Source organism: Schistocerca cancellata, chromosome 12 (genome assembly GCF_023864275.1).
Source record: "Schistocerca cancellata isolate TAMUIC-IGC-003103 chromosome 12, iqSchCanc2.1, whole genome shotgun sequence".
NCBI lineage: Eukaryota > Metazoa > Arthropoda > Insecta > Orthoptera > Acrididae > Schistocerca > Schistocerca cancellata.
The window spans coordinates 107,655,219-108,808,651 of record NC_064637.1 but is presented as its reverse complement, the minus strand read 5'-3'; the positions used below and the strand labels follow the sequence as shown (position 1 = coordinate 108,808,651).

At 44.3% G+C, this 1,153,433-nt stretch overlaps 2 protein-coding genes and 1 pseudogene across 2 annotated transcripts; 2 read left to right on the top strand and 1 right to left on the bottom strand.

Moving 5' to 3' along the window:
• Nucleotides 1-282,217: 282,217 nt before the first annotated feature.
• LOC126109495 (nuclear speckle splicing regulatory protein 1-like) lies at nt 282,218-282,946 on the top strand. The gene has a single exon (XM_049914520.1). The coding sequence runs from the start codon at nt 282,218-282,220 to the stop codon at nt 282,944-282,946; it is 729 nt and encodes a 242-aa protein (XP_049770477.1).
• Nucleotides 282,947-312,834: 29,888 nt separating this feature from the next.
• Nucleotides 312,835-994,076, bottom strand: LOC126109762 (acetylcholine receptor subunit alpha-like). Its single transcript, XM_049914813.1, has 10 exons — nt 993,946-994,076; nt 707,937-707,981; nt 627,267-627,376; nt 572,490-572,670; nt 407,043-407,158; nt 401,544-401,712; nt 376,426-376,562; nt 361,908-362,054; nt 329,264-329,552; nt 312,835-318,827 (listed from the first exon to the last, which is right to left on the bottom strand). The coding sequence occupies exons 2-10, from the start codon at nt 707,961-707,963 to the stop codon at nt 318,636-318,638; spliced, it is 1,368 nt and encodes a 455-aa protein (XP_049770770.1). The 5' UTR covers nt 707,964-707,981; nt 993,946-994,076; the 3' UTR covers nt 312,835-318,635.
• Nucleotides 994,077-1,126,816: 132,740 nt separating this feature from the next.
• LOC126109961 (5S ribosomal RNA) lies at nt 1,126,817-1,126,934 on the top strand (annotated as a pseudogene).
• Nucleotides 1,126,935-1,153,433: the final 26,499 nt, after the last annotated feature.

Here is a 1,153,433-nt window from a genome sequence, read left to right as displayed (position 1 = left end):
TATCCTTAGGACCCTTCTGAACACGCCGGACGAAGTGAACACCCCGCCGTCCGAGATTGTCCCGAAGTTCCTCATCAGTTTGAAGGATGAGGTCTCTGTGAAAAATCACACCTTGTACCATATTTAGAGACTGGTGAGGGGTAATGGACACGGGAATTGTGCCAAGGTGGGTACAGGCACGAAGGGCCGCAGATTGGGCAGCCGAAGCAGTTTTTATCAGCAACGAACCCGACCGCATCTTGCTCAGGGAGTCCACTTCGCCGAACTTGTCTTCAATGTGTTCCACAAAGAATAAAGGTTTGACACTGGTGAAAGTATCTCCATCAGTCCTAGTGCAAACTAAATAACGGGGGAAAGGTTTTGCCCCTAGACGACGGGCCTGACCCTCCTCCCAGGGGGTAGCCACGGAAGGGAAGGCCGAAGGAGCAAGAGAAGCAGCACTTGAGGAATCAGTACCACGCAGAGAGACGGCCGCAGAAGAGCGGCCAGAGGTTTGGACCCGTATGCGTTTCATCTGCATAGCGTCCGCCCTGATACCACCCACTCCGATCAGGGGCTCTCCTCACGGGCGCCACCCAGCCACAGCAAGGGCCGTCTGGCACGGCGGCCATTGCCGGGAGTTCCGATGCTCCAGGATGACGAGCAACCACTCCAAGGCATGCATGAGGAGGTCACAGCTCAGGTATCAGAAGTGTGATCCCTGTGTGTTCAGGGGGCTCAACCAAAAGGGTACATAGCGACCCCACCACACGGGCTGGCTACCGTGCTGGCTATGCACCCTAGCATCAGACAACGACGTAAAAGAAAAGGTGGAATGTACTAGAAGGGCACACGTCGGAGACACTAGGTAAGGTGCTCTTCCCCAAATGGCTCACACTACGGAAGAGAAATTTTGGAATGGAGGTCAAACCCCAGAGGGGGACCAAGGAATGCCAAAAGGAGGAGATAATTACGCAACAAAGCCGGAGTGTAAAACCAACAGAACCAGGAGGATAGCGAGGGCCAACATAAGCAAGGACACCAATAGAGGGAGAGGAGAGGGCGAGGGGAAAGGGGTATGGAGGGGAAAGGAGGGGAAGGGAAAGGAAATGCAGCCCGGGAGAGAAAGAAGGCTGCAATGGCTCGGGGCCCCGTGCTCGCCACACACGTATCCACAAAAGAGTTGTGGACCCCCTGGGGGGCCAAGCAGTTGGGAACGCTTTTACTGCCCGGAGCTTGTTTCCTTGGAGGGATGACCAAGCATCCCACCACAACGACACAAGCCTCTTACAAACATCCCCACGAATGTCAGATGACGGGACACAATGGGAGGCTGGCCGAGGCAGGAGGACTGCAGCTTTGGCCGCAGCATCCGCAGCCTCATTCCCAGGCACTCCTACATGTCCGGGAACCCACAGAAAGCTGACAGAACCACCATTATCAGCGAAAGAATGGAGGGACTGCTGTATCCGTTGAACCAAGGGATGGACCGGATAGGGAGCTCCAAGGCTCTGAAGAGCACTGAGTGAGTCAGAGCAGAGTACATATGATGAATGGCGGTGGCGGCGGGCACACTGAACGGCCTGATGGAGAGCAAAAAGCTCGGCCGTAAAGCTGGAACATTGGTCGAGGAGCCTGTATTTAAAGGTGGCGGCCCCGACGACAAAGGCACAGCTGACACCATCGTCAGTTTTGGAGCCATCGGTGTAAATAAAGGTGTGACCGGCAAGTCTAGCACGAAGTTCGACAAACCGTGAGCAATATACTGCAGCCAGAGTACCCTCCTTTGGGAGTGAGCTGAGGTCGAGATAAATCTGAACCGGAGCCTGGAGCCAAGATGGTGTCGGGCTCTCACACTCTCTGAAGGTGGTAGGGAGGGCAAAATCCAATTGTCGAAGGAGGCGACGGAAGCGGACTCCGGGGGCAGCAGGGCAGACACATACAACCTGTACTGACGGTCGAGAGAATCGGCGAAGAAGGACTGGTAAGAGGGGTGGTCGGGCATAGACAACAGTCGGCAGGCATACCGACACAGCAGTACGTCGCGCCGGTAGGTCAATGGTAATTCGGCAGCTTCAGTACAAAGACTCTCGACAGGACTAGTGTAGAAGGCTCCGGTTGCAAGACGTAACCTCCGATGGTGGATGGAGTTGAGACGGCGTAAGAGGGATGGCCGAGCATCGTGAGGCAGAGTAAGGTGTGAAGAGACAGGGAGCAGGCCGACTTTCCAGGTGAGAGGAATCACGGTCAGGGGCGCGATATAAGGAAAAAGTGTCAAAATACAGGCTCGCATAAACTTCATTTGTCAAGGTCATGAGTGAGTTCAATTATTTTGTAATGCCACTAAAAACATGGCCATGATACTAGGGACTGACTGAATGAATGCACATCACACTGTAATTGACATGGCTGGAGGTGTTATGACTTGTTGCCAGGAGCAACCCTGTCAGTCTAATTTTTGAGGTATGTGTTTTGTGCAAGGAGTCTGAGGTGAGGTGTCTGAAATCTCACCTTAGAACTGTGCCGCGACCTGGGCAGGTCGTTTTTGTCAATCTTATTAGTGACCTGGACTTACAGTCTAGTGAGCATCAGAGGAACGCTGTTTTCACAAGCATTGTGAACAGATATATTGCTGGTGCGGGACCCACGGAAACTATTGAGTGGAACTGCGTTATTTTCTGACACCACCCCTGAGTATTTTCAGACTCACCAGGGGTGATCAGTGGATTTCTGTACTGCTTTACGGTGCGCGACCATCTACCGTTTTTGTTAAACCCTACGCTATTCCACTGTTGTACAACAGTAGTGTGGAAGCTGAAACAAGTAGGAAGCTGAAACAGGGTGCAATAGAGCAAGCAGGGAGTTCCTATAACTCACCGTTACTCGTACGAAAGTGGGACAAATCCTTGCGTTTGGTCCTGGACTCATGGCAAATACGATTATTATGTCCGAGACAGATAGGCCAGAAGGACTGGAGGAACTTTTGCAATTTTGCCAGTTTACCTCTGGTCAGCTACTGGCAAATAATGCTCAATTCGCCATGCAGGCAATACTCTGCATTCCTCTGCTATGGAAGTTGCTACCATTTTCAACGCCTCCATTTTGGGTTGCTTCTTCAGCCACTTTCGTAACAGGCCTGAATAGCATACTACCTGACGACTTGAAGGCATGCACAACTGTGTACGTGGACGTTCTTCTTGCAGAGAAGTCATGGAGGAACACAACTGGGTTCTAAATCGATTGCTTGAGGTATTCGAGAAAGCAGGGGTAACTGAATCTGGACGAATCACAATTCGGGAGCGAAAGTATAAAGTTTCTGGGTCATATTGTGTACGCAGATGGGGTTCATCCAGACTGACAAAACTGCAGCGATTGCGGAGTGTGTGACTACTTCAAATCGCGAGATTAGGGGTTATTTGGGACTCTGCAACTTCTAGGAAAATTTCACCGTTTTGTGAACACCTCGTTTGTGTGCACTGACAGGTAAGAACACAATCTGGATGTGGGATGAATAAGCACAGAGCTATTTTGACTGGCTAAAAAGTGCACTGGTTAATATTCCATTGCTCACGCACCCGGATCTGAATCAGGAGTTTTGTCTGATGACAGCTCACTAAGTGGGCTGGGAACGGTATTGTTCCAGACGGATGGTGGAAAGGACCCGTCTACCTGGGGAACTATTTCGTTCACCAGCCGTGTGCTCTGAGTTCTTTTTTGTTTGTGGTTTTAGGGCGCAAAACTTCTATGGTCATTAGCGCCCAGCCCGTGACTTAAGACAGTAAAAAACCGAAATTGAAAACCAGCAGCAATGGGAACAAAGTCATAAAATTGGAGAAACAAAGTAGAAGGAACGCTTAAAAATCCACTACAGAAAGGGGGTGGTTGTCCCCAAAAAAAGCTTCAAATGACTGACGTCATTTCACTGTCACTAATAAACTGGAGAACGCGGTCGGCTGAGCGCGTGTCATCTGCTAAAATCGACGATAGATCAGGCGATAGCTGTAGACGGGAGCGTAACGGATTAAAATAGGGGCATTCAATTAAAAGGTGTCTTACCGTCCACAGCTGAGAGCAGTGGAGACAGAGTGGGGGAGGATCACCGCTTAAAAGATGTCGATGGCTAAAAAGACAGTGCCCTATCCGGAGTCTAGCTAAAACTACCTCCTCCCGACGACGCGTTCGGGAGGAAGAGGTCCAAGCGCAAGGAAGGGCTTTCACTTCCCGCAACTTATTACGGGGTGACCCAGTGTTGACCAATGCGCATGCCATAAATGAGCAACTTTGCGACATGCACCGCTCCGTAGATCGGTGAAGGGAAGCAACTGAATAGCTGGCCGAAGAAGAGAGACTGCAGCCTTGGCCGCTATATCGGCCGCCTTATTCCCACAGATACCAGCGTGTCCCGGGAGCCAGAGGAACGCCACCGAGACGCCCCCCAGGTGGAGCAAGCGCAGACAGTCCTGAATCCAGTGGACCAGAGGGTGCACAGGGTAAAGAGCTTGGAGACTGAGGAGAGAGCTGAGAGAATCGGAGCAGATAACGTACTGTATCCGCTGATGGCGGCGGATGTAGTGGACAGCCTGGAGAACAGCGTAAAGCTCCGCAGTATAAACCGAACACTGGTCGGGAAGCCGAAAGCGATTTGGGGTGTCGCCAACAATATAGGCACTCCCTAGTGTGCTCTGAGTGAACGGAACTACCCTGTCACAGAGCTTTAAACCCTGGCCATGGTCTGGGCGTTCAAGAAGTTGCGCTACTATTTGTTCGGCCGCAAGACTAGGGTGTACAGCGACCATAGAGCATTACAATTATTAATGAGTGCCAAGATTAATCATCTTAGGCTAGGGCGGTGGACGGTATTTGTCCAGGAATACCATTTCACGATGGAATATATTCCTGCGCGCAAGAACATCATTGCTGATGCTCTGCCTCTGATGGCTATCAGGCTCACCCATGATGAGGATGCTCCAGTAGAAGAAAATTTTAGTGTGTATACCTACAAAACATGGCATTTGAGAATTATGTCACTGCAACACTAGGTAATATCGGGGCAGAGCAAGGCAAGGACTAAGTTTTACGTCACATCAAAGAGAAATTGCACAATAAAACTTGCGCAGCCATGAGGCAGTATTGTATGGAATGGCGTCCTATTTAAAAGGCGAATCCTGGATGACGCCAGGTGGCTGTTAGCGATTCCCGAGGAACTTTTGAATAAGCTCGTGTGGTACGTGCATCTGAGCTAGGGTCACTTTGGTGCGCGGAAACGCTTGGAGAAGCGGAGGGAAACCTATTTTAATAATATGCTTTGGCGTATCCGTAAAGTAATTAGATATGCGAGTCCGACAATATGCCCCACAGGACACACAAGAATAGTGTACACTGCACATACAGGACATACCCAAAACAGGCCAAAAATAGGAAAACTAAACACTAAGCAGGAGGAAATGTGTACAGACAACACCCACATTAAACCGGCTTTCAAGTATGAGGCCAAATATTAGTGAAAGCAGCAGCATACAGATCGTTCCATCAGAACCACCTGATGATGGCTGGAAGGTTATTTGCCGAAATATCGTGGGACTTCAAACGATCGCATCCGGCTGGACACCCGAGAGCCCTGGGAACAAAACCGACTGTTTCAGTGACTGGCAATTGAATCTCAATGTAGACAAGTGTAATGTGCTGCGAATACATAGAAAGATACATCCCTTATCATTTAGCTACAAAATAGCAGGTCAGCAACTGGAAGCAGTTAATTCCATAAATTATCTGGGAGTACGCATTAGGAGTGATTTAAAATGGAATGATCATATAAAGTTGATCGTGGGTGAAGCAGATGCCAGACAGATTCATTGGAAGAATCCTAAGGAAATGCAATCCGAAAACAAAGGAAGTAGGTTACAGTACGCTTGTTCGCCCACTGCTTGAATACTGCTCAGCAGTGTGGGATCCGTACCAGATACGGTTGATAGAAGAGATAGAGAAGATCCAACGGAGAGCAGCGCGCTTCGTTACAGGATCATTTAGTAATCGCGAAAGCGTTACGGAGATGATAGATAAACTCCAGTGGAATACTCTACAGGAGAGACGCTCAGTAACTCGGTACAGGATTTTGTTAAAGTTTCGAGAACATACCTTCACCGAAGAGTCCAGCAGTATATTGATCCCTCCTACGTGTATCTCGCGAAGAGACCATGAGGATAAAATCAGAGAGATTAGAGCCCACACAGAAGCATACAGACAATCCTCCTTTCGACGAACAATACGAGACTGGAATAGAAGGGTGAACCGATAGAGGTACTCAGGGTACCCTCCGCCACACACCGTCAGGTGGCTTGCGTAGTATGGATGTAGATGCAGATGTACACTGCCACCCCAACTCGCGCATCAAATCAGTGCTACTCTCACCCTTACTGCGCGGTAACACGAAACGAGCTGCCCTTCTTTGCACTCTTTCGATGTCCTCCGTCAATCCTACCTGGTAAGGTTCCCATGCCACACAGCAATATTCCAGCACAGGACGGACGATTGTAATGGAAGCTGTCTCTTTAGTGGGCTTGTCGCATCTTCAGTGTTCCGCCAACAAAGCGTAGAAATTCGTGAAATTGAGAGCTGTCCTCACCTACAAAGTTTTCCTTCCCAGGAATCTGTATGTATGGACGCTGTCATTTGGTTCTATATCAGATACAGATTTTGTGGGAACCTCAACCTAAGAGATTTTAGTTTGCAACAACATGTAAGCTATTCTGTCACTATTATAATGCCAATTACATTAACATTACAGCCTTATCAATATGCTTCGCCCTCTTTACTTTTCTCCATTTACAAAATCGAGTAAGTTACTAAACTAATTCACAATTATCTGAATCTCTCACTCTCTCGCAAAGGCAACTACATGTTCACAGCTGAACATGTTTCTTTGGACTAACAGCGTATTTTATTGGTCAGGGGACTAAGCAGTGTGTCCAGGACATGTGTCCAAGAAATGTACTGGAGAAATGTACTGGAGAAATGTACTGGAGAAATGTACTGGAGAAATGTACTGGAGAAATGTACTGGAGAAATGTACTGGAGAAATGTACTGGAGAAATGTACTGGAGAAATGTACTGGAGAAATGTACTGGAGAAATGTACTGGAGAAATGTACTGGAGAAATGTACTGGAGAAATGTACTGGAGAAATGTACTGGAGAAATGTACTGGAGAAATGTACTGGAGAAATGTACTGGAGAAATGTACTGGAGAAATGTACTGGAGAAATGTACTGGAGAAATGTACTGGAGAAATGTACTGGAGAAATGTACTGGAGAAATGTACTGGAGAAATGTACTGGAGAAATGTACTGGAGAAATGTACTGGAGAAATGTACTGGAGAAATGTACTGGAGAAATGTACTGGAGAAATGTACTGGAGAAATGTACTGGAGAAATGTACTGGAGAAATGTACTGGAGAAATGTACTGGAGAAATGTACTGGAGAAATGTACTGGAGAAATGTACTGGAGAAATGTACTGGAGAAATGTACTGGAGAAATGTACTGGAGAAATGTACTGGAGAAATGTACTGGAGAAATGTACTGGAGAAATGTACTGGAGAAATGTACTGGAGAAATGTACTGGAGAAATGTACTGGAGAAATGTACTGGAGAAATGTACTGGAGAAATGTACTGGAGAAATGTACTGGAGAAATGTACTGGAGAAATGTACTGGAGAAATGTACTGGAGAAATGTACTGGAGAAATGTACTGAAGAAATGTACTGAAGAAATGTACTGAAGAAATGTACTGGAGAAATGTACTGAAGAAATGTACTGAAGAAATGTACTGAAGAAATGTACTGAAGAAATGTACTGAAGAAATGTACTGAAGAAATGTACTGAAGAAATGTACTGAAGAAATGTACTGAAGAAATGTACTGAAGAAATGTACTGAAGAAATGTACTGAAGAAATGTACTGAAGAAATGTACTGAAGAAATGTACTGAAGAAATGTACTGAAGAAATGTACTGAAGAAATGTACTGAAGAAATGTACTGAAGAAATGTACTGAAGAAATGTACTGAAGAAATGTACTGAAGAAATGTACTGAAGAAATGTACTGAAGAAATGTACTGAAGAAATGTACTGAAGAAATGTACTGAAGAAATGTACTGAAGAAATGTACTGAAGAAATGTACTGAAGAAATGTACTGAAGAAATGTACTGAAGAAATGTACTGAAGAAATGTACTGAAGAAATGTACTGAAGAAATGTACTGAAGAAATGTACTGAAGAAATGTACTGAAGAAATGTACTGAAGAAATGTACTGAAGAAATGTACTGAAGAAATGTACTGAAGAAATGTACTGAAGAAATGTACTGAAGAAATGTACTGAAGAAATGTACTGAAGAAATGTACTGAAGAAATGTACTGAAGAAATGTACTGAAGAAATGTACTGAAGAAATGTACTGAAGAAATGTACTGAAGAAATGTACTGAAGAAATGTACTGAAGAAATGTACTGAAGAAATGTACTGAAGAAATGTACTGAAGAAATGTACTGAAGAAATGTACTGAAGAAAGTATTTGAAACTGAGTAAAGCTTTTTATTACCAAATGTGATCAAAGTTTAAATTCACTGCCATAGTAAAGTGCAATGTTTCGAACATGTACTTGAACCTTTAAATCTTTGAATACAGGGGTCAGCACAGGAACCTTTACTTCAAGAGCCGTTTTTTTCTTTGTATATAGCTGATAATTACAAGGAGATTTAAATATCACCTATGAACTAGTTACGGGCTGGACTCAATTTTGGAGTTCAGTTATACAGTCAGTCTGTTCCAAGGAAGCAATGACTAAGGAGCTGCAGGAATTGTCTAATTAGACATTTTCATGGTTTGTTTTATCTACAGCTGTCTACAGCTATTCAGGAGTTTGTAATTTTGAACTTTTGAAGGTGAAATTTTTTCGTAAATCGTAAAATTGCAACACACGTAAGGGAAATTATTAATCCTACAGGTCTTTCAAGGAGCATTAGAAAATGTGAATAATGTAAAGTTTGTACACTGAAGAGCAAGTCATCTAACTTTCATATAATTTAGTTAACGTCGAGTGAGCAGTTCTGATACGATCCTCGCAATGAACCGTTCCGCCGGTGTTTTTTTTTTTTTTTTTTTTTTTTTTTTTTTGTGGTTTTAGGGCGCAAAACTTCTATGGTCATTAGCGCCCAGCCCGTGACTTAAGACAGTAAAAAACCGAAATTTAAAACCAGCAGCAATGGGAACAAAGTCAGAAAATTGGAGAAACTAAAAATAGAAGACTGCTTAAAAATCCACTACAGAAAGGGGGTGATTGTCCCCAAAAAAAGCTTCAAATGACTGACGTCATTGCACTGTCACTAATAAACTGTAGAACGCGGTCGGCGGAGCGCGTGTCATCTGCTAAAATCGACGATAGATCAGGCGATAGCTGTAGACGGGAGCGTAACGGATTAAAATAGGGGCATTCAATTAAAAGGTGTCTTACCGTCCACAGCTGAGAGCAGTGGGGACAGAGTGGGGGAGGATCGCCGCTTAAAAGATGTCGATGGCTAAAACGACAATGCCCTATCCGGAGTCTAGCTAAAATTACCTCCTCCCGACGACGCGTTCGGGAGGAAGAGGTCCAAGCGCAAGGAAGGGCTTTCACTTCCCGCAATTTATTACAGGGAAGTGCCGACCAATGGGCATGCCATAATTGAGCAACATGGCGACATAAATCGTTCCGAAGATCGGTGAAGGGAAGCGACTGAATAGCTGGCCGAGGAAGAGAGACTGCGGCCTTGGCCGCTATATCGGCCGCCTCATTCCCACAGATACCAGCGTGTCCCGGGAGCCAGAGGAACGCCACCGAGACGCCCCTCAGGTGAAGCAAGCGCAGACAGTCCTGAATCCGGTGGACCAGAGGGTGCACAGGGTAAAGAGCTTGGAGACTGAGGAGAGAGCTGAGAGAATCTGAGCAGATAACGTACTGTATCCGCTGATGGCGGCGGATGTAGTGGACAGCCTGGAGAACAGCGTAAAGCTCCGCAGTATAAACCGAACACTGGTCGGGAAGCCGAAAGCGATTTGGGGTGTCGCCAACAATATAGGCACTCCCTACACCTAACGATGTTTTCGAGCCGTCGGTGTAAATAAATGTGGCGTCCGTCATTTCTGCACATAGAGCAGCAAATGCCCGACGATAAACAAGTGTAGGGGTACCATCCTTGGGAAATTGACAAAGGTCACGGAGCAGGCAGATCCGGGGACGGAGCCAAGGCGGAGCTGTACCCCAAGTTGTCAAGAAGGTTTTAGGAAAGCGGAAGGAAAGAGAATGGAGCAGTTGACGGAAGCGGACTCCCGGGGGTAGTAGGGAGGAGGGGCGGCCTGCATACCCTACATCAAAGGAGGCGTCGAAAAAAAGGTCGTGGGCTGGATTAGCAGGCATGGAAGACAGACGGCTAGCATAACGACTCAGGAGGACTGCTCGCCGATTGGACAGCGGAGGTTCAGCAGTCTCAGCATAAAGGCTTTCCACAGGGCTAGTGTAGAAAGCTCCAGACACTAAACGTAATCCACGGTGGTGGATAGAGTCGAGACGCCGAAGAATAGACGGCCGAGCAGAGGAGTAGACTATGCTTCCATAATCCAATTTCGAGCGCACTAAGGCGCGATAGAGGCGGAGAAGGACCACTCGGTCCGCTCCCCAGGAGGTACCATTCAGGACACGGAGGGTGTTAAGTGATCGCAGACAGCGAGCCGAAAGATAGGAAACGTGGGAGGACCAGCATAGTTTTCTGTCAAACATAAGACCCAAGAATTTAGCGACGTCTGAAAACGGAAGGTTGACAGGACCTAGATGTAAGGAGGGCGGAAGAAACTCCTTACGTCGCCAAAAATTGACACAAACGGTCTTACTGGGTGAAAAACGGAAGCCAGTTTCGATGCTCCACGAGTGGAGGCGATCGAGACATCCTTGAAGACGTCGTTCAAGAAGGCTGGTCCGTTGAGAGCTGTAGTAGATCGCAAAATCGTCCACAAAGAGGGAGCCCGAGACATCAGGAGGGAGACAATCCATAATTGGATTTATGGCGATGGCAAACAGTACAACACTCAGCACGGATCCCTGGGGTACCCCGTTTTCTTGGGAGAAAGTACGGGAGAGAGTAGTGTTCACCCGCACCCGAAAAGTGCGCTCTGCCATAAATTCGCGAAGAAAAAGGGGCAGCCGGCCTCGAAAGCCCCAAGAGAACAGTGTGCGGAGGATGCCTGTCCTCCAACAGGTATCGTATGCTCTCTCCAGATCAAAAAATATTGCTACCGTTTGGCGTTGCCGGAGAAAATTGTTCATGATGTAAGTGGAGAGAGCGACAAGATGGTCAACTGCAGAACGATGCTTCCGAAATCCGCATTGGGCTGGTGTTAAAAGGCTGCGGGATTCCAGCCACCAAGCTAAACGGTAATTCACCATACGCTCCAAAACCTTACAGACACTACTCGTGAGAGAAATGGGGCGATAGCTAGAGGGGAGATGTTTGTCCTTTCCAGGTTTCGGAACGGGAACGACAATAGCTTCCCGCCACCGTCTGGGAAAGGTGCTGCCGGTCCAAATTCGATTATAAAGGCGAAGGAGGTAACGCAGACTATGGGTGGATAAATGCAGCAACATTTGGACATGGATACCATCCGGTCCTGGGGCGGAGGAGCGAGAAGATGAGAGGGCATGTTGGAGTTCCCGCATGGAGAAAACAGTGTTGTAGCTTTCGTGATTTTGGGAGGAGAAAGCAAGAGGTCGCACTTCCGCTGCACGTTTCTTTGGGAGAAACGCTGGCGGGTAATTTGAAGAGCTCGAAATCTCAGCAAAGTGCTGACCCAACGAGTTAGAAATTGCGACGGGGTCCACTAAGGTATCATGCGCGACAGTGAGCCCAGAAACCGGGGAGAAACTAGGCGCGCCTGAGAACCGTCGAAGCCGACTCCAAACTTCCGAGGAGGGAGTGAAGGTGTTAAATGAGCTAATAAAAAATTTCCAGCTTGCCTTCTTGCTATCGCGGATGACGCGACGGCATCGCGCACGGAGCTGCTTATAGCGGATACAGTTGGCCAAAGTAGGATGGTGACGGAAAATGCGAAGAGCACGTCGCCGCTCACGTATTGCGTCACGGCATGCCTCGTTCCACCACGGAACTGGGGGGCGCCGGGGCAATTCGGAGGTGCGTGGTATTGAACGTTCCGCAGCTGTAAGGATAACGTCGGTAATGTGTGTGACCTCATCGTCGACGCTGGGAAAGCGACGGTCATCGAATGTCGCGAGAGACGAAAAAAGTGTCCAATCGGCTTGGGCAAACTTCCAGCGTCGCGGGCGCATATATGGCAGTTGAGGCTGCAGTCTGAGGACACATGGAAAGTGGTCACTCGAGTGTGTATCATCAAGGGCGAACCATTCGAAGCGCCGAGCTAGCGGAACAGTACCGACCGCAAGGTCCAAATGAGATAAGGTTGTCGTGGAGGCAGACAAAAATGTGGGGACCCCAGTGTTGAGGCAAACTAGATCCGCTTGGTGGAAGACTTCTAGCAATACGGAGCCACGTGGACAAGGGTGTGGAGATCCCCAAAGCGGGTGGTGGGCATTGAAGTCCCCAACCAGCAAATAGGGGGGTGGAAGCTGACCAAGAAGATGAAGGAGATCAGCTCGTGCCATTGGTGTGGACGATGGAATGTATACAGTACAAAGAGAGAACGTGTATCCGGAAAGTGAAAGACGGACGGCGACAGCTTGGAAGGAAGTGTTTAAGGGGATTGGGTGATAATGGAGAGTATCACGGAGAAGAATCATGAGTCCTCCATGGGCTGGAGAGCCTTCAACAGAGGGGAGATCATATCGGACAGACTGAAAATGAGGGAGAACAAAGCGGTCATGGGGACGCAGCTTTGTTTCCTGAAGACAGAAGATGACCGGCGAGTAGGAGCGTAAGAGGACCGACAATTCATCCCGATTGGCTCGAATGCCGCGGATATTCCAGTGGATAATGGACATGGGGTGAAAAGAGAATGGAGGAATGTGACCAAAGTTGCTGTCAACTCAAAGACTGCTCGGAGCTAGCAACCGACAGCATGGAATGGCATTCAGCCGAAGGCAGAAGATCCTGATCCATAAGTTGGTCAGGAGCAGTCCCTGCCACCAGCAATCGGCCGGTTGACCGGCCACCAGCAGTGCGCCTCGGCGACACAGAAGATGGCCGAGGGCGATTTCCGCCAGGTGGTGCTGTAGAGGGGGCACGCCTTGGCGGAGAAGGAGAGGAACTGGGTTTCTTTGTAGCCTTCTTGGAAGAATGTTGTTTAGATGAAGGAAGAACCGATGGTTGTGAAGCTGCGGTCCGTAAAAACTCTTCACGAGTATGCTCTTTTTTCGAAGACTTGGCGTCCGACTTTTGGGCTCGAGATGTAGCAGAACCCGACGAAGGGTGAGCCATAGAGTGGGCAGGCGAAAGTGGTGAGGTTGAACGAGCGATCTTTGCGCTGGCCGATCTGACGACCGTGGTACTAAAGGTGAGGTCGCAAGTCTGCGTGGCCGCCTCCTTTGTTGGCCGAGGAGAAGCAAGGACAGTGCTGTATTTTCCTGTCTGAGGCACGGTGGGCTTGCGACTGGCGAATAATTTTCGAGCAGCAAAGGTCGACACCTTTTCCTTCACCCTTATTTCCTGGATGAGCTTCTCATCCTTAAAAACGGGGCAATCTCGAGAGGAAGCAGCGTGGTCACCCATACAGTTGATGCAGCGAGGGGATGGAGGTGGACAAGCACCCTCATGGGCATCCGTGCCACACGTAACACATTTGGCTGGATTGGAACAGGACTGGCTGGTGTGATTGAACCGCTGACATCGATAGCAACGCGTAGGGTTTGGGACGTAAGGGCGAACGGAAATTATCTCATAGCCTGCTTTGATTTTCGATGGGAGTTTAACTGTGTCAAATGTCAAGAAGACAGTACGGGTTGGAATGATGTTCGTGTCAACCCGTTTCATTACTCTATGAACCGCCGTTACGCCCTGGTCAGACAGATAGTGCTGAATTTCTTCGTCAGACAATCCATCGAGGGAGCGTGTATAAACGACTCCACGCGAGGAATTCAAGGTACGGTGCGGTTCCACCCGGACAGGGAAGGTGTGGAGCAGAGAAGTACGCAGCAATTTTTGTGACTGGAGGGCACTGTGTGTTTCTAACAACAGGGTGCCATTCCGTAATCTGGAACAAGACTTTACAGGACCTGCTATTGCGTCGACTCCTTTCTGAATAATGGAAGGGTTGACCGTGGAGAAGTCGTGACCTTCATCAGACCGAGAAACAACAAGGAACTGTGGCAACGATGGAAGAATCGTCTGTGGCTGAGACTCAGTATGCTTACGTTTGTGACTAGACTTAGTGGAAGGTGAGGAAACCATTGCGGAAGAATCCCCCATGATTACCGGCGTCTCCGATGGCGCGCTCCTCCCTTGTGGGGGCTCTCTCTGAGGGCACTCCCGCCTTAGGTGATTGTTCACACCTCAGGTCACACCTCCCGACAAACGGACGGAGGGACCAATCGGCATTTTCGGAAGGTATCAGCTCGGGTAATCACCCCTCCCTGGGCCTGGCCGTTACCAGGGGGTACGTACGTGTCCTACCTGTCTACCCGGGGCGGGGAATTACGCGTTACCCCGTCACCGGCTACGCACGAAGGGCGTGGGTCGGCCTTCAGACACGCACAGGGAGGAAGAAAAAGAAAGGGAAGGGAAGGAAGAGAAGTCTCAAACGCCGCAGCGGAGAAAAGAGAAAGAGAAGAGGTAAGGAAAAGAGAAGGACAAAGGAAGGAAAAAGACAGAGAAGGACAAAGGAAGGAAGAAGACATAAAAGCAAGGAAGGCAAGAAATGCAGTACATTTACGAGCGTCCGTCTCCGGACGTAGGCACAAACCATACTCCCAGATGGGGAGAAAGAGAAGGAAAGAGCCAGAGGTGAGGGGAGGAGGGGCGAAGATAGGGATGGGGAAGGATGCGGAATGGGAAGGTATGCAGCCCGGAAAGGAAGGAAGGCCACATTAGCTCGGGGTCCCGTGCTCGCTACGCACGTATCCACAAAAGAGTTGTGGACCCCCTGGGGGGGTTCCGCCGGTGTGTTTCCTAGGGCAGCTACCGCAACTGCCGACAGCTCCAGGTCTGAATTAATCTTAACTACTTCAGCTGTTTAAACGATTACGCAGGGGATCGTGACAAAGCCTACGTCGAATAAAATAGTCACCCCTTGATACCGCAGTGAGCTCTGTAATTAAATGCTTTCATACTAACCGTTTTTCATTGATCATTGTAACCTAACTAATGCTAATGCAACTAGGAATAAACAGAGGGTTCCAAAAATGTATCGACTGTTTAAAAGCCCGTAACTGGCAAACTAACTGACCGAGTTGTCTCGTCTTTGGTAGTGTAATAGTTTGTAGTTCCGGCAATCGCCACACAAGCGTTGTATTGCGTTGTTTTGTCAGATGAGTCACCAGATAGTGTTTTGTTATTGGCTGCTCCTAGTTACGCGAGTAAACATGGCTGACGCAAGTCTTACATTCGATGAAAGGAAGTCAGTTTTGTAGTGGTATTTTAAGTACGAAAACATTAATGAGGTTCAACGGCAATGGTGAAATGAGTATCAAACAGCCATCTACACATTTAACGATTCGTCGCATTCGAGACATTTGAAGCCGAAGGCTGTGCTGAAGATGTACACAACAATGTGGACGACCTGTAATCGTAACAAGTCCAGCTAACTCCCGTCGTGTGTTACAACAACTCACTCGCTCACCACAGAAGTCTGTGAGACAGTGTGCCCATGAAACTGGAGTGAGTCGCTCAAGTGTTCGGCTAATTTTGAAGATAGCAGAGTGGAAGTGCTACAGCCCACGATTGCTACACGCAATGAACGAGGACGACACAGATCGTAGAATGGAGTACTACGAGTGGTTTACTAACTTGGTGCGCAACGATTAAGAGTTTGCAGAGATGATTGTGTTGTCTGATGAGGCACAGTTCTAACTCAATGGTACAGTAAATCGCCACAATTGCATCTACTGGGCTGCCGAAAATCCGAACGTCCATGTAGACGAAGCCGTGAATTTGCCAGGAGTAGATGTGTGGTGTGGGTTGTCTTACTGGGGCTCGATTGGGCCATCATTCTTTGGCAGCACAGTTACCGGTGAGGTGTACCGTCAGAAGCTTCAGACATCCATTTTACCTGCCACCCGAGACTTGTACGGAGGCGGAAGAGTTTACTTTGAACAAGGTGGTGCCCCAGCCCACTACCAAAATCATGTTAGGGCGTATCTCGACGAAAATCTACCAGGAAGATGGATAGGCCGTAGAGGTGCTGTGGAGTATCCACGTTCCCCAGACCTAACTCCTCTGGACTTTTACCTGTGGGTAACACTGAAGGACGTTTATCGCCAAAAGCCACGCACATTGGATGAACTTCGATAATCCATCGTACATTCATGGGCAAATATCCAACTGAACACGTTGCCGTCAGTAGTTCGTGTTGCAATTCGGCGGCATCGTTTGTGTGTGGATGTTGACGGTGATTATTTCCAACACCTACAGCGATATCTTTAAGTTGGACTTTAAGCTGCACTTTCACCAAAAATGAGAACTCACTCAATTGGTTTAAAAGTCCATAACTTAAAAACAGTAGATACATTTTTTTGGATCCCTCTATTACCAAATAAGTTTTTGAATAATAGAGATTTTTTAACTAGTTTGCACAAGCTTTTTGCACACATCTCTGTAACACCTGTTAGCCCTTCTACGCATTTCGTAATCCTTAGGTGAATTTATAAATAAACCGACTTCGGCCAACTTTCTAGTATTTCATTCTGCTATCAATTTCAGTACGATACATCCAGATGGCAGGCGTACGTAGCACTATCTTTAGATCATGTGATTCATGACATCGTAGTTATGGGCAGTAATTTGACATACTCCCATCATTCGACTATCTGAAAATGAGATCGGAACGATAGTGGAATGGGCTAATTGGCAACTGTAGCGGACAAGAATGAACATAAACTGGCGATTTCCTTTGCCTCTTTTTTTTGTTATGGTTTTAGGGCGCAAAACTGCTAAGGTCATTAGCGCCCGGTCTATGACTTAGGAAACAGTCAAAAAACGAAAATGGAAACTAGCAGCAATGGGAACGAAAGTCCTTTGCCTCTGAAGGAATATCCGGAGACAACAACTGAAGCTCTTATTTTAAAATAGCATGCATAATTCATCGTTCGATGCATTGTGTAATTTGTCTTCAACTTTCAGTTATAGCCTTGACGGGCGGATGGTTTAAATATTTGTTTAAAACTGTAGACTGTATTACGTTTTGGTTATGTACAACTCATGCTGGGTGCAACCGAAACTTTCATGTACTTCCGATCCAGACAAGTTTCACATATGCAACGGAAGCACACGCCACTGCAGGTAACCTTCCTTTAGCAGTTGGTAAGTGTGGTGCGCGAAGTACAGTACTACCTGTCGGAAATATCGCCGAACCTTTTTCCTATTTCACCTTCAGATGCCATCGCTGTTTCATTCAAACTCGAACAGTCTAAGTAAATGTGTCATCTCACCCGCAATAGCATGTATACAGTCCACTTCCTGTGCTACCATATGGCAGAGACGACAAACCCGATGGATCGCAAGCAACAACGAGGTCTATTCCTGCTGCTTTTGCTATAGAACCGAGACCATAATATTGCAAGCGTTTCGCATTATCTACATGCGAAGTCCAGAAATACTCCTATAGTTTATTTAACAAGCAAAATGATTAGGCTTGACTACTTTTTGTAAAGTAAACTGCTTTTTCCTGCTGCAGGGAAAGGCAGTTTTATTTACAAAACAAGTATTTATGCGCTTGCTGCGAAGAATGGCCACACAAACTTGTGATTAGGCTTGATTTTGATCAGTTTTATCACAGACGAATGGCTAAACAACATCATACCAATTACCGATCAGAAAATTTCATGTGTCAATGCTTGTGGGAGACAAAGATTCTAGCAGTTTGGTCAAGCAAGAGTCAAAGATCACGAAGCACAGCGAAAAATATACCAATCAAAGCAGAGCCAGAAAGAAATCAGAGGCGCATAATCATAAAAACGAATGGTAATTTATCAACGCCTCCGTGTCAAGTTGGACATTTTTTTTCGAGACGGTGATAATGTATTTGAGTAGGATTTCTCAGCCAAAGTGTTTACATAAACGTTTTATAGATACGGTTCTATGTCCTCTCGGATATGTCACCTGATGGAACCAACGTTTCGGCCATGATTACAATGGCCTCCTTACAGCGTCCCCAGTGAAATAAGAAGAGACTTAAACAGTATTTATGAAGAGACATTTAAAATTTGAATAATAAGTGGACACTGACCGCTCAGGCGAACATACATTTTTCTCCGTATTATAATTTCTTTGTGTAAGTTTCGAGGGCAAAGAAATTAACAAAAGAGCGTATCTTGCCCTCCCTTTAGATCATTGTTATATTTTTTAGTCTTCTTTGTTGCGTGTAGACGGACATCTTGCGAGTGCTGGCAAATTTAAGCATATTTCTACTAATTAAGCAAATAATGTATTGATTTAATATTATTGTTCACTTTTAATTTGTAAGAGGCGATCCGGATTTCATGTCCGCCTTCCTTGAGTTAACCTGCATGCGAGTATGAAACTTCCTGGCAGATTAAAACTGTGTGCCCGACCGAGACTCGAACTCGGGCACACAGTTTTAATCTGCCAGGAAGTTTCATATCAGCGCACACTCCGCTGCTGAGTGAAAATCTCATTCTGCATGCGAGTAATTTACAGTGCAACAATCGCAGCGGCCGACGCAGCCAACGACGCCATTACGTGGCGATATTAACTTATAAAATTAGCGGAAGCGAAAAGCTCGCCAGCTATTAACATAATATACCTTTTTCTCCACAGCCACCCGACGCTGCAGAAAATACGTAGGTTTAAATTTCTTCTTTTCAGTACCACAGCCGAGAGCCAGGACTCCCGACTACAATGCAATGGTTAACGGAGGTAAGAAAAAATACTCTCGTGGGTGTGTGGGCCGCAATTGTAATTAATAACTAAAGATTTTTTGCTTTAAATTGAACTGACTAGCCGAGGAAATTAACATGAAAAGTTTACTCCATCGTTCAACTTACATGCCAAGGTTTTAAGATTCAGCGAGTCTAACGTTCATTAACGTAAGAAATAATTTCCACTCAAGTTTAATATTGTTAAAAAAAAAAAGAACTTCACAAAAGCATTTAATTGTAAATCAAATTTGAGTGAAATATTTTGATTAAGGGCCACCACATAAGTCGGCAACAATCAACATTACCAACCAATTTCTGTAGTAAATAAATTACGACGGCCGACGGACGCGAGATCCTCCACGGGTGTATTTTTGCTGTCGAGGCATCCAGTTCCTGACAAACTGCGCTCAGCTCGCAAGTGATACTCGCTGTATGCCACCTACGCTTACGTGATTGCGAAGAACGTAGGTCACAACACCAAATCGATCCGCACAATGAAACTGAATAGAAGAACGCAACATAGGCCGACATCGACAAACTACAGGCACCAGCGCGCTTTACTTATTTACGGAAGGTCACTTTTTTTTTGTGGTTTTAGGGCGCAAAACTGCTAAGGTCATTAGCGCCCAGCCCGTGACTTAAGACAGTAAAAAACCGAATTTTAAAACCAGCAGCAAGGGGAACAAAGTCAGAAAATTGGAGAAACTAAAAATAGAAGAATGCTTAAAAATCCACTACAGAAAGGGGATGATTGTTCCCAAAAAAAGCTTCAAATGACTGACGTCATTTCACTGTCACTAATAAACTGTAGAACGCGGTCGGCGGAGCGCGTGTCATCTGCTAAAATCGACGATAGATCAGGCGATAGCTGTAGACGGGAGCGTAACGGATTAAAATAGGGGCATTCAATTAAAAGGTGTCTTACCGTCCACAGCTGAGAGCAGTGGGGACTGAGTGGGGGAGGATCGCCGCTTAAAAGATGTCTATGGCTAAAACGACAGTGCCCTATCCGGAGTCTAGCTAAAATTACCTCCCCCCGACGACGCGTTCGGGAGGAAGAGGTCCAAGCGCAAGGAAGGGCTTTCACTTCCCGCAATTTATTACGGGGAAGTGTTGACCAATGCGCATGCCATAAATGAGCAACTTGGCGACATAAACCGCTCCGTAGATCGGTGAAGGGAAGCGACTGAATAGCTGGCCGAGGAAGAGAGACTGCGGCCTTGGCCGCTATATCGGCCGCCTCATTCCCACAGATACCAGCGTGTCCCGGGAGCCAGAGGAACGCCACCGAGACGCCCCTCAGGTGAAGCAAGCGCAGACAGTCCTGAATCCGGTGGACCAGAGGGTGCACAGGGTAAAGAGCTTGGAGACTGAGGAGAGAGCTGAGAGAATCTGAGCAGATAACGTACTGTATCCGCTGATGGCGGCGGATGTAGTGGACAGCCTGGAGAACAGCGTAAAGCTCCGCAGTATAAACCGAACACTGGTCGGGAAGCCGAAAGCGATTTGGGGTGTCGCCAACAATATAGGCACTCCCTACACCTAACGATGTTTTCGAGCCGTCGGTGTAAATAAATGTGGCGTCCGTCATTTCTGCACATAGAGCAGCAAATGCCCGACGATAAACAAGTGTAGGGGTACCATCTTTGGGAAATTGACAAAGGTCACGGAGCAGGCAGATCCGGGGACGGAGCCAAGGCGGTGCTGTACCCCAAGTTGTCAGGAAGGTTTTAGGAAAGCGGAAGGAAAGAGAATGGAGCAGTTGACGGAAGCGGACTCCCGGGGGTAGTAGGGAGGAGGGGCGGCCTGCATACCCTACATCAAAGGAGGCGTCGAAAAAAAGGTCGTGGGCTGGATTAGCAGGCATGGAAGACAGACGGCTAGCATAACGACTCAGGAGGACTGCTCCCCGATTGGACAGCGGAGGTTCAGCAGTCTCAGCATAAAGGCTTTCCACAGGGCTAGTGTAAAAAGCTCCAGACACTAAACGTAATCCACGGTGGTGGATAGAGTCGAGACGCCGAAGAATAGACGGCCGAGCAGAGGAGTAGACTATGCTTCCATAATCCAATTTCGAGCGCACTAAGGCGCGATAGAGGCGGAGAAGGACCACTCGGTCCGCTCCCCAGGAGGTACCATTCAGGACACGGAGGGTGTTAAGCGATCGCAGACAGCGAGCCGAAAGATAGGAAACGTGGGAGGACCAGCATAGTTTTCTGTCAAACATAAGACCCAAGAATTTAGCGACGTCTGAAAACGGAAGGTTGACAGGACCGAGATGTAAGGAGGGCGGAAGAAACTCCGTACGTCGCCAAAAATTGACACAAACGGTCTTACTGGGTGAAAAACGGAAGCCAGTTTCGATGCTCCACGAGTGGAGGCGATAGAGACATCCTTGAAGACGTCGTTCAAGAAGGCTGGTCCGTTGAGAGCTGTAGTAGATCGCAAAATCGTCCACAAAGAGGGAGCCCGAGACATCAGGAGGGAGACAATCCATAATTGGATTTATGGCGATGGCAAACAGTACAACACTCAGCACGGATCCCTGGGGTACCCCGTTTTCTTGGGAGAAAGTACGGGAGAGAGTAGTGTTCACCCGCACCCGAAAAGCGCGCTCTGCCATAAATTCGCGAAGAAAAAGGGGCAGCCGGCCTCGAAAGCCCCAAGAGAACAGTGTGCGGAGGATGCCTGTCCTCCAACAGGTATCGTATGCTCTCTCCAGATCAAAAAATATTGCTACCGTTTGGCGTTGCCGGAGAAAATTGTTCATGATATAAGTGGAGAGAGCGACAAGATGGTCAACTGCAGAACGATGCTTCCGAAATCCGCATTGGGCTGGTGTTAAAAGACTGCGGGATTCCAGCCACCAAGCTAAACGGTAATTCACCATACGCTCCAAAACCTTACAGACACTACTCGTGAGAGAAATGGGGCGATAGCTAGAGGGGAGATGTTTGTCCTTTCCAGGTTTCGGAACGGGAACGACAATAGCTTCCCGCCACCGTCTGGGAAAGGTGCTGTCGGTCCAAATTCGATTATAAAGGCGAAGGAGGTAACGCAGACTATGGGTGGATAAATGCAGCAACATTTGGACATGGATACCATCCGGTCCTGGGGCGGAGGAGCGAGAAGATGAGAGGGCATGTTGGAGTTCCCGCATGGAGAAAACAGTATTGTAGCTTTCGTGATTTTGGGAGGAGAAAGCAAGAGGTCGCACTTCTGCTGCACGTTTCTTCGGGAGAAACGCTGGCGGGTAATTTGAAGAGCTCGAAATCTCAGCAAAGTGCTGACCCAACGAGTTAGAAATTGCGACGGGGTCCACTAAGGTATCATGCGCGACAGTGAGCCCAGAAACCGGGGAGAAACTAGGCGCGCCTGAGAACCGTCGAAGCCGACTCCAAACTTCCGAGGAGGGAGTGAAGGTGTTAAATGAGCTAATAAAGAATTTCCAGCTGGCCTTCTTGCTATCGCGGATGACGCGACGGCATCGCGCACGGAGCTGCTTATAGCGGATACAGTTGGCCAAAGTAGGATGGTGACGGAAAATGCGAAGAGCACGTCGCCGCTCACGTATTGCGTCACGGCATGCCTCGTTCCACCAAGGAACTGGGGGGCGCCGGGGCAATTCGGAGGTGCGTGGTATTGAACGTTCCGCAGCTGTAAGGATAACGTCGGTAATGTGTGTGACCTCATCGTCGACGCTGGGAAAGCGACGGTCATCGAATGTCGCGAGAGACGAAAAAAGTGTCCAATCGGCTTGGGCAAACTTCCAGCGTCGCGGGCGCATATATGGCAGTTGAGGCTGCAGTCTGAGGACACATGGAAAGTGGTCACTCGAATGTGTATCATCAAGGGCGAACCATTCGAAGCGCCGAGCTAGCGGAACAGTACCGACCGCAAGGTCCAAATGAGATAAGGTTGTCGTGGAGGCAGACAGAAATGTGGGGACCCCAGTGTTGAGGCAAACTAGATCCGCTTGGTGGAAGACGTCTAGCAATACGGAGCCACGTGGACAAGGGTGTGGAGATCCCCAAAGCGGGTGGTGGGCATTGAAGTCCCCAACCAGCAAATAGGGGGGTGGAAGCTGACCAAGAAGATGAAGGAGATCAGCTCGTGCCATTGGTGTGGACGATGGAATGTATACAGTACAAAGAGAGAACGTGTATCCGGAAAGTGAAAGACGGACGGCGACAGCTTGGAAGGAAGTGTTTAAGTGGATTGGGTGATAATGGAATCACGGAGAAGAATCACGAGTCCTCCATGGGCTGGAGAGCCTTCAACAGAGGGGAGATCATATCGGACAGACTGAAAATGAGGGAGAACAAAGCGGTCATGGGGACGCAGCTTTGTTTCCTGAAGACAGAAGATGACCGGCGAGTAGGAGCGTAAGAGGACCGACAATTCATCCCGATTGGCTCGAATGCCGCGGATATTCCAGTGGATAATGGACATTGGGTGAACAGAAAATGGAGGAATGTGACTAAAGTTGCTGTCAACTCAAAGACTGCTCGGAGCTAGCAACCGACAGCATGGAATGGCATTCAGCCGAAGGCAGAAGATCCTGATCCATAAGTTGGTCAGGAGCAGTCCCTGCCACCAGCGATCGGCCGGTTGACCGGCCACCAGCAGTGCGCCTCGGCGACACAGAAGATGGCCGAGGGCGATTTCCGCCAGGTGGTGCTGTAGAGGGGGCACGCCTTGGCGGAGAAGGAGAGGAACTGGGTTTCTTTGTAGCCTTCTTAGAAGAATGTTGTTTAGATGGAGGAACCGATGGTTGTGAAGCTGCGGTACGTAAAAACTCTTCACGAGTATGCTCTTTTTTCGAAGACTTGGCGTCAGACTTTTGGGCTCGAGATGTAGCAGAACCCGACGAAGGGTGAGCCATAGAGTGGGCAGGCGAAAGTGGTGAGGTTGAACGAGCGATCTTTGCGCTGGCCGATCTAACGACCGTGGTACTAAAGGTGAGGTCGCAAGTCTGCGTGGCCGCCTCCTTTGTTGGCCGAGGAGAAGCAAGGACAGTGCTGTATTTTCCTGACTGAGGCACGGTGGGCTTGCGACTGGCGAATAATTTTCGAGCAGCAAAGGTCGACACCTTTTCCTTCACCCTTATTTCCTGGATGAGCTTCTCATCCTTAAAAACGGGGCAATCTCGAGAGGAAGCAGCGTGGTCACCCATACAGTTGATGCAGCGAGGGGATGGAGGTGGACAAGCACCCTCATGGGCATCCGTGCCACACGTAACACATTTGGCTGGATTGGAACAGGACTGGCTGGTGTGATTGAACCGCTGACATCGATAGCAACGCGTAGGGTTTGGGACATCAGGGCGAACGGAAATTATCTCATAGCGTGCTTTGATTTTCGATGGGAGTTGAACTGTGTCAAATGTCAAGAAGACAGTGCGGGTTGGAATGATGTTCGTGTCAACCCGTTTCATTACTCTATGAACTGCCGTTACGCCCTGGTCAGACAGATAGTGCTGAATTTCTTCGTCAGACAATCCATCGAGGGAGCGTGTATAAACGACTCCACGCGAGGAATTCAAGGTACGGTGCGGTTCCACCCGGACAGGGAAGGTGTGGAGCAGAGAAGTACGCAGCAATTTTTGTGCCTGGAGGGCACTGTGTGTTTCTAACAACAGGGTGCCATTCCGTAATCTGGAACAAGACTTTACAGGACCTGCTATTGCGTCGACTCCTTTCTGAATAATGAAAGGGTTGACCGTGGAGAAGTCGTGACCTTCATCAGACCGAGAAACAACAAGGAACTGTGGCAACGATGGAAGAATCGTCTGTGGCTGAGACTCAGTATGCTTACGTTTGTGACTAGACTTAGTGGAAGGTGAGGAAACCATTGCGGAAGAATCCCCCATGATTACCGGCGTCTCCGATGGCGCGCTCCTCCCTTGTGGGGGCCCTCTCTGAGGGCACTCCCGCCTTAGGTGATTGTTCACACCTCAGGTCACACCTCCCGACAAACGGACGGAGGGACCAATCGGCATTTTCGGAAGGTATCAGCTCGGGTAATCACCCCTCCCTGGGCCTGGCCGTTACCAGGGGGTACGTACGTGTCCTACCTGTCTACCCGGGGCGGGGAATTACGCGTTACCCCGTCACCGGCTACGCACGAAGGGCGTGGGTCGGCCTTCAGACACGCACAGGGAGGAAGAAAGAGAAAGGGAAAGGAAGGAAGAGAGGTCTCAAACGCCGCAGCGGAGAAAAGGGTAAAGAGAAGAGGTAAGGAAAAGAGAAGGACAAAGGAAGGAAGAAGACATAAAAGCAAGGAAGGCGAAGAATGCAGTACATTTACGAGCGTCCGTCTCCGGACGTAGGCACAAACCATACTCCCAGATGGGGAGAAAGGGAAGGAAAGAGCCAGAGGTGAGGGGAGGAGGGGCGAAGATAGGGATGGGGAAGGATGCGGAAAGGGAAGGTATGCAGCCCGGAAAGGAAGGAAGGCCACATTAGCTCGGGGTCCCGTGCTCGCTACGCACGTATCCACAAAAGAGTTGTGGACCCCCTGGGGGGACTGCAGGGACTTATCCCTTGCACTCTTCCCGTGAGAACTCTTACGGGAATCGTTACCTTAGTGTGCACGAGTAATGAATGGATGGCCAAAATATGTATTAGGAACATTACGTATATAGAGTTTGGACAGTTGGGAATGTGGGTCTCACGGGAGGCGTGCAAGGGATAAGTCTCTGCAGTCGCGCTATTCATCTGTGTCCTCGGTTGCTCAGATGCGTAGGTCGTCTGCCATATAAGCAGGAGATCCCGGGTTCGAGTCCCGCTCAGGGCACATTTTCAGCTATCCCCATCGAGGTGTATCAACACCTGTCGGCAGCTGAGAGTTTCAATTAATCATCATTTATTCTAGTGAAGCTGCAAGGTCATCAATGGTATCTTAAAATTACTCATGAAACCTGCAACGTGGTTTTTAGTAGCCTGAGGTAATACATCATGGCGAAACAAAATAAAATATTCACTTCAAAGTTATTTTATATACGTAGCATAAAGTATGACCTGTAGGTAAGGAAATCATTTCAAATTCCAGGGCGACTGCACACTGCGGGGCGCACATCTAAAATTCAACAGATAATGGTACATACGTTTAACTGTTGAAACTGTAGATAACATCCCGATCTTTGCTCAGAGGGCAGAGGCTTTGATATATAATGGGATTTTTCAACACTTGCACCAGCAAAGCTAATGTCCCTATTGAATTTATATCAATTAGATGTCGGTATTTCGAGTTTTAGATCATTTCTGGTAAGTATCGGAAATAACTGAGAAACAAATACAAATGGTCGACGTATTTATTCTACCTATACGCCGCAAGTTATTATGGAGTTATTGAAAGTGGAAGTGTCATTTCTCGCATCTCTATTGCCGTACTCTTAGTACGATGTGTTCCACTCACTTTCTAGTCTTCAAATTTCTCCAGAATCTGTCGAAGTTACGAAGCTTCGCGCCCTGTGAAGTACACTACTGGCCATTAAAATTGCTACACCACGGAGATGACGTGCTACAGACGCGAAATTTAACCGACAGGGAAAAGATGCTGTGATATGCAAATGATTAGGTTATCAGAGCATTCACACAAGGTTGGCGCCGGTGGCGACACCTACAACGTGCTGACATGAGGAAAGTTTCCAACCGATTTCTCATACACAAACAGCAGTTGACCGGCGTTGCCTGGTGAAACGTTTTAATGCCTCGTGTAAGGAGGAGAAATGCGTACCATCACGTTTCCGACTTTGATAAAGGTCGGATTGTAGCCTATCGCGATTTGCGGTTTATCGTATCCCGACATTGCTGCTCGCGTTCGTCGAGATCCATTGACTGTTAGCAGAATATGGAATCGGTGGGTTCAGGAGGGTAATACGGAACGCCGTGCTGGATCCCAATGGCCTCGTATCACCAGTAGTCGAGATGACAGGCATCTTATCCGCATGGATGTAACGGATCGTGCAGCCACGTCTCGATCCCTTAGTCAACACATGGGGACGTTTCCAAGACAACGACCAGTTCGACGACGTTTGCAGCAGAATGGACTATCAGCTCATAGACCGTGGCTGCGGTTACCCTTGACGCTACACACAGACAGGAGCGCCTGCCATGTTGTACTCATCGACGAACCTGGGTGCACGAATGGCAAAAGGTCAATTTTTTCGGATGAATCCAGGTTCTGTTTACAGCATCATGATGCTCGCATCCGTGTTTGGCGACACCGCGGTAAACGCACATTGGAAACGTGTATTCGTCATCGCCATACTGCCGTATCACCCGGCGTGATGGTATGGGGTGCCATTGGTTACACGTCTCTGTCACCTCTTGTTCGCATTGACGGCACTTTGAACAGTGGACGCTGCATTTCAGATGTGTTATGACCCGTGGCTCTACCCTTCATTCGATCCCTGCGAAATCCTACATTTCAGCAGGATAATGCACGACCGCATGTTGCAGGTCCTGTACGGGCCTTTCTGGATACAGAAAATGTTCGACTGCTGCCCTGGCCAGCACATTCTCCAGACCTCTCACCAACTGAAAACGTCTGGTCAATGGTGGCCGAGCACCTGGCTCGTCACAATACGCCAGTCACTACTTTTGATAAACTGTGGTATCGTGTTGAAGCTGCATGGGCAGCTGTACCTGGACACGCCATCCAAGCTCTGTTTGACTCAATGCCCAGGCGTATGAACGCCGTTATTACGGCCAGAGGTGGTTGTTCTGGGTACTGATTTCTCAGGATCTAAGCACCCAAATTGCGTGAAAATGCAATCAGATGTCAGTTCTAGTATAATATCTTTGTCCAATGAATACCCGTTTATCATCTGCATTTCTTCTTGGTGTAGCAATTTTAATGGCCAATAGCGTCTATTACAACGGTATTTTATTGGGAGTGCCATGATAAAAAGGCCAACTTTCGTCGGGCGGTAGGCAAGACCGCTACAATGGCGCAATTTGTTAGGTGGAGTTGAGGTCGGCTGTCTGGTGCTCCTACACGCCCGACATCTCTCCAAGGCATATTCGTCGGTTGATCGATCAAAACGCCAAACACGTCCAATTTGTCCGTCCGTCGGATGGTGCGTGTGTAGTGCCGTTACGATTGAATACAGTATAGCAGACACCCACTACCTCCACAACAGGAAATCTTTTACAAGCTTCCATTCCTACAATTAGCGACCAAAAATACCTTTTTTAAATTGTGAGGTGATGTCACACTCAGAAAAGTCGTCATTACAAAGCGTGAGCGACTTAAAAATGCAGCCGGATACCTGTAAGGCTACTACAGCTGCGGCCGAAACGGTGTCTAGTTTACAATTCTGACGCGACACCATACCCACGAAACTGATGCAGTGACTAAGTTTCACACATTTTACACATTGTGAATTCTCCATGACGTAGAAAAATATTCCTGGTTTATATACAGTTTCATTTGTTCCCTGTTGGTTTCAGTGTACCACAGGTTTTAGTTTAACTCACAAGGGAACCTCCCCATCGCACCCCCCTCAGATTTAGTTATAAGTTCGCACAGTGGATAGACCTTGAAAAACTGAACACAGATCAATCGAGAAAACAGGAAGAAGTTGTGTGGAACTATGAAAAAATAAGCAAAATATACAAACTGAGTAGTCCATGTGCAACATATGGAACATCAAGGAAAGTGTGTGTTCAGGAGCGCCGTGGTCCCGTGGTTAGCGTGAGCGGCTGCGGAACGAGAGGTCCTTGGTTCAAGTCTTCCCTCTAGTGAAAATTTTACTTTATTTTCGCAAAGTTATGATCTGTCCGTTCGTTCATTGACGTCTCTGTTCACTGTAATAAGTTTAGTATGTTTTGGGACCGCACCGCAAAACCGTGCGATTAGTAGACTAAAGGACGTGCTTCTCCAATGGGAACCGAAAACATTTGATCCCTAGGTCATAGGTCAAACGATTCCTCCACAGGAAAATACATCTGATATATTCTATACGACACTGGTGACGGCATGTGCGTCACATGACAGGAATATGTTGTGTACACACCTAACTTTTACACTTGGCGAATGGGTAAAAGGATTCTTCTACCTTGCCCGATTTAGGTTTTCTTGTGGATGTGATGATCACTCCCATTACTCGCATCGGACGGACGGACAAATAATAATTGTCTGAAAATAAAAAATTAAACTTTTCACTCGAGAGAAGACTTGAACCAAGTACATCTAGTTCCGCAGCTGCTCACGCTTACCATGGGACCACGGCGCTCGGGAGCTCACACTATCCTTGATGTTGCCCATCTTCCGCATGGACTACTCAGTTTGTATATTTTGCTTATTTTTCCATAGTTCCACACAACTTCTTACTGTTTTCTCGATTGATCTGTGTTCAGTTTTTCAAGGCCTATCTACTGTGCCAACTTTTAACTAAATCTGAGGGGGGTGCGATGGGGAGGTTCCCTTGTCAGCATTGCTAAAGCGTGCTAAGATAGAAAGGGCATGTAGAACGACCCATTCCAATGAAGTAATTGTTTATTGGACATATCAGATCGCTAAGATGTAGAGCTCTGAAGATAATGTTCGTAATGTTTTCTTTGTTCACGCTGTACGTAACTATGGGGTGTACAGTCCAAAAACTATCCGTCTAGCTGCATATCTTTTATAAAGAGTCTAACATTAAAAGAAACGTATACAAAATCTAAAGAGCCACTCATGTAAGAAGTACCTCGGTAAGTCTTTTTTTGGATAGCAAGATTAATGAAATAGAAAATGTATTACAAGCGCTACTTCATGAAGTATTCGTCCACCATCTGAACATGCCGAAAATCTGCGCGCAATGATTAAACTATAACGCTGACCCACGCATTTAACTAGAGTCAACAGTGGGCGGCCCCACTACCGCCTGTTGTGGTTTTGAACGGCGCCGATACAGTGCAATTAGCGCCACGGGCCGTAAAGGTGGTGAGACGGCGCTGATTCAAAGGAAACTTATTCTGCGCTTACATAATGAGTGCAAATCATCTTACGAGACTGCTAAAGTAGTGTCTAGACCTACTTCGACGGCTCACATCGATTTTGCGTAACAAAATCGTTAAGAAATGCCTTCACAAATGAAGTAAATATTCCAGAATTCGGAACGAGAACAGCTGTCAACATGAGTAACGTAGAAGTAAATATCCTCTGAGTAATGAAGCCACTTAAATCACTTAATAAAAGCAAGTCTTCTGGTCCAGACTATACCAATTAGGTTCCTTTCGGAGCATACCGACGCATTACCTCCATACTTAATCACAGAACCGTTCGCTCGACAGAAGATCCGTACCCGAAGACTGGAAAGTTGCACAGATCACACCAATATTCAAGAAAGGTAGGAGTAATCCACTAAATTTCAGGCCCATATCGTCGATATGCAGCAGGATTTTAGAACCTATATTGTGTTCGAACATTGTTAATTACCTCGAAGAAAACTGCCCATTGACACACAGCCAACATGGGTTTAGAAAACATCGTTCCTGTGAAACAACTAGCTCTTCATTCACACGAAGTGTTGAGTGCTATTGACAAGGGATTTCAGATGGATTCCGCATTTCTGGATTTCCGGAAGGCTTCTGACACTGTACCACACAAGCGGCTCGTAGTGACATTGCGTGCTTATGGAATATCGTCTCAGTTACGTGACTGGATTTGTGATTTCCTGTCCGAAGGGTCACAGTTCATAGTAAGTGACGGAAAGTCATCGAGTAAAACAGAAGTGATTTCTGGCGTTCGCCAAGGTAGTGTTACTGGCTCTTTGCTGTTCCTTATCTATATTAACGATTTTAGAGACAATCTGAGCAGCTGTCTTCGGTTGTTTGCAGAAGACTCTGTCGTTTATCGACTAATAAAGTCATCAGAAGATCAAAACCAACAGCAAAACGGTTTAGAAGAAATATCGAAATGGAGTGAAAATTGGCAGTTGAACCTAAATAACGAAAAGTGTGAGGTCATCCACGTGAGTGCTAAAAGGAACTCTATACCCTTCGGTTACCCGATAAATCAGCCTAATCTAAAAGCCGTAAATTCAACTAAATACATAGGTATTACAATTACGAACAACTTAAATTGGAAGTAACACACAGAAAATGTTGTGGGGAAGGCTAACCAAAGACTGCGTTTTATTGGCAGGACACTTAGAAAATGTAACAGACCTACTAAGGAGACTGCCTACACTTCACTTGTCCGTCCTCTTTTAGAATACTGCTGCGAGGTGTGGGATCCTTATCAGATAGGACTGAGTACATCGAAGAAGTTCAAAAAAAAAAAAAAGGCAGCACGTTTTGTATTATTGCGAAATAGGGAAGAGCGTGTCAAAATGATACAGGATTTGGGGTGGACAAAGGCTTTTTCGTTGCGGCCGAATCTTCTCACGAAATTCGAGTCAACAAGTTTCTCCTCCGAATGCGATAGTTTGTTGACACCTACCTACATAGGGAGGAACGATCACCAAAATAAAATAAGGGAAATCAGAGCACGTACAGAAAGATGTGTGTTCATTCTTTCCGCGCGCTGTACGAGATTGGAAGAATAGGGAATTGGGAAGGTGGTTCGATGAACCCTCTGCCAGTCAAATACGATTTGCAGAGAACCCATGTAGACGTAGATGGAGCCAACCACGTACCAGACGCCCTCACACTGATGCTGACGTGAGGTTTCGGATGGTAATGAATTATAAACCTAAGATTACCGCTCGTAAGTTGGCGGGGAGTTAGAGTGTAGGGGAAAGAAGGTATGTGCCATCACAACCAGAAATACCTTCAAAATTTATGGATATCACGGCCGGGTAGCGAGCAAGAAATTTTGGGTCAGTGAACAGAATCTAAAGAAACGTCTTCATTTTGTGATGAAACAGATTCAAAATGGAAGACTTCTGGAATAGTAATATTTTCTGACGAGAGTAAATACAATGTGTTCCGGTCGGATGGCAAGCGAATGGTGTGGCGTAAGAAGAATGCGGAGATGTTGCCACGCAATCTTGTGCCAACACAATGGTGGCTCCCAGATGGTGTGGGGCTGTATGAGGGCTATAGGTGTCGGAAAATTACATTTCGTAGAAGGTACAATGGATCACCATATGTGTATCAACATTTTAAAGCACAATCTGAATCCTAGCGCTGAAAAATTAGGTCTGCGAGGAAATTACATTTTTTCAACAAGGTAACGACCCAAAGCATACGGCTCTAAATACTAGGCTCCGGCTCCTGTGCAGTACCCCGAAACAACACCCCTGAGAAGAGACCAGACAATCCTACTGAACACCTTTGGAAAGTACTGGAAGATAGCATCAGGAGAAGACATTTCTAACAAGAGGAACCTAAACTAAGTACTTCAAGACGAGTGGGACAAAATTCCAGCCCCTCTCGCGGCAAACTTTATCAAGTCGATGCCCAGACTACAAGCAGTAAAAGTGCAAAGGGAAACCCCCACTAAATGTTAGTTTTTGTAATTAATATATTTTCAGATCGTAAATTAAAAAATGTGAGGGAAAATACTTTTTGAAGTAGCTCTTTAAATTCTCAATTTTGTCAAATTTGTCATCGCTAAGGATGTATTTAATTCCTTGTCCATCAAAAATGACTTATCAAGGTTCGTTATATATGACTGGATGTTCATATTTTATGTTCCTTTCACGTGACAGTGTAAGTAGGCTTTTAGGTTCTTACTGGTAACGCCACGTAGCGCTCTGTATGCAAAATCACTGGCTATGCTGTGGGCAGTCTGTGGGTAGTTTGCATTGTTGTCTGCCATTGTACTGTTGGGCAGCTGGATGTGAACAGCGCGTAGCGTTGCGCAGTTGGAGGTGAGCCGCCAGCAGTGGTGGATGTGGGGAGAGAGATGGCGGAGTTTTGAAATTTGTACGACTGGATGTCATGAACTGCTATATATATTATGACTATTAAGGTAAATACATTGTTTGTTCTCTATTAAAATCTTTCATTTGCTAACTATATAAGTAGTTAGTGCCTTCCGTAGTTTGAATCTTTTATTTAGCTGGCAGTAGTGGCGCTAGCTGTATTGCAGTAGTTCGAGTAATGAAGATTTTTGTGAGGTAAGTGATTTGTGAAAGGTATAGGTTAATGTTAGTCAGGGCCATTCTTTTGTAGGGATTTTTGAAAGTCAGATTGCGTTGCGCTAAAAATATTGTGTGTTAGTTTAAGCACAGTCACGTGTATAATTTTTCTAAGGGGACGTTTCAACAGTTTTTAAAGGAATTAAAACTAGACATACTTTTTGGACTCCCTGTAAGTGAAATTCCTGTCATCCACCAAAGCCTTTCCACTCTAATGTTTTAGTTATACGTTCACTTTTACATGTGGCTTTTAGTGCCTCGAAACCGGTAGTGATCTAATAGTTAAGGACTAAATACAGTTGAAACTTAATACCCAAGATACATGGACGTGTTTTTCTTTCGGCCCAACTCTTGCCACTTCTTCCACAGAATGTTCTCCCCACAAAAACTGCTTATTTTAGTTACTTCCATGCATTATTGATGTATGGCATAGTTTTCTGGAGTAATCAGGCACCATCCAAAAAATATTCATTGCCCAAAAGAGAGTTATTAGGATAATGAACCGAGTCCAGCCTGGACATTCTTGTACGAGCCTTTTCAGAAAATTAGGGATACTGAGAACTGCATGCCAATATATCTATTCCCTGTTATGTTTCATTGGTAAAAATGGACAATCGTACAAAACCAATGATTCGTACCATACCCACAATACCAGGAGGAAGATTGACCTCTATTATGAATCAAAAAACCTTATTGTACAAAAAGGAGTCCATTAGATGAGCTGCAAGGTGTACAATGCTCTCCCATCATTACTGAAATTACTTATCCACGAGCTTCCCAAATTTAAACAACAGCTCAAACAGTATTTATTAGATAATTCCTTCTATTCCGTGGAAGGATATTTCAGTAGAGGTAACTGTAATTGATTTTTTCATTTACTAATTTGATATATTGTGCATTACGATACTCAATCATTTAACATTGCTGCGTCTTTCATTTAGCTATTAAGATCTACCATATTTTTAATGTAATTTTTTATATATATTTAATGTGTATTTTGTGTTATACCAAATATCCTCTTGCAAGAGGTACTTTCATGTATTCCTTTTGCATTATTTGTAATAATTATGACACGTCCTACATCCATGCGAATGCCTCCCACTATTGGATTTATGGGATACAAATAAATAGTTTACCGAGTAATTCTTCTCTGGCACGAGTAAAATTTTCTGGCCGTTTCCTTTGAAATACAGATTTCTGTTGACTACGACATTTATCGTCAGATTTACGTTTAGTAAAATACTGTCAAACTTCATTGGTTCAGTTTTCTTCGTAGCAATACAAAATGTGAGTGGCATTTCCCTTGAAGCACGCAGTGACATACTTAGGTGACTGCACCTCCGCATCTTTTGCGCATATTACAACAAACGGCGAATATGACGTTCCTGGTAAATACGCAGCGGTGAAAATGAATCTTTCACCATTCTGACAAAATACGATATCAATAGCTGTAGCTGACAGGAAATTGTAAAGGTACCTGAAAGCAATTACGAAAGTATTACGGTCACGAAATATAAGTTGATCAACAAAACTGTCTTTACATGTAAAATTACGGCATTTAGAACCGAACAATATTTCGGTCAGCCAGCTCGGTGTGAAGTAAGCACTCGCATCGAAAATAAATTCATGGGGACAGTAAGAGTACCGTGCTCATGGGAATACTTGCGAAGACACTTTCGTTTTGATGCATCAGAAATTAGTTACCGTCAAAGTATATTAAAGTCTTTAATGTTGTGGAGACATTACCACTGTTGAAACTAGAATCAGCGAGATATATTTATTAAAACTAACTCAGAACATAACGCAACTGTACGTAAGGACAAACTGGCATTTTCTGAGTATCTGTTTCATGAAATACCCAAGTAATTCTAGTCAGAAGCTGCAATTACAAACATTTCCCCAAAACAATGTAAAAATCTGACTCCGCTCTTTTCAAGCCACTTCCATGCCATACTCCCCGTATTTCACATGAATGAAAATCTCGTTTACCAGTTGCGTAAATTTTACATGGAGAGCACTAATATAATTTGCCGTGGTTTATGGGCGATTTTTGTGCACAATACGCGTAAGCTTTTCCAGAATCTGATGTATTTTTTTCTGAATTTAGCTTGCAGTTTCAGTTATGATGCAAAATGCGTTAAGTATCGCGAAGTGCGTTGACATATGGCACTACGTAAACAGACTACACCAGAAGGCAAAGTTGTTACCACATTACCGTCAGATTCACATTTGTGGGCGTCAACCAAATCACGTTTTAACCTAAATTAGACCTCGAGCTAAGCTGCAGATCAGCTTGTCGCTAGGACGAATGTCACGCTCTAGCTGGCATTTGCACTTCATACTGTACGTTCGCAGAAGTTGATGAGATACAGCTGTTAGGAAAAGCACCAACGTCACCTATAGCGGACAACGCAGCAGTCTGCCGTGAGCGTTTAACCATGACGTAACAGGTCCTGCCTCCGTATCTTGGAGCTGGCTTCATTCACTATTCTGCACTTCTCCGCAAGCGGAATTGTATCTGGTATTAGAATCATTACAGTTCGTCCATTTCCAATTTAGAAAACGAGCTAGGCACTTACGCAGTTTAGGGAGTACATGCCCTAATGACGAGGAAAGTACCTATTTTTGAAGTGTTAATCACACGCTTTATTTTGTCGATCCTTTTACAAACGCAACCACAAATCACGTGGAATTAGTAAGGCAAAAAGCTAAAGAAAATAAAACGTGTTTCGGAACTCACCGTGCTATGCTGAATAACTACCTGGCGGAATTTCTCTGGCGTCAACGTTTTGAGGAAAATCCATTCCACAATTTCATTGAGCATGTTCGAAAAATCTATGCTAATGATAGAAATTAACTTAGGGTAGGTTTTATCTAACCTGTGATTCGAGCTTTAATGCATATCTGTGCAAAATAAATACGATTTTTTGAGAAAATTGTTATTAATTCCATCTTTTTTGCAAAAAAACGTTTTTGAAATTCCGTGCATACATATGCAATACATTTTTAATAAAAAATTTGAGACAGTTAACCGATTCTTTTTGCATCCATACGAAAATAAGTACTTTTTGGTGACGAGCGCATCATATGACTAACAATTTTTGAAATAAAATTTTTTGGTATTCCGTACATATATGTTTATATCTTCAGAAATACGCGTTTCCTTCAAAAATTGGTACTTTTCTCGTGGTCAGCGCATGTACCCCTAAACTGCGTAAGTGCCACGAGCTATCCGACAAAGAAAATCTGAACATAAAATATTTTGTGAAGTCTTCTGCACTAGAAATGTAACGAAGGAAGTTTAGGCCCCGTATCTTACGCAACCACAGCTCAGCCTGCCTCTCCCCCCCCTCCCTCCCTCCAACACACACACACACACACACACACACACACACACACACACACGCAGACTTAACTCGTGAACTAGCTCTTCCTAGAGTTTCAAACAGTCTCAAAGTATGTTTCATTAGTTAACTGAATTACACAATGCCTATCACACGTGACATACAACGCAGCTGCCAACCGTGGTTCATCTTTTAAGCGAATCAACGTATGAAAAATTCTACCACGTTTGACTACACAATGCAACCAGTGTAGGGTTCCGTCAGCAGGTACTGCGGAAACAATACTCAAATGCATACTTCCCGAATTAACACTTCTCAGAAAAATTATTTAACCATGCAACCAACAGTATGTCGACAACTTACGTTGTACCTTTATTCTGAATACGTAAGTAAACACTCTCTTCGTAAGTAAAGTTATGCAAGGTTCACCACAGAAAGCAGCATTAGACAGTACGAATTTGTTTAGTCCTAATCTGGCCAAGAGTTAAGGTAATAATTACATAATCAGAAACATGGATTAACCTTATATACGCTTGGTGATGTTTAGAGGACAAATAGATGTACAAATTAATTTGCAATGTGAATGTAAAATGACTCGTTCCACATCATGACGATTTATCGTGCAAAATGATCAATGGAACATGAAAGTAACACTTAACCCTGTAACATCTACTACAGTAGATTTTTTCCAACAAAACCGCGCTTTGTAGGACATTAGCAAAACATGTTTGTACTTACCAAGATATGCAGCGTCAAACAGCATAAACAGTGATGAGATACTGACCCAGAACTCCCCGCAGAATACGAACACACGTGTCACAAACGGCGGCGGCGGCGGCGGCTGCTGCTGCTGTTGCTAAGATTCCCACGCGAAACGAATGCTACGCGCCCGAACTGCGGCAGTAAACCCGACTAGAGTTAATGGGGATACCACAGTGTGGAGCGATGCGTCACGTAATGACGCTAGCGCCCTCTGCACCCGGCATCGACGCAGACCATCTCTCGATATCTCAAATGCTTGCAATCTACAAATCGGAAGCCAACTATGCCGGCAGACGTCACAATAATGATTGGGGACGTCGAATGTTTAATACCAAGAGCGTCTGATTCTCGAAATTTCCAGCGCATTAATTTATGGTTGAGGTGTTCAGCGTGTATTAATTCGTTGGGGCGCGTGAAATAGCTTCGGTTAACCCACAAAGGAAATTTAATGAACGTGATATTCTGCTAGAGCAAGGAACAACGCAAAGTAGCGTCATCCTACGATCCTTGAAAAGAAGCATTGGCATATCTTTTCTTGTCTTCATATACGCTTTCTTCTTCTATGGCGTGTTCTACATCGTAGAAATCTCCTCGCCATGGATCTAAGGAATACGATATAGCAGATATAAAATGCTTTTTATTCCAGTCTTTGATCACAATATCAATTCTTTTGATGATGTCCGGTTTCAGTCCGTAACTACCACCCTCAGATGTGCTCCACACCATGTCCTAATGTGATTAGGCCGTAATGGCATCGTCAAAACATATAAATGTACTCAGCACATCATCGTTACATAGATCTAAAATAAGCTGTAGAATAAGCCACATCGTCCACACAGTCATTTCCGCAACTGGTGATATCAAATGTAATAAAATTTGTAGTTGTTGTAAGAATTCATTCACTTAACGTAAATAAATGCCGTGTGACTAGGGCCTCCCGTCGGGTAGACCGTTCGCCGGGTTTTGACGCCACTTCGGTGAATTGCGCGTCGACGGGGATGAAATTATGATGATGAGGACAACACAACAGCCAGTCCCTGAGCGAAGAAAATCTCCGACCCAGCCGGGAATCGAACCAGGGCCCTTAGGATTGACATTCCATCAAAATGGTTGAAATGGCTCTGATCACTACGGGACTTAACTTCTGAGGTCATCAGTCCCCTAGAACTTAGAACTAATTAAACCTAACTAACCTAAGGACATCACACACATCATTGCCCGAGGCAGGATTCGAACGTGCGACCGTAGCGGTCGCGCGGCTCCAGACTGTAGTGCCTAGAACCGCTCGGCCACTCCGGCCGGCGACATTCCATCGCGCTGACTCCTCAGCTAACGGGGTCGGACCACATAACGTATAACACTATAAATGAAATACAATAAAAAATTCAACAAAAGGAAGATATAAATAAAAACGATCCTCTGAACTAACAAACAGTTGTTGCATGCTAATGACCAGACTCCTTATCGAGTCCAGGCTTCATGGTGCAGCTATGAAAAAGTTGTCTGGTTTACCCAGGTAGGCTCTCAGATCACACTCCTCGGGAATGTGTTGGATGGTCAGGTTCGCTGATCCGTTATCACATCTTGGGCATACCTTACTTGTTCAGGTTGGTCTTTGCCCTGTTCGGTTACGATTTGTATTCTTCTATTCATGCCACGGGATTTCGAAGCTCTTCGTTATCTGTATAGCATTGAAAAGATGCACTTCATACAGAGTATTCGTAACCCGGGTTTTTGCTATCAATGACGAAGTTGCTATCACCTTCCTGTTGGGTCAGACCTATTGGTGGATTTCTGTAACTAAGCTAGGAATATCATCATGGATGGAACATTATTATTTTGGAATATTCTTTCATGTCGACTGCCTTCTTAACAGAGGAGGGGCTATGTGGCCAAGTGCTGGAAATCATTATAGTGGTTTTGATACACACAGAGATGCTTAACATGTGTATACTCTGCTGTCCATTTATTTACCTAAGGGCTATTCAACTACAGAGGACGCAATATACAGCCGTAAACGGAAGCGGTTGTCACAACAGACAGTCCCCTAAACATTTTGTAGTTAATTGTCAGCCAGTGTCTACACTACTGGCCATTAAAATTGCTACACCAAGAAGAAATGCAGATGATAAACGGGTATTCGTTGGACAAATATATTATAATAGAACTGACATGAGATTACATTTTCACGCAATTTGGGTGCATAGATCCTGAGAAATCAGTACCCAGAACAATCACCTCTGGCCGTAATAAGGGCCTTGATACGCCTGGGCATTGAGTCAAACAGAGCTTGCATGGCGTGTACAGGTACAGCTGCCCATGCAGCTTAAATACGATACCACAGTTCATCAAGAGTAGTGACTGGCGTACTGTGACGAGACAGTTGCTCGGCCACCATTGACCAGACATTTTCAATTAGTGAGAGATCTGGAGAATGTGTTGGCCAGGGCAGCAGTCGAACATTTTCTGTATCCAGAAAGGCCCGTACAGGTCCTGCAACATGCGATCGTGCATTGTCCTGCTGAAATGTAGGGTTTCGCAGGGATTGAATAAAGGGTAGAGCCACGGGTCGTAACACATTTGAAATGTAACGTCCACTGTTCAAAGTGCCGTCAATGCGAACAAGAGGTGACCGAGACGTTTGACCAGTGACAACCCATACCATCACGCCGGGTGATACGTCAGTATGGCGATGACGAATAAACGCTTCCAATGTGCGTTCACCGCGATTCGCCAAACACGGACGCGACCATCATGATGCTGTAACACAATCTGGACTCATCCGAAAAAATGACATTTTGCCATTCGTGCACCCAGGTTCGTCGTCGAGTACACCATCGCAGGCGCTCTTGTCTGTGATGCAGCGTCAAGGGTAACCGCAGCCACGGTCTCCGAGCTGGTAGCCCACGCTGCTGCAAACGTCGTCGAACTGCTCGTGCAGATGGTCGTTGTCTTCCAAACGTCCCCATCTGTTGACTCAGGGATCGAGACGTGGCTGCACGATCCGTTACAGCCATGCGGATAAGGTGCCTGTCATCTCGACTGCTAGTGATACGAGGCCGTTGGGATCCAGCACGGCATTCCGTATTATCCTCCTGAACCCACCGATTCCATATTCTGCTAACAGTCATTGGATCTCGACCGACGCGAGCAGCAATGTCGCGATACGATAAACCGCAATCGCGGTAGGCTACAATCCGACCTTTATCAAAGTTGGAAACGTGATGGTACACATTTCTCCTTCTTACACGAGGCATCACAACAACGTTTCATCAGGCAACGCCGGACAACTGCTGTTTGTGTATGAGAAATCGGTTTGAAACTTTCCTCATGTCAGCACGTTGCAGGTGTCGCCACCGGCGCCAACCTTGTGTGAATGCTCTGAAAAGCTACTCATTTGCATATCACAGCATCTTCTTCCCGTCGGTTAAATTTCGCGTCTGTAGCACGTCAGCTTCGTGGTGTAGCAATTTTAATGGCCAGGAGTGTAATACTCGATAACTGGGATTGTTTTGTCGGTTATTAAGATAATAGTTTCGTCCTTCAACTTTTCGTAAAGTTCCCTTGTTTTTTCAATTCAGCATAACCACTGCACATAAATCTATCGTAAAAATGACTTCAAAGAAGTATTACAAGTGCTCGACTACCACAAAAAAGAAGTGGATTCTTGAAGCTGCGGAATAGCGAGCAGAACAAAAATAGGATGTAACGTTTTGGGATTACCTCATACTCGCTGTAGTCACTCCTCAAGCAGGAAGATCAGATTGGGGAAGACATCTCATGAGGAGCGAGGAATAAATTCACTCTCAAATAACTACCCTATGAGATGCCTCCCCGCCTTTTGAAGGGTGTCATGGGCTTCTGCGGCCGTGAACTTTGCGACCCGTGACGTCAACGTGGTGTTTCTGACCACATACATTTCAGACGTCGGTTCTCCGACCTTCAGATGAAGCCGTAACAATGGGGAGGCTCTGCCTGTCGTTTTGTAATAAGAACGTCCCTCCACATTTTATCTAGTCTTAAGACTGTCTATGCGTATAGTGCATAGGCGTGTTTTAAAAAATACATACTTCTTTAATTTTTCCATTCTACAACATCACTGCAGGAAATTTAAACTTCCTGCCTTGTTTTACAAACTTTTCGTAGGTGTGTCGGAAATTGTAAACGTTTAAAATTCACCGAGTCGTTATGTGATCTTAAAATATCTTTTAACCCTTTGTGACGGTACGTCACGTCAATGGACATTTGGAGAAAGGGAAAGGAAGTTTTTGTTATGAGACGTGTGAATTATAAATTATTTCAAGACTATGTACGTGTGCGCGATGTATAACAAATAATAAATAACGTAAGTTTGTAACCTCCCCACAAAATAAAATAAATATTATTGGGTTAATGATTCTAATTTTTGTGTAACCTCAAAACAGAATTCTTTCTCATTTGTAACCTCCCTACAAAATTCTTTTCACATTAACCTCCACACAAAATTCTTTCTGATTTAATCTATGCTCAAAATTCATTCACATTTAGCGTAACCTCACAACAGAAAAATTCCTAAACCTCTCAATTAAATTGTCGCACACTTATGATTTTTCAATAATTCACTATGAATTTAACCTGGTAAATTTTGGACGACAGCAGTGCTGCGTTTGAAAGATCATTCTGAATAAAAAAAGGAAAAATTCTTACCTCAATGAAGTCGCCGGACATATCTGCTCTTACAATATTTTTTTTCGGCACAGCGCTGTGCAATGCTGGCCGACCTATCTGTCATTTATGAAAGAAAGCAACTGATTTTTCTATTGCAATAATCGGGACGATCATGGATGGGAGAAATTAGTAAATTCTTTAAATTGAAATGAATGGTTGTTAAAAGTTACTTTTTATGAGGAAGATTATTATTACGGGAGTTTTAAAACATTTACATGCGACTTGAGATAACATTACTACATATGCGCGAGGCTGCTTTTTACCTTGTACAATAATACTCAGACTCCGGCATCGCTGCACCGCGACCGGGCCAGCCAACACGATACACCAGACCAGACCAGAGCAGACTCCAGACTAGCAACAACTTACTGCTACAGCTACACAGTTCCTACTGCAGTCAACACTGCTCTCTGGTCAGAGACTTTGCATAGCGCAGGCAGTGCATGAGCAATACATCGAAATTACATCTGCTCGGACCTCTTACAAGTTATTGTTATCAAACCACAAATATCGATGTAATGAACAAAACACAGTTTTTTTTGGTATAATCTCTGTGTAACATAGGCCATGAAGATCAGAGACAATGCTTTGATTGGACTAGTTCGACCATAGATACTAGTAGACTGGCCTTGCTGTGCAGAAGCTATGGGGCTAGTGTGGCTCCAACATAAACCACGTGACTGTTGGCAAAACGTGGCGGGATTTCAAATCAACGGTCTGCCATCCTATGTTTGTATCGGATTTTCCCCACATTTCTCAATTGACTGCCAAACGCTTCCAACTAAAACTACTTTTTTATTTGTGAAAAATTATGCCAGAACTACATTTGACCTGGATTTGTTCAAAGTACCATTTATAAAATCTAGCAAATACATCGAACGCCACTCTGGTGGGCAGCGGGACGAAATTACTATAAACTATCAATTATAGTAAAAAGTCGTTAAAATTCTTTTAAACAGTAAGAGTGGGCTCGTGTCAAAACTTTAAACATTGTATTCGCCACGTTTCGAGCTTTAGTCACTTATAAATGAAAATGGGCTATGGGAATTATGTCAACTATAGGTGTCAAAATTGTTTACTTTAGGAGCAGGTCCATTTTATAGTATCAATTTTAGGTGCACTTCAAAGGTTCAGTTCCCACTATTTTTACAAAAGTTTAAACTATCAGTTTAAAAAAAATGATATTTTAGATGAAAGGTGAGACTTTGCAGTTTCAACAATAATTTTGGAGCCTAGGTTTAAAAATGACAGACACTGTAAATACAAATTATAGATATACATTGTAAATAATAACTAACCTATCAAAACACTTCTCCGCGAAGTGCTTCGAGAAAGGCGCGTATGTGCAAACGGCTTAAAGTTTTTCCGTTTCAGGGCCTGTATCCAAAGCTGCCTTCGGTTTTCATCCTTACGGAACTTATGAGTAGCAACGAGAAACGATTACACTTACTTCTGTAACCGAATTATCACAGATACTTTCCAACATGTAATATCAGTCTGACTTTACAGGCATCACTTTTAACACTTTAATTTACGTGATACGCTATTTCAAGTGTAAAAAACATATAAAAGTCACTTCAGCAGATTTCAATAAACGCATCTGCACCATCTTAGACACACTTACACGTGAAATGTAGTGCCATTTCCCCGACAAAACGCTGAGTACAGCCATAAGCGCAACACGAAACAACCATGTTTTGCCAACATTCACGTGACTTCAGCCCAGAGATGTTGGAGCCACGAAAATGACGTCAGGGCCAGTCTATTATATTTATGGTCGAAGTTGGACTAGCTCTCCTGTTTTGTTTCGTCTAGCGGTACGCCGCCATTGTAGTGCTGTCTGATAATTAACGTAAGTTTTATCTGTATTTTGAAAAATATAATAGAAATTGTTATTAGAAAGTGTGTATTATTGACTTAGTTGTCACCTCTCATGATCGCAACCGTTAATCATAATTAACAAAGTTTTTACAGAACTTTGCAGTACAGGGAGCTAGCTCATCTCCCCTAGCAGGATTTAGTCGGCGATTACGCTGACTGTATTATTTAATTAAAATATCATCTCATAATATTAAATGTAAATGCGAGAGACTTCTCAGTTTTGATCTTTCATTAATTTCAAAGTTAAAAAGAGTCAAAATAGATTTCGTTTATTAATATCTAGAATACTGAGTTCAGTATGTTTCATTTTGGTCGCCTAACGGCAGACGAGATTCTCTCCAGTTTTGCCTTGCAAATCATGAACAAGATATATTGAAAAGCATTACATTCCTCAATATCTCAGTTAATCTTTATGTAATTTGGTACATAAATAACCAGTAGCCCCTGAGACCCATATTAATAATTACAGTTTGCGTAAGAATACGCATATTTTCTTTTCTAAATAGCAGCGCTCACGCAAACTATTTATTAGAAGGCGATGAGTCGCGCGCTGTGTTTAAAAAATACTATATCGTACGTACTTCGGGGCAGCCGATGTCCGTACGAGTGTTATCGCGGTATAAGTTAATTAAAAGTCTCATGCTAGCCCACAATATTTAAAGCCACCCCAAACCAAAAATCATAAAATAGATATTATAAAAATAAAAATATACCCTTATACCGTGATACCTTTCTCAAAAATACAAACTCAAATAGGGGTAATGCAGGAGTCGGTTTAATAATGAATAAAAAAGTAGGAGTGCGGGTAAGCTACTGCAAACAGCATAGTGAACGCATTATTGTGGCCAAGATAGACACAAAGCCCACGCCTACTACAAGTTTAAATGCCAACTAGCTCTGCAGATGACTAAGAAATTGAAGAAATGTATGATGAAATAAAAGAAATTATTCAGGTAGTGAAGGGAGACGAAAATTTAATAGTCATTCGGTAGTAGGAAAAGGGAGAGAAGGAAACGTAGTAGATGAATGTGGATTGGGGCTAAGAAATGAAAGAGGAAGCCGCCTGATAGAATTTTGCACAGAGCACAACTTAATCATAGCTAACACTTGGTTCAAGAATCATAAAAGAAGGTTGTATACATGGAAGAAGCCTGGAGATACTGACAGGTTTCAGATAGATTATATAATGGTAAGACAGAGGTTTAGGAACCAGGTTTTAAATTGTAAGACATTTCCAGGGGCAGATGTGGACTTTGACACAATCTATTGGTTATGAACTGTAGATTAAACCGGAAGAAACTGCAAAAAGGTGGGAATTTAAGGAGCTGGGACCTGGATAAATTGACTAAACCAGAGGTTGTACAGAGTTTCAGGGAGAGCATAAGGGAACAATTGACAGGAATGGGGGAAAGAAATACGTAAAAAGAAGAATGGGTAGCTTTGAGAGATGAAGTAGTGAAGGCAGCAGAGGATCTAGTAGGTAAAAAGACGAAGGCTAGTAGAAATCCTTGGGTAACAGAAGAAATATTGAATTTGACTGATGAAAGGAGAAAATATAAAATGCAGTAAATGAAACAGGCAAAAGGAATACAGACGTCTCAAAAATGAGATCGACAGGAAATGCAAAATGGCTAAGCAGGGATGGCTAGAGGACAAATGTAAGAATGTAGAGGCTTATCTCACTAGAGGTAAGATAGATACTGCCTACAGGAAAATTAGAGAGACCTTTGGAGAAAAGAGAACCTCTTGTATGGATATCAAGAGCTCAGATGGAAACCCAGTTCTAAGCGAAGAAGGGAAAGCAGAAAGGTGGAAGGAGTACATAGAGGCTCTATACAAGGGCAATGAACTTGAGGACAATATTATGGAAATGGAAGAGGATGTAGATGAAGATGAAATAGGAGATACGACACTGCGTGAAGAGTTTGACAGAACACTGAAAGACCTGAGTCGAAACAAGGCCCCGAGAGTAGACAACATTCCATTAGAACTACTGACAGCCTTGGGAGAGCCAGTCCTGACAAAACTCTACCATTTGGTGAGCAAGATGTATGACACAGGTGAAATACCCCCAGACTTCAAGAAGAATATAATAATTCCAATCCCAAAGAAAGCAGGTGCTGACAGATGTGAAAATTACCGAACAATCATTTTAATAAGTCACGGATGCAAAATACTGCCGCGAATTCTTTACTGACGAATGGAAAAACTGATAGAAGCCGACCTCGGGGAAGATCAGTTTGGATTCCATAGAAATATTGGAACACGTGAGGCAATACTGACCCTGCAACTTATCTTAGAAGCTAGATTAAGGAAAGGCAAACCTACATTTCTAGCATTTGTAGATTTAGAGAAAGCTTTCGACAATGTTGACTGGAATACTCTCTTTCGAATTCTGAAGGTGGCAGGGGTAAAATACAGGGAGCGAAAGGCTATTTACAATTTGTACAGAAAGCAGATGGCAGTTATAAGAGTCGAGGGGCATGAAAGGGAAGCAGTGGTTGGGAAGGGAGTGAGACAGGGTTGTAGCCTATCCCCGATGTTATTCAATCTGTGTATTGAGCAAGCAGTGAAGGAAACAAAAGAAAAATTGGGAGTAGGTATTGAAATCCGTGGAGAAGAAATAAAAAATTTGACGTTCGCCGATGACATTGTAATTCTGTCAGAGACAGCAAAGGACTTGGAAGAGCAGTTGAACGGAATGTACAGCGTCATGAAAGGAGGGTATAAGATGAACATCAACAAAAGCAAAACGAGGATAATGGAATGTAGTCGAATTAAGTCGGGTGATGCTGAGGGAATTAGATTAGGAAATGAGACACTTAAAGTAGTAAATGAGGTTTGCTATTTGGGGTGCAAAATAACTGATGATGGTCGAAGTAGAGAGGATATAAAATGTAGACTGGCAATGGCAAGGAAAGCGTTTCTGAAGAAGAGAAATTTGTTACCATCGAGTATAGATTTAAGTGTCAGGAAGTCGTTTCAGAAAGTATTTTTATGGAGTGTAGCCATGTATGGAAGTGAAACATGGACGATAAATAGTTTGGACAAGAAGAGAAAGAAGCTTTCGAAATGTGGTATTACAGAAGAATGCTGAAGATTAGATGGGTAGATCACATAACTAATGAGGAGGTATTGAATAGGATTGGGGACAAGAGAAGTTTGTGGCACTACTTGACTAGAAGAAGGGATCGGTTGATAGGACATGTTCTGAGGCATCAAGGGATCACCAATTTAGTATTGGAGGGCAACGTGGAGGGTAAAAATCGTAGAGGGAGACCAAGAGATGAATACACTAAACAGATTCAGAAGGATGTAGGTTGCAGTAGGTACTGGGAGATGAAGAAGCTTGCACAGGATAGAGTAGCATGGAGAGTTGCATCAAACCTGTCTCCGGACTGAAGACGACAACAACAACAACCTTTCTCAAGATATATGTATCTTTTTCCTCTTTCATTGAAAAGGCTGACCAACTTTTTTTTTTTAGGTTCGAGTATTAATTTTACTGCTTCCTCCTTTAGCTTATTGATCAGTAACTGTTGGTTCAGATACTATTGCCTTATTGACGAGTATAGTTTGGTATGCCAAATTTCTGCAGCATTCGTGGTCCTGTGCATCGAAATGATAACAGTATACAGCCGACTGAAATTGCTTCCACATAAATTCTCTTAACCCAGATAACTTCGCTTGTGTTGTCCTAGGTATCGATGTACTACCAAATCTGCTGAAGCCGAGTTGAGTTCGGTCGGCAGCCTATCGTCGTCACTCCCACATTTCAATTGGTATACCAGGATTTTCTATACATTGATTGACCATATACTCTGCGAAGGCCACAGGGCCTTTCGTACACTATTACCAACCACGTTTCGTCAAGAGTGTTTGTTGCAAGATGTGCTCTGCAGCACACACGCGGCATAAGGCTGCGTTCACACTGCCGGCCGGGCCGAGCCGAGCCTGGCCGGGCCGCCGCCCGCTTCGATATCACACACATGGTTTTGAATTGCGGTGTTCACACTGGCGGCCGGGCCGCGCCGACACGGCGTGAGCCTCCCGGAGCCGAGCCGACGACATTCCGAGTGTTTAATATTGCCGGCGCGAGCCGACCGCAGGCGCGAGCCTGTGGAGCAGCACTACAGCTTCTGCAGTACACGCATCACACGTCTCCCTTCTGCTTTCTTCACAAGTGTGACTGCACACGTCTTTTATTTTAAGATGTTACCTCACATTTCACAATCAGTGAGGAAAAATTAAGTTTATTATGATGGTACATGCGAAATTACTTTTATTTCATTTATTTAATCTACCGTATTTACATGCATTTACAACAATAGCTTGCCAGCGATCGCGGCATTGCCGCCACTGAATAGTTCGCATTTACTTGTAAACGGAGGTAGATATGAGTGTCACTGAGGGACGGAAATGTGTCCCTACCAGATGACAATGCATTGTAAAGTCATGTTGTGGCACGTTACTATAAGCTGTTGTCTGTGACATCTTTTTGCGATGTTCTTACTTTAATGGATGCAGAATAATATATACATGACATTAACTTGTGTCCATCAATTTGGTATCAGAATTTCGGCTAGTATGACAGTAATGATGCAGTTTCCAGATTATGAAACGAAGTAGCCAAGGAGTGTGTTTCAGATAGTACGCACAAATATAAATTATTTTCCTTTATAATTTTATTTGTTTTATTTACAGTGAAATGAGATACAAAAAAATACAGTAAATAGCAAAGTACTTTCAATTCCAAAATTTATTTGAGAGGTTTTTTAATTATTTTAAGTTGCATTTTTAACGAAATATTCAACAAGTGTTCCTGACAGTTTTCGAACGTAATGTGGAATTTCTGTTGAATGTGGCACCAGCTGTCTGCATATCAGCATTGTTACAAAACTTTTCAGCTTCAACATTGCATCCTTCTCTGTCAATGACAATATTATGAAGTAGACAAATGCACTTGACTATGTGATCAGCTACGTCAACGGATGTTTCAATTTCCTTCCTCAGTAGTCTCCATTTATTGGTCATTATACCAAATGCACATTCAACAACTTTTCTTGCTCTGGAATGCATATCATTGTATAGAATCTTCTCGTTGTCCAAATTTCTCCGAGGAAAAGGTCTCATCAAATTCTCTAATAAGGGGTAAGCTTCATCTCCCAAAATGACGTACGGTAGTTCCTGACACATTCCTTCAAGTCTTGTTGGTGGCGGTAATAACAGCTCCCCATTTGTAAGTTTCTTATATAACATACTTTCTTTAAACACACCTACATCAGACTGTTTACCGTAGGCACCAACATCCACAGCTATAAATTTGTAATTTGCATCAGCAACTGCTTGGAGTACAATCGAATAATACTGTTTGTAATTGTAAAACATGCTGCCAGAAAGTTTAGGACATTGGACACGTATGTGCTTCCCGTCTATACATCCAACACAGTTTGGAAATCCCCATCTCGTATGCATTTCACTTGCAATTTCTTTAAATCGAGAAACAGTTGGCGTTGGTAAATGAATGGGAGCAAGTGACTCCCATATGGCCATACAAACGTCTTTCACCAACACTGATACGGTGGACACTCCTAATCGGAATGACGATGCTAGTGCATGAAAGGAGATGCCAGTGGACAGATACCTGAGAAAAAAAATTCGTAAAATGTGTTACTCAAGTGTGGTGTTGGGCGAAGTTTTTACAGTTTTGTTTGCACAGTAGATATTTACTTAGTCCATGTCATTTCATAGTTATACAACAATAAATAATTAAAGAGACATTTTCTTGCATCCTTCTATATTATTTCAATTAAAATAATGAAATCGAAATGCAGACCTGAGAGACAGTTACAGAGAATAACTTGTATAACTTGGCAAAATAAGGTCATGTGATCCAGGGAATAGTATATTAAAATGCAATTCCACTCGGGCTTTGTTCTGTCATATGATTTTCCTAAGTTCCAAGAGCTATGCACAGTTCCTTACCAGTGGAAATAGAACCACTGAGTCAAAGGGCATATCAGTCTGTCTATCTTACAAGGTAATGAAAAGAATTCTGTGAGGTCATCAGTGGCTCCACATGATGAACCATCGCCACTGCCAAGCGCTGCATCATGAAGAAAAACGAAGAAAAAGTTGGAAAATTCTGAAGGAGTGTATCTGCGATTCTTCGTTGAAGGCACAGCAAGACATTACCCAAAATGACGAAGCTAATTACTTACTGATGATTCTCTGGAGTCCCATAAACTCTCTTCCCCTCAGAGGTAAGCGTTTGTGAAATTTAAAATACAAAAGCATGACTACAATTAATTGGAGGTAGTGAATGCTGCACAAAGTTCTACTGCAAACCAAAAAGTGTGTACTAACGAATCTTACCTTATAGTTATACACAATTTTTCTTCTGCTGTTATACTTCTGCGAAAATTTGTGTTCTGTTTCGAAATTTTGTCTTGAATGTTCTGCAGCACATACTGAAATGTATTATGATTCATTCTGTAATATGAATAAAATTTTTCAGGATAGTTTTTAAGTTCTTCATGTAAAGAAAAAAACTCTCCTAAATGTCTGTCGCTATTTATGGGATGAATCCATAACCTCCTAGTTCTTCTGTACTTCAAAACTCGACGAGTTACTGCAGAGTCAAAACAATACCAATAAAAGAGTGAAGACATTGTTCTACACGACAGCACAGACTAGCCAAAGGCGAGCAACTGTTGACAGCAGCTGCGTTTTCTAGTGACTTGCTTGTCAACTGTCGAAGGGTGGGGATTTTTTTAATTTATTTATTTGGCTTTCGGCAACTAGCAGCCATTTAGCCAAAGAGTAGGGATTACCTTGACGGTGCAGCGCAGCCCGCCAAGGAAGGGAAAAAATAATGAAGAACAATGAAACGCACATCTGTGTCGATCTACAGTAGTTTCATTAACTCTCCATATTTTTTTTCTGTCAAAGTAGACAACGAGACTACGGAATTGCGCTTCAGTTTCTGCAGTAAACGTATCACAAATCTCCAGTTTGTTTTTGTGATTAGTTTTACACCACTGATCACTAGTAATTAGTTTTTTTCTGTCCTGCATTATATGACTACATTAACCCAAGCTGTAACCGCTCGAACTCCGTGGCTTGCAGACGCGGCACTGACGCCACTGAATATCTCGCATTACTTGTGACCAGAGACAGATATCAGTGTCATTATCATTTCAAAAACTTTTTGGTACTTTTAGCTACATTTCATTCGCAACAATGTATGGTCTAAAACGGATCTAACAGTAAGCTACCCGCTACATAACTTTTTCACTACAAGATTTGTAAATCAAGTGCACAACGTTGACAAATAGCATCATTTCACAATGACTGTTAAGAAATATGAAAAGATAAATGATTCAATACGAAGCTAAGAAGTTACACTAGCACGTGTACAAAAATCAGATTTTTTAGCCGCATAATTTCTTCAAAATCGGCTGGGAAGCGTTACGAAACTAAGAAATCACGCGAAACGAAAAGTAGACTTTTTCTTTTTTCACGACGTAAGTCACGCTTTTAAGGAAAAAATGAGTTCATAAAACGATGTGGCGCAGTCTTATATACCTCTAAGAATTTTTAGAACATGAAAATCGGAGAAGTGGATTTTCCCCCATTCCGCCGACCCGGCTCGGCGCGGCGCGCAGTGTGAATGCCCTACACGGCGGCCTGAGCTGGCTAGGCACGAGCCGAGCCAGTACGCGTCAGCCCGGCCCGGCCCGGCCGGCAGTGTGAACGCAGCCTAACAGTCGGACTTCTTCTCCAGCCCTGAATTTGTCCATTAGCCCCAGTTCTTCTATATCTTCCACAGACACTGGTTGAAACGAAAATTGCAAAGGGAAATAGATGTTTCGGAGTACACTGTTCCCATAGCTTTAATTGCAGCCAATTCCAAGTTCAACAATGCAGTCTTACAGGGAGACGGCACGACCGTGGCGTCGGGGATTTGTCCGCAATTTTGTGTGGTGAAAGAGGATCCCTAACACCTCACGTGGTTAGAACATTAGGACGCACTACTTGGAAAATCCTGAGAAAAATCGATCCAAAGTTTCTTAGGTGCCGTATGATGCCGTACGAGTATAAAATGTTACTCCATAACCGAGCCGCCGTTTGGCCTACATGCTTAGTGATCGAACCCTTATGTCAGAGGTCTCGGGTTCGATTCCTCCTCCAGCACATTTTTTTTCTTCTGTTGCTTGCAAAATTGTAGCGCATTGTTACAGGAGAATCGTGAAATTAATTCCCGGGAAGATTGTATAAAACTTCATTCTATAATTCACCATCAATTATCGTCACCAATATTCCGAGACGTGATTCAATTCCTGGTTTGCCTCAAAATTATCAGAAACTCAAAACATTTTCGTAAATGTTAATGGGGCATGTTTCAGTACAGATTTATTGCAAACGCCCTGTGATTGTAAAAAATCCTCTTTCATATGTTGCGCAAGATGTCGCAAAAACTATTGCTTTGTTTGTTTTTACGATAATTACCACTACGGTTCTTGTTTATAATTATTATATGTATAAAAATTGAATGTTTCCCAATCGGCTTTGTTATTCTGATTAAAAATCCAGTGTTTCTCCTCATATACTGTATAATGAAAAATGGAAAACCCGCCGCCATGAATTGTGTTGTTGGACAAATAGAAAATAATTTTTATTCAATAATGCAACTAATTTGTTAAAGATAATGTAGGTTTGGGAAACTGTCTGAATCGTTGGTGGAATAACAAAAGAAAATGAGACAGAAGAAAAAAAAGTGCCAGAGGAGGAATCGAACCCAAGACCTCTGGCGTAATCGTCCGAGCCCGAAACATCTATGCCAGATGGCGCCTCTGCAATAGACTAACAATTTACAATCATACGGCACCTAAGAAACTTTGGATAGCTTTTTCCCGGGATTTTCCAGGTAGTGCGTCCTAATATTTTAACCACATGAGGTGTTAGGGGTCCTCCTTCACCACACAAAATTTCGGACAAATCCCCGATCCCACAGTCGTGCCGTCTCCTTGTTAGATGACAACCCAGGCATCATATTTTTCAGTCCAGAAAAAAATATTTGCGTTTATTTTGACTTACCTCTGGCAAAAAAGGTCGTTTTCTGCACTATCGTTGTCAGTGTGCAATGATGAATGATTGTTTCCAACATCTCCGAAATGTCAGTCCATAAGAACAGTTTCGTTTTCACATAGCATTTTCTCCTCTTCTTCGTATCTGATCACCAGTATTCTTTTGTCAGGAGCAGATTTATTATCAGTTTTCAAAAGGACTTCAGTCACTTTCAAAATCTTTTCGCTCAGCTGAATACCTAAACTAATGCCATGGTCCTGGGTCATCCCAGCAGCTTCCCTTCCAGCTTTACATGCCGCAGTCTTTGAGTTCTCATAATTTGGCATACTTGCGGCGTAATCTAAACCTTTATCCAGAAAAAATTGAAATTCCTCTTGAAAACCTTGGAAAAAAAGCACTGTCTTCTCCCCACAGACTCTCTTCCGGCAGTTATTCTTTCGTTTCTTAATCTTCACATCTGCTTCGTTAGGTTCTGCTCCGTCAGGTTGAGTGAGAATCTTGGTGTTGACCTGTGATTGTGCCATTTACAATTTTTAAATGGCCGCTGCTCCTTCTCCAGTCTCAGTTAATGCACAATAAATTTGTAGACACATCGCATTTTGCATGTTTCTGGTACTGATGACCATAATTAAGAAGACACTACCTTTTTCCCCTTCCCCTCCCTTCCTTTCCACTTTCCCCTCCCACTTTGCTTTCTCCCTTTCCCCTCAACCCCTTTGCTCTGTCCCTTCCCCATGTCCCTTCCCACCTATTCCCCCCTGCCTCGGCCCCACCTGCTGCTCCCACCCAACCTCCCCTGCCACTCACTGCCCCCCCGCCACTTCAACTCCCACCGGTGCCCCCAGCCCCCGCTGCTGCCCCACCACCGCTGCCCCTCCCCACCACTGCAAACCCTGCCACAGCGGCCCCACTGCTGCCTCCCAAATGCTGCTCCCCCACCGCATCATCTCCCCACCACTGCCATCCCCACTGCTACCCACCCTGCCACTGCCCCCCTGCCACTGCCCACACCGCCATTGTCCCCCTTTTGGACCCCCCAACACATCATCTCCCCACCACTGCCCCCCACCACTGCTCCCCACCATTGCCCCCCACCATTGCTCCCTGCATCTGCCCCTCCTGCCACTGCCCACCCCACTGCTGCCCCCTGTTGCTGCCCCCTGCACTGTCCGTCTAGCAGTGTCCCCCCACCATGGCCCTCTGCCGCATCTGTCTCCCCTGCTGCTGCCCCCCCCCACTGCTGCCCCCCTGCTGGTGCCCCCCACTGCTGCTCCCCTGCCACTGTCCCCCAGTGCTGTCTCCCCACTGCTGTCCTCCCCACCATGGCCCCCCTGCCCTGCCACCCACCACCACTGCCCCCTTGCTGCTGCTCCCCCTGCCTCTGACCCCCTACCCCTTTACCCTCACCCCTTCCTCTCCCCCTATGTCCTCCCTCTTTCCCCTCTCTCCCCTTCTCCCCCCACCCCCTTCCCATATCCCCTCCCTTTCCACTCCCACTTTCCACTTTCCACTTCCCCCTTTCCAGTCCCCCTTAACCCTCCTTCGTTCCCCGCCCCATTCTCCCATCCCCCTTTTTCACTCAGCCTCCACCCTATTCCCCTCCACCCTATCCCCTCACCCTCTCCTGTCCCCCCTTTCCCTTCCCCCTTTCTGCCTATTTCCACTCACCTGTTACCCTTCCACCTTATACCCTCACCCCATTACCCTTCTCCCTTTTTCCCCTCACACCAATTCCCCTTGCCCCACTCTCCTCCCACCCATTCCCCTCCCCTTTTTGCCCCGCACACCTTTGAGCCCCCCCCCCCCCCCGCCTCTGAACCCCTCTAATGTAACCCTGCGACTTCGCTCCCTCCTTGTAATCACATTGTGATCACTACCTATGGTCGACATTAATCTGCAATAACCACTCACAGACGGCAGGTGGCAGCACTTGCATTGGTGGGTATAAAAATCGTTTTAGGGAGATGCAGACAAGAGTGCAGTCGTTTTCGTAATGCTTAAACTAAACCATTTATAGATCAGCTTTTGGGACAGGGGTGGAATCATTTTCGAAACAGCGAAGATCGTAAACTGTTCCTGTTTTGCTGTGTTTAAAGTACACTGTGCATGACGCTAACCAAAATCGATGCCAAGGCAGTTGTGGTTCACCACAGGTCACAGGTGACAGAAGCGGTTGAAGGTTGTGGGGGTGCGTGCATTTCAATTACGTGCAACTGTTGATCAACTGACCACCTACGTGAACGAAGGGGTTACCAGCAGTGTACCCTCAAAGAGCATTCAGTGAACATTGCTGTATATGGGTCTCCACAGCAGACACGTGGTCCATGCACCTATGCTGACTACTGTTCATCAGCGACAATGGCTGGAATTTGCATGCCAGTACTGCAACTGGACGTGTGCTGAATAGTGACTGGTGGTCTTTTCAAGTGACAGAGAACCATTGGCGTGTATGGTGTGAAACACCTGACAGCAAACATGCTGCATCCGCTGAATGGTGACAGGTGGCCTTTTCAAGTAACAGAGAATCATTGGCGTGTATGGTGTGAAACACCTGACAGCAAACATGCTGCAACTATAGTTAGCAGGGTTAAGGCAGGAAGAAGGATCGTTATGGTCTCAGGAACTTTTTCGTGACACTCCTGACGTGATCTCGTCGTTCTCGAAGGCACAGTGAACCAATAGAAATATCCTTTGGAACCATGTCCACCCCTACATGCAGTTGGTTTTCCCTCAGCATCTACCAGCAGGACAAGTGAATCAGTCACACAGCTCATACTGTATGTGTATGGTGTGAAGAGCACCAGAGCGAGTGTACTGTACTCCACTGACCAACAAACTCCCACTCTTTGGCGGGTTTGTGCTTGGCTACCATGGGGCCCCCACCTTTGCAGCATTTTTTCCCGTGCTGCATGTGTCTCCTTTTGCTATTCTTTTTCCCCTCCTTTGGGGAACATATCTGCGGTATTACTGGGAATGTTCTGCATTCTGTCACTGATGTGCAAACAGTCTCACCTTTGTTTTTCGCTCCCTTTTCCTTTCTTCGTTTCCCTTCTCCTCTCGCTCTTCTACTTCAGCATTTGAGGATCCTCTTTTTACTTCTTCCTCTCTTTGCACTCCTGAAGGCCGACCCACGCGTCTGACGCGTAACAGGTGACTGGGTAACGAGTAATTCCCAGCCACGGGTCGACCGGTAGGGTTCGCAAGCTCCCCCTGGTACAGGCAAGGCCCAGGGAGGGGTGATTGCCGAGCTGTAGCCCTCCCAAATTGCCGATTGGTCCCTCCATCAGGTGTTCGAGAGGTGTGGCCTGAGGTGTGAACGATCACCTAAGGCAGGTGCACCCCTTTGTAAAGGGGGCACCCAGTTGGAAGGAGCACAATATTGGAGACCCAGGCAATCATGGGGTCTTCCTGACAATGAATCAATCATCTTCCCACTCAGTGTACAAAATGTAAACGCAACGAGGCTAATAATTCAAAGACCCTTCTCGCTGCACGACTGTTCCTCATGGTCTCACATACTGAAAATGGTCAGTCCTTCGCTACAATAAATCCATTCATTATTCAGAAAGGTGTAGATGCAATTGCTGGCCCTGTGAAATCCTGCTCTCGGTTACAGAATGGCACTTTGCTTTTGGAGACCACTTCTGATTCTCAAGCACAACAACTGCTTGCTGCCTCACTTCTCCATGGTTACCCTGTTCGTGTTGAGGCTGAAATACAATGTTACCTCTCTGATCAGGGTGTTATTGCCGTTCTTCGTGTAATGAAATATGTCGATTCCTCCTTAGGGCCCACCCGCACTCACTTTCTCATCTTTGATAGAGTGATGCTTCTGTCCAAGCTCAAATCAGCCTATGAAATTATTACCATCTGGCCATACATTCAGAACCCGATGTGCTGCTACCAGAGCATCGTTTTAACCACACTAGACTGTCTTGTCGACACCCAGCCAAATGTGTCATCTGTGGCAGGAAAGTGCATGAGGGCGATTGTCCATCTCCTTCGCCCTGCTGTGTGAACAGCAATGGCAGCCATGCCGCCACCTCTTGGTAGTGTCCAGTATATCTTGATGAGTGGGCTGTTCAAGAGATTCGGGTAAAGGAAAAGGGGGCTTATCCAGTAGCTCTCAAGTTAATGGCTAGTTACAAACCCTTCGTTCTCCTGTCTTATACCTATAGCTCTGTTCTTGTTACCCCTCTCTCCATGGAGGACATGGCCACGCAGACATGCGACCTCCAGTTCATCTCTAAGGTTGTGGTGAAATCGCCCAGTGTCAAGGTAGCATCGCCATCCCCTGAGCCGAGGTGCCACCCCTATGTCTCTTCCTCATCATGACTCTCCTCCAATGGAATGTTCGTGGCCTTCAGTTTACAGTTGCATTTGGCGTCGCAGCGTCCCCTTGTATTCTGGTTTCAAGAGATGAAGTTGCGCCCTCACACCCGCTTTGAGCCTTCACACCTCTTACCAATTCGTTTTGACCTTCCCCCTGAAGTCGGCATTCCCTCTCATGGGCGTCTCATGATGCTCATACGGGATGAAATTCACAGTCAACCCATCTCCCCGACTACCAATCTTCAAGTTGTTGCAGTTCGCCTTTTCCTTCCCCAACTGACTTTTTCCCTCTGTACCATATACGGCCATCTGTCATTCGCTGTCACCAGGGCAGACTTCCTTCAGCTTACTGGGCAGCTACCTCCCTCATTTCTGCTACTCAGTGACTTTGATGGACATCATCCCCTTTGGGTTTCTTCCAGGACCGGTCAGAGAGGTGCCCTTTTGGCTGGCCTCCTTAACCAACTTAACCTCTTCTGCCTTAATACTGGAGCATCCACTTTCCTTTCCGACTCCTCGCACTCCTATTCCCATTTGGACCTGTCCTTCTGCACTGCCCATCGTCTTGAGTGGTCCGTTCCTTCTGACGCCTACTCGAGCGACCATTTCCCGCGTGCTATCCGTTTGCTGACTCCTAGTTCTTTTAATAGTTCCACACCTTGCTCTGTCATGTGGGCCAACCTCTGGTGGCTCTCTGGAACCAAGAACCATTCCCCAATATTCGGCCGGACAGTCACTGACTATGTCATTGTGGACCCTGTTGGTATCTCCAACACCTTGGGCCGCCATTTTGCGGAAGTTTCGAGCGCTTCCCACTATCATCCTGCCTTCCTCCATTGGAAAAGAATGGAGGAGGCTCGGGCGATACCCTTCTCCAAATCGTGAGTGCTGCGGTGCTGTCTTCAGTATGAGGGAGCTAGATCATGCTCTATTCATCCTGATGCTCCATCCCAGGGCTGGACGCGATCCACATTCAGATGTTGCTACACATTTCCCTTGAGGGCAAGCACTTTCTGCTTAACACATACAACCGTACCTGGGCAGAAGGCACATTTCCTGGATGCTGGCATGAAGCCACCGTCATCACCATACCTAAGCCCGGAACACCTTCCTTCTAGCTACCGCCCCATCTCTCTTACCAGCTGCGTTTGCAAGTTGATGGAAAATATGATTCATGCCCAGCTGGTGTGGTGGCTCGAGTCTAGCCATTTACTAACGAATGCACTGTGTGAATTTCGAGGATGGCGTTCTGGAGTTGACCATCTCGTTACTTTGTCCACCCACATCATTAATTGTTTTCTGCGGAAATCCCACACTGTGACCGTATATTTGGATTTGGAGAAGGCCTACGACACCTGCTGGAGAACTGGTACCCTCCATACTCTTTACATGTGGGGCTTCAGTGGGTGCCTGCCCTGTTTCTTTGGGCATTTTTACAAGACTGTGTTTTCAAAGTGTGTGTGTGTGTGTGTTCTGCCTTGTCAGACACCTTTATCCAGGAAAATGGTGTGCCTCAGGTTTTCGTCCTGAGTGTCGTCCTCTTTGCTATTGCCATTAACTCTATAATGGCCTGTCTCCCCCTGGGCATCTCTGGCTCTCTTTTTCTTGACGATTTTCCCATCTATTGCAGTTTTCCACGGACCTGTCTCACTGAGCGGCGTCTTCAGCGCTGTCTTGATCGTCTTTACTCCTGGAGCATCGACAATGGCTTTCGCTTTTCCCCTGACAAAACTGTCTGTATGGATTTCTGGCAGTGCAAATGGTTTCTCCCACCATCTCCACATTTTGGGCCTGTTGCCCTTCCGTTCGTTGAAACTATGAAATTTCTGGGGCTCATGCTCTCTAGAAAACACTCTTGGTCCTCCCATCTGTCTTATCTGGCAGTCCACTGTACACAGCCCCTCAGTCTCCTACATGTCCCCAATGGTACTTCCTGGGGTGCCGATCGAACCACCCTCCTCCGCTTGTACCTGGAACGTTTTTACTTAACACCTGCTTTGTTTAACCTTTAAATCTAAAGGGAGTGGAAGGGCTGACCCAATAAAGCGAACACTTCAATTCTAATGTGTTTATTAACTACCAAAGACAATCTCACATAAAAATTGAGAGACGGCACTCAGCAAGATTTTTTACGAAACACTCATCACATAACAAAACAACTCTAGTCAAGACACGTTATTAAAAACCCTTTCAATTCCAATACTTTAACATTACATGTAAATTAATAGTAGACACACAGCCTCAGTTTTAACACGAATACTTAGAACATATTTATTGAAACGTAACTTGGGCAATCTTGCAAATTACTAGACAAGAGAACCTTGCAGAGCGAACCACGAAATATTCAAATGCCCATTGGCTTGTAAGATGGGCTTTTAGGGCATAGAATGTTACAACTTTGTACAATCGTAAATGTGTAGCAACAGAAGTAAGGCCCAAGCTTGTAAGGCCGAAGTTTAAGCACGAACGGTGGAGCCGACTGAGGGAAGTAATACTAAACTACGAACCAAGACGTGGCTCCGTTTGCAGCCCCACATCGAGAAGGCCACCGAAATGTGAACCCAGCAAACGCTACTGAAGAGGAACACTCGAGCTCAGGCGAAGTCCACCGCCCGTAAGCCAAACTTGTAATCTAAAGGGAAGCTCTGCGCTTCGGTTGGCCGCTGCCTCAGCTCACTGAGACAACAGACCATACACGACAACAGGAGGCCAAACATTTTTTCTTAACTTTAACATTCAAGATTGACCAATAAATCAACACTATAAAATCAAGGCTAAACAACAACTAATTTCACTCGCAAGTCCTTTCTTTAAGTGAAACAGTACCTGATAAACAAACGCTAAGAGTGGGAAATGAATTGGTTCACGAGAACCGACGCTCACTAGAGCTTAATGACACACATATTGGCCACCTTATGTGGGTCTGCAGAGCTCAACACGGTCACCTTCAGAATTAAAAACCGCCCGTAAGCCAAACTTGTAATCTAAAGGGAAGCTCTGCGCTTCGGTTGGCCGCTGCCTCAGCTCACTGAGACAACAGACCATACACGACAACAGGAGGCCAAACATTTTTTCTTAACTTTAACATTCAAGATTGACCAATAAATCAACACTATAAAATCAAGGCTAAACAACAACTAATTTCACTCGCAAGTCCTTTCTTTAAGTGAAACAGTACCTGATAAACAAACGCTAAGAGTGGGAAATGAATTGGTTCACGAGAACCGACGCTCACTAGAGCTTAATGACACACATATTGGCCACCTTAAGTGGGTCTGCAGAGCTCAACACGGTCACCTTCAGAATTAAAAACTCAGATTGCCCGCAGACGACATATTGAGATTGATTAACCGATAGCGTAAGCAAATTAAACGCTTGCTAATAATAGCTAATGAACTAACATTCTGCAAATACATCAATTTTATGCGGAAGCGGAGCAAACGCTTAGTAAGAGGCATCAAATGAAGTCGAACACACGTAACATCACGCCTCCGACAACGCCTTACTGTACCAAGAGCGATCACAATGACAGTTAACTAAGCGCTCTTAGTAATTAGAGTTCTTAACTGGGTGTCTTGACGCTGGGGCGATTTCGCGAAGATGTCTGACCATCACTTAACAGCGTATCCTTCCAAGAAAGCGGGCACATCCACAGCTCACGAGGTTGCCGGAGAATGCACGGCTCCAGCACTCCAGCCGACTCCAGTATAACCACGTGATAACCGCCACCCGGCCTCAGGCACGCCGTCTTCGCTTCTGCCCACCAGCCAATCGCCGACTCGCGCACCGCTGCCTTCCGTTCTCAAAGCATTGTTCCCCTTATTCGCGGTCGGCGCTCGCTTATATCCCGAGCAAAAAGTAACTTGTAAAAAGTAACTAGACTCACTGATGGCGCTGCAGTCGCGGGATAATTTGAACCTTCGGCTGGACGCCATTATAGTGGTTGTAGTCTGATGTGTTGTGTAGTACTGTTGTTTACGAAGACCCTGATTCAACGTTGTATATTTGTTGGGACGTACATACAGTATTTGTTACTCGTAATTCTACTGTCTGCACGTTCCAATCAAAAGAAGTACAATGTGAAGAGTCGTGCAGCGATTAATTGTACAAATAAATTAGAGAAAGGAACGAATATTACATTTCACAGTTAAGTGAATATTTTAAGTTGTTTTGTATGTCAGTGCACTTACTTAATAAATGTTTTTGTAACACGGTATTAGCATAATGTCTGTGCATCCATTTGCAGGTTTCCTTTCTCAAAACCACAGCTGTTACAAATATGGTTACACGCTGTCAGTAGGCAACATTTCCGACCGACAGAATACCATTTTATATGTTCTGATCATTTTGAAGAAAGTTGGCTGATCGGTAGTGTTTTCATGGTCTAGATTAGGTTGAAACTTGATAATTTGGTCGTGAGTTGCCAAAGCACTATGCCATGTATAACGCACTTTTCGTCATAAAATCTAAAGCAAGGTAGAGTCAGAAAATATGTATTAATATAGTGGGCAAATCTTCGAGTATTTTGATGCGTTTTGCGTACATCTATCGTAAATGAACTACGAAAACTGCTAGGGGTCCAGTACATAACTTTTACCTACGGCAGATTCCATGTAGTACGGAAGATAAATTCATAGACGGTGACTATTTGCTGTTTGTTCATAAATTAAAGAGTATATTGTAGTAACGTACACTACTGGCCATTAAAATTGCTACACCATGAAGATGACGTGCTACAGACGCGAAATTTAACCGACAGGAAGAAGATGCTGTAATATGCAAATGATTAGCTTTTCAGAGCATTCACAAAAGGTTGGCGCCGGTGGCGACACCTACAACGTGCTGACATGAAGAAAGTTTCCAACCAATTTCTCATATATAAACAGCAGTTGACCGGCGTTGCCTGGTGAAACGTTGTGATGCCTCGTGTAAGGAGGAGAAATACGTACCATCATGTTCCCGACTTTGATAAAGGTCGGACTGTAGCCTATCGCTACAGCGGTTTATCGTATCGCAACATTGCTGCTCGCGTTGGTCGATATCCTATGACTGTTAGCAGAATAAGGAATCGATGGGTTCAGGAGGGTAATACAGAACGCCGTGCTTCAACCCAACGGCCTCGTATCACTAGCAGTCGAGATGACTGGCATCTTATCCGCATGACTGTAACGGATCGTGCAGCAACGTCACGTTCCCTGAGTCAACAGATGAGAACGTTTGCAAGACAACAACCATCTGCACGAACAGTTCGACGACGTTTGCAGCAGCATGGACTATCAGCTCGGAGATCATGGCTGCTGTAACCCTTGACGCTGCATCACAGACACGAGCGCCTGCGATGGTGCACTCAACGGCGATGCTGGGTGCACGAATGGTAAAACGTCATTTTTTCGGATGAATCCAGGTATTGTTTACAGCATCACGATGGTCGCATCCGTGTTTGGCGAGATCGCGGTGAACGCACATTGGAAGCGTGTATTCGTCATCGCCATACTGGCGTATCACCCGGCGTGATGGTATTGGGTGCCATTGGTTACATGTCTCGGTCACCTCTTGTTCGCATTGACGGTTCTTTGAACAGTGGACGTTACATTTCAGATGTGTTACGACCCGTGGCTCTACCCTTCATTCGATTCCTGCAAAACCACACATTTCAGCAGGATAATGCACGACCGCATGTTGCAGGTCCTGTACGGGCTTTTCTGGATACAGAAAATGTTCGACTGCTGCCGTGGCCAGCACATTCTCCAGATCTCTCACCAATTGAAAACGTCTGGTCAATGGTGGCCGAGCAACTGACTCGTCACAATACGCCAGTCACTACTCTTGATGAACGGTGGCACCCTGTTGAAGATGCATGGGTAGCTGTACTTGTTTACGCCGTCCAAGCTCTGTTTGACTCAATGCCCAGGCGTATCAAGGCCGTTATTATGGCCAGAGGTGGTTGTTCTGGGTACTGATTTCTCAGGATCTATGCACCCAAATTGCGTGTAAATGTAATCACATGTCAGTTCTAGTATAATATATTTGTCCAATGAATACCCTTTTATCATCTGCATTTCTTCTTGGTGTAGCAATTTTAATGGCCAGTAGTGTATTTAAATGAGGCATTATGTTTGTGACCTAACTCAAGGGAAGGCATTTTATTACCAAAAGCGATGTATAAACATTCGAACTCCGCGCGTCAGTTTACCACTCTAATGGCCGCCGCCCAGCTATTCAATTTGTCCGCTCTTCACAGTCGACCACTCGTGCGGTTGTGGGGGCCTGATCCCGAGCCGGCCCAAGCCCCGAGACAAACCTCTGTACTAGGAAATCGATCGTACTCATGTCAGAGATACAACTGGCGCCGGTCCCGCCACGGCTCAGTACCGGTCCAAAAATGGTTTAAATGGCTCTGAGCACTATGGGACTTAACATCTGAGGTCATCAGTCCCCTAGAACTTAGGACTACTTAAACCTAACTGACCTAAGGACATCACACGCATCCATGCGTGAGGCAGGATTCGAACCTACGACTGTATCAGTCGCGCTGTTCCAGGCTGAAGCGCCTAGAACCGCTCGGCCACATCAGCCGGCTTCAGTAACAGTCCCTTGTCCATTCGAAACTTGACTATGCTTGCATTGTTTATGCGTCTCGACGCCCATCCCTCTCAACACTATCCACCATCGTACATCCATTTGGCCACAGGTGCTTTTTACATCAGCCTGGTTGAGACTCTGTATGCTGAGGCTGCTGATGTACCACTGTCCTACCATCGTGACTTCCTCCGCAGCAGGTATGCATGCCGTTTGTCTGCCATGCGTGGCCAACCATCATATGCTACCGTCTTTGATGATTCCTTTGATCGTCAGTACGGGGCTCTTTCCTCTTCTCTGTTACCTTCTGGAGTCTGCTTTCGGCACTTGCTACACGAGCCTAACTTCACGCTACCTGCACCATTCCTGGTCGGTGTGAACCATTCACCACCTCGGAATCGTGAAGCGGCCCATGTTAACCTTGGCCTTCATTCACTTCCTACTACTACTCCAGCCTTGGTCTATCGCCTCCAATTTCACGACCTTTGCATAACTTTGTATACATTGACGGCTCTCGGACTGACCGTGGGGTCAGGTGTGCCTTCATCATTTGCACCCGTGTCTTTCGATATCAACTTCCGGCACACTCCTCAGTATTTACAGCCGAGCTTTTCGCCTTGCATCAGGCCACGGAGTACATCCAGCGACACAGCCTTTCCATTTGTGTCCTCTGCTCAGACTCTCTCAGTGCCCTTCACAGTCTATGTGCGCTGTACACTGCCCATCCATTAGTGCAGCGGGTCCAGGAAAACTGTCAACTGCTCATTCTTGGTGGAGTCAGTGTGATTTTTCTTTGGGTTCCTGGTCATGTCGGTCTGCCTGGAAATGAGGCTGCTGATGCTGCTGCCAAGCCTCAGCCTGCGAGTACCCATATTCCCTATGATCTGTGTTGCTGTTTGTCAAGAGGTGGTGTCGTTTTGGCATCGCCAATGGTGCTCCCTTCACGGTAATAAGCTCCAGCTTATTAAAACTCTCCCAGCGGGTTGGACGACTTCCTCTCGGCCCTCCCGCCATGAGGAGGATATTTTAACTCGGCTGCGTATTGGGCACTGCCTTTTTAGCCATCGCCATTTGCTAAATGGCGCTACCGCACCATTTTGTACACATTGCGCCCAAATTTTAACTGTCCGCCACTTCCTACTGGAATGCCCTTTTTTTTAACCATTTACGTTCGTGCTTGGGTTTGCCGTCTGATATACGAGGCATGTAAGTACCGTTTTGCCACACGGCGGCCGCAGCAATGCGGTCGGCGTTCTGCGCATGCGCACTGCATACCTACATCTGTTGTCTACGCACTGACGCCATTATAGTCTGATTGTTCCTTGTTTACGTTGTGTACTGAGTGTTTAAGATGCCTCCGATAATCGTGAGTCCTACCGACTGCGAAGTATGGGCTATTATAAGATTTCTTAGTGCTAAATGCCTAAAAGCGATCGATATTTATCGTGACTGCAGTTTACGGAGAAAACATTATGAGTGATGGAATGGTAAGAAAGTGGGTGAGAGCATTTAAAGATGGCCGCACAAATGTGCATGATGAACAACGGAGTGGGCGTCCTTCGTTAATGAAAATTTCGTGCAGGAAATGGAGAGTAAGGTAAGAGAAAACAGACGCTTTACGATTTGCTCGTTTCCTAATGTTTCTCGTAGTGTTTAGTATGGCATTGTGATCGAGCACTTGAATTACCGAAAATTGTGCGCACGGTGGGTACCGAAAATGTTGACGGATGTGCCCAAAACCAAACGTTTAGACAGTGCATTGACTTTCCTTGAATGGTACCACAACGACGGTGATGATTTCTTAAGCCAAACTGTTATGGGCGATGAAACATAGGTGGCCTACATCACACCAGAAACAAAGCAACAGTCCATGGAATGGCGGGATTCAGATTCACCCAGAAAAGTAAAGTTTAAGCAAACAATTTATGCCCGGAAAATCATGTGCACTGTTTTTTGGGACAGAAAAGGAGTATTTCTTGTGGAATTTGTGCCTCGTAATGAGACAATCAATGCAGCAGCTTACTGTGCGACATTGCACAATCTGCGCCGTTCAATTCAGAACAAAAGACATGGCAAGTTTAGTAAGGGCATCGTTTTGCTGCAAGACAATGCCCTTCTGCATGTGGCGAATCAGAGCAAAGATTTCATCACATCTTTTCGATGGGAAACTCTAGATCATCCTCTGTACAGCCCCGATCTTGTGCCCAGTGACTACCATCTGTTCCTGCACTTGAAGAAACACCTGGGCGGCCAGCGTCTTCAAGACGATGACGAAGTCAAAACAGTGGTGATGCAGTGGTTAACAAGTCAGGCGGCAGACTTGTATGAGGAGGATATTCGAAAACTGGTACAACGTTGTGACAAGTGTCTGAATATTGACGGAAATTATGTAGAAAAGTAGATTAAGGTACAGGCTTTCATATAAAAATAAAATTATTGAGGTATCTTACCACGTCTTTTTTTAATTTCAAAATGGTACTTCCTTAAAAAAACACGCCTCATACTTTTAAAGTGTATTTTTACATGCCCATTCGATTGAGTGGTCCCAGATTAGTCTAGTGCGATATTTGTTTTATCAATATGTATTATCAGGACCAGCAAAACAAGAAGAATGGCCAGTACTCTTGCAGCGACTTAGCAGCGCTGCTGCATGGCGATAGAAGTTAGGGCCAGCTAGAGTGATGCTCTCCCTGGTGTTCTGTTGGCCCTGATAATACATACCGATAAAACAAATATCGTACTAGACTAATCTGGTACCACTCAATCGAAAGGGCACGTATAATTCTATCGGAACTTTGCGTTTGATGAAAGACGTGATTTGTTGGGCTGAGTCCAATACATATTGCAAAAACGAATTTGCAAATATCTGCCGAATCACCAGACAAAATACGTCTAATGACTCATGGGAGGAACACCCTGTATGTGGGAAAAACAATTTCCCCTCACGATTTAAATGCCCTGCTATCGTAGTTAAAGCAACTGCAAGAAAGGAAACCGTACATTTTCACAGCAGAGCACAGCATTTTCTTTGTCGCAGTCGGTTTCAATAGAATATTTGTACACTTTTAAACTTCCTGGCAGATTAAAAGTGTGCCGAACCGAAACTCGAACTCGGGACCTTTGCCTTTTGCAGGCAAGTGCTCTACCAACTGAGCTACCCAAGCACGACTGACACCCCGTTCTCACAGCTTTACTTCAGCCAGTATCTCGACTCCTACCTAGCCAGGAAGTTTCATATCAGCGCACACGCCGCTGCAGAGTGAAAATCTCATTCTGGAAACATCCCCCAGGCTGTGGCTAAGCCATGTCTCCGCAATATCCTTTCTTCCAGGTGTGCTAATTCTGCAAGGTTCGCAGGAGAGCTTCTGTGAAGTTTGGGAAGTAGGAGACAAGGTACTGGTGGAAGTAAAGCTGTGGGGATGGGGGGGGGGGAGGCGGGGGGGTGTGAGTCATGCTTGGGTAGCTAAGATGGATACCGGCATGGTAGCTCAGCATGTTCGGTCAGAGGGCTGCTTGCCCTCTGTAATAAAAAAACTGTGTAAAAGAATCAACGATCAACTTGAACTGATGACTTGAGACGTCCGCCCAGACCAAACGCAATGAACAATACCGAAGAAAATGGAAAAAAGAAAAGAAAAAAATGGTAGAGCACTTGCACGCGAAAGGCAATGGTCCCGACTTCGAGTCTCGGTCTGTCACACAGTTTTAATCTGCCAGGAAGGTTCATATCAGCGCACACTCCGCTGCAGAGTGAAAATCTCATTTTGTACACTGTTGTTTAAAACAATATTTAGCGTATATCTGTCCAAACGTTTAGTTGAGTATCGTTTAAAAATCTTAAGTAAATCTATGAATAACTTTTCAAGATTTTTGCCAACAGAGTTGCCTTTCTTTATTTTTGTATGGATTAATCTGTACCTTGGTCAGTTTTCGGTATTTGTTAAGTGCAATACGAATAGCTGTTTCAAATGTGAATAGATAAGAGGAGAATATTAAAAATATATTTCGCTTCACAAAAGCAATTAAATTAAATACACTGTTTTGGCTTTTGACGGGAACGGGGGAGGGCGGTCGGGGTATGGTGAAACGTATTGTTGTGTGTGTTCGGCATTCACTGTCGGATAATAAAACACTCCAGATAAAAAACACTTCACAAATCTTTTTCGTAACACTATCGAATTCATTTTGCCGTGAACTAGGGTAATAGGGTGTAATAAAAGTGAAAATAAAGGATAAATGCAAAAACAAAATATGGGATGTAAGTGTGACTACTCATACAGCATAACAAATGGCGAGTAATCGCATTGTATTTCTATTCTTAACAAGAATCTTGCAACACCCTTACGAGCTCTTCCGACTGTTTGTGATCACCAACTACAAAGGGTAGTAGTAAAGTTTTGCAATACGACGCAATAATAAGTCGCAGGAGGCTGATTGTTGCTGTGTTGTGAGAATACTTCATATTTGCATTGTAGCCGCTGAGAAGAGTCTGTGGGCGCAGTCATTCACTATGAGATTGGGTAGCTTTGCAATACAACTTCGAGTGGGGGTTCAACATAGACCAGGGCTTTGAAGAAATGACTTTTGCATTCGGTGATGTGTGTCCACATCGTACAACTGCATTCGGGTGGTACAGAGAATTACAAAGAGAAAATTTCACTCTTCAAGACACTGAGAGGATGAAAAGGCCATGATCATCAGATACGGAGGAAAAGCAGATAGAGGATACCTTACGGCTAAATGTACCAGCAATTCTTTCGATTCTTCTTGATCATTTGCAAGTAAAGAAACTTTGTTTTCTGTGGGTGCCACATAGACTGACAGAAGAGCAGATGACGCGACATGTGACTTGGTGCCGGGAGATGATGAAGTTCTCTAAGGGGCAATTTCAGCATGTGAATAACATCATGGCAGGTGAATGGACTTGGCTGTATTATTATGACATGCCGACTAAGACTCTAAACGAAGTACGGTGAAAGGTGGCTACACTGAGCCACAGCGCCAAAGATCGCGCCAGAGAGTATTGTTCCGCCGCCTCCACTGGCAGTGCTTATTGAGACATAGCGGCAGGCAGTTCTTACCGAGAAGTTGTGGTGGACACTGCTTGTCGTGAAGTCAGAGTGAGATGTGGTAGTGGAGAGTGTTGTTCCATGTTTTATGCAGTGGTTTGATGGGAGAGATAGCAGATGTTGTTCTAAGGGAGATATTGTAATGGTCAGAGTGCATTTCGTCAATATATATGGAGGTAGTTTCTTTTATTCTTTTATTCTTTCAGTGACCTGAATAATGTGTCATTACAGGTTCAGTCAACAAAGCATCTGGCGCGTGTTCTTGTATTAGAGTGTAATTTTGATTTTCTTGCGCAATCATAGTATTTCTAATTTTCTTTTATCACGTCAGTATAATTGGTATTTAAAAATTCTTGTCTTGTTGAGGAAGAACCGTGCCAGATGTGCGTTGAGTCATACTACCACATACAGAACAGCTACACTTGTGCTATGTTGGCTTTGTAGATTTTATAGTTGCTGGGGACTTAATTAATTAATTGTGTTAACAGAAAATTTTCATTTCATTCTTTGTTGTCATTCTAAGCAGTCAGATTGCGTACTAAAACTAGTCAGGGCCAGCCGATTACGAGACTTGCGTAATCGGACATACAGCAATACAAAAAAATATTTGCATTATTTTTTATTTAACAAAGCCCCCATGCACGTGGCGACCGCTGCTTCGGATCGTCCCTTGGAATTCTTCTGATTGTAAAAATAGTAGACAGTAGTATTGTTGTAGTAATTTGTAGTTTAGTAATTGTAGTCTATATTGCATGTGTAGATTTGGTAATTGTCATTCTTCTTATGGTAATTCATAATTTAATTTTGTTGTCTTGTATACGCGTTTGACGATTTAGTGCAATTATTTCAATTGTTCGTCAATCGTGTTTGAAGGAAACATTTCGTGTGAATGGTATTGTTGGAGAGAAGGAGTCATTGTGTGTAATTTTCGTACAGTGACGAGCTTTGTATGTTTTGTAAATGATTACGCGATCTATGAAAAAGGCAAAAATGATGGATAGTGAGAATGACGAAATTGTTAACATGGCGAACTCGCCAACAGAGGAAAACAGTATCATGAATAAGGAAGTGGAAAACAATTTAAGAAGTCGGGAAAATAGTCCGGAACCATTTCAAAATTTTTCTCAATCAGAAAATACACAGAGTACGAGATTAACGATAGAAGATTCTGAAATAGTATAGAACACAGATAGCTTTATGGCTATGCAGAAGGAAGTTAGTTCTGCGGGAAATGTTAGGGGCGAAAACAATTTCGAACCGGCTGATATGGAGCAGTTGATGGGTGCTATATTAAATTTGGGAGCACGAATGGAAACACAGTTTAGATCTGAATTAAAAACACAGATGGGAACAATGGAATCACAGTTGGGATCTAAATTTAAAACCGAGATGGGAACTTTGAGATCTGAATTAAAAACTGATATGGGAACAATGGAAACACGGCTAGACTCACTGGGATCACAAATAGGAACAATTAAAACTGAGATGGGAACAATGGAAACACGGTTAGATTCACGAATAGGGACATGTTTCAAAAATATGAAAGATGAATTAAAGAAAGAAATCAGAGAAGAAGTACAACCGATTTTGAATGCTCACAATAACAGATTCCCTCGGGAGAGCCTGTAACTCCTAGAGGGCGCGTCCCCAGGTGGCGGATCGGGGAACGCCTCCCAGATATGGGTGGTAGGAGGGAAATCAAATACCTCCCGCGGACCAACAGGCCGGACAGAGCAAGTTCGTTAGCTGAAGTGAAAGCAACTGCTCTAGGGGTAGGCATCCCCAAAATCAAGACCCTGGTCCTCCAGGTTGGGGGTTGTGCTTAGGGCCAGCGACCCTATCACAGGATCCTGTAGGAGAAAATGGATTGCTACGAATCAGAATGACAAGAATGCTGGGCCACCAAACTTGATGACGAACTTGCAAAATTTAAAGGTTATGAATATGGGAACATGGAATGTATTAAGTCTCTATAGATCAGGATCACTGATAAATGTCATACAGGAACTTGAAAGGTATAAAATGGATTTAGTTGCAGTACAAGAAATCAGATGGACGGGTAATGGAAGTATAAACAAAAATAAGTATACAATAATGTATGGGGGAAATGATACACAAATACATGCACTAGGGACAGGATTTATAATAAACAACAAATTGTTACCTTTTATTAGGAAATTTGAGGCAGTGAATGAAAGGATATCTCACATTACGATTCAATGCAAATATAAGACTTTAAATGTTATAAATTGCCATGCTCCAACAGAGGATAAAGAGGACAATATTAAAGAAGAATTTTACAACAAATTGGAACAGGTATATGATACATTCTCGAAAAATTCAATTAAAATAATTCTAGGAGATTTCAATGCCAAGTTAGGACATGAAAATCATTATAAACCTACAATTGGACCTCATAGTCTACATCAGCAGAGTAATGAAAACGGAACAAAACTTATTAGCTTTGCCACTTCCAAAAACATGTTGATCAAAAGTACATATTTTGCACATAAAGATATACATAAACAAACATGGGCTTCAAGAGATGGCATCACAAAAAATCAAATTGATCATGTATTAATCGAAAAACAACATCATAAATGCATACATGATATCAGAAGTCAAAGGGGAGCAGACTGCGATTCGGATCACTTTCTTGTAAAAGCCAAGTTCAAGATCTCACTCTCAAGACATAAATGGTCTAAATTAAATGGTGTTCCTAGGTTTAATACAATGAAACTGAAAAACCCAAACATTCTCAACCAGTACATTAGAGAATTAGAAACACACAAACCTGAAGTGGAAAGTAAAATTAACAATGATGATACTAATCAAGCCTGGAACGCTCTGAAAGAAAATATCACACGAGCAACTACCTCAGTTTTGGGACATTTTACTACAACTAAGAACCCCTGGTTTGATGCCGAGTGCTCGAACGCTATCGAAGATAGAAAATTAGCAAGGGAAAAATTCCTACAAAAACCAATAACACAAAACAAACTTATTTTTGAAGAGAAACAGAAACTTGCCAGGAAACTCATTAGGAAAAAGAAAAGGGATTTTATGAATTACAAATTAAAAAGAGCTGAGAATGACCGTACCACAGACTCCAGAGGATTTTTCAAGAGCATAAATATGTTTAAAAGTGGGAATATAAAAAATTATGGACAGTTCATAACAGACCCAGATGGCTCCTTGCTAACAGAAAGAAGTGACATTGCTAACAGATGGAAGGAATATTTTAATGAGTTACTAAATGCTCCAACTATAAGCGTCTCTCAGGAAGATGACAATGAATATCTTACTGCTGACCCATCGGACGAAGAGCCCAGCTTAGCAGAAATTAAAGAAAGCATCAAGAAGCTGAAGAGACATAAAGCTCCTGGAAGTGATGGTATAGACACAGATATATGGAAGCTCAGTAAATTTCCTTTTGTAAACTGCTTACACAAAATCATCACCAACATCTGGAAGCAGGAACAGGTCCCACATGATTGGAAAGAAGTAGTTGTGTGCCCTATATACAAGAAGGGGGACCCAACAAATTGTTCAAACTACAGAGGAATTGCGTTACTAAACACAACATATAAAATTCTGACAAATATACTGTTAGCAAGGATAAGCCCTTACGTTGAAGACTCCCTAGATGATGCCCAATGTGGATTTAGACCTAACAGATCGACTATTGACAATATATATGTCCTAAGGATGTTGGGTGAAAAGAAATATGAATTCAATCAAAATGTACATATGCTTTTCATTGATTTTAAAAAAGCTTTTGACAGTATCAACAGGGAATATTTATGGAAGTGCATGAGGCAGATTGGCATCCCTAACAAATTGATAAATTTAATAAAAGCCTGCACTTTAAACTCAAAATACAAAATAAAAGTAGCTGGCAAACTTTCTGAAGACTTTGAGGTTAAAACTGGAGTCAAACAAGGGGATTCACTCTCACCAGTTCTCTTTAACATAGTAATCAATAGAATAATCCAAAAAGTAAAGCTACTACAAATTGGAGCACAACTGGAAAGCAAAATTAACATTGTAGCATACGCTGATGACATTGCATTATTATCTGACAGTGAGAATGATTTGAAGCTTCTTACAGCACAATTAATTAAAGCCACAAATGGCACAGGCCTCCAGCTGAATACAGACAAAACAATGTACTTTATCTTATCCCGCTATCCATCAAATAATAATGTACTGCAAATTAATAACACAGCTTTCACAAAGACAAATGAATTTAATTACCTTGGTACAATAGTAACCTCTGACAACTCCATAAAAATTGAAATAGAATCACGAATTCAGAAGGCTAACAAATGCTACTATAGTCTCTTGACAGTTTTCAAAAGCAAGTTAATATCTAGGAACACCAAACTACAAGTATACAAATCATTGATTATACCAGTACTCACCTATGGATCTGAAACCTGGACTCTCACAAAAAAAGAGGAAAACAGATTAAGAGTATTTGAACGAAAAATTTTGAGAAAAATATTTGGACCCATAAGAGATAGGATCAGTGATGAATGGAGATTGCTAAATAACAATGAAATTTACAAATTATATAAAGACTCCGATATAGTGGCCAAAATTAAAGCCAAAAGACTGAAATGGATAGGGCATGTCATCAGAGCACCACCAAACAGGACCATCAAGAAAGTGACTGAAGAGATTCCAACCGGAAGACGACCTCTTGGACGCCCACGCATGAGATACTTGGACAATATTCAAGACGATCTCAGAAAACTAGGACATGACAGACAGTGGCAAATTACTTGTAAAGACAGAGCAAAGTGGTTCAACATTGTCCATTCTGCAGCAAAAAGCCTTCATGGATTGTAATGCTTAATAATAATAATAATAACAATAACAGATTAGTTGCAGTAGAGATTAGACAAAGGGAACAGGATAGAGAACAGGAAGAAAGAGATCGCGTGATAGTACAAAATTTTTCAGAGTTAAATTTACAACGTGCACACGATAAGGAGGAAATATTTGAGAGAATCGAGAAATCCGTACCAAACGACAGATTAAATAACCTAACACAACAGTATGAACAGTTAACTACTAAATGTGTTAATACTGAAACCCGAGTCGCGACACTTACGGAAGACGTACATAAACAGAAAGAACAAATAGGTGATTTATCGGAAAGAGTTGAGGAGATTTCAGATAAATTGACAAGTCTTAGTTTAAATGGGGACAAAGATTCAGATGATACAGCACCATTGCCATTTGCAGAAACCGAAGAGTACCAGAACATAAATAAGCATGTTGAAAATCAGGGAAAATTTAATGAACGCGTTAAAAGGGAAGTGGAGGCATTACGAAAGCAAGTCAAACAAATTGAAGGCGAAATCGCAGGAAAAGACAGCAGAAGAAATTTAGAATCACAGATAGCAGAAGGGTTTGAGGAAAATAATTTGTTTCATTTACGAGAAGCAACAAGAGAGCGCCAGGCGCGCGAACTTGACAATAATCGACATTCGGACTGGGACAGACGCGGTAGGTCTTTGTCGCCACGAGGCGGAAACTTTGACTATAAACACTTTTTGACTGTTCGAAAATTTAAGATCTTCCGCAATTCTAAGAATGACATACATCCATGTGCATGGTTAGATCAATTTATGTACGCACTTCCACCAAATTGGCCACTAAGTCACAAACTGGAATTTATGTGTGGATATTTAGAAAACGAACCGGCGACGCGCATGCGTGCACTCATTAGAGATTGTAATAATCTGAATGATTTTTATCATGCATTTCTATCGGCATATTGGTCCGAAAACACGCAAGACAGAGTCAAACACAGTCTTATTATGCAGCGTAATTTCAAACAGTCTGAGTTCCGCACGCCAGCGGAATATTTTGAAGACATGATTCGAAAGAATCAGTTCCTTTCCAACCCTTACAGCCCGACTGAATTAATTCGCATTTGTTTAACTAAGCTGCCACAATCCATAAGACAAATTGCTTTAGCCGGAAGATGTAAAGACGACATTGAGACTTTTAAGACTTTGTTGCAAGAACTTGAGTATGACAACGACGACGGGACTTCTTGTAACTTTTTCAGTAACAGTAATTACAACAGATTTTCAGAGAAAAGGGATAGTGATCGGAACGGGCGTTATATGGGTAATTTTGACAATGACAGACGTAACAGACAGGACAATAGATATCAGCCTTATGACAATAACAGACGTTCTAACAGAAATTACACAGACAATTATAATAACGGTAATTCCTACCGGAATGATCAATCATACGGAAACAGTAATCGGTATCATCAAGACAGAAATTATTCATACAGTAATAGAAATTCTTACTACAGAAATAACCAGGGTAGTAGATACAACAATAATTTCAGAAGTGACAGTCGAAATTACACAAGAAGTAGTTATGCAGACAGACAGGAAAACAGAAATTTTAATAACAGACACAACCAAGAATTTGTATCTAACAGACAGGAGGGACCTAATTGGCATCCTCCACGTGACAGAACTTCAGAGAGACAAAGTGCAAATCGTAGAAATGGATCCGCGGAATGACGCGAATACTCAAAGACGTGACGCAAACAATCGACAATGACTTGCAGCTTCGGCTTCTGGCAGCAATGTAGACGGTTCAGAAAGTAATGACACCACGACTTTACACTACGTACGCCTGGAAGACATGAGAGACATTTTGTTAGACGAAAAGGAAAATAATGTAGACGCATTTTTACATCCTGTTATTGAAGTATGTGTGGATAAGAATAAGTTCACTGCAGTTTTAGATTCTGGGAGCCCATTGAATGTCATTAGTGAATCAGTTTTTCGTATATGTGAAAGGACCATTGCCTGTCCTGTGTTACCTATTTCTAAAACTACAATTCGAGGAGCGATTTCTGGAAAAGGTGTAGAAGTTAAACAACAGACCAACCTAAATTTCAATTTTCAAGGATACGAATTTTCTGCTAATTTTATTATTGTTCCATTACTCAGTACACAAATTATATCAGGTATGGAGTTTCTTAACGCACATAAGGCAATTTTGAACTTTAAAGAAGGAAGTGTGAATTTGACTGTTGCCGGAATGCCGATATGTTTGAAATTTTTCGAGTGTTTAACAAGATCTGAACCAGATACAAAATGTTTAAGGTTTCTTACTTCTGATGTTTTCGTTGAGCATTATGACGACAATGTGTTTATTCATGACAATGACAATAGATACAGAGACGCGATGGATGATATAATTAATAGCGAAGAACTAATTAATGAAAAGGTTAAGAAAGCTGAAGTGCCAGATGACGTTGCAAGAGAAGAGCTGCACCAAATTTTGACTCCACATGCTACAGTATTTAGTCATCACACGGGAACTATACAAGGCTTACAATATTTATTTAAAGTAAAAGAACACACACCATTTCGGGGGAAAACGTACGCTATTCCTTTGGCTTACAGAGACAAGGTTAAGAATGAACTTCAGTACATGTTAGATCAGGGCATTATTGAGCCTGCAGTCAGTCCTTATACTAGCCCATTACACGTTGTTCTTAAAAAGGATGGGTCAATTCGTTTGGTTCTGGATTCCAGACAGATAAATAATATCATCATTCCTGAAACTGACCGTCCACAAAATTTAGATGAACTTCTTCAACATTTTCATGGAATTAAAGTTTTATCCACGATTGATATGCGCGCAAGTTTTTGGCAAATAGAACTCCAACCTGATTGTAGAAAATATACTGCCTTTTTAGCCTTTGGTAACTGTTACCAGTTTTGGAAATTACCGTTTGGACTTACTGTATCTTCAGCAGCATTCATTCGTAGCTTAAATGAAATTTTACCTGTTTATCTTCGTGACAATATTACTTCATATGTTGACGACATTCTTATTGCTAAAAATTCTTGGAGTGAGCACAACAAAATTTTGGATTCATTATTACGTATTTTTGCAAGAGTTGGCATTACGGTGAACTTAGAAAAATCTGAATTTGGTCGTTCTCAGGTGAAATTTCTCGGTCACATTATTTTTACAGAAGGTATTCTTCCTGATCCAGAAAAATTAGACGCTATTCGTAATTATGCTGTTCCTACTACAAAACGTGATGTTCGTAGTTTTCTTGGTGTCTGTAATTTTCTTAGACGCTTTGTTAAATTGGACGATTTGGCCACACCTCGTTTATGTGAACGATCTGGAAAGAAATCTAATTGGTGTTGGGATGAGGAAGCTCAATCAGAATTTGAACAACTTCGAGATGCTTTAGTTGCTGCCCCACTTCTTTCACACCCGGATTTATCTAAAGATTTTTGTTTGGCGACGGATTCATCATACAAAGGCCTAGGTGCACATTTATTTCAAGAGATAGAAGAAAACGGCGTTGTAGTCCAGAAAACTATTGCATTTGGAAGTCGTGTTCTCTGTAAATCAGAAAAGAATTATTCGATTACGGAACTTGAAGCTTTGGCGGTTGTTTGGGCTTTTACAAAATTTCGGACATTCTTGTTTGGCAGACATACTAAGGTTTACACCGATCATCGAGCTCTGGAATTTCTTATGTCAACAAAATTAACTCACGGCAGATTGTCACGAAGGGCGTTGTACCTACAGGAGTTCGATTTTAGTATTGTTTACATACAGGGTTCTTCAAATATTGTTGCCGATGCTTTATCACGTGCACCTATGGGTTTGAAACAAAGTGCTGAAGAGGACTGCAAGGAAAACAATTATTGTTTGATGTATATTCAAGGTGTTGCATTTGAGAACTTTATTTCGTCTTCGCTCCAGGACATTGCTAAGGAGCAAAATAAGGATCCAATCTGGAAGGACATTAAGGAGAAGTGGAGGAGAAAGGAAAGCGTAGCGATTAGACAGCATTATTTAGTTCGCAATGACATTCTTTTTAAACGAAAATCGGTCGACAAATCTGTTTGGTTAGTTTGTATTCCTGATGAGTGGGTTAATAAGCTGATTTGGTATACGCATTTCAGTTATGCACACTTTGGTCCCAGAAAATGCTTTCATAAATTACGAGAAAATTGCTACTTCAATAATATGGAAAAACGTATTCGATTTGTTCTTGCCAAATGCAAATTATGTCAAAAGGCTAAGCCGCCAACAGTTTCTCACAGAGCACCGTTGTTTCTTATCATTCCAGCGAAATTAAAGGACATGGCTGCAGCTGATTTGTTCGGTCCAGTGGTTCGTTCTACTAATGGTTTTGCGTACATTTTCGTAGCAGTGGAGTTGACATCAAAATATGTGTGTTTTACACCTTTACGCAAAGCAACAGCTCGTTCAGTATCTAACGCTTTCATCAAACATTTTCTTAAACAAGTGGGTCGTGTTGATAAGGTTATATCAGATAATAGATCACAGTTTCATTCTAAAATTTGGCTTCGTACTCTACGGCGTCGTAAGATTAAACCAATTTTCATTTCACTTTTTCACCCTCAATCTAACGCTTCAGAGAGATGGATGAAGGAAATCAATAAATTGTGTCGTCTTTATTGTCATCAGAATCACAGAACTTGAGATCAGTATCTTCATATTTTTCAAAACATTCTGAATGAACTTCCTAATGACTCAACTTCTTTACCACCTATACTGATATTAAAAAATAAAGCACCGACAAATCGCATTTCTGAAATCGTTCCTTTTCCGCCTTCACGGAAACTGTGGCATTCTGAAGTTGTGAATTTGGCTCTACAAAATATTGCATCTGCGGCTGCTAGAAGAGAGAAATCAGCTAAGTGTCCTGGTCGTTTAAAAATCTTGTCAGTTGGTCAGAAGGTGTTAATTAAGTCTCATCGTTTGTCTCACAAAGGAAAAGGCTTGTGTCGCAAATTTTTTCTGCTTTATAACGGTCCATATAGAATTCGCAAAATTATTCATGATAACACTGTTGAAGTAGAAACTCTTAAATCACGACGCTCTAAGGGAATACATCATATATCAAACGTTAAAATTTTTTTGGAATGACATATTTTTGAGAGACTAACAGCTACTTGTAAACACGCAGAGAGTACAAGGATACCGCGCTGTGTTTTGGCGGCGCGGCGGCACATACTCAAAGCAACAGTCAAGTCTGCGCGCCGCACAAGGCAGTCGTTGACCGCAAACAATCACTTCCTACGTCACGCGCCTACAGCTGATCGAGCGCTCAGTGGGAATGCACTGACAGCCGTAAACAAATACACAGTCTTTCTCCGAATAAAATTAGTATAAAGCTATAATGACTTGATGAATTATGTATTAACATTCAGTATTTTTCAGGATACGGTTCTATAAGATATTTAAGAACTTCAGGTAAAATCTGTGCGTGTCCGACGTTAAGACGACTTGCTATCGAGAAATTTTCAGGAAGAATGTAATTTCCAAGAAGAAACTAATAAACTAAAAAAAGGTAACTATTAATTGAGTTCATTTTTCAGGTAACATATTTCCACTTAGGTACATACTTTAGACGTAACTTGCTGCTCGCGATTACGTGATTCATACTTTGTACTAATTTCATGTTCTATGAATTTACTTGTGAAGCGACGTGCTTGCGTACGTTAACTGATTTTGACAATGATTGTTAATGAACTGGGTTGTAACTTGTGTATATTATGCATCGCTTGACTGCACTGATTTTTCACTGATGTCATATTTTTTAATTATGTGCCTGCTGTGCTTATTTATTTAAATTATAATTGTCACCTGATTAATTGTGCTGATGTGGTTAGGTATGTAAGTTGTACTTTGTGATTTATCTGCTTGCGCCTTCATGTTTATTTATTAAGATTACATATGAACATTTATTTGCTTACGATGATACGATGCTAATTATCTGTTTGCTGCTATGCGTATGGATTGTATACTTATACATCTCTGTTTGTTGTCATAACTACTCTTTAATTTGGTATATAGAAATGCTGATATACTGTGTACAAACATATAGTTTAGGTCACACTATTGTATTAATTATAGATTGTTTATTTGGCAGAATCTCGTTGTAAGAATTGTGCTGCATCCACTTGTTGACATTCTGTTCACTACTGGTATATTTACTCGCTATTGCTTGCTTTGCTTACGCTCAGTGCCTTATATTTTTAAGATAAGAAAATGAACTGCTATAATTCGACGAACGACATTAGTACAAGAAACTTCATAGAAGTCACATGAGCTGGAGGTTTTATGAAAGCTGTATAAATTTGTGCTAATAGAAAGGAAGCTAACGACATGACATACCAACACAGTTATTACACTGCATTTTTCGTGAGCAATTGAAATAGGAAATGACACTTGACACAAGAAATACTCCACATGTTTGCTTCTATTTGCCATAATTCTTGAAGTGGTGTACACACTGTGAAATATTAGGATCATTCACACTCCGTAATCGTACTTAATTACTGAGAGTTATTCGAACTAAGTCTGTTAGAGGTCATGTATGCATTCTTTGTTTATAATTCATAATGAGTAGAAGAATTTGGTCAGATGGACTACACAGAGGTTGCGTGTTGACAGTGTGTCTTCGGATTGTATGGGATGAGGAGGTTTGCATTAGGATTTTATCTGTACTTGTTCGAGGAAACTGACTAGAGGAAAGAGTTGTTATGGAAGTGAAATGAAACTGGCAATAAGGTTTATATGTATCGACGTATTGAAGAGGTATTATGGAGGTATTGAGATTATATGAAGTTGATTGGTGTTTTAGTGTATAAGAGGTAAAATAAGTGAGGTGCATAATTTTTTTTTTTTTTGTTGGTCTAAATGGAACAAGGAGGATGAAGATAGCAGACTAGAACACTAAAATGGAAGGAAGATTGTCTACACACACTTTGTTAAATCACTAAGCAGTATGTACTTTTTTTTTGGAGAGAGGAAGTTGCATATCTTGGCACACTGACAGTTGTTCAGCAACCGTACATTTTGATCTGGCTTGGCAAACATTGGTCTTGACATGATGACTATGACGTTGACAACTATTATTGACTGTTATACATTGCTGCCACTACTACTTGATACACAAGTTGAACATAAAATTTTGACAAAATTGAATTTACACAGTTAACACTATTCAATTACACAGTAGTACTTAATGTGGATGAAAGATGAGTGAGTGTGTTTTGTGTGTTTTCCTTTCCTAATCCTACCCACCTATCTCCTAAATATTATTTTATTTGTTTGTAGTGGCTTGCACTGACACCCATAAATATTATAGGTTTACTGATACTTGAGTATTTGTAATAGTAATATGATAATTATCTGATATCATTTGTGTGTTTATTAGAATTTGTATGTTTAGTGTAAGAGCATTATAAAAGCATTTGTATGGGTATTCAAACTATTGTTCATGCTTGAACTGTCTGAGTAGTGATGGTGAATATTATGAACTGTTACCTGCACTTTTCAACATGATGTGTGACACTTAGAAATGTTTAATTTCTGCTGAGGAACAGTGTGATCAGTGATAGTTGTTTAATTTCTGCTGATGAACTGTGTGATCAGTGATAGTAAATATTATGGACTGTTACTTGTACTTTTTCTACATGATTGGTGCCACTAGGACATGTTTAATTTCTGCTGAGGAACAGTGTGATCAGTGATAGTTGTTTAATTTCTGCTGATGAACTGTGTGATCAGTGATAGTAAATATTATGGACTGTTACTTGTACTTTTTCTACATGATTGGTGCCACTAGGACATGTTTAATTTCTGCTGATGAACTGTGTGATCAGTGATAGTGAATATTATGGACTGTTACTTGTACTTTTTCTACATGATTGGTGCCAATAGGACATGTTTACTTTCTGCTAATAAACGCTGGTGAACAGTGTGATCAGTGATAGTGAATATTATGGACTGTTACTTGTACTTTTTCTACATGATTGGTGCCACTAGGACATGTTTAATTTCTGCTGATGAACAGTGTAATCACTGATAGTAAATATTATGGACTGTTACTTGTACTTTTTCTACATGATTGGTGCCACTAGGACATGTTTAATTTCTGCTGATGAACAGTGTGATCAGTGATAGTGAATATTATGGACTGTTACTTGTACTTTTTCTACATGATTGGTGCCAATAGGACATGTTTAATTTCTGCTTATAAACTGTGATGAACAGTGTGATCAGTGATAGTGAATATGATGGACTGCTCTCTGCACCTGCTCATCATTGCTGGGTGCAACTGATGGAACTGCTTTTATTGAAATGATGTCACTTGTTGCTCTCTGCACCTACTCAACAATACTGGGTGCACAGATGGAGCTACTTCTATGGAAATGATGTCATTTGTCGGTGTCTGCACCTACTCAACATTGCTGGGTGCAACTGATGGAACTGATTCTACTGAGATGATGTCACCTGTTGCTGTCTGCACCTGCTCAACATTGCTGGGTGCCATTGATGGACTGCTTCTACTGAAATGATGTCACCTGATGCTGTCTGCACCTACTCCACAATGCTGGGTGCCACTGATGGACTGCTTCTACTGAAATGATGTCACCTGATGGTGTCTGCACCTACTCAACATTGCTGGGTGCCACTGATGGACTGCTTCTACTGAAATGATGTAACCTGATGGTGTCTGCACCTACTAAACATTGCTGGGTGCCACTGATGGACTGCTTCTACTGAAATGATGTCACCTGATGCTGTCTGCACCTGTTCCACAATGCTGTGTGCCACTGATGGACTGCTTCTACTGAAATGATGTCACCTGATGGTGTCTGCACCTACTCGACATTGCTGGGTGCCACTGATGGACTGCTTCTACTGAAATGATGTCACCTGATGGTGTCTGCACCTACTCGACATTGCTGGGTGCCACTGATGGACTGCTTCTACTGAGATGATGTCACTTGTTGCTGTAGCACCTATTCAACATTGCTGGGTGCTACTGCTGGAACTGTCAACTAATTGTTTCTTAAACTATGCAAAAGATTTATGTGAATATTTGTATAAACTGATTTTTTGTGTATTACTGTTTGTGAAAAGTTATGAGACTCTTACCTGTACATATTCGTCATTGCTGACGCTATTGATTGAACTGTTTAACCACATGATATTTGTGTAAACTATTATGTAAAGTCACATGTATGAAAGAATTTGTATTGCTTAGTGTATTTTATATATTAGGCTATTGAAAGGTCAGTGCAAAGCCAAAATTTTATCTAGTTATATGATATTTACGTATTAATATTATCTTTTATTTTTTTCTGTATTTTTTTGACGAATTTGGTGGTATTTTCACCACCAATGCTGGCAAAAATACCATCAAATTCTAGCCCGTGGAGGAAGGGCATATGAAAGGTGGCTACACTGAGCCACAGCGCCAAAGATCGCGCCAGAGAGTATTGTTCCGCCGCCTCCACTGGCAGTGCTTATTGAGACGTAGCGGCAGGCAGTTCTTACCGAGAAGTTGTGGCGGACACTGCTTGTCGTGAAGTCAGAGTGAGATGTGGTAGTGGAGAGTGTTGTTCCATGTTTTATGCAGTGGTTTGATGGGAGAGATAGCAGATGTTGTTCTAAGGGAGATATTGTAATGGTCAGAGTGCATTTCGTCAATATATATGGAGGTATTTTCTTTTATTCTTTCAGTGACCTGAGTAATGTGTCATTACAGGTTCAGTCAACAAAGCATCTGGCGTGTGTTCTTGTATTAGAGTGTAATTCTGATTTTCTTGCGCAATCATAGTATTTCTAATTTTCTTTTATCACGTCAGTATAATTGGTATTTAAAAATTCTTGTCTTGTTGAAGAAGAACCGTGCCAGATGTGCGTTGAGTCATACTACCACATACAGAACAGCTACACTTGTGCTATGTTGGCTTTGTAGATTTTATAGTTGCTGGGGACTTAATTAATTAATTGTGTTAACAGAAAATTTTCATTTCATTCTTTGTTGTCATTCTAAGCAGTCAGATTGCGTACTAAAACTAGTCAGGGCCAGCCGATTACGAGACTTGCGTAATCGGACTTACAGCTACTAAAAATATTTGCATTCTATTAATTTAATTAAGCCCCCATGCAACGGGTCTTTGAAAATGACGAGACACAAGCAGCTGCCAGAAAAGAAACTGAACAGCAAAGAAGAAAATGATAGCTGTTTTTTTTCCAAATGGAGTGGAATTATGGAGTGTACTGTTTTGGACACATAGAAGACATTCACAACTAAGTGGTACACTGAGCAGTGCCTGTCCAAAGTTATCTAATCTTTGAAGAACCTGCGACGGAAGTCAAGAATGAACCCTTGGTTCCTCCAGCACGACAACGGTCTAGCTCACTGCTCCAAAGCATGCACCGAATATTTGCGGGGTACAGGACTGAAACTTTTTGAGCACCCTCCTTTAAGTCCAGACCTTGCTCTTTGTGACTTTGCTCCCGCGTGTGAAAATGAATCTGAGAGGAGTGCAGTTTTCAGGTGATGAGGACCTCTTGAGAGAAACTTGGAAGAACTGGTTTAGGGACTGGTTTCAGAGGATGGAGAGGTGTATTCAATGTGGCAGAAATTACAGGGTGTCCCACTCAAACCTTCCTGATTTCAAGGACCCAGGAGAGAAAATACACAGTAGATACGACAGTCAAAAATGCACCACATTGCAGAGCATCTCAAAGAATTTATATTCCTACGTCAAAAGTGTCACGTATCGTCGCCAGAGTGCAGCATGATCGCATTAAGTGAAAATGGCGACTCCGCAGCAGCGCACCCAAGCAGTAGTGTGGTGGATTGCAGAAACAAAATCGCCGATTACTGAGCAAAGAAATTATCGTGTGTATGAATGTGATACACATGATGTGAAAACAATTAAGGAATGGTATAGGACGTTTCTGGCAGCAGGAAGTGTTCTGAAACATTCTGGTAGTGCACATTGTTGTGGATTGGCAAGACAGCCAACCCGGTTTTGAGAGGAAGCCGAAAGGCACGCGTTTTAGCTCACGCAGGCTGGCGTGGGGTCTGGAACAGGTCAAGGAAATTAGACTAGCAAAAAAGGACGTAGCTGTGGAATACTTAACTTTAATCCATAAATGGTGAACATCGCTCTTGACGGTACATGTTTTACAGCATCAATAGTAACTGGTAATGGCGCCTTGCTAGGTCGTAGCAAATGACGTAGCTGAAGGCTATGCTAACTATCGTCTCGGCAAATGAGAGCGTATTTTGTCAGTGAACCGTCGCTAGCAAAGACGGCTGTACAACTGGGGCGAGCGCTAGGAAGTCTCTCTAGACCTGCCGTCTGGCGGCGCTCGGCCTGCAATCACTGATAGTGGCGACACGCAGGTCCGACGTTACTAACGGACCGCGGCCGATTTAAAGGCTACCACCTAGCAAGTGTGGTGTCTGGCGGTGACACCACACACATAACATAGTTTCAGAAAAGACAGTGGAGGACATCAGACAAGCATTTCTCAGAAGCCCACGTAATTCAATTCGTTAACTATCTATGCAACTTGATGTACCTCGATCAACATTGCGTCGTGTAGTTCACCGGTGTCTGCGTATGTGTGGTTACACGGTGCAAATACTACAACATCTGACGCCGAACGACAAACCGCGCCGACAATTTGCTGTGGATATGCTGCAGCGTATTAATATGGATGCCAGCTTCCTGGAATGATGTTTATTCTCAGATGAGGCAACCTTTCATCTATCAGGAACGGTTAATAGGCATAATATTCGGATTTGGGGTTCGCAAAATCTGTACATTGTCACTGAACATGTTCGTGATAGCCCTAAACTAAACTATTTTTTAGACAACATAGTTGTATGGACATTAACAGCGATTAATTTACTTATAATCAATTATTCAATGCGATTGTGACTGTCATTAACCCAGCATCAGTTTTCAACAAGATGGCGTTCCACCGCATTGGTCAGAGGCTGTTTGCAAATTCCTGGACAGGAAATTTCCCAGTCGTTGGTTCGGACGCTGAGGACTCTGGCGTTAGGAACTTGCTTATTAATAATAGTGATGCTGCAACTGTTGGTTGGTAATGTTTACCGGCAAAATGCAACCTAACGCTAGATTGCGTTCTTACAGCTATCCTGTATGGCCGTTTTTTAGTACGACTTTAAAAGAGAGAGAGATTATTAATTGATCAGTGATGCGTCGGTTCTCGATTGTGTTCAGGAGACGTACGGATTATTTACGCAAATAATTGACCTTTTGACCTGGATTGCCTTCACGCAATCAGAATCTTCGATGAAAATACCTAAGGGACCTATTTGAATATAAAAATCGAAATGAAAGCAAATTAGTGGAATTTCGTAAGAGAAAGATTAACAGATCGGAAGCTGAACACATTAGTGGTCTCCCAAATACAAGCGAGACACCACGATAAAGAGCGAACCTATAACAAAGCTCATATATATTGGCAGAAGTAAAGCTGTGAGTACCGGACCTGAGCCGTGCTTCGGTAGCTCAGATGGTAGAGCACTTGCCCACGAAAGGCAAAGGTCCCGAGTTTGAGTCTCGGTCGGGCACAGTTTTAATCTGCCAGGAAGTTTCATATCACTGCACACTCAGCTGCAGAGTGAAAATTTCATTCTCATATATACAATTTGAACATCATTTTTGGTTAGTGAAAGAAAAGAATAAGAAGAAAATTACTGCATCGTAAGATATTAATATATTTTGAACAAACTGGCTTTAAACTACTAGACATTTACAAATACACAATAAATGCATGACTTACATCTGATATTTCTTCTGTGGATGGCGCAGTCGAATAATCGCTGCTTTGTCAGCCCGTTCCTTCTTAAAGTAAAATGTCCTTGCATGTGCGTTAGTACATTGTATCCACACACGAGCTACCGAAATGTTTGTTCGTCGTTTTACATAGTTTTTTACACAAAATAAAAATACAACTTGTAGCAATGCTATGTAGTACGTCTTAACACGTCGGCGACCAAAAGTACAAGGGATAATGAAGTCACTAGAATATTTCTTAACAAAAGATAGATTGTTCTTTCTTCTGTTTCGCAGCGTCTTGCTATCAAGCGCTGCGACAATGATTTTAAATATCTGCGCCCAGCGGGTCATAGTGTTTATTTGTAGTATTTAAACGCTGTACGCTCGTCTTGGTATAGGCGCACATTAAAAAAAAAAATAAAATAAAATAAAAATTATTTCATCTCTTTACTCTCGCGCTGTGACGCTTAGCATCTTTACGACAGCTCGTTGGCTGCCCTTTTCTTTAATGACAAATATCTCACATGCAAAGCAGCTGAAATCCAATAATATTACAGGACCCATTGCCTGGCCACCACGTTCACCCGACATTACGCCGCTTGATTTCTTCATGTGGAGATTCGTGAAGGACTGCGTGTATGCGGCCGAAGTGGACGATATTCCTACGTTGCGACATCGTATCACTAATGCGATTGCAGCAATGACAGAGGAAATGTTACAAAGAACTTGGCAAGAAACTGTATATAGACTACATATTCTTCGTGCTACAAATGGTTCACATGTAGAGGTGTACTGATGATAAATAAATAAATTCTTTGAGATGCTCTACAATGTGGTCCATTTTTCATTGTCGTATCGACTGTGGTTTGTTTTCCTGGGTCTTTGAAGTCAGGGAAGTTTGAGTAGGACACCCTGTACGTCGAAAAAATGAAATAAATAACTCTGCACTGCGAAACGTTTGTAGTACCGTTTGTATATTTAGGAATTGAAAAGCATTTCCAGGTTTGCATAAAAAGGTAAAAAGTTGCTAGCAAATATCTCGAATAGTTCTTGGCCGATGTACTTCAAATGTTTATGCAAGATTCTAATAAAGTTTCGTTCGAACAAAGGCTATATATTTTTTAAACAATAATGAGCACTTAAAGACGACCGCAAAAAAGAAAATCCTATGCTGTGAAATTGTGCAGTGTTTTTGTCTTTCTCATAGTCGCTTTTAACAGCATCAATGGGTAAATCGCTTGGGATAAAAAAAAGTGGAATGTAATTATGCAGTTTCTCGTGTTCTGCTAATAAAAAGCGAGTGGCATCCCATACAAACAAACTGACTGGAAATTTAATTATTTCTAAAATAACAGTTCCTCGCTGAAAGTTTCTTACAGCCTCAAGATAACGTATTTACGACGTACGTACTGTTTCCTGCGCAGGGGCAACAACTGTAGAAGACTAAAGGTTGGTAAACATTTATTAGAACTTAATGCGTTCTACTCAGGGCGGTGGAAGAAAACAGGCACCTCGCGTGTACTGCAATCTTAGTACAACTGAGATCAGTGACACTTCATCTGTGGTAACACAGAGGAGATATGAAGAAGAAAAATATTTTCGAGGGAAGGGGTTTGTCATACGCACGTATATATCACCCTCTCTCACGCTATCTTTTTTAACTTGCCGTAAAGCACTGATATACAACACAAACTGGAGTACACATATTACCAAACGGTAGCCCCATCCCCAGTTGTACGCGAAGACATCAATGGATATGCCAAAAATGTCGAGTACACTCTAGCCTGTCATGTCGACATACCATGCGACCATATTCAAGTTGGCTTACTTAGCTGTTTCGTATTATAACTTTCTGTATGGCGTTTCAAGGAGACAGCGTGTTGAAGATGTATAGACATGGCACCCCTAATCATTCAATTTCAGTTAATAACGCATCAACAAGACGTTCAATGCTTGAAGAAGCCATGGCGCAACGGTTAACGTACTGGGTTGCAGAGTTTGGGAATGCAGTTTCGCATCCTGTAGTGTCAGATGCGCTGTGTTTTTTTTTCTTTTCCATTTTAGCGTTGTTGACACATTCTGGGAGTTTCTTGTGAATTTAATAGAGGTATGTTCTGCTACGTTCGATGTCATTTAACATTTCCGTTTAATTACAGAACAAAGGGTGATATAAAAAATCGGCTGTTTATTTCCGAATATGTAGCGATTTCCGAGTGCGTGGTTTATGCAGGAACCTAAGAGAACGACAGCTTTAAATTGCTTCCAGGGAAATGGTGCGCAATAACTTCCATTTCCTTCCTTTTCAGAAATATTTCGCTCATGTGACTTCTTGCGAAGCAGTGGCACGTCCGGTGGTTATACAGAGTGGTCGGAAATTCCCGCTACAGACTTCTAAGACTTGTAGAGGGGAGTGAGTACATCGTATTTTGAATAGGAACCCATGCCCAGAAACGTCATCTAACGAGAATACAAAGCGTCAAAGTTATAGGCGCGGGCGTCTGTAAATGTACGTATACACGGGGTGATTCCGTGATGATGTTACACACTTTCTAGGACGATGGAGAACAATAAATGTATTAATTTGAAGTAAGGATCCCTGTACCCGAAACGAACGAGTCGAAAGCTATAAACTAAAACCGTTCTGATACCTCCCTCTGACAGATGAATACATGTACCGGTTGTTGTGTTGCCAAGAGTGTAGGGTTGGTAACTTTAAGTGGTGGTAGTGTGGACAAAAACGAGAAAAATCTCCAATAAACGTGGGCTCTAAATTGCATACTTGAGGAGCTATGACCACTCTTCATCTTCGCTAATGTGAAACACATCTCCTCTACTGAGCAAGTGTTCATAGCTGTTAAGGTACGCACTTTAAGAGCCCACGTTTATTGGATATTTTCTCGTACTTGTCCACACTACCACCACTTAAATTCCCGCTACAGACTTCTAAGACTTGTAGAGGGGAGTGAGTACATCGTATTTTGAATAGGAACCCATGTCCAGAAACGTCATCTAACGAGACTACAACCCTACACTCTTGGCAACACAACAATCGGTACATGGATTCAACTGTCAGAGAGAGGTATCAGAATGGTTTTCGTTTATAACTTTCGACTCGTTCATTTCCGGTACAGGGATCCTTACTTCAATTTAATACATTTATCGTTCTCCATCATCCAAGAAAGTCTTTAACATCATCACGGAATCACCCCGCGTATACGTACATTTACAGACGCCCGTGCCTATAACTTTGACACTCTGTAATGTCGTTAGATGACGTTTCCGGACATGGGTTGCTATCCAAAATACGGTGTACTCACTCTCCTCTACAAGTCCCAAACGTCTGTAACGGGAATTTCCGACCACCCGGTATATTTCTGCCACTAACAACATAGGTGAACTATTACACCCATGCGAGTGATGCCCGCCCGCATCGAACAAATAAATAAATAACTCATCTCGACAGCAGTTACTGCGGTTGTCAATATTGCGTGTCAGTGCGTTAAGGGGGGGGGGGGGGGGGGGAAGGACGTCAAACGGGCCGAATTCGAGAATGAGAGGCACCACAGGACATTTTAATTTGCACTGTCTATACTTTTACAAATAAATTCATAAAACTTTGTCAGCATGACCAGGAAGGATTCAGGATTCACACTCATAGCAGTGGAAGTTCAAAAACACAAAAAATATTTTTCAAATGTGAAATTTCACGATTTTTTCACTTACTGTTGGCTGCATTTGTTGCTATAGGTACACTTTTCTACATAAGTAAGAGAGATTCTTCGATGAATTTTGCTCAGCTTACAAACCTTAATTACAGGTGTATGAAACTCTAGAATTTATTTAATCTATGGAAAAATGAATGGGCTGTTACGTTTTAAACTTCGTATTTAGAGAAAACTCGAATTTTATATTTTTACCACAGTTTTTAACAGATTTGGGAAATTCTAGAGTTTCGTAGACCTGTAAGTATAGTTTGTATGCTGCGCAAAATTCATCGAAGAATCTCTTTTACTTATGAAGAAAAGTCTACCTACAGCAACAAATGCAGCCAATACCAAGTGAAAAAATGAAGAAATTTCACATGTAAAAAAAAAATTTGTTTTGTTATGTTTTTGAACTTCCTCTGCTAATAGTGTGAATCCTGAATCCTTCCTGGTCATGCTAACAAAGTTTTATGAATTTATTTGTAAAAGTATAGACAGAGCAAATTAAAATGTCCTGTGGTGTGCCTCTCCTGCTCCAAGTCGGCCCGTTTCACGTCCTACCCCCCCCCCCCCCCCCCCCACACACCCTTAGAAGAAAGGAACAATGACAAATTTTTGCGACTGTTTGCATTCCACTGAAAAGGCGTGATACGTCCATATTAATTAATTAAAAATCACTTTAATCTTTAAAACGCGCCTGTGTCGCGCGCTCCACGTCATCGCCCTGCTGCTGCTAGTGCCAGGGTGGCAGACGGCACGAGGAGGTAACCAGTCGCCGCTAGCGCAAGTGCCGACGACCGCGCCACCTCCTCGCGTCGGCTGTCTCCCTGATCATGGCAGCAACAGGAACATGTGGCCAACCGCCGCCAGTCCCAGCAGCACTGCGCTCGCACGGCCACCGCGCCACCTCCTCGCATCGGCTGTCACCCTGGTCACGACAGCAGCAGGAGGATGTGGCCAACCACACGGGAAGTCCCCGTAACGCTGCGCTCGCACGGCTACCGCGCCACCTCCTTGCACCGGCTGTCACCCTGGCCCTGGCCCTGGCACCAACAGGCAGAGGCTACGGCGGCAGCGCCAATCGCCCCCCCCCCCCCCCCAGGTTGCCAGATTTTTTTCTAAGCCAAAGGCGGATTTTTTTGTCGAATATGACACTGATCAAACTTGGGATTTCCCACTCATTTCTGTACCTGAAATTCATATTGAGGTGGTTAGCCCACAACAGTGGCTTTGTGCAGACCACAGTAGAACCCCTCTAATCTGTTTGTTACCTTTGGGACTGGGACGTCGGAACGAAAAAAAGGTCGAATTACCCGAAAAATCTAATATTTATTGCAAAAAATATAAAAAGACATTTAGTACAAAAAATTAAATGATTTAAGTACTAAAAGACGCCTACAGTAATAAAAAAAGATGTTTTTTACACAGTGTTAAACAATATATTAAATAAAAAACCTCTACAGACACTATAATATGTATTGGTTTTAAAAGGAAAAACGACAAACAAATTACAGCACTGTACTTAATAACGTATAAACGATATATACTGTAAACTAAAAAATGTTTAAAGCACTGTATATAAAAAAGAAATTTTTTACAAAGAAATAAATTACTGTATGTATAAACTATGAAATGATTATACTGTATGCAATGTTCTTACAATAAAAACGAAAACAAATCACTTGGAAAAAAGTCACTGATACATTTTTGTTTAGCACATGTTATTCTAGATTTGGTTGCAGTCTCCCTCCATTTTTTTTTATCGACAAAATGTCAATTGGGGTTGAAGGTGGATTCTGCTCGATGTATTGAAGGGCGATGTCAAAAGCGTTTCTTGCATCGTTGTGTGAAATCCGGGAGGGGGGTTCGTCTTCGCCGTCTGATTCCTCATTCACAGTTTTCTGGCTAACAGCGGCATCAATCTGGTCGTCATTGAGCTCTTCAAAAGTGTCACAGTCTCTGTCACATTCGTTGTTCCACTCTTCAACTTCACTGGCAGGGTCGTTCGGCTCTAAGAGTTTGTAGATCTTCAACAATTTCAAGTGCGTCGCTGTTTTGCTCATCTTCAGTATGCTCATTTTCAGTCGTAACTTGTGGACAATGCTTACGCCACGATTTCCGCAGTGTGTCAGGTTTCAGTTCATCCCATGCTGCAGCGATTGTGTAGATAGCATCTTTGATGTCCAGGAATTTCAGTGCCTCAAATAAGTTATGACCTCCTTCAGATTTTTCCAAGATTGATCTGATATACTTTCTGCGATATCGCCTTTTTAATCATTCGATAACGTCCTGATTCATTTGTTGGAAGAATGAGGTCACATTAGGAGGCAGAAAGAGAGCTCATATGTCCGCTTTCACCAAATCTTCCTCAGACGGATGTGATGGTGCGTTATCCAATAGCAGTAGAGCACGAACAGGCAGATTTTTTTGCTTCAAGTCGTTTTCGACCGCTTGCACAAACTCGTCGAAAAACCAGGATTTAAAAAGGTTGTAGTCCATCCAAGCAGATTTTTGATTGCGGTAATAAACCGGCAAGTAAGATAAGTTTATATTTTTGAGTGTCCTTGGCTTCTTAGATTTGCCTATGACGAACAAGGGGAGCTTGTGGGTACCGTCTGCGTTTGCTATCTTTTGTAGGTTTCGTTCCTACCACGGATTCATCTGGAGCCGCGAGCGTTTTTGTTGGCTACATTTTAAAGTTCAGCCCTGTCTCGTCGATGTTATACACTTGCCAGGGTAACAGTTCATTTTCTTCTACAATTTCTTGAAACTTAACAGAAAATTCCTTTCGCTGGCTCTATTATTATTTGCTTTGTTTTATTAGTACTCGCGTAACAACTAATATATGAAATAAAATATGTTACTACGAAAAGAGCCCCGAAATACCCTTTAGTGATGCTGTGCTGTGACTTTCTACGGATCATTAATTTTCAACAAAACAAAATATATTATGTTCTTATTCTTCTGGATCTGGCTTTGTATTGAAGGAACATTTTTTCGTTACTGTAACTCACTATAAAGTTCAACATATCTTCCTTACTTTATAGTTATTGAAAAGGTTAATGAAAAATTACTTTGTTATCAATACTGATGTTACAGTACGCAATGATTGTTCAACATCAAAATTTTGCAGTGAATTTTTGTTAACAGTAAAACACCAATAAGTACCACGACTAACACGAGAACATGAGACTATTATCGGAGAAAAAAGGTGTTTTTACTATAGGTTTGCCAGACCAGAACTACGCACTGCAAGATTTCTTTTATGTTATGAAGGTAAATTATGTTTTTACACTTGTTAGTAATATATTATCAGCAGCCCGCGTCAACCTATAAAACACATCATAAAATCTGCTGCTCTGCTCTGCTATTCCGAAAGCTGAAAGAAATAATTTTACTTCACTATAACCTGCCCGCTTCTTTGCGGTATGATAGATTTCATTTAACGCAATTTGAATGCGCCGCGGCAGCGGCTCGTTCGTTCGTAGCGCAGCTCTGCACCACGAATAATATTTAAATAACTGAAAATTTCTTAAAGGAATGGGATAAAATACCAGGCAAGCTTATTACAAATCATAATACAAGTTTTCACTAAGTAACTCTATTCAAAACATTTAAACAAATCAATTAATTACACACCTTTCCAAGGCTATGTCTAATGGCGTCCCTCTCACAATCTTGACAAAAGAATGCTACGCTAGCGTACAATATAATCTCACAGGCTATCCTACTCACGTAAATCCAAGAAGACGACAGAGAAATTAATGTTCGTTTTTTACTATTTATACTAGTCACCTATTCTCATCTTTGTTTGATATCTATTAAGTATCGTCTGTGGCGGTTTCAGTACTCGCCGACACAGATATTATCTAAATAAAAAAAAAATCGGTACATAATTCCATACAAGAACAAAACATGACACACAATGTTTTCTCTTTATTACATAATATGTCTTTTACTAACAGACGTTACACTCCTTAGCAGCTGCGGCATCGGCAGATAGTTTTTCACCGGAAATAGAAACAAATCGGACATTCGGCTTCCAGTTTTTTTGTGCAAAACTATCGCTTTTTCTTTGAGAATTGGCCCGGGTATTGGAGTTCCTTTCATTCTTCCTTGACAAAACCACATATCCACACTGCGTAATCAAGCAGTTCAAGTTTAGGTTTTTTTAATGTTTTGCGATTCTTCAGTGTTTCACCATCAATCGTAACTGTATAGGATTCAATGTCTTTCCCATTCTTCCTCCAATCCTTAATTGTCGCAACACCTACATTCAGTTCCTTTGCAATTCTTTGGAGCGAATCTCATTCGTCCAGTCGTTGTAGCAATGCTAATTTTTCATTTAGTGAAAGAGTTGCGTGTTTACGTTTGGATCCAGACATGTTGAAAAACTGACAACTGTACACACAATGAATCTATAGTAATAAGTACTGTAGAGAACAGGGAATAAAGCAAACAACGACGTTCTTTAATCCCAACAAAGGTTAAAACTGTGCAATAACGTACAGTATAACAGTATGCACAGCATAGACACCGCAACAATGGCCCGACAGGCGTCCAGTCAGTGACAAGTCGGCACAGGCTTGCAAGCCTGAGCGTGGTCGGACTAACCGGAGTGACGGACCATCCAAGGTCGGATTAGAGGGGTTCTACTGTATTTTAATAAAAGCCTTTATTATTATTATTTATTATTATTTATTTTATGGCCTTCATTGGACCACTGTAGTCAAAAATACAAAGTTCTAAACAAGTTGTTACAAATGGATACAATTTGGTTCGACAATAACTTAATATATTTAGGTAATATAATTATTAGAGGCTATTCTTGTATGAAAGGTGTTTTGCTCTTCTGTCTGCCCAATATTTCTTCATTCTTTCAGATATTTTCTTTCTTTCTTAATCTGAGACAACTCTTCCTGTACTCCTTTTATTGATTTTCATTTGTAGTCTGGTTTGCGGGTCTTGCAGTATTCTGGTTTTCTCTGTCTTGTTTTTTAGGTCATCTACTGTAATTTGAAGTTCTTTTATATCTTCCTTAATTTCTGTGATCCATTTAATGTCGCTCTTGCTATTCCACAATTTTTGTATTATTTTTTTACTAATTCTGTTTTCTGGAGTTCTCATCAGATGTCCAAAGAATGAGATGCGTTTCTTCCTGATTGTGCTCATGACTGGCTCTATTTTCTTATATACTGTTTCATTTGATGCTATTCTCCAATATCCATTTATTTTATACTGTTTATTTATACATGACCTAATTATTCTTCTTTCTATAAAAGCCTTTATTTACTATTCTTTTTAGTAAATATTCATAACGGGGCGTTTACAAAATGATAATCTGTGAAAATGAATTTAATCTGAAAAGCAATCGCAGTTCTTTTACAAAATATGGCGGCTTTCGCAAATATTAAGAAAACGAAACTGGAGCAAAATGGCGCTCAACAATGACTTCGTTAAAATTACAAATCGTTACCGTTTATGAAAAACGGTCATATTTATATTTATTCATAAAATCATTGTACTGATGGGAAGGGTAACATTAAATCAGTAAGACGACACATATTTAAAGATCGATTATTATTTCAAAAATATTTACTACTTATACAAAGGATGACACCCACGACAATCAACTTCAGAGTCAGCGTCAGACAGAGCTCAATATTGATAATGTTACTGGGTTCATAGACCAAAAACAAAGGTCACATGTCGTTATTCAGTTCATGAACTTTGCTTTTTTATTATCTGTTTGGATTTATTACACTGATTACTGTCCTATGATAAATTACAAAATATATGTTATGTACGAGGAAAAGGACACTAGAGGGCATACAATACAGTGAGCGTTGTAGATGTTCATCTTCACCTACGTGAATCCACGAGTAAACCTTACACCATTCATCATTAAAATTGGTTTTCAGTTTCACTTTTAGTATCTTTTTCGCAGACGGCGCTTCCAGTACTGTAGAAACCCTTCTCCGTCAGTAACATCCAACGGTTTCGATCGATGCCTGGTTCGCTGCGGAGTTCCATGTAACTTAGCTGACTGCATTCACAGTGCGGGGTGAGCAAACCACACAGTTGCATCTGCAAACAGAAGTAACAGATGAAAATCTTTTAAATGACGTTCACAATCGAAAATTAAATCGTTATATGTACTGATATTTTTAATGAAGATCGTGAGGAATGAGCAGAGCGAAGGAATATGTGGAAAACACTAACAAGCAGAAGGGAGAGGATAATAGAACATCTGTTAAGACATCAGAGAATGACTTCCATGTTACTAGAGGGAGCTATAGAGGGCAAAAACTGTAGAGGAAGGTAGAGATTGGAATACATCGCCGGCCCTGGTGACTGAGCGGTTCTAGGCGCTTCAGTCTGGAACCGCGCGACCGCTACGTCGCAGAATCGAATCCTGCCTCGGACATGGACGTGTATGATGTCTTTGATGTCCTTAGGTTAGTTAGGTTTAAGCAGTTCTACGTTCTAGGGGACTGATGACAGGTGTCAAGTGCCATAGTGCTCAGAGCCATTTGAGCGATTTTTGGAATACATCCAGCAAGTAATTGAGGACATAGGTTGCAAGTGCTACTCGGAGATGAAGTGATTGGCACAGGACACAGGAGAGGAATTCGGGGCGGGCTGCATCAAACTAGTCAGAAGACTGATGGCTAAAAAAAAAAAAGAGTGAGATACAACACACAGTAACAATGCGTCGTAGGGTCGTATGAATAAAAAAAAAAGCATTCTCCGGAAAAGATTCTCAGACCAAAAGAGCATTGTCTGAGAAAGTTCTCAGTTTCGTATGAGTAAAAATTTCGAAGCATATTGTCTGACGAGGCAAGTTTCAATCTCACCACCTCGTTTCCTTGAGAAGGTTCTCGGTGTATGTCGTCTGAACGCACGCGTTATGTTACATTTCGTTCAACTACCTAAGACAGGCAAGCTATGGTATTCAGTGCATGTACATGGAGCTGGCATCAGTGTGTTCTGGGAAAGTTGCACTACGTTTCGATTTTACTTTAATGTGCGACAACGAATTATTAAGATATTGCGGACAGTTTAAGAAAATGCATTTTCTTGTGATGTTACCGAATTTTGCACATGCTGGGAATAGTTTTGTTATTTAAGTTAGGTAAACATGTTATGCGAACGAAATCTTAAAATTACATGATATTTTCATCTACTTCAAACCGGAACTCTGTAAGAGTTTTCTACCACGAGAAAATATTGGTTAAATAAGACGCACATTGACCTGCTCGCGTGTGAAGTACGTAAGACGTCGCCTGCGCTAGTGGTTCCGAGAAATAGATCGCTAGGTTTGTAATAAATCAGTTACTCATTTTTCTGGTCCGACTACGTATTCCTAACAGAACAAAATATAAGATTTATGCTGTGAGAAGACGTGTTGATGAACATAAGGAAATGGCAGTAACACAGATGTTTGGTGCGTACCTAAACCTTCCCGTAAATCAGTCTTAAAAGTTGGATCTGCTAGCAACAAAAGTGTTTTATGTTTCACTTCGCTTGAAGGGTCACCGTTCCCTCTTCTTTCATGATTTTCTGGAAGGAAGTCCGCCTCCCAAGCGTAAATTCTGCCAGTTTTAACAAAAAGTCGGAAAACAGCCGAAGCTGAATACGCTAAGCTCAAAGTATACTACAGAGGTCACTTCAAAAAACCGAGGATGTTCTTCGCTTGTGAGAAGCTCTTCTAATTTTATTCATATGAAGTCGGAGAATGTTCGCTGTTTTAAGCGATTTCGTTCACCCTTCCACTTACGCTGAGAACATTTTCGGGCGAAGTACATTCTCTGACTCGCGTTATTCATACGAACCTGAGAATGTTTTCGAAATTTTCAGTATACAGTATATTCTCCGTTTTATTCATACATTGTCTCACAAAATACTGTCAGCTATGTATGTAACGTTGGCTGCATCCAAAAACAAATGACCCTCTACCGAATCCTATCGACTTCTACCGATTTTCTGTCGTAAACTGGCATTGGTCCATATTTATTTATTTAGTTTTGGTCCTGTGACATCTTGTACAGATATAGGACAGGTCAATAAATGATACATAAAGTTTAAAAATAACACACACACACACACACACCCACACACACACACACACACACACACACACACATGCAGTGCTGTGGCTTACAAATATCTACATTAATACAACTTTACATTTACAACTAGTACACTTTAATAAACAAATAATTGCCATTAATTATTTATTAATTTAACATTTTAAAATTCTGTTTCATTCTGAGAGGTTGTAATTTACAGAGTAGAAACTGTGGCCCTTCAGAAATGGCTTCAGCTTTTTTTGAACAAGCTATCTTGCTTTATCAACTTGATGTTGTTAGGTATGTGGTTATACAATTGTGTGCCTCTATGAAGGACACTTTTCTGGTAGGATGATGTCCTGTCATATGAGACATGAATGTTATTGCCATTTCTTGTTGTGTAATTGTGCGCAGAGCTGTTCAGCTGATAAGCATTGGACGTTCTTAAATATTCTCTTCCAAAAACTACTCTTTCTAATATATATAGGCATGGAAGGTTCAGTACCTTTAGAATAGGAAAAAGAGAGCGACGTGAACCTTGCCTCTTATGTTGCAGATGATTTTGATAGCTCGTTTCTGGGATTTGAAAATACGACAGTGGCACGTAAAGTGCCCTCCGCCACAAACCGTTGGGTGGCTTGCGGAGTATAAATTTAAATTGACTACATGGTGCATTCCCCCCAAAATATTATTCCATATCCGATTGCTGACTGGAAATGTGCATGATACGCCTGTATTACTATTTCTCTATTACAGCTTGTGCTTAGTATGTTTAGCACGTAACAGATTGATGATAGCTTGGTTGTAAGAGCTTTAATGTGTGTATTCCACTTGAGATCACTCTGCAGATATATTCCTAGGAACTTGACATCGTCAACTAATTTTACAATTTTGTTTTTTATTTTCAATCGTGTTCATTTTGTTGTTTATAGTGGGATGTATGAAAATTCATGGCCACCGTTTTCCCAGTGTTAATTATAAGTTTATTTTTTTCAGACCAGTGTGTTAGCTCCAGCAATGATGCATCTGTAGTTAATTGAAGCTCTTTTTGGTCTGACCCTGTAATCGAAATACTGGTATCATCTGCAAATAAAGTTTTCTGTTTAGCATGGACAGTGTCATCCAGGTCATCAATATACAAAAGAAAGAGGATAGGACCTAATGTTTATCCTTGTGGCACACCATATTTGACGGTAGTTTTTTCTGCTGTGTATGTTGTTCTTCTTGAAATGCTTTCAGTTATTGTGTCTTGTTTGAGAACAACTTTTTGTTGCTGGCTAGTAAGATATGATCTAATCCATCCATTTGGAATACCTCTAATTCCCTTTCTTTCCAACTTACATAGTAGGACACAATGATCTAAAATGTCAAATACTTTGGATAGATCCAAGAATATTCCAGCAGCCATTTCCTTTTCATCTACAGGTTCTAGAATGGACTGCAAATATTCATAGACTGCTGTGGTTGTGGATCTAGATTGCTTGAAGCCATAACTGTAGTGACGTGTCCCTAAATTTCGGCTCCTTTTTGCAAAATGTATTGATGGGTTTCCGATCTTTCTGTAGAACGTAGGGACTTTCTGTCCAAGAAAGAAGAATTACAAAGTAAGGAACAAAAAAAGCTGCGAAACTGTATACATTTTGGATATGGCATATATCTGTCACCACTGTGCACGGTCTATAAGGGACTACCTCAAGGACGAAACGAGTTGCAGAAGGGAACCATTTTTGGTCAGTAACTGGAAAGGGTACGTGACAGGGGAAATACTGACGTCTTTGTTGCTTAGCGTGCCGATGAGGTTCCAAAGGAACAAATTTCACACGGAAGTGACATAGATTCGGGAATGTGCATTACGAGACAATAGTTTTCAAACGCGTTACTTATTTGTAGCAAAGAAATTGAATTAAACTAAAGTAGTTTGCAGTATAACGCAATGGTTAGAAGAAAAATTGGCACTGTTGAGGACACACTGACGCAAACACCACTCGTGTATAGAAGACAATCAACTCACAGCGCTACGAATGGGGCCGACATGCGGCGACTGAAACCAGGGGCGAATCAGGAAAATTTTAGAGTGTCTATTGTAATTTCTGCACCATTGTTACTTTCACAGTTATATTCTTAACTTCCGCGCCGGCGATTGTGTTTCTGTCTTTGTTGCGTGTTCACATCATGGAGGTAAGAATAGAGGGAGACGCCGTGACGTCACAGCTGTGAAGCTATGTGAAGCCGTGGGTAGCCATCTCAATCCGACCAAAACATTGCTGCTGTAAGCTTGTGTGCATAGGCTTGTCGCTCGTTTTTGGAAGGATTTTGCGCTATTATGGTGACTTGTGTGGTGTTCGGATGTACGAGTCGTTCTGATTGTGATGCGAAATCGAAGGGAATAACACTTCATGTGTAAGTTGTCTCGTTAAGTGTGATTTTACAACTTCATTGTGAATGAACGTGTGCTACATCGGTACTTGTACTACAGCGTGTTTTTCTCCTGTATGATTTTAGATTTCCTAAAAATGAAAGTCGGAAAGCTCTGCGGGAGAATGCCGCGAGGAGGAAGAATTGGCGTGCGTCTAAATGGAACACTATATGTTCTCAGCATTTCCGAGAAGAGGACATAGACCGAACTTCCCTTTCAACAGCAAGGCTCCGAGAAAATGCTGTACCATCAGTTTTCCCTACACACCCAAAACATTTGCAAAAGGTATGTTAATTCAAAGAATTAAATTCTTAGTTTTCAAGTTCACGTTTCAGTATAATACGTACGTATCGTCGATAATCGAAGTGTTGAGTAACTCACTTTGTCTTCATCATGTACCAAATTAAAAGCTAACACTACATTAACTGGCGTAAAGTATAGGCCTAAACAGGACACTGTGTAGATTTGCCATTCTATGTACCGTATTTCAGTAAATATTGGTGGTAATGAACAGTGTTTCCCAGTAGTGTAACGTAACTGAAAATGTCCCAGTACGTATTACGAACAAGATGTATTTATGGGGCTTTGGAGGGAGGGTATAGCTAACTTAGTTTTCACTTTCTATTATTTAGTTTGTGATACACGTTTATTACTGAATTAACAAAATTGTATCGTTTACATTGAAGGCTAGCTATTCGTAATATTACATTAAAAACTATTTTTAATCAGAAGAAATGCGGAATTTCGCGTTTACGAGATTTTATTTCAAACAAAAACTTTGAAACAGCCAATCTTATGACGTTACATGCGTATATGGTGCAATTAGCGTCTGTAATACACGCAGCGCTAAAGCACACTGGAAATATTTTGGTCAGAGCGTCATGGCAGCGAGCCACGCCCCCATGGCTTCAAAACGTAGTACGGCTGGGATACGTAGCGCCATCTCCCCTTATTCTTACCTCCATGGTTCACATACTGAAAATAAAGGATAAACAGCTCACGTTGATCATGCATGAGTAACTCTAGTATCAGTATTTTTTTATTATTATGGCTTCAGCACCGAAAATGAAAAGAGAGTTACAAAACAGTGATAGTCAAACCTGCAAACTGAAATTAAGGTTAAGTGTGGCAAGAGGAAGAACTGTGTAAAAGGTGGTTCACTTCAAATCCCAAGGACAGTTATCTGCGTGGCGTGTGATATTAGATCGTGTGCTGGAAGAAGTGAACTTTTGAAACAAGCAAATCGCGATTCGCACAAAAGTCTAGTGAAAAGATGTAATAAACAACCAATGCTTTGTCGATAAAATTCTTCTGGCTTTGGAGCCGATTTGTCAACTATAAAATTCCGACGTTTCGGAGACTATAGCCTTCCTCAGGGTGTATTGCTGACTGCTGAATGAATACAACCTGAGGAAGGCGTCTTCCAATAGTCGCCGAGACGTCGGTTTTTTTATAGTTGATAATGCGGCCCCAAACCCAGACCAAATTTTATCGACTCCGACAATAGTCGCGGAAGCCTAGGTTTACAACCAGTGCATTCATTATTAGTGCATCGACCTACTACACTACTGGCCATTAAAATTGCTACACCACGAAGATGACGTGCTACAAACGCGAAATTTAACCGACAGGAAGAAGATGCTGCGATATGAAAATGATTAGCTTTTCAGAACATTCACACAAGGTTGGCGCCGGTGGTGACACCTACAACGTGCTGACATGAGGAAAGTTTCCAACCGATTTCTCATACATAAACAGCAGTTCATCAGCGTTGCCTGGTGAAACGTTGTTGTGATGCCTCGTGTAAGGAGGAGAAATGCATACCATCACGTCTCCAACTTTGATAAAGATCGAATTGCAGCCTATCGCGATTGCGGTTTATCATATCGCGACATTGCTGCTCGCGTTAGTCGAGATCCAATGACTGTAAGCAGAACAGCGAATAGGTGGGTTCAGGAGGGTAATACGGAACGCCGTGCTGGATCCCAATGGCCTCGTATCACTAGCCGTCGAGATGACAGGTATCTGATCCGCATGCCTGAAACGGATTGTGCAGCAACGTCTCGATCCCTGAGTCAACAGATGGGGACGTTTGCAAACAACAACGATCTGCACGAAAAGTTCGACGACGTTTGCAGACGCATGGACTATCAGCTCGGAGACCATGGCTGCGATTACCCTTGACGCTGCATCACAGACGGGAGCACCTGCAATGGTGTACTGGACGACGAACCTGGGTGAACGAATGGCAAAACGTCATTTTTTTTGGGTGAATCCAGGTTCTGTTTACAGCATCATGATGGTCGCATCCGTGTTTGGCGACATCGCGGTGAACACACATTGGAAGCGTGTATTCGTCATCGCCATACTGGTGTATCAACCGGCGTGATGGTATTGAGTGCCATTGGTTACACGTCTCGGTCATCTCCTATTCGCACTGACGCCTCTATGAGCAGTGGACGTTACATTTCAGATGTGTTACTACCCGTGGCCCTACCCTTCTTTCGATTCCTGCGAAACCCTACATTTCAGCGGGATAATGCATGACCGTATGTTGCAGGTCCTGTATGGGGTTTTCTGGATACATGAAATGTTCGACTGCTGCCATGGCCAACACATTCGCCAGATGTCTCACCAATTGAAAACGTCTGGTCAATGGTGGCCGTGCAACTGGCTCGTCACAATATGCCAGTCACTACTCTGGATGAACTGTGATATCGTGTTGAAGCTGCATGGGCAGCAGTACCTGTACACTCCATCCAAGCTCTGTTTGACTCAATGCCCAGGTATATGAAGGCCGTTATTGCGGCCAGAGGTGGTTGTTCTGGGTACTGATTTCTCAGGATCTATGCAACCAAATTGCGTGAAAATGTAATTACATCTCATTTCTAGCATAATATATTTGTCCAATGACTACCCGTTTGTCATCTGCATTTCTTCTTGGTGTAGCAATTTTAATGGCGTGTAGTGTACAAGCGCTGCAAGTCTTAAGTTCGAAGAGGACACCAAAACTGCTGACATAAAACTGTCGACAGCATTTTCTGAGCACTGACTATCCTTGTCAACAATGGATCATTTAGGTGAGGCCATGACAGACATTTTCGTCGATTCTAAAATTGCCTAAAACACTAACAGCAGCAAGCTCCCAATTACCATTGTGAATATTTTGTTGGAAAACAGTGCTCATTCAGTGTACGAAATTGTTAGTAAAAGGGAAATGCAACTACCCAATACGTGATTAGCATTTTTTTTTTATCATCACTCGAGGACATCTTTCATCCGTAGAGACTTTCGATGTGAACGTAGGGACTTTTCACATGCCATGTATGGACGTGGTCGAAAATGAGTTGGCAACATTGATTTGGTCGTCGTCGGTTCAGGTCTAGGGAGATGATCGACCAACTTAAAGATGAGACTCGAAACGGCCTTTGAGTGCAAGTTTTTTTAGGACTAATTGCTGCATTTTTAAGGTCAGTTATTTTTACAAGAGTGCCACTTAACTCGTGTTATGAACAGACTATATTGTGAGAAATACACTGAAGCGCCAAAGAAACTGATGTAGGCATGCGTATTCAAATACCGAGATATGTAAACAGCCAGATATGGCGCTGCGGTCGGCAATACTCATATAAGACAACAAGTGTCTGGCACAGTTGTTAGAACGGTTACCGCTGCTACAATGGCAGGTTATCAAGATTTAAGTGAGTTTGATTGTGATGTTACAATCGGCGCACGAGTGATGGGGCACTACATATCTGAGGTAGCGATGAACTGGGGATTTTCTCGTACAACCATTTCGCGAATGTACCGTCAATATCAGGAATCTGGTAAAACATCAAATCTCCAACATTGCTGTGGCTGGAAAAAGATCCTGCGGAAGAGAACCGTTCAACGTGACAGAAGTGCAACCCTTCCGGAAATTGCCTGCAGATGTCGGTGCTGGGCCATCAGCAAGTATCAGTGTGTGAACAATTCAATGAAACATCGACATGGGCTTTCGGAGCCGAAGGCCCACTCGTGTACCCTTGATGAATGCATGACACAAAACTTTATGCCTCAGCTGGGCCCGGCAACACCAGCATTGGACCTTTGAAGACTGGAAACATGTTGCCTGGTTGGACGAATCTCATTTCAAATTGTATCAAGCAGATGGACGTGTATAGGTATGGGGACAACCACATGAATCCATGGGCTCTGCTTGTCAGTAGGGGACTGTTGAAGCTGGTGGAGGCTCTGTAATGGTGTGGGGTGTGGACAGCTTCAGTCATATGGGACCCCTGATACGCCTAGATACGGCTGACAGGTGACACGTACGTAAGTATCGTGTCCGTTCACCTGCATCCATTCATGTCCATTGTGGATTCCGACGGACTTGGGCAATTCCAGCAGAACAATGCGATAACCCACACGTCCAGAACTGCTAATACTTCCGCTGACCACCAAACTCCCCAACATGAACAATGTGGAGTATATCTGTGATGCCTTGCAACGTGCTGTGGAGAAGAGATCTGCACTCCCTCATACTCTTATGGATTTGTGGACAGCCCAGCAGGATTCATGTTGTCAGTTCCCTGCAGCGCCGCTTCAGCCATTAGTCGAGTCCATCCCACGTCGTGCTGTGGCACTTCTGTGTGCTTGCGGGGACCCTACACGATATTAGGCAGGTGTACCAGTTTCTTTGGCTCTTCAGCGTATAATCCGTTCCAACGTTATTGGGATTTAATCAGGAGCGGGGTTTCCAACAGAAAAATCGCGACAATCGTGATACATAGTAACCCTGATCGTTCCCCACGGAAAAGGGTGAAAAAGTGTGTAAGTGACATCACTGTGGAAAAATTCATGTAACTGACTTAACCGACAAGTACTGTGTTTCATTCGACTGAAAAAATCGACTGAACGAAAAATTATCGACTGGCCAGTCGTTTGTTGAAAACGATCAGTTATCCCATCACTATACAGGGAGAATCACCTAAAACTTGCACTGCAAGTATTGCGGAAATGGAAAGTGGTATTGACATGGAATGGATTGGTTGTCAGGGACTCGTATTGTTACGCAGTCAACAGATTGTAATATACATACTTAGAAAGTGTATTTTTTGTGCAAAGATACAGTTATTGAAAGGAACAATGCCTATTGACACAAACAACCTAAAAATATGGTAAATTAGAATGTCAGTGGTGTCTGTTGCAGGATTCTGTGAGTCGCTTATAAGGTATAGTACAGGATGATTCAAAAAGAATACCACAACTTTAAAAAGGTGTATTTAATGAAAGAAACATAATATAACCTTCTGTTATACATCATTACAAAGAGTATTTAAAAAGGTTTTTTTTCGCTCAAAAACAAGTTCAGAGATGTTCAATATGGCCCCCTCCAGACACTCGAGCAATATCAACCCGATACTCCAACTCGTTCCACACTCTCTGTAGCATATCAGGCGTAACAGTTTGGATAGCTGCTGTTATTTCTCGTTTCAAATCATCAATGGTGGTCGGGAGAGGTGGCCGAAACACCATATCCTTAACATACCCCCATAAGAAAAAATCGCAGGGGGTAAGATCAGGGCTTCTTGGAGGCCAGTGATGAAGTGCTCTGTCACGGGCTGCCTTGCGGCCGATCCATCGCCTCGGGTAGTTGACGTTCAGGTAGTTACGGACAGATAAGTGCCAATGTGGTGGCGCTCCATCCTGCATACAGTTAACTGTGGAATTTGCAGCTCTCTGCGAGTCGATTTTCCTGGGCTGCGAACAAATGCTTGCTGGATGCGTGCTACATTTTCATCACTCGTTCTCGGCCGTCCAGAACTTTTCCCTTTGCACAAACACCCATACTCTGTAAACTGTTTATACCAACGTTTAATACACCACCTATCAGGAGGTTTAACACCATACTTCGTTCGAAATGCACGCTGACCAACTGTCGTCGATTCACTTCTGCCGTACTCAATAACACAAAAAGCTTTCTGTTGAGCGGTCGCCATCTTAGCATCAAGTGACGCTGACGCCTAGTCAACAGCGCCTCAAGCGAACAAATGTACAACTAAATGAAACTTTATAGCTCCCTTAATTCGCCGACAGATAGTGCTTAGCTCTGCCTTTTGTCGTTGCAGAGTTTTAAATTCCTAAAGTTGTGGTATTCTTTTTGAATCACCCTGTATTATGAAAAGTTTCATACCTACACTTGTTTGTGCCATTTACTCTACGCAGTTGCCAGGTACGATGTTATATTTTCTTTCAGTGTGCTTGTGTGTTCTTTGGGTGCAATGCGACTTGTTAGTCAGTTAGTGTGCGATAGTCCAAGCAGTAGGTCGTGGGTACACGATGGGACCTACCAATGCAGAAAAAGCCGACAGGCTCATGGTCGATGGAGAGTATACAAAGAATGCAGTTCGCTCTTGTACAGTGTATACGGCAAGATATCCCACTAGAAAACCATCTCGGCAGTTATTTATCAACCTCGTCAGCCAGTTACGTGGAGATGGTAGTGTAACACGTGGACAACGTAACAGAAGGGAACAAGTGACAACAGAAGAAGGGGAAATTAATGTTCTTGCTGCTGTCGCGATCGATCCGCACGTTAGATCCCGCGCAATGACACGAGGAGAGCATATGGGCTATCAGACCAGTTGTGTGATTGGATTGAAGAGTTCTTAGATAACAGAACACAGCATGTCGTTCTCAATGGAGAGAAGTCTTCCTTAGAGTGATTTCAGGTGTGCCGCAGGGGAGTGTCGTAGGACCTTTGCTATTCACAATATATATAAATGACCTTGTGGATAACATCGGAAGTTCACTCAGGCTTTTTGCAGATGATGCTGAAGTATATCGAGAGGTTGTAACAATGGAAAATTTCACTGAAATGCAGGAGGATAAGCAACGAATTGACGCATGGTGCAGGGAATGGCAATTGAATCTCAGTGTAAGCAAGTGTAATGTGCTGCGAATACATAAAAAGAAAGATCTTTTATCATTTAGCTACAATATAGGTGAGCAACTGGAAGCAGTTAATTCCACAAATTATCTGGGACTAGGCATTAGGAGTGATTTACAATGGAATGGCCATATAAAATTAACCGTCGGTAAAGCAGATGCCAGACTGAGATTCACTGGAAGAATCCTAAGGAAATGCAGTCGGAAAACAAAGGAAGTAGGTTACAGTACACTTGTTCGCCCACTGCTTGAGTACTGCTCATCGGTGTGGGATCCGTACCAGATAGGGTCGACAGAAGAGATAGAGAAGATCCAACGGAGAGCAGCGCGCTTCGTTACAGGATCATTTAGTAATCACAAAAGCGTTACGGTGATGATAGATAAACTCCAGTGGAAGACTCTGCAAGAGAGACGCTCAGTAGTTCGGTACGGGCTTTTCTTGAAATTTCGAGAACATACCTTCACCGAGGAGTCAAGCAGTATATTTCTCCCTCCTACGTATATCTCGCGAAGAGACGATGAGGATAAAATCAGAGAGATTAGAGCCCACACAGAGGCATACCGACAATCTTTCTTTCTACGAACAATACAAGACTAGAATAGAAGGGAGAACTGATACAGGTACTCAAGATACCCTCCGCCACACACCGTCAGGTGGCTTGCGGAGTATGGATGTAGATTTAGAAGAGGTGGCATGAGCCAGGCAAATGTCCTATGCATTCTCCACTGACATAGATTCCATCAGTATCACTTCTCTCTCCATCAAGAGCTGCTTGGAAATGATGGTGAGAATCGTGTTAACTTATGTACAAAGCCATTAAACAGGATATTCCAGAAGTATCATGTATTTTGTTCAGTGATGAAGCCACATTCACCACTAACGGCCAGGTAAACCGCCGAAACATGCACTACTAGTCTGTTAACAATCCCCGTCAGCTTCGTCAGGTGGAATGTCAGTGTCCATGGAGAGTAAACGTGTGTTGAGGGATAGTGAACCATGAGTTCATTGGTCCATTTCTTATAGACGGAACACTGAATGCGGAGGAGTAACGCAGCCTCCTAACAAACCATCTTCCACGGATGCTAGAAAGTAGAAGACTGGGAGGAACCTGTGGTACAACATGACGGCTCTCCAGCCTGTAGTGCACAAATTACTGCAGCATGTCTTCACGAGTTTTGTCCCAATCATTGGACTGGACGCAGGGGACCTTTACGTGGGGTGGCCCGTTCCCCAGATTTGACGCCTGAGGCTGTTTTCTGTGAGAAAGCTATAGGACGCTGTTTACAAGGACATACCAACTACATCCGATGATATGCAACAACTTATTACTGCAGCTTGCTAGCGCATGTGCAGCAGCCGTCACATCCAAGACTGGAGTGTGTATCGCCACTGCCGGTTGGCATTTTGAACACAACAGAATCCACATAACAACGAGGGCGTTTGAAAAGTCCGTGAAGAGTCCGAGAGATGGAACCACCGGCGCGTATCGACATCACGTTTAGTTAGTAGCATCTTTGGAAAGAACGCACACCAAGTTTCAGCCGTACTGGTCTTATTCTTTGTGTTTGGCATTCGTGTGAATCAAGGAAGTCGAGTGATGGTAAAAAAATGGACGAAAAAGTATTTCGTATGATGATTAAACATTACTTTATGAAAGGCAAAACGCCTCAGGAGACTAAAGAGAAGCTTGGTAAACATTACGGTGACTCTACACCTTCGATTAGAACAGTTTATAAGTGGTTTCAAAATTTTCGGAGTGGCCATAAGGGCACAAGTGGTGCTGAACGTTCTGGACGCCCTGTGCAGGTTATGACTCCAGAAATCATTGATAAAATCCATGATATGGTGACGGATGACAGAAGAGTTAAGGTGCGCGAGATTGCTTGTGCTGTGGGCATCTCGAATGAATGGGTACAGAATATTTTGCATGAACATTTGGACATGAGAAAGCTATCCCAAGATGGGTTCCGCGATTGCTCACGCTTGACCAAAAACGGAATCGTGTGAAGTGTTGCAAGGATGGTTTGCAACTGTCCAGGAAGAATCTGCAGGACTTTAAGCATTGTCTTGTCACTGTGGATGAAACATGGATACATTACTATACTCCTGAGACCAAAGAACAATCTAAACGATGGATTACCAAGGGAGAATCTGCACCAAAAAAGGCGAAGACAATTCCTTCGGTCGGAAAGGTTGTGGCGACTCTCTTTTGGGATTCGCAAGGGATAATTCCGATCGACTATCTGGAAATAGGATAAAACTGTTACAGGTGCATAATATTCATCGTTATTGGACCGTTTAAAAACCGAGCTGCAAGAAAAACGTCCACAATTGGATCGCAAAAAAGTCTTTTTCCATCACGACAATGCACCAGCACACACCTCAGCAGCTGTGGGCGCAAAATTAATGGAAATAGGATTCCAACTCGTTTCACATCCCCCGTATTCTCCAGACTTGGCTCCATCGGACTACTATTTGCTCCCGAGTTTGAAGAAATGGCTGGGGGGGACAAAGATTTTATTCAAAGGAGGTGATTGCCGCAACTAATAGCTATTTTGCAGCCTTGGATAATTCCTATTATTCGGAAGGCATCAACAAGTTACAACAGCGTTGGACGAAGTGTATAAGTCTAAAAGGAGACTGTGTCGAAAAATAAAAAAGGATTACCCCAAACACGTAAATAGTTTTTGTTTTTGCATGGACTTTTCAAACGCTCCTCTTAGTGTATGCACTTGAGTAGTTCTTCAGTGTGTACTGTCACAGATGGCGTACAAGTGTCGGTATGGGAACTGTTCAAAATACGATATTTCCTAAACGACTCGCACTAGAATCATGAAACAAACAACACAAACATTTCAATTTACTCCCCGTTTATTCTGTTGATGTCAGTTGGCATTGTTCGATTTAAAAAAGCGTATGTTTGTACAAAAATACACTTTCTAAGTATTACTTCAATTTGTTGATTGGTAACAATAGGTTCTTTGGAAACCGCAAATCAATAGCACTTTCGACTTCTACAATATTTTCGGTGCAAGTTTTAGTTGGTTTATCCAGTATACAGGGTATGAAGAGACCAACTGATGAATCTGCAAGGATAGAGTCTTCATTGACGTTATTTTGCAAAGTTTTTATCTGTGAGTGGTTGGTATTACAAAGTTTCGGGCGATTGCATGGTATTCAGACCATAAGCCACAAACACAGCTTTCCTAATGAAAAGGTTTTCTGTTAACACCGACTGAGAGGAAGACAACAAAATGGCGCATTGTTGTGAAGACAAAGTTGTTTAAAATTGTATACCTGGAGAAACAATATACAAGGCATCTCAGCAGAAGGAATGTTCAATATTCAGGAATAAGACTCGAACGAACATTCAAAGCAAAAACGTCTGTAGTCTGCTCCACGAACGATGGCGGTCTGCGAAAGTCGAGACAATGACGGGGATTGTATTGTTGCCGGTTCCTAGCGACAGTTGTGGTACGCGCATACACGTACTATGTGAAACTTCCTGGCAGATTAAAACTGTGTGCCGGACCGAGACTCGAACTCGGGACCTTTGCCTTTCGCGGGCAAGTGCTCTACCATCTGAGCTACCCAAGCACGACTGACGCCCCGTCCTCACACCTTTACTTCTGCCAGTACCTCGTCTCCTACCTTCCAAACTTAAGAGAAGCTCTCCTGCGAACCAGTTTCATATCAGCACACACTCCTCTGCAGAGCGAAAATCTCATTCTGTAAACAACCCCTAGGCTGTGGCTAAGCCATGTCTCCACGATATCTTTTCTTTCAGGAGTGCTACTTCTGCAAGGTTCGCAGGAGAGCTTCTGTTAAGTTTGGAAGGTAGGAGACGAGGTACTGGCAGAAGTAAACTGAGGACGGGGCGTGAGTCGTGCTTGGGTAGCTCAGATGGTTGAGCACTTGCCCGCGAAAAGCAAAGGTCCCGAGTTCGAGTCTCGGTCTGGCATACAGTTTTAATCTGCCATGAAGTTTCATATCAGCGCACACTCCGCTGCAGAGTGAAAATCTCACACTACGTACTATGTACTTTGTAAAAGCGCGCATCCCGCAAATTATGTCTCTCGATTGCTTCTGTAGAATTTGTCGCTTACCCCCACCATCAGCCGTGACAACTCGCTACGATCACGTTAAACGGTCGCCCAGCATACAACATTCACAGCAGAGCGTTCGGTACACTTCTACATTTTTGAACGCTCGTCGGTAGTCGCAGAATACGTGACGTAGGTAAGCAGAACAAGCCTAAACTCGATAGTCAATGTTCGTGCTTCCAACTATAGTAAACGTGGACTCTAAAATGCATGCTATGGGCATTTGTTCAACTTCGCTGCTGTGGAACACATCTCTTCTACTGAACAAATGCTCATAGCACATAAGATATGCGTCTTAAGAGGCCATGTTTGCTATATTACGAGGGTAATCCCAAAAGTGAGGTCTCCTATTTTTTTTATAAGTACAGAACTCTGTTTTTGTGCCAGTTAGTCACGCAGTTATGAAGAGTGCTTCACGCGCTGTGTGTAAACATGCGCACGCTGCGCTGAGGCGCTCAGTCTTGTAGAGATGGGCAAACTGAAACACTTAACTGTTTCGAAACAAATGCAACAATAAAATGTAATGTTTCGATACGCTGTTTCGAAACAGTGAAACAGTTTGTGTTTTGTAATCTAATTAATAAACCTACATATTTTATAATCTTGAATGTCTTCTTTATAGCCGGCCGAAGTGGCCGTGCGGTTAAAGGCGCTGCAGTCTGGAACCGCACGACCGCTACGGTCGCAGGTTCGAATCCTGCCTCGGGCATGGATGTTTGTGATGTCCTTAGGTTAGTTAGGTTTAACTAGTTCTAAGTTCTAGGGGACTAATGACCTCAGCAGTTGAGTCCCATAGTGCTCAGAGCCATTTGAACCATCTTCTTTATAAGTATGTCCATATAAACACAAATGAGGTGCGAGAGCGCTTATCATTTCGCAGAAAGTATGAAACTGTCACTAGGTCGTCTTGGCAGTTTCGTATTTCCTGCAGCAAATGCGCCACTTTCGTGTGGTGTGACTTTCTCACTTTTCACTTGGCTGAGGACAGCCATAGTTGAAGACAGAAGAACCACCACGCACGGAACTGGAGGTAGGAGCAAACTGCAGAAACAACGGATATGCTACTGGGATTCCCACATTCCGTTAGTATGGGTAATATACCCATCCTGATAATTTCCATGCACACAAAGGGAATCATTATGGACAATAGGCACAGTGACTATAGACTCACAAATAACGCCAAATAATTCGAATAAAGAACAAAATATAACAGAAAAAAATTTTGTCTTTCAAGGTGTTTCGAACCGTTACTATAAAGTCACCATGCTTCCCAGTCCTTCCCGTTCACCATTACACTATCAGTGATATGTCAAACAGATTGCTTACCTAGATCAAATTTATGTATATGTGTAATAACTGTCATTCTACACCTTTTTTTATTCAAAATGTTGTAGGCTTACTTGCGTTTTTTAATACGATTACTGTACACGAAAAGAGAAGCGTATGTTATAAAAATAAGTGTAATTTAATCGAATGATTTTCACATATTTATTATTTTGAATAGTATGCGTTGTTTCATTGTTTGGTTAGTGTTTATAAAGCAGATGTTACGCCATTTCGTAATAGGAAATCAGCTAGAAACGAAGCTGTATTTTCGGATATCTTAAGCTTCATTCTATTTCTTGTCAAAAAGATTTCGACACTCTTGAAAGTGTTTCATGAAGTGTTGTGTTTGCGTCCGGCCATCCTGATTTAGGTTTTCCGTGATTTCCCTAAATCACTCCAGGCAAATGCCGGGATGGTTCCTCTGAAAGGGCACGGCCGACTTCCTTCCCCATCCTTCCCTAATCCGATGAGACCGATGACCACGCTGTCTGGTCTCCTTCCCCAAAACAACCAACCAACCAAGTGTTGTGTTTCAGTATCTATGTCGAGCCCGAACCTCGTACGACAAAGAGCGGAATGAAACATCACTGTTTCGATACAACTAGTCCGTTCCAAACGCAGGTGCACTGAAACAGTCTTATTTTGAAACAACGGTACAGTTTCTGTGTCTGGCTCGAGATCGAATCTGGTGCGGTTATCCGAGACGGGGGCAGAATGAAACACCACTGTTTCGAAACAGTGAACCACAGCCGTTCCGAAACACTGAAACAGTTCCACGTACCGATACACTGTATCGAAACATAGAAACAGTGGCCAAGTCTACAGTCTTGGCTTGGCAGCCGTTGAGTATGGAGCTCGCGTTGGATGTTACCGCCAGGTGCGAATTGCGCGCAGTTATTCGGCTTTTGGACGCAAAGGGCAGTGCGCCGATTGAAATCCATCGCCAATTGACGGAAGTGTATGGCGAGTCGTGCATGGATGTCAAAAATGTTCGTAAGTGGTGTAGAGAGTTTGCAGCTGGTCCGACCGAAATCAACGACGAACAGCATGGCGGCGAGCTGGTATGCCATGGGCATACAAAAACTGCCACAGCGTCTACAAAAATGCATCGACAGAAATGGTGATCATGTCGAAAAATATCTAATGTTGAAGCTGTAAACTGATGTAAACCATTGTAGAAATAAACAGGTCCATGTACTTATAAAAAAAATTAGGAGACCCTACCTCTGGGGTTACCCTCCTACCATTTTCTTGTTTTGGTTGTATCTCCTCGCAAAATATCATCAGCAAACACCTTCCTGGAGAACAGATTTGTTTCACAGCATCGAAGACTAATAATTGGTCATAGCCCTCAAGGCATGCCTTTTACAGCCCTTAGTTACTACACTTTTTTCCTTCGAATAATCGCTCCTGTCAAATCCCTGAATATCGACTATTCCTCCTGGGACGCCCTGTATATGACAGAAACAATTTGTCGGACGGCTGAAACGCCCTGCTATCGCAGTTAAAACGGTCTGCGAGAAAGAAAACGAAGCCACACATTTTTATAGCACAGCACGCGATTTTCTTAGTCGCAATCCGTTTTAACAAAGAACCTGTATCCACATCTACATCTGTACTCTGAAAAACACCCCGAGATACATCGCAGAGGATACATCCGATTCTACCAGCTATTAGGGTTCCTTCCTGTTCCATTCACATGATCAGCGAGGAAAGAATGATTGTTTGAATGCCTCTGTGTACGCGGTAATTAATTTTATCTTCACGATCCCTATGTGAGCGATACGTAGGGGGGTTGCAGTATATTCCTAGACTCATCATTTAAAGCCAGTTCGTAAAACTTCGTCAGTAGACTAGTTCGGGAGAGTTTCTGTCTATCTTCATGAGTCTTCCAGTTCAGTCCCTTCAGTATCTCTGTGACACTCTCCCACGGATTAAACAAACCTCTGACCATTCGTACTGTCCTTCTCTGTATATGTTCAATATCCCCTGATAGTCCTATCTGGTATGAGTTCCACACACTTGTGCAACATTCTAGATTCGGTAACACGAGTAACTTGTCAGCAATCTCTTTTGTAGACTGAACGTAGTTCCCTAGTATTCTACCAATAAACCGAAGGCTACCACCAGCATTACCCGCAACTGAACCTATGTGGTCATTGCATTTCATATTCCTACAAAGTGTTACACTCAGTTATTCGTGTCAGTTGGCCGATTCCAACAGTGACTCATTGCTATTATACACTACTGTCCATTAAAATTGCTACACCAAGAAGAAATGCAGATGATAAACGGGTATTCATTGGACAAATATATTATACTAGAACTGACATGTGACTACATTTTCACGCGATTTGGGTGCATAGATCCTGAGAAATCAGTACCCAGAACAACCACCTCTGGCCGTAATAACGGCCTTGATACGCCTGGGCATTGAGTCAAAGAGAGCTTGGATGGCGTGTACAGGTACAGCTGCCCATGCAGCTTCAACACGATACCACAGTTCATCAAGAGTAGTGACTGGCGTATTGTGACGAGCTAGTTGCTCGGCCACCATTGACCAGACGTCTTCAGTTGGTGGTAGATCTGGAGAATGTGCTGGTCAGGGCAGTAGTCGAACATTTTCTTTATCCAGAAAGGCGCGTACAGGACCTGCAACATGTGGTCGTGCATTATGTTGCTGAAATTTAGGGTTTCGCAGGGATCGAATGAAGGGTAAAGCCACGGGTCGTAACGCATCTGACATGTAACTTCCACTGTTCAAAGTGCCGTCAATGTGAACAAGAGGTGACCGAGACATGTAACCAATGGCACCCCATACCATCACGCAGGGTGATGCGCCAGTATGGTGACGATAAATACACGCTTCCAATGTGCGTTCACCACGATGTTGTCAAACACGGATGTGACCATCGTGATGCTGTAAACAGAACCTGGATTCATCTGAAAAAATGACGCTTTACCATTCGTGCACCCAGATTCGTCGTTGAGTACACCATCGCAGGCGCTCCTATCTGTGATGCAGGGTCAAGGGTAACCACACCCGTGGTCTCCGAGCTCATAGTCCATGCTGCTGCAAACATCATCGAACTGTTCATGCAGATGGTTGTTGTCTTGCAAATGTCCCCATCTGTTGACTCACGGATTGAGACATGGCAGCACAATCCATTATCTTCTGCATGCACATCAGTTTTTTTATTTTAAATCTTACAATTAGCAAAACTTTTAGAGTCACAAATCTTCAGGCCTATATGTATGGGTTTATATATATGCAGTTGTTGAATAAACACTTTATTTGTTTTTCAAGTGCACTGCTCCAGAAGAATAAAGACAACAAATTGTGAAATTATGAGTAATAATCTAACACTCTTTTCTTCAGCTGACCATAATGAGAGATGCTTCTAAAGGCAAAACTAACCAAACTCAACTTCTTGATTAGTTTATACTGAGGTGATAAAAGTCATGGATAACTCCAAATATTGTGTCAGACCACCTTGTGGCCAGTCTAGTGCAACAGCTTGATGTGAAATGGACTCAACAAGTTGGAAGTTCCTTGCAGAAATACTGAGCCGTGGTACCTCTATAGCCATCCACAATTGCAAAAATGCTGCCATTGTAGGGTTTGGTGCATAAACTGACCTCTGAACTATGTTCCATAAACGGTTGACGGGATTCACATGGGTGGCTAGATCATTCACTTGAACTCTCCATAATGTTCTTCTAACCAATCACAAGCAATTGTAGCCTGCTGACTTGGCACATTGTCATTGATAGAAAGCCCATCAGTGTTTTGGAAACACTGCATATGGTCTCAAAGTAACCAATCATAACCGTTTCCAGTCAATGATCAGTTCAGTTGGACCATAGGAGCCAGTCCATTCCATATAAAACAGTCCACACCATTGTGGAGCCACCATCAGCTTGCACAGTGCCCTGTTGACAACTTGAGCCCATGCATCCGTGGGGTCTGCACCACATCTGAATCCTACTATCAGCTCTTGCCAACTGAAATCAAAACTCAGCTGACCAACCGATATAGTCATGAGCCCATGAGATGCGCTGCACACAATGTCATGCTGTTAGCAAAGACACACCAACTTTCACCACTCTGTCCTAGCAGGTATGTTTTTTGCATGTCCACATTGATTTCTGTGGTTATTTCATCCAGTGTTGCTTGTCTGTTAGCACTGACAACTGTGTACAAACTCTGCTGCTCTCAGTCATTAAGTGAAGGATGTCGGCCACTGTATTGTCTGTGGTGAGAGGTAATACCTGAAATTTGATATTCTGGGCACACTTTTGACACTATCCATCTTGGAATACTGAATTCCCTAAATTGAATGTTCCAACTCAAACTACAATTCCATGCTCAAAGTTTTTTAATTCCTCTTGTGCGACCATAACCACATCTGAAAATTTTTATGTGTATCACCTGAGTACAGATGACAGGTCTGCTAATGCACTGCCATTTTATGCCTTGTGTACACAATCCCACCAACAACTGTATATGTGCATACCACTGTTTCATGACTTTTGCCATCTCAATGTATTTGCGTGTTGACTCCATTGTAACTTATTATCCTGATGGACCCAGAAAGTTTTTCATAATGTACGTCACTGTTTTGTATGACCATTAATGACTACTTCTGACGTCAGCAGTTTATTTTTGCTTGTTTGCAACCACATAATTTGAGTCTTCATGAGATTCGGACAAACTATCAGTTGTGAATTGGCTACAGGCTTGTTCAGCTATCATCTGCTAAGAATGAGTTTGAATCATTATTGTTGTGGGTTGGCAGGAGAGCCAACACCGGGTACTAGAGGAAGCCGAAAGGCACGCGTTTTAGCTCACGCAGGCTGGCGTGAGGTCTGGAACAGGACAAGGAATTTAGACTTTAGAAAAACGGATGTAGCTGGTGGAATACTTAACTTTAATCCCTAACTGGTGAATGTTGCTCTTGAGGTACATTATTACAGTATCAATAGTAACTGGTAATGGCGCCTTGCTAGGTTGTAGCAAATGACGTAGCTGAAGGCTATGCTAACTATCGTCTCGGCCAATGAGAGCGTATTTTGTCAGTGAACCATCGCTAGCAAAGTTGGTTGTAGAACTGGGCTGAGTGCTAGGACGTCTCTCTAGACCTGCCGTGTGGCGGCGCTCGGTCTGCAATCACTGATAGTGGCGACATGCGGGTCCGACGTATACTAACGGACTGCGGCCGATTTAAAGGCTACCACCTAGCAAGTGTGGTGTCTGGCGGTGACACCACAATTATCACAAGCAAACATTATTTTTTGAAATGCCCTTTGAAGTACCATAAAATGGGGTGACTTTGAACATTTTAAATTCATTTTTGTAAATTAAACAGAAACTTCTCAAGATATTGACATGTAACGTTTTGGGAAGTTGCAAGAGGTGTTGCTGAATATGATAAAGCATATTATACATTTTTATCCTCAATGTTTAGTCTATTTTTTTTAAATTTTTCACTGTTCAGTTTCACCCCATGGGTCGGGGTCACTTTGAACATGGAAACAATTGAATATTCTATGGGAGTCATGTCAATTACTAAGTGACACCCCTATCATATGAAACAGCATGATATTTTGTATATAAATATAGTTTTGAAAGTAACTTATATAGAAAAAATTTGAGTGTTTTTTATATTTTTTTTAATCACCTGAAACTGTTTGTATGATTATGAGTTAATTTTGCTAATAATGGAAATGGGTGCTGAGCTAGTTATGAAATAAGAAAATTATTTAGAAACATATCTTTTCAAACCAGTCTGTATGACTCTAATAAAAGTAATGAAAAAAAGTTATTGCATTTTAAAGAAATACATCTGTTAACACTCTACAGGAAAGGAAGTCGCCATGAAAGAGTGTCCACTCTAGCAAATGTCATAGACATAAAATTTAAACTCAAAATGAAGCCTTCCCCTTCTATCTGCCTTTGAATCAGGTAAAATCCTACAAATGTCATCTTTCTCAAAACCTGACACATTGGTAACATTAGGTCACATGAAAAAACATCATCTGATTCCACCTTGGAATGCCATTTCCTCAGAAGTGTAATTTCATCATCAGTGATAAAATGTCAAACACATATTTTACATTTTTCTTTGAAGGAAACTTCACTAAAACATGTTTTCCATGGTGCTGATGTTTCAAAGAATACGGAAGGTGCTGTTCAAAGTCGCCCTTTGAAAGCAAGCCTTCACATTTTATTTTTTTACGTCACCAAAGACTAAATTTTAACATTTTATGCTTTCTGTAAATGTTCATTCAAGTGTTAACCTTGCCCATAAAAACTCGTTTCATATTCTAAATTCAAAAATGGATCTAATTATAGGCTAATGTCTTTGCAGTTGCGAAGGAACTTACATTTCCAGAAAATTATTTTATTTTCTGGCATTGGTATGTCATATCGACTGTCATATCATCAGAAAATATCAGTTATTGGCCATATTTAACAACCTTGACCTTAGTACCATATTTACATACTAGAGTGGAGCATGTACTTCGAGAAGACTGCAATTCAAAGTCACCCCACTTATATGGTAATCTAAAGATCATAAGAGTAGGATCCCACATGTTATGTTCTTCTGTTCTGAGGTTTGTTTCATCCCTGTAACAAGTCTGTGTGATTCTCTGCTTCCAGTGAGGAAGATATGAACCCATGCAAGGAGGAAGTGCATCATTAGAACCATAAATTTTAGTTTGCAGGATACAATTTTGTTATCCACAAACTCAAAGGCTTTGGCAAGGTCCCATAGCATACCATTGGGATAATTTGATATTTATCTATGACAGAACTTCATTTCTGAAGACTTTTACTGCTTCTTCTGTGGACAGTCTTTTACTACATGCTATCTGAGAGGCAGTTGACAAGTTTTGCTCTGTTAAATGAGTGAATATTCTCCCATAGGTTACTTTCCCAAACAATTTTGAAAAGACCAGAAGGAACTGAATGGCTCTGTAATTATAAGTGGTTTGCTCCTCTCCAGTTTTATAGATGGGTATTACTACAGAATATTGAGATCTGCTTCTGAGTCGCTGATTGATTACAAAGATAGCCTATCAAGGCCACCCACAAATTTTAACATTTTATGAGAAACACAATTGTTTCCAGAATGAGATTTTCACTCTGCAGTGGAGTGTGCACTGATATGAAACTTCCTGGCAGATTAAAACTGTGTGCCGGACCAAGACTCGAACTCGGGACCAACTGGCGGAGGTAAAGCTGTGAGGACAGGGCGTGAGTCATTGTGGTAGCCCAGATGGTAGAGCACTTGCCCGTGAAAGGCAAAGGTCCCGAGTTAGAATGTCAGTCCGGCACACAGTTTTAAGCTGCCAGGAAGTTTCAACACAATTGTTTTTGTGGTCGTAAGTCCAAAGACTGGTCTGATGCAGCTCTCCATACTGCTAAGCCTCAGTGCCCAAATATGTCACTGACCATGTGTATAGAGTTGTGTGTGTTTTTCTAAATCCGATGGCCTGCATTGCATAGCTTAGTCTACTTTGAAATATGCCTGTATGCTGCTCAGCATCTTCTCTATGTGCAGAGTAGCAGCCCATTATAAACCATATTGTAGTTACACAACTTGGCAACATGCTTATGGAAGAAACAGAGTTTGCAGTGACGGGAGAACTGGCTTTGTAAGAAGAGAAAGAGTTCATGTGAAGCGCAGGCAGTAAGTGCACATAACAGCAAAACTCGTTTCACGTGATGAAGACAGCTCAGGCAGTCATAAACGTACTGTATAGAAAATGGAAACAACTCAGAAGATCACCTTCAAGCACATATTATCTTGAAATTTGTTTATAGCAGCAACCTGTAATAATTTTTTGAAATTGTATTGTATTTTTGTACCAAACTTTGAATTTGTTTTGTCTCAACATTTTTAAATATTTTTGGGAGAGACTGGATAGTAGTTTTATGTATGTTGTTTTGAGCCTCTTTTTTTTGGGTGGTGGTTTTATTATAGCATACTTTAGAGAATCTGGAAGAACACTTCTTCAAAGGACTGATCAGCTATTGTGGGTAGTGGCTGCACAATTATTTTAGAGATTTTTTTTTACACCTTTGTTGACATTCCATCCCATCCTGCTGACGTTTTACTTTTTAATAATAGTATTGGATTTTCTGTGTCTTTTGGTGTAGTCTTGCTGAATTACTCACCTTCAGATTGCTCCGTGCCAAAGAAATTAATTATTTCAGCTGTGTAATTTTCAGTATTAATGTTTGTTTTGTTTTACATTAAATGTAAAATTTATAGATTTTATAAAAAATAACTAAAAAATTCTGAGATTGGAGCAGGATTTATAACTGTTTGTCTCATTTTATGAGACCAGTGCTCTACCACAGAGCTAAGAACCCGGCAGCTTTCCATTTGTGGGATTGTCATGTGATCAAGCTGAATCTTACAAGCTACAATCAGATACTGAATTAGGACAGAGATGTCCACATCATCATTTTTCAGCTCTCTTGATCATTTCATTCCCATCATCCATGTCAAGTGTGAGCAGAAATATCATGGCCTTTAGTTAGAACCCCTGTTTCAGATGTGATCACTAACCATACTGCCTCTGTGATTTGTTTCCACCATGTAAAGCAAACATTTTTGAATCATTTTTACTGTCTTTACAACGCTCTTAAAATATTGTAATTTTTTTTATGTATGTACTGAAGTCAGGACTTTTGTTGTAATTTAGTTCCCTGTGAATCTGTCTTTTTCCAGCACCAGGAGCTTTTATTCCTGTGGTAATCTACTCTATTTTCTACTTTTTTATGGTCTACAGCGAGAGGGAAAGTTTTATTAAAATGTGCAAAAAGTTTCCCAAGAATGGGTTCTCATGGTATCTGTGGGTTTCCTTGCTTTTCTGATGTGCACACTCTCTCATGTGGAATGGAGTGGGGAGGGGGCATATAATAATTTATTGTTGTCCATAGATCATATTTTACAGTGATATCTGACACATCATTTTGCACACTGTATACAGAATAAACAATATTCTTTATACAAATTAATCAGCTGACACAGAAAAACAACATGTTCTACATAATAGTAATAAAGATAAAATAGCAAATTTCTGGCTAAAGAAGTTCACCTCAACACATTCACATCTAACTAAATTATTTAACAATATAATAGAGGGAAACATTCCACGTGGGAAAAATATATTTAAAAAGAAAGATGATGAGACTTACCAAACAAAAGCGCTGGCAGGTCGATAGACACACAAACAAACACAAACCTACACACAAAATTCTAGCTTTCGCAACCAACGGTTGCCTCGTCAGGAAAGAGGGAAGGAGAAGGAAAGACAAAAGGATATGGGTTTTAAGGGAGAGGGTAAGGAGTCATTCCAATCCCGGGAGCGGAAAGACTTACCTTAGGGGGGGAAAAAAGGACAGGTATACACTTGCACACACACACACACACATCCATCCACACATACACAGACACAAGCAGACATTTGTAATTGTAATCTTTCTTTTTAAATATAAATTATTTAACAGTTACATTGCAGACCCATACACATTCCCTGATACACTTACACATGGAATAACTTATCTGAAACCTAAAGATCAAGCAGACACAGCAAACACAGCTAAATATTGCCCCATAACATGCCTACCAACAATATACAAAATATTAACTTCAGTCATTACACAGAAATTAATGACACATACAACACAGAACAAGATTATAAATGAAGAACAAAAAGGCTGTTGCAAAGGAGCACGAGGATGTAAAGAGCAACTGATAATAGATGCAGAGGTGACATATCAAGCTAAAACTAAACAAAGGTCACTACACTAAACATACATTGATTACCATAAAGCTTTTGATAGTGTACCCCACTCATGGTTACTACAAATATTGGAAATATACAAAGCAGATCCTAAATTGATACAGTTCCTAAATATAGTAATGAAAAACTGGAAAACCACACTTAATATCCAAACAAATTCTAATAATATCACATCACAGCCAATACAGATTAAGTGTGGAATATACCAAGGAGACTCATTAAGTCCTTTCTAGTTCTGCCTTGCTCTGAACCCACTATCCAACATGCTAAGAGCACAGGAAGACAGTATTACCATCAAATTGAATGAAAACTTTACGAACAAAAAGTCAGAAGTTGAAAATATTTTTAATAATCATTTTCTAAATGTTGTGGATATAGTAGGATCCAGGTGTTCATTAGAAGATGCTAGGCTGTTAATGGAAGAGGCCATACCTATCCAATTTGATACAATTGAAATCTCACCCACTTTTCCCTCTGAAATTAGGAAAATAATAAACTTGCTTAAAAGCAAAAACTCACATGGAATTGACGGCATTTCCAGCAAAATACTAAAAGCTTGTTCTCAACAGATAAGTAAGATTCTCAGCCACCTGTATAATAGCTCTCTGGAACAGGGCATTTTCCCTGATAGACTAAAATATGCTATTGTTATACCTTTGCATAAAAAGGGGGATAGATCTGATGTCAACAATTACCGTCCAATCTCCCTTCTAACAGCTTTATCCAAACTTTTTGAGAAAGTAATGTATTCAAGAGTAGCTTCACATATCTGTAACAATGAAGTACTAACAAAATGTCAGTTTGGTTTCCAGAAAGGTTTTTCAACAGAAAATGCCATATATGCTTTCACCAATCAAATTTTGAATGATCTGAATAACCGAACACCACCCATTGGGATTTTTTGTGATCTCTCAAAGGCTTTTGATTGTGTAAATCATGAAATTCTGCTAGACAAGCTCAAGTATTGTGGCATGAGTGGGACAGTGCACAAATGGTTTAATTCGTACCTAACTGGAAGAGTGCAGAAAGTTGAAATAAGTAGTTCTCATAATATGCAGAGATCAGCACATTCCTCAAACTGGGGAACTATCAAGAATGGGGTTCCACAAGGGTCAGTCTTGGGTCCTTTGTTGTTCTTAATATATATTAATGACTTGCCATTCTATATTCATGAAGAGGCAAAGTTAGTTCTCTTTGCTGATGATACAAGTATAGTAATCACACCTGACAAACAAGACTTAACTGATGAAATTGTCAATACTGTCTTTCAGAAAATTACTAAGTGGTTCCTTGTAAACGGACTCTCACTGAATTTTGATAAGACACAGTACATACAGTTCCGTACAGTCAATGGTATGGCGCCATTAATAAATATAGACCTTAATCAGAAGCATATAGCTAAGGTAGAATATTCCAAATTTTTAGGTGTGTCCATTGATGAGAGATTAAATTGGAAGAAACACATTGATGATCTGCTGAAACGTTTGAGTTCAGCTACTTATGCAATAAGGGTCATTGCAAATTTTGGTGATAAACATCTTAGTAAATTAGCTTACTACGCCAATTTTCACTCGTTGCTTTCATATGGCATCATATTTTGGGGTAATTCATCACTGAGGAATAAAGTATTTATTGCACAAAAGCGTGTAATCAGAATCATAGCTGGAGTCCGCCGAAGATCATCCTGTAGACATTTATTTAAGGATCTAGGGATATTCACAGTAGCTTCTCAGTATATATACCCTCTTATGAAATTTGTTATTAACAACCAAACCCAATTCAAAAGTAATAGCAGTGTGCATAACTACAATACTAGGAGAAAGGATGATCTTCACTATTCAAGATTAAATCTAACTTTGGCACAGAAAGGGGTGAATTATACTGGCACTAAAGTATTTGGTCACTTACCAAATAGTATCAAAAGTCTGACAGATAACCAACAAGTATTTAAGAAGAAATTAAAAGAATTTCTGAATGACAACTCCTTCTACTCCATAGAGGAATTTTTAGATATAAAATAAAAAAAAAAGTATTAATAAAAAAATTAAAAAAACACAAAAATGAAAAAGTTGTTATATTAACTTAAGTATGTTGTTAAATTATTAATTATGTCATGTATTGGAAAATTTGACTCGTTCCACATCATTACGAAATATCGTATTCATGATCCATGGAACTAGTATTAATCTAATCTAATCTAATCTAATCTAATCTAATCTAAATAATACAAATTATGGATACAATATTACTGGAACATACCCACACAAACTCACACATTTGCTATACATGGATGATCTAAAACTACTGGCAGCAACAAATCAACAACTCAACCAATTACTAAAGATAACAGAAGTATTCAGCAATGATAAAAATATGGCTTTTGGAACAGACAAATGTAAGAAAAATAGCATAGTCAAGGGAAAACACACTAAACAAGAAGATTACATATTGGATAACCACAGCGACTGCATAGAAGTGATGGAAAAAACAGATGCCTATAAATATCTAGGATACAGACAAAAAATAGGAATAGCTAATACAAATATTAAAGAAGAACTAAAAGAAAATGTAGACAAAGACTAACAAAAATACTGAAAGCAGAAACAAGACAAAAGCTATAAATACTTATGCTATACCAATATTGACCTACTCATTTGGAGTAGTGAAATAGAGTAACACAGACCTAGAAGCACTCAATACACTTACACGATCACAATGCCACAAATATAGAATACATCACATACATTCAGCAACTGAAAGATTCACATTAAGCAGACATAAAAAACCTACATTATGGACAGGTAGACAATTTAAGGAAATTCTTTATAGAACGAGCAGAAACTAGCAAAATACACAAACCAATCACTCATATAAATACATCGGCTACAACACTGCAATTTCATAACCAATTCTACAACCCTTTAGATCACATAACATCAACAGATACGAAGAAAGTAAATTGGAAAAAGAAAACACTACATGGCAAGCACCCGTATCATCTAACACAGCCACACATCGATTAAGACGCATCCAACACTTGGCTAAGAAAAGGCAATATATACAGTGAGACGGAAGGATTCATGATTGCAGTACAGGATCAAACAATAAACACCAGATATTACAGCAAGCATATTATTAAAGATCCCAATACCACAACAGATAAATGCAGACTTTGCAAACAACAAATAGAAACAGTAGATCACATCACAAGCAGATGTACAATACTAGCAAATACAGAATACCCCAGAAGACATGACAATGTAGCAAAAATAATACACCAACAGCTTGCCTTACAACATAAACTTATAAAACAACACGTTCCCACATACAAGTATGCACCACAAAACGTACTGGAGAATGATGAATACAAATTATACTGGAACAGAACCATTATAACAGATAAAACAACACCACATAACAAACCTGTCATCATACTCACCAATAAAAAGAAGAAATTAACACAACTAATCAAAATATCCATACCCAATACAACAAATATACAAAATAAAACAGGAGAAAAAATTGAAAAATACATCCAACTAGCTGAGGAAGTCAAGGACATGTGGCATCAGGATAAAGTTGACATTATACCAATTATACTATCAACAACAGGAGTCATACCACACAATATCCACCAGTACATCAATGCAATACAGCTACATCCAAACTTATATATACAACTACAGAAATCCGTAATTATTGATACATGTTCAATCACCCGAAAGTTCCTTAATGCAATATAACATATACCGTACAGTTAAAAGGAAGTCACGCTTGATCAAGGTCCGAATTTTTAACCAGACCTAAGGTCTGAGAAAGCAAAGAAGATAATAATAATAATAATAATAATAATTAGTAGTAGTAGTAACAATAACAACACAGAACTACTAGTAACCAGATGTTGTAGATATAACAAAGAGAAAGAGAAAAAACAAAATTTTTAGCAATATATGAGGGTTGATTCACACAACAATCTTGCAGACACAAGAAAAGGACATGAAGGTGCCATAATGCAGAAAAATACTAAACATTTATACAAGCTGAAAAACTATTTTAAAAATCATGTTTGCACAAAACCATAGGATCAGGAACACAATTTTTCGCGTAATCTCTATATTTTCTTCTGTATTTTCAGTACAACATCTGGTCCTTTTTTCCCTCCTCAGGAACTTCATTATTACAAGAAGCAGTAGTGTTCTACATTAATTTTAAATTTACATTTGTTGAAGTAATTTACCTGCAAGTATTGGTTCAACTTTACCAACATCCTGAGATGAGGTGTTCCTTCAGTTTTGTTCTGGAGGTGCTCAGTTCCTTCATGCTAGGTAGCAATCCATTAAAAAATAAGCTTCCAGTATTGCTAGGGTCCTTATTGCCATTTTCAGCCTTCTGGAGCAGATACGGTAATTTTCTCTAGTTCTTGTGTTGTGGTCATGAAAATCTGTTGAAAGGTCTGTACAAAGTGTTATTGAAATAAGTGTTGTCTCACATATATACAGACTTCATACAGTTCAAATTTTAAATTGTTTTGTTTCTGCAGGATTCCTGTGATGCTAATTTCTCAATGTGTCTGATGGTTTTCTTTTTAAGTTTTAAAATTATCTAAATGTGTATGTCTGCTGCTTCTCTCTGTACAGGTATGCAGTAAAATATGTATGGGATGAATAAGTCCCTAGTATATTTTAGCAAGATTTCTGTGTCTTCTTCATAGGACATTTTCTCCATTAAGTATATATTTGCATTTTTTTGCAGAGATCTTATCAATGTGATTTTTGTATATCAAAAATTTGTCTACCTCTATTCCCAGAATACACTATTACAGTTCCCTTCTTCTAGGTCTGCATCCCCGAAGCTTAAAAAAAAGAGCCTCTGAGATGTCAGTTGTCTTTGTTTGAAATTGAAATTTTATACATGTTGTTTTCCCCTGTTGATCAATAGATTACGAGGAAAAAAAAGGGGTCTGTCCCGGTCAGAGTTAGGGATGTAAAAGAAAAGACCCAGGTTTTTCAACCTACCTGGCAGCTTCAAAATAATTTAAATCAAAACATCTTAACATATACGTGCTATTTGATGAGGGTGAGTCGAATGAAAACCTTAATTATTTTTTTAAATATTATTTATTGTGCAGAAGTGGTACAAAGCTGTATCACTTTTCAACATAATCTCCTCCACGCTCAATTCATGACCTCCAGTGCTCAATGTGTCCTCCAGCACTTACAAAGTGCATAAATTTCTTTAGAAAAAAATTATTTTGGTAGTCCGCGCAACTACTCATTCACCGCATGGCATACCTCTTCATCAGAATGGAACTTCTTTCTTCCCATTGCGTCTTTGAGTGGTCCAAACATATGGAAATCACTTTGGGCAAGGTCTGGTGAGTATGGTGGATGAGGAAGTGGTTGGCGGAAGTGAACCCACGTTTCGTCCACAGTAATGATTCTTGCAAGGAAGCCATCACCTTCTCATTCCAAGCACCGAAGTTGTTCTTCACAATCATCAACATGTCGTTCCCTCATTCAGGAGTCAGCTGCCGTGGCACCCATCTTGCAGACACTTTGTGAAACTTGAGCAAATCATGCTCAATGTGGTTTGCTGACCCATGACTAATCTGTAAACAGGCTGCAATGTCATTCAGTGTCACTCAGCAGCTTTCCTACACTGTGGCTTCAACTGCTGCAATGTTCTGTGGAGCCACAACTCGTTGTGTCTGACCTGGATGAGGAGCATCTTCCACTGAAGACACACCATTTGCGAACTTTCTACTCCATTTGTAGACTTGCTGCTGTGACAAACATGCATCACCGTACTGAACCTTCATTCATCAATGAACTTCAATAGGTTTCACACCTTCACTACACAAAAACCAAACAACAGAGCGCTGTTCTTCCCTGGTGCAAGTCGCAAGTGGAGCGGCCATTTTTATACTGATATTTTGCGTGACGGTATGTGTGCATCTGCACTATGCTACTACCTTCAGGCCATTCTGCATGCTGTTTGTAGCACGCTTACCAACTTACAGGACAACAGTGCGAAATTTTGATTTATTATTACAAACTTAAGGTTTTCATTTGACTCACCCTCATACTTGAGTATTCGTACCCATGTCATGTAATATAATGCATCATATCAAGTAAAATAACATGATATATGAAGTCATGTCATATGACATGACACATGGCATCATGTCATTCAATATGAAGTTTGTCATGTTGTGCAATATGACAACATTTAGGATGCATGCATACCTTCTCTGTGATACTTCCTATCAACGGTGATGAGTTTAGTGGACTATGATATATTGATGTACACAGCGTGATATATGGAATTTTGGGTCAGTCCAGGGAGTGTACACAGATAGCCGCAGTGGTGAAGGTGACCGCTTGCTATAAGAGAGAAATCCAGGTTTGAATCCTGCACTGACACAAATTTTCATCTGTCACTATTTGGTAATAAATCTGCACCTAATACAGCTGAGTGTGGGGAAGGGAGTGTTGAGAAGGCAGAAAATTTTGTCATGCTGCCAACTATAGTAATCTACACTGCATACTCTGGCTTTTTATGAATGTGTGCCATGTTCAAACAGCAGTTTGTCTGAATACATTTGTAATCAGGATCGAACTGACTTGAGAACTGGACAAATACTCAACAATATCATGCATTTCTGCAGCAGAGGCTAAAAGTCTATACTGGTGCTGGTGGCGTACGTATGTGTTTCGTGCAGCAATGTTAATGATGTGCACCATGAGGTATGACAGGAACAGTAGGGACTGTGTCAGCTGCTGATACTCTACAGCCTACGGGGGAGTGATGGGCCGATAATATGTTGGGAAACACGAGACATTGTATCATTCTTATGTCAATATACAGCTGCGTTCTCAGGTATCAACCTAACCACAATCTCACAAATAGCAATATGTTCAGAAGAAACAGCCAAATATTTGTGACAGTGAAATTATATCTTTGACAGCTGTCCTGTTAGGATGATGAGTATGATGATTAAAAATAGTGATACCACAGATGACAGGCTAAGTAAATGGAATAGGCAGGGAAGATCAAAATTAATGCAAACAGTTTCTTTTCTTTTATTTATCCTTATGTTATCAGAATGTAGACAATAAATAAATGGCATAAGTTTAGAATATGTATAATGTTAACTTTTTAGTTAACTATTTATTTATTTATTTATAAATAAATAAATAGTTAACATTACACATATCAGCAAAAGTTTGTAAATTTTATAGTCAGAATATGTTAAAAATTAAGTCTGTCTCATGGAGCCACTGAAAAAGAAGCGGGTCATCTTATATTCAGAGACATCTTATACTTGGGTAAATATGGTAACTGAACTGAAAATCATTTAGTTTCTTTAAATGCTGAGTAAGTGTAGTTGGTTTTGGAAAAGTTTAAAATAGTGACAGTAAAACATAGAAGAAGATATCCTGCTGACTAAACATCAATGTAATTGATATGTTGACCATCTGAAGACTAACATGATAGCCTGAAAGTGTTTATAGCATTGAAATAGACCAATTTAAAAGTATTTGTAACTGGTTGTGTTATTCACCAATAACGCTCACTCCACAATTGTAGAGGTTTCCCTCCCCACTGGAATCTTAAAAAAACAATGTTCAAATGAATGATATTTTGAGGTGTTCATTGATACATTAGTGTCACTTACATAACATCATATTACTTCTTAGTAGTTTGATACAAAAATTGATTGGTAACTTACTTAAAAGTCAGGGAGGTGTTAATGAATACTTATCCATTACCTTTCTTACCTGGCAGTTCACACCCAAGTACCCCAGAGTACTAGTCGGATATAAAAACAAGAGTAGTTGGTAACTTACAGTACAATTCAGACAGTTGTTAATGAATACTTACCCCTTTACCTTCCTCACCTGGCAGTTCATGCCACAGTGCGCCACAGCTTTTATCAGGTGCAATCCCAAACAGGGGGGGCAGTCTTTGCAGCCTCCCCCCCTCCCCATGACATCAGGTTACAGCTGGAAGTGTTTGAGGGAACTCCAATGACACAACAATACCTCTCATGTGACAGTATAGTGATCCCATTTTTTCAATAAGACAGAGCTCGTCCACACACGGTGTGTCTTTATGAGCTGTTGGCAGGATGACGAGGTATTCTCACAGTTAGCAAGATCTCCATTTCTGCCCTGATAGAACGTGTGGGACCAACTTGTACATCAACTCCTTTGCTGTGCCAGTATCTGGGATATGAAGGCTGACTTGCCTCAGGTGAAGATACAATAGCTTATACACCTTCTCCAACCAAATTTGTGCACGCATCCATGCAGGAGGTGGTTCAACTTTATACAGGTAAGTGGGCTCATAATGGCAAATTCTTCACAAATTTGACTTGATTTTGTAATCACTGCAATGACATCACATACACTCTCAGCCTGTGAACTTCCATTTCATTTCCCCCTCCACTTCTGGATGTTTCACTTTGTCAGACAGTGTATATGTAATCCCCCCCTCCCTCCATAAACTGAACCCTAGATTATCTACATTTGACCCTTACAGTGAACACTAGCAGCAATATGACCTGCAATTTCACACTCTGCCCCATTGCTCTGAATATACAGTCATAGCCCCACCATGTGTGCAGGTTTTCCTCCTTTCTTTCCTCTCTCTCTCTCTCTTTCTCTGTCTCTCTCTCTCTCTCTCTTTACATATGCAGTAATGCAGTATTATGTCTAGGTTTCCTCTTCGTGTCATCTAGAACACAACCTTGCATGTTTTGCAGGAACCTCAATTAAGCTGTTTGTATACTAGTTATTTCCTTTAGAGGAAATCCATACATTATTGTAAGAATTGCCACTGTCTTGTGAAGTTTTAGCAGTGCATTCTTTCCAATTGTATTCCAGTTTTTCAGTATACTGTGTCACATATACAGGGGATAGGTAACGTAATGTGGACAATGTCAGTAATAGGATGGTTGTCTTTGACAGTCAACAATGCAGGTAAGGCACATGTCGCACTAGATTGTGTATGTTCAGTATGGACTAGACATCAGTGCAGGTTGTTTACGAGTAGTGCACACTCTGTATATGTATTCAGAGGCCGAGTCGACATGCAGTGAAAGGTTTACAGAGTTCCAAAGAGGGCAGATTGTGGTGGCTTGCTTAGCCGGAGCATCAGTAGCCAAGACAGCCAACATATTGAATGTTTCAAGAGCAACTGTTTCAACAGTCATGACAGCCTACACAAAACAGAAAAAGACATCATCGTGAAAATGTAATAGTGGGTGAAAATCAAAAGTACATGACAGAGATCTTTATATGCTAATACAAATTGTGTCAAAACGATGCAAAACTGTGGCTGCTATAATGACTGCAGAGTTCAATAGCTATCTATGTTTTCTGCCAAGAACTCCATGAAGCAAATATTCATGGACAAGCTGTTATACCGAAACCATTAGTGGTGGCAACCAATGCAAAGAAGCGTAAAACAAGGTGTCAGAAGCATAAATCATGGATAGCTGATCAGTTGAACCATGTCATACGGTCGAGTCAACATTTTTGTTATTTCCAACATAAACGCCAAAAGAAGCCTACAATCCTGATTGCTTGATTCCAACAGACATGGAGGTGGAAGTGTGATGTTGTGGACAGTCATATCATGGTATTCTGCTGGTCACATCATTACTTTCAAAGGCTGTATTACAGGAACTGGTTATGTGAACATTTTAGGTCATCAGGTGCACCCCATGATGCAATGATAGGTCAATAATGCACCCATTAACACAGCCAGGACAGTACAATCGTGGTATGAGGAGCATGATGCCGAACTGCAGTGTCTTCACTGGCCAGGACAGTCCCCGGACTTTAACATCATTGAACCATTGTGGGCGGTATTGAGTTAGAAGAGGTTCTGGTTGAAGAGTGGCATAACATTCCACTGGAGACTATACAATCATTATACACCAATATTCCAAGAAGAATCGCAGCTGTATTACTGGAAAATGGTGGTCCAACCCTTTATTAATAAACCATTCCCAAGTAAGTACAGGGGTTCACATTATTTTGCCTATTCCCTGTACATGGAAATTTATATATCTTATGTTGCTGCTTTCATTCCAGATTATGTCAAATGTAAGATAAATGAGCAGTGACACTTAGCGAAGGGTAATCAACTGGTTTTAACAAATGATTCGTTAGTCAATAATTTTCTTGCTGAAGCAATTTTTTCAGTCGAACGAAACAACCATACGAAACTAGGCTATGTGACCATGTTGACTATATGTATGTTCATTTTCTACCCATGTCTGAGTGGTTTCACAGTGGCTGTTACATCTGTTATATGAATGTTTTCACTGCGTATCTCTGTAGTACTTTCATTAGCTGAACTAAAGCAGTGGTATAAAATTGGGGTTTACAAAACCACTGAGGGTAGCACTAGCCCTGGAGGGGCGGGGGAGAGGGGGGGGCACACTAAACTTTTTTTGTATCGTTTAAAACTATACATACAGGGTGATTCAAAAATGCAAACACTCTTTACAGCTCATAACTACAATACCTTTGCTTTCTTTTTCAGGTATGATAGCCTGGAAAAGGGCTGAAAGCAGGCTGAACCTTGAGCAACAAAAGTTCATTCTGATGTGCTACTGAAGGACTGAGAGTATATGTGAAATGCAAAGACAGTTCAGAATGAAGCTTCAGTGAGATAAATGGGTTCTGACCATAATTTATTGGTCATGTGGTGACCAAATAATCAATTGTAACAAATTAATTCAACTGGGAAGTGTGTCATCTTTTTTATGCTTTTGATCTTTGATGTTCTACTGGGTTTTAGCACCTTTTTCTGTTGACGTTCAGAATTTGTGCTCTTGCAGTTGACTGTAACTGAAGGTGTGTAATACTATCCAGAGTTTTGTATGGAGCTAGCCACTGCACTAAGGCACTCATATAGTTACAAACTGCAGACTGAAATTGTAAAAAGGATGGAAATTAAGGATATGGGACCTGTATAAATTGTAGGAAGAAGGTATTGTTGAGAGTTTCAATGGGAGTACTGGGCAATAATTGAATGAAATAAGGATAAGAACATGATAGGAGGTGGACGGGTCACCTTGAGAGATGAACGACTGAAGGCAGCAGAGGATCAAACAGGTAAAAAGACACAGCTCAGTAGAAATCCTTGAATAACACAGTAAATATTGAAATTAATGTATGAAAAGAGAAAATATAAAAAAGTCATGGTTGACGAAAACAAAATGGAATACAATTATCTCAAAAACGAGACTGATAGAAATTTTTAGAGGGCAAAGACGAGGCTGTAGAAACATGCATAACTAGGGACAAGATCCCACCTACAAGAAAATTAGAGACCTTTGGAGAAAAGAGAAGCAGCTGTATTTGTATCAAAATCTCAGATGGGAAGCCAGATCTAAGTAAAGAAGCATGAAAATGAACTTGAAGGCAGTATGATAGAAAGATTGGAGGAAGTAGATGAAGATGATATGAAAGACATGATACTGTGAGAATAATTTGACAGAGCACAGAAAGACCTAAGCTGAAACTGGGCCCCTCGGAAAGACTACATTTCCTCAGACTGATTGAGATGCTTTGGAAAGCTTACCATGACAAATTTATTCCATTTGGTGAGCAAGATAATAAGGCAGGTCAAATACTCTTGTATTTCAGGAAGAATGTAGTAATTCCAGTTGCAAAAAAGGCAGATGCTGACATATTTGAATTTTACTGAACTATCACTTTATTAAAGTCATGGGTGCAAATTACTGACACAACAGAGTAGAAAAACTGTTAGAAGCCACCCTCAGGGATGAACCATTTGGATTCCACAGAAATGTAGGAACATGTGAGGCAATAGTGATCCGATGACTTACGTTAAGACAATAAAATGAAGAAAGACAAATTAATGTTAATAGCATTTGTAGTTTTAGAGGAAGAGTCTTGTCAGTGTTGACTGGAATACACTCTTTGACAGAAACAGGGATAATCTATAGGGATCAAAACATTATTAGCAACTCGTACTGAAACAAAACTACAGCTGTAAGAATCAAAGGACATGAAAGAGAAGCAATAATTGATGTTGAATCTGTATATTGAGCAAGCAGTAAAGAAACCAAACAGAAATTTTGAAAGGGAATTAAAATTCAGAGAGATGAAATAAAAACTTTGCCATTTGCCAGTGACATTATAATTTTTCTGAGATTGCAAAGAACTTGGAAGGACAACTGAATGGAAGATGAGTATTAACAAAAGTAAGACAAAGGAAACGGAATGTATCTGTATTAAATTAAACCAGGCGATACTGAGGGAGACCATAATCAAGTAGAAGGGTTGGAACTTAAATAATGGCAACTATTTATTCACAGCTGATACAAAAGAGTTACATGTTTGCTTTTTTCTGAGGGGGGGGGGGGGAGGGGCGTTAGGGCACAAAACATCTAAGGTCATAAGCGCCCAGTATAGAATCATAGAATGCTGGGACCATGAGGGTAAGAAAACTGTTTCAAGGTAAAACAAAAAAACTGAACCGTCAAGACATTATGGAAGAGTATCTAAAAGATGTCGACAAGACACTGGAGTCACCAGGTAGAAATCAAATCTCTTTTGTCATATTACTGCTTTTTAAAATACTTAAAACACGAGCCACAGCTCGCACATCATTTGCTAAAATGTCCGGCAAAGCGGGCCGCAACCTAACCCAGAGACGTAAGTGGCTAAAATAAGGGCAGAGGATCATGAAATCTCTGACTGTTAATGCCTGGCTGCAGAAAGGACAGCTGGATGCAGGGTTGCCACTCAACAAGTCATGGTGACTAAAGTGGCAGTGCCATATTTGCAACTGAGCTAACATTACTTCCTCACGGCGAGATGGCCAGGAGGAAGTCGACCAGGCTGTTGGGAGACATTTGACTTCTCTGAGTTTTTTTCCGTGAAGGGAGCATCAATGTTCATGCCAAAGTGACATGATACATCGATAGAGAAAATTATGAATATCTTGTGAGGGAACAGAGTAAGAGGCGGACCGAACGAGATGGACTGTGGCCTTGCTGCAGCATCAGCAGCGTCATTCCCAGGCACACCAACATGGCCAGAAACCCACATGAACTTCACTTGGGCTCCCCCATCTGGGAACAAATGGAGGCAGTCCTGGATCCGCCGAATGATGGGTTGGACTGGATCTGGGTCATCCATACTCCGAAGGGCACTGAGGGAGTCAGAGCCTCATGATACATTTTGCCATGCCGACTACACCATTCCCTGGTCCAAACAGGAGGCAGTGACTAAACAGATAAGAAAGATGCTCAAATTGGAGATAATCAAACCATCTTTATCCCCATATAGTAGTCCGATAGTTGCAGTAGCAAAAGCGGATGGTAGCATGTGTGTTGTACTTGATGCACGGGATATCAATAAAAGAATATTTCAGAACCTAACGAGGACATGTGTAGTTTGTCAGAAAGTGAGTCTGTCCACTGTAAGCAAACTTCATCCTATTGTACCCAACAAACTGTTACGAGTGGTTTCAGTGGATATCCAAGGACCACTACCCATTGGGAGAGGAGGTGTAAAATATATCTTTGCAGTGTATGATTCTTTTTTCAAATTCTTAAAGTTATACCCAGTTGTAACACTACACTCGGGCGCACGATACTCTTGAAAGCCTGTACTATGGTAAGTTGATGGGCTTCACCTTATAAGAAAGGATTTTGGTATATATGTTGACCGCGTGTACCTGAATGGAGGCAAAATCAGACTTTCACCCACTCAGAAACTACAATGATACGCCAAGCAAATCTGAAGTGCAATTACACGTTAGGACGGACAAGAAACAACACAGCAGATGCTACCAATTGTTGATAATATGGTCGCCAGCCTAATTAGGCATTAACTGAGTTTCTTCCCTGTACAAGTGGATGTACGTTCAAGCATAACCACACATAGTAACACTGCATTATATGGTAAATTTTAGAACCCGAAAATCTACTGAACTAATAATTTCACTTTCTGTACTAATGTGGACATGCCATAAATACACAACAATACACTATAATGTTTACTACAGACTTCGTATAGTCTATTGATCTGATTAAAATCGGGGATAGGTTACCCTAGAAATAGCACTTTCGAAACACCCATACAATGTCAATTTTAAAAAGGTAAAACACTGATAAATTTTGGTTTTATCTTGACTTTAACTTTGCTAGGTCAAATCAGCTCAGTACACTTCAGAATTCAAATGAATAGAAAAGAAAGGAAGGAAGGGGGGGGAGGACCCTGGAACTGTTATGATCACTGTATTGAAAATTTTGATTATTGGAAGCATTAAGCATTCAAGATTTCCAATATCTGAGTTACCACTCCTTTTTGTCTTATTTCCTGCTCATTTAACTACCATTAATTTTGTCTCAAATTAATTAAACTTCATTACTAAACCAATTTCAACATTATCTTCCAACTTTGTCAGACCTATGTTATTTACCTCTGTATTCATTAACAACAATGTTCATTAAACATCATTCTAACATAGATAGGTCTGCAGGTAATTATTATTAACATAAACTTTAAATCTTCATCTCGGGACACTCGGATTGCACAACATGTGGAAAGGACCCCGTCTAGGTTAGTTGTGAGGATAATTAAATGATAGGACAGTTCTGGTAAAATTTAAGTTGTTATTGAACAGTATGTAACGAAAGTAACACTGGTCCACACGAATACAGTACTAAAAGTTTCAACCTGTTCGTGTCGATGTGGCGGTCGGCAGGCAGCGAGATGGCGAGGCACACAGCACACATACGATCACAGCAATGGCTCTTGAAATATTGGCACTTTACTTCTTCATAGCATCGCAATACTTTTCCATTTGGTGCCTATGGATTATTTCCATGCTGTATAGGCGTCTGAATCTTTGTGTGATTGACCCATCAAAAAAAATTTTATACCACCAACTTCTTTTCATTCACATTATATCTAGGTCTATACTTTTTAACATATCAAGAACATTTACCTATCGTTTGCTTAAGTGCCTTTGGCACAGTCCAACCTCCTATCACAACATTATTTAAGTAGCAAATTGCTCATCATTGTTAAATTTCTCAGACAAATAAAACCAAAATTTGGAACACAAACACTTATCTACAAAAGCAAATGCAAATATCTATATACACTATAAAACAATTTGTTGCTGCTTGCATTGAATGGCAGTCCATTTCCTTATTTACTAATAAACACACAATAATATTTAGAAAATTACTACACATATTTACTGCCTATTATTCAGATTTGGGCAGTCCTTTTCACATCATATTATCACATCTCTTGTACCACACTTACAATTCTCCTTTGACTATGTATCAGCCCTCTTTGGTGTTTGGCAGTCCTTTATATTATGACTCATATACTGCCCATTTTCATTTTTGACAGTCCTATCTTTTATCTGGCTTACAGCATTTATCCTTTCTTTTCAGCCCTTTTCTCCATACCTCTTTACATTTATAGTACATTTAGTAATCTGAAACTCACATAAGTACATTAGCACACTGATATTGGTCTACATATATTTACAAAGATTTGTTACATTTGGCATAAATTAGTTTCAGCATAATATACAGCACATTTACTGCAAATTGTTTTCTGATTGTACTTAGATCACTCACTTCTAGGAACATACAGTTTCAGGTCCACAACATTTCTTACACCTAAAGGTCTTTTGGATTTTGGGTAGATCAGGTAGTAAGCATTATCGTGTGGAATGTTCTGTATCACATACGGTCCATTATAAATATATTTAAATTTGGAAATTTCATGGTTCAGTTCACTAGATTTTTTGTGGGTTTTTAAAAGAACATAATCCCCAATTTTAAATTTTGAAACTTTCAGATTTTTTTCATGTCTTTTAGATCTAGATTCAGCTTTTTGCTTTGCCCTTTTTCTGACTAATTCTTTCTTTTGACTCAACCCCAAGCTTGTACAAGGTGGAAACTCTAGTTTTTCCTCAATTAAATTTTTACTTCTGTTGCCTAACAAAATTTCTTCCGGTGGGAACCCAGTAGTTTCATGATGTACTGTGTTAATGACATTCTCAAAGTCCGATGTAAATTTGCCCCAGACTCTAAATCATGCCCCTTCCTGTTTCCTGTTTTTTTTTTTTTTTTTTTTTTTTTTTTTTTTTTTTTTTTTTTTTTTTTTTTTTTTTTTTTACAACGCACCTTGGTCGACTGTGACATCATCCCAAGATACGTTTCTGACCTATCAACCATTTATATCTGGCGGCTTTTTCGGTTCTGGAGTTCAATGTCTTTACTTACTTGACCTCGTTGCAAAATAAACACTGAGTCGTCCGGTGGTTCTTTCTTTCTTTGTTAAGTCTCAACATCTGGATTTTGTTTTGAAACTTCATCATCAATATATACAATATCGGAATTAACTGTATTTCCATTATTTCCACTATTACCGAAATATTCGTCATCTGAACTATCGTCAGAATCCGACCATTCTGGATCGCTTTCAGGTTCTAACATAAAAGCTTTTCTAAGACAGGCACTAAGTTCTTCCTCTACATTTTCGTCAGGTTTTGATTTTAACTCAATACCTTCTTTTGACAAAATGTCCTCATTATCAGCTTTACTCACATCTACTGTTACTTCATATTTAGTGTAATCCTCGTGGACTTCAATTACTTTCAGGTAATTACCTGCCTCTTCCTCACGGTGCCTTTCGGTAGCAGCTTGTACTGTTGGCGGATTATCAACAGAAGTTACTTCCTCGTCAATGCTTAGGATTTCATCCTCCAATTCCTTCCTATCTTTAACCTTCGTCCTATCGGCAGCACGCGTACTCAGCGTGGCGCTGTTTACTCTCTCCTCTTCAACTTTGGGCCACGTCACCTTATCGACGTCCCTATTATCTCCTTTTTCACTAATTAACTTCCTTGCCTCATACTCCTCCTTAAAATCCTCCCACTCACATTGCTTGAGGCCCTTCTACAGATCGTCGATCTGCACACACCAATCAGTTACTTCTGCTATTTCATTTTCGCCATTTACTTTATTGCTAATACTGCTAACTGCACCTCTCTGTGTATCCACTGTTTCAGTTACTATTTCCTTCGCCACGGAATTACCACTCGTAATGTATTCACCAGTTCTTACGGCAATGTTCGTACCTAATGCTGCCGCATTGCTAGCGGCTTCTCTCTGAACATCTGTTCTGCTAGGCTGGGCCGTTGCCCTCTGATGCTCCACTTGCCCGTTAACATGTATTGCTCTGCGCGATGAAGATGACTCATCCGCGCTTGCACCTGACGCTTGTTTCGCAACAACACCTTGCGTCGTTACACACCTGTCTCTAATCTGTCTCATAACTTTACTGTCAGTCTGGTAACATTTCTTAAATCGGGGCCGGTAAGTACTGTCCGCTTCCGGTTGGCCCGCAATGTTCGCGGAAATCAGTTCCCGCATTGTTATTATTTTGTGCGGTATACCCTCTACCGCGACCTATATAACTTCCTCTTCCTCTTCCTCTGCCTCTTCCCCTCTGTATCATATTGACGCGAAACCCATTGCCGTCATTTTTTTCATCATTATTGCGATTATTCCTGTTACCAAGATTTTGATAATTGGCACGACTTTTGTGCCAGTGGTCTTCGTCTTCGACCCTTTTGAGAAATGCTTGGAAGCTGCGATGATTGCTTCCCACGTATCTCTTTGAATCTTCTGGAAGCTTTTTATATAGCTCCCATATGATTTCAGAATTGGACCTTCTTCCTCTTAAATGCGTCAACTTCTGGTACCAATACTCGCAGAAATCTTTTAAAGAATTCCTGCCCCTGTTATCATGAAGTTTGGCCATGATAAACTCGCGCCACAAATGATCCTGGTTTTGTTCGGACCAATATTCTTCCGTAAACTTCTGCTTAAATTCTTCGAACGTCATTCGTTCAGTATTCAAATTAATTCCCCAGCGCTTAGCATCACCTGCTAAGGCGCTAATTACTACGTTTATCTTTTCCTGATCAGACAAGTGTTCAGGAAATATTCTCTCGCAATTTTTGATGAAATCTAACGGATGCCATTCGTTGTGTTTCTTGGTGGGATCGAAGCGTTCCTCACCTTCCAATAGCTTCGTAAGTGGTGTGCCATTACAGACAACACCAGGCATATCTTTGATTTTACTCTCAAGATCGAAAATTTTGCCTTGAATTTTCGAAGTATTTTGTTCACACTTTTGTACACATTCGGTCACTTTTTCGCCTAAATCTCTTTCAGTGTCCGAAACTGCCTTTTTCAACTGTGATATTCCGTGTTGACATTCGTTTACCATCTCAGTTTTAAGACCGAAAACTTTTATGTCTACTTTTGTTTCAACCAGAGGCTCTACTTTCTTTTGGATGCTGAGAATTTCAACATCAAACCTACTGTTAATGTTGTCAATTTCCCCCTGCATATTATCCATATTTTTGTTAATTGTGTCAATTTCAAACTTCATAGTATTTACCACAGAGCTTAAACTACCCACTTTTTGTTCTACCTGTTCTATTTGTTTACTAATTTTAATTCCTTGTTCTTCAACCTGTGCTTTAAGCTGACCAACTTGTGTTTTAAGCTGCTCGTCAACGTGTGTTTTAAGCTGACTAACCTGATTACCGACTTGTTTTTGAAGCTGATCATTCTGCTCTGCAATTTGTTTGGTTAATTGTTCAAATAAATTGTTCATGCTTAAAATTTTCACATTGTTTTGTTCTACGGAATCGGTGTGTTCCGATCCTACTTCAAAATTTTCTTTCTACTCTTTCTTTATCAGTGGTGAATCAAACATGTCAGTGGATTCATTCATGTACCCACTATCAACTACAAAGTCATCCCCTACTTCTTGTTTTATCCCTTGCTGTGTTTGAGGCAATCTCGACATTTCAATCTGTTCGTTAACATGTTCGTGATATTGTATATACGCCAATTGCCTTCCGCTAACGCCATCTGTTATCTGGCCGCGTAAACTCCTGCTATTGCCATGCGCCTCTTCCATTACGCTTGGCACATCTACTCTGTCTACTTTCCTGTCCATACTGAATGCAAATTACACCACACTACCGTACTTGACGTTCACTACTATTTATTTTACTGAATATTATTATTACAATTCGTGCCACTGAACATCCACTGTTCGGTATTCACGTTAATTTGTGACCGACAACAACTGGATGTCCTGTCATGGTCGCCACTTGTAACACTACGCTTGGGTGCACGATACTCTTTAAAGCCTGTACTATGGTAAGTTGACGGGCTTCACCTTATAAGAAAGGATTTTGGTATATATGTTGACCGCGTGTACCTGAATGGAGGCAAAATCAGACTTTACCCACTCAGAAACTACAATGATACGCCAAGCAAATCTGAAGTGCAACTACACATTAGGATGGACAAGAAACAACACAGCAGATGCTACCAATTGTTAATAATATGGTCGCCAGCCTAATTAGGCACTAACTGAGTTTCTTCCCTGTACAAGTGGATGTACGTTCATGCATAACCACATGTAGTAACACTGCATTATATGGTAAATTTTAGAACAAGAAAATCTACTGAACTAATAGTTTCACTTTCTGTACTAATGTGGACAAGCCATAAATACACAACAATGCACTATAATGTTTACTACAAACTTTGTACTGTCTATTGGTCTGATTAAAATCGGGCATAGGTTACCCTAGAAATAGCACTTTCGAAACACATATACAAAGTCAATTTCGAAAAAGGTAAAACACTGATAAATTTTGGTTTTATATTGACTTTAACTATGCTGGTCAAATCAGTTCAATACACTTCAGAATTCGAATCAATAGAAAAGAAAAATGGGGGGTGGGGGGACCCTGAAACTGTTATGGTCACTGTATTGAAATTTTAATTATTGAAATCATTAAGTACTCAAGATTTCCAATATATGAGTTACTACTCTTTTGGTCTTATTTCCTGTTCATTTAACTACCATTATTTTTGTCTCAAATTAATTAAACTTCATTACTAAACCAATTTCAACATTATCTTCCAACTTTGTCAGACCTATATTATTTACCTATATATTCATTAACAACAAAGTTCTTTAAACATCATTCTAACATAGATAGGTCTGCAGGTAATTATTATTAACATAAACTTTAAATCTTCATCTCGGGACACTCGGATTGCACAACATGTGGAAAGGATCCTGTCTAGGTTAGTTGTGAGGATAATTAAATGATAGGACAGTTCTGGTAAAATTTAAGTTGTTATTGAACAGTATGTAACGAAAGTAACACTGGTCCACACGAATACAGTACTAAAAGTTTCAACCTGTTCGTATCGATGAGGTGGTTGGCAGGTGGCGAGATGGCGAGGCACGGAGCACACATACAATCACAGCAATGGTTCTTGAAGTATCGGCACTTTGCTTCTTCTTGGCGTCACAATACTTTTCCGTTTAGTGCCTATGGAATATTGCCATGCTGTATAGGCGTCGGAAACGGCACATCCGAGGCTTAACGAAATCACGTTTTCCAGGAGAGCCTCCTCGATCCAGTACGTGTTTCTCAGACCAACGCCCAACTCCGACTACTACTGCTGAGCCCGTTAAGCCGTGCAGCGCCCTTGTGTATTTTCCCGCGCTCACCTGCCATCCACCTTTTACCGCTCCCCTACAGACAGGGTATTCACCAAAGATTTTGCATTCTACATATTCTAATACATTGCCTACGTATGGACCAGACGCACAATTACAACTTTAACATCTTACAATAGTTTCAACATTGGTTACCCGTCACTTCTATTATAACATTGCTTCAAATTTAACATAAATATTAATATTTACATCTAAAATTGTTTACAGTTTTTTTAACATAAAGGCATGAAACAAAAAATAAATGAAATCAGAACATCGATTATACTAATTTATCGAAATTCAGAAGAAAACATTTATTATATGTACAATAGTATAGCGTTGTTGTTGTTACACAGTGAAACCTTCAACTGATACACCCCTCATTCAAAAGTTATGAACTGACTACTTTATAAAAATTGGTAAACCACCTATCATTGTATCAGACAATGCTACATACTTTACTGGTATGAAATGGAAAACTTTTCTGCCAGAACATGGTGTTAAACACTTTTTTGTATCTCGCTTTTATCCAGAAAGTAGTCTGGTTGAATGTACATTTAAGGAACTGAACCAGTTCATGCGAACCTATATCCCTAATCGCCATACCAATTGGGTAGAGTACGTTTCGGCTTTTGAGGAGCTGCATAATAAGTTACCACACTCCCCCACTGGGTACACTCCAACAGAAGTCATCTTCAGTAAAAATGAGACTGATGGCTGGCTATCACCATTGCCAACTTTACCTCTGCAAGCTACACAACTGAGACTTTCTGTAACCTAATGAGGTGCGCAGAAAAGAGGAAAGAGAAACATGACAATAAAATTAAAAAAAGTAACGTTATATCTACCTCATGACATGGTGTTACTGAAGACCCAACCCGAGTCTTTTATGTTAGCTAAGAGAAATAAGAAATGGCAACCAGTATATGCCGGACCTTATAAAATAATAGACGTACCTCATGGGTGTAGTTATTTGTTGGGCAACGTCCAATCAGAGGAAGTAAAAGGACTACATCCGTATAAAGATCTGAAAAGATTTTCTCAATAGAGCAGTGTTCAAATTTGTAAGTAGTAGATTAAGTTTGTAGTATATTTTTCATATGTATATGTCATATATTTCAATGCAGTATGTAAAAAAAGTTATGCACAAAGCGTTGTGTCATACATTTCTGTAGAGGTTAAAAATACCATTACCATGAAAATAATTTCAATTTTGAAGGAATAGTAAATATAGGTTAAAGAATGTTTTAAAATCGTATTCAAGAATATGAACAGTATACAAAAGCTGAATGAATTTCTATTAGTGTGTATAAAACATTTTAATTGTAATAGTAATGAGGCTTGTAGAAGCAAATATTGTATATTGTGTTCTCAGTATTTATGTGTGTTCCAAACTTGAGACACATTGATCCTAATTTGCTATACAACATGGGTGTAAGGTGTTTTAACACCAAAGGTACCTCATGTTTGTGGGCAAAGAATAACTAATAATTAGTTAACGCGAGTAATTCTAGGCCCTGCTAAGGAGTAATTTTATCTGTGAATGCAGAGATAATTTCACGAGTTTATCAAGTAATTTCAATTCATAAGCAGCTGACAGCCTAGGAACTTGCACGTTAGGCCTAGGTTGCAAAATGAATAAATAGTAATTTAGGCAAAGTTTTTGTAAAGTCAAGCCTGGCTCTGGAAGGCAAGTAGGCAATCTATAAGCAGACATGACATGGGACTTACCTCAGATCAGATGCAAATTCAATGGTATTGTCAAGAATCTGATGGAAAGTATGAATATGTAAATGAAAGTGAATTGTGCATTTGGTGAAAGAAACTGGTAGAACAGTATGAACTAAAAACCAGTTTGAACTAAGCTAAGTGTGTTAGTGCTTGTAAGCTAGCTGAGACCATTACTTTTGAACACTGTAAAACTGTGAAAGTGAAAATTTGATAACGGACAGTGAAGTGCAGATATTGAATGTTCAATAGTTGTGAACACACAAAACGACAATATTGTGCACAAGAAACTGTGAGTGTTATTATAAATGTGTAAATTTTTAATGCAAAACATGTCCGCAACCCATGTTTTTGAGACAGACTGTGTTTTCATTAAGTCTAACAATATGAGTTTGGTATGCTATGTGTGGACTGTTATAAACACAGCAAACTCAGGTGCAACAAATATCTGTGCAAAGAAGCGTACTCATATTTGGATGCCCAAAAGTACCTGTGAGTGCAATGGAGAAATTAAAGTGACCTTAACAGAACCATAGTTATGTGTAACCAAAACTGTGCCACATATAAACTGCATTTTAAGAGGAAGAGCCATATCATGTTTATCTGCTAAATAGTGTTGACTTGATACTCCAAAACTGGTGAAAACTTCACGTCACCTGCCGAACTAATAAACTTTCCTATCCCACTAGCCATAGCAGCTGCAGCAGGAAAGGAATATTACGTTGTGCCTGTATGTTGTTTCATGTACAATGCTGGAGATGTATTGCTGAGCAGAATCTTGTCAAGGAGGGGGGGGGGGGGGGGGTTCCTCATCCCACCCCAGCTGCTGACAAATGCGCATTGCCAGCTGTTCAGTGGATCAGCTGATTCCAATGTCCAATGCCTGCGGGTACCACGCCTATGCCATGTGGGTGTCGACCTCTCCATAGCCAAGTGGACACAGACCGCACCTACCAACACCATTGGGAGCTGAACGTCGTGGCGTTGAACAACAACCATCACCACCACAACAAATGAAAACCAAATAGATAATAACCTACCGATCGATAGCAAACAAACTGTTATAAAAAAAACAAACTGTCATTTGCACAAAATATTGTTACGGTTTACCAACTGTCATTCTAACATACAACTCTCTTGCATGTTTTAACAAGCAATCACTAATTAACACACACATTTCACTGCTTTACAGAGGTCATACCACAAGTATGAGGATGCGTCAAATGAAAACCTTAAATATTTTTTTTTAAATATTATTTATTGTGCAGAAGTGGTACAAAGCTGTATCACTTTTCAACCTAATCTTCCCCACACTCAACACAAGTCCTCCAACACTTACAAAGTGCATAAATTCCTTTAGAAAAAAATTCTTTTGGTAGTCTGTGCAACTGCTCATGCACCGCGTGGCGTACATCTTCATCAGGACAGAACTTCTTTCCTCCCATTGCGTCTTTGAGTGGTCCAAACATATGGAAATCACTTGGGGCAAGTTCTGGTGAGTATGGTGGATGAGGAAGACACTCAAAATGCAGGTCTGTGATTGTTGCAACTTTTGTACAGGCAATGTGGGGCCTTGCATTGTCATGTTGCAAAAGGACACCTGCTGACAGCAATCCACGTTGCTTTGATTTGATTGCAGGCTGCAAATGATTTTTTAGGAGATCTGTGTATGATGCACTGGTGACAGTGGTCTCTCTAGGCATGTAATGTTCCAAAATGATGCCTTTTTTGTCCCAGAAGAGTCAGCATAACCTTCCCTGCTGATGGTTCTGTTTGAAACTTCTTTGGTTTTGGTGATGAGGAATGGTACCATTCCTTGCTTGCTCTCTTCATTTCCAGTTGGTGGAAGAGAACCCAGGTTTCATCCCCAGTAATGATTCTTGCAAGGAAGCCATCACCTTCTCGTTCAAAGCACCGAAGAAGTTCTTCACGAGCATCAACACATCGTTCTCTCATTTCAGGAGTCAGCTGCCATGGCACCCATTTTGCAGACACTTTGTGAAATTGGAGCACATCATGGACAATGTGGTGTGCTGACCCATGACTAATCTGCAAACATGCTGCAATGTCATTCAGTGTCAATCGGCGGTTTTCCTTCGCTATGGCTTCAACTGCTGCAATGTTCTGCGGAGTCACAACTTGTCGTGCCTGACCTGGGCGAGGAGCATCTTCCACTGAAGTCACACCATTTGCAAACTTGCTACTCCATTCATAGACTTGCTGCTGTGACAAAAATGCATCAGCATACTGAACCTTCATTCGTTGATGAATTTCAATAGGTTTCACATCTTCACTACACAAAAACCGAATAACAAAACACTGTTCTTCTCTGGTGCAAGTCACAAGTGGGGCGGCCATCTTTACTTACAGGATAACGGCGTGAAATTTCGATTTGTTATTATAAATTTAAGGTTTTCATTTGACTCACCCTCATAATTAATTGAGGAAAGTCAAAGTGGGTTAGTCTATCACTCTGCCTAGGTTTTCACCTGGGGTTTCCCTCATGCCTTGCTGAGTGGAGAGCGAACAGCTAATATCCCTGGACTTAATAAATTTTCGACTAACCCATAATTGATTGCCTCCAAGCACCAAACAAGCTGCAACAGTCAAAAGCAAGCAGCCAAAGCTACAGTATGACCTCTGTATAGCAATACAGCCTACACAGTGTTTGAAATTCCATGTTATAAAATGTAAGTTCAATGACATACTATTTCCATTTGTACATGACTTCATTTGTATTGTTTTGTTGACCAACAACATAACTTAATGAAATTTTTGAGAATGATGATGACGTATGTGGAAAAGAAAGTGATCAGTCTATGTGATGAAGTGTTTAAATATATTTTTGTGTCATGAACATTTCGGCGGGCATTATGCCATCCCCAGTGAAGATATTGAAAAAACTTGAACACAAATATTAAAAATATTTAATATGGACAAGAGATTTTATCTCAGTGCAAAATATTACACCAAGTGTGATACTGGCTGCACAGGCGCCATCATTTTTCTCATTTGTATTATTATTGTGTAAAATGTTAATGTCAATATTTGAGTGCAAAGATTACTAATTATGCACAATATAATCTGTGTAAGTTTAATGTGAGCACAATATAATCTGTGTAAGTTTAATGTGAAGAAGAACAGCAGTTAGTTCTACTTTTTTTTTCTCTCTTTGCTGATGTGGTAGAGGTTGGTATGTTTGTTAATTGCTGACAAACGTAAACTCATTTGTGAGATTAATTCAACAATATAATAGTTTAAAGTTATTGTTCCCCTTTATTTTTGAAAGTGAGCCCTGTGTCATGTTTATTGCCCTTTAAAACCAGTATTCTGAGTAATTTTCAGTTCAACAGTTGCAGCCTCCACTGCAGCAACAGACACCAAGATGCCATTATGTGGCATTTTTAATTCACGAATTTAGCAGAAGCGAAGAGATCGCCCACTCTAAACATAAATATTTTTTCCACTGCTGCCTGATGCAGCAGAAGAAAACATAGTTTTTAAGATTTTCATTTTCAGTTACTCACCGAGATCTAGAGCCACAACTCAGACTTCAATTATTTGTTAACAGTGGTAAGAACAATTCTCTCACATGTGTGGGCAGTTGCAAATTATAACAAAGAACTCATGCTTGTTAAAAATATTACCCTAGGCAAATACAAAAATATTATTTCAGTTTTCAATTTAAATGCAATGTGATTCTAGACTGGTTCATACTAAAGTAACTTTAACATGAACAAAAAGTTTGCTCCTCTTAATCTTTATTAGGTTGGGTTGTTTTGGGGAAGGAGACCAGACAGCGAGGTCATCGGTCTCATCGGATTAGGGAAGGAAGTCGGCCGTGCCCTTTCAAAGGAACCATCCCGGCATTTGCTTGGAGCGATTTAGGGAAATCACGGAAAACCGAAATCAGGATGGCCGGACGCAGGATTGAACCGTCATCCTCCTGAATGTGAGTCCAGTGTCCAACCACTGCGCCACCTCGCTCGGTAAATCTTTATTAATCAGCCAGTTATTAAAAGCATTAACTCAAAAGTATAAATAAAATCTCAAAAATAATTTCAATTCAGTTCAAATTCAAATCCAAATCACAATCATTGAAAAGTCTCACACCCACACATTTTAAGGCATTGGAAACATATGACAGTTTATGGAAGCTGTTTTAAGTTCTAAATGATAGAAAAACTTGACATATTCCAGATCCCTCATGTATTACTAAAAGACATGCACTATTGAAAAGGCAGTTTTATGTTTCTTTTTTCCCTACAACAATGGTGGAGCTCCACAAGTAAAAAATATAAAAGAAGCAACTCTGATACATGTGAATTTGCTTTCCCTCATGAACCATGCCAACAAATTTGCATTGTGCTGCTGAATTCAGACAAGTTCATTCGAAATGGAGAAAAATTAAGAACAAATGACAAATTGGTCAACAATTATAATCAGGGGTTCTGGAGTTCCACACAAGCAATATGGACATACAATCTCGTGAATCACATGAATCTATTGTACACTAAATCGTCAAGTGTAAAGGTAAAACCAGCAGATGTACATGAAGGTGTACTTCAAGTAATTAATCAAATTTATTGCAATGAAGTGCCATCACAAGAAAGCTTTTCAAACCATATACACAGATTTTAAAACATTGCCAAGTTTCCACATCAAAATGTGTTTATCAGCCCTATGATTTGCCAGTTTTTAAGTTCAGGGAATTGCATGTTCCTGAATACAAGGAGGGGCAATCAATGATGCCAAATGGTGAGATTTGAGGATAAACAAACAATCAAACTTTGCTCAAACATACATGAGCCTATTAGAATTTGCCACAAATATCTGAGCCATTTTATGCAGAAAAGTGGGAAATACTGAAGAAAGCATTGTTGCTGAAGAATAAGAGCAACCAGTGAGAGAGATTCATCAAGCTGGCAAATAATACTAAAATGGTACTTACAAATGTGCCGGATGTCATATGAATCCATTATTTCAACTGCTAATGGATTTGAAAAATTATTTCTATAGGCTGTTTGTACAATGGGTACCACTTTACTTGGAGGATGAATTTTGTGACGAACGTAACAAATACAACGCCCTGTTTAAGATGTGGCAAGATATCTGCTAATCTGTGTAGTAAGCATAGAATTAAAATTCGCCCCACCAGCCACTTGTAATAATTTGTGCTATCACTGTCATACCTGGCACTAGGCAGAGCTTACTTTTGTAAATAATGCTTCAGAGGAAATCAGCTGTGTTTTTTTTTTTTTTTTTTGGGTTGGGTTTAAGGGCGCTCAACTGCTGAGGTCATTAGCGCCCAGTCACTGTTGTTTGAGCACATGGAATCTGGTAAAACTCAAGGGGATGGAGGGGACACCAGAAGGACCCGACAAAGATGCAGACAAAATAAGTAAAAAGATTAAATGTCCTTGGACAAGCCAGTTAAAGTTATAAAACGCAGAATACGAGCAGCTGCTCGAGCGTCATCAGCTAAAACATCCGGTAAAGTAGATGGCAGGGACAGGACAACACGAAATTGACTAAAACGGGGACACGACAATAAAACATGGTGCACTGTTAATGCCTGACCACAAGGGCACTGCGGGGCTGGGTCACCGGAGAGCAGGTAGCGGTGGCTAAACCGGCAATGCCCAATCCGCAACCTGGTCAGAAGGACCTCCTCGCGCCGAGATGGTCGGGAGGATGTTGTCCAAGCAGTTGGTAGCGGTTTTACTGCCCGGAGCTTGTTTCCTTGGAGGGATGACCAAGCATCCCACCACAACGACACAAGCCTCTTACAGACATCCCCACGAACGTCGGATGACGGGACACAATGGGAGGCTGGCCGAGGCAGGAGGACTGCAGCCTTGGCTGCAGCATCCGCAGCCTCATTCCCAGGCACTCCCACATGTCCGGGAACCCACAGAAAGCTGACAGAACCACCGTTATCAGCCAAAGAATGGAGGGACTGCTGTATCCGTTGTATCAAGGGATGGACCGGATAGGGAGCGCCAAGGCTCTGAAGAGCACTGAGTGAGTCAGAGCAGAGTACATATGATGAATGGTGGTGGCGGCGGGCATACTGAACGGCCTGATGGAGAGCAAAAAGCTCGGCCGTAAAGCTGGAACATTGGTCGAGAAGCCTGTATTTAAATGTGGTGGCCCCGACGACAAAGGCACAGCCGACACCATCGTCAGTTTTGGAGCCATCGGTGTAAATAAAGGTGTGACCGGCAAGTCGAGCACGAAGTTCGGCAAACCGTGAGCAATACATTGCAGCCGGAGTACCATCCTTCGGGAGTGAGCTGAGGTCGAGATAAATATGAACCGGAGCCTGGAGCCAAGGTGGTGTCGGGCTCTCACCCTCTCTGAAGGTGGTAGGGAGGGCAAAATCCAATTGTCGAAGCAGGCGACGGAAGCGGACTCCGGGGGGCAGCAGGGCAGACACATACAACCCATACAGACGGTCGAGAGAATCGGCAAAGAAGGTCTTGTAAGAGGGGTGGTCGGGCATAGACGACAGCCGGCAGGCATACCGACACAGCAGTACGTCGCGCCGGTAGGTCAACGGTAACTCGGCAGCTTCAGCATAAAGACTCTCGACAGGACTAGTGTAGAAGGCTCCGGTCGCAAGACGTAACCCCTGATGGTGGACGGAGTTGAGCCGGCGTAAGAGGGACGGCCGAGCGGACGAGTAGACGAAGCTCCCATAATCCAGCTTCGATCGGACTATGGACCGATACAAGCAAAGCAGGACAGTGCGATCCGCTCCCCAAGATGAACCGCTAAGAACTCTGAGGACATTAAGGGAACGTGTACAACGGGCCGCCAAATAAGAGACGTGTGGAGACCAACACAGTTTCCTGTCCAACGTGAGCCCTAGAAACTTAGTTGTGTCCACGAATGGGAGAACAACGGGACCGAGATGTAAGGATGGCGGAAGGAACGCTTCATATCGCCAAAAGTTGATACAAACCGTCTTTTCTTCAGAGAACCGGAAGCCATTTGCCACGCTCCATGAGTAGAGGCTGTCTAGACAACGCTGAAGGCAGCGCTCCAGGAGGCATGTTCTCTGGGCACTGTAGTAGATCGCGAAGTCATCGACAAAGAGAGAGCCTGAGACATTAGGTGGAATGCAATCCATAATGGGATTGATCGCGATGGCAAAAAGGGCTACGCTCAAGACGGAGCCCTGAGGCACTCCGTTCTCCTGGAGGAAGACGTCGGACAATACGGAGCCCACACGTACCCTAAACTTCCGATCCGTTAAAAAGGAATCAATAAAAAGGGGCAGGCGACCGCGTAGGCCCCACCTGTGCATAGTGCGGAGGATACCTCCTCTCCAACAGGTGTCATAAGCCTTCTCCAAGTCGAAGAACACGGCTACCGTTTGGCGCCTTCGCAAAAAGTTGTTCATGATGAATGTCGACAAGGTCACGAGGTGGTCAACAGCGGAGCGGCGGCGACGAAAGCCGCATTGGACATTAGTAAGTAGCTGTCGAGATTCAAGAATCCAGACTAACCGAGCATTAACCATGCGCTCCATCACCTTACAGACACAGCTTGTAAGAGAAATGGGGCGGTAACTAGAAGGAAGGTGTCTATCCTTCCCGGGTTTGGGTATAGGAACAACAACGGCGTCACGCCAACGCATGGGGACTTGACCTTCGGTCCAGACGCGATTGTAGGTACGGAGAAGGAAGCTTTTGCCCGCCGGAGAAAGGTGTGCCAGCATCTGAACGTGAATGGCATCCGGCCCCGGAGCAGAGGACCGGGACAGTGCAAGCGCACGTTCGAGTTCCCGCATAGTAAAGGGGGCATTATAGGTTTCCAGATTCAGCGAGTGGAAGGAAGGTCGCCGAGCCTCTTCTGCCTCTTTCCTGGGAAGGAAGGCAGGATGGTAATGGGCGGAGCTTGAAACCACCTCGAAAAAGCGGCCAAAGGCGTTGGCGACAGCCACCGGATCAACAAGGACCGCATTACCTGAGGTCAGGCCAGGTACCGAGGAGTGGGCCTTAATACCCGACAGCCGGCGCAGGCTACCCCAAACGACCGAAGATGGAGTAAAACTGTTAAAGGAGCCGGTGAAAGAGGCCCAACAAGCTTTTTTGCTGTCTTTGATGACTCTACGGCACTGCGCTCGGAGTCGTTTGTATTCAATACAATTCGCCAACGTAGGATGGTGGCGAAAGGTGCGTAAAGCACGTCGTCGAGCACGGATAGCGTCCCTACAAGCCTCGTTCCACCAGGGGACGGAAACGCGACGTGAAGAAGTAGTACGAGGAATGGAACGTTCGGCAGCATGGATGATAACAGCCGTGAGGTATTCGACCTGACTGTCACAACTGGGAAAATCGTGGTCCGGAAAGGTCGCCAGGGATGAGTAAAGTCCCCAGTCAGCTTTCAGTATGTTCCAGCTCGAAGGACGTGGGGATGGGGTGTGGTGCAGGAGACGAACGACACAGGGGAAGTGGTCGCTCGAATAGGTGTCAGAAAGGACATACCACTCGAACCGACGGGCAAGAGTGGTACAACATATCGAGAGGTCCAAGTGGGAGAAGGTATGAGTGGAGTCCGAGAGGAAAGTCGGGGTGCCGGTATTGAGGCAGACAAGATTGAGATGGTTGAAGACATCTGCCAAGAGTGAGCCTCTTGGACAGGATGCAGGAGAGCCCCAAAGGGGACGATGGGCATTGAAGTCGCCAAACAATAAAAACGGCGGGGGAAGCTGAACGATCAGGTGCATCATGTCAGCCCGACTAACGGCAGACGACGGTGGAGTGTAGATGGTACAAACTGAAAAAGTAAAAGCAGAAAGAGTAATGCGGACAGCTATTGCTTGGAGTGGGGTGGTCAATGGGATGGCATGGTAATAGACGTCGTCCCGAATGAGCAACATGACCCCACCATGAGCTGGGACACCGTCCACAGGGGTAAGGTCATACCGCTCCGAGGTATAGTGGGTAAAGGCAATACGGTCAGTCGGGCGCAACTTGGTTTCCTGGAGTCCAAGGACGAGCGGACAGTGCAGGCGGAGGAGCAGTTGTAATTCCTCCCGATGAGATCGAATACCTCTTATGTTCCAATGAAACAACGCCATCGCTAGTCAAAAAGTTGGGGGAACGAGATGGGGGAAGAGCTCATCACCTCGACGGCCGCGGAGGGCCAGGTTGCGAGGGAACAACGCTACAACCGACGGGAGGCGGATCCGGTTCCATCGACTGGTCGCCAGCTGCGGCCGCTGTCCCTGGTTGTGTAGGAGGGGCAGCATCATTCGCCGACGAAAGGCCATCTGAGCGCCTGGCAGCAGAGCGTCCCGGCGAAACTGAGGACGGCCGGGAGCGGCGACTCACGGATGGAGCGTCAGTCGAAACGCGCCGGGGTGGAAAGGGGGAGAGAGACTTCTTCTTGGAGGCCGAGGAGGCACAGGGATGGTGGGCTGGACCCGAAGAAGGTCCTCACGCGCGGGGTCCGTTTTGGAACGCCGGACCTCGGAAGCCAGGGTCCGGAACGTGTCCCCGATGGACGCCTGAGAAGAGGATCGCTTCTCAGGTGGCGTGTGGGGAGAAGGAGGAGGAAGGATGGCCCCTGGGGCAGAGGGGGTGGGGGCCACGGGGGAGGAGGATTTGGAAGGGAGGGATTTGGGAGGCGGAGGGGGGACAGGAGAGGGGTGAGGATACCGCGGAAGGAGTGGACACAACTGAGGCAAATGAAGTGGTCAATGGCACGGGATGGAGGCGGTCGTACTTCTTCCTGGCCTCAGAATAAGACAGCCGATCCAAAGTTTTGATTTCTTGTATCTTCTTCTCCTTCTGATATGCGGGGCAGTCTGAGGATCTAGGCGAGTGGACGCCAGGACAATTAACGCACCGAGGTGGTGGGGTGCATGTATGTTCCTCACGAAGGGGACGGCCACGATCGCCACAGAGGGGCTCAGCCTCACACCGTGACGACATGTGCCCAAAGCGCAAACACCTAAAACAGCGCATAGGAGGTGGAACGTAGGGTCGCACGTCACACCGGTAGCACATTACCTTTACCTTCTCCGGGAGAACGTCCCCTCGAAGGCGAGGATAAAGGCCCCAATGTCGATGCGACGGTCTTTGGGGCCGCGCTGGACTCGCCGGACAAAATGCACGCCTCGGCGCTCCAGGTTGGCCCTGAGCTCCTCATCAGATTGTAGCAGGAGGTCACGATGAAAAATAACCCCCTGCATCCTATTGAGTGCCAGATGCGGGACAATGGAGACTGGGATGTCCCCTAGGCGGTCGCACGCCTGGAGCGCCGCCGACTGTGTGGCGGACGTGGTCTTGATAAGTACGGACCCTGAACGCATCTTGCTGAGAGCCTCGATTTCCCCGAAGATGTCCTCAATGTGCTGAACAAAGAACATGGGCTTGGAGGTGGCGAATGTCCCCCCATCGGTTTGAGAACAGACCAAATAGCGGGGGAAGTACTTCGCTCCAAGCCGGCGGGCCTGTCCCTCCTCCCATGGAGTGGCCAAGGGGGAAGGGGCAGGAGAACCAGAACCAGAAACGGTACTTTTTCTTTTGAAAGACTCGGCCGCAGAGCGACCCGATACGTGGTGACGTTTCATCTGCGAAACGTCCGCCCCGATACCACCCACTCCGACCAGGGGCTCTCCCCACGGGCGCCACCCAGCCGCAGCAAGGGCCACCTGGCAGGATGACCATTGCCGGAAGTCCTGATGCCCCAAGGAGACGGGCATCTACTCCTTGGCCGACGTGGGGAGGGTGCAGCTCAGGTATCGGCAGTACGATCCCTGTGTTGTCAGGGGGCTACAACCTAGAGGGTACATGACGACCCCACCACAACGGGCTGGCTACCGTGCTGGATTTCTGGTGCCATGGAAAGTCCATCATGATCGCTGGTGCAGATGGAGACGCACTATGGGCGTAACTTGGACAACACAAAAGGCGTTTAGGCCCAATTTGAGTAATAGTGGGTATGGTTACAACGCCGGTGCAATGCTGAGTGCCAAGGTCTGAGTGCACTTAGGACCAGTGGTACACCACGTAAGGTGTCCTTCCCCAAAAGGCTCGTACTTCTGTAGAAATTTAGAAAAATGGAGGTCAAACTCCAAGGGGGACCATCACATGGAAGGCCGAAACAGTTGAAACTCCTTTTAGTCGCCTCGTACGACAGGCAGGAATACCTCGGGCCTATTCTTACCCCGGACCCGCAGGGGGAGAAATCAGCTGTGTGAGAGACTTATTCAGATGAATGGTAAAGCTGAAATCAGTACCTGTTTTTCAGGCTGACATTAAAGCTACCATGAATGTCACAAAACTTTATATTTTAAAATGGCACTGAACATATTAACATTTAGCATTTCTTCATTCAAAAAAGTGATAGAAGGAAACTTGATTGTTTAGTATGTATCAAAATTAGATCAATTAGCATAAAACATGAGGAAATCACTGACAGAACTGCTGTTTTTAAGTGATAAAGTTGGTCCCTCTTCAATGAGCCACATTAAATGTCTTTAATTACAGCTATTCCTTGTTCTCATAAAAACTCTTCCAAGTAACATTTCCTGTAAGTAATAGAAGTAGTATATTTGTTTCATGTAATTCTCACAATTAAATACTTCAGTAGACATATATGTAATTTTTGTTGAAATATAAAAGTTTAGGGAACTTCAAAATCTCCACCACGGAAAAGAGGCTTGTTTTTATGAGGGACTGGTGACTAGGTGTTTCCACATGACAGTGATGCAGAAATGTTAAGCAAAGTACAAGTGTGGGAAGAGAAGAAAGTTGTCGCTGCCCGCTTATGATGACAATGTGCCGGTGGTCGAGCTGTTGGGATGTATCAAGTTGGTGTCCAGGGCTGATGTTAAAAGATAGAACAGGAAATTAGATCAAATGAAGAGAATGTATTTCAATCTATGGGACACACAGGTTGCATGTAGGGTAGGAAGCTATCAGGCGAAGGCCAGTCTAGATCAAACAAACCAAAGTGAGCAATTGGAAGGGAGGCAGATCATGCTATGTTGGTGGCTGGCCGTTGGGCATAGAGCCAGAGACTCTTCCTCCAAAGAAACATGTCTGTCCTATTCAAGGTCTGGTTCACAGGAGAAGCAACTGTGTTGTGCTCTGCAAAACCCTCCAGCATCCACATAAGTGACCTGTCTCCCACACAAGTTATTTGCCAAGATGATGGTGTGAATTCACTAGCAGTTTCAGCAGAAAGCTGGAGGTGTCTCTTGTCAGCAGCTTTAATAGGACAGAACAGCATCAGTTCTGTTAAGGCAGGCAGCTTGTGTCAAGTAGGCAAGCTGAAGTTACTCTGGGAGATAACTTGTAAAGACTGGACTGTGGCCTTTTAAAGAAAATTTTTTAAACCAATTCCCTAAAAAACTCCTTGACTGGCTACCACCTTTTACAGCAAATTGCAATTTTTTTTTTCATCACAGTTTTGTGTGAGGAATAGAATACTTTCTCTCCTGTTTCAGCAGGAATCCTAAAATTCTGTTTGTGTTCAGTATCTTTTATTGGGTTTCACAAAACAGGAAAACATAACACCACATGACTACAATATCAATGAATTACAATTGGAAACAGTTAACTCATACAAATACTTGATTGTAAGAGTTTATAGGGACTTGAAACAGAATGGGGAACCTCATATGCTCAGCTGGAAGTAGAGCATGAGGCAAACACTTTGGTTCACTGTTCACTGGTAGCATCCTGAAGAAGTCAAATCTGTGGGGAAGGAGGTGTGCTTCCAGCACAAAGGCAATAACCACAGAGTGAGTTGGGATCCTCCCTCACCATCTTGCTAGATCCTGCATGTGACTGTAGCTCAGGCTTGGCAGTTAACTATTGCACAATACCATGACACTAGAATTATTGAGAACATATGTAGAAAAATGTAAACTTTAACATCCAGAAATGCCACAATTAATGAAATGTTCTGGGCTATTACCTGTGGTCAATTTCATTCCCATCTGTGGAGGATATTTTCAAGTAGGATTGTAGCTTCTTTGAGTGTGTTTCACATCCTGTAATAAGTCAGTGTTTTAATTTATGATCCAATGGACCTACAGTGTAGAAGATATTTCTTAGGGACATGTAATGTCCTGTGACAAAAGCCACAATCCAGGATGTGAAAATACAATTATAGTCCCATATATAGAAAAGTTCATAGCCTTTACTCCCACATTAAATACCCATGTGGGAGTGGTTACTAGATGAAAAATAAAATCCATCCAAAACCTATTGTAGTTGGGGAACTATATGAGAAGAAAGTAGATATTTTTGTAGACACAAGCTGTGTGATTTCACAAGAGCTATTACGAATGATGAGAAATAAAAATCAGTGTTCTACACTGTCTTTTACAAGTGTATATATCTTAGGGATTGCTGGATGTAAAGACGAGTTAATTAAATAGTAAGCAGTAGTAATAAGTATAGGAAATTGTCAATTTATGCAAAATTTGCTAATAGTACCAAATCCTAATTTAAAAATATTGTTTGGTGTATATTGGTTACTGAAACATAAAGTAACTTTAGATTTTGATGCAGAATTATTGTTCTGGGAAACTGATGGGTGCCTGACACTAGTGCCCTTTAAGATGCATTCAGCGATGGGTAAATGCGACACATTGGTCACAATATACATTTAAATGCAAATGCAAGGTTGATGAGCCAGGAAGAACCTAAAAGTAGTATGCAGATTGAAAACAACCAAATATATAGTAAAGTTTATGACTATTTTGCTGGTGAATAAGCAGAGAAAAAAGAGGTCTGCAATATCCTATGGTAATACAGATCAGCATTTTCCAATGGACTATGAGTAATAGGTGATTACATTTGTCAATTTAAAATAAAAGATGAGAGTCCTTTCTTTTGTAAACCCTATCCTGTACCTTGATGTTTACAACCTGCGGTACAAGAAGAAATAAATAAGATGATAGAAAATCAAGTTAATGAACACTGCGTGTCTACAACAATCTGTTGTTAGTTGACAATAAAAGACACAGGTGGAGTGCACCTGGTTTTTGACACATGTATTCTAAAGAAGATAGAGGCCTATGTATATCAATGTATTGCATTATAAGATTTGAATAGCCAAATATTTCAGTTCAGTGGATCTGGTAGGTGGATACAGGCAAGTAAAATTACGTGAAAATTCAAAAAATTATACAGCTTTCTTGTTTGATGGAAACTCCTGCAAATTTCAAGTGCAACCTTCTGGCTGAAGCATTTGGATTAGAGTATTTATCAAAGCATTAGATGAAGTTTTAGGTAGAGGATCATTACAGAAAGTAATTATTTGTGTAGCTGACATTAGTATTTAAAACAGCGGAAGAGCATTGCACCTCATTAACAAAAATTCTACAGAAGTTTTATGAGAAAGGTACTACTATCGAGTTCTGGCAGGAAGGAACTTTCGTTCTTAGGATTCCTTGCAGGAATACATGGCACTAAACCAGATAGCAAAGAATAAGAGCTGCATATGGCTGTCCAGAACCTCAGAATATAACACAATTACTCTCATTCCTCTGATTAGCTGGATTTTATCATTGATATGAGGAGGATCAGGTAATGAATGATCCTCGATTGCAATTATTATTAAAACAAAGCTCTAAATGGACATGGGATGAAGGGGCAACAGAAGTTTTTAAGAATATTAAGTAAACACTAATGAAAGTGTCTGCCTAAACTGAATCAGCCTTTGATGTATGAGTCATTAAGTTAGCAACAGATGCTTCGCGATCTGGTGCTGGGATAGAATTATTGCAAGGACAATGGAATCCAGAAAATGGTGAATTTAAGTGTATCACTATCACAGATAGAAGCCTTAATGAGTAAAAATTAAATTATACAGCTACAGAGAAGGAGCTCCTAGCTACTGTTTGCAGTATACAAAAATTCCAGATGTTAATTTGGAAATCAAAATTGATTATCTATACCGACCATGAAGCATTATCATTACTGATGGGAAGCAGACTACTGCATAATGTATAACACTTCCGTCTGCTGCTGCTATACCATAACCTTAAAGTAGGAGGCAGGTCATGAAATAAAACTATATAGTTAAAGCAATTGTGGTATAAAGCAACAGAGCAATGTTACCCTCTGAGAGGAATTTTGTTATGTTGACCATGTTGTACCTAACAGAGGTGGCTTATCGGAAGTGAAAGTCAGAATTGTGTAAATATTTAAACAGTAACAAACAATATTTTACCTATCTACACTATTCAAAGAATAAGGAAAATGGTCGCCAGCTTAATTAGGCAAGAGAATGATTGACATTCTTGTTCAAGAAAATAAGTATGAGCAACTTTAACAGACAAACACAATCTATATTTTGCCATTGCGAGTGCAATGAACTCTGACACCTGCATATGTTAACGTTAAGTCTGGAGTTGACAGAGTAGAACAAATTATTTGCATAAATATAACATAACAATACACACTATTACTTTCAGGGTTTATTCAAACTGAATGGTCTTTATAATATTACTAATAATATTCACTGTAGACTCATAAATTGGACATAGGTTCACTATTACTTTTCACACATTCTCCTAGCTGACATAAAATTGTAAATGTAGTTCACTGCAAAATTATGAACTGATCACAGGTTAAGTCCCTCTCAACAAAATCCTATTCTATTTAGAATGAAAGTTAAATGGAATTCACTAACAGGTTACTTTTCACTGTCTTTTGAATAAAGAAATTATTGTTTTCATAAATAGTGGTCTTTCTATTAATTGTTATTTATCTTGAGCATAAAGGATAAACTGTGGATCTTATTACACTATTAATATGCACTTTCAATACACAAAAGAAACCAGTGCTTAGCAAGCATGCGTATATAACTTTCCACAATTTCAGTTTTCCACTTTTACTACAGTGAGACACAAAATTAACATATTTGTAAAATACTGACTCACCTTTTGCGGTTTACAACAGACAGCAATGTGATTATTTACTAAGCAAAACTTTATAAGCCTCAGTCTTAAGAACTTTTAATTTTGAAGTTGGCAACAACATATTAATAAGCAGTTTTAATAGGAAAATTATTTTCAGCAAGCATCATTTACTTTAGTTTACTCTCTTGCCACTTTAATTTCCTTTTTACTATGTTAAAGAGGCATTAATTAGTTAAAACACTAGGCTTTAATGTTCTTTCAATAAGGACACTCGGTAATCACTTTAGTTCAAATGGAGAGGAACCTGAGAGGTGTTATGATAAGGAAAAAAATCGAGGTAGGTACATAAATTCAGTTATAAATTACCTTATATTTGAGCACACTAACATGTCCAATAAGATGATCCTTCACTGTACATTACTACAGTGTTCCATTACAGTGATTGTGCAATGTGATGGTAATTGCATGTTGGTAGGTGGATTTGCAGGTAGAATTGCTGGAATCTGTCATTTCTTGGTGGCAATGATAGACATCAACTCCAGAATAGTTCCATTTCTTTATCCATCCATCCATCCAAGGCATTAGAAAGTGGCACAGAAAGCCTATCTTGGCACCAGCACAATATGCAGCTTTTACATGAGCAGTTGACAGTTTGGTAGCTCGTCCCCGACTGACTCTTTGTTCCACCTTTTCTACCTAGGCCAACCACAATTTGTGCATGCTACACAGTTCTGTTCCCAAGGGGAACCACAACACCTTCTACATACAAAATAACTAAGAACCCCAAGCGAAGGTCAGCAGTTTACATAACAGCAAACAAACATTTTAAATAAAACAGAACATTTGAATATATTGGTAGTTCTACACAAAATTATTTAAATAAAATTATTTAATTTTAAAGATAACCAAACAGATTATATGAGGAAGACAAAACATATAATTTGCTCGTAGATTACACTTCTTACACTCTAAAAGACATCAAAGTTTTTACAAAGAAAGGAGTATACAATTTTGTGTTATCAATTCAATCAACACATTTACAGAAGCTCAAAGATGTAACACTAAATAAAACAAAAAGGCAAAAAAATCAGTAGAGTATTAGAGCTATGGTGTTACAAATGCTCTAATGAGGTGGGAATTGTTTTTACCAAAATTCCAAATGGAAATAAAATTACATAAAGTGTTCCGGGGTATTGACAAGCACTGGCACAAGACAAAGATCACAAGATCAAAGAAGGCAGTGAGGCAACGTCAGCCAATAGCCCACCGACAAGGACCACACCACAACAGGAACATCCTCTAGCCAAAGAGAAAATAAGCGCTGCTCCTGCCAGCCTCGGTCACACAATACCAGGACAGTATTTGTACAAGTCTAGGGGAGCATTATGATAGCAGTGATGTGTCATCCATATCAATTGCTTACATGGACCTTGTAAACACCAAAGGACTTTGATTGTTTGCATGTCGCGCATTGCTTGCGAAACCATTGTCAATTTAAAGTTAAGTATTGTCTATCTTCTTATTTGTAATAAAAAACTATTAATGTGATTTTGCTTTAATTGTTGTATAGCATTCCAAGAACACAGCATCCTTTAGGAACCCTTTATGAGCCACGTGGGCAGGATCCCACATAAATGGTTCTCAGAATCAAGTTCCTGATTGTTGTCAAGATTACCCTTAGATATGAATTAAATGAAAATAGTGAGGGACCTGATGTCATTTTTTGGTTAATTTTTTAATTTTAAGTCATACCAATAATAATATAAGGGTCATAGCCTTAAGAATAAAGCAAGGAACATAGGTGGCGGAATAACTGGGCATCAAATTCATCAATGTACACATCCACAAATGGTACCAGGTGAGCAGGAATTATAGATGGTTATTGATGAAATTTTTTTTCTGGATATTAAACAACACTGCATATGGTTGGAAATTATGCATACCTCGGAGTGAGGAAGAAAATCTAACATGGTGTATCTGTAAGGGGTATAGACATTTCAGTATCCACAAGTGCATTAAGCACATGAGCAAATTTTGTTACTTAAAGAACTGAACTATGAAAATAGTAAATTTACCTGCGAATACTGATAATAGACATCTACATATAAGTTCTATCCTATAATACCAAAAGGATTACATGATTTTAAGTGCTGCTGGTTTTTTTGGACAGTTACCTGCAGGTCATCTTGATAATATTAGTGTGTTGGTTGTAGCACATCAAACTTTACCCTAATAAACAAGCCAACACAGACACAGTAACAAAATGCTTAAGAGACTATTTTAAAGATGTGGGTAAACTTTAAGGCTCTTTACTGCGAATGGGCCACAACTTACTACTAATAACTTCAAGCCATTTTTAGCATTGAAAAGTGTAGAACATGTAACAATCTCAAAATATCGTTTGCAATCAAACCCTTGTGAATGTGTAATGAAGGAAATTTAATGCCTATGTAGAATTGATTGTTCTAACAGACTACATGGGTTAAATTGATTCCCGAGTTCCAGACTATACTGAATGAATGTCCACAGGTCTATCCCCAGCAGAAATTATGAACAGGGTTTTTATTTGTGAACCACTGTTAAAGCTGTTTAACTGGCTGTCTTCAGAACCTACGGAAGAACAACTACAGAATATCATGAAAGGAAACTTATGGAAAAAAGTGGAAAATTTCCATCAAACCTCATGGTGGCTTCTTCTACCACTCCTCTGCGTTACACATTAACAGAATTTGTGACATGACCTGCCATGTTTGTGTGTCACCTATAACTGAGCTGTAGCAGGCAGTAGGTGTGGCAACATTGTAGTGGCAAGTGACATACATTAACTATAAAGTAATTTTAATCGGACTATAGAATAGAAATCCGTAACTAATACTAAATCATTAATCAACAATGCAGGTACCAATTGCTTTTTGATTGCATGTTAACAACAAATGCTGAGTATGCTCAACTGAACATGAGAAATTACTAGATAAGTGGGTCTTGCTTTAGAGAAGTTAAGAACATAATATATTATCATTAAAATGTCAGCTCCAAACGAATTTTCTTAGCAGGATTGCAGTGTGACTGCTTCAATAATACAGTGCCCAGCCAGAACATTGTGACCATTGACCTACTATTAATGTAAAACCAAGTGGATGATAGCATCATCTGGAGAGCAACGACTGCTAATCAGACATACTCACCATGCATGTAGTATCAGTGAGCATGCTGATCATGTGTTGAGTGGGTAAGGCATGCAATCTGAGTTTGGCCGTGGGCAGACTGTGATGGTGTGGAAGCTCAGCACGTGCATTTCGGAAATAGCATGACTTGTCGGGTCTTTGAGGAATGCTGTGGTGAGTGTCTTCAACACTTGGTGAAGCTATATCCAGATGTCATGGGGCTGGGTGGGCACTCCTCATGACGGAAGTCTGACATCATAGGCTGGGCAGGCTGGTAAAACAGGACAGGCAGTGAACTTTGGTAGAACTAAAATCAGAATTTAATGCTGGGCAGAGTGCAAGTGTGTCTGAACATGCAGTACACTGATCACTTTTAATGATGGGACTGTGTGGCTGATGATTTGCATATGCCAATGTTAACACCATTACATCGGCAACTACTACTGAAATGGCACATGACCATCAGCAATGAACACTGGCCAAAATCACAATTATGAATAAATACATCCAGTATCAGTCAGAAAAGAAAATAATGTTTCCAAAATATAGCAGGACTGTGGACATGAAGTAAACAGAAAATAAACTGTGACATGTTAACCAAAACACAGTGCAACATAAAGAACTGCCACTGCTTCCTAATTAGAATCTTCACCTATTTGTATTTGACCAAAGACTCAGCTCACTTTATATTAAAAACAAAAATTCTCTATCACCTACAGAATTTTGACCCTCAGGGCTTTGGATATCCTGTATCTACACCATAAGGGTTCTTCTGTGAAAGCAAATATCCCAAACACTTACAGAATTGACTTATTGCCCATCTCTGTGATTTCCTATCTGCTTAAGTTCCATGTACTACTCCAATCTGAATGTTCAAACTACTTGTATCATCTAAATCAACACATACTGATAACTATACACTACTCCGTAGAGAGAGAATGCAAGCCAAGTTCACATATAAATACAAAGTGTATCTTTAACGTGCACCTAGAGACACTGTCCGACGGATCTGTCCTATTGCACGGTAACACCTGCTCCCACACTGCCAATCTGATGAAGGTTATGCTTCAGTGATTTGTTGGGAGACACTGCAACATCCTTAATTTAATTAAAATTTCCAAATAAGCAGCAACCAGTCGCAAAATCATGTTTTCTTTATTTACTTTTGCAAATCAATTTCAATTGATTAACAGCCATCATTGGTGCTTTCAACAAATATGTGCCCTGTGTAGTAACACTGTAACACATGCCTGGGACTGGGCAGAGGATGCTGCTTTTATCAAGACTGACCCAGAGCACATTTTGGGAAAGCCCTCCACCTCCCCAAACTTGTCCTCTAAATGCTTCACAAAAAACTGGGCTTCATGGACATGAAAGATTCCCCATCAACTCACATACATATGAGGTACCAAGGTGAATAAGCTACACTGCCATCCTTAGCCTGGTGCTCCTACCATTGTGTGGCCAGGGTGGGGAACAATTTGGGGTCGTATTTCTTTGCATTGAAGTTAGACCTCGACTGCTTAGAGACTGCTGGTGGTGGACCACCAGCAAGAGATGACGTACTATACTTCATGGCGTGTCATCCACACTGATGTCACCCACTCTGACCAGGGCCCCTCCCCATGGGCACCGTCCAACCACAGCGAAGGCCACCAGGCAGGATGGCCATTGCCTGCAGTTCCGAGGCCCCAGGGTGACGGGCACCTAATCTTTGGTATACGTGGGGATTTAATGGTGCAGGCATCAGCAGAGTGATCCCTGTGTAGTCAGGAGGCTACAACCAGCAGGGTACATGGTGGCCCCACCACAATGGACTAGCTACCGTGCTGGATATCAGGTGCAAACAAGAAAAGAAGTGCATTACATCATCAGCGCAGGAAACAATATTGCACAGTGGATGGAGGAAAACGCACCCAGGAGGTTGACCTCACCCAACAGCTGAAGAATGAGCAGAAGTGCAGATCCACATTGACGAAGGATGCGAGAGGTCTCAGTGTATGTTGGACACGATACACCATGTAAGGTGACCTTCCCCAATTGGCTTGCTCTTTGGGAAAATTTTGAAAAATCAAGGGCAAACCCTACGGGGGACTATCATATAAAGGCCAAAATGTGTGACTCCTTTTAGTCACCTCTTACGACAGGCAGGAATACCTCAGGCCCATTCTAAACCCCAGACCCACAGGGGGTTGTTGTCAGAGAATGAGAGGTGGTAAGTGAGGGCTTATTCTCACCAATTACTTTTCAGGTAATTGAATACAGCTAAGCTTCACGCATCCCACTGCAAATTGAAAGATTGACATCTTTTCTGCAAATTCATTAAAGCCTCATCACATTTCAGGCTCAGAGTAGGCAGGTCACTGACGAGAATGTAGTCAAGACTTTAATACCACAATTGATCTTTAGTACAGTACCTGCTCTGTTCCATATGTGGTTGTAGCAGGTAAACATCTCTGAGCCACCAGCACGAGAAGTGTTGTCTGTGCCAGCAACGAGGTTTCTGCAGCCATTCACAGGCGCAACTCCAGGAATGTTGACTGCTGGCTGCTCATCTGATGGCAGAATCTATGGCACTACTGGAACTTCCTGCAGTACATTAGGCCATACAGTGTATGCATATGTCACTTGTGACTTAACTACCAATGTATAAACTATGTATCCATGCCACAAAAGGTAAAATTTGCTGCAAGTGTCAGGGGGTAAATCAGATATTTCAATTCCATCTGATCAATGATGTCTTCACGAGCCTCAAAATACAACACAAATATGAATCACGATCACCGATTCCCATGATGCAAAAATATGAACATCAATTATGGAATTCTACAAAATCTTAACATGAGTGTCATTCGAAAAATAAAGAATGTTTTTTTGTTTTGACATGAGACTGCATGCACCCCTGCAACTTCCCCTCCTCTGCCCCTCCCCCCCATCACCTACCGATCACTGACCTTGGTACTCAGTTTGGTGGCAGCTATGATTCAATACAGCTGCTTACTACTTACCTGTGCAACTTTAAAATTTGTGCACAGCATTATGTGTTTTCCAATCATACAACAAATCCAACCCATCAAAATTTATAGACAGACAATTGAGGTTTACAGTGACATGATGAATGAAGTGTTAGTTCAGAAGTGGTGTTATTGTGTTTAATGTCAGACAGAAAAATGTTCACGATAAAGAACACTCAGGCTGACCCTCAGTGGTGACATACTAAATCAAAATAAGGATTAAAACAAAAATCCAAGAAGACAGGAATTTCACAATTAGTGGCCTACCGTCAGACACTTCAATGACTCTGCCACAGCATAAAAAGCAAGCAGCACAGAATGCTAACTGGTGAAGTCGTCATCCTTCACAATAAAGCACGTCTGTGTGTTGAGTGAGTGATGCAGAACTTGCATCAGTGGTTTAAGTGGGCAGCAATGTTTCAACATCTGCCATTTAGTCTGGACTTATCCCCAAGTGATTCTGACTTGTTTCCCAAATTCAGACATTTTTTTTGAGAGGACAGTGCTATGGAAGTGATTAACTTAAAAAGTCATTAATCAGTGGCTCAACAACTTGGTGGCAACTGAGTATGCAGAAAGCAAAGGAAAGCTGGTAAAGTGGTATGATAAGTGCCTAAAGTTGAATGGCTATGTAGAAAAATAGCTTGGGTATAAAATTTTATGTAAAATACAGTTTCATTTAATGATACCAAACAAAGTCTCCATAGAGAAAATAAAAGATTATTTAGTTTTTGAATGACCCTTATAATAAATATTGCACCTTATGTGTCGTAAGGATATGATCAGAATAAGCCAATCAATCTTCCCATGTTTCATTTTTGAATGGAACAGGAGGAAACCCTAATAACTGGTACAATGGGATGTATCCTCTGCCATGTATGTGGTAGATGTAGATGCAGGTGGAGTTGCAGATGTAGATGTAGCTACAGAACAATGGGAAACTGAGGGTTTTGTGCAAGGAAGAACTATAATAAAAAGTAACAAACAAATGATCATGAAAATACTCAGATATAGCCTAAAAAACTAAACAACACAAAAACCACAATAAAATTTCTGTCAGCAGAAACTACACTTTACCAATATAGCTCAATAGTAAATGTCAGTACCAATACAGAAGCCAAAAAAAGACAGAAATTCACAAAATGCAATATCAAAAATACAGCTTCACTTATAGGGCTCAACAGAAAATCTTGACTCAAAATACATGAACCAAAACTGTGGATCCCATAATATTACACTTGGTATCTTAGGTAACTATTAATTTATTACATGAAGGACACAATAATGCAAGAAACAGCATTCACAAAAGAATTAAATATCCTACAAACACTATGTCTCCCAATTAGCAAATCTAAGAAATATTATTTACAAAACAAAAATGACTTTAATAAAATGGAAAATCTAATGTAAGAGATGCAAATTAAGCAAGGAAAGAGCGACCAGAAGTCATAAGCACAGAAAAACATAAACAATGGTAACAACAACAAAACCATCCAACATATTACGACATTTGATACTCAGATTAAAATTACTCTGTGAAAGACATCTCAGCGAGTCAAGTGGATGGAGCCAGCCACCATCCAAGCACAGTTCTTTTGTGAAGGCCACCTGCTCACTATGTTGCCTGTTTTGTAGGCCTGCACAGCATCTTGATAATTGCAGCTGGCTGCATGCTGGCAATGATGTCCCTTACCATTGCAACCTGCCAGTTGCGAGTAATTGTAATCACAGTATAGCAATTGCACCACCAACAACAACAATAGTAATGTGAAATTTAAAATTTTCCTAGTGAATTAAAGATTCAAAAAGATTTTGGAATTGCAGCCAGTCGTTGTTAGTGGAGTGAAGTTTATGACAACTGGCTGCAATCCTGAAATCTCTTCAAATAATAATAATAATATATCTAAAAACAAAGATGATGTGACTTACCAAAAGAAAGTGCTGGCAGGTCGATAGACACACAAACAAACACAAACATACACACAAAATTCAAGCTTTCGCAACCAACAGTTGCTTCGTCAGGAAAGAGGGAAGGATGTGGGTTTTAACGGAGAGGGTAAGGAGTCATTCCAATCCCGAGAGCAGAAAGACTCACCTTAGGGGGAAAAAAGGACGGGTATACACTCGCACACACACACACACACACACACACACACACACACACACACACACACACACACACACACACACACACACATATACAGACACAGACACACAAATCTATGAATCCACGGTATGGGTGATAAGTTGAGAGAATGTCCCAAAACACATGTGCTACAAAACGCCACTGTTTTCTGCACGTGCCCTGACATTAATATGGGAGATGATCACCACACACACGTACACAGGCCGCACAACGGGTTGGCACACTCTGGATCTGTTGGTCGAGCAGTTTCTGGGGTATAGCCTCCAATTCTTGCACCAGTGCCTGTCAGAGCTCCTGAAGTGTCCTAGAGGTTTTAAGACGTGCAGCGATACGTCGACCGAGTGCATCCCAGACGTGTTTGATGGGGTTTAGATCTGGAGAACAGGCAGGCCACTGCATTCGCCTGATATCTTGTGTTTCAAGGTACTCCTCCACAATGGCAGCTCAGTGGGGCCGTGCGTTATCATCCATCAGGAGGAAGGTGGGACCCACTGCACCCCTGAAAATGCGAACATACTGGTTCAAAACGACGTCCTGATACACCTGACCTATTTCAGTTCCTCTGTCAAAGACATGCAGGGGTGTATGTGCACCAATCATAATCCCACCCCCTACCATCAAACTGCGACCTCCATACAGGTCCCTTTCAAGGACGTGGGGTTGGTATATGGTTCCTGGTTCACGCCAGATGAAAACCTGGGGAGAATCACTGTTCAGACTATACCTGGATTCGTCCATGAACATAACCTGGAACCACTGTTCCAACGACCATGTACTGTGTCCTTGACACCAGATTTTATGGGCTCACTACACTGCTCCTTGCGGGTCTCCGGGTGAATAAACCATGTCTTTTCAGTCATCTGTAGACTGTGTGTCTGGACACAATTGTTCCTGTGGCTGTGATAAGGTTCCGAGCAAGGCTACCTGCAGTCCTCCGTGGCCGTCTGCGGGCACTGATGGTGAGACATCGGTCTTCTTGTGGTGTTGTACACTGTGGACGTCCTGTACTGTAGCACCTGGACACGTTTCCTGTCTGCTGGAATCATTGCCATAATCTGGGGATCACACTTTTGTGGCACATGGAGGGCCCGTGCTACGACATGCTGTGATTGACCTGCCTCCAGTCGCCCTAGTATTCTACCCCTCATAACGTCATCAATATGTATTCTTTGAGTAATTTTCAACACACAGTCACCATTAGCACGTCTGAACACTTACTCGCTGCATCATACTCTGATATGCACCAACACACGTCTGCGTATGTGGACTGCTGCCAGGGCCACCGTGCGACGAACGCAGGTCAAATGCACCGCATGGTCAAACCCCGAGGTGATTTAAACCCGGAAACCGCCCACCACAGCACTGTTTAACATGTATCAGCATTATCCTTAATTTATGAGCAGGAGTGTAGTTAGCAGTGATGGAGGTTAGAAACAGTGTTAGCGCGAGCGGATAGTCTGAACGTGTGTCCGCCATGGAGATTTAATATTGGTTGGACATGGATTGTAAAATGTGGGTAATGGAATTATTGACGATTATGTAATTTTTTGAACTGGTTGTCACATGATTAACGGAAAATTGCTAAATACATTGTTTGCTTTGCAACAAAATCTTTCCTTTGCTAACCACGTGCCTATTAGTAGTTAGAGCCTGCAGTAGTTGGAATCTTTTTATTTAGCTGGCTGTATGCTTTCTGTATTTGCTGTAGTTGGTGTCATGAAGATTTTCTGTAAGGTAAGTGACTTATGAAATGTATGGGTTGTTGTTAGGATTTATTCTAATTCAGGGCCATTATTTTGTGTTAATTAATAGTCAGATTGCATTGTCCTTGTATGTTGTGGGTCATAAATGAATAGAACAAGTCTGAGCTGTATTTTTCTGGGAAAATTCTGTAGGTCAGTGTTGAAATGATAAGGATAAGCAAAGTGACAGTATTTCAGTTTCACTTAGCAGTTTAAGAAGTCTCACATGCGTTCAATCTCACGTAGCAGTTTCAGAATTAAAAAAAAGTAGTTTCATCTGTAAATTGTTTCCGAGTGCGGCATGTCATCCCCAGGAGAAAGTAAAGCATCTGGCTTTGTTTCTGTTAATCTCAATGAAATCGTGTGGCATTTGTCCCCATTCTTGAGTGATTTCATTCCTAAAAGTAACAAAAAAGAGTGTTGAAAAGATCGCACCTCTGTCGGGGTCCAGGATGTATTTCGCCTGACTCTGGTATTTTGTGCTCTCTCTCGACATGGATAAATTTGTTTGTCGACATCTACTAGAATCAGTGTTCACGTTATCTAAAACTGTTATGAAGTCGACAAAGGCAATATGTGTCTCTTGATACCGTGGAGACTTGCGTCATACCAGTCTTCAAGCTGACGACTACAACAACTACCATCTGCTCTAAATAAAACTAAGAAAAAATATTTCATGAAGTTGTGTGGCAACGAAACCTCGCTGCAACACGAAGGAAAATAACAGTAGCAGAGGTCATTTGTAAAGGAATCGTATAAAATACACATGGATAATTGAAATTTTTTGTCTGTGTTACTACTGTTGCTTCGGTATGTTTCCGACAACCGATGCGTGTTTCATGTAAATGAACGTTTGTGGGATGAAGAATTGAAATGCTAATTCGTTATCCGTGCGGCAAAAAAAATGTGAAATGTGGGAGAGTAAAAGAGACGTATATATAGAGACGGCTTTTCATGCGAGGAATAATTACGAGCGACAACGCATTGATTTAAAAATGGAAATAACACGACAACGAAGCTGACCGGATTATTTACATTAGATGTAACGCGCAAGCAAAAGCTTGAGTACCAGATAGGTACAAGGCTGGTGCTAACAGGAGATTTACATGTTGGGAAATCTATCACATGATAAACTTGAGCCTGTGATTTAATTTTATTGAATTTGAAACATCGCCTTCGAAAAATTAATGAATTACTGTGCCATTAAATCTCTTACGTTATTTGATTTTCAAACAGCTAAGCAGTACTGAACGTACTCAGACATTTCTCTCTTTACTTATTCTGATCAACACTAAATTGACACACAATATTTTTAGCGCAACGCAATCTGACTTTCAATCATCCCTACAAAAGAATGGCCCTGACTAACATTAACCTATACCTTTCACGAATCACTTACCCCACAAAAATCTTCGTTACTCGAACTACTGCAATACAGCGAGCGCCACTACTGCCAGCTAAATAAAAGATTCTAACTACTGAAGGCACTAACTACTGATATGCATAGTTAGCAAATGAAATATTTTGATAGAGAAAAAACAATGTATTTACCTTAATAGTGTTCAAAAGTCATCATGTATACATCAGTTCATGATATCCAGTATTACAAATTTACTCTTTCTGGCGGACACACGTCCAGATCATCCGCACTCAAAACTCCCGCCATCTCTCTCTCCCCACATCCACCACTGCTGGCGGCTCACCTCCAACTGCGCAACGCTATATGCTGTTCACATCCAAGTGCCCAACACTACAATAGCGAATATTACAACAATGCCAACCAGCCACAGACTTCACACAGCACAGTCAGTTATTTTCATATAGAGCGCTACGTGGCGTTACCAACAAAAAAACCTAAACAGCCTACTTACAAATTCTCTGCACTTTTAGTGAATCAGAGTTCGATTGCGAGGACACGATCAATAGCAAATCGATTGCTTCAAAACGGAAGCACATTATTCATCACAACCATTTTTTTTTTTTTTTGGTAAATGTCGATTTTGGAGTAACAGTTGACCACTGTAGTGCACGAAGTTGCCTCAAACTAAACGTCTCTTTCCAAATATAGCTTTTTTCATACGTTTATCAACTTTATTCGTAGGATTCAAGTTTTCGTATTTGATTTATGTTTAAAAAATTATCAACAGCATTACTGACATTTATTGCAAATTAGCCATTGACGGATCCACAACCATGCTCTAGAACCTCCTCATGACTGAAATCGAAGTCATCGCATATCTTTCTTCAGGTCGCCAAAGATATGAAAACCAAACGGTTGGTGGTATGGAGGATGCTGCAATGTTTCCCAACTATATCGCTGAAGTGTAGCCTTCGTCCGACTGGCAGTGTGGAATGATTCCATCTGACAGCATTGCTGGACGTTTTGTTTTTATGGCAAGTCACGAAGTGATTGTGGTTCAATGCTCCAGGAACTTGACGAGCAGAGAGTCTCTGCAGTCGAAAAAGGTCATCATGACGTCGGACCTTGTGTGAACAGCTTCGGATTTCTTTGGCGAGGGAGATGTGGGATGTTTCCACTGTTGGCTTTGCCGTTTGATCTCAGGTGGGTGGAATGCTGTTGGACTGAATCACCCAGTTGCACGATAATGCACGCTCCAGCACTGCTAATTGGATGAAGGCTATGCCTCAGCGAATTGATTGGGAAACATTGCAAAGACTGGAAAGTTGCGCAGGTCACACCAATATTCAAGAAAGGTAGTAGGGGTAAGCCACTAAATTACCGTCCCATATCGATAACGTCGATATGCAGCAGGATTTTGGAACATATATTGTGTTCGAACGTAATCAATTACCTCAAACGGTCTATTGACACACAGTCAACATGTGTTTAGAAGACATCGTTCTTGTGAAACACAACTAGCTCTTTAATCACATTAAGTGCTGAGTGCTATTGACAAGGGATTTCAGCTCGATGACGTATTTCTGGATTTCCGGTAGGCTTTTGCCACTGTACCACACAAGCGGCCAGTAGTGAAATTGCGTGCTTATAGAATATCGTCTCAGTTATGAGACTGGATCTGTGATTTCCTGTCGGAGAGGTCACAGTTCGTTGTAATTGACGGAAAGTCATTGAGTAAAACAGAAGTGATTTCTGGCGTTCCCCAAGGTAGTTCTACAGGCCCTTTGCTGTTCCTTATCTATATAAACGATTTGGGAGACAATCTGAGCAGCCGTGTTCCGTTGTTTGCAGATGACGCTGTCTTTTACCGACTAATAAAGTCATCAGAAGATCAAAATAAACTGCAAAACGATTTAGAAGAAATAGCGAAATGGTGTGAAAATTGGCAGTTGGTTGGTTGGTTGTTTTGGGGAAGGAGACCAGACAGCGTGGTCATCGGTCTCATCGGATTAGGGAAGGATGGGGAAGGAAGTCGGCCGTGCTCTTTTAGAGGAACCATCCCAGCAAAAATTGGCAGTTGACCTTAAATAACGAAAAGTGTGAGGTCATCCACATGAGTGCTAAAAAGAACGCGTTAAACTTCGGTTACACAACAAGTCAGTATAATCTAAAAGCCGTAAATTCAACTAAATACCTAGGAATTACAATTAAGAACAATGTAAACTGGAAGGAACACACAGAAAATGTTGTGGGGAGGGCTAACAAAAGACTGTGTTTTATTGGCAGGACACTTAGAGAATGTAACAGACCTACTAAGGAGACTGCCTACACTACGCTTGTCCGTCCTCTTTTAGAATACTGTTGCGTGGTGTGGGATCCTTACGGGGTAGGACTGAGTACATCGAAAAAATTCAGAGACAGGCAGAACGTTTTGTATCATCGCGAAATATGGGAGAGAGTGTCACAGAAATGATACAGGATTTGGGATGGACATCATTAAAAGAGAGGCGTTTTCCGTTGCGACGGAATCTTCTCACGAAATTCCAATCACCAACTTTCTCCTCAGAATGCGAAAATATTTTGTTTACTCCGACTTACATAGGGATGAACGATCACAAAGATAAAATAAGGGAAATCAGAGCTCGTACGGAAAGATATAGTTGTTCATTCTTCCCGCTCGCTATACGAGATTGGAATAATAGAGAATTGTGAAGATGGTACGATGAACCCTCTGCCAGGCACTTAAATGTGATTTGTAGAGTATCCATGCAGATGTGGATGTAGAAGTAGAACGTGCAGATCTTCCAGTGTGTGATTTTCACATCTTTGGTGATCCGAAGAAAGACAGGCGTGAATGTTGGTTTCAACCAGGAGAGAAGGTAAGGTTGTGGAGCTATCAGTGGGTGACTGAATTCCGCAAAACATGAATTGATCGTCTCGTCTCCCAATAGGATAATTGGTTCCACGTGTGTGGTGATTACTTTTGAATGGGACCATTCCATGGCGCTGTTGTGGCTGCTGTTCATTTCTCATTTGACTACTCTTCATAAACAACTAAACTACCCACTCTGCAGTAAAGAAAACGTATAACGTTCAGTTCACCCTAAGTGAAGCGAGTGCTGTGTTCGCCTCACATGTTCTGAGCCAAACAATCACAAAGGCCAATAGACACCTGTTGCCATCTTTGATACAACATGTGACATCAAAATGATGTCACAGTTACCTCATGTGCTGTGAACTGTGGCCTGTGTGAAATATGGGCGCCCGTAAAGGAACTTGTGACGTCACACTAATTGCCTTGCCTGAGGTACATCGCGAACACAGTACTACTTTTGGAGCCAAGAGGGAAATTAGTATTTGAATTAAAAGCTACCCACTAAAGTCCTTAACTTTTTCATTTGTTATCGCGAGCTTGTCTGTATTTAAACTAGCGGCTACAAAATATTAAATTGTTGTGAAACAGTAAGTCGTTCCCCTGAAGAAATAGCCACCAGAGCTCGTATGACCTGTTGTGTCACGTGCTATGACACACGCCACTTAGCCTGTATATCTCGTTCGCCCCATTGTTAACCTGGCGTTAGACTGTCGCCACACGGAACGAGAGAGTGAATGCTGAAGTGCACGCAGACGGGATTTCCAGCTACAGGACACACTGCAATGTCGGCACACGGCACGAGCTGGTTAACGTAATTTTGCGCTCTCAGCGCTCTCCAGTGGCAGTCGTCTGCTTTATTTGCCTCCCAAACCACACAGTTCGTTCACGAAAATGAACGCTTAAAGAATTCCTATGCTGGCTCTGTTAAAACGCACATTTCCTGTCTTGACCATATACTAATCGTGTTGTGCTGTCTCACATAAATAAAAGTTCAATATAAGTGAACGTGTAATAGGACAAAAATGAAAGGAAAATATACACTACGTACGAGCATCAGCTTATAAGAGTTCAGCAGATCAAACAAACTCTTTCGCTCTGCCTTGCCATCCGCATCCGCCTTCCTTCCCCCACACGGTTCCTGTATGACCTCATCCCCTTCCCCCACCTCCTTTTCCTCCAACATCTCCACAGGCTTGATCCCCATCCCCCTGATTTCCACCTTCCTCTCTGCCCCCCAACCATTGCCGCACCTCTATCGCTGTATCTCTCCATCTCCACACCCTCCATCTCATTCATCAGGGCAATTTCCAGCACCTCCCCCTCCCAGATGTTGAACTTCACTGTGGACATTAGTATTCGAATTAAAAGATACCCAATAAAGTCCTTAACTTTTTCTTTTGTTATTGCAAGCTTGTCTGTATTTAAACAAGTAGCTACAAAGTATTAAATTGTTGTGAAACAGTAAGTTGTTCCCCAGGTTATCCTGGCCTTCCAGAATGAAGTTTGCCTGCGAAAGGCAAAGGTCCCGAGTTCGAGTCTCGGTCCGGTACACAGTTTTAATCTGCCAGGAAGTTTCTTATCCTGGCCTTGTCCCCCGCCCCCCTGCCCAGGGCCCCCCCTTTTCCTCTCCCCTCCTTCTCCCAGAGCGGAGTTTCCTCCTTCCTCCCTATACCCCATCCTCGCCTCTTTCCCTCCTACGTACCCTCCCCGGCCCTCTTCGGCGCGCCCCATGACCGTCTCCCCCCTTCTCTTCCCCTCCCTCCCTTTTTTCCTTCTCCCTCATATGCTTGCACCTGGCAGATCCTCTGTTTTCCTCGTCGTCATCAGTGTGCTACGTCAGTGTTGTGTTTGGTGCTGTTCTCCTGTGTGTCGAGAGGTGTGATTTTAATCGTGTGCTGGACTTGTACATAGTGTTCCTGTCAGTAATTGTTATGTACTACGCCGCCAGCTGATACTTTTATGCTTCGGTCATACTTCGCCTTGTTTTCCTTTAATTGTCACAGTGTGTCGTTTTTTGTGTGCGCCACTTTTTTCGGTTTTTATCTCCATGTTACAGTCGCCCCTTTTGTCTATTGCCTTCCACAATGTTCCCCCTTTTTTATATCTATGTACACCACGTTATCTCCTTTATTTTATTTTTAAACGTCTTCTATTGTTTGTTCTATGTCTTTCGGCTGAAGAGCAATGCATATGCTGCTGCCAGCCCGCCCCGATGGCGAATTGAAATACAATAAAGAAAAAAAAAAAAAAAAAAACAAAAATATACTCATTCCTGACAGAGAGCACACACTTATATTTACGTAACATCAAATATTACAGATATTATTTCTATTAATTTTATAGAAAACTCCTACAATACATCGGAAAACGCAAAGGTGGAAAAAAAGGCTTTACAACAACATGCAAACCTTCGACCCATTGATGCCCAGTTCTGCAACGTCTCAACCAACTACGCTGTGCTGAAACTGAGCTTCTAGCAATCTCATGTTGTATACAGTCTTCTAAAGGTTTTAATCGCCAACATGTTATAACCATTTATTCATAAAAAATCCTAATAAGAAAGACGCGTTTTCATAAATCTTCAATGGGTCGTTGCCTTAAAACGGCCTACTCTCATAACACGCGTAGTAACGCGAAAGTAACTAAATACAAAAATTCTTTAACCACCAGTATGACGTTTTCCATCATTTTATTACAACAGATCGTACCGACAGGGGCCAATCCGTTATCGGTTGTATCTTTTTTTCTACACCATTTTGACCCCAGTGTTAAAACTGCTCACAATAACCAGTTCCCGAAATATCTGATTTTCGATTTTTAAAGTCCTATTGTTCACTGTAATAAACGCAGAAATGGAACAAAAATTGAAAAATTTTAATTCACCTCCAAGGCAAATAGAATCAAAATATTAAATTAAGTGGGCGAAAAAAGCTTAGTCATCCACCATTTGCTGCTTTTCTCGAAAAGTGGTAAGTCGTTGAATAACACAAAAAATCACCGATATTCTGCTGTCGATTCTAACGTTTTGAAACTGCTAAAAAATCACATTGTAATCGGGGATCGCACCACTATTTGGGCACTGCTAAAGACTGAAAGCGCCGGCCGCGGTGGTCTAGCGGTTCTAGGCGCGCAGTTCGGAACCACGCGACTCCTACGGTCGCAGGTTCGAATCCTGCCTCGGGCATGGATGTGTGTGATGTCCTTAGGTTAGTTAGGTTTAAGTAGTTCTAAGTTCTAGGGGACTGATGACCTCAGATGTTAAGTCCCATAGTGCTCAGAACCATTTGAACCATTTTTTTGAAAGACTGAAAGCTTTCTGTTTTTCGAGTCATTTTGTCCGTTTTCATGTGCAGATAAGGGCATATTATGTAGGCACAGGAAGCAGATCAGTTACTATCTATTTTACAGTATACTAAAACTGCTCGAAATAAGCTGTTTCTGAAATAACCGGTGTACAGTTTTTGTTATGTTCGTAATTTATCACTGTTACCACAGTTTCCTTCCTCATTTGTATTTCATAGAAATGACAGCGCCCCCCCCCCCCCCCCGCCCTAAACCGTTGACATTGCCGTTGGTGGGGACGCTTGCGTGCCTCAGCGATACAGATAGCCTACCGCAGGTGCAACCACAACGGAGGAGTATCTGTTGAGAGGCCAGACAAACGCGTGGTTCCTAAAGAGGGGCAGCAGCCTTTTCAGTAGTTGCAGGGGCAACAGTCTGGATGATTGACTGACCTAGCCTTGTAACACTAACCAAAACGGCCTCTCTGTGCTGGTATTGCGAACGGCTGAAAGCAAGGGGAAACTACAACTGTAATTTTTCCAGAGGGCATGCAGCTTTACTGTATGGTTAAATGATGATGGCATCCTCTTGGGTAAAATATTCCGGAGGTAAAATAGTCCCCATTCGAAACTCCGGACGAGTACTACTTAGGAGGACGTCGTTATCAGGAGAAACAAAACTGGCGTTCTACGGATCGGAGCGTGGAATGTCAGATCCCTTAATCAGGCAGGTAGATTAGAAAAATTAAAAAGAGAAATGCATAAATTAAAGTTAGAAGTAGTGGGAATTAGTGAAGTTTGGTGGCAGAAGTAACGAGACTTTTGGTCAGGTGAATGCAGGGTTATAAATACAAAATCATATAGGAGTAATGCAGGAGTAGGTTTAATAATGAATAGGAAAATAGCAATGCTGGTAAGCTACTACAAACAGCATAGTGAACGCATTATTGTGGCCAAGATAGATACGAAGCCCACGCCTACCACACTAGTACAAGTTTATATGCCAGCTAGCTCTGCAGATGACGAAGAGATTGAAGAAATGTATGATGAGATAAAAGAAATTATTCAGATAGTGCAGGCAGACGAAAATTTAATAGTCATGGGTGACTGGAATTCGAGTGTAGGAAAAGGGAGAGAAGGAAACGTAGTAGGTGAATATGGATTGGGGCTAAGAAATGAAAGAGGAAGCCGCCTGGTAGAATTTTGCACAGAGCACAACTTAATCATAGCTAACACTTGGTTTAAGAATCATGATAGAAGGTTGTATACATGGAAGAACCCTGGAGATACTAAAAGGTATCAGATTATATAATGGTAAGACAGAGATTTAGGAACCAGGTTTTAAATTGTAAGACATTTCCAGGGGCAGATGTGGACTCTGACCACAATCTATGGGTTATGACCTGTAGATTAAAACTGAAGAAACTGCAAAAAGGTGGGAATTTAAGGAGATGGGACCTGGATAAACTGAAAGAACCAGAGGTTGTACAGAGTTTAAGGGAGAGCATTAGGGAACAACTGACAGGAATGGGGGAAAGAAATACAGTAGAAGAAGAATGGGTAGCTTTGAGGGATGAAGTAGTGAAGGCAGCAGAGGATCAAGTAGGTAAAAAGACGAGGGCTAGTAGAAATCCTTGGGTAACAGAAGAAATATTGAATTTAATTGATGAAAGGAGAAAATATAAAAATACAGTAAATGAAGCAGGAAAAAAGGAATACAAACGTCTCAAAAATCGACAGGAAGTGCAAACTGGCTAAGCAGGGATGGCTAGAGGAAAATGTAAGGCTGTAGAGGCTTATCTCACTAGGGGTAAGATAGATACTGCCTACAGGAAAATTAAAGAGACCTTTGGAGATAAGAGAACCACTTGTATGAATATCAAGAGCTCAGATGGAAACCCAGTTCTAAGCAAAGAAGGGAAAGCAGAGAGGTTGAAGGAGTATATAGAGGGTCTACACAAGGGCGATGTACTTGAGGACAATATTATGGAAATGGAAGAGGATGTAGATGAAGATGAAATGGGAGATACGATACTGCGTGAAGAGTTTGACAGAGCACTGAAAGACCTGAATCGAAACAAGGCCCCCGGAGTAGACAACATTCCATTGGAACTACTGACGGCCTTGGGAGAGCCAGTCCTGACAAAACTCTACCATCTGATGAGCAAGACGTATGAAACAGGCGAAATACCCGCAGACTTCAAGAAGAATATAATAATTCCAATCCCAAAGAAAGCAGGTGTTGACAGATGTGAAAATTACCGAACAATCAGTTTAATAAGCCACAGCTGCAAAATACTAACACGAATTCTTTACAGACGAATGGAAAAACTAGTAGAAGCCGACCTCGGGGAAGATCAGTTTGGATTCCGTAGAAATACTGGAACACGTTAGGCAATACTGACCTTACGACTTATCTTAGAAGAAAGATTAAGGAAAGGCAAACCTACGTTTCTAGCATTTGTAGACTTAGAGAAAGTTTTTGACAATGTTGACTGGAATACTCTCTTTCAAATTCTAAAGGTGGCAGGGGTAAAATACAGGGAGCGAAAGACTATTTACAATATGTACAGAAACCAGATGGCAGTTATAAGAGTCGAGGGACATGAAAGGGAAGCAGTGGTTGGGAAGGGAGTAAGACAGGGTTGTAGCCTCTCCCCGATGTTATTCAATCTGTATATTGAGCAAGCAGTAAAGGAACCAAAAGAAAAAAATCGGAGTAGGTATTAAAATCCATGGATAAGAAATAAAAACTTTGAGGTTCGCCGATGACATTGTAATTCTGTCAGAGACAGCAAAGGACTTGGAAGAGCAGTGGAATGGAATGGATGGTGTCTTGAAGGGAGGATATAAAATGAACATCAACAAAAGCAAAACGAGGATAACTGAATGTAGTCGAATTAAGTCGGGTGATGTTGAGGGTATTAGATTAGGAAATGAGACACTTAAAGTAGTAAAGAAGTTTTGCTATTTGGGGAGCAAAATAACTGATGATGGTCGAAGTAGAGAGGATATAAAATGTAGACTGGCGATGGCAAGGAAAGCGTTTCTGAAGAAGAGAAATTTGTTAACATCGAGTATAGATTTATGTGTCAGGAAATCATTTCTGAAAGTATTTGTATGGAGTGTAGCCTTGTATGGAAGTGAAACATGGACGGTAAATAGTTTGGACAAGAAGAGAATAGAAGCTTTCGAAATGTGGTGCTACAGAAGAATGCTGAAGATTAGATGGGTAGATCACATACCTAATGAGGAGGTATTGAATAGGATTGGGGAGAAGAGAAGTTTGTGCCACAACTTGACCAGTAGAAGGGATCGGTTGGTAGGACATGTTCTGAGGTATCAAGGGATCACCAATTTAGTATTGGAGGGCAGCGTGGAGGGTAAAAATCGTAGAGGGAGACCAAGAGATGAATACACTAAGCAGATTCAGAAGGATGTAGTTTGCAGTAGGTACTGGGAGATGAAGAAGCTTGCACAGGATAGAGTAGCATGGAGAGCTGCATAAAACCAGTCTCAGGACTGAAGACCACAACAACAACATTCGTGTAGTACGTAAAGAAAAATGAATGTTGGACCACTTTTTTTCGCTTTGTGATAGATGGCGCTGTAATAGTGACAAACGTAGAAGTACGTTGTATCACGTAACATTCCGCCAGTGCGGACGGTATGTGTTTCGTGATACATTACCCGTGTTAAAATGGACCGTTTACCAATTGCGGAAAAGGTCGATATCGTGTTAATGTATGGCTATTGTGATCAAAATGCCCAACGGGCGTGTGCTACGTATGCTGCTCGGTATCCTGGACGACATCATCCAAGTGTCCGGATCGTTCGCCGGATAGTTACTTTATTTAAAGAAACAGGTAGTGTTCTGCCACATGTGAACCGTCAACCACGACTTGAAACAAATGATGATACCCAAGTAGATGTTTTAGCTGCTGTCGCGGCTAATCTGCAAATCAATAGCAGACAAATTGCATGAGAATCGGGATCTCAGAAACGTCGGTGTTGAGAAAGAATACTGACGGACGACGAGCGGCTATGCGTTGAAACGCCCCGCCGAATTCTTCAACGCTGTGCAGATGAAAAAGACAACCCTTTCGGATTCCGTAGACCCGGGTGACGTGACCTGGGCTTTCCACTTCACACCTAAGATCAAACAACAATCATGTGAGTGCTGACATTCCGATTCACCCAAACCGCGTAAATTCAGAAGAACACAGTCTGACGGTAAAGTCATAGCAACTGTGTTCTCATATCGCAAGGGGGTATTATTGGTCGACTTCATGGTTCCTGGGACAACTATAAATGCTGACAGGCATTTCTAGTCTCCAGAAAAGTCATTATACTCGAACATAATAAGCGTTCCAAAATCCTACAACTGATCGACGTTAGAGTTATAGGTCTATAGTTCTGCACATCTGTTCGACGTCCCTTCTTGAAAACGGGGATGACCTGTGCCCTTTTCCAATCCTTTGGAACGCTACGCTCTTCTAGAGACCTACGGTGCACCGCTGCTAGAAGGGGGCGAGTCCCTTCGCGTACTCTGTGTAAAATCGAACTGGTATCGCATGAGGTTCAGCTGCCTTTCCTCTTTTGAGCGATTTTAATTGTTTTTCTATCCCTCTATCGTCTATTTAGATATCTACCATTTTGTCATCTGTGCGACAATGTTTTTCCACTTTTCAGTGCTTTACGTGCTCAATCTTATTCTAAACTTTGTGTTTGTCTTTTACAAGTATGCTCCGCGACAGTCATTAAGGTTAATTGACGTCTGTATGTACAACTTCAAATAAATTCAGTAAATCAGAGTTTGTAATGTTGCTTTTCAAGGTCGCTAAGAATCATCTCGAGTATATAACACAGCGTTTCTGCTTTCATCTTATATATTTGTATAACTTGTCTAGCAATTCCAATACTCGCCACGTTCTTTTAAACACAGATATAGCTCACTTGGAGAAAGCTTTTGACAATGTTGACTGGAATACTCTCTTTCAAATTCTGAAGGTGGCAGCGGTAAGATACAGGGAGCGAAAGGCTATTTACAATTTGTACAGAAACCAGATGGCAGTTATAAAAGTCGAGGGGTATGAAAGAGAAGCAGTGGTTGGGAAGGCAGTGAGACAGGGTTGTAGTCCTCCCCGATGTTATTCAATCTGTACATTGAGCAAGCAGAAGGAAACAAAAGAAAAATTCCGAGTAGGTATTAAAATCCGTGGAGAAGAAATAAAACCTTTGAGGTTCGCCGATGACATGGTAATTCTGTCAGAGACAGCAAAGGACTTGGAAGAGCAGTGGAATGGAATGGACAGTGTCTTGAAAGGAGGATATAAGATGCACATCAACAAAAGCAAAACGAGGATAATGGAATGTAGTCGAATTAAGTCGGGTGATGCTGAGGGAATTAGATTAGGAAATGAGACACTTAAAGTAGTAAAGGAGTTTTGCTATTTGTGGAGCAAAATAACTGATGATGGTCGAAGTAGAGAGGATATAAAATGTAGACTGGCAATGCCAAGGAAAGCGTTTGAAGAAGAGGAATTAGTTAACATCGAGTATAGATTTATGTGTCAGGAAGTCGTTTCTGAAAGTATCTGCATGGAGTATGGCCATGTACGGAAGCGAAACATGGACGATAAATAGTTTGGACAAGAAGAGAATAGAAGCTTTCGAAATGTGGTGCTACAGAAGAATACTGAAGATTAGATGGGTAGATCACATAACTAATGAGGAAGTATTGAATAGAATTGGGGAGAAGAGAAGTTTGTGGCACAACTTGACTAGAAGAAGGGATCGGTTGGTAGGACATGTTCTGAGGCATCAAGGGATCACCAATTTAGTATTGGAGGGCAGCGTGGAGGGTAAAAATCGTAGAGGGAGACCAAGAGATGAATACACTAAACAGATTCAGAAGGGTGTAGGTTGCAGTAGCTACTGGGAGATGAAGAAGCTTGCACACGATAGAGTAGCATGGAGAGCTGCATCAAACCAGTCTCTGAAGACCGCAACAACAACATATCTCACTGACATGTGTTGGCCATCTTTTCAGTAGCAAAAACCGCATTGTGGCACTCGTGTCCTAGCGCAGCGCCAGTGTGGTACCAACGCCACCCTTGTGGGTTAAAACCATGCCTATTTCGTACATACAATAGATTCTAGCCTAAGCTAACCACCTTCACGCCCGCCAAAAGCTGACGAGGGAGATCGGACGCATTGTGACCAAGTTTTCGGCCGATGTCATCTGGCGACCTCTGGCGACGGCGTCTGACGACCGTTTTCTGCGCCAATGTGAGCGCTGCCTCAAGCTGTCGGCACACGGGATGAGGCAGCTGATGTCCACATGCACGCAGGCGGGATTCCCACGTCACCACACACAGCGCTGTCGGCATACGACACAAGCTGGTTGAGGTGATTTTGCGCTCTCCGTCAGTGGCTCTCGGATTTATTTGGTTCGCAAACCGTATTGTTTGTTCACAAAAATGTATGCGCGTAGAATCCTACCTTAGCTGTACTGAAACGAAGATTTCCTTTCCTGGCCCTATGCTAGCCATGTTCTTCGTTCTGTGGTATACATAAAAATTGTGAACGTGTAATACACTACTGGCCATTAAAATTGCTACATCAGGAAGAAATGCAGATGATACACGGGTATTCATTGGACAAATATATTATACTAGAACTGACATGTGATTACATTTTCACGCAATTCGGGTACATAGATCTTGAGAAATCAGTATCCAGAACAACCACCTCTGGCCGTAATAACGGCCTCGATAGGCCTGGGCATTGACTCAAACAGAGCTTGGATGGCGTGTACAGGTACAGCTGCCCATGCAGCTTCAACACGATACCACAGTTCATCAAGAGTAGGGACTGGCGTATTGTGACGAACCAGTTACTCGGCCACCTCTGACCAGACGTTTTCAATTGGTGAGAGATCTGCAGAATGTGCTGGCCAGGGCAGCAGTCGAACATTTTCTGTATCCAGAAAGGCCCGTACAGGACCTGCAACATAGGGTCGAGTATCATCCTGCTGAAATGTAGGGTTTCGCAGGGATCGAATTTAGGGTAGAGCCACGGGTCGTAACACATCTGAAATGTAACGTCCACTGTTCAAAGTGCCGTCAGTGCGAACAAGAGGTGACCGAGACGTGTAACCAATGGCACCGCATACCATCACGCCGGGTGATACGCCAGTATGGCGATGACGAATACACGCTTCAAAATGGTTCAAATGGCTCTGAACACTATGGGACTTAACTTCTGAGGTCATTAGTCCGCTAGAACTTAGAACTACTTAAACCTAACTAAGCTAAGGACATCACACACATCCATGCCCGAGGAAGGATTTGAAACTGCGACCGTAGCGGTCGCGCGTTTCAAGACTGTAGCGCCTGCAACCACTCGGCCGCCCCGGCCGGCTACACGCTTCCAACGTGCGTTCGCCGCGATGTCTCCAAACACGGATGCGACCATCATGATGCTGTAAACACAACCTGGATTCATCCGAAAAAATGACGTTTTGCCATTCGTGCACCCAGGTTCGTCGTTGAGTACACCATCGCAGGCGCTCCTGTCTGTGATGCAGCGTCAAGGGTAAGCGCAGCCACGGTCTCCGAGCTGCTGCAAACGTCGTCGAACTGTTTGCGCAGATGGTTGTCGTCTTGCAAACGTCGCCATCTATTGACTCAGGGATCGAGACGTGGCTGCAAGATCCGTTATAGCCGTGCGAATAAGATACCTATCATCTCGACTGCTAGTGATACGAGGCCGTTGGGATCCAGCACGGCGTTCCGTATTACCCTTCTGAACCCACCGATTCCATATTTTGCTAACAGTCATTGGATCTCGACCAACGGAAGCAGCAATGTCGCGATACGATAAACCGCAATCGCGAGGGTTATAATCCGGCCTTTGTCTAAGTCGGAAACGTGATGGTACGCATTTCTCCCCCTTACACGAGGCACCACAACAACGTTTCACCAGGCAACGCCGGTCAACTGCTGTTTGTGTATGAGAAATCGGTTGGAAACTTTCCTCATGGCGGCACGTTGTAGGTGTCGCCACCGGCGCCAACCTTTTGTGAATGCTCTGAAAAGGTAATCATTTGAATATCACAGCATCTTCTTCCTGTCGGTTAAATTTCGCGTCTGTAGCACGTCATCTTCGCGGTGTAGCATTTTAATGGCCAGTAGTGTAAGACAAAAATGGAGGATACATATCCACTAAGGAAAGACATCAGCTTATGAAAGTTCACCAAATTAAAAACCCTCACTTCTGATGGAGAGCACATTCATATTTACACAACATCAAATGTTAGATAAATTATTTCTGTTAATTTCGTCTTAAACTCCCACAACCTTTTCGAAAACACGAAGGTGAAAAAAAAAGTCTGGAGTAAGTGGGATACGAACCCGTGTCCAGCTCTTGCTTTATTCTACTAATACAGTGCCATAACCAATTACGGTTTTTTTTTTCACATAAGTTCGTTGTATTTGTTCGAGGTGGATGTCCCACGATGCTTGTTCAAGTTCATCGTTGATCCATTAAGTCAGTTTTTTTTTTTATTACAGAGGGCAGCTAACCCTCTGACCAAACATGCTGAGCTACCGTGCCGGCTAGGCTGAACTAACTTCCACATACGTCGCTACCTCTTGTTATATTTTATTCTCCAAAATAGTACTGATTATTAGTTACGTATTGAAACTTAATAAGAATGACATGTTTTCATGAATCCTAAATGGATCGCTGCTTTGAAACGGCTTATCCTCACTACATCGAAATATAACATGGGTTTAGAAAACATCGTTCCTGTGATACAAAACTAGCTCTTTATTCACATGAAGTGCTGACTGCTATTGACAAGGGATTTCAGATCGATTCCGAATTTCTGGAGTTCCGGAAGGCTTTTCACATGTACCACACAAGCGGCTAGTAGTGAAATTGCGTGCTTATGGAATATCGTCTCAGTTGTGTGACTGGATTTGTGATTTCCTGTCAGAGAGGTCACAGTTCGTAGCAATTGACGAAAAGTGATCGAGTAAAACAGAAGTGATTTCAGGCGTTCCCCAAGATAGTGTTATAGGCTCTTTGCTGTTCCTTATCTACATAAACGATTTGGGAGACAATATGAGCAGCCGTCTTTGGTTGTTTGCAGATGACGCTGTCGTTTATCGTCTAATAAAGTCATCAGAAGTTCAAAACAAACTGCAAAACGATTTAGAAAAAAATATCTTAATGGTGCGAGAAGTGGTAGTTGACCCTAAATAACGAAAAGTGTGAGGTCATCCACTTGAGAGCTAAAAGGAACTCAAACTTCGGTTACAAGATGACTCAGTCTAATCTAAAAGCCGTAAATTCAACTAAATGCCTAGGTATTACAATTACGAACAATTTAAATTGGAAGGAACACATAGAAAATGTTGTGGGGAAGGCTAACCAAAGACTGCGTTTTATTGGCAGGACACTTAGAAAATGTAACAGACCTACTAAGGAGACTGCCTACACTACGCTTGTCCGTCCTCTTTTAGAATACTGCTGCGCTGGCGTGGGATCCTTACCAGATAGGACTGACGGAGTACATCGAAGAAGTTCAAAGAAAGGCAGCACGTTTTGTATTATCGCGAAATATGGGAGAGAGTGTCACAGAAAAGATACAGATTTGGGCTGGAAATCGTTAAAAGAAAGGCGTTTTTCGTTTCGAAGGAATCTTCTCACGGAATTCCAATCACCTACTTTCTCCTCGAAAGCTAAAATATTTTGTTGACACCGACCTACTTAGGGAGGAACGATCACCACGATGAAATAAGGGAAATCAGAGCTCCTACGGAAAGATATAGGTGTTCATTCTTTCCGCGCACTGTACGAGATTGGAATAATAGAGAATTGTGAAGGTGGTTCGATGAACCCTCTGCCAGGCAGTTAAATGTGATTTGCAGAGTAACCATGTAGATGTAGATCGAATAAATAACTAAATATTAAAATGCTTTAACCAGGAATGTGACTTTTCCAGTCGTTTTCTGACCAATAACGATTCAGAATTTGATAGAGCACTGAAAGACCTAAGTCGCAATAAGAATCCGGGAGTAGACATTCCATTAGAACTACGGATAGCATCAGGTGAGCCAGTCTTGACAAAACTCTACCATCTGGTGAGCAAGATGTATGAGACAGGCGAAATACCCTCAGACTTCAAGAAGAATATAATAATTCCAATCCCAAAGAAAGTAGGTGCTGACAAGTGTGAAAATTACAGAACTATCAGTTTAATAAGTCACGGTTGCAAAATACTAACACAAATTCTTTACACACGAATCGAAAAAGTGGTGTAAGCCGACCTCGGGGAAGATCAGTTTGGATTTCGTAGAAATGTTGCAATACGCGAGGCAATATTAACCGTACGACTTATCTTAGAAGATACGTCAAGGAAAGGACTTAGAGTAAGGTTTCGACAACGTTGACTGCAATATTCTCTTTCAAATTCTGAAGGTGGCAGGGGTAAAATACAGGGAGCGAAAGGCTATTTACAATTTGTACAGAAACCAGATGGCAGTTATAAGAGTCAGGGGCACGAAAGGGAAGCAGTGGTTGGGAAGGGAGTGAGACAGGGTTGTAGCCTATTCCCGATGTTATTCAATCTGTATATTGAGCAAGCAGTAAAGGACATAAAAGAAAAATTTGGAGTTGAAATTAAAATTCGTGGAGAACAAATAAAAACTTGGAGGTTTGCCGACTACTTTGTGATTCTGTCAGAGACCAGCAAAAGACCTGGAAGAGCAGTTGAACGAAATGGACGGTGTCTTGAAAGGAGGATTTAAGATGAACATCAACAAAAGCAAAACGAGGATAATGGAACATAGTCTAATCAAATCAGGTGATGCGGAGGGAATTAGATTAGGAATTGCGATATTTAAAGCAGTAGATGAGTTTTGCTATCTCGGGAGTAAAATATAAGGGTTGAATGAAAAGTAATGCCTCCAATTCCCTTAATTGGGTTTTGGTGGTAATATTTTAATGAATCAAGTGCAGAAATAATTTTTAGAATGCGACATTTAATTACCAATATTCACTTTTCCACATAATCATCAGCTAAGTGGATACATTTCTGCTAACGATGAACAAGTTTTCTGAAGCCGTCACTGTATGGAGGATGCCGTACGGTGCTGAGATTCAGTTTCAAATTCTGCTATGATGGCACGTGAAGTGTGTGGTTTGCCAAGCAAAGTAATAATGTGACCCACACGTTCTTGTGAAATGCCGGGTGTGCTCGCAGTTTCTCTCTGATCAATCAACATTTTCAACTCGGTGGTTGCTGACGCAGGACGTCCAACTCTGTTTGTCAAGCAGGTCAGATGTTCCCGCCTTAACATCATTAAACTTACTCGCCCAACGACGCACAGTACTTTCATTAACACAATCACCATAAACTGCAAACTGCTTTCATTCTCTGATGTATCTCCTTTGCGGTGATACCTTCTGCTGTCAAGAATTCAATGACTGCACGTTGCTTAAATCGCATTGACCAACTGTCTTCGCAGCGTTTCATACTTTACATTGTAACAACACAACCGTTCAATGCTAAGACTTACCGCCAACTGGAGCTGTAGAGAAGAGGCTACAGAACTAGCTAGAACCTGCCACATACTAATGCTGCCAACTGTTGAAGAGTTAGGAAAGTGGAGGCATAACTTTTCAGTCAACCCTCGTAAAGTGATGGTCGAAGTAGAGAAGATATAAAATGTAGACTAGCAATGGCACGGAAAGCGTTTCTGAAGAAGAGAAATTTAACATCGAGTATAGATTTAAGTGTCAGCAAGTCCTTTCTGGAAGTATTTGCATGGAGTGTAGCCACATATGGAAGTGAAACATGGATGAAAAACAAGAAAACAGAAGCGTTCGAAACGTGGTGCTACAGAAGAATGCTGAAGATTAGATGGGTAGATCACGTAACTAAAGAAGAGGTATTGAATAGAATTGGGGAGAAGAGAAATTTGTGGCACAAGTTGACTAAAAGAAGGGATCGGTTGGTAGGACACGTTTTGAGACATCAAGCGATGGTCAATATAGTACTGGAGGGAAGCGTGAAGGGTAAAAATCGTAGAGGAAGACCCAGAGATGAATGCGCTACGCAGATTCAGGAGGATGTAGGTTGCAGTAGTTTCTCGAAGAGCCTTGCATAGGATAGAGTAGCATGGAGAGCTGCAGCAAACCAGTCTTTGGACGGAATATCACAACAACAAAAACGATTCACCTCCAGACATTCAACGTACTGGTGCTTAGAAATATAAAACCCATCGAACATGGGCTTCTGTTGAACACGACAAGTACAATATGGCGTCTTGATTTTTGTTTGTGACGTCCGGAGCGTTTTTGCTTCCTATTTGGTTGTGCGAGGGTCACTCCAAAAGAAATGCACACTATTTTTTTTAATCCATCTTTTATATTCTACATTTTTGAACGTTTTACAATGTGTAGATACATCCTTTAGGAACAATATTTTCATTTCTCCACATAATTTCCATCCATATCAACTGCCTTACGCCATCTTGGAACCAGCGGCTGTATAACCGCACGGTGCAGTGTGCTCCCTGCCGCCGTTGGATAAGCAGCTGCAGCAGCAAGTCATATACTCCTAGCTCACTCATTTGTTACATAGTTTAATTCTTAATTTCTTTGCGTGTTTTTGGTACTTGCATTGTTTAATTCATAAATTTCGGGCGTATTATAGTATTTGAGAGTTGTAGCATCGCGTTTTAGTACTCGAATAGTGTTAAATCGCGTAGTCTCCTTCCGCCGCCGAGCAGTGTGTCAGCAGTGCACAAGTGGCAGCATTACTGCATTTACTAGGCAATCTTGTATTTTAATAACCGTTTCAATTTTGTGTCGTTTTGTTTGCGCTCTCTGCAGATTAGTTCAGACGTTCTTTGCACAACAGTTCTTAGCATGGATAGGGACTGCAACTGCTGTGTTCGGATGCAGGCTGAGTTGGCATCCCTTCGCTCCCAGCTTCAGGCAGTGTTGGCTTCGGTCACACAGCTTGAGGCTGTTGCCAATGGGCATCACTGTGGGGGTCCGGATGGGGGTTTGTCGGGGACGGCCAGCTCGTCCCACGCATCCCCCGATCGGACTACGACTGTGGTTGCCCGGGATACTGCCCGCATTGAGGCAGATCCCTCACCTGTGGGAGATCGTCTCAAGGTGTGGCAGGGGCGAAAGACATTCCGGAGGGCTGAACGGAAGGCCTCTCCAGTTTGTCTGACGAACTGGTTTCAGGCTCTGTCTCAGGCTGATACTGATCTTCGGCCTGACATGGCTGCTTGTCCTGTTCCAGAGGTTGCCCCTCAGTCTGCAAGATCCGGGCAGTTGCAGAGGGTGGGCTTACTGGTAGTTGGGAGCTCCAACGTCAGGCGTGTAATGGGGCCCCTTAGTGATATGGCAGCGAGGGAGGGGAAGAAAACCAAAGTGCACTCCGTGTGCATACCGGGGGGAGTCATTCCAGATGTGGAAAGGGTCCTTCCGGATGCCATGAAGGGTACAGGGTGCACCCATCTGCAGGTGGTCGCTCATGTCGGCACCAATGATGTGTGTCGCTATGGATCGGAGGAAATCCTCTCTGGCTTCCGGCGGCTATCTGATTTGGTGAAGACTGCCAGTCTCGCTAGCGGGATGAAAGCAGAGCTCACCATCTGCAGCATCGTCGACAGGACTGACTGCGGACCTTTGGTACAGAGCCGAGTGGAGGGTCTGAATCAGAGGCTGAGACGGTTCTGCGACCGTGTGGGCTGCAGATTCCTCGACTTGCGCCATAGGGTGGTGGGGTTTCGGGTTCCGCTGGATAGATCAGGAGTCCACTACACGCAACAAGCGGCTACACGGGTAGCAGGGGTTGTGTGGCGTGGGCTGGGCGGTTTTTTAGGTTAGATGGCCTCGGGAAAGTGCAGAAAGGGCAACAGCCTCAACGGGTGCGGGGCAAAGTCAGGACATGCGGGGACCAAGCAGCAATCGGTATTGTAATTGTAAACTGTCGAAGCTGCGTTGGTAAAGTACCGGAACTTCAAGCGCTGATAGAAAGCACCGAAGCTGAAATCGTTATAGGTACAGAAAGCTGGCTGAAGCCAGAGATAAATTCTGCCGAAATGTTTACAAAGGCACAGACGGTGTTTAGAAAGGATAGACTGCATGCAACCGGTGGTGGAGTGTTCGTCGCTGTTAGTAGTAGTTTATCCTGTAGTGAAGTAGAAGTGGATAGTTCCTGTGAATTATTATGGGTGGAGGTTACACTCAACAACCGAGCTAGGTTAATAATTGGCTCCTTTTACCGACCCCCCGACTCAGCAGCATTAGTGGCAGAACAACTGAGAAAATTTGGAATACATTTCACATAAATTTTCTCAGCATGTTATGGTCTTAGGTGGAGATTTCAATTTACCAGATATAGACTGGGACACTCAGATGTTTAGGACGGGTGGTAGGGACAGAGCATCGAGTGACATTATACTGAGTGCACTATCCGAAAATTACCTCGAGCAATTAAACAGAGAACCGACTCGTGGAGATAACATCTTGGACCTACTGATAACAAACAGACCCGAACTTTTCGACTCTGTAAGTGCAGAACAGGGAATCAGTGATCATAAGGCCGTTGCAGCATCCCTGAATATGGAAGTTAACAGAAATATAAAAAAAAGGGAGGAAGGTTTATCTGTTTAGCAAGAGTAATAGAAGGCAGATTTCAGACTACCTAACAGATCGAAACGAAAATTTCTGTTCCGACACTGACAATGTTGAGTGTTTATGGAAAAAGTTCAAGGCAATATAAAATGCGTTTTAGTCAGGTACGTGCCGAGTAAAACTGTGAGGGACGGGAAAAACCCACCGTGGTACAACAACAAAGTTAGGAAACTACTGCGAAAGCAAAGAGAGCTTCACTCCAAGTTTAAACGCAGCCAAAACCTCTCAGACAAACAGAAGCTAAACGATGTCAAAGTTAGCGTAAGGAGGGCTATGCGTGAGGCGTTCAGTGAATTCGAAAGTAAAATACTAGGTACCGACTTGACAGAAAATCCTAGGAAGTTCTGGTCTTACGTTAAATCAGTAAGTGGCTCGAAACATCATGTCCAGACACTCCCGGAAGATGATGGCATTGAAACAGAGGATGACAAGCGTAAAGCTGAAATACTAAACACCTTTTTCCAAAGCTGTTTCACAGAGGAAGACCGCACTGCAGTTCCTTCTCTAAATCCTCGCACCAACGAAAAAATGGCTGACATCGAAATAAGTGTTCAAGGAATAGAAAAGCAACTGGAATCACTCAACAGAGGAAAGTCCACTGGACCTGACGGGATACCAATTCGATTCTACACAGAGTACGCGAAAGAACTTGCCCCCCTTCTAACAGCCGTGTACCGCAAGTCTCTAGAGGAACGGAAGGTTCCAAATGATTGGAAAAGAGCACAGGTAGTCCCAGTCTTCAAGAAGGGTCGTCGAGCAGATGCGCAAAACTATAGACCTATATCTCTGACGTCGATCTGTTGTAGAATTTTAGAACATGTGTTTTGCTCGAGTGTCATGTCGTTTTTGGAAACTCAGAATCTACTATGTAGGAATCAACATGGATTCCGGAAACAGCGATCGTGTGAAACCCAACTCGCTTTATTTGTTCATGAGACCCAGAAAATATTAGATACAGGCTCCCAGGTAGATGCTATTTTTCTTGACTTCCGGAAGGCGTTCGATACAGTTCCGCACTGTCGCCTGATAAACGAAGTAAGAGCCTACGGAATATCAGACCAGCTGTGTGGCTGGATTGAAGAGTTTTTAGCAAACAGAACACAGCATGTTGTTATCAACGGAGAGACGTCTACAGACATTAAAGTAACCTCTGGCGTGCCACAGGGGAGTGTTATGGGACCATTGCTTTTCACAATATATATAAATGACCTAGTAGATAATGTCGGAAGTTCCATGCGGCTTTTCGCGGATGATGCTGTAGTATACAGAGAAGTTGCAGCATTAGAAAATTGTAGCGAAATGCAGGAAGATCTGCAGCGGATAGGCACTTGGTGCAGGGAGTGGCAACTGACCCTTAACATAGACAAATGTAATGTATTGCGAATACATAGAAAGAAGGATCCTTTACTGTATGATTATATGATAGCGGAACAAACACTGGTAGCAGTTACTTCTGTAAAATATCTGGGAGTATGCGTGCGGAACGATTTGAAGTGGAATGATCATATAAAATTAATTGTTGGTAAGGCGGGTACCAGGTTGAGATTCATTGGGAGAGTCCTTAGAAAATGTAGTCCATCAACAAAGGAGGTGGCTTACAAAACACTCGTTCGACCTATACTTGAGTATTGCTCATCAGGGGGGGTCCGTACCAGATCGGGTTGACGGAGGAGATAGAGAAGATCCAAAGAAGAGCGGCGCGTTTCGTCACAGGGTTATTTGGTAACCGTGATAGCGTTACGGAGATGTTTAGCAAACTCAAGTGGCAGACTCTGCAAGAGAGGCGCTCTGCATCGCGGTGTAACTTGCTCGCCAGGTTTCGAGAGGGTGCGTTTCTGGATGAGGTATCGAATATATTGCTTCCCCCTACTTATACCTCCCGAGGAGATCACGAATGTAAAATTAGAGAGATTAGAGCGCGCACGGAGGCTTTCAGACAGTCGTTCTTCCCGCGAACCATACGCGACTGGAACAGGAAAGGGAGGTAATTACAGTGGCACGTAAAGTGCCCTCCGCCACACACCGTTGGGTGGCTTGCGGAGTATAAATGTAGATGTAGATGTAAAATTCTGTACCAACTTGTTGGAGCCACTGTTTGGCAGTGTGCACAAGGGAGTCATCATCTTCAAACCTTGTTCCACGAAGAGAGTCTTTCAGTTTCCCAAAGAGATGATAGTCACATGGAGGCAGGTCAGGACTGTAAAGCTGGTGTTTCAGTGTTGTCCATCCGAATTTTGTGATCGCTTCGACGGCTTTTTGACTGACATGTGGCCGTGCATTGTCGTGCAACAGCAAATCATCCTGCTTTTGCCAATGTGGTCGAACACGACTCAGTCGAGCTGCAAGTTTCTTCAGAGTCGTCACATATGCATCAGAATTTATGGTGGTTCCACTTGGCATGATGTTCACAAGCAAGAGTCCTTCGGAATCGAAAAACACCGTAGCCATAAGTTTTCCAGCAGAAGGTGTGGTTTTGAATTTTTCTTTTCTCGAGTGAACTTGCATGATACCACTCCATTGATTGCCTCTTCGTCTCTGGTGGAAAATGATGGAGCCATGTTTCATCATCTGTCACAATTCTTTCAAGAAATTCATCTCCACCATTCTCGTACTGTTCCAAAAGTTCGCTGCATACCGTTTTTATTGTTTCTTTGTGAGCTTCTGTCAACATCCTGGGAACCCACCTGGCACAAACATTTTGTAACGCCAACACTTTCAGTATTCTGCAAACACTTCCTTCCCCTATCCCAACGTAGCATGACAATTCGTTCACTGCGATGCGTCTGTCAGAAGTCACCAATTCGTTAACTCTCTGCTCACTGTCTGGAGTGTGTGCAGTACGAGGCCTGCCGCTGCGAGGACAATCCTCAATATTGCCGTGCCCGCTTTCATCACGTAACCTGCTTGCCCACCGACTAACTGTACTGCGATCGACAGCAGCTTCTCCCTACACCTTTTTCAGCCTTTTGTGGATGTTTCCCACTGTCTCGTTTTCACAGCACAGGAATTCTATGACAGCACATTGCTTCTGACGAACGTCAAGTGTAGCAGCCATCTTGAAGACTTGCTGTGACGGCGCCACTCGCGGGAACAGATTGATCTAAGTTTGAAAACAAGCGGGAAGGATGTATCTATACACTGTAAAACCTTCACACATGCAGAATGAAAACTGTATTTTTACAAAAATAGTGTGAATTTCTGTTGGAATGACCCTCGTACTTTATGTGGCACTTTGCCGAAATATCGCAGAATTGGTTTCAGCTGCCAGAGTCTGCGATCATGTGTGTGTAAGTGTGAGCGTGTGTGTCTGTCGTCTATTTGTGACGAAGGCCGAAAGTTTATTTTGTGTCTGTCTATTTATTGTGCCTATCTACGACCCAGCATCTCCGCTATGTGGTGAGTAGCTACTGTCATAGTCATAATATTGTTACATTCCATCCTGAATTTTCGATTCTTTGATTTTGCAGAGCTTATCCTGTGTTTCACGTGACGAAATGGCTGCTCAACGAGAAATAGCAGGAAGTGACGTTACAAATCTCGAGCGCCTCGTCATCTTTAGCTAAAACGTCCCGTGTGCTGACCATGGAGGTAAAAATAAGAGGAGTTGTCACAAACTTGAAGCCGACCCAAGTGAAGATCCGCCATGTTAGCTACCCAAAAACATTCGCTTCTGGTATTTTGATTCCGTGTAGTCGTGAAGTGTTCTAAAATAAAATGCCGGCTTGCGTCGCTTATGGGTGTACAAATCGTTCTGAGTGTAGTCTAAAGCTTAAACAAATCACATTTCATTCGTAAGTGGACTTATTTAAGCGCTATTTTCTTGTATATACTTGAAATTTTGATGTACTTTTAAGTTTTACAGTATGGTTTTATTTCTGTGATTTGACTTTAGATCCAACGCGAAGAGCTCTCTGGAGGTGAGCAATACACTTGGTTTTCATTGTTTGGTTATTCCCAAGTAACTGAAAAGTCCTGGCAATAAATATCCTGGAAATGGAGACTAATGTTTTAAAATGCAATAATTTAATATAAAAGTAATGTAACTACATGTAGTTAATTAAATCTTCAGTAAAATGTGTGGAACACCTGTTACAGTGGTTAAATTATAAGTACTTTTTAGGGTTACTTATTTGTTAAAGCAAAGTTCCCTATCTATGACCAGGCTATTTACATCATTACATTAATCACTGTGTTGTAATGTTACCCTGTAAACTGCTGTTATTTGCCACACTGAATGTCACTTGGTGGGTACAATTTAAAAACAAAGCAGATGTGTAAACTACTATGGGCCTGACAATCTTAAATTCAGTTCTTTTCCTTCGTAATTTAACGAGTCTTTCACTTTGTTGACATGACAGCCGGCTTGTTTATATCATCCATGCATACATCTATGGGACACCAAAGCAAATAAGGTAAGTTTCTTACAAACTTGAACATTTAAAATTTGCGTTTCACTTGAAAAGGAAACGAATACAAATCGGTGCCTCTAAACTATCAATCATTGCGTTTTGAGTTGTGGCTTTATCAATTATAGACACAAACACAATGAAAGTGGAAATGGATTATGAAAGCACGCTTTTCATAACACATACTTCTCTTCTCGGTTATTCGAAGTGTATAAACAGAAGATAATTATAGTACTGAGGGCAGATGCGTAATTTTTTCGTACTGTATAGAATACGCGTTTAAGACCAGAAAAACGTTTGGAGTTGCGTTCCTTATGCTGTGTTGTTCACTACACCAGCGTAACATTTACTATATAAAACAAACATCGCGTGCAACGACAGAAATATTTTGTGTTCAGACATAATGACCTTTCTAGACTCTGAGGAGCTCATCTGCAGAAACCAGCACTGTTTTAGGAAACAGCGGACATGCGAGAGACAGCTTGTGCATGATTTACAACAGGCTGTAGATACCGGCGCCCAGGTTGATGCCATATTTCCCGACTTTCGAAAGGCGTTCGACACAGTTCCGCTCTGTCGCTTGCTACAAAAAGTGCGCGCTTACGGTCTCGCCGATGACATGTGCGGTTGGATAGAAAGTTTTCTAACAGACAGACAGCTGTATGTCGTCCTGAACGGGGTGACTTCAACAGAAACAAGAGTAACTTCAGGTGTGCCCCAGGGCAGTGTAATAGGTCCTCTACTTTTTACGATTTACATAAACGATCTGGTTGATGGTATTGACAGCGGCCTTAGACTGTTTGCCGATGATGCTGTAGTCTACAGGAAAGTAGTATCACACGAAAGTTGTGAACAAAACAATGAGTATTTACAGAAAATAAATGCGTGGTGTAATGACTGGCAGTTATCTCTCAATATTAGTAACCTACTGCGTATAACAAGGCGAAAATCCCCATTAATGTATGAGTACAAAATAAATGCCCAGTCTTCGGAAGCGGTAACATCAGTCAAGTATCCGGGTGCGACTATTCTAAATGGTCTCTAATGGAATGATCAGGTTACACAAGTAACGGGCAAGGAGAACTCTACATTGCGGTTTATTGGTAGAATCCTGAAGTGATGTAGTCATTCAATAAAGGAAATAGCTTACAATACATTAGTTCATCCAGTCTTAAGAGTATTGCTCGCCTGTGTGGGACCCTTACCAGTTGGGTCTGATTCAAGACATGGAGAAGGTCCAAAGAAGAGCGGCAAGATTCGTGACTGGTAAATTTAGCCATCGCGAGAGCGTTACAAGTCTCATAGAAAGTTTGAAGTGGGACACATTTGCAGATAGACTGCGCGCGGAACAGAAGAGGCTGCTCACCAAATTCCGAAATCCAATCTTCACCGAGGATGTACATCTTCAAATCACATTAATAATGGAATGGAAACACACAGCTACAGAACGTACCAGCGTGACTTCAAACACTTTGTTACAGGAAATGTTCAAAATGTCCTCCGTTAGCGAGGATGCATGCATCCACCCTCTGTCGCATGGAATCCCTGATGCGCTGATGCAGCCCTGGAGAGTAGCGTATTGTATCTCAGCCGTCCACAATACGAGCACGAAGAGTCTGTACATTTGGTACCGGGGTTGCGTAGACAAGAGCTTTCAAATGCCCCCACAAATTATTAATGGTACGAGCCAATTACCAAATCCACCAATTATAATAGGTATTACTATAAAGAAAATTATTACAAATGCGTGTGCTGTAATAATAACATTATAGATTTGGTCATCTCCAATTAGAGATCCTGGTTGGCCGAGTTCAGCACGAATAAGTATTCTTATAGATGTTCCTACTAATCCTTGAGGTCAGGAGAGCGTGGAGGCCATGGAATTGGTCCGCCTCTACCAATCCATCGATCACCGAATCTGTTGTTGAGAAGCGTACGAACGCTTCGACTGAAATGTTCAGGAGTTCCATCGTGCATGAACATATGTTGTGTCGTACTTGTAAAGGCACATGTTCTAGCAGCACAGGTTGAGTATCCCGTATGAAATCATGATAACGTGCTCCATTGAGCGTAGGTGGAAGAACATGGGGCCCAATCAAGACATCACCAACAATTCCTGCCCATACATTCACAGAAAATCTGTATTGATGATGTGATTGCACAATTGCGTGCGGATTCTCGTCAGCCCACACATGTTGATTGTGAAAATTTACAATTTGATCACGTCGGAATGAAGCCTCATCCGCAAAGAGAACATTTGCATTGAAATGAGGATTGACACATAGTTGGATGAACCATTCGCAGAAGTGTACCCGTGGAGGCCAATCAGCTGCTGATAGTGCCTGCACACGCTGTACATGGTACGGAAACAACTGGTTCTCCCGTAGCACTCTCCATACAGTGACGTGGTCAACGTTACCTTGTACAGCAGCAACTTCTCTGACGCTGACATTACGGTTATCGTCAACTGCACGAAGGATTGCCTCGTCCATTGCAGGTGTCCTCGTCGTTCTAGGTCTTCCCCAGTCGCGAGTCATAGGCTGGAATGTTCCGTGCTCCCTAAGACGCCGATCAATTGCTTCGAAAGTCTTCCTGTCGGGAAACCTTCGTTCTGGAAATCTGTCTCGATACAAACTTACCGCGCCACGGCTATTGCCCCGTGCTAATCCATACATGAAATGGGCATCTGCCAACTCCGCATTTGTAAACATTGCACTGACTGCAAAACCACGTTCGTGATGAACACTAACCTGTTGATGCTACGTACTGATGTGCTTGATGCTAGTACTGTAGAGCAATGAGTCGCATGTCAACACAAGCACCGAAGTCAACATTACCTTCCTTCAATTGGGCCAACTGGCGGTGAATCGAGGAAGTACAGTACATACGAAACTAAAATGAGCTCTAACATGGAAAGTAAGCGTTTCCGGACACATGCCCACATAACATCTTTTCTTTATTTGTGTGTGAGGAATGTTACCTGAAAGTTTGGCCATACCTTTTTGTAACACCCTGTGTATTATTACCACGAACTTTCAAATCGAGTAATAAACATCATTCAAAGATAAGGGAAATAAGAGCTCGTACTGAGGCGTTCAGACAGTCGTTTTTCCCTCTCGCGATCTGCGAGAGGGGGGGGGGGGGAAATATGACTTTGGCGCGAATTGTGCCCTCCGTCACACACCGCTTGGTGGCTAGCGGAGTATACATGTAGATGTAGAAATAACTAACAAGAAGCAATTGTAAACACTCGTCTGCTAGTATTACGTGGGTCCAAGATGGCGGCAAGCCCTCCCCACTGGCTTCAAAACAACGTACAGCGTAAGTCTGTAGCGCCATCTCCCCTTACTCGACCTCCATGGCGCAGAAGGCATTACCCGCAGCCGTCACCGCGAACAGCTGAGCGCCTAACAAGACAGGTGACGGTGCGATGCGACGCCCGCGCCCCTGGCGGCCGCCGGCGAAAGCGCATCGGCGCGCGCTCCGCTGTGTAGCTAGCCAGCGCTGGTGCGCTGCGAACAGCTGCTGCCGCTGCTGCTGCTGCTGCGACAGGACGCGGCCTCGCTCCCCGCTGCTCGACTATCGATCCAGCGCGACGCCGCAGCATCCGCCGGTCCCTGACCCACATACAGAGGCGAGGCACGCGGCGTTACTCTCCCCTCACTGCCCGTTCCACTGGGCTCGCAAACTTCTCGTAAGTGAAGAACTCGACGCACTTTATAGAACGCATAAAGGGAGAAACAATTTTACCTACGGACATCATGGTCAGCTTTGACGTGAAATCACTATTTACGAACGTGCCAGTAGATGAAACTATCCGCATCCTTCAAGAGCATGTCCCGCCAGACATATGCGACCTGGATGCGTTGTGCCTGACTTCAACGTACTTCAAATGGTAAGGAAAACACTACGAGCTGACAGACGGCGTAGCAATGGGGTCTCCCCTGTCTGCGCTGGCAGCCGACATATTCATGGAAGCCTTTGAAGCAACGGCCCTCGGTTCAGCTCCTTTACGCCCACGTTGCTGGTTTAGATACGTGGACGACACGTTCGCTATATGGCCTCATGGTGAAATGGAGCTACAGAAGTTCCACGAATATTTGAACAATATACACGGTGTAACCTCCCCGCAATATAGTTAAAAAGTCAATGATTATAAAAAGGTGCCAATATGTTAACTTCCCTACAAAAATAAAGAATGATGATTGAACATAAACCCACAATAATTTTAATTAAATAATGAAGCATGAACTGGATCTAACATCTCAACAACAATAATTAAACCTGGCAAGTTTTATAGGTACAGCAGCGCTGACCTACGGCCCTGTGAAATAATTAAACCTGATAAATTCTTACTTCAGTAAAACTCCATCTGCTCTTATTTTGGCACAGCTTTGTGCAATGCTGGCGTACATTTAATTCTGATTCTTGGAGGGAATGCATAGGAAATATTCTTTGAATTGAAATGGATGCTTTTTCTTCAAAAGGGTGGAAAAATTGTTTAAATTGAAATAATTACTTTTCTTTAAAAGATTTACTTTATAGAAAATTATTATTGGGGCAATTCTTGAACAAATTAATTACAATTAACGTATGTTATGAGCTGAGCGCAATGCTGCTTCATTACCTTCGATAACAATATACCTCGTCCAGAACCGTGACCAGAGACCCATGTCGACGCCCGCCGACTCCTCACACACAACTGCTGTTCCTGCCGGCTCGCTACACGCAACTAGGACTGACTGAGTGCAACTAACAACTGCTGTCGTCTCCCACGCTCTACTACACTCGAACTAACTGAACTGTCGCGCGGTCAAGCGCAGACTAGCAACGATAAATAACTCTCTGGTCAGAGATTCTCTCATGCCTCGCCATCGCTGGTACTGAATACATATGAAACGTACGCGTTTCAACGGGAAGATACAGTTCACGCTGGAAGTAGAAAAGAATGGTGCTATCCCATTTCTAGACGCCGATGTGTACAGGATAACGGAGGGCACACTGGGGCACAGAGTATATCGTAAGCCTACACATACAGACAGGTATCTGCAAAAAAAAAAGGTTCAAATGGCTCTGAGCACTATGAGACTTAACTTCTGAGGTCATCAGTCCCCTAGAACTTAGAACTACTTAAACCTAACTAACCTAAGGACATCACACACATCCATGCCCGAGCCAGGATTCGAACCTGCGACCGTATCGGTCACGCGGTTCCAGACTGAAGCGCCTAGAACCGCAAGGCCACTAGCGACCGGCAGGTATCTGCACTGCCAATCCTACCACCACCCAGCGCAGAAGAACTCTGTCATACGTTCTTTGGCAATCCGTTCGCAGCACCTAAGTGATGCTCAAAACATCACACCCGAGCTTAAAAGGTTACGCACAACGTTTCTAGCCAATGGCTACAGCCATAAGTCGATAAACACAGCCTTGTCGACGAACACAAGCAAGAAAGATAAGCAAGAAGTAGACAAACTGCAGCCAACAGTGCGCTTACCTTATAGGAAAAACGTCACTGACCGAATAGGCAAACACCTTCGCCGCGTTGGGTTGCAGCCTGTCTTCTATAGTGGTCGTAGGATCCAGGACGCGCTAGGCTTCACTAAGGACAAGGTGGATGCATTACACACTGCAGGCGTTTACAAGATGGAATGCGAATGTGGAGAGGCGACACTGGTAGGCCAATAGCAACGCGCATTCGGGAACACGAGCGTTATATTCGTCTAGGACAACACAACAAATCCGCAGTGGCAGAACACCAGCAATACTGCGGAACAGAAATAAAATTCAGCGAAGCCCGTGTGTAGGCCAAGCAGCCGGTTATGACGAAACGCAAAATCAGAGAGGCCATCGAAATACTTAAACACCCCTAACAACATGAACAGGGAGGATGGACTCAGGCTTGCCCCATCTTGGCTGCCAGCAGTCAGAGCCCAACAGACCGCACAGTCAACACGAGGCGCGAGCACTACCGGCGAGTAACTGCCGCCGCGCGGCCGACGTCCAGCAGTTGGTAAACAGCAGCAAACTTCTGATTCGACGGCGACCACCAATCATGGTACATAAGATAAGAGCCAATAGACAACAGAAGTAACATTCTCCCTCCACCGCAATAACCTATTAAAATAAAGTTCCCTCTCCTTCTTCCGTAAGTGACCAATGAAACTAACTACCTTTTTAAATTTATGACGTAATGGCATGCGCAGTGAACAGTATCAACAAAACATAAAGGACACTGCATAGCTAGAGGGCAACGGCCTTGCCGCAGTGACTACACCGGTTCCCGTGAGATCACCGAAGTTAAGCACTGTCGGGCGTGGCCGGCGCTTGGATGGGTGACCGTCCAGCCGCCATGCCCTGTTGCCATTTTTCGGGGTGCACTCAGCCTCGTGATGCCAATTGAGGGGCTACTCGACCGAATAGTAGCGGCTCCGGTCAAAGAACACTATCATAACGACCGGGAGAGCGGTGTGCTGACCACACGCCCCTCCTATCCGCATCCTCACTGAGGACGACACGGCGGTCGGGTAGTCCCGATGGGCCACTTGTGGCCTGAAGACGGAGTGCTGTGCATAGCTAGAACGCATCATTAGACCCAAAAGAAGGCCGCTGCAGTCGTGGCCGAAACGTTGGCTTTTCTATGGCAGCAGTAGTTTTTACATTATGACGCGGTACCAAACCCAGAGAACTTTTATGTCGACTGACAGGCCGCGGAAGCCGACGCAATTATATCCTCGGCATACTTACCGTGGAGATTAAGAAAGAAGGGAAAGCAGAAAGGTGGAAGGAGTATATAGAGGGTCTATACTAGGGCGATGTACTTGAGGACAATATTATGGAAATGGAAGAGGATGTAGATGAAGATGAAATGGGAGATATGATACTGCGTGAAGAGTTCGACAGAGCACAGAAAGATCTAAGTCGAAATAGGGCCCCGGGAGTAGGCAACATTCCATTAGAACGGCCTTGAGAGAGCCAGTCCTGACAAAACTCTACCATCTGGTGAGCAAGATGTATGACACAGGCGAAATACCCTCAGACTTCAAGAAGAATATAATAATTCCAATCCCAAAGAAAGCAGGTGTTGAAAGATGTGAAAATTACCGAACTATCAGTTTAATAAGTCACAGCTGCAAAATACTAACACGAATTCTTTACAGACGAATGGAAAAACTAGTAGAAGCCGACCTCGGGGATGATCAGTTTGGATTCCGTAGAAACACTGGAACACGTGAGGCAATACTGACCCTACGAATTATCTTAGAAGCTAAATTAAGAAAAGGCAAACCTATGTTTCTAGATTTTGACAATGTTGAGTGTGTAACAGAACCTATTAAAGGCTTTACTTTACCGAAGTATGCGATACCCTCCAAATTCAACCAGTTTAACGAGTATTTATGATTATAGTAAAGTTATTGTGTATGTTACCAATGATTGCATAACATGTCTCCATAAACAGTCAATCCATTAAATTATACTGAATAATTGATCCACACAGAAGTTAATATCACTTGATCGTTGATACAGCAAATGTCATCATGTAAAAACACTAAGTTTATCTTAAATAATTAATATGAAGTACGAAAAATAGTGACCAACTGACGTATTTTGGATCTCCTTAAATAAAAATCACCCAGTGAAACCTGTTTGTTCACTAGGACTGTTTTCACTCAGTATTGATGTAAACACTCCTATTTCAGACGAAAACCAATGTAATTCTCAATAATTCATGTTATTTACTTATTTATGCAAATTAGAGAAGTCAATTGACAAGCTTCTAAAAAACGGCCTTTTTGTAACAAAAAATTATTCTGTCAAGTCAACAAATCCGTCTGTCATTTTATTAACATGTTAAATTATGTCACTCGATGTAAATTAATAACTTTTCTGCACAAATTACAATAACAGATTTACACGTGACTTATAAACTATATTTCTTTTAAGTAGTTCTTTGACAAGGTTATAAATACAAGCAGCAAGAAGGGTTGAGAGCGCAGTCGGAATGTCACTTTGGTAAAGTGTGTTTGTGTGTTATTGTTTGAGGTAGATAAACAATGCAAAGAATATGTAAAAGAAGTATTACTTTGTGTTGTGTCATTGTCTTTGGTGGACAGTGGAATGAAGGTGGCCACCAGAGTAATAAATAATTGAAGTTTAAATATTTGTTGGTTTCGCTCGTTATTTATCATCAAAAGCACATCAAAAACACAGGACCTAATCTTTTCAACCCTAGACAACCAGATTTAGAGCCAGCATCAGCATCGAGACACAGCAGCGATCCAGCAAGCAGCAGCGATTACTACAATGCATTTTAATGGCGCCAACCTAACATCAAGTGCTAACAAGCCCCTAAATGGGAGTGAAATAGTGCGATTATAGCAATTAGCAATATCTACGACTAGGCGACCATTACAAAAGTGGGGGCTCGTCCGGGATCTGTAAGTGCATCGATGATAATAGTGCAGCGATAAATTTCGTAAGTGCTTAGCACTCCAAAAAAGTTTATTTGTGCAGTGTGGCAACAGTGAAAATATGTCAAAGTGAAAAAACGTGTGTACTGTGTATGTGCGACTACGAAAAATTATCATCACTCTGCTCAGAAGATTAACATCTGGATTATGTCTATGGAATTCATCATTGAAGACTTCAGCTTCGATAAAAGTGAAGAAAGCCAACAAGGAACACTGACCACGACATCATAGCATAGCTACAGAAAAAAAGCAAGGTATTTTGTTGTTTTTGTCATTTAGAAAATTAATAGTTAACATGTCTCTACCTGAGAGTGATGAGATCGTAGGAAATGTAAAAATTGAACCAGGGGATGGTGAACAACTAAACTTAACAGAGTAGTTATCAGAGTTTGCAACTCAAATAAGCTCGCAACTTAAACAATCGAGTGAACAAGTAAATTTGAAACTTAAAGAAAACACAGATAGACTGGATAAGTTAAGTTTGAATTTTGAGCTATTAAGTACTCATCTCAATGAGAAGTGTGCCGAAATTAAAACTACCCTCAGCAAGGACACTAGAGAACAGGTGATACACTTCAGAAAAGAATTTCAAGTTAAAGTTGAAAGTTTAAATGAAAACATACAAGCTAACAAAGACAGCATTGCTGTCATCAACAACAAAGTAGATACTGAAGTAGAAAGATTGGATCAGAGAATAGACAAAACATCAGAAAACCTTAAACAAGAATACAACCTGTATACCACTAATGTAGATACAAAAGTAGAAAATATACACACTAAATATACACAATTGGAGGATGCATTGACGTCCAAACAAATATTTTACAATCAAAATGCAATGTATGGACACATCCAAGTGAAATGCTTTCCTGGTGAAAATCTGCACCCTATTGACTTTATTCACCAATGTAAGGATATGTTTGTTGTAGGAATGTCAGATAACATAAAAATTAAGTTAGTAAAAAGGTTTCTAGAAGGGGAAGCCCTATCCTGGGCAAACGAGAATAATGATTCTTGGAATACTTTTGAAGAGTTTGAAGCTAAATTTATTTGTAAATTTTGGTCACAATCCATACAAGCCAGATTAAAGTCAGAATTTCTAAATGGACCAGTGTATAGAGGGAAAGTAGGGTGAATGCAAAACTTTTGCAGAGATCAATTGAAAAAACTTGCTCACTTGAACAACTCTTTTGATATTATGACACAAATTGATGTTTTAAAAAGAAGGTTACCAGAGAGACTGCAGTGGGAATTGGTCCATGGACCAGACGATTCAATGGAAGAGTTCCTGAAATTTATAGATAGATCAGATAGGGCCTTTGAAAGAGAAAATAACCAAAGTTTTGGTTCTGGCAAAAAACCAGTATGGGGGGTGGAAGAGGAATGTAAACAGAGATTATTATGGGAGGAGAGACTTTGAAAATTCTGGTAATAATGAGGAGATATGAAAATGATTTCAGAAACAATACACAGGGGGGAGGATGGAGGAGAGATAACACAAATGATAGAAATAGGTATTGGGGAAGAGAACAAGATAGAAGGGGGTTTGTTGAAACTAGTGAACAAAACGGCAACTACAAACGGATAGACAGAGGGAACCAGCCGGGAAACGGTGGACAGCTCCACTAGATGTCCGTAGTTTTGGGGCTAGACAATATTATGACAGGACAACACATAACCGAAACTGGAAAAGGAGAGGATACAATGTTAAGAGTAAGTACCATAAAAATACTGATGTTGTTAGAATGAATAAATTAGAATTTAATAAAAGGTTTTGGGATACTATGAGTAAAAGTGATACAGTTAATAAAAACAGCGTTCAAGCACAGGTAGTTACTGAAAGTGCAGAAGTTGAAGGTATTGCAGAGTTCCATAGTTGGGCTGAAAAAGATACTGGTGTTAATAACAAGTCAGACACACCACAAACAGAATCTATTTTGGGGTGTTTATTTGATAAGAAGGAGAATGATGAAGTGTTTAATGGAGCCAAACTGCCGAGATTCAGATACATAGGGGGGAAACTGAAGATGGGGTTGTTGTGCAGGAGGAGGAAGAAGTAATAGAGGGACATTTAAATAATGATCCTAAGGTAAGTGATGTTATTGATGAGAGTTTGGAGGAAGAAATAAAAGCATTTGTAGAATTGAAGAGTGATGATGAGGTGAAGGTAAGTGATATGACAAATATGGGTAATAATGGGGTTAATTTAAGCGAAATGCAGGCTAGGGAATGTGTATCTGATGACAAGCTATTGCCTATTGGGAACTGTGAAACACTAATCTATGAGGATGGTAATAATAATAATAATAATAATAATAAACCCCGTGGAGGCCCGGGAAAAGAATAGGCCTCCGGTATGTTCTGCCAGTCGTAAAAGGCGACGAAAAGAACAAACCACTAATAGGGCTAACCCCCCTTTTAGTGTGATTACTTGGTTCAGGACAGAACTAAAGAAGCCTCGGACAAGTGCCGTCATGGTCGGGGACGACGCTTGAACCCTATGCCCGCCCACAATGGTAACGACACTGCTAGCCAACTGGAAAATGATTAAAATCCAAATAGAGGTGTTTTGCAGGATATGCTTCCTGCAACCACCCTAGAAGGAAAACAAAGACAGAGGATGAGATGGTCAGATGAAGTTAATCGACACCTCATGTTCTGTTACTACCAAGCAACAAACCTAGGAACCAACACTACTGGATACAGATCACAAGTATACACAACATTTATTACCAGATACCCAGAATTAAAATGTTTAACAGAACAACGTCTAGCTGATCAGATCAATGTAATAATAAAAAATAACAGGATACCCCAGTCAGAATTAGAAAACATCAAACAACAAGTACAACAAATTCTGGAACAAAATTATGTGTAATTAGAAGAAGAAGAAAATACAGTAATGGACTCAAACATCCCAGAGAAAACAAACAAAGAACAAAACGCGTCAATTAAACAATCAGAGGAAAACGAAATCTTAAGACAGCCACCAGAACAAGCACAAATAGAACACAAAGTGACACACATGTTAGATATAGAAGAAAAATTTCAGTTGAAATATATAGAATACAAAGACACAAATACAGACATTAGACCATTCTTGTATAGACCACCAAATAACCCACAAGTTGAAACAACAATAACAACTATCAACACAATCATACACAACAAAATAAATGAAAACACAACTATGGAAGAGTTACAACTACTGGTTTATGTAGGAGCACTCACTACGCTAAATATACACACTAGGCAGAGATCAGAACCAACCAACACACAGAAGAAACCCACAAAACCAGCATGGCAACACAGGCTACAGATCAGAATAGAAAAACTGAGAAGAGCATCGAACAGCTAACACAATTAACAAGAAATGAAATATCAGACAAAAAACGAAAAAGGTTAGGTAAAATCTCTCAACAAGGAGCAATAGAGCAATCAGATGAAAAGAAGCAGAAATTACAAGCATTGGCCAAACGACTTAGAAGATACAAAAAAAGTGAAAATAGAAGGAAACAAAACCAAACATTCAACACAAACCAAAAGAGATTTTACCAAACAATAGATAACACACACATTAAAATAGACAATCCACCAAACATAACAGAGATGGAACACTTCTGGAGCAACATATGGTCAAACCCGGTACAACATAACAGGCATGCACGGTGGATACAAGCAGAAACAGACTCATACAAGATGATACCACAAATGCCTGAAGTGATAATTTTGCAACATGAAGTAACCCGAGCAATTAATTCTACGCACAATAGGAAAGCCCCTGGAAATGATAAAATAGCAAATTTCCGGCTAAAGAAGTTCACCTCAACACATTCACATCTAACTAAATTATTTAACAGTTACATTGCAGACCCATACACATTCCCTGATACACTTACACATGAAATAACCTATCTGAAACCTAAAGATCAAACAGACACAGCAAACCCAGCTAAATATCACCTCATAACATGCCTACCAACAATCTACAAAATATTAACTTCAGTCATCACACAGAAATTAATGACACATACAACACAGAACAAAATTATAAAAGAAGAACAAAAAGGGTGCTGCAAAGGAGCACGAGGATGTAAAGAGCAACTGATAATAGATACAGAGGTGACGTATCAAGCTAAAACTAAACAAAGGTCGCTACACTACGCATACATTGATTACCAAAAAGCTTTTGATAGTGTACCCCACTCATGGTTACTACAGATATTGGAAATATACAAAGTAGATCCTAAATTGATACAGTTCCTAAACATAGTAATGAAAACTGGAAAACCACACTTAATATCCAAAAAAATTCGGATAATATCACATCACAGCCAATACAGATTAAGTGTGGAATATACCAAGGAGACTCATTAAATCCTTTCTGGTTCTGTCTTGCTCTGAACCCACTATCCAACATGCTAAATAATACAAATTATGGATATAATATTACTGGAACATACCCACACAAAATCACACATTTGCTATACATGGATGATCTAAAACTACTGGCAGCAATAAATCAACAACTCAACCAATTACTGAAGATAACAGAAGTATTCAGCAATGATATAAATATGGCTTTTGGAACAGACAAATGTAAGAAAAATAGCATAGTCAAGGGAAAACACACTAAACAAGAAGATTACATATTGGATAACCACAGTGACTGCATAGAAGCGATGTAAGAAACAGATGCCTATAAATATCTAGGATACAGACAAAAAATAGGAATAGATAATACAAATATTAAAGAAGAACTAAAAGAAAAATATAGACAAAGACTAACAAAAATACTGAAAACAGAACTGACAGCAAGAAACAAGACAAAAGCTATAAATACCTATGCTATACCGATATTGACCTACTCATTTGGAGTAGTGAAATGGAGTAACACAGACCTAGAAGCACTCAATACACTTATTCGGTCACAATGCCACAAATATAGAATACATCACATACATTCAGCAACAGAAAGATTCACATTAAGCAGAAAGGAAGGAGGAAGGGGATTCATTGACATAAAAAACCTACGTTATGGACAGGTAGACAATTTAAGAAAATTCTTTCTAGAACGAGCAGAAACTAGCAAAATGCACAAAGCAATCACTCATATAAATACATCGGCTACACCACTGCAATTTCATAACCACTTCTACAACCCTTTAGATCACATAACATCAACAGATACGAAGAAAGTAAATTGGAAAAAGAAAACACTACATGGCAAGCACCCATATCATCTAACACAGCCACACATCGATCAAGACGCATCCAACACATGGCTAAGAAAAGGCAATATATACAGTGAGATGGAAGGATTCATGATTGCAATACAGGATCAAACAATAAACACCAGATATTACAGCAAGCATATTATTAAAGATCCCAATACCACAACAGATAAATGCAGACTTTGCAAACAACAAATAGAAACAGTAGATCACATCACCAGCGGATGTACAATACTAGCAAATACAGAATACCCCAGAAGACATGACAATGTAGCAAAAATAATACATCAACAACATGCCATAAAACATAAACTAATAAAACAACACGTTCCCACATACAAGTATGCACCACACAATGTACTGGAGAATGATGCATACAAATTATACTGGAACAGAACCATTATAACAGATAAAACAACACCACATAACAAACCTGACATCATACTCAGCAATAGAAAGAAGAAATTAAGCAACTAATCGAAATATCCATACCCAACACAACAAATATACAGAAGAAAACAGGAGAAAAAATTGAAAAATACGTCCAACTGGCAGAGGAAGTCAAGGATATGTGGCATCAGGATAAAGTTGACGTTATACCGATTATACTATCAACTACAGGAGTCATACCACGCAATATCCACCAGTACATCAACGCAATAAAGCTACATCCAAACATATATATACAACTACAGAAATCCGTAATTATTGATACATGTTCAATAACCCGGATGTTCCTAAATGCAATGTAACATATACTGTACAGTTAAAAGGAAGTCACGCTCGATCAAGGTCCGCGTCACTTTTATTTTTGACCAGACATAACGTCTGAGAAAAGAAAGAATAATAATATTCAAGAAAACATAAAGGGATGGAATGTAAATGTGTGTTTTCAAGAAAAAGGGGAAAAGTTTTTAGAAGTTTTGTGGAACAACTATGGGAAAAGTATAAACAAAGATATCTTTTGGAAAGAATTAGCAAAGGTAAGTGCAACCTTGTATCCTATATGGTGGATAAGAATCCGTAGTGGACTTCATAAAAAAATGGGGTGAACACAGTATTTTGTTCAGTGGCAACACATTGTTAAGAGGAAAAATGAAAACAAAGGTTTATATTTAAATGTCAATGCTTTGCAAACAGAGAGGGATGTGTTTAAGTGTAGGAAAGAGACATTAGACTTAGGAACTAAAGAAATTGAAAATGATCTATTGATTGAAAATACTCAAATAGACAAAGATGTTGAGCTAGGTTGTCCATATGTTAAATTAATCATTGACAAGTGGGAAGGTAGAGTGTTAGTAGACACAGGAAGTCCTGTTTCTGCCGTCACTTCTAGACTTAGAGATAAGCTCAGAAATTCTCAACATTTTCCTGAGATGCCAGTTGTTGGATTAAAAGGGAAAGGAAAAGCTACACAGTTAAAACCAGGGGACCTTGTACTCGTCAAGGCACAAGAAAAATCAAAATTACTGTCAGCCGAACTTAAGAAGTTTTTTGATATTTACATTGGTCCATTTGAAATAAAAGAGCCCACATCCTAATGCGTATAGACTTATCTTTCCCAGATCAAGTAGGTTATTTGGATTAAGAAACATAACTGAATTGAAACCATATAAACATGATCAAGCACATTTCCCTGTTTGAATGCAATAACTTACCCATTTTCCGTAAAGCATTTTACCAGCAAAGATTTTTACTGGGTGTGTCAAATAGCAACTACCACTCATCCTATAGACCCTGGATGGTGTACTCAACGACGAACCTGGGTGCACGGTTGGCAAAACGACATTTTTTCGGATGAATCCAGGTTCCGTTTACAGCATCATGATGGTCTCATCTGTGTTTGGCGACATCGCGACGAACGCACGTTGGAAGCGTGTATTCGTCCTCGCCATACTGCTGTATCACCCGAAGTGATGGTATGGGGTGCCATTGGTTACACGTCTCGGTCACCTCTTGTTCGCATTGACAGCAATTTGAACAGTGGGCGTTACATTTCAGATGTATTACGACCCGTGGCTCTACCCTTCATTCGATCCCTGCAAAACCCTACATTTCACATTTCAGCAGGATAATGCATGACCGCGTGTTGCAGGTCCTGTACGGGCCTTTCTGGATGCAGAAAATGTTCGACTGCTACCCTGGCCAGCACAGATCTCTCACCAATTGAAAACGTCTGGTCAATGGTGGCAGAGCAACTGGCTCGTAACAATACGCCAGTCACTTCTCTTGATGAACTGTGGTATCGTGTTGAAGCTGCATGGGCAGCTGTACCTATACACGCCATCCAAGCTCTGTCTGACTCAATGCCCAGCCGTATCAAGGCCGTTATTACGGCCAGAGGTGGTTGTTCTGGATACTGATTTCTCAGGATCTATGCTCCCAAATTGCGTGATAATGTAATCACATGTCAGTTCTAGTATAATATATTTGTCCAATGAATACCCGTTTATCATCTGCATTTCTTCTTGGTGTAGCAATTTTAATGGCCAGTAGTTTACGATGCGTTCTTGCTTCATGCAGGTTGGTTGCTAAATGGGGCCTGCCGCTGTGCAAAGTAGCTCAGGATACCTTACGAGACTGCATGTACAAGGGATTTCGCAAATCACGACAGACACATATTTTCAGGAAAGCTCTATGCTTTTCTTCATTTACTTCAATAGTCACAAAAATGTTAGATCCAATAATTAAATTTAATTAAAAATAGTAAGTAGTTGGTTGGTTGGTTGGTTTGGGGAAGGAGACCAGACAGCGTGGTCATCGGTCTCATCGGATTGGGGAAGGATTGGGAAGGAAGTCGGCCGTGCCCTTTCAGAGGAACCATCCCGGCATTTGCCTGGAGTGGTTTAGGGAAATCACGGAAAATCTAAATCAGGATGGCCGGACGCGGGATTGAACAGTCGTCCCCCCGAATGCGAGTCCAGTGTCTAACCACTGCGCCACCCCGCTCGGTAGTAAGTAGTCAATTAACAATTATTCACGAACACTTTAAGGAAATACACGTGGTTTTTTAATTATATTGCCTGTCAAGTGTCATCTAAATTAAATACTATGACCAGTGATGAAAAACATACAGATTGAAACCGAAGTTTGAGCAGGTGACGAACCGTCGCCTCATACATGTTCGTCTTAAGTAGCTCGAACGCTAACCATTTTTTCCCCATTTTGTTCGTTATTGTTCGTTGTATTTGTTCGAGGCGGACGTTCCATGACGCTCGTTCAAGTTCATCGTTGATCCATTGTTTTTTTGTTATAGAGGGCAGCTAACCCTCTGACGAGATATTAAGACGTAACAGTACATGTAAAAGATGCCGTTCTCTTCCGTACATACACAAAAATCCAAGACCAATAACAAAATCAGCGTTGTCTTCACAGTTTCTTCTCCGGAACAGACAGAGCTGTCAATATGGCGCTAAGAAACAAATAGTTCCCACTGACCTTGCTGAATGTCCCGTAGTACAAGTGGTACTAATTTGATAGTAGTGCTACAGATTAGGAGGAACCGTTGCGATGTAAGTAACTCTCTCCTACAAGCGATGAAAGTAAAAACTAAAGAAGATCGAGGCTGTGCGGCTTTTCTGCGGACGATGCACACTATATGCTCCCAGGTACTGATATTTTAATAAACTGACATTAGAGGAACAAGCAGAAGGAAATAAATTTTTGCAATTTTATCAATTCTCTCTCACATGGGGAAGCCACTACGTTGAGATCATAGATTTATTTTAATTTTTGTACACCTGAAATTGGGCTACTAGTATACATAAAAGAAATATCGTCGAATCTGGTGGAAATGTTGAAAGTTCAAGCAGAAGTTGAAGACTTAGGCAAGGAGGCTGTGAGAGGACGAGTAGCCCAAGCAAAGGATAAGAAACCTAGAACTAGAGCTTCAATTGTGAAAAGGCAGTGTTGTGGAGACACCACTGTGGGGAACGGGGGTATTTGCGAGGAAGGTCGAATGGATAAAATGATCAGATGCATGAATGGCAAAGTATGGATGCAAGGAATATCTGCAAGGGTGGAAGAAGGAACGAGAAAATGCATTGTCATTCCTGCAAATAGTTATCTAAGAACTAAGGTATGAAGCATTTTCCTAAATTTAGAGTAGTACATGTTATTAAGCTCAGGGACATAGTTTATAAGGGCGGTATAAGTTATGCACTCACTGATAGGAAACCAGATCCCTTGTACCACTAGGAAACGCGTAGAAAATTAAGTATGGTGTGTCTACTTTGCTCAGAATTTCCATTTTTAAGGGGACCACACCGTTGTTCAGGTAAAAGACAAAAAATCGATTTTCGGTTTTCATCATATTTCGGTAGATTGTTGTTGTTGTGGCCTTCAGTCCTGAGACTGGTTTGATGCAGCTCTCCATGCTACTCTAACCTGTGCAAGTTTCTTCATCTCCCAGTACCTACTGCAACCTGCATCCTTCTGAATCTGCTTGGTGTATTCATCTCTTGGTCTCCCTCTACGATTTTTACCCTCCACGCTGCCCTCCAATACTAAATTGGTGGTCCCTTGATGCCTCAGCACATGTCCTACCAACCGATCCCTTCTTCTAGTCAAGTAGTGCCACAAACTCCTCTTCTCCCCAATTCTATTCAATACCTCCTCATTAGTTATGTGATCTACCCATCTAATCTTCAGCATTCTTCTGTAGCACCACATTTCGAAAGCTTCTATTCTCTTCTTGTCCAAACTATTTATCGTCCATGTTTCACTTCCATACATAACTGAAAATTACCGAACTATCAGTTTAATAAGTCACGGCTGCAAAATACTAACGCGAATTCCTTACAGACGTATGGAAAAACTAGTAGAAGCCGACCTTGGGGAAGATCAGTTTGGATTCTGTAGAAATATTGGAACACGTGAGGCAATACTGATCCTACGACTTCTCTTAGAAGCTAGATTAAGGAAAGGCAAACGTACGTTTCTAGCATTTGTAGACTTAGAGAAAGCTTTTGACAACGTGGACTGGAATACTCTCTCAAATTCTGAAGGTGGCAGGGGCAGGGACCAAAAGGCTACTTACAATTTGTATAGAAACCAAATGGCAGTTATAAGAGTTGAGGGGCATGAAAGGGAAGCAGTGGTAGGGAAGGGAGTGAGACAGGGTTGTAGCCTCTCCCCGATGTTATTCAATCTGTATATTGAGCAAGCAGTGAAGAAAACAAAAGAAAAATTCGGAGTAGGTATTAAAATCCATGGAGAAGAAATAAAAACTTTGAGGTTCGCCGCTGACATTGTAATTCTGCCAGAGACAGAAAAGGACTTGGAAGAGCATTTGAACGGCATGGATAGTGTCTTGAAAGGAGGATATAAGACGAACATCAACAAAAGCAAAACGTGGATAATGCAATGTAGTCGAATAAAGTCGGGTGATGCTGAGGGTATTAGATTAGGAAATGAGACACTTAAAGTAGTAAATGAGTTTTGCTATTTGGGGAGCAAAATAACTGATGATGTTCGAAGTAGAGAGGATATAAAATGTAGACTGGCAATGGGAAGAAAAGCGTTTCTGAAGAAGAGAAATTTGGTAACATCGAGTATAGATTTGAGTGTCAGGAAGTCGTTTCTGAAAGTAGTTTTATTTAAGTACTCTAAAAAAGGTTTTGCTGGAAAAAATTTCTTTCGACCATGTAAAGAGAATTTTTCTACCACGTGTGTTTATGTGCCAAGCCCACTTTTCTGGCCGGCCGGAGTGGCCGAGTGGTTAAAGGCGCTACAGTCTGGAACCGCACGACCGCTACGGTCGCAGGTTCGAATCCTGCCTCGGGCATGGATGTGTGTGATGTCCTTAGGTTAGTTAGGTTTAAGTAGTTCTAAGTTCTGGGGGACTTATGACCACAGCAGTTGAGTCCCATAGTGCTCAGAGCCATTTGAACGAACAGCCACTTTTCTGCATATGTTTTAGATCCTTACATCCCCTACATTGCACGTTAGGGATTTTTTTTCTTTACTCCCGAGTGTGTTGGCTACCCTTGGAATGCAACGGTCGGTATTATTTTGTTTCTGCTGTTTGTAAAATTGTTTGTGAAACTGTTGACCAGACAGGATCGGTTAACTAAAACTGAAATATAAAACTTGCAGGTATACTATGGGTAGGCAATTAGGAGAAATAAAGAAAATCAGGAGGCAATGAAGAGAGATGTTTAGGCCATATTCTTCCAGAAGTCCTCTACTGATGATAACCCATGTCATGGATTGTGTCCATCAGTAGAAAATTCGTGGTGAAAATACAATAGGGCTCAGGCAACTGGAGAATCTTGTTTTCACCAGCATTCTCTTCCCGCTTCTGTTATTACAGCAATTAAACCTATTTTCAGAGACTTGGCTCATCCTGACCTTCAAAGGAAATGTCTGCATGGGCAGACAGAAGCAAAATGAATGCTTCATCAGCATAATTTGGAACCGCCTTCCTAAAACTGTATTTGTAGGCATGCATACAATGAAACTAGGAGTTCATGATGCTGTTATTACATACAATTGTATTAATATTGGAAAATGTTTGGTGCTGAAAAAACTGTAAATTAATCCTGGTGAAAATATGATCACGGGGCTGTAACATTGCGATAAAATGATGATAGCCGATGCAGACAGGTTTGCATCTAATATGGCCAAGCAAGCAAGAGAAACATCCAGGAAGGTGAAAAAGAAGCTGGAAGACCTGCTAGAGGCATCATATGCAGCAGGGCAGTTGTAATTAATTGTAAGAAACAAGTTCAGAGGTTTTTTCTTTAAAGTCAATTTCCCGCAAACTATAATTTTCAGAACATATGCCCCATTATATCAGAAACTATCATAGATAAATGAATGATATTTTCAGGGACTCTGCATAACAAACAGCCACCTCTGGTACTACATTTATTAATATTCCCCCATCAGGAAGCTCATAAAAAAATATTTTCTGCAGAAAAAACTTAATATTTTTTGTTAATAAATTTAAAAAGTATTTCTTAAAAACCATAAAATGGAGAAAGCAGATTTTAGCAGAGTTGACTATTAGCATCACGTAACATACAGTAAAAATATTAAGGTCCTGCATCAAATAGTTTTTTTTTAGAAATGGGTCAAAAACTTGCCTAAATTAACATGGGTTAGATAGGCGGGGTGTGGATCCCTTAAATTAGATACCATGAAGAACATGCTGCAGTTGAGGGTAGAAATATTTAAATAATTTTAGAACTTACTGTGTAGGCTACAATAAACACATTCTGAGAAGTGCTACACTTTAGGCAGCAATCACCCACGCTGTGCGTGGAGTATTGATTTTCTTGCAAGCCCTTCGCCATACGAGGTGTGGTCAAAGAGCAACGGGAATTCTTTAATTTCGCGAACTTTAGACATTAATTTTCAACCCGCCAGGGTAGGCGAGAGCGCTAACGTGTTGCTTCCTCCACTCGGGGAGACTTACCGGATCGAATCCGCCAGGTGGATTAACGACATGGGCCGGTGTGGTGGCCAACCTGGATGTGGTTTTTAGGCGGTTTTCCACGTCCCGCTAGGTGAATACTGGGCTGGTCCCCACGTTCTGTCTCAGTTACACGGCTCGCAGACATTTGAACACATTCGCACTCTTCTATGGATTACCGTAGATGCAGACAGTTGGGGTACAGTAATTCCTTCCCAGAGGGTGTGGAATGGCGACATGAAGGGCATCTGGCCACCCCTTAAAAATTAACATGCCACATCCGATTAACCAGCAGACCCCGCAAGTCGGGATAAATGTCTGGCAAAAGAGAGAGAGAGAGAGATTAATTTTCAAATGTTTTATCTTGTTGGTACACATGATGTAAGTTTGCATTTTCAGCCATTTTGGATATTTGGTTTATTGTTGCCAGTCGAAAAGGTTATACGTCTTTTCGAGTGCTCGGCGAATTTTTAGTTTGGAAAAATATGAATCAAGAATTTCCATTAAATTTTGCTTGTAAAAAAAAAAAAAAAAAAAGAAATGAACTGCAACATCGCATTCGAAATATGGACTGTGGCTTCTGATGAATCTGTTAAGAGTACCACAGGAGTTTACGAGTGGTACAAACTTTTCAAAGAGGGTCCAGAAGATATTGAAGACGACAGCCGCACTGGGTGTCCTAGCACACCAATTACTGAAGACAACGTGGAAGAGGTAAAGAAATCGCTGAATCACCATCAGGCACGTTGATGATGTTATCGGTATAAAAATGGTATTAAATGGCTCTGAGCACTATGGGACTCAACTGCTGTGGTCATAAGTCCCCTAGAACTTAGAACTACTTAAACCTAACTAACCTAAGGACATCACACACATCCATGCCCGAGGCAGGATTCGAACCTGCGACCGTAGCGGTCGTGCGGTTCCAGACTGTAGCGCCTTTAACCGCTCGGCCACTCCGGCCGGCGATGTTGTCGGTATATCCTTTGGCGAATGCCAGGCAATTTTTATCGGATGTTTTGGGCATGAAACGTGTAGCAGCAAAGTTTGTCAGGAAATTGTTGAATCTCGACCAAAAACGACGTCGCGTAGACATCGCTCGTGAATTGGTGAATGAAGTCGACAACGATCCAGAACGAAAGAATGTTATAACAGGTGACGAAACATAGGTATACGGGTATGACGTCGATAACAAGGTCCAGCCTCCCAACGGAAACTGCCTGAAGAGCCAAGATCGAAAAGAATTTTGGAGTCCGATCACATGTGAAGGTTCTTCTCACGGTTTTCTTCGATTATAGTGGGATAGTACGAGGTGCATTCAAGTTCTAAGGCCTCCGATTTTTTTCTCCGGACCGGGAAGAGAGAGAAACATGTACATTGTTTTGAAATGAGGCCGCGTTCATTGTCAATACGTCCCAGAGACGGCAGCACCGTATGGCAGATGGAATTTTACCGCCAGCGGCGAGAATGAGAACTGTTTTAAATACTTAAAATGGCGACGTTTTCCTTACTTGAATAGCGTGCAATCATTCGTTTTGTGAATTTGCTTGGTGTGAAACCAATTGAAATTCATCGACAGTTGAAGGAGACATGTGGTGATGGAGTTACGAAAGTGTCGAAAGTGCGTTCGTGGGTGCGACAGTTTAATGAAGGCAGAACATCGTATGGCAACAAACCGAATCAACCACGGGCTCGCACAAGCCGGTCTGACGACATGTTCGAGAGAATTGTTTTGGGAGATCGCCGAATGACTGTTGAACAGATCGCCTCCAGAGTTGGCATTTCTGTGGGTTCTGTGCACACAATCCTGCATGACGACCTGAAAATGCGAAAAGTGTCATCCAGGTGGGTGCCACGAATGCTGACGGACGACCACACGGCTGCCCGTGTGGCATGTTGCCGAGCAATGTTGACGCGCAACAACAGCAGGAATGGGACTTTCTTTTCGTCGGTTGTGACAATGGATGAGATGTGGATGCCATTTTTCAATCCAGAAACAAAGCGCCAGTCAGCTCAATGGAAGCACACAGATTCACCGCCACCAAAAAAATTTCGGGTAACCGCCAGTGCTGAACAAATGATGGTGCCCATGTTCTGGGACAGCGAGGGCGTAATCCTTACCCATTGCGTTCCAAAGGGCACTACGGTAACAGGTGCATCCTACGAAAATGTTTTGAAGAACAAATTCCTTCCTGCACTGCAACAAAAACGTCCAGGAAGCGCTGTGCGTGTGCTGTTTCACCAAGACGACGCACCCGCACATCGAGCTAACGTTACGCAACAGTTTCTTCGTGATAACAACTTTGAAGTGATTCCTCATGCTCCCTAGTCACCTGGCTCCTAGTGACTTTTGGCTTTTTCCAACAATGAAAGACACTTTCCGTGGCCGCACATTCACCAGCCGTGCTGCTATTGCCTCAGCGATTTTCCAGTGGTCAAAACAGACTCCTAAAGAAGCCTTCGCCGTTGCCATGGAATCATGGCGTCAGCGTTGTGAAAAATGTGTACGTCTGCAGGGCGATTACGTCGAGAAGTAACGCCAGTTTCACCGATTTCGGGTGAGTAGTTAATTAGAAAAAAAATCGGAGGCCTTAGAACTTGAATGCACCTCGTACATCACGAGTTCCTGTCGTACGGTCCATGTGGAATACTGCACGGAAGTCATGCGCCGTTTTCGTGAAGAATGGTAGCATATCCACTCGTGGAAATTGCATCACGATAACGCTCCCGCTCATAACTCAATGCTTGGTCGTGCCTTTTTGGCAAGAAACAAAACTGTTACGTTGCCTCAGCCGTAGAAATTGCTGGACGCTGCAACTTCTTTGTCTTCCCGAGAAGTAGGAGTACCACGAAAAAACGTCGTTTTGTCACCATTGACGAAATAAAAACAGAATCGCTGAAGGAGCTGAACAACATAACGAAGGGTAAGTTCCAGAATTTCTTCCAAGACTGGATAAAGCTCTGGCGCAAGTGTGCTACTGAAATGCACTGCTAAACCCACAGGACAGGACAGGACAGGACAGGTAGTTTGGATTGTGGAAAGGGGCCAAAATAAGCGGCTGTCAGTTACACTCGAACATACAACGTTATTTATTTGACCAAACATTACAAGAACCAAGAAAATTTTTAAAAAAACACAGCATTAATTTTTGGAACTTGATTACCAGCTGAATGCGCCATACAATCTCATACCTTAAGGGCAAGACCACTTTAATTTAAAATCGGCTGAAAGCCAATAACTTAAAGCTCAAACCAAAATCAGAAATTTAAAAGGGAGAAGGTCTTATCTTAAATCAGCTCTTTCAATTACGCTGAAGGCCCAAACAATCTCTCACCTTAAGAGCTAAACAACTTTAATTTAAAAACCGGCTGAACGCCCATCACTTAACACTCAAACCAAAATAAATTTTTAAAAGGACAAAGGCCTTAGCTTAAAACAGTTCAGGCTGAAGGCCCAAACAATCTTATGCCTTAAGGGCAAAATAACCTTCATTTAAAAATCGGATAGAAGCCATACAATTGCAAAAAAGAAAAGGCAGTACGCCCAATGGCTCTCAGAAGTTTCCGAGGGTCAGCCTGGAATTGAAACACTAACGCTCTATTATGTGAACCAGGCAGTCGGCCCAACCATTCTCGATCCGACGAAAACCTAACCGACAGAGTCAACGGACCCACCGACGAGATAACTTCTGCTCCACCCGACCAGCGTACAACAGGGAGTTCAATAGAACATCGTGGAAGGTATTGGTGCCAACAACCAATTATACATTGAGCTGTCAAACTACACACCGTGCTGGACAGCGACAACACTAGGAGGAAAATACACTGCCTGAATTTACGTCAACGGCCAGGGCAGTAACCGGAACGTTAACGGCCACAAGGCAGAAAATACCGCCGGTGCACTTCAATTTAAAATAACGATGTGCAGCTAAACTTCACCGGAGGGTGGTTAAAATTTGTCAATTTGAAAACACATGTTGTTGTTTGCAGGAATGTCCCAACGGCCGACAACGAAATCCAAACGTCACAATGTGAACAGTCGTGACTTGCTGGTAGATTGAGTCAAAACTCAACTGTCGTGTCCAGGATCGGTGAGCCACGGACCTCGTAGCAATGGGAACAGCACGACACTCCGAACGCGCGTGGACGCCGCCAGCGACTTCGGCCAAATTACGCGCCGCGGAGACTTCCTCGCTGCTCCACGCCAACCGACCAACTGGTCGTACACAGCACAGCCGGTGTTGTGGGTTGGCAGGAGAGCCAACACCGGGTTACTAGAGGAAGCCGAAAGGCACGCGTTTTAGCTCACGCAGGCTGGCGTGAGGTCTGGAACAGGACAAGGAAATTAGACTTTAGAAAAAAACGGACGTAGCTGGTGGAATACTAAACTTTAATCCATAAATGGTGAACGTCGCTCGACTGTACATGATTCACAATATCAATAATAACTGAACATGGCGCCTTGTTAGGTCGTAGCAGACGACGTAGCTCAAGGCTATGCTAACTATCGTCTCGGCAAATGAGAGAGTATTTTGTCAGTGAACCATCGCTAGCAAAGTCGGTTGTACAACTGGGGCGAGTGCTAGGAAGTCTCTCTAGACCTGCCATGTGGCGGCGCTCGGTCTGCAATCACTGACAGTGGCGACACGCGGGTCCGACGTATACTAACGGACCGCGGCCGATTTAAAGGCTACCACCTAGCAAGTGTGGTGTCTGGCGGTGACGCCACAGCCGGAAACTATAAGCGTGAGGCCAAAGATGGTCCAAGGTGCGAATATCGATACACACCGCTGCTGCCACTTGCGGAGAGAGAGGATAACAGCATAATCGCGATAACTGCTGGAGACTAAACACAGAAAGGCAACCATGTTTTAATCCAAGGCTTAACATGAGCCAGCCACGGCTAAACCTCCCCCCCCCCCGGTCAAACTTAAGACAGGGAGGGGGTGTGTCAACCCTTGAGCTACCTGAACAAGTTAGCTAAGGTGAAACCGATACTGCTTGCCAGAACTGTTGTCCTTGACTAACGGGTTTACCGGACCTAAAATACGCACGATAGTGCAAGGCCTCAGACAACGAGGAGTAAATTTACTAAGATTCGCGCCACGCACCTATCTCCCAGGAAGTTGCGGACATAAACTTGATTCCCTGGCCTGTCGATAATGATTATAACGCTCAGCTTGTTTATTATGTATACAAGGTGCATTCAAGTTGTAAGGCCTCCGATTTTTTTTCTAATTAACTACTCACCCGAAATCGATGAAACTGGCGTTACTTCTCGACGTAATCGCCCTGCAGACGTACACATTTTTCACAACGCTGACGCCATGATTCCATGGCAGCGGCGAAGGCTTCTTTAGGGGTCTGTTTTGACCACTGGAAAATCGCTGAGGCAATAGCAGCACGGCTGGTGAATGTGCGGCCACGGAGAGTGTCTTTCATTGTTGGAAAAAGCCAAAAGTCACTAGGAGCCAGGTCAGGTGAGTAGGGAGCATGAGGAATCACTTCAAAGTTGTTATCACGAAGAAACTGTTGCATAACGTTAGCTCGATGTGCGGGTGCGTTGTCTTGGTGAAACAGCACACACGCAGCCCTTCCCGGACGTTTTTGTTGCAGTGCAGGAAGGAATTTGTTCTTCAAACCATTTTCGTAGGATGCACTTGTTACCGTAGTGCCCTTTGGAACGCAATGGGTAAGGATTACGCCCTCGCTGTCCCAGAACATGGACACCATCATTTTTTCAGCACTGGCGGTTACCCGAAATTTTTTTGGTGGTCGTCCGTCAGCATTCGTGGCACCCACCTGGAAGACACTTTTCGCATTTTCAGGTCGTCATGCAGGATTGTGTGCACAGAACCCACAGAAATGCCAACTCTGGAGGCGATCTGTTCAACAGTCATTCGGCGATCCCCCAAAACAATTCTCTCCACTTTCTCGATCGTGTCGTCAGACCGGCTTGTGCGAGCCCGAGCTTGTTTCGGTTTGTTGTCACACGATGTTCTGCTTCTGCCTTCATTAAACTGTCACACCCACGAATGCACTTTCGACACATCCATAACTCCATCACCACATGTCTCCTTCAATTGTCGATGAATTTCAATTGGTTTCACACCACGCAAATTCAGAAAACGAATGATTGCACGTTGTTCAAGTAAGGAAAACGTCGCCATTTTAAGTATTTAAAACAGTTCTCATTCTCGCCGCTGGCGGTAAAATTCCATCTGCCGTACGGTGCTGCCATCTCTGGGACGTATTGACAATGAACGCAGCCTCATTTTAAAACAATGTGCATGTTTCTATCTCTTTCCAGTCTGGAGAAAAATAATTGGAGGCCTTAGAGCTTGAATGCACCTCGTATTACACCTGACCCAGTTCCAGTTTTCCTTGATAAGACGAGGAGTAATATCGGCCGGAATAAGATCTTGAATTCCCCACAAGTTCGAAAGAGGGGAATTAACCGGATAGGAAAGGATCAAGGAGGTGGGCGTAGCTCACAAGGCTATGAGAGTGGCGGTATTAAAGGCATTAAAGGCAAAAGTAAGCCCGGGAAGATTTGAGTCCCATTTACAAGGGGTTTTCTGATGATAAATAATCAAAGCGGACTTAAGATTTTGGTTAACTCTCTCCCCAAAGGACCCCTGGGTATAATATGGGGTGGTCGTAATATGCTTGACAGCGTTCTGAAAACAGAAGGCCTTGAAAGGAGTCGAGAAAAAGCAGGAACATTATCGCTGACAAGCTGCTTTGGTGGGCCAAAAACACTAAAGACATTAATTAAATGATAAATAGTGGTGGCAGCGGTAATGTTACGTCTCGGGAGGAGCCAAGTAAATCTGGAGAACGCATCGATAGCCGGCCGGAGTGGCCGAGCGGCTAAAGGCGCTACAGTCTGGAACCGCACGGCCGCTACGGCCGCTTGGATCGAATCCTGCCTCGGGCATGGATGTGTGTGATGTCCTTAGGTTAGTTAGGTTTAAGTAGTTCAAAGTTCTAGGGGACTTATGACCACAGCAGTTGAGTCGCATAGTGCTCAGAACCATTTGAACCATTTGAACGCATCGATAATAACTAGTACATATCGATGACCCTTCTTAGTAAAGGTAAAGGTCATAAATAATCAATATAGAGCTTGCTCATAGGACAGCACTCGCGTTCAGAAAACAAACCCTGTTGAAGAGCATTCTTGGGTTTGGCTACATTACGCAAGGGGCATTGGGATATCATCGCTGTCACATCCCGGTCCAAGGAGGGCCAAGTTAAATGCTGCTTGATTTTTTGGAGAGTCTTATAAGTACCTGGTAGATTAAGTCATAACTCAACTTTCATGTCCAGGATCGGTGAGCCACGAACCTCGTGGCAATGGGGAACAGCACCAGACACTCCGACCACGCGTGGACGTCGCCAGCGGCCTCGGCCAAACTACGCGCCGCGGTGATTTCCTCGCTGCTGCACGCCAACCGACCAACTCCCACACACAGCACAGACAGAAACTATAAGCGTCGGGCCAAAGATATTTCAAGTTGCGAATATCGATACACATCGCTGCTGCCACTAGCGGAGAGAGAGGATAACAGCATAATCGCGATAACCGCGGGAGACTAAACACAGAATAACAATCAAGGTTTAATCCAAAGCATTACATGAGGTAGCCATGGCTCACAAGGGAACCTCCCCATCGCACCCCTCTCAGATTTAGTCATAAGTTGGCACAGTGGATCGGCCTTGAAAAACTGAACACAGATCACTCGAGAAAACAGGAAGTAGTTGTGTGGAACTATGAAAAAAATAAGCAAAATATACAAACTGAGTAGTCCATGCACAACATAGCAAAATCAAGGGTAGTGTGAGCTCAGGAGCGCCGTGGTTCCGTGGTTAGCGTAAGCAGCTGCGGAACGACAGGTCCTTGGTTCAAGCTTTCCCTCGAGTGAAAAGTTCAATTTTTTAATTTTCAGGCAATTATTATTTGTCCGTCCGTCCGATGCAAGTGATTATCACATTCACAAGAAAACCTAAATCGAGCAAGGTAGAAGAATCTTTTTACCCATTCGCCAAGTGTACAAGTTAGGTGAGTCGACAACATTTTCCTGTCATGTGACGCAAATGCCGTCACCAGTGTCGTATAGAATATATCAGACGTGTTTTTCTGTGGAGGAATCGGTTGGCCTATGACTTTGCGATCGAATGTTTTCGGTTCCCATTGGAGAGGCACGTACTTTCGTCTACTAATCGCACGGTTCTGCGTTGCGGTCGCAAAACATAGACACTAAACTTATTACAGTGAACAGAGACGTCAATGAACGAACGGACAGATCATAACTTTGCGAAAATAAAAAAAGTAAACTTATCACTCGAGGGAAGACTTGAACTAAGGATCTCTTTTTCCGCAGCTGCTCACGCTAACCGCGGGACCACGGCGCTCGTGAGCTCACACTATCCTTGATGTTGTCTATCTTACGCATGGACTATTCAGTTTGTATTTTTTCCTTATTTTTTTTCATAGTTCCACACTTCTTCCTGTTTTCTCGATTGATATGTGTATAGTTTTTCAAGGCCTATCTACTGTGCCAACTTCTAACTAAATCTGAGGCGGGTGTGATGGGGAGGTTCCCTTGTCAGTTAGATCTGAGGAGAAATACTATGAAGAGATGAAGTTGGCTTTGATGGATGAATAAAAGTTCCTTAAGAAAAACAAAAATTCCCGTAACTTTTCGATCACACCTCATTTACGCTTTGGATGGAAGACGTTATACCCCTTCCATTTCGGTAATCACCACTACTATATTGTTCTTATCCTTTATCACAGTTTCCACTTTTGTGGAAACCCAATGCAGTGAGATAAACTGTATAAATACTCTTTCTCGTTAAACGTCAGCGGCGAAACAGTACACACAACGTCCGTCATCTTGGCAAATCTGCCGTCTATCAAAATTTCTCCAAACATGTCAAACATGCACTGTGTTTGACAAACGCGTCAAACAACGCCGTGCAGTGTTCAATGTACATAGCAAATTTCCCTCAAACTCGTCATTCACGCACCGTGTTTGACAAACGCGTCAAACAACGCCGTACAGTGTCCAATGTACATAGCAAATTTCTGTCAAACACGTCAAACACGCATTGTGTTTGACAAACGCGTCAAACAGCGCCGTACAGTGTTCAACGTACGTAACAAATTTCCCTCCAACACGTCAAACACGCACTGTGTTTGACAAACGCGTCAAACAGCGCCGTACAGTGTCCAATGTACGTAGCAAATTTCTCTCAAACACGTCAAACACGCACTGTGTTTGACAAACGCGTCTAACATCGCCGTACAGTGTTCAATGTACGTAGCAAATTTCTGTCAAACACGTCAAACACGCACTGTGTTTGACAAACGCGTCAAACAGTGCCGTACAGTGTCCAATGTACGTAGCAAATTTCTCTCAAACACGTCAAACACGCACTGTGTTTGACAAACGCGTCTAACATCGCCGTACAGTGTTCAATGTACGTAGCAAATTTCTGTCAAACACGTCAAACACGCACTGTGTTTGACAAACGCGTCAAACAGCGCCGTACAGTGTTCAATGTACGTAGCAAATTTCTCTCATACACGTCAAACACGCACTGTGTTTGACAAACGCGTCTAACATCGCCGTACAGTGTTCCATGTACGTAGAAAATTTCTGTCAAACACGTCAAACACGCACTGTGTTTGACAAACGCGTCAAACAGCGCCGTACAGTGTCAAATGTACGTAGCAAGTTTGTCGCCTTCGCAGACGGCAGAAATCCTGTTCCCCCACCCGTCACCTCTCGACGCTCGCCTCGCTCATCAACTGTTCCGCGCATGCTGATGGTGTCAGCAGACGTTTCCGCCAGCACTTCCCCCGCTACACATCCGCCGGCCACAGGCGGAATGGATAGGCAACTGGGTCAGCGCCCTGGGAGATTCTCACCGCCCCCCCTCCCCCTCCCACCAGCGTCCTTCGCTCCTCACCCCCACCCCCTCCCGCCGCTCTCCCACCCCCACCCCGTTCAGAGTCGCACGTCTCCAGGGATCGATCCCAGAGCCTCACACCGCCGCCCACAGACGATGTCTGCGCCCATCGAAAGTAATCCGCTGCCCGCTCGCCACCCAGCTACACGGCTCTCGTCTCTCCTATCCACCAGGCCGCAGAAGAACCACCACAGTGATCAATTATTTGTCGAAAAAAAAATGACAGCCCTTTAAGAGATTCTTCTTTGTACACTTAATATTTTCATTGACGCAGTGACTAAGATAGTCTTTTTGCAAAAAATTCCATGTGCAGACAGACTCTACAGGCAACCGTCTGATCCATGACATACGATACCTCTGAGCCGTAGTAAAGTTAGCTTTGAAAAGCTACGAGACAAGGAACTGGCAGAAGTAAAGTTGTGAGGACGGGGCGTGAGTCGTGCTTGGGTATCTCAGTTGGTAGAGCACTTGCCCGCGGAAGGCAAAGGTCCCGAGTTCGGGTCTCGGTCCGGCACACAGTTTTAATCTGCCAGGAAGTTTCGTTTGCTTGCCTGTACTTGCCTTTTACTGGAGTGAAATTTTTTATAATAATTTAATAATTTAAAAGTCCTTTCCTATCGCACATTGTGACTTATTAGTTAAACGATTGTTGGTTTTTTAAAAAAAATTTGAATGAAGAGTGTTACTGCAAATTGTGTGTAATTTCACCAGTTATTCCTTGGCATCTACTTCCACTTTACATTTTGTGTATTAAATGTGATTAATAACCTTTGGTGAACCAGTAGTAATTTTACGGTTCAACCTGTACCACTTACAACGCGCCAAAAGTATGGGATTCCTATGTCAAATATAATTTGTGATGTCAGTTTAACAAAAACTTCAGTACAATCGTCTTGGTTTACAAGTCGCGTCACTTCAAACAAAACACGTTAGCTTTCGATAGCTGTCTTTGCCTTTGTCATCAAGAGTTAAAATCACCGATTCCCGCCGCTGGGGCTGTGTTGTTCTTATATACTTGTAAATGCTACGGCAGTGTCTGGAACCTTCCAGAGAGGACTGGGATGATGCATGCGTAAATAACACACTCAGCCTTTCGATAGCTGTCTCCGTCATCATCATTGAAACGCCTGCTAAATCACGCAGGGCTAACAGGTAATTAGGATTGTGGAAAGGGCGAAGGGAGTTGTGGTCGGATTCATTTCACAATTGTAATTTTATATCATTTAGTTCACGAATACACTTTTGAAAGAATTAAATTTGCTTCGCGGCTGTAGGCCTCCAAACAGATGCTTTAGAGTAAGTTCAATTTTGAAAAGACATGGCACACAGTTAAATTTACAAATAAGATAAATCGTATACATATATGAGATGAGCATGTGGATCGGCTGAAGGCCTCCGTATTAAATCTTCAAAATTCCATATAAACAGGGTGATCAAAAAGTCAGTATAAATTTGAATACTGAATAAATCACGGAATAATGTAGATAGAGAGGTACAAATTTACATACATGCTTGGAATGACATGGGGTTTTATTAGAACCAAAAAAATACAAAAGTTCAAAAAATGTCCGACAGATGGCGCTTCATCTGATCAGAATAGCAATAATTAGCATAACAAAGTAAGACAAAGCAAAGATGATGTTCTTTACAGGAAATGCTCAATATGTCCACCATCATTCCTCAACAATAGCTGTAGTCGAGCAATAATGTTGTGAACAGCACTGTAAAGCATGTCCGGAGTTATGGTGAGGCATTGGCGTCGGATGTGTCTTTCAGCATCCCTAGAGATGTCGGTCGATCACGATACACTTGCGACTTCAGGTAACCCCAAAGCCAATAATCGCACGGACTGAAGTCTGGCGACCTAGGAGGCCAAGCATGACGAAAGTGGCAGCTGAGCACACGATCATCACCAAACGATGCGCGCAAGAGGTCTTTCACGCTTCTAGCAATATGAGGTGGAGAGCCATCCTGAAAAATGGTTCTAATAAAACCCCATGCCATTCCAAGCGTGTGTGTCAATTTTTACCTCTCTATCTACATTATTCCATGGTTATTAAGTTTTCAAATTTATATTGATCACCCGGTACTATGATGATTTCTGAAGGCATAAGGCCGATAGCCCACAAGGTGCACAGAAACAGATAAACGCAATAAGATGGCTGAAGGCCGCAAAGTTAAATTCTGAAAATTAAGGAAATATACGAGGTGCATTCAAGTTCTAAGGCCTCCGATTTTTTTTCTAATTAACTACTCACCCGAAATCGATGAAACTGGCGTTACTTCTCGACGTAATCGCCCTGCAGACGCACACATTTTTCACAACGCTGACGCCATGATTCCATGGCAGCGGCGAAGGCTTCTTTAGGAGTCTGTTTTGACCACTGGAAAATCGCTGAGGCAGTAGCAGCACGGCTGGTGAATGTGTGGCCACGGAGAGTTTTTTTTTTTTTTTTTTTGGTTGGGTTTAAGGGCGCTCAACTGCTGAGGTCATTAGCGCCCAGTCACTGTTGTTAGAGTACATGGAATCTCGTAAAACTCAAGGGGATGGAGGGGACACCAGAAGGACCTGACAAAGATGCAGATAAAATAAGTAAAAAGATTAAATGTCTTTGGACAAGCCAGTTAAAGTTATAAAACGCAGAATACGAGCAGCTGCTCGAGCGTCATCAGCTAAAACATCCGGTAAAGTAGATGGCAGGGACAGGACAACACGAAATTGACTAAAACGGGGACACGACAATAAAACATGGCGCACTGTTAATGCCTGGCCACAAGGGCACTGCGGGGCTGGGTCACCGGAGAGCAGGTAGCGGTGGCTAAACCGGCAATGCTCAATCTGCAACCTGGTCAGAAGGACCTCCTCACGCCGAGATGGTCGGGAGGATGTTGTCCAAGCAGTTGGGAGTGGTTTTACTGCCTGGAGCTTGTTTCCTTGGAGGGATGACCAAGCATCCCACCACAACGACACGAGCCTCTTACATACAACCCCACGAACGTCAGATGACGGGACACAATGGGAGGCTGGCCGAGGCAGGAGGACTGCAGCCTTGGCTGCAGCATCCGCAGCCACATTCCCAGGCACTCCTACATGTCCGGGAACCCACAGAAAGCTGACAGAACCACCATTATCAGCGAAAGAATGGAGGGACTGCTGTATCTGTTGAATCAAGGGATGGACCGGATAGGGAGCTCCAAGGCTCTGAAGAGCACTGAGTGAGTCAGAGCAGAGTACATATGATGAATGGCGGTGGCGGCGGGCATACTGAACGGCCTGATGGAGAGCAAAAAGCTCGGCCGTAAAGCTGGAACATTGGTCGAGAAGCCGGTATTTAAAGATGGCGGCCCCGACAACAAAGGCACAGCCGACACCATCGTCAGTTTTGGAGCCATCGGGGTAAATAAAGGCGTGACCGGCAAGTCGAGCACGAAGTTCGACAAACCGTGAGCAATACACTGCAGCCGGAGTACCCTCCTTCGAGAGTGAGCTGAGGTCGAGATAAATATGAACCGGAGCCTGGAGCCAAGGTGGTATCGAGCTCTCACCCTCTCTGAAGGTGGTAGGGAGGGCAAAATCCAATTGTCGAAGCAGGCGACGGAAGCGGACTCCGTGGGGGCAGCAGGGCAGACACATACAACCCGTACTGACGGTCGAGAGAATCGGCGAAGAAAGACTTGTAAGAGGGGTGGTCGGGCAGAGACGACAGCCGGCAGGCATACTGACACAGCAGTACGTCGCGCCGGTAGGTCAACGGTAACTCGGCAGCTTCAGCATAAAGACTCTCGACAGGACTAGTGTAGAAGGCTCCGGTCGCAAGACGTATCCCCCGATGGTGGATGGAGTTGAGCCGGCGTAAGAGGGACGGCCGAGCGGACGAGTAGACGAAGCTCCCATAATCCAGCTTCGATCGGACTATGGACCGATACAAGCGAAGCAGGACAGTGCGATCCGCTCTCCAAGATGAACCGCTAAGAACTCTGAGGACATTAAGGGAACGTGTACAACGGGCCGCCAAATAAGAGACATGTGGAGACCAACACAGTTTCCTGTCCAACGTGAGCCCTAGAAACTTAGTTGTGTCCACGAATGGGAGAACAACGGGACCGAGATGTAAGGATGGCGGAAGGAACGCTTTATATCGCCAAAAGTTGATACAAACCGTCTTTTCTTCAGAGAACCGGAAGCCATTTGCCACGCTGCATGAGTAGAGGCTGTCTAGACAACGCTGAAGGCAGCGCTCCAGGAGGCATGTTCTCTGGGCACTGCAGTAGATCGCGAATTCATCGACAAAGAGAGAGCCTGAGACATTAGGTGGAATGCAATCCATAATTGGATTGATCGTGATGGCAAAAAGGGCTACGCTCAAGACGGAGCCCTGAGGCACTCCGTTCTCCTGGAGGAAGACGTCGGACAATACGGAACCCACACGTATCCTAAACTTTTGATCCGTTAAAAAGGAATCAATGAAAAGGGGCAGGCGACCGCGTAGGCCCCACCTGTGCATAGTGCGGAGGATACCTCCTCTCCAATAGGTATCATAAGCCTTCTCCGAGTCGAAGAACACGGCTACCGTTTGGCGCCTTCGCGAAAAGTTGTTCATGATGAATGTCGACAAGGTCACAAGGTGGTCAACAGCGGAGCGGCGGCGACGAAAGCCGCATTGGACATTAGTAATAGCCGTCGAGATTCAAGAATCCAGACTAACCGGTCATTAACCATGCGCTCCATCACCTTACAGACACAGCTTGTAAGAGAAATGGGGCGGTAACTAGAAGGAAGGTGTCTATCCTTCCCGGGTTTGGGTATAGGAACAACAACGGCGTCACGCCAACGCATGGGGACTTGACCTTCGGTCCAGACGCAATTGTAGGTACGGAGAAGGAAGCTTTTGCCCGCCGGAGAAAGGTGTGCCAGCATCTGAACGTGAATGGCATCTGGCCCCGGAGCAGAGGACCGGGACAGTGCAAGCGCACGTTCGAGTTCCCGCATAGTAAAGGGGGCATTATAAGTTTCCAGATTCAGCGAGTGGAAGGAAGGTCGCCGAGCCTCTTCTGCCTCTTTCCTGGGAAGGAAGGCAGGATGGTAATGGGCGGAGCTTGAAACCTCCGCGAAAAAGCGGCCAAAGGCGTTGGAGACAGCCACAGGATCAACAAGGACCGCATTACCTGAGGTCAGGCCAGGTACCGAGGAGTGGGTCTCAATGCCCGACAGCCGGCGCAGGCTACCCCAAACAACGGAAGAGGGAGTAAAACTGTTAAAGGAGCTGGTGAAAGAGGCCCAACAAGCTTTTTTGCTGTCTTTGATGACTCTACGGCATTGCACTCGGAGTCGTTTGTATTCAATACAATTCGCCAACGTAGGATGGCGGCGAAAGGTGCGTAAAGCACGTCGTCGAGCACGGATAGCGTCCCTACAAGCCTCGTTCCACCAGGGGACGGAAACGCGACGTGAAGAAGAAGTAGTAGTACGAGGAATGGAACATTCGGCAGCATTGATGATAACAGTCGTGAGGTATTCGACCTGACTGTCACAACTGGGAAAATCGTGGTCTGGAAAGGTCGCCAGGGATGAGTAAAGTCCCCAGTCAGCTTTCAGTATGTTCCAGCTCGAAGGACGTGGGGATGGGGTGTGGTGCAGGAGACGAACGACACAGGGGAAGTGGTCGCTCGAATAGGTGTCAGAAAGGACATACCACTCGAACCGACGGGCAAGAGTGGTAGAACAGATCGAGTGGTCCAAGTGGGAGTAGGTATGAGTAGAGTCCGAGAGGAAAGTCGGGGCGCCGGTATTGAGGCAGACAAGATTGAGATGGTTGAAGACATCTGCCAAGAGTGAGCCTCTTTGACAGGATGCAGGAGAGCCCCAAAGGGGATGATGGGCATTGAAGTCGCCAAACAATAAAAACGGCGGGGGAAGCTGAACGATCAGGTGCATCATGTCAGCCCGACTAACAGCAGACGACGGTGGAGTGTAGATGGTACAAACTGAAAAAGTAAAAGCAGAAAGAGTAATGCGGACAGCTATTGCTTGGAGTGGGGTGGTCAATGGGATGGGATGGTAATAGACATCGTCCCGAACGAGCAACATGACCCCACCATGAGCTGGGATACCGTCCACAGGGGTGAGGTCATACCGCTCCGAGGTATAGTGGGTAAAGGCAATACGGTCAGACGGGCGCAACTTGGTTTCCTGGAGTCCAAGGACGAACGGACAGTGCAGGCGGAGGAGCAGTTGTAATTCCTCCCGATGAGATCGAATACCTCTTATGTTCCAATGAAACAACGCCATCGCTAGTCAAAAAGTTGGGGGAACGAGACGGGGGAAGAGCTGGTCACCTCGACGGCCGCGGAGGGCCAGGTTGCGAGGGAACAACGCTACAACCGACGGGAGGCGGATCCGGTTCCATCGACTCGTCGCCAGCTGCAGCCGCTGTCCCTGGTTGTGTAGGAGGGGCAGCATCATTTGCCGACGAAAGGCGAGCTGAGCGCCTGGCAGCAGAGCGTCCCGGCGAAACTGAGGACGGCCGGGAGCAGCGACTCACGGATGGAGCGTCAGCCGAAACGCGCCGGGTTGGAGAGGGGGATAGAGACTTCTTCTTGGAGGCCTTCTTGGAAGGCCGAGGAGGCACAGGGATGGTGGGCTGGACGCGAAGAAGGTCCTCACGCGCGGGGTCCGTTTTGGAACGCCGGACCTCGGAAGCTGGGGTCCGGAACGTTTCCCCTATGGACGCCTGAGAAGAGGACCGCTTCTCAGGTGGCGTGGGGGGAGAAGGAGGAGGAAGGGTGGCCCCTGGGGCAGAGGGGGTGGGGGCCACGGGGGAGGAGGATTTGGAAGGGAGGGATTTGGGAGGCGGAAGTAGAGCCCCCTGATGGGCGGAGGAGGCGGAGGGGGGACAGGATAGGGGTGAGGATACTGTGGAAGGAGTGGACACAACTGAGGCAAACGAAGCGGTCAACGGCATGGGATGGAGGCGGTCATACTTCTTCCTGGCCTCAGAATAAGAGAGACGATCCAAAGTTTTGAGTTCTTGTATCTTCTTCTCCTTCTGATATGCGGGGCAGTCTGAGGATCTAGGCGAGTGGACGCCAGGACAATTAACTAACCGAGGTGGTGGGGTGCATGTATGTTCCTCACGAAGAGGACGTCCACAATCGCCACAAAGGGGCTCAGCCTCACACCATGACGACATGTGCCCAAAGTGCAAACACCTAAAACAGCGCATAGGAGGTGGGACGTAGGGTCACACGTCACACCGGTACCACATCACCTTTACCTTATTCGGGAGAACGTCCCCCTCGAAGGCGAGGATAAAGGCCCCGGTGTCGATTCGACGGTCTTTGGGGCCGCGCTGGACTCGCCGAACGAAATGCACGCCTCGGCGCTCCAGGTTGGCCCTGAGCTCCTCATCAGATTGTAGCAGGAGGTCACGATGAAAAATAACCCCTTGCGTCCTATTTAGTGCCAGATGTGGGACAATGGAGACTGGGATGTCCACTAGGCGGTCGCACGCCTGGAGCGCCGCCGACTGTGTGGCGGAGGTGGTCTTGATAAGAACGGACCCTGAACGCATCTTGCTGAGAGCCTCGATTTCCCCAAAGATGTCCTCAATGTGCTGAACAAAGAACATGGGCTTGGAGGTGGCGAATGTCCCCTCATCGGTTCGAGAACAGACCAAATAGTGGGGGAAGTACTTCGCCCCAAGCCGGCGGGCCTGTCCCTCCTCCCTTGGAGTGGCCAAGGGGGAAAGGGCAGGAGAACCAGAACTAGAAACGGTACCTTTTCTTTTGAAAGACTCGGCCGCAGAGCGACCTGATACGTGGTGACGTTTCATCTGCGAAACGTCTGCCCCGATACCACCCACTCCGACCAGGGGCTCTCCCCACGGGCGCCACCCAGCCGCAGCAAGGGCCACCTGGCAGGATGACCATTGCCGGGAGTCCTGATGCCCCAAGGAGACGGGCATCTACTCCTTGGCCGACGTGGGGAGGGTACAGCTCAGGTATCGGCAGTCCGATCCCTGTGTTGTCAGGGGGCTACAACCTAGAGGGTACATGAAGACCCCACCACAACGGGCTGGCTACCGTGCTGGATTTCTGGTGCCATGGGAAGTCCATCATGATCGCTGGTGCAGATTGAGATGCACTATGGGCGTAACTTGGACAACCCATCAGGCGTTTAGGCCCAATTTGAGGAATACTGGGTATGGTTACAACGCCGGTGCAATGCTGAGTGCCAAGGTCTTAGTGCACTTAGGACCAGTGGTACACCACGTAAGGTGTCCTTCCCCAAAAGGCTCGTACTTCTGTAGAATTTTGAAAAATGGAGGTCAAACCCCAAGGGGGACCATCACATGGAAGGCCGAAACGGTTGAAACTCCTTTGAGTCGCCTCGTACGACAGGCAGGAATACCTTGGGCCTATTCTTACCCCGGACCCGCAGGGGGAGCCACGGAGAGTGTCTTTCATTGTTGGAAAAAGCCAAAAGTCACTAGGAGCCAGGTCAGGTGAGTAAGGAGCATGAGGAATCACTTCAAAGTTATTATCACAAAGAAACTGTTGCGTAACGTTAGATCGATGTGCGGGTGCGTTGTCTTGGGGAAACAGCACACGCGCAGCCCTTCCCGGACGTTTTTGTTGCAGTGCAGGAAGGAATTTGTTCTTCAAAACATTTTCGTAGGATGCACCTGTTACCGTAGTGCCCTTTGGAACGCAATGGGTGAGGATTACGCCCTCGCAGTCCCAGAACATGGCCACCATCATATTTTCATCACTGGCGGTTACCCGAAATTTTTTTGGTGGCGGTGAAAGTGTGTGCTTCCATTGAGCTGACTGGCGGTTTGTTTCTGGATTGAAAAATGGCATCCACGTCTCATCCATTGTCACAACCGACGAAAAGAAAGTCCCATTCATGCTATCGTTGCGCGTCAACATCGCTGGGCAACATGCCACATGGGCAACCGTGTGGTCATCCGTCAGTATTCGTGGCATCCACCAGGATGACACTTTTCGCATTTTCAGGTCGTCATGCAGGATTATGTGCACAGAACCCACAGAAATGCCAACTCTGGAGGCGATCTGTTCAACAGTCATTCGGCGATCCCCCAAAACAATTCTCTCCACTTTCTTGATCATGTCGTCAGACCAGCTTGTGTGAGCCCGAGGTTGTTTCGGTTTGTTGTCACACGATGTTCTGCCTTCATTAAACTCTCGCACCCACGAACGCACTTTCGACACATCCATAACTCCATCACCACATGTCTCCTTCAACTGTCGATGAATTTCAATTGATTTCACACCACGCAAATTCAGAAAACGAATGATTGCACGCTGTTCAAGTAAGGAAAACGTCGCCATTTTAAGTATTTAAAACAGTCCTCATTCTCGCAGCTGGCGGTAAAATTCCATCTGCCGTATGGTGCTGCCGTCTCTGGGACGTACTGACAATGAACGTGGCCTCATTTTAAAACAATGTACATGTTTCTATCTCTTTCCAGTCCGGAGTAAATAAATCGGAGGCCTTAGAACTTGAATGCACCTCGTATATTGCAACAATTGGTAAAACAATACATTAAGTATAAATATTTCCTTTTGCAACACCAACGGCGGCAGGCCCACAGTAACTTGTAAAATCTTTCAGAGGAAATTACAATTACCTTTCAGGAGCAGAATGCGCTAATGTTTGGACTTGAAGGGAACTCTGAGAACATGTTTTCACGGCTGAAGGCCCACAACTAACCTTGGCAAATTGAAAATATAAAATACAGTAAATTACAACATTAAGACTGCCAAAAGGATAATTAGGAGACCGGCACTCAGGAGTTTCCAGTGGATCGGTTTGCTCACGTTCACATTGGCGAGACAGGTGGTGAGTCCAACGACACTTAAATCATGTGGACCCAACCAAGGGACAGTCACGCAACGACCGACCAACCACTTGCTTGCTACGACGGAGTACACGAGAATTCAAGCCATCCCAAAAAAAATTACAAGTATCACTATCCCCAAACAAATGCGTATGTGAACTGAGCGATCAAACCTACACACCATGTTGGGCAGCAGCAATAGGTGGGGAAAAGACACGGCCTGAAAGCTACGTTAGCGGCCAGGGCAGGTAACCAGAACACTAACGGCCACAAGGCAGAAAATTCTGCTGGTGCACTTGACTACGGGTAAATTAATTTGACCAATTCCACCTGACGGCGGCTATCTCAAACACTTCACCCGTTGTTGCTCACAGGAAAACCTTCACAACAGCAACGCCGGAACCAACAACGTAATGCTCGAAACCACTCAACCCTTCACGTCCTGGGTAGGCGAGCGACGATGCTCCTACCGACCGGAGAGCTCCAGACAGACTCAGACACTGCGCAGATACCGTCAATGGGCCCAATAAACTACGTCGCACAGAGATATCCTCGGACCAACTGACCGACCAACGACCCACCAAAAGTCAGGCCCGGCTTACGTGATGCGTGGCGGCAACGGTTGGGCGGGCGATGTCCACGCAGGACTCACTCGACACCCCCGGGATAACAAGGCCGCCCAGCAGTGTTAGTGACATCACACTAAGCGGCCCATAGCCGACGCAGCCAACGCCCCCGGGCGTCAGTGTGCTCCCTGCCGCCGTTGGATAAGCAGCTGCAGCAGCAAGTCGTATACTCCTAGCTCACTCATTTGTTACATAGTTTAATTCTTAATTTCTTTGCGTGTTTTTGGTACTTGCATTGTTTAATTCATAAATTTTGGGCGTATTATAGTATTTGATAGTTGCAGCATCGCGTTTTAGTACCTGAATAGTGTAAAATCGCGTAGTCTCCTTCCGCCGCCGAGCAGTGTGTCAGCAGTGCTCAAGTGGCAGCATTACTGCATTTACTAGGCAATCTTGTATTTTAATAACCGTTTAAATTTTGTGTCGATTTGTTTGCGCTCTGTAGATTAGTTCAGACGTTCTTTGCACAACAGTTTTTAGCATGGATAGGGACTGCAACTGCTGTGTTCGGATGCAGGCTGAGTTGGCATCCCTTCGCTCCCAGCTTCAGGCAGTGTTGGCTTCGGTCACACAGCTTGAGGCTGTTGCCAATGGTCATCACTGTGGGGGTCCGGATGGGGGTTTGTCGGGGACAGCCAGCTCGTCCCACGCATCCCCCGATCGGACTACGACTGTGGTTGCCCGGGATACTGCCCGCATTGAGGCTGATCCCTCACCTGTGGTAGAGTGGGAGGTCGTCTCAAGGTGTGGCAGGGGGCGAAAGACATTCCGGAGGGCTGAGCGGAAGGCCTCTCCAGTTTGTCTGACGAACCGTTTTCAGGCTCTGTCTCAGGCTGATACTGATCTTCGGCCTGACATGGCTGCTTGTCCTGTTCCAGAGGTTGCCCCTCAGTCTGCAAGATCCGGGCGGTCGCAGAGGGTGGGCTTACTGGTAGTTGGGAGCTCCAACGTCAGGCGCGTAATGGGGCCCCTTAGGGATATGGCAGCAAGGGAGGGGAAGAAAACCAAAGTGCACTCCGTGTGCATACCGGGGGGAGTCATTCCAGATGTGGAAAGGGTCCTTCCGGATGCCATGAAGGGTACAGGGTGCACCCATCTGCAGGTGGTCGCTCATGTCGGCACCAATGATGTGTGTCGCTATGGATCGGAGGAAATCCTCTCTGGCTTCCAGCGGCTATCTGATTTGGTGAAGACTGCCGGTCTCGCTAGCGGGATGAAAGCAGAGCTCACCATCTGCAGCATCGTCGACAGGACTGACTGCGGACCTTTGGTACAGAGCCGAGTGGAGGGTCTGAATCAGAGGCTGAGACGGTTCTGCGACCGTGTGGGCTGCAGATTCCTCGACTGGCGCCATAGGGTGGTGGGGTTTCGGGTTCCGCTGGATAGGTCAGGAGTCCACTACACGCAACAAGCGGCTACACGGGTAGCAGGGGTTGTGTGGCGTGGGCTGGGCGGTTTTTTAGGTTAGATGGCCTCGGGCAAGTACAGAAAGGGCAACAGCCTCAACGGGTACGGGGCAAAGTCAGGACATGCGGGGACCAAGCAGCAATCGGTATTGTAATTGTAAACTGTCGAAGCTGCGTTGGTAAAGTACCGGAACTTCAAGCGCTGATAGAAAGCACCGAAGCTGAAATCGTTATAGGTACAGAAAGCTGGCTGAAGCCAGAGATAAATTCTGCCGAAATTTTTACAAACGTACAGACGGTGTTTAAAAGGATAGATTGCATGCAACCGGTGGTGGAGTGTTCGTTGCTGTTAGTAGTAGTTTATCCTGTAGTGAAGTAGAAGTGGATAGTTCCTGTGAATTATTATGGGTGGAGGTTACACTCAACAACCGAGCTAGGTTAATAATTGGCTCCTTTTACCGACCCCCCGACTCAGCAGCATTAGTGGCAGAACAGCTGAGAGAAAATTTGGAATACATTTCACATAAATTTTCTCAGCATATTATAGTCTTAGGTGGAGATTTCAATTTACCAGATATAGACTGGGACACTCAGATGTTTAGGACGGGTGGTAGGGACAGAGCATCGAGTGACATTATACTGAGTGCACTATCCGAAAATTACCTCGAGCAATTAAACAGAGAACCGACTCGTGGAGATAACATCTTGGACCTACTGATAACAAACAGACCCGAACTTTTCGACTCTGTAAGCGCAGGACAGGGAATCAGTGATCATAAGGCCGTTGCAGCATCCCTGAATATGGAAGTTAATAGGAATATAAAAAAAGGGAGGAAGGTTTATCTGTTTAGCAAGAGTAATAGAAGGCAGATTTCAGGCTACCTAACAGATCAAAACGAAAATTTCTGTTCCGACACTGACAATGTTGAGTGTTTATGGAAAAAGTTCAAGGCAATCGTAAAATGCGTTTTAGACAGGTACGTGCCGAGTAAAACTGTGAGGGACGGGAAAAACCCACCGTGGTACAACAACAAAGTTAGGAAATTACTGCGAAAGCAAAGAGAGCTTCACTCTAAATTTAAACGCAGCCAAAACCTCTCAGACAAACAGAAGCTAAACGATGTCAAAGTTAGCGTAAGGAGGGCTATGCGTGAAGCGTTCAGTGAATTCGAAAGTAAAATTCTATGTACCGGGTTGACAGAAAATCCTAGGAAGTTCTGGTCTTACGTTAAATCAGTAAGTGGCTCGAAACATCATGTCCAGACACTCCGGGATGATGATGCCATTGAAACAGAGGATGACAAGCGTAAAGCTGAAATACTAAACACCTTTTTCCAAAGCTTTTTCACAGAGGAAGACCGCACTGCGGTTCCTTCTCTAAATCCTCGCACAATCGAAAAAATGGCTGACATCGAAATAAGTGTCCAAGGAATAGAAAAGCAACTGAAATCACTCAACAGAGGAAAGTCCACTGGACCTGACGGGATACCAATTCGATTCTACACAGAGTATGCGAAAGAACTTGCCCCCCTTCTAACAGCCGTGTACCGCAAGTCTCTAGAGGAACGGAAGGTTCCAAATGATTGGAAAAGAGCACAGGTAGTCCCAGTCTTCAAGAAGGGTCGTCGAGCAGATGCGCAAAACTATAGACCTATATCTCTGACGTCGATCTGTTGTAGAATTTTAGAACATGTTTTTTGCTCGAGTATCATGTCGTTTTTGGAAACTCAGAATCTACTATGTAGGAATCAACATGGATTCCGGAAACAGCGATCGTGTGAGACCCAACTCGCTCTATTTGTTCATGAGACCCAGAAAATATTAGATACAGGCTCCCAGGTAGATGCTATTTTTCTTGACTTCCGGAAGGCGTTCGATACAGTTCCGCACTGTCGCCTGATAAACAAAGTAAGAGCCTACGGAATATCAGACCAGCTGTGTGGCTGGATTGAAGAGTTTTTAGCAAACAGAACACAGCATGTTGTTCTCAACGGAGAGACGTCTACAGACGTTAAAGTAACCTCTGGCGTGCCACAGGGGAGTGTTATGGGACCATTGCTTTTCACAATATATATAAATGACCTAGTAGATAGTGTCGGAAGTTCCATGCGGCTTTTCGCGGATGATGCTGTAGTATACAGAGAAGTTGCAGCATTAGAAAATTGTAGCGAAATGCAGGAAGATCTGCAGCGGATAGGCACTTGGTGCAGGGAGTGGCAACTGACCCTTAACATAGACAAATGTAATGTATTGAGAATACATAGAAAGAAGGATCCTTTATTGTATGATTATATGATAGCGGAACAAACACTGGTAGCAGTTACTTCTGTAAAATATCTGGGAGTATGCGTGCGGAACGATTTGAAGTGGAATGATCATATAAAATTAATTGTTGGTAAGGCGGGTACCAGGTTGAGATTCATTGGGAGAGTCCTTAGAAAATGTAGTCCATCAACAAAGGAGGTGGCTTACAAAACACTCGTTCGACCTATACTTGAGTATTGCTCATCAGTGTGGGATCCGTACCAGATCAGGTTGACGGAAGAGATAGAGAAGATCCAAAGAAGAGCGGCGCGTTTCGTCACAGGGTTATTTGGTAACCGTGATAGCGTTACGGAGATGTTTAACAAACTCCAGTGGCAGACTCTGCAAGAGAGGCGCTCTGCATCGCGGTGTAGCTTGCTCGCCAGGTTTCGAGAGGGTGCGTTTCTGGATGAGGTATCGAATATATTGCTTCCCCCTACTTATACCTCCCGAGGAGATCACGAATGTAAAATTAGACAGATTAGAGCGCGCACAGAGGCTTTCAGACAGTCGTTCTTCCCGCGAACCATACGCGACTGGAACAGGAAAGGGAGGTAATGACAGTGGCACGTAAAGTGCCCTCCGCCACACACCCTTGGGTGGCTTGCGGAGTATAAATGTAGATGTAGATGTAGATGTAGATGTAAATAACAAGGCCGCCCAGCAGTGTTAGTGACATCACACTAAGCGGCCCATAGCCGACGCAGCAGTCCACAGACACCTCCGTACAGACGCGCCAGATGCTAACGATCCTCTGTGTGTCATACAGAAAGGAGCGAACTATAATTCGAACCAAAGACCAAATTACACTCCTGGAAATTGAAATAAGAACACCGTGAATTCATTGTCCCAGGAAGGGGAAACTTTATTGACACATTCCTGAGGTCAGATACATCACATGATCACACTGACAGAACCACAGGCACATAGACACAGGCAACAGAGCATGCACAATGTCGGCACTAGTACAGTGTATATCCACCTTTCGCAGCAATGCAGGCTGCTATTCTCCCATGGAGACGATCGTAGAGATGCTGGATGTAGTCCTGTGGAACGGCTTGCCATGCCATTTCCACCTGGCGCCTCAGTTGGACCAGCGTTCGTGCTGGACGTGCAGACCGCGTGAGACGACGCTTCATCCAGTCCCAAACATGCTCAATGGGGGACAGATCCGGAGATCTTGCTGGCCAGGGTAGTTGACTTACACCTTCTAGAGCACGTTGGGTGGCACGGGATACATGCGGACGTGCATTGTCCTGTTGGAACAGCAAGTTCCCTTGCCGGTCTAGGAATGGTAGAACGATGGGTTCGATGACGGTTTGGATGTACCGTGCACTATTCAGTGTCCCCTCGACGATCACCAGTGGTGTACGGCCAGTGTAGGAGATCGCTCCCCACACCATGATGCCGGGTGTTGGCCCTGTGTGCCTCGGTCGTATGCAGTCCTGATTGTGGCGCTCACCTGCATGGCGCCAAACACGCATACGACCAAGGCAGAAGCGACTCTCATCGCTGAAGACGACACGTCTCCATTCGTCCCTCCATTCACGCCTGTCGCGACACCACTGGAGGCGGGCTGCACGATGTTGGGGCGTGAGCGGAAGACGGCCTAACGGTCTGCGGGACCGTAGCCCAGCTTCATGGAGACGGTTACGAATGGTCCTCGCCGATACCCCAGGAGCAACAGTGTCCCTAATTTGCTGGGAAGTGGCGGTGCGGTCCCCTACGGCACTGCGTAGGATCCTACGGTCTTGGCGTGCATCCGTGCGTCGCTGCGGTCCGGTCCCAGGTCGACGGGCACGTGCACCTTCCGCCGACCACTGGCGACGACATCGATGTACTGTGGAGACCTCACGCCCCGTGTTGAGCAATTCGGCGGTACGTCCACCCGGCCTCCCGCATGCCCACTATACGCCCTCGCTCAAAGTCCGTCAACTGCACATACGGTTCACGTCCACGCTGTCACGGCATGCTACCAGTGTTAAAAGACTGCGATGGAGCTCCGTATGCCACGGCAAACTGGCTGACACTGACGGCGGCGGTGCACAAATGCTGCGCAGCTAGCGCCATTCGACGGCCAACACCGCGGTTCCTGGTGTGTCCGCTGTGCCGTGCGTGTGATCATTGCTTGTACAGCCCTCTCGCAGTTTTTTTTTTTTGTGGTTTTAGGGCGCACAACTTCAATGGTCATTAGCACCCTGACAACGTTAACAATGCACCGCGAGGCACAAGTTTAAAGCAACAACTAAAAGGGAAAACACGATAAAATACAGACTGACAGGCATAGGATTAAAAAACAGCATCATCAAATGTCCTTAGAGAGGTTGGTCAAATTGATAAAACGGAGAACACGAGCAACTGCTCGTGGGTCTTCCGCTAAAATGGCATCGAAAGTACTTGGCAGGTTAAGATCTAGACGCAGTGTGTTAAAATCTGGACAGGACATTAAAATGTGTCGAACCGTCAGCAAGTGCCCACATGGGTAGAACGGCGCCGGCGCAGCCGTCAGCAGATGGCGATGGCTGAACCGGCAGTGTCCAATTCTTAACTGGGCCAAAACTACCTCCTCCCGCCGAGAAGGGCGTGAGGAGGACGTCCAAGCCACGGGAAGAGGTTTTATGGCCCGAAGCTTGTTGTCTGTAAGTGCAGCCCAATCGGCATGCCACAGCGATAAAATGCGCTGACAAATGACCCTGCTAAAATCGGACGAAGGGACACAAAAAGAAGCTGTCCGAGGCTGGAGGACCGCAGCCTTGGCCGCGGCATCTGCAGCTTCGTTCCCAGGGATACCGACATGGCCAGGAACCCACATAAAGCTAACCGGAGAACCGACGTCCACCAGCTGCTGAAGAGAGCGTTGGATCCGGTGTACAATAGGGTGAACCGGGTACGGATCACTGAGGCTCTGGATGGCGCTCAGGGAGTCGGAGCAGATGACATAAGCAGAATGTCGGTGGCGGCAGATGTAAAGAAAAGCCTGGTAGAGGGCAAAGAGCTCAGCTGTGAAGACCGAACAATGGCCATGGAGCCGGTATTTGAAACTTTGTGCCCCGACAATAAAGGAACACCCGACCCCGTCATTGGTCTTAGAGCCATCTGTATAAATGAAAGTCATGTTGACGAACTTCGAACGAAGTTCCAAAAAACTGGAGTGGTAGACCGAACCGGGGGTAACCTCTCTTGGGAGCGAGCTGAGGTCAAGGTGAACGCGGACCTGAGCCTGGAGCCATGGTGGCATGTGGCTCTCGCCCACTCGAAAGGTTGCAGGGAGTGAAAAATTAAGGTGTTGAAGGAGGCGACGAAAGCGAACTCCAGGGGGTAGCAGGGCAGAGACATACAACCCGTATTGACTGTCGACAGAGTCGTCAAAAAAGGAACGATAAGACGGATGGTCGGGCATTGACAGTAGCCGACAGGCATACCGACAAAGCAGTATATCGCGCCGGTAGGTGAGTGGCAATTCGCCAGCGTCAGCATGAAGACTCTCTACGGGACTAGTATGAAATGCTCCGATCGCAAGTCGTAAACCCCGATGTTGTATGGAGTTGAGGCGGCGTAAGATGGATGGCCGTGCAGAGGAGTATACGAAGCTCCCATAATCCAGCTTGGAGCGGACGATCGACCGATATAGACGAAGTAGGACGGTTCGATCCGCTCCCCACGACATACCACTGAGAACACGGAGGACATTTAAAGAACGGGTACAACGGGCGGCCAAATATGACACATGTGGAGACCAGCTAAGTTTCCTGTCAAATGTAAGGCCTAAAAATTTGGTTGTCTCCACAATTGGGAGAGCAACGGGACCGAGTCGTAAGGACGGTGGGAGAAACTCTTTGTAGCGCCAGAAGTTAATACAGACCGTCTTTTCGGCAGAAAAACGGAAGCCATTGGCGACACTCCAGGAGGAAAGACGGTCAAGAGAACGCTGAAGACAGCGCTCCAGGACACGTGTACACTGCGCGCTGCAATAGATGGTAAAATCGTCCACGAAAAGGGAGCCTGACACATCAGCTGGGAGGCAATCCATTATTGGATTGATCGCGATGGCGAAGAGAGCGACGCTCAAAACTGAGCCCTGTGGCACCCCATTCTCCTGGCGAAAGGAGTCGGACAGGACAGAACCCACACGTACCCTGAACTGTCGATCCATTAAAAAGGAACGAATAAAAAGAGGGAGGCGACCGCGAAGGCCCCATGTATGCATGGTGCGGAGAATGCCCGCCCTCCAACAGGTGTCGTAAGCCTTCTCCAAATCAAAGAACACAGCCGCGGTCGGGCGCTTCCGCAAGAAGTTATTCATAATGAAGGTCGACAAGGTAACCAGATGGTCAACAGCAGAGCGGCGCCTACGAAATCCACATTCTACATTGGTAAGTAGGCGTCGAGACTCGAGCAGCCAAACCAATCGAGAGTTAACCATTCGCTCCATCACTTTACAGACACAGCTGGTAAGCGAGATAGGGCGATAACTGGAAGGCAAGTGCTTGTCCTTCCCCGGCTTAGGAATCGGGACAACAATAGACTCGCGCCAGCATGCGGGAACATGGCCCTCAATCCAGATGCGATTGTATGTACGAAGAAGAAAACCTTTACCCGCAGGAGAAAGGTTCTTCAGCATCTGAATATGAATGGAATCAGGCCCTGGAGCGGAGGACCGTGATCGGCCAAGTGCGTTTTCGAGTTCCCACATGGTGAATGGGGCATTATAACTTTCACAATTCGAGGAGCGGAAGTTAGGTGGCCTAGCCTCCTCTGCCTGTTTGCGGGGGAGGAAGGCAGGGTGGTAATGAGCGGAGCTCGAAACCTCTGCGAAAAAGCGGCCGAAGGCATTGGAGACAGCCTCAGGGGCCACAAGGACGTCATTCGCGACCTTCAAGCCAGAAACTGGTGAGTGGACCTTAGTGCCAGATAGCCGGCGCAGGCTACCCCAGACAACAGAAGAAGGAGTAAAACTGTTGATGGTGCTTGTGAAAGCAGCCCAGCTGGCTTTCTTGCTTTCTTTAATAATACGACTACACTGAGCACGTAATCGTTTATAATTGATACAATTCGCCACTGTAGGGTGGCGTTTAAAGGTGCGTAAAGCACGTCGACGAGCACGTAAAGCGTCTCTACATGCTGCGGACCACCAGGGGACCGGTACGCGACGTGGAGAAGAAGTAGGGTGAGGGATGGAATATTCAGCAGCAGCGAGAATGACTTCCGTGAGGTGTGCGACCTGAAGATCGCAGCTTGTGAAGGTTTGATCCTGAAAGGTCGCCCTGGAAGAGAAGAGCCCCCAGTCTGCCTTGGAGATGGTCCAACTAGAGGAGCACGGAGAGGGGGTATGCTGCAGGAGATGGATAACACACGGGAAGTGGTCGCTCGAATATGTATCAGAAAGTGCATACCACTCAAACCGGCGTGCAAGTTGGGGAGTACATATAGGGAGGTCTAAATGGGAATAGGTGTGAGATATGTCCGAAAGAAAAGTAGGGGCGCCAGTATTGAGGCAGACAAGATTGAGCTGGTTGAAAAGGTCTGCTAACAAGGAGCCCCTCGGGCAGGATGCTGGAGAGCCCCAAAGGGGATGGTGGGCATTGAAGTCTCCAGTTAACAAAAATGGTGCAGGTAGCTGAGAAATAATTTGCATCATGTCTGCCCTGGTAGCGGCAGATGACGATGGAGTGTAAACGGTACAGAAGGAAAACGTAAAAGTGGGGAGAGTAATGCGGATGGCAACTGCCTGCAGGCCGGTGTGCAACGTGATGGGATCGTAGTAAATATCATCCCGGACCAGCAACATAACCCCTCCATGAGCTGGGATACCTACCATAGGGGGTAGGTCAAAACGCACAGAGGTGTAGTGTGCCAAGGCAATTAGATCGCATGGGCGTAGCTTCGTTTCCTGGAGGGCTACGACGAGCGGACGGTGCAAGCGGAGCAGCAACTTCAAGTCCTCTCGGTTGGAGCGAATGCTGCGAATATTCCAGTGAATAAGTGCCATCGTAAGAAAAGGAAGATGAAAGAAGGGGTCACCTCGAAGGCCGCTGAGGGCCTGGCTTCCAGCGAGCACTGCCGCCGCTATCAGTAGGCGGACAGTCATCGTCCATTGGGTCGATAGGTTCATCGGCCATCTCAGGAGGATGGCCGGGAGGGGGAGCCTCCTCCGCCGGTGAACGGCCAGATGTACGGCTACCAGCGGTGCGGCCAGGCGAAACGGATGACGGCCTGGGGCGGCAACCGCTGGGTGGCGCAGGAGAAGAAATGCGCCGTGGCGGAGAAGGAGAACTGTGCTTCCTATGAGCCTTTTTGGAAGGACGTTTGGTGGAAGTACCGGTCGAAGGCTGGGAGGTCGAGGTACGTAGGAAGTCTGCACGGGATGGTTCCTTCTTGAAGGCCCGTGCATCTGACTTCGGGGTCTTCGTCTTAGCAGAAGCTGATGAAGGGGCTGGTGTCTGTGGGGTGATGGGAGGAAGAGGAGACGTCGACCGCGCGATCTTAGCACTAGCCGAACGGACGACCGTGGTGCTGAAGGTCAGATCGCATGTCTGGGTTGCTACCTCCCTGGTAGTCCGAGGAGAGGCGAGGACAGTACTGTATTTCCTCGCTGGGTGCAGCGCGGGCTTCCTACTAGCCAATAGCTTGCGAGCAGCCGAGGTGGACACTTTCTCTTTGACCCGAATTTCTTGGATACAGCGTTCTTCCTTATAGACAGGACAGTCGCGGGAGGATGCGGCATGGTCACCCTGACAGTTCACACAACGAGGAGACGGAGGTGGACAGTCACCCTCATGGGCATCCCTGCCACAAGTGACACATTTAGCCGCATTGGAACAAGACTGTCGAGTGTGATTGAAACGCTGACACTGGTAGCAACGCGTAGGTGTCGGGACATAGGGGCGAACAGAAATAACCTCGTAGCCCGCCTTGATGCGCGATGGCAGCTTAACACTATCGAAGGTCAAGAAAAGTGTCCAGGTCGGTACAAGGTCATTGTTGACCTTTTTCATGACCCTATGGACAGCCGTCACGCCCTGCTCAGCGAGGAAAGATTGAATCTCCTCGTCAGTCAATCCGTCGAGGGAGCTAGTATAGACTACACCACGAGACGAATTCAAAGTTCGGTGGGCCTCCACCCGGACAGGGAACGTGTACAGGAGTGTGGCCCAAAGCAGTTTTTGTGCCTGAAAGGCACTCTCAGTTTCTAGTAATAAGGTACCATTACGCAACCTGGTACAAGATTTGACAGATCCGGCTATGGCATCTACGCCCTTCTGGATAACGAAAGGGTTGACAGAGGAAAAATCCTTTCCGTCCTCAGATCGAGAAACGACGAGGAACTGTGGGGCAGGCGGTAGTACTTTTGTCACTGGTGGCTGGTCATGTTTCCGTTTTTGGGCAGAAGTCGAAAGCGATGGAGTAGAATCCATTGCGGAGGAATCCCCCATGATTGCCAGCGTCTCCGATGGCGCGCTCCTTCCTTGTGGGGACCCTCTCAGAGGGCACTCCCGCCTTAGGTGAATGTTTACACCTCAGGTCACACCTCCCGAGAAACAGACGGAGGGACCAATCGGTATGGTCAGAAGGTATCAGCTCAGGCAATCACCCGTCCCCGGGCCTGGCCTTTACCAGGGGGTACGCGCGTGCCTTACATGTCTACCCAGGGCGGGGACTTACGCGTTACCCCGTCACCGGCTACGCGTGCGAACGCGTGGGTCGGCCTTCAGACACGCACAGGGAGGAAGGAAGAAGAGGAAAAAGAAGAGAGAGAGGGAGAAAGAGGACAGACTGTCTCAAACGCCGAGGCGGAGACCAGAGAAGGCAAGGAGAAGAAGGCAATGAGAAAGCAAGGAGAAGAAGGCAATGAGAAGGCAAGGAGAAGAAGGCAATGAGAAGGCAAGGAGAAGAAGGCAATGAGAAGGCAAGGAGAAAAAGGCAATGAGAAGGCAAGGAGAAGTCAAGGGAAAGAGTAAGGAAGACAGTGAGGTGGAGAAGAGCAAAGAAAGGAACCAAAAAAAGGAAGGAAGAAACGAGAAGTGAAAAACCAGAAAGACCACAATTATAGGTCGTGGAACCGTCCGTCTCCGGACTCAGGCGCTAACTACCCCCGCGAGGGGGATGGACTGCTTTTAGTCGCCTCTTACGACAGGCAGGAATACCTCGGGCCTATTCTAATCCCCGGACCCGCAGGGGGGCCTCTCGCAGTGTCCGGAGCAAGTATGGTGGGTCTGACACACCGGTGTCAATGTGTTCTTTTTTCCATTTCCAGGAGTGTATATAATTTGGTCTTTGGTTGGAATTATAGTTCGCTCCTTTCTCTATGACGGACAGAAGATTGTTAGCATGAGGCGCGTCTGTACGGAGGTGTCTGTGGACTGCTGCGTCGGCTATGGGCCGCTTAGTGTGACGTCACTAACACTGCTGGGCGGCCTTGTTATCCCGGGAGTGTCGGCTCACTGCTGCTGCAAGCCGGCGACTGGCTGGCCCGGGCTGCGCTCCAGAGCGTTGCAGCTGACTGCCAGGGCCCAATCCACCACCCTAACTGCCCCGTGAACTCTCCTCCTCACACGTTCCGACTCACTCCACGACAGATTTTAACATTTTTTAAATGTTCGGATAATAAGTTGCCGTCTCTTTATCTAAGAATAGATGATGAATACAGCTAGCCGCTATCTCTGTGTAATGTCTTGTCTGTATAGACGTGTATCTGTTGCCTTTAAGATCCCTTCACCTTCACACATAAATCTATACAGTAAAGTAAGGTTCAAATGGTTCATATGGCTCTGAGCACTATGGGACTTAACATCTGTGGTCATCAGTCCCCTAGAACTTAGAACTACTTGAACCTAACTAACCTAAGGACATCACACACATCCATGTCCGAGGCAGGATTCGAACCTGCGACCGTAGCAGTCGCGCGGTTCCGGACTGAGCGCCTAGAACCGCGAGACCACCGCGGCCGGCAGTAAAGTAAGGCCTCTTGGCTGATCCGTGATAAGACAGGCGAAAAATTAGACTAATGGAGGATTATTAGTATTATCTCTATTTTCATTCGCTCTCTCTCTCTCTCTCTCTCTCTCTCTCTCTCTCTCTCTCTCTCTCTCCTTTATGTATGTATAGTTTTTAATGTAAGGTTTCATTACGTGATATAGTGATAAAAAGAACCAGCCAAATAGAATCTTTGGTGGAGTCTTTCGTCTCGGTAATCAGCGGCTGGCTTGCTGTAAGAGATCTTTACATTTATTATTACTGTTAAACACTGCAGTCAGTCGGGAGAATCAATCGTTTGGACAATTTGTTCCTTTTACGAAAGATTGCGAATTCCAGATGTGTACGAAGCCTTTTTGGACGATTTAACACAGTGATTGCAGGCTCTCTTCGGCACAGCTGAAACTTCCCCACTAAATACAGGGCCAACTTGATCAAATGATTCAGAAAAACTCATTCGTTCGTTCACATCAGAACAAGAAAGTCACAAACCTTATTTATGGAGGAAATTGTGTATTAAATCCATCTCCATTACATATGAGATCTCCGGCGATTCCACGCCTTAATTATTTTCCTTTTACAGTCTCTTTCTCCTCAAACAAACCGCTAGCCGCACTAATGTTAATTGGCTCGCTTTAGCGAGAAGAAAAGCAGAATATGTATCTCTCAGAAACACGTCAATCCCTCAACAGATACTCCAGAATCTGTCCTAGTTACCACTCTAACAACCATGGAGAATGCATATATGCATCTCTGTTATTTCAAAGAATAAACGCACTAGAAAATACTTTGGCGTCGTCGAGCTGTCGCCGCATATATTACGAGGAAATCGGATCAGATAACTTTTCCAAAGTGAATGAATGTGGATGGTTTGATTGAAAATGATTAATTGGTGCGAGGTAGAGGGTATTTTCTGTGGGGACATTACAAGATGACAACCGGGAAGTCATAGCAGCCGAGCAAAGATCCTATCAGAGGGGATATATCGATACGCGCTACTAGCGCCGATGACGGTCAGGCAAAACGGCAACTCAGTAACGCCAGTAATTTAAATCAACGTGGTGAGATGGAAATACGTTAAAACAGGGTATAAAGTACCAAATGGTGGGACGGCGAGCCACGCGTGGCTCAATCATCAGGAGATAAAATCACTCACTGCCTTGGGCGACAGTGTTCTGCTTATTAAGATGCAGTGGCAATGTCTGGAACCTGTCAAAGAGGGCTGGGATGTTGCACGTGCATAAGTCAAGTTGGGCAGTTTCTAGCAGCTTCGTTTCACAGTGGGACTGGATACTGCAGGTGTTACGAGTGACAGCAGCCGTCTCTGACAGGGAACAAGTAACTATTTCAAACGAGCTAAATAATTCTTAACTTCACATTTAAATACATGTACACTGACGACAACACACGACAAGAGCTGGCCGGAGTGGCCGAGCGGTTCTAAGCGCTACAGTCTGGAACCGCGCGACCGTTACGTTCGCACGTTCGAATCCTGCCTCGAGCATGGATGTGTGTGATGTCCTTAGGTTAGTTAGGTTTAAGTAATTCTAAGTCTAGGGGACTGATGACCTCAGCATTTAAGTCCCATAGTGCTAAGAGCCATTTGAACCACACGACAAGATTACGACTGTAAGTAGGGTGTTTAGGTTTTTATGTTGGTAACGCCACGTACCGCTCTGTATGAAAATCGCTAACTGCGCTGTGTGCAGTCTGTGGCAGGCTGGACTCATTGTTGGAATATTCACTCGTGTAGTGTTGGGCAGTTGGATGTGAACAGCGCGTAGCGTTGCGCAGTTGGAGGTGAGGCGCCAGCAGTGGTGGATGTGGGGAGAGAAATGGCAGAGTTTTGAGAGGCTACTGTAAGCGGACGATCTGGACGTGCGTCCGCCAGAAAAAGGAAATTTGTAAAGATGGATGTCATGTTCAAAAAATGTGTGTGAAATCTTATGGGACTTAACTGCCAAGGTCATCAGTCGCTAAGCTTACACACTACTTCACCTAAATTATCCTAATGACAAACATACACACCCATGCCCGAGGGAGGACTCGAACCTCCGCCGGGACCAGCGCCTCAGACCGCTCGGCAAATCCCGCGCGGCATGGATGTCATGAATTGATTATATACAGGGTGAGTCGCGCAAGATGTAACACCCCCTTTATTCCGGGGCCGATTGCACGTATCGGTTGCGATTTTCGGCGAATCATAGCGGACTATGGGGCACCATACGTTGGTACATGCACAATTATCACAACGTTCATATTGACCGAGATAATGAGGCATGTTTTTTAAATGGGACGCTATACTTTTTTTATCATCATTCGAACGCTCTGGAAAAGCCGCATATAGTGATGTAACGCATGTTGCTGTTGTGATTCAAACTTCGCTTAAAAGACGCTGGCAAACGCCGGCCGGGATGGCCGAGCGGTTCTAGGTGCTACAGTCTGGAACCGCGCGACCGTTACGTTCGCACGTTCGAATCCTGCCTCGGGCATGGATGTGTGTGATGTCCTTAGGTTAGTTAGGTTTAAGTAGTGCTAAGTTCTAGGGGACTGATGACCTCAGATGTCAAGTCCCATAGTGCTCAGAGCCATTTGAACCATTTTTTTGACGCTGGGAAATATTGTACGATTGAAGATCGAGGCCGTCGGAAGCGGCTGCAGACTGTAAACGCTCCTCGCTCGACCGGCAGGCCGAGTTGCCGTGCTCTATGCAGCATGTACGGCCTACGCTACGTAGCTATATCCTCATCCACCCTCTTTTAAGCAAAGTTTGAATCACAATAGCACCATTCGTCACATCACTATATGCGTCTTTTCCAGAGCGTTTGAATGATGGTAAGAAATGTAGAGCGTCCCATTTAAAAAACATGTACTTGCCTCATTATCTACGTCAGTATAAACGTTGTGATTATTGTGCATGTACCAACGTATGTGCCCCATAGTCCGCTATGATTCGCTGAAAACCGCATGCGAATACGTGCAATCGCCCCCGGAATAAAGGGGGTGTTACATCTTACGCGACTCACCCTGTATATATATATATATATATATATATATATAATGACTTTTGAACACTATTAAGGTAAATACATTGTTCGTTCTCTATCAAAAATCTTTCATTTGCTAACTATGCATATCAGTAGTTAGTGCCTTCAGTAGTTAGAATCTTTTATTTAGCTGGCAGTGTGAACGACACAGCTTTTGGAACATACTAGAAGTGCATCTCTTAATACATAGAAACGAATACGCGCTGGATTACCAGTCAGTAGTTGGCAGCCAGTATGTGCGTCAGTCTTTGTTTCAGTGAAAGTTGCGGCTGCACTATGACGGTCCTCGTCTGGTCCTAACTGGAACTACTCGATAGCTCGGCAAGAACTCAGTTTAGCGGGGGCGTGGCTCTTGTGCGGCCAATGGTTGGGCTCTGGTCGCTGTCACTATCACTATCACCGCCTCTGTCTAACAACAGCAGAACCTCTAGCGCCGTCCTTTGCACAGGGAACGATTGTTCCCTTTGGGGCATCGACTGGCTACGATACCACAACAATAAACTGCCCTTGGCCAGTATTGCTTATATCAGTGGAGCCATACAAGACACATCCCCCCCCCCCCCCACAGAGGGTGGAGGGGCAGACTACAGGATAGTTTTAGAAGGGCGTTAAACCACAGAAAAGTAACAACAGCAGCGCTCCACGTGATGTGGCAGCGAACTTTTTGTACGAGAAATATGGAGCGATAATCCATATTAAAGCTTCTCGAAATGCTAGCACTAGACAATAATATTTTTCATTTAAACTTCATGAGTGGGCCTTGTCTGGTGGTAAAATTAAAGTGTATTTTTTTGCGAAACCCGAAATTGCAGTTTCAACCGTGTAGTTATTATCACGTGGAAATTATTGCCCTGATTACGACCATCTTATGCGTATTGAACCCTTTGAATTGTGTTGTAAATATGTTGCTCGTATTCTGCTTAATTTTTGCTCTCATCCGTAGTATTGGATGCGGTAATTCGTTTCATATTTGTTTCTGTTTCGTATGAAATAGGATCTGGATCCTTCTTATGGTATTCTGTGGACTGCTGCCTTAGCGCCTGCTACACCTGCCACCCGCGGAACAGATCTGTAAGGCGGGCCCCGGACCTAGGAGGGGCTAACTTTTCTGGTCCCCCGGTCTACGCAAACTCTGGACGGCGGACACTAGGCGGAATTGAGCCAGCAGAGGTCGCAGTATTTACATTTCTACTTTCTTCTGCACACGACATGACGGGAGCCGGCACCAAGGCAGGAGAAGTGTTTACATCGAGTGAGCCGCTCCTGGTAGCAGCCGAGGCGCCGTCCACGGTCCGCCGATCGCCGACACGTCGACCCCTGGAAGTCTTCATATCACCGGTTATCCTAGACGGTTACGTGGTCTCCGACGCTGCTCATCCAAGCTTACTAAAGTACCAGTTTTGTTGGTTAATTTTAACGGCGAGGTCGAACTTTCGTCTTGCGCAGTGATATTGTGTTTGAACTGTGCGGTCTTTCAAATAAGTACGCACCCTCCGCGTTGCAATATTAAAAGTTTTAGCTGGTTTCGTTGTTTAGGGGCTGGAATACGTAGTTGCCGCATTACAGGCCAAATACTGCTGAGTCCCAAGAATAAACATATGAATCGAATGGTCGAAGGTTTCTATCACTCGGTAATTGCGATTCCGTATTTCTATATTTCCGGAAAGCTTTTGACACCGTTCCTCACAAGCGACTTCTAATCAAGCTGCGGGCCTATGGGGTATCGTCTCAGTTGTGCGACTAGATTCGTGATTTCCTGTCAGGAAGGTCGCAGTTCGTAGTAATAAACGGCAAATCATCGAGGAAAACTGAAGTGATATCAGGTGTTCCCCAGGGAAGCGTCCTGGGACCTCTGCTGTTCCTGATCTATATAAATGACCTGGGTGACAATCTAAGCAGTTCTCTTAGGTTGTTCGCACATGATGCTGTAATTTAACGTCTAGTAAGGTCATCCGAAGACCAGTATCAGTTGCAGTTAGAAAAGATTGCTGTATGGTGTGGCAGGTGGCAGTTGACGCTAAATAACGAAAAGTGTGAGGTGATCCACACGAGTTCCAAAAGAAATCCGTTGGAATTCGATTACTCGATAAATAGTACAATTCTCAAGGCTGTCAATTCAACTAAGTACCTGGGTGTAAAAATTACGAACAACTTCAGTTGGAAGGACCACATGGATAATATTGTGGGGAAGGCGAGCCAAAGGTTGCGTTTCATTGGCAGGACACTTAGAAGATGCCACAAGTCTACTAAAGAAACGGCTTACACTACACTCGTTCGTCCTCTGTTAGAATATTGCTGCGCAGTGTGGGATCCTTACCAGGTGGGATTGACCGAGGACATCGAAAGGGTGCAAAAAAGGGCACCTCGTTTTGTATTATCGCGTAATAGGGGAGAGAGTGTGGCAGATATGATACGCGAGTTGGGATGGAAGTCATTAAAGCAAAGGCGTTTTTCGTCGCGGCGAGATCTACACTCCTGGAAATGGAAAAAAGAACACATTGACACCGGTGTCAGACCCACCATACTTGCTCCGGACACTGCGAGAGGGCTGTACAAGCAATGATCACACGCACGGCACAGCGGACACACCAGGAACCGCGGTGTTGGCCGTCGAATGGCGCTAGCTGCGCAACATTTGTGCACCGCCGCCGTCAGTGTCAGCCAGTTTGCCGTGGCATACGGAGCTCCATCGCAGTCTTTAACACTGGTAGCATGCCACGACAGCGTGGACGTGAACCGTATGTGCAGTTGACGGACTCTGAGCGAGGGCGTTTAGTGGGCATGCGGGAGGCCGGGTGGACGTACCGCCGAATTGCTCAACACGTGGGACGTGAGGTCTCCACAGTACATCGATGTTGTCGCCAGTGGTCGGCGGAAGGTGCACGTGCCCGTCGACCTGGGACCGGACCGCAGCGACGCACGGATGCACGCCAAGACCGTAGGATCCTACGCAGTGCCGTAGGGGACCGCACCGCCACTTCCCAGCAAATTAGGGACACTGTTGCTCCTGGGGTATCGGCGAGGACCATTCGCAACCGTCTCCATGAAGCTGGGCTACGGTCCCGCACACCGTTAGGCCGTCTTCCGCTCACGCCCCAACATCGTGCAGCCCGCCTCCAGTGGTGTCGCGACAGGCGTGAATGGAGGGACGAATGGAGACGTGTCGTCTTCAGCGATGAGAGTCGCTTCTGCCTTGGTGCCAATGATGGTCGTATGCGTGTTTGGCGCCGTGCAGGTGAGCGCCACAATCAGGACTGCATACGACCGAGGCACACAGGGCCAACACCCGGCATCATGGTGTGGGGAGCGATCTCCTACACTGACCGTACACCACTGGTGATCGTCGAGGGGACACTGAATAGTGCACGGTACATCCAAACCGTCATCGAACCCATCGTTCTACCATTCCTAGACCGGCAAGGGAACTTGCTGTTCCAACAGGACAATGCACGTCCGCATGTATCCCGTGCCACCCAACGTGCTCTAGAAGGTGTAAGTCAACTACCCTGGCCAGCAAGATCTCCGGATCTGTCCCCCATTGAGCATGTTTGGGACTGGATGAAGCGTCGTCTCACGCGGTCTGCACGTCCAGCACGAACGCTGGTCCAACTGAGGCGCCAGGTGGAAATGGCATGGCAAGCCTTTCCACAGGACTACATCCAGCATCTCTACGATCGTCTCCATGGGAGAATAGCAGCCTGCATTGCTGCGAAAGGTGGATATACACTGTACTAGTGCCGACATTGTGCATGCTCTGTTGCCTGTGTGTATGTGCCTGTGGTTCTGTCAGTGTGATCATGTGATGTATCTGACCCCAGGAATGTGTCAATAAAGTTTCCCCTTTCTGGGACAATGAATTCACGGTGTTCTTATTTCAATTTCCAGGAGTGTATTTACGAAATTTCAGTCACCAACTTTCTCTTCCGAATGCGGAACTATTTCGTTGAGCCGAACCTACATAGGTAGGAATGATGATCAAAATAAAATAAGAGAAATCAGAGCTCGAACTGAAAGGTTTAGGTGTTCGTTTTTCCCACGCGCTGTTCGGGAGTGGTAGGGAGATAGTATGATTGTGGTTCGATGAACCCTCTGCCAAGCACTTAAGTGTGAATTGCAGATTAATCATGTAGATGCAGATGCGAATTATGAAAGTAAGATATAAATTTATAAATGAAATATTGCAATTAAATAAAATCTGCGGGTACTATCTTAACGACTTTAAATGATGAGTACGATAGAAGAAGTACTTTTGAGAATGCGGTATATTTCTACAAAACTCTTATTGGCGTCGATGGTTCAGCAATTAAATAAAATATATGTCGAATAACAGGGAAACAATAGATTCCTACTTCACGTAATTAGTTATGAACAACAACATACCTCGCGAAATATTCACTTCTGAACGCATACTACGACTTCATTGCAGGAGCCACGGAAATCACACAAGAGCACAGGTCGGCACTCCAAAGTATCTCTCGCGACCACGCGCAAACCGCTCCACACTCTGCAAGTCTCTTTCCCGCGACTGTGCGTCCGTCGCTCCCAGCGCTTCCCGTGTCCAGTACCGTTCTTGGCCCTCGCGCCGCACTCTTCCAAACTACCAACCTCCATACGTCTCTCTTAGTAACGACCGCTGTTTTGGCTAGAGCGCTCCCTCCATGTCTCCATGCGAACCTACACTAACAAACATAACGAAACACATACGAAATACTGGATTTACGTATAAATAACTTGAAATTAAATACTATTTTTACGGATGGACCATAAACAAGCTTTAACACACATTATTAGATACATAAACAAATTAAATAATGAAACTTCCTGGCAGATTAAAACTGTGTGCCGGACCCAGACTCGAACTCGGGACCTTTGCCTTTCGTGGGCAAGTGCTCTACTAACTGAGCTACCCAAGCACTACTCACGCCCCGTCCTCACAGCTTTACTTCCGCCAGTACCTTGTCTCCTACCTTCCAAACTTTACAGAAGCTCTCCTGCGAACCTTGCAGGACTACTGAAAGAAAGGATATTGCGGAGACATGGCTTAGCCACAGTCTGGGGGACGTTTCCAGAATGAGATTTTCACTCTGCAGCGGAGTGTGCGCTGATATGAAACTTCCTGGCAGATTAAAACTGTGTGCCGGACCGAGAATCGAACTCGGGACCCTAGCCTTTCGCGGGCAAGTGCTCTACCAACTTTTTTTTTTGTTGTACTGCAGCATGAATAGTGTTTACAATGTCCATATGTTGACAAATAGTGCCTAATTAGAAAATTAATTAATCAAGGAAATGAATAAAACTGAAAATGCCTAAATGAAAGAGATGAAGACATTGCGGATAGTACATGCTCCTGTAGCAATGAAATGAAATTCGTGTCGGGGGCGACACCTGCTCACGACCCGACGTTCGATAGAGCAAGAGAGCCATCTATCGACTCGTCCTCCAGACGTTGGTGTAAGACTGGGTCGTCTTCTCGAAATTAACTAAGGGTCCGTAAGTGTGATCGATGTCTATCTCGGCTTCTTCGTCTATCTCATCTGGCCGGCGGGTCGGTAAATGTAAGTTGCAAGTAATTAGCGAAGTCTTGCCCATATTTTTTTTGCTGTTGCAGCTTCGTGTGTCCATCCAGGAGAAAATGCCAAAAATCAATTTTGTCCTTTTCCGATTCGTTATACACATAGCCCACCACCATTCCCCGTACCTATGTCACTGCATTGGTTTTTTGGACCGGAAAATAAGATTCTTGGGGAAAAAAAAGTGTGTCTGATGAAATTGTGTAACAGCGTAACAGGAACGCCAATATCTGTTGTGCCAAGTGCCACACCGGAGCCGTCCCACTACATGCTAAACGATGTTCATCAGTGTCCACTGTTGCGCAGCCTAAACATAGTGGAATGTCTGCCAAATGAATCGCGTGCCGCCGTCGATTCGTTGCGAACTTCCTATTTACCACCACATTCCATGTTGAGCGTACCGACGTTGGGAGGTAAACGTTCCGTATAACGCGCCATATCTGTCGCCAGTTCTTGTCTGGGTACTTCTTTTCCAGGGTATTCCTGGTACACCGGCGCAGTAAGAGTTGGTATACATCTCGAGTCGTCGGTAGTCGTGTTGTTGGGAAGGTATCTCTGAAATAGCTAAGCTCAAAAAAAAAGAAAAAAAAAGACTTGAAATGTGACAGCTTCGGTGAAATATGGCCCACATTAACCGGGGGCAGCATTGAAGTGGGTGCTAATACATCTGCCAACGCACCCGAGATATAGCGAAATTGACCGCGCCACTGTCGGAAAATGGTACTGACGAATAACACCCGGGCCTTTTCATATACGTTCACTAGACCAAGGCCACCCTCTCCAGGTGGTAGCGTAAGCGTTTTGTATTGGACCAACTGAGCTACCCAAGCACGACTCACGCCCCGTCCTCACAGCTTTACTTCCAGCAAGGTTCGCAGGAGAGCTTCTGTAAAGTTCGGAAGGTAGGAGACGAGGTACTGGCGGAAGTAAAGCTGTGAGGACGGGGCGCGAGTCGTGCTTGGGTAGCTCAGTTGATAGAGCACTTGCCCGCGAAAGGCAAAGGTACCGAGTTCGAGTCTCGGTCCGGCACACAGTTTTAATCTGCCAGGAAGTTTCATATCAGCGCACACTCCGCTGCAGAGTGAAAATCTCATTCTGGAAATTAAATAATATATCAAAGGAATAGAACCAGAGGTAGGCCAATAGCCTAATGTCTCTGTGCTTTCTAAAACACAGTAAATATTTAACAAATTTCTTCATGAATAGCATATATTGGATATAAACAAAGACGTAGATGAAGCAATATATTTATAAGCATGCTGCTGCCGTTTTTTTCGTGTAACAGTAGAGTACTTATGGCCAGACACGATCGATAGTAATCGGCCAATTTGACCTCCAATAACTCTCTTACTATTTAAGTTACGTGCCTTTAATTCATACCAATGTAGGTTTACACTAACAGCTTTCTATAGACACGCGGATCTATGAAATCTGATGGATCGTTCAGATTTAGTAAATTCGCTGCTGGGTGTTACTTGTATAATTTACAGTCAGATACTAAACTTTACACTAATAAAGATATTGAAAATCTGATTACACCATCAGAATCGTCGTGCAATTAATAGTAACGTACATGTTTCTTTTTGAGGTCTCCATGATTCATCTGGCTACTATTAATTTCTATACGAACTGTCTGCCATTAAGGTTTCACAAAGTCGGCCATCTTTGGCACTGCCGGCATAGACATGTCCTTCAGCGACACAAAGCACCGTCCTCGTCACAGCGGAATTCCCGGCCACGTGGCTGGACCACGCGCTGGGGCTACCCCTCCCGTCCGGCTAATGTTCGCCACCACGTATTTGCTGCCGGGCCCCGGCTGACCAAGCCCTTGCGGCTTAGAATAGTTTCAGGGCGCCACAATCCGCCCGTTACCTCACAACCGGAACAATTTTCTGAATGAAATTCTTTATTGTGGGCCTCATAAGTGGCAGTAGAATGGTTACTTAATGTGTTTGAAAAATATTTTTAATTTTTAGTGCGACTTTAGTTCGACATCCAGCAAGTGGTGTGTCACTACCTCTCAAAACAGCAATTGTTAACCATGCATTGCCACTAACTACTTCTGTTGTAGTACAAGAAAATTGAATCTTGCAACCAACAAAAGTAATGGGTCCTTGTAGCAACTCCTGTTGACCAGTCTCATTTGGTGTTATTGAAAGTGCATCCACTGTCTTGTAAACTGGCATTCTGCTCCTCCTTGCATATCTTCTCCGGCGGTACGGCATGGCTGTGTGCTCCGTGCGGCTGCCTCGAGTCGAATGAGCATGCTGCTGCCTCAGAACAGGATGCGAACTTCCTGCCCCCACTCGCGCGCACAGCGCCAGCGCGCCTTATCGCTTCCGGTTGCGTAATCATCAACTTGATTTTAAAGCAACACGGGCCTAGTAATACTAGGGCCCGTGTTGCGCTCTCTCTCGCACACTCGCGTGGCTGCCTCGCTCAGCGGCTAAGTCCGCTTCAAGGTCATGCGCCTGTAAGGCGACACACACAGCCATGCCGTACCGCCGGAGAAGATATGCAAGGAGGAGCAGAATGCCAGTTTACAAGACAGTGGATACATTTTCAATAACACCAAATGAGACTGGTCAACAGGAGTTGCTACAAGGACCCATTACTTTTGTTGGTTGCAAGATTCAATTTTCTTGTACTACAACAGAAGTAGTTAGTGGCAATGCATGGTTAACAATTGCTGTTTTGAGAGGTAGTGACACACCACTTGCTGGATTGGAAGCCTACAATGAGAGGGACATTATTTCTTATCTTATGGCTTAGAACGTTGTTTTTCTCTCCATAGTCAGTGGACATAGCACTGTCAATTTGTTACTGCTTTCGAGTCATGTCTGAACTGCTCGATTTAAGTGCACTGTAAGTATATTGCTCTTATTCTTCACTATTTTTGTGAACATCCGTTTTCGTACTCTCGCATTTAATGCAGGTCATCGAAATTTTCATTAACTTCTGCTAAAATGTACTGTCTGTAGTTTCAGTTAATAACGTGCAGAAACATTTGAGTAACTGCTGCCGAATTTTTACCATCTGTAACTAGGAATGCTCAAGTCACGAAGACCACAGTGACAGGGCCTACCCATCTACATCCATACTCTGCAAGACCCTGTGAAATGCATGGCACTCGGTGGAAACAAGCAACACCATTCAAACCAGATGGTTCAAATGACTAAGCACTATGGGACTTAACGCTTGAGGTCATCAGTCCCCTACACTTAGAGCTACATAAAACTAACTAACCTAAGGACATCACACACATCCATGCCTGAGGCAGGATTCGAACCTGCGACCGTAGCAGTCGTGTGATTCCAAACTGAAGCGCCTAGAACCGCTCGGCCACAGCGGCTGGCTTCAAAGCAGAATTACACGCTCATTCAGTTACAAGATGTAATAAATTTGGATACGAATTCAGTAAAAACTGCTAACAATTGGTTTTTCATGGAACGCTACTAAGTACGTGAAACGAAATCAACCAAAAATAACGCAGAATAGGAGAAATATACTAAAAATGCATTTACATCAAACAGTTTACGCTCAGAATCATAATCAACAACAGATACGCTTAAGTCCGCAAGGAAAGCAGCTTCCGCTGTATATGAAACAACACAATGTTACGGATGTGAGGAGAACGCAATAAGAATAGGAATAACATATAACGTAATTTACAGAGTGCTAGCTGTACAAACGGGAAGTCGTGAAACCAAGTTCTGTTAACTATGAAATGAAAACAAACAGGGGAGACTGCTATATCGTACGTAATCAGATGCATGAGACAACTCGTTCCGAGTCAACAAGAGAAAGCTTTATTACGACACAACATGATATTAGACAAACAAAAAACTATTTCTTAGAACATTTAATACCGAACTTACAGAGAAATCGATCAGGCGTTCGTCTAGAAAACAACGTAGTTAGTTAAAATGGATAAGTTGAAGATTAATCCATCAAAGTTCCCACTGGAAGGAAGGAGAGTGTTCTCAGCAGCCACTGGCCTAACGTACTTCTATGAGGCGACGTTTCAGAAGTCAGAAGTCCCGCTGCGGTGGGTGAAACCGAGCTCCAATTGACAGGCTAGAATTAGCGGGTTCGTGAGCGGATGAACTGGCCGATGGCGGATCTGCGCTGGTTGCATAGCCGTCGTGCGGAGGTATACCTCTGGATCTACTTCCGCGCACGTGACTCGGTGGAGGGAATTAGATCACCAGGGTAGACTCTGCTTATGCTTGCGATATGACATACGTTGGCGGCTGAAGACCTGTGTGGTATGGATGCACGCAATGTTCTTCCGACCGCAGTGTTGCCGGTCCATCAGGCATACTGCTGGTACCAGTGTATGACAGACAAAATATCAACCAATAAGAAAGTGAAATCATGGACTGATAAACTTGCAGCGCTCCAAGTGACGTGTCTGTGAACCAAGTGGCGTGTAACCAGAAGGCTCTATATGAGCTTCACGCTCATGGGACAGCGTACTCACCCAGGCGAAGCGAGCCCGCCAGCGAATTCTAGCAGCCGGCTGCAAAGGTCGCTAGCAGCGCAAGTATGTTTCAAATCGCGCATCACATGGTACGAATAATCCATTGCGTAGTATATAAATCGCGCTTTGCAGAGTCTGTGCAGGGATTGCATCCTTCCCCCATCCTCCACACCTACAAATCCCTCATCCATCCTATCCTCTGTAATGCCAGCTTTGCCTGGATCTCCACCCCCACCCGCTTTTACAAGGCCCTCCAAATCCTTGAACACCATGTGCTCCCCCTTGCCTCCCGCATCCGCCTTCCTTCCCCCACATCTGTACTACCTCATCCCCTTCCCCCACATCCTCCTTTTCCTCTAACATCTGCACATCCTTTACACTGTCTGCAGGCTTGATACCCCCCACCCCCTGGTTTCCTCCTTCCTCTCCACCCCCCACCCACTGCCACGCCTCTACCGCTGTATCCCTTCCTCTGTCCACCTCCACACCCTCCTTCATCAGGGCAATTTACAGCACCTCCCCCTCCCAGATGTTGAAATTCGCCATGACATATACCCTTCCTTCCAAGTGGGGAACCTTGCCTTCCTCCCACCCCTCCACAGGGTCCCTCTTATCCTCTCCCCTCCTTCTCCCCAAGCGGGTTTTCCTCCTCCCCCCTGAGTACCTGCACCCCCTCCTCAACTGTGTCCCTCCCACGTCCTTCCCTCCCCAGCCCTCTTCGACGGGCCCTCACCCCCTTCCACCCTCCCTTCTCTCTCATGTCCATGCCTCTGGCAGATCCTGTGTTTTGCTCATCGTCATTAGTGTGCTACACCAGTGTTTGGTGCTGTTCTCCTGTGTGTCGTGAGCTGTGATTTTAACTGTGTGCTTGACTTGAACATAGTGTTACTGTCAGTAATCGTCATGTGCTATGTCGTCCCTCAACACTTTTATGCTGCAGCAATACTGCGCCTTGTGTTCTTTTAATTGTCCCAGTGTGTGGTTACAGTACACTTGTTCGCCCACTGCTTGAATACTGCTCACCTGTGTGGGATCCGTACCAGGTAGGGTTGAAAGAAGAGATAGAGAAGATCCAACGGAGAGCAGCGCGCATCGTTACAGGATCATTTAGTAATCGCGAAAGCGTTACGCAGAAGATAGGTTGACTCCAGTGGATGACTCTGCAGGAGAGACGCTCAGTAGCTCGGTACGGGCTTTTGTCAAAGTTTCGAGAACATACCTTCACCGAAGAGTCAAGCAGTATATTGCTCCTTCCTACGTATATCTCGCGAAGACGCCATGAGGATAAAATCAGAGAGATTAGAGCCCACACAGAGGCATACCGACAATCTTTCTTTCCACGAACAATACGAGACTGGAATAGGAGGGAGAACCGATAGAGGTACTCAAGATACCCACCGCCACACAACGTCAGGTGCCTTGCGGAGTATGGATGTAGATGTAGATGTAGACTATTGGTAGGGAAGGAAACGTACGTGTTCAAGAGAGAAAATAAGATGTCACGACTTATCGTTGTTTTTTGATTGTTTGGTTGTCTGTTCTGCACATAATTAGAACCTGACATCATTCAGTGTTAGTCCACTGTATATTTTATATTCTTACAGAATATACGTAAATTGTATTTTATAAGTAACAAAAATTAGTTGGTCACGTAAGTTCTGCACTTTTATGTAACCAAAGTAATTACTTTTGATGCAAGTACAGTTTACAAAAACAAACCTACAAAATTATGTATAATTATTGTTATTCATCGTGATCAGAGGGAAGAGCTTGCTTTTATTAATGACAAATGCGAAAGTTGTTTATGAATAACTGAAACATGTTTTGTATCAGTTCAACAAAGTATTGAAGCGATACTTGATATACTTTCGTTCTGCGATTTTTCTTTATTTTAACTTTTTGTTGAGGGAATTGCGTTTTCTGACGCTATATGATAAATCTGTATTGTTTTCTTCATTTTTACTACAGCATACCTCCGTTTAACGTTACAAACTTTCGAATAAGACCCGCATTAAAAATTGACAGTTTCAGTTTTGGTATAAATCTTTTTGTTCTTAAGTAACAGGCAGGAAGGTAACTATGTAGGATGAAAATATTCCATACGTTACCCGCCTCTTTATATATTCTCAGTCAGATTCTAGGCAGTTTACTGCTTCCGGTTGATACGTGAATCTAGTAAGACACTGATTGCGTTTTCAAAGAAAAGCAATCGCTATGAGGTAATGTCTCGTAGGCGTGTACACTACTGGCCATTAAAATTGCTACACCACGAAGATGACGTGCTACAGACGCGAAGTTTAACCGACAGGAAGAAGATGCTGAGATATATAAATGATTAGCTTTTCAGAGCACTCACACAAGGTTGGCGCCGATGGTGACACCTACAACGTGCTGACATGAGGAAAGTTTCCAACCGATTTCTCATGTACAAACAGCAATCGACCAGCGTTGCCTAATGAAACGTTGTTGTGATGCCTCGTGTAAGGAGGAGAAATGCGTACCATCACGTTTCCGACTTTGATAAAGGTCGGATTGTAGCCTATCGCGATTGCGGTTTGTCGTATCGTGACATTGTTGCTCGCGTTGGTCGAGATCCAACGACTGTTAGCAGAATATGGAGTCGGTGGGTTCAGGAGGGTAATACGGAATGCCGTGCTGGATCCCAACGGCCTCGTATCACTAGCAATCGAGATGACAGGCATCTTATCCGCATGGCTGTAACGGATCCTGCAGCCACGTCTCGATCCCTGAGTCAAGAAGATGGGGACGTTTGCAAGCCAGCAACCAACAACACGAACAGTTCGACGACGTTTGCAGCAGCATGGACCATCGTCTCGGAGACCATGGCTGCGGTTACCCTTGACGCTGCATCACAAACAGGAGCTCCTGCGATTGTGTACTCGACTACGAACCTGGGTACACGAATGGCAAAACGTCATTTTTCCGGATGAATCCAGGTTCTGTTTACAGCATCATGATGGTCGCACCCGGCATGATAGTATGGAGTGCAATTGGTTACACGTCTCTGTCACCTCTTGTTCGCACTGACGGCACTTTGAACAATGGACGTCACATTTCAGATGTGTTACGACCTGTGGCTCTACCCTTTATTCGAACCTTGCGAAACCCTACATTTCAGCAGGATAATGCACGACCGCATGTTGCAGGTACTGTACGGGCCTTTCTGGATACAGAATATGTTCGGCTTCTGGCCTGACCAGCACATTCTCCAGCTCTCTCAGCAATTGAAAACGTCTAGTCAACGGTGGCCGAGCAACTGGCTCGTCACAATACGCCAGTCACTACTCTTGATGAACTGTGGTATCGTGTTGAAGCTGCACGGGCAGTTGTACCTGTAGACGCCATCCAAGCTCTGTTTGACTCAATGCCCAGGCGTATCAAGGCCGTTATTACGGCCAGAGGTGGTTGTTCTGGGTACTGATTTCTCAGGATCTATGCACCCAAATTGCGTGAAAATGTAATCATATGTCAGTTCTAGTATAATGTATTTGTCCAATGAATACCCGTTTATCATCTGCATTTCTTCTTGGTGTAGGAATTTTAATGGCCAGTAGTGTGGAACATGGAATTTACATGTAACACAGATATGATCTTAACTGATCAAAGCTAGTAGGAGACCTGCCGTAGTCTACGCTTACTTATGACAGTCTTCTGTAGCGTACAGTTGTTCTACAGCTCTACACCAGAAAAATTACCCTTCCGTCTCTCATCTGCTTATAGACTTTCCTTACCACGTCACGTGCCCACAACGTCACCAAGTGACACTCAGCCTTGATGTGGACAGTTGTCTTCAAGTCATCAGTATATGCAGTATGCAACTGATTGATGTGGCGCTGAGGTCAGCACATTGGACTCGCGTTTGGAAGACCAATCGTCAAATTCCCGTCCGGTCATTCAGATTTATGTTTTCCGTGATTTCCTTAAATCCTATAGGCAAATGTCGGGATAGTCACTGGAAACTGACGGTCCGCTTTTAGAAGTTGCGCTTAAAACCCATTGTATTAGGCGTGATTGGAAAGTCTTAAGAATGGATCCGCTACTGCTTACTGTACCCGTGGTCTAGGGGTAGCGTCTTTGATTCATAATCAAAACGTCTTCGGTCCCGGGTTCGATCCCCGCCACTGCCTAAATTTTGATAGATAATCAGCATTGGCGGCCGAAGACTTCCGGCATATGAAGTCAGCCTCATTCTGCCAACGGCCTTGTCAAAGAGGGCGGAGGAGGGGATAGAGGTTCAGGGCACTCTCTCGTCCTAGGGGTGGGAAATTGCCCCTAATCAGCAATGATCAACGACATGAGGATGCAGAAGGCAATGGAAACCACTGCATTAAAGACACGTAACGTGTATCCACAAGACATGTGGCCTGTATTTAAAGAAGTGTCATGATGATCTCTCCATTGGCAAAATGTTCCGGAATAGTCCCCCATTCGGATCTCCGGGAGGGGACTGCCAAGGGGGAGGTTACCATGAGAAAAAGATTCAATAATCAACGAAAGGATAACGTTATTCGAGTCGGGGCGTGGAATGTCAGAAGCTTGAACGTGGTAGGGAAACTAGAAAATCTGAAAAGGGAAATGCAAAGGCTCAATCTAGATATAGTAGGGGTCAGTGAAGTGAAGTGGAAGGAAGACAAGGATTTCTGGTCAGATGAGTATCGGGTAATATCAACAGCAGCAGAAAATGGTATAACGTGTAGGATTCGTTATGAATAGGAAGGTAGAGCAGAGGGTGTGTTACTGTGAACAGTTCACTGACCGGGTTGTTCTAATCAGAATCGACAGCAGACCAACACCGACAACGATAGTTCAGGTATACATGCCGACGTCGCAAGCTGAAGATGAACAGATAGAGAAAGTGTATGAGGATATTGAAAGGGTAATGCAGTATGTAAAGGGGGACGAAAATCTAATAGTCATGGGCGACTGGAATGCAGTTGTAGGGGAAGGAGTAGAAGAAAAGGTTACAGGAGAATATGGGCTTGGGACAAGGAATGAAAGAGGAGAAAGACTAATTGAGTTCTGTAACAAGTTTCAGCTAGTAATAGCGAATACCCTGTTCAAGAATCACAAGAGGAGGAGGTATACTTGGAAACGGATGGGAGATAAGGGGAAGATTTCAATTAGATTACATCATGGTCAGACAGAGATTCCGAAATCAGATACTGGATTGTAAGGCGTACCCAGGAGCAGATATAGACTCAGATCACAATATAGTAGTGATGAAGAGTAGGCTGAAGTTCAAGACATTAGTCAGGAAGAATCAATACGCAAAGAAGTGGGATACGGAAGTACTAAGGAATGACGAGATACGTTTGAAGTTCTCTAACGCTATAGATACAGCAATAAGGAGTAGCGCAGTAGGCAGTACAGTTGAAGAGGAATGGACATCTCTAAAAAGGGCCATCACAAAAGTTGGGAAGGAAAACATAGGTACAAAGAAGGTAGCTGCGAAGAAACCATGGGTAACAGAAGAAATACTTCAGTTGATTGATGAAAGGAGGAAGTACAAACATGTTCCGGGAAAATCAGGAATACAGAAATACAAGTCGCTGAGGAATGAAATAAACAGGAAGCGCAGGGAAGCTAAGACGAAATGGCTGCAGGAAAAATGTGAAGACATCGAAAAAGATACGATTATCGGAAGGACAGACTCAGCATACAGGAAAGTCAAAACAACCTTTGGTGACATTAAAAGCAACGGTGGTAACATGAAGAGTGCAACGGGAATTCCACTGTTAAATGCAGAGGAGAGAGCAGATAGGTGGAAAGAATACATTGAAAGCCTCTATGAGGGTGAAGATTTGTCTGATGTGATAGAAGAAGAAACAGGAGTCGATTTAGAAGAGATAGGGGATCCAGTATTAGAATCGGAATTTAAAAGAGCTTTGGAGGACTTACGGTCAAATAAGGCAGAAGGGATAGATAACATTCCATCAGAATTTCTAAAATCATTGGGGGAAGTGGCAACAAAACGACTATTCACGTTGGTGTATAGAATATATGAGTCTGGCGATATACCATCTGACTTTCGGAAAAGCATCATCCACACAATTCCGAAGACGGCAAGAGCTGACAAGTGCGAGAATTATCGCACAATCAGCTTAACAGCTCATGCATCGAAGCTGCTTACAAGAATAATATACAGAAGAATGGAAAAGAAAATTGAGAATGCGCTAGGTGACGATCAGTTTGGCTTTAGGAAAAGTAAAGGGACGAGAGAGGCAATTCTGACGTTACGGCTAATAATGGAAGGAAGGCTAAAGAAATATCAAGACACTTTCATAGGATTTGTCGACCTGGAAAAAGCGTTCGACAATATAAAATGGTGCAAGCTGTTCGAGATTCTGAAAAAAGTAGGGGTAAGCTATAGGGAGAGACGGGTAATATACAATATGTAAAACAACCAAGAGGGAATAATAAGAGTGGACGATCAAGAACGAAGTGCTCGTATTAAGAAGGTTGTAAGACAAGGCTGTAGCCTTTCGCCCCTACTCTTCAATCTGTACATCGAGGAAGCAATGATGGAAATAAAAGAGAGGTTCAGGAGTGGAATTAAAATACAAGGTGAAAGGATATCAATGATACGATTTGCTGATGACATTGCTATCCTGAGTGAAAGTGAAGAAGAATTAAATGATCTGCTGAACGGAATGAACAGTCCAATGAGTACACAGTATGGTTTGAGAGTAAATCGGAGAAAGACGAAGGTAATGAGAAGTAGTAGAAATGAGAACAGCGAGAAACTTAACATCAGGATTGATGGTCACGAAGTCAATGAAGTTAAGGAATTCTGCTACCTAGGCAGTAAAATAACCAATGACGGACGGAGCAAGGAGGACATCAAAAGCAGACTCGCTATGGCAAAAAAGGCATTTCTGGCCAAGAGAAGTCTACTAATATCAAATACCGGCCTTAATTTGAGGAAGAAATTTCTGAGGATGTACGTCTGGAGTACAGCATTGTATGGTAGTGAAACATGGACTGTGGGAAAACCGGAACAGAAGAGAATCGAAGCATTTGAGATGTGGTGCTATAGACGAATGTTGAAAATTAGGTGGACTGATAAGGTAAGGAATGAGGAGGTTCTACGCAGAATCGGAGAGGAAAGGAATATGTGGAAAACACTGATAAGGAGAAGGGACAGGATGATAGGTCATCTGCTAAGACATGAGGGAATGACTTCCATGGTACTAGAGGGAGCTATAGAGGGCAAAAACTGTAGAGGAAGACAGAGATTGGAATACGTCAAGCAAATAATTGAGGACGTAGGTTGCAAGTGCGACTCTGAGATGAAGAGGTTAGCACAGGAAAGGAATTCGTGGCGGGCCGCATCAAACCAGTCAGTAGACTGATGACCAAAAAAAAACTGCTTACTGGTTTGGCGGGCAGGCACACGGAGCGTGGGGATTGAGTCCTTGCCTTGTCCTTGATCGCCCTCTGACAGGAAACTGCGTTTCCTTTATTCAGTTCGCTGTGGCAGCCGGTTGAGTGCTGGTCTGTTAGGGCTTGTTGCCGGATTCTGTCTGCGTGAAAATGGACATAAAGATGGAGCAACGAGTTTGTGTGAAATTTTGTTTTAAAACCTGGAAATCAGCTTCTGAGAATTACGAACTATTAAAAACAGCTGAAAAAAACCAACCTGGTTTCAGAAAAAAAAGAATTGCATTATTCATTGAACGCGCTTCATGTTCTAAACGAAATTATTCATTCTCATTCTAGCAGCACACTTATGCCTCAATTTTGTATATATTCAAAAATCACCAAGCTTTGCAAGGAAAATTCACAAGCCAGATGATCCACAACCAGATAGTCAAAAGCTTGCTGTGTCTTATTCGTAACATGACAAATGCATTTCCCACACTGATATTGCTATAGGTTCTTAATTGTACTCCTTTTGTCCATCCCTGCAGCCGAGCGGTCAGTGCGTCTGGCTACCATTTGGGCGAAATGGGTGTGATTCCCAGTACTGCCCAGTCTGGAACGGCGCGAACTCTAAGGTCGCAGGTTCGAATCCTGCCTCAGGCATGGATGTGTGTGATGTCCTTAGATTAGTGAGGTTTAAGTGTTTCTAGGGGACTGATGACCTCAGAAGTTAAGTCCCATAGTGCTCAGAGCCATTTGAACCATTTTGAACCTGGTACTACCATGAATTTTTCCTCTGGACTCAGTTTCATGAGGCCAATTGAGGAGCTATTCGACATATTGGTAGTGGTCCTGACAACGACTAGGAGAGTGGTATGCTGACCACATGCCCTCCATACCACATCTGATGAAATTATTGACAGGTTGGTAGCCGTCCATTGGTCAAGAAACCCGACAATGACTGGGAGAGCAGTATGCTGACCACATGCCCTCCATACCACATCCGATGAAACTACTGACAGAGGATGACACATGTTGGGCCCAGATTGGCCCGTCTGGGGTCAGAACATGGAATTTATTTTCAAGATCTCGTTTACAGTTGAGGAGAAGTTGCCAAGGAGAAACAACATTAATCAACTTTCAAGACAGGAATCACTGCAATACTGCTCATAGCGGCAGCATCTTTAGAGTACGACGTAATCGTATTCAGGAAGGCAACGGTTCATGTCCACATCTGGGCATCCAGATTTAGGATTTCCATGATTTCCCTGAATCGTTCCAGGCAAATGCCGCAATACCTTCGAAAGGGTCATTCATTCCCCTTGCTTGAAAAATTCCAAGCTTGTAGTCTGTCTCTAATGACGTTACCTCCACTCCTCCTCCCTTCTTCATTTAGAATGTGATAGAACGTGGAGGGACAGGTAATATTTTTGCATGTTTAATGCACTAAACTCTTGTACCTGCCAATATATTGAAACAAAGCTACTTTTTAATGGAATGGAAGCTCTAGGAAAGACAGACTGATGTAACTCTTCTTAATGCTGATTTTGAACACATATGAGAAACAGGCTAAAATTGACAGCAGAGGAGGTCAGAACAGGATGTTGTGGTGTAAACATAGCTAAGTAGGGCTCTTATGCTAATCACAATATTCTCCCAGATAAATAGATTTTATGGGATTGATGATATAAACAACCAATGGATAACATCAAAGCTAGCCAAAGGAATGGAGAAAGGTGTACTTAATAATTCAACAAATGCAGCTTGGGGACAATATTCCGATGGGGAAGAAATCGAGTATGGGGTTCCCCAAGGCTCAATATTAGGTCCACTATTGTTCCTCATATATATAAATCATTTTCCATCTATTGTACAACAAACAGAATTCATTATTTTTGCGGATGACACTAGTATTGTAATCAACCCAGGCACACATCAGCAACTAAAGAAATAACAAAGAATATTCTCAAAAGTGTAATTGAATGGTCCCAACATTCCACAAACATTTCTGGGAAACCGGAGTAAGTATGTGTTGGACGTGGATTTTTATTAGCCAGTGTATCATGAAACTTGTCAGCTCATTTTAAAATCTATACTTAACGACGCCCAGCAAATATTTTATCGAGCATGTTGCATTAAGAGGCATGACTGCATAATACGACTTTACACTACTGCATTAGCAGATCGCCACTGTTGCCACCCTCAGGCACAGTAATAATTTTGTAAATGCATGGATGAATCAGTGTTTGCTGAAGTTTTCAAATAATAAATGCTTAAGACTAACATTGCATGAAGAAGCCTATTTTGTCCTGACTCTTTCACCTTGATAGAATTCTGCAGCTACTCCGAGAACGTTCAGAGCGTTCTGTTTTTTTATGAAAGTGAAGGTACGTACTTAAATGGTTAATTACAATAATTGTGTGAATTGTTAAATTTGTGGAGCAACAGGATTTGGCTTTGCAAAAAGTCATTTGAGTGAAATACTCCATATAGTAGTTAAAATTTCTTTAGTTCAATCCGTAGTGAAATCAAATTCAACTACAATTTCATTCTGGAGGAAAATTACGAGGATTATTAAATTATAAAATTTGCTAGAGGACAGTCGTTACAAAAAAAAAGGTCTAGGTCATAACAGACTGAATGTCGACAACAGCCATACTGTTACAATAGGTTTGTAAATAATTAATTTGTATCTTTCTCTTTATATTTGTTGTTACTGCTTATCAGTGAAAGGTATAATCAGAAAGGGCGTTATAATATAGAACAGCCTCACGCTATCCCCCTGCCCCCTCACATGTTATAGTCAGTTAACCAGTAAACCAAAGTGAAAATTCGTTCAAAACTTTATTACTGAACTAGTTGTGCTGTTAGAATCATCACTTGTATTATCCTAACTATGACAGATTCTGGGTGCTGATGTACGACTCTTGTTTTGCGGCAGTTCGAAGGTTACATAGAATCAACGAAAATCATTTGTGTTCAGGTTAGTTGAAGTAAAGGGTTCGTAACTATATCAGAAGTAATGTTGTTCTGTCTTAGGGTCACTTCATGTCCACAATATCAGTACTTTTCCTCTGTTCAATGGTGCATTGTAACTAGCATTATTCTTTACATATTAAATTAAGCAGTGTACGTTATTTTGAAAAGGTTTATTGGCACTGAACTGAGATGTTCTTGATTAGCTATTGTGTTAATACACGCTAGAGTGTACTGCTATTTTCGTACCCATTTACCAAACGGATTTCTAATGAAATACCGTTTAATACAGCAGTTAGTTTGCTTGCATTTACTTGAAATTAGTTTTGTCAAATTAGACTGGCGATTGAATACTGATAGGTCATAGGGATCTCGTATTATTCTAGCCAGCATCAGACCATGGGAAGGCAAGGAGTATGACCTATTTGCAGGGAGCCATTGTTCTGAATGGATACTGAAGGAAAGGTGTTAGAAATCGCAACACTTCAACATACATAACTCCAACAAGAAATAGGAAACATAACATATACTGCAATAAAAATGTATATGATCCTTCTCTAGTTAATACCATGTCACAGCAGATAAAAAATAAACTGAACAAACAACATAAAACTACACTCACAACTGACAGTGCCCCAGCAGTCAAATATGTAAAAATGCCATATCTTGGAATAGTATCTGACAAATTAGCAAGACTATTCAAAAACATAAAAGTAAAAATCAGCTTCAGCACCAACAACAACCACAGTAGGAAGCTTATTCACAATATAAAACCACCAGATACAAGTCTTGATGCATCTGGCATTTACAAAATTACCTGCAGCCAATGTAATAAATATTATATCAGCCAAACAGGTAGAAATTTCAGAACCCGATTCAAAGAACATTTAGACTGCTACAGTCTTGATAAATGTAATAAATCAGCAGTAGCAACTCACATTAAAGACACAGGCCACCCTATGAAAATCGAAGACAATCTCGAAATTTTACACAAAAATGGGAAAAAGTAAAAGAATGGATATCATTGAAGAAATGGAAATTCTCATACATAACACAATGCATGGAGATAACATTCTTAATGAAATAACCGAATTCAAAAACTCAAAATTCTTCAATAGTCTTAAGCCAGCTCTAACACAATAGATTCAAGATATGTCAATGTAAATAATTGACTACAAATCAGTTAGTACTAATAATATAGATACAAAACCTCGATAATCTATGCGGACTCAAATGCTAAAGTCCTCGATCTTGTCTTGTGTGAATAACATCCAAGCAATTTGTGCAGTGAATTACTTTGGCAATCAGCGACAAAATATAATGTGCAACAGTGTAATGTCAATCAACAGCTCCGCCATTACACCAGTGACGCAAGTGAAGCAGCAAGGTGATGAAATTGTAAGTGATCAAATGTCATATTAAAGCCTTTCAAACTATTTTCGTAACACATAACTGATGTAAAGCTATCTGCATCCTAAACAGGCTGTGATATACATAGTCAACCACAAGGAAGAAAACCAGCAGAAGACATCACTGATTTCGGTTTCTAGCCATATACTGCACCCCCTCCTTCCCCCCCAAATGCCACACCAGCAGCTACAGTAAAAAACAGTGGACAAAGAGTTCTAGATTAATCTAGTTTAAGACTGTTTATTTTTAAGTAACATTTCTCTATATGTATGTATATATGTATAAACGCCTGACGATGAACAGAACATGTTCGAAACGCGGTGCATTATGTTAGATTAAGCACAAAATAAAAAGTGACTGGTAGCAGTAACTTGAAATAAATAACAAATAAAAGATTTACAAAGTGGCAAAAAGAGAAATATTCTGAAATTATCACAGAACAACGTATTCTTAATTGGGAGCAGTCTCCACCGACATACACAAATTCATAGAGCAAGGTACAGAGAGAGAGGAGTGACATTTAATTACACAAGTTTAACTCGATAACAGTTTGGAGAGAGGATACTGAACGACGAGATCTAGGTTTCGGCAACAGAAAGGGATTGGCAGATTTCGGTGAACCTTACCACACGGCTGGCGCTGCGGTTCTCCCTTAGTAACGCGAAGTACTCACTATCGCCAAACGACCGAAAGCACCGTACCGTGAAACTTTACCACAATATAGCGGACATCCTGTCGACAAGAGGCGTTTGTGGGCGAGACGGCAGCTGGTGGACGTTCAAGGAAGACACTCTAGAATGGGCCAGGGCGCTGGTGCTTAAGCGTTTTGTTAGCTGGTCGTCACCTCACCCTACTGTGTCTACGGGAGAAGGAAGTATTTCCAGCGGACAAACGGCTAGCTGTCACCTGCTGGGCCATAGAACTCGCAGCTTCCTTTTTGCCCCAGAGGTTTCCTAACCTGGCGCAGTCTCGGCTGTTTGGGGGGGGGGGGGGGACTTTTCTAATTCCGTGTGCGTCTCAAGACCAAAACAGACTCGGTTTAAACTTCAGTATTTGTAACGGCCGCCACCATGTTGAGCAAACTACGGAATCCTCTCAAAAAGACGGCAGCCGATAGGTGTTTACAGATTTAGGTTCTTCAGTATGTATGGAATTATTATTACAGCTTTTCTTTCGTTACTGTAGTGTTTCAATTCGAGTTTGAATCTTTAGATTCTTCGAAATAAAATTGATACACAAAATTGGGGATAAGGCAGCTGTGTGTTCCTCATCAAAAGGACCCGAATCTGTCACCTGATTTCAAATTCAGTTGTGTCGTGCCAACTCATCCTTTGTTTCTAGCTCTACATGACAGCTCACGAGCTCGCCACTGCTCATGGCGTACTTAGGACGGTCCGGAATTAACGTGTTATACATTCTGATGAATCCCGATTCCTTCTTCATCATGCCGATGACAGGACGCGAATCGGTCTTTTTCCAGGGGAACAGTCCTTGAGAGGGAAGGAGACAAGCCGACGGCGGCTCCATTATGCTCTGGAGAATATGGATGTCCATCCGTGGATCCAGTGGATCTCGTTCAAGGCACCATGATGGTCAACGAGTGTCGTACAATGGTTGCAGGCCATGCGCACCTCTACATGACGATAATGTTTCCCGACAGCAGTGGCATTTTTCAACAAGACAATGCGCCATGTCTGAAGGCCAAGAGTATGATGGAGTGGTTAGAGGAACCAAGTGCCAAGTTCCAGTTGATGTGCTGGACCCCTGACTCCCCCGATCTGGACCAGAGCGAAGACATCTGGGATGTGATTGAACGTTGCCTCATAACTCAACGCCCCCTCCCCACAATTTACGGGAATTAGGTGACTCGTGTGTACATGTGGTGCCAGCTCCCTCCAGATGACCTACCAAGGCCTCATTGCTTCCATGGCATGACGCGCCCCCGCTTTTATCTGCGCCAAAGGGGGACATACCGTCTATTGGGTAGATGGTCATAATGTTGCGGTTGATTAGTTTAAATATCAAGCTTTGCTTTCTCGAGAGGCCTCTCATCACGACAGATTCCATGAAGTCTACATAATGAGTCCAGACTGTTTCTGCCATCTCGAGCAACTACACTCATACTCATAAATTAAGGATAATGCTGATACATAGTGAAACAACGCTCTGGTTGGCGGTTTGCGGGTTTAAATCACCTCGGGGTATGACCATGCGGTGCATTTGACCTGCAGTCGTCGCTCGGTGGCGGTGGCAGCAGTCCACATGTGCAGAGGTGTGTTGGTGTATGTCGGAGTACGGTGCAGCGAGTAAGTGTGCAGAGGTTTTCAGACGTGCTAATGGTGACTAAGTTGAAAATGGGTCAAAAAACACATATTGATGACGTTATGAGGGGTAGAATACTAGGGCGACTGGATGCTGGTCAAACACAGCAGGTCATAGCACGGGCGTGTTGTGTGCCAGAAAGTGTGATCTAGAGATTATGGCAACGATTCCAGCACACAGAAAACGTGTCCAGGCGCTACAGTATGGGACGTCCACAGTGTACAACACCACAAGAAGACCGATATCTCACCATCAGTGCCCGCAGACGGCCACGGAGTACTGCAAGTAGCCTTGCTCGGGACCTTACCGCAGCCACTGGAACAGTTGACGCCAGACATACAGTCCACAGACGACTGAACAGACACGGTATATGTGACCTGCAATGTGCTTTCCACTGACCCCTGATCACAGGAGAGTTGGTAAAGCCAGGTGTCAAGAACACAGTACATGGTCATTGGAACAGTGGTCCCAGCTTATGTTCACAGACGAGTCCAGGTGTGGTCTGAATAGCGATTCTCGCCGGGTTTTCATCTGGCGTGAGCCAGGTACCAGATACCAACCCATTAATGTCCTTGAAAGAGACTGTATGTATGTCGTGGTTTGATGGTGTGGGGTGAGATTATGATTGGTGCATGTACATTCCTGCATGTCTTTGACAGAGGAACTGTAGCAGGTCAGGTGTATCGGGACGTCATTTTGCACCAGTATGTCCGTCTTTTCAGGGGTGCAGTGGGTCCCACCTTCCTCCTGATGGATGATAGCGCACGGCCTCACCGAAATGCCATCGCGGAGGAGTACCTTGAAACACAAGATATCAGGGGAATGGAGTGGTCTGCCTGTTCTCCAGACCCAAACCCCATCGAGCACTTATGGGATGCTCTCGGCCGACGTATCGCTGCTCGTCTTCATACCCCTACGACACTTCAGGAGCTCAGATAGGCACTGGTGCAAGAATGGGAGGCTATACCCCAGATGTCGGAGTACATGCGCAGGAACCAGTGGCGTTTTGCAGCCCATGTGTTTCGGGACGATTTTCTCAACGTCACCAATACCGTGGACTTACAGATCTGTGTCGTGTGTGTTCCCTATGTGCCTATGCTATTAGCGCCAGTTTTGTGTAGTGCCACGTTCTGCGGCACCACATTCTGCTATTATCCTTAATTTATGAGCTTGAGTGTAGTATCAGCTACTACGACAAAGCAGTGCTCAAATTTTCGATTTGCTGCTCCTCCTGCTGAAGACTTACTTATGACAGTAAAGTAAGCTGCTAAAGTGTGTGATTGGCGTTAAAAATGCCACCGCGAAAAAATTATTTTTGGTAAGACCACCTAATACGGCAGTTTGATCAATGTGGTACGTATACAAATAATGGTTACAAATGAATAAACTTCGGTTAGTATCGTTTGATTTTGCAAAGTAGTATATAATTGAGCTTCACAAGTATTCAGAAGCAACGTTGCTGGATTTGAAGCGAGATCGTGGTGTAGCAGCGGATGGTGAACTCTGTGTAACGGGTGGACAATGTACTTGATGAAATGGAAGAGACCATAATGCTAAAAATCTCGACGTTCCCTTCTTAGTTTCGTCCGGCTGCTCATTCGGAAGAAACAGAAGTTTAGTTTTCAGGTCACTTTTACGTCTCTTACAAAATTCCTGGAATCAGAAAGCGTAAATAGAGAAAATATCCAGTCAGCTTCATCAGCTAATGACTTTTGGAATATTTTCATTGGAGTAAGTTTTTCAGTTCCAGCTTGAGCTTATATCGGAAGCATATAAGTAACAAAACGCGAGGCAGCTCTGCACGCCACACAGCACGTGTGCGGCGCGTAGCTGGCAACCTCGTCCCGGTAAGCCTCCCATAAACCTCTCATTTTCTCGAGAATGGATAGAAGTATCGCTTTACTTCCATCGTTTACGACAATTTCGATATGTTAGGTGCATTTCAAATGTAGCAAGGTATGTGCTAAAATCCATCAAACGTAAAATGGCCGGCGATCACATTCTTCACTGTAAATTCTAAAAATGTATTTAGTGTTTTACTTATTTGGGAAGTACTAGCATACCAGTGGGCAATAACGAAAAGAAAACCAGTGCCTTATCAAGCTGTGATGTCATACTGTAAGATGGGGAAAAATCAACTTTCGTAACCAAATGTTTTTCTCAAAATCTAACGAAAAATTGTCGTTTTTAATTTTTTACGTGAAAACTAAAAGCTTTACTGAATAAGTAACAATAGGAACAGCTGTAGATTTGTTTCAGGGATGTGAAACAAATTCGTTTGACAGACACGACAAGACATGAAATATCCTTACCATTTATCACAGGATACAAGTTGCGTGGAGCAGACAGCATTCCGCGTTATGCTGATCGCTGCAAAAGAGATATGCATAGGTTACATGTATGTATGGTGTCCGAAACAACAGGTACCATGCGGAATCTGCAACTGTGATACATGTTATATAAACTGAAGATGGAATGGGGAGAACTGAAAGGAAAGGAAAGAAAAGAAAAGGCAAAAAAGGAAAGGAAAGGGACAAGGAAAGGAAAGGGACAAGGAAAGGAAAGGGACAAGGAAAGGAAAGGGACAAGGAAAGGAAAGGGACAAGGAAAGGAAAGGGACAAGGAAAGGAAAGGGACAAGGAAAGGAAAGGGACAAGGAAAGGAAAGGGACAAGGAAAGGAAAGGGACAAGGAAAGGAAAGGGACAAGGAAAGGAAAGGGACAAGGAAAGGAAAGGGACAAGGAAAGGAAAGGGACAAGGAAAGGAAAGGGACAAGGAAAGGAAAAAGGAAATGAATAAGGGAAAAAGGAAAAAAAAGGAAATGAAAGGAAAGGAAATGAAAGGAAAGGAAAAACAGGAAACCAAAGGAAAAACAGGAAACCAAAGGACCAAAAGGAAACCAAAGGACCAAAAGGAAACCAAAGGACCAAAAGGAAACCAAAGGACCAAAAGGAAACCAAAGGACCAAAAGGAAACCAAAGGACCAAAAGGAAACCAAAGGACCAAAAGGAAACCAAAGGACCAAAAGGAAACCAAAGGACCAAAAGGAAACCAAAGGACCAAAAGGAAACCAAAGGACCAAAAGGAAACCAAAGGACCAAAAGGAAACCAAAGGACCAACAGGAAACCAAAGGACCAACAGGAAACCAAAGGACCAACAGGAAACCAAAGGACCAACAGGAAACCAAAGGACCAACAGGAAACCAAAGGACCAACAGGAAACCAAAGGACCAACAGGAAACCAAAGGACCAACAGGAAACCAAAGGACCAACAGGAAACCAAAGGACCAACAGGAAACCAAAGGACCAACAGGAAACCAAAGGACCAACAGGAAACCAAAGGACCAAAAGGAAACCAAAGGACCAAAAGGAAACCAAAGGACCAAAAGGAAACCAAAGGACAAAAAAGAAACCAAAGGACAAAAAAGAAACCAAAGGACAAAAAAGAAACCAAAGGACAAAAAAGAAACCAAAGGACAAAAAAGAAACCAAAGGACAAAAAAGAAACCAAAGGACAAAAAGAAACGAAAGGGAAAAGAAAGAAAGGTAGGAAAAAGGGAAAAAAGGAGAAAGGAAAAAGGGAGAAAAGGATAAAAGGGAAAAGGGAGAAAAGGATAAAAGGGAAAAAAGGACAAACGAAAAAGGGAAAAAGGATAAACGAAAAAGGGAAAAAAGGATAAAGGAAAAAGGAAAGGAAAAAGGAAAGGAAAAAGGAAAGGAAAAAGGAAAGGAAAAAGGAAAGGAAAAAGGAAAGGAAAAAGGAAAGGAAAAAGGAAAGGAAAAGAAAACGGAAAGGAAAGGAAAGGAAATTAATGATATCAGCTGCATTGGGAATTTATGTGTAATCACTGGTGACGATTGAAAATGTATGCCGGGCAGGGATTCGAACCTGGGATCTCCTGCTTGGCAGGCAGTTGCGTTGAGCACTGCGGCACCTACGCCACCTGGATACAGTGTTCATCGCAAATGCTATGACATCTTGGCACACTCTCCGGCTGCCCCACACTCCCACCTACCGCCACCTATCAACAGTCGCCGTCCATGTCCTCCATGCTCACTAACTTTAGATTCTCACTGGAGGTCCAACATAAATGAGCATCTGCACTGAGTGTTGTAGATTTATAACCAATCGAGGGGAATTAATTATATAAATGTGTGGCGTCTGTTCCTTCGGACATGTCAAACACAAGGTTAACGCAACTGCCGGATAAGCAGGAGATTCCTGATTCAAGTCACTGTCTAGCACACGTTTTACCTCGTCGCCACTGATTCCACATAAACTCCTGATGCAGCGAACATCAGCAGTTCCTTTCCTTTTTCCACTCTCCACCTTCAGTTCACATAATATGTACTGGTGTTGTATTGCTGTCATCTCAGTGTGAACCAGTCAACTCGCTTCCACTGTGCTTCTCTATGCTGCATCAATGCAGGTACTGAAAGCGCCATCGCTTAATTTATCACATATCGTATCCCCTAAGCATGAACCGGATCTTTTAATTGCAGTGTGCTCTCTTTACATGTTGTAGATAACCTTTCGCTCCCAACATTTCATCAGTGCTATAATGCGCACAAAATTCTGTGGCCGCTAGACGCGCAGTCGGCTGGTTTAAGTGTTGGAAGAGCAGCGATGGTGGGGGGCCGCTCAGGGCGCTGGAGGGGAAATGCTGAGCTCCAGAGGGAAAGTGTGGTTCTAAACTAAAGCCAACACTCACATTTTTAGTAAATATTAAAAGGGGCCCCACCAAACCAACTCTTGTGCCATGACCATTCAAAAGGTCTGTTGTCACCTCTGCTTTCGTTAGAATCTTAAAAGAATTCCGCCGAAAATGCAGCGGTTTATTTTCGCCTGGCTTCTTAACCATTTGTAACTTTCAGAGAAGCGTCATGAGTGACGAATTTCAAGTAAAACAACAATTTCTTTGTTGCCACGTCAAAATCTGCTTGTTCTGCCAAGATACAGTGGAGTTTACACTGTATCATCTCAGTAATATCTTGTGCGAACACAATTGTGAGAGAATTCTGAAACAGTGGTTTATTAAGTGAGTATCTGAGGAAACGTAAGGTCAGTAGCTTGTGAAAAAAGCACAACCTCGGTACAGAATAAATGTGTAACGTCTTCACTTATGTTTTTCCAAGACCCATAGCGTTTCTCGTTTCACTAACTGTCGATGGCCTTTAAAAATTACGTTCTTTCTTCATTTACATCTACATCCGTATTCCGCAATCCACCTGACTGTGTGTGGCGGAGGGTACCTTGAGTACCTCTATCGGTTCTCCCTTCTATTCCAGTCTCGTATTGTTCGTGGAAAGAAAGATTTCGGTATGCCTCTGTGTGGGCTCTAAACTCTCTGATTTTATCCTCATGGTCTCTTCGCGAGATATACGTAGGAGGGAGCAATATACTGCTTGACTCCTCGGTGAAGGTAAGTTCTAGAAACTTCAATAAAAGTCCGTACCGAGCTATTGAGCGTCTCTCCTGCAGAGTCTTCAACTGGAGTTTATGATCTCCGTAACGCTTTCGCGATTACTAAATGATCCTGTAACAAAGCGCGCTGCTCTCCGTTGGATCTTTTCTATCTGTTCTGTCAACCCTATCTGGTACGGATCCCACACCGGTGAGCAACATTCAAGCAGTTGGTGAACAAGTTTACTGTAACCTACTTCCTCTGTTTTCGGACTGCATTTCCTCAGGATTCTTCCAATGAATCTCAGTCTGGCATCTGCTTTACCGACGATTAATTTTATATGGTCATTCCATTTTAGATCACTCCTAATGCCTACTCCCAGATAATTTATGGAATTAACTGCTTCCAGTTGCTGACATATATTGCAGCTAAATGATAAAGGAGCTTTCTTTCTATGTACTCGCAACACATTACACTTGTCTACAATGAGATTCAATTGCCATTCCCATCACCATGCGTCAATTCGTTGCAGATCCTCCTGCATTTCAGTACAATTTTCCATTGTTACAACCTCTCGATATACTACAGCATCATCCGCAAAAAGCCTCAGTGAACTTCCGATGTTATCCACAAGGTCAAATATATATACTGTCAATAGAAACGGTCGTACGACACTCCCCTGCGGCACACCTGAAATCACTTACTTCGGAAGACTTCTCTCATTTGAGAATGACATGCTGCGTTCTATTATCTAGGAACTCTTCAACCAATCCCACAATTGGTCTGATAGTCCATACGCTTTTACTTTGTTCATTAAGAGACTGTGGGGAACTGTATGAAATGCCTTGCGGAAGTCAAGAAACACGGCATCTACCTGTGAACCCGTGTCTATGGCCCTCTGAGTCTCGTGGACAAATAGCGCGAGCTGGGTTTCACACGATCGTCTTTTTCGAAACCCATGCTGATTCCTACAGAGTAGATTTCTAGTCTCCAGAAAAGTCATTACACTCGAACATAATACGTGTTCCAAAGTTCTACTTTCGTCGAAAAGGTCTGTAGTTAGTGGAAAAATACGGTGGACAATGAAGTTTTATGTAGTAACGATATGGTAAAATCGACTCCTCTTTGCGTGCTGTCATTTGCCACAATGTCATTTCGATATCTGAAACCGCTTATGAAGTATGAGGAATGTTTTGGATCTTCCACTCTGGCTTCATCGCTGGCGCGGCGTGATCGCAAGTAAGTGTGCTAGATCATATCAAATGCAATCTGCGACCTAAATTTCATATGCAGCAACATACTAACAAGGGAACCTCCCCATCGCACCCCCCCTCAGATTTAGTTATAAGTTGGCACAGTGGATAGGCCTTGAAACACTGATCAATCGAGAAAAAAGGAAGAAGTTGTGTGGAACTATGAAAAAAATAAGCAAAATATACAAACTGAGTAGTCCATGTGCAGGATATGCAACATCAAGGATAATGTGATCCCCGGAGCGCCGTGGTCCCGTGGTTAGCGTGAGGAGCTGCGGAACGAGAGGTCCTTGGTTCAAGTCTGCCCTCGAGTGAAAAGTTTAATTTTTTATTTTCAGACAATTATGAAAGTTCAGGCACTTACACATGATGAACTTCGCTCTCCAAAATTCCAGGACATGTTCAGATTTGCTTGGACATATGCAGGATTTGACGGTCTACACACGGAAAAATTTGAAAACGTTAAAAACATGTTTTGACAGAGCACAGGGAAAACTGTGTGGCTGTGAAACTATTGCATTTATCTGTTGCAGTTTATGTGGCAAACTCTTATGTTTTCATCACTTTTTTGGGAGTGATTATCACATCCACAAGAAAACATAAATCGGGCAAGGTAGAAGAATCTTATTACCCATTCGCCAAGTGTACAAGTTAGGTGGGTCGACAACATATTCCCGTCATGTGACGCACATGCCGTCACCAGCGTCGTATAGAATATATCAGACGTGTTTTCCTGTGGAGGAATCGGTTGACCTATGACCTTGCGATCAAATGTTTTCGGTTCCCATTGGAGAGGCACGTCCTTTCGTCTACTAATCGCACGGTTTTGCGGTGCGGTCGCAAAACACAGACGCTAAACTTATTTCAGTGAACAGAGACGTCAATGAACGCACGGACAGATCATAACTTTGCGAAAATAAAAAATTAAACTTTTCACTCGAGGGCAGACTTGAACCAAGGACCTCTCGTTCCGCAGCTGCTCACGCTAACCACGGGACCACGGCGCTCCTGAGCTCGTATTATCCATGATGATGCATATGTTACGCATGGACTACTCAGTTTGTATATTTTGCTTATTTTTTCATAGTTGCACACAACATCTTCCTTTTTTCTCGATTGATCTGAGTTCGGTGTTTCAAGGCCTATCCACTGTGCCAACTTATAACTAAATCTGAGGGGGGTGCGATGGGGAGGTTCCCTTGTAAGTAACATGCACCGAATCCAAAATCATACCGACCTCTATTTCCGAATTTCGGACAGTGTCTTACTTTCACGTGAATATAACAATAATTACGACCATTAACGAAATCATGGGAACATTATCATGAACCTGACATATAAAGGTATAAGTAAAGCAAAAATGAAATATTTTACCGAATAGTTTCTGTAAAATTGATTCTGAAAGATTGGAGGGTGTGCGCCCAGATTCTGTCATAGCTTACTGGCTGAAAAGTGGGAAACAATTATCGGCCTCCCCTTCCGAAAAACTAATGGAATCGCTCAGCACTTTGGACGAAAACTTGTCACTGCCAATTGGCCACCGTATCTTGCGCGACTGTACTTTCCGAACTTCAAGGAATGACCTCAATATTAATTAGTGTTTTACCACAATAGTTATCATTTCAAGAGCTTTACACTGGACTCGCATTCGGGATGACGACGATTCGATCCCGCTTCTGGCCATCCAGATTTAGGTTTTCCTTGATTTCCCTAAACCGCTCCAGGTAAATGTCGGGATGGCTCCTTTGAAAGGGCACGGCTGACGTCCTTCCCCATCCTTCCCCAATTCGATGAGACCAATGACCACGCTGTCTGGTCTCCTCCCCCAAACAATCCAAACCCCAACCCAAACCGCTCTCAACGTCGATATGCAGCAGGATTTTGGAACATATATTGGGTTCGAACATTAAGAATCACCTCGAGGAAAACTGCCTATTGACACACAGTCAACATGGGTTTAGAAAACATTGTTCCTGTTAAACACAACTAAGCTGTTTATTCACACGAAATGTTTTGTGCTATTGACAAGAGATTTCAGATCGATTCCGTGTTTCTGGATTTCCGGAAGGCTTTTGACACTGTACCACTCAAGTGGCTCGTAACGAAATTGCGTGCTTATGGAATATCGTCTCAGCTATGTGACTGGATTTGTGATTTCCTGTCAGAGAGGTCACAGTTCGCAGTAATTGACGGAAAGTCACGAGTAAAACAGAAGTGATTTCTGGCGTTCTCCGAGGTAGTGTTATAGGTCTTCTGCTGTTCCTTATCTATATAAACAATTTGGGAGACAATCTGAGCAGTCGTCTTCGGTTGTTTGCAGATGACGCTGTCGTTTATCGACTAATAAAGTCATCAGAAGATCAAAACAAACTGCAAAACGATTTAGAAGAACTATCGGAATGGTTCGAGAAGTGGCAGTTGACCCTAAATAACGAAAAGTGTGAGGTCATCCACATGAGTGCTAAAAGGAACTCGTTAAAATTCGATTAGGCGAAAAATCAGTCTAATCTAAAAGCCGTAAATTCAACTATATATCTAGGCATTACAATTACGAACAACTTAAATTGGAATGAAAACATAGAAAATGTTGTGGGGAAGGCTAAACAATGACTGTGTTTTATTGGCAGGACACTTAGAAAAGGTAACAGAGCTATTAAGGAGACTGCCTACACTTCGCTTGTCCGTCCTCTCTTAGAATACTGCTGCGCGGTATGGGATCCTTACCAGATAGGACTGACGGAGTACATCGAAAAAGTTCAAAGAAAGGCAGCACGTTTTGTATTATCGCGAAATATGGCAGAGAGAGTCACAGAAATGATACAGAATTTGGGCTGGAAATCATTAAAAGAAAGGCGGTTTTCGTTGCGACGGAATCTTCTCACGAAATTCCAATCACCGACTTTCTTCAGATTGCGAAAACATTTAGTCGACACCGACCTACATAGGGAGGAACGATCACCACTATCAAATAAGGGAAATCAGAGCTCGTACAGAAAGATATAGGTATTCATTCTTTCCGCGCGCTATACGAGATTGGAATAATGGAGAATTGTGAAGGTGGTTCGATGAACTCTCTGCCAGGCACTTAAATGTGATTTGCAGAGTATTCATGTAGATCAGGGCTTCACAACATACATGCTCGCGGAGCAAGCTGTGAGCAGCAAAGCGCGAGCACCGAGCAGCGCGAGCACGCTACCCCCACTACCGGACCAGAGCGGAGAGTGGGGAGAGTCACGTGGGGCACACAACAGCTGCCGCCAGTCAATGTAAATCCGCGGCCACCTGCAGGGATATCACTCACGAATTATTACTGCGACAAATGAAACAAATAAAGGAGACTGTACACGTGCCACATAATTTTATTAGCTTAGTGTATGCGTCTACCATCTGTATAGTCTGTCTGTAAACTGAAGAGCGAGCGAGCGAGTCCCCACTCTGCCAACCCAGCTACGTCACAAGGCGCTTCTACAAGCTGTTTCACAACGTAGTACCGACCCTGCCGCGGCGCGCGATTTAAATCTGTGGCGACGCCGTACACAGATACGTCTCGGCTGCGTTTATTTTCAGACAAATGCATTAAGGCCATAAGGAATACAAAAGACGATAGCTTCTTTCGAAATACAACAATAGAGTAAATAATATTAACATAAGAACTGAAGTCAGGATTCTACTACAAACATAGAACCGAATGCCTGTTCATGTGAATATGGTACATGTTCCTCCACTGCTATTCGTAAAACGAACCGCACATGATTCAATAAATCTGTAGAATTTATGGCTTGTTCTTACTTTGTGTTTCTACTGAAAGGTAGAAGTTTTCATTGAAGGACTGTGTTGAAACTTAACAATTCTTGCAACATGAAGAGTGTTAAAAAAGTAAGCAGAAATTTATAATTTTATGTGTTAGTCCGATTTGCACTACTTTTTTGTCACTGTCTTCGTGAACATGTCTCTAAAGTATGTGTACAATGTTATGCATATTGGCTATTTACTCTGTTGTCAGTTGTCAAAAAGATTACATGTGTTTTGGTAGCATCAACGATTATTTGTTTTGTATAAAAATAGATCAGATAATCTGTATCAAATTTTGTTGTAAGAATGGAATAAAATGTATGAAATTTTTAGAAATATTGAATATTGCTTTTGGTGAACTTGTTATGAGTAAACCAAGGGCATACAAGTGGTATAAACATTTCAAAGTGGGTCTTAAAGGGCAGCAGTTTTAACAAGTATGGATGAGATTAAAAATATGCAGTTAGAAGACCTATAAACTATCCCGAAGAAACAGTTCCTAAAGTGTTTCAGGAATTTGAAAAAGCACTGGCATAAGTGTGTAGTATCTAATGTGGAATATTTTGAAGAGTGTAACATTGCTGAAGACTAACAAATAAAGTTCTTACCAAAAAATAAAAGTTAATATGTAAGCGCACCTCGTATGTCAAGCTTTCTGCTTGGAAATCCAGAATCGGGGTATGTGTTTCGAAGTGTTTACGATAGCTATTGTGCACATGTCTTAAGCAGTATGTCTTAGAATTGGGTGAATAGTGACCGAGACAGAGATTTAGTGTTCCATCAGCATCAAAGGTTTTACGTGATTTTGAAACTGTCTATAAGGATGGGTTTCCTCACGAAATTATTAATTTCCTTCGTGGCGATTCCAGTAAACCATGCGGCTTATTTCCGCGTTTCTTCTTTATGCGTCCTATTGGGCGAGGCTGACGTTTGCCTAAATTACAGCCGTTTGGTTGGGAGTAGTAATATTAGCCAACAGTTCTTTTTGCGTCGCCTCTTTAACATACGCTGTACTAACATTAGAGACGATCGAACGCTTGTTACTCCGCAAATATCTTCTTCGTATTCTGCACATCTTCTTACAATGCTAGACGATTATCCATCACTTCCGGATATCGAAGTATATCAGTAAGTATACAAAGTTAACTGACACTGGCAACTAAAATCCCACGAACAGAAACGACGTATATCACTGCACGCCGATCTGCACCGCTACACAGGTAACGGGCAACAGATTTTGGGTGCCCCTGTAGTCCGGTGGCAGCGTTCTTCCGGGAAAGGCCACTTCCCCCACCAAAAGCGCTGCTCGCTCTTCAGTTTACAGACAGACTATAGACACTGAAACTAAAGAATTCCACGACAATCCTATATTTTCAACACTTTCTTCAACACCTCCGGTTGTAGTGTTCTTCATGGCTACTACATCGAGGAGCTCCTCCCTCACCTGAAGATCTCTATTAACACCTCCAATAAATATGGCAAGCTGCGCTGTTCCAGTGATATCAACACTTTCGTCCAGAGCTAGAGAATACGCCATAAAATCTTTACAGATATTTGCAAGCTGGCTCTGGACGTCGTCTGTCATGTCCTGGATGCGACGCATAATGGTCATGTTAGATAATGGCACAATCCGAAACTGTTCAACTTGAGATGGACACAAATGTTCCGCTGCAACTACCAAACATTCTTTTATTAAATCGCCATCAGTTAAAGGGGCGCAGGGATTTTGCTAAAAGCAAAGCAATTTTGTAAACCACTCTGAGAGCTGCCTCAGTTGATTTTTCTTCGTCGTCCAGATCTTCGGATAGCTTCCTTTTAAGTTTAATAACTTCCTGTGCACGATCTGGTCCATCACATTTTCCACTTCCGTAGTCTTTCGCGTGGTACGACATATAATGTCGCTGCAAATTAAATTTCCTGAAAGAATTCAGCGTTTTGTGACATACTAAACATTTTGCAACACCATCTTTTTCTCTAAACAGATACAATTCCTCCCAATGGGGGTTGAACTGCGAAAGCATGATTGGGGTTACACAACGGCAACTTGACATGATTCTTAACCAGCGAAGTGACTGTTAAGAGCTGATCGTAGTACTTTAAACGTTACACAGTCGGCGCGAATTCAATAGGCACGCTGCGGCCCTATTGAAACGTGGGAGCGCATTTCCCCTCCCTCCCCTCCCTCCCTACTCCGCGACCTTACAGCTGCTAGCGAAAGTGCCTGAGCAGACGCGAGTACTCGCGCTCAAAACCGGCCAGTTGTTAAGCCCTGATGTAGATGTAGAAGAACTTTAAAACTATGTTAAAAACATTTCATTCCTTTAAAAAAACACACTTTCTTCAATATTTCGGCTTATATGAGCGGTAGATGGATTAAATATGTTACAAAATTATCTGCCGCCACCGAAAACCTCGTTTCTGTTCCACGAAATGAAAGGGATGTAAGTCTTACGTGGTCTTTCCTGTGTAGCCCACGAGTTGTGTGTGTCTTGTTCGGCAGGAGATATGAAGACGTAAGCACAGCCTGTACCGGAGTGAATATGCAAATAAACTCGACATATGGTGCGAAAAAGAGAAGCGCTCAGAGTCCGAAATTAAAGTCCCTCAAAGTAGAGGGGAAGCAGCGTATGAATATTTTGAGAGAACCGCACTCCATCAAAGCGGGAACATCAGGAGCTGTGTGCTGTAGTGGGCACTCTTTGACCGTCAATGGCATCCGACGGCCGAAGTAATTAACACTCGTTTTGCCTTACAGGCAGCCGCTAAAGAGGCACTAGTGCGGGAGCGTAAGATGGTCAGTGTCCGCGACGTTATTCTGTCTGTATATTGAACAAATAGCAAAGGCAACCAAGGACAAATTTAGAAAGGGAGTTAAAGTTATGAGAGAAGAAATTAAAAAAAAGAGAGAGCAGAGAGAGAGAGAGAGAGAGAGAGAGAGAGAGAGAAATAGAAGTTTGTAGCTGTCTCAATTGTATCACAGATGGTCTCTGAGGTTCAGCTAAACGGAATGGATGGTGATTTGGAAACATGTGCCATCGGAGTATTTCGCAACGGGATATTTGAATCTGTATATTGAGAAAGCAGTAAAGAATAAAATTATAAACAGCTGACCAGTTGCAATGGATAAAGAAATCTTTACCTAGGTTTCAACAAATTTAAATTTGTCTTCTTCAGAAGGTGGCAATTTGACATTAGTGTGGACTGATGTATCATCGTCGTTTTTACAAATATCTGCATAGATCCATTTGTCCAAATTAAAATATAGCCCTGAAAATAGGGTTTGTCCTGTAAATGTAAATTAGTACATGGATGTTGCAGAGCTCACAAGCTCACAAGCTCGGTCCATACTAATGTAAAATTGCCACCTTCTGAAGAAGACAAATTTAAATTTGTTGAAACCTAGGTAAAGATTTCTTTATCCATTGCAACTGATCGGCTGTTTATAATTTTATTACGTAAAACCGTTGCTGTTGTGCAGCTATGTTTAAAATACTGAAAGCAGTAAAGGAAACAAAAGAAAAATTATATTATCCGCAAGACTCTTCGATGGTGATTGTGCACTGGCACAGTCGCAACGGATGGCTGCTAGCAATCTCTACAAGGACTACAGTGGGTCTGCACCTCTGGTGGCGCACCAATACCGTAATATCTACCAGGACTATGGTGGGTCTGCTCTGTGATGACCGACTATCAATATTCTTCAAAACTTCGACTGACTCTGCTGTGGGTTTACCTGTCTGCATGTCAAGAGTCAGCACTGTCTTTCTGTTGGAAGGACAGCACTACTTCTTCAAGACTGCGTGGAAATCCACTACTTCCGTGTGCATTTTCTTTTACTGCTCAGACTGTGAGCATAAAATTGTAATTAATACTGTGATGAATGATCAGGACTGTCTTTATGCACTGTGAGAAAATTTTAGCTTTTGACCAACATTGTATCGATAAGTGCGTGCATTTGATATGTTTGTTAGCGTTAATAGAAATTTTTTTTAACAAATATGAATTGACCACTGCCCAAAACAATTTGTAAAATTTTTGTGGGGAGCATGGGGCTATGTAAATCGGCTGTTTAGTTTTCATGTTGGTAACGCAATGTAGCGCTCTGTACGAAGATCACTGACTGTGCTGTGTGCAGTCTGTGGCTGGTTTGCATTGTTGGAATTTGCTATTGTAGTGTTGGGCAGTTGGCTGTTAACACCGCGTAGCGTTGCGCAGTTGGAGGTGAGCCGCCAGCAGTGGTGGATGTGGGGAGAGAGATGGCGGAGTTGTGAGAGCGGTTGATCTGGACGTGTGTCCATTAGAGAGAGTAAATTTGTAAGACTGGATGCCATGAACAGATATATATATATATATATAATATATATATATATATATATATATAATTTTACAGGGTGTTACAAAAAGGTACGGCCAAACTTTCAGGAAACATTCCTCACACACAAATAAAGAAAATATGTTATGTGGACATGTGTCCGGAAACGCTTAATTTCCATGTTAGAGCTCATTTTAGTTTCTTCCACCTACGCTCAATGGAGCACGTTATCATGATTTCATACGGGATACTCTACTGCTGGTAGAACATGTGCCTTTACAAGTACGACACAACATGTGGTTCATGCACGATGGAGCTCCTGCACATTTCAGTCGAAGTGTTCGTACGCTTCCGCTTCTCAACAACAGATTCGGTGACCGATGGATTGGTAGAGGCGGACCAATTCCATGGCCTCCACGCTCTCCTGACCTCAACCCTCTTGACTTTCATTTATGGGGGCATTTGAAAGCTCTTGCCTACGCAACCCCGGTACCAAATGTAGAGACTCTTCGTGCTCGTATTGTGGACGGCTGTGATACAATACGCCATTCTCCAGAGCTGCATCAGCGCATCAGGGATTGCATGCGACGGAGGGTGGATGCATGTATCCTCGCTAACGGAGGACATTTTGAACATTTCCTGTAACAAAGTGTTTGAAGTCACGCTGGTACGTTCTGTTGCTGTCTGTTTCCATTCCATGATTAATGTGATTTGAAGAGAAGTAATAAAATGAGCTTTAACATGGAAAGTAAACGTTTCCGGACACATGTCCACATAACATATTTTCTTTCTTTGTGTGTGAGGAATGTTTCCTGAAAGTTTGGCCGTAGCTTTTTAAACACCCTGTATATATATATTATGACTTTTGAACACTATTAAGGTAAATACATTGTTTGTTCTCTATCGAAATCTTTGATTTGCTAACTATGCCTATCAGTAGTTAGTGCCTTCAGTAGTTAGAATCTTTTATTTAGCTGGCAGTAGTGGCGCTGTTCGAGTAACGAAGATTTTTGTGAGGTAAGTGATTCGTGAAAGATATAGGTTATTGTTAATCAAGGCCATTCTTTTGTAGTGATTTTTGAGAGTCAGATTGCGTTACGCTAAAAATATTGTGTGTCAGTTTAGTGTTGATCAGAATAAGTAAAGAGAGAAATGTCTGAGTACGTTCAGTTTTGTTCAGCTGTTTGAAAATCAAATAACGTAGAGGTTTACCAATACAGTCATTCATTAATTTTTCTAAGGGGACGTTTCAGTATTAAACTCCATGGAGAAGAAATAAAAACTTTGACGTTCGCCGATGACATTGTAATCCTGTCAGAGACATCAGAGGACTTGGAAGAGCAGTTGAACGGAATCGACAGTGTCTAGAAAGGAGGATATAAGATGAACATCAACAAAAGCAAAACGAGGATAATGGGATGTAGTCGAATTAAGTCGGGTGATGCTGAGGGAGTTGGATTAGGTAATGAGGCACTTAAAGTAGTAAATGAGTTTTGCTATTTGGGGAGCAAAATAACTGATGATGGTCGAAGTAAAGTGGATATAAAATTGGCTACGGTAAGGAAAGCGTTTCTGAAGAAGAAAAATTTGTTAACATCGAGTATAGATCGAAGTGTCTGGATGTCGTTTCTGAAAGTATTTGTATGCAGTGTAGCCATGTATGGAAGTGAAACACAGACAATAAATAGTTTAGACAAGAAGAGAATAGAAGCTTTCGAAATGTGATGTTACAGAAGAATGCTGAAGATTAGATAGGTAGATCACATAAGTAATGAGGAGGTATTGAATAGAATTAGAAAGATGCGAAATTTGTGGCACAACTTGACTACAAGAAGGGATCGGTTGGTAGGACATGTTCTGAGGCATCAAGGGATCACCAATTTCGTACCGGAGGGCAGCGTGGAGGGTAAAAATCGTAGAGGGAGATGAATACACTAAGCAGATTCAGAAGGATGTAGGTTGCAGAAAGTACTGGAAGATGAAGAAGCTTGCACAGGATAGAGTAGCATGGAGAGCTGCATCAAACCAGTCTCAGGACTGAAGACCACAACAACAACGTCTGAATAAATAGTCATACTGTGGGGCAACGAGCAACAAGTTAGGACTTGTGCTGCAAAAATATGGATTGAGATCAGTGCTCCGGACCGCCACCAAGACACGAGATATGCTGCGCTCTGCCAAAGACGACATGGATCTTCGCGTACGGCCGGCCGGAGTGGCAGAGCGGTTCTAGACGCTACAGTCTGGAACCGCGCGACAGCTACGGTCGCAGGTTCGAATCCCGCCTCGGGCATGGATGTCCTTAGGTTAGTTAGGTTTAAGTAGTTCTAAGTTCTAGGGGACTGATCACCTCAGAAGTCCCATAGTGCTCAGAGCCATTTGAACCATTCGAATCTTCGGGTACCCGGCGTGCATGGTGTCCCTTGCATTTGTATAGGCCAGACAATTCGCACAGTTGCAGAGCGTTGTTTTGGAGCAAAAGAGACATATTAAACAAAGGGAGCTCGACAAATCGGCCACAGCTGAGCACTGCCTGGCAAACGGACACAAAATACAGTCTGAAAACACGGAGAGTCTTGGCTCATGCGTCAACATACTGGGACTCTTTCAAAAGAGGTGGCTGAGAGTAGAGTGAACAGTTTTACCAGAGACCAGAGATATACACCGAGTAGGGCGTGGGGGCGGCATTTGGATGGCGAAAGGAAGCAACGACAGATCCTTGACGTTTGTAGGGAGACTGGAGCGGCAGTTTCAAACATGGCACTAGACCCTGGCACCACCTGACGTCACTCGGTCACTCGGCGGGCCGGAGTTGCTGCGCCGCCGAACTCACCTTACGCGCAAGCGTCGTTTCGGCCCTGTCTGGTTAGTGCTAGCGGTCGTAATCGTGGGTATATGAGCGGAAAATTATGCCGCATCCGGCAAATGTTAATGTCGTTGATAACCTCCTAGTCCTCAGTTAGTCAGCAAGACACTCAAACTTACGTCATAAGTCGATGTGTACCCCTCAGTGCTCTGTGTTGTCTCCTATCCTTTTTAACATTTGTCTTAATGATATGCCAGTGCTCCCAACTTGCACCTGGCGCGATACGCCGATGATACGGCGCTCTGTACGACCCGCCGCAATACGGACCAGCACCTTGCCCGTCTCCAGAGGCAGGTGGACGTGACGGTAAACCGGTGTCTTTCAAACAAGATTGCCCTCAATGCCGCCAAAATTTCGCTATACGGCGTCCCATCCCCCGCCACAACATCGCTAATGCAGCCGTCAGCTTCCCATGGTCCCCTGATACCAAATATCTAGGAGTCCGGACGGATGGAGAAAACTATATACACTACTGGCCATTAAAATTGCTACACCACGAAGATGACGTGCTACAGACGCGAAATTTAACCGACAGGAAGAAGACGCAGTGATATGCAAATGATCAGCTTTTCAGAGCATTCACACGAGGTTAGCGCCGGTGGCGACACCTACAACGTGGTGACATGAGCAAAGTTTCCAACCGATTTCTCATACACCAACAGCAGTTCACCGGAATTGCGTGGTGAAACGTTGTTGTGATGCCTCGTGTAAGGAGGAGAAATGCGTACCATCACGTTTCCGACTTTGATAAAGATCGGATTGTAGCCTATCGCGATTGCGGTTTATCGTATCGCGACATTGCTGCTCGCGTTGGTCGAGATCCAATGACTGTTAGCAGAATATGGAATCGGTGGGTTCAGGAGGGTAATACGGAACGCCGTGCTGGATCCCAACGGCCTCGTATCACTAGCAGTGGAGATGACAAGCAGCTTATACACATGGCTGTAACGGATCGTGCAGCCACGTCTAGATCCCTGAGTCAGCAGATGGGGATGTACGCAAGACAACAACCATCTGCACGAACAGTTCGACGACGTTTGCAGCAGCATGGACTATCAGCTCGGAGATCACGGCTGCGGTTACCCTTGACGTTGCATCACAGACGGGAAAGCCTGCGATGGTGTACTCAACGACTAACCTGGCTTCACGAATGGCAAAACGTAATTGTTTCGGATGAATCGAGGTTCTGTTTACAGCACCATGATGGTCGCATCCGTGTTCGGCGACATCGCAGTGAGCGCACATTGGAAGCGTGTATTCGTCATCGCCATACTGGCGTATCACCCGGCATGATGCTATGGGGTGCCATTAGTTACACTTCTCGGTCACCTGTTGTTCGCATTGACGGCACTATCAACAGTGGACGTTACATTTAAGATGTGTTACGACCCGTGGCTCTACCCTTCATTTGATCCCTCCGAAACCGTACATGTCAGCGCCCGCATCTCGTGGTCGTGCGGTAGCGTTCTCGCTTCCCACGCCCGGGTTCCCGGGTTCGATTCCCGGCGGGGTCAGGGATTTTCTCTGCCTCGTGATGGCTGGGTGTTGTGTGCTGTCCTTAGGTTAGTTAGGTTTAAGTAGTTCTAAGTTCTAGGGGACTTATGACCGCAGCAGTTGAGTCCCATAGTGCTCAGAGCCATCTGAGCCATCATCCGTACATGTCAGCAGGATAATGCACGACCGGTTGTTGCAGGTCCTGTACGGGCCTTTCTGGATACAGCACATTCTCCAGATCTCTCACCAATTGAAAACGTCTTGTCAATGGTGGCCGAGCAATTGGTGCAAACGGCTCTGAGCACTATGGGACTCAACTGCTGAGGTCATTAGTCGCCTAGAACTTAGAACTAGTTAAACCTAACTAACCTAAGGACATCACAAACATCCATGCCCGAGGCAGGATTCGAACCTGCGACCGCAGCGGTCTTGCGGTTCCAGATTGCAGCGCCTTTAACCGCACGGCCACTTCGGCCGGCCCGAGCAACTGGGTCGTCACAATACGCCAGTCACTACTCTAGATGAACTGTGGTATCGTGTTGAAGCTGCATGGGCAGCTGTACCTGTACACGCCATCCAAGCCCTGTTTACTCAATGCCCAGGCGTATCAAGGCCGTTATTACGGCCAGAAGTAGTTGTTCTGGGTACTGATTTCTCAGGATCTATGCACCCAAATTGCGTGAAAATGTAATCACATGTCAGTTCTAATATTATATAGTTGTCCAATGAATACCTCCTTATCATCTGCATTTCTTCTTGGTTTAGCAATGTTAATAGCCAGTAGTGTACTTATATGGATATAAGACAGACACCATATCCATATAAGTATACAGGGTGGTCCACTGATTGTGACCGGGTCAAGTATCTCACGAAGTATGCGTCAAATGAAAAAACTACAAACAACGAAACTCGTCTAGCTTGAAGGGGGCAACCAGATGGCGCTATGGTTAGCCCTCTAGAGTGCGTTGCCATAGGCAAACGGATATCAACTGCGTTTTTTTTATCTGGAACCCCCATTTATTACATATTCGAGTAGTACGTAAAGAAATATGAATGTTTTAGTTGGACTATGTTGGGTTGGCAGAAGAGCCAACACCGTGTTACTATTGGAGGCCGAAATGCACGCGTTTTAGCACACACAGGCTGGCGTGAGGTGGGAAGAACTATACTGACGTGAGGTCTGGAACATGACAAAGAACTAGAATTCAGAAAGCGGACGTAATTAGTTTGCTACTTAACTTTAATCCATTAATGATGAACGTCGCTCTTGACGGTACATGATTCACAATATTATCTGTTAGTAACTGAATATGGTGCCTTGCTAGGTCGTAGCAAATGACGTAGCTGAAGGCTATGCTAAATTGTCGTCTCTGCAAATGAGAGCGTGTGTAGACAGTGAACCATCGCTAGCAATGTCGGCTGTGCAACTGGGGCGAGAGCTAGGGAGTCTCTCTACACTAGACCTGCCATGTGGCGGCACGCGGTCTGCAATCACTGATAGTGGCGACACGCGGGTCCGACGTATACTAGCGGACTGCAGCCGATTTAAAGGCTACCACATAGCAAGTGTGGTGGCTGGCAGTGACACCACAGTCAACTTTTCTCGCTTTGTGATAGATGGCGCTGTAATAGTTGCAAACGTATAAGTACGTGGTATCACGTAACATTCCACCAGTGCGGACTGTATTTGCTTCGTGATACATTACCTGTGTTAAAATAGACCGTTTACCAACTGCGGAAAACGTCGGTATCGTGTTGATGTATGGCTATTGTGATCAAAATGCCCAACGGGCGTGTGCTATGTATGCTGCTCGGTATCCTGGACGACATCATACAAGTGTCCGGACCGTTCGCCGGCTAGTTACGTTATTTAAGGAAACCGGAAGTGTTCAGCCACATCTGAAACGTCATCCACGACCTGCAACAAATGATGATGCCCAAGTAAGTCTTTTAGCTGTTGTCGCGGCTAATCCGCACATCAGTAGCAGACAAATTGCACGAGAATTGGGAATCTCAAAGACGTCGGTGTTGAGAATACTACATCAACATCGACTGCACCCGTACCATATTTCTATGCCCGAGGAATTGCATGGCGACGACTTTGAACGTAGTGTACAGTTCTGCCACTGGGCACATGAGAAAATACGGGAAGATGACAGATTTTTTGCACGCGTTCTATTTAGCGACGAAGCGTCATTCACCAACAGCGGGAACGTAAACCGGCATAATATTCTCAATTGGGCAACGGAAAATCACGATGGCTGCGAGAAGTGCAACATCAGCGACCCTGGTGGGTTAATCTGTGGTGCGGCATTATGGGAGGAAGGATAATTGGCCCCCACTTTATCGATGGCAATATAACTGGCGATTTCCTACGTAATGTTCTACCGATGTTACTTGATGTTTCACTGCATGACAAAATGGCGATGTACTTCTAACATGATGCATGTCCGGCACATAGCTTGCGTGCGGTTGAACCGGTACTGAATAGCATATTTCATGACAGGTGAATTGGTCGTCGAAGCACCATACCGTGGCCCGCACGTTCACCTGATCTGACGTCCACAGATTTCTTTCTGTGGGGAAAGTTGAAGGTTATTTCTATCGTGATCCACCGACAGCGCCTGACAACATGCGTCAGCGCATTTTGTCAAAGCGAACAAAACGGAAGGCGAACTACTCGTTATTGAGAGGAATGTCGTTACACGTATTGCTAAATGCATTGAGGTTGACGGATATCATTTTGAGCATTTATTTCATTAATGTGGTATGTACAGGTAATCACGCAGTAACAGCATGCGTTCTCAGAAATGGTAAGTTCACAAAGGTACATGTATCACATTGGAACAACCGAAATAAAGTGTTCAAACGTACCTACGTTCTGTATTTTAATTTAAAAAACCTACCTGTTACCAACTGTTTGTCTAACATAGTGAGCCATCTTTTTGTGACTATTACAGCGCCATCTATCCATAAGCGAAAAAAGTGGTCCAACTGAAACATTCATATTTCTTTACGTACTACACGAATATGTAATAAAAAATTGGGGTTCCTATTTTTAAAAAAAACGAAGTTGATATCGGTTTTACCTATGGCAGCGCAATCTAGCAGGCCAACCATAGCGCCATCTGGTTTCCCCCTTCAAGCTAGACGAGTTTCGTTCTTTGTAGTTTTTTTGTTTGATGCTTATTTCGTGAGATATTTGGCCCGGTCACTATCAATGGACCGCCCTGTATAGTTCTGGCAACGCCGGCCATGACCTTCTTCTGTGCGGTTGTACACATTCTCCGAACTCTTACGGGAATTGGTAAGAGTAATGAGTGTGTTGGGGTGGGATACTACGAATGTAGAGTGTGGACATACAAGATGAGAATGTGGGTCTCGCGGGAGGCGTGCGCCAGATAGTCCCTGCAGTCGCGCTATCCTCTGTGCCGTGGCTCAGATGGATAGAGCGTCTGCCATGTAAGCAGGAGACCGCGGGTTCGAGTCCCGATCGGGGCACACATTTTCAGCATGTCCCCAATGATTTATATCAACGCCCGTTAGCAGCTGAAGGTATTAATATAATTCTAATTTCGGATAAAAGACTGCTCTTCGATCGACATGCAGAGTACTTCAGCCAAGAAGCTGATAAAACCGTTGTACCCAATGTTCAATAGCTGGGAACTGAACCTGGAAACCAAGCTCAGACTTCCCTCATCTATGGCTCCACTACGTGGGCTACGATTAGTGCTTCCTGGATGCAGACCCTCCAGCGTATGCAGGATAAGATGCTCTGGTGGAGCCTGCATGTCCTTCCCCTCACGAGAGTAGTTACCTTCCACGAGGAAACAAACATGGTAACTCTGAAAACGTCCATTCGAGAGAAGGCAAGGCGTCTCTATGACAAAGTGGATGCCCTGCATGATACGGTGTCCTGGCACCACGACCCCCGGCACAGGCACGGCGCCGCGCGGGATTAGCCGAGCGGTCTTAGGCGCTGCAGTCATGCACTGTGCGGCTGGTCCCGGCGGAGGTTGGAGTCCTCCCTCGGGCATGGGTGTGTGTGTTTGTCCTCAGGATAGGTTAAGTAGTGAGTAAGCTTAGGGACTGATGACCTTAGCAATTGAGTCCCATAAATTTCACACACATTTCAACATTTTCGCACTAGCACCGCCGTCCTGTTCCTTTCACCATCGTCGAGGAATCAGATTTAGAACATGGCTAACGATAACCCTGTTACGGCCACTAATGAAGTGCCAGTTTTGATATGACCACTCGATATGTGTCTAACACCAATATCAGCACCATGTAGTTGTGTTACCTATTGCCTGCCACCTTGAACTTGCACTGTCGGAGGGTGGTATGCGACTTCAAGCCCACCGCCACACCTTCAACACTCCAATGATGTTATTGGAATGACATCATTGTAGGATAGAACAATTTTACCCTGAACACCAAAACAGTAAGACAGACCGAGATACACCGCTGTACTCCTCCCCCCCCCCCCCCCCGACACTACCCCTCACCAACCTACACTTTCATCCAACAGTGGCCGTGCGGTTAAAGGCGCTGCAGTCTGGAACCGCAAGACCGCTACGGTCGCAGGTTCGAATCCTGCCTCGGGCATGGATGTTTGTGGTGTCCTTAGGTTAGTTAGGTTTAACTAGTTCTAAGTTCTAGGGGACTAATGACCTCAGCAGTTGAGTCCCATAGTGCTCAGAGCCATTTGAACCATTTTTTTCATCCAACAAATTGCGCCGTGTGTAGTGATGCCGTGCCAATAGCCCGACAAAAATTCGTCTTTTACCATTTAAGTGCGGGCGAAGCGTCAACAGAATTTCTGAAGACGTTTGTGTGACATCTCGAGCGAGGAGTATAGCAACAGAGATCCAACAAATGAAGCACCTGTAACATTTTCTGTAACGGATCCATAATGGTTTATGTGGCAAATAGAGTAAAAGATGTAAATCTCTTGAATGAAAGTCTGTCGACCTTGTGTATTTTGGTTTTCGGTTGGTTAGTTTGCGGTAGGCGACCAGCCCAGTGACGTCATCGGTCCCATCAGATTAGGTAGGGAAGCATGAGGAAGGAAGTTGGCTGTGCCCTTTCACACGAACCATCCCGGCATATGGTTCAAATGGCTCTGAGCACTATGGGACTTAACAGCTGAGGTCATCAGTCCCCTAGAACTTAGAACTACTTAAACCTAACTAACCTAAGGACATCACACACACCCATGCCCGAGGCAGGATTCGAACCTGCGACCGTAGCAGTCCCGATTTATGCTATTGATATTGCTTAAGTTCCTTATATATTCTGTAGTTACATTGATAATTGTCTCTTCTTTTAATTGGTTTGTGTATCACTCTCCATGTTTCATACCTCCTGATGTAGCCTTGTCTACTACTAATTTTATTTTATTTTATTAGTTTTGTTTATTAATAGAAACTGCTATGTAGGCATGCTATTCCTATTTTGTGTTAAAGGTTTTCCTGTCTACTCCATTGTTATTTATGTACCGTTCAATTTTTACTTTTTCATTGCATTATCAGCACACTGTCAAAGGCGTTACTTAATGTAGGTTTCTGCTTCAGTCTAGACGTGTTACTTCTCTTCCAATGTTGTTTGCAAACATTGTAACTTCTTTGGTGATAATACTCAGTAGATGTCTGAAGATGGCCGAAAACAATTAAAGCAATATTGTAGAACAAAGCAAAGTGATGTTTTCCATTTATGATTACGATTTCAGAAAAAAACTGGTGATGTATTCAAGTGAAGGTGCTTGACAAATTGAGCAAGTAAATAATGCGTTGGTCGACATCTGGCACTTGTGTAATCAGTTATTCGCCTTGTAACCGGTTGATGGAGTTGTTGTATGTCCTCGTGAGGGATACCGCTCAAAATTCTGTCCAACTGGTGCTTTGCGTCGTCAAAATCCCGAACGGGTTGGAAAGCCATGTACTTAACGCTCCAAACGTTCCCTATTGGTGTGAGAACCCGCGACCTTCCTGGACAAGGTAGGGTCTGCTAAGGACAAGCAATAGAAACTTTCGCTATGTGCGAGATGACATTGTCTTGCCGAAATGTAAGGCCAGGATGACTTGCTATGAAGGGTAGCTAAACGGGGCGGTGTGTTGAGCAGCGCCTATTTACATGGGTGGGGCTCCGACAGCCGATCAGTTCCAGTCATTACACCAGGAGCGAGGTACACGGCTCTTGATGTCTGTAGTTCAACCATGCCTAAACGGTCAATGCCGCGGTTCGATCGCGTCCACATTGTTACTTTGTGACACGAAGGACTCTCAACAAAGGAAGTGTCCAGGCGTCTCGGAGTGAACCAGAGTGATGTTTTTTGGACATGGAGGAATACAGAGAGACAGGAACTGTCGATGACATGCCTCAGTCATGCCGCCCAAGGGCTACTACTGCAGTGGATGACCGCTACCTACGGATTATGGCTCGGAGGAACCCTGACAGCAACGCCACCATGTTGAATATTGTATTTTGTGCAGCCACAGGACCTCGTGTTACGACTTAAACTGTGCCCAATATGCTCCATGATGGGCAACTTCACTCCTGATGTCCATGGCGAGGTCCATCTTCGCAACCACGACACCATGCAGTGCAGTACAGATGGGCTCAACAGCATGCCAAGTGGACCACTCAGAATTGGTATCAAGTTCTCTTCACTGTCGAATATGCCTTCAACCAAACAATCGTCAGAGACGTATTTGAGGGCAACCCGGTCAGACCGAACACCTTACACACACTGTTCAGCGAGTACAGAAAAGTGGAGGTTCCCTGCTGCTTTGGGGTGGCATTACTTGGGGCCGACGCACGCCGCTGGTGGCCATGGAAGGTGCCGTAGTGGCTGTACGATACGTGGATGCCATACTCTGGCTGATAGTAATGGTGTTGCGGATGGCAGCCACAGGAGCCCTGCTACGAAAAGAAATGGAACCTGTGGCACCCCAAACCATCACAACTGGTTGTCAGAACATATGGCGGGCGACACTCAACTTGGTGTCCCACTCTTGTATGGGCAGTCTCAAGACAAGTATTGATCGGCGGGGTGCAAATCAAAGCGGGACTCATCACTGAAGACAATTCTGCTCCAATCAATGAGACTCCAGGCCGAATGTGCGTGAAAGGGGTTGCGTGAACTCAAACCCCTTTCTGTGACACGCCTATTAATGGTCCCTGTGGTCGCTGAAGCACCAGCTGCACGTCGGGTTGCTAATAAAGACAAACCGGAGGCTTCGAGTGCCTCTCGGACGATTGCTCGATTCTCATATTCTGTCACCTTTCTAGGTCTGTCGTTTCCATCTCGACGCTGTCTTCGGGCACGTTTCACCCACTTCTGCCAGCATCGTCGAATGCTGCGATCGCTCCTACTCGAATGTCGAGCGATTCGTCGATTATTCCAACCGGCTTCTTCGAGCCCAACTACACGTCCTCTCTCGAATGCTCACATCTGCGTATATTGTTCATGCGGCAGTTGGCATGGCAAAGCTGCTGTCGAACTGAGTACACCGAATGAAATTCGCGAAGACTTTATGCCCAGGTATGGGCGCGTCCACTATTTACAGTCCTTACCAGCAGCGCGATGAAATTGCGCTGCAGTGTCACACATTCATCTATCGCCTGCCAACGTTTGCACGCTTGCATTCAAATCTTGCAGTTTACAACTGTTATTCATGTACCAGTACTTTACATTTGCAATTGTTGATGTCATGCTTACAAAAACCAGTAATCCCGCGATGTTTATCACTTCAATATGTTACTTAGACAAATGTGTCCAGAAATTTGATTACTATACTTTACTTCTTTTTGTTGTTTTTTTTCTGCCAGTATACACAGGGTGGTCCACTGATAGTGACCGGGCCAAATATCTCACGAAATAAGCGTCAAACGAAAAAACTACAAAGAACGAAACTCGTCTAGCTTGAAGGGGGATACCAGATGGCGCTATGGTAGGCCCGCTAGATGGCGCTGCCATATCTCAAACGGATATGAACTGCGTTTTTTAAAAATAGGACCCCCCATTTTTATATTAATATTCGTGTAGTACGTAAAGAAATATGAATGTTTTAGTTGGACCACTTTTTTCGCTTTGTGATAGATGGCGCTGTAATAGTCACAAACGTATGGCTCACAATTTTAGACTAACAGTTGGTAACAGGTAGGTTTTTTTAAAATTAAAATACAGAACGTAAGTACGTTTGAACATTTTATTTCGGTTGCTCCAATGTCATACATGTACCTTTGTGAACATATCATTTCTGAGAACGCATGCTGTTACAGCGTGATTACCTGTAAATACCACATTAATGCAATAAATGCTCAAAATGATGTCCGTCAACCTCAATGCATTTGGCAATGCGTCTAACGACATTCCTCTCAACAACGAGTAGTTTGCCTTCCGTAATGTTCGCACATGCATTGACAATGCGCTGACGCATGTTTTCAGGGGTTGTCGGTGGATCACGATAGCAAATATCCTTCAACTTTCCCCACAGAAAGAAATCCGGGGACGTCAGGTCCGGTGAACGTGCGGGACATGGTGTGGTGCTTCGACGACCAATTCACCTGTCATGAAATATACTATTCAATACCGCTTCAACCGCACGGACATCCATCATGTTGGAAGTACATCGCCATTCTGTCATGCAGTGAAACATCGTCAAGTAACATCGGTAGAACATTACGTAGGAAATCGCCAGTTAGATTGCCATCGATAAAGTGGGGGCCAATTATCCTTCCTCCCATAATGCCGCACCATACATTTACCCGCCAAGGTCGCTGTTGTTCCGCTTGTATCAGCCATCGTGGATTTTCCGTTGCCCAATAGTGCATATTATGCCGGTTTACGTTACCGCTGTTGGTGAATGACGCTTCGTCGCTAAATAGAACGCGTGCAAGAAATCTGTCATCGTCCCGTAATTTCTCTTGTGCCCAGTGGCAGAACTGTACACGACGGTCAAAGTCGCCACCATGCAATTCCTGGTGCATAGAAATATGGTACGGGTGTAGTCGATGTTGATGTAGTATTCTCAACACCGACGTTTTTGAGGTTCCCGATTCTCGCGCAGTTTGTGTGCTGCTGATGTGCGGATTAGCCGCGACAGCAGCTAAAACACCTACTTGGGCATCATCATTTGTTGCAGGTCGTGGCTGACGTTTCACATGTGGCTGAACACTTCCGGTTTCCTTAAATAACGTAACTATCCGGCGAACGGTCCGGACACTTGGATGATGACGTCCAGGATACCGAGCAGCGTACATAGCACACGGCTGTTGGGCACTTTGATCACACTAGCCATACATCAACACGATATCGACCTTTTCTGCAATCGGTAAACGGTCCATTTTAACACGAGTAATGTATCACGAAGCAAATTCCGTTCGCACTGGCGGAATGTTGTGTGATACCACGTACTTATACGTTTGTGACTATTGCAGCGCCATCTATCACAAAGCGAAAAAAAGTGGTCCAACATTCATTTTTCTTTAGGTACTACACGAATGTTGTTGTTGTGGTCTTCAGTCCTGAGACTGGTTTTATGCAGCTCTCCATGCTACTCTATCCTGTGCAAGCTTCTTCATCTCCCAGTACCTATTGCAACCTACATCCTTCTGAATCTGCTTAGTGTATTCATCTCTTGGTCTCCCTCTACGATTTTTACCCTCCACGCTGCCCTCCAATACTAAATTGGTGATCCCTTGATGCCTCAGAACATGTCCTACCAACCGATCCCTTCTTCTGGTCAAGTTGTGCCACAAACTTCTCTTCTCCCCAATCCTATTCAATACCTCCTCATTAGTTACGTGATCTACCCATCTAATCTTCAGCATTCTTCTGTAGCACCACATTCATATTTCTTTACGTACTACACGAATATGTAATACAAAATGGGGGTTCCTATTTACAAAAACGCAGTTGATATCCGTTTGACCTATGGCAGTGCCATCTAGCTGGCCACCCATAGCACCATTTGGTTTCCTCCTTCAAGTTAGACGAGTTTAGTTGTTTGCAGTTTTTTCGTTTGATGCTTATTTCGTGAGATATTTGGCCTGGTCACTATCAATGGACCACACTGTGTAGGTATGTGTGTGTGTGTGTGTGTGTGTGTGTGTGTGTGTGTGTGTGTGTATGATGTATATTGCTAATCGGCTAACATGAGGCGTGCTCCTACGAACTGAAATTTATTGTAGAACTCAATCTTTCTAGTACCAAGCCCATACTCTCCCATAATCCTTTCTTACAGTCCTTCTCATTCAACCGCACTACAGTCCCCCTTGACTGTTAGATTGTTCTCATTTTACACTCTGAATTACCCTTTCAGTATCGTCATAGAATTTCTCTATCTCTTCATGTTCGGCTTATGACGCCGGCATCTATACTTGAACTAATGCTGTTAGTGTTGCTTTGCTGTGGATTCTGATGAGACCAATGATATCACTGTACTGTTCACAGTAACTCTCTCTCTGCTTTACCTTCATATTCATAACCAGTCCTACTCCTGTTACACTATTTTTTTGTGCTGTTGATATTATCCTGTACTCATCTGACCAGAAATCCTTATCTTCTTTCCATTTCACTTCACTGACCCCTAATTTATCTAGGCTGAGCCTCAGCATTTCTAACTTTCCTATGCCAGTCAAACTTCTGACATGCCACGCACCGACTCATAGAACGTTACTCTTTCGTTGAGTATTCAATCTTTTTCTCATGGTCACCACCCACTTGGCAGTCTCCTCACAGAGATATGAATGGGTATAGTCCAGAGTCTTTTGCCAGTGGAGAGATCATCATGACACATTTTTCATTTGCAGGCCACTTGAGGATGGACATTACTTGTCTTTAATGAAGTGTTTTCCATTGTCTTCTGCATACACACCGTTGATCATCACTGATTCTTCAGCCTTTAGGGTCAGTTTACCACTCCAAGGGCAAAGAGTGCCCTAAACCTCTTTCCACTCCTCCGCTCTCTTTGACAAGGCTGTTTGGTGAATGAGGGTGACTACACCGGAAGTCTTTGCCCATCACTGCTGATGATTCTTATTCAAAATTTAAGCATTGGTGGGGTTCGAACCAAGGACTGAGGACGTTTTGGTTACTAATGAAAGGGTTGCTCCTAGACCATAGGTGCAGGCGAAATAATGAAATTCAATTTCCACAAAGCTGGAGACAAGAGTTGTATAACAATAATAATCGACCAGTGCACAAGAGCTTTCTTCATGCCAACAACAAACCATGGGAAGTTAATCTGCCCCATTGGACATGGATTACATGAGATAGGATATGGGCCAACCATGGGGGATTCAGTGACCTGTTATACAGTTGGGCCTTTCAAGGCAGGCACATTGTGGAAGACTGCCCCAAAATTCTTACTCTGGAAACTCCTCAGACTTCATGGATACTACAGCAGCTGTGACAAATTACACATATAAAAAAAAGTTTTGCATCATCTCTGTTCCGAGAGTTCCGGAACCTGTACAGAAAATTGGAATAGAGATCAACATAAACAACATTTCCGCCCATTTAATTGCTCATAAGAACCACATTGCATGTTGTACCACCATACAGCGAAACCCAGCTCCACGTCCCCCTGCATTGATGCATGCCTGTATTCGTCATGGCATACTATCCAAAAGTTCATCAAGGCACTGTTTGTCCAGATAGTCCCTCTCCTGAATGGCGATTCGGCGTAGATCCCTCAGAGTGGTTGGAGGGTCATGTCATTCATTAACAGACCTTTTCAAACTATACCAGGCATGTTCGATAGGGTTCAAACATGGAGAACATGCTGGCCACTCTAGTTGAGCGATATTGTTTGTCTTGACGGAAATCATCCACAAGATGTGCACGATGGGCGCGCGAACTGAATTGTCGTCCTTGGAGACAAGTGACTCGCCAGTATGCTGCCGATATGGTTGCCCTATCAGCCAGAATATGGCATTCACGTATCGTACAGCCATTACGGCATCTTCCATGGCCACCAGTGGTGTACATCGGCCCCACAGAATGCCACCCCACAGCAGCAGGGATCCTGCACTTTGCTGCGCTCGCTGGACAGTGTATCTAAGGCGTTCTGTCTGACTGAGTTGCCCTCAAACACGTCTCTGGCGATTGTCCTGGACACTTCCATTGTTGAGAGGCCTTCCTGTCACAAAGTAACAATGTGTACGCGATCGAATCGCGGTATTGACCGTCTAGGCGTGGTTGAACTACAGACAACACGAGCCATGTACCTCCTTCCTGGTGGAATGACTGGAACTGATCGGCTGTCAGCCCCCCCTCCATCTAAGAGGCGCTGCTCATGCATGGTTGTTTGCTTCTTTGGGCAGGTTTAGCGATATCTCTGAATAGTCAAAGGGACTATATCTGTGATATAATATCCACAGTCAAAGTCTATCTTCAGGAGTTCTTGGGAACTGGGGCAATGCAAAACTTTTGTTGTTGTGTGTATATAAATAATATGTGTGAAAATTTATAAATTACGTATGTATTCTATTTGTATTTCTAAAGTGATGTGTTAGTGTCATACAATTCGTAATAATGTGGCTCCCAACATGTGGTGCACTGTTGATATTAATAAACGTATACACTCCTGGAAATGGAAAAAAGAACACATAGACACCGGTGTGTCAGACCCACCATACTTGCTCCGGACACTGCGAGAGGGCTGTACAAGCAATGATCACACGCACGGCACAGCGGACACACCAGGAACCGCGGTGTTGGCCGTTCAATGGCGCTAGCTGCGCAGCATTTGTGCACCGCCGCCGTCAGTGTCAGCCAGTTTGCCGTGGCATACGGAGCTCCATCGCAGTCATTAACACTGGTAGCATGCCGCGACAGCGTGGACGTGAACCGTATGTGCAGTTGACGGACTTTGAGCGAGGGCGTATAGTGGGCATGCGGGAGGCCGGGTGGACGTACCGCCGAATTGCTCAACACGTGGGGCGTGAGGTTTCCACAGTACATCGATGTTGTCGCCAGAGGTCGGCGGAAGGTGCACGTGCCCGTCGACCTGGGACCGGACCGCAGCGACGCACGGATGCTCGCCAAGACCGTAGGATCCTACGCAGTGCCGTAGGGGACCGCACCGCCACTTCCCAGCAAATTAGGGACACTGTTGCTCCTGGGGTATCGGCGAGGACCATTCGCAACCGTCTCCATGAAGCTGGGCTACGGTCCCGCACACCGTTAGGCCGTCTTCCGCTCACGCCCCAACATCGTGCAGCCCGCCTCCAGTGGTGTCGCGACAGGCGTGAATGGAGGGACGAATGGAGACGTGTCGTCTTCAGCGATGAGAGTCGCTTCTGCCTTGGTGCCAATGATGGTCGTATGCGTGTTTGGCGCCGTGCAGGTGAGCACCACAATCAGGACTGCATACGACCGAGGCACACAGGGCCAACACCCGGCATCATGGTGTGGGGAGCGATCTCCTACACTGGCCGTACACCACTGGTGATCGTCGAGGGGACACTGAATAGTGCACGGTACATCCAAACCGTCATCGAACCCATCGTTCTACCATTCCTAGACCGGCAAGGGAACTTGCTGTTCCAACAGGACAATGCACGTCCGCATGTATCCCGTGCCACCCAACGTGCTCTAGAAGGTGTAAGTCAACTACCCTGGCCAGCAAGATCTCCGGATCTGTCCCCCATTGAGCATGTTTGGGGCTGGATGAAGCGTCGTCTCACGCGGTCTGCACGTCCAGCACGAACGCTGGTCCAACTGAGGCGCCAGGTGGAAATGGCATGGCAAGCCGTTCCACAGGACTACATCCAGCATCTCTACGATCGTCTCCATGGGAGAATAGCAGCCTGCATTGCTGCGAAAGGTGGGTATACACTGTACTAGTGCCGACATTGTGCATGCTCTGTTGCCTGTGTCTGTGTGCCTGTGGTTCTGTCAGTGTGATCATGTGATGTATCTGACCCCAGGAATGTGTCAATAAAGTTTCCCCTTCCTGGGACAATGAATTCACGGTGTTCTTATTTCAATTTCCAGGAGTGTATTTCAGAAATTGTGGTCTGTGCAAAGGAACATGACTTCATAATCTTCATGTGCCACCTTTTATTGTAGTGAATGCTGTCTGACCAATTAACATCTAGATGAAAGAAATATGGCACAATCCTGCTGTCATATTTAGAGTGAGGTGGAACATTTTTGCATTATTTCCTGGACTCTTCACACATCAGTTCGCACTAACCTATAATATATTACAGTAATATAAATGAGATTGTAGTTTCTACTCAATTTCGAAACTAAGATGACTAAAAACGATGAATTTAGTCGCAATTGTTTCACTGTAGATGTTTTATTTCCACTGTTTATTCATTTTATTTGTCCACAGTCAGTAGTATCAAAAGGCTCCACAAGCACATCTGAAAAATATTTCGTCACTTGACTAGCTGGTAACATTGGAAATTTCATGTAATGTGGACCATTGTCATATTTGAGAAATTAACAATAAAAGGTAGTAAGTATGAAGTATGAAAATAATTTCCTAGTAACACTTTGATCAAAAGAGGAAACAGAAAGAAATGAGTCATCATTAAAATTTTTTAAACATTGTTTGCATAACATAGTGACCTTCTCATATCTAGCAGATGTGAAAAGACACATAATCTGTTGTCAGATGATATCTACCTTATGGAACGCTATGGTAGAAATAATGCTGTATTAATTTTATATGTTGAAAGGTAAACATATTAGGATAAGAATAAGTTTCAACACTTCCCTCTGATGTATCTCCAGACTAAATCTTCATGCTTGAAAAAAAGCAACAGAATGAAAAATTTTACACAGTTTCTGTTACGGTATAAATTAGGTATTTAAATAATTTAGTTTATTTTACAGAAATGGTATGATTTAAACAAAATTTAAACATATTTAATCATAATTTTATTGTGAATTATTTACTTGCATGTTTATACTTCTACATTCTAATACAAGCCACACAGACACCAATAGAGTTAACCATAAATATTTTTCAACATTTTATTACTGAAATGTAATATTATAAAATCAAGCAACAATAACAATTACATCTATCACTTTGTCTGCTTCATAAAATCCTTAACAAATATTATTGTGAACTATTATTTGAACAAAATTCAGTTTTTTGTTCTATGAGTAAATACATCTTGCTTAAAATTATTTTGTTCCACTCTAAATGTTCTCTTATTTCAAAATAACGAATTTCTGTTTTATGAAGTGAATTTTATGTTGAGGTTGCACTTCAAAATAAATTTAATGAAAGACTATACCAATAAAAAAATTTAAAAATAATAAATTTTCTGTAATGTAATTTTGGAAAACACTAGCTTAATTAATGAAACACTATTTCATCAGTAACAAATTGTATTCATTACTATAAAATGTAGTTCAAATTACACTGAATGTGCTTATGGCAAACTAACAGCTGCACTCATGAAGCAAGATTTATTTATTCAGTAGACTTTAATGTCAGTAATTATGTTATTTTCTTTAGTATGCTACTAATTTTAACTAAATACTATCTCATAGACTATACAATCATGATTCCAAATGAAACAACATATTATATCATACAAAGTTTTCTTTAACTTGACATGTAAACAAGTTGGAATTCTATATTACTTGTATAAATATCTGTTTGCTCCCTAGACATTTGTATGTACAAATATATAAACAATATAATTTGTATCTGACTCTGTCTTCATACCAGTAACATATATAAAGTAGTAAACAAATCTTATTTTTGTGCTTGAACTGTGCTATTCTTAGAAGTATACGTTTAAAATATGCTTTCTTGGTTGGAATAAAATGGCAGATGTCTGTTACTCATGATTATGAGAAATACTGCATCTATTTCACACATAATAGATACTGAATTCCTGTGCTTCAGTGTCATTTCTTTGCTGATTTTGTGTATTTAACTCATTGAATAGAAACTCAACATGAGAAATAATTTTAAGTGGCCGTGCTTACAGCTAAAATTTACACAAAATCTACGAAAGATGTACTTATTCATAAACGAGGTAACATGTTCATTTTATCATGTAACATAAATAGTTCACACTAACATTCATGAGTCTTTATAAAACCATAGTTAGTTGACATCAAAAACGAAAGAATACAAATATTTGATTAACAAAATTCCATTCCCAAGTCATTCACCTTCCTAGTTTTGTTTATAACTTTATGACAGTTTTATCACAGTATGAATCTACTACAAATTCCGTATTACACATGTTCATTTTCTTTGTAATTTCATACTTAATGACTTTAATCAGTGTGATGTTGCATTTTCCAGTGTTCGATTTTAGGACTCTTTTATTTCAGAGCAAATGGAGGTCTGTTTTTTGTAAACAAAATTTGTTCATTGGACTATCATATCCAGTACAAAAGTAGTGGTCCTGAATTACTAACCACTCTGGACTTAGACTCAGTTCAAATAACAAAAACTTAATCGAAAATACGCTAGTTATTCCTGTATTTTATTGCATATTTTCAAAATAAAACTGTTTGTGTAGGGAAATGGCATATGGGGAAATGTTTAAAGTTTAACACCCATAAGATAAATGTCACACAGAAATTTACAGAATGTTTTGAGATGTAGAAAATTCTGACAGCAGTGAATTTTTTAAACTCATCACCATTGTTAGTTTTAGATGCCATTGTGTATTACTAAGCCAGTTGGAAAAAAGAAAGAAAATCTAAACAGTAAATGAATTTTTAACAGTTATAAGCATGAGTACATTACACATGCTTCACCATGTGTGTAAAACTATAAGGAAATTACCACTGTTACTTCTAAACATTTAAACGATTTGTCACATGCACAATGGGCATCTGCTGGTCTACCATTCACACTTAACTGAAGCTGAGCAAACTGAGAGGTCAGAACTTTGATGCTGGATCCAGGAATTTACTAGCTGCAAAGATCCATTCTCCATCAGAGGAAACGCTATCCAATTCTCAGTAGATATTAGGCCATTATTGAGAAATTTTCTTCTTTTCCTCTAAATCAATTGCCAAATACAAGCCTCAGAGGAACAACTACGCCAGAAGAAAGAAGTCAGTTTTGAAGACTGTGTTCACTCATCTGTTGCATGGATAGAGATCTCACAGTCCTACTTGCTAATATCCTTAGCTGTACCATGAAATGTGTGCAATTTCACCAATAGTGCCTTTAGTTAAGGTATTCCATAACAGACACTTTCCCCTGCAAGAAAATATCGTATTTTAGTTCAGCATCATTCAATTCATTCCAACACATGCACATTTTTCTATGCTCTGTTTTTTCCTTTGTTGCCTTTCAATTTTGCATGCCAAATTCGTTATTTTAGTGCTACTCATTGCTGACTAGGTCATGCAATGGCTCAACAAAATGTCCTGTTGCTTGTTCTTTTCCAGCACACTACATGCTCAGCTATAGTCATAGAAAGCACAGTGCAAAATATTAATAAGCTCAAGAATAAAAATAATGATACAGCCAATGACAATCTACATACCAATATTAATATTCTTTTAATGATTGGTATTATTAAGTACATAAAACCAATTTGGTAAATTCTTTTGGGAGTTAGAAAATTTTTTTAGAGCTAACCAAACTGATTAGTATTACATTTTATTTTGTTCACTTACTCATTGTTGTCTTTTAAAATCATTTTGTTGCTGAATTGAGTTTAGTAGCTACATCTGTTCATGCATATTAAAATTTTACATCACCAGTAACTGGGATAGTATTTTGGTAACAGATTTCCACAAATCAGCATTTCGTATTTTGCTTTGTTTTATGTATGATGCTTCAAAAGTCATGTCTTTAGTTGTATTTATTTAATAAGTTTTTATGTCATAATTTATTCACATATTTTGTATACATTCTATTTCTTTTACTTCAATCTGGTTTTACAGTGGAATCAGAAATTATTCATAAAGTAATCACATACAATTTTACGTGCATGAACTGACTACATTAACATAATATTTAATGTATGTTGTCTCTATGTTGTTATTTAATGAAAATTATTAGACAAATTTGTATGACGTCTAAACCAGAAGACAATGTTCATTTTAGTACATAATTATTGCTTGAATAGTTAAAATATTTGTATTTCTCTCTAATTATGCATTTTTATATTATTGCTTTAAGAGTAACACATAAATCATACTAAAATATAGGCTTAGTTGCCCAATGGAAGACACATGCTAAAAAATTGGAAGTAAATATCTGTATATGATAACAATAGAACAACTGTACAGCTAATATTACATAATTGACTAGAACACCAATGAATGTATAATTTCTGATGACTGACATTGTTGAATATTAGTGGTTTGTATGAATATAATGTTCTTATATTTCTCATGTCATTTCACCTGATCACATGTAACATACCCCGAACCAGTGTGAATTAATATTTTAATCCTACTTTAGAGTGTCAGGTAACAAGCAAGAAATGATAGAACGCATTACTTCAAACTCGTGTTCATTTCTTATGCAGATAGCTCTGTTACATACATGAAGAATGGTGTAAAAGCTTGCAGCTATGAAATATTTGGAAATAAAGGCACATTTTAAATATCTCTTGTAATGTTAACCAAACAGAGACATGGGTAAATTTAACAAGCTCTAGTAATTGCTATAAACTGAATATGATCTTGTTGAATTTGGCAACAAAATAAGAAATCTTATGGTAATGAGAATTCCTGTACCTCTTTTCCATGTAATATTCACCAATGATTGATTGCAAATACTTGTGATTATTTCTGAATGTAGTCTGCATAGATGTCTAATTAGTTTGAATTATACTATGTAAAAAGGAAATATTTGGTTTTAATATTTGTAACTTAATCGTGCATACATTCCTCCACTGTCACTGTTACTAAACAGCTCTATTACTACAAATCTAAATACCATGGCTAAGGATCATTATTACATAGATCACAGATACACTAAAACAGCACATCACTTTCAACAATGCTCACTACATAAAACTAAGACACACAATAATTTGCCTACTTATCAACCCAGATAGCCAATAAATTATCTGAAATAACCTTGTATATTTTTTTGTAACTTTGATTTTACCCTGAGTTACAAGCAATATTTTCTTATTATATGTGTCTTCATGTCAAGTAGCTGATGTAAGTTAAAGAAGCTGCAGAGCAGTATGGTATTTGGAATTTTATGTCTGATTAAAAAGTGCAACACAATGGGAATTGATCAAGGGCATGGGTACATACCCTTTTCGGGTGTGAAGGCTCTGACTGATACTGTACACAAAGAAGCTTGACAGATATGTGGAGTAAGTCAGAAAAAAATTGTCAAGTAAAGATCACATATATTTGGATACTGAATATAAAATATATGACAATATATGTAAAATATTGTGTAAGTGAGAGCAAAATTAACTAAAGATGGAATTTTCAGAAAAAATAAAAGGTAATATATTTAGCAGAGTATTTTTATCAGTTTCTTGCAATCTAGAAAAATTTTGTTCCAGAAATATATAGCATGAAATAGTTAAGTGTTGTCGACTGTATTGTTCATAATGGAATGAAAGCAAGGTATGAATTTTTAAAAAAGAGGTGAATGAGCGGAAATATTGGAAGAATATTGGACTGGTTGACAGTATTTAAGGTGGAGTATCGTGGTACAGTGCCAAAGAAAAACAGCGTCATTTTCTTGAAATATCTGAGTACTGACAGTATACATATTTTTGTGTCAGCAGCCATGACTTTCTGATGAGCCTGCCAGTTGTGAATTTGGAGGAAGGTATGACATTTAAAGCATAGTGACCCACATCCCAGAAACTTGTCTTCAGTTGGAGGTTCTAATAAATTGTTAAACTTATAGGAATGTGGAGGCTGCTTTCAGACCCCTAACAAAGCTGTAATCTTTGAATAAACCTAATAGCCGATAACAATGCCGATGAAGGACATGGGGGGCGTTAGTGATGCTACTAAAAACTCGTCTGCAGAATCAAGTAAACCGTTGGAGCTCTGTGCGTTGCACCTGCATGTCGGAAGCAGGGATCGGGTACAATGCACGAGCCCGGCTGGCACAGCGTTCCGTGGCCTTCGTGGACGGGAGTATCGCAGGGAGAGGTAGGAGGGAGGCGGCCACCTACTGAGGAGGGCAGCGTACCACGGTGGTCGTGGCGAACTCGCTGAACTTCTTGTCGATGGGCACTCTGTCGTCGTAGAGCGTGGGAGCCTGCAGGATGATGCCGGCCGTGCCCACCAGCACGGCCAGTGTGAAGATCCACAGGAACAGCCGGTCGAGCACCATCGCCACGTACTTCCAGTCCTCCTTCACCTGTAACCAGTGGTAAACCACGTTGAGCTTCCTATGCTGCTCAGCTGGAAGTGAACGACACGACCATTAATGTGGCAAGGATGAAAACACATGGAAACTATCACTCCTGTGCCACTGTCACGCACATCCAATCCTCCATCACCTGCAACCAACAGCAGACCACATTTAGCCGCCTAAGTGTGAGTTCATGGGCAAGAACAGCTGGAGGCAAAGAAAATGACCTCAATGTGAAAGGAATGAAGACTACTACTACTACAAGGTGCATTCAAGTTCTAAGGCCTCCGATTTTTTTACTAATTAACTTCTCACCCGAAATCGATGAAACTGGCGTTACTTCTCGACGTAATCGCCCTGCAGACGTACACATTTTTCACAACGCAGACGCCATCATTCCATGGCAGCGGCGAAGGCTTCTTTAGGAGTCTGTTTTGACCACTGGAAAATCGCTGAGGCAATAGCAGCATGGCTGGTGAATGTGCGGCCACGGAGAGTGTCTTTCATTGTTGGAAAAAGCCAAAAGTCACTAGGAGCCAGGTCAGGTGAGTAGGGAGCATGAGGAATCACTTCATAGTTGTTATCACGAAGAAACTGTTGCGTAACGTTAGCTCGATGTGTGGGTGCGTTGTCTTGGTGAAACAGCACATGCGCAGCCCTTCCCGGACGTTTTTGTTGCAGTGCAGGAAGGAATTTGTTATTCAAAACATTTTCGTAGGATGCATCTGTTACCGTAGTGCCCATTGGAACGCAATGGGTAAGGATTACGCCCTCGCTGTCCCAGAACATGGACACCATCATTTTTTCAGCACTGACGGTTACCCGAAATTTTTTTGGTGGCGGTGAATCTGTGTGCTTCCATTGAGCTGACTGGCGCTTTGTTTCTGGATTGAAAAATGACATCCATGTCTCATCCATTGTCACAACCGACGAAAAGAAAGTCGCATTCGTGCTGTCGTTGCGCGTCAACATTGCTCGGCAATATGCCACATGGGCAGCCGTGTGGTCGTCCGTCAGCATTTGTGGCACCCACCTGTATGACACTTTTCGCATTTTCAGGTCGTCATGCAGGATTGTGTGCACAGAACCCACAGAAATGCCAACTCTGGAGCCGATCTGTTCAACATTCATTCGGCGATCCCCCGAAACAATTCTCTCCACTTTCTCGATCATGTCGTCAGACCGGCTTGTGCGAGCCCGAGGTTGTTTCAGTTTGTTGTCACACGATGTTCTGTGTTCATTAAACTGTCGCACCCACGAACGCACTTTCGACACATCCACAACTCCATCAGCACATGTCTCCTTCAACTGTTGATGAATTTCAATTGGTTTCACACCACGCAAATTGAGAAAACAAATGCTTGCACGCTGTTCAAGTAAGGAAAACGTCGCCATTTTAAGTATTTAAAACAGTTCTCATTGTCGCCGCTGGCGGTAAGATTCCATCTGCCATACGGTGCTGCCATCCCTGGGACGTATTGACAATGAATGCGGCCTCATTTTAAAACAATGCGCATGTTTCTATCTCTTTCCAGTCCGGAGAAAAAAAGTCGGAGGCCTTAGAACTTGAATGCACCTTGTACTACTACTACTACTACTACTACTACTACATGATCAGGCCAGTGGACAGCACGCATCTACAAGTTTCCTCCTCCACTGTATTCTGTCCATTGTTGCTATCCGCCATTCGTCCACATCTATTGACACTTTGTTTAAATCTTCATGGAGTCCAACCCTCCAACGCTTCTTGGGTCTCCCTCGCGGTCTCTTTCCTGTAGGTGTGAAATCCAGGAGCTTTAGAGGCCATCTGTGATTCTCCATCCGGGCCACATGGCCGGCCCACTGCATTCGTTTGGCCTTGACAGTTTCTGCTCTGTTGGGCTGCTGGTATAGTTCCTCAAGCTCTGGGTTGTATCTGATCCTCCATTCCCCTGTATCTGCATCCAGTACCGGACCGAAGATCTTCCGAAGCACTTTTCTCTCAAAAACAAGGAGCTTATGGAAGTCCTGTTTCCGGATACTCCATGTCTCACAGCCATCAGGAACAATAGGCTGGATCAGGGTTTTGTACAGTCGAATCTTGAACTGTCTGGAGAGATATTTGCACTGAATCAGTTGTGTCATGCTGTGGTAAGATCGGTTTTCTGCTTGTATTCTGGCATTGATCTCTGATTCACATGACGAATTCTCAGTGAAAAGTGCCCCTAGTATTCTTGCACACTCTTGTAGGAATGTTCCCCAACCTGAAATGATTGTAGATGATCAGCAGTCTGACAATGACCATGCGTCGTAATGAGGTACTCTTCGTTTATGGTTCAAATGGCTCTGAGCACTATGGGACTTGACATCTGAGGTCATCAGTCACCTAGAACTTAAAACTAATTAAACCTAACTAACCTAAGGACATCACACAAGTCGATGCCCGAGGCAGGATTCGAACCTGCGACCATAGCGGTCACGCGGTTCCAGACTGAAGCGCTTCGTTTATGTTTAGCCCAAATTTGCTGGCAGCCTCCTTTAGTGCTTTGGTCATTTGCTCCAACTCCTCTTCCGACCTAGAGAGTAAACAGATGTCTGCATAGGCTAAGTATGTCAGTCTCTTTCCTTCAATTTCAAAACCTCCGTTCTCTTGGAATGTCTCGCGTACGATCTCCTCGAGTGCAAAGTTGAACAGGATAGGGGACAACCCATCTACTTGCCTGAGTCCTGTCACAATTTCAAACTCCTCAGTTACGCGATTTCCCATCTTTACCTTCCCACGTGTTTCGTTCAGACAGATCTTTATCAGATTGATGAGTTTCTCTGCTATGCCAAACTCCCTTAAACAGTTGAGCAGGCTCTTGCGATGTATGCAGTCATAGGCCTTCTTAAAATCAACGAATAAAATATGCAAATCTTTACCATATTCACACAGTTTCTCAGTGAGCTGCTGGAGACTGAAGATGTGATCTACTGTTGACCGTCCTGTCCGGAAACCTCCCTGGTACTCCCCAATCACCGATTCTGCCACTGGCTGAGTTCGATGTATGAGGCAATTTGACACGATCTTATACCAGACGTTAAGCAGGGCGACTCCTCGATAGTTGTCACATTTCAGTTTGTCGCCCTTCTTATGTATTGAACAAATCAGAGCTGTTTTCCATTCTCCTGGTAGTTCTTCTTTGGTCCATATTGCCTGTATCAGTCGGTGTATTTTTCTTCAAGTCTCTCTCCTCCTGCCAGGATCATTTCAGCCTGTATTCCATCTTCACCTGGACTCTTATTCTGTTTAAGGTGTCTGATTCTGGTTTTTATCTCATCCGGGGGTAGGTGGGGGATAGTCTGCATCGGTTGTAATTGGGTACTGGAAATCAAACTGCAGTTTGGGTTCATCAATTTTTAGCAGCTATCAAAAGTAATCTTTCCATCTCTCAGCTATGTCCCTATCGTTCGTCAAGATCTTATCACAGGACAAATTTCTGCTTGGCCTCGTGACCTTTGCAGAGGCACTTCACCCTCAGAAACATTTCCCATTTGTCCTCTGAAGTCTGTTTCTGCTTCAGTGATGATATTCCTTATGCTCTTCTCAGAATTGCTTGTGTAGTCTTTCGGACCTCCTCAAATTGTGCTTTGGCCTGCGCCAGATTTGTCCCCTTCAGCCACTTATTCCTGGCTTCCTTTCTCCTTTCCAGGGCATCTGCATATTCCTTTCCAAACCAGATCTTCTTGCCCACTGGGTTTCCTATGAGTGTTTCCTTTGCTGTATCCCTAACTGAGCTGTGGATTTTTCTCCACATTACACATGGAAATAATCGCCTCAGCCTTATTACCACATATTTCCATTCCGCCTCCACCTGCAACTACCAGTACAAGTCATTCAGCTGTCATCCACTTAGTTTGGAGATGAGCTACATAATCAACAATGTGGATGTGGATAAAGACACATGAAAACAGACATGAATACCATTGCCATGTTAGAGTAGAGAAAATCCTCATTTACCTACAATGATCAGTATGCTGTTTTCAACTGTGATCAGGAGGTCACGCCAGACACAACTTTTTGAAGGTCAGCAACATAACCAGCAACGTGGCAGTAGTGAAAACCCATGGGAACATACCTCTAGTAATGCGTTACCTACAACCACTATCACACCAGACTGAACTACTGTTTAGCGGTTTGCTGGATGAACAACTTAACTGCAGGGTGAGCTAAATGAACATCATCAACCTCACTGTGAAGATTTGCAGGAACATTCCGCTGAGCACTATCACCACATGCATACAGTCTCAAATCTGCAACCACCAGCAAGCAACATTTTGCACCCGATTCAGTAACCAGTCATGTGGGTGTTCAACTTAGCTGGAGTATGAGCTACACGACCACCACCCATGTGGTGTGGGTGAAGATTAATCAGAACAACGAGCACAGCATCACCATATATCTCAAAGCATGCTTCACATGCAGCTACGAACTGTGGGGAAATGGTCGAAAAATGCAGTTGAAGGATAAGCTACACACCACCTTGAACAGGTGAGGAATGAAAGAGACAATGACCATCAACACTGCTTTCTATTCACAGGTTTGTTATCGATTGTTAAGAATTTATTTACGTACTTAATGAGTCCCATGCTTATATGTTATATAGGTAAAGCAGAATGTATGTGTGTATGTCCAGTATCTTTTTCACAAACCCCTGGATCGATATCAGATAAATTTGGCACACAGACAGTAGGCCTCTTGAGTATAATTGCGGGTTTTATAACATTCTATTTTCAATAAGAGTGGAGATGGGGAAAAACGTTTTTTTTACCAGTCTCTGGCGTATAGGCTGCCCTGAATAACAGACAAATGTGTGGGAATCGTATTAGCCTTCCAAATCATACTACTTTTCTGGGCAGCCTACATGTCAGGGGCAAGAAATAGTTTATTGGGCTCTAACATGTAGGCTGCCTGCATACGAGTGTGTTATGGTAGAGTAGTATTGACCTTCTTTATCAGTCTGCTTTGCATGACAGCCTATATGTCAGGGGTAAATAAATGATTTTCAAGCCCCTGATGTGTGGCATTACATGTATGTTGTGGGATTAGTATCAGCTTGCTTCACTGGACTGCCTTGCATGGGCTACATGTGGTGATGGGCATGTCTACGGAGGGGAGAGGTGGGGATGGATAGATAAGGGGATGAACAGAGTGAGAGGGGAAGTGGACAAAGAGAAGACGGGGAGATGTGTGAGGCAGATGTAAGGTGTAGAGCGGTAGTGGGCAGGTGGAAAAGAAAGAGGACGAGGTGGAGATGGAAAGAGAGAAGGGGAGGAGGATATGGTCAGAGGGGGGGGGGGGGGGGCTAGACAGACATGGAAAAAGATTATTTTTCGATTTCTTCACATTTTTGATCCAGCCATTTCGCCTAGTTTCCCTGCATTTCCTATTTGTTTCATTCCTGAGTGATTAATATTTCAGTATTATTGAATTTCCCTGAACATTTTTGTACTTCCTTCTTTCATCGATCAACTTTAGTATTTCTTCTGTTACCCCTGGTTTGTTTGCATTTACCTTCTCTATAGCTCTATCTTTTTCCAACTTCTATGACTGCCCTCTTTAGAGATCACTGTGGCTTTAGGAAAAGTGAAGGCACTGGGGAAGCAGTTCTGACGTTGCAGTTGATAATGGAAGCAAGATCAAAGAAAAATCAAAACATGTTCATAGGATTTGTCGACCTGGTAAAAGCGTTCGACTGTTTAAAATGGTACAAGATGTTCTGAGAAAGGTAGAGGTAAGCTTTGGGAAAGACGAATAATATACAATATTTACAAGAGTTGAGAGGGAACAATAAGAGTGGAAGACCAAGATCGAAGTACTTGGATTAAAAATGGTGTAAAACATTGATGTAGTCTTTCACTCCTACTGTTCAGTTATACATCGAATAAGGAATGATAGAAATAAAAGAAAGATTCAAGAGTGGAATCAAAATTCAAAGTGAAAGGGTACCAATGATAAAATTCGCTGTTGATTTTGCTATCCTCAGTGGAAGTGAAGAAGAATTACAGGCTCTGCTGAATGGAATGAACAATCTAATGAGTACATAATATGGAGTGAGAGTAAATCGAAGGAAGACGAAAGTAATGAGAAGTAGAGGACATGTGAACAGCGAGAAACATGACATCGAATCTGACATTCACGAAGTAGATGAATTTTGCTACGTGGGTAGCAGAATAACCCATGATGGACGGAGCAAGGAGGACATAAAAAGGAAACTAGCTCTGGCGAAAAGGGTATTCCTGGCCAAGAGAAGTCTAGTAGTATCGAACATAGCCATATATTTCAGGAAGAACGTATGTTTGGAGAACAGCATTGTACGGTCGTGAAACATGGACTGTGGAAAAACCGGAACAGAAGAGAATCAAACAATTTGAGAAGTAGTGCTACAGAAGGATGCAGACTTGCAAGGTAACGGGTTGGGTTGTTTTGTGGGAAGAGACCAAACTGCGAGGTCATCGGTCTCGTCGGATCAGGGGAGGACGGGGAAGGAAGTCGGCCGAGCCCTTTCAGAGGAACCACCCCGGCATTTGCCTGGAGCGGTTTAGGGAAATCATGGAAGACTTAAATCAAGAGGGCCAGTAGCGGGATTGAACCGTCGTCCTCCCGAATGCGACTCCAGTGTGCTAACCACTGCGCCACCTCGATCGGTGCAAGGTAAGGAATGAGGAGGATCTCGCCAGAACCGGCGAAGAAAGGAACATTATGGAAAATATTGACAAGAAGAAGGGACAGGATGGTAGAACATGTGTTACAACATCAGGAAAAAATCTCCATGGTACTAGATGGAGCTGTGGAGGGCAAAAACTAGAGAGGAAGACTGAGACTGGAATATAGCCAGCAAATAACTGAAGACGTAGGTTGCGAGAGCTGCTGTGAGATGATGAAGCTAGTACGGGAGAAAATTTAGTGGCAGGCTCCGTCATATCAGCCAGAAGAGTGACATCAAAAAAAAGCTGTACATTGCTCATATACAATATTCAATGTTTTTAAAAAAGTGAGCAGGCTCCATGCAGTGTGTACCTTCCGTCTCAGAACGTACGTTACTACATGATTTGGATCTTTTATAGGCTATTTGTCTCCTGATTCCTTTTCCATCTTCTTCCACATCTCTTCCATCAATTTGCACACAAAATATTTCATTATTCCTTCATTACACACAAATACTGAACGTTGTTGGACATATCTTTTTTCCTGAACTCGAATGTTATGAAGTATCTCGAAAAGCAGAACCTGCTCGACGCCAACCAAAATGAATTCTGCATACAGTTGTCCAGTTTGAGCTTTGCTCACATGGCGTTCTGAATGCGTCGGCAGTCAGTTGGACGCAGTATTTCTTGACTCCCGAAAAGCATTTGATCGGCATCACATCCACGTCTACAGTCGGAAGTACAGTCATATCGGATATCAGAAGAAATTTGTGAGTAAACTGAGGACGTCTTCGTAGCGAGGATGCTGCGTGTTATCTCGGCTAGACAATCATTTACAGATGTAGAAATAACTTTAGCCGTGATCCAGGAAAGTGTGTCAGGCCGTAGCTGTTCCTGTTGTATATTAATAACCTAGCAGACACTATTAATGATAACTTCAGAAGATGATGCTCTAACCTATAAAGAAGTAAGGAGTGCTAGTTCTGCAAGGTTCGTAGGAGAGCTTCTGTTAAGCTTGGAAGGTAGGAGACGAGGTACTGGCAGAAGTAAAGCTGTGAGGACGGGGTCGTGCTTGGGTAGCTCAGTTGGTAGAGCACTTGCCCGCGAAGGCAAAGGTCCCGAGTTAGAGTCTCGGTCCGGCACACAGTTTTAATCTGCCAGGAAGTTTCATATCAGCGCACACTCCGCTGCAGAGTGAAAATCTCATTCTATAAAGAAGTAGTCTCTGAAAACAGCTGGAGTTTTGTTCACTTAGATGTTGATAAAATCACAGGACTTAATAACAAAATTGGTCTTGATATGTATTCTATCTGCTGGAAAGAATGATAACTTTCTGTAAGTATACAAGAATGTAAAATTATGCACCCCTCAAAGTCGCGAAAAAGAGTTTCTGTGACTACAATATCCATGATGTGGAAGTGAGATCATCCACCACATACAAATATCTGGGTGTAACAGGCTCAGACATAGGTAAAGCAAGTGGTAGACTTTGGCTTAGTGGTAGAATACTACGCAAATACTATCAATCTGCAAAGGAGATTGCTTTGCCGGCCGGAGTGGCCGAGCGGTTCTAGGCGCTACAGTCTGGAACCGCGCTGCTGTTACGGTCGAGGTTCGAATCCTGCCTTCGGCATGGATGTGTGTGCTGCCCTTTGGTTAGTTTGGTTTAAGTACTAAGTTCTAGGGGACTGATGACCTGAGAAGTTGAGTCCCATAGTGCTCAGAGTCATTTGAACCATTTTAAGCACTAGTATATTGCACAAATTTGGGGGACCGACATCAAATATAACTAGCAGGCGATATCCGCCAAGTATAAATGAGGCAAGTACAATTGGTCATAAGTTTGTTTGACCCACAGGAGAGCATCAGGGAAAGAATCCTGTTCCGGCAGCTGTTTGAAGAAGGACGCCAAATATCATGTGAAAGCCTACAAATAAGCTTTCAAGGACCAGTATTAACTGAAGAATCTATTAGTACTTGAACCTGCTATTTACTGGTCACATAGGACTGTAAAGACAAAATTAGATTAACTATAGCCAGAAAACCACTGAGGGTAATGTAGCATTGAATTTACTGAAAGGCTGCTGACAATCTACATCTACATCTTCTTTCCCTTATATTTGAATGATGATCATTACGCGATTTGAAAGTTGGTGGTAATAATATATGCTCTACATCATCGGTGAAGATTGGATTTCGGAATTTAGTGAGCAGCCCCTTCTGTTTAGAGCGTCGTCTATTTGCAAGTGTATCCCACATCAAACTTTCTATGAGATTTGTAACGCGATCGCGATGGTTAAATGTACCGGTCACGAATCTTGCCGCTCTTCTTTGGACCTTCTCAGTCTCTTGAATCAGACCCAACTGGTAAGGGTCCCATACAGACGAACAATACTCCAAGACTGGACGAACTAACGTATATTGTAAGCTATTTCCTTCGTCAAAGGACTGCATCGCTTCAGGATTCTACCAATAAACTGCAATCTAGCGGTCGCCTTACCCGTTACTTGTGTAATCTGATCATTCCATTTGAGATCATTTCTAATAGTCACACCCAGATACTTGACTGATGTCACCGCTTCCAAAGACTGATCATTTATTTTATACATTAATGGGTATTTTCGCCTTGTTATACGCAGTAGGTTACACTTGCTAATACTGAGAGATAACTGCCAGTCATTACACCACGCATTTATTTCCTGCAGATCCTCATTGATTTGTTCACAACTTTCATGTGATACCACTTTCCTGTAGACTACAGCATCATCGGCAAACAGTCTAAGGCCGCTGTCAATACCATCTACCAGATCGTTTAGGTAAATCGTAAAAAGCAGAGGACCTATTACGCTGCCCTGGGGCACACCTGAAGTTACTCTTGTTTCTATATTTTGACTAAAGTTCAGTCTTGATCACACCATTTATGTTTCAATGACATAGGTAACCGGTTTCGGTTATTTTTACACAACCATCATCAGACCCATGGCTCCCTTAGGATGGTATGCGGAGCTCTCCTCAGCTGCTACGAAGCCAACTGAGCAGCTGAGGAGAGCTCCACATACCATCCTAAGGGAGCCATGGGTCTCATGACGGTTGTGTAAAAATAACCGAAACCGGTTACCTATGTCATTGAAACATAAATGGTGTGGTCAAGACTGAACTTTAGTCAAAATATAATAATATACTGATCATTGTATTCCAAAAATGTTTACCAAAACTCTTGTTTCTGTTCAAGTCACCACGTTCAGGACGACATACTGATCCCTGTCTGTTAGAAAACTTTGTATCCTACCGAATATGTCATCAGACACACCGTAAGCGTGCACTTTTTGAAGCAAGCGACAGTGCGGAACTAAGTCGAACGCCTTTCGAAAGTCGAGAAATATGGCATCAACCTGGGAGCCGGTATCTAGAGCGTGTTGTATATCATGCACAAAGAGGGCCAGCTGTCTCTCGCATGACCGCTGTTTCTTGAAACCGTGCTGGTTTCTGCAGATGAGCTTCTCAGAGTCTGGAAAGGTCATTATGTCTGAACACAAAATATGTTCCATGATTCTACAACAAATCGATGTCAGTGAAATTGGTCGGTACTGATGTGGTCATAGAGTGTATATTTAGCAGAGTCTTCAAGTACGTGCATGTACTCGGTGATGAAGAGCATGCTGCAGATGACGGGTGAAGGTGATTTATTAACCTTACTGTAGGTCTGCCATAGATGAGAGACAGTAACTTTACTGGAGTGCTATTGTTAATGCGGTTATCAAAGGCTGGTGGCTCACCTTGGTGGAGTCCTCGAGCATGCGCGTGTGCTCAGCGATGAAGCGCACACAGAAGCAGGAGCGGTGCACCTCCGGGGGACAGCGAGAGTGGGGGAAGGCTGGGGGGCTCCTCAGCGCCCCTTGGGGGTGTGGGGGCGCCGCCAGCCCCAGGCCCAGTGGAGGCAGTGGCGGCAGCGGGGGCGGGCTCTTGCACGCCTCCTCTGCGTCGGACAGTCTCTCTGCCTCCAGTGCCGCTCCCAGGGGGCCGTGCACCTGGCAGCTGCCGCCCAGCAACCCGCCGTCCAGCAGGCTGTGCAACACACCAACACACTTACCACACTCCCCATATTCTCCGTTTCTACACCACACATCAACACATTCATTGCACTCCAAATCTCTTACAGTGCTACAGCACGCACCAACATAATCACCATACTCCACATCTCCTCCATTCCCACACAACCCCAGCAATATACCATATTCCACATCTTCTCCATTTCCACACAGCATAGCAACCCACTCACCACAATCCGAATCTACATATCCACTTCATACACCAACACACACACCACCCTCCACATCATCTTTGTCTTCACACTGCACACCAACAGGTTCGTCATACGTCACATATCCTACATCTCCATACCACACACCAAGACATCACACTCCAGGTCTCCTACATTCCCACGCAACACATTCATCACACTCCAAATCTCTTACAGTGCTACAGCACACACCAACATAATCACCATACTCCACATCTCCTCCATTCCCACACAACCCCAGCAATGTCCCATATTCCACATCTGCTCCATTTCCACACAGCATAGCAACTCACTCACCACAATCCGAATCTACATATCCACTTCACACACACACACACAACCCTCCACATCATCTTTGTCTTCACACTACACACCAACAGGTTCATCATATGTCACATATCCTACATCTCCATACCACACACCAAGACACCACACTCCAGGTCTCCTCCATTCCCACACAACACATCAACACATTCATCACACTCCAAATCTCTTACAGTGCTACAGCACACACCAACATAATCACCATACTCCACATCTCCTCCATTCCCACACAATCCCAGAAATACACCATATTCCACGTCTTCTCCATTTCCACACAGCATAGCAACTCACTCACCACAATCCGAATCTACATATCCACTTCACACACCAACACACACACCACCCTCCACATCATATTCATCTTTACACTACACACCAACAGGTTCATCACATGTCACATATCATAGATCTCCATACGACATACCAAGACACCACACTACAGGTCTCCTCCATTCCCATACAACACATCAACACATTCATCACACCCCAAATCTCTTACAGCGCTACAGCACACACCAACATAATCAACAAACTCCACATCTCCTCCATTCCCACACAACACAGCAACATACCACATTCCACATCTTTTCCATTTCCACACAGCATAGCAACACACTCACCACAATCCGAATCTACATATCCACTTCACACACCAACACACGCAGCACCCTCCACATCATATTCGTCTTTACACTACACACCAACAGGTTCGTCACATGTCACGTGCCATGGATCTCCATACCACACACCAAGACACCACACTCCAGGTCTCCTCCATTCCCACACAACACATCAACACATTCATCACACCCCAAATCTCTTACAGCGCTACAGCACACACCAACATAATCAACAAACTCCATATCTCCTTCATTCCCACACAACACATCAACATACCACATTCTACACATTCTCCATTTCCATACAGCATTGCAACACACTCACCACAATCCGAATCTACATATCCACTTCACACACCAACACACGCACCACCCTCCACATCATCTTCATCTTCACACTTCACACCAACAGCTTTGTCACATGTCACATATCATACATCTCTGTACCACACACCAAGACACCACACTCCAGGTCTCCTTCATTTCCACACATCGATACATTCACCACATTCTACATATTCTCAAATTCTACACCTCACACACAAACCCTGATCACACTCCACATTTCACCACACGCCAATACACTCAACAAACTCAGCAGCCCATCCACTTCTACACAACACGGCACCACCATGACCAGACTCCACACCTTCTCCACCCACACATCACTGACCACACAGAGTGGCTATAGTTATCAAGCTGTTTGAATTAAATATAATGTAATCATCATCATTCAATGTCTGGATAAACAGTAAGTAATGCCATGAGACGCATCATAGAAGCAAATGAAACAATATGTTTTCCACATTAAGCACAGAAAGTGAAGTAATCTTTTGTCCTTCTGCGTTTCTCCCCAACTGGTTCTACACTCCTGGAAATGGAAAAAAGAACACATTGACACCGGTGTGTCAGACCCACCATACTTGCTCCGGACACTGCGAGAGGGCTGTACAAGCAATGATCACACGCACGGCACAGCGGACACACCAGGAACCGCGGTGTTGGCCGTCGAATGGCGCTAGCTGCGCAGCATTTGTGCACCGCCGCCGTCAGTGTCAGCCAGTTTGCCGTGGCATACGGAGCTCCATCGCAGTCTTTAACACTGGTAGCATGCCGCGACAGCGTGGACGTGAACCGTATGTGCAGTTGACGGACTTTGAGCGAGGGCGTATAGTGGGCATGCGGGAGGCCGGTGGACGTACCGCCGAATTGCTCAACACGTGGGGCGTGAGGTCTCCACAGTACATCGATGTTGTCGCCAGTGGTCGGCGGAAGGTGCACGTGCCCGTCGACCTGGGACCGGACCGCAGCGACACACGGATGCACGCCAAGACCGTAGGATCCTACGCAGTGCCGTAGGGGACCGCACCGCCACTTCCCAGCAAATTAGGGACACTGTTGCTCCTGGGGTATCGGCGAGGACCATTCGCAACCGTCTCCATGAAGCTGGGCTACGGTCCCGCACACCGTTAGGTCGTCTTCCGCTCACGCCCCAACATCGTGCAGCCCGCCTCCAGTGGTGTCGCGACAGGCGTGAATGGAGGGACGAATGGAGACGTGTCGTCTTCAGCGATGAGAGGCGCTTCTGCCTTGGTGCCAATGATGGTCGTATGCGTGTTTGGCGCCGTGCAGGTGAGCGCCACAATCAGGACTGCATACGACCGAGGCACACAGGGCCAACACCCGGCATCATGGTGTGGGGAGCGATCTCCTACACTGGCCGTACACCACTGGTGATCGTCGAGGGGACACTGAATAGTGCACGGTACATCCAAACCGTCATCGAACCCATCGTTCTACCATTCCTAGACCGGCAAGGGAACTTGCTGTTCCAACAGGACAATGCACGTCCGCATGTATCCCGTGCCACCCAACGTGCTCTAGAAGGTGTAAGTCAACTACCCTGGCCAGCAAGATCTCCGGATCTGTCCCCCATTGAGCATGTTTGGGACTGGATGAAGCGTCGTCTCACGCGGTCTGCACGTCCAGCACGAACGCTGGTCCAACTGAGGCGTCAGGTGGAAATGGCATGGCAAGCCGTTCCACAGGACTACATCCAGCATCTCTACGATCGTCTCCACGGGAGAATAGCAGCCTGCATTGCTGCGAAAGGTGGCTATACACTGTACTAGTGCCGACATTGTGCATGCTCTGTTGCCTGTGTCTATGTGCCTGTGGTTCTGTCAGTGTGATCATGTGATGTATCTGACCCCAGGAATGTGTCAATAAAGCTTCCCCTTCCTGGGACAATGAATTCACGGTGTTCTTATTTCAATTTCCAGGAGTGTATTTGGAAACAGACCTCGTTAACATTACATAAAAACTCTTCACATAATCACATTGGCAAAACATGTAATTTATGTAACAAACGCCACTGGCCAATAATCTAAGTACCAGGGGCACTGTAACTCGTCCACTTGCTGAAGCGATAGTTTCACAGTAAACAAATGGAAACATAGGGACAATGCACGTAAGTGAATCAGTCAATGGTCTTCAGTTGAAGATGGAGTGGGTACAGTGTACATCAATGAAGAGAAGGTAGAAGTTCTTCTGATCTATTCTGATATATTTTTGTTTACTGTCAGTTTCAGTGAGGTGAACGAGTTGCATTTATGCGAGTAATTGAATTGTGTGCTAGTATAAGAGAGTGATATTCAGTTTTGTGTCACGTTTTTAGCTGCATCATGTCGACGAGAATGGTACACCGTGATACGTTTCTAAATAGGTCTTGGAGACGAAGTGGATAGCGAATAAAACATATAGGGTTTTCCTTGTTTTAAGGTGCTTCCGTTTATATTTTCGTAATGAATAAAGTTACAAGAAAAACAATCATGCAACTTAATGACCCACCGGTACCTAAACAACATGTGCTTGATACATTATCTTGCTTATGGGCTAAAAGTTGTTTGGCGTGGCCAAGATAAACGGAACAAACACCCTTATGTTACTGTCCGTTTTAGTTTCGACTGCTGTCACAGTAGATGATATCAGACACGTTTTCATTTGCTGAAAACTTGTCTTTTAAGTACATTGCAGATGACTGTTAACCAATTGGTAAGGTATTTTTCGGAAAGAGTTGACGTTCATTGACAACGCCAGATACGCTGTTGTTGTTGTGGTCTTCAGTCCAGAGACTGGTTTGATGCAGCTCTCCACGCTACTCTATCCTGTGCAAGCTTCTTCATCTCCCAGTACCTACTGCAACCTACATCCTTCTGAATCTGCTTAGTATATTCATCTCTCGGTCTCCCTCCACAATTTTTACCCTCCATGCTGCCCTCCAATACTAAATTCGTGATCCCTTGATGTTGATGGCAGGCCAGATCAATCAATCACCCAGACTGTTGTCCCTGCAACTACTGAAAAGGCTGCTGCCCCCCTTCAGGAACCACTCGTGTGTCTGGCCTCTCCACAGATACCCCTCCATTGTAGTTGCACCTACGGTACGGCTATCAGTATCGCTGAGGCACGCAAGCCTCCCCACCAACGGCAAGGTCCATGGTTCAAAGGGGGCGGGGGGATACGCTGATGGAAAAAAAAAATTGAAACAGCAAGGAGGAGTTGTGTAAGATAAACGAAAGTTGGTAGACGTGTTTCTACATTTGAAAGATGACGTATATTCAAATTTTTAATCAAGGACTGCCTTTACTGTACAAAGCATAGTGTTTAAATGTATTACATTACTGTATTGTATGTATCTCTGTCGTGCCTGTCACGTAAGAGTGGGACTAGTAGAGTCACTATGAGGATGAAAATCAGGTCTGGTTTAAGTAAACGCTGTAACGGTCGTGAGCGAAAGTTTCCTTTGGGACTAGAAGTTTTGAGTTGGTCAAGAATGTCTTTAAGGCGATAAAGATGGCATTATAAGTGCCTCATTGAGTTTGATCAAGCTCGTGTGATAGGGGTGCGAGGAGTTGGACATTCCTTCTGCGATAGTGCAGAAATACTTGGCAGGAATGTAGCCACTGCACATGATTCACCAACTGCGACATAATCGCGTATACAAACAGTGATCCAATATTGTAAAATGCTTTTTTATTCCAGTCTCTGATCACAAATGAATTCTTTACACGATGACCGGTTTCAGTCTGTAATGACCATCGTCAGATCTAAAATATACGGGGTGTTACAAAAAGGTACGGCCAAACTTTCAGGAAACATTCCTCACACACAAAGAAAGAAAATATGTTATGTGGACATGTGTCCGGAAACGCTTACTTTCCATGTTAGAGCTCATTTTATTACTTCTCTTTAAATCACATTAATCATGGAATGGAAACACACAGCAACAGAACGTACCAGCGTGACTTCAAACACTTTGTTACAGGAAATGTTCAAAATGTCCTCCGTTAGCGAGGATACATGCATCCACCCTCCATCGCACGGAATCCCTGATGCGCTGATGCAGCCCTAGAGAATGGCGTATTGTATCACAGCCGTCCACAATACGAGCACGAAGAGTCTCTACATTTGGTACCGGGGTTGCGTAGGCAAGAGCTTTCAAATGCCCCCATAAATGAAAGTCAAGAGGGTTGAGTTCAGGAGAGCGTGGAGGCCATGGAATTGGTCCGCCTCTACCAATCCATCGGTCACCGAATCTGTTGCTGAGAAGCGTACGAACACTTCGACTGAAATGTGCAGGAGCTCCATGGTGCATGAACCACATGTTGTGTGGTACTTGTAAAGGCACATGTTCTAGCAGGACAGGTAGGGTATCCCGTATGAAATCATGATAACGTGCTCCATTGAGCGTAGGCGGAAAAACATACTGACGAAACTAAAATGAGCTCTAACATGGAAATTAAGCGTTTCCGGACACATGTCCACATAACATCTTTTCTTTATTTGTGTGTGAGGAATGTTTCCTGAAAGTTTGGCCGTACCTTTTTGTAACACCCTGTATAAATATATACATCTAGTGAGCAGTGTGTCTTTTAACATAAAACAGCAATATGTATCATAATATACTGTCATACGACCAGGGAAATGTACAGATAAAATATGGTATAACGTACCTTTCTTACACCATGTCCTAAAGTGATACGGCCATAATGCCATCGTCAAAACATAATCTGATAAAAGCACATTAGATAAGTTGCATGTAGCAGAGTTATTAAAATTGACGTCTATCATAGAAATCAATTGTGATACATTAAAAGATGAATGCAGTTACACATGTAAAATTATTAAAAGGAAATATATGAAGAATATAGGTACGACTCTTTTTTGTGGTGAATTTACGGTCAACAATTACTATAGCGTAATACATTGCCTGTGGCAACCTATAAATTGCTTCTGAAAGATAAAATGTGTATATGACAGCTGAAAAAGAGACAGATCAATGAACAGCGCCCTCTGTTGCGTCGGATGTCATGTAGGCGCGCACCGATCGTGAGAACTTAACCAATACAGGGCTGTACATACATCGTCACATGTCTCCCACAGAAAACGTTTAAACAACATACAAGCATTCAATAATACGCATACAACTCTCGATATTGTCTACAGTGTGACCGGCCAAACTGGCCACTCTTTTAAAATTAGATTCAGGGAGCATTTGCATGCACATAATAAAACTGCATTAGGAATGCATTTAGCAGAAACCGACCACACTGTAGACAATATCGAGAGTTGTATGAGTATTTTACACAGGGCTGAGAAACTTTTAGGCTGGAGGTTTTAGTGTATTGCAGAGTGGCTGACTCCTCCCTTTTTTCCTTGCGGTCAGCCAGCCACTTCCATCTGCTACATTGTTTTAGCACTCACTACCTTTTTCTTCCCGTGTTGTTCATGTTTTACTGTTGACGCCCTGCTTCATCCCACGCTTCGGTGTGGGTGAGCACATGTTTTTCAATGATTGTTCCCCGTGTTTTCTGTTCCGTTATATGTAAATGTTCTGAGTTTTTTTCTTGACACCCGTCTCACTATGATACTGAACGGGCGCTGAAGACCTTGCTGTCGTGCGCCCACACAACCCTTCTACTACTACTACTACTGAGAAACGTCGTGCTCTCGATTTGTTGGAGGAGTTGGAAATTTACAAAGCCAAAAGGCATGAGCCCACTAGGGTACCCAACACCTACTTTGCTTTATTTGATAACATACTACGATAACCAAATTTTTTTTTCCTTTATTGATTTTCAATTCCCCCCGAAGGGGGCGGGCTGGCAGCAGCTTAGTATGCTGCTCTACAGCCTACAGACTTCAAAAAAACGGAAGAAGAAAAGAAACAAGAAAAACAGGCGATAAAACGGTGACGTCAAGTGTAAAATGGCGGAAAAATGCGGAAAGTTAAAACAGAAAGCAAAAGGGGTTGGCAACATTAATAAAAGACACAGGAATCAGACAAGTAACATGGTACACACACAATTAAAAAAAACACGGCGACAGTCTGGTTTCTGTTCGCAAGAGATAAAAGGCATACCCAGCGACAGTATGATGGCCGTTCGCAACATTTCCCAAAAATCACAACACGGAACACTCACTGTAAAACACTCACTGTAGAACACTCACTGTAGAACACTGCACGAAAGTGGCGGCACAAAGATGACACTTCCGAGCCAAAGGCAGATGGGGGGGGGGGGGGAGGCGACCTGGAGGAGGGAGAAGAACAAGGAGGGAGGAAGGAAAAAAAAAACGAAAAAGGCGGGGGGGAACCAAGGAGGGAGAGGACTAATAAAGGGGGAGAAGGGCAGACGCGAGAGGGAATGAGAGGAGGCAGAGGAGGGAAATGTAAAAGGACTCGGGGGAGAAGATAACCAAATAATGCCTCGCATATTTATACCTAGCCTACTAAGATCCTAGCGACCGACCCAACAGAGGGCGTTGAGCATTGATCTGTCTGCTTTTCAGCTGTCATGTACACATTTTATCTTTCATAGGCAATTTACAGGTTGCTACAGGCAATGTATTACGTATATTAATTGTTGTCCGTAAATTCACTACAAAAAAAGGGTCGGACCTATACTCTTCATATATTTCCTTTTAATAATTTTACATGTGTACATCTTTTAATGTATCACAATTGATTTCTATGATAGATGTCAATTTTAATAAGTCTGCTACATGCAACTTATCTAATGTGCTTTTATCAGATTATGTTTTTGCGTAAATGATGACTACAAGGCCACAGTAGCGACGTCTTGGGAGGGTGTAGGCAAACAGGTTTCTGGATGCTACTGTACTTCAGTAGCTAGTTGTCAATAATCACTATGTGGACGATGTGGCCTATTCTACACCATATTTTAGATCTATGTGACGATGCTATGCTGAATATATTTATGTGTTTTGACGATGCCATTATAGCCTTATCACTTTAGGACATGGTGTAAAAAAGGTACGTTATACCATATTTTATCTGTACATTTCCCTGGTTGTATGAGAGTATATTGTGATACATATTGTTGTTTTATGTTAAAAGACACACTGCTCACTAGACGTATATATTTATATATTTTAGATCTGAGGATGGTCATTATAGACTGGAACCGGTCATCGTCTAAAGAATTCATTTGTGATCAGAGACTGGAATAAAAAAGCTCTGTACATGATTGTGGCCAGCAATGGTCACGAGAAGGTATGGTTCAAATGGTTCTGAGCACTATGGGACGTAACATCTTAGGTCATCAGTCCCTTAGAACTTAGAACTACTTAAACCTAAGTAACCTAAGGACATCACACACATCTATGCCCGAGGCAGGATTCGAACCTGCGACCGTAGCGGTCGCACGTTTCCGGACTGAGCGCCTAGAACCGCGAGACCACCGCGGCCGGCGACGAGAAGGTATGGTAGCCAGAAGATTGGACCCCAAACGGCCACGGGGCACTACATAGAGGGAAGACTATCGAGTCCGGCATACATCTCTGGCGCATCGTACTGCATCTGCAACAGCAATATGAGCACCAGTTGGTACCACAGCGCCACAACGTACTGTTACGAATCTATTACTTCAAGCCAGACGCTCCGTAAGCGTGCATTCCACTGACCCCAAACCACTGCCATTTGCGACTTCAGTAGAGTCGAGCGAAAGTTGATTTGATGGGAGGGTGGAGATTTGTTATGTTTTCTGATGAAATCTGGATCTGTCTCGGTGTCCGTGATGACCGTGTACGGGTTAGGGTGAGGAAAACTGAGGGCGTGGAACCAACCTGTCTGCGTCCTAGACACACCGGACCTACACCTGGAGCTATGGTCTGGGGTGGAATTTCCCATGACAGCAGGAGCACTCTCATGGTTATCCCACGCACACTGACTGCAAATTTGTAAGTTCATCTGGTCGTGTGACTAGGGCCTCCCGTCGGGTAGACCGTTCGTAGGTGCATACCTTTCGATTTGACGCCACTTCGGCGAGTTGCACGTCGATGGGGATGAAATGAAGATGATTAGGACAACACCCACCCCTGAGCGGAGAAAGTCTCCGACCCAGCCGGGAATCGAACCCGGGGGCTTAGGGCTGACATTCTGTCGGGCTGACCACTCAGCTACTGGGGGCGGACAGTCAATCCGGTGATTCGATGTGTTGTGCTGTCATTCATGAACAGCGTTCGAGGAGGTGTTTCCAAACAGGGTAAAGCTCGCCCACACGCCGCTGTTGCAAAAAACATACGCTATTGGCCATTAAAATTGCTACACCAAGAAGAAATGCAGATGGTAAACGGGTATCCATTGGACAAATATATTATACTAGAACTGATATGTGATTACATTTTCACGTAATTTGGGTGACTGGAACCTGAGAAATCAGTACCCAGAACAACCACCTCTGGCAGTAATAACGGCCTTGATGCGCCTGGGCATTGCGTCAAACGGAGCTTGGATGGCGTGTACAGGTACAGCTGCCCATGCAGGTTCAACACGATACCACAGTTCATCAAGAGTAGTGACTGGCGTATTGTGACGAGCCATTTGCTCGACCACCATTCACCAGACATTTTCAATTGGTGAGAGATCTGGAGAATGTGCTGGGGAGGGCAGCAGTCGAACATTTTCTGTATCTAGAATCTGTATCCTGCTGAAATGTAGGGCGTTTGCAGGGATCGAATGAAGGGTAGAGCCACGGGTCGTAACACATCTGAAATGTAACGTCCACTGTTCAAAGTGCCGTCAATGCGAACAAGAGGTGACCTAGACGTGTAACCAATGGCACCCCTTACCATCACGCCGGGTGATACGCCAGTATGGCGAAGACGAGTACACGCTTCCAATGTGCGTTCACCGCGATGTCGCCAAACACGGATGCGACCATCATGATGCTGTAAACAGAACCTGGATTCATCCGAAAAAATGACGTTATGCCATACGTGCTCCCAGGTTCGTCGCTGAGTACACCATCGCAGGCGCTCCTGTGTGTGATGCAGCGTCAAGGGTAACCGCAGCCACGAACTCCGAGCTGATAGTCCGTGCTGCTGCAAACGTCGTCGAACTGTTCGTGCAGATGGTTGTTGTCTTGCAAACGTCCCCATCTGTTGACTCAGGGATCGAGACGTGGCTGCACGATCCGTTACAGCCATGCGGATAAGATGCCTGTCATCTCGACTGCTAGTGATACGAGGCCGTTGGGATCCAGCACGGCGTTATTTATTACCCTCCTGAACCCAACGATTCCATATTCTGCTAACAGTAATTGAATCTCGACCAACGCGAGCAGCAATGTCGTGATACGATAAACCGCAATCGCGATAGGCCACAATCCGAGACTTTATCAAAGTGGGAAACGTGATGGTACGCATTTCTCCTCCTTACACGGGGCATCACAACAACGTTTGACCAGGCAACGCCGATCAACTGCTGTTTGTGTATGAGACATAGGTTGGAAACTTTCCTCATGTCAGCACGTTGTAGGTGTCGTCACCGGCGCCAACCTTGTGTGAAAGCTCTGAAAAGCTAATCATCCGCATATCACAGCATCTTCTTCCTGTCGGTTAAGTTTCGCGTCTGTAGCAATCATCTTCGTGGTGTAGCAATTTTAATGGATAGTAGTGTAGTACGTTGTACAGAACTTCGACATGATGCGTTAGCCTGTTCGATCACCCGATTTGTTTCTAATCGACCACGTCTGGGACCTCATCGGACAACAACTCTGTAATCATCCACAAGCATAATTAACTATCTCTGTGAAACTCCCTGGCAGATTAAAACTGTGTGCACCGACCGAGACTCGAACTCGGGACCTTTGCCTTTCGCGGCAAGTGCTCTACCATCTGAGCTACCGAAGCAAGACTCACGCCCGGTACTCACAGCTTCACTTCTGCCAGTACCTCGTCTCCTACCTTCCAAACTTTACAGAAGTGGTTCGCAGGAGAGCTTCTGTAAAGTTTGGAAGGTAGGAGACGAGGTACTGGCAGAAGGGAAGCTGTGAGGGCTGGGCGTGAGTCGTGCTTCGGTAGCTCAGTTGGTAGAGCACTTGCCCGCGAAAGTCAAAGGTCCCGAGTTTGAGACTCGGTCGGTGCACACAGTTTTAATCTGCCAGGAAGTTTCATATCAGCGCACACTCCGCTGCAGAGTGAAAATCCCATTTTGGGAACTATCCCTGTACTGATTGACCAAGACCAAAGGCATCGAAAGCCGTTCCACCAACTGACATCTGTCACCTGTGCAACGCAATGTATACACGTTTGCATGCTTGCATTTAACATTCTGACCGTCACACCTCTTATTAATGTACCAGCGTTTCACATTTTCAGTAGCTTATCTCACGCTTAACCATCATATACAACCGTTCACTCGACGAAAGATCCGTACCCAAAGACTGGAAAGTTGCACAGGTCACACCAATATTCAAGAAATGTAGTAGGGGTAATCCACTAAATTGCAGCCCCATATAGTTAACGTCGATATGTAGCAGGATTTTAGAACATATATTGTGTTCGAACATTACGAATTACATCGAAGAAAGCGGTCTACTGAGACATAGTCAAGATGGGTTTAGAAAAAATCGTTTCTGTGAAACCCAACTAGCTCTTTACTCACATGAATTGTTGAGTGCTATCGACAAGGGATTTCAGATCAATTCCGTATTCCTGGATTTCCGGAAGGCTTTTGACACTGTACCATACAAGCGGCTCGTAGTGAAATTGCGTGCTTATGGAATATGTCTCAGTTATGTGACTGGATTTGTGATTTCCTGTCAGAGAGGTCACTATTCGTAGTAATTGACGAAAAGTCATAGAGTAAAACAGAAGTGATTTCTAGCGTTCCCCAAGGTGGTGTTATAGGTCCTTTGCTGTTCCTTATGTATATAAAGGATTTGGGAGACAAACGGAGCAGCCGTCTTCGGTTGTTTACACATGACGCTGTCGTTTATCGACTAATAAAGTCGTCAGAAGATTAAAAAAAACTGCAAAACGATTTAGATGAGATATCTGAATGGTTCGAAAAGTGGCAGTTGACCCTAAATAACGGAAAGTGTGAGGTCAACCACATCAGTGCTAAAAAGAACTCGTTAAACTTCGGTCACATTATAAATCAGTCTAATCTAAAGCCGTAAATTGAATTAAATACCTAGGTATTACAGTGAAATGAACACCCTTAGCTGCTTACAGGCGTTGACATAGGTCAACGGGGACACATGAATATGTGTGCACCGACCGGGACTCGAACCCGGGATCTCCTGCTTACATGGAAGACGCTCTATCCATCTGAGCCACCGAGAACACAGAGGATAGCGCGACTGCAGGGATTTGTCTCTGGCACGCCTCCCGCGAAACCCACATTGTCAACGTATTGTCCCGCACTACATTCGTAGTGTCCCCGCCTATTATACTCATTACTCGCGGCGCGTTGCCGATTCCCGTAAGAGTTCAGGCACTGTTTGTGCATTCGCACAGAAAAAGAAGATGGCCAAGTGTCCGGTGAGCCTTAACTATATACACTCCTGGAAATTGAAATAAGAACACCGTGAATTCATTGTCCCAGGAAGGGGAAACTTTATTGACACATTCCTGGGGTCAGATACATCACATGATGTTCAGCGTTCGTGCTGGACGTGCAGACCGCGTGAGACGACGCTTCATCCAGTCCCAAACATGCTCAATGGGGGACAGATCCGGAGATCTTGCTGGCCAGGGTAGTTGCCTTACACCTTCTAGAGCACGTTGGGTGGCACGGGATACATGCGGACGTGCATTGTCCTGTTGGAACAGCAAGTTCCCTTGCCGGTCTAGGAATGGTAGAACGATGGGTTCGATGACGGTTTGGATGTACCGTGCACTATTCAGTGTCCCCTCGACGATCACCAGTGGTGTACGGCCAGTGTAGGAGATCGCTACCCACACTATGATGCCGGGTGTTGGCCCTGTGTGCCTCGGTCGTATGCAGTCCTGATTGTGGCGCTCAGCTGCACGGCGCCAAACACGCATACGACCATCATTGGCACCAAGGCAGAAGCGACTCTCATCGCTGAAGACGACACGTCTCCATTCGTCCCTCCATTCACGCCTGTCGCGACACCACTGGAGGCGGGCTGCACGATGTTGGGGCGTGAGCGGAAGACGGCCTAACGGTGTGCGGGACCGTAGCCCAGCTTCATGGAGACGGTTGCGAATGGTCCTCGCCGATACCCCAGGAGCAACAGTGTCCCTAATTTGCTGGGAAGTGGCGGTGCGGTCCCCTACGGCACTGCGTAGAATCCTACGGTCTTGGCGTGCATCCGTGCGTCGCTGCGGTCCGGTCCCAGGTCGACGGGCACGTGCACCTTCCGCCGACCACTGGCGACAACATCGATGTACTGTGGAGACCTCACGCCCCACGTGTTGAGCAATTCGGCGGTACGTCCACCCGGCCTCCCGCATGCCCACTATACGCCCTCGCTCAAAGTCCGTCAACTGCACATACGGTTCACGTCCACGCTGTCGCGGCATGCTACCAGTGTTAAAGACTGCGATGGAGCTCCGTATGCCACGGCAAACTGGCTGACACTGACGGTGGCGGTGCACAAATGCTGCGCAGCTAGCGCCATTCGACGGCCAACACCGCGGTTCCTGGTGTGTCCGCTGTGCCGTGCGTGTGATCATTGCTTGTACAGCCCTCTCGCAGTGTCCGGAGCAAGTATGGTGGGTCTGACACACCGGTGTCAATGTGTTCTTTTTTCCATTTCCAGGAGTGTATATAATTAGATGGTATCTGTTCTGACCATACACGCAATCGCTTCAGCACTTATCTCTAATTACAATAATCTGCCAACTTGTAGCAACACCTCTTCCAAACCTCACAACTAAATACATTCCACATCTTATTCAAATTAAGCATTAATTATCTCCAAGCCCCATGAGAAACATTCCTCCCCCTACGTCAACAGAAAACTGCTTTGCCTTTCCATTCAAGACTTCTGTTCTCCATAACCTTTTCTCTAGCTTCTCTAGTTCCCTTTTCAGTACCTTGGCTTAGGGGGTTCTCCTTCCAGTTATTCCACTCCCTTCCTTTTCCAAAAGTCTTTCACACCCAAAATCACATCCCCTATGCCCCTTTCATCAAATTAGCACCTACTACTCACTTCACTTCGTCCTCAAATTAACAAATACCACTTCTCATTCCTCCCTACACCCTTTCACAAAAAACACGCATCACTATCATCACGAACCAATGGTCACATTAGTCTTTACGTATATGCACTGAACTAACAGAAGTCATGCGTCATCGATATACACAAATACACATGGTGGTAGTATCGCGCGCGTAAGGCATGTTCTCCAGACATGAACCCTATCGAACATGCCTGGGATAGAGTGAAAAGGACGACGTGACCCACCAACCACTATGAGGGATCTACGTCGAATCGCCGTCGGGTTGTGGGACAATCTGGACCAACAGTGCCTTGATGAACTTGTGAATAGTATGCCACGACTAATACAGGCCTAGGCGCTCAGTCCGGAGCCGCGCGACTGCTACGGTCGCAGGTTCGAATCCTGCCTCGGGCATGGATGTGTGTGATGTCCTTAGGTTAGTTAGGTTTAAGTAGTTCTAAGTTCTAGGGGACTGATGACCATAGATGTCAAGTCCCATAGTGCTCAGAGCCATTTGAACCATTTGAACTAATACAGGCATGCTCCAATACAAGAGGAAGTGCCGTTGGGTATTAGAGGTACCGATATGTACAGCAATTTGGACCACCACCTCTGAAGGCTTCACTGTATGGTGGTACAACATTCAATGAGGGTTTTCACGAGCAATAAAAAGGGCGGTAATGATGTTTATATTGACCTGTATTCGTATTTTCTGTACAGGTACCGGGAGTCTCGGATCCGAGATAATGCAAAACTTTTTTGATGTGTGTATGAACCGCGATGCAACGTATCATTGAGCCACTATCATTCGTATCGGTTTGAAGAATGTTCTGGATAATTCGAGCGAATTGTTTCTACTATGACTCACGTAGTTAGATCCTTGAGACAACAGGTTTCAAATGAACAAGAGAAAGTGTTATTACAACACAACTGCCTATTAGCTAAACAAAAAACTACTTCTTACAAAACTAAATTAATAAAATCGATGAGGTGGTCGCCTAGATAACAATAAAGTTAATTTGAAGGGACGCAAAGGCTACTCCAACGAAGTTTCCTACTGGACGGGAGCAGAGTGTACCAGACAGCAGCTGGCCAGAGATGCATCTCGGAGGTGACGTTGGAGAGGTGCGACGTCGCACTGCGATGGCTCCAACCAGGCTCTGATTGAAGAGTTAATATAAGTGGGGACAATAGTTGGCCGAGAGCGTCAGAGGAGAACTACTGACGAGTGGAGTTGCGCCGCTGTAAATAGCGGCTTCGCTGGGGGATATTCTTGGATATAATTCAGCACACGTGACTCGGCGAAGGGAAGTAGATCTGCAGCGAGGATGCACCCCCCCCCCCCCTTTTCCCCCGTTGTGCTAGCCCCGTTGTCTCTCTGTTGCAATATGTAGGCGACGCCTTAAAGTTATGCATGTCCGCGAAACTTTCCTGTAAGCAGGGTTGCCGGTCCGTCAGGCGTACTGCTGGTATATGACAACTTGGCTACGTAGATCGACCGACATGAACCCCATCGAACATTTAATGGGATGTAATCGAGAGGTCGCTTCGTGCACATAACCTTGCACTGGCAACACTTTCGAAATTATGGGTGGCTATACGGGTAACATGGCTCAATATTTCTGCAGTAGACTTCCAACGACTTGTTGAGTCCATGAAACTTCGAGTTGCTCCAATACGCAAGGACACGATATTCCTGCAGCTGGCACATCTAATCATTATATCTGATATTGATTGGAAGTGCCGCAATGTAGTTCAAATTTTTACATTAAATAAATGCAAACAAATGTAATACAATTGACAGCTAATGGCCCACCTCCTATCATAACGTCTATCTCCTTCTTATACTTGTCAGAGCTCCCTGCACACTTCCCCTTGTCACATAGTCCTTTATTGAAAATTCTGTCTTTATAAACAGTTACTAGCATTAATTTCAATCTTGATGTCTTTTACTATCTGTTCAGATTCATATGGCAGTGAACACAGCTACAAACGTTCTAAAGCAATCAGTATTTTTGTTGTTCTTATTGCCATACATTATCATCACTATTACTGCTAGCATCATTATTATTATTATTGATATTGTTTTTATTATTATTACTGACAATTTTTACAGTTGCACGTAGATTATTGTTAAGTGTATGTGTACGGTTTGGTATGCATTGTTCCAGCCTCCACGAAGGAGAGAGCATCAAGGCCCTGAACCTGATAGGCTAAACGCTAAATAAATAAACATACGAGGGTAATCTCCTATTTTTATATAAGTACATAGACCTGTTTATCTCTACAGTGGCTTACATCAGTTTACAGCTTGAACATTTAGCTGTTTTTCCACATAATCACAATTTCTGTCGATGCATTTTTGTAGACGCTGTGGCAGTTTTTGTATGCCCATGTCATACCAGCTCGCCGCCATGCTGTTCAGAAAGTTATGAACCTCTTCTTTCACCTCGTCGTCGGAGCTGAATCGCTAGGACTATAATTAACGCTGACAGGTACTGTTAGACTCTGAAAAAACTCAAACGGGCAATTCAGAACCGGAGAAGAGGAATGTTGAGCAAGGGCTTACACATTCTCCATAACAACGCTCGCCCGCATATCGCTCGGCAAGCCGTTGCTCTCCTGGAACAGTTTCAGTGGAACATAATCACCCACCCACCCTGTAGTCCTGACTTGGCGCCCAATGACTATCACCTGTTCCCTAGGTTAAAAGAACATTTGGCCGGAAAGCGACGAGGTGAAAGAAGAAGTTCGTAACTTTCTGAACAGCATGGCGGCGAGCTGGTATGACATGGGCATACAAAAACTGCCACAGCGTCGACAAAAATGCATCGACAGAAATGGCGATCATGTCGGAAAATAGCTAAATGTTCAAGCTGTAAACTGATGTAAGCCATTGTAGAAATAAACAGGTCTATGTACTTATATAAAACTAGGAGACCTTACTTTTGGGATTACCCTCGTATTAGTAAGATGAATAATGTAGCAAAAGAATTAATGCTAACAGATTTACAGAGCGAGCTTAAGAAAATGCTCTCTAAATGAATTGGCTTCACTAATTGTGGCCCGACTTACGGCAAATTACAGCGTCTGTACGTTGGCTAGTGAGACCGTTGAAAGATGATGTTTAGGAAGTTATCATCCAGGACAGTGAACGAACATCTCTGTTTTGGCCATCACTATTAGAAGTCTGCAGTTTAATTTTATCTTATGATGCACCTACCAGTAGCCTGGACCATTGCACACTTTCATTTGTTGGATAACTACCACTTTAAGTAAAAATTACGCGTTATTGGATGCTTGGATTACTTCTGTGTCCATCCTCTGCTCAGTTACTGTGCTTCAAAAAAGCGTTTGAAACTGTCAACAACTGATTTGTCTCTCTGATTTAATTCAATCTGTTATAGTCACACAAATCCCAATGAAAGGAAAAGGGATAGATCTGCTGAGTTACAGAGCCATATCACAAATATCTGCAGCGCCGTCCGATGTCGTTTCTGAACACGGATTCCTATCTTCCATTTATTCCCTGAGACACCCTCTACAACTTCTCAGAGTTTGTCACAATATTTCTGGGACTCCTGACGTACACCTTCCACATTATGTACCAATATTTACTCGAGCATTGGCAAGCACTTACATACCTCAAAGGATGCACAGCTAGTCTTCCATCTACTAGAGTAGCTTTGTCTTTAGCTGAGAACATAGAGTATAAATATCTACGGAGTAAGCATAGCCTACTGCGCATGTTCTCAACATCAAACCGGACTAGCCACGTGGAAGTGCGACGTCGTTGCCTGTCTGCAATTTGTGGCAACAGCATAACTTTAATTACACGTATTCACCTGTTTTTACATACGTTTCCACACGTTTTGGTATTAATAACAGCCATGGTGCAGTATTGTAGTTGCTATGGATGTGAAGAGAAGTACGAGAAAGCAGGGCCAGTTGCTTTTTACAGGTACGTACAACAAATCTCTAATAGTTGATATCGTATTGACGTGAGGCGTTTTTCATGTTTAAAAAATATCGAGGCACGATATTATAATGTCTTGTATTGCAGAGCAAGTTTCAGTGATTTTTTTTTTTTTGCCCATGTGTTTATGAGAGAAATGCTAGATAAATTTGCAAGTGCGTTTAAGCTGCTAGTCAGTGTTTACGTATTCGTGCTATGTCCATCTGCAGATAAAAGTTATATGAGGCAGTGTGATAAATTTCCTCCAGTTTATTCAGTTGAATAAGTGCAATAGAAAACCTAAAAAAATGTTGCTGTCTGTCAAATAAATAAAGCAAGTGGTGAAAAATGATTATTTATAGCAAGAATTTCATCGCTACAAATGCGTTTTCCCTCTCCTTCCTGTGATGCATCGGCGCACAACACAGTGTCATTGTGACGTAATTAATTAGAATGGAGATTCGACAACATGAGTAAGTGCAATAGAGAACCTAAAAAGGTATTCTTGGCTGTCACTTCTTTTCTCGCATCGGAAAAAACGTACGTAAAGTGGAACTGAGCTATGATGCTGTGGCAAAAAAGAACAATACTCTGCCGGCCGAGGTGGCCGTGCGGTTCTGGCGCTGCAGTCCCGAACCGCGGGACTGCTACGGTCGCAGGTTCGAATCCTGCCTCGGGCATGGGTATGTGTGATGTCCTTAGGTTAGTTAGGTTTAAGTAGTTCTAAGTTCTAGGGGACTTATGACCTACGATGTTGAGTCCCATAGTGCTCAGAGCCATTTGAACCATTTTTGAACAATACTCTTGCCCTTACAGCTTTAAAACTATTTCAGTTCCAGGTATAAAATTGTTGAGATGTCTATAACATGCATATACAAAGCTTCAGGATACTATCTGTCTGTTCTGGCGAAGTAATAACACTCAAAACACGCCAAACTCTATAAGAACTAACAACGCCGTCCCAATACCACGTGACTTGAGCAGCAGGAGATGTTGCCGACAGCTTTCTTGTTCTGCGCATCCGAATGCTCATTCCATAGATATTTATACTCTGTGGCTGGGAACCACAAAAGCATGTCTTGAGCAAGTCGCTCAGACAGATTAGCCAGCCAATCGTATCGCCTGACACGGAGGGTCAGTCAGCAAAACTCCACGGCTTGTGGAGAAAGACACGCCTCTTCGCTTCCCTGTTTGGTCGTGCCGGACTCAATAGCACGGACGCTTTGCCCTGTGATATTGAAGTGGGCACACTGAACTGGCGTCGTCCAGCACTATGGTGACATGGTTACTTACTTCAACAGTCTTCGCTTAGTTATACGATGAGCGGTTTTTCAGATTTATTCACGAGAGGTCCTTTGAAATCGCGATCTATGTGAGGATGCTAGTTCTTTGCCTGGTTTCACAATTTAGTTGTGTTGTTGCTGTTGTGGTCGTCAGTCCTGAGACTGGTTTGATGCAGCCCCCCCCCCCCCCATGCTACTCTATCCTGTGCAAGCTTCTTCATCCCCCAGTACCTACAGCAACCTACATCCTTCTGAACCTGCTTAGTGTATTCATCTCTTGGTCTCCCTCTACGATTTTTACCTCCCACGCTGCCCTCCAATAATAAATTGTTGATCCCTTGATGCCTCAGAACATGTCCTACCAACCGATCCCTTCTTCTAGTCAAGTTGTGCCACAAATTTCTCTTCTCCTCAATTCCATTCAATACCTCCTCATTAGTTATGTGATCTACCCATCTAATCTTCCGCATTCTTCTGTAGCACCACATTTCAAAAGCTTCTATTCTCTTCTTGTCCAAACTATTTATCGTGCATGCTTCACTTCCATACATGGCTACACTCCATACAAATACTTTCAGAAACGACTTCCTGACACTTAAATCTATACTCGATGTTAACAAATTTCTCTCCTTCAGAAACACTTTCGCCGGCCGCGGTGGCCGTGCAGTTCTAGGCGCTTCAGTCCGGAACCGCGAGACTGCTACGGTCGCAGGTTCGAATCCTACCTCGGGCATGGATGTGTGTGATGTGCTTAGGTTAGTTAGGTTTAAGTAGTTCTAAGTTCTAGGGGACTCATGACCTCAGATGTTAAGTCCCATAGTGCTCAGAGCCATTTGAAACACTTTCCTTGCCATTGCCAGACTAAATTTTATATCCTCTCTACTTCGACCATTATCAGTTATTTTGCTCCCCAAATAGCAAAACTCATTTACTACTTTAAGTGTCTCATTTCCTAATCTAATTTGCTCAGCATCACTCGACTTAATTCGACTACATTCCATTATCCTCGTTTTGCTTTTGTTGATGTTCATCTTACAGCCTCCTTTCAAGACACTGTCCATTCCGTTCAACTGCTCTTCCAAGTCCTTTGCTGTCTCTGACAAAATTACAATGTCATCGGCTAACCTCAAAGTTTTTATTTCTTCTCCATGGATTTTAATTTTTAATTTTTTTATTTAGTTGTAATTCATGGGAATCAATATCCATTTTCTGTTCAGTCATATGGGTCTGCAAGGTGTTTATCCCATTGTTTTTCCTCTCATTAAATAATTTTACTGGCGTTATAATAAATATAGTGTGTTTTTCTGCCTTTTGTAAATATTTGGTCATGTAAGGTCACGAGTTCATTGAGGGGCACTTGTCCGAAAGATATGACTATTTCTATTCTACTTCTATTCATTATCTCCACAGTATACAGGCTGGCGACCGCAGCGCCGCCGTACACCCGCGTGGTGGTGGGAGACGCTCACTCACCTGCCGGGGGAGAGGTCGTCCTTGGAGGTGGGCGTGCGCAGGCTGTCGCTGGAGGAGGCGCGCAGCCGCGCCAGCCCGCCCACGCCCACGCCGCCCCCAGCGCCGCCCCCGCCGCCCCCGCCGGGGTCGTCGCCGCAGGGCGCGCGCTCCTGGTAGGGGTAGAAGCAGGCGTGCGCCTGCCCCACCCCCTCCTTCCGCAGCGCCCCTATCGGCCGCACCAGGACCCGGCCGCACGCGAATCTGCAACACGACAAAGCGCCGGTCACCACACTGCTGTCACGTGACACACCACTGGCAGGCAGCAGCAGCACTACGTTGCTTGACACTTGCTGAGGAACACTCCTATGGTACACCTGAGAGCAACTACGGAACACCCGACCAGTGATACACTACTGGCCATTAAAATTGCTACACCAAGAAGAAATGTAGATGATAAACGGGTATTCATTGGACAAATATATTGTACTAGAACTGACATGTGATTACATTTTCACACAGTTTGGGTGCACAGATCCGGAGAAATCAGTAACCAGAACAACCTCCTCTGGCCGTAATAACGGCCTTGATACGCCTGGGCATTGAGTCAGAGTTTGAATGGCGTGTACAGGTACAGCTGCCCATGCAGCTTCAACACGATACCACAGTTCATCAAGAGTAGTGACTGGCGTATTGTGACGAGCCAGTTGCTCGGCCACCATTGACCAGATGTTATCAATTGGTGAGAGATCTGGAGAATGTGCTGGCCAGGGCAGCAGTCGAACATTTTCTGTATCCAGAAAGGCCCGTACAGAACCTGCAACATGCGGTCGTGCATTATCCTGCTGAAATGTAGGGATCGAATAAAGGGTAGTGGCACAGGTCGTAACACATCTGAAATGTAACGGCCACTGTTCAAAATACCGTCAATGCGAATAAGAGGTGACCGAGACGTGTAACCAATGGCACCCCATACCATCACGCCATGTGATACGCCAGTATGGTGATGACGAATACACGCTTCCAATGTGCGTTCACCGCGATGTCGCCAAACACGGATGCGACCATCATGTGCTGTAAACAGAACCTGGATTCATCCGAAAAAATGGCGTAGCCGAATGTTTACGTTTGCTCCAGATTAAAGATTTTTTCAGTTGTTATACTTAAACGGCGAGATAAATTTAGAAATCTGTATCACACAATGGACAAGTCCTCGATGAGTTTTCTGATGCACATTATGTACACTAATCGCCATCAAAATTGCTACATACGAGGATGACGTGCTACAGACGCGAAATTTAATCGACAGGAAGGAGATACTGTGATATGCAAATGAGTAACTTTTCAGAGCATTCACACAAGATTGGCGCCGGTGGCGACATCTACAACGTGCTGAAATGAGGAAAGTTTCCAACCGATTTCTCATAGACAAACAGCAGCTGACCGACATTGCCTGGTGAAACGTTGTTGTGATGCCTCGTGTAAGGAGGAGAAATGCAAACCATCACGTTTCCGACTTTGATAAAGGTCGGATTGTAGCCTATCGCGATTGCGGTTTATCGTATCGCGACATTGCTGCTCCCGTTGCTCGAGATCCAATGACTGTTAGCAGAATATGGAATAGGTGGGTTCAGGAGGGTAATACGGAACGCCGTGCTCGATCCCAAAGACCTCGTATCACTAGCAGTCGAGATGACAGGCATCTTATCCGCATGGCTGTAACGGATCGTGCAGCCACGTCTCGAACCCTGAGTAAACACATGGGGACGTATGCAAGACAACAACCATCTGCACGAACAGTTCGACGACGTTTGCAGCAACATGGACTATCAGCTCAGAGACTGTGGCTGCGGTTACACTTGACGCTGCATCACAGACAGGAGCGCCTGCAATGGTGTACTGGACGACGAACCTGGGTGCACGAATGGCAAAACGTCATTTTTTGCATGAGTCCAGGTTCTGTTTACAGCATCATGATGTTCGCATCCATATTTGGTGACATCGTGGTGAACGCACATTCGAAGCGTGTATTTGTCATCGCCATACTGGCGTATCACCCGGCGCGATGGTGTGGGGTGCCATTGGTTACACGTCTCGGCCACCTCTTGTTCGATTGACGGCACTTTGAACAGTGGACGTTACATTTCAGATGTGTTACGACCTGTGCCACTACCCTTTATTCGATCCCTACATTTCAGCAGGATAATGCACGACCGTATGTTGCAGGTCCTGTACGGGCCTTTCTGGATACAGAAAATGTTCGACTGCTGCCCTGGCCAGCACATTCTCCAGATCTCTCACCAATTGATAACGTCTGGTCAATGGTGGCCGAGCAACTGGCCCGTCACAATACGCCAGTCACTACTGTTGATGAACTGTGGTATCATGTTGAAGCTGCATGGGCAGCTGTACCTGTACACACCATACAAGTTCTGTTTGACTAAATGCCCAGGCGTATCAAGGTCGTTATTACGGCCAGAGGTTGTTGTTCTGGGTACTGATTTCTGAGGCTGTATGCACCTAAATTGCGTGAAAATGTAATCACATGGCAGTTCTAGTATAATATATTTGTCCAATTAATACCCGTTAATCACCTGCATTTCTTCTTGGTGGAGTAATTTGGCCAATAGTGTATACATTTCGTACATCAGTTACAAATAATGCAAGTGGCTCCATTATACAATATTTACCTTTCTTGTTGTAGTAGCGGTAGTAGTAATAGCGACTAGGTCACCTCTCCTTCCCCTGAATCTAGCAAGGTTTAGAAGACTGTCGGCACTGTAATCTTATGAGGTTCTTTCGAACGAGACTGGTCTTTATTACTAAATGTGTAGTGATGTTGCTATCGTGGTTCCTTAACAATAAACTGCCTGAAAAAATGCAACTCCCTCAACGTCAACATCATAATTTAGAAGATACTGCAGTGCATGGCTTTCGAAGGAATAGGCAGTGCTGCGATTACAGCTGTTATGAAATGCATGAAACGTATTTTCACTTGCGGATATGGACAGCCTTCATCTGCATAATGGAATGAGGACATTGATATTTTATGTAGATCATTTTACAGGCAAGAGATGTGACAATTAATCCACCATAGTAGGCGTATAGGATAACAAATTCAGCCCAAATGAAACACTCGTGTTGCGGTAAATCCTGTCCAAACAGACGCATTAATACGCAGTGCATAACCCTCTGGCGGCAACACACGCGTGTGTTCTCCCATGCAAACAATCACAAAAGTGTCATTCTTGAAGTTTTGCCGGCGTACTGAATAGTCTATGAGGTTTCGGAATCGCAGACGGATCATGTTGACTTCTTGCTTCAATGTTTCCGCTGGCAGCCGTCCAGCGACCTTCGGGTCAGTCTCCGTCACCGTAGACTAGCAGTCTACTGTGGTGGACACTCGCCTGAAGATGGCTGAACGGTTGTCACAGACTGGCACAGAAGCCCTACCACCTCGGCTGTATGGATTACCTAAGATCCATAACAACAACGTTCCACTAATATCGATTGTTAGCGCGCCTGGCTCACCGACGTATAAAATTGCAAAACACTTGGCCTCTCTGCTTCAGCTACAAGTGGGGAAGACCGAGACATACATAAAGGACTCAGGACATTTCATTGAGAAGCTGAAGAAAATAAAACTGGATTACCTAAGATCCATAACAACAACGTTCCACTAATATCGATTGTTAGCGCGCCTGGCTCACCGACGTATAAAATTGCAAAACACTTGGCCTCTCTGCTCCAGCTACAAGTGGGGAAGACTGAGACATTCATAAAGGGCTCAGGACATTTCATTGAGAAGCTGAAGAATCTAAAACTGGATTACCTAAGATCCATAACAACAAAGTTGCACTAATGTCGATTGTTAGCGCCCCTGGCTTACCAAAATATAAACTGGCAAAACACTTGGCCTCTCTGCTCCAGCTACAAGTGGGAAGACCGAGACATACATAAAGGGCTCAGGACATTTCATTGAGAAGCTGAAGAAACTAAAACCGTATTACCTAAGATCCATAACAACAACGTTCCACTAATGTCGATTGTTAGCGCCCCTGGCTCACCAACGTATAAACTGGCAATACACTTGGCCTCTCTGCTCCAGCTACAAGTGGGAAGACCGAGACATACATAAAGGGCTCAGGACATTTCATTGAGAAGCTGAAGAAACTAAAACTGTATTACCTAAGATCCATAACAACAACGTTCCACTAATATCGATTGTTAGCGCCCTTAGCTCTCCGACGTATAAACTGGCAAAACACTTGGCCTCTCTGCTCCAGCTACAAGTGGGGAAGACCGACACATACACAAAGGGCTCAGGACATTTCACTGAGAAGCTGAAGAAACTAAAACTTGCACCAAACGACATCCTGTTCAGGTTTGATGTTGTGTGTTTGTTTACGAAGGTGACGCTCTGGAGCACATCGGTCCATTTTCCCGCAATACATCACAAAGCTCTTCCATGCATGTCTCACCACGAGTCATTTCACGTGGAATGGCAGCTTCTACGAACAGCCGGAAGGTGTTGCCATAGGTAGTCCTTTTAGTCCACTGGTGGCCAACTTCTTCTTGGAACATTTCGCAGCACCGGCACTGGACTCTGCGACTTGTAAACCTAAGGTGTGGTACAGATACGTCGATGATACTTTCGTTGTGTGGAGCCACACATCTCGATGACTTCTTAACACACTGCAACAGCTACCACGCCAACATAGAACTTACCATGGAAGTGGGAGAGTGAGTCAAATGAAAACCTTAAATTTGAAATAACAATTCGAAATTTCGCGCCGTTATCCTGTAAGTTGGTAAGCGTGCTACAAACAGCCTGCAGAATGGCCTGTAGGTGGCAGCATAGTGCAGATGCACACACACCGTCGCAGTATCAGCATAAAGATGGCCGCCCCACTTGCGACTTGCACCAGGGAAGAACAGCGTTCTGTTATTCGCTTTTTGCGTAGTGAAGGATTGAAATATATTGGAAATCATCGACGAATGCAGGTTCAGTACGGTGATTCATGTTTGTCACAGCAGCAAGTCTACGAATGGAGTAGGAAGTTCGCAAATGGTGTGACTTCAGTGGAAGATGCTCCTCGTCCAGGTCAGGCACACGAGTTGTGGCTCTACAGAACATTGCAGCAGTTGAAGCCATAGTGAAGGAAAATCGCCGTTAGCATGTTTACAGATTAGTCATGGGTCAGCACACCACATTATGCATGATGTGCTCCAGTTTCACAAAGTGTCTGCAAGATGGGTGCCGCGGCAGCTGACTCCTGAAATGAGAGAACGGCGTGTTGATGCTTGTGATGAAGAACTCCTTCGGCGCTTTGAACGAGAAGGTGATGGCTTCCTTGCAAGAAACGTTACTGCGGACGAAACCTTGGTTCACTTCCACCAACCGGAAACGAAGAGAGCGAACAAGGAATGACGCCCTTCTTCATCACCAAAACCAAAGAAGTTTCGAACAGGATCATCAGCAGGGAAAGTTATGCTGACTCTCCTTTGTGACGAAAAAGGCGTCATTTTGGAGCATTACACGCCGAGAGGGACCACTGTCACCAGTGCAACATACACAGATATCCTAAAACAGCATCTGTGGCCTGCAATCAAATCAAAGCGACGTGGATTGCTGTCAGCAGGCGTCCTTTTGCAACATGACAATGCAAGGCCCCACACTGCCCGTACAACAGTTGCAACAATTACAGACCTGCATTCTGTGTGTCTTCCTCATCAAACATACTCACAAGACCTTGCCCCAAGTGATTTCCATATGTTTGGACCACCCAAAGACGAAATGGGAGGAAAGAAGTTCCGTTCTGATGAAGAGGTACGCCACGCGTTGCATGAGTGGTTGCGCGGTCTACTAAAAGAATTTTTTTTCTAAAGGAATTTATGTACTTTGCAAGCGCTGGAGGACTTGCATTGAGCGTGGGGGAGATTATGTTGAAAAGTGATACAGCTTTGTGTCACTTCTGCACAATAAATAATGTTTAAAAAATTTAAGGTTTTCATTTGACTCACCCTCGAGGAAAAGGACAAAAAAATCTACCATGTCTAGATGTGCTGGTCACAAGGGATGGCGAAAATCTGGGATATTTCGAAACCCGACACAGACGGACCGATACTTGCACAAAGTGTCAAACCAGCACACGAGCCAGAAAAGAGGCACGATCCATACGCTCGTAACGCGGGCAGGACGAAAATGTGATGTGAGCCGCAGCACTTCAGACGCGAAATGCAACACCTGGAAAGTGTTCTGACGAGCAATGGGTACTCCACAAATTATATTAGAAGTGTAACAGAGCCAAACACTCGGCGAAGTAAGAAACCAGAAAAAGAAATGTCGGGTACTGCCATATATTCCCAGAGAGTGTGTGGGGCGGCGGGTGGAATTATTTGGTTTATAAATGTAGAATATAAAGTAGAAAAGATGCATTTCCCGGCCGATTAACCATATGTGGGGCGGTGGGTGGAATTAATTGTTGTTAAATGTTCCTGTTATTTATGCAGTCTTTTGCCGTTCTCAACACTGGCTCTCTAACTACAATATTGGCAACCAGAAAGTGATTGACAAAACGTGAAGCCTGTAATTAGAATTCCTAGTGCCCACTTCATCCGAGAAATACATTTATAGCTACAGCTTATAGCTCTGAGGAATTAGGAGATTGTCTGGGATTCATAATTAAAAAAAAAAAAGATTCTCTCTAAAATGTTCACTATATTCTGAAAGTCACAGACAAAAAAGAATCCACACAATCCAACTACCAGAGCTGTTCAGAATCTAATGCGCTGATGCAATTATAATTGTTCAAACCAAATGTTTAAGTGAATGCTCGCCATAATTTGATGATAATGTTCATCAAACGCCACGCTAAATAATGGTAGAATGTCTGTCACGCGGCGGCACGTGGAAATACGACATACGCAAACTGAAGATAGATTATTAAAGTCATCCCAGAATTAACACTTCACACGAAAACGATTTCATGGTTACGCGTATCCCGAGTAACTTATTACGGCATCCGAGGCTGTTTATAGCAATGATACCGACGCGACGCGACTCCCAGCACAGGTGGTGTGCTATTCAGTGTCTGGAGAGAACTGGCGCCTTCTTCTCTCGTGCAGCGTTCTTATATATAAAGCCGCGGTGCGGACGGCTAAGGGAACGCCTGATCAAAATTGCTCTCCCGACTAGCCGCTGGGCTAGTAATGCACCACTTTAAGTTATCGAATAAATCATTGCTTCCTTTGCTGATGGCCGATGAAGCTCACAATTTAAATGTGCAATCAGCACACAGGTAAGTAATCATAATATAAGTTTGATGTGGCTAAGTCAAATATTTTGGGCGAGAGAATTAATTTAATTACACTACACGCAGTAGACGAGCTCTGAACTTGCCCTTTGGAGATACGCTATCGCTATAGTTTTACAGTTATTCAATTGAAACTCCTCACATCTTTATGATTATAGCGGGTCTCCTTTCTACTTAAATTTAAACATCCTAGCCTTATTAATTCGCCTACTTAATCTATCTTGCTTCCTTAATTTCTAAGACAAAAACCAGAAAATCATAAATTTCAACTAAAATTTTAATTTATGAGATCCAGAATACTGTTTCTACTAAATTATTATGAAAAAGAAATCCAAATATAAATTTTTAAGTTTCTAGCAATGATTTTTACAGAAAAACGTCCAAATTTCGAAAATGGTTAAAGTTACTGAACTGACATTCAACGCATATTGATTTAGTATTACTCCTGACATGCTAGAAACGATTCAGGTTATTTACTTGATTTTTAAGGTATTGCGCAACATTTATGACCTCAGAGCTAGTTACTGCGGACTAGGCTGGCACACAATGGAAAGACTGATGTGAATTTTATACGGCGTGAGTAGGCTGCTTCCCTACAAGTGTGACAGAATCGGCCGTATATTGCACAAACAAGGCGTAAAGACAATTTTCAAACCGACAAGGGAGATCAAAGACTGTCTTAGATCGGCAAAGGATAAAAGCGACCAACTTGCAATGTCGGGAATATACCGCATACCATGCACATTCGGAAAAGTTTACGTCGGAATGACTGGACGATCAATCAAAGCCAGGATCAAAGATCATGAGCGACATTGCAGGTTGGGGAAGGTGGAATAAATCGGCCGTGGCAGAGCACGCACTGAGTGAGACCGACCACGTAATAAAATTCGCCGACACGGAAGTTCTGGCTGTAGAAAAGCACTATCACACCCGCTTGTTTAGAGAAGCTGTAGAAATACACAAACACGGGAATAGCTACAACAAGGAAGAAGAAAGCCTTAAGGTAAACGGATCCTGGCTTCCCATACTGCAGCGAACGACCGTCGCAGGTAGCAAGAGGAGAACCGCACCGGAAATGACCGCGGAGAAGCCCTCGGACTTTGGCGGGCCAGGTACATATAGTCTGCGGCCGCGAGCTCGGCTCCAGTTCACCAACGGCAACGGGGGGTGAAGCTTTCACAATGCCAGCCACTCGTGCCGGCGAAACGTCAGTAAAATCATCAGATCAACGTCGGCCGAAGAACCCGCGACAGAAGCAAATAAGCTAAACTATAAAACTGTGTCTTGTATAAGGCGGAATTGGTCTCCAAAAAAACTTTTGTTTATTGTCTGGTGTTGAGTTAACAAAACGGAGAGGATGGGAGGGGGGGGGGGGGGAGGAAAAGGTTGACGACAGTATTGTAGGTCATAAGAACCCAGGAGGAAAATAGCTTGGACGGTATTAATATAGAACTGATTAAACTTGTGGTACAAGTTGAACACAAAGTTCTGTTATACTTTTAAAGTATACAGGGCAGTCCATTGACCGTAACCGGGCCAAATATCTCACGAAATAAGCGTCAAACGAAAAAACTACAAAGAACGAAACTTGTCTAGCTTGAAGGGGGAAACAAGATGGCGTTATGGTTGGCCCGCTAGATGTCGCTGCCATAGGTCAAACGGATATCAACTGCAATTTTTTTAAATAGGAACCCCCATTTTTTATTACATATTCGTGTAGTACCTAAAGAAATATGAATGTTTTTGTTGGGCCACTGATTTCCCCTTTGTGATAGATGGCGCTGTAATAGTCATAAGCATATGGCTCACAATTTTAGACGAACAGTTGGTAACGGGTATGTTTTTAAATTAAAATACAGAACGTAGGTACGTTTGACCATTTTATTTCGGTTGTTCCAATGTGATACATGTACCTTTGTGAACGTATCATTTCTGAGAACGAATGCTGTTACAGCGTGATTACCTGTAAATACCACATTAATGCAATAAATGCTCAAAATGATGTCCGTCAACCTCAATGCATTTGGCAATACGTGTAACGACATTCCTCTCAACAGCGAGTAGTTCGCCTTCCGTAATGTTCGCACATGTATTGAAAATGCGCTGACGCATGTTGTCAGGCGTTGTCGGTGGATGACGATGGCAAATATCCTTCAACTTTCCCCACAGAAAGAAATCCGGGGACGTCAGATGCGGTGAACGTGCGGGTCACGGTATGGTGCTTCGACGACCGATCCACCTGTCATCAAATATGCTACTCAATACCGCATCAACAGCACGCGATCTATGTGCCGGATATCCATCATGTTGGAAGTACACCGCCATTCTGTGATGCAGTGAAACATCTTGTAGTAACATCGGTAGAACATTACGTACGAATTCAGCATACACTGCACCATTTAGATTGCCATCGATAAAATGGGGCCAATTATCCTTCCTCCCATAATGCCGCACCATACATTAACCCGTCAAGGTCGCTGATGTTCCACTTGTCGCAGCCATCATGGATTTTCCTTTACCCAATAGTGCACATTATGGCGGTTTACGTTACCGCTGTTGGTGAATGACGCTTCGTCGCCAAACAGAACGCGTGCAAAAAATCTGTCATCGTCCCGTAATTTCTCTTGTGTCCAGTGGCAGAACTGTACACGACGTTCAAAGTCGTCACCTTGCAATTCCTGGTGCATACAAATATGGTTCGGGTGCAATCGATGTTGATGTAGCATTCTCAACACCGACGTTTTTGAGATTCCCGATTCTCGCGCAATTTGTCTGCTACTAATGGGCGGATTAGCCTCGACAGCAGCTAAAACACCTACTTGGGCATCATCATTTGTTGCAGGTCGTGGTTGACGTTTCAGATGTGGCTGAACACTTGCTGTTTCCTTAAATAACGTAACTATCTGGCGAACGGTCCGGACACTTGGATGATGTCGTCCAGGATACCGAGCAGCATACATAGCACACGCCCGTTGGCCATTTTGATCACAATAGCCATGCATCAACACGATATCGACCTTTTCCGCAATTGGTAAACGGTCCATTTTACAAAACAAATACTGTCCGCACTGGCGGAATGTTACGTGATACCACGTACTTATACGTTTGTGTCTATTACAGTGCCATCTACCCCAAAGCGAAAAAAGTGGTCCAACTAAAACATTCATATTTCTTTACGTACTACACGAATATGTAATAAGAAATGGGGGTTGCTATTTTAAAAACCGCAATTGATATCCGTTTGACCTATGGCAGCGCCATCTAGCGGGCCAACCATAGCGCCATCTGGTTTCTGTCTTAAAGCTAGACGAGTTTCATTCTTTGTAGTTTTTTCGTTTGATACTTATTTCGTGAGGTATTTGGCCCAGTCACTATCAATGGAGCACCCTGTATACTTGGAACTGAACATGATGCACAGCACTTGTCTTTCATGCAGTACCTCAGCAATGGAGGGACCAGTGGTCACCTGGTACCACTGTATACACTATCTACAGCGATCCACAGCGACCAATGGCCTCACTTAAGACAATAACCAATATTTCGTAAATTTACACTGGAAACACCGTGAAGGAAGCAGTGGGACAGGTGTTGGAGTGTGGGAACTGTCGCTCATGGGAGTATAGTGTAGAGCAATACATAGAGATGGCTGGAATGGCCAGCGGCGTTCACTCACCTGGTGGCCTCGAACTGGTACTGCGGCCGGCGCATCACCAGCAGGCGGGGCAGGATGTGGATGAAGACGCGCTTCACCCAGGGCGCCATCTTGTGCGTCTGCGGCGACCGGAAGTGCACGTTGAGCACCACCACCGTCACGCAGATGCTGCGGCACACACACAGGCACAGGAGGCCGCCATTACTCGCCCGCCCTGCAACGCAGCCCCACTTCGGGAGTAATGAGTTTGGGGAAACAGACCTTCCAGTGGCAGTAGACATGAAGTGACCTGATGTCGGTCACTGAACAAAATGCCCAGAATCTACACCATCTGACCAGAAGTATTAATGGACATTGGTATGGGGTGTGTCTATTCTTCACCCTTATGGTGGCTTGAATAGCCTGAATGTCTGCATGGATGGCAGCCCATTTCTCCTCAAGAGCCGAGAACAGATAATGTTGGACGCTGGGGCCTGATGTCCGTCACTGAATGAAATGCCCAGAATCTACACCATCTGACCAGAAGTATCAATGGATATTAATATGGGGTGTGTCCATTCTTCACCTTGATGGTGGCTTGAATTGTCTGAATGTCTGCATGGATGGCAGCCCATTTCTCCTCAAGAGCCGAATACAGATAATGCTGGACACTGGGGCCTGATGTCAGTCACTGAATGAAATGCCCAGAATCTACACCATCTGACCAGAAGTATCAATGGACAATAGTATGGGGTGTGTCTATTCTTCTCCCTTATGGTGGCTTGAATTGTCTGAATGTCCGGACAGATGGTAGCCCATTTCTCTTCAAGAGCCGAATACAGATAATGTTGGACGCTGGGGCCTGATGTCAGTCACTGAATGAAATGCCCAGAATCTACACCATCTGGCCAGATGTGTCAATGGACATTAATATGGGGTGTTTCCATTCTTCACCTTCATGGTGGCTTGAATTGTCTGAATGTCTGGACAGATGGCAGCCCATTTCTCTTCAAGAGCCGAATACAGATAATGTTGGACGCTGGGGCCTGATGTCAGTCACTGAATGAAATGCTCAGAATCTACATTATCTGACCAGATGTGTCAACGGATATTAATATGGGGTGTGACCATTCTTCACCTTTATGGTGGCTTGAATTTTGTGAATGTCTGGACGGATGGCAGCCCATTTCTCCTCAAGATTCAAAAACAGATAATGTTGGACGCTGGGGTCTGGAGCGAAGTCGAGATTCTAAACCATCGCAAAGGTCTTCCATTGAGACCAGATCGGCACTCTGGGCAGGTCAGACCATTTCAGGAATGTTATTGTCCACGAGCCTTTCTCCACAACTGCTGCTCTATGACAGTGTCCTGAGACAGTCATCATCTCCGAGATGTTCCCCTACAGCATGCAGTACATAATTCTGTAAAATGTGTTTATACTTTTCTACGAGGGGGAGATGGAAGATAAGGGGCTTGCAGAATATGGATTTAGATCTACATTATCTGACCAAAAGCATCTGGACACCTCGATGGTAATGCAATCTGATGTCACGAGAGGCAGACCCGAGGGTATTAAAGGAGGCAGGAAGGATTGCGATTTCAGTAGACACGCTGTAACATGGGAATAAGTCAGCAGTGCTTAGTGACGAATGATTAGATGTCATCTGAGAAGCAAATCCATCTGGCACATTCCTACCCTTCTAGAACCTCCTAAGTCGACAGTTCGTGATTTGATTGCGAAACGAAAAAGCGGAGGAACAGCCGCAGCTAAACTAAAACGACGGACAGGGATCGTCTAGCATCGTGGAGGGTGGTTGTAAAAAAATCGTATGAAATCGTGAGTTCGAAAGTTGTGGCAGCAGTGCATGTAGCACAGTGACTGTGAGTAGGGAGCCAAAATGCGTTGTGTACAATGCTCGAGGTCATAGGTCATACATTTCTGTACTCAGTGCTAAGTTACGATAAGGTGATGTAAAGAGCTACATCACTGGACAGTGGATTACTGGAAAGGAGTGGTTTGGAGTGATGAATCACGCTATAGCCAGTGAAAATCAGATGACAAGGTTTAGATAGGCCAGTGCCTGGAGAACATTACCTGCCATCATGTCTGGTGCCAACAGTGAAATATGAGGGAGGTGGCCGGCCGGAGTGGCCGAGCGGTTATAGGCGCTACAGTCTGGAACCGCGTGACCGCTCCGGTCGCAGGTTCGAATCCTGCTTCGGGCATGGATGTGTGTGATGTCCTTAGGTTAGTTAGGTTTAAGTAGTTCTAAGTTCCAGGGGACTGATAACCACAGCAGTGCTCAGAGCCATTTTAACATTTTTTTGAGGGAGGTGGGGCTCGGTATTGGCGGCCAATTTTCTTGGTTAGGATGTCTTCGTCTTACTGTGCTTAAGAAAAGCTTAATGTACGTGCGGGAGTAGGAAAATAAGTTTTCCGTGTCGACTGTGGAGAGTTGTGTGTGAAAGGGAAAAAAGAGAATGAGACATTAATACACTACTGGCCATTAAAATTGCTACAACACGAAGATGACGTGCTACAGACGCGAAATTTAACCGACAGGAAGAAGATGCTGTGATAGGCAAATGATTAGCTTTTCAGAGCATTCACACAAGGTTGTCGCCGGTGGCGACACCTACAACGTACTGACATGAGGAAAGTTTCCAACCGATTTCTCATACACAAACAGCAGTTTTCCGGCGTTGCCTGGTGAAACGTTGTTGTGTTGCCTGTGGGCAGAGTTGTGTGATGTGGGCGAAAGACGATACGGCAGGTGAACGGGCACGTGCGAGACACCGATACACCACTGGGTAGAGGTCGACCGCGATCAAGCAGATGGCGCCGTCGCAGTGCCTGCGCAAAGCGGAGGCCAGCCGCTCCCTCAGTCTTTTCCTGGAGCTATGGAGAGAAGGTGCGTTTTGGAGTCGGGGTCACAGGCGGAAGTGAGAGCCGCAATACGGTACGAATGGGCATGTGGAGTAACAGGTACAGAAATTCATAACCGCCTTGTTGAGGTGTATGGGTCAGGTGTGATGTCGAGGCAAATGGTGCGGAGATGGTGCCAGCAATTCAGTGACGGACGTCGGCAAGAGCAGGACATACCGAGCCCTGGACGGACTCGCACAGCCACTACAGACGCAAATGTTAGGAAGGTAGATGGCACGATTAAAGCGAACCGGCGTATCACCATCGATGGAGTAGCGGCAGAACTTGGAATCGGACATCAGCGAACGCACAAGATCATACACGACGTTCTTCGATACAGGAAGGTGTCAGCACGATCTGTGCCCCACCAGCTGACCCCGACACACATGGAACAACGCGTGGCGTTCAGCCTGGAACAATTCGTGCGTTACCACGAATTTGGCAATGACATTCTGTTTCGGACTGTGACGTGGGATGAAACATGGGTCCACTATTACACGCCCGAATCGAAGGTCGCCTCCATGGAGCGGAAACATCCGTCATCATCTGTCCGAAAGAAGTTCAAAAGCACTCCGTCTGCAGGTAAAGTGCTACTCACCGATTTCTGGGATGGTAAAGGAGTTTTGCTGCTGGACTTTCTGCAGGATGCAACCATCAATGCTGTGCGGTACTGTGCCACTCTGTCGAAATTGAAAGAGGTGATTCGGAAAAAGCGGCCTGGCACGGGTTATCCAGAAAGGTCCGTACAGGACCTGCAACATGCGGTCGTGCATTATCCTGCTGAATGTAGGGTTTCGCAGGGATCGAATCAAGGGTAGAGCCACGGGTCGTAACACATCTGAAATGTAACGTCCTCTGTTCAAAGTGCCGTCAATGCGAACAAGAGGTGACCGAGAAGTGTAACTAATGGCACCCCATAGCATCATACCGGGTGATACGCCAGTATGGCGATGACGGATACTCGCTTCCAATGTGCGTTCACCGCGATGTCGCCAAACACGGATGCGACCATCATGATGCTGTAAACAGAATCTGGATTCATCCGAAACAATTACGTTTTGCCATTCGTGAACCCAGGTTAGTCGTTATGTACACCATCGCAGGCTCTCCCGTCTGTGATGCAACATCAAGGGTAACCGCAGCCGTGGTCTCCGAGCTGATAGTCCATGCTGCTGCAAACGTCGTCGAACTGTTCGTGCAGATTGTTGCTGTCTTGCATACATCCCCCTCTGTTGACTCAGGGATCGAGATGTGGCTGCACGATCCGTTACAGCCATGCGGATAAGATGCCTGTCATCTCGACTGCTAGTGATACGAGGCCGTTGGGATCCAGCACGGCGTTCCGTATTACCCTCCTGAACCCACCGATTCCATATTCTGCTAACAGTCATCGGATCTCGACCAACGCGAGCAGCAATGTCGCGATACTATAAACCGCAATGGCGATGGGCTAGAATCCGACCTTTATCAAAGTCGTAAACGTGATAGTACGCATTTCTCCTCCTTACACGAGGCATCACAACAACGTTTCACCAGGCAACGCCGATCAACTGCTGTTTGTGTATGAGAAATCGGTTGGAAACTTTCCTCATGTCAGTACGTTGTAGGTGTCGCCATTGGCGCCAGCCTTGTGTGAATGCTCTGAAAAGCTAATCATTTGCCTATCACAGCATCTTCTTCCTGTCGGTTAAATTTCGCGTCAGTAGCACGTCATCTTCGTGTTGTAGCAATTTTAATGGCCAGTAGTGTATTAATGTCTCATTCTCTTTTTTCCCTTTCACACACAACTCTCCACAGTCGACACGGAAAACTTATTTTCCTACTCCCCCACGTACATTAAGCTATTCTTAAGCACCGTAAGACGAAGACATCCTAACCAAGAAAATTGGCCGCCAATACCGAACCCCACTTCCCGTATATTTCACTGTTGGCACCAGACATGATGGCAGGTAATGTTCTCCAGGCACTGGCCTATCTAAACCTTGTCATCTGATTTTCACTGGCTATAGCGTGATTCATCACTCCAAACCACTCCTTTCCAGTAATCCACTGTCCAGTGATGTAGCTCCTTACAGCACCGTATCGGAACTTAGCACTGAGTACAGAAATGTATGACCTATGACCTCGAGCATTGTACACAACGCATTTTGGCTCCCTACTCACAGTCACTGTGCTACATGCACTGCTGCCACAACTTTCGAACTCACGATTTCATACGATTTTTTTACAACCACCCTCCACGATGCTAGACGATCCCTGTCCGTCGTTTTAGTTTAGCTGCGGCTGTTCCTCCGCTTTTTCGTTTCGCAATCAAATCACGAACTGTCGACTTAGGAGGTTCTAGAAGGGTAGGAATGTGCCAGATGGATTTGCTTCTCAGATGACATCTAATGATTCGTCACTGAGCACTGCTGACTTATTCCCATGTTACAGCGTGTGTACTGACAACGGAATCCTACCTGCCTCCTTTAATACCCTCGGGTCTGCTTTACCATCGAGCTGTCCAGACGCTTTTGATCAGATAATGTAGATCTAAAGCCATATTCTACAAGCGCCTGTCATGTACTTGGAACTGTATGATGTCGACCGCCCTTCCTGGATGAATTACAAGAAAGCTGATTGAATGTTTGTGGTGGAATGAGTCTAGCGCTGTCTTTGTCGTATCTACAGGAGCAGTCTATAGGGGACGCTGGACTGTTCCTTGATTTCTCATTCAGTATTGCTATTTCAAACTTTCTAAGTAGGAATGATATTTTCACTCTGCAGCGGAGTGCGCGCTGATATGAAACTTCATGGCAGATTAAAACTGTGTGCCGGACCGAGACTCGAAATCGGGACCTTTGCCTTTCGCGGGCAAGTGCTCTACCAACTGAGCTACCCAAGCACGACTCACAACCCGTCCTCACAGCTTTACTTCTGCCAGTACCTCGTCTCCTACCTTCCAAACTTTACAGAAGCCTTCGCAGGAGATCAATCTGTATATTGAGCAAACAGTAAAGGAAACAAAAGAAAAATTCGGAGTAGGTATTAAAATCCATTGAGAAGAAATAAAAACTTCGAGGTTCGCCGATGACATTGTAATTCTGTCAAGGACAGCGATGGACCTGGAAGAGCAGATGAACGGAATGGACAGTGCTTGAAATAGGATATAACATGAACATCAACAAAAGCAAAACAAGGATAATGAAATGTAGTAGAATTAAATCGGGTGATGCTGTGGGAATTAGATTAGGAAATGAGACACTTAAAGTAGTAAATGAGTTTTGCTATTTGGGGAGCAAAATAACTGATGACGGACGAAGTAGAGAGGATATAAAATGTAGACTGGCAATGGCAAGGAAAACGTTTGTGAAGAACGGAAATTTGTTAACATCGAGTATAGATTTGAGCGTCAGGAAGTCGTTTCTGAAAGTATCTGTATGGAGTGTTGTCATGTATGGAAGCGAAACGTGGACGATAAATAGTTTAGAGAATAGAAGCTTTCGAAATGTAGTGCTACAGAAGAATGCTGAGGATTAGATGGGTAGATCACGTAACTAATGAGGAAGTATTGAATAGAACTGGAGAGAACAGATATTTGTGGCACAACTTGACTAGAAGAATGGGGCCGGTTGGTAGGACATGTTCTGAGGCATAAAGAGATCTCCAATTTAGTATTGGAGGGCAGCGTGGAGGAAAAACATCGTAGAGGGAGACCAAGAGATGAATACACTAAACAGATTCAGAAGGATGTAGGTTGTAGTAGGTACTGGGAGATGAAGAATCTTGCACAGGATGGAGTAGCATGGAGAGCTGCATCAAACCAGTCTCTGGACTGAAGACCAGAACAACAACATATTTATTGAACAAGCAGATTTTGGCTCATGTATGCAGTCGTCGAGGGACACCGAGGGCAAGATATTCACAGGTACTTTAACCATTTTTAACTACTCACTAACCGGTGGGACGTTACACTGTGCTTTCACTCGATATTGCTTTATTGTTTCTCGTTTAAAGATATCTCAGACGAAGCAAGTTTTAGTACACGCAGCGAAAGTTTTACAATGCATCATTGCGTATTTCCAGATCCACGAAATTTGTCGTAATTACAAAATATTCGGCATCATTGTAAAACATCACACTGCTGATTCCAAAACGTTTTCGGACTTTGTAGGCATTTCCAGGATATCCGAGGGCATTTGAAAACAGTTCTATAAATTGTAGAATATCCGAAAACGTACAATAAATATTCTTGAACATTCAAAATCGATTCTACACTTTAAGAAACATTACCGAACAAAATCAGAATATCTGTTTCGGATAATACAGTCTCACAGTTCAATTCTGTATTAGTTAAAGACTGCGCTGTGATTTCTGCTACTTTTCACTGCCATAGCTTCAAAACGTACCACAATCAGACTCGGGATATAAGATCCCGCACTGCGGACATAGACAGGTGTTGTTGAGCGTTTGTAGAGATAACCGAGTTCACAGGGTTGTAGGCCTTTACTTTTATTTATACACTCATGGAAATGGAAAAAAGAACACATTGACACCGGTGTGTCAGACCCACCATACTTGCTCCGGACACTGCGAGAGGGCTGTACAAGCAATGATCACACGCACGGCACAGCGGACACACCAGGAACCGCGGAGTTGGCCGTCGAATGGCGCTAGCTGCGCAGCATTTGTGCACCGCCGCCGTCAGTGTCAGCCAGTTTGCCGTGGCATACGGAGCTCCATCGCAGTCTTTAACACTGGTAGCATGCCGCGACAGCGTGGACGTGAACCGTATGTGCAGTTGACGGACTTTGAGCGAGGGCGTATAGTTGGCATGCGGGAGGCCGGGTGGACGTACCGCCGAATTGCTCAACACGTGGGGCGTGAGGTCTCCACAGTACATCGATGTTGTCGCCAGTGGTTGGCGGAAGGTGCACGTGCCCGTCGACCTGGGACCGGACCGCAGCGACGCACGGATGCACGCCAAGACCGTAGGATCCTACGCAGTGCCGTAGGGGACCGCACCGCCACAAATTAGGGACACTGTTGCTCCTGGGGTATCGGCGAGGACCATTCGCAACCGTCTCCATGAAGCTGGGCTACGGTCCCGCACACCGTTAGGCCGTCTTCCGCTCACGCCCCAACATCGTGCAGCCCGCCTCCAGTGGTGTCGCGACAGGCGTGAATGGAGGGACGAATGGAGACGTGTCGTCTTCAGCGATGAGAGTCGCTTCTGCCTTGGTGCCAATGATGGTCGTATGCGTGTTTGGCGCCGTGCAGGTGAGCGCCACAATCAGGACTGCATACGACCGAGGCACACAGGGCCAACACCCGGCATCATGGTGTGGGGAGCGATCTCCTACACTGGCTGTACACCACTGGTGATCGTCGAGGGGACACTGAATAGTGCACGGTACATCCAAACCGTCATCGAACCCATCGTTCTACTATTCCTAGACCGGCAAGGGAACTTGCTGTTCCAACAGGACAATGCACGTCCGCATGTATCCCGTGCCACCCAACGTGCTCTAGAAGGTGTAAGTCAACTACCCTGGCCAGCAAGATCTCCGGATCTGTCCCCCATTGAGCATGTTTGGGACTGGATGAAGCGTCGTCTCATGCGGTCTGCACGTCCAGCACGAACGCTGGTCCAACTGAGGCGCCAGGTGGAAATGGCATGGCAAGCCGTTCCACAGGACTACATCCAGCATCTCTACGATCGTCTCCATGGGAGAATAGCAGCCTGCATTGCTGCGAAAGGTGGATATACACTGTACTAGTGCCGACATTGTTCATGCTCTGTTGCCTGTGTCTATGTGCCTGTGGTTCTGTCAGTGTGATCATGTGATGTATCTGACCCCAGGAATGTGTCAATAAAGTTTCCCCTTCCTGGGACAATGAATTCACGGTGTTCTTATTTCAATTTCCAGGAGTGTATGTAGACCTTAATCACTCTGTCAGCGGGGAGGGGGCGGGGAGGGGAGAGTAACTGGCACCACCCCTATTGTTGCTTTTTGGCATAATATAATCTTACATTTTGTATAAATAATATAATGAAAATGACAAATGTGTAAAATATACGTAGAGCATCAAATATAAAATTTAAAAACATACATGTAAATAAAATAATTATGCGTATAAAAATACAAACTATAGCAAATATAAATATAAAAACTCCAAAAGCAAAAACATAAACAACGTAATGTAATGTAATATACTTTCCCCCACGAAAACAGTGAAGCACCCAGAAACCATGTGCAACTGCTTCAAGGACATGTCATTGGCGGATATGTGAGTGTTAAGAACTGCAATCCTCTGTGACTGATCGAATGGCCAGAAGAGATCATTAGATCTTTGTACGTCCAATCTTGTAATGGTTTCAAGGACTTCGGCTGTTCCATATGAAATGACAATTAGAACACCAGCAGCCGTCCTTTTGTATTTAATTTTTTAATATCTTCAACATTTTGCGGCCCTGTCTGCAACTGTATAAATATTAATTTTTAATTAACAACAGCCCCAGTTGCAATGTTTACCTAGATTTACCTTGGTTTCAGTTGGGATAACCCAACCTTCTTCAGAATAAAAGGACAAATCGTAGTTCCTTCTATTCTGAAGAAGGTTGGGTTATCCCAACTGAAACCTAGGTAAATCTAAGTAAACATTGCAAGTGAGGCTGTTGTTAATTTAAAATTAATATTTAATTTTTTTTACGGAGTCAGTTTGCGACGGTGGGATGATAGGGATAACGTCATGTAAACCAGAGATCTGCAGACTCTAGTTGTGTAATATTGGCTCCTGTTCTGACTGCACACCAGACTGGGTCCCTCTCAGTTTACGTTGGTCAAGGATTGGCAAGATTGTGTAATGGAACATCGAAATTTGATGCGTAAATAAATTAAACACGAAAGTGACGGCTGGAAGTGTTTGATTTTCATTTCAGAGTTCATTAGTGTTACCAGGACGGCTAGGATACATAAGCGGTATGAGCAGCGTTCTGTGATCACTATGTAGGATAAAGAAATGTGGCGTACTCGTACGAGGCAGCTTTATCAGCACATGACAATTTTAAGCGACCTTCCTTATAGTGGGTCTCCATTTCACCGAGTGATGGTATCGTGAAATATTTGCATCATGGGGCATTCGAATGTCGCAGTGGCCCGATGTTGGACTTAATGGATATGTGAGGGTATGCCTAATATTTTGGTCTGTCCAACAGAACGGAGGATCGCCATATTGTGCCCACAAGCTGACCCCTTCACATTTGCGCCTGCCCCCCGAGAACAAGTAATGGACTCCCTAATCTAGCCTGCATCGGTCCACACAACTGGTCGGAGACTAGCAGCATGTGGACTGGGGAATTCCCGTCCAGCGCGTAGGCTGGCGCTAACGCCACAACACGAATGGCAGCGTCTTGAGTGGTACTGGGACAGGGAAGCACAGCCACTGATTAATGGCGTTGCATCGTGTTCAGCGATGAATCGAAGCTCTGCACTACCCCGGATGTCAATCATTGCGGTGACCTTGGGAGAGATGCCATCCTACTAACAATACTTTGGAGAGGGGCAGCGATGTTACTCGTGGGATCACGGTGGAAAGTGACATCAGCTATGACTTCAGGTGATATCCAGTAGTATTAGAGGGAACTCTGACAGCACAAAAAATGGTTCAAATGGCTATGAGCACTATGGAACTTCTGAAGTCATCAATCCCCTAGAACTTAGAACTACTTAAACCCAACGACATCACAAACATCCATGCCCGAGGCAGGATTCGAACCTGAGACCGCAGCGGTCGCGCGGATCCAGACTGTAGCGCCTAGAACCGCTCGGCCACCAAGGCCGGCTCTGACAGCAGAATGGTACGTCACGGACATACTGTGTGTTACCTCTCATGCGACACTATTGTGGTGCCAGTTTTCAACATGACAACTCTCGCCAAAAATATCATATATCTCTATGAATTAACGGCGTGATGATCAGGTACTCTTATGGCCAGCATACGTCTTCAACATATATGCACAACAACACTGACGTGAACTCCGTCTTAGAGTCAGTACCATGAATATCAAGGAAGAGTTACAACAGTAGTGTGCCGATTTGCCTCAGGAGACTATACGATGGCTTTATGGCTGAAATACACTCATGTTCTGAAATTAAAAAAAAAAAAAAAACGGAGCTAGAGATAACACGTTCATGTTCACAGGACGAGTACATTAGTATGTTCTGAAGAAATTATTACCATTTCAACCACGCCGGCCCGCGGATTCGAGGTTAACATCGATATTGCGGGGCAACACGTCCCACCGGTAAAAAGTGTCTGCGGCTGTCGTTGTCGCCATAAATCGAACGTAACGGATCAGCGTGACTTAGCAGACATGCAGGATGCCTCGTAGACGTATGCGCGATCCGTAACGTTAAATCAGTTAGTTTGAAAGAGGTCTCATTATTGGCATGAGAGAATGTGATGCATCTACCTGGAGAACTGCTGGGACAAATTGTTTCGGCAGTGCAATGGGTGTGTGGAGAACCGTTCGTGGAAGGTCGTGGAACACGACGAGATGGATCAGGTCTCACCACCCAGACCACTCCTCGAGATCGACACCTCATCCGAACGGCTTTGCAGGACGATCTACGTCCCCCTCGGCTCTGGCCAAACAGTGGGACATGTCGTACTCTATCAGGGGATGACAGTATGTCGCCGTTTATTAAGGCATGGGTTACGTGCGCTTCGACCACTTCTCCGCCTACCTTTGACGAAAGTACACAAACGTGCTGGAGCGCAATGGTGTGTGGAACAATGACAGGGGGGACAGGTATGGCATCAGTTAATGTTTTCCGACGAATCACGTTCTGTTTGGTTGAAAATGATGGGCGCATTTCGGCTCGCCACATACAGTGCCAACTTTAGGCCATATGGTGTGACGTGTTATTGGATACAACCACAAATTCACAGCTCTTGCGTGTGCAGGGCACTGTAACCTGAGTGATCTACATGTGTGATATCCTGCGACCCATAGACGTACCCTTTCTGCGCAACATCCCAGCCGCCACTTTCCAGCATGACAATGCATGACCACTTGTTGTTGTGTGTTGGTGACACTAGATGGCAGCCTTTTGCACTGGCCAGCCAGATCACCAGACCAGTGCCAGTCACTACAGATGTACTTTGGAACCAGGTGAATGCACCATGGATGGCTATACCACAGGACGCCGTTCGCGCCTTATACGCGTCGTGCCATCACCCATGGCGCAGCTTATCAGGGTCCATGGCAGACGCTGTGTCTACTAGGCAACAGAACAAATGCTGAACCGAGGTGACTGAAATGCTAATTATTTCCGCAGAATGTAGTAATGTACATGTCCTGTGAATACGAACGTCATATGTCTAGTCATTCAAGGTTCTTTCTGAGCATGAGTTTGGTGTGTCATATCTCTCAACCTGTGAAGTTTTCTGGAACCACGCGACCGCTACGGTCGTAAGTTCGAATCCAGCCTCGGGCATGGATGTGTGTGATGTCCTTAGGTTACTTAGGTTTAAGTAGTTCTAAGTTCTAGGTGACTGATGACATCAGAAGTAAAGTCCCATAGTGCTCCGAGCCATTTTTTGTTGTCTTGAAGTTTAACTACGTTCTGTCCTTCTTTTCTGGGTGCCTCACTTTTTCCGTCAGGCAGTGTAAAAATAACATAAAGAAAATATTTATATTGAAGACGTTTCTATACGGAGTACAGCTGAGAAGTGTCGAGATGGAGGTGATGGGATCAAATGGCTCTGAACACTGTGGGAGTTAACATCTGAGGTCATCAGTCCCCTAGAACGTAGAACTACTTAAACCTGACTAACCTAAGGACATCATACACATCCATGCCCGAGGCAGGATTCGAACCTGTGACCGTAGCAGTTGCGCGGTTCCAGACTGAAGCGCCTAGAACCGATCGGCCACACCACCCAGCTGGAGGTGATGATTTTTCTTCTGGCTGATACGAAGTGGACATGGTTCTGCATGAAGGTCAGCTCAGGGAACTGTGGCAAAGGTGGGAAGAGAGGTTGGATAGATTTGGACCGATGCGGATGTGTCACTACATGGGGTGTGTCAGGATGCGGATGGGTGTTGACTGGAAAGAGCGTGAGGATCAGACACCAGATGGCAGAAAGAACAAGGCGGTGCATTGGTTGGACTGTGCCAAGTGAAACGTCTCAAGGGCTGTGCTTTGTGGCGCACCATCAACATGAAGAGAGAGCTGCTGTCAGCAACTCAGCTACGAGGGTCACTCCATAAGAAATACACACTATTTTTTTAAAATCCATCTTTTATTCTACATGTTTGGAAGTTTTACAGTGTGTAGATATGTCCTTTAGGAACAATATTTTCATTTCTCCACATAATTTCCATCCCTCTCAACTGCCTTACGCCATCTTGGAACCAGCGCCTGTATACCAAAACGGTAATATTCTGGACCAACCTGTTGGAGTCACTGTTTGGCAGCGTGCACAAGGGAATCGTCATCTTGAAACCTTGTTCCACGAAGAGAGTCTTTCAATTTCCCAGAGAGATGATACTCACATGGAGCCAGGTCAGGACTGTAAGGCGGGTGTTTCAGTGTTGTCCATCCGAGTTTTGTGATCGATTCCGTGGTTTTTTGACTGACATGTGGCCGTGCATTGTCGTGAAACAGTAAACCATCCTGCTTTTGCCGATGTGGTCGAACTCGACTCAGTCGAGCTTCGAGCTTGGAGTTTCGTCATTGTCTTCACATATGCATCAGAATTTATGGTGGTTCCACTTGGCATGATGTCCGCAAACAAGAGTCCTTCAGAATCGAAAAACACTGTAGCCATAACTTTTCCTGCAGAGGGTGTGGTTTTGAATTTTTTTTTCTTGGATGAATTTGCATGATGGCATTCCATTGTCTCTGGTGAAAAGTGATGGAGCCATGTTTCATAATCTGTCACAATTCTTCGAAGAAATTCATCTCCACCATTATCGTACTGTTCCAAAAGTTCGCTGCATACCGTTTTTCTTGTTTCTTTGTGAGCCACTGTCAATATCCTGGGAACCCACCTGGCACAAACCTTTTGTAACGCCAACACTTTCAGTATTCTGCAAACACTTGCTTCCCCTATCCCAACGTTGCGTGACAATTCGTTCACTGTGATGCGTTTGTCAGCAGTCACCAGTTCGTAAACTCTCTGCACATTGTCCGGAGTGTATGCAGTACGAGGCCTGCCTCTGCGAGGACATTCCTCAATACTGCCGTTCCCTCTTTTGTCACGTAACCTGCTTGCCCACCGACTAACTGTACCGCGATTGACAGCAGCATCTCCATATACCTTTTTCAACCTCATGTGGATGTTCCCACAGTCTCGTTTTCACAGCACAGGAATTCTATGACAGCACGATGCTTCTGACGAACGTCAAGTGTAGCAGCCATCTTGAAGATGTGCTGTGACGGCGCCACTCACGGGAAAAGTTTGAACTAAGTTTGAAAACAAGCGGGAAGGATGTATCTACACACTTTAAAACTTTCACACATGCAGAATGAAAACTGTATTTTTACAAAAATAATGTGCATTTCTTTTGGAGTGACCCTCGTACCTGGGATCGGTGCGCCCAAACAGTCGGGCAAAGAAAGCAAGCGCGCGCGGCGTACCCACCTGATGGAGACGAGGATCATGGCGAAGATGAGGTACTTGCCGAGTAGCGGCACCACCAGCGACGTGGGCGGGATGATCTCGACCACCAGCAGGAAGAACACGTGCAGGCTAATCAGGATCGAGATGGACAGCGTCACCTGCGGCGCATCATCACACTTGTCAACAACAACCCAGCGGGACGCGAGAAGGGACTGTTCGAAGCCAAAGGTATTTGGCTCCAAAACAGACACCATGTGCAGAATGAGGATTAATATTCAGATCACAAAACGTAATGTTTTCCAAACATGGCTTGTATACAAATACAATATTTGACACCGTAATCAGAAAACCGACAATAAAAAAACATTAACTTTTACGCTTAAGGTGTATTGCCTTTTGGAAAGACAGTGTTGTTGTTGTTGTGGTGGCCTTCAGTCCTGAGACTGGTTTGGTGCAGCTCTCCATGCTACTCTGTCCTGTGCAAGCTTCTTCATCTCCCAGTACTTACTGCAACCTACATCCTTCTGAATCTGCTTAGTGGATTTATCTCCCTCTACGATTTTGACCCTCCACGTTGCCCTCCAACGCTAAATTGGTGATCCCTTGATGCCTCAGAACGTGTCCTACCAACCGATCCCTTCCTCTAGTCAAGTTGTGCCACAAACTCCTCTGTTCCCCAATTCTATTCAGCACCTCCTCGTTAGTTATGTGATGTACCCATCTAATCTTCCGCATTCTTCTGTAGCACCTCATTTCGAAGGTTCTAGTCTCTTCTTGTCCAAACTATTTGTCGTCCATGTTTCACTTCCATACATGGCTACACTCCATACAAATACTTTCAGAATCGACTTCCTGACACTTAAATCTATACTCGATGTTAAGAAATTTCTCTATCGTTGCCATTGCCAGTCTACATTTTATATCGTCTCTACTTCGACCATCATCAGTTTTTTGCTCCCCAAATAGCAAAACTCCTTTACTACTTTAAGTGTCTCATTTCCTAATCTAATTCCCTCAGCATCACTCGACTTAATTCGACTACATTGCATTATCCTCGTCTTGCTTTTGTTGATGTTCATCTTATATCCTCCTTTCAAGACAGTGACCCTTTCATAAAAAGTATTTATGTGGAGGGTGAGCTCAAAGTTATTCCTGGCTAGCAAAAAATTGTGTTACAGAACTACGAGTGTAATCCCGTCTGTGCTTAGACAGTGCTCTCTTTCCAAAGAACAAGAATGCTTTTGTGATTAACGGTGTTTTCGCGAGTGTGCACACACGTGATGAGGGCTTTTAGCGGTGAGACCGTTTACTGTTTCTGAGATGTATGTTGACAGCAGGACGTCACCATCTCCAGGAAGGGAACACGTGGTACCCGTTAGGACCATCAGGAAGAATGCATTCGGTGTTACTCTGGGCTATTTTCGTAAACACATCTTGTTAGGTCAGGAATTTCCATGCAGGCAAGCTGAGAGATTGCGAAAGCTCCTACAAAAGCGACAGTCAACTATTTCTGCAGTTGTTTACGAATTCTGGGAAGGGACTGAGTGCCTAGATGAACACGTATTTCGACATTTCTCGGGTGCCAAGTGTTAAAGGGATGCCGCCGCCTCATCCTTGCGGGACCCGAACTGGCACCTGCACGTGGTTCGGCAGCTGACGGCCGCGTTGAAAGGTATGTGCTGAGATTCGATCAGGATAGAGCCAGTGAAAAATGTCGATAGTTCCCAACCGCAAGGTTGGACGAGTAGTACATCTTCGAGTAATAAGATCTTTGACAGCTAACAGAGCTAGGTGCACGCAGTAAAAGTTTGAGTAGTGGTGAGGAGATGCACAGAGACAGCAGACGTGTTTCGAGTCGGAGCTAGATGCCTGCAGGAGGCAGCCGGGTCGTGACAGCATCAAAGTAAGAATTGGCGCTACGCACATAATATGCTATATATTGAGCGAAACTCGGCACATACCTGGGGAAACTAGAAAGAATAATTAATAAAATAGGTTTTCTTTGGTTAAATAATGTGTAAAAGCTAGATGGAAATCTCATTGTTGATGCAATAAGCGTTTTGTGAAACTTTCTCGTAAATCCATGCTATAGAAGTTTTTTTTAGTTTTCACATGTGCCTTAAAAGTTTGAACAATAAATATTTTTTAGATAAAATTAGAGTTTCATCTCACACCTTATGTCGTTCTCCGCATCCTGTGCTTGCATTGAACCAAAAGGTACATTAAAGTAAAGTTCCCATGAGTAAACATAATAATTTCAGATATCAGAGTAAAATAATCTATATGCCACTGCACAGTTGGCAAATTATTCAAGACAGAATTTTTATTAAGTAACGAACAGGGCCAAAATGAGTAAAGGTATCTAGAATGACAATTTTATGCCATTGCACTACGGCTGAGTTGAATATATGTTTTATTATCGGCTAAACAGGAACGAGTGCACGAGTCAAGTCCACAGCCGCAGTCAGATGCAGGTTGGTGACTTTCATTTACTTTTACCACTAAACTTTCATGCAGTCAGATGTGTATTTTGAGTATTAATTTTCCAACAATATTTTCATGCAGTCAGATAAAGTTCAGTTCAGTTAAATACGCAGTCAGATGCAAGTTTTATTAAAGACTAAAGCAGTCACATGCAGTTCAGTCTAGTTCAAATAGAGAAGTTTTATTAACAACACTTTCAACTTTTACACTTCAGGTGTTTTGCCTTATGGAAGACAGTGATCCTTTCATAAAAAAATATTTATGTGCATGGTGAGCTCAAAGTTATTCCTTGCTAACAGAAAATTTTATCTAAAGAACTACGCTACGAGGATAATCCCAAAAGTGAGGTCTCCTCTTTTTTTATAACTACAGAACTCTGTTTGTGTGGCAGTTGGTCACACTGTTATGGAGAGTGCTTCACGCGCTGTGTGTAAACATGCGCACGCCGCGCTGAGGAGCTCAATCTTGGCTTGGCAGTCGTCGAGAATGGAGCTCCCGTTGGATGTTACCGCCAAGTGCGAACGGCGCACAGTTATTCGGTTTTTGAACGCAAAGGGCACTGCGCCGATTGATATCCGTCGCCAACTGACGGAAGGGTATGGTGAGTCGTGCATGGATGTCAAAAATGTTCGTAAGTGGTGTAGAGAGTTTGCAGCCGGTCGGTCCGAAATTCACGACGAACAAAGGAGCGGGAGACCGTCAATTTCTGAGGAGACAGTGTTGAAGGTTGAGCAAAGCATGCGTGAAGAGCGGCGGACCACCCTGGATGACCTCTGCACGTTGGTTCCTGAGGTTTCCCGAAGCACCGCTCACAGAATTGTAACGGAAACATTGAACTACCGGAAGGTGTGCGCAAGATGGGTGCCACGCATGCTGACTGAGGACCACATGCGGCAACGACTTGATGCTTCCCGCAAATTTCTTCACCGCGTTGCAGCCGAACAGGACAACTTCCTGGACTCAACTGTCACAGGTGACGAAACCTGGGCATACCACTTTACACCTGAGACCAAGCAACAATCACGCCAGTGGCGGCATCCTTCTTCGCCAAAGCCGCGGAAATTCAAACAGACACAGTCTGCCGGTAAAGTCATGACAACAGTTTTTTAGGATCGGAAAGGGGTATTGTTGGTCGACTTTATGCCCACTGGGACCACAATTAACGCTGACAGGTGCTGTGAGACTCTGAAAATACTCAAGCGGGCAATTCAGAACTGGAGAAGAGGAATGTAGAGCAAGGGCTTACAAATTTTCAGTAACAACGCTCGCCCACACATTGCTCGGCAATTCATTGCTCTCCTGCATCAGTTTCAGTGGAACATAATCACCCACCCACCCTATAGGCCTGACTTGGCGCCCAGTGACTATCACCTGTTCCCTAGGCTAAAAGAACATTTGGCCGGAAAACGATTCAGCTCCGCCGACGAGGTGAAAGAAGAGGTTCATAACTTTCTGAACAGCATGGCGGCGGGCTGGTATGACATGGGCATACAAAAACTGCCACAGCGTCTACAAAAATGCATCGACAGAAGTGGTGATTATATCGAAAAATAGCTAAATTTTCCAACTGTAAACTGATGTAAACGATTTTAGAAATGAATAGGTCTATGTACTTATAAAAAATAGGAGACCTTACTTTTGGGATTACCTTCGTACAACCATGTACGCGGCTTGTTGCGAATGGTGGCTTAACTCATGTACTTTCTATGTGGATACTTTGGAACTTTATGTTGCACCTCACTAAGAGTAACTTCAAGCAGGGGTCGTTGTTCCAACAGGTTGGTGCATGCACCATCATACAGGGGGTTACTTGTTTATAAATTCTTGAATGGAGCTTTTCTGGACACATGGATTGCTAAAGACGGCCAAACCTTCTCGTTCATCGGTCGTAAGCTGTCTTGACCTTGTTTGGCTGAGTTGCGTTAATAATGACGTGCTCCGTTCACCAGCATTATACAGCAACTCGCCAACTGAAGATCGAAGGTCCTGATATCATTTAATGCACAAACCACTGGCGGAACTGAATATGTACAGATTGACCTGCAGGGTTCAACTGATATATCAGGATAAAGCTACAAGCCTTCTTCTTATATATAGTTGCGATATGGCGATCTTTTAACGACTAACTGTACAGGTGATAGTAATTACAATTATATGAGGAAAAGTACCAGCACAGCTGTATCTTGAGAATGTCTTTATTCTATCACGCAACTAGTTTCGGTGGCACATTACCGCCATCCTCAGGTCCCGTTTACTAAAGAACAGTATCACAACGCCAATGCTTGAAAACTAAGCAACTATAAACCAACAATCAGCAGCAGCACGGCCGAGACAGACGCCGCATCACTGATTTTGTGACTTTTACGAGTTCTTAACCAGGAGCGAATTTTGTAATATCATCTGTGTGCTTTAATAGAATACTTTCTTGATTCTGCATGTTAATTTACTATCTAATACACACAGTTCTCGCATCTTCGTTTGCGTCGGAAAGCAAACCGATTTTGTGGCATATTACGAGTCCCTAATCAATGGCGAATTATCTCACCTGAATGCCTCGGTATCTCTGAATCTCTGTATATTAATTTAATTTATTAGACAGAGCACCTGCGTTTTCGTCTGTGTCTACAGTAAAGTTCCACAGCACTTGCTGACAGTCCTTTTATCTGAATAGTTTAGTTTACCACCCTCTTTAGTGTGGACAGGGGCTGTGATTATTGTGTGCAGATAGCGACACTTCGCTCTCAGCTCCAGGCTGTGATGACTTCAGTTACACAGGTTGAAGCTGCAGTGGATGGGCACCACTGTTGTGGGCCTGCCATTGGGATCCAACGGATGTCCAGTATGTCCCAGTACTCCAATAGAGTCTCACCAGTGGCCAGCCCAGTTACTGCTCACACTGAGATTGAACCCTCACCTGCAGTCGAGTGGGAGGTAGCCTTGGCGCGTAGCAGGTGGCGAAAGACTTCCCAGGAGGCCGCACGTGAGGCCTGCCCGGTTAGTCGGACAAACAGGTTCCAGGTGCTGTCTGTGGCTGTCGCTGAGCCAGATGCTGTCTACATCTACATCCGTACCGCGCAAGCCACCTGACGGTGTGTGGCGGAGGGTACCTTGAGTACCTCTATCGGTTCTCCCTTCGAATCCAGTCTCTTATTGCTCGTGGAATGAAAGATTGTCGGTATGCCCCTGTGTGGGTTCTGATCTCTCTGATTTTATCCTCATGGTCTCTTTGCGCGATAGACGTAGGAGGGAGCAATATACTGCTTGACTCCTCGGTGAAGTATGTTCTCGAAACTTCAACAAAAGCACGTACTGAGATACTCAGCGTCTCTCTTGCAGTGTTTTCCACTGGAGTTTATCTATCATCTCTGTAACGCTTTTTCGATTACTAAATGATCCTGTAACGAAGCGCGCTGCTCTCCGTTGGATCTTCTCTATCTCTTCTATCAACCCTATCTATCCCACTGCCATCTATATCGATATCTAGTATTTTGTCGTCTGTGGAACAATTTAGACAAGGAACTACAGTGCTGTCTTCCTCTGTGAAACAGCTTTAGAAAAAGGCATTTAGTATTTCGGCCTTTAATCTATCATCCTCTGTTTCAGTACCATTTTGGTCACAGAGTGTCTGGACATTTTGTTTTGATCCACGAACCGCTCTGACGTAAGACCAAAATTTCTTAGGATTTTCTGCCAAGTCAGCTTATAGAACTTTACTTTCGAATTCATTGAACGCCTGTCCTGTCCTGTTTAGAGGGAACATCTCAGCCTGTAATATCTGGACAATCGTAGAATGTGGGGTTATTGATAGTTGGGAGCTCAGGAAACATCTCAGCCTGTTAAGATATGGACAATCACAGAGGGTGGGATTATTGATAGTTAGGCGCATTATAGGGCTCCTTAGGGACATGGCTTTCAAGAAAGGAAAGAAAACTAGTGTGCACTCCGAGTGCATACCAGGTGGTTTAATTCCAGACGTGGAACCGTTACTTACGGATGCCATGAAGAGCACAGGGTGCAGCCAACTGCAGGTGGTTGCTCACGTCGGTACCAATGATGTGTCTCACTTTTCAGCGGCTATCAGAAATGGTGAAGGCTGCCAGTCTTGCTTGCGAGATGAAAGCAGAGCTGACCAATTGTAGCATAGTCGAAAGGACCGATTGCGGACCTCTGGTACAGAGCCGAATGGGATACTTTCCAGGCGGTTCTGCGACCGTTTAGGCTGCAGATTCCTCGACTTGCGCCAAAGGGTGGTTGGGTTTTGGGTTCTGCTGAATAGGTCAGGTGTCCACTATACGCAGGAAGCGGCTACACCGGTAGCAAGGGCTGTGTGGTGTGGACTGGGCGGTTTTTTAGGTTAGAGGGTCTCGGGAAAACACAAAAAGGGCTTTAGCCACATAGGGTGCAGGCCGAACACAGGAAGAACGTAGATACGGGGACCATCGGTGTAACAGTTGTAAACTGTCGTAGCTGTGTTGGGAAAGTACCAGAGCTACAAGCGCTAATAGAAAGCACTGATGCTCAAATCGTTATAGGCACTGAAAGCTGGCTAAAGCCGGATATAAGCTCAACCGAAACCTAACCTAACGGTGAGACTTTAATTTACCCTCGATATGTTGGCGAAAACACATGTTTAATTCCGAAGTTGTTTTAAACGCATTCTCTGAAATTATTTCGAGCAGTTAGTTCACGAGCCCACGCGAATAGTAAACGGTTGTGAAAACACACTTGACCTCTTAGCAACAAATAAACCTGAGTTAATAACGGGCATCAAAACAGATACAGCGATTAGTGAACACAGGGTTGTAATAGCGAGATGGAATATTGTAACCCCAAAATCCTCCACTTCTTGCAAATGAACAATATAAGTGCAGACCAGATGTGGTTTGAATTCAAAGAAACGGAATCGGCAGCAATTGAGAGATTTATACCAAATAAATTAACAAAAGACGGAGCCGATCGTCCTTGGTAAACAAAAGGGGTCCGAAAACTGTTGCAGAAACAACGAATAAAACATGCAAAATTTAAACGGAGGCAAAATCCTCAAGATTGGCGACCTTTAACAGAAGCTCGAAATTTGGCGCTGACTTTAATGGGAGATGGTTATAACAGTTTCCACAACGAAATTTTGTCTCGAAACCCGGCAGAAAATCCAAACAGATTCTGGTCGTATGTGAAGTATGCTGGCGGCAAAACACAATCGATGCCTTCTCTGCGTGATAACAATGGAGATACTATCGAAGATAGTGCTGCCAAAGTAGAGTTACTAAACACAGTCTTCCGAAATGGCTTCACAAAAGAAGACGAAGTAAATATTCCAGAATTCGAATCAAGAGCAACTGTCAACATGAGTAACGTAGAAGTAAACATTGTCGGAGTAGTGAAGCAACTTAAATCACTTAATAAAAGCAAGTCTTCTGGTCCAGATTGTATACCAATTAGGTTCCTTTCAGAGTATGCTAATGCAATAGCTCCATACGTAAGAATCATCGACAACCGTTTGCTCGATGAAAGATCCGTACCCAAAGACTGGAAAGTTGCACAGGTCACACCGATAACCAAGAAAGGTAGTAGGAGTAAATTACAGGCCCATATAATTGACGTCGATATGCAGAAGGATTTTGGAACCGATACTGTTCGAACATTATGAATTACTGCGAAGAAAACGGTGTACTGACAAACGGTCAACACGGATTTAGAAAACATCGTTCTTGTGAAACACATCTAGCTCTTTACTCGCATGAAGTGTTGAATGCTACTGACAGGGGATTTCAGATTGATTCCGTATTTCTGGATTTCCGGACTCTGTACCACACAAGTGGCTTGTAGTGAAATTGCGTGCTTATGGAATATCGTCTCAGTTATGTGACTGGATTCGTGAATTCCTGTCAGAGAGTTCACAGTCCGTAGTAATTGACAAAAAGTCATCGAGTAAAAGAGAAGTGATTTCTGCCGTTCGCCAAGGTAATGCTACAGGCCCTTTGCTGTTCGTTATCTATATAAACGATTTTGGAGACAATCTGAGCAGCCGTCTTAGGCTGTTTGCAGATGACGCTGTCATTTATCGACTAACAAAGTCATCAGAAGAGCAAAAAAATTGCAAAATCATTTGGAAAAGATATCTGTATGGTGCGAAAATTGGCAGTTGACCCTAAATAACGAAAAGTGTGAGGTCATCCACATGAGTGCTAAAAGGAATCCGTTAAACTTCGGTTACACGGTAAATATGCCAAATCTAAAGGCGGTAAATTCAACCAAATACCTAGTAATTACAGTTACGAACAACTTAAATTGGAAGGAACACATAGAAAATGTTGAGGGGTAGGCTAACCAAAGACTGCGTTTTATTGGCAGGACACTTAGAAAATGTAACAGATGTACCAAGGAGACTGACTGAACTACGCTTGTCCGTTATTGTTTAGAATACTTCTGCGCGATGTGGGATCCTTACCAGATAGGACAGACGGAGTACATCGAAAAAGTTCAAAGAAGGGCAGCACGTTTTGTATTATCGCGAAATAAGGGAGAGCGTGTCACTGAGATGATACAGGATTTGGGGTGGACAAAGGCTTTTTCGTTGCGGCGGAATCTTCTCACGAAATTCCAATCACCAACTTTCTCCTCTGAATGCGATAATATTTTTTGACACCGACCTACACAGGGAGAAATGATTATCGTGATAAAATAAGGGAAATCAGAGCTCATACGGAAAGATATAGGTGTTCGTTCTTTCCGTGCGCTATACCAGATTGAAATAATACAGAATTGTGAAGATGGTTCGATGAACTCTCTGCCAGGCACTTAAATGTGATTTGCATTGCATCCATGTAGATGTAGATGTGTACTTGAACTACCACGTTAGAGAACCATAATTTTGTGTGTTCCTTGTTGTATAGTTGTTTAGTTTTCGAATATTGGCGTTGAGTTATTGCTCCTTGGTAAGCAGGGCCTGAGGATGGCGGTAATGTGTCGTCGAAACTAGTTGTGTGATAAAATAAAGACATTCTCAAGATATAGCTGTAACGGTAATATTTCTCATATGTATCATCAGGTGAAGCCCCTTGTCCATGCAAGAAGAAGGACAGCTATAAGTTGCAATTCTGGTTGAACTGTTCTGGAGGCTATCTCGTTGCAGGTAGTTTTCGAATGATAAATTTTTCGTAGTAATCATTTTTGTAAGGACGTGCAGGAAATAATTTTCTGGCCATTCGACATAAAAGTTTTTTGAGTATCGTAGAGCGTCATAATGTAAAAAACTATGCTGGGTAAACCAACGTTTCGGCGACGCTGTAGCCGTGGCGAAAACGTTGGTTTGTCCAGTACCGTATTTTACAATATGACGCGGTACAATACTCAAACTTTTATATCGACTTAATTTGGCTGCTGAAGCCTATATAATATATATGGCCAATTTTATTACGGAGGTCCCTTGGAATACCTATGTCAGGACCAAAAGTTGGGATTCGCGTCACCAGTTTTCGAAACCCATGCTGCTCTCTCTTTCCGGGTGGGTCGTTATTTTCACTCTCCTTGTATAGTTACGATTCTGATTCTCCTCGAAAAGCACAATGTTGCATGACGACCTTCATACATCACCCACCCGATGAATCGAGCGAAAAGTGTCTTATTCAGGGTGGTCAATTGATAGTGACCGGGCCAAATGTCTCACGAAATAAGAGTCAAACGAAAAACCTACAAAGAACGAAACTTATCTGGCTTGAAGGGGGAAACCAGATGGCGCTATGGTTGGCCCGCTAGATGGCGCTGCCATAGGTCTAACGGATATCAATTGCGTTTTTTAAAATATGAACCCCGTTTTTTATTACATATTCGTTTAGTACGTAAAGAAACATGAAAGTCTCAGTTGGACCACTTTTTTCGCTTTGTGATAGATGGCGCTGTAGTAGTCACAAACATGTGGCTCACAATTTTAGACGAACAGCTGGTAATAGGTAGGTTTTTTAAAATTAAAATACAGAACGTAGGTACCTTTGAACATTTTATTTCGGTTGTTCCAATGTGATACATGTACCTTTGTGAACTTATCATTTCTGAGAACGCATGCTGTTACAGCGCGATCACCTGTAAATACGACATTAATGCAATAAATGCTCAAAAGGATGTCTGTCAACGTGTAACGACATTCCTCTCAACAGCGAGTAGGTCACCTTCCGTAATGTTGGCACATGCATTGACAACATGCGTCAGCGCATTGTCGATGGATCATGATAGCAAATATCCTTCAACTTTCCACACAGAAAGTAATACGGGGACGTCAGATGCGGTGAACGTGCGGGCCACGGTATGGTGCTTCGACGACCAATCCACCTGTCACGAAATATGCTGTTCGTTACCGCTTCAACCACCCTCGAGCTATGTGCCGGACATCCATCATGTTCGAAGTACATCGCCATTCTGTGATGCAGTAAAACATCTTGTAGTAACATCGGTAGAACATTACGTAGGAAATCAGCATACATTGCACCATTTGGATTGCCATCGATAAAATGGGGGCCAATTATACTTCCTCGCATAATGCCGCACCATACATTAACCGCCAAGGTCGCTGATGTTCCACTTCTCGCAACCATCGTGAATTTTCCGTTGCCCAATTGTGCATATTATGCCGGTTTACGTTACTGCTGTTGGTGAATGACATTTCGTCGCTAAATAGAACGAGTGCAAAAACTCTGTCATCGTCCCGTAATTTCTCTTGTGCCCAGTGGCAGAACTGTACACGACGTTCAAAGTCGTCGCCATGCAATTCCTGGTGCATAGAAATATGGTACGGGTGCAATCGATGTTGATGTAGCATTGCCAACACCGACGTTTTTGAGATTCACGATTGTCGCGCAATTTGTCTGCAACTGATGTGCGGATTAGCCGCGACAGCAGCTGAAACACCTACTTGGGCATCATCATTTGTTGCAGGTCGTGGTTGACGTTTCACATGTGGCTGAACACTTTCTGTTTCCTTAAATAACGTAACTATCCGGCGATCGGTCCGGATACTTGGATGATGTCGTCCAGGATACCGAGCAGCATACATAGCACTCGCCCGTTGGGCATTTTGATCACAATAGCCATACATCAACACGATATCGACCTTCTCCGCAATTGGTAAACGGTCCATTTTAACACGGGTAACGTATCACGAAGCAAATACCGTACTCACTGGAGGAATGTTACGTGATACCACGTATTTATACATTTGTGATTATTATAGAGCCATCTATCAGAAAGCGAAAAAAGCGGTCCAACTATAAGATTCATATTTCCTGACGTACTACACGAATATGTAATAAAAATGGGGGTTCCCATTTTAAAAAAAAACGCAGCTGATCCGTTTGACCTATGGCAGCGCCATCTAGCGGGCCAACCATAGCGCCATCTGGTTTCTCCCTTCAAGCTAGACGAGTTTCGTTCTTTGTAGTTTTTCCGTTTGATGCTTATTTCGTGAGATATTTGTCCCGGTCACAATCAATGGACCACCATGTACATGTGCGGTGAAGGTCTCCATAGAGAGATTCGGTACGTGCATGCAGGATCGAAGCACTCTTTGCCATGTGACATCATTCCTATATGATACTGGAGGGGAATGTGGTCAGCACACTGCTCCTCCTCCTCCCCCCCCCCCCCCGCCCCCCTCCACCGGCCACTGCCAGGTTTTCAGACCTCGGAGCAGCTACTTCTTCCTCGAGTAGCGCCTTAGTTGGCATGATGGCATGACACTATGTACACCCTGTCCCAGTCCTCCCACCGAGGAAAAGCTGCCACGGTACCGGGACTTGAACCCGGGTCCTCCTCCCATGACAGGCAGGCGCACCAACCACTCAGCTACGAAGACGGAGACGTTTAGTATCTGAGACAGTTTCGGCGCTATAAAGCAACTCTCCTCCCTCGATTAGCCGAATTTGTTTCACTACAGGGATTTAAATCAGTTACCCCGCAGTTACACTGCACTGTCTCATCCCGCTCTGGCGACCTCAAACACGTGCGCCTATCTGTATATTGAACAATATCCTTTCCGAAAAAAAAGCAAATCACATGACGCTCTAAGGAATGCATATAGTTCATTTATATTCATGGAACCTATCTCAAAGCAATTTGCAGCTAAAACTCACCCTTGCATGGGAACATAGGACAGCAAACAAAAAGTCTCCAGACCCACCCTATATAAACAGTACAATTTTGTGTTTTAGAAGTGCTGGCATCGGATAAGGTAGAAACGTTATTGGATTTTGTGTAAATTTTAAAGAAACGTTAAAGTCGCCGGTGGTGCTATATACACTACTGGCCATGAAAATTCCTACACCACGAAGATGACGCGGTACAGACGCGAAATTTAACCGACACGAAGAAGATGCTGTGATATGCAAATGATTTGTTTTTCAGAGCATTCACACAAGGTTGGCGACGGTGGCGACACGTACAACGTACTGACATGAGGAAAGTTCCCAACCGATTTCTCATACACAAACAGCAGTTGACCAGCGTTGCCTGGTGAAGCGTTGTTATTATGCCTCGTGCAAGGAGGAGAAATGCGTACCATCACGTTTCCGACTTTGATAAAGGTCGGATTGTAGCCTATCGCGATTACGGTTTATCGTATAGCGACATTGCTGCTCGCATTGGTCGAGATCCAATGACTGTTAGCAGAATATGGAATCGGTGGGTTCAGGAGAGTAATACGGAACGCCGTGCTGGATCCCAACGGCCTCGTATCACTAGCAGTCGAGATGACAGGCATCTTATCCGCATGGCTGTAACGGATCGTGCAGCCACGTCACGATCCCTGAGTCAACAGATGGGGACGTTTGCAAGACAACAACTATCTGCACGAATAGTTCGACGACGTTTGCAGCAGCACGGACTATCAGCTCGGAGACCGTGCTGCGGTTACCCTTGACGCTGCATCACAGACAGGAGCGCCTGCGATGGTGTACGGAACGACGAACCTGGGTGCACGAATGGCAAAACGTCATTTTTTCGGATGAATCCAGTTTATGATTACAGCATTATGATGGTCGCATCCGTGTTTGGCGACATCGCGGTGAACGCACTTTGGAAGCGTGTATTCGTCATCGTCATACTGGCGAATCACCCGGCGTGATGGTATGGGGTGCAATTGGTTACACGTCTCGGTCACCTCTTGTTCGCATTGACGGCGCTTTGAACAGTGGACGTTACATTTCAGATCTGTTACGACCCTTGGCTCTACCCTTCATTCGATCCATGCGAAACCCTACAATTCAGCAGGATAATGCACGACCGCATGTTGCAAGTCCTGTATGGACCTTTCTGTATACAGAAAATGTTCGACTGCTACCCTGGCCAGCACATTCTCCAGATCTCTCACCAATTGAAATTGTTTGGTCAATGCTGGCCGAGCAACTGGCCAGTCACTACTCTTGATGAACTGTGGTATCGTGTTGAAGCTGCATGGGCAGCTGTACCTGTACACGCCATCCAAGCTCTGTTTGACTCAATGCCCAGGCGTATCAAGGCATTTATTACGGCCAGAGGTGGTTGTTCGGGGTACTGATTTCTCAGGATGTGTGCATCCAAATTGCGTGAAAATGTAATCACATGTCAGTTCTAGTATAATACACTCCTGGAAATTGAAATAAGAACACCGTGAATTCATTGTCCCGGGAAGGGGAAACTTTATTGACACATTCCTGGGGTCAGATACATCACATGATCACACTGACAGAACCACAGGCACATAGACACAGGCAACAGAGCATGCACAATGTCGGCACTAGTACAGTGTATATCCACCTTTAGCACCAATGCAGGCTGCTATTCTCCCATGGAGACGATCGTAGAGATGCTGGATGTAGTCCTGTGGAACGGCTTGCCATGCCATTTCCACCTGGCGCCTCAGTTGGACCAGCGTTCGTGCTGGACGTGCAGACCGCGTGAGACGACGCTTCATCCAGTCCCAAACATGCTCAATGGGGGACAGATCCGGAGATCTTGCTGGCCAGGGTAGTTGACTTACACCTTCTAGAGCACGTTGGGTGGCACGGGATACATGCGGACGTGCATTGTCCTGTTGGAACAGCAAGTTCCCTTGCCGGTCTAGGAATGGTAGAACGATGGGTTCGATGACGGTTTGGATGTACCGTGCACTATTCAGTGTCCCCTCGACGATCACCAGTGGTGTACGGCCAGTGTAGGAGATCGCTCCCCACACCATGATGCCGGGTGTTGTCCCTGTGTGCCTCGGTCGTATTCAGTCCTGATTGTGGCGCTCACCTGCACGGCGCCAAACACGCATACGACCATCATTGGCACCAAGGCAGAAGCGACTCTCATCGCTGAAGACGACACGTTTCCATTCGTCCCTCCATTCACGCCTGTCGCGACACCACTGGAGGCGGGCTGCACGATGTTGGGGCGTGAGCGGAAGACGGCCTAACGGTGTGCGGGACCGTAGCCCAGCTTCATGGAGACGGTTGCGAATGGTCCTCGCCGATACCCCAGGAGCAACAGTGTCCCTAATTTGCTGGGAAGTGGCGGTGCGGTCCCCTACGGCACTGCGTAGGATCCTACGGTCTTGGCGTGCATCCGTGCGTCGCTGCGGTCCGGTCCCAGGTCGACGGGCACGTGCACCTTCCGCCGACCACTGGCGACAACATCGATGTACTGTGGAGACCTCACGCCCCACGTGTTGAGCAATTCGGCGGCACGTCCACCCGGCCTCCCGTATGCCCACTATACGCCCTCGCTCAAAGTCCGTCAACTGCACATACGGTTCACGTCCACGCTGTCGCGGCATGCTACCAGTGTTAAAGACTGCGATGGAGCTCCGTAAGCCACGGCAAACTGGCTGACACTGACGGCGGCGGTGCACAAATGCTGCGCAGCTAGCGCCATTCGACGACCATCACCGCGGTTCCTGGTGTGTCCGCTGTGCCGTGCGTGTGATCATTGCTTGTACAGCCCTCTCGCAGTGTCCGGAGCAAGTATGGTGGGTCTGACACACCGGTGTCAATGTGTTCTTTTTTCCATTTCCAGGAGTGTATGTTTGTCCAATGAATACCCGTTTATCATCTGCATTTCTTCTTGGTGTAGCAGTTTTAATGGCCAGTAGTGTACAAATACACTGCCTGACAGAGAAATAGTAAGCACCCAGAAAATCTGGTAGAATATCAGTGTAACTACACTTACACACCATCGCCAAACACGTGAATGATTTTAGTGGTAATTTCTTTATAACAGGTAGAACGGCAGGCAGGGAGCATTAATAATGTCCATATTTTGTGTTAGTGTGTGAGCGGCGTGAGATTTTCAGTGATTACTGAAGAATAGGGAAGTACCGCCTACTCATATGAGACAGCGTTATCAGCTCCTGCCAGACCTTGAAAGAGGCCTCATTGTGCCCTGCCATTTGGTAGGATGGCCGAATGGTGAAATATCTAAATTTGTGGCAGTGTATTTGAATATGACAGTGACCCGATGCTAGACTCTGTGGGAATGCAAGCGCAGACATTCTCGTCATCAATGTTCCGATCGAATGCACCTGTCCAGCACAGGGGACGATCAGTGTAGTGTGACCTACCACATCATAAAACCCTTCACACCCGTGCCTGCAATCCGAGAACAAGTAACGGACTCCCTGAAACTTTCTGTGTCATCCTGGAGGCTATCGGCACCCGGACTAGGGAATTAATGTTCCATATGTAGGCTGTCGTTAACACCACAACACAGACGCCTGCGTTTTGTGCGGTTCTGTGACCACGAAGCGTGGACTGCTGATGAAAGGAGTTGGATTGTGTCAGCGATGAATCTCAGTTGCGTTCTATGCTGGGTGACAATCGTCAGCAAGTATGGTGCCAACTGAGGCATAGGTCCCATCCTCCCACTGTTTTGCAGAGGGACAGCATTGTCACCCCTGATGTCGCGGTATGGCGAGCCATCAGATACGCCTCCAGGTCGCGGCTGCTGGAGGCTAAGGGAACTCTGAGGGCACAGCTGTGCATCAAAGGGATCCTACGTCCTCATATGCTACGGCACTCTGGAGCCATTTTTCAACAGGACAACGCTCGCCATCTAGTGGCTGATGGACCTATGAACTGTGTGCATGATGTTGAGGCATTCTTGTGGCCAGCAAGATCCCCAGGTCTGTCTCCGACCGAACATGTGTCAGCCCACTCCCTCTCAGTGCCTCAGCAGAGGACAAGACGGCTTTACGACACGCTTCCCAACCCGATGACTGCCTGCCGCCAGGTTAGAGGGACTGCAGCATCGCACTCTTAAGTGGGTTCATTCCGCCAGTTTCTCTGTAAATTTGAGTCGATTCTGTAATTCACATCGAATTACAGACCCATATCACTGAACCAAATTTGCAGTAGGATTTTGGAGCATATACTGTACTCGAACACTATGAACCACCTTGAAGAAAATGACTTATTGATACTTAACCAACACCGATTCAGAAAATATCGTTGTTGTGCAACACAGCTAGCTCTTTATTCCCATAAAGTAACGAGTGGTGTCGACAATGAATCTCAGATCGATTCCATAATCCTAGATTTCCAGAAGGCTTTTGATACCGTTCGTCACAAGCTACTATTAATCGAATTGCGTGGATATGCAGTATCAGTTGTGTGACTGGTTTCGTGATTTCTCTCAGAGAGGTCACAGTCCGTAGAGATAGACGGTAAATTATGGAGTAGAACAGAAGTGATATCTGGCGTTACGCAAGGTAGTGTCATAGGCCCTCTGCTCTTCCTGATTTACATAAATGATCTGATGAGCCCCCCTTAGATTGTTTGCAGGTGACGCTGTAATTTACAGTAAACGTGTCCGTCCTCTGCTGGAATATTGCTGCGCGGTATGGGATCCTTACCAGGTAGGATTGACGGAGGGCATCAAAAAGGTGCAAAGAGGGGCAGATCGTTTCGTGTTATCGCGCAACAGGGGTGAGAGTGTCACTGTTATGATACGTGAATTGGAGTGGCAGTCACTTAAACAAAGGCGGTTTTCTTTGCGGTGACATCTGTTTACGAAATTTCCCTTCCGAATGGAAAAATATTTTGTTGGCACCCACCTAAGTAGGGAGAAATCATCATCATAATAAAGTAAGAGAAATCAGAACTCGAACGGAAATATGTAGGTGTTCCTTTTTCCCACTCGCCATTCGAGAGTGTAATGGTAGGGAAGTAGTATGATTCTGGTTCGTTGAACCCACTGCCAGGCACCTAAGGGTGAACTTTAGAGTAACCATGTAGATATTGATGTAATTACTAAAATCACATCACATACCATCTCAAACCGTCACATTTTATATCGTTTCCTCTTTTCTTTCTGGGTGATACACTCTTTTTTTCAGGGAACTAAGCAACATATGCTATGCAAGTAAAGTCACACTCTAAAGCAAAAAAAAAAAAAAAAAAACAAAAAAAACGACGTATCTAGAAGGAATTATCCAAATGGGACGAAAATCGATGGATGTGATGTACTGTACTTCTACAAACAAACAAGTGATTAGAATTTCAGAAAAATACGATCATTCATTCAAGTGAAGGAGCTTAAACTCAGCAAGTCAGCGACTCGTCGTTCCTCCTTTGGCCATTATGCAAGCAGTTATTCGGTTTCGTATTGGTTAACAGAGTTCTTGGATGTCTTCCACAGGGATAAAGTGCCTAATTCTGTCCAACAGGTGCATCAGATGATCTTCCGAGCTGGTTGGAGGGCCCTGCCCGTAACGCTCCAAACGTTCTCAGTTGAGGAAAGACCTGTCAACCTAGTTGGCCAAGGAAGGGTTTACCAAACACGAAAATAAGCAGTAGAAACTCTCGCCATGTGCGGGTGGGCATTATCTTGCTGAAGATTAGATTACATTAAGTATTCATTGCATAGACCCACAAAAGAGGGGATCCTCCTGAGTGTGGAACATATCAGATAAACACATTACAAAAAAGTAATAAGAAAAACTTGAGTTTCATTTATTTTAATGATCCTCTGTCAATAATCAGTAAAATTATGTACATGAATTAAAATTAAACTTCTAATATTTACAGGTTTAATACTTAGATCTGCTTTCCATACATCCATCATTCACACAGAAGGTAGTTACTTGGCTGTTACAACCAAGTATTGTCAAAAATTAAAGTATAATAAATTTTCATTAAAATGGTCTACTGCACTTGTTCAGAAATTCATGGATGGAATAGATGGAGTTGGCCACCAGAAATTCTTTTAAATTATGTTTAAATTGTGCCTTGTCTGAAACTAAACTGTTAATGGTTGCTGGTAACTTACTGAAAATATGCATTGCTGAATACTGGACTCCTTTCTGGGCAAGAGTAAGCTTTATGTCTATTGCTCTGATCCCTAGTATTGATACTGTGTACTAAGCAATTAGTTGGAAAAAAGAGATGTATTATTTACAACAAACTTAATTAAGGAATAAATGTACTGAGAAGCTGTGGTTAGTATCGCCAATTCTTTGAATAGGTTTCGACATGATGTTCTTGGATTTACACTACACATTACTCTTATTATACGCTTCTGTACTCTAAAATATTTTTCTCAGTTTGTGGAGATACCCCAAAATATGATACCGTATGAAATAATGGAGTGAAAATTAGCAAAATATGCCAGTTATTTTATATTTATATGTCCTATGTCTGACATCATTCACATTGCAAACACAGACTTTTTTTAGGTGCTTTAGCAGTTCGTTAGTATGTCGGTCCAACTAAATTTATCATCAATCCCAAGAATTTTACATTCTCAACTTTTCCTATTTCCATGTCATCATATTTTGTACACACACTAGAAGGAAATCTCTTGGAAGTTCTGAACTGCATATAGTGGGCCTTTTCAAAGTTTAATGCCAGTGAACTGGCTATGAACCACTTATTAATGTCAGTAAAAATTTGATTAGCTGCCCTTTCTAAATTTATTTTTGATTTACTATTTATTGCAATGTTTGTATCACCTGCAAATAAGACAAACTTGGCGTCTGGTAATGTAACAGATGCCTGGTCATTAATATATACACAAGAAAAAGTAGTGGACCTAGTATGGAACCTTGAGGAACACCACATGTAATTTCTTCCCAGTCAGATGATGTCTGATTGCCTACTGCTGAAGTGCTACGTAACGACACCCTTTGCAACACTACCAGTGATGCCATAATATTTTAATTTACTTAAAACAATGCTGAGATTCACACAGTCAAAAGCCCAGGGTGTAGAATATCGTCGACATAGACATTTTCTGTAAGGTTGGTGAGCATGACAACCAAAGGAGTACTGCTATGAAGAGAAATGGCACCCCAGACCATTTTTTGTTGTTCTCCAGTGTTATTTGTAGGATTTACTCCGATGTCCTTCTGAAGTTTCTACCTTCAACCATGAGACTTATTCCGTGATAGCTTTGAAAGCTTAATGTTCTGACATATGAGAAGCAGAGCACGCACGCTCAAATCAGCGATATACTATAAATAAATGAATGACGAATCCTTAAAAAGAAAGCAAAGAATTGTTTTATCATAGTTCAATGTGGCAAAGTTTACTTTTTACGTAATGTCTTGAAAGGTAACATTGGAGTTACTCTAAAAAAAATATGGTGGCAATCATGAACCAATACGCAAAGACTTACTTACGAAAGCATTATGATTTAGTACAAGCGGACGTATCTCTAATCAGAGTGTGTAAATAACTGTTGTTTGTTTCCATAGTAACCAATACATCTTTGGCCTGAGACGACAACTGCTCTATAAAAATAATTCACTGAAGAACCTTTTATACATTTTGGAATGCGTAAGTGCTGTTATTAAGAAGTAGGATTAATTAACTAATAATTTTGTGCCAAGTACAATGTTGTTATTATCCGAATAACGAGTTAATTGGTGTCAATATTACGTCGTATGTACGTTAACCTCAGTTATGCGTTGTTTGTGGATTCATATGTCCTGAAAACGGGTTGTGCTTTCTTTTTCAGAAGTAAAGAATTTTTACAACTGTAGCGGATTTTATCATTGCCTCTAGCATGGCTCAGACAAATTGTTTTTAAACAAGCTCCTTTGTAGAATGACTGTATTACCCCAGTGCTACCAACGTAAGTTTTACCTACGATTGAGCCTATGTTATCAATCCATTTCATGTCTTTAAAGATTGTTACATCCAGTATGTACGAGTTGACGATCTTAGTCTCGACTCATTGATATTTTCTACATCTACATCTACATGGTTACTCTGCAATTCACACTGAAGTGTCTGGCAGAGGGTTCATCGAACCATTTTCATACTACCTCTCTATCATTACACTCTCGAATGGCGCGTGGGAAAAAGTAACACCTAAATCTTTCCTTTCGAGCTCTGATTTCCCTTATTTTATTGTGATGATCATTTCTCCCTACGTAGGTGGGTGTCAACAAAATATAGTCGCATTCGGCAGAGAAAGTTGGTGATTGAAATTTCGTAAATACCGTTAGATCTCGCCGCAAAGAAGACCGCCTTTGTTTCAGTGACTGCCACCCCAATTCACGCATCATAACAGTGACACTCTTACCCCTGCTGCGCGATAACATGAAACGATCTGCCCCTCTTTGCACCTTTTTGATGTCCTCCATCAATCCTACCTGGTAAGGATCCCACACCGCGCAGCAATATTGCAGAAGAGGACGGACAAGTGTAATGTAGGCTCTCTCTTTAGTGGGTTTGTCGCATCTTCTAAATGTCCTGCCAACAAAGCGCAGTCTTTGTTTCGCCTTCACAACAATATTATCTATAAGATCTTTCCAATTTAAGTTGCTCCTAATTGTAATTCCTAGTTATTTGGTCGAACTGACAGCCCTTAGATTTGTGCGATTTATCGTATACCCAAAATTTATCGGATTTCTTTTAGTACTCATGTGGATGACCTCGCACTTTTCTTTGTTTAGTGCCACTTATCGCACCATACAGAAATTCTCTCTAGATCATTTCGTAATTGGAATTGATCGTATGACGATTTTACTAGACGGTAAATAACAGCGTCATCTGCAAACAATCTAAGGGGGCTGCTCAGATTATCACCTAGATCATTTATGTAAATCAGGAACAGCAGAGGGTTTATGAGACTATCTTGCGGAACGCCAGATATCACTTCTGTTTTACTCGATGATTTACCGTCTATCACTACGAACTGTGACCTCTCTGAGAGGAAACCACGAATCCAGTTACACAACTGAGACGGTACTCCATATGAACGCAATTTGATTAATAGCCTTCTGGGAATTTAGGAATATGGAATCGATCTGAGATCCCTTGTCGACAGCACTCATTACTTCATAGGAATAAAGAGCTAGCTGTGTTGCAGGAGAACGATATTTTCTGAATTCGTGTTGGTTATGTATCAATAAGTCATTTTCTTCAAGGTGATTCATAACGTTCGAATACAGTATATGCTGCAAAATCCTACTGCAAATTGAGTCAGTGACATGGGTGTGTAATTCAGAGGGTTACTCCTATTTCCTTTCTTGAATGTTGGTGTGAGCTGTGCTACTTTCCAGTCTTTAGGAACAGACCTTTCGTCAGGTGAGCGGTTGTGTACAATTGCTAAGAAAGGCATTATTGTGTCTGCATAATCTGAAAGGAACCTGATAGGTATACCATCTGGACCGAAAGACTTGCTTTTCTTAAGTGATTTGAGTTGTTTCGCAACACCTAAGATATCTAATTTGTTCACTCATGTTAACAACTGTTTTGGTTTCGAATTTGGGATATTTACTTCGTCTTCTTTCGTGAAGGAGTTACGGAAAACTATATTTTAGTCATTTGTTTCTTCTTTGTTTCGTTTCTTAAAGTGCACAGTTTTAATTTCTCTTCATTTAAAGCAAATTGTTCACATTGGGACGATTTTGAAATTTTGCAACGATCTAATTGAATATCGATGCAACTTGTAGTTTGCAAGAATAGACTATCTGATAGGAGACGCAGAATTGCCGATATGCTTCATTAATACCGCTACAAGGGCCAGTCGGAACGCAATGCACTGTTTGCTTATTTTCATTTCTGTTTTACAATAAAAGGAAAAGCTTTATATACAGGACGACAGCTATTACATTCCAGATTAAATTTTCTATTTATCACTTTAACAACCATCTATGCCCGCACTTCTTTTCCTTGAAACAAGATCTGTGTGGTGAAAATAATGATCCTGCTTCTTCTGCCACTGGCGAACAGTCTTTCAAGGTCTCAACGTCTTTGAAGTATGTCCAGTATAAAGAAATTCCAATGTCTGCCAAATTCGAGCAATGAGCGATTTCGTTGGTAAGAAATGAAAAATTCGAACGCGTGTCTCCTTCTTGGTAGGCATATCAATTAACCATGTATGGCACCTCGGCACAGTGGTTAGACAGAGCTTCACGGACCACCCAAGAACACCTTCCACTTCACTGCAAATTCCTATTTGCCTCACACTATCGAAGTAGCTTCCCTTAGCCCTTTTCCCTTACTTTGGTCATCGCATCACATGAAATCCCGCACGAGGTCTGGCGAAGATTGCACGTTAACCTTCATGGAGCATATTAACCTAAACTACTGGCCATTAAAATTGCTACAGCACGAAGATGACGTGCTACAGACGCGAAATTTAACCGACGGGAAGAAGATGCTTTTCAGAGCATTCACACAAGGTTGGCGCCGGTGGCGACGCCTACAACGTGCTGACATGAGGGAAGTTTCCAACCGAATTCTCATACACAAACAGCAGTTGACCGGCGTTGCCTGGTGAAATGTTGTGATGCCTCGTGTAAGGAAGAGGAATGCGTACCATCACATTTCCAACTTTGATAAAGGTCGGCTTGTAGCCTATCACGATTACGGTTTATCGTATCGCGACATTGCTGCTCGCGTTGGTCGAGATCCAATGACTGTTAGCAGAATATGGAATCGGCGGTTTCAGGATGGTAATACGGAACACCGTGCTGGATCCCAACGGCCTCGTATCACTAGCAGTCGAGACGACAGGCATCTTATCCGCATGGCTGTAACGGATCGTGCAGCCACGTCTCGATCCCTGAGTCAACAGGTGGGGACGTTTGCAAGACATCAACCATCTGCACGGACAGTTCGACGACGTTTGCAGCAGCATGGACTATCAGCTCGGAGACCATGACTGCGGTTACCCTTGACGCTGCATCACAGACAGGAGGGCCTGCGATGGTGTACTCAACGACGAACCTGGCTGCACGAATGGCAAAACGTCACTTTTTCTGATGAATCGAGGTTCTGTTTACAGCATTATGATCGTCGCATCCGTGTTTGGCGACATCGCGGTGAACGCAGATTGGAATCGTGTATTCGTCATCGCCATACTGGCGTATCACCCGGCGTGATGGTATGAGGTGTCTCTGGTTACACGTCTCGGTCACCTCTTGTTCGCACTGACAGCACGCTGAATAGTGGACGTTACATTTCAGATGTGTTACGACCCGTGGCTCTACCCTTCGTTCGATCCCTGCGAAACCCTACATTTCAGCAGGACATTGCACGACCGCATATTGCAGGTCCTGTACGGGCCTTTCTCTATACAGACAATGTTCGACTGCTGCCCCAGCGTGATGGCATAGGGAGCAATTGGTTACACGTCTCGGTGACCTCTTCTTCGCATTGACGGCACTTTGAACAATGGACGTTACATTTCAGATATGTTACGACCCGTGGCTCTACCCTTCATTTGATCCCTGGGAAAGCCTACATTTCATCAGGATAATGCAGGTCCTGTACAGGCCTTTCTGGATACAGAAATGTTCGACTGCTGTCCTGGCCAGCACATTTCCCAGATCTCTCAGCAATTGAAAAGTCTGGTGAATGGTGGCCGATAAACTGTCTCGTGACAAACGCCTGTCACTACTCTTGACGAACTGTGGTATCGTGTTGAAGCTGCATGGGTAGCTGTACCTGTATACGCCATCCAAGTTTTGTTTGACTCAATGCCCATGCGTGTCAAGGCGGTTATTACGGCCAGAGGAGGTTGTTCCGGGTACTGAATTCTCAGGATCTATGCACCCAAATTGCGTGAAAATGTAATCACATGTCAGTTCTAGTAATATTTGTCCAATGGATATCCGTTTATTATCTGCATTTCTTCTTGGTGTAGCAATTTTATTGGCCATTAGTGTATATGAGGGGTGTCTATTCTCTCGGACATGTCCGAAAGAACAGACACAACTCTTATAGGTTAAGATGGATGTCCGCTGGTGCAATGGTGGATGATTCGATCTCCATACTGGATGTCGAGTGACGTCACAGCAGTCGCTGTCTGGGCATCTTGCTACGCTTTGCAACACGCAACTATGTTCGCCCTTCCTACTCTACGGCGACGAACCCATTTTGCTGCGGTGCTGACGTCCACCGTAACGTCTCGAAACACCTGCTTCAGCCTTTCAAGAAAACGACTGACCATTTCACCTTCTGAAGTAAGAAATTCAACTGCTGAACGCTGTTTTATACATACATCAGTGTCGGCTATTTTTTAAACATAAACAGTGCTGTCATCTGTTGATACAGGACGTTGTTAGAAGAGTGGGTTGTAGAAGAAAATTTCCGGAAGTGCGCCAAATTCATGAATCCTGAGTTACCGTGACGGAGAAAAAGGGTAGGAGAAATTGCTTTGCGCTTGCTGCTGCTGTTGCCTTTGTTTACACTTACCTTCTCCCCGCTGTCGGAGGGCAGGTAGAAGGTGAGCACGGTGAGGAAGGAGATGCCCATGCACGGGATGATGATGTTCACCGTGTAGAAGAGCGTCTTGCGGCGCATCGTGATGTTGAACGTGATGTCGAGGTAGGGCTCGTCGCAGCACGTGTAGAACTTCTCGTTCCTGTAAGCGAACAGTCGATGTCACGGTCAGCAGTGCACGGGACCCAGTAGTTGGCAGGTGCCCATTTCGTGACACTGAAACTACTGCTAATATTTGCAACAAATCTTAGTTGTGGGATGACCGAAAAAGAGTGCACAGAGTAAACGGGGCAAAATGTTGCGTGTACATCATAAAACGAAGATTGGAACGTTTCCAGGGGCAACAACGTACAAAATGGTTCAAATGGCTCTGAGCCCTATGGGGTTTAACTTGAGAGGTCATCAGTCCCCTAGAACTTAGAGCAACTTAAACCTAACTAACCTAAGGCCATCACACACATCCATGTCCGAGGCAGGAGTCGAACCTGCGACCGTAGCGGTCGCGCGGTTCCAGACTGTAGCGCCTACAACTGCTCGGCCACCCTGGCTGGCTACACTGCCATACAGACGCAAGGCGATAGAATATAAATGTCGCTTGCATTACATATTAATTTCATGTACCTACCTTATCTCTGTGCAAATGGGCCTTCCCTTCCCTCATCAGCCGCGCTTAGTGGCCCCACGGTCTAAACCGCCATGTCACGGATTGCGTGGCCCCTTCCACCGGACGTTCGAGTCCTCCCTTGGGCATCGGCGTGTGTGTTGTTCTTAGCATAAGTTAGTGTCTGTTTAAGGAGTGTGTAAGTATAGGGACCGATGACCTCAGCAGTTTGGTCCCTTAGGAATTCACACACACATCGTCACACATTAGACGCATGTGAAGTTACGAGAAGAAAATCAAATGGTTCAAATGCCTCTCAGTACTATGGGACTTAACATCTGATGTCATCAGTCCCCTAGAACTTAGAGCTACTTAAACCTAACTAACCTAAGGACATCACACACATCCATGCCCGAGGCAGGACTCGAACCAGCGACCGTAGCAGCAGCGCAATTCCGGACTGAAGCGCCTATAAACTCTCGGCCACCGCGGCAGGCACGAGAGACAGGCCGTGTGGCGTACGTCACAGCACGTGACTTTACGGGTCTTACGACTGCCAGAAGCCGTGTCTGGCTGCGAGCGAGTAACTATTTCAGACGAATTTAGTAGTTCTTGTGTAAGACGTCGTTGTCTCCTGACCTTCATAGCAGACAGCGTTCACTGGAGGGAAAGGAGGAACGACCCCGCGTTCGGCTTAAAAGCAAACTCCGCTACATTATGTGGGAGCGGCCAGCCTACGAATTCTTTACACATAGCACGCAGTTTCAGAGATTTTCACAGGGAGACAGCAAACGCCAAACGCCGATACTACAGTAATTACGTCCACATGCTAACACCTTTTTGTTGGTCTTTTTCACTGACGCACATGTACATTACCATGAGGGGTGAGGTACACGTACGCACGTGGTTTCCGTTTTCAATTACGGAGTGGAGTAGAATGTGTCCCACTGGAAACCCGTCGACGTATGTGGTATCAGCATGATGGTGCACCTGCACATTCCTTCAATTAACACTAGGCTGACCCATGACAGGATGTTCGACGGGCGTTTCATAAGACTTGGAGGACGCATAAATTGGCCAGCCCGTTCTCCTGATCTTACACCTCTGGACTTCTTTCTCTGGTGTACGTTAAAGGAGAATGTGTACCGTGATGTGCCTACAACCCCAGAGGATATGAAACAACCTATTGTGGCAGCCTGCAGCGACAGTACACCAGATGTAATGCGGCGTGTACGACATTAATTACGCCAGATATTGCAATTGTGTGCAGCAAATGACGGCCACTACATGGAACATCTATTGGCCAGACATGTCGGGACACACTCTATTCCACTCCGTAATTAAAAACGGAAACCACGTGTGTACGTGTACCTCACCCCTCATGGTAATGTACTTGTGCGTCAGTGAGAAAGACCAATAAAATGGTGTTAGCATGTGGACGTAGCGTGCTGTTCCAGTCTCTTCTGTACCTAAGGTCCATCACCGTTCCCTTTGGATCCCTACGTAATTCGGTGCTCTCCGATACACACGATCGAACAGCGGAGGAGTGGTACTCAAGCGTCAACTTTAGGTTACAATAATTAACATTTTACAATGCAACAAACGGCACTGATTACGTATTTGTTTATATGTTCAGATGTGCTAACAAAACTAACGTGGTTCCATTTAAAAAAGTAGGTTTGTGTTAAAAAACATACTTCCGTGAATTTTTTTATGGTTTGTATTAACCAATTACACTAGCCCCTCTCCTCATGTTCGGTCTGTGGAATCGATTCGTCAGTATTTGATGTGGTTTACGAAATATATCCAGCGGTAACGTTAGGTGACTCACCCTGTATATGTAGGGGCCCCAAATTACCCGCTGCGTCCTACGACACTGCCGTCACCTTTATCACAAATATCTGTTTTTCGTTTCAGGTATAACTGAAGTTACGCTTTCTCTCCGAACTGGCCACATTTTCGCGAACCGGAAAGCTGCCAATGGCGAATAATTCAAAGCAGGAGCATGAATGAGGACGGATACTCATAAAATTTTAATTATTATACTGAGAAGATAGCTATGCGAGATTGAATTTTTCTTATCTTGTAGCTAGGTGTCTCCAGCCCTCTTACACACTGAAATACTCCCGCCCCAGTACCTCACCATGCCGCTCAGGATGCAAAACAGAACGGGGCAGTCCAGTGGTAAAACGGACTACCACGCTGTGCAACGTTCTGTTCGTTTGAAGGACAGCAACGCTGCAGCGATCTGTGGTGAGCTGTTCGAAGTGTAGGGCAGTAATGCACTGTGAAATGAAACATTGTTGAGGTGCTGCAGTAGCGAAGGGCCAACTCGGGTTTGCGCCAAACCGGGTTAAACTGAGCTGAGACGAAAAATCTGAGATAACATTCAACGTTGTTCTCTCTCTCCCCCTCTCCCCCCCTCCCCCTCCTCTCTCTCTCGCTCAGCTTACGATTCAGTTCAGTTATCCAATTCGAGCTTCGCTGTTCCCCAATCGGTGATTGCTTGCACAGAGACGAGCGTGATGGATGCTACATAGGGAGCAGTTTTTGGCTTTTTGGCTTAAAATTCTGAAGATAGACTTGTGAAAATCGTGAAATATGCAATACAGATTTTGACAGCTATCGGCCGATCGTAAGGTAGCCAGACAGTTGTTCATGATTATGTCTGAATACTGCACTACAAGCAGCAGTATCCGGTCTTTCGGCTTGAAACTTGGAAAATTCAAATAATAAGCCGCGCGGGATTAGCCGAGCGGTCCAGGGCGATGCAGTCATGGGCTGTGCGGCTGGTCCCGGCGGAGGTTCGAGTCCTCCCTCGGGCATGGGTGTGTGTGTTTGTCCTTAGGATTATTTAGGTTAAGTAGTGTGTAAGCTTTGCGACTGATGACCTTAGCAGTTAAGTCCAATAAGATTTCACACACACACACACACACACACACACACACACACACTCAAATAATAAATTTAGGCGACCATTGGTCGATCGTAATCCAACCACCAGGTTAGCCGAGAGCGCTAATGCGCTGCTTCCTGGACGCGGGCAGGCGCGCCAGCCCCGGATCGAATCCGCCCGCCGGATTAACGACGAGGGTCCGTGACCCAGTCAGTCTGGATGTGGTATTTAGGCGGTTTTCCACATTACACTAGCTGAATACTGGGCTGGTCCCCATGTCCCACCTCAGTTACACGCCTCACAGACATCTGAAACACATTCGCACTATTTCATGATTTACACTAGACGCAGACAGTTGGGGTACACTGATTCCATCCTGGCGGGGGGGGAGGGGGGGGGGTACGGTGTGGCGGCAGGAAGAGCATCCGGCCTCACCTTCCAATCAACCTTGCCAAATTCGATTGTAACCACGCCGACCCTGCGAAAACTGCGGGACAAAGGCGTAAGCAAAAGAAAGATTGGTCATCGTAAGGCAGGCAAAGCACGACCACGAGCATGATTGCATACCTTGCCACAGGCCGCAAACATGGGTCTTTTCTTTTGAAATTTTCGAAATAGACTTGTCAACCATCCGAAGCTTGCTGCATAGATTTTTGACAGCTATCGGGCGATTGTGAGGTGGCAAAATTTCTGTTCACGAGTATGACTGCGCCTCACGGAAGAGGCCACAGTTTTAGATATTTCGCTTTGGAATTTTGAAAACGTCCGAAGTTTACAGTCCTGCCTTTACTGGGAGGAATAATGCTACAAAAATTATCTGAAGCCACCCGTCAATCACCACAAATGATGTCATCGACTCGCCGAATGTCGTGCGGAGTCACTGCAGTCACTGGTCTGCCACTCCACATTTCGTCAGCTGATGGTGTTTGTTCATCAGCTTCATTGCAGCTACAAACTCATCGCCTAACAGTGCTGATATCACTGCTGCAACTTACACATGTTTCAGTCTTTCAAGTACAACAACAGGCGTTTCACCTTCTGCGTTCAAGAATTCTACCACAGATCGCTGTTTTTTTTCCTTTTTTTCTTTTTTTTGTTTTTTTGAGGGCGCTCAACTACTAAGGTCATTAGCGCGCGGTCACAAACGTCGGTGCACTAATAGCATAGAAAAACGCAAGGGGGCAACGTACTTACAAAGACACAGAGAAACAAAATAAAAGAGTTAGATCTTTTTAGACAAGTCCGTCAGTGTAATAAAACGAAGGACACGAGCAGCTGCTCGAGCGTCATCAGCTAAAAGTTCCTGTAAGGTAGATGGAAGACACAGGACAATATGTGAGTGAATAAAACGGGGACGGGACAAAAGAATACGGCGCACCGTCAATGGATGACCACAGGGGCACTGCAGGGCGGGGTCACCGAACAACAGGTAGCGGTGGCTAAATCGGCAATACCCAATCCGCAACCTGGCCAAAATGACCTCCTCTCGCCGGGAAGGGCGCGAGGAGGTCGTCCGAGCCATCAGGATCGGTTTGATGGCCCGAAGCTTATGTTCATGGAGAGAGGACCAAGCCTCGTGCCACAATGATGAAATGCGCCGACAAAGAATCTCACTAACATCAGTTGATGGGACACAAAAGGAAGATGTCCGAGGCAGGAGGGCAGCAGCCTTGGCCGCAGCATCAGCAACTTCGTTCCCAGACTGTCTAGTACGAACACCGATGTCGGCCATTTGGAAGTGACAGTGGTACTGGCATTTGTTGATGCAGAAGGTTACTACTGCAGTGCTCTGGACAAGAAGCTTTGCCCAATAACGCCAAAATGAAATTTTTCATTTTTTCAATTAAGGAGAAAAAACTGGAGGCCTTGCTTTTTGACTGACCCTCGTACCACCCCTAAGTTGTGGTAAAAGATGGAATGTGCAACAGAGCAGAGTAAAGTGTGCGGAATGGCCGTAATGTAACAGGTTACTGACCTGACTGCAGGCACCTCCAGGATGTCCCACTCGACGGACATGTAGAACTCGGACAAGTCGACGCCCACTTCCACGACGTTGGAGCCCGCCTGCTCGTCCATGTGCCGCAGGTCCACCTGCGGAAGGGAAGGAGCCAGGCCGTCAGCGCGCTCGTCGCTACTCACACTGACGCAGACGCCGCGCGGGCAGGCGCAGCCGCCCGGGACCCTGGGATGCCGAGCTGGTGCACAGGGAACCCCTCGCTGGTTTCACTGGAATGCGTCTGTGGAAATCTCCAAGCCTCGTGGAGAGATGGAAGGCGGAAGCTCCAATGCTGTACTCTTGTTGGGATTGCGTTGTTTGGGGAAAAAGACCAAACAGCGAGGTCATCAGTCTCATCGGATTAGGGAAGGATGGGGAAGGAATATCTTCTGGTAAACCTTCCGGGATGTAAGGTCGTGGTCCATGAAACTCTTCAGCTCCTAACGTTTCGTCCAGAGCTGCGCTGGAGGAGAAACACCCCTCTGAAGATGTCCAGCGCAGCTCTGGACGAAACGTTAGGAGCTGAAGAGTTTCATGGACCACGACCTTACATCCCGGAAGGTTTACCAGAAGATATGTCATCCGGTTGTGAAAGCTTTCATACTATGACGAGGAAGGAAGTCGGCCGTGCCCTTTCAAAGGAACCATCCTGGAGCGATTTAGTGAAACCACGGAAAATCTAAAGCAGGATGGCCAGACGCATAATTGAACCATCGTCCTCCCAAATGCGAGTCCAGTGTGCTAACCACTGCGCCACGTCGCTCAGTTACTGTACTCTGATCGAGGCCTACTTCACACAGACCCAATAATGCCAACCTGCTGCTTCTGATGCGCTGTCGACTGCCTTGCAGCAACCTAATCGAAGACACATTGTTGACAAGTCGTTGGTAGCCCAGCCTTTTTCAGGTGTATGGGTAAATGAGCATGTTAAAATCCCTGAAACTACTATGATGTCCTCAAGTTTATTCTTGGCCAGTGTCTCACTGACAGACAAAAGAAATGAATCACCATGAAGAAACAGTCGAGTGACAATGTCAGTACACAAACTCATCATTGGCGGCAATGTAAATGATTAGCGCTACAGATCTCTGAAACAGGTAGAAGGGTCACTGAAGTGCATTCGTGTTGTTCCCCTTCAGTGTCTTTACTGGGCCTGGCAATATATACAAGGGGTGTGATCACTCTGAAGGACTTGGACATGCCGCATAATTGTATGAGACGATCAACACTTGATAGCATCTGAAATGGGCCTCATTGTGGATCTCAATTTTGCCTGCTGCTCAAATCGTGGAACATTCAGATCAGACTGCATGAGAACGTGAGGGCAGCCATACTTGCTGTCAAGGTTCTGGTCCACCACGTCTGAGCACCACAAGGAAGGGTCACCATATTGTGCAGTAAGCACATCGTAGCCCCTTCACATCCAAGAACAAGTAATGAACTCCATACGATGTTCTGTGTCATCCTGCAAAATAGTTCAGACACTACCTGCAGTCGATTACTGTCCTATGTCCAACCTGGGGTTAACAACACAAGACAGATGGCTGTGTTTGGAGTGAGTGTTCAGTGATGAATCGCGGTTTTGCAACACCTGAGACAACCATGTGTGACGAGCCTAGTCTTGTGGCGACCTTGGGAGAGGTCCTATTCTTCCAAAGTTTTAGAGAGAGGTAATGGTGTTACTCCTGGCGACGTGCGGGGAGCCATTGGGTATTAACTCACGTTACAGATGGTGGTATTTTAACAGGACAACGCTCGTCCACACATGGGACTTGTGTCTATGAAGTGTCTGCATGATATTGAGGTACTCTTGTGTCCCCATTAGAAGACGTGTGGTACTACCTCAGATGTCAACCCCACCCCATTGCCAGTACTGACCATGTAAAACACAGTTACAACAGTAGTGGGCCAGCTTGCCACAGGAGACGATGGCCTTACGACAGCCTACCCAACCAGTCAATGCATGCATCCAGGGGAGAGGGGGCTGCAACTCCATGCTGGTAAGTGGGTGCATACTGCCACATTTGCAAATTTGACCCGACTTTGAAAACACTGAAATAACATCATATAGCCATACAATAGGTGATGTTTCAGTTCGTTTTCTCCTCCACTTCTAGGTGCTACACATGTTTCGAAAGACAGTGTGCACCTTTGCACAGCCATTTTATTCCTTATGTTGTGGTCCCGTTTTGTGTTGATGTGGTAGTGTCTTCATTATACAGATAGACTCCTGAAAGTGGCTATATAAGTCTGAGCTAGTTGCATAGCCAAGAATAGTTCCAATCATTCCACAAGGAAGGAGGTACATGGCTCGTGTTGTCTGTAGTTCAAACATGCCTAGACGGTCAATACTGCGGTTCGATCGCGTCCGCATTGTTACTTTGTGTCATGAAGGACTCAGCAAGGGAAGTGTCCAGGCGTCTCGGAGTGAACCAAAGCTATGTTGTACAGACATGGACGAGATAAAAAGAGACAGGAATTGTCGATGACATGCCTCGCGCAGGCCGCCCAAGGGCTACTACTGCAGTGGATGACCGCTACCTATGGATTATGGCTCGGAGTGACCCTGACAGCAACGCCACCATGTGGAATAATGCTTTTTGTGCAGCCACTGGACGTCGTGTTACGACTCAAACTGTGCACAATAAGCTGCATGATGCGCAACTTCACTCCCAACGTCCATGGCGAGGTCCATCCTTGCAACCACGACACCATGCCGTGTCGTACAGATGGGTCCAACAACATGCCGAATGGGCCGCTCAGGATTGGCATCACGTTCTCTTCACTGATGAGTGTCGCATGTGCCTTCAAACGGACAATCGTCGGAGACGTGTTTGGAGGCAATGTTGTCAGGCTGTACGTTTTAGACACACTGTCCAGTGAGTGCAGCAAGTTGGAGGTTCTCTGCTGTTTTTGGGTTGCATTATGTGGGCTGACGTACGCCGCTGGTGGTTATGGAATGCGCCATAATGGCTGTACGATACGTGAATGCAATCATCCGACCGATAGTGCAATCATATCGGCAGCATATTGGCGAGGTATTCGTCTTCATGGACGAGAATTCGCGCGGCTATCATGCACATCTTGTGAATGACTTTCTTCAGGATAACAACATCACTCGACTAGAGTGCTCAGCATGTTCTCCAGACATGAATCCTATCGAACATGACTGGGATAGAATGAAAAGGGCTGTTGGTGGACGACGTGCCATATTTCATATTTACAGGTTAAAAATAAGAATGGACTCAGTACTGATCCCTGTGGGACTCCGTATGTTACATTCCCCTATTCCAAGGTCAATTAACGCCAGGAGACCCTCAGCTTTCTGTTCTGAAAGAGAGATGCCACCAATGTTGTAATATTTTAGTTTCCCATAAAGAATTTGAGTCCCACGATCAAAGAGTTTGACATGGTCACAAAACATACCAACAGGATAATTTCTCTTGCTTACTCTCCCATAACTTTGTTTTTAAGGTCTTATATTGATTTTTTTGAAGATAATGTTTTACAATAAAGGAATGAAGAGGCAGCTATCAAGTTTTGCTTAATTAAATCACTTAATTATGAAGGTTTATTAGAATTATACTGACAAATTTTCAAACAATGGTGAAGGTAATTTTATGAATATTTCACTGTTGACAACTCTTGGTCTCCGAGCGTCCATTCAAGGAGAAGTAGTGGTTGGAAGAGACAGAAAGGCACAATCAGGTGCTCCCTATCACTTTTCTAGTAGGTGACCATGTGACATGATTATCCATGTAACTTGTGATAATGAGAATGAATGTCTGGAATTTAATGATGTGAATTTGAAAAGTTATAAGGTAAGGTGAAGTTAGTGAAACAAGCCCATGAATGGGCTATTGGTGTTGCTATAGGTAGAGCTCAGTCTTTCGTCACCACTTCACTGGGAGAGGGAGGGTGGTGGGCCTTTTGCCCATGGGAAATGTCCCTACTACCTATGTGATAGTAGGCTGAATGCATGTGGGGCGAGCGGGGAGTGCCTGGAACGAGGAAAAATCTTTACACGCTACTGATCCCAGGACCAACAGCGCCCCAGTCTAATGCCCTGCCTGCTGGACCACCATGGTCACCGAATCTAAATATGTAGGTGTGTGCATCCCATCATGACACAGGAACTGCTAATACAGTTTCCTTCACTTATCGGTTAACACCAGCAGAACTTTACAATGAGATGAGACACACTTAGCGCCTCTTTTTGTGGGAATATTGGTGGGAAATTGTTGACACATTAGCATATGGTTGGTAAGTGTGTAACTTACTATCCGAGAATACATTCTTAGGGGGTTTCTGGAGCATGATTGAGGTGAAATGCGAGAATAACTGAACATGGACCATATTAGGATCGAATCCACAGTTTCCAGGGGTTTGATTAGTGACAGTCATGAAGAAATTTCACTCTAAGAGATATGTGGGGGTTGGGTTGGGCTGAACTAAATAACAACTGGGGGATGTGCTTGTTAAATGAATAACTCAAGTTAGCCGCAGGGGGAAGGAGTGTGGCCACATGTAGTGCAATCTACTTACGCAATCAAAATGGTAGAATGGTTTACAAATTACGACGAAACAACATGCATAGATCCTCAGAAATCAGTACCCAGAACAACCAACTCTGGCTTTAATAGCGGCCGTGATACGCCTGGGCATTGAGTCAAACAGAGCATGGATGGCGTGTACAGGTAAAGCTGCCCATGCAGCTTCAACACGATACCACAGTTCAGCAAGAGTAGTGACTGGCGTATTGTGACGAGCCAATTGCTCGGCCACCATTGACCAGATGTTTTCAATTGGTGAGAGGTCTGGAGAATGTGCTGGCCAGGGCAGCAGTCGAACATTTTCCGTATCCAGAAAGGTCCGTACAGAACCTGCAACATGCGGTTGTGCATTATCCTGCTGAAATGTAGGGACCGAATGAAGGGTAGAGCCACGGGTGGTAACACACATGAAATGTAACGTCCACTGTTCAAAGTGCTGTCAATGCGAACAAGAGGTGACCGAGACCTCTAACCAATGGCACCCCATACCATCATGCCGGGTGATACGCCAGTATGGCGATGACGAATACACGCTTCCAATGTGCGTTCATCGCGATGTCGCTAAACACGGATGCGACCATCATGTTGCTGTAAACAGAACCCGGATTTATCCGAAAAAATGACGTTTTGCCATTCGTGCATTCAGGTTTGTCGTTGAGTACACCTTGGTAGGAGCTCCGGTCAGTGATGCAGCGTCAAGCGTAACCGCAGCCACGGTCTCCGAGCTGATAGTCTATGATGCTGCAAACGTCGTCGAACTGTTCGTGTATATGGTTGTGGTCTTGCAAACGTCCCCATCTGTTGACTCAGGGATCGAGACGCGGCTGCACGACCCGTTAAAGCGATGCGGATAAGATGCCTGTCATCTCGAGTGCAAGTGATACGAGGCCGTTGGGATCCAGCACGGCGTTCCGTATTACCCTCCTGAACCCACCGATTCCATATTCTGCTAACAATCATTGGATCTCGACCAACGCGAGCAGCAATGTCGCGATACGATAAACCGGAATCGCGATAGGCTACAATCCGACCTTTATCAAAGTCGGAAACGTGATGGTACGCATTTCTCCTCCTTACACGAGGCATCACAACAACGTTTCACCAGGCAACACCGGTCAGCTGTTGTTTGTGTATGAGAAATCGGTTGGAAACTTTCCTCGTGTCAGGACGTTGTAGGTGTCGCCACCGGCGCTAACCTTGTGTGAATGCTCTGAAAAGCTAATCATTTGCATATGACAGCATCTTCTTCCTGTCGGTTAAATTTCGCGTCTGTAGCACATCATCTTCGTGGTGTAACAATTTTAATGGCAAGTAGTGTAATATCACTGAGCGTGCTGACAGTGTGTAGAATGGGGAAGGCGCGCGATCTGTATGAGTTTGACAGAGGGCATATTCTAATGGCACTGAGGCTCGGCTCGAGCATTTCGGAAACCGTACGATTTGTTGGGTGCTGTGGTGAGGATCTTCAACGTGGCGAAACAAAGGTGGAACCATTCCCAGACGTAGTTGAGTTTGACGGCCACCCTTCATTACAGATGTAGGACGGCGTAGGTTGGGCAGGCTTATAAACCTGGACAGGCCTCGAATTGTGGCGCAGTTAACATCAACCTTTAATGCTGGATAGAGTGCAAGTTTGTCTGAACACACAGTGCACCGAACACTCATAACGTTGGGTGTCCCCAGCCGACAATCCATGCATGCGCCAATGTTGACAGCACGACACAGGTAACTACTACGACTGACGTTCGTTGACGTCCGGAAAGCGTTTGACTCGGTGCCCCACTGCAGACTCCTAACTAAGGTACGAGCATACGGGATTGGTTCCCAGATATGTGAGTGGCTCGAAGACTTCTTAAGTAATAGAACCCAGTACGTTGTCCTCGATGGTGAGTGTTCATCGGAGGTGAGGGTATCGTCTGGAGTGCCCCAGGGAAGTGTGGTAGGTCCACTGTTGTTTTCTATCTACATAAATGATCTTTTGGATAGGGTGGATAGCAATGTGCGGCTGATTGCTGATGATGCTGTGGTGTACGGGAAGGTGTCGTCGTTGAGTGACTGTAGGAGGATGCAAGATGACTTAGACAGGATTTGTCATTGGTGTAAAGAATGGCAGCTAACTCTAAATATAGATATATGTAAATTAATGCAGATGAATAGGAAAAAGAATCCCGTAATGTTTGAATACTCCATTAGTAGTGTAGCGAATGACACAGTCACGTCGATTAAATATTTGGACGTGACATTGCAGAGCGATATGAAGTCAGACAAGCATGTAATGCGGAAGGCGAATATTCGTCTTCGGTTCATTGGTAGAATTTTGGGAAGATGTGGTTCATCTGTAAAGGAGACTGCTTATAAAACACTAATACGACCTATTCCTGAGTACTGCTCGAGCGTTTGGGATCCCTATCAGATCAGATTGAGGGAGAACATAGAAGAAATTCAGAGGCGGGCTGCTAGATTTGTTACTGGTAGGTTTGATCATCACCCGAGTGTTACGGAAATGCTTCAGGAACTCGGGCGAGAATCTCTGGAGGAAAGGAGGCGTTCTTTTCGTGAGTCGCTACTGAGGAAATTTAGAGAACCAGCATTTGAGGCTGACTGCAGTACAATTTTACTGCCGCCAGCTTATATTTAGCGGAAAGACCACAAAGATAAGATAAGAGAGATTAGGGCTCGTACAGAGGCAGTCATTTTACCCTCGTTCTGTTTGGGAGTGGAACAGGGAGAGAATATGCTAGTAGTGCTATGAGGTATCCTCCACCACGCACCGTATGGTGGATTGCGGAGTATGTATGTAGATGTAGATGAAATGAGAACGTGAGTTGCCGCACAGGACGTTGGTGCAGTGTCAGAGCATTGCAAGGTCTGTTGAATACCGATACCTTCTTCATCACGCCAATGAGAGGGTGCGAATCAATTGTCTTTCTTGGGAGCAGCTGCTTGGCATGTGCGCTGCTCTATTATGCTCCGGGGAACATTCATGTGGGCATCCATGGGCTCAGTGGAGCCCGGGCAAGGCACATGTCGGTCAAGAAGACTCGTACACTGGTTGCAGACCACGCATATTGCTTCATGACTATCGCCTTTCCCGACGGTAGTTGCATTTTTCTACAAGAGAATGCACCGTGTCACAAGGCCTGGAGTGTGATGGAGTGGTTCGAAGAACACAGTGGCGAGTTCCATTTGATGTGCTGGCCCCCCAGCTCGGCAGATCTGAACACGATCGAACACATCTGGAATGAGACTGAACGCAGCATTAGAGCTCATGGCCCCCTACCCATGATTTACGGGAATTGGGTGAGTCATGTGTGTAGGTGCGGTGCCAGTTCCCTCCAGAGACGTAACAGTGCTTTATCGCTTCCATGGCATGATTCGTTGCTCCTGTTATCCGTGCCAAAGATAGACATACCGGTTATTATGTGGATGGTCATAATATTCTGGCTGACCAGTGTATATTATTCTTGTCAGCATATTACATGCATGAGCTGTTAAGCTGATTGCACGATAATTGTCGCGACTTGTCGGCTCTTGCAATCTTCGGAATTGTGTGGATGATGGATGCCTGTAAAGTTTTAATCATCACTTCGGAAAAATAAAATTCGTTAATGATTTTTTGTTTCAAGTGCTCTAGAAGACGAGGACGAGGTACTGGAAGAAGTAAAGCCGTGAGGACGGGGCGTGACTCGTGATTGGGTAGCTCAGTTGGTACAGCACTTGCCTGCGAAAGGCAAAGATCTCCAGTTCGAGTCTCGGTCCGGCACACAGTCTTAATCTGCCAGGCAGTTTCATATCAGCGCACATTCCGCTACAGAGTGAAAATCTCATTCTGGAAACATCCCCCAGGCTGTGGCTAAACCATGTCTCCACAATATCCTTTCTTTCAGTAGTGCTAGTTCTGCACGGTTCGCAGGAGAGCTTCTGTAAAGTTTGGAAGGTAGGAGACGATGTACTGGCAGAAGTAAAGCTGTGAGGACGGGGCGTGAGTCGTGCTTGGGTAGCTCATTTGGTAGTGCTCTTGCCTGCGGAAGGCAAATGTCCCGAGTTCGAGTCTCGGTCCGGCATACAGTTTTAATCTGCCAGGAAGTTTCATATCAGCGCACACTCCGCTGCAGAGTGAAAATCTGATTCTTGAAAGAATTTTTAGTTTGTTTGGAGATACATGCCTGTAATCCGGGTACACATCGAATTCACACGCTACAGTACCTCAGTACGCCGCTAGAAGAGCCAGATCAAAGTGGTACAACACGTTATACCTTCTGGTATTCCGTCTCGTGGTATTTGGACGAGAACAACGCCGGCAATAATCCGTCCCGAGTGTACGCTGACGGTGCACTAGTACGAGGTGCATTCAAGTTCTAAGGACTCCGATTTTTTTTCTAATTAACGACTCACCCGAAATCGATGAAACTTGCGTTACTTCTCGACGTAATCGCCCTGCAGACGTACACTTCTTTCACAACGCTGACGCCATGATTCCATGGCAGCGGCGAAGGCTTCTCTAGGAGTCTGTTTTGACCACTGGAAAATCGCTGAGGCAATAGCAGCACGGCTGGTGAATGTGCAGCCACGGAGAGTGTCTTTCATTGTTGCAAAAAGCCAAACGTCACTAGGAGCCTGGTCAGGTGAGTAGGGAGCATGAGGAATCACTTCAAAGTTGTTATCACGAAGAAACTGTTGCGTAACGTTAGCTCGATGTGCGGGTGCGTTGTCTTGGTGAAACAGCACACGCGCAGCCCTTCCCGGACGTTTTTGTTGCAGTGCAGGAAGGAATTTGTTCTTCAAAACATTTTCGTAGGATGCACCTGTTACCGTAGTGCCCTTTGGAACGCAATGGGTAAGGATTACGCCCTCGCTGTCCCAGAACATGGACACCATCATTTTTTCAGCACTAGCGGTTACCCGAAATTTTTTTGGAAGCGCTGAATCTGTGTGCTTCCATTGAGCTGACTGGCGCTTTGTTTCTGGATTGAAAAATGGCATCCACGCCTCTTTCATTGTCACAACCGACGAAAAGAAAGTCCCATATGTGCTGTCGTTGCGCGTCAACATTGCTGGGCAACATGCCACACGGGCAGCCATGTGGTCGTCCGTCAGCATTCGTGGCACCCACCTGGATGACACTTTTCAGGTCGTCATGCAGGATTGTGTGCACAGAACTCACAGAAATGCCAACTCTGGAGACGATCTGTTCAACAGTCATTCAGCGATCCCACAAAACAATTCTCTCCACTTTCTCGATCATGTCGTCAGACCGGCTTGTGCGAGCCCGAGGTTGTTTCGGTTTGTTGTCACACGATGTTCTGCCTTCGTTAAACTGTCGCACCCACGAATGCACTTTCGACACATCCATAATTCCATCACCACATGTCTCCTTCAACTGTCGATGAATTTCAATTGGTTTCACACCATGCAAATTCAGAAAACGAATGATTGCACGCTGTTCAAGTAAGGAAAACGTCGCCATTTTAAGTATTTAAAACAGTTCTCATTCTCGCCGCTGGCGGTAAAATTCCATCTGCCGTACGGTGCTGCCATCTCTGGGACGTATTGACAATGAACGCGGACTCATTTTAAAACAATGCGCATGTTTCTATCTCTTTCCAGTCGGGAGATAAACAATTGGCGGCCTTAGAACTTGAATGCACCTCGTAAGTGACATAATGGTTAGGTTGCACAGAGGCTTCCAGTGTGGGCAGGCTGATTTACAAAGAACGACGTGGCAAACCTCGTCTCTTCCGAATGACCAGGAGTCTTAAGAGCAGTGGAGGTCCTTGTGCTCCATGCCTGGCGAATGACAATCGAGGCGATAGTGGAGAAAGTGGAGAAGTTGCACAATATTTTGAATGTGACCGCCTACTGTGTTCTGCAGCTACGGACATCTGTTTAGTTAGCCCGCCGGACTAAGGCTGCAATTGAAATAGTGTCGATATATCCACTTAATCAAGATGACCTCTTTAGTCGCCTCACAACAGACGAGTATTGAGCGGATCAGTACAACCCCGAGACAGAGGAGCGAAGCAAGCTGTTCAGTCATACGAATTCACCACTGCAGCCAACATCTGGCTATGTGATGGTGAGCAGTTTTTGAGACTGACGCGGTGTGGGGTGCGATGTTAAAAGTTTATAATCATAAGAGGAAAACGGTCACAGGAACATACTACCAAAATCTCTTGATGAAGTTGCGTGAAACTGTAGAGTTAAAGCTCCCAGGGATCTGTCTCGTAGTGTGTGTTTTTGATCCACGAAACAGCTCCAGCTCATTCTGCACTGGGTACAGTCACACAGGCTGCTTCTTTAGGCTGTGAAATTTTGACTCAACCCTTTATTTTTCTGACACTGCACCTAGTTCCAAAAGATTGGAAAAGGGCACAGGTCATCCCCGTTTTCAAGAAGGGGCGTCGAACAGATGTGCAGAATTATAGACCTATACTTCTAACATCGCTCTGTTGTAGAATTTTAGAACACGTATTATGTTAGAGTATAATGACTTTTCTGGAGACTATTAATCTACTCTGTAGGAATCAGAATGGGTTTCGAAAAAGACGATCGTGTGAAACCCAGCCCGCGCTATTCGTCCACGAGACTCACAGAGCCATATACACAGGTTCCCAGGTAGATGCCGTGTTTATTGACTTCCGCAAGGCGTTTGATACAGTTCCCCACAGTCGTTTAATGAACAAAGTAAGAGCATATGGACTATCAGACCAATTGTGTGATTGGATTGATGAGTTCCTAGGTAACAGAACGCAGCGTGTCATTCTCAATTTCGAAGTAAGAGTGATTTCATGTGTGCTGCAGGGGAATGTCGTAGGACCGTTGCTATTCACAATATACATAAATGACCTTGTGGATGACATCGGAAGTTCACTGAGGCTTTTTGCGGATGATGCTGTAGTATATAGAGAGGTTGTAACAATGGAAAATTGTACTGAAATGCAGGAGGATCTGCAACGAATTGACGCATGGTGCAGGGAATGGCAATTGAATTACAATGTAGACAAGTGTAATGTGCTGCGAATAAATAGAAAGAAAGATCCTTTATCACTTAGCTACAATATACCAGGTCAGCAACTGGAAGCAGTTAATTCCATAAATTATCTGGGAGTAGGTATTAGGAGTGATCTAAAATGGAATGACCATATAAAATTAATCGTCGGTAAAGCAGACGGCAGACTGAGATTAATTGGAAGAATCCTAAGGAAATGCAGTCCGAAAACAAAGGAAGTAGGTTACAGTACACTTGTTCGCCCGCTGCTTGAATACTGCTCAGCAGTGTTGGATCCGTACCAGATAGGGTTGATAGAAGAGAGAGATAAGATCCATCGGAGAGCAGCAGCCTTCGTTAGAGGATCATTTAGTAATCGTGAAAGCGCTACGGAGATGATAGATAAACTCCAGTGGAAGACTCTGCAGGAGAGACGCTCAGTAGCTCGGTATGGGCTTTTGTTGAAGTTTCGAGAACATACCTTCACCGAGGAGTCAAGCAATATATTGCTCCCTCCTACGTATATCTCGCGAAGACACCATGAGGATAAAATCAGAGAGATTGGAGCCCACACAGAGGCATACCGACAATCTTTCTTTCCACGAATAATGCGAGTCTGGAATAGGAGAACCGATAGAGGTAGTCAATGTACCCTCCGCCACAAGTCAGGTGGTTTGTGGAATATGGCTGTAGATGTAGTTCCTTCTTTCTCTTTTGTTTTCGCATTTTCGGGATGACTAAACTGTGATCTTTGAGGTGGGATGTGTTGTCAACAGACAAATTGCAGAAATTTACAATCAAGTTCTTCTCGAAATCATCCATCATTTGGAAAGACGTGGCGGCCTCAGGGGTGAAAATGAAGGGATTGATAAACGCCGTGACCAAATTTGAAAATCGCAGCTTGAGTTTTTCGACGTGAATAATTAATACAAGGGGCAGTCAAATGAAAACCGAACGCCCACCACAATGGGATCATGGAATACTTCCATTCAAAAGTAATAAACCTCTATCCCAGTGGGACAAGAGGCTATAAGTTCCTGATTCGTAGAACAGTTGATGTATCCACAGCCACACCCTCACATGCACTTCCACTTTGGGTCGCCAACAGTTTGAAAATTACAAGTTAAAAGACCCGGGCTCTATGGAGGATTCTGCAGTGTTTCCCAACGAAATTGCTGCCACGTAGTCTTCGTTCAACTGGCAACGTTGGGTTGGGCGTTATCGTGCAACAAAATCATTCTGTCCAAAAGCATTCCTACCAGTTTTAACTTCACGGCGCGCCACAGTTCCTGCAAAGTGTCTTCATGGCGCTGTGCATTGATTGTGGACACACACTCGAGGTACTCCATGAACAAAGAGCCCCTGCACCGGAGGAGGAGGTCGTCGTGACCTTACTGGAACTTGAGTGAACAGCTTTGGATTCCTTTGGCGATGGAGATTTGGGATGGTCCACTGCTGACTTTGCCATTTGTGCTCGGCTGTCAGAGGGAATAATCCTATTGCATGATAACGCCTGCACGCCCCCCCCCCCCCCCACTCCCAACCAGACAAATGCTACACTGGATAGATTTAGTTCACAATCACTGTAATATCCTCCATACAGCCTGGATCTCCAACCGTGTGACTTTCACACCGTTCCCCACCTGAAGAAAGACAAGCATGGGTGTCAGTTTCATCTGGATGAGGAAGTGCAGTTGTGGATCTGTCAATGACTGACAGAGTTCGACGAAACAGGAACTGATCGTCTTCTTTACCAGTGGATACATGTCTTAATGTGTTTAGTGATTAATTTTGATTGGAACCATTCAATGATCCAGTTGTGGCGAGTGTTTTGTTGTCATGTACTGTCCTTCGTACTATAGAACTACCCCCATCATATTGGCAGGGGAAGACGTCCTGTACGCTGCTGTCCATGGAACGAGCGTAAGTTGGAGTCCAAACGAGTTTGAATTTGAAGTATTTATCTTACGATTACAATGCGTTACTTCTGTAAAGACGTCGCTGTGCTCCAGCCGGTACGATGCAGGGTCCCGGACAGCTGAGCGCGTTTTGTAGATATATGGTACTTACCAGCAAGTGCATCCAGAACACGAGTCAGACAGTAGCTGCAGGGTGTTCCTCCTTGGGCACGATCAGTCCTCGCCATCTTACCATATACGTCTCAGACGACGAGTTGGCGTCACATTCACCACTCGAGCTAAATTAAGCCTTGAATACAATTTCTGTCGTTCACAGAACATGACATGGAATGCCACATAGACGTTCAATTTAACCATACACAGACACACACACACACACACACACACACAAACACACATGCCGATCCGCACACCCCTTGGAGTCTTCAGGGAAACAAATCATTTTGGTAAACCCGATCTTTATTGCACGTGTAGATTACTTTAATTTTTTTAAATGATCGGTTTCGGTTTAGCGTGCAACATCCTCGGATTCCTAGACAAAAGTAAAATAACCAATCAACAGGTACTCTAAGAAATTCAGTTTTGCTATTACACAACACCATTAAATATCAAATACAACAGAACATAGCTCATTGTACGGATTACATCAGTAACCTACCAAACTTACTGGTCGTAAATTTATTTTACATTCTACAAAATGGTTCAAATGGCTCTGAGCACTATGGGACTTAACTTCTGAGGTCATCAGTCCCCTAGAACTTAAATCTACTTAAACCTAACTAACCTAAGGACATCACACACATCCATGCCCGTGGCAGGATTCGAACCTGCGACCGTAGTGTTCGCGCAGTTACATTCTACATCAATGGCAAATAATAAGTGAGGTAATCCACATAGCCCACAACGTAACTGACAACAGGTCCATGTCGTACACTTGTCACATATAAATGAAAAACATATGCCCAACAGGAATTAGTAATAACTTTTCTTTGTTTGTTGAGAATACATTTTGGAACAGATGACTAAAATTTGTGGTTTGTTAGGGCTAAAAAAATTTAATGGTAGAGTTCGCCTCTACAGACAGAATTCTCAACGAACTAACAAAGATTATTATTAATTCAGTTTGGATACACATTTTTCATTCATATGTGACAAATATACGAGACGCCATTTGTTGGCAATTGCCTTGTTGGCTATACGAACAACAGGGAATTTACAAAACCAGTATTTTCTCTTGTGACATAGCAAGTAAATTTTTGCGATAAATTGGACGGGTTACTGTTGTAACCAATACTATCAGGTACGTTCTGGTACACTTGATGTTCGTTGGTAATAATGATGTCAAAATTCATAGAGTACATATTGAATAGTTATTTTATTTTTATCTATGGATTCGAGGACACTTGATACTGAACCGAAACGGAGCATTTTTAAAATTAAAGTAATCAAAAATGTCAATAAAAAATGTGTTTTACAACAAGTGACTGCGCATCATCTGCGAGGACATTATGCCAATTTTTGGAAAATCCTTTTCGCTCCAGCGCGATCTCTGCTGTTGGCTACCCACCTTCCACCAGCAACTCCGTCGATTTCTTCGAATCTCTTGGAATCCAGCAAAACAACTTCCTGCAGCTCTATAACCTCACTCCATTCCCCACACATATGCATAAAATTTCCATTGAAGTCGTAACTACTTCTTCCACTGTAGCCAGTTCCCAGTTCTGCATATTTATTTCTCTCTCTTACTCAATAGTTCCCACCGTCCATCACTCCATTTCTCGAGGACTAACCATTAGTTTTTGAACGGTCTTTACGTCAGACATTCATCTCTGACAGTCGTAAGTCAGATGCGGCAGTGTTGGTGTCGTCGCTCCACCTTTGTCTGTACAAGACAGTTACACATACCGCTTCTTTTGGCTACCAAATTTTGATTATTATGAACCGCATTGGCTGTAAAATACATTCGATTGAAAGTCACGACCAGTTTCGTGTCAACCGAAGACACTTCCTCAGAAATGCATAACATTAGTAAGGAAAATTTCTTTTACAAAGAATCCTCAACAACACCCTCAATAATAAAACGATACAGAAAAGTAGTATTATATAGCAGTACTTGAAGAATACTCACAGGGATTCGTTTTAATAAATCGAAGCGGAAAAGCAACTGCCTTAGAACCACTACTCATTATTCACGTCACGTGATGTTTACACGTCGATCACCTGAGGATACGTTTTCAGTTGACGCGAAACCGGTCATGACATAATGAGAAGAAATTTACAGACAGCGCTTCACATCTTTCGAAATTTGGAAATTTGGCTGCTGTTACCCTCAACGTAAAACAACATTTCTGATTTTGCCTCAGCGCCTGTATTCTTCTGATACGGCGCCCAGCGACTTCTTCCTCTTTCTTTAGATGAAGAAACTGTTTGGTGCTAAGCATTACCGAATGAAAACGACGTATTTTAGGGGGGACGTAATCTCAACAGCAAAAATGCTGACTTCTGCAGTCGAGGTGTTTGCCACGTCACTCGTCATTGAAAAAAAAAAAAAGGTCTCATTGAAGGGTGAATACGTACAGAGTAACTATTGCCACCACCAAATCTCAAGATCACAGATTGATCCTTTTCGAGGTGACTTTAGGTCTAGACCGTGTAAAATTTTCTTTCGAGTATATTGTCTGCATATTCGGTTTACTCTTATTCTAATTTTCAGATTCTGAGATTAAAAAAAAAGTGTTGGACGAAAGAGGCAAGAATTTCTCTGGTTTTTCAGGGAGACCCAATATCCTAACAGTCAGGCTGCCAACTCCGCAAGCCGCTACAGCACATTGCTTGGACACTTGGAATCTCTCAGAATATGAATAAACTAGACATCTCACAGAGAAGTTCAAGAAAATCATTGTGCCACTTAGCACTTCAGACTGCTCGCAGAACTGTGAAACAAAACTCCCCCTGAAACCTTCCAGAGTAAAGTTAATGCATCGACTGACCACCTCAGTCAGAGTTACTCGATATCAGTAACGTAAATGGCTGTTGCATGACGCACGCTGGAGAGGTTGATACATAAATACTCTTCTGTCTTCCGGTGAAGCATGGCGGCTGCATTTACTGGGACATTGAGTCGCATGTCGTGAAGAGCAGATGGGGAATTCACTGATGCACTACCCCCAAGGAGGGAGGGTTGACACTGCTGTGTAATGGGCAAACGCCAAAGTTGCAGTGCAGTGCAGTCCTATCAGCATCACAGGTTGCCAGGTACCTGCGGACTCAACAAGTACATCCATTGTGAAAATTGAAATTTTGTGATGGGCTGGAACTCCACTGTGGGTTTATAGTTTTATTATGGACAGTCGTCTCAACCATTACACTATCTGACTGCGCATCAAGCTCTGACACAAATGTTCATTGTAAATGATGTCTCCTGTTGTTATTTCTGAAAACTGCACCCATTGGTTCTTGCAAGGGGTAAGTAAGAATGCCAGTTCAGGAGGATGGAGTCTGTGGATGTCGCTGCATTACCCTGCTGTAGAGATATCCTGAAGGACTAATAGACTATAGTGACTACTACCGAAAGGTAATAGATCCATGTTCCAGGACAAATTTACGTTTGTCGCGACATATTCATTACCTTGGGGGTTCAAAACACTGCCTGACAAAAACATGAACCACCCAGAAGACGTGATCAGACAACAATGTAACTATATACATGTACATTCAAGCGGCGAGCATGTAAATCATTAGAGTTGAAGTTCTCTGTGACGGGTAGAATTGCCACCAAATGGGTTACAGCTGTTTGAGTTTTGCATTGTTAATAGGCGTAATAGGGTGTAGAATGGGAGTGAACAGGTCAGATGTTGAGTGAACGCTGTGTAGAGCATGGAGATTCCGTGTACTGGTGTGAGATGGAACTGAGGGTCTCCTTTTGGCAGGTTGGACTGTCGAGACATGTAGGGCATTTGGATGCGGTAGTGACCTGATGTTGGGAGTACATAGGAACGTGAGGGCAACCATACTCGTCATCAAGGTTCTGGTCATGCACATTTGACCACAGCAAGGTAGGATCGGCATACGGTGCAACGAGCACATTGTAGCACCTGCCTATATGCAACTGCCATACAGGAACACGTAATGGACTCCCTACAACATTGTCAACCCGCACCATTGGTTGAAGACCAACAGCACCTGCGCTAGGGAATTACCATCTCACACACAGGCTGCCATTAACACAAAACAAACAGTGCTGTGGGAGTGGTGGCATGACTGGGAACCACGGACAGCTGTTGAATGTCGTCGCACTGTTTCCGATGCTAAATCGTAGTTGTGTTCTATCCTGGATGACCATCGCTGGCGAGTATGGCGGCGATCTATAGAATGGTTCCATCCTTACATTGTATTAAAAACACGGACTTGTTGCTCCTCACGTCATGATGTGGGGAACCATCGGATATGACTTCATACCAGTGTGGGAAGCCATTGAGTATGACTTCCAAAAAATGGCCCTGAGCACTATGAGACTTAACTTGTAAGGTCATCAGTCCCCTAAAACTTAGAACTACTTAAACCGAACTAACCTACGGACATCACACATATCCATGCGCGAGGCAGGATTTGAACCTGCGACCGTAGCGGTTGCGCGGTTCCAGACTGTAGCACCTAGAACCGCTCGGCCTCTCCGGCTGGCTGAGTACGACTGCTAGTGACTGAGAGATCTCAGACGGTACATCACATGGATACTGCGTCCTCATGCGTTACCCCTACGTGAAAGTAAGACAATACCATTTTCCAAGCTGCATGATGTTAAGATGACCAGCAAGATCTGTTGGCAGTAGAGTATATGTGAGATCAGCTCGCGCATCTGCTCCGTGTGAATGCCGTTATCCAGGATGTCTCGGACCAGTTACACCAGTTGTGGTCCAGGTTGACTCAGGAAAAGATACAACGACTTTATGACATCCTTCTAAATAGAACCAGTGCATGCATCCAGGTCAGATGGGGTGCAACGCCGTACCAATAAGTAGCCTCCTTTGTAATCACTGAAATAACATCGCGTATCCTGTCAACTCGTGAAGTTTCATTTCATTTCCGCCCCCCCCCCCCCTTCTGGGTGCTTCAGTCTCCTGGTCAGGCAGTGGAATATCATGGCATTCCATTATTATTTATTTAATTTCTATTGGCTGCTTTCGTTTCACTTCAGTCAATCAATTTAATCGAAGAGGTGTTTCCGATAGCAGCTTCCTTTCAGATAAGAGACTGTGTGCCTGACCAAGGCTTGAACCCAGTACCTTTGCCTTTTCTAGATCATGCCCATACAGACAGAGCTATCCAGGGAGGCCTCCCTCTCCTCAACCCTACTTCCCCTGTACGTCGTTTCCCAGCATCCAAAACTTGCTGAATTAGTACTGATGGAAGAAAGAGTATGGTGGACAAACTGTTGGCAGAATTAATCTTTCACTATGTAATGAAGTCGTGCATATTACTGATGAGCGAAAACGTTAGAAATAGTGTGTTGATGCTCCTTTTGAACATAAGACAGCAAAGATTCTGCGTGGCATAGATTGGATAAGTCATCTGTATGTTATGAAAGAGACATACTTTTCTGACACCAGATGTCTACAGACTGGATAAGTCATGTCTATGTTATGAGAGAGACATACGTGTATGGCACTGGATGTCTACAGATTGGATAAGTCATGCATATGTTATGAGAGAGACATACGTGTATGGCACCAGATGTCTACAGACAAGTCACAGAATTCCCGTACATTCCGACCTGGTACTTTGTTGGTGGAAAGGTGGTGACCGATAACGTCAAAAATGCCCAACATTAGGCCAATCTGGTGGCCAAGACAAGAACGTGAGTTTACTTCTAGGCTTCTAGAAGCATGTGTAGCACGATCATTGCCCAATGACGCAGGTATCCTGAAGGAAGATATCACGCCACTGCATAAAACATGAAGCACGAACAGATGCAAGTGGTTCCCTGAATTTTGCTTTAGTGCCAAGCTGTCGTGGTGTCTTCGATTACTGCCACAAGTCCAATGGAAGCTATGGTGACCGTCAAACATAGCATAATGGTGCCTCCACCGGCCTGCGTGATGATGAAAGTTTCAAACAGCCATTTGCCTCGAAAACGGCATATTCAGACACGATCATCGATCTGGTGCAACAAGAGACATAATTCATCCATCCAGGCGACACGTTCCCATTGATGACTATGATCCCACTGGAATCGTAATTTACGATATCATTGGGTCAACACGGGATTGCTTAACAATCGTCTGCTGGGGAGACCCTTGTTCCGTGATGCGCGCTGAAGGACATGGACTGCAACACTTGAACCTGCACCAACGTTGAACTTTGTCATCAGATTTGCTACAAGTCGCCGCCTAATTACGAGGGTCACTCCAAAAGAAATGCACATTATTTTTGTAAAAATACAGTTTTCATTCTGCATGTGTGAAAGTTTTACAGTGTGTAGATACACCCTTCCCGCTTGTTTTCAAACTTAGTTCAACCTGTTCCCGTGAGTGGCGCCGTCACAGCAAGTCTTCAAGATGACTGCTACACTTGACGATCGTCAGAAGCAACGTGCTCTCATAGAATTCCTGTGCTGTGAAAACGAGACAGTGGGAAACATCCACAAGAGGTTGAAAAAGGTGTATGGAGATGTTGCTGTCGATCACAGTACAGTTAGTCGTTGGGCAAGCAGGTTACGTGATGAAAGCGGGCACGGCAATATTGAGGATTGTCCTCGCAGCGGCAGGCCTCGTACTGCACACACTCCAGACAATGTGCAGAGAGTTAACGAACTGGTGACTACTGACACGCGCATCACAATGAACGAATTGTCACGCTACGTTGGGATAGGGGAAGGAAGTGTTTGCAGAATACCGAAAGTTGTTGTTGTTGTGGTCTTCAGTCCTGAGACTGGTTTGATGCAGCTCTTCATGCTACTCTATCCTGTGCAAGCTTCTTCATCTCCCAGTACGTACTGCAACCTACATCCTTCTGAATCTGTCTAGTGTATTCATCTCTTGGTCTCCCTCTACGATTTTTACCCTCCACACTGCCCTCCAATGCTAAATTTGTGATCCCTTGATGCCTCAAAACATGTCCTACCAACCGATCCCTTCTTCTAGTCAAGTTGTGCCACAAACTTCTCTTCTCCCCAATCCTATTCAATACCTCCTCATTAGTTACGTGATCTACCCACCTTATCTTCAGCATTCTTCTGTAGCACCACATTTCGAAAGCTTCTATTCTCTTCTTGTCCAAACTAGTTATCGTCCATGTTTCACTTCCATACATGGCTACACTCCATACAAATACTTTCAGAAACGACTTCCTGACACTTAAATCTATACTCGATGTTAACAAATTCCTCTTCTTGAGAAACGCTTTCCTTGCCATTGCCAGTCTACATTTTATATCCTCTCTACGTCGACCATCATCGGTTATTTTACTCCCTAAATAGCAAAACTCCTTTACTACTTTAAGTGTGTCATTTCCTAATCTAATTCCCTCAGCATCACCCGACTTAATTTGACTACATTCCATTATCCTCGTTTTGCTTTTGTTGATGTTCATCTTATATCCTCCTTTCAAGACACTGTCCATTCCGTTCAACTGCTCTTCCAAGTCCTTTGCTGTCTCTGACAGAATTACAATGTCATCGGCGAACCTCAAAGTTTTTACTTCTTCTCCGTGAATTTTAATACCTACTCCGAATTTTTCTTTTGTTTCCTTTACTGCTTGCTCAATATACAGATTGAATAACATCGGGGAGAGGCTACAACCCTGTCTTACTCCTTTCCCAACCACTGTTTCCCTTTCATGCCCCTCGACTCTTATAATTGCCATCTGGTTTCTGTACAAACTGTAAATAGCCTTTCGCTCCCTGTATTTTACCCCTGCCACCTTCAGAATTTGAAAGAGAGTATTCCAGTTAACATTGTCAAAAGCTTTCTCTAAGTCTACAAATGCTAGAAACGTAGGTTTACCTTTTCTTAATCTTTCTTCTAAGATAAGTGTTGGCGTTAAAAAAGGTTTGCGCCAGGTGGGTTCCCAGGATGTTGACAGTGGCTCACAAAGAAACAAGAAAAACGGTATGCAGCAAACTTTTGGAACAGTACGAGAATGGTGGAGATGAATTTCTTGCAAGAATTGTGACAGGTGATGAAACATGGCTCCATCATTTTTCACCAGAGACGAAGAGGCAATCAATGGAGTGGCATCATGCAAATTTACCCAAGAAAAAAAATTCAAAACCACACCTTCTGCTGGAAAAGTTAAAACTACAGTGTTTTTCGCTTCTGAAGGACTCTTGCTTGTGGAAATCATGCCAGTGGAACCACCATAAATTCTAATGCATATATGACGACACTAAACAAACTTCATGCTCGACTAAGTCGTGTTTGACCACATCGGCAAAAGCAGGATGTCTTGCTTTGCATGACAATGCACGGCCACATGTCAGTCAAAAAACCATGGAAAAGATCACAAAACTCGGATTGACAACATTGAAACACCCGCCTTACAGTCCTGACCTGGCTCCATGTGACTATCATCTATTTGGGAAACTGAAAGACTCTCTTCATGGAACAAGGTTTGAAGATGATGACGACCTTTTGCACGCTGCCAAACAGTGGCTCCAACAGGTTGGTCCAGAATTTTACCGTGCGGGCATACAGGCGCTGGTTCCAAGATAGCGTAAGGCAGTTGAGAGGGATGGAAATTATGTGGAGAAATGAAAATATTGTTCCTAGAGGATGTATCTACACACTGTAAAACTTTCACACATGTAGAATAAAAGATGGATTTAAAAAAATAGTGTGCATTTCTTTTGGAGTGACCCTTGTAGTGTACAGACGGAACAAGCTTCTGGCCTGCAAATTGCGTGATGAGGACTCGACTGCCAACACCCTGTCGCCTAGTCTTGGTTTCACCGTGTTTGAATCACTTTATGTAGATCCTAAACACAGCAGTACACGAACAGCCGAATAGGTCCCCGTTTCCGAGATGCTGTATTCCAGGCGCCGTATCGTCACTGTTATAATTCCCTCTTCCTCTTTGCTGCACTCATATGTTTCCTGTATCTTGTCACGTGTCCGTAACGTAACCAGGCGGTGTTCAGTATTGTGGTGGGCAATGGCCATCGTGTGTACTCTGCAGTTGGGTTTCTGTTTCGTTCCATTTGTGGTACCCGACAACCGTCCAGAGACGCCCTGCTGTTTGTCATCTAGTGGTCTGGGGGATTTTTCATACCTGCCGATACTTTGTTCTGCAGTAGATAATGTTGCTTTCTCCACAGTGGCAAGGGATTTTCTAGACGTAAGATGTACTTTGACAGGTCCCTAAAAGCTTACTAACTTTTCGTCGCATCTGGAAAGGCATTAAGGTTTTACATTAATCAGCTTGCCTGGTGACAGGCTCAAAAAAAGGAAAGACTGCAAGTCCAACAGTTCGCAACTCATTGACGACACATGCAGTGAGAATCAAAGGAAAAATCGCCAACACTTAGCTGTTGCACACGGTGTGGTTTTATTTACAATCCCGAGTGGTCTAAAGCGCTTAGTCATGGACTGTGCGGAGGTTCGAGTCCTCCCTCGGGCATGGGTGTGTATGTTTGTCCTTAGGATAATTTAAGTAGTGTGTAAGCTTAGGGACTAATGACCTTAGCAGTTAAGTCCCCTCAGATTAAACTCACATTTTTTTTTAAATTTACACTACTGGCCATTAAAATTGCAACACCAAGTGGAAATGCAGATGATAAAAGGGTTTCCATTGGACAAATATATTATACTAGAACTGATATGTGATTACGTTTTCACGCAATTTGGGTGCATAGATCCTGAGAAATCAGTACCCAGAACAACCACCTCTGGCCGTAATAACGGCCTTGATACACCTGGGCATGACTCAAACAGAGCACAGATGGCGTGTACAGGTACAGCTGCCCATGCAGCTTCAACAAGATACCACAGTTCAGCAGGAGTAGTGACTGGCGTATCGGGACGAGCCAGTTGCTCGGCCACCATTGACCAGACGTTTTCAGTTGGTGAGACAGCTGGAGAATATGCTGGCCAGGGCAGCAGTCGAACATTTTCTGTATACAGAAAGACCCGTACAGGACCTGCAACATGCGGTCGTCCATTATCCTGCTGACATGCAGGATTTCGCAGGGATCGTATGAAGGGTAGAGCCAAGGGTCGTAACACATCTGAAATGTAACGTCAACTGTTCAAAGTGCTGTCAATGCGAGTAAGAGGTGACCGAAACGTGTAACCAATGGCACCCCATACCATCACGTCGGGTGATACGCCAGTATGGCGATGACGAATACAGGCTTCCAATGTGCGTTCACCGCAATGTCGCCAAACACGGATGCGACCATCAAGATGCTGTAAACAGAATCTGGATTCATCCGAAAGAATGACGTTTTGCCATTCGTGCACCCAGGGTCGTCGTCTACACCATCGCAGGCGCTCCTGTCTGTTATACAGCGTCAAGGGTAACCGCAGCAACGGTCTATGAGCTGATAGTCCATGCTGCTGCAAACGTCGTCGAACTGTTCGTGCAGATGGTTGTTGTCTTGGAAACGTCTCCATCTGTTGACTCAGTGATCGAGACGTGGCTGCACGATCCGTTACAGCCATGCGGATAAGATGCCTGTCACCTCGACTGCTGGTGATACGAGGCCGTTGGGATCCAGCACGGCGTTCCGTATTACCCTCTTGAACCCACCGACTCCACATTCTGCTAGCAGTCATTCGATCTCGACCAACGCGAGCAGCAATGTCGCAATACGATAAACCGCAGTCGAGATAGGGTACAATCCGACCTTTATCAAAGTCGTAAACGTGATGGTACGCATTTCTCCTCCTTACACGAGGCATCACAACAACGTTTCACCAGGCAACGCCGGTCAACTGCTGTTTGTGTATGAGAAATCGGTTGGAAACTTTCCTCACGTCAGGACGTTGTAAGTGTCGCCACCGGCGCCAACCTTGTGTGAATGCTCTCAAAAGCTAATCATTTGCATATCACAGCATCTTCTTCCTGCCGGTTAAATTTTGCGTCTGTAGCACGTCGTATTCGTGGTGTAGCAATTTTAATGGCCAGTAGTGTAAATAGCGACTCCTGTCTGAACAAGTGTGGTCCGCTGGCCATAGGAGGTACAAGTGTCGTAATGGCGGCGTCAGAGGTTTTCCCAGTTGTGTCGTTGTCATAACGAGCTACATACTGCACCATGTTTGCTGGAGACACTGTTAGTTAGAGATGTAGAATAGTTCATTACAAAATTTCGAACACGCTGATAAAACGTTTCACCAGCACGGACACGTACCCTTGCTAAAGCTACATCCACGTCTCTTAGAGGTGCATTCAAGTCGTAACAGCGATTTTTTTCTCTCACTGCTGGAAACACACAGAAACATTTGGTTCGTTTTAAAATACGTATGCAACCACTGTAATTGCGTGACACAGATCGCTGCACTGTACGACATTCACAATTCTAGCAGCAGCAACAGCAGCGAGAGGACTCTTTTCGGTACCTAAAATGGCAACTTTTTCATTACGAGAACAGTTTGTAATCATTCATTTTCTCCAACAGAGGGGTGTAACGCAGTTGAGTAAGACACGTAAGACACATGGACGTGTCTAAAGTCTGTTCGAGGCTGTGACAACTCAAATAAGGTAGAAACTCGTGTGAGAACCAGACAATTCAGCCTCGCCCAAGCCGGTCTGACGATATGATTGAGCGAGTGAGGAAATTTGTTTTGGGGGATAGCAAAATGAGTAAGGAACTCGCCGCTTGCAGAGGTGCCAGTTCTGTGGGATCTGTGCACACAACCCTGCAGGAAGATCTGAGAATGCGAAAAGTGTTCTCCAGTTGGGTGCCACGAATGTCGATCCGTGATGACAGCATGAAAGGGGATTTCTTTTCGTCGATTTTGGGAATGGATGAGACATGGATGCCACATTTTCAATCGTGAAACGAAGCGCCAGACAGTTCAGTACTAGCACACACGCTCACCGCCACCAAAAAAATGCTGACAAAATAATGGTTGTCATGTTTTGGGACAGCGATGGCATATTCTTTACTCATTGCGCTCCAAAGAGCACTACGGTGGCAGGTGCATCCTATTAAGATGTTTCGAAGGACAAGCCCCCATAAGCATTCCGTGAAAAAAAAAAACCGGAAAAGGATGCTCTTGTACTCTTCCAGAAAGACAACTGACCAACGCATAAGGCGAATATGACGCTGCAGTTTTTAGTGAAAACAAGTTTCAAGTGATTTGTCGTGCTCCCAGCTCACCTGAGCTGGCTGTTTACAATAATGAAATACATTCTTTGTAGACGCAGAATCGCTAGCTGTGCCACTATTGTATCAGATTTTACAATGGCCAAACCGAATTCCCTATGAAGCATTTTGACAAATATTACTTCGAGAAGTGACAGAAGTTTTCGTGTGTAAGAAAATATCTGAGGTATCATAAGGAAAAGGGATGTGACAGTCTCCAGCTATGGCAAACTATCATCACCACATCTGAATTAGGTTAATTAGAGATTCAGTGCGATGTAGGAGCTCCTAGTAACAACTGTGGTTGAATGTGAAGCCACGGATGTTAGGGGAAGCATCCACATCATACTACTGTGCGTCTTTGGTGACGAAGAGGCTGTCAATCACATCCTTTTTGGCTGCACAGACAGATACAACACTACAAACTACTTCCTACAGCGCTTGATCAGAATCAAACGCTGTTTACCGATGTGTGTCGCTGTACTGTTGTCTCCGAAAGACTTCAGAATGGAACTCGTTTTACAATATGCCTTTTTGTTGGAGGACCAGGTCTTCTACTCATATGACTGTTGTGTAACTTTATGTTGACGATGATGTGCAATATGTTGAATCCAGTGTGTTTGTAGCTCTTCAATGTGATAAACCTTATGTGTATGATGATGGCTGTATGAGTCCTGCTCAGAGTCCAAAATAAAAAAAACCCTTTCATGCTAGTAATGATGCAAAGTAATCAATTCTGACTCCAATTTCATTCTTTATTTTATGTGTGTTGCGAGGGTGGGTGAGCGACAGTAAATAGACAGTAATGACGCTCCGGAAGGGAGATATCGTCGACCATTTTTGCTGGTCGTAGCTGTAATTAGTTCCGAAGTTAGTGGGGTGAATTACATCAAGAGGGCGCTTTCCGTAGTGAGGGAGCACTTTGTGCTGTTTGAACTCTCTTTCGCGCATGAATACACCAGAAAAGCGGTTCTGGCCATTAGCAGAAGTCGGTGTATGGTAGCCTAACTCAAGTAAGCAACCCGTCCAAAACTGTGTAAGACTGCACAGTTAGGATGACTATGAAAAAGAGACCTCTCTATGCAATAGACCGTGGTATGCAAAAGATGATAGCAGCTTTCACATGACGTGTCACTGGTAAATAACACCGCTCGATGGAAGTTGGACCATACATGGAAATAAATGCTACTGTGTGGTAGAGAAGGTAACTGAAACGAATACGGAATGGGACGAACAGAAATTAACTACATCTACTTCTATAATCCATAAGCCATCATGTGGTGTGTGGCTGAGGTGTGCGTACTGTAAGACCTTCGGTACACACACCATCAGATTATTTGACTTGTCGCTGTAACTAAGTAGGCGAGTGTCAGCAATATGTCTCGTGGTCTTATCGTGGCGTGTTTATCTTCTGCCGTTGGGTCAGACGGTAGAAATGCCACTTGCATGCTTAGAGTAGCAGATTGACGGTGACCAACTTTAAACAGAACTTGATTAATTTTCACACACATTTATTAATATAGTAACAAACATAAACCTTACGTAACTTGATTCTGGATGCTATTTACAATTGACAATCTGAAGTCCGTTTGGTCTTGGTACGTTAATCTTATTCTCACATATCTCTGATACTTGACAAAGTGTCGATACATTTCTCTTCATGACTATGTACAGGAATATGGTAATCTTATTAAGCGCAGACTGAAACTTGACCATAGACTGGTACAGACTAATGCAGACTGGTACAGACAGGTGCAGATAAATGCAGACTAATGGAGACTGACTAATCGGAGGTCTGTACACTCGTTATAATACCTCGCGCATTCAGGTATCACTGCGCGAGTGTGATCCATGAAGAGAAAAGGTTCTACGTTAGCAGCAATCTCATTGACTGCGTTACATATTAATACGCGGATTGGCGGAAGCAGAATTTGGTCCGTCTCTAAGGCAGCGCCATCTCGCAGTGCCCAGATGGTCGAGCGCTGCGCCTGCGCTGTTGTGCTTAGCGGGGCGTTCTCTAGTGGGAAAGTTGTGTACGCGCTGACTATGTGGAACTATGTACACAACAGTGGCGGAGGGTATTTTGCGTACCACTGTCACTTCCCTCCTTTCCTGTTCCAGTCACGAATGGTTTGTGAGAAGAACGATCGCTGGTAAGCCTCCGTGTGGACTCATATCTCTCTAGTTTTATCTTGACGCTCTTTTTGTGAGATGTTCGTAGGAGGAGACAATATATTTGTTGACTCTTCCAGCAACATTTGCTCAAAATGGCTCTGAGCACTATGGGACTTAACATCTGCAGTCATCAGTGCCCTAGACTTAGAACTACTTAAACCTTACTAACATCACACACATCCATGCCCGGGGAGGGATTCGACCCTACAACTGTAGCAGCAGCGTGGTTCCGGACTGAAGTGCCTAGAACCGCTCGTCCGCAACCAACATTTGCTCTCAGAACTTTAACAGTAAACCATTGTGTGATGAAAAACACCTTTATTTTTGCGTCTGCCACTGGAGCTGTTTGAAGTTCTCCGTGCTGCCTTCGTGCTTACTAAATGAACCTGTGAGAAAGTGCTCTGCTCTTCTTCAGATTTTCTTGATTCCCTCCATCAGTCCTATGTGGTACCGCACACATACTGAGGAACCTCATGCGAGTATTCATCGAACGAGTGTTTCGTAAGCTACTCCCTTTGGCAATGGACTACATTTCCTGAGGTTCTTCCAATGACTCTCAGTATGGCAACTGCTTTACTCGCGATTAATATCATATGGTTGCTCCTGTTCAAAGAGCTCAGCATGCATACTCCTAGACCTTTTATAAAGGTAACTGCTTCACTACAACGAAATATCTATAATGTATGTTTATCCGCAATGTGGCCTTGCTGCAGTGGATACACCGGTTCCCGTCGGATCACCGAAGTTAAGCGCTGTCGGGCGTGGCCGGCTCTTGGATGGGTGACCATCCGGGCCGACATGCACTGTTGCCATTTTTCGGGGGGCACTCATCCTCGTGATGCCAATTGAGGAGCTACTCGACCGAACTGTAGCGGCTTCGGTCACAGAAAACCATCGTAACGACTGGGAGAGCGGTGGGCTGACCACATGCCCCTCCTATCCAGTTGAGGATGACACGGCGGTCGAATGGGCCACTTGTGGCCTGACGACGGAGTGAGAACAAATATGTGTATTCGCAATGTACTACATTTCTTTAAGTTGAGGATCAATTGCTACTCCGTGCACTACGTGTCGAACCTTCTGCATTTCTCTATAATTTTCTACCATTGTGACTTCTCCGTATACAACAGCATCATTTTCAAAAAGCCTCATGGGACTTCCGACACCTACATCGAAGTCAGGGCGATTCATGAGAGTGGGACATGGTTGTCAACAGTGTGTTCTGGCCACAAGCTTCTAAGGAGTTCTTCTAAGGAGTCATTCCATTCCTACGCTACTACGGTCCAGAGCTGTTGTGCAGTGGACATGCTGCAATATGCCTCCCAAACACATTCCTCACGTTCTCGATGGGATTTAAATCGGGGGAAAGTGCAGGCCAGGCCAGTCCAGTCCAGTAGCCGAACTCGCTCTCGTTCCAAGAGCAGCTCTGCTTGTGCAGTTCTATGCAGTGGCGCATTGTCAATCAGAGCCCAACCCACCCCTGAACACCATGCAATTGGGGGAAGGTTCAAAATGGTTCAAATGGCTCTGAGCACTATGGGACTCAACAGCTGAGGTCATAAGTCTCCTAGAACTTAGAACTACTTAAACCTAACTAACCTAAGGACACCACACACATCCATGCCCGAGGCAGGATTCGAACCTGCGACCGTAGCGGCCGCGCGGTTCCAGACTGTAGCGCCTAGAACCGCTCGGCCATCCCGGCCGGCAATTGGGGGAAGGATTATAGTGTCACAATATCGTTTACTGTTGAGTGTACCGTGGTCCAAGTGTTGAAGAGTAGTGCGTCCATGAAATATTATGCCTCCCCAGACTGTAGCACCTGGACCACCAAAGCCAGCACGTTCCAGAATGCCGGACGTGCATGGTGTGAGGTGGGAACACTTAACGCTCTCAGGAACATTATCTAACGTGATAATTTTTGTGGTTCAGGTGTTGCGGTGCGAAGAAGAGTAATGTTGCACGGGCGCGCTGGGCTTCAGATCTTTGACACAGTGCAATCACCAGTCAACATTATCGTGATGGTTCAAATGACTCTGAGCACTATGGGACTTAACATCTAAGGTCATCAGTCCCCTAGAACTTGAAACTACTTAAAACTAACTAACCTAAAGACATCACACACATCCATGTCCGAGGCAGGATTCGAACCTGCGACCGTAGCGGTCGCGCGGTTCCAGACTGACGTGCCTAGCACCGCTCGGCCACAGCGGCCGGCCGTTATCGTGACACTATACTACTTCCCCATACGCATCTTTTCGATGCTGCCTTCGGCTCTCTGTTCAGTTCTGTGGAAGACACTGTGTGAACGTACCAACACCTCAGGTAAAGGAGTTCTTGAAGCGAAAGCATATTTGGCGAATAGACTGACTTACCCGTTTCCCCAACTTAAATCCCATCGAGCACGTGTGGTTTGCATTGGGCAGACGTAACACATTACATCCACCTACACCAATGCCCTACCTCAACATCTTCTTCCTAACCAAATGGCCAGTATGTTACAAAGCTTTTCCAATGTCCAGTGGTCCATCATAAATCTCTGTGACTTCAGTATAATTACTGTCTCTGAATAAAAATGTAATTTCTGTTCCACTTACTACATCAATCTGGTCCCTTCTACCCTCACAAACCAACGAACTCATTGCAAATTTCTTTCAGTTACCTTGTCTAAATACCACAGCAGTTAGTTCTACGTATGGTGGAAGTTCCAGTGAGCTATGTTACTTGGCAGTGACACTGCTTGCGAAAGACGGTTTTCTCCTCAAGTTTTGAGCAGAAATGGCACTACGATGCTGTCACGTGAGACGCGACATGTAAGGACACAGGCTATCAATGATGCACCCTTAAGCCATCTGAGTTCCGTAAAACAGTCATCGCCTGGTCTAAGTCATAACTGATGGCTGTCCAACCCATGACAACAGGAATAACACCGTTGCACCTGTCCAGACCACTGAAGAATGAGATATCTTTCCAGATTTCCACCAAACTCATAACGATGGCCACCCAGGATTGTGAAGAAGTGCAATAGATTACTGAACGTAATGCAACACCTTTCACCAGCAGCCCATTCTACCAGGTACAATTCCAAATGCAGCTGTTTGTGTTATGATGTTAACACCAGCCTGTGCATTGGACGGTAATTCCCTGGTCCCGTTGCTAACAGTATTCAACCAATGGTGTGGGCTGACACTGAATATTGAAGGGTGCCTGGTACTTGTTATCAAATGGCAAGCATCGATACGAAGTGTTTACAGTGCTCGGTGTGCTTGGTGTGAAATATGGTGATCGTTGACTTTGGTTATCAGACATAATCGACAAGAACCTTGACGAGGAGTATCCCTGCCCCCACGTTCGCATCGAGCCACTATCATATCCAAATGACTCACAGATGTGGACATTACATGATTAGTTCAGTTGGCCAAAAGAAGAGCCAGAATAAGGCCCCTTTCAAGGTCTGTCAGGTGTTGATAATACTGCCTCAGACGAGTTCAACATAGCATCTAAGTGTCTGCCACAGTGATCAGTCAGCATCTGAGGCTCTTACGCCCTGTTCATACCTTACTAGATCTGGAAACGACATTAAACATGAACAACACAAATGCACTCTGGTGGTTCGGTGGATAATTGTAATGCTAATCATTTACATACCTGTGTACATGTACAAGGTTATACTGACATCCAAACATGTCTTCTGGGTTCTTCAATTTTTTTGCCAAGAAGAACAGGCGAAGCAATTCTGTAACCTTGGAAGCAGAAGAAGAAGACTACCATGACCAAAGAGCCCATTCCAGGCAAAAAGAAGTTTACTGATATCGAACGTAGTTTTGAATTTGGAAAATAATTTTCTGAGTTAGAGCTGTGTGGTTGTGATTCATAGATGATAGGAAAATCAGAAAAGAAGAGATGTGGTGATATGGAAGGATTGTAAAAATTAGGTGGACTGGTAAGAAATGAAGAGGAAATCCGCAGAATTAGCGAGAGCAGAAACATGTGGGAAAAACTGACAACAAGGATGGTCAAGTGATAGGACATGTATTAAGGCATCAGTGAATAACTGCTATGGTACTGGAGGGTGCCATATACGGCAAATCTGTAGGGGAAGTCAGAGACTGGGATAGATGCAACAAATAATTGAGGATGGTGGATGTTCATGCTACTGCAAGTTGAGTAGCAAATCGTGGCAGATCGCATGTAACCAGTCAGAAGAGTGATGAACCTAAACAATTAGTTGTCTTTGGAATCAGTTACGAAAGACTGCATGGTACAAGGGGGCAAACTTGAAACCCCCAGTTCGCGTCTCAGTTACATGACGACGTAAGCCATAAAGTAGTGCAATGTTGACTTAAGTTTGCAGTTGCTCGTATTTTTATGAAATTAATACCAAGCGTACTAACTTGTGCACCTTCGTAAAACGCCTTCATCTTGCAGAAGTGATTTCTGATTGTACAGATCCAAAGTCATCAATATTACTTTCCGCTCACATCTGGATTCTACACTAATGGGTGCAGTTAAGCGCCGACCAAGCACGATTTTGTAAACAGCTTATGTTGCTAGTTTACTTTACCTGCTCACTTGCAAGCTCCCTCCTTTGTAAATAGGAGCTCCTTTTAGAGCATCTGTCTGCTAACTGATTTGATGCTGACAGCCAGGCCTTTCTATCCTGTGCTGCTCTTTCATCTTAGAGTAGCAGTTACAGCCTACATCCTCAGTTATCTACTGAATCTTTTCCAAACTCTATCGAAAAATCTTCTTGTGTTGGCAGCTGATTCAATGCGTTGTTCTCCGGCAACGTTTCAGCAAGTTTCTTTCTTGCCATCTTCAGGCGAAGTGTATCCTTGATGTGTCAACATATATCCTATCATTATGTCCCTCTTTCTTCTGAGTGATTTCCGCATAATATTTTCCTCAAAAATTCTGTGCGGACCTCCTCATTACTTATCTGGTCAGTCCACCTAACTTTTAACATCCTTCTACAGAAATACAATTCAAGCACTACCATTCTCTTCTTCACTGGATCCCTTAAAGTCAATTATTCACTATACCATACAATGCTTTTCCCAAAATTTCCTGGGAAATTTATAATTTATTTCTTGAATTAAGGCCTATACTTGGTAGCAGTAGTCTTCTTTTGACCAGGAATGCCCTCTATGCCTTCACTAGTTTCCTTTTTATATCCTCCTGGTGTCACCTGTCATGCATAATTTTGCTTCCAAGGTAGCAAAGCGCCTTCAATTCGTGTACATGGTAGCTCCCAGTTGTTTTGTTAAGTTTATTTCTAATCTCATTTCTGCTGCTCATCATTACGTTCGTCTCCCTTTGGTTTGTTCTCAATCTGTTGGGCGTGTTCATTAGACTGTCCTTCAACTCTTACTCACTTTCGCCGAGGACAGCAATGTCATCACCGAATCTTATCACTGATATCACTTCACCCTGAATTTGAATCTCCCTGCTGAACATTTTCCGTCTTTGCTTCTTTGATGTATGGATTGAACAGTGGGGGCGAAATGCTGTATTGCTGTCTTACATCTTTTTCAATCCGAACACTTCATTCATTCTTATTTGTTATTATAGTCTTATTTTCACCTTTTGGATCTCATTCGTACTGCATGTTATACGAATTTCCCTATAGTTCACACGTATATTTCTCAGAATTTCGAAGATACTCCACAATTTTAATTTGCCTATGACATTTTCTAGGCGACAAATTCTCTGAAAGTTTCTTGACTTTTCTTAAGTCTTGTTTCCATTTTGAAGCGCTCAGTCAGAACTGACTCACAAATGCCTTTATCTTTCCTAAAGCGAAACTGATCGTCATATAACACATCATCGATTTACAAATATCCACAGAATAACTAAACAAAACAGGTCAGATTCAAATGTGTTTGCTATCATTTCCAATAACCTTCATGAGACTGTCACAGTGTGTGGGATACTTGGGAATGGACATATATGTAAACTGTGGCTAAGACAGAAGCTGTTCTTTGGTCGTTATAACACAGTACCGAGACAAGCACAGAAGTAATTTTGGGTACGCATCTGTAAACGAAACACTAAACATGGCATTATGGCCGGTGTTGTTTGCACGAGTGGGTGCAATATCTGAATGCACACTATTAGTCTTGATGAATGGAACTTTGTCGACAGGTGAACTAAAAAGTAACTGAATTCATAGTATCTGCTGATGAAGCTATTTTCAAGCTCAGTCCCATCAAGAACAGCCATTGCTCATGTTGGTGATGTGGCAGACAGCACTGTGAGACGTTATATTTTAAGTACAACTTCTCCACAGATACGATCGACTGCCTCCCACAAATGATAAAACCGTCATCATAACAGAACTGCAATGTGAAGTACTTTATTACTTTTTGTTAAGCCTTTACTTACCCTCTAAAGTTTAGTATTTAGCTCACTCCCAGTACACTTCACACAAGATGCAAATTTCTCCTGATGATTTCTGCATCAGATAGATGGCTGGTTTTCCATGTCATAGACATTATTACATATACTGCAGCTTCACCTGCATATGCATTTGATGCATATATTGTACACATCTCCTCCCACTCACTATGACTACCTGTTCCTCCCTCTGTGCACCTCATCCTCCCACCTCTATTTGTCTGTTCACCACACACCTCATCTTCTAACCTCTATCTGTCTGTCTACCTGATCTTCCAATATCTATCTGTCTGTTCACCCTATCTGTCGTCCTCTATCTGCTATCTGCTTCTCCCTACTCTCTCTGTTCCTTCTCCTCCTCCTCCTCCTCCTCCTCCTCTGTTTGTCCATGTCCTCCACTCCCTCTCTCTGTCATCACATCTTCCTTCCCCTCTCTCTGACCATATCATTGTCTCCCTTTCTCTTTCCTTCTCTACCTCCCCTTTTCCATGTGCCCACTACCCCTCCACACTTGCCTCATGCATCTCCCATTTCTCCCCACTTTATATCCATTACCTCCTCACTTTCAGTCTGTGGAGCCGTCCTCAATCCATCTCAGGCGACTCAGTGGCACATATAGCATCTGCAATACAGTTCAATAAAGCAAGCTGATACTCTCCTACAACACACCTGTCATCCCGGCAAACTTTCTTGCACCTGACAAGGAGGCTGCCCTGCAAAACAAGTTTAGTTGGCGGTTTGATTCTGTTCCTGCACAACATGGTTGTTACGCAAGATAGCCTATACAGCAGGGGTTGGAAAAACACGTTTTGCCTGCATCTCCACTCCTGTACAAGCCACTGTAAACACCACAGTGCTGTTAATCTCGAGGCCTGCTGTTTTTCTGAAATATTTGGTTAAAATCAGTTTGGGAGGTGATCTTGGACATACGAACACTGGTGTGGTGAGGAAAATACAGACAGCACTATGCGATGCTACGTTTTTAGTACAGCTTCTCCACACATACATGATATGATGTGATCAACACTCACAAAAAAAAGTCATCACACTGGAACTGCACTGTTCACCACAGATATACAGGGTTGTCCATTGATAGTCACCGGGCCAAATATCTCACGAAATAAGCACCAAACGAAAAAACTACAAAGAACGAACCTCGTCTAGCTTGAAGGGGGAAACCAGATGGCGCTATGGTTGGCCCGCTAGATGGCGCTGCGATAAGTCAAACGGATATCAAATGCGTTTTTTTATATATGAACCCCCCTTTTTTATTACATATTCGTGTAGTACGTAAAGAAATATGAATGTTTTAGTTGGACCACTTGTTTCGCTTTGTGATAGATGGCGCTGTAATAGTCACAAATATATGGCTCACAAATTTAGACGAACAGTTGGTAACAGGTAGGTTTTTTAAATTAAAATACAGAACATTTTATTACGGTTGTTCCAATGTGATACATGTACCTTTGTGAACTTATCATTTCTGAGAACGCTTGCTGTTACAGCGTGATTACCTGTAAATACGACATTAATGCAATAAATGCTCAAAATGATGTCCGTCAACCTCACTGCATTTGGCAATACGTGTAACGACATTCCTCTCAACAGCGAGTAGTTCGTCTTCCGTAATGTTCACACATGCATTGACAACGCGCTGACGCATGTTGTCAGGCGTTGTCGGTGGAGTATAATAGCAAATATCCTTCAACTTTCGCCACAGAAAGAAATCCGTGGACGTCAGATCTGGTGAACGTGCGGACCATGGTATGGTGCTTCGACGACGTATAAGAACGTGGTATTACGTAACATTCCGCCAGTGCGGACGGTATTTGCTTCGTGATACATTACCCGTGTTAAAATGGACCGTTTACCAATTGCGGAAAAGGTCGATATCGTCATGATGTATGGCTATTGTGATCAAAATGCCCAACGGGCGTGTGCTACGTATGCTGCTCGGTATCCTGGACCACATCATCCAAGTGTCCGCACGGTTCGCCGGATAGTTATATTATTTAAGGAAACAGGAAGTGTTCAGCCACATCTGAAACGTCAACCAAGACCTGCAACAAATGACGATGCCCAAGTAGGTGTTTTAGGTGCTGTCGCGGCTAATCCGCACATCAGTAGCAGACAAATTGCGCGAGAATCGGGAATCCCAAAAACGTCGGTGTTGAGAATGCTACATAAACATCGATTGCACTGGTACCATATTCCTATGCACCAAGAATTGCATGACGACGACTTTGAACGTCTTGTAGAGTTCTGCCATTGGGCACAAGAGAAATTACGTAAAGATGACAGATTTTTTGCACGCTTTCTATTTAGCGACGAAGCGTCATTCACCAACATCGGTAACGTAAACCGGCATAATATGCACTACTGAGCAACGGAAAATCCACGATGTCTGCGACAAATGGAACATCAGCGACTCTGGCGGGTTAATGTATGGTGCGGCATTGTGGGAGGAAGCATAATTGGCCCCATTTTACCGATGGCAATCTAAATGGTGCAATGTATGCTGATTTACTACGTGATGTTCTACCGATGTTAGTACAAAATGTTTCACTGCATGACAGAATGGCGATGTACTTCCAACATGATGGATGTCCGGCACGTAGCTCGCGTGCGATTGAAGCGGTATTGAATAGCATATTTCATGACAGGTGGATAGGTCGTCGAAGCACCATACCATGGCCCGCACGTTCAGCGGATCTGACGTCCCCGGATTTCTTTCTGTGGGGAAAGTTGAAGGATATTTGCTGTCGTGATCCACCGACAACGCCTGACTACATGCGTCAGCGCATTGTCAATGCATGTGCGAACATTGCGGAAGGCGAACTTCCCTCCTGTTGAGAGGAATGTCGTTACACGTATTGCCAAATGCAGTGAGGTTGACGGACATCATTTTGAGCATTTATTGCATTAATGTGGTATTTACAGGTAATCACGCTCTAACAGCATGCGTTCTCGAAAATGATAAGTTCACAAAGGTACATGTATCAAATTGGAACAACCGAAATAAAATGTTCAAAGATACCTACGTTCTGTATTTTAAGTTAAAAAACCTACCTGTTACCAACTGCTCGTCTAAATTTGTGAGCCATATGTTTGTTACTATTACAGCGCCATGTATCACAAAGCGAAAAAACTGGTCCAACTAAAACATTCATATTTCTTTACGTACTACCGATTTTAAATTGCGCAGTTGATATCCGTTTGACCTACGGCAGCGTCATCTAGCGGGCCAACCATATCGCCATCTGGTTTCCCCCTTCAGGCTAGACAAGTTTCGTTCTTTGTAGTTTTTTCGTTTGACGTTTATTTCGTGAGATATTTAGCCCGGTCACGATCAATGGACCACCCTGTATATCAGGGTGTAAAATACCTATGTATACATAATTTTAAAGTGCTCTGAGTAGATAAAAAAATAAACTTTTCCGATGTGACAAAACTGACACAGGTGCTGCGTTTCAAGACTAGAGGTCAATGGAGGTTTTGATGGTAATGATGTTCAGTTACAGTGTCCAAACTGCTGTGTGATGAATATTGTTTCAGAGATGTTGCTGAAAATCACTGACATTTTTGAGCTAATGATTGTCTAACATACACAAAACAGCCAGGTGTTTTATGAATAAGGCGGCAGCTTCAGTCGGCAAGCAGCTCTTCTGGAGTATCTGTTAGTGTCACATGCATCAAACACTTCATCTCCCTCTCCCCCCTCCGCCCACAAAAACCAATCCACAGGAGTGAGATTGGAAGAACTCGGTGGCCACACTTCTGACCCAACCCTCCAATGCAACCTTTAGGGAAAACATTGTCTAAATGTCCTGTTACATCAATGGGAATTTGTGGTGGGTCCCAACCATGCTGGAACCATATTCATTGCCTGACTATTAGCGAGACATTCTCCAAGATCTCCAGTAGTTCATTGCTATAAGGTAATTTCCTTCAAGAAGAGTGTTGAGCGGGAGGTATAGTCCAGTCTAGTGATTGTGAACTCTATCAGTCTACACATTATGATAAATGGTGCAACAAGCAAGTTTTCTTAGGATTTTCCACCTCCCAGACATGGTTATTGTGGCTGTGGAATATTCCTTCTCCTTGTCAAGACAGCCTTGTCAATGAACAAAGCACACAAAACACACTTTTGGAAATCAGGTATGTTTTTAATTTCGTGTAGATACCACTGGCTGTATGCTATGTGTTGGAAAAAGCCATCAGATGATAAGTCTTATACCTTTTGATACCTGAATGGTTGCATGCCCATGTGTTGGAGGACACTCCACACATTGGCGTTGGAGAATTATGGGCTGATGCTGGGTTTGTTCTCAATTTGTTGTGATGTATCTTTCTCAAACTGAACAGTTCACACACTCTGAGGTCTACCAGCTTCCCACTGGTGTGGTTTCACAGCTATGGCCACCAACTCTTTGAATACGACATGATTTGGTAACGCCTCTGTGGAAATCGTTCTGCACACAGATGCCTTGCTGCTCGACTAATCAGCCATCAAAAACCTGTGAACATTAGTAAAAACTGTCATGTAAAGACAACATAACACGAACAATAATAATGTAATTGTTTATCCTGGGACGTGAACAGTGCTAGCTGTGACGAAAACTTACCCTTCCTAGCAGTAAGATGTAACTGCGTTGCAAATCACATTCCAGTGTCAAAAGTGTTGCATACAAAGCTGTCGAAATAACTGTGAACTTCGCTTAAAGGAAGTTCAGACTCAAAGCCTTGAAGGACTCGTAGCAGGGAAATTGTGCACCTGAGACATTTGCGTCACATAACAAAAAGAGTTTCTTTTTTTATGACCTACAAAAACACATATTTGTACACCTAGCTTTTTATACCCTGTACAAACAGATGTATCATAATGAATATCAAAAAATGATATATACGAAAATATAGGATAACAGAAGAAAATACATTCAAGTAAACAAGTGTTGACAACAGAACCTTTTGTCAGGTAACTGCGTTTGTTTGTTTATGAACGCCACTGACTTCAGTATGAAATGTTGCCCTAGCAAGTGTATTTTAAATGGAATTTTTCGATTAAGACCTCGTATCTTCAGGCTCAGATTTCAACCATGACCTACCTTATCTTCGACATGTTACACTGTTATAATTTACTGTACATTTGTACTTGTTAGGTGTTCAACATGTTGTCTTCCCATTTAAATGCAATACTTACAAATTCTTTCAGGCAGTCCCATATCATATTCTATAGCTGGAGAATGCTCTACAATTCGCTGCTCTGGTTGATTAACCATATCAACACAAGTTTTTCTGCTTCACTTTTGATATGTACTCTGTCAGTGAAATACAGAGAACTGAGGTCAGGTGATCCTGGAGGCTGTGGTACAGGCCCTGCTTGACCTACCCATGGTTGACCAGACTCCCAAATTATATGTCATTTTACATCAGCAACAAAATTTGCGAGTGTCCCCAATCATGCATCTACCACATTCTACAACCATGAGTTAAGTGCAGAATTTATATGAAGTTAGATGGGCACTTGATACAACCAGATGTGGCACAGAAACAGCAGGCTTCACGGGTATCAGCACTGCATTCTGTAAACAATAAGAGCAGAGATACAGGCAAAAACGTGTTTTTTCATCCCCTGACATATAGACTGCCCTGCATGACTGGTGGATTGTGTGGAAATAGTACCAGCCTGCCTTATCGACCTGATCTCCATGGCAGCCTGTATTTCAGCAGCAAAAAGCTGTTTTGAAACCCCTGAAGTGTATGCTGCTCTGCAAAACAGGAGTATTGTATTGGTGTAGTATTGGCCAGCTTTATCGACCTGTTTTTCAGTAGCTACATGTACAGATGGGCATGGCTAGGTGAATGCTGAGATGGCGAAATGAGGGATGGACAGAGAAAGGGTTGGGTAAGGGATGGACAGAGACAGAGGAAGATGCACAGAGAAAGGTGGAGATGTACAAGAGTGGTAGGAGATGGTGATGCAGGAGGAAGGTGGAAAGTGTAAGCGGTTAGTTGTCATGTAGGAAAAGGAAAGGGCCAGGGTATGAACAGAGAGAGGGAAGGGGGAGGAAGTTATGGTGATTTCTGTTATGCGTGTCATGCACACAAAGCAGACAAAAATATGAAAACTGCACAAATGCAACGCTTCACCAAGCTTAACATGGTATAGTAAAACCATAGGTATTCAAACAGCTTCCAGTCATCTCAGAATGGATGAATACAGGCCCTCCATGGTTTTCAAGGGAATCTTAAATCATTATTCCTCCAAAATAATGGCTAGTTCAGGTTACACTGAAGGAGGTGGGTAGCAATTATGTACACTCCTCTCGACAGTAGATCAGGAAGGTTCAATGATGTTGAGATCTGGTGACTATGCTGGCCAGGGGAGGTGTTACAATACATCCCTGTGCCCACAAAACCAGTGAGCTTCGCGAACAGGGGTCCTGCCGTCTTGGAACACAGCATCACCATCGGGGAACAAACACTGTACTGCAGGAAGGACCTGACCAGCCAAAATTGTTACATAATCGTTGCCAGTAATGTGGCCTCGCAGGCTAAGCATGGCACCAAACTTCCACATGGGACGTAAACCTCACCAGAAGTTGGAAAAAAAGTGTGCAGCAAGTGTCATCCAATCAAATGACTTCCTCCCATTCCTCTGTAGTCCAGGCTTTATGCAGTGGGCACCAGGTTTTCCTGTTACGGACATTTGCATCACTGATGATTTGTTTAGGAATTTCAGTTTGCCCTGTAATTACCAACCTCTGAAGCTCCCTTCGTGTTGCTTTGGTGCTGATAGTTTTGTCGTGTGTGACATTCAGTTGTGCAATGACTTGTGCTTTCGTCGTCTTATTTTTCATCCAAACCCTCTACAATGACTATCCACTACGACCATACACATTAGTCCGCGTTGCGACTTAACCGATGGTGTTCACCCGATTTCCCAGTATGCGCTATAAATATTCCATAAGGTGTCTCTTGAAACACAAAAAACTGCAACTTCCTTCTTATGGAAGCACTCACCATACGAGTACCACCAATTTATCTATGTTCGAAGTCACTTGGCTCCCACATATTGGACTCGCAAATACACTACTGGCCATTAAAATTGTTACACCACGAAGATGACGTGCTACAGACGCGAAATTTGAACGACAGGAGGAAGATGCTGTGATATGCAAATGAAGCATTCACACAAGGATGGCGCCGGTGGCGACACCTACAACGTGCTGACATGAGGAAAGTTTTCAACCGATTTCTCATACACAAACAGCAGTTGACCGGCGTTGCCTGGTGAAACGTTCTTGTCTTGCCTCGTGTAAGGAGGAGAAATGCGTACCATCACGTTTCCGACTTTGATAAAGGTCGGATTGTAGCCTATCGCGATTGCGATTTATGGTATCGCGACATTGCTGCTCGCGTTGTTCGAAATCGAATGACTGTTAGCAGAATATGGAATCGGTGGATTCAGGAGGGTAATACGAAACGCCGTGCTGGATCCCAACGGCCCCGTATCACTAGCAGACGAGATGACAGGCATCCTATCCGCATGACCGTAACGGATCGTGCAGCCACATCTCGATCACTGAGTCAACAGATGGGGACGTTTGCAAGACAATAACCATCTGCACGAACATTTCGACGAAGTTTGAAGCAGCATGGACTATCAGCTCGGAGACCATGGCAGCGGTTACCCTTGATGCTGCATCACAGAAAGGAGCACCTGCGATCGTGTACTCAACGACGAACCACGGTGCACGAATGGCAAAACGTCATTTTTTCGGATGAATCCAGTTTCTGTTTACAGCATCATGATGGTCGCATCCGTGTTTGGCGACATCGCGGTGAACGCACATTGGGGCTTGTATTCGTCATCGCCATACTGACGTATCACCCGATGTGATGGTATGGGGTGCCATTGGTTACACGTCTCGGTCACCTCTTGTTCGCATTGACGGCACTTTTAACAGTGGACGTTACATTTCAGATGTGTTACGACCCATGGCTCTACCCTTCATTCGATACCTGCGAAACAATACATTTCAGCAGGATAATGCACGACCGCATGTTTCAGGTTCGGTACGGTCCTTTCAGGATACAGAAAATGTTCGACTGCTGCCCTGGTCAGCACATTCTCCATATCTCTTACCAACTGAAAACGTCTGGTCAGTGGTGGCCGAGCAACTGGCTCGTCACAATATGCCAGTCACTACTCTTAATGAACTGTGGTATCGTGTTGAAGCTGCATGGGCAGCTGTACCTGTACACGCCATCCAAGCTCTGTTTGAGTCAATGCCCAGGCGTATCAAGACCGTTATTACGGCCAGAGGTGGTTGTTCTGGGTATTGATTTCTCAGGATCTATGCACCCAAATTGCGTGGAAATGTAATCACATATCAGCTCTAGTACAATATATTTGTCCAGTGAATTCCCGTTTATCATCTGCATTTCTTCTTGGTGTAGCAATTTTAACGGCCAGTAGTGTACATAGCACAGTGCTGTGGCCATGAATTACTCTTACAACGTGTTTATGGCATTTCAAACGTGGTGTCTGTGATCAAATAAAGCAGCGCAACCTGCAGCCGTGGCTACAATCTCCATCTATATCCACACACGCAGTTCCTGTGGGGTCGCCACATTTTTGTCCATCTCCTGCAGACGGCAGGAACGATGCATCCACTGATAATTGGACGCCTGTTTACATAAACTTTTTTCCACATTACCACCTCCTGAAATACTTACCAGTCCTTACCCAGACACACTGTGTATTATGGCTTCGAAGTTTCTCCACAGCAGCATCGACGCACACATTTTTCTCCAGTGTTCAAGTCACATCATATTTGAATTAAAACTAGCTGTCAATGTTATCTATCGTCTTCTTCGTCAGGAGGCCGACTGGATGACTGTTGGGACCAATGTGTGTGTCTCTCATATGGTAGAGGTCCAGCCTAGCAATGATGGAGATTTTTCACCTTGACGAACAATGATTGGGGATTCCGTAGACCATAGTGTTTTCGTTAATTCATTAATCATCAAACTGCGGGCATCAATCATGCTTTAAATAGAATCATGCAATTTCTCCGTGAGAACAGCAGAACTGAATAGAAAATATCAATGATGAAACTTCCTGGTAGATTAAAAGTGTCTGCTGCACTGAGACATGAAATCAGGACCTTTGTCTTTCCTGAGTGAGTGCTCTACCAACTGAGCTATCCATCCACGGCTCACAGCTTTACTTCTGCCAGCATCTCATTTCCTACCATGAAAACTTCACAGAAATACTCCCACAGATTTTGCAGGACTAGCACTCCTGGAAGAAATGATATTGCGGAGAAATGGCTTAACCACAGCCTGGGAGATGTGTTCAGAATGAATTTTCATTCTGTTGTGGAATGTGTGCTGATAGAAAACTTCGTGGATGATTAAAACATGTCTAATCTGGCAAGAAGTTTTGTTTCAGCTCACACTCCACTGCAAAGTGAACATTCATTCAGGAATATCAGTGATATAGCTCTTTGTACAGTATTTACATAATAAGCACATGGGTCCAAATACACTAATCCAATAAGTACAATAAATACACTAATACAAAAAGTAAATAAAAAAGCGGAAAGTACGCACCATGAAGGAATTATCCGAATAAGGCCGAAATAGACGTGGCGTACTTTCAGAGACAAACAAATGGTTACAATTTCAGAAAAAATGGAAAATTTATTCAAAAGAAAGAGTTTCACAAATTCAGCAAATCAGTAATGCGTTGGTCCACTTCTGGCACTTAGCATTCCGTCATTAGGCCACATGTGGCCCACCGGGACCATCCGACCGCCATGTCATCCTCAGTGGAGGATGCGGATAGGATGGGTGTGTGGTCAGCACACCACTCTCCCGGTCGTTATGATGGTTTTCTTTGACTGGAACCATTACTATTCGGTCGAGTAGCTCCTCAATTGGCATCACGAGGCTGAGTGCACCCCGCACGGCATGGCGGCCAGAATGGTCGCTCCATCGAAGTGCCGGCCACGCCTGACAGCGATGAACTTCGGTGATCTGATGGGAAACGGTGTATCCACTGCAGCAAGGCCGTTACCTACGTCTGGCACTTAGATAACCAGTTATTCGTCTTGGCACTGATTAACAGAGTTGTTGGTTGGGATATCATGCCAAATTCTTCCCAAATGGCGCGTCAGACCATCAAAATTCCGCGATGGATGGAGGGCGCTGCCCATAATGCTTGAAACGTTGTCAACTGGCTAACACGAGGAGAAGCGTCAGAAACTCTCTCCATGTGCAGGCAGACATTTTCCTGCTGAAATGTAAGCCCAGGTTGGCCTGTCATGAAGGACAACAAAACGGGCTATAGAATATGGTCGACGAACCGCTGTGCTGTAAGGGTGCCATGGATGACAACCAAAGGGGTTCTGCTATGAAATGAAATGACAGCCCAGGCCAACACTCCTGGTTGTCAGGCTGTATGGCGGAGTTATTTCGGTATCCCCACTGCAGTCCAGACATGTCTATGCTGGTCATCTGGGCTCAGTTCGAAGCGGGACTCATCAGTGACGACAATTCTACTCCAGTCAATGCGATTCCATTCAGCTGATGACTGGTGAAGGGGACACATGGTTCGTCGACGATATTCAACCCCCCCATTTTCTTGCCCTTCATGACGATCCACCCTGGGCTGATATTTCAGCAATGTAATGCCCATCCACAAACTACGGGAGTTTCTGGCGCTCGTCTTCTTGCCTGGCCAACAAGGTCGCACGATTTCTGACCAATTGAGAAAGTTTTGAACATCATGGGCAGGACCCTCCAACCAGCTCGGGATTTTCATGCTCTAACGCACCAGTTGGTCATAATTTGACACGATATCCCTCAGGAAAACTTTCAATAACTCCAGCCATTAATGACAAGCCATGCAGCTACTTGCGTAACGGGCAGAGGTTAACCAACGCATTACTGACTTGCTGAATTTGAGAAGCTGTTTCTCTTGGATTCTTTCGTTCTTTTGTTACTGCCCTGTTCCAGCATTGTGCGCAGGGTCGGTAGGGTTAAGTACGGAATTGGTTAATTCTGTAATTGGTTAATTTTAAGGGATGGCCAGATGCCATTCCTGCCGCCGCCACATACCCCTCCAGGACGGAAATAGTGTACCCCAGCTGTCTGCGTCTAGTGTAAATCGTGAAACAGTGTGAATGTGTTGCAAATGTCTGCGAGTCGTGTAACTGGGGCGGGACGTGGGGACCAGCCCGCTATTCACCTGGTAGGATGTGGAAAACTGCCTAAAAACCACATCCAGGCTGGCCGGCACACCGGCCGTCGTCTTTAATCCGCCGGGCCGATTCGATTCGGGGCCGGCGCATCTACCTGAGTCCAGGAAGCAGTGCGTTAGTGCTGTTGGCTATCCTGGCAGGTAAGCTGTTTCTCTTGGATAAATCATCCAATTTTTCTGAAACTGTAATCATTTATTTATCTGTAAATCTACGGATTTCTGACCCTTTGAGGTAATTCCTCCGTGGTGTACTTTTTCCTTTGAGTGTGATTTAACTTGTCAAAAGTTACTTGAAGTGAAAAAGCTAGGCACATCGTCGTGTAGATTCGCTTCACCAACACCAGTCTTCTACTATATGATGGACACACATCCATCCTGGAAGGCAGGCAGTCTCTAGACGAAGAAGAAGGAGAATATCCTGGATAGTTCGCATATTAAACATGATGTGGCTTGGAGACAGAGATTATTTTACACACATTGTGCGCTGCTGATGGGATAAGGAGCCGATGGTGGGTCAGCTAGGCTGCCACTGTCGAGCACCAGTGAGGCAGCACTTCAGCCTACAACACTTTGCAAAATTGCATGAAAAACGAAGGGAAAAAAGCTGCAGTTTCTCACAAGCTGCCCAATCTAGTCGTCCCTGGAACGTGAATCAATGACTGAGGTAAGTTTTAAAAATTCGAAATGAGGGTGAAATGGTTACCCAGATCCGAGGCAGCACCTGAGCACCTGTAATCTGGAACAGTGGTACGTTCTTCGGCGCTGCAGTGTGTGGAGTACAGGGGACAAACCCGTCTCCAGTGAATTTTCCAGGGTGGTACCTGTAGCTATGTGGTCGCCGCGAGGTCTCTCTGGGCAACTATACAGCTGAACATGGCATCTCCACATACCAACACCACAACACGTCAACAGCGACCGCACGGTCTCGCGTCGTGCTCATTACACCTTCGCGAGAAGTAATGGTGGCAGAGTGCGGAGAACAAGTCAAAAATCACCAGGGGCGCAAGAAAGTTTGGGAATAGCCTCGTATCTTGGCACGAGAGGCGTTTTTTATATCTTCTGCCAAAAGCTGCTGTTAAACACAAATTTATTTTGCTGCAATTAATTTCGACTATGTTTGATCATCTAGCAAACTTTACAACTTAAGCTGGTACAATCCAGCAGTCCAGGTTTACATTGAGTTTAACTCAGTTATATAATCACTACTGTGGACGCAAGTACGCCAGGTCTATGGTATCACATCATCCAACACCCAAAGATATGTAAACTGAGGCTCAATGCGCAGATCACTTATGTCTTGGACAGATTATGAAGAACTACCAATGTACATAACATGGAGCATTGTAGTTCATAGGGTGAACACTAAACGTATATCGTTATTTATATTCCTACGAAATCTTAGTACAGCACAATATATCAGAACTCAAATTAGAGTGTCATAACACACGAGTAATTTATGCAGTTAAATAAAATAAACCATACTAATAGCTGGTCATAAAATCTTAAATGTCATGTTGTAAAACCTACTTGTGTTATTATGAGAACCTTCTTCATAAAAACCTGGGCACAACTATTTGTTTGCGGTAACGCGAACACTAAAGTACATGACGTAAGAAGCATGATATCTTCGTCTGTCAAATCTTATCGTACATGGCTAGCGTTAGTATTATCATAAGAACTTTCAGACAATTATTAACAGTGCAATGTATTATGATAATGCTAACATTAGACATGTATTGTAGCGGTGACCTTATTAAGATAAAATGCTTCTTACCTAATATGGTGTCATATTTACGACACAGTCTACTAATAGACAGTTGGATAAAGTAATGGTAGTGTCAAAGTTTCTTAAAGAACGTTTTCATAAGAAGATTGGTGCCTGGTAGGTTTTATAGCAGCATATTTTAAATTCCATGTCAAACTGCTTTTAAACGCATGTTTTATTTAAAATCATAAATATTACAAGAATACAGGTGGATAGAAGGTTTTACAACATGATATTTTAAATTATATCTCAACTTGTCTTTACAGTAATTTGTTTTTGAAATCATACATTGTATCATATATTGTAGCAGTCTAATCTCCCGTCTGAAATATTACACAGTGAAACCATACTGATATGAACAACTAAATATGTTTAGTATTGAGCATACAGTGCTAATGTGTTACACACTAGTAGTTCCACATAATCTGTGCAAGGCATAAATAGGAGGAACATCGAGCCCAAATTCACTTTTATTTTGTTGCTGCATGATATGGTGCCATACACCATGCCAACTTGCTTCTACTGTGATAATTCTATAACTGAGGCACATTGTAATCATGCACTCATTGTCGGCACTATTTTGATCTGTGAAGTCTCCCAGATGATCACGATAGCTCGAAACAGGTCAGAGGAGGACTGTGCTTCAATTAACAGCAGCTTTTGAAGGCATGTATGAAAACGTTCTTTCATACAACATATCAAAGCATATATTTAAGACGGTATGCTATCCTTATCGGAGACAGATGTAAAAGTAACTCCAGGCTTACGACAAGGGAGTCTTACAGGAGCATTGATGTTCACAAAATAGAGGGTTGCCCGTTTATCTTGACTTCTCCAAAAACGTTTTGCCCAGAAGAAAAATAAAAAAAAAATGTATCAGGCAGTTGTTGTTCAGCTACCAGGGAACATTAACTAGTTTGACTGCCATTCTTATCACTTTGTTTCATTGTCAATATACAGACTCCGGTAAGTTTTTTGAAACATCGCCCTATATTTTTTTTATTCTGTAATCCACTTCCCCTCCTCAAGACCTGTTCAAAAACGTTTCACAGTATAGCATCAAGGAAATCATGACGTTGTTAGTAACGTAACGCAGAACTGATTTTCACTTTCTCGTACACAGGGCAGGTAGCCGGCGTAAAGTAACTCGTCCAAATGCTGAAGCTGACAATAAACAAATGGAAACACAAGAGAAGACCACAACGGTCATTCAATTAACGTCATGATCGCGTGGGACAGAGTACGTTCACTGTACCTTTACGAAATTTCAACAAGTTCTTAGTAATAGGGATTGCTACATGAATCTGAGTCCGATTCATAAAATGGTCCTTCCTTCCGAATAGAATGGGAGGTCGAACATTAACATCCTGCATCAGCAAAAATATGCACGTATTTAAAAAGTGCAGCTATTGTCGTTCCCTCAAGATCCTATGGACAGTGCTGCTGGCGAGAGAAGAATAAAGAAAACAAGCAGTCTTGGGTGCAGAGGTGTATTTATTATTTACTTACCAACGACGCGTTTCGCCTGATTCAGGCACCTTCATGGTTTTAGGTACATGGGATGCAGAGCATAGAGGTCGTCTCATATGCGTAACACCATCTAATATTCAGCCAATCTGAAGATGCCTGAATCAGGCAAAAAGCGTCATTGGTAAGTAAATAATAAACACATCCCCGCAACCAAGACTGTCTGTCTGTTTCTTCATAGTATATTACTTATTGCTGTACCATACCTACCAAGTGACGGAAAACATTTTACAGATGAAGAAGTTCTGTGCCACTTACACAAAAACCGTCAGTAGTCTATTCCACTCAGAATGAGAAAAATTACTCTTTGGGACATCTACTGACAAATTCGAAGTACCAGCGACTGAATCTGATCATTGAAGGGAAAATAAAAACCAATCCTGAAGAAGCAAAAGAAAAAGAAAGTTGTTTCCTAAAACACACGGCAATGGAGAGGGTGCTTGCTACTGTCAAGCAATGGATAGGCATCAAAAAGGAAGAAGAAGAAGAAATTGAAACTTGAAGCTAAAGTATAAGAGAAATGAGCTAAAATTGAAAGGTAAGGCAAAGGAATTTGCTGTTTCATCTACATCTACGCACTGGAAGTCATCTTACGGTGTGTGGTGGAGGGTACATTGTGTACTCCTGCATTTTTTTCCCCTGCCTTTTCTTTTTCGGTCGCGAATAAGTCGCGGGAAGGAGGATTGCCGGTAAGCTTCTGCGTGGGCTTCAATCTCTTTGATTTTATTTTCACGGTCTTCTCGTAAGCTGTAGGTAGGAGGAAGCAATATATTGATTCACTGTTCTACAAATATACGCTCTCGCAGTGTTTATAGTAAATCACGTCGTGAAGCAGAACGTCTCTCTCGCAGCGTCTAGACACTGGACTTCGCTAAACACCTCCGTTACGCTTGCGTTCTTACTAAGTGGACCTGTAAAGAAACGAGCTGCTTTTCTTTGGATCTCTTCTATTTCCTCTATCTGTATCTGTTAAGGCTTCCAGATTGACGAGCAATACTCAAGTACTGCTCGGACGAGTGTTTTGGAAGCTACCTCCTCTGTGGATGGTCTGCGCTTTACGAAGATCTTCCAGTGGATTTCAGCGTGGAATCTAGCTTGCCTGTGATTAGCTCTGTGTGGTCGTTCCACTTTAACTCGCTCTGCATACATATCTTAAATATTTTGTGGATGTGACTGCTCCCAGTGATTGTTCTGGAATCGTGCAATCATACAATAATTAGTTTTTCTGCTTGTATATGCACAAAATGTTAATTTGCTTACGCTGAAGGCCAACTGCCAGTCCCTGCACCAAGCATCGGTCCTTTGCAGGTCTACCTGCACTTCGCTACAGTTTTTTGTTTACAACATCGTCTAAGAAAAGCCTCATCGAACTAGCGACGTTAACCACTAGGTCATTTACATAGATTCTGGGAAGCAGCAATCCTGTAACACTGTTTGGGGTATGTACAAAGTTAATTTAGCGTCTGAAGACTACACTATGTTAAAAATAAAAGGGCAAGTTCTTTTTGCTGGAAACTCTTCCGCCGAATGACGCAGTTTCTTCGATATTCAGTGCGCTCGTATTCTGATCATTATGCCGAAAATCGGAACCGTGTAAAACGCTTTCTGGAAGTCAAGCAACACAATATCAACTAGCAAAGAGCGCTTTGTGAGGCATCACACTGGTCTTCGTCGTTTTTATGCAGCGTATCTCAAGTATTAGGGCATACACACTCGTTAAACTATTTTTGCAATCCCCATCCGATGTGGTAAACCTTAATATACAGAGTGTCGCGGGTACAAACGCAGATATTTCCTTCAGTAACTAAGGATGGTGTACTGAATAACATAACATAGTATTTACGTTATTTTCGGGCTATTTTTTATACCTGTAACAAGTCATATGTTTTTAGGTTAGGTAGTACCTCCAAGGGTATGTGGTAGAAAGAAGTCATTAAAGTTCATTTTCCCCACAGCAGCAGGTCAGGTGTGGATGTGTGGATGCTAAACTGGTAGCCTGTACTGCCAGGTGTCATTCACTTTGTACCTCAGCTACGGCCATGCAGAAAATATCAGGTTGTAAAGTTTCTGACGTGTTTGCGGGAAGACAGTTCAACACAGAGAGTAAAGGACTAACACACTAACGTGTATACATATCAAGGTCCACATACAAAAGTATCCGCTTATACTCATTACACCTGTATATTCCCAGAGACAATTTTTTTTACTGCTAGTGGTTTTTCCCCTTTAGTTCGCTACTGGTGGCTACTCCCGCATATTTTATGGCTTTAGCTGTTTCTAGTGTTGACTCAAGTGTGATTCAGAGCCTCATTGCTGAAGTGTCACACTATAGATTCAAAGCTCTACAATTCTATCCTCGGCCACTGCTAGGGTTTTTATGTCACCTATCACTTCCTTTATCTATGGGAGTGTTGGTTAATCTGAAAAATGCTGAGCAGCACTACAATTCAGTGATCACACTAAAATATGAATCCGCATATAGATGGGTTAGTCATTTCGAAGACTCCAGTAGGACCATGCCTATTAAAACAATGTGTTTAAAGCAACTTTTGTCTGGACACCTTTACCTTTTTTAGCATAATCGAACACTAATTGGCTTCCCCGCATATTCATGCGCAGTTAGGAGTCGATTTGCTGCTCGGGAAGCAAAATAATTATCTCTGGCAGTGACATAGAGGGTATAAATGCAGACTGACAATACAAAGAAAAGCATTTGTGAACAAGAGAAATTTGCTGACGTCCGGTATAAATTAGTTACGCCATCTTTTCGGAAGGTATTTGTTTCAAGTGTAGCGTTGTATGGAAGTCAAACATGGATGATAGAAAGCTTACAGACGAGGAGAACAGAAGCTTTTGAACTGTGCTGCTAGAGAAGAATGCTGAGTATTAGATGAGTAGATTGAATAACTAGTGAGGAGGTACTGAACAGAACAGGGGGAAAAAGAAATCTATGGCACAATTTGACTAAAAGAAGGGCTCGGTTGATAAGACACATAACCAGTTTGGTTATGGAGAGAAGTGTTGGATGCAATTATTGTGAAGGGAGTCCATGGCTTGGTATCAGTAAGCAGGCTCGAACAGATTTAGGTTGCAGCAGTTGTTGGGAGATGAAGAAGCTTGCTCAGGATAGACTGGAATGAAGAGCTGCATCAAACCAGTCTTCAGACTGAAGTCAACAACGACAACAACGTTACATTTATTTACGATTGGGAATCAAATGTCAGTCGCTGCACCAATTAGACGATCCTCTTTTTTTTCAGATTCTTTCTTTAATGCACAAACTATTCTTTGAGTCATTGAACGCATATGTCAGTTATTCTCACAGTTATCCTTTTAACTTGGTCACCCACATGCACTATGTTAGATTTCACAAGTACAGTTCCGTATCAGTTTATTAAATGTTCATTTGCTTATCTCAGTGGGAATTCATTTATTGATGCTTTATGGTAATAAACCTGATTGATACAGTGACCATTTGTTTCTGGTGTAAATAAACGATTTCTCCTCTCATTAATACACTCCTGGAAATTGAAATAAGATCACCGTGAATTCATTGTCCCAGGAAGGGGAAACTTTATTGACACATTCCTGGGGTCAGATACATCACATGATCACACTGACAGAACCACAGGCACATAGACACAGGCAACAGAGCATGCACAATGTCGGCACTAGTACAGTGTATATCCACCTTTCGCAGCAATGCAGGCTGCTATTCTCCCATGGAGACGATCGTAGAGATGCTGGATGTAGTCCCGTGGAACGGCTTGCCATGTCATTTCCACCTGGCGCCTCAGTTGGACCAGCGTTCGTGCTGGACGTGCAGACCGCGTGAGACGACGCTTCATCCAGTCCCAAACATGCTCAATGGGGGACAGATCCGGAGATCTTGCTGGCCAGGGTAGTTGACTTACACCTTCTAGAGCACGTTGGGTGGCACGGGATACATGCGGACGTGCATTGTCCTGTTGGAACAGCAAGTTCCCTTGCCGGTCTAGGAATGGTAGAACGATGGGTTCGATGACGGTTTGGATGTACCGTGCACTATTCAGTGTCCCCTCGACGATCACCAGTGGTGTACGGCCAGTGTAGGAGATCGCTCCCCACACCATGATGCCGGGTGTTGGCCCTGTGTGCCTCGGTCGTATGCAGTCCTGATTGTGGCGCTCACCTGCACGGCGCCAAAGACGCATACGACAATCATTGGCACCAAGGCAGAAGCGACTCTCATCGCTGAAGACGACACGTCTCCATTCGTCCCTCCATTCACGCCTGTCGCGACACCACTGGAGGCGGGCTGCACGATGTTGGGGCGTGAGCGGAAGACGGCCTAACGGTGTGCGGGACCGTAGCCCAGCTTCATGGAGACGGTTGCGAATGGTCCTCGCCGATACCCCAGGAGCAACTGTGTCCCTAATTTGCTGGGAAGTGGCGGTGCGGTCCCCTACGGCACTGCGTAGGATCCTACGGTCTTGGCGTGCATCCGTGCGTCGCTGCGGTCCGGTCCCAGGTCGACGGGCACGTGCACCTTCCGCCGACCACTGGCGACAACATCGATGTAGTGTGGAGACCTCACGCCCCACGTGTTGAGCAATTCGGCGGTACGTCCACCCGGCCTCCCGCATGCCCACTATACGCCCTCGCTCAAAGTCCGTCAACTGCACATACGGTTCACGTCCACGCTGTCGCGGCATGCTACCAGTGTTAAAGACTGCGATGGAGCTCCGTATGCCACGGCAAACTGGCTGACACTGACGGCGGCGGTGCACAAATGCTGCGCAGCTAGCGCCATTCGACGGCCAACACCGCGGTTCCTGGTGTGTCCGCTGTGCCGTGCGTGTGATCATTGCTTGTACAGCCCTCTCGCAGTGTCCGGAGCAAGTATGGTGGGTCTGACACACCGGTGTCAATGTGTTCTTTTTTCCATTTCCAGGAGTGTATGTCCATGCGTGGTGTGGTATCCATCCATCAATTACCACTCAATAACACGTTTCCGTTTGTGCGAAAGTATCATTTTATTAAAATTTCTATTAACTTATGTGGAGTTTCCGTATGGGTCACCAGCGATCGGAATCATAGCATCCTAGGAGTTGCTAAACAGTTCAGCCAGTACCCCAAAATAATGTCAGTAATCCACTATATAAACATGCATTCACAGGTTAACATATGACAGTGAAAGAGTTATCCCATGATCTGATTAGCTTAGTATCTATCGACTTAATCGTTTCTGGATCGGGGCCTCTTATCTGTAGGATACCCCTTCTCCAGAATTCCTGATTGTGTGTATAATCTTCACAGAAATGCACTGGATAAATGTATTAATGCGGAAATAAAAGAAGTATCTTAAGCACAGGGGAGCACGTGAAACTGTGTGCAACCTGCTGAATTTCTCCCACAAAGCAAAAATCCCTAGCAGTGCTAGGAACGGAACCTAGGTACTCCATATGGTGGGCAGGCATCCTGATTACTCAGCTATGGACGACCTGAATTAAGGTATACAGATGTAAGGATTTTACCATGAAAGAGATTGTTATGAAGGATCTGTATACACATGGTCCCCCAATGGCCCTTACCCAAAGCTGAAACTACCCCTAATGCCATCTACAGTCTATATTAGAGCACTGGATACTGGTAGCCAATTCTTTCACGTCGAGACATGGTTTAAGCTAGACAAAGCTGTCTCATGTTTGGGGATGTGTCAGTTATGTGCAAATGTGCCTTTCCATAAGTGGTTGGTTGGTTGGTTGGTTTGTGGGGTCGAAGGGTCCAGACTACAAAGGCCATCGGTCCGTTTCGATAAGTGTGTAGCACATTGATCATCATAGATGTATAAAGCTGTTGGATGCCGACATTTTGTAGTTCCCCTGTCAATCTCAATGACGATCAAAACATGAGCGCCCGCATCTCGTGGTCGTGCGGTGGCGTTCTCGCTTCCCACGCCCGGGTTCCCGGGTTCGATTCCCGGCGGGATCAGGGATTTTCTCTGCCTCGTGATGGCTGGATGTTGTGTGCTGTCCTTAGGTTAGTTAGGTTTAAGTAGTTCTAAGTTCTAGGGGACTGATGGCCATGGATGTTAAGTCGCATAGTGCTCAGAGCCATTTGAACCATTTGAACCAAAACATGAGCATCTCTTTCTTTCAAAATGAACAATGACTGCAACAACGATCAATTCTCTTAGGGAATGCTGAGGAGCAAACACACTGAGCCTGCGCACGAAGTCCGTTGAACTAATGGGATTAAATGATCACCAGACCTGTCCCAAAAGCGTACTGAATGTTACGGACAGTATGTAAGAATCAAGTCCAATAACTGTGACTTGTTGTGACAGTAGCAGCTGTATGTTTATGATTACATTATGCCACCAAATTATCCAGAGGCTACAGCAGTGCATACGAGCTGTTAAGGATCTTTGAGGTGTTGCACGCTATTAGGAAAGAGTAAGGTAGCAGACTGACTAGTTCGGAGTTCTGATCTACTTAAACACGTACAGGGGTCGGCACAATTATATGAACACCTACATCAATATTGTGAAAACCCTTGTCATTTACCGAAAAGACCGAATTCCCTAACTGATCGACGCATAAAAGTCGTGAATAACACTCAATAGAATATCATGACCATGATATATGGTCGTCACCTATCATTCATTGTATTTAATCTGTACATTCAGGATGCAGGAAAGGGAGCTAAGGAGAAATTCGGGAAGGTAATTACAGTTTAACGAGTAGAAGTAAAAACTTTTTAAGGTTCGTCGATGGCATTGTGATTCTGTCAGTAATGACAAAGGAGATGGATGAAATCTGAACGGAATGGATCATCATCATCATCATCATTTAAGACATTATGCCTTTCAGCGTTCCGTCTGGAGCATAGCCCCCTTTATACAGTTCCTCCATGATCCCCTATTCAGTGCTAACATTGGTGCCTCTTCTGATGTTGAACCTATTACTTCAAAATCATTCTTAACCGGTTCATGGTGAGGGTTCCTGTAGTCACGTCCTAGTTCATGAACCACGGGCAACGTATGAGTGGCCAAGTAAGTGGTCCCGACAGTCGGGATACCAGTTACTTTGGAATAAGACTGGGCATCTCGGACATATTCTGAGTCGTGGTCACCTTTGTGCTCATACGGCAAAGACTACCAAATCCACCGGTTAGTCCCTCAGCCGTTAGGGGTAAAACCCAATGGGACTCGGGGCAAGTAAGGCTAGCAACCTGCTTCCCTGGTACTTTAAATATGATGCTGGCAACAATAAAAAACGGAATGGATAGTCCGTTAAAAAAAGAACGTTAAACTAACAGCAGAAGTGAAACGAGGGTTTCGGAATATAGTCGAGTTAAGTCAAGTGATGGTGGGGGAATTAGATGAGGAACTGAGGTTCTCCTAGTAGTAGACGAGGTTTGCAGACTCACTGACGACAGCAGAAGTGAAAGGTATATAAACACTAGACTGGCACTAGTCAATTACTAAAAAGTCTTTTGTAGAAGTACTTGACTGGAGTTTAATCGTGTCAAAAGTGAAGCGTGGAAGACAGACAGCGCAGAGGAAAAAGAATAGAATCCTTTTAGATGCGGTGTTACAGAAGAATGCTGTGTATTAGATAGCTAAATTGGGAAACTAATGAAGCGGTACAGAATCGAACTGGGAAAAAATATAGGGAAGTCTGGCTAAAAGAAGGTAGATGTTGACATCCTGAGCCTCTGAACTGTGGTTAATTTGGTAATGTGAGAAAGGGTGCGCACCAGATAGACTAGCATAGACTCTTCAGACTGTTACGAAATGAGGATATTTTCAATTTCTCGCAAACTGTTCCGATTCCTTTTGTAGTGGAGAAAATATTTCTCATGCAGTATTAATGTCCGCATATATTACAAGCGGAAGGCAAGTTATTAAATTAAACTTTTTGGCAGATTAAAACAGTGTGCACGTACCGAGACTCGAACTCGGGACCTTTGCCTTTTGCGGGCAAGTGCTCAGCCACCTCAGTTACCCAAGCACGACTCACGTCCCGTCCGCACAGCTTTAATTCCGTCAGTGAGGACGGGGCGTGAGTCGTGCTTGGGTAGCTCAGGTGGTAGAGCACTTGCCCGCGAAAGGCAAAGGTCCCGAGTTCGAGTCTCGGTCCGACACACAGTTTTAATCTGCCAGGTAGTTTCATATCAGCGCACACTGCGCTGTAGAGTGAAAATTTCATTCTAAGTTATTAAATCCTTGCACGCAACAAGTCATGGTCCTTCCCAGTCATTGTGTGAGGTATTGTCATCTTGGAAAATGTATTCTACATCTTCATCTACATCTGACCACTTACCGACACGCGAGCGTTACTGAGAATATCGAAGATGATCTTGCACTTAGCAAGGCCGGGGTGCAGCGAATCACCTGTCACAGTAGTAAGTCAAACATGACGCAGGCGATACATACTGTGGCACACTGCTGCCGAGATCATCAGCATCATATTCGTTCAGTGGAGTCCAACAGTCGCAGAACATAGTCTGCAGGAAATACATGGAATGGAGTATGACTACATCAGAGTTTAGGCTTCGTTTTCAGATCATTGGGAGTGCAGCATGAAAAAATCTATCGAGATACGAACAAGCGACGAACTAACGCACCGAGATGTGGGCTACATCGTATGGAAAGCTTGGCGATTTAATAAAGAAGGGGAGAACTATACTTTCAGATATTGAAGAAAAGACATTTTTAAATGTTTGATACGAAAGCTGGCTGACTAATTTGGGGCATTGCCTATTTTCACACGCCACGTATTACGAAGAACAAAACTTCTTATGAGTGGGTGTGTAGAATGTCGATAATAAAGATATCAGAGATAAAATGGTTCGTTTGGTAACTACTTACGTATTTGCATGCAGGATATGTTTGATGTGGATAGTTCAATTTATTTAATCAAAAATGGTTCAAATGGCTCTGAGCACTATGGGACTTAACATCTGAGGTCATCAGTCCCTTAGAACTCAGAACTACTTAAACCTAACTAACCTAAGTACATCACACACATCCATGCCCGAGGCAGGCTTCGAACCTGCGACCGTAGCGGTTGCACGCTTCCAGACTGAAGCGCCTAGAACCGCTCGGCCACACCGGCCGGCTTATTTCATCAGACTTAATGTACCTCATATCTGCATTAGAGGATATCATCTTACAGTATTACGTTAATATATGTCGATAACAAATATTTTCCTTACTTTTAGGTCCTTTATTATCCAGCATGAAGTGATCCACGTGACAACTATATTTTGCACTGATGAGTCAAATTGTTACGACCACCCGATTCGTAGTTTATTTTTCCGCCTCTGGAACGAAATATGTTATGCTTCTGCGTATCAAGGATCGGACAGTTTTCTGGTAGATTTGTACAGTTTGCTGGCATTAGATGTCTACGCAGAGTTCATGTAACACGCATAGATAACAGACCGTTCATCTGCATACTTGGTGACAGCGTCCGATAGCGATCAAGATGTTTTCCAAAAAGATTTATATCAGGCGAATTTTGCCGCCGAGACATCACTATAATGCTCCTCAAACCACTACAGCACGGTTCTGGATCCGAGATGCAGACAATTATGCTGGTCAAAGATAACATCACCGTCGGGGAAGACATCAAACCTGAAGGGATGTAGGCGGTTCGCAGCTGTCAGCGAGTCTTCGATTACTAACACAAGTCCAACTCAAGCGCAGGAGAGTGTCTCCCATCGCATAATACTGCTCTCACCAGCCTACGTCAGCGACGCGCTGCACGTTTCGAGCCGCCTTTCACCTCGATGGCGGCGTCCGTGGAGACAACCATCAACCTAGTACAGCTAAAATGTGGTTCATCCGAAGAACTGACGCGTTTCCGTTGATAGACCGTCGGACCTCGTTGGTCCCGTGTCCGCTGCAGTCGTAATTGACGATGTATCTAAAATGGCTCTGAGCACTATGGGACTCAACTGCTATGGTCATAAGTCCCCTAGAACTTAGAACTACTTAAACCTAACTAACCTAAGGACAGCACACAACACCCAGCCATCACGAGGCAGAGAAAATCCCTGACCCCGCCGGGAATCGAACCCGGGAACCCGGGCGTGTGAAGCGAGAACGCTATCGCACGAGCACGAGATGCGGGCTGACGATGTATCTGGGCCAACATGTGAATACGTAGGCTTGGTCTGCTCAGGAGCTCCATGTTCAACAGTCTACGATGATATATCTTCTGGTAAACCTTCCGGGATGTAAGGTCGTGGTCCATGAAACTCTTCAGCTCCTAACGTTTCGTCCAGAACTGCGCTGGACATCTTCAGAGGGGTATTTGTCCTCCGGTGAGTCTTGCCGACAGACGGGTCGGACATCTGAGAGCGACTTATATATCGTAGGAAGTGGGCGTGGCCAGAGTTACACGTGATATGCAGAGATAATCTTTGTCAGAGATAAACCTTAACTATCGATCGTGATCTCGTCACGGACAAAACCGTCTAGCAATTCTGTAGTGCTTCTGTCCAAATATCACTAAGTTTCATGGTCTCTTCTTTCCGATTAAAATAAAACTTAACTATCGATCGTGATCTCGTCACGGACAAAACTGTGTAGCAATTCTGTAGTGCTTCTGTCCAAATATCACTAAGTTTCATGGTCTCTTCTTTCCGATTAAAATTATCCCTATGTTTATATATTTCAATTGCTTCTCTAGAAAGCCGTGGGTAATAGTTCGTCGTCGTACATAAAATTTTTGTTTCGGAAAACTTCACTTGCTGATTTCCTGACTGAAAAGCGTGTTCTGCTACAGCCGATTTATCTGTTTTTCCTAATCGGTAAAGACTTCTGTGTTCTTTTAACCAAGTACTTACGCTTCTTTTTGTTGTTCCAATATAAACTTTACCACGTGTACGCGGAATTTTATATACGCCACTGGCTGATAGAGGAGCGCGTTTATCTTTTACAGACCGGAGAACATGACAAATTTTCTTCGTTGGTCCAAAAACACGTCTAATATCATGTTTACTTAAAATCTTTCCAATCTGATCCGTAACTTACTTTATAAAAGGGAGAGAGACTGTATTCTTCCATCGTTTTTCGGGCTTGTCCTTAGGCTTTTTGTTGTTTGGGTGCAGAATTCTGCTTACTTCTTTCTTTGAGTAGCCATTTTTCTCAAAAGCGTGCTTCAGATGTTTTAATTCGGCGTCTAGATACTCCGGCGTGCGAATCCGTCTGGCTCTATCAACGAGACCTCTCTTTTGTTGTGGATGGTGGTTAGAGTTTTTATGTAAGTATCTGTCTGTGTGCGTTATTTTTCTAAAAATCTGTTGTTTCAATCTTCCATCTGTCTGTCTCATAACTAAAACATCCAAAAACGGTATTTTGTTGTCATTTTCTCCCTCCATGGTAAACTGGATTCTTGGATTTATATTATTAAGGCAATCAAAAAATTCGTCTAAGGCTTCTCTACTATGTGGCCAGACTACAAATGTATCGTCTACATATCGATACCAGCGAGATGGTTTCTTATCTGCTTTTTCCAAGGCTGACTGTTCGAATTTCTCCATGTAGAAATTAGCTACTGCAGCACCCAATGGGTTACCCATTGCTACGCCATTAAGTTGCTCATAAAATTCATTATTCCACTGGAACTGACTGGAAGTAAGACAATGTCTGAAAACAGCAGTCAGATCTTCTGGAAAAATATCCGTTATAAAATGCATAACTTCGTTAACTGGAATCATAGTAAATAAAGATACTACATCAAAACTTACTGAAATATCTTTAGGAGTCAGAATTAAACCTTCAATTTTCTCTAGAGATGTCCGGTCGTGAAAGCCTTCATACTATGATCAGTCTACGATGAACTGTGTGCTATGAAACACTTGTGCGTGTACCCGCATTGTGGTCTTTCGGCAGAGGTGCCACATATCACCATCTGCCCTACTTTACAGAGAAGACAAGGCTCCGAACCCCACGTTCTGTGAAGAGTCGTGGATGTACAACGAATCAGCACCTAGTGTCCTACCTCTTTCCATAGATGCTGACGACAGTAGCGCGTGAACATTCGACCAGCTTTGCAGCTTTCGAGATACTCGTTCACAGGCTCTGCATAACAACAATCTGGGCTTTGCCAGAATCGCTTATCCCCATGGATTTCCCCATTTGTAGCCCATATTTTCACTAGGGTCATCCCCCGTCCTTGTCTGCTCCGCTTACATACGAGGGTTGGAACTTAAATAGCGTGAACTACACTCCTGGAAATGGAAAAAAGAACACATTGAAACCGGTGTGTCAGACCCACCATACTTGCTCCGGACACTGCGAGAGAGCTGTACAAGCAATGATCACACGCACGGCACAGCGGACACACCAGGAACCGCGGTGTTGGCCGTCGAATGGCGCTAGCTGCGCAGCATTTGTGCACCGCCGCCGTCAGTGTCAGCCAGTTTGCCGTGGTATACGGAGCTCCATCGCAGTCTTTAACACTGGTAGCATGCCGCGACAGCGTGGACGTGAACCGTATGTGCAGTTGACGGACATTGAGCGAGGGCGTATAGTGGGCATGCGGGAGGCCGGGTGGACGTACCGCCGAATTGCTCAACACGTGAGGCGTGAGGTCTCCACAGTACATCGATGTTGTCGCCAGTGGTCGGCGGAAGGTGCACGTGCCCGTCGAACTGGGACCGGACCGCAGCGACGCACGGATGCACGCCAAGACCGTAGGATCCTACGCAGTGCCGTAGGGGACCGCACCGCCACTTCCCAGCAAATTAGGGGCACTGTTGCTCCTGGGGTATCGGCGAGGACCATTCGCAACCGTCTCCATGAAGCTGGGCTACGGTCCCGCACACCGTTAGGCCGTCTTCCGCTCACGCCCCAACATCGTGCAGCCCGCCTCCAGTGGTGTCGCGACAGGCGTGAATGGAGGGACGAATGGAGACGTGTCGTCTTCAGCGATGAGAGTCGCTTCTGCCTTGGTGCCAATGATAGTCGTATGCGTGTTTGGCGCCGTGCAGGTGAGCGCCACGATCAGGACTGCATACGACCGAGGCACACAGGGCCAACACCCGGCATCATGGTGTGGGGAGCGATCTCCTACACTGGCCGTACACCACTGGTGATCGTCGAGGGGACACTGAATAGTGCACGGTACATCCAAACCGTCATCGAACCCATCGTTCTACCATTCCTAGACCGGCAAGGGAACTTGCTGTTCCAACAGGACAATGCACGTCCGCATGTATCCCGTGCCACCCAACGTGCTCTAGAAGGTGTAAGTCAACTACCCTGGCCAGCAAGATCTCCGGATCTGTCCCCCATTGAGCATGTTTGGGACTGGATGAAGCGTCGTCTCACGCGGTCTGCACGTCCAGCACGAACGCTGGTCCAACTGAGGCGCCAGGTGGAAATGGCATGGCAAGCCGTTCCACAGGACTACATCCAGCATCTCTACGATCGTCTCCATGGGAGAATAGCAGCCTGCATTGGTGCGAAAGGTGGATATACACTGTACTAGTGCCGACATTGTGCATGCTCTGTTGCCTGTGTCTATGTGCCTGTGGTTCTGTCAGTGTGATCATGTGATGTATCTGACCCCAGGAATGTGTCAATAAAGTTTCCCCTTCCTGGGACAATGAATTCACGGTGTTCTTATTTCAATTTCCAGGAGTGTATTTATTCACAACCGATACACAAAAGTTACATATTTGCACCTGTTACTGTCCTTCAAAGTAGTCACCAGCGTTGCGTAGAACCCGTTGCCAGCGATATGGAAGGCGTAGTATATTCGTAGCAGAGCCTGATCTGTTGATGGTGCGAATGGAGCTGTCTACCGCCTATCGAATCTCTGGAACAGTTCTGAAGCGAATGCCACGAGGTGGTTCCTTCACCTTCGGAATCAAATCAGACTCACAAGGACTTTAAGTCCGGGGAGTATGATGGATGTTACAATACTTCCCAGTCCCATCGACCGAACAGAGCAGCCACAGACTGCGCTGTATGCGCCCGCGCATTGTCGTGCAAAGTGATGGGTGGGTTGTGCATTGTCGTGCAAAGTGATGGGTGGGTTGTGCAGAAAGTATCGCCGCTTCTTTCGCAAAGCCGGTCGCAGGTGATGCTCCAAAAACGAAGAGTAATACTGTGCACTGACGGTCTGCCGAGGAGGTACGTAATGCGTTAGGATAACACCATCACAGTCGTACACGAGAATCACCACAACTTTCACCGTACTGGGGCTCTGACGCACTTTCGACTTTAGCGGCGACCCCTAACGACGCCATTCGTTGGAATGGGGTTTCAGTTTTGGCTCTTACGATACGGCCCATGTCTCATCCAGTGTTACGATACGGCGTAAGAAAGCCTCTCCTTCGCGCCCAAGTGCGTCTCAGCAGCGTGGTAACGCATCCGTTTCTACATTTCCGTCACGTCATGCGGAACCCATCGTGATGCAATTCTTCGCATGCCCAGGCTTTCCCTGGTTAGACACTGGACTCGCATTCGGGAGGACGACGGTTCAATCCCGCGTCCGGCCATCCTGATTTAGGTTTTCCGTGATTTCCCTAAATCGCTCCAGGCAAATGCCGGGATGGTTCCTCTGAAAGGGCACGGCCGACTTCCTTCCCCATCCTTCCCTAATCCGATGAGACCGATGACGTCGCTGTCTGGTCTCCTTCCCCGAAACAACCAACCAACCAGGCGTTCGTTCAGGATGCGAAGCACTGTCGTATGCGCTAATCCGGTTTGGTGTGCCAGCTCACGAATCGTATGGCGTCGATCACTGTCCATTAACGCGGCAACAGCATGCACTTCTTCTTCAGAGACGCTAGGACGACCTGCCCGATGCATGTCTGCCACAGTTTGCCGACCTTCGTTGAAGGCTTTTACCCAACGTGCGACCTGTACGGCAATGCCGATCTGCCACACGCCTCTTGAAGACCTTGATGACAAAAATGATTCAAATGGCTCTGAGCACTGTGGGACTTAACTGCTGTGGTCATCAGTCCCCAAGAACTTAGAACTACTTAAACCTAACTAACCCAAGGACATCACACACATCCATGCCCTTGGGAGCATTCGAACCGGTTCCAGAATGTAGCGCCTAGAACCGCTCGACCACTCCGGCCGGCCATTGATGACACTGTCGTGCTGTACGACCTCTAGCACATTCAATCTTAATCCAACTCTGTTGTTCCTGTTTCGGATACGTAATGACACCGTTACGTTAGACCGCTCGCTCACAAGTGACTGTGTTTCCCTCGACTGTGCCCACGCCTGTGACGTGGGATGGGCGAGTCCATTTGCTCGGAGGTAAGGTAGGTATGTCAACAATGTGTGCTATGAGCGACAATAGTAGATTCCATTGCATAGTGTCTCCACTGCAGTGTTGACAGTATTTAAGTTCCAACCTGTGTACTACTGTTACCGTGTCACGTGCCTGGAACGCCAGCAGGAGGCATCCAACGTTGCGGTGGGCAGTGGTCATAATATTTTGGCTTATCAGTATACATACAGTAAAGAGCTTGTTGCTACTGGCTTCCTTTGTGCATAATTAAGAAAAATATATATTATGAACATACCCTGCTTGGGAGTGGAACAGGGAGAGAAGTTGCTAGTTGCGGTAAGAGGTACCCTCCGCCACGCACCGTATGGTGGATTGCGGAGTATGTATGTAGATGATGATATAAATGTAACTGCCCACAGAAAACATATGCTGTGCTGTACGGGGAGTTGTCGTCGTTGAGTGACTGTAGGAGGATACAAGATGATTTTGACAGGATTTGTGATTGGTGTAAAGAATGGCAGATAATTCTAAATATAGATAAATGTAAATTAATGCAGATGAATAGGAAAAAGAATCCCGTAATGTCTGAATACTCCATTAGTAGTGTAGTGCTTGACACAGTCACGTCGATTAAATATTTGAGAGTAACATTGCAGAGCGATATGAAGTGGGACAAGCATGTAACGGCAGTTGTGGGGAAGGCGGATTGTCGTCTTCGGTTCATTGGTAGAAATTTGGGAAGATGTGGTTCATCTGTAAAGGAGACGGCTTATAAAAAACTAATACGCCCTATTCTTGAGTACTGCTCGAGCGTTTGGGATCCCTATCAGGTCGGATTGAGAGAGGACATAGCAGTAATTCAGAGGCGGGCTGCTAGATTTGTTACTGGTAGGTTTGATCATCACGCGAGTGTTACGGAAATGCTTCAGGAACTCGGGTGGGAGTCTCTGGAGGAAAGGAGGCTTCTTTTTCGTGAATCGCCACTGAGGAAATTTAGAGAACCAGGATTTGAGGCTGACTGCAGTACGAATTTACTGCCGCCAACTTATATTTAGCGGAAAGACCACAAAGATAAGATAAGAGAGATTAGGGCTCGTACAGAGGCATATAGGCAGTCATTTTTCCCTCGTTCTGCTTGGGAGTGGAACAGGGAGAGAAGTTTCTAGTTGTGGTAAGAGGTACCCTCCGCCACGCACTGTATGGTGGATTGCGGAGTATGTATGTAGATGATGATATAAATGTAACTGCCCAGCGAAAACATATCCTACATGCAAATACATAAGTCGTTACTATATGAACCATTCATACTAAACATATCATAGACGCAAATAATAGGAGTTCGCTTATGAAACATTTTATCGCTGGTATCTTCATTCTACACATCCACGCATATCAAATTTTGTTCCGTGTAATACATGACTTGCGAAAACGTGCACAGTCCGAAGCTAGTCAGCCAGTAAATAAACAGCAGGTTTGGTACTAAAAATTTTAAAATGGCTTTTCTTCAAGACAGGAAAATGTCTTGTATGGTTAAGGCCATGTAGTAATTCGATGAGCTAGTACAGAATAGGTGTGGAGAAGAGTAATCTGCTACAGATAGCAGGAAGTAGGCATGTCATTTATGAGTTTGGACAGAGTGGTAAAACTTGGATGGGGTCGAGACCACCACTGCATTTGTATAGGCCAAGATGAGGTAGCTGAAGGTCTAACATGTACTGATGGTATAAAAAAGAACTCCGCAGTCAGGCCCACCAGAGAACACGCAAAGCAGCCTGACTGCCGTGTCATCCCACACCTCGTGGGGGCATTCAGATGCGGGTTGGAGGACCGTGGGACCAGCGCGCCGCTCTCCCTGCTGTTGTGAGCTTCCTGGACCTTGGAGCCACTACTTCTTACTTAACTAGCCCCTAATTTCACTAGCTGAGTGCATCCCATCCCAGCCTAGCACCAAGATAGGATGTCTGGGAGTATCAGGAACTGAAGCTAGGTCGTCCGCATGGCTATCAGAACTGCTGACCACTCACGCGCGAAGACATTTGTGTATTGATGGCGATCGTGGGATGTTTGGCTGGTTACTGCATCGTCCATTCACATTCAACTGGCCACCTGTCAATAGCCTGAATAACCACCTTTTGCAGCGCAGACCACTGCGAAATGTGCCGGAACTGAAATGGCTCTGAGCACTATGGGACTCAACATCTGAAGACATCAGTCGCCTAGAACTTGGAACTACTTAAACCTAACTAACCTAAGGACATCACACACATCCATGCCCGAGGCAGGATCCAAACCTGCGACCGTAGCGGTCGTGCGGGCCCAGACTGAAGCGCCTAGAACCGCTCGGCCACACCGGTCGGCGGAAGTGAGATAATAATGTTCTGGAAGGTAGCGATGGGAATGTGGAGCCATGCCGACATCCGTGCTATGGCCAGCTGTGAATTTACGCAGCGGGCTGTGTGATATGCTGTGGTGTCCTTGAGGTAGACACCGCCATGCCAAGGAAAAACTAACAGTATGTAGGGGTCATGGGAAATGCACACTTCTGTTCATCCACTGTGCCTTCCAGAATGACGAAAGCACCCAGAGAGTGCCACGAAAACATTCCCCGGATGTAATGCTCCCTTCTCCAGCCTGGATCCTTCCACCGATTGTTGTGGGGTGTGTACTTGCAGACGTTTCATGCTCTGTCCATCAATGGCTATCATTTTTTTGTTATGGTTTTAGGGCGCAAAAATGCTACGGTCATTAGCGTCCGGTCTGTGACTTAGGAAAAGGTGAAAAGAAAACGAAACTGGAAACCAGCATCACTGGGAGAGAAACTCAAAAAAGTGGGGAAACCAAAAACAGAAGGAAAGCTTAAAAAACCACTATAGAAGGGGGGTTGTTTGTCCCCAAAAAGAGCATCAAATGACTGACGTCATCTCACTGGCACTAATGAACTCGAGAACGTGATCGGCTGAGCGCGTGTCATCTGCTAAAATGGAAGATATATCAGGCGTCAGCTGTAAACGAACGCGTAACGGAGTAAAATAGGGGCACTCAAGTAAAAGGTGTCTTACCGTCCACAGTTGAGAGCAGTGGGACAGAGTGGGGGAGGATCGCCGCTTAAAAGATGTCGATGGCTAAAAAGACAGTGCCCAACCCAGAGTCTAGTTACGATTATCTCCTCCCGACGACGAGATCGGGAGGAAGAGGTCCAAGCACAGGGAAGAGCTTTCACGTCCCGCAATTTATTATTGTCAAGTGTCGACCAATGTGCATGCCATAAAAGAGCAACACGACGACATAAAACACTCCGTAGATCGGCGAAGGGAATCATGCGAATAGGTGGCCGAAGAAGAGAGACTGCAGCCTTGGCCGCTATATCGGCCGCCTGATTTCCACAGATACCAACATCCAGAATGAGATTTTCACTCTGCAGCGGAGTGTGCGCTGATATGAAACTTCCTGGCAGATTAAAACTGTGTGCCGGACAGAGACTCGAACTCGGGACCTTTGCCTTTCGCGGGCAAGTGCTCTACCAACTGAGCTACCCAAGCACGACTCACGCCCCGTCCTCACAGCTTTACTTCTGCCAGTACCTCGTCTCCTACCTTCCAAACTTTACAGAAGCTCTCCTGCGAACCTTGCAGAACTAGCACTCCTGAAAGAAAGGACATTGCGGAGACATGGCTTAGCCACAGGCTGGGGGATGTTTCCAGAATGAGAGCTTCTGTAAAGTTTGGAACGTAGGAGACGAGGTACTGGCAGAAGTAAAGCTGTGAGGACGGGGCGTGAGTCGTGCTTGGGTAGCTCAGCTGGTAGAGCACTTGCCCGCGAAAGGCAAAGGTCCCGAGTTCGAGTCTCGGTCCGGCACGCAGTTTTAATCTGCCGGGAAGTTTCAGATACCAACATGTCCTGGGATCAGAGGAACGCCACTAAGACGCCCCCCAAGTGGAGCAAGTGGAGGCAGTCCTGCATCCGGTGGACCAGAGGGTGGACAGAGTAGAGAGCTGGGAGACTGAGGAGAGAGCTGAGAGAATCTGAACAGGTAACATACTGTACCCACTGATGGCGACGGATGTATTGGACAGCCTAGAGAACAGCGTGGAGCTCCGCAGTATAAACCGAACACTGGTCGGGGAGGCGAAATCGATTTGGGGTATCGCCAACGATGTTTTTGAGCCATCAGTGTAAATAAATGTGGCATCCTTCATTTGTGCGCATAGAGCAGCAAATGCCCGACGATAAACAAGAGAAGGGGTACCATCCTTGGGAAACTGACAAAGGTCACGGAGCAGGCAGGTCAGGGGCCGGAGCCGAGGCCGTGCTGTACCCCAAGTTGGTCAAGAAAGTTTTAGGAAAGCGGAAGGAAAGAGAATGGAGCAGTTGACGGAAGCGGACTCCCGGTGGTAATAGGGAGGAAGGGCGGCCTGCATACGGTAAATCCAACGAGGCGTCGAAAAAAATGTCACGGGCCGGATTAGCAGGCGTGGAAGACAGATGGCTAGCATAACGTCTCAGAAGGACAGCTCGCCGATTGGACAGCGGAGGTTCAGCAGTCTCAGCCTAAAGGCTTCCCACAGAGGGATCATAAAACGTGATTCATCTGAAAAGGCCACCTGTCGACACATTGGATGTTCAGTAGCGGTATCTGGCATGCGAAGTCCAGCCATCATCGCAGAGGAACAGCAGTCAGCATTGGTGTAAGAACCGGGCTCGCGCTGAGCAGGCCCACATAAGCAACGTCTGCTGAAAGATCACTGAAGAGGCACTGTAGCCCCCTTGGTTCATCTGCGTCCTCAGTTGCTCAGCAGTGGCACGTTTATTCACCCGTACATATCAGCTCAGCCGTCGTTCACATCTCTCATCTGTGGCCCATCGAGCATCACAGTCGTATCACGGCAGTTTTGGATAGCGCCATTTTGCCATTTTAACCATGGCGCCATTGAGGCAGCTTATGTAGAAACTTATCCGCTTCGGAAATGCTTCCACTCTTGACCTTATAGCCAATAACCGTGTCCTTCTGGAAGTCATTAAATCGCCCCATATCCTCATTACAACAGCGTTTTGTATACGCTCCGCTGCTAGCGCTGCCACCTGTCATCTGTAAGTCGTTATTACACGTTGACGTCGTACGTATGCCAGCCATCACGAGGCAGAGAAAATCCCTGACCCCGCCGGGAATCGAACCCGGGAACCCGGGCGTGGGAAGCGAGAACGCTACCGCACGACCACGAGCTGCGGGCTTTGTTTCATTTATCTTCTGTACTATAGAGGAGCAGTTCTTTCTGCATACAGCCTACGTTCCTTGGCAGTGATGCAAAAGTTATTTCATGTCATTAAGTTCTTCACACCAATGTAGATTTCTGTTACTCACTGTTAACCACACGCAGTCGTAGCCTATACAAAATCGAATGTAAAACCTTTGTGCTTCACTTTGCAACAGAATATCAGATTTGCATACTATACGCGTAGAAGCCTGTAGTCAGGATCACTTATCACACTGATTGTATGCGTGTCACTGCTCCACGTTGGAAATGTGGCACTGCCTGCTCAGTGGAATTCCTCTGAACTCACCAGTGCTAAGCCCCTGTTAACTGCTGTCCAAGGGCCAATCATAGTACATTCCTGTCATTAAGAAGGGTAGTAGGAGTAATCCATCGAACTACAGACCTATATCATTGACGTCGGTTTGCAGTAGGGTTTTGGAGCATATACTGTATTCAAACATTATGAATCACCTCGAAGGGAACGATCTGTTGATACGTAATCAGCATGGTTTCAGAAAACATCGTTCTTGTCCAACGCAGCTAGCTCTTTATTCGCACGAAGTAATGGCCGCTATCGACAGGGGATCTCAAGCTGATTCCGTATTTCTAGATTTCCGGAAAGCTTTTGACACCGTTCCTCACTAGCGACTTCTAATCAAGCTGCGGGCCTATGGGGTGTCGTCTCAGTTGTGCCACTGGATTCAGGATTTCCTGTCAGGAAGGTCGCAGTTCGTAGTAATAGACGGCAAATCATCGAGTAAAACTGAAGTGATATCAGGTGTTCCCCAGGGAAGCGTCCTGGGACCTCTGCTCTTCCTGATCTATATAAATGACCTGGGTGACAATCTGAGCAGTTTTCTTAGGTTGTTCGCAGATGATGCTGTAGTTTACCGTCTAGTAAGGTCATCCGAAGACCAGTACCAGTTGCAAAGCGGTTTAGAAAAGATTGCTGTATGGTGTGGCAGGTGGCAGTTGACGCTAAATAACTAAAAGTGTGAGGTGATCCACATGAGTCCCAAAAGAAATCCGTTGTAATTCGATTACTCGATAAATAGTACAGTTCTCAAGGCTGTCAATTCAGCTAAGTACCTGGGCGTTAAAATTACGAATAACTTCAGTTGGAAAGACTACATAGATAATATTGTGGGGAAGGCGAGCCAAAGGTTGCGTTTCATTGGCAGGACACTTATAAGATGCAACAAGTCCACTAAAGAGACAGCTTACACTACACTCGTTCATCCTCTGTTAGAATATTGCTGCGCGGTGTGGGATCCTTACCAGGTGGGATTGACGGAGGACATTGAAAGGGTGCAAAAAAGGGCAGCTCGTTTTGTATTATCACGTAATAGGGGAGAGAGTGTGGCAGATACGATACGCGAGTTGGGATGGAAGTCATTAAAGCAAAGACGTTTTTCGTCGCGGCGAGATCTATTTACGAAATTTCAGTCACCAACTTTCTCTTCCGAATGCGAAAATATATTGTTGAGCCCAACCTACATAGGTAGGAATGGTCATCAAAATAAGAGAAATCAGAGCTTAAACAGAAAGGTTTAGGTGTTCGTTTTTCCCGCGCGCTGTTCGGGAGTGGAATGGTAGAGAGATAGTATGATCGTGGTTCGATGAACCCTCTGCCAATCACTTAAATGTGAATTGCAGAGTAGTCATGTAGATGTAGATGTAGATAGACACGTTACTGTCTGATTACACCGAGTCCCGGCTGCCGCACAGAACATCTGCCATGCAATATTCTGAATGAACAAAGATGTCGCAGGTGTGCGAGTAACATCCTTACCATACATGGAGCTTTCTGTGGCTAGATTAGGCAACTAGACAAAACACTGACTATCTATTACAGTGTTTCGATGGTATGATGATATTTTTTTTCAAGCTACTGGAATTGTAACTGCAAGAAGAAAGGCACTAAAAAAACACAAAAAAGACAAAAAAACTCTACAGGTCCCTTATTGCTTCACAAAAAGAAGGTGACGGAGAAACTCTTTTATTTCTGTAACGGAGTCCTGCCCTAATAAAAATTTAGTTCGATCCAGCATCGGACGTGGTATTTGTATAGTAGGCGCGATACAATGACGTGTTGTATCAATACGAGGGTAATCCCAAAAGTAAGGTCATACTTTTTTATAAGTAGAAAGACCTGTTTATTTCCGCAATGGTTTACATTAGTTTACAGCTTGAACATTTAGCTGTTTTTCGACATAATCACCATTTCTGTCCATGCACTTTTGTAGATGCTGTGGCAGTTTTCGTATGCCCATGTCATACCAGCTCGCCGCCATGTTGTTCAGAAGGCTATGAACGTCTTCTTTCACCTCGTCGTCGGAGCTGAATCTCTGGGACGAGGTGAAAGAAGAGGTTCATAACTTTCTGAACAGCATGGCGGTGAGCTGGTATGACATGGGCATACAAAAACTGCCACAGCATCTACAAAAATGCATCGACAGAAATGTTGATTATATTGAAAAAAAGCTAAATGTTCAAGCTGTAAATTGATGTACACTAATGTAGAAATAAACAGGTCTATGTAACTGCAAAAAAATAAATAAATAAGAGGCCTTACTATTGGGATTACCCTCGTAGTTAGTTGAAGTACTGCTCAACCATGAACTGAATATCGTTTTTTCTTTCCATGGAGTTCCAGTGACAACTGCTGTTGGATGTCAGTCACTTTGATCACATGCAGAACTAACTTTGAGCTGCTTTTTTATATTTTGTGAATCATTTACTGATCCAGATTTAAGTTAACAAATACTGTAAGGTCTTAAAAGCGTGATATTCTTCTTCTGAAACATACGTTTCGGCAGAAGGAAGGAATATTATCGTGTATACAGTGTCTAGGACACGAGAAGATCCGTGACAGATGAACTGAGGCTGGCACGGCTCCTTCACATGCGTGCCACTTAACCCCAGTTTGTTTACATTTCGACGCACCGCTGTGGCCTTGAACCAATGCTGCGGCAACCATTTGCTCTCTAAGACTGAAATCTGGCAACAGCGCTGGTAGCTGCCACGGATCTTCTTTAGCCCCGCAGAGAATAGACTCTGTAGAGAACGCTTTTACCAGTCTTGCGCCCAGTGAATGTTGACAGTTCTTTTCCAATCTGCACTGCTAAAGGAGGCCAGACTATGTGAGACTGTACCTCGGCATGGTGAGAGAAACATCTAGGGTAAGCTTGGAGGGGCAGCAGGTCATCAGAGGGCAAGCGACTTTTTCAGCAGCACCAGGGAATCGGTTTCCACCAGATACCACACTGCGCTCATCTAAAGTAATCATGACAAACGACACGCTAGGAGTAAAATGTGGTGCACCAAAGTAATAAACAGCTTAGTTATTAAAAGAGATATTTCAACAAATAACTATAAAATGGATGTGAATGTATATACATATGGTTTTATAAGCTTCTCATCGAACAAGCTCTACAGAGGTCAGTCACTGTCTTTCCACAATGTGCTCTTTACAGTCGTTTGACAACAACAATGAGGGCTTGCTTCAATCAAATGCTTTGTTGACAGTGTGGGACTGCTGAAATTCAACACGAAAGTTACCTGACTTATTTTTATTGTGTGAATTTCTATTGTGAAACCCCTGAACATTAAACTTGAAAGTTATGCAAAGCATATTAGTTAATTTATAATCTGAATTCTAATGAAAATTACTGAAGATGGTGGGCTAGATCTGCATCCAGCCTCAATGCTTCTCAGGAAGCAGCTGGAATAAGTCTTTAAGTTTGTGTCACGAGAAGATGTAATACCTGGACTCCTGAGCTTCAAAGGATCTCCCACCTGCGAGCCAGAAATATCCTTCCACATCTGTGACAACGAGTGTGCCTTTAGAAACGTTCTCAGGTATTAACTTAGGTGGTGGAATATTTGGGCCAACTGACATGTTACCATCTCATTGATAGGTAAATTGTGTGTGTCAACAACCTGATTTCACACTTGTTCTGCATATTGCCACAGTGCCATCTTATATATCGCCTCTGTCCCATTGTTGAGCTCTGGTTGGTCACCTCCACTGCCAAGGTGGAGGGGGAAGTGTGCTGTCAGGATACGAGCTGCAGTCCCCAATCTCCATGCCACCACCATGGGGTTGGAAGCCCCCAGGTGTCGAGGAGGTGTGTGAACATGCTGTGGTCTCAACTCTTTGGTACCATGAACATAACCTGCTGCTATTGTCCTTTGATCATGATGAAGGTTGGCTCCTAAAACTTACTTAATTGGAAAGTGCTGGCATTATTTATCAACACATCATGTATCTGGATCTTTACTGATCCTTTCCAGCGTGCTTAAAGCACAATGACAGTCTGTGGTAAGATCCATTAACTCCACAGCAGATGAAGAGCCCATCAGGGCTCCTCGCCAGCTGGGTATCTTTGATTGTGTTTTCACTCATGGGGTTTGAAGTTCAATGTCTCGACATGAGTTTCGTAAACAAGCACGACAAATTATTAAAAAAACTTTAAAAATTATCCTTTTAATATTTCCAAACACTGATAAGTAGGTTTGTTATTTCTTATCATGAACAAATGCGTAGCATGACTGTGTTGTAATTATAAAGTTGCTGGTGTGAATCTTGCTACGTGCATTTTTTTTTAAATTCTATTTTTATTAACGAATGAAAATGTTGATTAACCAATATTATACCATATTTTTCAATACAGATAATTGTTTTGTTTTGAATTACTGCTTGTATGAAAATAAACTATTATACAAACATGCTAAAGGCCGTTTTTGCTACATGAAAAAAATTAAATACATTGGTTATAACTGTTCAATGCCTAGAAATCTCAAGAAATATTTACTTTTCTATTTGATGTTTTGCATTTTTCCCAGAAATATCAATTTACTCCAAAATCTCAAATTTGCACGCAAAAACAGTAATTAAAAATAAAAAAGTTATATTTTATGGAAGTTATCATACTGTATTTGTTAATTAACATTACTTCTTGCTTGAAATGATGCTATTAACAAGATTAGAACCAGTGACATTATAATTACAAATGTCACATTTTTTTGCACTGTCTTGTATTGCAGTAGGAAACTGACATTCGTGTACTGATCTCTAAATGCTACAACATTGAAAAAAGTCGAATATGTAATGTTCCATTGTAAGTCAGTTGGGATGCAGTGTATGTATCTCCTGACCTACTTTTTTTGAGCTTTGACTATGATGGAAAGAATCTGTATCTGCCTACATGAGGATATGATGAGCTGGTAAATAAGGACGACAGCTTCTAACTAATTTGGGAACCAGTCTCAAGCACCCTCAAAGCATTACAGGCGCCTGTTGGGACATCAGCCCATGGCCCGCCAACTGAAGAGCTGAGATCGCAACACACAGGTGCGCTTGCTTCACATAGGCGGCGTCCCGACCGCCACAGTCGCAGTACAGAAACTGAGGACTGTGACTCATGTCTCAGCAGCACAGTACCCTTCCTCATCCACCTCACCATTGGAGCTGTCCCCTGGGACCCGCAGACCAACCAGAGCCCGGCAGTGGGAGGGAGAAGTTATATAAAGACAGCGCTCAGTAGAAGAGAAGTCAGTCATCAGGAGCGCCTGGCGATAACAACAACTCAGTTTGCAGAAATATTACACCATTTGGACAACATTATCAGTCTCAATACCTGAGGATATTCTAAAGCCCCTAATATGCAGAAGTAGTGTGAAATCAATTTGTTGACACACACAATTTACCTATCAGTGGAAAAAAGCTAATGGTAGATTCCCCACTTAATGGCAAAGTGAATTGGGCTGCATTTAATTGGGCTGCATTTCTAGGCTCAGATCCAAAAAGACACCTGAGTGATACAGAGATCAATTGTGAGAGAAGCAAAGATGCATTTCATCTCTACAAATCGATAGTTAGTATGTATTGCAAAGAGTGATTGCGGATTGGATATATATTCCCATTTTTCAAACACAGTGTTGTGCTGTAAGATATCTTTAGACTTATCAATTTACCCATTATGGACTATGCTAATAGACAGGGCGATCATCGTTAGATGAGCTGATAGAGGAGTCGAAACACAACTTTTTCAGTAAGAACGCATCGTCTTGGAAGTGATACGGAGCCAATGGAAGCTTTAGAATGTTAGGAACAAAAAATACAATCAATGGACGTGCACCTTAAGTTCAGCAAAGATAATGTACTATTGTAGAGGCACGTCAAATGCCTTGAGTATCTGATGACAGTTATAAAGAAAACTTATAGCCAGGAAACTTCAAGCATCTGATGAGGTTTATGCTACATCTGGTGCACTGTTTGATTGCGCCAGAATTCTCTACAAATATGTTATGCCTTTATTCAATGTTGTGGTCGTCATTTTGATCACCTTCTGTCATTCACAGTATTGTTGAGAAAACGGTACAGTATCTTTGCTGAACTTGAAGCGCATTTGCATAGATTGCTCTTGTTGTTCCTGACATTCCAAAGCATTCACTGGCTGAGGATCATTTACGAGACCGTAACTTCCTCTTCCAAAGTTGCTGCACTTAGATTCGTCTATCAGCTCCAATCCGTGAGCTTTGTTTTGGAGGACCCTACAGAATTAAAAAAAAATATATATATTCATCGTCAATCACGAAGTTTTATTTCATTAACTGCTAGATTCAATGATTAATCATCATCAATTGGAAGACATATTTGCATAGCTGCTCTTTTTGTAAGCAGTATAAGAGGTGGCCTACAGGTTACTTGTGTTTAGAATTGTGAATAATTTAATGCAAACTAAATAACTTATACAGGAGGGACAAAATAAAAGTGGCCTTATAGAGGTTTCATGCAGATTTAGATAGGAAACCCATCTTACTTCATTTGCCCTGGGTGTGAATGATGTTGGGAACCCAACTTACTTCATCGGCCCTAGATACAGATGCTATAGGGAGCGCAACTTACTTCATCTGTCCCTGGTATGTATGATACAGGAAGCCCAACTCACTTCATTTGCCCTGGATACAGATGCTATAGAGAACCCAGTTTACTTCATCTGCCCTGTATATGGAGGATACAGAGAGCCCAACTTACGTACTTCATTTGCCCTGTATATGGAGGGTATAGAGAACCCAACTTACTTCATCTGCCCTGTATATGGAGGATACAGAGTGCCCAACTTACGTACTTCATTTGCCCTGTATATGGAGGGTATAGAGAACCCAACTTACTTCATCTGCCCTGTATATGGAGGGTATAGAGAACCCAACTTAAGTACTTCATCTGCCCTGTCTATGGAGGGCATAGATAACCCAATTTACTTCATCTGTCCTGCATATGGAGCATATAGGGAACCCAACTTACTTCACCTGCCCTGTATATGGACGATATAGAGAGCCCAACTTACTTCATCTGCCCTACATATGGAGCATATAGGAAACCCAACTTACTTAATGTGCACTATATGTGGGGATATAGAGAACCCAACATACTTCCTCTGCCCTGTGTATGGAGGATATAGATAACCCAACTTACTTCAACTGTCCTCAATTTGGACAATGTTAAATTAGGCTACCTGTCATAAGATGCATGAAATTTTTTCTGAGCCAATATGATTTTGACTGCATTATTGGTGTGACTTAGTTGATGGTTTATAGATATAAAAGATACTAAGAGTACAAGAAGAAGTGATAAAAATATTCCATTACCGGCATCATAATAAAACACAGTTCTCCTTGGACTGAAAGTACTTTTTGTATCTTAAAACTGTCTACTACATCACATCTAGAAGTTAAGTGACAAAGTCATCTAATTATTAACAATGCAAGACAGAACATAACCTTTCAGCCACTCATGTGCTGTTGATGTGCGGGGTCGATTCTTCTTACCACTAAGAGCATCTCTGTAAATATGCATTCCACACAACAATGATGGTTAATTTTCAAAACGCCTACTGGAGGCAATAGTACTTCATGCCTGATGCAGCAATATAGTACTTCTGTATTTTCATTAAAATGAGATTCTGCAGTGATAACTAAGGTTCCTGGCATCAGTTGGTATATACAGACTACTCTGTCTTGTTTGATGTAATGGATACTACATAAGTAAAGTCTTTTCCCCACAACAAATTTTATAGCCTTTGCAGTGATTGCATCCATGCCCTTTTACAGTATTTGATTTGGAAGTCTGGTGTCCCTCAAACCAGACCACATAACTTTTTTTTCTTTTTAATGTGGTACATTATGTCCTGTAGACACCGTACTGACATCACGGAACATTCTTGCCAGTTCACCACGTTAGTGCACTGAACTTTGCTCTGATATTTTTAAGATTCTCTCTGTTTCGTTGGAACCATTCCCAAAGTAACCAAGACACATTGTGGAAAGCCTTCCTCTCTTCATTTCATACAGAAATAAATAAACCTGAAATGAATGTCATCAATGTACAGTTGCTTTAATAGGTAATAACAATGGTTCAAGTTGACAGCTTAATATGGTACAGGAATAAGCGATTTATGATACTGGTGTAAGGCTGAGAATTCTGTAGACACGGCGATTGCTTGCAAAGGGGGGACAAAGTTTGAACGGATTATCGTACACACAAAACCTGTGTTACACACAGAATTGCTGAGACACGATGGAGACGCAGACGGTACAGAATGCTCAGCCAAAGCTAAGTCTATAAAGCTCTGGAGAAATTATACATGGTGAACACAAGTACTTATATAACGGTACAAGTTCGCAGCGCATTGCAAAATAAGACAACTGGATTTTATTGGAACAATGGTTTATGTGGAATCAAGAAGTATTTAATTACTTTGCTCAAAAATAGAGATGGTCTTTGGAGGGGATGTTTGTTGAACAATTTGTACACTGTTTTTTATTTGGATTCACTGCACATATTTCGAAATAGCATGGCTATGAGATTTAGTATTTTCGCTCTCAGAGCATTGTAGATGAAACCCAGTTGCCATATTTTGCAGATAGTGCATTAGAAAAGATTCGCCATTCCACATGTTATGTTATTGAACGAAAAGTGATCAAGTATACATTTCTACATTGAAAAATGCATTACAAAGTAAGAGAGACTCGAAGAGCACACAGGAAAGACACATACGAGCGTGCAGTCCAAAACACTCAGATATATGCAGTCGCAGGCAATAGACGGCAGGGATGCCATTAACAAGGGATGAGACGTGACGTCATGCACAGGCGAACAGACGGCGCATGCGAGAAGGTAACGGAGCAGCCGCTAGTGGTAAACTGAGCTACGCTACACTACACTACACTAAACTACACTAAGCTACAGTACTTACTCTTGCAAGCCACACAGCAGGAATTGCTTCCACGAAAATCGAACCGCTCTAAAATTTGCAGCTCAGGTTGGCAACAATAGAACCATAAACAATAGTTAGTTGCACTAGCTGATTAGAAGAACAGGCATAAAAAAAGAAAGGAAAGAGATAGAGAGAGATTTTTTTTCATACTGATTTAGAGAAAATTTTTTTAGTAACCTCTCGACGGTTTATATTTATATTTTTAATTCTGTTGACGTATTGTAGTGTTGTATGCACATCGCTTTAGAGATGCCAGATTTATCTCCGTTATAATTGGTTATTCATTTAAATCATTTACAAAATGTATTGGCTTAGAATGTGAGAGTCATCAACAGACGGATTAATCGGCGTCCAGGAAGGCTCCACACTTTGACTAACTTCAGGCTAGTACATCACTTTTTTTTTCCCTCTAAAAACAATTCCTGCCTTTTTCCACTAGTCTAGAAATCTAAGCACCTAACACAGTCGACAGTATCTCCTAGCTCGTCTAAAGTAGAAACTGAGCTAGCTGGTTGTACTCCCAGCGTTTGACAGCTGGAGTGGCGAATCTAGGCTAGTTCTGAGCGACGTCTCCTGAGCGCTCACAACCACGCGGAAAGCCGCTGGCACTGCACCCACGCACACGGTTCAACGTCCGAGAAACATAAACAACTACAACTATCAACTCTACAGACTGTCTCCCACTAAGAGGCGTTTGTATCAGTGGTGTGGTTTTAGTGTGAATGTTACTGCTCCCAGCATTAAAGGACTGAGGTCGAAGGTCCAAAATGACACGTGGGAAGGTATCGTGTGGTTTATCTTTCCATTTACTGTACGTTTAGTTTGTGTTGCTGTTTATGGGGAGAATAAACTGATCTACGCTCTCCACAGCTTTCGAACACCTAAGCCACACTTTCACAACGCCCCAACATCCCAACACTGCGGGCAGTCGACTACTATCACTGCACCTGGAACAAAAGCGGAGTCGAATCCTCATTATTTCCAATGGAAGCATCTTATTAATTCTACAACAAATTTTCTGAACAATGTCTTGCGACATATCCACCTTTAACCGCTCCTTGTTGCGAATTTCATCTCCGCAAATATTTGTGAAGATTCCCTCCTGCTTGCTACACCCACGCTTCAATAGTTAATTTCTTCTTAGGTCTGTTTATGTTATGAAGAAAACGGTTAATGGCATTATCTGTTCCGTTTTGAACGGACGATTTTCTTAGTGGAATTATAATCATCTTGATTCTATGAGTGCGCTCATATAAAACATCTCAGAGTTCACAGTGACAAGTTTCCAAAAAATTGCGGGGAATGGTCTATATGCGATTCCTGTAAAAAATTTTGCCCACGTCTATCGTCGTACGAATGTTTACACGCAGTATCGATTGTGGCCATTGCATTAAAAAAAACGCGTGCTTCATATCTGAACAAGCTACAACTGTTTTTGAGCATGTGCGTCACAAAGATTCCTTTTATTTTCTACGACCAGTTTGTTTTCGCTTCGCAGTAGAAAAAGTACCGTAAATCATTCGGAAAATTTTACATAATTTAGTGCGTCATCATGCAGAATATATATTAAAATATGCCTATTACGTATTTGTACCATGGTATTACCGCTAACTTTTTTAATTCGAACTAAAATTATATTTAATGACTTCCCGCACACGGGGTCCCGAGTTCGATTCCCGGCGCGGTCAGGGATTTTCCCTGCCTCGAGATGACTGGGCGGTGTTGTGTCGTCTTCGTCATCATCGTTCATTCCCATTACGATCGGAGGAAGGCAATGGCAAACCACCTCCGCTAGGACCTTGCCTAGTACAGCGGTGCGGGTCTCCCGCATCGTCCCCTACGCTCCTCGGAGTATAGGACCTTATCATCATCATCATCATCATCATATCATATGTAGTACATTTACGGGCACGGTCAGTTACTGTAACTTTTAAATTCGCCAACTTTCGGTAAAAAACAATGCAATGTATTTGTATTTTATGGACAACATTTGGAATGACATTATGATCCTCTCTAATGTCATGCTACTGTTCCATGTAATGACTAAAGTGTAACTGAAGGGTGCCATAAAGCTTGTCGACAATAAAGTTTATCACTTACGTTTGACTGGACACTACTCACGTCAGCTGAATGAATATTGCAACGATTGCTATAGACATATTTTAATGTATATTGTACTTGTTGACACATTTGAGTTACGTAAAATTCTCTGAACGATTGTAGTATTTTATCTGCTGCAGATATGATGATGGCTAGCGAAGAGCACCGAAATCGGCCATAATAAATAAAAGGAACCTTTGTGATCCATAAAGTGAAAAAACTGTTATGGATTACGACGACTGCAGATCTCAAAAACACTAAACAGGTCGTAAGGTTTCTCTATACAGTCAAACGTCCCACTTTTGCGTTTCTATCGCTTTTTTCCGAAACTTGTTTCTGTACCTGGGCCATTCATGTCATATTAGTAGCGTCGAAGCCATGTGCTTACGTTTCCTGTCTTTTCGCAGAGAAATTACTCAGAAAATTTGGACTGTCAACAAGAGTGAAAATAGTAGTTGAACGATCAGAGAACATAGTTGCAAAAACGTCGTCTTTAGATTGTAGACTGTTCGGTAGTTTTCGAAAGAGTAATCTTTCGTTTGATCATATCACTGAAATAATTATAGTATTTAAACATCTTTTCTCAATGCACAACAGCGTTCAAAATACAATGACTAAAGTATCGAAAGACTATAAGTGATTTTTCTTTCTTTCATACAACGTTCCCGCCTTGTGTTTCACCTATCCTTGAGGGATGCAAATTTCTGCTAGATAAATGGGCAGCAAAATATATATATTTACAAACAGTTTGCAGTGGAAATCAATTGTTTCTTTCCATATTTTTTTCTCAACCTCTAACGAGCTACACCTTTGCTTATGTTGGTGCATTACAACAATGATGCGCATGTGCTAAGAATGACGACGGCTTACTATTTTCTGAAAATATCACATTCATCGTAAAAAATTCTGAAAATAAGTTTGTAAATATTTTACAAATCTCGACGAGCCGAAATGCCTTGTGCGATCAGATTTGTCTCAATTTCTACAGCAAAATTACGAGTACTTACCATTCCAACTCCACGTTTCTGCGGTAATATACCGGCAACTGTAATTCATCTGCCAAAATTGTTTAGGTAGGAGGGAACCGTAGCACAAATATTTGGGCGATGAAAACTTGCTTTATTGAAATTGCTAAATGTCTTGTTAATAAAAAGAAATTACGTATTCCCTCGACTCTTCTCATAAGGGATATCTACGAGAAGTTTTGATGCAGCTCGGGGTAAAGTTACAACTATTGGAGTGTTCTGGTGGATACTTTCGAGTTTGAGTTTCCAGCAGAATTTTCACCTTTTATTCTGTAGAAGTGACTGCAGATCACCACGCCAATATTCGTAACAATTGCTTAAAGGTTCGGTTAGAATTTATACTTGGGAATTTACTGAATATTTTAGGTTGGTTAATACTGTGATGCACATTGAAGTTAGATGTAAGTTTTGCCGAATTACTTCGGAAGACAGTGTTTTTAAATAAACGGCCAGTTAAAATTGTTGTTTATTGATCTCTTTGACAGTTTCACTGTGAAAATGTTGGTAGCAATTAAACAGAGATAAAATTTTACAGTCATAGATAACCATAAATAATGAACACTTATTTAGTTCCTTGAAGAGGCCATTTGTTTTCCTCGCTGAGTGCTAGAATGATTGCAGAAGATAAGTGGTCAGATGACGATGAATTGATTCTGGGTTATTCGTTTCTTAGTACGGTGGATTATTCACAGGTATGAGTTGATATTGTTTTGTGTGGGAACATGGAAACTTCCGTGAAGACAAGTTTAGATAACACCGCAGTATGATTCACAATTGTTTCTACAATTTAGGTTATTATAATAATGATCATATAATTTTCGATGTGAAATGTGGATATTTAATTTTTGAGATAATTTTGGTTTTGATGTGTGTCGTGGGGTGTGGTGAGGTGGCAAAGAATTTTGACGTTAGAAAACTGCGAATTCCCGTCATTCGGTAAAGGTGCAATAATTTTATACGGATTTAGACGTAAATAAAAAGGGTAGGAATTTATTGTAATGACGGCACAGTTTAACTTTTAATGGTTAGTGTTGAAGGAGAGAGTATTTTTAATTGGAAAGGATTTACTGTTAGGATTGAGATATCGATTTGCTGTCAGCATTTAAGAGGAAGAGAAACTTTTGAGGATTGAAAGCTCACAGAACGCATCGGCGGGGAAATTTTGTTTTCCTGGCGCCGATGAGAAAGGAACATAAAGAACACAAAAAAAAGAACACTCATGGTAAAACAGTCGACAGTCAGGTGAGCTTATGGAGAAAGCTGTGGCCAACACCGACAGGCAGGGCGATCCAGGGAGTCGGGTGTGGGAGGGTGAGACACACAGAACAGCCGGAAATCTACGACATCGACAACCCAGGCGCTCGGCAAACCTCGTCAGCAAATTGTGGCGCCAACAAAAAAACACAACACACACGTTCACGAAAATTACTGGTCAGTAACGGCTACAGAAAAAAGCGCAATCTGCTCGAGACTTGTGAAGCTGTTTCGTGTGGTGCCGTGTGGGGGCGTATCATCTGGAGTCCAAACTGTGTGTTCTGTGTGGACCTCTCGTGTTAGCGCTACAATACAGTCCCCGTGTCTGTCCAGTTTTTCACAACAACTAGTTGACCGAATGGACTAAATCAAAAATCCTCGACAGAACCACTTTCCGTACTTGTTTCTATGTATGAACAAGGAATCTATATGTGTGCTGGTAGTGTTTTTGAACGCGCCTCTATATAATTATGTAATCACTTTGATGCAGGAATGGGTAATGTTGTCCTTTCGTTTCCAGATACTGACCACAAAACTTTAACAGGTAATTAATTTTGGTCAAGACGGAAATAAAACAAAAGAGACTTCTTTATAGAATACTCGTCGCTGTGGCCAGGTATGGAGGCGTCTCCTTTGCGTATAACAATGACTTCTCATGTTGTTATGTTTTGTGATCTGGTGTACAATATACACGGTCCTGTTCTTTTCCAACACACCTCTGCTCTATTTTAGGTCTGAAGATCGCTCTTACAGAACGAAATTAATTGCCTCATTAACGTTTCATGATCAATGGCTGATAATCAAAAGAAAAACACAATTTATGTCTTTCCATTCACACTCTGCTTCAGTTTGTTGTAAAGTATGTCCAGTGATCTGAAATATAAACACATTTACATATAGCGTGTTCTGCGCATTGGATAAAATTTTAAAAAACGCGTTTTTACTAGCTATAAACAGTTCTATAGCTTTCTAGCTTCATACTTTCTTATAACTTTACCAGGACTTCACTCCCACTCCACGTATGGTTAGGTCTGACAATATGTACACTTGTTTAAGCATTACACAAATTTATTCACTTTTATCGACTGTGTTATAGTGTTCTGCTTATGTCAAAAATTCGTCCCCCTGCCCTACTAAAGCTGCACCCCTGATATCGCCTAAAAATATCGCAGTTTAATCTTGGCCCTATCCCACTATGAAAGAGCGTGAGCGAGCGTACTCATGGTTTCAAATTAGCAGATCAAATTGCAACAATTTGAACCGCTGTCAGACCCACACACTTACAAGGGAAGCGAAGCACTCCAACTCAAACGCCTAGAATCGAATACAAATGCTTTTAAAATACGGAGCTGTGTCTTTTCTGCCAATCATAAAGGTCATTTATCTGGGAAACTTTGCACTCGCGAATAAGCGATATTTGAAAGTTAACAAGAGTGTGATCCAAAAGTCGTTGAAGGAAGAGTGTTGTGTAACAGAAAATTATGACCAACGGGTTCATAAGAATCATAAGTGAGACACTATTTGGCGAAAAGCTAAACATCAAACAAAGTAAACACTTGCAGTACTTCTACAGTCACGTTTCCCCAAGTAGAAATAGCTGTGTTGTATTTCTTTCCTTATTCGCCATCGACGTACAAAGGAAGTGATCAGGAAACAGCAGAAGATAATGGCACAGTATTTACAGTTTGCTAGGGCACTATATGAAAGTGCTATGTAATTTTGGGTGTTTCAGAACTACAGTAGTCCAATATTAAAAGCCACAGTTATCACATTGTCTAAATCTTGCCACGAGCTGATCGATTCCACTGTCTATATATACATCACTGCAGTGTAGCTTCATATTTACACGTCGACGACGAATACGGGAAGAACGCAAAACAGGTCAGAAACATGTATTTTAGAAAATACGATTCTGTGAGTCCTGCGTACGTTAACATATGTTGGTCAAAGGATTAAATGGCGTCGATCATATATGGGCTTTGAGATATATCAATAGTATCAATTTGTGCCCGACTGGGGCTCTAATCGCGTCTGTGTGCATCGACAGTGAATTTCATGTTAAAGTCCGAAACTGTTTTCTGAATGTTTGTACAGTGTGTATCTGATGTGGGATGTGGCCAGTATTTACAGGGTGTTTCAAAAATAACCGGTATATTTGAAACGGCAATAAAAACTAAACGAGCAGCGATAGAAAGACACTGTTTGTTGCAATATGCTTGGGACAACAGTACATTTTCAGGCGGACAAACTTTCGAAATTACAGTAGTTACAATTTTCAACAACAGATGGCGCTGCAAGTGATGTGAAAGATATAGAAGACAACGCAGTCTGTGGGTGCGCCATTCTGTACGTCGTCTTTCTGCTGTAAGCGTGTGCTGTTCACAACGTACAAGTGTGCTGTAGACAACATGGTTTATTCCTTAGAACAGAGGATTTTTCTGGTGTTGGAATTCCACCGCCTAGAACACAGTGTTGTTGCAACAAGACGAAGTTTTCAACGAAGGTTTAATGTAACCAAAGGACCGAAAAGCGATACAATAAAGGATCTGTTTGAAAAATTTCAACGGACTGGGAACGTGACGGATGAACGTGCTGGAAAGGTAGGGCGACCGCGTAAGGCAACCACAGAGGGCAACGCGCAGCTAGTGCAGCAGGTGATCCGACAGCGGCCTCGGGTTTCCGTTCGCCGTGTTGCAGCTGCGGCCCAAATGACGCCAACGTCCACGTATCGTCTCATGCGCCAGAGTTTACACCTCTATCCATACAAAATTCAAACGCGGCAACCCCTCAGCGCCGCTACCATTGCTGCACGAGAGACATTCGCTAACGATATAGTTCACAGGATTGATGACGGAGATATGCATGTGAGCAGCATTTGGTTTACTGACGAAGCTTATTTTTACCTGGACGGCTTCGTCAATAAACACAACTGGCGCATATGGGGAACCGAAAAGCCCCATGTTGCAGTCCCATCGTCCCTGCATCCTCAAAAAGTACTGGTCTGGGCCGCCATTTCTTCCAAAGGAATCATTGGCCCATTTTTCAGATCCTAAACGATTACTGCATCACGCTATCTGGACATTCTTCGTGAATTTGTGGTGGTAGAAACTGCCTTAGACGACACTGCGAACACCTCGTGGTTTATGCAAGATGGTGCCCGGCCACATCGCACGGCCGACGTCTTTAATTTCCTGAATGAATATTTCGATGATCGTGTGATTGCTTTGGGCTATCCGAAACATACAGGAGGCGGCGTGGATTGGCCTCCCTATTGGCCAGACATGAACCCGTGTGACTTCTTTCTGTGTGGACACTTGAAAGACCAGGTGTACCGCCGGAATCCAGAAACAATTGAACAGCTGAAGCAGTGCATCTCATCTGCATGTGAAGCTATTCCGCCAGACACGGTTGTCAAAGGTTTCGGGTAATTTCATTCAGAGACTACGCCATATTATTGCTACGCATGGTGGATATGTGGAAAATATCGTACTATAGAGTTTCCCAGACCGCAGCGCCATCTGTTGTAGAAAATTTTAACTACTGTAATTTCGAAAGCTTCTCTGCCTGAAAATGTACTGTTGTCCCAAGCATATTGCAACAAACGGTGTATTTCTATCGCTGCTCGTTTAGTTATTATTGCCGTTTCAAATATACCGGTCATTTTTGAAACACCCTGTACATAGTGGGCGTGTGGGAAGTCGGCCTAAAAACTACATCTTGTCTTAACGGCTCATCAGCATTCGTCACTAATCTGTGAGATGGATTCGATTCGAGGCTGTTTCACCTCCCTAAATACTGCTAAATCCTTAGCTACCCCTGTGTTTTACCTTTGTGCCAAATAACTCCTATTTATGACTCCGTGGGTTTGATGGTCGTAATTGTCTGTTAGATGGTATTGTTTCTTAAGCGGCTTGTGCTCTGTGGTGTTCACATTCGTTAACTTTCAAACATCGATTGTTCACAAATGGAGAGCTTCACAGGTAACTGACCCTGAAGGGGGTCAAGAACAGCAATATTTAGTTGTTTTAAAATATTTTTCTTTTAGTACTTCCATTGCTAGTTGGGATTCGGGCTCCACATGGAATCAGGATGCGTGACGGTAACAGGGAGCAGCAGTCGCCAGCCCATCCCACAACATGACGTCATCTGCGTCAGTGGCGAACCGGAGTTTCCGGAAACCGTCTCACTCCCCTTCCCACGCATGCTACACTTCGGCCGGTGTAAACACACACTTGCAGTGGCTATCCTGCCAGTCAACAGTTTCAGTCTTGAAGACGATGGCCATGCAGCTGTCGAAATCTTTCGAATGTTATTCGAAGTAGCGCTGCTTTTTATCGAGCAAGCGATCTTTCTTCAATATACATAAACATAATAGTAGTGAGCTCACAATTTAATTTCCCGAAATGTATGTACTATTAATATGTAACGAGTTTTGGCTATTTTTTACCTCTTACGCTCCACTACACGCTTTTCATCATGTGGTGTATAAAAATGAAAAATGACGAAATTAAGCTGGAGCTTGCTCGAACTGTTTACAGCCAAAGAAAATCTGGTTAAAACATGTCAATATGCCTATAAATCAGGTCACTGAAGCCATCTCACACAAATTGACGCAATGGTGACAGACGACAAATTGCACTTATTCAGATGCACATAGAGGTATTCCAAAATTAACGCCGACAAAACTCCGCATAGAGTAAACAGAGATCTATATGCTCTAAACAAAAATAGCCGTCCGAAAAACAGGGAGGGTCAGGAAAGACGACACATGGGCTCGGATAAGAGGGGTACAAGGTGGGTGGCCACATTATGGTCTAAGTACTAGTATCATAAGCCATGGATGGTGGAGATGTGGAAGTTCTTCTCTGGTTTCGAAAAAATGTTACTTCAGGCCCCTGACTTGTCCTCTCCTCATATAACACTGACGGTGCTGGGAATTTAAACCAAGGCCTCTGTGTGAAAGTCGCACAACTTAAACATCGGTTGGAAGATGGACAACCTAAATGTCAACAAATGGTTTATGCCTCAAATCGGTACAATCATATGACTACCACATATTTAATATCTGGAATGAATAGGGATTACTCAGAAAGTGTGTGGTCGGACAATGGTCTACTGCAACGCAGTAGGAGTTGTGGAGACAGCCAACAAACACACAACCCAATGATTTCAGTTTCTTATCTGTAGATGCACGTTCAAGTTATAACACTGATCTATGCGAGGACATGTGGGCTTGTTTTGTGTGCATGGAATGTAGCACAGGTAGAAAGTGGACAAGTGAAATTTTGTCACTGATTTAATTTTCAGACCAATGAAACTGCGGTGATGGAGTGAAATTAGTAATATGAGTGAGTGAAGGCGATGCAAGATGTGTGTCTGGGTGTTAGTCTGGATGAAGTCCGGTACTACTGGTAGACTGAACGAAAGCAATTTGACATCTGCACTTGTTTTTTGCTAATATTTTAGGAGTGCTCGTATTAAAAAGCATTAGGTACTGTTGTTGTCACATACTGTACAACAGAAGAGGAGAGCCACTCGAATACTCTGAGGATCTAAACTGTCTGATGAACTATAAATTTGAAGTGTAAGCTCATGAACAAGGACGAGAGTGTCTGAAGTGTTTAAGAAGACTATAGAATTGTGTTTGACTGCAAAAATACTCTGTCACATGGGATATATTTTCAACTATTACCGAGTTGTAGTTACTTCGAACTTGCAGCATTCACAGACACCATCACACGAGGTTTGTTCAAAATGCAATGGTAATTTTTCTTTTTTGGAAAGAAATTTGTTTATTTGTAAACATCAATCATATCCCCTTCAGACAGCTCCAGTTAGATTCTACATACTTATGTGAGCTCTTGCACTAATCCCCGAAACAGTTTTGAAACTGTCTTTGGGAAAGCTATTGACCCTCTCTGAGATGCGTTTTTAGCTTCATCAGTGCTTGCGAAACGATGGCCGTTTAATGTTTATCTTATCTTTGGGAAAAGAGAGAAGTCATGTGAGACCATGTCTGGCGACTATAAAGGCTGGGGTGTCATTACAGTGCTGCTTTCGGCAAAAATTCACATAACAGAAATGAAGTGTGAGCACGTGGATTTTCGCACTGCGAAAGCTAGGAATTGTTTCTTCACCAATCCGGGCCTCTTATTTTTTGAGATTCTTTCACGCAAACGATGGTGAACTCTTTAGCAACTCGCAGTGACTGTACAGTTAAAATCGAATGCACATTTCATGTCACTTGTTCAGCTTCTTTCGCTCTTGTCAACTCAGAGTACTTCCACTGCACCGACTGAGCTTTATTTTCGACATAATTCCCGTAAATCCATGTTCATCAATTCTTATGACGTGTTTCAGTCGCCCTGTATCGTTGCTGACTTCATCGAATTCACTGCTGTTTTTGTTCGAAATTCAAAAATTTGGAAACCAGTTTCATATCCGAAACACCCTAAAGATCATGAGCCAGTTATTATCAGCGGCTTCTATGTTTCTAATTTGGCATTAGGTCATAACCATTTGTTGCACTTTTCCCATCCGTGATTTCACATTTCAGATGTGTTTCGACCCGTGGCTCTACCCTTCATTCGATCCCTGCGAAACCCTACGTTCCAGCAGGATAATGCACGACCGCATGTTGCAGGTCCTATACGGGCGTTTCTGGATACAGAAAATGTCGAGCGCACTCACGACATTCAACCTCTTCAGGGTCTGCATCAAATCATTTAAACCACTGATAAACGCCTGTTTTACTCATAGCTGGCTCTCCAAAAGCGATATTTGATATTTCTGAAGCACTGATGCACTTCATGTCGTGTTTTTAGTTTTTTTCTTTTCTTTTCTTTTTTTTTTTTTGAGTTTTCAGCCTTGTGACTGGCATGATATGGCCCCCTACGAATTCTTCTCTTGTACCAACCTCATCATCTCAGAGTAGCACGTGCATTGCTGCATTGCACTCCCTCAGTTATACATGGTGGTCCATTGATCGTGAAAGGGCCAAATATCTCACGAAATAAGCGTCAAACGAAAAAACTACAAAGAACGAAACTTGTCTAGCTTGAAGGGGGAAACCAGATGGCGCTATGGTTGGCCCGCTAGATGGCGCTGCCATAGGTCAAACGGAAATCAGCTGCGTTATTTTTAAATTGGAACCCCTCTTTTTTATTACATATTTGTGTAGTACGTAAAGAAATACGAATGTTTTAGTTGGACCACTTTTTTCGCTTTGTGATAGATGGTGCTGTAATAGTCACAAACATATGGCTCACAATTTTAGACGAACAGTTGGTAACAGGTAGGTTTTTTAAATTAAAATACAGAACGTAGGTACGTTTGAACATTTTATTTCGGTTGTTCCAATGTGATACATGTACCTTTGTGAACGTATCATTTCTGAGAACGCGTGCTATTACAGCGTAATTACCTGTAAATACCACATTAATGCAATAAATGCTCAAAATGATGTTCGTCAACCTCAATGCATTTGGCAATAAGTGTAACGACATTCCTCTCAACAACGAGTTGTTCGCCTTCCGTAATGTTCGCACATGCATTGACAATGTGCTGACGCATGTTGTCCGGCGTTGACGGTGGATCACGATAGCAAATACCCTTCAACTTTCCCCACAGAAAAAAATCCGGGGACGTCAGATCCGGTGAACGTGCGGGCCATGGTATGGTGCTTCGACGACCGATCCACCTGTCATGAAATATGCTATTCAATACCGCTTCAACTGCACGCGAGCTATGTGCCGGACATCCGTCATGTTGGAAGTAAATCGCCATTCTGTCATGCAGTGAAACATCTTGTAGTGAAATCGGTACAACATCACGTAGGAAATGAGCATACATTGAACCATTTAGATTGCCATCGATAAAATGGGGCCAATTATCCTTCCTCCCATAATGCCGCACCATACATTAACCCGCCGAGATCACTGATGTTTCACTTGTTGCAGCCATCGTGGATTTTCCGTTGCCCAATAGTGCATATTATGACGGATTACGTTACCGCTGCTGATGAATGACGCTTCGTCGCTAAATAGAACACTTGCAAAAAAATCTGTCATCGTCCCGTAATTTCTCTTATGCTCAGTGACAGAACTATACACGACGTTCAAAGTCGTTGCCATGGAATTCCTGGTGCATAGAAATACGGTACGGGTGCAATCGATGTTGATGTAGCATTCTCATCACCGAGAATTGAGATTACCGATTCTCGCGCAATTAGTCTGGTACTGATTTGCGGATTAGCCGCAACAGCAGCTAAAACACCTACTTGAGCATCATCATTTGTTGCAGGTCGTTGTTGACGTTTCACATGTGGCTGAACACTTTCTGTTTCCGTAAATAACGTAACTATCCGGCGAACGGTCCAGACACTTGGATGATGTCGTCCAGGATACCGAGCAGCATACATAGCACACGCTCGTTGGGCATTTTGATCACAATAGCCATACATCAACAAGATGTCGACCTTTTCCGCAAGTGGTAAACGGTCGATTTTAGCACGGGTAATGTATCATGAAGCAAATACCGTCCGCACTGCGGAATGTTACGTGATATTACGTACTTATACGTCTGTGACCATTACAGCGCCATCTATCACAAAGCGAAAAAGTGGTCCAACCAAACATTCATATTTCTTTACGAACTACATGAATATGTAATAAAAATGGGGGTTCCTATTTTAAAAAACGCAGTTGATATCCGTTTGACCTATGGCAGCGCCATCTAGCGGGCCAACCATAGCGCCATCTGGTTTCCCCCTTGAAGCTAGACGAGATTCTTTCTTTGTAGTTTTTTCGTTTGATGCTTATTTCGTGGGATATTTGGCGCGGTCACTATCAATGGACCACCCTGTATATTGGATGTATTCGAGTCTCTGTCTTCTTCTACAGTTTTTACTCTCTACAGCTGCCTCTAATAGCAAGGAAGTTATTCCCTGATGTCTTAATAATTTTATACCACCCTGTTTCTTCTTGTAACTGCTTTTCTTCTGCTTTTCTTCCCCGATTCTGCAGAGAACCGCTTCATTTATTATCTCGTTAGTCCAACTAATTTTTAACGTCATTCAGTAGCAGCACATCTCAAACCCTTCGACTCCCTTCTTTGCCGGTTTTTCCACAGTCCATGCTTCATTACCATACTACGCTGCGCTCCAATGTACATTCTCAGAAATTGCTTCCTCAGATTAAGGCCGTTGTTCGACACTAACAGACTACTTCTGGCTGTTCTTAAAGCAAATTTTGTGTTTCACTTTTGCAAAAAATTAATGATCGCCGTTACTACCAAAACAGACGTAACTTTTTTGACAGATGACAAAAGGCTAACACAATAAAGATTTTTTTTTCAGACGTATTGACCAACGCAATAACGAAAACATCCTGCAAGTCGGATAAATATAACACATGAAATTACAACGTTCCCGCTACTATTTAAAAACACCTCTATAACGTGCCATCACTTCAGTATGCAGGCTATAACAAAAAGACACAGACACACTTCGAGGAATCGCAGAGGAGGTCTTGAGTGATACATTCCCGGAAGCGTTACCCAGCGATTCTACAGAAGGTATAGGCCTAGGCATGAGTCAACACCTGCCACTAGGCAGCTGACGTGGTTTTGCATCCTAGCTCAAAGTAAGCAGAGTTGTTGGGATATGTGTTGGTGTCACCAGAACGAGATTTGCACTCTGCGGCGGACTGTGCGCTGATATGAAATTTCCTGGCAGATTAAAGCTGTGCGCCCGACCGAGACTCGAACTCGGGACCTTTGCCTTTCGCGGGCAAGTGCTCTACCATCTGAGCTACCGAAGCACGACTCACGCCCGGTACTCACAGCTTCACTTCTGCCAGTACCTCGTCTCCTACCTTCCAAACTCCTGCAAGGTTCGCAGGAGAGCTTCTGTAAAGTTTGGAAGGTAGGAGACGAGGTATTGGCAGAAGCGAAGCTGTGAGTACCGGGCGTGAGTCGTGCTTCGATAGCTCAGATGGTAGAGCACTTGGCCGCGAAAGGCATAGGTCCCGAGTTCGAGTCTCGGTCGGACACACAGTTTTAATCTGCCAGGAAGTTTCATGTGTTGGTGTGTTCAGTGCCACAAACCGTTTTGAATACTGTCTGGTCCATTGCGAATAGTTCCAACTGGGCGCTGTCAGCGTGCACACACACAAGTACTGCTCAAGGGGTGAGTTACCAGCAGACATTAACATTTATAATTCCCGATGCCTTGTACACTACTGGCCATTAAAATTGCGACACCAAGAAGAAATGCAGATGATAATGAGGTATTCATTGGGCAAATATAGTATACTAGAACTGACATGTGATTACACTTTCACGCAATTTTGGTGCGTAGATTCTGAGAAATCAGTACCCAGAACAACCAACTCTGGCCGTAATAACGGCCTTGATACGCTTCGGCATTGAGTCAAACAGAGCTTGGATGGCGTGTACAGGTACCGCTGCCCATGCAGCTTCAACACGATACCACAGTTCATCAAGAGTAGTGACTGGCGTATTGTGACGAGCCAGTTGCTCGGCCACCATCGACCAGACGTTTTCAGAGATCTGGAGAATGTGCTGGACAGGGCAGCAGTCGAACATTTTCTGTATCCAGAAAAGCCCGTATAGGACCTGCAACATGCGGTCGTACATTATCCTGCTGGAACGTAGGGTTTCGCAGGGATCGAATGAAGGGTAGAGCCACGGGTCGAAACACATCTGAAATGTAACGTCCACTGCTCAAAGCGCCGTCAAAGCGAACAAGAGGTGACCGAGACGTGTAACCAACGGGCACCCCATACCATCACGCCAGGTGATACGCCAGTATGGCGATGACGAATACACGCTTCCAATGTGCGTTCACCACGATGTCGCCAAACACGGATGCGACCATCGTGATGCTGTAAACAGAACCTGGATTCATCCGAAAAAATGACGTTTTGCCATTCGTGCACCCACGTTCGTCGCTGAGTACACTATCGCAGGCGCTCCGTCTGTGATGCAGCGTCAACGATAACCGCAGCCATTGTCTCCGAGCTGATAGTCCATGCTGCTGCAAACGTCGTCGAACTGTTCGTGCAGATGGTGGTTGTCTTGCAATGTCCCCATCTGTTGACTCAGAGATCGAGACGTGGTTGCACGATCCGTTACAGCCATGCGGATAAGATGCCTGTTATCACGACTGCTACGAGGCCGATGGGATCCAGCACGGCGTTCCGTATTACCCTCCTGAACCCACAGATTCCATATTCTGCTAACAGTCATTGGATCTCGACCAATGGGAGCAGCAATGTCGCGACACGATAAACCGCAATCGCGATAGGTTACAATCTGAGCTTTATCAAAGTCGGAAACGTGATGGTACGCATTTCTCCTCCTTACACGAGGGTTCAGGCAACGCCGGTGAACCGCTGTTTGTGTAGGAGAAATCGGCTGGAAACTTTCCTCATGTCAGCACGATGTAGGTGTCGCCAACCTTGTGTGAATGCTCTGAGAAGCTAATCATTTGCATATCACAGCATCTTCTTCCTGTCGGTTAAATTTCGCGTCTGTAGCACGTCATATTCGTGGTGTAGCAGTTTTAATTGCCAGTAATGTAGTATCATTGGATTACATTTCTGAACAAACGTTCGCGGAGTTAATATGTTCGTCAAGGCAGCTTCTACAACTCCTCGGAGTTTGTCACCATCGTTTCGTTACAAGCTGTAGTTTCACAACCCCCAGTAAAAGGGTATCATGAAGGGGTGAACCTAAAGGACAAAGAATTCCTCCCCTAGGGGCTCCAAGGTCTGGGAAGAGTGGCGTGCTGACTCCATATCCGTCCTTACCGCATCTAGGTGACGGCTCATGGCAGAGGATGACGTGGCGGCTGGTCGACATTGCGTTGGACTCAGTGCCTGATCATGGAATTACCTCTCAGCATCGCCAACGTCTAGGAAGATCAGCGTCCTGACTCCGTGTCCCTCCACAACGCATTTAAATGACGCCACAAGCCACACGGCGGCATGCGGTCGGAATCATGCTAACCTCTTTGCCTGATTTTAGAGTTTCTCCCAGCGGCTCTAGGGCCTGGAAAGTGCTGTGTTATGACCCCATGTCCGTCGATAACGCATCCAAATATTGCAGACGTCGACACAGTGACTGTTCGGAGTCGTATTAGCCTTAGCGCCTGATCGCGGAGTTGCCTTTTCTTGTAGGACTTCTCACTGTAGTCTCAGAAGTAGCGGATCGCTGGTTGCTCCATAACTTCACTCCTGCGAGCAGTTCATCTCGATCGCTTGCATAGCTTGAACAACTCAGTTTGTTGTGCGCTCCTATCTCTGGAGATTAATTTTTTACAATTGGAATACCACCTACAGCGAAATTTTTTACGTAATGCTTACCACTCCATCTACATTGTCATCTACAAGACTACTCTGCAGTTCACACTTAAGTGTTTGACAGATGATTCATACGACGGTGAGTCAAATGAAAACCTTAAATATTTTTTTAAAAATATTATTTATTGTGCAGAAGTGTTACAAAGCTGCATCACTTTTCAACATAATCTCCCCCACGCTCAATGCAAGTCCTCCAGCGCTTACAAAGTGCATAAATTCCTTCAGAAAAAAATTCTTTTGGTAGTCTGCGCAACCACTCATGCTCCGCGTGGCGTACCTCTTCATCAGAACGGAACTTCTCTCCTCCCATTGCGTCTTTGAGTCGTCCAAACATATGGAAATCACTTGGGGGCAAGGTCTGGTGAGTATGGTGAATGAGGAAGACACGCAAAATGCAGGTCTGTGATTGTTGCAGCTGTTGTACAGGCAGTGTGGGGCCTTGCATTGTCATATCGCGAAAGGACACCTGCTGACAGCAATCCACGTCTATTTGATTTAATTGCAGGCCGCAGATGATTTTTTAGGAGATCTGTGGACGATGCTCTGGTTACAGTGGTCCCTATAGGCACGTAATGCTCCAAAATGATGCATTTTTCGTCCCAAAAGAGAGTCGGCATTACCTTCACTGTTGATTGTTCTGTTCAAAACTTCTTTGGTTTTGGTGATGAGGGATGGCGCCATTCCTTGCTCGCTCTCTTCGTTTCCAGTTGGTGGAAGTCAACCGATGTTTCGTCCCCAGTAACGATTCTTGCAAGGAAGCCATCACCTTCTCGTTCAAAGCGCCGAAGAAGTTCTTCACAAGCATCAACACGCCGTTCTCTCATTTCAGGAGTCAGCTACCGTGGCACCCATCTCGCAGACACTTTGTGAAACTGGAGCACATCATGCACAATGCGGTGTGCTGACACATGACTAATCTGTAAACATGCTACAATGTCATTCAGTGTCATTCGGCGGTTTTACATCAATATGGCTTCAACTGCTGCAATGTTCTGTGTAGTCGCAATTCATTGTGCCTGACCTGGACGAGGAGCATCTTCCACTGAAGTCACAGCATTTGCGAACTTCCTACTTCATTCGTAGACTTGCTGGTGTGACAAACATGAATCACCGTACTGAACCTTCATTCGTCGATGAACTTCAATAGGTTTCACATCTTCACTACGGAAAAACCGAATAGCTGAACGCTGTTCGTCCCTGGTGCAAGTTGCAAGTGGGGCAGCCATCTTTACACTGATCTGCACGCTGTTTGTAGCACGCTTACCAACTTACAGGAAAACGGCGCGCAATTTCGGTCTGTTATTACAAATTTAAGGTTTTCGTTTGACTCAGCCTCGTAGAACCATATTCTGACTATTTTTCCACCACTCCACTCCCTAATAGCATGTTGGAAAAATGAACACCTATACCATTTCGTAGAGTTCTGATTACTCTCGTGTTTCAATATGATGGCATTTCTCCCTATGTAGGTGGGAGGCAACACAATATTTTCACACTCGGAGGAGAATGTTCGTGATAGAAATTTCGTGGAAAGATGTCGCCGCAACGAAAATCGTCTTCATTTGAACGACTGGCAGAACGACCCCATATCATATCTGTGACACTCTCTCACCTGTTTCGCGATAATACGAACTGAGCTGCAATGCTTTGAAGTTCTTCGATGTCCTCCATCAATCCTATCTGCTAAGGAGCCCATATCGCGCAACAGTACTCAAGAAGAAGTCGGGAAAAGGTACTGTAGGCAGTTTCTTTGGTAGATATGTTGAACGTTCTAAGTGTTCTGACAATGAATCTCAGTCTTTGGTTCGCTTTCCCTACAACATTATCTACATGATAGTTCCAGTTTATGTTATTCGTAATTGCAATCGCTAAGTATTTAGTTGAACACACAACCTTTAGATTTGTGTGATTTATCGTATAACCGAAATTTAGCGGATTCCTTTTAGAACTCGTGTAGAGGATCTCACGTTTTTATTTTTTAGGTCAACTGCCACTTGCACGATAAAGATATCGTGTCTAAATCATTTTTCAAATTCTATTTCATTTTCTGATGGCTACCAGATGGTAAGCGACAGTATCATATGAGTAAAATGTAAGAGGGGTGCTCAGATTGTTTCCTAAATCATATATACGTAGTTTACGATTACCAAATGGCCTGTAATACCTCCCTAGGTGGAAACCCCAGATATGATTTTGTTTCTATCAATGCCTTTCCATCGATTACTACCAACTGTGCCTTTGCTAACAGGAAATTGGACGTCCCTTGTGTGGAACGGAGTAAAGCCTTCTGGAAATCTAGAAATAACGAGTCATTTTGGCATTTCAGGTCTATAGTATTCAATACTTCGGGCGAATGAAAAGCTGTTTGTGTTTCAAAAGAACGATATTTCTTGAATCCGTGCTGGTTAGGTTTCAGTAGATCGTATCCTTGGAGGTATTTCGTCGTGTATGAATACGATAAATGTTTGCAGAATCATACAGCAAGTCGCTGTCAGTGATACGGGTCTACAGTTTCTTGGATTACTTCTATTTCCTTTCTTCTATTCCCCACTGGCGTCACTGGACTCGCATTCGGGAGGACGACGGTTCAAACCCGCGTCCCGCCATCCTGATTTAGGTTTTCCGTGATTTTCCTAAATCGCTCCAGGCAAATGCTGGGATGGTTCCTCTGAAAGGGCATGGCCGACTTACTTCCCCATCCTTCCATAATCAGATGAGACCGATGACCTCGCTGTTTGGTCTCCTCCCCCAAACAACCCAACCCGCTACTGGAGTGACCCATCTAACTTTGCAGTCTTTGGGTACGGATACTTCCTCAGGTGAGCGGTGGTGTATGATTGTTACAAAAAGGAGCGCCCTGCTCATTTATGACACTGCACCACCTGATTATTTTATTATCTCAAAGTATAAGTTTAGAGACCTTTGGAGATAAGAGAACCACTTGTATGAACATCAAGAGCTCAGATGGAAACCCAGTTCTAAGCAAAGAAGGGAAAGCAGAAAGGTGGAAGGAGTATATAGAGGGTCTATACAAGGGCTATGCACTTGAGGACAATATTATGGAAATGGAAGAGGATGTAAATGAAGATGAAATGGGAGATACGATACTGCGTGATGAGTTTGACAGAGCGCTGAAAGACCTGAGTCGAAACAAGGCCGCCGGAGCAGACAACATTCCATTGGAACTACTGACGGTCTTGGGAGAGCCAGTCCTGACAAAACTCTACCATCTGGTGAGCAAGATGTATGAAACAGGCGAAATACCCTCAGACTTCAAGAAGAATATAATAATTCCAATCCCAAAGGAAGCAGGTGTTGACAGATGTGAAAATAACCGAACTATCAGTTTAATAAGCCACAGCTGCAAAATACTAACACGAATTCTTTACAGACGAATGGAAAAACTAGTAGAAGCCGACCTCGGGGAAGATCAGTTTGGATTCCGTAGAAATACTGGAACACGTGAGGCAATACTGACCTTACGACTAATCTTAGAAAAAAGACTAAGGAAAGGCAAACCTACGTTTCTAGCATTTGTAGTCTTAGAGAAAGCTTTTCACAATGTTGACTGGAATATGCTCCTTCAAATTCTAAAGGTTGCATGGGTAAAATACAGGGAGCGAAAGGCTATTTACAATTTGTACAAAACCAGATGGTAGTTATAAGAGTCGATGGGCATGAAAGGGAAGCAGTGGTTGGGAATGCAGTGAGACAGGGTTGTAGCCTCTCCCCGATGTTCAATCTGTATATTGAGCAAGCAGTAAAGGAAACAAAAGAAAAATTCGGAGTAGGTATCAAAATCCATGGAGAAGAAATAAAAAGGTTGAGGTTCGCCGATGACATTGTAATTCTGTCAGAGACAGCAAAGGACTTGGAAGAGCAGTTGAACGGAATGGATGGTGTCTTGAAGGGAGGATATAAGATGAACATCAACAAAAGCAAAACGAGGATAATGGAATGTAGTCGAATTAAGTCGGGTGATGTTGAGGGTATTAGATTAGGAAATGAGACACTTAAAGCAGTAAAGGAGTTTTGCTATTTGGGGTGCAAAATAACTGATGATGGTCGAAGTAGAGAGGATATAAAATGTAGACGCAATGGCAAGGAAGGCGTTTCTGAAGAAGAGAAATTTGTTAACATCGAGTATAGATTTAAGTGTCAGGAAGTCATTTCTGAAAGTATTTGTATGGAGTGTAGCCATGTATGGAAGTGAAACATGGACGGTAAATAGTTTGGACAAGAAGAGAATAGAAGCTTTCGAAATGTGGTGCTACAGAAGAATGCTGAAGATTAGATGGGTAGATCACATAACTAATGAGGAAGTATTGAATAGGATTGGGAAGAAGAGAAGTTTGTGGCACAACTTGATCAGAAGAAGGGATCGATTGGTGGGACATGTTCTGAGGCATCAAGGGATCACCAATTTAGAATTGGAGGGCAGCGTGGAGGGTAAAAATCGTAGGGGGAGACCAAGAGATGAATACACGAAGCAGATTCAGAAGGATGTAGGTTGCAGTAGGTACTGGGAGATGAAGAAGCTTGCACAGGATAGAGTAGCATGGAGAGCTGCATCAAACCAGTCTCAGGACTGAAGACCACAACGACAACAACGTAAGTTTAGGATCATAACGAAGACCAGGCAGAAGCAGTTCCTCAATTGGCGTCACGGGACTGAGTGCGCCCTGCTCCATTCTCTGGCAGGCCTGGAACTGAACCCGATTCCTCTGGATGGTAGTGATACGCGCTGAATGCTCAGATATGGGGAGCCCATCCACAATCACGCTCATAAATTAAGGATAACTGCAGAATGTGGTGCCACACAACGTGGCACTACACAAAACTGTCGCTAATAGCATAGGCACAAAGGGAACACACGCGACACAGATCTGTAAGTCCACGGTTTTGTGATAAGTTGAGGAAACCGTCCCGAAACACATGTGCTACAAAACGCCATCTTTTCTTGTTCATGTACCCCGACGTCATTGTGGGATATGATCACCATGCACACGTACACAGGCCGCACAACGGATTGGCATACTCTGGATCAGGTGGTCGAGCAGCTGCTGGGGTATAGCCTACCATTCTTGCACCAGTGCCTGTCAGAGCTCCTGAAGTGTCCTAGAGGTTTTAAGACGTGCAGCGATACGTCGACCGAGTGCATCCCAGACGTGTTCGATGGGGTTTAGATCTGGAGAACAGGCAGGCCACTGCATTCGCCTGTTATCTTGTGTTTCAAGGTACTCCTCCACGATGGCAGCGTGGGGCCGTGCGTTATCATCCATCAGGAGGAAGGTGGGACCCACTGCACCCTTGAAGAGATGGACATACTGGTGCGAAATGACGTCGCGATACACCTGACCTGTTACAGTTCCTCTTTCAAAGGCATGCAGGCGTGTACGGGCACCAATCATAATCCCAACCCACACCATCAACCCACTGCCTCCATACAGGTCCCTTTAATGGACATTAAGGGGTGGTATCTGGTTCCTGGTTCACGCCAGATAAAAACCCGGCGAGAATCACTGTTCAGACTACACCTGGACTCGTCTGTGAACATAACCTGGGACCACTGTTCCAATGATCATATACTGTGTTCTTGACACCAGGCTTTACGGGGGCTTGTCCGCCGCTCGTGGTCTCGCGGTAGCGTTCTCGCTTCCCGAGCACGGGGTCCTGGGTTCGATTCCCGGCGGGGTCAGGGATTTTCATCTGCCTCGAGATGACTGGGTGTTTGTGTTGTCCTCATCATTTCATCATCATCCAGGACAGTGGCGAAATTGGACTGAGCAAAGACTGGGTAATTGTACGGGCGCTGATAACCACGCAGTTGAGCGCCCCACAAACCAAACATCATCACTCCAGGCTTTACGGGCTCTCCTGTGACCTGGGGCCAGTGGAATGCACCTTGCAGGTCCCCGGGCGAATAAACCATGTCTGTTCAGTCGTCTGTAGACTGTGTATCTGGAGACAATTGTTCCAGTGGCTGCGGTAAGATCCCGAGCAAGACTACCTGCAGTACTCCGTGGCCGTCTGCGGGCACTGATGGTGAGATATCGGTCTTCTTGTGGTGTTGTACTCTGTGGACGTCCCGTACTGTAGCGCCTGGACGCGTTTTCTGTGTGCTGGAATCGTCGCTACAATCTCTAGACCACACTTTGTGGCACACGGAGGGCCCATCCTATGACCTGCTGTGTTAGACCAGCCTCCAGTCGCCCTAGTATTCTACCCCTCATAATGTCATCAATGTGTGTTCTTTGAGCCATTTTCAACACACAGACACCATTAGCTCATCTGAAAACGTATGCCCACTTACTCGCCACATCATACTGTGACACCTCTGCGTATGTGGACTGCTGCCAGCGCCACCGTGCGACGACAGCAGATCAAATGCATTGCATGGTCATACCCCGAGGTGGTACTTAAAACTCTAGTACATAGGGCGCGCACTATCTCTGACGCAGAGAGTCTACCCCAGGAATTGGAACATCTGAGAACTGTATTTCGAAAAAATGGGTACTCAGAGTGGCAGATTCAACGTGATCTCCGCCCAACCACTGCAGCACAACCTGTTGAGATGGATGAAGTCACGAGGGAGGAGGTAGGCACTGCATTTATTCCAAACACAGGCGCACTCTCGGGGAAAATCGCCCGCATTCTGAAGAAACACCGGGTCGGAACTGTGTTTTGTCCAAATAAAACTCGTGCACTGGTGGGGAGCGCCAAAGATGACCTCGGTTTGAGGAAGGCCGGCGTGTACCAGATTCCGTGTCAATGTGGCAAGTCGTATATTGGTCAGACGATGCGTACCGTCGAGGATCGATGCCGTGAACACCAGAGGCACACTCGACTGATGTATCCGAGCAAGTCGGCGGTCGCTGAACATTGTTTGTCGGAAAATCACGCCATGGAGTATGACTGCACGAGGATTCTGGTACAGACGTCGAGATACTGGGACAGCGTTGTTAGAGAGGCCATCGAAATTCGCACCAATGACGACCTCATAAACCGGGACTGTGGCTATAATCTTAGCAAGGCTTGGGAACCAGCGATCGGGTTAATCAAGAGTAAATCGAGCAGACGTATAGTTGTGACGACCACGGCGGACAGAGCCATCACACCGACGTCATCTCAGACGCCGTCGCAAGCTGTTCCACCGCGCGACCGTGGCGCTGGGCGCGGACGGCGGAGGGAGCGCGCCGCGGGCGGAGGGTATTTAAATCGGCCGCCGCCGCGACCGAACCCAGTTCCCTCTGAGCAGCCATAGCGTACGGATCTCCGTACCGGTACGTTCACAGGAGCTCAGTCCGTCAGTTCACCTGATGATGGCGACATGTTTGATCGCCGAAATATTGTGCCCGTTGGACACTATAGACCGGCAGCATACCCGTGGATATTTTGATTATCAAATACGCCGGGAGAAACTCAAGAATCACAACATACCCCGAGGTGGTTTAAACCCGCAAACCGCCCACAGAGCTTCGTTTCACCATGTATCAGCATTATCCTGGATTTATGAGCATCAGTGTAGTATTCTCTAACGGCTCCACATTGTTGAGCCTGAAGGTACGTTTGTGTTTGTTTCCTCCAGAAACCCCTCTACTGGGCAGCAACATTTGTATGGTTCCACTCACTGCAGCTGCTTCATAGGAAGGTCTGTAGGTACTGCCGTTTCGGTACTTGCGCTGTTGTACTCCTCAGGTGTGGTTCGTTGGAATCACCTGGTATCGAGAGGGGAAAGCGCTCTCAGATGGTCCGCTGACTAAAACACTGGCCTCATGTTTCAGAAGAGGAGGTGCTGAGCCTCGCCTCATCCATCGATATTTTGTTAATTCTAGATTTTTACAGTCTGGGGGAGGTCACTTTCTTCAAATAGAACTCTGGCTAAATTATCAAAGTCATTCTACATTTTCCGCTGCTTGCTGAACACGTATATGCATCCCAGGTGTGACAATAAAGTAATGAGATTGATTTTCTTTGCAAGATGTGGCAACCCTGCAGGCTTGCCTAAGCACAATATCTTTGACCTTGGTCTATAAGCTGCTTCTAGTCCAAGTGGCACATCAATGCAATGCTCGGTCGTGAGTTTTGCTGTAATAAGTTAACATGTGTTTGTGTCTCTCGGCACGGAAATGGAACCGCATGATATTACGCAACGGTATGCCATTTCTTTTTGCTTTAAATTGAGTGAAAAGGCGACGACAACTTACGGTAAGCTTCAGAAGGCTTTTGGAGAGAAGGTTATGTCAAGAGCTCAGTTTTTCGTTGGCATAAAATGTTTAGTGAAGGCAGAACAAATGTTGAAGATGAAGACCACAGTGGACGACCATCAACCTCACGGACGGATGTCAACTTGGTCAGGGTGCGTGAACTTATACGATCTGAACGAAGATTGTCAGTGAAAATGATTGCAGAAGGACTGAACATCAGTCGAGAAACGGTTTGTCTAATAATGACTGACGACCTTGGTATGAGGAATATTTGTGCAGAAATGGTCCCCAAAAGTCTCACACCACAACAGCGAGAAACACGGAAGAATGTGGCAGCCGATATGTTAGAGCAAACGGAAATCAATCCAGAATTGTTGAGCCGTGTTATCACTGGTGATGAAAGTTGTTTTTTTCAGTAAGAGCCAGAGACAAAACGCCAAAGTTTTCAATGGTCCTCTGAGGGATCACCCAGACCAAAAATAGCTCCTATGTCAAAGTCAGAAGTGAAATGCATGCTTGTGTGATTCTTTGAGTCCAAGGGAACTGTTCGTAAAGAGTGGGTGCCTTCCTGGACAAACAGTTAACCAATATTACTACAAATAAATTTTAGAAAGACTTCATAAAAGATTTCTTCGTGCCCGTGCCAACATTGCTGTTAATTGGATTCAGCATCACGATAATGCACCATCCCACACTGCTCTGTCAGTACAGCAATTGTTAACCTCAAAACAAATTTCAGTACTACCACAGCCACTTTATTCACCAGATATCGCACCGTGCGACTTTTTTCTATTTCCAAGAGTCAAAATGGCGGTCAAGGAACACCATTTTCAAACAACACAAGATGTCCAAAAAGCTATGACGAGGGTCTTGAAGGATATTACAGAAGATGAGTTCCAGTAATGTTAGCATCAATGGCAGAAGCGCTGGAGAAAGTGTGTGCAATAAGAAAGGAACTACATTGAAGGACACAACACTAAACCTGACTAAAACGGCAAGCAACATTTTTTTTCACACCAGTCTCATTACTTTACTGTTGCACCTCGTAGGGATGACATGCCACTACAAAAGTACGGTGATAGAGGGCCTTGATGGAATATACCGCATCGGCTTTCATTAAACTTCCTTGGGATACTGACAGGGTTATAAATAAAAAAGAAAAGACACCTACATCTACATCTAGATCTACATCCATACTCCGCAAGCCATCTGACGGTGTGTGGCGGAGGGTACCTTGAGTACCTCTATCGGTTCTCCCTTCTATTCCAGTCTCGTATTGTTCGTGGAAAGAAGGATTGTCGGTATGCCTCTGTGTGGGCTCTAATCTCTCTGATTTTATCCTCATGGCCTCTTCGCGAGATATACGTAGGAGGAAGCAATAAACTGCTTGACTCTTCGGTGAAGGTATGTTCTCGAAACTTTGACACAAATCCCGTACCAAGCTACTGAGCGTCTCTCCTGCAGAGTCTTCCACTGGAGTTTATCTATCATCCCCGTAACGCTTTCGCGATTGCTAAATGATCCTGTAACGAAGCGCGCTGCTCTCCGTTGGATCTTCTCTATATCTTCTATCAACCCTATCTGGTACGGATCCCACACTGCTGAGCAGTGTTCAAGCAGTGGGCGAACAAGCGTACTGTAACCTACTTCCTTTGTTTTCGGATTGCATTTCCTTCGGATTCTTCCAATGAATCTCAGTCTGGTATCTGCTTTACCGACGATCAACATTATATGATCATTGCATTTTAAATCACTCCTAATGCGTACTCCCAGATAATTTATGGTATTAACTGCTTCCAGTTGCTGACCTGCTATTTTGTAGCTAAATGATAAAGGATCTATCTTTCTGTGTATTCGCAGCACATTACACTTGTCTACACTGAGATTCAATTGCCATTCCCTGCACCATGCGTCAATTCGCTTCAGATCCTCCTGCATTTCAGTACAATTTTCCATTGTTACAACCTCGCGATACACCACAGCATCATCGGCAAAAAGCCTCAGTGAACTTCCGATGTCATCCACCAGGTCATTTATGTATATTGTGAATAGCAACGGTCCTACGACACTCCCCTGCGGCACACCTGAAATCACTCTTACTTCGGAAGACTTCACTCCATTGAGAATGACATGCTGCGTCCTGTTATCTAGGAACTCCTCAATCCAGTCACACAATTGGTCTGATAGTCCATATGCTCTTACTTTGTTCATTAAACGACTGTGGGGAACTGTATCAAACGCCTTGCGGAAGTCAAGAAACACGGCATCTACCTGGGAACCCGTGTCTATGGCCCTCTGAGTCTCGTGGACGAACAGCGCGAGCTGGGTCTCACATGGCCGTCTTTTTCGAAACCCATGCTGATTCCAACGGAGTAGATTTCTAGTCTCCAGGAAAGTCATTATACTCGAACACAATACGTGTTCCAAAATTCTACAACTGATCGACGTTAGACATATAGGTCTATAGTTCTGCACATCTGTTCGACGTCCGTTCTTGAAAACGGGGATGACCTCTGCCCTTTTCCAATCCTTTGGAACGCTACGCCCTTCTAGAGACCTACGGTACACCGCTGCAAGAAGGGGGGCAAGTTCCTTCGCGTACTCCGTGTAAAATTGAACTGGTATCCCATCAGGTCCTGAGGCCTTTCCTCTTTTAAGCGATTTTTATTGTTTCTCTATCCCTGTGTCGTCTATTTCGATATCTACCATTTTGTCATCTGTGCGACAATCTAGAGAAGGAACAACAGTGCATTCCTCCTCTGTTTAAAGTCTTGAAAGACAGTGAAGGCATTCCGCACGTGAAGAACAATTGTGAGAAGTTCCAGGGGACGTTCTTAGGCGTTAAACTGGAAAAACGATGAAGAAATAAACTGAGGTGACAAAAGTCATGGGTATCTCGTAATATCGTGTCGGGCAGCTCTATGTGGTATGGACTCAGCAAATCGTTGGTAGTTCCCAGCAGAAATATTGAGTCATGTTGCCGCTATAGCTGTGGTGTCACCGCCAGACACCACACTTGCTAGGTGGTAGCCTTTAAATCGGCCGCGGTCCGTTAGTATACGTCGGACCCGCGTGTCGCCACTGTCAGTGATTGCAGACCGAGCGCCGCCACACGGCAGGTCTAGAGAGACTTCCTAGCACTCGCCCCAGTTGTACAGCCGACTTTGCTAGCGATGGTTCACTGACAAATTACGCTCTCATTTGCCGAGACGATAGTTAGCATAGCCTTCAGCTACGTCATTTGCTACGACCTCGCAAGGCGCCATTATCATTTGCTATTTATCTTGTGATGCATGTACCGTCAGACCGATGTTCACCAATTATGGATTAAAGTTAAGTATTCCAACAGCTACGACCTTTATTGCTAAAGTCTAACTTCCTTAAATGTTCCAGACCTCACGCCAGCCTGCGTGAGCTTAACGCGTGCCTCTCGGATACCAATCATAGTGGCTTGGCTTTCTTGCCAAGTCACAACAATAGCCGTCCATGAATGCGAAAGTGTTGCCAGTGCACGCCTTTGTGCACCAACTGACCTCTCGATTATGTCCTGTAAACATTCGATGTGATTCAAATCGGGTAATCTTGGTGGCTACATTATTCGCTCGAGTTATCCAGAATAGCCGGCCGTGGTGGCCGAGCGGTTATAGCCGCTTCAGTCCGAAACCGCGCGACTGCCAAGGTCGCGGGTTCGAATCCTGCCTCGGGCATGGATCAGTGTGATGTCCTTAGCTTAGTTAGGTTTAAGTAGTTCTACGTTCTAGGGGACTGATGACCTCAGATGTTAAGTCCCATAGTGCTCAGAGCCATTATTCAGAATATTCTTCAAAGCAATCGTGAACAACTGTGGCTCAGTGACTTGACATCGTTGTTTGGGGGACGTGAAGTCCATGAACGGTTGCAAATGGTCTCCAAGTAGCCGAACGTAACCATTCCAAGTCAATGATCAGTTCAATTGCACCAGAGCACACAGTTCATGCCATGTAAACACAGCCACACAGAGCCGCCAGCCGGCCGTGGTGGCCGTGCGGTTCTAGGCACTTCAGTCCGAAAACGCGTGACTGCTACGGTCGCAGGTTCGAATCCTGCCTCGGGCATGGATGTGTGTGATGTCCTTAGGTTAGTTAGGTTTAAGTAGTTCTAAGTTGTAGGGGACTGATGACCTCAGATGTTAAGTCCCATAGTGCTCAGAGCCATTTGAGCCACTTTTTGAGCCGCTACCAGATGGCCAGTGCCTTGTTGACAACTTGGGGCCGCGCGGAGTGGCCGCGCGGTTTATGCGCCATGTTACGGATTGCGCGGCCCCTCCCGCTGGGATTCGAGTCCTCTCTCGTGTGTGTGTGTGTGTGTGTGTGTGTGTGTGTGTGGTGTTGTTGTTCTTAGCGTAAGTAAGTTTAAGTAGTGTGGAAGGTTATGGACCGATGACGTCAGCAGTTTGGTCCCTTAGGAACTGACACACATTTGAACATTTTGACAACCTGGGTCCATGGCTTCGTGGGGTGTACGCCATACTCGAACCCCACCATAAGCTCTTACCGACTGAACTCTGGACTCATCTGATGAGGCCACGGTTTTCCAGTCATCTAGGGTCCAGCCGGAACAGTCAGGATCCCAGGAGAGGCGTTACAGGGGATGTCAAGCTGTTAGAAACGGCACTCGAGTCGGTCGTCTGCTGCCATAGCCCTTAAACGCCAAATTTCGCCGCACTGTCCTAACGCAAACGTTCGTCGTACGTCCGTTAGTTCGAACAGTGTTGCTTGTCTGTCAGCACTGACAACGCTATTCAAACGCCGCTGCTCTCGGTTACGTGAAGGCCGTCGGCTATTGCGTTGTCCTTGCTGAGAGGTAATCCCTGAATTCTGAGCACACTCTTCGCACTGTAGACCTCTGAATATTGAATTCACTAACGATTTCCTAAGTGGAGCGGCCAATGCCTCTGTCTCCAACTACAGGGAGGCGCACGAAATGTGTTACCATTTTGTTTTTGAATATAAACTTTATATCCGCATGTGCGGATGACTTAGTTGTGATGGCAGATTCGATTGAAAGTTTGCAAAGTAATATTTCAGAGCTAGATCAGAAATGTAAAGACTATGGTATGAAGATTAGCATCTCCAAAACGAAAGTAATGTCATGGGAAAGAAATATAAACGGATTGAGTGCCAAATAGGAGGAACAAAGTTAGAACAGGTGGACGGTTTCAAGTACTTAGGATGCATATTCTCACAGGATGGCAACATAGTGAAAGAACTGGAAGCGAGGTGTAGCAAAGCTAATACAGTGAGCGCTCAGCTACGATCTACTCTCTTCTGCAAGAAGGAGGTCTGTACCGAGACTAAGTTATCTGTGCACCGTTCAATCTTTCGACCAACTTTGTTGTATGGGAGCGAAAGCTGGGTGGATTCAGGTTACCTTATCAACAAGGTTGAGGTTACGGATATGAAAGTAGCTAGGATGATTGCAGTTACTAGTAGATGGGAACAATGGCAGGAGGGTGTCCACAATGAGGAAATCAAAGAAAAACTGGGAATGAACTCTATAGATGTAGCAGTCAGGGCGAACAGGCTTAGATGGTGGGGTCATGTTACACGCATGGGAGAAGCAAGGTTACCCAAGAGACTCATGGATTCAGCAGTAGAGGGTAGGAGGAGTCGGGGCAGACCGAGGAGAAGGTACCTGGATTCGGTTAAGAATGATTTTGAAGTAATAGGTTTAACATCAGAAGAGGCACCAATGTTAGCACTGAATAGGGGATCATGGAGGAACTGTATAAGGGGGGGCTATGCTCCAGACTGAACGCTGAAAGGCATAATCAGTCTTAAATGATGATGATGATGATATAAACTTTATTGTCAATACAATCTCAAAGGAACATGTACTACAATGAAGAGACGTCCATGGAGATTTGTGCTAACTCAGTACACGCTCAATATGTCCACCATTTCGTTTCCTAACTTCCTTCAAACGAACACTGAAGTTAGCGATTACCCTACGGCACATGTCTTCCGTAATTTCACTGAAAGCTTGTAGAATAAGTCTTCTGAGCTCCATTAAATCACGTGGACGTTTCGAGAAAATTTTTTCCTTTAGGTACCCCCAAAGAAAAAAGTCACACGGATTGAGGTCTGGACTATTGGGAGGCCAATTTTGTCCATTATGGAAGCGACCTGGAAACCTGAGTGAAATGATCCGCATGTCGAAATGCTCGTGTAAAAACTCCAACACAGTGTTTGCAGTATGTGGCCTTGCTCCATCTTGCATGAACCACTGCGCGTTGAAGGGCAAGGCAGTAGCAAGAAGCTGTGGAATGAAGCTATTGCGAAGCATGCTCAAATAACGCTCGCTGTTCACAGTTTCTTCTAAGAAAAAGGGTTCAATAAGTCCGTGACTGGAAATTGCTGCCCACGCTGTAATCCTGGGAGCATAATGTTGTCATTCATGAAGCACTTGTGGGTTTTCAGTGGCCCAAAAGCGTACATTTTGTTTGTTAACCACACCGTCTAAAGGAAAATGCGCCTCGTCTGAAAACCAAACGTTGTTGAGAGTTTCTTCCCTATCCTCCGCCCACTGAGCAAACAGTAGTCTCTGCTGCTTGTGTTCTTCAGTGAGCTTCTGTGCACAGGTCATCTTGTATGGGTACATATGGAGGTCACTTTTAAGAATGCGTTGAACGGAGCGTCTGGATGTTCCCAGTTGCACTGCCGCCTTTCTACACGATTTCCCGGCACTTCTCTGTACCCTTCAATATTCTCCGGCGAACAAACAGGCTTAGGCCGAGGTCGATTCGCTTCCAATACTGTTCCTTCCTGTACAAATTTATCGTACAACCTGTGGATGGTCTTCTTGCAAGGGCCACATCATGTGTTAAACAGTTGTCGAAAACGCCTCTGAGTCACAACAAGGCTTTTCGTTTCATGAAAAAGTAACACAATTGCCGATCGTTGCTGTGTCGTCAGTCTTCCATTGTCAGCCATTGCTGCTTATTGGTCTCCTAGCGGCAGTATCGTGAATTACACGTCATTTCGTAACTCATTTGTTTTTCCAAGCTCTGCTGGTACTGCTGTAGTGATCCCAGCCGGATATCTAATGTGCGTCGTAAAGTGTGAAAGAAACAGTTGACAACCCATTTCGTGCGCCACCCTGCACTTTTCTGCAATCAGAGTCTGCTAATTCCCTAATCAGTTCCGAAACCTTTTCACATGAGTCACCTGAGCACAAATGACAGTTCTGGCAATGTACTGCCCTTTTTTGTGTACGCAGTTCTACCGCCATTTGTTTATGAGCATGTTGCTATCCCATGACTTATGTCAGTTCAGTGTATGTCTTAGCAGAACATTCTGAAGCTCTTTTGCTTGCTGATAGCATTGTACTGTGTTCCTCTAAAAGAAAAGTAACTCTGCCATCATGTGCAGATGACCGAGTAATTCCAACAAGCTGCCGTGTCATTCTCAGTCGTGTGGAGTCATTCGGATGTAGCTTGGAGGGAAATGGAGTCAGCACACCGTCTTCTCGGCCGTTGTCAGCTTTTCAGACGGTGGGAGCCGCTACTTCTCAATCAAGTTGTTCCTCAGGTGGCATCACGAGGCAGAGCGCATTCAGCTACAGTCCTTCCACCGGTAAAATATCTGTGGTAGCACCGGGAATCGAACCCAGCTCCTATGAATTGCAGTCGTGCCGAGCATTCCAGTTACGCTGGCGAAACCGTTTTCCTCTAGTTCAGACTTACTTAAAAATTAATAGTAGACCTTCACAGGGTAAGTTTCCAAGAAAGTTTGAAAATCAGTTAATAATAATGTATAATCAAGACATAAAAACGAAAATGGGAAGTTAACAAGCAAGTCATAGAAACAATTGTCGGGTTTTTGTACGTATTTGCAGCAGTGAAAGGAAATCGCCAGACAGAAGGGGGTTAGGATAAGCAGAGTAATGAAATGTCCTGGACTACTTTTCAGTAATAAACAGATTTTTCATAACTAAGTTTCCGAAAAGTAAAATGTGTGGCTGCTGTACATTATGAGTTTTCATCTAATACAGTGGAACAGGGGCTTTTAATGTGGGAACCATCCATATTCTGACAATGCTCAGCGATAGAACCCTATTAGGACTTACAGGACATGAAGCAAACAAGTGGATCAGGATAATCACTACAATGGATGAGGTACACTACTGGCCATTAACATTGCTACACCAAAAAGAAATGCAGATGATAAACGGGTTTTCATTGGACAAATGTATTATAGTAGAACTGACATGTGATTACATTTTCACGTAATTTGGGTGCATAGATCCTGAGAAATCAGTATCCAGAACAACCACATCTGGCCGTAATAACGGCCTTGATACGCCTGGGCATTGAGTCAAACAGAGCTTGGATGGTGTGTACAGGTACAGCTGCCCACGCAGCCTCAACACGATACCACAGTTCGTCGAGGGTAGTGACTGGCGTATTGTGACGAGCCAGTTGCTCGGCCACCATTGACCAGACGTTTTCAGTTGGTGAGAGATCTGGAGAATGTGCTGGTCAGAGCAGCAGTCGAACATTTTCTGTATCCAGAAAGGCCCGTACAGGACCTGCATAATGCGGTTGTGCATTATCCTGCTGAAATGTAGGGTTTTGCAGGGATCGAATGAAGGGTAGAGCCACGGGTCGTAACACATCTGAAATGTAACGTCCACCGTTCAAAGTGACGGATATGCGAACAAGAGGTGACCGAGACGTGTAACCAATGGCACCCCATACCATCACGCCGGGTGATAAGCCAGTATGGTGATAACGAATGCACGCTTCCAATGTGCGTTCACCGCGATGTCGCCAAACACGGATGCGACGATCATGATGCTGTAAACAGAACCTGGATTCATCCGAAAAAATGACGTTTTGCCATTCGTGCACCCAGGTTCGTCGTCGAGTACACCATCGCAGGCGCTCCTTTCTGTGATGCAGCGTCAAGGGTAACAACCGCAGCCGTGGTTTCCTAGCTGATAGTCCATGCTGCTACAAACGTCGTCGAACTGTTCGTGCAGATGATTGTTGTCTTGCAAACGTAACCATCTGTTGACTCAGGGATCGAGACGAGGCTGCACGATCCGTTACAATCATGCGAATAAGATGCCTGTCATCTCGACTGCTAGTGATATGAGGCCATTGGGATCCAGCACGGCGTTCCATATTACCCTCCTGAACCCACCGAATCCATATTCTACTAACAGTCATTGGATCTCGGCCAACGCGAGCAGCAATGTCGCGATATGATAAATCGCAATCGCGATAGGGTACAATCTGACCTTTATGAAAGTCGGAAACGTGATGGTACGCATTTCTCCTCGTTACACGAGGCATCACAACAACGTTTCACCAGGCAACGCCGGTCAACTGCAGTTTGTTTATGAAATTCGGTTGGAAACTTTACTCATGTCAGCACTTTGTAGGTGTCGCCACCGGCGTCAATCTCGCGTTAATGCTCTGAAAAGCTAATCATTTGCATATCACAGCATCTTCTTCCTGTCGGTTAAATTTCGCGTCTGTAGCACATCATCTTCGTGGTGTAGCAATTTTAAGGGCCAGTAGTGTGTTTATGACAGCAATGAAAATGAAATTAAAGTGGTACTTTCAACATTGCAGCCGAGTCAGCAATCCTGATAATCTAATATATAAGAAACTTGCAGCCTCGATTGTGGTAATGAAACCAACCTTTACCTAGGTTTCGGCCCAAATAATTGACCCTACTTCAGAAGATATACCTGAATCTCTAATTTGTCTAAGAGGCCATGGTCTAGAAATAAAACTAAAACAGCGTGAATAGGCATAGTTACGTTTTCAAAATGCTGTATGTAAGTTAAGTCTTGGTGTTGACTTAGTATTTATGTACCGCATTTTTAAAATGTGAGTACGCCTGCTGTTCTAGTTTTATTTCTAGAGCATGCCCTCTTAGACAAATTATAGATTCAGGTATATCTTCTGAAGAAGGCTCAATTATTTGGGCTGAAACCTAGGTAAAGATTGATTTCATTACCGCAATCGAGGCTGATAGTTTCTTATACACTCCTGGAAATTGAAATAAGAACACCGTGAATTCATTGTCCCAGGAAGGGGAAACTTTATTGACACATTCCTGGGGTCAGATACATCACATGATCACACTGACAGAACCACAGGCACATAGACGCAGGCAACAGAGCATGCACAATGTCGGCACTAGTACAGTGTATATCCACCTTTCGCAGCAATGCAGGCTGCTATTCTCCCATGGAGACGATCGTAGAGATGCTGGATGTAGTCCTGTGGAACGGCTTGCCATGCCATTTCCACCTGGCGCCTCAGTTGGACCAGCGTTCGTGCTGGACGTGCAGACCGCGTGAGACGACGCTTCATCCAGTCCCAAACATGCTCAATGGGGGACAGATCCGGAGATCTTGCTGGCCAGGGTAGTTGACTTACACCTTCTAGAGCACGTTGGGTGGCACGGGATACATGCGGACGTGCATTGTCCTGTTGGAACAGCACGTTCCCTTGCCGGTCTAGGAATGGTAGAACGATGGGTTCGATGACGGTTTGGATGTACCGTGCACTATTCAGTGTCCCCTCGACGATCACCAGTGGTGTACGGCCAGTGTAGGAGATCGCTCCCCACACCATGATGCCGGGTGTTGGCCCTGTGTGCCTCGGTCGTATGCAGTCCTGATTGTGGCGCTCACCTGCACGGCGCCAAACACGCATACGACCATCATTGGCACCAAGGCAGAAGCGACTCTCATCGCTGAAGACGACACGTCTCCATTCGTCCCTCCATTCACGCCTGTCGCGACACCACTGGAGGCGGGCTGCACGATGTTGGGGCGTGAGCGGAAGACGGCCTAACGGTGTGCGGGACCGTAGCCCAGCTTCATGGAGACGGTTGCGAATGGTCCTCGCCGATACCCCAGGAGCAACAGTGTCCCTAATTTGCTGGGAAGTGGCGGTGCGGTCCCCTACGGCACTGCGTAGGATCCTACGGTCTTGGCGTGCATCCGTGCGTCGCTGCGGTCCGGTCCCAGGTCGACGGGCACGTGCACCTTCCGCCGACCACTGGCGACAACATCGATGTACTGTGGAGACCTCACGTCCCACGTGTTGAGCAATTCGGCGGTACGTCCACTACCCGCATGCCCACTATACGCCCTCGCTCAAAGTCCGTCAACTGCACATACGGTTCACGTCCACGCTGTCGCGGCATGCTACCAGTGTTAAAGACTGCGATGGAGCTCCGTATGCCACGGCAAACTGGCTGACACTGACGGCGGCGGTGCACAAATGCTGCGCAGCTAGCGCCATTCGACGGCCAACACCGCGGTTCCTGGTGTGTCCGCTGTGCCGTGCGTGTGATCATTGCTTGTACAGCCCTCTCGCAGTGTCCGGAGCAAGTATGGTGGGTCTGACACACCGGTGTCAATGTGTTCTTTTTTCCATTTCCAGGAGTGTATATTAAACTGAATTGGATCTTACGTGTATATACTCAAATGGACGGCAAACAGATCATGAAAGTTCTTTGGTGTATTCCGAGAGATAAAGAAAGAAGAAAACGAAGAGCTAATGGAAGGTGGGTAGCTGACAGAGTGAGGTGGGTGTGTAGAACTGAGGATCACAACGCGTGAAGAAGTCTAGACTAGGCTATTATACAGCTTTGGGTGTCAAATGCTGTGCCTAATGATGATTTTATGTTGTGTGTAGGACTTTATCATATTCAGGAGGATGTTTCTATTAATTTGTCCACCCTCGCAAAAGTCTGTTTAGATCAGAGCTCTGAAACTGCCAGTTACTCGCTTCCTTCCAGATAGTACGCACGACCCCAAATATCCTTTAAACTAGTTCTCTTTACTCGGGCATGGCCTGGATAATTTTCTAGGATACGGTATCGGCAATGTTCCTATGGTTCTGCAGCAGGAATGAACACATATTGGATCCATTTCTCACTTATGGTCCCAGTACTCAGTTCCACCTCTGCTCCGTTCCAGAGGTCTTTGGTGGTCTCCCTTTTTGGGAACCAGCGCACAAGTCCTGTGTGTTACTTCTCAGTGGTATAAAGTGTTGTAATCTTTACCACTGATGGGGACTCAGTACGCTAGTTCGACCCTAGATTATTTTCCACAAGCTATTATAGGCTTAGCCACTGTTAACTTTTGGAAGAGAGGTCTGATGATGGACTCGTCCTCACTGAGATGATGGGATACCCAAAAACCTTGCTGTTCAACACCTCTTTGTAGCTGTTGTAATTCAATACGCGGTACTCAACACTTTCACTGAGACATCCCCAGAACTTGAAACAGGTTCTTTTTCGGCTCACACAGTGTCTCTTCGTGAAAGAATGTGTTATCATTGTTCAGTACGGAGATGTTAGGGACTGCCTGCTCCAGACTTGCAGCGGGTAGTGTTGGAGTTAAGTCAACTTCTGGAAGATTATTTTCCACAAGCTATTATAGGCTTAGCCACTGTTAACTTTTGGAAGAGAGGTCTGATGATGGACTCGTCCTCACTGAGATGATGGGATACCCAAAAACCTTGCTGTTCAACACCTCTTTGTAGCTGTTGTAATTCAATACGCGGTACTCAACACTTTCACTGAGACATCCCCAGAACTTGAAACAGGTTCTTTTTCGGCTCACACAGTGTCTCTTCGTGAAAGAATGTGTTATCATTGTTCAGTACGGAGATGTTAGGGACTGCCTGCTCCAGACTTGCAGCGGGTAGTGTTGGAGTTAAGTCAACTTCTGGAATGGGGAATGATGAAGAACATGTGCTTCATAATTAAACTGAGTGTGATGGCACATGTTAATCTAAGGACAGGGTGTTTCACGTACGACGACTGGGGAAGCCTACAGCTCACATGTCCCCCTGCACCTGCTGCAAGATGGTTGCACAACTTCCGCTCACGAGGAGAACACGACAAATGCCGTAATTTGATTTCCCAAAAACTTCGATCAGTGGGACTCAAAATAAGTGAACACTTGTCTCGGCCTATCTGTAGATACTGGACCGTTTCTGAGAAAACGGCCGTCGAGGTCTTTGACGTTCTTCAGACATCTTTTAGTGCATGCTAAGCTTGGCCCTCCGGTGGACAATGCCTAGTGTCATGTATTCTAGCTTTCGCGTCCTGTATTCGAAACATGACTACTGTTTTTAATTTTTTTCACTTAAGTGCCAATGTCTGTAGAAGGTCACTACTTGAATATTTTTTGTAAAGTTGGGGAATACGAGGTGCATTCAAGTTCTAAGGCCTCCGATTTTTTTCTAATTAACTACTCACCCGAAACCGATGAAACTGGCGTTACTTCTCAACGTAATCGCCCTGCAGACGTACACATTTTTCACAACGCTGACGTCATGATTCCATGGCAGCGGCGAAGGCTTCTTTAGAAATCTGTTTTGACCACTGGAAAATCGCTGAGGCAATAGCAGCACGGCTGGTGAATGTGCGGCCACGGAGAGTGTCTTTCATTGTTGGAAAAAGCCAAAAGTCACTAGGAGCCAGGTCAGGTGAGTAGGGAGCATGAGGAATCACTTCAAGGTTATCACGAAGAAACTGTTGCGTAACGTTAGCTCGATGTGCGGGTGCGTTGTCTTGGTGAAACAGCACACACGCAGCCCTTCCCGGACGTTTTTGTTGCAGTGCAGGAAGGAATTTGTTATTCAAAACATTTTCGTAGGATGCACCTGTTACCGTAGTGCTCTTTGGAACGCAATGGGTAAGGATTACGCCCTCGCTGTCCCAGAACATGTACACCATCATTTTTTCAGCACTGGCGATTACCCGAAAATTTTTGGTGGCGGTGAATCTGTGTGCTTCCATTGAGCTGACTGGCGCTTTGTTTCTGGATTGAAAAATGGCATCCACGTCTCATCCATTGTCACAACCGACGAAAAGAAAGTCCCATTCGTGCTGTCGTTGTGCGTCAACATTGCTCGGCAACATGCCACACAGGCAGCCGTGTGGCCGTCCGTCAGCATTCGTGGCACCCACCTGGATGACACTTTTCGCATTTTCAGGTCGTCATGCAGGATTGTGTGCACAGAACCCACAGAAATGCCAACTCTGGAGGCGATCTGTTCAACAGTCATTCGGCGATCCCCCAAAACAATTCTCTCCACTTCTCGATCATGTCGCCAGACTGGCTTGTGCGAGCCCGAGGTTTTTTCGGTTTGTTGTCACACAATGTTCTGCCTTAATTAAACTGTCGCACCCACAAACGCACTTTCGACACATCCATAACTCCATCACCACATGTCTTCTTCAACTGTCGATGAATTTGAATTGGTTTCACACCACGCAAATTCAGAAAACGAATGATTGCACGCTGTTCAAGTAAGGAAAACGTCGCCATTTTAAGTATTTAAAACAGTTCTCATTCTCGCCGCTGGCGGTAAAATTCCATCTGCCGTATGGTGCTGCCATCCCTGGGACGTATTGACAATGAACGCGGCCTCATTTTAAAACAATGCGCATGTTTCTATCTCTTTCCAGTCCGGAGAAAAAAAATCGGAGGCCTTAGAACTTGAATGTACCTCGTATATTGGCGTTACATTAATTGTAAAGTTACAACTGGATTTCACTGTACATGCCATACATTTATTATATAATATACATGTATGTCATTTTCAAGGTTTACAATGTTTCTGAATTCTGGAATTCCTATATCCTTTTCTCATATTGATCTCATTTCATGTATATTATTCTTATGGGTATTCTCTAGGAAGGCTTGGTAGATTTTCTTCGATTACTCCAATTGTAAAAACATTTGAAACATAGAAATTCCAAGTAGCGTGATCAACACGCAAAGGCAGGTTTGTCACGGCGACATCTCTTCATGTCAGTCTCTCTCAGGGAAGAAACGTCGTTAACATTGCTGAAGATTTCACTTGCTGGCAATAATTCCGCGGCAAACCATACGTAAAGGATAACCTTTCAGAAGACTGGCGCTTGCAGCTGATCATGAATCGAGGTACAACACAGAAATTTCATCGAAAACGGTTTGAAATTATTTTTCCATTCATTTACTGTTTTTTAAATTCATTAACCATACATTCAATTAGTAGACGAGTAAGGAAGACATTATTTCACTATATACTGGAGAGAATTCGTGCAGTAATCTGCTAAGGGCATTGGTAGATAAACGAAAAACAGAAATAAAAATCGGGTTTCGAACACAGGGCGCAGAAGTTTGCAGCCGTGAAGCTAGCCACTGTGCCGCCACTTAGGATGGGCTGTTTACGCGGTAAAAGGCACGTAAGGTACCTTGAGAATTTTCATTGTCGTTGTGTCAGTAGCAGTGGAACATCTAAGGCTAAGCCGAGATATGTGTTCGCGGATTTTGACCCTTCGTCCTTTGAATAAAGTTCCTGGAAAATCGGGTTATGACACTTGTCGTGTTCTCCTCGTGAATGTTTCACGAGTCTGGAGGTTCCCATGCCAGTATGGAAATTCCCATGCCAGTATGTCGCTGGGCCCAGTCCTCGGACAAACACAGTGTGTGTGATCCTATACTGTGCGATTGAGTGTACGAGTGTTTTGAGTTTTCTGGTATATACGAAGGATCAACGAGCGTTTCTTTTGTTGGCCTAAGCCAAAAAATAATCGTATGTGAAATGTCAGCATGCATTCATATGAAAATTTCCAGGTGTCCGGGTTCCCAGTGATTCGACGATACGTAGATTACTGAAGGAATTTCGAGTGGCTCGATTCATGCTTGGGGTACGAAGGTCTAGAGAACAAAACCTTTTAACTGAAGATAAATTACACGAGGCCTCGCAAAGTAGACTGAGAAAATTACTGCGTCTTTCAGCACTTCATAAAGATGTGGCAGTGGCACCCGCACAAAACGCTATGCATGAAAGGGAGTTTCATAGTTAAATGCCGTTTTTATCCGATAAAGGATGGTTTTAATTGATGTTCCTAAGACATATGGAGTCCCATCTTTATCTACGATAATGATATAGACTAAAGCAAAGACTTAAGATCTGTACCAACACCAGGCCTCCTCCTTACTAAGCAGATGTGCTACCCGCTGTACCACACTGGCGAGTTTACAAGGAGAACGGCAATGGGCTGAGGTGTAAACTGGAATTTTTATCAGTGACGGAGAAATATTGGGATAGTCCATAAAGCTGTAGGAATGTATGGCGCAACAGATAGCACATCTGCCTAGGAGTCAGAAGATCTGGGTTCGAATCCTGGCTCTGGTACAAATTTTAATTCATTGCTTCAGCCTGTGTCATTATCGTAAGCATGACTACGTTTGTCAGGCTATGTAAATTCGCAGAACAGTCGACGCTGGAGTTTCGAAACTCCTCAGCAGTTACATCAACACACCCTGCATGATGTGAAAACAGGAGTGTGGTGTGCAAATAGTGGGAGACGAATTATGGGGCCAATATTTTTCCATGAAACAATGACCCCCCACAGGTATGTAAACAGTACACTACATCTTTTTTTAAGAGAACTAACCTGTAACCGGAAGACCTAGGATTATTTCATGCAGGACAATGCAAGACCACATACCTTCAATACGTCTATGACAGTAATACGAAGTGTTTTTGGTGGTAGGATACTTCCATGGTCTCCTGGTTTTACAGATTTACATCCATGTGATTTTTATCTTTCGGGGATGTTAAAAGTTAAGGTATATTCAAAAAATTCGCGGAGATTCAACGAGTTAGTCATTTACCAAGTGTTCAGTGATGCGTTCTTAAGGTGCCAGACTGCTCTTGTCAGAGAGGAAAATTATTCTGAGCAACTGCTGTAAGTAAAGGTAAGGTTAATTTAGTTAGATTCCATCACTGTTTACACTCAGATCAGGGGATGTATTCAGAGCCATCTTGCAGCAGAAGCAGGGGGCAACAGCCTGTAATCTGCAGTGTGAGCTGTGGACTTCCCCCCAGGCGTCGCACGTGAAACACCATGAACATAAAGTGTATAGCTTCTTCTCCATACTCTACCCATCAACGTGTATTATACAGAGCATCCAGGTTCATTTCCCGGAACTCGCAGAGATTTTTCCTTAGTTGGATGATGGAATAGAGTGGTCTCAGGCTAGCTGAGGATGTACTTGAGAAGTACTGAAATCATAGTTCGGAAAGCTGACAACAGCAAGGAGAGCGGTGTACTGACCTCATACCCCTCCACACCCCATCCAAATCACGCTGTCTGACAGAGAATGACATTGTGACCAGTTGGTATCAGGTGGTTTCCTGGGACTTACTGTGGAGTCATACACTCTTAATACAGAAAAAAACGAAGCACCATGAAAGAATTATCCAAGTGTGTGTGATGTCCTTAGGTTAGTTAGGTTTAAGTAGTTCTAAGTTCTAGGGGACTTATGACCACAGCAATTGAGTCCCATAGTGCTCAGAGCCATTTGAACCATTTATTCGAGAGAGAGAGAGCTTCACAAATTGAGCAAGTCGATAACTCGTTGGCCCACCTCTGCCCATTGTACAAGCAGTTTGTATGGTGGCAGAATAAATGGTCAGATTTGCACCTTACATGAGACCTTTACAAATCGCAGTGAGAAGGTGAAGATGACACCTAACGTAAATCGACAGTTATGAGAACATTTGCCTATCAATATGTAATGCAAAAAGGGATGACAGTCAATCAACAGTAATTAACACACCATTCCTATACAATACATGTCTTTGGAGCAGAAGGTAGAACAGGGAACATGAGTGAAATCGTTTTCCATTTTGAAAAGCCATCTCCACAACGGCGTAGTGAAGCCACACTGCGGGAGTTACGGCGGAAACCACTTAAAGGGTTGGCAGGAAGGAGGACAGCGACCCCGTACCAGGCGATTCAAGCTGGAGGACAGCTTGTAGTGAGGCATCTGCTCAAGGGCAGAGAAGAAGCTTTAGAAAACTGCATTTCAGAATTCTAACGTGATACGAACAAAAGGAGGTGACGCATTTTCGTCCAGTGAGCGAGTGAGTGTGACACACATAAAGGTCAATGTACTTTAGGGGTCTAGAATGGGTAGAAAACGTCCGATTGGCGGAAACGCACTAGGAAGGAGAAAAATACTGAAGTTTTGATGCAGTTTGATAGAAGAGGCATTGCGATTGGTAGAGGAATGCTCCTGTTGGTCGAAAAAAGCCATGACGTATAAGAGGGACCCAAGTGGGGAGAGGCAGTTCTGCCAGGAGTAGGACAAGGGAGAAATTTTCATGTGGCTCTTCTCTGAACAGGAGTCAAGTGTAGAACGGAGCGCTTCACGCTGAACATGATGCAGAGAAGAAATTTCTGTGGACACTGCGTTCACATCAGCTGCACTCCAGCTAAAGAATTAGCTGTAGCAACGTTTGGTTCCAACTGTGGAGAAACGAACCAGCCAAATCAGTTAATTGTTCTAGCAAGAATTGAGAGGGCACTATACAGGGCTATTACAAATGATTGAAGCGATTTCATAAATTCACTGTAGCTCCATTCATTGACATATGGCCACAACACACTACAGGTACGTAGAAAAACTCAAAGTTTTGTTCGGCTGAAGCCGCACTTCAGGTTTCTGCCGCCAGAGCGCTCGAGAGCGCAGTGAGACAAAATGGCGACAGGAGCCGAGAAAGCGTATGTCGTGCTTGAAATGCACTCACATCAGTCAGTCATAACAGTGCAACGACACTTCAGGACGAAGTTCATCAAAGGTCCACCAACTGCTAACTCCATTCGGCGATGGTATGCGCAGTTTAAAGCTTCTGGATGCCTCTGTACGGGGAAATCAACGGGTCGGCCTGCAGTGAGGAAGAAACGGTTGAACGCGTGCGGGCAAGTTTCACGCGTAGCCCGCGGAAGTCGACGAATAAAGCAAGCAGGGAGCTAAACGTACTACAGCCGACGGTTTGGAAAATCTTACGGAAAAGGCTAAAGCAGAAGCCTTACCGTTTACAATTGCTACAAACCGATGGATCGGTCGTGGTGGAGATCATGATCAGCAATTCATGTCATTGGCCTCCACGCTCTCCCGACTTAAGCCCATGCGATTTCTTTCTGTGGGGTTATGTGAAAGATTCAGTGTTTAAACCTCCTCTACCAAGAAACGTGCCAGAACTGCGAGCTCGCATCAACGATGCTTTCGAACTCATTGATGGGGACATGCTGCGCCGAGTGTGGGAGGAACTTGATTATCGGCTTGATGTCTGCCGAATCACTAAAGGGGCACATATCGAACATTTGTGAATACCTAAAAAAACTTTTTGAGTTTTTGTATGTGTGTGCAAAGCATTGTGTAAATATCTCAAATAATAAAGTTATTGTAGAGCTGTGAAATCGCTTCAATCATTTGTAATAACCCTGTATTATGCACACTGCTCCAACCATGTGCGTGTATATCACCACATAATAGGACTAGGGCTGAGTGCATGTTTTCTCAGATAACGAGAAACAAAGGGAAAGTTTCTGCTGGAAAGTTCAGCAAAGGCCAGACTAGTTTTGTAGGAATTTCAGTGGGAGAGAGCGGCCTTGCAGACAGCAGCACGTCGCAGCTTAAGGTAAATACCACGTGCAGAGGCATAATTTTGTTAGTTCACCAGCTTGAGTCCACTGTAAACTCGAGTGGCCTTGACTAATTTCGTGCTCAAATTTGTCGCTTGACTAACCATCCACCGTAGAGTCGATTGTCATCCTAAATAGTACAAACTTTGAACCGGAATCGGACGATTTTCGTAGTACTGACCAACATCATAATGTATGTGTAGGAGCATTTTTGTAAAGAAACGTCCAGTTAAACTTTCATATTATTGTGCTTAGGATAAATGTGAAGAACCTTTCAATTAAAGAACTTTTCTGCTCCTTACGTTTCGTCCAGGACTGCGCTGGACTTCTTCAGAGGCGCTGCTCCGCTGAGTCTTGGAGCGGAGCAGCGCCTCTGAGGAAGTCTAGCGCAGTCCTGGACGAAACGTAAGGAGCGGAAAAGTTCTTGGACCACGACCTCACATCCGGGAAAGTATATCAACAGCCATGTCACCCGGTCGTGAAAGCCTTCATTCTACTTTCAATTAAACTGTCGTAATATTGTGTTTAGGATTAATGTGCTTTCAGAGAGTTAATATTTAACATTTTTGTGTATAAACATATTTCATTTGTTGTTGTTGGTAAGATGAATTAACCATTCCGCTGTTTTTATGCTGACGAGTTGAAAACTGCGTGAAAAGCTGCATTTTGGTGAGATATATTGCGACATTAAAGTTGTCATTTCACCTCACACAGTTGTTCTCAATTCTCGAATAAGTAAAAACAAAACGACACCCTTACAAGTTATTTAGATTCGCATTGATTGACAGAGTTGTTGCATGTCCTCCTGAGAGATATCGTTCCCGATTCTGTCCAGTTGGCAAGCTAAATCGTCAAAATCCCTAGCTGATTGGAGGGCCCTGTCCATAATACTCGAAACGTTCTGAATTAGGAAGAGATATGGCGACCTTGCTGGCCAAGGTAGGGTTTCTGAAGCACGAAGAGAAGCTCTGCACATTCTCGCCGTTTGCTGTTGGGCATTATCCTGGCGTGGAGGGTAACAACACTGGCCGTAGAATATCGTCTACGTACTGCTTTGCTATAAGGTTCCCGCAGATGACAGAAAAACGGGTCCTGCTACGAAAAGAAATAGTACCCCAGGCCATCACTCTAGGTTGTTTCCGAAACTCCTTCACCAAGGAAGACGAAGTAAATATTCCCGAATTCCAATCAAGAACAACTGCCAAGATGAGAATCATAGAATTAGATATCCTTACTGTCGCAAAGCAGCTTAAATCACTTAGGAAAGTGATCCGGTCCAGATTGTATACCAGTCAGGTTCCTCTCAGAGTAAGCTGATAAAATAGCTCCCTATTTAGCAATTATATACAACCACTCGCTCACAGAAAGATCCGAACCTAAAGACTGTAAAATTGCTCAAGTCACACCATCACCCAAAAGGAGAAATAAGAGTAATCCGCTGAATTACAGGCCTATATCACTAACGTCGATTTGCAGTAGGGTCTTGAAACACATAATCTATTCGAACATTATGAACTACTTCGAAGAAAACGATTTATTGACACATAGTCATCACGGTTTCAGAAAATATCGTTCTTGTGAAACACAACTAGCTCTTTATATTCGTGAAGTAACAAGTGCTATCGACAGGGGACTTCAAATTGATCCCATATTTTTAGATTTCCATAAGGCTTTCGACACCGTTTCTCACAAGCGTCTTCTAACCAAACTGCGTGCATACGGAATATCGCCTCAGTTGTGCGACTGGATTCGTGATTTCCTGTCAGAAATGTCACAGTTCGTAGTAATAGACGGGAAGTTGTCGAGCAAAACAGAAATAATATCCGGCGTTCTCCAAGGAAGTGTTTTAGGCCCCCTATTGTTCCTGATCCATATTAACGACATGGGAGACAATCTGAGTAGCCGTCTCAGATTATTTGCAGATGATGCTGTCATTTACCGTCTTGTAAACTCATCAGATGATCAAAAGACTTGCACAATGATTTAGATAAGATATCTGTACGGTGTGAAAAGCAGCAATTGACCCTGAATAAGGAAAAGTGTGAAGTTATTCACAAAATACTAAAAGAAATCAGCTAAATTTAGATTACGCGGTAATTCACTCAAATCAGAGGGCTGTAAATTCAGCTAAATACTTAGGGATTACAATTACAAATAACCTGAATTGGAACGATCACATAGATAATAATGTGGGCAGAGCAAACCAAAGACTGCGATTCATTAACAGAACACTTAGAAGGTGCAACAGGTCTACTAGAGAGACTGCTTACACCACGCTTGTCCGCCCTATTCTGGAGTATTGCTGCGCGGTGTGGGATCCGCATCAGGTGGGACTGACGGATGACATCGAAAAAGTACAAAGAAGGGCAACTCGTTTTGTATTATCGCGAAATAGGGGAGATAGTGCCACAGACATGATTGCGAAAACGTTCTGTTTGCACCCACCTACATAGGGAGAAATGATCATCACGATAAAATAAGAGAAATCAGGACTCGCACAGAAAAATTTAAGTGCTCGATTTTCCCGCGTGCCGGTCGAGAGTGGAACGGTAGAGAGACAGCTTGAAGGTGGTTCATTGAACCCTCTGCCAGGCACTTTATTGCGATTAGCAGAGTAATCACGTAGATGTAGATGTAGGCCATTCTTAATCCGCCTATCCCAATGATGAGTCAACTTTCTATTACTTCATACATACCTAGGGTTTACCAAAGATATTTTTTTCCATTCTTGGTAGATTGCTCTATAATCGAGCAAATTCCATTTTTACGGTTTTTGCAGTTAAGAATCGACTCAGTTGATGTCTTAGGTCTATAAATTGATACTGTTGATAAAATTTGATTTTGTTTGTAAATTAGACAGTACAGTAAAACTTTCACGTCTCGACATTTTAAAGTCCGGCAAATAAGCTACAAATTACGTGACATAGTTTTCTGTTCATTTCGGGGTTGATTTGGGCGAGTCCTCACATCATCAGAATCCTTGATTTCAATGAGTCCTCTCGAATCTCACCATCAGGGTGGCTGATTTGCGTGTTCGTGCGCTCAACCGCCGTAACTCTCGCCCCCATCACAGCCCCATGTTCCAAGTGTGGTATCAACGTTCGATACCACAGTTGTTAGCGGTTGCAGATATCGACCGCGGTCCGTAATGGATATCGCTGGACCCGTGAGTCGCGGCTAGCGCCGCTCCGCGTACTAGCGAGCTCTCGTCCACTCTTGCTCGGGACGTCAACTGCGAATGAAGCACAGCCTTCAGCTCATAGGGAGCAACCTCTAACAAGGCGCTTAGTAAAGTATGGCATAAGAAATGCCTCTCTAGATATGCTTGTAATTACATGTACGCAGAATATGAAAAAGCCTGTAACACAAGTTAAGTACAATACAGGGTGGTCCATTGATCGTGACCGGGCTAAATATATCACGAAATAAGCGTCAAACGAAAAAACTACAAAGAACGAAACTTGTCTAGCTTGAAGGGGGAAACCAGATGGCTCTATGGTTGGCCCGCTAGATGGCGCTGCCATAGGTCAAATACGAACCCCCATTTTTATTACATATTCGTGTAGTACGTTAAGAAATATGAATGTGTTAGTTGGACCACTTTTTTCGCTTTGACAGATGGCACTGTAATAGTCAAAAACATGTGCCTCACTATTGTAGACGAACAGCTGGTAACAGGCAGGTTTTTTAAATTAAAATACAAAACGTAGGTACGTTTGAACATTTTATTTCGGTTCTTCCAGTGTGATACATGTACCTTTATGAACATATCATTTCTGAGAACGCATGCTGTTACAGCGTGATTACCTGTAAATACCACATTAATGTAATAAATGCTCAAAGTGATGTCCGTCAACCTCAATGCATTTGGCAATGCGTGTAACGACATTCCTCTCAACAGCGAATATTTCGCCTTCCGTAATGTTCGCACATGCATTGACAGCGCGCTGACGAATGTTGTCAGGAGTTGTCGGTGGATCACGACAGCAAATATACTTCAACTTTCCCCACAGAAAGAAATCCGGGGACGTCAGATCCGGTGAACGTGCGGGCCACGGTATGGTGCTTCGACGACCAATCCACCTGTCATGAAATATGCTATTCAATACCGCTTCAACCGCACGCGAACTATGTGCCGGACATCCATCATGTTGGAAGTACATCGCTATTCTGTCATGCAGTGAAGCATCTTGTAGTAACATCGGTAGAACATTACGCAGGATAGCAGCATACATTGCACCATTTAGATTGCCATCGATAAAATGGGAGCCAATTATCCTTCCTCCCATAATGCCGCACCATACTTTAACGCGGCAAAGTCGCTGATGTTCCACTTGTCGCAGCCATCGTCGATTTCCCGTTGCCCAAAAGTGCACATTATGCCGGTTTACGTTACCACTGTTGGTGAATGACGCTTCGTCGCTAAATAGAACACTTGCAAAAAAATCAGTCATCGCCCCATAATTTCTCTTGTGCCCAGTGGCAGAACTGTACACGACGTTCAAAGTCGTCGCCAGGCAATTCCTGGAGCATAGAAATATGGTACGGGTGCATACGATGTTGATGTAGCATTCTCAACACCGACGTTTTTGAGATTACAGATTCTCGCGCAGTTTGTCTGCTACTGATGTGCGGATTAGCCGCGACAGCAGCTGAAACAACTACTTGGGCATCATCATTTGTTGCAGGTCGTGGTTGACGTTTCACATGTGCCTGAACACTTCCTGTTTCCTTCAAGAACGGAACTATCCGGCGAACGGTCCGGACACTTTGATGATGTGTCCAGGATACCGAACAGCACACATAGCACAATGCCGTTGGACATTTTGATCACAACAGCCATACGTCAACACGATATCGACCTTTTCCGCAATTGGTAAACGGTCCATTTTAACACGGGTAATGTATCTCGAAGCAAATACCGTCGGCACTGGCGGAATGTTACGTGATACCACGTACTTATACGTTTGTGACTATTACAGCGCCATCTATCACAAAGCGAAAAAGTATCCAACTAAAAGATTCATATTTCTTTATGTACTACAGGAATATGTAATAAAAATGGGGGTTCCTATTTTTAAAAAAAGCAGTTGATATCAGTTTGACCTATGGCAGCGCCATCTAGCGGGCCAACCTGCTTTCCCCGTTCAAGCTAGACAAGTTTCGTTCTTTGTAGTTTTTTCGTTTGATGCTTATTTCATGTGATATTTGGCCCGGTCAGTATTAAAGGACCACCCTGTATATTATTTTTTACCCACGGCTACTAATTATTTCAGTCGTTGCAGATACAGACTATACGCCTGCTCCTTACCGACTTCACCGCCAAACGTGCAATATATGTTTCTATTTAGCATTGGCCACCTTGTCATCATAACTGATGACGAGAATCGTAGCACCACGAATGAAAAAAAGCTGTTTTAGATAAACCGTAGGTTTGGCGTATAATACGAATCTGCAACAGAAAAGGAGATTTCCCGTATTTTAATGTACAAATCTGCCCCTTCCCCACGGCGGGAAGGTATGTTCGGGTGCGTCAGTGGTAGCAGAGTCAGATGTCCCGTTTCAAAATATTGACTTTTCCTCTGGATCATGTTTTTCCATGCATTGCCTACATTTCGAGGTATTTAGTATTTCCAAGTTAAAACAAACGCCCTGTACATGTCTGGAATGTGACCTTACAGTTTCGCACTGCTTTTTGCTGCAATGTATCGGGGGTGAAGTACATAATTATTGGTACATTGTTGGGTATGCAAAGCTATTGGATGAAGTTGAAATCGCACAGAGCAGTTAAGGTGAGATGATAATATTTATTATGCTTTAATTATCACTTGGAAATTATGCCTCATGCGCAATTTAAAAACGGCGACCAACAAGTTTCCTGTTCGCTATTAATGTACTTTTATTACAGTATTTCGAGTTGGCGAAACCCAAAGCTAGTGATAGGATAGAAAAAAAAATTCTCCTCGGTGCATCCAGAGGATCGCGCAATGTCGACCGGTCACTGTGTCATTCTGTGTCATGTGACTCCATTGGGATGCGTTATGGAGGGACATATGGTCAGCACATCGCTCTTACTGCTGTTTTCGGATTTCTAGCCCTTGGAGGCGCTAGTTCTCGCTAAGTTGCCATCAAAGGGTTGAGTGCACACTGTCCAGTTTCTCGCACCGAGGAAAGTGCCTGGCACTACTGGGAACTGAAGGGAGGTCCAGTACGAGACATGCTGATTACTTACGTAGGCAAACTGAGTAAGGCAACGGAGTGACATATTTCAGCATAGCTAGTGACGAAAATCACCACGAATGACTATACACCCACAATACATATTTGTTGTTTTCCCATAGTTTCTAAGATGAGAAGGCCCGTTCGAGTTGGAAAAGCTTTGTTGAAACGTCTTTGGGTGAAATGAAAATAGTGCTTCACGGTGGAGACGACAGTAGCTACGCGGTCTCTGGCACAAAACGGACCATTTAATACAAGAGTTGAAGCGGTGCAGGGTGAATCACCAAAGCTGTTAACCAAACATACGGGGCTATTACAAACGATTGAAGCGATTTCATAAATTCACTGTAGCTCCATTCATTAACATATGGTCACGACACACTACAGATACGTAGAAAAACTCATAAGGTTTTGTTCGGCTGAAGCCGCACTTCAGGTTTCTGCCGCCAGAGCGCTCGAGAGCGCAGTGAGACAAAATGGCGACAGGAGCCGAGAAAGCGTATGTCGTGCTTGAAATGCACTCACATCAGTCAGTTATAACAGTGCAACGACACTTCAGGACGAAGTTCAACAAAGATCCACCAACTGCTAACTCCATTCGGCTATGGTATGCGCAGTTTAAAGCTTCTGGATGCCTCTGTAAGGGGAAATCAACGGGTTGGCCTGCAGTGTGCGAAGAAACGGTTGAACGCATGCGGGCAAGTTTCACGCGTAGCCCGCAGAAGCTAAACGTACCACAGCCGACGGTTTGGAAAATCTTACGGGAAAGGCTAAAGCAGAAGCCTTACCGTTTACAATTGCTACAAGCCCTGACACCCGATGACAAAGTCAAACGCTTTGAATTTTCGGCGCGGTTGCAACAGCTCATGGAAGAGGATGCGTTCAGTGCGAAACTTATTTTCAGTGATGAAGCAACATTTTTTCTTAATGGTGAAGTGAACAGACACAATGTGCGAATCTGGGCGGTAGAGAATCCTCACGCATTCGTGCAGCAAATTCGCAATTCACCAAAAGTAAACGTGTTTTGTGCAATCTCACGGTTTAAAGTTTATGGCCCCTTTTTCTTCTGCGAAAAAAACGTTACAGGACACGTGTATCTGGACATGCTGGAAAATTGGCTCATGCCACAACTGGAGACCGACAGCGCCCACTTCGTCTTTCAACAGGACGGTGCTCCACCGCACTTCCATCATGATGTTCGGCATTTTTTGACCAGGAGATTGGAAAACCGATGGATCGGTCGTGGTGGAGATCATGATCAGCAATTCATGTCATGGCCTCCACGCTCTCCCAACTTAACCCCATGCGATTTCTTTCTGTGGGGTTATGTGAAAGATTCAGTGTTTAAACCTCCTCTACCAAGAAACGTGCCAGAACTGCGAGCTCGCATCAACGATGCTTTCGAACTCGTTGATGGGGACATGCTGCGCCGAGCGTGGGAGGAACTTGATTATCGGCTTGATGTCTGCCGAATCACTAAAGGGGCACATATCGAACATTTGTGAATACCTAAAAAAACTTTTTGAGTTTTTGATGTGTGTGCAAAGCATTGTGAAAATATCTCAAATAATAAAGTTATTGTAGAGCTGTGAAATCGCTTCAATCATTTGTAATAACCCGGTATTTTAGGAACCATCAAATTTCTCGAAGCAAGAATTCCAACACTTGATATTACACGATGGGGTGGGCATTACACCGAGTCTTTAGTGGCCACAACACTTTTGTCTAGCGAAATTCTGAACAACTTTGCAAAAGAAGCATTACAGACTGTTTCGAGAGAGGAATAGGATGCTTCTTCTTGCATAAATAAATTTTATAGAAAAAATAGGAGTATGAAACTGTTTAAAAAGAATGTCGCTCCCCCCTCTCTATTTTTCTCTCCCTCTCTCTCCCCCTCCTGCCCCCTCCCCCCCCTCTCTCACCCTCCCCCCCCTCTCTCTCTCTCTCCCCCTCTCCTTCTCCCTCCCTCTCTCCCTCTCTCCGTTTCGTTACCGTTTATCTCGGTTTCGGTTTTTTCCCAATTTGGCAAATTTGTTTTCCTTAGCTTTGGTTTAGAATACCATATGTTTTTTAACCCTCGTCAGTTAACCTAAGGGAGCGAAGTCGTGTACGCGATATTCTGTCTCCGAATCGTGTGCAATCTTCGTTGTGTGTTCTATGATACTTTAACTGTTTGCGTATTGTTTTTTGTAAGGGGAGATTTGTAACCAGCTAAGCATTTGACCGCCTAAAAACCACACCTCAGAGTAGCCGGTGTACCACACCATCGGTTTCCAATCTGCATCGTAGGTTGGATCTGGGCCAGACACACCTACCCGCTAGCGTGCTGTACATTAAGCGACACGACCAGGTCTTAAACATAACATGATCAAATTTCTAAATCTCTATTGTGTGAATGCGTTAGTAGACAGGAATGTTACGAGCTTCATAAGTAACGTATGTGTATCCAACGAGATTCGCTATTTAATTTTTTGGAGAAATATTTCTAGGACAGAGCTAGTCATTTTCTGTAGCGCTCTTGAGTGTTCGTATATCAAACCGCCAGACCTAGACAGTCGTGTCACCTACAGAAATACTTCGTTGAACTGAGCACATCTCAGAAAAAAACATTCCTGCATTTGAGTGTACAACAAAATTTCGGTATGCTCGCGCACCATTACTAAATCCTTTTTCTAAATGTTGAATGATTCCGAATATATTTCATGTTAACAGCTTTGGTACTTCACGCTGTATAATTGTTTTCCTGAAGCTTGAATGTTTTATCAGACGGTACTACTGAACTGTTTCTATGGAGCACCAATTTCAAGGCTCTTCGTTGATCCATTATGGACCATGGGACAACGGCTGGCATGTATTTCTTGATGCAATAATTTACCAACAGCCGTATGTATTGTAGAGATTTATTTTATGAACCTCTTATGTGCTACCAGTTTCGGCATTACATTGATGCCAACTTCAGGCCCCACGCGTCATAGTCGTAAAATCGCTATACCCGGAAGGAGCCATATAACTGGATCCGGGAATCAAATCGTTATGCAACAGCTCTTGGTGGTCAGCGATTTTACGACTATGACGTGCGGGGCCTGAAGATTGCATCAATGTAATGCAGAAACTGGTAGCACATAAGAGGTTCATAAAATAAATTTCTACAATACATACGGCTGTTGGTAAATTACTGCATCAAAAAATTTTTAAGCATAGTTTAGACTGTTGGTGTAGAAGCCCTGCAGAGTGTTAACAGTCGTGCCAAAAATGCTGACGCTTATGCGAGTCGTATCATAATGTATGAACCAGATTTTTTCTTATGGTGCTCACCATCATAGAAGGTAACTTTGACAGTTGGTGTAGAGCCCTGATGGGGCGTAAATGATCGTGGCGGAATATGGAGTGCATTGGTGTACCAGATGGTATCGCTGAAGCATTCCTGTGGAGCAGTCATTCATCATCATCATCATCATCATAATCAGTGGTTGTTTTGGTTGTTGATGTAGGACCCCTGTAGAGCATTAATGGCCATTGTAAAATACACAGTTTATTTGCGGAGTTTATGCAGACTGCATCAGATGGAACCACTGAAGCGGTTCTATAGAGCAGTTGATCATCACCATCATCATCATCATCATCATCACAGTCATGAAGGATGGTTTTCACTATTGGATTAGGATTCCCATAGGCAACGGCATAACCCTGACGCCTACGCATGTGGGCGAGATGGTACCAGCAAAACGTTGCTGTCGAGCACTCGTTTATCATCATCGTCAGGAACAGTTTTGGCTGCTGGTGTAGGATCCCTGTAAGATGTTAATGGTGAAATACAACGTAGCACTGACAGTATAGATCATTACCTAAAGATGACGAGGTGGTGTTCTGCTGTGACATTTATTAAAACAGATGTACCAAAATAGCTAATTATAGTAACTAAACTTAATTCATGACTTTTGTCACCATTGTCAAGTATATCAAGGCTGAAATTACGTCTACATTACGTAGTTGTATTGTATGTTAACGGGAGCGGCTCCGTTCCCGCCGCAGCTGAAGTGGTCCACAACCCCACGACGACTACCGCAGTCCACTTCACCCCTCCGCTGCCCCACACCGAACCCAGAGTTATTGTGTGGTTCAGCCCCCGGTGGACACCCCACCCCCAACCCCCCAGGGAACGTCTCACACCAGATCAGTGTAACCCCTATGTTTGCGTGGTAGAGTAATGGTGGTGTACGGGTTGTGGAGAACTTGTATGCGCAGCAATCGCCGACATAGTGTAACTGAGGTGGAATAAGGGGAACCAGCCCGCATTCGCCGAGCCAGATGGAAAGCTGCCTAAACACCATCCACAGACTGGCCGGTTCACCGAACCTCGACACAAGGCCGCCGGGCGGATTCGTGCCGGGGACCAGGGGCTCCTTTCCACTCCGGAAAGTCTTGCATTAAACTGCTCAGCTAACTAGGCAGGCATATTACGCACTTAGTGGACTGTCTTATAACTAGCCCACTAACGACGCAATATGGACGCCACATGAATGTAGATGTACTTGACAATTGTGATAAATGTTGATAAAGTCTGCAGTGAATAAAGATTAGGTATTATAAGCAGCTATTTTGGTGCATCTATTGTAATGATTATTTGGTTATCGGGTATATACAGGGTCATGAAAAAGTCAGCATAAATTTGAAAACTGAATAAATCACGGAATAATGTAGATAGAGAGGTACAAATTGACACACATGCTTGGAATGACATGGGTTTATATTAGAACCAAATAAATACAAAAGTTCAAACAGTGTCTGACAGATGGTACTTCATCTGATCCGAATAGCAATAATTAGCATAACAAAGCAAGACAAAGCAAAGATGATGTTCTTTACAGGAAATGCTCATTATGTCCACCATCATTCCTCGACAATAGCTGTAGTCGAGGAATAATGTTGCAAACAGCACTGTAAAGCATGTCCGGAGTTATGGTGAGGCATTGGCGTCGGGCGTTGTCTTTCAGCATCCCTAGAGATGTCGGTGAGTCACGATACACTTGCGACTTCAAGTAACCTCAAAGCCAGGTCTGGGGAACTGAGAGGCCAAGCACGACGAAAGTGGCGGCTGAGCACACGATCATCACCAAACGACGCGCGCAAGAGATCTTTCATGTACACTTGAAAAAAGAGACAGCATTGGTCGTATATTTTTTACTATCGCAAAATCGATTTTCTGTCACTGAGTGACCATCTTCAGTGCTATATTGTATAACTTAAATTAGGATGCACTGTTGTCACTAAGCTTACGGCAATCACATAGACTCACATAGTCTATGTGATTGCCGTAATCTTAGTGACAACAGTGCATCCTAATTTAAGTTATACAATATAGCACTGAAGATGGTCACTCAGTGACAGAAAATCGATTTTGCGATAGTAAAAAATATACGACCAATGCTGTCTCTTTTTTCAAGTATACCTGTTATCTGGTCGTAGTGCACAAGACAACATGGAGTCGCCAATCAATACGACCTTTCATGTGTTCAGCAAAATGTTTTTTTTTGTTCTAATAAAACACCATGTCATCCCAAGCATGTGTATCAATTTTTACCTCTCTATCTACCTTATTCCGTGGTTTATTAAGTTTTCAAGTTTATACTGACTTTTTGGTCACCTGGTATTATGCTGCTGGACCTAAAGGAGAACAATTTCTGTGACGACGTCAGATTTTGCCAACGATATTCAGAATCTCAGGAACACGATTTAGTATACCTGGGAAAGCTTTAGATGCAGATACAATTTCGATCATAATTCTCATTTGAACACGGGTTCCTTCGAGAAGTGATGTGAGTGGGGGTGAGCCTACCTCTGTTGAAGAAAAGTACGGCTGCTGGAGAGCGGAAGTGTTGCTAGTGGTGTAGTGAGAGGTGTAGGTGTAGGTGTGAGTGTCTGTCTGTCTGTGTGTGTGTGTGTTTGTGAGTGTGTGTGTGTGTGGCGAGCAGCAGGCGGTGAGGAAGAGGCGTCACCTTGAAACCGTCATAGGTCCAACTGCCTAGCTTCAAGACACACGTCTGCACGTCGTAGGGAAAGAACTCAACATCGATAGAGCACGAGGACTTGTAGACGGCCGGCGGCTGCCACATGACCAGCCCCGTGTAGTAGACGGTCGCCTTGGTCTTGATGGTCACCTCGTAGCTCCCGTCGGCGCTGCAACCGACAAAGCGGCCACGCACCGCAGGGTCAGTCTCCGAGCGGTCCCCCGGGCTCCAGAAGGCGGCGGCGGGGCGGCGACTGCACGGGACACCTGGAGGCTCCAGTCTGGCGGTCTGGACTCCTGCGGGCAGCGCAGCAGCGGCCACACACACACCCACACACACCCACACACACGTGCACACACATCGCAGCAACGCCAGCACTATAAAGTCCACATACACGTCTACGCAACGCCTCAGACGTGTTGTCATCCGAGGCTCGAGCCGTTTCAGCATTGACACTGGTCACATCTGATGTGCGTTGACCAGGTCAGTGAGCATGACCAGCCGTACATACAGTTACCACACTCACGATGGATATGTCAAATTTTTACGCAGGAAGAATATAATAAATCCCGAACCAACCTGCCTTTCCCTCCTGCCATACACGACATTTTAAAACTGTCCCAGTGAAGCCAAAATAAGCACACAGTATGCTCAACCAGCTCCAAACACATCAATTGGTGAAGTCGACACCACAATATACAACACTGAATGATAACACTACATTACTTACTCGAGTAAGCTTGCACAAAAATACGATTGTTTTTTCGCTACTTAAAGTAAAAAGAGAGAATGAGAGAGAGAGAATGAGAAAGAGAGAGAGGTGCAACAGAAATTAAATTTTACTTTTAAGTTACTGCTCAGCTGTGTTTAATATGTTAACTGGCAGCAGAACCAACTTTTAATGCTGCCTGTAGCATGCAGATGGTTACAATACAATACCAGGTAATGGTTGGGATGACATATTGGTAGGATCGGAATGGAGTTCAGAATGTACCAGCCCACAGCATCCGTTGCGACAGGGTTGCCAACAAGACATGCACTTTCTCTCATTGGACTTTACAACGACATATTGCTACTTTCCACAAGTCACTACTTTGTGGAAGGGTACTGATTCTGTCGAACACTGATTTTCACTTGTCGTATCTCCAACGCTAATGCTGAGTAAGTGATTAAGACAACAAAACAGCGTAGGTCATTAGTCTGCTGTTCAACCCCTCAGGACAGAAACAGAGCTGCATGTAGTGTAAACTGTGTGTGCTAGTAAGAGAAAGTGTTCGAAGTGTTATCGTAGCCTGTATCCAAGGCGAAACGTGCGAACGAACACAGTATTCATCAAGTGAGATGCGAGAAACCGCCTAAAAACAATATTCAGGCACACCGATCCCTCGTCTTTAATCCACAGGGTGGATTCTATCCTGTGCTAGTGTGCCTCCCCGTCCCGGAAACGGTCATATAACACACGTGCCTATCCAGGCGGGTATAGAATCCCTACCATCACACACTGAGAGGCTCTGCTATAAAGGCGAAGCAGGCTACTGCCTAAGGCGCAGAAGTTTGGCAGGTGCCACATTTTCGGACAAAAGCTGTGAAAGCGTGCAGCCCAGCGAGTGATTTTTCATAAATTTTGTTTTTAAAAAAATGTTCAAATGTGTGTGAAATCTTATGGGACTTAACTGCTGAAGTCATCAGATCCTAAGCTTACACACTAGTTAACCTAAATTATCCTAAGAACATACACACACACCCATGCCCGAGGGAGGACTCGAACCTCCGCCGGGACCAGCCGAACAGTCCATGACTGCAGCGCCCCAGACCGTTCGGCTAATCCCGCGCGGCAAATTTTGTTTACACATGGCAGTATGAGAATGCGTGGTTTATAGTTCGGAGGAGGTAGGAGTGAATATTTTGAGTTAAAGCTACATAATTGTTTTACCACATATATTCCATTAAATATCTCTTAATGCTGATTCTTGTACTCCAGTCAGGTGCAATTGGACAGTAACACAATACTCAGAGATATGGAAACAGCAAATAATAGTGTAAAATCCATATCGCTAGAGATATGGAAACAGCAAATAATAGTGTAAAATCCATATCGCTATAACTTTTAACGCCTGCATTACTCGACTAAGTGGATAGTAGGCCGGATATGGGGAGACGTAAGTTGCTCACATGACTAGGTACAGCAAAACTGCAATTACAAGTACTGTGTGTTGTTGCCTAGCAAGCGAAGCCCTGAAAGTGATTGCGGAAATGGCTCTCGACGATGATAAAGAAAAGGGAGTGAAAGTACTGACGAAAAGACGACAGAGCGTGTAAGCAATATACATGCCTGGAGAAGTACTCAAAAGAGGATGTGGAAACGAAATGGAACTTCACTGCTTGACAGAGTAAGTGGTGTTATTTCAGGTGGTACATAATGCAGTAGCATTTACTTGACAGGTTCAAATGGCTCTGACAAGGAAACCTCCACATCGCACCCACCTCAGATTTAGTTATAAGTTGGCACAGTGGATAGGCCTTGAAAAACTGAACACAGATCAATCGAGAAAACAGGAAGAAGTTGTGTGGAACTATGAAAAAAATAAGCAAAATATACAAACTGAGTAGTCTATGCGCACGATATGCAACATCAAGGAGAATGTGAGCGCAGGAGCGCCGTGGTCCCGTGGTTAGCGTGAGCAGCTGCGGAACGAGGGGTCCTTGGTTCAAGTCTTCCTTCGAGTGAAAAGTTTATTTTCTTTATTTTCGCAAAGTTATGATCTGTCCGTTCGTTCATTGACGTCTCTGTTCACTGTAATAAGTTTAGTGTCTGTGTTTAGCGACCGCACCACAAAACCGTGTGATTAGTAGACGAAAGGACGTGCCTCTCCAATGGGAACCGAAAACATTTGATCCCAAGGTCATAGGTCAACCGATTCCTCCACGGGGAAACACGTCTGGTATATTCTATACGACACTGGTGACGGCATGTGCGTCACATGACAGGAATATGATGTCGATCCACCTAACCTGTACACTTGGCGAATGGGTAAAAAGATTCTTCTACCTTGTTCGATTTAGGTTTTCTTGTGGATGTAATAAGTGATGAAAACGTAAGAGTTTGTCACATAAACTGCAACAAAAGAATGCAACAGTTTCACAGTCGCACAGTTTTCCCTGTGCTCTGTCAAAACATATGTTTTTAACGTTTTCAAATTTTTACTTGTGTAGACCGTCAAATGCTGCAAATGTCCGATCAAATCTGAACATGTCTGAAATTTTGGAGAACGAAGTTGATTATGTGTGAGTGCCTGAACTTTGATAATTGACACACGATCACGTAAACAATACTGCTCTGTGTACCTGTGCAGCTTCGCAAAATCATAGAATACTTTCACAAAGTATTTCACTTGCCGAAAACCAAACACATCTAACGATTGCACAAGAGGTGTACAACCTGGAGGAATGGTAATCACATCTACCCCCACACTAAAATTGTCTGAAAATAAAAAATTTAACTTTTCACTCGTGGGAAGACTTGAACCAAGGACCTCATTCCGCAGCTGCTCACGCTTACCACGGGACCACGGCGCTTATGTGCTCACATTTTCCTTGATGTTGCCTATCTTCTGCATGGACTACTCAGTTTGTATATTTTGCTTATCTTTTTCATAGTTGCACACAACTTCTTCCTGTATTCTCGGTTGATCTGTGTTCAGTTTTTCAAGGTCTATCCACTGTGCCAACTTATAACTAAATCTGATGGGTGTGCGATGGGGAGGTTCCCTTGTGAGCACTATGGGACTTAACATCTGAGGTCATCAGTCCCCTAGAACTTAGAACTACTTAAACCTTACTAACCTAAGGACATGACACACATCCATGCCCGAGGCAGCATTCGAACCTGCGACCGTAGCGGTCGCGCGGTTCCAGACTGAAGCGCCTAGAACCGCTCGGTCACTCCGGCCGTCACTTTATAGTATTAGCCCACTTATGAGTGCGATGTTGTACCCTGTCTGCTCTGGGTGCCTGCACTGATTCGATTGGAAAGTGTTTCACAAAACCGCTTATCTTCTCCTGAGACAAGATTGTACAGAACTGTTTCAAACGGTGCCTCAAATACTGGCGCTTGAATGGAGTTGGTGGCTGAGATAGTCCACAGGAGTTCCGCCGGGGACAGACCTGAGCATTTTCCTGCCTATGGGAGTATCTCAAACATCACGCACACGGAGGTAACAGTGCCATGTTTGGACGAGTGTGGTCCCGTTGAAAAATGCACATGAGAGGTAATGAAAGAGTACGTAGGATGTCCGTGAGGTATTGTTGTGCCTGCTGTAACTCTCGTACCTGGGAACTACAACTCTGATCGTTTAGACCAAGTCTTGTCATTGCTTCACTTTTTTTCTGAAGCAGTATAAGTCTGTCTTGTGCAAAATTACAGAAGGAAGGTCTCGATGCTGAGACTCAAGTGTCTAGAAGCAAAACCCAGGCAATAAGTATCCCACTGATGTTATAAATAAATGCGACGTTAGGCATCAATTATTGTGATTTGTTCGTAGTGCGAAGGAATACCAGCTCTGCGAAAACTTTACAGCTTTTGTTACACAGAAGTGCACTTCAGGTGCAGCACCGTACTAGGCGTGTGTTTTAAGTAAGTACCGTTTTGAAATTTAAAAAAGACGTGCTAAGATATCCCAATAACTTTATTTTTACATGAAAGCCTGTACCTTAATCTACGCACTGACGCCATTGCAGTCTGATTCTTCCTTGTTTACGTTATGTACTGACAAGGGAACCTCCCCATCGCACCCCCCTCAGGTTTAGTTATAAGTTGGCACAGTGCATAGGCCTTGAAAAACTGAGCACAGATCAATGGAGAAAACAGGAAGACGTTGTGTGGAACTATGAAAAAAATAAGCAAAATATACAAACTGAGTAGTCTATGAGAAAGATAGGCAACATCAAGAATGTTCTGTGCTCAGTAGCGCCGTGGTCCCGTGGTTAGCGTGAGCAGATGCGAAACGAAATGTCCTTGGTTCAAGTCTTCCCTCGAGCGAAAATTTTTATTTTTAATTTTGAGACGATTATCAAAGTTCACGTACTCACACATAATCAACTTCGCTCTCCAAAATTCCGGGACATGTTCAGATTTGCTTGGACATATGCAGGATTTGACAGTCTACACACGGAAAAATTTTAAAACTTTAAAAACATATGTTTTGACAGAGCACAGGGAAACTGTGCGACTGTGAAACTGTTGCATTTATTTGTTTCAGTTTATGTAACAAACTCTTATGTTTTCATCACGTTTTTGGGAGTGATTATGACATCCACAAGAAAACCTAAATCGGGCAAGGTAGAAGAATCTTTTCACCCATTCGCCAAGTGTACAAGTTAGGTGGGTCCACAACACGTTCCTGTCATGTGACGCACATGCCGTCACCAGTGTCGTATAGAATATACCAGAGGTGTTTTCCCGTGGAGGAATCGGTTGACCTATGACCTTGAGATCAAATGTTTTCGGTTCCCATTTAAGAGGCACGGTTTTGCGGTGCGGTGCTGTCGCAAAACACGGACAATAAACTTATTACAGTGAACAGAGATGTCAATGAACGAACGGACAGATCGTAACTTTGCGAAAATAAAGAAAGTAAAAATTCTCACTCGAGGGAAGACTTGAACCAGGGACCTCTCGTTCCGCAGCTGCTCACGCTAACCACGGGAGCACGGCGCTCTTAAGCTGAAGCTATCCTTGATGTTGCCTATCTTGCACTTGGACTACTCAGTTTGTATATTTTGCTAATTTTTTTCATAGTTCCACACAACTTCTTCCTGTTTTCTCGATTGATCTGTGTTCAGTTTCTCAAGGCCTATCCACTGTGCCAACTTATAACTAAATCTGAGGGGGGTGCGATGGGGAGGTTCCCTTGTGAGTGTTTAAGATGCCTCCGATAAACGTGAGTCCCGCCGACTGCGAAGTACGGGCTGTTATGAGATTTCTTGGTGCTAAAGGCCTAAAAGCGATCGATATTCATCGTGAGAAAACATTATGAGTGATGCAATGGTAAGGAAGTGGGTGAGACCATTTAAAGATGGCCGCACAAATGTGCATGATGAACAACGGAGTGGACGTCTTTCGGTCGTCAATGAAAGGTTGCTGCAGGAGGTGGACAATAAGGTGAGAGAAAACAGACGCTTTACGATTTCCTCCTTGTGGGATGACTTTCCTAATGTTTCTCTTAGTGTTTTGTACGGCACTGCGAGCACTAGAATTACCGAAAACTGATAATTTCTTAAGTCAAATTGTTACGGGCGATGAAACATGGGTAGCCTACATCACACCAGAATCAAAGCAACAGTCCATGAAAGTTGAGCAAGATCATCGTTTTGCTGCAAGACAATGACCGTCCGCATATGGCGAATTATTTCATCCTCCGTACAGCCCCGATCTTGCGCCCAGGGACTACTGTCTGTTCCTGCACTTGAAGAAACTCCTGGGCGGTCAGCGTCTTCAAGACGATCACAAAGTCAAAACAGTGCTGATGCAGTTGTTGACAAGTCAGGCGGCAGACTTCTGTGAGTACTCAAAACTGGTACAACGTTATGACAAGTGCCTCAATATTGACGGAAATTATGTAGAAAAGTAGATTAAGGTACAGGCTTTCATGTAAAAATAAAGTTATTGAGATATCTTAGCACGTCTTTTTTTAATTTCAAAACGGTAATTACTTAAAAAACACGCCTCGTATAACTGAGAACGTTTATTTTGTCTAGTTTTAAAAGGTACCAAAGCAAACGAGTTGTAATGTACACTGACGAGACAGCATAGGTTAAGAAATCATGTTTGAAATGGCTCATAAGAATTTAGTTGCTCAATGGTTCATTTATTCGGAAAGTGGATTCAGACACATTATTGGGCAAATGAACGTTGTCAAAGTGTGTGGACAGTACTGTTAAACAGAAGTGTCGTTCAGTGTTTTCTCGTAGCACTATTCAGGTCGTACCCACGTAGCGTGTGACTAGTAAGAAAACTGAACTGTAAGCTGTTACCACCTCCCTTCCGTGTCCTTCGCCTGTTAAAAATTATGGTGCTGCCTCTATGGCCAGGTTTTCTGTTCGCTTTGTCAGGCCATAAATTTAGATCCGTATAAATAATATAAATTTACCCTACAGGCCAAAATCATTTCTTTTACAGTCATATTCCATCTTCTTCTACCGTGATGGTTAAAATTTATAAACAGGTTTCTGAGAGATAGCTAACAGTTACATATTATTATTATTAAACTGCAACAAATATTTTTAAAATACTTCATTTCAGCATCATAAGTGGTTTCGTGCTGGCAGGAGCAACTTCAGATGGCTATCTTGCCCTTGTAGATCCTACAATTCTCTATGTTAAAGTGTCTTTCATCCATGAAGCTTGTCTATTGCAGTGCATTGATTTTTAGGTCACATTTTCCCATTGTTTCGGTGAGTTGCTTTAATTTGCCTGTTTTAGTGAGGGTGTTCACATTAATTGTGTCAATAAAGTTTTGATGTTTTGGGTGTGTGAGACGTCTTTAAGAAGCTCTATACAGGGTGTTACAAAAAGGTACGGCCAAAGTTTCAGGAAACATTCGTCACACACAAAGAAAGAAAGTATGTTATGTGGACATGTGTCCGGAAACGCTTACTTTCCATGTTAGAGCTCATTTTATTACTTCCCTTCAAATCACATTAACCATGGAATGGAAACACACAGCAACAGAACGTACCAGCGTCACTTCAAACACTTTGTCACAGGAAATGTTCAGAATGTACTCCGTTAGCGAGGATACATGCATCCAACCTTCGTCGCATGGAATCCCTGATGCACTGATGCAGCCCTGAAGAATGGCGTATTTTATCACAGCCGTCCACAATACGAGCACGAAGAGTCTCTTCATTTGGTACCGGGGTTGCGTAAACAAGAGCTTTCAAATGCCCCCATAAATGAAAGTCAAGAGGGTTGAGGTCGGGAGAGCGTGGAGGCCATGGAATTGGTCCGCCTCTACCAATCCATTGGTCACCGAATCTGTTGTTGAGAAGCGTACGAATACTTCGACTGAAATGTGCAGGAGCTCCATCGTGCATGAACCACATGTTGTGTCGTACTTGTAAAGGCACATGTTGTAGCAGCACAGGTAGAGTATCCCGTACGAAATCATGATAACGTGCTCCATTGAGCGTAGGCCGAAGAACATGGGGCCCAATCAAAACGTCACCAACAATGCCTGCCCAAACTTTCACATAAAATCTGTGTTGATGACGTGATTGCACAATTGCGTGCGAATTCCCGTCAGCCCACACATGTTGATTGTGAGAATTTACAATTTGATCACGTTGGAATGAAGCCTCATCCGTAAAGAGAACATTTGCACTGAAATGAGGATTGACATATCGTTAGATGAACCATTCGCAGAAGTGTACCCGTGGAGGCCAATCAGCTACTGATAGTGCCTGCACACGCTGTACATGGTACGGAAACAACTGGTTCTCTTGTAGCACTCTCCATACAGTGATGTGGTCAACGTTACCTTGTACAGCAGCAACTTCTCTGACGCTGACATTGGGGTTATCGCCAACTGCACGAAGAATTGCCTCGTCCATTGCAGGTGTCCTCGTCGTTCTAGGTCTTCCCCAGTCGCGAGTCATACGCTGGAATGTTCCGTGCTCCCTAAGACGCCGGTCAATTGCTTCGAACCTCTTCCTGTCGGAACACCTTCGTTCTGGAAATCTGTCTCGATCCAAACGTACCGCGCCACGGTATTGCCCCGTGCTAATCCATACATCAAATGGGCATCTGCCAACTCCGCATTTGTAAACATTGCACTGACTGTAAAACCACGTTCGTGATGAACACTAACCTGTTGATGCTACGTACTGATGTGCTTGATGCTAGTACTGTAGAGCAAAGAGTCGCATGTCAACACAAGCACAGAAGTCAACTTTACCTTCCTTCAATTGGGCCAACTGGCGGTGAATCGAAGAAGTACAGCACATACTGACGAAACTAAAATGAGCTCTAACATGGAAATTAAGCGTTTCCGGACACATGTCCACATAACATCTTTTCTTTATTTGTGGGCGAGGAATGTTTCCTGAAAGTTTGGCCGCACCTTTTTGTAACACCCTGTATGTAAAGTTATGAAAATTAGTTATTCCCCCATACGTGTTACTTTAACAGATGAAACGCGCCTATGGTTCCAGCAAGCTTCGTGTGTGTTTTTTCGTTGGCCGAGAAGCTATACGATAGAAAACGGTCCGGTCCTCCCTTCTCCACGTCTTGTGCCAACAGGAGAAGGAAAACATGCTCCGGGTAGCCGGCAGGAGGTAGAGGGGGGGGGGGGGGGGGAGGGACAGGAGTGTTATTGGATGTGGAATGCGCTGACTGTCGCGAGGGGGGTATGGGTGGATGGCAATGGGTAGAGAACGGGTGTGGACAGCGAGGGCAGATTCCGCTGTGAACTGAACTGCCCGATAGGCGGCGGGATTACGTCCGTGTGTGTGTGTGTGTGTGTGTGTGTGTGTGTGTATCGGCGCGGGGGAAGGTGTGGGAGGAGGGGGCGGAAATCCCTGCTTACTGGCACGCGGCCGGATTTGACGGAGCAGGAATTCGGGACCTCGTGTTGACGACTGTGCGGCGCTCTGCTGTGATTGCCGATGCGGCGATAACACGAACGCTGCCAGCTGTGAACCACAACGAGGCAGGCAGGTTGGCAGCACTGGCGACAACGCGAGTAAAGCCTCTGCACATGCGTCTTGTTCTTCTTCTTTTTGTTACGAAGAGAGGTCCCTGTGGCTGGGGCTGACTTTTTTGAAACCATCTATGCGGTTGTGTAGGTCAGGGTCCCAGGTATCACAGACCTTGCAGCCATTCAGCCTCATGCGCCCGCATTTACAAGCAATTGATAAAAAAAATCGTTAACTTCGCATGATGCTCTAAAGCAGTGATAGTCAACCTGGTTTCTATCGCCCATTTCTAGGCATTCTTGCTTTCGTGCTTTCGTGCATGGTAGCAGGTGGTATGGATTTCAAAATCATTTTCATTAGTTTTCATAAAAAATTTTCAAAAAAATGTCCAAATGTGTGTGAAATCTTATGGGACTGCTAAGGTCACCAGTCCCTAAGCTTACACACTACTTAACCTAAATTATCCTAAGGACAAACACACACACCCATGCCCGAGGGAGGACTCGAACCTCCGCCGGGACCAGCAGCACAGTCCATGACTGCGGCGCCCCAGACCGCTCGGCTAATCCCGCGCGGCTAAAATTTTGTCATAAAACGTTTAGTAAGTAATGACACTATTACTTGACTTGCTGCGATTCTGCTTTAAAATTTTGTAAAGTGGCTTCCTTACTTCATAATTTTACTACTGACAGAGATACAAAAGTGGGCGGTAGGTAAAATAGAATGATTACTCTTGCTCTAAAGCTCTGAAAATGGTGGTACTACACAGAATGTAATGGTTAATGTGCATTCTCCATATACAGATGGTTGTGTGTTGGATTTTCTGGAAATGTTTTGAAGTTTGTTATTTCTTACTGAAATGATTTTGAGAATTATTTTTCAAAATGATGCAAATGGCTCCAAGCACTATGGGACTTAACATATGAGGTCATCAGTCCCCTAGAACTTAGAAGTATTTAAACCTAACTAACCTAAGGACATCACACACATCCATGCCTGAGGCAGGATTCGAACCTGAGACCGAAGCGGTCGCGCGCTTCCAGACTGAAGCGCCTAGAACCGCTCGGCCATAACGGCCGGCTGAATTATGTTTATTCAATTAATTTTTATTCAGTTAATTGCTTTAAACGTATTTTTTTAATTTCTAATTCCTATTAATGTCGTTTTAATCATCATTTTAACTTTTTTATTTGCTCTCATTTTTCTTTCGTTCATTCTTCTTTCACACGGAATTTTGTACATGTAACTTCAATTGTTACATATTAACTTTGATTTAATTTCTTCAGTTTCGGCATAGTATTTTCGTCCATCTTACTACATTTATTATTTATATTCCTCATTTTGGTGGAACTTTATTTAAATCTTCATCTGTGTAATTTTGTCTTTAGTGCAACAAGAATCTATGTTTTAAATGTATGTATCACGATCAGCATTCAAACGTCCACCTCCGGTATCCGAGTGGTCAGCGCGACAGAATGTCCATCCTAAGGGCCTGGGTTCGATTCCCGTCTGCGTCGGAGATTATCTCGGCTCAGGAACTGGGTGTTGTGTTGTCCTAATCATCATCACTTCATCACCATCGACGCGCAAGTCGCCGAAGTGGCGGCAAATCGAAAGAATCGCACCCGGTGAACGGTCTTCCCGACGGGAGGCCCTAGTCACACGACATTTACATTTACCATCCAAACAATGAACATCTTGAAACAAAAAATACATTTCTGACACCATTCCACAGTCAGTATAAACATATTATTTCGTTTTTTGTTTTTAACCGTTCGACTGCCAGTTTTAAATGTTTGACTGTTATGACAGATAATCGAAAACAATGAAATTCACATGCACACAAACGGAAAAAGAATGAATGGAAGAAAAGAAATCGTGTAGTCGAGACGGTGGTTAAAATGATATGACACAGCGTTAGAAATAAAAGAATTAAACATAAAGCACTGACTGAATACAAATTATGACCAAAATTGTTGTGGGTTGGCAGGAGAGCCAACACCGGGTACTAGAGGAAGCCGAAAGGCACGCGTTTTAGCTCACGCAGGCTGGCGTGAGGTCTGGGACAGGACAAGTAAATTAGACTTTAGAAAAACGGACGTAGCTTGTGGAATACTTAACTTTAATCCATTAATGGTGAACATCGCTCTTGACGGTACATTATTCATAATCTCAATAGTAACCGGTAATGGCGCCTTGCTAGGTCGTAGCAAATGACGTAGCTGAAGGCTATGCTAACTATCGTCTCGGCAAATGAGAGTGTATTTTGTCATTGAACCATCGATAGCAAAGTCGGTTTAAAACTGGGGCGAGTGCTAGGAAGTCTCTCTAGACCTGCCGTGTGGCGGCGCTCGGTCTGCAATCACTGATAGTGGCGACACGCGGGGCCGACGTATAATAACGGACCGTGGCCGATTTAAAGGCTACCACCTAGCAAGTGTGGTGTCTGGTGGTGACACCACAAAAACTACTTTGATAAAGTTTAAAAAGTAAAATATTTCAAAGCACATGAGGAGATTAGAACCCAAGACGCACTCCATATGAACAATATAGTTAAACCATTATTCTATGCCACTAATCTAGGCAATGCTCCTATTTTTAAAACTCTAGAGTATGGCATAAAATTACAAAAATTTCCTTTCTTAGCTTAGTGCCAAACGAAAGCCCATCAGGGTGAATAACTGCGGCGTGTGATACCTGGGACACCAACCCACGTCACCATAGAGATGGTTTTCAAAAGTCAATCACACCCATAAGAACGTCTCCTTGTGAACGTTAATTTCACCTACTGCAGGATCAACAGTACTCAGATTCTGGCAAATTTATTTTAACTCTGCGCCAGTGTCTTTTCTCTCGCTGCAATCGTCAGTTTTCTAAAGGATTCTGTGGAAGAGGACCTGATCGAGTTGAGTAATTTCCAAGTATCGAATTTCGCGTGTTGATACACTGCTAAGCTTGGAGAGAAGGATTTTTGCTTCTGGACAGGCAGAGGTTTGACGCCACAAGCAGAACTTAAGAGACGCCATATTTGATTGACTGACACGGAGTTGAACTCAATATTTGATGCGTTTTATATTATAATGTACGGGCAATAAAGATAAGCTGTTTCAAAGCAAGGGCTCATTGAGGATCTCTCGAAAACGCGTCGTTTTCGGTACGATTTCTTATAATAAAACTACGGAAAACTGCATATCGATAGTTAAAAATACGTCTCGTATTTGAGGATTTTTGTATTATATGCTGCGTATTATGAAAGTACACTCCTTCAGCGCTATGTTCCAGTGATGACTAATCAAAAGTATATCGTTTTGGTATAATTTGTTACACTTAAATGTCAAATAATGACGTCTATAACTGTAGCCTTGAGACATACATACATACAACTTAGATACCGGTGGTAGGTTAAAATTGTAAAAGTAACTGATAGAGTAGTGGAGTTGTGGGCTGTGAAACGAGACGTAGCAGGTTCACAACTCTGTAACTGCAATTTTTTTTCACCTTTTGTTTTCTAATAGACGTTTAGGCTTTCTTATGAATTTAATAGAGGTACCGTCTGCAATATTCGATGTTATTTATTTTGAGTAAGAGCGCTCCCAATATAGGACAACGTTTGTTCAATCTTGTGACTGTGTCAGGGAACATGGACCAATAAAAAATGTTCAAATGTGTGTGAAATCTTATGGGACTTAGCTGCTAAGGTCATCAGTCCCTACGCTTACACACTACTTAACCTAAATTATCCTAAGGACGAACACACACACCCATGCACACGGGAGGACTCGAACCTCCGCCGGGACCAGCCGCACAGCCCATGACTGCACCGTCTTAGACCGCTCGGCTAACCCCGACCAATAAACTTAAAGACTGCCGTCTACATTACTGGCTGATTCCCTCCTACTCCGACGATAGCGAACGGAGTTAATACACCGTATTTACGGGGGTCCATTTTCGAAAACAAACTGTACTATTTGCGCACGAGATGTAGCTGACATCTGCCACTGGAGAGCCCTGTGGTTGCAAATCGTGTTGAGCAGGGTTCTCTGTGAGATGTAGCAGGTCGCTTCACCGCTTGCAGCAGCTATGATAGAGACCACATCTGTTATGCTTCATAATGAGAAACACAGTATGAGGACAGCTTAAGGGAATGGAGAAACCTTTGACCTGTTTGTGGTCGTATTTAAAATGTTTATTACGTATCGCACTCACACTTTTTTAGGCTGATATTGGGGACCAGTCCAGCTTGTGTGTCAGAAACCGCGTAAGACAACAGTCAGGCCGATTGATATACTGGCCCACAGTTGTTAATCTGCAGCACGGCCGTGATGCGAGTCTATTTCTCCTCCCTGTATCGCAAGCTCGTGCACTTCACATTATGTAATACAAGAGGGTTAAAAGAACCTCCTGCCAGATTAAAACTGTGTGCTGGACTGACACTCGAACTCAGGACCTTTTCTTTTCGTGGGCAAGTGCTCTACCACCTGAGCTACCCAAGCACGACTCACAACCCGTCCTCACAGCGTCATTTCCGCCAGTACCTCGTCTCCTACCTTCCACACTTCACAGAAGCTCTCCTGCGGACATTGCAGAACTAGCACTCCAGGAAGAAAGAATATTTCGGAGACATGGCTTAGCCACAGTCTGGGGGATGTTCCCAGGCTGAAATTTTCACTCTGCAACGGAGTGTGCGCTGATATGAAACTTCCTGACAGATTAAAACTATGTGCCAGACCGAGACTCTAGCTCCATACCTTTACCTTTCGAGGGTAAGTGCTCTACCATCAGAGCTATCCGAGCTTCTACACATACAAACTGGAGAAAAGCAAGACACTAATGAGGCCAGAGCAGGTCAAAGGAAGTCAAACGGTGCAAAATTTTCCAGATGACCACAGGTCGGAAATGCTTTGGTGTGCAGCTTCAGTCATAAAACGACAGCCAATTAGCGACGATTGAAGTTGGACCAAGAAGAGAATATGTAAGTGGCAAAAGGAAAGTTTCTCTTTGAAGGCCTTTGAAACCCCCTGCTAAGCCCGCAGGACAGGACAGGTAGTTAGAATTAAGGAAAAGGGGCCAAAATGAACGGCTGTCAGTTACACTGGATCACATATAACTGTATTTATTTGACCAAACATTACAGTACAAATACTTGAACTTAGTTATCGACTGAATACGCCACACTATCTTGTGCCTTAAGGGCACAACCACTTTAATAAAAAGGCTGAAAGCCATTAACTCAAAATTCAGACGCCAAAAATAAATAAATAAATAAATTAGAAGGCAGAAGGCCTCACGTTAAGTAAGTTCTGTAATTTGGCTGAAGGCCCCCAAAATCCTACACTTGAAAAGCAACAACCTTAATTGAAGGACGGCTGAAGACCGATGATTTCAGACTCAAGGTAAAATTAAATAAAAAAACACAAGGCAGAAGGCCTTATCTTCAATTAGGGTGAAGGTCCCAAACAGTCCGATGCACGAAAGAACAAGATCCTTAATTTAAAAGCGGCTGAAGGCTCCATGACTTAAAACTCAAGGTAAAATAAATTTAAACTAGGCTGAAGGCCCCGAACAATCTAACACTTGATAAGCAAGGAACTTTCATTTTAAAACAGCTGAAGGCCCATGACTTGAATCATAACTAAAATAATTTTATTGGCACAAGGCCCAAGGCTTTATCTTTCAACAATATATTAATCAGGCTAGAGGCCCACACAAGCAAGGAATTTTAAGTTTAAACGGCTGAAGGTCAATAACTTAAAATATAACCAAAATAATTTTTAGTAGGCAGAAGGCCCAAGACTTTATTTTTAAAGAATATTTTAATCAGGTTGAAGACCCAAACAATCAAACACATGAAAAGCAAGGAATTTTAATTTTAAAGCGGCTGAAGGCCCATGACTTAAAACATCACTAAAAAAATAATTCAACTTTGATTCAAAACCATCGGCTATGAGTCATACGAAAACACATAACAGAAAATAAGAAAAAGCAATGCAACTAACGGCGCTCAGAAGTTTCGGGGGTCGGCCCGCACCTGAAATACTAACGTTCACTTAGGTGAGACAGGCAGTCGGCCCAACCATTCTCGATCTGACGACAACTCAACCAACAGACAGTCAACGGACTCACCGACAAGGTAACTTCACGCCAACCGACCGACTCCTCAGAGCCAGTACGCCGACAACTTTTAAAATAACTTGTCAATCAAAATGACACACAAACTACACACAGTTTCAGGAACACTTGCACGAAGTACCAGACAATGCTAACGGCAGTGACTGTACAGTAACAAGGACGAATCACGGATCGGCACACACAGCCAACCCATAAGCGATCGCCGGCCAACATATACGTCGTCCGACAACACGACCGACCGATCGTGTGTGTCGGCAACCGTCGCGGGAGTCATGGCGGCCCGGACCTCACTGTTGCCGCGCCATGACTCAACTTCTGCCGCATGCCACTCAAAAACTGCCAGGTGCGAACTAACTGCTGGCACGTTCCAACTGACTCCTTGACACCCGACGACCGGGAAGTAAAAGCAGTCCAGCAAAGATAATACGGCAGGGATTATATCGATAAGCGCTGCTGCTGCCGCTCACGGGCAGGCAAAGCGGCAACTCAGTGACACAAGTAATTGAAACTAACATCATTAGGTGGCAGTACGGTAAAAAACAGGATGTAAAATAAGAAATGGCATGAACACGACCCACGCACAGCTCAGCTTTGATACAGCATACATGCAATATAACGTGACTCTACAATGCGGGTATATAAGCATCAGCATGTACGCAACAAGTTAATGTGGCATTTGTACCTTTCTGATATGCATGCCATTAATCCAGAAACATGAATTATGGCATCGTTATGACAGAAAGCAGATGGCAGTTATAAGAGTCGAGGGACATGAAAGAGAAGCAGTGGTTGCAAATGGAGTGAGACAGGGTTGTAGTCTATCCCCGATGTTATTCAAACTGTATATTGAGCAAGCAGTAAAGGAAACAAAAGACAAATTCGGAGTAGGTTTTAAAATCCATGGAGAAGAAATAAAAACGTTGAGGTTCGCCGATGACATTATAATTCTGTCAGAGACAGCAAAGGACTTGGAAGAGCAGTTGAACGGAATGGGCAGTGTCTTAAAAGGAGGATATAAGATGAACATCAACAAAAGCAAAACGAGGAAATGGAATGTAGTCGAGTTAACTCGGGTGATGCTGAGGGAATTAGATTAGGAAATGAGACACTTACAGTAGTAAAGGAGTTTTGCAGTTTGGGGTGCAAAATAACTGATGATGGCGAAGTAGAGAGGATATAAAATGTAGACTGGCAATGGCAAGGAAAGCGTTTCTGAAGAAGAGAAATTTGTTAACATCGAGTATAGATTCAACTGTCAGGAAGTCGTTTCTGAAAGTATTTGTATGGAGTGTAGCCATGTATGGAAGTGAAACATGGACGATGAATAGTTTGGACAAGAAAAGGGTAGAAGCTTTTGAAATGTGGTGATGCTGAAAATTAGATGGCTAGATCAAATAACTAATGAAGAGGCACTGAATAGAATTGGGGAGAAGAGGAGTTTGTGGCACAACTTGACCAGAAGAAGGGATCAGTTGGTAGGACATGTTCTGAGGCATCAAGGGATCACCAATTTAGTATTGCAGGGCAGCCTGGAGGGTAAAAATCGTAGAGGGAGACCAAGAGATGAATACACTAAGCAGATTCAGAAGGATGTAGGCTGCAGTAGGTACTGAGAGATGAAGCAGCTTGCACTGGATAGAGTAGCATGGAGAGCTGCATCAAACCAGTCTCAGGACTGAGACCACAACAACAACAACACCAAATGTGTCCAAACAGGACCAACGTGTTGTTATTCCTTTCTTGGCCACCGAAGAGGAAACACAGGTAGGCACCCATCGGCGAATGGAGAATGTGTACGAGACAGCACTGTTGTGGAATGGTGCGCCAAGTTCCGTGCGAGAGAGGGTGCTGCCACTTCATGATAACACAGGTTGCCATATTGCAAATGTCGTGAAGGAAAAGTTCCGCTAAACGCACGTAGGAGACACTTGAACACCAGCCCTGTAGTCCTGATCGCTCCCCATACGGTTAACACACCTTTAGTCCCGCACAAAAGGTCTCGGAGGGTCGACGATTCCTGTCGGACAAGGACTTGTAGCAGGCAGCTAAGGACGTGGTGTTTTACGAAACTACTATCGTCAACTTGGACTATCGATGGGATGGCTCACTCAGTGCACAGGGTTATTTTGCCTGATCGGCATACCGATTCTGGACTGAACGATCTTCGAAGGGAAACTTTTTGATCACTTCGACAACGTCAACTTGGGACCTAATGCGCTGGAGGCGAAATTACGAGATTTTTCAGTTGAGAAATACACTACTGGCCATTAAAATTGCTACACCAAGAAGAAATGCAGATAATAAACGGGTATTCATTGGACAAATATATTATACTAGAACTGAGATGTGATTACATTTTCACGCAATTTTGATGCATAGATACCGAGGAATCGGTACCCAGAACAACCACCTCTGGCCGTAATAACGGCCTTGATACGCCTGGGAATTGAGTCAAACAGAGCTTGGATGGCGTGTACAGGTACAGCTGCTCATGCAGCTTCAACACGATACTACAGTTCATCAAGGGTAGTGACTGCCGTATTCAGACGCGCCAGTTGCTCGGCCACCATCGACCAGACGTTTTCAATTGGTGAGAGATCTCGAGAATGTGCTGGCCAGGGTAGCAGTCGAACATTTTCTGTATCCAGAAAGGCCCGTACAGGACCTACAACATGCGGTCGTGCATTGCCTGCTGAAATGTAGGGTTTCGCAGGGATCGAAAGAAGGGTAGAGCCACGGGTCGTAACACATCTGAAATATAACGTCCACTGTCAATGCGAACGAGAGGTGACCGAGACCGGTAACCAATGGCACCTCATACCATCACGCCGGATGATACGCCAGTATGGCGATGACGAATACACGCTTCCTATGTGCGTTCACCGCGATGTCGCCAAACACGGATGCGACCATCATGATGGTGTAAACAGAACCTGGATTCATCCGAAAAAATGACGTTTTGCCATTTGTGTACCCAGGTTCGCTGTGGAGTGCACCATCGCAGGCGCTCCTGTCTGTGATGCAGCGTCAAGGGTAACCGCAGCCACAGTCTCCGAGCTGATAGTCTATGCTGCTGCAAACGTCGTCGCACTGTTTGTGCAGATGGTTGATGTCGTGGAAACGTCCCCATCTGTTAACTCAGGAATCGAGACGTGGCTGCACGATCCGTTACAGCCATGCGGATAAGATGCCTGTCACCTCGATTGCTACTGATACGAGGCCGTGGGGATCCAGCGTGGCGTTCCGTATTACTCTCCTGAACCCACCGATTCCATATTCTGCTAACAGTAATCGGATCTCGACCAACGCGAGCAGCAATGTCGCGATACGATAAACCGCATTCGCGATAGGCTACACTCCGACGGAAATGTGATGGTACGCATTTCTGCTCCTTACACGAGGCATCACAACAACGTTTCACCAGGCAACGCCGGTCAACTGCTGTTTGTGTTAGAGAAATCGGTTGGAAACGTTCCTCATGTCAGCACGTTGTAGGTGTCGCCACCGGCGCCAACCTTGTGTGAATGCTCTGAAAAGCTAATCATTTGCATATCACAGCATCTTCTTCCTGTCGGCTAAATTTCGCGTCTGTAGCACGTCATCTTCGTGGTGTAGCAGTTTTAATGGCCAGTAGTGAATGATTTGATAGAAAAAGAGAGTGTTTAAAATTTGATTTCTGTTTACTGTCTTGGTGAATGCGTAATTAATACTCAAGCTTTACCCAGTAAACATCACGAAAAATTAGCGTCTAATGTAACAAGCCATGGTAACGCGTTGAAAAGTTTGCAAAACAAATTTGATTGCGCCTAATGAGTAAAAGTGTGTGAACTGCCGATATTCATCCCCCGATATAAAGTCGTGAATTCTTAAATCTTCTTTAGAGCTAATAGCAAATAAGAACTATTATTGGTCAGTCATACTGATAAGTGCTGCTACCGTGACTCCACAAAATAAAATTAATTAAAAGAACGAAAATGCAGATATATTTTTCAAAAACGTGTCCTTACTCTGTTCCTCGTTTATTATCCGCTTATTTGTCTTTGTGGGATAAAAAATAAATGACTGATTGAATCGATGTTAAGATTGCTTGAAAAACATTGATAAGAAAACAAGTACATACATAAATTTATATTTAATTACAGCCAGAGGTAACTAAATGGGTCGGAAGATCCTTACACAATTTGTCTGATAGTGTATTTCAAATACGACAGTATGCCATCTTAGGCACTGTATAACATTAAAACACTTTAAAGCCGAAATCTTGATCGTGTAAATGTAACACTGCAAATAAAAAAAAAAACAGTCTAATGGTGGTACTGACTTTAAAGAGATATTTACTACTTGTTAATTCTTTCAGCATATGTTCAAAATTTTTTGAATGACACTTACACTGAAAAATTATGAAAAGTGAGAAACAGGTTATGCACTGCATGACATTTAATTACATTTCGTATTCTACAATAAAAGATGTAGTATTTCCTTCGTGAAACACCTGTAAATTTGACTAGGTGTTGTTTTGGTGAAAGGCAATACTAGTAATACCAAGTGCAATATGTTGCTGTTTGGGCAATTAAAGAAAGTCGATTAAAAAGTGTTTGGTTTAGGCATTATTTATACAAACAGGGCATTAATCGGTATGCGCATTATAATCATGCAAATACGAAAATTCTTTTCAACGTATTTTGTTTTGTACAAATATTAAATAGAGTAAATGAATGACAAGAGACTTCGATATCAAATATTTATAAACGTAAAAGATAGTATTACTATATGGAATAAAAACTAAACATTAATATTAATTTCTGGGTTCCCATACTGTCACAGTCACGGTGACAAATACATATTATTGTGTTGCTGAAAGTCGCCTTTCAAGTAAACTGTCAGCGAAAATGTCCTACACAGGAACGAAATAGACAATGGAAATCATTACAAGTATGTTTAGTAAGCTGAATGCCAAATTTTGGGAGATGGTATCAATGTTTCAATTTTTAAGTTGTTTGAAGAGGGGCAGAATTATAAAGTATCCATTGCGAAAATGGGAAAGAACTCATCAGTTTCATCTCAAAATGAAACTGAAGTATTAACTGTGAGGTTATAATGAAGGAGAACTAAGTATCCTCATTGTATTACAATTCACCTAAACCATCATACACAGTTCAATCAGATGCTTCAGAGTTTGTAAAAGCCGTTCTATCCTTTAGTCTATTTAAAACAAAGGATGCATGGAGCTTAAATTCAGCATTTTCAGATAAACCTGATAAAAATGAAGATTACTCTTTATATATGATATCTGGCTATCAAATGATCGGTAAAACATGTGACAAATTTCCTCATTTAAAGACTTCAGCTGCTATTATCTAAACTTTTACAATGTTTATTCAAAATTCGTTATTAGCTCGATAAAAATCCCACGATGCAATTTGCATCAAAATATCTATATTTCGCACAGATTTTGTCTGCCACATTAGAACCATCAGTCTGAATTGGGTTCTTTATCAGTGTGATAAAAAATGCCATTATAATGATTTCTGTCAATATTGATAGAGATCTTTAAGTATTGGTATGGTTTAAAAATTGCTACGCCATATAATCATGTGGCTACTAAGTAAAATAGAATTAATTTTGAAACATATTCCATTATCAGAACTCTCACTTTCTGCACAGCTCCTTTTATTCTGAAAGTTAAGTTGTGGAGTGTGAGCAGTGTCATTACAGAACTCTGGTTGCTCATATCATTGTCCATGATGTGAACCGTGTGGTCTGGAAAAGAAGGCACTTGTGGACTGAGGTAAACATGAAGCGAGTCTCGCAATAACGGCGATGGGATGTGGAAGCCAGCCCGCTCTCAGGACATTGTACATAAAACGTGTGGACGCAGCGGGCTGAGCTTTAGAAATGGGAATAAAAGCCGTGAATAGAACCGCGGGAGATGGCGCCGTGGTTTTTGTTCCAGGGCTCGCCTTCATAAGAGGCGCCATATCGCGCGCCATTGTGCGTCCGGAGCAGCGACGCGCGCGCCCCTAGCGGCCGCCGCGGCAACTGGCGCTGCTGCAGTTGGCTGTGCAACAGTCCGCCATTAAGGGGGGATTTCACAGCCACTGCCGGCAATAACCGGTAAATGAAGGCTGGGCGTCATGGCTTTAATTTTGACTCCCTTTCAAAGCATCAGCGCTACGCGTTAACTGAGGATCGCTTCTAGATATCTTATTTTAAATATTGCGCTTATACTGTAATGCGCATGGCTCACGTTCCCAGCATCCTTTGCGGCAAATGTAGAAGCCGATTGCAGTACTACCGATGGTTTTCTTGCTGTCTAGTGGACGAACAGAATATTTGATACACTGGAGCATTGTGCTTTCGGTAACTGTTTTTTTTTTTTTTTTTTTTTTTTTTTTTTTTTTTTTTTTTTTTTTTTAGCTTGGACTGCTACCCGATTCTGCTTACCACTATCTTCATCTGCACAATTTACTCCCCTATACCTTCCTCTGTACCGAAACTGACGATTCCTTGACGCTTTAGAAAGTGTCCTATCAACCCATCACTTCTTTCAACCACATTGTGTGAACAATTTATCTTCTTCCTTGCTCACTGCACTACCTCTTCTTTAGTTATCCAATTTACTTACACTGATTTCAACATTTTTCTGTAGCATCACATTTCCAAAGCTTCTGTTCTCTATGACTGTACTGTTCTGCACCCACATTTTACTTCCATATAAGGCTACACTCCAAATACGTCCAGAAGACTTCCCAACTTCAGTGAGTTTTGTTCTTACATAATTCCCTGAACATTATGCGATTTGGCCAGACAATATTATTTATTGAAGTATTTCATAGTTTAATTCCTAAACTACTTTAGTACCAGCATCAACTGTTTTTACTCTCCACACTGCCCTCCAATGCTACATTTGTGATCCCTTGATGCCTCAGAACATGTCATACCAACCGGTCCCTTCTTCTTGTCAAGTTGTGCCACAAACTCCTCTTCTCCCCAATTCTATTCAATACCACCTCATTAGTTATGTGATCTACCCATCTGATCTTCAGCATTCTTCTGTAGCACCACATTTCGAAAGCTTCTATTCTCTTCTTGTCCAAACTATTTATCGTCTACGTTTCGCTTCCATACATGGCTACACTCCACACAAATACTTTCAGAAACGACTTCCTGACACTTAAATCTATACTCGGTGTTAACAAATTTCTCTTCTTCAGAAACGCTTTCCTTGCCATTGCCAGTCTACAGTTTATATCCTCTCTACTTCGACCATCATCAGTTATTTTGCTCCTCAAATAGCAAAACTCCTTTACTACTTTAGTGTCTCATTTGATAATCTAATTCCCTCAGCATCACCCAACGTAATTCGACAACATTCCATTATCCTCGTTTTGCTTTTGTTGATGGTCAACTTATATCCTCCTTTCAAGACACTGTCCATTCCGTTCAACTGGTCTTCCAAGCCCTTGGCTGTCTCTGACAGAATTACAACGTGATCGGCGAACCTCATAGTTTTTATTTCTTCTCCATGGATTTTAATACCTAGTCCGAAATTTTCTTTTGCTTCCTTTACTGCTTGCTCAATATACAGATTGAATAACATCGGGGAGAGCCTACAACCCTGTCTTACTCCCTTCCCAACCACTGCTTCCCTTTCATGTCCCTCGACTCTTATAACTGCCATCTGGTTTCTGTACAAACTGTAAATAGCCTTTCGCTCCCTATATTTTACCCCTGCCACCTTTAGAATTTGAAAGAGAGTATTCCAGTCAACCTTGTTAAAAGCTTTCTCTAAGTCTAGAAATGCTAGAAACGTACGTTTGCTTTTCCTTAATCTTTCTTCTAAGATAAGTCGTAAGGTCAGTATTGCGTCACGTGTTCCAACATTTCTACCGAATCCAAACTGATCTTCCCCGAGTTCGGCTTCTACTGTAGAGAAGGTCTAATAGCTCTTTACATCATTCTGGCACAGTGTTTTGTCCATAATCAGTAATATCAGTCACATTGATGTATCCACATCCTATGTTCGACCTCAACGTGCCATAGTCATCCACAGATGTCAGGTGGTAGCACTAGTTCTGGAAGTTATATAAAGTATGTCAAAATATGGAATACTTTTTTTAACAGCTTGTACAGCGCATGGCATAGGGTAGTGTGTGCTGGTATTAGCGACCTTCTGTTCTGTTCCATTCGAGTATGTCCCGGTACCCATCCTCATATCTCTCATCTTACTGGGACAGCAGCAGTAGAAACGCCGCATAGTCCTCATGAAACACAATTTCTGTAGATTTAAATGAAATCGACATTGCGAAAAAAATACATTTTTTCAAACACTCATTTCTAAACTGACTAGATTTTCTGTTACAGTTTCATATGGGCTATACAGTCCTGTTATTAAACTAGCAATACTTCCCCGCGTCTATTCGTCTTTGGATGTCATGGTCACTCCATACTCTGGAGCGGTATTCTAGAAAGTGTGTGTTATGTCATGCTTACATATGCACCACACTTTCCTAGAACAAAATAATGAAGTGTTCGATAGTGATATTTTATTAAGTAAGCGATACCAATGTGTGCCTGATTCAGTCATTTACTAGCTTGTTTTGAGATGAAGAGATGTAATGTTATATTCCATAACATTAATTACTAAACAGGATATCAGAATATATATTTTTTGTAACTACTGTTTCGCTAACAGTCTAAAGATCACTTTTTAAAAGCCAAAATGGATGAGCACAGACAGCCGGCCGCGGTGGTCTAGCGGTTCAGGCGCTCAGTCCGGAACCGCGCGACTGCTACGGTCGCAGGTTCGAATCCTGCCTCGGGCATGGATGTGTGTGATGCCCTTAGGTTAGTAGTAGTTCTAAGTTCTAGGGGACTGATGACCAAAGAAGTTAAGTCCCATAGTGCTCAGAGCCATTTGAACCATTTTTGAGCACAGACATTGAAAAGATTGTATGGTTCACACAATTCAGTTAGCTGATGTGATCGAGGAGACTGGACTAGAATAAGAAATAATCAATGACTGGGCCTAAAAACCACTCCGGGTCTACTTTCTGACAAATAAAATTTTTACTGTAACAAGGGACTTAGCTCTTGGGCAAGTTTACTCACTCTTTCATGATTATGAAACCAGAAAAATGATGTGTATTGGAGATTTTAACTGTGAGTAGTAATCGACCAGTCATCTAGTTAATAATTCTGGCAACAGATGACTCGATGGACAGACAGAATTAAGACATAGCGAAGCATGGTAGTTACAGATGAGAGCAAAGAAATCACCAGTTATAAAAACAAGACTCCTGTTCTGTGGCCATATGTAGATCTAAAGAGTGAACAATGATTGGTTAACCGAGAGTATCTGGAATTTATGGTTCAAAATAAAAGAAAACGATCTGCAACAAGTTTGTATCCCAGAAACATGAGGAGGTCCGGAGATAGATGGTGACAGACTGCATGCCGCTAGCAGGAATTTTCAGTACAGTAAGACCCAGAGAAGCAGTGTGGACGGTGCTGTAGAAGCCTTACCAAGGGCCTCAGACACTGATTGTTAATGCAAATGCAAAAAAGGTAAAACACTGATTGTCAGCTACACGAGTATATGGCACCAGTGCAGCGTGTTATACCATACTACAGGGTGTATCTTTCGAGTAAACGGGGCTTCCTGCAAGTAATCAAGCAGGTATAGGGTGATTCAGCTTTTCCTACCTATGTCGTTGCATGCAACCCTCAATTCTGTATCTGGCGTTCAAAAACCACCACATGCACAAGTTTCATATTCTCTCGCACACTATGCGCGCACGGTTAGCACTAGATAAAAATTAATGGGATCTTTTTGCACGGAATTTAATGTACATTAATTATAAACTGGGATATGTTTTTGGTAGAGGCCATAGTTTCGAGTTATTCACGGAAAAAGTTCAAAAGAGACCTCCACATGCACCCCCATTCCCAAACTTGGCCCTAACCAGTCAGCATTTGTAGTATGTTGTTCGTGGCATTCCCTCCTACCAATGTACAAAAATTTGCGACTGCACGAATTATTTCCCACATTCGACCTTTTTTGGTCTTCGCTTATTACACCGTTGGCTTAGTCGAGCACTTATAAATTTTTAAATTGAGATTTGTTTATGTGTTACCTAACAGTTTTGCGATTTTTAACAGAATAAAATGAATATTTCGTTGTATTCGGCAGGCCTTCTGACTACGAACCTACTGTGGTTGATATAGTTAAGTTTGGATCGAATTATCAACGTAATTAGTTTCAGCGTAACGCTTACTTAAGCCCTTTATCTTTCATTACCCTTATGTGTACGTCTAGACTGATAATGTAAACGAAATAGCCCACTGACATGGTGGCGTAATAGTTCAATCAACAGAGATCAAAGAGATCGAATATTGGGAATAGTTCGTGTAGTCAGATATTTTTGTACAGTCGAAGGAGGGAGTGCCACGAACAACATACTAAAAATTCTGACTGAGGAAGGATGTGTGTGAGGGTGGAAGCGTATTTAGCGGTCATTTTTGTACATTTTTCTTGAATAAATCAAAAACCGTGGCCTCCGGCGGAAGTGTATCACAATACGATGTTTAACTACATTAAATTTATTACAAAAAGATCGCGTTCATTTTTCTGTGGGGCTAATAGTTTACGTGTAGCGAGCGAGAGACTATAAAAACATATAACTCGTCAGCCTCGGTTGCAAATAGAAACCAAACTTTACCTAGGTTTCAGCCAAAATAATTTGGCCTTCTTCAGTAGTTTGGTGTCACTCGCTTCTGAAGAAGACCAAATTATTTTGGTTGAAACCTGGGTAAAGTTTGGTTTCTACTTGCAACTGAGGCTGACATGTTACATGTTTAATTATCACAGTTCCTGACAGGGTTGCACAATGTTAAAAATTCGTAGGCTATAAAAACCTCGCGTATGGTTTTTGAAGACCAGATAGGCCCTATAACATTGCGGGTTGCAAAAAACCACATTTTTAGGGGCCAGATAACCAGTTTGCCTCGCCGAGTAATCTACGTGGTAAGTCAGCTGCCCTCACCGATCTCGTTGCATGAACCCGCAATGTTATAGAAACTATCTGGCCTTCAAAATCCACACACAAGGTTTTCACATTTTCTGACTCACTCTGCTCAAACTATTAGTCCTACAAAAAAAAAAAAAAAAGAATGAGCAGGTCTTTTTTGCAGCAAATTCAGTGTTGGTAAATTTAGTATCATCATACGTTTCTATTGGAGGCGACGGTTTTGAGTTATTCGGGGAAGAAGGTACAAGAGGGACCGTTACAAGAGGGACTGTCAAATGCACCTCCTCCCCCACACTCATTCCTCATCAATCAGGAATTTTAGTGCGTTGTTCATCGCACTCCCTCCTTCTACCAGACAAAAATTTTTACCTTCTTCAGTCTCTATTGATTGGACTATTACGCCACCAGTATGGTCGGCTACTTCATTAACGTCCTTAATTTAAACGTGCCCATGAGGCTAATGAAATAATAATGACTTTTGTGAAGGTTATGCTAAAAATAATTACGTTGAAAGTTCGATCCAAACTGAACCCTTGCAAGTAACGTACATGTTGGCCCGCCCGGTGGGCCGTGCGGTCTATTGCTGGAAGGAGCGCCTGGTCCCCGGTACGAATACGCCCGGCGGATTTGTGTCGAGGTCCGGTGAGCCGGCCAGTCTGTGGATTGTTTTTAGGCGGTTTTCCATCTGCCTCGGCGAATGCGGACTGGTTCCCCTTATTCCGCTTCAGTTACACTATATCGGCGATTGCTGCTCGTACGTGTACACAACCATTACTCTGCCACACAAACATAGGGGTTATACTCGTCTGGTGTGAGACGTTCCCTTAGGGGGAGGGGGGGGGGGGATTCCACCGGGGACCGAACCACACAATAACCCTGGGTTCAGTGTGGGAGGCCGAACCGCACAATAACCCTGGGTTCAGTGTGGGGCGGTGGAGGGGTGAAGTGGACTGCGGTAGTCGTCATGAGGTTGTGGACCACTGTGGCTGCGGCGGGGACGTAGCCTCTCCATCGTTTCTAGGTCCCTGGTTAACATACAATACAATACAATGTATGTTCATAGGTAGAATACCTGCCAAATACATATACATACTTGTTTATTTTATGCTGTTAAAATTCGCAAAACTGTTAGGTAAAACTTACACAAGTGTCAGTTTTACAATCTGTAAGTGCTTGAATAAGCTGGTGGTGTAGTAAGGTCAGTCAGTGAAGACCAAAAAAGGTCAAACGCTGGAAATAATTCGTGCAGTAGCAAATTTTTGTTCAATGTCAGGAGGGAGGGCTACGAGCGGTATATGGGAAGTCCTGACTGACGGGGGCTGAGTGTGGAAGTGGGGATTGCACGTGCAGGACACATTGTTACGATTTTCTTCAACTACTTGAAACTACGGACTGTAGTGAATACATATCCCAGTACATAATTAAACTACTTTAAATTTCTTACAAGAAGGTGCTGTTCATTTTTTTTTTTGGACTGATAGTTTTCGTGTAGGGAGCGAGAGAATATGAAAATCGGGCACATGGTTTATGACTGTAACGTTGGGGGTTGCATGAAACGACATCAGTAGGGGAAGTTGGATCACTGTGTATACAGGTATGTAAATAAATACATTCCACTGTGGTGAATCCTTTAATGTTGCCAAGATGTTACCGCCTCGCAAGTAAGACCACGTGCACTGTCTACGGTGTTAAATATTTACGTCATTATCTAGCATATTGGTACTTTTGTCATGTTCTTCTTTTTATTGCTTTATATTACTGTACTGCTTTTTATACGTTATAAGCTTATTACAGACTACAACTATTGTATCCCCCTTTATTTTCGCTGTTTCAGTTAATTATTGAAAACTAGTGTATGCCAACATTAGCGACACCTGGTGAACTGACAACACAGACATCTTGTGGCTACTGTACGGCAGCTTGCTTTAAACAGCAGTGCTACTGACAACAAGACTCGTGCGTATGATGTTATTTATATGTATTTGACGATGCTGGTGCTGATTCCGCATTTAACATTTGATGATGCCACTATGGCTGCAGTGCATTAGGACTTGTTTTTATGAAACAGGCATCACTCTTCATATTTAAAGCGCACAAATGTAAATTTCGTCATTACCACTTTTCGTTATGGTGTATGTATTGTTCTTAAGGTGTATACAGTTTGCGAGTGTATTTATGTTTTTCCTGTTTTGCAGCAGATCTGATGATGGTCAGTAAAGAGCGAAACCAGTAATATGTTAACAAAAAGTTTGTGACTGTGGTGTGCGTACTGTAAGACCTTCGGTACACACACCATCAGATTATTTGACTTGTCCCTCTAACGAAGTAGGCGAGAGTCAGCAGTATGTCTCGTGGTCTTATCGTGGCACGTTTATCTTCTGCCGTTAGGTCAGACAATAGAAGTGCCACTTGCACGCTTGGAGTAGCCGATTGACGGTGAACAAAATTGACAATCTGAAGTTCCTTTGGTATTGGTACGTTAATCTTATTCTCACATATATCTCTGATACTTGACAAAAGTGTCTATACATTTGTCTTCATGGCTAATCTCATTAGGCGCAGACTGAAACTTGACTAAAGACTGGTAGAGACAAATGTAGAACTCGGACCGACTTGTACAGACTAATGCAGACTGGTACAGACTAATCGGACGTCTCTACACTCGTTATAATACCTCGCGCGTTCATGTATCTCTGCGTGAGTGTGATCCGTGAGGATCAAAGGTTCTGTGTTCGCAGCAGTCTCATTGGCTGCGTTACATATTAATGCGCGGATCGGCGGAAGCAGAATTTGGTCCATCTCTATGGCAGCGCCATCTCATAATGCGGAGACGGACGAGCGCTGTGCCTGCGCTGTTGTGCTTAGCGGGGCGCGCTCTAGTGGGAAAGTTGTGTACGCACTGACTATGTGGAACTATGTACAGAATAGTGACCACAACGTAAATTAAAGGAATCTTATCTCAAGAAAGAGTTTTGTCTGCAAAGGACGCTGTGGAGCTGGGAGTGACTTCTGTGTAGCGCAACTGGAAGTTAACAAAATTAGGCTATTTTAAATATGGGGAAACTGGCAACTGTACCACTGGCGAGCACAGCCCAGTCACCTGAAAAGAAAGTTTAGGGGTGGGGAAGGTAGGAGGGGAGGGAGATCGGCCGGAGGAAGGAGAACGGGAGAGTGAGCTTACCTTAAACCCGTCATAGGTCCAACTACCGAATTTGAGCACGCACGTCTGCTCGTCAAACGGGAAATACTCGACGTCGATCTCGCAGGAGGACTTGTAGATGGCGGGCGGCTTCCACTCGACGAGGCCCTGGTGGTAGATGGTCGCCTTGGTCGCCAGCGTCACCTCGAAGTTGCCGTCGGCGCTGAAAGCGGCACGCCTGCAGCCTGCGTTCCGCGCCGCGCAACACGTAGCAGCACGCACCACCCACGCGCACCGCCCACGCCGTGTGTCGGTCGCGCCGGTGCGACCCAGCCAGCGCCGCAGTTCAGCTGTTGACCGCCGGAGGGCGCGCGCGTAGCGGACAGTGACCATGTTGGGCGCGACTGCACCAGGTGCATGTGCTCAAGCAAACACCGACAGGGGGGGGGGGGGGGGGCAGCTGCCGACACTACGTTACAAGGATGGGGCTGTCAGTCACAACACTCTGGATCAATGTTAAGGAATCCAGTCTTTTTTCGGTTCTGCGTTGTTACTCTCATGACTGGTTTGATGCGGCCGACTGCGACATCCGCTCCTGTGACGACATCCTCATCTCAGTTTCTCACTTACACCCAGTAACCTAAATCACATCTTGACTGGATGTATAATTGGCAGTCAAATGAAAACAAAAGACCCGCCATAACGTGACCAGAGAATGGTTCCAATCAAAAATAATCACCACACACTTTAAGATTATTTATCTCGCTGGGAGCCAAGACAAACAATTGAAACTTCCTGGCAGATTAAAACTGTGTGCCTGACCGAGACTCGAACTCGGGAGCTTTGCCTTTCGCGGGCAAGTGCTCTACCATTTTTTTTTTTAAATCTCATTTTGTTCGCTGTTGTTCGTTGCATCTGCTCGGGGTGGACGTTCTAAGAGATCCGTTTAAGTTCGTTGTTGATCGATTAACTCCGTTTTTTTTTATTACAGAGGGCAGCTAACCCCCTGACCGAACACACTGAGCTACCGTGCCGGCATACCATCTGAGCTACCGAAGTACAACTCACGCCCGGTCCTCACAACTTTACGGTAGAGCACTTGCCTGTGAAAGGCAAAGGTCCTGAGTTCGAGTCTCGGTCGGGCACACAGTTTTAATCTGCCAGGAAGTTTCATATCAGCGCACACTCCACTGCAGAGTGAAAATCTCATTCAAGACAAACAATTCCTAACTTTACTTTTAATAATCAACAGCCTCACTTGCACCATTTCCCTAGAATTTACCTAGGTTTCAGTTGGGATAACCCAACCTTCTTCAGAATAACAGTAACTACCGTTTGTCCATAGTGGACATCGTCAGGCTAAAACTACAAATCCTTAAATTATCGTCAGACTGTAAAAACTTATCTGGCACTGCCTCGGCCCCACTTCTCGGCCTCGATGCGGCAGCCACTAGTGCTGTACTGGAACTGACCGTAGCGTCATGAGGCCCGCCCACGCGGACACAACACCTTGCGCCTGCGCATAAACTGTATGATGGGTACTTGTTGGGACAAGACGCGAACTTAACTCCTGAACTTGGACAGTCGATCTAAGTACGTTCTGCACAGGATAATATATACGCCCTTTTCCTCAGCTATACCTTTTGTTTCACTTTACTAGTAAATTCAAATTCAGGAGTTAGTTCGCGTCTTGTCCCAACAAGTAACTACCATACAGTTTTTGCGAAGGCGTAAGGTAGTGTGTCCGCCTATGCTTGCCTCATAACGCTACGGTCAGTTCCAGTACAGCACTTGTGGCTGCCGAATCGCGGTATGCGAGATGAGGCCGAGGCAGTTTCAGATAAGTTTTTACAGTCTGACGATAATTTATGGAATTGTAGTTTTAGCTTGACGATGTACAATATGGACAAACGCTAGTTTCTGTTATTCTGAAGAAGGCTGGGTTATCCCAACTGAAACCTAGATAAATTCTAGGGAAACAGTGTAACTGAGGCTGTTGATTATTAAAATTAAAATTAATATATACAGTTGCTGACAGGGCCATGAAATGTTGAAGATACAAACAATTCCTTTTACGTAGTACGTGGTCGGCCACTGACCAATACACAATCATACTCACTCTTGCTCTTCCTTATCTGACTGGAGCACGTCTTTCTTCAGGTCGCCAGAGAAGCGAAAATCCGACAGTGAAAAATACAAGCTGTACTAAGGCTGCTGCAGTGTTTCCCAAACAAATCACTGCAGCGTTGCCTTCCTCTGGTTGACAGTAACATTACTGTGCAACAGTATGATTCTGCCCAACAGCATTCCTGGGTGTGTCAACTTTAGGGTGCATCACAGTTTCTGCTAAGTGTCTTCATAGCACAGCACGTTGATTGTGGTTCCACGTGCGAGGAACTCAATGAGCAGAGCGCCTTTGCAATCCTCATGACCTTGGTTCAAAAGGTTCAAATGGCTCTGAGCACTATGGGACTTAACATCTGTGGTCACAAGTCCCCTGGAACTTAGAACTACTTAAACCTAACTAACCTAAGGCCATCACACACATCCATGCCCGAGGCAGGATTCGAACCTGCGACCGTAGCGGTCACACGGTTCCAGACTGAAACGCCTAGAATCGCACGGCCACACCGGCCGGCCTCATGACCTTACCACAGCTTATACGAACAGCTTCGGATGGCTTGGATTTCTGTGGTAAGGGAGGTGTGGGATACTTCCACTGTCGGCGTTGCTGTTTCCCTCCAGCAGTCAGACAGAACATCCTGCTGCGTGATAAAGCCCGTCCCCGCACTGCCAATAAGATGAAGGCTGCAGTTCAGAGAATTCGTTGACAAACACTGCAACATCCTTCGTAGAGCCTGGATCTTTCACTGTGTGGTTTTCATGTATTTGTTTACCTGAAGAAAGATGATGGACGTCTGTTCCAGCCACACAAGGAAGTGCAGGAGTGGATGCAGTTGTGGATCCATCAACTGACGACCTCATTCTGCGAAACAGGACTTGATCATCATGTCTGCCAATGGGTTCAAAATGGCTCTGAGCACTATGGGACTTAACTTCTTTGGTCATCAGTCCCTTAGAACTTAGAACTACTTAAACCTAACTAACCTAAGGACATCACACACACCCATGCCCGAGGCAGGATTCGAACCTGCGACCGTATTGGTCGCGCGGTTCGAGACTGTTGCGCCTAGAACCACTCTGCCACTCCGGCTGGCCTCCCAATGGGATAAATATCTTAAAACCCATGACGATTACTTTTGATGGAACCATTACACGGTCCCATTACGTCAGATGTTTGATTTCCATTTGACTGCCCTTGACAAGACAATGTTTTCCTACAGTTTCTACCGCTCCCTCTAGTACCATGGAAGCTATTCCCTAAAATCTTAGCACCTGTCCAATCATCCTATCCTTCTAGCCTGTGTTTCCCTCGTAGTCCTTTATTAGCCAGTTCTGCACCTGTCCACCTGATTTTCTACATCCTTCTGCAGCACCACACCATGAACGCTTCGATTTTCTTCCTTCCCATTTTCCACTAACGCATGATTCACTATCATAGAGTGCTGAGCTCCAAACGTACATTCTCGCCAGTCTCTTCTTCAAATAAAAGCCACTGTTACATACTGCTAGACTTATTTTGGCCAGCAATTCCTTCTTTGCCTGTGAAAGTCTGCTTTCTATGCACTCCTTGCTTTTTCCTGTCATATAGTATTCTCCTTCCAAGGTATCAGAAGCCTGTAGCATCGTGTACTCCGTGACCACCAGTTTTTATTTTAACTTTCTCACTATTCTCGTCTCTGTTAATCCTCATTTCTTTCGACTTCCTTCAGCTTACTGTCAAACCAAATTCTGTACTTATTGGACCATTCAACCCATTCTACTGATGTTATGATTCTCCTTCACTTCCAATGAGGACAGCAACGTCATCAGTCTTATCGCTGATATCCTTCACCCTGACTTTCAGTCCCACTCCTCAACCCTTCCTTTACTTCCATCGTTGCCTTTTCGATGTATATATTGAGTAGTAGGGGGTAAATGTTACACTCCTATCTTACACCCTTTTTAATACGACCACTTCAGTGTAGCTCTTTCATTCTCAATGGTTCTGGTAAGTATCGTATATTATGTGCCTCTTCCTATAAAGTGTCCGCCTCTCGTGGTCTCGCGGTAGCGTTCTCGCTTCCCGAGCACGGGGTCCCGGGTTCGATTCCCGGCGGGGTCAGAGGTTTTCACCTGCCTCGAGATGACTGGGTGTTTGTGTTGTCCTCATCATTTTCATCATCATCCAGGAAAGTGGCGAAATTGGACTGTGCAAAGATTGGGAAATTGTACGGGCGCTGATAACCACGCAGTTGAGCGCCCCACAAACCAAACATCATCATCATCATCTTCCTATAAAGAGACTTTTGAATATGTTACACCACTATCGAAGGCTTTTTCTACGCCGAAAACTCGTATGAAGCTCTAGTCCTATCATTTTAAAAAGAAACACCCTAGTCTCTGCCTCAAGCTACTTAGGGAAACGACAGGTAACCTACACCAGGACAGATCGGTTGGGTTTGAAACGCTGTACTTCTGATTGTGGGTGCCAATGTCATCCTAGTTGGCCTCTCTACCTAACTAGTTCCCTTTGACTGCCCTGGATACAAAAAACTATCAACTGCTTCTACTGTAAATGTGTACACCTTTTTATGTGCTGTTTATATATTATTTTAGACATATTATTGTTGATTTTTAAGTATACTTTCAAAAACAGTAATATTAAGTTTATCCAATGGTTTTCAAAGGTAATCTTGACTATTAGCAATCAGTGAAGTTTAACTACTGAGGTCTATTTTTTTATTTATCACTCACTTTGACTGGCAGTTTCGTTGAGGCAACCAGTTCCAAACACTTCTGCAGTCCAGGAATCATGAACGAAGTTACGTACTTGACTCCACGAGTTTGGAACTGGCAGAAATGAAGTTAGGAATAAATACAGTGTACAGTATTGACCTCTCTAAATAAATTAAATCTGCTGAGGACAAAGAAGTAGCGAAGTTAATCAATAACACCTAGCACTAACACTTGATCCAACAACTTATTATTTACTAAACTTCAAGAAGGAGAGCTACAAAAGAAAAGAAATAACTACTAAATCATTATACAAAAAAGCCAATGATTGACTTTCTGCATAAGGCGAGTAAAGCCTGTTTCCTCAAGTACACATACAAGGCTCTAACCACCACGAATGCAAAAGAAGCGAAGGTTTACACTCCTACAATGTTCCACTTCTCTGACGCCCTGACATTCAGGTACACTTTCACTCTGTCGGTATCCACCTTACATCTCTCACTCAGATTGTCTGTCATCGCATAACGTTGTCGCACTTTGTCAGTTACCTAGAATATCTTCATCTGCCCAACATCTCCAGTAAACTTTAATGCCAATTACTCATTGTAGCTCCATCACTAGAGGCCCCCACTGCAGTTTTGCTTTGACGTGTGGGGCTGCGCACATTGGGGGAGTCACTGTGGGCCAAAATATTGCCCATCATCAGGAAACACATGACCCCTATTCTGGAGATGTGGATTACGCACTCTGTCATATGAGAGCAACACAGGTGTATCGGCAACAGAGCAACTAATAATCGTCAACAGTGACTAAGCAAATTCTGCTAGAATAATCTTGCTAATTTAAACACTCCAGTGTAAGCATCTTGTGTTCCACGCAGTCTAGATGAAAACCTGACGTAACCTATGCCCTATAGCAGGTAGATCAGCCTAACTTGGGCAATGAGTCCACTCTCATCATCCAGATACAGGGAGTTTCAAAAATGACCGGTATATTTGAAACGGCAATAAAAACTAAACGAGCAGCGATAGAAATACACCGTTTGTTGCAATATACTTGGGACAACAGTACATTTTCAGGCGGACAAACTTTCGAAATTACAGTAGTTACAATTTTCAACAACAGATGGCGCTGCAAGTGATGTGAAAGAGATAGAAGACAACGCAGTCTGTGAGTGCGCCATTCTGTACGTTGTTTTTCTGCTGTAAGCGTGTGCTGTTCACAACGTGCAAGTGTGCTGTAGACAACATGGTTTATTCCTTAGAACAGAGGATTTTTCTGGTGTTGGAATTCCACCGCCTAGAACACAGTGTTGTTGCAACAAGACGAAGTTTTCAACGGAGGTTTAATGAAACCAAAGGACCGAAAAGCGATACAATAAAGGATCTGTTTGAAAAATTTCAACGGACTGGGAACGTGACGGATGAACGTGCTGGAAAGGTAGGGCGACCGCGTACGGCAACCACAGAGGGCAACCCGCAGCTAGTGCAGCAGGTGATCCAACAGCGGCCTCGGGTTTCCGTTCGTCGTGTTGCAGCTGCGGTCCAAATGACGCCAACGTCCACGTATCGTCTCATGCGCCAGAGTTTACACCTCTATCCATACAAAATTCAAACGCGGCAGCCCCTCAGCGCCGCTACCATTGCTGCACGAGAGACATTCGCTAACGATATAGTGCACAGGATTGATGACGGCGATATGCATGTGGGCAGCATTTGGTTTACTGACGAAGCTTATTTTTACCTGGACGGCTTCGTCAATAAACAGAACTGGCGCATATGGGGAACCGAAAAGCCCCATGTTGCAGTCCCATCGTCCCTGCATCCTCAAAAAGTACTGGTCTGGGCCGCCATTTCTTCCAAAGGAATCATTGGCCCATTTTTCAGATCCGAAACGATTACTGCATCACGCTATCTGGACATTCTTCGTGAATTTGTGGCGGTACAAACTGCCTTAGACGACACTGCGAACACCTCGTGGTTTATGCAAGATGGTGCCCGGCCACATCGCACGGCCGACGTCTTTAATTTCCTGAATGAATATTTCGATGATCGTGTGATTGCTTTGGACTATCCGAAACATACAGGAGGCTGGGTGGATTGGCCTCCCTATTCGCCAGACATGAACCCCTGTGACTTCTTTCTGTGGGGATACTTGAAAGACCAGGTGTACCGCCAGAATCCAGAAACAATTGAACAGCTGAAGCAGTACATCTCATTTGCATGTGAAGCCATTCCGCCAGACACGTTGTCAAAGGTTTCGGGTAATTTCATTCAGAGACTACGCCATATTATTGCTACGCATCGTGGATATGTGGAAAATATCGTACTATAGAGTTTCCCAGACCGCAGCGCCATCTGTTGTTGAAAATTGTAACTACTGTAATTTCGAAAGTTTGTCTGCCTGAAAATGTACTGTTGTCCCAAGCATATTGCAACAAACGGTGTATTTCTATCGCTGCTCGTTTAGTTTTTATTGCCGTTTCAAATATACCGGTCATTTTTGAAACGCCCTGTATGAGTGGGTAAGTGTGGGAAGCTGAGCAAAAGGTTCACTCTCACTGCATGGAACTGAGAACCTGGGGTAACATGTGCTCAGTAGGGGGTAGCATTGACCAACTCAGGAAATGGCTCCACTCTCACTGTCCACATTCTGAGGGCCCTGGAGGACCTCGGTTCAGGTGGGCTGGGCTGGATAACTCAGGAAGTGAGTCCACTCTTATAAAGTCCAGATTCTGAGAATCTGGGGTAACTTTTGATCAACAGAACATTGGTCTGGCCAACTCATGCAGTGGGTCCTCTTTCACTCTCTAAATTCTGAGAACCTCAGATGAAATAGACTCAACAGTGGGTATATCTGATCAACTTGGGCAATGAGTCCACTCTTATTTTATGGAGACTGACAGCCTGGGAATAAGTGGGCTTAACATAGGTGTGGCCTTTTCCTGCATTGAGTTTGATCTCATTGTATGGATGCTGAAAAAGTGTTGTCAACAGAAGTTAATGACTTTGGTCGGACAGTATGCTTAACATTGTGAAGTACTGTTGGCGATTGATAGGTAATGTATGAGGCAACAAACGTATGTGTATATGACAGGTACTACAACTCAAAACAATTTAATGTTTGGTGGCAAGGACATTTTTAAAATTTAAATGTAATTTGTGACTTGAACATGATTGTTCGACCATAAATAGTTGTCTGTGAATGAATATTCATTACAAGAGCTCTTGGTGACGCAATGATGCAGTTCTTGCAGTTCACTGAATTTTTACAGTTGGAGGAAATGTTTTCATCTAGTTTCTGGTCAGTTTCTATCCACAGTTATTAATTTCTTCCATTTGGAATGATGCTTCTTGTAAAAAATTTCTTCGTTGTCCAGCGAAACCCAACAATAGTAGATTAATTCGCCATTATGGACACTGCATGATGCTGCACTATTCATTTAATGCATGTCTGTAAGGTCCAGTAATGAGTAAGGTTCAGTGCCGGACAACCACACGAGGCTCCCAAAGCTGCCGCCGCTAACGCAAGCCTGAATCCTGGTGCTCGGCTCTGAGGTAGCCGGGTGGAATCCTGATGGTGGAAAAAGAGCTCACCACCAGTACGTGCCCAACAGTGGGAGGAGAGGAGGTGGTGTGGTGTTCCAGATCACCAGTCTTTGCGCCAGTCTACTGGACTACATTCCAAACCTCTCTGCAGTGTGTTATGCAATTAGGGCCTGAGTCATTCTTGAAGGTGATCTGCCTATTGGTTCGGAAGATTAAGCTCGGCGACCTCCTTGGTGCCATTTGGGAAGGGCAAGCTGTGTGCTGACAGCACTTTGCCCACTCTATCAACAACACAAACTTGATACCAGTCTTGACATGTACCCATTACAATCACCTACATGCACTGGATACACTTAATATACAACTCTCAAAATACCCTGAGGAGAGAGGCCATTGTAGAAACAGGTAGGAAACGCTTTCGATTAGGCCATAAAATTTACTCTTTGGGGTCATCCTGTGAAAAAAGCCATGTGACTTTTCCTTTTCCGATAACCAGTCAGGACCTGTCAACGATAGCAAACTCCATTTTGGACACACCAGAAACGATCACTTTCAAAAGAAGCTTCGCCAGTGTCGAGGTGGCAAGATGGATGTTTGCAATTGATATGTAAGCCACCTACTGTCAAGTGACTGGCACCTGCTGCCCTTTCAAGATGAGAAATATTCATTTCTGCCACTTCCAGAGCTCAAATTACTCACTTTACGATCCTCTATCGCTTTGCCTGTTACGTAGCTCCTTTCAAATATTTGTCACGTTCTTTCTTTATCTTGCTGAATAGCCTTTGAAAGGACTTTGTAACGACGTTTCTGTAACCATCATGGACTACAGACAATCGTAATTTTTGGGTTCTCTCTCTCCTCTCCCCCCCGCCCCCACCCCCCCCCCCCCCCCCTCTCTCTCTCTCTCTCTGATGTTTCGAAACATTTGGGCACTCGTTTGCGGGAAACTGACCAATCAGTGGTTAAGCTGCTTTCAAAGATAATTGGGCCAGGGGCTTCGTCGGGACTGACTACAAGAAGTTGCTCACTACAGTACTTCAGCTGCAGTTGACATAATTGCCTTGAGAGATTTGGCAACTGTTTGGATAATTAAGGTAATTCTCATTTATTGTTCCATCTCAGTTGCAGCTGACAGAACAATAAATGGGAATTATCCTGACAGTTCAATTGTTATTAGGGTCTTGTGATTGATTTTTCAAGCTTAACACTACTCAGTTTCTTATGCTGTGTATAGTACGATGGTCACTCCAACAGAAATACACACTATTTTTGTAAAAATACAGTTTTCATTCTGTATGTGTGAAAGTTTTACAGTGTGTAGATACATCCTTCCCGCTTGTTTCCAAACTTAGTTAAACCTGTTCCCATGAGTGGCGCCATCACAAAATGTCTTCAAGATGGCTGCTACACTTGACGTTCGTCAGAAGCAACGTGCTGTCATAGAATTCCCGTGCTGTGAAAACGAGACAGTGGGAAACATCCACAAGAGGTTGAAAAAGTTGTATGGATATGCTGCTGTCGATCGCAGTACAGCTAGTCGGTGGGCAAGCAGGTTACGTGATGAAAGCGGGCACGTCAGTATTGAGGATTGCCCTCGCAGCGGCAGGCCTCGTACTGCACACACTCCAGACAATGTGCAGACAGTTAACGAATTGGTGACTGCTGACAGACGCACCAAAGTGAATGAATTGTCACGCTACATTGGGATAGGGGAGGAAGTGTTTGCAGAATACTGAAAGTGTTGGCGTTAAAAAAGGTTTATGCCAGGTGGGTTCCCAGGATGTTGACAATGGCTCACAGAGAAACAAGAAAAACGGTATGCAGCGAACTTATGGAACAGTACGGTAATGGTGGAGATGAATTTCTTTAGAAGAGTTGTGACAGGTGGTGAAACATGGCTCCATCACTTTTCACCAGAGACGAAGAGGCAATCAGTGGAGTGGCATCATGCAAATTCACCCAAGAAAAAAATTCAAAACCACACCTTCTGCTGGAAAAGTTATGGCTACGGTGTTTTTCGATTCGGAAGGACTCTTGCTTGTGGACATCATGCCAAGTGGAACCACCATAAATTCTGATGCATATGTGACGACACTGAAGAAACTTCAAGCTCGACTGAGTCGTGTTGGACCACATCGGCAAAGGCAGGATGTTTTGCTGTTGCACGACAATGCACGGCCACATATCAGTCAAAAAACCACGGAAGCGATCACAAAACTCGGATGGACAACATTGAAACACCCGCCTTACAGTCCTGACCTGGCTCCATGTGACTATCATCTCTTTGGGAAACTGAAAGACTCTCTTCGTGGAACAAGGTTTGAAGATGATGACTCCCTTGTGCACGCTGCCAAACAGTGGCTCCAATAGGATGGTCCAGAATTTTACCCTGCGGGTATACAGGCGCTGGCTCCAAGATGGCGTAATGCAGTTGAGAGGGATGGAAATTATGTGGAGAAATGAAAATATTGTTCCTAAAGGATGTATCTACACACTGTCGAACTTTCACACATTTAGAATAAAAGATGGATTTAAAAAAAATAGTGTGCATTTCTTTTGGAGTGACCCTCTTAGTACGAATTATTGGCTTATAGGCATTATTTATTTTGTGTGTTCATTTCGTAATCTAGGAGATGCAGCAGTGACTCATCAGTTATTTTTATGTCTTGGCGGGTGACAAACACCTTGTACATTTATATGAGGGTGAGTCAAATGATAACCTTAAATTTGTAATAACAAATCGAAATTTCGCGCCGTTGTTCTGTAAGTTGGTAAGCGTGCTACAAACAGCGTGCAGAATAGCCTGTAGGTGGCAGCATAGTGCAGATGCACACATACCGTAGCGGTATCAGTATAAATATTGCCGCCCCACTTGCGACTTGCACCAGTGTAGAACAGCGTTCTGTTATTCGGTTTTTGCGTAGTGAAGGTGTGAAACCTATTGAAATCCATCTGCGAATGAAGGTTCAGTACGGTGATGCATGTTTGTCACAGCAGCAAGTCTACGAATGGAGTAGGAAGTTCGCAAATGGTGTGACTTCAGTGGAAGATGCTCCACGTCCAGGCCAGGCACAACGAGTTGTGACTCCACAGAACGGTGCAGCAGTTGAAGCCATAGTGATGGAAAACCGCCGAATGACACTGAATGACATTGCAGCATGTTTACAGATTAGTCATGGGTCAGCACACCGCATTGTGCATGATGTGCTCCAGTTTCAAAAAGTGTTTGCAAGATGGGTGCCACGGCAGCTGACTCCTGAAATGAGAGAACGACGTGGTGATGCTTGTGAAGAAGTTCTTCGGCGCTTTTAACGAGAAGATGATGACTTCCTTGCAAGAATCATTACTGGGGACGAAACTTGGGTTCACTTCCACCAACCTGAAACGAAGAGAGCGAGCAAGGAATGGCGACATTCCTCATTACCAAAACCAAAGAAGTTTCGAACAGAACCATCAGCAGGGAAGGTTATGCTTACTCTCTTTTGGGACGAAAAAAAGCATCATTTTGGAGCATTACATGCCTAGAGGGACCACTGTCACCAGTGCATCATACACGGATCTCCTAAAAAATCATCTGCGGCCTGCAATCAAATCAAAGCGACGTGGGTTGCTGTCAGCAGGTGTCCTTTTGCAACATGATAATTCAAGGCCCCACACTGCCCATACAACAGTTGCAACAATCACAGACCTGCATTTTGAGTGTCTTCCTCATCCACCGTACTCACCAGACCTTGCCACAAGTGATTTCCATATGTTTGGACCACTCAAAGACGCAGTGGGAGGAAAGAAGTTCCGTTATGATGAAGAGGTAGGCCACGCGGTGCATGAGTGGTTGCGCGGACTACCAAAAGAATTATTTTCTAAAGGAATTTATGCACTTTGTAAGCGCTGGAGGACTTGCATTGAGCGTGGGGGAGATTATGTTGAAAGGTGATACAGCTTTGTACCACTTCTGCACAATAAATAATATTTTTAAAAAATATTTAAAGTTTTCATTTGACTCACCCTCGTATAATCTAATGACCAGTGTGAGAGACATGAAACAGAACAAGTTGTGAGGATCCCGCATTCTCCCACGTCCGGATATTTGCTACACACCCTAAGAATGAAGAGAAACCGATGCATCACGACGTAGTTATGCAGGTTGGTCGTAAGCTGATACTCATACAGCTATCGACGGAAAACGCAAAACTGTAAATTTTGGCGGCTGGTGTATGAATGTATGACGCTGCAGCGCAGTTTCAGCGCGAGTTTGGCAAGGATGGTAAGGGGGGGACAAGTCGATACCGAGGCATGAGACCTTTGCGAATTTCTTTCTACTCAGTTGGACAGTAACTATGCGTGGCAAACAGGTGCATCAATAATATACGCAGATGGAACTTCCTGGCAGATTGAAACTGTGTGCTGGACCGAGACTCGAACTCTGGATCTTTGCCTTTCGCGGGCGAGTGCTCTACCATCTGAGCTACCCAAGCACGACTCACGCCCCCGTCCTCACAGCTTTACTTCTGCCAGTACCTCGTCTCCTACCTTCCAAACTTCACAGAAGCTCTCCTGCGAACCTTGCAGAACTTGCACTCTTGAAATAAAGGATAAAGCGGAAACATGGCTTAGCCACAGCCTGAGGGATGTTTCCAGAATGCGAATTTCACTCTGCAGCGGAGTGTGCGCTGATATGAGAAAGTTTGGAAGGTAGGAGACGAGGTACTGGCAGAAGTAAACCTGTGAGTGCCGGGCGTGAGTCGTGTTTGGGTAGCTCAGATGGTAGAGCACTTGCCCGCGAAAGGCAAAGGTCCCGAGTTCGAGTCTCGGTCCGGCACACAATCTTAACCTGCCAGGAAGTTTCATATCAGTGCACACTCCGCTGCAGAGTGAAAATCTCATTCTATATACGCAGATGTTCAGCGTTTGGGAAAGGACGTGTAGTTGTGCTCAAAAAAGCCGGTTGGAATAATCGGCGAGTCGCCTGAGATTTGAACAGGAGCGATACCAGTATTCGGCGATTTTCGCAGGGATGGGTAAACCATGGACGAGCACAGTGTCAGGAATTAAGCAGTCGACCTAGAGAGACGGCAGAACGGGAGGACCGAGAAACTGTCAGATTCATCACTATTGTCGATCCGACGTGCCGCTGTTGCTTCAGTGGTGACAAGGATCATTAATATGAAGCTCTCTGAAAGGGGGATGCACTCATTGCGCCCTCTTGCGCCGACTCCCTCCTGGAACCTCATTGCCTGGAGTGGAACTGTCTTCAGTGATGAGCTCCGCTTCGATCTGAGCCCAGATGACTAGCGTGACTGCACATCGGTGGGATAGCAGAATGACTCTCGCTCGCCATACGGCCCGACAACCAAGACTGATGGTCTGGCGGGCTATTTAGTTTCATAGCGGCACCCTTAAGCACACGATACGTCGGCGAAATTCTACGCCTCGTTTCGCTGCCCATCATGGCTTATCCATCAGCAAGACGACGTCATCACACACACGGCCAGAGTTCCTACTGCTTGTCTTCGTGCCTGCCAAACATTACCTCGGCCGTACAATGAAGACTTTCACGACCGGATGTTTCAGCCGCTGAGAATTTTTCCGGGTTGTATGGCCATGATCCATGGAACACTTCAACCCCTGACGGTTCCTCTAAGGCTGCGTTGGACATCTTCGGAGGTGCTCCTGGTTTGCTGAGTCTTGCCGACTGACGAGTCGGACGTCGAAGAACGGCCTAAATACACCTATCATCATTCCACAACCGCAATACCAGATCGGATACGTCTAGCATCTTGGCTGTACCTTTACATAACACAAAATCTTTCTCCGTGTCATTCTCCATCTCAGCCATACGACTATGGAACGCGCTCCCCTGTGATCTGCGTCTTATCCAGAACCACTCAACATTCAAGAGCGAGCTCAAGACTTACATATTAGGGTCGGTATAGCCACCATTGTTGTGCCCCTCTCATCTTTTTCTTTCACCTCTCCATCATAGCTTCGAATTTTACCATTCTATTTCTCTTCCTCTAACCTGTCTACCACTTCTATATCTCTTTCACCCCATTCTATCGTCTTATGTCTCTGCTTGATGAGTATAACTCACGAGCTGCAAGAATATAACGAGAAAATTCCCAACTAGCAATAGGACTGACATTCATAAAAGTAAAATATGTTTACTTTCATATACATAGTCATTATTATTATTATTATTCTTGATTGTTATAATTATTTTTTGATTGTTATAATTATCATTGTACTACTTTTATAATCTCTATTTTTTTTCTTTAACATTAATACTGTATAACATGTTATATGTCCTTAATGTTCTGTAGAAACTGAAATTTGTTGAATCTGAGTATGCCTGGTTAGGTGTAAGAGAGGGCCTGAAGGCCCTAATCTTGCCAGGTAAAATAAATGCATAAATAAATAAATACCGTGGAAAGTGGGCGTGGTCTGGATTTCACGTGATAGCAGAGATAAACCTTGTCAAAGATAAAATTTTTCAACTATAAAAAAAAATGGCTCCGAGCACTATGGGACTTGACTTCTAAGGTCATGAGTCCCCTAGAACTGAGAACTACTTAAACCTAACTAACCTAAGGACATAACACACATCCATGCGCGAGGCAGGATTCGAACCTGCGACCGTAGCGGTCGCGCGGTTCCAGACTGTAGCGCCTACAACCGCCCGACCGGCCTTTCTACTATCGATCATAGTACGTCAAAGATAAAAACTTCTCATCGATTCTGTAGCGCCACAGTCCATATATCACTGAAGTTATGGTTTACATAGCGGATGTTTTCCCAGCGGATTTGACTGCTCTTTTGAGATACTGCCTTACCTCTAGTCATTTCCAGTGCGAAGATGAGTTTTATGAGCAGGTTGACGGTGTGGCCATGGGTAACACATTGAGTCCTACGATCGCCAATTTTTACATGGAAAAATTCGAACATTTAGCTCTGGAAAAAGCGAGTAAGAAACCATGTCGATGGCATCGATACGTGTATGATACGTTTGTTGTTTGGTCACATGGCAAAAAAGCTTTAGAGGAAATCTTTTGTTATTTAAATAGTATAAATCAAAAAATCCAGTTTACCGTGGAAATGGAGAAAGACAATGCAATATCCTCGTTGGATGTCTTCGTCATGAGACAGGCTGATGGCAGCTTGAAACATGAAGTCTTTCGGAAGGTTACACATACCGACAGATACTTACATAAGGATTCCACTCGTCATCCACAACAGAAAAGAGGTGTAATTAAAAGTCTAGTGGACAGAGCTAAAGGGATATGTACGCCAGAACACCTGGATGCCGAGTTAAAACGTCTAAAGCTGGCTTTTGAGAAGAATAGGTACTCTAGTAAGGAAATAAATAGAGTTTTGCGACCGAATAACAGGTGGCCAAAGGACAACGACAGGCCACAGCGATGGAAGAACACGGTTTCTCTACCCTTCAACAAAAAAAGTAACGGATCAAATCGGCAAGATTCTAAGGAAACATGACGTTAGACCGATTTTCAGGCCAACTAAGAAAATAGGCCAAGCACTTCGTTCCGTAAAGGATAAACGTCCCCCTCTGTCTGCAAGTGGTGTATATAATATTCCGTGTATGTGTAGCAAGGTCTACATTGGAACTACAAAGAGAAGCGTGAATACACTGTTGAAGGAACATAAAAGTCTTTGCCGAATAGGGAAAACAGACAAATCAGCCGTGGCGGAACATACTCTTCAGTCAGGTGATCACGTATTGAAATTTTCGGAAACTAAAGTTTTGTGTACTATGGCGAACTATTATCCACGGCTATACAGAGAAGCCATCGAAATATATAAACATGGGGATAATTTTAACAGAAAAGAAGAAACCATGAAACTCAGCAATATATATGGACTGTCGCGCTGCAGAGTTGATGAAAAGTTTTTGTCTTTGACGTACTACAATCGATAATTAAAAATTTTTTTCTTTGGCAAGGTTTATCTCTGCTGCCACGTGGAATCCAGACCACGCCCACTTTCCACAGTATTTAGGCCGCTCTTCCATGTACGACTCGTTTGTTTCGGAGTGTTTTTAATACTGTGGCCAACTTTTAACCTGTGCATGCACATTCAGTGTCTTCTCTGTGTTTCCAGAATCGCCAACTGTGTTTTTTAACTTTCTTGTGACTTTTTTTAACTGTCCCCCATGAACGTCTACATGTCCATGTCTTTTTACCTCCATTTTCTCCCCTTACTCTGTTTTATGTTCCCCTTTTTTATCCACTTATGTATGTATCATTTTATTCTTGTTTTAGTTGTAGTGTCTCTCAGCTGAAGAGCGGCGGATTGTGCCGCTGACAGCCCTCCCCTGCCCATATGGGGCAGGGGAATGAAATTACAAGAAAGAAAAAAAAAAAAGTATGACTCGTCAGTCGGCCAGACTCAGCACAACCAAGAGCACCTCCGAAGATGTCCAACATAGCCATGGACGAAACGTCAGGGAATGAAGAGCTCTATGGACCAAGGCCACACAACCCGGAAAGATTACCTCGGCCGACAACATAGCCAGATCTCACCCCAACCGAGAACGTTTGGTGCATAATGGGCAGGGCCCTTCCACTGTCTTGGGATTTTGACGATTTAACCCATCAGTTGGACTGAATTTACCATGATATGCCTCGTGAGTACACCCAAGAACTCTATCAGTGAATGCCAAACCGAATAACTGCCTGCATAAGGCCCTGAGGTGGACCTACGCATTACTGATTTTCTCAATTTGTGTAGCCCCGTCTCGTGAATAAATCATCCATTTTCTCTGACATTGTTAAAATTTGTTTGTCTGCACATGTACTTCACATTTACCGATTTCCGTCTCATTCGGATAATTCCTTCGTTGTGTGTCGTTTCTGTTTTCTGAAAGTGTAGATGCACCAGCCACTCCGTGCCGCAGTAAAACTGATGGAAAATTAACAAATTTTACTATGCGTTCTACATTCGTCTCGCCTTCAGACCAAGTAGCGCGCTGGTGTTAACTTCAATTTTCTGTTACTCCCTCGAAAGAATGTGGAACATACGAGGGGCGTTTGAAAAGTCCGCGCAAAGTCCGAGAGATGGCACCACCGGCGCGTGTCGAGGTCATGTTTAGTTAGTAGCATCTTTGGAATGAATGCACACCAAGTTTCAGCCATCCTGGTCTATTTCTTTGTGTTTGGCATTCGTGTGAATCGAGGAAGTCGAGTGATTGTCAAGAAATGGACGAAAAAGAATGTTGTGTGGTTAGTATACATTATTTTATGAAAGGCAAAACGCCTTAGGAGACTAAAGAGAAGCTTGATAAACATTACAGTTACTCTGCTCCTTCGATTAGAACAGTTTATAAGTGGTTTCTAAATTTTCGGAGTGGGCATATGGGCACAAGTGATGCTGAACGTTCTGGACGCCCTGTGGAGGTTACGACTCCAGAAATCATTGATAAAATCCACGGTATGGTGATGGATGACAGAAGAGTTAAGGTGCGTGAGATTGCTAGTGCTATGGGCATCTCGAATGAATGGGTACATAATATTTTGCATAAACATCTGGAAATGAGAAAGCTATCAGCAAGATGGGTTCCGTGATTGCTCACGCTTGACCAAAAACGGAATCGTGTGAAGTGTTGTAAGGATGGTTTGCAGCTGTTCAGGAAGAATCCGCAGGACTTTAAGCGTTATTTCGTCACTGTGGATGAAACATGGCTACATTAATATACTCCTGAGACCAATCTAAACAGTAGTTTACCAAGGGAGAATATGCATCAAAAAAGGCGAAGACCATACCTTCGGCTGGAAAGGTTACGGCGACTGTCTTAATGGATTCAAAAGGGATAATATTTATCGACTATCTGGAAGAGGGTAAAACTATTACAGGTGCATATTATTCATCGTTATTGGACTGTTGGGAAACCGAGCTGCAAGAAAAACGCCGGCGATTGGCCCACAAAAATGTCCTTTTCCATCACGACAATGCACCACCATACACGTCAGCAGTTGTGGTCGCAAAGTTAATGGAAATAGGATTCCAACTCGTTTCACATCCCCCCCTATTCTCCAGTCTTGCCTCCCTCGGACTACTATTTTTTCCCCCATTTGAAGAAATGGGTGGTGGGATAAAGATTTTATTCAAACAAGGAGGTGATTGCAGCAAGTAATAGCTATTTTGCAGACTTGGACAATTCCTGTTATTTGGAAGGGATCAAGAAATTAGAACAGCATTGGACGAAGTGTGTAAGTTTAAAACGAGACTGTGTCGAAAAACAAGAAAAAGGTTTACCCCAAATATGTAAGTTGTCTTTATTTTTGCACGGACTTTTCAAACGCCCCTTGTATTCAGTTAAAAGGTGGCGTATCGAACTGCACACTCCACAAGCTCTGCAAAATGGTGGGTCCCCTCGCCAGAGGACGACTGCCGCTTCACTCCGCCTCCGTGACTGGAAGGAGCGACGCCACAGCCAGACAGCTGGTTTCACAGAGAGCAGCTCATATGGCGCTACTTCCAGCCACTCTGTCCCAACAGTTACGACTTTCTGGATCAGATGCGAGGAAACGGTTCGCATTGTGTCATTATGCTGTGTGTGTCCCTGGCCACTTTCCTTGACTGACGAGTCAGCTTCCCTGTTATCTTTGATTCCGACGTGCCCTGGTACCCAGATGATGGCAGCTTTGTTTCCTTGGCCATGCAGATGCGTTAGGGTGTCCTCATGCGTCTGAATCATCTCCTAAGCTGATGAATAGAGACACTCAGGAAGTCGGTGCAGATGAAAAAATTATTTTCCTAACCCACCAGTACCACCGATGCAACATTACAAACGCATAACAACGACACGCCTTTGAAACACCTCTCTATTCCACGGCACACGCAAAACCTCCCTGTAGTCCAGTTCTTCTTCCCTGTCCCACTGTAAACCAGAACTAGGGTCGATCTCCAGTCTTTCCCTACACTATATACACGCCAACAAGCCAGATGGCGCATCGGTGAGGACACTGGACTTTCATTTGAGAGGACAGAACTTCGAATTGTCACCCATCAAGCTAGATATAGTTTTTCTGTGGTTTCCCTAAATCAGTTAAGTCAGTTTCGAGGATGGTCCTATCTCCTGCGAAGAACCTAAGCTCTCACCACCGGCGGTACCCACCTCATCTTATATGCCCTATGTGGGGTGCTGTTGGCAGAGTTATCACTAATGCCTACTAAAACAGCTTGAGGTCATCTCTGCTGACACATCAGTTTTTTTACTTTCGAATTACAACAAATGGAAGAAAACTTCCTCTGGATCCTGTTCTCATCTGTTCCCTTCACAAGGGCACGTCATCCTAATTTTTCTCCCTCAATCTTCTCCCGTAGGAGATCCTAAATGAAGAACACCGCCTGGCTTCATATGGTCCTTTTGTTTGTTAGAACAACTGTCATCATGGTTCCTAAACATGGTCTCAGGCTTTTGAACTACGTCAAAGACTTTTATCAGGTCCTAAGATTTTCTGTTAAAGTATTTTTTTTAAATAACCTCCACTATTTATGGACTTAAACCAAGACTTAACAACTGGCCGGTTTTGAGCGCGAGTACTCGCGTCTGCTCAGGCACGTGCTCGCGAGCAGGTGCAAGGTCGCGGAGTAGGGATGGAGGAGAGGGGAGGGAGGGGAAATGCGCGCGCACGTTTGAATGTGATCTCGCGTTCTTAGCAGATTTAACTAGCCATCTGAATGCTTTGAACATTTCACTACAAGGTAAAGATCTGCTAATTACTCATTTCATAGATCGAATACGAGCTTTTAAAATGAAATTGACACTTTGGGTGAGTCAGCTGGAAACAGGAAACCTAGCTCATTTTCCTAAATTATCATCCGTGCAAGATGTTCGCAAAGACTGTGACCGTTATTGACATAGTTTAGTTGATCAGCGCTTTCAAGATCTGACAGCGCTAGACAGTGATTCTAATCTGTTCTCTCCATATTCAGCGAATATTTAAAAGATTCGTCCTGAGCTGCAGCAAGAAATTATTGACCTGCAGTGTGACAGAGAATACAGGGACAAATTTCAGAACAAGAAAAACATTTTGGAATTCTACAGACACGTCCCTCAGGATAGATTTCCTCGTTTGCACAAACTGGTGGCTACAATAATATCAATGTTCGGTTCCACGTATGTTTGTGAACAACTGTTCTCTGCAATGAAATGTAACAAGACGCGCCTGAGAAACGCATTGTCTGATCGAAATTTAAACTGCACGCTGCGCCTAAAATGCACAAGAACAATTATTCCGAACATAGACGCAATTGTAAAGGGCAAAAAGCACAAGATAACCGAGAATCCCACACTTCAGTGACACCTTTTATTGTGTAACAGTTCACAAATTAATGCGAATGTAGAGGCATACACTAAGCTAATAAAGTTATGTGGCATGTGTGCATTCTCCTTTATTTGTTTCATTTGTCACAGTAATAATTCGTGAGTGATACACCTGCAGGTGGCCGCGGATTTACATTGACTGGCGGTAGCTGTTGGGTGCCCCATGTGACTTTCCCCACTCTCCGTTCTGGTCCGGTAGTGGGGGTAGCGTGCTCGCGCTGCTCCATGCTCGCGCCTTGCTGCTCACAGCTTGCTCTGCGAGCACGTATGTTGTGAAGCCCTGACTTAAATGTACAATGCATAGCAGAATTAAAGGGCGTTTTTTTCGAGACCATGTAATTGTCTTCCACTGCGACGCCGAAGTTAGCAATTTGGCTAAAAGGTGCCTTCCTCCATAACAGGGAGGTGTCGACACAGCCGAAAGAAAAGGCGAGGGCTCAGAAGATCATGTGACGTTAAGGTGGGTTAGTGTTATCATACTGGCACCAAATTCCGCCCCGTACCACCATGGACGTATCACAGGATGGGAAGTTCGTGACATCCCCTTCTGCCCCAATTCACCTCTTCTTTTGACGTCCCTGCGACAGAACAATGATGTCCAGCTTTGAAATCGTGCAGTTTTCTTATGGGTAGGCGCGGAAAACATTTCAGTCACACTACCGCTCAGAACCGACAGTAAAAGGCCTCAGGGGGTGGCGTGAAGTGCGTCAATGAAACCATCCGTTTCCTTGGGACGTTGGTTCCCACACATTTCATAATCAAAAACGACAGTTCCCATTACCATGAGCAACAGAAAGACATTCTTCACAACCTTTGACACTGCTGATGCCCCTGGACGTTTCAACCCTTCACAGAGGGCAATGTGAGGGTCACATCCCCACTCTGCGTGGTCACATCCATTTGAAGTGCAGCGCAACAGCAATTTTTTTTCTCATGTGCAAGTTGGAACACTAGGGACTGTTTATAATCATTCGACGAAATTTGAACGTCATCCGAAGCAGAAAAGGTTGCTGACGCATTTTCAGCTGTCCTGTCCTGCACCTTCCTGTGGTGTGATCACGGGTGGCAGTGCATCATTGATGTATGTGTGAATACAACAGCAAAGGGTCCCTCTAAGACCCCCAGTTTGGCAACATCCTTGCTGGCACCCAGACATGTTTAATGAGACTTTTAAAAATCGGCCTTTGCAGAAATAACCTGTGAAGTGGTCCTCAGCTCCTGCAGGCAGGCTACCAACTGACACTAGTAGTAGGACAAACAGGGCATCAGCGCACATTGCGGGTTGCCTACATCAGGGGCAAGTATACATTGAGGGGAAAACCTATTGTTCCCCTTTAATTGACAGGTCCTTAACCTATAGTTTTGCTAAGAGGATTAAGATCCCCTGGGGATAATCCTCTTAGCAAATAAAATGGTACAAATGGCTCTGAGCACTATGGGTCTTAACATCTGAGGTCATCAGTCCCCTAGAACTTAGAACTACTTAAATGTAACTAACCTAAGGACATCACACACATCCATGCCTGAGGCAGGATTCGAACTTGCGACCGTAGGAGTCGCGCAATTCCGGACAGAAGCGCCTGGAACTGCTCGGCCACCATGGCCGGCAATCCTCTTAGCAGAACGATAGGTTAAGGACCTGTCAATCAAAAGAGGACAATAGCTTTGCCCCTGAATGTGTACTTGCCCCTGATGCAGGAAACCCACAATGTGTGCCGATGCCCACTTTGATCTACACTGGCAACCCTCTGATGCTAGTTGCCTGACTGCAGGTAATTATGGCTACTTTACAGGTTGTCTTTTCAATGGCACGTTTTTAAAAATTCTCAGTAAATGTGGGCGTGTGCCACTGAGAGCATTTCCATGCGGGGCCTTAGTGGGAGGTCTCGTGGTTCTAGGCGCTCTGTCCGGAACTGCGTGACTGCTATGGTCGCAGGTTCGAATCCTGCCTCGGGCATGGATGTGTGTGATGTCTTTGGTTAGTTAGGTTTAAGTAGTTCTAAGTTCTAGGGGACTGATGACCTAAGATGTTAAGTCCCATAGTGCTCAGAGCCATTTTGAACCTTAGTGGGACCCATCACCATGAGTCTGGTAAAGTTGCCACCTGAGTTCCCAGAAATATATGTTATTCCAGAGTTCTTCACAGGTATGCCATGGTTCTAAAGTTCTGTGTACAAAATTTAAAGAGTTCGTCAGAATTTTGCAAAGAAAAGAATAATAATTGGAAAAATTTCATTTAATCTTGTAGAAAAATTAATTGCTAAATCTGCAGAATAATAATAATAATAATAATAATCACAATTCTGAATGTGTCTCGCTAAATGTTGGAATATCCTAGTATGCACCGAACAGTGTAACAGATGTTCCTGAAAGCACATTATAGAGAGTCCTATCTTCAAATCTGGTGCTTAATTGTAGGAAACAATATGAAGTTGAATTAAATTTGTTGTAATACAGCACAATAATTAGACAAAAAATAGTAACTGCAGGTAGATTGCTGGGTTTGTCAGCCATTGGATACATAGCTTGTACCCACATCCATTTACCATATCTATGGCAGCGAAGCTCAGCCTCAAAACGAAAATCTATATGCTAGTGAAGTGGATCCCACGTTATTGCAATTATAAACGATTACCCTCACAAGAAATTACACCAGGTTTTTCGATAAAACTCCTGGGTTGCTACCCAGAACTGTGATCATAACTGTCATAAAAACTCTAGTGCGAATTCATGTATTTTCTGTAGTGAAAATGGGTTCCGCATTACTGCAGTTACCTCATAAACCATAATTTGCACAAAAATGTCATTAAGCTCTTGGGGAGCTATTCAGAATTGAGATCAAAATTTTATTTTCGCAAACTGGCATATAATTTTATTTTACATTACAATTTTTCCGATTACTAGTGTTTTCTTCTCCGAATTCTGCAGAAATATTCAAATTTAGTACAGAGCACTCTAGAACTATACCAGACCTGCCAGGAACACTGTAAAAAATGTTTCTTGAAATTCGGGTGCCAGTTTCACATGACTGTGGCAGTGGGTCCCTCATTATTGCAGTTACCTCAGACTTTTATCAGCACGAAAAAATGTCATTAGGGGTTTCCATATAACTCTTGCAGAGGTATTCTGAACTGTGATTATTATTTTTTCTTTCACAAATCTGGCAGTTAATTTCTTTACAAGACTGAAATTTTACCAAGTATTATTGTTTCCTTCGCAAAATTCTGCAGATCTATTTAAATGCTATACAGAGAAATCTACGGCTATGGTATACCTACGAAGAACCCTGAAAAAAAGTATATTTCTTGAAAGTCGTGTGACAGCTTCACATGACTTGTCATGGTATTCACGCATGTGTCAGCCATGCATACCTCTGTAATCATGCCACAGGAGGGTGGCAAACCAAGAGGGCTGAATATGCACCTCTTCCTGCATAATCACCTCTTCCTGCTTCGGATCGCTTTTAAATTTCATGGAATGGTTTCGACCATCGCTACTGGTTCCAACCAACACACGAGAGCAAAAATGGCGGTCGTGCTTAATTCCAGAGGGGAGCGATCACATTCTATGGGTATGCAGAACTACAATGTCCTTAGAGCGTGGGTTGGAACCATTTGTGCCTTTCTCTCGGGCTGGGCTAGCACTTGGATCTACATCTACATCTACATTTATACTCCGCAAGCCACCCAACGGTGTGTGGCGGAGGGCACTTTACGTGCCACTGTCATTACCTCCCTTTCCTGTTCCAGTCGCGTATGGTTCGCGGGAAGAACGACTGTCTGAAAGCCTCCGTGCGCGCTCTAATCTCTCTAATTTTACATTCGTGACCTCCTCGGGAGGTATAAGTAGGGGGAAGCAATATATTCGATACCTCATCCAGAAACGCACGCTCTCGAAACCTGGCGAGCAAGCTACACCGCGATGCAGAGCGCCTCTCTTGCAGAGTCCACCACTTGAGTTTGTTAAACATCTCCGTAACGCTATCACGGTTACCAAATAACCCTGTGACGAAACGCGCCGCTCTTCTTTGGATCTTCTCTATCTCCTCCGTCAACCCGATCTGGTACGGATCCCACACTGATGAGCAATACTCAAGTATAGGTCGAACGAGTGTTTTGTGAGCCACCTCCTTTGTTGATGGACTACATTTTCTAAGGACTCTCCCAATGAATCTCAACCTGGTACCCGCCTTACCAACAATTAATTTTATATGATCATTCCACTTCAAATCGTTCCGCACGCATACTCCCAGATATTTTACAGAAGTAACTGCTACCATTGTTTGTTCCGCTATCATATAATCATACAATAAAGGATCCTTCTTTCTATGTATTCTCAATACATTACATTTGTCTATGTTAAGGGTTAGTTGCCACTCCCTGCACCAAGTGCCTATCCGCTGCAGATCTTCCTGCATTTCGCTACAATTTTCTAATGCTGCAACTTCTCTGTATACTACAGCATCGTCCGCGAAAAGCCGCATGGAACTTCCGACACTATCTACTAGGTCATTTATATATATATTGTGAAAAGCAATGGTCCCATAACACTCCCCTGTGGCACACCAGACGTTACTTTAACGTCTGTAGACGTCTCTCCGTTGAGAACAACATGCTGTGTTCTGTTTGCTAAAAACTCTTGAATCCAGCCACACAGCTGGTCTGATATTCCGTAGGCTCTTACTTTGTTTATCAGGCGACAGTGCGGAACTGTATCGAACGATGGGTGACCATCCGGTCTGCCGAGCGCTGTTGGCAAGCGGGATGCACTCAGCCCTTGTGAGGCAAACTGAGGAGCTACTTGATTGAGAAGTAGCGGCTCCGGTCTTGGCAACTGATATACGGCTGGGAGAGAGGTGTGCTGACCACGTGCCCCTCCATATCCGTATCCAGTGACGCATGTGGGCTGAGAATGACACGGCGGACGGTCGGTACCTTTGGGCCTTCATGGCCTGTTCGGGAGAAGTCTGAGGCCTTTACCTGTCGATTCTGAGCGGCGGTGTATCTGAAACGTCTCTCTAGACCACCCATAAGAAAAGCATGTGATCAAGTCTGAATGCCATCGTTCTGCCCTCCCTCACAGAGGCGTCAAAAGAAAGGGGTGGAATGTTGTTAAGACGACGTTTGACGGCCTTCCCATTGTGTGACTCGTCCACAGAGGCAGCGGGCAGACCTGTGGTGAAATATGGTGGCAGATTAACCCTCCTTACCAGTCACATGAACTTTCAGCTCTGGCCTTGTTTTCCCAAGAGATTACGCCTTTCTGTTTGAAACGTCATCGAGCCCGAGGGTGACACCAAAGGTCGTCATAGTTCTTCACCTTTACAGCCTAATTTCAAACTTCTGTGCCGCAGCAGGAGACAGTTATGGGGTTTCCAAAATGTGTTCCTTTATTCTGTTGTGCAGTGTAGTTATGGCCGGCCATAATCATGACATCATAGATCAGTTACGGAGCACTGTGGTAGCCAACTGACGGCGAAAATTTCAGTGCAGCATTCCTAATAGGTACTTTAACTCTTTGGTTCTTGTAGCATCCAGTCTTCACACAATCATCAGTGCTCAGTCACTGGCATTCCATACGAGTGACTGGCCTGTCTACCCTGGACAGATGGACATAACAGAGACGTCTTTCTGGGTATTGCAGGGTTCGCGTCTAAAGGCCTCGTCAACTGCCGCCACCTCAGTATGCTTTCGTTTGATGAAGTGTGGCATTTATCAGCGTAAACTCTTATGTCTGTGCTATACAGGCGGTCTCCGGTGATATTATGTGAGCAGACTTGAGAATGATTGATCTATCACCCTTGCCTGCTCTCTGATGGTGCATTCTGACATTTTTTACTCTCGCTTTTTTTACAATCTCCTTTCTTCCGGTAGCCTCAAAAATTCCCTCTGACTCTGAGGGAGACTTTCTCCCTTACTTTCTGCCTCATCCTATCGTGGTGGTGCAGGCTGATTCATTCTCTGCATCTGTCTTTCTATCCTTTTATTTTACTGTCTCTCATCCCATACAATCCTCTCTTTGTCGCAATTGGTCTCATGCAGCCTATGTTTCTGTGTATGCTATTCTTCCTTAATCCCCCTGATTTCTCTCTTCCTCTCTCTCTGCCTCTCTCTCTCTCTCTCTCTCTCTCTCTCTCTCTCTGTCTCTCTCTGTCTCTCTCTCGCCTCTGCCTCCTATTTTCTATCGCTCTTCTTTTTCTGATCTTGTTACTTTACTCTACCATTGTCACTTTGTGATTTTCAGATTAATGTTTTCACTTTTCCTTTTTCTTTTCTTCTCTGCCTCTACTTTTTAGGGTCGTGCTTTCCTAGCCATCAAAATAAGATGAGTATTTGTTAAAAATTTTTAGTTGAATTTAAAAAGACTCTTTCCATATCCTTCAGTTTTACTTGCTGCATTTATATTGAAATTAGATGCAACACATAAAAGAGGGATCATCAGAATATTAAGAAGATGAATATGGTTTTGTTGTGGTCTTCAGTATGAAGATCGGTTTGATGAAGTTCTCCATATCTGAGTATCCTGTTCAAGAAGCTGCTCAACTAACTACAACCTACATCCTTACTGGAGTCAAGCCGTGGTCTCTTTCTGCAGTTTTCATTCCCCACACATCTGATTATCATCAAATGAACTACTGCCTGACCCCGAATGAAATGTCGCATTAGTCTGTCTCCTCTTTTGCTCAAGCAATACCAAAAGCTTTTTTTTCAGTATGATTCAGTACCTCACCATTAGTTATCCTATCTCAACATCTTATTTGCACCGAACTCCTGCAGCCCAAATTTCACAACCTCTTATTAGCTGCTTGTGTGTACCCTCTACCATCCCAGTTCCACTTCCAAATAAGGCTACACTGCAGACAAAAAGTTTGAAAAAACACTTCAACACTTAAATTTACAATTCATTTTAAGACAGTTATCTTTTTCAGAAAAGTATTGCCAGTCTGTATTTCGTATCTCCTCACTTCTGATGACATCATTTACCTTGCTACCCAAGTATCAGAACTCATCCCGCTACTTTTATCATCTGACGTTCTCATCTAATTCTCTTAGCACGTTCTAAACGAACACAAAGCCCAGAGCGCTGCAGAGAGTGGTGTATTCTCTTCACGAGGCTTGCCTCCTTACCTACACCGGATCAGAGAGAGGAATCTCGCTGGAACGTAATAGAATAAAGGATCAGAGGAGCCACCCAGAGGCGCTGGAGTGCTTTCTGTCAGCCGCTGGAGGCCGTGTCTGGCTTCACAAGGACAAAGAGCAAAGTGGGGACTCGAAGGCGGCTGGAGGCGCACGCTTTCTCGCACTACGGCAGACGGCATCCAGTTGGTCACTGTCCGCTCCTAAGGGATCGCCTGTCTCTAATATTGTCCGCTACGAACTGGGCGTTCAAAGGTGCGCAGTGCTTCAGCTGGGGAAATTTGGCCTGCAAGGAGTCACAAAGCGACGAGCGGATGAGGGAATCGCACCCCACTGCGTGTCGACTTCTTCCTTTCTGAGCAGCTCTCCAACACTGTGGACAGTGTCAGCAGATCAGATACAAACGCTCCAACTGGTCCTCTGAAACATTAAAGAGAAGGTTCGAACCCTGTCGGTGGAAACATTAGAGGGGCGGTGCGGCGCCATCAGCCGTTGGCAGACTGCAGTCCTCAGCTGGTGAATCACCGCTCTCCGACTGTGGAAATAAATGGCCACCTCATTTCACTTTTTTCCAAAAGTCCTTTATACTTGTATATGCTCCCAGAACTACGTGGCACCCTCACACAGTAACGTGATGTAGGCAAACGTTCTGCAACAGGATAATTAGTAGAGACATATAACATTCAGAACTGTACCATGTAGGTCACCCTTAGGTGTCCAAGGGAAGTATGTGGCGCGCTATGATCCCTTACTCCTCACACGAACATCTTCCCCCTCTACCCAACTCTATTTGCAAATAGTATTGTAGTCGTGCCTCACCAAAAGTCTGAATTTGCTTGTTATTATGAAAATGGTCATTCCATGAGATGGTCACGGAAGGAGTTTGGCCGTTGCATTTGCAGGAATAAACCTACACATAGGGTGAAGCAGGTAAAACATTGTTGTTGTTGTGGTCTTCAGCCCAGAGACTGGTTTGGATGCAGCTCTCCATGCTACTCTATCCTGTGTAAGGTTCTTCATCTACCAGTACCTCCTGCAACCTACATCGTTTTGAATCTGTTTAGTGTATTCCTCTCTTGGTCTCCCTCTACGACTTTTACGCTCCACGCTGCCCTCCAATACTAAATTGGTGATCCCTTGATGCCTCAGAATATGCCCTACCAACCGATCCCTTCTTCTAGTCAAATTTCTCTTCTCTCCAATTCTATTCAATATCTCCTCATTAGTTATGTCATCTACCCATCTAATCAGGTAAGACATGGCACAAGAAATGCATAAAAAAATCACTTTTGGGCGTGGTTGTTGCCAAGTGAACAATGTGGTGAATTATTTGAAGTATACACGTGTACGGCATAGCATTCGAAATACGACGAACTTTTTTTTGTAAACAGTACCACAGCCCCCTTCCCTCCCCAGCTTCGCACAGATAGCACAAAGTATCTGCAGCTGGACAACTTGCCTGTCATTGTGGTAACGGATTATACACAGTGTTTCAAAGTCTTCGCATTAAACGTTTAGGGATGGTAGATCACGTCATAGGGAACTTTTGTATCAAAGCCAAAATGTGCATCCAAGCTTCCTTGCGATGATAGGGGTCGTTTTATTGACTTCGCTGGCCCTGGGACAACGAGATTTTACTGAACTACACACTACATACCCCAGCACATTGACAGAGTGATTTACAACAAGAAAACCTTAAGAATTATTGTCTCTAACTGGAGAAAGATATTTTAGAAGCTCCGTTTATCCCTTTTCATGCAGAGCATATAATTGGATCATTGGCAATCCACACTGCAAATGAAGAACACCGGAGACTGCCTACGTTCCGCTATATCTCACGGGCATAACTAATTACAAACGACGCCTAGCCTCGCCTGGAAGCATCAGCATTTTGCTCCTAACAAAAATTTTTCCCCATGACGTGTTTTACCAACAATAATGATTATTGCAAAGACTTTGGATCACCCAGTATGCAAAAACCTTCCACATGAATCAGTTCGCCTATCAGTGGAAACCGTATCAAAACACCTGCAATAGTTTCTGAGGTCAGTTTTCGCATGCAGACAGTCTGAACGTGTGAGTGGGGTCTGGCAAAAGAATGACCTGCAAGTAGTACATTTCAGCACACTTAATCCTTTAAACATTTCACTTCAGCAGCTTCAAAATTAGTCACAGTCCTCTTAGTAGTGTCTATGGAAACTGCGAAGTGATGTAGCGTTTGCATTCAAGATTCTGAGACACTCTTAACAGATGAAGCATGAAACTGTGAAACCATGGACAAATGGCGCTTCGGGAAACGCATTAGAGGGTAGCTGAAAATCCCAATCTGGCGGTCATAAGTGGATAAACAACTCTCTTGGTTTGTCAACGTGAATCGTGGACTTTTCAAGGACCTCCTCATTGGTCCTTGTTTCATTGATGGGACTAAATAGTGTCGCGGATGTACAGTTCCAAAGAGATACACTACTGAACTTGATGGGAATGCGTACCACTGTACATAAGGGAGGCACTGAGTTATGAACATGACGGATGTCCCGCCAATTCCACATATGCAAATAAAAACCTTCTTAACAGGACGTTTTGAGACCACTAGATCGGTCGTTCGGAAAACAAAAATGGCTTGCACATTGAGCAGTCTTAAGATCTCCGGGCTTTTATCTGCCATGAAAGTTAGAACAAATGGCTTTAAAGAAAACAACAATGACTCCTGAACGCATGAACTTTGTATAACACGGAGCTGAACTACCATTAACTCCTCCCGAACAGGCTATGTAGGCCCAGCGGTACCGACCGGTCGCCGTGTCATCCTCAGACCACAGGCGTCACTGGACATGGAGGGGCATGTGGTCACCACACCACTCTCCTGGCCGTATTTCAAGACCAGAGGCGCTACTTCTCAATCAAGTAGCTCCTCAGTTTGCCTCACTAGGGCTGAGTGCACCCCACTTGCCAATAGTGCTCGGCAGACTGGATGGTCACCCATCCAAGTGCTAGCCCAGCCAAACAGCACTTAACTTCGGTGATCTGATGGGAACCGGTGTTACCAGTGCGGCAAGGCCGTTGGCTGAACTACCATTAGCCCTACAGAAATTCAACGTACAATACAGTCTATCCAGAATCAAATTATATTATGTATCAATGTTCAAAATTCTGAATCGATATTAGTTATAATAATAAACACGTGAACCATATCTGAGTCACATGTATACCTCACATTTGGGACAATAAGGTAGCAATTCGTGAAACACACTATCTTATCGGTGGGACACTGATTTACAGCATTGTTATCCTGTTGATCGTGTTCCACACGTGTTGCACCGCTGAAGACGTCTCCAAAGCGTCTTTCCAGAGTCAAAGCAAAAAATATGTACACTCACGAAGCAAAAAATTATGACTACTGCCTGCCACAATACTGAATGTCACCTAGTGCTGTTGCAGGCATGTGACACAGGTATGGACGTATACAGGGTGTAACAGGTACAAGAGTAGATATATGTGGTACCTTAATATGTACCCACATCACTGTGTTGATGGATTTCTCTTCATCTAACAGCCTTCGCATAAACACGTCACAAAATTTACAACATGATCTTGTGCTGGTGTAAGCTGTCGCCAGCACACCAGTCAGCAAAGATGAAGCACGAAGATCGATAGTAGGGGCTGGATCCAGCACGCCAGTCATGAGAGAGGCCAGAGACACAACGACATGCAACACGCCGCCAACGCCCTCTCGACAGCAAGTTTTCAGGACGCCGCCGCTGCTGACTGGAGAGCCACACTGATTCACTCTTCAAGTTTGGCGTCTGTCAGTTAGTTGCATTACGGGTTTATTTCACGTCTCGGGCTACGACAGTCCATTGTGATCGCAAGGTTACCAACATTGACTGCACGAGGGCTATTACTGATGAGCTTGCACCACAACACATGAACTCTCTTCAAGATAAATAAATGTTCATATAAACACGGAACTGTATTAATTCACGTGTGCATTGGCGTTGTAGAGAGAGGCTACTAGCCACACATAACAACATCCTCTCCCTTGCTTCCTTGCGGTACAAGACTCTATAGATCTTCCCTACACAGTCGTAGTGGACCAGTAAGTGGATGACACCTGTCAGTATAGGCTAACCATCTTGTGTCCATGTGTATACTTCAACACCCGATCTGCACTGACTAGGGTAGATAAGCATTAATGGCTTGCTCTTGCCAGATAGAGGTACTAACGAACCTAAAAACACATGTCTTGTAGTGGCTATAATAATTACACTGTAAATGACGGAAGTACTGATGTAAAGTTTTTCAGTACACCGTCCTCAGCAAACAATAGAAATATCTGCACTTATAACTGTTACACCATCCGCCCCCGGAAGCCGAGTGGTCAGTGTGGCAGAATGTCAACCCTCAGGGCCCGGGTTCGATTCCTGGCTGGGTCGGAGATTTTCTCCGCTCACGGACTGATGTTATGTTGTCCTACTCATCACCATTTCATCCCCATCGACGCGCAAGTAACCGAAGTGGCGTCAAATCGAAAGACTTGCACCCGGCGAACGGTCTACCTGACGGGAGGCCCTAGTCACATGACACTGTTACACCATGTGTAAGAGGAGCAGAAACGAATGGGGTAACATCCTAACGACGATAAGGGCCATGAATAGGGAAACCCACCGTCATAAGCGACTTTGACAAAGGGCAGGTTGTCATGGCCTGGCACCTGCGAAAGAAAGTCAGTTGGGCTGATCGTGTGCTATTGTCATGAGAACCTATGGATAATGGTTGAAGAACGGTGAGACGACGAACAAGTGACAAGAGGCTAGTCTGCTCTGTGAAACAGGGTAGGTTGTCCCCTGAGGCAGATGTGAAGACACAGTAAGTTGCTGGTGATGGCGCAAGTGTTTCAGAGCACACCGTTGAGCACACATGGGTCTGACATGTGTTCCCATGTTGATACGACGAAATCGTGAATTACGACTGCAGTGGGGATAGGTAGTAGAGACTCGACATAGATTACTGAAAATATTGCAAGATCGAATCGATGGATATGTGTGGTTATGCCATCATCCTGATAAATAGCTGCTCGAACCATGCACTGTGCTATGGACGCGGTCCAGTACTGGCGGTATTGTAGTATTCACCTGGCCTTGAGAGTACCTGGATGTGGTGCTAATTAAAGGATCCATGACAGCTGTGGACTATGTGTGCATACATGTACACTGAACCGCCAAAGAAACTGGTATAGGCATGCGTATTCAAATTAAGAGATATGTAAACAGGCAGAATACGGCGCTGCGGTCAGCAACGCCTATATAACGCCTGTCTGGCGCAGTTGTTAGATCGGTTACTGCTCCTACATTGTCAGGTTATCAATATTTAAGTGAGTTTGAACGCGGTGTTATAGTCGGTGCACAAGCGGTGGGACACAGCATCTCTGAGGTAGCGATGAAGTGGGGATTTTCGCGTACGATCATTTCGCTAGTGTACTGTGAATATCAGGAATCCTTTAAAATATCACACCTCCGACATTGTTGCGGCCGGAGAAATATCCTGCAAGAACGGGACCAACGACGACTGAAGAGAATCGTTCAGCGTGACGAAAGTGCAACCCTTCTGTAAATTGCTGCAGAGGTCAATGCTGGGCTGTCAACAAGTGTCAGCGTGCAAACCATTCAATGAAACACCATCGATGTCTTTCGGAGTCGAAGGCTGACTCGGGTACCCTTGATGTCTGCATCAGACAAAGCATTACGCCTCGCCTGGGCCCATCAACATCGACATTGGACTCTTGATGACTGGAACATGTTGCTTGGTCGGACGAGTCTCGTTTCAAATTGTATCGAGTGGATGGCCGTGTACGGGTATGGAGACAACCTGATGAATCTATGGACCCTGCATGTTAGCGGGGGACTGATCAAGCTGGTGGAGGCTCTCGTGTGAGGCGTGTGCAGGTGGAGTGATATAGCTCTCCTGATTCGTCTAGATACGACCCTGACAGGAGACACGTATGTAAGCATCCTGTCTGATCACCTGCATCCATTCATAGACACTGTGCATTCCGACTGACTTTGGCAATTCCAGCAGGACAATGCGACACCCCACACTTTGGCAATTCCTGCAGGGCAAAGCTACACTCCACACCTTCAGAATTGCTACAGAGTGGCTCCAGAAACTCTCTTCTGAGTTTAAACACTTCCGCTGGCCACCAAACTACCCTGACAAGAACATTGTTGAGCATATCGGGGGTGCTTTGTAACTTGCTGTTCAAAAGAGATCTCCACCCCCTCGTACTCTTACGGATTTATGGACAGCCCTGCAGGATTCATGGTATCATTCCCTTCAGCACTACTTCAGACATTAGCCAACTCCTTGTAACGTCGTGCTGCATCACTTTTGCGTCCACGCGAGGATCCTACACGATATTAGGCAGGTGTACTGCTTCTCTACCGGTAGACCAAAGAGATGTTAAGGTGCTCATTATGTCTTCGCTCATCAGTATTGTTCCGTAACAGAAGACTGTAGTTGTCTAACCCGGCACCTATTAACGATCAAAGCTACTTTCGTGCGTTACAAAATTCACTACATTGTCCACTTTAACTTAGCGAAAATCGCTACAAGGTACACTACTGGCCACTAACATTGCTACACCATGAAGATGACGTGCTACAGACGCGAAATTTAACCGACAGGAAGAGGTGCTGAGATATGCAAATGATTAGCTTTTGAGAGCATTCACAGAAGGTTGGCGCCGGTGGCGACACCAACAACGTGCTGACATGAGGATAGTTCCCAACCGATTTCTCATACACAGACAACAGTTGACCGGCGTTGCCTGGTGAAACGTTGTTGTGATGCCTCGTGAAAGGAGGAGACATGCGTACCATCACGTTTCCGACTCAGATAAATGTCGGATTGTAGCCTATCGCGATTGCGGTTTAGCGTATCGCGACATTGCTGCTCGCGTTGGTCGAGATCCAATGACAGCAGAATATGGAATCGGTGGTTTCAGGAGGGTAATAAAGAACGCCGTGCTGGATCCCAACGGTTCGTATCACTAGCATTCGAGATGACAGGCATCTTATCCGCATGGCTGTAACGGATCGTGCAGCCACGTCTCGATCCCTGAGTCAACAGATGGGGACGCTTGCAAGACAACAATCATCTGCACGAACAGTTCGACGACGTTTGCAGCAGCACGAAGCTCGGAGACCATGGTTGCGGTTACCCTTGACGCTGCATCAGAGACAGGAGCGACTGCGATGGTATACTCGACTACGAACCTGGGTGCACGAACGGCAAAATGTTATTTTTCGAATGAATCCACGTTGTGTTTACAGCATCATGATGGTTGCATCCGTGTTTGGCGACATCGCGGTGAACGCACATTGGAAGCGTGTATTCGTTATCGTCATACTGGCGTATCACCCGGCGTGATGGTATGGGGTGCCATTGGTTACACGTCTCGGTCACCTCTTGTTCGCATGGACGGCACTTCGAACAGTGGACGTTACATTTCACATGTGTTACGACCCGTGGCTATACCTTTCATTCTACCCCTTTCAACAGGATAATGCACGACCGCATGTTGCAGGTCCTGTACGGGCCTTTCTGGATACAGAAAATGTTCGACTGCTGTCCTGGCTAGCATATTCTCCAGATCTCTCACCAATTGAAAACGAGTGGTCAATAGTGGCCGAGCAACTGGCTTGTCACAATACGCCAGTCACTACTCTTGATGAACTGCAGTATCCTGTTGAAGCTGCATGGGCTGCTGTACCTGTACACGCCATCCAAACACTGTTTGTCACATATCGTGTAACCCTTTTATGTATTGTATTGATCTCACTTGTTAGGGAAACCGTACTGAAGTCTAATATTGAAGACTGGTTGCTTCAGTGTTTCCTAAGAGACTCTCATAGGCTCTAAATTATAGATTTTTTTTAGCAGTTTATGTAGCCCTCGCGTTGGTATTCCCCACGATTAAATTTACTACATACTGAATGTACCTAAATTCGCTTTGGATAGTCAGTTGTACGTAATTGCTGATTATAAGTGGTAGCAGCCATGAGTCAACTAGATAGTAGGTGGAAATTTGAGAAACACTAAGAAACACAAAAATTAACTATTACAGTGGGACTGCGTGTGAAGAGGTTAAAAATAATTTGCCAATCTTAATAAACTTCAGTATCAACTGTTTTCTTGTGTTGGATCCGAAGAATTATGGATCACAGACACACCAATTGCTTATAATTTCTGATAGTGTTTCTTTTTCGTTCTTCCTAAAACTTTTCCAGTATATCATTCTACTGTTTCCTCTGCTCCTCGCTGAAAATTCTTATTCATTTGTTTCTTTTTTCTTTCTCTGGAAAACTCTCTGTGTTCTTAATGTTGATTCCGAGCATTTCTCTGTCGTCTTACAACAAAACATTCATTTAGTAGAGGTATTTCTGAGTTTGATTGATTCATTTCTTTTTGTTGTTAAAGTAAGGATACCTTTGTTTATTTTGTCTGTTTTCAGCCATTTTTTAAAAATCCCAGATATAATTTACTTAAGTATAAATCATCATCATCATCATCATCATCATTTAAGACTGATTATGCCTTTCAGCGTTCAGTCTGGAGCATAGCCCCCCTTATACAGTTCCTCCATGATCCCCTATTCAGTGCTAACATTGATGCCTCTTCTGATGTTAAACCTATTACTTCAAAATCACTCTTAACCGAATCCAGGTACCTTCATCTCGGTCTGCCCCGACTCCTCCTACCCTCCACTACTGAATCCATGAGTCTCTTGGGTAACCTTGCTTCTCCCATGCGTGTAACATGACCCCACCATCTAAGCCTGTTCGCCCTGACTGCTACATCTATAGAGTTCATTCCCAGTTTTTCTTTGATTTCCTCATTGTGGACACCCTCCTGCCATTGTTCCCATCTACTAGTACCTGCAATCATCCTAGCTACTTTCATATCCGTAACCTCAACCTTGTTGATAAGGTAACCTGAATCCACCCAGCTTTCGCTCCCATACAACAAAGTTGGTCGAAAGATTGACCGGTGCACAGATAACTTAGTCTTGGTACTGACTTCCTTCTTGCAGAAGAGAGTAGATCGTAGCTGAGCGCTCACTACATTAGCTTTGCTACACCTCGCTTCCAGTTCTTTCACTATGTTGCCATCCTGTGAGAATATGCATCCTAAGTACTTGAAACCGTCCACCTGTTCTAACTTTGTTCCTCCTATTTGGCACTCAATCCGTTTATATTTCTTTCCCACTGACATTACTTTCGTTTTGGAGATGCTAATCTTCATACCATAGTCTTTACATTTCTGATCTAGCTCTGAAATATTACTTTGCAAACTTTCAATAGAATCTGCCATCACAACTAAGTCATCCGCATATACAAGACTGCTTATTTTGTGTTCACATATCTTAATCTCACCCAGCCAGTCTATTGTTTTCAACATATGATCCATGAATAATATGAACAACAGTGGAGACGGGTTGCAGCCTTGTCTTACCCCTGAAACTACTCTGAACCATGAACTCAATTTACCGTCAACTCTAACTGCTGCCTGACTATCCATGTAAAGACATTTAATTGCTTGCAAAAGTTTGCCTCCTATTCCATAATCTTGTAGAACAGACAATAACTTCCTCCTAGGAACCCGGTCATATGCCTTTTCTAGATCTATAAAGCATAGATACAATTCCCTGTTCCACTCATAAGTATAAATGATTATAAAGTATAAGTATAAATGATTATAAAAATTAATTTTGTTATTTTTATATTTTAAAATTTAGTATCATAATACTATGAATGAAAAGAAGAAAAATTTTGAAAATTACATACAGGGTGGTCCATTGATAGTGACTGGACCAAATATCTCACGAAATAAACATCAAACGAAAAAACTGCAAGGAACGAAACTCGTCTAGCTTGAAGGGGGAAACCAGATGGCGCTATTGTATCAACTGCGTTTTTTTAACAGGAACCCACATTTTTTATTACACATTCGTGTAGTACGAAAAGAACTATGAATTTTTAGTTGGAGCACTTTTCCGCTTTGTGATAGATGGCGCTGTAATAGTCACAAACTTATAAATACGTGGTATCACGTAGCATTCCGCCAGTGCGGATGGCATTTGCTTCGTGATACAATACCCATGTTAAACTGGACCGTTTACCAATTGCGGAAAAGGTCGATATCGTGTTGATGTATGGCTATTGTGATAAGAATGCCCAACGGGCGTGAGATATGTATGCTGCTCGGTATCGTGGACGACATCATCCAAGTGTCCGGACCGTTCGCCGGATAGTTACGTTATTTAAGGAAACAGGAAGTGTTCAGCCACATGTAAAACGTCAACCACGACCTGCGACAAATGATGATGCCCAAGTAGGTGCTTTAGCTGCTGTCGCGGCTAATCCGCACGTCAGTAGCAGACAAATTGCGCGAGAATAGGGAATCTCAAAAACGTCGCTGTTGAGAATGCTACATCAACATCGATTGCACCCTACCATATTTCTGTGCACAAGGAATTGCATGGCGACGACTTTGAACGAAGTGTACAGTTCTGCACTGGACACAAGAGAAATTACGGGACGATGACAGCGTCATTCACCAACAGCGGTAACGTAAACCGGCATAATACGCACTACTGGGCAACGGAAAACCCACGATGGCTGCGACAAGTGAAACATCAGCGACCTTGGTGGGTTAATGTATGGTGCGGCATTATGGGAGGAAGGATAATTGGCCCCCTTTCTTCGATGGCAGTCTAAATGGTGCAATGTATGCTGATTTCCTACGTAACGTTTTGCCGATGTTACTACAAGATGTTTCACTGCATGACAGAATGGCAATGTACTTCCAACATGATGGATGTCCGGCACATAGCTCGCGTGCGGTTGAAGCGGTATTGAATAGCATATTTCGTGACAGGTTGATTGGTCGTCGAAGCACGTTCACCGGATCTGACGTTCCCGTATTTCTTTCTGTGGGGAATGTTGAAGGATATTTGCTATCGTGATCCACCGACAACGCCTGACAACATGCGTCAGCGCATTGTCAATGCATGTGCCAACATTACGGAAGGGGAATTACTCGCTGTTGAGAGGAATGTCGTTACACGCATTGCCAAATGCACTGAGATTGAATGACACCATTTTGAGCATTTATTGCATTAATGTGGTATTTACAGGTAATCACGCTGTAACAGCATGCGTTCTCAGAAATGATACGTTCACAAAGGTACATGTACTATCACATTGGAACAACCGAAATAAAATGTTCATACGTACCTACTTTCTGTATTTTAATTTAAAAAACCTACCTGTTACCAACTGTTCGTCTAAAACTGTGAGCCATATGTTTGTGACTATTACAGCGCCATCTAGCGGGCCAACCATAGCGTCATCTGGTTTCCCCCTTCAAGCTAAACAAGTTTTGTTCTTTGTAGTTTGTTTGTATTTCGTTTGTTCATGTGTTCAGTACGCAGTTTGTCCTTTCCGAGTCTTATATCTTAGCGTGGTACGTATTCAGGGCTGGACCGTTTCACGACCGAATTTTGGTTTGTCTGCACTAGCAGAAGACTTCGGGGGGGGGGGGGGGGTGGAGGAGGGAGGAGATGAGTAGCGTGTGAAACTTTTATTCCCCGCTTGCTATTATGCGTTCCTTAATCAAGTGATACAACTGTGCTTTATCACATGTCAAAGTCTAAACATCTTTTGACATGTATGCACGTCGTCGTCATATCCATTTGTCAGGTCTTATAGTGCTGTTAACGTCTTTAACGTGAATCACACCGAGTCACTAGTCTTGTATACTGTGTACATGACAACTGCTAAAAATCACCGAAATATTGAACCATGTATTCTTGCTAACATACTGCATTCGGCCAACAATTTTTATATCCTGTCACTCTTGACGTTGCAATTTTAATGCAGTTCTGTAATTTCCAGTCACTACAGAGCATCCATTGATGAATATTTGATCATCCAATGTTGAATGTTTTCATTTTAGTACTACTTAGAAGGAGCTGTAAATACCTTGTTCATGGGTAGAGTGTGATTGTGAAGTTATCTGGACACGTTTAACAGGGCTAGGAAAAATAAAGTTAATTGTTGGGTGTTATTACCGGCCACCAGGTTCCACCGTGACAGTTCTAGAATCATTCAAAGAGAGTCTACACTCTGTATCGCAGAAGTACCCGGATCATGCTATATTAGTCGGAGGCGAGTTCAACCTACCTAGTATAGACTGGGATGTCTATGGATTCATTACAGGTGGTACAGACAAGCCGTCGTGTGAATTACTTTTGAGCACATTATCCGAAAACTGTCTTGAGCAGCTAAATCGACAGCCAACGCGTAAAGGAAATATTTTAGATCTGGTAGCGACGAACAGACCAGACCTCATCGACGGTGTCAGTGTTGAGACAGGGATTAGTGATCATGATGTCATTACGACTGTGGTTACGAAAGTTAAAAAGTCGGTCAAGAAGGCTAGGAAAGTATTCTTACTAGAAAGAGCAGATAAACACTTGTTAGCATCCCACTTAGTAAATGAATCGACTTCATTTATTTCCGGTTCGATGGACGTGGAAGAATTATGGGCAAATTTTAAACACATTGTAAATCACGCATTGGACAAGTATGTGCCGAAAAAGTGGGTTACGGACGAAAAAGACCCACCGTGGTTTAACAGCGCAATTCGGAGAATGCTCAGGAAGCAAAGGCAGTTGCAGTCGCGGTACAAGACAGATCGGGAGGATGAGGACAGGCAAAAGTTAGTAGAGATTCGTGCTGCCGTAAAAAGAGCGATGCGCGAAGCATTCAACCACTACCACCGTCACACCTTAGCAAAAGATCTTGCTGAAAACCCAAGGAAATTCTGGTCTTACGTAAAATCGGTAAGCGGGTCGAAGGCTTCCATCCAGTCACTCACTGATCAGTCTGACCTGGCAACGGAAGACAGCAAAACGAAAGCTGAAATTTTAAATTTAGCATTTGAGAAATCTTTCGCGCAGGAGAATCGTACAAACATACCGCCGTTTGAGTCGCGTACAGATTCCCGTACGGGGAACATAGTGATAGACATCCCTGGGGTTGTGAAGCAGCTGAATGGGTTGAAAATAAATAAATCTCCAGGTCCTGATGGCATTCCAATTCGGTTTTACAGAGAGTACAGCATTGGCTGCTTACTGAGCTTGCATTTATCGCGAATCTCTTGTCCAACGTAAGTCCCAAGCGACTGTAAAAAAGCGCAGGTGTCGCCTGTATATAAGAAGGGTAGAGGGACGGATCCTCAAAATTACAGACCAATATCCTTAACATCAGTTTGTTGCAGGATTCTCGAACATATTCTCAGTTCGAATATAACGAATTTCCTTGAGAAAGTTGCTGTCCATGTATCAGCACGGCTTTAGAAAGCATCGTTCCTGCGAAACCAACTCGCCCTTTTTTCACATGATATCTTGCGAACCCTGGATGAAGGGTATCAGACGGATGCCATATTCCTTGACTTCCGGAAAGCGTTTGACTCGGTGCCCCACTGCAGACTCCTAACTAAGGTACGAGCATATGGCATTGGTTCCCAAATATGTGAGTGGCTCGAAGACTTCTTAAATAATAGAACCCAGTACGTTGTCCTCGATGGCGAGTGTTCATCGGACGTGTGAGTATCATGTGGAGTGCCCCAGGGAAGTGTGGTAGGTCCGCTGTTGTTTTCTATCGACATAAATGATATTTCGGATAGGGTGGCTACCAATGTGCGGCTGTTTGCTGATGATGCTGTGGTGTACCGGAAGGTGTCGTCTTTGAGTGACTGTAGGAGGATACAAGATGACTTGGACAGGATTTGTGATTGGTGTAAATAATGGCAGCTAACTCTACATATAGATAAATGTAAATTAATGCAGATGAATAGGAAAAAGAATCCTGTAACGTCTGAATATTCCATTAGTAGTGTAGCGCTTGACAGAGTCACGTCGATTAAATATTTGGGCGTAACATTGCAGAGCGATATGAAGTGGGACAGGCATGTAATGGCAGTTGTGGGGAAGGCAGATAGTCGTCTTCGGTTCATTGGTAGAATTTTGAGAAGATGTGGTTCATCTGCAAAGGAGACCGCTTATAAAACACTAATACGACCTATTCTTGAGTACTGCTGGAGCATTTGGGATCCCTATCAGGTCGGATAGAGGGTGGACATAGAAGCAATTCAGAGGCGGGCTGCTAGATTTGTTGCTGGTAGGTTTGATCATCACGCAAGTGTTACGGAAATGCTTCAGGAACTCGGGTGGGAGTCTCTGGAAGAAAGGAGGCGTTCTTTTCGTGAATCGCTACTGGGGAAATGTAGAGAACCAGCATTTGAGGCTGACTGCAGTACAATTTTGCTGTAGCCAACTTATATTTCGTGGAAAGACCACAAAGATAAGATAAGAGAGATTAGGGCTCGTACAGAGGCATATAGGCAGTCATTTTTCCCTCGTTCTGTTTGGGAGTGGAACAGGGAGAGAAGATGCTAGTTGTGGTACGAGGTACCCTCCGCCACGCACCGTATGGTGGATTGCGGAGTATGTATGTAGATGTAGATGGGTTGTATCCTATGTTTTGTATAAGAGGAAACCTTATTATGGTCTTTTATTTGCTATGGGCAGGACGAGCAACGTCAATGTGTGTGTGTGTGTGTGTGTGTGTGTGTGTGTGTGTGTGAGAGAGAGAGAGAGAGAGAGAGAGAGAGAGGGAGGGAGAGAGAGAGACAGAGAGAGAGAAAGCGAGAGAGAGAGAGAGAGAGAGTCAGTGTTATGGCCATCAACAATTAGCAGGAGAGCATCTTCTTTCGTGGCTTGGTCGCCATAATTAAGATGCGAAAGCAGTCTGTAAATAGATTTTCTTGAACCCACCCACGTGGAGCCCCTCTCATTAAAATGCCTAGCAGGTTTCTCCTCGTGAAAATCATTAGTGGTGGGACAAAAGTTTCTCCCGGACTCATTCAACACTCAGCAGTAATGATAAGACCTGCTTCCCTTCTACTCCCCCTTTCACCCCTCTCGATGGTATCTGAAGTACCAACCCGGCGTTTGCCTCGGAGAACGGCGGTCAGTCGAGGGCTTTGATTTACACGATGGACAATCCTGACTCGTGCTAAATAATTTTAACATTCGGCTGATTGGAATGTTTATCGAGCGCATCCTTTGGGAAACTAAATTCCTTCCTATAAGCATGAACGCAATGAATGGGAAGATGTTGAGCCAAAACACTTCTGTGGCGGCATATGAGATTGAGTACTTAACACTTTCTTTGACGCAGTCACAGAAGACGCCTTATGTTGTTTTACATCAGACTGACAAAAAATTACTTGGTGACCAACTGCAACTGCTTTCAATACGCACATCGTTTCCACGATGAAATGTTATTTTTTCGTGTAAGGTTCGTGAAATCGTCGAATCTGATCCTGTAATTTTACCAATGAACGCATATGGGATTCCATTTCTCTCTCATGACTGCACTAACGAAACTGCATATGAACTCATCTGATCCCATAGAACATCGTTTGCATCACATATTTGACAAGTTTCTCTCCCTTATCATTAAATAAAATCCACTACTTTCAGATTTTTGTAGTAACTTGATCGTTCGAAAGGAAAGTTCGAACAAGGAAGCGTTGGTATAGTGGTTCTAGTAGAATAAATTACTTTCACAGCATTTAGGGAGTTGTGTCTTTTTACTGACAGGACCTGTAAAGCATTGATAATGTCATTTTTATTCCAAATCGTCCTTTTTAGTTTCAGGGAGTTAAATCGTTACGAGGCATAAGCAAATCCGATGAGAAGCTCCGTAGGGATTGCAATTTGAGGTGTTTCATATTAGAGGCACACACTGCAATCCTGAAATTTCTCGTCATCTAACTCATCAAACACAGCACAAAATTAATACCGGATCGTAATACTCAATAAGGATATGACGATGATGAAGTTTCATACTCCGAAACAGAGTGTAGAGGACGATGCGGGAGACCCGCACCGCCGTACTAGGCAAGGGCCTAGCGGAGGTGGTTTGCTATTGCCTTCCTCCGACAATAATAGGGATGAATGATGATTATGAAGACAACACAACAACACCCAGTCATCTAAAGGCAGGTGAAAATCCCTAACCCCGCCAGGAATGGAACCCGTGACCCCCTGCTCGGGAAGCGAAAACGCTATCGCGAGACCAAGAACTGCGGGCGATAAGGATATGATATAAGAAAAACATTATGTTCAGTACCCGCAAATGCATAAATACACTACTGGCCATTAAAACTGCTACACCACGAAAAGACGTGTTACAGGCGCTAAATTTAACCCAAAGGAAGAAGACGATGTTACATGCAAATGATTAGCTTTTCAGAGCATTCACACGAAGTAGGTGCCGGTGGAGACACCTACAACGTGCTGACATGAGGAAAGTTTCCAACCGATTTCTCATACACAAACAGCAGTTGACCGGCGTTCCCAGGTGAAAAGATGTTGTGGTGCCTCGTGTAAGGAGGAGAAATGCGTACCATCACGTTTCAGACTTTTATAAAGGTCGGAATGTAGGCTGTCGCGATTGCTGTTTATCGTATCGTGACATTGCTGCTCTCTTTGGTCGAGATCCAATGACTGTTAGCAGAATATGGAATCGGTGGGTTCAGGAGGGTAGTACGGACCGCCGTGCTGGATCCCAACGGCCTCGTATCACTAGCAATCGAGATGACAGGCATCTTATCCGCATGGCTGTAACGGATCGTGCAGCCACGTCTCGATCCCTGAGTCAACAGATGGGGGCGTTCGCAAGACGACAACCATCTGCACGAACAGTTCCACGCCGTTTGCAGCAGCACTGACTATCAGCTCGGAGACCGTGGCTGCGGTTACCCTTGACGCTGCATCACAGACAGGAGCGCTTGCGATGTCGTACTCTACGACGAACCTGAGTGCAGAAATACCTAAACGTCTTTTTTTTCGGATGAATTCAGGTTCTGTTTACAGCATCATGATGGTCGCATCCGTGTTTGGCGACATCGCGGTGAACGCACATTGAAAGCGTGTATTCGCCATAGTGGCGTATCACCCGGCGTGATGGTATGGGGTGCCATTGGTTACACGTCTCGGTCACCTCTTGTTCGCATTGACGGCGCTTTGAACAGTGGACGTTACATTTCAGATGTGTTACGCCCCTTGGCTCTATTCTTCATTCGATCCCAGCGAAACCCTACATTTAAGCAGGATAATGCACGACCGCGTGTTGCAGATCCTGTACGGGCCTTTCTGGATACAGAAAATGTTCGACTGCTGCCATGGCCAGCACATTCTGCAGATCTCTCACTAATTGAAAACGTCTGGTCAATGGTGGCCGAGCAACTGGCTCGTCACAATACGCCAGTCACTACTCTTGATGAACTGTGGTATCGTGTTGAAGCTGCATGGGCAGCTGTACCTGTACACGTCATCCAAGCTCTGTTTGACTCAATGCCCAGACGTATCAAGGCCGTTATTACGGCCAGAGGTGGTTGTTCTCGGTACTGACTTCTCAGGATATATGCACCCAAACTGCTGAGTGCCCTGACGGTAGTGACAATGTATAAGCGAAAAATGGTGTTGTGGAGGGCACTCAGCTTAGGTAGTTCGTGACTGTTGACCATCGTGCTGTAGTAGTGTAATTGTTAGCATTTCTGCTTAGAAATCAAGAAGACCCAAGTTCGAGACCCGATCGCAGCACAAATTTTAATTCATTTCGTCTGCTGGGATAATTATCGTGGAAATATTATGTTCTACTACTTGGAGACTAGTTACACCCATTCATAAATTTCATGTTCCCAAACAACGATGAATATTTATTGACCACAACTGGCCATGTCAGAACATTCTGGGCAATTCGAGCGAATGATTTGGCCACCCAGACCGTCCTACATGAATGGTATGGAACATTCATGGGATATAATCGAGAGGCCAGTTCGCGCACAAAATACTGCACCGGCGACACTTTCGCAATTATGAGGGGCAGTAGAGGCAACGTGGCTCAGGATTTCTACAGGGGACTTCCAACGGCTTGCTGAGTCCATGTCATGTCAAGCTGGGCCAAGCCGGGGAAGAGAATGTCTGACACGATATTAAATGTTGTCCCATGACTTTTGACAGCTCAGTGTAAAGACAGTTTCAGAGGCCGTCGGCTCACCTCAACCGAAAAGCTTTTTTTCCAAAGCGAATTAAAAATATTGTGCAGCGATGGACCAAGTGTGTTTAAAAGTAGGGTGAAAACGTCGTTGTAAATTTTGTACTCTTGTAGTAATAAATTAGCAAAGTGCTCTGGCAGATACATTTTTATTTACTTCTACAGTTCATGGATAATTAATCTGTGGACCCAAATGCGTCAGTCGCGAAAAAGAAATGCGATTTTCAGTGCAAGAAGAGAGATCAGTGCAATACATAAAAGGGTTGCGCGATTTGTGACAAACGGTGTTTGGATTGCGTGTACAGGTACAGCTGCCCATGCAGCTTCAACACGATACCGCAGTTCATCAAGAGTAGTGACTGGCGTATTGTGACAAGCCAGTTGCTCTGCCACCATTGACCAGACGTTTTCAGTTGGTGAGAGATGTGGAGAATATGCCTTCTTCAGAATTTTGGACCTTCTAGAGCTACATGGGGAGAAAAACAGCGGAACACGCAATCTTAAGACTTACGATACTGCACTCTAGTTTAAGATCGGCTCTGCTGTCCAATTTGAGGCCAGTTTTGACGAATTTCTCCAATTCGCCACTTTACCCAAAGAACCCAAGAACGATACTTTCGTAAGACACTTTGTTCAACTTTAAAAAAATAGAAGGCATGAATGTAATGAATTCAGTCCATTTACATGACAAGGTCTGTAGGCAAACAATTGTTTTAGATAGTATCACAGCTGAATAAGAACTTTTATTAAGTTTGTTGGCCTTTTCTCCACTTAGACGTATGTTAATCAGTTGTATTTTTTGCTTGTTATTTTTATTGATATCCAAATATTTGTGGTTTTTAGTCCTCATTAAGAATCTGACAATATTGTTTATGAATAAAAATAAGTTTTGTGAAGATTATCTAGCTGTATTTCCTAATGTGTTGTATAGCTTGGATATGGGGATGGGGATGTAATTTCACATCACTAGGGAGTATCCACATTCGTAACAGTGGCCTCAGAAGATGTACTTTCTGTTAGTGTGTCACAGTTTGCCTGTAAAAAGTTGAAATAGGCTTATCTAATCAAGGGGCTGAAGGCGTGTATGACTGCTGCATGCATGAAACTGGCTGCTTAAGCAAAAAATACTCATGTACTAAATACAGCGCTTCAGGGAATAGAATAAAGAAGAGTTTAGGAAGACACCAGAAAACGAAAACTATAAAAGAAAAGAACTGCACGATTATGTTGTAAGTAAATGAATTTAAGAGATTCAGTACTGGCTAGGACCCATAGCAAATCTAAGTAAATCGATGTTTCTAAACTTTTTGAATTATTTCAAGGACCATTTGAAGTTATGTATAAAAATGCCTGCTATCAAGTTTACCCCAAGTCTAAGAAAGGATATGACCTGAAAAAAATTCGTCGACCTTAAACCATATAGAAACAGGGAACACAATGTAAAAAAAACTAAAATAATGAATGTAACAAGAGAAAACAGAGTGTCCAATCGGAGATACAACTACAAAAAAATAAGAGTACGACGATTTAACTGAAGGAGTAAAGAAATGGCAGGTCATAAGAAGCGAATTGTAGATAGTATAAATTTTAATTAATATTTTGTAGAAACATAATATATTTTGTACTGATGTAAGGTATCTGTCACACAATATATGCTTACTTTTTACCGATCAGTTTAATATACTTTCAAGAAATACGAAATAAAAGTTTGGTGTACTTCGTGTCAGATTAAGATCTTAAGGCACGACACATTCTCAGTACTCGCCGAATACGTCATATCGAAACAACAGCTTTAGAATTAACTCTCTCTTTCATAAATTTCTGTGGGTGTCCATGTGTGTAGTTCACTGGCTCATTGGCTGGCAGTCAGATGGAGCTGCTACCTAATAGAAGTACTTGTATTTAACGTCATCTGCAATTCAGAGATTGGTTTGATGCACCTCTATATGCTAGTCTGTCCTGTGTAAGTTTCCTCATATGTAACTAGCGCAACGCACATCCTTCTGAATCTACTTATTTTATTCATCTCTTGGTCTCTTCTACAATTTTTACCTTCCTCTCTTCCCTCCACTACCAAATTGATGATTCATTGATGCTTGAGTATGTGTCTGGTCAACCGATCCCTTCTTGAGTCAAGTTGTGCCACAAAGTTATTTTCTTCCCAATTCTATTCAGTACCTCCCCATTAGTTCTCGACGTACCCATCTAATCTTCACCACTCTTCTGCACCACATATTTTAAAAGTTTCTAGTCTCTTCACTTTCATACATGGCTATTCTCCAGATTAATACCTCCAGAAAAGAAATCGTAACACATTTGCATAAGATGTTAACAAATTCCACTTTTTCATAAATGTATTCCTTGCTCTTGCCAGTCCCTCTCCATTTCGAACGCTAGTTATTTTTTCCCGACAAATAAAAAAACTCATGTACTATTTCCAGTATCAATTTCTACTTGTCTCGGCAACGCCCAATTTAATTCGACTACATTCCATTCTCCTTGATTTACCTTCGTTGGTGTTCCTTTTATACCCTCTAGCTTAGACACTATCTATTCTGCTGAACTGGCTCTTCTGAATTCTTTACCGTCTCTCACAAAATTACTTAAACTACGTCACTAGCAAAGCTCAATCTTTTTATTACCTCCTCCCGTATTTTACTTCAATTCCCAAATTTTCTCCTTGGTTTTATTCACTGCTTGCTCAGTCTACATAATAAAGAACGTCGGGGATGAGCTACAAACCTTTCCCACTCCCTTCTCAACTGCTGTTTCTCGTTCGCGCCTTCGACTCACAACTGCAGTGTAGTTTCTGTAGAAGTTGTGGAAACTTTTATTTCTGCTACCTACAGAGTTTCGAAGCGTGTATTCCAGTAAATTTTGTCCTACGTGTAGAAATGCTATAAATGTAGGTCCGAGTTTCTTCAACCTGCCATCTACAAAAAGTCGTACAGTCAGTACTGCCTCGCGTGTTCCTACAGTTCTTCAGAACCAAATTTAGTCTTCTCGGAGGTCGGCTGCCACAGCTTCTTTCCATTCTGCTGTAAATAATTCGTATCAGTGCAGCAGCAGTACCAGCATCGAAGGAAACAAACACAGCATGACAACATGGCCGAAGCAAAATAAAAAATAAAAAAATAAAAAATAGTAGCAAAAGATGCGTGTCGCCTGGAACAGGATTCACTTTTCTCCTACTGTTCACCTCCAGAGAGACCTAGAAGAATCATGAACAGTGTTGAGAAAATTTGTACACAATTGCAGCAGACAGCTGTCCATGATCTGCACCTGCGAAAGCTGACACAAACAGTGTGTCACATGAAGTACACAGAGTTAGAATTCCAATGTAGTTTCCTCAAAGTTCTGAAATGGACGAAATTTCAAACTGCCGCAAACAACAATGCGAAATGCAGTGAAAAGCGGTGAACTACTCTACGCAATGGCGGCTGCAACAATTTACACACTTCACTTCACTTCACACGCTGACGCAACAGTCAGACCTCATGCAGCAGTCATCACAATAACAGCGGCACATTAACGATTGTTATGTATGCGTCTGCTCATTGATAGCGCGGTGCTGCGACAATGTATCCTTCCGCAATCGTAAGCTACAGCATCTTTGCTTACGCTCAATAGAGTCTAGTAGAATTAACGGCGACGCGGTTCATGCGTTGTATTAACAAGGCCGGCAAATACTTAAGTCCCATTTTTTGGAGTTTCTGTTATGTGGTCGAACATGAAGCTACATTATTAATGACTTACCCCGAAAATGAGTGCAGATAAAAATAGTTTTATCCCGTATTTATGATCGATAAGAAAGAGGTAATGCCACTTGCGGCGCATAAAGTCATCCGAGGTGTCTTGATGGAGGCAGTGGAAGGAAGGGTATTTGGTCACGCTCTACCACAAACATCACCAAATATAATAATTAACATGTCCACCCCGTGAAGATAAGAGAAGAAGTCCAGGAGAAATAATAAGTAGAAGAAGCAGACGTGGTATGTGTTTGGTTGAAATTGGCGAGACATGCATGTGACGAATGGTGAGTGTCAAGATTTAGGTGTTTGAAACTTCCTGGCAGATTAAAACTGTGTGCCGGACCGAGACTCGAACTCGGGACCTTTGCTTTTCGCGGGCAAGTGCTCTACCATCCCGAGCACGACTCACGACCCGTCCTCACAATTTCAATTGTGCCAGTACCTCGTCTCCCACCTTCCAAACTTTACAGAAGCTCTCCTGCGAAATTTTGGGTGTATGTTTTATTATGTGTTTCAAGCACAGAAATTGGAACATTAGCTTTCGAACGTTAGCTGTTATTATATTTATGGACGCGAAGTACTAACAAAAATATACTGATGGAAAAAAATAGCAACGCCAAGAGGGAGTTGTAATAAACTAATGTTGCTAGGCGTGTTTCTATAGCTGGAAGATGAAGTCTATTCTAATGTCGCGCCAGTCGCATGAGGTGGTGCTAATAACGCCACTGTGAGGGTGCAAATAATGTTTGCTTTAAATACACGCTATAACGGACGTGAGAATGGTTCAAACGGCTCTGAGCATTATGGGACTTAACATCTGAGGTCATCAGTCCCCTAGAACTTAGAACTACTTAAACCTAACTAACCTAAGGACATCACACACATCCATGCCTGAGGCAGCATTCGAACCTGCGACCGTAGCAGTCGGGCGCTTCCGGACTGAAGCGCCTAGAACCGCGGCCGGCACGGACGTGGGAGTTAGTTGCCTTTGAGATTGGACGTGGTCAGCTGACGTTATCCAAGAATGCCTTTAAGGTGACAGAGTCGTGTAACGTCTCTTAGCAAAAGTCATATTATGTAATAAAGAGAAAACATTGTGTGTCATGTTTTGTTATTGTATAAAATTATGTAAAGTCTTTTTTTAATTTATTTTAGATAATATCTGTGTCGGCGAGTTCTGAAACCGCCACAGACGATACTTATTAAATATCAAACAAAGATGAGAATATGTGACTAGTATAAATAATACAGAACGAACATTAATTTCTCTGTCGTCTTCTTGGAGTTACGTGAGCAGGATAGCCTGTGACGTGATAGTGTACGCTAGGGTAGCATTCTTTTGTCAAGATCGAGAGATGTACGCCATTACGTACTCATTGTAAAGATGTGTAATAATTAATATATTTAAATGTTTTAAATAGAGTTACTTAGTGAAACCTTGCATTATAATTTATGATAAGCTTGCCTGGTGTTTTATCCCATCCCCTTAAGACATTTTCAGTTAGTTAAATATTATTCGTGGTACAGAGCTGCGCTACGAACGAACGAGCCGTTGCCGCGGCGCATTCAAATTTCATTAAGTGAAATCTATCATACCGCAAAGAAGCGGGCAGGTAATAGTGAAGTAAAAATTATTTCTTTCAGCTTTCGAAGTTGCAGAGCAGAGCAGCAGATTTTATGATGTGTTTTACGGGTTGACGCGGGCTGCTGATAATATATTACTAACAGTGCAAAAAGATAATTTACTTTGATCACGTAAAAGAAATCTTGCTGTGCGTAGTTCTGGTCTGGCAACCTTATAGTGAAAACATCTTTTTTCTACGATAATAGTCTCATGTTCTCGTGTTAGTCGTGGTACTTATTGTTGTTTTACTGTTAACAAAAATCCACTGCAAAATTATGATGTTGAACAATCATTGCGTACTGTAACATCAGTATTGATAACGAAGTAATTTTCATTAACCTTTTCAATAACTATAAAGTAAGAAAGATAGGTTGATCTTTATGGTGAGTTACAGTAACGAAAAAATGTTCCTTTAATAGAAATCCAGATCCAGAACGATAAGAACATAATATATTTTGTTTTGTCGAAAATTAATGATCCAAAGAAAGGCATAGCACAGCATCACTAAAAGGTATTTCGGGTCTCTTTTCGTAGTAACATATTTTATCTCATACATTAGTTGTTACGCGAATAATAATAATAAAACAAAACAAATAAGAAAAGAGACGAAGTGAAAGTCGCCATTACCAACAGGTCACTGAATTTGAACACGGTCGTGTAATAGGGCTATGAGAAGCTGGATGTTGCTTCTGCGATACTGCTGAAAGACTTGGCAGGAATGTAGTCAGTATACATGGTTGCTGGCAGCGGTGGTCACAATACGGCAGTGTGGCACTACCGACAGGGAAGACCATCGTGTTCCGCACTACAGCAGAAATATGACCAACAGCTTTCACTACGGCGACAGAACCGATTGTTACAAATCGCTTACTTTAGAGACATGTCGGAGACAGACGGTAGCGCGTTATCTACTGACTGCCCACTGCCATTTGTGGCTTTAGAGGTGTCAAGCGAGAGCTCACTGGAAGGCAAGATGGAGGTCTGTTTTGTTTTCGGACGAAAGCCGGTTCTGCCTCGGTGCCAGTGATGGCCGTGTGTTGGTTAGAAGGAGACCAGTTAAGACCCTGGAACCATCCTTCCTGCGTGATAGACACACTGGTCCTATACTTGGATTTACGGTCTCGGTTGCGATTTCGTATGACAGCAGGAACACTCTCGTGGTTATCCCACGCTCCCTGGCTGCAAATTTGTACGTCAGTTTAGTGATTCGACCCATCATGAAAAGCAATCCACGGGGTGTTTTCCAACAGGATAACACTCGCCCAAATACCGGTGCTGTAACGCAACAAGCTCTACAACGTGTCATATGTTGCCTTAGCGTGCTCTATAACCAAATCTGCCAGCAAACTAACACTTACTGGACGTGATTGGACGACAACTTCAGCATCAAACACAAATAGAATTAACCGACCCTGTATTGACCCACCAAGTGCGGCAGGCAATTAATTCCATCCCACAAACTACATCCGACACCTGTACAACACGATGTATGCATGTTTGCACGCTTGAATTCAACATACTGGTCGTTAAACCGGTTACTCATGTGTCAGAATTTCACATTTGCAATGATTTATCTCTCGCTTACATTAATTTGTGATCTTGCAATATTAATCACTTACATACGTTACCTAAACTAATGTACGAGTATTTACATTTTATTACCCTACATTAATTACTTTTTTGTGTTGCGACTTTTTCCGTCAGTGTAAGTAAATGTCAATGATTGTTATTACAAGCCGACCGGAGTGGCCAAGCGGTTTTCGGATCCTGCCTCGGGCATGGATGTGTGTGTCGTCCTTAGGTTAGTTAGGTTTAAGTAGTTCTAAGTTCTAGGGGACTGATGACCTCAGATGTTAAGTCCCATAGTGCTCAGAGCCATTTTTTTGTTATTACAACTGTAACAATCTTCATGACAACTGCTGTTAAACAAAAATAAAGTGTTAACATAACAGTGAACTCATTTTTATGTTTTTTTAAAATATTTTTAGACTTTTATTTATAATAAATTAATTACATTCACATTATTCACACAAGTAACTTGAAGTTGATAATTACCGATTTTCGGAATTCATGATCAGCAGCTTACAAAACCAGTTTAAAGAAACAAGCAATTGAGGAAAAGTGAAACGTACAAGACATCAATTTTGTCGTAATTTGCTACATTTTCATTACAGATTGTCTGTAACAAAATGTGCTGATTTGGGTATAGCAAAAGTCTGTTTTGAGGTTGGGGTTTCTTATAAATAGAGTGAAATTTTTACTGCTGTCAAGCAAATGTAAATACTCCGTTGCAATGTATGTAGATCGTAAGTACCACATGAATGATGATAAGGAATTTTGGGGGACACTGAAAAAAAATTAATTGAATGAAGTGTGCATTGTTTTATTTTGCTGTGTCTTTGTTTTTAGATAGTTCCGCGTAGTCAGTGCGTACACAACTTTCCCACTAGAGCGCGCCCCGCTGAGCACAACAGCACAGGCACATCGCTCGTCCGTCTCCGCACTACGAGATGGCACTGCCATAGAGATGGACCAAATTCTGCTTCCACCGATCCGCGTATTAATATGTAACGTAGCCATTGAGATTGCTGCTAAAGTAGAACCTTTTCTCCTCACGGATCACACCCGCGCAGAGACACATGAACGCGCGAGGTGTTATTACGAGTGTACAGACCTCCGATTAGTCAGTCTGCATTAGTCTGTAGTCAAGTTTCAGTCTGTGCCTAATAAGATTATCATATTCCTGTACATAGCCATGAAGATAAATGAATAGACACTTTGTCAAGTATCAGAGATATATGTGAGAATAAGATTAACGTACCAAGACCAAAGGAACTTCAGATTGTCAATTGTAAATAGCTTACAGAACCAAGTTAAGTAATTTTTATGATTTTTATTATTTTAATAAATGTCTGCGAAAATTAATCAAGTTATGTTTAAAGTTGGTCACCGTCAATCTGCTACTCTAAGCGTGCAAGTGGCATTTCTATCGTCTGACCTAACGGCAGAAGATAAACACGCCACGATAAGAGCACGAGACATATAGCTGACACTCGCCTACTTCGTTAGAGCGACAAGTCAAATAATCTGATGGTGTGTGTATGGAATGTCTTACAGTACGCACACCACAGTGTTAATTACAAAGTGTCTGTAAAAATGTTGGTTACTTTTAGTCCTTGGGTTGGGGTATCGTATAAGTCGATTGAATCCTTTTATGGCCACCGACCGAACGCCAACCGTTGTACTTCACGGCATGTAGATCGTAAATAGGCCCCATTGTCGTGTAACGTACGCTTGCGGAAGGGTACTCGAGGTAGCTACGCAGTGCGTGGCGCCGCAGACGGGCTTGGCGGCTGGCGCGCTGGCTGTGTGGTTGGCGAACTACTCACTTGTTGTAGAGGACGATGTCTGGCCGCCAGATGTGGTCGGAGGGCACGTGCAGCATGTGGACGCCGCCGTACTCCTTGGGCTCCCACCGCAGCTTGTAGTCGTACCACGACTGCCAACACACAGAGCAGTCGAGACAGGCGCGTCACAACTCCGACAGAGGCTGGAGAGGGCGGGGTGCTGGGGGTGGTGGGGGTGGGGGTGGGGGGGAAATCACTACTGTGGCAGGGGAGGAGGAGGCGGGGAGTACAGAAAATAAGGAAAGCAGTACAACGCACTTACAGAAACCACCACACAAAATCGACATCAAAGACTTGAAAATGGAAGACATCTGCATTGTCCAACATACACGGTGGTCCATTGATAGTGACCAGGCCAAATATCTCACGAAACAAGCGTCAAACGAAAAAATTACAAAGAACGGAACTCGCCTATCTTGAAGGGGGAAACCAGATGGCACTATGGTTGACCCGCTACATGGCGCTGCCTTAGGTCAAACGGATATCAACTGCGTTTTTTAAATAGGAACCCCAATTTTTATTACGTATTCGTGTAGTACGTACAGAAATATGAATGTTCTAGTTGGACCACTTTTTTCGCTTTGTGATAGATGGCGCTGTAATAGTCACAAACGCATAAATGGTTCAAATGGCTCTGAGCACTATGGGACTTAACTGCTGTGGTCATCAGTCCCCTAGAACTTAGAACTACTTAAACCTAACTAACCTAATGACATTACACACATCCATGCCCGAGGCAGGATTCGAACCTGCGATTCCCGGCGGGGTCAGCGATTTTCACCTGCCTCGAGATGACTGGGTGTTTGTGTTGTCCTCATCATTTCATCATCATCCAGTAAAGTGGCGCAATTGGACTGAGCAAAGATTGGGTAATTGTACGGGCGCTGATAACCACGCTGTTGAGCGCCCCACAAACCAAACATCATCATCATCATCGAACCTGCGACCGTAGTGGTCACGCGGTTCCAGACTGTAGCGCCTAGAACCGCACGGCCACTCCGGCCGGCAATAAACGTATAAGTACGTGGTATCCGCCAGTGCGGACGGTATTTGCTTCGTGATACATTACCCGTGTTAAAATGGACCGTTTACCAATTGCGGAAAAGGTCGATATCGTGTTGATGTACGGCTATTGTGATCAAAATGCCCAACGGGCGTGTGCTATGTATGCTGCTCGCTATCCTGGACGACATCATCCAAGTGTCCGGACCGTTCGCCGGATAGTTACGTTATTTAAGGAAACAGGAAGTATTCAGCCACATGTGAAACGTCAACCAAGACCTGCAACAATGATGATGCCCAAGTGGGTGTTTTAGCTGCTGTCGCCGCTGATCCGCACATCAGTAGCAGACAAATTGAGCGAGAATCGGGAATCTCAGAAACGTCGGTGTTGAGAATACTACATCAACATCGATTGCACCCGTACCATATTTCTGTGCACCAGGAATTGCATGGCGACGACTTTGAACATCGTGTACAGTTCTGCCACTGGGCACAAGAGAAATTACGGGACGATGACAGACTTTTTGCACGCGTTCTATTTAGCGACGAAGCGTCATACACTAACAGCCGTAACGTATACCGGCATAATATGCACTATTGGGCAACGGAAAATCCACGATGGCTGCGACAAGTGGAACATCAGCGACCTTGGTGGGTTAATATATGGTGCGGCACTATGGGAGGAATAATTGGCCTCCATTTTATCGATGACAATCTAAATGGTGCAATGTATGCTGATTTGCTGCGTAATGTTCTACCGAAGTTACTACAAGATGTTTCACTGCATGACAGAATGGTGATGTACTTCCAACATGATGGATGTCCGGCACATAGCTCGCGTGTGGTTGAAGCGGTATTGAATAGCATATTTCATGACAGGTGGACTGGTCGTCGAAGCACCATACCATGGCCCGCACGTTCACCGGATCTGACATCCTCGGATTTCTTTCTGTGGGGAAAGTTGAAGTATATTTGCTATCGTGATCCACCGACAACGCCTGACGACATGCGTCAGCGCATTGTGAATGCATGTGCGAACATTACGGAAGGCGAACTACTCGCTGTTGAGAGGAATGCCGTTACACATATTGCCAAATGCATTGAGGTTGATAGACATCATTTTGAGCATTTGTTGCATTAATGTGGTATTTACAGGTAATCACAGTGTAACAGCATGCGCTCTCACAAATTGTAAGTTCATAAAGGTCCATGTATCACATTGGAACAACCGAAATGAAATGTACAAACGTACCTACGTTCTGTATTTCAATTTAGAAAACCTACCTGTTACCAACTGTTCGTCTAAAATTGTGAGCCATATGTTTGTGACTATTACAGTGCCATCTATCACAAATCGAAAAAAGTGTACCAACTAAAGCATTCATATTTCTTTACGTAGTACACGATGATGTATTAAAAAATGGGGGTTACTATTAAAAAAAAAACGCAGTTTATATCCGTTTGACCTATGGCAGCACCATCTAGCGGGCCAACCAAAGCGCCATCTGGTTCCCCCCTTCAAGGTAGACGAGTTTCGTTCTTTGTAGTTTTTTTTCGTTTGACGCTTATTTCGTGAGATATTTGGCCCGGTCACGATCAATGAACCACCCTGTGGAGACGTTGGTAGTAAAAATCTGAGAGTTCTTCACACCTTACTTCGAATTTTTACACGATACACTAATAAACATTTGGACAGACATAGGCTACATATTTCTAATATATATATAATATTGTAATATATAGATACACACATATGAAATGTAAAGGGTCGTAGGTCTCGAAAAGTTCTTGACTGCTTAATTCAAAGTTTTCACGATCAGCAATATCATGATGATTATGTAGTGCATTAACAGACTTTTTTTTCACGAAACTCAAATATTGTATAAGGTTTCGGGACTGCAACTGAATGATGTTGACTTCTCGCCACGATATTTTGGCTGACAACTGTTCAGCCATTTTCAGGTAAGTGTCTGCCATTGGAGAATGTTAGTTCACGGTGTCGGCTTTACAGCAAAAATTGGCGTGGAGACGCTTGCGCATTGGTGGCCGTCACAGGAGCACCCTCTATCGAAATCCGCGCCCTTTGCAAACATTGTTCCATCTGTAGAGTGCAGACGCATGCGGAAAGGTGAATTTGCGGGTCCGCCCTCTGTCGGAACACGCGCTCGCAGCGCTTAAAAAAAGAAATATGTCGCCAGACGTGTCATTATGAATAAAATATTTTCTCTAATTAAAGAGATCACCGGATCCCAAGCCTTGGCCAGCTGAAAGCCGCCATCATTATTTATATTTGTGCTAGCCGCATGTCCACAGATTCTTTAATTAACGAATCCAAATAGGATCTCGCCGGAGCCAAGATTTTGGTGGCAGAATAATACACAGTGTGTCCTGTGGTAATACAACGCTCAGCTACCTTCGACTTACTGGACTGCGAAAGTAGAGTGTGGCGCTCATGTTTTACGCACCTGCCATGTACTGTGCGTATCGTCTGACCTATGTAAGCTTTGTCCCACTGGGGAGGAATTTTATAATTCCAGCCTTCCACAGTCCCAGATCATCCTTTACGAACCGATAAGAGCACTGATATTCACCGGTGGCCGGAAGATTTGCTTTAATTTTATATTTCCTTTGCGTCCTGTCTACGTTAGACGACAGCCTCCCGATGTATGGAATAAAAATAAACATTTGGGCAGACACAGTATGTAACACTGACGTACCTTCATTCGTTAAAATTAAACTATGCTTTGAGCCTTTATCCACATGAGTTGATAAGTGAACATACTGGGAAGACGTATTGTCCCGGAGCTAAAAATCAGTGAAAGAAATACGCAACGAGACTGCGAAAACAGCAACAAGTTAATTAGATTATCATTAACCTTCATTAAAACGAATAGCTATCAGACTCTGACATATTCTGGTCGTCCGACTTTTGGGCATATCCCATATTGTATGGTGCGAGGGTAAACGAGCAAATCTAAAAACGACTTTAAGGCGAGCTTTGTTAACATTGTTAAACAGATAACCGCTGTCTCAATATTTATCGCAGCAGAAGTCCGCAATAATGCACTTTCAACTACAGTGGAACCGAGGGCGTAAAAAACAGGACAAGTGCGAATAGGAGTCGCACTTCGAGGGTTCCGTACATTCTTAATTATGCATATAAATCCATGTATATGTATATAAACCCATACCGTGAATCGAGAAATTCGACGATTTTTTCCCTGTTATCGAGATCGATACTGGCACGATATCTGTCCGGAGAAATCAAAGACTTTCGACAATCTATTAACTTTAAATTTTTTGAGTTATTTCGCATTCGCTATTGTAATTTTTCATTTATTTTTGTTCGATTAACATGTTTTGCTAACTAGAAATTTGCAGATGTGTTGACTGCTCTCGTCTCCGTTGCGATTACTTGAAAGTGACACACACAGTGGTTACGGTTACTATAAGCCACACCAAAAGTTGGGAAACGGGGCCAAATTTCTAGCAGTTAACTGTAAAGTTGAGATTTTCACAAATGTTTTATTCGTATCTTACAGAAACTAGCAGTACGGCAATAAACAGCCTTTTAAACAGGCCGCTTACGGCAATCAAGTAATTTATAGCAATACAACAGTTTAAAAAGAATCTTTTTTTAAAAAAACAGAGAAGCTAGCAGTACGGCAATAAACTACCTTTTCAAATACGCCGCTAACGCCAATCAAAGTAATTTATATCAACACAACAATTAAAAAAAATTTAAAGAACATTAGTAAACAGGCTACTAAAGTAAATACAGAACTTTGTTAATAAAGTACGGTGAGGTAGTGAAGCTATCAACACCGCCATTAAAAAAATTAAACAGGTCTCAGCAAACACACGATTAATGGCAATAAAGGGCATTTACAAACTTGGAGGAATTTAAAAAAAATGTAAACAAAAGTATCCTGGAATATCATTAGAACATAACATATGACCGGACCCGTGTAAGGTGGCCACAAATCAGCCACTCATGGATGCTCAGGCTAGACAATACTGACCAATTTAAATACGCCGTTTAATATTTTTTTGTGGGATCTATAATTTACAAAACCTCTCTCACACCGGCCTGATTTAGCTTCACCGATCAGGATAGTAAAAAAACATGCGTATATTAAGGGAATTTTCATTCACAAAGCAGGCTTATCACATTCACACAGTTCAATACTGTTCTACCCTGATTAAATTGAGCTTAACTTAAATTCCATAAGGCAGTGAACCAATTTCGAAGTCTCGGTGCAACGAAAATTGTCAGTCGATCTCCTGGAAACATTTGTAATAATTATTAACTTTCGGTGATCACATGGGGAATACCGGAGATCTGCTGGTAAGACCGTGTTAGCCTATTCATTTGAAGTAATAAATTGGATATCTTGAGCATACAAAACGGCAGGTTCGTCCAGTGTAAATCAGACGTTCCCCACTGATCCCGGGCAACACAGCGTAGTAAGCAGACTCTGTCAATAATAATCAGTGAAATATTACGCGAACACACTTACTTTAGTTTAGTTCATGTATTAAATTCCTACTCATACAGAATCTCATCAAGATGGCGACTAGCTCAACAAAACATACATATACATCTTCGTTTTTTCACGGCTAATCGGCAAGATCTTCATTCTTTTCATAAGAGAAAACATAGAAAGCAGAGAAGCTATTCCATGGAGTAAATGGACGCTCCAAGGAATAATAGGGCTTGAAACTACTTTGCATTGATAATCATCGTATATTAAAGTTTAGGAATCGGTAAGATAAGAAGAGATATTTCGAGATAAGTACTGAGTTATATAATTTATAAAATTTCTGAAAATATCGCGGAGAGACCGCTGCAAGTGACATTACAGCCGGTAAACACAATTGCCACTCTCAGGCTGGTCACTGCACCGACTTTAAGCCAGCGAAAACTTGTCATAAGATGGCTTAACTTGCTGACAGAATTGGAGCTAACCTCGTGCAAGGAAACATTACACCACACAGTCCTGAATGAGCGACCACATGATCAACCAACAAAAGCCATGAATTTTCTCATAACACACGACAGAATAGCGAAACAATTAAACTGCCAAAACTACACCTCCCATCGGACAGTAACGAGAGGAGGAGGAAAGATCACTGTCTTCAATTACACCGGTGCCAGGGACAGCAAACCCGATCGCCGGAGGCCACAAGGCAGAAGAGACGCTGGTTACACAAAATTATTACTTAGTAATTAAACCTTCCACGAACTTAACTTGCAATTATGGTCGAACAGGCAGTACACGACCTCCGATGGCAAGGATCCACACATCCGACCGCGCGCGTGTCGTCAGCGTACCCAACACGCCACGGTCACGCGACAACACGCTCTGTCACCGGAGTTCACGTCTTCTCTGCAACGTAGACGGGTCGTGACCGCTCCTTCATGTTAAGTGTCTCCTTTTTAAACTCCAGTGTTGAAACGGAGGACTTAGAGAAGCTTGTTAACGTCTCACCAAGGTGAAACGAACAGCAACTACTCGTGGGGCGATTCTGTATACAACCAACCTGCGGGGAGCTCTTCCGTCAACTCGACCCACTCGTTACACACAACCGACATACATCACGTGGCGACTCGGTACAATCGCCCACGCCTGCTTCGCGCTGGAGAGCCACACTGCCCTCCCGTGTCCACCACACTCCCAGCGCGCAACGCCCCTACTTCCCCGCCACCACACGAGGTTACAACCGGTGAAAGCTGGTGAAAGCTGGTTACACAAAATTATTACTTAGTAATTAAACCTTCCGCTAACTTAACTTGCAATTATGCTCGAACAGGCAGTACACGACCTCCGATGGCAAGGATCCACACATCCGACCGCGCACGCGTCGCCAGCGTACCCAACACGCCACGGGACAACACGCTCTGTCAACGGAGTTCACGTCTTCTCTGCAACGTTGACGGGTAGCTCCTCCATAGCAGTTTCCCGGAAGCAAAAACTCAGATATCGATAGCAAAGACAACCAAGCAGCCACTTAATGACAGACAGCATATCAAACAAACGTGTCAGGGGAAGAAAAGGAGAACCGATGCAATCGAAACAAAAGGTGTAGCAAGATTTGACGGAAGTCTACAGAGAAGCAAAATATACATCCGGCCATAGGGCTCTTGTTACGCGAATTGTTCTGTGGAACGCTTCAATGGATATGTAATAGGCTGTTGATACCTCGTCCCAAACAATTAAGTCCGATTGTGCATCAGTTACGAGTATTACTTTGCTTTGAAACATTACACATGCTGGACGTGTCGTAAGCGTAGACTGTCGGGGAATGTTTGTAAGGAGAATGAGCCGGCGTTGCGTCTTACGCAAAGACATTGCTTTCACAGCGACGGAGAAATTCACTTTATCGCAGCATGAAATATGTGTAAATTATACACAGAGAGCCACCTCGTGACTCACTGGACCTATTACTGAAACCGAGATAAAACTCTTTACAATAGTTCCTGAAATTTTTAACAGATTGCGAACACAATGTAAGTTTCTATTCGCGAAAAAGTATTTTTGATGTCATATAATTACAGATGAACGATTTTTTCCTTTATTTGTACTGAGTGAAACTGTGGTGTGCGTACTGTAAGACCTTCCGTACACACACTATCAGATTATTTGACTTGTCGTTCTAATGAAGTAGGCGAGTGTCAGCAATATGTCTCGTGGTCTTAATGTGGCGTGTTTACCTTCTGCCGTTAGGTCAGATGATAGAAATGCCTCTTGCACGCTTAGAGTAGCACATTGACGGTGACCAACTTTAAACAGAACGTGATTAATTTTCACACACATTTATTAAAATAATAAAAAGCATAGACATTACGTAACTTGATTCTGGATGCTGTTTACAATTGACAATCTGAAGTTCCTTTGGTCTTGGTACGTTAATCTTATTCTCACATATCTCTGATACTTGACAAGGTGTCTATTCATTTATCTTCATGGTTATGTACAGGAATATGATAATCTTATTAGGCGCAGACGGAAACTTGACTATAGACTGGTACAGACTAATGCAGACTGGTACTGACTAATGCAGACAAATGCAGACTGACTAATCGGTGGTCTGTACACTTGTTATAATACCTCGCATGTTCAGGTATCACTGCGCGAGTGTGATCCGTGAGGAGAAAAGCTTCTACATTAGCAGCAATCTTATTGGCTGCGTTACATGCTAATACGCGGATCGGCGGAAGCAGAATTTGGTCCATCTCTAAGGCAGCGCCATCTCGTAGTGCGGAGACGGATGAGCGCTGCGCCTGCGCTGTTGTGCTTAGCGGGGCGCGCTCTAGTGGGAAAGTTGTGTATGCGCTGATTACGCGGAACTATGTACACAACAGAAACCTTACTTCTTGCCAAATTTCATGAGTCTAGGTGACTGGGTAGGTACATTACAGATTTTGATGAGAGAGTTTCTGAGAATCAGAAAACAGGCATATCTTTTTATTGCATTGCCTTAGAGGCTTAAGTCTTTACACTGCCAGGAGAACGTAGATCTTATTATGTGACATAAATTCCATCTTGATACCTCCACACTTTCCTAAGAAAAAGGGGTGTTACTAATCGGACGGATACAAAGATGGACAACAAAGTGATCTTGTGAAGGGTTCCATTTTTACCAGCTGTGATATGGAACCATAAAAATTACGTCGAATGTATTCCTGAAGTATTGGAAAACATTCACAATTTTATTTCAATAATCTATTGTTTCCAGTCCTTTAAAAACCGCTCAATCGTGAAAACATATTCGTAAACAGTGTTTTTATTTTAAAATTTTTATTTTAAAATAACCACTGCGCCACGTATTCGGTGACACTAGTCCGGAAACGCCTGAGCTGAAAATGGTTCCAATACCTCTTGACAGTGGAGTATATGTACTGGTATTATTTTTGATGAAACTGTAGGGTAGGCAACTTCCATCAGTCGTGGTATAGACCAACCCAGGTGCTGCAGTCATGGACTGTGTGGCTGGTCCCGGCGGAGATTCATGTCCTCTTTCGGGCATGGGTGTGTATGTTTGTTCTTAGGATAATTTACGTTAAGTAGTGTGTAAGCTTAGGGACTGATGACTTTATCAGTTAAGTCCCATAAGATTTCATACATATTTGAACATCTGAACCAAAACAAGAAAAAAAGGTTACTAAACATGAGCTCTAAAACGCATATCTCAAGGGCAACAAGCAATTGTTCCTTAAAAGTGCTGTGTAGCACAGTAGAGAAAATGAACAAGTGCTCATAGCTCTAACATTCGACTCTGCTGCTTCTGAGTCAGGGTCCCTTACCTCAAATGGATACATTTATCCTCCTCAATCATTTCTGAAAGTCTGTAATTATATTACCATTTAAAACTCGCAATGCCACCTAGAGAAAAATTTGGAAATTTGTGGTCAGGTCTTATGGGACTAAACTACTTAGGTCATCGGTCCCTAAGCCTACTGTTGTGTACACAGTTCCGCGTAGTCAGCGCGTACACAACTTTCCCACTAGAGCGCGCCCCGCTAAGCACAACAGCGCAGGTGCAGAGCTCGTCTGTCTCCGCACTACGAGATGGCGCTGCCTTAGAGACGGACCAAATTCTGCTTCCGCCGATCCACGTATTAATATGTAATGCAGCCAATGAGATTACTGCTAAGGCAGAACCTTTTCTCCTCACGGATCACACTCGCGCAGTGATACCTGAACGTGTGAGGTATTATAACGAGTGTACAGGCCTCCAATTAGTCAGTCGTCATTAGTCTGTAGTCAAGTTTCAGTCTGCCCCTGATAAGATTATCATATTCCTGTACATAGCCATGAAGATAAATGTGTAGACTCTTATGTCAAGTATCAGATATATGTGAGAATAAGATTAACGTACCAAGACCAAAGGAACTTCAGATTGTCAATTGTAAATAGCATCCAGAACCAAGTTAAGTAGTTTTTAGGCTTGTTATTATTTTAATAAATGTGTGTGAAAATTAATCAAGTTCTGTTTAAAGTTGGTCACCGTCAATCTGCTACTCTAAGTGTGCACGTGGCATTTCTATCGTCTGACCTAACGGCAGAAGATAAACACGCCACGATAAGACCACGAGACATATTGCTGACACTCGCCTACTTCGTTAGAGCGACAAGTCAAATAATCTGATGGTGTGTGTACGCACACCACATCTACACATCACTTAACCTAACTTAAACTAACTTACGCTATGGACAACACACACATCCATGGGCGAGGGAGGACTCGAAACTCCGACGGGGAGAAGTTTTTATTTTAAATTCAGAACTCCTATCGGCTCATTTCTACATGGAACACTAGGCTTTGGGGTGTGTGTCTCACCAAAGCGTGGTCATAAGACGTGGCATATAGTTAAACGATCTCGTGTAACAAGAAGAAAAATCTACAAGCGCGTGTCAGAAGTCGACAACTGCAGGACTGTGGCCTGTTATGACTGTGCTCTGTCGTTCTGAGGCTGCTGCTTGTACTCGTCGAGATCCGAATGTTTGAGACGGGAATAGGGAATCGAAGGGTTCAGGAGGGCCGCCACACTGAACGCTGTATGGGACCTTAGCGACCCACGCGACTAGCGCCTGAGGGGACTGACATGTTGTTCAGGATCGTACAGCCACATCATGTACAGTGAGGAAAGAGGCTTGTCTCCAGTAAGAGGAGTATCCACACAGACAGAGGGACAACTTCTGTCTGACTGTCAGTACGGCAACCATCGCTGCGGCTTCGCTTCAAGCGGCAGCAAGAATCGGTGTGTCGACAGCGGCGCCAAGTCTTTGCGTACATCTCGGTGGTCGTATCACCATGTGGAGGGTCGGAGCAAAGCAACGCTGCCAGACGTCATACAGGTCCAGTGATAGAACGGTGTACCACTGGGTACTGTTTATACATCTACATCTACATCTACATGACTACTCTGCAATTCACATTTAAGTGCTTGGCAGAGGGTTCATCGAACCACAATCATACTATCTTTCTACCATTCCACTCCCGAACAGCGCGCGGGGGGAAAACGAACACCTAAACCTTTCTGTTCGAGCTCTGATTTCTCTTATTTTATTTTGATGACCATTCCTACCTAAGTAGGTTGGGCTCAACAAAATATTTCCGCATTCGGAAGAGAAAGTTGGTGACTGAAATTTCGTAAATAGATCGCACCGCGACGAAAAACGTCTTTGCTTTAATGACTTCCATCCCAACTCGCGTATCATATCTGCCACACTTTCTCCCCTGTTACGTGATAATACAAAACGAGCTGCCCTTTTTTGCACCCTTTCGATATCCTCCGTCAATCCCACCTGGTAAGAATACCACACCGCGCAGCAATATTCTAGCAGAGGACTAACGAGTGTAGTGTAAGCTGTCTTTTTGGTTGCATCTTCTAAGTGTCCTGCCAATGAAACACAACCTTTGGTTCACCTTCCCCACAATATTATCTATGTGGTCTTTGCAACTGAAGTTGTTCGTAACTTTTACACCCAGGTACTTAGTTGAATTGACAGCCTTGAGAACTGTACTATTTATCGAGTAATCGAATTCCAATGGATTTATTTTGGAACTCATGTGGATCACCTCACACTTTTCGTTATTTAGCGTCAACTGCCACCTGCCACACCATACAGCAATCTCTTCTAAATCGTTTTGCAACAGATACTGGTCTTCGGATGACCTTACTAGACGGTAAATTATAGCATCATCTGCGAACAACCTAAGAGAACTGCTCAGATTGCTACCAAGGTCATTTATATAGATCAGGAACAGCAGAGGTCCCAGGACGCTTCCCTGGGGAACACCTGATGTCACTTCAATTTTACTCGATGATTTGACGTTTATTACTAGGAAATGCGACCTTCCTGACAGGAAATCACGAATCCAGTCGCCCAACTGAGACGATACCCCATACGCCCGCAGCCTGATTAGAAGTCGCTTGTGAGGAATGGTGTCAAAAGCTTACGGGAAATCCAGAAATACGGAATCAACTAGAGATCCCCTGTCGATAGCGACCATTACTTCGTGCGAATTAAGAGCTAGCTGGGTTGCACAAGAACATCAAGAAAGTAAGGGAACAGCAGAGCGAAATTTTCAGGATCCGACAGAACGGCGTTGGTGAAGCACACGGAAGTATTGACACGAGGCAACCGCTACCGTAAACATTTCGATAAATGACCTTGTGGATGACATCGGAAGTTCACTGAGGCTTTTTGCGGATGATGCTGTGGTATATCGAGAGGTTGTAATAATGGAAAATTGTACTGAAATGCAGGAGGATCTGCAGCGAATTGACGCATGGTGCAGGGAATGGCAATTGAATCTCAATGTAGACAAGTGTAATGTGCTGCGAATACATAGAAGGGAAGATCCCTTATCATTTAGCTACAATACAGCAGGTCAGCAACTGGAAGCAGTTAATTCCATAAATTATCTGGGAGTAGGCATTAGGAGTGATTTAAAATGGAATGACCATATAAAATTAATCGTCGGTAAAGCAGATGCCAGACTGAGATTCACTGGTAGAATCCTAAGGAAATGCAGTCCGAAAACAAAGGAAGTAGGTTACAATACACTTGTTCGCCCACTGCTTGAAGCTGCTCCCCGGTGTGGGATCCGTACCAGATAGGGTTGATAGAAGAGATGGAGAGGATCCAACGGAGAGCAGCGCGCTTCGTTACAGGATCATTTAGTAATCGCGAAAGCGTTACGGAGATGATAGATAAACTCCAGTGGAAGACTTTGCAGGAGAGACGCTCAGTAGCTCGGTACGGGCTTTTGTTGAAGTTTCGAGAACGTACCTTCACCAAGGAGTCAAGCAGTATATTGCTCCCTCCTACGTATATCTCGCGAAGAGACCATGAGGATAAAATCAGAGAGATTAGAGCCCACACAGAGGCATACCGACAATCCCTCGTTCCACGAACGGGTCAGGGATTTTCTCTGCCTCGTGATGACTGGGTGTTGTGTGATGTCCTTAGGTTGGTTAGGTTTCAGTAGTTCTAAGTTCTAGGGGACTGATGACCATAGCTGTTAAGTCCCATAGTGCTCAGAGCCATTTGAATTTCCATGAACAATACGAGGCTGGAATAGAAGGGAGAACCGATAGAGGTACTCAAGGTACCCTCCGCCACACAACGTCAGGTGGCTTGCGCAGTATGGATGTAGATGTAGATACTGTTAGTCGTTCACAAGACTGCGACGCCATCATTTCTGTGTATGAGTGTGAGCAATCTGAGCGGGAAAGGGTTAGACGAGTGCAGACCAAACTGCCACCATTACTCTCCTAACATTATGTAAGAAATGCTAAGTAGGAAGCAGCAATCTATATCAGGGGTTTGACGAACCAGACACTGAAACAAATTTGCTAAAATCTTGCTAAAGCCAGGATCGCATAAAGGTATTTCTTTATTTAAAACAGCCGCTTTCAACAGACTTTTGTTGTTAACTTCAGGTCTTAAAAACCTTTTTGTTATGAAATCTCTTCATTTTAAGCTGGACCACACGCCAACTTATCATGTGGATTAAAAACAGTATAATATAAAAGGTTGGGCTACAAATTTCCTACTAGAAAACACAGTGTATGGAAAACAAACCTGTAGATAATCTCCCCATTACTGCTCCGTACGGGAAAGTGGCAGAAGCTGCCCACTTCAGATGTCTGGGAGAGATAATTCAACCATCAGGACTGAACTCAATAGCCAATAAAGATAGAATCTCCACATTATAAAAAGCATATAAGCTCACTTGGAATCACTATAATAAGAAACATATTACTGTCAATGTAAAACTAAGGCATTACAACACAGTAGTCCTACCAGAAGCACTTTATGCTGCAGAAACTAGAGCGCTTCGTTGTCATGCGAAGATCAGAGAGATTGAAAAGCAGGAAAGAAAAATTCTGAGGAAAATATGTGGACCAGGGTTCCGGGAAGGAATTTGGATGAAGAGGCCAACTAGAGAGATTTACAAAGACATAGAAATAATAACAAACACCATTAGAAAGGGAAAGATGAAATTTTATGGATTTATCAGCAGGATGAGTAAAACCAGGCTCACAAGACAAATCTTTGAGATAGTAAACAAGAGCAAAAACAAGACAAAGTGGATCACTGAAGCAGAAGAAGACATTACAGAACTGGGGATCACACAGAACAACATAAACAATAGAGAACAGTTTAGAAACACCATACAGAAACACGCACTTACACAAGAACATACGGAGAACAGAACGGGAAAAAGATGGTCACAAGAACGCAAGAGAGAACGCAGTGGACGTATGAAGAGAATTTGGGAAGAAGAAAGAAAAAAGAAGAAATCATGACTACTCAAGTTCAGTCGCTCTCTCAAAAGGGAATAATCGAAAATATTATTATTAATATTAGGTTGTCATAACTAAAATTTAAAACGAATACGTTTCGTAAGGAAAAGTTTGTTTAACACCTGAAGATAATGGCAAGGTCTATCAAAATCGGTTGTTTTAAGTAAAGAAATATTTGTGCGATCTTGGCTCTAGAAAATTTTTAGCAAGTAGAACAGATCGCTTCTTCTTCTGTCTTCTCAAAGTGAGAAAATTTGACTGGAACAAAGTAGAATTATACAGCCAGCCGGTTGGTCATAACTGGTAGGTAGATTGAGCTAGGTTTCGGCACCTACTAGGGGCGTCTTCATCAGAACGAAAATTTCATAAGTTGAAAAATTACATTGCTAAGAAGCAATGGTCAGAAGTTAGAATAACTATTCTCATGAAACAAAACAGTTAAGCAAATGGAGCAAAACATAAGGCCACTGACAACAGCAGAGCAGGACTGGTTTGGTCATGACACGACCTCAAAAGGCAAAGTCTCTCCTCAACGCCATAAAAATTCCACATCGGTAGGCTAGAGTCAGTCGATCAGTACCATCGATGGCGTTAGTGTTATGCGAACTGGGTTCTCCAATTGTGTTATTGTAACAACTTGTGTGTGAGCTTGTTCCAGTACTACCCACACTCCTGCCAGCTTACGAGATGATCACTGACCAGTAGCTACGGATAATACGAGACAGCCTCCAGTACCAGTGGCCCTGATAAGTAGTCCAGAGGCCTATTAACACCGTTGCAAATGGCTCTAAGCACTGTGGGACTTAATTCTGAGGTGGCGTAGTGGTTAGACACTGGACTCGCATTCGGGAGGACGACGGTTCAATCCCGCGTCCGGCCATCCTGATTTAGGTTTTCCGTGATTTCCCTAAATCACTCCAGCCAAATGCCGGGATGGTTCCTCTGAAAGGGCACGGCCGACTTCCTTCCCCATCCTTCCTTAATCCGATGAGACCGATGACCACGCTGTCTGGCCTCCTTCCCCAAACAACCAACCAACCAACTTAATTCTGAGGTCATCAGTACCCTAGGCTTAACCTACACTACTGGCCATTAAAATTGCTACACTACGAAGATGACGTGCTACAGACGCGAAATTTAAACGACAGGAAGAAGATGCTGAGATATACAAATGATTAGCTTTTCAGAGCATTCACACAAAGTTGACACCGGTGGCGACACCTACAACGTGCTAACATGAGGAAAGCTTCCAACCGATTTCTCAAAAAAATGGCTCTGAGCACTATGGAAATTTACTGAGGTCATCAGTCCCCTAGAACTTAGAACTACTTAAACCTAACTAACCTAAGGACATCACACACATCCATGCCAGAGGCAGGATTGGAACCTGCGACCGTAGCGGTCACGGGGTTCCAAACTGACGTGCTTAGAACCGCACGACCACACCGGCCGGCACCGATTTCTCATACGCGAATAGCAGTTGACCGGCGTTGCCTAGTGAAATGTTGTTGTGATGCCTCTTGTAAGGAGGAGAAATGCGTACCATCACGTTTCCGACTTTGATCAAGGTCGGATTGTAGCCTATCGCGATTGCGGTTTATCGTATCGCGACATTGCTGCTCGCATTGTTCGAGATCTGTTAGCAGAATATGGAATCGGTGGGTTCAGCAGGGTAATACGGAACGCCGTGCTGGATCCCAACAGCCTCGTATCACTAGCAGTCAAGATGACAGCCATCTTATCCGAATGGCTGTAACGGATCGTGCAGCCACGTCTCGATCCCTGAGTCAAGAGATGGGAACGTTTGCAAGACAACAACCATCTGCACGAACAGTTCGATGACGTTTGCAGCAGCATGGACTATCAGCTCGGAGACCACGGCTGCGGTTACCCTTGACGCTGCTTCACAGACAGGAGCACCTGCGATGGTGTACTCAACGACGAAACTGGATGCACGAATGGCAAAACGTCATTTTTTCGGATGAATCCAGGTTCTATTTACAGCATCATGATGGTCGCATCCGTGTTTGGCGACATCGCGGTGAACGCACATTGGAAGCGTGTATTCGTCATCGGCATACTGGCGTATCACCCAGCGTGATGGTATGGGGTGCCATTGGTTACACGTCTCGGTCACCTCTTGCTCGCATTGACTGCACTTTGAACAGTGGACGTTACGTTTCGGATGTGTTACGATGATTGGCTCTACCCTTCATTCGATCCCTACGAAACCGTAGATTTCAGCAGGATAATCCACGACCGCATGTTGCAGGTCCTGTACGGGCCTTTCTGGATACAGAAAATGTTCGACTGCTGCCCTGGCCAGCACATTCTCCAGATCTCTCACCAATTGAAAACGTGTGATCGATGGTGGCCGAGCAACTGGCTCGGCATAATACGCCAGTCACTACTCTTGATGAACTGTGGTATGATGTTGAAGCTGAATGGGCGGCTGTACCTATACACGCCATCGAAGCTCCGTTTGGCTCAATGCCCAGGCGTATCAAGGCCGTTATTACGGCCAGAGGTGGTTGTTCTGGGTACTAATTTCTCATGATATATGCACCGAAATTGCGTGAAAATGTAATCACATGTCAGTTCTAGGATAATATATTTGTCCAATGAATACCCGTTTATCATCTGCATTTGTTCTTGGTGTAGCAATTTTAATGACCAGTAGTGTACTTAAACCTACTAACCTAAGGACATCACACACATCCATGCCCGAGGCAGGATTCGACCTGCGACCGTAGCTACCGCTTGGTTCTGGATTGCTGCTCCTAGAACCGCTCGGCCACCGCGGCCGGAAACACCGTTCTATCCTATGGCACTGCCCACCCCGATAGCTGAGTGGTCAGCGTGACTGACTGACGGCCTAAGGGGCCCGGGTTCGATTCCCGGTTGGCTCGGGGATTTTCTCCGCTCAGGGACTGCGTGCCGTGTTGTTATCGTCATTTCATCCTCATCCGGCGCGCTGGTCGCCCAATGCGACGTCGAATGTAATAAGACCTGCACCAAGGCGGCCGGACTGTCCCGTAAGATCCTCCCGGCCAGTGACACCAAACGCTCAGTTCCAATTTACCCTATGGCACTAGCTGCTCTGAACTCCAGCGTGGTCTGGGACAGACAGCCTACCAATCCGGTAGCCAGGTCCAGCATGCAACGCGACTTCAGGGCATCCAACATCGCTGTCCATCCAGTGGGTTAAAACGGGCAATGGCCTGGCAGGGTTAGACTACTCCCAGAACGGCGTGTGACGCACAACAGACACGCGCCATTTCCGAGCAGAGCTTCCGGATGGCAGCGCCTTCCACACCACGGGCGGCAACGGTTCTTACATGAGACACCGGCCTCAGCACAGGGCTGACGCAGCGAGATACGGCAGCCTCTGGCTTCAGCAGTTTACTCGCCGGCTTTCTAAGCCACTGGCCGTCGCCAAATGTACGGCAGCGAGTTGTGTACAGAGACATAAATAAAGTCATATTTAACTATGCTTTACTACGTCTACCGAAGCCGCGCAGCCTCCTCTGCCTTCAGCCTGGCAAAACATTACGGGTTTCCTGGCTAGGAGTGGACGCCCTTTACAGTACACAACACGATCAGCTCCGATTCACACAGCTGGTAACGAGGACAATAAGATTTGCATTTGTGACATACCAACCTTAGCTGATTATGCCCTACCTTCAACATGTCGACGTAAACTGATCTTTCAATAAGATAACGCAATACTGGATGTCGCCTGTGTTCTGCGATCTACGCTGAAACAGAGGGTGTTCGATTGATGCCCTGGCCAGTAGGTTCTCCACATTTCTCATATACTGAAAACATCTGGTCTTGGGTTATTAAGAGAATACGAAGGGACCATTCGCCAGTTAATTAACTTTGCCATAGAGTTAAATCATTACGGTAGTTAATTGAAAACCTCAGCTACCGACAGGTGCTGTTGATATACCTCGATGGGGACAGCTGAAAATGTGTGCCCCGACCGGAACTCGAACCCGGGATGTCCTGCTTAGATAGCAGACGCTCTATCCATCTGAGCCACCGAGGACACAGATGAATAGCGTGACTGCATGGCCTTATCCCTTTCACGCTTCCCGTGCTCTTTCGAGAACAATTACTATCTTCATACATATAATTAAAGGCTACCCAGCCATTGACCTTCGTCTGTGCGAATGCGCACAGGTTGCCCGAACTCCTACGGGAATCTCACCTTAGTGGATTGGGAAATATCTGTTAGGAACGTTACGTATACAGATTGTGGACAGTTGGGAATGTGGGTCTCACGGCAAGCGTGCAAGGGATGAGTCCCTGCAGTCGCGCTATTCATCTGTGTCCTCGGTGATTCAGATGGACAGAGCGTCTGCCACGTAAGCAGGAGATCCCGGTTTCGATTCCCGGTCGGGGTACACATTTTCAGCTGGGGATCGAGGTATAACAACAACACCTGTCGGCAGCTGAGGGTTTCAATTAATTACTGTTTATTCTAGAGAAGCTGCACGGTCATCAATGGTGTCTGTTCTTTCGAGAACAGTTACTATCTTCATATATAAATCATTACCGGAATACATACCCACATCAATCACGTATGCTCATTTGAACCCGACGCCTACCAGGGTTAGAGACATTGCCGCTGTCAAAGTTAGCATCTCATTGTACTACAATTCACGATATGTACACCCTCAACTCACCTAGAAGTTTAATCAGACGTTCTTCCTACTATACTGTGTACACAAATTCCTCTTGTTGTTTCAATTTAAACGGCATGCAGCGTACTGACAGGCAAACAAACAAATGGGCCAGGAAACGTACTAAAGTGTTCTCAATGGAGAGACATCTACAGACGTTAAAGTAACCTCTGGCGTGCCACAGGGGAGTGTTATGGGACCATTGCTTTTCACAATATATATAAATGACCTAGTAGATAGTGTCGGAAGTTCCATGCGGCTTTTCGCGGATGATGCTGTAGTATACAGAGAAGTTGCAGCATTAGAAAATTGTAGCGAAATGCAGGAAGATCTGCAGCGGATTGGCACTTGGTGCAGGGAGTGGCAACTGACCCTTAACATAGACAAATGTAATGTATTGCGAATACATAGAAAGAAGGATCCTTTATTGTATGATTATATGATAGCGGAACAAACACTGGTAGCAGTTACTTCTGTAAAATATCTGGGAGTATGCGTGCGGAACGATTTGAAGTGGAATGATCATATAAAATTAATTGTTGGTAAGGCGGGTACCAGGTTGAGATTCATTGGGAGAGTCCTTAGAAAATGTAGTCCATCAACAAAGGAGGTGGCTTACAAAACACTCGTTCGACCTATACTTGAGTATTGCTCATCAGTGTGGGATCCGTACCAGATCGGGTTGACGGAGGAGATAGAGAAGATCCAAAGAAGAGCGGCGCGTTTCGTCACAGGGTTATTTGGTAACCGTGATAGCGTTACGGAGATGTTTAACAAACTCAAGTGGCAGACTCTGCAAGAGAGGCGCTCTGCATCGCGGTGTAGCTTGCTCGCCAGGTTTCGAGAGGGTGCGTTTCTGGATGAGGTATCGAATATATTGCTTCCCCCTACTTATACCTCCCGAGGAGATCACGAATGTAAAATTAGAGAGATTAGAGCGCGCACAGAGGCTTTCAGACAGTCGTTCTTCCCGCGAACCATACGCGACTGGAACAGGAAAGGGAGATAATGACAGTGGCACGTAAAGTGCCCTCCGCCACACACCGTTGGGTGGCTTGCGGAGTATAAATGTAGATGTAGATGTAGACAGTTATGACGGTATGACAAAATTGCAAATGATATACATGTATCCAGGCAAATGCGTTACTACTAACACAAGGAGGTTCCCCTCTGGAATTAGTGTGGTACGAAAAGAGCAAAGGCTAGTGGAAGTGGGAGAAACCAACTTGCTGCGTAATCCACGGCCACTTCCTGATGCGTTGCCTGTTCGTTCTCATCCCAGCGTCTAGGGCCGACGGTTCCTTTGTGGGTTTTCTGATGATTCACCAACTCGTAGTGGCTGGCATTTTCAGAGATTCACCCTACAATATTTTTAGGGTTCCCTGCCTCAATCTGTGCCAATGGTCTCACCGCAGTGGTGACACTGGTACCCGACGGATCTCCGAAGTTAGGCGCTGTCGGGCTGGGCTAGCACGTGGATGGGTGACCATCCGATCTGCCGAACGCTCTTGGCAAGCGGGGTGCACTCAGCCCTTGTGAGGCAAACTGAGGAGCTACTTAATTGAGAAGTAGCGGCTCCGGTCTCGTAAACTGAAGCACGGCCGGGAGAGCGGTGTGCTGACCACATGCTCCTCCATATCCGCATCCCGTGACGACTGAAGCTGAGGATGACATGGTGGTCGGTCAGTACCGCTGCGCCTTCCGAGGCATGTTCGGACGGAGTTTCCTTTCTTTTTCTTTTTTTTTCGTAGGTGGTTCATTCCCTATCAAACATGTTGCCGCAGTTGATGGCAGATATTCCTCTGGACAGAAGGCAAGCTATGTTATACCAACATCACAGAGGTCCTGCCCATTCTGCACACATAGTAGCATACCTCCTTCGCAAAAGATGCCTTCATGGCCTGTGGGACGGATTTTAGTTCTTTTTACCTTAATCGGTAAAAACGAAACTTTGTTGTCTATCCATCTGTCTGTCTATTCGACTGTTAATAACCCTTTTTCTCAGTAATGGGCACACGTTTCAAGTTAAAATTTATGACACATTCTGAGGTCAACGGGCCATTGGCTCTGTAAAAAAAATAAAGCTTCGAAGCCAATGCAATCGAAAAATGTGACCATTTACATCACTCGTCAAAACAGTTGGCCTAGATTCGTCGAATGTGGAAGAAGCAAGGTACACAGTAACATGTAAAGGATATTATCCGACTCTCTCTCCGTTAGTCCGTCTGTGAAGAGGCCTATCCCTTTGGAATTGTTGTTGTTGTTGTAGTCTTCAGTCCTAAGACTGGTTTGATGCAGCTCTCCATGCTGCTCTATTCTGTGCAAGCTTCTTCATTTCCCAGTACTTACTGCAACCTACATCCTTCTGAATCTGCTTAGTGTATTCATCTCCTGGTCTCCCCCTACGATTTTTACCCTCCACGCTGCCCTCCAATACGAAATTGGTCATTCCTTGATGCCTCAGAACATGCCCTACCAACCGGCCCCCTTCTTCTTGTCAGGTTGTGCCACAAACTCCTCACCTCCCCTATTCTATTCAATACCTCCTCGTTAGTTACGTGATCTACCCATTTAATGTTCAGCATTCTTCTGTAGCACTTGTCCAAACTATTTATCGTCCATGTTTCACTTCCGTCCATGGCTACACTCCATACAAATACTTTCAGAAATGACATCCTGACACTTAAATCTATACTCGATATTAACAAATTTCTCTCCTTCAGAAACGCTTTCCTTGCCATTGCCGGTCTACATTTTATATCCTCTCTACTTCGACCACCATCAGTTATTTTGATCCCCAAATAGCAAAACACTTTTACTACGTTAAGTGTCTCATTTCCTAATCTAATTCCCTCAGCATCACCAGATTTCATTCGACTACATTCCATTATCCTCGTTTTGCTTTTGTTGATGTTCATCTTACATCCTCCTTTCGAAACACTGTCCTTTCCGTTCAACTGCTCTTCCAAGTCCTTTGCTGTCTCTGACAGAACTACAATACAATCGGCGAACCTCAGTTTTTATTTCTTCTCCATGGATTTTAATACCTACTCCGAATTTTTCTTTTGTTTCCTTTACTGCTTGCTCAATATACAGATTGAATAACATCGGGGATAGGCTACAACCCTGTTTCACTCCCTTCCCAACCACTGCTTCCCGTTCATGTCCATCGACTCTTCTAACTGCCATCTTTTTTCTGCACAAGTTGTAAATTGCCTTTAACTCCCTGTGTTTTACCCCTGCCACCTTCAGAATTTGAAAGAGAGTATTCCAGTCAACATTGTCAAAAGCTTTATCTAAGTCTACAAATGCGAGAAACGTAGGTTTGCCTTTCCTTAATCTTTCTTCTAAGATAAGATGTAAGGTCAGTATTGCCTCACGTGTTCCCATATTTCTACGGAATCCAAACTGATCTTCCCCGAGGTCGACTTCTACCAGTTTTTCCATTGGTCTGTAAAGAATTGTCGTTAGTATTTTGCAGCTGTGACTTATTAAACTGATTGTTCGGTAATTTTCACATCTGTCATCACCTGCTTTCCTTGGGATTGGAATTATTATATTCTTCTTGAAGTCTGAGGGTATTTAGCCTGTCTCATACATCTTGCCCACCAGATGGTAGAGTTTTGTCATGACTGGCTCTCCCAAGGCCGTCAGTAGTTCAAATGGAATGTTGTCTACTCCCGGGGCCTTGTTTCGACTCAGGTCTTTCAGTGCTCTGTCAAACTCCTCACGCAGCATCTTATCTCCCATTTCATCTTCAACTACATCCTCTTCCATTTCCATAATATTGTCCTCAAGTACATCGCCCTTGTATAGACCCTCTAAATACTCCTTCCACCTTTCTGCTTTCCCTTCTTTGTTTAGAACTGGGTTTCCATCTGAGCTCTTGATATGCGTACAAGAGGTTCTCTTTTCTCCAAAGGTCTCTCTAATTTTCCTGTAGGCAGTATCTATCTTACCCCTAGTGAGATAAGCTTCTACATCCTTACATTTGTCCTCTAGCCATCCCTGCTTAGCAGTTTTGCACTTCCCTTCGATCTCATTTTGGAGACGTTTGTATTCCTTTTTGCCTGCTTCATTTACTGCATTTTTATATTTTCTCCTTTCATCAATTATATTCAATATTTCTTCTGTTACCCAAGGATTTCTACCAGCCCTCGTCTTTTTACCTACTTTATCGTCTGCTGCCTTCACTTCTTCATCCCTCAGAGCTACCCATTCTTCTTCTACTGTATTTCTTTCCCCCATTCCTGTCAATTGTTCCCTTATGCTCTCCCTAAAACTCTCTACAACCTCTGGTTTAGTCAGTTTATCAAGGTCCCATCTCCTTAAATTCCCACCTTTTTGCAGTTTCTTCAGTTTTAATCTACAGTTCATAACCAATAGATTGTGGCCGGAGTTCACATCTGCCCCTGGAAATATCTTACAATTTAAAACCTGGTTCCTAAATCTCTGTCTTACCATTGTGTAATCTATCTGATACCTTTTAGTATCTCCAGGGTTCCTCCATGTATACTACCTTCTTTCATTATTCTTGAACCAAGTGTTAGCTATGATTAATTTATGCTCTGTGCAAAATTCTACCAGACGGCTTCCTCTCTCATTTCTTACCCCCAATCCATATTCACCTACTATGTTTCCTTCTCTCCCTTTTCCTACTCTCGAATTCCAGTCACCCATGACGATTAAATTTTCGTCTCCCTTCACTACCTGAATAATTTCTTTTATCTCATCATACATTTCATCAATTTCTTCATCATCTGCAGAGGTAGTTGGCATATAAACTTGTACTACTGTAGTAGGCATGGGCTTCGTGTTTATCTTGGCCATAATAATGCGTTCACTATGCTGTTTGTAGTAGCTTACCCGCACTCCTATTTTTTTATTCATTATTAAACCTACTCCTGCATTATCCCTATTTGATTTTATATTTATAACCCTGTATTCACCTAACCAAAAGTCTTGTTCCTCCAGCCAGCGAACTTCACTAATACCTACTATATCTAACTTTAACCTATCCCTTTCCCTTTTTAAATTTTCTAACCTAACTGTCCAATTAAGGTATCTGGAATTCCACGCTCCGATCCGTAGAGCGCCAGTTTTCTTTCTCCTGATAACGACGTTCTCCTGATTAGTCCCCGCCCGGAGATCCGAATGGGAGACTATTTTACCTCCGGAATATTTTACCCAAGAGGACGCCATCATCATTTAACCATACAGTAATGCTGCATATCCTCGGGAATAATTGGTAGATGTATCAAATTTAAAATTTGTGTCTACATCTTCATGTAAATGATTACTCTGCAATTCACACTTAAGTGCCTGTCAGAGGGTTCATCTAACCATTTTCATACTACTACCCTACCATTCCGTTTTCGAATGGCGCATGGGAAAAAGGAACACCTAAATCTTTCCTTTCGAGCTCTGATTGGTCTTTGTTTCGCTTTCCCCACAATATTATCTGTGTGCACTTTCCAATTTAAGTTGCTCATAATTGTAATTCCTAGGTATTTAGTCGAATTTCTTCCTACGTACGTGGGTGTCCACAAAATAATTACGCATTCGGAAGAGAAAATTGGTGATTGAAATTTCGTAAATAGATGTTGCCACAAAGAAAACCGCCTCTGTTTCAGTGACTGCCACCCCAACTCGCGTATCATATCAGTGATACTCTCACCTCTAATGCGCGATAACACGAAACGGGCTGCCCTTCTTTGCACTTTTTAGATGTCCTCCGACAATCCTACCTGGTAAGGACCCCATACCGCGCAGCAATATTCCAGCAGAGGACGGACAAGTGTAATGTAGGATGTCTCTATAGTGGGTTTGTCGCATCTTCTAAGTGTTCTGCCAACAAAGCGCAATCTTTGTTTCGCTTTCCCCACAATATTATCTGTGTGCACTTTCCAATTTAAGTTGCTCATAATTGTAATTCCTAGGTATTTAGTCGAATTGACAGCCCTTAGGTTTGTGCGATTTATTCGTATACCCAAAATTTATCGGATTTCATTTAGTACCCATGTGGATGACCTCGCACTTTTCTTTGCTTAGTGCCAATTGTCACTTTTCGCACCATACAGAAATTCTCTCTAGATCATTTTGTAATTGGAATTGATCGTCTGATGATTTTACTAGACGGTAAATTACAGCTTCATTTGCAAACAATTTAAGGGGTCTGCTCAGATTATCACCTAGATCATTTATGTAAATCAGGAACAGCAGAGGGCCTATGACACTACCTTGTGGAGCGCCAGATATCACTTCTGTTCTACTCGATGATTTACCGTCTATCACTACGAACTGTGACCTCTCTGGGAGGAAATCACGAATCCAGTCACACAACTGAGACGATACTCGATATGCAAGCAATTTGATTAATAGTCGCTTGTGAGGAACGGTACCAAAAGCTTTCTGGAAATCTAGGAATATGGAATCGATCTGAGATCCCTTGTCGACAGCACCCATTACTTCATGCGAACAAAGAGCTAGCTGTATTGCACAAGAACGATATTTTCTGAATCCGTGTTGGTTATGTATCTATAAGTCATTTTCTTGAGGGTGATTCTTAATGTTCGAGTACAGTATATGCTCCATAATCATACTACAAATTGAGGTCAGTGATATGGGTCTGTAATTCAATGGGTTACTCCTATTTCCTTTCTTGAATATTGGTGTGACCTGTGCTACTTTCCAGTCTTTACTAACAGACCTTTCGTCAAGTGAGTGGTTGTATATAATTGCTAAGAAAGGCGCTATTGTGTCTGCATGCTCTGAGAGGAACCTGATTGGTATACCATCTGGACCGGAAAGCTTTCCTTTCTTACGTGATTTGTTTCGCACCGCCTAAGACATCTACTTTTATGTCACTCATGCTTACAGCTGTCCTAGTGGAATGTGGGGACCAGCACGGTATTCTCCTAGCGGGATGTGGAAAACCGCCTAAAAACCACATCCAGCCTGGCCGGCACACCGACTGACGGCGGGGCCGGCGCGCCTACCCGAGTCCAGCAAGAAGCGCATTAGCCCTCTTGGCTAACCTGCTGGGTCTGTGCAAACTATTCCATTTCTGCATAACTTCCGCAGCCATCAACCATTTGAACTGGCTTGTGCCTTGGTCTCCTTGTGCTGTTAATATCTCCCTCCTCCCCCGCCCCCCTCCCACGTCTCCACACCTCCAAGTATTACCAAACTAAGTGAAGATGCGTCTTATAACCGATTACTCCTTGTATTCAAATTGTACCACATGCTTCTTTTTTTTTTGTCACTTCCGTTCGGTACCTCTTCATAAGTTACTAGCTTCACCGATGTAATATCAAGCATTCTTCTGTAGCATAACAGTTCAAAAGCTTCCACTCCGTTCAAATATGAACTGCTTACCAACCACATTTATCTTCTGTAGACGGCTACAGTCCAGACGAATACCATTAGAAAAGTTTTCCTGCAACTTAATTTTATGTTACATGTTAACAAATTCCTCTCTTTCACGAATACTGTTCTTCCTATAGCCTGCATACTTTTTATATGCACTCTATTTCTCAGGTCGTCAGTTGTTTTGCTGTCCGAACAGCAAACATCATTTACTTCTTTTAGTGTCCCACTTCCTAATTTAATCCACTTTCACTTGATAAAACTACACATTTCACTACCTTTGGTGATGTTCATCTTATAACTTCTATTCAAGATATCTATAACATTCAATAGCTCTTGCAAGTCATTTGCTGTATTCTTAACCGCTGCTTCCCTTTCAATGTCCGACTTTTACACCTGGACTTCGGTTGTATGTATGGTTGTATTGAACTGGGGATCAAGAAACGATGGGGGGCGGGGGGGGGGGGGGCTTCGTCCCGCCGTATCTCTCAGTGGTTCGCAACCCCACAACAGGCCACAGCAGTCCACCCACCCCACCGCCGCCCCACACCATACCAAGGGCGATTGTGCGGTTCAGCCACGGTGAACAGCCCCACAAAGATGGAAATCCGGTTCGTCCGATTGTTCAACAATATGTCATCACCATGCTATAAATTAAATAAGTTCCTTAATAATAAACTTATATCAGTTTACACATTAAATAATTATTTTGGGGTCAAAAACAGTGCTGAGCTAGTGAATATTATTAAGGATATACATATACCAAATAATGCGACATTAGCATCCTTGGATGTAAAAAATCTTCACAGTAATGTCCCAGTAAAAGAAACTGTTGACATTATTAGACGCAATCTCCTCTCCCACAACGAGATTAGTAACGCAGAGTGTACAGAACTAATTGAACTCCTAGATTTTGTCTTAGCTTTCAATTTTTATTACCTTTAATGACAAAATTTATTATCAAAAGGACGGGCTTCGGATGGGTAATAGCCTAGCTGGCACTTTACAGGCATTTTTATCAATGATTTAGAATGTAAATTTTTTGGCAAGTATCCACAACTAAAAGATAAAACGATTTCTTACAAACGGTATATCGATGACATTTTATTACTGATAGAAGGTAACGGCATGAGGTCAACACTTTCGCCCAAGCAATAGGTATCATACACGCCAAAATAATTTTTACCACTGAAATAGAAGAAGATGCCTCCATTAACTACCTTGATCTCACTATTAAGAATGTTAATAACAAACATAAGTTTTCGATTTTTAGGAAACCAAGTTGTACAGACAGTATCATCAACGCCAGTTCATGCCATCCTCCCCGATACAAAAAAGCTTTCTTCACTTCCATGGTTCACCGGCTCCTTCATCTACCTTTGCACGAAAACTAAATACGTAAAGAAATTTGCATGTTAAAGCAGATCGCGGTAGCTAACGGCTTTTCTATAAATGACGTCACGCGTCCCTACAGTAGGCTAAAGGAACGTTTAACAAACAGCAGGCACACACACCCACACACAAAAGAGAACCGGCAAAGATAGAATGAAAACCATTCCTAAGAAATTTAACGGCAAAATGTCCCTGTAAATAAAAAAATGTTTTAAACAGTCTGATGTCAGATATGGATTTCAGGTTAATAACACCCTAAAACTACGAATAAAACAAAGTGAAAGGGAACTATGATAAATTTGATGGCTCTGGAGTATACAGGATTGACTGCAGTAACTGTGACAAATATTATATCGGTCAAACAGGCCGCTCTTTTGAATTAAGGTTTAAAGAACACTCACAGCCACGGAACAAAACTGCTTTCGGACAGCATTTATCTGATACTGGTCATTCCATACGGAGCATTGAGAATTGTATGCGTATTCTTCACAGAGTGGAAAAAGGCTGTGTTCTTAATTTGTTAGAGGAACTTGAAATTTATAAAGCAAAAATCACAAAACCAACTGAACTGCTTAACTGGCAAAATTACTTTGTGCCCAATGGCTACTTTGCTTTATTTGACAATGTTTTACTCTAATCACTCTTTTTTTTCCTTTATTGTAATTTTCATCACCTCATACAGGCGGGCTGTCAGCAGCATAGTACGCTGCTCTTCAGCCTTAAGTAGAACAAGACATATAGGTGATACAGATAATACAGTAAAAACGGCGGGCAAAAAAAAGGAGATACAAAAAACAATAAACATGAAGCCGTTCACGCTGGACGCGAAAAAACAGTAAACACTTGGTGACACGGCGCACAGAACACGGACGACGGCGACGGCACACGTGAACAGTTGATGCGTGACGGGGACAGAACACTAAACACAAATCGAGGCACACACACGACACACAGATGGCGATGATCTCCGGCGCGCGAAAGTCCACTGAGCTTGTACGAGTCCGGGGACCTGCCAAGAGTCGAGGAGGGGGAGGAGGAGGAGGAGGGGAATGGAAGAGGGGAGAGAGGAGATGCCATGGGCGGAGGAGAGAGGGGGAGGGAGGAGGGGGGAAGGGAAGCCCGGGGGAAGTGGGGAGCAGGAAGGGGGGAGAGGAAAGAGAAGGGAAGGGAAGGGAGGGAGGGAGGGTGCCTAAAGGAAAGGACACAGGAGGTGGGGGGAAGGTCAAAGTTGATAGGAGGGGTAGGTGGAGGGGAGAAGGACATCATCAGGGAGGGGGAGCTGGCGGAAGCCACCTTGGGAGAGGGTATGGAGGGTGGAGAGATGGAGACCGGGTGGGACGTGGGAATACAGGAGCAGCAGCGGGCGGGGGTGGGAGAGGATCGGGGATACGAGCGGGTGAGGAGGATCAAGTTTACGGGAGGTGTACAGGATCTGTATCCTTTCAAGGAAAAGGAGGAGGTGGGGGAAGGGGATGAGATCATACAGGATCCGCGTGGGGGAGGGGAGACGGATGCGATAGGCAAGGCGGAGTGCATGGCGTTCAAGGATTTGGAGGGATTTATAAAAGGTAGGGGGGGCGGAGATCCAGGCTGGATGGGCGTAACAAAGGATAGGGCGGATGAGGGATTTATAGGTGTGGAGGATTGTGGAGGGGTCCAGACCCCACGTACGGCTGGAAAGGAGCTTGAGGAGACAGAGTCGGGAACGTGCCTTGGCTTGGATGGTCTGGAGATGGGGAGTCCAGGAGAGGCGACAGTCGAGGGTGACGCCAAGGTACTTAAGGGTGGGAGTGAGGGCGATGGGACGGCCATAGATGGTGAGATAGAAATCAAGGAGGCGGAAGGAAGGGGTGGTTTTGCCTATAATGATCGCCTGGGTTTTGGAAGGATTGACCTTGAGCAACCACTGGTTGCACCAAGCGGTGAACCGGTCAAGATGGGATTGGAGAAGGTGTTGGGAGCGTTGCAGGGTGGGGGCAAGGGCAAGGAAGGCGGTGTCATCGGCAAACTGGAGAAGGTGGATGGGGGGTGACGGCGGCGGCATGTCCGCCGTATACAAAAGGTACAGAAGGGGGGAGAGGACGGAGCCTTGGGGCACACCGGCGGAGGGGAAAAAGGTGTAGGAATCTGTGTTATGGATGGTGACATAGGAAGGACGGCGGGAGAGAAAGGAACCGATCAGACGAACGTAGTTAATGGGAAGGGCGAAGGTTTGGAGCTTGAAGAGGAGACCGGATGCCATACGCGGTCATAAGCGCGTTGGAGGTCAAGGGAGAGGAAGATTGCGGAACGACGGGAATTGAGCTGTTCGGAAAGGAGATGAGTGCGGTGAAGGAGAAGATCGTCGGAAGAGAAGGACGGCCGAAAGCCACACTGGGTTCTAATCACTCACGCCTGTGTTATGTATAGTGTGTCGATAAGTTCATCTAGTATTGAGTGCATCACATATTTACTTCGTTTCAATACATTTTAAGGATGACTGTAGTATTTTCTTGTTCCATCTCTGTTCATTTCATAGACTGCATTAATCAGATAATGTGGGTCATCTACTGTTACGGAATTTTGTCATTCTTTTCTTGCAACGGAGTGCCGCAGGGTAAGAGGGGTCCTCTGCCGGTCACGTTCCTCCAACCACTTCCCGCCTGTGCGGAATTCTGGCGTTAGCGCTAAACAGAGGGCGCAGATTATGTGCAGAACTATGTTTTCTCTGATTTGTGGCTCCTTTAGCGATTTGTTTTATGGTTGCTTAATATTACCCGGTGCACTATCAACGGTGTTTAATATTTATGTCATTAGAATAGTGGCACTTGAGCACATGTCAACCACTGTTTTTTAACTCTTCCTCTTTTTAACAATATTACTTTCGTCGTGTTCTTCTTTTTATTGATTTTTATTACTGTAATGCCTTTTATACATTATAAGCTTATTACAGACTTCAACTATTGTATCCCCGCTTATTTTCGCTGTTTCAATTAATTATTGAAAACTAGTGTATGCCGACATTAGTGACATCTGGTGAACTTACAACACAAACATCTTGTGGCTACTGTACGGCAGCTTGTTTTGAACAGTAGAGCTACTGGCAACATGACTCCTGTATCTGATGTTATTTATACAGGGTGTTACAAAAAGGTACGGCCAAACTTTCAGGAAACATTCCTCACACACAAAGAAAGAAAATATGTTATGTGGACATGTGTCCGGAAACGCTTACTTTCCATGTTAGAGATCATTTTATTACTTCTCTTCAAATCACATTAATCACGGAATGGAAACACACAGCAACAGAACGTACCAGCGTGACTCCAAACACTTTGTTACAGGAAATGTTCAAAATGTCCTCCGTTAGCGAGGATACATGCATCAACTCTCAATCACATGGAATCCCTGATGTCCTGATGCAGCCCTGGAGAATGGCGTATTGTATCACAGCCGTCCACAATACGAGCACGAAGAGTCTCTTCATTTGGTACCGGTGTTGCGTAGACAAGAGCTTTCTAATGCCCACATAAATGAAAGTCAAGAGGGTTGAGGTCAGGAGAGCGTGGAGGCCACGGAATTGGTCCGCCTCTACTAATTCATCGATCACCGAATCTGTTGTTGAGAAGCGTACGAACACTTCGGCTGAAATGTGCAGGAGCTCCATCGTGCATAAACAACATCTTGTGTCGTACTTGTAAAGACACATGTTCTAGCAGCACAGGTAGAGTCTCTCGTATGAAATCATGATAACGTCCTCCATTCAGCGTAGGTGGAAGAACAAACTAAAATGAGCCCTAACATGGAAATTAAGCGTTTCCGGACACATGTCCACATAACATCTTTTCTTTATTTGTGTGTGAGGAATGTTTCCTGAAAGTTTGGCCGTACCTTTTTGTAACACCCTGTATGTATTTGACGACGCTGGTGCCGATTCCGCATTTAACATTTGACGATGCCACTGTGGCTGCAGTACATCAGGACTTTAGTTTTATGAAACAGGTATGCCTCTTCATATTTAAAGCGCACAAATGTAAATTTTGTCAGTACCACTTTTCATTATGGTCTATGTTTTGTTCTTAAACTGTATATAGTTTGCGAGCGTATTTATGTTTTTCCTATTTTTGCTACAGATCTCATTATGGTCATTAACATTTGTTAACAAAAAAGTTTGTGACCAGGACGTAAATTAAAGGGAACTTATTACATATACGGGTCACTGTTTTTTCGCGAAGATGTCGCAGCTTGTGAGTGTCATTAGAGGCGATTGACGGATCGCAATCAAACACCACGCTGCTCAGCTGGACGTCTCTGTTGCTAGTGCTGACACGCTCGTCCATCTGCTGGAGTACTGAATTCCTCGCCGCCTAACACACGACCATAAAGAACAATGGAGGACCATCTTAACGGAACTGCTTGCGCGTTACGACGCTGGTCGTAACAATTTATCGTCGAACTTCGTCACAGGCGAAAAAACACGGATTCATCATTTCGAACAGAAAACAAAACGACAGTCCATAGAGTGGCACCGCACCAGCTTTCCTCCGAAGAAAGTGTTCCAAGCCGCACCCACTGCCGGTAAACTAAAGGTGACGGTCATCTGCGACTTTTAAGTGGATTTTTCTTTTATGTCCTCCCCCTTGGTTCAACGACCAACGCTGATGTGTATTGCGCTGTCGTTACGAAACTGAAAAATGGACTTCAATCCAGTGAATGATGCTCTCCGAGCGAATCATTACGTGATTGATCAACATCTACATCTACATTTATATTCCGCCATTTATATTCTGCCATTTGAGTTTGTTAAACATCTCCGTAACGCTATCACGGTTACCAAATAACCCTGTGACGAAAGGCGCCGCTCTTCTTTGGATCTTCTCTATCTCCTCTGTCAACCCGATCTGGTAGGGATCCCACACTGATCAGCAATACTCAAGTATAGGTCGAACGAGTGTTTCGTAAGCCACCTGCTCTGTTGATGGACTACATTTTCTAAGGACTCTCCCAATGAATAACCTGTCACTCGCCTTACCAACAATTAATTTTTTTATGATCGTTCCACTTCAGATCGTTCCGTACGCATATTCCCAGATACTTTACAGTAGTAACTGCTACCAGTGTTTGTTCCGCAATCATATAATGTTAAGGGTCAGTTGCCACTCCCTGCACCAAGTGCCTATCCGCTGCAGATCTTCCTGCATTTCGCTACAATTTTCTAATGCTGCAACTTCTCTGTATACTACAGCATCATCCGCGAAAAGCCCCATGGAACTTCAGACACTATCCACTAGGTCATTTATATATGGTCCCATAACACTCCCCTGTGGCATGCCAGAGGTTACTTTAACGTGCTGTGTTCTGTTTGCTAAAATCTCTTGAATCCAGCAAAACAGCTGGTCTGATATTCTGTAGGCTCTTACTTTATTTATCGGGTGACAGTACGGAACTGTATAGAATGTCTTCCGGAAGTCAAGGAAAATAGCATCTACCTGCCAGCCAGTAACTAATATTTTCTGGGTCTCATGAACAAATAAAGCGAGTTGGGTTTCACACGATCGCTGTTCCCCCGCTGTTGATTCCTACAGATTAGATTCTGGGATTCCAGAAATGACATGATAGGCGATCAAAAAATTGATGGTGAGGTTACTGAAGCAGCAAGACCCTGGCTCCTACGTCGACCAGTGGACTGGTTCCATGCGGGAATACAGGCCCTCCCAGTAAGGTGGCGAAGGTCGTCGCATTCAACGGACATTGTGTTCAAAAATAGGGTTCTGTAGCCAAAATACAGGGGAACAATATTATGTACAGGAATCCTGAATAAAGGGAAACTAAATGATGTTGTTGTTGTGGTCTTCAGTCCTGAGACTGGTTTGATGCAGCTCTCCATGCTACTCTATCCTGTGCAAGCTTCTTCATCTCCCAGTACCTACTGCAACCTACATCCTTCTGAATCTGCTTAATGTATTCATCTCTTGGTCTCCCCCTACGATTTTTGCCCTCCACGCTGCCCTCCAATACTAAATTGGTGATCCCTTGATGCCTCAGAACATGTCCTACTAACCGATCCCTTCTTCTGGTCAAGTTGTGCCACAAACTTCTCTTCTCCCCAATCCTATTCAGTACTTCCTCATTAGTTATGTGATCTACCTATCTAATCTTCAGCATTCTTCTGTAGCACCACATTTCGAAAGCTTCTATTCTCTTCTTGTCCAAGCTATTTACCGTCCATGTTTCACTTCCATACATGGCTACACTCCATACAAATACTTTCAGAAATGACTTCCTGACACTTAAATCTATACTCGATGTTAACAAATTTCTCTTCTTCAGAAACGCTTTCCTTGCCATTGCCAGTCTACATTTTATATCCTCTCTACTTCGACCATCATCAGTTATTTTGCTCCCCAAATAGCAAAACTCCTTTACTACTTTAAGTGTCTCATTTCCTAATCTAATTCCCTCAGCATCACCCGACTTAATTCGACTACATTCCATTATCCTCGTTTTGCTTTTGTTGATGTTCATCTTATATCCTCCTTTCAAGACACTGTCCGTTCCGTTCAACTGCACTTCCAGGTCCTTTGTTGTCTCTGACAGAATTACAATGTCATCGGCAAACCTCAAGGTTTTTATTTCTTCTCCATGGATTTTAATACCTACTCCGAATTTCTCTTTTGTTTCCTTTACTGCTTGCTCGATATACAGATTGAATAACATCGGGGAGAGACTACAAGCCTGTCTTACTCCCTTCCCAACCACTGCTTCCCTTTCATGTCCCTCGACCCTTATAACTGCCATCTGGTTTCTGTACAAATTGTAAATAGCCTTTCGCTCCCTGTATTTTACCCCTACCACCTTTAGAATTTGAAAGAGAGTATTCCAGTCAACATTGTCAAAAGCTTTCTCTAAGTCTACAAATGCTAGAAATGTAGGTTTGCCTTTCCTTAATCTTTTTCTAAGATAAGTCGTAAGGTCAGTATTGCCTCACGTGTTCCAGTATTTCTACGGAATCCAAACTGATCTTCCCCGAGGTCGGCTTCTACTAGTTTTTCCATTCGTCTGTAAAGAATTCGTGTTAGTATTTTGCAGCTGTGACTTATTAAACTGATTGTTCGGTAATTTTCACATCTGTCAACACCTGCTTTCTTTGGGATGGGAATTATTATATTCTTCTTGAAGTCTGAGGGTATTTCGCCTGTCTCATACATCTTGCTCACCAGATGGTAGAGTTTTGTCAGGACTGGCTCTCCCAAGGCCGTCCGTAGTTCCAATGGAATGTTGTCTACTCCGGGGGCCTTGTTTCGACTCAAGTCTTTCAGTGCTCTGTCAAACTCTTCACGCAGTATCGTATCTCCCATTTCATCTTCAACTACATCCTCTTCCATTTCCATAATATTGTCCTCAAGTACATCGCCCTTGTATAGACCCTCTATATACTCCTTCCACCTTTCTGCTTTCCCTTCTTTGCTTAGGTTTCCATCTGAGCTCTTGATGTTCATACAAGTGGTTCTCTTATCTCCAAAAATCTCTTTAATTTTCCTGTAGGCAGTATCTATCTTACCCCTAGTGAAATAAGCCTCTACATCCATACATTTGTCCTCTAGCCATCCCTGCTTAGCCATTTTGCACTTCCTGTCGATCTCATTTTTGAGACGTTTGTATTCCTTTTTCCCTGCTTCATTAACTGTATTTTTATATTTTCTCCTTTCATCAATTAAATTCAATATTTCTTCTGTTACCCAAGGATTTCTAAGAGCCCTGGTCTTTTTACCTACTTGATCCTCTGCTGCCTTCACTACTTCATCCCTCAAAGCTACCCATTCTTCTTCTACTGTATTTCTTTCCCCCATTCCTGTCAATTGTTCCCTTATGCTCTCCCTAAAACTCTGTACAACCTCTGGTTCTTTCAGTTTATCCAGGTCCCATCTCCTTAAATTCCCAACTTTTTGCAGTTTCTTCAGTTTTAATCTACAGGTCATAACCAATAGATTGTGGTCAGAGTCCACATCTGCCCCTGGAAATGTCTTACAATTTAAAACCTGGTTCCTAAATCTCTGTCTTACCATTATATAATCTATCTGATACCTTTTAGTATCTCCAGGGCTCTTCCATGTATATAACCTTCTATCATGATTCTTAAACCAAGTGTTAGCTATAATTAAGTTGTATTCTGTGCAAAATTCTACCAGGCGGCTTCCTCTTTCATTTCTTAGCCCCAATCCATATTCACCTACTACGTTTCCTTCTCTCCCTTTTCCTACACTCGAATTCCAGTCACCCATGACTATTAAATTTTCGTCTCCCTTCACTATCTGAATAATTTCTTTTATATCATCATACATTTCTTCAATTTCTTCGTCATCTGCAGAGCTAGTTGGCATATAAACTTGTACTACTGTAGTAGGCGTGGGCTTCGTGTCTATCTTGGCCACAATAATGCGTTCACTATGCTGTTTGTAGTAGCTTACCCGCTTTCCTATTTTCCTATTCATTATTAAACCTACTCCTGCACTGCCCCTATTTGACTTTGTGTTTATAACCCTGTAGTCACCTGACCAGAAGTCTTGTTCCTCCTGCCACCGAACTTCACTAATTCCCACTATATCTAACTTTAACCTATCCATTTCCCTTTTTTAAATTTTCTAACCTACCTGCCCGATTAAGGGATCTGACATTCCACGCTCCGATCCGTAGGACGCCAGTTTTCTTTCTCCTGATAACGACATCCTCTTGAGTAGTACCCGCCCGGAGATCCGAATGGGGGACTATTTTACCTCCGGAATATTTTACCCAAGAGGACGCCATCATCATTTAATCATACAGTAAAGCTGCATGCCCTCGGAAAAGATTACGGCCGTAGTTTCCCCTTGCTTTCAGCCGTTCGCAGTACCAGCACAGCAATGCCGTTTTGGTTATTGTTACAAGGCCAGATCAGTCAATCATCCAGACTGTTGCCCCTGCAACTACTGAAAAGGCTGCTGCCCCTCTTCAGGACCCACAAGTTTGTCTGGCCTCTCAACAGATACCCCTCCGTTGTGGTTGTACCTACGGTACGGCCATCTGTATCGCTGAGGCACGCAAGCCTCCCCACCAACGGCAAGGTCCATGGTTCATGGGGGGGGGGGGGGGGGGGAGGGAACTAAATGATAAATAACTGAAAACCTCAGCTGCCGACTGGTGTTATTGATATGCCTCGAGGTATATCAACAACACTTGTCGGCAGCTGATGATTTTAGTTAGTTATCTTCTAGACAAGCTGAACGGTCATCAACGGTATCTTTTCTTTCGAGAACAGTTACTATCTTCATATAAAAAGCAAACTATTTCCAGAATAAAAAGCGTTGAATTAAACTACTGGCCATTACAATTGCTACGACACGAAGATGACGTGGTACAGATGCGAAATTTAACCGACAGGAAGAAGATGCTGTGATATGCAAATGATTAGCTTTGCAGAGCATCCGCACAAGGTTGGCGCCGGTGGCGACACCTCCAACGTGCTGACATGAGGAAAGTTTCCAACCGATTTCTCCTACACAAACAGCAGTTCACCGGCGTTGCCTGGTGAAACGTTGTTGTGATGCCTCGTGTAAGGAGGAGAAATGCGTACCATCACGTTTCCGATTTTTGATAAAGGTCGGATTGTAGACTATCGCGATTTCGGTTTATCGTATAGCGACATTGCTGCTCACGTTGGTTGAGATCCAGTGACTGTTAGCAGAATATGGAATCGGTGGGTTCAGGATGGTAATACGGAACGCCGTGCAGGACCCCAACGGCCTCGTATCACTACCAGTCGAGATGACAGACATCTTATCCGCATGTCTGTGACGGATCGTGCAGCAACGTCTTGATGCCTGACTCAACAGATGCGGACGTTTGCAAGACAACAACCATCTGCATGAACAGTTCGACGACGTTTGCAGCAGCATGCACTATCAGCTCGGAGACCATGGCTGCGGTTACCCTTGACGCTGCATCACAGACAGGAGCGCCTGCGATGATGTACTCAACGACGAACCTGGGTGCACGAATGGCAAAACGTCATTTTTTCGAGTGAATCCAGGTTTTGTTTACAGCATCGTGATGGTCGCATCCGTGTTTGGCTACATCGCGGTGAATGCACATTGGAAGCGTGTATTCGTCATCGCCATACTGGCGTATCACCCGGCGTGATGGTAAGGGGTGCCATTGGTTACACGCCTCGGTCACCTCTTGTTCGCATTGACGGCACTTTGAACAGTTGACGTTACATTTCAGATGTGTTACGACCCGTGGCTCTACAAAGAACGAACTGCTTATACGTCGAAGTAATGGCGGAAATAAAAGGAACATTGAAGAGCGAGATTAAAATTTAGGGTAAAAGTAACACAATGATAACATTCGCTGATGGCATTTTTATCCTGACTGAATGTGAAGAAGAATTACAAGATGTGCTGAATGGAATGAACAATCCAGTGAGTATAGAATATGGAAAGAGTAATGAGAAGTAGCAGAAATGAGAACGGCGAGAAACTTAGCATCATGTTTCGTGATAACGTATGAAAATAAGAAATTCTGCTACCTAGTCGTAAAATAATCCATTACGAACGGAGCAAGGTGGACATAAAAAACAGACTAGCACTTTCAAAGAGGACATTCCTTGTCAAGAAAAGTCTACTAGTATGAAACTGAGTACAGAATTCTATGGCAGTGAAGCATGGGCTTTGGGAAAATCTGAACAGAGGAGGATCATTAATTAAAACTTCCGGGATGAATTGCTGTGGTCCATATACAAGGTGAGTCACCTAACATTACCGCTGGATGTATTTCGTAAACCACATCAAATACTGACGAATCGATTCCACAGACTGAACGTGAGGAGAGGGGCTAGTGTAATTGCATTTTTATGCACGGAAGTATGTTTTTTAACACAAACCTACGTTTTTTTAAATGGAACCCCGTTAGTTCAAAATAGCTCTGAGCACTATGGGACTCAACATCTTAGGTCATAAGTCCCCTAGAACTTAGAACTACTTAAACCTAACTAACCTAAGGACATCACACACACCCATGCCCGAGGCAGGATTCGAACCTGCGACCGTAGTAGTCCCGCGGTTCCGGACTGCAGCGCCAGAACCGCTAGACCACCGCGGCCGGCGAACCCCGTTAGTTTTGTTAGCACGTCTGAACATATAAACAAATACGTAATCAGTGCCGTTTGTTGCATTGTAAAATGTTTATTACATCTGGAGATATTGGAACCTAAAGTTGACGCTTGAGCACCACTCCTCCGCTGTTCGATCGTGTGTATCGGAGAGCACCGAATTACGTAGGGATCCAAAGGGAACGGTGATGGACCTTAGGCACAGAAGAGACTGGAACAGCACATTACGTCCACATACTAACACCTTTTTACTGGTCTTTTTCACTGACGCACATGTACATTACCATGAGCTGTGAGGTACACGTACACACGTGCTTTCCGTTTTCAATTACGGAGTGGAATAGAGTGTGTCCCGACATGTCTGGCCAATAGATGTTCAATGTGGTGGCCATCATTTGCTGCACACAATTACAATCTCTGGCGTAATGAATGTCGTACACGCCGCAGTACATCTGGTGTAATGTCGCCGCAGGCTGCCACAATACGTTGTTTCATATCCTCTGGGGTTGTAGGCACATCACGGTAAACATTCTCCTTTAATGTAGCCCAGAGAAAGAAGTCCAGAGGTGTAAGATCAGGAGAACGGGCTGGCCAATTTATGCGTCCTCCACGTCCTATGAAACGCCCGTCGAACGTCGTGTCAAGGGTCAGCCTAGTGTTAATTGCGGAATGTGCAGGTGCACCATCATGCTGATACCACATACGTCGACGCGTTTCCAGTGGGACATTTTTGAGCAACGTTGGCAGATCATTCTGTAGAAACGCGACGTATGTTGCAGCTGTTTGGGCCCCTGCAATGAAGTGAGGACCAATGAGGTGGTCGCCAATGATTCCGCATTATACATTTACAGTCCACGGTCGCTGTCGCTCTACCTGCCTGAGCCAGCGAGGATTGTCCACGGATCAATAATGCATGTTGCGTAGATTCACTGCCCCGTGGTTTGTGAAACCCGCTTCATCGGTAAACAGGTAGAACTGCAACGCATTCTCTGTTAATGCCCATTGACAGAATTGCACTCGATGATTAAAGTCATCACCATGTAATTGCTGATGTAGCGACACATGAAACGGGTGAAAGCGGTGACGATGCAGTATGCGCATGACACTACTTTGACTCAGTCCACCGGCTCTCGCAATGTCCCGTGTACTCATGTGTGGGTTTATGGCAACAGCAGCTAATACACCAACTACACCCGCTTCTCCTGTGACGGGCCTGTTACGGACCCGTTTGCGTGCTACGACCATACCTGTTGCATACAGTTGGCGGTAGATGTTTTGCAATGTGCGGCACGTTGGATGCTCTCTGTCCGGATACCGTTCTGCATACACCCTGCAGGCTTCAGCTGCATTTCGTCGACACTCGCCATAGATGAGTATCATCTCCGCCTTTTCAGAGTTCGAATACACCATGGTCACAGTTCCTACAACACTACACTATCACAGACGTCTGGTAACACGGTGGACTACAGTTGGTCTGCGTGCGGAGACGAATGCAGAATAACAATAGCAGCAAGCGCTACATGCGGACACTGCGACAGCTAGACCAAACCACAACAGTGCACTACAGCCACACTCGTAAACACGGTCGTCATCGTAAACATGTCCCTGCAGATGCTGCTCACCGACCGTGGCCCGTGTTTGTTACAACACGCAACTGAACGTCGGAGGTTTCAAGCGTCAACTTTAGGTTACAATATCTCCGGATGTAATTAACATTTTACAATGCAACAAACGGCACTGATTACCTATTTGTTTATATGTTCAGACGTGCGAACAAAACTAACGTGGTTCGATTTAGAAAAACGTAAGTATGAGTCTGGCGATATACCATCTGACTTTCGGAAAAGCATCATCCACACAATTCCGAAGACGGCAAGAGCTGACAAGTGCGAGAATTATCGCACAATCAGCTTAACAGCTCATGCATCGAAGCTGCTTACAAAAATAATATACAGAAGAATGGAAAAGAAAATTGAGAATGCGCTAGGTGACGATCAGTTTGGCTTTAGGAAAAGTAAAGGGACGAGAGAGGCAATTCTGACGTTACGGCTAATAATGGAAGCAAGGCTAAAGAAAAATCAAGACACTTTCATAGGATTTGTCGACCTGGAAAAAGCGTTCGACAATATAAAATGGTGCAAGCTGTTCGAGATTCTAAAAAAAATATGGGTAAGGTATAGGGAGAGACGGGTCATATACAATATGTACAACAACCAAGAGGGAATAATAAGAGTGGACGATCAAGAACGAAGTGCTCGTATTAAGAAGGGTGTAAGACAAGGCTGTAGCCTTTCGCCCCTACTCTTCAATATGTACATCGAGGAAGCAATGATGGAAATAAAAGAAAGGTTCAGGAGTGGAATTAAAATACAAGGTGAAAGGATATCAATGATACGATTCGCTGATGACATTGCTATCCTGAGTGAAAGTGAAGAAGAATTAAATGATCTGCTGAACGGAATGAACAGTCTAATGAGTAGACAGTATGGTTTGAGAGTAAATAGGAGAAAGACGAATGTAATGAGAAGTAGTAGAAATGAGAACAGCGAGAAACTTAACATCAGGATTGATGATCACGAAGTCAATGAAGTTAAGGAATTCTGCTACCTACGCAGTAAAATAACCAATGACGGACGGAGCAAGGAGGATATCAAAAGCAGACTCGCTGTGGCAAAAAAGGCATTTCTGGCCAAGAGAAGTCTACTAATATCAAATACCGGCCTCAATTTGAAGAAGAAATTTCTGAGGATGTACGTCTGGAATTCAGCATTGTATGGTAGTGAAACATGGACTGTGGGAAAACCGGAACAGAAGAGAATCGAAGCATTTGAGATGTGGTGCTACAGACGAATGTTGAAAATTAGGTGGACTGATAAGGTAAGGAATGAGGAGGTTCTACGCAGAATCGGAGAGGAAAGGAATATGTGGAAAACACTGATAAGGAGACGGGACAGGATGATAGCACAACTGCTAAGACATGAGGGAATGACTTCCACGGTACTAGAGGGAGCTGCAGAGGGCAAAAACTGTAGAGGAAGACAGAGATTGGAATACGTCAAGCAAATAATTGAGGACGTAGGTTGCAAGTGCTACTCTGAGATGAAGAGGTTAGCACAGGAAAGGAATTCGTGGCGGGCCGCATCAAACCAGTCAGTAGACTGATGACCAAAAAAAAAAAGCTTTGTGTTAAAAAACATACTTCCGTGCATTTTTGTATGGTTTGTATTAAACAGTTACACTAGCCCCTCTGCTCACGTTCGGTCTGTGGAATCGGTTCGTCAGTATTTGATGTGGTTTACGAAATATATCCAGCGGTAACGTTAGGTGACTTACCCTGTATAAAACTGCTTCTCCTTCCTGACGTTTCGTTGCCTACTGCGGGCAACATCTTCTGAGGTGAGTCGGCGACTGGCTGCTAGGCGCTGGAGGTCCCGCTTATATAGAGCACTTAGATGGCGCCACCACTCATCACGTGCTTTCGACTTTAAATTTATCTCCGGCTAGTGCCATCTCTCTCGATTACAGGTAATCGATTGTCACTTCGTTGGTACAAAGTCGACCGCCATATCTTGTCTAGTTTCAGTCCTTCTTTTTTATTAAAATTATTTTCGTGCTTGTAGATATCTATAGCTTCTGTATACATGCGGGTATAATAATGTGAGGTCCTAGCTGTCACGTTTGTCTAACAAAATTTTATTTCGTGACCATCGTCTTTGAAAACGTGTTCCGATACAGCTGATTCGTCAGTTTGTCTTAATCTACAGTTCCTTTTGTGTTCCGTTAGGCGCGTATTAACACTCCTTTTAGTTGTTCCAATATAGACCATTGCACAGCTACACGGAATTTTATATACACCTGGGGTAGCTAAAGGATTTTATCCGTCTTTCATCGATCTTAAACATTCACTAATTTTCTTGGTAGGTCGAAAGGTTGTCTCAACTTGAAACTTGGCCAAACCTTTCCCAATACGGTCCGTCATGTTATGAAAAAATGTAAGAAAAATTTTTCCAGCCGACGGTTTTTGCTATCGTGTATTTTCGGACCCTTTTCTTCGAGGGTGGAGTACTCGATCTATTTCGTTGTCAGTGTACCCATTTCTCTTGAAAGCCGTTCACAAATGGCTTAATTCATCTTGCAAATAAATTGGCTCACAGATGATATTAGCCCTGTCCACTAAAGTTCTTATGACTCCTCTCTTCTGCCTAGCATGATGATTCGAATCCTTATGTAGGTAACGATCGGTGTGTTTGTGTCTTTCCTATATACCTTGTGCCCTAAAGTCTCATCTGCCCGCTTAATAACCAATACATCCAAAAAATTTAGTTGTCCATTACTCTCCTTCTCCATGGTGACTTGTATCTTTGGATTGAAACTGTTTATGTGCGCCGGCCGGGGTGGCCATGCGGCTCTAGGCGATACAGTCTGGAACCGCGTGACCGCTACGGTCGCAGGTTCGAATCCTGCGTCGGGCATGGATGTGTGTCATGTCCTTAGTTAGGTTTAAGTAGTTCTAAGTTCTAGGGGACTGATGACCTCAGAAGTTATGCCCCACAGTGCTCAGAGCCATTTGTTTATGTGCACCAAAAAATCCCTCAGTTCCTCTTCAGCATGATTCCATATCACAAAGGTGTCATCCACGTATCGTTACCATTTCAAAGGGCTTTTTTGGCCGACTGCAGCACTTGTTGTTCGAAAAATTCCATAAATAGATCAGCAATAGCAGGGCTCAGAGGGCTACCCATGGCCACCCCATCAACTTGTTCATAAACTTCGTTGTTATATTGAAAATAAGTCGTGGATAGACTATGTCGAAACAAAGTAATTATATCAGTAGGAAACATATCAGCTATGTAAGAAAGAGCTTCGACAACAGGTGAACAGGGATACTACATCGAAACTGACGAGGATGTCACTTGGACTAACTGTGATGTCCCTCAGTTTTTCGATAAAATGCAACGAAACGTCAGGATGCAGAAGAAGTTTTATATATGGACCACGGCAATTCAGCCTGGAAGTTTTAATTAATGAAGACGCCGGCTGTGAAAGTTTACATGTTACGGATGTGGAGGATCTCTGCAGAATCGTCGAGGAACCGAGTATATGCAAACATCTGACACGAAGAAGAGACAGGGGGTTGGGACTTCTGTTACGACATTAAGTAACAGTGTCCATGGTACCTGTTATGCCGGAGCCAAGGTAGCTCCTGAGGGTCAACAACCTATATTACGCCACAGAGGACGGCGTTGTCTAAGTCCACGGCGTACCAAAGGCATCATGGTAAACACTGGCTATTTACATACAAGATAATGGAAACAGACATTCCGAGCACTACTTCCTGCAGGGGGAGACCGAGACATCGCATGCAGGAAGTATGACTACGTCAAAGTCCGACTGGCTGGAGAAAGCTATTTAGGGGCTAGAACCAGCCCCGAAGTTCAGTTCACTCCGGATGCCGACCTCGTGTACTGCGACCGTAAAAGATTACGTCTTCGTTTCTGAGTTGGACTGTTACTGGTGTGTGTGTGTGTGTGTGTGTGTGTGTGTGTGTGTGTGTTACCACGAACCTTAGTGGAAAATTGGAAGTGAATTTTTGTTGCCACAATTAGGAGTCTTTTAATGGCATCGTTATTGTTACCTCTCGTTTGTTGTTCAGTTATCAACCTTGTGAAATTATATCAATAAAAGTTGTGTTTGTGAAAAATTGTGAATTGTCAGTCACAACAGTACTATTTGAGGGATTTGTACAGGGTGAAAACTACAGAGGAAGACAGAGACTGGAGTACATTCACAAAATAATTGAGGACGCTGGTTGCAAGTGCTGCTCTGAGGTGGAAAGTTTGACACAGGAGAAAAATCTGTGGCGGAGCGGATCAAACCAGTCAGAAGACTATGACTCAAAATGCAGTGAGGAGTCAACAGCGATTGAGGGAGATCCTTATCGAACTGTCGCTGCAATCCCCCCTCCCACTCCCACTCCCACTCCCAAACTCTCCCACACACTCTCTCTCTCTCTCTCTCTCTCTCTCTCTCACTCTCTCTCTCACTCACTCTCACTCACTCTCTCTCTCTCACTCTCTCTCTCTCTATGTGTGTGTGTGTGTGTGTGTGTGTGTGTCTATCTCTAAGTGTGGACATTAATAAAGCCGACGAAGAGCAAAGACGGATTCTTGACTAGAAATGGAATAATAAGTTATATGGATAGGTGTCTGGAAATCGACGGTGTGCATGGCTCAAAAATGGCTCTGAGCACTATGGGACTTAACATCTGAGGTCATCAGTCCCCTATAACTTAGAACTACTGAAACATAACTAACCTAAGGACATCACACACATCCATGCCCGAGGCAGGATTCGAACCTGCGACTGTAGCAGTCGCGCGGTTCCAGACTGAAGCACCTGTTCCAATAACTACTTACTGTGATTTTGACACCAGGCTTTACGGGCTCTCCTGTGACCAGAGGTCAATGGAATGCAGGTCTCCGGGCGAATAAACCATGTCTGTTCAGTCGTCTGTAGGCTGTGTGTCTGGAGACAACTGTTCCAGTGGCTGCGGTAAGGTCCCGGTCAAGGCTACCTGCACTATTCCGTGGCCGTCTGTGGGCACTGATGGTGAGATATCGGTCTTCTTGTGGTGTTTTACGCTGTGGACGTCCCGTACTGTAGCGCCCGGACACGTTTCCTGTCTGCTGGTATCGTTCCCATAATCTTGAGATCACACTTTGTGGCACACGGAGGGCCCGTGCTGCGACCTGCTGTGTTTGACCAGCCTTCAGTCGCCCTAGTATTCTACCACTTATAACATCTTCAATGTGTGTTCTTTGAGCCATTTTGAACACATTGTCATCATTAGCACGTCTGCACACTTACACACCTTTACGTATGTAGACTGCTGCCAGCGCCACCGTGCGACGACCGCAGGTCAAATGCACCGCATGGTCATACCCCGAGGTGATTTAAACCCGCAAACCGCCAGCAGAGCGTTGTTCCACCATGTATCAGCATTATCCTTAATTTATGAGCATGAGTGTAGTTGGTGTGGTGAATAGCAGCTAGCTCTCAATATGATACAATAAAATTTAATGAAGAGTAAGTGTGGGAGGGGGGGTGGGGATGGGAGGTTGGGCTGTTTTGGGGGAAGAGATCAAACGGCGAGGTCATCGGTCTCATCGGATTACGGAAGGACGGGGAAGGAAGTCTGTTGTGCCCCTTCGTAGGAACCATCTCGGTATTTGCCTGGAGCGATTTACGGAAATCACAGAAAACCTAAGTCAGGATGGCCGGACGCGAGATTGAACCGTCGTCCTCCCGAATGCGAGTCCAGTGTGCTAACCACTTCACCACCTCAATTGATCAAGAAGATAAGTGAGGAAAGGTATCCTGTAATGACATATCTAGGTGTGATGTTGCAAAGCGAGGTGAAATGGAATGAGCATGTATTGATTGTTATAGCGAAGGCGAAAGGACGACTTCGGTTTATTAGGAGAATTTTTAGGAAAAGTGCGGTTCATCTGTAAAGGTCACAGGGTATAGAACACAAGGGGGTCCTATTCTTGAGTACTGCTCGAGTGTTTGGGATCCACACCAGATCGTATTACATGAAAAATTGAAGCAATTTCAGAGGCTTTCTGCCTGGTTAGTTAGGTACGTCCAATCACGAAAATGCTACGTCAAATCAAATGTCATATCCTTGATGGAAGGAGACGTTCTTTTCGAAGAACGCTATTGGGAAAGTTCAGAGAGTCGACACTGAGACAGACTGTAGAGCGCGTTATTACCGCCAAGATAGTGAGAGAAATTAGGGCTCATACGGAACGATGTAGTCAGTCGTCTTTATCTCGCTACAGTGCGAGAGCACAGTGCTAGCACACAGTAACCTTCATCAGGCGCCTCTGCTGGCTTGCAGAGCAGCTACGAGTGTACAGAACCAGATACCCTCCATTCGTCGCATTTGAGACATATCATTTTCTCCTTGTACACAAACGGTTCTACTAGGACTAGCGGAGTGTGTTTGTATTGCTGTGTGTCTGTTTAAAATTGGTTGCACTGTATTTTCAATGCTTATATGGTGTCTGAATCAAAATTTGTGACCGCATTGAGAATTTTTTAGTAGGAAAGACTGAGCACGTTAGCTCATCGACAGGTGTAGAAATATACACTCCTGGAAATTGAAATAAGAACACCATGAATTCATTGTCCCAGGAAGGGGAAACTTTATTGACACATTCCTGGGGTCTGATACATCACATGATCACACTGACAGAACCACAGGCACATAGACACAGGCAACAGAGCATGCACAATGTCGGCACTAGTACAGTGTATATCCACCTTTCGCAGCAATGCAGGCTGCTATTCTCCCATGGAGACGATCGTAGAGATGCTGGATGTAGTCCTGTGGAACGGCTTGCCATGCCATTTCCACCTGGCGCCTCAGTTGGACCAGCGTTCGTGCCGGACGTGCAGACCGCGTGAGACGACGCTTCATCCAGTCCCAAACATGCTCAATGGGGGACAGATCCGGAGATCTTGCTGGCCAGGGTAGTTGACTTACACCTTCTAGAGCACGTTGGGTGGCACGGGATACATGCGGACGTGCATTGTCCTGTTGGAACAGCAAGTTCCCTTGCCGGTCTAGGAATGGTAGAACGATGGGTTCGATGACGGTTTGGATGTACCGTGCACTATTCAGTTTCCCCTCGACGATCACCAGTGGTGTACGGCCAGTGTAGGAGATCGCTCCCCACACCATGATGCCGGGTGTTGGCCCTGTGTGCCTCGGTCGTATGCAGTCCTGATTGTGGCGCTCACCTGCACGGCGCCAAACACGCATACGACCATCATTGGCACCCAGGCAGAAGCGACTCTCATCGCTGAAGACGACACGTCTCCATTCGTCCCTCCATTCACGCCTGTCGCGACACCACTGGAGGCGGGCTGCACGATGTTAGGGTGTGTGCGGAAGACGGCCTAACGGTGTGCGGGACCGTAGCCCAGCTTCATGGAGACGGTTGCGAATGGTCCTCGCCGATACCCCAGGAGCAACAGTGTCCCTAATTTGCTGGGAAGTGGCGGTGCGGTCCCCTACGGCACTGCGTAGGATCCTACGGTCTTGGCGTGCATCCGTGCGTCGCTGCGGTCCGGTCCCAGGTCGACGGGCACGTGCACCTTCCGCCGACCACTGGCGACTACATCGATGTACTGTGGAGACCTCACGCCCCACGTGTTGAGCAATTCGGCGGTGCGTCCACCCGGCCTCCCGCATGCCCACTATACGCCCTCGCTCAAAGTCCGTCAACTGCACATACGGTTCACGTCCACGCTGTCGCGGCATGCTACCAGTGTTAAAACTGCGATGGAGCTCCGTATGCCACAGCAAACTGGCTGACACTGACGGCGGCGGTGCACAAATGCTGCGCAGCTAGCGCCATTCGACGGCCAACACCGCGGGTCCTGGTGTGTTCGCTGTGCCGTGCGTGTGATCATTGCTTGTACAGCCCTCTCGCAGTGTCCGGAGCAAGTATGGTGGGTCTGACACACCGGTGTCAATGTGTTCTTTTTTCCATTTCCAGGAGTGTATATGTGGTGTCTTCTTTCGAGCATGTCAAAAGGACAGACACCACATGTATATAATTACGGTGAAAACGGCTACGGAAACCTTCAGTGCAAACCGAGCTCGAGCTCTACGGGAATGGGTGAGATGCCGCAAGTAATGAGACACGGATATTACATCAGCAATATGTGGTATACGTTGAGAATCTGGATTTGACAGGAGGCGTGCTAGGGTAGTCCGATCGGTGACAGTGACTACTGTTTCCGGACGGGGTAGTGATGAGCGCATCTGCCTAGTATGTAGGACACCTGGGTTCTAATCCTAGTCTGGCACAAAGTTTAAACATACCCCACTGATAATAAAGAATGTCCACTGGCTGCTAGTGTTTTTAGCTCCTTTCTGGCTTGGGATGTGGAAGTGTTTTCAAGTTTCCTGCAGGAAAGTGTGTTGAGACACCTGCTATTAACTTTGTATATTAATGATCTTGCAGATATCATTAATGGTAACCTCAGGCTTTTTGCAAGGATGGTGTTATTTATAATGAGAAAAAGTTCCGAAAATGCACTGCATGACAAGAAGGTGGAGAACGCGCCAGGGAAGGTTACTGCAGCAATTAGAGAGTCGAATCAAATTTACAAACAAGATGACATTGTGATCCCTCTTATCACTGTGATGTTGCACCCTCTCTGGCTTAAAAAAAAAAAAGGTTCAAATGGCTCTGAGCACTATGGGACTTAACATCTGTGGTCATCAGTCCCCTAGAACTTAGAACTACTTAAACCTAACTAACCTAAGGACGTCACACAACACCCAGTCATCACGAGGCAGAGAAAATCCCCGACCCCGCCGGGAATCGAACCCGGGAACCCGGACGCGGGAAGCGAGAACGCTACCGCACGACCACGAGCTGCGGACCTCTCTGGCTTCAATGCATCCACTGATTTGGCTGGGAAGGGCCTCATAAAACCGTTGTATCTTTTCCCGGGCATGACGGTCCACTACTATTGCAAATGGTACTCGATCTGATAGAAACTGGCACTTGTGTGGTCCCACATATGTTCTGTCGGGGACAGGCCTAGGTATCTTACTGCCATGGGAGTACTTGAACATCACGCAGACAGTTCACAGAGACACGTGGGATGTGTCGGAGAGCACTGTCATGTTGAAAAATGGCACCGCCATACCGTCACGTGGGACGTAACACTGAGGACGCAGGATGTCCTTGATGTACCGTTGTGACGTCAGGATTCAGTCAGTCACTATCAGTAGTGTGTTGAGCTCATGTGCAATAGATTCATAGACCATTACGGTAGGAGTAACACAGGTGTGAGCTGCGTTGGCTAGCCGCGTGGTCTAGGGCGCCTTGTCATGGTTCGCGCGGCTCCCCTGCCCCCCCCCCCTCCCCACACGTCGGAGGTTCAAGTTCTTCCTTGGGCATGGGTATGTGTGTGTGTTGTACTTGCGTAACTTACTTTAAGTTAGATTAACTAGTGTGTAAGCCTAGAGACCTATGACCTCAGCAGTTTGGTCCCGTAGGAACTTGACACAAGAAACTCAGGTGCGGATCTACAAAACACTTGAATAATGGGACCTCTCTCCAAGTTGCCGCTACATACGCTGATGATCGACATCTATGTTAGTTCAGAACCAATAGTTAATCGCTAAATACTGCGTGCCGCTATTTATCGTCAGTCCATGCTTCCTGGCCACGTCACTACTCCAAGCGCAAAAATGGTTCAAATGGTTCTGAGCACTATGGGACTTAACTTCTCAGGTCATCAGCCGAGCGGTTCTAGGCGCTAAAAAAAATGGTTCAAATGGCTCTGAGCACTATGGGACTTAACTTCTCAGGTCATCAGTCTCCTAGAACTTAGAACTACTTAAACCTAACTAACCTAAGGACATCACACACATCTATTCCCGAGGCAGGATTTGAACCTGCGACCGTAGTGGTCGCGCGGTTCCAGACTGTAGAACTTAGAACCGCTCGGCTACCCCGGCCAACCACAAAAATATCATTCCCACTCATAAAGAACACGGTGCCTTGCACATCAGTTCGCTTTGAGCTTTTGCGAACTAAACGTGGATGCACCACCTTATATTTGCTTCAGTGACGAACACAACCCTGTTGTCCGCCATTTTGTGGCCTGAGGATGTACTAGGGGCTGAAATTCGTACGGGTTCAAATGTTTCAGATGGCTCTAAGCACTATGGGACTTAACCATCTGAGGTCATCAGTCCCCTAAGAACTACTTGAACAGAACTAACCTAAGGACATCACACGCATGCATGCCCGATGCAGGTTTCGAACCTGCGACCGTAGCGGTCGCGCGGTTCCAGACTGTAGCGCCTAAGTCCGCAGCTCGTGGTCGTGCGGTAGCGTTCTCGCTTCCCACGCCCGGGTTCCCGGGTTCGATTCCCGGCGGGGTCAGGGATTTTCTCTGCCTCGTGATGACTGGGTGATGTGTGATGTCCTTAGGTTAGTTAGGTTTAAGTAGTTCTAAGTTCTAGGGGACTGATGACCATAGATGTTAAGTCCCATAGTGCCCAGAGCCATTTGAACCATTTTTTTTAGCGCCTAGAACCGCTCGGCCACTACGGCCGGCACTCCAAGCGCAACAGTTTGTGTTGTGGTGTTGACGGAAACCTACACAGGTTACGGTAACTCCATCATCCGGCTGCTGGCAGTTTCGACCAATGATGCGAGACGATACAGAATATCGTAGCTAGCACATTACTTGATCTCTGATGGCAGGCGCAGATGTGACAGAAGTTAAGATGTGATAGCTGAATGGTCAGCGTGACGGACTGCCGTCATAAGGGGGCCTGGCTCGATTCTCGGCTGGGTCGGGGATTTTCTCCGCCCAGGGATTGGGTATTGTGTTGTCTGCATCATCATTTCATCGCCATCCGGCGCGCAGGTCATCCAATGTGGGGTCGGATGTAATAAGACCTGCACCAATGCGGCCGGACCTGCCCCATAGGGGGGCCCTCCGGCCAATGACGTCAAACGCTCGTTTCCATTTCATCACACTACCATGCGACGCTTCCTTGTCTTACACAGTGATCACTCAGCATCTGACGCTATACACGCCCCTTACATACCATATCACGCCTGGTACCAACGCTAAACACGAACAATACCAGTGCACTCTGCTGGCCGTTATACCTGTCACAGAGAATTGCAATCGTTACCGAGCGGGGTGGCACAGTGGTTAGACACTGGACTCGCATTCGGGAGGACGACGGTTCAATCCCGTGTCCGGCCATCCTGATTTAGGTTTTCCGTGATTTCCCTAAATTACTCCAGGCAAATGCTGGGATGGTTCCTCTGAAAGGGCACGGCCAACTTCCTTCCCAATCCTTCCCTAATCCGATGAGACCGATGACCACGCTGTCTGGTCTCCTTCCCCAAACCCAACCAACCAACCAATTGCAATCGTTTACATCTACATCTACATGACACTCCGCAGTCCACCATGCGGTGCGTGGCGGATCGCGGCCTCTGCCACTACTAGTCACTTCCTTTCCTGTTCCACTCGCAAACAGAGCGAGTGAAAAACGGCCGTCTACGTGCCACGGTATGAACCCCTACGTGTCGAATCTTATCTTCGTGGTCCTTATGTGCACTGTACGTTGCCGGCAATAGAATCGTAGGGCAGTCAACTTCAAATGGCGTCAAGAGTTTTCTCGAAAAGAACTTCGCCTCCCTCCAGGAATTCCCATTTGCGTTCCCGAAGCATCTCTGTAACACTTACGTGTCGTTCGAACCTACCGATAATTAATCTAGCAGCCAGCCTCTGAAATGCTTGGATTTCTTCCTTAAATCTGACCTGGTAAGGATCCCAAACACTCAAACAGTACTCTAGAGTAGGTCGCACCAGTATCCCATATGCAGTCTCCTTTACAATTGAAGCATCTCTGTAACACATACGTGTTGTTCGAACCTACCGATAATTAATCTAGCAGACAGACTCTGAAATGCTTGGATTTCTTCCTTAAATCTGACCTGGTAAGGATCCCAAACACTAAAACTAGAGTAGGTCGCACCAGTATCCCATATGCAGCCTCCTATACAATTGAAGCATTTCTGTAACACGTGTTGTTCGAACCTACCGATTATTAATCTAGCAGCCAGCATCTGAAATGCTTCGATTTCTTCCTTAAATCTGACCTGGAAAGGATCCCAAACACTCAAACAGTACTCTAGAGTAGGTCGCACCAGTATTCCATATGCAGTCTCCTTTACAATTGAAGCGTCTCTGTAACACTCAGGTGTTGTTCGAACCTACCGATAATTAATCTAGCAGCCAGCCTCTGAAGTGCTTGGATTTCTTCCTTAAATCTGACCTGGTAAGGATCCCAAACACTCAAACAGTACTCTAGAGTAGGTCGCACCAATATCCCATATGCAGTCTCCTTTACAATTGAAGCATCTCTGTAACACGTGTTGTTCGAACCTACCGATAATGAAACAATAAATATAGCAGCCAGCCTCTGAAATGCTTGGATGTCTTCCTTCAATCTCACCTGGTAAGGATCCTAAACACTCGAACAGTACTCTAGAATAGGTCTCACCAGTATCCCATATGCAGACTCCTTTACAATTCAACCACTCTTCCCTATTATTCTCCCAATAAACCGGAGTCGACAATTCCCCTTCCCTACCACAGTTCCCAAATTCTCGTTCCATTTCATGTCGCTTTGGAACGTTATGCCCAAATATTTAACGGACTTCACTGTGCTAAGTAGGGCAGAAGTAATACTGTCAGCGAACCACTGCAGGTTTGTTCTTCCTTACATCCTCATTAACTTCAATTTTCGTACAATTAGAACTAGCTGGCATTCATCACACCAAGTAGAAATTTTGTTTAAGTCGACTTGTATCTTCCTACAGCCACTCAACTTCGACACCTTACCGTACATCGCGGCATCATCCGCAGACAAACGCAGACTGCTGCCCATTCTTGCAACCAATTCATTTATGTATATGGAGAAGAATCGCGGTCCACTCAGAACTCCCTGGGGCACTCCTGATGATAGCCTTGTCTGTGATGAAAACTCGCCGACGAGACAACGTACTGGGTTTATAACTTACGAACTCTTCGAGCCACTTGCATATCTATGAATATGGTCGTACCTTCGTTAACAGCCAGTAATGGGCCACCGTGTCAAATTACACTATCGGCCATTAAAATTACTACACCACGAAGATGACGTGCTACAAACGCGAAATTTAACCGACAGGAAGAGGACACTGTGACATGATCAGCTTCTCAGAGCATTCACACAGGGTTGGCGCCGGTGGCGACACCTACAATGTGCTGACATGAGGAACGATTCCAAACGATTTCTCATACACAAACGGCAGTTGACCGGCGTTGCCTGGTGAAACGTTGTTGTGATGCCTCGTGTAAGGAGGAGAAATGCTTACCATCACGTTTCCGACTTTGATAAAGGTAGGATTGGAGCCTATCGCGATTGCGGTTTATCGTATCGCAACATTTCTACTCGCGTTGGTCGAGATCCAATGACTGTTACCAGAACATGCTATCGGTGGGTTCAGAAGGGTAATACGGAACGCCGTGCTGGATCCCAATGGCCTCGTATCACTAGCAGTCGAGATGACAGGCATCTTATCCGCATGGCTGTAACGGATCGTGGAGCCACGTCTCGATCATTGAGTCAACAGATGGGGACGTTTGCAAGACAACAACCATCTGCACGAACAGTTCGGCGACGTTTGCAGCATCATAGACTATCAGCTCGGAGACCATGGCTGCGGTTACCCTTGTCGCTGCATCACAGACAGGAGCGCCGGCGATGTTGTACTCAACGACGAACCTGGGTGCACGAATGGCAAAACGTCATTTTCTCGAATGAATCCAGGTTCTATTTACAGCATCATGACGGTCGTATCCGTGTTTGGCGACATCGCGGTGAACGCACATTGGAAGCGTGTGTACCGTCATCGCCATATTGGCGTATCACCCGGCGTGATGGTATTGGGTGCCATTGGTTACACGTCTCGGTCACCGCTTGTTCGCATTGACGACGCTTTGAACAGTGGACGTTACATTTCAGATGTGTTACGACCCGTGGCTCTACCCTTCATTCGATCCCTGCGAAATCCTACATTTCAGCAGGATAATGCGGGACCGCATGTTGCAGGTCCTGTACGGGCCTTTCTGGATACAGAAAATGCTCGACTGCTGCCCTGGCCAGCACAGTCTCCAGATCTCTCACCAACTGAAAAAGTCTGGTCAACGGCGGCCGAGCAACTGGCTCGTCACAATACGCCAGTCACTACTCTTGATGAATTGTGGTATCGTGTTGAAGCTGCATGGGCTGCTGTACCTGTACACGCCATCTAAGCTGTGTTTGGCTCAATGCCCAGGCGTATGAAGGCCGTTATTACGGCCAGAGGTGGTTGTTGTGGATACTGATTGCTCAGTATCTATGCACCCAAATTGCGTGAAAATTTAATCTCACGTCAGTTCTAGTATGATATCTTTTTCCAATGAATACCCGTTTATCATCTGCATTTTGTTCTTGGTGTTGCTATTTTAATGACCAGTAGTGTAATAGGATATGGCACAGCTCCCGGTCTGTCCTAGCTCTCCTTGTAATACACCCACGAATAATTATGAGAGGGTAGCAAGGAGACATTAGACGTAGCCCAGTTCTGCGCTGAGAAACTTTGAACTCCGGAAAAAAGATAGGTAAGGAAAGATAGGATCTCGGGGACGGCTCCGCTTCTGGAGCGCTCGGTGGCAGCCGCACTTGAAGAGTATCGACGTTTGTGTCAATAGGGCGGAAGGGAGAACTGCTGAGCGAGCAGCGAACTACCGCTGGAGCAGCCAAGTGTCTCAAGAGATTGGGAAAAGGGGCCAGTCGTTACAGATTTAATGGAGGCTCGTCGCGCTCACGCACACAGCTGTAGCCAGATGTAGCTAACGTTAGAACACGTTGCGACATACCTGGTCATGAATCAATTTGTGGCTCCTCTGTGGCACCGATCACAGCGGATATTGGTTGTAAATATGTGTGGGTATAGCACTATCTACACTCATGCTCATAAATTAAGGATAATTGCAGAATGTGGTGCCACACAATGTGGACTACACGAAACTGGCGTTAATAGCATAGGCACGTAGGGAACACACACGACATAGAAAATCCACGGTATTGCTGATAAGTTGAGAAAACAGTCCCGAAACACATTTGCTCCAAAACGTCAGTTTCCTGCGCAACATTAATATGGCATATGATCACCATGCACACGTACACTGGCCGAACAACTGGTTGGCATACTCTTGATCAGGCGGTCGAGCAGCTGCTGGGGTATAGCCTCCCATTCTTGCACCAGTGGCTGACAGAACTCCTGAAGTGTCCTAGGGATTGTGCAGTGATACGTCGACCGAGAGCATCCCAGACGTGCTCGATGGGGTTTAGGTCTAGAGAACAGACACGCCATTCCATTCACCTGATATCTTTTGTTTCAAGCTACTCCTCCACGATGGCAGCTCGGTGGGGCCGTGCGTTATCATCCATCAGGAGGAAGGTGCGACCCACTGCACCCCTGAAAAGGCGGACATACTGGTGCAAAATGACGTCCCGATACACCTGACCTGTTACAGTTCCTCTGTCAAAGAAATGCAGGAGTGTACGTGCACCAATCATGATCCCACTCCACACCACGACCTCCATACAGATCCCTTTCAATGACATGAAGGGATTGGTATCTGGTCCCTGGTTCACGCCAGATGAAAACCCGGCGAGAATCACTGTTAAGACTATACCTGGACTCATAACATAACCTTGGACCACTGTTCCAATGATCATGTACTGTGTTCTTGACACAAGGCTTTACGGGCTCTCCTGTCACCATGCATCAGCAGTGGAATGCACGTTGCAGGTCTCTAGGCGAATAAACCATGTCTGTTCTGTCGTCTGTAGACTGTGTGTCTGGAGACAGCTGTTCCAGTGGCTGCAGTAACGTCCTGTGCAAGACTACCTGTAGTACTCCGTGTCCGTCTGCGGGAACTGATGGTGAGATATCGGCCTTCTTGTGGTGTTGTACACTGTGGACGTCCCGTACTGTAGCGCCTGGACACGCTTCCTGTCTGCTGGAATCGTTGCCATACTCTTGAGATCACACTTTGTGGCACACGGAGGGCCCGTGCTACGACCTGCCGTGTTTGACCAAACTCCAGTCGCCCTAGTATTCTACCCCTTATAACGTCACCAGTATGTGTTCTTTGAGCCACACAGTCTCCATTAGCAGGTCTGTAAACGTCTGCACACTTACTCGCTGCACCGTACTCCGACAGGCACCAACACACCTCTACGTATGTGGACTGTTGCCAGCGCCACCATGCGACGACCGCAGGTCAAATGCACCGCATGGTCATACCCCGAGGTGATTTAAACCCGCAAACCGCCAACCAGAGCGTTGTTTCACCATGTATCAGCATTATCCTTAATTTATGAGTATGAGTGTACATCCAATAACGTGGTCGACACACACATTCGGTTTAAAGGTTTTTACTTCCAAAAACGTCAGCCCCCCTACTCAATGAATTAGTTATGACCAGTCCGTGTCTTAATTACATAGTTAAGTCTCACTTTTCAGATATGCACGTACTGTTCCTTCTGACTGCACAATAGCAGTCACTGTTCAGTTTAACCAACCAATCAACAAGTCTTCTTGCATGCAATATGCGTGTGGCACTCATGTATTACAGTTAATCACTAATCACTGTTAACTGTCCTACTTTAGCCTCCGTCTTCTTATTCGGAGCAACACACCATTACTCCATTACATTATTACGGTTCTGACTGACACGGGGTCCACTCTCAATATCTCGAAACAGACTGACTGTAAAATAGCTTCAGGTCAAGTCCTTATATAGCTTCGCAAGAATGGCTACGCTGCTAAATACGTAATTTAGATCATTTACAATTATAGCTGTACATCTTAACTTAATTGAATAGTGCAGAAAAATTGATTTTGGGCTGATCTCTATGTTACAATAAGAGTTACAGATGAAATAAGCCTTCTTGATAACGAAACCGAAAAGAAAGGTAAAAAAAGAATACCATAGATTCAAGTGCTAAATACCCACAAACTAATTAAGTGCTGATGTTTGTACCATGTTTTTGAAACTAGCTGTTGTGGTTGTTGTTGTGGTCTTCACTCCTGAGACTGGTTTGATGCAGCTCTCCATCCTACTCTATCCTGTGCAAGCTTCATCTTCTCCCAGTACCTACTGCAGCCTACATCCTTCTGAATCTCCTTAGTGTATTCATCTCTTGGTCTCCCTCTACGATTTTTACCCTCCACACTGCCCTCCAATGCTAAATTTGTGATCCCTTGATGCCTCAGAACATGTCTTACCACACGGTCCCTTCGTCTTGTCAAGTTGTGCCACAAACTCCTCTTCTCCCCTATTCTATTCAGTACCTCCTCATTAGATATGTGATCTACCAATCTAATCTTCAGCATTCTTCTGTAGCACCACATTTCGAAAGCTTCTATTCTTTTCTTGTCTACACTATTTATCGTCGACGTTTCACTTCTATACATGGCTACACTCCATACAAATATTTTCAGAAACGACTTCCTGACACTTAAATCTATATTCGATGTTAACAAATTTCTCTTCTTCAGAAACGCTTTCCTTGCCATTGCCAGTCTACATTTTATATCCTCTCTACTTCGACGATCATCAGTTATTTTGCTCCCCAAATAGCAAAACTCAGTCACTACTTTAAGCGTCTCATTTCATAATCTAATTCCGTGAGCATCACTCGACTTAATTCGACTACATTCCATTATCCTCGTTTTGCTTTTGTGGATGTTCATCTTATATCCTCCTTTCAAGACACGGCCCATTCCGTTCAGCTACTCTTCCAGGTCCTTTGCTGTCTCTGACAGAATTACAATGTCATCGGCAAACCTCAAAGTTTTTATTTCTTCTCCATGGATTTTAATACCTACTCCGAATTTTTCTTTTGTTTCCTTTACTGCTTGCTCAATATACAGATTGAATAACATCGGGGATAGGCTACAACCTTGTCTCACTCCCTTCCCAACCACTGCTTCCCTTTCATGTACCTCGACTCTTGTAACTACCATCCGCTTTCTGTACAAATTGTATATAGCCTTTCGCTCCCAGTATTTTACCCCTGCCACCTTCAGAATTTGAAAGAGAGTATTCCAGTCAACATTGTCAAAAGATTTCTCTACAAATGCTAGAAACGTAGGTTTGCCATTCCGTAATATATTTTCTAAGATAAGTCAGTATTGCCTCACGTGTTCCAACATTTCTACGGAATCCAAACTGATCTTCCCCGAGGTCGGCTTCTACCAGTTTTTCCATTCGTCTGTAAAGAATTCGCGTTAGTATTTTGCAGCTGTGGCTTATTACACTGATAGTTCGGAACTTTTCACATCTGTCAACACCTGCTTTCTTTGGGATTGGAATTATTATATTCTTCTTGAAGTCTGAGGGTATTTCGCCTGTCTCATACATCTTGCTCACCAGATGGTAGAGTTTGGTCAGGACTGGCTCTCCCAAGGCTGTCAGTAGTTCTAATGGAATGTTGTCTACTCCCAGGGCCATTTTTCGACTTGGGTCTTTCAGTGCTCTGTCAAACTCTTCACGCAGTATCATATCTCCCATTTCATATTCATCTACATCCTCTTCCACTTCCATAATATTGCCCTCAAGAACATCGCCCCTGTATAGACCCTCTATATACGCCTTCCATCTTTCTGCATTCCCTTCTTTGCTTAGAACTGGATTTCCATCAGAGCTCTTGATATTAATTGAAACTATTTACAAGAATATTTTAAGGATTTCTATGAGCTTTTTTTTCTAACTTCATCAGTGATATAGGAGTTACATCCATTTACATGTCAATAATGTGACTGAAATAGGGAATAACTACTTTCAATTAATTGAACTTAGCTTCAGCAGCCGGCCTTTGTGGCCGAGCGGTTCTAGGCACTTCAGTCTGGAACCGCACGACCGCTACGGTCGCAGGTTCGAATCCTGCCTCGGGCATGGATGTGTGTGTGTTGTCCTTATGTTAGTTAGGTTTAAGTAGTTCTAAGTCTAGGGGACTGATACATCTACATTTATACTCCGCAAGCCACCCAACGGTGTGTGGCGGAGGGCACTTTACGTGCCACTGTCATTATCTCCCTTTCCTGTTCCAGTCGCGTATGGTTCGCGGGAAGAACGACTGTCTGAAAGCCTCTGTGCGCGCTCTAATCTCTCTAATTTTACATTCGTGATCTCCTCGGGAGGTATAAGTAGGGGGAAGCAATATATTCGATGCCTCATCCAGAAACGCACCCTCTCGAAACCTGGCGAGCAAGCTACACCGCGATGCAGAGCGCCTCTCTTGCAGAGTCTGCCACTTGAGTTTGTTAAACATCTCCGTAACGCTATCACGGTTACCAAATAACCCTGTGACGAAACGCGCCGCTCTTCTTTGGATCTTCTCTATCTCCTCCGTCAACCCGATCTGGTACGGATCCCACACTGATGAGCAATACTCAAGTATAGGTCGAACGAGTGTTTTGTAAGCCACCTCCTTTGTTGATGGACTACATTTTCTAAGGACTCTCCCAATGAATCTCAACCTGGTACCCGCCTTACCAACAATTAATTTTATATGATCATTCCACTTCAAATCGTTCCGCACGCATACTCCCAGATATTTTACAGAAGTAACTGCTACCAGTGTTTGTTCCGCTATCATATAATCATACAATAAAGGATCCTTCTTTCTATGTATTCGCAATACATTACATTTGTCTATGTTAAGGGTCAGTTGCCACTCCCTGCACCAAGTGCCTATCCGCTGCAGATCTTCCTGCATTTCGCTACAATTTTCTAATGCTGCAACTTCTCTGCATACTACAGCATCATCCGCGAAAAGCCGCATGGAACTTCCGACACTATCTACTAGGTCATTTATATATATTGTGAAAAGCAATGGTCCCATAACACTCCCCTGTGGCACGCCAGAGGTTACTTTAACGTCTGTAGATGTCTCTCCATTGAGAACAACATGCTGTGTTCTGTTTGCTAAAAACTCTTCAATCCAGCCACACAGCTGGTCTGATATTCCGTAGGCTCTTACTTTGTTTATCAGACGACAGTGCGGAACTGTATCGAACGCCTTCCGGAAGTCAAGGAAAATGGCATCTACCTGGGAGCCTGTATCTAATATTTTCTGGGTTTCATGAACAAATAATGCGAGTTGCGTTTCACACGATCGCTGTTTCCGGAATCCATGTTGATTCCTACATAGTAGATTCTGAGTTTCCAAAAACGACATGATACTCGAGCAAAAGACATGTTCTAAAATTCTACAACAGATCGACGTCAGAGAGATAGGTCTATAGTTTTGCGCATCTGCTCGACGACCCTTCTTGAAGACTGGGACTACCTGTGCTCTTTTCCAATCATTTGGAACCTTCTGTTCCTCTAGAGACTTGCGGTACACGGCTGTTAGAAGGGGGGCAAGTTCTTTCGCGTACTCTGTGTAGAATCGAATTGGTATCCCGTCAGGTCCAGTGGACTTTCCTCTGTTGAGTGATTCCAGTTGCTTTTCTATTCCTTGGACACTTATTTCAATGTCAGCCATTTTTTCGTTGGTGCGAGGATTTAGAGAAGGAACTGCAGTGCGGTCTTCCTCTGTGAAACAGCTTTGGAAAAAGGTGTTTAGTATTTCAGCTTTACGCTTGTCATCCTCTGTTTCAATGCCATCATCATCCCAGAGTGTCTGGACATGATGTTTCGAGCCACTTACTGATTTAACGTAAGACCAGAACTTCCTAGGATTTTCTGTCAAGTCGGTACCTAGTATTTTACTTTCGAATTCACTGAACGCTTCACGCATAGCCCTCCTTACGCTAACTTCGACATCGTTCAGCTTCTGTTTGTCTGAGAGGTTTTGGCTGCGTTTAAACTTGGAGTGAAGCTCTCTTTGCTTTCGCAGTAGTTTCCTAACTTTGTTGTTGTACCACGGTGGGTTTTTCCCGTCCCTCACAGTTTTGCTCGGCACGTACCTGTCTAAAACGCATTTAACGGTTGCCTTGAACTTTTTCCATAAACACTCAACATTGTCAGTGTCGGAACAGAAATTTTCGTTTTGATCTGTTAGGTAGTCTGAAATCTGCCTTCTATTACTCTTGCTAAACAGATAAACCTTCCTCCCTTTTTTTATATTCCTATTAACTTCCATATTCAGGGATGCTGCAACGGCCTTATGATCACTGATTCCCTGTTCTGCACTAACAGAGTCGAATAGTTCGGGTCTGTTTGTTATCAGTAGGTCCAAGATGTTATCTCCACGAGTCGGTTCTCTGTTTAATTGCTCGAGGTAATTTTCGGATAGTGCACTCAGTATAATGTCACTCGATGCTCTGTCCCTACCACCCGTCCTAAACATCTGAGTGTCCCAGTCTATATCTGGTAAATTGAAATCTCCACCTAAGACCATAACATGCTGAGAAAATTTATGTGAAATGTATTCCAAATTTTCTCTCAGTTGTTCTGCCACTAATGCTGCTGAGTCGGGGGGTCGGTAAAAGGAGCCAATTATTAACCTTGCTCGGTTGTTGAGTGTAACCTCCACCCATAATAATTCACAGGAACTATCCACTTCTACTTCACTACAGGATAAACTACTACTAACAGCGACGAACACTCCGCCACCGGTTGCATGCAATCTATCCTTTCTAAACACCGTCTGTGCCTTTGTAAAAATTTCGGCAGAATTTATCTCTGGCTTCAGCCAGCTTTCTGTACCTATAACGATTTCAGCTTCGGTGCTTTCTATCAGCGCTTGAAGTTCCGGTACTTTACCAACGCAGCTTCGACAGTTTACAATTACAATACCGATTGCTGCTTGGTCCCCGCATGTCCTGACTTTGCCCCGCACCCGTTGAGGCTGTTGCCCTTTCTGCACTTGCCCGAGGCCATCTAACCTAAAAAACCGCCCAGCCCACGCCACACAACCCCTGCTACCCGTGTAGCCGCTTGTTGCGTGTAGTGGACTCCTGACCTATCCAGCGGAACCCGAAACCCCACCACCCTATGGCGCAAGTCGAGGAATCTGCAGCCCACATGGTCGCAGAACCGTCTCAACCTCTGATTCAGACCCTCCACTCGGCTCTGTACCAAAGGTCCGCAGTCAGTCCTGTCGACGATGCTGCAGATGGTGAGCTCTGCTTTCATCCCGCTAGCGAGACTGGCAGTCTTCACCAAATCAGATAGCCGCCGGAAGCCAGAGAGGATTTCCTCCGATCCATAGCGACACACATCATTGGTGCCGACATGAGCGACCACCCGCAGATGGGTGCACCCTGTACCCTTCATGGCATCCGGAAGGACCCTTTCCACATCTGGAATGACTCCCCCCGGTATGCACACGGAGTGCACTTTGGTTTTCTTCCCCTCCCTTGCTGCCATATCCCTAAGGGGCCCCATTACGCGCCTGACGTTGGAGCTCCCAACTACCAGTAAGCCCACCCTCTGCGACTGCCCGGATCTTGCAGACTGAGGGGCAACCTCTGGAACAGGACAAGCAGCCATGTCAGGCTGAAGATCAGTATCAGCCTGAGACAGAGCCTGAAACCGGTTCGTCAGACAAACTGGAGAGGCCTTCCGTTCAGCCCTCCGGAATGTCTTTCGCCCCCTGCCACACCTTGAGACGACCTCCCACTCTACCACAGGTGAGGGATCAGCCTCAATGCGGGCAGTATCCCGGGCAACCACAGTCGTAGTCCGATCGGGGGATGCGTGGGACGAGCTGGCCGTCCCCGACAAACCCCCATCCGGACCCCCACAGTGATGCCCATTGGCAACAGCCTCAAGCTGTGTGACCGAAGCCAACACTGCCTGAAGCTGGGAGCGAAGGGATGCCAACTCAGCCTGCATCCGAACACAGCAGTTGCAGTCCCTATCCATGCTAAAAACTGTGCAAAGAACGTCTGAACTAATCTACAGAGAGCGCAAACAAAACGACACAAAATTGAAGCGGTTATTAAAATACAAGATTGCCTAGTAAATGCAGTAATGCTGCCACTTGTGCACTGCTGACACACTGCTCGGCGGCGGAAGGAGACTACGCGATTTAACACTATTCAAGTACTAAAACGTGATGCTACAACTCTCAAATACTATAATACGCCCGAAATTTATGAATTAAACAATGCAAGCACCAAAAACACGCAAAGAAATTAAGAATTAAACTATGTAACAAATGAGTGAGCTAGGAGTATACGACTTGCTGCTGCAGCTGCTTATCCAACGGCGGCAGGGAGCACACTGACTGTGACCAACCGACACTGGCCGTTCAAAACAAAAACAGTTGACAGACGACTACGCGAATTTACACTATTCAGGTACTAAAACGCGATGCTACAACTCTCAAATACTATAATACGCCCGAAATTTATGAATTAAACAATGCAAGTACCAAAAACACGCAAAGAAATTAAGAATTAAACTATGTAACAAATGAGTGAGCTAGGAGTATACGACTTGCTGCTGCAGCTGCTTATCCAACGGCGGCAGGGAGCACACTGACTGTGACCAACCGACACTGGCCGTTCAAAACAAAAACAGTTGACAGACGACTACGCGAATTTACACTATTCAGGTACTAAAACGCGATGCTACAACTCTCAAATACTATAATACGCCCGAAATTTATGAATTAAACAATGCAAGTACCAAAAACACGCAAAGAAATTAAGAATTAAACTATGTAACAAATGAGTGAGCTAGGAGTATACGACTTGCTGCTGCAGCTGCTTATCCAACGGCGGCAGGGAGCACACTGACTGTGACCAACCGACACTGGCCGTTCAAAACAAAAACAGTTGACAGACGACTACGCGAATTTACACTATTCAGGTACTAAAACGCGATGCTACAACTCTCAAATACTATAATACGCCCGAAATTTATGAATTAAACAATGCAAGTACCAAAAACACGCAAAGAAATTAAGAATTAAACTATGTAACAAATGAGTGAGCTAGGAGTATACGACTTGCTGCTGCAGCTGCTTATCCAACGGCGGCAGGGAGCAGATGTTAAGTCCAATAGTACTCAGAGCCATTTGAACCATTTGAGCTTTAGCAAAATTAGTTACTTAAAATGTTTTAAACTAATTACAAGTTATTCAGACTAACGTAATTTATAAAATTTGAGCCTGGTCTTATACTCGGAATTACTTCAAAGTGGCTCTAAGCACTATGGGACTCAACGTCTGAAGTCATCAGTCCCCTTGACTTAGAACTACTTAAACCTAACTAACCTAACGACATCACACACATCCATGCTCGAGGCAGGATTCGAACCTGCGACCATAGCAGCGGCGCGGTTCCGAACTGAAGCGCCTAGAACCACTCGGTCACAAGGGCCGCCTCGGAATTACTGAACGACAGCTTTACCCTATCGCAGATCTCTCACTAACACTAAGATAATTAAGAAATTATATATAGACACACACTGACGCTCTAAAGAAACCAGTATAGGCATGCGTGTTCATTTTCAGAGATACGTAAACAGGCAACTCGGGACCTTTGCCTCTGTCCGGCACACAGTTTTAATCTGCCAGGAAGTTTCATATCAGCGCACAGTCCGCTGCATTGTGAAAATCTCATTCTGGAAACATCCCCCAGGCTGTGGCTAAGCCATGTCTCCGCAATATCCTTTCTTTCAGGAGTGCTAGTTCTGAAAGGTTCGCAGGAGAGCTTCTGTGAAGTTTGGAAGGTAGGAGACGAGGTACTGGCGGAAGCAAAGCTGTGAGGACGGGGCGTGAGTCGTGCTTGGGTAGCGCAGATGGTAGGGCGCTCGTCCGCGACAGGCAAAGGTCCGGAGTTCGAGTCTCGGTCGGGCACACAGTTTTAATCTGCCAGGAAGTTTCACGTAGTTTTTATTTCATTAGAAGGCTTCGAAATAGGCAGGATGACATGAATAGTGCTCAAGAAAACAATAACCATCACCACTCCGAATGCTAAATTTTTAGTCAATCTTTGGGAAAGTTTTGTTATTTATGTAACTCTAGGACGGTGTTGTTTCATTGAAAGCTGAATAATGTGAGGAAGGGAAATAATTATCCTGGATTAGACTTGCTAGATTCCTTGAAAGAAGAATTTACTTGACTGTTGGCATCTGGACATTATTTTGCAACAAGCAATCGAATCCCTTGGAAAAACTACACAGGACTCTACATATAATGCGGAGGAAACTTAAGATGTTCACGACGCCTTGTTGGCGAGCTTTTGGTAACTTAGTTTGGCAAATAGCATACCTCAGGTGACGCAAGTCATGGGCTAGCGATATGCACGGATACAGATGACGCAAATATCGCATACACAAGTCACAGTAGTGTAGTGTGGTCATGGTGCTACACTCATGAATTAAGGATAATGCTGATCACGGTGCAACAACGCTCTGGTGGGCGGATTACGGATATAAATCACCTCGGGGTATGACCATGAAGTGTATTTGACCTGCGGTCGTCGCACGGTGGCTCTGGCAGCAATCCACATACGCAGACGTGTGTTGGTGCATGTCAGAGTACGGTGCAGCGAGTGAGTGTGCAGACGTTCTCAGACATGCTAATGGAGACTGTGTATTGGTTCAAATGGCTCTGAGCACTATGGGACATTTGAAGTCATCAATCCCCTTGACTTAGAACTACTTAAACCTAACTAACCTAAGCACATCACACACATCCACGCCCGAGGCAGGATTCGAATCTGCGACCGTACGGGTCGCGCGGTTCCACACTGGAGCATCTAGAACCGCTCGGCCACACCGGCCGGCAGACCGTGTATCGGAAATAGCTCAAAGAACACATACTGATGACGTTATGAGGGGTAGAATACTAGGGCGACTGGAGGCTGGTCAAACACAGCAGGTCGTAGCACGGGCCCTCCATGTGCCACAAAGTGTAATCTCAAGATTATGGCAATGATTCCAGCAGACAGGAAACGTGTCCAGGCGCTACAGTACGGGACGTCCACAGTGTGCAACACCACAAGAACACAAACTACGACCAGCTTAGAAGTGACGACACTTTCTGCAGGAGCTGACCATCATTTTGCAGGACAATGCTCAAGCTCGTACAGTGCAAGCTGTTACTGATTTGTTTGACTGATGGGGCTGCTAAGTGTTATATCACCTGCTGCACTCCCCTGACTTAAGCGCTCGTGAGTTCAACTCGATTTCTAAACTGAAGGAAACATTTCACGGCATTCGCTTCGGAACTGCTACAAATTCGCCGCTCGAACTGTCAAAACAAATGGCACTGCTAAAAGTATCCAACGACTTCCACATCGCTGGCAACGGGTTATACACAATGCTGGTGACTTTTTTGAAGGTCAGTAAATCTTTGAAACACGTATCTATTTTGTACGAGCTGTAAATAAATAGTTGCCCCTGTTGTTGTTGTTGTGGTCTTCAGTCCTGAGACTGGTTTGATGCAGCTCTCCATGCTACTTTATCCTGTGCAAGCTTCTTCATCTCCCAGTACCTACTGCAACCTACATCCTTCGGACTCTGCTTAGTGTATTCATCTCTTGGTCTCCCTTTACGATTTTTACCCTCCACGCTGCCCTCCAATACTAAATTGGTGATCCCTTGATGCCTCAGAACATGTCCTACCAACCGATCCCTTCTTCTAGTCAAGTTGTGCCACAAACTTCTCTTCTCCCCAATCCTATTCAATACTTCCTCATTAGTTACGTGATCTACACATCTAATCTTCAGCATTCTTCTGTAGCACCACATTTCGAAAGCCTCTATTCTCTTCTTGTTCAAACTATTTATCGTCCATGTGTCACTTCCATACATGGCTACACTCCATACCAATACTTTCAGAAATGACTTCCTGATACTTAAATCTATACTCGATGTTAACAAATTTCTCTTCTTCAGAAACGCTTTCCTTGCCATTGCCAGTCTACATTTTATATCCTCTCTACTTCGACCATCACCAGTTATTTTGCTACCCAAATAGGAAAACTCCTTTACTACTGCAAGTGTCTCATTTCTTAATCTAATACCCTCAGTATCACCCGACTTAATTCAACTACATTCCATTATCCTCGTTTTGCTTTTGTTGATATTCATCTTATATCCTCCTTTCAAGACACTGTCAATTCCGTTCAACTGCTCTTCCAAGTCCTTTGCTGTCTCTGACAGAATTACAATGCCATCGGCGAACCTCAAAGTTTTTATTTCTTCTCCATGGATTTTAATACCTACTCCGAATTTTTCTTTTGTTTCCTTTACTGCTTGCTCTATGTACAGATTGAATAACATCGGGGAGAGGCTACAACCCTGTCTTACTCCCTTCCCAACCACTCCTTCCCTTTCGTGCCATCTGGTTTCTGTACAAATTGTAAATAGCCTTTCGCTATAGTTGCCAGTATTAAAGTTTTAACCCTCGTATATAAACGCTATTAGCGAGAGCGTATAAGTAGTGTCACTGACATCCGATCATGTGTTCTAGCTAGTTCAACTTTTTTGTCAGCAGTGCAACGGAGCTAAGAAGAAGAAGAAGAAGAAGAACGATCTAAATTATACCACTTGAAAAAGTTATTTAAAAAATTCACAACTCGAGGTTTAACACGATAGAATTAGAGCCCCATAATTAGCACTGAAACTTCACACAGCTCGTAAATGGTTTTATATTAGAATGTTAATTGGAGTGTAAACACATCGAATTATTCTAGCATTGTGTTAAAGTCGCCACCATTGGCAGAAAGAAGCTGATGAAATTTTATGAGCACGTAGTAAGCTTGAATAATTCCTGATTAAGAGATGAAAAGTTAAGAACAACAGTCTGCTTTACACTCGAAAAGGCTCTCAGGAAATACAGATCAAAAATGACATTACACAGATAGACACAAAATTCAAAACTTGTAATTCACAGAACGAACTAAGAAAAGGATAAACAGCACATTTATCAAACGGAGACTAGAAGAAACTTGAAAACGTTAGCGAAAACGATTTTATGAGATGAACAATACATAATCGTCTTTTTATGCACTGTACTGAGAGGTTAACTCTATTCAGGAAGCCTCATTTTCAACAGACTTGTAGAATAACTAGAAAGCGTACAGTGGTAAACTCCACGTACACACGTCCAGGTTTCCTTGTGGCACAGTCCATGATTTAGTTTTTCGTATTCTATTAATACTTTAATTCTTTCCATTATAAACTTTTGTAATGAGCATTCTGTAAACAAAATGAAGCTCTTCCGCGCTCCTCATTTCGGCTTAATTGTGCAAGCAGCAGTAATCTGAAACCTAGAAACTTGACACTTTGCTCTTATTCCCGAGATTTCAAATTCTCTCTCGCTTCCCTCACTTTGTCTTATTAGCCCGCTCCTAAGCTACAAGCAGCAAATGTATTCTTCTTTAGATGAAGTAGCAAACTTACGCCGGTTCTGACGCAATCTGTGAATTATTATCTCTGGGAAGCGTTCCACACAGTTGGAAGTTATATCAGGCTAACATCTTATCGGAGCGGAGGTTAAGTATCTTGCTGAACTTAACGTCTCACTCGATCGATTCTCTAATTAACTAAGTAGCGAAGCTTGAGGACTGCCTTTCCTGTAACTGGCCACGGAGTTCTGGCCCCTAGTTAACGAGGGCTAGGCGCCGAAAATACACTCTACAGCTGACAACATTTCTGTCGCTAATACCACAGGAAAACGGAAAATCAACACAAAACTCACATGACAGATGGTGCCTGACAAGTGTTAGAATGCCCAGGAGGTCATCAACGCAGGCATGGATCAGACATTTTCTGCCACATTTTCTTAAACACCGACCAGGATGCCATTACCCTCAGATTAGATTACAAAGCAACTATTTCAGGGGTTCTATTTTCTTCCTTAAGTTAAACATGATCCATCTATTTTATTTTCTAGTTCCTTATAAGATCTGTACCTGACATATATTGAAGATAACAGTTGTTTCCTTTTAGATGACAAAATAATTTCATTTTATGGACCATGCTACACGGTGGGATTAGGTAGAGAGATCTACTTTGATTAGTATCAGGGAAGTACGAGGTGCATTCAAGTTCTAAGGCCTCCGATTTTTTTTCTCCAGACTGGAAAGAGGTAGAAACATGCGCATTGTTTTAAAATGAGGCCGCATTCATTGTCAATACGTCCCAGAGATGGCAGCACCATACGGCAGATGGAATTTTACCGCCAGCGGCGAGAATGAGAACTGTTTTAAATACTTAAAATGGCGATGTTTTCCTTACTTGAACAGCGTGCAATCATTCGTTTTCTGAATTTGCGTGGTGTGAAACCGATTGAAATTCATCGACAGTTGAAGGAGACATGTTGTGATGGAGTTATGGATGTGTCGAAAGTGCGTTCGTGGGTGCAACAGTTTAATGAAGGCAGAACATCGTGTGACAACAAACCGAAACAACCTCGAGCTCGCACAAGCCGGTCTGACGACATGATCGAGAAAGTGGAGAGAATTGTTTTGGGGGATCGCCGAATGACTGTTGAACAGATCGCCTCCAGAGTTGGCATTTCTGTCGGTTCTGTGCACACAATCCTGCATGACGACCTGAAAATGCGAAAAGTGTCATCCAGGTGGGTGCCACGAATGCTGACGGACGACCACATGGCTGCCCGTGTGGCATGTTGCCGAGCAATGTTGACGCGCAACGACAGCATGACTGGGACTTCCTTTTCGTCGGTTGTGACAATGGATGAGACGTGGATGCCATTTTTCAATCCAGAAAGAAAGCGCCAGTCAGCTCAATGGAAGCACACAGATTCACCGCCACCAAAAAAATTTCGGGTAGCCGCCAGTGCTGAAAAAATGATGGTGTCCATGTTCTGGGACAGCAAGGGCGTAATCCTTACCCATTGCGTTCCAAAGGGCACTACGGTAACAGTTGCATCCTACGAAAATGTTTTGAAGAACAAATTCCCTCCTGCATTGCAACAAAAACGTCCGGGAAGGGCTGCGCGTGTGCTGTTTCACCAAGACAACGCACCCGCACATCGAGCTAACGTTACGCAACAGTTTCTTCGTGATAACAACTTTGAAGTGATTCCTCGTACTCCCTACTCACCTGACCTGGCTCCTAGTGACTTTTGGCTTTTTCTAACAATGAAAGACACTCTCCGTGGCCGCACATTCACCAGCCGTGCTGCTATTGCCTCAGCGATTTTCCAGTGGTCAAAACAGACTCCTAAAGAAGCCTTCGCCGCTGCCATGGAATCATGGCGTCAGCGTTGTGAAAAATGTGTACGTCTGCTGGGCGATTACATCGAGAAGTAACGCCAGTTTCATCGATTTCGGGTGAGTAGTTAATTAGAAAAAGATCGGGGGCCTTAGAACTTGAATGCACCTCATATAAAAGTACTACCATCTACTGTAGAGCTTAACACTTCTGATTTTTTTTAAATGTCACATCTTTGACACTGGATACAACAACATACTCACATCAAAAAATGTTTTGCATCGCCCCAGTTCCCAAAACTCCTGAAGATAGACGTTGACTGTTGATATTGTATCACAGACACAGTTCCTTTGACTGTTCAGAAATGTCACTATACCCGACCAAAAATGCAAACAGCCATGCATGAGCAGCGCCTATTAGACGGAGGGGCACGACAGCCTATCAGTTCCAGTCATTCCCTTAGGAAGGAGGTACACGGTTCGTGTTGCCTGTAGTTCAACCACGCCTAGACGGTCAATACCGCGGTTCGATAGCGTCGGCATTGTTACTTTGTGCCAGGAAGGGCTCTCAACAAGGGAACTGTCCAGGCATCTCGGAGTGAACCAAAGCGATGTTGTTTGGACATGGAGGAGATACAGAGAGAGACAGGAACTGTCGATGAAATGCCTCGCTCAGACCGCCCAAGGGCTACTACTGAAGTGGATGACCGCTACCTCCGAATTATGGGTCGTATGAACCCTGACAGCTACGCCACCATGTTGAATAATGCTTTTCGTTCAGATACAGAACGTCCTGTTAAGACTCAAACTGTGTGCAATAGGCTTCATGATGCGCCTCGACGTCCATGTCGAGGTCCATCTTTGCACCACCACGCTGCGCGGTACAGATGGGCAGGATTGGCATCACGTTCTCTTCACCGATGAATGTTGCATATGCCTTCAGCCAGACAATCGTTGGAGACGTGTTTGGAGGCAACCCGGTCAGGCTGAACGCCTTAGACACGCTGTACAGCAAGTGCAGCAAGGTGGAGGTTCCCTGCTGTTTTGGGGTGGCATTATGTGAGGCCGACGTACGCCGCTGGTGGTCTTGGAATGCGTCGTAGCGGCTGTATGATACGTGAATGCCATCCTCCGACCGATAGTGCATCCATTAGCCGGCCGGAGTGGCCGAGCGGTTCTAGGCGCTACAGTCTGGAGCCGCGCGACCACTCGGTCGCAGGTTCGAATCCTGCCTCGGTCATGGATGTGTGTGATATCCTCAGGTTAGTTAGGTTTAATTCGTTCTAAGTTTTAGGTGACTGATGACCTCAGAAGTTAAGTCCAAAAGTGCTCAGAGCCATTTGAACCATTTTTGCAACCATTACGGCAGCATATTGGCGAGGCATACGTTTTCATGGACCACAATTCGTGTCCGCATCGTGCGCGTCTTGTGAATGACTTCCTTCAGGATAACGACATCGCTCGACTAGAGTGGCCAGCACGTTCTCTAGACATGAACCCTATCTACCATTACTGGGATAGATTGATAATCGCTGCTCATGGACGACGTGACCCAGCAACCACTCTGAGCGATCTACGCCTAATCGCCGTTGCGGAGTGGGACAGACCAACAGTGCCTTGATGAACTCGTGGATAGTATGCCACGACGAACGCGGGCATCGATCATTGCAAGAGGACGTGCTACTGGTTATTAGAGGTACCGGTGTGTACAGCAATCTGGACCACCACCTCTGAAGATCTCGCTGTATGGTGGTACAACATGCAATGTGTGGTTTTTCATGAGCAATAAAGAGGGCGGAAATTATGTTTATGTTGATCTCTATTCCAGTTTTTTGTACAGGTTCTGGAGCTCTCGAAATCGAGGTGATGCCAAACTTTTTTGATGTGTGTAGTATGCCACTTGAAAGGTTTATATAAAACTGATATTTAAGTATAAGAAGTGGCATCAGAGTCTATGGGCGTAAATATGTCACGTTCAGAGCTAGTGACATGTGCAATCGGCAAACTGAGTTTCACAGAAGCTGTGCTTTATAAGTCGGTGCTGGTTCGGGGACAGGTGCTTTTACGTCTCTGGGACATTTATTATACTCGAAGAGCGAATATGTTCAAGAATTCTGCGGCAAAGCGATGTAAGGATGTTAGTCTGTAATTTTGCACGAACGTTTTTTCATCCCTCTCACATACAAGAGTCACCTACGCTTTTTTCCCAGCCGCTGGGTATTTTGAGCTTGGCGAGAGATAGATATATTTCAATGGTCTGTAAAAATTCTCCTTTGAATATGATAAAAGTGTTGTTGTCAAAGACGTGGAACGTAATATAAATAATGTAGCTAATAGGGTGGTTGATAAGCAGGTGGCTTTAAGAGAACAGATAAATGCTTAGATGAAAGAAAACGCAATGCATATTTATAGATTCTGATAGGAGACTCTTGTAAAAGCGAAATTGTACTGTCCTAAGGTGGTGTAGAAGTCAGTGAAGTCGACCATATTAATTTCTTGGGACTGAGTGTAGATGGAAGACTGTTGGAAATAACGCGTTCTAGATTATGTACAGCAACTGAACGCGGCAAACTTCGATTACTTCATATCTCTTGCTTCGTATGGTGTTGTGTTTTGAGCCAACCCTGCTCAATCCGCAAGATTATTCTGCGCAACAACAAAAGAGTTATAGCTCTGAATAGTTTAAGGAAAGTTTCCTTTCGAACGTTAAACTTTCATGTTGGTCGCATTGTACCAGAAAAATTCTTATACCTTTAAAGTACATTTTAACATCGTCTGTTTTGTGTTTACTTGTGATGATACCCCCGATATTTAAATCCACTTCTTGTTTCAACTATTTTTTTCCTCAAAATGCCGCCAATTTAGTTTTCAGTTCTCATTCCATGTGCGACAGCAGCCTGGCTGAATTTCAGTACTGCTGTCTGTGCTCCATTTTCGACCTGGGCTTCAGTAAACAGAAGAGTTGAGAAACCGACGTATTTAAGAATGAAAGTGCAGTTACGGTGTGAAGCGCACTTCCTACGACTATTACGGTGCGTAGATGAACATCCTCGTGTGACTCCTCGGTCAATGATACATGATACAGTTTCACATCTCAGACGATAAACCTTATTGTTACCATTCGGGCGCAGAGATTGAACGTGACCAAATATTTTCCACGACGGTGGATAGATTATCAGCATCACTACACCTGACAACTCGTTATTGGGAATCACTGATGCGCATGTATCTGCACGTCGTTATACTACAAACGAAGAACTGCGCAATGCCGTTGAGGACTCACTTCGCGCTAACACCAGATATTCTCAAGAAGAACACGGATCGTGTTTGCAGCATGATGTAGAAGATTGGTTCAAATGGCTCTGAGCACTATGGGACTTAACATCTATGGTCATCAGTCCCCTAGAACTTAGAACTACTTAAACCTAACGAACCTAAGGACATCACACAACACCCAGTCATCACGAGGCAGAGAAAATCCCCGACCCCGCCGGGAATCGAACCCGGGAACCCGGGCGTGGGAAGCGAGAACGCTATCGCACGACCACGAGCTGCGGACGATGGATAAGATATCGATATATTGTGCACTTAATACATAATTAAGTACATGTAGTAGAACAAATCAAATCAGTCAGCATTCGACGCTAGGGGTACGGGGATTTATCGCCCGAGCTGTAGACATTGGCTTATGAATTTTCTTACACAGACGATACGCAGGGTCCAGAAATGTGCACGCGCCCTCCGAACTCGTGTATCCAGAACGAGTAAACGCACAACTACATGTCTGTCTGCTTAGTGGCATGATGGTCCGCGTTTGGAACGCAGAAAGCGTGGATTCGACAATTCCTTGATAGGTTTCTGGAGGTATGTGCCACCAGATGCCTACACCTGTAAATTCTAGGAAACTGGTTTTCGGGTTTCGAGTTGACACCAGATACCGTCACACATCCGTTCCATCGGGAGCAGATCAGGTGATCTTTGTGGCCAAGGCATCCTCAAACCACTGTAGTGCGATTCTGGACTTATGATACAGGGAGTTATCCTGATGGAAGGTGTGACCGGCATCTGCGAAGACATCAAGCCTGAGGGTACGCAGGTAGATCGTAACAACGTCCAGGCAGCTTGAAGAAGATACGATGGTTTTGATTACTTCCAAGCACCCAGGGGTTCCCAGGTTAACGCTTCCCTCAGTATAATACGGCCCAATAAACTTTCGTACGTAACACTCTCCAAATTTCGGACAGCTGCTCGCTGGATGACATGACCATCGAAATTGTTTGACAAAATATCGTGTGACTATACACTAATGGCCATTAAAATTGCTACACCAAGAAGAAATGCAGATGATAAACGGATATTCATTGGGCAAATGTATTACACTAGAACTGACATGTGATTACATTTTCTCGTAATTTGGGTGCATAGATGCTGACAAATCAGTACCTAGAACAACAACCGTATAACGACCTTGATACGCCTTGACATTGTCAAACGGAGCTTGGCTGGCGTGTCAGGTACAGTTGCCCATACAGCTTCAACACGATCCCAGAGTTCATCAAGAGTAGTGACTGGCGTATTGTGGCGAGACAGTTGCTCAGCCACCACTGACCAGACGTTTTCAATTGGTGAGAGATATGGAGAATGTACTGGCCAGGGCAGCAGTCGAACATTTACTGTATCCAGAAAGGCCCGTACGGGACCTGCAACATGCGGTCGTGCATGATCCTGCTGAAATGTATGGTTTCGCAGGGGTCGATTGAAGGGTACAGCCACTGGCCGTAACACATCTAAAATGTAACGTCCAATGTTCATAGTGTCGTCAATGCGAACAAGAGGTGACCGATACGTGTAACCAATGGCACCGAATACCATCACTTCGGTTGATACGCCTGTATGGCGATGACGAATACACGCTTCCAATGTTCGTTCACTGCGATGTCGCCGAACACGGATACGACCACGATGATGCTGTAAACAGAACCTGGATTCATCCGAAAAACTGACGTTTTTCCTTTCGTGTACCCAGGTTCGTCGTCGAGTACACCATCGCGACCGCTCCTGTCTGTGATGCAGCGTCAAGGGTAACCGCAGCCACGGTCTCCGAGCTGATAGTCCGTGCTGCTGCAAACGTCGTCGAACAGTTCATGCAGGTGGTTGTTGTCTTGCAAACGTCCCCATCTGTTGACTCAGGGATCGAGACGTGGCTGCACGATCCATTTCAGCCATGCGGATAAGATGCCTATCATCTCGACTGGTAGTGATACGAGGCCGTTGGGATCCAGCACGGCGTTCCGTGTTACCCTCCTGAACCCACTGATTCCAAATTCTGCTAATAGTCATTGGATCTCGACCAACGCGCGCAGCAATGTCGCGATACGACAAATCGCAATCGCGATAGGCTGCAATTCGACCTTTATAATAGTCGGAAACGTTATGGTATGCATTTCTCCTTCTTACACGAGGCATCACAACAACGTTTCACCAGGCAACGCCGGTCAACTGCTGTTTGTGTATGAGAAATCTGTTGGAAACTTTCCTCATGTCAGCACGTTGTAGCAACTGTAAAACCAAGTGTAGCTACATACTGTGTTTATTTATGACATAGCGCAATAATGCACATTATAAGAAGCAATTTGAGGTGAATAACTTAAGGCAGTGCACTGTAAGTACCTAAGACATAAAAAAAACTTTCGGATTCGTAAAGAATCTTCTGAAGATGAACCTGCAGTGGCTCGAAAACATGTTCATGGTTGAATAAATGATAAAAAAGCGATTTGTTGCATATTTATTACCAAATAAACGCCAGATTTATTTGATCTTTTGTCTTTTCAGCAATCAGCTTATCTTGCCCGATACGCAGCGACAGTCGGCAAGGAATCAAGTTTCTCTTAGTGCTTCTCGTCGGTCATCTTATTGTGATGTGTTACGTTGGTGCATCGTGCAAGAATGATATCAGACGCTGATAACATGCCCAATGAGCTGGTCCAAATACGCAAGGTCTTCAGTAGCAACGTTCATCAAATAAATGAAGTGTTTTCAATCGAGAATCCAATAATACCGCCGACTGGGGGATTCTTCTATCTGCCATCCACAGAACATGAACCAAGCTTTAGTCTTAATTGAGAAACATTTTTCTGCAAGCTGTGTAGACCTCTTCGTCTCAGCACTTTCTCATTTGAAATGTGGACGTGATTGATTTCCAGAGTTCGCTTCAGCACAGTCGGTGAAAAACGCTGAGCCTGATATGCGAATATGGTCATCGTTAGCATGACAGAGGAGTACAGTCTTCTAGAATCTTACATAGCATAATTGTCATATGGAACGTATTCGTTGGAAGGGTGCAGAAATGGTTCAAATGGCTCTGAGCACTATGGGACTTAACGTGTGAGGTCATCAGTCCCCTAGAACTTAGAACTACTTAAACCTAAATAACCTACGGACATCACATACATCCATGCCCGAGGCAGGATTCGAAACTGCGACTGAAGGGCCTAGAACCGCTCGGCCACTGCGACCGGCGGTAGGTTGCAGAAGTTTACCTTATTCTGATCATACAGGAACAACTTTAGCATGTTCATCAAGCAATATTGTCAGTAGTAAGTAAATTTCAAGTGAAGTGAAGCAGCTGGGAGGGAACGCGATCAACTTTTTAGACCTTACCATTGGCAACAACAGCCAAAAATTTGTTATTTATGTGACCTGTTAGTTTCTCTCTGTGCGATAGATTATTGGTTTACCAGAATGAAAAATACTCGTATCGTAGCACAAAAAAAGGGCAAATGTGTCTGGACAGATTTCGGGATGTGACATATCTGGTAGCTTCGAAGACATTTCAGTCAGAGCATCTCGACACATTCTCGCACTTTTACCTTTGGTATAATTATCCATGTCATGCAATATAATACATCATGTCTAGTAAAGTAACGTGATACATGGCGTCATGTCGTATAACATGACAGATGGCATCATGTCATCTAACATGGCATTTCCTTTGTTGTGCAGTTTGACACAATGCGTCATTGAAGTTTAGGATGCATGCATCCCCACTCTGTAGTAGGTGTCGCCACCGGCGCCAACCTTGTATGAATGCTCTGAAAAGCTAATCATTTGCATAACACAGCATCTTCTTCCTGTCGGTTAAATTTCGCGTCTGTAGCACGTCATCTTCGTGCTGAAGCAATTTTAATGGCGAGTATAGTACATACCTCAGGGGATGTGACATCATAAACACAAGGTGCGTCTGTTGCTTAAAACGGGTCGCAAATTACCCAAATTATTCTGAACCATCGTTTCTTAAGGAGGCCACTTAGCTACTTCCAACTAATTTGAACATAATTTCAAACCCTTTCTAAACTCTCTCTCGCTTACATTAACTCATTTTTAAAGTAATCAGAAGTTTGGAGCAGTTTTATACATGGGAGCTCGATTCTTTAAGGGAAGGTTTACTATCTTTTGGTTAAAAAAATCAGTTTTTTTAAAATTGCATTTTTGGATCCATAAAAGTGTTTAGAATCCACCCCTAAAACGGTTTTTCCGAATGCGAAAGGAAAATGTTTGTTGTTCCCGGTTGAACACAAAAATGCATCTGTCTGAAATCGGCCTTTTTCACGCACCAGGTTTTTCCTTCAGAGGACGAGTTATTGTACCAGTGCTTGGGATGAAACACACAAAATTCAAATGAAAGTTTGAACGCGTGTGTTTGGAACTTATCCCCTAAGCATTTGCATTCTGGGGCGAAGACTGTGGAGATTGCGACTTTCCTGGCAGTGAGCAGCTTCAACGACGGGTATTCAGCAATTCTGAAGACCACGACAATGATGGACGTCACCCTGCGACTCTAATCCGACGCAGTTCGCCAAGCATTCGGACGACCACGGGATTCGAGCGGCCGAAAACCGCTTGTCACCGGCCGTACGAGCGGCTCTGGAGCAGCGCAGGATGGCCCAGATCGAGCAGAACGCCCTCTATGAGGAAGAGGAAGGACTAGTTTATGGATCCGGAATAGCAGATTGAACGTACGTTGCTTAATATTGCATTTACATGTTGTCAAAACGTCAAATGAGTTTTTCTCGAAATAACTTTTTTTTAATGGCGCTGTATGGTAACTTCAAATCTACTGAACCGATTGGCATGATTCTTGTTTCCTACGAAGCTAACTAAATTGTCTAGGATTTGTATCACTTTTATTCCTATCCATCAACTATAAATATTTTTAATTGGTCGACGAAATCGAAAAATCGATGAAAAAAAACCCTATTTTTTTCAAATGGCCGCCATTTTGTTTCCTATGGTTCAAATAAGTTAAGCGAGGTACTACTCCTAAAGAATCTTACATACTTCACTAAATTCAACTCAATTTTGATTTCAGACGAGCCGGCTGACCTGTGACATAGCGCTCGTGGAGGTCTACATCGAAATTTTGTTTAGTTCCAAAGCACTTCTGCCTTTGGTCTTCGACATTTCCGGTAGAAGAAATTCCAGTTTGTAGAGGAAATATCAATAAACATTTTGACCAAATTTGCCATTGATATCTGTAACATATCCCGAGAAAAAAATTCTCAATGAACATGCTTTTTTCGGGCCAAAGATAGTAAACCTCCCCTTAAAGAATCGGAGTTTAGTCGTACAAATAGGTTCACGCATAAGTACTGCAAACGGTCCGCGCGCTTGAGGGAAAATGGATGCGCAACCATGGATGCATCAGTTACGTCCATTTTCATTTCTGTCACTATCTATTCAATTTTCTCATTAACTCTTGCAGAACGAAATTGAGGAAGCGTGAAATATTAAAATGTGCTCTGCTGCTGTTGATATCTTCGTAATTCTGAATTATTAGTTTGATGCAAGCCTCTACGGTAATCAAATCTGTGCAGCCTCCTGATCTACGCGTAACTACCGCAACCTGCAAAAATTTGAACCTGTGAATTGTAGTCATACCTTGGTCTCCCTCTACAATTTTTACCTCCCATACTTCCATATATTACTAAACTGACACTTGTTTGATTCCTCAGGATGTATTTTTTCATCTTGTGCTTTAGTTCAGTCAAGCTGTGCCACAAATATAATTTTTCCTAAATTTCATGTTACCTATTCGATCTCCCCACCTAATCTTTAGCTTTCTTCCGACATTTTCATCTTGGGTGGATTGTTTATCTCCCACGTTTCAGTTCCGTATAAGGCTACATTTCAAACAAATACATTCAGAAAATAGTTTCTAGTACGTTATGTGTTAACAAAATTTGATTTTACAGAAACACGTTGCCTGCTGTTTCCATTCTGCGTTACATCTCGTTTGTATCTTGCCAATCATCAATTATTCTGCTGCCTAAATAGTTGAATTCATCTTTTAGTGTCTCATTTCTTAATATAATTTCATCACTATCACCTAATTTAATTCGACTATTTTCAGCTTGTTGACACTGGTATCTTATCAGAATAGTATCCATTCAGTTTTACAGTTCTCCCAAGTCCTTCGCCGACTCTGGCAGCATCATAGCGCCATAGGCAAACCTCAAATTTCTTATTTCTACTCCCTTGAACTTAAATTATCTTTCTGAATTTCTTCTTGGTTTTCTTTCAGCTTTCTGAATTTCTTCCTGGTTTTGTTTACTACGTGTTTCCACGTTGACTAAATATCATCGTAGTATGTCTCACTCCTTCCTCAATTTATTGCTCCCCTATCGTATCCCTCGGCTCTCATAACTGCAGTCTGGTTTTTACAGAATTTGAACATAACTTTTCGCTTTTCCTTGTCGTCTTCATGAGTTTAAAGACTGTCAGTAACATGGTAATACTCAATTGGATACAATAGGGATAGGAACTGACAAGAAAGCATGCTGTTTTTACGATGTTTACGCAGCGAAAGAGCATTGTTCGTAAAGGCAGTGTGACAAACTATAAGATATGATAGAGGAAAAGATGAAGGTTTACACTCACCTGCTCGACCCACAAGTTCGTCGTCATTATCTGGTTCTTCAGATTCTGGAACAAACAAAATAGCAGAGTTACAAATAAGCGCACTCTAGCAGGATAGTAAAAATTTCATGTGCAGTGTTTGAACAAAGTGATATGAGTCACCACCAAATATAGCCCGATACCACATTTTGGTCTCTCAGTTATTTGTGAAGTATTGCTGAGGTCTCATGTGCAAAATATCTTCTGGAGCATTGTAGCTAACTGGTTCGTCTGCGAACTTCGTGATGGTGGAGTATAAGAATATCATGTCCATACTAATATTACAAGTGCGAAAGTAACTCTGTGTTTTATGCTTTCTTGACTATACCGCCTGAACCGATTTCAATGAAATTTGGCATGGAGATAGCTTGAATGCTGAGGAAGAATATAGGCTACTTTAGAAAATTTATGGTAGAACATATGTGTTTTTTTAAAGAATATAACGGAAAATATGGAACAATAATTCTTTTTTGTAAAAAAAGCTATTTACTCTTTGACTTTAGAACTTGATCATGTTTGTGAAAACGTTTTTATTGTTTGATATGTCCTACGCAATACGACTCTATGTAATTAATACAGTGTTTACACAATCCTCAAAGTGTTTCTCCGTATCTCATTCACGCCCGATGCGTATTAGGCCCTGAGCGTCATGCGTATCTTATAGCTGCTGAAACGCCTGAAGGCTTGCAGCGATGGCGTAATTTAAATGTTGTACTGCAGAATGACGTCATGGATTTACACGCAGAAAGAGGTAGGCTTTTAGTGAGGCTGAATGTCACGATACGTGAGCGTATTCCCTGGTAACAGGAACACACGTGAGGGCAGAAGATGACGTTACACGTACAGATATCATTAAATCTGCGTTATACCGAGCTAGAAATTGCTTGTTTTCTTTCTTCATCGTGTTAGTATGTTGTTACTTCCTCACGATGAAGCGGTTGTACAGATTTGGATGAATTTTGGAATTGAGACAGTCTATAGCCTGAATTACCACATAGGCTGCCTTTTATTCCGAAGAAAATCATGTTTCCATGGGATGATCAACGTGACTATTGCTGCCGTGGGATCTGTAACGCGACTAAGAAGTCATTCATGTCCATTAAATGAATTAATTAATTTTGACGTGGAGATTAGTTTTTAACTGTTTTGACAAATGAGAGTAATACGTACATAAATGTAGAAGAGTAGGAACATTCCTGTAGAGTCCATAACAATGTAACATGTGCACAAGAAAAATAGACTTAGAATATTTCGGATGTGTATTGGATGGTCATATTGTAAGGATTATTACGGCAGGACGTTCACTAGTTACAAGAGGCACCAAATCCACAATTCTGAAGATAGTGGAAAGAAATTTTGTACCCTGCTTTACATGAAATTAACCATTTGCCGATAAGTTCTTGGATTAGGTGTGTTTAACTTTATATGGAATTTAAAAATTCATTTAAAAATGTATGTACCTTTTTCTCAGAAAGTATTCAAGAGATGTCTACAAAATTTTCCTTGTTTAATCCTTTTGCTTACAGCAAGCATTCTCCATTAAGTTTTTTTAATATACCGAATAGGAGAATTTTAACAATTTTTTAATTATAATCCTGTAAGTATAACATAAAATCCGTGCAAAATTCCATGCAATTTGCGCAATATCTCAGTTTAAACTCAGAATTTCTAATCTTGACAAAACATTAATTGGTTTTATGGAAGTAAGTATACAAAATTTCGTAATTCTAGAGTTCATAGGTTCTGAGGAAGAGGTAAATACACTTTAAGAAAACATATTTTTCAGGAAATGCAATTTAAAATTCAACTCAAGTTTTTTTATTATGTTTCTCTTCAGAAGGCCCCAGATTTGTACTCAAGGTACTCTTTCCTTTCCAGGCTTCTCTTCTGGTTTCTTGTTTTCTGCCTCCTTCTCTTTACCAGGTCTTCACCTGACTTTTCAGCTGCAGAGAGGCCCTGTAAATCAGTTTTTCTCAAGATTTCTTGAGCGAAATTTCCTGTCTTACAGCCCATTTTCTCTAATACCTTCACCGAGCGAGGTGGCGCAGTGGTTAGACACTGGACTCGCATTCGGGAGGACGACGGTTCAATCCCGCGTCCGGCCATCCTGATTTAGGTTTTCCGTGATTTCCCTAAATCGCTTCAGGAAAATGCTGGGATGGTTCCTTTCACAGGGCACGGCCGACTTCCTTCCCCAATCCGACGAGACCGATGACCTCGCTGTCTGCTCTCCTTCCCCAAACAAACAACCAACCAACCATCTCTAATACCTTCATCCTCCTTATGTTCCCATCATTAAATACAAGAACTGCATTGTAAGTTGCAATTGTGACAACTGTAGCAGATGAAAGTCGGTAACAGAATACAATATAGGAATAGCTTCTTCATAAACCAGAAAAGACTGACGGAGTACATTGAAAACGTTCAAAGAAGGGCAGCAAGTTTTGTATTATCAAGAAATGTGGGAGAGAGTGTCACAGAAATGATACAGGATTTGGGATGGACATCATTAAAAGTAATGAGTTTTTCGTTGCGACGGAATCTTCTAGCGAAATTCCAATCAGCAACTTTCTCCTCAGAATGCGAAAATATTTTGTTTACACCGACCCTACATAGGGAGGAACGATACCACGATAAAATAAGGGAAACCAGAGCTCGTACGGAAAGATATAGGTGTTCATTCGTTCCGTGCGCTATACGAGATTGGAATAATAGTGAATTGTGAAGATGGTTCGATGAACCCTCTGCCAGACACTTAAATGTCAATTTTGGTAAACATTTTTGGAAAGCAGTGATCAATTAATTGTTATATTTTGACTAAAGTTCAGTCTTGATCACTCATGTATGTTTTAATGATATAGGTAACCGGTTTCGGTTCTTTCTACAGAACCATCATCAGACCTGTGGATAAATTTTAAGAAATACTAGATACCAATCTTTAAATAAAACGAAGTGTCTAATTTTGTCAAAATTTAACAAGATAAGATAAAATTAATTTAACCTCGAGGAAGATCAGTTTGGGAGCCATGGGTATAACATCACTTTTTGCGGATGATGCGGTAGTATATCGAGAGGTTGTAACAATGGAAAATTGTACTGAAATGCAGGATCTGCAACGAATTGACGCATGGTGCAGGGAATGACAATTGAATCTCAATGCAGGCAAGTATAATGTGCTGCGAATACACAGAAAGAAAGATCCTTTATCAACTAGCTACAATATAGCAGGTCAGCAATTGGAAGCGGTTAATTCCATAAATTATCTGGGAGTAGGCATTAGGAGTGATTTAAAATGGAAAGACCACATAAAATTAATCGTAGGTAAAGCAGATGCTGGACTGAGATTCATTGAAAGAATCCTAAGGAAATGCAGTCCCAAAGCAAATGAAGTAGAGTACACTTGTTCGCCCATTGCGTGAATACTGCTCACCGGTGTGGGGTATGTACCAGATAGGGTTGATAGAAGAGATGGAGAAGATCCAACGGAGAGCAGCGCGCTTCGTTACAGGATCATTTAGTAAGCGCGAAAGCGTTACGGAGATGATTGATAGACTCCAGTGGAAGACTGCAAGAAAGACGCTCAGTAGCTCTGTACGGGCTTTTGTTGAAGTTTCGAGAACATACCATCACCAAGGAGTCAAGCAGTATATTGCTGCCTCCTACGTATATCTCGCAAAGAGACCGTGAGGATAAAATCAGAGAGATTAGAGTCACACAGAGGGATACCGACAATCTTTCTTTCCACGACCAATACGAGACTGGAATAGAGGGGAGAAACGATCGAGGTACTCAATGTACCCTCCGCCACACACCGTCATGTGGCTTGGGGAGTATAGATACCAGTACTGGATTGTTGTGTTCTGTAGAAGAGACAGTGTAATTCACTTGATATAAATGTAAGGTTAGGTTAAAAGAATTTGTTGCTAGGTGTCGCGATCGACTTTGCATCGATGATCGATCATCTTTCATGAAATTGTGTAATACATGCGTTTCAAAGGGAGGAAATACTCACATGTGTTAATATTCTAAGTATCCTCTGCCGTGCACTTTGCAGTTGTGTGAAATGTATGGCCGTACATATAGATACGCAGCAGCTGTTTATCCGATCAATGTAAAAGCGAGCAGCACGTACTCAGTTTCTTGGGATTCACGCGGCGAGGTCGGAGATGGAAGCAGTGCTCTTGCCTGAGCGTCAAGATACCCGGCCATGCCCACACAGACTTTCACGGCATCGCCTTACGGCTGGGCGAAGCTTTCAACCGGCGCGCACCTCTGAGGCCGGGATCACATGTCTGCCGATACCGCCCCGGGGCGCACATCTCCTCGAGTGAACACGCACCGACGCCACAGCTATTAAATAACCGCCTTCATCTCGACTCAGGTCGAGTATCAGACCTACTGCCGTGTGTAGAAAGCGGAGAGTAATCTTCAGGCGTAGAATGTACACTACTGGCCATTACAATTGCTACACCAAGAAGAAATGCAGATATAAACGGGTATTAATTGGACAAATATATTATACTAGAACTGACATGTGATTACATTTTCACGCAATTTGGGTGCATGGATACTGAGCAATCAGTACCCAGAACAACCACCTCTGGCCGTAAAACGGCCTTGATACGCCTGGGCATTGAGTCAAACAGAGATTGGATGGCGTGTACAGGTACAGCTGCCCATGCAGCTTCAACACGATGCTACAGTTCATCAAGAGTAGTGACTGGCGCATTGTGACGACCCAGTTGCTCGGCCACTATTGACCAGACGTTTTCAGTTGGTGAGAGATCTGGAGAATGTGCTGGCCAGGGCAGCAGTCGAACATTTTCTGTATCCAGAAACGCCCGTACAGGACCTACAACATGCGCTCGTGCATTATCCTGCTGAAATGTAGGAGGGTAGAGGCACGGGTCGTAACACATCTGAAATGTAACGTCCAGTGTTCAAAGTGCCGTCAATGCGAACAAGCGGTGACCAAGACGTTTTACCAGTGGCACCCCATACCATCACGCCCGGTGATACGCCAGTATGGCGATGACGCATACACGCTTCCAATGTGCGTTCACCGCGATGTCGCCAAACACGGATGGGACCATCATGATGCTGTAAACAGAACTTGTATTCATCCGAAAAAATTACGTTTTGCCATTCGTGCACCCAGGTTCGTCGTTGAGTACACCATCGCAGGCGCTCCTGTCTGTGATGCAGCGTCAAGGGTAACCGCAGCCATGGTCTCCGAGCTGATAGTCCATGCTGTTGCAAACGTCGTCGAACTGTTCGTGCAGATGGTTGTTGTCTTGCAAACGTCCCCATCTGCTGACTAAGGAATCGAGACGTGGCTGCACGATCCGTTACAGCCATGCGGATAAGATGCCTGTCATCTCGACTGCTAGTGATAAGCGGCCGTCGGGATCCAGCACGGCGTTCCGTATTACCCTCCTGAACCCACCGATTCCATATTCTACTAACAGTAATTGGATCTCGACCAACGCGAGCAGCAATGTCGCGATACAATAAACCACAATCCGACAGGCTACAATCCGACCTTTATCAAAGTCACAAACGTGATGGTACGCATTTCTCCTCCTTACACGAGGCATCACAACAACGTTTCACCAGGCAACGCCGTTCAACCGCTGTTCGTGTATGAGAAACCGGTTGGAAACTTTCCTCATGTCAGCACGTTGTAGGTGTCTCCACCGGCGCCAACCTTGTGTGAATGCTCTGAAAAGCTAATCATTTGCGTATCACAGCATCTTCTTCCTGTCGGCTAAATTTCGCGTCTGTAGCACGTCATCTTCGTGGTGTAGCAATTTTAATGGCCAGTAGTGTATTTGCTTCGTTTCTGCCTTTTTGCTTTCGAATTTACAGCTTGGTTCCATAGGTATGTTTCTTTCCGAATCTTGTCTCCTAATGACTGAATGAATGGCTCAAAATGTTTACCATTATGTCTACCACAAACTGCTTAAGGCCGCATCACGGCTTCTCTTAATTGCTCTCACATTACGAATGTCTACTGTATCTGCTGGATTCCTTGCTGAACACGCTGACTAAGAATATTAACTTTCGCAACAGGTCTTGAATACTCAATGTCTTAAATGTCACCAAAAGTAAAAAAATGAATGTGTTGAGCTCAGGAGATCGAGCAGGCCAAGTTTTTGCTGCCCCACGACCTATCTTTTTATTTGGGAAACATAGACTAATCTTGGTCTTGCTTGCGCAGCACGGTCAGGTGGTGCCCCGTAGTGTATGAAGCGCATGTTCTGACCCATGAGTGATAGAACGTCTTCCAGCAACTGTACAACATGCTTCCACTGCAAACTGTGTTCATTTATTAGCAACGTGGCAACGCATGTAAAGATAAAAGTGCTTTGATTTGACACTTACCAAAACAAACATCGTGTGAAAAGAATTATTTAAATGTAAAACTTTTTAATAAACATGTTCAGGAACTAGAAAGTATAAAAGAATTTCTCCTAGCCCCTTGCAAACTGATAACGCAAACAACAGTCCTGAAAATTTGTGCTTGTGAATTTTTAATTGCTGTGTTAATACTTGGGATATTGTGTGGACACGCTGTAAGTGAAATGGACGTTACAATTGCTCTCGAAGGACTGTTCTTACATTCATCTGATTCGTCCCCATCTTACGTGCAATTGCACGAGTGATGATTGAAGGATCCCGCTCCACTTGCTGCAAGACAGCTTCCTCAACTTGCAGCGTTCTTACCGTGCGACGGCGTCGCTGTCCAGGTAATCTGGTAAATGACCCGGTCTCACGCAGACGTTGGTACACAGCAGCAAAGGTCGCATGATGCGGGATACGGCGATTAGGATATTGTTGTTGATAAACCCGCTGTGCAGCTCGTCCGTTGTGGTGCGCTGCGTAGTACGCACCAACCATATCAGTGTACTCACTCCCGGTGTATCGCTACATTAGTAAACAGACACAATGCACTACTACACTGGTAGACAGCAGTTTCCTACAACTGAAGAGCGTAATACGCCCTCTAACAATTGAAGATCGTAATACGACCTTTAACAACTCAAGAGCGTAATACGGCCTCTACCGGTTTAAATAATCCTCATAGGAAAAAATAACATTAGGGAAAAATATTTGTTTTGATGCCCCCCACAACCTCCCAGAGTTTGTCCGTTTAAATACTTTTCACCCTAGAATGAGATTTTCACTCTGCAGCGGAGTGTGCGCTGATATGAAACTTCCTGGCAGATTACAACTGTGTGCCGGACGGAGACTCGAACTCGGGGCCTTTGCCTTTCGCGGGCAAGTGCTCTACCATCTGACCTACCCAAGCACGACTCACGCCCCCGTCCTCACAGCTCTACTTCTGCCAGTATCTCGTCTCCTACCTTCCAAACTTTACAAAAGCTCTCTTGCGAAACTTGCAGAACTAGCACTCCTGAAAGAAAGGATACTGCGGAGACATGGCTTAGCCCCAGCCTTGGGGATGTTTCCAGAGTGAGATTTTCACTCTGCAGCGGAGTGTGCTCTGATATGACACTTCCTGGCAGATTAAAACTGTGTGCCGTACCGAGACCCCAACTCGGGTCCCGAGTTCGAGTCTCGGTCCGGCACACTGTTTTAATCTGCTAGGATGTTTCACACATGAGCAATTCATCTAAGTCGCTACCATGTGTATTGCACAGCAGATGATATCGACTATTATGTGATTTTTTTTCTTACGGACATTTACTCCCTACACTCCTTCCTGTCATTTACTTCATGCTCAGGACGGTTTTCGTTTTAAATTTAACAAGTATTGTCACAGTGTAAGTAGGCTGTTTAGTTTTTTATGTTGGTAACGCCACGTAGCGCTCTGTATGAAAATCACTGGCTGTGCTGTGTGCAGTCTGTGGCTGGTTGGCATTGTTGGAATATTCGCTATTGTAGTGTTGGGCAGCTGGATGTGAAAAGCGTTGCGCAGTTGGAGGTGAGCCGCCAGCAGTGGTGAATGTGGGGAGTGAGATGGCGGTGTTTTGAGAGTGGATGATCTGGACGTGCGTCCATCAGAGAGAGTAAATTTGTACGACTGTATGTCATGAACTGATTTTATATATATATATATATATATATAGGTTTCTGTGGATCATCAGCAAGGTGATATTCAAATAAGTGGGAACTGCATCTGTGCAGAAGGCATCCGAATGCTCTCTGGAAGGCTGCAAAAAAAAGAAAAAAAAAAGGCTCTGAGCACTATGGGACTTAACATCTGTGGTCATAAGTCTCCTAGAACTTAGAACTACTTAAACCTAACTAACCTAAGGACATCACACACATCCATGCCCGAGGCAGGACTCGATCCTGCGTCCGTAGCGGTCGCGCGGTTCCAGACAGAAGCGCCTAGAACCGCTCGGCCACACCGGCCGGCTTGGAAGACTGGAGATTGATATGCAAATCACGTTCTGAAGATTGGCCAATTCAGAAAATGAACATACACTAGAAAGCATCATCTCTAGATCCCAGTATGATAAATAAATAACGATAAAACGCAGTCACCAGTTGCGAAACAGAGTCGCAAATCAGCTGTGCGATGCAAAGTCAAATGCAAGTGCTAAACGTGACACTTACTCGAAAAAGCGTGACACTTTCTGGAAAACCGCTAAAGGTGCGCCAGACTGCGGCCATGCACCAAACAGCAGCTCTCCATTGAACGAGACACGTGCAGCCGCCTTGCGTTCACCTATAAAGAGACACCTCAACACACCAAGCGAACCCAGTCCAGGCTTTGTCCCTCACACATCTCAGAAGTATGGAGGGGGCGCGCCGGCCGGTGTGGCCGTGCGGTTCTAAGCGCTTCAGTTTGGAACCGCGTGACCGCTACGGTCGCAGGTTCGAATCCTGCCTCGGGCATGGATGTGTGTGATGTCCTTAGGTTAGTTAGGTTTAAGTAGTTCTAAGTTCTAGGGGACTGATGACCTGAGTAGTTAAGTCCCATAGTGCTCAGAGCATTTGAACCATTTGGAGGGGGCACAATTCCAAGGTTATCCATAGTGACAACTGCAAATCTCCCTCTGTCTTCCTGTGTACACGGAAAGCCAACACAATTTTCTCATCCAGCATTTTTTTTACTCTCTGTCAACGAACTGAAGTTAGCAGAATGCCGGCCCTCGCTTCTTGAGTGGAGGAAAGCTGTAAAGGCGCATAAAAGCAGCTCGTTTCACAAGCTGTAAATGGGAATCTAGTGGTGGCCCTGGTTTCCAGCTTCTGTCTTCTGCAGCAAATCGCTCTGAGCACTATGGGACTTAACATCTGAGGTCATCAGTGTGGTGTCACCGCCAGACACCACACTTGCTAGGTGGTAGCCTTTAAATCGGCCGCGGTCCGTTAGTATACGTCGGACCCGCGTGTCGCCACTATCAGTGATTGCAGACCGAGCGCCGCCACACGGCAGGTCTAGAGAGACTTCCTAGCACTCGCCCCAGTGGTACAACCGACTTTGCTAGCGATGGTTCACTGACAAAATACGCTCTCATTTGCCGAGACGATAGTTAGCATAGCCTTCAGCTACGTCATTTGCTACGACCTAGCAAGGCGCCATTACCAGTTACTATTGATACTGTAAAACATGTACCGTCAAGAGCGACGTTCACCATTTATGGATTAAAGTTAAGTATTCCACAGCTACGTCCTTTTTTGCTAAAGTCTAATTCCCTTGACCTGTTCCAGACCTCACGCCAGCCTGCGTGAGCTAAAACGCGTGCCTTTCGGCTTCCTCTCATACCGGTGTTGGCTCTCCTGCCAACCCACAACAATCAGTCCCCTAGAACTTACAACTACTTAAACCCAACTAACCTAAGGACAACACACACATCCATGCCCGAGGCAGGAATCGAACCTGCGACCGTAGCAGCAGCGCGGTTCCGGACTGAAGCACCAAGAACCGCTCGGCCACAGTGGCCGGCGTCTTCTGCACCGCCTATTGGCTTTATTCATCTCTCTCAGAACCTCTTGTGGCTAGCAAGCGTTTGAAAGGCACTTTTCTGTGCCTTAAGAGACACTCTAAGCAGCTTACTCGCGTGACTGCTGCCCGTGAGACGATCTATTGAGAAACCTCACGGAATTCCACTATCGTCAAACAACTGCCGAAGATTTGCATGTGCCACGCCCCACCACATTCCACAAACTGAGAAAAACACGAGCTGGTATGTCAGCACTCACGAGCCTTGCTTTTCCATTCGTGAAGTCTATGAGAATACTACATAAAATGATTATATGTTTATACACACTGAAGAGCCAAAGAGACTGGTACACCCGCCTAATATCGTTTAGGGGCCCCGCGTGCACGCAGAAGTGCCGCAACACGACGTGGCACGGACTCGACTAATGTGTGAAGTAGTTCTGGAGCGAACCGACACCATGAATCCTACAGAATCTCGATAAATACGCAAGAACACAAGGGGGTGGAGATCTATTCTGAACAGCACGTTACAAGGCATGCCAGATATGCTCAATAACGTTAGTGTCTACGGAGTTTCGTAGTCACCACAAGTGTTTAACCTTTAGAAGAGAGTTATTGGAGCCTCTCTGTAGAAATTCTGGACGTTTGAGATGTCGCATTGTCTTGCTGGAATTGCCCAAGTCCGTCGGAATACACAATGGACATGAATGGATGCAGGTGATCAGACAGGATGCTTACATACGTGTTACATGCCAGAGTTGTATTTAGACATATCAGGGGTCCCGTATCATTCCAATTGCGCACACACCCCACACCATTACAGAGCCTCCACCGGCTTGAACAGTCCCCTGCTGACATGCAGGGTCCATGGATTCATGAGGTTGTCTCCATACCCGTACACGTCCATCCGCACAATACAATTTGAAACGAGACTCGTCCGACCAGGCAACATGTTTCCAGTCATCAACGGTCCAATGTCGGTGTTGACAGGCCCAGGCGAGGTGTAAAGCTCTGTGTCGTCTAGTCATGAAGGGTATAAATGTGGGCCATCGGCTCCGAAAGCCGATATCGATAGTGTTTCCTTCAATGGTTCGCACGCTGACACTTGTTGATGGCCCAGCATTAAAAACTGCACCAATTTTCACTTCTGTCACATTCAACGATTCTCTTCAGTCGTCGTTGGTCCCGATTTTGCAGGATCTTTTTCCGGCCGCAGCGATGACGAAGACCTGAGGTTTTACTGGATTCCTGATATTCACAGTACACTAATAAAATGGTCGTATGGGAAAATCCCCACTTCATTACCACCTCGGAGATGCTCTGACCCATCACTCGTGCACCGACTATAACACCACGTTCATACTCACTTAAATCTTGACAACCTGCCATTGTAGCAGCAGTAATCGATCTAACAACTGCACCAGACACTTGTTGTCTTACAGAGGCGTTGCCGATCGCAGCGCCATATTCAGACCATGTACATTCCTCTATATTTGAATATGCATGTCTACAACATAGACTATATATATATATATATATATATATATATATATACAGGGTGAGTCACCTAACGTTACCGTTGGATATATTTCGTAAACCACATCAAATACTGACGAACCGATTCCACAAGCCGGTCTGACGACATGATCCAGAAAGTGGAGAGAATTGTTTTGAGGGATCGCCGAACGACTGTTGAACAGATCGCCTCCAGAGTTGGCATTTCTGTAGGTTCTGTGCACACAATCCTGCATGACGACCTGAAAATGTGAAAAGTTTCACCCAGGTGGGTGCCACGAATGCTGACGGACGACCACACGGCTGCCCGTGTGGCATGTTGCCGAGCAATGTTGACGTGTAACGGCAGCATGAATGGGACTTTCTTTTCGTCGGTTGTGACTATGGATGAGACGTGGATGCCATTTTTCAATCCAGAAACAAAGCGCCAGTCAGCTCAATGGAAGCGCACAGATTCACCGCCACCAAAAAAATTTCGAGTAACCGCCAGTGCTGAAAAAATGATGGGTGCCCATGTTCTGGGACAGCGAGGGCGTAATCCTTACCCATTGCGTTCCAAAGGGCACTACAGTAACAGGTGCATCCTACGAAAATGTTTTGAAGAACAAATTCCTTCCTGCACTGCAACAAAAACGTCTGGGAAGGGCTCCACGTGTGCTGTTTCACCAAGACAACGCACCCGCACATCGAGCTAACGTTACGCAACAGTTTCTTCGTGATAACAACTTTGAAGTGATTCCTCATGCTCCCTACTCACCTGACCTGGCTCCTAGTGACTGATTTTTCCAACAATGAAAGACACTCTCCGTGCCCGCGCATACACCAGCCGTGCCGCTATTGCCTCAGCGATTTTCCAGTGGTCAAAACAGACTCCTAAAGAAGCCTTCGCCGCTGCCATGGAATCGTGGCGTCAGCGTTGTGAAAAATGTGTACGTCTGCAGGGCAATTACGTCGAGAAGTAACGCCAGTTTCATCGATTTCTGGTGAGTAGTTAATTAGAAAAAAAATCGGAGGCCTTAGAACTTGAATGCACCTCGTACCTTGCACCACACACCGGACGAGGAAGCAAGTTAATATTGCATCGTCAGTCGGATCTGGGATGTATTGAGAGTTTTAATTCTCTAGCTAATCGAGAAGTTAGTTTAAAATCAATTGCAAAACTTGCACTGACCAAACAAGCCGGCCGCTGTGTCCGAGCGGTTCTAGGCGCTTCAGTCCGGAAGGAGCTAGTGTAATTGTTTGATACAAACCATACAAAAATGCACGGAAGTATGAGGGGCTAGTGTAATTGTTTGATACAAACCATACAAAAATGCAAGGAAGTATGTTTTTTAACACAAATCTACGTTTCTTTAAATGGAACCACGTTAGTTTTGTTAGCACATCTGAACATATAAACAAATACGTAATCATTGCCGTTGTTGCATTGTAAAATGTTAATTACATCCGGAGATATTGTAACCTAAAGTTGACGCTTGAAACCTCCGACGTTCAGTTGCGTGTTGTAACAGACACGGGCCACGGTCGGCGAGCAGCATCTGCAGGGACATGTTTACGATGACGACCGTGTTTCTCCTTATCTTACACCACTGGGCTTCTTTCTGTGGGGTACGTTAAAGGAGAATGTGTACCGTGATGTGCCTACAACCCCAGGGGATATGAAACAACATATTGTGGCAGCCTGCTGCGACATTACACCAGATATACAGCGGCGTGTACGACATTCATTACCCCAGAGATTGCAATTGTGTGCAGCAGATGATGGCCACCACATTGAACATCTATTGGCCTGACATGTCGGGACACACTCTATTCCACTCCGTAATTGAAAACGGAAACCACGTGTGTACGTGTACCTCACCCCTCATGGTAATGTACATGTGCGTCAGTGAAAAAGACCAATAAAAAGGTGTTAGCATGTGGACGTAATGTGCTGTTTCAGTCTCTTCTGTACCTAAGGTCCATCACCGTTCCCTTTGGATCCCTACGTAATTCGGTGCTCTCCGATACACACGATCGAACAGCGGAGGAGTGGTACTCAAGCGTCAACTTTAGGTTACAATATCTTCGGATGTAATTAACATTTTACAATGCAACAAACGGCACTGATTACGTATTTGTTTATATGTTCAGATGTGCTAACAAAACTAACGGGGTTCCATTTAAAAAAACGTAGGTTTGTGTTAACCAATTACATTAGCCCCTCCCCTCACATTCGGTCTGTGGAATCGATTCGTTAGTATTTGATGTGGTTTACTAAATACATCCAGCGGTAATGTTAGGTGACTCACCCTGTATATATATATAGTGTCACCAGAACCTTAATTTTAGATTATAGGGTTATGTTATTGCTTACTGTTAGCTTGTCATCTGCAAGTGAATGACTTTAATGCGAATTATTGGGCAAGTTAATACAGCACGTATGTCTAAATATAGTGTCGTTGAGCAAAAATATTTCCCCACTATATTAGCGGTTACTTACATTGAGTTTTCACAAATCCTTTTTCATTTGCGTTCCCATTAGATGTTGAGAAGCTTACACAAACACTACACATATTTTGCAGCATTTCGTTTGTAAATAACACTTTTTAACTTTGATAAAACAAATTTGTATTTTGTTTACCTCTCTCTCTCTCTCTCTCTCTCTCTCTCTCTCTCTCTCTCTCTCTTTCTATGTGTGTATGTGAGTTTATCGATTTGTGCCGTCTTTCCTCAACAGTTCCTTTAATGTGTTAAATACTGTCTTATTGCATTTGCTATTATAATTTAGTGCATAACCCCATTACATAATATTAAGGTAATGACAATAACAAACAGTAACTCTTTTATGCCTAATTATCATTTAAAACATACTGATATTCTACAGATTTGAGAAGAGAAAAATCCACTAACAATTGGACAAAGGTGCTGAAACGTGTTTGGATGTGTATGAAGCAACAGTGTTTTTCCTAACAGGTGGACTTTATTTCCAGTAACTGAGTCAGTTCTTTGTAACAGTGAGGAGAGGAGAGGAGAGGAGAGGACATTTACGGGGACAGCGCTGAGCGCCGCCGTGTAGAGCCACCGTGGGGCGGCTCTGCGCTAATAACCGTCCTGGCAGGGTCGCCAATAATTCAGCACCTAAACGGCAGCTGCTCGGGTTTTAATGGCGCCCGGGGGCCAAGGTGTGGCCCGCCATAGGCCCGACAATGGCGTGCTTTGGGGACCGCCGCGCTCCTAACAGCACAGTGTAGTGTAGTGTAGTTGGGTGGGGTGTGGCGTGGCACACGCTGTTACAGTCACCTCTTGTCCTTCCCCCTCACCATGGGACACTCAGTGCCTGCCGACCCGACGTTCCACAGCCCCCAGCTAATGTCAACGTTTACACAGCCTTCTACTCACCACTGAGACCAAATGTGAAAATCAGTTACATATCACACCCCTACAAGAAGAGTGACAAGTGAAAAAACAACAAGTTTTTGTTTTTGTCACTGAAAAATTTGTGTGCACAAAAAACTTCACATATATCTCTCACAGTTTCTCCACTTCAGGACAGTTGTATCAGTTTTGTTGTCGGCTACTTCATTGTGCGTTACGCTAAGAACAGTATCATTTCAGCCTTGCTATTGGCAGGTGTTCACGACTCGTTCAAGAAGTGCCGCCCACTCCGAGTTCTGAAACATTTCGCGTATAAGTTGAACGTAATTTTTAATATAATTGACTTTTATAACATCTGTGTTTATACAACGTCTGTATCTTACATTACAATGTCCTTCAGATATGCATGCATCCATGTCTGAAGAAACAGACACCGATTTGACGATGACACGTATCATAAATATTACGAAATTTTGTGTGTTGCAGAGTACAAGGAAAAATCATAGGAATTGAATTTCTGCTATGAAGAACGCTCATATTGAATTGCTTTTCTCAGTGAAAATTATTCCTGCGTCATTTAAGCCCATTCATAATTTTGTGTTTTCATAAACTTTTTTCCTTAAATTGTACCTAATTGATTTTCGTTATTAACTTGTATTCAGTTTCATAAATTATAATTCTGTATTTTGTATTTTTCTACTATAATAACTTGAACATTTTTCATTTTTTATTTTAACTGAAGTACGAGTTTTTCCTGATGGAGGTTCGATTGTCGTATTACATCACGGTACGTAAAAAAATGTATATTCTTTGTGGTGGAAAAGTTGCAAAAGCTTTACATGAGGGCGTAAACAAACCAAAAAAGTTTTCTGGAGATCAATAAAGGTGACACGACTCAAAGAATTAATTAATAACTAACTAATAATACCTCACTTTCGACAGTTACAGAACTATATGTCCATATTACTACTGTACAAACTATGAGATTTACTGCCAACATTACTCATTTGAAATTTGAAGAGCATACTATTTGGTTCAAATGACACTACTTAAACCTAACTAACCTAAGGACATCACACACATCCATGCCCAAGGCAGGATTCGAACATGCGACCGTAGCAGCAGCGCGGTTCCAGACTGTAGCGCCTAGAACCGCTCGGTCACGAAGCCCAGCACACACTATTTCAATATAAGTTTTATACAATTCTTAATTCGATTTTTCTCAAATATAGTATTTTTGAGTTGTGTCACTGTTCTTGCCGAAGTGCGATATCTAGTTCGTAGGATCAATTTTCGTCTTAGTCATGGAACGAGTCAGTGTATAAAATTACACCAGAAAATTTGATAACAAAGGAAATGAATCGCACACGAATCCTATGCAGGAGACAAGCTGCTAAGTGTATTGTAGCATAATGAACAATATCACACAGGAAGTAGCTTAAATTTTCTTCAGGAACTCGTCGACGGAATGGAAGAAGTCAGCCACGAGTACATTCTTCTGTTTACATTTGGAACTGCAAGGCTTATTCATAGGAATTTTTAATTATTGCGGTAACTACCCGAAAATGGATGCTGCAGAATGGTGTAAGCCTTTATGCTCAAGAGCACGATGTGCGATCCAATGGAGATTGGATTTCTATCGACCAATATTCGAGTGAAATCTGTTAGTTCATGGGTATAGTGTTCACAAAAAATTGCTAGACCCGCCCGTTTCTGACCAGAAAATACCCTTGGTGACTGGGAAGAGCTACCCCAGAATATAATTCCGTGTGTCGGAAGCGAGTGAAAATAAGTAAAGTACACTAATTTTTGGTGTTGAACTTCCACATACAGTAGATACTGTCATAATAGCAGCATTCTGTTTTTGAAGAAGATCCTGACCATGGGCTTTCCATAACACCTAAACGCCTGGAAATTGAGACGCCACCTCACAACCGTTCTCACTGCCTTGAGGAATCACCTTTTGTTGTCTGTTCTTGAAGTAATAAGTGATGACCCAAATATCTTTTAGTCAACAGGCGACTGTATACTAGGGGGAATGGGCTATACATGCACAAGTTAATGACCACTGTATAGTACACTGACACAAAAGAAAATCGCAATACCGAGAGCAAGTTGTGCGACATAAACAAAAGTTTGTAGGTGATTCTACAGCTAAAAGATGGTATCTATTGAAATTTCACACCATTCGTATAAGAGTGACGTCACTATGAGCATACAAATCTCGTTTGATTTAAACACTCGCTGTAACGGTCGTGAGAGTTATTTACATTGAGATTGTACGTAGTGAGATGATGTTAGTAAATAGTCCCTTTAAGAGGAGGTTTACTATCTTTGGCCCGAAAAAAAACATGTTTTTTGAGAATTTTTTTCTCGGGATGTGTTATAGATATCAGTGTGAAATTTGGTCAAAATGTTTATTGATATTTCCTCTGCAAACTGGAATTCTTTCGACCGGAAATGTCTAAGAGCAAAGGAGGAAGTGCCGTCAGAACGGAACAAAATTTCGATGTAGACCTCCACGCGCGGTATGTCACAGGTCAGCCGGCTCGTCTGAAATCAAAATTGAGTTGACGTTAGCGAAGTATGTAAGATTCTTTAAGAGTTGTACCTCGCTTATTCGGACCGTAGGAAACAAAGTGGTGGCGATTTGAAAAAAAATAGGTTTCTTTTCATGGATTTTTCGACTTAGTCGGCCACGTAAAAATATTTATAGTTGATGGATCGGAATAAAAGTTGTACAACTCCTAGACAATTTAGTTAGCTTCGTCGGAAAGAATCATGCCAATCGGTTCAGTAGATTTGAAGTTACCATACAGCGCGATGAAAAAACGTCATTTCGAGAAAAACGCGTTTGAAGTTTTGACTACATGTAAATGCAATATTATGCAGGGTACGTTCGATCTGCTATTCCGGGTCCATAAACTAGATCTTCCTCTTCCTCATAGAGGGCGTTCTGCTCCATCTGGGCCATCCTGCGCTGCTCCAGAGCCGCTCGTGCGGCCGGTGACAAGCGGTTTTCGGCCGCTCGAATCAGGTGGTCGTCAGAATGCTTGGCGAACTGCGTCGAATAGAATCCCAGGGCGACGTCCATCGTTGTCATGGTCTTCAGAATTGCTGAATGCCCTTCGTTGAAGCTGCTCACTGTCAGGAAAGTCGCAATCTCCACAGTCTTCGCACCAGAATGCAAATGCTTGGGGGCTAACTTCCAAACACACGCGTTCAAACTTTCCCAAACATACGCGTTCAAACTTTCATTTGAATTTTGGGTGTTTCCTCCCAAGTACTCTTCCTATAACTCGTCCTCCGAAAGAAAAAAACTCGTGCATTTTTTTGTTCAACCGCGAATAAGAAACATTTCCGTTCCTTATTCGAAAAAACCGTTCCACGGGTGGATTCTAAACACTTTTATCGATCCAAAAAACAGAATTAAAAAAATCGAATTTTTGAACGAAAAGATAGTATGTTGTATATTAACCGGGGACCTAGAAGCGACGGAGAATCTCCGTTCCCGCCTAAGCCGCAGTGGTCCACAACCCCAAGTCGACTACCGCAGTCCACTTCACCCCTCCGCCGCCCCACACAGAACCCAGTGTTATTGCGCGGTTCGGCCCCAGAAGGAACCGCCCCCCCCCCCCCCCCAGGGAATGTTTCACATCAGACGACTGTAACCCCCCTTGTTCACGCAGCAATCGCCGACGTAGTGTAGCTGAGGCGGAATAAGGGGAACTAGCCGGCATTCGCCGAATCAGATTGAAAACCGCCTAAAAACCATCCACAAACTGGCTGGCTCACCGGACCTCGACACAAGTCCGCCGGACGGATTCGTGGCTGGGACAAGGCGCTCCTTCCCGCTCCGGAAAAAAGATAGTAAACCTCCCCTTAAGGCAGGGGCGGGCAAACGTTGCACGCGGCTCATGTGCACACAGCGCTGCACGTGTGCTGCTCGCGTGCAATCGTCGAATGGGACTGTGGTGACAGCTGGCAGGGTGCGGCAGTGTAGTACCAGGCTAAGCTGTGGCCTTTGAAGCGAAGCGACCACTACGTAGTGAACGTTGTATTTCAAGAACCGGAAAATGCAGAGTGAATCAAGGAAACGAAGAAGTGGAGATTTGCTATCTTTTAAAAAGGAATTGCTATCTTTTAAAAAGGAATGGGAGAATCATTTTTTCTTTGTTCAAAAACGTGAAAATTCGAAATGACAGTATTCTCGCTGATGAGCGGAAGTTTATTATTGAACGCCTATATAATAAATTTCAATATGTTCCCGTACTTAGTGCAATAAAAGAGGAAATTCTCAAGCGATTTGGGGATATATCATACTTATCCCAAGGTTTTGAATAGTTCTCGAGACAATTTTCTCTTTCTGTAGATGATATTCATCCCAATTTGCAAATGGAATTAACAGATCTACACTGTAGATTCTACAGCGTAATTCTTGTATGAGAGACAAGTTCCTTTTAGTAAGACGTGCAATAGATTTTTATCACAACTTTCCACAGCAAGAGTTTCCTCGTCTCCATCGTGAAGCCGCGAAGATAATATGTTTGGCTCGACATACGTTTGCGAGAGATTTTTTTCTGTTATGAAAATTAATAAGTCTCGGTTAAGAGTAAACATCAGTAATGAAAATGTCGGTAACTGTTTGCGTTTGTCTGTATGTAGAAATTTTGTTCCAGACATTAAACGTATTGTAAACTCCACCTATGATAATTAAATACAACGTATCGTAGGTAATAGGTACTCTTTCAAACCATGATTTCTTTCAAGCACTCGTACTAACCTTATTCCTTCATTCAATAAAGCAGGCCAGGAAACAAAACGCATTACAGAGGAAGAAGCGGAGAGACGGTATGGTGGGGAGGGGAGACAAGCGGATGGGCAGCTTGCCCCTGTGTGCACGCAGAACACCTGTTAACTGCACGCGTGCAAGTGCACCGCACACGTGCAGGATTCCTGCCCGCCCCTGCCTTAAGGCAACAAAGACGCCATTATCAGCAACTCACTGAGTTTCAACGAGATCGTGTAATAGGACTACGAGAAACTGGATGTTCGTTCTGCAGTAGTGCAGAAAGACTTGGCAGCAGTGTAGCCACTGTGCACCATTGCCGGCAGCGGCGGTCGGCGGTCACGAAAATGTACGACCCTAAGAACACCGAGAGCTAGACTGCCACGTGGCACTACCAAGAGGGAACACCGTCGTGTTGGGCGCATCGCTCTGGTGCACCGTACTGCATCTGCAGCAGCAATCTGAGCGGCACGGCGACTCAACGAACCGGTTACTCCAAGGAGAGCTCCGAGCTGGACGCCCTGCTGCTGGTAGATATCGAAATAGACGACAGAGGGATGTTGTTGTTGTTGTCTTCAGTCCTGAGACTGGTTTGATGCAGCTCTCCATGCTACTCTATCCTGTGCAAGCTCCTTCATCTCCCAGTACCTACTGCAACCTACATCCTTCTGAATCTGTTTAGTGTATTCATCTCTTGGTCTCCCTCTACGATTTTTACCCTCCACGCTGCCCTCCAATGCTAAATTTGTGATCCCTTGATGCCTCAAGACATGTCCTACGAACCGATCCCTTCTTCTAGTCAAGTTGTGCCACAAACTACTCTTCTCCCCAATCCTATTCAACACCTCCTAATTAGTTATGTGATCTACTCATCTAATCTTCAGCATTCTTCTGTAGCACCACATTTCGAAAGCTTCTATTCTCTTCTTGTCCAAACTATTTATTGTCCATGTTTCACTTCCAACCATGGCTACACTCCATACAAATACTTTCAGAGACGACTTCCTGACACTTAAATCTATACTCGATGTTAACAAATTTCTCTTCTTCAGAAACGCTTTCCTTGCCATTGCCAGTCTACATTTTATATCCTCTCTACTTCGACCATCATCAGTTATTTTGCTCCCCAAATAGCAAAACTCATTTACTACTTTAAGCGTCTCATTTCCTAATCTAATTTCCGCAGCATCACCCGACTTAATTTGACAACATTCCATTATCCCCCGTTTTACTTTTGTTGATGTTCATCTTATACCCTCCTTTCAAGACACTGTCCATTCCGTTCAGCTGCTCTTCCAAGTCCTTTGCTGTCTCTGACAGAATTACCATGTCATCGGCGAACCTCAAAGTTTTTATTTCTTCTCCCTGGATTTTAATACCTACTCCAAATTTTTCTTTTGTTTCCTTTACTGCTTGCTCAATATACAGATTGAATAACATCGGAGAGAGGCTACAACCCTGTCTCACTCCCTTCCCAAACACTGCTTCCCTTTCATGCCCCTCGACTCTTATAACTGCCATCTGGTTTCTGTACAAATTGTAAATAGCCTTTCGCTCCCTGTATTTTACCCCTGCTACCTTTAGAATTTGAAAGAGAGTATTCCAGTCAACATTGTCAAAAGCTTTCTCTAAGTCTACAAATACTAGAAATGTAGGTTTGCCTTTCCTTAATCTATTTTCTTAGTTAAGTCGTAGGGTCAGTATTGCCTCACGTGTTCCAACATTTCTGAGGAATCCAAACTGATCTTCGCCGAGGTCGGCTTCTACCAGTTTTTCCATTCGTCTGTAAATAATTCGCGTCAGTATTTTGCAGTTGTGGCTTATTAAACTGATATTTCGGTAATTTGCACATCTGTCAACACCTGCTTTTTTTGGGATTGGAATTATTATATTCTTCTTGAAGTCTGAGGGTATTTCGCCTGTCTCATACATCTTGCTCACCAGATGGTATTGTCAGAACTGGCTCTCCCAAGGCCGTCAGTAGTTCCAATGGAATGTTGTCTACTCCCGGGGCCTTGTTTCGACTCAGGTCTTTCAGTGCTCTGTCAAACTCTTCACGCAGTATCGTATCTCCCAATTCATCTTCATCTACATCCTCTTCCATTTCAATAATATTGTCCTCAAGTACATCGCCTTTGTATAGACCCTGACAGAGGGATAGAAAAATAAAATCGCTCAAAAGAAATGCCGCTGGAGCTGATGGGATACCAGATCGATTTTACACAGAGTACGCGAAGGGACGTGCCCCCACTTCTTGCAGAGGTGTACCGTAGGTCTCTAGAAGAGCGTAGCGTTCCAAAGGATTGGAAAGGGACACAGGTCATCCTCGTTTTCAAGAAGGGACGTCGAACAGATGTGCAGAACTATAGACCTATAACTCTAACGTCAATCAATTATAGAATTTTGGCCGGCTGGGGATGGCAGAGCGGTTCTAGGCGCTACAGTCTGGAACCGCGCGACCGCTACGGTCGCATGTTCGAATCCTGCCTCGGGCATGGGTGTTGTGATGTCCTTAGGTTAGTTAGGATGAAGTAGATCTAAGTTCTAGAAGACTGATGACCGTAGAAGTTAAGTCCCATAGTGCTCAGAGCCCTTTTGTAGAATTTTGGAACACGTATAATGACTTTTCTCGAGACTAGAAATCTACTTTGTAGGAATCAGCATGGGTTTCGAAAAAGACGATCGTGTGAAACCCAGCTCGCGCTATTCGTCCACGAGACTCAGAGGGCCATAGACACGGGTTCCCAGGTAGATGCCGTGTTTCTTGACTTCCGCAAGGCGTTCGATACAGTTCCCCACAGTCATTTAAGAACAAAGTAAAAGCATATGGACTATCAAACCAATTGTGTGACTGGATTGAGGAGTTGCTAGATAACAGGACGCAGCATGTCATTCACAATGGAGACAAGTCTTCCGAAGTAAGAGTCATTTCAGGTGTGCCGCGGGGGAGTGTCGTAGGACCGTTGCTATTCAGAATATATATATAAATGACCTTGTGGATAACATCGTAAGTTCACTGAGGCTTTTTGCGGATGATGCTGTAGTATATCGAGAGGTTGTAACAATGAAAAATTGTACTGAAATGCAGGAGGATCTGCAACGAATTGACGCATGGTGCAGGGAATGGCAATTGAATTTCAATGCAGATGAGTGTAATGTGCTGCCAATACATAGAAAGATTCTTTATCAACTAGCTACAATATAGCAGGTCAGCAACTGCAAGCAGTTAATTCCATAAGTGTCTGGGAGTAGGCATTAGGAGTGATTTAAAATGGAAAGACCACATAAAATGAATTGTCGGTAAAGCAGATGCCAGACTGAGAATCATTGGAAGAATCCTAAGGAAATGCAGTCCGAAAACAAAGGAAGTAGGTTACAGTACACTTGTTCGCCCACTGCTTGAATATTGCCCACCAGTGTGGGATCCGTACCAGATAGGGTTGATAGAAGAGATAGAGAAGATCCAACGGAGAGCAGCGCGCTTCGTTACAGGATCATTTAGTAATCGCGAAAGCGTCATGGAGATTATAGATAAACTCCAGTGGAATACTCTGCAGGAGAGACGCTTAGTAGCTCGGTACGGGATTTTGTTGAAGTTTCGAGAACGTACCTTCACCGAGGAGTCAAGCAGTATATTGCTGCCTCCTACTTATATCTCGCGAAGAGACCATGAGGATAAAATCAGATATTAGAGTCCACACAGAGGCATACCGACAATCTTTCTTTCCACGAACAATACGAGACTGGAATAGAAGGGAGAACCGATTGAGGTATTCAAAGTACCCTCCGCCACATACTGTCAGCTGGCTTGCGGAGTATGGATGGAGATGTAGATGCGTGCTTTCCACTGACAGTCAATACAGTCACTGCGCACCGATGATGGTGCCACTAAAGAGGAGTCACTAAATACAGTTTTCCGTAATTTCTTCACGAAAGAAGAGGAAGTAAATATTCCAGAAATCGAAACCAGAAAAGTTGGTAGCATGAGTGACATAAAAGTAGATATCTTAGGTGTTGTGAAAAAACTCAAACAACTTAAGAAAAGTAAATCTTCCGGTCCAGATCAGGTTCCTCACAATGCAGACACAATAGCGCCTTTCTTAGCAATCATATACATCCTCTCACTTGACGAAAGGTCTGTTCCTAAGGTCTGGACACAGGTCACACCAATATTCAAGAAAGGAAATAGGAGTAACCCACAATTACAGACCCATGTCACTGACCTCAATTTGCCGTAGGATTTTGGAGCATATGATGCACACGAACATTATGAATCACCTTGAAGAAAATGACTTATTGATACATAAACAACACGGATTCAGAAAATATCGTTCATGTGCAACACAGCTAGCTCTTTATTCCCATGAAGTAAAGAGTGCTTTCGACAAGGGATCTCAGATCAGTTCTATATTCATAGATTTCAAGAAGGCTTTTGATACCGTTCCTCTCAAGCGACTATTAATGAAACTGCGTGCATATGCAGTATTGTCTCAGTTGTGTGACTGGATTCGTGATTTCCTCTCAGATAGGTCACAGTTCGTAATGATAGACGGCAAATCATCAAGAAGAACAGAAGTGATATCTGTCGTTCCGCAAGGTAGTGTCATAGGCCCTCTGCTCTTCCTGATTTATATAAACGATCTAGGTGATAATCTGAGCAGCCCGCTTAGATTGTTTTCAGATGACGCTGTAATTTACCGTCTAGTAAAATCATCAGACGATCAATTCCAGTTGCTGGCCGGGGTGGCCGAGCGGTTCTAGGCGCTACAGTCTGGAACCGCGCGACCGCTACGCTCGCAGGTTCGAATCCTGCCTCGGGCATGGATGTGTGTGATGTCCTTACGTTAGTTAGGTTTAAGTAGTTCTAAGTTCTAGGGGACTGATGACCTCAGAAGTTAAGTCCCATAGTGCTGAGTGCCATTTGAACCATTTTTCAATTCCAGTTACAAAATGATCTAGGGAGAATTTCTGTGTTGTGCGAAAAGTGACAATTGGCACTAAACCAAGAAAAGTGCGAGGTCATGCACATGGATACTAAAAAAAAAAAACAAAAAAAAAAAACAAAACAAAAAATTTGTTGAGTTTTGGGTATACGATAAACCGCACAAATCTAAGGCCTGTCAATTCGACTAAATACATAGGAATTACAATTATGAGCAACATAAATTGGAAAGTGCACACAGATAATATTGTGAGGAAGGCGAAACAAAGACTGCGCTTTGTTGGTAGAAGATGCGACGAACCCACTAAAGAGACAGTCTACATTAATCTTGTCCGTCCTCAGCTGGAATATTGCTGCGCAGTGTGGCATCCTTACCAGGTAGGATTGACGGAGGACATCGAAAAAGTGCAATGAGGGGCAGCTCGTTTCGTCTTATGGCGCAATAGGGGTGAGAGTGTCACTGATACGATACGCGAGTTGGGGTAGCAGTCACTGAAACAGAAGCGGTCTTTTTTGCGGCGAGATCTATTTACGAAATTTCGATCACCAACTTTCTCTTCCAAATGCGTAAATATCTTGTTGTCACCCACCTACGTAGGGAGAAACGATCATCGCTATATAATAGGAGAAATCAGAGCTCGAACGGAAAGATTTAGGTGTTCCTTCTTCGCACGCGCCTTTCGAGAGTAGAATGGTAGAGAAGTAGTATGAAAATGGTGCGATGAACCCTCTGCCAGGCACCATATACACGTTCACAGGCCGCGCAACGGGTTGGCATACTCTGGATCAGGTGGTCGAGCAGCTGCTGGGGTATAGCCTCCCATTCTTGCACCAGTGCCTGTCGGAGCTCCTGAAGTGTCGTGGGGGTTTGAAGACCTGCAGCGATACGTCGACCGAGAGCATCCCAGACGTGTTCGATGGGGTTTAGGTCTGGAGAAAAGGCAGGCCACTCCATTCTGTTTCAAGGTAATCCTCCACGATGGCGGCTGAGTGGGGCCGTGGGTTATCATCCATTAGGAGGTTCAAAAATGGTTCAAATGGCTCTGAGCACTATGGAACTGAACATCTGAGGTCATCAGTCCCCTTGACTTAGAACTACTTAAACCTAACAAACTAAAGACATCGCACACATCCATGCCCGAAGCAGGATTCGAACCTGCGGCCGTAGCAGACGTGCGGTTCGGCATTCAAGCGCGTAGATCCAATCGGCTATAGCGGCCGGCAATAGTAGGAAGGTGGGACCCATTGCACCCCTGAATAGATGGACATACTTGTGCTAAATGACGTCTCAATACACCTCACGTGTTACAGTTCCTCTGTCAAAGACATGCGGGTGTGTACGTGCACCAATCATAATCAGACCCCACACCATCAAACCGCGACCTCCATAAAGGTCCATTTCAAGGAAATTAAGAGGTTGGTGTCTGGTTCCTGGTTCACGCCAGATGGAAACCCGGCGAGAATCATTGTTCAGACTATACCTTGACATGTCCGTAAACATAACCTGGGACCACTGTTCCAATGACCATGTACTGTGTTCTTGACACCAGGCTTTACGGGCTCTCCTGTGACCAGGAGTCAGTGGAATGCACGTTGCAGGTCTCCTGTCGAATAAATCGTGTCTGTTCAATCGTCTGCAGACTGTGTGTCTGGAGACAACTGTTCCAGTGGCTGCAGTAAGGTCCCGAGCAAGACTACCTGCAGTACTCCGTGGCCGTCTGCGGGCACTGATGGTGAGATATCGGTCTTCTTGTGGTGTTGTACACTGTGGACGTCCCGTACTGTAGCGCCTGGACACGTTTTCTGTCTGCAGGAATCGTTGCCATAATCTTGAGGTCACTACGACGTGCTGTGTTTGACCAGCCTTCAGTCGCCCTAGTGCTCTACCCCTCATAACGTGCGACGACCGCAGGTCAAATGCACCGCATGGTCATACCCTGAGGTGATTTAAACCCGCAAACAGCCCGCCAGAGCGTTGTTTCACCATGTGTCAGCAATGTCCTCAATTTATGAGCATGAATGTAGATTGTGATTTCGTATGACAATAGGAGCACTGCCGTTTCCATATCATGGCTACTGCTCAAAATTTGTACGGCAATCTAGTGTTCGACCTGTCGTGCTGCCATCCATAATTTTTATGTCCTGATACTTTCATCACTTAGGAGTATTAAAAACAATCTAATGTTTTGACAAAATAGTAAAGCCAAAGCAATACAAAATAAGATATTGGTACACATATGTAGGCGATATAATCTGCATACTACACTCCTGGAAATGGAAAAAAGAACACATTGACACCGGTGTGTCAGACCCACCATACTTGCTCCGGACACTGCGAGAGGGCTGTACAAGCAATGATCACACGCACGGCACAGCGGACACACCAGGAACCGCGGTGTTGGCCGTCGAATGGCGCTAGCTGCGCAGCATTTGTGCACCGCCGCCGTCAGTGTCAGCCAGTTTGCCGTGGCATACGGAGCTCCATCGCAGTCTTTAACACTGGTAGCATGCCGCGACAGCGTGGACGTGAACCGTATGTGCAGTTGACGGACTTTGAGCGAGGGCGTATAGTGGGCATGCGGGAGGCCGGGTGGACGTACCGCCGAATTGCTCAACACGTGGGGCGTGAGGTCCCAACACTACATCGATGTTGTCGCCAGTGGTCGGCGGAAGGTGCACGTGCCCGTCGACCTGGGACCGGACCGCAGCGACGCACGGATGCACGCCAAGACCGTAGGATCCTACGCAGTGCCGTAGGGGACCGCACCGCCACTTCCCAGCAAATTAGGGACACTGTTGCTCCTAGGGTATCGGCGAGGACCATTCGCAACCGTCTCCATGAAGCTGGGCTACGGTCCCGCACACCGTTAGGCCGTCTTCCGCTCACGCCCCAACATCGTGCAGCCCGCCTCCAGTGGTGTCGCGACAGGCGTGAGTGGAGGGACGAATGGAGACGTGTCGTCTTCAGCGACGAGAGTCGCTTCTGCCTTGGTGCCAATGATGGTCGTATGCGTGTTTGGCGCCGTGCAGGTGAGCGCCACAATCAGGACTGCATACGACCGAGGCACACAGGGCCAACACCCGGCATCATGGTGTGGGGAGCGATCTCCTACACTGGCCGTACACCACTGGTAATCGTCGAGGAGACACTGAATAGTGCACGGTACATCCAAACCGTCATCGAACCCATCGTTCTACCATTCCTAGACCGGCAAGGGAACTTGCTGTTCCAACAGGACAATGCACGTCCGCATGTATCCCGTGCCACCCAACGTGCTCTAGAAGGTGTAAGTCAACTACCCTGGCCAGCAAGATCTCCGGATCTGTCCCCCATTGAGCATGTTTGGGACTGGATGAAGCGTCGTCTCACGCGGTCTGCACGTCCAGCACGAACGCTGGTCCAACTGAGGCGCCAGGTGGAAATGGCATGGCAAGCCGTTCCACAGGACTACATCCAGCATCTCTACGATCGTCTCCATGGGAGAATAGCAGCCTGCATTGCTGCGAAAGGTGGATATACATTGTACTAGTGCCGACATTGTGCATGCTCTGTTGCCTGTGTCTATGTGCCTGTGGTTCAGTCAGTGTGATCATGTGATGTATCTGACCCCAGGAATGTGTCAATAAAGTTTCCCCTTCCTGGGACAATGAATTCACGGTGTTCTTATTTCAATTTCCAGGAGTGTAGATGAAGCGCAGAATTTTATAGAAGAAGTTAATGAGGGCATAAACACAATCCACACATAAATACAGTTCACCATTGAAACACACGCAGATGTAAAACTTAATTTGCTAGATCTCACCGTACATCAGAGGAACAACAAATATGAGCTCACAATTTATAAAAGACCTACAATCACCAGCACCCTTCAAGAATGAGATTTTCACTCTGCAGCGGAGTGTGCGCTGATATGAAACTTCATGGCAGATTAAAACTGTGGGCCGGACCGAGACTCAAAATGGCTCTGAGCACTATGGGACTTAACTTCTGAGATCATCAGTAGCATTGAACTTAGAACTACTTAAACCTAACCAACCTAAGGACATCACACACATCCATGCCCGAGGCAGGATTCGAACCTGCGACCGTAGCGGTCGCTCGGCTCAAGACTGTAGCGCCTAGAACCGCACGGCCACTCCGGTCGGCAGGACCGAGACTCGAACTCGGGAAACATCACTCTGGAAACATCCCCCCAGCCTGTGGCTAAGCCATGTCTCCGCAATATCCTTTCTTCCAGGAGTGCTAGTTGTGCAAGGTATGCAGGAGAGCTTCTGCGAAGTTTGGAATGTAGGAGACTAGATACTGGCAGAAGTAAAGCTATGAGGACGGGGCGTGAGTCGTGCTTGGGTAGCTCAGTTGGTAGAGCACTTGCCCGCGAAAGGCAAAGGTCCTGAGTTCGAGTCTCGGTCCGACATACAGTTTTAATCAGCCAGGAAGTTTCATACCAGCACCCTTATTCATAGTTAATACAGTCATCCCATAAATTATAAAGAAGCGAGTTTCAGGTATTTACTGCATAAAGTGAACAAAACACACATGAACAAACATGATTATACAGAAGAACTGAAGACAATAGTACAATCTGCACTAGACAACAGGTATGACACAAAGACGGTAGATAAACAAAAACAAAATACAAAAACATCCAACACGTAACCATAAAGAACACATACACATACACAACAAATTAGCAGACGTTAAGCAACAAATAATGGGGAGCAAAATAACTGATGATGGTCGAAGTAGAGAAGATGTAAAATGTAGACTGGCAATGGCAAGGAAAGCGTTTCTGAAGAAGAGAAATTTGTTAACATCCAGTATAGATTTAAGTGTCAGGAAGTCGTTTCTGATAGTATTTGTATGGAGTGTAGCCATGTATGGAAGTGAAACATGGACGATAAATAGTTTGGACAGGAAGAGAATAGAAGCTTTCGAAATGTGGTGCTACAGAAGAATGCTGAAGATTAGATGGGTAGATCACATAACTAATGAGGAGGTATTGAATAGAATTTGGGAGAAGAGGAGTTTGTGGCACAACTTGACAAGAAGAAGGGACTGGTTGGTAGGACATGTTCTGAGACATCAAGGGATCACAAATTTAGCATTGGAGGGCATCGTAGATGTTAAAAATCGTAGAGGGAGACCAAGAAATGAATACACTAAGCAGATTCAGAAGGATGTAGGTTGCAGTAGGTACTGGGAGATGAAGAAGCTTGTACAGGATAGAGTAGCATGGAGAGCTGCATCAAACCAGCCTCAGGACTGAAGACCACAACAACAACAAGCAACAAATGGCAAATAATCACTCAACAAAGTCACACAGAGCATGGCCAATATACTAAAGAGACGAGGGCTCAACATAGCATACGGAACAACAACGCAATACAGAATAGACTTTGATGGAACGACACCAACACTGGTAAATACAGTTAGTGTGGAGTATACTACGTCTACAACTTTGCTTCCGCCGTTTCTTCTCGAAGTTCGAGCCTTTATTGTGAAAAACTTACAAAAAATTTACGATTCAAAGAATTGGCCATCGTTGGCCACTGTTTTCTCCTAGCTTTAGAGCAGCATACGAATCCCGCAGTGTATAAACTGGACATCTTTCGAGGGGAGCCATGAATCTATCCAATTTTGCACTTGTTCATACGACCGCAAGTGCTAGTTATCTAGGTCGTGTGTCACAGATCGAGAAAGGTGGCAGTCAGAGGAAGGAATATCTGAAGAATACAGCGGGTGGGGTAGAACTTCCCATTTCAACGTTTCCAAGTGTATCTTGACGGGATTTTCGACATGGGGTTGTGCACTGTCATGCTGCAAAATCTTTTTTTCATGTCTATCGCTGCAGTGTGGCCGATTGTCTTTCAATGCTCGGCTCAAACAAATCAATTGCTTTCGATAAAGATCTCCTGTGATTGTTCCCGTCGGTTCCAGTAGCATCGAAAGCTTTCTCTCTTTCACAATCATGCCGGTCATCACCGTCAAAATCACCATTCTTGAAGGAGGGAAAAGATTTTCTGCGAAGTTCTGTCACCAACAGGCGTCTCACCATAGGTCTTACCCAACTTTTTATGAGCCTCAGCCGCAGATTTCTTCATATTAAAGCAGAAAATTAAAACATCCCGCAGATGACAAGAATTTGGCTCATAAGTTGACGTATTCAGTCCAGAATAACTTCATTATGGAATCAAAACTCGACTGATATTTGTTGTTGTTGTTGTGGTCTTCAGTCCTGAGACTGGTTTGATGCAGCTTTCCATGCTACTCTATCCTGTGGAAGCTTCTTCATCTCGCAGTACCTACTGCAACCTACATCCTGCTGAATCTGTTTAGTGTATTCATCTCTTGGTCTCCCTCTACGATTTTTACCGTCCACGCTACCCTCCAATACTAAATTGGTGAATCCTTGATGCCTTAAAACGTGCCCTACCAATGGATTCCTTCTTCTAGTCAAGTTGTGCCACAAATTTCTCTTTTAATCAATACCCCCTCATTAGTTATGTAACCTACCCATCTAATCTTCAGTATTCTTCTGTAGCACTACATTTCGAAAGCTTCTATTCTCTTCTTGTCTAAACTATTTATCGTCCACATTTCACTTCCATATATGGTTACACTCCACACAAATACTTTCAGAAACGACTTCCTGACACTTAAATCTATACTCGATGTTAACAAATTTCTCTTCTTGAGAAACACTTTCCTTGCCATTGCCAGTCTACATTTTATATCTTCTCTACTTCGACCATCACCAGAAATTTTGCTCTCCAAATATCAAAACTCCTTAACTTCTTTAAGTGTCTCATTTCCTAATCTAATTCCCTCAGCATCAACTGACTTAATTCGACTACATTTCATTATCCTCGTTTTGATGGCGTTATGTTCTCAAATGCCAAAGCTTACAGTACGACACTTACGACGAACGACTTGCACCACTACTTTCCACTAATGCCGTCTTTTCCAAAACGGCGGAAGCAAAGTTGCAGACCTAATATCAACTAACTTGCAACTGCTGTCAGGGCGTACATATGGGTCAAAGATGCAGGAATTTTAAAATCAGTTACGCAGAACATCTTAGAGCATTGAAAAGCAATAGCTCACACTCAAAATTTGCAGATCAACTAACAGCACAGAATCACCACGCAACCAACACAGAAACCGAACTGCAAATCCTTAAAATTACCAGCAGTCTATACTACAAACTAACAACAGAATAAAACTAGCACAGCCGAAAATCAATAGCTCAGGGAAAGAAAGTATTAAACGAATACACATCACTGGTCCCTAAATGTCCGTCAATTTCTAGATGAAAAGTTTCCGGATAGGTGGGTTGACCGAGAAGATCCAATTCGATGGCCACTACAGTCCCCTGACCTCACATCATTAGAAGACTTCCTGTGGGGGTTTTGTAAACGATCTGTTGTACCGAACCAAGGTTAGACACTACAGGAGTCAAGGCACGCATTTTCAGTGCATCTGAATACGTCGCCATGGAGTAGGGTGACCAACTTTTCTAAACGAAAATAAGGGAGATTCTTATATCCTTGACAAAAAATAAGGGAGATCAATAGCAAGGCAAAATTTCGCCAAAAATCAAAGCAGTATTTGTAAAAGTAGACTATTTATTTACACTTTACAATTACATATTTTGCAACATATTTTGCCTCAGTAGTTTTACATTACTTTTAGCACATTCAAAGAATTCACCACACGAATAAGGAAAATTCATGGCAACTTGTAGTTGAGATTTGATTAAGTTTGTGCTACTTCAGTTCCTTACATCAGTCCACTTATTATTCATAAGAGAAAATACTATCTCAGTGTGAGCATTACTTCCTGGTATACTCATAACAAAACAAACCAGCTTACCCAAGTTTCCAAAATCAGCATTATTTGATTTGAAAGCTGTAGAAACCTGTATCCATTTCTGGCTAACATTACCATCTAAAGACACAGCACATTTGATTGCATCAGTAGAACTACAAAACTCCTCTTATAAGTCATCTTCATTAATACAATCCAGCTTAAGATATTCTACAACTTTATGCATGTCATTGAATGTCAATTCCCTTTTTAGACATAGTGGGATTAAACTCTTTAAATTATTTATTTACTACCTAAGTAATAATATAAACAATCATAGAATTCAATGAAGTTGTTCTCACTACTAGATTTCAAATTTAAATCAAGAACAGAGGCTAATAATTTATGAGTACCACTACCAAAAAACCATCTTCCTTTCTCTGTCTAAAATATTTTTACATACCGGTACATGATAAGAAAAATAAAGTTAAAAACGGGAGATAAACGGCCACTGAGCCTGAAAATACGGGAGCCGGGAGATTATGAACAAATTTCTCTAAATACGGGAGATCCCTGGAACTAAGGGAGAGTTGGTCACCCTACCATGGAGATCTTTAATCGTTCATGAAAAGAAATAAAATTTAGACTATCCATTATCCACGCTACTAATGATGCACACTTCGACGTGTATGACTGGGGAAACGAAACTTTATGAGTTACTTCACCAAATATTGAAAACCATTTGTTAACATCTAGTACAATTTTGAACGTATCAATGTGTTAAGTTGTAAAAATAATTTATGTACACCTTGTACAACACGAACAGCGACGAAATCGACATATTTTGTAACACCTCCGTTTCTATCCTGACCTGATCTGATCGAATAGTAGCCCAATATTTATTATTAACATGACCGTGAACCTAATGGGGCTGGTAATCGGAGTTGACTGCTACGGAAGTTGTTACTTTCCATTTCGTACTGTTCAATACTATAACACTGAATGTATGGTAATAAGGAACACCAACACAGTTTTAATAATTACGAACTTATATTCTTCTCAAAACACAAAAAGGAGACAGCCACTGCCTTCGTCATACATATCTAATTACGGCTAATCTCAGCAAGGGCTTTCTTCACTTGCCATTATCGTCACACGCTAATCCATCACTGCATCCAACACTGCAATCCAAGGTTAGGCCGGCCCGGTGGACGCGAAACTAAATATCGGCACTAGAAACGTCGCTGATCACTTTTATAAATATACTTCATCACTTTCAAGCTATTTATTTATTATTTAGGGGTCTTACGACGGCGATGGTGACACACTTCTGGGTTAAAAACCCTGTATTCCAATAATGGCCTCCACACACACACACACACACACCATTCCCGCCAACCCCTCTGGTACATCACGACACTCGGTCTCGCAACACGTCCCAATCGATTGTTCGCCCTATCGACCTGTGCCAGGTGCAACGTTATAGTAAGGGCCTACGGACCCCTTACAATTTCCCTGGGGAACGCCAGATATTACTCCTACGTCTGTCGATAACACACTATCGCTTATATGATCTTGCTTCCTCCTTACCAAGAAATCCTCACACACGTTACAGAATGGGCTCGATACGCCATTCGAGCGCACTCTCGATAAGAGGCGAACATGTGGTACCGAGTCTCGCGTGGCGTTCTCGCTCCAGCAGAACCGCAGGGAGCCACAAAACCTGATCCGGGCCCACATCGAGGCTGCACAAAGCACGGCACACAGCGCTGGGTAAAGCTGCTGAAATATTTCGCTCCGGCAGCCGCACTCAATCCATAATACAGCGAATACGAGCGTGGGAACAAATACGGGTTGCAGTCTGTACAGAGCAGGCGAAGGTCTCCGTGAAGACGAGACTGCAGAGTGCCTGAAACCAGAATCACTGCGATGCCACACAACACGCTCCTTACTACGCTACTGGCCATTAAAATTGCTACACCAAGAAGAAATGCAGATGATAATCGGGTATTCATTGGACAAATATGTTATACTAGAACTGACATGTGATTTTTCACGCAATTTGAGAGCATAGATCCTGAGAGATTAGTACCCACAACAACCACCTCTGGCCGTAATAACGGCCTTGATACGCCTGGGCATGGAGTCAAACAGAGCTTGGATGGTGTGTACAGGTACAGCTGCTCATGCAGCTTCAACACGATACCACAGTTGATCAAGAGTAGTGACTGCGTATTGTGATGAGCCAGTTGCTCGGCCACCATTGACAAGATGATTTCAGTTGGCAGGAGATCTGGAGAGTGTGCTGGACAGTGCAGCAATCGAACATTTTGTGTATCCAGAAAGGCCCGCACAGGACCTGCAACATGCGGACGTGCATTATCCTGCTGAAATGTAGGGTTTCGCAGGGATCGAATAAAAGGTAGAGCCACCGGTCGTAACACATCTGAAATGTAACGTCCAGTGCGAACAAGAGGTGAGAGACACGTGTAACCAATGGCACCCCATACCATCACGTTGGGTGATACGCCAGTATGGTGATGACGAATACACGCTTCCAATATGCGTTCACCGCGATGTCGCCAAACACGAATGCGACCATCATGATGCTGTAAACAGAACCTGTATTCGTCCGAAAAAACGACGTTTTGCCATTTGTGTACCCAGGTTTGTCGTTGAGTACAGCATCGCAGCCACAGTCTTCGAGCTGATAGTCCATGGTGCTGCAAACGTCGTCGACCTGTTGGTGCAGATGGTTGTTGTCTTGCAAACGTCTCCATCTGTTGACTCAGGGATCGGGACGTGGCTGCACGATCCGTTACAGCCATGCGGATAAGATGCCTGTCATCTCGACTGCTAGTGATACGAGGCCGTTGGGATCCAGTACGGCGTTCCGTATTACCCCCCTGAACCCACCGATTCCATATTCTGCTAACAGTCATTGGATCTCGACCAACGCGAGCAGCAATGTCGCGATACGATAAACCGCAATCGCGGTAGGCTACAATCCGACCTTTATCAAAGTCGGAAACGTACGCATTTCTCGTCCTTACACGAGGCATCACAACAACGTTTCGCCAGGCAACGCCGGTGAAGTGCTGTTTGTGTATGAGAAATCGGTTGGAAACTTTCCTCATGTCAGGACGTTGTAGGTGTCGCCACCGGCTCCAGCCTTGTGTGAATGATCTGAAAAGTTAATCATTTGCTTATCACAGCATCTTCTCCCTGTCGGTTAAATTTCGCGTCTGTAGCACGTCATCTTCGTGGCGTAGCAATTTTAATGGGCAGTGGTGTATAACCAGGCCGAAAAGCGCGCTGCTCAATACTCCAGCTCTGCAAGTCTTCCGTTTCCACAAGCTTGCGTCACGTCAAACATCAGTTTTTCCGCTGAAGTAAATTTTTAACAACAAGACCCATAGAAAACGCACAATATGTCTGCGAAACAATACAATCTTCGAAAACTGGAATAATGTCGTAATTATTTTATTTCAGATGAATGGAAGCGCACAATGTGATTAAAGTTATGCCTGACATGCAGGTGGTGGTCAGTACGTCGTTCTTAACGCTATCAACCCTCATTGTGCTTTAACATATACACTGAAGAGCGGAAGAAACTAGTACACTTGCCTAATATCGTGTAGAATCCCACCCCCCTCCCGAAAAACACGCAGACGTGCCGCAGCACGAGGTGTCATGGACTCCACTGATGTCTGAAGTACTGCTGGAGGAGACTGACACCATGAATCATGCAGGGCTGTCCATAAAAATCCGTATGAGTACAAAAGAGGGGGGGGGGATGCTTAACAGCACGATGCAAGGCATCACAGGTATGCCTAATAATTTCCATGTCTGGGGAGTTTGGTGGCCAGCGGAAGTGTTTAAACTCACCAGACTGATCCTGGAGCCACTCTGCAGCAATTCTGGACGAGTGCGGTGTCGCATTGTCCTGCTGGAAATGCCGAAGTTCGTCGGAATGCACAATAGACATGAACGGATACAGGTGATCAGACAGGATACTGACGTACCTGTCACCAGTCAGAGTCGTATCTAGACGTATTTGGGGTCCCATATCAATAATTCCAATCCCAAAGAAGGCAGGTGTTGACAGATGTGAAAATTACCGAACAATCAGTTTAAGAAGCCACAGCTGCAAAATACTAACACGAATTCTTTACAGACGAATGGAAAAACTAGTACAAGCCGACCTCGGGGAAGATCAGTTTGGATTCCGTAGAAATACTGGAACACGTGAGGCAATACTGACCTTACGACTTATCTTACAAGAAAGATTAAGGAAAGGCAAACCTACGTTTCTAGCATTTGTAGACCTAGAGAAAGCTTTTGACAATGTTGACTGGAATACTCTCTTTCAAATTCTAAAGGTAGCAGGGGTAAAATACAGGGAGCGAAAGGCTATTTACAGTTTGTACAGAAACCAGATGGCAGTTATAAGAGTCGAGGGGCATGAGAGGGAAGCAGCGGTTGGGAAGGGAGTGAGACAGGGTTGTAGCCTCTCCCCAATGTTATTCAATCTGTATATTGAGCAAGCAGTAAAGGAAACAAAATAAAAATTTGGAGTAGGTATTATAATCCAGGGAGAAGAAATAAAAACTTTGAGGTTCGGCGATGATATTGTAATTCTGTCAGAGACAGCAAAGGACTTGGAAGAGTAGTTGAATGGAATGGATAGCGTCTTGAAAGGAGGATATAAGATGAACATCAACAAAAGCAAAACAAGAATAATGGAATGTTGTTGAATTAAGTCGGGTGATGCTGAGGGAATTAGATTAGGAAATGAGACACTTAAAGTAGTAAAGGAGTTTTGCTATTTGGGGAGCAAAATAACTGATGATGGTCAAAGTAGAGATGATATAAAATGTAGACTGGCAATGGCAAGGAAAGCGTTTCTGAAGAAGAGAAATTTGTTAACATCGAGTATAGATTTAAGTGTCAGGAAGTCGTTTCTGAAAGTATTTGTATGGAGTGTGGCCTTGTATGGAAGTGAAACATGGACGATAAATAGTTCGGACAGGAAGAGAATAGAAGCTTTCTAAATGTGGTGCTACAGAAGAATTCTGAAGATTAGATGGGTAGATCACATAACTAATGAGGAGGTATTGAATAGGATTGGGGAGAAGAGAAGTTTGTGGCACAACTTGACGAGAAGAAGGGATCGGTTGGTAAGAAATGTTCTGAGGCATCAAGGGATCACCAATTTAGTATTGGAGGGCAGCGTGGAGGGCAAAAATCGTAGAGGGAGACCAAGAGATGAATACACTAAGCAGATTCAGAAGGATGTAGGTTGCAGTAGGTACTGGGAGATGAAGAAGCTTGCACAGGATAGAGTAGCATGGAGAGCTGCATCAGACCAGTCTCAGGACTGAGGAGCACAGCAGTAGCAGCATCAGTCCACACCATTACAGAGCTGCGACCAGCTTGGACAGTCTCCTGGTAACATGTATGGCTCATGGATTCATATGTTAGTCTCCATAACCGTACACGCCCATCGATTCGATACAATTTGAAACGACACTCCTCCGATCAGGCAGTCATCAACAGTCCAATGTCGGCGTTGACGGGCCCAGGCGAGGCGTAAAGCTTTGTGTCGTGCAGTCATCAAGGGTACACGAGTGGGCCTTCGGCTCCGAAAGCCCATATCGACGATGTTTCGTTGAATAGTGCGCACGCTGACACATGTTGATGGCCCAGCTTTCAACTGTGCACCTATTTGCTGAAGGGCTGCACTTCTGTCACGTTGAGCGATTCTCTTCAGTCGTCGTTCGTCCCTATCTTGGAAGACCTTTTTCCGGCCGAAGCGATGTCGGAGATTTGATGCTTTAACGGATTCCGTATATTCACAGTACACTCGTGTAATGGTCGTACGGAAAGATCCTGACATCACCGCTGCCTCGGAGATGCTATGCCCCATCGCTCCTACACCGGCTATAACACCACGTTCAAACTCACTTAAATCTTGAAAACCTGCCACGCCCGGGTTCCCGGGTTCGATTCCCGGCGGGGTCAGGGATTTTCTCTGCCTCGTGATGACTGGGTGTTGTGTGATGTCCTTAGGTTAGTTAGGTTTCAGTAGTTCTAAGTTCTAGGGGACTGATGACCGTAGCTGTTAAGTCCCATAGTGCTCAGAGCCATTTGAACCATTTGAAAACCTGCCATTGTGGCAGCAGTAACCGATCTAACAAAATGGTTCAAATGGCTCTGGGGACTATGGGACTTAACTTCGAAGGTCATCAGTCCCCTAGAACTTAGAACTACTTAAACCTAACTAACCTAAGGACATCACACACATCCATGCCCGAGGCAGGATTCGAACCTGCAACCGTAGCGGTCGTGCGGTTCCAGACTGTAGCGCCTTTAACCGCTCGGCCACTTCGGCCGGCAATTTGATTTCAACCTTAATAACACTATCCCAATAGCTGGACGTGCAAGCCAGAATCTCCGTGTTGTTGTATTCCATAGGATGACCGGTGTCAAAGCAATGTTCTGCCATAACGGATTTGCTCGGCTGTTGTAAGCGTGTGGGACGCTTATGTTCATTACACCGGTCTTCCACAGTCCTGATTGTCTGACCAATATATGACATGCCACAACTGCAAGGAATACTATAGACACCAGCCTTACGCAAATCAAGATCATCGTTTGCGGACGCCAACAGGGCCTTAATCTTATAAGGTGGTCGAAAAACACATCATATTTCCGCAAAATACGGCCAGTTCTGTTGGAAATGCTTCCTGTGTAAGGCAAAAACTTCGTTGCTATCGTCACTCAGCCGTTGCACAGAAGGCTGATAGCGCAACGCACGTTTGATCTACCTCTCACTATAACCATTCTGACGAAAGGTGACTTAGAGATGTGACATCTCAGCTGCCAAACTTTCAGGGTCATTTTGTTTAAATGCTGCTTGGAATCCGGCTCTGTCTCTCATCAAAATACAGAGGGACAGTATTAGTGCTAGCTCACCTGTTGCTTAATAGTCACTATCGATATTTCTGATGTTGGTTATCTTTGGCTGTGTGTTGACTCTGTGGTTGCTTGTTTTGGTGTGTGGTATCTTCCTTGTTTGTGAACAGAGGTATTAAACTCCCTTGCACATTGGTTCCTCCTTGCAGTTGTGCCTGTCGAAATATCGGCGGTGGTCGACGACGTCAGCTGGCAGCAAACCCGTAAGTTATTTGAACATTCCATTCGCCGGGAAAAGTTAAGGTCCACAATGTTGACATTAATGGACATATTTTTCATCGTGCACTTTAACAGCTATTTGTTGAAAATTAAAACTTAATGATTATCCTTTCATGCTTGATTGATGGAGGTGGTGAGTTCTTTGTGCCATTTTAAAGCTCTTTGGATTCCGTGTCCAATCCCCTGCACTCACGGGAAAGTAGCGCAGTGTTTCGCCAGACGAGGCAGTAACGTCAGCAGCTCGCTCGCTCGTTCACGAGTCCTCGGCCTCCGGTGGGAAGGCAAGGCGGGAGGGGCAGGCGCAGGCGGCAGAGATTTTTCCTCGCCCGCCGAGGCGGGGCTTCCCCCCCCCCCGCGTGTCGCCGCCGTGTCGGGGGAAGCCCCCGCAGCGCTGCCAACCCCTCCCCGTGCCGCTAATCTGGCGCGCTGCGTTCCTCAGGGAGCGGCCTTAACCTCAGCCCGCCTGGCTGTGAGTTTCAACAGGACTGGAGGCGGCGCGTGGAAGGCAGAGATGACTTCACTTTGCACTCTGCTCTGTTCTGCGCCCCCTCTGTTATCTCAACCCAGCGGTGGGGTTGGGTTGGGTGGACTCAACTGTTAATTCTTCTACACTGCCGAAGCAGTACACTTGGCGTAATTAGCAGAGCCCAACTCTGTTTAACCAGCAAATCAGAAGTAAACCGAACCAGAGACTAGTTCTTACTTCTGTTTACTTTTCCTTTTAGGCGGCTGTCTGGGTGTGTCTATGGGTTGTAAGTTAGTTTGTCACATTTTGTGTAGGCCATTTGAACTATTCTTTTATCGAAATGATTTGGGAAGAGTCAGTTAACAGGATATGTTTACTTGTTTGGTTGTAGCATTAATGAACATATTATTCATGGACGTATGTTCCGTCTTTGCTACGACTTTTAAGGCAGTTTACTTTTTGCCAAAAGCGTTTCGCTTCTTTCATTTATAAAGCATCTTCAGGGGCGATTTACAATGTTTCTAGTCTGTGTGTGTCATTCTGGAGATGAGTTTTTTCTTACATTTATACGTTAGTTTCACTGACACAGTAATGACTCACGGCTGTCACATGTATTACACTAAAGCTACGTTTCACGCTCTGTTTCGAGGGAGAGAGAGTTGAGTGTGTGTGTGTGTGTGTGTGTGTGTGTGTGTGTGTGCACGAGAGAGAAAGAGAGAGATTTTCTTTTTGCATACAGTATTTACATTTGAAAAATGGTTCAAATGGCTCTGGGCACTATGGGACTTAATTTCTAAGGTCATCAGTCCCCTAGAACTTAGAACTAGCCTACTTAAATCTAACTAACCTAAGGACACAACACATCCATACCTGAGGCAGGATTCGCACCTGCGAACGTAGCGGTCACCCGGCTCCAGACTGTAGCGCCTAGAACTGCATGGCCACTCCGTCTGGCGAAGTCAAAGTTTCGAGTCTCTCTCTGGCAAACGGTTTTAATCTGCCAGGAAGTTTCATATGAGCTCACACTCCACGGCAGAGTGAAAATCTCATTCTGGAAACACCTTCCAGGCTGTGGCTAACCCATGTCTCCGCAATATCCTTTCTTTCAGGAGTGCTAGTTCTGCATGGTTCGCAGAAGAGCTTCTGTAAAGTTTGGAAGCTAGGAGACGAGGTACTGGCAGAAGTAAAGCTGTGAGGACGGTGCTTGAGTCGTGCTTGGGTAGCTCAGATGGTAGAGCACTTGCCCGCGAAAGGCAAACGTCCCGAGTTCTAGTCTCGCTGCGGCACACAGTTTTAATCTGTCAGGGAGTTTTGTGGTGAAATTGTTATTACGGAACTTTTGGTTTGCAACTAGCGTTTGTTTGCATAAGACAGAATGGCAGGTTAAGACGTATTCACTCGTCACACTCCCTTGACACCCAGTGATTCAAATACGCCCTTCCATATAAAGTGACTGCGGTTTCCCATGAGGCTTGTATTCGCTGTAAGTATCGACAAGAGGCAGGGCCAATCACATTATGTTATTAGGCGTTTGTAACGGTACGCTTGTGACGTAGAGCGCCACCTCGCGTCTTATTGGTCACTTTCCCGTGGACGAAGCAAAATTATAATTTTGTCATTTGCAATGCTTCGCGCCGCCGAGTGCTGTCGAACGCAGAAGTCTACTTTGTGACGTCACAACAGCCAACCAGCTCCTCGCTGTCGAATGCTTTGACGTTCCGTGGGAGGAGGGCGGCTTAGCCGACAGGAACCAGGGGCGAGTGTGACACGCCTTGTCGATTGCAGTCGGTCTCCGAGTCGACACGAACCGGCGCTGTCTGTGAATGGAGGTCCACCTCGAGCAGTTTCCGGCCGGAGATTGCGAAGGGAACTGCATACAGTGAACGCGTGGAGTCGGGTACCGAGCAGAAGGCCGTTTCTCACATCAGAACTGCGTCTTCTGTGCACGAAGCAACACTGAACCTCGACAGCAGCCGACTGTAGGCGTGTTGGAACGCAACATTTTGTGTCTTCTGTAAGGACACAAGTCGTCGAGTTCAGCTACAGCTCAGTAAACTATACTTATATGGACCTGCAGCCATCTAGAACGAAATTATATTAATACCCTCATCTGCTTACAGGCGTTGATGTGTATCAACGGGGACAGGTGAAAATATGTGCCCCGGCCGGGACTCGAGCCCAGGATCTCCTGCTTACATGGCAGACGCTCTATCCATCTGAGCCAGCGAGGGCACAGAGGATAGCGCGACTGGAGGGAGTATCTCGCGCACGCCTCCCGCGATACCCACATTCTCACCTTGTATGTCCACACACTACATTCGTAGTGTCCCACCCCAACACACTCATTACTCGTGGAAGACATTCTCAACAAGTCCCATAAGAGTTCGGGGGATATGTGTGCATCCGCGCAGAAGAAGAAGGTCATGGCCAATATAGCCAGAATTATATACTTATATAGATATGGTGTCTGTTCTTTCGAAAATGTCCGAAAGGTATTAATATATAACTCTAATTTAATTCTAGATGGCTGCAGGTCATCAGTGGTGTCTGTTCTTTCGGACATGCCCAAAAGAACAGACACCATATCCATATAAGTACGAGGTGCATTCAAGTTCTAAGGCCTCCGATTTTGTTTCTCCAGACTGGAAAGAGATAGAAACATGCGCATTGCTTCAAAATGAGGCCCAGAGATGGCAGCACCGTACAGCAGATGGAATTTTACCGCCAGCGGCGAGAATGAGAACTGTTTTAAATACTTAAAATGGCGACGTTTTCCTTACTTGAACAGCGTGCAATCATTCGTTTTCTGAATTTGCGTGGTGTGAAACCAATTGAACTTCATCGACAGTTGAAGGAGACATGTGGTGATGGAGTTACGGATGTGTCGAAAGTGCGTTCGTGGGTGCGACAGTTTAATGAAGGCAGAACATCGTGTGACAACAAACCGAAACAACCTCGGGCTCACACAAGCCGGTCTGACGACATGATCGAGAAAGTGGAGAGAATTGTTTTGGGGGATCGCCGAATGACTGTCGAACAGATCGCCTCCAGAGTTGGCATTTCTGTGGGTTCTGAGCACACAATCCTGCATGACGACCTGAAAATGCGAAAAGTGTCATCCAGGTGGGTGCCACGAATGCTGATGGACGACCACACAGCAGCCCGTGTGGCATGTTGCCAAGCAATGTTGACGTGCAACGACAGCATGAATGGGACTTTCTTTTCGACGGTTGTGACAATGGATGAGACGTGTATGCCATTTTTCAATGCAGAAACAAAGCGCCAGTCAGCTCAATGGAAGCACACAGATTCACCGCCACCAAAAAAATTTCAGGTAACTGCCAGTGCTGAAAAATTGATGGTGTCCATGGTCTGGGACAGCGAGGGCGTAATCCTTACCCATTGCGTTTCAAAGGGCACTACGGTAACAGGTGCATCCTACGAAAATATTTTGAAGAACAAATTCCTTCCTGCACCGCAGCAAAAACGTCCGGGAAGGGCTCCGCGTGTGCTGTTTCACCAAGGCAACGCACCCGCACATCGAGCTAACGTTACGCAACACTTTCTTCGTGATAACAACTTTGAAGTGATTCCTCATGCTCCCTACTCACCTGACCTGGCTCCTAGTGCCTTTTGGCTTTTTCCAACAATGAAAGACACTCTCCGTGGCCGCACATTCAGCAGCCGTGCTGCTATTGCCTCAGCGATTTTCCAGTGGTCAAAACAGACTCCTAAAGAAGCCTTCGCCGCTGCCATGGAATCATGGCGTCAGCGTTGTGAAAAATGTGTACGTCAGCAGGGCGAATACGTCGAGAAGTAACGTCAGTTTCATCGATTTCGGGTGAGTAGTTAATTAGAAAAAAAATCGGAGGCCTTAGAACTTGAATGCACCTCGTATATAGTTCTGGCAATGCCGGCCATGACCTCCTTCTTCTGTGCGGATGCACACATATTCTTACGGGACTTGGTAAGAATGTGTTCCACGAGTAATGAGTGTGTTGCGGTGGGACACTACGAATGTAGTGTGTGGACATACAAGGTGAGAATGTGGGTCTCGCGGGAGGTGTGCGCGAGATACTCCCTGCAGTCGCACTATCCTCTGTGCCCTCGGTTTTTCAGATGAATGCCGGCACGGTAGCTCAGCGTGTTCGGTCAGAGAGCAGGTTGGCCTCTGTAATAAAAAAAACTGAGTGAAAGGATCAAGAACGAACATGAACGACCAAACACAACGATCAACGACGAACAAAATGCAATATATATATATATATATATATATATATATATATATATATATATATATATATATATATATATATATATATATATATATATATAAATTGATAGAGCGTCTGCCATGTAAGCAGGAGATCCCGGGTTCCAGTCCCTGTCGGGGCACACGTTTTCAACTGTCCCCGTTGATATATATCAACGCCCGTGAGGAGCTGAGGGTATTAATATAATTATAATTTCGCTCAGTAAGATGTTTAACCCACGGTGTATGGAGAATGTGGAGCAGGCCATAGGTGGTACTCTTATGTTCTGGGTGTGTTTTTCGTACCAGGACTTGGTCCTGCTCTAACAGGTCACTGTCAGCGTAAGCCGCGATGTTTATCGTAACATTCTCGCTTACCAAGTGTTGCATTATGAGTATGCTGTAGACACACACATATTTCAATAGCCGTGTTAACACAGCTATAGACGTATGTTCCCAGAACGACGAACATTCGGGAACCACATCGCATTTCGTTTGTTCCGGTAAGCCAACTGTTCTTAAGGGGCCCCGGAAAGGCTCAAAATCATGAAAAGTTCAATTTTTACTTTTTTGCGTTTTCTGAATCTGCAGACTATTACCTTTTAATAGATATATAATTTATTCAATTCCGAAGACCACAACTATTTTTAAATTTTTTTTGAAATGTGTTCTACATGGGCGTGACCCACTGTGGCGCTGTTAAACTGCTGTCAAATGGTGTTATTATTAATGTCCGTGTTCATCAGGTACATTTTAGTGATGTGAGATAAAGTATGTGTTGTGGCTAACCTATTTTCAGAGACTTAGCAGCACCTGAACTGTTGAAAAAGTGTATTCACGGAAAAACTCAAAACCCCAATGAAAGTGTAAATAGTGTTATATGGTCGAGAATCCCCAAGACTGTATTTGTTGGAATAGAAACACTTCACTTTGGTGTGTATGATGCTGTTGCGACTTTCAATGATGGCAACATTGTAAGGTGCAAGGTATTTAGAAATATGGGAATAAAGATAGGTTCTAACATGGTACGAGCGATGCTTGCTTTAGACAAGGAACGCCTTCGGGCTGCAGACAGGGCTGTAAAGAGTCTAGAAGTACAAGCAAGAGTAAACAGGAGGAGGAACAAGAGGAAGCTGGAGGAGGAGTTTGCAGAGGATGAAGATAATCCATCCTATGAACCTGGGATGCACTAAAAAGTTAATCCAATCTTTGTCGCTCGATTCCCAAAACTTTTATTTTCTCATACTAATTACATGTTTTCTAAGGATCTTCCAAACATATTTGTTTCAAACTTTCAGTAAATGTTACACAGTACCTTCTGCATAATTTAACAAAGCCTTTTTCCAAAAAAACTGTATATTTTTGAATATATAAATAAAAAATTGCAAAAAAATGTGGTGAATTTTCATTACAATTGAAAAAAAAATCATCTTTAATAACTGAACTAAAATTTTGTAAAATCCCTGTGTTTAGTTGTAGCCCATATTCCAATAAATAATCTGTAAAAAGTTCAACTTCCTACCTCAAATACTTTGTGAGGAAAGATGTAATTTATAAGCGTTATTTTAACATTGCAAGTATAGGGCGTTCCGGAGCCCCTTAATCCCACAGAAAATGTGTGGAAGTATCAGCAAAAGTGGGTGCTGCGTTTCAGTATACGAGAGCGTGCTGAAAAGGAAACCCTTTCAATTTTTTGTGTGAAAACTCTTATAGCCTTTCAAATAAAACAAGCCCAATTAACATCCTTCTACATATCGATTTCTAGGCATAGTCACCTTGATAACGACCACAGTCCTCCCAGCGAGAGACCAGGCCGTGCTGCAGCGACCATTACCATTGCCAACCATTTGGATAAACTCTACTGTTCCATTCCACTCGCCAGCTTTCAGCAATGACGTCACGTAAGAGTCAAGGGCGCTACATTGAGGCAATCTTGGAAAGTAGCAGGGGATATTCGTAAACAATAGAATCTGGCATATAATAAAATCACAACCACAATTCACGCAATTTTTTACTTAGCGACAAATTATATCGAAACGAACTGAAGATTGAAGATAAAAAAGACAGAGAAATACAGGGTGAGTCACCTAACGTTACCGCTGGATATATTTCGTAAACCACATCAAATACTGACGAACCGATTCCACAGCCCGAACGTGAGGAGAGGGGTTAGTGTAATTGTTTAATACAAACCATACAAAAATGCACGGAAGTATGTTTTTTAACACAAACCTACGTTTTTTTAAATAGAACCCCGTTAGTTTTCTTAGCACATCTGAACATATAAACAAATACGTAATCAGTGCCGTTTGTTGCATTGTAAAATGTTAATTACATCCGGAGATATTGTAACCTAAAGTTAACGCTTCAGTACCACTCCTCCGCTGTTCGATCGTGTGTATCGGAGAGCACTGCAACATACATCGCGTTTCTACAGAATGATCTACCAACGTTGCTCGAAAATGTCCCACTGGAAACGCGTCGACGTATGTGGTATCAGCATGATGGTGCACCTGCACATTCCGCAATTAACACTAGGCTGACCCTTGACAGGATGTTCGACGGGCGTTTCATAGGACGTGGAGGACGCATAAATTGGCCAGCCCGTTCTCCTGATCTTACACCTCTGGACTTCTTTCTGTGGGATACGTTAAAGGAGAATGTGTACCGCGATGTGCCTACAACCCCAGAGGATAAGAAACAACGTATTGTGGCAGCCTGCGGTGACATTACACCAGATGTACTGCGGCGTGTACGACATTCATTATGCCAGAGATTGCAATTGTGTGCAGCAAATGATGGCCACCACATTGAACATCTATTGGCCTGACATGTCGGGACACACTCTATTCCACTCCGTAATTGAAAACGGAAACCTCGTGTGTACGTGTAGCTCACCCCTCGTGATGATGTACATGTGCGTCAGTGAAAAGGACCAGTAAAAAGGTGTTAGCATGTGGACGTAATGTGCTGTTCCAGTCTCTTCTGTACCTAAGGTCCATCACCGTTCCCTTTGGATCCCTACGTAATTCAGTGCTCTCCGATACATACGATCGAACAGCGGAGGAGTGGTACCTAAGCGTCAACTTTAGGTTACAATATCTCCGGATGGTACACACGATCGAACAGCGGAGGAGTGGTACTCAAGCGTCAACTTTAGGTTACATTATCTCCGGATGTAATAAACATTTTACAATGAAACAAACGGCACTAATTACGTTTATATGTTCAGATGTGCTAACAAAACTAACGGGGTTCCATTTAAAAAAACGTAGGTTTGTGTTAAAAAACATACTTCCGTGCATTTTTTTATGGTTTGTATTAACCAATTACACTAGCCCCTCTCCTCACGTTCGGTCTCTGGAATCGATTCGTCAGTATTTGATGTGGTTTACAAAATATATCCAGCGGTTACGTTAGGTGACTCACCCTGTATTGTGAACGGTAATGATCTTATGACACTCCGTTGGGGTAGCTCCGGAGTTATTTTTACGTCTCAATATTTCTCTCCCTTACGCGCCTTGTTCTGTTTGCTAGAAACTATTCAATCCACTTGCACTTGGCACTAAACAAAGAAAAGTGCGAGGTCATCCACATGGGTACTAAAAGAAATCCGATAAATTTTGGGTATACGATAAATCGCACACATCTAAGGGCTGTTAATTCGATTAAATACCTAGGAATTACAGTTACGAGCAGTTTAAATTGGAAAGACCACATAGATAATATTGTGGGGAAGCCGAAACAAAGACTGCCCTTTGTTGGCAGAACACTTAGAAGATGCGACGAACCCACTAAAGAGGCAGCCTACATTACACTTGTCCGTCCTCTGCTGGAATATTGCTGCGCGGTGTGGGATCCTTACCGGGTAGGATTGACGGAGAACATCGAAAAAATACAAAGAAGGGCAGCCCGTTTCGTGTTATCGCGCAATAGGGGTGAGTGTCTCACTGATACGATACGCGAGTTGGGGTGGCAGTCACTGAAACAAAGGGGGTCTTCTTTGCGGCGAGGTCTATTTACAAAATTTCGATCACCAACTTTGTCTTCCGAATGAGAAAATATTTTGTTGACACCCACCTACGTAGGGAGAAATGATCATCATAATAAAATAAGAGAAACCGGAGCTCGAACGGAAATATTTAGATGTTCCCTTTTCCGACGCGCCATTATAGAGTGAAATGGTAGAGAAGTAGTTTGAAAATGATTCGATGAACCCTCTGGCAGGCACTTAAGTGTGAATTCCAGAGTATCCATGTAGATGTAGATGTAGACACATTTGGCCTGATATTCCGTTCTTTAGGTGACAGTGCGGAGTTGTACTGAACGTCTTACGAAAGTCGAGGAACGCGGCATCTATCTGGGCGGCTGTATTTAATTCTTTCTGGGTCTCGTGGATGAATGGAGCGAGCTGAATTCCAACGACCGTGTTCTTCGGAACCCTTGTTTACTACAGATGAAATTTTCGAACTCCAGGAAAGACATAATAAGCGAGCATAAAACATGTTCCAAAAGCCTACAACAGACCGACGTCACACAAAGGTCTATAGTTCTGTGCACCTGTTCAATGACTCGTCCTGTAAACTGGAATGACCTACGCTTTTTTCCAATCATTACGAAGGCTTTGCTCCTCCATTGACCTATGTTACAGTGCTGCTAAAAGTGGAACAATTTCTTTCATACCGTCTATGTATTCGAGTATGAGTGTTGGGAAAGTGGCTGTTATATGCCTCTGCCCGCGTCCTAATCTCTCGTACCTCACCCTTATAATCGCTACTTAAGGTTCAAAATGGTTCAAATGGCTCTGAGCACTATGGGACTTAATTTCTGAGGTCATCAGTCACCTAGAATTTAGAACTACTTAAACCTAACTAACCTAAGGACATCACACACATCCATGCCCGAGGCAGGATTCGAACCTGCGACCGTAGCGGTCGCGCGGTTCCAGACTGTAGCGCCTACAACCGCTCGGCCACCACGGCCGCCGCTACTTAAGGCATGCGGTGGTGGATGCATAATGTTTGCACGGTCTTCTTGAAGTATTGCTTCGTTAGGTCAACCGAAGAGGTTTCGCTCTCTTCAGTGGATTCCCACTTATTTTTCCCAAATATCAGTCTGACATTTTCGTATACGCAGTAACGATGTACGAGGTGCATTCAAGTTCTAAGGTCTCCGATTTTTTTTTTCTAATTAACTACTCACCCGAAATCGATGAAACTGGCGTTACTTCACGACGTATTCGACCTGCAGACGTACACATTTTTCACAACGCTGACGCCATGATTCCATGGCAGCGGCGAGGGCTTCGTTAGGAGTCTGTTTTGACCACTGGAAAATCGCTGAGGCAATAGCAGCACGGCTGGTGAATGTGCGGCCACGGAGAGTGTCTTTCATTGTTGGAAAAAGACAAAAGTCACTAGGAGCCAGGTCAGGTGAGTAGGGAGCATGAGGAATCACTTCAAAGTTATTATCACGAAGAAACTGTTGCGTAACCTTAGCTCGATGTGCGGGTGCGTTGTCTTGGTGAAACAGCACACGCACAGCCCTTCCCGGACGTTTTTGTTGCAGTGCAGGAAGGAATTTGTTCTTCAAAACATTTTCGTACGATGTACCTGTTACCGTAGTGCCCTTTGGAACGCAATGGGTAAGGATTACGCCCTCGCTGTCCCAGAACATGGACACCATCATTTTTTCAGCACTGGCGGTTACCCGAAATTTTTTTGGTGGCGGTGAATCTGCGTGCTTCCATTGAGCTGACTGGCGCTCTGTTCTGGATTGAAAATTGGCATCCACGTCTCATCCATTATCACAACCGACGAAAAGAAAGTCACATTCATGCTGTCTTTGCGCGTCAACATTGCTCGGCAACATGTTACACGGGCAGCCGTGTGGTCGACCGTCAGCATTCGTGGCACCCACCTGGATGACACTTTTCGCATTGTCAGGTTGTCATGCAGGATTGTGTGCACAGAACCCACAGAAATGCCAACTCTGGAGGCGATCTGTTCAACAGTCATTCGGCGATCCCCCAAAACAATTCTCTCCACTTTCTCGATCACGTTGTGAGACCGGCTTGTGCGAGCCCGAGGTTGTTTCGGTTTGTTGTCATACGATGTTCTGCCTTCATTAAACTGTCGCACCCACAAACGCACTTTCGACACATCTGTAACTCCATCACCACATGCCTCCCTCAACTGTCGATGAATTTCAATTGGTTTCACACCACGCAAATTCAGAAAACGAATGATTGCACGCTGTCCAAGTAAGGAAAACGTCGCCATTTTAAATATTTAAAACAGTTCTCATTGTCGCCGCTGGCGGTAAAATTCCATCTGCCGTACGGTGCTGCCATCTCTGGGACGTATTAGCAATGAACGCGGCCTCATTTTAAAACAATGTGCATGTTTCTATCTCTTTCCAGTCCGGAGAAAAAAAATCGGAGGCCTTAGAACTTGAATGCACCTCGTATTACGATGCTCCGAATTTTCTCGTGTCTACTGCAGTGCCTACAAACAGTGGAAGAATACTCATGAAACACTGGCACTGCCAGTGTTGTATGAGGCTCCCTTTATTAATGCACCCAACTTTCCGACAACACTTCCAAGAAGTCCTAGTCTTACGTTCGACTCCCCTCTTACTGCTTTTACGTGTTGGTACCCCTGAATAAGCACAATGGACAGAAATTAGTCACCCGTAGTAGACTGGACATTAATTCCGTGTAACAGCATGATATTGGCCTCAATTCAGAGAGGAAGTGAGTCAGAGTTGCTTCAGGATTGCTGAATCCAGTTGAGGCGTAGCGCCGTATAACGATCCTGCCTTGGAGGCGGTCAAGTGGGAGATGTGTCTCGGAGCTGGATAGTGACAGATGGTGACGCGAGACTGGACGCGCACGTAGTTTATGTATCAGCCGATAGAGGACAGTATTGGATAGGGGACTGACTTAGTTTCGATTGTGACCGGTAAAGTACACTAAAGTAATAGAATGTTTTTCATAAACTGTTCTAGTATTTTCATAAAGTGTTATTATGTCTTTTTGTGTATGATATAAATGTGTTTTAGCAGTATGAATGATGTGTGAGTGTGATTTAAGGTTAATATGAAGATAATTGTTTAACGAGTTGTGTAGTAGAATTTAGTGGGGGAACATTTCGAAGAAGTATGAATATGGACAAAGGGGATTTTGGTAGAATAGATTTGTAAAGTATGTTTATGGTAGAGGGAAAGTTAATTCAGGTACAAATAACAATAACTTTATGCGTAAGCAAAACTTAAGCATATTAGATAGTTACGTCGGTAAAAAGTGCAGTCGATAGGTTTACTATTTTGCGATTGGTTAGGGATGAAAAGCGCGGACTGACGCGGGAGAGTATTGTTTTGCTATTGGCTGTTGTGTAAACTGACCAATGGTAAAGCAACATTCTTCGCGCGCCTTCCTCCGCTGGTCGAGAAGACTTAGAGGATTCTAGAGAGGAGTCGGAGCCTAGCCATGAAACAGATCGGACGTGTGTAGTAGTAGTTCCGATGGAAATGATAAGTTGCCGGATCTAGCAGTGTTTCATACATCAAAAGTGTTGGAAAGTGACGGCATAATTATTCCGATGTGTGTGTAGAAATTTCGGAATTTTTAAGTGAATTTTGTGACGAGAAAAGACATATATTCCGCGTAACGTATTGAGCAGGTCGGTGGCTAAAAAGTGTGACAGCATTTGGTACCGACAAACTTAATATTTGGCGAGCATTATCAATCAAAAACAATAAGTATTTTTGTAGCTATTACGTTTTCGGGAAATGCAACACCATAAACTTGCTAACGTGAGTGAAAGGAATTATGAGTGACTGTGTTAAGACTAGCACGGACTTTGCAGTGATACTTGTTCACCTAAGTTTCAGAATATATTAATTGAGGACAAAATTTCCAACCTTTCATTTTGTGTTTCTCCTGCTTCACGTCGAAGTACAGTAGGTTTCACTCGGCTTTCCTACTGATGATCTGCTGAGACAATGTTCACAGGTAGGTGCAGGTCTGTCGTAAAGGGACAAAAAGAACCGCTCCGCCGCCCAGTCATTGGTGATTCCATACCGCAGAGCTAGCAAAGAATAAGGGTGTTCACTAAAATATTTCACACGCTGTTCTAAATTTCCCAAGACATTTTCTACAAAATTCATGGTCAGTGAAGGTGCGACTGGGTACAAACCAGCAGCGCTGTGAAGGAAGCTGTTATCTTCTAGAACCGGGCTTGAAGATTTGGGTCAAAGGAAAACAGCTGATCATCGAGAATGTTGAAAAAACATCCTGGTTCATGTTAACGGTAAACTAAATGACTGGACCCAAGTCACGGTGCGAAACTCACCCCAAAGCGTCACAATGCGAGAGCCCACGGCCAAAACGGTGTAAAATCGTCAGAGTACATGCTCCTAAATCCGACTGGTTGGGCAGTAACTGAAAAAAAAAAAAATGTTTTCAACATTTTGCTCGTAACATTCGGCGTGAGTGCTTTTTCAAAAATTTCGACGAAGTTTATCGAACTGTACCATAGTCACCCAGTTACCTTCATTTAAAAAAAAAAATGATTGGTTATAACGATCACCAAAATACTGTTCTGAGCACTTCCGACGTCAGTTACACTTCCAACAAGGAAAAGAACGTTCCAGTGTTTGTTACCCTTCCACGTTGAGAAGTGATATTTACTAGGTTAAACCCTTATCCCTCGATACACATTTAAGAACGCAGAAAGACAGAGCTTCGCATTTCGCGAAAGAATTGAGAAATAGGAAATGTAATTAATTTTGAATTAATAATTTGCCACAATAGAGCATGGCGCAAATTATCGCGAAAAAACCCACGTATGAATATATTAATCACGACATGTGCTATGAATATAGTGGCGGAATATGGTAGTGCTAATCAAGCCATTAATGCAGATCTAACTTGTCGCAAACACAAGGAGGCAAATACTCAGATTGTTTACTATGTTTGTCAAATTATTTACGAGGTCGAGTTCCTATTCAGTATTCTACTCAGGCATTCCAATTATGAGCTTGGGAATATGGAATTTGAAGAAGTTCAAGAAAGATTTGGATGAATGTTGGCGTTAGTAATTCCCATCGTTACGTTGGTTTTCCACGCCTCGATGAAACAATCGGATTGCTCTAGAGAAATCTTTACCTGATTTTCATTCTATTACCGGCTGTTATTACAGTCCCCCTTTCTAGCAAGGGAAAAAGGCTATTGACAATGTTGGAAAGTTCTACACGACACCGAAAGGCTGTCAAAGATTCAGACAAATATACTTCTGACACTCGGAATGTATTGAACGTCTTAGAAAAATTCACCTGGATGTTACATAACGAAAAATATTAATGAAATCGATTCAGTTAAGTTAAACAACTTTACACAAAGATATAATACGAAAAGTGAACTTCCCTCTACAGATCTAAATCTGGATTCATTTCATTTTTTTTGACACTTGCTATCTACCATCGTGTAAAACAGGAATGAAATAGCCTTTTGGGGAGAACAAAATATGTTTCACCAATATGGAGCAACGCTCTTACGAAAAATGTAGCAGATCTAAATGCCACAAATTTCTGATGGTATGGCAGCCAGGGTGTTACGACTTTTCGTGATTCTCGGGTAGCCAATCACCAGAAATGAGCGCCGTTATTTTAGGCGAGGAACCAACATCCACAAAAGATACAGCTGAAATGAATTCCATTGTAAGATTTTTGTATAGAAATGAGATAATTTTACTAATTATATTTGTTTTGCATAAGAAGACATTGAATAAATAGGTAGTGACTAGGAGAGTGATTTTGATGACGACAATTTTGGTGAGTCTGACAATGATTAAAAACGTTCACTTTTTCTGTAGTTATCGAAATTTATTCCACTTTTTTCAGTGCAATTTATTTTAAAAATTTCTTTCAGTACGGTGGTTTCGAGTAGCTCTTTATTAATAATACCAGAATCTGATGGTTGTAGATTGTTCATTAGCTCGCAGCATAGTTTTTTATGCCCTGCAGTACGATCTTGTAATGATTTTGAGTATCGAAAAGTTGCTTGATCAGTGCAGTGCTGAATTAAATTTGCCTGATTATATTTCCAACACTTTTTTTTACGTAAGGCTTTGTCAGTACTCGGTAAATTTTACAGCATTTCCTAACGATCTCCGAATAAAAGGTGCTCATGTTTTAGCTTGAGAAATGATTTTTGCACATTAATTCACCCAAATATATGTGTGTGAATTCCTAAGGGACCAAACTGCTGAGGGCATCGGTCCCTAGACTTACACACTACTTAAACTAACTTATGCTAAGAACAACACACACACACCCATGCCCGAGGGAGGATTCGGACCTCCGAAGAGAAAGGACGCGTAATCCGTGACATGACGCCTCTAACCGCGCGGCCACTCCGCGCGGCTAATTGACCCAAATCAGCTAGTAAAACAAGTCTTCAGGGACCGTGCTATGGTTTTCTTTTTTTAATTAATTTTTTTTCAATTGGCTGCACAGCTTTGCACTACGGTACAGGCGTCTGAAAAATATTTTTTTCTTATCTTAAATCCGTCATTCAGCTGTTGTGGTCTTCAGTCCAGAGACTGGTTTGATGCAACTCTCCATGCTACTCTATCCTGCACAAGCTTCTTCATCTCCCAGCACCTACTGCACCCTAAATCCTTCTGAATCTGCTTGGTGTATTCATCTCTTGGTCTCCCTCTACGATTTTTACCCTCCACGCTGCCCTCCAATCACAAATTGGTGATCCCTTAATGCCTCAGAATATGCCCTACCAACCGATCCCTTCTTCCAGTCAAGTTGTGCCACAAATTTCTCTTCTCCCGAATTCTACTCAATACCTCCTCATTAATTATGTGCTCTACCGATATAGTCTTCAGCATTCTTCTGTAGCACCACATTTCGAAAGCTTCTATTCTTTTCTTGTCTGAACTATTTATCGTCCACGTTTCACTTCCATACATGGCTACTCTCCATACAAATACTTTCAGAAACGACTTCCTGACAGTTAAATCTAAACTCGATGTTAACAAATTTCGCTTCTTCAAAACGCTTTCCTTACTATAGCCAGTCTACATTTTATATCCTATCTACATCGACCATGATCAGTTATTTCCCCCCCCCCCCCCCCCAAATAGCAAAACTCCTTTACTACTTTAAGTGTCTCATTGCCTAATCTAATTCCCTCAGCATCACCCGACTGAATTCGACTACATTCCATTATCCTCGTTGAGCTTTTGTTGATGTTCATCTTATGCCCTCCTTTCAAGACACTGTCCATTCCGTTCAGCTGCTCTTCGAGGTCCTTTGCTGTCTCTGACAGAATTACAATGACATCAGCGAACCTCAAAGTTTTTATGTCTTCTCCATGGATTTTAATTCCTAATCCGAATTTTTCGTTTCCTTTTTCTGCTTGCTCAATATACAGATTGAATAACACCAGGAATAGGCTACAACCCTGTCTCACTCCCTTCCCAACCACTACTTCTCTTTCATGCCCCTTGATTCTTATAACTGCCTTCTGGTTTCTGTACAAATTCAACCATATGCCAAAAATAAGACGCATTGCTATAATACAGATCGGCAAAATTTGTTGACATTTTTGAAAATGCTGCCAGATCAGACGTGACACGAAAAATTTCTGAAATTAGTATTTTTTCTTTTGGGGGAATCGAATCTATCTAATTTTATACAGATTTGGCCGTTTTGCTACAAGTCAAAAATAATGGTCGTGGGTTCTCTTTCTGCGACAGAACCACCTCTGATCTAATTGCAAGTTCCACACTCACTGCGAGTTAACGTGTCATTGGGTGGACGGAGCAACAGGGCGAGATAGTCTTCTCTGGTCTGTGTCCCTACGATTTTATGACCACTGTCAATACGCCACTTTAACACTCTGCGTGTGGAACACCATTCCTTGTAAACACATTTGGCAACAAGAAGGGCAAACAACAGTTACGAAGTGGCCATGGGAACGTCCAGCCGGCCGTTCTGGCCGAATGGTACTAGGCGCTTCAGTCTGCAATCGCGGTGCTGCTACGGTCGCAGATTCGAATCCTCCCTCAGGCATGGATGTGTGTGATGTCCTTAGGTTAGTTAGGTTTAAGTACAATACTGGCCATTAAAATTGCTACACCACGAAGATGACGTGCTACAGACACGAAATTTAACCGACAGGAAGAGGATGCTGTGATATGCAAATGATTAGCTTTTCAGAGCATTCACACAAGGTTGTCGCCGGCGGTGACACCTACAACGTGCTGACATTAGGAAAGTTTCCAACCGATTTATCATACACAAATAGTAGTTGACCGGCGTTGCCTGGTGAAACGTTGTTGTGATGCCTCGTGTGAGGAGGAGAGATGCGTACCATCACGTTTCCGATTTTGTCGGATTGTAGCCTATCGCGATTGCTGTTTATCATATCACGACATTGCTTGTCGCGTTGGTCGAGATCCAATGACTGTTAGCAGAATATGGAATCGGTGGGTTCTGAAGGGTAATACGGAACGCCGTGCTGGGTCCCAACAGCCTCGTTTCACTAGCAGTCGAGATGACAGCCATCTAATCCGCATGGCTGTAACGGACAGTGTAGCCACGTCTCGATCCCTGAGTCAACAGATGAGGACGTTTGCAAGACAACAACCATCTGCACGAACAGTTCGACGACGTTTGTAGCAGCATGGACTATCAGCTCTGCGACCACGGCTGCGGCTACCCTTGACGCTGCATCACAGACAGGAGCGCATGCGATGATGTACTCAACGGCGAACCTGGGTGCACGAAAGGCAAAACGTCATTTTTTCGGATGAATCCAGGTTCTGTTGACGGCATCATGATGATCGCATCCGTGTCTGGCGACATCGCGGTAAACGCACATTGGAAGCGTGTATTCGTCATCGCCATACTGGCGTATCACCCGGCGTGATGGTATGGGGTGCCATTGGTTACACGTCTCGGTCACCTCTTGTTCGCATTGACGGCACTTTGAACAGTGGACGTTACATTTCAGATGTGTTACGACCCGTCGCTCTACCATTCATTCGATCCCTGCGAAACCCTATATTTCAGCAGGATAATGTAGGACCGCCCGTTGCAGGTCCTGTACGGGTTTTTCTGGATACAGATAATGTTCGACTGCTGCCCTGGTCAGCAAAATCTCCATATCTCTCACCAGTTGAAAACGTCTGGTCAATGGTGGCCGCGCAACTTGCTCGTCACAATACGCCAGTCGCTACTCTTATTGAACTGTGGTATCGTGTTGAAGCTGCATGGGCAGCTGTACCTGTACACGCCATCCAGGTTCTGAGTCAATGCCCAGGCGTATGAAGGCCTTTATTACGGCCAGAGGTGGTTGTTCTCGGTACTGATTTCTCAGGATCTGTGCACCAAAACTGGGTGAAAATCTAATCACATGTCAGTTCTAGTATAATATATTTGTCCAGTGAATACCCGTTTATCATCTGCATTTCTCCTTGGTGTAGCAATTTTAATGGTCAGTAGTGTAGTTCTAAGTGTAGGGGACTGTGGACGGATGTTAAGTCCCATAGTGTTGAGCCGGCCGAAGTGGCCGAGCGGTTAAAGGCGCTACAGTCTGGAACCGCACAACCGCTACGGTCGCAGGTTCGAATCCTGCCTCGGGCATGGATGTGTGTGATGTCCTTAGGTTAGTTAGGTTTAAGTAGTTCTAAGTTCTAGGGGACTTATGACCACAGCAGTTGAGTCCCGTAGTGCTCAGAGCCATTTGAACCATCTTTTTTCCCATAGTGTTTAGAGCCATCTGCACCATTTTGCACGTCCACTCAGGATAGCTTCTTCCTGTCATACCTTCGTGTCTCCACATCGACCCATGCGCAAATTTCGCACAACCGGTAGGGACCTGTATAGCATGCCGTGACGTACATCGCAGCGGAGTGCCAGCTTCATATCAGATCTATATCATCTACAGCGTAGTCAGTCATGGAAGATCACATGAGTGCCTGATAAGAAATCTACATAACCTACAGTGCACCATACCGACCACCGTGGTCTTTCAAGGTGGGGATTAACGTTTCGCCCGGTGAGTTTATACGAGTGGCGTTTGAAAAGTCCGTGCAAAGTCCGAGAGATTGCACCACCGGCGCGTATCGAGGTCATGTTTAGTTAGTAGCATCTTTGGAAAGAACGCACACCAAGTTTCAACCATATTGGTCTATATCTTTGTGTTTGGCATTCGTGTTAATCAAGGAAGTGAAGTGATTGTCAAAAAATGGCCGAAAAAGAATTTCGTGTGGTGATTAAACATTACTTTATGAAAGGGAAAACGCTTGAGGAGACTAGAGAGAAGCTAGATAAACATTACGGTGACTCTGCTCCTTCGATTACAACAGTTCAAAAGTGGTTTCAAAATTTTCGGACTGGCCATATGGGCACAAGTGATGCTGGACGCCCTGTGGAGGTTACGACTCCAGAAATCATTGATAAAATCCATGATATTGTGATGGACGACAGAAGAGTTAAGTTGCGCGAGACTGCTAGTGCTGTGGGCATCTCGAATGAACGGGTACATAATATGCTGCATTAAGATTTGGACATTAGAAAGGTATCAGCAAGATGGGTTCCGCGATTTGTCACGCTTGACCAAATACGGAATCGTGTGAAGTGCTAGGATGGTTTGCAACTGTTCAGGAAGAATCCGCAGGACTGTAAGCGTTGTTTCGTGGCTGTGGATGAAACATGGGTACATTACTATTCTCCTGAGACGAAACAACAATCTAAACAACGGGTTACCAAGGAAGAATCTGCACCAAAAAAGGCGAAGACTATTCATGCGGACGGCCTGGGTGGCCGAGCGGTTCTAGGCCGTGCAGTCTGGAACCGCGCGACCACAACGTTCGCAGGTTCGAATCCTGCCTGGGGCGTGGATGTGTGATGTCCTTAGGTTAGTTAGGTTTAAGTAGTTCTCATTTCTAGGGGACTGTTGACCTCAGAGCCATTTGAACCACATTTGAACCATTCATCCGGCCAGAAAGGTTATGGCGAGTGCCTTTTGGGATTCGCAACGGATAATCCTCATCGACTATCTGGAAAAAGGTAAAACTGTTACAGGTGCATATTACTCATCGTTATTAGGGCGTTTGGAAACCGAACTGCAAAAAAAATGCCGGGGATTGGACGGCAAAAAAGTCCTCCTCCATCACGACAATGCACGAGCACACACATCAGCAGTTGTGTTTGCAAAATTAATGGAAATAGGATTCCAGCTCATTTCACATCCCCCCCTCCCCCCCATTCTCCAGACTTTGCTCCCTCTGATTACTATTTGTTCCTCAATTTGAAGAAATGGCTGGCGGGACAAAGATTTTATTAAAACGAGGTGGTGATTGCAGCAGCTAACAGGTATCTTGTAGACTTGGATAATTCCTATTATTTGGAAGGGATCAACAAATTATAACAGCGTTGGACGAAGTCTAAAAGAGACTATGTCGGAAAGTAAAAAAGGTTTACCCCAAACACGTAAGTATTTTTTATTTTTCCACGGACTTCTCAATCGCCCCTCGTTAAGTAGATGTAGGTGGTCCGTTGTCCGCGGGCAGCACGTGTGCGGAGCCAGCGCCGCGGTTCTGCATTCTGCGGCGGAGGGGCCGTTCCGGGCCGGCGGCGCCGCCTCGCCACCTCATGAATGTATTCATCCGCGCCGCAGTCTATCGCGCCCAGATTCCCCGCCAGCCGGCGGCGGGCGCCAAACAAAGTTAGTCCGCCAGTTCATGAGGCCGCGACACAGGCGCGGGGTAGCTGGCGCCAGTCTTCGCTGCAGCACTCTTTCTGCTGGGACTCGTCGCGGCCTTCACTCCGAACACTGGCTTTATGCCACTCTCTACGATGTCCTGTGCAAGCCTCTTTATCTCTGCGTATCTACTACAGGCTACATCCATTCACACCTACTATAGTGCACGTCATTTACGACGGTGGCAGAGTTTAGGTTCGTTCTGCGCATCTGGCGTCACAAAACACAGTCAGCCAATGAACAGAGAACGACGTTGCCAGAGCTCGACTGCAGTGCAGAGCACGGACGAGTGTCGTCAGTTTTAGGAACGTTCAGTCATAAATAAAGTAATTGAACAAAAGCAACGTCTTGATAGCAGACTTTCTTTTATAGAAAGTTTGGAAAAGCATTTTTTATACGAATTGCTTCATATTCTATTAATTAATTAAACCAAACAATCAACAAGCCTCGTAATTCAGGCGATAGCAAGAAAAGGTGTTTGTATCATTCTCACGAACTGCTTTTTCGCAATAAAGAACAGTGGTAATTGTTTATTTCTTATTGTACTTCGACGAAACGTAATTCATAATCATACCTTCAGTGGTTGTCGTGATATGTTAAGAGTCCTCCAGGAGATCTCTTGAATGATGAACTGCGTTAGCGTAATGGTTAAAGTGTTGGACTACTAAGCGAGAGGTTATGAGTTCAAACCTTGCTGGGTGATTTATATTTTCTTTGTTTAAAAACAGTATCGAAGTGTCTTACTTCATGAATTTTATTCGTTTGAATATAATTTTTTTGAAATTTCAAGTGCTTTGTCTCTTCATTATAATCATAATAAGTTTTTCTAATTTTGTCCTCCAATATTTCTTTTCACAGCAATTAAAAACAACGAAAAGGCACACATACAATACTCACGTTATCTGTTTTGTTTGTGTATCTTCTCTTCTGCAGTCGCTGTTTTACTATTCATATTGAGATATATTCTTTTGTGGCAGTATTAAAAGTATTATTTAGAGCAGAATTTCGGCTCGTACGTTGCCGAGCTACTTGATTGTCTGACGCAATTCATTGCTTCGCTGCTTTGGCAACATCATCATATTCAATGTTTTCGTCGACTGATCTACGTATTGGCAGGTATTTGCTGTCCGTTGTGATAAACACAAATTGTTTGCATACTGCGTCTCACTGACAATATATTTTAGTTTCTGTGTTTTATTACGTCCACAGTTCAGTTTTGTGTACTTCGCCAACTTTGTTGTAATCAGAACGCTTTAGAAAAATATTCGTGTAATGGTTTACTACAATTTAATGCTGCACAATAACTGCGTTGAACATCGAAACAAAATTAAGTCATTTATGGGGGGAAGCTATCAGTCAAGAAGATGTGTAAAAATCAAACTTTAGGGCCAAATAGTTTTTCTGAAATCGAATGGTAAGTTTGTCAAAGCAGTCGGAACACCATGTGTCAGCACAGGCGAGCAGTGCAGTGATGACAAAATCGCGCACAGCGCGGAATGCGGGGAGCACGTCTCTGTAGCAGCGAAAGGGTGGCTTTACTTCATAAACTGCGTGCTCCCCCCTAAACATAAGTTTGCGAGCTATACTATACTATGGCACTGCTTCTCTTGGCGCGTGCAGCTGGCAACGCAGCAATCTCCCGCGTCTGCGCGGGCATGCGCGAGCCGCCGAGATAAAAAATTGAACTCTAGTCGTTCTGGTGGAAAAGAATTATCATTCCCTCTGTTAAGAAGAGTAAAATAACCCTGATATAAACAAATGCGGGATGAAGCCCACAAAATATCGGTTATTTTCGAAGTAAAGGTGTTTCATTTATCTGATGACCGCCTGGTTGGGGAATTGCATGCCGGTCTCGCTTGCCGCGCCTACCGGTCGAATGGGTCCTGTGGGACCACACTATGGCCCCTGAGCTGTGGAGGGACTGGCGCCAGAGATATCTTTGGCTTAGGCACTATCGATTTCCTCTGGCAGAAGTTGGTCTTTGGAGCCTGGGCCAGCTCAGGATATAGCGGGCAGTACCGAGTGGAAGTTGGGTGGGTGGGGTGGGGTTGGGGGAGGGGGGGGGACAACAACGTTGGGCACGGCACGCGGAAGTGCGCGTACGAGGTGCATTCAAGTTCTAAGGCCTCCGATTTTTTTTTCTAATTAACTACTCACCCGAAATCGATGAAACTGGCGTTACTTCTCGACGTAATCGTCCTGCAGACGTACACATTTTTCACAACGCTGACGCCATGATTCCATGGCATCGGCGAAGGCTTCTTTAGGAGTCTGTTTTGACCATTGGAAAATCGCTGAGGCAATAGCAGCACGGCTGGTGAATGTGCGGCCACGGAGAGTGTCTTTCATTGTTGGAAAAAGCCAAAAGTCACTAGGAGCCAGGTCAGGTGAGTAGGAAGCATGAGGAATCACTTCAAAGTTGTTATCACGAAGAAACTGTTGCATAACGTTAGCTCGATGTGCGGGTGCGTTGTCTTCGTGAAACAGCACACGCGCAGCCCTTCCCGGACGTTTTTGTTGCAGTGCAGGAAGGAATTTGTTCTTCAAAATATTTTCGTAGGATGCACCTGTTACCGTAGTGCCCTTTGGAACGCAATGGGTAAGGATTACGCCCTCGCTGTCCCAGAACATGGACACCATCATTTTTTCAGCACTGGCGGTTACCCGAAATTTTTTTGGTGGCGGTGAATCTGTGTGCTTCCATTGAGCTGACTGGCGCTTTGTTTGTGGATTGAAAAATGGCATCCACGTCTCATCCATTGTCACAACTGACGAAAAGAAAGTCCCATTCCTGCTGTCGTTGCGCGTCAACATTGCTCGGCAACATGCCACACGGGCAGCCATGTGGTCGTCCGTCAGCATTCGTGGCACCCACCTGGACGACACTTTTCGCATTTTCGGGTCGTCATGCAGGATTGTGTGCACAGAACCCACAGAAATGCCAACTCTGGAGGCGATCTGTTCAACAGTCATTCGGCGATCCCCCAAAACAATTCTCTCCACTTTCTCGATCATGTCGTCAGACCGGCTTGTGCGAGGTTTGTTTCGGTTTGTTGTCACACGATGTTCTGCCTTCATTAAACTGTCGCACCCATGAACACACTTTCGACACATCCATAACTCCATCACCACATGTCTCCTTCAACTGTCGATGAATTTCAATTGGTTTCACACCACACAAATTCAGAAAACGAATGATTGCACGCTGTTCAAATAAGGAAAACGTCGCCATTTTAAGTATTTAAAACAGTTCTCATTGTCGCCGCTGGCGGTAAAATTCCATCTGCCGTACGAAGCTGCCATCTCTGGAACGTATTGACAATGAACACGGCCTCATTTTAAAACAATGCGCATGTTTCTATCTCTTTCCAGTCCGGAGAAAAAAAATCGGAGGCCTTAGAACTTGAATGCACCTCGTAATAGCGAGACGTAGGAGAGACGACAGCGAGCACGGTGTGCCTGAGTGCAGGCGGCAGTTGGCGCTTGATCGTACTGCGGTCAGTGACAGCGGGCCGACTCTGTGGCTTCTTGGCAACCTCGTGAAGCTACGCGTGTTCTCACTTCCGTGAAGGAACACGCTGTTACTATCGGACTAAGCAACGTCTGGTGTCTTCGCCACATCGATCCAGCAGCTGGCATCAAGTAATTCAAGTCCTACCAACGACTAGTGAAATATAAGGATGATTGCTCTTGAGGCAGCAAGGTTTTGCAATGACTGGGATGTGATATTTCATGCCTCATGCCTCTTCTTATTATGTGTGTGCTTCGCTCCTTAATAGTACTGTTCTTATTTCAGCTAACGTGTGACAAAAAAAACGATATATCTACATCCGTACTCCGCAATCCACCATACGGTGCGTGGCGGAGGCTACCTCGTACCACAACCAGCATCTTCTCTCCCTGTTCCACTCCAAATAGAACGAGGGAAAAATGACTGCCTATATGCATCTGTACGAGCCCTAATCTCTCTTATCTTTGTGGTCTTTCCGCGAAATGTAAGTTGGCGGCAGTAAAATTTTAATGCAGTCAGCCTCAAATGCTGGTTCTTTAAATTTCCTCAGTAGCGTTTCACGAAAAGAACGCCTCCTATCCTCTAGAGCAGGGCTTAACAACTGGCCGGTTTTGAGCGCGAGTACTCGCATCTGCTCAGGCACGTGCTCGCGAGCAGGTGCAAGGTCGCGGAGTAGGGAGGGAGGGGAGGGAGGGGAAATGCGCGCGCACGTTTGAATGTGATCTCGCGTTCGTAGCAGTATTAACTAGCCATCTGAATGCTTTGAACATTTCACTACAAGGTAAAGATCTGCTAATTACTCATTTCATAGATCCAATACGAGCTTTTAAAATGAAATTGACACTTTGGGTGAATCAGCTGGAAACAGGAAACCTAGCTCATTTTCCTAAATTATCATCCATGCAAGATGTTCACAAAGACTGTGAACGTTATTCACATAGTTTAGTTGATCAGCGCTTTCAAGATCTGACAGCACTAGACAGTGATTTTGATCTGTTCTCCCCATATTCAGCGAATATTTAAGAGATTCGTCCTGAGCTGCAGCAAGAAATTATTGACCTGTAGTGTGACAGAGAATACAGAGACAAATTTCAGGACAAGAAAAACATTTTGGAATTCTACAGACACTTCCCTCAGGATAGAATTCCTCGTTTGCACAAACTGGCGGCTACAATAATACCAGTGTTCGGTTCCACGTATGTTTGTGAACAACTGTTCTCTGCAATGAAATGTAACAAGACGCGCCTGAGAAACGCATTGTCTGATCGGAATTTAAACTGCACGCTGCGCCTAAAATGCACAAGAACAATTACTCCGAACATAGACGCAATTGTAAAGGGCAAAAAGTACAAGATAACCGAGAATCCCACACTTCAGTGACACTTTTTATTGTGTAACAGTTCACAAATTAATGCGAATGTAGAGGCATACACTAAGCTAATAAAATTATGTGGCATGTGTACATTCTCCTTTATTTGTTTCATTTGTCGCAGTAATAATTCGTGAGTCATATCCCTGCAGGTGGCCACGGATTTACATTGACTGGCGGCAGCTGTTGTGTGCCCCACGTGACTTTCCCCACTCTCCGCTCTGGTCCGGTAGTGGGGGTAGCGTGCTCGCGCTGCTCCGTGCTCGCGCCTTGCTGCTCACAGCTTGCTCCGCGAGCACGTATGTTGTGTGTGAAGCCCTGCCCTATAGACTCCCACCCGAGTTCCTGAAGCATTTCCGTAACACTCGCATGATGATCAAACGTACCAGTAACAAATCTAGCAGCCCACCTCTGAATTGCTTCTATGTCCTCCCTCAATCCGACCTGATAGGGATCCCAAACGCTCGAGCAGTACTCAATAATAGGTCGTATTAGTGTTTTATAAGCGGTCTCCTTTACAGATCTTCCTAAAATTCTACCAATGAAGCGAAGAAGACTATCTGCCTTCCCCACAATTGCCATTACATGCTTGTCCCACTTCATATTGCTCTGCAATGTTACGCCCAAATCTTTAGTCGACGTGACTGTGTCAAGCGCTACACTACTAATGGAGTATTCAAACATTACGGGATTCTTTTTCCTATTCATCTGCACTAATTTACATTTATCTACATTTAGAGTTAGCTGCCATTATTTACACCAATCACAAATCCTGTCCAAGTCATCTTGTATCCTCCTACAGTCACTCAACGACGACACCTTCCCGTACACCACAGCATCATCAGCAAACAGCCGCACATTGCTATCCACGCTATCCAAAAGGTCATTTATGTAGACAGAAAACAACAGCGGTCACCAGATAAGGTTGCTTGGTTGGTTGGTTGGTTTGGAGAGGGGTTCAAAGGGTGCGGTCATCGTTCCCATTGGGTTAGGGAGAGACGGGGAAGGAAGTTGTCCGTGCCCCTTTCATAGGAACCATCCCAGCATCTGTCTGGAGCGATTTAAGGAAATCGCAGAAAACCTAAATCAGGACGGCCGGACGTGGGTTTTAACCGTCGTCCTTCCGAATGAGTGTCCAGTGCGCCACCTCACTCGGTCATCAGCTAAATGGAACATGCTGTATTTTGGTGTGGGTAACCCGTGGTCTCCTGTGGCTTCTTACAAACTATTTTCTGTTTGTTTCACTTCTTTTTCCCCAATTCATCTTTGTATATCACTATTTATTTATGTTTATGTCTCCCAAGGGTACCATCAGACTGGATTTTGATGAGTCCGAGGTATTTTGTAGACGGACTTGTTCCAGTATCTGTCCAGCGACTTTTCATGCGACGGCCCCTGGACTCCGAGAAAATCACTTTTGATATTTTGTGCGTACCTGCTATATCTAAAACGTTAGTCAATTTTCGACAGAGTAAAAGAATCGCAGCGGCTAAGGTTCATGACTATCATGAGGAAGGTGAAGATTCAAATATTACTTGTGTGCTTTCTTTCACTTCCATTGTACAGAATGCCATTAAAGAGTATATGTCCTGGAAAACTCCTCAGATATAGTTAAAAGGTAACCCTAGTGTGGACTGTTTAAATGATGGAGAAAGGTGGTACAATTTTAGTGTTTAAACAACGTTTATTTTTTTCTAAAAAAAAAACAGGCATAAATTATGCTAAACGAGTTATTGACTGCCGGTCGGTGTGGACGAGCGGTTCTAGGCGCTACAGTCTGGAACCGCGCGACCGCTACGGTCGCAGGTTCGAATCCTGCCTCGGGCATGGATGTGTGTGATGTCCTTAGGTTAGTTAACTTTAAGTAGTTCTAAGTGCTAGGGGACTGACGACCTCAGATGTTCAGTCCCGTAGTGCTCAGAGCCATTTGAACCATTTTTGAGTTATTGACTGAATACCGTAAACAACTAACAGGTGGTTTAAGACTACACTGTACAAGGATCCTGGATTGGCAAAGACGGTTTAACTCTGCCCCTAAAAATGTGGATAACGCAATCTGAATTGACCTGACGCTGGGCAGACTTTGACTGATCAAATCTACTGGAGTTTCTCTATATAGATGCAGTTGAGAGCAAGTGCCGATTGAATCTGTACACCCCGACAATGCCGGAGTGGCAGTACATTACCCTGTTTGCTTCTTGCGGCGATGTAAATTGCAGCTGGCGAGATATGTGCGGTGGAGGTGGGACGTGGAGGCGGCACCTATGAATCGATCGCAGTCACAAAAGGAATGCAAAAATCTCACAGTCTAGCGATCAGGCAGACGGATCACAATTTACTCTCTAGCAGAGCCCTGAAATCAGGGTAGATTTCTGTGTGTGACACACCCGTTCACTGGCCGTGCCAAGGACCAATTTGGCTCACTTACACGACAGAGCGCACAAGACTCGTAAACCAAAAATGAATAAGTGTGTCCTCGGCAAACAAGCAGTTCGAGACATTGGAAGTCACACTCTCGGTACAGTAAGAACTTCGCCGCAGGCTCTCCAGTCTACTCACAAGTGAAGTCAGTGTCAGGACAGGTCCCAAACACCACCCGCACATTCCAGAGGCTCGACTAGAAGTGCTTCCTGACCAAAGTCCATGCACCTGAGATGCTTCGCACCTTCCCAGAAAAAAGAAATCCGTTTTCATGCAAAGTGCATGTATGACATCTCCTTCACCCCATCTTCAGCCAATCATAGGGCTCTTGAGGCGCTAAATCTCCCATTTCAAACGACAGCACATACTCATGTCGAACCATGGAAAGAGTTAAAGAAACCTGTGTCAATGAAAAAAAAAAAAAAAGAAATCGCCAATTACTAGCTTTTTCAAGTTTTCGCAGAAGGGAAGTGCTGATTTTCTCTGAAGTCGTTTCCGCTGGTAAAAAGCTAACAGATACAATCTTAAAGATCTTTATCTAAATCGGCTGTGTCTTGGAGCTTGTTAGTCCTAGCTATGAGATGTAATAAAGATTGCATTTTTAAATGTTTCTCAGACGCTGGATTTTTCTTATACAACCGAGGCAGCCAGGGAAGCGGTTCACTGACCCATTTGCGCTTTCGGCGAACATGAAGACTTTTAATTTTTTTATTATGTGTGGCTCTGCACACAATGCCCAGTTTATGACTCCACTGTGTAGATGCATTCCTTCAGACCGTCGCCACCGGCCCAGGCTTCGGCTGGCGCTGCGGCAGGTAGCTCAGCGTTGTTCTGCTGGAGACCTGTCTCGACGAGGGGCTGCCCTGTACGGATGTGGGCCTGTCCGGAAAGATTTACTGAGCGATGAGCTCGCCAGCAATTGCTTTCAACTCCCAACAAGCCATTGCTATCAGTTAATAACCGTAAAAATACCTCATGCTTTTAGCACCCTACAAGGCTCCATCAACGTATGCTCAGGCCATTAACTTTCTAGAGTCTCGCTCAAGGTGCATTAGGCTGTAACATAATCTTTAGTAATTTCCCTTATGCAAAAAACAGGTGAGAGAGTAACTTGTCCTCTCTCATAGTCATCTTCGCCATCGTAATTTCATGAATAAAAAATGACTCTGAGCACTATGGGACTTAACTTCTGAGGTCATCAGTCCCCTAGAACTTAGAACTACTTAAACTAACTAACCTAAGGACATCACACACATCCATGCCCGAGGCAGGATTCGAACCTGCGACCGTAGCGGTCGCGCGGTTCCAGACTGTAGCGCCTAGAACCGCTCGGCCACCCCGGCCGGCAATTTCATGAATAAATGAATCATTACAGCACATACTGTCTTCGAATTCCAGATATTTCGACAACATTCTCTTGATTCGCGGGGAGAACAGATTTATCAGCCACTTTACGATCAAATCTCTGTAGATGAAAGAGAAGCATGTTATGAGAAGAAATGTTATGACGAAAGTAGAAGAAATTAAGGAAAATGTTGCAACTAGAAATTTTAGTAGTAACAACAGTAATACTTGGGACAATATAAAGTGGGGAAAACAAAATTCATCCAGTGGACTTCTTTTGCAAATATAAAGATAACTTGAAAATGAAGTTCGTAAAGAAATTTTCAGATGGCGAGACACTGTTGTGGGCTAATCGGAACATTGATAGAGATGTGACTTCTGCAGAATTTAAAAATGTTTCTTGGATAAATTTGGTCAGAAACTAAACACGCTAGAATAGAATTTTTGAATGGAAATCATCATGGAGACATTACAGCACATACTGTCTTCCAATTCCAGATATTTCGACAACATTCTCTTGATTCACGGGGAGAGCAGAGTTATCAGCCACTTTACGATCAAATCTCTGCAGACGAAAGAGAAGCATGCACTAGCACAATAAAAATTATTTTACCCAAATATATTCCACTTTGGCAATGCTGGAATGTTTATTTGTACAGGCAAGTTAAAATATTCAGGAAAAAATTCAGAATGCTCCCAACTTCCTAGATGCAAATAGAGAAATCGCTTCGAGAGAATGTTCCATAAATAAACGAATATTTTCTTTAATCTTGCGTCAGTTTAATGCACCTGCTTTCATACGAGTGATTATATATGTGTGGTTCGCGTCAAAGTAAGAGCAATTTTTTCGAATTTAAATCATCTGAGTTTTCCAGTAACGCTTCAGAAAAATATGTAGCCACAAAGGAGTAGCTTTAATTAAATATGCGTGGTGTTCTACGACTTTGTGATTCGGTTGCCTCTGCGATAAATACCATATGGAATATTCCTCTAGCGCATCAGGTCATGCAAGCGATAGTGAGCAAGGCGATTCTGTAATCTATTCCATAACAAGAAAAATCCACTTTTGAAGAAAATTTGCTGTAACGGTTGATTTATTAATGGAATCACTACAGTGAAGATGACTACTATTGAATAATTTTGGATGAGACTTACTATTTAACGATTTTATGAGCGCCGAAGTTGAAGGAAAAGGAAACCTCTACCACTAGCGTGACAGCCGTGAACTTTAGCCGCTGCGCCACTTTGGCTTGTCGAAACGCCACTAACGCTGCAGGTCCAGAAGGTACCAATCAAACTTCAACATCGATTTTCTCGGAAACCCGAGGCTGCCGCGTGAAAATCAGCTACCCGGGAATTCAGCACAGATACCTCTACAACGTATCTAAGGCTCATGACGTTCCATGTTTAACAGGTCTGACTGCCCCTTGTCAGTAGTGTTGACATTTTGAATGATGGTGACTAGTTAGCATTAGTTCATTTTCGAAACTTTACCTACGTTAAAAGTACATGATTATTCAAACAGTTAAATCTAACTAGTGAAATAGACAACTGTTTTCTTACACATCCCCCAGGTTGTTGCTAAGCTATGCCTCTGCTATAAACACAGATCAAAAAACGTTTTGCATCACCTCGCTTCCGAGAGTTCCGTAACCTGTACAGAAAAGTGGAATAGAGATCAACATGAACCTCATTTCCGCCCTTGTTATTGCTCGTGAAAACCACACACTGTATCTTGAACCGCCATACAACGAGACCTTCAGAGATGGTGGTCCAGATTGCTGTACACACCGGTACCTCTAATACCCAGTAGCACGTCCTCTTGCATTGATGCATGTCTATATTCGTCGTGGCGTACTATCCACAAGTTCTTCAAGGAACTGTTGGTCCAGATTGTCTCACTCCTCAACGGCGACTCGGCGTAGATGCCTCGGAGTAGTTGGTGGGTCACGCCGTCCATAAACAGCCCTTTTCAATCTGTCCCAGGCATGTTCGATAGCGTACATGTCTGGAGAAGGAAGTCATTCACAAGATGTACACGTTGGGCCTGCGAACTGCCATTCATGAAGACGAATGCCTCACCAATATGCTGCTGATATGGTTGCACCATCGGTCGGAGGATGGCATTCACGTATCGTACAGCCGTTACGGCGCCTTACATAGCCACCAGCGGCGTACGTCGGCCCCACATAATGCCACCCTAAAACAGCAGGGAACGTCCACCTCGCTGCACTCACTGGACAGTGTCTAAGGCGTTCAGCCTGACCGGGTTGCCTCAAAACACGACGATTGTGTTGAGGCCATATGCTACACTCATCGGTGAAGAGAACGTGATGCCAATCTTGGGCAGTCCATTCGGCATGTTGTTGGGCCCATCTGTACCGCCTTGCATGATGTCGTGGTTGCAAAAATGGACTTCGCCAAGGAAGTCGGGAGGGAAGTAGCGCATCATGCAGCCTACTGCGCACAGTGAGTCGTAACACGACGTCCTGTGGCTGCACGGAAAGTATTCTTGAACATGGTGGCACTGCTGTCAGTGTTCCTCCGAGCCATAGTCCGCAGGTAGCGGTCATCCACTGCAGTAGTAGGCCTTGGGTGGCCTGAGCGAGGCATGTCATCGACAGTTCCCGTCTCTCTGTATCTCCTCCATGTCTGAACAACATCGCTTTGGTTCATTCGGAGACGCCTGGACACTTCCTTTGTTGAGAGCCCTTCCTGGCACAAAGTAACAATACGGACGCGATCGAATAGCGGTATTGACCGACTAGGCATGCTTGAACTAGAGACAACACGAGACTTGTACCTCCTTCCGGGTGGAATAACTGGAACTGATTGGCTGTCAGACCCATAATAGGCGCTGCTGATACACGGTTGTTTACATGTTTGGGCGGTTTTAGTGACATCTCTGAACAGTCAAAGGGACTCTGTCTGTGATACAAAATTCATAGTCAACTTCTTCGAGGTGCATTCAAGTCCTAAGGCCTCCGATTTTTTTTTTTCTAATTAACTACTCACCCGAAATCGATGAAACTGGCGTTACTTCTCGACGTAATCGCCCTGCAGACGTACACATTTTTCACAACGCTGACGCCATGATTCCATGGCAGCGGCGAAGGCTTCTTTAGGAGTCTGTTTTGACCACTGGAAAATCGCTGAGGCAATAGCAGCACGGCTGGTGAATGTGCGGCCACGGAGAGTGTCTTTCATTGTTGGAAAAAGCCAAAAGTCACTAGGAGCCAGGTCAGGTGAGTAGGGAGCATGAGGAATCACTTCAAAGTTATTATCACGAAGAACCTGCTGCGTACCGTTAGCTCGATGCGCGGGTGAATTGTCTTGGTGAAACAGCACACGCGCAGCCCTTCCCGGACATTTTTGTTGCAGTGCAGGAAGGAATTTGTTCTTCAAAACACTTGGGTAGGATGCACCTGTTACCGTAGCGCCCTTTGGAACGCAATGGGTAAGGATTACGCCCTCGCTGTCCCAGAACATGGACACCATCATTATTTCAGCACTGGCGGTTACCCGAAATTTGTTTGGTGGCCGTGAATCTGTGTGCTTCCATTGAGCTGACTGGCGCTTTGTTTGTGGATTGAAAAATGGCATCCACGTCTCATCCATTGTCACAACTGACGAAAAGAAAGTCCCATTCGTGCTGTCGTTGCGCGTCAACATTGCTCGGCAACGTGCCACACGGGCAGCCGTGTGGTCGTCCGTCAGCATTCGTGCGGCCACGGATGACACTTTTCGCATTTTCAGGTCGTCATTCAGGATTGTGTGCACAGAACCCACAGAAACGCCAACTCTGGAGGCGATCTGTTCAACAGTCATTCGGCGATCCCCCGAAACAATTGTCTCCACTTTCTCGATCATGTCGTCAGACCAGCTTGTGCGAGCCCGAGGTTGTTTCGGTTTGTTGTCACACGATGTTCAGCCTTCATTAAACTGTCGCACCCACGAACGCACTTTCGACACATCCATAACTCCATCGCCACATGTCCCCTTCAACTGTCGATGAATTTCAATTGGTTTCACACCACGCAAATTCAGAAAACGAATGATTGCACGCTGTTCAAGTAAGGAAAACGTCGCCATTTTAAGTATTTAAAATAGTTCTCATTCTCGCCGCTGGCGGTAAAATTCCATCAGCCGTACGGTGCAGCCATCTCTGGGACGTATTGACAATGAACGCGGCCTCATTTTAAAACAATGCGAATGTTTCTATCTCTTTCCAGTCCGGAGAAAAAAAATCTGAGGCCTTAGAACTTGAATGCACCTCGTATCATCAGGAGCTCTGGGAACCGGAGTGATGCAAACTTTTTCGGTGAGTGCACTTCCGGTCAGGAGTACTGGTCCTGAAAGGTGTGGAGCGTTAGTTCAGTGAAGTCTGTAAGCCAGCAGACGACACATTGGCGGAAGTAGAGCCGTGAGAGCAGGTCGGAAGTCGTGCTATCTGTAGCGCACCTGCTTGCTAAAGTCAAAGGTCACACGTTTGAGTCCCGATGTGGCCTACAGTTTTGAACTGCCAGCAGGTTTCAAATCAGCCATCACTCCACTGCAGAGCAAAAATTCATTCTGAAAACCTTTTTTCTTCACGCACAGTATTTGGTTCAAAAAATGGTTCAAATGGCTCTGAGCACTATGGGGCTTATCATCTAGGTCATAAGTCCTCTAGAACTTAGAACTACTTACACCTAACTAACCTAAGAACATCACACACATCGATGCCCGAGGCAGGATTCGACGGCAGAGGTCGCGCGGTTCCAGACTGAAGCGCCTAGAACCGATCGGCCACATCAGCCGGCTACAGTATTTGGTGACGACAACATTAATGATGACTTCACTCTTCGCCCTCCAAACCTAGGTTCAACAGTGGTCGGATCTGTCTCTGATACACAGCAGTACGGATAGGATTGCTGCTGAAGAGTTGGACGTTATGCATCTCATATACGGATTCACTGAATGGAATGGAACGGCCACACAACGCCGTTATGCTCAGCTGTTCCCGCAAACGACGGCAACCACATCACAGTGCTTTTGCATAACTCTGTATGTTGTGTCGTACTTTTTGGAGATTGCATTTTGTAAGAATTAAAGATTTATACACTCCTGGAAATGGAAAACAGAACACATTGACACCGGTGTGTCAGACCCACCATACTTGCTCCGGACACTGCGAGAGGGCTGTACAAGCAATGATCACACGCACGGCACAGCGGACACACCAGGAACCGCGGTGTTGGCCGTCGAATGGCGCTAGCTGCGCAGCATTTGTGCACCGCCGCCGTCAGTGTCAGCCAGTTTGCCGTGGCATACGGAGCTCCATCGCAGTCTTTAACACTGGTAGCATGACGCGACAGCGTGGACGTGAACCGTATGTACAGTTGACGGACTTTGAGCGAGGGCGTATAGTGGGCATGCGGGAGGCCGGGTGGACGTACCGCCGAATTGCTCAACACGTGGGGCGTGAGGTCTCCACAGTACATCGATGTCGTCGCCAGTGGTCGGCGGAAGGTGCACGTGCCCGTCGACCTGGGACCGGACCGCAGCGACGCACGGATGCACGCCAAGACCGTAGGATCCTACGCAGTGCCGTAGGGGACCGCACCGCCACTTCCCAGCAAATTAGGGACACTGTTGCCCCTGGGGTATCGGCGAGGACCATTCGCAACCGTCTCCATGAAGCTGGGCTACGGTCCCGCACACCGTTAGGCCGTCTTCCGCTCACGCCCCAACATCGTGCAGCCCGCCTCCAGTGGTGTCGCGACAGGCGTGAATGGAGGGACGAATGGAGACGTGTCGTCTTCAGCGATGAGAGTCGCTTCTGCCTTGGTGCCAATGATGGTCGTATGCGTGTTTGGCGCCGTGCAGGTGAGCGCCACGATCAGGACTGCATACGACCGAGGCACACAGGGCCAACACCCGGCAACATGGTGTGGGGAGCGATCTCCTACACTGGCCGTACACCACTGGTGATCGTCGAGGGGACACTGAATAGTGCACGGTACATCCAAACCGTCATCGAACCCATCGTTCTACCATTCCTAGACCGGCAAGGGAACTTGCTGTTCCAACAGGACAATGCACGTCCGCATGTATCCCGTGCCACCCAACGTGCTCTAGAAGGTGTAAGTCAACTACCCTGGCCAGCAAGATCTGCGGATCTGTCCCCCATTGAGCATGTTTGGGACTGGATGAAGCGTCGTCTCACGTGGTCTGCACGTCCAGCACGAACGCTGGTCCAACTGAGGCGCCAGGTGGAAATGGCATGGCAAGCCGTTCCACAGGACTACATCCAGCATCTCTACGATCGTCTCCATGGGAGAATAGCAGCCTGCATTGCTGCGAAAGGTGGATATACACTGTACTAGTGCCGACATTGTGCATGCTCTGTTGCCTGTGTCTATGTGCCTGTGGTTCTGTCAGTGTGATCATGTGATGTATCTGACCCCAGGAATGTGTCAATAAAGTTTCCCCTTCCTGGGACAATGAATTCACGGTGTTCTTATTTCAATTTCCAGGAGTGTATATTTTTATAGAAATGGAAATAGCTAGGGTTGCAAACCTAATAAATCGTAACGTTATTACTCCGTAACGAGACGCCGGTGACCTGAGATCCCTTGTACCAAAATACTCTTAAAACATTACAAAAAATTAATTACTTTATCCTACAGTGTCACCTTTTATTTTGTCTGCTGACTAGGTACCGGTTTCGATATCGAGTACCATTACTGGGCCATCCTACGAACAGTACACATTCATTCGTCCCTACAATATATCTCTTCAATGTAAATAATTTTATTTTTCAGTTTTTAGTGCTATTATGGCAGACAGTACATATCTGTTTATACCATTTATGATCGTATAGGTGTTTTATAGTGGTATGAACGGTATACAAATGGGGGATGGAAACTTATGTTATTCTGCCTTTAATGTTTTATTACAGCAGCTGTTTCATTCGTACATAGTTGTTTATCCGTTTTCCATATTTTAAGCTAATTTTAATTTTAGATGTCTTTTACATTGTGCTTCTTTTTTAACCCTTTGAGCCTCAGGGGTTTCTGCCTGATACCAACACATTATTTCATCAAGTACCAGTACCTTTCGCATGAAACCACCGATGCTATTGCAAAACACAGACTTCTCGTCATACACTGAGATACTCCTACGAATGTAGTGCATTGCAGGAGACACTGACATGCGGTTCTTTTTTATACTGCCCACATCAAGGAGATAACCGACACAGAAAGTAAGGGTTTTTAAAATTATTGTAATGTAAATGAGGGTCTGTACTACTGCTTGCATGAGTATTAACGATATGAAGCCTCTGGGACAGCCGGCCGTTCTGACCGAGTGGTTCTAGGCGCTTCAGTTCGAAACCGCGCGACCGCTGCGGTCGCAGGTTCGAATCCTGCTCGGGCATGGATGTGTGTGATATCCTTAAGTTAGTTAGGTTTAGTAGTGACAAGTTCTAGGGGTCTGATGACCTCATATGGTGCTGATTTGCCATTTGAACCATTTGAACCTCTGGGACAGTATACAGGGTGTTACAAAAAGGTACGGCCAAACTTTCAGGAAACATTCCTCACACACAAATAAAGAAAAGGTGTTATGTGGACGTGTGTCCGTAAACGCTTAATTTCCATGTTAGAGCTCATTTTAGTTTCGTCAGTATGCATTGTACTGCCTCGATTCACCACCAGTTGGCCCAATTGAAGGAAGGTAATGTTGACTTCGGTGCTTGTTTTGACATGCGACTCATTGCTCTACAGTACTAGCGTCAAGCACATCAGTACGTAGCATCAACAGGTTAGTGTTCATCACGAACGTGGTTTTGCAGTCAGTGCAATGTTTACAAATGCAGAGTTGGCAGATGCCCATTTGATGTATGGATTATCACGGGGCAATAGCCGTGGCGCGGTACGTTTGTATCGAGACAGATTTCCAGAACGAAGGTGTCCCGACAGGAAGACGTTCGAAGCAATTGATCGGCGTCTTAGGGAGCACGGAACATTCCAGCCTATGACTAGCGACTGGGGAAGACCTAGAACGACGAGGACACCTGCAATGGACGAGGCAATTCTTCGTGCAGTTGACGATAACCTTAATGTCAGCTAGCGTCAGAGAAGTTGCTGCTGTACAAGGTAACGTTGACAACGTCTCTGTATGGAGAGTGCTACGGGAGAACCAGTTGTTTCCGTACCATGTACAGCGTGTGCAGGCACTATCAGCAGCTGATTGGCCTCCACGGGTACACTTCTGCGAATGGTTCATCCAACAATGTGTCAATCCTCATTTCACTGCAAATGTTCTCTTTACGGATGAGGCTTCATTCCACCGTGATCAAATTGTAAATTTTCACAATCGACATGTGTGGGCTGACGAGAATCCGCACGCAATTGTGCAATCACGTCATTACACAGATTTTCTGTGAACGTTTGGGCAGGCATTGTTGGTGATGTCTTGATTGGGCCCCATGTTCTTCCGCCTACGCTCAATGGAGCACGTTATCATGATTTCATAAGGTATACTCTACCTGTGCTGCTAGAACATGTGCCTTTACAAGTACGACACAACATGTGTATCATGCACGATGGAGCTCCTGCACATTTCAGTCGAAGTGTTCGTACGCTTAGCAACAGATTCGGTGACCGATGGATTGGTAGAGGCGGACCAATTCCATGGCCTCCACGCTCTCCTGACCTCAACCCTCTTGACTTTCATTTATGGGGGCATTTGAAAGCTCTTGTCTACGCAACCCCGGTACCAAATGTAGAGACTCTTCGTGCTCGTACTGTGGACAGCTGCGATACAATACGCCATTCTCCAGGGCTGCATCAGCGCATCAGGGATTCCATGCGACGGAGGGTGGATGCATGTATCCTCGCTAACGGAGGACATTTTGAACATTTCCTGTAACAAGGTGGTTGAAGTCACGCTGGTACGTTCTGTTGCTGTGTGTTTCCATTCCATGATTAATGTGATTTGAAGAGAAGTAATAAAATGAGCTCTAACATGGAAAGTAAGCGTTTCCGGACACATGTCCACTTAACATATTTTCTTTCTTTGTGTGTGAGGCATGTTCCCTGAAAGTTCGGCCGTACCTTTTTGTAACAACCTGTATAGTCCTGATACAAAATGTATTAAATATTTGGACCGCTTTTTCTTCTCATTTAGGAATATAATTTGCTTTTGGCGTTATAAAGTCATAGAAGTTTCCAGATGTGGGATTTTCTATAGGGAAAAATGCGAATTTGCCTTTAAATATATCAGATGAAACGATGGGTGGTTGGAAACTGGATGCCCCAGTGGTTCCAAAGCGAAACCATCTACTTAAAAAAACTGATTGTTTACTTACCGCCATTTTCTTCTTGAATTCGTTGCAAAATAAAAACTAATTGTGGTAAAAATCTTAGATTGGCATTACAAAGTGCAACCACATCCCTAAATTGACAAAAAGTGAATAATCAATTTTTTTCTTCTTCTGTTCGGTGCTTACCGTGAATAACAAACGTTGAATTTTGAGAAAAATTTTAAAATTCTATTTTTTTCTTATTTTTGGTATTCAAAGCGTTAAGAGGGAAGAAATCTTTATTCGCAAGGAACAACTCATGTCACTTGGCAGCGATTTATATCTATTTAAAGCTGAATATTGACCTTTCCTACACGACATACTTATTTAAGTAAGCAAGCATGACGGCTGAGTGCCAGGGGTAAGGGACTGCCTACACAGAATGTTTCACAAATCTATTACTGAGTGTTGTAGTTTATAGGCGGGACTTAGTAATTTATCTTTTGATGAGGAACCCACGTCCGTAATTTTACCGCTCTACAGCCCCTAGAGACCTGTGCGAGGAATCGAGAAACCCCTAAATTTTAACGTTATACTTTAATACCACATTCTAGGAATTACAGAGAAAAAAGTATTAGGAAATGTATCTTAAATAATATTTAAACTATGTACCAGGTGAGCAAAAAGTCAGTATAAATTTGAAAACTTAATAAACCACGGAATAATGTAGATAGAGAGGTAAAAATTGACGCACATGCTTGGAATGATATGGGATTTTATTATGACAAAAAAAAAACAAAGTTCACAAAATGTCCGGCAGATGGCGCCGGACAGCAAAACGTCAGTTACTGCGCATGGCAATCGTGTATAAAAGGAGCTGTAATGAGAGAGAGAATCAGATGCGCCAGCAGTCGCAGCATGTTGACGTTACCTGAAAAGCCGCTTTTAGTGAAGCTGTATTATCAGAATGGGGACTGTGCTAGTTCAGTGTTACGATCCTATCTCCATAGGAAGGGGATTCGAACGGGTAAAGGTCCGTTGACAAATGCAGCTGTGGCGAGAATGATTTCGAAGTTCGAAGCCACTGGTTGTTTAGACGATAGACCCCGTAGTGGCCGACCAAGCACAAGGCGTAATGCTGCTGAGACAGTTCAGGAAGAAATGGAGACTGTAGCGGGTTCGTCTACGCACGGGGAAATCAGCGCTCGTGCAGTCGCACGTCGCACCGGCATTCCATACACTACTGTTTGGTTGACACTTAGGCGTACCCTCCGATGCTATCCATACAAAATCCATCGGCATCGTGAACTCTTACTGTGGCGGAGGACATTTGCGATGTGGGCGTTTCAAAAGATGGCGGAAGATGACAATTGGTTGAGTAACGTGTTGTGGACCGACGAAGCTCATTTCACGCTCCGAGGGTCTGTCAACGCCCACAACTGCAGAATTTACGCTACCAAATAATCCTAGAACTGTCGTGGAAACTCCATTGCGCGACGAGAAAGTCACGGTATGGGTTGGATTTACCACATCTGCCGTTATCGGGCCTTTTTTCTTCGAAGAAATGCGTGATTCTGGTTTTGTAACTGCTACCGTGACGGGTGAGAGGTACGCCGATGTTACAGAATCGCTTCATCCCCAGCTTGGCTGATAAACACCTGCTGGAACGTACGATGTTTATGTAGGATGGCGCTCCACCCAATATTGCTAGACGCGTGAAAGATCTCTTGCGCGCGTCGTTTGGTGATGATCGTGTGCTCAGCCGCCACTTTCGTCATGCTTGGCCTCCCAGGTCCCCAGACCTCAGTCCGTACGATTATTGGCTTTGGGGTTACCTGAAGTCGCAAGGATATCGTGATCGACCGACGTCTCTAGGGATGCTGAAAGACAACATCCGATGCCAGTGCCTCACCATAACTCCGGACATGCTTTACAGCGGTGTTCACTAGATTATTCCTCGACTACAGCTATTGTTGAGGAATGATGATGGACATATTGAGCATTTCCTGTAAAGATCACCATCTTTGCTTTGTATTACTTTGTTTTACTAATTATTGCTATTCTGATCAGATGAAGCGCCATCTGTCGGACATTTTTTGAACTTTTGTAGTTTTTTTGGTTCTAATAAAACCTCATGTTATTCCAAGCATGTGTGTCAATTTGTACCTATCTACATTATTCCGTGATTTATTGAGTTTTCAAACTTAAACTGACTTTTTGATAACCCGGTACTTCGATTTTTTGATCGTAGAATGATCTGAGTATACGACTGTAGACTAAAGCGAATAGTTTTTTTTTCTGATTGAGTTTGTCACGTTCACAAATGACAGTGTGCTCTCAATATGGAAAGTCTTCGAAGTCTTCGTGCTCACCGCGAATAACGTGTCGGTAGTAAGGCAGCGAATGGGATTTTTGTGTTCGACTCGATTGAAGAATCACGGCAGAAATAGGAAGATGTAAGGCGGAACGCGACACAATGCGCCACCCACCGAACAGGGACTCGCCGTGTAATAAGGGAGGATCGCGGTCGCTCGGAAACGAGCAACGTCCGCGCCGCTTGGCTGCAGTGGCTGAAGCTCAGCCGCTGCGGGGGCGGATGTCCCGGCGGCGGCGGAGGCGGCGGCGCGGTCGATAGCGCCGCAGCCACAGCGCCACTGACGCACACCTCGGCTGCGCCCAGCGCCCACCGCTGTCTGCCAGCCCGCAGCTCGCGGCCCCTGCCGTGTACGCAACCCATCCGCGAGTTGAGTTCGGCGGCATGCATAATTAACAGGCGCAATAAAAATTTTGTCGTACTTATTTTTTGTAGTGTCACAAACTTGTTACCGACGTATATTTTCGCAATAGCCTATCAAATGTATGTTCCATACATTTTAACGATGTTTATTACGTTTTTAATTAATTAGATAATTTATGTGTATTATGTAAATACAAAACTGTCTTTTTGTTTTCACGTAACGGCTGATCACCGGGACAACGCGACACGTTTCTGACGACGGAGCCATGCCTAGTGACCAGCTGCAGTGCGTCGGAGGTCATCAATCCCCACAGAAGGGGTCACTTATTTTCTCTGCAATCAGCGATCACTGTTGAAGCATTAGAACCCTTACTACGAAAAACGATTATTGTTTCTCCTGAAATAAATTTTATCACTAATTATGGTTATTATCGTTTATGTACAAAAATATCATATTCGATCGTCCCAACTACTTGCTTAGTGACCAAACTCAATAAAAAATAGAAGATTCTTGTATAACTTGCCTATTTTATATGCGAATGACACAAAGTAACATGGCAGAAGGATGCATTACCTTCTCCCATCTGATGTGGGTTTACTGCTCCAACATTCTGTACAGAAACATATGAACTCTGATTTTATAATATGCATTGTGTTTACGACGGTTTTATTTGATGATATGGGAGAATCTTATGCGCCACCACTTTTTACTTTCATCTTTACTTATTTTTAGGATATCGTAAGTGATGTATTAGGTCTACAACTTTGCGGAGGAGGGAGGGGGGGAGGAGATTAGTGTTTAACATCCCATCGACAACGAGGTCATTAGAGACGGAGCGCAAGCTCGGGTGAGGGAAGGATGGGGAAGTAAATCGGCCGTGCCCTTTCAAAGGAACCATCCCGGCATTTGCCTGAACCAATTTAGGGAAATCACGGAAAACCTAAATCAGGATGGCCGGAGACGGGATTGAACCGTTTTCCTCCCGGATGCGAGTCCAGTGTGCTAACCACTGCGCCACCTCGCTCAGTACAACTTTGCTTCCGCCGTTTTACAATAGACGGCAGTAGCGGCAAATGGGTTTCGTGTGGTTGCTCATAGGTGTAATACAATAAGCTTAGGCGTCTGCAAACATAATGCCATAAAAATATTAGTGAATTTATGATTGCATCATAAGCTTAATGTCGATTAAGTAGGTCAACTTGCGTACCCATTTCTCGCCATTCGGAGGAAGTTTTAATTTTCTGCTTTAACATGAAGAAATCCGCGGCTGAGGCTCTTAAGATGCTGAGTAATACCAATGGTGAGGGAACTATTAGTGGAAGAACTTGCAAGGAATGTTTTCAACGCCTTAACAACGGTGATTTGATGTCGAAGACCGGCATAGAGGTGGAAGACAGAACGTTTTCGTAGCTACTGAAACAGACGAAGACAGTCACAGGACATCATTATCGAAAGCAATTGATGCGTTCGAGCCCAGCACTGAAACACAAACGGCCACAATACAGTGATAGACACGTAAAGGTAATTTTGCAACAGGTCAGTGCTCGACCCCACTTCCAAAACCCGTCAAAATATATATGGAACCGTTGAAATGAGAAGTCCTGTACCTCCCGCCGTATTCTCCAGATGTTGCTCTCTCTGACTGCCACCTTTTTCAATCAGTGGCATACAGTCTGGCTGACGAGCACTTCCGATCATATGAACAAGTGCAAAATTGGATCGATTCATGCATCTCCACACAAGACGCTCAGTTCTTCCGCCACGGGATTCGTATGCTATCCGAAAGATGCGAGAATGTAGTGGCCAGCGGTGGGCGGTATTATGAATCGTAATTTTTTTGTAAGTTTTTCACAATAATGATCCGAACTTCGAGAAAAAAACGGCGGAAGGTAAGTTGTAGACCTAGTATTTTACCAGTTCCTCATGAATGATGTGTAAGAGCTTTTATAAGTGCTCCCGATGTTCTGTTGTCTTGCAATTTTTGTACAAGGTAACGACGGTGAATCAAGTGCGCTCCCACCTTATTTATTTCTGTATTTCGTATTATTTTGTATATTTCATTTAATTTTTAAGGTGTACATTGTCGTATTTAACGTATTTCGTCAGTGTATCGTAATAACGTGTAATTAGTTTCTATATTTTTCTCGATACATGTACATACGCTTTTATGTAATTATATTATACTCCCCATATTAGAGCATGCTAAGCAGACGTTGCAACGTGTACGTAAACGAAGTAAGATTACTGCTTCCATGTTCTTTACAAACACCAAACCACTGTAAGATCTCTTTGACAGCTAATGTATGTATTTTTACATCAATCTGGTATAAATAAATTCATCCTTTGTGTCCCCTTATAGCTTATAACTGACGTAATACAGAGGGGTCCAAAAAAAGCATCCACTGTTGAAAAGTCCATAATTGGCAAACTAATTGACGGAGTTGTCTCATCTTTGGTAGTGTAATAGTTTGTAGTTCCGGCAATCGCCACACAAGCGTTATATTACGTTGTTTTATTTCGTCAGATGACAGTCGCGAGATAGTCAGTGTTTTATTCTTAGATGCACCTGGCGCAAGGCTTACATTCGATGAAAGGAAGTCGGTTTTGAAGTGGTATTTTAAGTACGAAAACATTAATGAAGTTCAACGGCAATGGCGAAATGAGTATCAAACAGAGCCATCGACACGTTTAACGATTCGTCGCATTCGAGACAAATTTGAAGCCAAAAGCTGTGTTAAAGTTGTACACAAACAACGATCTGGACGACCTGTAACAAAAATGGCTCTGAGCACTATGGGACTCAACATCTTAGGTCATAAGTCCCCTAGAACTTAGAACTACTTAAACCTAACTAACCTAAGGACAGCACATAACACCCAGCCATCACGAGGCAGAGAAAATCCCTGCCCCGCCGGGAATCGAACCCGGGAACCCGGGCGTGGGAAGCGAGAACGCTACCGCACGACCACGAGATGCGGGCGGCCCGTGAAACTGGAGTGAGTCACTCAAGTGTTCAGCGAATTTTGAAGAGAGTAAAGTGGAAGTGCTACATCCCACGATTGCTACACGCAATGAACGAGGACGAGCCAGATCGTAGAATGGAGTACTGCGAATGGTTTACTAACATGGTGCGCAACGATGAAGAGTTTGCAGAGATGATTGTGTGGTCTGATGAGGCACAGTTCTAACTCAATGGTACAGTAAATCGCCACAAATGCATCTACTGGGCCGCCGAAAATCCGAACATCCATGTAGACAAAGCTGTGAATTTGCCAGGAGTAAATGTGTGGTGTGGGTTGACTTACTGGGGCTCGATTTGGCCATTCTTCTTTGACGGCACAGTTACCGGTGAGATGTAGCGTCAAAGGCTTCAGATATCCATTTTACCTGCCATCCGGAACTTGTATGGAGACGGAAGAGTTTACTTTCAACAAGATGGTGCCCCAGCCCACTACGAAAATCGTGTTAGGGCCTATCTCGACGAAAATCTACCAGGAAGATGGATAGGCCGTAGAGGTGCTGTGGAGTATCCACCACGTTCCCCGGACCTAACTCCTCTGGACTTTTACCTGTGGGGAACACAAAAGGACGTCTTTTATCGACAAAAGCCACGCACATTGGACGAACTTCGAGAATCCATCGTACATTCATGTGCAAATATCCAACTGAACACGATGCAGTCAGTAGTTCGTGCTGCAGTTCGTCAGCATCGTTTGTGTTAATAGTGACCATTTCGAACACCTACAGTGATATCTTTAAATTGGACTTGAAGCTTCACTTTCACCAAAAATGAGACAACTCCGTCAATTAGTTTGCAAGTTATGGACTTTTGAATAGTGGACACATTTTTTTGGACCCCTCTGTATATAGTATATTTATATCATTATATAAACTTTATGTTGTCAACTTCTGTAAAATGATGGTTCAAATGGCTCTGAGCACTATGGGATTTAACATCTGAGGTCATCAGTCCCCTAGAACTTAGAACTACTTAAACCTAACTAACCTAAGGACATCACACACATCCATGCCCGAGGCAGGATTCGAACCTGCGACCGTAGCGGTCGCGCGGTACCAGACTGAAGCGCCTAGAACCGCTCGGCCACCCCGTCCGGCGCAAAATGATGTTCTGATATGAAATTTACAGCTGTTATTGCTGGAAAGTACTATCTCTGATAATTCCACAGGAAAATATGACTTTTGAATATATTTTTGCCTCAGTTAACATGTAAACAGTGTATTAAAACACTGATTCATTGCGATTTATACCAAGGATGTTAATATTGGTAACAGTTCACGGAATTTACATCATTTCACTATGCATAGAGGTTTGCGCACATTTGACGTTACTGTATTCTCAACAGTGAAAAGGCTTAGTTTTAACGATAACTGTGTAGGCCAACATGTCGGAGGATTTTAAAGTCTGACACGTCCCCAAGCCAAATATAAGTGACGAGTTATTTTCGAAATTTTTGCAATGAACTACTATCTATACAGTTATACAAACTGTGCGTCATTTTTGTATATCTTTTTTAGTTTTTGTAGTAACACTTGATAACGGCCAAAAGTTGACATTGCAGTTGTGACAGAAATAAACAATTTCTACAGTCAACGTCGAATATCATGTCCTTTAAAAAAAATTTGCGTGACTGTGAATTCCGATCGTGAGGAGTTAAATATTAATGAGGTGCTGTTGAAACATGATTAGATTGAGGTCGATATACAGTAAATAATATTTTATGGCGAACGCAAGATTTTGATGCTCATTTATGACAAGCCAAATGGTTCTGAGTGTAGTGGACTCATTTATAGATATTGTAAGGATATTTACATCGAATGATTTATTTTTACAACAGGCTACGAACAAAGGTAAAGTCTTTGTGAAATATTGCAAATAAAAAGTGCTGGTTATTAGTGAATAGTCTGAATACTTCTAGGTCAGGAAAAACTTATTTGTTGCAATTTTTTAGAACGTTATATGCGACAAATAACTGACTTGTTTGACAACAATTCAAACTGATTAATCGCTGTCATCATTACTGCTATTTTCCTACCAAATTTCTCTCTCGCATTGGTAAAAATAGACCTGCAAAAATATTTATTTGAATTTTGTTTTGATATATTGACGAGAATGAAGCTTGGGGAAAAACAGAAAATACGTACAAATAAACTTTTCCGTTTATTTGTCAAGTAAGACGAATTAATGTGAGTTACGAAAATATGCAGTTCATATTCAACACATGCTTTTAAATAAACATCGGCTCCACAGTCCTTACCTTCAAGAGTAATGTAGTAATTCATATTCTAAAGAAAACAAGTGTTGAACTGTGTCCTACGACTTGTCGAAATAAAGCATCGGTCTCGGCGCCTTCGTCTACGGAGCTATGGATCTCATGGAGGAACAGAGGGAGCAGAGTTTCGCAAGATCCTTGTTTGCAGGATACATGTTACGGAACAGGGACACGAAGAAAGTCTTGGCTCGTTCTTAGGTGTGGAAAGTCGACTCCATCGTGCAGTGTGAGAATTCGTACGCCGTAAGATGTTTCCCACATTCGTTCAGTTGAATCCCATCCCTATACTATATTTTATCCAAACAGCTGCAAAAAATTTCCGAAACTCGTTTTGTTAACCTTTTATCACGTCAGTTGACATTTAATAATATAACGCATGAAAATATTGCAATAAATCCGTTAACATAGCCAGGTGCGAAAAGGATTTTGTAGATGACAGCAAAGTATAAAAAGCGTTATTTAAAAGAGCCAATCATGTCAAAACGGTTCCACCCAGCACGCAAGATACAGTATATGGTACAGGCAAAATAACGCTCAGGCTTCAAATAAAAAAAATGTGATAATTCCAGTTCCAAAGAAAGGTGACTGCTGACACTTGTGAATATTACTGAAGTATGAGTTTAACGAGTCAGCTCGTAAAATACTGACACGAATCCATGAATATTATATAAGCTTATGTATGTATGTTCCGCAGTTTCCACTGGATCAGTTTCCGAATCTTGGTACACATATCACTTACGTAAGTGTATGTTTATATGTTCGTCATCTCCTACTAAAACACCGGATGAATTTCCGAATGTTGGTACACATATAACATACAGCCGGACAGAACCAACTACCTCGCAAAGGGGTGGGGGTAGGGGTGAACAAGGAGCGTAGCTCAAAAAATGGTTCAAATGGTTCTAAGCACATCTGAGGTCATCAGTCACCTAGACTTGTTGTTGTTGTTGTTGTTGTTGTTGTGGTCGTCAGTCCGGAGACTGGTTTGATGCAGTTCTCCATGCTGCTCTACCCTGTGCAAGCTTCTCCATCTCCCAGTACCTACTGCAACCTACATCCTTCTGAATCTGTTTAATGTATTCATCTCTTGGTCTCCCTCTACGATTATTAACCTCCTCGCAACCATCCAGTAATAAATTGGTGATCCCTTGATGCCTCAGAATATGCCCTACCAACCGATCCCTTCTTATAGTCAAGATGCGCCACAAATTTCTCTCCAATTCTGTTCAATACCTCCTCTTTAGTTATGTGATCTACCCATCTAATCTTCATCATTCTTCTGTAGCACCACATTTCGAAACCTTCTGTTGTCTTTTTGTCTAAACTATTTATCGTCCACGTTTCACTTCCATGCATGGCTGCATTCCTTACACTTAAATCTATACTAGATGTTATCAAATTTCTCTTCTTCAGAAACGCTTTCCTTGCCATTGCCAGTCTACATTTTATATCCTCGCTACTTCGACAATCATCAGTTATTTTGCTCCCCAAATACCCAGTCATTTACTACTTTAACCATCTCATTTCCTAATCTAATTCCCTCAGCATCACCCGACTTAATTCGGCTACATTCCATCATCCTCGATTTGTTTTTGTTGATGTTCATCTTATATCCTCCTTTCAAGACACTGTCCATTCCGTTCAGCTGCTCTTCCAGGTCCTTTGCTGTCTCTCACAGAATTACAATGTCATTGGCGAACCTCAAGGTTTTTATTTCTTCTCCATGGATTTTAATACCTACTCTGAATTTTTCTTTTGTTTCCTTTACTGCTTGCTCAATATTCAGATTGAATAACATCGGGGATAGGGTACAACCCTGTCTCACTCCCTTCCCAACCACTGCTTCCCTTTCATGCCCCTCGACTCATATAACCGCCATCTGGTTTCTGTACAAATTGTAAATAACCTTTCGCTCCTTGTATTTTACCCCTGCCAACTTCAGAATTTGAAAGAGAGTATTCCAATCAACATTGTCAAAAGCTTTCTCTAAGTCTACAAATGCAAGAAACGTAGGTGTGCTTTCCTTAATCTATCTTCTAAGATAAGTCGTAGGTCAGTATTTCTTCACGTGTTCCAACATTTCTACGGAACCCAAACTGATCTTCCCCGAGGTCGGCTTCTACCAGTTTTTCCATCTGTCTGTAAGGAATTCGTGTTAGTATTTTGCAGCCGTGGCTTATTAAACTGATAGTTCGGTAATTGCCACATCCGTCAGCACCTGATTTCTTTGGGATTGGAATTATTATATTCTTCTTGAAGTCTGAGGGTATTTCGCCTGTCTCATAAATCTTGCTCACCAGATGGTAGAGTTTTGTCAGGACTGGCTCTCCCTAGGCCGTCAGTAGTTCTAATGGAATGTTGTCTACTCTCCCGGGGCGTTGTTTCGACTCAGGTCTTTCAGTGCTCTGTCAAACTCTTCACGCAGAATCGTATCTCCCATTTTATCTTCATCTAAATCCTCTTCCATTTCCATAATATTGTCCTCAAGAGCACCGCACTTGTATAGACCCTCTGTATACTCCTTCCACCTTTCTGCTTTCTCTTCTTTGCTTAGAACTGGGTTAGAACTACTTAAACCTGACAAACGTAAGTACATCACACACATCCATGCACGAGGCAGGATTCGAACCTGCGACCGTAGCCGCAGCGCGGTTCCGGAGGGCTTAGAGCCGCTCGGTCACAGCGGCCGGCAGGAGCGTAGCTCACGACGCGCGAATACACTACATTAATCCCATATCTGAGAATGAGAGCATTTAGTGACTTGGAACTAACTTTTCACATAATTTCAAACCTTTACGATACTTTTTCTCGCTGACGCCCCCCCCCCCCCCCACACACACACACATACAAAATGATAAAAAGATAAAAGTTTGTAGCTTACTAATTATCACTGTTCATGCAGTAAAACTGTCCCATCAGTCATGAGCTGTATTTCTATTCCCAACACATTTCACAGACAGTATCCACATATACCGCTGGATATATCCGCAAAATTATGATACGTGAAAAATTGTCGCATCATACAAGACGTTTCAATATATTGCTTCTTTACTGGGTACTCTATTTCCAACAAGTTTCGTAAAAAGTATCCACATCGCTGGATGTACCTGCAAAATTGTACCATTTGACGACATTATGTCACAAGAAATGTGCTGCTTGAAACGTACTGCAGGGCGTAATTCTGAAGAGATACCCATGAAATATGTGTACAAGTATCTGTAACATGTTAAATATATGTGGACAAAGGCATGTGTGAAAAGGTCCTTACCACGTGGATCATTTCAACCAAACTTGAACACGTATTACATATTATCTGTAAAGAAATACTGTGGGGGTAAGAACCAGCAACCCCCTATTGGGGTGGAGGTGATAAAGGTGGAGGCGATAAAGTAGGTAGAGAAGGGAGGAAGAGATAATGGACAGATAGGATGAAGTCAGCCATGGACAAAGGGGAACGAGTAAATGGACATAAACAAAAGGGGAGGAGACGGACAGAGAGGAAGATAGGAAGAGGAGGGGATAGGAGAGGAACATTCAGAGGAGGAGGAGGAGGAGGAGGAGGAGGAGGACATTCATGGAGAAAGGGGAGAGGAGGTGATAGATAGAGAGACCGACTGACACAGATGGATATTGTGTGGGTTGAGGAGGTGGACGCAGAGAGGTGGGAAGAAGAGACGGACAGACAAAAGGGAAGAGAAGAGAGGAACTAACAGAATATTGGAATAAACACATACCCGCACAACGATGGGAACTCAGCTACTTATTTATAGACGAATGGAAAAACAGGTGACTCAACAAAAGCTGTCCTACGTTCACAGAATTTTGTAGATGTAGTGAAAGCTTTTGTTAGCGTTGACTGGAGTACATTTTTGAAACTATCAAGGTAACCGGTATAGAACACAGAGAGAGAAAAGTTATGTGCAGTTTGCCCAGAAACCAGACATCATTTATAAAAATCGTAGGAATTGAAAGAGACGGAGTGGCTGAGAAAGCAGTGAGTGTAGCCGCGACGTTGATGTATCTGAGCACTGTCCAAACAGTAAAGGAAACCGAGGAGAAATTTCGAAAGGGAGCTGGAGTTCAAGGACCAGAAATGGAAACTTTGAGGCTGGCCGATGGCACAAAGGACTTTGAAGTGTTGAACGGAAAGGATGGTTTCTTGAACAATCACACGAATATCAACAAAAGCAAAACAAGGATATTGGAATGTGATCGAACTAAATCAGTCGACGCTGAAGGTATTAGAATAGGAAATGAGTCACTAAAACTATAAGATCAATTTTTGAATTCATGAATTTTTCTACTTGGGTAGGAAAATCGGACGAAGGCCGAAGAATAGAGCGCATAGAGTACTGATCGGCAATAGCAAGAAAAGCATTTCTGAAGGTATCTGTATAGAATGTGCCTTGTACAAAAGTGGACGACTGAAGACCACAACCTCAAGAACAACGCTGATCCACAATTCCCCTCTTGTAGCGTCTGCCAGTGGAGTTTGCTGAGTATCTCTGCAATGCTCTGTCTGTCCCTCCCTCCCCCCCCCCCCTCTCTCTCTCTCTCTCTCTCTCTCTCTCTCTCTCTCCGATCAGTCCTATCTGGTACGGTCCCACATTTATGAACAATACCCAAGAATCGGTGAAGCAATAGCCTTGCAAGCCACTTCTTTAGTGAACGAATATCATTTACTGAAGATTCTTGTCATGGATCTCAGTCTGGCTTCTGCTTTTCCTACTATTCGTTTTATACTGTCACTCCACTTAAGGACACTCTTCATACTATGTACTGACTTGGCAGAAAATCCTAAGAAATTTTGGTCTTATGTCAAAGTGGTAGGTGGATCAAAAGAAATTGTCCAGACACTCTGTGACCAAAATGGTACTGAAACAGAGAATGACAGACTAAAGGCCGAAATGCTAAATGTCTTTTTCCAAAGCTGTTTCAGAGAGGAAGGCTGCACTGTAGTTCCTTGTCTAGACTGTCGCACAGATGACAAAATGGTAGATATCTAAATAGATGACAGAGGGATAGAAAAACAATTAAAATCGCTCAAAAGAGGAAAGGCCGCTGGACCTGATGGGATAGCAGTTCGATTTTACACAGAGTACGAGGAGGAACTTGCCCCCCTTCTTGCAGCGGTGTACCGTAGGTCTCTAGAACAGCGTAGCGTTCCAAAGGATTGGAAAAGGGCACAGTTCATCCCCGTTTTCAAGAAGGGACGTCGAACAGATGTGCAGAACTATACACCTATATCTCTATCGTCGATCAGTTTTAGAATTTTGGAACACGTACTATGTTCGAGTATAATGACTTTTCTGGAGACTAGAAATCTACTCTGTAGGAATCAGCATGGGTTTCGAAAAAGACGATCGCGTGAAACCCAGCTCGCGCTATTCGTCCACGAGACTCAGAGGGCCATAGACACGGGTTCCCAGGTAGATGCCGTGACTTTTGACTTCCGCAAGGCGTTCGATACAGTTCCCAACAGTCGTTTAATGAACAAAGTAAGAGCATATGGACTATCAGACCAATTGTGTGATTGGATTGAGGAGTTCCTAGATAACAGAACGCAGCACGTCATTCTCAATGGAGAGAAGTCTTCCGAAGTAAGAGTGATTTCAGGTGTGCCCCAGGCGTGTGTCATAGCACCGTTGCTATTTACAATATATATAAATGAACTTGTGGATAACATAGGAAGTTCACTGAGGCTTTTTGCGGATGACGCTGTAGTATATCGAGAGGTTGTAGCAATGGAAAATTGTACTGAAATGCAGGAGGATCTGCAACGAATTGACGCACGGTGCAGGGAATGACAATTGAATCTCAATATAGATAAGTGTAATGTGCTGCGAATACATAGAAAGAAAGGTCCTTCTAGCTACAATATGGTAGGTCAGCAACTGGAAGCAGTTAATTCCATAAATTATCTGGGAGTAGGCATTAGGAGTGATTTAAAATGGAATGACCACATAAAATTAATCGTCGGAAAAGCAGATGCCGGACTGAGATTTATTGGAAGAATCTTAAGGAAATGCAGTCCGAAAACAAAGGAAGTAGGTTACAGTACACTTGTTCGCCCATTGCTTGAATACTGCTCACCGGTGTGGGATCCGTACCAGATAGGGTTGATAGAAGAGGTAGAGAAGATCCATTGGAGGGCAGCGGGCTTCGTTACAAGATCATTTAGCAATCGCGAAAGCGTTACGGAGATGATAGATAAACTCCAGTGGAAGACTGTGCAGGAGAGACGCTCAGTAGTTCGGTACGGGCTTTTGTTGAAATTTCGAGAACATACCTTCACCGAGGAGTCAAACACTATATTGCTCCCTGCCACGTATATCTCGCGAAGAGACCACGAGGATAAAATCAGAGGCATACCAACAATCTTTCTTTCCACGAACGAGACTGGAAGAGAAGGGAGAACCGATATAGGTACTCAAGGTACCCTCCGCCACACACCGTCAGGTGGCTTGCGTATGTACATGTAGATAGTTAGTTACAGGTGTTTTAAGGCAGTTACTGTTTCCAGCAACTTGTCTTTTGTAGTATAGTTGTGCAGTACTGGGTTTCATTTCCCTATGTGAGCCCAGTATGTTGCATTTACTTACTTTCAGGGTCAGCTGTCAGAGCCTGCATCATTGGTCAATCCTGTGCTGGTCATTCTGCAAATCTATACTATTTACTGGCGTTGCTACTTTCAGATAGACAACAGCATCATCTGCGAAGAGTCTTAATGAGCTTTCGACGCATTCTACTACAATATTTGTATACACTGTAAACAGTAACGGTCCTATCATACTTCCTTGTTGTACTCCGGAGATTACCTTCACATTTGTTGATTTTTTTTTCCTTTAAGAGCAACGTGCTGAGTTCTCTCTGCAAGAGAGTCATGAATCCAGTCGCAAAACTGGTCTGATATTCGGTAAGCTCGTATTTTTCCACTAAATGGCTAGCTGGGTGGTATCAGGGAACACGGCATCAACCTGAGTGCCATTATCTACAGCACATTGGATATCATGGATGAAGAGAGCCATGTTAGTTTCGCAGGATCTCTGTTTGTGGAAATCAAATGGTTCAAATGGCTCTGGGCACTATGGGACAACATCTGAGGGCATCAGTCCCCTAGCCTTAGTACTTAAACCTAACTAACATAAAGACATCATACACATCCATGCCCGAGGCAGGATTCGAACCTGCGACCGTAGCAGCAGCGCGGTTCCGGACTGGAGCACCTAGAACAGCTCGGCCACAGCGGCCGGTTTTGTTGAAATCATTTTGATCTTTATAGAGCACATTTATTTCTTGTAAAATTTCATAATACATTAGCATAAAACTTGTTCCCTAATACCACAAGAAATCGTCGTCAATGATATACACCTATAATTACGTTCGTCTATCCTGCGATACTCATTGAAAACGGGAGTGACTTGCGCTTTTTTCCAGTCGGTCAATGCCCTTCCTTGCCCCAGCAGTTTACGGTAAACTGCATCTAGGACGGGAGCAAGTTGTTTGCATAATCTCTGTAAAATATTACAGGTATCTCATCTGTTTCTGACGTCTTTCCACTATAATGAAATAGGAGTTGTTTTTCATCATCGAGTAAACGTTTAACCTTTTAACTTTCGTCATATAAAATGTAGACTGGCAATGGCAAGGAAAGCGTTTCTGAATAAGAGAAATTGGTTAACATCGAATATAGATTTAAGTGTCAGAAAGTCGTTTCTGAAAGTATTTGTATGGAGCGTAGCCATGTATGGAAGTGAAACATGGACGATAAATAGTTCGAACAAGAAGAGAATAGAAGCTTTTGAAATGTGGTGCTATAGAAGAATGCTGAAGATTAGATGGGTAGATCACATAACTAATGAGGAGGTATTGAATAGGATTGGGGAGAAGAGGAGTTTGTGGCACAACCTGACTAGAAGAAGGGATCGGTTGGTAGGACATGTTCTGAGGCATCAAGGGATCACCAATTTAGTATTGGAGGGCAGCGTGGAGGGTAAAAATCGTAGAGGGAGACTAAGAGATGAATACACCAAGTAGATTCAGAAGGATGTAGTCTACAGTACGTACTGGGAGATGAAGAAGCTTGCACAGGATGGAGTAGCATGGAGAGCTGCATCAAACCAGCCTCAGGACTGAAGACCACAACAACAACAACAACAACAACAACTTGTACCTTCTGTCTTGACTCGGTAGACTGTATCGCGGGGAGCTCATTTTATACTATCGCGAAGCGTGAGGGAGGGTTCCACCGATGTAGTAAGAGTGTTTGGTTGGCAGTCAATAAAACGAAGCTGTTATGTATTGTGGCGAGATCTTCTCGCGAAACTGCAGACAGCAGCTTCCGTCTCCGAAAGCAAAAACCTTTTGTTGACTTTCACCTACTTAGGAAAAAATAATCACGATGATGAAATAACAGAAATCAGAGCCAGCACGGAAAGTCTTCGGTGTTCATTTGCCTCACGTGTTTTTCGAGAGTGGAATGGCCGGAAAATTGTCTGAAAGGGACTATATGAACCCTCCGCTAAACACGGGTGAATTGCAAGATAGTCATGGACATACAGACGTAAATGTAGATGGTACAGTTTCTGTCTCGTCGGTGGAAAATCCAAATGTCTCCCCCACCTTGTTAAAGTAAAATCTCGAATGTCTAGAGCGTGCCTTATTTTAGAACTTTTTATTATGTGGCTTTCTTGTGTTTCTTCAGTACAAATTTTGTAAACGATTTTAAATTTATTTCCTGATGAACCACAGACTTGAAACTGTCAACTATAGCTGATAAATGCATGACAGTGCAATATAAACTCGCTTTCTTGTGTGGTGTGTAGTGGAGGGTACTTTGTGTACCACTGCTGTTTTCTCCTTTTCCTGTTCAACCTGCGAATGTTTCGCGGTAAGTACAGCAATGTATTGCTTGACTCTGGTGAAGAGAGAGCGATATTAGTCCTCAAATTCACCAAATGTCTCTCTTATAATCTCATCGAAGGGTTTGAAAATGATTGAAAAATTTGAAACACGCAAGACTAGAAAACAGAAAGTGATTATTTAAATAAAAATCTGTACTAAAATGCGTTTCTAAAACGGATTACCTAGAGTAAAATAATATTTCCTAATACTATACAGGTTCCTAGCCCATAAAAACAGTCTTGAAAATTTGTGTATGTTTTTACTAACTATCAAAATACTTCTAGAATTTAAAACGGAAAACGAGGGGCGTATGCCTTACATAACTGATGCATGAACAGTTCACCTTATTTCTACACTCATGCTCATAAATTGAGGATAATGCTGATACATGGTGAATCAACGCTCTGGTGGGCGGATTGCGGGTTTAAATAACCTCTGTGTATGACCATGCGGTGCAATTGACTTGCGGTCGTCGCACGGTGGCGCTGGCAGCTGTCCACATGCGGAGAGGTGTGTTGGTGCGTGTCAGAGCACGGTGCAGCGAGTAAGAGTGCAGACGTTTTCAGACGTGGTAATGGTGGCTGTGTGTTAAAAATGGCTCAAAGAACACTTAATGATGACGTAATGAGGGGTAGAATACTAGGGCGACTGGAGGCCGGTTAAACACAGCGAGTCGCAGCACGGGCCCCCGTGTGCCACAAAGTGTGATCTCAAGATTATGGCAACGATTCCAGCAGACAGGAAACGTGTCCAGGCGCTACAGTACGGGACGTCCACAGTGTACAACACCACAAGAAGACCGATATCTCACCATCAGTGCCCGCAGACGGCCACGGAGAACTGCAGGTAGCCTTGCTCGGGACCTTACCACAGCCACCGGAACGGTTGTCTCCGACACATAGTCTACAGGCGACTGAACAGACATGGTTTATTGCCCGGAGACCAGCAAGGTGCATTCCACTGACCCTAGTCACAGGAGAGCACGTAAAGCCTGGTTTCAAGAACACAGTACGTGGTCATTGGTACAGTGGTCCCAGGTTATGTTGACGGACGAGTCCAGGTATAGTCTGAGTAGTGATTCTCGCTTGGTTTTCATCTGGCGTGAACCAGTAACCATTTAATGTCCTTGGAAGGGATCTGTGTGAAGGTCGTGGTTTGATAGTGTGGGGTGGGATTACGATTGGTGCACGTACACCCCCACATATCTTTGACAGAGGAACTGTAACAGGTCAGGAGTATTGGGACATCATTTTGCATCTGTATGTCCGCCTTTTCAGGGGTGCAGTGGGTCCCAATTTCCTCCTGATGGACGAAAACGCACGGTCCCACGGGGCTGCCATCGTGGAGTACCTTGAAACAGAAGATATCAGGCGAATTGACTGGCCTGCCTGTTCTCCAGACCTAAACCACATCGAGCATGTCTGTGATGCTATTGGTCGACGTATCTCCGCACGACTTCAAACCCTTACGACACTTCAGGAGCTGCGACATGCACTGGCTTAAGAATGGGAGGCTATACCCCAGCAGCTGCTCGACCACCTGATCCAGAGTATGCTATAACCCGTTGTGCGGCCTGTGTACGTGTGCATGGTGATCATATCCCATACTGATGTCGCGGTACATGCGCAGGAAACAGTGGCGTTTTGTAGCACATGTGTTTCGGGACGGTTTTCTCAACTTATCACTAATACCGTGGACTTACAGATCTGTGTCGTGTGTGTTCCCTATGTGCTTATGCTATTAGCGCCAGTTTTGTGTAGTACCACGTTGTGTGGCACTACATTCAGCAATTATTCTTAATTTATGAACATGAGAGTATATCCGTTTCATACGTCTCACGTTGTTCGTTTTAAATTCTACTAATATTTTCTTAGGTATAAAAAAATTCACATGGACAAATTTTCAGGTCTGTCTGTATGGGTTTAGAAATCTGTACAAGGCTAAGAGAAGTAATTTTATACTTTGTCAGTTTTAAAAACGTGTTATACAAAAAAGGTATCTTTATTTAATCAATTATTATCTCGTGATTTCTTTGATACGTCACGCTACACCAGCAGTTATCGACTACGATATTGGTACAGCGAGGTGGAGCCCAACTATTCTTTTTTTCTGATAGCAGTTACAGTAATAATTATTTTTCGATACCAGTTATTTATAACGGCTAGAAGTAACTGGCAATTATCTGAGCTGTAATTGGCTGCTGCTGAACAGGGCGAGCAGCCTCCATACGGATTTCACAATTACGAGGTTGGTGTTTTTTGTATTTGTTCTTTTGTATTTTTTTTCTTTTTTGTATTGCAGCCTAGGCGCTTCGATAAAATGTTTTCAGTCGCCGACACATCCTCGCCATGGTAGAATCTATGGGTCATGGTAAGTTACCATTTATTATGCCGACACACGTTTCTTGGTTCCCCTAGCCTTATCAAATGGTTCAAATGGCTCTGAGCACTATGGGACTTAACATCTATGGTCATCAGTCTCCTAAAACTTAGAACTACTTAAACCTAACTAACCTAAGGACAGCACACAACACCCAGTCATCATGAGGCAGATAAACCTAGCCCTATCAGACACCATCTTCTAACATAGTGAGGACAAAATACACTGAAGCACGAAACAAACTGCTTTAGGCATGCGTATGCAAATGCAGAGATATGTAAATAGACCGAATACGGCGCTGCGGTCGGCAACGCCTGTATAGGACAAAAAGTGTCTGGCGCAGTCGATAGATCGATTACTGCTGCTACAATGGCCGGTCATCAAGATTGAAGTGAGTTTGAAAGTGGTATTATAGTCGGCGCACGAGCGATGGGACATAACATCTCCAAACGCAACAATGAGGTGGGGATTTTCCCGTACGACCATTTCACGAGTGTACCGTGAGTATCAGGAATCCGGTAAAACGTCAGAAACGGGGACAACGACGACCGAACAGAATCGTTCAACGTGACAGACGTTACCTTCCGCGATTGCTGCAGATTGTAGTCCTAAGCCATCAACAAGTGCCAGCGTGCGACCCATTCAACGAAACATCGTCGATGTAATCTTTCGGAGTCGAAGACCGCTGTTACTTTCTACACTCCTGGAAATGGAAAAAAGAACACATTGACACCGGTGTGTCAGACCCACCATACTTGCTCCGGACACTGTGAGAGGGCTGTACAAGCAATGATTACACGCACGGCACAGCGGACACACCAGGAACCGCGGTGTTGGCCGTCGAATGGCGCTAGCTGCGCAGCATTTGTGAACCGCCGCCGTCAGTGTCAGCCAGTTTGCCGTGGCATACGGAGCTCCATCGCAGTCTTTAACACTGGTAGCATGCCGCGACAGCGTGGGCGTGAACCGTATGTGTAGTTGACGGACTTTGAGCGAGGGCGTATAGTGGGCATGCGGGAGGCCGGGTGGACGTACCGCCGAATTGCTCAACACGTGGGGCGTGAGGTCTCCACAGTACATCGATGTTGTCGCCAGTGGTCGGCGGAAGGTGCACGTGCCCGTCGACCTGGGACCGGACCGCAGCGACGCACGGATGCACGCCAAGACCGTAGGATCCTACGCAGTGCCGTAGGGGACCGCACCGCCACTTCCCAGCAAATTAGGGACACTGTTGCTCCTGGGGTATCGGCGAGGACCATTCGCAACCGTCTCCATGAAGCTGGGCTACGGTCCCGCACACCGTTAGGCCGTCTTCCGCTCACGCCCCAACATCGTGCAGCCCGCCTCCAGTGGTGTCGCGACAGGCGTGAATGGAGGGACGAATGGAGACGTGTCGTCTTCAGCGATGAGAGTCGTTTCTGCCTTGGTGCCAATGATGGTCGTATGCGTGTTTGGCACCGTGCAGGTGAGCGCCACAATCAGGACTGCATACGACCGAGGCAGACAGGGCCAACACCCGGCATCATGGTGTGGGGAGCGATCTCCTACACTGGCCGTAAACCACTGGTGATCGTCGAGGGGACACTGAATAGTGCACGGTACATCCAAACCGTCATCGAACCCATCGTTCTACCATTCCTAGACCGGCAAGGGAACTTGCTGTTCCAAAAGGACAATGCACGTCCGCATGTATCCAGTGCCACCCAACGTGCTCTAGAAGGTGTAAGTCAACTACCCTGGCCAGCAAGATCTCCGGATCTGTCCCCCATTGAGCATGTTTGGGACTGGATGAAGCGTCGTCTCACGCGGTCTGCACGTCCAGCACGAACGCTGGTCCAACTGAGGCGCCAGGTGGAAATGGCATGGCAAGCCGTTCCACAGGACTACATCCAGCATCTCTACGATCGTCTCCATGGGAGAATAGCAGCCTGCATTGCTGCGAAAGGTGGATATACACTGTACTAGTGCCGACATTGTGCATGCTCTGTTGCCTGTGTCGATGTGCCTGTGGTTCTGTCAGTGTGATCATGTGATGTATCTGACCCCAGGAATGTGTCAATAAAGTTTCCCCTTCCTGGGACAATGAATTCACGGTGTTCTTATTTCAATTTCCAGGAGTGTATATGCATAAATGATATGGCGGACAGAGCAAGCGGCAGTCAGTCTGCACCTGTTCGCTGTGGTGTTTGAGAAGTTGTTGTCCATGAGTGATTGTAGGAGGATACCAGATGACATAGAGAAAGTTTCTAGTCGGTGTGATGAATGGCAGCTAGCACTAAATGTAGAGAAAAACGTAACTTAAACCAGATGAGAAGGAAAGACAAACCTATAATGTTCGAGCACAGCATTAGTAGTCACGTAGTTTAAGTATCTCGGCATAACGTTGCCGAGTGATATGAAATGGAGAGGACATTTAAGGATTCTTATAGTGAAGGCGAATGGTCGACTTCGGTTTACTGGTACGGGGTCACTCCAAAAGAAATGCACAGTATTTTTTTTAATCCATATTTTATTCTACATGTTTTACAGTGTGTAGATACATACTTTAGGAACAATATTTTCATTTCTCCACATAATTTCCATCGCTCTCAGCTGCCTTACGCCATCTTGGAACGAGCGCCTGTATACCCGCACGGTAAAATTCTGGATCAACCTGTTGGAGCCACTGTTTGACAACGTGCACAAGGGAGTCATCATCTTGAAACCTTGTTCCACGAAGAGAGTCTTTCAGTTTCCCAAAGAGATGATAGTCACATGGAGACAGGTCAGCACTGTAAGGCGGGTGTTTCAGTGTTGTCCATCCGGGTTTTGTGATCGCTTCCATGGTTTTTTGACTGACACGTGGCCGTGCATTGTCGTGCAACAGCAAAACATCCTGCTTTTGCCAATGTGTTCGAACACGACTCAGTCGAACTTGAAGTTTCTTCAGTGTCGTCACATATACATCAGAATTTATGGTGGTTCCACTTGGCATGATGTCCACAAGCAAGAGTCCTTCCGAATCGAAAAACACCGTGGCCATAACTTTTATAGCAGAAGGTGTGGTTTTGAATTTGTTTTTCTTGGGTGAATTTGCATGATGCCACTCCATTGATTGCCTCTTCGTCTCTGGTGAAAAATGATGGAGCCATGTTTCATCACCTGTCACAATTCTTCCAAGAAATTCATCTCCACCATTCTCGTACTGTTCCAAAAGTTCGCTGCATACCGTTTTTCTTGTTTCTTTGTGAGCAACTGTCAACATCCTGGGAACCCACCTGGCACAAACCTTTTTTAACGCCAACACTTTCAGTATTCTGCAAACACTTCCTTCCCCTATCCCAACGTAGCGTGACAATTCATTCACTTTGATGTGTCTGTCAGCAGTCACCAATTCGTTAACTCTCCGCACATTGTCTGGAGTGTGTGCAGTACGAGACCTGCCGCTGCGAGGACAATACTCAATATTGCCGTGCCCGCTTTCATCACGTAACCTGCTTGCCCACCTACTAACTGTACTGCGATTGACAGCAGCATCTCCATACACCTTTTTCAACCTCTTGTGGATGTTTCCCACTGTCTCGTTTTCACAGCACGGGAATTCTAAGACAGCACGTTGCTTTTGACGAACGTCTAGTGCAGCAGCCATCTTGAAGACATGCTGTGACGGCACCACTCACGGAAACACGTTGAAATAAGTTTGAAAACAAGCGGGAAGGATGTATCTCCACACTGTAAAACATTCACACATGCAAAATCAAAACTGTATTTTTACAAAAATAGTGTGCATTTCTTTTGGAGTGACCAATTTTAGGAAAGAGTGGTTCTTCTGTAAAAGAGACTGTGTATATGACACAAATGCGACCTATTGTTTACTGCTGTTGGAGTGTTTTGATCCACACTAGGCAGGATTGAAGGAAGACATCGAAGCAATGGGCTGCTGGATTTGTTAGCAATAGGTTCGAATAACAAGCCGAGTAATACGGAATTACGGAGATGCTTCTGAAACTCAAATGGGAATCACTATAGGGAAGGCGACGTTCTTTTCGCGAAACACTACTGACAAAATTTAGAGAACCGTCGTTTGAGACTGATTGCAGAGGGAGTCTATTGCCGCCAATGTACACGTCACCTAAGTACCACGAAGATAAGATTAGAGAGAGATGAGGGTACGTACCGATGCATATAGAGAGTCGTTCTTCTATCGCTCTATTTGAGAGTGGAACAGGAAACGAAATGAGTGGTAGAGGAAGGGGTACCCTTCACTACGCGGAGTGTTGTGTCTGCAGAGTGTTGTGTCGTCCGAATAAGACACCACAGGCGCAAAAACGCCAGCTGGTGCCAGATACTGGTCATTTGCGTGGGTTCCACAACAACCAAGAGCGGCGCTGAGGATGCAGATATCGACTTCGCCTCGGCCAATTGTCGGCCGAGTACAATCGGCCAATGACAGGACGACAGAAGTCTACTCGGAAACAGAAGAGCAGCTCTCACCCACTTGCTTACAGATCATCGTCCGTCGTTTAGTGAACTCTTAGAAGTGAACGGACAGTAGTTGTAAATTGCATTTGCTGTGTGCTGTCACGTCTACCTACGATTATTTGCATTTAACCGTTGAGGGTCTATTTTATATTACAAGTAGTGTTGCAGACATCTTATCCGTCAAGACACAAATGTAAGTAAACCCTTCAACGCATTTGTGTGACTTTCTTACTCGGAGTAATGGCTCTGAGCACTATGGGACTTAACATCTTAGGTCATCAGTCCCCTAGAACTTAGAACTACTTAAACCTAACTAACCTAAGGACATCACACACATCCATGCCCGAGGCAAGATTCGAACCTGCGACAGCAGGTCGCGCAGCAGTCGCGCAGCTCCGGACTGAGCGCCTAGAACCGCTAGACTACCGCGGCCGGCGATTTACTCTGAGTAGTAAAGCAACTTAAATCACTTAATAAAAGCAAGTCTTCTAGTCCAGACTGTATACCACTTAGGTTCTTTTCGGAGTATGTTGATGCATTAGCTCCATACTTAACAATCAAATACAACTGTTCGCTCGAGGAAAGATCCGTACCCAAAGACTGTAAACTTGCACAGGTCACGCCAATATTCAAGAAAGGTAGTAGGAGTAATCCACTAAACTACAGGCCCATATCGTTAACGTCGATATGCAGCAGGATTTTAGAACATACATTGTGTTCCAACGTAATGAATTACCTCGAAGAAAACGGTCAATTGACACACAGTCAACATGGGTTTAGAAAACATCGTTCCTGTGAAACACAACTAGCTCTTTATTCATATAAAATGTTGAGTGCTATTGACAAAGGATTTCAAAAAATGGTTCAAATGGCTCTGATCACTATGGGACTTAACATCTGTGGTCATGACTACCCTAGAACAGAACTACTTAAACCTAACTAACCTAAGGACATCACACACATCCATGCCCGAGGCAGGATTCGAACCTGCGACCGGAGCGGTCACGCGGTTCCGGACTGAAGCGCCTTGACCGCACGGCCACACCGGACGGCAAAGGATTTCAGATCGATTCCGCATTTCTGGGTTTCAGGAAGGCTTTTGACACTGTACAACACAAGCGGCTCGTAGTGAAATTGCGCACTCATGGAATATCGTCTCAGTTATGTGACTGGATTTGTGACTTCCTGTCAGAGATGTCGCAGTTCGTTGTAATTGACGGAAGGTCATCGAGTAAAATACAAATGATTTCTGCCGTTCCGCAAGGTAGTGTTGCAGGCCCTTTGCTGTTCCTTATCTATATAAACGATTTGGGAGACAATCTGAGCATTCGTCTTCAGTTATTTGCAGATGACGCTGTCGTTTATAGACCAATAAAGTCATCAGAAGATCAAAATAAACTGCAAAACGATTTAGAAGAAAATATCTTAGTGGTGCGAGAAGTGGCAGTTGACCCAAAATAACGAAAAGTGTGAGGTCATCCACATGAGTGCTAAAAGGAACTCGTTAAACTTCGGTTACGCGATAAATCAGGCTAATCTAAAAGCCATAAATTGAACTAAATACCTAGGTATTTCAATTACGACGTTCTTGAATTGGAAGAAACACATAGAAAATGTTGGGATGAAGGCTAACCAAAGACTGTGTTTTATTGGCAGGACACTTAGAAAATGTAACAGACCTACTAAGGAGACTGCCTACACTAATCTTGTCTGTCCTCTTTTAGAATAGAGCTGCACGGTATGGGATCCTTACGCGATAGGACTAACGGAGTACATCGAAAAAGATCAATGATAGGCAGCACGTTTTGTATAATGGCGAAATATGGGCTAGAGTGTGACAGAAATAATACAGGATTTGGGCTGGAAATCATTAAAAGAAAGGCGTTTTTCGTTGCGACGGAATCTCCTCAGGAAATTCCAGTCACAAACTTTCTCCTCCGAATACGAAAATATTTTGTTGACACCGACCTACATAGGGAGGAACGATCACCACGATAAAATAAGGGAAATCAGAGCTCGTACGCAAAGATATAGGTGTTCATTCTTTCCGCGCACTATCGAGATTGGAATAATAGAGAATTGTGAAGGTGGTTCGATGAACCCTCTGCCAGGCACTGGAATGTGATTTGCAGAGTATCCATGTAGATGTAGATGTTGGAGTGTTGTAGAACCTTCGTTCTCCTATCCTGTTACCTGACTCTGGGGCATAGCTGTGTAACAGTAAAGTCACTCCGTCTCCGGGCCACGAGTGGTCTACCGGGACCATCCGACCGCCGTGTCATCCTCAGTGGAGGATGCGGATAGGAGGGGCGTGGGGTCAGCACACCGCTCTCCCGGTCGTAAGATGGTATTCTTGACCGAAGCCGCTACAATTCGGTCGAGTAGCTCCTCAATTGGCATCACGAGGCTGAGTGCACCCCGAAAAATAGCAACAGTGCATGGCGGCCTGGATGGTCACCCATCCAAGTGCCGACCATACCCGACAGCGCTTAACTTCGGCGATCTCACGGGAACCGGTGTGTCCACTGCGGCAAGGCCGTTGCCCGTGTGTAACAGTGGCAGCGAGGAATTGTCTTAACGGTGTACTGCACCAGAAACCGTTTCATCAACTCACAACTCGGCCTACCGTAACACTGACAGTTCGTCCTCCACAGTAGTAGCGACAATGGCTTTCTAAAACTGGCGATGAGGGTTTACAGAACAGGGTATGCATGTACATGCAGAAGTTTGACAGGGCGCATGCAACTCGTGCACACGGCGGGTAACTTTATCAACGTGATACACCTAGCTTGAGCACAAAGCCATCCGCCAATGCTGTCACGATCAAGAGTCCTATCCGAAATCAGTAAGAGAGCAAACTAAAAATGCCGAGAATAATATAAAACTGGCGTGGGGCTTTTCAGATTCAATGAAGGAAAGATGGCTTACGAATCACTTGTTCGACAGATTCCTGAGTACTGTTTATTTGTCTGGAACCCCAACTAAGTTGAATTAATAGAAGAGATGGAAAGACCATTCGAAGTAAATGGTTCAAATGGCTCTGAGCCCTATGCGACTTAACTTCTGAGGTCATCAGTCGCCTAGAACTTGGAACTAATTAAACCTAACTAGCCTAAGGACATCACACACATCCATGCCCGAGGCAGGATTCGAACCTGCGACCGTAGCGGACCATTCGAAGAGTGGCGCTTTTCGTCTCGGGGAGATGGTCAAGGAACTCCAGTGGCAGGTGCTACAATGGAAGCACTGCACATCACGGAGAGGTTTACTGTCGAAATACAGCGAAAGTGCGTACCAGATATTACTTATTCCCAAAAACGACTCGCGAAATGACCATAACCAGAAAGTAAGAGAAATTATAGCTCATAGGAAAATTTGTCGACAGTTGTTCTTCGAATACATCTATACATCTTGAAATATTGAGGAAGGTGGAGGGGGGTGGGGGAGCGAAAGAGAGCTCGCAGAGGTGTCGTGTCCCCCCCCCCCCCCCCGGTACACTCACGCAGCGTGACAGCATATACAGGGTGGTCCATTGATAGTGACCGAACCAAATATCTCACGAAATAAGCATCAAACGAAAAATGTACATAGAACGAAACTCGTCTAGATTGAAGGGGGTAACCAGATGGCGCTGTGGTTGGCCCGCTAGATGGCGCTGCCATAGGTCAAACGGATATCAACTGCGTTTTTTTTAAAAATAGGAACCCCAATTTTTATTACATATTGGTATAATACGTAAAGAAATATAAATAGTTGGACCACTTTTTCGCTTTGTCATAGATGGCGCTGTAATAGTCACAAACGTATAAGTACGTGGTATCACGTAACATTCCGCCAGTGCGGACGGTGTTTGCTTCGTGATACATTACCCGTGTTAAAATGGACCGTTTACCAATTGCGGAAAAAGGCGATATCGTGTTGATATATGGCTAATGTGATCAAAATGCCCAACGGGCGTGTGCTATGTATGCTGCTCGGTATCCTGGACGATATCATCCAAGAGTCCGGACCGATCGCCGGATAGTTACGTTATTTAAGGAAACAGGAAGTGTTCAGCCACATGTGAAACGTCAACCACGACCTGCAATAAAACACCCCAGTAGGTGTTTTAGCTGCTGTCGCGGCTAATCCGCACATCAGTAGCAGACAAAGTTCGCGAGAATCGGGAATCTCAAAAACGTCGGTATTAAGAATGCTACATCAACATCGATTGCACCCGTGCCATATTTCTATGCACCAGGAATTGCATGGCGACGACGTTTAACGTCGTGTACAGTTTTGCTACTGGGCACAAGAGAAATTACGGGACGATGACAGATTTTTTGCACGCGTTCTATTTAGCGACGAAGAGTAAACCAGCATAATATGCATAATATGAATAACACCAGCGACCTTGGCGGGCTAATATATGGTGCGTCATTATGGGAGGAAGGATAATTGGCCCCCATTTTATCGATGGCAATCTAAATGGTGCTATGTATCCCGATTCCCTACGTAATATTCTACCGATGTTACTACAAGATGTTTCACTGCATGACAGAATGGCGATGTTCTTCCAACATGATGGATGTCCGGCACATAGATCGCGTGCGGTTGAAGCGGTATTGAATAGCATATTTCACGACAGGTGGATTGGTCGTCGAAGCACCATACCGTGGCCCGCACGTTCACCGGATCTGACGTCCCCGGATTTCTTTCTGTGGGGAAAGTTGAAGGATATTTGCTATCGTGATCGACCGACAACGCCTGACAACATGCGTCAGCTCATTGTCAGTGCATGTGCGAACATTACGGAAGGCGAACTACTCGCTGTTGAGAGGAATGTCGTTACACGTATTGCCAAATGCATCGATGTTGACGGACATCATTTTGAGAATTTATTGCATTATTGTGGTTTTTACAGGTAATCACGATGTAACAGCATGCGTTCTCAGAAATGGTGAGTTCACAAACGTACATGTATCACATTGGAACAACCGAAGTAAAATGTTCAAACGTACCTACGTTCTGTACTTTAATTACAAAAATACCTATTACCAACTGTACGTCTAAAATTGTGAGCCATATGTTTGTGACTATTACAGCGCCATCTATCACAAAGCGAAAAAAGTGGTCCAACTAAAACATTCATATTTCTTTACGTACTAGACGAATATGTGATAAAAAATGGGGATTCCTGTTAAAAAAAAAGGCATTTGATCTCCGTTTGACCTATGGCAGCGCCATCTAGCGGGCCATCATATCGCCATCTGGTTTCCCCCTTCAAGCTAGACAAGTATCGTTCTTTGTAGTTTTTTCGTTTGACGCTTATTTCGTGAGATATTTGGCCCGGTCACGATGAATGGGCCACCCTGTATATGCATATAGCGATAGATGTAGATGTAATTGTAAATGTAATTTCCCGTCTCGCTATCCAGTTTAGTTTTTTCATGATTGCTCTAAATCGTTTAAGACAGATGTTAGGGTGGTTTCTACGTAACTGCAAGCCGTCGTCCTTCTCCACACTTTAGCATTGCGAGCTTGTGGTCCAGCTCTAATGACCTCGTCGTAGACGGGTCATTATACGCTAATACTCCTCTTGCTCGGTCTGTGTAAGTTAGAGGACGGTCCAACCGCCTCGCGCAGCTGTTTTGAGAGGCAAATTTCGCGTAGCGTGAACTCCTCCCCATCTGCAATTATTCCAGAGTCTAGCCTACACAGTCGTCACTTTCGTGTCCGTAACTCGTGGTCTCGTGGTCGCGTTCTCGCTTTCCGAGCACAGGGCCCCGGGGTCGATTCCCGCCGGGGTTAGGGATTTTCACCTGCCTCGAGATGACTGGATGCTTGTGTTGTCCTCATCATTTCATCATCATTCGTTAAAGTGGCGAAAGTGGACTGAGCAAAGTTTGGGAATTTTTTGCGAGCGTTGATAACCGCGCAGTTGCGCGCTCCATAAACCATACATCGTCATCTCCGTCCACATTCGCTGCTCTGAAGGTCGTTACCCTCTGACATTTGAAACGATCTGACTCCCCTAGCTGCGAGAAAGTCAGCCACAAGTTCGATGTGTGTTTTTAATTGCCTTTTTACTTAATTTATGAAATAAATATTACCAGTAATCTCCACACACTCGATTCTTTAAAGAACCGAACTCCGATGTATAAAACTGCTTCAAATATTTGATTACTTTACAAACTAATTAATACGTTAAATACTCGACGTTGAGAACGTAAATCCTTTATAGTTGTAAATTCAAAGCCCTGATTATGTTGCTTTTATTAGTTTGGGGTTACTCAGCCATGACTAACGGAACTTGCCGTAATTTCCAGAAAACTTAGTTTTTTTACCCATCCCAATGTAATGACGTCATACAGGGTGACAGTTATTGAACAAATTAGTTAGTATCTACGGGGTGCACACAGTTTATTCAAGATGTAAACGTCAATGTTCGGATTTAGGTTATGACATGTTCGATATGCCTTGCCATCCTTGACGATGATGTGGCGCGGACGAACAGCGAAATTCTACACGACCTGCTGAAGTACCGGAACATCGATGCAGTCAGTAACTTCCTGAATGGCTGTTTTCAGCTCAGCAATGGTTTGGCGTTACTACTGTGCGCCTTGCCTTTAATACAGCCCCACAGAAAGGAGTCGCATGTGTTCAGATCCGGAGAATATGGTGGCCATTCGAAGCCCATGCCAGTGGCCTCTGCGTACCCCACAGCCAGATGGTTCACATGGCTCTGAGCACTATGGGACTCAACTGCTGAGGTCATTAGTCCCCTAGAACTTAGAACTAGTTAAACCTAACTAACCTAAGGACATCACAAACATCCATGCCCGAGGCAGGATTCGAACCTGCGACCGTAGCGGTCTTGCGGTTCCAGACTGCAGCGCCTTTAACCGCACGGCCACTTCGGCCGGCTGCCCACAGCCAGAATGCGGTCCCCAAAGTGCTCTTCCAGGACATCAAACACTCTCCTGCTTCGATGGGGTCGAGCTCCGTCTTGCACGAACCACACATTGTGGAAATCAGGGTCACTTTGGATAACGGTGGTCACCGTGCCATCATGGAATATCGCACCGATTTTTCCGTGACTGGACATTCCGCATCACACAGTCAGCCGTTGAGGGTGAAGAGACGTCTCGATCGCGAAATGCTGATTTTCAGTCCCCCAAATGCGCCAATTTTTCTCACTGACGAACCCATCCAAATGAAAGTGGGCTTCGTCGCTAAATCAGACCATGCATGTGCGTACTAACCCCCATCATGCCCCGCCGCCAGTCGAGCAGTTTGAACGTCCTAATGCTAGCCGTTCAGAAGTTATGACGGTTCTATTTCTTATAGTTCAATAATTGTCATACTGTATCTCACTAACTGTGTCTCGAGCGATGATATAATTTTGTAAACATATCCAGTAATGAAACTTCCTGGCAGATTAAGACTGTGTGCCGGACTGAGACTCGAACTCGAGACCTTTGCCTTTCGCGGGCAAGTGCTCTACCAACCGAGCTACTCAAGCACGACTCACGCCCCGCCCTCACAGCTTTACTTCTGCCAATACCTCTCTCCTACCTTCCAAACTTTACAGAAGCTCTGGAGAGAAAAAATTCTCAAGTTAACTATGATAAAGCTGCCCCCCCTCCTCCCCTAAAGCGCAAGCAAATCAATGTGATTGTCGACCGCATGGTGGCAACGTGTTTAGCAAGGCTTGGTGGAGAAAGACGCACGTGGGGAGAGAGTACAGTACCACAGTAACGTTGACTGTTGAGTATACCCTGTTCAAAAATTGAGCAGTCAGTAAACCTACCCGTAATTATTCCTCTCGACATCACAACAGCTTGACCATCATTACGTGTATGCTCGTGAATGCGTTACCACCGCTCGCCATACGAGGAAACGTCCTAACTCACTATTCAGACTGAAACTGGTCTCATAGGAGAAGAGCACGCGACCCATTTTCGCACTGGTCCAGTCCCTGCACTCTTGGCACCATTTCAAACGTTGCCACCCATGGGCGGGTGTTTACGAAACACAAAGTACTGCTCACCGGACTGAGAGACCACCCCATACAGTCGCGGTACCAGTGTGAAGCTAGAGATTCCGTACCTTGGAGTGCTATTAAGGGGACCACAGCTTGGTTCAGGTGGAAAAAAATCGATTTTCGGTTCTCATCATATTTCGATAGATTAAGGTTTTATTTATGTACTCTGAAAAGGATTTTGCTGAAAAAAATTTTTTCGAGCATTTGAAGAGCATTTTCCTACCACATGTGTTTATGTGCCACGCCCACTTTTCTGTCACCCACTTCTGCATATATTTTAGATGTTTATGTCCCCTACATTGCACGTTAGGGATTTGTTTTACTCCTGAGTGTGTTGAGTATCCTTGGAATGCAATGGGCGGTATTCTTTTGTTTCTGCTGTTTGTAAACAACACGGTTTCAAACACGAGGCTAGTTTTGTGCTAGTGTGATAGCGAGTAGTTACTATACTTACGTTTGCAGTGCTTGTTTACAAATGTACTCACCTCTTTCACAGCTATTTATATAGAAGCTCCTGCAAGTTAAACCTATACCTAACGTCCTCTACTGATGATAAAGGAGAAAAAATGGTTCAAATGGCTCTGAGCACTATGGGACTAAACATCTGTGGTCATCAGTCCCCTAGAACTTAGAACTACTTAAACCTAACTAACCTAAGAACATCACACACATCCATGCCCGAGGCAGGATTCGAACCTGCGACCGTAGCAGCCTCGCGGTTCCGGACTGAGCGCCTAGAACCGCTAGACCACCGCGGCCGGCTGACAAAGGAGAAAATTCGTGGTGCAAATGCAATAGGGCTCAGGCAACTGGAGAATGTTATTTTCACCGGCATTTTCTTCCTGCTGCTGTTATTACAGCAATCAAACCTATTTTCAGAGACTTGGCTCATCCTGACCTTCTAAGGATGTCTGGATGGGCAGACACAGAACCCAAATGAATGTTTTGACAGCATAATTTGGAACCGCCTTCCTAAAACTGTATTTGTAGGCATGCATACAATGAAACTAGGAGTTCATGATGCCGTCATTTCATTCAAGTGTTGTAATATTGGAAAATGTTGGGTACTGAAAAAGCTGGTAATTAATCCTGGTGAAAATATGATCACTGGGCTGCAACATTGCGATAAAATGAGGATAGCCGATGCAGACAGGTGTGCATCTAATATGGCAAAGAAAGAAAGACAAACATCCAGAAAGATGAAAAAGAAGCTGGAAGACCTGCTAGAGGACAAAGAGGGGCCGTCTTATGCAGCAGGACAGTTTTAATTAACTGTAAGTAACAAATTTCAAAAGCTTTTTCTTTAAAGTCAATTTCCCACAAACTGAAATTTTCAGTACATATGCCCCATTATATCAGAAACTATATAGATAAGTGAATGGAATTTTCAGAGACTCTACATAACAAAACGTCACCTCTGGTACCGCATTCAATAATATTCCGACAGTAGGAAGTTCACAAAAAAATATTTTCTGCAGAAAAAAGTTAATACTTTTTGTTAATAAATTTAAAAATGTATTTCTTAAAAACTATAAAATGGATGAAGTAAATTTTAGTACAGTTGACTATTAGCATCATGTAACATACAGTAATAATATTAAGGTCCAGCATCAAATAGTTTTTCAGAAATGGTTCAAATACTTGCCTAAATTAACATGGGTTAGATAGGCAGGGTGTGGTCCCCTTAAGTGTGGCTGCTAATGCACACGCTGTGTGACGTGTATCTCTTCTTGCCTGCCGCACAATGCCATCTGCTGCTGTAGTTGCCGGCCGTTGTAGCTGAGCGGTTCTAGGCGCTTAAGTCTGGAGCCGCGTGACCGCTACGGTCAAAGGTTCGAGTCCTGCCTCGGGCATGGATGTGTGTGATGTCCTTAGGTTAGTTAGGTTTAAGTAGCTCCAAGTTCTAGGGGACTGATGACCTTAGAAGTTAAGTCCCATAGTGCTCAGAGCCATTTGAACCATTTGAACAGGTTTTCTAGGCGATTTCGCCTCTCGATTACGTCCCAGAAATGTTCGATGGGATTCATGTCAAGCGATGTAGGAGGCTAAATCATTCGCTCGATCTGTCCAGAATGTTCAATTCAATCGTGAACAATTATGACCCTATAACATGATGCATTGTCATCCATAAAGATTCTATCGTTGTTTGGGAACATGAAGTCCATGAATGGCTGCAAATGGTCATAAAGTAGCCAGACATTACCTTATTCAGTCAACGATTGCAACTGGAAAAGAGAACCCACTCCATTCCACAGATAGACGGCCCACACCATTATGGAGCCACAACCAGTTTGCACAGTGCTTTGTTGATAACTTGGGTTCATAGCTTCATGGGGTCTCCACCATTCTCGACCCCTGCCATCAGCTCTTAAAAACTGAGATCAGGCGTCATCTGACGAGGCCACGATTTTCCAGTCCTCAAGGGTCCAGCCGATATAGTCTCGAGCCCAGGAAAGGGGACGCAGGTGATGGTCTGTTAGCAAAGGCACTCGCGTCAGTCGTTTGCTGCCATAGCCCATTAAAGCCAGTTTCCACCGCACTGTCCTAATCGATACGTTCGTCGTACGTTCCAGATTGATTTCTGCGGTTATTTCACGCGTCGTTGCTTGTCTGTTAGCACTGACAACTCAACGCAGACGCCGCTGTTTTTGGTCGTTAAGTGGAGACCGTCGGCCACTGCATTGTCCGTGGTGTGAGGCTATGTCTGAAATGTGCTTTTCTCTCCACACTCTTGCCACTGTGGATCTTGGAATATTGAATTCCCTAACGATTACGAAATGGAATATCCCACGCGTCTAGTTCCAACTTGCACTCCCCGTTCAAGGTCTTAATTCTCGTCGTGCAAGGTTCATCATCTCGGAAAACTTTTTGTGTGAGTCACCAGAGTAGAAATGACAGCTGAGCTAAAAAACCGGCCTTTTATACCTCGTGTACGCGGTAGTACCTCCATCTGTGTACGTGCACATCCCTACCCTTTGACTTTTGTCACTTCAGTATATCTTGTCCAAAAAATGACTATGGCAAGTGTTTTACAGTTTATTTCCTGAGATCATACAGTCTTACTCTAGGTACAGTTGGTGGTTGGGCGATACATTACAGCGGTAAAAACTACACTACTGGCCATTAAAATTGCTACACCACGAAGATAACGTGCTACAGACGCGAAATTTAACCCACAGGAAGAAGATGCTGAGATATGCAAATGATTAGCTTTTCAGGGCATTCATACAAAGTTGGCGCCGGTGGCGACACCTACAACATGCTGACACCACGAAAGTTTCCAACCGATTTCTCCTACACAAACGGCAGTTGACCGGCGTTACCTGGTGAAACGTTGTGGTGATGCCCCGTGTAAGAAGGAGAAATGCATACCATGAGGTTTCCGAATTTGATAAAGGTTGGATTGTAGCCTATCGCGATTGCGGTTTATCGTATCGCGACATTGCTGCTCGCTTTGATCGAGATCCAATGACTGTTAGCGGAATATGGAATCGGTGGATTCAGGAGGGTAATACGGAACGCCTTGCTGGATCCCAACGGCCTCGTATCACTAGCAGTCGAGATAACAGGCATCTTATCCGCATGGCTGTAACGAATCGTGCGGCCACGTCTCGATCCCTGAGTCAACAGATGGGGACGTTTGCAAGACAACAACCATCTGCACGAACAGTTCGGCGCCGTTTGCAGCAGCATGGACTATCAGCTCGGAGACCGTGGCTGCGGTTACCTTTGACGCTCCATCACAGACAGGAGCGCCTGCGATGGTGTACTCAACGACGAACCTGGGTGCACGAATGGCAAAACGTGATTTTTTCGGATGAATGCAGGTTCTGTTTACAGCATAGTGATGGTCGCATCCATGTCTGGCGACATCGTGGTGGACGCACATTGGAAGCGTGTATTCGTCATCGCCATATTGGCATATCACCCGGCGTATGGTATGGGGTGCCATTAGTTACACTTCTCGGTCACATCTTGCTCGCATTAACGGCTCTTTGAACAGTGGACGTTACATTTCAGATGTGTTACGACCCGTGGCTCTGCCTTTCATTCCATCCCTGCGAAACCCTACATTTCAGCAGGATAATGCACGGTCGCATGTTGCAGGTCCTGTACGGGCCTTTCTGGATACAGAAAGTGTTCGACTGCTGCCCTGGCCAGCACATTCTCCAGATCTCTCACCAATTGAAAACGTCTGGTCAATGGTGGCCGAGCAACTGGCTCGTCACAATACGCCAGTCACTACTCTTGATGAACTGTGGTATCGTCTTGAAGCTGCATGGGCCTTCACACGCCTGTACACGCCATCCAAGCTCTGTTTGACTTAATGCCCAGGCGTATCAACGCCGTTATTATGGCCAGAGGCGGTTGTTCTGGGTACTGATTTCTCAGGATCTATGCACCCAAATTGCGTGTAAATGTAATCATATGTGAGTTCCAGTATAATATATTTGTCCAATGAATACCCGTTTATCATCTGCGTTTCTTCTTGGTGTAGCATTTTTAATGGCCAGTAGTGTACTTAGCGAAGGCTCTTTTTTCCGGATGTGGATAAAATTTTAATATGTTTGGTCACATGGTATTCTTCGCGCAACTGTTTCCTTGAAGCTTCATTACACTACATGTCCGCCCCCGGTAGCTGTATGGTCAGCGTGACGGATTGTCACTCCTCTGGGCCCGGGTTCGATTCCCGGCTTGTTCGGGGAATTTTCTCCGCCCAGGGACTGGGTGATGTGCTGTCCTCACCATCATCGTCATCGACTGCAGGTCGCCGAAGTGGCGGCAAATTGAAAGACCGGCACCTGGCGAATGGTTTGCCCGACGGGGGGCCCTACCCATACGATTAAATAAATTACACTACATTTTACTGTGGTCCAGAAACAGCAGTGAGATTTAACTTTAAATAATTAAAAATAATTAGTAGAATGGTAATCGATTAACCAGATTTCGTGATAGCTTGCACAGTTAAGGGGCTCCGGAACGCCCTGTACTTGCAATGTTAAAATAACGCTTATAAATTACATCTTTCCTCACAAAGTATTTGAGGTAGGAAGTTGAACTTTTTACAGATTATTTATTTGAATATGGGCTACAACTTAACACAGGGATTTTACAAAATTTTAGTTCAGTTATTAAAGATGATTTTTTTCAATTGTAATGAAAATTCACAACATTTTTTTGCAATTTTTTATTTATATATTCATAAATATACAGTTTTTTGGTAAAAGGCTGTGTTAAATTATGCAGAAGGTACTGTGTAACATTTACTGAAAGTTTGAAGCAAATATGTTTGGAAGATCATTAGAAAACATGTAATTAGTATGAGAAAATAAAAGTTTTGGGAATCGAGCGACAAAGATTGGATTAACTTTTTAGTGCATTCCAGGTCCATGGGATGGATTATCTTCATCCTCTGCAAACTCCTCCTCCAGCTTCCTCTTGTTCCTCCTCCTGTTTACTCTTGCTTGTGTTTCTAGACTCTTTACAGCCCTGTCTGCAGCCCGAAGGCGTTCCTTGTCTAAAGCAAGCATCGCTCATTCCCATATTTCTAAATACCTTGCACCTTACAATGTTGCCATCATTGAAAGTCGCAACAGCAACTTTACTTTTACTCATTATTATACTTCAACAAAACAGAGACTCAAGAAACAGAATTAATTACGAATATTTTCGAGATAACGACAGAGTAAATAAACATGAAACAATAGACAATCACTCCAGCGATATATATTGAACCATCACAGGTTAGCCACAACACATACTTTATCTCACATCACTAAAATGTACCTGATGAACACGGACGTTAATAATAACACCATTTGACAGCAGTTTAACAGCGCCACAGTGGGTCACGCCCATGTAGAACAAATTTCAAAAAAAATTTGAAAATAGTTGTAGTCTTCGGAATTGAATAAATTATACATCTATTAAAAGGTAATAGTCTGCAGATTCAGAAAACGCAAAAAAGAAAAAATTGAACTTTTCATGATTTTGAGCCTTTCCGGAGCCCCTTAACTGAGCATCAGGCGTAGTGACCGTGGTCGCCAATGTACGTATCACTAATTGTTATATAACCTCCAAATTAATGTAATGCAATCAGTATTAAAACTGTTGGAGACCGTGTTATCCCATTGTATAATTAAATTTTCTCTGGATTGTATCTGCAGTACTAAAACTGTTGGAGACCGTGTTATCCCATGGTATAATTAAATTTTCTCTGGATTGTATCTGTATAATTAGTTACAAGTTCCACTAACTGTCATAAATCAATACTTGTAATTAAAGATGTTTTTATTTTATCATTATTGGCGCATCTTATTCATATGTCGTACTAGATATACACTTGCCCACATGTTTCGATTTATATTCTTAGAAACTGATCCCGTTTCCTGTAGCTGGATACATTTAATCAGGGCTAATTGCAAGCGCACTGAAGAGTGAACGACGGTTACAACTTCTTTCGTGGATGAGTTATAAGGGCTAGTGAAATGAAAACGACACAAATTGAGAAAAGAGTAAACTGTTTGTTTTCTCAAAAGTAATCGCCATAACTTAACACATTTATCATACGATGGGACAAGCCAGTCAATGCCTTCACGAAGATGATGTTTGCGGTTTACTGTGGAAACATGATTGTCCCCTGGCGTGGCCGAGCAGTTCTGGGCGCTACAATCTGGAGCCACGCGACCGCTACGGTCACAGGTTCGAATCCTGCCTCAGGCATGGATGTATGAGATTTATTTAGGTTGGTTAGGTTTAAGCAGTTCGAAGTTCTAGGGGACTGATGACATCTATTGTTCAGTCCCCTTAGTGCTCAGAGCCGTTTGAACCATTTTTTAACTCCTGGCGGGCACCTGTAGATCCGAAGCAGCCACGAATCTCTTTTTTCGGGCTCCAAAAATGTGGAAATCGCATGGGGAGAGATCAGGACTGTAGACGAAGCAGCCTTGGCAACATGTGGGTGGGCATTATCCAACAACAGAATGATGCTGTCCATCAAAACTGCTGGGCGTTTGGACTCGATGGCACGCTTCCGTTTCTACAGTGCGCTCATGTACCGGTGTGCGTTAATTGTGGCGTCGTATTCCATAAAGTCAATGAGCACTGGGCCCATGGGGGTAAAAAAAAGGTCATCATGACTTTCCCCCCAGTTGCTTTCGCTGTTGTTCCGGGTTCAACAGAAGTTTCACTGGGTAGCCCTACCTGTATTATTTCCATGTTTTTGGTGCCCCAAAGAAAAACATTTGTGGCCATGGATTTGCATCAGACTAGTAGGTGCACACTTGAGTGCAATAATGGTTCTGTAATCAATTGCGTGCTTTATCAACATGCTTTGCATGGTTGACTGTAGGTTAGAGGCAAATGAATGATTTTAAAACCCCTGATGTGTAGACTGCCCCGCAGGACACGTGAGCTGCAAGAGCAGTATCGGCCTTCTACCTTGAACTGTACTGCAGGGGCTACATGTGCTGATCAGTGAGGCTGGGCTAAGATAGATAGAGGAAGGGGTGGATGGAGTGAGGGGAGGAAGGTAGGAGCTTGAGGCTTGTGGAGAGTATAGAGGGGTGGGAGGGGGGGCGCAGGTGCAAAAGGAGGAGGGGGAGGAGGAAGTGAGACAAGGATGATATGGTCGGTCATATGGAGAAGGAGATACGGTCAGAGAAAGGAGGGTGGAGGAAATGGACAAAGAGAAGAGGAGGGGGAGATGAACACAGACATACTGGAGAAAAGGAGACAGAGGTGGGAGGATGCGGTCGATGGAGACGAGGAGGAAGACACTGTAGTGTTGGCAGAAGAGCCAACAGCGTGTTACTAGAGGAGGCCGAAAGGCACGCGTTTTAGCTCACGCGGGCTGGCGTGAGGAGGGAAGAACTATACTGACGTGAGGTCTGGAACATGACAAGGAATTAGAATTCAGAAAGCGGACGTAAGTAGTTTGATACTTAACTTTAATCCATTAATGATGATCGTCGCTCTTGACGGTGCATGATTCATAATATCAATATCAATAGCAACTGAATATGGCGCCTTGCTAGGTCGTAGCGAATGACGTAGCTGAAGGCTATGCTAAACTGTTGTCTCTGCAAATGAGAGCGTATGTAGGCAGTGAATCATCGCTAGCAAAGTCTGCTGTACAACTGGGCGAGTGCTAGGGAGTCTCTCTAGACTAGACCTGCCGTGTTGCGGCGCTCGGTCTGCAATCACTGATAGTGGCGACACGCGGGTCCGACGTATACTAACGGACCGCGGCCGATTTAAAGGCTACCACCTAGCAAGTGTGGTGTCTGGCGGTGACACCACAGACATGAACACAGAGAGGCGTAGGAGGACATGTGATAAATATTTGTGTCAAGTGCATATGCAGGATCGTCTACAGGGAAAATGCTAGTACCAAAGCAGCCCTCTCAGACTGTACGCAAATGATGCTTGTAATGCCATCAAATGATCAAAACCAATTGTAAAATGATGTAGTCAAGGTACTTTTGTCACGAGAAAAGTTGTAATTGACACTGAATAAAAGTGTGAAGCCAACCACACGAGCATTAAAAGGAATTGTTCAAATGGTTCAAATGGCTCTGAGCACTATGGGACTGAACATCTGAGGTCATCAGTCCTCTAGAACTTAGAGCTACTTAAACCTAACTAACCTAAGGACATCACACACATCCATGCCCGAGGCAGGATTCGAACCTGCGACCGTAGCGGTCGCTTGGTTCCAGACTGAAGCGCCTAGAAACGCTCGGCCACACCGGCCGGCATTAAAAGGAATCCGCTAAATCACACGATAAGTCACACAAATCTACAGGCAGTGAATTCCACTAAATACACAGGGATTACAGTTACGAAGAATTTAAACTGGAACGATCACATACATGATGCCCTGGGGAAAGTGAACCAAAGAGTGCTACTTATTGCCAGAACACTGAGAAGATGCAACACTACGCTTGTCCATCCTCTGCTGTAGTATTGCTCCGCATTGTGGGATCCCCATCAGGTGGAACTGAGAGAGGACATAGGAAAAATTCAAAGAAGGGTTCCTCATTTTGCATTATCGCGAAATAAGGGGTAGACTGTCATGGATATCATACGCTAGTTGTCGTGGCAATCACGAAAACAAAGGTCTTTTTCGTTGCAGCGAGATCTTCTCACGTAATTTAAGTAACCAACGTTTTCTTGCCGCCCACCGACATAGGGGGAAATGATCATTGTAATAAAACAAGAGAAAGCTGACCTCACACAGAAAGATTTAAGCATTCGTTTCTCCTGTACGCTATTCAAGAGTGGACTAATGGAGAAATAGCTTAAAGATGATTTCATATTCTATAAACCCTCTGCAGGCACTTAATTCTTAATTTCAGATGTACACTACTGCCCATTAAAATTGCTACACCACTAAGATGACGTGCTACAGACGCGAAATTTAACCGACTGGAAGAAGAAGCTGTGATATACAATTGATTAGCTTTTCAGAGCATTCACACGAAGTTGGCGCCGGTGGAGACACCTACAACGTGATGACATGAGGAAAGTTTCAAACCGATTTCTCATACACAAACAGCAGTTGACCGGCGTTGCCTGGTGAAACGTTGTTGTGATGCCTCGTGTAAGGAGGAGAGATGCGTAGCTTCATGTTTCGACTTCGATAAAGGTCGGATTGTAGCCTATCGCGATTGCGGTTTATCGTATCGCGACATTGCTGCTCGCCTTGGTCGAGATCCAATGACCGTTAGCACAATATGGAATCAGTGGGTTCATGACGGTAATACGGAACGCCGTGCTGGATCCCAACGGCCTCGTATCACTAGCAGTCGAGATGACAGCCATCTTATCCTCATGGCTGTAACGGATCGTGCAGCCACGTCTCGATATAGATATAGACTGGGACACTCAGATGTTTAGGACGGGTGGCAGGGACGGAGCATCGAGTGACATTATACTGAGCGCACTATCCGAAAATTACCTCGAACAATTAAACAGAGAACCGACTCGTGGAGATAACATCTTGGATCTACTGATAACAAACAGACCCGAACTTTTCGACTCTGTAAGTGCAGAACAGGGAATCAGTGATCATAATGTCGTTGCAGCATCCCTGAGTATGGAAGTTAATAGCAATATAAAAAAGGGAGGAAGGTTTATCTGTTTAGCGAGAGTAATAGAAGGCAGATTTCAGACTACCTAACACATCAAAACGAAAATTTGTTTCGACACTGACAATGTTGAGTGTTTATGGAAAAAGTTTAAGGCAATCGTAAAATGCGTTTTAGACAGGTACTGTCAGGGACGAGAAAAACCCACCGTGGTTCAACAACAAAGTTAGGAAACTACTGCGAAAGCAAAGAGAGCTTCACTCCAAGTTTAAAACAGCCAAAACCTCTCAGACAAACAGAACCTAAACGATGTCAAAGTTAGCGTAAGGAGGGCTATGCGTGAAGCGTTCAGTGAATTCGAAAGTAAAATTCTATGTACCGACTTGACAGAAAATCCTAGGAAGTTCTGGTCTTACGTTAAATCAGTAAGTAGCTCGAAACAGCATATCCAGACACTCCGGGATGATGAAGGTATTGAAACAGAGGATGACACGCGTAAAGCTGAAATACTAAACACCTTTTTCCAAAGCTGTTTCACAGAGGAAGACCGCATTGCAGTTCCTTCTCTAAATCCTCGCACAAACGAAGAAAAAATGGCTGACATCGAAATAAGTGTCCAAGGAATAGAAAAGCAACTGGAATCACTCAACAGAGGAAAGTCCACTGGACCCGACGGGATACCAATTCGATTCTACACAGAGTACGCGAAAGAACTTGGTCCCCCGTCTAACAGCCGTGTACCGCAAGTCTCTAGAGGAAAGGAAGGTTCCAAATGATTGGAAAAGAGCAGAGGTAGTCCCAGTCTTCAAGAAGGGTCGTCGAGCAGATGCGCAAAACCATAGACCTATATTTCTGACGTCGATATGTTGTAGAATTTTAGAACATGGTTTTTGCTCGAGTATCATGTCGTTTTTGGAAACCCAGAATCTACTCTGTAGGAATCAACATGGATTCCGGAAACAGCGATCGTGTGAGACCCAACTCGCTTTATTTGTTCGTGAGACCCAGAAAATATTAGATACAGGCTCCACAGGTAGATGCCAGTTTCCTTGACTTCCGGAAGGCGTTCGATACAGTTCCGCACTGTCGCCTGATAAACAAAGTAAGAGCCTACGGAATATCAGACCAGCTGTGTGGATGGATTGAAGAGTTTTTAGCAAACAGAACACAGCATGTTCTTGTCAATGGAGAGACGTCTACAGACAAAGTAACCTCTGGCGTGCCACAGGGGAGTGTTATGGGACCATTGCCTTTCACATATATAAATGACCTAGTAGATAGTGTCGGAAGTTCCATGCGGCTTTTCGCGGATGATGCTGTAGTATACAGAGAAGTTGCAGCATTAGAAAATTGTAGCGAAATGCAGGAAGATCTGCAGCGGATAGGCACTTGGTGCAGGGAGTGGCAACTGACCCTTAACGTAGACAAATGTAATGTATTGCGAATACATGGAAAGAAGGATCCTTTATTGTATGATTATATGATAGCGGAACAAACACTGGTAGCAGTTACTTCTGTAAAATATCTGGGAGTATGCGTGCGGATCGATTTGAAGTGGAATGATCATATAAAATTAATTGTTGGTAAGGCGGGTACCAGGTTGAGATTCATTGGGAGAGTCCTAAGAAAATGTAGTCCATCAACAAAGGAGATGGCTTACAAAACAATCGTTCGACCTATAATATTTAGCAAACTCAAGTGGCAGACTCTGCAAGAGAGGCGCTCTGCATCGCGGTGTAGCTTGCTCGTCAGGTTTCGAGAGGGTGCGTTTCTGGATGAGGTATCGAATATATTGCTTCCCCCTACTTATACCTCCTGACAAGATCACGAATGTAAAATTAGAGAGATTAGAGCGCGCACGGAGGCTTTCAGACAGTCGTTCTTCCCGCGAACCATACGCGACTGGAACAGAAAAGGGAGGTAATGACAGTGACACGTAAAGTGCCCTCTGCCACACACCGTTGGGTGGCTTGCGGAGTATAACTGTAGATGTAAATATAGATATAGATCCCTGAGTCAACAAATGGGGACGTTTGCAAGACAACAACCATCTGCACGAACAGTCCGACGACGTTTACAGCAGCACGGACTATCAGCTCTGAGACCTTGGCTGCGGTTACCCTTGACGCTGCATCGCAGCAGGAGCGCCTGCGATGGTGTACTCAACGACGAACCTGGGTGCACGAATGGCAAAACATTTTTTCGGATGAATGCAGGTTCTGTTTACAGCATCATGATGGTCGCATCGCCGGCCGGGGTGGCCGAGCGGTTCTAGGCGCTACAGTCTGGAACAGCGAGACCGCTACGGTCGCAGGTTCTAATCCTGCATGGGGCATGGATGTGTGTGATGTCCTTAGGTTAGTTACGTTTAAGCAGTCCTAAGTTCTAGGGGACTGATGACTCGCCCACAGCTAGCGAATGGCGAGTACATTAAGCCGTACGGCCAAACTAACGACAATCAGAACAAAAGCCAAGCAACTTGTTTACGCTCGTAGCTACAATACGTGTGTCCATTTAAATAAGCAGACTGTGTGGTTTACGCGTCAGATGTAGACAACTGCAGCTGGAGAACAATGTGTTCACAAATCACGTTGAAGAACACTTTAACGTTCCATGTGGTATACCAGTTCCCTTGTGAGTGTGCACCAACCACGTTGCAAAACAGTGCTGACGAGCTTCACATTCAGAAACGCGTCTCCTGTGATGCTGACTTTACGTTTTCTAAAATAAAAATTATGAGAAAGTATAGTCATTAAGTGACTGTGGGAGGATGCAACATACCTTCGGTAGAATCCTGTTTGGTTTCATGAATGTCAACTTGTTCTAATGTGTGAGAATGTAACTAGAGAAAAGTTTCCTGCGATTTTCAATACTGCTTGACACAGTCATGTTATTTAATATCTAGCCACAACGTTAGAAAAAAACGTGACATGGAAGGGGAGCATATAGACAGTTGTGGGAAAAGCGAATGGTCGGTAGACTTCGGTTTATTTATTTTAGGAAAGTTTAGCTCATCTATAAAGGGACTGTGTACATATAACACTTGTGCGACTCGCTGTTGAATACTGCTGCAGTCTAGAATAAATTTTCGCTCTGTCGATGCGTGTGCGCTGATATGAAATTTCCTGGCACATTAAAAGTGTGTGCCGGATCGAGAATCGAACTGGGGACCGTTGCCTTTAGCGGGCAAGTGCCCTATTGACTGAGGTAGGGAATCACTCCGCTGCAGAGCGAAATTTCATTTTGGAAACATCCCCTAGGCTGTGGCTAAGCCATGTCTCCGCAATATCCTTTCTTCCAGAAGTGTTAGTTCTGCAAGTTTCGCGGGAGACCTCCTGTGAAGTTTGGAAGGTAGAAGGCGAGAAACTGGCGGGACTAAAGCTGCCAGGAGGGGTCATAAGTCGTGCTTGTGTAGCTCACTCGATAGAGCACATGCTCATGAAGGGCAAAGGTCCGGAGGCCGAATCTCGGTCGGGCACACAATTTTAATCTGGCAGGTAGTTTCACATTGGTGCAGTGTTTGGAATCTCCACCAGATTAGATTAAAGAACGACAACGAAGTACTTCAGAGGCGTCTACTAGGTTTTTCACAGATAGGCTCGATAAACTCTCGAGTGTTACGGAAATTCTCGGTGAACTCAAATGGAAATCCCAGAAGGGAAGTAGTGTTCTCCTAGTGAAATACATATATACAGAACCGACACACTGCAGAAGGATTTTGCTGCTGCCAACGTATTACCCGGGTAACGATCCAGAAGAGAAATAAGAACTCGTAAGGGGGCATATTGATTGTCGTTTTTCCACTGCTTCATTAGCGAGTGCAACAGGAAAGCAAATGAGTAGAAATTGTACAGAGTATCCTCTGCGATGCGCCGGACGGTGGTTTGCTGAGTATATATATATATATATATATATATATATATATATATATATATATATATATATATAAGACACACACACACAAAAAAGAAAAAAAACGCGCGCGCACGCTTAGATGATGTACAGAAAATTTGACAGTAATATTGCAGCAAATGGATGATTTTTTGACTGTCTTCTAGAGAGGCTGCCTTGTCGCAGTAGCAGATTTTGCAATTCGTTTCAAGTGTCTTGTAGACGGAGACATGTTACACAAAATTTTGCTACCGAATAGAAGCAATGAGCTAACAGAATTGCCTTCAGGGTTTTACTGAAAAGTAGGAATGATAAAATAATTTTTTATCTTATGTGGAAGTCTACTGTAAATTTGTATCGCACGCATGGTAGTAGAAGTTTCAGAAGATGATGGCCTTACTGACACGACTAAAAATTTTTCTTCTTGCCTTAACTTGTTCATAGATATGGAAGTCATCATTTATATATACTAAAAATGAAATAAGATGGCTACCATTTGGATGAGAGAGCTAATGTGTGTTTCAATAGAACTAACGTAGCAATAGTAAAAGCGTCCATTTTCGCTGCAGAAGGAAATTGTTAGGTAAGTACGTGCTGCACAGCAAAGAGAATCTGTCCATTATTTCGGAAACTATAAAAATCCTAACCCTTTGCATGCTTATGCATTTACGAAATTATAATCTTCTTACACAGAAGACAAGAAATGTTTTAGGAGCATCATTTTGGCCACACTTATAACAAGAGAAACAAGGAGAATTTTATGATTTCCACACACAAACTATATGTACAGACTTCACAGAGTATGGAAATAAAAATGTATAATAAACTAATAAATAATAAAAATGTAGTTCATATAAAGTCATACCATTCAAAAATAAGCGTATAGAACACTCTGGATATTATTGGAATATGATATTGTCATCATCAGCATCAGTTATCTATTTGTGGTAAAATTTTACTACAAATATTTGACGTGTCCTGTATGGTAACAGAATAATGTAGATAGTAGATGTTTATTGCATTGTAGACTTAGAGACAGCATTTGACAATGTTGCTTGGACTATACTCTTCGAAGTACTGAATACGGAATAAGAGAGATAGGGTTGTAGCCTATACCTGATCTTAAGCTGTACTTAGGCCAAGCAGTAAAGCAACCCAAGGAGAAATTGGAGAAGGGAGATGAACCTCAGGGAGAAGAGGTAAAAACTTGCAGGTTTGCCGACGACATCGCATTTCGGTAATAGACGGGAAAGGACTTGAAAGAGCAGTTGAACGGAATGGACAGTGCCGTGAAAAGAGGTTAAAAATTAGTATAAACAAAACAAAGGTAATGGCTTATAGTGGAGTGGAATCAGGCGATGCTGAGGCAGTTATATTATGAAATGAAACAAAAAGTTAGTAGAATGAGATATTCACTCTGCAGCGGAGTGTGCGCTGATATGAAACTTCCTGGCAGATTAAAACTATGTGCCCGACCGAGACTCGAACTCGGGACCTTTGCCTTTCGCGGGCAAGTGCTCTACCATCTGAGCTACCGAAGCACGACTCACTTGCCCGCGAAACGCAAAGGTCCCGAGTTCGAGTCTCTCTCTGGCACACAGTTTTAATCTGCCAGGAAGTTTCATATGAGCGCACACTCCGCTGCAGAGTGAAAATCTCATTCTGGAAACATCCCCCAGGCTGTGGCTAAGCCATGTCTCCGCAATATCCTTTCTTTCAGGAGTGCTAGTTCTACAAAGTTCGCAGGAGAGTTTCTGTTAAGTTTGGAAGGTAGGAGACGAGATACTGGCAGAAGTGAAGCTGTGAGTACCGAGCGTGAGTCGTGCTTCGGTAGCTCAGATGGTAGAGCACTTGCCCGCGAAAGGCAAAGGTCCCGAGTTCGAGTCTCGGTCGGGCACACAATTTTAATCTGCCAGGAAGTTTCAAAAAGTTAGTAGTTCAGATTTTCTATTTGGGCAGAAAAATAACTGATGATGTTCTAAGTACAGAGAACGTAAAATGTAGAGTGGTAATAACAAGAAAACCGTGTCTGAAGAAGAGAAATTTCTACACGTCGATTTAGATTTAAGTGCTAGGAAGTACTTTCTGAAAATACTGGTGTGGAGTGTAGCTTTGTACAGAAATGAAACGTAGCCGATGAGAAGGTCAGACAAGTAAATAACGGAAGCTCTGAGTGTTGCAGATTAGATGAATTGACGGAATAAGTAAAGAGCAAGTACCGATTCGAACTGGGGAAGAAAGAAATTTATGGCACAACTTGGCTAGGAGATACTTGATAGAAGACAGCAAAGTAAGTAGGTTCGTGTCCTGCTACATACTAATATATTTTTTTTTTCCTTTTTAGCGTTTTTCCACTTTCTGCGATTTTGTTGTGAATGCAGTACAAGCATGTTCTGCAATGTCTTGAGTTATTTACCTATTTTGTGACTTCTGTCTGATTAGATAACGAAGGACGAAATTACTGCGAGAGAAACAATCAACAGTTTACAAATATCTGGCCGTTTTGTCCGTATATGGCCGGCCGGTGTGGCCGTGCAGTTCTAGGCGCTTCAGTCTGGAACCGCGTGACAGCTACGGTCGCAGGTTCGAATCCTGCCTCGGGCATGGATGTGTGTGATGTCTTTTGGTTAGTTAGGTTTAAGTAGTTCTAAGTTCTAGGGGACTAATGACCTCAGATGTTAAGTGTCATTGTGCTCAGTCCCACAGTGCCATTTTAACCATTTTTTTGGTCCGTATATGGCGCGATTTACCAGGGAGTGTTCAGTGAGGGATCTAAAAGAACAACTTAAATTGTTGCGAGTGGGATACTCAGGTGTTGTTTCTGCTATGGGAGGTGGTGTGTTCACTACAGTTGAAAGCTTTTTAAAAGCAGCTGATATCGATACTGGGTCGGACTGTGAAATAATCTGGATTAAGCTAGCAATCAGACAAGGACTGACCATTGTATTAGGATGTTTTTATAGACCACCAGCATCAGCAACAAACGTCGCAGAATGTTTCAGGGAAAGTCTTGAATACATAGGAAAAGAATATCCAAATTATCCATTAGTTATAGGTGGAGACTTTTAATCTGGTATCCATTGACTGGGAAAATTACACGTTTATCACAGGGGGCAGAAGCAAAGATTCGGTGATGTTATTCTAGGAGCGCTCTCAACATAGAAGCTTGAGCAATTGGTTAGAAAACCAACGCGAGATGGGAACATATTAGATATCTTGGCGACCTGATATTTATGTGGAGGTTAAACTAGAAGAAGGTATTAGTGACCTTAATGTCGTTGTAGCTTCTATGTCAGTTGAAGCCGCGAAAACAAAACAAAAAAAAACAAAACAACAAAAAAGATAGAGAGAAACAGCGTAGAGTTTTCTTGTTTAGGAAAGCAAATAAAAGTGTCATTAATGAATTTCTTCATAGTCAGCGCCAAGCATTCACCGCAGGACACAAAGATATTGAGCATTTTTGGTCGGAATTTAAACGTATTGTCCACCATGTGCTAGAGAAGTATGTGCCTAGCAAAAAATATATGGGAGGGAAAGGATCCACCTTGGTACAACAAACATATTAGAAAGTTGCTGAGAAAGCAAAGAATTTTGCACAGTCGTTTTAAACGTGGTCACCGCCCCGCTGACCAACAGAAATTATGCGGCATGAAATCAGATGCCACAAGGACGATGAGAGATGCTATTAACGTATTTGAAAGCAACATTTTACCTGCAGGTTCTAAAAAAACCACAAAAAATTTTGGTCGTACGTAAAATCCATGAACGCTACAAATAATTCAATACCTTCTCTTGCTGACAGTACTGGTAATGTAACGGATGATGATAAACAGGAGGCCGAAATTCTTAACCTAGCTTTCAAAAACTCTTTTATGGTAGAGGATGCAGCACCATTCCCCATTTAAATTATCGAACAAACGCAAGGATGGCTGAGATAGTGTTTAGTGTATCTGTGACAGTGAAACAGTTAAGATCCTTAGACGCCAAGAAGACATCTGGCCCAGACGGTATCCCCGTAAGATTTTATGTTGACTATGCTACAAACATAGCACCGTTCTTACCCATCATCTCTCAGAGATCATTGGAACAGCGGAAAGTTCCACGGGACTGGAAGAAGGCCCAGGTCATAGCAACCTATAAAAAGGGTAGAAAATCGAATGGACATAATTAACGGCCAATTTCGCTGACATCGATTTGTTGTAGGATCATGGAACGTATTTTGTTTTAAGACATAATGACCTTTATAGACTCTGAGAAGCTCATCTGCAGAAACCAGCACGGTTTTGGGAAACAGCGGTCATGCGAGACACAGCCGGACCTCGTTTTGCATGATTTACAACAGGCTCTAGATACCGGCTCCCAGGTTGATGCCATATTTCTCGACTTTCGAAAGGCGTTCGACTCAGCCCGGCACGGTCGTTAGCTTCAAAAAGTGCGGTCTGTCAGATGACATATGCGGTTGGATAGAAAGTTTTCTAACAGACAGGGGACAGTATGTCGTCCTGAACGGGGTGACTTCAACAGAAACAACAGTAACTTCAGGTGTGCCCCAGGGCAGCGTAATAGGTCCTCTGCTTTTTACGATTTACATAAACGGTCTGATTGATGGTACTGACATCGGCATTAGACTGTTTGCCGTTGATTCTGTAGTCTACAGGAAAGTAGCATCACACGAAAGTTGTAAACAAATCAAGTAAGGATTTGCAGAAAATAAATGAGTGGTGTAATGACTGGCAGTTATCTCTCAATATTAGTAAGTGTAACCTAATGCCTGTAACACAGCGAAAATCCCCATTTATATAAGAGTACAAAATAAATGTTCAGTCTTTGGAAACCGTAACATCCGTCAAGTATCTGGGTCTGACACTTCGAAATGATCTCAGATGGAAAGATCAGATTACACAAGTAACGGGTAAGGCAAACTCTAGGTTGCGGTTTATTGGTAGAATCCTGAAGCGATGCAGTCCTTCAACAAAGGAAATTGCTTACAATACGTTATTTCGTCCAGTCTTAGAGTATTGTTCGTCTGTGTGGGACCCTTACCGGATGGGTCTGATTCAAGAGATTGAGAAGGTACAAAGAAGAGCGGCAAAATTCGTGACTGATATATTTAGCCCCATCGCGAGAGCGTTACAACTCTCGTAGAAAGTTTGAAGTGGGACACACTTGCAGATAGACGGCGCGCTAAACAGAAGGGGCTGCTCACCAAATTCCGAAATCCGATCTTCGCCGAGGATGTAGAGCATATATTATTACCACGAACTTTCAAACCGCGCAATGATCACCATTCAAAGATAAGGGAAGTAAGAGCTCGGGCTGAGGCGATCAGACAGTCGTTTTTCCCTATCGCGATCCGCGAGTTGAACAGAGGGGTGGGGGGGGGGGGGAATAAGACTCCGGCGCGAATTGTGCCCTCCGCCAAACACCGCTTGGTGGCTGGCGGAGTATATATGTAGATGTAGATAGCCTTTTCTTACCCGAGATTCGCAAGACGACGCCCAATATATTTTTATTTTGGGTCAATGTGGCACAGAAAATAGTGACTTTAATTTGTCCTTTTGTTCCTTTTCGACGTTTTCAAGCCTGATTTATTTATTTCGATATGAACGGTTTTGTCTGCAACCTCAGACTCTTTCCATTAGTGGCTATTCTCAATTCGAATCATCATCAGGTAACCACTAATACATGCTCCTCTAGTAAGCAGAACCATTTCTAAACGTCTTGCACTTAAGAATCTGAAGGTGTCTCTTATACTGCAACGCCAACGAAAGTAAGGTTTTGGAAGTCTAGTTTCTGTAACCTTAGCATTTTTCAGGCAAATATGACCCAAGTTATATGATTTTGAATTACTTTTTCCAGGACTTATATTGTGAGCTCGTTGAATTCATTTTAAGCCGCCAAAATAGTTCAGTCTAAGTTCCCCAAACGCATTTTAGCAAACACCAAGTTCGTTTTCTGTATTATGTTAATCTAAAAGTTCATGTCTTTAAGAACGTTTCCTTTCGCACTAAACTTTCTTCAGATTAAACTACATACACCAGAATGTGATTTTTAATATCCAATGAGCCATATTTTTCCCTATTTCAATCAATGTTTGCCCGAAATTTAGAAAGTCCATATACTACTAAATGGACGCAAGACTTTAGCACACATCTCTACGCACTTATTAGCCACTGTCTTTGTCGTCTTTCAAAATAATGGTTCAAATGGCTCTGAGCACTATGGGACTTAACTTCGAAGGTCATCAGGCCCCTAGAACTACTAAAATCTAACTAACCTAAGGATATCACAAACATCCATTCCCGAGGAAGGATTCGAACCTGCGACCGTAGCGGTCGCGCGGTTCCAGACTGTAGTGCCTAGAACCGCTCGGCCACCTCGGCCGGCCTCTTTCAAAATACGAGGATCGTTCAATAAGTAATGCCCAATTTTTTTAAAAATAAAAACCCCTTAAAATACATAGACAAACGTCCTAGTTGGTGCTTCACGTTTGATGTTTGTTCTGTGCGCCGGTGGCGTTTCGAACCGTTCTGGCAGCGTCTAACTGGCTTCTACATGCGACTCACGTTACAAGCAGCGTGTGTGTTATTGAAATCTTGTGTGCAGAAAAAGAAACCGCGGCGAACATCCATAAACATTTGTGTGCAGTGCATGGCGATGCTCCAGTTGCTAGGAGTACAGTTAGGCGATGGGCAAAGAAAGTTACAGCCTCGGGAAATGCCGAAACAGAGCTCCATGATCAGCCACACTCGGGACGTCCTGTTGAAACGTCCCCATAGAAAAATTTATGAATTACTGTGCTGATAAACCTCTTACGTTATTTGATTTTCAAACAGCTGAGCAGAACTGAACGTACTCAAACATTTCTCTCTTTACTTATTCTGATCATTACTAAACTGACACACAATATTTTTAGAGCAACGCAATCTGACTTTCAATAATCCCTACAAAAGAATGGCCCTGACTAACAATAACCTATACCTTTCATGAATCGCTTACCTCACAAAAATCTTCGTTACTCTAACTACTGCAATACAGCGAGCGCCACTACTGCCAGCTAAATAAAAGATTCGAACTCTGGGGGCAGAAGCTGTGGTTTATCGGCCCATAGTTAATGTCTGGATTTTGTAGGGTCAATTATGAGGAGCCACAGAATGCCCCAGGAGGTGGTCATTGTTAAATTATTTTGCTTTATTGTATTTCGATTACGCCCCAGAGGGGCGGCGGGCTGGCAGCAGCGTAAAACGCCGCTCTGCAGCCTACAGATAAAGTTGAAAAACATATTGAGCGGATATAACAATAAAAACAGGTGATAAAATGGTGACTGCTTAAAACGAACATGGTGAAAAGTTGGTAAGAAAATATAAAAGAAAAGGGTGGGCTACGGTGATGAAAACACACAGTAATTAGACAGGCACAATTAAAAAACTTAAAAGGGGGATGCACAGCACTAAACACTCATGGACAACACTGCACTATAGAGAGTACAAAGGCAGATTGGGGGGGGGGGGGGCGGAGGGAGGCCCTAGAGGAGGGTGAAAAAAGGAGGGGAGGAGAGGAAAAGAAAAAAGGGGTGAGACAATGGAGGGAGAGGACACAGAAAAGGGGAGGGGCAGGGAAGATGCGAGAAGGAGTGGAGAAGGCAGTGGAGGGGAAAGCTAAAGGTGTCAGGGGAGAGAAGGGAGTCAAAGAGAGGGTAGGCAGGTAAAAGGAAATAGGATGGAGGGGGGGAGAGGGAGCCCAAGAAAAGGACAGTGGGGGAGGTGAGAATCAGAGTTGATAGGAGGGATAAATGGAGGGAGAGAGGGCATCATCTGGGAGGGGGAGATTGTTAAAAATTTTTTCTGTATTGTTATTTTAATACCAGCAGTGTCCTATCTACGATGCTCTTCAGCCACAGAAAAACACACTAAACACGTAGAGAGAAAAACAGACATACATGAATGGTAGAAAAAGGAGAAATACATCAGAAATGACATGAAGGCTTTCGCGGAAGGCACTGGTTATACAAGTTAGTTCAGCAGTGCACACAGATGTAACAAACAGTTTCACACGCGAATGAAGGAGCACACTGAAGAAGGACACTGACGCACTTAGACGAAGAGAACACTGTGGCACTTTGGTGATGATCGTCAGTGCACTGAACACACTGAGGAGATGGGGAGGGGGGCTGCCGCTGGGTGCAGGAGATGGGCAGGGGGGAAGGAGAGGGGGAGTGAGGCGATGGGAGGGGAGGGGAGTGATGAGGGGAGGGGAGGGATGAGGGGAGGGGGGGCAGGGTCGGGTGTAAAAGCCCAGGGAAGGGGGGGAGGAAGTGGGAAAACCAGGATTTTGGTCATACGTTTTATTTCACACCCTTACGTTGTTAGTAAGTCATGCAAGTTGCCAGCCAATCTACACATCACAGAAATGTTCTCACCTTTACTTACAGAACATCAAGATATATCACTGAAGACACAAATTTTTAACAATCCGCCTCCCCTCTCCCAGTTTTCCCACTTCCTCCCCCCCTTCCCTGGGCTTTTACACCCGACCCTGCCCCCCCTCCCCTCATCCCTCCCCTCCCCTCATCACTCCCCTCCCCTTCCATCGCCTCACTCCCCCTCTCCTTCCCCCCTGCCCATCTCCTGCACCCAGCGGCAGCCCCCCTCCCCATCTCCTCAGTGTGTTCAGTGCGCTGACGATCATCACCAAAGTGCCACAGTGTTCTCTTCGTCTAAGTGCGTCAGTGTCCTTCTTCAGTGTGCTCCTTCATTCGCGTGTGAAACTGTTTGTTACATCTGTGTGCACTGCTGAACTAACTTGTATAACCAGTGCCTTCCGCGAAAGCCTTCATGTCATTTCTGATGTATTTCTCCTTTTTCTACCATTCATGTATGTCTGTTTTTCTCTCTACGTGTTTAGTGTGTTTTTCTGTGGCTGAAGAGCATCGTAGATAGGACACTGCTGGTATTAAAATAACAATACAGAAAATTTTTTTAACAATCTCCCCCTCCCAGATGATGCCCTCTCTCCCTCCATTTATCCCTCCTATCAACTCTGATCCTCACCTCCCCCACTGTCCTTTTCTTGGGCTCCCTCTCCCCCCCTCCATCCTATTTCCTTTTACCTGCCTACCCTCTCTTTGACTCCCTTCTCTCCCCTGACACCTTTAGCTTTCCCCTCCACTGCCTTCTCCACTCCTTACCACCAGTTACAAGCGTGCCAATTAGACACAAAAACGAAATGTAAACCTGTGATTTGGTCATCCATTTTATTTCCCAGCCTTATCCTGTTAATAAGTTACGCAAGTCACCAGTCAGTTAACGTATCACACAGAATTTCTCTCACTTACTTGTGAAACATCAGTTTTATATAATGCAAATAAGTATTTTGATGAAGTTCGATATTTTTTTAACACTTGGAAATGGCCTCAGGGTGAAAGCTAGATCGTGTAATGATGCATATCATGCAGACAAAGGGCGGCTGTATCTTTCCGTAACTCTTATATGACTGTGGTTCCGTATGAAGGAAAAATCATCGACTGCTCTCACGAGGAACCCCCACGCGGATCCTCTATGATCTCATTCCTTTCCCCCATCTGCTCCTATTCCTCGAACATATCCCCCTGGTTGCTCCTCTCCTCTCTCATCCCCGCCCCCGGCCACGTCTTCACCACTGTGTCCCCCCAACCCTCCATCTCTACACCCTACATCTCCTTTCCCAAGGTGGCTTCCATCAGCTCCCCCTCCCTGATGATGCCCTCTCTCCCTCCATTTATCCCTCCATTTATCCCTCCTATCAACCCTGATCCTCAACCCCCCCTCCTTTCCTCTGTCCTTTCCCTGGGCTCTCTCTTCCTCCCCCCTTCCATCCTGTGTTTTCTCCTCGCCTAACATCCCCTTTCTCTCCCCCCTCCCGAGTCCTTTTGTACTCCCCTCCTCTGCCTTCCCCACTCCCTGGCACGTCTGCTCAGCACCCCCACCCCTCTTATGGATCCTCCTCTTCCATTGGCTCCTTTCCCCCCACCCCCTTCACTTTTCCTCTCCTTCCCCCCCTTTTTCCCGTCATCTGCCCAGTTTCCCACCACCTGCTCTCGGGTGTGGTATGTCATATTTGTGCCAACTTTTAGTGCAGTGTTTAAGTGAGTGTTCGGTGTTGTGCGTCCTTCCACAGTGTTGCGAACAGAAATCATGCTGTCGCTGGGTGTGCTTTTTATATCTCTTGCGAACAGAACCCAGACTGTCGCCATGTTTTTTTTAATTGTCTGTCTATTATTTTTCTGCTTCCTGGGTATTTTATTAGCATCATCCACCCTGTGTTTTATGTTTTAAGCTCCAGAATTTTCTGCCATTTTTACCTTTAAGTCACCGTTTTTATCGCCAACTGTTATTATTTTTTATTATCTTCATCTTTTTAAAATAAATTCTGTAGGCTGAAGAGCGGCGTAATAAGCAGCTGCCAGCCCGCCCCCTTTAGGGGGAATCGAAACCCAATAAAGGAAAAAAAAATCACGAGGAAAGCCGGTGTAGCGCGCCCCGTGACGGACCAGATCGCTGCCGAGCGCGCGGCAGGCACGCTGCAAACCACGTCGAGAAACGCGGCCCGTGTGAGGAGCGCCCCGCGGCGCCGGCTCGCAGAGGCGCCTCGTCAGCCAGCGGGGGCCCGGCCGGCCGTGTCTGAGAGGAGAGGAGCGGAGCGGAGAGCGCCGGCCGCCATTGTGCCGCCCCCGCCGCCCCCGCCGCCCTCGGCAGTCAGCACTTTGCGGCGCTTTGTGTCCGCCCGGGCCGGCCCTTTCAGCCGCGCCCGCGGGCGGCGCCCGGCGGCAGCGCCTCCTCCAGGACGCTGACAAAGAGGCCGTGCGCCGCTAACCAGCCGGCAGGTCACCGCTAACAGTCAGCAACAGCCCGGGCGCGGGGGAGGACCCCGGCTACACAATGGCCGGCCAGGGGGCACTGCACGCCGGCTCCCAAAAAGTGAGCAGCAACGTGGGCTTCCAGACACGGCAGCACCTGCTCGTGAATAAATCTCTTCTACCCAACCCGGCAATGCTTCGCAGTTGCTAAATATGTTCTAATCACCTCCTGTGTCTCTTTCCCTCTCCACTCCACGTAGCGCTCTGTATGAAGATCACTGGCTGTTCTGTGTGCAGTCTGTGGCTGGTTGTCACTGTTGGAATATTCGCTATTGTAGTGTTGGGCAGTTGGATGGCAACAGCGCGTAGCGTCGCGCAGTAGTCTTGCGCATGATAGTTCGCGACTGGGAACGTTCAGTTTAGTTCGCGGTTCCGTCGCGAACTAGGTCGCTCTTTTAGTTCGTTAGCTCCCATCTCGATTTACAGAAAGACAGTTCGCTCGCTTTGCTACCGCTACTGCACACGCTCTTTTATTCGTTATGCTAGTCTTTTAAAATAACGACCAGTGTTGCCAATGCCTGTATTATTACAGTTTTATGTCGAGTAATTGGACTTCGAAAGGGCAAATAAACCAGTTATTTACACACATGGGTAAAATGGGGTAGTCAACTACTTTACTTTACATACAGTGCCTTCTTAGTATTCCATCATCATCATCATCATCATCATTATTTAAGACATTATGCCTTTCAGCGTTAGCCCCCCTTATACAGTTCCTCCATGATCCCCTATTCAGTGGTAACATTGGTGCCTCTTCTGATGTTAAGCCTATTACTTCAAAATCATTCTTAACCGAATCCAGGTACCTTCTCCTCGGTCTGCCCCGACTCCTCCTACCCTCTACTGCTGAATCCATGAGTCTCTTGGGTAACCTTGCTTCTCCCATGCGTGTAACATGACCCCACCATCTAAGCCTGTTCGCCCTGACTGCTACATCTATAGAGTTCATTCCCAGTTTTTCTTTGATTTCCTCATTGTGGACACCCTCCTGCCATTGTTCCCATCTACTAGTACCTGCAATCACCCTAGCTACTTTCATATCCGTAACCTCAACCTTGTTGATAAGGTAACCTGAATCCACCCACCGTTCGCTCCCATACAACAAAGTTGGTCGAAAGATTGAACGGTGCACAGATAACTTAGTCTTGGTACTGACTTCCTTCTTGCACAAGAGAGTAGATCGTAGCTGAACGCTCACTGCATTAGCTTTGCTACACCTCGCTTCCAGTTCTTTCTTTAATTTTAAAATATATTTATTTATTAGTTCATTGTACGAGTATTACTTACAGAATATGCTAAATGCGTTTTTTGTGAATAAAAATACACTTTCATAAATAATCGACTTTTTTAAAGTTTTGGAAATAACCAGCAAAAAATATTTCTGCTTTAGGACAGGTTAAGTACTATATGGCACAAACAATAATACCTTTATCATTAACAGAAGAAACACTAACACTTATAATTTGTTACCAGATAATTAGACATAGAAAAAATAACTATCACCCATGAGTGAGATCGTATTCCAAAGCATACTTTTTGTGCTTTGCATTATCATTCTTTAAATAATCAGTCTTCTAATTTTCAAGTGAAATATTACAAAAATTTACATATTATTATGTAAAAACATTAATTTGGAAACAGTGTTCTTCGTTCATTAAGGATTTGTCCCGTTCGCAGGGCACTGAAGTCGCAACTATGCAAAATCTCTTTAACACACATGCATATACATGAGGATATAAGTGACGACGCTCGTGCCGCCACTGTAGTGGATCTTTTTTTCGATCTAAATACTCTTCATTGAGTTATTTATCGAGTTCGCGAATACCAGCAGCAAGTTGGTTATGTGGTCTAGTGATTTTTCTTATTTCTTGGCCATACTCGTCCCACACAGAGTCTTTTATATTTCCGTTGCTGCTGCCACTAGAACAAGACGCCGAGGGGTCGCTAGCAGTAGGATCAGCCACCAAAATATCTCGATTCTCCCTCTGAAGTAACTGCATTCTGCCAACTTTATTTTTGAGGCGTTGTATTGCAACTTCAAAAGCTTTTTGCTTTCTAAATCCTATCTGTCTAAATAGGGAGTCCAGAATAGCACACTCAGCGTATAGAATGTTATTCTCGAAATCTTTAAAACGGTTTTCCCTGCCTTTCTTGAGTACTGATTGCACAGCGACAATTTTTTATTGTTACAAGCATGCTTCTGGAAAAAACTGTTGAGCAGGTTACAAAACACAATAACTTTTAAAAAAGTCACATTTCTTTCGACACTTATTCCTGCCGTAATTTCATAGAATAGACTAAGTAAGGGCAAAACTCCTATTATTTCCCAGTCACTTTTCTTTTATTGTTAGGTCAGAGCGCAGAAGTGCTAACGTAACAATCACTGCATCCTTTACCTCCATTATTAGCTGAAGCATGTCAAAAGTAGAATTCCAGCGGGTCTGGACGTCCTGTTTGAACTTGAGGACAGGGAGATCCATTTGCTGTTGTGTAGCAATCAGTTGGCCTTGTGTACTACGATTGAAAAACTCGACAATATTTTTAACTTGCGCCAAAACGACAGATATTTAGTAGCTTCTTGTACAACAAGATTTAGAGAGTGGGCGAAACATGAGACTGATCACCACTCACCAAGTCTGACAGCAGATAAGATATTTGCAGCATTATCGCTAACAATAGCAGCAACTTTGTGGGAAATATGCCATTCTGTCATAACGTCTTTCATGAAATTGGACAAGTTATGGCTGGTATGCCGTTCTTTATAATTAATACTACCAAGTAATGTCGACTGAAGTTTAGTCTCTTCATCTATAAAGTGGGCTACAATAGCTATATAGCTTTCATTATTCCTCGACGTCCAACCATCAGTACTAAGAGATAATGCAGATACAGAGAATGGAGAATGGCTCTGAGCACTATGGGACTTAACATCTATGGTCATCAGTCCCCTAGAACTTAGAACTACTTAAACCTGACTAACCTAACGACATCACACAACACCCAGTCATCACGAGGCAGAGAAAATCTCTGACCCCGCCGGGAATCGAACCCGGGAACCCGGGCGTGGGAAGCGAGAACGCTACCACACAACCACGAGCTGCGGACAGTGCAGATACAGCTTGCACCTTCTTTTGTACTTCATCCATTATGTCATTGTGAACCCTTGATATTAAATTTTACGATAACTTTTTTCTTGATGGAAGTTTGTAGTTTGGGCAATGAGAAACTAGTTCTATCAGTTTTCGAAAATCTTTTTCTTCCACAATTCGCAGAGCGTGTTGGCCTTTAGCTACCATCTTGACAACTTGTCTGTATTTCTTTAGCCTTTCGGACTGACGGTGGTCTTCGAATATATTATTTAATTGATTGTTGGGAGGCTGACACCGAAATAACATTCTGCAATAAGGATGTAGTTTGATTTCCTTACAGTGGGTTTAAAATATACGTTATCGGTGGTTGTCTTTCCATCATTATTGGTATTAAAGCGTGTTTTGTTTTCATATGTCGGGTTGAATTTCCATCTGAGCCACCTGCAATACCTATTAATGTGAACAGTGGTCACATTTTGCTTTTCTTTTATCTGTGTCTTCAGCCCCGATTTAATAAATGTTACCGGACCGACAGTAAAGTTATGAGACAGGTTAGAGACAGGCGTGGAACGACGCAACATGTTGTTGCGAAACAAGCGTCAGGTGCGGGCAAAAATGAGTCATCTTTGCCGCGTAGAGCAACACATGTTAACAGACGAGTGGAGCATCAGAGGGCAACGGCCCAGACTATCAGAACAGCTGTTCAGAGAGAAGCCGCTAGCAATGCGGCAGCATTAGATACGAAGATTGCAGCAAGGACTGGTGAATACATTACGAGTGGTAATTCCGTGGCAAAGGGAATAGTAGATGAAACAGTGGATACACAGAGAGGTGCGATTAGAAGTGTTAGCAATGAAGTAAATGGCGAGAAAGAACTAGCAGAAGTAACTGATTGGTGTGTGCAGATCGACGATCTGTACAAGGGCCTAAAGCAATGTGAGTGGGAGGATTTTAAGAAGGAGTATGAGGCAAGGAAGTTGATTAGTGAAAAAGGAGATAATAGGGACGTCAATAAGGTGACGTGGCCCAAATTTGAAAAGGAGAGAGTAAATAGCGCCGCGCGAAGTACGCGTGCTGCCGATAGGATAATGATTAAATGTAGGAAGGAATTGGAGGATGAAATCCTAAGCATTGACGAGGAAGTAACTTCTGTTAACGATCCACCAACAGTACGAGCTGCTACCGAAAAGCACTGTGAGGAAGGAGCAGATAATTACCTGAAAGTAATTGAAGTCCACGAGGATTACACGAAATATGAATTAACAGTAGATGTGAGTAAAGCTGATAATGAGGCCGTTTTGGCAAAAGAAGATATTGAGTTAAAATCAAAACATGACGAAAATGCAGAGGAAGAACTTAGTGCCTGTCTCAGAAAAGCTTTTATGTTAGAACCTGAAAGCGATCCAGAATGATCGGATTCTGACAATAGTTCAGATGACGAATATTTCGGTACTAGTGAAAATAATGGGGATACAGCTAATTGCGATATTGTACCTAATGATGACGAAGTCTCAAAACAAAATCCAGATGTTGAGACTGAACAAAGAAAGAAAGAGCCACCTGACGACTCAGGGTCTATTTTACAAAGAGTTCAAGTAATTAACGACTTTGAACTCCCGGAACCAAAGAAACCGCCAGATATAGGTGGGGTGAATGTTACTAGCATATCTTTGGACGATGTTATCGTCGACCCGGATTTGCTTAGGGAAGACCACAACAGTGAAAAACATTCAACAGTGAAACAAACTGTAATACCAGCGGAAATTTATAATGTGAAATTACAGGTACTTCTTGATACTGGATCTCAAATAAGTGCAATTTCCCAGTCGTTTTTCGATCACATTTGTGATAAGCCTGGATTAGTAATTATGTCAGTGATGGGTGTAAAAATTGTTGGTGCTACTGGCAAGACTAGCAAGCCGGTAAAGAACCAGATTTTGGTTGAATTTAGTATAAAAGGACAAAACTTTGAACACGATTTTTTGGTTGTGCCAGACTTGAGTACTGAAATGATTCTGGGAATAGATTGGTTGGATAAAGAAAAGGTTATTATTGATTGTAGCCAGGAAGTGATCAAAATTAATAGTGCATCTAGGAATTTAGAATTAAAATTTGAGGAATATGGGAAGGTGTTCAATTCAGAAGTTGATTCTTTGTTGTTGGAAATTGACCAAGGGAATGATGGTTTGACAAACAAGTATGAGGTGTACCATGTCCAGAGGTTAATAAATGAGAGTGACAAGCAGAGGCATGATTTTAAAGAAATGGTGGGAAATTTGAAGGGAATATCTCCCGAACAGAAATCAGAATTGCTTGGTATTTTAGAAAGTAACAGTACCGTATTTTCGGACAAACCTGGCCTTGTTAAGAACTTTGAATACCAGATTGAGACAATAGAGCATAAACCTTTCTTTGTAAGACCGTTTTCGGTACCCATATCAAAGAGGCAGGCTGTGCAAGTGGAAATAGATAAAATGATAGAATGGGGTGTAATCGAACGGAGTAACAGCGAATATAATAGTCCCCTTATCATCGTGAACAAAAGGGATGGGGGAGTAAGAGTAGTTATTGACGCCAGGACTTTGAACAAAATTGTAAGGAAGGAAATAGACAGACCTGAAAATCTGGACGTAATGCTTCAAAAATTTTATAATGTGAAGTATTTAACCAGTCTGGACATGACCGCCGGATACTGGCAAAATCCTTTGAGCAAAGAATCCTGTAAATATACCGCTTTTCTATTTGCCGGGAAATGCTATCAGTATAAAGTAGTACCATTTGGGCTTAGCACTTCGGTGGCAGTATTTATTAGGGCACTGGACTTTGTATTAGGGAGAGAATTGAGTTCCAGGCTAACCATTTACGTAGATGATTTACTGACTGCTACAGAAGAATGGCAAGAGCATTGTGAATTATTGCAGAGAGTTTTTGTTGCTCTACAAGCAGGTGGCATGACGCTTAAGTGTGAGAAATGTGAATTTGTGAAGTCGGAAATAAAGTTTCTGGGCCACATTATTACTACGACCGGTATTGGCAAGGACCCGGAAAAGTGGAGTGCAATAGCAGGATGTCCAGTTCCTAGAAATAGAAAACAGTTGAAAGCCTTTTTGGGTTTATGTGGGTTCTATAGAAAATTCGTCAAGGGGCAAGTTTTTAATAGTCCTCATTTGAATAATCTACTTAAGAAAAATAGTGCTTTCGTGTGGACAGAAGGCTGCACGAGAGATTTTGAAAATTTAAAAGGTGAACCTTTGAATGACAATATTTTGCATCACCCCATACTGTCAAAACCTTTCCATATGAGTACTGACAGCAGTGCTTATGGAATTGGTATAGAAGTTTTCCAGGAAATCTGTGATGGCAAAGAAATCAAACACAGGACTATCATGTTTGCAAGTAGAACCCTAACAAAATACGAGAGAAACTACACTATATCAGAAAAGGAAGCTTTAGCCATTATATGGGGGTTAAAGAAATTCAGAAATTATTTGTGGGGCCATAAACTCATCATACATACTGACCACAAAGCTTTAACTTTTCTTAAAGATTGTCGTTTACTTAATGGCAGGTTAACTCGTTGGGCTTTGTACCTGCAACAATTTGATTACGAGATTTGCTATGTTAAGGGTACTGAGAATTATGTGGCAGATGCTTTATCTCGATTGCCTAATGGTATGAGTGAAGTGCCCAATGAAAATGGTGAAGAGGGTACTTTTCAGATAAGGTATATGAAAGAGGTTTCAGGAAAAAGGAAACTTGAACAAATATGTAAAAATATGAGATACCATCAAAATGAGGATCCGACATGGAAATCTGTGAAAGTAAATTTTGACAGTGTGCAGTATCCTCAAATTAAGAAGTATTACAAAATACTGAAAGGCATTTTATATAGGAGGAAAGAATTAGCGTTTGAGGAATGGAGAGTATGTTGGCCACACCAGTTCGATACCGAGGTCATAGACTATTTTCATTTAGCATTGGGGCATAGTGGTCCAAAGAAATGTTTGGATAAATTGAATAATGTAGTAGTGATTGCTGGTAGTGTCAGTAAGAGGGTAAAGGATCGAATTAAATCGTGTGATATCTGTCAAAGGGCCAAAGTACCGAACAGAACTAATAGAGGTCCAATGCAAAGTACATTACCTGAAGACACCCTAAAATTATTATCGGTAGATTTATATGGTCCCCTCCCAAAGACTTCGGGAAATTGTGCATATATTTTAGTAATTTTGGAAGTATTCTCAAAGTTTGTGAAATTATACCCCTTGAAAAGAGCAACAGCAAAAGCTGTATTTAGTAGGATGGTCGAATACTTCAGAACCATCGGGAAACCCAAGGCAGTACTCTCTGACAGTGGACCCCAGTTCATACCCAAAATTTGGAAAGAAGGAATGGAGCGAAATTGTGTGGAGGTTAAATATATATCAGCTTATCATCCTGCTAGCAACCCGGGTGAAAGGTACATGCGAGAAATCGGAAGATTGTGTAGAACGTACTGCAGTCATAACCATAGGGCCTGGGGCAAGTTTATATCGGACTTTGAGACTGTCATGAACACCTTACATCATGAATCTACTGGGTTCCCACCGGAAGAAATTTTGTTAGGCAGCAGAAGTAAAAGTTTAATTGAGGAAAAACTAGAGTTTCCGCCTTGTACAAGCTTGGGGTTGAGTCAAAAGAAAGAATTAGTCAGAAATAGGGCAAAGCAAAAAGATGAATCGAGATCTAAAAGACATGATAAAAAGCTGAAAGTTTCAAAATTTAAAATTGGAGATTATGTTCTTTTAAAAACCCACGAAAAATCTAGCGAACTGAACCATGAAATTTCCAAATTCAAATATATTTATAATGGACCATATATAATACAGAACATTCCACACGATAATGCTTACTACCTGATCTACCCAAAATCCAAAAGACCTTTAGGTGTAAGAAATGTTGTGGACCTGAAACTGTATGTTCCTAGAAGTAAGTGAACTAAGTACAATCGGGAAACAATTTACAGTAAATATGCTGTATATTATGCTGAAGCTAATTTATGCAAAATGTAACAAATCTTTGTAAACATATGTAGACCAATATCAGTGTACTAAAGTAATTATGTGAGTTTCAGATCACCAATTGTACTATACATGCAAAGAGGTATGGAGAAAAAGGGCTGAAAAGAAAGGATAAATGCTGTCAGCCAGATAAAAGATGGAACTGTCAAAAATGAAAATGGGCAGTGTATGAGCCATAATATAAAGGACTGCCCAAATCAGAATAATAGGCAGCAAATGTGTGTAGTAATTTTCTAAATATTATTGTGTGTTTTTTTTAGTAAATAAGGAAATGGACTGCCATTCAATGCAAGCAGCAACAAATTGTTTTATAGTGTATATAAATATTTGTATTTGCTTTTGTAAATAAGTGTTTGTGTTCCAAATTTGGCTTTTATTTGTCTGAGAAATTGAACAATGATGAGTAGTTTGCTACGTAAATAATGTTGTGATAGGAGGTTGGACTGTGCCAAAGGCACTTAAGCAAACGACAGGTAAATGTTCTTCATATGTAAAAAAAAAAAAAAATTATAGACTTATGTAAAGTGAGTGAAAGGAAGTTCGTGGTAAAAATTTTTTTTGATGGGACAATCACACAAAGATTCAGAACCACTGTATAAATATAAAGTTCAGTGTTCCCATCAAATTTGCACTTAGTGAAATTTAATGGAAACAGGGGCATGTGTAACAACACTAACGTTATCCTACTGTATATGTAATACATTTTTTTCTTCTGAATTTCAATAAGTTAGTATAATCGATATTCTGATTTCATTTCTTTTTTTGTTTCATGCCATTATGTTGAAGAAGCTATAAACAATTTTCGAGGTAAATTTTAATATTTATGTCAAATTTCAAGCAATGTTGTAATCGAAGGGAAGTGTACCTAATGTTGAAACTATTGTAAGATGTGAAAGATGTATTTGTATGCCTGGTCCATACGTAGGCAATGTATTAGAATATGTGGAATGTAAAACCTTTGGTGAATACCCTGTCTGTAGGGGAGCGGTAAAAGGTGGAGACAGGCGGGCGCGGGAAAATGCACACGGGCGCTGCACGGCATTACGGGCTCAGCAAAGGAGTCGGAGTTGGGCACCGATCTGAGAAACACGTGCTGGGTCGAGGAGGCTCTCCTGGAAAAAGTGGTTTCGTTGAGCCTCGGATGCGCTGTTTCCGACGCCTATACAGCCTGGCAATATTCCATAGGCACTAAATGGCAAAGCATTGCGATGCTATGAAGAAGTAAAGTGCTGATATTTCAAGAGCCATTGCTGTAATTGCACGTGTGCTTTGTGCCTCGCCGTCACGCCGCCTGCCGACCGCCTCATCGATACGAACAGGTTGAAACTTTCAGTACTGTATTCGTGTGGACCAGTGTCACCTTTGCTACATACTGTTCAATAATAACTTAAATTTTACCTGAACTGTCCTATCAATTAATTATCCTCACAACTAACCTAGACAGGGTCCTTTCCGCATGTTGTGCAATCCGAGTGTCCCAAGATGAAGATTTAAAGTTTATGTTAATAATAATTACCTGCAGATCTATCCATGTTAGGATGATGTTTAAATAACTTTGTTGTTAATGAAATCCTGGACGAATAATATAGGTCTGACCAAGTTGGGAGATAATATTGAAATTGGTTTAGTAATGAAGTTTATTTAAATTGAGACAAAAATAACAGTAGTTAAATGAGCAGGAAATAAGACAGAAAGAGTGGTAAATCATATATTGGAAATCTAGAATGCTTAAGGCTCTCAATGATCAAACTTTGACTACAGTGATCATAACAGTTTCAGGGTCCTCCCCCCCCCCCTTTCTCCTTTCTTTCTTTTCTATTCATTTGAACCCTGAAGTGTACTGAACTGCTTTGACCAGCAAAGTTAAAGTCAATATAAAACCTAAATTTATCATTGTTTTACCCTTCTTAAAATGGACATTGTATGTGTGTTTCAAAAGTGCTGTTTCTAGGGTAACCTATGCCCGATTTCAGTCAGACCAATAGACAAAACGCAGTTTGTAGTAATCATTATAGTGTAATGTTGTGTATTTATAGCTTGTCTAAATTAGTACAGAAAGTGAAAATATTAGTTCAGTAAATTTTTCTGGTTCTAAAATTTACCATATAATGCAGTATTACTACGGGTTGTTATGCTTGTACGTACATCCACTTGTACAAGGAAAAAACTCAGTTAATGCCTAATTAGGCTGGCGACCGTATTATTAACAATTGGTAGCATCTGCTGTGTATGTTTCTTGCCCATACTGACGTGTAGTTGCATTTCATACTTGCTTGACGTATCATTGTCTTTACTGAATGGGTGTACGTCCGATTTGCCTCAATTCAGGTACACGCGGTCAGCATATTTACTAAAATCCTTTCTTATAAGGTGAAGCCCGTCAACTTACCATAGTACAGGCTTTAAAGAGTTAACGTACGCGAGAGCGTGGACGTTACAAGACTACGTAAAAAAATAAAAAAGGTTTGTCCCAAACACGTAAGTAGTTTTTTATTTTTGCATGGACTTTTCAAACACCCCTCATATTTCAGTGTACGGTATATAAAGAGCGCTCCTAGGGTCGGAAGTTAACAGGTTTAGTTCAGCCTAGGAGGTCTAACAACTAATTGAAGAGGGCAACGGAAGGGGTGGCCGGTCATGTAACGCAGAGAGAGAGGCTCTGCGTTCCAAAAACACGTTTGTTCTGCTCGAGGCCTAGATCACAAGAGAGACGAACAATGGTGTTCTGCAGTGCAGAACGCTCCAGCGTCCTCACACGTGACCTGTATCACGCTATTGGCTAAAACCGATAACGTGAATTCACTACCAGTTTTAGCGTATGGCTCAAGGCATCTCTTGTCAGTAGTTTTAACTGGACAGAACTGCCTCGGTTCTGAAAAGATAGGCAACTTTTGTCACGTAGGCACAGTGTTAAGTTGCTCTGCGAGAGATCTTTGACTGGGCCTTTGAAATAAATTTTTTGAACCAATTCCCTAAAATATTTATCGACAGGCTAATACCCGGTACAGTAGTGCTGGGGGGAATTGATACAATGAATCTTGCAGGATTGTTGATAAATCCATAAGAGTACGAGGGGGTGGAGATCTCTTCTGAACAGTATGTAGCAAGGCATCCCAGATGTGCTCGATAATATTCATTTCTGGGGAGTTTGGTGGCCAGCCGAAATGTTTAAACTTAGAAGAGTGTTCCTGGGGCCACTTTGTAGCAGTTCTGGACGTGTCGCACGCATTGTCCTGCTGGAATTGCCCCAGTCCGTCGGAATGCACAATGGACATGAATGGATATAGGTGATAAGACGTATCACAGGTCTCTTACCACTCCAACTACACACGCCCCACACCATTACAGAGACTCCACCAGCTTGAACAGTCCCCCGCTGACATGCAGGGTCCATGGATTCATGAGGTTGTCTCCATACCCGTACACGTCCATCCGGTCGATAAAATTTGAAATGAGACTCGTCCCACCAGGCAACATGTCTCCAGTCATCAACGGCTCAATGTCTGTGTTGACGGACCCACGCAATGCGTAAAATTTTGTGTCGTGCAGTCATCAAGAGTACACTATTGGGGCCTTCGGCTCCAAAAACCGATATTGCTGACGTTTCGTTGAATGGTTCGCACGCTGACACTTGCTGATGGCCCAGCATTGAAATCTGTAACAAATCGCGGAAAGATTGCAAGATTCTCTTCAGTCGTCGTTGCTCCCGTTCTTGCAGGATCATTTTCCGGGCGCAGCGATGTCGGAGATCTGATGTTTTACCGGATTCCTGATACTCACGGTACACTCGTGAAGTGGTCGTACAAGAAAATCCCCACTTCATAGCTACCTCGGAGATGCTGCGCCGCATCGTCCGTGCACTGACTATAAAACTTCATTCAGATTCACTTAATACTTGATAACCTGCCATTGTAGCAGCAGTAACCGATCTAAAAACTTCACCAGACGCTTATTGTCTCATTTAGGCAATGCTGGCCGCAGTGCCGTCTTCTGCCTGTTTACACATCTCTGTATTCGAATACGCATTCCTGTACCAGTTCCTTTGACGCTTCAATGTAGTTTATGTTGCAGGAGATTGAAAGCAGTACGTATCGTCGTGTCCTGCATGGTTTTTGTGTAAGATAAAAAACTTTACCAATCAACAGGCTCCACTGATTATGATACTGTCGTCATACCTTCCCCTCGTCAAATTAATTGTATTTTTGTATATTTTATATATATATATATATATATATATATATATATATATATATATATATATATATATACTCCTGGAAATTGAAATAAGAACACCGTGAATTCATTGTCCCAGGAAGGGGAAACTTTATTGACACATTCCTGGGGTCAGATACATCACATGATCACACTGACAGAACCACAGGCACATAGACACAGGCAACAGAGCATGCACATTGTCGGCACTAGTACAGTGTATATCCACCTTTCGCAGCAATGCAGGCTGCTATTCTCCCATGGAGACGATCGTACAGATGCTGGATGTAGTCCTGTGGAACGGCTTGCCATACCATTTCCACCTGGCGCCTCAGTTGGACCAGCGTTCGTGCTGGACGTGCAGACCGCGTGAGACGACGCTTCATCCAGTCCCAAACATGCTCAATGGGGGACAGATCCGGAGATCTTGCTGGCCAGGGCAGTTGACTTACACCTTCTAGAGCACGTTGGGTGGCACGGGATACATGCGGACGTGCATTGTCCTGTTGGAACAGCAAGTTCCCTTGGATGGTAGAACGATGGGTTCGATGACGGTTTGGATGTACCGTGCACTATTCAGTGTCCCCTCGACGATCACCAGTGGTGTACGGCCAGTGTAGGAGATGCCGGGTGTTGGCCCTGTGTGCCTCGGTCGTATGCAGTCCTGATTGTGGCGCTCACCTGCACGGCGCCAAACACGCATACGACCATCATTGGCACCAAGGCAGAAGCGACTCTCATCGCTGAAGACGACACGTCTCCATTCGTCCCTCCATTCACGCCTGTCGCGACACCACTGGAGGCGGGCTGCACGATGTTGGGGCGTGAGCGGAAGACGGCCTAACGGTGTGCGGGACCGTAGCCCAGCTTCGTGGAGACGGTTGCGAATGGTCCTCGCCGATACCCCAGGAGCAACAGTGTCCCTAATTTGCTGGGAAGTGGCGGTGCGGTCCCCTACGGCACTGCGTAGGATCCTACGGTCTTGGCGTGCATCCGTGCGTCGCTGCGGTCCGGTCCCAGGTCGACGGGCACGTGCACCTTCCGCCGACCACTGGCGACAACAACGATGTACTGTGGAGACCTCACACCCCACGTGTTGAGCAATTCGGCGGTACGTCCACCCGGCCTCCCACATGCCCACTATAGGCCCTCGCTCAAAGTCCGTCAACTGCACATACGGTTCACGTCCACGTTGTCGCGGCATGCTACCAGTGTTAAAGACTGCGATGGAGCTCCGTATGCCACGGCAAACTGGCTGACACTGACGGCGGCGGTGCACAAATGCTGCGCAGCTAGCGCCATTCGACGGCCAACACCGCGGTTCCTGGTGTGTCCGCTGTGCCGTGCGTGTGATCATTGCTTGTACAGCCCTCTCGCAGTGTCCGGAGCAAGTATGGTGGGTCTGACACACCGGTGTCAATGTGTTCTTTTTTCCATTTCCAGGAGTGTATATATAATGTTGTGACTTGGCAAGACAGCCAAGTCACTATGCGAGGATGCCGAAAGGCACGCGTTAAGCTCACGCAGACTGGCGTGAGGTCTGGAACAGTTAAAGGAGTTGAGTCTAATAAATAAAGTACGAAGCTCTTGGAATACTTAACTTTAATCCACAATTGAAGAACATCGGTCTGACGATACAGGCATCCATAGATAAATATTAAATGATACTGGCGCCTTGCTAGGTCGTAGCAATTGACGTAGCTGAAGGCTATGCTATCGTCTCGGCAAATGAGAGCGCTATTTGTCAGTGTAGCTTCGCTAGCAAAGTCGGCTGTACAACTGGGGCGAGTGCTAGGAAGTCTCTTTAGACCTGCCGTGTGGCGGCGCTCGGTCTGCAATCACTGACAGTGGCGACACGCGGGTACGACGTATACTAGCGGACCGCGGCCGATTTAAAGGCTACCACCTAGCAAGTGTGGTGTCTGGCGGTGACACCACACACACACACACACACACACACACACACACACATATATATATATATATATATAGACTGTTCCTCCATTCCGGGAATCGAGAATGACTACGTTCTTTACTTGTTATCGACATTGATACAGACATCGGTTCAGGTATTCCAAGACTTTCAGGAATGTTGTAACTTCAAATTTTAAGTCTGATAACAAACGTCAAAAATATTTTTTGTGTGTGAAATAATTACAAATTATCGATTTTCTGAATTTTTTTTTTGTTTACTTGTACTGTGCAACCTTGCTTCTTGCCAAATTTCATGGTTCTACGGAAAGGGCAAATACCGTACAGATTTTAATGAGTGAGTTTGAGAGTATCAAAATATGTCTCATAAATGGCCGTGACTTTTGACTGCAGTGACTCAGAAGCTTTTTACTTCCCTACTATGCTCAGCACATGATCAGCCCTTCCTGATACCCTCTTGACATTCCGCCAACTGTAGATTTGTTGAAACTTCCTGGCAGATTAAAACTGTGTGCCGGTCCCAGATTCGAACTCGGGACCTTTGCCTTTCCCGGGTAAGTACTCTACTAACTGAGCTACCCAAGCATGACTCACGCCACGTTCTCACAGCTTTAATTCCACCAGTACCTCGTCTCCTACCTTCCAAACTTCACAGAAGCTCTCCTGTGAATCTGGTAGGAGACGAGGTATTGGCGGAATTGTCGCTGTGAGGACGGGGCGTGAGTCGTGCTTGGGTAGCTCAGTTAGTAGAGCACTTGCCCGGGAAAGGCAAAGGTCCCGAGTTCGAATCTGGGTCCGGGACACAGTTTTAATCTGCCAGGAAGTTTCATATCAGCGCACACTCCGCTGTAGAGTGAAAATTTCATTCTGTAGATTTGTTGTTTCACCCTACTGTGTAGAGCTTTTGTGAGGACCTTATAAGTTGTTAGCTGGTGAGAGACGCCACGGTAGTTGTTAACGACTGTTCTGTCCCCTGTATTACGTAGTGGGTCAATTACGGCCAGAGTACAGCCGCTTTACAAGTTTTGCGCTTTTTCAAACGTATTCCATTTTCTCGGATGGGGAAAATACGGACCACGTGCAGTTTCAGTTCCTTACTTGCATAAAGAAGAGATAGAAGTGAATGGTGTGAAGAAGAAAGCAAACATAAGGAGGGGAGTAATGCACGGATGCCCATTATCACCATATTTGTTCAACTTATTTATTTAAAAAACCATTGAAAAATTGAAAAGAATAACAAAGGAATTAAAATTAACGGGGGGAACGAATACACTGTATACGTTTTACTGGTGGTATAGTAGTACTTGCTGACTCAGTAAAGGACGTGGAGTTTATGATGCTAAAATTTGCCAAAATCCTAAGAGAATTTGATTTAAAAAAATAAAAAGGAAACAAAAACTATGGTAGTAGGTAAGACAAAAGAAAATAGTAAAATTAATATTAAACTATAAGATGATGTTCTAGTGCAGATTGAGAAATTCTGTTATTTGGGGAGCACAATCATTGATGACAATAAATGTATCAAAGATATAAAGAGAAGAATAGCCTTGGCAAAGCAAGCTTTCCAAAATAAAAGTAATTTAGTAACAGACAATCATATAAAGTAGGAAAAAGTTTGCCAAAACGTTTGTCTGGAGTGTCTTAATATAAAGATGTGAAGGGTGGACTCTGGGAAAGGCAGAGAAAAAGTGACTGGAAGCAGTGGAAATGAGGATATGGAGAAGAATGACGAAAACAAGCTGGATAGATAAAAAAAGTAATGAACAGGTGTTAAGAGAATTGAATGAGAACAGAACGCTGCTAAATTATATAGGAAGAAGAAAATCAAAAATTATAGGGCACATTCCTAAAGAAAGTACACTACTGGTCATTAAAATTGCTACACCAAGAAGAAATTCAGATGATACGCGGGTATTCATTGGACAAATATATTATACTATACCTGACATGTGATTACATTTTCACACAGTTTGGGTTCACAGATCCTGGGAAATTAGTACCCAGAACAACCACCTCTGGCCGTAATAACGGCCTCGATACGCCTGGGCATGGGCATTGAGTCAAACAGAGCTTAAATGGCGTGTACAGGTACAGCTGCCCATGCACCTTCAACACGATACCACAGTTCATCACGAGTAGTGACTGGTGAATTATGACGAGCCAGTTGCTCGGTCACCATTGATCAGACGTTTTAAATTGGTGAGAGATCTGGAGAATGTGCAGGCCAGGGCAGCAGTCGAACATTTTCTGTATCCAGAAAGGCCCGTACAGGACCTGCAACATGCGATTCTGCATTATTCTGCTGAAATGTAGGGCACAACCACGGGTCGTAACACATCTGAAATGTAACGTCCTCTGCTCAAAGTGCCGTCAATGCGAGCAACAGGTGACCGAGACGTGTAACGAATGGCACCCCCTACCACCACGCCAGGTGATACGCCAGTATGGAGAGGACGAATACACGGTTCCAATGTGCGTTCACAGCGATGTCACCAAACACGGATGCACCATCATGATGCTGTAAACAGAACCTGGGTTGACCCGAAAAAACGACATTTTGCCATTCGTGCACACTGGTTCGTCGTTGAGTACACCATCGCAGGCGCTCCTGTCTGTGATGCAGCGTCAAGGGTAACCGCAGCCACGGTCTCCGAGCTGATAGTCCGTGCTGCTGCAAATGTCGTCGAACTGTTCGTGCAGATGGTTGTCGTCTTGCAAACGTCCCCATCTGTTGACTCAGGGATCGAGACGTGGCTGCACAATCTGTTACAGCCATGCGGAGAAGATGCCTGTCATCTCGACTGCTAGTGATACGAGGCCATTGAAATCCAGCATGGCGTTCCGTATTACCCTCCTGAACCCACCGATTCCATATTCTGCTAACAGTCATTGGATCTCGACCAACGCGAGCAGCAATGTCGCGATACGATAAACCGCAATCGCCATAGGCTACAATCCGACCTTTATCAAAGTCGGAGACGTAATGGTAGGCATTTCTCCTCCTTACACGAGGCATCACAACAACGTTTCAGCTGACGATGCCGGTCAACTGCTGTTTGTGTATGAGAAATCGATTGGAAACATTCCTCATGTCGGCACATTGTAGGTATCGCCACCGGCGCCAACCTTGTGTGAATGCTCTGAAAAGCTAATAAATTGCGTATCACAGCATCTTCTTCCTGTGGGTTAAATTTTATCTTCATGGTGTAGCAATTTTAATCGCCAGTGCTGTATTTGAAGGCGGCCTCGTATCACTAGCAGTCTAGATGACAGGCATCTTATCCGCATGGCTGTAACGGATCGTGCAGCCACGTCTCGGTCCCTGAGTCAACAGATGGGGACGTTTGCAAGAGAACAACCATCTGCGCGAACAGTTCGACGACGTTTGCAGCAGCATGGACTATCAGCTCGGAGACCACGGCTGCGGTTACCCTTGACACTGCATCACAGACACGAGTGCCTGCGACGGTGTACTCAACGACGAACCTGGGTGCACGAATGACAAAACGTCATTTTTTCGGACAAATCCAGGTTCTGTTTACACCATCATGATGGTCGCATCCGTGTTTGGTGACATCGCGGTGAACGCACATTGGAAGCGTGTATTCATCATCGCCATACTGGCGTATCACCCGGCGTGATGGTATGGGGTGCCATTGGTTACACGTCTCGGTCACCTCTTGTTCCCATTGACGGCACTTTGAACAGCTGACGTTACATTTCAGGTGTGTTACGACCCGTGGCTCTACCCTTCATTCGATCCCTGCGAAAACATACATTTCAGCAGGATAATGCACGACCGCATGTTGCAGGTCCTGTACGGACCTTTCTGGGTATTGAAAATGTTCGACTGTTGCCCTGGCCAGCACATTCTCCAGATCTCTCACCAATTAAAAACGCCTGGTCAATGGTGGCCGAGCAACTGGCTCGTCACAATACGCCAGTCACTACTATTTATGAACTGTGGTATCGTGTTGAAGCTGCATGGGCAGCCGTACCTGTACACGCCATCCAAGCTTAGTTTGACTCAATGCGCAGGCGTATCAAGGTCTTTATTACGGCCAGAGGTGGTTATTCTGGGTACTGATTTCTCAGGATCTATGCACCCAAATTGCGTGAAAATGTAATCACATGTCAGGTCTAGTATAATATATTTGTCCAATGAATACCCGTTTATCATCTGCATTTCTTCTTGGTGTAGCAGTTTTAATGGCGTGTAGTGTATTAACGAATTCGAATGTATATACATTGAAGAATTGTTCCCCAAAATATTGTGTGTGAACTCCTAAAAGCATCGATTCAGTGAGCGTTTGAAGCCGAGTGTTCACGGCACGTGTGTTCAAGTGAGTGTAAATTCCTAAGGGACCAAAACTGCTGACGTCATAGGTTCCTAGACTTACACACTACTTATACTAACTGAAACTAACTGATGCTAAGAACAACACACACACACACTCCCATGCCCGAGGGAGGACTCAAACCTCCGACCGGAATGGCAGCACAATCCGTGACATGGCGCCTCGAACCCCGCGGCCACTCCGAATGACACGCTTCGCCGTTAGAGAACCGGTTCCCACAAGTCGTTATCGATCCCATCACCCGTGTTTATACCGATGTGAGAAATCCTGATTTGCAGGAGCGTTGTATCGGCGGTTTTACTCAACATGTGAACGGAGGTTTCAATAGTCTCATTTGGGGGTACGCTCCAAAAATAACATTCAGCCGAAGCGAAATTGTCAACATTGCTTCAGATTAGGCCGTTATGTCTATTGAGTGTAGGCCATACTGCATTAATGAACGTGGCATATGCCCTTTAAATCAAAAGCGGCGATGAAATGCTTCTATTACGTGAAAGAGGCGCCAGCTGCTATGCGATCAGCAACTAAAAGCGCTTTGAGGACAAAAATCGGGGCTTATAAGGCGAAAGTAGCAGAAAGCGGCCATCCAATAACAGGGGCGATAGATATTACGGACCAGGCATCGATGATATCCCGCAAGTTTGAAGCTTTGTCCCTTATTTTTTATATGATAAATATTTGTCAAACTTTAAAGCGTTTTTTTCAAGTTCATGTTTTTCGCAATGTCTGTCGTCGCCCACGTTACAATTTTCATCCGATTTCAGTGATTTTCAATCCCCTTGGAGCAAACTCAATTCTCTTCAGTTCATCGTAGCCGATTCTTTTATGTCGATATTTCGTATTTTTCTGCCCAAACGGAGGGGTCCAAAAATGGTCATTCTTTGCAAATGTCTATAATTTCGCTAACAAATTTTTCATATTCCTTCGATGATCTAAAATTATATCTGTAAGGATCAAGGTACTACGGTAATTTCATGTTTCACATAATGACAACCGGAGTTACAGCGAGAACCGTCCATGTACCTTCTTTCAGAGCTGACTAGGGCAAACCGCAATTACACAGTGAATATATTAATGTTTTTCAATAAAAAATACCAACAAAGCCCTGAATGAAACTTCCTGGCAGGTTAAAACTGTGTGCCCGACCGAGACTCGAGGAGAGCTTCTGTAAAGTTTGGAAGGTAGGAGCCGAGGTACTGGCAGAAGTAAAGCTGTGAGACCGGGCGTGAGTCATGCTTCGGTAGCTCAGATGGTAGAGCGCTTGCCCTTGAAAGGCGAAGGTGCCGAGTTCGAGTCTCGGTCGGGCACACAGTTTTAATCTGCCAGGAAGTTTCATATCAGCGCACACTCCGCTGCAGAGTGAAAATCTCATTCTGAAAGCCCTGAATGTATGCTTCATTCATTTCAACAAACCCTATTTGTCTACTACATTCCTGTACAGAGAAAAAAATCGTCAATTTGAGCAAAATTGTTTTCCGGCACCCTGTCGTTCTCCAATTAAGCGCTTTCGTGAAATTTGCTGAGAGTAACCACCGACATAACGCTTTTGAAGTTGTGTCTGTATATAATATAAAACTGTTTTTGCCAAGAAAAGATCTCAGTCCAAGGGACACTGTTCCAAAGAACTTAGAAGAAAGTTTCAGCTAGACCATCAGTGGTAGATACCAGTCCGACATATTCCGCACCCTCGACAACGCCAGATATCTGTGCTATTTCTGAAGACAGTGATTCCAGATACACTGCACCAAATTCTTGGTGACAATTTTGATTTATCAGCTTGTTCTTGGTCTTTTCATATCAATGGTGCATGTTTTACTTCGTACCTGTCGTGTAAAAAAATTATTTATCTTTGTTAAACTTCTGACGCACCCAAGCCTCCCCACCAACGGCAAGGTCCATGGTTCATGGGGGGGGGGGGGGGGGGGGGGGAGGGGGGGTGAAAATTACCGAACTGTCAGTTACTTTAATAAGCCACAGGTGCAAAATACTAACACGAATTCTTTACAGAATGGAAAAACTGGTAGAAGCCGACCTCGGGGAAGATCAGTTTGGATTCCGTTGAAATGTTGGAACACGTGAGGCAGTACTGACCCTACGACTTATCATAGAAGAAAGATTAAGGAAAGGCAAACCTACGTTTCTAGCATTTATAAACTTAGAGAAATGTTGAATGGAATACTCTCTTGCAAATTCTGAAGGTGGCAGGGGTAAAATACAGGAAGCGAAAGGCTATTTACAATTTGTACAGAAACCAGATGGCAGCGATAAGAGACGAGGGGCATGAAAGGGAAGCAGTGGTTGGGAAGGGAGTGAGCCAGAGTTGTAGCCTCTCCCCGATGTTATTCAATCTGTATATTGAGCAAGCAGTAAAGGAAACAAAAGAAAAATTCGGAGTGGGAATTAAAATCCATGGAGAAGAAATAAAAACTTTGAGGTTCGCCGATGACATTGTAATGCTGTCAGAGACAGCAAAAGACTTGGAAGAGCAGTTGAACGGAATGGACAGCGTCTTGAAAGGAGGATATAAGATAAACATCAACAATAGCAAAATGAGGATAATGGAATATAGTCGAATTAAATCGGGTACTACTGCGGGAATTAGATTAGGAAATGAGACGCTTGAATTAGTAATTGAGTTTTGCTATTTTGGTAGCAAAATAACTGATGATGTTCGAAGTAGAGAGGATATAAAATGTAGACTGGCAATGGCAAGGAAAGCGTTACTGAAGAAGAGAATTTGGTAACATCGAGTATAGATTTAAGTGTCAGGAAGTCGTTTCTGAAAGTATTTGTATGGAGTGTAGCCATGTATGGAAGTAAAACGTGGACGATAAATAGTTTAGACAAGAAGAGAATAGAAGCTTTCGGAATGTGGTGCTACAGAAGAATGCTGAAGATTAGATATGTAGATCAAATAACTAATGAGGAGGTATTGAATGGAATTGGAGAGAAGAGAAATTTGTGGCACAACTTGACTAGAAGAAGGGATCGGTTCGTAGGGCATATTCTGAGGCATCAAGGGATCACCAAATTAGTACTGGAAGGCAGCGTGGGGGGTAAAAATCGTAGAGGGAGACCAAGAGATGAATACACTTTACAGATTCAGAAGGATGTAGGTTGCAGTAGGTACTGGGAGATGAAGAAGCTTGCATAGGATAGAGTAGGAGGGAGAGCTGCGTCAAACCAGTCTCTGGACTGAAGACCACAACAACAACAACAACAAACTTCTGGGCCTTAAACTGATGTAATAGAGTAGTATGGTATTCAGTTTTAAGTTACATTTGGTTTTACTGGAATCCATGCCTCAATCAGTAAAAACGGAACCCTTAAGCCTATAATATCGCTCTGTGGGCCATCCATCTTCCTGTCTGTCAGTCAGAGTGTAAAGACCCCTTTTTTTTTATCAGCAACGGGTAGCCGTATAAAGTAGAAATTTATTTAGGTCTATGGTCTCTGGGCGATGTAAAAAAATTAACTTTCTAATTCAGGGCAGTGGAAATGGAAATGAGCGTTCGGCGTCATCGGCCGGGAGGCCCCTCGCGGGGCAGGTCCGGCCGCCTTGGCGCAGGTCTTATTACATTCGGTGCCACATTGGGCGACCTGCACGCCGGATGGGGATGAAATGACGATGAACACAACACAACACCCAGTACCTGAGCGGAGAAAATCCCCGACCCAGCCGGGAATCGAACCCGGGCCCGGAGGACGGCAAGCCGTCACGCTGACCACTCAGCTACTGGGGCGGACATTCAGGGCAGTCAAAAGACACGACAACTTATGTCACATAACCTGATATCTTGCCATTATCGATATCTTGCCAAAATCTTTGAAATTCCCGATTTCCAGGACCGGTAACCTTTCTATATGCATGATATCGTTCGTGCGGACCCCTTGGTGCGCCAGTCCTCCTTGCACTTACCCGGATTTTTTTTAATACGAGGGTCGTCCAGAAAGCAAGTTCCAATCGGTCCCGAAATGGAAACCACAGTGAAAACCAGAAACGTTTTATTTGCAGGAGTTAGGTACACCTTCCACCTACTTCTCTACATAGTCGCCGCTCCAACTTCGAGTGTTGTCGTAGTGTTGTATCAACTTTCCAGTGTTCTCGTCATAGAAAGCAGCCACTTGTGCTTTCGGCCAGTTATCTGCACTGGTCTGCAGCTCGTTATCTTAGGAAAGATTTTGTCTTCATAGCCAGTGGTTCTGGTGGGCAGAGATGAGACTCAGGGGGATACAATTATGGACTGTATTTTGTGTTATCAAACACTTTTGATCGGAAACGCTGCAGGAGCGTCTCAATTGCCCCTGCAGTGTGCGGCGGAGAACTGACAAGACGAACGAATTGCTCGACAGTTGTGTTATGTGGGCTGCACGACACAGCCGGAATCTCTAACCAGGCCCTCATACTTGGCGAGAGAGGCTATTCCCTACTCATCTTTACGTGCTCACTGTTCACTCACTAGGGAACCTCCCCATCGCACCCGCCTCAGATTTAGTTATAAGTTGGCACAGTGGATAGGCCATGAAAAACTGAACACAGACCAATCGAGAAAACAGGAAGAAGTTGTGTGGAACTATGAAAAAATAAGCAAAATATACAAATTGAGTAGTCCATGTGAAAGATAGGCAACATTGAAGATGCTATGTACTCAGGGGCGCCGTGGTCCCGTGGTTAGCGTGAGCAGCTGCGGAACGAGAGGTCCTTGGTTCAAATCTTCCCTCGAGTGAAAATTTTACTTTTTTTATTTTCGCAAAGTTATGATCTGTCCGTTCGGTCATTGACGTCTCTGTTCACTGTAATAAGTTTAGTGTCTGTGTTTTGCGACCGCACCGCAAAACCGTGTGATTAGTAGACGAAAGGACGTTCCTCTCCAATGGGAACCGAAAACATTTGATCGCAAGGTCATAGGTCAACCGATTCCTCCACAGGAAAAGACGTCTGATATATTCTATACGACACTGGTGACGGCATTTGCGTCACATGACAGGAAAATGTTGTCGACTCACCTAACTTGTACACTTGGCGAATGGGTAAAAGGATTCTACTACCTTGCCCGATTTAGATTTTCTTGTGTGATGAAAACTTAAGAGTTTGTCACATAAACTGCAACAAATGAATGCAACAGTTTCACAGTCGCGCAGTTTTCTCTGTGCTCTGTCAAAACATATCTTTTTACCCCGCATCGGACGGACGGACGGACAGATAATAATTGTCTGAAAATAAAAAATTAAACTTTTCACTCGAGGGAAGACTTGAACCAAGGATCTCTCGTTCTGAAGCTGCTCTCGCTAACCACGGGAACACGGCGCTCCTGAGCTCGCACTATTCTTGATGTTGCATATCTTGCGCATGGACTACTCAGTTTGTATATTTTGCTTATTTTTTCATAGTTCCATACAACTTATTCCTGTTTTCTCGATTGGTCTGTGTTCAGTTTTTCGAGGCCTTTCCTCTGCGCCAACGTATAACTAAATCTGAAGGGGGTGCTATGGGGAGGTTCCCTTGTCAGAACTGAAAAGAGCGACGCGATACGATCGACGGGCGTACTAGAAACACTGCCCAATACATCTGCTCAAAGCTTTACCACGGACGTGTAAGCTACTTCTAAATAACGCACTACAAACAACTCCTAATTACCGAAATAATTTCAGTACAAACATGCAAACTACTCCTAAATAATGCAGTACACTGATGTGCAGTCACGTAATCAACTCGTAAGCTGTCCAAACAACGCATAGCACAGCCTACAGACCTGCTTGCAAAGTAATGCATCGGACACGCGAACAACGTGCGCAGATGCCACATGCCGCTTCCTGTCCACTGGACCGCACAGGTTCAAATGGTTCAAATGGCTCTGAGCACTATGGGACTCAACTGCTGTGGTCATCAGTCCCCTAGAACTTAGAACTACTTAAGGGGCTCCGGAAAGGCTCAAAATCATGAAAAGTTCAATTTTTACTTTTTTGCGTTTTCTGAATCTGCAGACTATTACCTTTTGATAGATATATAATTTATTCAATTCCGAAGACTACAACTATTTTTAAATTTTTTTTTTGAAATGTGTTCTGCATGGGCGTGACCCACTGTGGCGCTGTTAAACTGCTGTCAAATGGTGTTATTATTAACGTCCGTGTTCATCAGGTACATTTTAGTGATGTGAGATAAAGTATGTGCTGTGGCTAACCTGTGATGGTTCAATATATATCGCTGGTGTGATTGTCGATTGTTTCATGTTTATTTACTCTGTCGTTATCTCGAAAATATTCGTAATTAATTCTGTTTCTTGAGTCTCTGTTTTGTTGAAGTATAATAATGAGTAAAAGTAAAGTTATTAGAAATCCACTGAAGGCTTTTAAGAAAAGGAGAAAAGTTGGAAAGCCAAAGGTATGTGTTATTACTGTAAACAACAATGGTACGAGCGATGATTGCTTTAGACAAGGAACGCCTTCGGGCTGCAGACAGGGCCGTAAAGAGTCTAGAAATACAAGCGAGAGTAAACAGGAGGAGGAACAAGAGGAAGCTGGAGGAGGAGTTTGGAGAGGATGAAGATAATCCATCCTATGGACCTGGAATGCACTAAAAAGTTAATCCAATCTTTGTCGCTCGATTCCCAAAACTTTTATTTTCTCATACTAATTACATGTTTTCTAAGGATCTTCCAAACATATTTGTTTCAAACTTTCAGTAAATGTTACACAGTACCTTCTGCATAATTTAACACAGCCTTTTTCCAAAAAACTGTATATTTTTGAATATATAAATAAAAAATTGCAAAAAAATGTTGTGAATTTTCATTAGAATTGAAAAAAAATCATCTTTAATAACTGAACTAAAATTTTGTAAAATCCCTGTGTTACGTTGTAGCCCATATTCCTATAAATAATCTGTAAGAAGTTCAACTTCCTACCTCAAATACTTTGTGAGGAAAGATGTAATTTATAAGCGTTATTTTAATATTGCAAGTATAGGGCGTTCCGGAGCCCCTATTAAATCTAACTAAACTAAGGAAATCACACACATCCATGGCCGAGGCAGGATTCGAACCTGCGACCGTAGCAGCAGCGCGGCTCCGGACTAGAGCGCCTAGAACCGCGCGGCCACCGCGGCCGGCGGACCGCACAGGAATCTACTGCACACACTCCCACAAGTCGAGATGCACCAGCAGCTGTCAAACCACGCACAGGAAACCCGCAAGCCTGAGGTGGCGACATCCCTTTCGTACTGGAAACCTGAGAAATTCCTCTCAAAATAGGTGATCACCTAGGCACCGTTGCTGACGCGACTGGACGGGAGTGAAGACCTATTTGCAGAGCGCAGACGCTCCAATTCGACATTTGCTGTTTTCTCCTCCATAATGTACTTAGGACGTTCCTGAACATTTTGGTATGTAATACGTTTAAATCAGACAATTTTGACATCTTCAAATAATATTTTGAATCTTGACATGTGACAGTCAAGGTTCACGGCTACGCATATACTGCCAACAGTTGAACATTCATTTCTTGGGAACTACACGGTCTAGAACGCTGTGAATTGCTTTGTTTTATATAGAACATGTCAAGAAAAGGATGGGAACATGTCTGCGTAACCCAAAAACCTAGCTAGGAAACACAACTGTCTGATGGGAAGACAAATGTGTTTAAAGACTAACGGACAAAGTAATTGATGAGTTACAGCAATATTATGGGCAGGCCATTAGAGAGAACTGTGACAATTTAGAGAAGATGTAAAGAGCTGTGTGGAGCATGTAGTGGACTGACAAGACAGCCAGTCCACAGTGACCGGTAACCGAAAGGCACGCGTACACACGCCGGCTGGCGTGAGTTCTGGAACAGGATACTTTATGAAGGCACTAAAGAAAAGTACGTAGCTTCTTTAATACTTAACTTTACTTCATCCTTGTGGTACATCGCTCCTGATCATACAAGTGAAATTCTCTCCAGATATGGTTAATGGCGCCTTGCTAGGTCGCAGTCATGGACTTAGCTGAAGGCTATTCTAACTGTCTCTCGGCAAATGAGAGAAAGGCTTCGTCAGTGTAGTCGCTAGCAAAGTCGTCGTACGACTGGGGCGAGTGCTAGTCCGCCTCTCTAGACCTGCCGTGTGGTGGCGCTCGGTCTGCGATTACTGACAGTGGCGACACGCGGGTCCGACATGTACTAATGGACCGCGGCCGATTTAAAGCTACCACCTAGCAAGTGTGGTGTCTGGCGGTGACACCACAGAGCTCTTTCTTTCATTGAATATCAACCGATGAAAAGCCATGTCATGCTTTGTGTCCACCTCCACCAAACAGCTGGGGTAAATACAGGCAAGCTGAATTTTCTGGTACCCCACATGAATTTACCCGTAAACATTCTCTTCCTTTGGCGGTAATGGAGGCAGTCAAACCTATTTGCAGAGATTTCGCAAATCCTGAACTACTAAAGAAGTGTTTACATTGGAGACCCAGAATATGAATGAGTCCTTCAATAATGTTGTGTGATGCCATGAGCCTAAAAATGTATTTGTTGGCCTTAAGACTGTGAAGTTAGCAGGGTCTGATGCTTTAATAACTTTTAATGGTGCAAACTATGAAAGATTTAAGGTTCTGGAGTAATTAGGGGTAATACTTAGACAGAACACAGCTAAAGGACTGCGGGAACTGGATGAGCTTCATGTACGTGAAGTAGAGTTAGCTGCTCAGCAAATGACAAAAGAAGCAAGAAAGAAAAGGAGGAGACTGTTGTGACACTGTAGAAGACGCAGACTAAGGGCCAGGGCAATTCTAGTGCATAAAAGACTCAGAACTGTAAGTCTGTATAAGAATTTGTAATAAAAAAAGTTTTAAACCTCAGTATCTCTGAACTACATTTTTTTTAAATAAATGAGGCATTTTCTAAAAATGGTAGAGACATGAAATTTTCACAGCATTCCGAGTGTGAGACTCAAAACATATGGAACTAGAATAATTAAAATATCCTGAGTTGTTTCGTTTTTCATTTATTTACAAAATTCTGTCAAAAATTGAGTGTTTGAAAAAAGAAGATAACATGCCCCACAATACAATTTTAGTAATAATTCTAGTTCAGTGTATCTAGAAATGTGCATTCAATAATTATGGAAAATTATAAGTTGGTGTCTCAAGAAGTTTCCACAATAATGGTTCACAAAATTCTATAACTTAAGTGATTAAAATTCTTATGGGTGTTATGCCGCGTCATTGCTAAAAACTAACAACAATAATAAACTAAAACCGACGTTTCGGCCGAATTGCAACGGCCTTCCACAGGGCACGACTTATATCTGTAATTTAACATTGGCGGCATAGGACATACAATGTCCGCTTCAGTAAATGTTTGCGTTCATGTAAATGAAGAAACGTAGTAATCCACGTGTACTTTCAGACGTTCCACATCATACACGCTAACGGCCATCTGACCGATGGAGCATAAAACGTGGTTCATCTGAAGAGGTCGCAATTCTGTGAACGTCCAGTCGCGGTACTGGCGTACAAATTCCAGCCTCGTTCGCCGGTGAACGGCAGCGAGCACGGTTGCATGGACCATGCGCCTGCTGTGGAAGCTGATACGCAGCATCGTTCGCTGAATGGAGAAACTGTTCGTAGCCTTCTGGTTCATCTGGCCAATCGGATGCTCAGCACGTGCACGTCGTTCGCCCGTACACGTGTCCGCAGTCGTCCTTCACCCCTCTCATCTATGCCAGCAGTGCACCGCAACTGCCTATTTCGGAAATGCTTCCACCCTTAGCGTGAAAGCCGGTGATCTTGCCCGTTTGGACGTCAGATAAATCGCTCCGTTTCCCTTACGACTTCGACTGCCCTGATTTCCGCTTCGTCCGGACACGATTGCATGTCCTCCACTGCTAGTGCTGCCATTTTCCGTCTGGGAGTGGTTATTGAACTTTGACGTGGACCATAGGCGGTAGTCACAATAACGTACCCGGCCGCGTATTGCAAGTTGCATTATTCCTGCGTGTATCGAGACCTGAGTATGACACCTCTAATCCACTTTATTTTTGCAATTTTAGCTCCACTGTGGCTCTTTTTAGAATTACAAAACCCATCTGGTCGATCTGATTCGATCCACTTGTTTACTGTACCTTTTTTAATCTCTGTTTTTCATAGCCGCCTGAATGTTGGTATACTTTTCAATATCTACGCATCCTCTTAGGGCGTATGTTCCTTCTTTAGTATTATTTGCACCTAAATTTTTCATTAATTTTCCTTCCCCTTTTTAAGATTTGATTCTTTCTATTAAAAAATCAACTTGCAAACTGCGATTATGGTTCCGCATTGGCTGTAGAACATTTCAGAACAAATGAATATTTTATGAATTAAGTCCAAAAAGCTGCTTCTTTTTTTAAGATTTTTATATAATCGCGACAGGCCTGTTTCAGCACTATTGCCATCAGGCGATCTGAAAGTAACGGTTTTGTTATATACTATTCTGTAGGGTAGACGGTAGCCTACTTGTCATATATGAGATCGACAACAATACATTCAGGGAATTCTTAACTTATCTATAACATCGCTGGTTAGTCACTCAAGCGTTTTTGTTACGTCTTTTAAAGCTATTTTATGACGTAGCTTTCATAGGCCATATTTGTTGGAAGTTATAGCCTAAATTTTATTTGTTGTGTGTGACAAATTTTTTTTGTTCTGACGTTTAACCAACGATGTTACAAGTTTACATCATGGCAGTTACTTATCTATATCCCTTAGTTACCGTGTTGTTTATTTTTATGCGTGAATGTGCCATTCGTCTGGCTTAGCTTATGTCTTTGGTTGTTTATCCGTTTTCAAGATCGATGATTTCAATAAAGTTTTCTACATAGTGTTTATGTTATTCGTTGAGTAATACCACAGTCATCCAGCTAATACACAATGCTCCAAATGCATTACATCCAAAAATGAAATTTACAATGAATCTAGGAAATAACACAGAAATAAACTTTCTAGACCTTACCATAAAAAAACGTTGAAAATACAAATTCGATATTTATCGGAAACCTACCATAACAGATAAAATTATACATGCTACTCAGTGCCACCCAAAAGCACATAAATACGCCTACTTTGATGCCATGATCAACAGGATAATAAACCTCCCATTAGAACAAGAAGCCATACACAAAGAAATAAAAATTTTAAAATATGTGGCACTACAGAATGCTTATAATCCAGAATTGGTTCAAATGATATATGACAAAAATACCACACCATTAAATTCATAAATACGTAATGAAATAACACTTCAGCGAGAAACACAAAAGAAACAGAAATTCACATATATACTGACAGCATATATAGGCAACATATCGAACATACTAAACACAATGTTAAAGAAAACAAACGTACCCCTCGTACACCACACTAAAGAAAAATTAAAAATTAGATCGGGAAAAGTTAAATTATGCATAAACTCGTATACAGGTATATACAAAATGCATTGTAAAGATTGTGATAAGTTCTATATAGGTCAGCCAGGCCGGAACATTAATATCAGATACAGAGAACACACTAGAAACACCGAACACAACCCATCAACCTTCTTTCAACACCTACAGATAGATCCATATACCACAGACAATGTAGAAAAACCAATCAAAATTTTGCATAGAACACCTAAAGGTCGCTTACTCAATATACTGGAAGAATATCCACAACAAATACTCAACGAGCTAGTAGATCTAAAATATAAACACTATATAGAAAACTTTATTGAAATCATCGATCATGAAAACGGATAAACAACCAAAGACATAAGCTAAGCCAGACGAATAGCACATTCATGGATAAAAATAAACAACACGGTAACTAAGGGATATCGATAAGTAACTGCCCTGATGTAAACTTATAACATCGTTGGTTAAACGTCAAAACAAAAAATTTGTCACACACAACAAATAAAATTTAGGCTATAACTTCCAACAAATATGGCCTATGAAAGCAACGTCATAAAATAGCTTTAAAAGACGTAAGAAAAACACTTGAGTGACTAACCAGCGATGTTATAGGTAAGTTAAGAATTCCCTGAATGTATGGTTGTCGATCTCATATATGACAAGTAGGCTACCATCTACCCTACAGAATAGTATATAACAAAACCGTTACTTTCAGATCTCCTGATGATGGCAGTAGTGCTGAAACAGGCCTGTCGAAATTAAATAAATAGATCAAATTAGAAGCAGCTTTTTGGACGTAATTCAAAATGTCTTTACACGACTTATATCGATCTGCGGGGCCATGGAAAAAAAGAATATTTGTACCGAACCGGGATTCAAACCAGAGTTTCCCGCTTGTGGCGAGCGTTCGCCTTAACCACTTCGGGTTGCCGAGTGAGCTTCCAGGAGCGGCACAAATCTCCATTTGTCCTGGCGCCTAGTTCCTACTGTGCTTGTACCGTATAATTGCGGTTTCTACACGGAGTGAGGGACTGTTTTCTGCCTTCCCTTGGCATGGCACGAAATGCTGTAGTGCAGTGTAAGACTGTGCGCTGACGATCGACAGCTCTTTTCAATTTAGAATGAACTCGCAAACTGCCACTATGGTTCCGCATCAGCTGTAGAACATTTAAAATCAAATGAAGTGGATAAGGCGGTCGCTCGCGACGAGCAGGAAACACAGGTTCGAGTCCCGGTCTGGCAAAAAAATTTTAATTTTTTTCTGAAATATTGGCCAAGGTAGGGTTAGGTAAACAGGAAAACAAGCAGCAGATTGATTCAGAGAGTTATTGGATGTCCTCATGAGGGATATTGTGCCAAATTCTGTCTTACTGGCCCGTTAGATCGTCAGAATCCCTAGCAGATTGGAGGGTCCTGCCCAAAACGCTCCAAACGTTCTCGCCTAGGGAGCAATTCAGCGACCTTTCTGGCCAAGGCAGGGTTAGTCAAGCACGGAAACAAGCAGAAGAAACTCTCAACGAGTGCAGGCGAGCATTGTTTTGCTGAACTGTAACACTAGGATAGCCTGCCATCAATGGCAACGAAACGGTGCGTAGAATACGGTCGACGTACGCAGTGCTGAAGGGTGTTGCGGATGGCAACCAAAGGGGTCCTGCTATGAAACAAAATGCCACCCCAGACCAACACTCCCGTTTGTCGGGCCGTATGGCGGGCGACAATCAATCGAAAGTGAGGTCAACAGCGGTAACGGGCGAATTGGTAGTACTGAGAAATTATGCAGTAAAGTTTCAATAAGATTTCGTAATTCCAAGTACATCCGCTGTAATTTTTTTACTCAGGAAAGTCACTGTTCTCATAAACTTTCAGAGTAACGACATTTTTAAAATAGTTAAGTACACTCAAAATTTTATTATTAAAAATGCGTCCGTGTTGCGTTAACATTGTTTACTTGCAAAATGAGTGAGCTTCATATTGGTTACCATTAACATGCTACTACTTACTTGCAGGCCGAATCAATGAAACATTACTGTGAAACCTCTCAAAAATACAAACAGAAAAACTCCGGATCTTTTCAGTTTATGCCGGCCGTGGTGACCGAACGGCTCTAGGCGCTTCAGTCCGGAACTGCGCGACTGCTACGGTCGCAGGTTCGAATCCTGCCTCGGACATGCATGTGTGTGATATCCTTAGAGGTTAGTTAGGTTTAAGTACGAGGCGTGTTTTTTTAAGTAAGTACCGTTTTGAAATTTAAAAAAAGACGTTCTAAGATATCTCAATAACTTTATTTTTACATGAAAGCCTGTACCTTAATCTACATTTTCACATAATTTCTGACAATATTGAGGCACTTGTCATAACGTTGCCCCAGTTTTGGAATATCCTCCTCATAGAAGTCTCCCGCCTGACTTGTTAACCACTGCATCACCACTGTTTTGACTTCGTCATCGTCTTGAAGACGCTGACTGCCAAGGTGTTTCTTCAAGTGCAGGAACAGATGGCAGTCACTGGGCGGAAGTTCGGGGCTGTACGGAGGATGATCAAGAGTTTCCCGTCGAAAAGATGTGATGAGATCTTTGGTCTGATTCGCCACATGCGGAGTGGCATTGCCTTGCAGCAAGACGGTGCCCTTGCTTAACTTCCATGTACTGTTGCTTTGGTTCTGGTGTGACGTAGGCCACCCATGTTTCATTTCCTGTAACAGTTTGGCTTAAGAAATCATCACCGTCGTTGTGGTACGCTCAGGGAAAGTCAATGCACTGTCTAAACGTTTGGATTTGTGCATATCCGTCAACTTTTTAGGTACCCAACGTGCGCACAATTTTTGGTATTTCAAGTGCTCGGTCACAATGCCATACAAAACACTACGAGAAATTAGGAAAGTCATCCCGCAAGGAGGAAATCGTAAAGCGTCTTTTTTCTCTCACCTTATTGTTCACTTCCTGCACCAAACTTTCATTAACGACCGAACGACGCCCACTCCGTTGTTCATCATGCACATTTGTGCAGCCATCTTTAATTGCTCTCACCCACTTTCTTGCCATCCCATCACTCATAATGTTTTCTCCGTAAACTTCACAGATCTCACGATGAATATCGGTCGCATTTAGGTATTTAGCACAAAGAAATCTTACAACAGCCCGTACTTCACAGTCGGCGGGACTCACGATTATCGGAGGCATCTTAAACACTCAGTACACAACGTAAACAAGGAAGAAACATACTGTAATGGCGTCAGTGCGTACATTAAGGCACAGGCTTTCATGCAAAAATAAAATTATTGAGATATCTTAGCACGTCTTTTTTTTTAATTTTAAAACGGTACTTACTTAAAAAACATGCCTCGTAGTTCTAAGTTCTAGGGGACTGATGACCTCTGATGTTAAATCCCATAGTGCTCAGAGCCATTTTTTCAGTTTATGATACTAAGATTTTCTTTACCAATTTTTGCAGTAATAAAGTATAACAATCTCAAAATTCAAGCTACTGTTGAGCACAATATTAAATTAATTTCACTGTCGCCTCACTATAGCAAGTGAACAATGTGAAGGATAGTCCTTAACGTTCCTAGCATCACACTGTCACGTAGATGCACGTAAACTACGTTCAGCGACTTAGTTTAACATTGTTTACTTGATAAACTAACCATTCCCATTAAACTGCTTAGCAACAGCTTCTGAAGCGCATTTGCTTTCCGACACATATTCAGGAGTTGCAGTTGTCGACGTCATCCTTACTTTAATTCAAATCGCCTCTGAAAAACATTTTCCAGGCACGTGTCACTATTACTGACAGCAACGTTTATGGCACTCCCACTGTTACATGGACACATCCTGATGGGTCACCATTGAGGGGAGGTTTATTAGCTTTTGGTTCAAAAAATCGATTTTTTTAAAATTGCATTTTTGAATCCATGAAAGTGTTTAGAATCCAGCCCTGAAACGGTTTTTCCGGATACGAAAAGGAAATGTTTGTTATTCGCGGATGAACAAAAAATGCACCTGCCTGAAATCGGCCTTTTTCACGCACCAGTTTTTTTTTCGGGAATTTCGACTTTATAGAAGCGAAAAGTTATTCTATGTGCTTGCCCAAGGATCAAGTGATCAAATGATCAAAGAGCTTACGACGTACTACGGCTTGGCAATCCGACGGCAATCCAGTTCGGTGGAACAGATGAAGAAGGCAATTTGGGCAACGTATTTTCACAAGTGTTCGACGGATGACGATCCACATCACCAAAATTGTCCGCTGCGGAAACTACTTGGCGCAAGTGGCGCATTGCAGAGGCTACCGGACATCTGGACGAATGTCAACACGACCAGCCGCTCTCCAAAGAAGTTCAAAAAGTGATTCATCCGATCTACGAGGCCCATCGGTGGATGAGTTATTGTACCGGTGCTTGGAAGGAAACACACAAAATTCAAATGAAAGTTTGAACGCGTTTGTTTGGAAGTTGGCTCCCAAGCATTTGCATCCTGGTGCAAAGACTGTGGAGATTGCGACTTTGCTGGCAGTGAGCAGCTTCAACGAAGGGTATTCAGCAATTCTGAAGACGACGCTAACGATGGACGTCACCCTGGGACTCTATTCGACGCCGTTCGCCAAGCACGCGGACGACCACCGGATTCAAGCGGCCGAAAACAGCTTGTCACCGGCCGTACGAGCGGCTCTGGAGCAACGCAGGATGTCCCATATCGAGCAGAACGCCCTCTATGAGGAAGAGGAAGGAATAGTTTATGGAGCCGGAATAGCAGATTGAACGTACGTTGCATAATATTGCATTTATATGTAGTCAAAACTTCTAACGCGTTTTACTCGAAATGACGTTTTTCTTTTGTCGCGCGGTAATTTAACTTCAAATCTACTGAACCGATAGGCATGATTCTTTGTTTACTACGAAGCTAACTAAATTGTCTAGGAGTTGTACCACTTTTATTCCGATCCATAAACTTTAAATATTTCTACTTGGCCGATGGAGGCGAAAAATCGATAAAAAAACCTTTTTTTTTCAAATGGTTGCCATTTTGTTTCCTATTGTCCAAATAACTTGAGCGAAGTACAACTCCTAAAGAATCTTATATGCTTCGCTAACGTCAACTCAATTTTGATCTCAGACAAGCCGACTGACCTGCGACATACCGCGCGTGGAGGTCTACATCGAAATATTGTTTCGTTCCGACGGGACTTCCGCCTTTCCTCTTCCACATTTCCGGTCGAAAAAATTCCGGTTTGTAGAGGAAATATCAATAGACATTTTCATCAAATTTGTCTTTGATATCTATAACACATCCCGAGAAAAAAAATCTCAAAAAACATGCTTTTTTCGGGCCGAAGATTGTAAACCTCCCCTTAATGAGAATCTGGAATTAGAGAAGTAGTTGTCATTTCTCAGTTTACCGTCGAGATATCAAGTTATATGAATAAACCACATCACATACCTTCTTTGATATGTTGTAAGACTGTTTCTCATCGACTGTCTCTAAACACTGCTTACAACAGAGGTTGTCAATACGTAAGCTACTATCATCGCTGATATCGATAGTTATATTAGCGTATATCTGTTGTGGACTGACAAGACAGCCAGTCCACAGTGACGGGTAACCGAAAGGCACGCGTACACACACGCCGGCTGGCGTGAGGTCTGAAACAGGGTACTTAATGAATGCTATAAAGAAAAGTACGTAGCTCCTCGAATACTTAACTTTATTCCATCATTGTCGTACGTCGCTCTTGACGATACAATTGAGAGTCTTTAAATACAAGCACTGTAAGGCTAATGGCGCCTTGCTAGGTCGTAGCCATGGACTTAGGTGAAGGCTATTCTAACCATCTCTCGGCAAATGAGAGAAAGGCTTCGTCAGTGTAGTCGCTAGCAAAGTCGTCGTACAACTGGGGCGAATGCTAGTACGTCTCTCTAGACCTGCCGTGTGGTGGCGCTCGGTCTGCAATTACTGACAGTGGCGACACGCGGGTCCGACATGTACTAATGGACCGCGGCCGATTTAAAGCTACCACCTAGCAAGTGTGGTGTCTGGCGGTGACACCACAATATCGTTTCGCTTTTGCTTGGCTCACATTTGGTAACGGTTGGAGCCAAGGAGAACAAACATAAATTGGTAATTGGCTGGATTACGCGATGGCACTCTGAGCACTATGGGACTTAACAGCTATGGTCATCAGTCCCCTAGAACTTAGAACTACTTAACCTAAGGACAGCACACAACACCCAGCCATCACGAGGCAGAGAAAATCCCTGACCCCGCCGGGAATCGAACCCGGGAACCCGGACCTGGCGCAAATCTTAAGCATCCCGACAGTAGACACGGGTTCCCAGGTAGATGCCGTGTTTCTTGACTTCCGCAAGGCGTTCGATACAGTTCCTCACAGTCGTTTATTGAACAAAGTAAGAGCATATGGACTATCAGACCAATTGTGTGATTGGATTGAGGAGTTCCTAGATAACAGGACGCAGCATGTTATTCTCAATGGAGAGAAGTCTTCCGAAGTAAGAGTAATTTCAGGTGTGCCGCAGGGGAGTGTCATAGGACCGTTGCTATTCACAATATACATAAATGACCTGGTGGATGACATCGGAAGTTCACTGAGGCTTTTTTCAGATGATGCTGTGGTGTATCGAGAGGTTGTAACAATGGAAAATTGTACTGAAATGCAGGAGGATCTGCAGCGAATTGACGCATGGTGCAGGGAATGGCAACTGAATCTCAATGTAGACAAGTGTAATGTGCTGCGAATACACAGAAAGATAGATCCTTTATCATTTAGCTACAAAATAGCAGGTCAGCAACTGGAAGCAGTTAATACCATAAATTATCTGGGAGTACGCATTAGGAGTGATTTAAAATGGAATGATCATATAATGTTGATTGTCGGTAAAGCAGATGCCAGACTGAGATTCATTGGAAGAATCCTAAGGAAATGCAATCCGAAAACAAAGGAAGTAGGTTACTGTACGCTTGTTCGCCCACTGCTTGAATACTGCTCAGCAGTGTGGGATCCGTACCAGATAGGGTTGATACAAGACATAGAGAAGATCCAACGGATAGCAGCGCGCTTCGTTACAGGATCATTTAGTAATCGCGAAAGCGTTACGGAGATGATAGATAAACTCCAGTGGAAGACTCTGCAGGAGAGACGCTCAGTAGCTCGGTACGGGCTTTTATTGAAGTTTCGAGAACATACCTTCACCGAAGAGTCAAGCAGTATATTGCTCCCTCCTACGTATATCTCGCGAAGAGACCATGAGGATAAAATCAGAGAGATTAGAGCCCACACAAAGGCATACCGACAATCCTTCTTTCCACGAACAATACGAGACTGGAATAGAAGGGAGAACCGATAGAGGTACTGAAGGTACCCTCCGCCACACACCGTCAGGTGGCTTGCGGAGTATGGATGTAGATGTAGATAGATGTAGATGGACTTGCTTAAGAATCAGGACGTGATAAGAAGTTAAAATCGTGGCAAAAGTGTAATTAAAGATGTGCTTCCTCATGTGCACAAACAGTAACGGAAATTTTGGCTCGCGAAATGAGTAAACTCAAATAGAATTGCGATAAAGGCGAGTTAATGCTGATATGCATCTCTCGTGAAGGATGAACGGAATCATTGCACCAATCAGATTGGTACGAGCATCGATTAGGTCAACTGCAGTCATTGGAGGTGGGGTCGGGTTGATTGGGGGAAGAGACCAAACAGCGAGGTCATCGGTCTCATCGGATTAGGGAAGGATGGGGAAGGAAGTCGGCCGTGCCCTTTCAAAGGAACCATCCCAGCATCTGCCTGGAGCGATTTAGGGAACTCACGGAAAACCTAAATCAGGATGGCCGGACGCGGTATTGAACCGTCGTCATCCCGAATGCGAGTCCAGTATCGTATTGGAAGTGAATAGGACTCAAAGAAATATTATGTTCTAACTTGTGAATATTGTAGCCCTACGAAGGACAAAAGCCAATAATTAGATCAAGTTCCATCTCACTCATGTTACGTCCCCTCTGCAGTTACCTGATTACTGTAGCAACCTTCCAGCTTCGTTGCAGATACTGCGGGGAAAGAAGCGAAAGATAACTTGACAATGCAGATGAGTGGAACAGGCACACTGTCGTTAAACATGTTCACCCTCCTCTCATCCTCCTGTCCCATATCAGTTTGCTCATAATATCGTTAATTAGGTCCCAGCAAAGTCATATTATCCTCATGCAGTCTGGGAAACCAGAGCCCCAGGAACTATGACAATGAGGAACTGAAGGCAGCCCACACACCTCCAGTTCAGTGGACAGACAACTGCACAGCAGAATCCCTTGATAGTGTGCTCCAAAGCGTACCGCCCACTCTGTTACGCGGCGTTTCTTTTCTCGTGTTTACCACTGCGCTGCTGGCGGACTCATTTAGCAGTTCGGAGAGCCCAACTCTCCAGGCAGATAGCTGGACAAAGGCCGGGCATACCACCGCTGGACAGGTGGAAAGATTAGCCCGGGTCCAACTGAAGGGGTTGAGGGGGCAGAGAGGGGGTGGCTTTTGGATGAAAGAGGGTGAAAGGAAGCCTCGGCTGCAAACGGCGGCATTCCGACAAAGCGCGGACACAACGGGAAAGCAGGGGAGGGGTGGAGACTGGTAGGGACGGCTGGGGGGTTCATTACGCGGCTGGACGGTCTGCCTGCTGGAGCCTGAAGTGGCTCTGACCTCGCTGCTGCTTTGAAGACTCGGGATGGCCGAAACAGCCCGAAACAGTCTGTTTAGTACATAGCTCGATACATCACTTAAGAACACAACCTATTACAGCCATACAAACTTTTTTTTTTAATTTTACATGTCCAGTTCCGCAGGACCAAATTGATGAGAAAGTCTCCATAGTCCTTGAAGGAATCAGTAGATGACATTAACATAATAAAATAAAATGTAGACTAATTCTATGCAGAAGACAAACTACTAGTATAAACGTTATAAGATAAAGAAGTAACGCACCACAAATGAATTATCTGAATTAAACTGAAATATGTAGATGTGACGTACATGAATTGCGAAACAATTGATTACAGCTTCACAAAAATTGGATCACTTGCTCAAGAGAAAGAGTTGCACAAATTGAGCCAAGTCAATAACACGTTGGTCCACCTCCGGATCTTATGCAAGCTGTTATTCCGCTTGGTATTGATTGACAGTTCTTCCATGTCCTCCTTATGGATGCCCTAACTCATTATGTCCAACTGGAACATTAGACCTTCGAAATCCCGAGCTGAGTGGAACACCTCACCCATCATCCTCCAAATGTTCTCAAATAGGGAGAGATCCGGTGCCTTCTCTGGCAATCTCGAAGACAAACAGTATCTCACTCTCACCGAATGCGAGCGATCTCTGTCATGCTGTGATGTAAGCCCAGGATGGCTTGCCACAAGGGTAAGGGTGCTGCGGAAGACAACCAAAGGGTTCCTGCTATGGAAAGAGATGGCACCCCACACCATCACTCCCAGTTGTCAGCGAGTACGGCCGAGGACAGTCAGGTTGGTATCCCACCACTTTCCGAGGTGTCTCCAGACATCGGGACTCAGTTCGAAGTGGGTTACTACCATGAAAAGAGATGGCACCCCACACCATCACTCCTAGTTGTCGGGGAGTACGACAGCCGACAGTCAAGTTGGTATTTCCCCGTTTTCTGAGGTGTCTCCAGACACCTCGCTCTTCTTTGGGACTCAGTTCGAAGCGGGACCAACCACAGAGGACAGTTCCACTCTGCTGAATCCCAGGTCGAACGTGCCCGACACCACTGCAAACGGGCTCTTCAGTGTACACAGGTCAGCGCAAGGGTCACCGTGAGCTCAGCCCCCTTTCTGTGAGCCACCTGTTAATGGTCGTTGTGGTCACTGAAGCACGAGCTCCACGTCGGAACTATGATGATGATGAATCCTGGACTGAGTCCTTCGCTGTCGACTGCTTTGTCCTCGTGTTCTGTCGTCTCTTTAGGTCGACCGCTTCCTTCTTTACGCTGTGTTCTTCCATGGTTCACCCATTCCTGCCGAAAACGTCGAATAACAGCGTTGTTCCTATTCAAATGTCGAGCGATTCGCCGATTACTGTAGCCGGTTTCCCTGAGCCCAATTGACAGTTATCTCTCAAATGCTAACATTGTTCACGCGACAGTTTGCGAAGCAAAGCTACTGTCCAAAGTAGTACAAGGGAATGAAATTCGCAACGATCTTGTGTATTGGTATCGGCATGTTCCCTGTTTACTACCCTTGGCAGCTGCACGGTGAAATTGCGCTGCAGCGTCACACATTCACCTCTCAGTTGCCAAAGTTTACAGTTCTGCACTTTCCATCTACACCTATACAAATATCAGTTTGTGAAGAGTTTGCGTAACTCCTTCGTGGTGCCTCTCTTTTTATTGTCTTAGAGTGTACAACTTTAATCAATAGTACATCACAAGAATTAGCTTAATTTGTCCAGTGGCTTGCCTATAGGAGAGTGAGCCGTGCGTGGCTCGTGGTCCTGCCATCACATATTTTACACCCTGTGTTTAACGTACTTCCACCTCACTACATTAATTCAAATTGCTACTGTCACAGAGTTGCTGTTTTGCCTGACCGTGACCGGCCCTAGCAGCGCATATCGATATGTGCCCTCTCTTAGAACGAGGTGCATTCAAGTTCTAAGGCCTCCCATTTTTTTTTTCTCTGGACTGGAAAGAGATAGAAACATGCGCATTGTTTTAAAATGAGGCCGCATTCATTGTCAATACGTCCCAGAGATGGCAGCACCGTACGGCAGATGGAATTTTACCACCAGCGGCGAGAATGAGAACTGTTTTAAATACTTAAAATGGCGACGTTTTCCTTACTTGAACAGCGTGCAATCATTCGTTTTCTGTATTTGCGTGGTGTGAAACCAATTGAAATTCATCGACAGTTGAAGGAGACATGTGGTGATGGAGTTATGGATGTGTCAAAAGTGCGTTCATGGGAGCGACAGTTTAATGAATGCAGAACATCGTGTGACAACAAACCGAAACAACCTCGGGCTCGCACAAGCCGGTCTTACGACATGATCGAGAAAGTGGAGAGAATTGTTCTGGGGGATCGCCGAATGACTGTTGAACAGATCGCCTCCAGAGTTGGCATTTCTGTGGGTTCTGTGCACACAATCCTGCATGACGACCTGAAAATGCGAAAAGTGTCATCCAGGTGGGTGCCACGAATGCTGACGGACGACCACACGGCTGCCCGTGTGGCATGTTGCCGAGCAATGTTGACGCGCTACGACAGCACGAATGGGACTTTCTTTTCGTCGGTTGTGACAAAGGATGAGACGTGGATGCCATTTTTCAATCCAGAAACAAAGCGCCAGTCAGCTCAATGGAAGCACACAGATTCACCGCCACCAAAAAAATTTCGATAACCGTCAGTGCTGAAAAAATGATGGTGTCCATGTTCTGGGACAGCGAGGGCGTAATCCTTACCCATTGCGTTGCAAAGGGCACTACGGTAACAGGTGCATCATACGAAAATGTTTTGAACAACAAATTCCTTCCTGCATTGCAACAAAAACGTCCGGGAAGGGCTGCGCGTGTGCTGTTTCACCAAGACAACGCACCCACACATCGAGCTAACGTTACGCAACAGTTTCTTCGTGATAACAACTTTGAAGTGATTCCTCATGCTCCCTACTCACCTGACCTGGCTCCTAGTGACTTTTAGCTTTTTCCAACAATGAAAGACACTCTCCGTGGCCGCACGTTCACCAGCCGTGCTGCTATTGCCTCAGCGATTTTCCAGTGGTCCAAACAGACTCCTAAAGAAGCCATCGCCGCTGCCATAGAATCATGGCGTCAGCGTTGTGAAAAATGTGTACGTCTGCAAGACGATTACGTCAAGAAGTAACGCCGGTTTCATCGATTTCGGGTGAGTAGTTAATTAGAAAAAAAATCGGAGGCCTTAGAACTTGAATGCACCCTCTATCTTTGCTTGATTGCTATTACTGCCCAGTCGTTGTCTGTCGTAAGCCATGACTCGCCCAACCACTGCCGCCATGCATCACTTGAGCCGGCCCACGGTCTTGGTGGATCGTTGGTCAGTCGTCCTACCAGACAACGCGTTTTGGGTCGCCGATCGTTCATGAGTCGGCTGTGTGTGTGCATCGGCTCCTGACTTGTCTTCGTGTGTGCTTAGTTACGTATTATTCTGGTCTCTGTGCAAGTGTTTGTCAGGTTGTGTGCGTAGTTCAAAAATGGTTCAAATGGCTCTGAGCACTATGGGACTCAACTGCTGAGGTCATTAGTCCTCTAGAACTTAGAACTAGTTAAACCTAACTAACCTAAGGACATCACAAACATCCATGCCCGAGGCAGGATTCGAACCTGCGATCGTAGCGGCCTTGCGGTTCCAGACTGCAGCGCCTTTAACCGCACGGCCACATCGGCCGGCTTGTGCGTAGTTGACATTATTTCCACTGACGACTACTTTAGATATCGTCGGCATTCTGAAGGCAGTCGGTCGGTTGCTGCAGACTAGGGAAGTTATCTCCATACGGTGCAGTCGGCTGGGTCTGCTGGCGGTCCCTGCGCAGTGTCAGAGTGTCTGGAGCTGTCCAATAGCTACGAGCTTCGTGGCTCACCGACCCAGAACGTCAAAGTTGAGTGGTGTTTTAAGTACCCAAGCCACGTCCATTCATGTTGTGTGGTTCATTTCGGTGGTTAGCTGTTCGGGAGGTTTTCCTGTGAGCAACACCGAGTGTTTGTATTGCTCAAATTCAGGCGCCATGCGGTGCAATTAACTACATTGGTTCACTGCAATTCAAGTGCACCAGGGGAATTTTCTGCCTTGTGGCCGTTAGTATTCCGGTTACCTGCCCTGGACACTACAGTAATTTCAGGCAGTGTCCTTCCCTCACCTGTTGTCACTGTCCAACACGGTGTGTAGTTTTGAGAGCTTAATATATATACATATTTGATTGTGGATAATTACGTCTGTAACATTTTCGTGCTTGAGTTCTCATGTACCGATTAGTGGCAAGCAATTCGTTTGGTAGGTCGGTCCGTGGCTGTCCCTTGGCTGGGTTTGGACGGATCGAGTGTAGTTAGGCTCCTCACCTGTCTCACCCAAGTGAACGAGGGCAGACCGTCTCCCTGGAGGCTTCTGAGTGCCGTTTTGTTTATTGCCCTCCTCACCGGTGTTTAATTGTCTGATGATAATCTATCATAGCCAATGGTTTAAGAAATTCATGGTTTTACTTTGTTTTGTGGTAATTTATTCTAAAATCATGAAAATTTTACTGTGGGTCTTTAGCGATTTGTATTGAACCTTGTTTATATTTGTCTATCCACTTTTGCCTTGAGGCTTCCCGCCCAGTTGTAAAATTATATAATTGTTTTATTTGCTATTTTAACTGCATTTTTATCTTTTTATCTTGTTGATTTTTAAGATTTGTTGTTTGGAGGCCTTCAGCTGTGAAAGATTTGGAATTTGAAACTCGTACTAGTGAAGGTTCGGCTATGTGCCGCTTTGGTTTTAAATGTGTTATTAAACTACAATAAATTACAATTTTGAGGTGAAACTGACCCAAACCTTACTTGGCCCTTTCCTCAATCCTAATCACCTGTTCTGCACAGTGGGTTTAGCGGTCGTCTCAGAGAGAAGGAGTGATCCACGAGGAAATTCTTCAGTTCAGACTAGCATGTGAGAGGATTACTCCTTTCTTCACAAGAGTCGAGCGGGTGTGGTCCAAATGCCGATAGGATTTCTGTCAAGTACTAAGTGAGTGAGAGCTATTAATTCGTGGGAATAAGTTCATATTCTTATCAGAAAATGACATTAAAGAAAATAAATATTGAGAGGCCAATGTCAGAAGTCCCAGACTCTTGATCAGGGGTCAACAATTGCACCAACTGCCCGTTTCCGAGCCAAAAACACGCTTTGTGAATAGGAAGAGTTGACTCCAGATTACAATGCCGTATATTACAAGTAAATAAAAAGCAACGACGACTAATTTTTGTGTTGGGCACTCACTGATTGCAGATACTGTTCTAATGGCAAATATGGCAGCATTCAGTCTTTGAACAACATCCTGAACATGGGCCTTCCATGACAGTTTACTAGCAATCTGAACTCCTAGGAATCTGAATTGTTAAGACTCACTTACCATACGGGCAGTTTCATCTTAACTGTGTTTTAGAAACTGCAAACGCTGAATGTTACTGTGATTTAGCACTAATTTATTTTGTATAAGCCATGAACTTGTTTCCTGAACTGTATTTTTTGATACATTGCCTACGTAGAACTCATTATGCTTCACTATCGTGGGCAACGCCGAAATTCCGGGTAGTTATATCTATTTTTAAACTACTCACAGATTCCACGGTTGACTGTAGTTACCGTATGGCAGCGATACTCGGTAGATTTCTATCACTACAGTGGAACAGATTTACACTGGAAAAGAATTAGTTCCAATTTCGGTCACGAGGTGCAAATCTGCTTCTGTGACTGCTAGGAAGACGTATAGAAACGTTTCCATATGTAATGAACAAGGAACTGGACGTGGATATGAAAGGTCCAATATGTGAGAAAGGCACAATGTTGAATTTATAATTAACAGCTGCAACGGAAACGTCGAAGAGATGCATATCTCGCAGCAGTTCCGGTGGAATCTGAGTAACGTGTATCTGTATACTTACGCTCTGATCAGGTAGAGACCAGAACACATTCTTTTAGATATCCTCAAAGCCAAAAGTCACATGGATTCAGATCAGATTGATATGCCCACTAAACCGAAGGGCAGAACAGGTGATTGGGATTGTGGAAAGGGCCAAATACGGTGTCTGTCAGTTTTACTGCTAAATTGACATTTAGTAACACCTTTAAACCAAAATGGCACATAGCCCAACCTCTACAACTACGAGTTTCAAAATCCAATTCTTCCACGGCTGAAGGCCTCCAATATGTAACAGCTAGGCGGAAAGTTCAAATGGCTCTGAGCACTATGGGACTTAACATCTATGATCATCAGTCCCCTAGAACTTATAACTACTTAAACCTAACTAACATAAGGACATCACACAACACCCAGTCATCACGAGGCAGAGAAAATCTCTGACCACGCCGGGAATCGAACCCGGGAACCCAGGCGCAGGAAGCGAGAACGCTACTGCACGACCACGAGCTGCGGACTAGGCGGAAAGCCTCAAGGAAAAAGTGGATAGAACAAACATATACTAGGTGCAACACAAAAGGCTGAAGGTCACAATTAAATTTCAAAATATATTACCATAATCTTTTAAGGCAGAAGACCGCAATGTTTTCGCTTAAGGGGAACTATTGAGAATAAGGCTTTACGCGGCTGAAGGCCCACAGTTGATTTATATGAAGCACAATAAATTTTTTTCTTTTAAAACATTGACTATAATAGATTACCAACAGACCATTAAACACCCATGAAAAGAACAGTACAGACAACGGCACTCAGAAGCCTCCAGGGAGGTCTGTCTGCCCTCGTTCACTTAGGTGAGACAGGTGGTGTGCCCAACTACACTTGATCCGTCGGTAACCCAACCAAGAGACAGTCACGGACCAACCGACCAAACGACTTGCTAGCCATCAATCGAGACATAAAAACTCAAAGATTAAACTGTTACGGACGTGATTATCCGCAATGAAATATGTATTAAGGGGAGCCGGAGGTGCCTATGCTGCCCATGTTAAAATCATTAAGTTTGAGGAACATTTATGAGTAAACTCCCAAATAGAAAAATTTGAATATTTTTTAACATATAGAGTGGTTTAGTATTGCAGTTATGACAGAGGGATTTTGGAGTATCTTTTCCAGTTTCCTTCCAACCTTTGGAGTCACCATCCCCAAGATAGTATTTGTACCTAACGTTGTATCTGGGAACTGAACGTTCAAAAATTTGTTTCACTCCATCCACTTCCATTGCTCCACTTGATCCAGTAAAATTTGCCTCACAGGTTCCACTGTGCTCTCCTTTGATTTTATTTTTGCACCTACAATGTTTTGATAATATTGCAACATCTATCACTTTTGCACTATCACCACAAGTAGCAGTTACAACCCCATTCAGGGGTTTTGGCAGGAACCATCTAATGCCACTACCAAATCCCTAGAACCACCGTTCATTTCTACAGATTCCTCCACTGCTTCCTTCATGGTTTTCAAAGCCACATCGTCAAGAGAGGATCCTACCGGTTCACAGTAGTACCCAAATTTGCTTGGAGGCGATGGCAAGTTCGTAATACCACAAAACAGTTTACCAGCAGCAGACCCTTTTCCAATGGATCGAAGACCATACACAAGTCGAACATTCACATCAAACACTCTAGATCGTCCATTTTCACCAAAGAGACTGGCATGTGAATTGTAGAAAGTCACTTGATACTTGCAACATGCACAGATTTTCATCTCGTAAGATAAACCAAAGTGCTTTGTTATCTCTAGTCCCACTCCTACACTTGAACACATTTTGCACAGAACACTTTCTTGCAGCACAGAAGATAATAATCCAATACTTAGTACTTCGTTAATATCATCACTGTCACTAACATATTCACGAAATCTGTCACTTCCACCAGTCAGCTTCTTGCTAGAAGATGTCACAGGGCTATGGCCGGCCATGTGTTGCTTAGCAGAAGAACGCACTGTTTCAGGAATTGTAGTATCGCAACTTGGTATTAGTGTTAATTTTCTTTTCCCTACGTTCTTCCTCTTCTTATATACACGGTTACTAAAACGTGGCATTGTAACCAGAACAAAGCTTTACACAAGAAGTATAATACTACCAACAACAGGCGCAACACTGAACTAATTCGAAACGGTAAACAGCAAAGAGACGATGTTCCGCGCTCTTAGCGCTTCATTTGTCACAGAAAACAATGTAGCCAACCCTTGCACACTCGCTGTATGCGTAACATAAGGCGCTGTATGCGTAACAGGCCGAGAAAATCCCAAGCAGTTCGGCAGGAAGTCACGAGAGGGTGTTAGATGCATTCAGCGGCCGCCCATTTCCTCTGCAGGCGTGGGGGAAAATGGTAATAACTCCACTTCTAGGGCGAGTAGAACAATAATTCCAAGTTTACATTAAAGAGGAATGTTCCAATTTTCGGTAGAAAAAAAAAATGCTGTCAAAACTACACACTGTGTTGGACAGCGACAACAGGTGAGGGAATGACGCTGCCAGAAATCACTTTAGTGGCCAGGCCAGGTAACCTGAACGCCAACAGCAACAAGGCAGGAAATTCCGCTGGCGCACTTTAATAGTAGTGAACCAATATAGTTAATTCCACCGCACAGCGGCTCGATTTCACCACTATAACCACTCGGTGTTGCCCACAGGAAAAGCTCCCCAACAGCGAACCAGCGAAACGAACGACACAACATGAACGGACGTGGCTTGGGTACTTAACACACCACTCAACTTTGACGTCCTGGGTCGGTGAACCACGAACGTCGTAGCGTTCGGACAGCTCCACTCACGCTCCGACACTGCGCAGGGACCGCCAGTGGACACAGCCGACTGCACCGCACGGAGATGTCCTCCGTGGTCCGCACCAACCGACCGACTGTTGTCAGAATGCCGACAACATCTAAAATAGTCGTCAGTGGAAATAACGCCAACTACACACACAACCTGACAAACACTTGCACGAATACCTGAACGATACCAACAGTAACCAAATATGCACGAAGACAAATCGGGAGTCGATGCACACACACACACACACACACACACACACACACACACAGCCGACTCATGAACGATCGGCGAGCCAAAACGCGTCGTCCGGTAGGACGAAGGACCGACGATCCACCAAGACCGTGGCCCGGCTCAAGTGATGCGTGGCGGCAGTGGTCGGGAGAGCCATGTCGACGCAGACCTCACTGCTGCTCCAACCCGACTGCACCAGTGCCGCATTGCAACTCCCTGACTGGCAGACGCGTTCCCACTGAGTGGCAGACCGAACTCGCTGTCCGAACTGGACTACGACAGACAACGACAGAGAAGTAACAGCAGTCGAGCAAAGATACTACGAGAGGGGATATATCGATACGCGCTGCTAACGCCGGTCACGGTCAGGCAAAGCAGCAACTCAGTGACAGTAGTAATTTAAATTAACGTAGTAAGGTGGAAGTACGTTAAAAACAGGGAGTAAAAGACATGATGGCGGGAACACGAGCCACGCACGGCTTACAGGTGATCTTGCAAGTCATGCATCTGGAAAAACCTGTTGCAATAATATATTTGTGGGAGGTTGCATTACGCAGGTCTTTCACTGGGCAAAAACGCGATAACAGTTGTTTTCCACACAACTGCGCTCTTCCAAAACAGGAATCACATGCTGTACAAGGTGATCTCGACGTGCAGGCGTCATAGTACGTGTGACAGGCCCTCTGGGTGTTTTCTCTTCAAAGAAGAACGGACCGAAAATAAAGGTGCTCGTGAATCCACACCAACCAATCACATACAGCAGGCAGATTAACCGTATCCCAAATTCTGCAGTTCTATGTATTCAGTGCCACCTGTAGCATAAACTGTACCTCGTCACTCCTCAGACTTCTGCTCGGCCACATGTCATCAACTTCGATCCGTGTGCCAGAAATTGAAGAGCAAATGCGTAACGTCACTGGAGACCATGAAATTTCACTTGCTGCACTGCCTCGATATTGTACGGGTAACAGCGTAAAAAACAAAATCGCACAAGTTTCCTTACAGTTGACGACCCGACTGACAATTCTCGAGACACTGCACGAGAAACAGTGCAACCCTTGGCATGCGCTGTATGGTCATCTACAGCAACAGCAACCTCGTCAATAACTTCCACCGGGACAGGACGCCTTCCTCTTCTAGGTGCTACACTAATCTCACAAGCAATTCTAAATTTCGCTATCTTCACCTTGTTGAAGGAGAGGTTTACTATCTCTTGGTTCAAAAAATCGTTTTTTTTTTTTTAAATTGCAGTGCTGGATCCATAAAAGTGTTTAGAATTCAACCCTGAAACGGTTTTTCCGAATACGGAACGGAAATGTTTGTTATTCGCGGTTGAACAAAAAAATACAGCTGCCTGAAATCGGCCTTTTTCAATCACCAGTTTCTTTTCTTTCGGACAACGAGTTATTGTACCGGTTCTTGGGAGAAACACACAAAATTCAAATGAAACTTTGAACGCGTGTGTTTGAAAGTTAGGCCCCAAGCATTTGCATTCTGGTGCGAAGACTGTGGAGATTGCGACTTCCTGGCAGTGAGCAGCTTCAACGAAGGGTATTCAGCAATTCTGAAGACCGTCACAACGATGGACGTCACCCTGGAACTCTATTCGACGCAGTTCGCCAAGCATTCGGACGACCACCGGATTCAAGCGGCCGAAAACCGCTTGTCGCCGGCCGTACGAGCGGCTCTGGAGCAGCGCAGGATGGCCCAGATCGAGCAGAACGCCCTCTATGAGGAAGAGGAAGGACTAGTTTATGGACCCGCAATAGCACATTGAACGTAAGTTGCATAATATTGCATTTATATGTAGTCAAAACGTCAAACGCGTTTTTCTCGAAATTCCGTTTTTTATATCGCGCGGTATGGTAACTTCAAATCTACTGAACCGATTGGCATGATTCTCTAATTCCGGCAAAGCTAACTAAATTGTCTGGGTATTTTACTACTTTTATTCCGATCCATCAACTATTAACATTTTTACTTGGCAGACGAAGTCGAAAAATCTATGAAAAAATACCCTATTTTTTCAAATGGCCGCCATTTTGTTTCATATGGACCAAATAACTAAAGCGAGGTACAACTCCTGAAGAATGTTGTATACTTCGCTAACGTCAAATCAATTTTGATTTCAGTCGAGCCGGCTGACCTGTGACATACCACGCGTGGAGGTCTACATCGAAATTTTGTTTCGTTCCGACGGCACTTCCGCCTTTGCTCTTCGACATTTCCGATGGAAAAAATTCCAATTTGTAGAGAAAATGTCAATGAACATCATGACCAAACTTTACATTGATATTTATAAAACATCCCGAGGAAAAAAAATCTTAAAGAACATGCTGTTTTTCGGGCCAACCTTACCTTAAACCATTTAATGGCATCGGACTTATCAGTCGTCGAAACTCTTCTTTTGCAGCACTGTAATTGCTGCCGTCCACATAAAACAGCATCACTAACAGCGCACAGACTTTCTTCTCGATAGCGGTTCTGTTGGGTTAGGTTGTTTTCGGGGAAGAGACCGAACAGCAAGGTCATCGGTCTCATCGGATTAGGGCGGGCCGGGGAAGGACGTCGGTCGTGCCCTTTCGAGGGAACCATCCCGGCATTTGCCTGGAGCGATTTAGGGAAATCACAGAAAACCTAAATCAGGATGGCCGGACTCGGGATTGAAGCGTCGTCCTCCCGAATGCGAGTCCAGTGTGTTAACCACTACGCCACCTCACCCGGTAGCCATAATGTGCACTCACTTCATAGTTTGCCAAATTACAGCGTCGATGTCGTACAGCCATAATGTGTGCAGTGCCCAATTTCCACCTGGCAACCACAGTTCGAATTAATGTGGTTTCCAGTGCAAATCGGTTCCGCACTAACGCATTAGCATATCTACGAAGTTCCGCTGCCATATGAAAATTACAGCTCAGGGTGGACCTTCATCAGTAGCTGCACCTTAATTATAGCCACCCGGTAATTACAAACTTTGAATAACAAAGGGTTAGTTTCGGTAATAACTAGATCAGACAAAATTAATTGCAAATGTAAAATTACGTCGGTATAAAAATTCAAATTAGAGAGTACATTATTAATAAAACTAGTAAATGTTTGATAAAATCTGTATTAAGGGGGATAGGACGTCAAACGGGCCGACTTAGAGCAGGAGAGGCACCACAGGACATTTTAATTTCCACTGTCTATACTTTTACAAATAAATTCATAACATTTTGTCAGCATGACCAGGAAGGATTCAAAATTTACATTCACAGCAGTGGAAGTTCAAAAACATAACAAAATACATTTTTTTTAGATGTGAAAATTTCATCATTTTTTTCACTTACTACTGGCAGCATTTGTTGCTATAGGTACACTTTTCTTCATAAGTAAGAGAGATTCTTCGATGAATTTTGCACAGCATACAAACCATACTCAAAGGTGCATGAAACTCTTGAATTCTACAAATCTATTAAAAACTGTGGTAAAAATTGTGGTAATTAACTAGAAAATTTGTGTTTGTTCTAAACATGAAGTTTAAAATATTACAGCTCATTCGTTTTTTCATAAATTAAATAAATTCTAGAGTTTCATACACCTGTGAGTATGGTTTGTATGCTGTGCAAAGTTAATCGAAGAATCTCTCTTACTTATGAAGAAAAGTGTACCTATATCAACAAATGAAGCCATTAGTAAGTGAAAGAATGATGAAATTTCACACGTAAAAAAATTTATTTTGTTATGTTTTCGATGTTCCACTGCAATGAGTGTGAATCCTGAATCCTTCCTGGTGATGCTGACAAATATTTTATGAATTTATTTGGACAGTGGAAACAAAAATGTCCTGTGATGCCTCTCCTGCTCCAAGTCGGTCCGTTTCACGTCGTACCCCCTTTAAGGAACATGTTTAAGCAGAGTCACTCAACCAATCATTATTAATTATTAATATTAATATTCCCTTTGGGTAACCTGCGATGCGCAGTTTTGGTGTTCCTTATCTTATTCGGTACAAAAAAATGGTTCAAATGGTTCTGAGGACTATGCGACTTAACTTCTGAGGTCATCAGTCGCCTAGAACTTAGAACTAATTAAACCTAACTAACCTAAGGACATCACACACATCCATGCCCGAGGCAGGATTCGAACCTGCGACCGTAGCGGTCGCTCGGCTCCAGACTGCAGCGCCCAGAACCGCACGGCCACTCCGGCCGGCTATTCGGTACAAACGGAACTCTTGTGTGTTCACCGTGTTGTCTATCTGTATGCTTGTCCATTTGTCTGTTAAGACCTTTTTCTCCGGAACTGGTAGCCGAATCAAATTTAAGCTCTACTGTCCCTTGGCGCTATAAAAAAAAATTAAGTTTGTAAGTCAATGCAATCTAAAGAGATAGTCATTTATGCCACATACTTCGATACTGGGGCAACGGCCTTGCCGCAGTGGATACACTGGTTCCAGTCAGATCACCGAAGTTAGGCGCTGTCGGGCGTCGCCAGCACTTGGATGGGTGACCATCGGGGCCGCCTTGCGATGCTGCCATTTTTCGTGGTGCACTCAGCCTCGTGATGCCAACTGAGGAGCTACTCGACCTCATAGTAGCGGCTCCGGTCAAAGAAAGCCATCGTAACGACCGGGAGAGCGGTGTGATGACCACACGCCCATCCTATCCGCATACTTAGCTGAGGATGACACGGCGGTCGGATGGTCCCGATAGGCCACTTGTGACCTAATGAACACGGAGTACTTTCTGATACTGGAAAGCTGACTCATCAAAACCTATAAAGTATCTCTCGTTTATCTAGAATCGTGATATTTGAAAGCCGCGCGGGATTAGCCGAGCGGTCTACCGTGCTGCAAGCCATAGACTGTGCGGCTGGTCCCGGCGGAGGTTCGAGTCCTCCCTCTGGCATGTGTGTGTGTTTGTCCTTAGGATAATTTAGGTTAAGTAGTGTGTAATCTTAAGGACTGATGACCTTAGCAGTTAAGTCCCACAAGATTTAACACGCATTTTAACATTTTTTGATGTTTGAAAAGAAATAAGGTTCCACAGTAGAAGCAAAGGAAAAAAATTGGAATTGTTAATTTGTCGTTATAGCACACGATTTTTTTGTCATTTGTTATTCGACTGTTTGCCTGTCCGTTTGTTGAGACACCTTTCCTTTCTTCAGGAATCACAAAACGAAAACCGAAATTACACAAAAGGTTTTAACTTAAAATCAAAACGTTCTGAAAAGTCTTGGAATTGCCGAGACTGACAGCTTGCCAGTATCGATAACAATAACACTAACGAGTAAAAATTTTAGAGATTCTTGACACTTGGGATGGATGAACTGTCTATATACATAATTAAGTTTGATCGGAACCCCGGGAGTTGGCCTGTTTTTTGTCCTATGTGTTTGTTCAGAGGGTTTGTTGATGGATTTGCACTGATATTTACTTACGATCTGGCGCATATTAAATTGTGGACATCAAAATTGAATAATTAACGTGGTATGAAACTATTCATTTAAATAGATGAACTCGGAAGAAATGGATACTTTCGACGTAAATGACGGAAATTCATAACTGTACCGAATTTGACAACAACGCCCACTTAGGAAATCATGACAAAAAAAGAAAAGCAGAAGGTTTATTATTATTATTTCTCTTTCCTGTCTCAGACGTTATGTCTGGTTAAAAATGGAAAGTGACGCGGACCTCGATCAAGCGTGACTTCCTTTTAACTGTACGGTATATGCTACGTTGCATTTAGGAACTTTCGGGTAATTGAACATGTATCAATAATTACAGATTTCTGTAGTTGTATATATACGTTTGGATGTAGCTGTATTGCGTTGATGTACTGGTGGATATTGTGTGGTATGACTCCTGTAGTTGATAGTATAATTGGTATGATGTCAACTTTATCCTGATGCCACATGTCTTTGATTTCCTCAGCCAGTTGGATGTATTTTTCAATTTTTTCTCCTGTTTTCTTCTGTATATTTGTTGTTTTTGGTATGGATATTTCGATTAGTTGTGTTAATTTCTTCTTTTTATTGGTGAGTATGATGTCGGGTTTGTTATGTGGTGTTGTTTTATCTGTTATAATGGTTCTGTTCCAGAATAATTTGTATTCATCATTCTCCAGTACATTTTGTGGTGCATACTTGTATGTGGGAACGTGTTGTTTTATTAGTTTATATTGTATGGCAAGCTGTTGATGTATTATTTTTGCTAGATTGTCATATCTTCTGGGGTATTCTGTATTGGCTAGTATTGTACATCCGCTTGTGAGGTGATCTACTGTTTCTATTTGTTGTTTGCAAAGTCTGCATTTATCTCTTGTGGTATTGGGATCTTTAATAATATTATTGCTGTAATATCTGGTGTTTATTGTTTGATCCTGTATTGCAATCATGAATCCTTCCCTCTCACTGCATATATTGCCTTTTCTTAGCCAAGTGTTGGATGCGTCTTGATCGATGTGTGGCTGTGTTAGATGATACAGGTGCTTGCCATGTAGTGTTTTCTTTTTCCAATTTACTTTCTTCGTATCTGTTGATGTTATGTGATCTAAAGGGTTGTAGAAGTTGTTATGAAATTGCAATGGTGTTGCCGATGTATATGTAATATGAGTGATTGCTTTGTGTATTTTGCTAGTTTCTGCTCGTTCTAGAAAGAATTTTCTTAAATTGTCTACCTGTTCATAATGTCGGTTTTTTATGCCGATAAATCCTCTTCCTCCTTCCTTTCTGCTTAATGTGAATTATTATTATCATTACTTTATAATTTATCTGAAACTGGACATTTCTAAAGTTAACAGCGTGAGCTATGCGCTTCTTGGAGCCACATTCTCAGTTGTGTATTGAGCCACAGAACGTCCGAAGACGGCGTTGATTTTATTCTACAGGGTGATTCAAAAAGAATACCACAACTTTAGGAATTTAAAACTCTGCAACGACAAAAGGCAGAGCTAAGCACTATCTGTCGGCGAATTAAGGGAGCTATAAAGTTTCATTTAGTTGTACATTTGTTCACTTGAGGCGCTGTTGACTAGGCGTCAGCGTCAGTTGATGCTAAGATGGCGACCGCTCAACAGAAAGCCTTTTGTGTTATTGAGTACGGCAGAAGTGAATCGACGACAGTTGTTCAGCGTGCATTTCGAACGAAGTATGGTGTTAAACCTCCTGATAGGTGGTGTATTAAACGTTGGTATAAACAGTTTACAGAGAATGGGTGTTTGTGCAAAGGGAAAAGTTCTGGACGGCCGAGAACGAGTGATGAAAATGTAGCACGCATCCAGCAAGCATTTGTTCGCAGCCCAGGAAAATCGACTCGCAGAGCTAGCAGAGAGCTGCAAATTCCACAATCAACTGTATGGAGAGTCCTACGAAAAAGGTTAGTTATGAACTACCTGAACGTCAACTACCCGAGGCGATGGATCGGCCGCCAGGCAGCCCGTGACAGAGCACTTCATCACTGGCCTCCAAGAAGCCCTGATCTTACCCCCCTGCGATTTTTTCTTATGGAGGTATGTTAAGGATATGGTGTTTCGGCCACCTCTCCCAGCCACCATTGATGATTTGAAACGAGAAATAACAACAGCTATCCAAACTGTTACGCCTGATATGCTACAGAGAGTGTGGAACGAGTTGGAGTATCGGGTTGATATTGCTCGAGTGTCTGGAGGGGGCCATATTGAACATCTGTGAACTTGTTTTTGAGTGAAAAAAAAACCTTTTTAAATACTCTTTGTAATGATGTATAACAGAAGGTTATATTATGTTTCTTTCATTAAATATACATTTTTAAAGTTGTGGTATTCCGTTTGAATCACCCTGTAGTTTTCATCTAATATTTTGTGTCAGTGGCGAAGGCAATTACTGTTAGAAGGTAAATGGCAACATCTACATCTTCATCTACATTTATACTCCGCAAGGCAACCAACAGTGTGTGGCGGAGGGCACTTTACGTGCCACTGTCATTACCTCCCTTTTCTGTTCCAGTCGCGTATGGTTCGCAGGAAGAACGACTGCTGGAAAGCCTCCGTGCGCGCTCGAATCTCTCTAATTTTACATTCGTGATCTCCTCGGGAGGTATAAGTAGGGGGAAGCAATATATTCGATACCTCATCCAGAAACGCAGCCTCTCGAAACCTGGCGAGCAAGCTACACCGCGATGCAGAGCGCCTCTCTTGCAGAGTCTGCCACCTGAGTTTGCTAAACATCTCCGTAACGCTATCACGGTTACCAAATAACCCTGTGACGAAACGCGCCGCTCTTCTTTGGATCTTCTCTATCTCCTCCGTCAACCCGATCTGGTACGGATCCCACTCTGATGAGCAATACTCAAGTACAGGTCGAACGAGAGTTTTGTAAGCCACCTCCTTTGTTGATGGACTACATTTTCTAAGGACTCTCCCAATGAATCTCAACCTGGTACCCGCCTTACCAACAATTAATTTTATATGATCATTCCACTTCAAATCGTTCCGCACGCATACTCCCAGATATTTTACAGAAGTAACTGCTACCAGTGTATGTTCCGCTATCATGTAATCATACAATAAAGGATTCTTCTTTCTATGTATTCATTACATTTGTCTATGTTAAGGGTCAGTTGCCACTCCCTGCACCAAGTGCCTATCCGCTGCAGATCTTCCTGCATTTCGCTACAATTTTCTAATGCTGCAACTTCTCTGTATACTACAGCATCAAAAGCCGCATGGAACTTCCGACACTATCTACTAGGTTATTTATGTATATTGTGAAAAGTAATGGTCCCATAACACTCCCCTGTGGCACGACAGAGGTTACTTTAACGTCTGTAGACGTCTCTCCATTGATAACAACATGCTGTGTTCTGTTTGCTAAAAACTGTTCAACCCAGCCACACAGCTGGTCTGATATTCCGTAGGCTCTTACTTTGTTTATCAGGCGACAGCGCGGAACTGTATCGATCGCCTTCCGGAAGTCAAGGAAAATAGCATCTACCTGGGAGCCTGTATCTAATATTTTCTGGGTCTCATGAACAAATAAAGCGAGTTGGGTCTCACACGATCGCTGTTTCCGGAATCCATGTTGATTCCTACAGAGTAGATTCTGGGTTTCCAAAAACGACATGATACTCGAGCAAAAAACATGTTCTAAAATTCTACAACAGATCGACATAATGTATTACTCATGGATGATGGATGAACATACACGAAATGACCATAGTTCACAGACAGTCATGAACACGTATTCCTTGTAGATCGTTTGTAGGAATTTTACAAAGTCAAAATGGCCACGATGCCTATAGTATACCACTATAAGTTAATAGACCATGAGCGTATTTTTTTAAGTCATTAGTCTTCTAACTGATCTGATGCAGCCCGCCGTGAATTCCTCTCCTGTGCCAAACTCTAGCCGGCCGCGGTGGTCTAGCGGTTCTGGCGCTGCAGTCCGGAACCGCAGGACTGCTACGGTCGCAGGTTCGAATCCTGCCTCGGGCATGGGTGTGTGTGATGTCCTTAGGTTAGTTAGGTTTAAGTAGTTCTAAGTTCTAGGGGACTTATGACCTAAGATGTTGAGTTCCATAGTGCTCAGAGCCATTTGAACCATTTTTTTGCCAAACTCTTCATCTCAGAGCAGCACTTGCAACTTACGTCTGCAAATATTTGCTGGACGTATTTCAATCTCTATCTCCCTCTACGTTTTTACCCCCTACATCTCCCTCTACGTTTTTACCCCCTACATCTCCCTCTACGTTTTAATCCCCTACATCTCCCTCTACGTTTTTATCCCCTACATCTCCCTCTACGTTTTTACCCCCTACATCTCCCTCTATTACCCTGGAAGTTATTCAGTGATATGTTAACAGATGTGCCACAATCCTGTCCCTTTTTCTTGTCGCTGTTTTCCTTGTATTCCTTTCCCCGCCGATTCTGTGGCACCTTCGTACCCCTTACCTTATCAGTCGACCTGATTTTCAACCCTCTTCTGTGGCACCATATCTCAAATGTCTAGATCCTCTTTATTCCCGATTTTCCCACAGTCCATGTTTCATTATCACACAACGATGTGACCAACGTACATGCTCAGAAATTTCTTCCTCAAATTAAGGCCTATTTTCGATACTAGTAGACTTCTCTTGACCATGAATGTCCTTTTTGTCAGTACTAGTCTGCTTTTAATGTCCTCCCACGTCATGGGATGTTTAGCTGCACAGGTAGCAGAATTCCGTAACTACATCCACATTGTCATCACTATTCCTTATGTTAAGTTTGTCGCTGTCCTCATTTCTGCTACTTATCATTGCTTTTGTCTTTCTCTGATTTACTCTCAGTCCGTATTCTGTACTCAGATGTTCACTACATTCAACACATCCTGTAATTCTTCTTCACTTTCAAATGTCATGAGCGAATCATGTTCAGCGAATCATGCCACTGATACTGTTTCAGGTTGAATTTTAATCCCATGCTTGAACCTGTCCAAGTCTGCAAAATAGCTATTCCTCCTTCGAACAAAATCTTTGTCCCGCCAACCATTTCCTCAAATTGGGGAACAAATAGTAGTACGTGGGAACCAAGTCTGGAGAATAGGGGGCATGTGAAACGAGCTGGAATCCTGTTTCCATTAATTCTGCGAACAGAACTGCTGAGGTGTGTGCTGGTGCATTGTCGTGATGGGAAACGACTTTTTTGCTGTCCAGTCTCCGGCGTATTTCTTGCCGCTCGGTTTTCAGACGGTCCAATAATGGTAAATGATATGGACCTGTAATAGTTTTACCCTTTCCAAGATTGTCGATGAGGATTATCCCTTAAGAACCCCAAAAGACAGTCGCCATAACCTTTCCGGCCGAAGGAATGGTCTGCGCCGTTTTTGGTGCAGATTCTCCCTTGGTAACCCATTGTTTAGATTGTTCTTTGGTCTCAGGAGTAGGGTAGTGTATCCATGTTTCATCCACAGTGACGAAACGGCGCTTAAAGTCGTGCGGATTCTTCCTGAGCAGCTGCAAACCATCTCTGCAACACTTCACACGATTCCGTTTTTGGTCAAGGGTGAGCAATCGTTGAACCCGTCTTGCGGATAGCTTTCCGATGTCCAAATGTTTAGCAAAATATTATATACCCGTTCATTCGAGATGCTCACAGCACTAGCAATCTCGCGCACCTTAACTCTTCTGTCATCCATCACCATATCATGGATTTTATCAATGCTTTCTGGAGTCGTAACCTCCACAGGGCGTCCAGAAAGTTCAGAATCACTTGTGCACATATGGCCACTCTGAAAATTTGTAAACCACTTATAAACTGTTGTAATCGAAGGTGCAGAGTCACCGTAATGTTTATCAAGCTTCTCTTTACTCTCCTGAGGCGTTTTGCCTTTCATAAAGTGATGTTTAATCACCACACGAAATTCATTTTCGTCCATGTTTTGACAATCACTCGACTTCCTTGATTCACGCAAATGCCAAACACAAAGAAATAGACCAATATGGCTGAAGCTTGGTGTGCGTTCTTTCCAAAGATGCTACTAACTAAACATGACCTCGATACGCACCGGTGGTGCCATCTCTCGGACTTTGCACGGAATTTTCAAACGCCCCTCGTACCCTTCCTAATCCAAGCACTTCGCTATTGGTCTTCCACTCTTATTGCTGCCACTTGATTCTTGTACATATTGTGTATTACCCGTCTATCCCTATAGCTTATCTCCTTTTTTTCAGACTTGGAACATTTTGCATCATTTGACATCGTCGAACGCTTTCTGCAAGTTGACAAATCCTATGGGTGTGTATTGAAACCAAACTAATCGTCATCTAACAGATCCTAAATTTCCTTTTCCATTCGTCTGGATACTATTCCTCTCAGCAACCTGGATGCATGAACTGATAAGCTGATTGCAGAATAATTCTCGCCGTTGCAATCTTCGAAATTGTGTGGATGATGTTCTTCCGAAAGTCGGACGGTATCTCCATTCTCATACGTTCTATACACCAACGTGAACAACCGGTTTGTTGCCACTTCCTCCAATGATTTTAGGAATTCTGATTGAATGTTTCTACACCCTCTGCTTATTTGTTCTTAAGTCCTCCAAAGCTCTTTGAAATTCTGATTCTAGTAGTGGATCCCCTATCTCTTCCCAATCGACTTCTGTTTCTTCTTCTGTGACGTCATCAGACAACTCATTCGCCTCACAGAGGCTTCCAATGTAATCCATCCATCTATCCGCTCTCTGCTCTGCATTTAACAGTGCAATCCCCATTGCAGTCTTAATGCTACTACACTTGCTTTTAATTTCCCCAATGACTGTTTTCACTTTTATATAGACTGAGTGAGGCCTTCCCACAATCAGTTCTTTTTCAGTTTCTTCCCTTTTTCATGAAGGCATTTCGCCCTAGCCTCCCGATATCGAACCAGTGAAATTCAAGTATCTTTCTCGTGTTGTGAGCTTTCACAAATGCGTTTAGCAATAGTCGAGCCACTCAATGTTTAAAAATGATGTGAATTTTCTAATGTGTTCTTTGTCATGACTTACTAACTAAATAATAATTTTTATTGCAGTCTAACAACAGAAAGGCGTTTCTGAAACACAGATGAACTTCATTTAACAGTAACAATTTATCTAAATGAGGACCATAGGTTAAATTAATGTGCACTTGTATCAAATGTGCCTGAGCCAACAATTAGGAGGCTTGCTCAAAATAACAATAAAAGTTTAATCGGGGAAATAAAAATTTTTGGCGTAGTAAACTTTCCCAACGAAACTGAAAACGAATTGGAAGAGGATATTCGTACATTTGAAAAGACGATATTCGTTTTAATCATCTCGGACTTAAGAAAACTTGCCTTTGACGTTACAGGATGAAAAGATTGCTCCATAATATCAATGCAGTGGAAGCCATGGTACACGATAAGTGGGATGAAGGTGCCCATCCATGAAATATCGCCCAAGCCGCGGGAAATAATGAAATATCTAAGCAGAAGTTCTAGGTCTAGCCAAGTTACCTGTAGGATGACGTGTAGCACAGGCAAAATAAAGCTCACCGAAGCCAAGGTCTAGAAATCTGGAACTACTGGTCCCGAAGTGTTTTGCACACTCTGAAGGGAAGCCGTAACAGAAACTCATTCTTAAAACAGACGAATGGTGTAGCGAGATGTGCGAGGAAGATAGACTGGAAGAAATGGTGAGGTGAATAGAATGCAAAATGTGAATACGTCCAAAGTGAGCAGGGTTGGAGGAAGGTAGGAAAAAGTTCTACTGCTTTCAGATAATGTTGTAAGCACTAAAATGTTGAACTTTCCCTTAAACTGAGACTACAACACATCCTTAAACTCAGGGACACGGTTCATAAGGCTGGTACAATTTAAGCACCCACTGAAACAAATTAGGACATAAGACTTCTAATGCTTCCCACTTGCAAATGTTTCGAAAATTAAGTGTACTTTGTTTATACATCCCAGAATTGCCCTTGTTAATCAAATACAAAGAACAACATGCTGTAGATGGTGTTTAAATAATTATGTAACTTATTGTTTAGGCTATAGGAAATAATATTTCTGAAGACGTGTAGTTTGGGAAACTTTGGCATACTTCAAAGTTCCCAATATCCGTCTGATATTTGATCTACATTTAAATAACTATCGGTGCCCTTCATAAATAAATTTTTATATTATAACTCTATTGCTTTTGGAAAGGTGAGACGTTTAGCAATGAAAAAGTGAGAAAGCGATGCTTGTCAGGTGTGTCTTGAGAAAGACGTATTTTTTCTGATGTGTCTCAAAGTAATGCTCGGTTTTAGCAACCATGTTGGAACTATAGTGTGTATAAAGCTTAAGTGGGGCAAGAGGTAACAGTAAACAATGAAGGTTACTGAAACTAATGCCCTTTCTTAACTTGCTTCGATTTATTTCACAAAACTATTATGTAACATTTCTGTAATGCTGCACCAACGAACCTGGAGATACAAGCTACGCATTTCCTGTTTTCAACGAGAAAATTATGATTGAAATTCAGTTACTCACGCAGGTCCAACGTGGGCTGTAATTACTGTACGGCATCGAAACTTAGTGGATACAATAGTGTACTGAGAGAGCATCGCTATCTGACCATTGATAGGATGTCAGTAAATGGTCTAAAGAAGATGATAATTCAATTCGGAAACAGGAGTGAGCCCTACACGGGATCCGGAAGAGAAAGCCATCCTATCCCGGTGGAAGTTATTGACGAGGTTGCTGTTGCTGTAACTGACTATGCAGCACCTGCTCCGGATAGTGCTTCAAAATGGCTCTGAGCACTATGGGACTTAGCATCTGAGATCATCAGTCAACTAGACTTAGAATTACTTAAACCTAACTAACCTAAGAACATCACACACATACGAGGTGCATTCAAGTTCTAAGGCCTCCGATTTTTTTTTCTAATTAACTACTCACCCGGAATCGATGAAACTAGCGTTACTTCTTGACGTAATCGCCCTGCAGACCTACACATTTTTCAAAACGCTGACGCCATGATTCCATGGCAGCGGCGAAGGCTTCTTTAGGAGTCTGTTTTGACCACTGGAAAATCGCTGAGGCAATAGCAGCACGGCTGGTGAATGTGCGGCCACGGAGAGTGTCTTTCATTGTTGGAAAAAGCCAAAAGTCACTAGGAGCCAGGTCAGTTGAGTAGGGAGCATGAGGAATCACTTCAAAGTTGTTATCACGAAGAAACTGTTGCGTATGTTAGCTCGATGTGCGGGTGCGTTGCCTTGGTGAAACAGCACACACTCAGCGCTTCCCGGACATTTTTGTTGCAGTGCAGGAAGGAATTTGTTCTTCAAAACATTTTCGTAGGATGCACCTGTTACCGTAGTGCCCTGTGGGACGCAATGGGTAAGGATTACGCCCTCGCTGTCCCAGAACATGGACACCATCATTTTTTCAGCACTGGCGGTTACCTGAAATTTTTTTGGTGGCGGTGAATCTGTGTGCTTCCATTGAGCTGACTGGCGCTTTGTTTCTGGATTGAAAAATGGCATCCACATCTCATCCATTGTCACAACCGACGAAAAGAAAGTCCCATTCCTGCTGTCGTTGCACGTCAATATTGCTCGGCAACATGCCACATGGGCAGCCGTGTGGTCGTCTGTCAGCATTCGTGGCACCCACCTGGATGACACTTTTCGCATTTTCGGGTCGTCATGCATGATTGTGTGCACAGAACCCACAGAAATGCCAACTCTGGAGGCGATCTGTTCAACAGTCATTCGGCGATCTCTCCACTTTCTCGATCGTGTCGTCAGACCGGCATGTGCGAGCCCGAGGTTGTTTCGGTTTGTTGTCACATGATGTTCTGCCTTCATTAAACCGTCTAACCCACGAACGCACTTTCGACACATCCATAACTCCATCACCACATGTCTCCTTCAACTGTCGATGAATTTCAATTGGTTTCACACCACGCAAATACAGAAAACGAATGATTTCGCGTTGTTCAATTAAGGAAAACGTCGCCATTTTAAGTATTTAAAACAGTTCTCATTCTCGCCGCTGGCGGTAAAATTCCATCTGCCGTATGGTGCTGCCATCTCTGGGACATATTGACAATGAACGCGGCCTCATTTTAAAACAATGCGCATGTTTCTATCTCTTTCCAGTCCGGAGAAAAAAAAATCGGAGGCCTTAGAACTTGAATGCACCTCATACATGCCCGAGATAGGGTTCGAACCTGCTACCGTAGCGGTCGCGCTTTTCCAGATTGAAGCGCCTAGAATCGCTCGGCCACCGCGGCCGGCCCGGATAGTGCAAGTACTCGTGATGTGTCAGGAGAACTGTCCGTCCCATGGACAACAATACGGAAAGACATGAGGTCTGTTTTACACTTTTACCTGTACAAGATCCAGACGGTGCAGCAACTGAAACCTCACGATCCGCAGCAACGTACTGAATTTGCTCTTCGGTTTCCGGCACGGATCGACTTTTATGACATGTGGCCAAGCAGTATCCTGTGCAGTGAATACCAGATCTGCCGAGTTTTAGGTACTGTCAAACGAGGAGCTATTGTAATCGCCGTATGTGACTGTGGTGTGGATTCACGAGCACCTTTAATCTCGATCCGTTCTTGTTTGAAGAGAATTCACCCACATGGCCTGTCAGCTACACCGTTACGTCTGCACGCTATTGAGACTGAAACGTAACAGTCTAATTGAAACCCATTTAAACACGTAAATTTTAGCCATAAACAGTAATTTCTGACATAGAGATGTATGGAAACATGTACTTGTGGAAAAGCTACGAACAAAATAATTATGGAATCTTAATTACACTAATGTGTAGAAGCTCTGTAAATGAAGGGAACATTTTCTATGAAGGGAATGCCTAGTCATTAATAAAATACGAAAATACACTATTGTAATTTATTATTCGAGAAGTTATATTCGAATAAAATAACAGACATGTACTAATATCGTAGTGTAGTAGCTGTTCTGCAGTAAGCATACGTTTATATATGTATTTTCAGTTTTCATATGTCAATTTTAATTGTTAATTAATTAGAAAATGAGCCTAAAAATGCCGAGGATTGTTAAGAAAGTATAAATAGTTACAGCCATGTTGGCAAAGGGAGCCAGTACCTTGTGTGTATTTGGACAGAAAGCATATAGCTGTTTATTTCATTATTGTAAGTATGTTACAACTTAATTCAGATTTGTCAAGATGCTTTTATTTACTTTGAGATTGTAGTAAATATTCAACTGAAACATGATACTGGATTAATTATTCAAATAACTTTATAGTTTTTGTACAGTAGCTATTTTCCAGGATTTCTGCTGCGACAGATTGCTAGTTACGATGAATAAATTAACGCATAGTAACGTTTTAAGACCTCCCTATACGTCATGCGATTCCTGCTTTGGAAGAGCTCGCCTGTGTTGAAACGACTGTTTTCATTCAAGAGGAGGCAACGCCTCATGGCCCTCGCTCAGTAGAGCTTTGCTTACTACAACCTTCCACGAATGTGTCATCTCCATAGGTTTTCCCGGATGCATGGCTTACAGTATCACCTGATCTGATTCCGAGTGAATTCTGGCTCTCGGGATACCTAAATGAACGCTCTTGCCAGGGGCACTTCGGTCCCTACCTGATCTGAATGTCAGTCTACAAGAATAAGTTGCTGAGATTCCACTGGAACTGCTGCGACCAACTGTTGATCACGCCGTTTTAAGGATGAAGCATCTCGTCAACGTCGCCGGTGCTCATATACGAGGGTCACGACAAAAGAAATGCACAATATTTGTGTAAAAATACAGTTTTAATTCTGCATGTGTGAAAGTTTTGCAGTGTGTAGTTACATCCTTCCCGCTTGTTATCAAACTTAGTTCAACCTGTTGCCGTGAGTGGTGCCGTCACAGCATGTCTTCAAGATGGCTGGCACACTTGACGTTCGTCAGAAGCAACGTGCTGTCATAGAATTCCTGTGCTGTGAAAACGAGACAGTGGGAAACATCCACAAGAGATTGAAAAAGGTGTATGGAGATGCTGCTGTTGATCGCAGTACAGTTAGTCGGTGGGCAAGCAGGTTACGTGATGAAAGCAGACACGGCAATATTGAGGATTGTCCTCGCAGCGGCAGGCCTCGTACTGCACACACTCCAGACAATGTGCAGAGAGTTGACGAATTGGTGACTGCTGACAGACGCATCACAGTTAACGAATTGTCACGCTACGATAGGATAGGGGAAGGAAGTATTTGCAGAATACTGAAAGTGTTGGCGTTACAAAAGGTTTGTGCCAGCTGGGTTCCCAGGATGTTGACAGTCGCTCACAAAGAAACAAGAAAAATGGTATGCCGCGAACGTTTGGACAGTACGAGAATGGTAGAGATGAATTTCTTGGAAGAATTGTGACAGGTGATGAAACATGGCTCCATCATTTTTGACCATAGACGAAGAGGCAATAAATGGAGTGGCATCATGCAAATTCACCCAGAAGAAAAAATTCAAAACCACACCTTCTGCTAGAAAAGTTATGGCTACGGCGTTTTTAGATTCCGAAGGACTTTTGCTTGTGAACATCGTGCCAAGTGGAACAACCATAAATGCTGATGCATATGTGGCGACACTGAAGAAACTTCAAGCTCGACTGAGTCGTGTTGGACCACATCGGCAAAAGCAGTATGTTTTGCTGTTGCACGACAATGCGCGGCCACATGTCAGCCAAAAAACCGTGGAAGGGATCACAAAACTCGGATGGACAACACTGAAACACCCACCTTACTGTCCTGACCTGGCTCCATGTGACTATCATATCTTTGGTAAACTGAAAGATTTTCTTCGTGGAACAAGGTTTGAAGATGATGACTCCTTTGTGCACGCTGTCAATCAGTGGCTCCAACAGGTTGGTCCAGAATTTTACCGTGCGGGCATACAGGCGCTGGCTCCAAGATGGCGTAAGGCAGTTGAGAGGGATTGAAATCATGTGGAGAAATGAAAATAATGTCCCTGAAGGATGTATCTACACACTGTAAATCTTTCAGACATGTAGAATAGAAGATGGGATAAAAAAAATAGTGTGCATTTCTTTTGGAGTAACCCTCGTAGAACGCACTGTTATAATGACGATCGGTTTGTGGGGCTCTCAACTGCGCGGCCATCAGCGTCCCAATTTTTCACACAGTCCAATTTTGCCACTGTAACGAATGGTGATTCCGATGCTGCTGAAATGATTAGGACAACACAAACACCCAGTCCCCGGGCAGATAAAATCTCTAAACCGGCCGGGAATCAAACATGGGACTGCGTGATCCAGAGGCATCAACGCTAGCCTCTAGACCACAAGCTGCCTACAGAACGCACTGTGTAAGTGGCAGTTAATAATAAAATCAACGTTATACGCTTCTCACTTCTTTTCGTCCACGTTCCCAATCCATTACATAGGGAAACTTTACTATTAGCCTTTCTTGCATTTCGAGCGCCGGATATGCACCTGGTGGCCAAAATTGGAACCATTCTTTTTTTAAGCGTCAATCGTTTCTGAATTAACGCATTAGAATATCCACCAAGTTTCTCTGCCATACGATAATTAGCCCACAGTGGAACTCAGCGTGTAGCTGCACTTTAATTATGACCATCCAGTGTACTGTGCCGCCGAACTTTCTTGCCCATAAAGGACTCTATAGTCCTGAACTCGAGTGACCCGCAACCACCGATCCACACACCACATACATTTGAAGAGGAGGCTAGTCTGTGCATATCCATTCCACTTTCGTATCACAGTTTTGGGATGTAGCAACATGGCGGTACAACAATCTTCGATACGCCACGGTTCCTGCCACTGACAGACTTATCTCCTTCTTAGACGATGATTAACGCGGTCGTATCACAGACAACCAACATTCATCTGCGATTTATAAATGAGAAACCCGAAGTGTTATCATTCCGTATATGCTGAATGGAAATGGTGTTACTTTGTACGGTTCTGCTGAAGTGCTAATCATTTGCACATCCTAATATATCTAGCAATTGGTTGGTTGATTAGGGGGAGGGAACCAAACACCGAGGTCATCGGTTCCATCGGATTAGGAAAGGATGGGGAAGGAAGTCAGCCGTGCACTTTTGAAAGAACCGTTATACCAGACCCAAGGTAGCCCCTGAGGGCCGGCAACCCATATAACACCACAGAGGACAAGGTTGTCTAAACCCAAGGCGTACCAAAAAGCACTATGGTAAACACCAGCTATTTACATAGAAGACAGCCGTTCCGAACAGACGGCCGAGGTGGCCGAGCGGTTCTATCCGCTACAGTTTGGAACCGCGCGTCCGCTACGGTCGCAGGTTCGAATCCTGCCTCGGGCATGGGTGTGTGTGAAGTTCTTAGGTTAGTTAGGCTTAAGTAGTTCCAAGTTATAGGGGACTGATGACCTCAGCAGTTAAGTCCCATAGTGCGTAGAGCCATTTGAACCATTTGAGCCATTCCGAGCACTACTTCCTGCAGGGGGAGCGCGAGCCACGGCCTGCAGGAAGTATCACTACGCCAAATCCTGATTGGCTGGAGACAGTTATTTAGGGGCTAGAACCAGCCCCGAAGATCAGTTCACGCCGGATGCCCACCTCGTGTACTGCGACCGTTGAAGATTACGTCTTCGTCTCGGAATTGGACTGTTACTAGTGTGTGTGTTACCACGAACCTTTGTGGAAAATTAGATGTGAACTTTCGTTTGCCTCAATTAGCAGGCTTTTTTCGTTATTGTTACCTTTCTTTTGTATGTTCAGTCATCAGCCTTGTAAACTTACATCAATAAAAGTTGTGTTTGTGAAAAATTTCGAATTGTCAGTCAAAACAGGAACCATCCCTGCATTTGCCTGAAGCGATTTAGAGAAGTCACGGAAAAACTAAATCAGGATGGTCAGACGCGCGTTTGAACCGTCGTCCTCCCGAATGCGAGTCCAGTGTGCTAACGACGACAGGCAGAAAAATTTACAGATGCATTTCAAACACTATTTCTCGACGTAGTCGCCTTCGTTCTCAATACAGTTTGTGAGTCTAGGGATTTGCTTTCTGACAATTTTGTCATAAAGGTTTGCCACCGCTTGTATGGCTCCTTGTTTGACGGTATTCTGGACACTATTGGTGGCAGAACAGCTTTAACTCATAAACAATATCAGAGAGGTGGAAAAAGTAGTATCTCAAGGTACCAGATCAGGGCCGGCTTGTGGGATGGTTGGTGACGTCCCAACCGAATGAATCCGAGAGTTGCTCTTGGCGTTGGCTGTGTGGAGACGCGTGTTCTGAAGCAACGAGCACACTCCGTTAGTCAACATCCCATACTTTCGTTCTGTACATCTACATTTATACACCGCAAGCTACTCAGCGGTGTGTGGCGGAGGGCACCTTACATGCCACTGTCATTACCTCCCTTTCCTGTTCCAGTCGCGTATGGTTCGCGGGAAGAACGACTGCCGGAAAGCCTCCGTGCCCCCTCGAATCTCTCTAATTTTACATTCGTGATGTCCTCGGGAGGTATAAGTAAGGGGAAGCAATATAATCGATACCTCATCCAGGAACGCACCCTCTCGAAACCTGGACAGCAAGCTACACCGCGATGCAGAGCGCCTCTCTTGCAGAGTCTGCCACTTGAGTTTGCTAAACATCTCCGTAACACTATCACGCTTACCAGATAAACCTGTTCTTTCGATCTTCTCTATCTACTCTGTTAACCCGACGTGGTACGGATCCCACACTGATGAGCAATACTCAATTATAGGTCGAACGAATGTTTTGTAAGCCACCTCCTTTGTTCTAAGGACTCTCCCAATGAATCTCAACCTGGCACCCGTCTTACCATCAATTAATTTTATATGATCATTCCACTTCAATTTGTTCCGTACGAATTCTCCCTCTGATATTTTTCTTTTAGGGTTTCCCAGTGCCTCACAGCATTAATTCATTCCCTAGGGTAAAACCTAAATGAGGAGAACCCGTTTAGGGCGCCAGCATATAGAAACCGTCACTTTTCCGGCAGAAGAAACGGCTCTGAGTTTTCTTCCCGGCCATGAGAAGGCAGGTCGCCACAGCACCAATTGTCTTTTCGTCCCATGGATGGAGTGTGTGTTTCGTCGGGTCACCGCAAAGACAAGAATTTCCCGTGAAGTTGGGATTCTCTTTATTTTGCCTTGATCTGTGAGCTATGTTGGTATCCGGCTCGCACACTGCTTACAACAAGTGTTCCCATAAAGATCTGATGCAGAAGACATCTGTAGATTTCCGGATGGACTGTGTTCATTTCGTCCAAAGTCGATCGACGGTCGCCAAGTGTCATCCTCAATATCGTTCACCAGCTGGTACGCTACGTCCAGACCCTCGTCGATCATGAACACTCCATGTGCCAGCTTTAAACTCACGACACCCCCTGTACGTGTTAGCTGGACTCAGCACACCATCCATGTAAGCAGTTTTGATATCATTACAAATCTGCAACGGTGCGTTTTCCTTTGCGAGAAGAAAGCGGATCACAGTCACCACCTCGCAGCTGGCGAGATTCCGAACTGAGACACTCATTTGCTGGTCGTATCTAAAGTACTCCAGCAGTAAGACACTTCACTGCACGACGGCGTTGCTAACGTTACTCACGACAGTGCCGCTACAGCGGAGTTGCTACAGTATATACCGTTTTCCGAAATTGCTTCACCAAAGAAGACGAAGTAATCATTCCAGAATTCGAATCAAGAACTCCTGCCAACATGAGTAACTTACAAGCGGATATCCTCGGTGTTATGAAGCAACTCGGATCACTTAATATAAGCAAGTCTTTCTATCCAGATTTTATACCGGCTGGATTCCTTTCAAACTATGCTGTTATAACAGCTCCGTCTGATCATATGCAACCATTCGTTCAAGGAAAGATCCGCACCTGAGGACAAGGAAGTTGCACAGATCACACCAACACTCAAGAATGGAAATAGCAAAAATCTGCTGAAACACAGACCCATATAACTCACGTCAATTTGCTGTATGATTTTGGGAAATGTACTGTGTTCGAAGATTCTGAATTTTCTGCAAGATAACAGTGTATTGACACATAGTCAACACGGATTGACAGAAATATCGTTCCTCTGAAACACAACTAGCTCCTTATTCACACACGTAGTAATGAGTACTACAGTCATGGTATATCATTCCATATTTTTCTATTTCCAGATGACTTTTGACATTGTTCTTCACAAGTGACTTATGATCAGACTGTGTGCTTATGGAGTATCATCTCGGTTATGCGACTGGATTAGTGATTTCCTGTCAGAGATGTCACAGTCCTCAGCACTTGACAGAAAGTCATGAGCAAAACAGAAGTAATATTCGACTTACCCTAAGGTTGTGTTATAGTTCCTGTGCTGTTCGTAATCTTTAGAAACGAAAATGATTCAAATGGCTCTGAGCACAATGGGACTTAACATCTGAGGTCATCAGTCCCGTAGACTTAGAACTACTTAAACCTAACTAACCTAAGGACATCACAGACATTAAAGCCCGAGGCAGAATACGAACCTGCGACCGTAGCAGCAGCGCGGTTCCAGACTAAAGCGCCTAGAACCCATCGGCCACAGCGGCCGGCTATAGAAACGATGTAGGAGACAATCTGAGTAGTCCTCTTAGACTGTTTGCAAGTGATGCTGTCATTTACTATCTAGTTGAGTCACTGGAAGATCAAAACCAATTCCAAAATTATTTAGACATCGTATCTTTGTGGAGCGAAAAGTAGGAATTAATTTTAAATAATGAATAGTGTGAGGTCATTCATGTCGGTATTAAAACGATTCCGCTAAATTTCGGTTACACACTCAAGTAGTGTGTTTTACTGGTAGAAAACTTAGAAGATGCAACAGATGCCCTAAACAGACTGCCTACACTACGCTTGTTTGTCAGCTGCGTAAGTATAGGCATGCGGTATGGGACCCTTGCAAGCTAGGATTGACGGACATCGACAAAGTTTAAAGAACTTTGTTTTATCACGAAATATGGGAGAGACTGTCACTGATATGATACGTGAGTTGGGTGGCAATCATTAAACAAATGCGTATTTCGTTGCGGCGAAAAACTTTCACGAACTTTCAATTTCCAACTTTCTCCTCGGAACGAAAAAATATTTTGTGGACAGCCACCTACAAGGGGAGAACTGTTCACTGTAACAAAATAAGAGAAATCAGAGTTGTCACGGAGAGATTTAAGTGCTCCTTTTTTCCGCGCGCTGTGCGAGAGAGGAGCGGTAGAGAAACAGAGTGTAAGTGGTTCGATGAACTCCTTGAGAGGCACAGAAGTGTGAATTGCAAAAGTAGTCATGTAGGTCCGGATGTAGGTTGGGCACGGCGCTAGAACAAGTGCTTTCAGTCGACTGAGGCAAACGAGCGTTGTGTTCCACTGCCAACACCTCGTCTTTGAACGCAGTGCTACCAACTCCGAGCATCATTGGCTCCGTACTATTACTTTTTGGACATGCCTCGTGTCGAAGCATACACTCCATGCTAATGTGACTTTTATTCACGTCGCTTCTCGGCGCTGCAATTTCTACTGGCCAGCAGTGTAGGAGAAGTCGCTTGTACCACGTAATTCTTATTTTATTTTCGACGTGTTTACTTTTCCGTCTAGATTAGAGGTTTAGCGGTGTGCCTTATTCCAGCGATTTCTGTGCCACTTATCGCCACTTCTGGGGTCATTTTATTAAAACATCGGTTTTGGCGACACCGAATAGGAATATTTTCCTACATCTAAAGTTTTAAAACCAGGGGAGGTTTATTTCCGGTTTACAGGATTGGTACTTTTTTTAATCTATTAAAACTAATATTTTCTATTATCACTTCTTTATTAGTTCAAATGGCTCTGAGCACTATGGGACTTAACATCTATGGTCATCAGTCCCCTAGAACTTAGAACTACTTAAACCTAACTAACCTAAGGACAGCACACAACACCCAGCCATCACGAGGCAGAGAAAATCCCTGACCCCGCCGGGAATCGAACCCGGGAACCCGGGCGTGGGAAGCGAGAACGCTACCGCACGGCCACGAGATGCGGGCTTCTTTATTAGTATTTTGGCAGTGTTTACGGTTGTTCTTCAAAAGATAAACAGTTATTAATAATGTTCTATCGTTTTCCAGGAGTGCATCTTGTACCGATATTTCAACTGACAAACTTTTAGCCACTCTCAAGGTGAGTCGCTTGCAAGGTTTTTAAGTGTATCAAAAATAAGCGGCCGGAGTGGCCGTGCGGTTCTAGGCGCCACAGCCTGGAACCGTGCGACCGCTACGGTTGCAGGTAATAATCCTGCTTCGGGCATGGATGTGTGTGATGTCCTTAGGTTAGTTAGGTTTAAGTAGTTCTAAGTTCTAGGGGACTGATGACCTCAGAAGTTAAGTCCCATAGTGCTCAGAGCCATTTGATCCATTTGAACGATACCTGTAAAGGGATAAATAGGCCTGTTTACCTTGGCTATTTTTTTTTTTCCTTGGGAGATACTAACATCATAAACAACTGATTTTATTCTTCATTAAAGCTGACCGTTCATTTAAAATGTAATGAAATGGAAGTTACTTCGTGAACGTATGTTCTTATTTACATGCATTATGTGCGTCAGCTATGTTATGTTATGTTATCGAAAACCCCAAACCATTTTTCGCATTCAGATGTGTGGTCTCGCTTGTGTAAGAACACTTAGGGGAAAAAATTAAACTACTTATGGAACATTTGCAATTTGCCACGAGAACAAAGCGTAAAAGTAAAATAAAGCTTACAATGACAACTATATTAAAACGAAACTTCCTGGCAGATTAAAACTGTGTGCCCGACCGAGACTCGAACTCGCGACCTTTGCCTTTCGCGGGCAAGTGGTCTACCATCTGAGCTACCGAAGCACGACTCAAGCTCCCTCCTCACAGCTTTACTTCTGCCAGCACCTCGTCTCCTACCTTCCAAACTTTACAGAAGCTCTCCTGCGAACCTTGCAGAACTAGCACTCCTGAAAGAAAGGATATTGCGGAGACATGGCTTAGCCACAGCCTGGGGGATGTTTCCAGAATGAGATTTTCACTCTGCAGCGGAGTGTGCGCTGATATGAAACTTCCTGGCAGATTAAAACTGTGTGCCCGACCGAGACTCGAACTCGGGACCTTTGCCTTTCGCGGGCAAGTGCTCTACCAACTGAGCTACCGAAGCACGACTCACGCCCGGTACTCACAGCTTTACTTCTGCCAGTACCTCGTCTCCTACCTTCCAAACTTTACAGAAGCTCTCCTGCGAACCTTGCGGAACTAGCACTCCTGAAAGAAAGGATATTGCGGAGACGTGGCTTAGCCACAGCCTGGGGGATGTTTCCAGAATGAGATTTTCACTCTGCAGCGGAGTGTGTGCTTCGGTAGCTCAGTTGGTAGAGCACTTGCCCGCGAAAGGCAAAGGTCCCGAGTTCGAGTCTCGGTCGGGCACACAGTTTTAATCTGCCAGGAAGTTTCATATCAGCGCACACTCCGCTGCAGAGTGAAAATCTCATTCTGGAAACTATATTAAAAGATTGAGCGCGGCGATAGTATAACAATTTTTGATGTTAGACGACGATACTGTCAAAACATTCTTCCCGTCAAACCTTGACCTGATGTCACGTGACGGTCTGTTGACTACATGTGCAGATGCCGCCATCTGAAATGGATTGTGGAATGTTTTGATGTGGCGTGACGTCCAATGTGAATTGGCCTTAAATAAAGAACGTCGTCATTACACTCCGTGACAAACCCAGCTTGCGCAGAACGCAATTCTACTCTACGGAATAACCAGGTGAGTGTATCGCAGTGCGTATTGAGATCTTTTTAGCTTAGAATATATTGTTCTCTCTTTAATTACGTTAATTCTTCTTCTTCCCAGCGGGCTCAACCAAGTACTGCGTGCCAGTTTCAATTCCTTATTCGGTGTTCATTTCTTTTCTTTCTGTTCACTATCATGTTCTCTTCGAGTCTTCTGACCACTTCACCGAAGTTTCTTTTCACGTTTCTATCTTGGAATCCTTCCATAGTCAATAATTTTACGCTAAAACATCCGTCAGTTGTTTCTTTACCTTTTATCTTCTTTTCTGCACCCGTTTCTAGCCCGAGGATCCAATAGCTCGTTGAGTTTTTATCCCAAAATATTCGCAATTTCTTCTAGGTTATCTACTGTCCTGTTTTCTATATAAATATCTCAAAAATACAGCCAGCCTTCTTGTCCTCGTTACTTTTGATAAGTTTTCTACTTTCAGATAAATTTCATCGTTCATTGTTTTTCAACCTTCCATAGTTTTTCGCCGGCTGAGTATTTTTCTAACGACTTGCCTTTAGATTTTCTTATTTAATTAAATTATAGTTGAAAGCTAAACATTCGATTGCATATAGACACTGTGATTTCACTTCTGTATGGTAATAACTTATTTTTGCATTTTTACACAGAATTCTTTCATTGTAAAGGCTTTAGTTAATGCACGTGCCTTTCCCGTTTTGTGTATCCTTTCTTCTGTTTATATAAACTATTTTCTTCGCTTATCTCCCAAAAATATTTAAATATTTTAACCTCCTCTGTTTGGCCAATATCATTTTGCAGACATTTCGGCGTCTTGTACTATTTCTTGAAAATTTGTTTTTCTGTAGAAATTCTCAAGCCGTTTCTACTGGCTGTACCTTCTAAAAAATTAATTCATGTTACAGCAAATATCACATTTCCAGAAGTACAGCAAAGTCATGTCCATATGTGACACGGTTTACTCCAGTACTTTTGTTTCCTCTTTACAACCTTACTAGTGACAGTGGTTTAGGTCTTTCTATTTGGTTTCTATAATTGGTTCTCATAATCATTGTATTTTAATTTTTTGTTTTTCCTTATGTTATGAGATTTATTTTTAACTATTTTCTTGGACCTTTATGTTTACCAAATTATACTTTATGATTGGCTCATTCATTGACGTTACAGTATTCAGTTTTTGGATTTGTTCTTTAATAATTACTGCAAAAGGTTCAGCCATTTACCTCTTTATCGTTTTGATTTTAATTTTAGTGATTACTTTGTGTTGCTCATTTGCTAGATTCAGTTTGTTATCTCTTTACATTTTTTAAGGCGACACTAGTTCCCAGATTACTTTTAGGTTTTCGTTGGATTTAGCAACCTGAGTGTCTTCAGTCCGATGTACACTCCTGGAAATTGAAATAAGAACACCGTGAATTCATTGTCCCAGGAAGGGGAAACTTTATTGACACATTCCTGGGGTCAGATACATCACATGATCACACTGACAGAACCACAGGCACATAGACACAGGCAACAGAGCATGCACAATGTCGGCACTAGTACAGTGTATATCCACCTTTCGCAGCAATGCAGGCTGCTATTCTCCCATGGAGACGATCGTAGAGATTCTGGATGTAGTCCTGTGGAACGGCTTGCCATGCCATTCCCACCTGGCGCCTCAGTTGGACCAGCGTTCGTGCTGGACGATCAGACCGCGTGAGACGACGCTTCATCCAGTCCCAAACATGCTCAATGGGGGACAGATCCGGAGATCTTGCTGGCCAGGGTAGTTGACTTACACCTTCTAGAGCACGTTGGGTGGCACGGGATACATGCGGACGTGCATTGTCCTGTTGGAACAGCAAGTTCCCTTGCCGGTCTAGGAATGGTAGAACGATGGGTTCGATGACGGTTTGGATGTACCGTGCACTATTCAGTGTCCCCTCGACGATCACCAGTGGTGTACGGCCAGTGTAGGAGATCGCTCCCCACACCATGATGCCGGGTGTTGGCCCTGTGTGCCTCGGTCGTATGCAGTCCTGATTGTGGCGCTCACCTGCACGGCGCCAAACACGCATACGACCATCATTGGCACCAAGGCAGAAGCGACTCTCATCGCTGAAGACGACACGTCTCCATTCGTCCCTCCATTCACGCCTGTCGCGACACCACTGGAGGCGGGCTGCACGATGTTGGGGCGTCAGCGGAAGACGGCCTAACGGTGTGCGGGACCGTAGCCCAGCTTCATGGAGACGGTTGCGAATGGTCCTCGCCGATACCCCAGGAGCAACAATGTCCCTAATTTGCTGGGAAGTGGCGGTGCGGTCCCCTACGGCACTGCATAGGATCCTACGGTCTTGGCGTGCATCCGTGCGTCGCTGCGGTCCGGTCCCAGGTCGACGGGCACGTGCACCTTCCGCCGACCACTGGCGACAACATCGATGTACTGTGGAGACCTCACGCCCCACGTGTTGAGCAATTCGGCGGTACGTCCACCCGGCCTCCCGCATGCCCACTATACGCCCTCGCTCAAAGTCCGTCAACTGCACATACGGTTCACGTCCACGCTGTCGCGGCATGCTACCAGTGTTAAAGACTACGATGGAGCTCCGTATGCCACGGCAAACTGGCTGACACTGACGGCGGCGGTGTACAAATGCTGCGCAGCTAGCGCCATTCGACGGCCAACACCGCGGTTCCTGGTGTGTCCGCTGTGCCGTGCGTGTGATCATTGCTTGGACAGCCCTCTCGCAGTGTCCGGAGCAAGTATGGTGGGTCTGACACACCGGTGTCAATGTGTTCTTTTTTCCATTTCCAGGAGTGTATATATATTTTTTTACACTTCAGTTGTTTGCTCACCTTTAGGCCATTGATCACACAGAACTACTTAATGTTCACATTTTTCTAATACTCCAATACTCTTATTTCTTTTGTTGTTGGATTCGGGATCATCTTTTACAAACAACTTACGGGAATTCAGGCAGGTAATATGTGGCTCCGAGCACTATGGGACTCAACATCTTAGGTCATAAGTCCCCTAGAACTTAGAACTACTTAAACCTAACTAACCTAAGGACATCACACACACCCATGCCCGAGGCAGGATTCGAACCTGCGACCGTAGCAGTCCCGTGGTTCCGGACTGCAGCAGGCAATATGTACAGTGACCGCCGGTATTCCGGCGGGAGAACATCCCGCCATTTTCAAGGCGCAAATATCAGCGGTCGCTGTAAATATTACCTGGCTGAATTCCCTTAGTTGTTTGAAAATTGTATACGCCAGGAGAAACTTAGGTCTCACAGGATCTTCCCATTTACTACTCTATACTTTTGTAATTTCGCCTCTCGGGATTAGCCGAGCGGTCTAAGGCGCTGCAGTCATAGACTGTGCGCCTGGTCGCGGCGGAGGTTCGAGTCCTCCCTCGGGCATGGGTGTGTGTGTTTGTCCTTAGGATAATTTAGGTTAAGTAGTGTGTACGCTTAGGGACTGATGACCTTAGCATTTAAATCCCATAAGATTTCACACACATTTGATTTTGATTTTTTTTTTTTTTTTTTGTAAGTTCAGCTCTTTAGTTACGACGTCAATACTTTTCTTTCTTCTTTGACTTTCTGAGGCTCACATAGAAGCTCCGGATAGAATAATTAATGATGGTGTTCCATTAGTGCCTGGCGGTTATCGTATTTTTCATGTAATAAGTGATATTTCTTGTCTGGGACTAAAGTTTAATTGTTTCAGGTTATCTTTGAGTTTATCAGGATATGTTATGGCAAGATTTATTCGTTTTTCTCCGGTTGATTTAAAGGCTTTATTTGCTTATTTTCCTGTCGCTCATATGGGAATGGTTATTGCTGAGTTAATAACTGTAAGTTGTTGAGGTCGTGTGGGTTCACTATCTTTAATGATCGGTCCCGTTTTATGTTCGCTACGCTGCTTCTGCTGCTACATGCACTGTTCCGCTCGCCCGCGGGAACTGGTTCGCCTGTCGATGCTGCAACCCGGCGCGCAGCCGTGCATTGTGGGAGGCCGGCAGACAGGCGCACCGGCTATCGGAATCCGATCGCGAGGATTGTCCCCGTAATGACATCGCGGCCACGCCGCGCCTCAACTCGTTCGCGCTTCCTCCCTCCCCTCCCCTCCCCTCCCCCACCCCTCCCACATCCCCCGTTGCAGACTGCCAGCAGCCAGACTGCCCGCTAACACCGTGCCCTGGCACCGACCCCCAAAATAACCCTCCAGCTGGCCGCATTAGCGAGAGTTCGAAGGGGCACAGTCATTGTGTTACAAGTACAGGGTGTTCCAAAATGGGCTTTACAACTTTAAAAATTCATATACATTTGTTGAAAGAAGGTATAGATCTGGGTTTAGTGTTATTTTTCTGGGAAACACATCAAATGTTTTGCCTTAAACTAAAGATGTTGTATGTGGCTTACGTTGGTTATCCTGCACACATACCTCGAAAGTCAATTTCTTCCGAAATTTGCAGGTGTAACTTGCTCAGTGGCGGCGTAAATTCTTGCTCTAAGTTCAGGTAGACAAGCTGGCATAGGAGGTACAAACAGGACATCGTTGATGAATCTCATAAGAAAAAATGGAGTTGTGTCAGGGCTGGAAAACGTGGGGGCCACGCAATTGACGCATCACGGCCAATCCACTGACCTGGAAAGCGGTCACTGAGAAAATTCTGTACGTCATCCAGGGAGTGGGATGGTGCACCACCTTGAATGAAGGAAACATTTCGTTCCTGGTCGTCCTCATAATCTGTGATATCAAAAATAGTTGTAACATATCCAGACAAATTATCACGTTGATGGTTCTCTCACGGAGTAATAGAGGCCATACACTTTGTTCTTGCTCAATGCACAAAAAACGTTCAGTTAAGGACTATCACGTACATGTTGCAATGTTGGATGTGGATTTTACTGCCCCAAGTTGTGCAGTTGTGTGTGTGAACCATGCCACTGAAGTGAAAAGTCGACTCGTCAGAAAATATGATTTTGTCCAAGAAATGTTCATCCTTATATAATCGATTTAACAAAGCCGCACAGAAGTTCTTGCGGGCAATTTTATCAGTGTCTTTTATTGCTTGTACCATCGTCAATCTGAACAGTTTCAGATGCAAACGGCTTCTCAACACACGCTAAACCGTCGTCTGTGGGAGTTGCAGTTCGCAAGAGGCACGCCGGGTCGATTTCGTACGGCTGTTTACAAAACGTTGTCCCACTCGCTGAACAATGTCGTCAGATGTGGTTGGACGACCTGATGACAAAAGTCGAGGTATTTCCTAAAACATGACACTGCAGTAACCTGTGTAGGTACTATGAAAACATTTATATGAATTTTCAAAGTAGTACAACACTCCGGTGGGCGGTTTGCGGGTCTAATCACCTTAGCGTATGAACCATGCGGTGCATTTGACCTCCGGTCGTCGCACGGTGGCGCTGGAAGCAGTCCACATATGCAGAGGTGTGTTGGTGCATGTCAGACTACGGTGCAGCGAGTAAGTGTGCAGACGTTTTCAGGCGTGCTAATGGTGACTGTGTGTTGAAAATGGCTCAGAGAACACATATTGATGACATTATGAGGGGTAGAATACTAGGGCGACTGGAGGCTGGTCAAACACAGCAGGTCGCAGCACGGGCCCTCCCTGTGCCACAAAGTGTGTTCTCAAGATTATGGCAACGATTCCAGAAGACAGAAAATGCGTCCACGAAATGTGTCCAGTACGGGACGTCCACAGCGTGCAACACCACAAGAAGAACGATATCTCACCATCAGTGCCCGCAGGCGGCCACGGAGTACTGCAGGTAGCCTTTCTCGGTACCTTACCGCAGTCACTGGAACAGTTGTCTCCAGACACACAGTCTACAGACGACTGAACAGACATGGTTTATTCGCTTGGAGACCTACAAGGTGCATTCCACTGACCCCTGGTCACAGGAGAGCCCGTAAAGAGTGGTGTCAAGAACACAGTACATGGTCATTGGAACAGTGGTCTCAGGTTCTGTTCACGGACGAGTCCAGGTATAGTCTGAACAGTGATTCTCGCCGTGGTTTCATCTGGCGTGAACCAGGAACCAGATACCAACCCCTTAATGCCCTTGAAAGGGACCTGTATGGAGGTCGTGGTTTGATGGTGTGGGGTGGGATTATGATTGGTGCATGTACACGCCTGCATGTCTTTGACAGAGAAACTGTAACAGGTCAGGTATATCGGGACGTCATTTGGCACCAGTATATCCGCCTTTTAAGGGGGCAGTGGGTCCCACACACTTTCACCAGAAGAGAATGCTCGACACTTACTCTTTCACACATCGGAGTGCAAATATCTTCAGTCAGAAACCAATGAAAGTCATACTCCCATAAGCATGGTTTGGCACTTGTTGCTTTAAATGATATAGAGGTAACTTTCAGATACCTAACCAAACCTCGACAGCGGAAAAAATATGTGTACATCGAAAAACACAAAATACGAATGAGGACTACGACCACCTTATATGGATGCATTGTCCAAAAACAGTATATGTGCCAGCAAATATTGTGAAGATACTTGTCTAGTGCTTTTGGTGGGAATGTATCAAGTGTCTGCGGAGATTAGGCATCCATTCAGGTGCATTCACACTGATGATACTCGGAAGCATCGAAGAAGCACGACCTGACAGAGCTCAGGCAGCAGAAGAAAGAATGCAAAAGTTGGCTAGGCAAATGAAGCAGCGGGAGATATTACTCCAGGAAGACAAGGAACAGAAGGAAGATGAGATATGGACATAAATAGTGACTAGAGATATGACAGCATTCTTAAAAATTGAAATAAGAACTTTAAATGAGAATTGCCATACCGTGATTTTTGAGATATAATGCACGTGTTCTCAGGAACTACAAAAGCTAGAATCCTGGAATTAGACAATTCTTGAAAACTACTTACTGAATAATCCTACGCTGCAAGTTTTCTTTGTCTTGTGTCAGGGGAAAAGTTCACATATACTGTATGACGAAAACAGAGCTGTCTCTTAACATAAAACTGAAAAATTAATTTGAAAGTAACGGTGAGCTGACACAAAAATCTGTTGCACACGTTTTACCAGCCCTTTATGCGTAAATGTAAGCTGTAAAGGTTTACCTTTTATGCTTCATTGGTTTATGAGACAAGGTACATTATATGTATAATGGTAACTAACAATTCAGATCCTTGTAAAATGAACATCGATGAGCATTATCAAACAAAAACTGCACAATCTATCGTGCACTATGTTCTACATAAAATTCTCAGATTATAACATTTTGGCTCTCGAGGCTTACGTCTATTACGAGTATATAAAGTAAAGGGTGAGGGAGACATATAAGTAGATTTGACGAAATCTTTATTAGCATTTTCGGTAACATGGTAGGTTCTATATGCGATGACATCACGGTCGACAAAGCTCTCGAGGCCAGATACATTTGGAACTCCTGAACCACCTCGTACAATAGCGACGGTTAACCATCCGTTGCCATGTGTGAATGAATCGTTGATGTCGATGCTGAAGTTCAGTCTGCATCCACAGAAGACTGCTGGTCCATCCAGTAGAGAGTGTGCTGCGACAGACTTTATAGTATTCTTCTTCTTGTCTGCAGCTGATGTAGTCATTTCGACGTCTTCAATTGTCTTATATATTGTCTTATATATCGCCGACGTAAAAGACAGACAATATATAAGACAATTGAAGACGTCGAAATGACTACATCAGCTGCAGACAAGAAGAAGAATACTATAAAGTCTGTCGCAGCACACTCTCTACTGGATGGACCAGCAGTCTTCTGTGGATGCAGACTGAACTTCAGCATCGACATCAACGATTCATTCACACATGGCAACGGATGGTTAACCGTCGCTATTGTACGAGGTGGTTCAGGAGTTCCAAATGTATCTGGCCTCGAGAGCTTTGTCGACCGTGATGTCATCGCATATAGAACCTACCATGTTACTGAAAATGCTAATAAAGACTTCGGCAAATCTACTTATATGTCACCCTCACCCTTTACTTTATATACTCGTAATAGACGTAAGCTATCATATAATGAAACTGTATTTATTTGGATCAAAGGGAAAGGAACTTGTGAATATGTAAAATTTGTTGGTGATTGTCAGTGTTTGTTATGAATACCCATCAGCTCCCCTCTAGGTGAACAAACAGTCAAATACACAACATGGGCGCACAGTCATCACATGTTCATACTCCGTTTATTATCAAAACGGAGATATGATAGAATATTCGAAAAGAAATTCCCGTTTTAAGCACAAATCCATGATGAAAACTTTGTACCGCTGGTGTGCATACTAAACTGAAGAGCCAAATAAACTGGTACACCAGCGTAATATCGTGTAGGGCTCCCGCGAGCTCGCAGAAGTGCTGCAGCAAGACATGGCATCGACTCCAGTAACGTCTGAAGTAGTGCTGGACGGAACTGAGACCATAAATTCTGCACGGCTGCCCGTAAATCCGTAAGAGGTACGAGAGGGTGGAGATTTCTTCTGAACGGCACGTTGCAAGGGGTCAAAGAAATGCTCCATAATGTTCATGTTTGGGGAGTTCGGTGGCCAGCGGAATTATTTACACTCAGAAGAGTGTTCCTGAAGACACTCTGTAGCAGTTCTGGACGCGTAGGGTGTCGCATTGTCCTGCTGGAATTGCAGCAATCAGTCTGAATGCACAATGGATGCAGTTGATCAGACCAGATGTTTATAGACGCGTCACCTGTCAGAGTCGTATCTAGACGTATCAGGAGTTCCGTATCACTCAAACCGTACACGCCCCACACCATTACGAAGCATCGACAAGCTTGAACAGTCCCCTGCTGACATGCAGGGTCTTTGGATTCATGATATTGTCTCCATACCCGTACTCATCCATACGCTCTACACAATTTGAAGAGAGACTCGTCCGACGAGGCAACATGTTTCCAGTCATTAACAGTCCAGTGTCGGTGTTGACGGGCTCAGTCGTCAAGGGTACGCAAGTAGGCCTTCGGCTCCCTATATCTACACTCCTGGAAATGAAAAAAAAGAACACATTGACACCGGTGTGTCAGACCCACCATACTTGCTCCGGACACTGCGAGAGGGCTGTACAAGCAATGATCACACGCACGGCACAGCGCACACACCAGGAACCGCGGTGTTGGCCGTCGAATGGCGCTAGCTGCGCAGCATTTGCGCACCGCCGCCGTCAGTGTCAGCCAGTTTGCCGTGGCATACGGAGCTCCATCGCAGTCTTTAACACTGGTAGCATGCCGCGACAGCGTGGACGTGAACCGTATGTGCAGTTGACGGACTTTGAGCGAGGGCGTATAGTGGGCATGCGGGAGGCCGGGTGGACGTACCGCCGAATTGCTCAACACGTGGGGCGTGAGGTCTCCACAGTACATCGATGTTGTCGCCAGTGGTCGGCGGAAGGTGCATGTGCCCGTCGACCTGGGACCGGACCGCAGCGACGCACGGATGCACGCCAAGACCGTAGGATCCTACGCAGTGCCGTAGGGGACCACACCGCCACTTCCCAGCAAATTAGGGACACTGTTGCTCCTGGGGTATCGGCGAGGACCATTCGCAACCGTATCCATGAAGCTGGGCTACGGTCCCGCACACCGTTAGGCCGTCTTCCGCTCACGCCCCAACATCGTGCAGCCCGCCTCCAGTGGTGTCGCGACAGACGTGAATGGAGGGACGAATGGAGACGTGTCGTCTTCAGCGATGAGAGTCGCTTCTGCCTTGGTGCCAATGATGGTCGTATGCGTGTTTGGCGCCGTGCAAGTGAGCGCCACAATCAGGACTGCATACGACCGAGGCACACAGGGCCAACACCCGGCATCATGGTGTGGGGAGCGATCTCCTACACTGGCCGTACACCACTGGTGATCGTCGAGGGGACACTGAATAGTGCACGGTACATCCAAACCGTCATCGAACCCATCGTTCTACCATTCCTAGACCGGCAAGGGAACTTGCTGTTCCAACAGGACAATGCACGTCCGCATGTATCCCGTGCCACCCATTGTGCTCTAGAAGGTGTAAGTCAACTACCCTGGCCAGCAAGATCTCCGGATCTGTCCCCCATTGAGCATGTTTGGGACTGGATGAAGCGTCGTCTCACGCGGTCTGCACGTCCAGCACGAACGCTGGTCCAACTGAGACGCCAGGTGGAAATGGCATGGCAAGCCGTTCCACAGGACTACATCCAGCATCTCAACGATCGTCTCCATGGGAGAATAGCAGCCTGCATTGCTGCGAAAGGCGGATATACACTGTACTAGTGCCGACATTGTGCATGCTCTGTTGCCTGTGTCTATGTGCCTGTGGTTCTGTCAGTGTGATCATGTGATGTATCTGACCCCAGGAATGTGTCAATAAAGTTTCCCCTTCCTGGGACAATGAATTCACGGTGTTCTTATTTCAATTTCCAGGAGTGTATAATGTTCCGTTGAATGATTCGCACGCTAACACTAGTTGACGGTGCAGCATTGAAATCTGCAGCAATTTGCTGAAGGGTTGCACTTCTGTCACGCTGAACGATTCTCTTCAGTCGTCGTTGGTCCCGTTCTTGCGGGATATTTTTCCGGCTGAGGCGATATCGGAGATTTGGCGTTTTACCGGATTCCTGATATTCGCGGCACATTCGTGAAGTGGTCGTATGGGAAAACCCCACTTCATCTCTAATTCGGAGATGGTGTGTCCCATCGCTCATGCGCCGACTCAGTTAAATCTTGATTACCTGCCATTGTAGCAGTAGTGACCAATCTAACAGCTGCGTCAGACACTTATTGTCTTACATAGGAGTTGCCGATCGCAGCACCGTGTTCTAGCTGAATACACACACTATGTGATCAGAAGTATACGGACACCCACAAAAATGTACTTTTTCATGTTAGGTGCATTGCTCCATATCAGCGACCTCAGTAGTCACTGGACATCGTGAGAAAGCAGAATGGGGCGCTCCGCGAAACTCGCGGACTTGGAATGTAGTCAGGTTGTTGGATGTCACTTCCGTCATACGTTTTTAATCGAGATTTCCACACTCCTAAACATTCCTGAATGTGATGATAAAGTGGAAACGGGAAGGGAGACGTGCAGCACAAAAGCGTACAGGCCGACCTCGTTTATTGTCCGTTGAAGAAGTTCGTAATGTGTAATAGTCAGACGTCTGTCCAGACCATCACACAGGAAATCGAAACTGCATAAGGATCCACTGCAAGTACTATGACAGTTAGGCGGGAGGTGATAAAAGTTGGATTTCGTGGTCGAGCGGCTATCGTAAGTCACACATCACGACGGTAAATGCCAAACGTTGCCTCACTTGGCGTAAGGAGAGTAGACATTGGACGATTGAACAGTGGGAAAACGTTGTGTGGAGTGACGAATCACGGTACACAATGTGGCGATCCGATGGCAGGGTGTGGCTATGGCGAATGCCCGGTGAACGTCATCTGCCAGCGTGTGTAGTGCCAACAGTAAAATTCCGAGGCGGTGGTATTATGGTGTGGCCGTGTTTTTCACGGAGGGCCTATACTGATGTTTTAAGCACCTTCCCACTGTTGAAGAGTAATTCAGGGATGGCGACTGAATCTTTAAACACGATCGAGCACCTGTTCATATTGCAAGGCCTGTTCCGGAGTGGTTACACGACAATAACGTCCCTGTAATGGACTGGCCTGCACAGAGTCCTGACCTGAATCCTTTGGAATGTGTTGGAACGCCGACTTCGTGCCAGGCCTCACCGACCGACATCGATACCTCTCCTCAGTGCAGCACTCCGTGAAGAATTGGCTGCCATTCCCCAAGGAACCTTGCACCCCATTTCTGAACGTATGCTGCGAGAGTGGAAGCTGTCATCAAGGCTAGAGGTGGGCCAAAAACATACTAAATTCCAGCAGTACTGATGGAGATCGTCACGAAATTTTGAGCCAGGTGGCCGGATAGTTTTGATGATATACTGTGTTTGACTACGCAGGCCTATATCAGTTTCTTTGGCGCTTCAGTATATATCAAGTCTATATGAATTAAGTGTGTGGACAAGCACACAATGAGCACGTCATGCCTGTGCTGCGAACACTACAGAGTAAATGTAGAACCAAAACATTTCGTTGCTGTGACATAACAGTCCAGGCACTCAGCCACGTGGTAATGGTCGTACATCCGCCCACTTCGATCTCGTAGACCCCGCTGGTGGAACCAGTTGTAAGTAGGCTGTTTAGGTTTATATGTTGGTAACGCCACGTAGCACTCTATATGAAAATCACTGACTGTGCTGTGTGAAGTCTGTGGCTGGTTTGCATTGTTGGAATATTTGCTATTGTAGTGCTTGGCAGTTGGAGGTGAGCCTCCAGCAGTGGGGGGTGGTGGATGGGGAGAGAGAAATGGCAGAGTTTCGAGAGCGGATGATCTGGACGTGTGTCCATCAGAGACAGTAAATTTGTAATATTGGATATCATGAACTGATTTATTTATATATAGACTTTTGAACACTATTAAGGTAAATACATTCTTTGTTCTCTATCAAAATCTATCATTTGGTAACCATGCCTATCCATTGTTAGTGCCTTCAGTAGTTACGAGGGCTATCCACAAAGTACATTACGTTTTGGAATTAAAAATAAATAAAGTATTGGAAATTTTTTTTATTATATACAGATGAAAGCCACACTTAAATAATACTTTTCTACATAGTTGCCATTTATTTAAGGCACTTATCGTAGCGATGGACGAGCTTGGAAATTCCTTCGTCGTAAAATTTGGCCGCCTGCGCCTTCAACCACGTGGCGACTGACTTTTGGGACAGAAAAGGTGTGATTTTGTGGATTTCCTGGAAAGAGGCACTACTATAAACTCTCAAAGGTATTGCCAAACTCTGCACAACCTCAGAAGAGCAATACAAAACAAGCGCAGGGGAAAGTTGGGCTCAAAGAACTTGCTGATTCACGACAACGCCCGGGCCCACACGGCAAATCACACTCGTGAAGTTCTCGAATCTTTTAAGTGGGAGTTGTTTCCTCATCCGCCGTACAGTCCCGACCTGGCACCGAGCGACTTCCACTTATTCCCAGCAATGAAGAAGTGGTTGGCTATGCAGCGTTTTGATGACGACGCACAGCTTCAAGAAGAGGTAACCACGTGGTTGAAGGCGCAGGCGGCCGAATTTTACGACGAAGGAATTTCCAAGCTCGTCCATCGCTATGATAAGTGCCTTAATTTAAATGGCGTCTATGTAGAAAAGTAGTATTTAAGTGTGGCTTTCATCTGTATATAATAAATAAATTTCCAATACTTTATTTATTTTTAATTCCAAAACGTAATGTACTTTGTGGATAGCGCTCGTACAATCTTTTATTTAGCTGGCAGTATTGGCGCTCGCTGTATTGCAGTAGTTCGAGTAACGAAGATTTTTGTGAGGTAAGTGATTTGTGAAAGGTATAGGTTAATGTTAGTCAGGGCCATTCACTTGTAGGAATTATTGAAAGTCACATTGCGTTGCTCTGAAAATATTGTGTCAGTTTAGTGTTGATCAGAATAAGTAAAGAGAGAAATGTCTGAGTACATTCAGTTCTGCTCAGCTGTTTGAAAATCAAATAACGTAAGAGGTTTATCAGCACAGTAACTCATTAATTTTTCTAAGGGGACGTTTCACAGTGAGCAGTCGAGTCTGAGGAACACGTCACATCACTTCCCACTTCCACCAAACCGAAATACACAACAACTAATGACCGCCACAACAACATCGTCTGTTTCATCACGAGCGAGGAACATCAGTTTTTCGGGCCAGACTCCATCAACTGCTCGTGGCACATTAACGAAAACTTTTTAAAACAATACTGTACCACTTTTTCAGCTATTTTACAGCACTAACGGGTTTTCTGAATCTCAGTGAAGTCCTGATTATTAAAATACGGGGTCTATTCGGAAAATTAGAAACGATAGGTCGCGAAATGGAAACCACAGTGAAAATGAAAACTGTTTTATTTGCTACGGTTAGCTACACCTTCCAGCTACTTCTCTACACAGTCGCCGCTCGAACTTAGACATCTGTCGTGACGTTGTACCAACATTTCAATTTCCTCGTTATAGAAGACAGCCGCCAGTACTTTTCGACAATTTTCTACTCTGGACTGCACCTCGTTGTCTGTGTCAAAAAATTGACAGAGGTTCATTCGAGCAGAGATGAACCTCAGGGATCGCCAATTACTGTATTGCGGGTGATCGAACACTTCCTGTGGTGTCACCGCCAGACACCACACTTGCTAGGTGGTAGCTTTAAATCGGCCGCGGTCCATTAGTACATGTCGGACCCGTGTGTCGCCACGGTCAGTAATTGCAGACCGAGCGCCACCACACGGCAGGTCTAGAGAGACGTACTAGCAGTCGCCCCAGTTGTACGACGACTTTGCTAGCGACTACACTGACGAAGCCTTTCTCTCAATTGCCGAGAGATAGTTAGAATAGCCTTCAGATAAGTCCATGGCTACGACCTAGCAAGGCGCCATTAACCATATCTGGAGAGAGTCTCACTTGTATCATCAAGAATGCTGTATACAAATGATGAATTAAAGTTAAGTAAACAGAAGCTACGTACTTTTCTTTATGCACTCCTGGAAATTGAAATAAGAACACCGTGAATTCATTGTCCCAGGAAGGGGAAACTTTATTGACACATTCCTGGGGTCAGATACATCACATGATCACACTGACAGAACCACAGGCACATAGACACAGGCAACAGAGCATGCACAATGTCGGCACTAGTACAGTGTATATCCACCTTTCGCAGCAATGCAGGCTGCTATTCTCCCATGGAGACGATCGTAGAGATGCTGGATGTAGTCCTGTGGAACGGCTTGCCATGCCATTTCCACCTGGCGCCTCAGTTGGACCAGCGTTCGTGCTGGACGTGCAGACCGCGTGAGACGACGCTTCATCCAGTCCCAAACATGTTCAATGGGGGACAGATCCGGAGATCTTGCTGGCCAGGGTAGTTGACTTACACCTTCTAGAGCACGTTGGGTGGCACGGGATACATGCGGACGTGCATTGTCCTGTTGGAACAGCAAGTTCCCTTGCCGGTCTGGGAATGGTAGAACGATGGGTTCGATGACGGTTTGGATGTACCGTGCACTATTCAGTGTCCCCTCGACGATCACCAGTGGTGTACGGCCAGTGTAGGAGATCGCTCCCTACACCATGATGCCGGGTGTTGGCCCTGTGTGCCTCGGCCGTATGCAGTCCTGATTGTGGCGCTCACCTGCACGGCGCCAAACACGCATACGACCATCATTGGCACCAAGGCAGAAGCGACTCTCATCGCTGAAGACGACACGTCTCCATTCGTCCCTCCATTCACGCCTGTCGCGACACCACTGGAGGCGGGCTGCACGATGTTGGGGCGTGAGCGGAAGACGGCCTAACGGTGTGCGGGACCGTAGCCCAGCTTCATGGAGACGGTTGCGAATGGTCCTCGCCGATACCCCAGGAGCAACAGTGTCCCTAATTTGCTGGGAAGTGGCGGTGCGGTCCCCTACGGCACTGCGTAGGATCCTACGGTCTTGGCGTGCATCCGTGCGTCGCTGCGGTCCGGTCCCAGGTCGACGGGCACGTACACCTTCCGCCGACCACTGGCGACAACATCGATGTACTGTGGAGACCTCACGCCCCACGTGTTGAGCAATTCGGCGGTACGTCCACCCGGCCTCCCGCATGCCCACTATACGCTCTCGCTCAAAGTCCGTCAACTGCACATACGGTTCACGTCCACGCTGTCGCGGCATGCTACCAGTGTTAAAGACTGCGATGGAGCTCCGTATGCCACGGCAAACTGGCTGACACTGACGGCGGCGGTGCACAAATGCTGCGCAGCTAGCGCCATTCGACGGCCAACACCGCGGTTCCTGGTGTGTCCGCTGTGCCGTGCGTGTGATCATTGCTTGTACAGCCCTCTCGCAGTGTCCGGAGCAAGTATGGTGGGTCTGACACACCGGTGTCAATGTGTTCTTTTTTCCATTTCCAGGAGTGTAGCATTCATAAGATATCCTGTTTCAGACCTCACGCCAGCCGGCGTGTGTAACGCGTGCATTTCGGCTACTTCCGAGTGGCGTGGCTGTCTTGCTACGCCACAACACTTCCCATCGAAAACGCTGCAGAAGCATCTTCATTGCCCCTGCACAGTGCGGCCGAGAATTGTGTAGAACGAACCGCATGACAGTTATGTGTATTGCGTAGTTTCAGGCGAAATCTTTCGCCAAGCCCTCAAACGTGGTGGGAGACGCTAATTTCTAGCCATCTTTACGTTACCACTGTGATCTCTGAACTGAATAGAGCAACATTACGTGATGGACGAGCGTACTAGACACAGTGCCCAACGCATCTGTGCAAAGCTTCATTTGATTTTTACTGTATTTTCCATTTAGCGACCCATCGTTCCTTACGTTCCGAGTAACCCCTGTGTATGCTAATGCACCGGATAACAGTCCAGTCAAAATAATATGGCAACCGTCTATTTTCAACATCACCATTCAATGACCACACGCAGATGGCATGTGGCAGTGCTAGCTGTGGAGAGAATGTAAAGCATGTCAGTGGGACGCAGAAAACACTACAGTCGTTGTCGCAGAGCAGAAAAGGAGCGATTTATCTGACGTCCAAAAGCGCATGACCGTTGCCGAAGGGTGGAACCACTTCCGAAACGGCTACGTCTGTAAACAGTTCGCGTGTGCTGGCCGGGGTGACCGAGGGGTTCTAGGCGCTTCAGTCTGGAACCGGGCGACCGCTACGGTCGCAGGTTCGAGTCCTGCCTCGGGCATGGATGTGTGTGATGTCCTTAGGTTACTTAGGTTTAAGTAGTTCTAAGTTGTAGGGGACTGATGACCTCAGTTGTTAAGTCACATAGTGCTCAGAGCCACTTGAACCATTTTTGAGTTCACGTGTCGGCATGGTTAAAGCACACTACTGGCCATTAAAATTGCTACACCGCGAACATGACGTGCTACAGACGAGAAATTTAACCGACAGGAAGAGGATGCTGTGATATGCAAATGATTAGCTTTTTAGACCATTCACACAAGGTTGGCGCCAGTGCCGACACGTACAACGTGCTGACATGAGGAAGGTTTCCAACTGGCTTCTCATACACAAACAGCAGCTGACCAGCATTGCCTGGTGAAACATTGTTGTGATGCCTCGTGTAAGGAGGAGAAATGTGTACCATCATGTTTCCAACTTTGATAAAGGTCGGATTGTAGCCTATCGCGATTGCGGTTCATCGTATCGCCACATTGCTGCTCGCGTTGGTCGAGATCCAATGACTGTTAGCAGAATATGGAATTCAGGAGGGTAGTACGGATCGCCGTGCTGGATCCCAACGGCCTAGTATCAGTAGAAGTCGAAATGACTGGCATCTTATCCGCATAGCTGTAACGGATCGTGCAGCCACCTCTCGATCCCTGAGTCAACAGATGGGGACGTTTGCAAGACGACAACCAACTGCAGGAAGAGTTCAGTTCGACGACGTTTGCAGCAGCATGGACTCTCAGTTCCGAGACCACGGCTGCGGTTACCCTTGACGCTGCATCACAGACAGGAGCGGCTGCGATGGTGTACTCTACGACGTACCTGTGTGCACGAATGGAAAATCGTCATTTTTACGGATGAATCCAGGTTATGTTTACAGCATCATGGTGGTCGCATCCATGTTTGGCGATATCGCGGTGAACGCACATTGGAAGCGTGTATTCGTCATCTCCATACTGTCGTATCAACCGGCGTGATGGTATGGGGTGCCATTGGTTACATGTCTCAGTCACCTCTTGTTCGCATTGACGGCACTTTGAACAGTGGACGTTACATTTCAGATGTGTTACGACCCGTGGCTCTACCCTTCATTCGATCCCTGCGAACCCATAAATTTCAGCAGGATAATGCACGACCGCACGTTGCAGGTCCTGTACGGGCCTTTCTGGATACAGAAAACGTTCGACTGATGCCCTGGCCAGTACATTCTCCAGATCTCTCACCAACTGAAAACGTTTGGTGAATGGTGGCCGAGTAACTGGTTCGTCGCAATACGCCAGTCACTACTCTTGATCCACTGTGGTATCGTGCTGAAGTTGTATGGGCAGCTGTACCTGTACACGCCATCCAAGCTCTGTTTGACTCAATGCCCAGGCGTATCAAGGCCGTTATTACGGGCAGAGGTGGTCGTTCTGGGTACTGATTTCTCAGGATCTATGCACCAAACTGCGTGAAAATGTAATCACATGACAGTTTTAGTATAATATATTTGTCCAATTAATACCCGTTTATCATCTGCATTTCTTCTTGGTGTAGCAATTTTAATGGCCAGTTGTGTACATCGCGCGTCCAAAATGGCTTCAAGGAAACTGTGGAGCTCCACGGGTCACTGATGACACGTGTGAGCGACGGCTGTACTTAAGCGAATAAACGTGCAACTGTTGAGCAACTGGCAGCGTAAATGAGCCAAGGGATTACCAACAGTGTCGCCTCGAAGGCCGTGCAGCGAACGTTGCTGTTGATTAGCCTCAGCGGCAGGTGCCTGTCTCATGCATACACGCTGACAGCTGCTCATCGGCAACACGTGGTGTTTACACGGCTTTACCGAAACTTTATGTGCCCTGTGTAGCGACAGGTGGCATTTTCATATGAATCTCGCTTTACGCTGCACCAGACAGATGACGGTTAGAGTGTACGGCATAAAACGTCAAAAACCAAACGAGAGGGGAGCGTTATGGTGCTCTTAGTACACTGGGAATTGTGTGACAGTTTGCATTGTCGTGTCGGTGGATGCCATATCGCCGAAGAAAAACAGTGTGTGGGTAGGCACAGTCTCCTCGGATACGTGCATACTTGTGTTGATCCATTGTGCCCTCCAGAATGACGAGATCGTCCAGGAAATGCTACAAAACTGAAGGAAACACTTCACGGCATTCGCTTCAGAACTGCTGCAAATTCGTCGGACAACAGACCGCGCCGCTCGAACTGTCAACACAACTGGCACTGCTAAGAGTGTCCTACGACTTCCACATCGCTGGAAATAGGTTATACACAGTGCTTGTCACTACTCTGATGGTCAGTAAAACATTGAATTACACATCTACACTCCTGGAAATGGAAAAAAGAACACATTGACACCGGTGTGTCAGACCCACCATACCTGCTCCGGACACTGCGAGAGGACTGTACAAGCAATGATCACACGCACGGCACAGCGGACACACCAGGAACCGCGGTGTTGGCCGTCGAATGGCGCTAGCTGCGCAGCATTTGTGCACCGCCGCCGTCAGTGTCAGCCAGTTTGCCGTGGCATACGGAGCTCCATCGCAGTCTTTAACACTGGTAGCATGCCTCGACAGTGTGGACGTGAACCGTATGTGCAGTTGACGGACTTTGAGCGAGGGCGTATAGTGGGCATGCGGGAGGCCGGGTGGACGTACCGCCGAATTGCTCAACACGTGGGGCGTGAGGTCTCCACAGTACATCGATGTTGTCGCCAGTGGTCGGCGGAAGGTGCACGTGCCCGTCGACCTGGGACCGGACCGCAGCGACGCACGGATGCACGCCAAGACCGTAGGATCTTACGCAGTGCCGTAGGGGACCGCACCGCCACTTCCCAGCAAATTAGGGACACTGTTGCTCCTGGGGTATCGGCGAGGACCATTCGCAACCGTCTCCATGAAGCTGGGCTACAGTCCCGCACACCGTTAGGCCGTCTTCCGCTCACGCCCCAACATCGTGCAACCCGCCTCCAGTGGTGTCGCGACAGGCGTGAATGGAGGGACGAATGGAGACGTGTCGTCTTCAGCGATGAGAGTCGCTTCTGCCTTGGTGCCAATGATGGTCGTATGCGTGTTTGGCGCCGTGCAGGTGAGCGCCACAATCAGGACTGCATACGACCGAGGCACACAGGGCCAACACCCGGCATCATGGTGTGGGGAGCGATCTCCTACACTGGCCGTACACCACTGGTGATCGTCGAGGGGACACTGAATAGTGCACGGTACATCCAAACCGTCATCGACACCATCGCTCTACCATTCCTAGACCGGCAAGGGAACTTGCTGTTCCAACAGGACAATGCACGTCCGCATGTATCCCGTGCCACCCAACGTGCTCTAGAAGGTGTAAGTCAACTACCCTGGCCAGCAAGATCTCCGGATCTGTCCCCCATTGAGCATGTTTGAGACTGGATGAAGCGTCGTCTCACGCGGTCTGCACGTCCAGCACGAACGCTGGTCCAACTGAGGCGCCAGGTGGAAATGGCATGGCAAGCCGTTCCACAGGACTACACCCAGCATCTCTACGATCGTCTCCATGGGAGAATAGCAGCCTGCATTGCTGCGAAAGGTGGATATACACTGTACTAGTGCCGACATTGTGCATGCTCTGTTGCCTGTGTCTATGTGCCTGTGGTTCTGTCAGTGTGATCATGTGATGTATCTGACCCCAGGAATGTGTCAATAAAGTTTCCCCTTCCTGGGACAATGAATTCACGGTGTTCTTATTTCAATTTCCAGGAGTGTATTTTGTACGAGCTGTACTATCAGGTGACTAAAGTACTGGTATACCTCCTAATCCGTGTCGGATCTCCTCTAGCCCAACTTGGGTGCAGCAGCTCGACATGGAGTCGCCTCAACAAGGCGTTGAAAGGCCCCTGCAGAAATACTGAACCATGCGGCCTCTATAGCCGTGAGCGAATTGACCTTTCGATTGGCCCCCATAAATGTTTCGTATGTACAAATTCTATACAAGGGCGATGTTCTTGAGGACAATATTACGGAAATGGAAGCGGACGTAGATGAAGGTGAAATGGGTGATATGATACTGCGTGAAGAGTTTGACAGAGCACTGAAAGACCTAAGTCGAAACAAGGACCCGGGAGTAGACAACATTCCATTAGAACTACTGATAGCCTTAGGAGAGCCGGCCCTGACAAAACTCTACCATCTGGTGAGCAAGATGTATGAGACAGGCGAAATACCCTCAGACTTCAAGAAGAATAAAATAATTCCAGTCCCAAAGAAAGCAGGTGTTGACAGATGTGAAAATTACCGAACTATCAGTTTAATAAGTCACGGCTGCAAAATACTAAAGCGAATTCTTTACAGACGAATGGGAAAACTGGTAGAAGCCGACCTCGGGGAAGATCAGTTTGGATTCCGTAGAAATCTTTGAACACGTGAGGCAGTACTGACCCAACGACTTATCTTAGAAAATAGATTAAGTAACGGCAAACCTACGTTTCTAGCATTTGTAAACTTAGAGAAATGTTGAATGGATTACTCTCTTGCAAATTCTGAAGGTGGCACAAGTAAAATACAGGAAGCGAAAGGCTATTTACAATTTGTACAGAAACCAGATGGCAGCGATAAGAGTCGAGGGGCATGAAAGGGAATCAGTGGTTGGGAAGGGAGTGAGACAGGGTTGTAGCCTCTCCCCGATTTAATTCAATCTGTATATTGAGCAAGCAGTAAACGAAACAAAAGAAAAATTCGGAGTAGGAATTAACATCAATGGAGAAGAATTAAAAACTTTGAGGTTCGCCGATGACATTGTAATTCTGTCGGAGACAGCAAAGGACCTGGAAGAGTAGCTGAACGGAATGGACAGTGTCTTGAAAGGAGGATATAAGATGAACATCAACAAAGCAAAACGAGGATAATGGAATGTAGTCGAATTCAGTCGGGTGATGCTGAGGGAATTAGATTAGGAAATGAGACGCTTAAAGTAGTAAATGAGTTTTGTTATTTGGGGATCAAAATAACTGATGATGGTCGAAGTAGAGAGGATATAAAATGTAGACTGGCAATGGCAAGGAAAGCGTTTTCGAAGCAGAGAAATTTGTTAACATCGAGTATAGATTTAAGTGTCAGGAAGTCGTTCCTGAAAGTATTTCTATGGAGTGTAGCCATGTATGGAAGTGAAACATGGACGATAAATAGGTTTGACAAGAATAAAATAGAAGCTTTCGAAATGTGGTGCTACAGAAGAATGCTGAAGATTAGATGGGTAGATCACATAATTAATGAGGAGGTATTGCATAGAATTGGAGAGAAGAGGAATTTGTGGCACAACTTGACTAGAAGAAGGAATCGGTTGGTAGGACATGTTCTGAGGCACCAATTGATCACCAATTTAGTGTTGAAAGGGCAGCGTGGAGGGTAAAAATCGTAGAGGGAGAGCAAGAGATTAATACACTAAGTTGATTCAGAAGGATGTATGTTGCAGTAGGTACTGGGAGGTGATGAAGCTTGCACAGGGTAAAGTAGTATGGAGGGCTTTATCAAACCAGTCTCAGGACTGAAGTCGACAACAACAACAACAACAACAACAACAATAATTTCCGAAATGAAATATTCCATGTGTATATCTCCAAATACCATTCTGCATTTAAAGTCTGACAATTCCTGTCGTGTGGCTGTAATCACTTCGGAAACCTTTTGACATCTGAGTACAAATGACGGCCCTGTCAATGCATTACCTTTTTATATGTTTTTGTACGCGATAGTACTCCATATGTATATGTGCGTATCGATATCTAGCGACTGTCACCTCATTGTATACAACTTTCTATGATGTTAACAAAAGTATGACAATGGTACAAGAATGTAGTCAAATTAAATCAGGCAATAGTGAAGGAATTACATTTTGAAATGTTGTTGTTGTTTTTGTTGTTGTTCTGCTCTTCAGTCCTGAGACTGGCTTGATGCACCTCTCCATGCTCCTCTATCCTGTCCAAGGTTCTTCATCTCTGAATAACTACTGCAACCTACATTATTCTGAATCTGCTTAGTGTATTCATCTCTTCGCCTTCCTCTACGATTTTTACCCTCCACACTTCCCTCCATCACTAAATTTGTGATCCCTTGATGCTGCAGATCGGGTTCTACCAATTGATTCCTTCTTCTAGTCAAGTTGTGCCACAAATTCCTGCTCTCCCCAATTCTGTTCAGTACCTCCACATTAGTTACGTGATCGACCCATATAAAAATCAGCATTCTTCTGTAGTACTGCACTGCGGAAGCTTCTGTTCTCTTCTTGTCTCAACTATTTATCGTCTACGTTTCACATCCATACATGGCTACAATCCATACAAATACTTTCAGAAACGACTTCCTGACACTTAACTCTATACTCGATGTTAACAAATTTCACTTCTTCAGAAACGCTTTCCTTGCCATTGCCAGTCTACATTTTATATCCTCTCTACTTCAACCATCAGCAGTTATTTTGCTCCCCAAATAGCAAAACTCATTTACTACTTTAAGCCTCATTTCCTAATCTAATTCCCGCATCATCACCCGATTTAATTAGAGTACATTCCATTATTCTCTTTTGCTTTTGCTGATATACATCTTACATCCCCCTTTAAAGACACTGTCCATTCAGTTCAACTGCTCATCCAGGTCCTTTACCGTTTCTGACAGAATTACAGTGTCATCGGCATATCTCAAAGTTTTTTATTTCTTCTCGATAGATTTTAATTCCTACTCTAAGTTTTTCTTTTGTTTTCTTTACTTCTTGCTCAATATACAGATTTAGTTACATCAGTAATAGGCTAGAACCCTGTCTCACTACCTTCCCAACCAATGCTTCCCTTTCATACCCCTTAAGTCTTGTAACTGCCACCTGGTTTCTGTACAAACTCTAAATAACTTTTCGCTCCCTGTATTTGACCCTTGCATCTTCAGGATTTGAAAGAGAGCATTTTAGTCAAAATTGTCAAAAGGTTTGTCTGAGTCTACAAATGCTAGAAACTTAGGTTTGCCTTTCCTTAATCTATTTTCTAAGGTAAGACATAGGGTCAGTGTTGCCTCACGTGTTCCAAAATTTCTATGTAATCTGATCCTCCCCGAGGTCAGCTTCTACCAGTTTTTCAATTCGTCTGTAAAGAATTTGTGTAAGTATTTTGCAGCTGTGACTTATTAAGCTGATAGTACGGTAATTTTCACACCTGTCAAATATTATGAAACTAGAGACAAACTAGTGAGAAAGCTTTGTTACTTGGGCAAGAAAAGAAGTAACAATTGTTAATATACACAGGACATAAGATGCATACAAGCAATAGCAGGAAAAACTTTCCTGATAAAAAGAGATGTGATAATATATGAATTCAAATGTTATTCAGTCTTTTCTGAAGGAGTTTACCTGGAGTGTACTCTTGTATAAAAGTGATGTCTGGGTAACAGAGAGTTCAACAGGAAGAGAATGCTGAAGATTTGATGGGTAGATACACTGACTGTTGAGAGGGTGCTGTGTCGGCTTGTGGACAAAAGAATTTTGTGACAACTGGACTAAATGAAGGAAGGGGTTGTAGATTCATCCTGAGGTATTAAGGAATAAATTTTGGAATGGAAGCAAGTTTGGAGGGTGGGGGTAAAAATTTGCAAAGATAGACTGATGTGTTGGCAGGAGAGCCAACACCGTGTCGCTAGAGGAGGCCGAATTGCACGCGTTTAGCTCACGCAGACTGGCGTGAGGTCTGGAACAGTAAAGTAGTTGAGTCTAGTAAGGAAAGAACGTAGTTGCTGGAATACTTAACTTTAATCCATAATTGGTGTACATCGCTCTTGATGATACGTAAGTGCAATCTCAATATACACTGGTAATGGCGGCTTGCTAGGTCGTAGCATTTGACGTGGCTGAAGGCTATGCTAACTATCGTCTCGGCAAATGAGAGCGTATTTGTCAGTGTAGCTTCGCTAGCAAAGTCGGCTGTACAACTGGGGCGAGTGCTAGGAGGTCTCTCTAGACCTGCCGTGTGGCGGCGCTCGGTCTGCAATCACTGACAGTGGCGACACGCGGGTCCGACATATACTAACGGACCGCGCCCGATTTAAAAGCTACCACCTCGCAAGTGTGGTGTCTGGCGGTGACACCACATAGACCAAGGTTTGAAAAAAGAAAAATGCGGACGAAGATTGAGGTAGGTGTGCAGAGATTAGGAGTATTATGCAAGATAGACTAAAGTGGAGAGGAGCATAGAACCAATGATTGATGATGATGATGATGATGATTCTCGTTAGAGAATGTCATTTTGGCGAAGAACTATGTAGTTAGGTGTGGGGTGCAGAAGGAGATGTTTTCGCAGAGTGAAGATATGGAGGTCGTTGACGTCATCGGTATGGAGGCAGCCATGGGAAGCTGGGAGCCGCTCCTTGGCTCGGCTCTGGGGAGCAGCAGAAGAGCGGCTTGCAACACTAGCGCTGCCATGCGGCGGCGACGGCTGCGCGGTCGATGCTGCCCGCTTTAAAGTCGATAGCAGCGTCGACCGCCGCGCCAGAGACATCTGCCGGCGGTCCGGACAGAGCCAGCGGACTCATCGCTGCTGTGAAGTCCGGTACTTCCAACGATATTACGTACCAGCGAATCCGGCAATGCTTCGCAATTGCTACACAGGCATGGGAATTGGATATACGTCGTTATCTCCTCCTCTTCACCCTTCTCTCTGACCATGATCCTTGTTTATCGTCATTTCACACGAAACCTTGATTGGGAACTGAAGTCCCTTAAAATGAGGCCGATTCATATTACGTACTACTATTCTAGTCATAGGTCGGTAAGCCGAAAATACAAGTTGCACGTTTCCTGTGAAGCTAACAGCGAAAACGATTAGAAACAGCACACTATTGTGTATACAGCTTTTATTGGAAATTAGATATACGGATAAGGAATATTCTATCGGAGAAACAATTTGTCTAATGGTTTAAGTGCCCTCCTGTCGTCGTTATAACTGATTGCGAAAAAAATGGTTCAAATGGTTCTAAACATTATGGGACTTAACATCTGAGGTCATCAGTATCCTAGAACTTAGAACTACTTAAACCTAACTAACCTAAGGACATCACACACATCCACGCCCGAGGCAGGATTCGAACCTGTGACCGTTGCAGCAGCGCGGTTCCGGACTGAGGCGCCTAGAGCCTCTCGGCCACACCGGCCGGCACTGTTTCCGAGAAAGGAAACGAAAACGCACGTTTTAACAGAACAGCACAGAATTTTCTTTCTCGCAGTAGGTTTTATCAGTAATCCCGTAATTCGTATAATTAAAAAATATACTGTCCGTGTCTGTGCGAATGTTTAGTAAGTATAGTCTAAAAATTAGATCTAAATCGGTCAATAACTTTCGCTAATAACATTCCCGTGTAACAATTTGTAGTAAATCGGTCAACAGCTTTCGGAGATGTCCGCCGCTCGTGGTCTCGCGGTAGCGTTCTCGCTTCCCGAGCACGGGGTCCCGGGTTCGATTCCCGGCGGGGTCAGGGATTTTCACCTGCCTCGAGATGACTGGGTGTTTGTGTTGTCCTCATCATTTCATCATCATCCAGGAAAGTGGCGAAATTGGACTGAGCAAAGATTGGGTAATTGTACGGGCGCTGATAACCACGCAGTTGAGCGCCCCACAAACCAAACATCATCATCTCAGCTTTCGGAGATTTTCGGTAACATAGTTTTCCCATTATATATCGTACACAGTGTAAATCAAAATCCGTGTCGCGTAAGACCAATAGGGTGACCAAAACTTCACCGCCAACTTTCAAAAATGCATACCATATAACTACGAGCACGTGTGCATCTCCACTACTCTGAAACACATCTCTCAGCTCTTGAAGTATTTATTTCAGAGCTCATGTTCACTGTACACTTTTTGCTTGTTGTAGTCCACACTACCACATCTGAAAATTGCCGGTGGAGTTCTGGTCAGCCTGTTCGTCCTATGGACATGACTTTTGAATCGATCTGTATGTATGTTATATATATGAAAAAATAAATATCATACGTGCCTTCGAGTGTTTACTGGAGTATCGTGTAAAAATGTGAAGGAAATCGGTCAAGAAATTCCAGAGATTTTTAATGACAATGTTAGACAATGTCTTCTCTTTCATATAGTAGTATAGAAGTACATATTAAGACTGGATCCCACTGCATTCAAGTTTCGAACACGGTAAGGGAGACTGCTTAAATGCCTCTGAGCACTAGCAAATAATGTAATCTCGTTTCCGCTGCTAGTAAGGGAGATGTAGTATATTCATAGATTCTTCACTCGACACGCTTTCTTGTAACTGTGTAGGTAGGCGCTCTGGGAACAGCTTGTGTCTCCCATGGGACGAAAAAAAACCTGTGACCACTCGTGCTGCTCTTCTTTGTATATATGCAATATCCCCCGTCAGTCGTAATTGGTATAGCTCACACATATTTGAGCAACATTGTACGGTTTGTTGCACTACAGTTCTGAAACCTGTTTCCTTTGTAAACTGATTACACATCCCAGTATGCTACAATCGAAGCGAAACTGAAACGTCATTAATCGACAGCTGAGGTGTGTTATTACACCATTTCGTACTACACAGAAAATGACGGACAAGTGTTTGTACGAGTCAACTAATTTCAGTAGTGACTTACCAAAGTCCTCTTCGTGCGCTTCCGTATTTCGCAAAACGTACAATGTTGCGGTTCTGGTTACTGACAGCAAGTTGTCAGTACCTCCACTACTTTGAAGTATTATCAGGACCTGCCTGGATGTTAGCCCACATTTTCTCAGACAGTACTGCAATATAGGTAACTGCATGGTTTGCATTTAGTCTGATTATATTACACTACTCCCCATTAAAATTGCTACACCAAGAAAAAATGCAGATAATAAACGGGTATTCATTGGACAAATATATTATAATAAACTGACATGTGATTAAATTTTCATGTAATTTGGGTGCATAAACCCTCATAAATCAGTACCCAGAACAACCACCTCTGCCCGTAATAACGGCCTAGATACGCCTGGGCATTGAGTTAAATAGAGCTTGGATGACGTGTACAGGTACAGCTGCCCATGTGACTGTCGTATTGTGACGAGTCAGTTGCTCGGCCACCATTGACCAGACGTTTTCAGTTGGTGAGAGAAGCGGAGAATGTGCCGGCCAGGGCAGCGGTCCACCATTTTCTGTATCCAGAAAGGCCCGTACAGGACCTGCAACAAGCGATCGTGCATTATGCTGCGGAAATGTAGAGTTTCACAGGGATGGAATGAAGGGTAGAGCCACGGGTCGTAACAAATCTGAAATGTAACGTCCACTGTTCAAAGTGCCATCAGTGCGAACAAGAGGCGACCGAGACATGTAACCAATGGCACCTCATACAACCACGCCGGGTGATACGCCAGTATGGCGATGACGAACACATGCTTCCAATGTGCGTTCACCGCGATGTCGCCAAACACGGATGCGACCATCATGATGCTGTAAACAGAACCTGGATTCATGCGAAAAAATGACGTTTGGCCATTCGTGCACCCACGTTCGTCGTTAAGTACACCATCGCAGGTGCCCCTGTCTGTGATGCAGCGTCAAGGGTAACCGAAGCCACGGTCTCCGAGCTGATAGTCCGTGCTGCTGCAAACGTCGTCGAACTGTTCGTGCAGATGGTTGTTGTCTTGCAAACGTTCCGATCTGTTGACTCAGGGACCGAGACGTGGCTGCACGATCCGTTACATCCAAGCGGATAAGATGCCTGTCATCTCGACTGCTAGTGATACGAGGCATTTGGGATCCAGCACGGCGTTCCGTATTACCCTCCTGAACCCACCGATTCCATATTCCGCTAACAGTTATTGGATCTCGACCAACGCGAGCAGCAACGTCGCGTTACGATAAACTGCCACCGCGGTAGTCTACAATCTGATCTTTGTCAATGTCGGAAACGTGATGGCAGGCATTTCTCCTCCTTACACGAGGCATCACAACAACGTTTCACCAGGCAACGCCCGTCAACTGCTGTTTGTGTATGAGAAACCGGTTGGAAACTTTCCTCATGTCAGCACGTTGTAGGTGTCGCCAGCGGCGCCAATCTTGTGTGAATGCTTTGAAAAGCTAATCATTTGCATATGACAGGATCTTCTTCCTGTCGGTTAAATTTCGCGTCTGTAGCACGTCATCTTCGTGGTGTAGCAGTTTTAATGGCCAGTAGTGTAGATATGCAGAACACAGCATCCAACACTTCGCCAGAAGATGACGGGTACGAAACTTATTGAAACAAATTCATCATTGTTTCTCCCTTACTTGTCCAACGGCGGGGGTATCCGTTGTTCTGATGCTCACTAATAATTTGCAAAATTTGGAGTCCACCAGAATTTATTAGTGTTGTAAGGGACGCAGTGGTATAAAATTTTTCATATAAATGTTGTTATTATTTATATAAAGGTTAGTACTGTTACACTTATGTTCAGAAAGAACAGAACACCTTCAACGGCTAGAGACAGGACTTTCCTATTCACAGGACATGTAAATTAGCACGTTCTGCAGAAATTATTAGCATTTGAAGCATGCCGGCCCGCGGATTCCAGGTCAACGTCATCTCGTCACAACACCACCTATCGGTAAAAACGTGTCTGCGGCTCTCGTTGTTTCTATAAACCGAAGGTGATGGGTCAGTTCGAATTGAGCAGGCGAGCAGGATGCCTCGCAGACGTATCCGCGAACCGTAAAGTCAAATCAGTGAGTTTGAAGTGGGCGTCTTATTGGCATGAGAGAATGTGATACATCCATCCGGGAAACTGCTGCTCGTGTTGGACGAAGTGTTTCGCTAGTGCAACGGGTGTTCGCAGAAAGGTTCGCGGAAGACCGTAGAACACGATAACCTGGGTCATGTCCACCACCCAGACAATCCCCCCTCCTCCTCACCCCCTCCCCCTCTTCCCAGATCATCCGAATCGAACTGCAGAACAGATCTGCGTCCTCTTCGGCCCTGGCGCTACAGTGGAACACACCCTACACAGTCACCGCTGACAGTCCGACGCCGTTTGTTACGACATCGGTTACGTGCGCGTCGTCCACTTCTCCACTTACCTTTGACAAAAGTGCAGAAACGTGCTAGGCGGCAATGCCATATGAACCGGCATCACTGGGGATAGGATTCCATCTGTGTTTTTCGGATGATTCCTGGCAGTCTTTTTTTGAAAATGGTGGTCGCATTTCGGTTCGCCGCAGACAGGAGGAGCGGCATCACAATGACTGCTTCTACGCAAGACATACAGAGCCAACTCAAGGCCTTATGGTGTGGGGTGCTCATAGCTGTTAAGGTATGTAATTTCGGGTCCATGGCGTAGACATTATAGCACGGACAGTACCAGCGCTGAAAAGCTTTTACAGAAGATAAAACTAAATACACTACTGACCATTAAAATTGGTGCACCACGAAGATGACGTGCTACAGACACGAAATTTAACCGACAGGAAGAAGCTTTTCGGAGCATTCATACAAGGTTAGCGCCGGTGGCGACACCTACAACGTGCTGACATGAGGAAGGTTTCCAACCGATTCCTCATACACAAACAGCAGTTGACCGGCGTTGCCTGGTGAAACGTCGCTGTGATGCCTCGTGTAAGGAGGAGAAATGCGTACCATCACGTTTCCGACTTTGATAAAGGTTGGACTGTAGCCTATCGCGATTGCGGTTTATCGTATCGCGACATTGCTGCTCGCATTGGTCGAGATCCAATGACTCTTAGCAGAATATGGAATCGGTGGGTCCAGGAGGGTAATACGGAACTCCGTGCTGGATCCCAACGTCCTCGTATCACTAGCAGTCGAGATGACAGGCATCTTATCCGCATGGCTGTAACGTATCGTGCAGCCACGTCTCCATCCGTGAGTCAACACATGGGGACGTTTGCAAGACAACAACCATCTGCACAAACAGTTCCACGCCGTTTGCAGCAGCAACGACTATCAGCTCTGAGACCGTGGCTGCAGTTACCCTTGACGCTGCATCACAGACAGTAGCGCCTGTGATGGTGTACTCAACGACGAACCTGGGTGTACGAATGGAAAAACGTCGTTTTTTTGGGTGAATACAGGTTCTGTTTACAGCATCATGATGGTCGCAGCCGTGTTTGGCGACATCGAGGTGAACGCACATTGGAAGCGTTTAATCGTCATCGCCATAGTGGCATATCACCCGGCGTGATGGTATGGCGTATCATTCGTTACGCGTCTCGGTCACTTCTTGTTCGCATTGACGGCACTTTGAACAGTGGACGCTACATTTCAGATGTGTTACGACCAGTGGCAGTACCTTTCATTCGATCCCTGCGAAACCCTACATTTCAGCAAGATAATGCACGACCGCTGTTTCAGGTCCTGTACGGGCCTTTCTGGATACAGAAAATGTTCGACTGCTACCCTGGCCAGCACATTCTCCAGATCTCTCACCAATTGTAAACGTCTGGTCAATGGCGGTCGAGCAACTGGCTCGTCACAATACGCCAGTCACTACCCTTGATGAACTGTGGTATCGTGTTGAAGGTGCATGGGCAGCTGTACCTGTACACGCCATCCAAGCTCTGTTCGACTCAATGCCCAGGTGTATCAAGGGCGTTATTACAGCCAGAGGTGGTTGTTCTGGGTACTGATTTCTCGGGATCTATGTATCCAAAATGCGTGAAATTGTAATCACATGTCAGTTCTAGTATAATATATTTGTCCAATGAATACCCGCTTATCATTTGCATTTCTTCTTGGTGTAGCAATTTTAATGGCTAGTAGTGTACGTGGCCTGTGGGAAAGCATATCAACCCAATATGCTGTCATATTTCAATGTGAATGGATACACATTTGAAAGAGTTGATGGCTTCAGGTATCTTGGTTCCACAGTCACTTGCTTTAATGACATCTCAACTGAAATAAAGATTAGCCTGATATCAGCAAATAAGTCGTATTTCGCCTTGAGTAATTTATTCCGGCCAAGAATCCTCAGCCGCCCAACAAATTTTGCCGCCCAACAAACTTCACTATTTATAAAACCTTTGTTAGACCAGTTCTCACTTATGCTTCGGAAGCATGGCCCTTGACGGAAACCTTTGCAAGGCTGCTCGACGGATTTGAGAGGAAAGTTTTGAGGAGAATAATTGGCCCTGCGTATGACAGAGGGAAAGGTACAATGCAGAATTGTACACTATGTTTGCCGATGCCCCTGCAACAAAAATCATACAATCATGAAGGATATAGGTCCATTTAATATAACTGGTTGGGCTATTCCATTTCCTCCAAGTTTATTCTCGAAGCTAATAATCTCTTTTTAGACACACATGCGGTGGCGGCGTTGACGATACACACGTCGACGAGACATAGTGCATCACTGCTGTTGCAGATAGAGCTCACAGCGGAATGGTTCCGCTGGCGTGCACTGCCCGCTTATATAGGAGACGAGTCACCTTGATTGCGTAAAGCGCTGATAAAGGACTTACGACTATGGAGGCACCAGTAGAAAAGAGTTACCCCGTACGCGTGCTGTAGTAGAACTCGCAGCACGCGTAACCTGGTGCGCCGAGACAAGTCGGGCGGGTTGCGTCACCAACTCGCTAGGCGCTCAGCGGCAGTGTGGCACTATGTTTTCGAATTGTTTCAAACTGTTGCATCCTTCTTCTCCCGGCTCGCGATGTACCCTCCCCGGTTACAGGGGTCACGGATCACACTATTAATAATTATAGTACAAAGTAATATCTCCATTTACAGTTAAGTTTTCTGCAAGTACACTGTGTCCTTTCATCCATACATGTATTTTTTCCATCATTACTAACTTTTCTACAAGAGCGTGTATACAATGTCAGCGTGGTATTGACAGCGGCGTTAGACTGTTTGCCGATGATGCTGTAGTCTACAGGAAAGTAGTACCACACGAAAGTTGTGAACAAATCAATGAGGATTTGCAGAAAATAAATGCGTGGTGTAATGACTGGCAGTTATCTCTCAATATTAGTAAGTGTAACCTACTGCGCATGTTGTTGTTGTGGTGGTCTTCAGTCCTGAGACTGGTTTGATGCAGCTCTCCATGCTACCCTATCCTGTGCAAGTTTCTTCATCTCCCAGTACCTACTGCAACCTACATCCTTCTGAATCTGTCTGCTTAGTGTATTCATCGCTTGGTCTCCCTCTACGATTTTTACCCTCCACACTGCCCTCCAATGCTAAATTTGTGATCCATTGATGCCTCAGAACATGTCCTACCAACCGGTCCCTTCTCGTCAAGTTGCGCATAACAAGGCGAAAATCCTCATTAATGTATGAGTACAAAGTAAATGATCAGTCTTTGGAATCGGTAACATCAGTCAAGTATCTGGGTGTGACTATTCGAAATGATCTCAAATGGAATGATCAGATTACACAAGTAACGGGTATGGCAAACTCTAGATTGCGATTTATTGGTAGAATCCTGAAGCGATGCAGTCCTTCAACAAAGGAAATAGCTTGCAATACGTTAGTTCGTCCAGTCTTGGAGTATTGTTCGTCTGTATGGGACCCTTAGCAGTTGGGTCCCATTCAAGAGATTGAGAAGGTCCAAAGAAGAGCGGCAAGATTCGAGACTGGTATATTTAGCCATCGCGAGAGCGTTACAAATCTCATAGAAAGTTTTAAGTGGGACATACTTGCAGATAGACTACGCACTAAACAGAAGGGGCTGCTAACTAAATTCAGAAATCCTATCTTCGCCGAGGATGTAGAGCATATTACCACCTACATTCATATCGCGCAATGATAACCAAAGATAAGGGAAATTAGATCTCGTACTGAGGCGTTCAGAAAGTCCTTTTATGACTTTGGCGCCAATTGTGCCCTCCGCCACACACCGCTTGGTGGCTAGCGGAGTATATATGTGGATGTAGAAGGGTAAGATAGACAGGTCATGTGGCAAGAATGGAGGTGTGAGGTGATAAAGAAGATTCTGTTTGGTAATCCAGGAGGACAAAGAGGTCGAGGTCGACCTCGAGCAAGGTGGCTGGATGGAGTGGAACAAGACCTTCGGAAGCTAGAATGCATAAACTAGAGGAGGGCGGAAGCTCGTTGGGAAGCCCAGGGTTCATCCTGGACTGTAGCGCCACAGAAGTTTTCTGGACATCTTTATCTTTTTTTGGTCCGTATTACCAACTCTGAAAGTTGCCTACCTTTAGAATCCTAGCAACAGTAGTGGTACATGTGTTCCACTGCCAGAACCATTTTCGCTTGTGACTTTAGACTGGATCGTTTCCGGACCAACATACTGTATCTCAAATCGATACATTCAGCCTTCTCCATCGTGCCTGAAAGTTTGCAACGTCACCACGGAATCACCCTGTGTGCATATACACATTTTTACAGAGGCGCAAATTGTGTGCAGAAAGGTTGGGTTAAATAAAATAGGTGGTGGTGATCTTGTGTCTGTTGGTAATAGTTTATCTTGTAGTGAAGTTGAAATAGATAGTTCCTACGAATTACTACGGGTAGAGGTTATATTCAACAGCCGTATCAAAATAGTTATTGGCTCCTTCTACCGACCCCCCCGACTCAGATGATATAATAGCTGAACGGTTCAAAGAAAACTTTAATCTCATTACAAATAAATTCCCCATTCATACAGTCATAATTGGTGGAGACTTCAATCTACCCTCCATTTGTTGACGAAAATACATGTTCAAAGCCGGTGGTAGACAGAAAACATCATCCGAAATTGTACTAAATGCTTCTTTCTCATGATTTCTCTGAGAATTACTTTGATCAATTAGTTCATGAGCCCACACGGATTGTAAATGGTTGCGAACACACACTTGGCCTCATAGCCACAAATAATCCTGATCTGATAGAGAGCGTCATGACGGACACAGGAATTAGTGAACACAAGGTCGTTGTAGCGAGCCTCAAAACCGTATCAACCAAAACCCCTAAAAATAGACGCAAAATATATCTATTTAAAACAGCACATAAAAATTCGCTTGATAACTTCCTAAGAGAGAGTCTCCATTCCTTCCAAGCTAATTATGTAAGTGTAGACCAGATATGGCTCAAATTAAAAATTCAGTATCGACAGCAATAGACAGATTCATACCGCATAAGTAAATACGATACACCATGATACACAAAACACGTCAGAATACTGTTGCAGAATCAACGAAAAAAGTATGCCAAATTCAAAACAATGCAAAATCCCCGAGACTGGCTAAGTTTCACGGAAGCTCGAAATTCAGTGCGGACGTCAATGCGAGATGCTTGCAATAGTTTCCACCATGAAATATTGTCTCAAAATATGGTAGAAAACCCGAAGAGATTCTAGTCGTACGTAAAGTACACATGTGGGAAAAAAACAGTCAATATCGTCACTGCGTGATAGCGATGGAAATGTTACCGATGATGGTGCCACTAAAGAGGAGTTACTGAATACAGTTTTCCGTAATTCCTCCACGAAAGAAGACGAAGTAAATATTCCAGAATTCTAAACCAGAACAGCTGTTAGCATGAGTGGCATAAAAGTAGATATCTTAGGTGTAGCGAAACAACTCAAATCACTTAAGAAATGCAAGTCTTCTGGTCCAGATCGTATACCAATCAGGTTCCTTTCAAAGTATGCAGACACTTAGCAATCATACACAACCGCTCACTTGACGAAAGGTCTGTTCCTAAAGACTGGAAAGTAGCACAGTCCACACCAATATTCAAGAAAGGAAATAGGAGTAACCCATTGAATTACAGACCCATGTCACTGACCTCAATTTGTGGTATGATTATGGAGCATATACTGTACTGTAACATTATGAATCACCTTGAAGAAAATGACTTGTTGATACATAACCAACACGGATTCAGAAAATATCGTTATTGTGGAACACAGCTAGCTCTTGATTCCCAAGAACTAATGAGTGCTGTCGACAAGGGATCTCAGATCGATTCCATATTCCTTGAAGTTCAGAAGGCTTTTGATACCGTTCCTCACAAGCGACTATTAATCTAATTGAGTGCATATGAAGTATTGTCTCAGTTGTGTGACAGGATTCGTGATTTCCTCTCAGAGAAGTCACAGTTCGTAGAGATAGACGGTAAATCATCGAGTAGAACAGAAGTGGTATCTGACGTTCGACAAGATAGTGTCATAGGCCCTCTACTGTTCCTGATTTACATAAATGATCTAGGTGATAATCTGGGCAGCCCCCTTAGATTGTTTGCAGATGACGCCCCAATTTACCGTCTAGTAAAATCACCAGACGATCAATTGATCAATTCCAATCACAAAATTATCTAGAGAGAATTTCTGTATGGTGCGAAAAGTGGCAATTGGCACTAAACAAATAAAAGTGCGATGTCATCCACATGGGTACTAAAAGAAATCCGATAATTTTTGGATATACGATAAATCGCACAAATCTAAGGGCTGTCAGTTCGACTAAATACCTAGCAAATACAATTACGAGGAACTTAAATTGGAAAGACCACACAGATAATATTGCGGGGAAGGCGAAACAAAGACTGCGCTTTGTTGGCAGAACACTTAGAAGATGCGACAAACCCACTAAAGAGGCAACCTACATCACACATGTCCGTCCTGCGCGGTGTGGGATCCTTACCAGGTAGGATTGACGGAGGACATCGAAAAAGTGCAAAGAAGGGCAGCTCGTTTCGTGTTACCGCGCAATAGGGGTGAGAGTGTCACTAATATAATACGCGAGTTGGGGTGATAGTCACTGAAACAAAGGCGGTTTTCTTTGCGGCGAGATCTATTTACGAAATTTCAATCAGCAACTTTCACTTCCGAATGCGAAAATATTTTGTTGACACCCACCTACGTAGGGAGAAATGATCATCATAATAAAGGAAGAGAAACCAGAGTTCGAACGGAAAGATTTAGGTGTTCCTTTTCCCAATGCACTGGATAGAGCACGGCAAGAAAATGGTTTTCTCGTTTTAAGAAGAATCGTTTCGACGTTCGAGGCTCTCCACGATCAGGAAGACCTACAGGGTTTGATGAATATCTTTTAAACCCATTAATCCACAATTATGCACGTCATTGTACTCGAGAACTGGCAACTGAGGTGATCTGTGATCACTCCACCGTCCTGCGATATTTGCACGCAATGGGAGGGTTCACAAATCGTGTGTATGGGTATTGCATGCTCTAAACGAAACCCACAAAAGTCAGTGGGAAGCCATACGTGCATCTGTGTTTGCTCGTCGTCAATTGGTTCGTGAACAACACCGACCATTCCTTTTTTTTTGTTTCCTTTTTCTTTTATATGTCATATTCCGTAGGAGCAAATCGAGAACCAACTTTCCATTTCTATCCCATATAGTTACTGGTGAAGCGAAATGGTGTGTTTGGCCGGCCGGAGTGGTCGAGCGTTTCTAGGCGCTACAGTCTGGAACCGCGTGACCGCTACGGAAGCAGGTTCGAATCCTGCCTCGGGCATGGATGTGTGTGATGTCCTTAGGTTAGTTACGTTTAAGTAGTTCTAAGTTCTAGGGGACTGATGACCTTAGCAGTCAAGTCCCATAGTGCTCAGAGCGATTTGAACCACTTTTGAAATGGTGTGTTTGTGCTAACATAAGGGAATGAAAGGAATGGTTAAACCCAAACAAAGCAACAATTCTCGTACTAAGACCTGCGCGCATACACAAAAGGTATAGTTATGCATCTGATGGAGCAACCGCAATGTGGTGTACTACGAATTGCTTCCGAGAGGTTAACCATCACTGCTGGTATCCGTTGTGAACAACTGAGACGTCTTGCAAACGCAGTACAAGAATAACGACCAGAAAGACTGCGTGTAGTGAACCGCATAGGTATCCCGTCAGGTCCACTGACATCCCCTCTGTTAGTGGTGTTAGTTGTTTTTCTATCCCATGGTCACTTACTTCGATATAAGACATTTTGTAGTTCGTAGACCAAAACTTCTTGGGAGATTCTGTGAAGTCGAAAGACAGAATCACGCATGGCTCGCTAATTTTGTTTACCTGTGAGGTTTTCGCTACGTTAATTTTTGCAGTGAAGCTCTCTTTGTTTTCGTCCCAGTTTTCTAACACGGCTCTTGAACTTCGGCGGCTCCTTTCCGTTCCCCACGAATCTGCTCTCTCATTAAGGCGCCTTTGCCACCGATTTCAGTGCCTTCCCATTACTGATGTAATTTTAGTCCTTCCTTTTTCAAATTACATGTGTTTAAAATAGTCTGTAGTCGACTATTATTTCAACGGAGTGGTGCTAACTATTTCTGTCCTTAAGGGGAGGCGGTCATGAAATTCACCGAAAATGTCAATTTTCAGGTTTTTTTTTAATTTATTAGTAGAACTCACAGACAATAACTTCCCCAAGTTTCGTATCCAAAGTCTCTGAAAAAATAGTTAAATGACGCGACCTTCCTGCCACGCTCACCTATTGAAGAAACGCTTCAGTACTAGCTTGGTGAACGACGATTCCGTGGATTACTTTCTTACAAACTTGCAATAGATACATCTACAAGTCTGTGATATAAACTGTATTGTTTTGTAGATCAACTGTGACAATCTCCGTATCTTAGAAGTTATAACAAACCAGCTGCTTTGTTTATGAAGAAGCAATTCTTGTTTGGCCTTGTACTGCTGGCGCAAGTGTTCGATGATTTCATCATTTAATAGTGCCACTGTTTTGTATTTAGTGACAGGAACGCAGGGAGAATGAAGATATTGCAGACAATGGTCATTAAGGTAGGAAATTTCCCTCAAGACATACTGAGAAAAATAGATTTACAAATTTGAAGTCCTGGTAAATGAAAGAAGGCACAAAACGAGAAACCAGAAGAGCCTTGAAGGAAAAAAGAGGACACTGAGTAAAATCCTGGGGCCTTCTGAAGAGGTGAGATAGGAAAAAGCGTTAGGTCGAACTTCAAATTACATTCCTTGAAAATTATGTTTCTTGAAGTTTATGTACCTGTTTCTCAAAATCTATGAAGGCTAGAATTACGAAATTTTATTCACTTATCTCTATAACACCAATAAATGTTGTCTGAAGAATAAATTTTGAAATTCTTAGTGTAAGCTAAGATATGGGGCAAAGTGCTTGAAATTTTGCATGAATTTCATATTATACTTACAGAATTACAATTTAAAAAACTATGAAATCGTGGTACAAGCTCACTATATGCAAAGAAATTAAATAGTGAAATTTTGGAGCAATATCTTCAATAATGTCTGAGAAAAATGTATATATATTATTTTTTTAAATCAATTTTTAAATTCCTTAAAGTTAAATAACATATTCAAAGGAATTTGACAGTGAGTTTGTCAGTTTCATGTAAAGCATGGTACAAAATTTCACTGCCTTATCTTCAAAATTGTGGATATGGTGCATCTTTTGAATAGTGTATGTTTTTCATGAACATCCTCCCTTAATCAGTTACCACTTCGGACTTACTCATATATCATGCAGACACGGTGGAATCACAACTGCAGTATGAAGTGAACTCTGTGCCTTAGGCCCGGTTAGGACAGAGAGGGGGGTAGTGAGTGCGTTTGCAAGACACACAGCTGCTACACAAGCCACCGTTTCATAACAGGACTCCTTCGCTGGGAAATACGATTTTCTCTTTTGTCCAGATATTCTTGTGATATGACACGCGGTGACGTCTTACTCCTTCCTCAGATGAGAAAACCATTCAGAAACCCACCGGATGATTTTCGGGCTGAAATATTTACTGAACAGCGAAAATGCAGACTTCTGCAACTGAGGAATCTGCCAGGCCATCCATCGTTGAGAACAATCTGTCACATTGAAGGATGAATAGTTTGAGAAGGACTAACACTATTACCAAGTTCTCTTCTTGCAGCTCCACGTTTTTGAAGTGCTAAATAAAATGTTAGATGTGATTATAAGTATGATGTGGATATAATGTGTTCCTGTGTGTGTGTGTGTGTGTGTGTGTGTGTGTGTGTGTGTGTGTGTGTGAGAGAGAGAGAGAGAGAGAGAGAGAGAGAGAGAGAGATGGATTTATAATTTAATTACTTTCACCGTTTTACAGTTTTAAAACACTTGGATCAAAAATGATTTTGAAATGGGAACTGAAGACCTGGCTTTGATGTGCCAGAGAAAAATCATTATCATCATATTGTCTGATTCTTCCATCGGTTCGCGGTAGAAGAGCAGGTTAGTAAATGAAAATCAGTACATTGCTTATATTCTACAGGATTAATTTAATGGGTTAACCGATTTTCGGCTTACACAGACATCACTAGTCTGACTATCGTCGCAAAGAAGTTGCAATGTTTGTTAACAACATTGCAAAAGACGTTACACATATTTATTGTTCAGCATTTTATCTTTCAAATTATGTTACCACCACAGCCCGTGAGACGTCATTTACTGTAACTTCTTGGCAGATTAAAACTGTGTGCCAGATCGAGACTCGATCTTGCGACCGTTTTCTTTCGCAGGCAACAGCTCTACTGACTGAGCTACCCAATCACGACGTACAACCTGTCTTCACAGCTGTACTTCTTCCATTAACTCACTTCCTACCTTACCAGCAAAAGTCCCGTGTTCGAGTCTCGGCCTGGCACAAACTTTCGGTCTGCCCGGAAGTTTGATATCACCTCACACCACATTGCACAGGGAAATTTCACTCTAGAAAGATCGTAGAAGCTGTGGCTAAGCTATGTCACCGCAATATCCCTTCTCCCAGTTAGCACACTGGACTCGCATTCGGGAGGACGACGGTTCAATCCCGTCTCCAGCCATCCTGATTTAAGTTTTCCGTGATTTCCCTAAATCGTTTCAGGCAACTGCCGGGATGGTTCCTTTGAAAGGGCACGGCCGATTTCCTTCCCAATCCTTCCCGAACCCGAGCTTGCCCTCCGTCTCTACTGACCTCGTTGTCGACGGGACGTTAAACACTAACCACCACCACCACCACCACCACCTTCTCCCAGGAGCGCTAGAGTTGCAATTTCTGTAAGTTTGTTTGCGATTCAGTCTGTATGTGTAACATTTTCCAATGTTGCTTACAGACATCGTAATTTATTTGGCGATGGTAGCCACTTAACGTTTAATGACGGCCTTCTAATCCAAAAACTGGTTACTTCAAATTAATCCAGTAGAACATAAGCAATTTAGTGTTTTTCATGTTTCTTGTAGTGGCAATTTTCGCAGCAGCTGTATATAAATTGCAGTTTTTCAAAGAAAATGCCTTTTGCATGCTGCACATAAAATTTGTGTTTTCATTTATTCACCCAGACGCGTTTCGCCTTTTTTACAAGGCATCTTCAGTGGGTGTCCTGAAATATTACATGATTTGTTCTTTTTACACATAGGTTATGGTTTCACATCTAGGTTATAGATTTAAAAACAGTTCCTTAAGTACCTTTCCATTTCATAAAGAAAAAGTTAAAAAACTGTTTTTAAATTATAACCTAGAAGTAAAAACATAACCTATGTGTAAAAAGGACAAATCACGTAATATTTCAGGACACCCACTGAAGATTCCTTGTAAAAAAGGCGAAACACGTTTGGGTGAATAAATTAAAACACAAATTTTATGTGCAGCATGCAAAAGGCATTTTCTTTGAAAAAACTGCAATTTATAGTGTTTTTCGTTTGTCCTGGCGAGAAAATTTGCTGCCTGAGAAAGTTCCCGAATAAACACGTGATTATTGGTACATGTACCACAAAATCGCGGGCAACAATATTCTGCCTAGATAGTAGACAACTGATATGAAACGAGCTTTGCTGATTGTGCTTGTTATGTAGGGGCCCTGCAGCCACCCGCATGACAGCAGTGCATCACGGGTGGCCTGCACCGCCAGCTGCAGGGGACATGTCAGCGAGCACCAGCACTGAAACTCGGATCGTACGCCGCGCCTGCAGTTGACAGCAGGGTCGCAACGAGAGGGCACTATCCCCGCGGACCTGCTTCCTTCCGCAGGGTCATATACTCTCAAATAGGTGTGGTTGTGTCCTGGCGCCTCCGTATTTAGGCCGGCAATCTGCGGTACCAGACCAGTTGCTTTGAACGAGAAATCAGTGCTAAGCGCCTGGGGTCGTCATTTAACAGACTAGCCTGTAACAGCTGGCAGCACACGAGCGTATCTTAGCGATGGGCCACGCATACTTCCGACGCATTGTGGAACACCTGCAGTTCCCGAATTCACGCCAGTGCAGACACGACGAACTACACTACTGGCCATTAAAATTGCTACACCAAGAAGAAATGCAGATGATAAACGGGTATTCATTGGACAAATATATTATACTAGAATTGACATGTGATTACATATTCACGCAATTTGGGTGCAGAGATCCTGAGAAATAACAACCACCTCTGGCCGTAATAATGGCCTTGATACGCCTGGGCATTGAGTCAACCAGAGCTTGGATGGCGTGTACAGGTACAACTGTCCATGCAGCTTCAAGACGATACCACAGTTCATCACGAGTAGTGACTGGCGTATAGTGACGAGCCAGTTGCTCGGCCACCATTGACCAGACGTTTTCAGTTGGTGAGAGATCTGGAGAATGTGCTCGCCAGGACAGCAGTCGAACATTTTCTGTATCCAGAAGGGCCCGTACGGACCTGCAACATGCGGTCGTGCATTATCCTACTGAAATGTAGGGTTTCGCAGGGATCGAATGAAGGGTAGAGCCACGGGTCGTAACACATCTGAAATGTAACGTCCACTGTTCAAAGTGCCGTCAATTCGAACAAGAGGTGAGAGATACGCGTAACCTATGGCACCCCATACCATCACGCCAGATGATACACCAGTATGATGATGACGAATACACGCTTCCAATGTGCGTTCACCGCGATGTCTCCAAATACGGATGCGACCATTATGATGCTGTAAACAGAACCTGGATTCATCCGAAAAAATGACGTTTCGCCATTCGTGCAACCAGGTTCGTCGTTGAGTACACCATCGAAAGCGCTCCTGTCTGTGATGCAGCGTCAAGGGTAACCGCAGCCATGGTCTCCGAGCTGATAGTCCATGCTGCTACAAACGTCGTCGATCTGTTCGTGCAGATGGTTGCTGTCTTGCAAACGTCTCCATCTGTTGACTCAGGGAGCGATACGTGGCTGCACGATCCGTTACAGCCATGCGGATAAGATGCCTGTCATCTAGACTGCTAGTGATACGAGGCCGTTGGGATCCGGCACGGTGTTCCGTATTACCCTCCTGAACGCACTGATTCCATGTTCTGCTAGCAGTCGTTGGATCTCGACCAACACGAGCAGCAATGTCGCGATACGATAAACCGCAATTGCGATAGGCTACAATCCGACGTTTATCAATACGTTATGGTACGCATTTCTCTTCCTTACACGAGTCATCACAACAACGTTTCACCAGGCAACGCCCGTCAACTGCTGTTTGTGTATGAGAAAGCGCTTGAAGACTTTCCGCACGTCAGCACGTTGTAGGTGTCGCCACCGGCGCCAACCTTGGGTGAATTCTCTGAAAAGCTAATCATTTGCATATCACATCATCTTCTTCCTGTCGGTTAAATTTCGCGTCTGTAGCACGTCATCTTCGTGGTGTAGCAATTTTAATGGCCAGTAGTGTATACAGTGTGCCCGTTCAGATGAGCTGGTCTGGCACCACCAGAGGCCGGCCTAAATAAGGAGGAGGCCCGAGGATACAGCCCGAGGTCAAGGTTCAGAAACGATGTCAGAAACGGAGATGTCTCGGAAAGCTGCGGAAAAAGTGAAGTATGAATTATATATATCCCGTGCTATGTTCAGAATAGTGTCAGTCATTACCATGTTACGTTCATTACTTTGCCAGTAGGCTATTACGAAACTTCCTGGCAGATAAAACCGTGGGCCGGACGAAGCCTCCAACTCGGGAGCTTTTAGATGAGGTACTGGCTGAAGTAAAGCTGTGAGGACGAGTCATGAGACGCGCTTGGGTAGCTCAGTGGCAGAGCATTTGCCAGCGAAAGGCATAGGTCCCGAGTTGGAGTCTCAGTCTGGCAGACAGTTTTTATCTGCCAGAAGTAACATATCAGCGCTTACTCCCCGGTGCAGAGCGAAAAATCATTCTGGAGGCTACTAAGAAATTTTTTCCAGATGACTCTGAAAAGGAACTACAAATGTTGTAATTTAATCTCAAAGATACAAGAAGAAAATTTGTTCGACTGTCATACCAGAGAAATACTCTGTAAAACTGTTTTATCCTTGATAGACAAAGGACTAATTTCGAGATTCTTTTATTACTTCTAGTATTAACTACTTTTTGCTCTGATGTGCTGGCGTAAAGACGTACTGTATAATTTCATGTCTATGTGTGTGTTAAATAAAGGTGTTAAATGGTGAAAAATGTGTTTTATAATGTCTCTCAAGATCAAGCCTAAATCCCATACCAATGGAGTACAAATTATTCTGTTAATTCGAGAAGGCACATTTTAGATGGAGGCGACGATCTTTACGACGGCGCTGCTCAACAATAGAGGTACGTGATTGTGCTCACTACTTTCCTTTGGTGACCGCTAAGATTAATTCCGATGTATTTTTGCCGAGACATTCAGAACCTGCAATCTTCCTTTTCGTGTGAAAATAGAAAAAGAAATATTCTTAAATTTAAATAATTGCAATTCTTTTACCCAGACCACGGGAAATGATAGAACGTACGTGCCTCTGCCCTGATTGTACGTCCGCAATCTCCGAGTGTGCTACGACGTAATTATTTTACGAAAAAAAAAATTGAGATAGATCTTTCTCATCAGATCGCAACCACTCGCACGCGAATGTACGTACCCTCTGAATGTGTCTAGTCAGTCGTGCGCATTGTTCTAAAGCTTTTCTGTTAATATTCAGTGGATTGCATCTCCGCAATTAATTTTTGTTTATGCCGCAAATCGCACCTCACGCGAAGTATTTATTACGCATTACGCAAGTTTCAGGCCCAATTAATGTCAAAAATTCCGAAGTACGGCTGACCAAGCAAACCGCTACAATAATTTCATATCTCTACAACTACAATAACACAAAACGACAATACGAGGTGCATTCAAGTTCTAAGGCCCCCGATTTTTTTTTCTCCGGACTGGAAAGAGATAGAAACATGCGCATTGTTTTAAAATGAGGTCGCGTTCATTGTCAATACGTCCCAGAGATGGCTGCACCGTACGATAGATGGAATATTACCGCCAGCGGCGAGAATGAGAACTGTTTTAAATACTTAAAATGGCGACGTTTTCCTTAATTGAACAGCGTGCAATCATTCGTTTTCTGAATTTGCGTGGTGTGAAACCAATTGAAACTCATCGACAGTTGAAGGAGACATGTAGTGATGGAGTTATGGATGTGTCGAAAGTGCGTTCGTGGGTGCGACAGTTTAATGAAGGTAGAACATCGTGTGACAACAAACCGAAACAACCTCGGGCTCGCACAAGCCGGTCTGACGACACGATCGAGAAAGTGGAGAGATTTGTTTTGGGGGATCACCGAATGACTGTTGAACAGATCACCTCCAGAGTTGGCCTTTCTGTGGGTTCTGTGCACACAATCCTGCATGACGACCTGAAAATGCGGAAAGTGTCATCCAGGTGGGTGCCATGAATGCTGATGGATGACCACACGGCTGCCCGTGTGGCATGTTGCCGAACAATGTTTACGCGCAACGACAGTACGAATGGGACTTTCTTTTCGTCGGTTGTGACAATGGATGAGACGTGGATGCCATTTTTCAATCCAGAAAGAAAGCGCCGGTCTGCTCAATGGAAGCACACAGATTCACCGCCACCAAAAATAATTTCGGGTAACCGCCGGTGCTGAAAAAATGATGGTGTCCATGTTCTGGGACAGCGAGGGCGTAATCCTTACCCACTGCGTTCCAAAGGGCACTACGGTAACAAGTGCATCCTACGAAAATGTTTTGAAGAACAAATTCCTTCCCGCACTGCAACAAAAACGCACCCGCACATCGAGCTAACATTTCACAACAGTTTCATCGTGATAACAACTTTGAAGTGATTCCTCATGCTCCCTACTCACCTGACCAGGCTCCTAGTGACTTTTGGCTTTTTCCAACAACGAAAGACACTCTTCATGGCCGCACATTCACCAGCCGTGTTGCTATTGCCTCAGCGATTTTCCAGGGGTCAAAACAGACTCCTAAAGAAGCCTTCGCCGCTGCCACGGAATCATGGCGTCAGCGTTGTGAAAAATGTGTACGTCTGCAGGGCGATTACGTCGAGAAGTAACGCCAGTTTCATCGATTTCGGGTGAGTAGTTAATTAGAAAAAAAATCGGAGGCCTTAGAACTTGAATGCACCTCGTAAAATAACAGAGAGAGTACGTTACAACCCAGAAAATCCTCTTTCTGATGAGCGAAAAAGTATTAAATTTGGTATTGTGTGAAGTACCCTCTTCCACGCACCTGAGAGTGGTTTGCAGAGAATGGATATAGCCTGAGATGTAGATCTACGGTACGAGGGAAACAGCGTAAACGATGATCGTTTCTCCAAATAACGGCACTTTTGGATCGACTTTGAAGCAGCCAATCACGGCTGAAGTTTCAAGAAGGCGCTGCGATGGTCGCTTCTCGACACACGAACACGCTTGACGTCCTCGTCTGGCGAGGTACGTAGAGAGTAGACATGGTGCGAGCAGCATGCGCCGCTAAGACTCGGTGGGCCTGTTTCAACGTCGCCGGGCCTTGCTGACAACGTGCGAGCACCGAGGCTGCAGCATAAACACACCCTGAGGCCGTCCTCACACAGGACGAGAAAACGTCCGTGGACAACGAGCTGCTTGAGTATTGCGACGTCACACCGTGGAGTTTGACGTTTCACAGCACACCTTGGTGCCATGGACTGCGTAATACACGTCAGATTTTTGCGTCTTTAAGAGGAACATGGCCAATGAGATGAATGTCCGCATTCTACACCGCAAGCAGATCTTATGAGATGTCATACAGGATTTCGTCTTTTTCAGTGAAAGCCCATATTTCGTGTGTTTTATATTCTTCCGTCCTAGAAATAAGCCGGCCGCTGTGGTTCTAGGCCCTTCAGTCCGGAACCGCGCTGCTCCTATGGTCGCAGGTTCGAATCCTGCCTCGGGCATGGATGTGTGTGATGTCCTTAGGTTAGTTAGGTTTAAGCAGTTCTAAGTCTAGGGGAATGATGAACTCAGATGTTAGGTCCCATAGTGTTTAGTGCCATTTGAACCATTCTAGAAATATGCGCTGTTTCAAAATATCAACACGTTGACGCTCTCTCGAATGGTTCTCGATTAGGTCTGGGAAGCGTTACATTGTTGGTTAAAGAATATTCGTATTTGGCTGTTTTCGCATTACAGCTTAATTTTCCCCACCTCCCCACCTCCCCCTCACCCTCACGCTCCCCCCTCCCCCCTCCCCCCTCCCCCCTCTCCCCTCTCCCTTCCCCCGCCCCCACCACTCTTCCACATCCACCGTCTCCCCCACCCCTCCTTTCCCCCTCTACCCCTGAACAGTGTTCAGAAAGAACGGGCTAAATACAGCTGCTGGTGGCGTGTCTGTTGCTGTTAGAAGTAGTTTCTGCTGTAGCAAAATTGAAGTAGATACTTCCTGTGGGTCAATATGGGTAAAGCTCATTCTTAGCAATAGGAATAAAAATAATAATTGCATCCATTTACCGATTTCCTCAGATATACAATTCCTAATAGGTTCAAAGAAACTTGAGTCTAATTTCAAACACATACACGACTCATACAATAACAGTTGGTGGTGACTTCAATTTACCCACGATATGTTGCTGAAAATACATGTTTAAGTCTGGAGGTACGCATAAAACATCATCCGAAATTGAACTAAACGCATTCTCTGAAAATTATTTCGAGCAATTAGTTCATGAGCCCACACGAATAGTAATCGGCTGTGAAAACATACTTGATTTCTTAGCAACAAACAACCCTGAAAACCAATTCAGGGATTAGTGAACACAGGATTGCATTAGCGAGACGGAATACCGTAACCCCCAAATCCTCCAAAAACAAACGAAAAATGTACCCATTCAAAAAAGTAGATAAAAATTGATGCCTTCCTCAGAGACAATATTTACTCCTTCCAAATTAACAATATAAATGTAGACCGCAATTCTACACCTACATCTACATCCATACTCCGCTAGCCACCTGACGGTGTGTGGCGGAGGGTACTTTGATTACCTCTGTCGGTTCTCCCTTCTATTCCAGTCTCGTATTGTTCGTGGAAAGAAAGATTGTCGGTATGCCTCTGTGTGGGCTCTAATCTCTCTGATTTTATACTTATAGTCTCTTTGCGAGATATACGTAGGAGGGAGCAATATACTGCTTCACTCCTCGGTGAAGGTATATTCTCGAAACTTCAACAAAAGCCCGTAAGGAGCTACTGAGCGTCTCTCTTGCCGAGTCTTCCACTGGAGTTTATCTATCATCTCCGTAACACTTTCGAGATTAATAAATAATCCTATGACGGAGCGCGCTGCTCTCCGTTGGATCTTCTCTCTCTCTTCTATCAACCCTATCTGGAACGGATCCCACACTGCTGAGCAGTATTCAAGCAGTGGGCGAACAAGTGTGCTGTAACCTGCTTCCTTTGTTTTCGGATTGCATTTCCTTAGGATTCTTCCAATGAATTTCAGTCTGGCATCTGCTTTACCGATGATCAACTTTATATGATCATTCCATTGAAATCACTCCTAATACCTACTCCCAGATAATTAATGGAATTAACTGCTTCCAGTTGCTGATCTGCTATACTGTAGCTAAATGATACAGGATCTTTCTTTCTATGTATTCGCAGTCATTACACTTGTCTACATTGAAATTCAATTGCCATACCCTGCACCATGCGTCAACTCGTTGCAGATCCTCCTGCATTTCAGTACAATTTTCCATGGTTACAATCTCTTGATATACTACAAAATCATCCGCAAAAAGCCTCAGTGAACTTCCGATGTTATCCACAAGGTCATTTATATATATTGTGAATAGCAACGGTCCTACGACACTTCCCTGCGGCACACCTGAAGTCACTCTTACTTCGAAGGACTTCTCTCCATTGAGAATGACATGCTGCGTTCTGTTATCTAGGAACTCTTCAATCCAATCACACAATTGGTCTGATAGTCCATATTATCTTACTTTGTTCATATAACGACTATGGGGAACTGTATCGAACTTCTTGCGGAAGTCAAGAAACACGGCATCTACCCCGTGTCTATGGCCCTCTGAGTCTCGTGGACGAATAGCGCGAGCTGGATTTCACACGATCGTCTTTTTCGAAACTCATGCTGATTGCTACAGAGTAGATTTCTAGTCTCCAGAAAGGTCACTATACTCGAATTGAATTCAAAGAAATAGTATCGACAGCATTTGAGTGATTTACACCAAGCAAATTGAGAAACAATGGAACTGATCCCCCTTGGTACGCAAAAAAAGGTCAGAACACTGTTGCAGAAACAACGAAAAAAATTAAACGACCGCAAAATCCCCAAGATTGGCTACCTTTTGCAGAATCTGGAAATGGAGCAAGGAAGTCATGCGAGATGCTTATAATGGTTTCCACAACGAAACTGTCACGAAACGCGGCAGACATTCCGAAGAGATTTTGGTCGTGTGTAAAGTATGCTAACGGCAAGACACAATGTCATCTCTGCGCGATGGCAATAGAAATACCATCGATGCCAGTGCTGCTAAAGTAGAGTTCGTAAACACAGCCTTCCGAAATTCCGTCACTAAAGAAGACGAAGTTCTTTCAGAGTATGCTGACAACATAGCGCCATACTTAACAATCATACATGACAGCTCTCTGGACAGAAGAAGAGTACCCAAAGACTGGAAAGTTAAACAGGTCACACCAATATTCAAGAAAGGGTATTCGTTCTTTCCGCGCGCAATACGAGATCGGAATAATAGAGATTTGTGAAGGTGGTTCGATGAACCCTCTGCCGGTCACTTAAATATGATTTGCAGAATATCCATATAGATGTAGAAAGGCGATGGGGGTAATCCACTAAATGACAGGTCCATATCATTAACGTCGATATGCAACAGGATTTAAGAACATATGTTGTGTTCGAACATTACAAATTACTTCGAAGGGAAAGGACTATTAACACACAGTCAACACGGATTTAGAAAACATAGTTCTTGTGAAACACAACTAGCTCTTTACTCACACAAAGTGCTGAATGCTATTGACATGGGATTTCAAATTGATTCCGTATTTCTTAATTTCCAGAAGACTTTTGACACTGTACTTCACAAGCGGTTTAATCAAATTGCGTGCTTATGAAATATCGTTTCATTTATGGGAGTCCCTGTCACAGTAACGGTCGAAAAGTCATCGAGTAAAGCAAGCGATTTCTGGCGTTACCCAAGGTAGAATTATAGGCCTTTTCCTATACCTTATCTATATAAACGATTTAGGAAAAAATCTGAGCGGCCGTCTTAGTTGTTTGCAGACTATGCTGTTGTTTACCGTCTAGAAAAGACATCAAAAGATCAAAATCAATGCAAAAACGATTTGCATAGATATCTGTACGCTGCGAAAATTAGCAGTTGACCCTAAATAATGGAAAGTGTGAGCTCATCTCCATGAGTACTAAAAGAAATCACGATAAATCAATCTAATCTAAAGGCGCAAATTCAACTAAATACTTAAGAATTACAACTAAAAACAACTTAAATTGGAAAGAACATATGTAAAATGCTGTGGGGAAGGCTAACCAAAGACTGCGTTTTATTTTCAGAACACTTAGAAGATGCAACAGAGCTACTAAAGAGGCTGCCTACTCTACGTTTGTCTGTCTTCTTTTGGAGCACTACTCTGCGGTGAGAGATCTTTACCAGATAGGACTGATGGAGAACATCGAGAAAGTTCAAAGAAGAGCAGCATGATTAGTAAGGAAGATTGTGTCACTGGCATGATACAGAATTTGGGATGGGCATCATTAAAACAAAGGCGTTTTTCATTGTGGCTGGTTCTTCTCACGGAATTTCAATCAGCAACTTTCTCCTCCGAATGCGACAATATTTTGTTGGCGCCGACCTACATAGGGAGAAATGATCATCATAATAAGGGAAATCAGAGCCTGCATGGAGACATATATGTGTTCTAGATTGGAATAATAGAGAATTATTGTGAAAGCTGTTCGATGAACCGTCTAACAGTCACTTAAGTGTGGTTGGCAGAGTGTCCATGTAGATCTACATGTAGATGAAATGTAGCAAGGAGTATTGCGTTTAATGCTGTGGCCTTCTCCACCAGACATCACGGCGCCTAGAGTATCAACAACCAAACTGACAGCCTGCAGCCGCGGGTTGCCCGCCTCGCAGGCACACCGAAGCACTACAGAACCGACAGGCAATATTGACGAACGACCACAACAACAACCACAACATCAACAAGACAACAAAGTCACCAGCGGCTACCAGGGGCCACTACCGGCCCATTTAAACATAAGGAAGAGGTCGCTGCAAATCCCGGAACTATTTTCACACGTCAAGCCACGTGGTGGAAAATAGTTCCGAGGTACTCGTCCGCCGAAGCGCTATAAGGGCCGGCGCTCGACCGCACATCGGCAGTTCATCGACAGCCAGCAGACGTGGATAGCTGCCGCCCCGCCAGCCCAGTTTGGATCTTCTCGCTGATCTCTGGATTAGGCTTGGTATATCGGAGAAGTCTCTGGCGGAGACTAGTAGGAAATTATTTCAGTTGTTCTCTATATTGTTCTCGTATGTAGTTGTGATTCCAAGACGGATCACTGTTTTGTGTTGGTGTTATGCTTGGAGATTTTGTTTTGGTTAATGGAACAATCCAATAAATTGTTTTCGGACTTTGATCGTTAGTTTCTTCTGCTTACGCAGTCATAGCATTTAATACATTAATTCGTGATTTCTAAGTAATATTTCATCTTGTTGGACCACTGGTAGCGAAGGAAAGTACAAATTTCAGAGACGGTATACCAGTGGTGACAAGGCTAGCAGTGATACTTGAAATTATCGCTGCCAAGGCAGTTAGCCAAGCCTGAAGTTCCAGTTCAAGGCATCTACTGCATCGAAATGTATCATCGTCCCACCGTTTTTCAGGCTCTGATCAAATTCCTGGAAAATTACATTAACCTAGGTTAATGACCACTATACGTTTGTTTCTCTGCAAAAAGAAAAAAATTTTTTGGAAGAGGAAACCGTAGAGGGGCGTTCTATAAGCAGTGCAGCAATTAGCAATTTTTTTTCTTGACCAATTTTGATGGAAAAAATGCGAAATTTGTTGTGGCACGTCGTGAAACGAAACTTCGTGGCTGATTAAAACTGTGCGCCGGACCGAGACTCGAACTCTGCACCTTTGCCTTTCGCGGGCAAGTGCTCTTGCAACTGAGCTACCCAAGCACGACCCACGCCCCGTCCTCACAGCTTTACTTCTGCCAGTACCTCGTCTCCAACCTTGCCCGTGAAATGCAAAGGTCCTGAGTTCGAGTCTCGGTCCGGTACACAGTTTTAATCTGCCAGGAAGTTTCAGATCAGCGCACACTCCGCTTGAGTGAAAATCTCATTCTGGAAACGTCGTGAAATATTCCCAATCCAGCCTCTACAGTTCCAATAATAGCGGTGCTATACGTAGCCTTCAAAATGGCGTCTGTAACGGAGATGCGTTCCAAGTAGAGCGCTGACGCTTTTACTTTTGGCGGGAAACCAGAGCAGCGCAGATATTCATAGGCGCTTGCAGAATGTCTAAGGAGACCTGACAATAAGCAAAACCTCGGTATGTCGTTGGACGAGGCGTCTGTCATCGTTGCAACAAGGTCGCACCAACCTGTCGGTTTTCCCGCGTGCCAGCCGACCGTGCAAAGTGACTCCTCCACTGTTGGAACGTGCGGACACTCTCATTCGAGGTGATCGACGGATCACAATCAAACCCCTCGGTGCACTGCTGGATGTGTCTGTTGGTAGTGCTGGCACATTCGTCAGCTGGAGTACTCACAGTTGTCTGCCCGCTGGTTCCTCGCCTGGACCCCGCATCTTCCGATTTTCGTCTATTTGGCCTGATGAAGGAAGGAGTCCAGGGGAAGCAGCACTGAATGAAGGGGAGGTTATTGATGCAGCAAGACCGCTGGCTCCAACGTCGACCAGTGGACATACGTAAAGTGGCGTAAGGTACTCGTATTGAATGGAGGTTGTGTTGAAATAGAGGTGCGTAAAAGAGTGGGGAATAATGTGGTGCGTGCATGGGTGTGTGCATGTGTCCGTGCGAGTGAGGCGTGGGACTGGGATGTCTGCTATTTTATGAAGAGCGTTTCATTACACAAGGTGGTCCATTGATAGTGATCGGGCCAAATATCTCACGAAATAAGCATCAAGCGAAAAAACCACAAAGAACGAAACTTGTCTAGCTTGAAGGGGAAAACCAGATGGTGCAATGGTTGTCCCGCTAGGTGGCGCTGTTATAGTTCAAATGGATATCAACTGCGTTTATTAAATAGGAACCCAAATTTTTTGTAACACATTCGTGTAGTACGTAAAGAAATATCAATGTTTTAGTTGGAGCACTTTTTTCGCTTTGTGATACGTGGCGCTGTAATAGTCACAAACGTATAAGTACGTGGTATCACGTAACATTCCGCCAGTGAGGACGGTATTTGCTTCGTGTTAAAATGGACCGTTTACCAATTGCGGAAAAGGCAGATATCGTGTTGATGTATGTCTATTGCGATCAAAATGCCCAACGGGCGTGTGCTATGTATACTGCTTGGTATCCTGGACGACATCATCCAAGTGTCCGGATCGTTCGACGGATAGTTACGTTATTTAAGGAAACAGGACGCGTTCAGCCACATGTGAAACGTCAACCACGACCTGCAACAAATGATGATGCCCAAGTAGGTGTTTTAGCTGCTGTCGCGGCTAATCCGCACATCAGTAACAGGCAAATTGCGTGAGAATCTGAAATCTCAAAAACGTCGGTGTTGAGAATGCTACATCGATTGCACCCGTACCATATTTCTATGCACCAGTAATTGAATAGCGACGAATTTGAACGTCGTGTACAGTTCTGCCACTGGGCAAAAGAGAAATTACGGGACGATGACAGTTTTTTTGCACGCGTTCTATTTAGCGACGAAGTGTCATTCACAAACAGCGGCAACTTAAACCGGCATAATATGCACTATTGGGCAACGGAAAATCCACGATGGCTGCGACAAGTGGAACATCAACGACCTTGGCGGGTTAATGTATGGTGCAGCATTATGGGAGGAAGGATGACTGGCCCCCATTTTATCGATGGCACTCTAAATGGTGCACTGTATGCTGATTTCCTATGTAATGACAGAATGGCGATGTACTTCCAACCTGATGGATGTCCGGTACATATGTCGCGTGCGGTTGAGGCGGGATTGAATAGCGTATTTCATGACGGGTGGATTAGTCGACGATGCACCATACCATGGCCCGCACATTCACCAGATCTGACATCCCCGAATTTCTTTGTGTGGGGAAACTTGAAGGATATTTGCTATCGTGATCCACCTACAACCCCTGACAACAGGCGTCAGCGCATTGTCAATGCATGTGCGGACATTACGGAAGGCAAACTAGTCGTCGTTGAGAGGAATGTCGTTACACGTATTGCCAAATGCATCGATGTTGACGGACATCATTTTGAGAATTTATTGCATTATTGTGGTTTTTACAGGTAATCACGCTCTAACAGCATGCGTTCTCAGAAATGGTAAGTTCACAAAGGTTGTATTGTATTTTGTTAAGGTTTACTTCGTAGTTTCGAGTTTTGTTCTTATTTGTAAGTAAATGCAATCAGTTCCGTAACCTTGTCTTTATAACTCGCGGGACTAATGAGCCACAGGAGAATAAACGCGTTATGATACTCTTCAAAAATTCCATCTACACTCCTGGAAATGGAAAAAAGAACACATTGACACCGGTGTGTCAGACCCACCATACTTGCTCCGGACACTGCGAGAGGGCTGTACAAGCAATGATCACACGCACGGCACAGCGGACACACCAGGAACCGCGGTGTTGGCCGTCGAATGGCGCTAGCTGCGCAGCATTTGTGCACCGCCGCCGTCAGTGTCAGCCAGTTTGCCGTGGCATACGGAGCTCATCCCAGTCTTTAACACTGGTAGCATGCCGCGACAGCGTGGACGTGAACCGTATGTGCAGTTGACGGACTTTGAGCGAGGGCGTATAGTGGGCATGCGGGAGGCCGGGTGGACGTACCGCCGAATTGCTCAACACGTGGGGCGTGAGGTCTCCACAGTACATCGATGTTGTCGCCAGTGGTCGGCGGAAGGTGCACGTGCCCGTCGACCTGGGACCGGACCGCAGCGACGCACGGATGCACGCCAAGACCGTAGGATCCTACGCAGTGCCGTAGGGGACCGCACCGCCACTTCCCAGCAAATTAGGGACACTGTTGCTCCTGGGGTATCGGCGAGGACCATTCGCAACCGTCTCCATGAAGCTGGGCTACGGTCCCGCACACCGTTAGGCCGTCTTCCGCTCACGCCCCAACATCGTGCAGCCCGCCTCCAGTGGTGTCGCGACAGGCGTGAATGGAGACGTGTCGTCTTCAGCGATGAGAGTCGCTTCTGCCTTGGTGCCAATGATGGTCGTATGCGTGTTTGGCGCCGTGCAGGTGAGCGCCACAATCAGGACTGCATACGACCGAGGCACACAGGGCCAACACCCAGCATCATGGTGTGGGGAGCGGTCTCCTACACTGGCCGTACACCACTGGTGATCGTCGAGGGGACACTGAATAGTGCACGGTACATCCAAACCGTCATCGAACCCATCGTTCTACCATTCCTAGACCGGCAAGGGAACTTGCTGTTCCAACAGGACAATGCACGTCCGCATGTATCCCGTGCCACCCAACGTGCTCTAGAAGGTGTAAGTCAACTACCCTGGCCAGGAAGATCTCCGGACCTGTCCCCCATTGAGCATGTTTGGGACTGGATGAAGCGTCGTCTCACGCGGTCTGCACGTCCAGCACGAACGCTGGTCCAACTGAGGCGCCAGGTGGAAATGGCATGGCAAGCCGTTCCACAGGACTACATCCAGCATCTCTACGATCGTCTCCATGGGAGAATAGCAGCCTGCATTGCTGCTAAAGGTGGATATACACTGTACTAGTGCCGACATTGTGCATGCTCTGTTGCCTGTGTCGATGTGCCTGTGGTTCTGTCAGTGTGATCATGTGATGTATCTGACCCCAGGAATGTGTCAATAAAGTTTCCCCTTCCTGGGAAAATGAATTCACGGTGTTCTTATTTCAATTTCCAGGAGTGTACTTCTCGTTGGACTCTTCGTGCAATCTGCTAACGCAGCGGCGAATTTGAATCCTTACGAAAATTGAATTTTAACTGCGACACGTAATAACACAAAGTTGCACGTGTATTCGCCCAGACACATCCCTGTCATCTATGGTCCGTGGTGCAACCCAGCTGCCTCAGCGCTGTAACGGATAGCGTCATATCGCCTTACACGGTATACTTCAACCACAGTTCACAAACATAGCCGTTTCAGAAATGCTTCCTGCCTTGGCCTGAAAGCCTATGATCATGCCCGTTCGGACGTCAGATAAATCGCATTACAACAGTGATTGCACTGTTTCACGTGTCCCCCGACACAGTTTATACAGCCTCCACTGCTAATTTGCTACCTGCCGTCTGTGAGCGGCTATTGCACGCTGACGTCAGACATACGTAAAAAGTGACTGCACTGTGAGTAAGACTCCTATTCAGTCGGTCATATCACGACAACTACACTACTGGCCGTTAAAATTGCTACGCCAAGAAGAAATGCAGATGATAAACGGGTATTCATTGGACAAATATATTATACTAGAACTGACATGTGATTACATTTTCACACAATTTGGGTGCATAGATCTTGGGAAATCAGTACCCAGAACAACCAACTGTGGCCGCAATAACGGCCTTGACACGCCTGGGCATTGAGTCCAACAGAGCTTGGATGGCGTGTACAGGTACAACTACCCATGCAGCTTCAACATCATACCACAGTTCATCAAGAGTAGTGACTGGCGTATTGTGACGAGCCAGTTGCTCGGCCACCATTGACCAGACGTTTTCAATTGGTGAGAGATCTGGAGAATGTGCTGGCCAGGGCAGCAGTCGAACATTTTCTGTATCCGGAAAGGCCCGTACAGGACCTACAACATCCGGTCGTGCATTATCCTGCTGAAATGAAGGGTTTCGCAGGGATCGAATGAACGGTAGAGCCGCGGGTCGTAACACACCTGAAATGCAACGTCCACTGTTGGAAGTGCCGTCAAGGCGAACAAAAGGTGACTGAGACGTGTAACCAATGACACCCCATACCATCGCGCCGGGTGATACGCCAGTATGGTGATGACGAATACACAGTTCCAAAGTGCGTTCACCGCGATGTCGCCAAACACGGATGCGACCACCATGATGCTGTAAACAGAACCTGGATTCATCCGAAAAAATGACATTTTGCCATTCCTGCACCCAGGTTCGTCGTTGAGTACACCATCGCAGGCGCTCCTGTGTGTGATGCAGCGTCAAGGGTAACCGAAGCCACGGTCTCCGAGCTGATAGTCCGTGCTGCTGCAAACGTCGTCGAACTGTTCATGGATATGATTGTTGTCTTGCAAACGTGCCCATCTATTGACTCACGGATCGAGACGTGGCAGCTATGCGGATAAGATGCCTGTGATACGAGGCCGTTGGGATCCAGCACGGCGTTCCATATTACCCTCCTAAACCCACCGATTCAATATTCTGCTAACAGTCAATGGATCTCGACCAAAGCAAGCAGCAATGTCGCGATACGATAAACCGCAATCGCGATAGGCTACAATCTGACCTTTATCAAAGTCGGAAACGTGATGGTGCGCATTTCTCCTCCATACACGAGGCATCACAACGACGTTTCAGCAGGTAAAGCCGGTCAACTGCTGTTTGTGTGTGAGAAATAGGTTGGAAACTTTGCCCATGTCAGCACGTAGGTGTCGCCACCGTCGCCAACCTTGTGTGAATGCTCTGAAAAGCTAATCATTTGCATATAACAGCATCTTCTTCCTGTCAGTTAAGTTTCGTGTCTGTAACACGTCATCTTCGTGGTGTAGCAATTTTAATGGCACGTAGTGTACACCTGTTCGTCCAGAAAATATTGAGACTGAAATCCTGCATCTAACCAGAAGAGCTATAGTGATGCGGTTTCCGGCAGGCATGATAGTGAGAGGTCATGGTTAACGATTTAGACTCAGTTGCCAGACAGTGACAGAGTGAGGATCGCATTATGGGTGTAATGTATTTTGGTGACCAAGAAAATGATGACAACGAGGGCATCCATCAGAGAAACTGCAATATGGAGGTATGGAATGTTTACTGCGTTTTGAAAGACGAATTGCCGGCCGTTGTGGCCGAGCGGTTCTAGGCGCTTCAGTCCGGGACCGCGCTGCTGCTACGGTCGCAGGTTCGAATCCTGCCTCGCGCATGGATGTGTGTGATGTCCTTAGGTTAGTTAGGTTTAAGTAGTTCTACGTTCAAGGGGCAGATGGCCTCAGATGTTAAGTTCCATAGGGCTCAGAGCCATTTGAACCATTTTGGAAAGACGAATTAAGGGCGAGGAACGTGAGCGCAAAGTTAGCCCCAAAAGAGCTGAAGTGTCGAAATTTGGAACACCGCTAAATTGACGTTAACTTTTTGGGTGAGGACAGTGAAAGGCGACGAGTCATGAATCTTCCAGTACTAACCCAAATCAAACCGACAAAACGACAAGTGGCACACCCTAAATTCACCCCACCCAAGAAGATAGACATGAGGAACAAAATTAAGACAATGCTCATTGTCTTTTTTGACTCCAAAGGCGTGATTCACAATTAATTTGTGCTTCAAGAATAAACAGTAAAGAGTTTTACACTCAAGTCTTTACCTGATTTTTTTTTATCATGATTATGCACCATGCTGCACCACCGTCATTATGCATAAGCTTCTCATTAGGAACGGTGCGGCAACCATCGTATACCCCTAATTTAGCACCATTGGACTTTTTTTGTTTCTGGGGATACAGAGAACCTTGAAGGGGCGCCGTGATGGATCACTGGAGAGCGTAAAAGAGGCTTCGACGACGTGCCGCCTTAAGTAGATTCCTGATGGCGCCTTCCAGGAAGCCTATGTCGGCTAGGAGAAGCGGTGACAGCGACGCATAAATGTGGAAGGAACTCTTTAAAACTGACATCTTGGGTTGTCGGTTGTTCTGCCGGATATCAGCGTCGTACTTGCACGATATTTCGGTCACGTAGCTCGTAACCTTCATCAGGTGCGACCTGAGACTGCTCCTTGAGTGGACCTGGTCCAGTATTTACGCCTATGGCCTTCCCCCTCCACCAACGGCTGCAGGCGCTTCCTCTGTGGTCCGCGCCCGTTCCCTGCGACCTGCTGGAGCGTTGCTGCTCTGTTTTCAGTCAGTTGCGGTTCTAGGAACATTGTCCATAATGTAGGTTTTTTATATCGATAAATCCCCTTCCTCCTTCCTTTCTGCTTAATGTGATGCGTATGTGATGTATTCTATATTTGTGGCATTGTGATCGCGTAAGTGTATTATTATTATTATTATCGGTTTCACAAAAAGAAAAGTTCTCTTCATTTATTTTTCAGTTAGTTAGATTTTTAATATGAATTAATAATTAAAAATTCTAGTTATTGTAAAAAGAAACTGTGATATCTAAAGAAATTCTTACGCAAGTGAAATTTTTCCATCTTCTAGGAGAATAATTCTGGTTTAAAAAAGAAGATAACATGAAGAAGTCTTGTCAGCTAACTAAGTGAAAAAAACCCAAAAGACAATAAAAGATAACCAAACCAAGAAAAAGAAAGAAACAATGAGAAAAAACTCCAAGTTGCTGGTGAAAAATGACGGGATCAACTGTGCACATTTTTCATATTAACTGAAACCCATCTGAACATGTCGTGGCAAATGCAAAGTTTGCGTGAGCCCGTAATTCGAACCCAGATAACACGCTTATGGCTGGCTCTATGGGGGGACTGAACATCTGAGGTCATCAGTCCCCTAGACTTAGAACTACTTAAACCTAACTAACCTAAGGACATCACACGCATCCATACCCGAGGCAGGATTCGAACCTGCCACCGTAGCAGCCACGTGGTTCCGTACTGAAGCGCCGAGAACCGCTCGGCCACCGCGGCCGGCTAACACGCTTACCCCAAGTGTTTGCCTGAAGTAATAGGCAGTATGCTACAAGCATGTTAAATTACACTGTTGAATTGGTACATAATACAGGTGATTAATACTATTTCACGTTTCTCACCAGACGTTACGACCAAAGATTCTGCTTCGAAAGTATCTTTCTTTCTTGATGTCTGGTTTCCTACACACTTCTGTCTGTTGTGGATGCTGGTCAATTATTTCTTAAAGACGGCCGAAAACCGGTTTCAAGCAAACAAATGTTATAACAGAAATGAGGTTTGTTTATTTTTCAACGTTAAATGTGTTGCTTTTTATTGCCACTCACGAATTATTTTAGGAAATAATGACGTCTGCCTGTATCTTCTGCATTTCAGTGAAGCCGTCTTTCATCACTAAAAAAAATTTGCGAGTCGTAATATGAGGATAAAATGAGAGATATTAGAGCCCACACAGAGGCATACCGACAATCCTTCTTTCCACGAACAATACGAGACTGGAATAGAAGGGAGAACCGATAGAGGTACTCAAGGTACCCTCCGCCACACACCGTGAGGTGGCTTGCGGAATATGGATGTAGATGTAGATGTAGATGAAGGAAATCTTTTAAACTTAAATAGTGTTGAATGTTAGGTCTACTTAGGAAACTCTTAATTTATTCTTCTCGTACAAAAATCAGGAACATATATTACATAATTCATGAAATATTTTGTCTTCAGATATACAAAATACAATTTTGCTTATCACGTTTATATTTTCATTAAAATTTCTGAGATCCTTTTTCTTTATTGTAACACACACATGAAGACTCCTGCAATAAAATGAAAAATACACACGCATAAATGACAGGCGTACATATGTTGGCTACTTTGTGCAGCGCCTGGTAATGAGAAGAAAGAGGACGCGTCACATTTTTCTGGTAAAATGCTTTCCGGTAAACTGTGATGGGCGATGGTAATAGTTAACTCCGCATTGCTGGAACGTAACAACTTCAAGTGCGGAGTCAGTAAAACCTTTTTTCTCCTTTTTTGTCATGTAGGTTATTAGGCCGAATCGATTTTACCATCCAAAAATCCCCCTCAAGGTGGACGTTTAATAAAGACAAGGATATAGAACTTACTAAATAAATCTGTCCGCACTCTGAAGTAAGCCAGCTGCCACAATGAGGCTAATGTTAGTCAGTTCCACAGTATGAGGACGCTGTCACGTACAAGGAAGACTGTTATTTCAAGATTTTAAACATGGCTGAAACGGTAACTGTTGAAATTCTTAGCATAGGAAGTGATGAATAAAAAAACACTATAGCTTAAGAAACTGTAAAATTACCAGAGTGTTACAAACACAAAAACTTTTAGTCACGTACTAAAATCACATCCTGCAGTTGAGATACATAAAACAGTTGTGCTAAAGGCGTCGTCAGTAGTTAAAACATCATCTCCATTTGTACAACATAATTATGGACAGAGGGTGGATGCGAACACAACATACCATTAGTAGTTCCCCTGTAAACTAGCGTGAAGAGGGTGTGGACAGACAGGTAGACCTATTAAAGCAAGGTATAAAGAACACATGCTAGGTAAAAATGGGGAAAACGTATATAATTCCACGTTTGCTTAACATCTATGGCTCTTACAGCATACGCCACGTAAACTGGATGACGTAGAATTGCTTCACGAAGCGAGTAAGGGTTACAAACTGGACTTGCTCGAAGAATTAGAGATTTTCAAGCATGTCTCAAAAAAGATGGTTTTATTCTTAATGAATAGGTGCAGCTTAGAAACAAAATTTTTTAAAATTGTTTCAGACCATCCTTGCTCTGATGTAATATAATCTGTCTGACTAGAAGTTGGTTTTCTTGCCTGTTGATGCTGGTGAGATGCGCTTTTTCTGTCTTGTTGGGATTTTACGTATTTTTGATGTTTGCTGTTTGTGGCTTTCGATGTGTATGTATGCTTAAATGATTCTCTTATGTCTTTATTCACAACGACAGATGGTTTCGTTTTACTTTAACATTTTCGTTGCTTTCGCTAGTATGTATTTTACCTTTTAAGTTACGCGAGATTCTCGCGCATAACACTAGTGCCCTGTCGTGTTAGACGTGTTCCGTAGCGCAATCTTCATCTGCTTCACACTACGACACAGGTAAATTGGTTTCATATTTTCTATTTTACGTAGATGTTTTTAAATGTTTCTGATGTGTTTTCTTTATTAGGACAGAACGTTTGAATTAGCACACCTTTTAATAATTTTAATGCGCGTGTGTAGGTATCCCTGCGTCTTAATGTGCGCGAGTGTCTCGCACATGACACAAGTGCCCTCTATCAGTGAAACTGTCTGCCCTAGTGCTTCCACACCCTCTTCACGCTAGTTCACAGGCTAAGTACTGATGATATGCTGTGTTCGCATCGACCTTCTCTTCATAATTATGATGCACAGATGGAGGTGATATTTTAACTACTGACGACGCCTTAGCCGAGATTGTTTTATTTATCTCAACTGCAGGATGTGATTTTAGTAAGTGACTAAAAGTTTTTGTGCCTGTAATTTTACGGTTACTTAAGCTATAGTGTTTTTTCTTTCTCAGTCCCTATGCTACGCTTTTGCTAATTAAGATGTCTTCCTGTTCAGGTGTATTTTACTTCTGATGAAGGTATATTTAGATATACCGAAACCGTGGTCAAGGATTTAAATAAATCATTATCCTGCAACTGTTTGGCTGTTATCTTTTACCGTGAAGAAGACTGTTATTGAAGCCGACAATTAAGTATATGATCCCGTAAGATATTTTGCTTAAAAATGGAATTTTCAGCTGTGCCAAGATAAAAGGTTTCTTGCCCTTCCAATTTACTCAAATGTTTTGCCAAATGTAAAAGTACAGACGGTAACAATTTTTTGAAACACCAGATAATAATTAATCATTTTACTTGGAAACTTACGCGGAAGAACTCATGTGTCTCTTTTCAGAACGGTACAGCCACCAAATCTTTCCTACATGATGGTAATACACTCCTGGAAATGGAAAAAAGGAACACATTGACACCGGTGCGTCAGACCCACCATACTTGCTCCGGACACTGCGAGAGGGCTGTACAAGCAATGATCACACGCACGGCACAGCGGACACTCCAGGAACCGCGGTGTTGGCCGTCGAATGGCGCTAGCTGCGCAGCATTTGTGCACCGCCGCCGTCAGTGTCAGCCAGTTTGCCGTGGCATACGGAGCTCAATCGCAGTCTTTAACACTGGTAGCATGCCGCGACAGCGTGGACGTGAACCGTATGTGCAGTTGACGGACTTTGAGCGAGGGCGTATAGTGGGCATGCGGGAGGCCGGGTGGACGTACCGCCGAATTGCTCAACACGTGGGGCGTGAGGTCTCCACAGTACATCGATGTTGTCGCCAGTGGTCGGCGGAAGGTGCACGTGCCCGTCGACCTGGGACCGGAGCGCAGCGACGCACGGATGCACGCCAAGACCGTAGGATCCTGCGCAGTGCCGTAGGGGACCGCACCGCCACTTCCCAGCAAATTAGGGACACTGTTGCTCCTGGGGTATCGGCGAGGACCATTCGCAACCGTCTCCATGAAGCTGGGCTACGGTCCCGCACACCGTTAGGCCGTCTTCCGCTCACGCCCCAACATCGTGCAGCCCGCCTCCAGTGGTGTCGCGACAGGCGTGAATGGAGGGACGAATGGAGACGTGTCGTCTTCAGCGATGAGAGTCGCTTCTGCCTTGGTGCCAATGATGGTCGTATGCGTGTTTGGCGCCGTGCAGGTGAGCGCCACAATCAGGACTGCATACGACCGAGGCACACAGGGCCAACATCAGGCAACATGGTGTGGGGAGCGATCTCCTACACTGGCCGTACACCACTGTTGATCGTCGAGGGGACACTGAATAGTGCACGGTACATCCAAACCGTCATCGAACCCATCGTTCTACCATTCCTAGACCGGCAAGGGAACTTGCTGTTCCAACAGGACAATGCACGTCCGCATGTATCCCGTGCCACCCAACGTGCTCTAGAAGGTGTAAGTCAACTACCCTGGCCAGCTAGATCTCCGGATCTGTCCCCCATTGAGCATGTTTGGGACTGGATGAAGCGTCGTCTCACGCGGTCTGCACGTCCAGCACGAACGCTGGTCCAACTGAGGCGCCAGGTGGAAATGGCATGGCAAGCCGTTCCACAGGACTACATCCAGCATCTCTACGATCGTCTCCATGGGACAATAGCAGCCTGCATTGCTGCGAAAGGTGGATATACACTGTACTAGTGCCGACATTGTGCATGCTCTGTTGCCTGTGTCTATGTGCCTGTGGTTCTGTCAGTGCGATCATGTGATGTATCTGACCCCAGGAATGTGTCAATAAAGTTTCCCCTTCCTGGGACAATGAATTCACGGTGTTCTTATTTCAATTTCCAGGAGTGTATATAATTTAAACATTGTTTTTTTTTCAGCGAATACTTTTTGAATCATCAGTCCTCTTACTGTCCCAACCGTTTCATACCACAACAGCACTTGCACGCAGCGCCGTCAATTACACTGAGAAGCCAGAACATTATGACCACTGCGCAGCAGGACGTTGGATGCCGCTGGATGGCGTTGCGAGCACGTGACGTGGTAACAACAGTACACTACTGGCCATTAAAATTGCCACACCATGAAGATGACGTGCTACAGACGCGAAATTTAACCGACAGGAAAACATGCTGTGATATGCAAGTGATTAGCTTTTCAGAGTATTCACGCAAGCATCGCACCGGTGACGACACCTACAACATGCTGACACGAGGAAAGTTTCCAACCGATTTCTCATACACAAACAGCAGTTGACCGGCGTTGCCTGCTGAAACGTCGTTGTGATGCCTCTTGTAAGGAGGAGAAATGCGTACCATCACGTTTCCGACTTTGATAAAGTTGTTATCACAAAGAAACTGTTGCGTAACGTTAGCTCGATGTGTGGGTGCGTTGTCTTGGTGAAACAGCACACGCGCAGCCCTTCCCGGACGTTTTTGTTGCAGAGCAGGAAGGAATTTGTTCTTCAAAACATTTTAGTATGATGCACCTGTTACCGTAGTCCCCTTTGGAACGCAATGGGTAAGGATTACGCCCTCGCTGTCCCAGAACATGGACACCATCATTTTTTCAGCACTGGCGATTACCCGAAATTTTTTTTGGTGGTGTTGAATCTGTGTGCTTCCATTGAGCTGACCGGCGCTTTGTTTCTGGATTGAAAAATGGCATCCATGTCTCATCCATTGTCACAACCGACGAAAAGAAAGTCCCATTCATGCTGTCATTGCGCGTCAACATTGCTTGCCAACATGCCACACGGGCAGCCGTGAAGTCATCTGTCAGCATTAGTGGCACCCACCTGGATGACACTTTTCGCATTTTCAGGTCGTCATGCAGAATTGTGTGCACACAACCCACAGAAATGCCGACTCTGGAGGTGATCTGTTCAACAGTCATTCGGCGATCCCCCAAAACAATTCTCTCGACTTTCTCGATCATGTCGTCAGACCAGCTTGTGCGAACCCGAGGTTGTTTCGGTTTGTTGTCACACGATGTTCTGCCTTCATTAAACTGTCGCACCCACGAACGCACTTTCGACACATACATGACTCCATCACCACATGTCTCCTTCAACTGTCGATGAATTTCAATTGGTTTCACACCACACAAATTCAGAAATCGAATGATAGCACACTGTTCAAGTAAGGAAAACGTCGCCATTTTAAGTATTTAAACCAGTTCTCATTCTCGCCGCTGGTGGTAAAATTCCATCTGCCGTACGGTGCTGCCATCTCTGGGACGTATTGACAATGAACGCGGCCTCATTTTAAAACAATGCACATGTTTCTATCTGTTTGCAGCCTGGAGAAAAAAAATCTGAGGCCTTAGAACTTGAATGCACCTCGTAAAAAAAACACCGACCAACAGGGAACTAAAACGGGTGGCTTACGCCGTCCGCCCCGAGCAGATGTAATGCAGGAAACCGAACAAAATGAGATTAAAAATAAATAAAAATAATAAAAGAGCGCTAATGCGCTGCTTCCTGGACTCTGGTAGGCACGCTGGCCCCGGATCGAATCCGCTCGGCGGATTAACGACGACGGCCGGTGTGCCGGTCAGTCTGGATGTGGTTTTGGGCGATTTTCCACATCCTACTAGGTGAATACTGGGCTGATCCCGTCCCACCTCAGTTACACGACTCGCTGGCATTTGACGAACATTCACACTATTTCACGATTTATGCTAGTTGCAGACAGCTGGGCTACACTACTTCCGTCCCGAGGGGTACGGGGTGGCGGCAGGAAGGGCATCTGGCCACCCATTAATATTAACCATGCCAATTCCGTACTTAACCCTGCTGACCCTGCGCACAATGTGGGATAAAGGCGGTAGCAAAAGAAAGAAAGACATTCCCCTGCACTTGAATAGGACCTGTCGTAGTAATCGAAGACATGCTAACACGTGAGACACCTGCATTCTTTCATACTTAATTTCTTGCTCGACGGCGATGTCATTTTTCGGCAGTATAAGTGTCCGCGTCCTGGGGACAGAAGCGTGCTACAAGGCTTTGAGGAGCATTACAGTTAACTCAAGTTGAAGTCTCGGCGATGTTAATCCTGGGGAACCCATCTGGGTCGGTATCTGGCGCCATCACCGCGTACGCAAACCAGCGATCTGTTATTTATGCGAGTTAGATGACCTGTGTGTAGGCAGCTAATGCCACATACCTCCATAACCCTACCAACAAACTGCCGGATCCCTGACACACAGAATCATTCATCTATTTCGTTCCAAAGACGGACAGACAAGCTATTAAGCAGGTGCTCACTATGTTCTGGCTCATCAGTGTATTTGCTGGATTTAGTACAATCTCTTTCCTCTCAAGTTTTTACCCTCTACAGCTCCCTTTAGTATCACGATAGGCTATACCCTGATGCCGTAACACATGTCCTATAATCCTCTCACTTCTTCTTGCCAGTCTTTTCCATATGTTCCTTTCTTCGCCGAATCTATGGAGAGTCACGTAATTCCTAATCGAAATTAGAATTATATTAATACCTCCAGCTGCTGACAGGCGTTGATATATATCAACGGGGACAGGCGAAAATGTGTGCCCCGAACGGGACTCGAACCCGGGCTCTCCTGCTTACATGGCAGACGCTCCATCTATCTGAGCCACCGAGGGCACACAGGATATCATCCCCCTGCGGGTCCGGGGATTAGAATAGGCCTGAGGTATTCCTGCCTGTCGTAAGAGGCGACTACAAGGAGTCCATCCCCCTCACGGGGGTAGTTAGCGCCTGCGTCCGGAGACGGACGGTTCCACGACCTATAATTGTGGTCTTTTTGGTTTTTCACTTCTCGTTTCTTCCTTCCTTTTGTTGGTTCCTTTCTTTGCTCTTCTCCACCTCACTGTCTTCCTTACTCTTTCCCTTGACTTCTCCTTACCTTCTCATTGCCTTCTTCTCCTTGCCTTCTCGTTGCCTTCTTCTCCTTGCCTTCTCATTGCCTTCTTCTCCTTGCTTTCTCATTGCCTTCTTCTCCTTGCCTTCTCATTGCCTTCTTCTCCTTGCCTTCTCATTGCCTTCTTCTCCTTGCCTTCTCTGGTCTCCGCCTCGGCGTTTGAGACAGTCTGTCCTCTTTCTCCCTCTCTCTCTTCTTTTTCCTCTTCTTCCTTCCTCCCTGTGCGTGAAGGCCGACCCACGCGTTCGCACGCGTAGCCGGTGACGGGGTAACGCGTAATTCCCCGCCCTGGGTAGACATGTAAGGCACGCGCGTACCCCCTGGTAAAGGCCAGGCCTGGGGAGGGGTGATTGCCTGAGCTGATACCTTCTGACCATGCCGATTGGTCCCTCCGTCTGTTTCTCGGGAGGTGTGACCTGAGGTGTAAACATTCACCTAAGGCGGGAGTGCCCTCTGAGAGGGTCCCCACAAGGAAGGAGCGCGCCATCGGAGACGCTGGCAATCATGGGGGATTCCTCCGCAATGGATTCTACTCCATCGCTTTCGACTTCTGCCCAAAAACGGAAACGTGACCAGCCACCAGTGACAAAAGTACTACCGCCTGCCCCACAGTTCCTCGTCGTTTCTCGATCTGAGGACGGAAAGGATTTTTCCTCTGTCAACCCTTTCGTTATCCAGAAGGGCGTAGATGCCATAGCCGGATCTGTCAAATCTTGTACCAGGTTGCGTAACGGTACCTTATTACTAGAAACTGAGAGTGCCTTTCAGGCACAAAAACTGCTTCGGGCCACACTCCTGTACACGTTCCCTGTCCGGGTGGAGGCCCACCAAACTTTGAATTCGTCTCGTGGTGTAGTCTATACTAGCTCTCTCGACGGATTGACTGACGAGGAGATTCAATCTTTCCTCGCTGAGCAGGGCGTGACGGCTGTCCATAGGGTCATGAAAAAGGTCAACAATGACCTTGTACCGACCCGGACACTTTTCTTGACCTTCGATAGTGTTAAGCTGCCATCGCGCATCAAGGCGGGCTACGAGGTTATTTCTGTTCGCCCCTACGTCCCGACACCTACGCGCTGCTACCAGTGTCAGCGTTTCAATCACACTCGACAGTCTTGTTCCAATGCGGGTGGCAGGGATGCCCATGAGGGTGACTGTCCACCTCCGTCTCCTCGTTGTGTGAACTGTCAGGGTGACCATGCCGCATCCTCCCGCGACTGTCCTGTCTATAAGGAAGAACGCTGTATCCAAGAAATTCGGGTCAAAGAGAAAGTGTCCACCTCGGCTGCTCGCAAGCTATTGGCTAGTAGGAAGCCCGCGCTGCTCCCAGCAGGGAAATACAGTACTGTCCTCGCCTCTCCTCGGACTACCAGGGAGGTAGCAACCCAGACATGCGATCTGACCTTCAGCACCACGGTCGTCCGTTCGGCCAGTGCTAAGATCGCGCGGTCGACGTCTCCTCTTCCTCCCATCACCCCACAGACACCAGCCCCTTCATCAGCTTCTCCTAAGACGAAGACCCCGAAGTCAGATGCACGGGCATTCAAGAAGGAACCATCCCGTGCAGACTTCCTACGTACCTCGACCTCCCAGCCTTCGACTGGTACTTCCACCAAACGTCCTTCCAAAAAGGCTCATAGGAAGCACAGTTCTCCTTCTCCGCCACGGCGCATTTCTTCTCCTGCGCCACCCAGCGGTTGCCGCCCCAGGCCGTCATCCGTTTCGCCTGGCCGCACCGCTGGTAGCCGTACATCTGGCCGTTCACCGGCGGAGGAAGCTCCCCCTCCCGGCCATCCTCCCGAGATGGCCGATGAACCTATAGACCCAATGGACGATGACTGTCCGCCTACTGATAGCGGCGGCAGTGCTCGCTCGAAGCCAGGCCCTCAGCGGCCTTCGAGGTGACCCCTTCTTTCATCTTCCTTTTCTTACGACGGCACTTATTCACTGGAATATTCGCAGCATTCGCTCCAACCGAAAGGACTTGAATTTGCTGCTCCGCTTGCACCGTCCGCTCGTCGTAGCCCTCCAGGAAACGAAGCTACGCCCATGCGATCAAATTGCCTTGGCACACTACACCTCTGTGCGTTTTGACCTACCCCCTGTGGTAGGTATCCCAGCTCATGGAGGGGTTATGTTGCTGGTCTGGGATGATATTTACTACGATCCCATCACGTTGCACACCGGCCTGCAGGCAGTTGCCATCCGCATTACTCTCCCCACTTTTACGTTTTCCTTTTGTACCGTTTACACTCCATCGTCATCTGCCGTTACCAGGGCAGACATGATGCAACTTATTGCTCAGCTACCTGCACCATTTGTTAACTGGAGACTTCAATGCCCACCATCCCCTTTGGGGCTCTCCAGCATCCTGCCCGAGGGGCTCCTTGTTAGCAGACCTTTTCAACCAGCTCAATCTTGTCTGCCTCAATACTGGCGACCCTACTTTTCTTTCGGACACATCTCACACCTATTCCCATTTAGACCTCTCTATATGTACTCCCCAACTTGCACGCCGGTTTGAGTGGTATGCACTTTCTGATACATATTCGAGCGACCACTTCCCGTGTGTTATCCATCTCCTGCAGCATACTCCCTCTCCGTGCTCCTCTAGTTGGACCATCTTCAAGGCAGACTGGGGGCTCTTCTCTTCCAGGGCGACCTTTCAGGATCAAACCTTCACAAGCTGCGATCGTCAGGTCGCACACCTCACGGAAGTCATTCTCGCTGCTGCTGAATATTCCATCCCTCACCCTACTTCTTCTCCACGTCGCGTACCGGTCCCCTGGTGGACCGCAGCATGTAGAGACGCTTTACGTGCTCGTCGACGTGCTTTACGCACATTTAAACGCCACCCTACAGTGGCGAATTGTATCAATTATAAACGATTACGTGCTCAGTGTCGTCGTATTATCAAAGAAAGCAAGAAAGCCAGCTGGGCCGCTTTCACAAGCACCTTCAACAGTTTTACTCCTTCTTCTGTTGTCTGGGGTAGCCTGCGCCGGCTATCTGGCACTAAGGTCCACTCCCCAGTTTCTGGCTTTAAGGTCGCGAATGAAGTCCTTGTGGCCCCTGAGGCTGTCTCCAATGCCTTCGGCCGCTTTTTCGCAGAGGTTTCGAGCTCCGCTCCTTACCACCCTGCCTTCCTCCCCCGTAAACAGGCAGAGGAGGCTAGGCCACCTAACTTCCGCTCCTCGAATTGTGAAAGTTATAATGCCCCATTCACCATGCGGGAACTCGAAAACGCACTTGGCCGATCACGGTCCTCCGCTCCAGGGCCAGATTCAATTCATATTCAGATGCTGAAGAACCTTTCTCCTGCGGGTAAAGGTTTTCTTCTTCGTACATACAATCGCATCTGGATTGAGGGACATGTTCCCGCATGCTGGCGCGAGTCTATTGTTGTCCCGATTCGTAAGCCGGGGAAGGACAAGCACTTGCCTTCCAGTTATCGACCTATCTCGCTTACCAGCTGTGTCTGTAAAGTGATGGAGCGAATGGTTAACTCTCGATTGGTTTGGCTGCTCGAGTCTCGACGCCTACTTACCAATGTACAATGTGGATTTCGTAGGCGCCGCTCTGCTGTTGACCATCTGGTTACCTTGTCGACCATCATTATGAATAACTTCTTGCGGAAGCGCCCGACCGCGGCTGTGTTCTTTGATTTGGAGAAGGCTTACGACACCTGTTGGAGGGCGGGTATTCTCCGCACCATGCATACATGGGGCCTTCGCGGTCGCCTCCCTCTTTTTATTCGTTCCTTTTTAATGGACCGACAGTTCAGGGTACGTGTGGGTTCTGTCCTGTCCGACACCTTTCGCCAGGAGAATGGGGTGCCACAGGGCTCAGTTTTGAGCGTCGCTCTCTTCGCCATCGCGATCAATCCAATAATGGATTGCCTCCCAGCTGATGTATCAGGCTCCCTTTTCGTGGACGATTTTACCATCTATTGCAGCGCGCAGTGTACACGTGTCCTGGAGCGCTGTCTTCAGCGTTCTCTTGACCGTCTTTACTCCTGGAGTGTCGCCAATGGCTTCCGTTTTTCTCCCGAGAAGACGGTCTGTATTAACTTCTGGCGCTACAAAGAGTTTCTCCCACCGTCCTTACGACTCGGTCCCGTTGCTCTCCCAATCGTGGAGACAACCAAATTTTTAGGCCTTACATTTGACAGGAAACTTAGCTGGTCTCCACATGTGTCATATTTGGCCGCCCGTTGTACCTGTTCTTTAAATGTCCTCCGTGTTCTCAGTGGTATGTCGTGGGGAGCGGATCGAACCGTCCTACTTCGTCTATATCGGTCGATCGTCCGCTCCAAGCTGGATTATGGGAGCTTCGTATACTCCTCTGCACGGCCATCCATCTTACGCCGCCTCAACTCCATACAACATCGTGGTTTACGACTTGCGATCGGAGCATTTTATACTAGTCCCGTAGAGAGTCTTCATGCTGACGCTGGCGAATTGCCACTCACCTACCGGCGCGATATACTGCTTTGTCGGTATGCCTGTCGGCTACTGTCAATGCCCGACCATCCGTCTTATCGTTCCTTTTTTGACGACTCTCTCGACCGTCAATACGGGTTGTATGTCTCTGCCCTGCTACCCCCTGGAGTTCGCTTTCGTCGCCTCCTTCAACACCTTAATTTTTCTCTCCCTGCAACCTTTCGAGTGGGCGAGAGCCACACGCCACCTTGGCTCCAGGCTCAGGTCCGCGTTCACCTTGACCTCAGCTCGCTCCCAAAAGAGGTTACCCCCGGTTCGGTCTACCACTCCCGTTTTTTGGAACTTCGTTCGAAGTTCATCAACATGACTTTCATTTATACAGATGGCTCTAAGACCAATGACGGGGTCGGGTGTTCTTTTATTGTCGGGGCACAAAGTTTCAAATACCGGCTCCATGGCCATTGTTCGGTCTTCACAGCTGAGCTCTTTGCCCTCTACCAGGCTGTTCTTTACATCTGCCGCCACCGACATTCTGCTTATGTCATCTGCTCCGATTCCCTGAGCGCCATCCAGAGCCTCAGTGATCCGTACCCGGTTCACCCTTTCGTACACCGGATCCAACGCTCTCTTCAGCAGCTGGTGGACGTCGGTTCTCCGGTTAGCTTTATGTGGGTTCCTGGCCATGTCGGTATCCCTGGGAACGAAGCTGCAGATGCCGCGGCCAAGGCTGCGGTCCTCCAGCCTCGGACAGCTTCTTGTTGTGTCCCTTCGTCCGATTTTAGCAGGGTCATTTGTCGGCGCATTTTATCGCTGTGGCATGCCGATTGGGCTGCACTTACAGACAACAAGCTTCGGGCCTTAAAACCTCTTCCCGTGGCTTGGACGTCCTCCTCACGCCCTTCTCGGCGGGAGGAGGTAGTTTTGGCCCGGTTAAGAATTGGACACTGCCGGTTCAGCCATCGCCATCTGCTGACGGCTGCGCCGGCGCCGTTCTGCCCATGTGGGCACTTGCTGACGGTTAGACACATTTTAATGTCCTGTCCAGATTTTAACACACTGCGTCTAGATCTTAACCTGCCAAGTACTTTCGATGCCATTTTAGCGAATGACCCACGAGCAGCTGCTCGTGTTCTTCGTTTTATCAATTTGACAAACCTCTCTAAGGACATTTGATGATGCTGTTTTTTAATGCTATGCCGGTCAGTCTGTCTTTTATCGTGTTTTCCCTTTTAGTTGTTGTTGCCAACTTGTGCCTCGCGGTGCATTCTTAGAGTAGTCAGGGCGCTAATGACCATTGAAGTTGTGCGCCCTAAAATCACAAAAAAAAACACAGGATATCGCGACCGCAGGGACTATCTCGCGCACGCCTCTCGCGAACCCCACATTCTCACCTTGTATGTCCACACACTACATTCGTAGTGTCCCACCCCAACACACTCATTGCTCGTGGAAGACATTCTTACCAGGTCCCGTAAGAGTTTGGGGAATATGTGTGTATCCGCGCAGAAGAAGGCAGTCATGTCCGGTATTGCCAGTACTTATATGGATATGGTGTCTGGTCTTTCGGGCATGTCCGAAAGAACAGACACCACTGATAACCTGCAGCCATCCAGAATGAAATTAGAATTATATATTAATACCTTTCGGCCATTTTCGAAAGAACAGATACCATATCTATATAAGTCTATAATTCCTAATCAGTCCACCCAGTTTTCAACATCCTTCCTTAGCGCCACATATCAAGCGCTTCTACCAGTATTCTTTTTTCCAGTTTTCACAAACCTCACTGATAAAGTGTCATAAAATGAGTTTTCTTAAAATATGAAGGGTAATAAAAAATTTCCATTCTTGTTATAGCTGTACACAACCCACAAATTCTGTTTGCTTCCTTACCCGTTGTACAACACGACGAGAAATTTATCTTATCGACATTTCTGAATCAGCACAAAACATGGGATATAACTCTGCAGACGCAAGATTCTGCGTTTTGAGAACACTGCTTACCTAAGTAACATTTTCCCGTTTTCGTTTTCTCTAGTTTCTGGACTAAGTGACGTACAGGAATCAATCAAAGTTAGTTCGGTTCAACACCTGATATTCAGATCCAACATATTAAATAGTCTGGGTCGTGGATCTTACGTACAGGAATCAATCAAAGTTAGTTCGGTTCAACACCTGATATTCAGATCCAACATATTAAATAGTCTGGGTCGTGGATCTTCCTGACAGATCCAAACTTTGTGGAGGACTGGGATTCGAACCAGAATTATTCCTGCTTGCGGGCAGTCGCCTTAACGGCTGAACCATGCAGTTGAGACTTACGACCAGTCTATAAAGCTTCAATTCCGATATTCCGACTCTCTTTCTAGAAACTACAGAAATATTCCTTCATATCTCCCTGGAATAGCACTTCTTGAGGACTTACTGCACAAATTTGGGTCAAAGAGCGCTTATTAGATTATAGTGTGATAGTGCCCCTCCCCTCTCCGCAACTTCCTTAAAAATATTGGTTCTTCTGACACTCATATATAGCGTACTCAGATATCTAAGTGAGTTTGCGAAGTGAAATTTTGGTTGACTCGACGGAGCCAATGAATGTTAATACTAAATCAATGTTATGGTCACCGACCGATATGTAGCGCAGCTCATGGTCTACGTTCGCACTTCGTGTATCGCAATATTAGTTATAAATTAAACTCTAAAGTAAATTCAGCTAATTAAACAACAGGAAAAGCTACAACGAGTATTTTGGTGCACATTATAAACACTAATTTTGTAGGTATAAATATGCATGGAAATGCTGTAAGAGGAGATGTACCTAACTCTTTCGCAGTGACGATCACACAGTGACCATCTTGTGAAGAAAAAAAAATTGTAAACGATAAAAGTTTTTTCATACCAGGTGTGTCAGCCACAAATTTATTAACAGAAAATTCCATTTTCGCTCTATTACGATTACAGTCTTTAAATTCATACGATCAGCTGATCACGGCGATGTGCCACTTTCAAAAACTAAGTCGCAACTTGTACGTCTGTTATTTAAATATGTACTTATTTAAGAAATACTACTGTCGTAGTGGTATACGAATGTAGGCATAAGAACTCACAGTATATCGATAGAAAATTGCTCTCCACGGGTTGATTTGACAATTTCAGTTGACGAGCTACGATGTAATGTATTCAGATGACAGGACGATGTCTTGGTAATGAATCGAAGTCGTCAACGATGCGATTTGTGTGACCTGAACCTGAAATACATAATAAGCAAATTCTTACGTACTCGCTGTTCCACAAATAAACACTGTGGGAGTGTTATAGCAGGGCGCACTCCACTGCAGAGTGAAGAGTGTTTTCCGTAGTCTGGGCTGCAGTGTATTTACAGTATATAGTTTCCATTAGCATGCATCCAGATCACGGATGTGTTCGTTTTTATTATTTGTTTCCTTATCTGTACAGGGCGCATAACGAAACAGAAAATTCAATGCCGGCGTCCACGCCAGAGGAGAGATTCAAAGTCGCTATATGATGTAGCAACGTTAGTCTGTGATCAAAGCGGCGAGCATCAACATCATGAAGATAACGGACAGGTTTCCTTATCAAAGAAGAGTATAACATTTTATCATGTTCTCAGTGCTAACAGCTTCAAATACCATTGATACTGAGCGTAGCAGCTCAAGAGTTACATGCACAAAAGATGAAAACGATAACGGTGAGCGTAATTTACGTCATTTTTATGAAGTACATAATCTCTTGCTTTATATCGACGCAGTATTCAAGTTAAATAATTACTCCATGGACATGATGGTGAGGTACATACAGGTACCTACTTTTAAAGTTTTAATATGTGCTGAAGCATAATTTTTTCAGTACTGCACAGTCACTGTGGTACATTTTTTTCTGTTGTGAAGACATTGTACAACATATTTGTACCAAGGATCTGACGCACCAGATGTCCGAATGTGTGATTTAATTCAAAACAACATGTTTCGGGAAGACATGATCCCATTACCAAGTTTATATCACTAGGCACAGTAAAAAATAAGGAAGCAAGAAACAAGCGCTGTCAGATATATAATGGGTATGTCGGTGTTGTTGTGGTCTTCAGTTCAAAGAGGGGTTTGATGCAGCACTTCATGTTACTCTGTCATGTGCAAACATTTTTGAACCTTTCTGCAGCCGATATCCACTGGAATCTGCTTTCTGTGTTCATCCCTTTGTGTCCCTCTACGATCGTTATCCTCCTACGCCTCCCTCCATTACGAAACTGACGATTCTTCCATGCCTCAGGCTGTCTCTTATCTCTTCTTCTCATAAATTTATTTTTTTCCGGATTCGATTCAGCATCCCCTCGTTAGTTACTCGAACTACCCATCCAATCTTTATCACATTTCAAAAGATTATTTTCTTCTCTTGTATGAACTTTTTTCCGTCCACGGTATGGAATCGTGTGGTATAACGTAAATAATTACTGGTGGCTCGTGTCACTCACGTAACTCTGTTTACTGACTGACTGACTAACTACCAAAAAACAGAGTTATGTGAGATTGGTAAGCATCACCAGTAATTACTAATGCTATATATTAAAACTGAAATCATATCTCCTCATGGGAAATACCCTATACGCTCAAAAATGATGATAAATAAAGCACCACTTGAGCAGGTTTCCATTTAAAATTTTTAGGATGCGACGTAAGGTACTACATGGCAAGGACATATAAAATAAAATTAACAAATATCAGTGAATATACAGAATGATGAACAAAACAGTTTAGAATAAAATACGGAAGGAAGCGAAATTAGAATTCTATAAAACCATCGTTTCACATGTATTGCTACATGGAAATGAGATATGAATAAAAAAAAGTGATAAAACAAACTGGACGCAACAGAAACGAGATTTCTTACGAAAGTGGGAGGTATTACCTCAGAATATCGTATAAGAAATGAAAATATTTGAAATGAAGTAGATATTTATGATATTGATGAAAAGATTGAAGAAAATAAAACATAGAACCCCACGTCTGGCCGGCAGAACAGATATAGGGAGACCCAGATTGAGGTGGCGGTGACAAAGAGACGACGGAACAGGCACAAGTGCGTAATCCTTGAAGAAGAAAATACCTTGCACAATACATATAAGAGAGAGTCATATTTCTGACAATGTACGTTCGTTGGCTGCTAATTTTGTACTATGACTGACGGCAAAATAATTTTAAGAACTTGATAATGGGCTCATCTTCGTGTGTAACAGAAACATATTTTATTTTTAAATTAAATAAATAGCACATTTGGACAACCTGTGCGTTGCAATGTCCGTACCGATGTAGTGGATTTTATAGTACGGTGAAAAGATTTAAAGTGAAAGGTGATCCTAAATATTCTCTGCGACTGTGAATCCCAGCCGCGAAAAGGTACGAATGGCCGAGATACGGGAGAGGGTAGCGGATGGAGGAGGAGGACGACTCACCACGTCGATGAGCTGCGACAGCTTGAGCTTGATGCAGACGCGCAGCACGTCGGAAGTGTTGACGACGGGCCGCACGAGCTTGTTGTAGGAGCTGAGCAGGTCGTCGTAGAGGCGCTTGGCGTCCGGGTTGCCGGCGACGGCGCCGTGCACGACGAGCGCGGACAGCAGCCAGGCGCGCAGCGTCTCTCCGGCGGTCGGCGCCAGGCGCCGCGCCCACAGCGCCGCCGCGTGCATCGCGCCCGGCGGTCGCAGGCGCACTGGCCGCGGGGAGACAGCTGCCGCGCGACGCGGCACAGGCAACGCTCGCCGCGCCGAGCCGGGCCGGAAACCACCGGAGTACGGCGAGAGCTACCGACGGGAAACGGCGGTGGCCGAGCTCAGCCGAGAACGCCGACTGCCCGAGCTAGGGATGGGAAAAAGCGGTCGGCTACGACCGATACCGGTATTTTACCGGGCGATCAAAAAATAAACCACGGAATAATGTAGATAGAGAGGTAAAAATTGACACAAATTCTTGGAATGACATGGGGCTTTATTAGAACAAAAAAAAAAAGTTCACAAAATGTCCGACGGATGGCGCAGGACAGCGAAACGTCAGTGACCGTGCATGACAATCGTCTATAAAAGGAGCTGTAATGAGAGAGAGAATCAGAAGTCCAATCACTTTGCCTCCTACCTCTCCGATGTCTTTGCCATCCCCGGAGATCCCCAGTTCGATTACTCCCTCTTCCCAGATGTCCGCGATCTAACTGACACCTCTGTCCCTCCCCTCACACCTGGTTTCCAGTACTTTGCACACACTGAAATCAGTGTCCCTATCACTACACAGGATCTCATCGCTACACTCCGGACAAAACGCAACACCGCTCCTGGTCACGATCGTGTCACCTATCGCCACCATCTTGAAGTTCCTGCCCCATTCCTTTCCACCCTGGCCAGGCTCTATAATGTAGTCCTGTCCACCGGCTACTACCCCAACCTGTGGAAAACCTCCCGTATCCTGATGTCCCTCAAACCCGGTAAACCGCCGTCCGCAGTCTCTTCCTACCGTCTCGTAAGCCTTACCTCGGTCTTCAGCAAGGTCCTGGAATCTATCCTCACCCACCGCATCCATCAGCATCTCCGCCAGCACCGCCTCCTTCCCGTTACCCAGTGTGGCTTTCGGCCGTCCTTCTCTTCCGACAATCTTCTCCTTCACCTCACTCATCTCCTATCCGACCAGCTTAATTCCCGTCGCTCCACAATCTTCCACTCCCTGGACCTCGAACGCGCTTATGACTGTGTATGGCATTCCGGTCTCCTCTTCAAGCTCCAAACCTTCGCCCTTCCCATTAACTACGTCCGTCTGATCGGCTCCTTTCTCTCCCGCCATCCTTCCTATGTCACCATCCATAACACAGATTTGTACACCTTCTTCCCCTCCGCCGGTGTGCCCCAGGCTCCGTCCTCTCCCCCCTTCTGTACCTTTTGTACATGGCGGACATGCCACCGCCGTCACCCCCCGTCCACCTTCTCCAGTTTGCCAATGACACTGCCTTCCTTGCCCTTGCCCCGACCCTGCAGCGCTCCCAACACCTTCTCCAATCCCATCTTGACCGGTTCACCGCTTGGTGCAACCAGTGGTTGCTCAAGGTCAATCCCTCCAAAACCCAGGCGATCACTGTAGGCAAAATGACCCCTTCCTTCCGCCTCCTTGATTTCTATCTCACCATCTATGGCCGTCCTATCGGCCTCACTCCCACCCTTAAGTACCTTGGCGTCACCCTCGACAGTCGCCTCTCCTGGACTCCCCATCTCCAGACAATCCAAGGCACACTCCCGACTCCGTCTCCTCAAGCTCCTTTCCGGCCGTACGTGGGGTTTGGACCCCTCCACAATCCTCCACACCTATAAATCCCTCATCCGCCCTATCCTTTGTTACGCCCATCTGGCCTGGATCTCCACCCCCCCCTACCTTTTATAAACCCCTCCAAATCCTTGAACGCCATGCTCTCCGCCTCGCCTATCTCATCTGTCTCCCCTCCCCCACGCGGATCCTGTATGATCTCATCCCCTTCCCCCACCTCCTCCTTTTCCTTGAAAGGATACGGATCCTGTACACCTCCCGCAAACTCGATCCTCCTCATCCGCTAGTCTCACCGATCCTCTCCCACCCCCGCCCGCTGCCGCGCCTGTATTCCCACATCCCACCCGGTCTCCATCTCTCCACCCTCCTCACCCTCTCCCTAGGTGGCTTCCGCCAGCTCCCCCTCCCTGATGATGTCCTCCTCCCCTCCATCTACCCCTCCTACCAACTTTGATCCACCCCCCACTTCCTGTGTCCTTTCCTTTCGGCACCCTCCCTCCCTTCTATTTTCTTTCCTTTTCCCCTGTCTCCTCCCTCCTCCCCTTTTCCCCTGGGCTTCCCCTCCCCCTTCCTCCGTTCCCCCCATCTCCCCTGCCCTTGGCATCTGCTCTCCCCTCTCCCTCTCCCTCTCCCACCCCCCCTCCTCCTTTCTTGGCAGGTCCCCGGAGTCGTACACGGTTAGTGAACATTCGCGCGCCGGAGATCTACGCCTCGTGTTCTGTGTGTGTCGTCGTTTTGTCCTTAAGTGGTTCAGTATTATTCGTTTTGTGCACCTCTGTTCACGTGTGACAATATTCGTCTCTGTCCAAGTGTCTGAACAAATTTTATCTTGGATTCTATGCCCTTGAACAGCTCCATGTATTTTAAATAGTGATTGTCTCCGTTTCTATGTCCACCATGTTTTTTCCTCTCGATGTCTTCCTTTCTATCTTGTGTGTTTCTCTGAGGCCAAAGAGCGGCGTAGCATGCTGCTGCTGGCGTGCCTGTACCCAGGTTTGAAAATAACAATAAAGAAAAAAAAAGAGTGAGAATCAGTCACTTTGCCTCCTACCTCTCCGATGTCTTTACCATCCCCGGAGATCCACAGTTCGATTACTCCCTCTTCTCAGATGTCCGCAATCTAACTGACACCTCTGTCCCTCCCCTCGCACCTGGTTTCCAGTACTTTGCACACACTGAAATCAGTGTCCCTATCACTACACAGGATCTCATCGCTACACTCCGGACAAAACGCAACACCGCTCCTGGTCACGATCGTGTCGCCTATCGCCACCATCTTGAAGCTCCTGCCTCATTCCTCTCCACCCTGGCCAGGCTCTATAATGTAGTCCTGTCTACCGGCTACTACCCCAACCTGTGGAAAACCTCCCGTACCCTGATGTTCCTTAAACCCGGTAAACCGCCGTCCGCAGTCTCTTCCTACGGTCTCGTAAGCCTTACCTCAGTCTTCAGCAAGGTCCTGGAATCCATCCTAACCCAACGCATCCGCCGGCATCTCCACCAGCACCGCCTACTTCCCGTTACCCAGTGTGGCTTTCGGCCGTCCTTCTCTTCCGATGACCTTCCCCTTCTCCTCACTCATATCCTCTCCAAACAGCTTAATTCCCGTCGCTCCACTATCTTCCTGTCCCTTGACCTTGAATGAGCCTGTGACCGCATGTGGCATTCCGGTCTCCTCTTCAAGCTCTAAACCTTCGCCCTCCCCATTAACTACGCCCGTCTGATCGGCTCCTTTCTTTCCCAACGTCCTTCCTACGTCACCATCCATAACAAGGTTTCCTACACCTTCTTCCCCTCCTCCGGTGTGCCCCAAGGTTCCGTCCTCTCCCCTCTTCTGTACCTTTCGTATACGGCGGACATGCTGCCGCCTTCACCCCCATCCACCTCCAGTACGCCGATGACACCGCCTTCCGTGCCCTCGCCCCCACCCTGCAGCACTCCCAACACCTTCTCCAATCCCATCTTGACCGGTTCACCACTTGATGCAACCAGTGGTTGCTTAAGGTCAATCCTTCCAAAACCCAGGCGATCATTGTAGGCAAAACCACCCCTTCCTTCCGCCTCCTCGATTTCTATCTAACCATCTATGGCTGTCCTATCGCCCTCACTCCCACCCTTAAGTACCTTGGCGTCACCCTCGACCGTCGCCTCTCCTGGACCCCCCATCTCCGGACAATCCAAGCCGAGGACGGCTCCCGGCTCCATCTCCTCAAGCTCCGTTCTGGCCACACATGGGGCCTGGACCCTCCACCATCCTCCACACCTATCAATCCCTCATCCGCCCTATCCTCTATGTTCATCCTGCCTGGATATCCGCCCCTCCTACCTTTTACAAATCCCTTCAAATTCTTGAACGCCATGCTCTCGCCAATCGTATCCGTCTCCCCTGCCCCACGCAGATCCTGTACGATCTTATTCCGTTCCCCCACCACCTCCTCCTCTTCCTCGAACGGATACAGATCCTATACACCTCCCGTAAACTAGATCCCCCTCACCTGCTTGTCTCTCACATCCTCTCCCACCCCGTCCGCTCCCGCGCCTGTATTTCCACGTCCCACCTGCTCTCCATCTCTCTCCATACCCTCTCTCAAGGTGGCTTCCGCCAGCTCCCCCTCCCTGATGATGCCCTCCTCCCCTCCAACTAGCCTCCTACCAACTTTGATCCTCCCTCCCTCTTCCTGTGTTTGTTCCTATGGGCACCCTCTCTCCCTTCTCTCCCCCGTACCTCCCTCCTCCCTTTCTCAACACTCCTCCACCGGGCTTCCCCTAACCCCCTACCTCCATTCCTCCTACCATCTCCTCTGCCATTGGCATCTTTGTTCTCCCCTCACCCCCTTCTTCCCCACTCGGCAGGTCCCCGGACTCGCACACGTTAAGTGGACATTCGCGCGCTGGAGATCTTTGCCATCAGTTTCTCGTCTGTGTGCCATCGTGTTTGTGCTTTACTGTTCTTCGCCATCTCGCTTCTTCGTTCACCTGTACCGTCTACGTCGTCAGTGTCTGTGCGCAGTGCCGACAGTTTTTTTAGTGTGTCTTTTGTCGAGTGTTAACGGCTTCGTGTTATTCGTTTCTGTGTCTACTGTTTTTTGCCCACAACTTTGTTCAGTATCTTATGTGTCTTCTTTGTATTTTCATTATCAAACCTGTGGCTGAAGAGCAGTGTAGTATGCTGCTACCAGCCTACCTTATGAAAAGGTGTTTAAATAACAATAAAACAAAAGAGAGAGAGAGAATCAGATGCGCCAGCAATCGCAGCATGTTGACGTTACCTGAAAAGGCACTTTTATTGAAGCTGTATTATCAGAATGGGGAATGTGCTAGTTCAGCGTTACGATCCTATCGCTATAGGAAGGGGATTCGAACGGGTAAAGGTCCGTTGACAAACGCAGCTGTGGCGAGAATGATTTCGAAGTTCGAAGCCACGGGTTGTTTAGACGACAGATCCCGTAGTGGCCGACCGAGCACAAGGCGTAATGCTGCTGAGACAGTTCAGGAAGAAATGGAGACTGTAGCGGGTTCGTCTATGCACGGGGAAGTCAGCGCTCGTGCAGTCGCACGTCGCACCGGCAATCCATACACTACTGTTTGGTTGGCGCTGAGGTGTACCCTCCGATGCTATCCGTACAAAATCCATCGGCATCATGAACTGTTACCTGGCGATTTAGTGAAGCGGAGGGCATTAGCGGTGTGGGCGTTTCAAAAGATGGTGGAACATGACGATTGGTTGAGTAAAGTGTTATGGACCGACGAAGCTTTCACGCTCCGAGGGTCTGTCAACGCCCACAACTGCAAAATTTGCGCTACCGAAAATCCTAGAACTGTCGTGGAAACTCCATTGAGAAAGTCACAGTATGGGTTGGATTTACCACATCTACCGCTATCGGGCCTTCTTTCTTCGAGGAAATGCGTGATTCTGCTTTTGTAACTGCTACCGTGACGGGTGAGAGGTACGCCGATATGTTACAGAATCGCATCATCCCCAGCCTGGCTGATAAACACCTGCTGGAACGTACGATGTTTATGCAGGATGGCGCTCCACCACATATTGCTAGACGCGTGAAAGCTCTCTTGCGCGCGTCGTTTGGTGATGATCGTGTGCTCAGCAGCCACTTTCGTCATGCTTGGCTTCCCAGGTCCCCAGACCTCAGTCCGTGCGACTATTGGCTTTGGGGTTACCAGAAGTCGCAAGTGTATCGTGATCGACCGACATCTCTAGGGATGCTGAAAGACATCCGACACCAATGGCTCACCATTAATCCACAGATGGTTTACAGTGCTGTTCACAACTTTATTTCTCGACTACAGCTATTGTTGAGGAATGATGGTGGACATATTGAGCATTTCCTGTAAAGAACATCATCTTTGCTTTGTCTTACTTTATGCTAATTATTGTTATTCTGTCAGATGAAGCGCCATCTGTCGGACATTTTTTGAACGTTTGTATTTTTTTTTTTGGTTCTAATAAAACCCCATGTCATTCGAAGCAGGTGTCAATTTGTACCTTTCAAATTTATACTGACTTTTTGATCACCTGGTATTTAAAAAAAAACGAGTAATGTCTATTCGTTGTTAATATAATTGCGTAGGATTCCGAGGCCAGAGTCAGTCGACATAAAGGTTTTCTGGGTATGGTACCGCGTCATAATGTAAAAAACTGCTGCTGCTGGAGAAAAACCGACGTTTCGTCCACGGTTGCAGCGGCCCTCTTCTGGGTCTAATGGTGCATTCTATCTATGCAGTGTCCTTTATATTTTGTTGTTACTGTTCGCTGCGCGTGCCATTACGTCATTTATTCATTGTTGTTGTTGTGGTCTTCAGTCCAGAGACTGGTTTGATGCAGCTCTCCATGCTACTCTATCATGTGCAAGCTTCTTCATCTCCCAGTACCTACTGCAACCTACACCCTTCTGAATCTGTTTAGTGTATTCACCTCTTGGTCTCCGATTTTTACCCTTCATGCTGCCCTCCAATACTAAATTAGTGATCCCTTGATGCCTCAAAATATGCCCTACCAACCGATCCCTTCTTCAAGTTGTGCCATAAATTTCTCTCCAATTATATTCAGTACCTCCTCATTAGTTATGTGATCTACCCATTTTATCTTCATTATTGTTCTGTAGCACCACATTTCGAAAGCTTGTATTCTATTCTTGTCCAAACTATTTATCGTCCATGTTTCACTTCCAAACATGGCTACACTCCATACAAATACTTTCAGAAACGACTTCCTGACACTTAAATCTATACTCGATGTTAACAAATTTCTCTTCTTCAGAAACGCTTTCCTTGCCATTGCCAGTCTACATTTTATATCTTCTATACTTCGATCATCATCAGTTATTTTGCTCCCCAAATAGCAAAACTCGTTTACTACTTTAAGTGTCTCATTTCCTAATCTAATTCCCTCAGCATCACCCGACTTAATTCGACTACATTCCATTATCCTCGTTTTGCTTTTGTTGGTGTTCATCTTATATCCTCCTTTCAAGACACTATCCATTCTGTTCAACTGCTGTCATACAGTAACATCAATAAAAAACGGTGAGCCATGTGTGGCTCGTGTTCCCACCATCATGTCCTTTACACCCTGTTTTTAACATACTTCCACATCACTACGTCAATTTAAATCACTACTGTCACTGAGTTGCTGCTTTGCCTGACAGTGAGCGGCGTTAGCAGCGCGTATCGATATATCCCCCCCCCTCCCCCCGTAGCATGTTTGTTCGACTGCTATTTCTTCCCGCTCGTTGTCTTTGTCGACAGTTCGGGTCCCGACTTCGGGCTGCCAGTCAGTTGGCACACGTGTAGAGCGCAGTCCGGACCTGCCAGTCGGGGAGTTGCAATGTGGGACTACTGCAGTCGGGTTGGAGCAGCAGTGAGGTCTGCGTCGACATGGCTCGCCCGACTATTGCCACCACGCATCACGTGAGCCAGACCACGGTCTTGGCGGATCGTCGGTCGGTCGTCCTACCGGACGACGCGTTTTGGCTCGCCGATCGTTCAAGAGTCAGCTGTGTGTGTGTGTGTGTGTGTGTGTGTGTGTGTGTGTGTGTGTGTGTGTTTGTGTGTGTGTGTGTGTGTGCGTGTGTGCGCGCGCGCGTGTGCGTGCATCGACTCCAGATTTGTCTTCGTGTGTGTGCTTAGTTACTGTTGGGTATCAATCAGATCTTCATGCAACTGTTTGTCAGGTTGTGTGTGTAGTTGACGTTATTTCCACTGACGACTATTTTACATGTTGTCGGTATTCTGAGGGCAGTCGGTCGGTTGCTGAGGACCAGAGAAGATATCTCCGCACAGTGCAGTCAGATGGGTCCGCTGGCGGTCCCTGTGCAGTGTTGGAGTGTGTGTGGAGCTGTCTGATCACTACGAGCTTCGTGGTTCACGGACCCAGGACGTCAAAGTTGAGTAGTGTTTTAAGTACCCAAGCCACATCCATTCATGTTGTGTGGTTCGTTTCGGTGGTTCGCTTTTGGGGAGTTTTTCCTGTGAGCAACACCAAGTGTTTGTATTGCTGATTGTGGATAATAACTCCGGTAACATCTTGTGCTTGAATTCTCATGTACCGATCGGTAGCAAGCAAGTCGTTTGTCGGTCAGTCCGTGGCTGTCCCTTGGTTGGGTTCCGACGGATCAAGTGTGACCCCCTGGAGGCTTCTGAACCATGGAGGTAAGAATAAGGGGATATGGCGCTACGTATCCCAGCCGTACTACGTTTTGAAGCCATTGGGGCGTGGCTCGCTGCCATGACACTCTGACCAAAACATTGCCAGTGTGCTATAGCGCTGCGTGTATTACAGACGCTAATTGCACCATATACGCATGTAACGTCATCAGATTGGTTGTTTCAAAGTTTTTGTTTAAAATAAAATCTCGTAAAGGCGAAATTCCGCATTTCTTCTGATTAAAAATAGTTTTTAATGTAATATTACGAATAGCTAGCCTTCAATGTAAACGATACAATTTCTTTAATTCAGTAATAAACGTGTATCACAAACTAAATAATAGAAACTGAAAACTAAGTTAGCTATACCCTCCCTCCAAAGCCCCATAAATACATCTTGTTTGTAATACGTACTGGGACATTTCAGTTCCGTTACACTACTGGGAAACACTGTTCATTACCACCAATATTTACTGAAATACGGTACACAGAATGGCAAATCTACACAGTGTCCTGTTTAGGCCTATACGCCAGTTAATGTAGTGTTAGCTTTTAATTTGGTACATGATGAAGACAAAGTGAGTTACTCAACACTTCGATTATCGACGATACGTACGTATTATACTGAAACGTGAACTTGAAAACTAAGAATTTAATTCTTTGAATTAACATACCTTTTGCAAATGTTTTGGGTGTGTAGGGAAAACTGATGGTACAGCATTTTCTCGGAGCCTTACTGATGAAAGGGAAGTTCGGTCTATGTCCTCTTCTCGGAAATGCTGAGAACATATAGTGTTCCATTTAGACGCACGCCAATTCTTCCTCCTCACGGCATTCTCCCGCAGAGCTTTCCGACTTTCATTTTTAGGAAATCTAAAATCATACAGGAGAAAAACACGCTGTAGTACAAGTACCGATGTAGCACACGTTCATTCACAATGAAGTTGTAAAATCACACTTAACGAGACAACTTACACATGAAATGTTATTCCCTTCGATTTCGCATCACAATCAGAACGATTCGTACATCCGAACACCACACAAGTCACCATAATAGCGCAAAATCCTCCCAAAAGCGAGCGACAAGCCTATGCACACAAGTTTACAGCAGCAATGTTTTGGTCGGATTGAGATGGCTACCCTCGGCTTCACATAGCTTCACAGCTGTGACGTCACTGCGTCTCCCTCTATTCTTACCTCCATGTTCTGAACGCTGTTGTCTTTACTGTCTTTCTCACCGGTGTTTAATTGTCTGTTTATAATTTATCATAGCCAATGATTTAAAAAATTTTGGTTTTACTGTGTAAGTAACTTTGAATTCCGGCAAGTGGATATTTGCAGAAAGGTTATTACCGTTGTGTTGTCTTCCATTTTAGTGCGGTTGCAGCTACCTTTCACACTTAAAGATTGCAGTTTGGAACCTTAGTTTTAAAATTACCTTTGAAGCTTAAACACTGCGGCCTTCTGCCTTTGAAAGGTTATGGTAATTTATTTTAAAATCTTGATAATTTTACTGTGGGCCTTCAGTCATTTGTGTTGCATCTTCTTTGTTTGTCTATCCACCCTTGCCTTGAGGCTTTCAGCCTAGCCACGATAATATACACTCCTGGAAATTGAAATAAGAACACCGTGAATTCATTGTCCCAGGAAGGGGAAACTTTATTGACACATTCCTGGGGTCAGATACATCACATGATCACACTGACAGAACCACAGGCACATATACACAGGCAACAGAGCACGCACAATGTCGGCACTAGTACAGTGTATATCCACCTTTCGCAGCAATGCAGGCTGCTATTCTCCCATGGAGACGATCGTAGAGATGCTGGATGTAGTCCTGTGGAACGGCTTGCCATGCCATTTCCACCTGGCGCCTCAGTTGGACCAGCGTTCGTGCTGGACATGCAGACCGCGTGAGACGACGCTTTATCCAGTCCCAAACATGCTCAATGGGGGACAGATCCGGAGATCTTGCTGGCCAGGGTAGTTGACTTACACCTTCTAGAGCACGTTGGGTGGCACGGGATACATGCGGACGTGCATTGTCCTGTTGGAACAGCAAGTTCCCTTGCCGGTCTAGGAATGGTAGAACGATAGGTTCGATGACGGTTTGGATGTACCGTGCACTATTCAGTGTCCCTTCGACGATCACCAGTGGTGTACGGCCAGTGTAGGAGATCGCTCCCCACACCATGATGCCGGGTGTTGGCCCTGTGTGCCTCGGTCGTATGCAGTCCTGATTGTGGCGCTCACCTGCACGGCGCCAAACACGCATACGACCATCATTGGCACCAAGGCAAAAGCGACTCTCATTGCTGAAGACGACACGTCTCCATTCGTCCCTCCATTCACGCCTGTCGCGACACCACTGGAGGCGGGCTGCACGATGTTGGGGCGTGAGCGGAAGACGGCCTAACGGTGTGCGGGACCGTAGCCCAGCTTCATGGAGACGGTTGCGAATGGTCCTCGCCGATACCCCAGGAGCAACAGTGTCCCTAATTTGCTGGGAAGTGGCGGTGCGGTCCCCTACGGCACTGGGTAGGATCCTACGGTCTTGGCGCGCATCCGTGCGTCGCTGCGGTCCGGTCCCAGGTCGACGGGCACGTGCACCTTCCGCCGACCACTGGCGACAACATCGATGTACTGTGGAGACCTCACGCCCCACGTGTTGAGCAATTCGGCGGTACGTCCACCCGGCCTCCCGCATGCCCACTATACGCCCTCGCTCAAAGTCCGTCAACTGCACATACGGTTCAGGTCCACGCTGTCGCGGCATGCTACCAATGTTAAAGACTGCAATGGAGCTCCGTATGCCACGGCAAACTGGCTGACACTGACGGCGGCGGTGCACAAATGCTGCGCAGCTAGCGCCATTCGACGGCCAACACCGCGGTTCCTGGTGTGTCCGCTGTGCCGTGCGTGTGATCATTGCTTGTACAGCCCTCTCGCAGTGTCCGGAGCAAGTATGGTGGGTCTGACACACCGGTGTCAATGTGTTCTTTTTTCCATTTCCAGGAGTGTATTTTTAATTATTTTATTTGAAATTTTAACTGCATTTTATCTTGTTGCTTTTAAGATTTCTTATTTGGAGGTCTTCAGCCATGAAAGAATTACATTTTGAAACTTGTAGTTGTAAATGTGTTATTAAATTACAATTTTAAGGTGAAACTGACCCCAGCTCATTAGGCCCTTTCCACAATCCTAATCATCTGTTCTGCCCAGCCTGTTTAGCAGGCGTAGCAAACGAAAAATCAGGTATTTTAGAAACTGGTTTGTTGGGGAGGTTTTAAAAGTCGTGTTTACTGGAGATGAAACTACCGATATAACTGATAACTAGTTGATTAAGCAATAACCGCCATCCCTAGGCACTACAGTCAGATGTCGTGTACATCTGCGCCCGATACCTGCAAAGCGTTGTCAAGTGCGGCAGAGAGTACTTTCCTATTTATCACATTTTGAACCCACTTTACACTGGAACGGGCAGCGAGCTATCTCTCCGACGTAAACTGGAATCGAACTCGAGCTAAAAAGATTAAGTTCCGTTAGGACAGCACTCGCAGCAAAGGTAGTTTATCCAAATGAAGTGTGTTCAAAAACTATCGAACATACTTCTGTCACGAGTAAACCAGAGAAGTGAGAAGAGCTTTCTTTGGTGGAGATGTAGTTGGGGCCATTCATGCACAGCTATGCATTTTTCTCTACCAGCATACTACGTTAGTTTACTTTTCGTGTCTGTAAAATTTCTTGTAAACCTTTCCAGTCGAATACTTTGCAGGTCGATCGCAATAACACACCGGCCCATTTTTCGCATCTGATTCAGACTCTACGAAAGACCCGTACCCAAAGACGCGAAAGTTGCACAGGTCAAAACAATATTCAAGAAAGGCAATAATAGTAACACACTAAATTACAGTCTCGTGTGATTGACTTCGATATGCAGCACTATTTTGGCACACGTATTATGCTGGAACATTACGCATTACCTCAAAGAGAACGGTCAACATAGTCAACAAGGATGTAGGAAACATCGTTATTGTGAAACACGACTATTTACACAGACGAAGTACTATGGACAAGGGATTACAAATGGATTCCATATTTCTAGATTTCCAGAAGGCTTTTTACGTCGTACCTCACTAGCGGTTTGTAATAGAATTGCGCCGGCCGGGTGGCAGAGCAGTTCTAGGCGCTACAGTCTGGAACCGCCCTACCGCTCTGGTCGCAGGTTCGAATCCTGCCTTGGGCATGGATGTGTGTGATGTCCTTAGGTTAGTTAGGTTTCAGTAGTTCTAAGTTCTGGGGGACTGATGACCTCAGAAGTTAAGTCCCATAGTGCTCAGAGCAATTTTGAATAGAATTGCGTGCTTATGGAATATTGCCTCACTTATGCGACTGGATTAGTGATTTCCTGTTAGAGTGGTCACAGATCGTAGTAACTGACTATAAGACCTCGGGTAAAGCAGAAGTGATTTCTGGCGTTCTTATATAAACGATTTAGGAGAGAATCTCAGCAGCCTCTTTATGTCGCTTGCACTTTGCTGTCGTTTATCGTCTAGATAAAAACAAATTGCAAACCGATTTGGAACAGATACCTGTATGGTGTCAAAATTGCCAGTTCACCCTAAATAAAGAAAAGTGTGAGGTCATCGACATGAGTGCTAGAAAGAGTCCACTAAACGTCCGTTACATGATCAATCAATTAAAGCTAAAGGCCTTAAATTAAGGTAAATACCTAGTAATTACAATTGTTGTGGTTGTGGTGGTCTTGAGTTCAGAGATTGGTTTGATGCAGCTCTCCATGATACTCTATCCTGTGCAAGCTTCTTCATCTCCCAGTACCTAATCTAACCTACATCCTTCTGAATCTGTTTACAGTATTTATCTATTGGTCTCCCTCTACGATTTTTACCCTCCACGTTGCCCTCCAATACTAAATTGGTGATCCCTTGATGCCTCAGAATATGCCCTACCAACCGATCCCTTCTTCTAGTCAAGTTGTGCCACAAATTTCTCTTCTCTCTAATTCTATTCAATAACTCATTAGTTATGTGATCTACCCATCTAATCTTCAGCATTTTTACCCAAGAGGACGCCATCATCATTTAACCATACAGTAAACCTGCATGCCCTCAGGAAAAAATATGGCTGTTGTTTCCCCTTACTTTCAACCGTTCGCAGTACCAGCACAGCAAGACCGTTTTGGTTAGTGTTACAAGGCCAGATCAGTCAATCATCCAGACTGTTGCCCCTGCAACTACTGAAACGGCTGCTGCCCCTCTTCAGGAACCACACGTTTTTTCTGGCCTCTCAACAGATAACCCTCCGTTGTGGTTGCACCTGCGGTACGGCCATCTGTATCACTGAGGCACGCAAGCCTCCCCACCAACGGACCATGGATCATGGGGGGAATTACAATTATGTATGAGTTAAACTGGAAAGAACACATGAAAGTATTGTAGGGAAGCCGAAGCAAAGACTGCAATTTATTGGCAGAACACTTAGAATGTTACGGCGTAAACTGAACCGCCGGCACGCCAGTCGGGGAAGACAGAGAAGAGAAGGCGGTGAGAAGAAGTCAGCCAATTGCACGCTGACAGGATCCCCCCCCCCCCCCCCAAGGCAACACTGCCATGGCAGGGGCCCCTATGTGAAGAGGACATAAGCTCCGCGACCGACAGTTGATGGCCCAGTTGAATAGCAGCTTCAAGATTAACCACTTGTATAGCAGCGTGAACGCTAATCACTTTGCTTGTACTCTCTATGTAACACAGAGTTGGAATTGTCTATATTGAAGAAGACTGGTTATTCTTCCAATCCAATTCTTCTGTCGCTGTGCACAGTTACATTGTGGGCTCTCGTATAGTATTCCCCGCGGCTACCAATCTCCTGTTTATGTACATACATAATGAATCACCTAAAAATAACAACCTTTTGGCATCGGGGGTATATCTGCTGGAGTGTCGCGGCTGTAATGTAGGATATGTTGGACAAACAGGCAGAACCTTCAAAATTAGATTGCAAGAACATCTTTGTAATAGATGGGGACAGGTAAAGCAGAGCTCTGCCTTTGCCCAACACCTTAAAGCCAGTGGCCACAGCCCTCCGCAAGTACAAAATCTTACGATTTTGCATTTTGCGTAAAAGGGTAAGAAGTTAATCATCTTGGAATAAATTGAAATATTTAGGCATATGGAAGAGAAAGATTTGTCTCTCCTTAACGGCCAAATATATGGCGCCAATCAGGCCTTTTTAGAAGTTATGAAATCGGTGTTATTAATGTAATCCCGGAGCTCTCGTAATTCTGTCTAAATATGATCCCTGTTCCTCTCTGGTCTTATATCGTCTTCTTAGCAAAGCCATTAGGGTTTTTTTGACTTAAACAGGATACTTGCGACTTTGTCGCTTTAAATGATGACGCATTTTACACATTTCCATGTAGCTATAAAAAGGGGGAGGGGGGCGGAGTTTACCCGCATAACGTCCGTCTTCCACGTTAGTATGTATTTTTTAAGCCTAATAATTTTACTTGTAGTTTATAAAAAAAATTTTCTTGCCAGAAGTTCTAGCTCCGAATGATGCAGTATTGAGTGTTATATAGGTGGCCTCTTTATCTGAAATTACGGTCCTGTGTTTTTAATGTTCTCATTCTAGTGGTATATGATACGAAAAATCTGTTTGTGTACTGCATCTGTGTGTTGTATTATACACCTCGTTTTCTCATTTTAAATTTACCGCCTTCATTTATATTTTGCTTCGTCAAAATTGTAGGATAAGTTATTGTACAGGTGTTGCCCTAGTAATTCCATCTTATCAATTTTTTATGTGCATTACATTTATAAAATTTTAGTGGGTATGTATACCCAGTTTACGATCTCTCATTCTTATCACTCGCCGGCCGCGGTTGTCTCGCGGTTCTAGGCGCGCAGTCCGGAACCGCGCGACTGCTACGGTCGCAGGTTCGAATCCTGCCTCGGGCATGGCTGTGTGTGATGTCCTTAGGTTAGTTAGGTTTAAGCAGTTCTAAGTTCTAGGGGACTGATGACCACAGTTGTTAAGTCCCATAGTGCTCAGAGCCATTTGAACCATTTGAATCTTATCACTCCTGCGTCGCAGCGCCACCTATTGAGATGTGGTGCATTATGCTTACTACCTGAGCCCCGTCTTATTCTGTTACTCGCTCCTGTGAACGGAAACGCGTTATGCAGATCTTGGTGCCTCTCGCGTCCATCTAGAAAAGGTAATGATGTTACTGTTTTATATTTCTAATTTTTACTTTTAACGAAGGCGATGTTTGCCTGATATATTCGACGATGCCCTTTGGCTGCACTGACTAAAGGATTCTTCTAAGAAATACCAAATTAAGGTATTTGCTCTATCAATATTTGATCTGTTTATACATGCTTATAGGTTATCCAAGCCTGCACTACGCGATCGCGATTTTTAAACAGATGTATTTGCTCTGTTTTCTATGTAGATAACCTGAAGATGCCTAAATAAGGCGAAACGTGTCGTTGAAAAATAAAAAAATAAAATTGCAACGAAGACTGTTTTTAACTAAGACTGGTTATTTTGCATGCGACACATCTGTGTAGTTGACAAAATTAAGTATTGCGTCTTTTGTTTTTGTAATAAAGCTCGTTAATACGATTTGTTTGAATGTGTCTAGCGAACAGAGTACGCAGGATTCCTAGACACCACATAGAAGATGCAACAGATCTACTAAAGGGACAGCCTGCACTACACTTGTCCGACCGCTTTTGGAGTACTGCTGCACGGTCTGGGATCCTTACCAGATATGATTAACGGAGCACATGTAGAGAGTTCAAATAAGAACAGCACGTTTTGTACTGTCGAGAAATAGGGGAGAGTGTCAAGGACATGATACAGGGCCCTGGGTGGACACCATTAAAACAAAGGCGTTCCTCGTTGCGGGGGGGAACTTTCCACGAAATTTCAATCATCTACTTTCTCCTCTGAATGCGTAAATATTCCGTCGATCCCGACCTACATTGGGAGAACCGATCACCATATTAAAATAAAGGAAATCAGTGCGGGCACTAAAAGATACAGGTTTTCGTTTTTTTTTCGCTGAATAATACACAGTTATTGTGGAGGTGTTTCGAGGAACCATCTGTCAGGCGCCTTGATGTGATTCGCAGAGTAGCGATGTAGATGTAACTTTCTCGTCAGAAACAACATTCATGTGGTTAGTCAGGCTTCCTAATCCCCAGAAATGGATCCAAGCGACTATTCGCTGTATACCGAAGTGAAAATTCCTCTGAAGGAACACTAGTTGAATCGAGACACCATGGGGAACGCGGCTGCCTGATTGATGGCTGTTCCCAAAGTGTTTCCAAAAACGGCGAGAGCGGTGGGAAACTGGAAATTTGTGGTAAGTTCCTATGAGACCACACTGCTGATATGATCGGTCCCTAGGCTTACACACTACTTCAGCTGACTTAGCGAAGGACAAGACACACACACCCATGCCCCCGAGGGAGTCCTCTGATGGGGGGGGGGGGGAGAGCCGTGCGAACCGTGTCAAGGCACTCTAGACCATGCGGCGACGCACACGGCATAGCGGTGGGAGATTTGCGTGAATTACAGAAGAGATTACTTTCAAAGGGATTGTCATTCTGTACATACCACGTTTTTGGCCTTCGGTTCGTCCACGTACACTGGTGTGTAAAACTGAGGGACAAAAATAACTTTTACATGACGACAACTGCCACAGTATAGTACAAGAAGCTAACTGAACAAATATGCATTGAGATAAACGGAAATAACACTTGTATTGAAAGTGAAGTAACGACGATTCATGATGGTTACCTGAACATCATAAATGGCAGGAGTTGTATGTCAATAAGGTGTGTAATCACCATTTTAGTGGCAACTTCTGCCACCGAATGTTTGAAGATGACCAAATGTAGCAGGAAGGCACCCAATGTAGTGGATCGGTGCCAGGAGGTGCCATATTACAACTCAGCGAGAACTTAGCAAATGATTTATTTGCTTCCACTACAGTGCTCTGTTCACCTCAGTCTGCATCACAGGGTCCCGCAATGCTGAGGAAGCACCCCATCGGCCTGTGCAGTGCAACACAATGTTGTGTCGTGCCGGCAATGGCCGGCCTGCTGACTTCCGATGATGTCAGGATGGCTGCGCCAGCGGCCGACTCGGCACTGCTCGGTGTGAGCCGTGGGTGGCCAGCTGCGTCCTTCTTCTCACTGGCTTGGCTGAGATCATGGCGACGAACAAGCGTCCGCTATGCAGCATCCGAATCTGCGGCCTTCTACTCGGGAAGTCTCCCGCGTGTGTCAGGAGCCAAGACGACTGCCCGCGGTAGCAAGCCGAAAAGTGGCCCACCGATGGCTGGCTGCAGACCCCACGTTGGCCTCAGAGGGTCGAACCAACGACCCGCCATGGACTGGGACGGTGGCGCCCCATCTGTTGCTGTGTGTAGCCCGATAGTGTGATATGCCACGACCTCCAAGAGAGCTGCCACACTTGAACGAATCTCGTTAGAAAATGGCACCTGTTTATACTCGGCTGTGTGCCTCTGTTTTGCCAAGTGCGCCACTTTGTGTCATGTATGCATAACACTTACGTTGGCCAGTGGCCCTCTTCTGCCTGTGAGTTGTGCCACAGAAACTGCCCTCTTTGGCAGTTCCACGCTCCTGTGGCGTCCGCCGCTCGTGGTCTCGCGGTAGCGTTCTCGCTTCCCGAGCACGGGGTCCCGGGTTCGATTCCTGGCGGGGTCAGGGATTTTCACCTGCCTCGAGATGACTGGGTGTTTGTGTTGTCCTCATCATTTCATCATCATCCAGGAAAGTGGCGCAATTGGACTGAGCAAAGATTGTGTAATTGTACGGGCGCTGATAACCACGCTGTTGAGCGCCCCACAAACCAAACATCATCATCAGCTCCTGTGGCCTCTACTTGCCTTTGCAACTGCTGGTATGCATAACTTAATGCAATCTGGCCCACACCTGGCTGTAACTCATGTCCAAATATCACACAAAACTAACTTTCCCTGTCCTAAATGGTGGTGCCGCTACACCATGACGGCAGTGCATGTTTTGCGGCATGTTCCCATGCTGGGCACAAGATGGGTCTCTTGTCAGAGTGTTCCGTTATTCCATTACTGTGGTCGACAGCTGCTGCATGGCCGTTGGTGTGTGTTGACGTGCTGTAATATGTTTCGCGAACAAATCCCACAGGTGTGCGATGGGATTTAAATCAAGTAAGCAGGCATGCCTGTACATTAGCCTAACATTTTCTCATTGCAAGAGCCCCTCGACATGCACTGTTCGATGCGGTTGGACATTGTCATCCACAAAAATGAATTCACGGCCAAATGCACTCCTGCAAAGACGCACATGAGGAAGCAGTACAGTGTCACAACAACGTTGACCAGTGAGTGTGTCGTGCTCAAAGATTTGGAAGCCAGTACGCCCATGAAACGTCATGCTTCCCCACACTATAAAACTGGACCACCAAAATGATCATGTTCAACAGCACTAGATGTATCCTCATATGGCGAGAGGTGGGAACAGGTAATGCAGCCAGCAGTTACCATTGGCAGGTGTGTGTGTCTGTGCGTGTGTGTGTGTGTGTGTGTGTGTGTGTGTGTGTGTGTGTGTGTGTATGCGTGTGTGCATAAACATTCTGTACGATTCGAGTCAGCTCGTCAGGTAGTAACTTAATTTTGTGTCTCATGGATTATATGTACAATTTATCTCGATGATGTGGGAGGAGTTATTTTACATTCATATTGCACAAGCGTTAAGGGGTGCAGGACGTCAAACGGGCCTACTTGGGGCAGGACAGGCACCACAGGATGTTTTAGTTTCCACTCCCTATACTTTTGTAAATAAGGTCATAAAACTTTGTCAGCATGACCAGGAAGGATACAGGATTCACACTCATCTACATGGATACTCTGCAAATCACATTTAAGTGCCTGGCAGAGGGTTCATTGAACCATCTTCATAATTCCTATTATTCGAATCTCGTATAGCACTTGGAAAGAACGAACATCTATATCTTTCAGTACGAGCTCTGATTTCCCTTATTTTATCATGGTGATCGTTCCGCCCTATGTAGGTCGGTGTCAACAAAATAATTTCCCATTTGGAGGAGAAAGCTGGTGACTGGAAATTCGTGAGATGATTCCGTCGCAACGAAATACGCCTTCCTTTTAATTCTGTATCATTTCAATGACACTTTCTCCCACATTTCGCGATAATACAAAACGTGCTGCCCTTCTCTGAACTTTAAAAAAAAAATGGTTCAAATGGCTCTGAGCACTATGGGACATAACAACTGAGGTCATCAGTCCCCTAGCACTTAGAACTACTTGAACCTAACAAACCTAAGGACATAACACACATAAATGCCCGAGGCAGGATTCGAACCTGCGAACGTAGCGGTCGTGCGGTTCCAGACTGAAGCGCCTAGAACCGCTGGGCCACTCCGGCCGGCTGAACTTTTACGATGTACTCTGTCAGTCCTATCTGGTAAGGTTCCCAGACCGCACAGCAGTATTCTAAAAGAGGACGGACAAGCGTAGTGTAGGCAGTCTCCTTAGTAGGTCTGTTACACTTTATAAGTGTCCTGCCAATAAAACGCAGTCTTTGGTTGTCCTTCCCCACAACATTCTCTATGTGTTCCTTCCATTTTAAGGTGTTCGTAATTGTAATTGCCAGATATTTAGTTGAATTTACGGCCTTTAGATTTGACACATTTATCGTGTAACCAAACGAATACTTTTTACCACTCAAGTGAATGACCTGACACTTTTCGTTGTTTAGGGTCAACTGCCACTTTTCGCACCATTCAGATATCTTTTCTAAATCGTTTTGCAATTTGTTGCCGGCCTTAGTGGCCGAGTGGTTCTAGGCGCTACAGTTTGGAAGCGCGTGACCGTTACGGTCGCAGGTTCGAATCCTGCCTCGGGCATGGATGTGTGTGATGTCCTTAGGTTAGTTAGGTTTAAGTAGTTCTAAATTCTAGGGGACTGATGACCTCAGTAGTTAAGTCCAATAGTGCTCAGAGCCATTTTTTTGATATTTGTTTTGATCTTCTGATGACTTTATTATTCGATAAACGACAGCGTCATCTGCAAACAACCCAGGTCGCTTATATAGATTAGGAACACCAAAGGGCTTATAACACTAGCTTGGGGAACGCCGGAAACCACGTCTGTTTTACTCGATGACTTTCCGTAAATTACTTAAACTGTGACCTCTCTGACAGGAGTTCACAAACCCAGTCACATAACTGAGACGATGGCAGTGGAAGTTCGAAAACATAACAAAATAATTTTTTTTACATGTGGAATTTCATCATTTTTTCACTTGTTGTTGGCTGCATTTGTTGCTATAAGTATACTTTTCTTCAGAAGTAAGAGAGAGTCTTCGATGAATTTTGCACAGAACACAAACCATACGTAGAGGTGTATGGAACTCTAGAATTTATTTAGTTTCTGAAAAAATGAATGAGCCGTTACATTTTAGACCTCATGCTAAGAAAAACTCAAATTTTATTGATAATCATCTCAATTTTTACCACAGTTTTTAATAGATTTGGATAATTCTAGAGTTTCATACATCTGTAAGTATGGTTTGTATACTGTGCAAAATTCATCCAAGACTATCTCTTACTTATGAAGAAAAGTGTACCTATAACAACAAATGCAGCCAATACTAAGTGAAAAAATGAAATATCACATGTAAAAAAAATTGTTTTGTTATTTTTTTTAACTTCCACTGGTATGAGTGTGAATCCTGAATTCTTTACGATCATGCCTACAAAGTTTCACGAATTTATTTGTAAAAGTAGAGACAGTGGAAATTAATATGTCCTGTGGTGCCTCTCCTGCTCGAAGTCGGCCCGTTTGACATTCTACACCCCTTAATAAATAGAGAAACATGCTGAGCATTAACAATTTTTCGTTTAATAAAGTCAGTTAGTAATTTGTACCGACGACATTTTACATGTTGTATGAATGGGAATTCTTCTACAGAACAGAAGAAATTCTCAAGCAGATTAATTTTAGTTTTCAGATTTAACTTGACTATCTGTGAGACTTTGTATATCACTGGGGGAGTCATAAAAATTTTTGGTGGCAGCATTGTGTACCGACTTTCCGTGTTAAAGGCCTTACTGTGGAATAATGAATATAATGTTTTCTTCCTGTGTTATAATTATGTGCAAAATCGTTGCTTTTGGACTTTAGCGGCGTGTTACAATAAACTTCATCAGGGAATAAAAACACTGACGACCAGCACTCATAATGCCAAACTCCATAGAAAAATGTCGACAATGTGGTCACAAAATTCATACAGCAATAAAGCATGATTTTGAACAGTGAAAATTTACCATCTAAAAGATGAACAACCGCGCAGTGTTTTTCAACACGCTGTAGTAAGTTACTGACTAGTCTCTCCGTGAGATTTTCAATGTTTCGAAGTTCAAATGTCGCTGTAGTGAGTTATTCCAGACGTTCGAAAAAGGAGTTATCTACTTAAATTCTCACAATAATGAAACCTAAAATTTATTAATTTCTGACTTAAGATATTTTTATCTTCGCCATGTGTTACATTTAAAATTGGAGTAGCACCTGTAGATGAGAAGTACTAGATAATTTATCTTTCTGAAATGGAGAGTGAGATCATTCGCGGAAAACCATTTACTAATACTTTTAAGAACATTATCTGCTAGTTCTGTTGCTGTACGTATCTATGGATCGATTACAATACTAGTGTCATCTACAAAAAGAACTAACTTTGCTTCTTGCATGTTAGACAGAAGGTTGTTTACACATAAGAGATACAATAATGGACATAAAACTGAGCCTTGTGGAAGCCATTAAGTGACTTCTCCCCATTTAGTAGAAGTGGTTGCATTACTAAGCAGAACTTCCCTCATTCTTATGGTTATATATGACATTACCCATTGGTTGTCTATTTCATCAGTTCCTTAAACGTTTAGGTTACATGGAAAGTATAGCTATTAAAAAAGAAGGCCACAGACAGGTCACAAGAAAAAGCAACCAGTGCTATGTTGTTCTTTAACGCTTGTAAAATTTTGTGGATGAACACGTAAACGTTGCTCTGAATTGAGCAAATATTTCGGAAGCCAACGTGTGATTTACTAAAAATATTACTGTTACTCACGTAGCATACTATTTTAGAATACATCAGCTTGTCAGCGTCAGAATAAAGTCGAGCTTTTCACCACTATTCTAGCGCATTTCCCAGAAACAAGATGCGATGTACGGCTGGGCAAGAAACACGTCACAAAATGACTGTTCTGAGCACGGCCCGTAAAACTTTTATGTCGCCGTTAATGTCAGAATCTCAAAACTATTATGGCCTGTTTTATGGGTTTGCGTGTAAGAAGCATGGATCCTACCCATGCGAAAATTCTCGTATAATGTTTATGTTGACAGGACTCAGTGTGTGTTTTTACAGGATATGAATCACATGTGGGCTTACGCTGCATAGCACAGCGTTGTCAGTACGCAATAAAATGCACGCTAACGACAGAAATTCGACAAAATTCAAATTAAAAAGAAAGGTGGCAATACATCATTTGGAAGCATGAACTTAAACAACAGTACACTCGGTAGTCATAATAGAAGACTTCAGATCGTCAAACTTCGAAGCAAAAGAACGAAAACGTGAATATTGAACATCCCACAACATTGAGTTTTTGGCCACTGCTGCAGTTAAACCATAGTAATTAGTGCAGCAAGTTTCAAAGTAGATCTAAAAGTCAGTTATAATACACTGAAGAACCAAAGAAACCGGTGCACCTGTTTAATATCGTGTATGGTCTCCAGAACTACGCATAAGTGCCGCAACACGACGTAGCATGGACTCGACTAATGTCTGGAGTAGTTCAGGAGGGAACTGACACCATAAATCCTACAGGGCTGTCCTTAAATCCGTCATAGTATGACAGGGTGGAGATGTCTTCTGAACAGCAAGTTGCAAGGCATCCCAGATATGTCTGGGGAGTTTGGTGGCCAGCAGAAGTGTTTAAACCCATAAGAGTGTCCATGGAGATACTCTCCAGCAATTCTGGACGTGTGGGGTGTTGCATTATCCCGCTGGAATTGTCCAAGTCTATCGGAATGCAAAATCGACATGAATGGATGCAGGTGATCAGAAAGGATGCTTACGTACGTGTCCCCTGTCAAAGTCGTATCTAGACGTACCATGGGTCATCACTCCAACTGCTCACGACCCACACGATTACAGAGCCTCCACCAGCTTGAACAGTTCCCTGCTGACACGCAGCGTCCATGGATTCTTGAGGTTGTCTCCATACCCGTAAACGCCCATCCGCTCGATACAATCGAGACTCGTCCGACCAGGCAACATGTTTCCGCTGATCAATAGTTCAATGTCGGTGTTCACAGGCCCAGGCGAGTAGTAAGACCTTGTGTCGTCCAGTCATCAAGGGTACACGAGTGGGCCTTCGGTTCCGAAAGCCCACATCGATGATGTTTCCTTGAATGGTTCGCACACTGACACTTGTTAATGGACCACCACTGAAATCTGCAGCAATTTGCGGAAGGGTTGTACTTCTGTCACGTTGAACGATTCTCTTTAGTCGTCGTTGGTACCGTTCACGTAGGATCTTTTTCTGGCCGCAGCGATGTCGGAGACATGATGTTTTACCGGATTCCTGATATTCACGGTACACTCGTGAAATGGTCGTTCGGAAAAAATCTCCTATCGTCGCTACCTGGGAGATACTGTGTCCCATCGCTCGTCCGCCGACTGTAGCACCACGTTCAAACTCACTTAAATTTTGATAACCAGCCATTGTAGCAGCAATAACCGATCTAACAACTGTGCCATAGACTTGTTGTCTTATATCGGCGTTACGGACCCCAGCGCCGTATTCTGCCTGTATACATATCTCTGTATTTGAATACGTGTGCCTATACCAGTTCCATTGGCACTTCAGTGTAAGAAAACAATAACCTACAATCTGAATTTTTTTTCTTTTGGGTCATCAATCTTATTTGATACGGCCTGCAAGGAACTCCTATGTCAACTCATCTCATCGTAACACTTCCACCCGACTTCAATACTAGAGAAGGTGCCACTTGCAGTCCGTCTATATACACTACTGGCCATTAAAATTGCTACACCAAGAAGAAATACAGATGCTAAACGGCTATTCATTGGACATATACATTATACTAGAACTGACATGTGATTATATTTTCACGCAATTTGGGTGCGTAGATCCTGAGAAATCAGTGCCCAGAACAACCACCTCTGGCCGTAATAACGGCCTTGATACGCCTGGCCGTTGAGTCAAACAGAGCTTGGATAGCGTGTACAGGTACACCTGCCCGTGCAGTTTCAACACGATACCACATTTCATCAAGAGTAGTGACTGCCGTATTGTGACGAGCCAGTTCCTCCGTCACCATTGACCAGATGTTTTCAGTTGGCGAGAGATCTGGAGAATGTGCTGGCAAGGGCAGCAGTCGAACGTTTTCTGTATCCAGAAAGGCCCGTACAGGACCTGCAACATGCGGTCGTCCATTATCCTGCTGAAATGTAGGGTTTTGCAGGGATCTAATGAAGGGTAGAGCCACGGGTCGTAACACACCTGAAATGTAACGTCCACTTTTCAAAGTGCCGTCAATGCGAACAAGACGTGTAACCAATGGCATCCCATACCATCAGTATGGCGATGACGAATACACGCTTCCAATGTGCGTTCACCGCGATGTCGCCAAACACGGATGCTACCATCATGATGCTGTAAAGAGAACCTGGATTCATCCGAAAAAATGACGTTTTGCCATTCGTGCACCCAGGTTCGTCGTTGAGTAACCATCGCAGGCGCTCCTGTCTGTGATGCAGCGTCAAGGGTAACCGCAGCCATGGTCTCCGAGCTGATAGTCCGTGCTGCTGCAAACGTCGTCAAACTGTTCGTCCAGATGGTTGTTGTCTTGCAAACGTCCCCATCTGTTGACTCAGGGATCGAGACGTGGCTGCACGATCCGTTACAGCCAAGCGAATAAGATGCCTGTCATCTCGTCTGCTAGTGATAGGAGGCCGTTGGGATCCAGCACGGCTTTCCGTATTACTCTCCTGAACCCACCGATTCCATAATCTGCTAACAGTCATTGGATCTCGACCAATGCGAGCAGCGATAGGTTTCAATCGGACCTTTATCAAAGTCGGAAACGTGATGGTACGCATTTCTCCTCCTTACAACAACGTTTCGCCAGGCAACGCCGGTAACTGCTGTTTGTGTATGACAAATCGCTTGGAAACTTTCCTCATGTCACCACGTTGTAGGTGTCGCCACAGGCGCCAATCTTGTGTGAATGCTTTGAAAAGCTAATCATTTGCATATCACAGCATCTTCTTCCTGTCGGTTAAATTTCGCTTCTGTATCACGTCATCTTCGTGGTGTAGCAGTTTTAATGGCCAGTAGTGTACGTAGTTCCATCACTATGGAGCACACATACACGTCAGTTGAGGTGCCAGATACCAGTTCAGTCCCACGTTTGGGGATCGATGGACTGGTCGAGATGGCCCTGCAACGTGGCCGCCTCGGTCGCCTGACCTCAACCCGCTGGCTCTCTTCCTGTGGGGCCGTCTGAAGAATGTGGTGTAACACCGTTGGAGTCACCGAAAGATGTATCGGAGAGGCTACATGCAGAGTGTTAGGTTGTTCACACCATGTCTGGTATCTTTGTGCGAGTACGCCAAACAGTAATATGCAGATGTCAGACATGCTGTGACGTTGGAGAAAGGCATTTTGAGCGTGTAATATAATTCGTAAATGGTGAAAACATTGTTGACAGTAGTACCAGTGATCTGATAAACTAAAAAATGAAGAAAACAGTCATGAGCACATGGGAACATCTACACTCATGCTCATAAATTAAGGATAATGGTGATACGTGGTGAAACAACGCTCTGGTGGGCGGTTTGCGGGTTTAAATCACCTCAGGGTATGACCATGCGGTGCATTTGACCTGCAGTCGTCGCACGGTGGCGCTGGCAGCAGTCCACATACGCAGAGGTGTGTTGGTGCATGTCAGAGTACGGTGCAGCGAGTAACTGTGCAGACGTTTTCCGATTTGCTAATGGTGACTGTGTGTGGAAAATGGCTCAAAGAACACATATTGATGACGTTATGAGTGCTGGGATACTAGGGCAACTGGAGGCTGGTCAAACACAGCAGGTCGTAGCACGGGCCCTCCGTGTGCCACAAAGCGTGATCTCAAGATTATGACAACGATTCCAGCAGACAGGAAGCGTGTCCAGGCGCCACAGTACGGGACGTCCACAGTGTACAACACCACAAGAAGACCGACATCTCCCCATCATTGCCCGCAGACGGCCACGGAGTACTGCAGGTAGCCTTGCTCGGGACCTTACTGCAGCCACTGGAACAGTTGTCTCCAGACACACAGTCTACAGACGACTGAACAGACATGGTTTATTCGCCCGGAGACCTGCAAGGTGCATTCCACTGACCGCTGGTCACTGGAGGGCCCGTAAAACCTGGTGTACATAGTCATTGGAACAGCGTCTAGACGACATATGAAGTTACATGTTAATTCCTTGAAGAGTAACTAGCGCCCTCGGACCTCGGCTTGGGGTGTCTGCATTTTCGCAAGGTTCTTCTCTTACACAGGAGAGCCCGTAAAGCCTCATGTCAAGAACACAGTACATGGTTATTGGAACAGTGCTCCCAGGTTATGTCCACAAACGAGTCCAGGTATAGTCTGAACAATGATAATCACCAGGTTTTCATCTGGCGTGAACCAGATATCAACTCCTTAATGTCCTTGAAATGGACCTGTATGAAGGTCGTGGTTTGATGGTGTGAGGTGGTATTATGATTGGTACAGGTACACCTCTGCATGTCTTTGACAGAGGAACTGTAACAGGTCAGGTGTATCGGGACGTCATTTTGCAGCACCTTTTCAGTGATGCAGTGGGTCCCTTCTTCCTCCTGATGGATGATAACGCACCACGCCATCGAGCTGCCATCGTGGAGGAGTACCTTGAAACAGAAGATATCAGACGAATAGAGTGGCCTGCCTGTTCTCCAGACCTAAACCCCATCGAGTACGTCTGGGATGCTCTCGATCGACGTATCGCTGCACGTCTTCAAACCCCTAGGACACTTCAGGAGCTCCGACAGACACTGGTGTAAGAGTGGGAGGCTATACCCCAGCGGCTGCTCGACCGCCTGATCCAGAGTATGCCGACCCGTTGTGCGGCCTGTGTACGTGTGCATGGTGATCATATCCCATACTGATGTCGGCGTACATGCGCAGGAAACTGTCGTTTTCTAGCACATGTGTTTCGGGACGGTTTTCTCAACTTATCACCAAGACCATGGACTTACAGATCTGTGTTGTGTGTTCCCTTTGTGCCTATGCTATTAGCGCCAGTTTTGTGTAGTGCCACATTGAGTGGCACCATGTTCTGCCATTATCCTTAATTTGTGAGCGTGAGTGTAATTTTTAACATTCGTTTCACTTGTTTTTTACTTTTTACAATGTATGGGTTTGAGAGAGGACAAGTCACTCATTTTCATGTTCAGCTCTATTCTTTAATGTTGTTATTACACCCCAGACATAATTTTCGGTGAGATGACAGGAAGTTATTAACATGAGTAGGTACTAAATGTAGATTGTTAATGCATCCAGTATCTTTGCGGTAGCTCTCTTTCATATAATATGAGGGCTATTCGGAAAGTAAGGAACGATAGGGCGCGATATGGAAACGACAGTGAAAATCAAAACTGTTTTATTTGCAACAGTCAGCTACAACTTCCAGCTACTTATCTCCATGCCGATCCGACTTAGACGTTTGTAGTAGCGTTGTACGAAATTTCTAATACTCTCGTTACAGAAGGCAGCTGCCAGTGCTTTCCGCCAGTTCTCTACGCTGGTCTACAGCTCTTTGTCTGTGCCAAAATGTTGTCTTCATAGCCAGCGGTTCACGTGGGCACAGATGAAACTCAGAGGGAGACAATTACGGGCTGTATTGTGGGTATTCAAACATTTCCAATAGAAAATTATGCAGGAGGGGCTTCATTGCCCTTCAGAATGCGGCTGAGAATTGGTTTGAAGAAGAAAACGCACGACAGTTATGTGATGCTGGCTGCATAGCTTCAGGCGAAATTTCTCACCAGGCCGTCGTACTTGGCGGGAGACAATATTGTTCTAGGTGCCTTTATATGCTCTGTGTGCTCAGAACTGCAGTCCATATCCTCCACACTCGGTACTTTGAGATTCCCGCAGGACATAGAAGGTGATTGTGCATTCGCACTGACGGTGGAGGAGTCACTTCCCACCGAGGCGACTCAGGTGCATGAATGCTTGGTGTCTGTAACGACAGAACGACGCTGTCAGTCGCCATGTAGACAAGGATTGAAGAATAACGATCATAATTGAATCTTAAGAGGCATGAAACCTAAAATTAGATACTAAAACAGTACGACTCGTTAAGAAATGTTTGAATATATGTCAAAAGGTTACTCTTAAAACGATAATAGAAATGGCACTGACAAATAGTCCAAAAGCACCAAATGTACAGTGACAAGCTTATGACTTAATTACACGACAGAAATGATGTCATAATTACTACATTTATAGAGTAAAACCAGTAATATATAAGAATAAAAAAATGAGGGAAAGGATGGAAATGACAGATGATTTAAAACAAGAGAAGCAAAAGAGACATGCATTACGAGGTGCATTTAAGTTCTAAGGACTCCGATTTTTTTTCTCCGGACTGGAAAGAGATAGAAACATGCGCATTGTTTTAAAATGAGGCTGCGTTCATTGTCAATACGTCCCAGAGATGGCAGCACCGTATGGCAGATGGAATTATACTGCCAGCGACGAGAATGAGAACTGTTTTAAATACTTATAATGGCGACGTTTTCCATACTTAAACAGCGTGCAATCAATCGTTTTCTGAATTTGCGTGGTGTGAAACCAATTGAAATTCATCGACAGTTGAAGGAGACATGTGGTGATGGAGTTATGGATGTGTCGAAAGTACGTTCGTGGGTGCGACAGTTTAATGAAGGCAGAACATCGTGTGACAACATACCGAATCAACCTCGGGCTCGCACAAGCGGGCCTGACGACATGATCGAGAAAGTGGAGAGAATTGTTTTGGGGGATCGCCGAATGACTGTTGAACACATCGCCTCCAGAGTTGGCATTTCTGTGGGTTCTGTGCACAAAATCCTACATGACGACCTGAAAATGCGAAAAGTGTCATCCAGGTGGGTGCTACGAATGCTGACGGACGACCACACGGCTGCCCGTGTGGCATGTTGCTGAGCAATGTTGACGCACATCGACAGCATGAATGGGACTTCCTTTTCATCGGTTGTGACAATGGATGAGACGTGGATGCCATTTTTCAATCCAGAAACAAAGCGCCAGTCAGCTCAATGGAAGCACACAGATTCACCGCCACCAAAAAAATTTCGGGTAACCGCCAGTGCTGAAAAAATGGTGGTGTCCATGTTCTGGGACAGCGAGGGCGTAATCCTTACCCATTGCGTTCCAAAGGGCACTACGGTAACCGGTGCATCCTACGAGAATGTTTTGAAGAACAAATTCCTTCCTGCACTGCAACAAAAATGTCCGGGAAGGGCTGCGCGTGTGCTGTTTCACCAAGACAACGCACCCGCACATCGAGCTAACGTTACGCAACAGTTTCTTCGTGATAACAACTTTGAAGTGATTACTCATGCTCCCTACTCACCTGACCTGGCTCCTACTGACTTTTGGCTTTTTCCAACAATGAAAGACACTCTCCGTGGCCGCGCATTCACCAGCCGTGCTGCTATTGCCTCAGCGATTTTCCAGTGGTCATAACAGACTCCTAAAGAAGCCTTCGCCGCTGCCATGGAATGATGGCGTCAGCGTTGTGAAAAATGTGTACGTCTGCAGGGCGATTACGTCGAGAAGTAACGCCAGTTTCATCGATTTCGGGTGAGTAGTTAATTAGAAAAAAAAATCGGAGGCCTTAGAACTTGCACCTCATGCAGCTGATCGTCAAAAAGATCGAAGAAAAGTTTATCCTTAAAGCTTAGTTGCTCATTCGATAGGGTAGATGGCTGTCTTTTATAACAGATATAGATTTTAACCTCATCCAAGTGGTCTTATAAGAGCACTTTGGGGGCGTTGTGTATGATTTTTAAATTCTCTTAGATAAGTCTGAGCCATGCTGCGGGTCGCGTTGGTGCTGTTTGTAGGTTTCTGCCCTCTGTTGGAGGCCAGACGGTATCGTTTAGTTGGCATGGTTGCAGTTGTTTGTCTTCTCGTGTTGACTGGTGCCACTCGGTTTCTCAAGCGTTGCCTGTCCGCTAGTGGCAGCAGCAGCGGTTATCGATATGTAGTAACTGTTGGCCTATCTTTGGGGCGATGTCGTTGTTTTTCCGGGTCGTGTGAGTGGGCCAGTTCTGTTGGGGACTCAGGAGGAGCCAGGTCCGCACAGTGCGCGAACACGCCGGGACCGCTGGCGGCATGCGTGGACCGCCAGATGGAAGGGCTGTGGTCACGAGGGTGCACAACCTCGTCGTAAACCGGACCCAGCAAGCTCTGAGTGCATTTCAATCCAAGTACAGAAACCTCCACCATTGTGATATCTCACGATTCTCCAGTGACTTGGGTTCGTGTTGCTGCTCATACAAGGCCTTTCAAAAATGACCGGTATATTTGAAACGGCAATACAAACTAAACGAGCAGCGATAGAAATACACCGTTTGTTGCAATATGTTTGGGACAACAGTACGTTTTCAGGCAGACAAACTTTCGAAATTACAGTAGTTACAATTGTCAACAACAGATGGCGCTGCGGTCTGGGAAACTCTATAGTACGATATTTTCCACATATCCACCATGCGTAGCAATAATATGGCGTAGTCTCTGAATGAAATTACCCGAAACCTTTGACAACGTGTCTGGCGGAATGGCTTCACATGCAGATGAGATGTACTGCTTCAGCTGTTCAATTGTTTCTGGATTCTGGCGGTTTACCTGGTCTTTCACGTGTCCCCTCAGAAAGAAGTCACAGGGGTTCATGTCTGGCGAATAGGGAGGCCAATCCACGCCGCCTCCTGTATATTTCGGATAGCCCAAAGCAATCACACGATCATCGACATATTCATTCAGGAAATTAAAGACGTCGGCCGTGCGATGTGGCCGGGCACCATCTTGCATAAACCACAAGGTGTTCGCAGTGTCGTCTAAGGCAGTTTGTACCGCCACAAATTCACGAAGGTCCAGATAACGAGATGCAGTAATCGTTTCGGATCTGGAAAATGGGCCAATGATTCCTTTGGAAGAAATGGCGGCCCAGACCAGTACTTTTTGAGGATGCAGGGACGATGGGACTGCAACATGGGGCTTTTCAGTTCCCTATATGCGCCAGTTCTGTTTATTGACGAAGCCGTCCAGGTAAAAATAAGCTTCGTCAGTAAACCAAATGCTGCCCACATGCATATCGCCGTCATCAATCCTGTGCACTATATCGTTAGCGAATGTCTCTCGTGCAGCAATGGTAGCGGCGCTGAGGGGTTGCCGCATTTGAATTTTGTATGGATAGAGGTGTAAACTCTGGCGCATGAGGCGATATGTGGACGTTGGCGTCATTTGGACCGCAGCTGCAACACGGCGAACGGAAATCCGAGGCCGCTGTTGGATCACCTGCTGCACTAGCTGCGCGTTGCCCTCTGTGGTTGCCATACACGGTCGCCCTACCTTTCCAGCACGTTCATCTGTCACGTTCCCAGTCCGTTGAAATTTTTCAAACAGATCCTTTATTGTATCGCTTTTCGGTCCTTTGGTTACATTAAACCTCCGTTGAAAACTTCGTCTTGTTGCAACAACACTGTGTTCTAGGCGGTGGAATTCCAACACCAGAAAAATCCTCTGTTCTAAGGAATAAACCATGTTGTCCACAGCACACTTGCACGTTGTGAACAGCACACGCTTACAGCAGAAAGACGACATACAGAATGGCGCACCCACAGACTGCGTTGTCTTCTATATCTTTCACATCACTTGCAGCGCCATCTGTTGTTGAAAATTACAACTACTGTAATTTCGAAAGTTTGTCCGCCTGAAAATGTACTGTTGTCCCAAGCATATTGCAACAAACGGTGTATTTCTATCGCTGCTCGTTTAGTTTTTATTGCCGTTTCAAATATACCGGTCATTTTTGAAACACCCTGTAGAATCGCCGAGGCGAAGAGCAGCGAGTGGAGTGCTTGGGAAAGGCGCATCAGATTAGCCTTCCTCGACTTCTTATTACTATTTACTGCGTTCAACTTGTAACATTTGTTAAGTTCAACCAGCGGTAAATTTCCTTGCCTGGTGGCTGCTAACGCCCCAGTTACCTGCCCTGGGGGTTAGTGTGTGTAACGGCAGTGTATGTTTCCTCACCTTGCCTCTGCTGTCCGGTAAGGCGTGTAGTTCTGACAGCTTTCTTGAGTGTAGGCCGGTTAGTGATTCTTCCACTCTGGTGGTAGTGATTCCTATATAGTTCTGGGCGCTCTAAACACAGTATTCTGGGAACGTAGTGCAGACCGCCGGTTCCGGATTTGGCGTATTGTTCCATCGTTGCATTTGGTTTATCGGACGTCAGGTAGCTTCAGCAAGATCATCGTTAGTCATTCGTTAGACTGCCACTAGTCTACCATCTTGTGAAGTGAATGCAACTCTTGGCTGCCTATCTCATCGCTCGAGAAAGTGTTTGTTGCTGGACCTCCTCAGAGGTCGATTCCTGGAGCACCGTCTGTGGCTCCTTGGTTCTGGTAAGACATGTGAGTTCCAATAGGAGGTCTGATGGCCATAAGTTCAGTGTGTCGCTTCTTCAGCCCACGCCTTCTGCGGGTATAATCTACCTCAGTATCCTTTAAGGAACTTATGTACTGGTCTTTTTATTTTATTATTATATTATTTATTACAGTACCTTGTTATGCCTACATTAAAGGTTATATACGTCTAGTTAATAGTCCCGGAATAAATCTACCAGAGTAGTGTTCAGTGGATGTTAAGGGTTGTGTTACAAAGTTTACCATCATCTTATTTCACCCCTTTGGTGATCAGTTGCTTGTTTTTTAATTAACCTTTGCTATTGCATTTGCTGTTTAACAGCAGGTTTCTAATTTTTTTTTATATTATGCCTTTCCTGGTGTGTCAGGCCTTCAGCCGTGATTGTGGTCATATGCCTTAAAATTCTAATTTGGTAGCTCTAGTTTAGCACTAAGCTATAAAACCTTATTTACTGCCATTCCTGGCGTCTGATGCCTTCTGCTGTTTTTGTGGCGTCTTGCCATTAATATTTCAATAACTGTAATTTGTAAGTTGCAGCGAGTTTTAAACAATTCTTAATTTATTGCCATTCCTGGCGTGTAAGGCCTTCTGCCCAGATCAGAGTGGCTTGCTTTTAAAACATTATTTGCTGTATCTGTATTTAATGGCCATTTGCTAAATTGTAGCTCACTGAAACACTATTACTGACACAGTTCTTTATTCCTTCATTAATAAAGTGTGGTATTTTTATTTATTATTGAGTCTGGCATTACTAATTTAAAATAAATTGTGTGTAACTGTGAAAGGCTACCAATAGTAACTCATTATGGCCTCGTCCACAATCGTAACCCAATTCTGCCTTCACTTGACTACCAGGTTTTTAAGTCCTCCTCTATGTTTATTATACAGATCAAGTGTGTGGCAGCTGTTTCCTTCTACAGAATATTAATGGTTAACGTTTGAGAGATATATCTTGAAGATAATTTTTCATAAAATGGAAACCAGATACCATGTGATTATTAGTTTTCAATAAATCCTTGCTATCAAGATCGATCAGTATTTTAATTATCTATCAGATCCTTTTTAATTTCGAATAATGTGTTTTCAAAAGTTACGTGCGTGTGCGTGTGCGTGTGCGTGTGGGCTCGCGCGCCACTGTACATATGCATATTGATACATTGTATTGTCAAATCAAAGATATAGTCTGTAACTGATCAGCCACACTTCTAGAACTGTTCTTTGCTGATACCGTCAATTTTTTTGATAAATGGAACTAGCTATCTTCAATCTCTTCTTCCGAATGTCTGCGCCTTTTTTCTGTCTGATGTCGAGCTATGAACATGTGAGTGGCCACTCCTGTTACTGCTTCGACACAAATTGTGTTGTAATCATAATACAGATTGTGTTTATTTAAAAATACTTTACCTTACTCGTTTCCTGTGTAATGAATATAAAATTCATACGTATGTCTCTATTTTCCCAGTGGCCACCCCGAAAAGATTGAAGGCAGATTGTTCGTTGGTATAACGAGCGGATACTTTAAGGACTACATCGTTATTTAAGCCTTATTACAAAGCAGAACTGCCCTGAGATTTATTTGCCGATCGTTTCCTCATTCTCGCGTACATTTTTTCGTAAGAACTTCGTCGAACTAATCGGTCAACTACCACAGAAAAATGACGTGCCCATTTGCTCAATGTTATGTTGCCCACAGCCCCAGAATTTAATTTCGACAATGAATTTTTTCATAAATGGATGCTGACTCATAATCATATCAAATATTGCAGTGGCTATGTTATTGCGAATGTCAAGTTCCTTTGGACATGCATGCATGCACTGCGTCGACTACAGCCGAGTTTGATTATGGTATTGATGCCTTGAAAATCTTTTCGGGTTTGCTACCGGATCCTAAAATCAACTTGACTCGATATTTCGGCGATCCAACTGTTCGCCATCTTCAGGAATGCTGCTTCTGCTGATGAGTCCCGCTGAGAACTCAGTTCTCAGCGGGACTCATCAGCAGAAGCAGCATTCCTGAAGATGGCGAACAGTTGGATCGCCGAAATATCGAGTCAAGTTGATTTTAGGATCCGGCAGCAAACCCGAAAAGATTTTCAAGACTTATTACGCCGGGAAAGCTTACGTAATCATATGGTATTGATGTTTGCTACATCACATATGGTGCCTATGTTGAGCACCTCTAATGTGAGATACAAACTTGGGGACATGCCTTACCATCTGACATGTGTCTATTTTCTATATGTCTCACAGTCATTTTCTGAAACATGTGTAAATACATTGATACTGATTAAAAATGCCTCCTGTGTTACCATCACTAAGTGCAGAATAGCTGTGGTATGAGTCAAGAGCTTATTCTGCCAAGTCCTTTAACGCGGCAGGCACCATGAGCGTCAGAGGGCTGCGGTTGACCCCAGCCACCTCGCTATCGCAGTTGGCACCGCTGTTGGGATTCGACTCAAGCCCGTGGGAACAATGGTGCCGGGGAAACCCCGGCCTGGCGGGACGCAAGCATGACGGAGCGTGGGCCTGCGAGATTGCTTGCTGCCTTCTGCTCGGTCCCTGGGTGCGAATTACTGTGTTAGTCGATTGTCTGCTACTGCTCATTGTTAGGCAGTCCTAAATTACTCACAGGCGACACATATTCATATGTGATCAGTCTGAAAACAGAGTAGCAGTCAACTGCCAGTGTCTGAACACTCATGTACAAGATGTAATTACACTACATCCCTTGCCGTTTCAAAAATTTTTCCGCATTTTGATAGTGTTCCACTGCGAAACAATAAAAGAAAAAATCAATTAAGAATTGAAATATACTGAAGTTTGCTATTGTAGGTCTAGATTTAAAGGCACTGCATTCTTTCAGCTCCTGACTTTAAGTAAAAGATATTGTGAAAGTAATCCCTGAAATACAAGTACTTTCAGAAAACTCGTATCCATTAGTAGACTGCTCTTGGTTTCAACGCAAATTTTAGCTATCTGCTTCAGACTTAATGTCGTTTCTTGTTCTCATCCTGTGTAGTTTACAGTTCTCCTATCCCACTCTTGGAGGCTCCTGGAGTCCATAGGTTGCTTGTCATCTGTCACACATTTTCCAGGATATCGACATTTTTTTAAGTTTTTACTCGTGGATCCCCCTCCATACCTTCTTCGCAACATCTGTTATCATCAATTAGTTCTGAAGACCCATACGATACTCGCATTCGGGAGGACGACGGTTCAATCCCGTGTCCGGCCATCCTGATTTAGGTTTTCCATGATTTCCCTCAATCGTTTCATGCAAATGCCGGGATGGTTCCTTTGAAAGGACACGGCCGATTTCCTTCCCAATCCTTCCCTAACCCGAGCTTGCGCTCCGTCCCTAATGACCTCGTTGTCGACGGGACGTTAAACACTAACCACCACCCATACGATAGTGACCTCTTCATTTCAATATCTTCTATAACATTCCACGTTCATTAATTTTTCCAACCTCTTAATTCCATAACATTCCACTTCCATTAATTTTTATAATCTCTTATTGCCAATGTTACCAAATCTTGAGAGACCAGCACTTCATCTCCAGTAATCCACTACCACGGACAGCAGTTAAATTTTGTCTAGCTTTTTGCTTTTCCTAAACTTGTTATACACATACTTACATGCTTTGTACTACTTGTTTCTACTCACTAATTTTAGTTTATTTGATGTTATAACTCCAAAGCATTAAGTTTAAGTGTGGAGTAACCAATTTCAACTACCTAATTTCATTTTCAATATTTTCAAACAGCTCCCTCAGCAAATAGCTAGTCATCACTGTCTTCAGCAAGTATCTTTCTTCATCTGTGAACTGGAAAGAGAGCAGTTTATCTTTATCCAGAGCCTCTAACCCTCACTTCTCCTTCTCCCTACCAGCTTCCCATCCTCCAGTAATGTCGCAACATAACACCTGAAATTGGCAAGAAGCATAAAAGCGGTGGCTCGTTTTTTTTTTTACCTGGTTACTATCCCTTGCTGTAACGGCTGTGATTTTTGATATTTTTTTTTCTAAACCAGCAAGGTAAAACAGAGGCCACTACTTCCACCACATCAAGTGGATTTAGTGCTCACTTACTCACACTGAGCCGTGAACACTTCCCAGTTTATCAATGGGGGTAATGGAAAATTATTACTATTATCGGTGCCATGCGTGCAATGGTCGTGCCAGGAACATGATATTTAATCTTTATCCTATCATTAATGGTGCGAGACCTGTACGACCTTATAGCAACCGTTATAGTTCTGCATTATTCTACTGTGGCACTAAGGGTGATTTCACGTAATGAAAGGGAGAATGTAAAGATTAAAGGAGTCATTTATTTAACAGTTGAATACAGAACAATTATACAATCAAATGGCGGTGGAGGAAGAAACAATTGAGTTCAGCAGCCTGCACCAACGCTCGTTCATAATAAGCCACGATAGCAGGAGAAAAGGAATTTTAGGAACGATCGCCGTACTACCAAATGGAGTCTAATTTACTAAAGGAAGGTGTTGCTGGCATGCAATGACCACCACGATGAATGCTGCCAAAGACTAATAAGATGCTAGTGTGAGTGAATCTCTAAGTAGCTTCCTGTGCAAAAAGAATAAAACGAGCAAGACGCGAAACTATTCACGTGGGTGATACTAGGTAACTTTGGCTCGCGGCCCGACTACGTTAACGAAACATAAAGGGGCACCAGACACTCACCACATGGCGTAGGACAAAGGGCACGTTTTCAAGCTAGGAAGACGTAAATTCTGAGTTGAATTTTGCACGGGAGAACTGAAAGAGTTACTGCGAGACAAAGCGGAAAAGTGAGCATGAAAGTATAAACTTTAGTGCCGTACTGCAAGCTACTGTGACTAACCAACCCATCTCGCACATTATGCCCAACTGTACAAGGAAATTGTGTAAACAGTAATTTAAGGAAAGCACATCAGCAAAATGATCTATGAGGTTTCCTTTGGGCCGCAGGGCGCAAAGCTCCAGTGCACGTCGGCGCTCATGCATACCGAAAGCTCATCTCCTGGAAGCATCATCATCATCATCATCATCATCATCATCATTTAAGACTGATTATGCCTTTCAGCGTTCAGTCTGGAGCATAGCCCCCCTTATACAGTTCCTCCATGATCCCCTATTCAGTGCTAACATTGGTGCCTCTTCTGATGTTAAACCCATTACTTCAAAATCATTCTTAACCGAATCCAGGTACCTTCTCCTCGGTCTGCCCCGACTCCTCCTACCCTCTACTGCTGAATCCATGAGTCTCTTGGGTAACCTTGCTTCTCCCATGCGTGTAACATGACCCCACCATCTAAGCCTGTTCGCCCTGACTGCTACATCTATAGAGTTCATTCCCAGTTTTTCTTTGATTTCCTCATTGTGGACACCCTCCTGCCATTGTTCCCATCCACTAGTACCTGCAATCATCCTAGCTACTTTCATATCCGTAACCTCAACCTTGTTGATAAGGTAACCTGAATCCACCCAGCTTTCGCTCCCATACAACGAAGTTGGTCGAAAGATTGAACGGTGCACAGATAACTTAGTCTTGGTACTGACTTCCTTCTTGCAGAAGAGAGTAGATCGTAGCTGAGCGCTCATTGCATTAGCTTTGCTACACCTCGCTTCCAGTTCTTTCACTATGTTGCCATCCTGTGAGAATATGCATCCTAAGTACTTGAAACCGTCCACCTGTTCTAACTTTGTTCCTCCTATTTGGCACTCAATCTGTTTATATTTCTTTCCCACTGACATTACTTTCGTTTTGGAGATGCTAATTTTCATATCATAGTCCTTACATTTCTGATCTCGCTCTGAAATGTTACTTTGCAAACTTTCAGTCGAATCTGCCATCACAACTAAGTCATCCGCATATGCAAGACTGCTTATTTTGTGTTCACATATCTTAATCTCACCCAGCCAGTCTATTGTTTTCAACATATGATCCATAAATAATATGAACAACAGTGGAGATAGGTTGCAGCCTTGTCTTACCCCTGAAACTACTCTGAACCATGAACTCAATTTACCGTCAACTCTAATTGCTGCCTGACTATCCACGTAAAGACCTTTAATTACTTGCAAAAGTTTGCCTCCTATTCCATAATCTTGTAGAACAGACAGTAACTTCCTCCTAGGAACCCGGTCATATGCCTTTTCTAGACCTATAAAGCATAGATACAATTCCCTGTTCCACTCATAACACTTCTCCATTATTTGCCGTAAGGTAAAGATCTGGTCCTGACAACCTCTAAGAGGCCTAAACCCACACTGATTTTCATCCAATTGGTCCTCAACTAATACTCGCACTTTCCTTTCAACAATACCTGAGAAGATTTTACCCACAACGCTGATTAAAGAGATACCTCTGTAGTTGTTACAATCTTTTCTGTTTCCATGTTTAAAGATTGGTGTGATTACTGCTTTTGTCCAGTCTGATGGAACCTGTCCCGACTCCCAGGCCATTTCAATTATCCTGTGTAGCCATTTAAGACCTGACATTCCACTGTATTTGATGAGTTCCGACTTAATTTCATCCACCCCAGCCGCTTTATTGCACTGCAATCTATTGACCATTTTTTCCACTTCCTCAAATGTGATCCTATTTCCATCATCATTCCTATCCCATTCTACCTCGAAATCTGAAACATTAATGATCGCATTTTCACCTACATTGAGCAACTCTTCAAAATATTCCCTCCATCTGCCCAAGGCATCCACAGGATTCACCAACAGTTTTCCTGATCTGTCCAAAATACTTGTCATTTCCTTCTTACCTCCCTTTCTAATACTGCTAATTACACTCCAGAATGGTTTTCCAGCAGCTTGACCCATAGTCTCCAACCTGTTTCCAAAGTCTTCCCACGATTTCTTCTTGGATGCTGCAATTATCTGTTTGGCTTTGTTTCTTTCTTCAACATAACTTTCTCTGTCCACCTGGGTTCTGGTATGTAGCCATTTTTGATACGCCTTCTTTTTCCTTTTACAGGCTGCCTTGACTGTATCATTCCACCAAGCTGTTTGCTTCATCCTACTTTTACACACTACTGTTCCAAGACATTCTTTAGCCACTTCTAGTACTGTGTTCCTGTACCTTGTCCATTCCTTTTCCAATGACTGTAATTGACTACATTCAACTAACTGGTACCTTTCTGAGATCGCTGTTATGTACTTGTGCCTGATTTCCTTATCCTGAAGTTTCTCCACTCTTATCCTCCTACATATGTACCTGACCTCCTGCACTTTCGGCCTCACAATCGCAATTTCACTGCAGATTAAATAATGATCAGTGTCATCAAAGAATCCCCTGAATACACGTGTGTCCCTCACAGCCTTCCTGAATTTCTGATCTGTTATTATATAGTCAATGACAGATCTGGTTCCCCTGCCTTCCCAAGTATACCGGTGAATGTTCTTATGTTTAAAAAAGGAGTTTGTGATTACTAAGCCCATACTGACACAGAAATCCAAGAGTTGTTTCCCGTTCCTGTTGGCCTCCATATCCTCTCCAAATTTACCCATAACCTTTTCATACCCTTCTGTTCGATTTCCAATCCTGGCATTAAAATCACCCATGAGCAGAACACTGTCCTTGTCCTTTACTCTAACAACTACATCACTGAGTGCCTCATAAAAACTATCCATCTTATCTTGATCTGTCCCTTCACAATGCGAATATACTGACACAATCCTAATTTTCTTGCTAGACACTGTCAAATCTATCCACATCAGTCGTTCGTTTACATACCTTATTGCAACTACGCTGGGTTCCATTTCTTTCCTGATGTAAAACCCTACACCCCATTGTGCTATTCCTGCTTTGACTCCTGACAGGTAGACCTTGTATTCTCCCACTTCCTCTTCTTTGTCACCCCTTACCCGAATGTCACTAACAGCTAAAACGTCCAGCCCCATCTTACTTGCAGCCTCTGCCAGCTCTACCTTCTTCCCAGAGTAGCCCCCATTGATATTAATAGCTCCCCATCTCATTACCATTTGCTTGCCAAGTCGTATCTTAGGAGTCCCTGGTTTGTCAGTTAGAGGTGGGACTCCGTCGCCTCCAAAGGTCCGAGGCATTTTGCTCTGATTGTTGCCAGCATCATATTTAAAGTACCAGGGAAGCAGGTTGCTAGCCTTACTTGCCCCGAGTCCCATTGGGTTTTACCCCTAACGGCTGAGGGACTAACCGGTGGATTTGGTAGTCTTTGCCGTATGAGCACAAAGGTGACCACGACTCAGAATATGTCCGAGATGCCCAGCCTTATTCCAAAGTAACTGGTATCCCGACTGTCGGGACCATTTACTTGGCCACTCATATGTTGCCCGTGGTTCATGAACTAGGACATGACCACAGGAACCCACACCATGAACCACTGGAAGCAGGCACGGTCAAACTAGAACTGACTTCTGCCCCTTTGTCCTCTATCCACCCGCGGAGGGCGGTTGGCTCCCACCCGTGAAAAACGGGGGCGCACCTGTACTGGCCAATCACAGGGCCGGAATCTCACAGGGAGGCGAACTCGCGACGTTAAAATCGAGCAGAAATAGCAGTTACAATGTTGGTAAGGCAGATTGGGGAACTGAGAACAGGAGAAACTTTGGCCACTACTGAACGTTCAAACGACATCACGTGCTACCCTGGCGATCCGAAAAAGGATGGGAAACGGGAAGCCATCATGGCTGCTAGGAACACTGCTCCCCTCGCCCATAAATAAATTCCTAGCGCCAAGCTCCTCTCACAGGTCAGTGTGTGACAAACTGTAAACATTGTCAAATAAATTAGGCAACCCATAACAATTATTAACAGGGCCTGAATTATTATATTACCGAATGCCAGAATGCTGGGATTAGAAATACGAAATACGAACACTGAATGGTGAATGAAGTGCACGTCTTTCAAGCATTATAGTTTAGCTATGTACAGTGTATCTCTTTCCCATCAGCCCGACGTGGTCCACCATATTTCCCTTTCTATAGCATGTATTCCCAGTTTCTCACTTCTACAGTTCCCTCTAGCACCATGGAAGATATTTCTGGACATCTTTACAGATGCCCTGTAATCCTGTCCTTTTTATCAGTGTATCATACTTGTTCCTCTCCTTGTCGATTCTGCAAAGAAACTCCACATTGTTTATCATATCAGTCCACCTAAATTTCAACATCTACCATCATACCCCTTTTCAAATACTTCAGTTCTCTTATTTTCCATTCATGCCACAGTCCATCAGACACTTCCATGCAGTGCCGTGTTTCAAATGAACTATGTTGTTTATAATTAAAGTTACGGTGTTTTGAATGCTGCAGTGCATACTATACACATCATGTTGTTGTTGTTGTGGTCTTCAGTCCTGAGACTGGTTTGATGCAGCTCTCCATGCTACTCTATCCTGTGCAAGCTTCTTCATCTCCCAGTATCTACTGCAACGTACATCCTTCTGAATCTGCTTAGTGTATTCATCTCTTGGTCTCCCTCTACGATTTTTACCCTCCACGCTGCCCTCCAATGCTAAATTTGTGATCCCTTGATGCCTCAGAACATGTCCTACCATCCGGTCCCTTCTTCTTGTCAAGTTGTGCCACAAACTCCTTTTCTCCCCAATCCTATTCAATATCTCCTCATTAGTTACGTGATCTACCCATCTAATCTTCAGCATTCTTCTGTAGCACTACATTTCCAAAGCTTCTATTCTCTTCTTATCCAAACTAGTTATCGTCCATGTTTCACTTCCATACATGGCTACACTCCATACAAATACTTTCAGAAACGACTTCCTGACACTTAAATCTATACTCGATGTTAACAAATTCCTCTTCTTGAGAAACGCTTTCCTTGCCATTGCCAGTCTACATTTTATATCCTCTCTACTTCGACCATCATCGGTTATTTTACTCCCCAAATAGCAAAACTCCTTTACTACTTTAAGTGTCTCATTTCCTAATCTAATACCCTCAGCATCACCCGACTTAATTCGACTACATTCCATTATCCTCGTTTTGCTTTTGTTGATGTTCATCTTATATCCTCCTTTCAAGACACTGTCCATTCCATTCAACTTCTCTTCCAAGTCCTTTGCTGTCTCTGACAGAATTACAATGTCATCGGCGAACCTCAACGTTTTTACTTCTTCTCCATGAATATTAATACCTACTCCGAATTTTTCATTTGTTTCCATTACTGCTTGCTCAATATACAGATTGAATAACATCGGGGAGAGGCTACAACCCTGTCTTACTCCTTTCCCAACCACTGCTTCCCTTTCATGCCCCTCGACTCTTATAACTGCCATCTGGTTTCTGTACAAACTGTAAATAGATACACATCATAGGACGCTGAAACATCGTAGGTACGTTCATTAATCGATCTGTGCGCTGTAAGCAGTTCGAAAGTGGTGCGGGTACAAGAAAAGGAGGGAAACGATCGAACAAATGAGAACGGTGGTTCTGGGATATTTATTACGATATGGCCATAATTTATAAAATCAGCAACATCCATAACGCTGCATGGTCGACAATTGCTCGTAGGATAAAATGGTTCAAATGGCTCTGAGCACTATGGGACTTAACATCTGTGGTCATCAGTCCCCTAGAACTTAGAACTACTTAAACTTAACTAAGCTGAGGACATCACATACATCCATGCCCGAGGCAGGTTTCAAACCTGCAACCGTATCGGTCACGCTGAAGCGCCTAGAACCGCACGACCACACCGGCCGGCGCTCGTAGGATATCCAGTGTAAACAGAGTGATATGTCGTTGTCTGCTATCCTTCAGATCAGGAAGAGTCCAGATACATATGTGGCAGACACTAACTTTTAGATATCACCACAACTAGAAGTCACATGGATTTAAGTTTGAGTATCTCGCAGGTCACACATCTTGAAGTTGTCAGATGATGTGGTCGTTACTGAAGGTCTCTCGAAGCAAATTTGTACCTGGCAAAAGACCTGTGGTGTACCACATTTTGCGTGAAAATAGTGGTATGGACACAGTTACGTTCTAGAAAAGTTGGAATCACATGCTGCACAAGTTAAATGGACTGAAAATGAGAGAGGTTGTGAAACTTGAGCACACAGTCATATAAGCTGAGTGCTATTCCTGCAGAGTATGTGATGGAGAAGATTCCCAAACGCGACAGTTCTTTGCATTCATGGCACTGTGCAGAGTGAAATGTCCCACGTCCGTCGAAATATCCCTGGCCACATGTCATACATTTCCATGAGTGTCAAAAAATGAAGAGCAGAGTCACTGGGATTTAGCCTATCTTGGGATTTATTTGATGGACATTCTGAATCTCGTAGGGATAATAGATTAAAGTGCGCCACAAAACCTTTTAACTATTGACCAGTGGAGAGACAAATCCCACGAGACAGCTCGAGCACTGGATGCAGAATTAGAATCATGTGCTGCACTGTCGGCTATAGCTACATCAACTTCATCAACAACTGCCATGGGAATGGGGCACATCCCTTCCCCTACTGCAGCACTTAATTTACCTGTTTCTTCAAACTTCTTGATCATATTCTTTAGCCCATTTATTGACGTGGGACCCCTTGCATCCATTCTGTCGACGTTATTTTCGCAATGCAGCGCTCTTATTGCTGCCATTCTGATACATTAAGTATGCCAGAACTGCACAGCCTTTCTTGGCCGTTTCCATTGCGTTTCTTATGGAAAAGTGTAACCTTAATAACCCTTTACAACAGAAGACGCTTCAAGAAGAAATTAAGACACGTCGTCAAGTGACAAACAGCACACGTTAAAAGAGGAACATTTCAAATTCAGACTGCTTACAGCGCTATATTTTCACCTGGTGGCAGAAAGCAGAAATATTATCTTTTTCAGCATACTCTGTTAGCCACTGGTTACTGAATATACATATGATGTTTCAGTAACATGCAATGAATATAGCCCATATATATATAGGTTCGAATATATATATATATATATATATCGTAAACACTTTCTCTCGTAAATGTGTCTCCCCTTCACACCTCCTCTGTTACCACAGACGACGAGTCACTGATCTCATTTGCATTAATTAAGATTGCAGAACACGCGAGGTGGCTAGTTACTCCCACCTGAGTGGAATGCATCGTTTCTGAATAATATACACTAGCCTATAGTCTTCTGTAGTTGTTGCCCCCTGCGCAGAAAACAGCACATAGTCGTGAAACCGTATCTAAAGAACTCATAGCGAGGAACTGTTATTTTAGAAATATTTAAATTTCCAATCAGTTTGTTTATATGGGATGCCACTCGCTTTTTATTGGCAGAACACGAGAAACTGCACAATTACATTCCGCTATAGAGTCACAAATAATTTCTGTACTTCAACAAATTAATGAACTGCGTATTTCTGTAATTACAACTCTCACATTTACAAACTAGATATTGCAAGTTAAGTCTTAACTGATACCGCGGCTAACAACATGTCTGCCCAGAATGAGATTTTCCCTCTGCAGCGGAGTGTGCGCTGATATGAAACTTCCTGGCAGATTAAAACTGTGTGCCGGAGCAAGACTCGAACTCTGGACCTTTGCCTTTTGCAGGCAAGTGCTCTACCGACTGAGCTACCCAAGCACGACTCACGCATCGTCCTCACAGCTTTACTTCTGCCAGTACCTCGTCTCCTACCTTCCAAACTTTACAGAAGCTCTCCTGCAAAGGTCCGGAGTTCGAGTCTCGGTCCGGCACACAGTTTTAATCTGCAAGGAAGTTTACCTTGTCTGTCCTCCGACACTGCCGAACCAGCTGTTATGTTACAGCCAAACCACTTCGTCCGCGCGACCCGAAGGTCACCGAAGTGCTTCTTTTGCCTTTTCGTTGTTTATTATTCTGCTGGTTATTAATACCCGTGGAATAATGGAATGATAGCAAGCTATTGAGAGATTCTTTAATTTGAAGCTGGCCGGTGTGGCCTAGCGGTTCTAGGCGCTTCAGTCTGAAACCACGCGACCGCTACGGTCGCAGGTTCGAATCCTGTGTGTGACGTACTTAGATTAGTTAGGTCTAGGGGACTGATGACCTCAGTTGTTAAGTCCCATAGTCCTTAGAGCCATTTTTAATTTGAAATGCAAGTAAATACGATGTTTGTCTAATGTCAATAACAAGATTATCATTTTGGCGTGCAACTTCCGAATCCAGCACCCAATGGCGGAGGAGGAGGTCTTTCTCACTATACCCGAACCGAACATCGGTACCTTACGCCTCATTACGTCATCTTGCGACTTCTGCCTTCTCAGCTGTTCTAAGAAGAGCGTCTTCTACCTGAACACGATGGCTGCAAAGCCAGAAATATTACAAGCACCCGCAACACTATCACTTTGATTATAACAACCCAGTACACTCTTAGAAAATTCTTCCTCAGATTAAGGACTGTATTTGAAGTCAGTGAACTTCCTCTCACCATAAATGATATCTTTGCCTGTGGTAGTCTGCTTTCCCTGTCCTCTTTTTGTCTGCTTATTGGTTGCCAACTTTGATTTTAAGTTTCTATGCTCATTACACAGTTTATTCCATTCACAATGTCCTGAAATTCTCCTCATTTTCACTGAGAACAGCAGCGTTATCAGTGTATCTTATCACTGATAACCTTTCATCCCGAATTTTAATCCCATTCTTCAATCTTTCTTTTTCTTTTTTTAAATACCGTCATTGATTATTTGAATGTACATTACCTCTTTCCCTATTTTTCTCGGAATTTTGAATTTGTTGCGCCATTTTACATTTTCAAGAACTTTTTATGAGTCGGCAAATTCTACACTGAAGCGCCAAAGAAAGTGGAATAGGCATGCGTGTTCAAATTCATAGATATGTAAACAGGCAGAATACGGCGCTGCGGTCGGCAATCCCTATAAAAGACAACAAGTGTCTCGTGCAGTTGTTAGATCGGTTACTGCTGCTACAATGACAGGTTGTCAAGATTTAAATGAGTTTGTACGTGGTGTTATAGCCATCGCACGAGCCATGGGATACAGCATCGGCAAGGTAGCGATTTTCCTGTACGACCATTTCACGAGTGTATTGTAAATATCAGAAATCCGGTAAACCACCAAATCTCCGACATATCTGTGGCCGGAAAACGATCCAGCAAGAAAGGGACCAACGACAACTGAAGAGAATCGTTCAGTTAGACAGAAGTGCAACTCTTCTGCAAACTCCAATGCTGGGCCATAAACAAGCGTGCAATACAGTCAACGAAACAATCATCGATATGGGCTTTCGGAGTCGAAAGCCCACTCGTGTACCCTTGCTGACTGGATGACATAAAGCTTTACTCCTTGTCTGGGCTCGTCAACACCGTCACTGGATTGTTGATGACCGGAAACAAGTTGCCCGGTCGGACGAGTCTCGTTTCAGATCGAGTGGATGGACGTGTACGGGTATGGAGACAACCTCATGAACCATGGACACTGCATGTCAGCAGGGGACTGTTCAAGCTGGTTGAGAGTCTTTCAGAGTGTGGGGCGTGTGGAGTAACGTAATACGTCTAGACAGGTCTCTAACAAGTGAGACGTACGTAAGCATCCTATCCGATCACTGGCATCCATTGATTGTGCACTCCGACGGACTTGGACAATTCCAGCAGGACAATACGCCGCCCCACACGTCGAGAATTGCTACAGAGTGACTCCAGGAACACTCTTCTGAGTTTAAAAACTTCCGATGGCCACCAAACTCCCGAGACATAAACATTCTTAAACGTATCTGGGATGCTTTGCAACGTGATGTTCAAAAGAGATCTCCACCTCCTCCTTTCTTTTTTTGTCATCAGTCTACTGACTGGTTTGATGCGGCCCGCCAAGAATTCCTTTCCTGTGCTAACCTCTTCATCTCAGAGTAGCACTTGCAACCTACGTCCTCAATTATTTGCTTGTATTCCAATCTCTGTCTTCCTCTACAGTTTTTGCCCTCTACAGCTCCCTCTAGTACCATGGAAGTCATTCCCTCATGTCTTAGCAGATGTCCTATCATCCTGTCCCTTCTCCTTGTCTTCCACATATTCCTTTCCTCTCCGATTCTGCGTAGAACCTCCTCATTCCTTACCTTATCAGTCCACCTAATTTTCAACATTCGTCTATAGCACCACATCTCAAATGCTTCGATTCTCTTCTGTTCCGGTTTTCCCACAGTCCATGTTTGACTACCATACAATGCTGTACTCCAGACGTACGTCCTCAGAAATTTCTTCCTCACATTAAGGCCGGTATTTGATATTGGTAGACTTCTCTTGGCCAGAAATGCCTTTTTTGCCATAGCGAGTCTGCTTTTGATGTCCTCCTTGCTCCGTCCGTTATTGGTTATTTTACTGCCTAGGTAGCAGGATTCCTTAACTTCATTGACTTCGCGACCATCAATCCTGATGTTAAGTTCCTCCTCCTACGTTTACAGATTTATGGACAGCCCTGCGGGATTCATGATGTCAGTTCTCTCTAGCACTACTTCAGACGTTAGTCTAGTCCATGCCACGTCGTGTTGCTGCACTTCTGTGTGCTCGCTGGGGCCCTACACGGTATTAGGCAGGTGTGCCAGTTTCTTTGCCTCTTCAGTGTAGCCGGCCTGAATGGCCGAGCAGTTCTAGGCGCTACAGTCTGGAACCGCGCGACCGCTACGGTCGCAGGTTCGAATCCTGCCTCGGGCAGGGTGTGTGTGATGTCGTCGGGTTAGTTAGGTTTAAGTACTTCTAAGTTCTAGGGGACTGATGACCTCAGAAGATAAGTCCCATAGTGCTCAGAGCCATTTGAACCATCCTTCAGTGTATTTGCGTGTCTTGATTTTTCCAAAGTCTCGCTGTCATTATGAAACGCAACGTTCGAGTAGCGTCTCTCGCGCTTTTACCTTTCATAAAGCCAAAATGGTGGCCATCTAACAGATCCTTAAAATTCGTTGCTATACCCCTGCTGTGAAGGAAATTATAGAGAGGGGTCCAAAAACATGTGTCCACTGTTTAAATGTCCATAACTTACAAACTAATTGACTGAGTGTCTCATTTTTGGTCAAAGTGTAGCTTAAAGTCCAACTGAAAGATATCACTGTAGGTGTTCGAAATGGTCACCATTAACATCCACACACAAAAGATGCCGCCGAACTGCAGCACGAACTACTGACTGCAGCGTGTTTCGTTGGATATTTGCACATGAATGTACGATCGATTCTCGAAGTTCATCCAATGTTCGTGGCTTTTGTCGATAAACGACGTCCTTTAGTGTTCCCCACAGGTAAAAGTCCAGAGGAGTTAGGTCTGGGGAACATGGTGGATACAGCACCTCTACGGCCTATCCATCTTCCTGGTAGATTTTCGTCGAGATAGGCCCTAACACGATTTTGGTAGTGGGCTGGGGCACCATCTTGTTGAAAGTAAACTCTTCCGTCTCCATACAAGTCTCGGATGGCAGGTAAAATGGATGTCTGAAGCTTCAACAGGTACATCTCACCGGTAACCGTGCCGTCAAAGAAAAATGGCCCAATCGAGCCCCCGTAAGACAACCCACACCACGCATTTACTCCTGGCAAATTCACGCCTTTGTCAATATGGGCCGCGTGGCTTTAGCCGAGCGGTCCAAGGCGCTGCAGTCATGGACTGTGCGGCTGATTCCGGCGGAGGTTCGAGTCCTCCCGCGGGCATGGGTGTCTGTGTTTGTCCTTAGGATAATTTAGGTTAAGTAGTGTGTAAGCTTAGGGACTGATGACCTTAGCAGTTAAGTCCCATAAGATTTCACACACATTTGAACATTTTTTTGTCTACATGGACGTTCAGATTTTCGGCGGCCCAGTAGATGCAATTGTGGCGATTTACTGTACCATTGAGTTTGAACTGTGCCTCATCAGACCACACAATCATCTCTGCAAACTCTTCATCGTTGCGCACCATGTTAGTAAACCACTCGCAGTACTCCATTCTAAGATCTGGGTCGTCCTCGTTCCTTGCGTGTACCAATCGTGGGATGTAGCACTTCCACCTTGCTGTCTTCAAAATTCGCCGTATACTTGAGCGACTCACTCCAGTTTCACGGGCACACTGTCTCACAGACTTCTGTTGTGAGTGAGTGAATTGTTGTAACACACGACGGGAGTAAGCTCGAGTTGTTACTCTTACAGGTTGTCCAGATCATTGTTTGTGTACATCTTTAACACAGCCTCCGGCTTTAAATTTGTCTCGAACGCGACGAATCGTTAAACGTGTCGGAACCTCTGTTTGATACTCATTTCGCCATTGCCGTTGAACCTCATTAATGTTTTCGTACTTAAAATATCACTTCAAAACTGACTTCCTTTCATCGAACGTAAGCCTTGCGCCAGCCATGTTTACTCGAGTAACTAGGTGCAACTAAGAACTAAACACGGACTATCTGGCGACTGTCATCTGACAAAACAAAACAACGCAATACAACGCCTGTGTGGCGATTGCCGGAACTACGAACTCTTACAGTACCAAAGATGAGACAACGCCGTCAATTAGTTTGCCAGTTATGGACTTTTAAACAGTGGATACATTTTTTTGGACCCCTCTGTATTTTCCGCCACGGGTGAGGAATGAAAAACACAGTCTCCGTAATAGTGCTGTGATGATGGTCATTATTTATCATGCTGTAAATGAATTAGCCGTGGTGATGTAGCACATTGGCAATGCAAGGTGAGCAGGAGATGGCGTTGGGAGATCTTATATACTGCACTCCACTCTGCTCCAAGGCGAGTGACGTGTCCCCAAAGGCGTCGGTGCTGCCATCTGCGCCTCCCCAGGGGGAACACTGCTGAGTGCAGCCACAGACACCTCACCAGGTGAGCGACGTCCCCTACCACTCCCTCCCCCCGCCCCCTTCCCACTCCAGCCATCATGGTGGAAGCTGCTGGTGTGACGAGATAGCTCCAGCGACCCTAACACATACGCTTGCGACACTCCCTGCTGTGAATGTTGTTACTATCTGGTAGTTGTGCACACACTAGCGCCTCTGGCGGCAAAAAGCCGTTCTTCATTTAACTTCATATGCACCATAAGTCTAATGTTTGTTTTTAATTCGTTATCTGCTTAATTTACGAAATAGTTATTATGGTTTTGCTTCTCAAGTGTTAGTAAAATATCAAGAGACCTGACAAAATATAAAATAAATGTAATCAGCGCCAAGACTCATGAACGTAATGACATAAATCACAAAATTATCATGAAAAAAATATTCTCGAAACAGCATCGAACTGCAACATATCCAACTAAAAGCAAGTGAATATAAAGATTCAAATGGCTCTAAGCACTATGGGACTTAACATCGGAGGTCATCAGTCCCCTAGACATAGAACTACTTAAACCTAATTAACCTAAGGACAGCACACACATCCATGCCCGAGACAGGATTCGAACCTGCGACCGTAGCAGCAGTGCGGTTCCAGACTGAAGCGCCTAGAACCGCTCGGCCACAACGGCCGGCCGAATATAAAGAGTGTATTTCATACAGAAGAAGTAAATATTTCTTTTGGTGCCTGTTCTTCTACATCTACATATATATCTACATTTATACTCTGCAAGCCACCCATCGGTGTGTGGCGGAGGGCACTTTAAGTGCCACTGTCATTACCTCTCTATCCTTTTCCAGTCACGTATGGTTCGCGGGAAGAACGACTGCCGGAAAGCCTCCGTGCGCGCTCGAATCTCTCTAATTTTACATTCGTGATCTCCTCGGGAGGTATAAGTAGGGGGAAGGAATATATTCGATACCTCATCCACAAACGCACTCTCTCGAAACCTGGATAGCAAGCTACACCGCGATGTAGAGCGCCTCTCTTGCAGAGTCTGCCACTTGAGTTTGCTAAACATCTCCGTAACGCTATCACGCTTGCTAAATAACCCTGTGACGAAACGCGCCGCTCTTCTTCGGATCTTCTCTATCTCCTCTGTCAACCCGACCTGGTATGGATCCCAAACTGATGAGCAATACTATAGGTCGAACGAGTGTTTTGTTAAGCCACCTCCTTTGTTGATGGACTACATTTTCTAAGGACTCTGCTAATGAATCTCAACCTGGCACCCGCCTTACCAACAATTAATTTTATATCATCATTTCACTTCACATCGTTCCGTACGCATACTCCCAGATATTTTACGGAAGTAACTGCTACCAGTGTTTATTCCGCTAAATAATCTTATAACTGAAACTTTCTTCGAATCTCAACGATTATGCACAAAGTCTAAATATTTGCGCAATGTTGCACGGCAATGGACAAACATTTGTTTAGCGTAACTACTTCTATGTCAGACGACCATTGCGTGGAAAAATTTTAATGTGTGTGGTTTTGATGTAGCAACAATTGCGAAATTGATTACTTTTGAGTTGGGTAAGAGTTTTACTGGTTTTTTCGTTTCATTATCAAGCTTGTGCGGTAGTATTCTTTCCAGCTACAGTTGTAGTGCCTTATCTAGTATGTTAAATAATCTATGTGCTGCATTCCATACCATTTCGTATTTTCATCATTCAAAAACTCTTTTGTTTCAAAGTGAAGTTGTAGCATGCATTAATATTTTGGATGTGAGTATACGTAATTTTTGCTCAGTAATCTGTATATTGAGAAGCAGTGAAGGAAACGAAAGAAAAATTTGAAGTAGGAATTAAAATCCATGGAGAAGAAATAAAAACTTTAAGGTTTGCCGATGACATTGTAATTCTGTCAGAGACAGCAAAGGACCTGGAAGAAGATGGTTCAAATGGCTCTGACTTAGCATCTTAGGTCATCAGTCCCCTAGAACTTAGAACTACTTAAACCTAACTAACCAAAGCACATCACACACATCCATGCCCGAGGCAGGATTCGAACCTGCGACCGTAGCAGTCACGCGGTTCCGGACTAAAGCGCCTAGAACCGCACGGCCACCGCGGCTGGCGACCTGGAAGAGCAGTTGAACGGAACAGACAGTGTCTTGAAAGGAGGATGTAAGATGAACATCAACAAATCCGAAATGAGGATAACAGAATGTACGAGGGTAATCCCAAAAGTGAGGTCTCCTATTTCTTCATAAGTACAGAACTCTGTGTGACAGTTGGTCACACTGTTATAAAGAGTGCTTCACGTGCTTGTGTGTAAACATGCGCACGCCGCGCTGAGGCGCTCAGTCTTGGCTTGGCGGCCGTTGACAATGGAGCTTCCGTTGGATGTTACCGCCAAGTGCGAATTGCGCGCAGTTATTCGGTTTTTGAACGCAAAGGGCACTGCGCCGATTGAAATCCATCGCCAATTGACGGAAGTGTATGGTGAGTCGTGCATGGATGTCAAAAATGTTCGTAAGTGGTGTAGACAGTTTGCAGCTGGTCGGACCGAAATTCACGACGAACAAAGGAGCGGGAGACCGTCAGTTTCTGAGTAGACAGTGTTGAAGGTTGAGCACAGCATGCGTGAAGAGCGGCGGACCACCCTGGATGATCGCTGCACGTTGGTTCCTGAGGTTTGCCGGAGCACCGCTCACAGAATTTTAACGGAAACATTGAACTACCGGAAGGTGTGCGCAAGTTGGGTGCCACACATGCTGACTGAGGACCACATGCGGCAACGATTCGATGCTTCCCGCGCATTTCTTCACCGCCTTGCAACTGAACAGGACAACTTTGTAGACTCAATTGTCACGGGCGACGAAACCTGGGCATACCACTTTCCACCTGAGAAAGTAGAGGTTCATAACTTCTGGAACAGCATGGCGACGAGCTGGTATGACATGGACATACAAAAACTGCCACAGCGTATACAACAACGCATCGACAGAAATGGTGATCATGTCGAAAAATAGGTAAACGTTCAAGCTATAAACTGATGTAAACCTTTGTAGAAATAAACAGACCTATGTGCTCATAAAAAATAGGAGACCTTACTTTGGCATTATCCTCAGGTGATACTGAGGGAAGTAGATTAGTAAATGAGGCACTTACAGTAGTAGATGAGTTTTGCTATGTGGAGATCAAAATCACTGATGATGGTCGAAGCAGAGAGGATATAAAATGTAGACTGGCAATGGCAAGGAAAGCGTTTCTGAAGAAGAGAAATTTGTTAACATCGAGTATAGATTTAAGTTTCTGAAAGTCTTTGTATGGAGTGTAGCCATGTATGTAAGTGAAACGTGGACGATAAATAGTTTAGTCAAGAAGAGAATAGAAGCTTTAGAAATGTGGTGCTAGAGAAGATTGCTGAAGGTTAGATGGGTACATCACATAACTGACGGGGAGGTATTGAATAGAATTGGGGAGAAGAGAAGTTTGTGGCACAACTTGACTAGAAGAAGGGATCGGTTGGTCGGATATGTTAGTATTGGACGGCAGCATGGAGGGTAAAAATCGTAGAGGGAGAAAAAATGGGTCAAATGGCTCTGAGCACTATGGGACTTAACATGTATGGTCATCAGTCCCCTAGAACTTAAAAACTACTTAAACCTAACTAACCTAAGGACATCACACAACACCCAGTCATCACGAGGCAGAGAAAATCCCTGACCCCGCCGGGAATCGAACCCGGGAACCCGGGCGCGGGAAGCGAGAACGCTACCGCACGACCACGAGCTGCGGACCATAGATGGAGACTGAGAGATGAATACACTAAGCAGATTCAGGTGGATGTAGGTTTCAGTACGTAGTGGTTGAAATGGTTCAATGGCTCTGAGCACTATGGGACTTAACATCTACGGTCATCAGTCCCCTAGAACTTAGAACGACTTAAACCTAACTAACCTAAGGACAGCACACAACACCCAACCATCACGAGGCAGAGAAAATCCCTGACCCCGCCGGGAATCGAACCCGGGAACCCGGGCGTGGGAAGCGAGAACGCTACCGCACGACCACGAGATGCGGGCAGTACGTACTGGGAGATGAAGGAGCTTGCACAGTATAGGGTAGCATGGAAAGCTGCATCAAACAAGCTTCCGGGCTGAAGAACACAACAACAACAATTGATCACTGACGATCCAAAGCAAATATTATAACTATCGGACCGTGCGCTCACATTAATGCACCCACCTGTCAGAAACCTGAATAAGCCTGTCTTGCAGCGCCATTCGACACGAGACGTGGAGGAAGAGTGTCATTGAGGTTCTCGAAGGTACTAACAGCAATGTGGAGCTGTGCCGAGTCTAGTGCCGTGGGCAGCTGGGCTAGGATGCATGGAGCGAACAGCCCGGTTAAAGGGGCCCCACAGACTCTCGACTGTGTTTATACCAGGGAAGATTGGAGGCCAGAGAAAAACGGCAAACTCACTCTGGTGCTCCTCTAACAGCACATGTACTCTGCGAGCTGTATGTATTCACCTGATGGTATATGCTATCGAGCTGAGGAAAAATAAACTGCAGTGATGCGTTGATCCATTTACACTTCCAGAATGACGAGATCATGCAGGGAATGCTATGGAAACCTTCCCCAGATCGCTACATCCCTCTTCAGGCCTCAACCCTTCCGACGATCGTTGGAGGGCTGTACACCCTACCGGCCATCAGCTCAATGGAGCATAAAACCTAATTCATTGGAGAAGGCCACCTGTCGACACTCAGCGGACGTCCAGTTGTGCTACAAGAGGGCACATTCCAGCGTTCACCACCGATGAACAGCAGTCATCATGAGCACATGAACTGGGGACCTGCTGTGGAGGCCCATGGGCAGCAACTTTCGTTGAACGGTCGTTCAGGAGACGCTGGTGGTAGGCTCTTGGTTCATCTGGGTGGTCAGCTGCTCAACAGTTGCACGTATTCTCCTGACGGTAGATGCCATCGTGCCGAGGAAAAAAAAAACTGCATGTAGGGGTGAACATGGTCCCCCTATGATGCTTTGATCCATTTACACTTCCAGAACGACGAGATCATGCAGAGAATGCTATGAAAACTTTCACCAAACTGCTTCATCCACTCCTCTGGCCTGAACCCTTCCGACTATCGTTGCAGGGCTGTACAGTGTGTTAACTGTAAGACGGCAGAGTTGTGTGGGGAGTGCGAGGAGTGGAGCCAAAGGGGGGGGGGGGGGGGGGGACAAGGCTCGCCTAGCAGTTGCATTGCTGGCACTACAAATTGCGCGTCATGCTTACAGGAAAGGTTTGGAAGTAAAACTCGTTTTAAATGTTGTTCGTAATCGAAACTGAAATCGCCATGTACATTTATATATATATATATATATATATATATATATATATATATATATGTCTGCTATGCACTCACAAACCACTCATCCGATTGCAATGAAACTTTTGTGAGTTGGTCTCGGAACGCCCAAAAAGAGTAATAGACAATGTTTTAAGAGGTAGGTCACTGTACAAAATTGAATAAATAATAATAATGAATATTATGGATAGTGATTCTAATTTTAGTGTAACCTCCACACAAAATTCATTCTTTCACATTTAACCTCCACAAAAATTTGTTTCCCATTTAATGTACCCACAAAATTCTTTTCTCATTTAATGTAAGCTCGAAACAGAAAAGTTCCTAAACCTCGTAATAAAAAATAAATTCAGTAACCTGGTAAATTTTGGACGACAGCTGTGCTGCGTCGTGGCCCTGTAAGATCATTCTGAATAAAAAAAGAAACATTCTTACCTCAATAAAGTCGAAAAATATCTGCTCTTACAATAAATTTTTCCGGCACAGCCCTGTGCAATGCTGGCCGATAGATTTGTCATTTATGAAAGGAAGCAACTGATTTTTCTTTTGCAACAATCGGAATGATCATGGATTGGAGAAAAATTAGTAAATTCTTTAAATTGAAATGAATGCGTGTAAAAAATTACTTTATATGACAAAGATTATTATTAGGACATTTTTAAAATATTTACACGGGAGTTCAGATAACATTACTAGATACGCGCGAGGCTGCTTTTTACCTAATACAATAACACTCAGGCTCCGGCATCGCTGCACCGCGACCGGCCCAGCCAACATGATACACCAGACCAGACCAGAGCAGACTGCAGACTAGCAACAACTTACTGCTACAGCTACACAGTTCGTACTGCAGTCAACACTGCTCTCTCGTCAGCGATTCTCTTATACCTTGCATATCGCAGGCAGCGCATGAGCAATACATCGAAATTACATCTCCTCGGACCTCTTACATAAAATTACATCTGCTCGGACCTCTTACAAGCATACGTAGCGCAATTGATCAGGTACCCTCTGTAATAAAAGAACTGAATGAATGGATCAATAACGAACTTCAACGTGCGTCAGATGACGTCCGCCACGAACAATTGAAACGAACAATAACGAACAAAATGAGATTACAAAAAAAACGTAAAGGCTTGTCATGCAGTGGACCCGGGTTCGATTCCCACTGCTTGCAGTTTTTTTTTCATTTTATTTCATTCCTCGCAATGTTAAACTATTAATTATAAAATTTAAATATACTTAAACCGGTCATATAGTATAACGTAACTGTCAATCTCTATGTACAAAAATGAATGTAGGTATGTCTGCTCTCTGTAAGTTCCCAGACCATTCATCCAATTGCGATGAAATTTTAGTGATTTGCTCTGCGTAACCTCACGAAGGTTCCTAGCCAAAAAAAAAGAAATAAGACACATTCTTGAGGAGATATGACGTTATAAACAACGAGATGCCACCGCGGGAAAATACCCAGATTTATGCTTCCACTATTTGAGAATGAGAGCACAATTTCAAACCTGCCGGTCACGACAATGGGGCGCCCTATCTCACGGTTGCGGACCGGCAAAGAGGTGCATTCAAGTTCTAAGGTCTCCGATTTTTTTTCTAATTAACTACTCACCCGAAATCGATGAAACTGGCGTTACTTCTCGGCGTAATCGCCCTGCAGACGTACACATTTTTCACAACGCTGACGCCATGATTCCACGGCAGCGGCGAAAGCTTCTTAAGGGGACTGTTTTGACCACTGGAAAATCGCTGAGGCAATAGCAGCACGGCTGGTGAATGTGCGGCCACGGAGAGTGTCTTTCATTGTTGGAAAAAGCCAAAAGTCACTAGGAGCTAGGTCAGGTGAGTAGGGAGCATGAGGAATCACTTCAAAGTTGTTACCACGAAGAAACTGTTGCGTAACGTTAGGTCGATGTGCGGGTGCGTTGTCTTGGTGAAACAGCACACACGCAGCCCTTCCCGGACGTTTTTGTTGCAGTGCAGGAAGGAATTTGTTCTTCAAAACATTTTCGTAGGATGCACCTGTTACCGTAGTGCCCTTTGGAAGGCAATGGGTAGGGATTACGCCCTCGCTGTCCCAGAACATGGACACCATCATTTTTTCAGCACTGGCGGTTACCCGAAATTTTTTTGGTGGCGGTGAATCTGTGTGCTTCCATTGAGCTGACTGGCGCTTTGTTTCTGCATTGAAAAATGGCATCCACATTTCATCCATTGTCACAACCGACGAAAAGAAAGTCCCATACCTGCTGTCGTTTCGCGTCAACATTGCTCGGCAACATGCCACACAGGCAGCCGTGTGGTCGTCCGTCAGCATTCGTGGCACCCACCTGGATGACACTTTTCGCATTTTCAGGTCGTCATGCAGGATTGTGTGCACAGAAATGCCAACTCTGGAGGCGATCTGTTCAACAGTCATTCGGCGATCCCCCAAAACAATTCTCTCTACTTTCTCGATCGTGTCGTCAGACCGGCTTGTGCAAGCCCGAGGTGGTTTCGGTTTGTTGTCACACAATGTTCTGCCTTCATTAAACTGTCGCACCTACGAACGCACTTTCGACACATCCATAACTCCATCACCACATGTCTCCTTCAACTGTCGATGAATTTCAATTGGTTTCATACCACGCAAATTCAGAAAACAAATGATTGCGCGCTGTTCAAGTAAGGAAAACGTCGCCATTTTAAGGATTTAAAACAGTTCTCATTCTCGCCGCTGGCGGTAAAATTCCATCTGCCGTACGGTGCTGCCATCTCTGGGGCGTATTGACAATGAACGCGGCCTCATTTTAAAACAATGCGCATGTTTGTATCTCTTTCCAGTCCGGAGAAAAAAAATCGGAGGCCTTAGAACTTGAATGCACCTCGTACCTCGGGGTCACACTGGACAGGCACCTGACGTGGCTGCCCGACGTCCGCGACGCCAGAGGGCGAGCAGTGGGGAGACTACGTGCGTTGTACCCCGTGCTCAACCCCTCGTCCACACTACCTCCACGCCACTGCCTCTCCGTGTACCTGGCCTCGGTGCTGCCGGTTCTGGAATACGCGGCCGTGGTGTGGGCAATGAAGCAGCGACGCAGAAGAGGACTCGCTACGCCACGAGGCTGCTCCATGACGAAGCAGGTATCCCCTTCCTGCGGGATCGCTTCTGGCAAATCGCCAGGGTGTTCTACAACAACGCAGAACACTCTGACAGCCGTCTAATTCGTGGGCTGGGCCGACAGGTCCACCACAGGCCGACAACACGTTGGCCCGACCTACTGCGGGAGTAGGTCTCTCCCGCAGTCCCGATGAAGATACAAAGCGTTTCTATAGCCGGGGACGTACACTGACGACAGCTCGTCAAGACAGGTCCCATTGCCAACACCAGAGGTGAGCGCAGGAACAGCAACTCCGCTCCTTACACTGCCTCTACACCTGGCATATGTCGCCAGTGTTTTACAGCGAGCGAGCGAGCGGACGGTCCGAACAGTGCCGTCGTTGCCGTAAAGCGGAAACGGACCGATTCATTTGACGTCCAGAACCGCACGATCATCGGCTTTCGGGCCATAGGTGGAAGCATTTCCCAAACAGCTATGAAACGCCCTGCTAAACCCGCAGGACACGACAGATAGTTGGAATTGTGGAAAGGGGCCAAAATGAGTGGCTTTCTGTTACACATATAAATTTATTTGTTTGACCCAAAATTACAGTGCAAATTCTTGAACTTCGTTATCGGCTGAAAACGGCAAACTATCTAATACCTTAAGGGCACAACCACTTTAATTGAAAAAACGGCTAAAAGCCATTAACTCGAAATTCAGACACCAAAAAGAATATTTAGAAGGCAGAAGGCCTCACGTTAAGTAATGTGGTGCACGTACTGTAAGACCTTCAGTACACACACCATCAGATGATTTGACTTGTCGCTCTAACGAAGTAGGCGAGTGTCAGCAATATGTCTCGTGGTCTTATCGTGGCGTGTTTATCTTCTGCCGTTAGGTCAGACGATAGAAATGCCACTTGCACGCTTAGAGTAGCAGATTGACGGTGACCAACTTTAAACACAACTTGATTAATTTTCACACACATTTATTAAAATAATAAAAATCATAAACCTTACTTAACTTGATTCTGGATGCTATTTACAATTCACAATATGAAGTTCCTTTGGTCTTGGTACGTTAATCTTATTCTCACATATCTCTGATACTTGACAAAGTGTCTATTCATTTATCTTCATGGCTATGTACAGGAATATGGTAATATTATTAGGCGCAGAGTGAAACTTGACTACAGACTAATGCAGACTGGTACAAACTGGTGCAGACAAATGCAGACTGACTAATCAGAGGTCTGTACACTCGTTATAATACCTCAGGCGTTCAGGTATCACTGCACGAGTGTGATCCGCAAGGAGAAAAGGTTCTACATTAGCAGCAATCTCATTGGCTGCGTTACATATTAATATGCGGATCGGCGGAAGCAGAATTTGGTCCGTCTCTAAGACAGCGCCATCTCATAGTGCGGAGACGGACGAGCGCTGCGCCTGCGCTGTTGTGCTTAGCGGGGCACGCTCTAGTGGGAAAGTTGTGTACGCGCCGACTACGCGGAACTATGTACACAAGAAGTAAGTTCAACAGTGTGACTGAAGGTCCAAAAATATAACACTTGAAAAGCAACAACCTTAATTTAAAAACGGTTGACGACCGATGATTTTATAGTAAAAATTAAGTAAAAAACCACAAGGCTGAAGGCCCCAAACAGTCTGATGCTCGAAATACAAGGTCCTTAATTTAGAAACGGCTCAAGGGCTGATGACTTAAAACTCAAGGTAAAATAAATTTAATCAACAAAGCGTTATCTTAAATTAGGCTGAAGGCCCCAAACAATCTAACACTTGACAAGAAAGGAACTTTAATTTTAAAATGGCTGAAAGCCCATGGCTTACAACACGACGAAAATAATTTTAGGCAGAATATATTAATCACGCTGAAAGCTCAAACAATCTAACACTTGAAAAGCAAAGAACTGTGTGCGGCTGAAAGCCTATGACTTAAAACACCACTAAAAACAATTCAACTCTGATACAAAACCATCGGCTATGAGCCATACAAATACACACAACAGAAAATAAGAAAAGGCAGTGCAACTAACGGTGCTCAGAAGTTTCGGGGGTCGGCCAGTACCTGAAATACTAACGATTACTTTGGTGAGACAACCAGTCGGGCCAACCATTTTCGATCCGTCGACAACCCAACCAACAGACAATCAACGGACCCTCCAACAAGATAACTTGCGCTCCACTCGACCAGCACAAACCGGGAGTTCAATGCAAACGTAAAAGGCACGGACGTCCACAAACAAGCATACATTTAGCTGTCGAACTACACACCGGCCAGGGCAGGTAACTGGAACGTTAACGGCCAAATGGTTCAAATGGCTCTGAGCATTATGGGACTTAACTTCTAAGGTCATCAGTCCCCTAGAACTTAGAAATACTTAAACCTAACTAACCTAAGGACATCACACACATCCATGCCCGAGGCAGGATTCGAACCTGCGACCATAGCGGTCGCGCGGTTCCAGACTGTAGCGTCTAGAGCCGCTCGGCCACCCCGTCCGGCTTTAACGGCCGCAGGGCAGAAAATTCCGATGGTGCACTTCAATTGCAAATAACCAAATACAGTTAGACTCCACCGGACGGTGGCTAAGCCTTTGCCAACTCGAACACACACGTTGTTGATTGCGGGAATGTCCCAACAGCCAGCAACGAGGACCAAACGGCACAATGTGAACAGTCTTGACTTTTTCAGAATGAGATTTTCACTCTGCAGTGGAGTGTGCGCTGATATGAACCTTCCTGGCAGATTAAAACTGTGTGCCGGACCGAGACTCGAACTTGGGACCTTTGCCTTTCGCGGGCAAGTGCTCTGGCAGAAGTAAAGCTGTGAGGACGGGGCGTGAGTCGTTCTTGGGTAGCTCAGTTGGTACAGCACTTGCCCGCGGAAGGCAAGGTCCCGAGTTCCAGTCTCGGTCCGGCACACAGTTTTAATCTGCCAGGAAGTTTCAGTCTTGACTTGCTGGTAAATTAAATCCAAACTGAACTTTCGTGTCCAGGATCGGTGAGCCACGGACCTCGGAGCAGTGGGAAGAACAGCACACACTCCGACGCTGCGTAGAGACCGCCAGTGGGCCCGGCCAGACTACACCCCGTGGGGATTTCCTCGCTGCTGCATGCCAACCGACCGGCAGCCACACATCAGCACGGGATTCCAGGCAGCGACTGTGCAATAAGAAGGACGAATCACCAGCCGGCACACGCAGGCAACCCATAAGCGAACACCGGCCAACATACACGTCGTCCAACAAGACGACCGACCGACGACCAACCAAGGTGGTCCGCACTCAAGTGCAACCATCGGGCTAATCATGGCTGTCTGGACCTCACTGCAGCCGTGCATAAATCAGACACTGCCAGGTCAGAACTACACTGCTAGTGCCTCCCAACTCACTAGCAGATCTGAACTAACTCTGAACACACGGCAACCGGGAAGTAATAGCAGTCAGTAAAGATAATACGCCACGGCTTATCGATAAGCGCCGCTGCTGCCACTCACAGACAGGCAAGGCGGCAACTCGGTGACACCAATAATTGAAATTAACATAACGAGGTGGTTGTTGTTGTTGTGGTCTTCAGTCCTGAGACTGGTTTGATGCGGCTCTCCATGCTACTCTATCCTGTGCAAGCTTCTTCATCTCCCAGTACCTACTGCAACCTACATCCTTCTGAATCTGCTTAGTGTATTCATCTCTTGGTCTCCCTCTACGATTTTTACCCTCCACGCTGCCCTCCAGTACTAAATTTGTGATCCCTTGACGCCTCAGAATATGCCCTACCAACCGATCCCTTCTTCTGGTCAAGTTGTGCCACAAACTCCTCTTCTCCCCAATTCTATTCAATACCTCCTGATTAGTTATGCGATCTACCCATCTAATCTTCAGCATTCTTCTGTAGCAACACAATTCGAAAGCTTCTATTATCTTATTGTCTAAACTATTTATCGTCCACGTATCACTTCCATACATGGCTACACTCCATACAAATACTTTCAGAAACAACTTCCTGACACTTAAATCTATACTCGATGTTAACAAATTTCTCTTCTTCAGAACCGCTTTCCTTGCCATTGCCGGTTTACATTTTATATCGACTCTACTTCGACCATCGTGAGTTATTTTGCTCCCCAAATAGCAAAACTGCTTTACTACTTTAAGTGTCTCATTTCCTAATCTAATAATGTAATTCCTTCAGCATCACCCAACTTAATTCGACTACATTCCATTATCCTCGTTTTGCTTTTGTTTATGTTCGTCTTATACCCTCCTTTCAAGACACTGTCCATTTCGTTCAACTGCTCTTCCAGGTCCTTTAATGTCTCTGACAGAATTACAATGTCATCGGCGAACCTCAAAGTTTTAATTTCTTCTCCATGGATTTTAAGACCCACTCCGAATTTTTCTTTTGTTTCCTTTACTGCTTGCTCAATATACAGATTGAATAACATCGGGGATAGGCTACAACTCAGTCTCACTCCCTTTCCAACCACTGCTTTCCTTTCATGTCCCTCGACTCTTATAACTGCCATCTGGTTTCTGTAGAAATTGTAAATAGCCTTTCGCTCCCTGTATTTTACCCCTGCCACCTTCAGAATTTGAAAGAGAGTATTCCACTCAACATTGTCAAGAGCTTTCTGTCTAAGTTTGCCTTTCCTTAATCTTTCTTCTAAGATAAGTCGTAGGTTCAGTATTGCCTCATGTGTTCCAACATTTCTACGGAATCCAAACTGATCTTCCCCGAGGTCGGCTTCTACAAGTTTTTCCATTCGTCTGTAAAGAATTTGCGTTCGTATTTTGCAGCTGTGACTGGTGGTAGTACAGTAAAAACAGGATGTCAAATGAGAATTGGCACGAACATGAGCCACACGCGGCTCAAGGTAAGTTTGTGAACTGTTAGCGTCCTGCTGTGGGCAAAGTAAACCGTGCGTGGCAAAATGGCACTATGCAAAACCGACGCCAAGGCAACTGAGTTGACCAAGGACCACAGATGACAGCAGTGAATGACGGCTTCGGAGAAGGTTACGGGCGGAGAGACGTGCAACTGTTGAGCAAGTGACTGCCCAGGTGAACCAAGAGCCTACTGACAGCATTTCCTGAGTAACCGTTCAACGAACATAGATGCGTATGGGCCTCCACAACAGGAGCCTAATTCATGTGCTCATAATGACTGAAATTCATCGGCGGCGAACGCTGGAATTTTCACTCTAGTACCACACAAGTGGCGACAGGTGACCTTTTCCGATGAATTATGCTCCATCGAGCAGATGGCCGTTAGGGTGTACAGTGTGTAAACTTTTAGATGGCAGACCTCTCCCTAGTACTGCATCGGTAGGAGTCGGTAAACGTAGGGAGGCTTCGGTAGGCACACAGTTTCGACTGCTGCCAACATTACGTAGCTGACTGTGTTGTACAAGGTAGCCATTGTCGTCTGCTTCGTTATTGTTTTGCCTGACGCGGCATTTTTTCACGCATCTCGATGTTTACCAGGTCCGGAGGTAGCCTCTTCCTGCTGAAGACGACAAAATGGCTCTGAGCACTATGCGACTTAACTTCTGAGGTCATAAGTCCCCTAGAACTTAGAACTAAATAAACCTAACTAACCGAAGGACATCACACACATCCATGCCCGAGACAGGATTCGAACCTGCGACCGTAGCGGTCGCCCGGCTCCAGACTGTAGCGCCCAGAACCGCACGGCCACTCCGGCCGGCTTGAAGACGGCAGCCGGGCTCTTCGCAGCGTTGTACTTTAGGCGCCACTTCGTGGACCAGGCGCCCAGGACGTTACATCCGAGCTGCAGGCGGCAGCGCATCCCGGCCGCATTCGTGCTGCGGGGCAACAACGCAGTGTCGTCAGCATAAAGCGCTAACTCCGCGCGTGCCACCCGCAGTGCGTCCGCGGTGTTCAGGGAGTACAGCAGGGGGCCGAGAACCGACCCCTGCGGTACTGCCGCTCGAATCTGCCGGTCGGTGGAGATGCCACTGTCTGCTCGGACGTGGAATGTGCAGCCTGAGAGATACGAGCGCAGTAGGACCACGTGCGACGTCGGTACCCCGTACGCAAAAAGTTTGTAGACGAGGCCGTCGTGCCACACGCAGTCGAAGGCCTTGGAGAAGCACCGCCCCTAGGTACTCCCGCGTCTCCAGCGCTCGCATCGCCTGATCCACGAGGCGCAACAGCTGCTGGGTGGTTGAGTGGCCGCTCCGGAACCCCAACTGTTCCTCGGGGATGAGCTGCTGTTCTGTGAAGTGGCGTAGTAGGCACTCCCCGTACCTCTCAAAGACCTTTGAGAGGGACGGAAGCAGGCTGATCGGCCGGTTGTTCGCTGACACCAACCGCCATCGGCGGGCTGGAAATTTGCCGCGAACGTTGAAAGTTTACCGTCTTACCTTCTTGCCTAGGGACGCCAGATGAAAGTTGATGTCGTCAAGCCCTGAATCAAAATTGCGCAACGGGTAACTGGGGAGGGGAGCTTGAGAGCGCTACCTAGAGAGCGTGCCCTATTCTGTACGATACTAGGCAAGGGGCTGGAGGGCTCACACGCTGATGTGTGGGTCCCTGCATTCTATATCTTTTATTTTAAATGAACTCCTTTAGCTTGACTTCTTTGTGATTTTAAGGTATGTTAAAGATTGATGACAGTTGATTGCTTATTTATTTTAAACATTATCACTCGACTTTACAGAGATTTCAGCAATTGTTTCAGTTTACAGATATTACAATTTTACAACTTATAGCTCGGGTATATTATATACTAATCTGCACGAAGATTTCTACAGGTAAGACGGAATTGCGTTGGCCAAATGTACACCACCAAAGTCTCCCAATATTTTACATAGGACAGTCACTATGTGAGGAGGATAACGGGCAAACTGGGGACCAGGCACATTAACAAAGGGGGTCAAATTTCCTAAATTAACGAGATCATTCATTTCCTTACACAATCCGAAGCTGGAAATAAAAGAATTAGTACAAATGTTCAAATACCTCTCTTCCATGCGTGAACATTGAGACAGACGCACTGAGGGCACGTCTGCTCACTTACCCGTTTTCTGTAACACTCCGCCGGCCGGAGTGGCCGAGCTGTTCTAGGCGCTACAGTCTGGAACCGCGCGACCGCTACGGTCGCAGGTTCGAATCCTGCCTCGGACTTGGATGTGTGTGATGTCCTTAGGTTAGTTAGGTTTAAGTAGTTCTAAGTTCTAGGGGACTGATGACCTCGGAAGTTAAGTTCCATAGTGCTCAGAGCCATTTTTTGTAACACTCTTAGAATCTGGCGGGCACCCGGAGGTCCTCCTGGGCCCCGGTGGAGAGGGTGGTCGAACCACTTGGCCGTGACCAACCTCTCCACCCCAAATCTTGTGACACTGGAAAGTCTTTGACTTTTACCTGCCTGTGCTGTCTCTCTGACCCCCTACCCAGGAGTAAGGTTGGCACTACTATACTACAGAACTACTTCCCAACTAAGATTTGGCCACGCTTTACGGAAAGGTGTGAGGAGGATTAGGAAAGTCCACGTGCAGATTCACATCCACGTACAAGAAATGCATAATACACGACACATATAAATACGTATTACGAAGCCTGACACATTTCTGTCCAATCGTCCACATGGGTTCTGTTGCAACCGCGGCCGGCTGCGTCGTGTAATAAAAATGGCTGCGGAGCCGCCTCCGTTTGTATCTCCCGGTGCGAGCGAGCAGCGAAACCTGCTGCTTATAGAGCGGAAACTACAGTACCGTTTCAACGTGTCCGTGAGGATGTGGCTCGCAGACAATGTTCGCACCCACGCGGAGGGCCGTGACTCGCTGGTGATGACGGAGGAAGCGCCTGGACGTCCGCCAAGCACTGCCGTCTGTCGTCGTTAGAGTGGCCACAAGGACCGCCCACTCATGATGCCGGTGATCATGTAAGGTGTCAGGCAAATCCAACACCTTCCATGAAAACCCTGACATGATAAGCAAATCCAGTAGTATGTCACATAGCTCCGAATAAATCGTGACATTAAATTAACCAAAGTAATACGAGTAACGAGTGAGCAAATGGAATACCACAGACTAACACAAGAATGCCTAAATGCATGTCATACCTTCCCACCGCGAGACAGAAGCAGTTCCGGGGGGAGAAACGAGAACAGAAGCCGAGAGCAGAACCATGTTAAGCGAGAAGGCCCTACGATAAGGGACGGACACCCACGTCGCCAGCTAACCGCTACGACCACACCACCCGCAAGTTTTTAGCGTGAGACTTTTTCGCGTCTCTGTTACGTTGCAAACTTTAAAAACATTGGATAGACAGAATTTTTGTAGGCAGAGCTTAAGGTTAACATTGAGACCCTGATTGGTCAGATGAAAACACAGCCAGATAGGTTTTTTTTTTTTTTTTTACCAACTTCGGTAAATTGTAGTAAGGAGAAGTTAAGAAAGAGTTGCTTCCAAGAGGGCGAGCTGGACGGAGCTGCGCCGGCCGCCGCCCCCTGACGAACACCGACAAGGGAATGAATGCACGCGATGCCGCATTTTTGAGCGCATACGGCTTCACTCAGAACTGCAGAAGTCTCATCTGTTACATCCGCTTTACGTAATACTAGTGTCGATCGTCAATTAAAGCTCATGGTGTTCACATTTGCCACTTGAAGTAAAAATCTGAAACGCGATGATTTTTCTGTTATATAGTTATTGAGAAGCCACATCAGCCACTGTAATTTACGACAAGTTAGATAAGTAATTAAAGATAATTGAGGGTCACTGTAGACCACTTTGATAGTTTTCTCTTTTGTGAAACTTAATTTAAACCTAGATTATAGATGTGATATGGCATAGGTCATCCTTCGATACATTGTAGAACTTGGAAACCCATTCAGGGAATATTCATTCACATTTTTGTTGAACGCAGTTGGTTTTTACCATCGTGTATTAAAACATTTCCTTTTATCAATTGTGCAATTTATAAACGATGTTTTGTGAGTAGAATAAAATTTCCAATGGTACACTTAACTGCTTTACCAGCTAACTAAAAATAGGAAAGCCTTGAACCCCTTCCACTAAATTTAGTTAGTATTAAGATTCTTTTACAGGGAGTGCAGTGGAGCTGACGCTGAAATCATTAAGTATTTGGTTATATCATCGTTAGTCTCACTGAACTCCTCTGAACTCTACATGTCATGTGTGGTCTGGCGTCTCCTTACCAGCAACAGGTCCCAGGTTCAAACTATTCAATTCCCTAAAAAACACCCTCAGAGCGCCGTTGCGCGAAAGTGGTACGGAGACACGATATACACTCCTGGAAATGGAAAACAGAACACATTGACACCGGTGTGTCAGACCCACCATACTTGCTCCGGACACTGCGAGAGGGCTGTACAAGCAATGATCACACGCACGGCACAGCGGACACACCAGGAACCGCGGTGTTGGCCGTCGAATGGCGCTAGCTGCGCAGCATTTGTGCACCGCCGCCGTCAGTGTCAGCCAGTTTGCCGTGGCATACGGAGCTCCATCGCAGTCTTTAACACTGGTAGCATGCCGCGACAGCGTGGACGTGAACCGTATGTACAGTTGACGGACTTTGAGCGAGGGCGTATAGTGGGCATGCGGGAGGCCGGGTGGACGTACCGCCGAATTGCTCAACACGTGGGGCGTGAGGACTCCACAGTACATCGATGTTGTCGCCAGTGGTCGGCGGAAGGTGCACGTGCCCGTCGACCTGGGACCGGACCGCAGCGACGCACGGGTGCACGCCAAGACCGTAGGATCCTACGCAGTGCCGTAGGGGACCGCACCGCCACTTCCCAGCAAATTAGGGACACTGTTGCTCCTGGGGTATCGGCGAGGACGATTCGCAACCGTCTCCATGAAGCTGGGCTACGGTCCCGCACACCGTTAGGCCGTCTTCCGCTCACGCCCCAACATCGTGCAGCCCGCCTCCAGTTTTGTCGCGACAGGCGTGAATGGAGGGACGAATGGAGACGTGTCGTCTTCAGCGATGAGAGTCGCTTCTGCCTTGGTCCCAATGATGGTCGTATGCGTGTTTGGCGCCGTGCAGGTGAGCGCCACAATCAGGACTGCATACGACCGAGGCACACAGAGCCAACACCCGGCATCATGGTGTGGGGAGCGATCTCCTACACTGGCCGTACACCACTGGTGATCGTCGAGGGGACACTGAATAGTGCACGGTACATCCAAACCGCCATCGAACCCATCGTTCTACCATTCCTAGACCGGCAAGGGAACTTGCTGTTCCAACAGGACAATGCACGTCCGCATGTATCCCGTGCCACCCAACGTGCTCTAGAAGGTGTAAGTCAACTACCCTGGCCAGCAAGATCTCCGGATCTGTCCCCCATTGAGCATGTTTGGGACTGGATGAAGCGTCGTCTCACGCGGTCTGCACGTCCAGCACGAACGCTGGTCCAACTGAGGCGCCAGGTGGAAATGGCATGGCAAGCCGTTCCACAGGACTACATCCAGCATCTCTACGATCGTCTCCATGGGAGAATAGCAGCCTGCATTGCTGCGAAAGGTGGATATACACTGTACTAGTGCCGACATTGTGCATGCTCTGTTGCCTGTGTCTATGTGCCTGTGGTTCTGTCAGTGTGATCATGTGATGTATCTGACCCCAGGAATGTGTCAATAAAGTTTCCCCTTCCTGGGAAAATGAATTCACGGTGTTCTTATTTCAATTTCCAGGAGTGTAGAACAAACAGACAGCACGCAGAATGTTTAGAATCAGCTACGGCGGCCCGAATCTCGCGCCGCGCCCTGTTTAGGTGGCTCTTCGTCTCGACCAGCCGCATGAGCTGCCGCTCTCGAAAGAGGCGATTTTTGTGTCAGATCGCCTCCGAGATGTGCGACGAGAGTTGGCGTGACATTTCTCGCCGCCGTCCCGGCCGTCTGGGAGTGGCCGCGCCTGCTGCCGGGTGAAGAAGGCCAATGCTGCGACGGCTCCTTGTATAGTGTGTTAACTGTAAGACGGCTGAGTTATGAGGGGAGTGCGGGGAGAGCAGGAAGCAAGCATTGGCTGGCGAGGGGAGAGGAGCCGCTGGGGGGGGGGGGGGGAGGGAGGGGGGAGAGGCAAGGCACGCCTACCAGTTACAGTGCTGGCACTACAAATTGCGCGTCATGCTTACACGAAAGCAGACGAAAGCCTTGGAAGTAAAACTCGCTTTAAATGTTGTTCGTAATCCAAACTGAAATCGTCATGTACATTAAAATCTATGTATATAAAAATGAATGTTTGTATGTTTGTCTACTATGCCCTCACAAACCATTCATCCGATTGCAATGAAAATGAGTTGTTCTCCGAATGCCCGAAAAGAGTAATAAACAATGTTTCAAAAGTTGCGTAGCGCAATTGAGAACGCCGGTGCGGTAGCTCTGATTGTTCGGTCAGAGGGTTAGCTGCCCTCTGTAATAAAAAAACAGAGTCAATCGATCAACAGCGAACATAAAAGGATGTCTTACGACGTCCGCCCGGAGCAGATGCAACGAACAGAAGCGAACAAAATGAGATAAAAAAAAGAAAAGAAGTTAGAGGCTTGTAATGTAGCGGAACCGTGTTCGACTCCCACTGCTCACAATTTTTTTTCATTTTATTTCATGTCCCGCTATGTTAAACTATTAATTATAAAATTTAAATATACTTAAACAGGTTATATAGTATAACGTACCTGTCATTCTATATATATATATATATATATATATATATATATATATATATATATATATATATATATATATATATATATATATATTAAAAATGAATGTATGTATGTCTGCCCTCTGCGCGTTCCCAAACCATTCATCCGACATCCGATTGGGATGAAATTTTGGTGATTTGTTCTCCGTACGCCCACGAAGGTTCTTAGCTGAAAAAAGAAATAAGACACGTGCTTGAGGACATATGGCATCATGAACAATGAGATGCTACCGCGGGAAAATACCCAGATTTATGCTTCCACTATTTGAGAATGAGAGCACAATTTCAAACCTTTACGAAAATTTTTCTCGCTGACACCCCCACAAAATAATGAAACTAAGAAAGGTTGTCTGTCGCTTACTACATTTTCTCAGTACAACACCGTAAATCTGCCGCAGTAGGCATGACGTTTTAATGTATTATTTCGTTACTATTAACTCTAATCGCAACATATTTCACATACAGTATCCACGTATATCAGTAAATGCGCCGGCAAATTTATGTTTCTTTACGACATATAATTCAGGAGGTATGACGTGGTAAACCTCGTGATGCCTGAAAAAGTGCCGCGTCAGGCAAGACGTTTTGTTCTATTATTTCTTCACTACTAACACTATTCGCAACACGTTTCGCAAACAACACAGTCAGCTACGTAATGTTGGCAGCAGTCGAAACTGCGTGCCTACCGAAGCCTCCCGGTGTTTACCGACTTCTACCGATTCAGGACTAGGGAGAGGTCTGCCATCTAAAAGTTTACACACTGTACACTTCCGAAGACGGCAAGAGCTGACAAGTGCGAGAATTATCGCACAATCAGCTTAACAGCTCATGCATCGAAGCTGCTTACAAGAATAATATACAGAAGAATGGCAAAGAAAATTGAGAAAGCGCTAGGTGACGATCAGTTTGGCTTTAGGAAAAGTAAACGGACGAGAGAGGCAATTCTGACGTTACGGCTAATAATGGAAGCAAGGCTAAAGAAAAATCAAGACACTTTCATTAGATTTGTCGACCTGGAAAAAGCGTTCGACAATATAAAATGGTGCAAGCTGTTCGAGATTCTGAAAAAAGTAGGGGTAAGCTATAGGGAGAGACGGGTCATATACAATATGTACAACAACCAAGGTGGAATAATAAGAGTGGACGATCAAGAACGAAGTGCTCGTATTAAGAAGGGTGTAAGACAAGGCTGTAGCCTTTCGCCCCTACTCTTCAATCTGTACATCGAGGAAGCAATGATGGAAATAAAAGGAAGGTTCAGGAGTGGAATTAAAATACTAGGTGAAACGATATCAATGATACGATTCGCTGATGACATTGCTATCCTGAGTGAAAGTGGAGAAGAATTAAATGATCTGCTGAACGGAATGAACAGTCTAATGAGTACACAGTATGGTTTGAGAGTAAATCGGAGAAAGACGAAGGTAATGAGAAGTAGTAGAAATGAGAACAGCGAGAAACTTAACATCAGGATTGATGGTCACGAAGTCAATGAAGTTAAGGAATTCTGCTACCTAGGCAGTAAAATAACCAATGACGGACGGAGCAAGGAGGACATCAAAAGCAGACTCGCTATGGCAAAAAAGGCATTTCTGGCCAAGACAAGTCTACTAATATCAAATACCGGCCTTAATTTGAGGAAGAAATTTCCGAGGATGTACGTCTGGAGTACAGCATTGTATGGTAGTGAAACATGGACTGTGTGAAAACCGGAACAGAAGAGAATCGAAGCATTTGAGATGTGGTGCTATAGACGAATGTTGAAAATTAGGTGGACTGATAAGGTAAGGAATGAGGAGGTTCTACGCAGAATCGGAGAGGACAGGAATATGTGGAAAACACTGATAAGGAGAAGGGACAGGATGATAGGACATCTGCTAAGACATGAGGGAATGACTTCCATGGTACTAGAGGGAGCGGTAGAGGGCAAAAACTGTAGAGGAAGACAGAGATTGGAATACGTCAAGCAAATAATTGAGGACGTAGGTTGCAAGTGCTACTCTGAGATGAAGAGGTTAGCACAGGAAAGGAATTCGTGGCGGGCCGCATCAAACCAGTCAGTAGACTGATGACAAAAAAAAAAAAAAAAACATCCGGGTCGGGCACGCCTTCGAGGCGATCTAAGATCTCGGCACGAAATCTGGCCTCACCGATGCTGCGGAAGTTGCGGCGCTCGGTCGGCATAGAGGCACCGATGACGTCTGTGTCGACGACCACCGGAAGACGGTCGGACGACACGGCGCATCCAACGTTGGCAGACGTGAAGTGCCCGACACCTTTCAATACGGCGATGTCGAGCACGTCAGGCTGGCTGCGATGGGGGAAGACGGTGTGGTCGTAGGGCCCCAGTACTGTCGCGCCGTGCCGTTGTGTGGTGCGGAGGAGGCGGCGGCCGATGCCGTTGGTGATGCGGGAGTTCCATTGGGTGTGCTTGGCGTTCCACGTCGCCCGCAATGAATATCTTCCCGGGCAACGCCAGCAGGTGTAGTGTCCCTTTTGCAATATTCACGATTATCGAGGTAAAACAAAAAATAAAAAGGACTGTATGTGACTCAAAATGAATTGCAAACATCGATTTATCTGCGAAAGGTAATAACACTAAGTGTAAAAATATACAATATACACTCCTGGAAATGGAAAAAAGAACACATTTACACCGGTGTGTCAGACCCACCATACTTGCTCCGGACACTGCGAGAGGGCTGTACAAGCAATGATCACACGCACGGCACAGCGGACACACCAGGAACCGCGGTGTTGGCCGTCGAATGGCGCTAGCTGCGCAGCATTTGTGCACCGCCGCCGTCAGTGTCAGCCAGTTTGCCGTGGCATACGGAGCTCCATCGCAGTCTTTAACACTGGTAGCATGCCGCGACAGCGTGGACGTGAACCGTATGTGCAGTTGACGGACTTTGAGCAAGGGCGTATAGTGGGCATGCGGGAGGCCGGGTGGACGTACCGCCGAATTGCTCAACACGTGGGGCGTGAGGTCTCCACAGTACATCGATGTTGCCGCCAGTGGTCGGCGGAAGGTGCACGTGCCCGTCGACCTGGGACCGGATCGCAGCGACGCACGGATGCACGCCAAGACCGTAGGATCCTACGCAGTGCCGTAGGGGACCGCACCGCCACTTCCCAGCAAATTAGGGACACTGTTGCTCCTGGGGTATCGGCGAGGACCATTCGCAACCGTCTCCATGAAGCTGGGCTACGGTCCCGCACACCGTTAGGCCGTCTTCCGCTCACGCCCCAACATCGTGCAGCCCGCCTCCAATGGTGTCGCGACAGGCGTGAATGGAGGGACGAATGGAGACGTGTCGTCTTCAGCGATGAGAGTCGCTTCTGCCTTGGTGCCAATGATGGTCGTATGCGTGTTTGGCGCCGTGCAGGTGAGCGCCACAATCAGGACTGCATACGACCGAGGCACACAGGGCCAACACCCGGCATCATGGTGTGGGGAGCGATCTCCTACACTGGCCGTACACCACTGGTGATCGTCGAGAAGACACTGAATAGTGCACGGTACATCCAAACCGTCATCGAACCCATCGTTCTACCATTCCTAGACAGGCAAGGGAACTTGCTGTTCCAGCAGGACAATGCACGTCCGCATGTATCCCGTGCCACCCAACGTGCTCTACAAGGTGTAAGTCAACTACCCTGGCCAGCAAGATCTCCGGATCTGTCCCCCATTGAGCATGTTTGGGACTGGATGAAGCGTCGTCTCACGCGGTCTGCACGTCCAGCACGAACGCTGGTCCAACTGAGGCGCCAGGTGGAAATGGCATGGCAAGCCGTTCCACAGGACTACATCCAGCATCTCTACGATCGTCTCCATGGGAGAATAGCAGCCTGCATTGCTGCGAAAGGTGGATATACACTGTACTAGTGCCGACATTGTGCATGCTCTGTTGCCTGTGTCTATGTGCCTGTGGTTCTGTCAGTGTGATCATGTGATGTATCTGACCCCAGGAATGTGTCAATAAAGTTTCTCCTTCCTGGGACAATGAATGCACGGTGTTCTTATTTCAATTTCCAGGAGTGTACATCGATAGATGCAGAAAAGACATTATTTTTATTGTATGAGATTATAATGTGTAAGTAATGAAAAGAAGTATTATCATCTTTGTAAGAGTATAAAACACAATGCAATGTTCATTCTTCTGTCTAGTCTATTTTGTTCTGTTAGTTCTGGTGTTAGCTGGAATGAGGTAAGCAAGCTATTGTGCTGCGCTAGTATTTGTTTCTGTTGCAAATATTTAAAGGTGTAAACTGTGTCCTAGCAAGAATATATTAGTATAAAGTGATCTCCGTGTGGTATTTCAAGAAGCTACGCCACATTTATGTTATGAAAAGAATATTTAATTAAAAATTATTTAGCATGTTACCAGCTGCTGCGGAGCGAGTAACAGTGATCTCTGACTGTTAACAATTAGCCGCCATTACGCGGTACATTTAAAAATATTTTTTCACTGCACAATGTCTGATAGCAGGAGCGGAAGAAATTATGTCAAAATATTCAGTGAGATTAATTGAAGGAAACCAGTGAAATAATTTTATTAAAACTTGTCTATTTTCTGTGATAGTGAACTGGAGCTGAGTAATACTACGCTATTGCATTTACAGTAATTTGTAGGGAGCCTGGCGCTCGATAAAACAAGATATAATACGTAATTGGCAACCTACGAAATTCATTATTTTGCTTATTATATCTCTTTTGTATTTTTTTTAAAGCTAAACGTAACAATTAACTTCACTAAAAATTAGTAACATATCACGATAAATCAAAGGACAAACAAATTTACTAGGAGAGTGTTTCCTCTAAATAAATAGTTATACATTTTTTTAAGAGAGATAATACAGGGCGTCGAAGTCCGCCTTCTGGAGCAGTCCCCTCGGCGGCCTGTAGGCCGCAACGAAGGTGGTGACTCCCGCCGTAGTGGTGGCAGCAACAGCGTCGTAGAAGACGACTGCCGTGGAACATCGGCAGCTATAGTTCAATTCTTTTACCTTGGCGGTTCGCGCATGCCCGCCCAGACGCGGGAGATTGCTGCGTTGCCAGCTGTACACGCCAAGAGAAACAGTGCCATAGTATATAGTTCGCAAACTTACGTTTAGGGGTGAGCGCGCAGTATAAGAAGTAAAGCCACCACAGCCGCATTAACCGTTTCGCTGCTACAGAGACGTGCTCCCTGCATTCCGCGATGTGCGCGATTTTGTCATCACTGCACTGTTCGCCTGTGCAGACACATGGTGTTTCGACTGCTTTGACACACTTTATCATTCGATTTCACCAAAACTATTTGGGCCAAAAATTTGATTTTTACACATCTTCTTGACTGATACGTTCCCCCCATAAATTACTTAATTTTGTTTCGACGTTCAACGCAGTTATTGTGCAGCATTAGATGTAGTAAAACATTGCACGAAATTTTGCAGAGGTAAAAGTCCATAGCGTATACTTTCCGTATGGTCGATTTTAGTTCCCACTAGAAATTTCAAAAAATTACATTTAAACGAATAAAACTCATGAAGTAAGACACTTCGATATTGTTTTTAAAGTAAAGAAAATATGAAGCACTGATCAATATTTGAACTCCAAACCTTTCGCTTAGGAGCCAAACACTTTAACCACTACGCTAACACAGCTCATTATTAAATGTTTCTCCCGGAGGACTTTAAAATATCATGCAAAATACCGACAAATACTGTTGGTATGATTATTAATTATTCACGTTTCGTCGAAGTACAATAGGAAATAAACAATTACCGCTGTTGTTTATTGCGAAAAAGCGGTTAGTGACAATGATACAAACGCCTTTCATGCTATCGCCTGAATTAGGAGGCTTGTTGCTTGTTTGGTTTAATTAATTAATAGAACATGAAGCAATTGGTATAAAGAATGGTTTTCCAAACTTTCTATAAAAGAAAGTCTGCTATCAAGACATTGCTTTTGTTCAATTACTCTATTTTTGACAGAACGTTTCTAAAACTGAAGACACTTGTCCGTGCTCTGCACTGCAGTCGAGCTCTGGCAACGTCGTTCTCTGTTCATTGGCTGACTGTGTTTTGTGAGGTCAGATGCGCAGAACGAACCTAAACTCGGCCGCCGTCATAAATGTCGCGCACTTTAGTAGCAGTGGCGGCGCAGCACGAGTTGCCGGCTACTGCAGCGGCAGGGGTGGCCCGGCCCGAGCGCCGGCGACGCCTGCGTGGGGCCGCATCCCGCGCGGCAGGCGTGTGTGCGGCGGTTGCCACCAACCCGGGCGAGGCCGTGGACGGAGCAGGCGGCTGCTGCCGGTCGCCAGCGGGCTGGGTGGAGGGGGCAGACGGTCCGCCCTCGGTGGCGGCAGCAAAGCTGGTGGAGGGGTGCACTTTACGAGAAGGAGCAGCCCTGCCCCGTTGCTGGTTTCGGCCCCGTTTGAAGGCCGAACAGCCTCTGTAACTGGCAACGTGCGGCCCGCCACAGTTGCAGCACGTCGGTTTTTCTTCTCGGGTGAGCCCGCAGCATTTGCTCCTGTGCTGTCCCGCGCACTTTACTCAGCGGGGCAGCTCGGAGCAGTAGCTGGAGACGTGGTCCAGCCTCTGGCACGAGAAGCAGTGGGTCCTCTTGCCTTTGACCCTAAGCGGTTCCACCTCGACCTTGACATGGCCGACCCGCTGCAGCTGAAAAATCTTCCGTTTTTCCAGGTTTTCAACGAGGACAACTTGGTACAGCGGCATGTCTCGGTGAGTTCGAGGGGACTTCATCAGGCCGGTGGACCGGATGTCAAAGCCCATGTCCTCGAGCTCCTCTCGGAAGATTTCCTGTGCTAACCTCTTCACCTCAGAGTAGCACTTGCAACCTACGTCCTCAATTATTTGCTTGACGTATTCCAATCTCTGTCTTCCTCTACAGTTTTTGCCCTCTACAGCTCCCTCTAGTACCATGGAAGTCATTCTCTCATGTCTTGGCAGATGTCCTATCATCCTGTCCTCCTTATCAGTGTCTTCCACATATTCCTTTCCTCTCCGATTCTGCGTAGAACCTCCTCATTCCTTACCTTATCAGTCCACCTAATTTTCAACATTCGTCTATTGCACCACATCTCAAATGCTTCGATTCTCTTCTGTTCCGGTTTTCCCACAGCCCATGTTTCACTACGGTACAATGCTGTACTCCAGAAGTACATCCTCAGAAATTTCTTCCTCAAATCAAGGCCGGTATTTGATATTAGTAGACTTGTCTTGGCCAGAAAAGCCTTTTTTGCCATAGCGAGTCTGCTTTTGATGTCCTCCTTGCTCCGTCCGTCATTGGTTATTTTACTGCCTAGGTAGAAGAATTCCTTAACTTCATTGACTTCGTGACCATCGATCCAGATGTTAAGTTTCTCGCTGTTCTCATTTCTACTACTTCTCATTACCTTCGTCTTTCTCCGATTTACTCTCAAACCACAATGTGTGCTCATTAGACTGTTCATTCCGTTCAGCAGATCATTTAATTCTTCTCTACCTTCACTCAGGATAGCAGTCATCAGCGAATCGTATCATTGATATCCTTTCACCTAGTATTTTAATTCCACTCCTGAACCTTCCTCTTATTTCCATCATTGCTTCCTCGATGTACAGATTGAAGAGTAGGGGCGAAAGGCTACAGCCTTTTCTTACACCCTTCTTAATACGAGCACTTCGTTCTTGATCGTCCACTCTTTATTATTCCCTCTTGGTTGTTGTACATATTGTATATGACCCGTCTCTCCCAATAGCTTACCCCAACTTTTTTCAGAATCTCGAACAGCTTGTGGAGGTAGTCCGCGCCAAACTTGAGGGGAAAGTGGCGGAAGACCACCTTCAGAAGTCTGAGCGGCTCGGAAGGGTGCGTGTAGCAAGGGAGGCCATCTGTGCAGATGGTGTCCATTATCGCGAGGTATTCTTCGCTGGACGTGACTGCGACCTTGTAGAGGTCACGGCCGGCGGCCTTGACAGTAGTGGACGTGGCCACCATGTCAAGTTTCTGCTGGAAATCCTTTTAGACGTCGTCCCATTGGACAACGATAGGCGGTGGATTCTTCGGGGGCGGTGCCAGAGCCGCGTCGCCGTCCTCCGGCGCGTCTACGCTGGCGCCCGCAACGTGCTGGCGGTCGGCAGCGGCTGGATTCCCTGCATCGCAGCAACCCTGGCGGTGTGTCGCGTGGGTGGGGCAGCAAAACTGTCCCCATCAGGCTGCCAGGAGGCAGCAGGCGAACGAGGGGGTCGCTGCGTCTTCGTTGCCGGTCTCGGCTTGGCGGTGCTCCGGGAGGAGCCCGCGACGGTCTTCGCAGCCTCTGTGGTGCAGGCGCGGGAGGCCCTAGGTGCCTTCTTTCGCGGCCTCGCGCTATCAGAGGTCAGGGAGGAGTTGTCGGATTCGTCGTGCGTCACAGCTCGGCTCCTTCTGGGCGAGCGGGCATCGTCAGGGTCGACGTCGCGACGCTCTGTGTCGGCAATCGCTTCAGCAAGATTTGCGTCAGGCAGTTCGATGGTCGCCATCCCGGTGGCATCCGCAGCTGAATGCGCACCCGTCCAGAGGGCGGGGTTTCCCTAGCGCAGGACGGGGCGTCAACTAGAGCAGCCACGCGCTCTTCCTGTGTCTCTGCGGCCAGACGGGCAATCAGGGGCACATCGATCTCTCGAATGGTTCAGTCCAGAAGCGTAACACCCACCGAGGCCTCCGCCGCCGCCAGGCTCCTGCAGTGCGTCCGGCGAGGCACTCGGTGACACACCTGACTCTTGCTGCCTCGTTACGATAGTTCAGCAGCCTTACGAATATTACAGAAGGCGAGTATGGCCGCTTCATCGTCTGCTCGGTCAAGGTAGGAGCCCCCGTGAGCGAGCTTGTTCATAAGAATGAGCGCTCGGTCACGAGAGTGCAAGTCAGAAGTACCAGTTGCATTCAAGTTCTAAGGCCTCCGATTTGTTTTTCTCCAGACTGGAAAGAGATAGAAACATGCACATTGTTTTAAAATGAGGCCGCGTTCATTGTCAATACGTCCCAGAGATGGCAGCACCGTACGGCAGATGGAATTTTACCGCCAGCGGCGAGAATGAGAACTGTTTTAAATACTTAAAATGGCGACGTTTTCCTTACTTGAACAGCGTGCAATCATTCGTTTTCTGAATTTGCGTGGTGTGAAACCAATTGAAATTCATCGACAGTTGAAGGAGACATGTGGTGATGGAGTTATGGATGTGTCGAAAGTGCGTTCGTGGGTGCGACAGTTTAATGAAGGCAGAACATCGTGTGACAACAAACCGAAACAACCTCAGGCTCGCACAAGCCGGTCTGACGACACGATCGAGAAAGTGGAGTGAATTGTTTTGGGGGATCGCCGAATGACTGTTGAACAGATCGCCTCCAGAGTTGGCATTTCTGTGGGTTCTGTGTACACAATCCTGCATGACGACCTGAAAATGCGAAAAGTGCCATCCAGGTGGGTGCCACGAATGCTGACGGACGACCACACGGCTGCCCGTGTGGCATGTTGCCAAGCAATGTTGACGTGCAACGACAGCATGAATGGGACTTTCTTTTCGTCGGTTGTGACAATGGATGAGACGTGGATGCCATTTTTCAATCCAGAAACAAAGCGCCAGTCAGCTCAATGGAAGCACACAGATTCACCGCCACCAAAAAAATTTCGGGTAACCGCCAGTACTGAAAAAATGATGGTGTCTATGTTCTGGGACAGCGATGGCGTAATCCTTACCCATTGCGTTCCAAAGGGCACTACGGTAACATGTGCAGCCTACGAAAATGTTTTGAAGAACAAATTCCTTCCTGCACTGCAACAAATACGTCCGGAAAGGGCTGCGCGTGTGCTGTTACACCAAGACAACGCACCCGCACATCGACCTAACGTTACGTAACAGTTTCTTCGTGATAAGAGCTTTGAAGAGATTCCTCATGCTCCCTACTCACCTGACCTGGCTCCTAGTGACTTTTGGCTTTTTCCAACAATGAAAGACACTCTCCGTGGCCGCACATTCACCAGCCGTGCTGCTATTGCCTCAGCGATTTTCCAGTGGTCAAAACAGACTCCTAAAGAAGCCTTCGCCGCTGCCATGGAATCGTGGCGTCAGCGTTGTGAAAAATGTGTACGTCTGCAGGGCGACTACGTCGAGAAGTAACGCCAGTTTCATCGATTTCGGGTGAATAGTTAATTAGAAATAAAAGATCGGAGGCCTTAGAACTTGAATGCACCTCGTAAAAGAGTCATCCTGGTCATAGCCAGTAGTCGGTGACTGGTTCGTCATAGTGGCGGGGGGGGGGGGGGGGGGGGGCGCCACCGGGATCAGCTCGGTCGCCTGAGTTGACCCCGACGGACGACGATCCGCCACACCCTTCGGATCGAACGACACCTCTCTCGTCGACATCTCGAGCAGCACTGCGCGTGTTGGCAGCGGCCCACCCAGGCACGCTTTACATACCCTCCACTGCAAGTGCTTCCACCTGTGAGTGGTTACTTTGCGCTAGGCGTCGAACATAGGAGGTGGTAACAATAACGTGACTGGACCGTGTAAAAACAACATTTAGAGAGTGTTCACATATTTTGCACAAATTTTGAGCTCTGTGTGTTCTTTTAATACGATGGCTCTTCCGAAATACGTATCTTCTATTTATGTGAAGCGTTAATACATAACATACATCTTAAATGCACAGCTGTCGATTATTTTTGTAAATTATTTTCTCCACTTGTCACATCGTGGAAAACGTTTTTCATAGCGTTCTGCCGCCTCTGACCTAAGCACTGCTTTGACACTCACTTTTAACTCGTCGTCATCTCAGACGGCTGACCGAGCGAAGTGGCGCAGTGGTTAGTACACTGGACTCGCATTCGGGAGGACGACGGTTCAATCACGTCTCCGGCCATCCTGATTTAGGTTTTCCGTGATTTCCCTAAATCGTTTCAGGCAAATGCCGGGATGGATCCTTTGAAAGGGCACGGCCGATTTCCTTCCCAATCCTTCCCTCACCCGAGCTTGCGCTCCGTCTCTAATAACCGCGTTGTCGACGGGACGTTAAACACTAACCACCACCACCATCAGACGGCTGCTACCTTACCCATACTCACTTTCTCTGATATTATGGACAGTGAGTGACGGTGCAGTTAAATGGTTTTCTTGCTAACAAAAATGGTTTACTATTGCCCATTTCTGAGTTAAACTATACGGTGTTTCAAAATTACATTGAAATACTTCGAAGAGATGTAGAAGGTGTCTTGAGGGAAAAAAATGAGGATAGGAATCCGTGTCCGTAAACGTTGAAGAGCGTCGGAATTACAAGTACCGGCATCTGTATCTTGAACGACGGGGAGATGGAAAATAAACTTCCCCTGTCGACTGTGGGCAGAGTTGTGTGATGTGGGCGAAAGACGACACGGCAGGGAATGCGCACGTGAAAGACACCGATACACCATTGGGTAGAGGTCGACTGCGATCAAGGAGATGGCGCTATCGCAGTGCCTGCGCAAAGCAGAGGCCAGCCGCTCGGTCTTTTCCCGGAACTATGGAGAGAAGGTTCGTTTTGGAGTCGTGGTCAAAGGCGGAAGTGAGAACTCTTATCCGTTAGGAATGAGCACGTGGAGTATCAGGCACAGAAATTCATAACCGCCTCGTTGAGGTGTATGGGTCAGGTGTGACATCGAGGCAAATGGTGCGGAGATGGTGCCAGCAATTCAGTGGTGGGTGTCAGCAAGTGCAGGACATACCGAGCCCTGGACGGACGCGCACGCCCACTACAGATGCAAATGTCAGGAAGGTGGATGACATGATTAAATCGAACCGGCGTATCACCATCGAAGGAGTAGCGGCAGAACTTGGACACGAGCAAGCTCACAAGATCATCCACGACATTCTTCGATACAGGAAGGTGTCAGCACGATGGATGCCCCGCCAACTGACCCCGACACACGTGGAACAACGCATGGCGTTCAACCTGGAACAGCTCGTGCGTTACCACGAATCTGGCAATGACCTTCTGTTTCGGATTGTGACGGGGGATGAATCGTGGGTCCACCATTACACGAAGGCCGCATACGTGGAGTGGAAACATCCGTCATCACCTGTCCGAAAGAAGTTCAAAAGCACTCCGTCTGCAGGTAAAGTGCTACTCACCGTTTTCTGGGACGCCAAAGGAGTTTTGCTGCTGGACTTTATGGAGGATGCAACCATCAATGCTGCGCAGTACTGTGCCACTCTGTCGAAACTGAAAGAGGTGATTCGGAAAAAGCGTCCTGGCCTTCTCACATATGGCCTTCTCAGCTGTTTCATGACAATGCGAGACCACACAAGGTGACGGCAACGCAAAGCCATACTGCAAAAAATGGCTCTGAGCACTATGGGACTTAACATCTGTGGCCATCAGTCCCTTAGAACTTAGAACTACTTAAACCTAACTAACCTAAGGACATCACACACATCCATGCCCGAGGAAGGATTCGAACCTGCGACCGTAGCGGTCACGCGGTTCCAGACTGAAGCGCCTAGAACCGCACGGCCACACCGGCTGGCTAAACCATATTGCAACTCTTCGTTGAGAGCGCTACACCATCCCCCTTACAGTCCGGATCTCGCACCACGTGACTTATATCTGTTTCCTGCTTTGAAGAAGACTCTCGGCGGAAGGCGCTTTGGCAGCAATGCTGACGTCAAACAAGCCGTTCAATGCTTCTTCCGTATGCAACGCCCTGATTTTTTCCTAGAAGGCTTTTTGAAGTTTATAAAGCGGTATGACAAATGTCTCAATGAACTTGGAAATTATGTAGAAAAATAAAGATATGTCGTATCTTTAATGTCTCATTCTCTTTTTTTTTTCACACACAGCTCTGATCACAGTCGACAGGGGAAACTTTTTTTCCAAGTCCCCCACGTATACGTACACACGGTGATTCCTGATGACGTTACAAATTTTCAGGCACGATGGAGAAGGCTGAATGTATCGATCTGAGGTAAAGTATCTCGGTCCGGAAACGAACGGTACGAAAGTTACAAGCGAAGATCGTTCTGATACCACTGACAATGGAACACATGTACCGTTACTGATACTAGGGTTCTAAAGGTAGGCAACTTTCAGAGTTGGTAATACGGACCAAAACAAGAAAAAGATGTCCAGGAAACTTCTTCTTCTTCTGTGTCGCTACAGTCCAGGATGATCCTTGGCCTTCCCAACGAGCTTCCGCCATCCATCCCGGTCACGTGCTACCCTCCTCTAGCGTCTGCATCCCAGCTTCCGTAGGTTTCGTTCCACTTTATCCAGCCATCTTGCTCGAGGTCGACCTCGCTCTCTTTGTCCTCCTTGATTACCAAAGAGAATCTTCTTTACACCTCAGACTCCTCCATTCTTGCCACATGACCTGTCTATCTCATCCTTCCTACTCCTATGATTTTTGCTGCAGGAGCATCGGCACATATAGTGTACAATTCTGCAGTGTACCTTTTCCTCCGTTGTTCTCTGTCATACGCAGGAACAATTATTCTTCAAGGTAAATGATAACAGCCAAACAGTTGCAGAATAAAGATTTATTGAAATCCTTGAGCACGGTTTCGGTATATCTAAATATACTTTCATCATAAGCAAAATACACCTGTTTTCAGGATTTTACATGAGATGTCCATGTATTTCGAAACAGCCTTTGAAACCTGGGAAGGCATATATTTCAAAATCCAGCCGTGTTTAAAATTTTGAAATATGTACCTGCCCAGGTTTCAAAGGCTGTTTCGAAATACAAGGACATCTCATTTAAAATCCTGAAAGCAGGTGCATTTTGCTTATGATGAAGGTATTTTTAGATATACCGAAACCGTACTCAAGGATTTCAATAAATCTTTATTCTGCAACTGTTAAGCTGTTATCATTTACCGTGAAGATTTTCAACAGTTGCTGCTTTAGCCATGTCTAAAATTTTGAAACAATTATTCTCCTCAAACGTTTCCTCTCAAATCCGTCGAGCAACCTTGCAACTGTTTCCGTCAAGGGCCATGTTTCCGAAGCATAAGTGAGAACTGGTCTAACAAGGGTTTTATAAATAAAATTTGTTGGACCACTGAGGATTCTTGGCCGGAATAAATTACTCAAGGCGAAATATGACTGATTTGCTGATATGAGCCTGATCTTAATTTCAGTGACTGTGGAACCAAGATACTTGGAGCTTTTAACTCTTTCAAATGTGTATCCATTCACACTGAAAGTTGACAGCATATTGGCTTGACATGCTTTCCCACAGGCCTTTTCAGTTAGATCACTCATGGTCAGACAGAGATTCCGAAATCAGACACTGTACTGTACCCAGGAGAAGATATAGACTCATATCACAATAGAGATGAAGAGTAGGCTGTAGCTTAAAACATTAGTCAAGAAGAATCAATATGCAAAAAAGTGGGATACGGAAGTACTAAGGAATGACGACATACGCTAGAAGTTTTCTATGGCTACAGATACAGCAATAAGCAATAGATCAGTAAGCAGTACACTTGGAGAGGAATGTACACCTCTGAAAAGGGCCATCACAAAAGTTGAGAAGAAAAACATAGGTACAAAGAAGATAACTGCGAAGAAACAATGGGTAACAGAACAAATACCTCAGCTGATTGATGAAAGGAGGAAGTACAAAAATATTACGGGAAACTCAGGAATACAGAAATACAAGTCGCTGAGGAGTGAAATCAGTAGGAAGTGCAGGGATGCTGAGACGAAATGGCTGCAGGAAAAAATGTGAAGATATCGAAACAGAAATGATTCTCAGAAGGACAGACTCAGCACACAGGAAAGTCAAAACAATCTTCGGTGACATTAAAAGCAAGGGTGGTGACATTAAGAGCGCTACGGGAATTCCACTGTTAAATGCAAAGGAGGGAGTGGATAGATGGAAAAAATACATTGGCAGCATCTATGAGGGGCAAGATTTGTCTGATTTGATAGAAGAAGAAACTGGAGTCGATTTAGAAGAGATAGGGGGTCCAGTATTAGAATCAGAATTTAAAAGAGCTTTGGAGGACTTAGGGTCAAATGAGTCAGAAGGGATTGATAACATTCCATCAGAATTTCTAAAATCATTGGGAAGGTGTAACAAAACGACTATTCACGTTGGTGTGTAGAATGTATGAGTTTGGCGATATATCATCTGGATTTCGGAAAAGCATCATGCACACAATTCCGAAGACGGCAAGAGCTGAAAAGTGCGAGAATTATCGCACAATCAGCTTAACAGCATCCAAGTTGCATACAAGAATAATATACAGAAGAATGGAAAAGAAAACAGAGGATGCGCTACATGACGATCAGTTTGGCTTTAGGAAAAGTAAAGGCACGAGAGAGGCAGTTCTAACGTTGCGGTCAATAATGGAAGCAAGGCTAAAGAAAAATTAAGACACGTTCATAGGATTTGTCGACCTGGATGAAGCGTTCGAGAATGTAAAATGGTGCAAGTTGTTCGAAATTCGGAAAAAAGTAGGAGTAACCTATAGGGAGAGACGGGTCGTATGCAATATGTACAACAGCCAAGAAGAAATAATAAGTGTGGACGACCAAGAAGAAGTTCCCGTATTAAAAAGGGTGTAAGACAAGGATGTAGCCTGTTCAATCTGTACATCGAGGAAGTAATAATGGAAATTAAAGGAAGGTTGAGGAGTGGAATTAAAATTCAAGGTGAAAGGATATCAATGTTACGTATCGCTGATGACATTGCTATCCTGAGTGAAAGTGAAGAAGAATTACATAATCTGTCTAATGAGTACACAGTATGGAATGAGAGTAAATCGAAGATAGGCGAAGGTAACAAGAAGTAGTAGAATGAGAACAGCGAGAAACTTAAAATCAAGATTGATGGTCACGAAGCAGATGAAGTTAAGGAATTCTGCTACCTAGGCAGTAAAATAACCAATGACGGGCGGAGCAAGAAGGACATCAAAAGCAGGCTAGCTATGGCATAAAAGGTATTCCTGGCCAAGAGAAGTCGACTAATATCAAATATCAGCCTTAATTTGAGGAAAAAATTTCTGAGAATTTATGTGTGGAGTACAGCACTGTATGGTAGCGAAACATGGATTGTAGGAAAACTGGAAAACAAGAGAATCGAAGTATCTCAGAGGTGGTGCTACAGACGAATGTTGAAAATTAGGTGAACTGATTAGGTAAGGAATGAGGAGGTTCTACGCAGAATCGGAGAGGAAAGGAGTATGTGGAAAACACTGATAAGGAGAAGGGACAGAATGATAGGACATCTGTGGAAACATGAGGCAATGATTTCCAAGCTACTAGAGGCAGCCGTAGAGGGCAAGAACTGTAGAGGAAGACAGAGATTGGAATACGTCAAGCAAATAACTGAGGACGTTGGTTGCAAGTGCTACTCTGAGATGAAGAGGTTAGCAAAAGAGAGGAATTCGTGGCGGGCCGCATCAAACCAGTCATAAGACTAATGACAAAAAAAAAGAGCTAGTTGTGTTTCCCAAGAACGATGTTTTCTAAATCCGCGTTGATTACGTCTCAATGCATCGTTCTCTTCGAGGTAATTCATAATGTTCGAACACAATATATGTTGCGAAATCCTGCTGCATACTGACGTTAATGATACTGGTCTGTAATTTAATCGATTACTCCTACTGCCTTACTTGAATATTGGTGTGACCTGTGCGACTTACCAGTCTCTGGGTACGGATCTTTCGTCAAGCGACCGATTGTGTATAATTGTCAAGTATGTAGCTATTGTATCAGCATATCTGAAAGGAACGTAACTGGCATACAACCTGGACCTGAAGACTTGGTTTTATTAAGTAATTTAAGGTGCTTCACTTCTCCGAGGATGTCTACTACTAAGTTGGCAGATGTTCTTGATTGACTTCTATAAAATGGTGCAAGGAAAACAATTTCATAGTGGTCATCATATTTATAATGTGGAGGAATCCATTGACAGTTCAGTTCAAAAACCACAAAGAGTTGGCACTAAAACGGAGACGGTATGGCGGTGACGTTAGTGTAGTCGAAAGAGTTTGTTGTCCACTCTAGGAGTTTGTAGATCAGCAGCGGCCGATTTTACTCCGTTCGACTGGCGAAAGTTGCCACTACATCGGGCTTAAGCAAAAATGTATACGCAGCAAACGCAGCAAAATTGGAAAATGTCACCTTCTTTTAAGAAATAAATTATTTCTACGAAAATTAATTTCTTGTAATATCTGTTATTATCGACATTATATTGGCGCATAAAAGAACAAAAATTGATGAAATGCAACACATACAACCGACTTCGGTACGAACAGAACGAAATTTCGGTTCCTAGTGTGTAACTGAAAGCCACTTCACAATACAACTACATTGCAATTAGTGCAGTCCAGCAATCGTATAACAGCAATTGGATCTGGTGGCCTTACCTTTCGATGAGCAGATGAAGTGCTTCCCAGATTCGAATGGAATGACGCATTATTGGGTCCGCTATGCACCACACACTTTTCATAACGGATAGCAGGTGAAACAAGCACTGACGATTACGAAAATAAGTCGAAGCAATCGAATTTCAGCTCTTTTACTGATACCTACAATAACAGTATCCGTAAAAATATCGTTGTGCGGAAACCACAAACGAGAGACGAAACGGAAATCGGGAATTGCAGCCACGCAACTATGAATACGAATTACGAGCGCGTAACGTGACCACGACGCAATACTCAATTTAAACGGTCGCCGGCCGGAACAAGTGAGGTGCGATTCGCGAGGGGTGACGTCACAGGGCCATCTCGTAAGCGCCATATGGGGTTCTAACGCGATGCTCAGTTGTTTCGCGTATGACACGACATAGCGACGTGGTAGAGGGGTGGGGGGGGGGGGGTTGCCTGGCGTTAGGCACGCTTGAAAGCGTGGCTGAGGAGAACTAAACACAGAGGATTACAGCAGCAAAGTGCTATCAATTTAAAAAAAAGTCACTGACCATAATAGCAGAGTCTAATTGGCTTAAGTGGACGATCTCCGTGATATAGTGTATTTCACACATAGTCAGACAGTAAACTACATGAAATATTTTCTCTGTCCCTCAAAGAAAAATATTCGAAAGATAGTAAAAAATTTACACCACCGTTTTTCGCTTATAAACTAGAAGTGTGGCAAAATACCGCATGGAAAGCCTCTTCGCATATTTTCATATTTTCTTTCGAGAAACAACGTTTTATTAAATCATGTCAAACGGTTCGTGTTAATGCCTGCCAATGAAGTGTACAGATTATTCGGTCAACGAGAAAACGAGCGATTCTCGTAGCTTACTGGTAGATAAAACAAGAGATGCAACCCCAGTTTGCTACAGAACGTATACGTAGAAAGCGGAAAGATGCGTGTGTTAAATCCACTACTGGCCATTAAAATTGCTTCTCCACGAAGATGACTTGCTACAGACGCGAAATTTAACCGACAGGTAGAACATGCTGTGATATGCAAATGATTAGCTTTTCAGAGCATTCACACAAGGTTGATGCCGGTGGCGACACCTTCAACGTGCTGACATGAGGAAAGTTTCCAACCGATTTCTCATACAAAAACAGCAGTTGACCGGCGTTGCCTGGTGAAACGTTGTTGTAATGCCTCGTCTAAGGAGGAGAAATGCGTACCATCCAATGACTGTTAAGAGAACATGGAATCGGAGGGTAATACGGAACGCCGTGCTGGATTCCAACGGCCTCGTATCACTAGCAGTCGAGTTGACAGGCATCTTATCCACATGGCTGTAACAGATCGTGCAGCCACGTCTCGATCCCCGAGTCAACAGATTGGGACGTTTGCAAGGCAATAACCATCTGCACGAACAGTTCGACGGCGTTTGCAGCAGTATGGCTGCGGTTACCCTTGATGCTGCATCACAGACAGAAGCGCCTGCGATGGCGTACTTAACGACGAACCTGGGTGCATGAATGGGAAACGTCACTTTTTCGGATGCTTCCAGATTCTGTTTACAGCATCATGATGGTCGCATCCGTGTTTGGCGAAATCGTGGTGAGCGCACATTGGAAGCGTGTATTCGTCATCGCCATACTGTCGTATAACCCGGCGTAATGGTATGGGGTACCATTAGTTACATGTGTCGGTCACCTCTTGTTCGCATTCACGGCACTTTGAACAGTGGAGTTACATTTCAGATGTGTTACGACCTGTGGCTCTACACTTCATTCGATCCCTGCGAAAACCTACATTTCAGCAGGATAATTCACGACCGCATGTTGCAGGTCCTGTACGGATAGAGAAAATGTTCGAGTGCTGACATGTCCAGCATACTCTCCAGATCTCTCACCAATTGAAAACGGCTGGTCAACGGTGGCCGAGCAACTGGCTCGCCACAATACGCCAGTCACTACTCTTGATGAACTGTGGTATCGTGTTGAAGTTGCATGGGCAGCTGTACCTGTACACGCCATCCAAGCTCTGTTTGACTCAATGCCCTGGCGTATCAAGGCCGTTATTACGCCCAGAGGTGGTTTCTCTGGGTATTGATTTCTCAGGTACTATGTACCCAAATTGCGTGAAAATGTAATCACATGTCAGTTCTAGTATAATATATTTGTCCAATGAATACCCGTTTACTATCTGCATTTCTTCTTGGTGTAGCATTGTTAATGGCCAGTAGTGTATAACTCGAGCTATACGAATCCGAGAAACCTGTCAGCATACAGAATAATGATGTGGCATTTATTATAGACAGAGCTGTAAAAGTACCATAGGTTGCTGCAGACAACCACAAGTAAGTGTAGAATAAGGTAGTCTTCCTAGTAGCTCTGATCAGCTAAGATAGTAGTCGCGTATTGTGAACGTTAGGTGTGTTGCATGCTAATCGGGCGTTACCTATTTTTCGATCGCTTTGTTTACGAATGCGATCAGTGTCTTACTAGATTCCTTTAGAAACGGGAAACGTTGAACAGTCTTTAAAGTAAGAGAAAATACATAAAGTCCAGATAGCCTACGAACATTTTTGTTCCGCGTGGTTGTCCTTCAGTCTGTTACTTAAAAATTAACAGTTTCTGTAGGAAAATTGAAATAAGCAATAATTACTTCAGGATTTATTAGGAAACTGCTGGTTTGAAACTGGAAACATAGGGGTGTTGTAGAACAAAAAAAAAAAAAATACAGATTTATCTTACAGCGCCACAAAATGCAATTTCCTAAAAAAAAAGGTAAAACTGAAAAAATTGCAAAACAAAGATATACCATACATCTCTACAATACTTTGTCGAACTTATATAAAACACGTTTCTCTTATTTATTAACAACTTTCGCGGTTATCAATAATTACAGGAAATCCTTGCCTGTGACCATGATGGAGAATTTCGTGTTGGGTATAAGAAACAACAGTAACAATATAGAATATTTTGTATGTAAATTAAAGGTAGAGAGGGTAAGAAAGGAAAGAAAAGTGAAGGGAAGATATCACTAGTGTCAACAGCATCGTGACATTACGCGGAATCAGCGGCGACGAGTGAAAATGTGTACCCTACTGGTACTCGAAACCGAGATCTCGTAATTAGTGCTCTGGCGCGTTGACCAGTTTTTTTTAGCTCCTAGAACCGCTTTTTTATGACCTTTATAAAATAAAATATTTCCGGGGAAGGTAAATAAGTAGATTTTTTTTACATAATGGTGTATCAATAACAAACAGAAACTGCTTCTATCAGTTTTTTTATATAGAAGACGATGGCCTTTATAAAATAAAATATTTCTGGGGAACGTAAATAAGTGGACCTTTTTTTTTACATAATGGTGCAACAATAACAAACATAAACTGCTTCTATCAGTTTTTTTATATAAGACGATGGCCTTTATAAAATAAAATATTTCTGGGAAACGTAAATAAGTGGACTTTTTTACATAACAGTGCAAAATATCCTGCTTTTGTCAGTACAAAACAATAACGGACCACGTTCCTATTCTTGGGCCATACCTCGCTAATCTCACTATACCTCGCGTTGGTGTCGGGTACGTCTTCACGTGTGGTGGTGGATCCTCTCCGCTGTCCTGGTCCTTTCTTCCTCTTATACTTAGAGGCAATAATTACATTCTCCTACCTGGGACACCCCAAATGGGTGGGGGATCAAGCAAGGCACTCCCTAAAAAATTAGTGTAATATGTTCGATATCTCGGATGTCTCATAAGCTGTGAGTGATGTTCTTGTAGTGAGGCCCAAAAGTCGAGTACATTCTTACTGCCGTCTCGGAAAATATAACGCACAGTCAAACCTCGAATCCAAGTCACTGCGTTTGTCTTTGTTCGGGGATAATAGGTTCTAAACCTTCTGCGTGGTGTCTGTTTGTTCTATATCGTGTCTCCCTACCACTTTCGCGCAACGACGCTCTGAGCGAGTTTTTTAGGGAATTGACTAGTTTGAACCTGGGACCTGTTGCTGGTAAGGAGACGCCAGACCACACATGACATGTAGAATTCAGAAGAGTTCAGTGAGACTAGCGATGATATAACCAAATACTTAATGATTTCAGCGTCAGCTCCACTGCACTCCCTGTAAAGGAATCTTAATACTAACTAACTTTAGTGAAAGGGGTTCAAGGCTTTCCTATTTTTAGTTAGCTGGTAAAATAACGTCAAAAAAGCAGTTAAGTTTAGCATTGGAAATTTTATTCTGCTCACAAAACATCGTTTATAAATTGCACTATTGATAAAAGGAAATGTTTTAATACACGATGGTAAAAACCAACTGCGTTCAACAAAAATGTGAACGAATATTCCCTGAGTGGGTTTCCAAGTTCTACAATGGATCGAAGGATGACCTATGCCATATCACATCTATAATCTAGGTTTAAATTAAGTTTCACAAAAGAGAAAACTATCAAAATGGTCTACAGTGATCCTCAATTATCTTTAATTACTTATCTAACTTGTCGTAAATTACAGTGGCTGATGTGGCTTCTCAATAATTATATAACAGAAAAATCATCGCGTTTCAGATTTTTACTTCAAGTGGCAAATGTGAACACCATGAACTTTAATTGACGATCGACACTAGTATTACGCAAAAAGGGGATGTAACAGATGAGACTTCTGCAGTTCTGAGTGAAGCCTTATGCGCTCAAAAATGCGGCATCGCGTGCGTTCATTACCTTGTAGGTGTTCGTCGGGGGGCGGCGGCCGGCGCAGCTCCGTCCAGCTCGCCCTCTCGGAAGCAACTCTCTCCTAACTTCTCCTTACTACAATTTACCGAAGTTGGTTTAAAAAAACTATCTGGCTGTGTTTTAATCTGACCAATCAGTGTCTGAATGTTATCCTTAAGCTCCGCCTACAAAAATTCTGTCTATCCAATGAGAAACGTTATACTTTTCGTGGTGGGGCAATGTTTTTAAAGTTTGCAACTTAACAGAGATGCGAAAAAGTCTCACGCTAAAACTTACGGGTGGTGTAGCCCTTTTTGTGTTATTGTAAGATCTATACTGTTCTTCTGGAGGGCTCTAGCTTTTAACGTGGGCTGGGGGGTGGTCCTAACGTAACAGAGACGCGAAAAAGTCTCACGCTAAAACTTGCGGGTGGAGTGGTCCTAGCGGTTAGCTGGCGACGTGGGTGTCCGTCCTTCCATTATCGTAGGGCCTTCCAGCTCAACACAGTTCTGCTCTCGGCTTCTGTTCTCGTTTCTCCCCCCGGAACTGCATCTGTCTCACGGTGGGAAGGTATGACATGCATTTAGGCATTCTTGTGTTAGTCTGTGGTATTCCATTTGCTCACTCGTTACTCGTATTACTTTGGTTAATTTAATGTCACGATTTATTCGGAGCTATGTGACATACTACTGGATTTGCTTATCATGTCAGGGTTTTCATGGGAGGTGTTGGATTTGCCTGACACCTTACAAGGTCATATCTGGGAGAAGTAGTATCCGTGGTTCTATTGCTTGCGGCACCACCTGAAGGAGGAAGGCGATCATATTTTGGACCAAACACCGTACGTCCGCCGAAGGCCCGCATATCAAGTGAAGTTCCTCTGTGTCTATAACATTGCACTGCGGACACAGTGGCTCGTCCGCCATATGAATTGTATGCAACCTGGAACGAGTCACGTATTTCCCATTTACCACCTAATACCACAGTGCGCGCGTTCCCTTATCAAGGTGTGGGTGGTGCACTGTACGCCGTACCAATGACCACGTAACTGTTGGTTGGCGGCGCTCTACGGCATTATTCGGCCGTCGTCGAGTCAATATGTGATGTATATCACGTGCCCTTGCCGTCTTGGTAGTTCCATATGTACATACGTGTGTTCCACAAATAGTTTCGCATATGGGCATGCGATGGTGAGATGTGAGACACCGCTACCGGAGCGTAACGAGAAGGTGGAGCGAGTTCGTCTATCAAGGTACCCGTCAGACTTGTCGGGTGTCGTGTCCACATCTTTATCATCGTGTGTACGTAAACAGCCACTGCTCGGTTTCGTACGTGGACTAGTCCAAGACCTCCACAACTATGGGGAAGGGTGAGGGTTTCGTATCCGACCTTAAAAAGCAGACCTGTGCTCACAAGCCGGCCGGGGTGGCCAAGCGGTTCTAGCCGCTTCAGTCCCGAACCGCGCGACCACTACGGTCGCAGGTTCGAATCCTGCCTCGGGCATGGATGAGTGTGGTGTCTTTAGGTTAGTTAGGTTTAAGTAGTTCTAAGTTCTAGGGGACTGATGACCTCAGATGTTAAGTCCCATGGTGCTCAGAGCCATTTGAACCATTTTTTGTGCTCACAAAATATCCTAATGCCTCCAGGATTCGGCGCGCCAACACCACCAGCATAGGAAGAACTTGTGCCATGTGGGGGATCCAGTGAGCCATCTACGACACAGCGTTAGTGTAACTGCGCGGACTATCTCAACACGTCTCACGGCCGCTCGACATTCCCACCGAACGCCATCTCTTTGCACTCCCTGTCCATGAGCTCCATACTCGCTACTCCGAGATTCCCGCGGGAGGTCGGGCGCATTTTTGCATCCGCACTCAAGGTGCTGTATCCATTGCTCAGCTAGGCCAATCAAATTTGTGTGGTGTCCGTTCTTTCAGACGTCCGATATCATCTGCTTTTTGTGACTTGCAATTTACATTTCGTAAGGTTGCAGAATACGCAGTGGACTAACACCGAACGATGTGCGGTTCTAATTAAGTGCAAAACAAACAAAAAATAAAAAAAGTTATCGATTCCCAATTCCTCTCTCATACATTCTTTTATGATTCTTTCCCGACCAATGCTACCAATACTAACGGTAATCCAACCATTTACATCATTTACGTACTGCACCAAAACTACCGAAGCATAAGGAAGTTTCATATCAGCGCACACTCCGCTGTAGAGTGAAAATTTCATTCTACCGAAGCATAGTTTTGATGGAGCGCAACTCCAGTTACAGCTATTACTAACTGATATCCACGGCTGCAGTCGCATCTCAGTAGTTTTGCTATAATGAATAAGTAAGCTACCAATTTAAAAATGTCCTTGTATACGGGGTGTTACAAAAAGGTACGGCCAAACATTCAAGAAACATTCCTCACACACAAATAAAGAAAAGATGTTATGTGGACACGTGTCCGGAAAAGCTTAATTTCCATGTAAGAGCTCATTGTTGGTGATGTCTTGATTGGGCCCCATGTTCTTCCACCTACGCTCAATGGAGCACGTTATCATGATTTCATACGGGATACTCTACCTGTACTGCTAGAAAATGTGCCTTTACAAGTACGACACAACATGTCGTTCATGCACGATGGAGCTCCTGCACATTTCAGTCGAAGTGTTGGTACGCTTCTCAACAACAGATTCGGTGACCGATGGATTGGTAGAGGCGGACCAATTCCATGGCTTCCACGCTTTCCTGACCTCAACCCTCTTGACTTTCATTTATGGGGGCATTTGAAAGCTCTTGTCTACGCATCCCCGCTACCAAATGTAGAGACTCTTCGTGCTCGTATTGTGGATGGCTGTGATACAATACGCCATTCCCCAGGGCTGCATCAGCGCATCAGGGATTCCATGCGACGGAGGGTGGATGCATGTATCCTCGCTAACGGAGGACATTTTGAACATTTCCTGTAACAAAGTGTTTGAAATCACTCTGGTACTTTCTGTTGCTGTGTGTTTCCATTCAATGATTAATGTGATTTGAAGAGAAATAATAAAATGAGCTCTAACATGGAAAGTAAGCGTTTCCGGACACATGTCCACATAACATATTTTCTTTCTTTGTGTGTGAGGAATGTTCCCTGAAAATTTGGCCGTACCTTTTTGTAGCACCCTATATAGTGGTGTAAGGACGATTGCCTAAAAAATGTGCCGCTATGAAGGTGCGAAACGAATCTATTATATACAGGGTGAGTCATAAATGAGGAAAAATATGTCGTGCAAATCGTCACACACTGAGCTACAAACATTAATTCGTTTTCCCCATGTTCCTATGTTAATAAATGACAACGCAATTGAATGGTAAAAATTTAGAAATATAAAGTGGACTATTGGGTGTTAGTGCGCAGTCATTGGCCAAGGGGACAGATCGTCAACAGGGCACGACACGGCAGTGTTGCAGGTAGTCTATCCGCTCACGAGAAGGCGAGCCATGCGGCGTCAAGCGAAGGTCTGCGTGACACTGCGAGAAATGACAGCGCCCACATCTATCTCGTACCGGTTACGCTGGCCGGTATTATGTATCGTGGCTAGTTGTCATAGGGAAAGGAACGTGAGAATGGGCTGCACTACTGTACATGCATGTTTTATAATTTGGTTTTTGTGTCCCAGACTTAGTTTTAAGAAACGAGAACATAGATGCAGAATACAAAATACAACGAAATGAACATCCTTAGCTGCTTACAGGCGTTGACATACTGCAACGGGGACAGATGAAAATCTGGGGGACGAACCCGGGATCTCCTGCTTACATGGCAGACGCTCTATCCATCTTTGTTTTTTTTAATTTTTTTTTTTTCGTTGTGGTTCGTTGTATTTCGTCGTAGCGGACGTCACATGACATCCGTTGAAGCTCGTTGTTGAATCGTTTCACTCAGTTTTTTATTACAGAGGCCAGGCAGCTCTCTGACCGAACACGCTGAGCCACCGTGCCAGCGATCCATCTGAGCCACCGAGGACACAGAGGATAGCGCGACTGGAGGGATTTATCCCTGGCACGCCTCCTGCGAAACCCACATTCTCAACGTATTGTCTCGCACTACATTCGTAGTGTCCCCACCCATTATACTCATTACTAGCGGCGCGTTGCCGATTCCCGTAAGAGTTCGGGCACATTTTGTGCATTCGCACAGAAGAAGAAGATGGTTAAGTGGCCAGTGAGCCTTAACTATGTATATACTAATATATATATATATATATATATATATATACACTCCTGGAAATTGAAATAAGAACACCGTGAATTCATTGTCCCAGGAAGGGGAAACTTTATTGACACATTCCTGGGGTCAGATACATCACATGATCACACTGACAGAACCACAGGCACATAGACACAGGCAACAGAGCATGCACAATGTCGGCACTAGTACAGTGTATATCCACCTTTCGCAGCAATGCAGGCTGCTATTCTCCCATGGAGACGATCGTAGAGATGCTGGATGTAGTCCTGTGGAACGGCTTGCCATGCCATTTCCACCTGGCGCCTCAGTTGGACCAGCGTTCGTGCTGGACGTGCAGACCGCGTGAGACGACGCTTCATCCAGTCCCAAACATGCTCAATGGGGGACAGATCCGGTGATCTTGCTGGCCAGGGTAGTTGACTTACACCTTCTAGAGCACGTTGGGTGGCACGGGATAGATGCGGACGTGCATTGTCCTGTTGGAACAGCAAGTTCCCTTGCCGGTCTAGGAATGGTAGAAAGATGGGTTCGATGACGGTTTGGATGTACCGTGCACTATTCAGTGTCCCCTCGACGATCACCAGTGGTGTACGGCCAGTGTAGGAGATCGGTCCCCACACCATGATGCCGGGTGTTGGCCCTGTGTGCCTCGGTCGTATGCAGTCCTGATTGTGGCGCTCACCTGCACGGCGCCAAACACGCATACGACTATCATTGGCACCAAGGCAGAAGCGACTCTCATCGCTGAAGACGGCACGTCTCCATTCGTCCCTTCATTCACGCCTGTCGCGACACCACTGGAGGCGGGCTGCACGATGTTGGGGCGTGAGCGGAAGACGGCCTAACGGTGTGCGGGACCGTAGCCCAGCTTCATGGAGACGGTTGCGAATGGTCCTCGCCGATACCCCAGGAGCAACAGTGTCCCTAATTTGCTGGGAAGTGGCGGTGCGGTCCCCTACGGCACTGCGTAGGATCCTACGGTCTTGGCGTGCATCCGTGCGTCGCTGCGGTCCGGTCCCAGGTCGACGGGCACGTGCACCTTCCGCCGACCACTGGCGACAACATCGATGTACTGTGGAGACCTCACGCCCCACGTGTTGAGCAATTCGGCGGTACGTCCACCCGGCCTCCCGCATGCCCACTATACGCCCTCGCTCAAAGTCCGTCAACTGCACATACGGTTCACGTCCACGCTGTCGCGGCATGCTACCAGTGTTAAAGACTGCGATGGAGCTCCGTATGCGACGGCAAACTGGCTGACACTGACGGCGGCGGTGCACAAATGCTGCGCAGCTAGCGCCATTCGACGGCCAACACCGCGGTTCCTGGTGTGTCCGCTGTGCCGTGCGTGTGATCATTGCTTGTACAGCCCTCTCGCAGTGTCCGGAGCAAGTATGGTGGGTCTGACACACCGGTGTCAATGTGTTCTTTTTTCCATTCCCAGGAGTGTATATATATATATATATATATATATATATATATATATATACTAAGTGTTGTGGCGTAGCAAGACAGCCACGCCACTCGGAAGTAGCCGAAATGCACGCGTACACACACGCTGGCTGGCGTGAGGTCTGAAACAGGATACTTAATGAATGCTATAAAGAAAAGTACGTAGCTACGGTTATACTTAACTTTAATCCATCATTGTGGTACATCGCTCTTGACGATACAAATGAGACTCTTTAAATATAAGCACTGTAAGGCTAATGGCGCCTTGCTAGGTCGTAGCCATGGACTTAGCTGAAGGCTGTTCTAACTGTCTCTCGGCAAATGAGAGAAAGGCTTCGTCAGTGTAGTCGCTAGCAAAGTCGTCGTACAACTGGGGCGAGTGCTAGTACGTCTCTCTAGACCTGCCGTGTGGTGGCGCTCGGTCTGCAATTACTGACAGTGGCGACACGCGGGTCCGACATGTACTAATGGACCGCGGCCGATTTAAGGCTACCACCTAGCAAGTGTGGTGTCTGGCAGTGACACCACACTAAGACTATATATATACTATGATATATACTAAGATGAGCCTTAACTATATATATATATAACGTAGAAACACATGACCAGAAGCTGCAATGGCGGTTTATAAGCACTGTTCGAAATGACGGCCACGATGTGTATGGCAAAGTTGAGCTCTTCGCAGGAAGGATTGCTGAACACGATCCAACATGTCTGTATCTCTTTGCGTAATATCTGCAGGCATGTCGTATTCTGAGTTGAACAGTGTTGACATCAACAACCTCTCCTTCATAAATCACAGATTTCAGATGGCCCCTCCGCGCGGGATTAGCCAAGCGGTCTTAGGCGCTGCAGTCATGTACTGTTCGGCTGGTCCCGGCGGAGTCCTCTCTCGGGCATGGGTGTGCGTGTGAGGATAATTTAGGGTAAGCAGTGTGTAAGCTTAGGGACTGATGACCTTAGCAGTTAAGTCCCATACGATTTCACACACATTTGAACATTTTTTTCAGATGGCCCCACAAAAAGAAATCCAGTGGATTCAGGCCTGGCGACCTTACTGGCCATGCTACACGGCCTCCACGACCGATCCATTTCGAAGGGAAGGCACTGTCCAGGTGGCGTCGCACTGTGCCGCTGAAGTGAGCGGAGGCACCATCATGCACGTACCACAGGTCCATACGAGAGGCCAAACTAACGTCTTCCAACAGTTCCGGTAATGCAGCATACAGGGAACGTAGATACCGCTCTTCTGTAAGCCTTTGTGGTAGCACATGTGGCCCTATGAGATGGTGATCAATAATACCACGCCAGATATTGACACCGCATCGCTGTTGGTACTAGAGATGGGTAGTTCGCGAACGAACGGGTGCAAAGGAACGGTTCACCAAGATGGACGAAAGGACAGAAGAATGAATTCCAAGGAACGATCGGTTCATAGTTCACATCGGTCGCGGCGGTCTACTTATAGCTCCCGGGAACGAGGAACGATCTGTTCATAGTTCACTTCGGTCGCGGCGGTCACTTCGGCAGTTCTCGTTCCAGCCTCGGTCGCGTGCTCGTCACAGTCTCGGTTTCCCTCGTCGTTCTTCGCATGACCACCTGTCTCAATTCTGCCGACTGCTCCTAGCTAGTTCAGTATCCAGTTGTTCGTTTCGTTTACTGCGCTCGCCCATTTTACATGTGTTCCAAACTGTTCTTGCACTTGGTTCTGGCTAACCAGCGTCGACGACCAGTAATCAAAAAGTATTTTATTGTTAGATAAATTACATAAAAATAACGTTGTATGTAATAGGTACGTCTTTTCAGGTAACAAAAGGGCATATCAGCTCACTTCATTATATCGATGAACAGCAGAAGACATACTTATAACAAGGTAAGTTGTTTTTTGTTATTCATATATTTTTTGGTTTCGTCGACTTGATTTAGCAGCTAACTGTGAATAATTTGCTTAATTTTTAGTTTAAGAAAATTAATATAAAACGATTTTCGTGTATTTTTCTTATACAAAACATTACATTTAGGAAGGCTCTAATTATTTTTAAGTTTGGTTGTTTCCAACTTGCATTACCTGCTAGTTTGGTTTCTTTGAAAAGAAAAAGTGGGTTGTGGGTCGTTTTGGCTCAGTAGGAAAAGCGGTTCCCCTCCATTTGAAAAGACATAGATTGCCATAAAATCGTATTTACTTATTGTCTCATAAAATTTTTTTCAGAAGGAGCTTTCAAACCAAAAACTTTATTACTGCAAACTTAATTATTATTATTATTATTATTATTATTGCTGCATTAACTTATGCAACATAAAAACCTAATTTTTACTAAGCGTGTGACGCAAGTATGATGAGAAAACCACATTTTATTTTATGCTTCCATAAAGTCTCTACTTCGCCTACGAACTCAGAGACAACGTGAAGTGTATATGTAGGGTGTTAACGATTATTGTTTACAACGTAGCATAGCTATGTAGTGGAAGTCGAAACGAAGAATTTTATACAAGACACTTGTCGTCTATTAAGTTGGGAAACAGCCACCAACAGGTTTACAAGACTACATGAGCTATAGCCCATGCGCGTCGCGTGAGATTTTCATGTTCTCTTCTCCAGCTCTCTACAGATCGTCATCGATTGTTTCGCAGTTGTTGCTTGCATTAATTAGCTTGTTATTTCTTCACTGCCTAATTATTACATGTTTGTCTGTTTGTTGTATCTGCTCGTAAAGGGCAACACATCGTCCGTAATTGGCGAGCAGTCTGTATTCGGGTCCGGTTTTCCGTGCGCCACCCTATATTATTCCCCTGCGATCTGCCACACAACGCCACAGTTGGCTAAACGAGAGGTTCTGCAGAATCAGAGAAATTACTTCTAAAAGTGTGTAAGAATTCTGTAATGAATAAAAATGCTATACTCCAGTGGGGAGGCAAGTGCCCCCTCTTGGTGCCCTCCGTCCTTCATTCACCTACACTACTAGTTTTCACTTTTTCATAAGAACCATATACCAAGCACAAATGGTGAACGAGTAAAAATGAACGGTTCCCAAAAAAGAACGATCAGCAGTGAACTAGTTCCCAAAGATGAACGAGTTTGCCCATCTCTAGTTGGTACCCTCGTATCACTGTGCTGTGGGGATTTTCTTCCGCCCACTCGTGCCAAGTATGCGAATTCATTATACCCTCCTTCGTAAAATAGGCTTCGTCCGTGAACAGTATTGTCCGTGAAGAACGCTGGTCGTGGGTCAGACGCCGTAGGATAAAGTTGCAGAAGTCCAGCTGAGCTGCAGTCACAGGTAAGCTAAAATACGGTAACAAAACTCGCACTCTTAATTTGTGCTTGTGTAATCTAAATATTGTAGCCAGCTATGAATACCTTAACTGAACTTTGAAATTAAAGCAGAGAAATCGAATGATGCTGGCGTTTGAATTTCAACGACACTCGGGTTCATTCCGGAAAAGGAAGGGATCCTGCTTGGTAATGCAATTGGGACAATGAGCAACAAAGGTTCATGCTGAGTTGCTGTAATTTTGTGATGCAACAATTTTAAAAGTTTGAAAAGCTGAGGTCTGCCATACAGTTCTAAAACTTTACGTGCTTCCAGTCTTCTTTGATGGTTGATTGAAGGTTTGAAGCCGTCGATCGAGGAGGTGGCGACAGTCACTCATTGTCGGCCGTCGCTGTTGCAGAAGCTGGATGTTGGGGCGCCTTCTTCTCGACACGGTCACCAGGCGAAACGGGCTCTTGACGTGAGCCAGCTAATGCTTCCCGTCCGCGACATCGTGTCAGAAACTATCATAGCAAGTCGAGCGCAATTACATGCTGCCCAACCCCGAAAGCGCGGCAACTCGCGGGAGCTTCACACAACACACCTGCTCCACTGCACTACCCCCGCCAGACCCCTCTCTGCCCGCGCTCCACGCGACAGAGTTCACTACCAAATATCCTAAACACTTTCGTTCTCCACACGACCTATCGGTGTAATCGTTCGATAGCAGTTTTCCCTAGGCAAGACCCAGCGTAAAAATACAAATAATATTTACGAAACAAACCAATTATACATCGACATAAATGCATATATATATATATATATACAAATAGTAAAACAATTACAATATGTAAAGACACAGAAATGTCATATATTCAGGTAACAAAAATAAGGAAAACAAATGTATAGTACGATAGATGGAAATAGGAGGATATGCATTTCCGGCGTTACAAATTGATCTGATCGAATAGCAGTCCAATATTTATTATTAACACGACCGTGAACCTGATGTGGCTGGCAATCGGGATTGACTGCTACGGAAGTTGTTACTTTCCAGTTCGTTCTGCTCAATACTATAATACTGAATGTCTGGTAATGAGGAACACCAACACAGTTTTACTAATTACGAACTTATATTCTTCTCAAAACACACAAAAAAGGAGATAGCCACTGCCTTCGTCATACATATCTAATTACGGCTAATCTCAGCACAGGCTTTCTTCATTTTCCATTATCGTCACACGCTAATCCATCACTACATCCAACACTGCAATCCAAGGTTGGGCCGGCGCGGTAGACGCGAAACCAAATATCGGCACTAGTAACGTCACTGATCACTTTCGTAATGATACTTCTTCACTTTCCCGGTATTAATCTATTACTTAGGGGTCTAACCACGGCGATGGTGACACCCTTCTCCGTTAAAGACCTGTATTTCAACAATGGCCTTCACACACATATACCAGCCAACCACACTGGCGCAACTCCACACTCGATCTCGCAGCACGTCGCAATCGATTGTTCGCCCTATCGACCTGTGCCGAGTGCAAAGTGATAGTAAGGGCGTACGGACCCCTTACAAGTACTCGCATAATAGTAGATTGTGACATTCCGACCGCAGTGGCGAGAGGACTGGTGCTTATTGTTCGGTCCTCCGCAACAGTTTGTAACACTTTTTCTTCGTCTTCCGCACTGTACGTCGACGGTCGGCCAAGACCACTAAATGCTGGAGGTGCTACACATGCACCATACTCCCTCAAGCCTCGGTCCATAGAGTGTGGTGTCACCGCCAGACACCACACTTGCTAGCTGGTAGCCTTTAAATCGGCCGCGGTCCGTTAGTATACGTCGGACCCGCGTGTCGCCACTGTCAGTGATTGCAGACCGAGCGCCGCCACACGGCAGGTCTAGTGAGACGTCCTAGCACTCGCCCCAGTTGTACAGCCGACTTTGCTAGCGAAGCTACACTGACAAATACGCTCTCATTTGTCGAGACGATAGTTAGCATAGCCTTCAGCTACGTCATTTGCTACGACCTAGCAAGGCGCCCTTCACATTTGTTAATTATTTATGGATGCCTGTACCGTCAGACCACCAATTATGAATTAAAGTTAAGTATTCCAGAAGCTATGTACTATTTTTGGCTACTATAATTCCTTGTCATTTTCCAGACCTCACGCAAGCCTGCGTGAGCTTAAAAGCGTGCATTTCGGCCTCCTCTAGCAACACGGTGTTGGCTCTTCTGCCAACACAATATAGAGTAAAACGCTTTTGCGGATGGAAGGCGCCGGCTAGGAAACCTCTCGTGATACAGTTGCCTTGCAACGTCAGCTCTTCCATCTGCAAGCCCGTAGGTGAGGTGAATGTCGGCGTGTTCCTCGTTTGTGAAACTTGCCGTGGAACTGCAGTAACACTGCGACGCGGCCGTTAGCAGCTGTCGACACGGCGAGTATCGGGCAGAGGGAGAAGCGCAGAGTTGTAAACAAGTCATGCACGCCGCGCTTTCACTTCCGCCGTTGACAACTCTTTCCGCTTACAGGACACACAGTCCATAACATGGGACTGTACACTCCGCTACCGCCGGCAACGTGTGATTCACAAGTCCTCATACAATTTCGCATACATCTACATCTACATCTACTACATCTACATGATTACTCTGCTATTCAGAATAAAGTGCCTGCAGAGGGTTCAATGAACCACCTTCAAGCTGCCTCTCTACCTTTTTACTCCCGAACGGCACGCGGCAAAACAAGCACTTAATTTTTTCTGTGCGAGCCCTGATTCCTGATTCCTCATATTTTATCGTGATCATTTCTCCCTATGTAGGTGGGTGCCAACAGAATGTCTTCCCAATCGGATGAGAAAACTGGTGATTGAAATTTCATGAGAAGTTCCCGTCACAACGAAAAACTCCTTTGTTTTAATGATAGCCACTCCAATTCACGTATCATCAGCTATTTCGCGATAATACAAAACGAGCTGCCCTTCTTTGTACTTTTTCGATGTCATACGTCAGTCCCACCTGATGCGGATCCCACACTGCACAGCAATACTCCAGAATAGGGCGGACAAGCGTGGTATGAGCAGTCTCTTTAGTAGACCTGCTGCACCTTTTAAGTGTTCTGGCAATGAATGGCAGTCTTTGGTTTGCTCTACCCACAATATTATCTATGTGATCATTCCAATTAAGGTTATTTGTAATTCTAATCCCTAAGTATTTAGTTGAATCTACAGCCTTAACATTTGCGTGAGTTATGGCGTAAGCGAAATTAGTGGATTTCTTTTAATACTCATGTGAATAACTCCACACTTTTCATTATTCAGGGTCAATTGCCACTTTTCGCACCATACGGATAGTCGTTTTGGTCATCTGATGACTTTACAAGACGGTAAATGACAGCATCATCTGCAAACAATCTAAGACGGCTACTCAGTTTGTCTCCTACGCCGTTAATATAGATCAGGAACAATAGTGGGCCTATAACACTAACTTGGAGAACGCCTGATATTGCTTTTACTCGGTGACTTTCGGTCTATTACTACGAACTGTGACCTTTCTGACAGGAAATCACAACTGAGGCGATACTCCGTAGGCACGCAGTTTGGTTAGAAGACGCTTGTAAGGAACGATGTCGAAAGCCTTCTGAAAATATAAAAATATGGAATCAGTTTGACATTCCCTGTCGATAGCACTTATTGCTTCATGAGTATAAAGAGCTAGTTGTGTTTCACAAGAACGATATTTTCTGAAACCGTGCTGACTATGTGTCAATAAATCGTTTTCTTCGAGGTAGTTCATAATGTTCGAATACAGTATACAGTATATGTTCCTACTGCAAATCGACGTTAGTGATATAGGCCTGTAATTCAGCGGATTACTCCTACTTCCCTTTTTGGGCATTGGTGTGACTTGACCAATTTTCCAATCTTTAGGTACGGATCTTTCTGTGAGCGAGTGGTTGTATATAATTGCTAAATATGGAACTATTTTATCAGCTTACTCTAAAAGGAACCTGACTGGTATACAATCTGGACCAAAGGCTTTGCCTTCATTAAGTGATTTAAGCTACTTTGTTACACCGAGGATATCTTGTTCTATGTTTCTTATCTTGGCAGTTGTTCTTGATTTGAATTCAAAAATATTTCCTTCTTCTTCTTTGGTGAAGGAGTTTCGGAAAACCGTGTTTAATAACTGCGTTAGTGGCACTGTCATCAGTGACTTCACCGTTGTTATTGTGCAAAAATGGCTCTGAGCACTATGGTACTTAAAATGGTTTAAAGGTCTCTGAGCACTATGGGACTTAACAGTTGAGGTCATCAGTCCCCTAGAACTTAGAACTACTTAAACCTAACTAACCTAAGGATATCACACATATCCATACCCGAGGCAGGATTCGAACCTGCGACCGTAGCGTTCTCGCGGTTCCAGACTGTAGCGCCTAGAACCGCACGGCCACTCCGGCAGGCTGTTATCGCGCAGTGAAGGTATTGATTGCGTCTTGCCACTGGTGTACTTTATGCAAGACCAGAATCTCTTTGGGTTTTCTGCCAGATTTCGAGACATAACTTCCCTGTGGAAATTATTAAAAGCATCTCGTATTGAAGTACGCACTATATTTCGAACTTCTGTAAAACTTTGCCAATCTTGGGGAGTTTGCGTTATTTTAAATTTTGAATGCTTTTTTCGTTGCATGTGCAACAACGATCAGACCCGTTTCGTGTATCATGGAGAATCAGTACCATCACTTATTAATTTATGTGGTATATATCTCTCAATTGCTGTCGATACTATCTCTTTGAAAACATTCCACAACTTTTCTACACTTACATGATCAGATCTTAAAAAGGGGTTCAGAGCATTTTTATCAGCTTTTTAAAATAGATATACTTCGCGTTTCTTTTTGATGGTTGTAGGTGTTACGGTATTCAGCCTAGCAGCAACTGCCCTGTATTCGGCACAATACTCAATATTTGTCCTGGATTATTAGTTGCTAAAAGGTCAAGTATGCTTTCCCCACCATTTACGCTTCGAACGGGCTCATGAACTAATTGTTCAAAATAATTTTTTGAGAAAGCATTCAGTACAATTTCGGATGACGTTTTATGCCTGCTGCAGGCTTTAAACGTATAGTTTTTCCAGCATATCGAGGGTAGATTGAAGTCACCACCGACTATAATTGTATGAGTGGGGTACTTATTTGAAATGAGAGTCAAGTTTTCTTTGAACTGTTCAGCAACTATGTCTTCTGAGTCGGGGAGGGGGGGGGGGGGGGTAAACCGATCCAATTAATAGTTTAGTGTGCGGCGGATCCCGGCGGGGGTTCGGGCATGGGTGTGTGTGTGTCTGTCCTTAGGATAATTTAGGCCAAGTAGTGTGTAAGCTTAGGGACTGATGACCTTAGCAGTTGAGTCCCATAAGATTTCACACACATTTGAGCATTTGAATAGTTTAGTCGAATTGTCAGGTATAACCGCTACCCATGCTATTTCACACGAACTATCTACTTCAAGTTCGCTACAAGGCAAATTACCTCTGACAGCAATAAATACTCCAACAACAACTGTATTTAATCTATTCTTTCTGTTAGATCGTTTGAAAAAATTTCGGCTGAACTGATTTCCGGCTTTAACCAGCTCTCTGTACCTACAACTATTTGAGCTTCCAAAAAAAAAAAAAAAAAAAAAAAAAAAAAACCGGTTCAAATGGCTCTGAGCACTATGGGACTTAACATCTGAGGTCATCAGTCCCCTAGAACTTAGAATTAATTAAACCTAACTAACCTAAGGACATCACACACATCCATGCCCGAGGCAGGATTCGAACCCGCGACCGTAGCGGTCGCGCGGTTCGAGATTGAAGCGCCTAGAACCGCATGGCCACTCCGGCCGGCATTTGAGCTTCAGTGCATTCTGGAGCTCTGGTTCTTCCCCAAAACAGCTACGACAATTTACAACTACAATACCAATTGTTTCTACAACTACCTTACTATATTTTACCTGCCCACTTTCTGACGGATTCCCCTTCTGTGGTTCCCTGAGACCCTCTAAGCAAAAAAACCCTTCAGTCCCACACAGCCCCCGCTACCCGTGTAGCCTCCTCCTGTGTGTACTGGACTCCTGACCTATTAAGCGGAACCCAGAAACCCACCACCCGATGGCACAAGTCAAGGAATCTGCAGCCTACATGGTCACACAACCGCCTGAGCCTCTGATTCAGACTCTCCACTCGGTTCTGCACCAAAGGACCACAGTCGGTTCTATCGACGATGCTGCAGATGGTGAGCTCCGCCTTAATCTCGGAAGCAAGACTGGCAGTCTTTTCAATTTCCGCTAGCCACCAAAAACCAGACAGAATCTGCTCTGATCCAATGCGACACACGTAATTAGAACCGACATGAGCCACCACCTGCAGTTGGCTCCACCCTGTACTCTTCATGGCATCCGGAAGCACCCTTTCCACATCCAGAATGACTTCCCTGGAATGCACACGGAGTGCACAATGGCTTCCTTCCCCTCCTTGGCAGCCATGTTGCTAAGGGGTCACGTTACGCACCTAATGTTGGAGCTCCCAACTACCAGCACACCCACCCTTTGTGAATTCCCAGACCTTGAGGGCCGAAAAGCTTCCTCTGGAACAGGGCGCACGACTGCATGCGGCTCAGAGACATCGGTCAGCCACAGATAACGCCAGAAACCGTTTCGTCAAACGAACCGGGGAGGCCCTACAATCGGCCCCTCGGTAAGTCTTTCGCTGCCTGCCAGACTTTGAAATGATCTCCCACTCGTCTACGGGTGAGGGGTCAACCGCAGTGCAGGCATTACCCGGGGCAGTCACAGCAATGGAGCGATCGGAAGACACGTGGGACGTGCTCGACGTCCCTCGCATCCCTGCGCCCAATCCCCCCCAGTGGCGCCCCCTGGCAGCAGCCTCAAGCTGTGTGACGGAAGCCAACGCAGCCTGGAGCTGTGAGCGAAGGTTTGCCAACTCAGCTCACATCTGTAAATAACAATCACAGTTCCTATCCATTAATGCAGTCGCTCCTGTTTGAAGCTCGTAAAAATATGCAACAAACGAATGGTGTAGTCGCCTTATTGGCAGCAGGAAATCGAAATGCTCTCTCACTGACGGTCTAACTGAACTGCTCTAACCAAACAAACAAAAGTCTGCACGATATGAGGGTCGATACAACGGCAGTACTGTACACTACACTGTTGTTGAAATAAAAGGTTGTGCCTAGTAAGCACTCAAACACTCAAGAAATTACAAAAATAAAGTAGTAACTACACAGATAACTGAAAATAAGTCGCTCCTGTTTGAAGCTCGTAAAAATATGTAACAAGCGAACTGTGTAATCGCCTTATTAGTAGCAGGAACTAGCAGTGCGCTCTCGCTGACGGTCTAACCAAGATTACAATGAGATTTGTTCTTTCTCGTATCTTTCAAACGCTGGCAGACACATATCAGCTCATTGGTGTGTCATGTGTTGTATCTATGGTTGAATGACATGTAGTGATCGTGAGGCTCGTCGGTATCTCGTTCAACGGTTAACAGGTGTTTTTGTTTTACGTACACAGTACACCGAGGACAACGAAATTAGCAACGGTAAGTCACGAATTACGCATGGTAGCATGTGGTCCTCGACATATTTTTCCTTATTTATGGCTCACCCTGTGTAAGTGTGTAACGAATGTGTTTCTATTATTTTCCTATAGGTCGATTCTACATACATCAAAAAAAGTTTTGCATCACCCCGGTTCCGTGAGTTCCGGAAACTGTACAGAAAATTGGAACAGAGACCAACATAAACATCATTTCCGCCATATTTATTGCTCATGAAAACCACACATTGCATGTTGTACCACCATACAGCGAGACCTTCACAGGTGGTGGTTTGGACTGCTGTACATACCGGTACCTCTAATAACCAGTAGCACGTCCTCTTACATCGATGCATGCTTATATTCGTCGTGGAATGCTATCCACAAGCTCATGACAAGTTGGTCCAGATTGTCTCACTCCTCAATGGCGATTCGGCGTAGATCACTCAGAGTGGGTGGTGGGTCATGTCGTCAAAAACAGCCCTTTCCAATCAATCCCAGGCATGTTCGATAGGGTTCATGTCTGGGGAACATGCTGGCCACTCTAGTCGAGCGATGTGGTTATCCTGGAGGAACTCACTCACAAGATGTGCACGATGGGGGACGCGGGACACGAAAGTTGAGTTTGTATTTAATTCACCAGCAAGTCAAGACTGTTCACATTGTGCCATCTGGTTCTTGTTGTTGGCTGTTGGGACATTCCCGCGAGCAACAACGTGTGTGTTCGAGTTGGCGAAGGTTTAGCCACTGCCTGGTGGAGTCCAACTGTATTTGGTTATTTGCAATTGACGTGCACCAGCGGAATCTTCTGCCTTGTGGCCGTTAACGTTCCGGTTACCTACCCTGGCCATTGACGTAAATTTAGGCAGTGTCCTTTCCTCACCGTGTTGTCGTTGTCCAGCACGGTGTCTAGTTCGTGAGCTTGATGTATGCTTGGTTGCGGGCGTCCATGCCTTTCACATTTTGCACTGAACTTCCGGTTGTGTGCTGGTTGAGTGGAGCGCAAGTTACCTTGTCGATGGGTCCGTTGACTGTCTGTTGGCTGAGTTGTCGGATTGAGAATGGTTGGGCCGACTGCCTGTCTCACCTAAGTGGCCGTTAGTACTTCAAGTGCTGGCCGACCCCCGAAACTTCTGAGCGCCGTTAGCTGCACTGCCTCTTCTTATTTTCTGTTGTGTGTATTTATATGGCTCATAGCCAATGGTTTTGAATTAAGATTGAATTTTTAGTGATGTTTTAATTTATGGGCCTTCAGCCATTTTAAAGTTAAAATTCTTTGCTTTATAAGTGTTAGATTGTTTGGGCCTTCAGCCTGATTTAAATATTGTTTACAGACAAATCCTTGGGCCTTCTGTCTATTAAAAATTATTTTAAATATCTTTTAAGTTATGGACTTTCAGCTGTTTTAAAATTAAAACTCCCTGCTTGTCAAGTGTTAGATTGTTTGGAGCCTTCAGCCTAGTTTAAGATAAGACCTTGTTGTGTAAATTTATTTTACCTTGAGTTTTAAGTCATGGGGCCTTCAGCCGTTTTTAAATTAAGGATCCTTGTCAGTCGAGCATCGGACTGTTTGGGGCCTTCAGCCGAATTTTACCTTCAGTCTTAAATCATCGGCCTTGAGCCGCCCTTAAATTGAGTCTGTTGCTTTTCAAGTGTTAGATTTTGGGGCCTTAGGCCAAATTATAGAACTTACTTAACGTGAGGCGTTCTGCCATCTAAATATTACTTTTGGCGTCTAAATTTTGAGTTAATGGCTTTTTTAGCCGTTTTTTTGTATTTAAAGTGGTTGTGCCCTTAAGGTTGGTTGGTTGTTTGGGGAAGGAGACCAGACAGCGTGGTCATCGGTCTCATCGGATTAGGGAGAGGAACCATCCCGGCATTTGCCTGGAGTGATTTAGGAAAATCACGGAAAACCTAAATCAGGATGGCCGGACGCGGGATTGAACCGTCGTCCTCCAGAATGCGAGTGTGCCCTTAAGGCATAAGACAGTGTGGTGTATTCAGCCGATAGCTAAGTACAAGAATTTGTACTGTAATGTTTGGTCAAATAAATAAAGTTATATGTGTTTTGTGTTAGCAGAAGAGCCAAGACCGTGTTACGAGTGAAGGCCGAAATGCACGCGTTTTAGCTCACGCAGGCTGGCGTGAGGAGCGAAGAGCTATACTGACGTGAGGTCTGGAACATGACAAGGATTGAGAATTCAGAAAGCGGACGTAATTAGTTTGATACTTAACTTTAATCCATTAATGATGAACGTCGCTCTTGACGGTGCATGATTCACAATATTATCTGTTCAGAATACATTCTTGAAGATAGTACTTATAGTAAGTGAATATGGCGCCTTGCTAGGTCGTAGCAAATGACGTAGCTGAAGGCTATACTAAACTGTCGTCTCTGCAAATGAGAGCGTATGTAGTCAGTGAACCATCGCTAGCAAAGTCGGCTGTACAACTGGGGCGAGTGCTAGGGAGTCTCTCTAGACTAGACCTGCCGTGTGGCGGCGCTCGGTCTACAATCACTGACAGTGGCGACACGCGGGTCCGACGTATACTAACGGACCGCGGCCGATTTAAAGGCTACCAACTAGCAAGTGTGGTGTCTGGCGGTGACACCACAATGTGTTCGACTGTAACTGACAGCGACTCATTTTGGCCCCTTTACACAATTCCAACTACCTGTGCTGTCCTGCGGGTTTAGCAGGGCGTAACACAGTTCACTTGGATGACTGCATATCCGGGCATGACTGTCAGCTGATTCATCTGACTAGGTGACATGTTGCAATTGATCCTCAGGATCATGTGCCCTCTGCAATGGAAATTGACATGCTGTTAGGTCAACATTGGAACATGCAGGGATGCTGTGGAGCTGGACAACGTGCGCTGGACAGTGTGCTCTGCAACACGTGTGCCTGCACCAGCACTGTACTCTGTCATGAGATCTGCCACTGAACTCCATCTGACCTCAACGTTCTGACATGTGCGAATGCCCAACATCTTGTAGCCCACTCATGTTTTCGTCGTCCTCCAACCGTATTCCACAGATCTCACTATCATAGCACATGAACAGCTGACCAGTTCGGCGTTTCTGAGATGCTCGTTCCCAAACAATGGCGCTGGGTGGATTTCCCCATTTGGGGCCCGTCTCGTCGAAAAAATGCCTCCCCAGTCGCTAGAGCACTGCTTAAAAACTTTCTTCATTTTCCACCAAGCGACATTCGGTCTCACTGTGGGTGGTGTTCATACGAGGTCTGTGACCAAAGTAATGATACTGATTTGTTATCTACCAAAGTTTCTATTTTTTTTTTCAAACAACAATATTGTCTCCTTCAATGTAGCTCCCTTTGTGATGCTACAACGAAGTCCTTGCTATGAATTTTTTCGCTTACTTAACACATGAAACTGTTTGTATACGATGTATTATCTAGTGTAAATATGTATTGTAAATATATTAGAACGAATAAGCCCTCGGTCACAAATATTAAGTCAAAATTGACCATGTTTCGAAGCTATTATGAGCGTCGTCTTCAGAATTAGACTAACTGTTCTAAAACATATTAGGTATATAATACATTAATAGAATTAAAGTTTGGTTCAAATGGCTCTGAGCACTATGGGACTCAACTGCTGTGGTCAGAAGTCCCCTAGAACTTAGAACTACTTAAACCTAACTAACCTAAGGACATCACACACATCCATGCCCGAGGCAGGATTCGAACCTTCGACCGTAGCCGTCGTGCGGTTCCAGACTGTAGCGCCTTTAACCGCTCGGCCACTCCGGCTGGCAATTAAAGTTTGTACTGACTGGAAAATATGCAGTACTTACAATTCACATATTAAAAAAGATCTAAGCCGGAAAGGCGATGTCGTGAATAGTTGTGAGATGGCGAGCCGCTAAGGGCTGCTCGTACTATGAGCAAAGATTGCAACAAGACTGAGGTGCCCACTTTAGAAAGTGTGGGCAAGTAAACATGGTGTTGCTACGAGCGCCATCTAGTAGCCGCAGAAACATCTAGGCTACTGTACATTCAAATTTAGACACATGAAATTGTGATGCAGCTGATTCAGGCATAACGTAAGCATTAATAATAATAGGATGAAGTTACATATTTATCTGCTTTAAATAGAGATACATTTTCTAACGTAAAAAACGTTAGTTGTGACATACAAGAAAACAGCAAAGATGTGAAAGGAAAACAACATTTCGGTAAACTGCATGAGGAAATCTGAATCAAAGATCAAGTAATGGCTTTATACAGTCGAAAATGTTTTATTTCGCAGCTGCAGCTATTCGTTGAGAATGAGGCCATCATGACGAGTGAGATGTTTGAAAATCTCCAGTTCCTCTAAGACATCTAACCTACGCTCCTTCTTTTCGGTATGCAGAATATTGTTATCAAATGGTGGCCGAGCGGTTCTAGGCGCTTCAGTCTGGAACCGTGAGCCCGCTACGGTCGCAGGTTCGAATCCTGCCTCGGGCATGGATGAGTGTGATGTCCTTAGGTTAGGTAGGTTTCGGTAGTTCTAAGTTCTAGGGGACTGATGACCTCAGATGTTAAGTCCCATAGTGCTCAGAGCCATTTGAACAATTTGCCATTCGGACTGGTGCCGTTCTTTCTCTAAAGATGTTCTTTATATCTGATGGTGAAAGCACATCCAGTTTGCCCTATATAATAGGAGGAGCAGGTATCGCAAATGATCTTATAAACGCCAGAACTTTCTGTAGAGGAGCGAATGGATTTCAAATTATGAATGAAGTTTCTCTTTAGATTATTATTAGTAGAGAAGACAACATTGCAGTTGTATTTGTTGCGAAGCATGCGCTGAATCTGACAGGAAATGGGTCCTATGAAAGGAATAGAAAAACGTTTTTTTTTGTTAATTTTAGTGCATGAGGTGCTGAGCGTGGTAGTTCTTGCAGTTTTCTTTTGTAGGATATCGTCCACTATGTCAGGCGTATATTCATTATTGACTGCTATGGTTTTAACTAAATTAATCTCCTCATTAAACTTTTCTGTTGAAAGTGGTATGGAGGTGGCTCGGTGGACGGCAGAGTGAAAAAAGGCCATTTTTTGAGACTGTGGATGAAAAGAGGAAGCAGGCACGATTTGGTCAGTATACGTTTCCTTTCGAAAAATATTCAAAGTGATGTTATTGTCTTCTATTACATGCGTCAAGTCTAAATAATATAATTGGCGGTTTTCGTTTTCGAGTTCAATAGTGAAAGAAATTTTTTCATGGAGGTCGTTAAAAAGTTTAAATATATGATCAATTCTATCGGCGGGTCCGTTATAGATGACTAGAATATCATCAACGTATCTTGTGTAAGAAAGGATACCTAGTGAAGCGGCTGAGACACGGTTAAACAGCTTTTTTTCCCAAGGAATTGATAAAGATGTCGGCGAGGCTGCCGGCTAAAGGGTTGCCCATAGCGAACTCATCAGACTGCTGGTACAGTTGTCTGTTGAATTCAAAGTAGTTGTACTTGACAACGACATTAATAAGATTCATAAAATCGGTCATCTGTTCATCGGATAGATCTTTTTTAGAATGAGATTTTCACTCTGCAGCGGAGTGTGCGCTGATATGAAACTTCCTGGCAGATTAAAACTGTGTGCCCGACCGAGACTCGAACTCGGGTCCTTTGCCTTTCGCGGGCAAGTGCTCTACCATCTGAGCTACCCAAGCACAACTCACGAAGAGCTTCTGAGAAGTTTGGAAGATAGGAGACGAGGTACTGGCAGAAGTAAAGCTGTGAGTACCGGGTGTGAGTCGTGCTTCGGTAGCTCAGATGGTAGAGCACTTGCCTGCGAAAGGCAAAGGTCCCGCGTTCGAGTCTCGGTCGGGCACACAGTTTTAATCTGCCAGGAAGTTTCAGATCTTTTTTAAATTGACGTAAATTTTCTTCCACAATGATGAGCGTCTGATGTACCGGGACATTGGTATAAAGATTTTTAATATCTAAGGAAAAGAGCTTGGTGTCTGAACTGCATACTATGTTTAAATTATGTAATATTTAACACTGACAAGTTAGGCCATATTTAGCTAACGTTGAAGTCAGTGAGATTGTTTTGTCGAGCCGCTGGGCTTGGGAGCGCGCCAGCGGGTAGTAGTAGCAGTGACGCCGTGCTCGAGTAAGACGTATATTCGAGTGCTGCTATTCCTAGCTGTGTTACATCTAACGGCTAGTGTGTGGATCTAAGTACGACGGGAAAGTAATGGTCAGCATATCTAGAAGCATGGCCGGGCAAGTTATTATGGATTAATGGGCATAGTGCTGAAGAAATGAAGACTTAAATGTGAAGCGCACTGTGGGCCCAAGTCACAGCAGTAAAAGCCCGCTGCTACACTGTGTCGCCGCCGTGGACTTCCGTCGATCCACCGACAACGAGGGAAGTAAGATCCAAGTAATTGTCGTAGGATAAAATTGTAGAAGGCTTGCCAGTGACTGTGCTTTTCTCTGAAGTTGAACAATTAATAACAAGCACTTTATAATCGAAGTGTTGCAGTTACATTCCACCCGACAATAACACCAAGTAGGTTCCTTCCGATCCTTACCTTATTGAACCGAGTGTGTCACGCCATTATCAAGAGAAAATATGTTAATTATCAAATTATTTGCATAGACGGTGAAGAGTAAATTTCAGACTGTTTTGAACAATTGGTTATCGTATTTAATTTTTGCACTTAATAAGCTTACGACAACCGTAATAACTTAATAATAGACTGAAGTAATAAATTTGATTATTAAGAGTTATTTCAATGCATATTCAGCTGAAGTTAGTTCAAGGATATTTCATGAAACTATAAAGCTTATTCCACCTGACAATCGCCCAATTAATGAATTATCATTCAAAACATAGTTAATCAATTATTGGCAATATATTTCATTATCAGTAGATTAAACTGTGCAAAGTACGTAATTTTAAAGACAGAATGACAGTCCATTATTCAAAATCTCGATAGATAATTATCTGTGATGTCAGCATTGCAACTAGCTGACAAATTATGAACAAAATAACTATCAAAATACTTATTGAAAGTTAGCCATTAATGTTTAAGTGTAATTAGATTGTTCTGACATTGTTTTATATGACTACTGAGCCTGACACAGCACTTACGTAAAAGTTCCCGTTCCACCTGCTGTGCTACAAACAGTTGAGCTGGCGACCGATGTTTTAATTGCTTTTACAACTTAATCATTTCTTTCGGTAAAAATTTCCACTGGCTAAATTTATTTCCAAATTATTTCCATTATTTCATTTACCAATAGTTATTGAATGAAATTACTCATTCAATAACGATCAAGTTAAACGTCTCCTGTTTCCAGCGGAATAATCATTTGAAACGTCCCCTTAGAACAATTATACACGACTGTGCTGATAAACCTCTTACACTATTTGCTTTTCAAACAGCTGAGCAAAACTGAACGTACTCAAACATTCACTAAAGTGACACACAATATTTTTAGCGCAACGCAATCTGACTTTCAATAATCCCTACAAAACAATGGCCCTGACTAACATTAAACTATACCTTTCACAGATAACTTACCTCACAAAAATCTTCATTACTCGAACTACTGCAATACAGCGAGCGTCACTATTGCCAGCTAAATAAAAGATTCAAACTACAGAAGGCACTAACTACTGATAGGGATAGTTAGCAAATGAAAGATTTTAATAGAGAACAAACACTGTATTTACCTTAATAATCATAATATATATATCAGTTCATGACATCCAGTCTAACAAATTTCAAAACTCCGCCATCTCTCTCCCCACATCCACCACTGCTGGTGGCTCACCTCCAACTGCCCAACGCTAAACGCTATGCGCTGTTAACATCCAGCTGCCCAACAATACAATGGCAGACAACAATGCAAACTAGCCACAGACTGCACACAGCACAGCCAGTGATTTTCGTACAGAGCGCTACGTAACGTTGCCAATATAAAAATCTAAACAGCCTACTTACATAGCCCCCATGCTCCCCACAAAAAATTTTACAAATGGTGTTGGGCACTGGCCAATACAGATTTGAAAATTTTTTTCACAGTTACAGTAACAAAGATATAAAATGCACACACTTATTAATACAATGTTGGTCAAAAGCTAAAATTTTCTCACAGTCCATAAAGACAGTCCTGATCATTCATCACAGTAAAACTGCCGTTTCCTTTATCAAAGTCTGAGCAGTAAAAGACAATGCACACGGAAGTAGTGGATGTCCATGCAGTCTTGAGGAAGTAGTGTTGTCCTTCCAACAGAAAGACAGTGCTGACTCTTGACATGCTGACAGGTAATGGGTCACAACAGAGCAAACCCACAGCAGAGTCATTCGACGTTTTGAAGAAGATTGGTAGGTAGGTCATCACAGAGCAGACCCACTGCAGTCCTGGTAGAGAGTATTGGTGGGCCACCAGAGGTGCAGACCCACTGCAGTCCTTGTACAAATTGTGGACAGGCCCACTGTAGTCCTGGTAGAGATTGTGGTATTGGTGGGCCACAAGAGGTGCAGACCCACTGTAGTCCTTGTAGAGATGGCCAGCAGCCATCCGTTGTGACTGTGCAGGTGCACAATCACCATTGAAGAGTCTTGCGGATAATATAGCAAGTTCATAACCACCACTTGTGCACTCACAAAGTTTTTGGGATTGTCCTTAGAACCAGCAATGCTGTTATCCAGTCCCTTGCTGAATTATTAACACACGTGCAGCACTAACAGCCCCTACTTCTCACATATTGTCCATATACTTCGACCAACGGAAACGTATGCAGTGAAATGTAACTTAAAAGTTATTAATATGATGAACTGGTGTCAATTACCATTTTATAACATGAGAATACAATTACAAAGGTACAGAAAACATCATAAAAGAACATAACAATACAGATAACATTTGTAGTACAAGATTTACAAAAGAATCGAAATAACATATACATCAGTGTTACAGGAATTATGACATAAGTAAATACATAAAAGATCAGAAGAACGTTTGAAACATCACCTTCACATGTGAGCAACCAAACAGTATAAATAATGTCTAAACATCTTTACAAAGTAAATAACAGAGTATTAGAAAATGTCTACAACATAGCTCTCATCAGCTAAACACATAAAGACAGGAAAAACACAAATACACAAGGGTACACAACATATAGAGGGATGACACAAAAGGAAAGACAGGGTTTGTTTTACTGCAGTATTTTGCATGGAGATCTCCCTTTGTTCATCATTATTCCCAAAAGTACTATCTAAGCCTGCTTTCTGTATTCTATTCATATTTCTTTCAAAATAATTATTTCTGATTGTACAATACTCATTTGGGCCCAAATCTTTTTCATATAACTTCGCAATGCATTCTTTACCTATTCTTCGTAGTCAGTTTCTTATATAGTCTACCCCCTCTTAAGCTAACTTAAATCTACTGAGCTCAGATGCTAAACTAAGGGACGAGGCAATGCAGCATCACATAAAACAATTAATACAAACATCAATCACAAAAAATAGAAATGGCAAAGCAAGCAGCATAAATTACAACTAATATAAGGCACTGTGCAGGAAACAAGAAAAACTAGCTTAGAAGAGTAACACAAAGTCAAATTCAGTAACACTATGCCTGGCAAACAGCAGCAGCAAATATAAAAAATATAAAAAATATAAAACTTATATCTATACATGACAAAGCTCAAGCAGAAAAAATATTACACTAAAGTGGCCATGTCTAATACCTATGTCACATCTTAACACTAGAGTGATGCATCACGAGAACTTACACTAGCAGATAAGTTACCAAATCGTAAAGAAATTATTTATGCAATTCCTGTGAAGGGAAATGTCTATCTATGTGCCCTCGTTTTCTTGGAAGTAAATCATAAATTTCTTATTGACTGGATCTGTAGGCATAAAATAACTATATTAGTACATATATTAAATTTTATTTTAACCAATGCTGCAGTGCAGCTAGAAACTTGATATTAAACAAAATGTGTAAATAAATACATAAAGCAAGCCATATGGCATTTTTCTCAACTAGCAAGACAATAGCTGTGAAATGTTTCTCATCGTTTCATTAGGCATTTCAGTAAATATCATAAATTACGAGCTCCACAGTATGCTTTCAACAAGGAAATGTCAGTAGCGCAGACAATGGCCTCCCCTTTCTTTTTTTTCTACCTGTGCTTCTGACGAGGCACTCACACTAATGGCTTGTTCTCCAGGCGTCTGACACACCTGGGTGCCCACGACGCATTATGTGCAGGTGGTCACTTCACTTTCTTACGGAAATATTTACGACAGCAGTTTCCGCTACAGTGACAGTCTCATATAAAAATTTCACAGGTCGAGAATTGGCGTTACAAATGTGTAGAAACAAAATCCTATAAATACAACAGTGTCCAAAAAATTTTCGCCGGCATTGTGATACATTCACGCATTTATACACATTTCATAACTCTGAAAGTACGATTCTTGGTTTCCAACAACCTTTTCACAAGTCAAGAGTCCCTAACTTCTATTCATTATTCATATACATATAAACACGTAATCACATTCCTCATATATGGTAGCATCATCTTATTGACATAAACATACCTCAACAGCATAATACACATCGTCGTCGTAAAAATAACATCATAACACCTCAGTCAAATCTAAAAAAGTCGTAGCTTTCTGCAAATGTTTCAAAACCTAAAGAAAATTCTCTGCTCATTTCAGTAGTGTCATCTACCTCAAACGTACTTTAAAAATCATGATCCCATACCAAATACATCATTCAAAGCTCTCATAGTATCACAATGGTTCCGAAAAAATATGAAGAGTTCACACAGTACAGACAAAATACAATTTCGTAAGTGTGAAATCATCCAGCTGTGTAATTGCGTAAACATGTGTCACTGACTTAGTAAAAAACATGTTTATCTCTCAGTTAAATGATCAGATAGCTGTGTAATTTATGTTTTAGAGAAATATGGTACCGATGTGTAAAGTTGTATATGCAAATACCATATTAGCTAGGGCTCCTTGTGCTTGCCAAACACATGGTACACAAAGTAGGCATGTACCCCCCTGAGGTTTAATGTAATTGTACCCTCAGGTATTACAGATTACAGCAATGGAATGAAATGTATCACGGAAAACTTTCTTTGTAATTCAAAAATCTTAAAAAATAAATGTTTTAAATACAAAATTAATCACTCAAATACGTGTCCTGTAGCGCTAAATATGCGTCTTGCTGTAAGATAATCTCTGTGGAAATGTCGTAGTTATCGTCCTCCAAAAGCTAAGTTCTGCAGAAGCCAATGTACTTACCTCATGATAAACAAAGGTGAAACGCTTTGCGTATAGATATCTTACTTATTACGCTTATTGCCGTGATGAAGAAAGTACTGTGCTGTAACGTATTGTTGTGCTACGGAAAAGGCTGTCTCATTGTAGCTGTACCACAAAAGTTACTACTAAAACATGTTTCGCTTTCCAGAAGAATTCAGAAAAACTGTGCAGATATAAAACAGAAACACCGCAAAAGCAACATTGTAAATTGTCACTCATTAGCAGCGTCGTGATAAAATCGTGTAGCTATCACACAAAGCAACCACCGTGTCATCTCTTATCTCACAGAAAGTACTTTAAATCCAGAATGTATTTTCAAGTGAACCAAAATGTTGCATTAAAATCTCATTAGCAGTACTGGTAAATGTTCTAATCGTGCAACTAACAAGCAAGAATGTACACACACAATTACACTGTGTCGTCTGTTCGCAGTAACAATGCATTCGTAATTTCTGTTTAAATAAGTTCTCTTGGTTCTTGACTGGATATTTAACTTCAAACATTGTTGCATGGTAACAGTTTCTAAAGCATACTAGTAACGTGAAGTGAAACGTTTTATGGCAAAGACAAAGTTAAAAAGCAGATTATCTTTCAATAAACGGTTTTACATGTGAAATGTGGTGAAAACCTTTTCCTCTTCTCAGTACGCAGAGTTTCAACTTGAATGCAATTATCATGCGGTATTCGTCCGTAAAGAATACGGGAATTTTGCTCAAGGTTAGCGCCAATGTTATTTTTCCCTGAGCCAGCCGGCGCACGCGGCTGCCTGCGGTGCGAGTCATTGTCTGTTTCTTTGTTGGCGTGCCTCGTTACTGGGATTAGGAGGCCTAACTTCCACAAATTCGCCTTGCCGAGAGGGCCCAGCTCTGTTTAAAACTCGCCAGTTCTGATGGAATTCAGGTCTGTCGTTTTGTCGGTAGTTTACACAGTTTCTTTCCTGTCGGTCACGTGGTGGAGAATTTCTCCCTGAATCGGAACTGCGCGCTGGACCGTTGCGTCTGAAGTTATTCTGTCTCCCGTGATAAAAATTGTTCTGGTTGCCAAATTGTCTGTTTCTATGAGTGTCTCTGTCATATTCATTACTACGGAAATGCGATCTTTCTCTGTAACTATTACTCTGCCAGTGGTTGTCATATGGGTGGTGTCTGTTTTGGTCACGATTTACAATGTAAGAATAGATTTGTCGTGGCCATTTATTGTTTCTGTCGTCACGGAATTGTGACGGATGTGACCTGTAGTGATTGTTTTCCTGTTTTCGCATCCCACGACTGTCTGTGTCAATTTCTAATTCTTGTAAGAGTCCCTGAAAAGCTTCAATGTCGTCTTTGCAACGTCCTGCTAAAATAATATGCCGTAAATGTTCAGGTAATTTGATTAAACAAATGCGGATGAGTTCTGAGGGGCTGTATGGGTTTGACAGGTACTGATTCTTGTGAACATGTCTTCAAAATATTTGACAAGACTGGAAAATTCAGATTGTTCAAAGTGTTTCATCATCATGATGCTATGTTTTACTCGGTCTTGTGTAGCTTGTGACCAATATGCTGAGAGGAACGCATGGTAAAATTCTCCTTCACTGTGCCAATCGTGAATGACCGATCGCATTCTTACAGCTGGTTCATTCTCCAAGTAGCCACACATAAATTCTAACTTGTGCTCCAATGACCAGTTGGGAGGAAAACAATGAGAGAATTGATGGAGCCACGCTTGTGGATGAATGTCGTTGGCAGAATTCTTAAACGTTTTGAATTTACGTGTAGTAATGAACAGCTTATAGTCAAAATCATCGTGTCGGCGAGTAGCATATCGGTCATTGTTATGTCGTGTCGACGGTTCCATCTCAGAATTCGGTGTACCTTACCAATTTCTTTCATACTTTCCGAAGTGCCCTGAGTTATTAATTTGTGGCTGTTCCGTACTTCTATGTCCCTCTTCCCATATTGGGGCGCGAGTGTCCTCTGAAATATGTAAATCTTGTATTACCTGTGTCAACTGATCTTGTACTTCCCGGATTTCTCTTTTGTACTGTGTATTGATTTGATTTTGATTTTCTTTGAATTTTCTTATTTGTTCATACTCTTCTGTGTCAGTGAAGGCTATGGGTCTTGTGTCATTCAGATCATCATCTACCTTTGTAGATAAGTTAGTGACCTGATCCGAAAGTCCGGCTACTTTCTCCGATAGTGTACACATTTCCTCAGTGTGTTTTTCTGAACCAAGTTTCAGAGTGTCCATTTGTGTTGAAATCGAATCTACTGTGTCCTTTAAGTTTTCCTGAGTTTTTGCAAGTTGCGTAACCGAATTGGTAGATGCAACTGAGTCAATTTTAGCTTGCAAGGTCTCATGATTTTCATGAACAATAGTTTGCAGTTCTTTTATGGCTGCTTCGTGATTCTGTAATGTATTTTCATGCCGCGAAAAAATAGGTTGAAAATGCTCACAAATTGGTGTTTTTATGTCATTACAGACCTTTTGACATTTCGATTCAATGTTATGTAATTCAGTAGTTAAATCTTCACGTGTTTGTTCAAGTGTGGTGTCTAACTTTTGAAGATTTTGTTCCATTGTGTCTAACTTTTTAAGATTTTGTTCCACTGTGTCTAACTTTTTAAGATTTTGTTCCATTGTGTCTAACTTTTGAAGATTTTGTCCCATCTGTCTCTGATTTTGTTCCATTTGTTGCATCAATTGCAATAGTAATGTATTAGTGTCTGGAATCTGTTTCTATATGCTTTTTGGCAGTGCATTTTCACCGGCAACATTCACATTTTGACAAGCAGAAAATGTGTCTTGACTCATTTGAGAAAACGGTGAGGACGCAAAACCTGAATCTACAGTATTTGCAAAATTGTGTCCTATCATTTCGGATTCCTGAGGCGAGCTGTTGCCGACCGATCGATCGATAATGCATCCCTGTTCACTAATTGTTTCACTGTGTACACCATTGTTTGCAGCCCGCTCCATTTCCCTATGTACAATTACCAAATTACTGCTTTGAACATTAGTTAATTCATTACTCGGTGGCGCTAACACACTGCTTTCGTCTTCACTGTCATTTCTCAGTTTACTTTGGAGCCTAGTATTACGTTTTTCACACGCCATTATTGTCACAATATTTCACACGACAACACAAAAAAACACAATTTGAAGAGCAAAAATAAGAGAACACATTAACATAGAACTGAAAATAATATCTAGTTAAATGCAAGCGCAGCTGCGAAATACTTGGTGCAAATCTACATGCATGCCACAACTGTTTTACTGTGCAACAATGAAAAACCACAACTGCCAAGGAAATTCTCTCTATAATTACGCGCTAGCAATAAACAAAAGCTACACTAAATACACAAACTACAAGAAAAAAATCAGAAGATTCCAGTGAGGTATCCTAGGCTAAGGGTCGACATATGATACGTCCCCTTAGAACAAATTATACAAGACTGTGCTTAAACTGACACACAATAATTTTAGCGCAACGCAATATGACTATCAAAAATCCCTGCAAAAGAATGTCCCAGACAAACATTAAACTATACCTTTCACAAATCACTTACCTCACAAAAATCTTCGATACTCGAACTACTGCAATACAGCGAGCGCCGCTACTGCCAGCTAAATAAAAGATTCAAACTACTGAAGGCACTAACTACTGATAGGCATAGTTAGCAAATGAAAGATTTTAATAGAGAACAAACACTGTATTTACCTTAGTAATCATAATATATATATCAGTTCATGACATCCAGTCTAACAAATTTCAAAACTCCGCCATCTCTCTCCCCACATCCACCACTGCTGGTGGCTCACCTCCAACTGCCCAACGCTAAACGCTATGCGCTGTTAACATCCAGCTGCCCAACAATACGATGGCAGACAACAATGCAAACTAGCCACAGACTGCACACAGCACAGCCAGTGATTTTCGTACAGAGCGCTACGTAACGTTGCCAATATAAAAATCTAAACAGCCTACTTACACATTATTTACTTCGGATTCGGATGCCTTATGCCTACACGGGTCAAAATTCATAATTCACGGTCATTGTTAACTTGTAATTTCGCAAATCCCAGGAAGCAGGGGGGTGTTACACCTTCAGCAACTATACACCAACTGAGTCGTTGTTCCCAGTCCTGGTAGCAGTGCGGAAAGGCTTCAGTTTAACATGTCGGTCGCATTCTTTTGAATGTTCTCAAGAGATCCAAAATAACGGCCTTTTAAGAACACACCGTGGTTCAGGTCGAAAAAAATCGATTTTCAGTTTTCATTATATTTCGATAGATTAAGTTTTTATTTACGTATTCTGAATAGGATTTTGCTGAAAAATTTTTTTTCGAGCGTTTAAAAGAGCATTTTCCTATCACGTGTGTTTATGTGCCACGCCCACTTTTCTGTCACACACTTTTCTGCATATATTTTAGATCTTTATATCCCCTACATTGCACGTTAGGAATTTTTTTTACTCACGAATGTGTTGGTTATCCTTGGAATGTAATGGTCGGTATTCTTTTGTTTCTGCTGTTTGTAAACAACATGCTTTCAAACACGCGGCTAGCTTTGTTCAAGGGTGATTGCGAGTAGTTGTTATACTTACGTTTGCAGTGCTTCCTTACGTGTGTTTTGTTGTGATTATGGAAGATGACGAAACGTAAAGGCATTTTCAAGAAACGACAATTTAGAGGAAACAAGTTTAGAAAGCTTTCTGTACAAGAGGTTATGTCACCTGGCAACGATGTTTCTAATTGTAATTCTTCAACAAGTGCATCATCAAAGAATCCCTCACCATTTCTCTTCCTCCTGCTGTTGTTACATCAGTTAAACCTATTTTCAGAGACTTGGCTCACCCTGACCTTCTAAGGAAATATCTGCATGGGCATACACAGAACCCTAATGAATGTTTCAACTGCATATTTTTGAATCGCATTCCTAAAACTGTATTTGTAGGGATGCATACAATGAAACTAGGAGTTCGTGATGCTGTTGTTACATTCAGTTGTGGTAATATTGGAAAGTGTTGGGTACTGAAAAAGCTGGGAATTAATCTTGGTGAAAATTTGATCACTGGGCTGCAACATTGCGATAAAATGAGGATAGCCGATGCAGACAGGTCTACAAGTAATATGGCCAAGAAAGCAAGACAAACATCCAGGAAGGTGAAAAAGAAGCTGGAAGACCTGCTAGAGGCCAAATACGGGCCATCATATGCAGCAGGACAGTTTTAATTAACTGTCAGTAACAAATTTCAGACTTTTTCTTTAAAGTCAATTTCCCGCAAACTAAAATCTTCAGTACATATGCCCCACTATATCAGAAACTATCATAAATAAATGAATGAAATTTTCAGAGGCTCTACATAACATAAAAATTCACCTCTGGTACTACATTCATTAATATTCCCCAATGAGGAAGTTCACAAAAAAAAATATTTTCTGCAGTAAACGCTTAATATTTTTTATTAATAAATTTAAAAAAGTATTTCTTAAAACTATAAAATCTGTAAACTAGATTTTTGTACAGTTGACGCTATTACCATCATGAAACACACAGTAAAAATGTTAAGGTCCTGCATCAAATAGTTTTCTCAGAAATGGGTCAAATACTTGCCTAAATTAACATGGGTTAGATGGGCAAGGTGTGTTCCCCTTAAGACATTTTTCAATTTCAGGAAATGAAAAAGTCACAAGGACACAGATCAGGTGAAGAGGGACGCTGTGGAAGAAAGGGTATACCTCTTGAGGTCAAAAATTCCGTGATGGAAGTGACCGTGTGAAATGGGGCATTCTCATGAAGCAGCATCCACACATCCACAGTGTCTAGTCTCACTCGATTCACCCTTTTCCTGAACCTTTCAAGGGAATCTTTGTAAAACAGTTGGTTGTCAGTTCGTTCCGGAGCAACACATTCTTTGTACGTGATACCCCTATGGTCAAAAATGCAAGCCAGTATTGTTTTTGTCTTTGGTTTGCTCATTTGAGCTTTTTTCGGTAGAGGACACGTGTCAGTGTGCCATTCCTGACTTTGGCGCTTTGTCTCAGAACGGTACTCAAAAATTTAGGATTCATCATCTATCATCACACGGCTGTACCATCTCTGGTCATTGCCAAACCTCTCAGGAAGATCACCACACATGCTTCTTCGTTTGTCTTTCTGTTGTAACATTTCCCGTCATTGTTCTGACACAAACCTTTCGTATGTGCATACCTTAAATTTAAATTTGATGTATGGTGGAAGTGTTAAACAGGTCACCGAGCGTCCTTATTGTTAAATGTCGGTTTGATCTCACAAGAACACATCACACATTCGACATTTGCACCGGTTTCTGAAGTTGAAAGACTACCCAAGCAAGGTTCATCCTTCATTGTGTTCTAGGTCTTCTAAAAATTGTTTGTGCCAGCGAAAAACTTTGTAAGTAGCCTGTTTAGGTTTCTATGTTGGTAACGCCAAGTAGCACTCTGTATGAAAATAATCTACATTATTCCGTGATTTATTCAGTTTTAAAATTTATACTGACTTTTTTATCAACCGGTATATTTGACTTTTGAACGTTATTAAGGTAAATACATTGTTCTCCATCAAAATCTTTCATTTGCGAACCATACCTATCAGTAGTTAGTGCCTTCAGTAGTTATAATCTTTTATTTAGCTGGCAGTATTGGCGCTCGCTGTATTGCAGTAGCTGGAGTAATGAAGATTTTTGTGAGGTGAATGATTCATGAAAGGTATAATAGGTTATTGTTAGTCAGGGCCATTCTTTTGTAGGGATTATTGAAAGTCAGATTGCGTTGCGCTAAAAAAAAAAAAAAATTAATTAAAAAAAATGTGTCAGTTTAGTGTTGATCAGAATAAGTAAAGAGAGAAATGTCTGAGTACGTTCAGTTTTGCTCAGCTGTTTGAAAATTCTCCAGCACTTTTATAAATTTTTCTAAGGGGATGTTTCAACTTGTATTCTTGATAACGAATGCCCTTGAAAGGTCACACTCGTCGATTTCCCAAGTTTAACACAAAACTTGATCGCATAACGTTGCTCTGAATTCGACTACTCCATTTTCGTAACACGCGACAAAAAGACAACACGACTGATGGTGCTCTCAAAAATCACTTGTGGCTGCACAGAGTTGAAACTCGGACTGAGCATATTGAAAGTGTGAACACACCAGCCTACATAAACAGAACAACACACCATTCCCAGATCGTTTGCCATCTTGTGTAATCCCCTGTGACCAGACACTCGCTTCTGACCCAGCCTCTTCATATTGGTCAGGTTGATGTCCTATAAATCACCAATAGCCGTAACTGTTGTCCGCACCCCCTCAAACCGTCAATAGGCTCAACCGGTCACCCGCAGAGATAATGGACGGCATAGTCGCTGCCCCATAGTCAATGTGTGAGCACCCCACCCCCTCTCTGGGGGACAGGATTCTCGACACAATGGCTCCAGCCCGGCGGCCTGGAACCATTCTCTCCACTGAAGTGCCTCCCAGTGGGGGGGAGAAGCCTACTAGCCTTCGAACTCCACTCAGCTTACAACAAGCAAACGTTCGAAATACTCGTGTAAATATGTGAAAGCTATAAAAGAGATGGATAATATACAATATGTACAAGAGACAAGAGCAGATAGTAAGGATAGAACGCAAGTAACAAAATGCTTGGACTGAAAAGGATGTAAGGGATACAGTCTTTCGCTCATACATTGAAGAAGCAGTGACAGAAATAAAAGGAAGGTTCTCGAGTAGGACTAAAATTCAAGGTGAAAGGATATCAACAGTAAGGTCTACTGATGAAACATGCTGTCCTTAGTGAAAGTGAAGATGAATTACGAGATCTGCTGAATGGAATGCACAGTGTAATGAGTACAGAAGATGGATTGAGAATAAAATGAAGAAATGAGATTAGCGAAAAAATTAATACAGAAACCGTGGACCATAAAGTACAGAAGATGTAGGAATGCTGAAGCGAGGTAACATACAACGAATGCAGCAAAGATGATAAAAAAGGAGGTTAGCACAGGCAAAGAGGCAGTTCCCGGCCAAAGGTAGTCTACTAGTATCAAACGTCAGCCTCCATTTAAGGACGAAATTTTTGAGTGTACGTGTCGAGCACAGCATTGTATGGTTGTGAAACATGGACTGTGGGAAAACAGGGGAAGACAAGAATTGAAGAATTTCAGACGGAGTGCTGCTTTATCTCCCATTTCATCTTCCTCTAAGTTCTCTTTCATTTCTGTAATATTGCCTTCAAGTTTATCTCCCTTGTGTAGATCCTCTATATTCTCCTTCCACGTTTCAGCTTTCCCTTCTTTGCTTAAGACTGGTTTTCTACCTGAGATCTTGGTATTCACACAGCTGCTTCTCTTTTCTCCAAAGGCTTCTTTATTTCTCGTGTAGATGGCATTTATTTTTGTCCTAGTGATATCCTATGCTTCTCAGTCCTTACTTTTGTCCTCTGTTCCTGCTTAGGCATTTTTGCACTTCTTGGCAATCTCATTTTTATATGTTTCTATTCCCTTTCAGCTGCTTTATTTGCTGAATTTTTATATTTTCTCCTTTCATCAGTTAAATTCAATGTCTCTTGCGTTATCTAAGGTTTTCTACTAAACCTCTGCTGTCTTCACCATCTTTATCTCTGAGAGCTACCATTCGTCTTTTACTGTATTTCTTTCCACCACTCTAGTTAATCGTTGCGTAATGATCCCCCTGAAATTCTCATCAACCTGTGTTTCTTTCATTTTATCCAGGTCCCATCTCCTTTATTTCCTACCTTCTTGTAGAATTATACAGTTCATAACCAATAGAGTGTGATCAGAGTCCTCATCTGCCCCTGGAAATATATTACAATTTAAAATCTGGTTCCAAAATCTGTCTTACCGTGACATAATCAACCTGAAATTCTGATGTCTCCAGGTCTCTTCCACGTATACAATCTTATTTCATGATAACCAAGTTTTAATGATGATTAAATTGTGATCTGCGAAAAAAAATTATTAGGATATTACTATGGAATGTGAATTTGCTATAACAATAAATAACGCCCAAGGTCGAAGAAAGGGAAAGGAGTAGATGAATGGTGAGGGAGGGACATCCAAGAGAGGGAGAGGAGAAGAGAGACTGAGAAGAAGGTGGGAAAAGGGAGGGGTGAGGTTAAGAAAATTGACAAACAGAGAAGAAGGAGGAGATGGACAAACAGAGGGTGAAGAAAGAGGGTAGGATATGATGTTAAATGTGAATTAATGCTGAGATACAAATAACGAATAGATGACAATAATAGTGGAATCAGTATCTACATCTGTACTATGCAACACATCTTGCAGTGTGGGGTAGGGGGCACTTCTGGCATATCGTTGCCTGCCTCCCTTGTCATATTCACAAATCGTTAATGGGAATAACAACCGTCAAAGTCCGTGCTCTAATTTCACTTGTGTTGAGTGAGAGAGCGGGAGAAGGAATCTTGGCAGCTGGAACTGCACAGCGGGGGTTGTAGTTCCATTCGACCAGCAGGCCTCGGCCCCATTAGACCGCGTGCTGCTGTGCATTACCTCCCCCACCTCCCCTCCTCTAACAGGTGTGCATACCGCTCTCTGCTTTGATCCATTACTCAAGCTCCACTGTGCTCCCGGCGCCAGGTGAAGACCACATAATCAGAGCGAGAAGGTGGCTATGTAACTCCCTCGTTGCCATCGAATCGGTCTGTCTGTTAAAGGACTCCCTCAGTCTATGGCAGGTGAGCGGTTAGTTGCATGGCTACCATCTGACTGAAACAGCACACTACCAAATTAACCAGGTGGGTGAGTGGAGGGGAAGGGGAGGAGAGGCCCCAAACATCAGAATTATTAAAACCGCAGCCACAGTTTGATTATCTGGCATAGCTACGCCCCCCTCCCCCCCCCCCCCCCCACACACACATACCTGTAAAACTACCAAACTGCGACTTTTTCTACGTAGATTGTAGTAAATTAGTAAATTGTATAATACCGGAAGTAGGTGTAATAAAATTGAAACATTATTGAAAATATATTACTTAAGCGATTTGCATTAATGAAAAATATTGCACACAACAAATTAAATGTATCACTGTAGTAAATGGACTACAAATTTTATAAGCTGTCTACACCAACTGAAGGTCAACTAAAATCTACATGTTGTTGCTCAAGGCAGCTATGCAGTACATTAGAACGAGATTTTTACTCTGCACCGGAGTGTGCGTTGATATGAAACTTCCTGGCAGATTAAAACTGTGTGCCACACCGAGACTCGAACTCGGGACCTTTGCCTTTCACGGACAAGTGCTCTACCAACTGAGCTACCCAAGCACGACTCACGCCCCGTCCTCAGGGCTTCACTTCTGCCAGTACCGCTTCCTACCTTCCAAACTTTACAGAAGCTCTCCTGCGAACCTTGCAGAACTAGCACTCCTGAAAGAAAGGATGCAGCGGAGACATGGCTTAGCCACAGCCTGGGGGATGTTTCCAGAACGAGATTTTCACTCTGCAACGGAGTGTGCGCTGATATGAAACTTACTGGCAGATTAAAACTGTGTGCCGGGCCGAGACTCGAACTCGGGACCTTTGCCTTTCACGGGCAAGTGCTCTACCAAATTATGCAGTACATTGGTTCTCACGGGCAAGACTGGCAGCCCAACAAAACAGATTGTCCGGTGACTCTTGATACAAGAACTACATGGTTTAAAAGTTTAGCGCAGGGAGTAGCGAGGCAATTTTATACTTTCGATGCTGCATCACAGCTTCTTTCTTGCTAGAGAAACAGCACACTATCCAGTGCATTAGTAGGACATACTTCCATTGATTTCACAGCAGCACAAATCCGTGATCCTCCAGTTTTCATATCCCTCACGATGGGAAGCGTTTGGTCAGATATAACGTTTCCTTTCGCTTACCTTCGTCATCCTGCGACGTAGCAGCAAGAACTGTGTGGGTGGTAGCTGTGCGAATGAAAACCGTACTGTTACTACAATACCCACGTAAGCGATAGATGTTTGTTCTTCACATAACCAGTTTTTTAGAGAATCTAACTCCCCTGCTGAGCGTGTAAAAGCTTTACGGCTGAAGACGCAGAATCCTAATTATGTTTGTTTTCTTAGATCTGCATTATTCAGGCAGAGACAGATGAAAAAGTCGAAAATGAAAGTGGATGAGTTTAATCTGAGTATTTTGTGATCCGTGTGAAGAAAGAACAGTTTATCATGCGTTTCAACGTTTATGACGTCAAAATAAAACATATTACATCAAAAACACCTTCAGCCATCTAAATTTTCAGTATTTTTTTATTTTTGTTATCAGTATCAGCGTTACGCTGGGCCATTTTAGTCGTCCTGCCCGAGCGCAGGAAATCGAAACAGGGCCAGAGGTCCGAGTCTTCCTACACGTCGGTCAGTGGACCTGAAGACAGCGCAATGTAACACTGAAACTGGTACCAAAAATAAAAAAATTTAAAAAAGGACTGGAAATTTAGACGGTTAAAGGTGTTTTTAGTTTGACATCTTACACTGTACAGCCGAATTCCAGCAACCACCTGTATAAAGATGGACTTACAGCGACTTTATGACGTCATATCTCTTGAATTATTTCTCGTACAATAATACAATTTTGCAGCTGTATACTGTGGGCAACGGCCTTGCCGCAGTGGCTACACCGGTTCCCATGAGATCACCCAAGTTAAGCGCTGTCGGGCGTGGTCGGCACTTGGATGGGTGACCATCCAGGCCACCATGCGCTGTTGCCATTTTCCGGAGTGCACTCAGCCTCGTGATCCCAATTGAAGAGCTACTCGACCGAATAGTAGCGGCTTCGGTCAAGAATACCATCATAACGACCGGGAGAGCGGTGTGCAAACCCCACACCCGTCCTATCAGCATCCTCCTTGAGGATGACACGGCGGTCGGATGGTCCCGGTAGGCCACTCGTAGCCTGAAGACGGAGTGCTTTTAGAGCTGTGTACTGTTAACAAAGTGTATTGCGATTACAATGAGGTATAAGGAAGCAATAAATTAAAACATCATATGTGATGGTGAAGCTTTATTGCATGAACAACTAAACTGTAGCAACCAACCATTTTTTTCCTTTATTATTTTGTGAGTCCGCTAGCGTTAACAATTTCGAAAAGGTTTGCACCCCAAATCGAAATCCCCACTGTACTTCCTGAGCTTTTTGACAAATTACAAAGGCAATGCGAGTCTGTATAGCCAAAAAATATTTTATATGTGATAATTGCAAATTAACAATGTTCTGAATTTTACCTTCACTTGTGAAACCTTGCTTCTTGCCAGATTTCGTGATCCCACATCAAGGGGAAGTACCCTACACATTTTGATGAGTGACTTCGCGATTAACAAAAGATGTCTGTATCTTTTGTTTGTACTGACTTAGAAGCTCAAGTACTCTACACCACTTAAGGGACCATAGACCTCAGTAATTGACTTAAATTGTAACTTGATACCTGTAACTATGGCTGAGAAAAAGGGATCTCCACAGTCGGATAGACAGACAGTGAGACAGACAAAAAACTTATCCTATAAGCGCATCATTCTTATAGAGTGAGGTTCGGACGGCTGTAAAGTTCCCCATGTTAAAATTAGTAACATCCACATTACTGGGAATAGGCTGCACAAGGGTATGGATGCATCGAAGGCTGCATTGTGGACCACTATAATCAATGCACTGTGACGTCAACGGGCGTTCTCAATACATTGCTTAACAAGTAATGGTAACAGGATGGAGGACAACGTGTCGTTGCTCTAGTACACTCTAGCGCATAAACAACGTCGCACCACTAAGGAATTATCCGAATGGGACGGGAATCTGTAGATGTACAGACAAACAAATCATTACAATTTCAGAAAAATTTGATGATATATTAAAGAGAGAGAGCTTCACAACAAGAGGAAGTCAATGATCCGTTGGTTCGTCTCTTATCCTTATTCAAGCAAAATTATGAAATCGATAGGTTTACTACAAAATTGACCTCTGTACATCCAAAACTACAATTTACAATTGAACATGAAAATCAAAAACGTATTTACTACCTGAATCTCGTTATATCCAATAACAATGACAAAAATTGCTTCGCCATATGCAGAAAACCTACAACTACTGATGTCATTATTAATGCTAGGTCATGTCATCCTGATAAATATAAAAAAAGCATTTTTTAAGTCAATGGTCCACCGGATGCTAAATTTACCCCTTGAAGAAAATGAGATTAAAAAAGAAACAACTATTCTAAAACAGATTGCGAAGGCCAATTCTTTTGATACGCGTCAAGTTGACATTATGTTTAATAAAATGCAACAATCACAAAGTACACCACTAATAGGAGCTCATAAACACACCAAAATGATGTACATGGGGAACACATAAGATAGGATCGGTAATTTGTTTAAGAACTCCGAAATAACAACAATATTTGAAACTAACAATACTTTGCAAAATGAATTAAGACATACCGGTACTGTAGGTAATGATAACGATAAATTTCTCATATAAGGGGTTTACAAGATTCAATGTGGTGATTGTAGAAAAATATACATTGGCCAAACAGGCTGGAGCTTTACTATACGATAGAAAACCATACATTAGGTACCGCACGAGCAAAATCAGTCTTCGGCCATCACATAACTTTTAATAAGCAAGCCGAAGGGACGGTACAGCAGAATTTGAAAGTCCTTCATTACGCTAATAAAGGCTTATTATTAAATATTTTGGAGGAGATCGAGTTATATGCCCATTATAGAGATGAACTGTCAGTGCTTCTCAATGAACAGTTGGATTCTCGTGAAAAATATTTTTATGATCTCTTTGACGAAATTCTATAAACACGTACATACTCTTTTGTTCAGAAAATCATAGGACACAGTTGTATCCATGGCAGAAATGTACCTTAGAACAGTACGTAAATATTTATATTACAATCTTAAACTTCCAACTAGAAATATTACGAAATATGACTCCATTTTTAATAAATCAGTTTTATGACACTTTAAAAAGTATGTGTAATATCATAGCACCCTGCAGCTGGTCATTCCATTATTGCACATTTCACCAGTGGCAAATAAAGTTAATATAAGACAGACGGACTGAATCTAGCATAGGTGTATACTTGCAGTCGAGTCACAACTCACATATCGATATGATGCCACAATGCCGAAGACCTTCACAACATCGTTGACTTTGAAACCATTGTGGTAGTACCACCTTCGCCCATAGAGGGCACACTGAGTATACATCGTCTGTAGAGTCATTTTAAAGCTTTTAATTGATATTTTATACAATATTTAAGTAGTTCCATGGTTGTAAAGAGATATTTTATAAATAACTATTTTTATGTTATTATTGTACTCCGTCTTTTTACCTTTTGACGATTATGTGAACCCGTTTTACACTGATTGGTTGACGTGAGGTAGAGAAGAGGTAGGCGGAGCATCTTCGTATTTAAGCGTATGCCCGTACTTGCTGGACCCAGCTGACATCACAGCAGCTGAGAATAATGCTCCACCTACCATCTTCGAAGGATGCCATCGGTATAGCAAGTCTTATTGTATTTTATCCTTATAATCATTTTGTCATATTTTGTCAATCTAGTAAGGTTTCTATTACTTTCTAAATTAAATTACAGGTTTGATGATGGTCATGTGATATGACTGAAACTGGTCGCTTATGTTCTTGTAGCATACGTGGTGCGATCAAGACCGAATTATAAAAAGAGAAATTTTCTTAAAATTTATTGATCGCTGTTCCAAAAATGTTTACTATACTTATTCAAGCAGTTATTCAGCTTGGCATTGCTGGGTAGAGTTGTCAGATGCCCTCCTGAGGAAAATCATTCCAAATTTTGTCCAACTGGTGCCACAGATCGTCAAAAGCTCGAGCTGGTTGGAGATCCCTGCCCATAATGCTCCAAACTTCCTCAATTAGGGAGATATCCAGCGACTTTGCTGACCAAGATGTGGTTTGACAAGCACGAAGAAACGAAGAAGAAAATCTTGTAGTATGCAGTCAGGCATTATCTTCCCCAAATGTAACTCCAGCACGCTTGCCACGAAGGACAACCAAATGAGACGTAGAAGATATCCAGCGACCATGCTGGCCAAAATATGGTTTGACAGGCACGAAGAAAAGTAGAAGAAAATCTCGCCGTATGCGGTCGGGCATTATCTTCCTGAACTGCAAGTCCTGCAGGCTTGCCACGAAGGACAACCAAACGGGACATAGAATATATCCAGCGACCTTGCTGGCCAAGATACGGTTTGACAAGCACAAAGAAAAGTAGAAGAAAATCTCGCTGTATGCGGTCGGGCATTATCTTCCCCAAATGTAAGTCCAGCAGACTTGCCACAAAGGACAACCAAACGGGACATAGAAGATATCCAGTGACTTTGCTGACCAAGATATGGTTTGACAAGGAGGACGAAAAGTAGAAGAAAATGTCGCCGTGTGCAGGTCGGGCCTTATATTCCTGAAATGTAAGTCCAGCAGCTTTGGACAACCAAACGGGACATAGAAGATATCCAGCGACCTTACTGACCAAGATATTGTTTGACAAGCATGGAGAAAAGTAGAAGAAAATCTCGCCGTATGTGGTGAGGCATTATCTTCCTGAACTGTAAGTCCTGCAGGCTTGCCACGATGGACAACCAAACGGGACATAGAAGATATCCAGCGACCTTGCTGGCCAAGATACGGTTTGACAAACACAAATAAAAGTAGAAGCAAATCTCGCCGTATGCGGTCGGGCATTATCTTCCCCAAATGTAAGTCCAGCAGTCTTGCCACAAAGGACAACCAAACGGGACATAGAAGATATCCAGTGACCTTTCTGACCACGATATTGTTTGACAAGCACGACGACAGGTAGAAGAATATCTCGCCGTATGCAGTTCAGGCATTATATTCCTGAAATGTAAGTCCAGCAGGCTTGCCACAAAGGACAACCAAACGGGACATAGAAGATATCCAGTGACTTTGCTGACCAAGATATGGTTTGACAAGGAGGACGAAAAGTAAAAGAAAATCTCGCCGTGTGCAGGTCGGGCATTATATTCCTGAAATGTAAGTCCAGCAGCTTTGGACAACCAAACGGGACATAGAAGATATCCAGCGACCTTACTGACCAAGATATTGTTTGACAAGCATGGAGAAAAGTAGAAGAAAATCTCGCCGTATGTGGTGAGGCATTATCTTCCTGAACTGTAAGTCCTGCAGGCTTGCCACGATGGACAACCAAACGGGACATAGAAGATATCCAGCAACCTTGCTGGCCAAGATACGGTTTGACAAACACAAATAAAAGTAGAAGCAAATCTCGCCGTATGCGGTCGGGCATTATCTTCCCCAAATGTAAGTCCAGCAGTCTTGCCACAAAGGACAACCAAACGGGACATAGAAGATATCCAGTGACCTTGCTGACCAAGATATTGTTTGACAAGCACGACGACAGGTAGAAGAATATCTCGCCGTATGCAGGTCGGGCACTATATTCCTGAAATGTAAGTCCAGCAGGCTTGCCACGAAGGACAACCAAACGGGACATAGAAGATATCCAGTGACTTTGCTGACCAAGATATGGTTTGACAAGGAGGACGAAAAGTAGAAGAAAATCTCGCCGTGTGCAGGTCGGGCATTATATTCCTGAAATGTAAGTCCAGCAGGCTTGCCACGAAGGACAACCAAATGGGACGTAGAAGATATCCAGTGACCTCGCTGACCAAGATATGGTTTGACAAGCACGAAGAAAAGTAGAAGAAAATCTCGCCATATGTGGTCAGGCATTATCTTCCCCAAATGTATGTCCAGCAGCCTTGTCACGAAGGAAAACCAAACGAGACGTAGAAGATATCCAGCGACTTTGCTGACCAAGATATGGTTTGACAAGCACGAAGAAAAGTAGAAGAAAATCTCGTAGTATGCAGTCAGGCATTATCTTCCCCAAATGTAACTCCAGCAGGATTGCCACAAAGGGCAACCAAACAAGACGTAGAAGATATCTGGTGACCTTGCTGCCCAAGATATGGTTTGACAAGCACAAAGAAAAGCGCCCCTGTACAGGTATGGGTTAGTGATCTCGGCTACGGAGGCAGGTAGAGACTTCAAAGAATTGCAAGCTCGTCTTGACGCTCACGTCGTCGAAAACAGTGTCCATATTGAATATCTGCGAGTTAAAAACTTTGAGAAATCTTCTATCCACTGATACAGTAACGCTCTAAAATTTTGTACAGATAACACACACATCAAAAAACGTTTTGCATCACCTCGGTTCCGAGAATTCCAGAACCTGTACAGAAAATTGCAATAGAGATCAACATAAACATCATTTCCGCCCTTTTTCCTGCTCATGAAAACCACACAGTGCATGTGGTACCACCAAACAAACGAGACCTTCAGATCGCTGTATACACCTGTACCTCTAATACGCAGTAGCACGTCCTCTTGCATTGATGCATGCCTGTATGCGTAGTGGCATACTATCCACAAGTTCATCGAGGCACTGTTGGTCCAAATTAACCCACTCCTCAATGGCGATTCGGCGTAGATCCCTCAGAGAGTGGTTGGTGGGTCACGTCGTCCATAAATAGCCCTTTCCAATCTATCTCAGGCATGTTCAATAGGGTTCATGTCTGGAGAACATGCTGCCCACTATGGTCGACCGATGTCGTTATCCTGAAGAAAGTCATTAACAAGATGTGCGAATTGTCGTCCATGAAGACGAATCCCTCGCCAATATACTGCCGATATGGTTGCACTATCGGACGGAGGATGGCATTCATGTATCTTACAGCCGTTATGGTACCTTCCATGACCACCAGCGATGTACGTCGGCCCCACATAACGCCACCCCAAATCAGCAGGGAACCTCCACCTTGCTGCACTTGCTGGACAGTGTGTCTAAGGGGTCCAACCTGACCGGGTTGCGTCCAAATACGTCTCCGACAATTGTCTGGTTGAAGGCATAAGCGACACTCATCGGTAAAGAGAACTGAGCGGTCCATTCGGCATGTTGTTGGGCCCATCTGTACCACGCTGCATGGTGTCGTGGTTGCAAAGAAGGAACTCGCCATGGGCATCGGGAGTGAAGTTGCGCATCCTGCAGCCTACTGCAAACAGTTTGAGCTGTAACACGACGTCCAGTCGCTGCACGAAAAGCATTATTGAACATGGTGACGTTGCTGTCAGTGTTTTTCTGAGCCATAATCCGTAGATAGCGACCATTCACTGCAGTAGTATGCTTTGGGCGGCCTGAGCGAGGCATGTCGTCTCTCTGTATTTCCTCCAAGTTCGAACAACATACACTCCTGGAAATGGAAAAAAGAACACATTGACACCGGTGTGTCAGACCCACCATACTTGCTCCGGACACTGCGAGAGGGCTGTACAAGCAATGATCACACGCACGGCACAGCGGACACACCAGGAACCGCGGTGTTGGCCGTCGAATGGCGCTAGCTGCGCAGCATTTGTGCACCGCCGTCGTCAGTGTCAGCCAGTTTGCCGTGGCATACGGAGCTCCATCACAGTCTTTAACACTGGTAGCATGCCGCGACAGCGTGGACGTGAACCGTATGTGCAGTTGACGGACTTTGAGCGAGGGCGTATAGTGGGCATGCGGGAGACCGGGTGGACGTACCGCCGAATTGCTCAACACGTGGGGCGTGAGGTCTCCACAGTACATCGATGTTGTCGCCAGTGGTCGGCGGAAGGTGCACGTGCCCGTCGACCTGGGACCGGACCGCAGCGACGCACGGATGCACGCCAAAACCGTAGGATCCTACGCAGTGCCGTAGGGGACCGCACCGCCATTTCCCAGCAAATTAGGGACACTGTTGCTCCTGCGATACGGCGAGGACCATTCGCAACCGTCTCCATGAAGCTGGGCTACGGTCCCGCACACCGTTCGGCCGTCTTCCGCTCACGCCCCAACATCGTGCAGCCCGCCTCCAGTCGTATCGCGACAGGCGTGAATGGAGGGACGAATGGAGACGTGTCGTCTTCAGCGATGAGAGTCGCTTCTGCCTTGGTGCCAATGATGGTCGTATGCGTGTTTGGCGCCGTGCAGGTGAGCGCCACAATCAGGACTGCATACGACCGAGGCACACAGGGCCAACACCCGGCATCATGGTGTGGGGAGCGATCTCCTACACTGGCCGTACACCACTGGTGATCGTCGAGGGGACACTGAATAGTGCACGGTACATCCAAACCGTCATCGAACCCATCGTTCTACCATTCCTAGACCGGCAAGGGAACTTGCTGTTCCAACAGGACAATGCACGTCCGCATGTATCCCGTGCCACCCAACGTGCTCTAGAAGGTGTAAGTCAACTACCCTGGCCAGCAAGATCTCCGGATCTGTCCCCCATTGAGCATGTTTGGGACTGGATGAAGCGTCGTCTCACGCGGTGTGCACGTCCAGCACGAACGCTGGTCCAACTGAGGCGCCAGGTGGAAATGGCATGGCAAGCCGTTCCACAGGACTACATCCAGCATCTCTACGATCGTCTCCATGAGAGAATAGCAGCCTGCATTGCTGCGAAAGGTGGATATACACTGTACTAGTGCCGACATTGTGCATGCTCTGTTGCCTGTGTCTATGTGCCTGTGGTTCTGTCAGTGCGATCATATGATGTATCTGACCCCAGGAATGTGTCAATAAAGTTTCCCCTTCCTGGGACAATGAATTCACGGTGTTCTTATTTCAATTTACAGGAGTGTAGCTTTGGTTCACTCCGAGACGCCTGGACTGTTCCCTTGTTGAGAGCCCTTGCTGGCACAAAATAACAATGCTGACGCGATCGAACCGCGGTATTGACCGTTTAGGCATGGTTGAACTACAGACAACACGAGCCGTGTATCTTCAGCCTGGTGGAATGACTGGAACTGATCGGCTGTCAGACCCCCTCAGTCTAATAGGCGCTGCTCATGCATGGTTGTTTACATCTTTGGGCACGTTTAGCGGCATCTTTGAACAGTCAAAGGGACCGTGTCCGTGATACAATATCCGCAGTCAACATCTATATTCAGGAGTTCTGGGAACCGGGGTATGCAAAACTTTTTTTGATGTGTGTAAATTCGGAAAACAAATTTAAATGAAAGAACTTAATTACTAAATCCTAATAATGTGTACTTTATTTTCTTACACATGTTACACAATTATAATATTTGTATCAATAATCATAGACAAAAGAACAAATTACATAATCTCAGGAATAATTCGTTAAAACCAAACAGAAGAAAACGATAACGAAATCTTGAACCATGATATTATTGGTTTAATGGGCCGCTTGCTTAGATGGGTGGTAACGTGCTTGTCTGCCATGTACTAGGCCTGGGATCGATTCCCGGCCGGGTTGGAGATTTTCTCCTCTCGGTGACTGGTGTGATAAACCTTTTGCATTTCTTTTATGTTTTCGTCTTCTTTAAAGGCAAAGAGAGAAGATGAAGCGGTATTTTTTGACTTTCAGTTGTTAAAAAAACAGAGGATTTTTTCTGGTACCAGTAGCGGGAAGGAAGGATTCGCGCTCAGCTAGTGAACGAGTGAGAAGCACGCCATTTTTAAGCGAGTAATTGTAGACCGCCATTTTCGGGTCGCTATGAATAAGTGAGGAGTATGTATTTCATATGTGCACCGTTTAGAAAAATACAGTACTGCTTTATTAACAGAAAGGTCGTGTGAGTTGTTATTTCAAATAGTACAATAATTACAAGAACTGAAGCCCACCTGTGTACTTTGGAAAATTACGAAGATCCGATAAGCTTAATGGGAACACGGTCAAGACTTCAGAGGTGAACACGGCGACCAAACGTAGCATTATAAAGAATGGTAAGCACAAATCTACAACGGAGAAAGAAACTACTTCGCCCTGCAAAATAATATGAACTAATACGAACTTATTTCCAGGCATAGCTCAGCTTATTGTGCTTGTCATTCATGCCGAAAAATTAATCTCATTAATTCAATACATTTTAAAAAGCCACGCATTTTATTATCATCTATTCCAGTATTTTATTATATTATACTGGGTGTTGTGTTGTCATCATCATCGGCCGCAAGTCGCCCAATGTGGCGCCAAATGAAACAAGACTTGCGCTTGGTGGTCGAATCCGAATGGGACATCCGGACCAACAATGCTATACAATCATTTCATTTCATTTCATTGGTTTAATACTTGGTTGCGTAGCACTTTGCGTGTATTACTGCAGCACACCTGGATGGCATAGAATCGACGAGTTTTGACAAGCGCGCCTGAGGAACCATTTTCCATTGCTCGACATGTACGGCGTTTAGGTCTGGACTTCGGCTTGGCCATTCGAATACGTTTATCTTCTGCTGCTTCAGAACTGTCTTCATATGGCCAGAAGTGTGCGTCAGATCGTTGTCACACGAGAACTGCCAACTACGAGGCATCTTTCGATTTCCTTGACACATCATATGCTACGTCAGTGTTATACCCTACCTGAAACTCTCCATTGCCCCACGAGTTTCTACGACACGACCTGTGCCACTTGGTGAGAAACAGCTCCACACCATGGTACTTCCATGGTACTTCCTCCTCCGTGCTTTGTTGTGGTGGCTACTTGATATTTTCTATCCTCTTGTTTTTCAGCCTTCGAAAGTACTGTACCTAGTCTCAGGAGAAAAGAGTAAACTTGCTTTTATCACTCAATAGGATTTTTGGCTAGTCTTCAGTGGTCCATGACGCATACTTCTTAGCAAACTGTAGTGTGGTCTACCGAATTTTTGCCCTTACCATAGGCTTTCAAGAAGGTCCTTTGCCATTCAGATTCATAGTTGGTTAGCGATGTTTAACTGTCGAAACATGGGTCTTCACCCAGTGTTTTACCTGTGGATCGCCAAGTTCTAACGTACTTCCCTGGTCATTATGACCCGTCCTTGCCATTTGCCATGCACAGAGGTATCTGGCCCGTGAACCCAGGCCCTACAGTGTATGGAGATCCCAGATGAAGTCACGATTAGACATCAGGATAATAGCCGTTATACATGCCCTAAAATATTTCAGTGGGGAAGGGGTAGCCTCTGCTGTAGAACACACAAACAAACTGTTACCTGTACTAAATCTTTTTATAACACAATCACTATACACATTGGGTGCAAGTGTGTAGATGGTGACGTTGGAAAATCCTCTACAATTAGGAAGATCCTGACAACGAATTCACAAACTAAATGAAATTAATCATGATAAACATGAACACATAAGAACCTTTCAAAAGCGTTCGTACATGAGAAAAGAAACCTAGCGTAACTTACAATACAATGATCACAAAACAATTTACCCTTCAGAATATTACCCTCACAACATTTCAGTATGCCCAATTGTATATGCTATTTTAGCTGGACAATAACGTGCATTTACCGATACCTTTCTCGACTTTTAAGCTCTATGAACACAAACGCGATACATGGCTAGCATAGACACGAGGGAATGCGAAGAAAATATGTAACACAACTCCAGTCTCCAACAGAACTGAATACCGGTTGCTGTGGTCGGCAGTGTCGTATGATCACGGTGATGCGTCGACGCTGGGCAGAAATGTAAGCATCATTACTATTTTGGCCTTGACTGTATCAGCAGTTGGAAACTGCTCTGAGTTTTCGTGAGGAGAAAAACTGTTTTTCCCTAGCTAAACTATTGGCAGTGTACACTCGCTTTGGCTTAGCGACATGTACATCCCTGCCCTCTTCAATTGTTCGGCAGAACGTAACTAACTCGGATTGAAACCCATAATCTCCACTCTGGGGATGCTACGAAATTTTCGAAACCTGTGAACGCAAGTATCCGCTGAAAAGCTCTTCTAGGCCGACAGAACAGGAAGTGTTCCATCTACACACGGCCCCGGTCTGAAGAGATCTCTCTCCCTTCTTTCACATGAGGCGTCCTGTATATCTTTTTGGTCACCCCTCCCCCCCCCCCTCGCTGCATCTTGTGTTCATCCCTTACCACAAGTCGTAGCGGCCATTGCTGATTGTGGTACGACTTGTGTCTTTTCTTGACCCAATGAGGCTTCAGAAGTGTATTGGTGGTGGAAACTATTTTCCTTCTGGCCTATAGCATTCATGTTTCGCTAATATCCTCTCAGACACCGCCTATTCAGGAACTTTCCATGTGCAACCTCGTGTCCTCCACACCTTCATCATATGATATGTAAACTCATGCTCATAAATTAAGGATAATGCTGATACATGGTGAAACAACGTTCTGGTGGGCAGTGGGCGGGTTTTAATCACCTCAGGGTATGACCATGTGGTGCATTTGACCTGCGGTCGTCGCATGGTTGGTGCTCATAGCAGTCAACATATGCAGAGGTGTGTTGGTGCATGTCAGAGTACGGTGCAGCGAGTAAGCGTGCAGACGTTTTCAGACGTGCTAATGGTGACTGTGTGTTGAAATTGACTCAAAGAACACATACTGATAACGTCAGCAGGGGTAGAATACTAGGGCGACTGCAGGCTGGTCAAACACAGCAGGATGTAGCACGGGCCCTCCATGTCCACAGTGTAAAACACCACAAGAAGACCGATATCTCGCCATCGGTGCCCGCAGACGGCCACAGAGTACTGCAGGTAGCCTTGCTCAGGACCTTACAGCAACCACTGGAACAGTTGTCTCCACAGTCTACGCCTACAGACCTGCAAGGTGCATTTCACCAACCCCTGGTCACAGGAGACCCTGTAAAGCCTGGTGTTAAGAACACAGTACATAGTCATTGGAACAGTGGTCCCAGGTTATGTTCACTGACGAGTCCAGGTATAGTCTGAACAGTGATTCTCGCAGGGTTTTCATCTGGCGTGAACCAGGAACCAGATACCAACCCGTCAATGTCCTTGAAAGGGACCTGTCTGGAGGTCGTGGTTTGATGGTGTGGGGTGGGATTATGATTGGTGCACATAAACCCCTGCATGTCTTTGACAGAGGAACTGAAATAGGTCAGGTGTATCGGGATGTCATTTTGCACCAGTATGTCAGCCTTTTCAGGGGTGCAGTGGGTCCCACCTTCCTCCTCATGGATGATAACCCACGGCCCCACCGAGCTGCCATCATGGAAGAGTACCTTGAAACAGAAGATATCAGGCGAATGGAGTGGCCTGCCTGTTCTCCAGACCTAAACGCCATAAAGCACGTCTAAGATGCTCTCGATCAACGTATCGCTGCACGTCTTCAAACCCCTACGACACTTCAGGAGCTCTGACAGGCACTGGTGCAAGAATGGGAGGCTATACCCCAGCAGCTGCTCGACCAGCTGATCCAGAGTATGTCAACCTGTTGTGCAGCCTGTGTACGTGTGCATGGTGATCATATCCCATACTGATGTCATAGTACATGTGCAGGAAACAGTGACGTTTTGTAGCACATGTGTTTCAGGACGGTTTTCTCAACCTGTCACCAATACCATGGACTTACAGATCTGTGTTCCCTATGTGCCTATGCTATCAGCGCCAGTTTTGTGTAGTGCCCTGATGTGTGGCACCACGTTCTGCAATTATCTTTAATTTATGAGCATGAGTGTATTTGTTAAAAATATCGTTGCTTTCCACTGTGGCCCATTTTCTGTTTCGAAGAAAGAAACCTAATGACAATATTTAGCTGAACATTTTTCGTAGATGCGAATTCCCTGTAGGGGTCCTGTAAGAGAGGCCACTTGGGTCCCCATTATGTTGTTTCTTTCTGTTCCACGCAAGTGGAGTCGGAGAAGCTCCTTAATGGCCTGTTGTTAGCTGTGCGCTGTCATAAACGACCAGCTTCGGGCTGCACTAATGGTGCCAGCCTGCCTGCCACGAAGGGTCAGCTCTTTTCTTTTTTTTGGCTCCTCTCGAATTGCGTTCCATGTTCTACTTCTCTCGACAGCTAGGAATTCCCGGCGACCACATCATTTCAAAGTGATTGCGATACTACGTGACTTTTGACATGCAAAGTAGGGAATGCTTGTTAGTATCGAGTTCGTGTGAGCCACGTATGAATGATTACATAGTATTTTAAATATAGAAACGTATTCTACTCGACAAGCCGAAAGGTTTGATACCATGCATGCCCTGCTTCAAGTAAAGTGATACTACACAACTGGCCATTAAAATTGCTACACCAAGAAGAAATGCAGGGCATAAATGGGTATTCATTGGACAAATATATTATACTAGAACTGACATGTGATTACATTTTCATGCAATTTGGGTGCATAGATCCTGAGAAATCAGTACCCAAATCAACCATCTCTGGCCGTAATTACGGCCTTGATACGCCTGGGAATTGAGTCAGACAGAGCTTGGATGGCGTGTACAGGTACAGCTGGCCATGCAGCTTCAACACGATACCACAGTTCATCAAGAGTAGTGACTGGCGTATTGCGACGATCCAGTTGCTCGGCCACCATTGACCAGACGTTTTCCATTGGTGATAGATCTGGAAAATGTGCTGGCCAGGACAGCAGTCGAACATTTCTGTATCCAGAAAGGCACATACATGACCTGCAATATGCGGTCGTGCATTATCCTGCTGAAATGTAGGGTTAGGCAGAGATCGAACTAAGGGTAGAGCCACGGGTCGTAACACATCGGAAATGTAACGTCCACTGTTCAAAGTGCCGTCACTGCGAACAAGACGTGACCGAGACGGGTAAACAGTGGCACCCCATATCACACTGAGTGATACGCCAGTATGGCGATGACGAATACACGATTCCAATGTCCGTTCACCGCAATGTCGCCAAACACGGATGCGACCATCATGGTGCTGTAAACAGAACCTGGATTAATCCGAAAAAATAACGTTGTGCCATTCGTGCACCCAGCTTTGTCGTTGAGTACACCATCGCAGTTGCTCCTGTCTGTGCTGCAGCGTCAAGGGTAACCACAGCCGTGGTCTCCGAACTCATAGTCCATGCTGCTGCAAACGTCGTCGAACTGTTCGTGCAGATGGTTTTTGCCTTGCAAACGTCCCCATCTGTTGACTCAGAGGTCGAGACGTGGCTGCACGATCCGTTACAGCCATGTGGATAAGATGCCTGTCATCTCGACTGCTAGTGATACGAGGACGTTGGGATCCATCACGGCGTTCCGTATTACCCTACTGAACCCATCGATTCCATATTCGGCCAGCAGTCATTGGATCTCGACCAACGCGAGCAGCAGTGTCGCGATACGATAAACCGCAATCGCGATAGGCTGCAATCCGACCTTCATCAAAGTCTGAAACGTGATGGTAGGCATTTCTCCTCCTTACACGAGGCATCACAGCATCGTTTCACCAGGCAACGCCGGTCAACTGCTGTTTGTGTATGAGAAAGCGGTTGGAAACTTACCTCATGTCAGCACGTTGTAGGTGTCGCCACCGGCGCCAACCTTGTGTGAATGCCCTGAAAAGCTAATCATTTGGGTATCACGGCGTCTTCTTCCTGTCTGATAAATTTCGCGTCTGTAGCACGTCATCTTCGAGGTGTAGCTATTTTAATGGCCAGTAGTGTAATTTGCGTAGTACAATGTTAAGCGGCAAAATTATACCAACATCCTACAAAGTATTGCCAGGGCAGATTTTTTGTGATCAGCAACGAATTACTTTTGGATGATCCTTTCTTCTTCTTGAATAGTTTATGAGATGCCAAACACCTTCGCAATGAAGGACATAGCTTGGCCTTGCTCTGTGCTTTGAAGACAACTTGTCTGAAATCTACTGAATATTCTTCAGTTTTAGGCTGTAAATAAATAATAAATATAAGAATTGCGTTTGCTTTACATAGCTATGTTTGTTGCAGTCTTACCACTCTACAAAATACTTTTGAACTCATTAAAAAACACTGTCTACTGCTAATGTCCACGTTTACCTTGTAAGTAGGCTGTTTAGGTTTTTATGTTGGTAACGCCACGTAGCGCTCTGTTATGAAAATCAGTGACTGTGCTGCGTGCAGTCTGTGGCTGGTTCGACTCATTGTTGGAATATTCGCTTGTGTAGTGTTGGGCAGTTGGATGTGAACATCACGTAGCGTTGGGCAGTTGGAGGTGAGCCGCCAGCAGTGGTGGGTGTGGGGAGAGAGATGCCAGGGTTTTGAAAGGTTACTATAAGCGAACGATCTGGCCGTGTGTGCCAGAAAAAGGAAATTTGTAAAGATGGTTGTCATTAATATATATATATATATATATATGATGACTTTTGAACATTATTAATGTAAATACATTGTTTGTTCTCTATCAAAATCTTTCATTTGCTAACTATGTCTATCAGTAGTTTGTGCCTTCAGTAGTTAGAATCTTTTATTTAGCTGGCAGTCTCGCTGTATTGCAGTAGTTCGAGCAACGAAGATTTTTGTGAGGTAATTGATTCATGAAATGTATAGGTTATTGTTAGTTAGTCAGGGTTCTTCTTTTGTAATGATTATTGAAAATCAGATTGAGTTGCGCTAAAAGTATTGTGCGTCAGTTTAGTGATGATCAGAATAAGTAAAGAGAGAAATATCTGAGTACGTTCAGTTTTGCTCAGCTGTTTGAAAATCAAATAACTTAGAAGTTTACTAGCACAGTAAATCATATTTTTCCCAAGGGGATGTTTCAACCTACACTCAGTAAACAACGCATGTAACTGTGGTAAGGCGAAGCAGTCTGAACAACCAGTTTGTTCTTATTCTACATATGAACAAACAGGACCACCAACTTACTAGTTCAACTACAAAATACTTTTGAGCGATATTGTATGTGTGTGTTTTCGGCACGTCTTGTAATTTTCTTGCTCCTCTTCTCAAATTCTGGATAACCTTCGGAAATGAAAATGTTGAAAAACCTAACAGACAAGGAGGAAGATTTCAGTTTCAACAATGCTTGGGGTCAAGCATTCAGCTTATTAAGATTTCGCTGTCCATCACATCCACCACAACTGGAGGTTCTGAAAAACAGAAAAGCATCAAGGAGCTTAGTAGGTATCGAGATTCGAACTCACAGTTCGCTATAGACAGTGGCGGGTGACCACCAATGGGTCCAGTCTCATTGGTGTCCAGGCAAGAAGTACACGAAACAGCAGACCTCGCAGCCTCTCAAGAAAATGGCTGGCCGTCGGGTCAGTCGGTCAGTCAATGAAATGTTGTGAGTATAGTGGAAAGAAGAAATCGGCTGGACACCTGCAACATCACCATTAATTAACCGGGTGAAAAATGCACCTGTTGAAATCCAGAAACGGCGAATACGCTCCTCTTTAAAAGGCTCTGACAGAAAAGTAGGGTTCCAGCTGTTTCGAACCTCATTCTACCTTCGTCACCAAAAATTTTGGCATGGAAACATGTCTGCACTCTTTTTTACTCGGAACATTTACTCAGTTCTCTTCATTGTTAAACCTTCATACTCATCCCCCCCCCCTCTACATATCCCTCTCCCTCACTGTTTCCTTTCTCTCCCACTGATTTAATCACCCTGGCACTGCATCTTCACTCACTCATACTGTCTCCTTTTGTCTTTCCTTCCTACTGCCATTATCTCAACCATATGTGCGGATCTCAATAATTCTGGGGATCCAGATTATATTTTCCCCCACAGCAACCTGTTGAAAGTCCTGGTCCAAAATGTGTTCACCCTCCTAAACCTACGTGATGAAGTTTGCCGGTCTGTGTTGTACTTTTCGTTTCCACTGTCTCCCCTCTCGTTTCCTCCCACTATTTCTGTCACCATGCATTTCTGTTTCTATTTTACGGCCACTCTCTCTCATTGAACAGTTTCTCCACTCTCTTTGTCTCGCACTACTATTGTTTGTTCCATCCCTCTTTCTGACTCACTGCTTTTTTATCACTCCTACTATCATTGTCTCCTCTGTCTGTCTCTTCCACTGCCACTGTTTCCTTTCTCTTACACCATCACTGTCTCTATGCTGCTCTCTTTAAGCGCAAGAAAGCGCGAATATCTTCACAAGGAAAAATTTTTGGCGAGGAAGGCAGAACGAGGAATGAGACAGCTGGTTCCTCATATTACCGTCAGATTTTATTTAAGAGAAAAGTACTCGCCTTTCTTTTGCTGTTTCCTTTCTTCCTTCTGCTAACGCAGTGTGCACTGCTTACATAAAACGAATTCTATAGGTCAGTTAACTTTTCACACTTTATTTATATTCTTTCACACACACATATATGACGTATATGCCATGACACATATGAACAGCAAATAAGTACACATAAAATAAGGTTAACACAAAATCATTTGCTTTAAATTTTCTCTGGATAGTTCATTCATCGATCGGACTTCATCAAGAACGCCCATTTATGACCTGAATAATAAACCTTAAAAAAAAAACGTAGGAGTAATTTTTTGTGTAAGATTTGTATTGGTTTCAAATATTGTGTTGTTATAGAAAACGGGAAAAGCGGTCGGTGCCATTTTACTAATAATGCCGACAGAAACGAGCAAGAAAGATATGGCATAAGAATTGGTACAGCGTTGCTGAGACATTGATGTCCCTGAAACTTCCTGGCAAATTATAACTTGGTGTCGTACCGGGACTCGAACTTTGGACATTTGCCTTTCGCGGGCAAGTGCTCTATCATCTGGGCTACCCAAGCACGACTCATAATCCGTCCGCACAGCTTCAGTTCTCCTACCTTTCAAACTTCACAGAAGCTCTTCTGCGAACCTTGCAGAACTAGCACTCCTGGAACAAAGGATATTGCAGAGACATGGCTTAGCCACAGCCTGGGGGATGTTTCCAGAATGAGATTTTCACTCTGCAGCGGAGTGTGCGCTGATATGAAAGTTTCTGGAAGATTAAAGCTGTGTCCAGGACCAAGACTCGAACTCGGAACCTTTGCCTTTCGTGGGCAAGTGCTCTACCATCTGAGCTACCCAAGCACAACTCACGAAGAGCTTCTGAGAAGTTTGGAAGATAGGAGACGAGGTACTGGCAGAATTGAAGCTGTGAGCACGGGTCGTGAGTCGAGCTTGGGTATCTCAGAGTGTAGAGCACCTGCCCGCGAAAGGCAAATGTCCCGAGTTCGAGTCTCGGTATGGCACAATGTGTTTATCTGCCAGGAAGTCTCATATCAGCGCACACTCTGCTGCAGAGTGAACATCTCATTCTACTCGTAGATTGATGTCCCTGTTGCCGTGTGTCGTGGATACGTGCAGTGTCTATGCCGTAGTTTCTCTCTGTCGTCGTCGGACATCCGTTGTGATACTGAATAGCACCAACATTAGTCTGGAAACATTTTTACGAAGTGACGTAGCAGTGAAGTACAATGCGTCATTTACTTTAAAAGATTAAAGATTTGTCTGCCATTTGTATGAAATAATAGAAGTGAAGGCAGTTATAGTAACAGTAATAATTTAAAAATTTCACAGTTCATTCAAAATGTACAGTAAAATTGGAAGTAGCTGATTTGCTGCCTGTATCTACGTAACAGGCCCTTATCTGCTTGTGGTGCTTGAATACGGACAAATTAACACGAAAGACAGACTTCTTCAGCTTCAGTTTTCGTTCCTTAGCACTGACTATTTGTAATTCCCAAACAACATGATTTTTGAGCAAAGTTTCAAAATATTAGAATCAGTAGGAGAATACTGGTAATTTTTTGTAGTATTCAACAGCTTTTTACGAGAAAAACAGCAGACGATGAACGGTTAAATTTTCCTTTTATTTAGCTATTTAATTTAATATTTTGCTTCTATGTTTCTCGAAACTGTGAGGGTCAAAATTTTTCAATCTTTGTTCTATTTTTACATTTATTGTAGGAAATAGCAGGAGTAAAAAACAGAAAATATTTCACAGACAGGTCATTTTGAGCGGGTTTAACACTGAAGTTAAAGTGAAGAGGGGGAAAAAACGATATAACCGATAACCGGGTGTTTCAGCGATAACCGCCATCCCCAATGTCGCGCACTGACTGATGATGCCGAAAATACTCAGGAATTTTAGGAGTTTGAAGCTTCAAGGTATATACACAGCGTAAAATTTTGTAAGAAAATTTTATATTGAACCAGAGATGGTCAAATGTAGTATCGATTGTGTAGTGGTGTCGCTGATCAACAGTGATCTCTGGTCCAAGATGTTATGGGTAATGTGTTAGAGTAAGTTTACGTAGAGAGATGTCTGGAGGATTCTCAAGTGTAAAGACGTGGTGTCTGATGTGCGCTGAATATACACTTACTCGCTGCAGGCAGTAATGATTTTTATTTGCAAGATACCATACCGGAATTAAATAAGGTAAAAAAGTTGTTTTGTTACCAATGCAATGTGCGTATTCATAAGTAATGATTGAGACAGTGTGTAGCACTCACATCCAATGATTTTGTAAAGCTACTTGTCAGTGTATATTCAGTTTATTGTGTGTTAGTTATGAGCATTATTAATTTTCACAGAGTCAAGATACAAGTATTAAAATTTGTGCCATACTGTTAGTTAACACAAGTCAATACCATGTAGTTTTTGATTAACTATTTTGCTCAAGAAGTTATTGTCTCAGTCATATACTATTTCATTAAAGTGTATGCTAAGGACCGACCATGCGCAACACCTGTATGCCAACTATACAATTTTAAGTACTAACAGAGAGTAGTTCGAAGAGCGTTACCATTGCACGGATAAAGGTAAGAAATTTTATTATTTCAGGAATAGCATTCATTAAGCACAGGGATCATTTATTTTCAAATTGATGAAGTTTTGTTTTATTACCAGGGCCAATTTTAAATCAATAGCGTTGCATCTGATTCAGTTTTAGTGTTTCGTAAATTCATGCAGTTTTTGTTCAAATGGCTCTGAGCACTATGGGACTTAACTTCTGAGGTCATCAGACACCTAGAACGTAGAACTACTTAAACCTAACTAACCTAAGGACATCACACACATCCATGCCCGAGGCAGGATTCGAACCTGCGACCGTAGCGCCTAGAACCGCTCGGCCACTCCAGCCGGCACACACACGCACGCACACACACACACACACACACACACACACACACACACACACATGTAGTGGGGAGCTTAGAAATACTGTACACAACTTTCAACCGCTCGGCCAATCCGGCCGGTTTTGGTTTGGTTTAAAGTTATTGACAGTTTACATTCCCGCAGTCATAAAAGTTCACTACAGGGCAAAGCGAATAAGCGACGAGATAAAATACACGTTCGCATGCCATTCCCATTCTAACAGATGTGCTGCATGTTACTGTCAGTTACGTTACTACAAACACAGATGTTTCAAAGTTAGTTTCACGAAAATTTCCGTCCATTCCGCATACCAGGACCCATAAAACGTTCTATTTCCTGTCGCCAGACACGGATTATTGAGCTCTTACAGCTGCGGAAAGCAATTTTCAGATAACTTCGTCACAGATAACTCGGCTCGGCGGTGATATTTCCAGAGCGCACTGAGCCAGTGGGTGACTAACGTAAGTGGGAGAGACTTTTTCCGCAGCATGACGAGTGGCGTGCGGGGGAGTCAGAAACACGCGTGGGAGGCGGCGGGCAGCTTATTTCTGCTCCCAGTGGAAAACCAACCCGCGGCGGCCGGGCGGACTTTTCATCTCTGCCGTAATTTCCGCGAGGCGCCAGGAAATTTGTTTCCTCCGGTTCGGAATGACGTGAGGAGCCAGAAGCGGGCCAGCAGGTTAGTGGGGGAGGGGAGATGTGTAATCACGAGCAGGAGGAGGTGGGATAGGGGTGGTAGCTGCGGCAGGCGGGGGAGGGGGGGGGGGTGGGGGTGGAATGGACTTAAGCGAGTAATTTGCTTTCCTGCTGTCTCAGGATCAAATAAGCAAGTTTCTTTATTATCAGTTCACCATCCTCGTCCCAAGGGCAGGGGAAAGGGACGTGGCTTGGTTGTCAGGATGAACACAGCCAGAGGGATTTAAAAATTTTTTCTACAGTGGTTTAAAAACTTTAATTGATGTTAGATTGCTACGGCGTAAAGTCAAGCATCGGTGTTCCGAAAGGATAGGCTAAACACGGTTGGCGGAGACGTGTTTGTTGCTGTCAGAAGTAGTTTAACTTGTCGCGAAATTAAAGTAGATACTTCCTGTGAGTTAGTATGGGCAGAGGTCATTGTTGGAAACCGCAGTAAAATAATAATTGGATCCTTTTATCGACCTCCAAATTCAGATGATACAGTTGCTGAAAAGTTCAAAGAAAACTTGAGTTTGATTTCAAACACGTACCCTCGATATGTTGGCGAAAATACATCTACATCTACATCTACATCCATACTCCACAGCCACCTGACGGTGTGTGGCGGAGGGTACCCTGAGTACCTCTATCGGTTCTCCCTTCTATTCCAGTCTCGTATTGTTCGTGGAAAGAAGGATTGTCGGTATGCCTCTGTGTGGGCTCTAATCTCTCTGATTTTATCCTCATGGTCTCTTCGCGAGATATACATAGGAGGGAGCAATATACTGCTTGACTCTTCGGTGAAGGTATGTTCTCGAAACAAAAGCCCGTACCGAGCTACTGAGCGTCTCTCCTGCAGAGTCTTCCACTGGAGTTTATCTATCATCTCCGTAACGCTTTCGCGATTACTAAATGATCCTGTAACGAAGCGCGCTGCTCTCCGTTGGATCTTCTCTATCTCTTCTATCAACCCTATCTGGTACGGATCCCACACTGCTGAGCAGTATTCAAGCAGTGGGCGAACAAGCGTACTGTAACCTACTTCCTTTGTTTTCGGATTGCATTTCCTTAGGATTCTTCCAATGAATCTCAGTCTGGCATCTGCTTTACCGACGATCAACTTTATATGATCATTCCACTTTATAACACTCCTAATGCGTACTCCCAGATAATTTATGGAATTAACTGCTTCCAGTTGCTGACCTGCTATTTTGTAGCTAAATGATAAGGGATATATCTTTCTGTGTATTCGCAGCACATTACACTTGCCTACATTGATATTCAATTGCCATTCCCTGCACCATGCGTCAATTCGCAGCAGATCCTCCTGCATTTCAGTACAATTTTCCATTGTTACAACCTCTCGATACACCACAGCATCATCTGCAAAAAGCCTCAGTGAACTTCCGACGTCATCCACAAGGTCATTTATGTATATTGTGAATAGCAACGGTCCTATGACACTCCCCTGCGGCACACCTGAAATCACTCTTACTTCGGAAGACTTCTCTCCATTGAGAATGACATGCTGCGTTCTGTTATCTAGGAACTCTTCAATCCAATCACACAATTGTTCTGATAGTCCATATGCTCTTACTTTGTTCATTAAACGACTATGGGGAACTGTATCGAACGCCTTGGAGAAGTCAAGAAACACGGTATCTACCTAAAAATTTAGTAGTAAATGTATCCGAACTCGCGACATCTTATCTATGATGCACGACGCTTACCATTACGCTACTAGCTGACACATGTTTAATTCCGGAGGTACGCACAAAATATCATCCGAAATTGTGCTAAACGCATTTCTGAAAATTATCGCCGGCCTAGGTGGCCGAGCGGTTCTAGGCGCTACAGTCTGGAACCGCGGGAACGCTGCGGTCGCAGGTTAGAATCCTGCCTCGGGCATGGATGTGTGTGGTGTCCTTAGGTTAGTTAGGTTTAAGTAGTTCGAAGTTCTAGGGGACTGATGACCTCAGAAGTTAAGTCCCATAGCGCTCAGAGGCATTGAAAATTATCTCGAGCAATTAGTTCATGAGCCCACGCGAATAGTAAACGCTTGGGAAAACACTCTTGACCTCTTAGCAACAAATAATCCTGAGTTAATAACGAGCATCAAAACCGATTCAGGGATTAGTAAACACAGGGCTGTCGTAGCAAGATTGAACATTGTAGTCACCAAATCCTCGAAAAATAAGCGAAAAATATACCTATTCAAAAAAGCACATAAAAATTCACTTGATGCCTTCCTAACAGACAATCTCCATTCCTTATAAATTAATATTGTAAGTGTAGACCACATGTGGCTTGAATTCAAAGAAGTACTATCGACAGCCATTGAGAAATTTATACCAAATAAATTAACAAGCGACGGAGATGATCCTACTTGGTACACAAAACGGGTTATAACACTGTTGCAGAAACAACGAAACAAACATGCCAAATTTAAACAGACGCAAAATCCCCAAGATTGGCGATCTTTTACAGAAGCTCGAAATTTAGCGTGGATTTTAATGCAAGATGCTTATAACAGTTTCCACAACGAAACTTTGTCTCGAAACCTGGCAGAAAATCCAAAGCGATTCTGGTCGTATGTGAAGTATGTTAGCGGCAAGAAATAATCAATGCCTTCTCTGCGTGATAGCAATGGAGATAGTGCTGCCAAAGCAGAGTTACTAAACACAGCCTTCCGAAATGCCTTTACAAATGAAGACGAAGTAAATATTCCAGAATTCGATTCGAGAACAGCTGCCAACATGAGTAACGTAGAAAAAATATCCTCAGAGTGGTGAAGCAACTTAAATCACTTAATAAAAGCAAGTCTTCTGGTCCAGATTGTATACCAATTAGGTTCCTTTCGGTGTATGCTGATGCATTAGCTCCATACTTAACAATCATATACAACCGTTCGCTCGACGAAAGATCCGTACCCAAAGACTGGAAAGTTGCACACGTCAGAACGATATTCAAGAAAGGTAATAGGAGTAATCCACTGAATTACATACCCATATCGTTAACGTCGATATGCAGCAGGATTTTAGAACATATATTGTGTTCGAACATAATGAATTAGCTCGGAGAAAACGGTCTGTTGACACACAGTCAACATGAGTTTAGAAAACATCGTTCCTGCGAAACACAACTAGGTCTTTATTCACATGAAGTGCTGAGTGCTATTAACAAGGGATTTCAGATCGATTCCGCATTTCTGGATTTCCAGAAGGCTTTTGACACTGTGCCATACAAGGGCTCGTAGTGAAATTGCGTGCTTATGGAATATCGTCTCAGTTATGTGACTGGATTTGTCATTTCCTGTCCGAAGGGTCACAGTTCATAGTAAGTGACGGAAAGTCATCGAGTAAAACGGAAGTGATTTCTGGCGTTCGCCAAGGTAGTGTTACTGGCTCTTTGCTGTTACTTATCTATATTAACGATTTGAGAGACAATCTGAGCAGCTGTCTTCGGTTGTTTGCACATGACACTGTCGTTTATCGACTAATAAAGTCATCAGAAGATCAAAAACTGCAAAACGATTTAGAAGAAATATCGGAATGTTGCGAGAAGTGTCAGTTGACCCTAAATAACGAAAAGTGTGAGGTCATCCACATGAGTGCTAAAAGGAACTCGTTAATCTTCGGTTACACGATAAATCAGTCTAATCTAAAAGCCATAAACTCAACTAAATACCTAGGTATTAAAATTACGAACAATTTAAATTGGAAGGAACACACGGAAAATGTTGTGGGGGAAGGGTAACCAAAGCCTGCGTTTTATTGGCAGCACGCTTAGAAAATGTAACAGATCTACCAAGGAGGCTGCCTACATTACGCTTGTCCGTCCACTTTTAAAATACTGTTGGGTGGCGTGGGATCCTTACAAGATAGGACTGACTGAGTACATCGAAAAAAGTCAAAGAAAGACAGCACGTTTTGTATTATCGCGAAATATGGGAGAGGGTGTCGCAGAAATGATACAGGATTTGGGATGAACATCATTAACAGAATGTTTTTCGTTGCGACGGAATCTTCTCCCGGAATTCCAATCACCAACTTTCTCCTCGGAATGCGATGATATTTTGTTGACACCGACTTACATATGGCGGAATGATCACAAAGATAAAACAAGGGAAATCAGAGCTAGTACGGAAAGATATAGGTGTTCATTCTTCCCGCGCGCTATACGAGATTGTAATAATAGAGAATTTGAAGGTGGTTCAATGAACCCTCTGCCAGGCACTTAAATGTGGTTTGCAGGGTATCCATGTAGATGTAGATGTAGCTCGGCGCGCCAGTCCAGAACGACAAAAAGAGACGGCTATGAGAAGAGATCAGCCAATCGCACGCTCGAGGACAACGCGATTGAGCGGCCCCTGCTGAGCAGAAATAACAACAGTAAGGGCCCATGCTTACTTGTTCTATTATTATTCAGTAACTATCAATGCAGTGCATCATTAACAACACATACCATCACAGAAAAGACAATGGCCGATGCTGCAAAACACTTTCCATAAACCTTGTAATTTAGCTGTTTTAGTTATAGCGTAAGTGCTACAGATAAAAAAAAATCATTAGGCTGAGCTACTCTTGGAACGCCCCCCTCATGAATCATGGATCTTGCTGAGAATGCTTGCGTGCCTCAGCGATACAGATAGCCGTACCGTAGGTGCAACCACAACGGAGGGGTTTCTGTTGAGAGGCCGGACAAACGTGTGGTTCCTGAAGAGGGGCAGCAGCCTTTTCAGTAGTAGCAGGGGCAACAGTCTGGATGATTGACTGATCTGGCCTTGTAACACTAACCAAAACGGCCTTTCTGTGCTGGTACTGCGAACTGCTGAAAGCAAGGGGAAACTACAGCCATAATTTTTCCCCGAGGGCATGCAGCTTTACTGTATGATTATGGACAGCGTCTTGGCAGGAGGATGTAAGATGAACATCAACAAAAGCAAAACGAGGGTAATTGAATGTAGTAGAATTAAATCGGATGATGCTGAGGGAATTAGATTGGAAAATGAGACGCTTAAAGTAGTAAATGAGTTTTGCTATTTGGGGAACAAAATAACTGGTGATGGTCGAAGTAGAGAGGATATAAAATGTAGATTGGCAACAGCAAGGAAAGCGTTTCTGAAGTAGAGAAATTTGTTAACATCGAGTATAGATTTCAGTGTCAGGAAGTCGTTTCTGAAAGTATTTGTACGGAGTGTGGCCATGTATGGAAGTGAAACGTGGACGATAAATAGTTTAGACAAGAAGAGAATAGAAGCTTTCGAAATGTGGTGCTACAGAATAATGCAGAAGGTTAGATGGGTAGATCACATAACTAATGAGGAGGTATTGACTAGAACTGAGGAGAAGAGAAATTTGTGGCACAATTTGACTAGAAGAAGGGATCGGTTGGTAGGACATGTTCTGAGGCATCAAGGGATCGCCAATTTAGTATTCGAGAGCATCTTGGAGGGTAAAAATCGTAGAGGGAGACCAAGAGATGAATACACTAAGCAGATTCAGAAGGATGTAGGTTGCAGTAGGTACTGGGAGATGAAGAAGCTTGCACAGGATAGAGTAGCATGGAGAGCTGCATCAAACCAGTCTCAGTACTGAAGACCACAACAACAACAACTCTTGGAACAGGTTTGAGGTAAGAGAGTAGTATATTAATATCCC

Coding starts and splice junctions, on each gene's coding strand:
- LOC126109495 (XM_049914520.1), top strand. CDS start 282,218: ATGAAAGGAAAGGAAATGAAAGGAAAGGAAAAACAGGAAACCAAAGGA.
- LOC126109762 (XM_049914813.1), bottom strand. CDS start 707,963: ATGACGACGAACTTGTGGGTCGAGCAG. Junction 401,713..407,042: donor CTGGAGGTGCCTGCAGTCAG/GTCAGTAACCTG, acceptor GTTCGCTTACAG/GAACGAGAAGTTCTACACGT. Junction 329,553..361,907: donor TACCAGTTCGAGGCCACCAG/GTGAGTGAACGC, acceptor TGTGTTGCACAG/CCTGCTGGACGGCGGGTTGC.